Source organism: Cardiocondyla obscurior, linkage group LG04 (assembly GCF_019399895.1).
Source record: "Cardiocondyla obscurior isolate alpha-2009 linkage group LG04, Cobs3.1, whole genome shotgun sequence".
In the NCBI taxonomy this organism is placed as follows: Eukaryota; Metazoa; Arthropoda; class Insecta; order Hymenoptera; family Formicidae; genus Cardiocondyla; species Cardiocondyla obscurior.
Genome location: NC_091867.1, coordinates 1,851,735 through 2,994,423, shown reverse-complemented (window position 1 = coordinate 2,994,423; position 1,142,689 = coordinate 1,851,735). Strand labels below are relative to the sequence as shown.

Below are 1,142,689 nucleotides of genomic sequence, written 5' to 3'. Positions count from 1 at the left end.
GTTTCACAAATGGAGAACAAATTCCAGAAGTGAGAGGTCCAATATATACAACGTGTATGAAAAATCTATACATTTGTGCATCAGGTTTTAAGCAAGAGACTAAGGTATAATAATTTTTTAATATAAGCTTTAATTATTTACAAATGTAATCATACAGTAACTGTAATTATTATTATTCAGGATTGGATACAACAAAAAGTTGAATATATGGGAGGTTTCTTTACAAAGCAATTAAGAGGTTGTGTTACACATTTAGTAACTAATTCTGTGATGTCAGCAAAGTATGAGGTACAATTATATTTTTAATTTATAAATAATAATGATTAAACATTATATTCCTAAATATATATATATATATATATATATATATATATATATATATATATATATATATATATATATTGTTACTTCATGTTAATAATAAAATACAATAGAAAAAGAATTTATTTACAATTCTTTTTAGGCTGCCGCAGAAATAAAAATACCAGTTATGACAAAGGCATGGATAGAAGCTGTTTGGGAAGCAAATCAAGAGGAGTTTGTTCAGGCAGATGACAAGATTTTTAGAAAATATATATGTCCAGTTTTTATGAATCTGACAGTTACTTCAACAAATATTCATAAACAACAAAAAGAGGAAATTAAACGTTTAATACATGATCATGGAGGAGTAAGTTAAATCTTATGTAATGTTCGTAATAATTGTAAAAAGCTTAACAATCAACTATATCATTATTTTCATGTTTTATAGACATTTATGGGACCCCTTGATGGAACAAAGGTTCGATTAGTTTTAGCATCTGAAACTGGCCCTATAAGTGATAAGTTAAAGTACGCCTTAGCAAATAATATTCCTTGTTTAAAATTAAATTGGGTGTACGAAAGTATTAAAGTAGGATACGCTCTACCATTCAGTAATTTTGTTATTAAATCTGTAAATGCAAGTTCAACACCAGAAAGATCAAATGGTATTTATATATTTATAATATACATATATATATATATATATATATATATATATATATATATATATATATACAGCTAGAAAATTATTATTTTTAACCACTTATATATTATTAACATTAGTTTAATATTATTTTTGTATTTTTCAGTATCAGTATTGCCCAATTGTTCTGAAATTAGTTGTATAACACATGATAAACATCACAATAATTATGTAAATGAAAGCTTTAATTCAACAATAGCACATTTTTCTAATGTAAGTGTTGTAACAAATAAAATTTCTGGTAAGTATCAATTAATTATATTTTTTAATTGTGATTTAAATAGAAAGTATATTTATATTTTTTTTGTGAAGCCACTAAAGTAAGCATATTGGACCAACTTTCTTTCGGCGAAGCAAAATCAGCTGGACCATTTCTGGATGGATGTAATGTAAATTTTTTTTCAAGTTTTTGTACCGTGTTATCTTTTTTTCTTTTATTATAAATTTATAATTATTATTTCATCTTTGCAGATTTATCTTGCTGGATTTACGACAAGTGATAGAGATCAATTAAATAAAATATTAAACATTGGAGGTGCAACGCGTTTTGATGATATATCTGGAGCTGTTACGCACGTAATTATAGGAGATGAAAATAAAGCGTCCACTGAACTGAAAACACTAAAATCCAGAGGTTTATGGTATAGTATTAAATAAGACTAATAGATAAAGTACATTTATTTACATCTTAGTGCGTAATAAAACTTCAATTTATACGTATATATAATTGCTCACAATTAAACAAATTAATTGAAAAAATTTTCTTTATTCTTATATTTTGTTTTATTATTATACATATTTTATTTTGACCAGTCCTTACATATTGAACGTAGAATGGTTAAAGGAAAGTATAAAACTGAAGCGGCCTGCATCAGAAGAACTTTTCTTATTTGAATCAAAAGAAGGAACATCTGAGAAAGGTATTGAAATGCCAGCTTCACCACTCAGTAAAAAGGTGTGCTTGATATAATATATAACAATTATAAATTTGATATTCCTAAGTTAAATATTTTATTGAACTATTTTGTTATTTTATTAATTTTTTTGTAAAATTTTTAGCAAACTTTTTATTTTTATATATTTGCGTTCGCAAAGTAAAGCATTACAAAATATTACGAATGTATATTTATTATTTTAGAACTTACAAATGTTGCAACAACCAAAAAGACCTCCTGTACCAACTTTTAATTTAGAGAAAGTAACTACACCTGTAAACAAAGACGACCAACCTGATCTCGTGCAGCAATATTTGCAAGAAAATAATGGTAATAGCATTATTTGCTTTCTAATAATATATTTGCATTAGAAGTACATTTTATACTGATTATTAATGTTATATTTTGTTATATTAATGTTATCAACAATGTTATATTTTTATAAGCAATTAAAAAAAGATTATCAAGCGATACATCTTTGAATGTGTAATTCTAGGTAGTACGATTACAGACCATAATAATGTACAAGAATTTACGGGTCTCCACACGGATTTACAAGATGAAGATAAAAGAAATTTAAGTAATGTAAAAACTACACGTATCAACGAGATTTGTTTGTCAAATGGTCCTAAAAATATGGAGAGCGATAATACTGTATTACACAGTCAAAGTGTCACAGTGAATGAAAAGTTTTTTAAAGGTAAAATTTACTCTTTGGTTATTGATATAAAGAATTTTTTTATATTCCCATCTTTTGAGAAAGTATTATTAATCCATATATACATATTTATTTGTATACATTTTTCTGAATACAATAAAATTATATACATTTAGATTTAACGTTTGTTGTGACTGAGTTCGATGAAGACAATCAAATAATGGAGACAATTGTAATGCTGGGTGGACACATAGTCCCGAAAACTTATAGCGGTATTCCAGATTATGGTGTCGTGCCTGTACATGGAGCTTCCTTACAACATACTGTTAATGAAATCGTGAATGATTTATTTATTGTAGGTATTTTTTATGTTTTTTTAAATTTATAACTTATTTAAAAGTAAAAATAAATTATTAAAAAATATTTTTTAATTATGGAAACTTATACATTCTTTAAAATATTAGCAAATAAACCAAAATCTAACGATATAATCGCCAACGTATTAGATGCGAGCCAGGATCATTTACATTGAACAGCTATATTAATGGTTTATGATTTATATTTTAACGATACTATTTGCAGTTTAATTGTTTTTTATTTGTTAATAGGAAGATTGCATAAATCAAGAACAAGTTGTGGATATAATGTATTATCACAGACCATTATCCATTAGAAAGTCTTGTAATTTATTGTCGGGATGCGTCATAACAATGAGCATGTATACTGGAGCCGAACGAATATACCTTTCGAAATTGGCTACGACACTTGGCGCTATGTAATGTATACCTATTACTCATATTTAGATAAAATAAAAAAATTATGTTACATTCTATGTGTGAAAATTTTTATTAATTAATAATTAAAATTTACATAATTTAAAAACTAAAAAATATTAAAAAATATAAAATTTGATAATCATTATATTCCATTTTTAGATGTCAAGATATGTTTGCAAGAAAAGCTAACACAGAGAAAAAAACACATGGTAGTACGCATTTGGTTTGCCCGTTACCGGAAGGGCATAAATATAATGCAGCTGTAAAATGGAAATTGCCGGCTGTTACTGCCGATTGGCTTAAAAGCTGCGCGGATCAATTAACGTTTGTAGATGAAACCCCATTTCTTGTTGGGGAAACAATAGGTAAATTTACTTACATTTTTATGTAATTATTTTAACATTTGTGTAAAATTTTAATATACATATATGTTAAAAGCACCCAATAGATCAAATGTCAATGAAATAAATCTCTCGAACATTCATGAAAAAAAACCAAACCCAACAGAAGAAACCGTACAAAAAATTGCAACACCAAAACGTCGTTTATCTCAAGTCAAGGTATATATTTATAAAGATTTATATTAATATTATATATATATATTTTTATTTATATATTTATTTATTTCAAATTCTAATTTTATTAATGTTACAGGATGAGGTTTTTGTCGAAACTCCATTAATAAACAAGAGACTTAGTCTTGTGATAAATAAAACACCACAGTCACCATTTCACGTGTCCACTCCAGAGACTCCATATGGACAGGTTTTTAAACCTAATCCTTCACCAGATACGCGAAAGGGGTGGGTCAAATGGGTGAATAATTTTCCAGATTTGCAAGTAACAGAACCACCATTAAAACGACGGATGCCCAGTACTGTGAGTAATAGTCTTTTAATGTGAAAATAATTTCTAATTATGTGCTTAAATTAACATATAATAAAATATTTTTTGCAGCCACTTTCAGATTTAAAGATGCAGCTATGGGAGAAATTAAAGAACATAGATCAGTCTGAAAAAGTAAGATAAATAAAAATAATAAATATTAATGTTATTATTATAACATTAAAAATATTACAATACATAAATATATTTATTAAAAATTGTCTTGCGTTTTGAACTACCAGGAACCGAGAGAAATGAAATGGGTTGAGGATAATTTTGATACGGGAAAAGCTGAAGAAAAGGTCTATGACCACTCTATTAACAAAATTAATCTATCAACTTCCACGACTATTAACCGAGTGCTTGATTTTGATGAAAAAGATAGCCCGATGTCAAATGAGATAAATATGTACGTATCTTTCAAGTAGAATATAGTGTAAAAGTAATAAAATACGTACAATAAAATAATATTATATACAATATTTATGAACATAATGTTTGTGCGAAATATATTTTTAAGAAATTACATTATTTTCTACAAAATATTACTCTATACTACTTATATTAGTAAAATTAAATGAATTTTATGATGAATAGGCAAATAGCGCAATTGGATCAAGTGCTTCAACGAACGTCGAATACACCCGAAAATAGATACTCGCTGTCCGGGGAGAGTGTGAAGAACTACAACGAAGCCTCTGATCATATACAAAAATGTAAGTTTAGAAATGATAAATATCGCTGAGCTGACATTTTTACGAGCTATAATATTTTTTGATCAAGATCTAACTAATTTATTACTTAACATTAGGTATAGTAAAGGACTCGCAACTTATCGATGCTATCGTATGGGAAGATCCGGACCATCCAAAACGAGTACGATGATTTATTTACTTTCAAGCAGTTTATATATTCCTTATGCTCTTTCTGCATAAGTTGTTTTACCTATTAGTATTTTTATTTCTTATTTAATATTTTTATATGTTAACATAATACTAAATTTTATATAATATTTACCTTTACAGTCAGTTTTAGACAAACGGTCAAGTAAAAATGAACATAGCGATACAATTCACGAAGAACACATTGAGAAAGATGTAGAATGTAATTCTGAACCAGCGACAACACGAAAATTTATGCTGTCGGGTATAAAGGTATTACACTTATGGACATACCAATTTTTTATCTTATATTGCGATTGTTATTTCGGTAAATTTTAATAGGAGAGAAGTGTATTCGAACGTACGATAAAGGATTTGGGCGGAGACGTGTCAATGGATGTAAATTTCGATAACAGTGCCACACATCTCCTGTGCATCAGGCCTTCTAGAAATGAAAAAATGCTTGGCAGTATAGCTGCTGGAAAATGGGTTCTACATTATTCATATCTGCGTGATTCTGAACAAAATGGCAAATTTCTCGATGTTAGTACTGTGCTAAGCTAAAAGAACTTTAAAGAATTTAACATATATTAATAATATATTTTTTCAAATTTAATTGTAATTCAATTTTGACTAATGTAATTTTTATAGGAGGAAGAATACGAATGGGGCAATCCAAAGAGCAAAGATAAATTACCAGCAGTAAATAGTGAGATCGAAAAAGCCATTGCAGCCGCGGCTTATAAATGGCGATTAAAACTGCAGAAAGAACTGGATGGTCCGTTTTCTAATATAGTAGCTTTGTTGATGGTCTCCGAAGAAAAATACGACCAATTTAAAAGACTGATCGAAGCCGGCGGGGGTTCGGTTATGCAAGCCAGGTACGCTATTAAATCAATTTGCATAAAACAAAGAAGAATTTCATTTTTTATTACCATCGTTTCTTCGATTTGATTATAGACCACCTTACGATGCCAGCCCATCTGGACGTAAAATCACTCACTGCTTCGTTAACGTGAAACAAGTAAGTAATGTTTAATTATTTGTCCAAGTAAATATTTAAAAGTATAAAAAAAGTTTAATGTATTTTTTTTTACTTTTTAATATGAAATAATGAAAAGCTAAAAAGATAATTTCTTATTATATATTTGTATGCGTTGTTATTAATTTAAATTTATTTGAAAAATTAAATATTTTATTATTGTAAACAGGTCAACCAGCCTGTAGATTGGGCTATGCTGGCTAGCAAAGGTATCCTTTGTTTTTTGCCACAATATCTTAGTGATTATCTGACTGCAGAAACACCGCTCAATCCGCGTGATTGCGTACTCCAAGAATTCAAGAAATACCTCACGTTGCTCCCAAAGTAATGAAATTGGAATTGGATATTGAAATGTACAAATAAATATATATCAGCGATTTGATAAAATATATAACGCAATAGTGCACGTAATGAAGTTATGATAACGTCAAATAATAAAAAAAAAAAATCTTTAAATTGAAAATAGTTAATTGAGTTGAATCAATACAATTACAGAAAATAAGTGGCTGGCAATGGTTACTACTGTCGTTTATTAATGTTAAATACACCTTTACTGATAAGTTTTCTTTCGCTCAGAGCGAATCTACGATACACTTTCGTTCAACCTGGTGGACGAAATATAAAAATTACAGTAGCAATATAATTATCGTTAATGCATTATATTTTCTTGAAGTCCAGCAAAAATCCTGCTGGTGGTGAGGTAAATACATTTCGCGGATCAAGAGGAGATGGCCATGAAGCATTCACCGTAATCTCGTAATTTCGTAGAATTGCTATCAATCCTACGGTAGTTTGTAGAACTCCTAGCCGCAAACCTAATGGTTAAATAAAATTAAGTTAAAGAAAATCAAGAAAGAATTTATAAATCTTGAAAGAATTTTTAATTCTAGAAAAATGAATCAATCTGTGATTTACTTACCTATACAATTTCGTGGACCGTCTCCAAAAGGCATGAAGGTGCAGGGTATAATCTCGTTTTTTCTTTCCTCACTGAATCGTTCAGGATCGAACGTTTCAGGATTCTGATGATATTTTGGATCCGTCTGAATACCTCGTAATGCAACGAATACCGGTGTATCCTTTTCAATAGTTATATTTGTGCCGGGAAACTGCAATTTTTCACTTCTGTTATAACCATAATTTGTAATGTAACGTTATGTATTCATTTTTATCATTTTTAAATTAATTAAACAATTTTTTAACGAATAATGTATATAATAAAATGTACAGTATAATTGCTATTTGAAACTCTATCGACGATCGGCGCCGGTGGATGAAGTCTTAGCGTTTCATTTATCACTTGATGCAGATACTTCATATTCTGGACCGCTTCGTATGTTACACCATTTGCATCTTGGATTGTCGTAAGAATTTCTTCTCGCACGCGTTTTTGTATTTCTGGCCGTTTAGCTAACTCGAAAAGAGTGCAAGTCATAGTAGTGATGCTGGTCTCGCGACCAGCGACGAAGAAGATTGCTGCTTGTGCGAGAAGAGCATCCCCTTCAAATCCTGAAGAAAATAAATAACGAAAGTAAAATCATGATAAAATTAAAAGAACTTCAAGACACAATGTATTAAATTATTTAAATACTTACGAAATGCAGTATCATCTGCAGGCTTTTCATCTTTTAATTGTAAAAGAGAATCGATTAAATCTCCCCGTTTTGTTTTCGTGACACTTCTATTGTCCATAGATTCCCAAAAGACTTTGCGGAAATAACCCGTGTAGTTACCAAGAATTGAGCTGCCAAGATATTTCCCGACTGACGGCATGAAGAATAAGAAAAAGAATTGTAAGGCCCTTATAAACGTTGGGTTAAAAGCTTTACGTGCTGCATAAGTGTAAAACATACGTGTAAGATTATACATTAATTGTTGCAAATTTGATAAAAGTAGAAAATAACGATGTATGGATATATACACGGTGAATCATAGTGGATGGAAGTTAATCGTTACCGACCAAGCGCTCCATATAGTATGTATAATGTATAGCATTACACAGCGTTAACGAAAGTTTAGTCGGTAACTGCTTCCACCCATTATGATTCACTTTGTCTACACATATATAAGCTTTAATTCTCACTTAACATTAACATTTATTAATTTACTTACAGTTTTCATAAAATTCTGGCGGTGGTTTAGCAAAACAATTCGTCCGGATTCCAAACGCCAAAGAAGATATCACATCAGTGGTGTATTTATAAAACGTGTCTTTGACAGTTATCGGCACGGTTCCGGATTCGCCTTCAATCTCATCGCGTAAATAATCTCTCATCTTTTCTCCCGACTCTTGCATTAACAAAAAGAGACCTTTCAACTTGCCACTCGTGAACACCGGTGACATTTTTGTCCTGAACATAAAGCAGTTGCTTGATTTACAACTTTTGTTTTTACGCTAATTACTACAAAGCACGAGCTTTGCTAATTAATTTTCTTTCTTAAAGAAATTTTGTTTTACATTTAATAACTTTAAAATTAAAATTTCGTTTTAGTTCGACGTCAATCGCGCTGGTGTGCTGGAGGCATAAATAATTCGCGCAAAGCTCACGCTCTTGCATTTTCTGCGTTAAAGAAAACGGCTATATATAACATCATGACGTCACAATATTTGCAATATACGTATATTACCTCAAGTGCTTCCATTCAGGATACTCTATGGTAAACAAATTCCATTTGCTAAGTGGATCCTTATTACTTAATCCCCTAAAGTTATGATTCGGAAATATATGAAAATCCTTTATCATTATCTGCTTTATCAGTTCTGGATTTTTCAGAATCAAGAACGGTTTGTGCAAAATATAGATCCCGAATATATCCTCGTTCGCGTTTTGTTTGTACAAGTCTCTGAGGACCACTCCTGCTGGTTTGCGAAACATAACGGCGTCCTTAAAATGCCCGAAGAACCAGTGTGCAGGCAACGATGGTACACCGCGTCTCTTCCAATAGGTATGTTTCCATTTCATCCAGAGGTAAAACATTGCGAATAACGACGAGAATATTATGAGCGTATCCATGAGAGCACATTCGGTTAATATTGCCATTTCTGTTCAGCCCACAAAACACAATATTCTGCTCTCTATATAAAACTTTATATAAAACTAAAGTTAACGATTAAATTAAATTGTTCGCAGCAATTTCCGAAATTATATTAAGAAATGTTCTTCGTATAAAAACTGTCTATCTGAATTATATGAACAAGGCAGGGCAAACTACGTACAACTCACTCAAGCTCTCGAGTAGAACTGTTGGCATTGAATGTAGAGTGTGAAAGATTGTGCTATACTATAGTATCCAAGCAATTTGCTGTATCACTTATCATTAAGGAAGATAACTTGTTTTCGCCGAATATACTAGGTGTAATAAAAATTAATAAAATAATTACGATAAAAAAAAAGTTAACAACAATAAGACTAACAAAAATGTACTTGTTTAATTTCAAACATTTTTTTACAGTATAAAAGTTTAAAACTCGACCACGAATTTCAAGTTGTGATTAAAGAATTACATGTATAGCATTTGATATTTTGTTCTCAGCGATAATAAATAAATTGTAGAGAATACACAGTTATTATTAATATCACTATAAATTTAATATTTTGTTATTTCGCATTTGATCATTACTTCAATTTTTATCACAGATGTGACGTCGATGACATCAGACGAGTGAAGTATTAATTATATTCAATGTACTTATCACATATATAAATATATTATCGTATTTTTTTGAAGTGCAAATTAATCCCATTGCCAGCAGCAGTGAAAGTCGAACGTGGATCCAAAAAGCTCGTGTGTTCCTCGGTCTGCCAAATCTCGTAATTTCTTAACAATAAAGCTAGAACGACTTTAGCATGCAACTGGCCCACTTTCATTCCTGCAAATAATTTATATGTATTACATTAATCAATTACCGAAAAATAAGCAATTTTCTAATGTTTTATCAAATAAAAAATTAATCGAATCATAAATGCAAAAAATTTTAAAAATAATTTAATAAAAAGCCATAAATAGAAATTTTTTTTTTCAAGAATAATAATTAAGATAATTCCAATAAGATCAACAATTATACAGTTAATTGAAAATATATGAAGTCTTTTTTTTACATTACTTTGTTCTTTAGGATTTTTTTACTTGTTATATAACAATGTATTGGATAATGCAATTATATAACTGAAATCTACGTGTTAAAAATGATTTACCGTGAGTATACTTTATCAATTTGACGTAAATAACAATTAATCTTTTCATCGGAAAGTAAAATTTCGATATCAACACTTTATTTCGATATCTACTTTGATAAACCTGATATAATGCATTTTTTTTATTAGTATATCGCTACATTTTTGTACTCTGTACTTTCTTTTTAATACTTTTAATACTTTATTAATTGTGTTATTATTTTGCAATTTCTTTGGACTAAACATTTGTAAAACAGATTTTTTTTTCCTATTACTTACCTACGCACATCCTAGGACCAATTCCGAACGTCATGTAAGCATCGGGAATGTGGTTACCCTCGGCAAATCTATCAGGATTAAATATTTCCGGTTTATCCCAGAATCTCGGATCCGTGCCAAGTCCATACAAAGAAATATATATTGGTGTGCCTTTCTCAATAACGATATCGGTATCAGGAATCTGAAATTTTAAACACATTTTTAATAAAATACTGAAATTGATTTTAATTTTGCGTAAATTTCGTCAACAGAAAATATACTTTAATAACAGATTTACTATAATTAAACGTCTTAATATTTAATCGTGCAAATTCGAAAAGTTTCTAAAAATGTTAGGTTTTAGATTAACTTTGTAATTTTGACGAGTGTATCTATCGATGGTAGATACTGGTGGATGCAGTCTTAGACTTTCAAGTATAGTTTGTTCGAGATATTTCATTTCTTTAAACGCTTCATATGTCCAACCGTGCTTCTCAATTGCATTATTAATATCCTTTCTAGCTAAATCCTGATATACTTGATGCTTTGCTAGTTCCATCAAGGTGAAAGATGTGCACGTGGAACTCGATTCAAAGCCGGAGAAAAAAGTGCCAGATTGATACAGCAGATTGTCCCCTTCAAATTCTACAATAAGCATTTAATACGTAATTAATTTTCTTGGCAAATTAACTTATATATAGCAAGAGTAATATTTATAATGTCAAAATCACTTACTGTAAACAGGATTTTGCTCGCTATTTTTTATTTGAAGCAACGAATCAATGAAATCACCTCGTTTCTCGCCAGTCTTTTCGCGGCTTTCCATTGCATTCCAAAATATTTTTTTTACAAAGGAAGAATTGAAAAGCATTCTCGTACCGATTAATTCGACCAATTCGGGCATGAAGAACACTGTTACAAGGGCAACCATTCTCTTGAATCCATAGAAAAATTCCTGTACTGCAAAATTATTTTCAAGTTACATATAAATCGCCAACATAAACGATCTCCTTAAGTAAATTGACGATAGTCTATATAATAGATAGAAATAAAAATAGACCAAGTAAATTATATTTCAAAAATGTATGATATGTTATCTTCTTTTTCTAACAATTTTATTAAATTAATATCAGCTTTACTATTTATTCACAATTTGGCCTATTTCTGCTAGCAGCTTCTCAAACCTTTATTAATTAATAATTTATAATATTTTATATTATAAATTTTATTTATATAATATAAAAAATTTATTTATATAATGTAATAATTTATAATAATTAATAATATTTAATTAATAATAATAAAATTCAAATACCTGCGGCTGAGAACTCTTCGTGTGGATAATAAAAAGAATCAATCTTAGTGCCGAGTGCGACTGAAGCAATTAAATCAGTCGTATATTTATAATTGAGATCTTGAGCATCCAACAGCTTCACGTTGTCGCGGTTTGCCGGTTGATCGTCTATGTATCTCATCATGGGCTCTGCGGTCTCCATCATTAGTGGCAACATCTGCTTTAACTTGCCTCTGGTCAGGGTGGGTGTGATCTTTGTACGGAGATATTTCCAGGCTGGATTTTTTAAGCCGAACAGATTTTTCATGCCGATGCTATCTTTTTGGTTAGAACCCGCGAAGTGGCGGTCGGAGAAATTCTCAAAATCGCGGATCATGAAATGTTTGATGAGGTCTGGATCGCGTAGCAGCAGGCACGGCTTGTGAAAGATATAAAAGCCGACGAAGGGCGCGTCCGGACGGGCAAGCTTGTGCAGATCACCGATGTGCCATCCTGGTGCGGAACGAAAGAGCACGGCATCCTTGAAGTTGCCAAAGATCAGATTAGGAGTGAGGGATTCAACGCCGCGTCTCTTCCAATAGCTCACTTTGTAACTGCATAATACAGACAGCAATATTACTGATAAAGTAATTTTTCCTTTACGGAAATTACTTGGCTAAACTTGTACTAAAATCTTTTTAATAATTAAAATTATTAAATAATTTCTTACTAGCTTTCTTTTAGGAAAAATCTTTTTTAATTATCGGAACTTTGAATAACTTTAATTCAAAGATTATTAGTAATGTTAAAAGTATAATCGATATCTATAGGACAAAATTTGAATAACAATTATTCTATTGCATTTTCTAACGATTTTATCTCGAGTACATTTAATTTATCAAATATCTAATCACTTTTACTGACCTGGCATAAGTCCAAAAAAGTACTATCACCGTTGCGATAAATATAAGAGTGATTAGCATGATTATGTTGCTTTTTTCTTCACTTCACTTTAACAAACTGACTCAAGCGGACTCTCTACCGGCTTTATAAGTGATAATCAATTGCTCTCTTACTTCATAGACCTATCTAGATAAGGTAAACTGAAGAGAGAAATCAATCGTGAGGTGGAGTAGTCAAAAGCAGTTCATACAAGTCATATAGCGATAATGTACTTTTCTTTATCGTTGCCCTATCCTACCCAATGATCGATAATCATTGATATGGGAATATTAGTTTAATCGACTCGATGTAAAATTTTCGATTTACGTCCAGATATAATAGCACAAGTTATGTCATATTGATTGAGAACGATAAAGAAAAGAATAATATGATTTACGTGTGTAATATTGATTTTTTATTTATTATAGAGAAAAATTGCACAGCAATTCTTGATCTTGTTAAAGAAAAGTTCTTGTTTTTTGTTTTATCGCTTCATGAGATTTATTTTAGTACTTATAATACACAAATTATACATACATATATACATATATACCGTACATACGTACATACAGAGGGTGTCGGAGAAAACAAAAGTGTTAATTAAAAAATAATACTCTTCTCATATAACGAATTTGAAATTAATGTTAAAAAATTTTTTTTTTTTGACTTATAAAATGTTTTCTTAATCGACACCAAACGTACAAGATGATCGTTCGATCTGTTTTTTACATCGCTGTACTTAATTAATCAAACGGTGTAACGGAGATGTTAAGAAGTTCACGCTCCAACGACTCATTTTGTACGTAAACGGAATGAAAAACCCTGTATTGTATCGTATGATTTTATAACGAGTCTAGTGTAAACGCTGCAATAGTCTTATCACGACCTGCGATTAATCATAAATACAAAGCTGCATTCGAAGATGCAATCCCATAATTCTTCAAAAGATGTCTAAACCCAACACCTGACTATATTTTCAGGCCTTTTTTCAACATCGAAAAAGCGTTTTAATATTTCATTGATTTAGGAGATTTATTAAGATGATTTTTTTTCAAAATATACAATAAATTTGACCGTAGTTATTAAATAAAGATGATTAAAATTGAAATTATACATAATTTACTCAATGAAACCATGTATGTCTTTTTAATACGTTTCTTTTACGTATTACATATTTTCGTACGTGTCAATTCTAAAACCACCATATAAAAGATGTTCTAAACCTCTTCTAGATGTGTGAAAGATATCTCAATTCAATATTATTTTTCAGGCAGTCCTTTAAACATCTTCTGAACATTTTTATTATTTGAATCAATTATTTATAGTTTCGTCGATAAGTTAAGCGTATTTCTCGAGGCTAACACAGTTCGCTTCTTTTTTTCATTAATGAAAAAAAAAAGAAAACGAGAAAGAATATATCTGTACAGTGTACCAAGCATTGTATTGGGATATGTTCCCGCAAAAAATATAGACAATGGATTTTAACATATTACATCGTAGTTTATATTTAATGCAGTAAGAATCACCTAATTCAACAGTTTGGAACATTTACAAATTAAAAGCAAATATATATTAATAAATTGAATAATTTCACTACATAACATATAATCATAATAAATTTAATTTCTTACAGATGAACGATATTGAAACCTTGTTCAACCTTTTTTTTTTTTCTTTAAAGACTAACGTAAAGTTTGATTTCTCATAGAGAATTTTTTTCTATACAGTTATTTAAATGTCCAGTCGTGGATATAACATTCACTCAGGAAATCTTATAAAAAAAAATTATATATATCGCTTTTGATGATAAAAAAAAAAAATGTTATGATTCTCGTAATATAAATGTTTCGTATTTTTAAATTAATATTCTTGATAGTTTTATAAATTTAAGTAAAGATGCTATAAACACATTTATAATATAGACTTGAAATGAGAGATATTCTACATTTTATAGTACATTATAATAAAGTAAGAACTGAATTATTTTAAATAAACAATTTTTTTAAAGACTATTTTTTCTTTTAATTTTTTTACAACCTCCGCTTCTTAATAATTTCGTATTTGTTCTGTATTGTTTTAATGTAATGTAAGAGTTTATAATTATCAAAAGATAACTGTTAATTTTTTGTGCAGGCAAAAATAAAATAGCGGAATTAACACGCTGAATAAATTTGGTTTATTTATTATAAATAAACGCTATTTGTTGCGTTACGTTACACAAATTATGTCTTCAAACTTACAGCTATTTGCAAAGCTTGGAATGGTTTATGTGTGTTACGCTGATAAACGTAAGAACAATCTATAAAATTTTTCATTTCTTAAATTGAAAAATAAATCTGCTTTCCGAATTTTCCAATATAAAATTATTCGCCATTAAATTGTGACAAAAAACTATTTCGGTTGAATATCCTGCTGAGTCTGTTGTTGCGTTAAAGTTTGCAATCTTACTTGACTAAGAACAGATGGGGAGGATAAACTCGAGGTGGATGCAGAAGTGACACCCACATTAGGATTTATACCTGTAGCAGCGGTGGAACCAGAAACTGCAGAACCTGTCGAACTTGAATTGGGACTAGGACCTGATCCAGAACTTTGTCTCATTGTACCGGCAATTGGTTTCCCTTGAATAGGCGTAGTCTGTCGTAGCTGAGGATTGTTACTGGCAGTTACTACTTGAATAGTTTGTTTCAAAGCAGCGGGTGCAACTGGTATTACTCGAGTCTGAAGTGGTGACTTAGTTAACACAACTTGGCTAGCTTGAGACACCGACTGTCCCGTAGAGACCTACAAATATTAAAAATTAATAAGATAAAATTAAAAAACAATTAAAATTATTTAATTTTTTCAAATTTTAATATTAATTGCATTTGTACACGAATAATTTTATAAATAGATGTATGAAAAATCGAATAAAATAAAAATAGAACTTTTTTTATAACCAAAATTTTACAAACAAGGAAAAAAGTTTGTATTTCTTTACGTACGTGAGTAAATTGTTGCATCGCCGAGGGCTGTACATGTTTTATTACTTGCTGAATTTGTTGTACTGTCATTGTTGTAGGTAGCGATTTCGGTTGCACGATGAGTTGCGTTGGCACACCAGCCTTATTTGCAAATTGACCAACCTTCTGCGTCGGTAATTTCCTTTGTGTAATGATCTGCGGGTGAAGAGCCGCCAGTTGACGTATCTGTTGAGGTGTCGCAGTGCGAACACCCGCTACATTAGCTGTCTTCACGAGCGTCGCTACTGGAGTACCACCCGCAGAAGTGCCTGCTTGTTGTACTTGCAAACCGGCTTGAGCAAAAATCTGTGCCGACGCGAGTCCTGTTGGTGTAGGTACCTGTAGGAGAACCACAATCGATTATTCTTACAATAAAAAATTACCGTTTAGTTTCTTTTTTTCTTTTTATATAAGACAAATAATGCAAACTATTATTTTAAGTCATATTTAGATAAATTAGTAAGTCCACGTTTTATATTATATATAAAAAAAAATATTTTTGTCTTTTTTTTAAATTTGTCAAAATCCTCACCTGCACTTGCGCGACTGCTCCGGCTTTTGATTGTTGCTGTAACGTCCGCTTTTGCAACAATGCAGTCATTTCAGTCTCAGACATAGTCCTAGTCATTGTTGGCTTATTTACAGCGGTCTGACCTGTCACAGCACCTGGAGTAGCGATACCTTGCTTCGTTAAGGTAGCTGCTGCCGGTCGCTGTTGAGCCGCCGCCGCGGCTGCTGTGGCCGATACCGCAACTGACACTTTTTGACCGCTACCAGCTTGAGCAGCTTGAAATACTTTAAACTGCTGTTGTCGTAGTAATACTTGCTGTTGCTGTCTATAATACTGTATTTGTGCTGGCGTCGGGGTCTTGTTGCCCGCTGCTGTGGCCATTGTAACACCTACTAGGCTGCTGCTTTTTTGACCACTAGCCGTACCAGCGGAAGTTTGACCCAAGCTCGCCGCTGCGATTCGTTGAGCAGTTTGCTGCATATTTGCATTCGCTGACGTTGTTCTCACCTCCTGCATGGCCATTTGTCCACTTCCAGGTCGAGCCTTAACCGTCGTGGCTGTTGTGGTAGTTGCTGCATTGCTCAAACTGACGTTAGCTGCAGCGACTTTTGTATTAGTTACTGTTGGAATTGCTTGTAATTGATGAATTTGGGATGCAACAGAGTTTGTAATTGTTTGTTGTCCGGCTTGTTGAGTTTGTTGCTGTTGTAGTTTTATTTGCTGCTGCTGAGCGGCTTGCTGCTGCTGCTGCTGCTGTTGGTGTTGCAAAAGTCGTGCCGCTACCTGCTGTTGTTGTTCCGGAGTTAAAACCTGCGACTGTAAATTTTGGTTAACAAATATCTATTACAAATATATTAATGTAGCAAATAATAACAGTTATATTAAGTCTTTTATTAAATTTACTTTGATTTAATAATAATTAAGAATAAATGTTAATTTTATCTGTTATACTAACTGCCTTATTCAATTTCTCTTTAGCAATTCTATCAGCACGTCGGGTAGCAACTTCAATCGGAGTAATTGGATTTTCTATTTGTATTTTGTACTCTGCTAAAGCAGTGGTATTCGTGGGATTCCTCATCATTGGATTTATGATGGATGGTTTTACGGTAGGTGTTCTCTTATTAGACACGGACTTCATGATTTCGTATCTCTGACCGCCTGTCGATGTAAAGGAGTTATTCCTGTCTTGATTATGTAACTGTGATGTTCTCATCGACCTGTTGCTCTTACTTTGTTGCTGAAAAAAAATAAGATAAAAATATTTAAGACTTTAGCGATGCATATAAATATTAGAATTGGTTTTCGTTCTTTTTTAATTAATGCCATCGTACTGCTTATCGACGCCAATACATACCTCGGACACTGGCAGAGTTTTATAAACACTTCCTTTTTGTTTCTTCTGCTTCTTTGGCGTAGTGTCGTATAGAAGCTTACCCTCCTCCCTGGGAATTATTACAGACTCGTATCTGCCTCGGCAATGCTTAGGTGATCTGAATAAACGCGCACCATTGTTGATGCTATCGGCAACCATATCCCAATTAGGTGTATGACCGGGTGAAAGAATCATTGTGTTTAACGGTAAGTTTTGATAGTTCTGAATCGAATGCAATAGACCCCATTCTTCGTAAATTAACCAGTCCATAGCTTGATCCGGTTCAGGCGAAGTCTTCACGACGTGCGATGAAGTTTTCAAAACCGGCATCGGTGGACGCACGACTGCACGATACTTATACAGCTTCATGTCACGGCGCATCTTCATCAATGCTGGTGATGGTCGATCGAAGAGAGATCTTGGCGCATACACGGACTCCTCTTTATGTCGCATCATCTTAGCCGGTCGACAACCTGCGACAAAAGCAACGTTAAACTAGTCAAACAAAATAAGATAAAATAAAAGCAGGAAAATATTAATATTTGAGTATTACTGTAGTTGAAGAACTGACAATATACTGGAAGTTAATTTATAAAAAAAAAAACAAATATTTAATCAACTGTAGACTCACCATCGTCTGTGATACCAATTTCGATCCTGGTCCTTGTACGTTCCTTTTTCACGTAAATCGGCGGCAGTTGAGCTTCCGTCATTGGAATATTTTCGTATAAAAATCCGAGAGAGTAATCGATGTACACATCGTTATCTGTTGTAGGAGGAGTCGGTGGGCACCACATCTAGAAAATTAAATTTTAATTATATTTTTCAAACGACAAACTCAATGGTTGAATTCTTTAATTGCACTTTATTATCTGTTAAGAGTATTGCATTTTTACTCTTTTTTTTTTGTCTAAAGTTGTCAATGTACGATTTTTAATATACATTAACTATTATAATACAAATTAAAAAATTAAGATGAGTAATGAATAATACAGTGCATATTCTTAATTTTTTTGTGCAATAAAAAATAAAAATTATTTTGTACTTACTGGCATTTGTTCCATCGTGTGTTCCGATAACCATATCTGCAAAATGTTAAAATTACGTGAGATAATTATGATTTGCAAAAAATATTTCGTTCTCTTATAAAGTCCGTTTATACGGTTTCTGTATTCATTAAATTTGCGATATGCTCTTGTAATGTCTTTATACAATACATCTTGAATTTACTTGTAATCAACAAATCTGCTTTAAAAATTTTTATAAAAAATTAAATTTGTTAATTAAAAGTCTGATATTTGTGTATACATAACGAAAATATAATGAATATAAAAATAAATAATAATTTCTATTGCAAAAATACGGACCCAATAAATAAGATTCCGACAAATAATGAAAATAAAGAAAGAGAGAAAGGAGGCGATAACTTATCTTCTTTGTACTTCCGTCCATTATTAAAAAGTTTCAAAAATGTATTAATTCAAAGAATTTTTAGTTATAATATTGGGAGATATTTTTTTCACGTTGTCTGAAAGATATAACAAATTTAAAATAAAAAAATTCTATTTAAAGTAAATTTAAATATATTAACTTAAATCAATCTTGCTCATTGAGATTTAAATTTATCTCCAGAATATTTAGCGTCAAATTTGAAAAAGTTTGCAGCAATAAATTTCTTTAAATATCCTTTGAAGGAAACAAAATCTATTGAAAAATTGTAAAAATATAGGATTAGGGCATTCTGTAGACGTTCAAAGGTTCTCGTTCCTCTCGTTCTTAATATTTTGAGAAAGAGTTCTTTACGATATATTCCTTTATATCTATTACTGCGTTAATTTTATGTATGTTTTCTTCATACATACATGAGAGATAGACATGGAATACATTGATTCCACAAACAGACGCAGTAACATATAACGTTCTCACTCATGTGCCTGCTCATATCTTGTTGCGGACTCCAAGTTTGGAATGGCAAAGGCAGTGTTTTGGTGCCATTTTACTAATGGAATAATTTTATTGGAGCTCTTTTTTTCTATCTTTTTTTTTTATATTAAGATACATCTTCTCAAAAAATGTGCGGTCATGATAGCCTTGCCACACCAAACAGACATCGGAATAAAACAAGTTTCATTCTTCGCGTTAAATCGTGATTAAATATAAACAAGCACATTGAGCTGAGAATGATTTGACACCAAAACGGAACTGAACCTTTGATCGATACAGACTTGGAAACGCATCAAGAAATAAGGGTACACATTTCGATATAGTAAGGAATATTTCGTTTATTTTTTTTTTCTTCTTCGAACTCTCGCTCGATCATACAAAATACAGGCACGCAACTTAATTATTACTCTCTCTGTGTTTTTTTTTTGCTTGTTTCGTGTGTGTAAATGTGTGTTTATGTATGTAGCGAGAGGAGGCAAGTGAAAAAGGCGACGAGAGGGTCATCCTTGTATGCAATATATTCATATATATAATTATACATTGTATAATTATATATATTATATATTACATATACATAATTATAACATGTATATATAATAATCAAATTATTGTTCTGCGAATTAAGTAGCTCAATATGAAAATTCAAATCGATTTTTTTTTTGGCTACTTTTTCGGCGACGAATCAAATCGTCCATTTATCCATTAATTTAAATAAATTATCATAGAAAACTTTTTTCAAACTCAGTAAAATTTAAACTGAATCACTGAAATAGCAAAAATAAAATGGGATCGAATTATGCGCTTCATCATATACTCCTTATATTACTTTTATCACGTTTCTTGCTCATAACGCCCGTTGATATACGTGTATGAATAGTTTAGTGTAGCGTACTAGAGAATCGCTTACTCAAAATCAGCTCGGTTCTCAATTCTAATATAATACACTCGTTCATTTCGCTCGTCACGCCGTTTATATAAATCGCTAGGCATATGTGACTGAAGATCTATCTCCTGCCCTGTTTGCACCATTCTGCATTTTTAATTTTACGGAACATGCAGAGAAGAAGCTACATTGTGAAAAGTGCATTCAGGACAAGCGGATCCATTTGATATCTTTACAACGAATAAGATGAGATGAAAGGGCGGCGAGCCAGAATACAATTTACAACGCTACAAATATTACACGTGTATTATCCGATATAACCCGGAGGAAATACATTGCTTATCGTAATTATATCGTGATTATATACAAGAGGATACGTACTCGTCTTCCACATTAATACCCGAACATGTCTATTTGATTCTGTCATTTTTTTTTTCGTATAAAGTGTGACAGCTTTTTCTAACGTTTCCTTTATTTTTTAATTTTACTTTATTTTATTTTTTTAACTTTCGATCATTCTAACACAAATCTATTCCCAAAAGTTCTTCATTTTTCACATTTAAAATTTATATTGTAATTTTATTCATATAGAATTTGCACATACGTGCAATGCTAAAGTTTATCATAAAGATTTTTTTTTTCTATATTTCTTATAAAATTTTCAATTTTTTTTTCTCTTTCTTTGCATTTTGTAGGAATTGCACACGATTATTCTAAAAGAAGAATCAAACAGCCACTGAGTGATAAATATAGAATAAGTATGGGCAAATGCCGCGCTATCAACGCCCAATTAATTACAAACGTTTCTAAAGCCAGGTTTAGATTAGTTTTTATTTCATGAAACCTCTTATTTCTCTTATCAATTTAATTATTAAATAAATTTTTTAAGTATTTTAAACTTTGTGTTTTTCTGGAAAGAAACAAGTTAGCAAATAATTAAATAAAAAGCTAGACAAATAAACTTCTTTTTTTAATTTATCTGAATTTAAGTATGTAAGTTTTATAACTCTACATTTTCAGAACTTCAATAAGAAAAAAAAAATTTTATACGATACGTATGTTAGAAAACTGATGTCACCTCCGATCGAATATCTTTTATAATATGTTAAGATAGTGTGAGATCCGTCGGCGGTCACTTAGGGCCATTACTTTAATAATCAATATATTACAAAAAATACTTGATCGGAAGTGATCTTTTTTTATATAATTACTTTCACTTCTCAACAAAACTTATTTTATATTGTTATTCTACAATATTAAGCAGAATTTTTCTTTGCAAAAGATAAAAATTACTTGAACATTTATATGCAAAAAAATCAAGTTTCAATTATTGACTGTTCTCTTTTTAATATTATTACGAAATACTAAAAAAAAAACACCTTTATATTATGGTAAAAAAAAAAATAATAATAAAAGAAAGACGAGATAAGAATATCATGTAAGAAATGCTAAGCATAAACCAGGCATCATGCGTATAGGCGAATTGGATAGCAGACATAGTAGTGGAGTAATATTTGACTCATTGGTCAAATAATAATTATATTTTCGATGGAATAACTTGCGTCGTCGACGATTACCACAATGATACTTTAGTGTGGCTCAAGATATCGTGGTATCCTTCAATTTGTCGGATCGCGTTATTGCGACGGAGGAGGACGAGAGGGACATTTGTGAAGAGCGAGATTTTTTCAATGATGAATCTTCTTCAACAACGTCATTAAAAGTGTCTTCGTTTTCCAGCGAATTTGATGGCATTTTAGTGCGCTTAATTTCTTTACGCAGTCTTTTCGACTTAATATTGGACGAATAGCAGATCTCCTCATCAGTCTCTTGTTCTTTCAGCGAGTCTGACAATCGAGACGCAGTAAGTTCTTTGTCTTGGATCTTCGTTTCGCAATTGACAATGGATTTAGAGTGACTCGATGAGGTTTTACTGCTGTTATTTCTCGTGTCAAGAGAGAGAATAGCGACGACTTTGGCTGTTCTTTGAGGCTTCTCGTAAGATGACGTTAAGTTCGTAGTATTCTCGCCTTCGCTGTTAAACGATAGAGTTCGCGTGTGTTTAGTGGTTATTTTAAGTGCGGATGCAGAAGACAAAGGCGACGATGTTAACAGCGTTCCCGACCGCGTCACTCTGGATACTTGTTCGTTGTTGTGACTGGGCGGTATGTTAGGTCGGGGTGTATCCGGACGGCGTGTTGCCGGACCCTCCTTCGAATCCGGTTTAATCGGTGGTATCGAACTACTACGTCTAAACGGCATCGGAGGACTCAGCATGCCATTATCTTGGCAGTGCTTCGGATTCCGAATTGTATACTTATCGACTCGACTAGGCAATACCGTCTCCATTCTTGTAGAAAAGTTCGTGGACCTCGTGGTTGGTCGCGGAAGAGGAGTATCTGGTCGTCGTCTCGGTGTTAATTTTAATGAATTTGGCGCCGTCATCTCATCGCCACTATTTGGAGGTGGAAGTGGAGGCGTCCACGAGTGACTTGTTGATCGTGTGATTCTGATCTGTTCCGCAACTGGATGCTGTAAATTGTCAATTTTCCGCATTCCCTGGCCTACTTTCGTTTGCGTACTATATTTACTTTCCGATACCGTATCGATTTTGTCGTTCATTAAACGCGCATTATTTTCTTCTAGATGATTGACAGTTGATGGAATTTTGGAGCTACGAGTCACGACGCCTCGTTGGGCTATGCCTTCTACTTTTCGTATTTTATATTTAGATTCACTCGAATTAAATTCGCTTTTTGTTAAAGGCATCAAAAATTCGGACACATTCGACGCCGTGTCATTTGTTTCTTTTTCCGCTATTTGTGGTGAAGGATTTATATTTTCATTCTTTGAATCGAGTCTCTGATCAGATTTCTGCTTCGAAGATGTTGCTAATTCGGATTCATTATTATCTCTATCACAATTGTTCTTATCTGTATCCTCAACCGCGTTATCACAAATATCATCAGTATTTATACTAGTTTTGGAATTTCTCTGCACAGTGGAAACGCGAGATATGGAAACCGGTTTAGAGACTGTGTCAATCATATCAGGACTTCCGTTTCGCAACATTTTCGATCGCAAAAGGGGCACCGAACGATTCGAGGGTGACTCAACAGTCTTGTCAGATTCTTTTGACGTAGCAATAACCAATTTTTTTCGTGTGTTCGTACACAAAGGATTGAATTCAGACTTGACTGCCGTTTCCTTCGTACATTTAAAAGACGAATCATCTAGTTGCACAGTGCTTGAAGGAGACCGAGAATCTTTCGCGCTGACATTCACGTCGAGATTTTCCGCGTCCTCATTACGATTTACCTCCGGTTCGAGCTTCTTGTTAACCGCTGATAACATTTTATACGAACAACGTGTTACTTGAACGGAACAAACTGACATTAAATTAATATCGTTCATTAATTTCTCATCACTTTTTTCCTTCTCTTTTTTAACACTTTGATCGTCTACTACATTATCAGAAGTTGATTTTGAAGTTATTTCATTTGAATGCATTTTGGTAACCGATGTTGTTGAATCCACGTCATCATCGTCGACAGATTGCTCCGCGTTAGAATCAGTAAAATGTTGCTCTACTTCTCCATTGAAATCGATCGGAGATGATGACCTAAGCTCGCAATTGTCCTTCTTTTGATTTCTCTTGTATTTTGACGAACTTTGATCGGTATTTGTTATTTCTATTTCAGTGATTTCACTTTTTACATTTGAATTGACGGATACTTTGGCGTTCGTATTGACACGAATATTTCTCTTACGACACATGTCATCTAACGACGGTGAAGAGGTTTCCTCGGATTGTGCACGATGAAATTTCTTGCGTTGCCGGCGAAAATTCGGTTTTACACCAGGTAAGATTGGACTCACGTCCAGAGTCCAGAGATTAATTTGAACGTTTCCACGAGATCTAGTACGTGGACTGTTTAAATCGAAATGATTTCTGCTGCTTGAGCCAGAACCCGCTAAGCGGCCCTTTCGTCTCGAAAAACCTCCACGCTCGGAATCATTGCGATTATTCGCCTTCCTGTCATCGTTTCCTTCACCAGCCTCTTCCTCCTCCTCGTCGCTCTCTTCTTTTTCTTTATCTCCTTCACCATCCTCTCCTTCTTCCTCCTCATCTCCTTGACTTTGACTTTCTGTGTGACTGGATTCTTCGTCAAGACTATCCTCAATTACGTCCTCCTCCTGCGACTCCGAATCAGAGTCCGATTCTGTACTAGTAGTTTCGTTTTCGCTTTCTGATGACAAATTGCGTGTGCGTCTGTTTCGCCTACCGCCGCGTCTACGTAAACTTCTTCTACTCGGAACTATTAATCTCTTATTAACTAATCGCTTAGAACCGCTTTTAGCAGCGGTGCTATTAACCTGATTTTGCGCATCCTCACGTCCAAACGTCAGTGGCTTCTCGTCATCGTCAGCAAGTCTCATACGCCGCTCCTCCTCCTCACGCAGTGCTCGTAATCGGTCCAGTTCCCATTCCTTTTTCTGCTCCTCAAGCTCCCGTTCGGCTGCGGCCAATTGTGCTGCGGAGAACGCTCCTTCGGATTCTTCGACAAATCTCATAGCGTACCGTTCGATTGGAGTTAACTAATAAAATAGAAAATTATCGAATCAAAACGTGTATAAGCAAATCATACGCTGAAAACAATAGAAAAATTAAATACTACAATACACAGTAAAAAAAAATACTTTAAAACAGTCAAATCAATTTAAAGTAAAAAAAAAAAAAAATTATTTACCTGAGCAATCAGATTCTGAACTTCCTGTTCTGCTTTGCTGACCTGCGCGTCGTCCTTATCAACTTCTTCCAGCGGAATGTTCTCATCAAACTCTGCAAGATCGGCAACAGCTTCAGCTTTTGCCGTTTTTGCAGCTTGAACATCAAGATCTTCCTCAGCAGCAGCGAGAGCACATTCAAGAGCGCCGATCGCTGCTTTTTCTTCTGTATGCTGTCCTGAAAGATTACTCTGAAATGATCCTACTGCTAGGTCCTTACTCCAATTCTTCTCTCGATCCCGATTTTGCTCGAGCACTTCAGCCATACGCGTCGATGCATCATTCTCGGTTTGATCGATGTTAAATAGATCTTGAATAGTGGACTGTAAATAATTTTATTGTTACACCAAATGTTAACATTCTCTTACTCTCCATCGCTCTTTTTCTCAATGTCTCATTTATAAATAATTAAAATATTGAGCTATTACTTTTATGCTGATAGAAATAAATAAATAAATATATTTTCTCAATTTTTGAAAACTTACACTTTTGAAGTACGCTGTTGTGAAATTGCCGCCTTCAATAGCAAGGTCTCCTAGCAATCGTTTCTGATTTGCTTTTTTCAAAATGTTCTCTTCAACAGTTTTCTCACTAACTAATCTAAAATAATAATTAATATTTTTATTATTTTCGTCATTATTACATACGTTAATTTAAGATTATGTTTGCAACGTAGAATAAATTATTAATAAATAGATATATCAAATTAGGACTTTACCTGTAGATATGTACGTCTCGCGTTTGCCCTATTCTGTGACATCTATCTTGCGCCTGGGCATCCATTGTAGGATTCCAATCGCTGTCATAAAATATTACTGTGTCTGCTCCTGTCAAATTCACACCAACACCACCAGATCTCGTTGACAGAATAAAACAAAATATTCGCTTATCACCGTTAAATCTCTCCATCAAAACCTGCACATAAAATTACCATTTTTGTTCACAATTATTGACGTTTTTGTGCATTAAATTATATTTTAATTTTTTATTAATAAAAAATTTAAATTACCTGACGTTGATCCACTCTAGTAGTACCATCCAACCGCAGATATATGTGTCCATGAAAATTCAAAAAGGCTTCTAATACATCTAACATTCTGGTCATTTGTGTGAATATGAGAACCCGATGATTATCAGATTTCAACTTCCTCAATAGACGATCCAGTGATTGTAATTTACCGCAATCATATTGAATCAGTCTGGGATCGGGAAATTGCGTGAGCATGGAACTCGATATTGGATGAAGTAAGGACAATTTTGGCGATAATTGTTGCTGCAATTCGTTCCATAGACGCTGCTCACCCCAAAGCTTGTATGGTGGTGGATGGGACACATGAAACCGAGGTACAGGCGCACGTACAGCCGGCACGTAGACTACATACCTGCGTACACATTGAAAAAAAAGATAAACTTATTTTAATTCAGATTCCAGAAAGAACTTAAAGACATCTAAATCTTAAAGGTGACAAAGTTATTTTTTACTTAATTTCAAATAATCTTTATTTATAATCGAATTGCTTTAAGTTAAAGTACCAGAATATTTACTTTTAAAAAATTATAAAAGATAACTTTAAATTATTGAAACTATACTAAACAAAGAGTTTCACGTATATTAAATATTAATGTAACATTATTCTACATGTTAATTATATTTATAAGTTATATTAAATATTAACCTTTCAAAAACCTCTTTGAGTTCTTCAACAATTTGTTCCGTACTTTGAATGGCTTCCGCGAGCGCCTCCGTACGCGAAAAGAATTCCTTCCGAGTACAAATTTTTTCTTTAGTTGTTGTACAATGTACCCAGCCATTGTTCCAATGACAGGCTGTCGAAGGCTTGTCGATTCTCAAAGCCATAAACAGATCTTCCCCATAGAGCGGACACGCCACGCATCTTCGTTCATTGATGTTCGCCAGGAGATGCAATTTAGCTTGTCTCCTTTGTCTCTTTTCCTCTTCCAATTGCGGCTGCAAAATAATAAAAATACACTATTAATTAAATACTTTTAATAAAATAATTAATATTTAAATATAAAACTTATTAAAAAAAAAACTTAGATCTTTTATTTAAATATATTTTCTTTTAATCGTTGTAATCGAATAAATTTTAGTTAAAGCCTAATGTAAGTTTTTCGAAAATTATTTATCCTACTGAATTCTTTAATTATCATTAAAAAATATTAAATTATTACAATTTATACTTAATTACCAAATAAAACTCAGATTTGGGCTGTTCTTTATTCTGTGTTTTTGTAATTTCCTTTTGCGCCTGTCTTGTGATAATGCTACGTATTGACTGTGATTGTTGTTGATGAACTATTTGCTGGCTGTTATTTCCGCTTGACGACGATTGTGAGGCAGTTACATTTAAAGGTGGTACTCTCATGACAGGTCGACCACTCGGAGTTGTTACCACTCCACTGACGACTTTGTTCATCGTAGGAGCACCCGATGTCGACAGACCCATCAGTGATTTAGACAGTACCGTAAAACGCGGTCCAGTCGACGTCATGACTGGAAACGAAACTGTCAGTACAAAATATGTTACTTCTTTTTAATCCGTTTTTCGCTGTTAATAAGTTTATAAAGTTTACAAAATTATCAGTAAAAATAGTAATCGAATTGTGAAAACAAACCTGTGTTAGTATTTTGTTGACTAGGTGTCAAAATAAAGTGTCTGCCGGTAGAAGTTTGAACAAGTTGCGCGAAACCAGGCACCGCTATTCTCTGGACGGAATCGCCTTGTTTGACTGTGACAGTCTGCGTCGTTAGTCGTTGAATGCTATCTCTGATATTAGCGTTTCCCACTGTGATTCTTTGTGCATTTGTCGCTGCCGTAGTTGTTACCGTAGTACTTTGCGGATTATGCCCCAATGTTGCCATAGGAATAGCTATTTTTTTGAAAATTTGTTTTTTTTTAATTTATCAAAAGTTTTAACATATTTTATTGTTTATCTGCTAATAATATCGTTATATTGCTCATGCAAAAATAATTTTTATTTAATAGTAATAGAATATACATCCAAATGTATATTTCGCGCAATTCACTTAATGATTAATTTTTAAAAATGTATCCTTAGTTCTAGAATGCTTATAAACGGTAAGATTATAAACAAGCTGGCCCAAAGACATTTAATTTAGCATCACTGCAAAAGTAATTGTCTAGCGAGAAACTCACAGCGATAATCACCGATTTATGATGCATAATAAGTTTGTATTACTTTATATTTATGCTGTATAAAACGTAATATACATTTAAATATATTTATATATTCGGATGTATCACAAAAATAATAGAACAAACTTAAAAATCATATCACACATTCAAAAATAGACGATTTTTCACAAATTGACATATCTGTTTAAAAATATATTTTAAATAAAGCAAAAAATATTAAAGAAAAAATTTTAATACTTTTTATATAAGGTATAACGGCATAATAAAAAGCGATAAAGTACAAAAATCTATAAAATTGATAAAACATTTTAACATATAAATCAAAATAAATTATAGAAACAGCAAGTTGTTTTACCTTTTACGTTACCCTGATGCGGCACCAGTTGGAGAGAATAACCTTGTAATTGTTGACCTCCTGCGACTCTCAATGTAACACCTATGAAAAATACAATTATTATACTTTATATTCTCATCATATAGTATAAGTGCACATTGATTTTAAATATATCAATTTTTACAAAAATAAATTACGTAAAAAAAAATTATTAAATATAAGACTTAATATTCATAAAAATATCTATACATTCATAAATTTTTTGTTTGTTTCTACTATAAAATAAATAAAGGTAAATGTTAAGAATAGTTTTCACCGCTAATTTTAATGATTCTAATCTCATTCAACATAGTTCGATGAAAGTCCAACAAAAAACTCAAAGAGATAAATCAAATTTGATCAAAATTGCGTCGAATCAGATCAGAATCAAAATCGGAGATAAAGACGGTATTCTTAACATTTACTTTGTTCTCTTATAATTGTATCTAATAGTAGTAAATATTTCCTAAAATTAATTTTAGGTTAAAATTAATTCCTCGTAGCCCGGGATAAGGTTATCTCACAGTTCTTCGATGCATCCCATATATCCAAGTACGTTAATCTTTTCATGACCAATAAAAATTTTCAGTTTTATATATCATCATTAATTCATATTAATAATTATTTAAAATATTTTAAGTAAAAATATATAAAATCCAACATTTTCTTTTTACTTAAATTACTTTTTTTTTTAATTACACACGAACATTTTTGTGCAGTTTTATTTTTTGTGACATTATTATCTTGTTAATATTAAACACACCAAAATTTTGTAGCTAATAAATTGGCCATGAAATTGGTAACGATTAACGTGATAAGACATGTATAACCTGGACGTACCTTGTCCCGGATTACTCTGGCTGCTATTTAATGACTTTATCAAGGGGGACGTACCCACTCTTGGCGTGGGTAATACGCCAGCCAGATTCTTTAGTCTGGTTTGCGTTTGCTGTTGTTGCGGCGGCTTTGCCTGATTCGATAATCTAACGTTGATCTTGATTCGACCAGATGGACACCTAGGCGCCGGTTCCGGTTGATTATCTATTTCCTCGATTAACTTTTTGGGCGTCCGCAGACGGTTCACTCTATGCGCAATAAATGCACTAAGCCTCATCTCCAAATCTAATAGTAAAAGATTCAGGCTAGACAGTTGAATATGCTGCAAAATTAAATCATAATTTATAGATTAAATAAGTAGGTTACATCAGTTTTCGGTTTATAATAAATCAAAATAGAATACCATAAACAGCGGTATTCGTCATTTTACCTTAAAAGGATCATAATCGAGCGCACTCCAGATTAACGAGGCTGTTACAAATTCAATTGCTTCCATTTGAAATGGTGAAACTGTAGGTCGCACTTCAAATAGGTTAGGATGATTACACACTTTTCGTAGTTGCATTAATACGTTTATCACACTCAACAGATTTCCGCTGGCAAGAGTTTCCTTCGTCCTTTAATAATATGAGAATAAATTTGTGTTAAATAACAATTATACCATTATGTTAATAATAGTTAATAGCGGCAAGAAACAAAATTTGTATTTATATACAAAAAGCTTTTAAATTTCAAATATAACCTTAAAAAATTTACTTACTTAGCCCTCGACATAAAATCATCATATAGAAATCTTTGACGTTTTGACAAACGGCACATGACTACATGTTCATATTTTTTCGGTAACTGTTTTTCCACTTCGGTTTTTAATCGTCTCAAAAGAAATGGTCGTAACACCTATAAAGAATTTAATTTATTAAATCTGCTATATAAAACAAAAGTGTGTTTCTATCGTGTAATATATCTAAATCACTAGTAAATAATCTGAATTTTTTTAGTAATAAAAGTAATAATTATAAAATAATTAAAATAAAAAAAGTAAAAAAAAAAAATTTAAAAAAAAAAAAAAGAAACTACGTACAGACCTTATGCAGACGACGAATTATGTTCTCGTTGTATTCGCTATTCCCTTCGATCATGCCTGTGACAGGATTGCTAAACCATTCTTTAAATTCGCGATGAGACTGAAAAACATTAGGCATAAGAAAGTGCATAAGTGACCATAGTTCCATTAAATTGTTTTGAAGAGGCGTGCCAGTGAGAAGTAATCTCCTGCAAAAGACAAACAAGTTATGGAGATGTTTCAGTGCAAAATAATTTCCATTTACATCAAAATAATGAAATATCCGTATAATTTATTTTAAATTCAATATTTTCTAAACCATAAAAAAATTTTATTTTATTTTATGATTTAATATCGAAGAATTTCACGTAATTTTGAGTAATTATTTATATATGTTAAATATGTAGCTTAAGTCAATTACCTTTGTGTTTGGAAGTTTAAAAGTAACTGCCATCGTTGCGATTTAAAATTCTTAATATTCTGTGCCTCATCCAAAATGAGGTATTTCCATTTTTTTCGTCTAAAACTTTGGTGATCCTGTATTACTAATTTGTAAGATGTAATACATATATGGAAGGCATTTGGCTTTGTCCAACCTATAAATATAAAAAAAAAAAAATTATATAACAATCAAATAATTTTCATAATTTATGTAATTTATAAAATAATAAACATTGTTTCTCCAGACAGGATTCGCATGCCATATAAATGATCGATTTTTGACATGCGAGTTTTATTAGAGAAATTTTACTATCTCGCTGTTTAATGATACAGACATCACAATTTTGAATTAACGCCTGTTGTCGGCAGCGAGTACAATTACAAATTAACCGAAAGCAAAAATTTTATAATAATAAATAAATGTTATACAAAATATGTATTTAAGTATTGAAAATCGAATAAAACAGTTAAATAAAAATAGAAAAAAGAACAAGAGATAATTTAGAAAGTTGTATGCAAATTTACCAGTTCTTTTTTGTTTCCTTTCCTTTTGTGTGCCATAGTATGTCAGTATTTTAAATCCTGGACACCATTTTTTACATTCCATTTCCCAATTGAGCATCACAGAGGTTGGCACAATTATAAGATGCGGTCCCCAATTTCCCTTTTCACAGGCCAAATGTGCCAACAGTGCGATTGTTTGTATAGTTTTACCTAAACCCATCTCGTCAGCTAAAATGCCGTTTAACTTTCTATCGTACATAGTGACGAGCCAATCCAATCCTATATGCTGATACTCCCGAAGAGAATGTTTCAGAAGGAAAGGTATTTTAGTAACAACCTAAAAATATAATTAACGTTAATAAAGATACATAGAAATTAAATTAGAAATTGTCTTAAACATAAATTTACTTATTTTTTTGTGTATGTGTGCGGAAAGTTCTTATTTTAAAAAAGTAATTAGAGAATTATTAATTTTAATACTAAAACAAAAAAAAAAAAAATATTTAAAATATATAAATCGTACAATTAATAATTTTGTAGTGATTATTTTCAAGAATAAAATACATATTTATTCACAAAAAAATTATCACCGTTAATTTCCCTTTCGTAAATAATGGTGAGCAAAATGCTTTTTTCACCACCTTGGATCGAAAGGTTTAACACGTTGGGTGCCATGAAAGGGTATCTCCTCAGCTTAACGAATTTATAAGATGCAAGAAAACGCAAGAAACTCAGAAATCCATAGCCTCTCCTTCCCACTTGGGGTTGAGAAAATCGTGTACTGAATCGCGGCGCTCGCGTGAGAATCGCATAAAAGACTTCCGCGTATTCATAACCGCGATCGAGCGGGTACTCGAGCACCCCCGGCACTCCAAATCCGCGGAGACAGCGATATTTCGATGCATGTGCGTGCATGGAGCGCACGGAATATATATATATATATATATATATATTTTTTTTTTTTGTATCTTCCCTTGACAAGATATCACCGCCCGATCGCTCTCCTCCGGAGAACGGCGAAAGCGAAATAACGTGCAAAAAGTTGCACGCGGAAAATACCATTCGATATTATGACTTTCTTAAAGAGATTATAATGCATTATTTCTCCACACCATTGTAATAACGATCTCTATTTGAAAAATTGGGTGTGAATGGTGTGTAACCCCCATAACACTCAACGTATGACTTTAAATTTTTTAATATTTAAACAAAATAAGAAAAAAAAATTATTTAAATAATTAAAGAAAAAGTAAATACAAATACATTTTTTATACACACATACACGTCACATACAATTTTTTTATGTATATAAGATTTAATGAAACAAAACGAAAAATGAAAGCAAGCAAACTCACACTTGTAGTAAGTAGTGTATTTCCTTTAGGCTGGATGCTCTCAGCCAATGCAGCAACATTATCCATTTCATTATGAGCATCTGAATGATCGTCTTCTGCAACCTATAATAAAAAAATAAGCACATACAATTTTAATAAAAAAAAAATATGTATACTGTATATAACAATAAAAGTAAATTAATCCACAAATAAAAAAATAACTTGATCAAATTAACTAAAAACTTATTAACTTGTAATAAAAATCGAATATTTATAAAAATAGAAAGATTTTCATTAAGTTACGTAAAAAAAACTTACTCTACTCCCAGGTTGTTTTTCTGCAGAGGGATCTTCGAGAAGAGATTGAAGTCCTACATCCGGTTCGGTTTCACTCTGAGTTCGAACCTCCTCTTCATCGCTATCGTGATCGCTCTCTTCGCTTTCACTGTCACTGGTAATTATTTGTTCTTCAATCTCTTGCAGCACGGCCTCTTTGTCACTATTTTCTTTATCTGTACCTAAATTAAAGCATATAATATAAAATGGGCTTGCTCTATTTCTTTAATAATACAAAATCTTTTAAATTTTCTCAGACAAATGCCTCATTTCACAGCACGATTAGTAATAGATAAATGAAAACCAATTATCTTATACAATCAGAAGACGGTAGTAGTATCATCATTGTAATATAAAATAACTTCCATATTAGTAAAACTGTTAACATATTGCCAGTAATAATGCATTGTGACTCGCGCGCATCGACTGCGCGAGATGTACGATTTCAGATATTCAGATCTTGGCGCGGACATAAATTAAAGTTATTGCTCTGAAGTCAATTTAAAAACTTACCTTCAGTTTCTTCATCCATGTCCATCAACACGTCTGACATATTTGCGTATTTAGCTGCGAGTTCATCGATAGACATTTCATTATCAGCCTAAATAAACATAATTCCATTTTTAACTATATAAATATGTATAAGCATGATTTATAATTATGAATGTAATTTTTAAAAATTATATACTTTAAGTTCGTCGAGTTCTCGTTTGTGATCAATTTCTCCTTCGAGCTTTTCTTCTTCCATGATAGTATCTTCTTCATCCGAGGATTCACCAGACGCTACGACAAAGTCTGCATCTGCATCAACGGCTTCCTCTGTTTCCTGTAACAAAAATCATAATTTTATATTTTTAATAAGGACTTCTAAAAGTAATAATTTTTTAGTTTATTAATTCAATTACAAAAAATTAATTTCTTCTTGTTGATACGTACATTTTCCGGTTTTTCATTCGTTGCATTTTGTGGCGATAAGCTTCTGTTGCGGTCTTCTAAATAATTTGGTGGTAAATCTTTTAAAAGATCTTCTAACGGTATTTCTGATTCTTTTTTCAGTAACTCTACTTCTTCTTTGTGATTGGTCGTTAATTTCATTTCCTCTTCAGCCTTAGCTATGGTTTCCTCATCGTCATCAGAACTCTGATTTGGTTGAAATTCCTCTGTAACAGAATGTTACATAATAAAATTAAATTATTTATATAAATTTGGGAGATTATACATTTTATATAATTTATATATTATCTAATACATATTTATTATCACAAATAAATATTAATATCTTATCATTCAAGTTAAACGTACCATCGGAATGACATTTTCCTAGTGGAACTGGTGAAGAAATACGCGAACTATTCATAGAAGCTGGAATACTCTGTGGACCTTCCGTCTTATTGAGACCCTCTGTCAACCACGTGGAATATTTTTCCGTTTGACCCACAATAAAATTTAAATGTTGATCCAACGCCTTCTTTCGTTTCTCTTCCAGCCTTGTTTGCTGCTTATACTCCACCAACTGTCAACAAATTAGTTATTACAAGAATTATAATAAATCACATCGGTGTTGTTCGGACATATAGAACTTCAAATTGCTTATTTTTTGCGGTAACATTCTATCCATATATCTTTTTGCATTATATTCATGAAGTTTCAAGTTTAACTCAAAATTGACATATAAAGATAATTAAATACAAATGTCCTGCACTAATACTTTGGCTGAATTTAGAAGAATATAAAACAACCATACACAATGCGCAGACTTTGCTGTTCCCACAACGAGCACACACTTCCGATAAAAATACATCAAGAAGGTCGGCTTAATTAGTGTGGGGTAGAATAAAAATTAATTAACGTAATTTTCATAAGAAATAATAATTTTTTTTTAATTAATCAAAATAGTTAGATTTATCTGAATTTTTAAATATGTATTTTAGCTTGTTTTACGTACTTTCTCAACATTTGTCCAAAAAGTTTTGATCTCTTTTGCAACCAAGCTGGCTATTTTCTTCAATCGAAGCTCCTGCGATTTCTCAGCTTTCTGTGCCTGAATTGCTTTTTCCTGAAAGTACTTCTGCACCATTCGTGCACATTTTTTCGCTGCCGCTTTTTTCCATTTACGTTCTTGGGCGAAATCAGCGGCCAACCAGACCATTTCTTCCAACAGATAATCCCAATGAGCTTTGGTTCGAGTTGGTTCTTGCACTTTGGGCAATCGTCGTTCCGACCACAATCCTTCGCGCTGCAACTCCGCAATCCTTTGCATTACGTACGCCTCCTGTATTTTAATAATTTATTTCCATAAATCCATTAACATAAAATTTAAATTCAATATATGTATAAAAGATATGCGTGTTTATTGTTATTAATTAAAAACTTTATGCGAATATCTAACGATAGTTCCTTAGCTTTTTATATATATATATACTAACGATATGTAAATTTAGTCTTTTATAAAAAAAAAAGTCAATTAAAATAATCACCTGCTTAGCTTTTTCCACAATTTGCTCCTGATTGTTCGTGATATCACAGGAAGTAGTTATAGTAGTGGGTGTAGACAACTTAACGAGCTTAACGATAGGTTGGGGATTATTGAGCGCAACTGTTGCAGATATTTTCGGGGTAGCGACGGTGGTGACCAACGGTGATGACTTTTCCACTACCGGAGTCGTGGCCGTAGTCGTCGATTTCACCGAGTCCGCAACTACTGACGTTCCCCCTGAAATAACAATATTACGTTGAGATTGCTGTAATAACAAATTATACAATCTTGACATAATATAAATCATGTTAAGATATAAATTACAATGTAAATTGAATTGTTAGCTGTGATAACAGCATATGCTATTGAAAGATACTCCTGTATTGAATTAACAATAGACAAATATTGTACATTTTATACAATAATAGTTTTAGATAAACATACGAATTATTGACAACATTCCACAAAACAGGTAAGAAACGAAATGACACACACCCACATGGTCGGCAACTAAATATATAAAATTTTCAATCAAAGAGTTGAGAACAAGAATAGAGCAAATATATATTTTTTTTATAATGAAAACAATACTAATTTAAATAACTTTAAGTTTGTTTTATTAAAAAAAAATTTTTTTTTTACTTTGGTTCTCATTTCTTTAATTACATCAATTAAAAATGAATTATTTTTATTTATATTTGGTATGCATATATATGATGTAACGAGACATATTGTTTGCACTAAGCTTCAAATAAAATCATGCGTTTCCACTTAATGATTAATTCAATCACAGTATTATTGTAGATTTATATAGAACATGCTATACTTGTTCGATTCATTTTATGACGTTGATATACAATAAATATATGTTACAGCACATGAAAATATTAAATAATTACGATATTTAAAACAGCACAAATTTCTACATAAACTTTAATAGTAGATTTAGCAACACAGGTTTTTGGCGTCTTCTGATCATCAAGTAGAAAGTATAACATATGTAATATAAACGTTTATAATGTGCGAAAATAATCTTTTATGATGACAATTTGCAGCGTCTAATTGCTCGAAAGCGAAATCAATATGGAGTAGCTTAAAGACATGAAGAAACGGCAGGCGATCTACGGTAATCACCTATAATGAGCGTGGGTGCTACGGTAGAAGCGGATGAAGGGTGAACGGTGACTGGCGAAGACTGCATTGCCGCTCGGAAGGCAAACACCATGCCATGGCGGCCCCCTTGAGGCCTACCTGGTACTTGTCCTAATGCGCATATGATTATTTATTCGGAACAAACCGAATGTCACTTATGACAATTAAAATAATACGAATTTTTTTTTAATTTCTTTTGTTTAATATATTAATTAAAAACGAAAGACAAAGAAAAAAAAAAGTACAATAGATATAATGCAGATATTGATAAAATAAAAGTAAAAATTTGAGACAATTATTATAAAAAAAAAAAATATTTAAATATAAATTGTATCTTTTATTTTATAATTATAAATATAATTTCAAAATTCTTTTATATATTGCAAACACAGTCGATCGTATAAAAATTATGATTTACAGGAAAAAAAGTAATCTGTTTGAATGTATAAGGTAAAGAAAAGATTATTTTTGCTTATAACGTCATAATCCAATAAAGCTGTAACTATATTCAGTTGATTTTCTCTATTATGAGAACTATTCTAGGCTTTCTTTTATCCTATGTAAGATTTCTTTTACATCGGAGTGAGAAAGTGAGTAAAGACAGAACATGCAACATCCTTATTTTGAGTAAATTAAGACAGAGATTAAAAGAAAATGTTAAGAAAGACTTTTCAATTTATTTAAAAGAGGAAAGTGATTCAAATTTGAATAAACTTTAAAATTAGAATAAACACTGAATAAATAATAAATACATAAATTTTTGCTATTAAAATTCAAGGAATATATCTGTATTATGAGTTGATGAAAACGATGAATCAAATGATCATTACTTAAAATAGCAGTAAAAAATTATATCGTTTTATTATTATAATTATTAATTTACAATTACCTTGATGGCTGCTGAGCTGAGCTAGAGCTGCAGCAGGTAGGGCGGTGGATACTGCTATCGGCGTGACACCTGTCCCAGTGATTTTAACTTCCGTTTTTTGATTCGGAACTTGAACCATTGTAGAACCAGATGTAACAGTTGTGACGGTGGTGGTAGCTGTAACGATAGCGGTAGCAGCAGTAACAGTCGTAGTGGTAGCGACAGTAGTAGTAAAAGCAGACAGATGCGAAAATTCCGGTATTGATGATAGTGGTGCAGTTAGATCTTCGTTATCGTCATCCGGATCAAGTCGATGCTGACGCAGAAAGTGTATGAACTGTGGTGTCGGGGATCGCTTTCGCCAAGTATGATAATCCATCATGTTGCCACCGGCGTGCAAAAAGAATAACTCTGATGCATTATCTGCATACTTTTCACGTACACTGCGCATTCGCCGCATTTTGTGCTCCAGTATCCGCTTACGATAACCACTGGCATCAAATGGAACCGATTTTTCTGTGGTTTCCGACAATTTCAACCGTTTTCTCGCTGGTGGTGAAGCTGATTGCACCTGTACTTGTGGTGACGAGACTTGCGACGATGACGACATTGGCGCCATAAACACATTACTTATGGAAGTGCGTACAAGTTTCGGCGACGTTGTCAGCATAAGCTTAGTTGAGTTTTGTGGTCGTGATACTGTTGGCGATGAATGAGATGACGTGCCGGCAATGCCAACACCAACAGCATTGCGCGGCGGTGTGCCCGTGATGTTAACAATTCTTGTGACACCAATTTGTTGAGTTCCACTCGCATTAGTTGTAGCATTATTTGGTACGACCTGCAAATATAAATCTGTAGTATATTTTTTTATAAAAAGAAAACATATTTATCACGTTATTTAAAAAAATGTAACATGTAGCGATTTTTTTAACATAAGATGCAAACTTTAATTATCTGTCGATATTTACCTGTGTGAGACCAGGAACCTGAGTTGTAATAACGAACTGTTGCCCACTAGAAAGCACATTGAGGCTTTGAGCGGTAGTAAGAACGTGCTGCAGATTGACAGTCTGTTGAGTTGAATTCCCATTATTTCCGCCATTATTAGCTGCACCCCGATTAAGGGGTGGTAAAATAGGTGCACCTTGTTTATCACTCATTGCACATTACGCTGAAAAAAACAAAATATACTTTTATTAATTAAATACATAAAAACTTTGTATTTTAAAGTACAATTTAAAATATTAAATTAAAAAATAAAAAAATTTTATAAAATAAATTTAAGTTAATAATTACCAATCTAATAAATTATGTAACATGTAATAAAATAAGAAAAATATCATAAGTATTCTTTGTCACTATTGAAATGTAAAAATTATAAAAAGTAATCATATAATAGTATTGGAATAAAATGTTTATTATCCCATGTAAAAAAAAATATGCAAAACGGGAAATTTATGCAATTTATCGAATTAAAATCACAGTTTAATACAATTTTGACAGTAAAATCAATTTGAATCATATGCAAAAATTAACGAAATAAATGTTTAGACAAAAATCATTGAAAAAATAGATATACACTTTAATATTGAGTGAAACTCTTTATAAAAAAAAATATATATATGAAAACCTGGAAAACAGTCAACAATTTAATTGCAAAAAACAAAAGAAAGCAACAAAAGATAGGTAAAGAAATGTTTTGAATACCTAAAAAGCTGATCGTAACAATAGATGTTAGATAAGTTTATTCAACCAAAGAAAACAATGTTAATTATTCACGAGCGGAAATCGTGGAAAAAAAAGGAAAGAAGTTGTAAATTCGAAAAGTACAAGATAGTTATATGAAAAAAAATTAAAATAAAAAAAGATGTGCTCGACGTATATACATAAGAAATAAAATTCGAAGTATACAATGCGAGACGGAATGTCGGGAAGGGATAAAAAAAAAGTGGCAAGCAGGCAGCCGTGTCATGACGACTGTCGCGAGATCCCGAGCCGGCAAACCAAGAGATAGCTCTCCCTCCTTCCTGAAAGATCCGGGGGCAATCCGAGAGCGTCGTACGTTCGTGCGTGCGTCGACGAACCGATGTGCCGTATCGAGGTAAGCGCCGGTGACGAAATACGTAGGAGAGCGAGACGCGGAGTTACGTGCAACGAGACGTTGGCGAGATCGGCGCGTCGTACGACGATGTTGGAGGTATCTAAGGACATCGCACGAGGAAACGGCGTCGCCGACGACGCTCGGCACCGACGGGTGGGGAAGACCGCGCGGCGTGATACAAAGGAAATCTCTCATCCGCCATGTTGGCGTTGGCCCCGAAACGGGTCAGGACTTACCATAATGTAATCACAAATTACCGCGACGTAGATGCGCCATCCACGGGAATGATCGTCACGCCCGTGTTCCGCGTGGGTCAACTCGTAATTGGGTACTTCACGTAACATACGGCGCATGAACTATATCTAACATTTTACGATACATCGTCGCACCGCACGCCCAAGGACGCGTACACACTTCTAAACATGGCGACGGCTGCGAGACGAATTTCAGCCGCGGCCGAAGCGGTTCCAGTCTCGGCCGTTTACGTTGATCGCCTGAAGATGGTGTTGCACGATGGTGCGATTGGTCGACCGCGGCCGTTGCGTGCAGCAACGTGGCACACGGCCGTTCATACGATTGGTCGGCTCACCCATACGTTCGAATGCGCGGCTCAATGCTCAATTCCGCTAACTCACATCCCCCGGGTCTGTTCGTTCTTTTTTTTTTTTTTTTAATAGCCGCTCTCTACACCCCGTAACACTACGCACTACGCACCGAGCTCAATGTAGCCATTCAATTTCTAAGTTTTTTCACGTTCGACAAGGAAAGTCGCGTGTATAGCGTAATCTCTGACAATGCTACGCGATAGTCGTCTACGTTTTAATTTTCTTTTAATTATTTATAATCATGCAACTATCCCAAGGTTTAAAAGAAATTTCGCAGTGTATGTATAATAAAAAGAAAATGAGTTTGCACACTTTTAGAGTGAAAAATAATTTCCGAGATTTTACAGTTTATTCGTTGGGTAAAATAATTATGTCTAGACCGAAAGATGACCCTTGAGGTTCATTCTACTACTTTTTATCATTTCTTAGATATGATAGAGATCTACTCTACTCAAACGTTTTCAAATTATTTTCGGCACATCTTCAATCTTTGACTGAATTAATTTATTTCGCGATGCTATTTTCATCAAATCTAATATTCGTTTGAATGATTTTCAATCTCCCAGCTTTAATAAGTTTTATCTTTCATTTAAGATAACATTTTGGAAAGGCACAATCAACGCAAGGCAAGATTATTTTTTCCTCATCGAAGTTTGAATCTGCTTGAAATTAAACGAGGAAGAGTACATGTGGAAAACCCAAAAAGAGCAGTTCACATTCTCTACGTTCGAAACAAAGCAACGCAGGGGAAACTATGAATGGTGAGAAATAGAAGGAGCAAAGAATTGAAGATGAAAAGTACAGAAAGAAAACTCAGAATGGGGGAGAGCATGCATCGATCTGAAGTTAGATGCCACGTGGCATAGCGATTCAGTTTCTTAGGTCGGCTAAACGGCGTTTCGACCGGCATATCTTTGTGCGGATATATACGTACCCGTGCATCGATCCTCTTCCGAGTTACTCCATCCTCGTTGGTGGCGCGTTCTGGCGTGTCGAGATTTCGCGTAGTCGAGAAGTACGGGTGGCGGTGCGCGACGAGAACGGTGCGGTCGATTCGTGCGCGCACGTGCGTCCCTCGCGGGCAGACGCGTGTCGTTGCCGCCACCACCGTCGCCGTCTCTGGCTGGCCTGGCTGCCAGTGAATGGCATTCTCGCACACAGGAAATTCTCGGTCGTGATCCCGGAGGATCTTCTCGCGGCGTGTCCACGCGACAGTAGATTCGCACTCAGAGGTTGGGTTCCACAGTCTGAACGGTGAGCACACTTCGCGGGACGTGCGAGGTGGATTAGAAACAGCAGCACTTCCATTGAGGTGGGACGATTGATACCACTGGCCGAACACGCTCACGCCTCGTTTCGATTGGCAGCTTGAAACTCGCTCGATATCTCGCTGAAAAAGCGCGTTGAGCACAACCGCGCGCAAGATAACGCTTTTCAAAAATTATACCCGACCATAATACAGCTTAAATTATAATAGAATGTTTCTCTAATTGATTTTTTTTGTTTGTAGGTTCTTCAAAAAAGTTAAAAGATGATCAGATTGAACACGGATGTTCATCCGAGTTTATCCGAGATGGTAACGGAAAACTTACGACGAAGAAATGTAATCACAATCATAGATTTTGTCTCGGCCGATCCAATTAAGCTTGCAAGTTTTACTAGTTTTACATACACGGTGCGTATCCTGCAAAAAATAATGGTCGATAAAACAAAAGAATTGATTAAAACCTGGTTCTACTAAAAAATAAAATTAATTAAAGTCTGAGAGAAAAAAATTGATTATTTAATTGTTTAATATTGGCAAATTAATCATCATATTATTAATATTTATAGGATATATTGCAAATAAAACAACACATACTGAAGAAGTTTGGTGGTGTAAAGAAGAATGTAATCGAGCTTCTTGTAAAAGAATGTAATGACATTATTCCAACTAAGATAAACAGGTACATTAAGATGAATCATCTTGAGTTCTAACAGAAATTATCAGAATATACTTGAAAAAATTTTAATATTATGCATAGAATTGCATTTATGAATTAAAAGTATATATTTAGGTTTTAAATACTTAATATCTCATTCTCGGTAGCTTAGACAAATTGTTGAAGGGTGGCTTGTATCAAGGACAATTATGTGAAGTATGCGGATCCTCATCCTCTGGAAAGACTCAGTTATGTTTGACAATAGCTGCTAATGTTGCTAGTCAATCAGACATCGTTGTATGGTATTTTGATACAAAGAATGATTTCTCCAAAATGCGTTACGAAGAAATCGTGAAGGCAAGGAATTCTACACAAGAGGTGATAATATTAATTATAAATTAAATATTCACAAAGATATGTAGTAGATAATGGTTTTACGTATCACAATTATACATATAAATATACAAAGAGATTTGAAATTACATATGTATATGTATATATTTATAAATTTTTTATGTGATTATTTTTTAAATGTTATTGATTTTTAAGAAATTAATTTTTTTTACAGATTATAGAAAATGTATTATGTAATACAAAGATTTGCCAAACACATTCTTCTCAAGAATTAATACAAGCCTTGCGACAATTGAGGATTTTTTACAAACAAAAGCAAAATGATGTATCTTATGCAGACAAAAAGACCTTTCTCGTGATTATCGATTCTCTACCAGCAGTTATTTTTAAGGTCTCTTTATAAACAGTAACAGATTTTTTTTACTAATTAATTTATCGATGGTTTATATAACTTTCCAAATTTTTTCGATTATATTTCATGTTACTTGTTTTATATTATATGCTGTGTTATAAATATTAAAACGTAACATTTCTTATCAAACAGCTAAATAATTTATAATATTAATTTTGTCAAAATAAATTCGCTTTCTTTTTCTTTATAAATAATTATTTGTTATATTTGTTGTAGGTAGCACGAAATGCTCAACAATCTGATTTAGAAACCACTCATGAACTTGATGATTTAGCTCATGTATGTCAACTTCTTACAAGTGAATGTAATGCTATTGTACTTACTGTAAATCTAGTCACTCAATGGATTTCTCCAGAGCAAAAGCACTCTACCAATATGACATCAGCTTTAGGAAAATATTGGGCACAGATACCGACCACCAGATTATTCATAGCAAGGCAATATGATGAAACTCGGAAAATTAACGTTTGGAAAGATTCGAGATTAACCAAGAACTCTTTTTGCACTGTAAATATAAATCATGTTGGAGTGACATCATAGTAAATTACAATATTATATTAAATTTTTTTTTAATAATTTTCTATAATAAATATGTTAATATAAAAGTATATAGAAATTAATTGTTGATAAAAGTAGAAATATTTTTGATAGAAATATAAAATAACATCCTACGATGTTTTACCTTTCTTTACTTATTTTTTTACTTATAAATTTTTCGTGCAATTCGTGTTTTTAATTGTTTATAATCGATAATGTCATTAAAATTCTTTATTACTTCAAAGTCGATTGAGTTTGCTTTTCCATTATTGGACGGTGGCGGCTCGTAATAAATTTTTTAGAACTAAAATAAAATTCTATTATTCGATTGGTTTATATGCGCCAATCACTAGCTTGCGACGTTCCCGCTAATTTTGTAGCAACCATTACAAAAAAGGCGTGGTCAAGGAATTGGCGAGAAACGGACTCTCGCTAGTCTCGCTCTCGCAGTGCCATTAACTTACTCTTGCTATACATTTGATATTTGCGGAACGTTTTCGGATACTCGGTCGCGAAGTTTCGATATTGACGGATTTGTCACCTGGTTTACTTTCAATTTCTCGGTCGCCTGTATAGAGTCATGATTAAATTGCTGCGTTCTTTTCATTGTAAGTAATGATTAAATATTCATTTATTTGATTGTCAGTGTCTTTTTCGATAACAAGAGAAAAATAATCGACAAATATCAGCGTCGAGAAAGACTGTTCCTTACAGTTCAGCTGATCATATGTACGCTTTCTCGTTTGGTTTACTTCACGCTGCAATTGATGTCCCAACGTATATCTAAATTATAATTTTTAAAAATGAGAGATACTATATAAAGTCCCGTGTAAGATACTTACATTCGTAGATTGTTATCGAAAAGTATTAAAATACCTTAGGAAAAAATAAATGGGAATAAATATCGCACGCACTCTTTAGTACAGTTTCACAAAGAAAATTAAAAACGAACCACGCCAGCTTATTTATAAGTTGTTGGCGAAATGGACTACACAAGATTCAACACTTCACATGTTAATGATTTATTAACTTAGTTTCACATACAATAGTATTATGCGTGAACGATCAAACATTGTATAAACAAAATTTACAAAATAAAGTATAAGTCTTTACAGCTAAAAGCTACTAGTAGTAGTGGATCACATAGCTTCATACTTTTCCTCAGGGTCTGGCAAATATTGCCCATCCCGAGACTATCCAATTTTTTTTTTTTTCTTTTTTACTTTACGTTCTCTATCTCTCATGTATGTATTTATATATATGTATTTATATTTATATATTTATATATATTCATATTTATATATTTATATTTATATATAAATATTATGCCAAGTGTTAAATAGGGTAGCTTTTAGCTAATTCGTCCTAGCAATGGAATTCGGGTGCAGGGCTTGGGGAGAGGAAAACTCGGGCATGAGGAGGAGTTCCATCGTATATTGTATATTACACTCAATTTAATTTAATGATTTCTCTCCCTCTCTCTCTCTCTCTCCCTCCCTCCCCCTCCCTCTTTCTCTCTTTTACTCTTTCGCGCATTCATTCACTCACGCTTCTTTTTCTCGTAAATATAAAATTATCATCTCTTATTGTATAATACCATTGATAATTGATATAATACGTATATATCTATGCTATCTGCAATAATATTTATATTATACATCGAAAGTGCATCCGGTCGTGTTCCTTGTAAAACTCATAACGCGATCACGGTAAGCCGTTTGTCCCTACTAACAAAAAACTGTCTAGTTTTCTCGGTATTTTTTTCTTTTTCTTTCTTTTTTTTTTTTCTTCTTCCGGTGCCGCTTGTAATCGCATTCGTTCACTACGAGAATTTCATTCCTCACTTGCCTCTTCCTTTCCGTCAACATTCTATCGCGCATGCATACTGTACATTCCGTTGCAAGGGACAAATGTGGCCCGCACGCACGCATTTCCACGTTATAATCTCTCTCAAAACACAACAAGCGAACGAAACCGCTCCGTAAATACTCTACTTTTGACAAATAATAATAGAGCAATAAATATCTGCCGAAAATCGCGTGAATCTCAATCACGCACCGATAACTCTCAGTATATATAATTCTCTAATAGATTCGCCGCGCGCTCAAATAGCTCACCGTCCGACCAAACCGTTGTGCTTCTTATGCCGCCGATTCCTTCAAGTTATTTCAACAGAATCTTATCCCGTCCGGTCGCAACGCACGCGGAGTTCCACGACGACGTAGGCCCTTCGTTAAATTACACCGGGTGCCGAGCCGATTGAGCCATCGAGGAACAAGTACGCCCGTGAAAGATCCCGGTACCTTTCCCACCCGAAGTAGAATTCCTCCTCGCAATACGAGGGAACGTAATGGTAAAAAATAAAACGGCGCGTTAAAAAACAGGACGCTCGCTTTCGCGTTTAAATGTGCCGTCGTTCAAACGACTCCTCTTCGATTTTACTTTCATCATTATATAAAAACGCGTGTGCGGCGCGTATTAAACGTATTCTACTTACATGATGTAACGACCCGTAAAGAATGTTCTTATAAAATAGCCCTATCTCTTCTCGCCGCCCGTTACGACGTGTCAAATAATTAAAAGCCACAATTTTCGCTGTTGATGACAAATGCGTTATTAACACACGCCCGACGTCGTTCGCTCGACGGCTCGCGTACCTAATTCGATGCCGTCCGCCGGACATTCACCGCATAGCATTAAACAATCATGCCCGTCGACCGCTTATCGCACAGCGTGATTATCAGAAAGGCGTGGTATATGTATGTATCTATTTACAATATCATGGAAAATATACAAAGGACATCGGCACTACAGTATATATCCTCGATTCTTTTTTTTTTTTCTCTTTTTTTTTTAAGACGTTTGATTCTTGCGTATGTGTCACTGAGGTAAAGTTTTCACTGGTTTTTTTTTTTTTTTTTTTTTTTTTTTTTTAAGCTATGGCCACTCTCGCATCGCACACACGAGAAAGCGAGAAGAAAATGCTCTCGGAAAAATGGTTACATCGATCCCGGAGGAGAAAGTATCAGCGGAGATCTAAGCGCCGAATTGCGAGGGCCGTTTTTATAAAAGTCAACGTTCATAACAAAGCTTCGGAACGTCGTATCGTCTGACTTTCGCAGGTAATAGTTACATGAACGATGTTATCTTGTATACACATTGCGGACACGCAATATGACACGTATGTCGCTATGAAGAATTTAAAATTGTAAGGTACAACTAAACTGGTAAACGTCGATCGCAGAACGAACAGAACATATAGCGATATAACGTCGAAATATTAGATACTCTTGTAATTGTTGAATTTTGTCAAAAGCAGCCCTCGACTACTCACACACGGGTTATTCGAGATGAAGAGAATCAGATGAAATTAGAAATGTCTTAAACTTTAAACGGTCCCGTAGTGTATGTGAATGTGCGTACGTGTATGTAAAGAATGTGTGCCAGCCATTCGCATATTCTTAAAATTCTTCCTATCTTTTTTTTTTCTTCTTCTCATCTGTAGTTTTGCACGGTATGTCTCACCGAAAACGTGCTGATTTCAAAGAATTGTCATTCGCGGCCGGTGATATGTCTTTCGCCATTCATCAAATGAAACGTTGCGTTGCAACGCGCTTGGTCATGATGAAGTGCTACGAATCGTGTCACGGGAAGCGATTCTTCTCTGTCGAAAATCTTTCTTTCCTTTTTTTTTATTTTTTTTTCTTTTTCTTTTTTTTTTGTGAAACTTAACGAGTAATATGTGATATCGCGAACTTTTGATTTACTTTGATATAATTGTTCTTAAATAGAGACGCACACTGGAGAGGGAAAACCGGTCGTATATAATCTCGACGAGCTTCCACACGATATTTGTGACGATGAAAGTGGCCTGAGTCATATAAAAAATATTCAACAAATTATGCTTTTTCACCGTCGCGTAAAACGTACATTAAATCACAGAAAAGACGCGTCAAAGGTAAATATTCTCCATTTAAGCTGCATAAATATATTGAAAAATATCTTCTCATAGTCTTCTCTTAAGGATTTTATTTACGTATCACAAAGTAAAAGATATGACTCAGGCAGCTTTCCGCTTCACGAAAAGACAGAGAACATACAGCTTAGACAAGATTCTGTTTGCAGAAAAACCCGTCTCTGTGAATGGTCTGTGATTTTCCGCAAATATACGGTGACATCAAGCAGTTATTATTATTTTATTATTTTTTTTTTTTTTTTGATATAAGAGTAGCTCCGTTTTAATCTCAGAAGCAAATATTCGGTTACAGACTCGTCGCGTTTCTGCGAACGATAATTTATTCGTACGTAAACTAGTTGCTTTATGTTGGCCTTTCTTACAACCGAGTTATATTCGTTATTATGACGGTATTATCGTCATACAGTTGACATATTTACAGCCATAATGTGTAACGCTAAAAAATCTGTTCGCGGACCCGTATAGTTAAGTATTACGCAGTCGGTGCATTTATAGCGAAATTTCTTAACACCGATTAGAATATACGTGATAATTAACGAGTTCCTCGAAGAGAACTCTAAACAATTAGTTGCGGAAAACGTGAATCAAGAATCGCGCAATCTTTTTTTTTTTGATACTTGCATTCTCTTTATTGTCTATAATATGTCTCCGAAGTTATCTCGACGACGTAACCGTAAACTCGAGATTCTTAATGCACCTTCGAATTCATTCTCCGTCGTAAATATGATTCCTATTTTTGAAATTACGATTAAATTTTCCAATATCAGATACCGAACTTTGCAGCAATTTCCAATTGCTTTGCTACTGTACATTAAATCGTGTATTATTCAGTCACGAGATGATTCAAGTTTACGTCAATCAAAAAAAAAAAAAAAAAGAAAAGAAAAAAAAAAAGGAAAAACCATTTAAGAAAATAATCGCGCGGATCAAAAACGTCCAGTGAATGCGTTTAAAATGGTTCAACGAGCCTGCAGCACGACACCGTCACAATAAAACAATGGTTCATACATTGTGTACAGCCTTCTAAAAAAATGTATTATTCTCTACGGATAGATTAATGAATGTTCGTTCGCAAAAATATTTTTTTTAAACTACACATGTTTGTTTACGATCACCCAAATATGTGGGCGAGTACATATTTTCAGGAAACATCCGTGCCTCTCAATAGCACGTGTAAATTGTAAAAACCGCTCGCAGTAACCGGATGATTGATTACATTAATATATATTATCGTAGAAAGTTTTTTTTGTTTCAAATGCTGTTCTTTGTATCGTCTTAAATAAAATCGATCGAATAAAATAACCGTATGACAATTTGTTCGCCTGCACGATAAGTATAATATCCTTCCTCTATGAATTCAGAAACGTCTGTGAGAAGCTATCGTCTGTCTACTTACTTTCTGTGGTTACATACACGTGTGTTAGAGTAAATAATCTAAGAATGCATGCCGTAGGCCTATTTTTGATGAATCCGACCGTGTTTCCTGTACATCGCTATTGATTATTTGCAATTTTACACGCTTGACAAATCCACCACTAAAAATGGATGTCATTTGTTACAAACGGAATACGCTGTTGCAGCAGATGCTACGGTTGCTTAGGCTTCGTATCGATAAATTTACAAAAGAGGAAAAACGTTTGCCGGTACTGCAATATATACCTTTACGTTTAAACGCCACGTTTCTCCGCGGCCGTCAGCTACCGCGTTCAATAAACCGTAAACTCTTTCTTCGATCGAACAAAAATCATAGACGAGCCTTTTGATTATTTCCAGAGACGTTCTATCACATCGGGAACGTCCCAAAGCGTATTAATTAAGCAACGAGAAAGAATTTTAACATGTAGGAATAAAATTGTACATTTTGCTCGAAGATCATATCCTCGTCGTGATTCAGGTCACAGCGATCACCGAGATTTAGTGTATCGTGCCTTCCTTTTGTCTCATTTGTATCGTATTACATAGCATTGTAGCATCACGTATTTCTGTATCAATAGATTCTACCTCATCTGTCGCGTTAGATTCGTCACACGTAATGGAATCCGCGTCACAGCTGCACTAAATTGTGCCCGCTATATATTGTCGAGATTGTGATTAAAATACCTGTTCGGTTGAAACGGAAATGTGTCGGTAAATTTCTGGAACGCGTTTAGATTCATGTAGGACTTTAATAATTTATTAAACTGAAAGAATTAATTACATTTATGCGCGAAGATCGTCAGTGCCTCGGTATTTACGACAGACGAGAATTGTCGATCACGGACATTCGCTAAGTAATCGCAACCAACACGGATCACCGATATTGCCTTCGCTCGGCTTTGGCATGGTCCACGGCCCTCTTCGACGATCTCTTGGTTTCCGATCTGCCGGCGCTAATGATGCTCTTCGAGCCGGCAGCCGACGACGACGACGTCACCTTCGACGACTTTTTCATATCTTTCTGCTCGCGGGATTCTTCTGTCATCTTGTCCAGTTCCGCCATCGCCTCTTGTATCGCATTTTCCAATTGCATATTCAATTTACGACTTCTAGAAAAATAGGGGAGGAACGAAAAAATCGTACGGTTAGTATTAAATGATTACCAGCGGCGGTGCGTGCGAGATTCGATCTCGATCAGAGCAAGAAAAATTCTAAAAGCTCAACAAGTCGCGACTAATAAATTGCGAATGATAAATTCTGTTAAGCATTAATAAATCAATTATCAGACGAATAAACAAATTAATTTCGGTGAAAAACAATCGCGTAAACGTCAATTACGTACAATAAAAAGAAAAAAAATAAAAAAAGACATAAATTCTATCGCTTAAATCTCTTTAACAGTCTACGCGTTGAGTGTTATAAAACTAGAACTACATTTAATATTAATATAGAAACTGGAGAATAAGAAGAAAGATGGCTGAGGTTGGAGTAAAACCACTTAACATAGTAATGTCCAGCAAGTAAAAGTATCAGTATTCTTTAGTAAGTTAAGAAAGAATATTGAACCGCAACTGTGCAATAAGCTATACGGAATAAATTTAATTGGCTGTTGGCTTGCTAATAAATGCTATACAATTACGATCAACAATAAGAATTCTTCTAAAGAAATTTACTGTCATTAGACATCCCTTTACAAGGTCCGTGAAATCTGTCTCTTCTTCCCATTGCATCGATAAAAGTGATCATGAATTAAATTCATAAAGACTTATTACAGCAAGAAGCTTCGTATAGCGTTTATCGCGTTTTGTTCCTCTTTTAAAAAAATATATAATTATATTCAATAAAATTAATTTATAACCAGACGTAATGAGATTCATATAACACAATCACGTGCATTATACACAGCTCTAGGAAAGCGACATTGTGCAACTCCAGTTTATAACATTTAATAACAATAGATAAAAGGATAAGTTAACGTGCCCGTGTTACAGTTAAAAAATCGAATGCCGGACTTAAATAAAAAAAAACAATGAATAATAATATATAGATTAAAAAAAAAAAACATACTCAAGCATCTCTTTGTTCTATTTTCCCCTCAATATATTTTTGCATTGACGCGATATCTATTAAAGCAACGAGAAGCTTCTAAGAGGCTTTCATCTTAGTTCATCGGGGTGGCTGACTCACTTCCTAAACTTTTTACGGGCGCGGTGATGCGCCTCGAGGCCTTCGGAGAGGGACTTGAGAGCCTTGACATCGACTTGGGTGCGACCACCCCCGCCCCCGTACCAACGAACCCAAACTGTCATAGTACCCGAAGGACCCAAAGACTCGACTTTTCCCGGCCAGGCCGGACTTCCTCTTGCTGCTCCCCACACTAGGTCACCGACCATCAGTTTCCATTGGTTCCCGTTGTCTACGTCCTTCGTCTCTGCTACTGAAGGTTCCAAACAAGGTATGGTGTTTTTCAGATTTTAATGATCTCTGCACGATTTCCGCGTGGTTGAAAAGAAAATAACATAAAGAAAGCCCATCTCCAAGAAAATTCACTTATACAGACATATCAGATAGAAAACAATCATAGGGTCGTGTAATTTGAAAGAATGTCAAAGTTACAAGATAGATTAATTAATAATACATCATTATCTCTTAACAAACTTTTAAACTCACAACGAAACACGTTAAGTTCATCTACTGTTGTCACAATCTCGTTAATTCTCAAAATAAAAAAAAATAATATCTCGACGGATCTGATATGTATATCGTTGAGCGAAAAATTCACTTTTTAACTTTATATCAATCGTTTTATAAAAATCGCTCGTATAAAAAATAACACAATGCGTTAAATTCACTACATTAAATATGATAAACACATTTGCACGATTACCTGCAAGTTTATCATGATCAAAAGGAACGATGAAGTCTTTATCACTTAGAAATGGCTCAATTTTACTAAACTGAAATGTACACATGACACCGTTTAATTTCCATCTCATATATCTGTATCAATCTTGATTGAAATGTGCAACGCATAACAGCAAAACGTTCCGGTATGCTTATGGTGCGTATCGAAGAGGGATGTTCGAAACTGATGGTTGAACTATTTGTCCAGTAATATCGCAACAATGTGCTTCTTGCTCGCATGTGTGTGCTCGTTAAAAATGATTAGTAGCTTCATTCAATGGTGGTAGGCGAGGTCAGAGGCAGAATGAAATATCAGATGGTTCGAGCACATGCAATGATTTTGTTGAATAAACGTTGCTCGTTCTGCAACTCCCCTTTTTAATTAATTTTTTTACGAGATTTTTTCGCGTCTCTGTACATAACTAAATATTAATAAAAATCAGATCAGTTCCCTTAGTTTAATAACTAATTTTTTATATTAGTTTTCTATAAACATCTATTATCTTTGACTTCGTTGGAAGCGATCCATTCAATTTTAAATATAATCCCCTTTAATAATAGAAAGATATTGGATTTTAATAATGCTGTAAATACACAATCCAACTTTACGTTTCGTTATTAATACCTGACTTATCTCGCATTTATACCATTGCTTTCATTACAAATAATCCCCCAATTCCTGCGGGATAATTCGAAAAAAAATCTGCATCTCCGGGAATATGCACATGCTGTACGTAAACATGAGGGTGTATATGTACAAAGTTCGCTGAAATAACACACGGTAGTGAGCCACACCCCTTCCGAAATGAACGTATGATTTAAGCCCCTTGGCCACTCGGATGAGAATGTAATTGCGAATGATATTAACAAACCTGACAGCCAATTAGTAGTCGCAAAACACAAAAAAAAAAAAAAAAAGATCGAAAACATTATATACAAATGTCAGTTATTTTTTCACCTCCGCAAGCTTTTCGCTGGAGACTCGTACACGATGAACGAAAAGTCTCTTCTTCATTTAGTACTGACGCCACTTACCTGCTTTCCTTGCCTTTACGTTAACATGGTTAATAATATAGTGTTACAATAAACGAATCGATAACATAGACTGATCCGAAGATCTCGACTTCGATTACTTAATTCATATAAAATTCCTCAAGCTTAAAATCACGATATGAAAAGAGAAGCAATTATTCTCAACTCCCTCTCGCGCTGAATTCGAACGCGAGATTTCGAATGTTATGGAAAATAAAAAGAAAAAAAAAAAAAAAAACGTTATTACGAAAGCAATTGCGATAAGGCAAGCACATACTTTACCATGCAGTAACATTACCAAGCATGCACACAAGTGATAGAAATTAATGCTCGACTTATTAGTAAGCTGCCAGAGCGGGCAAAATAAAGGCGCACATGACTTTCGACCACAAAAAGCAAGCCAAATTAGATAATGATTCGATAATTTATGAGCATGTTTTTTAAATTACAGATTCTGCTAAAAGTGAAATTGTCATTAAAGCACTCTTAATAGTAACATTCATATTATATAATGAGAAACGGGAATCATCGTTTTTCGTGTGAGTGAAGTCATATATCAGTAGATATAAATAAACTTGCAAAATAACGATCGATGCTTCACGTTTCTCATCGTCACAAATTGCAACTAATAAAAAATATTCTACCAAAGAAACTTACGAAATAAAATAATTAAAATAAATAATTTGCTTAACAGTTTAATACTTATAAAGTCCAAAATATTCTTTTTTTTTTAATATACAATATTAAAATTAATCCCAATATATTATTTCACTAAAAATTTTAAAAGATTGCATACTATTCGATTTTTTTTTTCTTTTCTGGCCGACTGTTATCGAAGTTTCTTTGTAGAATATTTTTGCTACTAAGCGGAACTACTTGTATATTACAATTAACGTCTAAGAGTACCATACAATACTGACCATCTTGGTCTTCATGCAGAGTAGAATGCATGGAATGGATGGAGTCCAGCTTTCGCTTGATTCCGCGGCCGAGGGCATGTTCCCTGCCCTCGCACCTCACCGTGCTCACCACACCTTCGGCTTGCTTCAACGTCTCTGACGTATAGATCTGTCAAATACAACTCGATCAACTCAGGCACAAGCCTACCAATCGCATGCTAATATCATTTCAATGTATCATTCAGTGCCAGTGTATTATATCTTTTTCTTTTATCATTAAAATACTTCTGTTTCACGATCCACAAGAACTAAACTTTTTTTCCCGACCGAGCATAGGAGACAAAGTTAGGTACGAAATTTGAATACTTTATTTATAAAAGTAAAGAACAAACGAAAGATATAAATAAAATTAAAAGAAAAAAAGGGAAATTCGAGAAATTAAAAAATTATCATATCCTTATCATTTGTCTCCGATGCTTTTAATGCAAAAATCACTCAAATTTTAATTTGTCGGTACATGCAAACGATAACGATACCAAAAGAGACAAACTCAAACTCTTTACGCATGCTTTACGTTGCAAGGTAATTTTTCATCAGGTATATAACTTTTATTAAAAGATATTGTTCAGTAAAAATTTATTTTTGTTATATAAAAAGGAGTAATTTTTTTTCTGATTAATCCGATCGACACACGATAATACAATTACATTATTGCAATAATGTACGATTTAAATAATAACGCTGCGAATAAATCAACGTATGCGCTCTCACGCCACAGCGCGAATGTAAAAATTATTAAATATAAACTAATTACAAACTTAATATTACCGAATATAAACCGATCGCAACCTAATAATGCCACTGGTATCGATTTTAATTCAATGTACAAAATTAATTAATTTTATAACCCGCGCGGAAAAAAGAAAATAGTGCAACTATTCATCCGACGACGAGTCACTCTCTTCATCGTCATCTTGCGCATCATATATGAATGGGTTGTAAACATATGGATTAATATAAGCTTGCTTATTAGGCGTGTAATTAACAACAGCAATACCGTTAGGGTCAGACCTATAATTATATAAATGTGGATATAAACCGGAAGGGCCTATATCAATGAATTTTTGTGGATAGCCAACATTCTGCGGACAATAAGAAACATCGGCATTCGGTCGTTCTAATAATTTTTCTTCGGAATTTTGCTCGATTTCGTCTTGCTCCATGACATGTTGCACGATTTCAGTACCAACGCGATTGTTATCGACACATGATTTATCGTTAAATTTGCCATTAATATGAGGCAGCATAGTATAATGAGCATGATCTGGCACTAAGGTTTGCTGTCGATAAACATTCGCATTAGGGACATAGTGCTGGCCGTGATAAAGAATTGGTTGATAATGACCATGACTTATGATTGACAATGGATTAATTTCGATTTCCGAATAAGGAACGTCCGTCATTTCTTTACTGACGCTTAGTTGATCTTCCACGGCAGAGTGGTCCATTGTGTCTGAATTAATGGAATGATTTGGTGATGATGTGTCCATATGCTCCTGTGAGTCAGCGTATGTGTTTTCTGGGTGTGTCGTATCAGCCGGCTGGTGCATATCTATTACAGTTAGATGATGGTTGACCTGCTCTACGTGGGTACCAACCTGGATCCCAGTTGTCACTGTCGACTCTACATAGGTTTTTCCGTGTAAACTCGGTTGATTCAACGTAATCTCCTTGGTAGCGATTCCCTGTATTCTCCAATCCTCCGACGCCACTTGTGTGTCACCCGAGTCCGGTTCGCTGCTCGACACGCAATGAACCATAGGCTGAAAATAAATCGCACGATATAGAAAAATTAATTGAATTTTTAATGAACGTGACTCTGTAATTAAAAAATAATTTTATGCTGAAATAAAAATATTAAAATTTTATTTTTAATTTTTCTTAATTATTTTTATTTTTTTTCTAATAAGAAATATGAAATATACGTATGTACGTTTCAAATCAAATAAACTTTAATTCAAAATTTTTTTTTACCGTGGACGACGAGTGATGCCTAGCAGTAATCGGAGGCGCTGGCGAAGCTGCTCCGTGTGTAGTAGTGTCGACAGCCGGGCTGTTGGATCTCTGACTGTTTCCTGGACTGTGAGTGGTCGTGTCGGGGGGAGATCCTTGCCGCATCATCGCTGATTGCGCAACGTTTGTTTGATTCCCTGCGGTTTGCGTCGATACAGAATGCCTTGCCATCAACGGGCTATGTTGTTCATTTTGCTGAGCTGTTTTTTCTACGACAGTTGTGCTGCTACTAGCGAGCACATATTGCTGTTGTTCGACATTTTGATCGGACGACGGTGAATTTATGCCGCTTTTCGGAGAGGATGACGCTGTTTTTCCCTGAATCATACCGGAACTCAGAATATACGACTGATTGTGATCGAGATTTAAAGAAGGATCGACAGTTTGTCCGCCGTTAGAAGCTGCGCTTTGAAAATTTGGTATTTGATTGTTTGAAACCATAGTCGTTTGTTGCTGTACGATTGTCGTATTCTGTTGAACAAAAGTTGTATTTTGTTGATTCGATGCTGAAGAAACGGCGATGTTCTGTGTGGTTGCGCAAGGTACCATAAGCGTTTGTCCATTCATTTGTATAAATTCTTGTTGACCTTGCATATTTGATGGTCTCACTTGCGAAGCGTTAAATGTTACTTGCTGATTCGGACTAACATTCGCTACTATCGGACTTAGTTGATTTCCGAAAGATGTTGTACCATTCACTAAAAATTGGCCGCTATTCGGTGAAAGAAACTGTGTTCCCGGACTATGTTGCTGAATTATCTTTCCGCTGGTCGCTTGTGGCGCTCTTATAACCATACCAGCTGGACCGGCGGCCAATATACTTTGACTCGGATTAAATATACCGCTGTGGCTTTGTACTGGCGTTAACACGTTCTGGCCATTGACATTCTGTATTTGAAGTTGCATACCAATGTTACCCGTATCTTGTAATAACGTAGCTGTTCCGTCTGCAGACATTACCATGCTACCTAAGCCAGGCACGATAAACTGCTGAATAGTAGGAAAATTCTGAACCATTCCAGTTGCGCCATTCAATAAATTCACCGGTTGAAGAAGATTTATTTGTTGAGCTGGTTGAGGATTTGTAATTATTTGCTGAGCATTAAATTGCGCAGACGTCGCGCCGGTCTGGCCGTTCATCACAAGTTGCGCTGGTGCTCCGGCTTTACCAGGCACGATAGTTAATGCCTGAAGCATGGGCCCACCTATGCTCTGAGTCTGAAAGTTTTGTTGCGCAAAGTTTGATTGCGATTGCATCAACATACCAGTATTTTGCTGAGACGAAGCAATATGCAGCATTGACGCTACGGTTTGTGAATTTCCTTTTCGTTTCTTGTATGATTTTTTCTTTGTAATTGTCGGTTCGGGCGATAATAACGCCGGTTGTCGATTCACCGTCATGCCTTGATTAGCTGCTACTGTTCTAGACACGTCCTGATTTGCGTCAATAATAGATTGAGTGTTTTGTATTACGTTACCGGTAGCAACTGTTAAATGCGGTATTTGCACATTCTGTCCTATGCTGTCCATCGTCATTACGCCAGGTTGAATCAACACTGGAGTTTGAATAGTATTCACAAGTACAGTAGGTTGTCCTATTACTTGTTGAGCTACGCCTACCGCGGGTATTACTTGACTAACGGCTCCGGTGACACTCGTAACCATCGGCGATACTGACAAAGGTGGCATAGAATTAGCGTTAGAAATAATTTTTGGTGGAGGAGGCGCCATTACGCCGTTAATGGTCGATCCAGTACTCGCCATTATAAGTTGACCTCCGCTAGATACCAATATATGACCAGGTGGTAGCGTTGATCCTGCAGGATGTTTTAATATACCTCCCGAAGTGAGAACGTTGTGAACTTGAACATTAGCTTGCGGATGTTGCTGCTGCTGTGGTTGAGGCTGCTGCTGCTGCTGCTGCTGTTGGTGGTTATGATGTTGTTGCTGCTGCTGTTGGTGCTGCTGCTGCTGCATTTGTGGTTGCAATGATGAATTTGTACTTGTCTGAGGTACTTGTATGCTGCTAACAACACTTTGAACCATTTCAAGCGGTGATTTAGATACGCTTATCATCGATGATTGACTAAGTGGTATAGAAGAATGAGTCGTAACTGGAGTATTCGGCATATTCGTCAACATCGTAGATTGTGTTTGATGCTGTGATTTATTTGGCAGAAGACAGGGTATAGCAAGATTTGGTATCGCAGATGGTGTATTTATAGAAACAGTAGCCGTGTTTGCTCTTCCGGCTAACACAGACGTAATTGTGTTGCTACTAACTGTATGGCCACTTGCCATCGTTGTTATCACGGACGATGTTCCATTAAAAGTGTTCACGGGTATTCTGGAGACAGTATTGACGGTGTGTGGATGAGGTTGATAGCCATCTAGAGAATTTTGCCTTGTTACTTGCCGTTTTACTTGTGACGTTAAATTATCTGACGCAGAGGAGGACGTTTGTGACGGCGAAGTGCTAGGTGGAATACCACTGGAACTCATTGTACCAGAACTAGGAGTTTCCGATCTTTGTTCTTGAATGTTGCCGCCGATCAAAGATTGTGATAATTGCTGTTGAGCTTGTGGAGTTAATGTCTGCGATGACATTTGTCCCGAGACATGCGAATGAGGTGTCGGCGGTTGTGAATAACTATGTGGCGTCGCCGGTTGTGACGAAATTAAACTCTGCGGAGTCGCTGGTTGCGAAATTCCGGGCGTTGAAGCTGCTGGCGTGTCTGAATTAGCTGGACTATTTGTGCCGATAGGAGATCCATGACTTGTGCTCACAGTGCCACCTTGTATTGGTCGAGAATCAGTTTGCGGTTGATTATTCGTTTGATATCGCTCGCCGAATGTTGACGATGTAACAGGATCTTCGCGCTGATCCGTGTGCATCAGGTACTGTCGCTGCATTTGTTGTTTATATTGATCTTGAATGTAAGACTGTGTATCAGCGTTGGTAACACAGCCTTGACATGGACTGTTCTCGGAATCCGTGCCACTGCTTGATGTCGGTGTCATACTACTATGTACAACAACCGGCGATGTCGCGTGATTTTTTACGGAAGCAAATGACGAGGTACTAGTGGGACTGGCGATAGAGGAAGGCTTTGATTGAGGAATATAAGTGTTAGACACGTGCATGCCGTGACTGGTTTGAGACGATGTTTTCGAATTATTGTTTAACATGCTCACTTGAGAACTACTGACACCGGTTTGCCTCGATATCGTACTGTTTAGCAGCGCCGTTTGTTGAGCGAGGTATCCACTGGGATCCTCTAGGAACGAAGGACCGCTGTTATTAAATGTTGAATTTATCTGACCATTATTTTGTTGATTATTTTCACTAAATTCATCTACTGGACTCGGTGTCGAATGATCCAGTCCATTGTTCGTTCTTGACAACTCTCCATGCTGTCTCTGTTTTTTCACTATTATTTTATTTGATTTCGCTTTTTTCCGTGCGGTCTCGTCCGTCCAATTGGAAGGCTGTGGAATGTGATGATGTAGCGGTGGTACACGATCAAACGAATTACAATTAATATTTTGAACTGTAGCGGACGACTGATGGGATGCAACCGCGGCGCGATTTTGTTGCTGCCACGGCGGTGTTCTGTTGTTAAAATGCATATTGCCGGACTGCCCGTTTGGTCCCATACCAGACTGCTGCACCTCAACAACGTGACTGGTGTTCGGGCTTCGTCCCGTATGATTTGTCAGAAACTGCTGTTGATGTCCCATTTTAGCATCTGTATTTGATCCCTTTGAAGGGTCGAAATTTCTTGTCAAATATTGTACTTGATTTTGAGTGTACATTCGTTGAACGTTTTCATGAGAATTATTCTGCAAACTACCATTTTGGACCACATGGTTTCGCTGCATCGAATGATTATGTAACAAAAGCTGCTGCTGTTGATGCTGCTGCTGCTGCTGTTGTAAATGCTTCGCATTTATATCTTCATCAATTGACGGTGTTCGATTATGCCTATTCTGAATGTCAATAGTATTGATATTAGTCATGACAGTAGACCCAGTTTGCTGCTGCATAATGTCTGCGGAGTGATGATTTAATTGTTGATTAGAATATTGTGGCTGGAAGCACACTTGTGACATTTGCTGTTGATGCTGTTGTTGTAACTGTTGTTGAATTTGCATCTGAAAATGATCTGTTGATTGAGATTGCATAGCGTGCTGATTTTGTTGAGGCTGCTGCGATTGCATTTGATGCTGAAGTTGATGTAATTGCGGATGGAGAGCTTGATTCGGCACTTGCGACGATTGCATGTGATGCACATAATTTTCAACAGAATGCTGAGTATTATTATAATTCGTCGATTGTTGTTGATCCACTTCTTGAACTAATTGTTGTTGCATATTGTGTTTTTGAATTTGCTGCAAATGCATCTGCTGCTGCTGCTGCTGCTGCGATTGTTGCATTACATGTAGCGACTGCTGATTTAACTGATTAATATAATGAGGAGCCTGTTGTTGAGCTAATTGATTTACTACAGTATTTTGATGCTGCTCCTGTTGTTGCTGTTGTTGCAAAATTTGCATATGCTGTAATTGTTGTTGATGCGATAATGCTGATAACTGTTGCGATTGTTGTTGTTGAGGCTGCTGAGATATATGGTGTTGAATAAGCTGCTGCTGCTGATGCTGCTGTTGTTGTATAATAAGTTGTTGATGCTGTTGTTGTAAAAGTTGCTGCTGTTGTTGAGACATATTATTAAAATTTGTACCCTGCTGATTCATAATCAACGGGTTGCCCATCAGCATGTTCGACATATTATGTTGATTCAGCCTCTGCTGAGGATTTCTTGTACAACTGCTTACGTCATGATTTTGAGACGGTGAACTTAAAGACTGATGACAAATTTGTTGTCCATTCTGCTGAACTTGCAAATTTGGAATCGCAATTGGCCATACCTAAAAATTAAGTAATTATAATATATCTAAATAATTAAACATATGTGAATAAAATGAATAAAAACTTAATAATTAATTTACTAAATATTAAATTTGTTTAAAGATAAATCAAATATAATTTCTTCTTATATAATATCAATAATATGTGATATTTAATATTGCAACATTCTGCAAAAAAAACACAACTACCAATTCGTAAAAGAGATCGGTAATTTGCGAATCAATTAAAGCTATGACTCAATTACCTGCGATCCATTAGGCACCGGTGAACCTTGAACTCCAGATGCCGCAACCGCGGCAATAGCTCTCTCCCGTTGTGCCAGAAGTTGCGAAACCGAGACGCCGGAATAAATGCCGCCTATGCTTCCTAGTTTCCTCTTCTTCTTCTTGCTGTGACCATCTGCGCACGCCAATAAAGTATCTGTTAATAAACCGGAATCCAATTACTTTCGATTCGCCGGCATCTATTTGAAATTGAATCGACAAAGGCTTTTTCCCATCCGGGGCGCAATTGTGAAAGACGATAAGTTCTCGGCGCTGTAGAAATTAAAATACGACTTATTCGCCCTAATCCGGCGCCGTTGGCTTTCTCGCTTATTATTCAGACGACGTTTCAAGCTTCTTAATGAAGCAAGTGTTCCATTTGAAATCCTGCCGCAAGGTTAAATCGTATTTAGCTCGACATTTCCGTGCTTTAACTCTCCGTGCTTCTTGAAACGACTTTTCCTTCAGTCTCATTATCATTCCGGAAAATATCTTTTAAAAAATAAAAATATTGTCCGAAAAAAAAAATAAAATGCCAAATTAATCAATGTAATTAACTTGTTAAATAATCAATATAATATTACAGCACATAAATTGTATTAAATACATTTTATACAATAAAAATTGTAAATTACACCGACTTATCCTTGCTGCAACAGGTACAATTAATGAAATAATTAAAATTACATCATAGATTTATCGTAATGTTATTTGTTATAAATTACTAATTATGATATTGAATTAATAATTTATGAATACGTAAAGCCAAACTTCCAAATTATGATAAATAAGAATTGTGTAATTACATAATACTTTTGATAACGTTATCATTTGCATATTTAAGAAGAACTGCCGCGGGGGCCATCGACACTACCGAATTACTCTGATTTACGAGGCGCGTTAGATAGCAAGGGGGATGAGGTATTCAGCGGGGCGGACAGGCCAAGGGGATCTTTTATCTGTAAACCTACAGGAGGATAATTATTCTCCGTGCGCGCCGATTGACGCGGGAAAGAGGGAGCCAAATAATTCTCGACGGAGGGAAAGGCACGAGAACGATGGGAGGCGAAAGCGAAGGAGTAGTAATGAATCTACGGCGGAGTAAGGCAACTTATCCGGCCTGACGATGGTAGTTTAACCCGATTTTCAAGAGAGGGAACGGTAGATTTGCGTAAAATCTTTGGATCCATTTTGTGGCTTCCGGGGTTTTCGCGCGAACGCGTAAAGTCCTCCCCGTCTACTTGGAATGCCTGCAGTCAATGGCTCGAGCAATAAACGTTCTCGTCGTTAAACCCCGGTGAAAGAGGGCGACGTAGTAATTGGAAGATGTAGTTGGTCGTTTGCGGCTGTTTCCAAACGCCACCTTACTCACTTAAACACGTTGAAGCATTCGCTGCTGACTTTGCCCGTAACAAATGATCCATTTTTACGGAACTCTAATTTATTTAAACTCAATTTACAGACTATCGTTCTCTTTATTGACTTAATTATTAAAAAAAAAAAAAAAAAAATTGTTATTAAATTCTCAAGGTACATTAAATTATAATGCATCTTATCATCACTCACAGCATGAGAGATTTAAACAGACAAATTTTAAAATACCACCACCATCTAAGTGGCATCGCGAGCAAACGCGAAATAAATTCTCACTTACAAGTAGTACCCGCTCAAGTTAGAATCTCGCGAACCTGTGTAGGTGACATTCGTAAGATCGCGGGATAGAATCACTCCTTATCGGTCCCACTGTCGCAACATCATTGCGCGTGAACGCTGATGGCATCGTCGGGGCTATGTCTATGTCTGCAACGGCAGACGAGTCTACGTCCTCCAGGTTCAATTCTAGCTTCGCGAGATGACTCTTCAACGGCGGGCATAAAAATCCGCCGGGGATCACGTTACGTTACGCCGAGGCGTTGATGCGGACTGAGCGGAACAGATCAAAATGCGCTTGCGCGGCTAACTGACGGAAGTGGGTGCAAGGGTGGCCCGGAAGAGAAACAGAGAGAAGAATAAGAACCCTCCACCGAGGCAACGAACGTCACTCCCGGGGCAGGCGCAAGAATCACAATCGGATGCAGCCGTTGGACCGCAAGGCCACCCTCCCCCTCCTCGTCTGCGCGCGACCATTGCTCGGTCTCCTCTCGTACGAAATTAACCCTTATCAACTTCGTGTCTACCACCACCGTCCTCCCCCAAGGCTATAACCATGCTTCTTTCACTCTTCTTCCTCCCGCATCTAGCTACCTCCACCCGGTCGCAGTAACATTCTCATTCTCGTCGTCATCGTCGTCATCGTCGTCGCGGGCAAAGTGAGAGCGGATTCTTTTCTTTTCCCCGAGACTTTATTGATCGCCGCTGCGATAAGAAGACACGATTGATCTAAGATGGCCGCGTAAGATTATCGCAACGAATATATACAGCCGAGGAAACACCCTGAAATTCGATTCTTCCTCAACGCGATCGGATCAATTTATATTAATTCTTTATCGCTTAATATATGGATAAGTCGTTTGTACAGGCTCTCTTTCTCTCCCCTTTTCAATTTTCCAGTCAATTTCCGCAGGCTTTTAAATTGTATATCTCATTATCCAAGATCTGCCTCTTTATTTTGCTCAAGATAAACTGCATTTTACACCTACACTTCCTCAACGGGAGATTATTTCTCGCAGAAACGTCCTATGCAAACAGAAGTCTTTAGAAAAGAATACGGGTCGAATAAACCCGTCAAGTCGGTAGTGCTAATCTGTTAACACAACACGATACCCCTTGGTGGGCAACGAAAGCTAACAGAGTCGCGTGTAGCAAAATTCGCCGAAGGAATTTCTTTTTTTAAGTTTACCACCTGCAACGAAAATCCGGTGGAGGGTGGCTGTCGCGGTAGAGGGTGAGCCCGAGTTCGTCGCCCGTAAAATCGTTTCTCGGTGCTCTCGGGATGTCTTCGTAACTGCCGGCGTGCTACGTCGACGTCGAGGACAAAAGTGATCGATCGAGCTCCAAGGGAAACTGTTTACGGGGGAAAATTGTAGAGCGATAAAAGATCGCGTAAACCGCGCCCTGGATTCGGACAGATTGGCATCGCGTTTGATTGAATAACAGCACGATGCGCGATGATTCTCATTAAACGCGCTTATTGACATTTCCAATCGGATATAATGAGGATGGACTTAAATTACTGTAATTAAACAATAAACCGGAATGCATTTTAACTGACAATACATATAATACAATAAATAACCTGTTTAACTTTTCCTTGTTTAAATATACAAAAAAGAGATTATGAAATAAAAAAAGAAATTATTTTTGTTTTTTTCTAAATTAAATTGAGACAATTAACTGCGAAATCTTTACATCAGTAAATTGCTTAGAACGATTATGACTTTCGTTTTGCTCTCGTGACCGATAAAACGGACGTTTAATCATTTCTGTTCCCAATGCGGCGTATATAATCCATCGTACGCAAGCGAAAACCCTCCCTCTTAAGCCAGTAAAGTCAAACTGAAAATCAGAAAAAGGGGGAATTAAATCGGCTCCCAGCGGGGAGTGAACGCGTTATGAAAACTTGGAGCTCGACGTTCGACGATAAAGATTCATTCGAGCCTCTCCACTTATTCCCTTTGCCGTTCTTCTCCCCTGTAGAATAGATGTGTGCCTGTGTTTGCGCAGAGCGCGAACTTGAATGCGAGCAGCCCCCGACGGCGCGCCAGAGAAAAGAGGAGAAAGTCGGGGAGGACAAAAAAAAAAAAAAGCCAACCCTGCCATCCAGAGCGTGTCGTTTTATATCACCGGAGAATTGGAATCGAAGCGGCGCGGGCGCGCGCGTCGATGTTAAAACGACCCTATAAAGTCCCATAAAAACAGCGCCACCGCGACGTATACGTATTATCCTACCTCGCACACTGGCCGTAAACTCGAGTTAAACTTCAGCCCCAGATTTCCAGATGCGAGCGCGAAAACTGCTGACTCCCCTGCGGCGCCGCGCACGAATGCGCCCATATGCAACGGAATGCAACGCGCTAATCTATTTGCGAGCGGATGCGATGAATCGATCCGTTTTTATTATCGAAAATGTTGGTTATCGTTGAACCGGACCCCATAAAAGCCGCGGAAAAGAGAACGCCCCGCTAATCGTAATCATAAATACAAATGTATGACATTAGTCTTTAATTTGAAATACGCCGATTAATAATTTTTTTTGTTACGCATTTGCGCTCGAGATATCTCATTTTCGCGGTGTATTCGAGTAATTCGACATCGAAGCGTTTTCAGCCCCGCTGTGAATAATATTAAAACGCGCAGGGTGAAAGTTTAATAACCGTTGGCCGCCGGACGCGGCCGGCGCTCGGCTTTCAATCTACAAGCGGATTATAATTTCTAGCCGACGCAATTTGGAGTACAGGTACGCCGGGAACGCGTCCGTCGCGTCCTGCAACAGCCGCTTAATTAACGGCGCGGAAAGTAAGGGAAAAAGGAAGGGAGAGGGGAAGGGTGGGAAAAGAAGCGACGGCGGGATGGGATACGTCGGTTATGGGATTTGGTAATGAAATTCGGTGGAGAGTTTGGCGGCTACGGTGATACATCATTCCTCCACCCAGCCTGCACCCCGTTCTCGCCCTCCTCTCGAGCTTTAATGCCAACGCGGCGGACGAAGGACGATTCTCAAGCGGAAGGAGGAGGAGGAGGAGGAAACGAAGAAAGAGTAGATGGAGGTGGAGGAGAGTGAGCGAACCGACTTCGCTAATGCCGCAATTTCGTCGTCCTTCTTCCACTATGGACTTTTTTCCCTAATGATCACGGCTCACTTGACTGGGTGGAAAAACTTTTGGTCTTCCTCCAATAAAAGTTGGCACGTGTTCCCGTGCGACGGTGAATAAACGTCTCGGCGATTATGGCGCCGGTTCGACGTCCGACTTGACAGAAAACTTTGTTAATACGCTGGATCGATAGAGAAAGTTCCCCGACATGTGTATATATATATATATATATATATATATATATATATATATATATAGAAAAAGAGAGAGAGAGAGAGAGAGAGAGCTTGTGTGTGCGAATAGAATTTGGCCTGTCATCAGGATTATGAAAACGGATGTTGAAGATTTGGATCTTGATTCTGATCGGTCGGATAATTACTCGACTCGAAAAGTAAAACAAAAAAAAAAAAAAAAAAAATACTTATTCGATGAAAAACATAATTATCAATAAAAAAAATTACTTTATCATTGAATTCAAACTATTGCCCGTTCTTAAATTTGGTTAACATTCCTATTTTGATTTAAACTTTCGGATTAAATTCATATCCTGTATATTTCATCGGTAGCGATTTCTTTCGCTCGATCCGGGCTATAATCCGATCGTTCTGGTAGCATTCGCACTTTACCTTTTCTGGTTTTATCCGACGACGTGGGCGAGTCGGCGTTCGCGTGAATCGAGGCCGTTGTCGGGCCAGAAGATAAAGTCGACGATGAGACCGCCGGCGTGCAGGACGCAACTGGACTGGCGGCCGCGGCCGGCAGCAGAAGTTTCCTCTTATGGTTGCAGAGCTTGGTCATCTCCCGCGTCTTGCCTTGATCCGGGCTCCAAGGTCGTGTCGCAACCTGAAACAAGAACGTGTACGACGCTCGTTATTCGCCTGATCGTATCGCAGCCGGTGTGATGAGACTAACGAGCTAACTTTGAATTATTTCGAGCACATGACGAAAGTCTCTTTCAATATTCTCTCGAGGATTAGAGAAATCGTGATACCTGGCCTCGTCTTAGAGTATCGTCGAAATTATTGTGAAAAATCATCAAGTATTCTTTCGTTCAATTATTCACCCGACTATTCCGTCAATGTCCGATCAACCGACACGTAGAACGCGACATTTACGATTCATAATTGGCGTTTTAATATTTGCGAGACGCATTTCGCATAAAACGGGGCCGATTTGTCTCTGACCGATTTCGTCGGATATCCGAGACGGACGAGCGAGAGGCGAGAGCGCGAAACGAGTGGAAAAAAAAAGAGCCTCTGAGAAAGTCGGTGGCCTCAGATTGACAATGCTCATGAATCTCATGATCGATGCGCGACGCTACGAGTAGAGTTAAAACGCATCCGAGCTGGAAGGCCGCAGGCCGATGCCTGTAATGGCTGTGCGCGAGCTTCGCCGTGTTACTTGTCAGCTCGGAAGAGACGTTCCGCAACAATTTACGGCCGCAAACACGATGCCATTACCAGCGTGTTGTAAATAGGATGATACCGCTTGATATACAACAAGTATCTCTAAAGCGCGCCGCACGAAATGTTAATCGCCGTGGCGTTTTTCCGACGACGCAATGGACGCCGATAGCCAGATGGATAATAACGACGAAAAAAGGCGCCACAGCTTAACATAGATTGTTTTAAACTTAAAAATAAATCGAGTAAAGGCTAATCGAATTACGGAATTAATTTAGAAAATTATGCGCAGAGGGCAAATACTGGATATTATATTTCGGAAATCTGGCAATATTTAACGTGTACACTCAGCAGTTACAAATGCAGATCAGGTTTTTGCCGAAAGGAGACGTGCAGAAATTCGTCGTGCGACGAGGCGGTATACCCGGCGGGTTAATTAAGAGCGACCCAAATACGGCGCCGAGATTATGGTATTCGCGATGGCGCGGCGGTTGGCCTTGCATCACCAGCAAACTCCGACGAGTCGCTGCGCCGATGTAATGACGTACGCACGCCGACGGTTAACTCAATCAGAACGTGTTTTCTCCAACTGGCCTATTATTCATTCCCCTTCTAGCAAGGAGCTCATCAGCGATGATCACTTCGCTGGCTAATCACGCCCACTCGCTTGCCACGATGCCGAACCAAAGTAACGGGGAAAACGTGTGTCGTGACGTGAACTCGTCTCAAGAATGCCGCGGATCAAAGATATCGTCGCGACAAGCACCCACGTAAAAGAATACAGAATTATAATTTACAAATCGATTGTGGCTACTATCGAATTAATAAGTTTTTTTTTTCTTCTTTTTAAGATAACGCTGATTGATGTCCACCAAAAAAAATAGCTCGAGGACGAATATGCGAGGAGAAAGAGGTACGAGTGCAAATAAAATACGGAAAATCAACGGATGTCGATACAACGCTATATGTAGAACAAAAAATCAAGTTTTTTTTTTCCCCCGGTCGAAATTCATCCGTTATGGGTGTATGTATCGCGTGCGAAAATTCAATCCCTCTCCCCCTTTCTCTCTTTTTTTTTTTTTTTTATATTTATACTCGCTCGTGATGCCGTCGCTTTCGAGCGTGCTGTTGCGGTTACATCGTACGATTGTATATACGTGCGCGAGGTATGTACGCAAGGTGTTTGCATCACTATCTAAATAATCCTCGTCACCGGGAGAGTGCCATGGGCTTGCATATACGCTTCGCCGGTGCTTTCCACAAGCATTATTTCCCGTCACACGCCGCCCGTTTGCACGCGAGGTAATCACGACCCGGCGACTGGCGGCGGAAACCGCGATTTAATCCTTTTTCTCGGACGCGAAATGAGACGCCGTACTGCGACAGAAACGACTTTAATGCGATAGCTTTTACCCGTTCCCTTGTGCCAGGATGAACCTTAGCGGGAGTCTCTTTCTCTCCCCCGATTAGACGATCTCGAAAGGGAAAATAAACCTCTGCCACGCCGGCTGTAATTACCACGCCTAACGAGCCGGTCGTGTACGCAATATATTTCGTCTGTTTTACATAAAATTATTTTATACGATAGGTGATTATACCGCGTATAGTCGGACGGATTATTAGGTCGGCAGGAAACACCATTAATACCGCAAAACCCTTTCAAATATCCGGAAACCGATACGTCCGCGATGAAGATACTTTTCCACGTGGACTAGCACGCGGAAAATAAAATGCAGCGAGTTATAATATTATAGAACGAGGCATTACTCTTGTTTCTCACACACACATCTGCAACAGTGATTCCAATTACGAGAATGTCTTCGATAAAATTTAATGGTAATGGGAAATAAAAAAACTAGCCGGAGACGTCGTAAACCAATTAGACGCAGCCTAGTCGAAAGCGTAATATTGAAATCTCCATATTTACCAATATCTGGCGTTCGCAAATAACGCGCGTTAATTGCCCGCGAGCTGCAGGAGCACAATATCCATGTGGAATATTCGTGCTCCAACATCGTAAATCGATGCACGCACGTCGTGACCGACGATCGAGCGCACAAAGCTCGGAAGCTTACCGGGTGATTCTTGATCGCGGGTACGCGACGTCCTCCACGGGTCTTACTTCGAGAAGAGTAAATCATCGGGGTGCCAGCGCACGTCCGCCAACTCCGGATCTCGGGGTTCCAATCAGTTCCAGCGCGCGGGGCCCTTATTTCTCTCCCAAGCGACGCGTCGCCGCTGACCTCGAGGTCGTTAAATTAAATTTATGTCAGTCCCCTCCCCTCCCCCCCCCGTTCTCCTTTTAGCCTCCTTACGCGAACGTTCTTGCATACCTATGCACCGTGCGCGTTTATCGTTACCGCGCGACATTATACTGAATTAACGTAACAAGGCTATTAGTCGGCGATTTTACGACTTTAATTGTGACAGCGGGACCAACCGAGCTCGTTTTCCCTGCCTCACAAATTGGTTCTCGAGACAATTGCGCGGGGGAGGGGACACGTCGTGGCCGTACGTACCTGTCAGCCGCGGATAATTAAGCCCGCATACGTGCGTGCATATACGTAAATATACGCGGCTCGCGAGCAAACGTTTTCCAGAGAACGTCGGATCTACGGCAACCGAGTGACTAGATACGCGTCCTTTTCGGGTAACAAGTGGCGGGCCATTCGTCACAGCGAGCACGTGCAACAACGTTCCACTAAACGCCAAACTGGATATTGTATAATTGAATGAAACGAACGGCGAACGCGTCGTTACGTAAAGTCGCGCCGTTTAAAGCGAGGCCGAGCCAATTATCGGAATCTCTCACAATTGTTGAGTTATTACGAATTTCCTGCGACGAGCGTGGCACAAAATAAAAGCTGCGGTAATTTGATTATACACGCAGCGCGCTGCACGGCGTACCCAGCTATCACTTGCGTTTATCGCAACGAATTTGCAATAAGTTGTAACAATATTAGTAAAGCTCGATTGTTGCGTTACGCGAGGCAATTGATTTAACAGCAATTTTGTGATAATTAATTTTAAACCCACTTTCGCGCTACGACACTGCGCAGCTTTTTCATTTTGCGTGCATTCCCGTGATGAGAATGTAAAACTTTATAGAGAAAGAGAGAGGTGGGGAAGGAGGGGGGATTCGCGTTATTAAACTCTGCCACTATTAAAAGTCTCGCGTCAAAGCCGGGAATATGGATCGACAATGAGCGCTCGTCGACGTCAATGCGAATATCTAATTTACGATCGACGACGCTGTGTTCCCGCATTAATATCGCCATTATTGAACTCGAGCAATTGTCGGGCATAATGAAAGGAGCTTCCACGTCTGCGATCGCCTACGGAAAACACTTGGTGCAGTGTCGCATTGTGAGACGACGGTGAAATTGCACATTTAACTAAATCCTCAAACTGTAGGCGCGAAAAAGAAAAGAAAAGCGATCGTTAATAAACTATCAGCGAGTTATCGTTATCATTAAGTAAAATAATAATTTCCGTACCGTACTGCAACGCGAACAGTCCGAGCTTTCCATTTCGGAAGAACGTGCGTGCCGATTCCGTGATAATGAGTCGATAAATTCGCGACTGAAAATAGAATCGGGTTGCGTACGAAGTCACGGAGATATTTAGGTTACTAGACGCCGGCAGCTAATTAATTCATTAATTAGTAACTCCTCAGCGGTAATTGCGTGCCCGCCTCCATTTCACACAAAAGGTGCTTACCTTGATTACGACACGCGCCAAGATGTGCGTGTGCGTACTCGGCTCCCGAATATTCAATTAGTACCTTAATGAACGACAATTACGTAGTTCTAGTCGCGGCATCACGGGCGTAATGCATCCCAGTCTTGGTACATTATCATAGATCGCAAAGGCGATAAAGGAGAGGCGATAAAACCGAAGGTGCCCGCGGGAAGCTCGGTGAACCGTAACACTTTCAAAAGTCAATCGTCAGCCAACGTGGGCGTCGTCGCGACGTAACGTCGAGCGTCACGCCGACGATCCGGGAATACCGCGAGGAAGGAAAAAGGAGCGCGACGTAACGCGCGGTCTGGTAATCCAATCGATAGACGATGATCATCTGCCCGGCTAAATTGATACCGATTCATCACGCGATAAGTCACCCGCGTAGGATAGAGTTTCCCCGTGGGAAAAGAACCGCTTTATGCGGCTAGTGCCGCGGGAGCGAAAGGGGGCGCCGCGCCGTTACGTGACGCTCGCTTAATTACCACTCGCTCGTGAACGAGTGACCCGAATGATCGCGCTTTGCCTTCCCCATCACGGCCTATCGCGTGAGATAAAACTAATGAGAATAAACGTCACGGCGTAACAGAGTAATCCACGATCGCCGGGCGGAATTATAATCTCGACGGAGATAAACGCCCGGCGATATAGACGCGCGCCACCGGGTCCGCGCGAATCGTAATTTCCGCGTGTAATAAAATTGAATAAGCCGCGTTTAACCGTGCGATTGTTCAATTGCCGAATAATCACGGATGATTCACTCACCCGTCTCGCCGCTTCTTCGATCGCCGTGTGCCCATAATGGCGTCGCCGGCCGGTCTTCCTCGAGATCTCTCGACACATTAATCAATTAGCCATTATCGCACGCAACAAGAGCATCCGTGGTTAATCGCCGCTCACTTCAGCCCGCTCTCTCCCGGGGCGCAACAAATACGAGCGCGTCGAATATGATTGAAGGCTTTAACACGGCACGAGTTCGACAAATAGGTTGTGCGATTGTTTCGCGTCGTGAATACATCGAAGACGAACTGGACGTACATACGTATGTCGCCGATGCTGGTTACGCCGGTTGCGCGCGCGCCCTGACGGCGCGTACGAAAACTGCGATCCTTAGGGCGCGTGTACCGCGGGTGTAACAAGTACACACACGTACATACAAGTGCATACAAGTGCCGGGATATAGTAGATAGAATGGAACGAAAGTAATTCTCATAAATCACACGACTAGATAGCGCCGTTCGATAATTAACATCCGCTCGACCTCGTTTTCCGCAGAAGCGAGAGGATGCTGCGCGCATCGAGCCGGAAGGGGGAACGCACGGAGGGACAAGAGGTCGAAGATACGTCATCAGCGCCGCCGTCGTGAAAAGCACAAACGAGGGACGATAATTCAGAAGTCGACGGTCGTTGTAATTTTATCTTCGGACGGCGCGGCGAGGGAGAAACCCCCAGGAACGCGGAGCGAAACGGGCGGTGGGACGGGCGCGCGAGAAACAGAAAGAAGAAGAAAAACAGAGGTAGATGTGCCGTAATGTTTTACGATTCTCATTTATAATGTCGGGTAATGTTCCGCTCAGTATGCAGTGCGTATTCGCGGACGACGCGGACTGCATCGCCGTCGCCGTCGTCGTTGCACCGTGCACACGCCGGAATATCGTTCCGCGCGGCATTAATTTTCGTATCTGGAATTTATCGCGTCCTTCTTCCCCTTTGTCACTTTCCGTTCCCTCGTCCCAACGTCAACCGCGAATATTTCGCGAGTTGGGAATTTAACTGGCGGTCTTGCGAACGCGCTTTCTCGCTGCGGTCTTTTTTCTTTTCTTTTCTTTTTTTCTCTCTTTTTTTCCTCTCTATTCTTTTCTCAAAGAGAGAAGAAAAGAAGAGAGAAAGAGAGAGAGAGACGGAGGGAGAGATGAGGTGGCGGCAGAGTACAGCAGAAACGCTGAATTATTTTCGCTCCCACTGGATTGTTCATCTCGCTCTGTTGTTGGAGTGATACGTATTTTAAAACGTAATTTGAGACTTGAAAACCCGCAAAAGCTGGGAAAACAAATGCCCAGATCTTATGTACTTAATTATTAGGGCTTGTAAATTTTTCGCAGGAAGAAATCGTACAAACAGCCGCGGCTGATACATTTCCGGTAGCGTTTAAAATAGTCGTCCTGGCGGAGAAAAATCGACGCGCCGATGAATTGATCACGAAAGCGAGTCTGCAAAGTTCCCTGACTTATCTCCGAATTATTCGTGAGATACGCGCGGAGCTCGCTCCGAGAATGTTTCATCTGGTATGATAAATATTTCCAGCTAAATAGCCGGAGGGGGTTGAAAGCGGACGTTTTTAGGTGCATCAGGAAAAATTACCGACGTGACTCTGCCCGGCTAGAAATACGAGGTCCCCGACCTCTCCGCGATATTGCTGTAATCTATCGCAAGTGCCAGGTGGACCGTTATAAAAGTTGCGCGTGTAAAAAGAAAAAGAAAAAAAAAAAATATATATATATAACCGAGGAAATAAATTATAATTGCATCCATCACACGATCACCGTAACTCGATTAAAAAAGGACGCGAGTCCGTATAATTCAGCGTAATACGCCCCAGATAAGCGTATAGCACTTAGGTGAAATTAACATTAATAAAATTTGCTCGTTTCAGCGAAATTCCCAGAAGACTACACCGGAACCTTCATAATGGCTGCGTTTTACGAACTTCGCGGCGCGGGGGCTCATTTATAAAGCTTGAACGAGGAAGACGAGCGGTGGTTCCGCGAATTCAATAAAAGATGCCTGAGTAGGCGGAGTGCTCTCACTTTTTCACGACGTTATCGAACGAGAAACTGCAGCAGCCGCATGCCACTCAACCTCGAAAGAGAAAGAACAATTGTGAGGATAGATATCATTTCATAGTGCGAACGCGCACAACTGGTAAAACGTACATCCTCTCTTGCATTTGCTTTATTTGAGAACGTGTACTCTTAGCAAATTATTTTTAACAGCGCATAATATCGTAAATATTCAATGGATTCCGTCTTTGAAAACACCCTCGTATTAATGATGTATTCGACATTACACAGCGCGAATTTACTTTCGCTTCTTCTAAGATAAAGAACTGTTTTGCATTGAACAATTTTCAGTAATGATACGGATTCGATAAATGAACGTAATATATTTTATACAATAATTTAAAATATTTAAATAGTTCTCGCTTTAATTACGTGAACTGGACGTTATTAATTTAACTGATGAACACCGCGAATTATTCATCAGTTAAAAATTTGTAACACATGAAAATTAATATTCACGATTATTTCTATTGCTCGGAAGCGAATAGTGGAGGAACGCGCGGCGTACGTGACTTTAAGGTCCCCAATCGCACACCGCGCGCCGTCTATCTGGTCACCTTCGTACTACTATCGGACAGATTCGAGCACGCAGCAAGCAAAACCAGCGTTCCCGCGCACACCGAAAATTAGTCGGATTTAACAAAGAAAGTGATCCCGCCGCGACGACTTCACCTCCACAATCGGTCATCTATATACGGAGAATACGTCTGAGCACTTTTTGCGTCTCTACGGGTAATTTTAATACGTTTATTCAACGATTATATTTTTTTTCTTAACCTGCTCCGCACGAGCGATAAATAATTGTGTAAAAGCTGCTTCTACAATGCGGATTAACTACAATCTCGGTTAAGCTTGCCCTTTATCTCTGTTCTAATTAGATTTAGAAAGAGATAAAGAGCGAGTTGAGCCGAGATTGAAGTTAATCTGCGTCGACAGAAATTTGGCTCAAGCCCGCTTCGATTTAATCGAACGAAGCAGCCTTTAACTTTTAACAACGGCGTTCTCGAATACATTTCCGGTGTATTTCCAGAAGTAATTATATGTATTTTTTTACAGCGCAGTCATATCGTGCGATCAATCAAGCATCCAGAGAACGGCGAGCGAGCGGCGTACGCGATTCTCGGACGTAAAAAGAGAAAAAAAAGCAAGAGGAGGAAAAGTGCCATCTTGCTTCAATAAAGCAACCTCAGGGTGAGCATAATTTGTCATTAAATTAACGTTGCTTTGTTACGCGGGTAGAAATTACTTTTCTTCTAAAGTGAACATTATTTCGAAAGCTCGGTTATTTAATTTTCTTGTATGTGATATTCGATATGATATATTATTCAGCATAGTATTCAACCTATACATTGATGACTCGGCTCGGCACCCGCACTGAGAGGAGGAGGAGGTCTTGGAAAGACATCTAGCATCGGCGGAGCAACTTTAAGGTAACTATCAATTTTTATTTCCATAAAATTAATATCTTCCTATTACTGCTTATCAAAATCTTTTTGTCGTTACAACACCAATAAAAAAAAGAGTTTAATAATTTTAAAGAAGTTTTCTTGTTTTAATTGATTATCTGAAATATTAGAAACGCGTAGAAATTATTTCTTTTAAACAATGAATATTATTTCGATCTCTACAATTTAATTTTTATTTCTGTTTGTTACAGAATCATCGTTGCTGTGTATAACTCCGCTGCTGCACATCGACCAGTGAGTCAGTAATATTTTTTTTATAACGTTAACGTTATGGGGAAGCGTACAAGCGAAACAATCCTTAATTAAATGTGTCTTGACTAAGAAAAAATTGTCAGACGTTATATGTCGATACTGTCAGGTTGTAGAGACGAGTCTTCAAATAACTCACTTTCAACGAACGTTTTTTTCCCCTTATCGTTACGTCGTCTGACGCAACAAACGAAACGAATAAAAAAAATAAAAAAAAATCGAAACAACCGTTTATTCGAGTGAAATTCCAATTGACGTAACATAATTGCATAACAGAACCCATATATTATGATTGCATTATAATTATATGTCAATTAATCAGTCAGGCAGTAATAAAACGTTAATTATCATGTAATCCTTTTACAATGATTATACTATACGAAACTGATAAATGCTATTTACATTAACATCCGTTTAAATCGTATCGTGTACAATATCTGCATAGCACGTAATATATTCGGGAAGAGTTTCGTTCTTGCTGAGGACTTGTTTCAAAAGAACAGGTTTTCTATTTATGTATAAACGATCAAGAGGTACGGTAGTGGCCTCGTATATAATATACGTTAATATATAATTATTCTTTTAACTATGGGTGGATATGTAAATAAGGAGGGTATAATCTGTAATCATTATATTAAATAACAACGTATTACTGACACAATTACAAAACGGTAATTAAACCACCAATCGTACCGGGCTACGTGTTCCGGTTTATACGTTATATCCACCGCACCGTATTAAGAGCTAGCCCTCGATAGCATTTTTAAAGCACCAACCGACACGTAGCATAAGTGCGACACTCGTAGCCAAACGAAGGGGAAGTTGCAATTTCTGCGATAGCAATTTATTCGGGTCGAATAGGCTTATTAATATCCGCGAATGACAGACAAAACACACATCTCGATCGGCTCATAATAGCACGTTGCCGGCAGAATAATCGCGCGTTGGACCCCCACGTCTCGGCTAACGACGACGCCTCACATCGCCCATATTATCTCGATCCTCTCCGTTTTATCACTCGCATTATGATGTCGGAATATATGTATAGCACGTTGTTCGCCGCCACCGCACCTTGGAACATCAACCGGCAATCGCGGTGTATCGATTTTCTGCCTGACGACTTTTGCGGAACGGCGTTAAAGCCCCTTTTTATCGCCGGCGTGGGGGACTATATTGCCCATTAGGATCCTTGCAGAAATCTTCATTTGTCCGCGAGATCGAAATCTGAAATGCGTCTCTGTTCTATCGCTTCGACGTCCTACAAAGAGTACAGAAATAATCGCGATCATTTTAACGAAGGCTTAACGAGCTGGAATCGCGATTCCGAAATTTTTCTGTTGATTTATTTAACCCAGATGCCCGCTTTTTTTTTTTTCGCGAGACGTATTCGCGAAAGTGATTCATTAATGTCCTCGAGACGCGAAAATAAAACTCGTGCCTCTCGGCGAACCAGTTGAGACGGGAATAAAACGGCAAATTTACGCTTGCGAGAAGTAAATGGGGAACAAGTTGCGCCTCGGATGTCCTCCGCGGAGACGTTAAGCCGCGTAAAACGCGTCGAGGACGCGCGTCTAAAGATTGCAATTTTATCGCAACACGCGTTTAGCATCGCGCGGGTAATAATGCACGTAGAACGTGGACATCGGGAGCCCGCGTGTTAAGCCGCAACGACAAGGGGAAGAGAATCCGCTGAAAGCCGGCGCCACGACGTCCATTTAATTAAATTAAATCCAAAATCAATTACCGGTGCGCGTACACAGTTTCCGCGGTAAGGCTCGCGCCTAGGACGGAGCCGTTCGCGAAGAGGGAGAGAATTCGCCTCGGCAAAAACATAAATCGTCGATGAATCGACCCGCGTGAGCTGGCCACGGGATGCAAGCAATTATGTAACTATCCCGCGCCGATGCTCGACGATTAAATCTTCCCGCAACTACGTACGTGTGCGCGTGTGTACGTATATTTGTGCGCGCGTAAGCGTCGTGACTGGTTATTTTTGCGTCTGGGAAAATATACTTAATACGTGGCGCAACCTCGCTGAAATAATATTAACAATCGCCAACTTAAAACTCTTACTCACAGTTTATTTCGTAAACAATAGACGGTAATTACCGAAACAGATAATTTATTACGCCAGAAATTCGCAATATTTATTCACGGTATCTCTATAAGTTTTTAAAAATTGTCACTTTATTTTGAACACAGCTTCTTAACAGCAGCTAATAAAAATATGAAAGAAAAAAAAAAGTATGACAAGCAAGACATTTTTCCGAATTTACGTCCCGAATAAATTAAATTTTTTTAAATTACTTTTATACGAATGTGAAAAATCACTTTTACAACGCCGAGAGTCTCTCCCGTACACCCTCACATTCGCGCGCTCGTAATGATATCAGTATGTGCGCACCAGAGTGTGTGCATATTCAACCAGGAGATAACCGCGAAGCGAACGCAACTTGGAATTGAATAACAACTGGAATCGAGAAGGGGGGAATTGTCTCGGTGCGGTTGAAACGTAATGTGAAGAATAAACCGGCGATGGTTTATTTATCTTTTAATCGATTCCGAATACGAGGCCCACCCTTGCCGGGACACACTGATTGGCAAGAAATCGCGTGCCACCCTGCTCGCCGTCCGAAAAACCGGTATGAGTTACGGCGTCGAGATAAAATCGTCTCTCACTCCGCCGAGGCTTTGCCGCCCGCGCCCGTTCCCTTCCTTTTCGTCGGGATCGGCGATATTGCGCCGATCCTACGAGACGACTGCTTTTTCTTGCGGGTTATGGCAAACGTGGGGCGAATGCGTGTGCGTCCGAGAGAAATCCTGCGTATCGATACGATCGAGTTGTCATGCCGCAAATCGCTTTTTCAGTCGTCGCGCTCCGCCGCCGGAGAGAGAAAGAGAACGCGCCCGCCCGTCTGGCATCTCGGTGATATTAATCTCGGACGAAAGTTAATTTAGAATTGATTTACAGGTACACGGGGCGCGTCGTTCAATACATCGCGAGCTCGTTGTAGATTATCTTATTAACCGAATAAATAACACCGGGTGTCCCATACACCACGGAGATGAGACGTTCAGCAGTAATTAATTTTAAATCTTGCCTCGACGAGCGTTTTCGTTCTGAGGTCGCGCCTTTCAAAAGATCATTCATTACTCAATTCTCCAATATTCCGTAAAGAAACCAGTAACATTATTCCCTCATAAAGAAAAGAAATTTTTAATAATTAAAAAAATCATGTTAGCTCGTCGCAACGCAGGAAACTTGTAGGAACGTGCGCTTATTCCCGCGATAATCAAACCGAAAGAGGAACTCGAAATGTCAAACGTATAGCAGGAAACTATTGCGTCACGTATGTACGCTATCGGTTACAAATTCCGCAACTGGAGTAACTAATTGTAAGTACACGCGGCATTTAAATGTCGAAAGGATAAGTGCGAGTATATCGTGTCGCTTGAAAATATAATGAACCCGCGAGTTACGATCGCAGCTAAACTTTGCACCGTGAAACGCGAACAACGGCGCGCGTAAACAGAAGGATATTCTCTTTGTCCGGCATAAAACGCGAGTTATATAACCGACCGCGCTCGAATGTCAAAGACCAGCGTTAAATTGTTCTCGTGACCGCGGTTGAATGTCGCCCCCCATGTATATCATCGGCTGTGCTCGGCTGTAAAGCGCTAGATTGCGTGAGGCATTTGCTAATTGAATTTAATCTCGGGCCAGCTTTTTACGCCGATTTTTACGTCGGCGATCGATAATTGCCGATCCGAGACGGTTTTGCGAAACTGGTCGGCGCGACGGGCTTGGCATGCAGCATGCACGCGCGGTAATTGCATCCCAAGTGACGAGGTCGCGAATGAGATCACCGAGCGATCAACTCGCGTCGTATCTCTCGATTGCCCGCTATCTTAGCCCGCCAGTTACCGTTTTATAGAATATACTTGGAGGAACGTGACGCGGACGATCTATATAACGATTATAGAGCGCGCCGACGTTTATACGGGGCACTTTCAACGTTAACGTTACGGTGGCTAAAGCAGAAAACACATCGCCACGGCTCCTTCTCGTAAAAAGCGCTTTGAACGTAGCTTCGGTAATTGTTCGGTCGCTGCAAAGTGTGCAAAAAAAAAAAAAAGAAAAAAAATCTTTATAGTTTTATTTTCCGCTAACAGCGCGAGGGAGAGAGAAAGAGAGAGCAGAGGGACGAGGGGCGTCTCGTAAAAGCAAAGTCGAATCGTTATTTTCCGGAGGCCGCGACGATGATGACCCGTGGGTTTTTCAACACAACACTTGTTCATAACGAATCTGCGCGCGTCTGATAAACGAACCACTTGGAAGCTAAATTAATCAACTTTTTGCAAATTTCTTCACTTTGAGCCAAAGTACATGATTAGTTTATAATTTCATCAATTTTCTCTACTTCTTACTTAACGAAGTCGATCACAATTTCGTTTCTAAGGGATTCAAATATCATTTAAAAAGTTTGATGAACGGGAAGCGAGGGTAATGAGAATCTCGGCGTCACTCGTGCGCTCGGACAGAAACCGTCTCCGATATCTGGCGGATTCGCAATAATTATGTCGACCTTGAACGCAGGATTCCTCTTTGGAAACCCGTTGTCGGGTCGTACCGATGTTCTCTCAAGGTTTAATAAGTAGTAATAAGAAGACAGTGCGAATGTATAATGCAATAATTTTGACGACGGAAAAAAAGTCGCTCGCGTGTCTAAGTAATTACTGGAAGAAAGCCTTCCTCGCGTACGCCTCTCCAACGCAAGTAATGACCATCGGCGTGTAATTCCAGACCTCCGCGAGTCTCGTAAGCTCCCCCCCCCCTCATCCCTGCCGTTTTTTCGCCGATAAAAAAAGATGAGTAGGAAAAATAATCGGATACATTATATCTCCGTTTGACATCTATATGGATGTATTGGTAATAATCAGCCGGACCTTGAGGATCGATAGGGTCATTTATATAGAATGAAACTGAGAATGCTGGAAGGTGAAGGGCGGTAAATGGCACCTCAAGGCGAAATACTAATAGTGGGGCCTCGCGTACGGAAAATGAATCGATCTCAATTATCGCGGGAGATACGTCGGAGAACTCGAGATACGCTGCGGGTTAATATATTTATCACTTGCTAGACCTGCATTACACCCGTACTCGTTTTCATTTATTCATTTAGTTTTTTTTTTTTTCCCTCCCTCTCCTTTCTTTTGATTCCTTATCGCGGCGTTATTTCCACGCGAAAGAATTAATCTCAATTTCCTCGATCTCGTCCGAGTAATAACTGGGCCGATAATTTTTTTAATGCGATCTAAAGATACCTGCTCTGAATTTACCCCGCGCACGTATAAATATCCGTGATCTCGCGGCGATCGGGATCTCCCTCGCTCTAATAATTCATCTCGGTAGTCTCTCTTACGGCCTTCCTCCTGGCAATAAAATCCGCAACAATGGCCTCCGACGTTTTTATCGTTCCACTTAATAACGACGGGCACGGCCAAGTTCCAACTGACGCTAAACGTATAGCCGGCCGATGTTCATGAATCCGATAATTGTCCCGACCTTGGTGCGCGATCGTACTCCGCTGCTCCGATAAAATTCATCGCGTCGATCCGCGCGCGATTTCGACTCGTGTTACTTATTTAACAGCCGGCACGACGGGCTGCAAACCGCGATGTACCGTATATACGGATTGAAAATAAACGACCCGTTAAATATTCCGACTTGACACACGCACCAGCTCAATAATTGCGATGGCCTCGGAACACCTCGCGTAATTTCTTCGTGCTCGAATCGCGCCTCGTAACGAGCACACGCCTGATAAAACTACACCCGCATCAAATGAAACGATCACGATACAAAAGTTGTTATCGCGCTGCCATTTTGCGCGCGACTGCATTAGTCTCATTATTCGCGATGAGAAGCTGAGAAAAAAGGAGCAAGGCATGGGCTATCTTTCGTGGTAACGAGCTTCTCGGGTGAAGCAAGGTTGGAAAAATATTTGTTATCCTGAGGCATTAACAAACAAATTTTTTTTTTTTTACGAATACGGTAAAAAAAATATTGAACGCTTGAAAAGAAACAATAAAACGACAAGTTCCCAATCTGTGCGCTACGGGATGTGTTCTTCCGTTATATTTCACGGAACATTTGTTTCGGAATTGTGCAGCAATGCGAATAATCGTGCGATAATACCTGGTATTAAAAAAAAAAAAAAGCCCAATAGCTCATGACTCTTCGACGAGTTTTATTAATGTCCGTACGTAACAGACGAGGAATACTTTACGGGTGTCGTTACGGAGCCCGAGGATGGCGCGAGGATGCTCGAGTAAAGTACGACGGTATAAATATCGACGATGCATGTCTCAGAGTACGAATACAATTAAAGATACCGAGAGAAAAAAGAAAGGCGGTTGGAGGCGCGAGAGAAAGAGAAAGGCGGGAACCCGGGCGAGCGAACGATAGGAGGAAAAGGGGATAGGAGGAAAAGGGGAGAGGAGGAAAAATAAAAATAATAAAAAACCGAGGCGAAAAGGGTATCTCGAAGTCGTGACCCACGTTGCGATGGAGTTATCGGCTATGAACTGACGGGCGCGAAGGGCCTCGTCGCGTACCCCGTTGCGGCGTAGATCTCGAAGGCGTAAATTGGTCGGAAGGATGGGGCGGGAGAAGAAAATCGTTTTATTACGAAGAGAGAGGAGAGCGGAGACGGCGCGATTTCGCGCGCGGCATGAACAACTCCGTGGATACGCGGCCTCCTCTTTACCCCCTTTGCCCTTTTTTTGCGCGTGCACACACGCTTTATGTTACTCGCTCCTCTCCCGCGTCCGCCTGCCGTCCCGGCGGTCTTTTTGTTTCGCACAGCACGTGGACGATGAGGGAAGTCGAGACATTGCCGTACCTTCCTTCGCATCTCTGGCAAACCGTACCAGCTAGTCTCTGTTTCTCCTCCTCTTTCTTTCTCTTCTGCGGAGTGTCTTCTACAGAAAATCTCGCGTGTTTGCGATCAGTGGTTCTCCGTGCGTAAAGTCCACGGATAGCCGCGATACAACATCGACGATAACGTGCGCGCAATTGTACAGACTAAATATCGAAATCCCGTAGAAATGTCGAAATTAATTTTCCGCAAAGTGAATTGTAATAGAATCATAAAGTCTCGCGGTGCTCAAAACTGTACGCGGAAAAGTTGCATAAATTTAGTTAATTGCGGCAGTTTTTTTGTTTGCAACTCGAATCAATTCGCCGGTCGAGCGCCCGCCGGTGCCGACGTGTATATATTCGCGCGAGAAGATACCCGGCTACTTCGTGCGCCATAAATATTCGCGAGGGCGGGCTCGCTTCCGGGCACCCACTGGCTGCTGCCGCACGCATCGCTGAATCCGAGTTATGTTAGAACGTGCTAATAACAAGCCGATTCCACTCCACTGTGAATTCCGTCATTCTATTACACGGCGTACGCCTGCCTCCCCGGGGATTTATAGACCCAGCGAGCATTCCGATGCTGCCGTCACGCGTCGTAGGGTTCTCCTCCACCGCGGACCCATCCCTCCCCCCGCCCCCCGTGTCCCTCTCTTCATCGCGCCGGAAACGGATGAAGGAAGTTCACGAAATTGAAACCCGAGATTAATATCGCGGAACGCGAGTCACGAAATTGACGATGCAAAAAAATTATAGCACCGAATAATCGAGAGACCGAATTAAAAGAGAAACGAAGGAAATAAGATAAATGGTTGTTTTAGTCTTCGCTAAATAATTGCCGCTTTATGAACTTTGTACGAAATTGCAGTTGCGTTTTCGACTGTAGCCGATGTATGCGTCAGAGATTAAAGTCACAGACTTCGGTAAATAGGACGTGAGCACTTTCGCACCGAGGGATCCGCGGGGCGATAAACGTTTATCCTATGCAGATCTCGAGAGGACTTCAAGGTCCGGGGGTCCGCTACGTCAGACATTTCATTACCTCGTATTACACGGCAATAAGAGATAAACGGCGCGACGCGACGCGTCGCGGAAAATAAAGAAAGGCGAAACGCACCACAAATCAAACGGGGAACGAAAACGGAAACGTTTTGAGCGAGCAAATCGGCGTGGTGCATCGCGCGAAATTTACGATGCAAACGAGCGGCGTACAAATAATGTAGCTGTCAAGCTGGCAACACCAGTCGGCGGTGTTCGGCCGAGTAACACAAACGCCCGGGCATTTGCATAATCGGAAACGATATGCATCGATAAACCGCGATCGTCAGCGGCGCGGCAATCGGCGGGACGAGGAACTCTCTACGCTCACCTGCGATATCGTTGAAACGCGCCAACCGACGGCGATCCCTTCTAAAAACGTGAAATACCATTTTAAGAAAATTTATTTCCGGATTCACGACACGTTCCTACCCTGTGGCGTCGTTACATTTCTTCGAGATACAAATAATAACTGCAAAATTATTTTAAATTAAAAAAAAAAAAAAAAAAAAAAAAAATGCGTAACTCGTTCGTAACAGCTTAATCGCTTCGATTAGATTACACTGCGAGAAAGAACCGCAGGCGGGCTACACGGAAATGCAAGTGACAAGTGTTTGGGGAACTTGCCCGCTGCGTACGACAGTATTTTACAAGCGAAGAGCCATTATAATGACATTTAAACGCCACGCCGCGGATTGCATCGCCGCTGGCGCAAGCTTTTCTAACCGGATGATTTATTTGGCACGGCGTTGAGCCGACGGCATCACGAAGAATTACGGGGGCGTGATGAATCTAATAAAATGCGCATGCACTCTGCCCTCTAATTCGCGGAATGCTCTGCCAAGTATTCGCCGCGTCATGAAAAATTGCCGTCCACTGTCTCGGAAACGCGGCATCGCAAAATCTGCGCTCATATATTAAATTTAATCGTGCGTATTAATACAGCTGATCTCACGCGATACTCAAGAAAATAATCGTCGCAACTTATGTTTATTAAATTTATATTAAATTCATATATTTATATTCAAAGCAAAAATTATTAAAATTAATAAAAAAAAGTGTCTCGATAAATGCAAATAAATATACGTTAATTTGATCAACGTATCCCATTGTAATATTAAATTTTCGGTCTTGTCTAAGCGTACCAGAATTTGTTGAATCGATCAATAAGAAAAATCGTGTGGCTGAATATTTTCCGAACATAGATTTATCTTCGTTCGTGATCGAACGATGGGCTTCTTCCGCGACTTGCATGCTCTCCGCGGTGATCAGGTTGATTTTTCATTTAATTGCGACGAAAGAAGCCACGATGTAGCCGCGACCCACTGGTATCGCTCGCGCATACCATCGTGGCGTACCGCATAAGCCCTGCATAAACGTCGTGCGAGTCGGCGGCCTTGAGTCACGCACGACGAAGCGACCGGGTAGTAAATGAAGGAACGAAAGCGAGGAACGGGGAGAAAAGAGAACGCGGGAGCACGACGTGGAGGAAAGTAAAAGGTCGCGACCGGAAGATCGAGGAGGGCAACGCGAAGAACAGGACAGGGAGAAAATCGTGCGGACGGACAGCAGAAGGGGGATGAGGGAGTAAAGGGAGCTGCTCTCCCAAGAGAGCGGATCTCACCGGGCCGGGTCGCGACGCGCTGTTCCTCTCGCTCGGTGTTATACGAGCGTCGGGGTGAACGGGCGGATTGCACGCATATACGTCGTGATCTCGCGCCGGGCGAAACTTGCGACGCTTCGGTGCTCCGTGCGGATACACGGCGACAGCGTGCAGCATCCGCGCTCTCCTTATCGCGATTCGACATTTATTCGTTCCACGAAGGGTCGGGGCTTCGGTTACGCTCATCGCGATTGCCCGGGACGACAACGTACAAATACTGTCTTCGACAGAGTCGCGTCTTCGGCCTGACACCCTCGAAATGAGACTTTACGTATTTTAGATCGATGCGAGATGTGCCTCGCTCTGCTTTCGTTCTCGAATAACAAACACATGGCGACGACGCCGTCGAAAGACTGTTACTTTCAATATTCCTTGCCTGTGACATGAAGCTGTATTTACGTGCCTGCACGTGACATCGCGCTCTCGTAACGAGACAAGTGTCGGTTGACCAGCTGGTTCTTCTGGTTCCCCGTCCGGTCTCCCTTCGAAATCGAGAGTCCGCTGGTACGCGCGCAAAACCAGTCGCTCGGGGAAGAAAAAGATGAGACGGACTCGAGGGGAAGATAGGGGAACGGCAAACGAGAAGTCCCGGTCTCCCTTAGTTCTCGGTGGAATTTACAGCGCGAATCGTGTTTTCCTGCGGTAATTCCCGCCCACGATTGCTTAACGTGAACATTAAGCACACGATTCCTAATCCGGGATAATGCCCATTGTTACCCTAGTATTCGTCCACCGGGGCCGAGATCGATTTCACGAGTCGGCCAATTGAAACCGATTGAATTAAACAATAACGCTTCGTGCTTCGTTACCATTTCACCGATTCGCATCCATTCTATTCGATTAGTATCAATTAATTACACAAACGATTCTTGGCTCTTTTCGCCGAGCTTATCAATTTCAAACCAATAGCTGCGAAATATTATTTTAATTACCAAGTTTTCACTGTTATAAATTCTGAAAATTAAAGAGAAACTTAAATTTAAATTAGAATGCTCATTACTTCTCTCATTTATTCTTTAATAATTTTCTTATCTCATTATTTCTAAAAATGAGACAAGGTTTATTAACGTATTTCCATTTTTTTTTTTTTTTAATAAATAAATTCAGTTAACGTCGAGGGGCGCGTTATAAGAATGTAGTAGGAAGGCTGAATATCACTGGCAAAAGCTGTTTAATATAAAACTGGGACGAGTAATAAAGCGTATCTCAAAGATATGATTTAACAATGAGCATTATCCGCACGTTAATTTGAATAAAGGGTGGAAACTGAAAGGTATAATGCGGAGAAGTTAACGCGGTAGCTCGTATCCCCCGTCTACGCTTTTATACGTGTATTGAGCGCGGACTATGCTCTTTCCCGCGGCAATGTGCTTTCAAGAGCACTTAACAGCATCCACGTTGAGTGCTCGGGTTCTAATCTGAGATTGCTGAATACCTTCTGCTAATTGAATGCACAGCTCATCGCGATTAAACTTACCCAGGGTGGCATACGCTCGACGTTTCGAGCGGATTCATGGCTTTCGCTCGAAAATCAGAAACCCGCCCGATGAATAGTCTTAACGAACCGTTCTTCCGTGGCGATATAAATTTATGCCGGCGCAGGTACCGACTTTTAATCCTAATTATACGCGTATCGCGCCGAAAAGTTTCATGAGGAGGCAATAAATAATAAATATTCGATGTATATCGAGAATCAAGGGGGGAAAAATTACCACAGACCTCACGCGCGGGGAATAAATTATTCGGGACGCGATCCTCGCATGGTCCGGAGGCGTGAACGAATGTCGGGGACCTTTTTCGGGAGGGCCCACTACCGCGGAGGATCGTATCAAATCGTATTCGAAGCGGGTTGACGTCTCGGAAAAGGTCGACTGAAAAATTAAGCACCCGCTTCCACATAAATTTGCCATTTCGCGGGCACGATTTATCGAGACCGTACATAATAAATGTTGACCGAAGGCAAGCAACCGGGATTGAACGTAGATAGATCAGGAGAGGAGGAGGGGAGGGGTTTATCCTTTCCAATCTGAGTAACCTTCTTGCAATATTTGAATTGGATGCAAAAAGGTTTTCAATCTTCTCGCGGGTGGGACGCAAAATGAAGTGAAGTCAATTTCAATGTTAAGCCCGCGACGCTTATCAGCAACGACGCGCGAATCGCTCGGAGATATTTGCTGCGATTCAATAGCGTCGTGAATCATTCGAATACGAGCTAACTTCGATGCTCTTGGCTGCCCACGGAAATTCGCGACGAGCAAAGCCTATTCGATTGACCGCCGCGAGGTAATAGTTTTTCTTCTCGCAACGCTCGTCGATTCCCAAGCGCTTTACAAGCGAGCCGTGCGATTTCACAGCGATTCAATCGATTGATCACGCTGTCCGCGATCGGGGCCCTGTTTCTTCGTGTGCGGTAGAACTCCGTTTCACCAGCTCGCCGCTCGAAATACAGATTTCGCACTCGATATTTAGGAAAATATTAATATCTAATCGCGCCCATGTCAATCGACATTTTTTTTCCACATTTACGAGACACTTGAAATTAATTTACCGCGATCAGATATTACGCTTGACAAACAACCGGGTAATCACAGATACTTTTTTTTTTTTTCTGAAAATTTCCGCGTTTGTTTTTGCATCGAGCCTTGACGAGTTAATTAAGCGTGACCGTCTTTCGAACTGGAGTCTTATTTGTAACGTAAACAGCGGGAGAAAGTTTATTTGATCGGGGCTGAAAGTGACGGCGGGCACCGTAACCGGTCCGCAATCGGCTATCGGTTGCACGGCTGGCGAGCGCACGTGCGAATTAAAGAGACGAGTTGAGCGCCACTACGACGGCATTCCACGATGTGCTGTTAGCCCGTTGCATCCGCGGTGTGTTGCACCCGCGAACCTCATGGCGCATGTACGCTCCGTACATCGTATGCGCGCGTAATACACGTGCGTCGCATTCATCATATTATTACGTGTTAATAAAATCGATGCTTTTCAACGCTCGTTACATCTCGCGCCGTACGACGATGCCATCGCGACGAAGGGCCATCGATCAAATGACGCATATTGTTCGATTTTGCGAAAATAGACGACCCCCGTCGACGTCTTGCGACGGCATTACCGCGCAATTAAAAGAGCAAGGCCGATTACGCGCGTAAGAGGATCCGACTAATTTATAATTCTTTTCACGGCGGTCGCAGCAACGAGATTTTTCTCCCGGTGACTCTCCAGCGCGAGGGTCTCTCCCCGGTTTCTCGATTTAAGATGGATCTTGCGCGTAGAGTGTATGCACATAGTACCGTGTACATTTAAGTCTCGGAGTGACTTCGAATCCGATAGCCAGCGACAGCGAATTGCCGCCGAATAAGATTCCTCGCGTGGATATGGACGAGCGGAAACGATTTGCCTGCCGGGCAAAGAACCCTCTTTGCTCGGCAGGAAAATCGATTACCGCGCCTTTCTTCTCCCCGGAGCTGTTTCAGCGTTTCCCTACGGCAGATTGGCGTCGAGTTCTGTCGCACATAAATAGATAAGGAACCGGTACGTTATTCCCGAGCAATGCTTCGACCGCCGTAGCAACGACAACGGGGGAGAAAAGACGAAAGAGAACACGGATCCGCGATCCTTCCTGCATACTGAATGCCGCCGGGGTGAGCGCCTAGATACTCGAGTGCATTCAACGCGTTTCCTAAGCGCCGATACGTCGATCAAAGCTGCCGAAAATGTCTAACGTCGACATTTTTCCGCGCGACACCGAAATCAAAACCGTCTTATTTCGAGAGCCGCTCGAATAGCAATAAATATACAAGGAAAAAAAAAAAGAAAAAAATATAATAAAGTTGGATAAATGAATAAAATTAAATGTTATATTTTTGGTTTCGACTATATACCTAAAACTGGGTGGGCGGGTTTGATGTTTTGATTCATTGACCTATTTTCTTACAACGCGCTGCTTCTGTAAATACACGAGAGCTTCATAAAATCCACTGGAACAAAAGATTTTCACACACGCGCATACTGGATCAACAGCAGATTTTTTAATAAAAGCACCAATTTATAAGGACGCAGCGAGGAATGTACAAACAAGGTACTTCCATTGTTTTCCTGCTGCATACAAAAATTTGCCAATAAAATCGAAAGCCAATCTAGCGTCCAATTCCGCTGCGAACCAATAACTGGCGGAGAAATTTAATTTTCTCTATCTGTAGGATTGAAAATTAAACTTATCTTTTTTTTTTTTCCTCCACCGTTAATCTTCTTGACTTCAGTTATTTATAGTTTTGTAAAAGAAAAACTCTTATGAGGCGAATGTGAATTTATTACATCCGTCGGAAATGCAATAAAAGAAATGGCTTTGTCAGAAACTACTTCTCCTCAGATACAAAACTTAGTTCATATACATTGATCGTTCGTTTATAGTCCAGCTTAATTACTAGAAAATACGGGTACCTACATAAAAAGTTTTAGCAAAGAATACGGGTAAAAATCGATGAATTAAAAATATAATCCGGAAAGAGATACAAATCGGAATTTCGAGGTGGATCAATAACGCGGTTTCTCGCGTAGATATATACTTTTGGTACAACGGCACAGCCGTGAAATATGATGAAACAAGAGGATGTATTCGTCGAGCGCATCGACGCAGCGCTCGTTCGCGTTCGCGTACCGGTATAGACGAACAAATCTAATTTAACCAAATAGAATTTCATACGGGGGATGATCTCGAACCCCCGGCTAACCTGTGGCGCATCGTTATATGCGGTACGCGCGGAGATCGTTTCCCCACGGGCACGGAGAAACGCTGGTTCCTGTCGTCGCGCGAGAGATTAATTTCGCACGCCGGTGCAGCCTGACACCGTGCTAATATCACGTAAATGGGATCACAATGGCGGACCGCAGTTTCCAATCATGTCGCTCGCGCCAGCCACGTGTATATCCGAGTAATCGTTACCCCGGCGTAACACATATATGCTCTCGCCAGACCGCGTCGATATAATTAAGACGCGACTTGCACCGCGGACGAAATTAGTCTCCCGGAATCGGTTATAACGCTGTCGCGGCTCGGTATCTTCACGTGAAAGTCAATATCACCAGGACGGGAATATTGTTGCGATAAAATCGCCAATGAAGTAATACTATTAAAAATAAAACTGATACAATCTCGAAACGGTTAAAAAATGTCAATTAAAATAATTATGTCGATATAACATCCCTTAATAACAAAATTAATAACCGGAATACATCCCCATCGTCGAACTCGTTACCATCGTCGTAAAAAAAAAAAGAAAAAAAAAATAGGGTATAGTGTTTTCACTCTGGTGTGATAATCGTTCCCAGTTCGTTACGAGAGCTCGATTCGTCAGTGTTTCCGAGCAAGCGAAAAGCATCTTGGTAATGTGCGCGCTTACTCCGAGGGAAAAGAAAAACGATCGGGCATCATGAGAGATGCATTGGCGCGGCGGCCGTCGAATGATAATGCCTAAGTGGCAAATTGCACGGCGGCAAAAGGGCCAATTTCACTTCTCCGCGGGAATCTTGAAAGCACGAGAAGCAGGTTAATTACGGGGTCGTAGGAAGGAAGGGGAGAAGGGAACCGGGGCCCCTTTGTATCATCCGTACACCCGACGATTGCTAACACTTAGTTTCTACTTGCACCGCGGCGGTGCCGCTGCCAAACTGCGCGAACATAACTCCTCGCCTGTATCCCGCGACCCTCGATCGTTGCCGATCATCGGGGCCGATTTGTGCAAATTGCCACGGTAACCGCTTCCCATTTTCGACATCTTCCGTACATTTGCCTCTCCGCGTGCAACGTTCGCGAAAGCACAGGTTTTCGGCGAGTTGAAGAGATTTTGAAAGAGAATAGTAACAATGATCTCAACGTTTTGATAAAAGTCGTCCCGTAGCCGCCGATCCGAAATTATGTAGATGCGATCAGAGCACGTCGAATAGTGGGCGAGATGAGACTGCGCGCGTAAAATCCGCGTGCTTTTATTATTCATCGCCCGAAGTGATTCGAGGACAAAGCGAATATCCGCACGGCTTTTCTACGCCTCGGCTGTCAAGCTGCAAAATGGAAAAAGGAGATTCCGTTTGGCGCGAAACATGCTCTTATTGAACTTGAGATTCTTCCTCGAGAATGACGACGGGTCGAGAGAAAGTAAGACACCGCGCGAACGTTAAGTAGCTTCTTATTGTAGTTCTGACTGAGAGATAAATAAGCGTTTTTATCTCGCGCCGACTAAAAATATCCAAATACGAATTACGCGCGAGAAAAATATTTGATTTCGATTATAATACTTAAATAACGTCGCCAGATTCATTTCCTTCACGTGCGAGATAGTTTTTCACGTTCCAGAAAAATTGTGTTCTCGCGTCTTTATAATTGAACGATACTACAATTCGATCAGTACTTGCGTTTCACGTTAAAGTCGGGGGGGAGGCGTTTCTTAAATGACGAGCATGTTCTTTTTTTGTTTCTTTCCCAAGATGGAAAGGTATGATGACGTCAACGAGGCGGCATAACTAAAGCGACTGACAGGCAAGGGCAAGGTGAAAGACAAGTAATATATGCTCTCGTGTAAGACGTGAGAAAGCGTCAGGCTCTTTTTCATTGACATGAGAATCGGGCCTGACGTCAAAAGTAAAAACTCAGAGACGAAGAAGGGAGGAAGTTGCGTGACACGCTCAAGAAAAAAATACGAATGACATAGCGCTTACTCGATTCTGAACCATGGCACAATTTCTTATCAATTCGCGATCTAGGTTACGTAAAAGGTCAAACGTTCGTCGGATGTAATTTTTTTTATACTGTCGCAAGGAGATTTAAAATATCAGTTTTGATATAGAAAAAATAATTGAGATAAATCGGATACAGGCAATAATTAAAAAAATAAAAAAAATAATAATTAAAAAAAAATGAAAAGAACCGGCAAAAATAAAACCTTATTTAAAAAAAATTTCATAAAAAACAAGATCTACGGCTGTTTGATTTGCCGGACGTATTAAGCGTTTATCACTGGCACGACGATTGGCATTCAGCGAATTTGACGTGGATCATAATTAATAGTCGGGCGTGGAATATGATCGCGCAGGATGATTCGACGATTTTTTTATATTTTTTTTTTCCCCGAAAAAGAAGAACAAAACGGGAAGTGCGAGCGGTAGGAAATTACGGAGCAGCGTGCGATTGACAGAATCGAATTTTGAAACTGGTCCATAGTGGAGGAGTCGGACGAATTCTCATTAGCAAGATGCATCGTACGGTACGGGCGAGTGCTGCAATGGGGATCCGGTAAATCAATCGAATAGTAATTAACTGGCGCGGGTAACTCTCTGACTGGCACGAGTTTGAGTTTCGAAGCGGTGATACGATACAAACGAGATCCATACAGCCATACCGGACGATTTCAGCGAAATATTTGCGTAGCTACATTTCCGGATTACTATCAACCCGGCCGATATAATTGCCCGCCATTAACGAGACATTAATTACATTAGCAGACGCGACGGATCGATGTGTAAAAACACGATTTAACTCCGGAATATATCGGAATATATATATATATATCGAAAGTAAAATGTTGACTCGACGTATCGAAATGGATTAAATTAGAAAAATTTCAAATACGTTTATATACTCCGTAATATTTTACCTCGTACGTCTTTTGACGCAATATTTTAATATCGTTGAAATTAAATTAAAACCTCGCGAAAACGAATAATTCACTTTATATTATTAAACTACATTAATTAATATTTTTCATTAACGTAGCCGTATAATAAATAACATATAAACGCGTCGTTTAGTACTGTTTTTCCAAATAGATTTTAACTATAAAATCGTACAACGTTTTTGAGCAAAATATAATGATTAATTGTACATAATCAAGTATTTTTAATATATCATTAATTATAATTCATAAAAAAACCTACCGACAAAAACGGATAAAATATGTGATGATTGTATCACGAATTCCACAAAGTGCGCTTTATTTAAATTCAAAAATTTTTCAACCAGCAAGTGTAATGTTTTACCATTTGATGCGGGGAAATGCTTATTTGTGAAAAAATATGAGTCGAAAAATATTGTGATTTTTTCCGACAGGTTTGCGTCGGTTAAAAAACGATATTTGCATTAAAATAATATCAAAAAAAAAATATAACGATGAAAGGCGTGCGTGTGCGTGTGCGTCACAAATGAAAAAGGGGGACAAAAGTTTATTCTGTTCAAATAAAAGCGCGAGCAAAATATTCCCGATTATTCTTGAGCGTTAAAACGAGTACGCATTTAATCTCGCTGAGCCCGTAGCGACGAAGCGTTACTAACGGCCAATAATTGCCCCCATGACGACGTGAATTGACGCATATCCGCCTGCGACTCGTGCCCTCGCGATGAAAGCACGGAGAGGCAAGATTCGGTTCCACAGATAATATTCCGCGCGTAAGCAAGTAATTTCATTATCTAAATGCTGATTGCCGGCGAAAGTTTAATGCGGCATAACCACTAACATTACCACGTTTGCCAATGGAATTTCATCTTTTCCTCCGTGAAGGTACGTCGTTATCCCGTTACACGAGACCGCGTTTTCTACGACTGCGAGAGGCTCCTAAGTACTTGCGCGTCTCATTTATCTAATTATCTCACTCGAGTGGTACTTAAAAAAAAGTTTAAATAATAATTTCCTCAAGGTGGAAAGTAGCAAATAGTTGTGACCCTCCCATAATTATTTCAGCAATTATTTTTTTTTTATAGGAAAAGAACTTAAACGTTTTTTATTATTTATTTATTTTTTTTTTTAACAAAATTGGGTCAGGCAGCCTTTTAACAGATTATCTAAAATTTATTAACAATCGATTAAATATTAATCAACTTTGGTTTTGTAAGTATCTCGACGATATACGGAAATTGCATTCAAACATTGTATCGCGTTCGATCTCGTGCAAATTGGCAAGGCGGAATGTCAAGTTCAACATACTGGAATTCGAGACGCGTAAGACAGAACACAGATACCGCTTTGTAATGCAACGTCAAGGAGCGTGACCCAAGCTTAAGACGCGAGATCACGAACGGGGAGGCAAACCAGCTTCTGTAGTCTACTCTGAAGCGGCTTCACTCTAATACCGCATTCAGTCCTGTTCTCCGGCGTTCAGTAAATCGTCCTAATATGTATTCAGAGCGATTTTGAATGGAGAATCTATTTCAGCGCGATTATAACCAGCCCGTGCTTCCAATATACGTCGTACGGAACTGGCATTAAGGATTTCACCGCATCTATGAACTCCGAGAATTTCACTGCGCTTAATAAAGATCCTCCGTTAGCGACGAGATATCAGATCAAACGTTAATATCGTCACAGTGCCGTGCAATAATTTCGGGTATCGTGTCCCTTCGTGCATGAATCAACAAGGCGCTCTATATTCGAGCAGCTAATGCGAAGGCACCTCCCGTAATTCTCTAAGCGTTTTATATTATCCGCGTGATAACATTATTAAAAGCGGAATAACATTAATAAAGCCTGAAGTGAGAATATATAATAAGGCTAAAGAGATTAATGATAAATGTAGTTATAAGGTATGCCTCCCCTTTCCGAAGTAGCAAACAAAGAGATGAAAATTTCTAAGGTTAATCACGTAGTGCTATATACATAAAAAAAAAATTTTTTTAAAGAGAAGAGAGAGTATAAAAATAGAAAAGAGCAGGAATTTGAGACAAAGCCAAATGGCGGTACCGGTAATCCTCTGATCCTACTTGGGATTTCATTGTCTTACTCTACTACATTACCCGCAAAATTTTTCCCGTGCACGTATGTGCATTCGTGAACCACTCGTTGCGCTCCATTTTTTTCCGATGAAAAGGAAAAATCACTCTTACCTGTAACAAAAAAAAAATGTTTTCTTTAATTCACAAGTATGAATCAAATAGTACTTATACTATATAAGACGTAATAGTAGACAAATACAAGTATGCTTTCAACAATTTAACACTGAGTTTCTATTTGATATCAATCGCAATGAGTTCGAATTTCGCGAAGCATTCTCAAGATAAATAGCTTCCTTCATATTTCTCGGCGGTCGTAATGAGGGCAGGAAAGTATAATTATCGGAATAGCTGGGCGCTAAATTGACACGCGTTCAAATTATCATCAAACGAAGGTCGAGCATCCCGCAGAGCGATCTTATTGTTGGTGTACCCTCTTCATTTACAGGCCTCCGCCCACCCGCCTTCCTCTTTCTGGCAATTAATCTTCGCTCAATTGCTACAGTTAATTAATGACGTCGTGCACGAGCGCGAAACCCTCCACCACGCCACTTAGCTTATTGTCTTTCCGGCGAAATTATTCGGCAGCCATGAATCACTTCCTCCACACCCGTGTTACCCCCACTGCCGTTATTAAGGCGGCTTAATGACGGAATGATTAAACTGATTAAGTTGGGTAGTTTATCGGACTTTGAAATACGCTCGAACGTCAGGCGCTAAGGAAAATATCATTTCATCTATCAAAATAAATCGCGCTAACAATAGCAGTATTTTACGGAAACTAATAAATATCGATAAAAAAAAAAAGAAAAAAAAATACAGCGTTAAAGTTTAAATTAATAAAATAAAAAAAAAAAAAAGAGAAAAAGTTTTTATTATATACGAAGGGTCTTTAATTTTTATAAACTTCTGCGTAATATTTTGCAATCGTTAATGCAAAAGGTTAAAAAGTCCCGTCAAGAGAGAAAGAGAGATAAAGCTGAGGCACTGAGCACGATGCAACTCGTTACGCCGTAAATATGTAAATGATTAAGTCGCGAAACTCGCTACAGTTTACCTGGATTTTTTTCTAATTAAGCTCACTCCCTTTCAGCGAGAAAGCGGCGGTACAAGAGCCGGCCCCGCTTACATCGCGTCTCACGCGAAATTAACCGCGCTCCAGGGACTAAACTAATTTGTCCATAATCGAATATTCCGCGGTATATCGTGCAAGTTTAATTAAATGCGGACTGACCGGATGAGCCGACGCGCACCCCGCCTACCTATTTGCCCTCTTCTTGTGTGTACACGTATCGGCCGAGCGAAATGCAATACGCTCGACGCTCTGGAAGGGCGATAATTAATACGGGAAATTTTTGCGTCGTGCACGGCCAATTATGCGCCGTGATAATACGTAATAAACGTACGCGTGTTTGATATCGCATTATCTGTGCCGCGCGCCGCCTCTGTCGATGAAAATTATGACGCGCGGTGCGTTTCCAATAACAACCAGACGCTCTCGGACAATAAGAGAACGCGAATGCGTGCGGTGCACGAGATACAGAGATTCGTAGGAGAAGGGGGAAGAGAGAGAAGATCGCGTTATTACTCGAGTCAATTATCCGTAGGCAATTAGCGCGCCGTTAATCGGCATTCCAGCGTCTTAACGGTAATTTGCACGGCGCGGACGTATAAACGGCGAAGAGGGACGGCTGTTAACACGCCGACAGAAATTACGGAGACAGCCGCGTACACGGGGAATGCGCAGATACGTCTCGATAAAGTCAACTGCGGAGTAGTCGAATCGACGATAAGCACACCGATATACGGATCGCGGGTCTGTATTTAACTCATACGCGTGATTATCGCCGAGCGAATTGGTCGCCGGAAGAACGTTAGGTTTCTCCTCCATCTATCCATCCATCCATCCATCTATCTATCCCGCCATTCGGTACGTACGTCCATCCATCCATCCGTTCGGCCGTCTATCAATCTATCCAGCCTTCACTATAACGATTCTACCTCCACCAACCATAGACGCCACACTCCCAGCACAATTTCCAACAATAATTAGATCACTACCATCGTGTTTCACCGCGATATACGCACTGAAATTTATCGTCCAAGCGGGTAATGATCATCGACAAACAAAGCTTGGCCGGCTCGTCAGAAATTAAATTTACTTGAAACGGAAACACAACCCGCGCACGTGGCTCGCGTGATTTAAAGAGACTAAAAATACGAATTCAAATCGTTTCCATACGCATTCCGTTTATTAATTAAGTGCGACGGTTCATAGTTAAAAAAAAAAAAAAAAAAAAAATTTGATAAAAAATGTAGAGGTACATTCTAAAAATTCAATCAGCGGAGAATTAAAGACTAAATATTAATACAAATATTTTTTTTGCAAGAGAAATTGAATTATTTTGCGCTGAAACACTTGGCGATTTATTATCACTTAAATATGAAAACCGAATTGAAAAGCATTCTCGGGCAAATCAATCTTATATTGTCATTAGCGCAGGTGTAGAAAAATATTAATGATGCGGATGATTGTTAAAAAAAAGCCGTGCTACGAGGTAAGTGCTGGTAATTTGCAATGTACAGTACTTGTGAGCCAAATTGGCACTTAGCGGCGAAATACATACACGCGAGCGAACAGGACGAAAGGAGGAAACGGCGAATGTGTGCACGCCTGCGGAGTTGTTAAATCGATTTATCGGAAATAGGGTCTCGAATGTGGCAATTTCGCCCGCCTGACCATGAACCAGGAAATTAAATGATCGGTCGATAAATTCATTAATCCCCGCCGTTCGCACCCCCGTCGTCGCGAACCGGATGTTGTAGTTTCTTACGACTGGCCTCTCGCGCGGTTCGCGCCATCGCGCTCGTATTGCCGCGTCAGGAACAATCGCGAGAAACGCACAAGTATTTTTTTTTTTTTTTTTTAATGCCGATTCGCTGTAAATCTCTTCGGGAACGAGACAAGGAGCGAAAGCCCGAGTTGGCGCCCGCTGTAAAAAGCCGTTAAATATTTGCATTACAGCTGCACCATGCGCGGCCGTCAGTTTTACGCCTTTTGAATGCGAGAGAAACTGTGACGACGCGAAATACGCCGGAATACTGTCCGGTCTCTCACTGCGCCTCGTACCGCGAATTTCCCTTTCGGCATAAAGTTTGCGAGCAAACGTATTCAGAGCTGATTCGCGCGAGCCCTGGCACAAAATTTACGGGACAATGCCGCTGGGAATATCGCGAAAATAGGAGCGAAACAATTCGCGATGACTGAGAGTATCGTCGGGAACTTGCCGACAAGATATGCCGTTTGGCTCACCGTAATGCATAAACAATGAGTCACGCAAGTAAATGCGTTCGCTAATGAGTCCACTGTCACAATGTCTGTGCGTAATCATTGCGTTTAAATAACGGGAGAATAAATGATTCCCTCGAGTATTCCAATTCTCGGCAATCGTCCCTCGATTTACGACAATGCTTCTCGATGCGGATCGAACGGAGGCGCGTATGCATAAAAATGTGAAATCAATTTCTTCGGGTCGACATCCTCCCGAGGGCGCGATGTATTTGCTCGATCGCGGATGAAATCGCGCACGAGAGTTAAGCGCGCGTGAATCTCACCGTACTTTTCCCCCTCGAGCGCTCTCTTCTCACCTGCGACGGCAAAAAGGCGAGGCCGCATTGCATCGTTAAATTGGCGCATCGAAAACAATCGAGCCATTCCGAGAGGAGCGAGAGCCCCGGCGCGGCGCAGGGAGGCGAACAAAAACAAGAGGAGGAATGGGACGAGTAGGTGAGCGAGAGCAGGCGGGCACGGCGAATGCAAGTCTTACCGAGGCCGTCTCGTTGCGCTTTATAGCCGCGCTTGACCACGAGAGGAGAAAAACGTCTCAGGGCCGACCGGTCCTTCCTTCTCTACCCGACCGCCCGCGCTCCGACCCTCCGCCGAACGCGCTCGCTCACCCTCGAGCCTCCTCCTCTTGAATGAGCATTTATTATCGGGCAAGACCGTGTGGCAGCTTGCCAGGGCGCGCACTTGATCTTATACCGCGTCTTGTAAAACACCACTTTTATACCACTGAAAAGCTATTTAATTCCCTCTTTTCTCTATTCTTGCGAACCACCGCCCGCTCGTTCCTCCTCCCCCCCTCCCCTTGTCTCTCTTTCGTTCGCTTCCTAATCTACGCGTTCCGCGTGCGAACCCTCGCGCGCACTTCGGCCACCCTCCATATCCGACGGGTATTATTAATCTCGCTCGTACAATGTAACATTGTGCGCGGGTATATCGTTCAATTAATTCGAAATGTGTGTACGCGAACGGCAGATTGGAAACCAAGAGCCGGTGAGAATACACGAAGGGCGCAACGGTGTACTAAGAGGGTGACTGCGGGATCAACCCGCCCAAGAGAATTGGAATGCCGGTATAAACTGAATAAAATTAGTCGAATTAAAAACTCATTTAATCTAAAAAAAAAAAAAAGAAAGAAAAACTTTTTGCTTCTTGTAATCATAACGCGTCTATTGTTTTTGCATTTAAGCTTGACAATTATTTGCAAAGGATGCGATGAAAGGTACCGGAACCCTTTCGGTTCATCAAGATGAGTAATACACAATGTAGCTTCGAATGCGAAAAAAATAGACGGAAGGATCGTGCAGATCCGGCGAGTTCGCGGCTCGGAAGAGTTCCATTCTAATATTTGTATTGGGCGCATTGAATTGGAAATTTGTGTAAATTGTCGCTGCCAAGTGCTAGCAAACGGTGCATTTAGATACGACGGGGATTCTGTAGAGTGCGATCAATTTATATTCGCAATGACTTTGCATACGTTTACGATTGAATGCCAAGTATCAAAAGACTCGGCTATCGGAAACCGATCTATACGGTGATTAATAACAGGTTACGAAGACATATGAAATAATTTAATAGGATTATCGAGGAAAACGAAGAAACGTAGTGGCGGATTAATCTAACTGCTACGCGAGCTACGAGATAAATTGCTGTAAAAATTAGAGATCGAAATAAAAGGCTCCGACAATAAGATTATTTATGCACCACCCTCATTTGAGAAAGAAAGGATGAAAAATTGGCATCGTCCACAATCTGCATATCCAAATATCGAAATTCCATTATTAACCGTGATCCAATCGTACTCTCGTTCTCTCGATTTCGATGCGTCTTTATTCATCTTCAGACGTTCGTAAAAAAAAAATTATTAATAAAATTAATAAAATATAATTTAAAAAAAAAAAAAAAAACAACGAAAATCGCGAGAGCGGCTCTGATTTTCAAAGGCAAAACTACATGCTTCTCGAGGCTAGACCGATCGCGACTTTTTTATATTTTTATTACATTAGTCACAATCTCATGATACATCGAAGATAATATTTAATATGTATAATATTCCGTGTATAAATTAATTTATAACGCGTTAATTTGTGTCGAGGATCAGGTGATTAACTACATAAACAAAGATCGCGGGCGGTCTGCGTGCCTCGCCCGCCGAACGCATTTCTCAGCTGAACGATCCGGCAGCCGAGCCACGCGATAAACGGTTAACGGAACTCCGAGTGTTCGTGTACTCTTATACTATATCAATTTTTTAATTTTATATTATAAATTAATATACATATGTATCATGGATTCGATCACGTCTCGGGCGCGAACGGGTCGTCGGCGCGTGTTGAGGGCTCAACGTGTTCACAAAGCAACATCGGGCGCCGCCGAGGTGTTTAAAGTGCCATTAGCTGCACGCTGCCGAGGGATCACGCGGAAAAGGGAGGAAAGAGAGGAGAGCCCAGGGGGTGTGCAACCCCAGGCGCCGAATTCTAGATATGTCCCGTTTGCGCGACGGGGCGGAAATCTCTCAGGGGAGACGGTGAGAGAGCGGTGTGCAGTATTTCCGGTACAACGAACTAGTCAAATATACAAACATATTGAAATATTCTGCCGCGACTCGCGCAGTTCGCGAATAATGCTGGTCACACAGGCGGCTTCGTGCCGATACACGTACAGGATTGCAGGAAATTCAACGATACTTCGACGTTATATGGTGAAAGATTGCGAGCCGGAGCGGAGGAAACGAATATTTGCAATGCGTAGAAAGTTTGACAGGTATTTATTGATAGTAGATTTACTCTCGGAAGTAGAACCGCGCTCTGATAAATTGTACCCGCGAAAAATCGATTCAACCACCGTCTGACAAAAATATCATCTTTAAAACAAATAGCAATAAATTTGCATGATAAAAAAAGAAAAAAAAAAGGAAACAATAATAGTGAAAAAGCCGTTCTATTATTCAATTTAAAATATAGATAACCAATTTTCTCTTGAAACCCCATTTTTCGAAATATTTGACGTGGCAGTTCGACAGAAATATCGCCGTAAAGAAGACTCAAAAATATTTCGCTCGGAGCTTCTTCGGTGGAAGAAAAATCCTGAATACAAGACGCTATATGGTATACATGAACGCTCGCACCTAGCAAGACCATCTGAAAAATTCAGCTGTGAAAAATCAACAAGACGTCGGATAAGCAAAGAGCGAGAAAACTTGGGATTCAATTTTTACGGTTTTAAAAACGTTAGTTTGTAATAAACTGAACTGCCGTGTCAATATGCAGCGCGTTCAATTTAAAGGGAAACGTAGGAAAAAAAACAGAAACAAAAAAAAAAAAAAGAACGATGAGATACCGCGCGTGGTTCAGTTGAAATTTATCACGATGTAAAATTCATATACAGCGTGTGTCGCGACGCATTTTTAAGCCCCGCGATATCCGCGTCTATTACGACGGCGAGATGTATTTTCCCGGCGCGAGACATATTTTCAAGATCACTCGTCTGCGTCCGTGGCGGGCGACTGCGAGAGGCACGTACTACACGACGTCGTTTTTCCTTCTACCCGCAGCGATATTGCGACGCGTACCGAAGCGGAAAACGCATGCGAACGTCGCGACTGACGTTACGCGTCTAGAAACGCACGTATACGTCGCGTCTCTCACACGTGCCTGCCGAGAGGAGACACTCAAGAGCCGACGTGTGCACGCCACTTGACAATACGGAGTCGCGACGAACAAAAAGAATATACGAGCGAATGAACGGGCGAACGGGCGAATGAACGAACGGACGGAGGATATGCAATCCTCCCGTCCCTGTACGTTCCTTCTCTCGCTTTTTATCCGGCGCGATCTTCGTGCGGGCTTCGCTTCGGCTCACAATACACACGGCGTTCGCGGTGCTCCGCTCTTCTCCCTGAGGTACGACAGCTTGTTGCGAGCCAGTTCCGGATTACGGACTCTTACGATACTCGCTCGCGATGCGAAAAGCTCCAGCAACCCGTCTGGAAATTGCGAAAAAAAAGTCGACCAAAGTGCAAAATCTCTTGTCGAAACGTCAGCACATATTGCAACTAATCGCGACAATTTTAATTCCTAATAGTACGATTAAAAAATAATTATTACCGCTTACGTTCTCCCTACTGTCCTTACCCGAAATAGACGTAGTCTATTAAACTAGTCTTGACCAAAATATTTTAATGTCGATTCTTATTTCGTTGAGCGGGGGCATCAAGTAGAAAGTAGAAGCGCCTCCGATTGACAGGATCACGGTATCGAGTGCCGGCGAAGAAATAAATTTTTTAATCAAACTCCGCGAGAGTCTGCGGCAGAGATGTGTAGGTATATCGATCAGAACACGCGACGCGAAGCTGATCCGTTTGTCCGTTGTGCGCCATTTCGCCGTAGCAGTTCCAGGTTAGATGAAGGTATCTCTTTCCCTCTAAAAGGGGTGGATGCAATACACGTCGACCGAATCTCTGTGTTCGCGGCATCTACGAGCCAAGAGAGTACGCGAGAGGGAGTGAGAGAAAGAGCAGCCCCTGCGTGAAATCATTTGTCCGGGACGAGCTGGCGCGAAACGCCCGCAAATTGAATAGCTGGCGGAAATACCGACAGGACGAACCAACGAATAACCCCCGTCGCGTGCTACCCCCGCGCACCCCCGACGTCCGCGTGCACTCGCTCGTATCCACCCCGGTCGCTGCCTGATTTATTAGGAGCTAACCGTCAAAGAAAACAGCACCGCCTCTAGTTAGATTACCGTGCACATCGACGCCAGAAAATTCGTTCGCTGTCACCAACAAGAGACTTCCGTGGCAAAAATTCACGAGTCGCGTTTGGTAATTCGTACCAGGAAAAAAAAAAAAAAAAAAAAATGGGCATTGCAGGAAAAATAATAAGGTCGACAATTCTCGCGCTTAAAACAATCAGTTTTAAAACATCATATTTCCTTACAACGTAAAAGAAATTAGTTTAAGCTTGATTATAATTAAATGAGAATATAATTAAAAAGAAAAAAAAAAAAACAACATGTGCTAATCTAAAGTAATACGTTAGCGAAATAAATCATTTAAAATTCATTATTTCCCCTGTAAGTTAATAATCCCGTTGCCGTTTACTTACTTAATTTAATAGAGCGCGTTCTTTCACATCGCGGACGCTGAAATTAATGTAAGCATCGCGACACCCGAGTCAATACGGCGATATTAATGAAACGTCAGTCACGCCGTGCGTCCCATCGTGTCCGATATCACGAAGGACAGGTCGAGGGAGGAAAGGGGGAGGGAGAGGGACAGAGGTCGCGGTTGCCGGTCACGCGATAAAATAATTAAAACGACCCTCTTCTATTCTTCGACCTCGCGTCGGTGGTGAAAAGGTAATTATTATTCCCGCGGTGAGTGTGCTCCCCGGTGGAGGGAAATGCCGCGGGAAGCAGGCGGAGGGGAGGGGAAGAAAATTGAATACAATGAGTACAGACGGCGACGAAGGTAAAGAGCGGAAAAACGACGACGATCGGACAAAAGCGGCGGTGCGAAGAAGGAAAATTGAATACAACCGCGGTCGCATCTGTGATCGCCTTAACGAGATCGAGTTCGACCGAGGAATTAAAAGTAGCGCGGATAAACTGGTACACAAATGTCGCGAGTAGAAGGAAAAAGAAAGAAATAGCAAACGGAAGTGAAAATCTGAGCGATGTAGATAAAAATATGCGGACGTACGCCGCGGGGGAGGGGGAGTGGGGGGAAATTTTTAAAGAAAAACAGACCGAAGGAAGGATATCCGCACGGCGCGCTGCGGCGGCACCGGCGCTCGGAAATTATTTCGCGGTGGACGATAAAAACCCCGAAGAACGAGAAGAATCGTGGAAAAAATGGCGGGTAAAGGAGCAGAGAAAGGGAGAAGGAAAGAGAGAAGGGAAACGTCCGGGAAGAACGGCGAAATGGCGAGAAAGGAAATGAAAATGAAGCGGGCACGGTGGCCAGCGAGGTATAAAAAAGACGACGAAAGAAAGGGCTTAATACCGCGTAACGTAATTTAAAAGTGTAATTGCTCTTGTCAGACTCGACGCTGAAGAGGACAGCCGCGAGAGGGAGAGAGAGGGAGAAAGAAAGCGGGGCGCTGTGCGAAATGGAAAAACGGATACAAATGAAAGAAGGGAAAATTAGAATAGGGAAATGAAGGCGGACGGATGAATATAGTTTGAACGCAACAGTTTTAGCGGGCGGGGATCCGCATCAAGTGTTAAAAATAGAACGAAAATGAGACAACGGATACCGGATATACTCGAAGACAATAGTAAGAAACAAAGAGTCGAATCGGCGGGAATTGAAGAGGCGGCAATGATAAAAGTTAAAGCAAGAATTTAATATCGTATAATGCAATTAACTAGCTCGATTATTCCTGTTTTGACGCTAAATAGGAACGAATAACGGCGGGTGGGTAAACTTTTCGAGATGAAAGGGACCAAGTTGAAACAGTAACTGACAGATAATCATTATAACAATAAGCAGAATCTCGTTACACGAAACTGTATCTGTAATATTAAACGGAAAATATTAATTCGCATTTCGTTCGCAAACCGGCCAATGTTCTTCCGTTTTATGAAACAAAGTCCAGATATATGAAAACTGTGACGGAGAATCTGAATGAAGATAATAACAAAAAGAAGAAGGAAAAAAAAAAGAGGGACACGGTTGCGGGATCGAGTCGGGGTGAAGTATTCGGAAAATTCAGGAGGGCAGGCGCAAGGGGAGATGAATGGACGGACGGAAAAGAACGCGAGGGAAAAAAAAAAAAGAATACACGAACGTACGTACGTGCGTACGAATGGGGAGGGAAAAGTGAAGGGGCTTAATATCGTGTAACGTAATTTAAAAGTGTAATTGCTCTTGTCATGCTGAAGAGAAGAGTGGAGAGAAACGGAACGACCGAGCGACAATGAGTCTCGGGACCGGCCGGACACTCGCTCGCTCGCTCGTTCGCTCGCTCGCCCGTTCGCGCGAACAACGCGAGCGGAGGACGCTTACGTTACCGGGAGCGTAATAAGTTTTCATGCAAAGCGAACGTGGATTATCCAACCGTGAATGTGCGCGGGAATTATATTTCACAAGAGGAAGCAGACTGTTACTGCTCCTATCTGCGTTCTTCCACGACAGGGCTCTCGGTACCTCTCGGACTCCGCTCGTCATAAATTACACGGACAAGCCAGGGCCACGGCCAGGATTTAGCAGTCCTCCTCTATAGCCGGAGCTAGTACCTTTCCACCCTATCTCGTTCCATCTCGTTCCGCCCTCCCCCTCCGCTTCCCCCCTCGTCCCGTTCCCGTTCGGCCTGTCTGCCGGCTGCAGGTGAGCCAACGTACCTGTCGACCGTAAGGGACGGTTCTGTACGGACCAGAGATTACAGACAATCCGACCGAATCGTGATTCTCACGCGAGGCTGCCGGGCCGAAGAGGAAACCGCCGTCTGACCGAAATTGAATCGCGCCCTAACGAAGCTGCCTTTGCAGAGAAAGCGCGAAGCGACTTAAGTAACCCGCGCGTATCCAACCCCGCGACGTAATAATCTCGGACGCGTTACTTCTGCTCTCGTTACTTCTAATTAGCTAAGATCCATCTTTCTCTCTCTTTTTTTTTCTTTGCTTTTCTCAATGCCTCTACTTCGTAGAGGCTCGTGTAAAATTAACAGCTCAATAACACAATTACTAAGAATATTTATGTGGTCTCAGATTTACAAATTAGTCAACGAGATATAAAATAAAATCGTTTCACAAATTTTGACGTTTATATATAAAAGTTTAGGAAAAAAAAAAAAAAAAAAAAAAATTAAAATGCGACTTCAATGCGCGCGAATAAAATACACGTAGGAAAGTTAATTTTTCGCGGCACAATGATTCTCGTTGGGGTGAAATTTTGAATAAATACGTGACTCGTATGCCGATTTCATTGGGCTCTGTCGTCATAATGCCAGTCAAAGAAGGAGCAGGAAGTAATTTGTTCGCGTCTGGATGATGCGAGGGTGACGCGTTAAATTTTCACTAATCAACATGAGGAAAATAGCGGGGGAGCAGCCACTACTTCCGCGCCGTTGCTTTCAGTCGATCTTTACCCTAAAAGGTTGACCCTTTACATCTCGCACCCCCGGGGGTGTCGCGAGGATAGGCCGAGATATGTGTGCGAGCTACGTCCGACGCGTCGCGCTGCGACGCGCCACGGCGCTTTTTCCTATCCCGTCGGAAACTCTCGCTCGCTATGGAACTCTCGTATCGTTGAGCGGACGGGCGAGTGGATTGAACGCGAAGCCGTTGCGGGAACCCAGGGATGAGAGGCGTAGAAGCGGCGAATCGAGGCAGGTAGGGTGAACGATCTTCTACCCTACCCCGCGAGAGGAGACGAATTCGGTGGAGAAAGGTGGCGGACACGAGAGACGAAGACGAAGCGAAAGGAGGTGTGGGAGGAGAAGGGTGGCACGTTCACCAGCCGGGAAAGGGGTGAAGAGGACCGCGTCGAGTCCCGGGACTCCGCGAGAGAGAAAGAGAGAGAGACTTGCGGAATAGACGGAGCCAAACAAAACAGAGCACCAAGGATCGACTGGCGAAGATAGAGAGAGAGACGCGTAAGTGAGGGAGGAAGCGCGGGGAAAACCTCGGGTGACGAACGGGAGATGTGTGGGCGCCGACCGGGAGACGCGGAAGGAGAAGGCAAAGAGCGGGTCGCCCGAGGCTCCCGCGGGAGCGAGACGAGAAGCTGGAATCCGTGATGGAACGAGGTGAGACATATGAAACGGACGTGAACTTTGAGCGGCGCGCGAGAGAGGTGTATCCGCTGCTTGGTGGTGGAAACGAGCCGTCCTGGTGGCGATGGTGCCGGTGGTGGTGCCGACGGTGGTGGTGGTTGATGGTGGAGAAAGCGGTATAGAGGGGGTCGAAGGCGGCGGCTCCAGACGCGAGACCCAGGTCGATATCAGCCTCGAGCAAACCAGACATCTACCGACCATTCGCAAAACATTCACCTCAAGTGTCCCCGGCGGTGCCCTTCTCCGTTGTTCGCAGCAATGCGGGCCCTCCTACGACCAAGTGAGCACCGTAAACCCACCCTTCGGTCTTCTCTTTACGCTTCCGCCCTCGATCGGTGGCGGCGACGACGACGACGATACGAGTCGGAAATCATATTAACGACACTGTGGTTTTCGACCTATGATCGGCAGCGGCCGACCGGTGTTACCCGGACGAATCCCCCGGCTGGCATTTCAGCGCGGCGAGCCGTGAAAATGTTTCCACGTTGTCTATCTACCCTTAGTATTCCGCGATAAACGCACGAGCGCCGAGCGACAAATTGAATTTTGCTTCGCGCCAAATTTCGATCGTTCAATGACTCGGAAGCGCGCTACGCCGCGAACTCGAGTTACGTCAAGCACGTAAATCGAAGGACTAAACGTGACAATGCTCCAATTTATTTCTTCAAGTGGGTACCCCGATGGCACGCTCTGCGTTTAATTTTCCTCGCTTCAAGACTAAATTTCGCAATTACACAAGTACGAGTTCCCCGGAACACCGGCAGCATTGGTAAACGTTCGAAATTGGAATCATCGACGAGCGCAAGAAATAAAAATTAATAACAAGGCACTCTTCTCGCGCAACTTTATCTTCCACATTGTCTTAACGCGTGGACGTAAAGTGTGGAGGGTTCGTCACAAACAAAGCGCCATCAATCGTTCACCGTGCAACGACCCCATCGTAACTCAACGGTAATCTCGGCGGTAACGGATACACGACGGTCATCACGAGCGTTATCCTCTGAATTGTCGCGAGTCGCGCTGGATTTTCTTTCGAACGAGACCGGCCGCAGCGTTTTACATCGCGTGAGCAACGAGCCGCGCGCGGTCTTATTCACCGCGGTCGCATTAACGTTCATAAACTTTGAACGTACCCGATGCCATATTTCAACTTAATGAGCGCAATAAATTTATACGTCGCGGTAGACTGGCAGGGAGACAGGGAGATTGAACGAGCGGGAGGGAGGCTGCGGAGGGAGACGGGAAGTGCGAAGGGAGAGAGGGCGGGAAACGCGAAGGCGAAGAGAGCGAGAGAAAGAGAGAGAGAGAGAGAGAGAAATCCGGAGCTGCGACGAGCGAAACGGGAAGAAGGGAGAAAAGAGACAGAATGAAAGAGAAAGAGCTAAAGAGAGGAGAACGAGGTAGAAAATACACAAGCGACCGATACCCCGCCGTTTTTATTAATAGAAATTCAATTTGAGCGAAGCAAGCCCGGCAATTCTGAGGAAATCGAATTATCCCGGTATTATCAGAAGCGCACGATATCCACGCGCTCCTCGTGCTATATATACGAGCGTGAGTTTTGCACATCAAGCCACGCATCTGCAACGAATGCGCGAGAGATCGCGATGTCTCGCGAATAATCGGAAACGGTAGAAAATTACATCTCGCGTGCTTATACAACGGGGATATAAAAAAAATTAAAAAAAATAAAATAAAATAAAAATAAAAAACTCATCCGTTTCCGAAATCCAATGCACTCGTTTCCCCGTATATCATTGGAAAACGATCTCCGCAAAATTCGCAATTAATAAAACGCGATTGCAATTTGGTAATTCCCGTAACGCAAAACGCGGAACGTTATCAAGTTATTTACGGGCGTTCGTAGATCATACCTTTGGCCGAGGAAGCCGAGAATAAAAAAAGAACAAAAACAAAACAAAAAAAAAAAACTGGAATCGATCGCAGGCGCATAAAGCGAGAAGAAAAACGGCAAGTTCCGAACGGCTCTTTGGCGCATTACATTGCGTGTCGAAGTTTCTCCGGACGATCACAGTTCGGCGATCTCGCCCTGCCCCTTCTCGGTCTCGGGCCGTTTGGCAATTACAAAGGGGGACCAAAAATTCCATCCCCTCGCTACCCACGGATCTTGGATTCGCTTCTTTTTCCCTCCCCGACGAAACTTTTGAGGTTTGCCAGAATACGAGCCGAGACATCGCGCAAGATTACTTTCTTTGTAAGAGCGAAGTTTGTTTCCTTGCCGATGGTCCGAGCCGATTACAAAAGAGCATCTTTCGAGGGTACGCGCTCTTTGACGGCACTCTTTCACTTTATCCGCGAAATTCAGACTCCGTACATCGCTCGAGCAATCACTCTTTTGTACCGTGAAATCGGTATATTTGTGAGCGCGTCGGAGAAATCGCGGAATTAACTAATTAAAAAATAAAAAAAAGAAAAAAAAAAGGAACGATAAATTACCATTAAATTATAACTCGATACGCATCGTAGAACTTTACATGGATTACGAGGCGCGTTAAAACTCATCGTAAACAAATTTACACTGCGTGATATTATTTTTCCTATCGCAGTAAATTTTTTTTCTGCACGAGCTGATAAATATAATTAATTTAATATGTACGATATTTTATGCAAGAGAAAAAAGGAGGGGAAAAAAAAAAGAGAAAGAAGGAAGTAAAAGCGGTATAAAAGTTAGCGGAAGGCGGTATTGAAAATACGTATATTGTAATTAATGCAAAGGATTAAAAGCGTATTCTCGCGAAAGCTGCTGGCGAGAAGTTGAGTAGCGGTTCCGAGAAAAATGTTTTCATTGAGATTTTTCCTAGGCAGAGGTAACTGCCGTTTAATTGTGAATCAAAAATGCAGACCGAGAGCGAGCGGGACGGAAACGGTGAGCCGCGGGATGAAAAGAAAAGATGCAAATTCATTAAGGCAAATTACTTTACGCACGGGCTTAAGCGAGACGGGCTCGGTGTAATAAAAGGGTACTCGCTTACCCTTTGTTAACGTCACGGCGCAACTCGTATGCGCGCTTAAGCGCTCGTCTAATACATTCGTCGAGACACACCCGCGTCATCCTGCCGCATTTCTCTGAAAGCGATAATGGATAGAAACAACTCCATAAACTAACGCCCTGAAACGCAAGCGAGAGCTAAATGGACTCGCGACAAATGGAAACTTTATGCGCTCGCGTTAATTACGACATTCATAAAATCGTATCGTTGCGTGATCACTTCGTATTTATAGCCACCGTCCAATTAATCGACACCCCGATTAAATAAAACAGGGCGTCTCAGGGAAATATTGGCGGAAAGAGCGATGCCATTTCCGACGATATATCGCGACCGGAATCTGCTGTTCTAAAAAGTGCTTCCACGTGCTGAACCTGACGCGGAGTTCACGGACGCGCGTTCCGTTTGTGCGATAGCACTTCGTGGATACTGCCGCGGGAAACCGGGAGGAATCGTTCCCCGCATCGGCGATTCCTCACGCCGTTGTATGCGCAACAATAGGCGGAAACGTCGGCAGTTACAAAAGGAGCATCGAGAGAAAAGGCAGAAAGAAGGGAACCCAAGCTAGCCGCCGCCGGTAGCGGCGGGGGCGATAAAGAATCGAGCCAAATCAAAGGTCCGTAGAGAGACGTTAAGGCTGCTGTCTCCGGCAGATGGTATAGACCGTGAGAGATTGCCTTGATAGTTACGGTGCCTGATTAATGCAGGTGTAGATACTCACCGACACGCGCACGGTATACGCGTATGCGTCGCTCGTAAATGTACCAGAAGCGAGTCGCTTAAGAAAGACGTATCAAAGTTCGTATCGCCAAGTCGATCCATTATCGCGACGTGTCCCGATATTATCCGACCCGCGTCAGGTCCATGTTAAAACGTGTCAGGTCCACCGTAATATTTTGCCAGTGTTCGTACGCAACGTAGGACGTAAAAAAAAAAAAAAAAAAAAAAAATAAAAAGAAATCTATTTATCGCGTCGTGTCATTAGTTTAACAAAATAAAATCAATTCGCGAATTGCTTCGACAAGAACTTCCATCAATATGTATAATACTGATAAAATAACGATCTTGTATTTTTTGAATCAAATTTTTATTCGCGCTCCAGCTGCTTGTTACACGGCAGGCGTGGTATCACTCGGGTTATCCGATTAAATTGGCAAATTGAGACTTGTGCAAAAGAAAAAATAAAAAAAAGAAAAAAAAAGGAAAGAAAAAAAAAAAGCGTGGGCCATGACAGGATTACGAGCGATGTTGCTCGATCACCATAATAATCTCGCGTCGCCCGTGCTCGCCGTCTGTCGCGATTCGAGAGGCTGTTGCGAGCGAACGAGATGCAGCTTAGAGATGTGGCGCCAAGTGCCCGAGTACCATGCCGATTTCACTCGACAATCCGCGCACTTCTTCCTCAGATTCTTTTCCCCTCTTTATCCGAGACGGACGAGCACTCGAGTGCTATTGTCCAGGTAAGGCTGCAGCGTGGATGCCACGATACCATCTATATTCGCCGGTGAATGCCAGAAGATAGTCCGCTTTGCTCGCGCTCGCGAAAATACGACTGACAATGAGACGTCTCGATATAATCGCGCCGTGGTGATTGTTATTTTAAGTATCTCCATCATTGAGATGTTACGCGCCAAGAGTTGCAAATTTTTCTTAAAAATCACGAGAACGTTTGTATATTAATATTTTTATTTGTTGAACGTATTCACCATCTCTTATTATAATGATAAAATCTTTTAGTGCCCTTATTTTTATGTTAAAAACGATGACACGGAAAGACTTAATATATTTATAGACGTTAGCTTTATCGTGTTGTTTTCAAACCGGAGTATAAATAACTATCGGATAATTTATCAAGCTTTCTAAAGAATCTATTCGCGTAGCGATGAAAGCAACGAGAGATGTCAACGGTAATTATAAACCCGATAAAGCCGACACACGATCTGTATCGTATTCGTGTTACGGCGTTAGAGATATGCAAATGATTATTAATTATTAGCGTGTTGATCGTTATGTCATCGACACGGCGGACCGGATCAGCGTATCTATGTCCGAAGTCTCTCCTCAGATCGGCGAAACACGATAAACTTTAATTAGGGAACGTATTAACGCACTGATGGTGCACTGGGTATACGATGGTGGGCAACAGCGGCTGAGTGAGTGGTTAGCAAGCAGGTGCACGGATAATTATACGCTTTCCTCGTATATCGTCGCATGCTACTGGAATAATTAAGCAAAACTGATGAGCGTCCTCTCTCTCTCTCTCTCTCTCTCTCTCTTTCTCTCGTCTCCTGTTATTTACTGGCACAACGTGTTCAGTACTTTCTTAAATTTTTAATTTATGCGCAAAGTTCGATATGAGCTAAATTAGCCTTATTATACCCTTCCTCCCGAAAAACTGGCACACAAAAATTGATCACGCGGAATCGAAGGCGCGACTGCAATCAACCCAACGCCATGAAATGATCTCGATAAGCATCGAGCACCGACGCGTTAGAGGGTCGTAGAGATCGTCTCATAATCGCAAAATGCAGAGCGTTCTCGGTCGTTTTTTTTTCTTTTTTTTTTTTTTGGAACGGGTGGCGCACAATTCGCTTCGAGCGAACAACGGTTACGTGCCCGGAGCGCGATATTTCTTAATAAGCCGCGATCGTTGGCACGCACGATCGCGATATTTCTTCGAGATCGTTGGCGCGGGCCCGAGATACGTGCCGCCGCGCTCTTGCGAATGCACCATAAATATCTAAATAGCGGAAGTAAGAAAAATTACGTATTTACGGCAGCCGTGCCGGCAGAAATAGCGCCGAGACGCTCAATTGTGTTTTGTTCGCGGCGATGTTTCGTGAGAGGTACGATTTTCCGGGACTGCTCCGCAGACGTGATTCATTGTCGTTTCCATGAACCCGAAGCGAAAGAGAGAAAGAAAGCAAAAGAAGAAAAGACAGAGAGGGAGAGAAAGTCAAAATACACCACACGAAAATCTTTCACTAGCATTTTACGACACCTACACAGCTATTAAACAATAATAATAACGCCTGTTAAATTATTAAATTGTTATTAGCAATCGTTGAATGTAAACGGAAACGAGATTGTTTCTTAGATAATACTTAATAATAACCACTGTGCCATGCGCTTTGATCGCAGTGCCGCTTAATCAGAGTCGCTCGTTCAGTCACGAGAAATAATTTCTTTCTAGTCGTCACGAGAAAGAATTACGCTTCCTAATCGATTCGGCGAGAAGGTGAGATCGGCACGACGCGATACATTGACGGCGAGACGCCTCGCCGTCGTCTGCACGCATAATAGCGATATTTTATCCCTTGGTAAGTCACGAGTCTCACGCGGCTGCATACACACGAAGAAACGCGGACCAATTACGAGCGCACGATAAATAAATAAACGGTGCCTAACCGCCGCTGGCGATTAAGCGTGATTATGCTCACGCTCGTGACGCGCGGCTATAACAGGTTGTACTGTGAACTTTCGCCGTCGCGACGTGTTGGAATAATTCTCTTTCTTTCTCTCTCTCTCTCACTCTCTCTCTCGCTCGACAAACGTAAAAGGATAAAACGTAATGAACATCCCGAATAAACGCCACTGTCTGTGTGCACACTCAGTTTGCAACACGCCTACTGGTGCATCACGCTCGCTCGTATATCGAACAACGTCGTGCAACGGGCCGGCTATATTGACTAGCTACAATGCCAATTCCAGAGATCTCTCTTCGCGTTATGTGATTAAAGCGAGTACTTGACATATTGATCACGTTCATTGATGAACGAGAACATAACCGGAATGCGAAAACGAGGGGGATTTTAATCGATGCTATCACGATGCTATCTACGGAAGTGGAGGTTCGCGGTGCGTACTACAAAATTCTAACTTTCCGTAACTTCGAGCTAAGTTAAGCAAACGTGGGAAATATAATAAAGTCCGATAAATCTTAGCAGCCGGATCTCTTGATTTAAATACCCACTAGATTTTCTTTTTTTTTTTTTTTTTTTTTTTTTTAATTATCTGAGCATGGGTTAATTTGCCACGTAATTATTTCAGAAGAAAGTCAATTAAACTGATTATTTTTCTCGGCGTTAATTTTTCTCGGCGATTTAAAAATTGTAGTGAAAATTTTTCTTTTTTTTTTTTTTCTACTTTATATTTACCTTCGGGTCGAAGTTGAAGACCTGTTCGGGTCTGAGCGGGCATTCGAGACCGCACTTGCAGGTTCCCACTGTCGTCAGATATTCCTTCAGTTGGTCCAGCGAACCCAGCGCCGTACTGTTGGGACTGAAATAGAGAAATGAGCAAAATTATTCCTCTAACTCTCGCCACGGCTTAACAATGTGCGAACAAACTATGACGCGTATGCGACATGAATTACGCAATGTTTGCCAAGCTTAGCGAACGTACCTCGGCCGTACCTTTTTCTACGCGGCACTAACGATTGCATTTCCATTATTGTCGACAGTATAAACTGTCCGTGTAAATGACGGCTCGGTTTGCAACCGCGCGCGCGCCTCGTAATTTATGAAATACACGCGACTCCTCGGGCTTCTCTTTCACGATAACTTGACAATCTTAAATAAATGATGCGCCGTTACTTGGCATCGGTTATTATTATATTAACGGCAGCAATATAATTATTATTTTAGACAAATAATGCGCAATCAATTATTAATATTAACGTCGAACGATACCAGTTGAAAAACATTTCAAGCTGCAAAGGCAGGATATGCAGAGCGTGAAATTGAAGGGTTTGAAACAGCAGCGGCGTAAAGCTATAATCTAGATCTTACAAACTTCAGATTTTAAGCGGTTCTTACAAATTATAGATTTATTCCACTCGCGCTCTGAGCTCTTCAATCGGAAATCCAATGCACTACGATAATTTTACATTTCAATTTAAAGCGTAAATTGCGAGCGTCCCGACCGTTGCCGGTGGAATAAATTACAGGTTAAACACTACTTAATCGAGGCAGATGCTCGCCAGACATCTGCAAAAATTACCGGCAAGTCCGAAACACATCAGAGATGCTGCATTACGATATACGCACTTATTAAATTTCGCAGAAGAAAGAAGAATGCAATGCAAGAAAATCTGCGAGATCTTACTTCGTATTTTGTTTTTTTTTTTTTTTAATGTCTTAATTACTAATAATTATTTGTGTAATTACACATTCTCCATACGTTTGAATAAAGTGGTTTAATAAATCATTTAATCGTTCTTTCTTTCTCTTGTTGCGCCCCAGATAAATTATTAAAAAAAAAACAGAAAGTTAAACGCGGCCTAATATGATTAATCACTTCCAAATTCCACTTGGCTAATAACCACGGACTATCCAATTGAAAGTACATCAACCGAGGGGGTTTGCGGGAAAGGTATTTCGACGTACTGTAAAGGTAAAAGAGATACTCGAAGATGCTGGTCGCGCTAATCGGTTTCGTGATGAAAAGCGATCAAGTTTGAGAGGGTTTTGGGGAAAAACATGAAGTAGGCGTATTATAATTTAGTCGGTTGCCCCTCCGCGAGGGAGAAACCGGGGCGAAGGAGGATGCTTTATTAGCTAAAGATACTACTTGTCTGCCAGCAATTCCGAACGCCTGGAACGAACCGAACAAGTAAGCTGGGGATTCTCGCCGATGGTTCATGCTAAACCGACAAGGTGAAACGAGGCAGGGGTCGTCGCCTGTATATTGATTACCTGACGGAGGGACAGAGAGAGAGAGAAGAGACTTTGTTTCGAGGTACTTTGCAGCTTCCTAAACTAATAACCGCGGGCTGCTCGTCCCCGACATTATATAACCCCGCGGGAAAAGGCGGGAGAGCCTCCCTTTCGTCCCGCGAGAATGCTCGCAGCAATTATTTCTCATGACAACAAGACGGATTTGTAAACCTACCCTGGCGCTAATTTGTGTTGCGAATTCGATTTGTTCGCGGAGAAACGTCCTCCTCCTTACTTCTGTCATCTTACTTAACTTACAGTCCTTACTTTCATCTTGATACGTTTAAAAATTATTATCCCTGATTTATTCTTTTATTCCCTTTTGAATAAAATTTAATTTAATTAAATTATATTTTTATAAAAAATAAATTAATTTAATTTAATAAAATTAAATTAAATTAAACTTACGTAAAAAATTTTTTTAACGTAAATTACCTCACAAATAGTAAAGCTTAAACTTTTTTGAAATTATAGTTTATTAGACGAGTATAAAAATTCGATAACTGCGTTATTTCTGCTGCAAAAATGTGTTTTTATTTAAAGATATGCAGGAATAGGGTCAGCAGACACGCGAAGCACCTTGATAATAGCGCAGTTTCCGTTATGAAGCCGGCTCTCAGGTAGGCGTCGTATAATTACGTACAATTACCATTAATCGCGGTTCGAAATTAAATTGCCGACGGAACAAACTCGAACGAATCGGGGAGCGGATTTGGGGAAACGTGCCGGTTAGTCGGAGCGCTCAATCTCGTATATATAAATAATTCGGCAACGCCTTGGCAAAGACCATTTTCCATACACAGCGCGCCACCGCCGCGGAACGACGACTGAATCTGAATGTACAGTCGCGCAATACCATAAATAAGGGTGACTTCCTCCCGCTTCCACCGTCCGCGCGAAGTGCGTTGGAACGTGTTGCCGGGGAGGAGAGACGCCGAGTTACGCCGGATGAATTATGTTCGCCGGCATGGCTGGCTAAGCCGCTTGTCTGCCCGTAAAGTACGTGGCCACCACTGCCGTCCGCGAAACCGGTGTCAGCTTTTCCTACTCCACCACCTTTTCGCGCATCCCTTTTTCCGGCCCTCTTCGCCGGGCCGCCACCGCGAAATCGTGTAATTATTCTTGTTTTCGAGGACGGCCGGCACCTGGTGCTCCGCGGCCGGCGACTCTATACACGGAAGCGCAATAAATCCGTCGCCCGGGATGCGTTAAAGGACCGCGCCTTCTCCAATTGTCTCGCTCGTGGTGGTCACGCGAGCGCTCGGGTGCCGCGACGAAAATTATATAATAAAGCGAGCAAGCTCGGATTATTTGAATTTATAACACGCCGGAGAATAGCCACTCTCACCTCCGCCATGGAAATATGACGAGGATACGAGAGCGGGGAAGGAGAGAGGGGAGGAGGTCGTGGACAGAGCGAAAGTAATATCTGACAATTTAATTGAGTTAATTAACAAGCTGTTCCCGCACGTTTCGGGCCATAGCTCATGCTGCCAACGGGAGGCGGTGTTGCGGCGACGCGCGTTGCGAGGGAGGTAAATCAGCCCCCGGATAAGTAGACTCGTTTACGAGGACAGCGGCAATTGCCCCTGGCTAAATAGGCCGCGTTATACCTAAAATATCGGCGAGGGGGAGGGAACTAAGACCCACGTCTAGAGACAAATGCGCAATTACGGGGGGTGACTTTTCGGAAACTGTCATTTTTGCAAACGACCTTACGACACCGGGGCGCAAATATAATTGAAAGAAGGGCATTTGCCTCTTCCAACGTTGACGCGCGATTGATATGAAAAATCGTGTTTCGTCGCCAACCGAGAGTTTCCACCCGATCCAATTATAACGCTGGCAAGTATTAAAGTTACGTAAAAAAAAAAAAAGATTACCCTCCGGAATAAGTAAACACCATTTTAAACGAGCGTCAATCCGCTTTCCGCGAGTTGTAAGGCTCTAATTATTTTTTGCTTTACGTAAATCCCGATAGTTTGCCCAGTCGCAAAAATAATTGTCATTATATACAAACGATTTTCCTCGTTGCGTTTTTTTTTTTTTTGACGGGCAACGGCGTTACGTCTGCCGCATTATTGGCGGCATAACTACAACGGTCAGGTTCCCATAACCCTCGGCATCGCGGCCACACGAAGCTGAAAACGGCGTTGGCGCCTGGACTGTACTTATCTAACGATCTACGATCGCTCGCTTACCTCTCGTGCGAGCTTTCGAACCGGCCACGCACGCTCGATTGTGTCCACTCGTTAGATACGCGCGGCCGTATACTAATCCCGACGTCGATCGTGGGAATGGCAAACGTAATCTTCTATTTGTCATGTTTCGCGTCCTGTCCTCCCCGTTATTGTCCGCTTCGCGATGCGGCAAATTGGATTCTCGCGAGAACGCAATTGCGTAACTCGTGAACGGGAACACCCCGCGATCGCATATATAAAAATTCCGCCGCAACGAATGAAAACGTTATCGCCGCTGTTCGTGGCGTAAACGACGTATAACGCGCTTCGGGAGCATTTGTAAAATAAACTTACGGCTACACTATCCTCGCGTTAATCTCGCGTAATCGCGTCACGTACAAACATTCGGTATCGCAAACATTAATTATTATCGAGATTTTAACGCGCTTCATGGTCCAGGTTTGCGTCATTAAATGGCGCAAGAGAACATCGCGCCAACACGAGCCGCCGGGAAGGGAAATGGAGAGAGTACGAAAACGAAGAGACCCAGGCGGACGTAGGGGGGATAGAGAGAGAAAGGGCGAGCCGTGTTGAAAATGCTGCTGCGACTCGATGCAATTATAATTCACGTTAACAATGCAGCTATGTTCCGCGCAATTCAATCCGCGGCGCAGCTATTATCGGCGAGCTCGCAGTTACCGCAATTGCGTATCGCTCGCGCGCGGCACCGTAATAGGTAACTCGCGAAACGCCCGAAATTGTTAATCCACCGTTGCGCTTTAAACGCGAAGGTCGGCTGCAGTAAATCGCCGAAGTCGCATCCCGGTAACAATAACCGGCGCGTCGCCCCGCGATAGAGAGAGAGTGACTGAAACGCCAATTGGAATTGGCCCGTAATTCGCGTCCGTTCCGCCGGGATGGCTCGGCCCGATAATTACCGATCGGGGATAAATTTATGACAGCAATAATTTACGCGGAAACTGCGGCCGACTGGCTCGATAAAGAGCGATTAACTATAAAATGAAACTGCCGCCATCGGACGCGCCGCGGCATTTCGTCCGACGTTACCTCGTTGGCAGCCGGGGTTGAGAGCGCGAGAGCAACGTGCGTGCTTGCACGCATCATCGAGTATGCAATCAAAATTTAAACCGCCCCGATAAGCCTCGGCGCGACGCCCTGACTCGTCGCGATAATGACGTAACAACGCTCGTGGAAAATAAAAATGCGTCGTTTAGCTTGAACGTCTAAACGCCTTACCTGCGGCAAAAAAGAAAAAAAAAAGAACGATTTTATATTAAATTACATCGATCTCGATTCTGAGAATTGTTGCGCGACGTAAGAACTTAATACGCCTGGGTCTTGTACCGGAAAACATTTCCGCGGCGCGGCCAAACGGAGCGATCGTTCGCGATAATCACGTCGGGAGGAGCGACTGCAAATTTATCGCGTGAATAATGAAGCGCGCACGGGGCACGCGATGTATCGTAATGCGCGGTGAAAGCACAACGTTAATATTAAATTGCGAAAAGTCGAAGCGAGGGAAAGGGGGACGATTTAAATTAATTCCGCCGTCGGTTTTCATCGTCCGTACTTACAACACGTTAAAGTGAATAATTGCATTGCGAATCGCTTTATCGGCGGCTTTGTGAGGCAATTAATTGGCGTTTTCGACCGAATCATGCGACTACGCTATCAAAATCAATAACCGATCCCGTAACGCGATTCGTGCCGCGCTACCCGCCGGCATTTTACGCTTACACACCGACGCGAGATCAATATTCAAGATCGTCGTTCGTGCATCATCGAAATCAATCGATAATAGATCCGCAACAACGCTCGCGCAAGTTCCGCATTTTGCTCCCCATCCCGAAATCACAAATGCAGATCGTGACGGTGTTGGTACCCGATCGATCTCGACGTTCATTAAATTCTACCAAAACGCGATACGCCGCGACACATGTGGCACATTACAGCCTAAATAATTGTAGGATATTAACCGACAAATACCTTAATGAAACGTTAGTGTAATGTATTGATTCAAACGAGTTCAAAAGTAATAAATTTTTTAAAATAAAATCTTTATGAAAAAAAACTTTTACCTTTTTTTTTTTATTAATTTTATTAACTAATATACTGGCATGTCTATATTAATATTTTTTATTTTATGTTATAGTCATCGGCAGAACTCTACGACTCCGCTGATGTTCATGCAAAATGGTAAGTTGCATAATTTTTTTTATTTGTTCGTAATTTGTAATCGAGGACTTTTAAAAAACAACGCGCACGCATGGTTTCTTCTAATTTAATAAATATGCACTGATAACCCGTGTTTCTCGCGAATCAACGTCAAAGAGCTCATCTAGATTATATTACTTCAACGTCATCTCTCTTCCACTGTGTCATTAGATTAGACAGCTATATCATGGCTGTGTTGTCGTACCGTATCCTCGAATTGTTTATCAACGATCTATTTGCGCCGGTGTACTTTACGCCTCGTAAAACGATCTCTACATCTGCGGGAGAGGCGATATTATCGAAAGGAACGCACGGCGGGCTCTTCGGTACATAGCTGGGGGAGCGAATAATTTTCGACTACGAAAAGTGAAACGTTAACGGCGTGCGATCACGAATCGCTCGTTTCCTCCGGGTGTTTTGCACTTTTCTGCATGCGAAGCGAACCGGACGGGGCAGAGCCCGCGAAACGGAGGGAACGGAGGGATCGAGAGCCGTGGCCGAGGGAGGAAAGACGGGCGGGGAAGTGTTTCACCGAGTCGGATCGGGTGCAGATTGCAGTCATTTACCGGCATAAATTGTACGGCCGGATAATCGTCCCGTGTGCGCAGAAACGAAAGCGGTCGCGGGCGCGTCGGAATCGCCGCGAATTCGAGACCGAAATTCCGACGGTTTCGGGGCGATTCGAGCGAGCGGAGTCCCTTCGAGCGACGCGAATTATTGCTTTCACCGAGTTATACACACGAACGAGCGCTTTCCGCTACGGAGAGCAGCGTGTACTTCCAACGGCGGCGTTTCGCGGCCGGTGGACGCAAGATGATTGTCCGAAACCGCTGTTTGTTGAAACGAACGGCCGAACGTGCCGTGTGCGTTTGCCTCTCGCGGTAACGAGTTTATACGGGTTATCTATGCCGTGGACGCCTAGTCTACAACTCGAATATTTTATTCAAGCGACAAACGCGTATGGGAGACGGTACTTACGGTGCTTAACTGCTCGCGGGAGAATATTATACGAGGTAATCGATAACGATAACTTCCTCGGTGAGACGTAATCGATATTCGTCGACGATCGATCGACAAAGTTGCTAGCAGAAGAATAGAAAATTATTCACGTTCTTTTCCTCCACCCGGTAATAATGTCTATGCGGACGTTATTGTGCAGAAATCGTAAGTGCTGAGATATCGGTTGCGTGTAACGACTGAGGGAAAAAAAAAAAAAAAAAACCGGTACGGTACTCTTGATAGTGCACTCGGCACAGCGATATAATAACATTTGCCAAGTTTAGCCAGGGTATTCGTGGTAATAACGGAGCACACGGGAACATACACATCGGCAGATAAGAATATCGCGATAACGCGGCAAATTTCGAAGTCAAAACGACTTCTACGACCATTATCGTCGACATATTGCACACGCTGAATAAATTCGTCTAGTTTTGCTCGTCAGTGCGTTGAACCTATAAAAGAAATTACCGCGACATTTAATAGAGCTGTTCTTTCGCGTCGGATACGAAACGACGATTTACGGTAAAGGATCAAAATCAAAGCAAAAATTTTCGACACAAGATCCCGGAAGCGCGGCTACTTATCTGATTAATCGCACGGAACGTTCGATTTTAAAAGTAGAACAAGTCCGTTGAGGAGTAACGTGAATAAATATTTAAAGCTCATTTTGTTCGCCGCTCCTCAAATAAATCCATTCAATTAATCGGGAACGTTCAATCGCGCATCGAAAATGTAATTTTATAAGTGGTCACCACGGCGTCGCTGGTGCGCGAACGAGGACGCGGACGTACGGAACGATCGAATCGATCGTAAAACTCAATCGAATATATTCGTAAATTGCGAATTGCCGACATTTCAACCACCGACGGACTATACCCTGCGACAGTTCACGGCGTACGTAACGCTTTGTTCTTACCCTCTCGCGGGACGATTTGAGTGGTTTTGAAAATTTATGCGCGACGGCAAATTTTCACGATAAAACGTGGATTTTTTTTTTTAACTGTAGTCACACACCGTCGGGCAGTCTCTGTCGCGGAACCCAAGAGGTTCCACCTCGCGGCTCGCCGTTTCCGGTGTCCCACCGTCGTTCCATAGACGGTTGCAGGTTAGCGCCGTAAAATTGTCCCCTCATTGCGGCGAACTTATTTATCACGTACGACGGTAAGGTGCGTTTTGTCCCGCGCGCGCGGGCGCGTTACTCAAGACGCCCGGGTCCCGAGCACGCCGATAGGGATTCGCGCCGCACGCTCGCTCCGTTATTTATTCACGACTAAATGGAATTTCCCTACTTCCGCAAAGCTCATTCCTCAAATAAAAGAGATCTCTCCGGCCGCGCCCGCGGCCAATAAACAAGGCTTACCGGCAACTTTACGAGCGGCGGTCCCAGGTGGATCCCCTGCCGCAGCCGGTCTTTAAGATCCGAGGGGGCTTCGTTGTTCCGAAGGAGCTTATCAATCGGCCGGGAACCGACTACGCCGGCAAACGGCCGCGGCGTGAAGTCTAACTTTAACTGACACGCGGCAGAGATGCGAATATTCCGAGCGAAATATCGCGGTTGGGCTCGGAAAATTGTATCGCACCGCTCTCTACGCTCTCTCTACGCGCCGCGGAGTAACGACGAAATTATATCACCACCGTGGTGCCTCATTATTCGTGCTTCTGCCTTTGTGTATACACGCGCAAATTAACTGTTGACAAATCGACTCGCTCGTACACGTCGAATGTACGCCGCAGCGCGTCAAAATATGCTTATACGCATCAGAGTGCGTTTGCAACAAGATACCGAAGGGAGGAGCATTCAAACACACCGCTGTATTACGACGTAATTTGGCACATTCCGCTCTTTGCGTTGCGCAAATAACGCATTATTCACCGTAAAGTACACACGGATTACCTTTCCGCATTATCGTTATTATTATTATTATTTCCGAGATAAATTGTCTCGCTGGATAATTTGTTTTTCTCAAACTTCCCTCCGCGCAGCTTGTCGCTACTTTGTAGAGCCTGTCGATTGTTCTCGTGTTCGAAGACGGAAGGGCACGAACAAAGAAAGAGTAATTACAAAGACTCGAACGTAGCGCGCCGGTTAATTAGCTCCCGGCAACCGCTGATTTCGCGAAAGTGTGCAAATTAGGCCCTTCTTGTGTACGCTACACGACAGATAAAGATCTGTAATTAAAACGTGCGTGTAAAGGGATTGCGAAGGAACGTCGAGAGAAGTAATGTGTAATTATTTTTGGCTGTTGACCGCAAAGAACATCAGAGAACCCATAACGACAGCGGCGTTTGCAATTAAATTTAATTGCGAGGTATCTCTCATGGCGAATAAAAATGTAGCCGCGATGTAAACATCGGTCCTAAAGAGAAAAAGAAAGAAAAGAAAAAAAAAAAAAATAAGGATTAAATTATGCGAATGTATGTTCCACGGTGAGGAAAATACGGTCACGTTATCCGCGATTGCATATACGAACGCTTAGCCCTGCGCCTATGATAATCGACACATCAATCGTCAACGAACCTGAACGGAAGCAACGAGAGCAAAGTAGATAATCGCGAGGCATCACACTTCACTAATTTCACGTAACGACCGACGAGCTTTTGTCTGTAAAACGCCGCTCTCCGGGGGATGCTTTAGCGGTGCAGCATCATTAAACACGTGAGAAAATGAGCGTGCTGACGAACGCGAACGAGCGAATATAATTATAACTGAGATAAAGGAGTGCGTTCTCGCTCCGTAATCATACTCGTAAAAATAATTCCGCGCATCGAATCATTAGTTCTCGTTCCAGAAGCACGGCGTTATATATAACGCGCTTAAATTAAAAACAAACAAATCTGAAGAAACTTTATCGCGTGTAAATTCTCAATAACGAGAATACACGCTGTAATTGATCGAATCTAGCATTAAAATAATTATTACCAAATTAAAGAAAGAGAAAGAGAGAGAAAAAAAATTAGAGATATTCCCTTCTCGTTATTAATTTTACGAGTGCTGCAGGTCGAATAAGTTATCTCTCAAAGTTGTAATTCAGGGAATAAACGAAGGGGCATCGCGTCGGCTGCGGGCATTACGAGGACGCGCCGAAAATCATCTCGCAAATTACTTGCCAAAGCCGGCAACGAAGTCGGAGTGGCGCAAAATCGTGTACCGTCGCACTTCGCTAATTTCACGTAATGATCAGCGAGCTCATTCGCGAACCGGTTACCCTCTCGAGACGCTTCGCCAGCGCAAACGTGATTTACGTCTGCGGCCGAGAGGGATGGATAGCAGCTTACAGGGGTTACGACGAGAAAGCGGGGAGCATAATTATTATCGAAGGCAGGTAGCAGCGGCAATAGCCAGTGACTGTTGCAGCAGCATATGGCGAATGCAAGGAATCGACGGGCTTCTCCAATTTTCCCCTCCCCCCCCCCCCCTCCCTTTCGTCCCAGCTCCCGACCGGAGGATCACCATCTGTACCGACAAATCCCATGACTCCGCGTATTATTAGCTTACATTATTGATTTATTATTTAGCGCTAGGCAGCCGCGCAAGCGCCCGCTAAATCGGGGTTAACCGCTCATTTGCCGACCGTGCATATTATGGTTTCTGGTGTTACGGCGCCGTAATGAGGCGATACGGTGGAAAGAGATGAAGACCCCTTCGGAATTTTTATCGTCGTCCCACTTTCCTCGGACCTCGCCTCGACTCTGTCCCCCGGCCGACGCGACGTTCGAGGTCTATAAAACGGCAAAATTAGACGTCGCAAAACACGTGGGCGAACGTCCGCCGATCGTTAAAAGAATAAAAAGTGTCGTAAGAACACCCCGCGGCAGTCAATGCTCGTAAATCGCGGACAATTCGATCGATTAATCTTATTTTAATGTCGATATCGATGTACAGGCACAATTCAATTTCGCGTTAGAATTTGGCTGGCTGAACAACCGGCGGCTCTCTCGGCTGTGAATTTGATCTTTTAGCGCGACATGAATATGCGATGGAATCATGAATAGTATTAATCATTGATAATTCAGCTTTTTCGCAATGGAACGGTAACAGGATGTTATTGCAGCTGCCGTAATTACTCGTCCGGCGTCACATATCCGTTTCACTAGGTGCAAGCTCGAAAATCTCGCCGAGCCGACGCGTGCGTTTCAGCGATACGTCGCGATTCTACGCGCCGCATGCGGGGCGAGCACGCCCGCGTGAACAAAAATAATTCTAATTACCGCGCGAGAGTGGCGCGCTAATGAAACGTTCCGGTAATTTCCAGCGCGGAGCGATGCCGTCCTATTCCTCGCGAGACCGACTCGTCTCGATTGTCCGTTGTCCGCGATTGCATTTCGATTACCGGCAGAACGACGCACCGGCAAATTGTTGCTCACGGTGCTCGATAACGTACACGCCGCTAAATTAAACGCCGTGATAAACCGGTAGCGCCTTTATGCACACGCGCACGTACACGTACATCGGCATGCGCCCGGATTCCCGCGTGTGCCAACGTGCACTCGCACACGTTTGCACAGATACGACGCAGTCGTGCGCACGCAAACATCAAATGAAAACCCGTTCCGGCCCGCGAGTCCGCTTATCGGAATCGACCGTATCATAACTAGTACCGGCGTAACATAAAATGAATTTTCCATTAAACGCTAGGCTGTGATTCACGATCTGCATGCGTCACGCAGCCGGCCTGACCCATATAATAAACTCCACATCCGAATGTCTTTCGCGAAATGTAGCCGGCCGAAATCAAACGAAATATCGCTCGTAAAAGGAAATAAGTGTTGCGAGATGAAAATAACCAATTGTCGGACAGACTGAAATACTAGAGATAATCAACGTAAACGTCACGACTATCTATATTCTTCCTAAATTGCTCGTGGTCGTAATTTTGAATGATTTCACGATATATCACGACGTTATAGACGTCCGTTGCGCGAAATGCATATAATAATCGCGAGTCGCACTTAACTGCGCGATATCTACAAGACTAATCGGGACAGCGGAATCGACGTCGGAATGCGAGTCGGCGTGAATATGCAGTCGGGATGATCAGTAAGAAAGAGATAAATTGCACGGTAGCGGTTGTCGATGTATCTTCCATACCGCGGCACTCTAATTAATTCACGAGCGCGGAATTAGCAGGCGTAACGTCTCTGGAATACGACGCGCCGACTATCCGTTATATTCTGTTTGTGCTGCCGGCATAAAGCATTTCGCGTTTTGCATATTTTAGCGAGCGTATCTAGCCCGCTCTCTTTCTCTCTCTCTCTCACTTCGCGATTATAACTCAACGCCGGTATTACATCTCTCGCGGCCGTGCATCTCTCAAGACTAATTATCAATGTGGCGCTCAACCTCGCCGCGCTTTCACCAAGTTTTTTTTTTTTTTTATCGGCCCAGCATGTCCCTCGGCCGCTCAAAGGTGGCTCGGAGTTTTATGTTTATTCGCGATAAATGAAAACGCTATTATCACGACGCCGCATTATCCTTGGAAATTTAATTTCCCAGACGTGCGACCGAGCGTGTTCTGCTTCAATTATACATTCGTTCCGTGAAGAAAGGTGTAAGAACGTTGCGACACGCGGCGCAATTTTACCCCGAAATAAACGCGCTGCGAGGAACAATGACAATTTTGTCGAGCGGGAGGCATCTTAAAAATCGCACAGAGTGGCAGTCACAGTCCGGCCTTGAATACCCGACGATTACATGTCTACTCCGCAAATAAGCGGAGACGATGCATGACATCACGCCGCGCGTGTTATCGCGTTTGCGCGCGGGAGACTGCAGTCGCGGATTTATATTCTGGATTACAACGGGCATCGATCCGATGCACCCTGCACGAGCCCGTCCATCCAACGTAATGAAAAACTGTGTGAGCGATATCCGCGCGATTGAGAAGTTGCCACGATTTAATGTGTCGCGTATCGATAGGACATTTTTTTTTTTAATTAAATATATTGCATAACAGAATAATTCTGTAAAAAAAAATTTTTTTTTTGTTACTATAGATTGTCTCGTGTAATTACGAATTTTATATGAATTAAACAGTAGAGTTATGAGAATATACGAAGTCACGGTGGGAGAAAAAAAAAATGGTTCCTGAATTCGTGTTTCTTACCGAAGCTTCGAAGATAAAGACCTTAGACAACTCGCGAGCGATTACTTGGCACGGTATTACGCAACGGAAAGATACGGCGGAGCGGAATAATGGCGAGCTCTGTAATCGTTTTGTTTCTCCGCGCGGAGGACGGCGCGGGTAATCCGCGATTGCGTAAGAATATTGAAATTAAGTATTTAAAGGTAATCATTGCGAAATTACGAGAATATCATGGCAAGACTTACGATCGCGTCGGGCGGGGCTAATTGTTAGCGAGTTAACGATGATCGATGATAACGGGTCGTGCTCCCTTATCGAGCAGCCCGTGTTGCACGTAACAGGCGCTTGCATGCAACGCCGAGGCCGCTTCTGCATCGTTACGTGTTTGCAAATTTGAGAGAGCTCGCATGTGCGAACTATTATGCGTGAGAGATTGCTTTTTCAGTCTCACGAAGCACGGCCGGGCAATCTTGAAGGTAATCGCGCGCCGAATAGGGGAATATTTTGTTTAACAAGCGCGATACTATCTGCGAGGATAAAACTCACTTTAAACGATCTGTAGACGCGAGTAGACTCCCCCAGACGCGGACAAATGCCTATTTGTCCCGCGCGTACGCCCTACGTATTTTACCATGAAAGAAGAAAAAAAAAAAAGAAAAAGTGACAAGAAGCCGTAGAGTTTAAAGGCACGAGTAGCAATTTACGGAATCATTTGCGTTTTAAAAATAAAGCTGGATGAAAATAGCTCCGGACGATAATAATGCGACGAGGGACGCACCTCGTGGGTTGCCATAGATTCACCGGTTATGTAGCGTACCGACGTGCGTGGAAGGATAATACCTCGAGCGAGCACTCGACAACGTTTGCTCCGCAAGCATCCGTAGCGATAAAGCGCTTTAACGAGTGCGTCGAGTGCCTCGTAAGTTCTTTTTTCCCGGCGCGGATCATTAATTAACTCCGACGAATGAAAAACAGCCTCTCTCGCCCATCCAGCTGTACCCGGCAATAATAAAGCGGGGTAATTAGCCACTTTTAATAACATCGTTTCACCGGACGACTTGTTTGTACTTTCCACCCTCCCTCCGACTCTCTCTTTCTCTCTCTCTCCCTCTCTTTTTTTGTGTCGTTTTTTTTTTTTTTTTTCGACGTTCATGCATCGTAATGATTCGCGCGCACGTGTTACGCCACGGCAGATCCACGGGTAAGCGCATTTTAATTGACCTAAATTTCGCGAGAAACTCGCGCGGTAGCGAAACAAATGGAAGCGAGAGAAAGGCACCATCCCACGGGAATACCGTAGCGATTTTTATACCGGCGCGCTTAATTGCATATCCAAGTGCAATAACGAGAAATTTTATTTTCGAACTTTTCACGCGTCGCTGCTCCGCGATTCCTTGTATTAATGCAATTACCGAGCACCGCGCTGCATTTTTGCATTGTCCCCATTATTCCAGCGTCTATTTTTTCAACCTGACAACAATGACATTAATACGTTAACTTTATTTGCAATTATAAGAAAAAAAGAGAAAAAAAAAATATGAGACCAATTATTTTTATTTCTCATTTGTTTCTTTGTCGAGAAAATTTATAAGTCGAATACTTTTCTCTCTTATGTTCTTACGTCGCTAGACTCGTTTTAACTCCCCCTGCTGCAGGTCTAGAATGCCATTTGCGATTGCAAGCGGGAGTTTGAAAAATAAGTTTCGCGCAATTGGAGAGGCACGAGGCAAGAGTCCGCAAGAAAGGGTAAATCGAAACGTGCCTCGTGTCTCAATCCCGGCCGGCAATTACATGAGCACGTTATCGGAGGGGGACCGACGTCTTCCGTGGCTTCCTTTTTCGCACGGCGCGATAGCCGTCCGCCGAAAGCGTTGTAAAGTTGCGCCGTGAATCCCGCAGAACAGCCACTCGTAAATATGCACGTCGCTTCATGAATATGCATCGCCTCGCGGTGCATACGCGGGTTGTGCAGCACGCCTATCCGCGGCATATACCCCCTTAAGACTTGGGTTAAACGCCGGCGAACTACTTTCCAGACCGGTGCCGGCAGTTGCACGAAATATGACAGCCGCCGGTTATCGCCATAGCGACGGAAGAGCGAAAACAAAAAAAATTTCGTGGGGCTCCGAGGACCTTTGCTCTTTCACCGCGCACGGCGAACTCGAGCACCCTCGGAAATTAATTCGGAAATCCCATTCATTACGCTCGCCGACCGAACTTTCATCGCGCGTCCACTCCCGATTTTCACAAATCCAACGATATTAAACGGGATACGCGAGCGCGCGATCCGATATTTATTCCGCCGCCGGGCGAAACTTGAAATCACCTTCGAGCAAATCCATTGTAATACACCGATTGATTGACATGTTAATAGCGGGCACGTTTCGTAGAAGTTAATTGAAATTATGTATGTCGAGATATACGCGATGCATTAATTATCTACGGCGTATCTGCAAACAGTATGAATTAATCCTTTCCTGTCGTCCCATTAACATTCTGCAGCGTATTAAGCGTATTAATGTGCCGGTAATACGATACCGCGACCACTCGCCCAATAATGAGCACCGTTACACGAGGTATGGATTACCGATGCAACGGCGGTAAATGAATTTTGCAAGAGCTCGGCTGCCCGTCGCGGCATGTCGTCGCTTCCCCGTGTTCACGACACATGACGACGGTTTCTCTTCCCCCCCTCCCCTTCGGTCACTCCGCGTCTCCGCGCGAGGGGGAGGAAGCTTTTTCTCTCCTTTTCGTTCTGCGTAACGCAATTTTAAGTGGCGCGATGCATATTTATGCGCCAGCGCGCAGGCGTGAGGAACGAAAGACAAACGGAACAGATTGGTTTCCGGCGGTGGCACGGGCAACGTTGACGAGGTGGCAGCTGCGAGAGGAGGGCCCCGGGTTCTGCCACGGGAGGCAGGAAACACTCGCACACTCGTTAATAACCCAATTAAAACGGACAGGAAACGTACACCCCCGGCACCCGGTCGGCCACCGTCGACGCTATCGCCGTTATTATTCCACCGCCGCTACCTGCGCTACGATTATTACATCGCTGTCGCGCGATTGTGCGAGTGCATCAAAGTGATGTAACTCGCGGTCGATTCAGCGCGCGCCAACCGCCGGCCCTTTATCGAGATATCGCGCGGGCGGTATCGCCCCGGTGCTTAGCTGCTGGGAATTGATATTAATAGACGTGCTTTACTGCGCGCGACGTACAATAAATAAAATGAATTTTTCATAACGTAGGAAACAATCCCGATCTCTCGCTGGCAAATGTAGAATTTGTATCGAATGCCGCGGATCGATAATTCAAAATTAAATTAATTAAAATAAAAAAATAAAAATAAAAATAAAATAAACTATAATGGTAAACGCAAAGCAAACGATTTGTTTTGCAAGGCAGAAAGGCGTTTGAAAGTTTTCGTTCTTCTTGTTGAAATCCATGGATTTATCGAGGCCGCGTTTATAATGTGAGCCAGCTGGAATCGACCCATCAATTTCCTCTTTAGCGATCAACGCGCAATTACACACGATTACCTTTTTCCCGTGGTATAAACAACAATCGAGTCGCGGTCTGCCGATACACCCCGCGCCGTTCGCTGCTTCTTACCTGGAACAGAAAACGAGGAAACAATTTAATATGGCAATCAATCGTCCGAAACGGGGAGAAAATGGAAGAGAGGCACGCGGATACAATATTGCATACGTGCTGTGAAACACAACCCGAGACCGATCGATCGGCTAACGTCCGCCTAATTCCGGACAGCGTTCGTTTCACGGAAATATCAAAATAATTAAATAACGTTTTATTAATTTATTTCTTTTTAATTTATCTATTTAGTTACACTAAATTAAAAATTATAATGTACACAAAAATATTGCGAAGCATCGCGATATCCTTTTTCATTTAAAACCAGCTAGCACTCGTGCACGCATCGCAGCCAGCGGAAGTTCGTAGCACGTGGTTCTAAATTACTTGATGATATTTTAATGATTAGAGCTATCGGCTACCGCGAATTACCATCTGTGATTAATAATCTCGACGCGGAGAATATCAGTGAAGTGAAAACTTCGCCACGCAATACTTAATAATTCTCTTTCTCGACTACCTGTGGCGTGGTCAACATTCTCGATTAAATTTCGTTCTGTAAAAAAAAAGTACCCTTATCTAATTCATTCACGTATCGTAATAAATTTATTCACGTGATAAAAATTTAATTTAAATATAAAAAAATGATAACTTAAATTTACGAAATAATAAACTTAAGATATACTTTTGCGGCACAAGGTGTGCCAAGCGAGAAAACCAATTAGCAGGCTTTTTTTAGGATAGAATAAGTAATCAAGATATGATTCTAACGTATTCTTTTTATAAATGTAAATGCGCTAATTTCTTTTTTTTATATAAAATTTCATAGACATGATACCGCTTGTATAACATCAATAAAGATCACGCTCGAGATTCGACTTCTCTTTTACGCTGATATGAGTGCTTTTACCGGCACCAATAACTTTCGTTATCGACCAATCTACGACCATGAAATCGGCGCGACTCGAAAACAAGTCGAGGTGGAAAGTAGTTACGGGTATCGACGATTCACCTGGATCGCCGTCTGTCGGCGCGCGAGGGTGGTCGATAGCTTCAAGAAAAAAAAAGAAAAAAAAAACAAGGCATAAAACATTAATTATATGTAACTTCCGTTCGGCACACTTTGCACAAGGCAGGGGATCGGTATCTCTGGCAAGCGTGAGCAGACGCGAACACATATACGCGCGCACACCGGCCGTTGCCGGTGCGTAAAGAGCCTCGAGTGAAATAGTTTCCTCACCGTAAACAAAGTTACAAACGGTATCGGAAACTCCTACACAATTTATGCAACGCCCGGAATGCATTTAATAGAGTATGATTCACTTCATTCGCGGAATTTGTAATCTATCGGATGTACACGCATATCAAAATGGGGTGTTTCCGGCCGGCTTAAAACGGGCATCGATTCGGTACGGGGAAACAAGTTGAAAATTTCGATTTTCAACTTCCCGCGTGTTCGAAAACTCCCGACGTGAAAGACAGCGAGTAATGGAAAGCGGCTCAAAAGTCTCGGTGAACGGATAACGGAATTATGGGCGATTCATTTTCGCATAACGCAAACTGTCAGCGTTGAAGCCTGAAATTTTACGAGTTTACTCGTCCATCCTCGCTTTAACGGTTGAGGCGAAACGCGGTGGTCGGCCGCCCTTGCGCCGCTTTCGGAAAAAAAAAAGAAAAAAAGAGAATTTGATAACAGCCAAGATAGCAGGAAAACGCGCCGCAATGAAACAGAAGTGCATTCCGCGCCAGCGTTTCCCCGAGAGGTAGTCCGCACGCGAAACGCAGGGTGACACGTTCGGGAATAAATGAGCGCGCGGCTGTCGAGCCAGGAAGAGATCGGCGGCGACGATAGCCGGCAAATAAAAACACAATATTGGGAAAGAAAAATGTAAAGCAGCGTCATTTAAATGCGCGTAACGAAAGGGACCGTCCGGTGGGACGTCGCCGAAGGGGGAGGAGGGAAGGGGGGGGTCACGAAGAGAGGGACTAAGGCGACCGGGGGTCACCGGACACGACGCGATCGCGTGAGATTAGGCTCTTTCAAGTGTGACTCATGCCGGCAGGGAAAGTAAATGAATGCAACTGCGCCGGTTACTCCCTTTTCTGTTCTACCACTTCTTCACCTTCTTTTTCTTCGCTCTCCCTCGCGCGTTCCCCGTTGCATTCTCGATCTCTCTCCCCTTTCTTTTTCACTACCGGTGCCCGGCGCCCCTCGGCGTTCCCGTGTCCGGCGATCGCTGTTAACTTATCGGCACACGCGCGGATACGACACGTGGTCAGATCGAATCAGTAAAGTTTGCGTCAGTCACGAGCACTTCGGGTTTAAAGGGACACAACTCGCTATCGGAAAATTAACGTCAATGTCTCGTTTTAGCAGGATTATTCCCACACGCTTATATTTCTGGGTGTATTATTGTATAAATACCAAGTTAACGCACGCAAAGTTCTTTTTCGTGATGCAGGAAAAAGAAAAAAAAATTTATGCATGTTGGTATACCCATTACGATATTACTTGTAGAGATTCGTCCATTAATTAGAAGAATCAATTAAACCTCAATTTAATTTAAAAGTCTATAATTCGCTACGCTATTTATTTTTCACAAATAAATATAATTACCAAATTTTTGTTTCGAAGCCGGTGTTATTCACTCAAGAAATTGCTTGTTCATTTCCTGATGATAATTTCTCACCGGTCCACTCACTCGTGCTGCATCGATTGGGCTCATCGACAGGTATCGGAAACCGCGAATGTGCAATGAAAAGTTTGAGTCGAAACGTACCGGCGACTCATTAGAGACTCGTCCCCCTTCGTCCGTTCTCCCTTTCGAACCGTAATGAGAGAGTTTGCAACTTTCGCGGATCTATCGAGCGGGAAATCCGCGCTAGGTAAGAAACACACTGTTATCACCGTCCACCACCAACGTTTTTCTCTTTTTACCTCGCGTCCCTCCGCGTCTTCTCCCTTTACCTCCGAGACTCGACGAGAGACGCGGCCTTCTACGACGTTCGTACGAAAATAGCAGCGCCTTTGTTCGACGACCGTCCGCTGTCCGTCCGATCTCTTCCTCCTCCGCGCCGCCGCGCCGACAACGTCTTATTCTCCTTGTTCTGGCCTCAACCTTCGCCTCCCTCGTGCCCGATCTCTTTTCGCGGACGCCCGACCGGCGAGACGTGTATCACTGATTCCTCGAAATTGCCGCCGCCGATTGCTCTTCTCAGAGACAGTGGAATCCCGTGTTACCGTTTTTACGAGCCGACCGTCGCGGCGAGTTATTTCACCCGTTTTATTACGCGACGTCTATATATACGTATATATGCTCGCGATGTTGATTCAGAAGAAAAGCCATCGTGACTTCGGGGATTACTATTTTTCAGCTTTTGGTGTATAGAAAAAAAAAAAAAAAATTGTATGCCCGCTTTGCTAGAAAACGCGCAAAGGGACCGACAAAGGGGACGCGCGCTGATGATTATTACTTTGGATTATATTTTATAAAATTTCAATACTTTATTCGCTGTTTCGTTAATTTCTTTTTTTTTTTTTATTATATATTTTATATATAAAAGTCAAATATGCGTCAGCTCCGCTCGTGGATTATCTTCTTTTCTACGTTGTCGATATAACGATAATTAGTCCGAAATACGAGAGCGACGTGTTGGACTTTCCGTTTAACGCGCGGCGTGCTCGCGCGCGTGCAATGAAATCAACTGGCGTCGCGATGTGATTGAATTTCACGGCGCCGGCAGACGTCGACGAGCACAAGTTTATTAGCCGACATATACGTGTCACTGTCGCATTACCATTAGCGAGCCGGTTAAATCCGTTTCGAGCCCGAAGCGGCTTAACGTCCGCAGCATCGCGCGCTGTCGAGGGTTTATCCGGAGACCGCTCCAAAGTGGGACGGGGGCGTTTTTCTCCACGATAATCCCTTGCGCGTTCCGGATGGCCAGATACGCCGGGATACGCCGTTATAATTTCTTCATTCGCGCGCCGCCACCGGCGCAGAATCCGATCGTATCTGCCTGTTAAACGCATTGACGTTGATAGGCTACCGAATCGGCGTCCGCGATCCGCGGAGACGCGAGGTTTTTCATCGCTCGTTAAGACCGCCTGCGCTCGCTCTCGCCGTAAGCGTTTAAATATTAATTAAATGACTGTTTGTTTAAGGAAATTATTTCCGAGACGCTTGGGGTATTTTTTATAATTAACGCGCTATGTAAATGAATTAATTAAGGCGGCTAGGCGCGTAAATATCAGAATATTTCGCATGCTGAAACGTAATTAATTCGCGCGCAACATATTTGCAAAGAACCCCGAGTTTGGCTTAAAGCAGAAACAAAGAACGGGACGGTGTTGTTATTAAATAATTTCGTTGCCTCCGATGAAAAACGTAATTAATACCTAGCATTAAATGGACGGCGGCGTAATTAATCAAGTCGAATATATCTTATGCGCGATCGGCAATAATTTCATCGACGTTATATCCAATTAAATATTGTTTTTGCTTCGACATTGATTCGACGAAATATGTTTCTACTTGGGCGTAATTTTCCCCGGCGTTGTGCGTGGCGCACAAGCGCTCTAACGAGACGAGGCATGCTAATCGTCGGGAAGCGAGCCTCGCTTCTGTTCTCGCTAATTTATTAGCTCGTCTGCGGCAACGCCAAACGATTACCGAAGATACGGACCGTTGAAGTACAGCTGGTCGCGTTAGTCATTCGTCTCATAATTTGTTCATTCCTATATTTAGGCATGATACGACGATACGAGCCGCCGGACTTTCCTCGTCGGCATGCGCTTTCTCGCCGCGGCGCCGGTCCTCCTCTGTGACAGTGACAACGCGAAGCGGCGACGTACCGAAATAAATCCGTCGATGAGCCGCGAAGACGCCGCGGAATCCCAAAGCACGTGTACAAACAACCGGTTAAACCCTTATTGCACGTCGTTGGCTGTCGACGCCGTTATTTCTCGGCGCGTGTACGCGCGTCGTTTCTTTTTTTTAAGTCTTCGAGGCGCGTGCGACTTTATAAAAATAAAAAAAAAATAATAATAAAAAAATACTTGACGTAATGTGATAGCCTCAGTCGCTTCCTAAACCCTGATTCTCGAGATTCCTCTGGCGCTCGATATCGCCAGATAGAAAGGAGCTGAAATTAATTACCGCGTTGATACGAACGATATAACGAGATTGTGACGGGCAGAAACCAAGCGATTGGAAATTGCGAAACGGCCGAATTGCGATACGCAATAAGGGACGAGGCGAGAGACGGAGGCACTTCCGTGGGCAGCAAAAAGAAACGCTATCGTACTACGGCCGCAAAGAAAGAACGCGCTATCGAGGAAGGAATACCCTGGCCGGGTCTGTCACGCGGAGCAAAAAGAGGCGCAGTAGTTTCTTTGAAGATAGATCGTTCAGGGACAACTTGTCGAGCGGCGGCGACCGCCTTCTCCCGTGGGATTAAAGCTCGTGTCCCGTCCCTCCTTTCGTCGACGCTTCCTCCCGGGGAAAAACGGCCTCGGGCCTACGGAGAAGAGAAAACTCGATCCAACCGTGATAATGGGTCCGCCGCGTCTCGCCGATAAATCTCATTGCGTTAAGGTCTCCTTCGTAGTTTTTTTCCCGCAGCCCCTGTGGGACAAAATCGTCTCCATATCGTCGCTTTTGCGTTTCCTCACGTCCCTATCCGAGCAAGATCTAATTTAGCAACGTCCAAACAATGACAAAACGGAGATTCGCGTTCGCGCCGCGCGCCGCCGTCTTGATTATCTCGAAAATAACTCGCGTTTCTTCTCGACGATCTGTGCCAAGAATACAGAGATTGGCCTCTCACCCCGCCGTAGCTTGCCGTGAAGTCGTGAAGAAATTCAATAAAGGAATCGCCAGCGCCGACAACTGATTAATGAGCGACCGAAGGAATTGAATATCGAAGATAAATGCCGACGAAATGACCAGAGAACTATTTTCCGGCCAGTCCTTGCGCGATCGAAAATAAATCACGAGGCGATATTATTCCGCTTCGATATGTTGGATCAAATTGTCCCGGAGCCACCGTCACCTTTTTCCGACGAAGTCGCGACAAACTTTTCGACCGAAGTTCCCGAGCGTCTCCAGGGATCGGTAAACACGAAAACTTACCCCCGGCTTAAAACAATTGATACCCCCAGGTGATACCAAACGCCTGCCAAACTTTTTTTTTTATACACTCGGCTGGTCGCAGAATGATAAACGACTCGTAGGCAGATAGATATAAATATATCTTTATCCTTTAATTTTAATCAGAGACAAATTAATTAATGAATTGAACGAGAATCCGTAGATTTAGACAACAACGGAGCTACATCTTTTTAAGATCTTCTCCGTTATCACTATTTCGTCCTGAATAATTTCCGAGGCGCAACATTCTTCCTTTCAAGCCGCAGCATTTCATACTTTTATCTTCTAAAAGTACACCTCGTTACTCGAGATTTTAAACGCGTTTTCGCGTGAAACGTCGCGATGAATAAATGGAAAATCCTATCTTCCTATTTTATCTTAAAAAATTGGTGTGACGCGTAAATTAGCTGTTAATTGTTAACGCTTAAAACCGACACTGATTAGTTCTCTCTCGCTTGGCATGCTTCACGTTAAGTGAGTCAACGTCGGTTATCCAGTCGGCGATTTTAAGATTCAATTTAATTTTAATATTTAATTAATATTAATATTTTTTTTTTTCATAAAAAATCTTTATAAAAATAAAGCTCTACCTTTACATTAATTTAAATACTAACATGTCTACATTAATATATTTTATTTTATGTTACAGTCACCGGCAGAACTCTATAACTCCGCTGAAATTCATGCAGATTGGTAAGTCGCATAATTTTTTTTTTCGTAATTTGTAATTGGGGTTCTTTAAAAAATAGAGCGCGTAGCGCGTGCATGGTTTCTTCTAGTGGAAATAAAAAGGGCACTGCAGGCCTCTCGCTTCGTATCGCGTTTACGCCGCCGTTTTACGACCATTCACATTCGTCAAGCGCTTTATTATATCCGTATCCGCGGTGCGCTCTCGTTGCATTGGGCGGGCTATAGAATCTTTATTGCATACAAACGTGCATACGGCTGGCAAATTAATCTCCACAGATATATATATATATATATATATACACATATATATTAATAACGAGTGGCCCGATGGAATGGAAAAACATATTCGTAATTATCAAAATACGCATCTTTCATTCCGAATTAATTAAACGCTTCTATTAATTGCATATGTTCCTTAATAATTTATTGAAATAAATTTCAAATATTTTCCCTTTGCCCGCCGTTAATCTTTTCCGTCCAAATTTCACGAGAGAGAAATTTTCTCCCTGTATGCGAATCGAAATACTATTAACTCAATTTTCCCGCGTTCGCGATCCAGGGCCACTTTTCATAATCACCGGCGCGAATTATTTCCCGGCGCGTAGTGGTGCGAACGAGCCGCGCGAGCGGTGGCCAGCCACCCCCCGTAACGGACAAACACGCTAATGTCCTTTGAATTCCAATTAACGCGAATTGTTTAATTTGGAGCGACGGCGGTCGTGTCCTCCCCCGCCCCCTTTCTCGGCCGATATCGTACTCGAAATCACCACGAATGGGTTTACGCGTACGCCACGGACGATGTGCAGTGCGCGAGACAGAGGGGCGGCAGGGGAACGGGGTAGACGAGTCAAAGTTATCGCGACGCATTATCGTCGCCGGCGCATTCGTTGCGGCGCTGACGAAACACCCGGCTTATCGCGGACGTCGATCGCGCGTCGATCAGAGCGCGTTATAAATGATTCCCGTCGACGTTTTACGCGAGATACGCGCACCGCGGCAATTACGCGTTTCCGAGGAGTCCGTTTCACGTTGTCGGTAAAAAAAAAAATAAAAAAAAAATGATTACGCACGGTCCCTTTAATTTCCAATCGAAGGCGATTGAACCCCGTACTTTCTTCTTCCGTTAACGCGATACATCGAATTCTGTTAGTGTTAGAAAAAGAACCTACGCTCCCTACGCATTACGCTTTTCGCGTGGGAGAAACCTTTTGCGATTGGTTTTTTGGCGAAACGTGCACCTGTTCTCGCTGTGGGAATTCTGAGTCAATGGCCAGATGCGTGTCCGCGTATTAAACTACTACCTCTAATTGTATTATTTCTAATTTCACGAGCTTAATGTTAGCAGCGACTAGCGCGACTGTCGTGCAGCTTGTCATTGTCGCACGGATGCAGAGGAGCGGGTGCGCGCGGAAAGCAGCTGACGAAATGTGTCGCGTGCGGCCACCGAGCGAGCGACAACGTTTCGCATCGCTCGGGTAAGCACATTACTCCCGACTGCCATAATTAAATGTGTTACGTGACGGCGCGCTGCCGGGTACCGTATGCGGGCTTCGCGTCGTTCGACAATAACCATTCTTTCCGCCAACGTTGACTGAATCGCCGGACTTGGATTTATGGCGACGATGGTATCGAGAAAGCCGTCGGCTCTCATCGCCGGCATGAATGAAATAGCCAGTGTCCATATTTGCTAAACTCTTGACCGTTTTATCGTGTGTTCTCGTAATAATTCTTTCATATAAATTGTTTTTACAAACGTTCCCCTTCGTCTTATAAGTCGGACACTAATATTTGAACGAATAAACGTTCGTCACAAAAGTTAATACTTCAACTTTGACAACAAAAATATAATTAATTTAGTCTTATGTGCAAAAATTAATTAACTACAGGGTATTAAAAAAAAAAAATGAGTTTAAATCTTTTCTTAAAATATAAACGTAAATGGTACAAATCGTAAAAAAAAAAATAAATTCTGCGGTCGCACAGAACAAAGTAAAAGGAGCGATCGTCACGCACAAAGACGGTAGAAAATCGCTGAATAAATCCATCCGGCAGTCGTCGTTTTCTTTGTCGATGAAACCGTCGTGAAACCACGTAGAAAAGAAACACGTCCTCCGCGTATATCCGTTAAATCGCGCGCACGCCGCGACGGACCGATTCACGGTTCTCGAGCTTTGCAGGCGTCCACGAGTGTTAATGCCGCGTTACCGGCGTATTTCCCTCTTCTCCACCTTCTGCTCCCCCTCCCCCTCCCGAGTTAATGCACCAACAAATTCGCATTTAAATTACCCATTCACCGGTGCAGCCAGTTCATGCCCGACCGTTTTAACAACGTAATCCGGATACTTGAGGAGAAAAGTTTTCGCGTTAACTAACTGGCGATACCAGGCGAGCCACCATTATCGAGCGTTCTCGATAATTGAGCCGAGTTTTACAATATTGTAAAGGAAGAAAAAAAAAGAAGAAAAAAAAATTAAATACCTGTTACCAACGAGAATTAAAAATACAGAAAGAAAACGTTTAATGGTCGCGCGTTCATGCATGCACGCCTGTACGAGAAACGCATATGATACGCGGTGTCAAAATTCCGTACCGAGATTCCACCGGCGGGTTACGCGAGATGAGAGGGATAGACGTCGAAGTCGACTAATCGCGTTTGACTGGTTTAACGTCAAAGAGCACGTTGTCCGATCGGCTATCTCCGCGATGTAGCGCGTGTCACCCGGAACGTAACAACGGGCAGAACCGCAGGGATGATGGATCCGATGGGCTCGTTAACGGGTCCCGCGCCGCGGTCGGATCTTAACGATCCTCGTTGTGATCGTGATCCGAGGGGCGCCACGCGGCCATTATCAAAGTCTGTCGAAGACGTTTTCCCGCGCGGGCAAATAATAACGATCCGACGTGGCGATTAATGCCCTCGTCGTGGCGCACGGAGAGAGGATGATTATATGCGAGAGCGGAAAAGGGGAGAGCGAACGAGAGCGAAGGTTAAGTCGGTCCCGATGGTCCATACGTAACGAGATATATCGCGAACGAGCCGCGGCGAGCAATAATTTATCACGTAAAAGGCATCGCCTTTGGCGTACGGTAAATGCCCGCCGATAGGTCACGCCTGTCCCAATGAACGGCAAAATTGCATGGCAAGGCTGCGTTCACATGCGCCCGTAATAGGCTTAGCCGCTAAACGCCGCCAGAGATTGTCAAACGGCCGTCCCGTGAGAGCGGACGCGATATGTACCGCGCGGAAATATTTCCCGCTCATTTGCAGTCGCGACGTGCGCCGATATCATTTTTTTATTTTCTCTCCCCTTTCTTGCCTCCAAACGTTATCCATTCCCGCGTGACGAAATTCGACGGAAACGCCGACATAAAAATTATTCCTCGCAGGTAAAAATTCTTTTTTTTTCTTTTTCTCTCTCTCTCTCTCTCTCTCTCGTTTCCTTGTTCTAAAAATATAATAACAACGTGCGTTCAATAGTAATTTTTATATCTCGGTGTCTTAATACGAGAATAATAATAACTCGGGAATAAAAACGCCAGATTAGCATATGCCGTGAGGTAGTATTAAGTGAAACGTGGAAGGGGTATTAAGTTACTCACACGTCGTCATTAGTGAAAAAAGTAATTTGTCGCGAAGTAAGGGATTTGCTTCGGTATCGTTCCAGAATCTTGCTCGTGTGCGAAACACAGCATTTAGTATAATTGAGCTCCATCAATTATACGAATGCAAATCGAGTTTTAATAATCACCGTTCGCTAATTACACAGACCAGTGGCGGCAAGCTCTCGGACTAAGCAATGACGAAAAACGAATCGGGAGGTCGCGATAATATGAATGCGCGAAGGTAAAACTGGTCTACTCACGGGAGAAAGTATCGCGCATGGCCTATTTTCTTCGACAACGAACGTTAGGAATTTCGGGCGTGTCGCGCGCAACAATGTACATATATAGTTTCTTCAAATAAAACAATAGAACAGAAAAAAAAAAAAATTTTATGTGACCGGAGATTGATTAATCGAAGGTGTAAAATCTAAGGATAGTTTAAGCGAACGAAAAGTCACCCCCGAGATAAGCCAAGCGTTATCAAAGTCATCGAGCCGATTATCGTAAGCGCCAATGTATATCGTAGCGTGTCGCTCGGTCGCTCTGAAGAATGTTACCGCTGCAACATTCCCGGTGCGTTCACCTCAACGGGCGCGAAAGAGCGTGATACAAGGAGAGGGCGAAGGAACCGATTGCAAAAGTGATGAAAAAAGTGGCAGGAGTCGGGTACAAGGGCGAATCGCGGGCTCATCCCTCCCGCGTGTATAATGACGGTGCCGTCGTTCCCGGAGGAGAGGAATGCCGTGCAATTACAGCCGGTGGTCCCGCGCGGCGGTATCTTCGCCGCTGCCGCTTGTAACACCCGATGACTTAAGCGGCATTTAGTGGTTTTCGGTGTCACGGCAACCTTTACAATGTTGTTGGCCGGGCCGGCGCGGACACGCAGGGTCTCGGTAAAAGAGAAAGAAACACCGGGGCAGACAGCCCCGTCCTCGGGGCGATAAACAAATTGCACTCTCCTCGCCCGGTCGTAAGGGCGTAATCGGCCGATTCGCGCGAGTAACGCGTCCCCGAGTAAAACATTTGCGCGTGACAACGGACTGCACGCGAAAGAACATCAGGGCCCTCGTTCGTCTCGTTCGTAAAAACGCGCGCCGGCGAGTCACGCGAGGTGAAACTTTTCGGGCTTTTGGAACACGTTAAAAGTCGCGTTCGCCCCTGTGACGAGTAATTGCGAGGCGTCCGGCTGGAATTGGGGGCATTTCGAATCGACAAAAATTGCGAATCGAAGTGAAAAGAAATCGATTTATTTACCGGTAAAAAAAAAAAAAAAAAATAACCCACGGTACGGCCACGTGTCGGGGCAATCAAATTCACCGACACGCATCATTTTCCACGAATAGATATCGCAATCGCCGCGAACTTGTCAATCCGATCCGGCGATAGATATATTCTCGCAATTACCATAACGATACCGGTTTACGCCAGCACGCCACTCGCGATTTCCGCCGTTCCCAGAACGGCAGATCGCATCTGTCGCGGTAATTAAACGAATTCCATTCCACCGATCGTTCGATCTAGTTGGCGTCGATGATTAAAGCGGCAACGAGTTGGCGCGGCCCCCTCGCCGCGATCAATTAGCCTCTCCTCCGGTGATCTCGTCCGAAAATCATTCGCGCAGCTTTGCTCGTGTTAAATTTTGCGCATAAATTACTCGCGGTTTACACGTTTTACAGCCCCGCTCGGACATTTTACAGCGCCGATGGGACGCGACTCCGAAATAACCATTCGAACGGGCTTATACGTATGTAATTAATGCCGAGAGAGAAAGAGAGAAAAAAAAAAAAAGAGAGAGAGAGACCGGCTCATCGATAAGTTCCGCGCAAGTTGTTCGCCAGGGAGAAACGACGAGTGAGAGAGATAAAGAGAGAAGTCGAAAAGGAGGAGACAACGCGAAGAGTCAGTCAAAGTCAATGACCCACATGCCACGAAGTTGTCCGGCGTGGGCAGAGACTAATGGGAAGATATACCGACGACCGAACGTGGATGGATAGACGTAGGTATTACCGGCATCAGTATCATCTGGCACATCATGCGCAGGCTGGCTCGCCAGCTCGTTCCGCGTGTGGGAGTCGCGCGCTTGTTTTAGTTCCATAAAGCAACCTTCGAGTAGGTATCACCGAGAGCCGCGCGCACACGGTTCGGTGTGTGTAGGCACCGAGGAAAAAAAAAAAAACTATGTTACTGACAATGGGTGTCGCCTTAGCATTGGCAATGAAAAACAGGCACGCCGATCATGGTGTTGCCGAGGTAACGACCGCGTGCATCAAAAACCACGATACTCTGTTACGGAATGCAAGGGCGTAAAGTACGGCAGGCACGTAAAGCAGATAGTCGCGAGAAGCGAGGGAAGCCAGTCAACCGGGATACAGTCAGGAGGGACAAAAAGAAAAGAAAAAAAAGTTTATTTTGCAGGCCGTTATATGGGCGGTTTACAATGCCGCCGATGGCAAACGGAGAATAAACGGCGCATACCGGGGTGCGGTTTTTTTTAACAAAACGCGTTACCCGCGACCGTCGCTACTGCCGCGTTGCGCCGACGAAAGAATTTCAAATGGCGAACGACGAAGCCTCGTGTAAGGCCGTCGTAAAACCGACCGTAACGCGCGCTATCTGCGACCGCTACCGCATCGGAATAACAATTAGAACACGCTCGAAGTAACGCGAGAAAGATTTCTTTAAACGGCCGGGTACCCAACGGAACATGCGCTTTTATACGCGTGGCGGTGATGAAATTTTACGACGCGCGAGTGGTACCTTATTAAAACGTGAAATATAACTGCGGGAAACTGATAAGCCGCGAGCGAAATGAAAACGTTCCGGGCAGCTTTCGGGAAGAAAGCAATACGCTTCGCGAGTAATGGCTTTCATTTCGACCAAGCCAGCCGCGTGGGAGAGAAATTCGTAAAATAGTCGGTGATCGTTGGTGACTAAACGCATATTTCCGAAGGACGACAGTCGTGGTCGTCGATGAAATTAAATTACCTTTAACAATAGGCGACCGCCATCGGTGCTGTCAATAAAAAATGCACGCCGCAAAAAAGAGAGACGATTCGCAAAAGCGAGCGGAGAGAACATTACAGAGCCCCGATAATTTAAGATCTATCTAAAAAAAAAAAAAATTCGGAAAATTAAATTTTATTGAATCATTAAGGAAATATCCTCTTTTGGAGAGACACCTCCGGTATTTTACATCACAAAAGCCGTCGAGGCGTTAGTCGTAGCTTCGGGTCCGTTCGGTCGTCCTTGAATCGAGAAAAAAGATCTCTATCTGCGATATCGGGGGGAATCGAGAAGGCGCTAACTTGTAAGCGCGAGCCGGGCGGGCGATCGAGCATGAGTCGACCACTTAGTCGGCACGACTTTCCAAAAAGCGGCTTCTTCCAACTAGCCGAGCGCAGGTATCGGAACACGCTCCCGGATTCACGGCGATACGTCACCGCGTTAACGGCCGGGAGCGGACCCGACTTTACAATTTCCGGCGATGCATAACTAATTAGCGACTCAGCGCGGCTCCGAGTCTTCGTCTGTCGTCGTCCACGCGAAGGCGCTCGTTAACGGCACCGGTGCGAGTCGCGCCGGGCGGTAGCGAATGTTTTTTTTTTAATTGTCAACGCGACTGGATGCTGCCGCGGCACGTCGTAGGCGAGCAAAATCTCAACGACGAAACGTTGGAATTCCATCCGGCCGGCGCGAGCTAACGCATCGGGAGCAACTTCGCGGGCGGTCGTAAATCTTACAGCAAAGAATCAAATTTTACGAGGCCTTTTTTCAAATAGATGGTTGAATAAAAGGTACTTCGAAGCGTGTCCCCATTTAATTCTTTTCACCGGATAACTCCTTTCGCACGTGAAGAAAATGGCTAATAAATAATTCGTTCCCCGTTCACGTTGACGACAGGGTTTAAAGGGGGTACGAGGGCGATGACAATGTTAATTATCGTCGTCCACGCGAAACGAGGAATCGGCCGGTGCAGCCTTCGCTCCTCGGCTGAACCGAGCCGAAAATGGAGAGTTAGGAAATTATGAGCTGGTACGCGCGCGGCCAAGGTAATTGAAAATAATTGGCCGGCCAGTTATATGCGAGTCGGGACACGAAGCGGGCATAAATCTCCGGTAATTCGTTGTATAAAGGAGAGACCGCTCGCGTAATGACGCGAGCCGTTCTGCGCGAGACAAAGAGCGACCGAAGCAGAACGCGAAACCGGATACGAAGAAAGTTAACGGCAGGTAAATCGATTTTTCTTTTGAATTTGCTTGGCGATGTATCTTTAGCCTACGATTATGTTACAAGATAATAATGCTGGAGAAGAAGAAATATTCTACATAAAATAAAACGATCGTGACATCGTTATTATTTGTAAACCGATAGATAAATCCGATTGCGAATCGATCGTTCGATGAGGCATCGTTGATATCGAAATTAGAAATGAATACAATTATTTAACTCGGTGAGTCCTCGCGTTGAATAAATTAATAAATAAAAGCACTAATTGACGGTAAATCGCTTACCGTTTAAACGCGATAGCGATAAGGCGGAGAGGAAATGGTAGCGCGTGTGCGTTTTAATTCGAGGACACAAAAGCGGAAGCCGGCGAGATTGGCAAACTCGTTCGCGGCGATAGGCCAAGGAAGCGCACACAATATCTGTAGATACGGAGCCACGTTATAAGTCGTTAATTAATTGAAAGAGCGAGGATAAACGATACGCGGGGGTGAGGCGGAGAAAGATATTTGATGAATATCTCAAGATTAAAGTAAACACGCTTGCGAGCGCATCGCGTGTGTGCCCGTGGAAGATAGATCTGTTCATTTTAATAAAAGGATCTATTATGATCCCGTCCCGCGTAGCCGTCGCATAATACTTTCGTTGACTTAGCATGCCGCGCACGATGTTCGAGACGAAGGTGGATAGAAATAACGTATACACAAAGGATCGTTTCAAGTATGGCTTCGAGCGTGTTGTTTTAACACTTGAAGGATGGAAGACTCCGCCAGCCACCCATTCTCCACCCCCTCGGGTCGCCATACTTTGATTATTAAGCAGATACCGGAGTGACGGGCCACGTGACAAATATACATTCCCATTGTATTCAAATTACTTTCGTTTTTCTGGAATAATTACGTCTTCTCGTTTTCGCCGGCGAATAGTAAAGATATCCATCTGTCAGAGAGTTCCGCGGATAAATGGCATTAAGGTAAACGAAGCCGGCCGTATAAATCGCGTACGAATCGCGTGCGTGCGTGCGTGCGTGCGTGCATATCCGCTTTCGGCGCTGCCTTCTTGGACCGCGGCCCACACCGCCTGTTATTCATATTCCCTCTGATTGAGATGGAATGCTGTCGTGACTAGGGCAAGTCTCTCCCCCCGGCGTCCCGTGTGGCCTTTCTGCCCCTCGCCACAGAGCGCCCAGACCAATTCTCCAACACTTCCGAGCGCGAAATCGAATCAAAATCAATCTAAACCGACGTCTACGTACCGCGTCATTGATTACATCTTCCTATGCGGAACCGCTGCCTCTCGATTTTGCCGCCCTGAGATGCCGATTCCAAAAAATAAATTTTCAGATACGCAAAAGTATAACAATAACGACTGCGAGTGATTAAAATTTCATGTACGATAATAAAAAAACCATTTCTTGTTTTTATCTTTGTTTTTTTTTCCCCCATTTTTTATCCTCGCAAAGTTTCCCTTCTGACGCGCTTTTCATTGCGTGCGGTTGCGAGGGTCCCTGTTGCGAAACGAATAGCGCGCTTATCGGGATAGATCGGGAGCGATAACCGTCTCGATAAGAACTTAATTAACGCGCGATGTATCTCGCGAACTGGTATACAACGTACACGCGCGACGAGCAGCGGCTCGGAAAAAGGTATCGCCAGGTCTCCGCGCCGTCATGCATGTCCTGCGGCGCGTTCCACGCTTTTATGCAATCGCGCCCGCGGCTCTTTTATTTTCCCTCCCTCTCTCTTTCTCTCTTTTGCTCTGCATCCTTATCGCCGTAAAGATATCGCTTCGATTATTACCGTATTATCCGTATTAGTATGGGTTCACGCCTGGCGTCGAATAAATGCCGGTAGCAGGACCCGATACCGATCGCGCCGGCGTCTATAATCGTAAACGGCACCAAACCCGCGCTCGTTCTACCGGGATCGAATATTCATAATCTCCTCTTTCACGTGCGGGCCGCAAAATTCTTGAAAATCGAAGAAGACCGAGGGTGAAGTATCGCTCGAGGAAAACGGCGCCCCGTTCCCTCGATAGCGTGATGCTCATCTTATTACGGCGAAACGGAAATGCGATATCGAAACACGATATGGTGCTCCGTAAAATAAAAGAAAAAAAAAAAAAAAGGGTTCATAGATTAGCGCTATCCAGTGTGGCGATCGCAATCGTGGGAGAAGCTGACGGCGACGCCGGTGTAAACGTCGCGTTAAGTTAACTCTGCGCTCAACAATAAGAAGCTGCAGTCGCACGACAGCTGTTGCGGGCGGTAATAACGAGTCGTTCCAAACGGACGTAATCTCGGTGGCATCGGGCAACGCGTGACAAAAATAGCGTTACACAACTATACGCTATAAGTATATCGCGATATATCGCGTGTAGCCGCCGGTTTCCATAAAACAGAGATCACGCATGGGCTACCGTTTTCTCAACACGTGTGACCGCGCGTCACAGCATTCAATCGATATTAAAAATAATACCCGAAGAGTGCCCTTCGGCACGCTAGATTGAAAATGCCATTCATGTTAATACTTACGTAACGGTGTCTTCCGCGATTAAATCTTGGGATCGATTAATATTAGAAATAGCACTGGTTCGAAAGGAAGAAGCGACACGGGATTTTTCCCCGCGTGGCGGCATCAACGTCCGAAAAATTTGATTAACATTCCACGATGAAAAATGTCGCGCTGCACCACGGCTATCGTGACGCACCGCAACGCGGAACGACGAACGGCGGGGTTTATATTACACCGCCGGGACAGCTATAAGTATTTCAATCAACGGCGTGCACGCGATAATTAATCACGCCGCCGCGCAGGGATGTAATTTCGCGCGGTCGACGACGAAAATAACGTTCGCGAATAATCCGACGACGACGTGCGCTGGCCAAGAGCAGTCTTCGGATTGCGCGAACGATCGTATCCGATCGCGCGCAGCGGAGGCCGCTTCAATTAATTTCGCCCAAGGGAAAAGGACGTCGACGACGACGGCCACCGGGATCATTTCGCCGGACACATCTTGCCGAACTGGCCGTCAGTCTCTCGCATATCGCGACAATTCTCATTACCTACCAGGGTCGGTAGCTGATCGGTGTTTGACACTCAAGTGCATAACGCAGGGTCTCGCTCCGCTTTCTCGACCCGCGGGCCCGGTTTAACCGCCTTACCTCCACCTCATCGTCGAGCAGGAGATTCGCATCGCTTTATCGGTAAACGATCTTCGCGATTTCAGCTCGTCCCGCGGCGCGAGACACGACGAGATATGCCGGTCGGCAGCGTGGGAACTGTCCCGCTCGATCTTAATTATCTCGCGACGATACGATCGTTATTAAGGCGAGCATCCGCGCGAGTGTTCGCGCTGTTCTCGCGCTCGATTCCGTTCAATTTATATTTAGATCGAGGCGTCGCGTCATCAAAGCAAAACGGCTAATTTAATTTCGAAGCTACGAAAAAACGTCCGCGCAACCAAAGAGAGATAGAAAGAAAGAGAGAGAGAGAGAGAGAGAGACCGCGCGTTGCGATAAGTCATTAATAATTCATCTCGCGCGCTCGGGGCTACGCAGCTCGATGAAGAAGAACATCGAATTTTATGCGTTGTTGCGTCTTACGGATAAACGCACAAAGATATTAAAAAGTGAATAATTGAATGCTGAAGGGGGCGACTTTTTTCCTTTTTGCCTTGTGTTTATTCAAATAAATAAATCAAGTTTCGTCTTATTTAAATTACTCGCCAATTCTTAAAAAGTGATTAATACAAGAACTAAAACAAAAATTAAAAAAAAAAAAAAAAAAAACACGTTATTACACCGAAAAATATTTCAGATAACTCGGTGTCTTATAAATTTATTTTAATAGTTGAAACTTCAGACAAAGACATATTTAACATTCAAAAGATAATATTCAAATTACTGTATTTGCATAATTATTATTTGCATACCGATGATTTCTAATTTAACGAGATACTTTTAAGAATACACCTTTGAGACTTTCGACAAGCCGGGTATCCTTTGTTACTCAACAAGAACTTAGTCACCCAGCATTCCACAATCGCAAAAAGTTCGTATCTTCAGGCAACGCATTTAGTCATCGACGGGCACATATGTGCCCGGAAAACGTTATTTTTATATCGAGCTAAAAACGAGGCGGAGGAACTATTTAGCCTTGACTGTCAAGTTAGGGAACTTCCCCGATTATTAACGTGAGCATTATTGCGCCATTACGTAACGGCGTGATTATCTTCGACAAGTAACAAAGGAAACAGCGCCTATCTTAACGGGCCATTGTTATTCGAATAATGGTTTATGAAATGAATAGCATAATCCTAAAGGTGGATGTATATAATGTCGAAAAACTCATCGCGGCCGATGTAACTCGCTGGCTGATCCTTGCCAGGGTGCATTACGTACCGGAAATTTATGCGCGAACGCTCGCGACGAATTAATTTTATGATTGATGAATCAAATCTTCTGCAACAGACCGCGTAACGACAGTAAGCAAAATATTTTAATATATATTAAAAATCAAATAAAAAAAAAAAAAGAAAGAATATTATCTAGGCATTTTCCCAAATTGTTAAAAAAAAATTCTATTTCTCTTCATAATAAAATCTATTATACGAAAACGGATTACTTCAACAAACTTCTTTCCTATTTCCATACGAAAAAAAGATTTATCTCCCTCGCGTATTTACAGAGTAATTAAATTAAACTGAAACAACTTGAATCGCGCGGAGGAATCTACAGAAAGCGTCCTTCGCTCTACGCACAAGGAAATCATTCGTCAACCTCGCACCCGTACTTTCAACAAGGCATTCGTCCATTTTTCGGGTGGCCTTTTTTATTTAGCCTCGACGCATGTGTCACTGCCACGTGGCAGACCCTGCTGACCTTGAATGGTCAGCGAGACACGCCGGTCGATGGAGATGTCCGTAGGACGTGCGCGTGTATGTATAGCGGGCTCGAAATGCAAATGAGACACTTCCACGAATTCATCGATGCTAATGGTATGATAATGTATGACGGAGCTCGCGAGCTATTTTCGCCGAATAAAAGCCGATTTGTTGCAAATACCACGTTGCAAACATATAGCGTAATATGCGGTCGATTCGCAGGCTAAATCGGATCTTTTTCCCTTACGTAATCGCCTTCTCGAACCCGTCGGTGGCCCGTTACATCACCGATTGTCAACGCAATAAAGTTTTTAATTCGTTCGCGGGAAACGGCGGTGCGACGGACTCTCGCATATATGCATTTGTTGTTCCCGGCGATAGCATCACGCGCGGCATGTGTAACGCGCTCGGAATCGCGAGATAAAATGCAGACGAGAGGGACCGCCGTACGACGGGAATCAGACCGTGAAGGAACGAGGCACCGATGGTGTTCGCGTCTATCCGCAGACACCGCCGAGCCCAGCGGAGCAGCAACAAGGTAGCCGTCCGATATACATCGGGACACCGATGGGCCGCTGTCTGGAGGTTAAATCGCGCGTCGTCAGCCGGGGAACGATGTAGCCGGCGAACCCTGAGATGTTTAAGTCCCGCGTTAGGTCAAGGGTTCGCTGAATTTTCATGAGAGTCACGCCAGCACGGGAAATAAAAATGTTTTGCGTGTCGCGCCAAGTGCAAAATCTGCATCGCGCGAGGAATAACACCCGCGTAATGGGCGAACATCGATTTAGAGTCGCGCTTGTAAAAGTCGTAAATTACACTTTGTCACATAACGCGCAAACTTTTCTTTGCAATTAAACTATATGATGAGCTTCCGTGGATATTATAAAATTTACAGAATAAAAAAAAAATTATTACTTCTTCAATTTTGATATACGTAAAAATATTCTGGCAAATTGATGATAATATATAAATGTTAAGATGGGAAAGAGACGAAGAAATCGGAAGTGATTAAGGTCTTTTCGAAGCGAATAAGATTGAATTTTATTGGCCTTGTGGCAGCCGGTAAAACATGAGGAATATTCCGCGATGGCCCGAACGTCGAATACGTGACGCTGAGTCATCTGCGTTGACTCGAACATGTTCCACGGACAATAAACTTATGCCGGTTGCTACGGACGTAAAATGCGGGTCCATCGTGACAGCGCGAGCGTAAGGATAAACCAAAAATAAAAGTCGTAGAGAATACAAATATATTCTATTCCCAGCGGCGTCGTGGCGCCGCGCGGCACAAAGTTATGCGAATAAAGGGACCAGCCGGAAATTAAAAGCCGTCGAATTTTATCGAAAAATAGAAAAATCGAAACCGCGCGCTCAGAAATAAAAACAACCAAAAGCGGATACCGAAAAAAAAAAAAATATTTTTTTTTAATAACGTATAAAACAAATAGATGTCCGGTACACTTTAGCTGGTGAACTGGTATTAATTACAATTTACGAGAGAATTTCGTGGAATTGATTGAAAAACACGGCGGTCAAAGCGGCGACCTGTTCGGCCGTGCCGCCGTTAATTAGATTTCCACAAAGTGACGCTCCTCGCAAATTGCGAGCCACCTACGAAAGCCGCACGCAAACAACACGTATGTATATGTCCCAACGACGGTTTCACAACGTGGTATTATTTTGTCCTTTACACACAACGTGTCGGGTCGTCTAGAGGTTGGCTGAAGTTGGAGTACCGGGGCCGATAAACACTTCCACCGACTGTTCGCTATCTTTTACTCTTTTTTTTTTCTTTTTTTCTTTTTTTTTTCTCGCTGGTATAAAATGCGGGTCCGCGGTGCCAAGTCAAGGATACGAAAGTGATACACGACTTCCAGCATGATGTGTCTCACCTTGAACGACTGGCGGAATTATGGTTGCGAGCCACGCGTCGGCGGGACGATCGCGTGGGAGTAGATCTCTATCGACGTGGAATCTTTCGCAAACTCCATTCTGAGAAGTAATTTTTGAAAAACACATTCGCACCCCCGGGGAACGCCCCAATTGCTTGGAACTAGTCGCGATCGAAGTGATCTTTTTGTGTCGCGATGACAATTTTTAAATGCGGAATAAAAATATTAGCGTGACTTCACGAAATGAATCTAGTTTCTCAAAAATTTATAAAAATTTCAACGTCATTAAATAAAAAAAAAAAAAAAAAATTTACAGCTATATCGTCGCAATTATTTATAACAGCCTTGCCCGTTATGATTTTGATAATTATAAAAATCTGGGTTATCTCAAAATGTAATCGAGCATCGCAGCACATTCTTAGCAACGATATTACGTATACCTGCACGATAACTCGTATTAACCGCCCGACATCGTTTGCGGTGACGACGACCGCAAGATTTCGTCCGCGCCTCGCCGACTGAAACGGATCGCGTTCGTTTTTTCCGTGGCCATAACCGCACCGCGAAAATCATGAGTCAAAGATGAGCGCAAAAGGGTAAAGGAACCCGCGCGACCGCACGGTCCGCAACGAAGAGAGGGTGTACCGACGCCAGATCCCCGAGACTCGTGGGTTGAATTATGACCGTGGGAGCCTATAATCGTTAATTAAAGGCCCGTGTGTCCTTGGTTGACCCTCGAGTTAAACCGCGGCGCGGCTTTCCGTGCAGAAAACACAATCCGTTTCAAAAGCGGCGCGGTCGAAAAACGTTGTACGCGAGACGAAGATCAGGCGGCTCGACTCGCGCAAGGGAGGCACTCGTAATTTACCTGATTCGCGCCGCGACAAATTCGAATTCCGCGACAACCGAAAGGACCGCGTACGTGAAATCGTTGCGCGGAACGGTAAAGCGAGGATGACGAACGGACAGAACGAATGAGTAATCCGTTTTTCTTTTTGCCCGCTCTTAGAATCGCGGATCGTTTATCATCGCGAGTTAAAAGCGCAATTTGTATCCGACGATACGATACCGCGGATTGGATAAAACCGAACATCCTGTTTCCGAACGGGCAGCCGCGTTCTGGCCGTACGTTGCGGCCGTACAAGCTCGCCCTCCGATCGAGATACGATCGTCCTAAGTGCCAGGAGATATACGGCTTACGATTGGCATGCACGAAGCGTTGCCACTTACATGTACGCCGGTATCCTCTACATCGTTCTCCTCTCTTCGTTCTTTTTTTCTCTCCCCGTCCGCCATCTCTCTTTGTCGAAAGGATTCCCTTTTTTTTTCTTTTTCTCTCCCCCTCGTCGAATATTGCTTCGCGAGGTCACGCGAACGTAGGAACCGATCGAGAAAAGACGCGGATAGATAGGCTTCTTTCACGATTTCTAAATAAAAATCTGTAGACCACAACGTAAAAAAAGACATCTACTCGCGGATAGATATTTCTCAAATTTTGAGACAAAACACCTGTTGAAAAAGCACACTTGTGCAATTCTACGTTTCGAAAACTTCGGACTTTGACGAGAAGTCCAGAGATATTCGATCTGCGCCACTTGCACTGCCGTGTTCGAAGCGACCGAAGCGCGGTTACTGAACTCGCCGCGAAATTAACGTTGCACCTGGCCGAATTAAATTAACGCCGAGCGATAAAAAGATGCGAGAGGATGCGATCAAAGAAAGTGGCGCGAAAAGAGACTGATAAAAAAAAAGAAAGAAAAAAAAAAGAAAAGAAAAGGACAAAGTGGTTGGCAGAGCGGTCGACGCGCGGGCGAACTGTATATCTTTAAAATTATTGCACAACAAGGATGCGCTATTTTGATCTGACTTTACATAGTACACGAGCTTGTTTGATCTCGAGTGGCTGAGCTGGAATTCGTGTAACTTTAACTATTTACTCGGAACATTTGTCGCTCCGCTGCATTTAGCGAGGTTTATAATTAAATCAAGAATTCGTATTTGGCTGGCTTTCATCGACCTTTCAACAGAATCATTAACGACGGTACTAAATGGATTTCGACTGCCGCCAGTAATAAATTATTGAAGTAATTATATTTAAACGTTACCGCTGATTCAACGTGTTTCAACAAGCGGAGATTGAATTGTATGATAATATACAACCGTTTAGAAAGTTTTAAATATAAATGAAGCGAATCCCTGCGGGCTCTCATCATGCCCGCTCCAGATACTTGACATTTGAAATAACCTTTACAAATTATAAATTCAGTTCACTTACGTCTAATCGGTTTATGCGAAGCTGTATTTATTTGCGTGTTCTCGGGCACCCTTAGATACTCCTCGATCACGCGAAACTACGCACGAAGCGCACACGCGGCCGATAAACTCGCCGCGATATTAACGTCGCACCTGACCGAATTAAATTAGCGCCGCATGATAAAAGAAAGCGCGGAAGAAGCGAAGGAGAAAAAGGTGGGCGAAAGGGAACGCGAAGGGACCGAAGGGAAAACGGTGGCGCCGTACCGACGATATCGTGGTCGTTTCCGCCGGTCTCGCACAGCCCTTACAACCGATCGGGGTGACTGTATACGAACGTTAACGCCGGCATCGTTTACCAAGGGATCTCATGGCGGCAACTCACGAAACAAGGGAGAAACGTCGCATAATGTGCCTAACGTAATTAAGGTATAGCGACAAGGCCTATCCGCCCACGCCCTTCCGACTTCCTTCGTCGCACTACCGCTACTACTCGAGGGTTATAAGCGAGAACTTGAAAGTCACTCACCCGCTGAGCATTGATTTCGTCGGAACACCGCGCGAGATAAGCGCTCGTGACAGTCACGCTCCCTTCGTGCCGCTATAAGTATCTTTGGCGATAATGATTAAAGCTATCACGATCGCTTGCACGATTCACGAGTAAACTTCAGTCGTTTTTAAGATTCCACCGACGTATGTATTGTCCCAAATCAAAACTTCGTTTAAACAAACTTGACTCGGTGGTCTTTGTCAAAAAGATATTATTAGGTATATATAACTGTTGCTCCCGTTTTTTGCGATATTTATTCCTAGCTTTAAGCGCAACTTTGTGACCGTAACGCCGCTTTTTCAAAGACTGTTGCACGCGAGAGGGGATTCGGACCTTGAACTAAATTTCTTCCGATATGCGGCGGTGGATATTGGTTTAAAACTATCGTCACAGCCAAGTTTGAAAATCCGGTCGCCGGCGAAGGCTACCGGTTGGACCACATCGGCCGCATCGATTCACCATCCGATATCCCGCCGTCGAGAAAAAACCCTCGCGAAAGTGATTCCGGGCACGCGTCCGTTCACGTCGCCAATTAATTCCTACCGGAGCCGCCGGGGCCTACGGGCACGACTAGCGCGATTTTTATTTGGCCCCATGTTTCAGTCGGCTGATGCGTGTTCGCCGAGCAGGTGCGCGATTTCCGCGCGGGCTATAATGAATCGCAAGATGTACGAACCCGAAACAACTACATTTCAGCAGCGTACGGTCGAGAAAATTAAGACTTTCGCAATTCTTAGAAAAAAAAAAAAACGCTCGCTCGCAGATTTAAATACATTTCATAATTTTATAAAATTAATATTATTGAATTAACTTTCTCTTAAAATAATTAGTTTTAAAATGTTTAAAGAAATGAAATAATTTACGAGAGTTAAACGTTCAAGGAATTATTCAATAATACGGTTACTTAATAATTTAGAAAATCTCTGAAATTTCGTAAAAATTCGATTTTTGAAAAAAACAAAAAAAATAAAATAAAATAAAATAAAATAAAATAAAATAAAAAAATAAAAAGCGTGCAATCGATAATTAATTTAATTTGAGCTACTCCTGTTTCCTTCCGTAATCGCGTTAATTAACCTTTTATGTATTTCTCTTTACAGGAGGATGCTTTTCTACTGGAAAGGACTTCAATTTATGATCCACGCTTGGCTAAATGAGAACGACGTAACAGGTATTATCATTTTATCGCAGTATTTATGTTCTATTATTCTCGATGTTAGCTCGTATATCGTTGGTCCGTTAAATTCCGAGACCGGAGAGAGAAAGAGAGCGCAGGGCTGATACGTATATACCAGGGACATCGTGGTAGAGGTACCCTCACGACCAAGTAATGGGCCATTTATTTTCACTCGTTGACCCTCACCGAGACTAATGTGTCTCAGCAAGCTTTTTCGCATCCCTTGGCGGTGCGCCTTCACGTTCCGCCACTCAAGTGGTTTTTACAAGACGTTCCATACCGAACCGGCTGTCCTCCGGACTATAAAGCACCGAAGCAAAAGCGTTCGCAGTAGACCCAAAATAAAATAGGAGCTTTATCATCGCTGCGGCGAAAGCCAATTAAACCCGGGATAGACGGATAATGAGAGATAAAAAGGTGCCTGGTTATCGTCGCAATGGCCGTATTCGCGCGACTCGTTAGAACCTATTCCACGCACAGTTAATTCGTAGCGACAATGTTAACGACCCACGCGAGTGTTAACGATCCCTTTCGTTTTCCAACAGACTCCTTTCGCCACGCTAATTCCATTCGACAAGAACCGTGAAACAAACCCCGCGAGATGTTTACCGGCTCATCTCTCTTTTCCGATGTTCAAATGTATCCAATCGTTAAAAAAAAGTGTCGCTCGAGTTTGCGAACACTGTGCTTCGAATCACCGCGCCAAACATCGCGAGACATCGTCACGAATTCTATCAGGTTTCCCTTACGGCAAACGTTTATACGAAGGCTCCAACACGATTTGCAGAAACCTTTACCGTCGCGGACAGACGACGAGCGGAGCTTGAACCTTAGCTTAGGGGATGATGGTAGAAACCGGGGAGAGGGGGGAGGGAGAAACTTCGAGGGAATTGAACGCTAGAAAGACTTTCCTACGATGTCTCGGAGGGCAGTGGCTTTCAGCTTTCTTTTTCCGAGTTCAGATATCTCGAGCGTATCCGCCCATATCGAGCAAGTGTTATCACTGCCACCTAAGATAACAAGATTTCCGACGGAGTTCAACATCAAAGGGAATCGGTTTAAATCGTCTTAAATAAACTTGAAAATTGTAATTCGGGAAATTAAAAAAAAAAAAAAAAAAAAAATTAAATCTTCCAGATCTCTCACGCGATTACAGACACCCCGTTAAATCAATTTTCAAATTTTTATATATAAAAAGACGGCTTTATCAAAAATCACGTGTCACTTTCCGAAAATTTTGAAATGAGCACCGCTGACATCCCAAGGATGGACAAGAGGGTGGATCGGCAAGTCAAGAGGAGGAAGAAAGAGGGCAGGTGACGGGCGTACCGACGCGAGATGAGGCGAAACGAGGCGAGAGGGGTCGCCACGGTGATTTCCCGCTTAGAAAAGCCGCGCTCATGGTTCGTCGTTCGGCTGGAAGCTGGCCAAATGCACTTAGCCGTCTATCAGGAGCCCTTCTGTAAGTGCCCTCCCGCCCTCCAACCCCGATACTGCCGTCATCCGGAACAGGCTAGATAATCCTCGTATTTACTGCCGCAGATAACGGTCGGTGGTATCTCTATGGCATCCCTGCGACGAAGCCGGTCTTTTCCTGCGAGCGCGATCTCCTCTCCTTCGCGCGTAAACACAAAAACAGGAAAGCTTTTATAAAAGCTTTCGCGACCGTCGGCTGCCGCCCGGAAGAGACTCGCCTTTCGGTGCCGTCCGTCCTTTTCCTCGCTCTCTTTCGCCGCGGAATCGCCGACAAAAGACTCGCGCAAACAGAAGGGACGCTCCGCGGGTCGCGAAGGGAGTCAGGATGAAAGCGCTTCTTAAAAAGAAACCCGGAGAATGCGTATTAAGTATTTTTTTCCCTGCCTTGTGCTTAAAGTAAAAAAAAAAATAACTCAACGAGGGTGAGACTCGCGTACACGAAAGATTTCGAGCATCCAACAGCCGAGAAGTAATATCACGCGGGTCTCGATTACAATCGTGCCGAAAGCGCGCGATATTGTTATGCGACTCGTGATTGAATTAAGCCCGAAATAACGAGGCGGATTAAGAAAAATATTCGCGAGACTCGGTAACTATAAACTTGACAAATAAAACTCTTAGAAATACGTTTCTTCAGCTACTAAATAATTCCTCATTATTTTTTTTATCACGGTAAACGACGAAGTTTAATAATAAAAACGTGATATTTTCAGAATTCAGAATTAAAAATTTATTTGATTCGCGGAAAAAAGCTCCGGATCAATTCGAATATTTTTACGCCGGGGACATGTCGAGGCGGTGAACTTTTGCTAAATATAATTAGCTACAAAACCATATTTCGCGTCTATATTCGTCGTTAATATTTCTCGAGAGTATTTCAAAAATTGTCGAAAGAACGTTTTAAGGCAACGTCCGGTCGGATAAGAAAATCGTGATAAAAGCCGCCCATAAAAAGTAACCGAGGAAGACGGTCCCGCAATTGCGCACCGTATCTAGTATCGAGGGGCGTTATGTTTTCGCTGACGTTTATTTGGCCGATTTAGGTGTTTACCAAACGACCAGTGTCGCGTGCAGCGGAGGCGAATAAATATTTTCGGTGCTCCGACGATGATTTGTTTTCCAGCGCGAGAGGAACGGCGTGCCAACACTCTCCGGAAAAATAATGTCTCGCCGCGCGAGACGGCGTTGCGACGGTCGCCAACGATTCTCTCCGGGCGAGCAAACAGATAACATTATAACGGATAGTGATAACGACGGCATAGACTCCGTATCAATCGATAGAAAAGTGGTCCAGCGAGCTTGAACAGTTCTTTCATCCCCTTTGTTTCGCAGGAGTACAAAGTCACGTGTTTAGGCAATCGATAATATATATTTTTTAAGAGCACTTGTGATGGAAACGAATCCTCGACGTGAGCATTGATCAGGGAAACGAGGAAATAAATTCGTATTATTACGTTCGTGATCCTACGCGCGAGGATCTCTGTGAGATCGTCGCGAGTAACGACACTGGCGGACGGTACTTTTATTTCGCTATATACACGCTTTATTTTAATTCCCGTCGGCTTCAATTTCAGCGAAATCGCCCTTTTTTTTTTTTTTTTTTTTTATTTTACAGTCGATCTGTTTAACTACGAGCTCGGGCGACGGGGCGTGAGTCTGGGAAAGGCACCGTTACGGATATTACCGTAAGAGTCCGGGTCCGAGAGTAAAAAGCTCTCGCCCTCTCGCGCGAAAAGAAGAGGGGAAGAACGGCAAATGAAACGCGACGCTTATAATCTTCCTATCTTGCCTCTTAGCTCTCCACCCACTCGGGTCGTTCACCTCCCAACGACTTCCACTGTGTCCCACCTGCTTATTTTCCACCGAATGCAATTTGGTTCGACGCTCGCGCAAACGCTTACGAAGAGCGGCACCGTGAGGGAATTAAGCGGCGAATAAAATGATTCTCGTTCGAGACGACCCGGCGAATCCGCGATCGTAAATTTTATTTCTTCGATAGGTGATTCTTTAACGTCGCCCAATTTCCGCGAACGGCCTCGCGTGCGCACAGCTGAGAAGTCCGAGCGCGTCGGAATTTTCGATTGCCCTGTTCCAACGTTAATCTCGTTTCCCGAACGGGTGAAGTTCCAGCGGGCGGTAGACGAAGCTCCTTTTTCAGCCCCGAGCGTGAGAAAATACGACGATATCCGGAAACGTAGCGCGGCACAACGCCGCGATACAGGAATGCGTCAAGATACGCATGCTAATTCGAGCGGATGAGGTACGACGTAGAATTAATATAGCCGATAGGGAGGTGACGTGTGCAAAGATTTTTCAACGAACAAAGCGTATGCGCGACTACTTCATTCATTATTAATATCGATGTCACTGTGAAGATACATACGTGATCGAAGTAGGAATGGCGTGCGATCGCGAAACCAGCCGGCGCATATTGTAGGAGAAAAAAAAAAACATGCGGCGAGCTTACCTGCAACAAAAGAAAAAAAATCAAGGATTAAATGATTTGTTCTCGCACGGTGCATTTCTTCGCGCAATTCTTCTCGAGTCGGTAATTACAATAGCTGGAAACCGCGTCGCGACTATTTGCGTACAAATAAGAATCCGAGATAAAACAGTCGCGCGTTTCTTTCCAGAAACGTCATAATAACAGTAATAACTGCAGTGCGAATAATCAATAATTCTATAATAGACGTTGAGATTTTTTTTTATCTCCCTGTTTTTTCTCGTTTTCTCTTCCAGCGTTTTGTTTTTATTTTTTATTTTAATTCTCCTCTTTCTGCTTCAACATTTTTCTTAATCTTCGTACATCCGGATGATCCAGATAAAACTTTAATCGAGTATTACAAGAACGCAATGTGGAGTTTATAAGATCAAATGCAAATGCAGTTAATTTGCGATTCAGTCTCCGAGATACGATGTATAATAGCGTCAACCGGATTCGGAGCAGCTTCCAATTAATTCCTTGCACATCTTCAATCTGTCAAATCAACAATTTCGGTTGATCAATGAACATCGACGCCCGCCTGTGTCGACACGTGTCTCGTCTCGAAAGGGGAAAAGCGAGGTGAAACCTCCCTCGAATGGAGGGAAGAAGCTAACAGGCATCGCACGTTACCCGTTCGTTCCTTCATCCAAGCACCAGCGGGGTTTGCCCTACCACGGCAAAGTGGAAAATCTCTTTTGTAAGCCCGCCCGCGCGCGCGTTTCCGCTTCTCTCGCTCGCTTATTTTAATATTTGAGTAGGCGAGCGAGCTTCCGTGGAAAAAGCGTTGAAAGCACCGCTAAAAGGGACTTTGAACGCGCTTCCAAGCAACCGTCGGGGATCGGCGTGTACGTATAAGAGCGCGAGAGAATGTCTGCGTGCGTGAACGCCCTGTGACATCGCCACGTGTAATTTCGAATTCATGGAAATGAGGCCGCGGATCACGCCGGAAAGCCGGAGTCATCCCTTTTTTTTTCCCCCCCCTCCCTCTCCACCCCACCGAATCGAGTTCCGTTCACGTCGGTATTTCCAAACGAGCGTGTCGAAAGGACGTGCGTTTGTCGTGCATGGCGGAGAATCGATTCTAACACGGCAGGTAAAATGTCACGGCTTTTCGGCGATATTGGTTTTCCGATCGTGCGCGGCGTTTCCATCGGACTGTAAAAAGTGACTGAGCGTGTAATGAGCCCCGGCCCAACCGAGCGTATTGCCCCGATAAATGTATCCCTCTTTCTCTAAAATTCTGAATGCCACGTCGGGTCTATTACGTAGAAATAATGGTGTGCGTGAAAATGTCAAGTGTTTCGCTAAATTGCCAGAGAGAAAAAAAAAAACGATTTTCTTTTTCCATTATTTAAAAATACAATTGTTAAAGATACTTGTCCGTCGTTAACGACGGAGAAACAGAGAGAGTACACGCGAGAGAAGCGTGATAATGATAAATTTGGATCTAAATAAAAAAAAAAATATGAAAAAAAAAACACATCAGACCATAAAATACTTATTTGTTCTCGCTATTTACGTCTCGTCCATTATCGAAATATCCCGTTGTTTGCGCTGCTGCGGTATTGGATAATCCCGGAGGAGACAAGCGATAGCCGACGCGTAAAAAAAAAATAACCAAGGCGAGCGAGTTATCGAAAAACGCGTGATTCTCCCGGACGCGCTGACACAATTTGCAAACGCACGTCGCGTTATCATTCCATATTTTCTTCATTTTATTCCCCATTGCATTTGCATATACATATTTATGCCGTCGTGGCGATGGTGCGAGCACGAGCGGTCGCCTTCAACGCAAGCATAAAACAACGTGTAACTCCGGCGAATAATTCCATTAAATTACGGGGAAGAGAGAGAAAGAGAAAGAGAGATTGCGCGTGTGTACGTGCGCGATTTGATAGTTGGTCGGTTAAAGACTTGCGTGTAAATGCAATAACATTTATACGCTGTTTGCCGACAGAGTAGAACGCGAGGGGAATAAGGCTACAGGGCGACGTCGTGACTTATCCGTTTTCTTACCGCGGATCCCGGCAGCCACGGCGCGGAAATACCGGATCCGAAATACAAGATGCTAATTGCTAAACCAGGGGATGTATACCAGATTCAGCCCGGTTTATCCCTTTAGTCCCCAGTATGCTAAGGCGCATTTCCTCTCGAGAGGGCCACCCTTTTCCACCTTTCTCCTCCTCTTCTCTCTCTCTCTCTCTCTCTCTTTCTGACTCATTCGCAATTCCCCTTTCGCGAAACCGCTGAATATTCAAACTCTGTCGTCCTCGGAAAGAGCGATAAATGCGAACTCGACCGACCCCGGCCGCCGTCTCTTCTCCCATTTATGCGGAAAATAAGAGGAACGTTGATCCGTCACTCGTCGCTCCAAATGCCACGGGAGCTTCGCATCATTGGCCCGATTCGCATCTCAACCAGCCAATGTCAAGTGCTCGAGAAATCAATACGCGGCGCGGTTTAATCCATTTCGATAGCCTGCGCACGATTTAGCTTGCACACGTTGCGCCGGCTCGGTGCACGGCATGTGCCCACCGATTGAAAATTCGCTTTATCCGACCAGCGTAACAATAGACGGCATCACGATAATTGGCTGACATTTAATAGGAGCGTTCAATTGTATTTTCGGTTGCTAACAATAACCACTCGCGATGGTACAATACGATGCGGCGCGTCCATAATTAGGATTATTATAACAATACGCCGGCAACAACTGATAACAATGGTAATGATACCAATAATAAAAATAATGACGCGCATACCGCGGCAAGAAGGAACCGAACGCGCGGGCGAGCCGCGAAGCGGAACGCCAACGACCACCCGGCTGCACTCTGCAAAAATTATCTCGGCTCTTTTAACGGGCGACGGATTATGAAATAAAATTTCCCAAAAAAATGCGCACCGCGCGCGTAACGCGATCCTATCGTCCCGCGCTTATTTAAGCCCGCTTCGGCACTTTTTATTTTTATAACCCGTCATACCGTTTGCGAATTCGCGGCGCTGTTTATTCTGCGCTTCGATCCATCCCCGCAATATTTTGTCGCGTAACGAACGACGCGCACACAAAAATGGTCACGGCGTACGTACCTAATGGTCGGCGGGGACTTCGGGGCGTTGCGCGTTTTATTGTCAGGCAATTTTTTTCTTTTTTTTTTTTCGGCGCCGGGGACTTCGTCGGGGCCTTGCCAGGCGCAAAACAACGTCGAGCGATCGTAAGAAAACCACGGCCGACCGTATCCCCGGCGCGAGAACACGCATCTCGTTAAGTGAGAACAAGCGCCGCAAAAGGTACGCGCGTTTCCTCTTACGGCCTTCGGGAATGAAGCCCTAAGAGCTCTAAAAGACTCGCGGGCTTCGTGGAAGGCGTTGCAAGAAAATAATTTCTTACCGGCCGCTCGCGAGGAGATACCGCGGCGCAATTTCCGCCGTAACAGAGTCATTACTCGCCGCGCCAGGTGCAGAGTGCCCAGCCACCGCGGCGCGATGACAAAAGTGTCGCATGTGAGAACGTTAAACTTTTATCCCGCCGGTTTCATTCACAACGCGATCGAATCTCGAGCGTCCGGGCAGCGCGCCTCGCTTTCTACGCGCGGAAACCATATCCTTCCGCTCTACTAATTGATTAACAGAAATACGACTCTCGCCGCCTGTTTTGAGGCGCAATGTTTCAAGTGGAAAGCTAAAAGTGGTTGCCCGATCCCCAAGTATTATCATTTACGAGCCATTACATTAACGCGCCTCGCTATCGGCGGTGGTTAACGCTCGGTCCGTCCAGCGGGGTGAAATTTTCCGACGGGTTTAGCCGCGTGCGTGTGAAGCTATCGCGCGTTCGTGCGCGTAATCGTATTCGATCGTGTCCCGTCGTCGATCTAACAAATTATCGCTAATAGCTGGTATGAAGCGCACCGAGGGGTTCTCAACCCGCGGCCGATACGCGTGGGCGTCGTCGCGTAGGCGTCGCATTATGCAGGCAAATTACTCGATCGTAGAAACTACCGCTCCCGGTGATACAAGACGACGTAGACGTCGTTTAGGATCAGATAAACGACGCGGCGGACTTAATGCCCGCTCGTCCGAGGGGCCGCGTTTACGTCAGAAAAATTTATCGACCCCCGGCTGAATACGCGGGACGTTTCCCAGATAAAATTCGCGTCGTTACAGGCGGAATTACTGTCGTACGACGGTGCACGTACGTGTCGCGTTACGAAAAAGGCGAGAGCGCGTCGAGAACTCGAACCGTTCTCGTATCGGAAGAGAAAATGTCTTAAAAGATTATGACGTCTTCGTTGCGACGTTATTAGTCGTTCTTTCGCAATTTACCTCACGCCACCGATATAATCCAAGTCGATCGAAAACGAGATTCATCGACGTGAAATCCACTTATTCACGTCTTCGTCCTGAAATGTCACCGCGCGTACGATTCGTCGCACACGTTCCGCGGATGCGGCGGAAACGAATAGACTCGAAAGCCGAGACGATCTCCGTGGCGTTCGTTGATCGCGAGTCGCGATCGAAACCGCTAATCTGAATGAAAATTGCCCGCGGGACCGCAGACAGGGTAAAGGCGCGAGCGCAAAAGCGGAGCGGAGCGCGCGGGATTGTCAACGGCAAGAGAGGTCGGGCCTGGGTCTCACCGAGCGAGGAGAGATTAGTCGCAAACGCGTTTGTAATGCCGTGTAAATCCCCGCGATTCGTCGTAAGTCCATTAACAGCGCCGGGTGGAACACGACCGCCGGCGATGCACCGGCCGGAATACCATTATCAGCGCGGTAAACAAGTTTCTCAACGGCACACTCCTCAGTCTCTCTTGCCCGACGAAATCGAGTTGTCTACAGATTTCCAAGTATTGCTTCCTGGCCACGTTCCAAGTCTACGCCGCGTTATCCCTCTGGAGTGATCCTCGCGGGAGAGAAAGACGACGCCGTTGCCGGCGATCTTCGCTGATCGACCGCGAGAGAACGGGAACATAGGTGCTCGTGCGCGCGTATGTGTGGCAAGTGTGTAAACGTATTATATACGCGTATACGTGTGCGCTCCGCCGGTCGATTACAATTTTTCACCGCCGACTTCGAGCACCCGCGGATCAACGACTTTCCTGCCGCGTGCCTTTCCACTCGCCGGGATTCGATCAGGGATTCATTAACTTTTTGCCGAATCAGACCCCGGGACGGGGATCGGTTTCGTTTGCACTCCGCGCGCGAAAGAATAATAACGGCGAATAAAAGCGCCAGCTGGCGAGACGGAAAATAACGGCGAGAGGGATTTAAGGGATATTAAAAAAAAGTCGGAGGGCAAATATTTGCAACAATGCCCACCTCCGCTCCTTGGCCTCGCTTCAAATAAGCGGGGAATGAATGCTTTTCGAGATAGCAGTTTTCACTCACGGCCACACGTTGCACTCGAGAATTATTTTTCACTTTGAGCCCCGCGCGAGTCTTAAAGTTCTCGGCGGGCAGCGCGATCCGATCTCGTTTCTGAGGGTCCCGCAAATATTTTTCCTATCTCGCCAGCCGTCGTACGATCGCTTATCAAAAGCAATTTTCCATTCCCTAGTAACGAGATTGAAATTAAAAACATTTTATTCTCGCAGATTGGCACACCGTGTTCTATATCGGAAAAGTTATAAAACGAAACTCCTATCCTCCGCCGCGTGCACGAAATAAAAAATAAAGCGTGTAGCCGGAGGTAAAATAGCGAACCATTGAGCGCAAGAATCTCCAATATCGCGAAAATAAAACATTTGGACTTCTGTGAAATCGAGTTGTTCCGCGGATTTTCGGTTACAATTTTTTTTCCCGCTGCGCGAATTCCAAATTTTCTCATCACGGTATTCTGATATTCTTGCAATTATCGCCGTGAGGCTTTACCGCTTGTAATCTCATCTCGAGAGAGCCCTCCCTTGGCAATGCGCTCTTCCGTGCAACAATTACAACAACGAACTTACGTCGTCGCGTTAAAACTCTCGTTCTCGACCGCGAAGAGATAAAGGAAAAACCGTCAGCGGTCTGGCCAAAAGTCTACCAGCGTAGAAATTCCGGGAATGCTTTTGCGTGCGCGCGCGCACACAACTCGAGCGATTAGATTACTATTTTAATGAGTCGCGTTAAAAATTTACATTTTTTTTCCGCTGCGAATGAGCGAGCCTAAATTGCTCTTAGCGCGCGGTAGATAAAAATAGTTGCCGCTAATTGCATTTGGCAAGCGGAAGGCCACCAGCCGCGCGGAATACAACACACGTCCGACGCGGTGCCGGTCGCGATTTTCCCGCATTACGGCGAATACGAAAAGCAAATTGCGGCGTAATTGCGTGCGTTATTAAACGGTGACTTACGAGACGGCACGACGGAAGCGGGCTGGGGTCTCGTTTAAAGTTTCTCTTTCGTTTCGCGCGACGATGACGCCGTCGCCGCTCTTGACGGCATCGCGTTGTCTTTGCCCGGAGGTGTACACACGCTTCATCCAGAACGACGCAATTACGCGGCTAATGAAGGAACTTTCTCCGGGAAGGTTATCTTCCGACCCGACGGCCGCAGCGCGAAGACGGCGAACGACAAGCGTCGACCTAACTTCTTATCGTCTTATCGAAGCGAGGCATCGCCGCATGTGCAGGGCAGCCTTTAGTTCTACGATCTCGCCGCCGATCACCCTTTCCTTTCAACCTTGTCGTCAATCTCCAGAGGTCTAGAAAAGACTCGACTCTTTTATCAAGTATAACGATCAATTTCACGTCCTTAATTATGACCGCCTATTTGAAGGATCAATCTACGTGCGCGCGATTGATAAATAAAAACGCGTCTCGAACTGATTTCGCGTACTTTGCATGGGTTTATTGAATTAATCGAGAAATCGCGATGGTGCGTTATTCGAAAGCGCTCGCATAATTCATTGCAATCGCGATGGGAACCACTGCCTGAGACTGGCAGGTTTAAACGGATACGAGAGCGACAGTACAGAACGAGGCTGACCTTGCGAGAGCGAGGAGCCAATCTGAATTTAATCCTTTGAGGCCGCGCTGCCCCGGAGATTACGCCGGACAGACAAATAACAGTAATAAAAATACGATGCACTAGCCTTCGCATTTTCTGACGTGCGCGCACACGTATACGTGTCCACGTATGTTAATCCGCGGTACAGCAATTAAGCCTCTCGCGGCGGATTTTCCATTCAGCCGTCCTTACGAGATATTACCGTTCGTTTATGTTAATTCGCCAATTCTCTTTTTACCTCGCTGCAAAGCGACAGGGCGGTGTCGTAATACGCGACAGACGTCGCTCGTAATAAATGTAATAACTGAACGAGAATTACCGTTTCATTTTTGCGAAAAGAACGAAGGAAAGCACTCTCTCGCCCTCCTGTCCCTTCCGGGCCTCCTCGCGCCTATTTAATATTAATATTATTATTAGCGAGAATTACTGCTTAATATCCGGACGCCGGAGAGAAAACGAATTTAAGACGCGAACGGGTCGGCTGGGTGGATTCACGACTCTAGAAAGTCTTTATGTTGCTCTCGTCCTGTAACGAGACACGCTTAACGTAGTCCATTTAGCGGCAATCTCGGCCGAGTTAAGAAATCGAGTGAGCTCTTGGCTAATTAATACAAACGAGCGCCTTGGCTCATGAAGATAGGCATCGCGGGCCATTACATCCCATTTTTGTCCGAGACCGAGTCCGAGACGGTTGTCTCGTCTCCACCCCGTGGCTCATTCTCGTCTCCGCTCGTAAAATAAACGCCGCGGGAGTGACGTAACGGTTTCCATTTTCTCTAACACGTGTAGTTTTGATTTCGTTTAAGAGGCACGTACACACGCTTTAGAAAATACGATAGCACGGGCGATTAGAGTACATTAAAATAACGAGCTTTTGATGCTAATTTTCCCGTCGATATACGCGACACGATACCTGCGTTACGAAACTAGTTCCAATTACAATAATAAGTAATATCAAACAGAAGAAGTAAGAGGATTCGCTGCAAGAACGGTGAAAAAAAGTAGAAAGAAAGAGAGAAAAAAAAAAAAAAAATGCGCGAGAGATGAAAATCGTTCTCAGGGTCTAGCTCGCAATTCGAATGTAACATATACAGATTTATGCGCTTCGTGCAGGGCATAAAACAATCTTACCCGCTTTACGAGCACGTTGTAAACTGTTGCCGAGATTATCCTGTATTAATGGACAGCGATCTTGGTGGGCGATAGCAGAAACGCGAAACATTCGGCAATCTTATCGCTACAAATTTCAGCGTTCCGATTCTCGTAAAAAGCCAAATATAATGTTCGAGGTGATAAATAGTAAAAGTGTGACAGCTCGTGATACGCGAAACCCGCGCAGATCTAGCCGTGAATATTTTTAATTAATTAACGCGGAGTAAGTGAAAATTTGCATAAGGCTCCGCCAACGTCCCACGCGCGCGCGAGTGTTCTCGAGACACGTTACATATCGCTCTTTTGAATTTTTAATTATACTAATTCCACTCGCCGCCGGACAGTGCCGGCGGTAAACAACTTTCTGCGCTGCGCGAGAATTATTAATCTTCAATCGCCGTTACAGAAACGCCGCCGGAATAAAATCGCAGCTGAAAAAAATCCGGCGGGGTGCTCGATCGTAAATTATCACCCAAAGTAAGACTTGCCGTCGCACTTTATTGGCTCTCGGTCGGCACTACGAAATAACAAATAACCGTGCGAATGTAAAAAGGTCGGTTGAGAACTTAATTGCCGCCGGTCGTTTCATGTCGAATGTGTTGTAACGGATTTCAATTGCGAAAGGCAAGTCGCGTGTTCGGAATGGAACAATTTAAATTCTTTACATAGCGAATACAAAGATCCACGTATGCTCTGTAATTTATTCAGCTGCGTTAACCCCCTTCTTTATTTCTTTTTTTTTTATTTTTTTATTTTTTTTTTTTTTTTACTCCCGCGACCGGCAAATGTGTAGCTTTAATAACTAGGTATAACCGCGCGCAGTGTCTAAACGAAAGACCACTTTCGAAATATTCAAATCAGGCTTCGTGGAAGCGACACGCACGGTCGGCGTATAAATAATTATAGCAATGACGAATAATTTATACGTAAACGCGCAGGCTCGCAGCTAATCGTACGTTCGTTCGCCCCTCGACATTGGTATGATAATCTGACGTTATCCGGATCAATCGACAGCTTTCCCCGTCCTGCTGGAGAAAAAAAAGAAAAAAAAAAGAAAAAGAGAACCCGGGGAAGCTCCCTGTAATTATCGATTAGTCAATCATACGACGATACAGTTATAATATTAAAGTTAAGATGGAAATTATAATCACTTCATTCGGCTTTCAGTGTATTCGTGGCAAATTATCGACAACGTCGATAGACAGATTAAACCATCATTGTAAATAATTAAAAAGAATGTTTTGCGTCAATCAGGGTCCTTTTCAACTCATTAAATAAATTATTTTGAATTTAAACTCGCTTAAAATTAAAACCTCTCGTCAAAAAATAAATATTTAATAATAATAATTAAAAAAAAAAAAAAAGAGTACGTGAAAGATATGGACATTAATTTGAAATATTACTCTGAGAGAAGTCTATTATAAAAAGATAATTAATTAAAAATATATAAATGGAAAAAATGTGTAAATATCATAATATTGAAGGAGCCGAATGAAGGTATAAGAAAGCGGATTAAACTATCTTTGCGACGTGTGGAGTTAAATGCTCGCTTAGATTAAACATTCTTATTAGGATAATTCTTGGTCTATTACGGTGGACTCGGAACACCACGGGAGGTCTTTGAAGATGCACAAGGTATAGGAAGGTAACGAGCTGGCTTTAAAAGTGACGAAATTAAGGGATTTTCATATCAATGCAGGCGGTTATAAAGTGTACAAAATCTCTCGTTAATTTGCATAGATAATAATCTCCATTAAAATCAACGAACTATTAGAATTAATTTCATTAGGACACTATGCATAAATTAAACAGCCATCAGCCGTTAAACCTGAATAATGTAATTAGTATTTATATACCCTAAAGTCATTACATGCCTGTTAATTAATTAACTAATTAATTAAGAAAATAAAATTACGATATTATGATATTATAAACGTTAAAGTGTAATATAATATTTTGTACGCAATTTTTAACTTGACTAAGAGTAAAGCACATATATAAATATTAATATATGAATAAACAGAATACATAATAACGCACGAAATTATCGAAGCGGTATTGGAGTCCGCGTAATTGATCGCGGTGGAAACCAGTTTGAAATGTCGAAAACGTATAATGTCACACCAATCTTTTTAATGAAAACGAATCCCCCCCCTTCTTAAACGCGTTGTAAGGACTCGGGGCCAGCGGTATGCCAGAAGTATTTTAAAATATCGCGTCAATAGAAGCACTCGGTGCAGGAGTGCGCCCAAGGTGCTTTTCTTCAACGGGTAGAATTGATTTTTCAACAAGATGTCCACACGCGCGGCCTTTTACGCACGGACCGAAAGGTCGTATAACGAAGTTACGAGGGACGAGAGTAGGATTAGACAAAGGGCTAAGTAGTTCTGGCGAAAGACGAGTTGGCACCGGACTAGATTGTTCCGCACAGGGGTTACAAGGAGAAAGGAATGAAGTGGACAGGGGTGGACGGATCCAATTATACCCCCTACAATAGGATTAGCCCACCGCCGTGCTCTCGTCGTAACCTCAACGGGCAAAAAGGTGAGGCGGCAGCCTATATACCGCGTGCACGAAACCTAGCCGTAAGGTAGCGATGTCTTATCGAGCTGTCCGTTGGGTGCTATTATGTCCTTGATCTCCTCTATCACGACATTAGCCGGTGATCGATCGACGAAAGAGAAACAAATCTGATCCTGCAACTTATAAGGCCTATAACGCTACTTTCATCTACTTTTTCGATGCGTTACTTGATTAAACTGTCGAATGTTTAACTTCCTTGGAATTTGGAATAAAAAGTATTTTTAACACTTGAAGGAAAAATAAAAAAAAAAATTAATAAAAATTTAAAAAACCTCAGAATATTATATATTTTAATCTACAATATTAAATTTTTTATCTTTTAATAAATATAAGGAAAGGAATGCGATTAGATGTCACATCGGTAATTCGATTGTCTGCAACATTACAAAATCGATGGCGTAAGAAAAAAAAAAAAAAAGAAAAAAATTGAAAACAAGGTCAACTGATTTGCTGTAAAGATGTAAATCTCTAGCGACAGACACACCGTATAGAAAAGAAAAAAAAAAAGGAGGGCAAAATTTTAATCTTCTCTACACAGACTGCAATAAAGAAAGCGAGGAGCCTCTTCGTACCCCTTAATTCTCTACCTCGTCGCGCCACGTTATTCTTGGTGTTGTAAGGGCAAAGAAGCCACACCGACAGATGTTCGACTGCTCGAGAGACGCTCCAGAAGAGCTGGTGGTCCTTTGCAGCCGATACTCTCGCGTGTGATTCGAGGCTTTCGAGAAGGGTCATACAAAGATACTTCGGAGATGAGTGGAAAAATAATTATAGTTCTCTTTCTCTTTTAAATCGCTCGACGATTTTAGCAACAAAAGATAATAAAGTTAACGAGAAAAAGCTAATCCTGAAGAACTTTCGTTGTTAAAATAATTAATTATCGGAAATCGAGAATTCGTCGACGACAAATATAGAACAGCATTGAATTTTCATAAAGGAAAAAGATGTGATTTGCGAGAAGAGAAAATCTCCCACGTCGTAGCTATTTTTAATTGACGTTATATTCCGATTTCGCGCTGCGGATATGAACCGCGTTCTCCTTCCCTTCCTCTCGCTCACCGACTCGCAACTGAAATAGTCATGAAGTCTATAATTACCACCGGAATCTCAATGGAGGAAACACGATATTCTTCGAATTCAACCGGTGGCTATATTCGACCGAGTTTAATCTTCGTCCATAAATATGAATCACGGATCCGACGACAGTTCCAGAAATGAGTTCCGCCAACGAAATTTCTTTACGGGGGCGAGACAAACTTTACCGGAAATCGCGCGCGCGAGCAGTAGACGTTACAGTTTCGTTACTTTTTTTTTTTTTTTTACGACTTGAAGAAACGGCCAAAGCGAAAGACAGCAGTTCAGAGAGGAATAAAAAGAACAAAGAGGATGATGGAATCTTCTCTCTGTACAGAAACTTGCCGATTGGTTTAGTGGCCGGGCCAGCGGCGAACGAAGACCTGTTATTAAGGTCAATGTGCTTAAAATGTTTTAGCCGTCATGGTCTTTACGACGTGGCCACACCGCGTCGCGCAAATTCCATCCACCTTTCGGCCGATTGCCGTTCCCTTTCGCGCTCCGCAGCGGAGCTTCCACGTGCTAACTTCTTCGTTCTTCCGCCAAACGCGCGACGTTCATCGATCTCTGCAAAGGCAGTCGCTCGGTAATTGCACATAATCACACCCGTGGTCGTTATAAACGCGAGTCGGCAGATGTGCATTTTTTTTCCCCTCCCCCTTCCCCTTCCCGAGTGAAGAATCCGCTCTTCACCCGACTCCGCAGCATCTGCCCCTCGTCTTCTCTTATTCTCTTATTCTTTTCCTGCCCAGAAGCGGCTTCGAAATCCACTTCTCGAAAGGAGACATTGATATGCATTCGTTTGCGTCGATTTAAAAAGGGTAACAATTTCGCTGCATTGAACGAATGCAAAATTGTGCAAATTAAAACGGCCGACAATACCGTAAAGATAACGAAAGAAATTGAATTGCGCATACCAGTGGAAAAATGCGAGCAATTTGCTTGTAAAACGCGGAAGAAGCACCTTTTTATCACTCTCATTTGAAAAGAAAGAAAAAAAAAAAAAAAGAAAAAAGGACGTTATCAATTTTCAATCGATCAATTTCAATTTAATTGGTCGCCGTGTATGGGCTCTCTCTTTTCTCGGGCCACTGCTGCTTTCGTCGTGCCGATCTCCGGCAGGAGTATCAACAAAAACTGCAGGAATGCAGCTCGATCGGATAAGGGCAATGTAGCGATGTAGAGAGAAATATAATAAGCAAAGACGACGACACATCGTGCATGTGACGGCCGGTCCTTTTCCCTCGTCGTAAATAAAGAAATGGCTTCCTCCGCGTTGCGATCCTTTTAATTAAGAGAGATTGTCATTTGATCGTCACTGCGGCCGCGACGAAGCAAGATAATTAAAACTTAGCAGATGTCCGGCATTAAATGTTTACGACAATTGACGCTAATTAGTCACTCGCCAACTACGGCGGATCAACTTTGATAATTATCGGCTGGTGTAATTTTATGTATCCCATAATACATCGCTCTCGCCAAGCTTCGCGCAGATTTCTTCTTTTCTTTCTTTTTCTTTTTTTTTTTTCTTTCTTTCTTTTTAATCGCTTTTAAAACTTCGTCTGCAGCAGCGTAATGTACATCGTGTATTGAAACAATGAAACGCGTCAATTTGCACAACTTTCCATCGCGAAGTGCTTCCGTTATTATTATTCACGTGATTTCCGCTGACAACCGCCGACACTGCATGCGTTAGATACCAACGGCGATAGAAATTATATATCGTCGGAACGACATTTAATACCTAGCTGATTATTAGGTCCTAGATCAATCGCTGTCAACCTCGCACCGGTGCCCGCCACGTCGGCTGTCTCGCCGGTAGATTAATTATTATCGGCGCGGATTATTACAGTCCACCGACAGGTATTTGGCCTGTTCCGCAAACATTGTTCACACGTAGCTCGATGATGTACGCCACAGGGGTATCGAGCCGTTACGATAACATTGCCGAGCGTAAATCAAAAATAAACGCTCGCATTAATAAGCTAAACGGGGATCAATTAAGTGTCGTAACCGACAATATTCGGGTGTACGTCATTTATCAAAGGCGACATTTCGGCCTGGAAATGATTTATGCGCGTAAACTCATTCGTAGCAGCCGAACTCGCGGTTCTAGCTCGCCGGGTGCCAAGGTATTGTATAAAATTGCAAATTAAAGATCCACTGCGCGAGAGGGAGAGGATGATCGTGCCGCGGCGTGATGTTACAGATCTCACCCGTGGTAAAACGAGGTCCCAGTTTTAATTACCGGTGAATATTCATGCCCGCTAAGTCGCTTGAAGAAGCGCTCGCGTGTAACGTGACGCGTGTCACGCCGGGAACATTATGAGCCGCGCGACTCGCCGGTCATTTCTCGACGCGCGCAATTAATGTAACGCCATCCTCGCGTTACGCCGCGCCGGTTGCATTTGCATACGCGAGCGTCAAAGGGTCAAATCGAGTTACGAAGCCCGGCAGCGTTTTTACACGCGCGTGTTCTCGTCTCGTCGCGCAGCGAGACAACGAAACTCGACGTCGAGTTCACAGAGGCAGCGGAAAAGCGAGAGAAGAAGGAAGAGAAAGAGAGAGAGAGAGCCAAGGAATTCCAGCCGTCGTAATTCCTGGCTCTGGTGAGCCTCCCTCTGAAACTATGTCCCGACACATCCTCGTGCTCCACGGCACCGTCATTACCACCCCACGAAGTCCACTTTGCGCGTTTCTCCGCGCACCCTCGCCCCCTCCCTGCGTATAATTGCCCCATTTAGCGCCCGCTTTATCCTATTTTCCTTTCGGTTACATACGGAACGATCCGCAACGCGTCCAACAATTTTGTTCATTAGCAAGGATTCGTTAATTGTTTCGTTTCGGGAATGCGAGATATACGCCTAATGAATCCGTGAACAAAAATGGAAAAAAAAATTTTTTGAGATATCAAGTACGAGATAATATTCACATTTAAATTACATTTAAAAGAGCGATCTCTTCTTAATTAAACGACGATGGGCAAAATGAGTTAATCCGTTAAAAGATTTTTTTTACAATATTATCGGTGTATCACGGAGAAATCACGGAGAAGTCGGTAATATTAAATCTTGGTGATACAAATTTGAAATTTAATTCCTTCAAAACTACTATATCTACGTCATCTTTGATAAGAACGCGGCTGCTCGTTGATAAATTGTACGTATGCAAACGCCAGACGGTTTTAAATCACGGATTAAGTCCAAAGACGCGAAATCGGGCCTAGTGTCTCGTAATAGCTTCATTTATATCGCGCGATCATTGCGCGCACCATTTAATTATACTTTCGCTCGAAGATGCTGGGAGGCAGGAAGCCTCAAAATCCCGAGGGGCCGCCGTTGCCGCTGTCGCGGCTGTTATTTCTTACTCCGACTCGGTCGAATCGCATTATCGACGGTATAAAGCGGCGATCCGTGTGAGTTTCGTTTAAGCAGCGGCTTGTCGGGGCGCGCGTACGATCGTGGGGCATCGTGACAAGCCTTGGGCGTTGATCGTCGTCGAGCAAAACCAGTTCCTGGGCTCGCCTCGACCTCGTGTTTCGACGCCGGTGCGCCCGCGAACGTGTGCACGGCTCGCAAACGCGTGTGTGTGCGGCGCATGCATCGGGGTGGCTTCGCCGACCGATGAGCTGCCCCGCAGCTTTATTGAGCTACCAGTTATTATGATAATACCACGCGGACCCCCGAAAAGCAGAAAAGGGAGAGAACGGCATCCTATCTCGTGTTTTGCGCCGCGCCGTTTCGCCGGCCAATTTTCTGCTTGCGAGAAGACAAAAACGCTCCCGATCGAGAACGGCGGTTGGTGGTCTCTGCGATATACGGTACGGGGGGAAAAGAAGAAATTGGTTACTTCGCGAGATCGAAAGACACCGCTGGAATAGATATCAAGCCCGAGACAATGGCAATTAAATCTGTTTCGAAATCTATAATTATTTTTTTAATCAATACAGTACTTGTCACGAAAAATAATCAAGTATTATTTCACATCCTTATAAAGACCAATATGTATTAAGCGATGGCATAATTCGATAATAATATTGTGACAGTAGAATGTTGAATAATATGTATTTAAATATATTCGCTGATTGTCTGGGCTGCTTGAGACTCGGTGATGCGACAGGGTCATTCTTTGTCTCGTCTTTTGCATACGAAATAAGCTTTGCGATTAAGTGAATTGCAGTCTCAGGTCGAGGCGCATCAACGACTGCGGCGGCAATTCATCACGTCGCACCGACGAAAGCGTACGGATTAATGTACGTGCTGTTTCGAAATGTTGCCGTGTTGGTCGTCGAGCAAATAAAAAATCATTCGCCGACGTGTCAGTGCAACGACATACGAAGGACAGACGCCTCGGATCGCGGCAGCGGCGAAGGACCCGCGGAGACGAAGGAGACACCGGGCACGCCGCGTAAGGATGCTCGACGACTGATTTATGACCGAAATGACCGGACGGACGCGCGCAAATTACGAGTCGTAAGTCATAATTTAGGGATCCGATCTCCTTCGACATCGAGATCGGCAATCGTGCTGTCAGTCGCGGCGCGCTCCGATCCGAGTGACGATTATTTATAAACCAGGGCGCTCGTTCGCGCGCGCGTCGAACTCGAGACGCGAGGAAATTGCATCTTTAAACGAGCGCCCGAGCAATTTCGCTCGAGGATACACATCTCACCGCCTGTCGATATCTCAACAATGCGCGAGCACTTTGTGTCTTTTTCTCTCTTTCTCTCTCTCTCTTTATATTGTTATTATTATTGCAAGACTTGCGTAAATCTGTATCGGAGAAGCAGGAGAAATTGAATCCGAAGTTATTGGTTTTGATATATTTATATCATTGCACAATCGAGAAAACAAGCTCCGTAAATTACGAAATGACGTAAGTCTAGCTCCCCAAGCGCGATCGTTTGAAAATATGGTAATACTATTTCAGGAATAAAAACTGAACGAGCCTCTTCTCGTTATCTTACTTGTAACCGCGCTCGATCTTGATTAGACGTGTCCAAGTTTTTTCTTACGAGTAAACCTTCCGAGGAATATATTTGTGCTTGTCAGCCGAATAAATGTTACTTATTTCACTAGTGAACCAATAAAACTATTCAAGGGAGAGGCATCGTAAATTTTTACGAGATTAATTTTCAGTGCTGGAGCTAAGACATTTACGCGCTCTCGCGTAACAAGAAACATACACGTGGCTCGCGTGAGGAAGCTCGAGCCTGTGTAATCGAGTTTTCCCGCGACATTCCGGCCTCGTCGATAGTACTCGGTACCAATTATCCGATTTCAATTACTCGCGAAATTCAATTTGCCGATTAAACGGAGTACGTTTTCTAAATCGAGTTTATTCGGAAAAGTAGCCGGGTCTCCATTATAGTTAGAAATTCGAAACTTCGTAATTCAATTCGAACGGGAATAAACCTTATTTAAGTAAAACGCGATACCTCCGACGCTAACGTTTAATTGCTTTAATGGAGCTCGAGTACTGATCTCTCGATTGACGATGGACTCGCGTCCGGAATACCCGTGCGAAACGCGAATTATTATTATTATTCGTTATTATGCAGGAGTAAGAGCGGATAAGCTGATGAGGCAAGTAAATTTAAACTCTCAGGTGTCTGTTAAGTTAAACTGCGAGGTGCTTTTGTTATACTCCATAAAAAAAAAAAAATTAACTTACATGGGAACGAGAAAGCGCGGCCTTAATTTAATATCGAAGAAAATTGGAGAACGCGAGTATGCGGCTTCGAAGCTTCCCCGTATTGACGCGATCCTACGGTCCCTATTGCGAGCCCTGAATTCGTAACGCAGGTCATACGTGACAGTTGCGAAGGTGAAAGGGCGTCTCGTCATCTTTGTTGCGCGGCTCTATCAGAGCGCGCGATTACGAGAGCTCTCCTCGTCCGCGCGAGGGAGACGGTACGTAGAATTAGGCCGAGGAGAGAGACCGTTGGGTATGCTGTCGGACGGGTTATCTTACAAATGTTCGGCCGAAACCTGCCCGGGTAGGTTACAAACGTGTTTCTGTAACGCCGAGACCCGAATTCTCGCCTCACAAGGCGCCCATTTCTCTCCCCGTCCTCCTCCTTCGCCCTTCTTCCCGCGCTCTCCTTTTCTACCTCGCGTCGACGTGATGCTCAACGACGATCGCCCTTGCACGATCGAAACTTTCAGGTTTTATGGAACAGCTATTGTCGGCGTGATGCATGTAGAAATACGTTACGTGCATTATGTAGCGAGAAAGCAAGACGGAGAAGGAAAAAAAAAAAGAAGAGAAAGATAGAAAGGCTTTCAAAAATTAAAAGGCAACTCATGAACTCAACAATTTGTAAACCACGCATAGAAAAATACTCTTAAAAAACATATAAATTACTCGCTCCCTTTGACCGAAGACTTTCCAATCGATAATCAGTAGAAAAATCAACAAACTATTCCACCTGGTTTTCACAGAAGTACAAATAACGTTAACAGTCGGTGCAACGGCACACGAAAGTACGCTCTAAAATCCCCTTGTTCGAAAAACAACGCTCGTCGCTGGTTGCGTAAACATTTTCCGTTCGAAAAGATACAGCAGCTGAATTGGCGTTCGGTTTGAGAGCACGTCCCGCAGCAACTCGTTCTCACCTCTCGGGAACAAAGGCCGAGGCGAGCGAGACAATTAGTTGTCGCGACTCCGCGTTGAAGCCCGCGGCGCGTCCATTGACTTGTTTTCAGACGGCCGGCTGGTATCGCGAGGCACTCGACGTAGCGATGCGTTTTCGCGCACACGTGCGCCCGGATGCACCGCGGTCGTTATTGACACAAAGGCCCGGCGTCGCGAGGCGGATCGCAGCGAGCGGTGAACGGCTCGGCGAGGAAAGCGTGGAATCGGGAACAATGCGCGTCGCGCAACGCCATGACCCAAATTCGAAACGGCCGGCGCGTCGCGATGAGAGGAATGAACGGACCCAGCTATTTCTTTTTCCTTTTTTTTTTTTTTGTTTTATTTTCTCTCTCGAGACCATCGCACCGGCGTCGTCGCCGGGATTAACCGCGCCCGCGATTCTTTACTATTAATAAATCACCGCCCGTTCTCGCGTCCGATTGGATTACCGTCGAAATTCGACAATTTGATTTCTTCAATATCGCCGAGCGTTCTCACGTTCGTGCGTTCGCACGTTCGTTCGCGAACAAGCTTTCCCGAGCAAGCGCCAGAATTACTCGCCGATCGGTAAAGAGTCTGGAAAATGTTTCCAAAAGGATTGTATCATAATTTTGTGAGAACGGTTACGAAAGACAACGCCTACATGACGATGTTACGGAGAGATCTACGACCCGAGCCTGCTCGCCGGCTTCGTGGCGAAAGAGGCATGAGAGCATAATTTATTCCGCGCGCACGAAAGGCGAGTTTCTAAAGATCAGAAACGACTTCCTAGTCCCGACGAAACGGAATCCATTTAACGATCGGGTCGTTAATGATCCGTCCGCGAAACGTCCCGGCTCGCGCACTGCGAGAGAGAAGAAGCCAAACGAGGGGGGATTCAGGAACAATGTTAAACCGCGGTTTAATCTACGACCGCGGCCGACGTTAGCGGAGCCCCGGCGGCCGTAAATTTCTTTTCGAGTGCGCTGACCGGCAGCATGCCGATAAACACGGGAATGCGGAAGTGCACCGTTGCGCTTCGTCGAATACCGAAGTGAAATCAGCGTGAAAACCGCAAAGATTTTATTTAACGCCGCGAAAGAACATAATCCTTCAACGAAGATCGGCCGGAATCGAATCGATCGCATTCACGCGAATAAGTCGTATATAAATTTTTTTTTCTTTTTCTTTTCCATTACACCATCAGATAGTTATGTAAATTGCGCGTATAATCGAAAAAAAAATCTTACTGGAATAAATGCAACTGCAATTTTCTTAAAGATCAAAATAATTATTTTATTTTATAATTTCGTAACGATCTGCGCATATCATTGTTGGAGAATGCGATAGTAGATCCATACCGAGCGATCGCTTCGATCGATCCTACGTAATACAATCGTGAGCCTTTTTTCGCAGACGACTCACGTTCGTTAACGCGAACGGCGCGGAGGAATATCGGCGGGACAAAAGCGCGTGCTTACGCGGCACGCGCTTTCATCAAGTAAATTGGAGTCAGTGGATGGGACTTAGAGCGATAACAGATGAAAACAAAAGCCACCGGGACTACTGTGGAGCGAAGCCGGGTGCTCCATGGCGCGGCAGCTCGCGCATACATGCATATACGCGACGCCGGGAAAGTGGCACGAAAATGGGCCAACAGGCCGTTGGTAGTAAGCCCAGATTGCAAGCGTGCATTTATTACACTAGCGTACGAGCGACGCGAGGCGAAATGAAGAGATAGCACAATGAGAGGCGGGAAGACGAGCCATTGCCCCGATGCATTTTAGTAAGAAGACGACAATGTCGGCCCGCCGCATAATACCGCGCGCGTCTATATGAAAACAGGATTTATTCTCGACCCGTATAAATTACGAACGATCGCCGTATTTAACGCGTTAATGCGCCTCTCCGTGCGCGACATGACGAAAAATACGAAATTCACTCACCCTGATAATATACCTTGCGGCGGGAAAAAATATTTTTGTAGCGAATTAATCGATCGCTCGTTAATGTATGCAGCGCACAATTTTTCAGGAAAAAATTATAAAAAAAATTAATCTACGCTTAAATTATAATAATGGTAAATAATCGAGTAGTTAATGATAAGGTGAATACTTTTCGACAAGACAATAGCTGTAAGAGTAACGGTGCAAGGAAGGAGATAACGGTATGAGAGATAGAATAGTTTAGGGGACCATAGCTAACTTGTAAATGGATATATAATAGCTGTTAAGTCGGATAAGCCTACACCTTGGTGTTTATCTCGCAGCTTAAGGCGGCTACGTCTGTTTGCGCCGCAAATTAGTGTTTGCCTCCGCGCACCTTTGCTTTGTCGCATAATTGTGTTTGCTATCGGACCGGCGCTAATTTCCTAGCATTACCGACCGCGCATCGACGGTGATGCTGCGGTGCTTCTTGCGGTCGATCGAGGTGGCCGAGAATGCCGTAGTCTACCTACGGCATCCTCGAAACCACCGAGGCGGACGATTTTAGCAGTCGGCTGTCGATAGCGCTCGGCGCGTGCGAACGCGAGATATCTTCGGACGAGCGGCATGTCGGACAATTCCGGAAGCGATTTCTCGCATTCCACCGGCGCGACTATCCTGACGGATAAAACGCCGCGTTGAGGATTACCCCGCGATTCCCTCCTCCCATCTGAAACAAAGTTTCAATCGAACGCCCATACTTCGTGGAGCCTGCGGCGGCGAACGTGTTACGAACTTTCTCTTTGCCGATATCAATAATTTCTCTGTTGTAATAAAATATGATTTTTTTTTCCCCGACGTACGGGATTTAATAGTAATTTATCTAACAAGACCGAAACAAAATATCCGCGGCTTAACATTCATCCCTAAGCTCGCTCGGCGTATCTCAACGGTTTTAAAAAGTCTATCCATGTTTCGCGAGGATAAATCAATCCCGGGGCTCGAGCATCTCGCTCGCGGCACCGCCGCGCGAGAGTCTGATGATCTTTTACACGTCAGCGCGAGTTTGCATTCGGACATACGTATTTCCGTCGGGATCTCTATGCGCACTCGTGTTTTACCGTTACCACAGGCTGCGGCCTCGTTTCACCGTGTTTCTCGCGGCGATACCGCGCGTACATGCCATTTCGCAGAAATCGGAGAAAGAACCGTAATGCACACGTCGCGCGTCCCCGCCGAAGATCGCGAATTGACGCGCTGGTCTCCTCGTCGTCGTCGTTCGTCGTCGTCTCTGTCGACGGCGGCAATCGCGATGTCACAAACGCCGCATGCCGGCTGGCATGCCGTTAGGTTCACCGCAGGCCAATAACCTAGCCGGCTAAACTTATTTAGAATAGCTGCGCCCACACTTTGTATACGATCTAATGATTCTTGCGACAGTGAAACACGCGACTGACGTGCTCCCCTTACATCGGCGACCCTTCAAAGGAAACTTCTACTAATTGACACGACAAAATGACGTACAATCTATTATACCTTTTTTTTTTTTTTAAACATCGCTCATTATACTCTGTTTTTTTTCTTTTTTTTTTAAGCTCCACAAATAATGTTTATTGAAAATTTCAATAATTGAAATTGAATTAATATCAACAAGATTAAAAAAGGAAGTATTATTCAACAATTTATTTTGATTAGTAATAATTAGACGATGCTGTGTGAAATTAAATTAATTAACTCGCAAAGTGTAGAACAATGATGGTTTCGAATAAAATAAGTTTAAAAGGCAGAGAGAATTACGTCACAGACGTAATTCTACGTAAAATTACTCTTTTAAATTTGCGAATTAATTAACTCGGTTTTGCGCAATTTTTTCCACTCATTAAAAAAATTGTGATAATTTTAATGAAATTCCGTGTTGCAACGCATTCATTTCGCGCAAATTTCTATCTACATGTAGCATGATACATTACGTACAAATGTGTGCGAATAACTGAAATTATATGCTTTGACGTTTCCTATTGCAATTATAATAAACAAGAGATGACCGACTTCCGGAAAATATCATTCGCATAATACACTTTCTCATCTCCGCGTCAATCTCGCGTACGCTTGCAAAATTTTTTTTTTCCATCGGCTCTACGTCAATCATCTCTCGAATATCGCCACTTCCGGCTGGAGACTAACTCCAGGTTGATCGCGTACTTCCTGCACGGACGGCATTCCGATCTCGCTCCTTTCGCCGACCGAATGCGCTCGCGCAAAGTTATTAACGACAAAGGAAGGGGAATCGGCGAAGAAATAAAGAACAAAGATTGTACCTACTTCCTCGAGTTTTTAAATCTCAAAATTTTTGCAGTCTCGTGCTCTTATGACAACTATTAAAAAATATCGTTAAAAAATATTTCGCGAGAAAGCTCAACATAGTTTTTTTTTTTTCTTACGTTTTACTTCTTTATTTATTTATTTTTATTTTTTTTTGTTATCTATTACATGATTTTGTCAACGTTATTTTTATTGACCACAAAAGAAAAATTTGCCATTATATTTGTAGTGACATTTCGCATCGCCCGCGCGATAAAAAGACAGGACGTCCTAATGAGGGTTCTACATCGGCTCGATTAGCATGCTAATCGATGGATGTGGAACGAAAGATTTTTATCGCGACCTTCGCGATCCTTTCGCGTTGACGCGAAACCAGCTTCGCTCGTGCGTTATGTAAAAACTATCATCGGATACTGTAAATCGTCGAGATAAATACCTAATGCGCTTGTAACAAAAACACCGGTGATTAACGCTTTAAAGAAAATATAGTTTTGTTATAAACGATTTAAACAAAATGCTACCTTACGGTATGTAACTTTAAATTTGTTTTCAACAACTTGATACGCGGCTCAAAAATCGCGTATTAAATCAAAAAATTTACTTCAAGTTCACCAGGAATTAAAAAAAAAAAGAAAAAAAGCTTATCTTTATAAATAAAAAAATCGTAGCCAGTTTCTTATATTACAATTAAATCGAACGAGAGTGACGGACAGGTAGCCGAGGGGAGGGAAAGGGGGGTAAGGCGAGCGCGAGCCTACGTGCTGCGCGTTAGGTATGTGTCCCTACTACTCCCACTCTCGTTTTGTCCTTTTCCAGCGATCGCGCAAAGCACACGTACGCACTACAAACTACACGGTAACCGCGTGCTCGTGCCTAACGTAATACGTATTTGCGTACAACGAAAACCTCCCGGCGCGAGAACTATCTTCTCCCCATCCTCCGTGTGAGGAGAGCACGTGCGATTGCGTCTCCTTTCCTTAAAGTAAGTAATATCCTTACGCATTCATCTTTCCGAAGTAATCTTTTTATTTCAGAAGTGTTGCGTAGACTCGCGCAGTTTTAATTAATTATCCGGGCTTTTTGTTTGCAGGTCATCAGTGCGAGGACGAAGTTTAAACGGTCTTTAAACGGAGAGGAAGATAGTCATTCTAACGAGAGGCCTGATATTCTAAGAGGAGGAGGAGGCCTCGGAAAAGCATCGTGCATCCGGTTCGTCGGTCGTTCCGGAAGTTCCGCAAAGTATTCGGGCGTAATTTTTTGGCTTTATTTTAAACGCGAGTGCACGATTTTTTTTTCGTAGTTTGTAATTAGGATCTCTTAAAAAATAGCGAGCGTATAATTTCTTCTAGTTGAATTAAATTAATGATGCGTGAAATATGTACTTTGCTACAAGTAAAAAAATAAAAAAAAAGAAACTACTTTTATCGAGATTGATGATTAATAACGGGTTTCATAAACAGCGAGCGATTATATGACTCTCGTGCTTTCTCACAAGACCAATCCTGTTAATTAGCACGTTTGTTCGAGTTTCCTATGCAAGATTCGCCGTCAATTCGCGCGCTCGAGTCATGATCGGGGATTTTCATTCGCGGTTATACGCCACCATGAGCCGTTCGCGTGTCCGCAAAGTTGACGGACGGTCAAAAGAGGCGAGAGACGTTTCAGCGCGAGAAGAGGAACGACGGAAGGAGCTAGGTAGGAAAGCGAAACGGAGAGCGAGAGCGGTGTATAAGCTGGACAATATTATCGCGCGATACTATCTGAGATGCCTCAGCTAGGCCTCTTAGGCATGTCACATTGCAAACAGTGGACAATGAGGCTATTGTTGCTGCATAATGGCCGCTCGCTCGCGACCTTACGTGGCCTCTTCCTCCTCCTTACCTCCATCTTCGCCGATCTCACGAGCACCACCTCCGGCGCGGCTGTAAATTCACTCCGTTTCCTTCCTCGTCCCTCGAGATATCGAACCGTGCCGAGATCAACGGCGACGAACGCGAAATATATATCGCCGCGTACACGATCGAGTTCTTCCAGAACTCATCGACGATCGGAATTAATCTTCGGTTAATAACAGCAACCTTTGACGCTCCCGCAAGATAAATAATCAAAAAAAAGAGAGGGGGGATGGCTAATTAAAGGTTAACAGCACATTTAAACGGGTGAGAAAATGGAAAACCGATCGATCAAATTGAAGACACCTTGGTTTCGTACCAAATGCTTTCGACTCCTTTGTGCCGTCCTAAGAAACTTTGAGGTTTATTACGGTGCGCGTCGCGGTTTATCCAGATAATAGCACCATAATTACCATCATAATAATGGACAGTAAGTGAGCGAGGTACAGGTCGGTCTTGCACGCCGGGCACGATACAAAACAGCGGCTGTGAGAACCCCCTTAGAATTCCACGCTGATGTCTGTCAGTCACTCGTAATTTACGACGATAGCGGAACGCTCGAGCGCTGGAGGATACCTGGATACTCCAGGTGACCCTTCTCGTCAAGGTGCGGATATGTCGTACAGGCGCTTCCGAGAGAACAAAGAATTGAAAAGACAAAAGGAACGAGGTGGAATGCCGGCTGTGCCCGTATATACTTCGCGCAACGAAAAACAAATTTCAATAACGTATAAAATGTCCAGCAACTACGAATAAATATGTAAATGCGCTAAAGAGAAAAATAAAGAGGAAAAAAAAATGAGAGAGAGAGAGAGAGAGAGAAGTGCGTCAATTCCTGACAGAGACGGATAATCGCAATTCCACATACATATCCAAGCCAATATTTTATATTCTCCGCGGAATATTTCTTCCGCGCCATTAATCGATCTTAAACGTCAACGTGACATTTTGCATGTACTCCTTCTTCTTTCTCAACGTGCACAAACTAAAAATAAAAAAGTATCTCTTTTTCAAAGTAGTGTTTAAAAATGTTTTTGTCTCCTTTAAAAAGTATTTCTCTCCTGAACATGTATAAGAATTTCAAAGGTATTTATTAAAAGTCGAAGCCTGCGACAATTAGTTTATAGACTTGATAGCAAGGAAATTTTTTTTTCTTTTGTTTTTTCGGGAAATTCATACGGCACGCATCGACTTGCGCATCGCGGCGGACGCTTCGAAAGAGGTCGACTTGGACGAAAGTCACGCCTGGCTGCACGGCTCGTTAATAATTTGCAATCACTAATTTGCGATCATTGTCCGCACGCGATATCCGCTGCTGCCTGGCCTGCCTCCTGCACGTGGGGTAGATAGATCGGATACCCGGCTATCCGCTTTCAGTTGCAGTCCGCCCGGTAATTGCACGCGTACACACTTATGCACCGCGCCGGGACGCTTAGGCCGGAGTACAACGTCTAATTTTCCAGTTAACTAACCAATGCAAACTCGGTTGCGGCACTATATATCTCGGCACTCCACGCTCGAGCACATAACTACGTACGTAATATTTGCGTAGCGATCCAGTTATACTCGGTGAAAGTACCCGATTATCCGACCGATTCCCGGAACGTGGATCGCGCGCGTCGCGCGCGATTAGCGGAAACTCTCTCGAGCGATAATCTCCGCTGATTTCCGCGCGCTGCCGCGGAAGCTCCACCCCGCCCGAGAAATTATTGCCCCGTGTCAATTCGTACGTCTCACTCTTTTCGAAATGCGATTCGCTAAGTAACTCCTAAGTAATTTTCCGATCGGATTATTCGAGAGTCCGCAGCTCTTATTGTTACAACGCCGTCTTTCAAGGGGGAGGAAGGTGGAGGTTTAATCGAGGCACTCCCTCAACCGCGCTGATGTTATCCGTATTTACTCGACGCTAATCGAATTCTCGACAGGGCACGATAGAGCGGTAGGTATCGAGCGGCATCGCGAATCCGCGCTTCTTGTCCGGACTTAACGGTGTAGAGCGGAACCCCTCCAGACGAAGGGCTTCGTATGGCATTACTTAGGTAAGCCCGACTTGGCAAGCAGATCCCGCGGGTTACAGTTAATTGGCTTCGGCGCGTTCGAGCGCGGGCCGGCGTTACACGCCGGCATGCCCTGCATCTGCATCGCCGTCGCCGTCGCCGTCGCCGGCGACGCGCGTGCACTCAGAATGAAACGTGCCGCTTCCGCCGCGGTCCTTCCTCCCACGAGGAGAGAGCGTCCGCAAATTACGGGATCAAAAGCGCAGCGAGATCGTGCGCGCGCCGAGCAATGCAGCATCAAAGGCAATCATAACGTCGTTAATCCGCTCCGATCTTCTCTGTGCCGCTTTCATCCGTGAAATTAATCCGCGATTTCATGCACGGCGATGTACTGCGCGGGCTAGATCCAATTTCGTGGCCGCAGTGATGTTTATGATCCGTTAAACCATCGTTTTATTATCATTTGCTATTTTTGCGCGCGCGCCCGCGCGTGTCTCCCTCGAGATTGAGAAACTCGCCTGCTCGAGAGGATCTCAGGTCGATTTCCGATGAATTACGAACCCGCTAAAGTAGCTCGCGCGAATGTACCCGCGAATTTTAACGACGTACTGATTAATGCGAAACCAATATTTTCCGACGGGAAATCTCGCGGCGCAGGTAGTTTCCTCAAGTTATAAGCGATTCGGGCTCGAGAGATTATCGCGAGACAAGTTTTCGCAGCGAAAATCGATTGGTATTTCGAACTTTGCTTTTACTTCTCGCCTGCAGTTTTACGACCGGGTAAAAGAACGGATACAGTTATTGTTGGCTGGCAGCGTCGATAGCTTCACCAGCTCGGGGTGAATCCCTATACATATATGTGTGATGTAAACGATCGTTAAACGCCGTAGAAAGCGATACTCGAGATGCGCACGGAAAGGATCATGAGAAAATGATTGCTTCCTTTCATAAGTCACTAATATTGCGTCACGCGGGTGCATTAGACTCGCCACGTCGTGACCGATCGTCATCGCGCATTGGAAACGATCGTGACGAAAGAATCGCGTAAAGAAGTGCGTTCGACGTTAACGTCTGTATGTACGTAACGCCATTCGTTTCGGCACTTTTTTTTTTTTACTCGGTGACTTTTGTAAAAATGTAATATCGCATAACGAAGGAGCGACAAAAAAAAATTTCCGTGACAGGCACGCATTCGCTCCGAAGACTTTTCCACCTGAAAATTTTTTTTTACCGGCAAATAAATTCGGGAGATATTCAAATAGAAGACCAGTCTCGAAGGTAAAAAAAAAAAAGAAAAAAAAAATTGAAAAAAAAACCTCGGAATATACCACGAGCAGAACAGTATAATCGATATATCAATAAAACGTAAGATAAATATGAAATGGAATTATTCGCGGCGTTTTAAAGCAAACGTCGAATTACGTCGGGAGGACGAGGCCGAATTTTCGCGGTGCCGGAGCGGCAGATAAAATCGTCCGGATCCCGGAACGGCTCCGAATGAACAAATAAAGGACGATAACGGCGAGATGGGCGCCAGGTGTGCTCCTTGCCGATAAAATATTCGATGCAGAAAAGCGAGCGGCGTTACCGGGGGCGTGATTTTACCGCGGACGCGTAACGACGGTGTCGGTGATACATGCCGGTGATCCTCCACGAACGTGCATTTCTGAACGGCTACGGTGCTCGCACGGGGAAAACAATATTGCCGTTTTACTGTTATTGCAATGGCGCGTCGCCGCGCACCCGCTAAAACGCACAATGCCGCGGCCGCGTGTTTATTCTCGATATCGTGAGTGCTTTCGCGTCTTTCTCCTGCGTCTTTTTCCATGCGAATAACATCTCAATGCTTTCGTTTTATAACAAATTGCAACTTTCAAAAAGAAAAAAAGAAAAGAAAAAGAAATAAGGAAAAAAAAAATGTGATGAATATCTCGGTGCAATTATAAATCCCGGCGCTGATAAGAAATAAACGTGGACGTTTCACAAAGTTTGCGCAATTTGTTGCCGATCGGGGAAATAGGTTCCACCCTTCTCTTTATCGTTATTGCCAAATGTTCGATCGCCCTCGCCGTTCTCGCGATTTGATTTTCAATAGAATCTTCGAGCCGATACGATACCGTCCGGCCATTGTCTTCGGAGCGCCACGCTTCGAAGGCGCTTTTCGCCGACGAAGAACGGACGTGGATAATAGCGGCGCAAGGCTAGATAAGAATACGATCGATAGCATTGTCTCCGCGAGAACGCGAGCCAGCTAGCCTTCGGATAGACGGTCACATCGCGTGAAACGAACAGTGCCTGAGAAAATCGGCCCCCTCGTCTCTTTTTTTTTTCCGATTTTACCTCGGAAAGAGAAATGTTTCGTATAAGTATCTATTTGCGCGATTCATAATATGCGATTGTAACATTTCTATACCGCGCAAAACCTTTATCCCATAATTTTCCCTGACGGTCTCTAGTATAAATATAATACGGCGCGACGTTAACTGAACACTTTAATAAACGCCAATAAATGTTTATTTAATCGCGCGCAACGTGAAAATGAAAACGACACCATGCGTTTATCGATTACAGTTCGTGATGTAATAGTCTTTAACCGACTTTAACGTTGTTTGTGCAAAACGTGCCGCCGCGGTGTAATTTATTCGCGCGAAAGAAGCGAAGCGTAAATCGCTCTGGATGAATAAGTGGCTGCGGCGCACGAACATTGTTGTATTGATCACTTGGACAGAAACTAGGTTAACATGGCCCGTCCACCCTCCACTTCTACCCCTCTACCCATTCCATTTATCATCAATCCGTCCTCCTACAAATCCGAGTAACCAATTCGTCAACTTGATACCCGAAAGTTCTGCCGCTAATTTACGAGGCCTAACGTTTCGTCACGTTAAAAGTTCATCCCGCGATTAATTACCGCCGGCCCTGCCCCCCGTTGCACCCTTTTAACGGATCCGCGCGCCGTTTCCGAGCGGCGCGAAATATAGCGCCGCTGTTACCAGCAAATTTTTTTTTTTTTTAACATTTCGGACGTTATAAATAAAATTGTCACGTCGCAATACCCATTTTGCCCAGCGTCCACTTCGATAACGACCGTCCGCAATCGTTGAAATACCTCTGCGTAGACCGCGGCAAATAACAAATTACTGACGAGCGGCATTTTCTACTTTGGTACGCGTATGAAATTGCTCTGTAACTTGGGAAAGTGATTATTTCGTCCGCGCGTGTCTCGCGTGTAAATCCGACGGAATTAATCGCCCCCGCGAACGCCGTTTGTCTTCCGCGCGGGGAAAAACGGCCGGATGATAAATTCGGCTATCGTAATCGGATCGGTCACGGTCCATGTGAATGGTCCCGCGGTGTTTTATGGCACTGGCGGAAAATACTTATGAATTCACGAAAGATTCCCGGGGGTCGCTTGGCCCGCTCGCCTCCCCCTTAAAGTGTCATTACCGTACCGACAGAGTTTGCCAGGATCATAATAAAGAGAGGAAAGTGTGAAAGGGAACGGGAGGCAAAACGGCGCTATGGAGAGGCGCGCGCGGTCGCGTAAATTCGCATTACCGGGATCCCATTGCGCAAAATTGCACCCTCATAAAAGTGTAGCGAGCTGTGTCAACCGTCGAGATATAGAATCCTGAAACGAGCGGCGCCAATATCACCGGAGATCAGAATGATAAAGTCCACCGTGTCTTTTGGGGAAATAAAACGCACGGCGAAATTGAAAGACCTCGATCGGGAGCATATTTATGAGAATCGAATACCGATAATTCTACTGGCAGAATGTCTACAATTTTATTTATGGAATCTTTCAATAATCTGAAAAAATGTATAACGGGAGTTAGAGCACGGGTTTGCTTTTTTTTTTAATTTATGGTATAAAATATATCTTTAAATATATTAATACCAATAATATACGTGTATGTAATATTGACACTAAAAAAAAAAATTTTTTTTTTCCTAAATAAAGATTTCTTCATCAAATTTTCTATCTCGTTGAATTTTCTTTCGCTTGAATTTATTCTAAAATATACGAAAACTCTGAAGTAAATATCTCGGTGGTACGAGTCTGCAACATTCGCTGAATACGCTATTTAAATTCAGAGAAGCGTCTCTGACGACGAGACGCTTTATCCAATTTGCAATCTAGTCTAGCATAGCTCACGATGAACGTGGCATTAATGCCGTCAGCTGATCCGATTTAAAATTCATTATCCGTCGATAAAGCCTGAAACCATTATTTCATTTGCGCGAGATTAACGGGCGCACTCAGTTGGGCAAACACACCGATCGATGAGATTACGCGAGTGCGCATTCCGGAATCTAATAAATTAGCGACGGCCGCACTAGCTTGTCCATCGTAATTCCAATTTTTTTCTTTTTTTTTTTGTCCAACTCCGCGAATTATTCCGTAAGTATCGCGACGAATGTAATTTGTCCCAAATATACATTGAAACTCGCTGAATAACCGACTTATATTCTACATTTTTACAACCATCTCTGTAATTACAATAGAATCGCAAAACAAAAATCATTACATCGTTTCACACTACATAATATCACGACGATAATCCGATAAAGTTTTGTCAAATAATTTCCAAATACTTGTGATCGCGGAATAATTTATCAGCGTGTACAAACAATGCCCGGTCCGAAACATTAATTAAATGTTTTATTGATAAATGTTTGCAATACAAACACCGGCACGGCCCGTACACTTGTCGTGTTCACAAAGATACACGTTCAAACGTTCTCTCGTGTCTTGAGTGCTTGCAAAATGTCCCGATAATATTTATCTTCGGAATCGCCGTCAATTATCGCTTGAATTTCCCGTGAAATTCGTGAGCAAAAAGCCACGCGGTGAAGGCATTGCGAATCATCTCCGCGGACGTTTTATAGGGTTATAGGGGCTTCCCTTGGTTAGGGGCGGAAGAACGAGAGGGTGACTCCGTCGCGAGGAAGTTATTGATTCCCTTGGCTTGGGCCGAGCGCGAGAAGAAGAGATGAGAACAGAGGCGTGGGCGAGCTGGCATGAGTTCATTGCAGTTTCAGTCCAATTCTCTCCCTCTCCTCTTTCCTTATCTATCTATCTATCTGTCTTCTTCTCGAGCCCAATCCGTGATTCTCTCCGTCCGTCCGTTTTCACGCGCGGTGCTATGCACGGTGAAATCGCGGAGAGATAATACACCAAAAATGATAGAAATAATCCCGAAATGATCAGATAAACGGAATATCTCGATTGGAACGGTTGACTTTCGGAATTGTCAGATTTCGTCGATTCTCGGCGCGTGATTTTTCACCGGGCTCTCCACTATTTTTCAAAGTCGAATAAACGTGAATTAAATCAGCCGATGGGTGCGGAAAGAATTCTCGCGGGAGAATCTCACGTGCAAAAATCCTCGACTCGTCGTTGTCGAGGATAATAATAATAATAATAATAAAAAAAAAAGAAGAGAAAAAAGAGGGGAAAAAAAAAAACGCTCGAGCGAAATCCCGCGTCGTCGTTTTCCACCGTGAACGCGCGCGCGGAACTAGAAACACGGAAGCGCGGAGAACGAGGACGCGTCACAATTTCACCCCCTTTTGCCCAGGCCACCCCTTTATGAATTCCGGGAGCAGCCCGGTTGGGACGGCGCGACCGGTTTGCGGTTATGCGAAAGCTGAGTCAAGCGCGATCGGAATTACGCTCGGGCGGCGGACGGCGATAAAGCGGCGATACAGGAATTGCACTTTCCGAAACTGCAGCAGCTAGTGTCCTCTTTGCCCTGTCCTCTCTTTCTCTCTCTCTCTCTCTCTTTCCATTGGACTGCCATTCGGTCGTTCGCTCGGCGGCGCAGTCAATTCAACCGCCGCTAAAAGAGCCCGGATATATGCGCGACCGCGGCGCGGTAGCGGGTAAGAAGAGAACGGGGATGAGAGAATCAGGGGGATGAGCCTTCGCTGTTTTCGTATTCCGGCATCGATCCCGCGCGCCCACCTCCACCACTGGCTCTCTCTTTCTCTTTCCCTCTCGCCTACCCCAGCGGGATGTGACAAGAGCGCTCTTGTCGCATTTCCCGCTGAATACCCAGAGATAAAGGATTACGCGCAACGATCTTTCATTCGCGAACGCTTGCACACCGAGTTTTACAGGATTGGCGAAATTACGCGATATTGATCGCCGTATCAATCAGCATTAATCCCACGAGCTCGTAATAACGCTTTATCGCGCGGCGCGAATCGATCGCGTTTTTTTTTTTGTATTTTTTTTTCTTTTTAAGCCTATTATCTATTCTGATTTTACTCTTCCGCCGCGTCATTCCGTAGTTACTTCAATTTACAAAAGGGCCCCGGCCGTTTCTGCGCAACCGAAATACGCGATACCGTTTTTTTCCCGTCATACTGCCGGGCTCACATTTCGTTATAGGATTAGAACGATTGATGCAGATTTACGATTGAAGCTGACTTTACCTTTCCTAAAACGGTGGTATATATACGCGTACGTATATAGTACACAACTACGATAGATTCAGGCGTTTCCCTTCCTGCCCTCGTTTCACGTCGTCTGAGCGAGCACATCCACGTCCCCGGAACTTAAGGTTTATCGACGAGGTTGCTTGGTTTCGGTTGGAGGGTATACGCTTTCGAACCCAAAGGGAAAAGGAGATAAGCTCGGCCTGTTTACAACCACCCTTCACAAAGGAACGATCACGGACTGAGATTCCCGTAGCGATATTTCTATCGGCGGGGCCGATGTAATATTGTGAGCGACGACAAAGACGAAGACGACGGGAACGACGACGGCGACGACGCTCCAGATTGTCAGTAAAAGTTTTTCTTTTTATTTTTTTTTATTTTTTTCACCCCGTCTTTGCGAGCCGCGTCGCGTCAGAATGTTCTATTTTAAGAGCGTCACCGCTGCTTTATATCGCTTAGGCGAGGAACGCTGAATTATAAAGAGAAACGACGGTGAGTTTTTCGCGCGAACTTGTTTGCCGTGCAAACCATAAACGGCGGAGGATTCACGTGGAGCGAAGTGACACTTTATCGGGCCTCGAATAACGCGACTATCACCGCGACACCGTTAGAAATGAACACCGTCGACTTTCCCATCCCGAGACAAAAAAAAAGGAAAAAAAATAGCTAATCCAATTTACGATCATCGCCAAGAATTATCCTCATTGAAATATAAAATCCGGAGAGTTTAAAAAGAAATTAGATTACAGAAAGAAAACTGTAACGCTGCGAATTCGTAAGAAAATTCCATTTAATTGAAGCATTTAAGAGATCGCATTTGCGATATTTTTGTTGGATAAAAAAAAGGGAGAGAGAAGAGCAATTCGAATATTATTTCATAATTGAAAACGTAGATCGTTATCGTCTTATTTTCATCAGGGTCGCTGAAACGATGCGCGAAGCTCTCGCGAAGCCGCCGTCTTTTAAATTTAAACGAGATTTAAATCCCTTGCAAGCACCGGCATTGAATTTAAGATGGAGATTTACATCACCACCGCACACTTTACAACGGCTATTATAATCTAAGAACTGTAAACGGCGAAATTATAAAGTGAATTATCCCTACGTGCGTGAAAGACCAACGTACGACGTTGTAAACAACGGCAGCACAAATTTATTCTTGCTTAAAACATGCGATGGCGTTTTCGCTGATGGATTTCGTCGATCAATACCAGCCATTTCATTACTGCTTATTCGATTAAAAACCACTATTATCCTGGCAATAGTTTTCGAGGCTCGACCTGTCCCACGGTCGATACACAACGAAACGAGCCGTCTTTCTTTGCCGGAACAAGCTACTTACTCATGATGAAATTGAATTTACGGAGAAAAAGCCCGGCTTCGCCCACGACTTTCAGGGGGATGGGTTGGCAAGGTAATTGAGAGTATAAATATTACCATTTTTAATGAACCACCTTTCACGGCCTCTTCCTCGACGCGAAATTAATTCTCAATCAATTAAGCTCGGACGAGATTTTCATCGCGATATTTCCATCGTGCCCGACGTAATTACGCGACCCGACAATATCCACAGTCACCGGCAAGTTCCGCTCAATGAAGGGGAAAAAAAAAAATTTTTAAAAAAAAGGAGAATAAAAAAATAATATTGAAACATGATTTACGAGGAGGAAGTCGAGTCCGCAATTTGCGAACGAGGCTAATGAGATGCGCTAACGTCATTTTCCACGCCTAGACACCGTGCCAAATCGATCGATATTCAATAGCATTTGAAAAAGAGAAAGACGTTTAATCCAGGATCAACCTCGTATTTTTTTCTATTTCGAGAAAAAGCTTTCAACGATTATAACGTAAATTAACTTTACACTTAACGTCCATGTAGTACACATTAAAAAATAATATTCCCCGCGTAATGCATTATCTTAATATTTAAATAAGATTAACGATTAAAATGATTAATTAATTTATATAGATCGAGTAAAGCGTTTTATCTCCTATTTAAATAATATAATTATCAAACACTTTAAAATGTCACACGTAGCAAAATTAATTTGCATAGTATTATCGTTACTAATAATATTAATAACAATTATCATATATGTATAACTAATAATTACGGGAAAAGTAAATTTGTTATTGGGGTAGGAACCTAATCGACTTTAAAGGCAAATATTAACATTTTTAATCAAACTTTTTCTCCCAGTTGTACCACTTAAATCCGAATCCAAAATGAATCTTCAAGCAATTCGAGCCAATAAAGATGGTCTCGTTGAAGTGGATTCACGTCTCCTGAGGCCATCCAATTTCATTGTTGATTTTACCTTTTCACCTCTGCTCGGCGACTGTTTCTTCTTCTTCTTCGCATTCGCCCTCGCCATCTTCTTCTCGCCGTGGAGGCCAAACCACTCGAGATACGCTACTAACCCTAATACTATTACCACCGTCCCCCCCCCCGCCGAGAGAGAATCTGCGGCTGAGTGTCCTCGATTCCAGCAACAACCATTTGCAGGTTTCCCTTATCCCGGAGAATCGCGAGGGAATATCAACGCGCGGCGCAGTCTCTTCTCACCAGAAACTTTAAAACGCTCTCATTTCACCGAATAACGCAGAAATCTTACGGTCGAATCCGTTTCATTTTCACCGGAGGTCTACTTCACTTAACGGAATGTAATTACTCGCGTTTCCGACGATTCCATTCATATCAACGACGGACTTGCTCGAAGGATCCGCGCGTGTAATCGGTTATATAAATTAGACATATATGTTTCGGAAATATATTGTTAAATATATTTAAAACATTTGAAACAAAAGCGATTATAAGGCTTTTCAAATCCGTGAAATTTAGAAAGTGTCCTATGTGCTACACGCAGCGTTGTTCGTAATAAAGATTTGTTGACATTGCTCGACATCGGGTCATTGACCCGACGGCGAAGCAGTAGGTACGACCCGCCCATAGAAAGAGAGTATAGATAAGGCGTCGCGACAATTTCGTTCCTTTCAGACCGTAAGAAAACGCTCTTGCCAATAACGCGGCCTGAAATGTAGGAATGAGTCACCGTTACCTCCGCTAACATTTGACCGTCCAGCGCGACCGGTTATAAATTATATCGAGAAAAATCAATTCTCTCGGTATCAGTCGTGTCTAGCGCCGGACCGCTTTTCATCCTGAGCAGCCAGAAACCAGTCGAACCAGTATCCCGAAATCGATACGGCCGAGGTGAAACAATGGAAAGCCACAGAGAATCACAACGGAGAGGAAATGAAAAACTCTTCGAAGAGGAACAGAGGATAATTGCATTAAATAATCGGCCCACGGTGACGCGATAAAGAGGACCGAACGGGATAAACAGCGTTCGTCGTTAATAATTAAGAACATTAATCGAGAACGTTAATAATTAAGATAATCGGAAAATTAAAAGGGACGTGCAAACGCGAAACCTCATATATATACACTTGTTATATTGTACATATTATATACATCCCACCCCTATAGTCTACCTAAAACATATCTAACACGGAGACAATGAGGGTGCCAACGGGCTACGTTTCCTCCATTGTGCTCTGTTAATTAAAGGCTCCGGCAATTACCGCGACGCAACTGTTTCTTTCACTGCTCGTAAGATGCTTACCGCCTCCCGACCCTGGTTCTTCTCACCCCCCATTTCTCTTTTGTCCTTCTCGGGATTCTGCGAAAAGCCATTCCTCGCCGTCACAAAATACCGTGACGCGCGTTACATCTCGCACTGGCTCTTTATTCGCATGAAAACGTTATTTTAATGACGCAAATGCGAATTAAGTTTTCAAAACTTTAGGTTTTCGGTAATTTCTCGCAAAAACAAGTGGCAAAATTTATAAAGAAACTGCAATTGTAACTTTGTCAAAGTCGCCCTTCTCAATTTTCAAAAATAAAAAAAAGATTTGATCAAATAATATTTTCTATAATTTGTGCCTCGACTTAATTCCGGTGGAGCAAATATTTGGAAAATGGTGAAAGGTATGCAAAGTGAAAATATTAATACGCTTTTACGATAAAACGTAAAACGCATACGGGCGATATAATTTGTCCGGGAAATGTGTGAAATCACATTTCGCAAAAACAATAAATCATAATATCCCGAAAATCAATCGTAACTGAACACCAATCTGCGTTTGTATAACCATGTTCTTTAATTACATCGATGCAATATCGAATCTGTTGTAATTATCAAACCGGATAATTGTTAAATATGTGATGATATATTAATAGTATAATGCCAGGAACATTGCAGCTAGTATAACGCGATAATATTAATTATCAAGTAATGGTCATTCTACAGCGTTAATTTACCTTCGCAGCGCGAAACATTAAATTTCAACAAAACTCGATATATGAATGTCCATAGGTATTACTTAACTTCGTCCGCAAATACAGCTTTGATCCAATCGTGGTCGATCAAACAATTAGTAGTGACAAATAAACATGCGCGCGCGCTCGCGCCCTGTTGTTCACGTCCGGTTCTCGTTCGCCGCGCACCCCCAATTTCAATACGCGAAATTTAATTTGTTCTCTCAGTATTGAATAATCAATGTGTTATTCAATCTCTCGTAGAAAAAAAAGAGGAAGAAAAAAAAAAAAGGAAAAAAGAAAAGATTATTTCTCCCTTATACCGCGCAGACCGGAGAGACATGGCTCCGTCGTGCGTCATAATTTTTCTAGACGTTTATCTTAGCTCGCGGAAAAAACCCCCGTCATATTTCACCACCCTCTAAAGACCGGCCGGGGGTGGAACTATGGAACGTTATCGGCCGAGGGAGCGCGTCAAAAATACATCCGATGGACCGCGGCGGTGAGAATGAGGGAGAGTGAAAGAGAGCCTGGACGGACGACTCTTAGAGGGATTTGGTAAAGATGAAAGGGCGAAGCCGAAGGCGAAGCAGGCGAATCAGGAATGATGTTACACGCAATCTTATTCCCGTGGGGAATCTCTCGTGAGAATAGAGATGAGACACGTAGCGCCACGTAGGTAGGTAGGTAGGTAGGTGTCGAATGATTTGCATACAAAAGAACGAAACAAGGTAAAGATACTGGAAGAAGCTCGAGCCGCGCCGCGGTCGATATAAAGCGAGGATCTTCATTCCGGGTAAGGTCGTTGCGTCGTATCACTACGCGGTAATATAAAATGCAGGAAGAAACGAGTGCGGGCTAAGCGAGATTGCGTCAACACGTGGAAGGCGCACTACCGACTTCGAAATGCAACAGCCGTTCTCGACGCGAGGATGATCTCGTAATGTAGAACTACAGAAATTGAAACGAATGAAGATAAAGTAAAATTTTTTCACGATATCATACCCTGACGCTGCGTCAAAGATAAGTGCGAGGATGGTACTCTCGCTACGCGCCTCAGACTGAAGGACGCCGTGCATTTCTAACATATTTCAGAGATAAGTTCGAGGCGGAAAAGAGGAAACCGTTTGACGTCATGTTTTTGAGCCGATCGCGATATCGAAAGTCCGGGAGAATCGCGCGCGTGGTAGCCTCGACGATAAGCGAGCATCTATCTCGATAAGTGGACATTGACGAGATGGAGGTAACTCGAAAATTGCTCGCATGCGAAATGATTACATCGCGCAGCGCTGCAAGTGACCCGGTTTTGCTAATCACGCTGTGGACAATGAGATTGCGTAGAGCCAAGCGTGACTGCGGTCCTTACGTGTGAGCGTGTGCGTGTACCTGAACGCACAAGCGCGCAATACGTGTCAATTGAAACGGCTTTATTGTTATTAGACGCGCCGGCACGCTCTCGGCGAGGACTAACATCGCGAGATAACGAGACGAGAGCTCGATAAGAGGAACGATTGTTCATCGCGGCTCGGACGGGCATGGCTCATGAATATTAAAATAAATCTGTATTCACCGCGAAAACCGCAGCCAGATCCGCGATAAGAACTTACCACGAAGCTGCACCCGATTGCGCTGACAATCTGGGGTAACGATCAGCCATTTCCTCGCTAGATACTACGCTCTTACCTGTAACATAAGCGGAGAAGGAAAATTAGTTGATTTCCAGATTTGATTAAACTGTTAATTTTACTTTTACACGAGAGGGTGCAATCGTTGGATCACAAACTCCGCGTGCAATACGGTTAAAATCGACGGCGTCATTTTTAATTATGTATACAATTATTATGTCGGTAATGTACGTACATTAATAACGCATAAATAAGTGTTACCCTGTTAAATTATTCCGAGAGCAATGTCGCTCGTGTTTTTGGCTCGGAGGGGGCACACGGATCTAGCGCGGCATGGATTAAGTGAACGTTACGTTGCGCATCTTTAGACGGAGGAGACAGAAAAAGGGGAGAAAAAAAGCCGGAGAAACCAACGGTGTCTGGTTCGTGATATCTGTCTCCTTCCTGGACGGGTCGCTTTTTCCCACGGGTTCGTTTGTCTGGTAGACATGCGCCGGGGAGAGACATTTTGAAAAGCGCGTTCGACAGCACACAATGAACGAACGCACTCGGCGTTCTCTGCCAAAGCAGAAGCCGTGCTTTTGCCGGTTTGTTCACCTCTCGCCCTTCCATTTCCTGCCTACTTCCTCCCCTTCTGATTCGCCAGGTAAACAGCCGCACGAGGGTACGCACGATCGCTTGCACTCGACTCGCTTTTCACGCACACCCCCGCTGAGAGAAAACTTTTCACGTGCAAGGTTTACACGCGAGTAGGGCCAGTGATGTATTTCAAAGCCGCACGATCGCGAATCTCATTTGAAGATTTGTATGCAGTCTCCAAAGTGTTCCCTTTTCATCTATGTGTTTTTATTAATATACAAATCATATTAAAAAAAAAATAGACAGAGAGAGAATGAGAGAGAAAGACCAAGCAAATGCAATACGTAACTTAATATTCTATACGCGCGAACATTAAATAAAATCTTTCGAAAAATCTTGCGATTCACGTATCTTCATCCGGACCTCCTTTTCTCGGCGAAACGTAGAAATAGCAAACGCGCGGCCCTAGTCTCTGCGATGATGTAAAATACGACGCATCCCTCGGGTACGCAAAGGGGATACACCCCTGTACACGAAGGGAAGGTCGCCTCGCGTGCAGGTGTATATATATGAGCGCGCGTGTGCGTGCACAGGGGAGTAAAAAAAGCGTGTAACACACGGCACATACGCGCGTCAGTGCATGCTGGCATTGTTGCCCTTCTTGGCGCCACCCCCGCGTTGTCCGCGCCCTCTCTGCAACGTGATCTCCCGTGTACGTATGTATAATGGAAGCATGGCACGCGAAAGCCGACGAAGGGCGATATACCCTTTGCTCTTTGCCTTTGCTGCTCGTCAACGCACCGCGGGAAGAACGCCGACGACCGCGGCCTCCGTCTTACACGAGAGGACCAGCAACGAACGAGGGACGCGATCGGCGAAGCTGCTTTCAATTTACAACTACCATTACGATCGCGTGCGTTGCCCTCCGTTTACGCACGACCGACCGTTTGCTTTTCGCATCCGTAATGCACATCGCGATGGAGATCGTCGAAAGGTCTTACGGGCTCATTCTCGTGGGACGGTACCATTCCACCCTGACAGATGCTGTCAATCTCTTAATTTATTGTAAACGCTCCCTGCATAAATCATTCAAGCCATTCCCGGTATTCGAAGCAGCCCGACGTGTCTCGTAACATTTTTATGGTTGTAAAAGAGCTATAAGGTACGAATTAATTTTAGGACTCGGAATTTACCTACTGACATATTAAGTGAAAACTGAAGTTAGAGTATAGAATTAATCGTTGCTTAATGAAGTGTTTAAAAAAAAATAAAAATAAAAAAAAATAAAACCCCCATGAGAACAAATTTTTTATTTTTATAGAACAGTAAAGCACAGAATCAGTTCAGAGAATTGGTAGTAGTATTTCTCGATAAAAAATGTGAAAAAAAAAGAACACTCGTAAATCAAAGGCTTGTAAATCTTAGTGTCGGCTTGAAGAGACTACTTATTACCTCTTTTTTTTTTTTTTTTTTTTTTAAATTTTTTTTGCCACTTTCGCTTCTCGAGATCAACTGATTTTTTTAAGTGTTGTCTACAAACCGGAAGGGACCAGTCTCCCACAAACCTGCACGTGGCTCAACCGAACGCATGTTTAAACCAGAAACGGGAAAGGGAGAGATACCGAAGGAAGAGATAGACAGAGACCGATGAATTACGTGAAATTTTAAGGAGGTCGTCGATCGTTTCGTGAACGTGCCCTATGGTGGCGGGCAATAAGAGCGGTGGTCGTCGATGTTCACGATGCAATAACGTGACTGTAAAACCGTAATATATTTTATAGTACATATAACAATAAAGCAATGCGCCTCCACATCTGGCCGCGTCAGCCAGTGTCGTCGGCAGCACAAATAACTTGCCCGGCGAACAGCTCGATTCATCCTTTTTTCTTCATCTCGGAATCCCTCTACCTTCATTCATCTCTCCTTCTCGCGCTTTCCTCTTCCTAACCTTTTCCTAACCGAGCACCCGCGACAGGATCGCATCGCGACGCTTTTATTTCCCACGCTCGTGTTCGCTAGCAGAAGCACCATTTAGAAAAATAATCGAAGAAACTCGACAAAACGCATTTTGAGAAAGAAGATATTCTCGAGAAACGCCTGTATCTTTTATTAGATTACCCGAGCCTGTCGAAAGAACAATGTAGTTTTCATACCGCCAGTGCCAGAAATAATATTCGATAATACCGCAGTTGTAATTAAATGAATGAGAAAGGGAGGGGAAAAAAAAAGCGTTAACACAAATCGAATGAGATTGAAGATAAATTGTACGAGTACGCGTTTTAAGCTTTTAAACGCCATTTCGCCTCTTTCGTTCGGCAGTAAATGTACGTATAAAAGTACGCGCGTGAATTTCTACGAGTGTAAAACAAGATCCGCGGTGTACGCTCGCTTAACAGAGCCGTAAAGTCGGGTTTAATCTTATCCGCCATCAATACTTTTTATATTCCATCGCGAGATCCGCGTTTCACGAGGCATTGATTATCGGATCCGTCAGCCCATCCGACTTCGAATTCCACGCGGACGGAAAACACGGGAAGATGCGACGATAAAGTCGATCTCGGTTCCGCCAATGTACGCGCCGCGTCTTCGCTATTTGCAGGCGGTTTTACGAGGCTCGCTCGCGCAATTGTTAACCGACCCCGCGAGCGACAGCACGCGAGAAAATCAAAGGGGGGTCGATATTACAACGCCCGCCTGTCGCCCGCGCTTATCGCTGAATCGCGCACGGAAGATAAATGAAGCTGAGGTCGTAATTTAGCCGCCACGACGGTCCCGTTTCACTCGAGAAGCTCGAAATTGCCTGAATTTATTGTTCGCGATACATCACATGTTGCACGCGGATTTATATTTTTAGAATCCTACGTGAGTCAGTCGCGTTGATTCGTCATAAACTCACGTAAAAAAAAAAAAAAAAAAAAAAATAAGCGATATTGCCTCGATAACGACTTACTCATTTAGAACGAGAACGACATTTCCTGAACTCGATATATTCATTTTTCCGATATCCTCCGTGACATTTCAACGAAATTGCGTCTGTCCAATTCATCAGCGGTCCTGTACCACTGCTCGAGCGTATCGCGTGTTTTTCGACGATCGAATAAATTCGTCTTCGTCCGGAATTGCAAAATGCTAAAATAAGCCCAGCTCCCCCACTCGTGTTCAAATAAGAGTTCCTAGCATCGGGGCTTGCGAAACTTTCGCTGGCCGTGCCTGCGTGCCCTATATAAAAGTAAAACGCACGTGTACCCGCGCGTCCGTTAACGCATTCTCATCGAGGGCGCTTAAGTTACTGCTGAAATTAAAATTCCGGCTATCAACACAAAATTCCGCGCGATAATTCCGATAATAATTAACGAGCGCCATTTATATAATTCATTATATTATTAATTTATAGTAAATTAATTAATAAACGTTCACGAGCGATTAATACTGCTATGTCGTGCCGAAAAGAAATACTGTCCGCGATTTTATTAAAAGCGCGTTATTAATAATTGCGAAAATCATACTTGCAAGATTATTTTGGTCCCGCGTGCGTGACGCGTGTAAAATGATTTGCAAAAAAAAAAAAAGGTTTCGCTTACAACGTCTCGTGATCCCGTTAAGTGATTTATTATCTTTGCATATCATCGTGATGGTGCCCCTTTGAGGCGATCCGCACGTCGGAAACTGTTGTAAAAATAATATCCAAGGCCGCTCCGACCGAGCGCGTTCCCGCGGCTACCAGACGTTCCCGATAAAGCTCGTTCCAGCGACGTTGCATATAACCGAAGTTAATCGTTTCAACGATTCGAGGAACTTCAAAGTGCCAGAAACGCGAGTTCCCGAACTATGCACGGAGTGGCCTATAAACCATTGTCGGGCTCGTACACATTTTAGCTAAGTTGCTTCGTACGTGTATATCGAGCACACGTTGCGCGTGCACGTATCGAAAGTAGTAAACAGAAAAATTATACTCGATTGGCCTGATCAGGGCAATTGCGACACGGGCGACACGCTGGAGTATTTTAAGTGTTTTTCGATTATAACGCTGATCATTCAAGGTTACAAATCCGAATCGTACCTGTTTCCTTAATACTTGTGTCGAAGTCAATTTGAGAATGAGAATAATTAATCATGTTAACGAGAAGTTTAAGATTTTCGCCACACATCCTGTTTTTCGGATGTATCTAACGAAATAAGTATATTTCGTAAAAAGTATATAGAAGGCTGCCAGATTCGCTGCGCGATGATAACGAAAAACAAGACCGTTCGAATCGATAACTCGATAGGTTCGGAGCTAATGCTGGTAAAAGTGCATCCAACGCCTCCGTGCCATGCCATTTGGCATTTCGATCGCCATCGAATCGCGCAATCGCGATTTCCAACGTGCGCCGCATTCCGATAAATTGGATTCCGGTGAATTAAGACGCGCCCGACACCCCTCGGTCCGTTTGTTGTAAATTCACGTTCAGCACCGCAAACGCGGCAATGTGCAAGTATTTAAAAATAATAGTCCTTTTAAAAAAAATGACAAACAATGCTCAAACTGTTAAAAAAAAATTATTAACGGATTATTATAATTATTAATTATATTAACATAATAATATTCGTTGATACGTACAAGTGCGCGGAGAACAAAAAAAAAAAAAAAATCGTACGCGATACAACACCGGTGCGGCGATACCGCCAAAAGAAATTTATTGGCCGTCGCGAGCCTCTTCGTTACGTACTTCTGTCAACGACATGAAATATACGATCATCGTTTTTATCGTACGATCACGGTGAAATCACGGCGGCAGCGACGCGGAGAAAGCTACAGTCTGCTTGGCCGTCGTTTATAGCCGATCGTAGACATCTGGTTACGCCGCGTCGTCATCGCCGTCTTCGCCATCGTCTCCCAAACTTTTGCAACTCGCCACGCCGCTTCCCATTGTCCTTTTTACGGTCCCTAAATTTGTCAATCCGTCGCCAATTCGATTATCATGCGTGAAACCCGCCGGACGGCATTTGAAAGTTAAAAGCGGGACACGCGTCGTCATAAAAATAACTCGCCGCTCCGAGAAATTCTCCGTTCTACGAGAGCGACGCGACCCCTTGATTACGTAATAAAAATACTGTATGCTCGATAAGTCGAATCTCTATCATATGAGAAGACCGAAAGAATCAATAAGTCATATCTCGTGAACTTTTTAATACGGCCGGTAGACTTGACGTGAAAAATATAACTTTATATTTAACACATCCCTAAATATTGATGCAAATTAATTTGTATTTTTATCCACTTAACATCGAAAAATGTTTATTTCATTTTTATTCAATTGTTTTCTAAAAATAGCTATTTTAAAAGTCTTTTCTATCTATAATAGAAATCAAATTTGCATTTATCGCTTGACACATCCTATTAAAATGCCTAGAAAATTACTAAGAACATTTATACTTTATTGTGCCATCAACGCGGCATTAATAAACTTATAAAGCTTTTCATTCTCGTACAAAAAAAAAAAGAAAAAGAAAAAGAAAAAAAAATCATTGTGGTGCTGTTTCGATACCGTGTGCGTGGGACGTTACGTAAATGGTTTTTGTTCGAGCGGGCCTCTTAATTTCGGAGAAAGTAGGTTATGGGTGAAGGGACCAAAAGGTCACGCTTCGCGAGGAAAAAGCGAAGAGGGGAACCGAGCGACTGACAAAGCCCTTGATGAAGTTCCGTCCTGCAAGGACAGAATTATCGGAGGCCTCGAGAAACGAGGTCTGGGAAACGCTCCGATTCCGAAGCATTTAGTTGAAAGTGCAAATTATTTACACCCCCTTTCCCTACCTCACCTCATTAGGAGATCATTTCTGCCAGGAGGAACAAACCTCGTGATATTTACATGGCCGCGATATTTTAATAAGCGATCTCTTTCGAGCGATATCTCTCGTTATATGAGAAATTAGCACGCCGGCGAGCATTCGGTAATTACAGAAACGGGGCACCGGGCGAATCGCGTCGCGTTACGACACGTTAATTCGAGCCGCTGAATAAAACATGCCGAGGTAACGTGGATTGCGCTCCCCGTGTTCGCGAATACTACAGCTTCCGGTTCGCTAATACAGCAATCGGCAATCTGTCGGCAACGTCACGTTCACGGCGACGTCTGTTCACGAGCCATTGCGCTCGTGGCGTTTGCACGCGTACTCGATCAGATATTGCGTGCCGCTTCATTGTTACGTAGACAACGTGCATCTTACCGCCCCACGTATCGCAATTAACGGCGACGGAGTACGGCGATTTTTTTTTTCTTCTTCCCCCCCATTCCTTTTTCTTTTCGGTATCTCGTCGCGAGACTCGCTGCCGCCGCGCGTTTTGGCGCAGCCGACAACAGGCGGTGTGTCGCGATATCGCGACGCTAGCCGCGCGATATATATTTCGACGGGAGAAATATCGCGTGGCATCGTCAGCGGCGCGATATGTAATTAAGATAGCGCCTCGTCAGGGCCGAGATAAAGTGCACGCGGTGGTAGACGCGGTATTCCGCATTGTCTAAGGGAGAAATCGTCCAGGTGCGCCGCCGCTCGAGTCGGAATGCGATGCCGAATAACTTTCTTGAATCATCGTCGTCGTCGTCATCGTCGTTATCGTCGTCAGGGTCGACGTGGGCTCGTTCTCCCATACCTCTATGCCCTAATTACCGGCGGAATCGTTTTTACCGCTTTAATTACTATAATTACTTTGCGTGTTCTTGTCGGGACACACGTTTATTCGTTTCACGTTACTTTGCGGCGTATCTTCACCCGTGTCTGTATGTACTGTCTACCTCCATTATTGCTATTATTCTAATAATTATCGCTTACTTTGTCCCGCTAGACACGCTGAGAATTTATTCAGATTTATTGCGAGATAAATACTTTGTTCCACGTTTCTGAAGCGTTAATAAAAAATGGTAAGAGAAAAATAATTTTAAAATGTCATGAAATTAGAACCGATGGATGGAAAATACGCGCATTAAAAGAAATAACTATCTAACAATATCATCAGAATTTTTTTTTTTTTTTCTTTCAAAGAACAAAAAAAAAATGAGAAAATTACGACAATAACAGAGGTAATAATCGCGATGATAGAAATATGATTAAAAGTCTACAATTTTTCAATTTACGTATGTCAAACAAATTTTAAAATATTATCTCATTTAATTATCTTTCCGATTTATTTAGCTTTCGTTCCGCGCTTAAATATTTAAAACGCCGTCGATGTTTTTAACGGGGGATTTCGTTCGTTCTTGATTAAAACAATTCTAAGTACCATAAAATCTGTGCTCTCTGCACTAATGCCTTCACCAGGAGCCCTCAGATCCGATTAATTTCCGCTCGATTCCGAATAGAATATTTAAAAAGCTTTAGTCTGAGGGTGGTGCGCGACGACGAGGGGAGGTCTCGGTAAGGGGCTGGCTGTCGCTCGTCGTCAGAGCGGTGTAGGCGGCCGCCGGTCGGCAGCAGGCAGTCAGAGATATTCCCGCAAATCGAATGAACGTGAGCCAAATGAAGCGATATTGAAAGGCGATATCGTCGGTTCGCTCGCTCGACGCACAAATTCAATAACGAGCTCTGGAATAGAACGACGAAAGAGAGGAAGCGGCACCGTATACTCCGGACACCGGCACGAAGTGGACTCTACCACAGGAACGGATTCGCTACTAATATCCGCGCTTTTCCTTCCCACCGATTTCATTGGAGCACCCACCACTCGAGGACCTTCTCGCCGGAAAAATTTGGATCGCGTCGTGGAAAACTCAAACGCGGCGTAACATCGCAAAAGTTGTTTATCAGCCGGTTTGATTTTTTAAATTCTACCTTTCCCTCTTTGTCAAGGTAAAAATTAAAAAAAAAAAAAAAAACATTTTTAATAAATTTATTGCAACTGTTAATCAGACTGCGAGTGCGATAAGCGTTAATTGCGTGGCAATTAAGCTGAAGCGCAAAATTTACGGATACTTAAAATTTTCGGACTAGCCGCGTGGATTATTTATCGCTGAATTTCGAAAATGCAAAATGACTAAATTGACGATCATATGGCTCGTCAAAATGTGCAAGCTCGTGTGTTGTTAACACTTTAATTGCCACGTTATACGTATAGAGATGAAATATTTACATTTCCTCGGGAAATATACTGGCCGCGCATAAACGATGACTTTATTCCCGTGTAATTTGCACTCGTGTTCGCTTGCACGGCGCGAGCCGAGCGAAAAATGACGCCATTAATATTCGAGAGGGCCACGTCAAGTTTTCGAGAAGATGCGGGCGCGATCTCCGCGCGAATGTCAAATCGTCGAAACGGAAAACGGGGGAAAAGCGAAACGCGCGATCCGACCCTGCAACTCCGGATCAGTATGGTATCGAGCATTTGTTCGTCGTTTTGTTTGCCCGGAGAAGGTATTGGTGAATGCGAGTGAGTGCTGCGCTCTCGCATGCCGCTGCATCGTACTACCCACAATGCTTTGTGTCTATCGGCCGGGTTTATCCAACGATCGATCCGCGGGTACCCGGCGACTCGCTTAAAACCTTCCGGAGAAAATATAGTAAGCGATCTCGCGTCGCCACCGGCAACGACGTCTCCCGCTATTTAGCGATAGCATCGCGTTAGCCACCGAAGGAAAAAGTCGATTCGCGCCGAGCGACCGTGCAAATATGTGCGATCGCTATAGGTACACCTCCATATCGCTAAAGAGAAGTTACAAAAAAAAAAAAAAAAAAAAAAAAAATCATGCCGCGGAACCCGAAGCGCGAAACTCGTGCGGCATTAAAATAAAATTGCAGAGTACACAACTCCCCGGCTATGTATAGAAAGATCGCAATATCAATAATATTGAATTAAATTACGAAACAAATAAAGCGGAATTATCTTTATGCTAAAACGAGTGAAAAATAATATATTTTAAATTATCGGTAATAATAGGTACAAATATATTATGTATTGCGATAATAAATCACGCGACCGGAGTCGCCGTACGAACGGTCGTATTTAAGGTCGCAGAGGACAGAGCGCGAGGAATTATTACTAAAATAAATGCCGTGTGCATAAATTAAAACGGTCTCACGCTGGAAATGTTAACGATAATTTCGTGTTTGACATCGAAAAAAAGAATTAATCGAGAGCGGAGCGCGCGAATATTGGACTGGCTACGTGCCCGCTTCCATTAATCGAACTGAAAATCGCGGAAATTACGTTACGCTCGCAACCAAAAGCGCTGTCACGTTCATACGCCGAAATCACCGGATTTGATTACTAAGCGAAACATAATAACGCTGGGGCTCATTGAAAGCAAATAACGGCGCCCGTGCGAAGTTTGTAGCTGGGTTTTCCGACCAGGCATAAATAAATTTCACGAGCGGCGAATCATTTGTATAACGCGCGTCCAAAAATGATACACGTCGCGGCGCGCGGGGAACATTAAAATCAACACGCGCCACGAATGCCACGGGAAACCGCGAAATTAACATATAATCCGCCCTCGCCTATCCCGCGCGAATTGCACGCACAAATTCTCGAGTCCGACATTCGCCAATCGTTTTTTTTTTTCCTTTTTTTTCATTATTCGTTTCAACGTTATAATATGCAGCGTCGCTCAAATAATAATTGAAATTTCAAAGCAGCCTTCGGCATCGCGTCGATCCGCTTCCGCTCTCTCATCGACGGCCGTGATTCACGTGACACGATTTCTTTAAACCCGAATGAGTCGACGAGCTGACAGAACCCCGGCGCGAGTGTCACCGGCATGGTCGTTTGTTCATTCGAGAGTTCCGACTTTCTCCTTCGGAACGAATCATTAGCTTTCACTCGCGCGAGTTACCCGGGTTTCCAGCTCGCGGACGTGCTCGTTAGAGAGGCGAGCTTCGAGCCAGCTCGCTCACAGGCATCGCCAGGTGGTGTTGCGCCGAGCGATGAGCTCTAACAATCTGAATATTTATGGGGTATCACTACGCGGGATACCTCGAAGATACCGGGAATGCGTAGCGTGAAGAAAAGATTCTTAACGAAGGAGAAAAGGGAAGAGATAAAATTCTCATTAACGTCTAGTAAATAAAATAGAAACGTCCTGGATTAATATAAAGGTACATATTTTTAGACCGAGTTTTAATCAACCTAAGCATTAACGTTAAAACGTTAGAATTTAATAAATTACGGCGCGTAACAATTTCGCTACGCCCGCCCGCCAATCCCGTGGATATAGCAAATGCTTGCTATGGAATGAATAAAACATTGTTCTCTACTTTACGCTCAACGTACGATGTTCTTGCTACACGATACGGAATCAATGTTCACTGAACTTACTTCCCACCGCAGCCGAGTCGCGTAAATATCCCGCATGTTTCGCGATACGAGCGGCGCAACGAGTGGCTGTCCCGTATCGTAAACTAGTTATTCTCGCATTCGATACTCGCACTAGAGCCAATATTATCGATAATACAAAGCTATCCGTGATCCAATAAATATAAAAAAATGCGGACTGAATTCTTTAAATTGTCTCGTAAAAAAAAAAGAAAAAAAAACAAACAAACGAACAAATCGCATTCTTTAGAACCTTCTTACAAAGTTCTTTTACCAACTCCGAGCCTCTCTCTCTGTCGTTCCTTCAAAACTTGACGCCCCGCGAGAAATCTCGCGAGTTCTTTCGCAATATATAATTTCGCGATAACCGAGTGATAAAATAATATCGCTACTCGCGGGCTTGCGTGTGTGTGCTCGTGAGCCGACACCGGAGTAAAGTGAGAGCGTCATAACTGTCATGCGTGATACATCATCGTGCGTGCTCTCCGAGCGCGCCTCCGGGGAACGTAAAAGACGATCTCTCACCGCCCCTCGCGCTTGTTTGACTTCCATTTTCGATTGCGCCTTGTCCGCGCTCGTTCGCGCGCGCCCTGTCACCTCTGCTCGCTAAGTTTATCGCTGGTTTTATTGCCGATCGTAAGACGTCGACGATTCACGGTAAAAGCGTCAGTAAATAACATATCGCCGGTATATAAACGGTTACGTTAAAACCTGGTACGTATCCATCGCGAGAGCGTTTCGCGCCGCGCGCGCGGCCGCGCGAAAGCGGGAAATTGCACGCCGCGGCGAATCGATCACCGCGCGATAAAGAGCGCCACGATAAAACGGACAAAGGGCGATTATCGTAGCTCGTGAATTGCCTTCGGTGATTTAGCGCGAGGTGCTTTATTTCCGTCTGGCTATTCAGGTTTCATCGCACGGTCCACTCTATTTTTCGGGAAATTTCACCCTATCGCGAGCACGAACGTGCGCCACGTTGTAAAATGTTAATAAAGTGTTAATTTTTTTAAAACTGCCAGCGGAAATATATTAATACGCCCGATTTTTCTAACTGCGATGCATGTTTGTGCTAACTTATTGTACGGCTTTGAAGTAGATTTGTCAAGAATGTTCCTGGATATTTTATTTGAGAGATATATAATAGGAAAAGCGATTCTTAATAACTTAATTATAAAAATTAATTCAGAAGCATTTGCAGTCGATGACAGTTAAGTAAAAGACTTACGTACGTATACAGGGGATGTGTCTGGTCGTTAACGAATGGCGGAACGGTGCTTACCTGAAACGAGAAAAACGGGCGAACATAAATCAAGTCATTCTCAACGATACGAACGTGATAGGGAACGATGTAGCGAGAAACGGGAAATTCCGCTTGCCGAGATATCGCGCATTAAACGGAAGGAATGCGCCCGGTTTACAGGGAAAACGCATCTTGAGCATTATCGTAGCCCTCGCAAATTATTCGCGGCCGGAGCTACGCTTTCGGAATGATGGAATCGCGCGCGAGCGCGGGCAACGCGTTTCCCGTGGCTGTCCCGATTCATCAGTCCGCGAGCCGGCCGAGAACAGCGGGGCCTGTTTGCAGCTCGCCAAGATCGCTCCGCGCCAGTCGCGGCCGAGCACCAATAACGCCGAGTTAATGATGTTTGGTTGACGGATTTATGAGGGCACCGCATGCCCGCGCGCTCGCGATCGCACGCGGCGTGCATGCGCGAAGTAAAAGGAGTCATTGCACGGGCAGCAAAGATACGACGACCCCCGGCGGGCGAGAGAGCCTTCGATCGTATCGCGGAAACCATTAGCCGAACAGCAAAAACGCCCGGATGAAATCGCATGGCGTTTCCTCGACTAACGCGCGCTCACGTCGGGACACGAAGCGGAATAAGAAGATTGATGCGGCCCGCGCGATTGATAACGACAAAAATATTATGCGCCGCGAAGTATCATCCGTCTGTCCCCGACGATCCCCCGCGAGAGGAGATCCGCGAGCACGTTCGGCCATCGATCGCCGGCGATCACCTCTTCGTAATGACGCGCCAAGTATCGACGTAACGCGAGACGTTCGGAGAATCGTTCATCCACCGCCGATTTCCCTCGACCGGCGGATAAACATCGCGTCCGTTCGCGCCCCACGACGGTGACGCGCGATCGCGCATCTGGCGTATTAGATATGACGTTCAAACGCGCCCAGCATCCCCCATCTCCGAAGCGCATAAACCACCTCGGCGAAGCTTTCTTGAATTCAACATAAATATCAGCAGCGTAGTAATTTACGTGAAATATCACGTGGACTGCTGGTTCATGGAAGATTCAATTCCCCGCAAACGTTCTCTACCGACGTAGCGCGCAAAAAAAAAAAAAAAAAAAAACTCCGCGTATGTTATAAGAAAACACGCTGTAAAATCATGAAACTCGGGAAGGAACGTTATTAATACTCGCGAAAATACGAGTTATTGCCGGCCATTAACTTCGCGTAACGATAGCTCTGCGGGAACGTTCGCCGTCGCGCATTCTGTAGAAGATAACGGGGGCCGTTAATAAAAAAAAAAAAAAATAAAAATAAAAAAAAATTCCACTCTCGCGGTTTTCCGAAAACACGCCGGGAAAGCCGACCGCGCTGCTTTTCGACATGCCGGTGTTAAAAGCAAACGAGTGCGGACAACAACGGGCTTATCGTGCACTCGACAGTGAACGGCCTAATCTGGTTCTGCCAATCGCGGGAGAGCAGCGATAAAACTACAAGAGCACGACGATAAACAGATTGGATCGCCAAGCTCGTTAGCATAACTCTCGATCGTCCACAGCTTCGCGCGCGACTGCTTCCTGGCGAGCGTGTGCGCTATCGCGCGCACGAGCCCGTTATCACAATAACACCGGTAACACGAGTTTACCACGGCTCGTGCGAAAAACTCGATTTCGTTGATCTGTCCATCGATCGTGCTCATGCGTCGCGAGCCGCCAATTTACACGACGACCGATCGAGTAAAATTAATGAAATAAAAGCGCCGGGGTCGCCGTAATCATTCCCGAAATTTGCCGCAGCCGTTGCATTTTAAGAAAACTTGAAACATATAAAAAGGCAGACGCCTACCGCCGTGTAATCGGAAACGAAAAATTGATCGCGACACCGAAGAATTGATGATCGCGCGTGGGAATTACTGCCGGCAAGCGAAAACTGATCTTTTTAACGTAAACGCAGAAATACGAGTCCAACTGCAACAGGTTAACGGTAATATAAATCGGATAAAGCGGCGGTTACACGCGCGAATAAATTAATTATGATAGGTATATGCATTTATACGCGAGCGGAAACTGCATGAACGCGCCCATAATGTCACACATCGCGTAATATACTACGTAATAAAAGACCCGAGAAGCGGGGGCCGATTGTAATTGAATTCTGATAGTGCGATACCGGGAACGCGTAGCGTCGTATAACGTTTTTACCTTTTTTTTTTTTTTCTATTTCTATTTCCAGAGCAAGAATTTTATATCATTACCATCGGTTCACGAAGCATCCGTGCCGCGATTACTAACCCGTAAGTATCAGACGGCACGTTAAAAGACGCACAAACAACGACGCGGCTTCCCGCGAGTCCCGAGGGGCCTGTCGTTTTATCCTCGGCTATCAGGCCGTTAACGTCTCGCGCGCGAAGTCTGGCTGGTGGTAATGGTGGTCCATACGTGGAGGAGATCGCCGTCACGGGTAATTGACACTTTGTAGGATAATGGCAGCGCGAATACGCGTCCGCTGCGCGTTCTCATGCCCCGTCTACCGAAGATGACTATCGGTACCCGCGTCGATGTGTGCGAGTATACGCAGTCCTCGCGTCTTCAGCGTAACGTTCCATCTTCGCTTACTCACGACAGCGACCGGCCCGCTTTGTGCAAAATGCCCCTGTTGCCCGCTGACGATTCGATCATTACGTTGCGCAAAAGTTATTGCCCGGGACGAGCAATCTGCGCGCCGGGTAATGTCGTTCCTGCGTGCGCGCGAGCGGGACCAATTTACTTAATAATGATGCTTTTAGCAATAATAAAGGACCCCGGAATCTCTATGCCGGACGTCGTCTTTCGCCGCGAGCGACGCGGATAGCACAATCGCGAAAAGTCCCTCCGTCTTTATGCCGAGCCAAGGCCGGTGGCGTGCGTGTGTGTGGCACGCGCGACGCTCGCATGGGGTAATTGCGTATGTGAAATCGGCTTTACGCCGTTACGTATATCAGGCCGAGGGAGCAAATTATTGCATGCATGGGCGGAGACTCGCGTGATACCAAAGAGCGAGGCACCGTCTCGCGTGTGAATAGCCGTGCCGGACCTAATTCGTTATTTTGCCGACCGAAAATAGCACGAAATAAACAGCTCGTCCTCCATTCAACGAATTCGCTTTTTGCATTAATAAGAAAAAAATATAAAAAAATATGTAATATGCATACATTGGTTATAAATAATTTCTAAATAATTCAGATAACTGCAGTTCTAATAAGATTCGTTAAAAATAGATTATTTATCACCGCGTGCTTTCGCAGATTTTCACGCACTCTTTATTCTCTGAAAAACGTGCGCTAAAGCGAAGTGATTTAAGACGCTGTCACGGTGAATCTCCCGCAAGACACCGCGTCGAATAATGATTTATTCTTTCCCTTTTTTATCATTTCATAAAAAAGAAAAAAAAAAAAAAGAAAAAAAGGAGAGCTCGCAGACCTTGACAGTGAGCGCGATCTATTCTGGTCGCGTTAACTCGCACGGAAGTTTATTTGCGTCGCGTAAATAATCTATTCGTCTTTATCATTCGTTGCGAACCGGCGGAAAATTACGCAGCTCGCAGGATATACGCGACCAGCACGTAGATCCGAAGAACGGCGTGGCAGCCTCGCGGCAGCGTAGCGGTGCAGCGACACGAGCGGCATTCAATGCATAATGCAGCGTGGATAATAAGTAAACACTTTGTCTTTCGTGCCGATCGGCGACGTGCTCGGCGAGCTCTCGTTAATCATCTCCGCGTTCGCGATACTCGAGGGATAGATCTGTTTGTGGCGCGGATTTTTTTTTAATTTGCATCGATGATTAATAGTATCGTTTAAACCACGAAGATCTAAACCGCACGGCGGCAAAGAAATCACCGGCGGCGATGCAACGCGCGCGTTTTGCACGCCAGCGCTTAATACGACCTTCGTGCCAGGCGAATCATTACGAGCGTTGCTAGATTATCTGCGTGATCAACGAGCGCGTTGCGCCTCCTTTTTCCGAGAGTAGCGCACTAAACTCCCGGTGACTAATTAACTCCTTTCAGCCTGGTGAGATAATAAATTCCATCACAAGATTTTTAAATGTTATAAGAAAAAAAAAAAAAAAAATAAAATAAAATAAAAAAGGATGAGTGAATGAGATGCATACTTGCACGCGTTTATCAAGGATATATTTTTCATTATATGTGAGATAATTTCAAATAACGTAAAGAAATTACCGAAAAAAAAAATATTCAAATAAAAAATATTTTTTTTTTAATCGCATTCGCGATTTACGTCCTGCGACGACAACCGAGCTGGTTATGACGATCGTGACTGTGCATACGTAACGATTCTCACCTACGTGCGCTTAATGCGCCGCTCGGTCAGAAGCCGAACATGTTACGGGTTGACGCCTGAACCGGGCAACGTGCCGGGTAACGACGGATTGCGGAGTGCACGTGCTATGAATAGTTAGATTCGAGTTAACGTTGATTATCGCGGCGTTCGCGTGTCGCGGCGACGGCGACGGCGACGATGACGACGATCAGCGCCGCGACACGAAGCCGAAACTTTCTGATCTGACCGCCGCGGCTCCCATACGCTGGCTCGCTAATATTAGAATTGAGCGAGCACATACCGACGCTTCTGTCCGAGACGCTTTGTTAGCGCTATATCCCGCCGATTGGGAAGCGCTAGAGTTAAATATACATCAGAAACACGCGGGCATTGGTAATTTGGAACATCCCGCAGAGCTGTCTCAAAAAAGAAAAAAAAAAATCTCCGGTAAAAAATAAAATGTGAGCTATCGATTTGAAAGAGGACGGCAATATGCAATTAAAAAATTTTTTATCCTTTAAATGGAATATTTTAAAACAGCCGCGTGTATGATCAATAAATATATATATACATATAGGTACATATATAAATTTCGAACTAAAAGAGAGAATATTAAAATATTATTTTTGCCACCGTAAATCGTATTCGATCGTGCGATTTATATCTGTATTTGTATTCAGTATTTTCAAATCAACGAAATGTCATAAAATATTTCTTTTCTTTTTTTTTTTTTTTAATATTGAAATTGCCGTTTATTTAATGTATACAAACGCGAAAGATTTTGCATCCGATAGAACGACTTCTCAGACTGCGGCTGTTTATTCGGTTAAGTACCGTCTGTGTTGAACATCGATGTGATTAAATGCGGGTCGTATAAACACGACCGCCCGACGCGTACATAATGATTTATCAGCATGAAGGTGACTACTCGCGTTGCAGGCCGGTGCAAACCGATACGGTGAACGATATATCGGCGGGGATTGGATCTGGGTCAAGGAGAAATCGGATCGTGTTGCTCCGAGTCGCTTCGCACTGCCAAAGGTTTGGCATCGTTCGCATTGATCACGCGAGACGGCAAACGAGACAACGCAATCGATAAGAGGGCAATCATTCGTTCAAACCGGTTTAGCAGTTTCGTTAGCATTGGGAGAAAGCGAATAAATTGCCGAAATCGGCCCTCATTAAATTGAACTATACATTTAATGTCTATCTCTTATCGGCACCGATCGAAATCGTGAATAAATGATCCGGTACGCGATGCCAAATCACGTCGGTAACCGTAACCGCCGATTTAAAACATCAAAGTGATAAAATTATCGCGAACACCATCGTTCTGATCAACTCGAGATTTCATTTATAAAAGCTGGCATTATAATAAAAAAAAAAAAGCAAAGAAAAAAGAAAACAAAAAAAAATGCGCTGCAACTTATGCACGTCAACGAGTGTATCGCTATAAAATCTGGTCGCGGTGAAATCCGTTACCTCGCATTCGCGCCTCGATGCGCTCTCAATTTCCCTATAAACCCTGGAGGAGATTCCTAAATCCCGTATACGGATCGCGCGGCGAAACAGGGGAGGCCGGCTCAGAGAGAAGCCGGAGAAGCGCAAAGCGCATGTCGGGACAAAGCCGAGAGACAAAATCCAGAATGCGGACAGCTTGTCTATTCGCGTACATACCCGGAGGTGATTCTAATTACAAACGAGGGAGGGAAGGGGGAAATTCGGCGCTATAACGCAATCATTCATGCATTCTCATTAACAATTACTGCGAAAGGAGAGTTAATGCGCGGCTTGATCACGGCCATAATTAGCCCCATCCATCGAATACGATGGAAGCGAAAGCGAGAACTATAGACGAGGTCGACCAGCATTTTAGCGTAACGCACGACGGCCGTAATCAACATTTATATCATTCACAAGCGTAGGAAAATCGTGTACCTAACGTGCGGAAAATAACATGGCAATAGGAAATCATTAGGGTCCTTAAAAACCTCTAAAGCTAACAAGCGAAAAAGAGCATTCAGGTCAAAACTAAATATAAATGATATCCGTAGGTTTCGACGATCTTTTAAAATTCGGCACTTCAACGCTATTCACGTCGACTGTTCAGATATCGTTTATTCTCTGACTGCCGACGACTACCTACGATCTTGTCATTCATTAGTCTTTTGTACCCGGTGCAGTGATGATATTCGATAATTAGTCAAGTCCATCAAGTTGCTTTACAAGTTGCAACCGCTAATTCGCCGAGGACACCTGCGGCAGGTAGTCTCGTTGGACGCGTTTTATTGTCGATCCTCACGAACCGGCTCAATATCGGGGCAATGATCTTTGCGGCGCCATAGGAATTATCGATATTCTTTCGCCATCGCTCACTTTGCGGTGGCGCACGCAGTTGCAGTAAAACTTTATGGGCGCGGTGAAAAACGACCCGAAAAATCCGGCAATTCGTGCCGAACCCTGGGAAGTCGAAAGTCATATATCAAAAGATCGATTTTCGGCGCACGAAGTTGCAAAGCTCAAACAAACCTGAACGATCAAAGTTGAAAGAGAAAATTTATTACGCTCGTCGTAAATGTTCCAGCCACCGGAACAAAAAACTAAATAACAGCTACTAATTTCAAATTTTAAGGGCCATTTTTTGACGCGTTAAAATTGATTTTTTTTTGCCGCGGTTTTTTTTTCCATTTTTTTTTTTTTTGCGTTTTTACAAAGTACGACACGGAACCGTACCGAGATCCGGCCGTCGATTATCTCCGTGGAAAAACCTGCTGGCGAGAGGTAGCTTACCCGCGGACACGCTATTACGATTAATTTCAATTTAATCGAATCCGACGTATTCGTTACCACTTTAATTATCGGACGGCAGCCCACATCGCTACATCGGGATAATTAGAGCGATAGTGCGTAATGGCTTGTAATGGAGTCGATATACAATCATCAGTACACATCGCGCGCACGTTTGCGGCCAGATGTGAGCGATACATTCGCGCAGCGGACGTTTCCTCTGACTTCCGGAACGTCTCTCAGTCTGGATCTCGTTACCGCGACCCCTCCCCTCAACGGTCCCTTCTATCGTACTAGGTCGGAGGACATCGACGAGGAGAGAACGACGACACGTCGTCCCCGAATAGACACGGCGGAGTGCGGAAAGAGGGCGAGGGCGGAAGGAAGGGAGGGAGCGGGCGTTATTGTTCTTCAAAACAATTTAAACTTTAATTACTTCGCTGAACTGCAGAAACGGCGTTGCGACAGTCTCACTGTTTGCCATCGTAAAATTAATTGGCTTCTCCTTCTGCCTCGCTCTTCCCGCTTCGACCGCGTTTCAAGCGTATGAATCCTCTTTCTCACACACACGCGCGAACGTATCGTACATTTCTTTCTTTATATAGGGTGACTTCAAAAATATCTTGAAAATAAAATTGTCTCGCGTGTCTCGTTTTAAAATATTATCTCGACTAATATTTAGATTCATATTTTCATTGCTCCTCGTCATTTTCGAATAAATATAGGTATCTGTGATTAAAGTAAAATTTATTTTAATCCAGAAATAAATTAATAAAGACTTAGCCTTTCATTTACTTTCGTGAAACTCTTTTTCTTTTTTTTCTATCTATCTTTATTTCTTTTTTTTTTTTTTTTGCTGAAGAAAAATTGATTGCAAGATGCTCGCTTTCGGCGAGTTATTTTGACGTCACCCTGTACATTCACCTCCGCCACCTTGCTTCTCCGACTTCCTTTCCCTCCCGCGTTTCTCCGCGGCCGGCATTGTGGACCAATTGATACGCGGAGGTGCAGATCGAACCGCTTTCCACGCCGGCTCGTGCGTTATATCCCCGATGCAATTACCGGGAGTGCCATCTGTCACGCCGCTACACCCGCGGATATATCCGAATATCCGCCGGTTATAATGCGGCTCTTCGTGAAATTTACTCGCGAGGACCAATCGCTCGCAATCGAATCGCGTTATCCGGCAGCCGATAAAAAAAAAAAAAAAAAATGAAGGATATTTTCAGAGAAAGCGTGTCAAATGCTCAACCCCTCCTTCTCTCCGACACTTTTGATACGTTTTTCAAACAAACCCGCGCCTGCAAAAAATGTCAAAGATAAACGAGTAAAAGCTAGCAACTCGCAAAACTCTACGAAATAAAATTGTTTGTAGTTCCGTTATTTTTTATTATTTCTTTTTTTTGTCATAACTGCGTGAAAACCATATTTTTTTCTTTTGTTCAACAAGATAAATTGTGCTTCATTGCTCGCGAAAATATTAAACAATTGCTGAGATTTAATAAATTTTCCGTAAGATCGAAAGCTCGTTTTAACGATAAGGTAAATATATATTAGTTGGGGGCTATTAGATTTAATAAATTATAGTCGCTCCAAATGCAAAACGAAATGCAGTACCTACTGAACATGCTGCTCACGAGATCGCGGGTATTCACACATCGCGTTGTTTTCTCCTTCGGAGACTTTTTTTTTTATTCTCCCCTGATTTATTTATACGACCACCGAAGATAAAAGTTGGAAAGAACGGCCGAGAGTGGAATACCTACAGCGACTGGAGAAAGGCGAGAGAAAGAAAAGCAAAGCCGGGGACAAACGGAAGAAAGTAGACGAAGAAAAATCATTCGCGCCACGCCCGCGGAAATAAAATCCCGTTCTCGCCCTAGGTTCTGTGTTTGCTGATATTCATTCGCCTCTTCAGCCCACTTTATTTGCCACTCCAGCTTGCTGCCTCGGATTTGACACGTTAATAGAATTTTGTTTTTCACGCTACATTTTCCTAGCAACCAAACAACGATACACGGTTTTTTGCTTTTACATTTGACGATTTTGTTACAAGCGGAATTACATTCGCTTTACTTCCTCCGAAATAGAACTAAATCAAACAGCGCATAAACTATCTATTTTACGAATAATTATGTCGCGCTTTAAATGATAATTTCTCTATTAATTTACGACTCTTTTTAAAGCAACTAGTTTAATTCTCGTCACCCGTGCTAGTCCAACGTATTTTACGGTAATATACAGTTTAATCGTGTGCTCATCGGACGCGTATTAACATCCGGCAATGACATCCGGCTATCGCTTAATCGGACTCGTAAGAAAGGCGAATAGCGCACGCGGTGTCTCGCGTCTCGACGGGAAAACTCTCGACGACGGCATCTTCTCCCCGGGCCACTTCGATCGGCCATAGCCGGGGTTCGGAACAGCAGCTGGCGGTGCGGCGGGCAGGAAAAACGGAATCCGAGCAGTCGTTCGTGTCCGCGCGCGCGCCACGCCCGCGGAAATAAAATTCGTTTCCCCACGAATATACGAGGGAGAAAGAGAAAGAGAGAAAGAGAGAGAAAGAGAAAGAGAGAGAAAGAGAGGAAAATAGAGAGAAAGAGAGAGAGGGGTTGGAAGAAGAGGAGGAGGAGGAGGCTGCGCTTGTTGATATTCATTTGGTACGTCACTTCTACCCGATGCGCGTTGCAGCCCGCCGCTGGTGTACTCGCGGCGCGCGCGGGGGTTGCGTTCGCCGGAAACGATTCGATGTTCCTCCCTCTTCACCCTTGCCTCGTGCATCGCCCACCCACCCTCTCCGCCGCCCTTCTCTATTCCGCACAACGAGCGCAGCCGTAATGCCGGCGGCCAATGCTCGCGAAAAGCTGACTCAGGCATCGCCGTATGGCCGGGCACGGTGCATCGATCGCCTTCTCCGCTGCACCTCCTCCACCCTCGCGAGAGAACCTCACCCCCTTCCGCCCCCTCTCACATCGCGCCCCCGTCGCTTCCTCCTGCCGCTACTCCTCCTGCAAAACCCTCCCGCAGCCCTCTTTGCTTGCACCTTGTGCCAGCGCGGCCGGGCTTTAGCCCCCGTGGGCTGCGCGGGTATACCCGATTTAACGTTATTACGCCGACGATTTGCGCGACGCGACGCGACGCGACGCTATGCGACGCGGGGCGTCGCGGCGGTTACGCGACCCGCGCCGCTCCGGCGCTGATTGGAATGCGCGAACGCGACGATTCACGCTACTGCCGTGGATTATATTGCTCTTCCGCGCGCGCGCCGCGGATTTCATCGAAGATCGATCGCCGGTGCGTGGTCTAACGCCTAGTCGATAACGACGCGCAAAATAAATGTTAAATATCATATCTGCGGCGCAGGAAGTAGCGCTGGTAAAAAATTAATTTTATTTATTTTTTTTTCTTTCTCCTCTCATTTCATCGGGGCATTAATCATGAAAGCGAGATATATGATAATTCGCATGGGGAATAAAACGCACGAGCGAGGGAGATAACCAACGTAAAATATCGAAATTAATATTACACAACTTTATCGTTCCCTTTATTGTTTCTCTTCGATTCTCGCGCGCTCTTCCACCGGCGTTTCAAGGCTCCCTGGACGTGAAACAAGATTCTTATTAGCGCCGTAAAGTCAATTGTAACAATAGCTCATAATTAGGATCCGCACAAAGCACGGGAAAGATTATGTATAATCGTTCACATAACGATAAGCAATCTCATTCTCCATCCCTCTCTCAGCTACAAAATTGGCAAACGAGGCGACCGTAATTATAATACACTTAAGCGCTTAACTACGAAGTAACGTGGAGAAAGAAACGGGCCCGGGGGAGCGGAGGTTCAAGGAGCGTAAAGTAAGTAAATAAACGCAGTCGCCCAAGTTTGTCGTCGGCCGGATTACTGGGTTCCAGTTACCTCGAGCTTGCCAGTTATCGCGAGCTGAAAAGACGGTGCGCGGACCAGCGAGAAAGCCACCGTCGACGTCGCCGTCGCGACGTCGTCCGGAGGAGAGAAAAACGAGATAACGGCGATAGCGTCGGCGATCGTTGCAGACGACATCGAACCGCGATGTACTCCGGCCGGATGGTTATTTCACGCGAGTGGCGATAACATTTTCCTGGCATTTAGTTAATGGACGGACGTTCTCTCTTCGTTTCATCCCCCTGTCCCCCTCCCTCACGCGTGTGTCGTCGCGCACGTGCGCCAATCGCATTGTTGTAGCAATATTAAAACACTGACGCGGAAAAGCGCGATTATCGCACGAGCTCTCGACTGCGAGAACAGCTGACTGAAAAATTTATCGCCGTGTTTACTGTCAACCGCAACAATTGTACCGTCGGTACAGCGATCTTTGTTAATTAAAATACATTATATGTTAGAAAATAGACTTGAAAAAATTTTTTATTAATCTACGAATGTAACTATATCGAGAAATTTTAACCCGTAAATCAATTAATTAAAGACTAAATGAAACTTGAATAATTTGAAACAGCTCGCAGGTTAATTGCATTCGATGTAATAGACATGAACGGTGGGATCGTGAGTCGGCCTGTGCACAGGTGGCATTTTCTAACTAGGAAAGCACGTCGCGCATCGATCCGTGACGCGAGGCACGTCTATCGCTAAACTGTGCCATTCCTGCAGTAATAAAGCATTATTTATCGCGCGACCGCGAAGACGGTTCTCGGAACCGCGATATGTTATAAATTTCAACGAAACTTTCGCAATCCACGCGTATTCACGCACATTCGAACACGTTTTCCCTGCCGTCGTCTGCACGCTTTTGCATAGCGCACGCTAACGACCCGAGACGACTATATCCGCGGTGGCGTTCTATATAAAGAGCGGTAACGTGGTTGATAGTACAAAATTGCAAGCTAGGGGCTATCGTCGTAAACTAGAGCCATTTCACGAGATTTCGCGGTGCAAAGTGCGCTACACTGTAATCTAACAGTTGCGTCGGAGTCGCGGACATAAGTATCGCAAATCACGACAAATAAACGCTCGGATGCGAAACGCGGGTTCGTGATCGATTAGCACCGTGAGGCTCGGGCATATTTTATTGCCGTCCCGCGCAGAAAATTACTCAGCGAGAACCGTGGGATCTGGTGGCCGGGACAATCAGTTCGACGGCCGGCGCAAGACCTCATGTCCGCGTAAACCTCGACGCAATGTCACGATGCAGCTGCAGTCTTTTTCCGCGCGACCTCGGCTCGGATAGAGATGTTAACTTTTTCAATCAACCCGCTCGCGAGCTCACGCGAGCTTGAACGACGATCTCGAAGGACGTCGTAATCGTCCGTTTTGCCGTGGATGACACGAACGCGTGAGGGGGCCTCGTTGAAATCGATACGCGCCCATCGATAGTACGTCGCGCGGCTCGAAGCGGAAAGGGATGCATAAATAAAAACGCATATTACCTCAATGTCCGCGGGATATAGCGCCCCTTCTCCACCCCCGTGCTTTCGCTCGTGATCAGAAACAACTTCGTTCTCTCCCGCACAGCTGTTGCAGCTGAGTTTCCGCTCTCACGATTACGCGAGGAAGTATCGAACAGATTCTCGTATAGCATTAATCATTAATGCGATTAGCTGGCTCGAGCTCGATCGAGAATTGGAGATAAAAATAATATAAATTGTCAAAATAAATTTGTGCCCCCGCGTTTTATTCTCGTTAGCGACAAACTCTATTAATAATTTCGCGACAGCCTGGATTCGCGGGCAGTTATCGGGTGATTAATCGATCGACGCGAAGCTGCGTGTTTTTTTTTTTTTCCTTCTTCTTTACCCTCCCCGCATTTGTGTCATGTTAATGGGATTAAAACCAAACTAATTACAATTGACGTTTTACTTGGAGGTGACGCAAGAAATGAAATAAAAGCGTCGTCGTCGCCGGCAGTTCGATTTGCACGTCTAACCGAGCAAAGAGAACATAAGAATGTAAATGATTAATGGAAAGCTATAAATCACGGTGTACGAGCCACCGATTCCGAGTCATTGAAACTTTTATGGGTGGGCAGGCACAATTAAATCGATAACGTTAATGCTCATTACGTAGAAACTCAACCCAGAAACGCGATATAGAGCGTTATAAATATTTCAATCCGCTCCGAATGTGTAACGACGTGTCACCTTGCGTCCATCGATCGCCGGTGGTTACATATCGTTTTCTATTAAATAAACGGCATTATTGGCGAACAACTACACGCAGATGACAATGTGATTATTGCGATGAAACGTGGCGCGGCAACAAATTCGAGTGGAAGAAATTCGCTAAAACAGTGGTGGAAAAATTTTAATATCAGACCACTCGCGAGGCGTATATTACTCTATGCGTGCGTGGCGCGTATATAGGGTCAATATAAATAGAAACGTCTATTTTCCACATAAAATGCGGCAAGAATGCAATTCGCTGACGGCGAGTAAACAACGTCAAAATCGTTGGCTGTAATCGACACGAGAATGGTAGAATTAACACGCGAAAAAAAACAAAAAAACAAAAAAATTCGACAGGTCTTTTCGGAGGCCCGGCGAGCTTCCATTTGCGTTTTTCGAATATTCCATTTGACGAGCTCATCCATTTTTGCCTAGCCGACCGTGTGTCCTCGCGTCGACTAATGTACGCGTGTCGCCCGCGCCGCGTCACGTCGCGAACACCGCCCGGTTGCGATTTCGCGATGGGCACACGGATCACTGAGCCCGCAGGCATTCAGCGAAACGTACGAATAATGCGCGAATAAACGTGGATCCGTGGCGAGATAAGAGCGAAAGAGCGAGCGGCGAGCTGGTAAGTTCGACCCGTTCGAGGGAGAGCGAAACCGTCGGGACCCAAACCACCGTTAAATCGCTCTCTCGTTTGCATCGCCTCTACCTGCCCTCGAATGCAATCGCGTCTATTGTACGGCTGCCCCGCAAGAAAAACGGGACGGGAGAGAAGGGCGGGAGGGAGGGAAGGGTGCGAACCACCCTTCTTCTTTTTCGTGGCTGCGTTGCAGCCCCCTCGTGAGACGCGCGTCCCGGAATACCGGCGCCGAGACTCCGTGTCGCGCTTTTTCTTTTTTTTTTTTTTTTTTTTCGTTGCCCCGCCAATCGATATTTCCGGTTGGAATAATTGCGACGCGAAACTCAAGCTGCCAAACCGGATCAATACTCGTGGAACGTGTGCAGGATGAATCATGTTACTTCGCGCGAGCCGAATGAGCTTTTTATTATTTCCACCGCAAACAATGGGCTTTATTGAGTTTCGAGTAACGAATAGATATCGGTCTCGGCGGCGTGACTTTCCGCCGATCATTTAATGGATACTTTATTCCCGGTAAAAGTTGTAAAAATTGTTCCGCGACGTACGGGGCCGTTTGAATGTGCGGAGGGTACGCTAAGCCGCTTTATCATCGTTTCCAGCAGAATTCGCTCTCAGGATCCGCGGTCACGTTATTCCACAAGCGCGGTCCTCGTGGGTAAGATGCATAGCGCTGCGAGAATTAATGTCATAGAGAAATCTCGAGCGGCACTCGGCTCCGGAGAGTGGATGCCAGAGGCGAACACGAAAAACACTCGTATATCCTCGGTGCATTCTATGTTTACGGGCTGTTAACTGCGTGCGACTGTCTCGAGTTACATCAATAAACACGTACATAGATGCGCGCGCACGTACACGAGCGGAGAGGAGGAAATAGCGGAAGAGGTGCCGAGGGTGGAGGAGAGCCGGACGGGGCGAAATAGAGAGACCATTTATTATTATTCAGCCAGCTCGTCTTACATCAATAAATATTTATCGACGTGGAAGCGCATGCGCGCCCCGTGCGAGCGAGATGCGCAACCGGGCGCATTAGCATAATCATTGAAGCAAACGGGCAACCGAAGCCTGACCTCCTCCTCTTCCTTCAGAAATGAAATCTATATGAAGATTTATGAAAGGCAAGTTTCACGAAAGTAGCCGGCAAAACCTTGGAAATGAGATTTATTCTTTCAATTTTGTCACATCACTCATTAAAACTCATTTGTAAAAGTAACTCCGGATTATCGCTCGGTTTCTATGCCCTCTCGTTTTCCCCCCTCCCCTTTTTCTTCGATTTTATTCCGCGAGAGGAAAGAAAAAAAAAATAAAGGAAAAAAATCTTTCCGTATTTCGCGGTATCCGCACGAAACCTCGGCGCAAGAGACTAATTGGATTTCACTCCCTCGACACGCTAATGACCGTATTCCATTTCCGCGGCTCGAGGTAGTCGGCGCGATGCATCTCCTCGCACGATCTTCCGGCGGTCGGTCGCGCCGGCGGCATTCGAGCGAAAATCGCATTACCGCCGCGGTCGAAAGAGTTCCTGCGAGTGCTTAGCGGGAAACTGAAGTAGGAGAAGGAAAAACTCGCGTATATACCATCTTCCTCACCGAGTAAATTCGAAGAATTTTGTCTCGCTTTCGTAATCTCGCTATCGCGAGATACGATTGATCTATACCATCTACGTTGTAAGTCTGATGTGCGATAAGTCGCGGAGAATAAATAAGCTAGATAGTGTGTAAAGATAAGGTGCCCGTTCGTAATTACATCTTTACCAAATCGCCTCTGCATTCGGGACTTCGACTGCAAGTTATAGAAAAATTTACGAGCTCGTGATAAACCCTCCCGATAGAAAGATTATTTTCACGCGCTTCGAAATAAAGACTAAGCCGTCGTTGGACTTCGGAAATTACACGTATTTGGCACAATGTAAATACTCGAGATGCGTCGTTATGTCATCTAGTGGATTACTATTTAACGTTTCATTGATTGATTCCGCAAATTTATACATGTATTCTGGGAACGATAAACAACAGGTGCACGCATAATGTGTACGGTAACGCGGGCTCGGCTCTTCCGTCTATTCCCCGAACAGAGTGCTCTGCCTTGATCGCCGGCACATCAATCGTGCAGATGCACGTCAATCGCCCCGCACATGCACATCGCATGCAATATCGTTCTTCCGACAACATCGATTTCAGAGTACCGAGAATGTTACCGACGTCGCGATGCCCAACGCGGCCAGGGCACGAGCAACATTACCGTCCGCCAGTCCGCGGAGACGCAGCTGCAGACGCGGAGATGCAATTTGATTCGCAACTGCGCGGCGGTGTTTGCCCAATCCGGGAAAATTAATGTGTTCCACTCGCTTGCGTCAATATATTCTACGTCTATCTTCTCCGCGAAACGAATCCAGGGGCCCACCCCCTCGAAGGTCTCATACCCACGCTTCGAGCTCTTCAACGCGCGAAATACTAGACGAATTAATAAATTAATCCCTCACGGGGAAAAGGGCGTAATTACAACGGCGAAACAGATAATAAATTCGAGCGCGTGTGTCGCGCGCAATTACGCGAAAAGTATTTTCATCCTACTATCGTCGAATTAATCTCGCGCAATGTGGCGCAAAGCGGACTTTCGGAATTGCGTCTCGCATTTAATTAACGAGCACGCTCGATTGCGAATCTGAAGGCTCGCGGCGCGGCGCGGACTTAATGACGATATTATTCGGAGACCCGCTGGCTTTACTCGTCCCCGACGAGCGCATCGTGTTCGGACGTGGTGGAAGATAAAGGCACGGCAGACAGAGACGTTCGTTGCGTGCGACCTACATCGCCTCGAATCACCGCGAGACGCTTTATCTATTTTTAAGCGCGGATCTATATTGTATCTCGATGCGAACCGCGATGCGTGACGCGAGGAAACGAGGCGGGTTCCGCTCGGCGAAAAACGAGCTATTTAAACGGAGCGTTATTCGCGAAGATACTCGGAACTTATCACGTGTCGGAGGTGTGCAATCTGCCGATCTTATTAAAGGCTTAAAGCGCGATACAATCGCGCTGGTTTAAGCGCGGGAACGAAGCAGCGCGTAAAATTCCAAGGCAGCGTTGTGTGACGCGCGCGTGCATGAATCTCCGCTATCGCGTGTTAATATACCGCGCGATTAAATGAAACAGAAGTAACTGTCACCACGCGAGATAAGCCAGCCGAAAGATAATCGGCTTTAATACGCGAAAGGTGCAATACCGATTCGACAGCAACGAGACCTTCGTATTATGATGTTTGAAGTTAATCGATAAGTAACAATTTATTTAATTTACAATAGAGTAAATCTGTCTTTCGAATATGTTCTCTTTTTGATATTTCAAAGTAGAATAAAAAAAAAAAGAGAAAAAAAAAAAACCATTAAAGATTAAAGACAGATTGCGTTTCCATGGTCGATCGATAAGACCGATGTATTACACAGCCGCGAAAATGTAATCCCGTCGTGAACGCGCCTGGCCGACAAACGCAACATGCGTCGGAGCGACGCGCTCGTTTTGCGGAACGCGGCGATTGTGCTCCGCACCGGGAAACGGACGCGAGAGCGCGGACGAAAAACACCGCGGGGTTTAAAAGCGCGGAAAAAAAAAAGAAAAATCACAAACGCGATTGAACGTCACCGTTCGAACGGTCGGCAAAAAAAAATTCTTTTTTTTCCTCTTTAGTGCGCGATGTAGCGCGATCGATAAGCGCGACACGAGATTCAGCGCCCGGCAAACGCGGAGCGGAAATCGGATTATCTCGGCGAAACCATTTTCAGGTGCACGTGGCGTTTGTGGCTCGGTCCGAGGAAAGTCGTGAGAAAATCGCGCGATCTCCCGCTTTCGCGTTATATCGAAGACCTGACACAGATCGCGGCGGAGAAACCGTTCCCCGCGCGCTTACTTTTCCGCGTGATCTTTTATACGCCTGTAGTCCACGGTGATATTTAATCAGAGGAATGTGCGGGAGCGTCGACGCCAACACGCAGCCGGAACGATACACCTGAACAATAACGCGGCGTTGAAGCTCATCCCATCGTCAATCGACTCACCAAGTCTTTTCACCGCTTAAAACTGCCGAGGCTAACATTAAGACGACGAGCATCGACGTGTCAAAATTGAATTAAACCCTGCCACGTACGCTGAAAGGTAGATATGGCGACGACAGCTAGCGAACGTGACTTTGTTATAGCGTCGTATGCGTCGAGTTTCACATGTACCGCATGTATATACCGCGCCGGCCGTATTGCCGATGACTGATTTCTCCCCGTTCTCTCATCCTTTGCCTCTGCCGCTTAGGATTACGTACCCTAGCCGTTGTCGCCGCAGAAAATCTGCTCTTCGGTGTACAACCGGCTCGCCCGCGAAACGAGGTCGCGTTAAATAGTATCGCAAGCATTTTAATAAACTATCGAACCTTCCCCACGCGATTCGCGCACGGAAATGGATCCAATAAATAATCATACAGTTATTAAAACAATTGAGCTATTATCGGACGTGTTTACGTTTACTATCGAGTTAAATCGAACTGCCGGAGTTCCGGATGCGCATTGTATCTCCATCAGTTCTGTCGTCCCGACTTCATGCAGGGATAAATCAACGGTACGCGACACCGCGCGGTGCATCCGCCGCGCGCGGAATCCCGGTCCGGGGCGACCTTGCACTCACTCCCGCACAAAAGCGATCCGCCTATTGATTACGCGCGGCAGGCGCGCACTCTGCCAATTTATCCGTAGGCAGAAAACGCGCCAGCGCCGGTGTATCTCGCCGCGTGCGCGACAATGGAAAAGCGGGAAGCCTCTCTTTCCCTCTCGCGCGCGAATTCCGCGCAATCAATGAGCTCTGGCGGCAGCGGCGGCGCGATCAGCGCGCGGATTAATCCGGCTTTACGACGTATTTTTTTCGTTCCGGCTCCATTCCGCCCTCGCGACGCGCATCCCGGCGCGGCTCCCCTTCATTCCGGGCAAGCCGATATCCCGCCTCGTCGTCTCTTCCATTCTCTCCCTTTTCTCCTCCCTTTTTTTTTCTCTCTCTCTCTTTTTTCGCCCCCGCTTTCACGTGGAGCCTGCCCGGCATCAAAATACTGCAGAGAGCGCATTAAGAGGCGAAGTCAGCCCGCCGCGCCAATTACATACGAGGCGATCGCAGTTTTCCCTTCCCGACTTCGGTGGCGGCGAACGAATGAATTTCACGAGATTTAAGCGACTTGGAACTCGGTAATACCTTTCGGTGCTTCTTACATATGTCGCCGGGGGAGCAAAAAAAAATCGTTATTTATTCAACAAAAAAAAAAAAAGAAAAAAAATCAAATCGCCTCTTAAAATAATGATTAAAACAGTCGAGATAAAAGCCCTCGGCCTTTTTCATGAGGGGACCGGCATGAAAGAATTTGCTAAATGTTTCATGTTAATGCGATTGCGTCAATTACGCGATTGTTCGTGTCAGGAAATCTTGAATAATGAATAATGCTAATTATAATCACGACGACGTGTAAGTTGTTCCTAGAGATATGCGCGTTCGCGCGTCAATAAATATAAAACTTTATGGCCGAAGAATGTTCTTCAGGATACTATAAATTTGACGGCATTCAGCAACGTGGCGCAATTATTCAAAGTAATCGACCGCTTCGCTTCGAAAGCGGCTTTTCGGTTTGCTGTGCGTGGCGGCAGCAAACTTCTTATTCCTCGAAAATGTCGCGCGCGCGTCGAAAGTTTAAGAAAACTGCTGGGGAAGAGAGAAAAAAAAAAAAGTACAGCCATCGCTGTCGCGATGAGGGTGAGAAAGTTTTCAACGACGTACCAACAAGAGCGGCTGGCAAAGTTTTACATAGTTATTCCGGATTATTAAATAACGTTATCCCCTCCTCGTACGCCGTTAGTAAATAGCGCTCGCCAACAGCCGCAAATAGACCAGACAATAACAGTAAAAAAACAGTAGAAAAAAAGTAGGTACGGCTGACTCGCGATGTATTTCCCTTCTTTTATGAGCAGCTTCGCTCGGCACGTTTCATCGTTACGCCGTCAAATATCGGTGAAAGTATACACCAAATAAAAAAAAAAAAAAATAATAATAATAATAAATAAAAAATAAAAATAAGTAAAAAGAAAAAACAACTCTCCCGTCCTATATCAGAAATATTTATCGAGATTGACAACGGCAACGCGAGTTCGGAGTGCGAGCTCTAATTAACGCCGCGGGAAACTTTTATTGCACGTTAAATAACGATCGGGAATTTTTGTGTTAATTAGGCGACCGTATTTTACAACTTTGCGGAAACACGGTCGGGCGAGAGCAAGACCGAAGCCCCCTCCCCTCCCGGCCTGCCAGGAATGAAATTTACGCGATGCGATACAAGTGCAATCTTCCGCCGATGTTCGGTCGAAATACTGGAGGAGAAAGGCGGAGATATACTTCACGGCAATTGAGACTAAATTGAACTCTATCTGGAAGTAAAAGAAATCGAGGTGCAGTTGCCTCGTTCGACTTTCACGTTGGGCAATTCGATTACAAGTTATGAAAGCGATTTACACGGCGCGATTTACTATACATGCGCTCGTACCCACGTATGCGTGAATGCGTGTGTGTAAAATAAATTTGCGCCGTCGCGTGAGACTTTAATTTTCGGGTAAATAAATTCGCGCGTGTAGCACAATGTACGGAAAACGAGGCTCGCGGCATGTTTCCGTGTCATACAAATATTGAGGCTCGTTTATGCGCCTTGAACAGCCGTAAACTTTTTTGTTAAACGATCTTTGCCGCGGCTACTTAATTTCAAGAGTTTCCAAACCTAAACGATGAGACATTTCACCTGATGAAAATGCAACTCTAATCTCTGAACGTATACGACGCACGTTGAAGTGGTTATATAAATATTTTACGATAAAGTTATATTTCTATTTAAAGATAAATAATGTGGTCTATTACCGGCACGCAAAGATAACGTTGACAAAAAAAATATAACACTTAATATCAAACATTCCCATCGATAGAATAGCTTCGCCACGCCGTATTATCATATCGTGACTCAAACGTCAAATGAGATAACTTTCTAAAATTATAAGCTCGATACTTGACAATAGCGCGTAATGCATCATTTGCCTCTCGATAAAACGTGAAATATTAGTCTACTTCGTCACACAACGCTGCGTCATTAAAAGTTAATTTGCAAATTTTTTAACGAAATAATATTTAAATGTATTCAAACTGAAAAGGTAGCGATTTTTATTATATTAATTATAATTAATAGCCAGATAATATTACCCTCATTTTGATAATATTCATTATTTCGTTATAAAAAATTAACGCACAATTACTTTTTATACGGAACTGTTTTATTCGCTACATTTTGCGGCGTCGAACAAATATCTGATCTCATTTGTATCTTAATTAACATAGCAAACTGCGGAGAAGTTGCGAATGCAAAAAAAAAAAAAAGAAGGAAAATCAGTGAGCAGAGAAAAAGCGTAGGTTAAATAATGGTTAGCATTCAAGCACCGCGCTCGTAGATGTTTGATACGGATTCCGATTTGCGTCACCAGCTGATTTTCGACGACGCGATAATTACGTTTCTCATTCCGTGCCACTATTAGCTCTACTTTTCACGCTGCGCTGACGCAAAAGTGCTCCTTTTCCGAGAAAACAAATTAAAAAGATTGGCATCGGCACCGTTGCCCAAGTTAATCGTAGAAGTAGGAAGCGAGCAGAATACGTCGTGCCTTATCGCGCGATAAGCGCGCTCCAGACGCGCGCCCGGAGAGAGATGGGGAGAGGGGAGGAGGAAAGGGGGGGGCAAGCTTTTATATCCGTAAGGTTCATAAATTAAGCGGAGCCAGTTAACATCGAAGAAACAAGGACGAGGAGTGGCTGGCACTTTGGCATGGGGTCGACGAGGAATAAATTTAAACACGTCCGTCTGGCACCTAAATGTGTCTCGCGAATTATTGCTCGATTTGCGGGACAGTCGCGACGTTATTACGGCTAGTCACCGGCATATTTAAAGGTGGAGAAGAAAAGAAAATGGACCGCGGCTCCCTTTCTCCAGTTACAAACGTTCTCGGATCGCGCGGCGCGTAAACATACGGTATTAAGAGCGGATGGGCGATAAATTTTTATCAAGAAGAAAGGAGCGAGGCTCGCGCGAAAAGATTTAACGCGCGTTTCATCGCCGAGCGAGTGCCCTTAAAATTAAACGCGCCTTCGTACCGACTTCGCCTCTCGCTGTGCTCCCACGAGCGGGGCCGTGAAAGTTTTATGAATCCAGTGGAATGGCTCTGCAAATAGTTCGAATGTAAAGGATCACGCGCGCGCGCGCGCTCACGTTATATCAAGCACCGTTTAAAATTAATTCCGCGGAAACCCGGGCTTGGCGTGCACGTGCGCGCGAACGCGGCTAAGAGCGATGATAATCCGCGATACGTATTATTCGCGGTCGGAGAATATTAATTTCCGGGATCGGCGGGGTCGAAATAATCCCTGTTGCGCATCTGAAAGCGAAGGGGGAGGGGGGAGGAGGAAACGTGAAGGGGGGCGCGGGGGCTAGAGATAGAGATAGTTAGATCGATATGACATTACGGGTGCAATAATAGGTTTCTATCGTTGTTGCGCCGGAATTAATACGAACAAGGAACGATCGGCGGCAGTGGCGCGGTGCAAGCCAAGTTACTTGCTCGTTCATTCAGCGCGCTTACGTGGGTGGCTCGTTATCAGAGCAAATTACCTTTGCTCCTACGCGTTTAATTTAGTTCCGAGCGTGCAATAATAATGCTCGCATGACGCGCGAAATTGCTGTGGATCGATGATAGCGACGATTCGAGATCAGATCTTGGTTCCACCGGCAGCGCGAAGGATCGCGATATAACATTCAATAGCGATGGATTGTCTCTAGTACTTTGTATGCTGTGCAAACTCGCAATAATGTAACGAAGATCCATTGTAAAGCAGACGACGTTACCACTGTCTCTGATTGCCTTTAGAGATTAGTTATAATAACGCCTAATTGCACGGAGTTATCTGACTTCGCGATATAAAATAAACTTTTATAACTTTCGCCACTGATAAAAATTCTTAAGTGCCCGTCGCTCGAGTTCAGATAAAACGTACCGTTAATCATATTATTAGCATAATGTCATCAGTTACCATTTTATATATTTGTGCCAAATTGTAAAAAAAAATTATTTTTTTAAGACTGTTCACATAACTAACTTTATTCTTGTATGTTGATGTATCACTAACATTTGTACGAAAAAATATTAAAAGCAAAGTTTCATCACGTTCTGTTCTATAATGCTACAATGTGCAATTAGACGCGCAGTGGTATATAAAGAGTTCAACGGAATAATAATGCCGCATGGAAAATATTTTCACGGATAATCACGAGCAAACACAGATTTTTCAAATGTTTAACGAAGGCTTATCGCGACAGCGTGTACAGTGTGTCTTTGTTTAATCGTTGCGAGACTCTACGTAGTACATATATTTCGAACACGACCAGGTGCGTATTCCTGATGGTATCGACTCGGAAACACGCCACACGGCGCCGTACTGCGTACAATCAGCACGGCAATAAATTACGGCCCGCGTATGTTCTTCGCGTAGATTCTCAGCGACGGGAAACCAAAAAGAGATATAAGACGTGTCTGAAAAAGATGTCGAAGTACGTGGGAAAGACTATTCCTTTCGATGTAAAGCAATCCATCTACTTATTATACACTTTGCAAAAAGAATCTCCGCCGCGCTGGATCCGTCGGTTCGCAATTTCGACACCGGGCTCGTATTTAATAAACTCGTAAACCGCTATAAATATATGTAAATCGTGACGTAAATCGATTCGCAGAAATGTTCTCGACATTTCGAGACCACTTCTGCAATGTAAAGTTTCACGTCGAAAAGGTTAAATTAGCAACAATTCCAATAAGCGAAAAGAAATAATTCGAGACAGAATTTGAAATTCTCCGGTTTTGTGGTAAAACTGTCGATTTCCGCCGGAGTTTTGGAACAAGCGAAAACTATAATTAGCCCATTACTCAATACTTGAATGCGTTGAAAGTGATCCAAGACTTCGACGAAAATACCGTGCCGGTCGGCGACTGAGCGTTATTCGCGGCGGTTAAACCGCGATCGACGATCACGCAGGATTTATAAATTATGAGGAATTCCTGATGCGCGAGGTGTGTCCAAAACGTCTATTCTACTTAACTTTATTAATATCTCAATCGGAGGCAGTGACTCTAGACCAGCTGATACTCATTTCTCGCGTCAACTATACCAGCGAATTCTTTACTGACGCAATTCAAGTGGCCGAGTGCCATGCTTAGCTGGCAATTACCAATTTCTGTATTTATCATTGTACCATTTATCTCGCTCGAATAACGCACTAAAATCGTGTTAGACATTAATAGCACTTGGCCGTTTCTGCAAGTAATACGTCAACTTTTTATGCAAAGTCGACTTTCGCATATCGCATTTCTCGGCATAATTACAACGCAACTTGTAATTTTTATATTCATTTTTTTTATTGCCCGATGATGTATTATTCTCCTAATGACAACTATATTTATAACATTAATTTATTTTTTTTTACCATTTCATTTTTTTTAATAAAAAGATGAGAAAAGCTTTTACTTCTAGCGTATATGTATAATCGAATCTATTGTTTACCATCCTCGACGCAGTTCAAATCTGCCAATTTCGATACCATCATCTACGCAGCATAATGGAGCACCGAACAAAGCGAAACGGTTTCCGATGCCCGCAGCTATTTGCCAAAAAAAAGTTCTCGATATCGGATAACCGAATCGGAGTTAGAATAGTCCGAATTGAGTTTCGTCCCGTTAAAGTTACGCGCTGCAAGGCGGTTTGCAAATTGCGCCGAAATCGCGAATCGCGAAAATTTTCATCGATGTAATCGGATAACGTCTGTCTCCAACGCCGAGATATTCGAAAATCAAAATAAAATCGTAGAATCAAACACGGAAAAAAAAAAGAAAAAAAAAAAGCGAATCAACAAAAGAAAAGAAAAAGGAAAAGAAAGAAAACGAAATATCTAAGATAGAGAAACATAAAGAGATGAAATACAGGACTGGAACGCAATGGGAGACTGCCATTCACGATAAAGAAAAGCCTGGTTGCTGTTTCTGATTTCTTTGCGTTTCATTTTACAAGACTACTCTTTTAAAGCATCCTTCTTATTTTTCGAGGACTCGACTGCATCCTCAGTCCCTCCCGAAACAATTTCGACCACCAAGCATGTATTGTTAACTACGTGTGTGTCCCTAATATCAAATAATATATTTTTTAATTAAGCATTATAACGCTTAATTAAAATTGTCGAAAAAATTAATACAGCAATTATGTTTTTTTAAAAAAATTATTACAAATTTATCGCAAAATAAGATCCGTTACTAAGCATCTTTAACGTGAATATGTGCTATTTTTAACCACTAAAAGATTCTATCATGTGTTTAATTATTCCAACAAGGCCATACGCTGCAAGGTATCATTATTCTAAGAGACAAGTCTCAATCTCATCCTTTATCTTTTTTAACAACGATGATGTCGAATAAATCATACTACAAGACAACGCAGTTTAGTCCATATGTCAGTGCCCCCTCGTATACTAAAGATTTTTATCGCCAATAAATAACTAATCACAAGAATAAAAATAATAATAATAAAAACAATATTCTTTAATAATTTAGAAAACTTGAAACTTTTCCCAGGAAGACGACTGTTTTTTTTTTCTCCTTTTGTTAGCTACTAAGCTTCTCTTGACATTAAAATCAAGTTTTTTTTGCACCCATACTTTAATACTCGAAGACGGCCGAGAAAAACATCACGGCGGCGACAAGAAAAAGAACTTCGCGGTTACGCAAGTCGCCGCATCGGATTAACAGTCTCGACACGCAAGGATGCACCTGTATAGCGATTTTCGTGACGTCGCGGCAATTTGGCGTGTTTAGCGAACGACTTGACGAGTCATTAAACAGAGAACACTGGCAATTAATTATCACGTTTGCGTAATCGCCGCTCGGCGGCGGCAGCGGAGGTGTGGTTGCGCAACTATCGCTCATTCTAGCTGTTCTGTTCTACTCTCTCTTTTCCACTAATCCATCTCCCCGAAATCCGTGATCCCCTAGACCCCCGGCGGGTGTCCCATCCCATCACCGGTACCAATACAATCGGCTCCAGCCGAATAATCTTAATTTTTTATCGTTAATGTGCTTTAGACTCGAAAATACTATTAACGCTTCAATGACTACAAGATTACGAAAGAAATTGTTTTTAATTAATAAATCAAGATTTATCTTGATTAATTTTCTTATGCGGCGGCGATAATATATTATACCAAACAAGTATTTATGATAATATTCAAAGCAGTTAAGCCCAAAATAATAGTAATTACAAAAATCTTAAAATTATAATTCACGTTTAAATCTGGTCGCGCGTCCCGTATTTTTACGAATTCCCAAGCAAACGTAGCAGGCCAGAGAACTCAACGCGAATGCCAATCGCTGTTTGGTTCCGGATGAGCGGGCCTACATATTTAAGAGGTCAGTACAATGAGCGACAGATCAAGTCTGTGGTAACTAAAAAAAGGGGAAAAAGGATAAAAGTAAGACGAGGGGAAAAAAAAAAAAGAAAAAAAAAAATTCGTCGTGGTTCTCTCGACGGTGTCAAGGGGCGAATGGCATGATAGGAGAGCGGTCACGAGGAAGGATGGTCAGAATCCGAGCATTCTCTAGGAGGTATGTACGGAGGGAGAGACAAGGGACTCGATACCTATTATAAATCAAGCCAGAGGCCCGTCCGCAAAGAAAATGTCGGTGGCAAAGAACGAGCGAAAAAGACGCTCACGGCGGGAGGGAGGAGGCAGGGGGAGAAGAAAAAAGGATAGGACTCGTGGCGGTGTACAGACCGGGAGTGTGCGGTCACGATCGTACATCACCGCCGGTATTTACGAGGTACCACCGTAAATCAATGATCCCGCGATTCAACGAAATTCTTCTCTCTCCTCTTCCTGCCCGGCTGCCCCCCCCCCCTTCACGGCTTCCTGTGCGCCGCGAGAAACCCGCGCCCCGTTCCCCTTCGCGTTTCGCGGCATGTCGTATTCCACCGTCAAGATCGATGTCGCGGAGGAATCTCGCGAGAAAGCTGCCCCGTGACAAGAAAGATCTCGGTTGAACTCCCATTTGGCGGACACGCATGTGGCATGCATCGCGGCGCAGCGTTAGTTGTATGCGATCGAATCGAGCAGTCTGTTCTTAATACGCAACTCATTTCTTTTTATTGTTCTTTCTTCTGCATTAGTTTCGCTTTATTATCGCGCCTATGTACCTAACAATCGTATAGATAATAACAACGGCGAAATAATTACGCGGAGATTGTGAGTACTAAGCGACTGAGATAAAAAAAATAAAATAAAATAAAAAAAAGAATGATTGCGTGATTTGCCGATTCAACTCAAAGAGATAGGATCCAAACCGGAGAAGAAGGTCGGAGCTAGTCGGTTGGACCCGCTTAAGGCCGAGCATTGTTTGTTCGGGCCCTTTAAACGTCGTTTAAAGCGTGACTCCCGCTAGCCCGGAAAGGATCGTTTTAACGAGAAGGTTTTAGGACAGACAGACCAGGTCAGATCTCCTACACTTTATGGTTACGCCACGAGGCGTTGCCCTTTACGTCTATCGCGGAACTCCTAAGAATCAGCCGCCCTTCTCGCCGTACAAAGGAAAAGGTTGCCGCTTCTCGCAGCTGATCTCCTAAATCATATTACGCGATCGCCGAGGATAAACCTGTTTACCAATCACGCCTCTCCTTTTCTTCGAAAGAAAATCGCCTGCGATCTTCGCACGTAATGCGAACGCGACTTCCTCAAGCGCGATTTCAAATATCGGTGAGATTATTAATATAAACAAGTCGCTGAATCTCGGACGTTCAATCCTTGCCTCAATTATTTAGTAATGCTCGATTAAATGGATGCGATTTAATTTCATGCAAAATAAGTCTCGAAGAATATTACAAACATTATTTCGAATTAATATAAAAATTTTAATAAAAATATTTTTCCTCTTTATATCAAAGATTAACTAACATCCACGATATAATCTGCATATTAATAGCTGTTGTCTATGAATACCAATAATGCCACACGCATTTTAAGCGAGCGTGTCTTTGTATTCCAAATGTCACAAAAAAAAAAGCAGGAAAAAAAGAGTACTAAATATACGTAAACGCATTTCGATAAAAGCGGAAAATAAGACTCGAAGTAGCAACAGAAAGATAAAAGCAGTTTCCGACCGATATTTCAAAGAAATCGTAAAAGTACAATAAGGACCTAAGACCGAGGAAAACAGGCACCATCGTCCACGCTTTCCACGCGACGAGAAGACGATCGGGGGAAACGATGTAAAATTGAACCCCTGACTTCGAAAAAGTTATGTTTTTTTTTCCCTATAGTCGGATTACAAAGAATCGAAAGGGCTTCGAATGCCCCTCGCGGTCCTTCTCGGGATCCGAACAGCTGACTGAACTAAACTTAGATCATGAAGCGCGCGCCCTCGAAGAACAGTATGCTATTTTCAAGGCGCCGCGTGCACAAGCGTGAAATGAAACAAATAACACGTCATTTCCGTTCGAGGCGTTCCGCTTTTTGATCACCGCCGAGAACTTCCAATGACTGAAACTTCTGTATAAATCAACTAAATTGTATGTTTAAAAACTGTACGAGGATTCTAATTCCATTAGCGAAATGAAGGACACGCGTTTTAATTTCAGGCCGATGCCTCGAGTTGTCGGGTTGACCGCTGTTTAAGCCGACAAATTAAAAACGCCCGCTAATGCGATCCGCTCGAAAATTAACTTTGTGTATCCGAGCCGTTTTCGTGAGACGAAAGAAATAGGGTCGCGTCACAAAGTATAGTGGAATTTTTTCGTTCCGAGAATTTGACCTCACGTTTCGAACATGTGTATGTTGCGCAAGCATTAGGCCAGTGATTACCGATTTGCGTCACCGCGAAAGTTACAATGTTAATGGACAGCGAAACAAATATTAAAATTTTTATTACAGACTTTAAATTAAAAATAATCGTCCAGAAGTGATCTATGAAGCATTGAACAAAGTGCAAAGTTCTGTTTGTAAATTAACATTTCTGTGCAACAGATAATTAAACAAAAAAGAAAACATTTTTTTATTAACAACTGGTTAATTATTAAAATTGATGGACGTTACAATTTTTTTTTTTTTTTTGGCGAGACAAATCGAGAACCACTGATGATTGATAACAAAGTGCATTGAGAACTCACCTGATATAAATGATGGCCCCGTTGCTGCATATCCTTTTCCATCCACGTGGCACGGAGATCGCCGATAATTGCTGCTGCTGCTTATGCTGCTGCTGCGTAACCACCGCACTGCTGTGCATTGTCAACACCACCGCATTATGCTGTGCACCATTATTGTTACTGCCGTTGACACGCGACGGCGGCTGTTGGCGCGCAGCCTGCTGCGCGCACGCACTTGCACCGCCGGGATGATTACTATTCGGCATGCCACTGTCGTGCTGTCCCGGCTGCTGATGACCCTGGCTCTCATCGGGGCTGCTGAGGCTGCTGTAGGTCGTCACCGAAGACTCGTCGGACCTGACTGAGTCACAGCCGCCGGACGCGACGCTACCACCAACACCAACACTACCGTCACCAACACTGATCACTGCCGCGGCCAAAGTCGCGGACGCCGAGGTCGCCGCCTGCTGATCGAAACCGTCCTGCTGCCGGCTCTTGTCGTCCGCGTTCACCGTCACCGCCTGTTGCTCACCGGCGTTCTGCAACACGACGCCGGCGGACGACGGCGTACCGTACGCGACACAGTCGTCGTCACCGCCGAGAAGACCGATGTCACCCGGATTCGACCGCCCGACGATTCTGCTACTGTTCGTCGCGACGTTGTACTCGCTGGCCATCCGTGCGGAGTACGCGTCACTGGCGTGCCGTAGTCGCGCGGTTTGATACGTCTTCGCGCCGGACACCATGGGGTCACCGCCGTGGCCGTCCGCCGCGACGCGTTCTCCATTCTCCGAGACGCGTTTGTCGACGCGCGCCATTATCGTTGTCGTCGACGTCGCGCACACCGTTGTCGAGTGGTCCAAACTAGCTTGCTGGTACAGCATTGAGTAATCCTCTTCGTCCTCGTTGCTCGCCAAGGAAGGTGCGTGCCCCGACTCGCATCCATCCGCACCGGTACTCGCTGCCGCCGCCACAGCTACCGTCGTCGTCGTCTCGAGCGATGTTTTCAGACGACAGCAACCGATCGCCGGAGTGCTGGGGGCAATGGCGTTCCCTACGTTGACTCCACCGCTATCGTCCGCGCAATATACGGCGGTTTTGGCGGGAAAGGTAGTCGTAACCGCCTGCGCCGTCGCCACCTGCGACGCCTGCAAAATACCGGCGTACTGCGTCGTCGTCTGTTGTTGCTGCTGTTGCTGCTGCGACTGATAACCGACCGCGATAGCGGTAGCAGCGGTCGCGGCGACATTCTGACCCACCGCCGTGGCGTACGCCAAGTTCTCCCCCGACACGTACACCAAGACGCTGTTCTGCTGTATGGTTTGCTGCTGCTGCGAAAGATGCGACTGTTGCTGCTGCTGCTGCTGTTGTTGATGATGATGTTGATGTTGATGACCGTGACTCGGGGGAGCAGGGAGCGTGGACGGCTGCTCAGACTTGCCGGCCATGGTCCAGGTCCAGCGGCGCGGCGGATGACCCTGACGACACCCACGACATCACTGGCACGACGTTGCACGTAGCTCGCCTACGTGGGGACACCGGCGGCGGGTACTGCCGCATCCTCCGCTCGTGCCCGAAGATCAGGATGCCTCACGCGCGCGACGACAAGCCACCCGATCCACGGGCGATCGCGCTTTCACCGTCGACGTCGCTGTTCCACGTACCGTAGTGTTTCTGCGCCTGGCACACGTAACACGACATAATACACGTCAGCCGTGGGGGGAGAGGAAATTGCTCGCTCCTCTAAGTCGCGAATACTTGTATCCAGCGCGTGTTTGGCGCGCGTACTGCACGCCGTCGTCGTTCGTCGCCGGTCAATGGCTGTCTAACCTCTCTGACGCGGCGGGGATTGCCGGACATGGCGCGGAACGCGCCGATGGTCGCCTCCTCTCCCGCGAGATCCAACGGCGATCGACCGTCTTTTCTATCTCCCCTGAGGATGAAACAGAGCGCTCGTCAAAATGTCACAGCTGGCGATACCCGGTCGCACGCGAACGCGATTGAAATTCGAAACGCCGGCATCGGGTGCCGGCCGGCCGGCTTACGCTGTTCCACGGCACTTCCCGTCGTTACGCTTTCCTTTCTTCTTGCCGCACTTTTTCAGCAGCGTCCGTCTCGCGGCGCGGCGACGTGCTGCGTCGATTCTTCTAGTCGCGCGGAGAAGCGTTGCACACGTCGCGAGTTGTTACGTAGCATGATCGCGCGCGAGGCGGCGGTGGCGTCGGGCAAGGTCGCGACTGCCGCTAACTTTACTCCGAGCTCTCATAGCCGGCGAACCGACGCGGGCGGCGCGTAGGCGAGCCGCTTATTTATCGGCGGGGATTCGCGACTCTCTGAGCAATACGTACTCGCCGCAAGGTTTCGCTCGGACCTCGACTCAAGGTGACGGTCTCGCCGCCGCGATACGAAAACAACGGCAAACGCGCGCGAGAAATGCGCCGCGATCCACCTCAGGCCGGACGGTTCAAAATTCTTGCGCGCCGCCGCCGGTTCGATGTAACGGATGTCCCTCGCGTCCGCGCACCCAGCGAGACGTTCACTTGTCGGGATTCGCGCTCGACTTCACGGCCACAACATAACTCCGTTCTCGAGTGAACTGCGCCGCGCACTTAACCGGACGAAATCGCGCCGAAAGACGCGCACTCGATTATGTCATTACGCGAACGCGGCGGCACACCGTTCGATGGGTACGTCGTCGAAAGCGGCCCGGGGAAGGGGACGAACGGAGGTGGGCGGGGAGAAGGGGGAAAACTCGAGAGCGTCACGCAACGACGATCACGAGCCCGGCGAGTGCGAGGCCTCACGATAACGCGGCCGAACGGCGTGCCATCTCCTTCAACACTGACTGCGTAAGCGACGCGGTTAATCGCGTCGGACTCTCCGACTTGAGCCGGAATCGCCCGAAGTCGGTTCTCAATCGGTAACGTAGCATTAACGCGCGCGCCGCGCCGCGCAGAGGAGAGGACACCGAGAGAGAACGAGAGGAAAAAGGATAGAATAAAAGCCACTTTTACAGCCGCCGGCGTAACGATTCCGGTTAAATCGCGCACGGACGGACAAACGTCGTGTTATGACGCTGTGTCATCGTAACAGCGGCAGCACCCAGCGAGTATCACGACCGCCACCACCACGCCGCCTCCACCACCATCGCCATTTCCACTGGCGCTCGTACCACCACTACAATTTCTTACTACTACCACCACTACTGACAAGCGCGGTTACGAACTCGGGTTAAGTTAACTAACCCTCTCGCCGCGTCGAACACCTGCGCGCTCCGCGCTACTCGTTTCTCACGGGGGTCGCCCCTCGCGGCCCCTTCCCCCCCGCCTTTCGCTCGCCCGGTTATTATTACGTTGTATTTTCGTGGCGAGCTGCGGCGCGGACGTGACGGCGGTGGTGACGACGGCGACGCGCGCTCTCACCGTCCTTGCGCTTTGACGCGGTTCCGAACTCCACTCACCGCCGGCCGACACGAACGTCGCGCGCGGCGTTACGCCGATTCGGAGATGCCGTGCCCCGTGCCGCTACGCCGTTTTCGCGCAACTAATATCGTAAAAACGCAGCTGCCACCGCATACCCAGAAACCTCTGCGGCATCCCGACGGTTAGCTGGCTGGCTGGCTGGCTGCCTAGTTGGCTGACACACTCAGGCCACTCGCACGTCACTAAGCACGTCGCTAAAAACATCGACCCGCACGAAAGATGCGAAGCGCTCGCACGAGCGCGACAGTGTCGCTATCCATCGGTCGGGCCGCGCGTTTGTTTCGCGGCCGCTTTCACGGGTCTCGCGGACTCGATATCGCGCTCCCCTTCCCCCGCCGTAAAAAAAAAATAATTCTGCTTTTCTTTTTTTTCTTACATACAAGCCGAATGAATCTATCGTTCACACAGCGCAGATAAGATAACGAGCAATTCATGAATCGATGTTCCGCAAAATTTGTTTACCGTAAATTTGCAATTCTTACGCATTACGTTCGAATTTGCGAATAACTGAAGGATCTTTACTACTCGCACATTTCTTTTATTTTAATTTTACTCACGTAATTGGCTTATTTATTCTATTTATTTTAATTAATTCTAAACAATGCAAAGTGCTTCGTGCACGAAATTTCCTTTGAACCTTCAATCATCGCGGAAAATAATAAAATTTCTTGAAAATAACGGAAAAACAAAATACAATCTCGTTTGTCATTAAAAACTAATTTCGACGTCACCTCTTGCTTAAACGAGACAAACTTGACTTAAAAAAATAGTATATTAAATTAAATAATATTTTGATATTAATCATTAATCGACATAATTAATTTTTGTTTAATTGCGACGAATTAAAAAACGAAGAAAGAAAAATTACGGTAAAACACATGAGTTTCAATTAACTGAACTAAACGAGGAATTTCAGGTTGAACTTTACAAGGGTAATATAATCGATAATCTCATTGTACAGTTCCAAATTTATTAGAGACGCTCAAAAAAAAGTACCTAATCAATCACCAATTTTTCCTATAATAAATAAGATTACAAGACATATGTAGCTATTTATTAAAATTCGCTATAATAATTGTGGACGAGTACACGACCATGTATATAGCAAATTATGTGAATGTGTGTATTGAAAGTATACTAATTTAATATTGTACAGGATCTATGAATTATTTATTTTTTTTTAGAGCGTTTGTTCATGCGCATTGATGAAAATAAATGGTAAAATGACTCGGTAAATTCGTAAAAATGTCAATTATGAAATAATCATTTACATTTACGTAAAATTTCCAGTAGGAAAATTACTAAATTGACAACCATTGATTTTACTAAAATATGTAATAAAATCTCAGCGAATGTAAAGAAAGGAAATCATTAGATCCAACATGGTACAATTGCACAAAGCTACTTATGAATACGCGCAATCGTCCACACACACGCACACACACACACAGGAACCTGATTCCCCGTTTTATTTGCGCCATTCGCAAACAAAATTGTATGTTTTCGTCATTACCGTCTCACGTCAATATGCAAAAACGATTGAAAAAAAAAAATTAAACACTACAAACATGGAATAATGTTTCGGTTTGAAAAGTTCCTTTCAGATTTGGAATACGACTGATAACATTACATTAAGACTTTAACCAAGCGTATGGTATACCGTTTTCACATCGATAGACATATTTCCGATAGTATTTCAAATTCTAGAAAACTGTAAAAGATAACATTTGTTAGACTTGAAGGTCTGGAGTAATTAAATTTACTGCTTAATCTCTGGAGGAATAATTGTACATGAATCATTCACAAAATTGAACTAAATATACATATATGAAATTTTACTATCTTTAGCCACGTAATAATCACTGTTGAGCTGACAGCTGGTTATTGGAACGATAAGTTGGTCAAAATAGCAAAGACAATCGCGATGTTCGAAAGCACATAATGCTTTTCATTATGTTATAACGACTGACGTCGAAACTAGTGTTAGATCTAAATAAATTTAAATTCTCTTATCATTGTATAATGATAAGTACATATTTTTGATCCTTTATCAAAAGAAACAACATAATTACATAAACGTCAATGGACAAAAAATTAAGCAAAATTTTGGTGAAGTATCTTACTGATAATCACTTTAGTGAGAATCTTAATAAGGTATTTCTTACCAAAAAACTTTCAGCTATTTATTTCCATGATCACATGATATTCGTGTTAAAATTGATAAAATTAAAAAATCAATAACTGCAGTACTCACTCTTTTGCATGTATCCAAACAGTTGAATTATCTCAATTTCTTTTTCGTTCATTGAACCGTTTATTAATATATCCATGTTGTTTCTTTCTTAGACATGAAACCGAGCGAATGGGATAGACAGTTCGAAATGAAAGAAACGGCTATGTTTATTACAGGGTTAGCGTAATCAAATTAATGTGTGGCACATTGGACTCGTGAAGGACCTCCTTCGTCCTCTTCATATGCTTGTCTCGTATCTCTCCGCCTTTGTTCCTGCTCAGGATCCAAGTCCTGAAGTATGCACTCCTCGGCACCGTCTGGAACAATAACTTCTTCTCTCGGTGGCAGACACTGCTCCAATGACGGGATAAGCGATGGTTCTATACTCTTCGGGAAATTAACCATAAATTGTATAATAAGCCTGCCATGTGTAAACGGATCCTTGTAAATCGGCATGCCCTCGTTTAAGATACATTTCAAGTCGCCATGTTTCGTCACAGTGCCGGGAAGTGAAGTTATCACTAAATCTCTACCATCCAAAGTGCGAATAACTTTCTGGAATCCACATAATGCCTCTACGAGTTCTAACTGCATTCGCATAATCAAATCATTTCTTGAACGCCTGTAATTTTATCAATCGTAATATATTAATTAAAATTAAATAATAAGTTTTTAAAAATTAAATATAAAGCTAATATTTTTTAATTAAAATATTACATACTTAAATACATCGTGTTCTTTTTCTTCGAGCAGAATAACTATGTCGCCCGGCTCCAAATCTGGTTCTTGATCACCTTCGCCACTGAAAACTATCTTTTGACCATCAACCATGCCCGGATCAACGTGAACCTCAAGTATCTTTCTATCTCTAATAGTCTTTCTTCCGTTACAGTACTTGCAACGATCACGAGGATTAATACGTTCTCCTTGGCCCTTGCAATCTGAACACATTGTTTGTAAGTGTTGTAACATGCCTGGACCTAATTGCTGAATTTGTACTTGCAAGCCAGAACCATGACACGTCGAACACTGTTCTACAGACCCCTTTTTTCCACCGACACCTAACAAAAATAAAAAAAAAAAAAAAAAAAATTAAAAAAAATTAAAAAAATAAAATAAAAAATTGTTTTTACCACAAGTATAAAAGTACAAATAAGTTTTTAAAATTACAACTGTTTTTATTCAACTGTTTACCTTCACATTTCTCGCAGATGACATTCTTTTGTAGAGCGAGTTTGCGAACAGTTCCTTTGTAAAGTTCCTCGAGGGAAACTGACAATTGATGCATAACATCCTGACCTCGGCGTTCTCTTCTCCCCCTGCCTCGCCCACCAAATCCTCCGCCAAAGAACATATCAAAGATGTCCATAGGAGAAGAAAACCCGCTACCACCCATACCACCTTCTTTCAGAGCTTGTTCGCCACCTTGATCGTAGATACGTTTCTTTTCAGGGTTCGATAATACTTCATATGCTTGAGAAATTTGCTTGAACTAAAAAAAAAATTGATATTTTAAGTAATAAGTTATTAAAATGTGTAACGAGATTACAATTACAAATTGTAATCCATACCTTGTCACCTTCATTAGGATTTTTATCCGGGTGATATTTTAAAGCAAGCTTTCTATAGGCCTTCTTCAAGTCCTCTTGCGAGCATCCAGGCTTAACGCCCAATACATCGTAAAATGTTGTCTCCTTAACCATTTTTAAGGTATATTAAGTAGTTCGTACTATAATTAAAATGTTCCTGTTGCTAAAAGAAAAAAAATAAATTAGAATAAATTTTTTTAAACTTTTTATTAAAAACGCTACTAATACAAATAATTTTTCTCGCTGATAGAAACCCTTTAAAATCCAAATTTTCTATTTCTTATGAAGAAAAGCACACGTGCAGAATAAAATTTCGAAATGTCAAATACAAGTAATTTATCAACAAGATGATATTTTAAAAACTAAACATATTTTACTTATTATTGAGTAATGAAGCAAACAGCTTAAGATGATGCAACATACGCACATATAACCAAAACGGTAAGCTCACCTCATAATTAATTCATAAACTCTAAAACGATGCAACATTTTTGTAGCGTTACATAATTAGATCAAGATTCATAAGTTTCAAACATGGTCAGGTGTGATCAAAGCATTGATTTGCGTGAGCTCATTACGCGATTATGCAGCTCCAAGTTGCTTTTGCAAATATTTAAATTACCGATTTAGTTACATAAGATAATAAAAACATCTGGCAAGTGTTCCCAGTGAGAAAGTTTCCGGTCTGACGACCTTGGAGTTCAAATTGTATCTGTAGTTAATAAAATAAGAATAGCAATGTCGAATACAGGGCAGACAATTATTAAGGCACAAGTCGTGAGCTTTGGTCTTAATATTTTTCTCCCTTTCTTTGAACCATTGTCGCGATTGGTTTCAAATTGTGTTCCGTATTTGCCGAGCTACAAAGTTCGCTTGTGAATCGAGAAGAACGCAACACCCATGCGGCTGATGCGGCATTCGTGCGAGTTTTAAAATGGCGTTCGTAGCAGAGCCGAGAGTATACGATTGAATAGACCAGCGAGCGGAACATTTCAAAAGGTGCGGCGCGTATTGCGGACGCTCAGCGAACAAAGACCGTCGTCCCGGGCGCTTCTAGAGCCTTCCGTTGTCATGCGAGGGTACAAAGACTATCGAGCACGCGGTCTCCGAACCGGACGACCAAATATCGACGACGCGGCGTAGGAGAATTAATAAAATCCGCTTATCGCAAAAGAAAGAAGGAAAAAAAAAATTAACGTGTACCGATCGCTCCTAATGAAGCACAACTTTTGTTATCGCAAAGACGGCGCATTTCTTCACGATAAACGGGTTCGGTCCCTCTGTCTCGCTTCCTTCTCCCTCTCTCTTTTTCCTAGCTGACGCCTCGTTAATCGACGCGAGTCAGGCAAGCGTGCACCTTGGTTACTGGCTTCCACCATCTTTCTTTTCAGCCTCGTTGTCGCGAGCACTCTCGCCTGGCGATTACGCCTTCGATTCCCGCTTCATAATACTCGATCGACGTATAATTGAGAATATATTGTCGCGCAATCTTCGATCGTCCGCTAAGGCGCTGCCTTCCCTTGCGCTCCCTCGGTTGGTTTTAATAACCGAGATTTCGCGGAATCAGCAGAGTTCCCGTGGCTGTGAGAAATTCTAGACGCGTATACGCCTCGCGCGAACACGCCACGCCAGCCGTACGCTCCTCGACGAGCCAGAGAGGGAAGGGAGGAGGTAAAGATCACGGGTGGACCGACTGATCGATCGATCGCGCGAATTCGGCCGCCCGTCTGCTCGTCCCCGTCGAGTGTGGATCCGCAAATCTCGGCGATAAAAAGGACCGCGATCTCGCGAGGTACTTACCTGGGTATAAGACGAGGGCGAGTGTCACTGTGAGGGATGATCGCGCACGTTTCGTATCAAGCCCGTCTCTGTCCCCACATCCGGGCCGCAACGTTTCACGTACAGAACTGAGGCGAGAACTGAACCGCGAGAGCGCCCCAAGTCGCCTGCCGATATCGTCGTTGCACGTTCTCGAAACTTCCTGAAGAACACGGCTGTCAGTGGTCGACCGTCGTGCTGATTGTCGGAACACCAATCGGCTGCCAAGGCTGGCGGAAGTGCTGCGCGTCCGCATCGGTCATCTTCTAAAGCTCCGTCACAATACCACGCAGCTCGATTGATCGTGTAGTTTCACGATCAATTATTCGTTTTTTTTTATTAATAAAAAAAGTGAAAATATACCTTATATTTTTTTTCTAAAAAAAATTAAACAAAACCTTCTCTGGATGCATAAGCGCGGAAAGTTAAAAAAAAACTTTTTTAACATAACATGCACGCGGATGTGAGTTTTTTTACAGATGGCAGTACATGCTTCCGTGAGTGTCTCTTTCCAAGCGGTACGCTAACCGATCAGAATGGTATGTAATTTATATCGAGAAATTCTGCAATAATCGCCTAACGAAACGTGCGACGTTTAATTCAGTATTTAATAATGGCATCTAATAAAGTATGTGCCGTGTAAATCTTGTTCGGAAAGTACGAACCGCGTACATCGAAATTAATCGTTGAACGTGACGTGACTTAACCTCTCATAAGAATACATGTTTGTGATAATAATTATTGACGTTACTTTTTAGAAGATGAAATGTATTAACCGAACTTTTTAACATTTTATTCATTTATACCGATAAAATGACAGAATTATTCTGCATATTCGCGCTTAGATCTAGTATAATTTTTGTTAAAAAGTAATTAAAGAGATGTGTTTTAATTCTTTCTTGCAGACGGAAGGTACAGCCACCATCAGAACGAGAAAGTTCATGACCAATCGGCTTTTATGCCGAAAACAAATGGTATGTGTGTGAATCCAGTACTTCGTAGTTTTTGTAATAATTAATCTATTGTTACCAATAGTCACGAAAACGTTTGTTTCATAGGTCGTAGACGTGATCCACCCCGGCCAGCCGTCGGTTCGTAAGACCGAGATACGTGAGAAATTAGCTAAGATGTATAAAGTGACTCCGGATGTCGTCTTTGTGTTCGGCTTTCAAACCAATTTCGGTGGTGGAAAATCCACAGGTTTTGCACTTATCTATGACACCTTGGACTTTGCAAAAAAATTCGAACCTAAATACAGGTTAGCAAGGCACGGTCTTTTCGAAAAACAAAAACAAACCAGAAAACAGCGTAAAGAACGCAAGAATAGGATGAAGAAAGTTAGAGGTACTAAAAAGAGTAAAGTTGGAGCGGCATCTAAAAAGGTAGGCAAAATAATATCAAATGTACTTTTTATATGAACGTGGCATTATATCTTTTCTTACTATTTATTTCTTATTTATCTTTCTTGGATATTAATGTTATAACATTGTTAAAAAAATTTATATTTTTTTCTTATTATTAGAATGCTCTTTCATACAAAATATCTTGTGCATGTTGTAATAATGTTTCTTTATTATGAGCTTTGGCTTAAATCTTTTATATTAAAATTATATTTAAGAGAATATAAAATACAGAATAAAAAATATACAAGATTTTTTATCGATAATATAATCATGGTTATGGACGGTTTAAAAATAATTTTTTTTTTTTTGGTCTGGTACTATTATGCATGCTACGGTGGTATACGCTTCTTATTCACATTCTAGGGAAGGAAATAAAGAAATGATCGTCATTTGCACTACTTCTGGAGGGGCAATATCTTATTGCTTAATCAGGGTCAGCATGCAAATCTTTAAGTTTCATACTTTTGTTTCTTGTTAATTGTATGAGCATGCTATGCATATTTTGCACTTTTGTGTAACAGAATAATTTACTAAATATTGTAATTGTGATATACAGGGTGTTGCATAGTAAACCGATACTTTTTCGGGAATAGTTAAAACTTGTCAAGATAAAAAAAAGTCTTATGCCGTTTTATATTTTTCGCGATAAGTTCTACTTATTCCCGAAACAGTGTCCGTATAGGACACCGTGTACTTTTATGATTTTATAGTTTATTACATTCCTAATCACAGTTTTAATATTTTAATAATAGTGTAAACTTATTTTTATTAAAATATAATCTTGCAGGCTTGTTTTTTTATATTATGTAACAAATGTATTTGATGATAGAAACTTGTGTAGATTTAGAAATCGCATACTTACATGGAAGACTTAATTACTCACACATCCATTTTGTACTTTATATGTTTGGGGAAAATAATGCTTTATATATTAATTACATACATGTGTTTGCGTTTTTATTACAATTTGCATATTATCATTAAATATGCATGCATTTGAAGCAATTGATTTTAAATGAAGAATATTATTTTTTAACATATGCAAAAATTCTTTTTTGTTTTCTATTACAGTAAAAGAAGCAATCTCGAAGACTACGACCATCGTAAAAGTTATTATATTTTACTATGGAGCAGCGGTGTAACTATAATAAATTTTACGGAATAAACGTGTATTCTTCTTGATGAAAATTTGTTTATCTTAACATCTCGTGAGTATCTTATTAAAAAAAAAATACATTACATCATATTTAATTAATCCATTCTAATTCCTACAAATTGTTATTCCAAATTTTCCATTATTTATTTATAACTTAACACGTGTTTTTAATTATTTGTTTAATTATATTTTTTAGGTTATTTATTTACATGAATATGTTTAAATTTTTTAATGAAATTTTTACATTTGTTTCTGCCAATTAATTTTATTTTTATTTTCTGCTTAAATATTTTTGTATTTAATTGATATGTACAATTAATTAATTTTATTAAGTACGAAAGAATTAGATATACATTTTAATCAATTTTTTAATAATAATATAACTTGTTTTTACATTATAACTTCGGCAGATGCTGGACGAGGTTTTTTCGTGGTACGTGGTTTATCGATAGTCTCGTTCTCTTCTACTCGTTTATTGAAGATTGGTAAAATTAATTCAGTGGTCGTTATAGGTAATTCAGTAGTATTAATAGTGGTTAATTCTTCACGGGAAGTCATAATTGTTTCGGTAGTCATTAAAGTAGATTCAATAGATGTTTCGATTGATTTAACAGAAGTCGGTTGAGTAAATGGTATCGATTCATCAGGAAAAACGGTAGATCCAATGGATGGAACAGTAGTATCAGTAATCGAATTAGATGTTAACACAAATTCGGTAGCTCCTGCAACCGGCTCACTGTTCGTTACAACAGATTCACTAGAAGTTATAACTTCTTCACTTGACGTTGGCTCGACAATCGGTTCTATTGAAGTTGTAATTAATTGAGTGGTAAGTGGAGTCGATTCAGTAGATATTACGGCAGTAGCTTCAGAGGTAGTTATTCCTGGCTCAGTAGGAATTAAAGGTGATTCCGTTTGGACCGTCTGTTGTCTTGATGTAGTCGATTCAATCCTTGGTGTAGTCGTCGGAGATTTCGTACCTTCAGGAGTTCCGGATTTCTTGGGCGTCCAGTCAGGCTCGAATACGGGTGGTGAAGGTAAACTCGGTAACAAAGGCCTCATGTCCCACTCATTCGAATCACTGTCGTAGCCACTCCCTGTAACTTTCCGGATGATGTACCAGTTACCAATCCGGACTCCCCAATCTCGTTTTGGATCAAAAGATAGGCTGGCTATTACCATTAAAAAATTTTTTTTAATTTAAAAGTTAAGTCTACGAGTCATGTAAAAGAATACGATTGCAGATAGCTTTGAAATACTTGATACTATATGTTGTAGTGCTAATTGTATCTCTTGTACGACATTTGCGGGTGACGCATCACGTAAAATGTTGAAATTGCGTATGGCCAATTATATTTCGTAGCGAAGCATAAACACATGATTTAACGTCCAGCGCAATACGAGTTTCAGTTTCATGACGCAACGAAGAGTTAAAGAGAACCGCTACAAATACTGACTTCGAGTTTCATATTATTAAACTTTGCTTACACAAATCTAGGAACAAGCCTGGATAATTCGGTATTCGGCTCTCTATAGTCTTATCGATGTTGAAAATATCCTGCGGTGATAAACGCGGAGTTGGATTGTCATTGCCAAACCATTCTTGCCATTTTCCCACAATTCGATCCTTAAGTTCTCTAAACCAATCTCGTATTGTGTCTCCAACTCCACCTGCTCGACTTTGAAAACCTTCTCCAGCTATATGTTGAAGTTTAGTAAAGTATTAAAAATTTATTAAATTTATAGCAAAACTGATTAAAATAGGAAAAATGTATGTGACAAATTATATATTTAAAAGAAACAAAAAATTTATTTTATTATAATATGATTTTCTTTCACTAGGTTCTGAACACTTCACTTTCCTCTGTACCGCAAGATGTAATCGATTTCAGCACGTGTAAATAAATAAATGTACACCACCTTTGTTGAAGATTGGTGTCGGCGTAGCGAGCTGGCAGATGAAAAGCAGCAGCAGAACACCTGAGAACGGTTGCATTTTTGCGATCGGACAAACAACACCGGTCTGCGTGCGGGTGTTCAAGCGCGTGCGTTTTTATATGTCCTCCAGCGGAAATGCATGGCATGACGGTCTCGTTAGTATCACAATTTTATCAGGGAATCAAGCTACGCGCGTTAATGTAAATAACAGGCATTGTACTTGGCCTGATCTCGATCGGTTGACTGTCGTCATTTTCGCAATATATAACTTACAGCAAGGGAAACAGAAAGTATATAGTATATAGTAAGATGGACAGTGCCTGTTCCATGAATCTCGAGCTACGACATCACGCTATTGTGTCGCGTGTTACGTATGAACGCAAATTACATACGCTTATTCGCGATTACTCATGTGGGCTGAACCGACTGTTCGGGCTTAAAACGGGCTATCAATTAATTGCCTGTTTACGCATTGTTAATTTTATATAGTTCTACAGTTTTCTACTGCTATCCTTCTGTCTGCACTTCATGCAGGAAAGACTAGATTTTATTTCAACACGTCGCCGTTCAATATTTTTTAATACTGGAAATTAATACGAGCCAACGATGCTCTGATATGAACAATTTTAAGTCAACACTTCGCAAATAAGAATAGAAATGTTTTAATAACCATATTGTAGTTCATGTTACAAATAGAACTAGCTTTAGTTATGGGCACATATTATGAAACTTTTCGGAATAGATTCCGATCAGAGTTATTTAATCATTTCCTAGATTTATATTATCTTTTCAAATTATAGTGGTTTTCCAGATCAAACAATTAAAATTATAGTCTTTATCTGAAAGAACTAATTTTATTCTCACATATTAATAAAGTTTGATAATAATTTAATTTTCAGAAGTACATAGGAATTACATTACAAAGTACATCAGTTTTGTCATGAATTTTCTTCGTAAATTACACGAAGTGAATCACTCGTTCTAGAGAAGAAACATACTTAATTGGAAAATGGAAATATATTAGCGGAATATCGGCTTGTACAAAATTGAACGGAAGTAATCTACAGTTGCTAGAAGAAACGAGATATTATACTTTCGGTAATCGACTGAGTATTGATGGTGAAAATACTGTAAGTTCTGATTTTTAAACTTTTATTAATATACAAAACACGTTGTATCGAACAAAGTGGACATACATCATGGTTTTCTTAACTGTTCTCGCTATCAACCGAATTAATTCGACAGGTAGCAAGAGATTTGGTTTTTTCAAGATTGCCCATTTTGCCTAGCTCTTGGGTAACTGATCCTACAACGTATCGCGATAATGGACAGGTCATAGCAAATAGAGATAAGGCTTCGGACCACGGAAGTAGGAACAGTGGACTAGTCCAGACTTGGCTGTTCATTTCGCGTTTGCACCTTCGTCATCCCTTTCTTTTCCGTAGCTTTGAAGTATCGGTCATTAGAAAAAACAGCTACTGCTTGGCTACGCATCATCTTTGTCTCGGAATTCTTATTGTGCGCATGAGCTAGTATAAAAAAAGGCTAACGCCACGTGGCAATATGCTGGTGTAATGGGAACCTGATCGAGTCGAACCATATATATTTCGCAACGGATCGTAGCTGATTGAAACCTCAGGTAAACGAACGTTTCTAACGATAAGTATATCATCAGTAAAAACGAGCATCTCGTCAATCGAGGGTCAATATAATATTAAATAATGCAATTTATGCGAGTATTTAGGAATTCCAAGTGTCGTACGCGGATGACTGCATAAACCATATCATAGGTTTGGCTCATGTTATATAAAAGAGCTATTTCGATAAGCGAATCGTATAAAACGAGTCTCCTCGTAAACCTGTTTTAGTATTCAACATATAGGGTAATAATTTCAATAGTGAAAATTGAGATAGACTTCTATAATTCGAGAATAACCTTATCTCTTAGACTCGCCCAAAATTGTTGAGCCTATTCCTATCACATCAACCAATCATGTAGAAGCACACAGTAACGAAATATCAAGCGTATAAAACCCAATACTGAACTATGTATGATAAAAATGTTAACAAAATTTTATTTTTATTTTTTATGAAATAAAAACAGTTTGCTCATACACTTTTTACAAGGGCTGTAAAAAAAACCTATTCATGGACTAAATTTAAAATTAAATAAGATTGGATTAAAAGACACTCGTTTTTTTACTAAATTATTATACCAATTTAGTGGAGACAATTCTTAACTATTTTTAGAAATTAATAAATGTTAAGATGTACTAATTATACAAGCATAACATATGAAAAACTTTATCAGATGGGATTATACATTTATTAAATTTAACTGGTTTTCGTTATAATATTTTAATTTGGTTCTACATGAAATACTTTTTTTCAGAATAATATTTAATAAAAATATTAACATGTATAACATACATTAAATCTATACTACTTTAATCCAATGTGGTTTTTTCCCAATTTAATAGTTTTGTTAATTACAAAATGTAACTTTTAGAGAACATTAAATTATTTGTCTAATGAGTTTTTAATTACATTATTAAACGCGTCTTGATAGATCAACAAATCATTTTATTATAAACCATAAGAGAAGCTATCTTGAACATCAGTGCTAAAATGGTTTAATAATGAGTATATGTTAATTAAAAAAAAAAAAAACCCGATTAATTAATATATGAATACTTTTCATGTCGAGTCTTTGTTTTTTTTCTTCTAAAAATGCAATTAATATTTCAAAAGGTATTAAGTGCACGAAAGTGCAAACGACGCAAGAAGCAAGAAGTTGCAATAGACTTGGAACCCATTAGTTCAGTAGCACACATCCTGCCCTGCGATCATACTGCTGATCGAACTGAGTTGAGTTGAAGAGCTTACCGCAAACGCAGTTCTCTTGCGTGCCGAATAAGAATAGGGAGAAGACGTGAGTACGAGGAAAAGACGGTGAAGGATCCTGGCGTGGTGAACGATAAAGAATCATCACAGTTACGGTCGTACCGAATGCTACAGAGAAAAAAGACACGTACACGGTAGGGTTCAAGACATTGGAATTTGTCCAGCTAGCAACTCGACTAGCAAACGGTTTGTCAACAACAGCACTGCCAACGTACGTTTCAGAAATGGTTCAAACACGATTTGTCTTCCTGTAGATCATATCCAGGATGGCTGACGATATTGAAACCGACTACAAGGACTCGTACAATACGGCGACATTAGTATCATCTCTCTGTTTTGTCGAATGCAAAACTGAACCAGAATCTTACGTTGATTTGGATAACTCATCCGACAAGGATTTGGCTGAATTCGTAAGTTTGGAAATTCGATAAAATTTGTTTGAAATTCACTGCTTTCTTTCGTATAACTGGAGAGTGCTCGTTCAAATTTTGTGAGAAATGCAACTCTTATTTAGAAAAAAAAAAAAATATTGTTGCGTTTCGTTAAAATTGTTAATACTCTATTTTACCGCGCTTGTTATGCTCGTCTTGGTTAGGTTGTCATCTGATCAGGTCATAATTATGTGATTAAATCTTTTATTTGTTATAGATGTCAAATAATATCTTATTATTTAGCGATTCCCAATACATGAATTCATAATTATAAAGTAATAATTGTTATTTGAATTTTTTTTTAAAAAGTTAAATTGCTAATTTTTTGGTTATATTTTTAGATTTTACATAACGAATAGATCTTACATTAGCTTTTTCTACTTTATATGATGTAAAATGATGTATAAAATATATATGTTAAAATTATTGAAAACCTCTTAATTCCAGATACTTTAAAATATGTTAAGCCTGTAAAGGGATCAGTTTGTAAAAGAATTTTTAATAGTTCTAATACACTTGTAATATATTTATATATATACATCATGTTTAAATGTTATATGTTTTTTATTACAGGATAAATCTACAAAAATACAAATTAGTTATCCAGTATCTATTCCTATGCTAAAAAATCCAATTGTTTTGCTGGAAAGATGTGATAAAATTTGGGAAACATTAAAATTAATAAAGACTATACAGCCAGCTGCAGCTAATGTCATTGATGATATCAAAATTAAGAAGAAAAAAGAAGAAGAAGAAAAAGAAGAAGTAAAAGAAAAAAAGGAAAATGAAGAAAAGGAGCATTGTTTAGATAAGGTTAAACAATCTCTCTCTCATGTCAAGATTCAACCTAGAAGAGGTTATAATAAGTCATTGCCTTTTAAGTTTTCTATTCAAAGAACACAGAAATTATATCCTTGCGTCACCTGTGATAAGCAATATTTAGAAAGACGTTCTTTAAGAAAACATTCAGAAAGAGTACATGGAGTTATCCTTCCCTTACTTAAACGAAGAAAGTGGAGACGTACTGTTTTACATAAAAATAAAGATAATCCATTTGCTTCATTCAACAAAGAAAATAACGATATCGAAAAACTTAATAATGATAAAGATTCATTAAAAAAAATAGATACAAAGGCAAAACCTATCAGTACAATTACTTCACCTACTACAATGATACAGTTTGTCACATGTACATTATGTCAACAAAAAGTAATGTGTTTAAGAAAACATTTAATTAATTATCATAAAATTGGAGGCTCTCCCAGTGTTGTAGAACAACTAGAATCATCATTGTTAAATGAGACTTCATCAAAAAATGAAAAAACTGCATCAACAGATAAACCAGAAAAAGATGGATGTCTTATAATGGATAGTGAAGGTAACACTCGTGGAAAGTATCGAGTCAAGAGAAAGAAAAACTATACTTTATCACAGACAAATGCTAAGAAAAAACCCAAATTAAATAATGAACCTAATTCATTTCCTTCACATAGCACCATGCACAACCAACAAATTGTAACATACAATAAATACAAATGTGATATTTGTTTAGGAATGTACGCAACTCCACATAGTCTATACAAACATAAACGCTTTCATAAGTTACGCGGAGAAACTAAAAATAATTTTCACAAAAGAAAATGTAATTATTTTAATTCACCATTCAATAAGAACTATAAAATACTAATGGAATCAAAGTATTCTAGAATGTCAGTTAATACTGTTGCAAAGAATTCCAATGGTAACACGTTTAATTCCACTACCAAGACTGATCGAACAATTCGATACAATGAAAGAATGAAAAAAAATAATGAAACTACTTGTATATGTGGAAGATCATTTCGAAATCCTCATACGTTGTTCGTTCATAAAAAGCATTGTGAATTATGTCAAAGTGACAATACTATAACAAAAAGTACCAGAGGCAGCAGTGACAGAGACTCTGGTATTGGCATTAATATAACTATTAAGAAACGAAACGATTCCTATGAGATAGTTGACAAAGATGGTGATAATAAACTTCAAGTATTTGAAAGTTCAAGTTCTCCAGAAAATTCTTTGCCTCATACACCTAATTTTACTAAAGATTATAGTAAAATATTTACTACACAGCAAACGCTAGATGTGTGCAAATCGTCTAAATATAGTAAAGATCATAGCATTTTAAAATTACAAGATACAGACGAAGATGTAATTATTGATATCGAAGAGGACACACAAATTACTTCCAACGAAAATAATATAACGAAGGAGATAATTACGCGAACTAATAAAAAAGATATGAAAAAGCAATTAAACAACACTTTGATAGATGAAAAAACTGAAAAAGTTTTTAATAAAGTCATTACTCTAAAACAAATGTGTCGAGAAGTTCTTGAGGCTCTTGATATGGATAAATCCGAAAACATTAGTCAGAATAAAAATAAGGAACGTAGTCGGATTAAAGATCGAGAAATGTGCAAAGAAAATAGTCAAGTTGAAAACCAAAAGTTATTAATACATGAAGAAAACAAGCGAAATTTACGATCTAAACGATATTCAACCGTACGGTTAGATTACTTCTATAATGAAACAAATATCGATGTGATACAATTTGACCCAACGAAATGTGGTTATTGTGAAGAATCATTAAATATGATTAATTCAAATGATGTTCATCAATGTACTGTTAAAGAAGGAAAATCGTTTGATAACTTTTCATTGAATTTGCTATGTTTTTACTGTAAAGATGAACTAAATAGTTACAACGATTTTGATACACATATTAGAATTCAACATTTTAATCAACATTATCAATGTTATTATTGTCCTGATCGATTTACAATCGACAAAGCACGACTTGATCATTTTCGTAAGAAGCATAACGACCTAGTTTGTAGACTTTGTAATAAAAAAGTTTCTATTTCAGCCAAGCCCTATCATGAAGCTTATCATTTAGGCTATGGTTTTCCTTGTCATAAATGTAAAAAAACTTATGCACATAATAGAAATTTGGCTTATCATAAACACACAGTACACTCGAGTAGGGCTGACAATTTAACGACTTGTAGTATATGCCTAAAGTGTGTGAAGTTTAAAACTTTTCGCAAACATGTTGCCATGCATAAGCGTAATGTTTGTTACTTTTGTAGCAAAACATTTGTGGATAAAATAGGTTTAGAATATCACACCATGATACATCATGGTACAAATGTTAAGTTAAAATGTAATATTTGTGGCACGCGATTTCATACCAAAAAACAACTTGAGGTACACGAGAAAATAGATGGATGCAACAATGGCATGTACAAAATGAAAAAAAAAAACTACAATAAAACACGCCGAGGATAATTATGAATATATTTTTTCTGTGAGAAATAATTGATGTGTATGACTAGTATAAATTACATAATAAGAAAATGTCAAGCACAATTAACTGTATTGGATTGTTGTAAATTTGACTTCAACATGCAAAGGTATATTTTGATGATATTATTTATGATATATATAAACAATCAAATTTCACATTTTATTATTTAATTGACAAATTTGGAAAATAATAAGAAATTGTATTTTATTTTATGTTTTTCTATTAAGATATAGGTAATTCACGTTTTTTGAAAGCGCACGTATCTTTGTAGTTTCTTCCGTTATATTACATATAAATGATTGAATAATAAATATTTTATTGCATTCAGATTGATACGCTTGTTTTAAGCATTGAAAACATTATTTTATTTTACAAATTAAAATAACACTGCACATGAGCGCTTAAAGTTAACGTAAATAGTCTACATAATATTAAATAATTGAATCTGACACAAACCTTTGTTTTTAAGAATGAAACTTGCGCATAATGCGTTTAAATTTCGACAAAATTAATTAAATATGCAATTTTGTGAAGATAATCTATGCATTAAATTTTAGTTTGTTCGATAATATTAATATCTTGTATAAATATAAGGAGTTTAAGAGTTTTGTAAATGATGTATTATTAAAGAAAAACGTATAATATTTGTAACAATTGTAATATAATAATGTTAAAATATTACAACTGGCTGAAAATTTATTAAAATACGTTTAACGTTACATTCGATATAGAAAATTGTTTAGAAGGCACTTTATATAGTACATCATTTATTTTTAATTTTGTTTAAAATATGACAAGTCTAAAACGCCAAAGGTATGTGATTTTTGTGAATGTACAGTATTCTCCCAAAATTCATAACTGGATTGTATATTGTACTGTTTAGGATATAGAATGAATGTTATTATGAATCGTGATAGTGGTATAATTTCATATCATTATTTATTAATTAAACATCGCTTTGCTTCTGATTTCTATTGATGATAATAATCTATCAATGTATTGAAATAATATATACAATATTAAGTACAGTTAAATAGCTTTCTAACAATTATTGCTAATTTTACATTTAGTGATGATTTTGCATACATGTGCATTATAATATAAATATCAAACCAAAAAGTGTATTATCAGTTATAAACAATCGTTACGTTATAAATTTGTACTGCTGCAACACTTGTTCCTAAATATAAAAAGTATTATTAAAAAATTAAATTTTAGTAATTTCACATTTATGTTTATCTAAAGTGTATAGTTGAATAATCTATCATTCTCTAACAAAGCTTCACCATACTTATTGAAATGTTTAAAATTAATCTGTTTATTAAGTTTGTTACAAAATTGTATGTATGTACATACATAATGTATTCTGTTGAACTATTCACAAACGTATAGACTGTTTTTTACTCGTATATATTTTTTAAAAACCAAAGTTTTTATTTTAAAATTAACGTGAGGTTGGATTTAATTTTTCGTGATGTGTTTAATCGTTAAAAATAATTTAATGAAAAATAAAGTGATGTACAGTGTTACACGGGGTTGCCTTCAAATTTGGCGGCTTCGCCACAGGCGCGTCGCGCCGGTAGTGAGATTGCGCAATGGAGCCGGTGACGGGCGCGACGGCGCGATGATGCTGGCGGCGGTTCATAGTCGTGCGGAGTGTCGAGGGAAGCGGTCGTGCAACGCTCGGTGCTGCAATCCTCGTCGCGCGATTCCCTCGGGGTCGGTGTAATTTATACGGTGTGTGCGTGCGGTACGCAGCGGCCGGTCGACGTGAAAAGGGAGAAAGCGCGGCGCGGGAACGAAAGATGACGGCGCGGTATATGATTTGACAAGTGGAGCGGTGGAGCGTTCGATGGGAAGTGTCTGAATACCGCGGTGGTTGACGGGCCAGCGGACTTCGAGGCATTTGTCCGCAACCCTACGTGTGTGAACCCCTCCGGTTAGTGCTCTTTCTCTTTCTCTCTTTCTCTTTCTCTCTCTTTCTATCTGTCTCTTTCCTTTTCGCCTATCTCTCGCTCTTTCTCTTTGTTCGTCGCTCCCTTTTACGACCGTTCGTGCGTTAGGGTAGCGTTCGAACGTAATCGCTCGATAATCTTGCGGATTCGAGGCGCCGCGCGTCATCGAGCCGCGGTAAACTCCGTCGAAGTGCGGGAATAAGGGTTCGTGAAATCGATCGCAGGCGAAAAATGCACCGTGTATTGCCGAGGAAGCGAACGCGATTCCACGACGCTAATGTATCGTACGCATCCACCTATATTTCTCTCTTTCTCTCTCTTTCTCTGTCTCTGCATATGTAAACTCAGGGATATGTAATATATATATGTATATACTATATATAAAACATACACCTGTACATATGATTTATGTATGTGCGTATATACGTGCGTATGCGTGCTCGTAGAAATGCCAATGAAACTCTGATGCAGTAATTGCGGGATGCACCATTCTTTTACGCGTTCTCCAGGTTTTCCTGTTTCCCACAGAGAGCCAATCGCGCCTCGCGCAATCCGGTTCGATCCGATCGCCGAGGACCCGAAGATTCCATAAACGTTTGCTGTTAAAGAATCTATTTCGCGGCGTCAATCGCCGGGATATCGGGTTTATCGTGAGACGTTAATTTTCTGCCGGCGTGACACATTTCTCGATTCGCGAACCAAAGCGTTGTAGGCGTCTGGCATAAAACGGACGACGCGGAAAAAGAAAAAGAGAAAGAAAAAAAAAAAAAGAAAAATGACGCGCGCTATTTTGAATTTCGAATAGTCTGAGGAGTCGCTCGCCCTCGGGTGCTCAGGAACCGTGAACGCGAGGGCCGGAACGACGGCCGTTTTTATCACCGTCGCTCGGAGAGGCGCGCAGTGCTCGAACGGACACGCTCGAATCGATTTTCCCGGTGGTTCTGCCGTGCGGACCTGCCGCTCGCGTTTCATTTCCGCGCGGCGGTTCACGCGACCCTTTAGTTATCCCCGCGTCGTTCCGTAACTTCGCCCCGACGACGGGGCCGCAGTTCGCGTCTGTACGATGTCCAGGACCTCGTTTATCTCCCCGTCAGAGCCCGCACAGTCCCTCAGGTACCGCGAGTTCTCGCTCGAAAGCTCGGAAAGCACCGAGCCGCGCTTTCACGCCTGTCGGCCGATCGTTAGTTTTCATTTGCGAGAGAGATATCCCGCATCGCGGTCAGACGAAGTCTGAAAGATCCTCCGTACCTTTGAGACGTGATTTCGAATCCTCGTGGGTTGTTCGGCGGCGTTAGCGGGGCGAGATGTCTGACTTCGGGCGAGGCTCGGTCTTGCGCCTCTTCGGCGAACAGCGAACGGGAGAGAGAGAGGATGGTGCTCACAATGTGCTCGCTAACCGTTTCGTCATGTACGGTTATACCACCCGTATCGTTTCGTTGGTGACTAAAAATAACGTTCCTCGAGGAACAGCCGAAAAGTAGCTCGTTCCGCTAGAACTCCGTAGCGCACCCTACGCCCCGGTGATTTATCTTACTGTTCGCGGAAATTAATTTTTCACGGCGGTGGGCGCGATAGATCGTAATTTCCGATCTACTTTAAACACGACATCGTCCGAGGCCCCCGAGTTTACCGGCGCGCGTAAATTTACAATACGAAACTCCAAACCCCCGGTCAACCCGTGCGTTCCGTTGCCGCTAATAAAAGCTAAGTTTCTTCTATTAATAGTCTAATTTCGTGAGACGAGGAAACCCTCGCGAAGGGTTGGTATGAGTCACGCGTTATCGGTCAGGCGTCCGCTAATTGGTTTTGCGCTTCGATCATTCTCTGATGACGGTTTTCGTTCGGCCGCACAGATACCGGGATTCCGAGCCGTGGAACGAGGTTGAGAATTAACGAGCGGAAGTGCAAACCGGAACGGTGAGGACCACAACGGCGGTGGCGAGGACGAAGAGAGGGTGCGAAGCTGCGAGAGGGTGAATCGACGGTGCGGCCGAGGATGACGGGCGAGGACGGAAAGCGCGGCGGCGGTGGCGGTGGCGGCGCCGGCGATGGGACGAACATGAACACGAACGTCACCGATAACGCCAATAACGTTAACGCCAACATAAACGTCAATCAACAAAACGGCGGACCGGAAAAGGCGCCGGTGGTTGGCGGCACCAACGTCGAGACTCTGCCTCGCGCCGGAAAACAGGTAAGATTGATGACCTTTTTCACTGACGGAAACCACCCACCAAGAGCAATATAGATTTGGAACTCTTCGAAATTAATTTTTTTAAACATTTAATTGAGACTTGAATTGCGACGTGATCGCTTAATATTTTTTTTTCATAGAGTATTTTTTTTTATAATTAAAAATAATAATTTGTTTTGTTGTAATTTACTTGTTTTAAAGTTCTATCTGAGTTTGTATTATCTAAATGTAGATGACGGACGGGGAAATGTGAAGAATTTACTATTCTTTCTTTATAAAAATTAGTTCTCAAATTTATATTATTCTTAGTGCTTTGGTTTTATACGTATTAGATATTATCGCCGTATTTTTATGTAGAGGTTTTTCTAATTTAAAAAATTGCAAAAGAATTGATATTACTAGGAATGTAATGTCTTAATACATATGAATTAAAAGGATTGATAATTGAATTTAAACCACATAATTAGAGACAACGTTTTATTGTAATGAAACATATTTCTCGCTGTACGTAATATATATCGTGCGGTGTTTGTACTTACAAAAATTGCGTAATTCTATTATGAAAACACTCATGTAATCACGTTTTAAAATTTCGCTGTGTCACGTAATACCGCGAGTTATTAGAGTACTGCATGGTGTGCGTATTGGTTCGTCACGACATGTGTATTTTCGGGCTCGAGACGAGGGAAGTGGGTGGCATTGTCGCAAATAATAGGCTTCGTATATACATGGTATCTAATAGCATATACGGACTCGCATTCGCTGTTTCGCCGCATGTCAGCTCGCAGTTTCGATTGCGTGGGTAAAGTTGTGAGAAGAGAGTTCTGTACAGTTGTACACTTTCGTTTCACACTCTTTTTACGTGCCACGTTAATTTCATTTATCTTTGAAAAAACTCTGCATGAGCAAATTTTAATTTTTCTTCTTTTTCCGCTTTTGATATCATTTTATTAAAAAAAAAATGTAAACTCTAAGCGGTTACTCATCACGTTTTGATAATCGAGCTAATGCTAGGACGTGAAAATTTATTTTGTCGAGCGTTTCGAAACTTGAACTAGACAGGCCGATGTCTCGCCAAGGTCTCCATTAATAGAGCACGCAGTCTTATGTAGCTGCAGTCGTTAGTCGTCTAAGAAAGCGTCAGCAGTATGACTCCTTTTGTCGCAATTCGTTACGTCGTCCGAGTTAGCATGTAAAGCGATCATTAAGACGAGTGGCTGGCCGATTGTTGCGGCTCAAAGGTCACGGTTACTCCAGGACGTAGGCTGCTGCGAAAGGTAGGGGACGCACGTGCCCGTGTTCACGGTACCGCAGATCCTGAACATTCCTCGCCGGGATAGAGAAAAAAGAATCCCACGTCGAGTGAGCGCGAGCGATTTTGCAGGAAATAGAAAGGTCGCCGGATATATAGGATATGTCGGTCTGCCTTCGTTAATTGTCTCTTCCAAGCCATCCCGTGCTTGTTAAACACAAAACTAGTGAGGTACAAAAGCATTAGGTGTCTCGATAGTTTGAAACACAAAGGTAACAGGCTCAAGTACTTCATCTTACTCTGAAGAGAGCCAGGAGCAAGTTGTAAGAGATAGAGTTTGGACAAGGTAAGCTTCTTACCTGAAGACGACCTGAGAAACCGGTTGTGACACAGATCGAAATAAACCTCGAGTCGGAAAATGACTGCATTTTTAATTTATATATCTGCTAGTTTCTTGAATTAATGTCAAATAAGAGGCTCGTCTTGATTTATCTCCCATTTTTTCTTTTTCTCTGTCTCATCTCTGCATCTTCGAATATCCACATTTATTGCTTTAGTATCTTCTTCAATAAATAAGTGTTTTTAAACGTGCATCTTATTTGAATATTGAAAATGAATATCTTTCACATCGCCGTTGCCATCCTACATCTATCAGTACACTCTCATTCGTGCATATTTAAGATTTCATAAATTTTTAGTCGTGCTCAAGGTTGCGATGCTGAATCGCATGTGTCTGAATATAGCATGCATAAGTCAATATAAGAGATATAACGCGTGAAGAAATTTATCAGAACTGCTACGAAATGTATAGTAAATACGCACGAAAGCGATTTGTTTTATTTCAATGTGAGATAATAACGTGATAAACTAATTAACTAATCAGATTTACGAGCGATTTAATAATGCTTAAATAATTGCGTTCACGTTAAAAGGACGTCGGTCTGTTTTATCGAAATGCTATAAATTATAATTGAAAAATTGATAAAGATCCTAAAAAAGAATCTTAGATTTCTTGTACTTTTCCTGACGTTTCTTTAAAATTCTATTCCCGTTCTAAGATTTTATTAGAGCCGCGGTTCTCATAAATTGTAGGTTAATAGAAAACGCGTGATCAAGGATAATTAGACTCATCGGTCAATCTAACACGGCGTCGTTTCATTTTTCTCTGCTTTTTTTTTTTTCCTCGGTGAGTCAAAATTACTCCGTTCGTCGGTTTCACGCGTTATTATGCATAAGTCGACCTTATGTAATCGCCGTGTGTTACGGCCGGCAAATGACATCACGTCCAGCGTTACAAGCGTTGAGGTCATCAGGTACCGCGACACGGCCGATACCAGTGACTTTATTTTTTTACGGCCGTTTTGTCACGTATGTTCAAGATGACTGCGTGTATACGTAGGTACATTACGTTTCTCAGCAAAGCGAACGTACGTAGCCTCGATTTACGTTCGAGGCCGCGAGCAGAGCATGATGATTTCACAGTTTCCCTTTCGTCATGAATTTGTTTTTTTTCTTTCTTTTTCCCCAACTTCTTTAGAGATGAACTGACGTACGAGGATATCAAATATATGTGAAAGAGTGATGGTAAATTTCACCCATTTTTTGGACCTCGAATTTGAAACTTTTTTCATGTCAAGTAGTACTATTAGACGCATAAAAAAAAAGGTTTCAAATTCGAGGTTCAAAAAACAGGTCTTTTGCCATCACTCTTGAAACACATTTCGATGTAGGGCATATTTTCTGTTAATAAGTTCGTGTCGAATCGATTCGTTCGACATTTTGGAGTAACATCGAAATACGATGATTGAGTCATTATTGCAAGGTAGTAAAAAGTAAATGGTTAAACGCTTGACAAATTTTACGAAGCACCGAGACTTTCAGTAAAATATGCGACGGTGTAATTATTGAAATGGCATTTGGCTCCGGAAATCTCGAGTATCAAAATTCTGTTTACTCCCTTGAGCAGCTCTGGCCACGAGCCATATATCAATAGAATGCGTTAGCTGTTCGCGGCTGCAAGAAAAACATCGGATGATGCAGAGAAAAGTACGTACTCCGGCGTAGCAGCTATTAATCAAAACGAGCTGACATCCCGGTATCAAGTAGGAATCTATCTTTTATATAAAACAAGATATGATTGAAAAAGTAAGAGAACAGGTTACACTGATTGCCGAAGAGAAAATATCCGCTAATCTCAGAAATATACTGGAAAATATACTGCAAAAAAAAGAAAAAAAAAAGAACACGCGAATAGCTAAGTGAAATAAAAAAGTAATCTTTCATTACTATATTAATCCAATGACGATATGATTCCAGATTCTTTTTTAACTGTTCTTAACGAGATTTGATTGCCGAGACAAGAATGCAGTTAGTACTAGGGTCATTATTAACAGTTCTTCGAGCTGTTAACGAACGATACGTCTATGTACGTTAGTGTCAAACAGTTGAACCCTGAACCTCTGATTAAACCCTGCCTTATGTCAGGTTATATCAGATTCTAAAACAATTTCTAATTGTATCTCTCGAGACGTTAGATTCTAACACGCCATTCGCTACGGTAAATTAAACAAGGCGGAAATAGCTGCGAAGATGATAAAAACGCGCATGGTGACTTCAACGACGTAACGATCGTTGTTAATTAACGGAAGATTGCAATTCTTCACGTCATATTTATCGTCGTATATAGCGTGTAATAACAATGATGCGCAGTCATTTAAAGAGCGCCGCGTTTTGCTTTAAATGCCTCTTTCATCGTGCAGATTTTATATTGGTCGAATAAAAATTGATAATCGCAAACGTAAAAAATATATTACGTCCGATGGTTAGCTTGTACGTTTATGATGTTTCACGTTCCTTTAATTTCTCGATTATCGTAATTATTAATATTTTTATCGGCTTTATCCCACGTATTCTATCCAAAACTGATATTTCTCTCTTCGAATCTCCTTGGAACGGTATAAAAAAAATATCACGTTAACCCAACGTCAGCTCGTTTCTATTATATACATGTGTGTCATCCAGCGCGTTATCCAGTAATCTCTTCATCGCCGCCAACACGTCCTTTTCATTGGGGCTTAATTAAATGTAAGCTCGGTATGCCGACGGAGAAAACGAGGCCGGGAGGGCCCTGACTTCTCCAACTAAACTAGGGGGCAAATGCAGAACGCGGCCGAAAGGGTCGAGGTCGTCGGTTACAGCAGCCTGAATTGAATTTCAGGGCTTCGTCGTAAATGCACTCTGTCCGGAGTACGTCGTTGTTTCCTCTTCTGCACTTTTTTCCTGTTTTTAATCCTAAGATTTTATTGCGCAAATTTTATCTTTACTCTTGACGAGTCAGTATTTCGACTTTCGAATAGAAAACCAGCGCAAATCGTTTCAAACAGATCGTTTAAGTGAATATCGTGGATATAAATTATAATAAATAATATTTTACTAATAAATCGCCGCGTTACTGCAGAGCGCTATAGTTACGAGGAACTAAAGAAAAAAAAAAATAAAAGTTCTATGAATAGAAGTACAAAGTTTGAAACGACTCTAATAATGCACTATAGATTATCAAGTGCCTAGTAATGTAGTTGTTTTTGCGCAACGCAGCACCCGCGTCCTTACATTTTTATCACCTAAATGGCCACTCTGGCAGCCCGCGTGGATCTAGACTGCGCGAATGTCCCTGAACGATACAAGAAGGGGGAGATATCGAAATTGGAGACCACGTAGGGAATTGAAATAATTGTGCGCTTCCTGGCGTCCATGGTGTCTACGGAGGGGTGGGGTGGGAAAAGGGAGGAAAATAGGGAGCGGGGGAGGGGAATAAAAAAAAGCTATGCAGAAAAAGGTATCGCGATAGGGCTAGGCACGACGTAATACAGGTAGCTAGGTAGGTAATAGATACACGTAGATGTCTGTACATAGGTATATATATGGGGCAGGCAAGATGGAGTCTCAGAGGCACGGGTCGATATGAACGCGGCAGCGCTATTGCAGCAAACCACCCCCTGTTCGTCTCCTCGCGGTCCCTGCTCGCGCCTCTTGCCACCTTTACTCTCTTTTCACTATCACCCTCCCCCTCCCCCTCTTGTTCCGTATCACCTCGCCACTGCTATCAATGGTATCGCTATCAAGACCGTTTCAATATGATCGACGCACGCATGTCCGAGTTATTTTTTTTTTTCTCTCGAAAAATGCACTTTTGCACAGGCGAACGAGAGAAAGGGGATCGATTACCACTCGGAAACCGCGAAAAGAAAGCAAATTGTGCTCGCGATACGTCGGTGATAATATTTATTTTAAACTGCTCGACGGTAATGCGTGGTTCTTTTTAAACAAATCCTTTCTACAAATGCATTTCTGTAGATATTGATAGATTGGACGTAATTAAGAATATAAATAAGCCTTGTCACGAGAAATCCATTATCGAAATTATATGAAAGAGAAGTGATAGTCATTGCGTTAATTCGCCACGTTAAATGCTTCGTACGCGATTCAATTCGATACGACCGTCACGATAGGTTTCGATTCGCTTGCAGCATGCAACCGTAACAAGAAGCGGTTCTTGATAATCTTGCCTTAAGCAAGAAGAGTTAGGTAAATATTTTTAATAAATTCTCAGCGCGTGATTAGAGCCCGGCTTCATCGTCACGAGATGACTCGTTGCCTCGACTCGAATTGAAATACGAAACTTGTTTTATTTAGCTGACTTGCTGGTGCTGTAAAACGACTCGCACTTTCGATTCTGTCCGACAATAGGCTGAAATTTCTCTCGTATCGCGAAGGACCGATGCATAAATTAAAAATAATAACTTAGCAGCGATATCGTGATATTTTTTTTCTCGTTTCCTGACCTTTTAATTTCTCTGGCGGTGACGTCATCTCGCCACGTGCGGATGTGCGTGTGCGTCTAAACAAAAATAATCGTGATGTGATCCCGGATCGACATAAAAAAGAAAAAAAAAAAATGGAATTATCAGTAGTACGCGCGTTAACTCATCGACCGTAATTAATTAACCCTTAGGTTGTCGTGATAAATATCACAATAATTATCCACACGTTTTTGAAGATAACAATTTCGATTAATTAAGTCTCCTATTTATCGTTGCCTTCACACGGAAAATAAATGGAAAGTAAATCGTCTATTCCACGACTAATCTCAAAAAAAAAAAAAAAAAAAAAAATTAGCAATTTGTTTCTAACCCAATAGGTTATTTTTTAGCGCACAATGTAACTGTTGATGACTTACTTCTGCAACTACTTGTTTACTTAAAGCAAAAGTTTTTACTGGTATCGCAATTAAAATTGATTAATCGGATATACAAGTTGGCGTCGACGTATCATATTCCGCGAAGTATTTCTCTTTAATTGTAATTACGTTTTGATCTTGGCGACAATTGATCTCTCACTTGCACAAAACGCTATACTCAGCTCAGATAATGACTTAATTATATCGAATCACTTTGATTTTTGCAATTGTACTGTAAATCCGCCGGGTACGAGAAAAATTAAAGTTTCTATTTAATGGCAAAAAAGAAAGCATTTAAAAAAAATATATATATATTTAAAAATGATAACATTTTGGTTTTATACCTCATAGATACTTCTCGTAATATTTAGGTGAAATAACGGAATAATAGTGTTAATTAAAATCGCGCGAGAAATTCTATCTTTGATCATTCTATTTATTTGCGTTATGGTAGTGTAATTAGCGTATAACCTGATAATCTTGGACGATTATAAACGCATTAACAGTTGACGACCTATTCGATAATCAATGCAGGTTCTTACACTAGCTTGCCAATATTCTGATTAATATTATAGTTGTATTTTTAGATTTCTTTCGAAAAACGAATTAATTTGTGTTTAATAGCATATGCTGTGTGTACCTATACTAGGCACTTGAAACATATATTTAATATTAAATCTTGGAATAATAAATTTTAATTAATAAATAATAGAATCCTTCTCAATGAATAAATGAAGTATCACTTTTATGAGAGCATTTTCATCACGCATACATTTTCTGTCAAGTAACATTTTCGAAGTAGGTTAGTATCGATTATATAGGATGCCAGCGCAAAAGCGAGTGTTGTAAAATGTCACAAGAATTAGGGCAACAACAAAAAATGTTCTACAGTCGACTCTCTGTTGGATGCGCCACGTTCATCCGGATAATTCTTTTGTTCAAGCTGTAGCTAACATGTGCACTCTAATAATCGAGACTGAACGTCGATACACTCAATCAAAGCTGAAAATTGCGTATAATTTTCTAAAAGACATGAAATTGTTTCAAACTTTAATTTAAATAGATACAATATTAAATATCTAGTTTGCAAAAAGTTACAATCTAAGTATGGCAACGTATAATGAAAAATTAAATAAAAAAAAAAAGAACATGGTGATGTAATTTCCTAAAAATAATTGGTTCATAGAAGAATGAATTTACATTATAATTATCCGAAGCGACGAGTTCTATTAAATTATTGTTTGTCCACTCGTCCTCGAGTTTTCCGCGCGAGAATGACAAGGAAAAAGAAAAAGGCTAAGGATTCTAAAATTCTTGGGGTAAACGGTCCCTCTCAGTCGAATTAAATAACGTTCGACTGGCGCGAACCCTTTTCGACCACGAGAACGGTGTAAGACTCCCCCGATCCCCGGCTCGAAAGAATGGAGAGAGCAAAGCGGAAGAATGTGTCGGCAAGTAGAATTACAACCCCTCCGTTAAGTTTACACAGCTCGTTACTGATCGAGTATGTTTAAAGAAGTGTGCAGCAGCCGAAACGTGCTCTCGAGCTGTCGCGCTTCACCGGATAATACTTTGAAGTCTATTGGGATCTCTAATTCATTGAAGACGCGATTAGGCAAAGTGTGCAAATGCATCAGAAAAAATGTTCTTTTTAAGAGAAAAAAAAAAACATTTTTATTTTAATTTTTGCTGTATTCTTCTTCTTTTTCAAACCGTTGATAAGAGATCTAATTATGATTATACGTAGTCAATTACATCTCTTACATACTTTGTATCATTTAAAAATAATGGAATCTCCACATGTGTCGCGTGGGTTCTTCAAACCAAATTCCAACTCTTAAATTATTACGAGCATATATCTCTTTCTGAAACGAGATTACTAAATATATTCATCCTGACCGGTGGAAAGATTTATTCAATGTAATTTAAGGCTCGCATAGCTCATTCTCTTCTTTGAGACGACACTATATAATAATTACTTTGAATCTACGGTGAAAGATCTCTCTCTCTTTCTCTCTGCTGTTGTTAATCACAAATAATTCTGTCCACCTTCGCTGCTGTTAACGACAATAGCATTTTACGAGACGTTATTAAAGTGGGTCAATCACAACCGCTTCCGACATTGCATTTAGTGCTTAAGTACATGTCAAGGGCAGGATGCCAAATTTATACGGAAGCTCCCGTCAACTTGAAATGAATACTTGCCGCGGCATAAAGAGGTAATTAATTCAACGCGTTTTTTTACAGCCTTTGAATAATCGTTATTATTAAATCACAAGGTTAAAGGAGAAAAAAAATTATGTGTCTTAATATTCTCTTTATTAAAAATATTTTCTTACAATTTTTGTAATTTGTAGAATTCCGTTTTTTTTTTCTTTTTAATATTAATAGAACACACTAAAACCAATGTCCAAAACCAGTTTAGTGCTATTCTTTCGCAATAAATTGTTTACGGACTCGTGTATGCCAGCTGATGTAACTCGGTGACTCGATGATTTGCAGCGATTTCGAGTTAAAACGCGTCGTGGCAAAATTTCATGATGACCGTACACGCGGATCTTGTGGACCGTTCATTCGGCGTAAAGCGTGAAGTCGCTTCAAATGCAGCGTTACCGGCGCAAAAAGGTTTATTTTCAGTCTACCTTTTGCCGCACTTGCGGAAGGAACGCGACATGTGTCTAGGGTACGTACATGTGTACACCGTCTGCGGGGTTTTGCAACGCAGCCTCATCCGGCGAGAAACCGGCGAATGGAAAATAACGCGTTCCGCATATGCGTGCAGCGTACAGCTTTGGCCATAAAAATGGCACGGTGCGATGGACTCGTTGATCAATATACGCAAGACTATTAAAAGTCGTTACGGTTGCCGTATGCTTCGGTATCGCTTGAATTATTTATTCGATTACGCCGTGAGCAATACAAGTATCGCTTTTAATATCGCTGCTCATAAAGATCGTCGTATAAATCGCATAGAACATTGATTTTACACGTTTCTCCAAACTACATCGACGATCAATCGCGAAACCTTCTGACGCGCCCTTTAATTTTAACTCGCACCGTGCGTGCATCCTTTTAATTTGTTTTTTAGAAAAAAAGTCTAAAGTGTATTCTGAGTATCTTGTTTGCACTGTGCAATTTGTGCGGGTTCTTGCGGTAAATTCAGCTGTTTAATCGTAATAATTATCTTTAACGTGATCTTTAATAATTTAATCGAATACTTAGGGTACTTGTGCCCAGTGTTTCACGAAAGAGGGATGACACATCGCCGCAAGAACCGCGCCTCCGTTACAGCGTGAGGTTATTCCATGTACCTTATTACGAGCAATCAGATGTAACTCGCGCGTTAAGTTGATTGGCGACGTGGTCGTCCCCTAAAAGCGCATCATGGAAACGACAGCCCGGCTGCCCGTTAAATACAAAGAATTGCCGGACGTACGAAAGAGAAAACTCTTTTAAAATGCGTCGCGACTGACCTAAATTCGTGATCGCTGCGGCATCACCTTCGTCTCTTTGTCCGTGCACGCAGACATCCCGAAAGACAGACACGGCTTCAAATTCAACCGGCAGTGTCGTTTTCTAATCCGATTAACTCGATCCCCGGCAATAAGAGCCCCGACTTTTCTCTCGATTTCAATGACGGATTTCTTTGACGCCGAGACTCTTTGGCGCGAGCTAAATTTAAAGATAAGGCACGAAAAAGTGGAGAAACGCGTCCTGCGAATTTCGAGACCTCTCGTTATACAATCGCGATAAACCGTGGCGGCCTTGATTAGTATGGAGAATAGAACATCACGCAATCTCGCGACGGCCAATCTTTTAACTGTGTCCGTCATTATGCCGCGGTCAATTAATCAATCAGTTCGCAATCTAACGTGACTCAACCACGAGCGTAATTCAGTGGAAACGTATTTTTGTCCGCGACGAAGGAATATACACGCGCTCAGGATCTTTCTTCAGGATTGGTTAACCGTGGCCTCGAGACATTGTTCAAGGTTCGTTGGCGAAGGTCCACGGTGAAATTATGACGTAATATCAGAGTCCAGAGTGTGTACATAGAAAGCGGCTAAACGTTGGCGTACGCCGGACAGACAGATTATAACGCAAGTCAATGGAATTCTCGTACGTAGTAGGTACGACGAACCGCGACGAATACGGGATCTTGATAAGCGACCCTGCATGTGCAACCGGTTATGTTTATCGTTTTACAAGCTACATCTCGATGCCGCACCTCGGCCGAGAAGTTATGCATGAATTTTAATTTTTCTGGGAGGAAAAGAGAAAGATAGAGAGAGAGAATCTCTTCTTTTGTCTCATTATTATTTTTATTTTTACTTTTTTTTATCGTTACAAGATAGACTTTTGCTGTAAGAGTAATTAATTAAGAATTTATCATTTTTTCGAAAAAAGCGTCGTTTTCTTATCTCACGTATTACCTTTCTAATTATCTACAGTACTATATTCGACGTCCCACCCTAAACACAATAGCGTCAGACCTACTTTCTAACGATACTTCATTATAACGATCTAATCCGCGGATTGATCTCCGAGATTCAGCAAAGCGAAAAATGATGGTGCGCTTGTTAAACCGAAGAGTCAGCGACATTCATAGCGTATGACATCACGACATTAGGCAGAATGAAATAACTCGTCACCGAGTTACGCGCGGTGGATACAAGTCGCTCGTGATGAGCGACATTTTTAGAGAATAAAGCGACGAGTGTTTTCAGCAGAAGTACTCACTAATTAACGTAAGAGCCTTGACTTGATTTCAAACTCAGCACAGCGGATGGAAATATCACGAATCCCAATTTTTTTTTTTTACTGGCCAATTCTACTCACATACGAAATCCTACCGATAAAAAATGAATACGTTGATACGCTCATCGTTATTAAAGACCGACTACTATAATCTCTTTCGCCGTGAACTATTTATCGTGAGATTTTCTTTTTATATATATCATATTTTTAACACAAGGACGTTTCATGCACGAGTAGTGCTCCAAACAAGCAGCTGGTGCGTCGTGCTCATAAAGCGGTCATTAGCGTAACAAGTGTCGCGAAATTCTATCGGCGTCGCGAATCACGTCAAGATGTTAAGCTCGCTCGTGGGAAGTTCCGTTTTCCCTCAGGACTCGCGGGAACCGCGTTGCAGAAGGATTCCCAGCGTAAAATAGATTTAATTGCAGCTGTTGAGGATACGGATATGGCAGAGAGAAAGAGTTGTTGCGTCTTCATTTTTTAAGTGACCGGCCATGGCTGTGCGCCGTCACATGCAGTAACATCCAAGATTCATCTCGGACGATCTTTAACTTTCAATTAGCCTTTAACGACCCATTCGGACTTAGTGACATTTTTGAAAACTCGCTAATCCCGCGTCAAACGAGATATTTTTTTTTTCTCTACGTTTAGAAACATAGCGCCCTTGCCATATGATTCGCGCGCACTTCAGGACCCGTCACGGGCCTCCGAGAGTTTTGGTTCTGTCCATCCAGGCCAGAACCTCGACGTCGTGCGTTTCGCACCTTGACGTTATTTTTAACTGTTATGTCCAGCGTGCCGCGTGCGTGTTGCAAGTTGGTGTCTCGGCTAAACGTGGACCGACGGTTTTCCAACGGCACGGGCGGCCGCAGGCACGTTGCCGGTATTCCTGGCGACGGGGAACGATAGTTCGTAAGCAACATCGATCGCAACGAACACTTCCTGCTGGCCTCTCACTGAGGAATTAAAACTGTGAAACTTAAACGAGAACAAAAGCCGACGTTTTTCAATAGATTTCACCGTTTAAAAAAAAAAGAACAATGAGTGGCAATGAGCTGATTTTACTCGCGACTTCGACGCGATCGCGTTTGCCAAACAACATCGTTTTCTCAATGAACGTTGAACTTCTCTGACGCTGAAAACGCACGCTGATGGAAAGCGTTTTTATCAGCGACCGTGATCGCTCAGCGACATTGTTTTTCTCTTTCTCGCGAGATTTTCGTACGTGATAATAATTGTGAACAAGAATAATTATTCTCGGCACTCATTTCGTTACATTGTACTTGAATTCGTCGTTAGAATGTACAGATAAGAGATAAGACGTTCTTTTTAAATTGCTTAACAATGTACATCGAGGTGCTGATCCGAACTTCAAATTCTCCCTCGGTCAATGACCGATGCAAATTATCATTAATCATTGGTGTTGATAGCTCGAGACATCAATATTCAGAACGTGGCTTGGAAAGAACGTCTCTCGTCTGATTAAAAACCTTTTTTTTTTTTTTTTTTTCTTTAAACTTGCACGCTTATTTTTAATTTGCGATCGCAACCAATATTATTTCGTAATAACAGTTATCGTAATAATATTCGCGAGTTTATCTGCATAATAAAATATTTTCTCTTGCGTTTCGGGACTTACTTTATGAATATTCTTTCGGCGCGATGCGCGCGATAACGGCAAACCTATTCTTTTCCACACAAGCCGGCATTAATTGCTTCTTAATTGATGAACGGCTTAATCACTGCCTGCCGTATCTAATGCGCTCGAAACGATACCTAATACCATTGTCGATCAATTATCGATTTTGCCCGTCGATTTACGAGGTAGCAGCCGATTGATTTGGCGTAACCGCTTTTAATGCTGTACGCGGTTAGCTAAGTCTAGACTACTTACTCGAGATTGTTATATCGCTACTCCGTCATTATTACCGCAACCACTAATTGCCTGATCGTTCGCCTAGCGTCAATCACTACTTGCATCAGCTGCCTAACGTCTAGATCCTCGAGCGACAATATAACGAACCAAGATCGTTAATATCTCGCGATGTTTGTTTCCTGTTTGTTTATCACCGCGTGATTAATGGCATCCGTGAATAAAATCTCTTCCGGTACAGCGTGAGATGAATAAATTATAATTTATTATGCAGGTTGAATTGTTTCATACTCTAGGGCTGATTCTGAGATAACGAGTTTTTTTCTTTTTTTTTTTTTTTTCTTCCCTACATTATTAGCGATTATTTGTAAAATGGCTTACGTCGAGAACGCGGGCTCAAAGTTCTTGCGATTGTTATACCTCAATGTAAATTATTCCGACGAGACGAGCTAGGTATAAAACGGTAGATGCAAACGAAATTCTTATCTTTTGCGATTTTAACATGACACATAATTAAGCGCATTCACGTAAATGGGGCGTATTTTTATTGGAGCTGAAGATCTTTCGGAATCAAGTCAGATTTAGTTCATCTCCGCCTTCATCTCGCTTAATATAATGCACTGTCGTGCAGGAATTTCAATTACGAGCGGCAGCGCTATGGGAGGAGACGGCATACGTCAGGTATAAATTTATCCTAGATCACGCGATCGAAAAAAAAAAAAAAGAAAGAAAAAGAACAATGTTCTTGTGCGCTTGTGTATCTCGCCTTCGAGCATTTTCCATTACGGTGATATTAACCGAGGCCGGCATTCCACCAGCGTGATGTTTCATTGATCGGAAAACGTTGGTTCGGCTAGTTACGGTCTGACGCTTACGATACGCTTCGCGTTCTCGCTTTCCTCGCCTTCTTCCCTTCTCGATGGATAGCTTCTCTTCTTTTGCCGCTTATTATCCAACCTCTGTCAAGCCCGAGCCGGCAGCATCTTTAGATAGTCAATGAACTCTGCTCCGTTTTGTCATTGTCGCGGCTTTAATTGCTGTCCTTTGCGCGGAGCACAACGTCGTTACAGCCTAGGTACCTCTTCCCTTTGACTAATCGTGAGTCCGACGGGAACAGACTCGATGGCTTCCGTCAGCAAGGCTGCTTCCCAACGGCAAACTGAACGTTATTAAAATACATATATAAAATACATATAAAATACATATTGTAGATATTGCACGGCGACTTGGATTCATCGCTTTCGACGAAAGCTTTATAAGCTAATCATGCATTTAGACGTTTCATGATATTTCTCGTTCTTGCAATTTTGATAAGAACACTCTTTTTTTTTTTTTTTTCTTTTTCTTCTCAAATTGTATTTTGTCAGTTTTTCATACGAGTGAGAACCTTCTACGGTTCTCGCGATATTATTTTCATCCCACGAAGCTGCTACAGTTGAGACCGATTTTCTTCTTCTTCTCCTTCACCAGAAATCCTCTTGAAAAATTCATTTTCTCGAAATCCCGTACTCTGTTCCCTTTTCCGCGCATTCTTTATCGCGCGGCCGCGCTCCCAGGTTAATGATCTATTTATATGTCGGCGATAGCTTAAATGCAGTCACGGTTTTTCAGGCAAAGGCTTTTGTAGCGTTCGCTGGGACCGTTGCAAGGATGCTTTGTGAAAGGGAAAAAGTATGATACCTGTACGAGGTCCGTTGATCCCCGCGCGGCAGGTCGTTGCCCTCGCCGCTGCACTATCATGCCTACGGTAAAGGACGGACCGTGACGACGCGATTCCGAAATTATTATCGGAAGATCGAATCCGTGATTTCGCCTACGGGTTCCGATTCTATCCGCACGAACTCGCCGATGCTGATTTAATTTATCCGTGGCTACCCCGTTACCCCCTCGCGATCGTCCTCGCTGGTTTTCCTTAGTGGCGCACGGTATTCGCCGCGCTCGAGCGTAGGATCTCTTCGATCGTGGTCAGACAATCGCGCTTTTGTTGCTCGCGAGGAGCGAAACTATCGCGGCCACGTCCGAAGGCATTCTACGCCGGCCGTTAGTTTGGCACATGGCGCGGCTATAGTTAGCTTGATGCACCGCCAGAAATTGCAGGCGGCCGCATAGCCATTACGCTCATTGCGGCCAATGTGTTCCTTCTTGCCGCGTCATTCGCGAAAGGATTGGGACAAAAAGTAGCCGGGCTCGCTATCGCCGCCTCGGCGAGTTGATAAGCGAACGCCGATTTATCGCGGCTGTAACTGCCAGGCTAAAATATGCTGTGATATCAAAGGCATTCCCGTAAAGAAAAGAAACGGACGGCAGCGGTGAACGCAACGTTCGCCTCGACGTAAATTCTAAACTTTGTCACAGGCTGCGTGCACGGCCGCGCTGTTACTCGGTTAACGACCTAGGTCGAGTTATCCGTTGAATTATTCCCCGCCCTTCCTCGTTTCAGTCGGTTCGCGTGCGGGATCATTGTTCGTTTCATTTAAAGTTACGATACGTGGTCAATATGCCGATCCTTTTCTGCTCGTCCCTATCGGATACGCAACTCCGATTGCACAACGTGGAAAGGAAGCTCTCTTATATAAACCCGACTATAAATAATGCCGGGCCCAGGGTGCTTTTTTAAACGTTCGAAATGAGAAGACCAGTGTTATAAATCGCCGTAGGAATTGACTGAGCGCGCGCCGGCCTCTCTCATTTTCTTCCTCGATGGCTCTCGTTCTATGTTTAGCGATTCCTTTTGCGCTCCCCAAAGGGCCCCGGAAGCCCTTAAAGCGTTGCTGCCCAGACAGACAAGTAAAGCAAGTACATTTGCGTGTAGTACGTTGCCCGCAACGGGTTCTCCAGTTTAGATTGCCGCGAAAACCGCAACTGAGATCGTTCGCCTCTAGTTCCGAAAGCCGCAAACTGCATGTCACTTGTAACGGGAATATAATACGTGCATTAGTCGCTCTTTGCCATTTAATTAACCCTAATAAAGAAGAAAGATCTCGGGAGCTTTAACCCTAAGGTTTCTCTTCCGTTTCACGATCTTATATCCTTTCCAATAATCATAATTACGTTAACGAATCTACGGCTGGAATAATGTTTCTCAATATTTATATATAATCGTTATTGAATAATTAAATATAAATTATAATGAACTCAGACATTTATTTCAACGTTAAGAATAAAAGTAAGGAATATTTGCCAGAGTTACATCACGCGTTCTGCTTAATGTAATGAAGTTATCAGGCGTATTACGTAATTGACATGCAATTGACGTCTTCAGAGCACTTCAAACACTTTCGGCACGCACGCAACGACTTCTTAACTTCATTTGCGCGTCTCGAAGTTGAAGGGACAGCAGAGATATGTCTTAATTATTACGCCTGTGTGTGCGCGCATGAAAAAAAAAGTTTCCGAGCAATCAACTATATTAAATATTTATCCGTAAATGGTCGTCGGACAAACATTGAGCATTTATGAAAACGGCGGAGAATCTATTTGCGGAACGTTTTCTCGCGGTGGACCGCTTTCAATTTCTGAGAGTCAATAAATGCGCGAGTACAGGTTCTCTTTTGATTGATACCTTTTAAAGGAAAGTGTGTCGATTCGCTGTAAATGGAAGCTACCCTTTTCTTACAGTTAAGTGACCGTATGCACTTAGTAGAAAGTAAGAGTCGCCAAGAAACACTTTTCCAATTAATTCTTACCGTGCAATTAATTTTCTAAGCCTGCTATTTACGTGAAAATTACTAAAAAAAAAAAAGAAATAAAATAAATTTTAATTTTGTAAGAGATTATTTCTCTTTCGGTACATACATTTGTTCGAGATGCACCGCAGATATATATATTTTTTTTTTTCTATTTTCCCTCTCTGGCAGTAGCGTCCGATTGTCTTTAACTTAAATATGCAGAAGTAGCTCCTTTTGTGCGGCAATAGTATTCTTTCTTTCCGTGTAACCTTTCTTTGTTTTTCTACGTCGGTGGAGATTGACGTAAGGAGACTCTTCCCTGTTTTGAAAGAAAGTGAGAAAGCACAGAGGGAGCGAAGGGAAGCGGACGCGGAAGATCTTTTCACATGAGGAACTAACGGTCCGCTGAATTATTTAAAACACGCCGACGTGCAGTTCGCGTGAAGCAGATTCCCTTGCGTACGCAACACCCGTAAACACATTCGTCAGCTTCTGCGTACTAACGAGGATCAAATATAGCCGATGCTTTCTCTATGGTACACGCGGGTCGTCGCAAGCCCTCCGCTTCCTACACGCACCATTGAAACGTTCTATAAATATTGCATGCTCTTTTTCTTTAAATGGATGATAAAGAAATTAGTAATACTAATGAGTTGCATTTAACATAAGCAATAGTAACGTAACGCTTCGTTATGAAAGCTGTCTTGAATAAAAAAAAAGGCACTTTCGATATTCCACTCTCTTTTTCTTTCATTTTCTCAAGAATTACTTGTTAGGGAATTCAGCATAAGACTTAACATAACTTAAAGAGTCTGTCTTTCCACTTATTTTATTAGTTATGATTTTAATTCAGGAAAATTCTTTAATATGTCTACAATGTGGAGGACGAATCGTTCATTCGTCGTTAAATATTTCCTCCGCTATCGTTTGAATATGTCTAGCTTAAATATGTATACGAGTACAACAGAGGTTTATTCATACGAAGATATCCTAGGATGAGTTGACCATTTAGAAAAATGTCGCGTCAACAAGTTGAAACGACGTGTCAGATCAACTGACTTGCGCTTCGTATCTGGCTGGAATAAAAACGGAGTTTACGTTTTATTTACCGAAATATATTACCGCGAGCGAGTTTTAAGCAATGTGAATTCGACGATGACTCGCCGCGATACACGAACTGCGTCTGCATCTCCAATTTCTGCTTAGCGTACCGAAGTCTTGACGGACAAATCGCGCCTGCAGAGCAAGCGAAAACGTATACCCTGGAATTAAACGGGACGTAACTCGATACCACCTTCACACCTTCGTTCTTGTGAAAATCTCACGGATCAGCGTCGCGCGCGATAAGAAGATCGCTCGTGAATTTCTCGCAGCGCGAGTTTTAAATGAACGTAGCAATGCTGTCACGATTCTTCCGAAGTTTCGTTACGGTAAAGGGCACGCGTGTTTGAAACAACATTCTCTAATAGCCCCGAACAGACGAAGAAAGTGGTATTTTATTTCGTTTATTTTTACGGGAATTGCACTCGGCATTAGCAAAAAGCAATGGGGAAAAGTCGTGTACAAGCGCAAGAGCGGCAAAGAACTGGCTATCGATTTATTGTCAGGTGTGTGCTTCGAGCGCATGACGATAAAACGTTCGCGTCTCGGTAAAAACCACCTACGGTCTCGCGGTACCCTACCAGTGGATTCACCGTTACAACTCCCACCGCGTACGTACACACGCAAAGCTGTCCAGCTTGTGTCGTTTCTGCACGCAATATTTTATGTAACGGTCGCAAACAATCCGATTTCCAAGATATCGTACGTCTCTGCAGTTAATAACAGCAACGAAAATTCCACTCGTCGCGTAAATTCGCATATTTCATTTTTTAACTCTAGATATTATTTACGAAAAGTATTTGAGAAATTAAATACGGATAAGTATGGGAAGAGCGTATAAAACTGAATATAAAACTCTGTCCTGACTTTTGACGCAAATTGTAATCCGTCCAGATTCGAGTCTGTTTTATTTTATCTTATTTATTTATTAATTTATTTTTTTTTTATTTAATAAAGTTTTTACTCTCGCCGCACGAAAGAGACTTAAATTGTTCGTGCACAAGGATTGTCTTGGCAGCGTTAATAGGATGAGATTTATACAGAAAGCTGTATACCATTCAAAACTTCGAATTACTCCGATTCTCTACGTTTTACGGCTTCAATTGTGAGGCTTTTGCAGCTGCAAGCCACAAATATTTATGTTTGTTGCACTGACGCAATTTCTGTCTCGGCGTGCTACCCGAGGATATTTACGTGACAGACTAGTTTGTAACAGTTCCGATATTTATTGTCTTCCGCGAGCAGAGCGCGCGGTTACTTCAGGTCCATTGACTCGGACTTGACTTGGCATTCATCCCGCGCGTAGCTAGACCAGCATATTTCGTCTTGTACAGGATGTTTTCAAAACCGTCGGATGTTATTTTCATTAGAGACTTTTTGGTCGGCTTTGGAGCTCTTCCCTCAACGAAAACAGCCGGGCGCCAACAATCGTCAAGCGATAAAAAAAAAAAAATTTTCTTAATAAAAGAAATAATTGGGCTTCCGGCGTAGCGAGCTTTAAAAGCGGGATGATTAACGTCATATTTTCCTATCATTTCCTGTCAATTTTGATTTGTATTGATGCACAGAGTAGAAATTCAATCAATGATACGGCTGTGAGCGTGTACAATAGAAGTGGAAGGGTAACAAGTGATGACTATTAAAGTGGCCGAAAAGAAGCTACGGTTAAAAGGCACGTCCGGTGGCTCTGCGATATCCTGTAGAATCAGTTGTAGGTCGCGGCGACATATAGGAGGTATCTGCACTGAAATATATATCCACTCGGTGGTCTCGAATACACGAGGGTTCGAAACACAGGAAAAGAAGGGGTCGATTCAAGGGTGGGAGCCAGAAAACGAGGCAGCAAGAGCCGGATTTTCTGTCGGCTCTTGTCGCTACAGACTGCACGGCGCCCCATGCTCTAAATCTGTAGTTAATTACCAACCGGCGTTTTGTGATCCGAAATAAACTGGTTGGCATATCCTATTTACTCCCCGGAATCAGTACCAATTGTATTAAATGTAATTGACAAGAAAATCGGAGTGAAAATGGAACAAGGTTGCGTTAGGTGATGCACTCTTGAAGAGAAAAAAGAAAGGAAACTTTTAACTGGATGCATTTCTTTTCCTTTCTTTTTTTCTTCTGTTTTGCGTAACAAATTATAACTACGTTTTAGACGTGCGTTTGCATAGAGTACTCTATACTTTAATGTCCATCCTTGCATTTCTGTAAATTATTAATTATGCCACAGAAATACGGTAAGAGCGGCTGAAAGAGTGCGATAAACTTTAAGAAAAAGAAAACTACAAGTGTAAAGAAAAAAAAAAAAAAGAAATGCGAATGTGAAAAACAAGATTTTTTAATAATTTTTTTTTGCATAATTTACAAATGAAGTGACATGTATTAATTTCTTTTTCCAGAGCGATCCTAGTACTGCATTTTTACGAGCAGCTCGTGCTGGACAGCTTGAGAAAATCTTGGAATACTTAGAATCCGGAGTGGATATTAATACTTCTAATGCCGTAAGTTACAGACTTTTGCAAATTTTAACATAGCGCATAACTGATTATTGTTTAAAAAGTTCCCGATAATAATACGAATTTTATATATATTGCAGAATGGCTTAAACGCTTTGCATCTGGCAGCTAAAGATGGCCATTTGGAAATCGTGAGAGAACTCCTAAATCGCGGCGCGATTGTAGACGCCGCTACCAAAAAGGGAAACACTGCATTGCACATAGCTTCTCTTGGTAAGCGTGAATACATTTTTAACTCTCCGTCTCTGTCTCTCCCGCTCATCCCGTATCTTCTCGTACGAACCTCGTCGCTCGTTAAATGCATACGGGACAAGGCCGTCGAATGATTTTAAATAAACATTTACTTTTTCTCGGATCTTCCAATGTCTCTGATATCTTGCATCACAAAGCATCTCTCTGCGTGACGAATTATTTGCGACATTGATGTTATTAATTTTTTTTTTTTTTTTTTTAGCTGGTCAAGAGGAAGTTGTACAATTGCTGATACAACGAGGTGCTTCTGTGAATGCACAATCGCAAAATGGGTTCACACCGTTGTACATGGCTGCCCAGGAGAATCATGACTCTGTGGTCAAGATTCTCCTCAGCAAGGGTGCGAATCAAACACTAGCCACAGAGGTTTGTAAAAATACTGTTTTAAATACTATTTTTGAGACATTTTCTATTTTTTTTTTTTTATTAAATTATTTAATGATCTAGTTATATATGTATTAAGCATCGTGCAAATTTCTATTTTACATATAGGATGGTTTCACTCCATTGGTAGTAGCTATGCAACAGGGTCACGATAAGGTAGTGGCTGTTTTATTAGAAAGTGACACTCGCGGTAAAGTTCGACTGCCTGCCCTACACATCGCCGCTAAGAAAGACGACTGCAAAGCGGCCGCCCTACTTTTAGAAGTGAGTTATTGCAAACGCCTTACGTTACGATTTCTATATTTTATTAAACGATCTTATAACGATAGTAAAAGATAAAAGTTAATCCCTTTATAATCTCTATCATTTTTCTTCGTTACAGAATGACCATAATCCCAATGTAACATCGAAAAGCGCTTTTACTCCTCTTCATATAGCGGCACATTATGGCAACGACCGAATCGCTTCCTTGCTTTATGACAGAGGCGCGGATGTTAATTTTGCAGCGAAGGTACGTAAATTCTGTAGAGAAATAAAAATTAACACCATCGATACGTTTTAGGTACTTATTCATTTTGCAATTGCAGCACAATATCACACCAATGCACGTAGCGGCGAAATGGGGTAAAATAAAAATGGTGAATCTGCTCATGAGTAAGGGAGCAAACATCGAAGCGAAAACGAGAGATGGTCTAACTCCTCTTCATTGCGCGGCCAGATCTGGCCACCACGAAGTAGTTGATATTCTTATCGAAAAAGGAGCACCCATTGGTTCAAAAACAAAGGTATATTTCGACTCCATACGTATTGCCGAGAAAATAAAATTTTCTTTTTGCGTTAATTACAATTTTGTTTCTATTAACAGAATGGTCTTGCCCCGTTACACATGGCTTCTCAAGGGGATCACGTTGACGCCGCGAGGATCTTGTTGTATCATCGTGCACCCGTGGACGAAGTGACGGTGGACTATTTGACTGCGTTACATGTGGCTGCACACTGCGGCCACGTACGCGTCGCTAAACTACTTCTTGATAGAAAAGCTGATCCCAATGCGCGAGCACTCAATGGATTTACCCCTCTTCATATCGCGTGCAAGAAGAATCGTATAAAAATTGTTGAACTCCTCCTGAAGCACAAAGCGAGCATCGAAGCTACGACTGAAGTATGACACTTTCAAATTTATCTCTCTTTTCTTTTTATTATCTCTTAATTTTATATTACTTACTACATATTTGCCCCAAATTTTTACGAAGATATACGCATTAAAAATATATGAAAATCAACAATATACATTTTTATTTGCAGTCTGGATTAACTCCGTTGCATGTAGCGAGTTTTATGGGATGTATGAATATCGTGATTTACTTATTACAACACGAAGCCAGCCCCGATATACCGACAGTAAGAGGCGAAACGCCATTACATTTAGCTGCCAGGGCGAACCAAACTGATATTATTAGGATACTTCTCAGAAATGGTGCCCAAGTGGACGCTAGAGCAAGAGTAAGTGCCACATTTTAAATTAATTAATAATAGTTAATATGAGTGATTTTTATTTCACGCGTTAAAGAGAAATTTAATTATATTAATGTGTAACAAATATAAAAAAAGAATTTAAATTATTTCTAGGAGGAACAAACACCGCTTCACGTTGCTTCCCGCTTGGGTAACGTCGATATCGTAATGTTACTGCTGCAGCATGGTGCGGGTGTGGATGCTACAACGAAAGATTTGTATACTCCGCTTCATATCGCTGCTAAAGAAGGCCAAGAGGAAGTAAGATTATATAATATTACATATAAAGTAAGAGATAATTTCTTTTTATAACGCATTCTGTAATTGCACACAGGTGGCATCCGTTTTATTAGAAAATAATGCTTCTCTTACCGCAACGACCAAAAAAGGATTTACTCCATTGCATTTAGCGGCCAAATATGGCAATATGAACGTAGCACGGTTGTTATTACAAAAGAATGCGCCTGTTGACGCTCAAGGAAAGGTAAATATTTTTTAATAATTAAAATTAATGAGCATTGTTGATTTACTTGCATATGAATTACATTATTTTATACATTATAATATTTTGACGTATACTTTTTTATTTATTAACTGCAGAACGGTGTAACGCCACTCCATGTAGCCTCTCACTACGATCATCAAAACGTGGCTTTACTTTTACTTGATAAAGGAGCTTCACCACATGCGATGGCTAAGAATGGCCATACTCCATTGCATATTGCCGCACGCAAAAATCAGGTACGTTCATATAACTTTTTATTAATAATACTCGTGATAACAAAATTACTTTTTTTTCCATAGATGGATATTGCAACTACTTTGCTAGAATACGGAGCGAAAGCTAATGCAGAATCAAAGGCTGGTTTTACGCCGTTACATTTGAGCGCACAAGAAGGCCATACTGATATGTCAACCCTTCTTATCGAGCATAAAGCAGACACAAATCACAAAGCGAAGGTAGATAAAAAAAGAAATACGATGTAATTTTCAACAAACTTTTATTTATAAATTCTTACGTTATATTTATTTTTATATTTTTCAGAATGGCCTTACACCTCTACATTTATGCGCACAAGAAGATAAAGTTAATGTCGCTTCTATTCTTGTGAAGAATGGCGCTCAGATTGATGCTAAAACTAAGGTAACGTTATTGATAAGCCTTTCTCTAACTTTTGTGCATGTGTACACTTGACGAAGTGACTCACATAGCTAAAAATAAGTAATTGTTTTTATTATAATATCAACACGTCTACAATTGTATTTTTAGTTATACAGCGTGTTAGCACTTTATACATAATTAAATTATCATAGATGATGTAATCTTCGCAAGTGATTGTTCATTGCTCTATATCTTCATTGATAACTTTGAAATAATACCGATCTACATGACACGGTGCAGTAATGTGCTTACTGTTAGTCTCAAAGCATCGTTACAAATAACCGGCATTGGATTAAATAGTAAAATAGTTGCAAAATTATACAAAATTTAATTTAATTGTTTAATAAATATTACATTAAATAATATAAAAAGAGGTCTTAATTCTTATTGAATTTTTTTCTAGGCTGGATATACTCCATTGCACGTGGCATCTCATTTCGGTCAGGCAGCTATGGTACGATTCCTCCTGAGATCTGGTGCTGTTGTCGACAGCAGTACCAATGCTGGATATACTCCTCTTCATCAAGCCGCGCAACAAGGTCACACACTTGTTATTAACTTGCTATTGGAAAGCAAAGCTAAACCGAATGCTGTAACTAATGTAAGTTTTATTCCATTATTTTATATATTGACATTTTTAACATTAGAAACTAAATACCAACAGTTTTCTTTAGCGTAGAGAAAGCAAGATTAAATAACGCGCGCGAAGCTCACGCTTAGTACAGTTTAATAACGTTATTAAAAAGTACATTAATAATTGAACAAATAATATTTATTCCTCAATTTCAATTAAACAAAAACGGTAATAACATAGTTATAATTACGTAAATTATTTTTTACAGAATGGCCAGACTGCTCTAGATATTGCACAAAAACTCGGTTATATAAGTGTCATCGAAACGTTGAAAGTTGTCACTGAAACTGTTATCACAACTACTCATACCGTTACGATTGAAGAGAAATACAGAGTTCAGGCGCCCGAATCCATGCAGGAAACATTTATGAGCGACAGCGAAGATGAAGGCGGTAAATACTTGTACTTGACCACTATTAACTCTTTCTTGGCTACTATCTTTATATTGTATAATTTATTGACAAAAGTTTGCGATATTGGAACGCAACGGGTTATTATAAAAACTTAAAATTAAACTACTTAATATTCTTAATGTGTATATAAGATAACGTTGTAACTGTTTTAGAAATGATTTGCTTCTAATATCGCAATAAGTTTTCTAAACATATATATTCTGATAGCTTATCGCTTAGCATTATTATTTTGCCTTGCACACTAGGGGTTTTAGCATCGACATAAACTAGAAATTATATACGTGTGAGAAAAATGAAAGTTTGTAATACGACAATGCTTTGTTAATAACATGTATAGGTACAACAAAATTTAATCATTTCTGTTAACTATTATATAAAGCTATATCTTTCTAATGTTTCTACCGATGCAATGTAGATAAAATTAATTATGTGTTAAAATGATTATTTTCGGAAAAAAAAAAAATAATTGCACGCCAGGAAAATTAAATCTCCAATGAATTTTTGCATGAAGGAGATAATTAAACGTAACGTTGAAGAATTATGAAAAATAAACTAAAAGTAGAATCATAAGTACTTATTTACGTAAATCGACAGATAAATCGTCGAAAAACGTCGTAATGTGAAGATTAGATAGAACTACTAGAGGTAGAATTCTGAGAACAGAACGGTTTTCCGCATGTCTACGTACGATGCATGACGCGAACACCATTAGCATGTGAAACTTGGCCACCCAATAGAAACCTAATATCCTTTCCCGATCCTCCTGACCACAACGGTATAACTATACGGCATAGTAAGAGTAAATAGAAAGAAGAGATCGTGAGTTTCGGAAAAAAAAAAAAAAATTAACTTTATCTGTCAAAGGTCTAGGTTCTTCTAAATTTATTTATAAAAATTACGACGTGGATATCAAACTGCTACATGGAAATATTATTTGCTTGATTGTTGCGTTATTGATTGTTCTGTTATTTTGCAAAAGCATGCACTTAGCTAATATTCACTGGGTTGTTGTACATTAATTATATCTCTGTCGAAACAAAAGAGTAAACGATCGAAAAACTGATCGTGTATATGTGTGCATTTAAGATTAAAATGCGAAACGAATATCTTCAACAAGGACAGGGTGCGGTATTATTCTGTAACAATATCTTGATCTTACGAGATCTTAAATCATTAATCGAAACGATCATAAATTGATCTAACAATGTGCTTAGGTACGTTGCTATAAAAGACCCAATAGATATAGAGACTTCCTGTTAAAGACTTAATTTTAACGTGGCAGAGTTTATTTCCAACAGTAGGGCCATTTAAATATCCTCGTTTCTATGTGAGAATAATTTGTAGCCGCGTGCGTAGAAAGACCTTTTTGTGCGCTCGGCAAAAAGAGGATGTAGTTCACAGTTCGGTTCAACTTAGCAATACTCGGTATTCTTATTATCAACAACTTGCGCTACGCCCGCGTTTTGTTCCCGGGTTCCTGCATAGCTTTGGCGTTAATTTTTTTTTTTCCTTTTTTTTTAACAACCCAGTGATAGAGAGCGAAATTTAGAAAAAAAAAAGAAAAAAAAAACAAACAGTGTATGGTGCGAAATTAGCGTTCTGATGAAACCATGACCTTATCTCGACGGCGTATACGATGTATGTAGGTGGTGATGAAATCGGCACGGCAGCCATGAATGTGTACGGGCAGCCTCCGCACGCGCAACACGTGTACCTTCCTTCTTACTACAAGGGCCAAATGACCTATACCACCCGTAAGTTGTCTGTACTGTTTCTGTTACACTCTCTTTATCTTCACGTGTTCCAATCCGGAACGCAACCGCGGCAAATATACGTAGATTGTAAAGTTGTATGTACATACACGCTAGCACTGTCGCAGAATGACGCGTTCGCGAAACGATATGTCATTGTTAATTGTCGTTCTCTTGCGCTGCAATATTCCGCATAGAAGAATTAATTCTAAAAATTTGTAATTATATAGATTCAAACCAGAACGCATGCATCATCAATTAAAGAATTTATTTTACTCCGGATACAAATTTTTTATCGAAACCGTTTCACTTTTATGCATAAAATTGAAATTTCCACCGAATTCTTGAATTTCTGTGTATATATATTTTTCTTTTTAGATCGAAATTATTTTCTTTATAAATAACGCACTTAATTTGACAAACTAAATCCTGTTGCAATAATGTTACATTATTCAGACATTTATTAATGGCAGTGAAAATCGGAAAAAGTTTAAAAAAAAAAAAGAAAAAAAAACTTTGGGAGAAGCAGGTGGAATCTCCTTTTAGACTTTTTTAAATTTAATTTAAGAGTAAAACTTGCGTTTCTATTTTGAATCTTCGTAGATTTATTAGGCAAAGGGTCCGTGATTTTTGTGAGGAAATCGGATCGAGTCAATCGCATCCCAAGGTGTTTTCTATGCGGGAGCAGCTGCTTCGTTATTTTTGACGATTAGAGCATCGTGACGTAGCGGCATACGACGTAGTATCGGGAGTAGTATCGATCATCGTCATCGTTATTATTTCGCCGGCGGCGTTCATGCATCCGCCGCATCTCGGATCACGCTCCACTATTTCACGAGTACATCTCGACCTAATCGAACTTTCATACATCAGATTTGCATACAGAGACACGCACAGACACAACCGTATTTCCCGCCCGCTATTTCTGTTACACATTTATTATGTTTGCGTTCGTCTTCCTCTGTCCTCTTTTCCCTCCGTCCCCGCGGGTCTTTTATTTCTTACATCAGAAATTCGAGACGATACACTGAAATACCAAATCACACCGTGCAAGCGTACAAAATTATATCCAAACACCAAGTGTTTTTATTTTTAATTACATTTAAAAAAAAAAAAAAATTCTTACTGAAGATTTAATTAAAAACAATTTCAATCCCACCGTAATATGCCGGAGGTTTAGAACGTTTCGTTGAATATTTTTAAAGTTCTCTCTAGACAAAGCCGGATTTAAATAGATAATCTGAAATTCCTGATATCGTGATGCTGTAGCCCCGACTTCGTTACGTAATTTTTTTTCATGGAATATTTTATGATCGTGCGGACACCGATACGTGCGGTTTTACTTATATCGCGTTCCTGGCGTAATCAACGCGATCTTGCAACCATAAGAAGTAATAATGCGTATTATTGACGTGATCGTTATCCTATGAATAACAAATGGCTGAGCTTTTTTTAATACCGCGGCATCTTTGTTCAACAAGAAACGAAGGAATCGAAGCTCTACCGTAGAGAAATTATTAAAGACGCCATTAGAGATTACCTGGACGTAAAAAGCAATGTCGGTATTTTCCGATAATCAGTTGGGAGGGAGGTACAAAAATTAAAGTGCTCCTCCCGGCAAAATCAGTAAATTATTCATCTTCACACACGTACGGTGAATTGGAATCATTTCAGGATTCTCCAAAGAAATCGGACTTGCGGCTCTTAAATCTTAAAACGTTCCCGCGAGCCACGTGTAATACAAACGCGAGCGGTTTTATCTTCTTCCGCAATTACTCAGCCGAGAGTTTACGTTGGATCAAACGATTGTTCCTCCCTTTTCGCTTCGGAATCGGAGGCGCGCGAGTTTAACTTCGCCGGGCGATAGGACATGATCCTCTTGTTGACATGGCTTTACCTGCGTTATAAAACCGACGACGTGGAGCAGAGCGGACGGCTACCGTTAATGCAATTTACATAATAACGAGCCGCGCGATCGTTATATTAGCCGAGGGCCGAGGCGCGCTTGGACGTCGTCCTCATTGTCGTTGTCACCGTCATCGCCGTCGTCACAGACGCCGTACTTGCGCCTATCACACGTGGTACCGCCCTCCACTTCGGCTACCTGTTATGCAACCGCCGACGTGCGTATCGCAACCGCGCGTTATTAGCGCAGCCAGTCCAACCCCTGCCGCCTGGCGTGCCGCCAAACATACGGATCGTCAGACCGAAATAATCTCATATTTATGTAACGTTATACACGCGCCCGGTGGCCGCCGATCGGCAGGAGGGAACGGAGAGGAAATAAAGCGTGCGAATTGTAACGCGCTCTCACGCACGCGAGTGCGAGAACGCCCACGCGTGTGTACACGCCCGCGAGAACGGTATCACGTCCGCCGAGCGGATTCCGCGAAATCGGAGTCGATCGGCGATCGGCTGAAAATAATATCGGCGAGTTTGAGGAATCGAGCGACGAGGCCCGCCGGTCGTTTTACGGAGACACGGATCGTTTACCTCGATCACTTTCGTATTCCTCGCCAGTCGTCCGAATTTATTTCGCAAACCGGCTCGTTACCCGCTTATCCTCGCGTACGTTCGCTTGATTTAACCCGTTGTATCGCGAGCGTGAAAAATTAAGTATCTCGCTGTCGGGCACGATATGCAATTTTATTATCTCACGGAGACTTTATCTTTGCTCTTTCGCGCGGTGAACTTTCAACCTGATGTAGCGTCGTGGCAATACGCTACAAATTAGCGTTATCTGCTATTAGGCGCCACCGCGATTTCATCACGCGAGTCCCTGGTGATAAACAGCGTACAATTTGCACCCACCCCGATCTCTTGTCCTCGCCGGCCGCGAAGAAAGGGGTCGGAACACTTCTGCGAGCGCGGTACATCAAGTGGCGGGAAAATTGCTAAAAGGCAGCTACTATTATAAAATTGGTGATTCACGGAATGAGGTCACGTTCCTAGCGAGCGAGCCGAACCTGTATCAATCTTCTCGGAGCAGTCGCTGTTCCTGACCCCCGTCGACGCCACCGCCGCGCGCGAAAATAAAGGAAGTATTCAACGTGGCCGTGCTTAACGCAATTAAACGAATTGGATCTAATCGAGTGGATGCTCGCCCGCCGGCCGGTCCATCGGCCGTATCACGATATTCAAAGCGAGGCCACTGGCCCGCGAGCCGATAAGCGGTACGATAAGGAGTCGAAGGAGTCGTAAATCGCCCGATTTTTCCAAAGGAAAGGCAACCGGTGCACATTCGCAGGACGTCAGCGAATCTCTCTGTAATTTATTTAATTATTCGTTCGACGCGAAAAAAAAAAAAAGAAATCCCATCGGTAAAAATATATATACGTCGAGTCGTTCACGTTTCTATTCCACGTTTCGTGCCACCTGCATATCGAGAACGCGCGTTGCACGCCAAGTTCCGGACGGACTATCGCACGGCGCGTCGCGATAGTGCATCAGTGCGTTAACGACGCTCGAGAGGACACGGAACGCTTCCGCGAAGAGGGAGAGACTCGGCGGAGCGAATTTTTCACGGGAGAAAGAGAGAGAAAAAAAAAAGGGAAAACGCATCGGCGAGCATGGCCAAAGGAAGAGCGAAGAAAAAGGGATTCACGTGCGGCTGTTCGTGCGGGTGTGGCAGCAGGAACAGTGACGTATTATGTAAATATCGTACATCTGTTGCGTTATACAGGCCGCATCCGTCCGTCCGCAACGTTCGATCCGCGATTCCCGTTCGCGAGCGAGCGAGAATCGCGAAGAAAATAAACGCGAGGGTTTTTTTTTTTTTCTTTACTCCTTGATTGTGGAATTAAAATCGAAAAATAAGAAACATTAAATAGAACAAGTGATGTATGTTTTCTCTAGGATCGCACTAGGCTCTTCTGATATCTTTTAAATTTATTAATTACTACCAGTTTTATTATCAAATCAGATTAGCTCTCAATTAGATTAGTCTTACATGAAACAAGAAGATACACTTTGTGTACTTACTATAAAAGATAAAAATACTCTTTTAACTCTTTTTTTTCCCCCGATTTATATTTTGCAGAGTATAAATTTTAGAGCTATAAAGTTATGATGTTAACAAAATTTAATTTTACAAAAAATATAAATGAACCTATCGGTGCTTTTTTGTCGAAGGTTTATTCAGCTTCGAATAAATACCTTCGATGGTCATCGCGCGAATTAGAAATCGCACTATAAAAAAATATTTCACGCACCAAAACAAATTATGCAAAAGCTTTTTTTGCGAATTTGCTTTGCCAAGTTTCCTCCGATAATCAATGCTCGCGAAACGGTAACGCGTATCGCGCCACGCGACTTTATTTTCATAACGCTAAGTACGTTAATGAACGTTAAATAGTGACTTCCCACGGGTGTTTGTCATACCGCATTCTTGCAATTAAACATTATCTAGCTTGCCAAGTCTAGAATTTCACGTCATCAATTCTCAAGATACTAATTAAGTAGATTGAATTTTTCTAACGCCGCACTTTACGCGACATACTTTTCCCCCATTGGATTCACAACTTTAAATATATTTCACGAAGTAATTAATTACACGTCGAGCTTCGGCTTTAAAATTTGTCATTAAATTATTGCTTTAAATTATAATATTTTAATGTGATAAAAAAAAAAATGCAACGTGAATCGGACAGATAATTAAAAATTAATGTTACTGCATCTCGCGAATACCTCGAAACCTCCACTTCTCTCAGTAGTAGAGGCAACATATGTGTATGACCGACACGTTAACTGTTACGTGTTTCTCGGCATTGTGTATTTACCAAGGTAGGTTACTACTACGCGATAATCGGTGTCCACGGAGAGATAACATACCTTTCCATGTCGCGCCACGCGACCATGTTTTCGCAAACTCAGATGCGTTAATGAAAGCTAAAACTCCCGCGCTGTGAGATCCATTGTTCGCAATCGGAGGCCGAGTGATTGACAGACCGTCCTCGGGCGTGATACGTGCGCAAATACTGAAAAAAAAAATTTAGGTTGTATCTTATCGTAATAATTTTGTTCTCGCAATTTGCTTTGATTCTGATCAAGTAAAAAAAAAATAAAAAATTAAAAAATCGAGTTACGGCGATCTTAAAACGTACATAAAAGCTGAAAGATTTTTTTTGCGAGGAGAAAATGTAAAATTAAATATAAAAAAAAAAATTTTCGAACGAAAAGACTTTGAGAGCTTCGAAAAGGAAAGTTTCGATTAGTTTTTCCTGCTGACTTATGTTTCGAGCGATTTGGTTTTATCGCGAATGCTACGAGCGTACTTGAACACGGCCGATTGTTGCGTAGTATGTAATTTTCTAGAGCACCGCAAACCGCGGAATCGTCCCTGATTTTGAGGGACGCTCTGAGCGCACATTTAGCACTGAATGGCACTGTTGTTCGAATTCCCGTGTATTTCTGCGTGATAGCGAAGTATACAGAGGCACTTATGCGAAACAATTTTATGGTCGCGAGCGGAGAAACGGGATTCCAGCGCGAGAATAATTTGCGGTGCTAATTAATACTCAACGCTCCATCGCGTTAAGTACGCCACGTCGTTTGTAAATTACGTTTGCATTTTCCTTGAGATTTATAATGCTCGCGTGCAGATGACGATCTCGCGTTCCCCATTCGAAATTGCGCTCGTGCCCGCCGTTCCCGTGCGAATAATGCGAGTTGATCGGCAACGGATGAGACCGTCGTCGTCTCTCTCTCTCTCTCGGCGTCGGCTTCTTCCAAGGCGGGCCGGCGCGATTTACGTACGATTCGTGCGGTTGTCGCAAACGAGCGGATGAACGAACGAGCGAACGAACGTGCCAAGCGGCCGCGAAGACTCGCCTTCGTATCGCGAGGTATCGCCAGACTCGCGGTACTCAGATAAAAACATAATTCGCATGCAGCGCGCGTTTCGCTGCTTCGCGCCACGCGTTCAGTGCCACGCGTTGCGTCCGCGGAAAACGCATCGTTTGTGCGTCCGCTCGTGAAAGAAAAGCCGCGGAAAAGAGGAAACGTGAGAAAAAAAAAAAAAACAAAGCGGACGTGCATCGTTGTTCGGGCAACGGGATCAGGTACGATTGTTAACCGATCGGTCTTTCCGCGCTGCCGCCGGATGAGCCCAAATACGGACGCCGCGCGCGGACGCCGTGGATCGTGATTCCGGGCTGGGATGCCGAAGCGGCCGAGCGTCGTCGCGTTTAATAGAGCGAGCCGAAGAACGTGACCCGGTGATACACGCTCCCGCTGTTACTGTAACGTGCACGGACGCGACAATGAAGCGGATGAAGGACCTCACCCTCCGTCAATGACACGGAGGGATGTGACCGATGGCTATCGGCGACGAACGTCGTGGCCAATCAAGGGCGCCGGCTCTTTCGGCTCTTCCGGCGAATATTTTTAGCGCCTACGCGGCCGGGATATACGGCCGCGATAAAGCCGCGTATCGTAGCCGGGTTAATTGTCATTGGCCGCGACGAGTAACTGGGTCGGCTGGACTGGCGAACGAATAACAATCACCGCGCCGCGCCGAGAAAATATCGTTCCGTCAATGGGCTCACCGCGTTAAGAAACGACCCGTTAATTCCGACGAAACCTCAGAGAAAATATTCGCGCTTCGGAGCTGCCGAGGCGTGCGTTGCGTAAGGTCTAATTGTTTCCGCGATTTTCTCTCGCTTCTCGTGGAGTCGAGACGCTCTTTTTCCACGCCTCGGTTTTCCGCCCGAATCGAGATTAATCGAGTAAAAAACGCCGATCCGGCGGGTCTAAAATCATTTCTGATATGCCGACTTATTTTGCAAGATCTCCAAAGTTTATTCATTTTTTTTTTTGTATTTTTTTTTTTACGCAACGTCGCCGAGTGATACGCGCATACTAAGGCGAGCGATACGGCAGATCGATAAACAATTCCGGCGGAGAGGAAACGTCATGAGAAAAATAAGTTTCGCGTATCGCCGCGTCGCGGACGTCCGCGACGTTTTAGTGAGCGGGCTGACGCGATCGTTGAAACGTTACCTCGTCGCGTGCGAACGTGATTTCGCGACGGTGCGATTACGGCGCATGAATAAAAAGGTCGGCGTTACGCGATCGAAGGGGAAGGTTTATCCGGCGCGCCTTGACTCCCCTGTCCCTGAACGTGCCCGCCGCTGAATCTTTCATCGGCGATTTTTTACGAGCCGTGCGCGCCGCGTCGATCCGATTATTAGTCGCCGGCGCGCTCAAAGCGTACGCGGTGTCCCCCTCCCTCTCTCCCCCTTTTCCTTAATTGCGATTAAACTATTCTCGTGCATGACGTCGCACGTCAACGTTTCAACCGCACTCAACGAGATTCGACGCGATTATTGTACGGCTTGCCATTTCGCTGGCGTGGCTCGCAGGCGAGAGATATAGCTCCGCCGCCCATGCGAGGTCTCGCGCAGACAGAAGCGGTGGCTTTTTGACGTCGTAAGAGAGAGAAAGAGAGAGAGAGAGAGAAGGAGAGCGAGATCGAGAAAGGGAGGAGGCGAAAATGCCACGGCTCTTCAGCCACCGTGTCCTTGAACATCGTTAAAATTAGCGCTTCTACGCTACAATTTCCTACGGCACGCGGTATTACCGTCCGTCCTCCGTTTCAAGTGTTTATATTAATTTTAGATGTTAACGGGCAATACCGCGGGTCGCGGGGATAGCTCGTGACGTCACGTCGCGGGCGAACTATAAGGGAACGGGGTAATGGCGAGAGCTGGGACCGCATCTTCGTAGAACCGTGCCCGAAAATCGCCGCGGAATGTAGATCAAGAATGTCCTCGGAGAGCGCGAAACGTCGGCCTGCCAAAGATATTCCCGTCAGATTCGTAGCACTCCACCGAAATACGACGATATAGAGTGAAATTCTGGCCCCTCTAATTTTTAAAGTAACGTTAATTACATCCGGAGAACTGGTATAATAATTTCGAGAAAGTCAGCGCCTTTTTTTACAAACTTTTCGACTTCGGAACAACAGCTTCCAGTAAAAAAAGAAAAAAATGAGGAAGAATTAATTAATATTATCACTATTGTGATATAATTGAAATATTAACGACATATATAACACTAATCTCTTTTGCTCTAATAAGTAACTGCTTGCGAATAAGTTGTTTTCTTAGCGATGCACGCGAGAATTACATTGATATCGAGTTTTACAATATTTCTCTAATATTTTTTAATCTCTATTTTATATTTTCTTTTCTTATATAATAATTCTCAATATTATACGACACGTTAGTTATTTTTTCCTTTTTTTTTTTTTTTTTTTAAATACGTTATCACACACGTTATCGCTTCTGTAACTCTGCCGCACATTGGTTTTTTAATCGTTTTTGCTCTTAAGATTTTTGCATTAATCGGCGATTCGCATTATAAACGATTTCTATTTAAAGAGGTGATAATAATTCTTGCGAGTTATCCGAGATGAGCGATGTTCGTCGGAATAATTTCCAGGAGGAAAGAATTTGTTTATAGAATAGTTAACGTGCCGCGACGACCGTCTTTACGTTTTAACGGAAACAAATCGGCGCCGCGACGTGCCGCGTGAAGTTAATTCGTAAGGGTAACGGTACGGGCGGCGAGACGTGGGAGGTGAATTAGTAGGCTGACCGTTCATTAGATAATCACGGCCTAAATTCTTGAAATATCTGATAACGCGGAATCGTAAAGCGAGCGGCTTTCAGTTGCATGAAAAATGTGATACGGTTCGTACACGTCTTGGCCCACAGTGTTCCATCGGAATTACGCTCGTTTATGCTCGTTCCTCGGGGTGAGATTTATCCGACCGTGACCCGAATTGACAGAAGGTATGACGTGATTTCGCGACACCTTGCTGACGATAATATACGCGAGCACCGCGATATCTAAGAACCTCCACGATTTCTCGAATAAAATCGATTTGGCCACGGCTGCGCGGCGGCTCCGTTTCCTATTCGACTCGACGAGCGGCGTCCGAGATTTTTAAAACACTCGAGAACCATCGTAACAATTTTCAACGTACACCGACGTACATACGTTCAGTCCGACGTGATAATATCTACTCCGTGGAAGAATTACAAGAGCCAAATTTCCTTCCAACGGCGGTCGTAACACAGTTTTGATTTATTTAGCATTAACAATCATTAGACATGCCACGCGCCATCCATAAAACACCAAAAATACAACAAAATCTCGCTTCTTCGGCTTGACTGCAACGATGTACTTGGCGATGGTTTCTTCTTTATTTGCAGGCTCACATAACTCACGTTCTCACTTGCGTATCGCAAAATTTCGCAGAGAATATATCTACATGCATATACCTTTTCTCACACATGTACAGCTCATTCGTACTCGACGGATAGTCCAGAAAACAAGTCACCTCGTTCCTTTGACTTATTTCGTTCGCTCTCGCAAACATATCCGCGTCTTTTTCATCTATCTTATTTACCGCAGGTGAAGATCCGATGCTCAGCGACCAACAGCAATACCGATACATGACTGTTGATGACATGAAGTCCATGGGGGATGACTCGATGCGCGTGAACGTGACGGACGACGAGAGAGATAATCGACATTCCGGAGGTAAGTGAATATATCTTTGCGCGGCTTCGTCAGTTATTAGTCAGAATAATAGCGTCCAGTCGATACCTGCGTTTTCAAGCCTCTCACGTCGATTATCGGTGATTCTAAAGATCGCGCTCGCGGAATTACTCTGATTATTCGGTCGCGGATATTATTTGCCAGCGGTTCTGTGTGCATATCGAATTTATCTAATCTGTTGTTTATATATTTCTAATGATAATACGATAATTTTTCTCCTCCGAGTAGATTAAGCGAAACCCCGGGAGAGAGTAGCTGCGAATGTGTTCCGTAGCATTTAACATAACGCAGAGCGGAACGTTCGATCATTCCGCACGCCGTTAATCGGATTAGATCATCCTCGGGAAATAAGTTTAACGTGCATGTCGATCTGTTTTCTAGCGCCAACTATAACAGAGATGATTACGAAAGAACATTATCAACGTACAAACGCAGCCAATCTCAAGCCAGACAATGTAGACATCAATAAGCATCCCGTGCACGTCGGGTACGTAATATTTTCAATCTACTATTCTTTTACTTCACTTTATCAATTGAGAAAAATAATTAAAACGCAAACGTTCCATTATTGACAGTTAGACGATCGATATCGAATATTTATTTAAACGCCGCGGTGTAAACGCGCGAGGACATATTTTTGCATCGCATTAAAGAAATGTTACAACAAATTTTACTGCAAACGCATTAAATTTTGTATCTCCGATTAAATCATAATGATGAACGATTCGATAAAGGATTGAAAAATTTTATCTATGAGTCATAATTTCTTCTGGTTTAATCTTGAAACAGATATTATTTTCTTCCGTTGACAATCGAGACTCGAGAAAAGCTTTTAATTACCGAGAGAAAAATTATAATTGCATGGTGTGCCGTGATGAGAGTATATAATGTTGAAGTTATAACAATATCACGACGTGCTCAAAATTCTCACGCATGTTGACGATCTAATACTTTGCGCGTTTGAAATTTTATTTGACAGTGAGAACATAGCCTTGCATATATGTAAAATTGAAAGTTTGACTTGTATATAATAAATATACGTACATAAAGCTACCGAACGATTATAATTGCTTTACGGAAAAACTACCGTCATTAGTTTCGATTGTAAATAAAATTTGATAAAATAAGATTTGACGCGTCTCACCGTCTCGTTCGATTTTCGAAAGAATTTAGGTAATCGGACATTTAATATTTTTTGTCAGGCTTCGTAAAAAATTGTCTTTTTCAATTTTAAATTATGACAAATTATGTAATATATGAGAAAGTACTTTTTAATATTGATTTGATGTCAAAATTTTGCTCACGATCAGTTTTCCACGCAACAACTTTCTCTATTGTAACTCGCGGGATTTTAAGCAGAAAAAAAATTAAAAATTATCGTTATTCAATACTATTATGAGAAACGCAATCCGCGGTTTTACTGCGCGGCCTTGTATTCCGGTGTACATATCGTGATTGACGCTATTGGTACTACGAAACAATAATGATATGTATTATAGTATGACATTAGTTGTGTGTTGGTGAAAGTTTCCTGCTGTGATTAATCCTACAGATAGATTGGCCACCCAATAAATTACCTATTGTGCTAATTTCACATTTTTTATTTCTAATTGGCAACAAATACCATATAATCACGATACAGTAATCGATCCTTCTTGTTTTATTTCAATTAATTAAAATTGATTTTTTTTAAATTAAAATTATTACGAATTATTATATAATAATCGTACTTATAAAGTAATAATTTATGAAATACTAGATAACAAAAAAACTGTGCACTTTATGAATCGGTATTGTACATACGATCGTACTCGCCTTTGATATAAATAATCTCACATTTGTTGCCTATGTAGAGTTTAGAGAAGTTAGAAATTATATGTAATTGTTAGTAACATATATGCTCTTTGACAACCTATCTATATTTAATATCCGAATGCCACAATGAATGACGTTTCACTGAAATCGCGTGCAATATTCATATAACCGTTCGAGTCTGCATTAGGAACACGTGGTATAAATTAACTTAGAACTACTCTATTAAAAAAAAAAAAAAAAAATAATGACTTTCCTCTAAATATATCCGATTGTGGAAGGCAAACCGGTGTGGCACGTACATGAAATTCTAGCTAAGATATCTTGATGCTCACGAAATATATATTCGCTCTTGAAACGCACGAGCTAACTGGTTACCGTGAGATATTGAATAATGTAATTAACATGGTACCACGTAATAAGCATAGTGTACATAAGTTTTTTTTTTTCTTTTTTTTTTTTGCGCTAGTAATATTGCTCATAGCGAACTCTGCTACAATTTATTTGACTTAATGTTCACGACAGGATGTGCGATAATTCATAGCTATTCAGCCAGCTCGACAAGAACGCTTGATATTCTCGTTATAGCCTGCCTGTTCGTATTAGCGGATTTCGATTACTTAGTGTTTCAGCATGCTGTTTTTCACATTACACTTGGATGAACGATTCTTTAATCAATATATTTCCGTTTACCACTGGCGACTTTTACTAACCGCTCGGCTGATTTGAACAGAATGAAAAAAGGAAAAAAAAAAAAAAAATAGCTCCTCGACGACGGAATATCGTCTCGACAGAAAAATCTTGACTTCCTTGTTTCGTCAATCTGTTTAACAATGATAAAACGTTCTTGATCGAGTCATCCTTGCACGTGGCGCTGTGCATTTAAAAGCACAGAGCACTACTCTAATGATTTAAAACGAATGCAATGGCAATAGAAAAGGGTGCTATTTATATCGGACAGGATAGCATGAGCATGATAAACGAAATTATTAATTTGGATAATTAAAATCGGTTTTGTTCTGAGAATAGCGAGTCTCTAGAGTCTCTATGCACCTCGCTGGCAGCTCTCAGTACGGCATCGAAGGGACAAGGAATGTGGAGGGACAGGTACATCATATATCCTTTACGTTATCTTTGTTTTTCTGTCAGATTTGATGAGCAAATCTTTTTGCTGCATAAATTCTGCAGAATAATACGCAAAATATAATTATTATTAATAATGAACATATATTATATGTAATAATGTAAAGGAAAAATCTATTTAAAGTCTGAAAAGTTTAGCCCTACACATAGCAATAGCGATTTGTTCAAAGGGGGACGAGAAGATATTAAGCATGCTGATATTTATAAGAAAAAGAATCGTTCTTCCAATAAATTGTTAATTAGTAGATAGTAGGAGGTATTAACGTTGCAACAGCTGCCGCTGGATGTTCTTCTCATATAATTAATTTAAGTTGAATTACTTCGCGTGGATCACGCGCGACGAAATCTGTTTCGTGCTAATTAATTTAATAATAACGCATATAATATCGAATTAATGCATCTTTTAGTTGGAGAAGATTTTAAGTCGGATAGAATTTTCGCGCGCACGGTCGACCGATTCGCAATTAAACAGATTTCGGAGCGTTTTTATTTTAAGTTTCTTCCGCGAAATATTGTCTTTTTTTCGCAGAGTGTGAGTGTGTTACGTCTCTTTTTCTCTCTACTATAATACATAATTATTATTGTTACTTCTTGTTTCGTAGTCGTGTACAATAGAAAAGTGGCTTGCGTGTGATGAATGCACTTCACGAAGTGATCAGTGACAATCATCATAATCATCATCATCATCATTATTATTATTATCATCATTATTATCGTAACGAACAAGAGCACATTTTACGAAAGTAAAAAAAAAAAAAAAAAATCGGAAATATATAACACCAGATATGTTCCGTTAATTGCGAGTTTGACTTAACGAATTAGAATTTTTGTAAAAATGTGCTGACGTTAGTGACTTGTCATCTTTTTATTATGCCATCTCATCATCATGTTTATGAACGAATGGATACTAACGCGTTTTTTATTTTGTTCCCGATCCTCTGTTATTTTATTTGCGCTACTCGCAGAATTCCACAATGGAGAAAGTAAGTGATCTTCTCATCAATCTTAGCTTCTGCAATTTGCCGTGTACATACATCACGCCCCCACGTTATTCTCTCTCGATTATTTTTTTCTTTCGTCGTTACACCACCTATATCTGTTACCGCACAACTTTCTGTAGCCGCATCATACATCGCTCAGCGAACGGAGCTCTTTCGAAGATGATTCAGAAAATAAATGTGATCCTTCGGGAAAGCAATAAGGCTTACAATTAGTGTGAAAAAAAAAATTTGTTTAATGCGCGATGAATGAAACATGCACACGCAGTCGTTTCTCGTCGACAAACGAGGCATTCATTAGAGACGTATGCAAGCGCACTTTACAAGCGCGTCGACAAATCTAAATGGAATTTACAGTGAGAAAAGAGGAAAGAAGAAGCAAACTAATTCGCGGTTGTTCTTCAATAACTGCGCACGCGAGCGACGGCACGTTAACCAACGCCTAGTGTCAATATCGCGGAAAACGTCCTTGCTGAAAATTTACGTTCGCTGCGCGATGTGCATTGCACAATTCTCCTGTGAATACTTTACCGGTGAATCAGTATGTCTCTCAGTGTCGGCATCGGCTACGGTATGCCGGTAGTTGAGAGCGACTGAATGGAGCCAATTTGTTTCACTCGAATTAGATGGCACTTTCGCCTTCAGTGTCGGTAGTTTGGCGCTTACGGCTGAATCACATCCACATCCGACAGACGCCCCACGTAGAAAATATCTTTTAGATTAGACTTTGTATATCTAGCCGTTTTATTTATCTCTTATTTTGCGACACACGCCCACGTACACATACCTGGCGCATTCCGTTGCCATCTCGTAGAAATGTCCGCACAGATTTGACCTGTTTAGATAGCTGTTTTATTTAATCTCTTATTTTTGCCACACATCTCATTGTCGTATAATTTTATTCGTGTTATGTCAAAAGTAAATACTTTCACGCACAATATAATTCAGTGTCAATAGAGCGTAAGTGCGAATTATCTCACTGTCACTGTAGGAAAGACATAGTTAATAATCACAACGTTATAATGTGGTTGAAGCGCATCGTTTCTAAATTTTAACAATGATCCCATGAGATCGTCATCTCTAATTCACGGTTATCACGCTTATAGTACAATGAAATTTCTCGAAAATTATGCTTTCCAGCTTTTGCGCACTTTTCTTCATAATAATTAATTCGCGCGAGCGAATTGTACAGTGCATTGTGACTGACATTAAATGTTAGAATTATATCACGAGTATATTAATCACGATTTTCAGTTTCTTATCTTATCTTATTCTTATTGCGAGAATTTTCGTGAAACTTTGATTAAATTAATACAGCGATTAAAAATTATATTCTGTAATTCTTTTTTCTTTTCTTTTTTTTTTTATGTTTACTTTTTTCGGAAAGTTACGTAACGAATTTATCCCGTTGTCGTACGGGAATTAACGTAAGATCTTGTAAATTGATGATTCAACGAAGCGATATCACGCGCACAAAATTTTTTACATTAACCAAAGTGTAAAGTGATTTCGGGTACATAAGTACTTCGGGTGATATAAAATAGGCCTTGACTGTGCATCTCTTGTAAGCAGCCTTCACATATACGATGTACTTTATTTTTATCACAATTTTTTGTAACATCCCGAATGGTTCCACGTGACGTGATCGTAATTTCGTATAAATTCAAACGTAACACGCTCTCAAAATTCCTCAGCTTCCTGGTTTCCTTCTTGGTGGACGCGAGAGGCGGTGCGATGCGCGGATGCAGGCACAGCGGCGTCCGCGTAATTGTTCCACCGCGTAAGGCCGCGATGCCTATGCGCGTCACGTGCCGATATCTAAGGAGAGATAAATTGACCCACCCGCCACCCTTGATGGAGGGAGAAGCGTTAGCCAGCCGCATCCTCGAATTAGGTCCCGTGGGTGCGAAATTTCTGGGGTACGTTCTTCAAACAACTTTTTATCTTTCCATTTTCATTATTTGTAATATAATGTGTTTATTCATATTTTTGAATATTGTATCGTGGCAATACATAATTATATAGTTATTAAAAATAATAATTTTTTTTTTTCTGTATAGCCCGGTTATCATAGAAGTGCCACATTTTGCGTCGTTGCGAGGAAAAGAACGGGAGATTGTAATTCTACGATCGGACAACGGAGAGACCTGGCGCGAGCACACCTTGGAAGCCAGCGAGGAGGCTGTCCAGGATGTGTTGAACGAGAGCTTTGAGGGAGAAGGTATGATTTAAGTAACTTTTTTTTTTTTTTTAATAATATAACAAACCCTGAGCTAATATAAGTACGTTTTCAGAATTAAGCCAGCTAGAGGATCTCCAAACGTCTCGTATCGTAAGGATACTGACCGTAGATTTTCCACATTACTTCGCGGTAGTGTCTCGCATCCGGCAAGAGGTCCATGCAATTGGTCCCGAAGGCGGCACCGTGTCGTCATCCGCTGTACCACAAGTACAAGCTGTCTTCCCACAAGCGGCTCTTACTAAGAAGATCAGAGTCGGTCTGCAGGTATTTCTTCGTCCCTGCTCGTCGATTAAATATGTTCCGTTCATATTTAATTTGTATTTAATAATGTTGTTCTGTGCATACAGGCACATCCTATACCGGCAGATCTCGTGGCCAAGTTGCTCGGAAACAGAGTGGCTGTGTCGCCAATCGTTACCGTCGAGCCAAGACGAAGAAAGTTCCACAAGCCAATAACTTTAACTATTCCAGTACCACAAGCGGCCAACAAAGGCATGATCAATCAGTATTCCGGAGACGCGCCGACTCTGAGACTCCTGTGCAGCATTACTGGTAATATATGCTTGCACGTAACATTGTAGAGCAGCGTACCGTCTTACTGGCAAATCTCTTACCGATAAACGGCTGGAACTAATATTATATGCCGCATATATCTTTGACATACATATACTTGCCAAACGTTACGTTATTTTTTATTCGAGTATCGGTATACTGTAGCTTAGCAGGCATGAATACAATTGGTAGGCTATCTCGTTTGTTCTCAGGTCGCTCGGAACTGCGAACCAAGTATCGTACGTTGCACGAGAAGATTGCTTACATGGTAGCAGCACTTTTGCAACTCGTTTGTGTTTAGTATGATAAACAGTTTGTACATTTCGTGATGCACCAACGTGTAAAAGATGTTCCAGTGTGAAAATCACTCAAATAAAGAAAGTCAATTTATGTATGTGAATGTTCGAAGATATGTCATATGTTTTGTCGTAAACGTCTTTTTTTTTTTTTTGTCTATGTCGTATTATCGTAAAATGTTTCGAAGATCTTCGGATAGAGATTTAAAAGGGAGATGGGAGCTGCACGATTCATAGAAACATTTCGTTGAGTATCATTATTGTATACATATCTTGTTGTGATTCATTGTTAATGCTTGCATATTGTTAGGATTGAGTCATTTAGGTATGGATTATCAATTAAAGTAGATAACATTTTACTACCTAGCCCATTGTTAAAAGTTAACTTTCAAGTTTTTGTTTCAGCACATTCGTTTGTCTGGTAATCGCTTTAATATATTAGAAATTTGTGATTTATATGAAATTGTATTCATGATATACGTATATACACGTATATATATGTATATACCACCCGAGTGGAAATTGATTCCCACCGTTACCTAATAATTAGCTAGCCAATTCGTGGATCATCTCGTGACTGTTTAGCAAAATTGTCCAGCACTGAGCCAGAAACGTAACGTTTAAAGTGTCTGGATACTAAACAATTATTACTCTCTAATAACGAGCCAAAAAAAGCCAGATATCTAAACATGTTTCGCCGCGTACTAGTCTGCTATTGTGTGCTAATCTTACGCAACGATCGCTCGACTGCCGAATTCGCTGGGCTAACCGGTTCCTGCCGCCCGCCGCGGTAGTGTGAGTACGTGCGTGTGTTTACATCTGGCCGGCACCTTGCGCTCGAAACTCGCAAGGTGGAGAACGCGCGGGCGGCGGACGGCGAGAGCCGGTTTACCCCGTGAACTCAGAGTCGAGCGTGCGTTAGCTAGGTCAGGACGCGTAGTAGACAGCACGCGGCGAAAGACTTAAATAAATTTCCACTCGAGTATGGATCACATAATATCCAATTATATTGTTATATAGATTATATAGATTATTATCTAAAAGGATTTATGTCATTATAACAGTTACATACAATATTATACTGAATACTGTCACATTTAAATTTATTTTAACCGCACAAGTTATATTTTCAATACTTCTAAAATCGTTTCTCAAAAATTATAATTGTTTTTCCGTATATTTTTTTTAATTTAATATTATTACTTTAATGTTCTTCTTTTTTTTTACATAAAATGAGAACCATATATTGATTAATATTTTACGTTATTTTTTCTATTCATCACTTTATTATCTAAATGTATACACCAACGATTGCTTTATACACATTTCGTAATTTGGGCATTTTTTTTTCTTAATTTTGCAAGCATTATCATTCGATCGGTTATGTACCTTCTTTTATGTTACATTCACACATTGATAAAAAGCACTTGGACAACAACGCACTTCTAGCGACCGTTTTTAAATGCCAAATTTTCTTGTGCCAAAATGTGTCGATTATTATTCCGATTTATATTTCAAATTATTCTTACTTGTAGGCACAAATTCGTAAGCTGAATTGTTAATTATCCGTATTTAATCTCGGTCGTGCGAAAATATATTACACATATTTCACTTTTGTCACCTACGTATTTGCAACACGGACATATTTTAATAATATTATTGGACTTGACATGTATGTCGTTCAGGGGGGCCGAATCGGGCAGTCTGGGAGGACGTCACAGGTTCGACGCCGTTGACCTTTGTGAAAGATTGCGTTTCCTTCACTACTACAGTTTCCGCTCGCTTCTGGCTGATGGACTGCCGTAACATTTCCGAAGCCACGAAAATGGCTACGGAACTTTACACTCACGCGACACACGTGCCCTTCATGGCTAAGTACGTTTTGACTGACGTAACGTGGCAAATAAAATTTTAGCGATATAAATTACACAGGTGCAAATTATACGAGAAGAAACTATTTTAATGCTTACTTTACGACAGGTTTGTAGTGTTTGCGAAACGGGTAGATCCATTGGAAGCAAGATTACGCGTGTTCTGCATGACTGATGACAAAGAGGATAAAACTTTAGAGCATCAAGAACATTTTACGGAAGTCGCAAAAAGTAGAGACGTCGAGGTATATATGTCGACGATATAAATGTAGATTCGCTACCACGAAAGCAAGCATTATTAAATCTTTTTTAATGCTACAGGTACTTGAAGGAAAAACGCAATATATGGAATTTTCGGGAAATCTCGTACCCGTATTGAAAACCGGCGAACAATTGCAGCTACCGTTTATAGCTTTCAAGGAGAATAGGGTCCCGTTCACGGCGAGAATAAAAGATCCAGATGCCGCGGATATGATGGGTCGAATCATGTTCATGAGTGAGCGCAAAGTACCGAAAGGTGAACTGCCACAAACGCCGATCTGCACGCTAAATATTTTGCTGCCCGAAAAAATTTCTCCGGATACTGCGGTTTCTGAGCTCGATTTATTGGAATTGTCGAAGAACTACAGTTTTCTACGAGATGGTGGAATAAGTACGTGAACAATAATATACGATATAATGAAATAGAAATTAACAAAATTTAACTAATGATATTTATGAGCTTTTAATTTTACGGAAAAAAAAAACGAATATTATTTTCAGGCAGACCAGATGCTATACACAGAGCAACTATTCGTTTAACGGACATCGCTAATTTATTAGACAAAGATTGGGAATCATTAGCAGAAGAGTTGAATATTCCACCAAATGATGTGGCTCTAATAAAGGAAGAATATCCCGACAAACCTGCGCAACAGGCTGCTGCCATGTTCAAAATCTGGCAAAACAGTGGAAATAAAGCCACGGGTAAGTCCGATATTACGTAATAATTTATTTATCTTTACATCAGCGAGTTAACGTTACGTGTTGATTTCGATGAATGAAAATTGCGGTGGCTGCCTTCGTAGTCTTTAAAAAAAACCTGTTTCCTAGCAAGGTCAATTAATTAGACACGCGCGCTATAGTTGAATCAGGCGTGAGGAATCTCTCCTAGCAACGTAGATATGCGATGATCTCATTGTGCATTATTATGCCTGACATAAGTCTACGCGCTTCGTTCCTTCTCTTTCCTTCTCGCCAATGGCATTGACTTGTACATAACTCGCTGTGTTTCTGCAATCGGCAGAAATAACAGGCGGTTGTGATTCCGCAGTATGTGATCGGTAGTCACGCAGTGAAAGTGATTAAATCCGAGTGCCCTCCGTCGCTTTTTTTTATTTATTCCGGTTTTACAAATCGCCGAATTATTTATATCTCTGTATTTGTATTATTAAAATTATTTAATATTCTGCCATTTTTACATTAAAGTGACATAGTTTAAATAAAAAAAAAAAAAAAAAAGAAGAAGAAACAGTTGTTTTCGTAAATTTTAATTAATTTGATTTTAGTGAAAAAAATTTTAAAGAAAACGATGTTTATAAGTTTATATCAAGAATATGAAAATCAGAATTATTACACTAGCGAGTTACTGTTGATATTTCGGAGATATCCATGTTCACGTGCGCAATGTGCAATACATTCAGGTCTGTGCGTAATCGAAAGAACGCAAATGAAAATAATATTGGCTATAAATTCTGACGATGTGGTTAACGATAAATAAACGTTTACAAGATATCGTGTACTTTTTATATGTCAAAATTGCATTTAACTATTACGTAAATAGATTAAAATAATACATTTTTAATTTAAAGGAAACACATTGGAAAAGGCACTCAATAAAATTGGGCGAGAAGATATAGTGAACAAGTGTATCTTTAATGTCGAGTTAGTGACTGACGACGTTGAAAAAGCTGTGGCAAGAGTCAGATTGGATCAGCCAGGATTTGATTCGCTGAAAGAGGAATTGGGGCCGTCGAGAAACACGTCACTTCGTCGTGATGCAACTATGGATCCTAAGATGGACCCTGATTACGAAGAGCCTGATAGAATGAAGGTGCGCATCTCATGCAAATTTAGAAGAATCTACATGCATAATTGTAATGTAATGCAAATGAACATGTGACAAAACAAAAGATGTTATTCCGCTGCTAGACTTTATTCTGGTTATCTTGCGATCTAGTTATTGAGCACAATTGAAGAAGTTAAGATCAGTCCACTTTATATATCATAATAGCTCTTTTATGTATGCTATAACAGTCAAAAGGCTTAATACATAACAGTAATTTACTCAAATAACTACTCGCCGTGGGATTCTTATAATTGCCGAGATAAAACGTAATTATCTTTTTGTTCCAGGACTCTGAATCAATCGAGGATCTTAGTATCTCCGGTACACGGGATAAACGTACGTATAATAGTAATACTCGTGAACTAAATTTTATTATTACTCGCTCTTGCATTGCATTTCAATATAACATACAGTTTCTTTCGAAAATAATTTCATACATTTTCTTACATTATTCTACAATACAAAATGCAATAAAAAAAAAAAGTGACGTCACGGCTCACGATACTTGAATGAATGATGCACGCCATGCCACAACGCGTGTTATAAATTACACAGAAACAGACACTTTTACTCGTGCTTACTTAGAAAACGTGTTAGTCAACGCTTTACCGGGCAATCTTACTGCGGCCACGTATATCCGTTACATTCGTCATGCAACGTTTTCACATCAGCTCGTGTTACCTTTGTGTCTCTTCGTTTACGCATTTTCTGCACTTCACAGCCAAAGAGCACGTCACAATCACAAACGGCACTGTATTCAACGGAACCTCGACCCCCATCAAAGACAAATATGCGAGCGACGAGAAAGAGCTCGGTGACATGATGGCCGATTACCTTGAGCACAAATGCCACACGACCGACACAATGAGCAAAAAGTCGCGCGACGAACTGGATGATCCGGAGAAAAAACGCCAGAAAGCAATCGCCGACGCCAACAAAATAGTCTCTGGTAAGTGAGCTTGAAAGCGATTGGAATGAATGGTGGGTTGAGGGGCCGTGCTTACTACTACTGGCAAAAAAAAAAAAAAAACCGGCAGCCGTTAATCGAGTTTTATCCGTGGAGCTACGTCGCCAAAATGCGGGATTTCGCATTCTTACATACATAATCTTAAAATTCAGCAGCATGATTTTGATTAATGCTGCGGGCGCACGCTTTATCTAAAGAGAATTGACTTACTCATATTAACCATCCATCGAACTGCGTTTCGCCGGACGCTATAGATCTCGCTGGATCGGAGATACATTTTTCTTTAGTGATATCGTGTTCATAGTTATGAAATGTATTCGTTAAAAAAATTTTTGAAGTGATGCACGTAATATTATATTTCTTGAATAGCTTTGTACACTTATTTGCGCGCGTTTTTTCTTTTTCTTTCTTTTGCATTATTAATTATATTATCTTTTCTCTTGACGATACTATATATTTTCATATACGATTGTTACTTTATTTGTAAAATGATATTTATCACTATTATCCAGTTATAATTGCAACAAATGCACACGTAATTATATTGTTATATAACTATATTTCAAGAATGTAGTTTCTAAGTAGTTATATTTCAATGCTAATCTGATTTTGTACATTGAATTTTACTTGTTATTTATTATCGTCGTTTATGAAGCAAGCTTTAATTTTTACGTAAGTATCCAATCAACAATGTGCACGATCTTATTTCAGCGAAACGTTGCGGTCGAATAAACGCTAGTACATGAATAAGAAATGTCATTATCATTATTATAACATAATGATTCTGGACACGAATCACGTCAAAGCATAAAAATTGTCTCAGCTTAATAAAGAACACTGTACGTTTTGCGGAGCGCAAATAACGTACGTGAGCACTAAACATTTGTATTTACGCCGTCTACTCACAGGTTCTGGAAGCCAAAGCGGATCTCTTCGGAATTTTACCAGCTTGCTTGTACTTTAATATGTAACGGAATATTTTATCTCGGCCTATTTCAAGCAGCTATTAATTATATATATTTTATAATTTTTATACCTCATTTAATCACCCTCACTAATATCCTTAATACTCCGCGAACACTTTTAGATTAATTTTTTTCAGCAAGGTTTCGCTGCAATTATTTGGCGTTGCATGAATGGCCAATATGTGTGGCCTAATTGTGTGCGCGCACGGAGCAGCTGTCATTAGAAAAGATCACTAGACGTTGTCGCGTAGGCCATCAGAATATCGTTTGTCTATAGCTGATAAATTAAAAATTGCTAAAGTAACTAATATCAGCTAACTGTTGTTACCACTTAAAACAGTAATCAAGAGTTTTACTTTGTGAAGCTGAATTATTATATTACTGTTATTTATATTCTCTAACAGCTTCATTTTGATATCTTCAGCGTTTGTTTCACAGTTAATGTTGTACTAATCGAAATACTCTCACGCCCGAGTGGAAATTGATTCCTAAATGTTTTTTCGCCGCGTACTAGTTTACTGCACGTCCTGACCTATTCTCTAACACGTGTTCGACTGCCGAGTCCGCTGGTCGCCGGGTTCGCTGACCGTCGCGGTAGTGTGAGTACGTGCGTGTGTTGACATCTGGCCGGCACCTTGCGCTCGAAATTTCGCAAGGTAAAGGACGCGCGGGCGACGGACGGCGAGAACCGGTTTGCCCGGTGAATTCGGAGAATTCGGCAGTCGATCTATTTAGATACATGGTCTGCGCTGGACAGTAACTAGACGATCGATACTAAACAGATTTTTTTTTTGCTTTTTTTTTTAAATGACAAATTAATTTTTTGAAGATAATCACAAAATAATAAATACTTTCTTATAATTGTATGGCTATTACCAAGCTATTCACTAGTTAAGAAATTTTTCTACTTTTAACTAAAAAGAATATTTAATCTGCGCGATCTAACAACAAGCTGTAAAATCAAATAATAAATTTCTAAATAAATTTCCACTCGGGCAGATACATTCGAAAGTTGCAAGCTACTGAGAACGTTTTAATGCAATTTATTGTAAAAGTCGAAATATGTATCGTATGTATCGTTTGCACCACGTATCAATTATTGATAGCAATTGATGTTACTTCTCCTTCTTGAATCGCACTTGTCTTGCGTATATTATAACGACGTAGTGAGAAGATGGCTGCTCCACAGCACATACACTCCACGCACAAAACCACACTACTACAGTCTAACCGCAGTTCAATCAAAAGAGCAATCAAAGAGCGAGCCAGCTTACACTAATGATGACGAAATTGACAATAAAATTGTGTTCCTTTATTTTTTTATCACGTAAACAGATGCCTAAAATGTATTATACTTAATTAACAGGTGTAATAGCAGACGCAGAGAAAGAGAAGGGGAAGTTAGCGAAGGAAGGGTGGTCGGTGGTTTATGATGATGATGCGCGGGACATTAAAGAGGCGCGGGGTGCGATAGGTCAAACTGTAATTAACGTTCATTTAGATCAAACGACCGTCGAGCCAAAAGGTTTCATTCCTAAGTCAGAGCAAGTCCCTAGTATCGAGCCACCAATGATTAAACAACGTCGCGGTGGGACGCCGGATCCCAAAGTTAGCACTTCGAAAACAGTTATTTCTGTTAGTGACGATTTGAAAGTAGATAAGGCGGTAATTACTAAAACTACGGTAATAAAAGAGACTCCGACTAAAACTGTGACCACGAAAGAAACGGTTATTGTTTCCCCTGATAAAAAGGACGTCGTTAGCGAGAAAGAGAAACTGTCCGAGGAAGGTAAAGAAGTCGACGAAAAGTCAGCACAGGGCGCAGTTCCCACGGGCACGGATGTTACGCAAAAGACGACGGTAAAGGTCCGAACAGATCAAAAGAAACCAGAAGCAAAAGACAAAGATAAGGATAAAGAAAAGGATAGCGTTACGAAGGCTGCGAAAACATCGGCCTATGAAGACATTTATAATGTGCAGCGTTCAGCAGACAGCACGGAAGAAAAATCAGACGAAGAGACGAAGAAAGCTAAGGACAAGAGCGGTGGAATACTATCAGGAATTTTCAAAGGTTCTAAACTAAAGAGAGGAAAGAAAAGTTCAAAGGACACATCTTTCGATAGCGGCGACGAGGAGTCGAAAGTGATCCTAACAAAAGTTTCGGAGCAGCAACCAGAACTTCCTTCTAGCGATGTAACGGACTCGCATTTGGATAGCAAGTTAGCGGAGGTTACAGTTGCACCGAACGTGAGATTAGCGACCACAGAATTTTTAGAAGATTGCAGACAAATCGCTGCGGGCATGCACGTACCTTACGAAAGTCAGACAAAATCAGAAAAAGAAAAAACGAAAGACTCAGAGACTACTGAAGGCGACGATGATAGCAAAGATAAAACAGGCTTTTTCTCGAGTCTGTTTAAAAGCAAATCTAAAAAGGACGAAGATGGATCTGCTGTACCTGCTATACACGTCGATAAACCTAAAGAAAGTGCAGAACAAATAGCGAAAAAAGAGAAAAAAAAATTAGCAGCAATTGCGAAAGAAAACGAAGATTTGATGGAATTACAAATGAAAGAAAAGGAAAAAGAGGCTGAAGCATCTAAAATTATCGAAGAACCGAGTGAAAAAGAAGAAGAAAAACCTGTGAAAGCCGACGCTAAAATCGATGAAGACACCAAGGCAGCCGAAAAAATTATTACTTCAACAAATGAGCAGGCACCTAGTAAGGAAGAAGATCAGGTAAAAGAAAAAGGCAGCTTCTTCGGGATCTTTAAAAGTCCTAAATTTAAAGACAAAAAATCTGTTAAATCAAAAGAAACATCCTTCGATAGTGGCGACGAGGAAATAAAAAATGTAACAGAGAAACTCTTGGACGACACACGGAAAGTTGCTGACACTAGTGCATTACCGATTGCATACAAAAGCGATGGCACAAAGTTAACTTCTAAAGATGAGGTGCGCACTTTCGTGTCAAGCACACATTACGACGTTGATACTCCTACAGATAAAATTGGTAAATCTTACGATATTATTCAAACGACAACGATAATTGAAAAGATCGTGCATGAAGACGTAAATGGAAAAACAGATATCGACAAGGAGAAAATTCAGAAAAGTGAGAAAATGGATGTCGAAAAACCTACTGCCGATGTAAAATCCGACGGAACGGAACCAAAAATATCCGAGACAGAAAAACAGATAAGTGACGATATTAAGGAAAAGAGCGGTGGTTTCTTCGGTATGTTTAAAAGCCCAAAACTTAAAAGCAAGAAAAGAAGCAGATCGCGGGAACAAAGTTCGTCAAAAGAAACTTCGTTCGACAGCGGAGACGAAGAAGTTAGATTGGCAACGGCGAAACTTTTGGAAGACACGAGACAACTGGCGGAGAATCTGCAAGCAGGAGAAACCGTAACACAGAGTATCACAAAATCACCGCCTATAGATGAGGAAATAAAAAAATCTGTTATTCCCGAAGATGAAGTTGTTGAAAAAGATAAAGGAAGTGGTATTTTTGGTATATTTCGGAGTCCCAGACAAGCAAGAACTTCTAGATCTAGATCTAGAAGCCGATCCAAAGAGAAGACGCCATCGTTTGAAGGATCAGACAGTGGCCAGGACGATTTAAGAGAAGTAACTGCAAAATTCTTGGAAGATTCACGAAATATGGCGACTGTTTTAGGCGAATTGACGGATTCTAAAGATAAGCATATTACGACTGCAGCAAAAGACGATGATAAAACGGTCAAAGATACTAAAGAAACGATTGTGAAAAAAATTGAAGAGGAACCACGGGATATCGTCGATAGCGCTAATGTTGTAAAAGAAAAAACAACCAAGGAAATTAAGAAAACGAAAGAGAAAGGACCAGGATTTCTATCTGGGATATTTAAAGGAGCAAAGCATGCAGCGGAAGAAGTATCTGAGGATATAAAAGAATTTTTAGACGATACCAAAAAAGAAGCTGAATTAGAAGAAGAGCGCGTCAAAGAAAAAGTTGAGGAAAAACAAAAAGATATTAAAGATAAGAAAGATACTGCTGTTAGTGAAATTGAAAAGACTGCAGACGAAGCAAAAGATACAATTGATAAAACAATAGATGCAGTCACAGATAAAAAAAATAAAATTGCTGAGGACATCTCAAAAGATGCGCAGAAAGTTGTCGACACCACGAAAGAAGTCGGTGAAAAAATAAAAGATTCTGCAAAAGATATAACACAAACTGCAAAAGATGTTAAAGATTCAACCACTGCAGAAATAAAAAAAGACGCGAAAGTAGTAAAAGAAAAAGTAAAGGAAGGCGCTGATGCAGTCGTAGAAACTACAGACAGTGCAAAAGATAAAGTATCAAAAGAAGCAAAGAAAGCGAAAGACAAAACTGGTGGCTTTTTCTCCGGAATATTTAAAGGTGCGAAACACGCTGTGGAAGATGCGACAGACGACGTTAAAGAATTTTTGGACGAGACGAAAAAAGAAGCGGAAATGGAAGAAAAACGCATTAAAGAAAAAACTGAAGCCGAATTAAAAGATCTTAAGGATAAGAAAGATACTGTCGTCAGTGAGATTCATGATGCTGCAGATAAAGTAACTGAGAAAGCAAAAGATACGAAAGAGAAAACGGTTTCAGCAGTAAAAGACAAGAAACACGAAATTGTTAAAGAAATATCTGAAGATGTTCAAAAAGTTGCCGACACCACGAAAGAAACCGGTGAAAAAATAAAAAAATCAGCAGCAGATGTAACACAAACTGCCAAGGATACGACAGATTCAACCATTGCAGAAGTAAAGAAAGACGCGAAAATAGCGAAAGAAAAAGTGAAAGAAAGCGCTGACGCAGTCGCAGAATCTACGGATAGTGCAAAGGAAAAAGTAACGAAAGAAGCAAAGAAAGCTAAAGATAAAACTGGTGGCTTTTTCTCCGGAATATTTAAAGGTGCGAAACACGCCGTGGAAGATGCGACAGACGACGTTAAAGAATTTTTAGACGAAACGAAAAAAGAAGCGGAAATGGAAGAAGAACGCATTAAAGAAAAAACTGAAGCCGAATTAAAAGATCTTAAGGATAAGAAAGATACAGTCGTTAGTGAGATTCACGATGCTGCAGATAAAACGACTGAGAAAGCAAAAGATACAAAAGATAAAACAATTTCAGCAATCAAAGATAAGAAGGATGAAATTGTTGAGGAAATTTCGAAAGACGTGCAGAAAGTTACCGACACCACGAAAGAAACTGGTGAAAAAATAAAAAAATCAGCAGCAGATGTAACACAAACTGTTAAAGATACGAAAGATTCAACAATTACAGAAGTAAAGAAAGACGCAAAAATAGCGAAAGAAAAAATAAAGGAAGGAACTGATGCAATCGCCGAAACTACGGACAGTACGAAAGACAAGGTATCGAAGGAAGCAAAAAAAGCTAAAGATAAAACAGGTGGCTTTTTCTCCGGCATCTTTAAAGGTGCAAAACACGCTGTAGAAGATGCGACGGACGACGTTAAAGAATTTTTGGATGAAACGAAGAAGGAAGCTGAAAAGGAAGAGGAACGTATAAAAGAAAAAGCTGAAGCGGAACTAAAAGATCTTGAAAATAAAAAAGATACAGTCGTCAGTGAAATTCAAGAAGCTGCTGACACAGTCGCCGATAAAGCAAAAGATACAAAAGAGAAAACTGTCTCAGCAGTAAAAGATAAGAAAGACGAAATTGTTAAAGAAATATCTGAAGATGTTAAAAAAGTTGCCGACACTACGAAAGCAACCGGTGAAAAAATAAAAAAATCAGCAACAGAAGTAACACAGACTGTTAAAGATACGAAAGATTTAACTATTGCAGAGGTAAAAAAAGACGCGAAAATAGCGAAAGAAAAAGTGAAAGAAAGCGCTGACGCAATCGCAGAATCTACGGATAGTGCAAAGGATAAGGTAACGAAAGAAGCAAAAAAAGCTAAAGATAAAACAGGTGGCTTTTTCTCCGGCATCTTTAAAGGTGCAAAACACGCTGTAGAAGATGCGACGGACGACGTCAAAGAATTTTTGGACGAGACGAAGAAGGAAGCTGAAAAGGAAGAAGAACGCATTAAAGACAAAACTGAAGCCGAATTAAAAGATTTTGAAAAAAAGAAAGATACTGTCGTTAATGAAATTCAAGAAGTTGCAGACACAGCCGCCGATAAAGCAAAAGATGCAAAAGATAAAACGGTTTCTGCAGTCAAAGACAAGAAAGATGAAATTGCTGAGGAAATCTCAAAAGACGTGCAAAAAGTTGTCGACACCACGAAAGAAGCTGGTGAAAAATTAAAAGATTCTGCGACGGATAAAATACAAACTATTAAAGATACTAAAGATTCAATTGCAGCAGAGATAAAAAAAGACGCGAAATTAACGAAAGAAAAATTAAAAGAAGGCGCTGACGCAGTCGTTGAAACCACGGATATTGCTAAAGATAAAGCAACGAAAGAAGCGAAAAAAGCCAAAGATAAAACTGGTGGCTTTTTCTCCGGAATATTTAAAGGTGCGAAACACGCTGTGGAAGATGCGACAGACGACGTTAAAGAATTTTTGGACGAGACGAAAAAAGAAGCGGAAATGGAAGAAGAACGCATTAAAGAAAAGGCAGAAAAAGAATTAAAAGATCTTAAAGATAAGAAAGATGCTGTTGTTAATGAAGTTCAAGAGTCTGCAGAAAAAGAAATTAATAAAGCAAAAGATGCAAAAGATAAAACGGTCTCTGCAGTTAAAGAAAAAAAAGATGAAATTGCTGAAGAAATTTCGAAAGACGTACAGAAAGTTACTGACACTACCAAAGCAGTTGGCGAAAAAATAAAAGATTCCGCGGCAGATATAGCACAAACTGCCAAGGATACGACAGATTCAGCCGTTGCAATCGTACAGAAAGACGTAAAGTCAGCGAAAGAAAAAGTGAAAGAAGGAGCTGATGCAGTCGTAGAAACTACAGATAGTGCAAAAGATAAGGTATCAAAAGAAACAAAGAAAGCTAAAGATAAAACCGGGAAGTTCTTTTCCGGTATCTTTAAAGGGGCAAAACACGCCGCAGAAGATGCAACGGACGATGTAAAAGAATTTTTGGATGAGACTAAAAAAGAAGCTGAAACGGAAGAGAAACGTATCAAAGAAAAAACTGCAGAGGAATTGAAAGCTCTTAAGGATAAAAAAGATACCGTCGTTAGTGAAATTCAAGAAGTTGGAGACAAAACCGTCGATAAAGTAAAAGATACAAAAGAGAAAACGGTTACAGCAGTAAAAGATAAGAAAGATGAAATTGTTAAAGAAATATCTGAAGACGCTCAAAAAGTTGTCGATACCACGAAATCAACCGGTGAAAAAATAAAAGATTCTGCGACAAGTATTGTACAAGCTGCTAAGGATACGACAGATTCAACCATTGCAGAAGTAAAGAAAGACGCGAAAATAGCGAAAGAAAAAGTGAAAGAAAGCGCTGACGCAATCGCAGAATCTACGGATAGTGCAAAGGATAAAGTAACGAAAGAAGCAAAAAAAGCTAAAGATAAGACTGGGGGCTTTTTCTCCGGAATATTTAAAGGTGCAAAACACGCTGTAGCAGATGCGACGGACGACGTTAAAGAATTTTTAGATGAAACGAAGAAGGAAGCTGAAAAGGAAGAGGAACGTATAAAAGAAAAAGCTGAAGCGGAATTAAAAGATCTTGAGGACAAAAAAGATACTGTCGTTAGTAAAGTTCAAGAAATTGCAGACACGGCCGCCGATAAAGCAAAAGACGCAAAAGATAAAACGGTTTCTGCAGTCAAAGATAAAAAGGATGAAATTGTTGAGGAAGTCTCGAAAGACGTGCAAAAAGTTGTCGACACCACGATGGAAACTGGTGAAAAAATAAAAGATTCTGCGACGGATAAAATACAAACTATTAAAGATACTAAAGATTCAATTGCAGCAGAGATAAAAAAAGACGCGAAATTAACGAAAGAAAAATTAAAAGAAGGCGCTGAAGCAGTCGTTGAAACCACGGATATTGCTAAAGATAAAGCAACGAAAGAAGCGAAAAAAGCCAAAGATAAAACTGGTGGCTTTTTCTCGGGAATATTTAAAGGATCAAAACATTCTGTGGACAGCGCAGTGGATGACGTAAAGGAATTTTTGGACGAAACTAAAAAGGAAACAACTTTGGAACAAGCACGTATTAAAGAAGAATTGGAAGCCGATCTTAAAGATGTGCAACACAAGACAGATAGTACCGCTGAAAAAGTAGTCGATCAAATAGAGAAAACTGTTGACTCCGCTAAAACGACAGGCGATGAAATAATTGCAGATACAAAGAAAGCTGTCGATGATATCACGCACGATGTAGCCGATGGTAAAGATAGTGTGGCAAAGGAAGTGAAAGAAGATGTACACGCAGCGAAAGAAAAATTAAAAGCAGACGGTGATAGTATAGTAAAAAGTACTGCGGCTGCAAAAGACAAAATAATTAAAGAGTCAAAGAAAGTTAAAGAAAAAGGTGGCGGTTTTCTTTCTGGAATATTTAAAAGCGCAAAACATGCTGCAGAAGACGTGTCCGATGATGTAAAAGAATCTGTAAATGATACAAAAAAAGAAATTGCTATGGAGCAAGACAGTATTAAAAAACAAATTGCAGAAGACATTAAAGAACTCAAAGATACAAAGGAAGCTGTTGATATTCAAGACGCCACCGATAAAACCATTAATGAGGTGGTGGCTGCTAAAGATAAAATTGTTTCTGATACAACAGATAAGAAAGATGAAATTATTGAAAAAATTTCTAAAGATATCCAGACAGTTACTGATAGAACGAAAGAAGTAGGAGAAAAAGTAAAAGATTCTGCGACAGATATAACACAAACTGCCAAAGATACTAAGGATTCAACCGTTGCAGAAATAAAAAAAGACGCAAAATTAGTAAAAGAAAAAGTGAAAGAGAGCGCGGACACAATTGCAGAAACTACGGATAGTGCAAAGGATAAAATAACGAAAGAAGCAAAGAAAGCGAAAGATAAAACTGGTGGCTTTTTCTCCGGAATATTTAAAGGTGCGAAACACGCCGTGGAAGATGCGACAGACGACGTTAAAGAATTTTTAGACGAAACGAAAAAAGAAGCGGAAATGGAAGAAGAACGCATTAAAGAAAAAACTGAAGCCGAATTAAAAGATCTTAAGGATAAGAAAGATACCGTCGTCAGTGAGATTCACGATGCTGCAGATAAAGCGACTGAGAAAGCAAAAGATACAAAAGATAAAACGATTTCAGCAATCAAAGATAAGAAAGATGAGATTGTTGAGGAAATTTCGAAAGACGTGCAGAAAGTTACCGATACCACGAAAACAGTCGGTGAAAAAATGAAAGATTCTGCGGCAGATATAACACAAACTGTCAAAGATGCTAAAGATGCAACAATTAAAGAAGTAAAAAAAGACACAAAATTAGCGAAAGAGAAAGTAAAAGAAGGCGCTGAGGCAATCGCAGAAACTACAGACAGTGCAAAGGATAAATTAACGAAAGAATCAAAAAAAGCTAAAGACAAAACTGGTGGCTTTTTCTCCGGAATATTTAAAGGTGCGAAACACGCTGTGGAAGATGCGACAGACGACGTTAAAGAATTCTTGGACGAAACAAAAAAAGAAGCCGAAATGGAAGAAAAACGTGCGAAAGAGAAGGTTGCCGCAGAGTTAAAAGACCTGAAAGATAAGAAAGACGTCGTTACAACCGAAGTTAAAGAAATTGCTGACCAAGTAGTTACTGATATCGTAAATGTAAAAGATAAGACATCCTCTGCAGTTAAAGATAAAAAGGATGAAATTGTTGCGGAACTGTCGAAAGATACGCAGAAGGCTGTCGACAGCACAAAAGAAGTCGGTGAGAAAATGGCAACAGAAACGAAGAAAATTGGTGAAAAAGTAGAAGAAACCGCGACGGATATTTCGAAAGCAACAAAAGATATTAAAGAAACGGTTATTAAAGAAGTAGAAGAGGATACGAAGGCATTCAAGGAAAAACTTGCAGTAAGTGTTGATGCTGCCGCAGAAAATGCAGACACCGTAAAAAGTAAAATTTCAAAAGACGCAAAGAAAGCTAAGGATAGAACAAGTGGTTTCTTTTCTGGTATATTTAAAGGGGGAAAACACTCTGTAGAAGACACGACCGATGATGTCAAGAAATTTTTGGACGAGACAAAAAGAGAAGCTTCTTTAGAAAAGCAACGCGCTGCAGACGAAGTCGCCGCAAGCCTCAAAGATTTAAAAGATAAACAAGACGCTATTGTTTCTGAAGTTAAAGAGGCTGCGGATAAAGTTATTACTGATGCAAAAGATGCAAAAGATAAAATAGTAACTGTTACAAAAGATAAAAAAGAAAAAATTGTTGAAGACATTTCGAAAGATATTCAGAAACTAGATGAATCCTTGAAAGCGACTGGCGAAAAAACGGCAGAAGAAATGAAAAAGATCGGCGAGAAATTAGACGATACAGCAGCAGATGCTGTACAAACTGCACAAGATACTAAAGACACAGTTACTAAAGAAGTTAAAAAAGATACTAAAATAGTTAAAGAAAAATTAGCGACAGGTGTTGACACTGCTATAGAACGCGTTGGTAGTGCGAAAGATAAAGCTTCCAAAGAATCGAAAAAAACTAAAGAGAAAGCAGGTAGTTTTTTCTCCGGCATATTTAAAGGAACGAAGCATGCTGTGGAAGAAACGACGGACGACGTTAAAGAATTCTTGGACGAGACGAAGAAAGAAGCCAAAAAAGAAGAGAAACATATCAAGGAAAAAGCTGAAGAGGAACTGAAAGATCTTAAAAATAAAAAAGATACTGTCGTTAGTGAAATTAAAGAAGTTGCAGACAAAACCGCCGATAAAGCAAAAGATGCAAAAGATAAAACGGTTTCAGCAGTAAAAGACAAAAAAGACGAAATTGTTAAAGAAATATCTGAAGACGCTCAAAAAGTTGTCGATACCACGAAATCAACCGGTGAAAAAATAAAAGATTCTGCGACAAGTATTGTACAAGCTGCTAAGGATACGACAGATTCAACCATTGCAGAAGTAAAAAAAGACGCAAAATTAGCGAAAGAGAAAGTGAAGGAAGGCGCTGACACAATTGCAGAAACCACAGATAATGCAAAAGACAAAGTATCAAAGGAAGCAAAAAAAGCCAAGGATAAAACCGGAAAATTCTTTTCTGGAATTTTCAAAGGAGCAAAACACGCTGTTGAAGACACGACGGATGATGTCAAAGAATTTTTAGAGGAGACGAAAAAAGAAGCTGAAGTGGAAGAAAAACGAATTAAAGAAAAAGCAGAAGAGGAACTGAAAGATCTAAAAGATAAAAAAGATACTGTCGTCAGTGAGATTAATGATGCTGCAGATAAAGTAACTGAGAAAGCAAAAGATACGAAAGAGAAAACCGTTTCAGCGGTAAAAGACAAAAAAGACGAAATTATTAAAGAAATATCTGAAGATGTTCAAAAAGTTACCGACACCACGAAAGCAACCGGTGAAAAAATACAAAAGTCAGCAGCAGAAATAACACAGACTGTTAAAGATACTAAAGATTCAACCGTAACAGAGATAAAAAAAGACGCGAAATTAACGAAAGAAAAATTAAAAGAAAGCGCTGACGCAATCGTTGAAACCACGGTTACTGCAAAGGATAAGGTATCGAAAGAAACGAAAAAAGCGAAAGATAAAACTGGTGGCTTTTTCTCCGGAATATTTAAAGGTGCGAAACACGCCGTGGAAGATGCGACAGACGACGTTAAAGAATTTTTAGACGAGACGAAAAAAGAAGCGGAAATGGAAGAAGAACGCATTAAAGAAAAAACTGAAGCCGAATTAAAAGATCTTAAGGATAAGAAAGATACTGTCGTCAGTGAGATTCACGATGCTGCAGATAAAGCGACTGAGAAAGCAAAAGATACAAAAGATAAAACGGTTTCAGCAATCAAAGATAAGAAAGACGAGATTGTTGAGGAAATTTCGAAAGACGTGCAGAAAATTACCGACACCACGAAAGCCGGCGGTGAAAAAATAAAAGATTCTGCGGCAGATATAGCACAAACTGCCAAGGATACGACAGAATCAACCGTTAAAGAAGTAAAGAAAGATGCAAAATTAGCGAAAGAAAAAATAAAGGAAGGAACTGACGCAATCGCCGAAACTACGGACAGTGCAAAAGACAAGGTATCGAAGGAAGCAAAAAAAGCTAAAGATAAAACCGGCAAATTCTTTTCTGGTATTTTCAAAGGTGCAAAACACGCTGTAGAAGACGCAACCGACGATGTCAAAGAATTTTTGGATGAAACGAAGAAAGAAACTGAAATGGAAGAAAAACGAATTAAAGAAAAAGCAGAAGAGGAACTGAAAGATCTAAAAGATAAAAAAGATACTGTCGTCAGTGAGATTAATGATGCTGCGGATAAAGTAACTGAGAAAGCAAAAGATACGAAAGAGAAAACAGTTTCAGCAGTAAAAGACAAAAAAGACGAAATTGTTAAAGAAATATCTCAAGATGTTCAAAAAGTTGCCGACACCACGAAAGAAACCGGTGAAAAAATACAAAAATCAGCAGCAGAAGTAACACAGACTGTTAAAGATACGACAGAATCAACCGTTAAAGACGTAAAGAAAGATGCAAAATTAGCGAAAGAAAAAATTAAGGAAGGAACTGACGCAATCGCCGAAACTACGGACAGTGCGAAAGACAAGGTATCGAAGGAAGCAAAAAAAGCCAAGGATAAAACCGGAAAATTCTTTTCTGGAATTTTCAAAGGAGCAAAACACGCTGTTGAAGACACGACGGATGATGTCAAAGAATTTTTAGAGGAGACGAAAAAAGAAGCTGAAATGGAAGAAAAACAAATTAAAGAAAAAGCTGAAAAGGAACTAAAAGATTTTAAAGATAAAAAAGATACTGTCGTCAGTGACATTCATGATGCTGCAGATAAGGCGGCCGATAAAGCAAAAGATACAAAAGAAAAAGCAATTTCTGCAGTTAAAGACAAGAAAGATGAAATTGTTAAAGAAATATGTGAAGATGCTCAAAAAGCCAGTGAAAAAGTAAAAGATTCCGCGGCAGGTATAACACAAACTGTCAAAGATGCTAAAGATGCAACAATTAAAGAAGTAAAAAAAGATGCAAAATTAACAAAAGATAAATTAAAAGAAGGCGCTGATGCAGTCGCAGAAACTACGGATAGTGCAAAGGATAAAATAACGAAAGAAGCGAAAAAAGCTAAAGATAAAACAGGTGGCTTTTTCTCCGGTATTTTCAAAGGTACGAAACATGCTGTGGAAGTGACGACGGATGAAGTTAAAGAATTTTTAGATGAAACTAAACACGAAGCAGAATTGGAAGAAGCCCGTGCTAAAGAAACAATTTCTGCCGGAATAGAGAATTTAGAAAGTAAAAAAGATACTGTTGTCAGTAGCATAAAAGACTCTGCAGATAAAGTTGCCGATGACGTAAAAGATGCGAAAGACAAGACTATTACTACAGCGAAAGATGCAAAAGATAAGCTAACTGAGAAAATTTCGAAGGATATTCAAAAAACTGCTGATGCAAGTAAAGCCTCTAAAGACAAAATAGTATCAGAAGTTAAAAAAGTTGATGAAAAATTAGATTCAACAACGCAAGATATCGCGGAGAAAGTTTCACATACGAAAGATGCAGTCATTAAAGAAGTCAAGGATGACGTTGAAAGTGTTAAAGATAAAGCTGTTAAAGGAGCGAAAAAGACGAAGGAAAAAGGATCTGGTTTTCTTTCGGGTATATTTAAAGGCGCTAAACATTCCGTTGATAGCGCAACCGATGATGTTAAAGAATTTCTAGATGAAACAAAACGCGAGGCAGAATCGAAAGAAGCTCGTGCTAAGGAAACAACCGAGGATTTTATTACTGACGTAAAAGATACAGTTGATCGAGTTGTTACAGAAGTAAAAGATGTCAAAGATGAAACTGTCTCCGTAGTGAAAGATGCGAAAAAAGAAATCACAGAGAAAATCTCCGAAGATCTTGATAAAGCTGCTAAAAGCAAAGTAGCCTTAGAATTAAAAGAAACTAATGAAAAATTAAATTCAACAGCGCAAGAAATTACTCAAGAAATTGCAAGTACCAAGGATGCAATCGTTAAAGAAGTACAAGCCGATACGAAAAAGATGACGGAGAAGGTGACTGCAGGAGTCGAAACTGTAACAGACGGTGTTAAATCAACGAAGCAGAAAGCAACTAAAGAGACAAAAAAAGCTAAAGAAAAAGGATCTGGTTTTCTCTCAGGAATAGTTAAAGGTGCGAAACATGCAGTGGGAAGCGCAAAGGACGACGTCAAGGAATTTCTGGACGAAACAAAACACGAGGCAAAACTCGAAGAAGCTCGCGCTAAAGAAATTACTACTGCTGGTACGAAAAAATTGGAAGACAAGAAAGATAGTATCGTTAGTAGTGCAAAGGACGTTAAAAAAGAATTGACAGCAGATTCAAAAGCCGCTAAAGACAAAATTTCTGAGACAGTGGCTCAAGCAGCAGACACAACGAAAAGTACAATTGATAAGCTAGCTGCTGAAACGAAAAAAATTGATGAGAAAGTAGAATCCAAAGCAACGGACATCGCACACGATATAAAAGATGCTAAAAAAAGTATCGATAAAGAAATAAAAAAAGATGTAAAAGCGGTGAAAGAAAAATTACAGACGGCAGATACTGCATCTGACGGTGCTAAAACAGCCAAGGACAAAGTTACGAAAGATGTAGAAAAATCGAAGGACCAGAGTTCGGATTTCTTGTCTGACGTTATTCACGATGTTAAACAAACAGGGCAGAAAGTTTCCGACGACGTGAAAGATTTTCTGGAAGCAACTAAACAAGAAGCAGCTGCCGATGAAGCACTTGCTAAAGAAGCTGCAGCAGCAAAATTAAAACAAGTCGAACAAGCGAAAGCTAAAACTTCAAGTGAGATTAAAACCGTCGCAGATAAGACTGTGAAAAAAACAAAAGATACCAAAGAAAAAAGCCTTTCCGCCATAAGAGGTGTTAAAGATAAAACGATTTCTACTGTAAAAACAGCGGGAAGTAAAATCGGATCTAGCGTGTCGCAAGCCGGCGAGAAAATCAAATCCACCAGTCAAGATGTAACGCAGAAAACTAAACGTACCAAAGACGCCGTCGCAAGCGAAGCAAAAGAAGACGCACGAGTGATTAAAGGAAAAGTGACAGCTGGCGCGAGCGCAGTCGCTAGTACAACAGGCAGCGTTAAGGATAAAACCGCGAAAGACACTAAAGCAGTTAAACAAAAAGCAGGCAGCTTTTTATCCGGCGTAGTTAAAAGTGCCAAGCACGCAGTAGAAGACGCGACGGACGACGTGAAAGAATTTTTAGAAGAGACAAAGCAAGAAGCAACTGCGGAAGAAGCTCGTGCTAAGAGCGATCTCGCGCAAGCGAAAGATAAATCTGTCAAGTCGACAGCTGACGCAAAAAGCAAACCTGTTGGTGCCGTAAAAACTGCAAGAAAACCCATCGCTCCGAAAGTGACAAAATCAGCGGACGTGAAAACTACAGATAAAGCTTCGCCTGTTACCAAGAGAACGAGCAAAGTGACAGAAACGTCAACGACTGAAGCAAAATCAGCCGGTGATAAAAAAGTAGGATCGAAACGCCCAGGCGAAAGTACTAAAGAGGTAACTCATAAAGCCAGGGTAGCTGGTAGGTCAGAGACGTCCGGTGACGTCGAGCATTTAACCGAGTCAGTTAGCGTTAAGAAAGTATCTCGCATTCCACAAAAAAAAATTAGCCCGGGTAAGGAAGTCGCGGACGATTCGGACAAATCGCGTAAAATAGTTGAGACAGTAACTACAGTAGAGCACCCCGAGCCTCGCACACGTCACTCCGTCACCACAATCGTGACAAAGTCTGTGCGAACGACCCCACCGCCACCCAGTTCACTCGCCGAGTTCACTGACAATAGAACCGAAGGTATCTTGCAATAATCTTGCGTTATATATATATATCCATATCTATATTTATATATTATATATTACATATACCAGCTGTGTGTAACATGATTAATTATTAAGTTGACGCTTCTCTGTAACTTCAGTTTTACTAGTTATTCTCGTGACATCAGAGAGCAAAAAAAAAAAAAAAGAAAAGATATATATACATATATAAAATCATGCACCTTCGTCATTCATTAATGAAACTTAACACTCTAATCTCTCACTCATTTCCAATCATTCAATTCATCATTTTATCCGTAGAAACCAGTCAACAACATCCGAGACATTCATACTACCGCTTGTTCCTGTTATAATTTTCTGCGTACTGTTTTGGATTTTTTTTTTTATGTTTCCATGTGTATATCAAATGGGTATATTGTTAATTGCAATAAATTTTTTATTAATTAGATGCGCTTAATGATCATTTATTAAATTTAAGATGAAATCCAAATCAGAAGCATTCGTTATGATATGGTAATTCAAAGAGACATTTCAATTGATATCAAGAAAGATAAACGATATACCTATATATACGTTTAATTATTTGCTATAATTATTTTCAGTTTTTAGTCTTAACAATGATTTTGTTAACATCCGTTTAATGCATGATTCCAGGTTTTTTACGCTATTCTTTAATCGCCTTTTACCACGATGAATAATTTTCTTAGTATTACTTTTCGAACGTCAAAAATTTATTTTGTCGCCAACCATGTCTCTTTTATTTTCGTTTGTAGCGTATAACATATAGAGATCACGTGTTTACAATTATGCGGTAATTATGTCTCATTGAAATTAACAGGTATACCACACGACTAGCGAAGCATGAACCGAGGTATGCCATGCAGAGAAAAAAAAAACATCATCCATCATCTAATCTTTGTTAAATCATTGCTTTCAATGTCGTATTTGCCGATTCTCGATGTAAACTCAATTCTCTTTCTGTATAAATATTTCAGACGTGACCAAAGAGGCTGCGCGACGGGCACAGAACCTGGCGGACCAGGCATACACATCGACGAAAGCAGGTAACGTAAAATCGATTCGAGTGAAATGTAAATGAGTTCGCATACGCGCATCATCATCTCCGATCGAAGATCAATAACGGTAGCAGATTCTATTTTTTGGTGCCCTCATTTATATTTAGCTTTATCTTCCATAGTTAGCACCTGCCGACGCTTTCACACTAACTGATACTGTGCGCACGTCTCTTACTAAATAGTTACCAAATTCTTTTTATTATTTTGCTGAAAACTAGAGGTAGCTCTCGTTCGCGAGATTGCAATATTTTTTCGATCGCTCAGTTAAAATGCAAATTTGTACATTGCATATAATCGTCAAGTAGTTTAGCTAATTTTATAGCGCGTCCAGTAAACTGTAGTATTGTGATACCGAAGAGATAATCTCTCTCGAAAATAAAGTGGAAAACATAGTTTAGATTTTACTTCTTTTTTTTTTTTTTAATATTAATTGCGCGAACCGGAAAAAAATTAACAACATAGAATATTCTTAGAAAGAGCAAAAATTTTATTACTCACAGCGTACTCTCCTGCTTTCATGATGGTACATTTTAGTAAGACTCAGGCGCCACGACCAAACACCGTTTTTAATGAGTGTACTCTTTCCTTTTCGATAAACAGACTAACCCTGGTTGCAATATTGATACTAACTAAAAAACAAATATATAAAATTAAATACACGGGCAAAGCTGTGGTGTACGTGCACACGCATCATGTGCGAGATGCATCTCTCTTAGAGATTATCTCTCCCAGATTCCCAAGTGCGTGCATGCGTGCACCAGGCGCGAGTCTCTCATTTGTTAAGTTATAATTCACACGTACTCATGTGTATGCGAAGCAGACACTCTCCGAATCTTTTCGGTCGAACTTTGGCAGCTGGGCTAGAGTTAAAATTCTTAGTGTGTATCAATGTGCTTTATGTCCTCGTTCCTGTTCTTGTCCATGTCCTTTTGGATGGGTCAGGGCATGATTCGGCTGAAATTGATGGGACTGTAGAGAGGCATGCTACTTCTGTTCCATCAAAACAACCTGTTCCCGCCCCGCGTCACTCCATCACCAAGCCGTCTACTAAACCCGAGTTCCATCTGGAACTCAATGATGCCTCACCAATACGTAAAACCGTCGAGCAGCCGCCCAAGTCGACGCTGGAAACACAATCGTCAAGCAAGAGCAGCCCAAAGAGCAAGAAATCAATTAAAGCTCACCATTATGCGCCTAAACCGACCGGCGATTCCGAATCCGTCCCATTAGAATTGTCGGAAGATCACACTATTGGCCCGCAGACGTTTTCGCGAACCAGAGAATGTACCGATGAAGAGTTAACCAAAGAGAGAGCAGTTAACGAGAAGATGCAGACGGTTAAAACAATCGATCTAAATGAGACTGCCGCAATCAAAATGAAAATAAATCCTCTGATAGAAGAAATACAAACGACTACGATGGTAACTAGCGACTCGTCGATGGATCCCGCGAAACTAGAGGAACTTGTGAAAACGGACGGTATAATATCGACAATAAAAACTGTCACTAGTGTCACTCTGACGTCAGACGGCAGTGCTTCGCAACCAGTAACACGTAAAACAGTCGTCGAGAGAATAAATCAAGTTTCTTCTGGAATTCTACCAAGTGAGATGATCATCGATATCGGCGATAAGCTTCCGGACTCTTCCGCTATGATAAAAACTGACGATTCAGAAACCGAAGGTTTCGTGCAGACCGTGACGACTGTGCAACGTATAACGACCGAGACGCCGGAGATTGAGAGAACCGAGAGACTGATAAGAACAATGATCTCGAGTAACAGCGACGGCCACGGGGATGCAGAGTCCGCTCTGAGAAGCCTCCAGGAACAATTAACAAGATCTGAGATCGGAGATACCGCTTCTTGGACGGGGGCGAACGAGCAATGGGAGATGCAGTATTCCCAAGATACGTCGCCTGGTTCTGGAAACGGCGGCGGCGCCGACACGTTTGCCAGCAACAATAACAACAAGAACGATGGTAGCTCGAGGCAGGAAATGCACAGTGACACCGATAGTGACGGTTCGCCGCAACCTAGAAGAAGATCCCCGAGCAAGAGGCGTACGTTGGGCAGTTCCAGCGGGTCGGATGTAGCACTGCACGAAGGTGCGGAGCTGTCCCCGTTGGAGGACGACCAAGGTACCGCACTCTCACAGCTAACCTTCTGCATAAGCAATGTACATACCTCATTGAACCCCCTTCGCTAATCGATTACCTCCCAAATTATGTGAACGAACAAATCCAAAAAAAAAAAAAAGAAATTTTTTTTTACATAGATTATTCCACGATTAAGCTTTGGCGTAGAGCCCTTTGGCTACCTTTGCACGCAACTCCTATGCATTTTCCTATGCTTCCCGCTACTTGCATGGTGAAAGCACGTTTGATGTTAACGATTGACTTATAAAAGCTATTAATATTGGGTGACGGAACGTAATTAATCATCCCTGAATGAAACTGTGACACGAGTCAGAAATAATTGTTTCAGGAATGTGAATTTAGATTGAAAGAATCAAACGTCTTCTACTAGGTATTTGTTATTTAATTACGCTAAAAGAAACCGCGCGTTAAAAGAATTTTAATTCGCGCGCGTTGTTATAATCGGAGACGTTAATTATAATAATTTTTATATGATTACAATTAAGTAATTTACGGTATACGGCGTGTTGCCGGTTCACTTACGTTTGTAGCTTTCGGTTAGATTAGAGTAGGTTATTTTCTGTCCTTCCGTCCTTCCATCCTTCCTTCCTTCCTTCCTTCTTTCTTTCTTTCCGTCTTTCCGTCTTTCTGTGGCAGTTCCTGGATTATCCTGACGTGTTGTAACACTTCACATGACTTGACACTGTATTACACTGCTCTGCTTTTTTTTTTAATTTTTTTTTTTATTAAACACTCACTAACACTATCACTCGAGACGAACGACCGAAAGAATGACGGTAGATTATCGCGGCGATTTTCTACGATTTAAAATTAAGAAGCGCGACGAACGTTGTATAATCTTGCACTCCCGATATTCGTGGCGTTGATTACGTCCTCCGGGTCGTCCTCGATCTCAACATAAGAAACCGGCTACAGATGTAAAGCGAGGGTTTTTTTTATTTTTCAGTCAATTTTCGTCGGTAGATCGAATGTTCTCCGCGCACTTTATCTTCATCAAGTTCCTCAAAAGTTATTTGCTCGAAACGGATTGAGAATCTCTGTCGTGACGAAAACGCGCGAGGTGCAGTTCTCTATCTCTCGCAATAGCGATCGCCGAAATTCGCTGAGTGTCGTTGAAAGAGATGGCGAGTGAAACAGGTTGGTAACACCTGTCACGCAGCGTAATTCAGATCGGACGCTTCGTACGCTTCGCTCGTGACGTAACCTTGCCTTTCCGGAGCACTTTTTCGAGACAAAAAACGAATCGCAAACGGTGAGTAAAATAACACAGGAGTACATAAAATGATTGTTCGTTTCCGAGTCGACAACGTCGACACTTATTCGTACGCGAGACTATCCTATCCGCGGCCGAAAATTCACGAAATTGCAGAGCGATTAACGACACGTCCTCACACCCGAAGCTCCGCAATTAGACTGACCGTTAGATGTCGACCCTTAGATAGAACGAGACTACCGCGTAAAAAAGAGAGACAGCAATAGGTCCGGTCGCTCAATTGTACTATACTCAATTTTAATTAACAAGACTTGTAAGAAGACTTTTGATTCTTTGTTGCTACTTGAAACTTAGAAATTGCAAGTAGTAAAATAGAAATTAAACGCTTGGGATTTGCATGATCTGTGGTGGTTTGAATAAAAATTGTAATCGTCTTATTTTACATGATGACGTCGTGCGTACAAAAAAATGATGACTCGCAAGGAAAAATAAAGCTTGTCAAATGCAGTCGTATAAGTATTATACAATGCGCGATATACTTCTTCGTGGGCGCATTGCGAAAAATTGTGATATGTGCGATTAATGGTTGGTTAATCGATTAAATGTTGCTTCTCGTTTGGGAAAACATTTCACGACGATAATGTCGTTTTCTTTCTTGTTTTTTTTTTTTTTCCGTTGGTCTTGGCTACAGAATGAATGGAGTCTTGTGATCAAGGGCTTCCTGGGACTAGCATACTTTCATTCTAGGCTCATAGGCGATTTGCCACAATCGAATTCATATTCATTATATATCGACGGGCTAATTACGCGTAATTTTCTTGAAGTGACGCTTACGAAATAACAAAGAATTTGTAAAAATCGAAAAGAAAAACAAAGATTGCAGCAAATATAAAAAAAAATCTTTATTGGGAATAGACATAACACATCAGACCATTTAACGCAATCATTTAGGACGATATGAATCAATTTATAGAAACTTCCAAAAATAAAAATAAAAAAATTAAAAATGCATGGGATTCAGCGAAGAAAATTGGGATTACATTTTTAGTGCTTTCAAAAAACTTTATTTTGCTACGAATTAAAATATCAGTTAATAATTTCTGGATCGAGAGTTTAATTATTTGTTACAACATTGTTAGACAATGATAAAAATTAATCTATCGATTAATCAGATAGAATCATTTCTCGATTTTGATTTTTGAAACAGAATGTCGCTATTTTCTTACTCTCGGCTTCTTCATACTAATCACATGGCGGTGGAGCCATCATTCGATCAATCAATTTATCTAAATTTATGTCCAACGATAATTCACAGAAATAAATTTGATAATCTTTAAATAGCAGAAGCACACGGTATGGTACAGTCAAATTGCTCGAGCAATACAATAGAACCGAAGACTAGGACGAAGACATCCGGTAAAGGCAGCTGCGCGCGATGGATAAGCATAGCTGTCTCTGTGCTGATACTTCTAGTAGCCCTTATACTTGCCCTGGAGCCACAAACATTTTGGCGTGTCATCTATACTCTGTCTAACTATGTCCCGAGGCAAGCCGGGTACGATTACCCTTCACATTATTTAATTTTTTCTTAGTAAAAATTATTTTGGGGAATATAGACTTAATATCTTACAACGTAAAACTTCTTTTAAAAGCCAGATCAACGGTCTTTGCGATTATTAGGATAGAAATCCAATCGTGAGCTGCCAGTCAGCATCGTCACTCGATTATATCTTACATTCAAAAGTGACCGAACAACGTACGTTGATTTTAATTTTAATTTTAATTCATAAAGTTATATTCAAAAAATTATTAATCATAATTGGAATCTTGTGAGCGCGTCACTTTTGAAGAAGACACGTATAAGTAATTGACTGATAGATGTTTTTGATTATTGAGAATGATACGCTTAGGGTTTTATCAATATTATATTGACAAAGTATGCAATGTCCCAGCAATAACGCACAAAACTTTGTCGGTGAACATATATTCATTGAATAATTTACATGTAATATTAAAATCTATTCACACACGTTCAAAAAAAAAAAAAAAAACCATTTTTAATCGCAGTAGTTTCGTTCACGTAATAAGGAAAAATTTACTTCGTCAGCAGTGACATTAACAATCCTGAACAACAAGGACGACAAATGAAAGAAACGGATGATACTGATTTAAAAATCGAACCACTTTCTATCGTACGTATCATTTCCTTGTACCGATACATTTACGTGTGTGATAAATCGTCATTTACTTCAGGAGGGTCAGGTAAATCTTCGTAATCTTTGACTTGTTCCGCAAGCTTTCTTTTTCTGGAGTACGACCTGCATGAGTAGTGACACTCCCCTCGCATGATTGCATCTCTGCATCGTATGAACCTTAGTTTACACCCGTAGTTATTGTTTTAATTTGGTGCAGTACCCCGTCGTCGGGGCACGACGATTTTCCTGCTCCGATCAATAGAAAAATATGTTTTACGCCTAGTTGCACGTACCTTCGCCGTACCAGGAAGTGTTCCCACCTTTTTCTCCGTTTTTTCTTATTCCTTCCTCTTTCTTCCCCTTGTACTTCTTTTCGTTTTAGTTTCGAGCATCCTATAGATCACTATTACCCCTTTTAGCTCTCTTCTGACAATAAACAACTCAAGATAAAGCTAAAGTGTAGAGGGACCAATCGTGTTTTTTTTGTTTTTTTTTTTTTTTTTAATCACGTTAGAATTGTTAGGCGAATCGTCATGTAAGTAATCTCTAAGTGTATGTATATGTATCGTGTCTATACACGTGTGCAAGCACAAGGTGTGTTGCTTGCTTTGGATCTTGTCGATGTACGGATGAGTATACACGGCTACTTTCTAAACGGCACCAAACCAACTCTCTTATCGCGACGCGACGTGATAGCGAGTTGCGTTGCACCGATCGTTGTACTGCGGCTTCTTAACGATTCCATCACCGAAAGCCCCGACCCTCTTCCGATCCCGCAGAACTGCAAACGTACGTCGAAGGGCAATGCGAAAGGGACCTAAGAACCGATATAACTCCGGCGAGTTTGGAACTCAGCACCATTTCGACGCATCGAAAGGCGGACTCCCCGGAATTACATCCGGTTTCAACCCCCGTGAGGGGACGAAGAACCGAGATCGAAGACACTCGTGTTTCTTTCTCGCATCCCTCGAGCCTGTTCGTTCTTCTTGTCATCGATCTACTTAATCCAAACTGTAGCCGCAACAATCGTTTCGATAGCTAACGCTCACGCTGTTGATTGCCGTGTGCTTTGTTCATTCAGTATCCTTTAACACTTGAATATTTCAATCCACGTATCTTTCCCATTTCGGTATGTAAGACGTGAAGACCGACTCGAGTAAAACAATTCATCATCGATCCGAAGAACTCGAGATCTACGCGGGGATGCATTTAACGTCTTTTCCAACATCGGGAATTAATACGTATTTATATCACCGAATACTCGTGATAATATCTCCAGATAATACCTGACCGTTCGTCTAACAATACTAACTAATGTAGTTAGTACGGGCTCCTATGAAATGACTGCCAAGTCTCATGGAGCATTTTATACTAAACTACGGTCAAAACCAAAGGGCGGTATTACTATGATAGTCGCGATACCGCGAGCTTACCTTTTTCGAGATAAAATTCCGATAACATTTTTTGCGCAAGACGTAAATTTAATTGCATAAATCTTGTGATTTGTACCTTCGGAGTCGTTTATCTCGCCGTGAAGATCCCGAATCGATTCGCATTTGCGTTAATATTACGTATTAAAGTGTATATAATATTCGGGCATATTGGTAGAACCGTCGAGGAAACACCACTTTCAGTTTTTACCGTAGTATAATCTTCTATTGTACCGAGAACGTTGAATATCTACATCTCTTACGACTAACTGCTAAATGCTTTGTTCAGCGGCTTTTATCAGCGCTTCACACGAGCTCGCTGCGCGCAGCACAATCATACTGAGAAGTATTCCGTATATTGCTCAGTAATAATGTCGCCGTATTTAATTAAATACAGATTAACGAGCGTTTATCTCGTAAGCGCCGAGTCTTACAACGGTGCTGTCTTCCTATGAAACGTAGCCGGTTTTTTCAAGCGGCCCTAAATAGCAGAACGATTGAGCATGTTACGTTCTAAAAGCGATCGACGAATTCTAAGTTTATTTTAACGTTATTGAATCGAGATTGATTTGTTAATTCATTGACTATCATTTTTCCTCATGTATCCGAAAGAATTTTATAAGTCTCGTATAAAAAGAAAAGAAAGAAAAAAAAAGAAAAATCGAAAACTAGATTCGTCATATTGCTATTTAGGTTTCTCGTTTAGTAACATAATTATATCTTGTCATCTTGTACATGAACACAATTTACTCGACTCTTTTGTTCAGTGATCGAGATTGCTGTGCGACAAATTTAAATGACACAATCGAGACATAGGAATTCGGCCGAGTTTGAGATGACTTACAGCTTGTAGCACACGTGTAAAAGTAATTAGCATCACAGTATGAGAAAATGAGTAGTGGAACACAGTAAAATTTGTACAGGTATAAGTCACGCGGGGCATTATTATGTTCGCCGTGATCTACGTGCCGAGGAAGGCGATCACACGTGAGGAAAAACGGTTGCATATAGTTTTTGGCTAGTTGAGTGAAAATACGTATTATATACATATACAACATTATATATATATTATGTTTCGTCAAATGTTTAGCGGTGTTGTAACTTTTTTTATATGTGTCTAGTCTTATTACCCCCTTGTTTTGGGCATGATGTAAAATTGAGAGAGATATATATATTATATATATATAATATACGATTCGTACTTGTTTTTTTTTTTATTTTTTTTTATTTTTTTTAATGTAATACACGCAGCAGCGAAATAGTGAAATCCGCCGCGTTTGTTCACAAAGCGCACTGAGCAGGTGTTTGATTTCTTTTCATTTGTTGTCGCAGAATCTGACTTTTTGCAACATAGCGAGCCATCCTTTATGGAAACGACAACGATCGAGGTGGATCCTGTCACGCAGGAAAGGTATATAGAAATTACACAATGTTTTTTTTTTTTCTTTTTTTTTTTATTTTCAATATATCAATACAAGGTATGTTGCTTCTATTTTCTGCTCTCTATGCCGTTTACTTGAAATATCATTTCAAGATTTTTCATCGCGCTGTGTAACGGTCATGGCACGACGAAAAATCAACAAAGTTAAAGAAAAATTGCATTGTTAATGAGTGTAATCTTAAGAGAAATATTTTTTGCAGCGTAACGACGACTACACGAACAGAAACGAGGACAATATCGTCCGTAGGAGCCGGTGGTACAGACGACCTGCGGGAATCAATGCAGAAGATCATGGACACATTTATGACGGAGGAAAGAAAGGATCATTAGAGATAACGCGCGCATTTTCACCCTTCTTAATGAGAAAGAAAGAAGAAACCACCGTCGAAGCCTCGATGTCGATTTTTGGATCCTTCATCGAGAAATGCGTCTCGTGGAATCTCGGGCCCGACTCGGCGCATCCTCGAGCGTCGAGAAACGAGGATTCGTGATCCAGAGATACGTGATAACGCTCCTTCGGAATGTTGTCTCTCTTAAGTCACAAATGCACGATGATTTAATATCACATTCATGGCCTATATTTCAAGTTTGCTTGCCTTTCCGTTCCGCTCGGTTGCCTTACCTCTTTACGTTCGTCGGAATCTCGCGATCGATGATGATGATAATGATCATGACAATGTATCTGCGTATGTCGTTGCTAGTCTGACTAGCCAATTCGCGCTAGTCTTCACTATGCCAACCCGTCCAATGTATGTGCAACGCTTTTCTCGCGTTGTCTGAAGATGTAGTGCGAAATGGAAAGGGAGGAAAATAATAGGGAGAGACGATGGAGAATATCGATAAAAATAAGAGACGCGAAGAAGGCGAGAGCGTAAGAAAATACCGGTGGTCGCCTTTGATTAATAAGATTCTTGCGAGAATAGCCCGTTTAAGCTTTAAGATGAATATGCATCTCTATCCACGCAATATATCGCTTACTAGATCGGCAATATATATGAATACATTTATTCTTTATTAACAATTTCGGCGATGGACAATTTATAAAGTTTCTGAGGAGAAAAAAAAAAGAACGAAAATTTCTTGTTGTTATTCGACTCGAGTCGCAAGTTATACAATTGTAAAAGAAGATTACAAGCCACGAAAGGTGCTCGATCATTACGTGCACTGGTCGTGTTGATTTGATTAACACTGAGAAATGTTTTTATGCGTCGGAACACACGTAATATGTATAAATTTAACTTGTTTAAAGGATATTTCCTAACAGTTTTTAATTGTATATATGATAATTTCTTAGCGTAACTTATATATAATATACATACATATATATACATATATGTATGTACTATGAATACGATTGTAATAATTATAAAACGCTAACAGGAATATTTTATTTATATAGCGAGCCCTTGGATAAATGTTATATGCTCGTTAATTTATAAGCTCGATATATTATACTGTTGACGTTGTATCATCCACGTGAACCAGTGTAAACTAAAATAGCAGCTAATGACACGCGACAATGTAGAAATTATGTTGTCTGAAACCCGGACGATGCGAATTCGTTTTAATATCTAAGCCATTTTTAGCTTTCAGTGTACGACACAATTTTAATGAGCGTAGGAGAGGAATATGGAAAATCATTATAATATATAAATATATTTAAAAGAAAGGCAAAATTTAAATAAGCTATTCTATTAATGTATAATATATTAAAAGATATAATGATTATGCTATCTGAAGTTTATAAATTATTATCTATAATGACTGTTATACTACGTTTAATAGACTTTGCCTAGAGCCTATCTGACCTAAGGACCAAAGGCACAATCACACGCGCATCAAAATAAAATAATATGCTCCCATGTATTGTAATATTTAGTACATAACTCATTACGAATGCGGCTTTGGTACGATTCAACGCTATCAACAATATGGCATGACTTATTTCACAAAGAAAAGAAAAATTTCATACACATATTATACAGGACGTCATATTAAACCTACTTGCGCTACTCGCTAATTCATAATTTCTAAAACTGTACGTTAACATTGCATTAAGTTCTAAATGAAAAATATTAAAGATTGTTAATTAAATTGTTAAAAAGTCGCGCTTTTAGATCTACTGCATAATGAACATTCAATATCTAACAGCAATGTACTTTATATTGTTTCAAGCTACTGATATACACGTCATGTAACATTTATACATAAAAACATGTTTTAATCAGCGCTACTTATCATCGTTGAAGCATTGACATACCAAAGCCGAGCCAATGCTTTATATCTCACATACTTTTGTACAAGTTAATTTTCGTGGACATCGTAACACGTCAAGCATATTTTCCTCTATGCTACATGTCCCTTCTCAATACTATAATGGCATTAAACTATCATTACAATGGTATTGCATGGCGTCAGAGTATCAAAAAACGAAAGAGACTATAATTTACTATATACTATTGTGTGATATAACTATCAGCGGCATAATAAATAAAATGTTGCATCAAAATTACAACGTCCTTTGCAATAGAAAGATAAAAAGAAAAAAAAACACCTATTTCATTTTTTATATTTTTGCATCCTATAAATAACTAATTGTGAACTTCTTTTTTCTTCTTCTTTCGTTATACATTTACATATTTTCAAGTATCTATTTTATTATTTTATCTGTAAAAAATTGATGTGTATAATATCGCTTACAACCATCACATAGAAATTATTATAATTAAATAATGTCTCCAATTATAATGACGATAACGAATTGGGACCTTTGAAAAATAGCGCACGCAAAGCGCACAAAAAGTATAAGCTGATTAAAAAGAGTAAGCTCAGGTGCGACGAAGAAGACGGGCAAAGTGCAGATCTCATGTTTAATTTTCTTCGCTGTTACTAGGAAACGGTATAAAAAAGGAAATAGTTTTCTCCATTTACGTACACAATTTTATTCAACGTGAAAAAAAAAAGTCCTAATTGACAAATTAACATTTTATTCAATTGTATTATAATTAAATAATATTATTATATTATTTTCCCAGATTTTGTTAGAAATATGAATTCTGTCACAAAAATGATATAGATAATTTGCACACTTCCATTGTTACTTCATGATATCGTCGAAAAGTAGCACACACACACACACCGCAGTCTCCTTTTAATACAACGAATAATAACATACATTAAACAATTGCACAGATACGTACATACATAACAAAACGCATGTCCTGAGAATTATATCTGGCACGCGTTATTTGTCGCATTGAACAGTTATATTACTAACAACGTGTGTTAATTGAAATTATAATAAAAATGACGCTAAGACAAAAAAGTCAATGAGAGCTTGTCCCTCCTTCGCGCATTTTTCAATTTAATAGTTTAATAATTTGCACTAGTTGTAGGTTCTAAAATCTCATCAAAATTTGACAAATATAATTGTATGTTATCTCGCTCCTTGAAATATAATTTTTAGTGACATATTTCAACATAAAAAAAAAAAAGAAAAAGAGTACTCACTGTATGTTTTATATATAATGATATTTAATTTTCTGCTTAAATAATATATTTAATAATATATGTATTTTACGAGTTAGCAGATAATACATGTAAATAAAAAGGAAATGTACAGAGATAAACGATCGTATAAAGATGGTATGCATACATAACATAGACACAGATTTAGTTAATCTGGCATATACGCAAAATATAATTCAATATGCTAAATATTATCTGTAATTTCACTATTAAAAAAAATTCATGTTTCTATAAAAATTTATAAATATCAAAATTGACTACTCAAACCGGAACAAACGAATTACTCATAAACTGGCAATTTATTCATAGATACATACAGGGAGATGAGCTACTCGACTCAAAGAAAAACTTTGATGTTGTATAATTGCATTGTGTGAAATGAATAGATGTTCCGATGTATTTTTTTTGTGATGTACTTCTTTATTATTACACCACGCGACATCAGATCTGTAAGAACAATTACATATTATTATATATATTATATATAACACAAAAAAATAAAACACATAAGAAATTTTATAAATTATACATAAAAACTTACATTATCAACATCATCTTCATCATCATCACTAATTTCATCGCCAAATTCAATATCTTCATCAAACCCATCTTCCACAAAGGTTACTGTATCATTGATACGCACTAAAAAATTAAAATTTTATATAAAAAAATGTAATTAAATAATTCAATTCTTTTGCAAAAAATTTCATTAATTTACAAAATTTTTATTTAAAATTAATGTAAATTCTATTAAAAACTTGAACTATACCTCATAATTTTTTTCATAAATGTTTAACAAAATGACATAGTATATTACTTACCAGTTTCTGGGAATTCACCATAGGTCTTTAAGTTACGTGCTTCGTCAGAAGTATATTTCAGTATAACATCTGCCTTAGCATCTTGGTAATCTCGCAATCCAATCAGTATTATATCACCCTGATTAATCCACACCTTTTTTCGGAGCTTACCACGAATGTGACACAATCGTTTGACCCCATCGAAACACATGGCCTCTAACCTGCCATTGCCTAGCATTTTCGTCACTTGGGCATACTCTGTACAAAATAAGTACCACGTGAATTATCAACACGCTCGTGCCTGGGCGTGGGTCGCGTTGTACACATAACGTTTTGCTCTTACCTTGTCCATCCTCCTTAAACACCAACTCTCTCTTTTCGGTCTCGTTTTCGTTCTTTCCTCTTCTCCTGTTTTTACCTCCCTTTCCTATAGACAAAGCACGAACCTCGCATGAGTTGCGATAAACAACGTTCCCGATAAAGCGCGTAACAAAACGAATACACGCGACTTGGCTCGCCTCAAGGGCGATCACGATGTTAATGCAAATCAGGTTAATTTACTTAACCACATTGGGAGGGAAAATTACGATCCAGGGATTCAGAACGGACAAGTAAATTAAAGTCATAGTTGCACTTACCCTTATTCTTTGGCATGATGCTCTAGTACGGCGTTTCCAAGCAGCGAAATAATACAAATAACACGAGAAACGATGAAGCGCAGCAACGCAACAAAGATCGGAGATCCCTGTTAGAACGGAGTGGACGATTGCGAGGTGTCAACTTAGCTTGACTCAAAGGAAACGTTCTGGAATCTTTAATTTTAGATTATTAATTCTCGGGATAATTTTTGACTAACGAATCGATGAAAAAAAACGTATACGCGATCGAGAAAAGCTTACAAAAAACTTCCGTTTAACAGCGAAACTGACTCGTAAATCGCATATTTCCGGCCTCTCGAGCTACATCCGTGAAACTTTCTGATGAGATGCGTTCCACAGCTCATAAAATAATTCCATAGCTCGTGCTCATTTCGACAGAGGACTCGAGTTGGCGCAGAGAGCCCAACTCGGAATCGCGGCTTCCACGCGTACAAATACAGAGGCTCGTCCGTGTGAAGTCAGAAACGAGCCTCTGTATTTGTACGCGTGGAAGCCGCGATTTCGAGCTGGGCTCTCTGATCTGGCGTTCCGCAGATATTAGTAAGCATTCACACTATTCACAAAAGCATTTTCGGTTTTCCGTCATACACTGTCGGCATAATACATATATTTATTTCTGGTTTATTTCACTATTAATCGAGATAATTATAAAAATCATTAAGCACAGCTAAGAAATACATTCGCATTTTACGCTGTTATGTGTTTAGTCTGTCATTAAAAGGTTAACCGGATAGTCCGATTCGTTTGATTTTTAAATAGTAATCAAACTAATTATGTTCTTCAGAGTGACGATTAATATTGTCAGAAGATCAGTACGCAATTATGCGTGCACGCTTTGTCGTTTGCAATATCCTTTCCAGGATTTCTCGCTGCACAGTGGCGATACAAAGCCACATGGTGTCCAAAATCATGACATCTTATATGTAGCAAAACGATTCAAGTCTAAGAAGAAAACCGTTTATACTGTAATTAATAGAACTTAATTTTTTAATTGTGTTAAGGGTCTTTCTTTTATTTAATGTAATTTATGGAGTTTAAATATATGTTGCTTTTTTTTAAACACGTTATAGAAGAGAGAGATTGATGAGGATTCTGATGAAGAAAATGAGAATGATGAGGAGGAAGAAGCCTCACCAGGTTCAAAAGTAATAAAAGTAAAAGTACCTTCTCTGAGGTTAGATGCAATTTGCAAAGTTGGATTTGGAATGAGTCGCAAGTATGTCCAACTTAATTTTGATTGATATGTTTATGCATATCATGTATATTTTATATTCTTATTTTTAGTAAAATTGAGGAGGTTTTTTATGCCAGCAAACTTCGGCTAAATGGAATGAAAGTATTAAAGAAATCTAAAGAGGTAAATTCATTACTTTTTTATTTTAATAAGGCTAAGATAGTGTCTAATAAATTTTGATAATACTTATATAAAATGATATAATTTTGATAATACTTGTATAAAATGATGTAATTTTGCTAATAGGTGGATGTAGGAGATGAAATTGATATAATTTTACACCATAAAGAAGATAATCCTGCATTAATAGTTGTAAATAGAATTGTGATATTATCAATAAATGTTGCAAATAATGATGTACAAATAAAATTATCTAGAGATAAAAATTTATTAATCGAAAATTATGACAATTCTCATATGGAATAGTCTGTACAAATTTTTTTGAAATGATAATTGTACTGTATATAACGATATTAATATTAAATTGAAATAAGTATAATATTTAGTAATTTAATAAACTTTCTTCTAGCTTATTATTTGTACACACATCACACGTTTTAGCTTTAATGTTTGAAGTAAATAAATTTTAAATATATTTATATGTGGATCAAAAAAGATAAGTTTAAAATACTTTATTTAATAATAAAAAGTACATCTAAATTTTAAAGTTTAAACTAATATATATTTTAATTTATTCCGTAATTTCTTTTACTTTATCAGGAAATGGTTCCTGTATTGCTCCTATTTCTTGTAAGAGATCTTGTTTGGATTTAAAGTATTCTTTGTACCACATAATATGCTGAATTTTTTCTTGGACTGTTAAGTATGGATTTTTTGAAAGTCCAACACACACTAATTCCATAAAATGACGTATTGGTCCTAAATCAGGACACCATCCCTTCAAATGACGTTCCATAAAGACATGTTCTGAGAAATGGACATTCTGCTCTTCTTCCATTCCTGAAATATAGAAAAATAGATTCAAAGAAATTCAAAATTTTTCCAGAAGAAAATTATGTAGTATATTGTAAAAAAAAACCTTGTTCATTGTCAATAGGGAATTTCCATAATTTGCCTTGCTCTGTCCAAAGAATTAATTCTTGAAACACATTAGCAGGTGGATTAGTTATTAGTGCTTTTAATTCTCTTTGCTCTAATGCCGTCCATGTTTTCAACTCTGGTATGTTTGACGAAGCAGCATTCATGTTTTCAAAGATGGGACTAGGTTTTCCATTCCATAAATCGATATATTCAAGTCTATTACCCAATAATTAAAGATTATGTTCGATAAAAATCGTAAATATTATAAAAAATAAATAATTTTAATATGTTATAATATAATATTATGTTTAATTATATGAACATCTGAATTAATTATGGTTTTTATTATGTAATAATTTTTTTCGTGTGATTTTATTATGTAATAATAATTAATCATATTTTTACTTACCTGCCACGACCAGTTTTTTCATTAGTATTATAGATTTGAAATGATTTAGCCTTATTTAATAATTGTCTCGATATACTATTTTCAACTACTTTCTTCACTTCTTGCTTGTTATATTCGTTTAATGGCTGTTCTTTATCGGTATATTGTAACTGTTTTTCAGATATTTTAGCACTATTTAGTAATTGTCTTGATATACTATTTTCGACTATTTCTGCTGGTTGTTTGATATATTGGTCAATTGGTTTTTCTTTTGCAGTATATTGTAATTGTTTTTCATGTGCTTCAGGGCTATTTAATAATTGTTTCGATACACTGTCTTTAACTTTCACCGGTTGCTTATTATATTCGTTCAGCAGGCTTTGTATTATAGATTTCTTTTTTGAATACTTATTTTGATGATTTTGTATGTTCTGTTTTGGCAATTCTTCAGATTCAATGTTCTTCTGAATTTTACTATAAAATAATATTAAAAAACATTACATAATGTAAAAATATATTGTTAAGTAAAAAATGCAATTAGCACACTAATATATAACAATCCACATACACCTGTTCTGCCTTCAATGCTTTTACTCTGGATGTAAGAACTTTATCAAGCAAATCTGATGTAGTTTTTGTTTTATCTCCACCAAACTGTTCAGCTACATCTTTTGCTGCATTTATTATTTTATTCTCTAAAAAATATAAAATTTAACATATTAAAACAGACAAATATTTATACAAATCTAAGTTATCAGTATCTGTAGAAAATTACCAAAAGGTATATCCTTATCACTTTTCAATTTATGCTCAGATTTTTTCTTTTTAGGCTGCATAGCAACTTCAACAGTTTTCTGCAGCTTTCTTTTCTAAAATATAATTATTTAAATGTTTAATCAACAATTTACAAGTGTAGATTATTTTAAAGCATAAAAGGATATAATTTAAATTTTAAATCTAACATTAAAAATGAATAAAAAATGTGTTTACTTCCATCATGTTACTCAAGAAGCTTTCTAAATTGTGTTGATCCATCACCATATTTGTAGGACTTGTGCTATTAATAGGTGTCACCTTTGGTTTTGTTTTTTCTGTATCAGAATCCGAATCAGATGAATCTGATGAATCAGATGACGATGTAGAGGATAACCTCATAGAAATTTTAATCCATTGAAATAATATTTGATTTGGAAGTTTTATATTACACCTGCAAGATAGGTTTCTAAATGTAACAAAAACGTTACAAATTCTTGCACTGGATAGTAATAAAAAATTTATTTGAGTGTACTTACTTCGATAATCTATATAAAGGCAACATATTTGTATATAAATATTTTACAAGTTAATTATATCACACGAAGTATGAACATGCGATAACGCACCTCGTCTTAAAGCAGTAAAAATCCGTAAAATCTGAGAAAAAAAATTAAATCAAACGAATGACAATTGTGTACTCATAACAATAACGCACTGTGCGTCATATATGCACATTTAAGGATTATTGAAAAATTCACTTATAACATAAATATCAGAAAATTTTAAGTAAAAAATTTTAACCTGAAAGAACTTAACCTCCTCTATAAAGAGGAGGACTCTGATTTATCGGTAATGTGGGTGTCTTTTTTCCTTGAATACTGAAAGGAGTGCAAGGCTGATATTACGCTTTTCGTGTGAGACTCAACGCACACCACGTCAGGGTCACTGTACGCTAGCTGCCGTCGCCGTAGCAAACGCTATATCTGTTTTTCAGTGAACATGCGCACTGAAAACGAGAGAAAACACGTAAATAAGACGTAAATAATCAGAAAGAAGAACGCAGTAATTGCTATACTCGCAGTAAAAATAATAATAACCCAAGAAAGAAAGAAAAATCTTATTTATTTAATTGCAAGAGCTAATAAATAGAAGAGCTCTTTCAGGTTAAAAAAATAATTTGCGCGATATCGATACATATGTATGTTCAAAAACGGTGTAAGCGGTATCGATACTCGCGGAGCAACGCAGTGACCACCACGGCGACAAATGAAAGCGTGACGTGATCCACAGCGCGCGTCGTACTAGTCATACACATCGTAGGGAAGCGGATGATGCCGCCGCGTCGCAAGGAAACAGCCGTCGCGGGCATCTCCAGTTTGTAGAAGCAATCCTGAGATTATCCGTTGATCGCGGTGCCCGATCGCATCGCCGCCGATCGTCCTCGACGACGCCAGAAGGATGGAAGCGGACTATCAGCCGACGATGAGCCCATCGCGAACGTTGACAGGTGAGCTAAGGGGCGATGCTGCACCCGACCGTCGGAAACTGGCTTGTTTACGCGTCAAACGCGTCCGCGCCCTTCGCGAAGATCGGGAGCCGTTGTCGGGTTTGTTTCGAAACGTCGACAGCATGAATCGAGAGCAGATGCGCAACGTTAGGAGTTGGCTTGCGTTGTGTAAATAGAAAGCATCTCATTATCGTGTCACCGTACGCTTGTCATTACTTTCCCGAGTAGACGTTGTCGGACTGTAAATTTACGGACCAGAAAACTTGATCTTGGCCGACTGCATTGCTGCAGAATAATTATTAAATATGTGAGGGCAATGTTGATTAACTTTATCTCTGGAGATAAGGTGTTTTTTTTCTTGGTATAAATAGTACAGGTATCATCGTTTTGATCTGCTTGGTTCATGTTGACTTATTTGTGTTGACATTTGACAGGAATAAGCAATGACTGTGAAGATCCATATCCTAGCTTGTCGGATTATCATGATTATGAACCCAATCTGGAGTTTGATGATACAGAATTGCAAACTACATCAAATAATGGTAAGTTATAATGCCTTTAGATATGTTTAATTATTTGTAAACTTTTTTATTTTTGAGAGAAAAGAAAAGGAAGCTATCTTTTATTGTTATATAAAAAAAATTATAAGTTATGTTTTGGAAACAAATATGGTAATTATTTAAGAGTAAACTTTATTGTTAAAGCAACACGGCTTCTTGAAGGAAAATTGGATTTGGTGAGCAATAGCATGGGTACCGGAATGGATTATTTGGAAAGTCCAGTGAGTGATGGCACAATCGAGGAGAACTTTGAAGAAGCTTTGGTTGATGCTCCAGTTATCGAATCTGGTGTGTGACCTTTTACCTTCTGTTAGTAGCCAGTAAATGTCATGGCATTCTCGGGGCAGAGCAGGTGAATTATATGTAGAACATTGTATAGCTTGTTTTACATTGCATGATGTAAGGATGAAAAAGGAAAGGGAATGCGACAACTGTGTTGCTTTTTTAAATCAATTTTGCAAATAACATGTACAATTCTAGCGTTTGAAGTGAGTAAATCTTTCAACTTTCTGTTGAGAGTATACATTTTGTTTTCTGTTTTAATAAAGCAAGATTGCTCCGAGGATTTTAATTATTCTTGAATTAAATTTTTGTTTGATACGAGTTTGTTGCGAAAACATGTTAATAATGTGTATAATCTTGTATTACAATAAATGTATATTTCGATAAATAGCGGACGATCTGGCTGCTTTAGACAAAGAGCTCGCCGACGAAGAGGATTATCTTGACATATCTAGACACGGTATTGTAGAAGTGGTTGGAGACGATAGTGCCGGTCGTAAAATAATTGTTGTGTCAGCTTGTAAATTACCCCCCATTGGGAAGGAGACTTTTAATCACGCTAAACTTCTTAGGTGAGTTTGCAATATTTGTATTACAAAAATGACACGCGAAATATTTACTTTATCACAAACAATGACTTACAACGTTGACTGTGTTATTTAGAAATTGTAAATTATTTTACATTATTTTTAACAGAGTTATTTATTCTAATATTGCTTGTTTTTTAAATACTATTCTTTTCTTTCTTTTTTTCATAATTTTAATATTGCAGGTATCTTATGCATACTTTGGACATGTTTGTAGAACAAGATTATAGTCTTGTCTATTTTCATTATGGCCTTACGTCAAAAAATAAGCCATCTTTATCTTGGTTATGGCAAGCATATAGAGCATTTGATAGAAAATATAAGAAGAATCTTAAAGCCCTTTATCTAGTACATCCGACTAGTTTTATTAGGTTTATTTGGCAGTTATTTAAACCAGCTATCAGGTATACAATCGTTCTTTTTCTAAATAAAAGGGTTAATTTTCTTTCGAGTTATTACATATTATGTAAATTTGATATTTTTACAGTGCAAAGTTTGGACGGAAGATGATGTATTTTAATTACTTGGAGGAATTGGCACAATATATTAACTTGGATCAACTAATTATACCACCTCAAGTGATAGAGTATGCAATTTAATCATATTAATGTGTAAAATAATAATTAACGTAAATTTAATTAACATGATATATATTTTTTTTAGACATAATGAACAACTGCTGATGAAAAATAAAAAAAATTTGCCAGCAAGTCCACCACAAAGTGCAGTAGTTACTCCAGTTGGTACAACTCAATTCGGTGCTAGCCTGCAGTTTATAAAGGAAAATAACAACGGTGATCCAATACCACCGATTCTAAGGCAATGCGTTGAATTTCTCGATACACCCGACGGTATAGTATTTTAACATAAGCAAAACTATCTTTGTTTTATCTGTATTTTGCCTGACAATTATAATCTTTATCGTTATTTTAGCTTTAGAAACAGAAGGAATATTTAGAAGATCAGCTAATGTAACAGTAATCAAAGAACTTCAGAGTCGTTGCAATCAAGGTTTACCTATCGATTTCCAAGGAGATCCGCATATCGCTGCAGTTTTACTTAAAACCTTTCTTCGTGAACTAGACGAACCTCTCATGACCTACGAACTATACGATGAAATCACACAGTTTCAAAGTGAGCATTTGTTTTCTTCTTTTTTTTTTTTTTTTTTTTTTTTTAAGTATTAGAATAAGACATAAAACATTTCTTTAAATTTTTACTGTAGCGTTATCAAAAGATGAACGTCCGCGTAAAGTTAAGATATTAATATTGGAGAAACTTCCTGAAGACAATTATCAAGTTCTTAAATACGTCGTACAATTTTTATCGAGGGTACGTAATAAATATTTTTAGTTGCATTTTTCTATGACTAAGATAAAAATAAATTTTTACATACGCTTATCTTTATTGCTATTGGTAGGTAATGGATCGATGCGACCTGAATAAGATGACTTCTAGTAATCTCGCGGTTGTATTTGGACCGAATCTAGTTAGAGCACCGCCAGCACGTGGAATGTCTCTCTCCGCAATAGGACCCATCAATCAATTTATAGACTTTTTATTCACTTATCAAGATAAGATATTTATTATTTAAAAGCGAGAAAGGCCTAATTGTGACATTCAATTATCACACGTCCGCATTTTCATTTACTGAAATATTTTTATATTCTTCGTAATAGAAAAAGAAAAAAAAGGGTAGAAAAAAAACACTCAATTATTCGTTTACATACAATTTTGCACAAGATTTTTTAATACGGATAGGTATAATAATTTTCGGGCGATGTCTAAACCGTTCGAATACCAGTTACGCGATGTTGGAATAGCTGCAAGAGACATGTTTGTATATTTAGAGAAAAATTACGACCAAATACCAAAGATACATGAGAACGTCACACAGTGAGTATAATATGTAAGATTATCTTTAGAGATAAATATTATCTATTTAATATCGCTTAGAAAAATAATATATTCGATAATGAGAAAAGATTGAGTGGGATGCCTCTGTTGTCGCGAAATCACAAACCACAATTTTTCCCGATTTTACATAATATCTCTTACATTTAACGAAACTTTCAAACAACGAATTAATTTCTTTTGGTAAGTTATATAAATTTTATAGATAATTTATAAGATTTTAGTTACTTTTGTTACTTTTTTTTATTAGTTAAAATTTTTTAATTAAATCGATAATTGTTATTAAATAGATTATAATTTTTGTTTTGATAGATCTACATAGATTCATTTTAACAATTTTTGTTATTTATTTTTACCTGTAAAATTTAATTTCCAAAATTATTGAATTGCATTTTATTAAACGCATCAATTAAAGATCTTATAAAACGAAATTTTCATAGAATATTTTAATGTATACTCTAAATTCAAAATGTGAAAACTGCAAGTAACAAATCTCTTTAATATTTGGCATCCTTTGCATCTCTTGCAGGGTTTGTATATATCGGAAAAATTTATAACTCAACAATAATTGTGGTCTAACGAATGTAGTGTATGTGATACTGTATTTAAGTAAACTTGAAAAGAGAGAGACAAAATATATATATAACGAGAAAGATTTATATATATAATATAGAAAAATATTACGTTAACTTTAAATAACATAAACGAGCATTTATTCGTTTTATATAACAAAAAACACTTTGATTGGAACAGACATTAAATTGTATTTTTTACTACGAACGAATTTACCTTATAACTTTTATGTAACATTCTCTCTCTCTGTTCTATATAATATAATTACGAGCAAAATAATTTATGCTGTTTATAAAATTAATTTTAATATTTAAAAAATTATATTAGTACAGTAAGTGTTTTATGTGATATTAGTGTATTTCTTGCACTCCACATATAAATTCTAGTGACTACAATATTTGTTTTTAATTATAGGGTGCTTTCCAGTAATGTACACAGACGAGACACTATAAGTTAACATTATGTAACACACAAGCACTGTGTCGACACTGTAACTTAGCTGGAAAACACCCATAATCTCGAAAGAAAAATAACTCACCTGATTGCTAGTTTTGCTTGATGTTAGTAAGAATTAAAATAAACAAGAGAAAGAGAGAAAAAACAGAGAGAGAGAGAATGAAAAAAAGGGGAAAGATTTGGCACATATTAAGTGCTGAGTACTGTATAGTCTAACGACTTAGTGAATTTGTCCATCATTTAGATATAAAGATAAGAGACTTAGCAATTTTTCGCGGAACAAACCGCAGACTTGTATATCTCTTTAAATAGTCCTGCCATTATGGGTAACTGGGATAAAGTATGGGCTTGGCAGCCTAAACCTGCTCTCTATCATAAAAAAAAAAAAAAAAGACTAACCCAGACCTGTATAGAACTGATGTGACTCGATTACATTCCTCGTTGTCAATAGAAGCGTTGTAATAAAGCGTATTAATTTATAGGTTTTCAGTTTCACTTTTGTAATTCATAAACAACACCAACTTTCATGACACAGTGGGATCGTGGTATAAATGTTAAATAAAGCGTGTCTCTGTAACGTTATTACAAGTTACCATTTTATGTTCATAAAATAACTTACAATAATTTACACAACAACTTTCTTGTATCACTAATTTATATAATTTCAGATGAATAAACATATTGCGTGTTACTTAACAAATGGTCCAAAATTATTATATTGTACAATAAAATTATCGGCACTCAATATGTACAATAATTTAAACCTAAATAATTTAAGCTATTGTTTTAGATAAAAATTGAAAGTTTTTTCTGCTTTCTCTTGAAAATGCTCTCGTCTCGCAACAAGACCACGCTGTTATTACGATTAGTTAATTCTTAGTCAATCAGCTTGCTGCAATTTTTGGATTGCGAAGATATAAACATGTCCAAAATTTAAAGATAGTAACAAAATTAAACGAAAATTTACGATAAAGCTTCTATTCTCGTAATCTTTTATAAAATTTTTACAGTTGGAAAGGTTCCATTTACACGATCAAAAAATAAAAAAAAATTACTACCTAAAATTATAATCTAAATGCATGTCAAATATAATTAATTAATTGGAAAGAAAATATATTACGTATTGCTTCATAATTATTCTTCATTAAGTGAACAATTTAATTTAAAAAATCTACAAGACTGACCTTAAAATGATTAAAATATTTGAAAGCCAACTCTATCAGAAAAATCTGTTTCACACAATATTCACAAACGATAATGAAAGCTGCAACTATATGACGTGTATTCACATTTAGTCAGTATCGAAAATATTAACAATTTATCTCTCTTCAAGAAAGTTGTATATAAATGTACCTTGAAATACATATTTAACGAGCACAAATAGGATAGCTTCGATTGTGAACAAATATATGTATCTTTGCTATCCAAGAATTGTTGCAGCTAAAAAATATGTACATGTGCATATAATGGCATACACATGCATATATAATGCACAGTCATACATAATGCACCCAACTATAAACACAGAATCGAAGCATTTGTAATGCAACAAATTATTATTTGTCACATTTTAGATGCACCCGTATAGTTTATGAATCATCAAAATTAGACCTTGTATCTGGAATCAATTTAAATTGGTTTTAGAGGTCTATGAAAAGCCACCGTCGCCGCCACCGCCGCTACCACCACCACCGCCACTACCACCACCGCCGCAGCAAGAACTTCTACTTGGATGAATTTGTTCTGCTTCGTCTTCGACCATTACGACATTACGACGCGTACTATTGGTCCTCGTAAGGGTAGACTTTTGCTCAGCCTCATCCACACGCTGCATCATACGTTGCGTCAAATCCAAGAACATTTCTTCGATATTCTGATTTAATTTGGCCGATGTATGGAAATGCATAGCGCCCACTTGTTTGGCATACCTAGCAGAAGAAAATTCAGGTAAGATAATGCATTAATTTATTATTTCGTATAAATAAAAATTTACTAAACTTACTCTTCTGCTTCTTCTATGGCAACGTTTCTGTCTTTTTCCAGATCTACTTTATTACCTGCTATTGCTAAGCAAATTCCACTACCTAACATCTTTTTCAGTTCTTTCACCCAATTTTTCACCTGACAACAAAATTCGAAAAAATTTTTTTTAACATTATAAAAACAGAGATGCTTTAAAATACTATTTTATATAATAGATATAATTTTACTTTTTGAAAGGTATCCTCATCTGTAATGTCGTAAACGAGAATGGCACCATTAGACATTCTATAATAAATTGGTCCTAAGGCATGAAACTTCTCTTGCCCAGCAGTATCCCATATCGCCAAATTCACTCTTTTCCCATTGATATTCAATTTCTTTTTCAGAAACGACGCCTGTAACATAAAACGAATCGTCAAGATTTACTTCTAAATAATTTTTAATCGTTTTATTCATAAATAAAAATTCAGTATTGAAGAGGTTAAGGAAATTTTCTTAGTTGCAGTTACATATGGAGTAAAGAACACTTGAACCTTGACATATACAACTTTTAACGCAACTGCAGAGCTTATATCTCAAGAAATGCGTAGCCAAAAAACATGTCACGGAAATAATTTCTTTCGGAAGAACATATTTAAATCTAGATCTACAAAACTGTTCCCTCAAGGCAAGAAATTCAATGCGAAAAAAAAGACAGCTGTTTCCGAGCGGCGTTCAAAATAAAAACAGAGGTAAGATGGGGTCTCGAGCATACAGAAGGCGGAGAGAAGAATCACCTGTAGTGTCGTGATATGCTTATCGTTGAACTTGTCCTCGACGTATCGAAGGGCGACCGAGGTCTTGCCGACGCATCCTTCGCCAAGCAAAACCACCTTGAAATTGTATCCGGTGCCGACCACCGGACTGGCCATAATCCTGGACTATAGGCAACTGAGCTCCGACTCCAAGGACGTCAAGGCGGACGGCGCGGGGTGGCGGACAGGCGAGGAGAAGAGGGGACTAATTCGCACGAGCAAACGCGACACGAAGGTTTGGTGGTGCTCCTTTATCACAATCCGTCTCGTCGTCGTTGTCTTATGCGTCGAGTCACCGTCAGCGACGATCCTCGTGTTCGTTATCGGCAGCCGCTTTGACAACGGAACGTTCTGCCGCGGTCCCGGAGCCGCGCGAAGATCAGCTGTTCTGCTCCGTGCCATTACGCGCATACATCACGTCGGCGCGTTTCTATTGCCGGCCCTCGTAATCATTCACAGCTGTATTTTACATTGCAATGATTGGAAGGCGCGTATTTCCTGTGGCTGCATCTACGAAAAACAGACCTGTCATGAGGAATTCATACCACAATGTATGGGACTTTTCCTCGCTCGCAGAAACGTCTGAGACGCCAAAGATACGTATCGACGCCATCCTTCAAAAAGCCGCGTTCGCGCTCGAACAATATATCGCAGAGTTTAATATCGTGCTCGATCAACTGCGGCGCTCAAAGCGCGACTGCTTCAGGCGGGAAGTGCGGAAATGGTTGGTCGAAGCCATTGGAGGCATTACCAGTGCATTACGCCGATCCTAGCCGGGCCAGCAGCTCTATTTTTGTTCTTTCCTAATCTGCATCACGCTCATGCACACTTGCCAGGTCCAACTGAATTAGGTGAGCATCTTCGCGAGCCGGGAAGACAAGCTGCACGTGGGCGGCATATGGCACACGCCAAATATAACGAGAAGGTAATGAGGCGGTCGCTCGAGGTACGCGATCGTTGGCGGTTTATCGTCTACCGTAACAAACGACAACGTAAATCCGTATGTTTTTTTGTTTTTTCTCTTTGCAGCATTTTCTGGAGAAGTCCTCTGCGGTTGAGCCTGTAAATTTGTTCGCTTTATCTCACTTCCTCATTTTACTTACACATATACACAATATATTTAAAGAGAGAAGGAAATAGAGTGACGGAATAAAAAGATCATGAAATGTCGGAAATGAATACATGCGTTATTAACTTGAAATCCGACTCGAGTCTAAATAGTAAGTATTATTCGTCCAATGAAATATATGATTATTATATAATACATAACATATGATTTTATTACCATTGTTTAATCGTAAAATACAATAAGAAGAACAATCCGCCGGGCAGCAATATGAGCCGACGTCGATGTGGCCGATAATAATTGATCGTATTTCTCGTTGTTGTCAATAATCGTTTTCACAGGTGTCGCAAATGCCAAACTTATGTAATTATCAATGAGCAAGTACGTATATACCTACGTATATAATACATATGTACTGTATATATTATATAATATATATGTGTATATGTACGTATGTGTTGTAAATGATATTGAATCGAAGAAAACTCATTGCTCAGGTGGCTGAAAAGGCTATCAATAAATTAATTAACATTCATAACCACGTAATCTTGTTGTATAAACTACAAAGTACAGTACAGTTTTTGGTAAATGTGTAGCATAAAGGCACTTCATTAGCCGTCTTTTTTCGCTGTTCGTTTCTCACATTGAATCTCCTCTATCTTTGTCTTTTTTTTTGCTCTTTGTCTTTTTTTTTTTTTCTCTTCTCTTCCTCTTTCTTTCTCGCGTTTTTATATGTTATGATGAACATAATGTAATGAAGTATGATCGTGTGCATAGAAAAGAAAATAAAGAAAGAGAAAGAGAAGATTTGCGATGACAAAACGCAATTCTTCATAATATGTGTTTTTAGAAGCACTTGCGATGAACGATGCCAGGGCCAGATTCGTCGTACTCCTGTTTCGAGATCCACATTTGCTGGAAAGTGGACAAGGAAGCCAGGATAGAACCACCGATCCATACGGAATATTTCCTCTCGGGAGGAGCGATAATCTTGATCTTGATGGTTGACGGTGCCAGGGCGGTGATTTCTTTCTGCATACGATCGGCAATACCGGGATACATGGTGGTACCTCCGGAGAGGACGGTATTAGCATAGAGATCTTTACGAATATCGACGTCGCACTTCATGATGGAATTATAAACGGTCTCGTGAATACCACAGGATTCCATACCCAGGAAGGAAGGTTGGAAAAGAGCTTCGGGACAACGGAACCTCTCGTTACCAATGGTGATGACTTGACCATCGGGCAACTCGTAGCTCTTCTCGAGAGAAGTGCTGGCGGCAGCTGTGGCCATTTCCTGTTCGAAGTCCAGGGCGACGTAGCAGAGTTTTTCTTTGATGTCGCGAACGATTTCTCGCTCGGCCGTGGTGGTGAAGCTGTAGCCTCTCTCGGTAAGGATCTTCATGAGATAGTCGGTAAGATCGCGACCGGCCAAATCCAGACGAAGGATGGCATGAGGAAGGGCGTAACCTTCGTAGATGGGTACGGTGTGGGAGACACCGTCACCAGAGTCCAGGACGATACCGGTGGTACGACCGGAAGCGTACAAGGAAAGGACGGCTTGAATAGCGACGTACATGGCCGGGCTGTTGAAAGTTTCGAACATAATCTGCGTCATCTTCTCGCGATTAGCTTTTGGATTTAGGGGCGCCTCAGTGAGGAGAACCGGGTGCTCCTCCGGAGCGACACGCAATTCGTTGTAAAAGGTATGATGCCAGATCTTCTCCATGTCGTCCCAATTAGTAATAATACCATGCTCGATAGGATATTTTAGAGTTAATATACCTCTCTTACTTTGCGCTTCGTCGCCAACGTAGCTGTCTTTTTGGCCCATGCCGACCATCACGCCCTGTAGATGAACAGAAAATAATCTAAATGTGTTTCTTAATTTAAGTCGGAAAATATGTAAAAAATTCGTATATACTCTACATTATTAAATAAATTTTAATATAATATTATTAAAGATAAAATATACGTTATTATGCCAATAAAATTAAATTAAATTTAATAAGATTTATTGCTTTACAGGGGAAGCTTTTAACTAACCTGATGACGAGGGCGGCCAACGATGCTAGGAAATACAGCACGCGGTGCATCATCCCCCGCGAATCCGGCCTTACACATACCGGACCCATTGTCCACGACTAGTGCCGCAACATCATCGTCGCACATCTTGGTTTACTATTATTTTCTGCGAATATACATTGAGGTATGTAGAAAAATTTTTCAAGATAATTCGATAATATTAATTATGATTTATTTTCTTCGCTGTTGATACGATAATAAAATGTTATGTTAAAATTTTTTGTTACGTCATACGAGAGTTGTCTTATTGATTCAATAATTGCAATATGCATAAGTTAAAGTAAAAATACCAAATTAATTATTTTGTATTAGTTTAAAAGTATAAAAAATATTTTAGTTAAATTTATAAATTGGTAAATGTTTTAGATCGATAGTAGATTAATAATAAGTTTTATAATTAACGTGTAAATTTTCACTTATGCACATTCACTCAGGTATCACTTCACATCTATATTGCGCAAACCGCATCGAGTTCGCTATTCTTCTTGAAGATTCTCAACATGTAATATTTGATCGGTCTTGGTGAGGCTTTTCGTCAACCCTTTGAACACTCGAAAACTCTGTGAGCCTTAATTTAGCACAGTTTATTCGAATCACTACCGACTCTACGATTTAGTATCAAAGATTATTACAATCTTAACAAAGCTAAGCGATTTAAATTTAACGAAGAAGACCGATCGAAAGAGATCTCCGAAGTTATTGTGCATGGATCAAAGAAATCGATTTGCGATTGTTAAAAATGACGAAGCACGGCAATTTACCGTTTCGCTGATGTGAAAGTTGAGGGAAGAAATCGGCGACGATCACTTAGGGTCGCGTACAACGTCGTGCAAGAGGCTGGTGAGAACGGCAAGTGGCGCGGCACCGGCTCCGTGGGGTCCCTTTATCCATATCGGTCGGCGGCCGAAAATAGCGATCCGCCCCTTACATGGAAATCGGCTATCTGCGTTAACATCGGGCTGAGAGCCCGCGTCGCCCAGTAGAGTCAGGCTAGTCCTTAGTTTGCCCTAAAGAGAGGAAAGAGAGGGAGAGAGAAGAAGACGCCGGGCATCGCGGCGACTTTGGCGACAACGCGGTGGTGGTCGGCGGACCCTGGGATCCAAATAAGGACTCGTTACGCGACAGGGACGTCGATTGTTACCGCGAATATCGATAAAGAAATTAACTTTTAAAGAAATAATAGAGGATAAAATTTGAAAAAAAAGGTTTAATAAAAAAATTATTAAAAGATATAGCATATAAACAGTTCTAACTAAAAATCTAAATAAAATAAGAGGTGTCTTGATTCATAAAACGACCTTTAGAGGACCAACTTTTAATAAATTAAATCTTAAAAATTAAAAATCAAAAATATTTTATTTTGAAATGACAAGCTTCAGAATCAAAACTCTTTAAAAGAATCACACACAAAGTAATTCTATTTTTTAAATAATTAATCTTTAAAAAGTAAACTTCAAAGAATTAATTTTTACTATGACAGATTGAGAATCTTTAATCTTGATTTGTATTTTTTAATCAATAGTACGATTTTATGCTGTAGATGATTAAAGTGGTAAACTATTAATTATTTGAAAAATAAATATCACAGTTTCTGACAGTTCAAAGATATTTGAATATCGCGTAAGCATAGAAACAAAGCAAAATCATTAGGCTGTTCAGATAAAACTTAATGCAATTTGTTATAATTGGCAGGAGCACTGGGCGACTTATTTGCTAGAGCCATCGCAGAGATCCCCTCTTCAACCTTTTTACATCTCCGGCAAAGCTGATGCTAATGTCGATTCGCATTGTCGAGTTTCAACCCCCAAAGAACACATCTTTTATTACCGAACACCTTTTCTCGTCATCATTATGGCCGGCCGTGATAATCGTCAGATGAACTTCGGCACGAGTGCGAAAAGGCGACCAGATTCACCAACAAAAACAGTAAAGGTAAATGTTAATTGGTTTTTTTATCTTGAACGATTTAAAATAAAATTTTTAGGAAGTAATTAACTAAAAATTATAATTTTATCCATAAAAAAAATTATAATTCTTTTATGTGTATAAAAGAAATTTTTAACTCCACATACGTCATTAATTTGTTCAATATTAAAGACAAAAGAATTTATAATTGATATAATTATAAAATAACAATCAAAGCACTTAAGATTATTATAGAAGATTATTTAGCTAATGAGCAAATTATTTTATTAATTATTAAGAAAATATGTCATGAATATATGGGATTTATAGAATAACAATTATAAACTGAACAGTTGTAAGAGAGAATATAAGATCGATTTATTCCATAGACGTAAACTTATATACAAAAGATGACGTATATGTACGTATGACAGTTGGTAAAAGACTCGCCGCCACGGACCAATAGTAACGACAATAATATTCGACTAACGGAAATTAAAATAGACAAAGCGATGCGGCAGTGAACAGTACATCTTAGGGAAAGGTGTAGCAATAATAATAATAGTGAATATAATCGAGCGTAATTGCTTAGAAGCACTTGCGGTGAACGATGCCAGGGCCAGATTCGTCGTACTCTTGTTTCGAGATCCACATCTGTTGGAAGGTGGACAAGGAAGCCAGGATAGAACCACCGATCCATACGGAATATTTCCTCTCGGGGGGAGCGATAATCTTGATCTTGATAGTTGAGGGTGCGAGGGCGGTGATTTCTTTCTGCATACGATCGGCAATACCAGGGTACATGGTGGTACCGCCGGAGAGGACGTTGTTAGCGTAGAGATCTTTACGGATATCGACGTCGCACTTCATGATCGAGTTGTAGACGGTTTCGTGGATGCCGCAAGATTCCATACCCAAGAAGGACGGCTGGAAGAGAGCTTCAGGTGTACGGAACCTCTCGTTACCAATGGTGATGACTTGACCATCGGGCAACTCGTAGCTCTTCTCGAGAGAAGTGCTGGCGGCAGCGGTGGCCATTTCCTGTTCGAAGTCCAGAGCGACGTAGCAGAGTTTCTCTTTGATGTCACGAACGATTTCTCGCTCGGCCGTGGTGGTGAAGCTGTAGCCTCTCTCGGTAAGGATCTTCATGAGATAGTCGGTAAGATCGCGACCGGCCAAGTCCAGACGAAGGATGGCATGAGGAAGGGCGTAACCTTCGTAGATGGGTACGGTGTGGGAGACACCGTCACCAGAGTCCAGGACGATACCGGTGGTACGACCGGAAGCGTACAGGGAAAGAACTGCCTGAATGGCGACGTACATGGCCGGGCTGTTGAAGGTTTCAAACATAATCTGCGTCATCTTTTCTCGGTTAGCTTTCGGATTTAGGGGCGCCTCAGTGAGGAGAACAGGGTGTTCTTCCGGAGCCACACGCAATTCGTTGTAGAAAGTGTGGTGCCAGATTTTCTCCATGTCATCCCAGTTAGTGATGATACCGTGCTCGATCGGATATTTCAGAGTCAGAATACCTCTTTTGCTTTGGGCTTCATCACCCACGTAGCTGTCTTTCTGACCCATACCGACCATCACTCCCTGATGGCGAGGTCGACCGACGATCGAGGGAAAGACGGCACGGGGAGCGTCGTCTCCGGCGAAACCGGCTTTGCACATGCCGGAGCCATTGTCTACGACCAGGGCAGCTACTTCGTCGTCACACATTGTTGTTTTTCTTCGATTTTAACACTCTGTAACAAAAAATACAGTTTATAAAGTGTAGTAATTATTTATTTCTAAAAAATTATTTTTATTTAAATAATATATATTTTCTCGCAAAAAGAAAAAAATTAATATGTAATTAAAAAAATATTAAGTAGATAAATAATTCGGCTAGTAGTTATGTAATTCTGTACGAATAAAATTTTAGCAATATTAAATTTAGAATTAAGAATGTATGATAAACTATTTTATGTTTATATATAATTTAATTTTCAGATTTTTCAAGATTTTCTGGAGGAATAAAGTTTGCATAATTCTTCACAAATGGATCCAAATTATTACAAAGTTTGTAATTTCAATTTGAAAAGTAATGGACATAATTTAAAAAGAGAAGTTTTATTGCACATATAATAATCGAAAAAATTTTAGGTATTTTTCGATAACGTCGGTTCCCGGTGAGCGTTGCGTGAAGCCAGAATTGACCCAGTTGCCTATAAAGCGATAGGCAAAGCGGCCCCAGCATCGCGACGCTATTTTCACCCAGCGCGTCGCTAACTTTAGACGTACAGCCGACGGACGCTCCCTAATAAGTTCAAGCGACGATTATGGTGGCCGACGTTGCCGCTGCTGCTGCCGACGACGACGACAACGGATAAAACATAACGTCTTGTCGCGAGGCAACGGCGAACGTGCCAAAATTATGCCTGTTTGTGGAAAAAGACCAACACGATTGCACGGCCGAAGACCTCAACTATGAGACTAACTACGAAAACTGCAACGGAGAGGCCATTTGCCTCTCTTCGTCTCCTTTGTATATATACGCGGCTTTTATGATCCGGCACTAGTAACATCAATGTAACATTAACACTAATTCTAATTTGTATTTCATCGACTGTAATTCTAGAAAGAGCTTAAGAAAGATGATCGAGTTGGATTTAAAGTTAACCAATCCATTGAGGAAAGCAATCCTTAGAAGAATGAGTAATTTTAGGAACCAACGAAAAAAAGACGAAGGGTATGATCCACAGACGGATCCTTTTATGGTCATCGAAAGATCGGAATAAATTTAATGTACGTATTTCGTAATTTTACCTACTTTGTTACATAGTTTTAATAAGTAAAATATTGAAACCTTTTTTAACTATTTAATTTTTAAAAATAATTTTTCTATTTTTGGAACTTATAATAATCTAAATATAAATTCTTGTCTCTTCTTTATAAAAAAATTTGTGATATTTATAAATTACATTAAACTATGCTAGTTTAAATTTTGAAGCATTTATATATTTAGCTTTAGTAATAAATAATAGTTTTCTTTTTATATACACTTTATTAAATTTAATTTTATTATACTCGACTTTTCTTATTTATGCAAATCTGCGAAAATAATTTACCTAATAAAATAATTTATTATTAAATGTAAATTACTTAAAATACTATTATTGACATAAAAATATGAATCTTACAGTTATTATATAACTTCGCAATTTATGTTCAAATTTCATTCTAAACTATTTTTATTTTTTGAACACTACGTTAACAATGTTAAATGTAATGTGTGTGTGTTATAATTAAAATTAATTTATAGGAAATAGGATTTATCTTCTGCTTGCTATCGAAACAAAAAATAGATATAAATGGATATAATGTGAATGGCTTGACATTACGCCAAGAATCAATCTTAGTGGATATATTAAATGCTGCGAACTTGAACTTCTTCCGAAAATTCAGCAATGGGTCAAAGAACTTTTCTAAGGCAAGTAGTATATCAAATAAAAAATATTTAAACAAGATTTGTCGTACACCCAAAACTTTCGATACTTTTAAATATTTCTTTATATAAATATATAAATTTATCAGTTACATTGATTGAAAAATTAATTGATGTATCGATTTATTGATTGATAGAAATAAAAAATTAATTTGGTGAGACATTATAAGAGATAAAAAAATAATATTCTTAATTTACAAATTTAGTTTGAATAATACTATTAATGAAATAAATCCTTCATCTAAATATGAATTTATCTTGTTAATTAAAAATTAAATAATGTCTCTGACAAAAATTTCTATTATTTAATTTTTAATTAAAACCAATTAAAGAAACATGCAATTATTCTTATTTTTTTTATAAAGTAATAAATGAAAATTTTATACTTCGCATTGCTGGTTATCTCGAATAATCCTAATGGTAGAGCTGTTTATCACTTTTATTCGTTAATCACTATAACACGCGTATGTCTTAATAAAATTTCGCAGGAGCAGGCAGAAAACGATTGTGTTCTCAGGGAACAAAGATGTGTATCCGGCGATAAAGCGGAAATTCGTGATACTATGTCTACATACCGTGCACGGGACAGAGGTGGAGCGGCGTCTGTGCCCCGGCGGCGTCGCGACGTCGATTATATGCTCTCGTCTGGACGCCCCCGCATTTTCGTGGGATGGTGCTTGCTCGACAGGCACGAAAAAGGCATCGCCTCTCGAGGCGTCGCGACGCTCGCCGAACTAGGCGGCCGCAACCCCTAAGCGGACCAAGGAATATGCTTCATCGCTTTGAAAATATCACGCGATGTGTTCCCGCGTTGAGTCGTGAGATGCCGATCATTTTGACGCGAAGTAAGAATTGATCAATTTTAATTAACTGCTATTGACATTAATGCAAATTTCGGAATTAAGCGTATAACCCATCAAGTTTTATCGTACCCTTTTTCTCGGAATAAAATATTGCCTGTAAAAATATTTTTGAATATCTGTTTTAAAGATTATTTTATAAAATAACGTTACATTATCGTTAAAAATATATATTTTGCAATATTTATTATTTATCAATGATCACAATTTTTAATTGTGTATATAAAATTATATGCAAAAATAATTATTTTGTTGGAAAAAATATATCGATTATATAAAGAAAAAAAAAAAAAATTGAAAAGCGATTGATAATGCTTTGATAGAAACAAGATTCATGTTCCGGATATTACAAGTTAACAGAAGTATTTTGAGATTATGCGATGCAACAGAAATAAACTTCGTGAGAGCTTTTATCGCGAAGATTCTCGTCCCTAAATATCAATGGAACGTTCGAAAACGCTTACAAGAGGCTTCTAGAGATGATAGCTAATGAAATGAGATATAATAACTCGTGATAGATGGAAACAACTTTCGAAGTAATGCAGGAACAACTGTAACGTTTCTACATACTCTTCTAAGTAATCGCGATGATTAACGAGTATGTCGGTTGGAAATAATAAGTAAAAATTATCTCTATTACAATTTTATCAATAAAGAAGAATAAAAAAGGAGTTGTGATAACTTTGTATAGAGCAATCTTACATTAGACCAAGGTTACACATCACGATTATATGTATACACGTAACGATAATAAGGTTATTTTTAAATAACGCAGACTACTACTTCGCCGCAATCGAAGACAAATTTGGATGCGAGAACGATATGAAAAAATTAACGTAACTATGCTAGAACGTCTAGCTGAAAATTTATCTGCCATAGCGTTTATTAAATATTACTTTTAGGTATTCATAAAGTATTTAAACACATTTTTCTTCTCGTTTAATATTATAATTTACTAAAAGAATTAAAAATTAATTAAGAAGTTGATAATTTTGTGTATTCTTGATAAAATGGAAGTCTTATTTATTATATGAGACATATACGTCTATTTCTATTTCCATGTTTGCGATATAAATGTGTATAGATATGTTATTATGTAAAATGCTAATAATTTGTTATTATATAATGATGTATTTTACAGATAAAAAAGAAATTGTAAAATTGAAAGGAGTTTAAGGAAAGGACAGGAAGACAATACTGCACGAAAAAGTTACCGCACAGATAAACCAGTAATCATAAAATTTGCAAAAGGTAAAAAAAACTCATAAAAACGATAATAATATATGGTGTGATTTAATGTGTATTTGAATTGACTTTGACATTGTATAACAATATATAATTACATAATGTATAATATTTACAAAATAAATTAAAGTATAGAAGTACATCGATATAGATGCTTCGTTGCTTTGGTTAGCAGACTAGACATAATCAATATATAATACGTATTAAGAGAGGATTCATTTCTCAAACGGTGGTGAGAACGCTCGCGTTACAGTAATAAAGCGTAGCTTTCTCGACATAGTCTCGAAAGTCATTGTCAAGCGTAATTTGTTGAAGTTTCTGTATAATATTGTTATTGGCCAGAGTGTTCCTTTCGTGAGTCGAAAGATGCACTTGGCTGCATCTATCCATATATATGCAAAGATTCTTTCCAGCGCTCGACAACGTCCAGGCTAATACGAGAGAGGTTCTGTGACAAGAGACAATCCCGCCGACCGCTTCCTCGGCCGTAATGATGATGTTAAGTGAGCAATGATATTGTCGTGCGCAGTTTTATAAATGGCTGCGGCGACCAGGATGATGAGCCATGCTGTCGTTTACACAACGACAAACAAGACTACGATGATGATTCGATGAGATCCAATGAGAATTAAGAGTTGATGATAACACTCTGATGATGTTTTCTCATAGCAGCTTGATTGCTTGGGGCAGAATTGCATGCTATTTGTGTGTTCTCCCCGAAATATCATGATGTTCTTTCGAATATTATGCTGATGCATCGATCGTGCAATAACTCGCTTAGAAGCATTTACGGTGGACGATGCCGGGACCAGATTCATCATACTCCTGTTTGGAGATCCACATCTGTTGGAAGGTGGACAAGGAAGCCAAGATAGAACCACCGATCCATACGGAATATTTCCTCTCGGGAGGAGCGATAATCTTGATCTTGATGGTTGACGGTGCCAGGGCGGTGATTTCCTTCTGCATACGATCGGCAATACCGGGATACATGGTGGTACCGCCGGAGAGGACGTTGTTAGCGTAGAGATCTTTACGGATATCGACGTCGCACTTCATGATCGAGTTGTAGACGGTTTCGTGGATGCCGCAAGATTCCATACCCAAGAAGGACGGCTGGAAGAGAGCTTCAGGTGTACGGAACCTCTCGTTACCAATGGTGATGACTTGACCATCGGGCAACTCGTAGCTCTTCTCGAGAGAAGTGCTGGCGGCAGCGGTGGCCATTTCCTGTTCGAAGTCCAGAGCGACGTAGCAGAGTTTCTCTTTGATGTCACGAACGATTTCTCGCTCGGCCGTGGTGGTGAAGCTGTAGCCTCTCTCGGTAAGGATCTTCATGAGATAGTCGGTAAGATCACGACCGGCCAAGTCCAGACGAAGGATGGCATGAGGAAGGGCGTAACCTTCGTAGATGGGTACGGTGTGGGAGACACCGTCACCAGAGTCCAGGACGATACCGGTGGTACGACCGGAAGCGTACAGGGAAAGAACTGCCTGAATGGCGACGTACATGGCCGGGCTGTTGAAAGTTTCGAACATGATTTGTGTCATCTTCTCACGATTTGCTTTCGGATTAAGGGGAGCTTCGGTGAGAAGAACAGGATGTTCTTCCGGAGCGACACGCAATTCGTTGTAGAAGGTGTGATGCCAGATTTTCTCCATGTCATCCCAGTTAGTGATAATACCGTGCTCGATCGGATATTTCAAAGTCAGGATACCTCTTTTGCTCTGAGCTTCGTCACCCACGTAGCTGTCTTTCTGACCCATACCGACCATCACTCCTTGATGGCGAGGTCGACCAACGATCGAGGGAAAGACGGCACGGGGTGCGTCGTCTCCGGCGAAACCGGCTTTGCACATGCCGGAGCCATTGTCTACGACCAAGGCAGCTACTTCGTCGTCACACATTTTGCTGCTATTTTAATTTCTCTGTAAAAAGAAGTTGTTTAATTAGATTAGGAACTAAAAATATTTTTTTTTATTACGTTTTTGTAATTATCTTAGATGTATAAAGTGTTTATGCAACTCTATTTTTTTAGTTTAATTAATTCTATTCAATTTTACATAATCGCGTTTATTTTTATTCAAAGGCATCTACTATATGATGGCACAATATTGTTTTAATCAATAATTTATTTCACTTTCAGATTAATTTTATTTCTTTTTCTAAATATTAATTAAATTTAATTTTCCCTTAAATTAAATTTTTTGATTTACACACTAACACGTTTTTCTTTTTCAGATATCTTGCTGACACTTCTAATTCCTGAAATTGCGTGTAAACTTTCGAAGAATCGAGCAGACACAGATAAGAACGTCTCGCAGATCTAGTTACTAACCGTAAGGGTGAGTTGTGAATCGACGGGCGGCTGAGGAGCGGCTGAGGCTCGCGGGCGTCGCGACGCCAGATATAACGTCTACGCTGCGATACGCGACGCTACCGAAGATGGGCACGCGAGACGCCTCGAGGGTTCGCCAGCAATGCTGCCCACGCCTTATGCCGACGAGCACGCGGGTGGTGGTATGTATACGGACCAGGAAGCCCGGATAGAGACCTACAAGAGAGACGCCTTCGTTCACGCGCCACGACGCATCGCCCCTCATCATCGCCGTCATTGTCGTTTTCTTCTCCCTCCTTATTCCTCTTTCTTCTTTCGTCTTCATCTTCCTTTTTGCTTGCGTTCTCTTGGAAATCCCTGCGAAACGGGCAGCATCTCCTAATCTGGACATTAACGCAGGTTACCACCAATACCGTCACTACTATTATCTATTATTCGTATGTTCATCAAAAAGTAATTTACATTAAGCTTAACAATAAATTTATAATGTTAAATTAAATATTACATGTAGCAATTAAGCTACCTTACATAATTACGAATGTTTTATTTATTTTTATTTTAAGGCTTTAAAACATTAAAAGATATTTAAGCTATTGAGGTTGTGTATAAAAGCTTATTTTTAAAATGTTTTTTAGTTTTTAACATTTTAAATATTTTTTTGTTTTTTTTCTTAATCTCTTACGCTAAAAAAAATTATTTTGATATTTAATAATTAAAGTTTATTGTGTGTATAATTAGTACAGAGTGTATGTCTTCATCATTTCATACTATTTAGCTCTTTATTTTCTTCTTTTTTAGCTTTGGCTTCTTGTGGTCATTCTCGTTGCCGAAGATGCTTTTGGCATACGTTGGAAATCCCCGACGCCTCACGGTGCTCCTGAAAATACCCACCCATTGCCAAATCAGGATATTAACGCGGGACGATAGTAACACGCACTCCTTGCAAGATAAAATACTTATGAAATTTATTATGAAGGAAAGAGAAACTCGTGCTATGTAAGTAATTTTTCTCTTCTAGCCATATTCTTTTTTCGTGATTGACAAATGTTTAAACACATTACAATCATCTTTATTATCTTCTACACGTCTATGACTGTGCTCTCAGGTATTTAGACAAAATGCCAATTGGCAATTTAATTTATACTGCATATAATGAAATGTTACATATGAGTCTCTCATATTATAATTTATTGTTATGGCAAGAAAAAGTCAAATGGGAGAGAATGGAACTAAAAATAAATTACGATAATTTTGTTTCTCTCTCTCTCTCTCTCTTTTTTATTACTTAACGTTTAATTTAATTTGTTTAATAGAAAATTTAATAATACAGTATAATATTCGTATAGAAAATATCTATTTTCTGAAAATTCACTGATTAACTTTTTTTAATAACATATTTTATTAACAAATTTGTTTAAATAAAACTCAATTATTTTTGCGAATAAGTTTTTATTAATGTAAACTTTAATTTATCTCGATTTCTCTTTTGAATCTCGATTACTATATTATGCAATTCACTTTACTTATAGATCACTGAACCGGTATAGAAAATCTCGAGCTGTAACGCCCTATAAATCTTGTAACCTTCGCAAAGTCTCGTGTAAAGCCTAATTTTTTTTATCAATATTCTGTTTAAGCGCGTGTTCTTTCAGCATCTCATAAATGTGTTATATTTTTATAGACAGCAAAAAAAATTTTCCACGATTTTATTTACGCTCCAATTAAGAGATTATTTACGCCTGCAACCTGAACAAACATTCAAACTGAAATCTACAGTTAATTTATTTTATGTCGCTCTTGACATTGGAAATGTCCCCGGCATCACCAACATTGAATGGACTCTTTTGCTCTTGCAAAACCTGATGCCTCAATTTTTTTTTAATTGAGAATGTATGGGCGAGAACCAGTGATACGAATACACATTCTGGACCAGATGTTTCAAATTACTATTGAAGAAAAAGGTATGTTTTCGTTAATGCACGACAGTGTTTTTCCATTTAAATAAATTTGTAATAAATGACATTACTTTATGATTCCTATCTTCGAATTAAAAAGTAAAAATTTTTTACTATATCTTTTTCGTATTAAAAATAAGATAATTTTAGACAAAATTATCTTATGTTATTAAATTATGTAATTAAATTATGTTAACATTTTATGATATATTTCAATTTTATAAAAATACTACATCTGTATTCTAAATTTTTTCGAGACCCAATTTAACTTCGTATAACTGTTTCTGAAATATCATATAATGAGCAGTATTTTATTCCGTAGTCGTAATAAAATAAAAAACTCTTAGCCCTTGAATCGATATCGACTCCAGAACATAACCTCGGTTTCAAGAAATAAAGCGAAAAAAATTGGAGGACGACGACGAGGACGTTCTCACGAATTCAGAATGTGAAACTGGTTAGATAAAAATCTATTATATGTTTTTATATTAAGCATTATTAATACTGAGCCATAGTTATAGTTTATCTCATGGCAATAAACACTGTAAAATATGAGCATAACTAACTCGGTCACAATACATTATATTTTGCTAATTTTTCAGTGCTAATTATAACTAATCAGGAAATTAATTTACATATTTGTAAAAGACTATAGATCTAATAATTTAATATAAGACAATTTCTTGCAAGGTTTGAAGCATTATTCTGGCAAGCCGTGTTTTACTTTACGCTCTAATTGATTGTCAAGGAAATTCGTATTAATATATATCGATGCAAAAAACATTGAATATGACGAATTAAAATTAAAACAAATCTAAGGCCCGGTTTCACCAACTCGAGTTAATTTAGGCATCGATAGGTTAACTTTCAGAGTTACAACTGAGGTTTTAAAAATATGATGTATGTATGTATGACAGTTTTATGTACGATAGTTGCAACTCTGAAAGTTAATTTACCGATTAGATAAGCTCGCGTTGATAAAACCGGAACTGAAATATTTTTTCTTGTACTTAATATAATATGAAGTTGTATTAGATTTTGAATAATTATGAAGTAATCAGTTGTTTAATAATTAAACTGATGTTTTTAAGTGTGCCATTTTGATCTAAAACAATTTAAACTATAAACTTCTGGCAATACCACAGACCAACAAACAGGACGAGTTGACCAACAGGATTGTCTTAAAATTTATCAGTGAGCGTGGCAGCCTGATGGTATGCATGGCGGTGAAGTGGGGAAGTTGAATAAAAGATAACGTGCCTCGTGTTCACAGAGGTCAGTTGAAGATTGGAAGGCGGTTACGAATGGTAACTGCGAAGAATATTTGTAAACGTTTACAAAAATTGTGATATCCAAATTGTTCCGTAAAACCAGCTAGAGAATCGGCGATCGATATGCTGCGCCTGTAAGTAATCCCGTTAATTTATTAACATAACTTGTATTTTAGAAACGATTGAATTCTTTGATTAATGATTTTTTTTTTTTGTATAAATGCCACAAACCATAATGGAACAGTTGTACGATATTGCAGTAACAAATTAAAAAAATTGTAATTATAAGAAAAAGATAAATTATTAATATTATATTCTTTTTTAATTATTATACTTACGAATTTTAACTACATAACTTAGATAATTAAAAATTGTTTCTCTATAAAATAGAGTAGATATCACAGTTTTCTTTTTTTACAGAATATATATTTATTTTTAATACAGTTTATTATTTCGCGAGGTAAATGCGATTATTCACTTTCAAATCATTTGTATTATACTCGAGATACCGTGACTAGCATTTACGTTAAATATAGCTCGAAGAACGACGATGACATTCATGATCTAACAAGTTAATATGCCGAACAAGTGTACTTCACGCTTGGACGGGACTTTCAAATTGTTGTTCGACCTAACGCTGTTATTTAGCATTGCAGTACCGAACAATGTCACATCTAAACCTGAATTTATCGATATAAGTTTTTTAACATTTTAAATTCTTATATTAACATCTTAGTTCTGAATAAAAAATAAAATATATTTCTCAGTGAGAACCATGAGATTAATAATTTAATTTTTTCACACTTTGAGAAACAAAGCATTTTAATTAAATATAAAAATAAACTTTATACGTATAAATTATTTCTTTGATAAAATTATCTCAATTATTTTTAGTTATTGATTATTATATTTATTAATGTAATGTTTTTAATTTTATTTTGTTAAATAATAAAGATCGAAATATCTCGTTAATAATATATAGTATGTAACTGATAAGTTAAACATTTCTGACGAAACGGAATAGTTATCATTAAGAAAATATTTTTAGACATTTTATATCACAACTAAAATATTTCGTCTGTTTATAATTGGTATCTAATCATTCTCGATTTAGAATTTAACGACTAAATTCTTTGTTTTTTAATAACAATTACTAATAAAGTACACTTGTGTAATTAGAATCTTAGTAGCAGCAGTTGTAACTCTGGTGACGGCCAAACCAGCGACGGAAAATGTAGTGACAGATCTCAGTAAAAATTCGCAGACTGGTAATAATCTTTTGAAAAACGCTAAAAAACTCCTGAAGCGTATCGATGCGCAATCTGCAGAATGGAGTAACAAGCAGAGTATCTCCGAATGGAATTATGCGTCAAATCTGACGGATGAAAATCTGGCAGAAAAGTTGCAAGTATCCGCTGAAGCGGCACGCGCTTCCAAACAGATAGCTGCAGAAGTGAATGCTTTCCCTTGGCAAAATTTGGAAGATGAGTCTCTCAAGAGACAGTTCAAAAAACTTGGCGTACTTGGCACCGCAGCTCTTCCTGAAGAGGTGAGATAAATGAAAATCTTAATTTATTAGATGAAATTAACATTTCTAGGCAAGTATTTATTCATTAAAATCACAATTATATTAAGTGAGATTATTTATCGTGTGATTGTAGAGTTACAAAGAACTCGAAACAACTATCAGTCAGATGGAGAACATCTACAGTACTGCAAAGATTTGCGATTACAAAAATAAGAACAAATGCGACCTCGCACTTGAGCCAGAAATCACCGAGACGTTGATACGTAGTCGCGATCCTGAGGAGTTGAAGCATGTGTGGGTAGAGTGGAGAAGAGCGTCGGGCGAAAAAGTGAAGTCTTTATACCCCAAGTATGTCGAATTAGCTAACACCGCGGCAAGACTTAATAATTTCTCTGACTACGCAGCGTATTGGATGAAAGATTACGAAGCCGATGATTTCGCTGATCAAATTGGTAAGATTATCAATAACATTATTCATATACGATAAAACATTGACGCGATAAAATTTTTACAGAGACCCAATGGCAGAAATTGAAGCCATTGTATTTACAATTGCACGCTTATGTACGGCGCGAGCTTAGGAAGAAATACGGCGAAGATGTTGTTTCCAAAGACGGTCCGATCCCAGCGCATCTATTAGGTAATGCCTGGGCACAAACATGGTCTAATATTGCAGACTTTACCGTGCCGTTCCCAGGCAAGCAGTTGCCAGATGTTAGTGTCACTTTAGTTGAACAAGGCAAGTTTATATTTCAGTTTTTTCAAACTGTTGTAAAATTAATTAATTTTTTTTATTTTTTATTTTTTATTTTTTTTTTAATTAATTTATTTAATTGATTTTCTACATTTGCATCTAATATTATAATATCTCGTAATTTTTTATGCAGGATATAATGCAACAAGTATGTTCCGCCTCGCTGAGAACTTCTTTACGTCGATTAACTTGACTGCCATGCCGGACACATTCTGGGAGAGATCGATTCTGACGAAACAGGAAGGTGTAGATATGATTTGTCACGCAAGCGCTTGGGACTTCTACGATGGCAAAGATTTCAGAATTAAGCAATGCACGCGCGTTAACATGGAGGATCTTCTGACAGCACATCATGAAATGGGTCACATAGAGTATTATCTGCAGTATAAAGATCAACCTACAGTTTTCAAGGAAGGCGCGAATCCAGGTTTTCACGAAGCGGTCGGTGATGTTATCTCTCTCAGTGTATCTACTCCTAGTCATCTCAAAAAGATCGGTTTATTGAAAGATGACTCGACTGACCACGAAGCACTTCTTAATCATCTTTACGAAAAAGGTCTTGACAAAATCGTTTTCTTACCATTCGCTTATATGATGGATCGATGGCGTTGGAACGTATTTCAAGGAAAAGTGACGCCTGACAACTACAACTGTAACTGGTTAGCTTTAAACAAAAATTTATTTTTTGTATTTTTTTTCTGAGTATTATTATAGTATTTCTCGAATAAAAATTTAATTAGTTAAATTTTCAAACAGTTAAGATATTTTAGACAAGTTATATTTTTTATTTTATTTTAAGGTGGACGCTTGCTGAAGAGTATCAAGGTATCGAACCTCCCGTGGATAGATCGGAAGAAGATTTCGATCCCGGTGCGAAATATCACATAATTGCGGACGTTGAATATATAAGATACTACGTAAGCTTTGTGATACAATTCCAATTCCATAAAGCATTGTGCACTGAAGCAAAGGAATACGATCCGAAAAATCCCAATGCCAAATTATTAAGTCAGTGCGATATTTATAACAACAAAGACGCCGGAAATTTGTTAAAGTAAGTTTAATACGTGACAATATTATGACTCGAATCAGTGATCATAATTAGACGTTGATCGTATTTGTATTAGATCTATGCTGGAACTGGGTTCTTCAAAACCTTGGCCAGATGCGATGGAGAAAATCTCAGGTCAAAGGAAAATGGATGCTGCTGGACTTTTGGAATACTTTAAGCCTTTGACTGATTGGTTGACTGAAGAAAATAAAAAAACTAATGAATATATTGGATGGAAGCCCAGCAAAAAACGTACGTATCATAAATACGAATAAAATATTTCGTGAAATTTTTATTACATTCCAATTTTTTATATTATTACGTATAGAATAAAAGTGAGAGACGTTCTAACATCGCAATTAAGATACAATATTTTAATCTCTTTTTCATTTTAGATTGTGTACAGACAAGAGCAGAGATTGTAAATTAAACTACAAATGAGCTTTCGGAATAACAATCCTCATTAATAAAAATAAATAGAAACTATTTCGAGACAAACGTTAAACATTCAGTTTTGATGCAATAAATCTAATATAAAAAAATTATTTCACAGTTATATCAACGCCGCTAATTCGGGTAGTGAACAAATGTTCGTGACGGATTAATTTGGTTTCAAGTTTTTTTTTTTAATAAACAGTGCATTTTATCTTTTAATATTGTTTTCTATTTTGCTTTGCCACGTCCTCTTCCGCGTTTCTTAGCAGGTTCACCATTTTTTTTCGTCGACGAAGCAGCTTTACTTGTACCAGCAGTAACAGGTTTCTTTGCCTAAAATGCATTATAATTATATTGTTTTCGAATATCTGATGTAGTTTATATGAAATCACACAAATAATGTTTAATGCTACCTTGATCATCTTATCAAACTCGATATCATCTGTTTCTCCTTCATCATCTGCTTCTTCTATAATATCGTTATCTTGTACAGATTTTTTCTTCGCTGTAGCAGTGCTGTTAATTGCGTATGGCAGCATAGGAGATTTTTTTTGGTATGCTCGCGTAAATGCTGCTTTTACCTAATATAATACAATGATTTAAATTCGTAACACTACAATAATTATTTATTTATATTTACTAAATACTATAAAGTGCATACTTTGTGAACATTATTTATTATTTGATTAAATAATAAAAAATTATTAAATGTAAAGCAATTTTTTTAAACGTACGTAGAGGAAACAAGAGTAAAATAAGCGTGCAAAGCTTACGCTTTGTAATGCCTGTTATAAAAAAATTAAGTCAACCGAAGTAATGATAAGAGTTAATTAATTCTTCGAATATGAATAATGTGCTCATCAAATTCAATTCGACCTAGTACAGTTTTTTAAAAATAGAATTAATATTGTACGTACTTTACTATCAAGTTTAGTTGTAGGGTCATACATTCCTGGCCAAAGAGAAATTTCTATTGCTGAATCCAAGTCTTCCCTAAGAAAAGGTTAAATTTTAATATATATGTTTATACTTGTAATTATTTAATATAAATTAAATATAAACCTGGTTAAATAATATTGTCCCATGATACTTATCGCTGCATCTATACCATCCACACCATTATTTATCAAAGGGTTCACAATAGAGTTTCGAATATGAACTAGATAATCCATATTTAGAGCTTCTTTACTCGCACCCGTGGCTAATCGTGTGTGCGTGGTTAACTCTTGCATTAATCTAGAAATAATAGCAAATAAAATGCTGTTAGTAAAAATTGATATAATTACAAAGTATTATAATAAAATATATAAAAGTCAATATACAATAATTAATACCGATTAAATCTCATTGCTTTTGAATTTCGTCCAAACCAGCTTGGGAATCGTATCAATCCATCAGACCATCCCGGCATTTCATTAGCTGGTATAACAAACGAGAAACATGCATGCATTGAAAGTAGACTCCACATCATATTAGTTCTTATCATTTTCTCGATGAGGTCTCCTGTAGATATACTATCAGCCGCATTGGCGATTCTTTCTAGTCTTTCAAGACTGCAAATATAACACAATCTATTATTTTTTGATCTTAGTATAAAAATAATTATATACTTACGGTGACACTTGTGATAATCTGATATCTAGATAATTTTCTTGTATAAAAAGAGGTGTTATATTGTAATCGTTGAAATATAAATTAATTTTATCGTTCAAACTCATATTTTTTTGTTCTTTCGCATTGAATGCTACTTTTGTGACATCAAATGGGCCAATCTTGAAATTTTTATTTGAATGCTTTTTGTCAGTCGCCTGCACGTGAGATATTTGATTGCCAAGAAACTCCAAATGATTTATTACTTGTCGAATATCGTAATTTGTTGACTCGATTAAACGATCAAGATCCTCCGTCGAAAGATTGATGTTCTCTTTAAAGCACAAAGACTTCATAGAACTCTGTAAAGAAAAAAAAATAAGATAAAATTACATAAAATAAATTAGAAAAATTGATACTCGAATAAGATTCTATAAAGTATACCCTAATTTGTTCCACTCTGAGTTTTGGATATTTTAGATCGTAGCTGTGTGTAGAAATGGTTTTAACTTTCGTGTTAAATCGATCATTACATATACATATAATTGGTACTTCCGTGTTTTTTATTAAACTAACTAATTCCTGTAAACCACCGCGATCTTCATTACCAGCCATACCATCGACTTCATCCATTAACAGCACATGTTTGTTCGTAATTTTTTGTTTGGTACCTATAATATATTACATGAAATAATAGTAAAATTCTTTCAAAATTTTATATATCCACCTGTGACATAATCTTTCATTGTAGTATTAGACAATAATCCTGAGACTGCATCTTTTAAAAGTGATTTATTTCGTGTGTCAGAAGCGTTAAATTCCACAAGATCATATCCTAATTCTTTGCAAACAACTTGCACTGTTGTAGTTTTACCAACACCCGGTGGACCAGACAACAAAGCAGCTTTAAAACTTTGTCCATGCGTTTGCTTGCTAGCTTTAAAATAAAAATTAAATTTATTGGATTAATATTCTTATTTTATTTTTAATATTATTTGGTAAAATAGTAATCACAAAATAACTTACTGCCACTTTGAACTTTAGGATCCTGACGATTTTTATGCCAATCACGTAACCATACGTACAAGTTGTGTGCACAACTTTTATCTCCTTGTTGACCTATAATCTGTTTCATAGTCTTAGGTCTATACTTCTCTACTAACGGTTCAGATCCAATGCTTGTACTTATCTAAAAAATATATATATAATAATGAGTTTAATAATATTTTTTATCATTTTATTTTCATTCCACGAATGCAGATACGTCAAATCAATGTTGGATCGAAAAAAAAGCCACGTTAATAACACAGATTAGTTGATCGATTAGATTAAAATAAATAAAAGCGATCAGAATTAATAAGATACTACGATTAAGAGTTCGTCCAGCGAGTATCCACGATCTTACAATATTTAAATTTACCTTCTCTACACTGCTCGTTTTTAAATCTGGTTTTACTGGCGATAATTTTTTAATTTTTGCTGGTGAAGATGGTGACATTTTTATCTTTTCAGATGAATTTAATGATGCTTTAATTTTACTTGGTGATGACAATTCATCGCTCTCAGATTTGTTTGATATTTTTTTCGTATTTAACTTTGTTTTTGCAGGTTTAATAGCTATAGCTTTGCCTTCTGGTCTTATACGAATCATTTCGAGAAGATCATCCTCAGATATTTGTTTAATGCCTAATGTTTTTGCCTAAAAATTTATTCCAAGTAAATAAAACATAAAAAAATGTGCAACAATGTATACGTAATCGCGTAAAAAACATACTTTTGTCAACTTAACTGGGCCAGCCTCATCTCCCACTATAACATAATTTACTTTGTTTGATACTGTATTTACAGTTCGTCCGCCATATTTATGTATTAAATCTTCAGCTTCATTCCTCTCTAAAGAATCTAAAACACCGGTAATCAAGAAATTTACTCCAACTAAACAATTTTCCGCGCCCTAAAAATTAAGAATAAATTAAAAATTTTATCAAACAATCACCATATTAATTTTGTAATTAATTCTAAATAATTTTGTAAAAGTTCTCACTGTAGGAATTTTTTTTGAACCAGGATTTCTGGCGCCGCCTCTTTGAAGATATTTTTCGTACATTATAGCACGTTGTTTTTTCTTTTCGTTTCTTTCATCAAATAAATCTAATTTGGGTTTCTTTCTTGGTGATCTCCTTATATCTTTGTCTTCTTCCGATGCAGAGGTAGATGTTAAATTATTCAAGTTGCCAGATTCATTATGCTTATCGATTATATATAAATCTTCGTTAGAGTTATCTTTCTTGTTTTTATGTAATTTTTGTTTCGAAGGAGAATTTGCAACTTTTGAAAGTACATTATTTTTATTACAAGGTATATTTACCTCTTCAAATTTTATTTTAACGGTTTCATTATTGGACTTTTTCAAACGCATGTCATTTTTCTTGCTTTCATTAAAGTCTACATCTGTAAATATATTATTATCAAATTTATGTCACAAAAATTAATTTAAATATACATAATAAATTAAAAATAAATATACCTGTCTTAGCTACACGTGTTTTAGAAATATCTTTATTTTTAGGTTTCTTTTTATCTTGCACTACAGGATCTTGAATTGTGTCCAATTGTTTAAGAACAGCATCAAAATCTTCATCATAATGAAACTCAGATTCCTATAGATTTCAAAAAAAATTCTAGAAATCTAACAAATATTTCTTAATTGATAATTATTAAATATTTACCACTTTCTGCAACTTTTGATTGACTTTTGTCTCTTCTACTCTTGCTATTGGCTTCTTGCTAAAAAGTTCACTGGATGGTATCTCTATGCGTGGCTTCTCAATCACACTTTTCTTATTTGTCTCACATTGTTTAGAATCTGGTTTATTATTTTCCACAAATATTACTTCATCCTCAGAATCAGACAAAACTGACACTTTTTTTTTCTTTTGTACAACCTGTAAATGATTAATTATCCAAAGTAATATTTTTATAAATTACAAAGAGAACTATACAATACTTATAAAAGATTTATAAAAGAACAATGTACTGTGACAAATAAAATAAAAGTACAGTGATGATAAAAGATAATACTTTGGAGCGCTTTTTAGATGACTTCTGTTCTTCTTCATCCTCATCTGATGAAATAATATGCCGTTTTTGAGGCTTTGAGACAACAGGTTGACCATTCTTCTTTTTAGATGTTGCAGCTGGAGCAAAGTAAGATCTAATATCCTGCAAAAACATGTCCATAAAAATAAAAAAAAATTGTAAAAATATTTTTTCTGTTTGTAAAACTCGTTAGGAAACAAATCGATACACACGTAAGCATAGTTTGTCACAGTTAATCATTTAATAAATTCTCAAGATTATCTAGTAGCATTTTTCGATCTAGAACACTCAAACTCCTCGAGCGAGCGGAGTTGAAATGTCAATTAAATTTAAGTTAAATTTTAAGAAGAAAAGACGTGTGTCAATTTGTTACATATTAAAAATGCTGACAGTATGCTCTAAAAGAAAGGCAGCTATAGCAAAAATAAACACAACGCAGTTAACCTAACATATTTAACCGGAAGTTGGAATTTTTTTTCGTTACACACCTTCGGCATTTTCGCGATTTCTCTATTTCGTTGAATATTCAATCAACCAAGAACAATCGTACTCGTTGTTACATTCGTGTATTAAATGTGAATAAATGTTCGTACGTCGTACAATATAATACAAATCGGCGCGAATTACGTGAATGGTGCAGAATATTGCAAGATTCATTACCAAATCGTACCAAATACACTATATCATGGCTCTATATGGCCAGTGCGGCCACACTGCGTATAATATCTGAACTCTGGAGGGAAATTCGTTCTGTTAGATCCTATCAGATCCTATTACAAAATAAATTTATTCGTAAACTAATGTGCAATAATTTTTTTAGTCACGAAAGTAGCTCTTGAATTTATATGTTATTTCACTATTTATTCATTTAATTTCTTAAATTTTTTGTTTAAATCAAGAATAATCACTTACCGTATAAACACCGTATAAATGTGGAATACTTTTTATAATCACGTCTGTACATTTTTTTTAATTAAAAGTTTAAATAACAAAAGGAAGTGTAAAAGTATAAATTCAATATAAAATATTGAAAATAATAAAAGAAATAAATGTATTTTTAGGTGTATATTAGTATATATTTTGCCATTTATTTTGCCAACAAACTTTCGCACATAAATAATAGAACCTCTTGTTCTATAATATATGCAGGTTACAAGATGAGAAATAGAAACAGGTAACATTTATATATTCATATAACACAATGCCATCTAATATATAAATCAACATTTGATTATCGCGAACTTATTCGAGAAAACGTAAAGTAAAACATAAGAAAACAAATTTTTTTTTTATTTTAAAAAAGCAAGACTTAGATTTTACAGAAAATAATCTCATTATTATCATAGTTTTGCCGATAAAATGTCTTCTTGAGAATAAAATAAACGTTCATTAAACTTAATAAACTTAATAATCTTTAAACATAGTTAAACAAATTGTTTCAACGAGAACTAGTTCTCGAGACAAACACATATGAATTACAAAGAGAATAATAATCTAGTCTGAACTTATATACGCCCACCTAATATATAATAATATACATAGTAACGTAATATGTACATTTGTTGACTTAGGTTTCACCCTTTAAATAACGAAGCAACATATTATTTCATAAAAAAACGAAAACATAAAATGTATGAATATGATCGAAATATCTACGGTATATCACATGTCATGTTGCATCACCAAATAATACAAAGAGAAATTTAACATTTTCATAGTATATTATATGCAGGATGTATAAGATTTACCATGTTAATATTTTGATTTTTTTTTTGCTCATCTTTTCAATGATTTTATCACAATTCATTGGTCGTCCCATGTATATATATATACGCTACAATATGTAATATATCTTTCTAAAAAGGGATACAAGAAGTTAATGGCAATAATTAATTTTCTACAACTCTCATGGTAGCAATTCCTAGTACCCTGGTTGAGCTCATTTAAGATTTTGCTTTGCGCTTTCGTCAAGTACAGAACTTTCCTTAACGACAGTCTTATTACATTTTTTCTGCTTGGAAGACTCGCTCGGTTTCATACGTCCAATCCTGGCTTTATCGTGGGCTCCTTTAATATTCTGTTTATTGCATGTACGCGATACCTTCAGAGATACTTTCACGCTAGTCTCCTCTGTCGTGCAGGATGATTCTCCAACTTCAGGGAGAGGCTTGGAGGTTCTCATAGATGAGATAATTTTCAGTCTTTTTGCGCCGTGCCTTACCGCCGCAGTTTCTTCAGATGAAATACGCGTCTTCATCGAGCTAGTAGTTCCTGTTAACTTCTTGCTGACGCTTAAACGCGGCTCCTCACTGACTGCCGCACTTACATTAGATCTGTTCGATTGATAGCGATCAATTGCCTTCAAAAACGGCTTTGTCTCCACTTCAGACTTAATCGCACATATTATTGCGCTGTTCTCCACGTTGCTGGCACAATGGTTTTTCAACGTGCGACGCGTGAGCGTCTGCCGAGGTTTCTTACCGCTCTTGATTCTTTTCACCGCCGAGTAAAAGGAGGCACCGCGTCGCAGAATACACTTCTTTACTAGATTACCCTCAGTTCTTATGGCATTCCTCGCCCCCGTCATTGCGTCATTTAATCTTGTTTCTAACTCCTTCAAGATACCGCTACTCCGTGGAACATCGTCTTCGTTATCCTGCAAACGAAATGGGCACAATTATAAATTCGCATATTATAGAGATAGAGGTACGTACCGATAACATAAAAATAAACAGATGTGAGAGAGAGATTGATTTTATTTCGATTACCATTGTATTATGATTGCAATTGTACGCAACAGTTATTATATATAACAATTATTAATTATACAAGTAATGACTTACCCCTCGCGGCTAAGCACAACGAATAAAATTGAACACGTGTCATACACTTAAAAAAATCGAAGCGCATCTACATGTATAAAAATTTTAGAGAAAATTATAGTGAGTAAAAATTGCAGATTGCCTAATGCAACTAAAGCTATCTTGCTGATAATATAAATGCATATTATCAAAAAAAATTAATTATTTTTCTATAGAAATAATATTTAGCAAATGAGAAGTATTCGTTGATACATGCTAGAGTGCTGTAAAGTACGTGTGAAAAGCTCGTCATCCATGTGTTTCACTGGTGATTAAAACCTGTGGACGATAGTCTTCGACGTGGAGTTTTCTCTTTGCGTTCTACTACACTATATTGCCCTGTTTCGTTTGCAAACACGGTGCATGCTAAGTTTCGTCAGGATCGATTGGTCAGGATATCCGGGATATCAAATAAAAGTGAGATAAATAAATAATCGCTAAAAAACAGCTGTAAGATTTATTAATACAGGTGAATATGCAAAAGCTCATGTGCAATACATCATAAGATTCCTATACATGTATGCGTAATACGAGCAAAGTTTTGGGATGATTTGAAATTTGCTGCCAAGATCGAGATTTGTTAACTTCATAAATATCTATTTATCTCAATGTAAATAGATTGCACATAGATTACATCTTTTATATATGACAATCTCTAACATTAATAAATTTACAATATTCTTTTAAACAGGTATACTAATAATGGAATTATGCCACAAAATAACATCTTCAATAGTACTCTAATAATTTACATTTTATAAAGTAAACTTTTATATATGTTGTTGAAACGAGTAACATTTAAGTTTGAATTAATAAATTGCCATATCTCACTTCAACAATTCCACCGTTCAGAGATATAACAGTTTAACCATTTATATCTCCACGTCGTGCCCTTCGCTAAAGAAATAGATATAATTAATTATATATAGTCCTCTATGCAATATTAATTTTGTTTCACAACTATTTGCATCTTTTAAAAAGGCGCTACGTAAACTCGATTGTGTGATCGTAAGTGCACTTGCGTACATTATCGGTAAAAAATAGTGTAAAAAAAAAAAATTATTATTTACAAACAAATATTGTTAAGTATCAAACATTAATAAAAGCAATAAGTAACACTTCACTGAGTTAGCCACAATATAAAAAAAGTCAATAGCAAGATATTCGCAACATATCTTATTTAATCGTCTTATCTTTCGTTATCAATAAATATTAAAATTAAAAGATAAGCGTGCATATACTGCATACATAGTGTATAAACATTAAATAAGTCATTTGTAATAAAATATTATAATAAAATTAAAAAGTTACATCCTGTAAACAATTTGAATTATATTCATATATATATAATCAAAATTACATTATCTTGTTTCATGACTTATGTGCAATTAAAAACGTCTTGATATATAAATTTTTAATAAATCAATAATCTAAAAACGTATATATAAAATATTATTGTCTTGTTTATAATTATATCAAATTAATGTACGGAAGACATCGAAAAAAGTTATGTTAAAAAGAGTTTACAATATTTCTTATACGACAATAAAATAAATATTAATATGTAATTATTGTCATAAAATGTTTCAATTTCATATTAAAAAAAAAAAAAAAAACTAAATAATTTCCATATAAATTTAAAAATTTCAATATAATTGGAAATATTATCGGTAAAAAATTTGATTTGTAAATGTACAAAATCTCTCTCCCACTTTCTTAATTATGCACAAATAAATTTGTTGGATTAGGCACTAATTGGTTGCAGTGTTAATGCGAAACAGCATATAAAATTAGTTTGCTGAATAAATGATTATGACAATATACACTGCTTTATGTCAGCATTACAAATATCACTCCCACTATTCACATCAAAATTTACCTTGCGCACTGATTTGCCAGGTGCAGAGAGATTGCTCACGTGTGTTAGTTTCAAATGAGATTTTACTCCTCTTAAAGAGCGATACTGACTATTTGGCAATCGGCTATTGGGATTGTTCCCAGTGAGATCGAGAATGGAAGGACCTAATGCTGCTCCAACCTATATATGATCAGTATTATACATACATAAATTTTTTTTTCAATATTGTCGCATAACAGATTGAAAGAAAAAGTAAAAGTAAAATTATTACCGCTTCAAATACTGCCGGTGTATATTTCGGAGGAACGAACACATGATTCATATTTTTATTCACTCCATCACGAATTCTAGCGGGTATTATATTCACCAAACGGCCTGAGTTATAATTGCATTCCAGAGTATAGCTGCGTATCAAACCAGTCATTTTATACACCGCCACACGTCCCGATCCTTCTCTGGACATACCATCTCGTTTGTCTCTACAAAGATATACGTGTAATTATATAAAACTATACATATAATTTTTAATAACAGTAGGTCACACTTACATAATATACATATTACGTTCTGCAAAATTGCACGACGCAAAATGAAAATGTGGATTATTGATAGACATTAATTTAGGTAGCAGCATACATGTGATAGTATCCTCCGAATCAGTAAAGTGATTTCCATACATAAAAACACCTTTCTTTGAAGCATGACCGTGAAGATCGATATATAAATATAATCCAGAATTATCGGAGGCTTTTGATATTTCACCCATATCAACATTTAATTTATCACTTGTTCTAATTTCTGTGGAGTTATCATTTTTACTTTCTTTAGATAGATCACCGCTTTCATCTATACATGACAAAAGACAAATTATGGAACATTGCAAAATATGTTATTTAAATTTTATTATTCAAACTTAATGTCAATACCAGTAGTTGCACTGTCCAAATGCTCCAACGTCAATAAATGTTTCTTGCTAGTGTCCAAAGTACATCTACTTTTTTCGTCTAACGACATAAATGTTACCTATTAAAAAAATAACGTTATTAAAATACTATCGTAGTTTTATATAACATAAAATATATTATTTAAAGTTTTTCTTAATTTCACTCCAATAAATTTTATTCAGAAATAAATGTTATTAAAGTTAATCCTGTAGGTTTTTGTCATACTTGTTGCAACAGTCTTGTGGTTGTGTCACGTACAGCATTCGCTATTGAAGCAGTCGAATTTATAACGTTTACACTGCTGTCCATAATTTCTAAATTTATATTTAATAAATCGTCAGTTAGTTCACTCGGTAGTTGATAAGAATTGTGATAGTATCTATAAAAAAAGCATGTAAAATTTGCATAACATGCAGATTCTAGAAGTCAAAGTATTATATAATGATAGAAATATAGCTATGTACTTGATTAAATTTCTTGCGGCATATATCGTTGGATGATCTACTTCAGAAGGATTTAGATAAACTCTATTCAAATTTGTTCCTTTAGTATCCATTCGGTAATGTCCTTTGGCAACACCATCTGGATTGAGCATCGGTATCAATTTGAACACATACAGGCGACGTAAATTTATAGCAATCTGATCTTCCCGATTTAATAAAAAATTAAGGAAACCATTTAGAACAAAACTAGATGGTGTTTCACCTGGGTGGACTCTGGCGCTAATAAAAATTACCTAAATACATATAAAATAATATATTTCGTTTGTACTTTTAAGAATTTGATTTGTTATTATTTGTATGCCATTCTATACCTTCTTGTCTTGAAATTTGTAAGGCCTCTCCTCATTTTTTTCAGGAAACATATTATTCAGTCTATCTTCTCTCTCCATTGATATGTTATAATAAGAAGTTATTGTTAATACATCTAATCTACGATCTTCCAGTGATTTTATTGCACATTCTCTATGATAATAGATGTCATCTGCAGACATTACACTCCTTTTTCCCATTCTCATATCGATCCTTCTCAAATAATTTTGTAAATCTGTGTATGAGAATGGATAGGTAAAAGCAAAGTAAGTAATAGCTTTTAAATTTTCAGGAGTGTAATAGAGGAACGATAAAGTGAAATCGTTTCCTTTTTGATCAAGCTGCAATGTTAAATGGTATGCTATATATTCACCAATACAATTATTATTATTACATACGTTTATAATCTTGCTACATTCTTAGATATGCATTCCTATAATTATCTATGCTGCAATTACAGTATATGTAGGTTTTTCGCGAATCCGTTCCCAATGCAAATGTCCTGGCACAATTTTAAAGACTGGACACATCCCTTGACTGAACATCTTGACTTGCTTGTTCATATTGACTATGTTAAATTTTACCAAGACACTCGGCCGACTAGATTTTACACCAAAATAAAACCAAGTTCTATTGTTGTTTTGGAATTGTGTACCATGACAATCGTGTTTAGTCCACAAATTGAATTCATAATCCAAAGTATCTTTAGAGATTGTGCTGTTGGTTGATTTACCTTCAACCTCATAAATATCTAAAAATAGTAAAACCAGATATTGTATTGTTATATAAGAAGTATATCTGCAATCTTTATAGTTCATTGCAATACATTTAGATATATTAGAGATAAAAAAGATCGATTAATCTAATCCAGAAACATACAAAAAAAAAATATTCTGGCGAATAAACACTTAAATTAATGTGCATATATGAATGGTCAGAATCAATAAAAAGCTGCAAGATTGTCACAAAATTAAGAAATAATTACATACCTTTTTCGAAGGTCTCTGGGATCCTCACTGCTTCCACTTTGGCCAGATTGGCAGAATCAAAATTATTAAGGAACACGAAACCACCGCAGGCAATGTTCTCAGCTGTGCTCGCCATGACGCTTCAGAGAATCACGTCCACCACGAAATAAGAACGCACGAAACGTACGTCGACCACGATTATCCGTTCATGTGATATCTTTACGCACTGTCCTCGAAGCGCAAATCGCTCCTTCAGAAGCGATCGCTCTTGTTCGTCGGCATCATCTCGATCCGACGGCTTTCTCGAGCGATCATATGATCTCTATTTACACCTCACGCATCCACACACACTCACAAGAATATGTGTAAATGCTCAGCGGTAACACAGATGCAACACCAACGAGATCACTCATTCCTGGCTGACGTGGGACGCAGTTTCTTCGTCTTTCTTAATAAATCTTCGATCACCGAAAATAACCTGTCACAAAGAACGAGCAGTCCACAATACAATTTATAGTTTTACAGGTTCTATTGCGTTAGAAGTGCGCCTCCCCTCTTCGTCGATCGTTTTACTCTTGCATGAATTGGTTCGATCGCTGGGTAAATTCGACGATTCATCGAACGCGGGTTGCTGAGCGGGAGATGCATATGTACACTAAAAGGTAGATATGGGACATATCATATGGCGTTTCTGCGACTAGCGTATATACGTGACTACCTCTCCCTCGATCCCCTCCTTTGGCCATCGAGTAATTTTCAGTGCGCCGCCGCTATTATCGACGGCTTACTTTTGTTTCGCGCGTTTCTCATAATCCTCATAACGTTGTCTACGATATTGGTGCTATAATTTAATTAATTATGATTCTTATAATTTTAATGTAACTTTAATTAATTTTGCAATACTAAGAATGTCGAGAATTGCAAATATTTATAGTCCATGAAAATATTTTACCAATTATTGATAATTATCGACCTGTTCTATTGGAAAATACATTTCACAATTTTTTTATAACGCAACATTGACAAATTCAATAGATCACATAAGTTCTTACATAATTTTGGGATTCGTAAAACTGTCTTATAAAACGGACAGGGAACGCATCGTCGTATTTTCGATTCACACAACTGATTTAAGTACATATTTATTATTAAATAGATAAATATTTGTCAATTTCAAGCATTCGACACATTTTTCATTATGACAACTTTTTTCGTGGACGCGCATTGAAAGGATATGCATCAGTTAGAATGTATAAATAATTTATTTATACGGGCACAATTCGTCTATAGGAATATTGTGATAATGTGACGCAAATCAAAGACTCCGAATATGATATAATGGTAAAACGTATTACGACATATATATTAAAATTAAATAATTTAATAACGAGCGAGCATGCGAGCTTAATATTCTTCCTCTTCTTCGGTATTAACGGTATCTTCTTGCACCTCACGATAATCGAGCTCCAAAGCGGCCAGATCCTCTCGGGCTTCTGAAAATTCACCCTCTTCCATGCCTTCTCCGACAAACCTGCAAAATTAAATTTTATTTTAAATGATATAAAGAGCAAAAAGGAACAAAGTGCATCTCTCATTACCGTCATCCTGAAATTAGATATGTTTTCCGTCATCTTAATAGTCCAAGACTTTGTATAAATTTCACAATTTCTTACCAATGCACGAAAGCTCGCTTAGCGTACATAAGATCGAACTTATGATCAAGCCGGGCCCATGCATCCACAATCGCCGTCGTATTGCAGAGACAGCATACCGCTCTTTCCACCCGCGCGAGATCTCCACCCGGTACGACGGTAGGCGGCTGATAATTTATTCCCACCTGTTATTATAGCGATACTTAAATGCGATCGAATTAAGAATCTCGACAAGTCGAATAAAAAGAAATTCATAAACATTCATTCAACAGAACGATGAATTCTTAGAATATACTTTGCTCTCGTTAACATTTCTTTATAATTAGATCTTGACTCACTCTCGAGTCTTCTTTACCCTAAAATTTATTTCATAATCGCACCTTGAATCCCGTTGGGCACCATTCGACAAACTGCACGTGCTTCTGCCGTTTTATCATCGCAATCGCTGCGTTTACGTCCTTTGGTACTACGTCACCCCTGTATAATAAGCATACCGCCATATATTTTCCCATACGCGGGTCGCAGTTCACCATTTGATGATTTGGTTCAAAGCAGGAGTTTGTTATCTCCGCGACGGTCACTCTTTCATGCCCGGCCTTCTCAGCTGACATAACGGGAGCATACGTAGCCTGCATAATGATAAAAACGTAATTAGCACGTAATTAAAATGTCATTATTAATAAAAAATAATGTCTATTAAATTTTTACGTTATACTTATTATAATTATCTATTTTAACAAGTGGCGCTTACGAGCGGAAAGTGAATACGTGGATAAGGCACTAGATTCGTCTGAAATTCGGTGAGATCAACATTCAAAGCTCCATCAAATCGTAAGCTAGCGGTGATGGATGAAACTATCTGTCCAATCAACCGATTCAGATTTGTATAGGTAGGTCGATCGATATTCAGGTTCCTTCTGCACAGCTCATAAATGGCCTACGGATAACACGCGATTGTAGTAACAGACTTCGCTGTTACCGCTCCGTGTAAGAGCAGCCTATATAGAAGACACTGTCCTAATAAACTTCATTTTAGACATGTGAAATGTTGAGCAGAAAACACGCGAGCTTTCTGCTAGTACAACCCATTTCTAAGGAAGAATGCCGTTATTTCGCGATCGATTTACCAATAATTATAATAACAATGTTTTTACGAGGTTTGGACATATAAATTTTACTTGCGAGACTTTCATATTTTAATTTTGAATCAACATTTATAATAAAAATTACGGACCTGATTGTCTACAATAAAAGCCACCTCGCTATGCTCTAATGTCGGATGGGTGTACAGAATTGCGTTGTAGGGTTCCACCACTGCAGTCGATACCTATGAAAAATGTAAATGATGTAATGATCGGTCAATTAGATAATTAAATAAATCAATAATTTTATAGTTCTTCAGAAAACTAGGTCGTCCATTAAATAATTATATATATAAATATATATATAAATTACATTATTTAAATTTTTTTTCCAGAAACCAGAATTCTTAAAAAAAGACTTTAAAATATTCTGACGACGCACCAAAAATAATATTACCTGTGGTGCCGGATAAATGCTAAAGGTCAGTTTACTCCTCTTCGGATAATCAGCAGACAACTGTTCCATAAGTAAACTCGAGAATCCAGATCCCGTACCTCCACCAAACGAATGGAAGATTAAGAAACCTTGCAAACCTTTGCATTGCTCCGTAAGTCTGCGTATTCTATCCAAAGTCAGATCTATAATCTCTTTTCCTGAAAAATTGCAAAATATTAATAATAATATAAAGTTATCTCTCACTCGTGAATTTTATATAAAAGTTTAACGTAATTGAATTGTATCTTATTACAGATATATAATATTCTGGCAAAAAAGTAAAAAATACCTATTGTATAATGACCCCTGGCATAATTATTAGCCGCATCCTCCTTCCCGGTGATCATTTGTTCCGGATGGAATAGCTGCCTGTAAGTTCCCGTACGGACTTCATCTAAAAATGTAACTCATTAATCCATCTTAATTATGTTAAAATTGATTAATTAATTTTTTTTTTTTAATGTACAAAGCGGTCAAGAGCAGAGTCCTTTAAGAGTTAAGTTTTTAAAAATTAATTTAACAGTTTAAAATTATAACAATTTTAATGTCTCACAATATTCGATTAACTCTGTAATTAATATAGTTTACGTTCCAATTATAATGCAAAATATTAATAATTTTTAGAATACTTGCCTACCACCGTTGGTTCCAAATCAACCAAAACTGCTCGCGGAACATGCTTCCCTGAGCCCGTTTCGGAGAAGAACGCGTTAAAGGAATCGTCTCCGGAACTATTAGTATCACTGGGCATCTGTCCATCTGGGTGAATACCGTGCTCTAGACAGTAGAGCTCCCAACAAGCATTTCCCATCTGCACGCCCGCTTGTCCTATGTGAATGGATATGCATTCCCGCTACAGGTAAAGAAATATTTCTTATATCTTTAATCTTCTCTCATTTGACTAGAATAAAATTTTTTGCTTAAAAAAAAAAAGATAGCAATATATTAAAAAAAAAAAATTGTCTTTTAGTGGTAATCGAAAACTTGGCTTAACGTTTTAAAATATTGATCGTTATAACGATATTAGAACCATTCGATTACGTCACATAAGCGTTGTGCTTATATCATACTACGTTTAGGTACGATTATCACCTTAGACAGTTAAAAAATTCACGACGGTCTTTACCGTGTAAGGGTCTATAACAGCAATGTGAGCAAAAATCGTTAAAAATTGAATATTACTTAGGATATTTCGGAAGTATATCTAGCAAAATTTTACTAACATTTTTAATTTATAAATAAGAACTTATTTTAATTAGTATCAGTTATTAAAAAAATTTAGCAGATAATTTTAAAATAAAGAACGTTATTAAAATTTTATTAATTTTACAACGTTCTTTATGTATCTCCATACTTTCTTAAATATCAACGTTTTGTATTTTGTTAGTTACCTTTTTTGCCATCTTTTAAAAGAGTTTGTTTCCACGTTAATTAAATGAATGTAGAATAATTACCAAGGCATCTATTCACAACAAATGTATCACGTAAAATGTTTCAACAATATCAAGATACAAAGATGTCCTGCTCACACTGATCGTTTTCTTTAATAAATTTTAGACTTTTCTTGCACAAAACACTTACTCGCAGTGATTAAATTTCGTAATTGATCAGTTTAATACAAATTTCTCCATAATTTTATTGTTATTAATAAACTCCTGATTAAAAGCACACGATTAAGTAAGATTCATTGAAGGGAGTTAACAAGCCTAACGAGATTATCTGAGTAAAGAACGAGCTATGCTTAACAAGGGGTGATTACTGGAACCCAAAGCATCGTCGACTAAAGCAACGGCTTTATCTGTCAACAAGGTCTGGTAGAAAAATACCACCTTGACCTAATGTGTCCCCCATGGATAATTCAGTTGTACCCTAAAAGTGAGCATTTATATTGATATGTCTATAGCCGGCCTACTTCCTGACTTGCGGACGCACATGGGTTGAGTGTCGTCTCGCGCGTGATACGATATTATACGCTCTATATCTGCATAGTACGGTAAAAATCGATTTTTTACAGGTTGACACACTGTAACCATAGCAGCTTAATCGAATATCAAACTGCACACTTGCATATGACACAATTGCACGATTCACCGAAGAGATTTCATTGTAATCTCAAAAATGGGCGTGAGATCACAAATGTACATTAGTTCTTAAAACAGTTTAGGTAGGGTACGATTCACCTTATGTTTTGAAAGAATATCATTTTTTCTCTCGAAGAAAATATTCGACAGTTTTAATATAAAATTGTCTTAATATTGCAAATGCTTGGACGTCTTAAATGATGCAGTTAGAACAATTTTTAGAAAAAAACAAGCAAGAAATAAGCCATATTAATATTTGTTGTCTTTTCAGATAGTTACAGACTTCAAAAGGAATTATTTTAATAATTTACTCAATTGTGACATAAAGTCTAATTTCTAGTTCTGTTTAATTCTTTTTAAACGACTAAAATAAATGAGTAACAAAATTTGATTTAAGATTTAGAGAAGAAATTGTAAAATTTCAGAAACAATATTTTACTAATGTAAAGATATCGACATGTATTCGTAGCAGGGATCGATACTTCATAATTTGAGTTTCGCGTGTAGCGTTTTGAAATACACGAGAAAATATAAAAAAAATTAATGTTGAAAGAATTAATATTTAAATTTCTTTTAATATTATAAAAAATATATTAAATAATTAGTTTTTAAAAGCTTACGGATTATTCATTTTCTATTAAAATAACAAATTAATAAATTTATGCAAAAAACTTCATTAAACAAATATAGTTTTTAACATTCGCATGAAGTATTACATTTAATAAAATAAAAATGCACCATATAAAAAATTATTTTTACGCAGAAATTTTGTTCAATCAGTATTTGTATTTTCTTCGTGCTCATTTAATTCAGTCGAGAAAACTTTTAATTAGCCTCATAAACTATTGTGAACATTCAAAAGAGCCTAGTGGTATTTCTCAAGCTGTACACTTTGTACTGTATGACGTGTATAGCGTGCATGTGATACGCTTTACTAAGAACTGTAAGTACTATTGTATAAAGACGTACGATTCCCGTTATTAGAATGTTTACAAAGGTATACATTTGCGTAACAAATCAATAAAAAAATTATATTGTAACCTATGACTCATTTAATAATTTTTACACATGAACAAAAAGTAATATGGTATTTAAAAAACAATTGCAATTATAAGCATAAAAAACTCGAAAGGTATCTAAAATGTGCTTAAATGTTAAATGTGTTATTATATGACTTTTTTTCTATTTTAACACGGTTGTTTGAAAAAAATTGTACCTCAATTAACAGAAGCATAAAAATTACAGAGAAATAAAAAAATAGCATGAGTTTATGTTGTTACGATCGCATGTTGTGCCTTTTAAAAAAATTCTTATTTTGAAAGCAATTTCTTCTACAAACTGTCTCAATTCTGATTATTAAATTATATTAAAACAGATCTTTTTATCAAAAATACAAGATGTATATGTTTTTCATCATGAATATAAATGAAATCATTTGGTATTGATGGAAAGAGTAGTAAAGAAATAAAATACTCACCATTTTTTTCCGATTATTAGCCGATTATTACACTCGATAGCAAGCAGCGTGTCGGACCGTGCCACGACTCGATCACTGTCTGACTTCGTGGATAGCACGATCACTACGCTTCGCCATTTAATAGTAGCGCTATATACGGTATCTGTCTGTAAACCGAAGTTCGTAAGCGACAGATCAGCTTGTGCTACTATAGCACCCACGACAATTGCATATACGGGTGCGCATCCGCGTACAAGGTGCACTGTCCGTTATAGACAGTTTTCTTGGGAATGGTTCAAGGTAACGCGATCCTCTTCAAACTCCATCTGAGATTGAAGACTGTATAGAAATACACACATTCTTTCATTCAATATTTATGATTACAAATTTATATGTCATAAATATTGATTTTAGACAATATTTTTTATGTTCTAAGTAATGTTGTATATAGTAAAAATAATTACATAACTAGACTACATAGAAAATCTTAATATCTTACTTTTTTATGAGCTATTGTTTTTTTAATCCTTTTGGACTCGACAAAGTTATCAATTTTACTCGTCTGGGAGTTTTGTGACATATAATAGGAGCAACATTAGATTTTGATGGAGTATTCTTAATTTTAGTTGTCTCATTACTTTCTTCATAAACTAACTTGATATCTTCTGTCTCTTCTTCATTTGACTTCTTATCTATTTCAAAATCATTTTCAGATCTATTTTTACTATCTATGATTATATCCATTTTCTGTTCATTAATTTCTTCAGATCGAGTTTCTACTTTCGTGTCAACTGTATCGTTTTTTACAAGTTCGATGTCCATTGCACAATCATCCACATCGAATGTTGGAACGTTTTTGACATTGATTATACTGCTCGAAGATTTTTTGCCAAAACTTTTGGATGTTTTATTTATTACTGTACTCCCTCGTATAGAAATTTCTTTTTTATAAACTTTACCTAATTCATCTTTTTCAAAGTGTATTATAGAACAGTAACCATCGCTAGAAGACGCAATTAGAATTTGACCATCGCTAGACCTAAAAAAAAAAAAAAGAAAAAGAGTTATTAAAATCTGAAAATAAGTCAAATAGTAAACATATTAATAATTAATATACCATGACAAATCATTTAGTCGGCCGTAATGAATAAGCGATACTAAGCCGATCGGAGAAATTTGTTGCGTGTCATACAGTAATATAGAGCTCTGTGTTGCAACGGCGATTACCATTCTATAAGGCAACGATATCAAAGCATCTGGTCCATCTTCTCGCAACTCAAAATATACAGGGCAGCATCGTACTGCTATAGTACATTCATTTAAAGTAGGCAAAATTATTATTGGTCTAAAAAAAGCACTTTTATCATTTTTTTATTGTGGTTTTTTAAAATTTTAATGTTTTAAAGTTAGACACTTGAAGTCATTAAATTCTTAAATACTGACTCTCTTATATCCTCTCTAGAAAAAACAATTATCGCATTTGATATCGTCTCTGTAGTATCCTGCGATTCGATTATTCCGGACGGTACAAAGATTAAGGATCCATCTATAGAGAAAGTCAACCTACGGAAGAATGATTTAAAGGTGTCATCGTAAAATAAACGCACGAGTTTTCCCTCTAATGAGCTGCCGGGTGGTGTCGGAATTTTAGACTTGTAAACTCGCTGAACGACTTTCTTTGTAGCAATACTTATTAAACGGCAGTGTCTGAAAGTAATTTAAAAATAATGAAAATAATTCTGATTCACAATTCAGAAAATATTTTATTATATACATAATTTATAATTGTAGATTTGTATACCTGTCTGTACTAATAGTGCATACATATTGATTGCAAGGATCCCAAGATACTCCTTGAACAAAACCCTTGTGATCTTGTAATATTGCAGTTTTGTGACCCTTCTTAATATCCCACATTATTGCAGTATTGTCAACAGATCCAGAGATCAAGAAATTAGAATCTGGTGACCAACTAATATCATAAATATCTTCAATATGACCTCTTAATACTTTCCAAGAAGTCCATTGCTCACTGTTTTCAGTATCATTTGATGGTGGAGAGGAGTCTCGTTTTTCCTTCATTTTCCACAAAATAATAACTGATTCTATAAATTAAATTCAGATTTATTTTAGAATTTACTTAACAAAGCAGAAATAATAAATATAAAAATAATATGCCCAACCATCATCTCCTGACGCTAGAATTTCCCTTGATGGAGAAAATCTTACAACATTTACTGCTCTCTGATGACGTTCCAAATCTGCTGCAAAGTTTGCAGTAGCTCCACCATGTTCAGTAGTTGTCAAGTGCCAAATCTGCATTTAAACAAACATTTAAATTGCTATCTTCAAATGCATAATCGTAATTAAATGAATACATGAGAAAAAGTTTTTTAAATAAGCGTCTGAATGAATTATATATTATGCTAATATTTTTTAATAGAATATTATATAATATTTTTGCAATGTTATTTCGTGCATAGTGTTATAGTAACGTATATATCGTAAAACATCAAAATAAAAAAATTATTTTCTTTGGCCTTACTCAAGATAAATATAATAAATATAACAATTATATCACCAAAACGTGGCAATCCGCTCCTCCAGTCGCTACCCTCCAAAACGTTTCTCCTTTCGAGTTTTTATATGATCCGCTCTGGACATCGACGCTCAGCACTGGATCGCGATTGTGCCACGAAATTTCCGGAGTAATGCACTTCATTCTTCGAGATCAACAGGTACGATTCACGTGTTTCGATGCCGTAAACGAAACGCAGGTGCACAACGAACTTATCGCCGCCAATTTTGTTTAACCTTCAAGCTGTCACGCTGTACGCGCGAAAAGAGGTTTTCATGGAGGATTAGATTAAGTTAGGTCGTTGGTTGTCACGGCAACCGTTGACGTGACGCAAATAACTCAATAAATACGATAAGCATACGAAGGCACGTAGGCCAACGGAGGTACAGGCTGCAGGAGTACAAGTTTAGGCACTTTAGGCTTATATTTATATTCCGCGTACCTTTTTACAAATGGCAAATGAGTTCCTTAAATACAAGACAGTATACGGCCATCGTAATTTTGCAATATATTATCTTGCTCTTTGACGTTTGCGTTAATTCATTTGCGAGCTTCGCCAGGCAGCATCCAACAGATCTACTGGTACTCTATGTGTACGTAGCGAACGTTGACAATTTTTATTTTTATATATTGTCGTTTAATCGATATCATTTCAGGATTCAGGACTTCTGCCTTATCATTGCTCTCACATTGCTCTTGGTGAATTTCTTTTCCACTTATATCTTCCAGGTAAACATAAAATCAAATGATATCAAGCAAAATGGAATCGTAGTTCATACACATTTTTATCAAATTTGCTATAATATTCCGTTTGAATTTGCTGGCGTACTGTTAAGATTTTGCTTACTGCTAACAAGTTTTTATTCCAATATTCTATATATTTGACAAAGATATATAAAGTGTATTTAATTTTCAGGCCGGTTTAATACAGCTGCTGTACACAAGATTTCGTATGACGTTAGTATTGTGCATTATATACATGATATTATCAATTAGTTTGCATACATGGCACGTCACTATACATTGGTCGGCACCGTTAAAACATTATTGGACAAAAGGATTTCACATTCTCTATTCTGCACACAGAACAGGTATAACATTAAAAAAAATCAAAACCTTGTTTTACTGCAGTATACAATAACTTAAAAATTTCATATAGTTGCCGTGCTATATTACTATTTCTACAAAAGAGCCTCCCTGAGAATCGGTGATCCAAGATTTTACAAAGGTTCCGCTTGGGTACAGAAACAGTTAAGCATCCCGTGACTGTTTGTACATATGTAAAATGATACAAAGAATTCATATAATACCTTTGAATATGTAAAAATTTATCATTTTATTACATCAATGAAATAACGAGGTTGGCATATAATGTAATATTAATTACAATAATAATACGTTTGTTGTACACTGAAAAGCAGATATGGCATTTGCTGCGGCGAGCGGCGACGGCGGCTGGCGTACGTGACTTCCCCCTCTCTCGGCCGCCGAGTGCGGGGAGGTGTAGTAGACCGCGATCTCCCTCAGTCCTCGGTGATCGGTGCTATGCAACACATCTACGCGCGCGTTTCGTGTGAGATTCGATGCACACTACGCCAAGATCACGTACGCTAGCCGCCGTCGTAGCACCACGAATGCCATTCCTGACGGTGAGTGTACCTATATGATAATATACACTTATAAAATTTATGATTAGATTTTTTATCGAATCGATGTTAAAAAAAACATCAAATTCATGACTTAAAACATAAATCACTAAATGATATTTATATTAACTATAACTTTACAATTGTATTATATGTACATATTTTTTAATAAGTTTTATTAACGCCCACACGATTCTTAATACTTATTTTTCAACTTGTGAATTCGACATATTAAAATATACAAACTTTACTAAAATAGAGCAATTGTATTTTTTTATTGAAAAGTTTTAAAATATTTAAATACTTTTTATTATGTGTAAAGTGGAAAATTCTGTTTATTTTTTTTTTTTAAGAAATTTTAGAACTTTATATAAAAACAGTTTACACACTATTTAATGTTTAACATTTAAATATTATATGTTAGAAAGATATTTCACGTATCTTTCTAATCTTAATAATTTAATAAAAACTTATTAAACATTACATTATTCATTTAATAAAAACACTAAGATATCTTGCTCTTTATTTGTTTTAAAGCAATAATAATTTTTATATTGAATTTTAGGAATGTTGCATTCAATAAAAGTAAAAACAAAGTTAAAATTTTTTGCATTTTAGGTACCATATTATATAACACGTACAGTGTATACAAAATTAAAGAAAATCGTACATAATTTACTTGTTTATGTATTATTTCGATCTTACAAAAAGAGATTGCGAATTTATTTTACTGATTTTTTGCTTTGTTAAACTGTTACAAGTAATCTTAATACATTTTTAATAAAAGTATTCTATGTATAAGCGAGGCATTTTTCAGGCAACGTCTCATAGTTTTAAAAATTATTTTTATACCTGCATGGTATGATTGCCATGTAAAAAAATTAATTTGTCAATTAGGTGAGGTGGCAAGGTTGCTCGTTTTGTATCATATTGAATCTGTACGTCCGGCGGAATGCGCGAAGGTGGTGCACAGCAGGCGGGCACACAATGATATCTACTTACTAATTTCGCCAGATTCGGACATTTAGCAGATACTTTCGACCACCATCGCAAGGGGCAATAATCGAGAGGTGCCGTAGGTTCAGACTGATATTGCACAATCTCGAGATCAGCCTTTTCCTCTGCAGGCATACCAGCCTTTGTGGTGCACAAACTACCAAGTAAAAACTCCATACCTATTAATTAAAAATCGATTTCAAATATTTATTTTAGTGCTTATGTAAATAGATATATTATCTGCAATTTTCTTAAAAAAAAAAAAAAAACTACCTGAGAGTCTAGCTTTTTTACTTGGTGTCTCATCTTCTATTTTTACAGAAACTTCTCCAGATTCTTCCTGAATCAATTTCGTCAGCATTTCCTTTATGGGAGTGCTTACTATGCTTTTATCCTCTTCAGTAACATATGGCATTGCTTTAAATCTATATAATATAAAGTAAAAAGTAAATATATATGCATAACATAAAATATTAATTTTTTAAACATGTTAACTTTGTGTTACACGATGTATCATAAAAGCGAGACCGCGTTTCTTGACTTGTTCAGAAATAAATATATATATCCATAAATAATAAATTAAAAAATACTTTTGTGATAAAATACCTTGGATCTAAAGTAGTGGCAATTTGCAGAAGCAATGTGACATTATAATCTGCGTATCGGTCATATAACATCTTCGACAAAGATTCTTTGAACGTCTTCGCAGTATCACTATCCGATTCTTTTACTTTAAGATGCGAAGACACAAGTTGCCAAAGTAGTGGTTTCAACAAAGATATCAGAGGCATTTTCTCCTCACTTAACGTCATAATAGTAACTTTAAATGGTTCAAGAACATTTACAATGTCTTCCATAATCTTCCATTGCTCGTTAGTGATTTCAAACATTTCTTGATCTATCCCTTCCATACTTTCTAATATCGATATAATCATATCACGACGCGCGATCATTTGTTCCAGCATCGTATACGTTGATATCCATACAGCTGGATAATCCAATAATATAGTACTGTCATCCAACTAAAAAAAAAATAACTATTAGAAAACATATATAAAAATGGTTTGTCTTTGTAGTGCATATAAATACAACTTTATACTTATGTAAAAATGTTGTATTTATATGTGCTACAAAATATTTCATAATAAATATTAATTTATATGCATAAAGATACCTCTGAAGACAATTGTTCTTGCATAGTCAATGCTGCAAGTGCTGCTGGATGACTTATGATAGCACCTATGACTGATCTGCATTTAGATAATGTAATGGATACTTCAGAATGTTCAAAACAGGCTTGTGCACACACTTGCAAGGTATACAGCAAACATGGTATTACAGTCAAGCCACGATTAGTTAGAGCCTGGAATAACTCTGCTCTAGAAGTACTAACAACCACAGCTGTTATCCTCTCTATTTTAATATCCCATTCAAATAATAGAGACTCTATGACACTAGTCCATTGAAATTCTTCCCAATCTGCTGGTGCATGAAGTGTACTCAAAATCTTACATTCTAAGGTAGCCTCTTCAGTATTTTGATAATAAACCGACAGAGTAACAAAACTCTCATTATTATTTGACTGCCACTCCTCAATTGTCAATGCCAGCTCTAAAGCAGCACAAGACAAAGAGTTGGCTACTGACTCTCGAAAACTATCGTATATTCTCGGTATTATTTCCTCTTCTAGCTTGCTTTTGTTAGGGATTTCGCACGGCGAGCGCAAAGTTGCAACCAATCTTTGAAATCCACGTCCTTCTACAATCTCAGGTAATTGCAAGTCCATTATTATAAATTCCGCGATCGCGTCAGACATGGTTTTCACGTCCATTGACTGATTTGTTACATTCTCCTCAGACATGAGAAATGCTACATTTTGACCATTATTAGATCCTCCCTTGAACATTACTCTCAGTGGTTGGCCAATGGTAATATCATCTTCCATATTTGACAGACTAATGTTAGGATCTGTAACAAACTGTATATCACCATCTATTTGAACAGTACCATCCGTATTAGTGGTATAAATATATTTGGCAGGGCTCAGGCCTCCCTTTAGCAATTTTTTCTGTATTTTCCTCTCCTTGTTATCTTGTGGCAAGATCTGTTTCGTGGATGGCAGAGTCGACGATTCCAGATCCATCAAATCCTGAGCATGTTTGTTCTGTAAGTGCATGCGAAGATTACTGGTGTTGCGATTGTAAGCAATCTGTGTCTTGCAGAGTATGCAGACGATTTTCACTTTCGTGAGGATGTCGCCCTCCTCGGTGGCTGGAAAGCCAAAGAATTTCCAGTAAATACTTCGCATGGACGGCGGTACCACCAATTTCTTATACGTATACGTATGCTTCTCTTCCATCATTTTCGCCAGTACCATTTGTATGTCATTCTTATCGTCCGACGTGCTCGGCTTTGCGGTGCCGTTTGACAGTGCCTGTTTGTTATTTTCCATCGTGTTGACTCAAGTCTGATCGGCACGCGATTGCCACGATCTGCATGTATGTTAATGTGTTGCTCTCGAGGAAGAGCGGGTGTTCACAACATTCGTTGTGAGCCACGTGCAGTTGCTTTCCTTTCTTCTCTCTTTCAGTGTCTTTTTCTGTAAATTATTTAATTTCAGGATAATAAGGATGCATGGGATGCAGGACTAGCGAAGGGCGACTCGGCGGGCTTCCACGGGGCTACAGGGTCATGCATCGCCCTGTTACGCACGTCGCCGAGTGCGCGGCGACCTTATTCGCGGCACATACGCCGCCGACGAGTCCTCCTCTTCGCGTGTTTTTCGTCGGCGAACGCTATTTTCGAATACGGTAATCGAAATTCAATTCAATCCCTCGCGGAAGCCAAACGCGATGGCCCCGTTGATCAGGTATCGACTTACCTGCAACGATGCGATATCGACTTTCGTGCCGCGCTCGTCCGCGAGGAGTATCGTTATCTATAGACCTCGCCTGATCGATTCGAGTATCACTATTACCGTAATGGCGGACCGGCACGCCGTTCCGCAATGTAAGTACGACGGGCTCGTAAAGTGAAGCAGCGACTTCGACTTTCTTTGTCCGAGATGCGCGCAATTCGATGCGCGTCGTGCAGGAATTGCGTCGCGTCCAGCCAATCACTCTTTGGCATTCTTCCGACGAAAATCGAGCCGCATCGTAACACGAATTCATCGTTGATTAATTTTCAGCGGAGGAAAATTAATTCAAGTTTAATCGTAATTATTAATTTTGTCAGCACAGTTTATCAGTGCACGGGATCCAAGCTATCGATTGCTTGATTCGAGCTGTCGAGTTTGACTTGAAAAAATGGACGAAAGAAAGAGGGGACATAGATTTGGTGGGGAGCGCCGGTTAAATCAGATAAAAAAATCGCAACATGAATATACTTGGTGCATCGATGCAGGCGCTTCGACCAGCTCCAGCAGCTCCAGCTTCCCGGTACACGATGGAGGAGGTTATGATTGAACGTCGAATGACATAAAAAAAATATGCACGCTGTTTCATCGTGACAGACAGAAGCCAAATCCCAAGGTAACTAGGCAATATCTCAATTATATGAGCTACAAGCCATACTTTTTTTTTAAATAAAATAGCGTAGTTTTAAAAAAACAAAAAAAAATTAATATTATCTGAGACGCATTCAGTTCCTTTATTCTAATCGATATGATTTTTGCAGGTTGGCGTGAGATTGTAAATTTATGTTACAAACATTACGTGGACTCGAGATTAATCAATCCGGCATGTATTCATCGAGGTTTGGATTGCTCTCGATCCTGATATTATGGCGGTTAATCAACGTGATCCTGGTGCGGACTGTTCACGTACCAGACGAGTATTGGCAGTCGCTGGAGGTAGCACATCGTCTGATTTTTGGTTATGGATACCTCACGTGGGAATGGACAACAATGATTCGCAGTTACACGTATCCGTTTTTCATATCGATTCTTTATTGGATACTCGCGATCTTTTCTATGGATTCTGTACTATTATTGACAACGCTGCCCCGTATTTTACAAGCTATCCTCGTTGCTTACAGTGATTATAGATTTTATAAATGGACCAGGAGCAGATGGATGCTAATATCATTGTGTTTAAATTGGTACTGGTATTATTGTGCCACAAGAACACTGATAAACTCAGTAGAAACTGCCTGTACCATTATAGCGTTATCGATATTTCCGTGGAAAGAAAGCCATGTACAAAGCATAAAATTTCTATGGATCGTGGGCTTTCTTTGTATGATGAGACCCACTGCTGCGATTATGTGGCTTCCCATGTGCTTGCATCACATTTGTACAAGCATGGAAAAGACAAGATTGCTCGGTCGATACATCTTAATATGTTCTACTTGCGCCGTCGTTTCTGTATTAATAGACAGTTATTGTTACGGAACATATGTGATAACTCCATGGAAATTTTTCCAAGTAAACGTGTTAGGAAACATCGGAAGTACGTACGGCGTCAAGCCCGCATTATGGTATATTTACTCAGCTTTACCCGTACTGCTCGGGATGTACTTCATTCCCTTCCTGTTTTCCTGTTGTTTAATCATTAAACGTTCTGCTCTTTTTCCTAGGGAATCAATTATGCTGGTAACGATCGGATGGACTGTAATTGTTTATTCATTATTAGCCCACAAAGAATTCCGATTTATCCTACCTCTTTTACCATTGTTCATCTGCACAAGCTTTGTCTGTCTCAATCGTTTGAATATCAGAGTGACGGGTCACGTACGTAAAAGGGTCATCGCGATACTCGTATGCAGTAACGTCATACCTGGATTGTTTTTTTCCACGATCCATCAACGTGGTACGTTAGCAATAATGGAGCGTTTACGGAATGAAATCAATCGCACGAATACCTCGTTTACGGATACATTAATTCTGACTCCGTGTCACAGCACGCCATTGTATAGTCACTTGCATTTAAACACGTCAATAAGATTTCTAACTTGCGAACCTAATTTGAATAACATCGAAGACTACGTGGACGAAGCAGACCAATTCTTCACGAATCCAGCAGCCTGGCTCAGCAATAATTATATCAACAATAAGAAAGCTACGGCACCTACTTACGTGATAGCATTTGATAACACTGCGAACGAAATACCTGAATTTTTACGTACGTATAAATTAATTACCAAAGAATTCCATACATATTTTCCTGAACGGAACTATGGAAAAAATATATTATTGTATAAGCATATTTAATATTGATTATATATATATTCGTTACTACGTAAAAAAAAAAAAATGAATAGAAACTTAAGAAAAAAGTATTTTAAAATTCGAGACTGCTGGCATATTTTATTTGTTGTATTAAATTTTATAAGATAGTTTTTTGCAATTTTCTCTTTTCTTTTACACGAAATGAATAAGGCCATCATTTTCTACAATTTCTTAAATTAGCTTTCTTCAGATTTCGCGTGACACGGACAAAAGAATGCCACGGAAAACGTCAATGTTGGTATTCTCGTTATAGATGTACAAAAAGCAGCACCTCCTGCTTGTCCAGCCATCAATAATGCTTAGGCAATTATCACGCGAAGCAGTTGTAAACCGAAAGGATCCTCTGCGCTAAAAACGACCTGCGCTGCGGGAAGGAACAGGCAGGAGGGGAAGCAAGCCCTCCGCTTGGAATAAATGGGTACCGTTAGTAAGTAGGACTCGAATCCCAGACTCACCGATGCGGGAACGATAACGATTCTAACGGTACTCGCGTCGTACTACAGATCGCTCCGAAACGCAATTATCGTCGAAGCTACATTGCGCGTTTCTCGCAAATTTAAGCATAGATCTTAACAGCTGAAAATGTAAGGAAGACTAACGTGAATTAAGTCTATCGTAAAAACTCGAAAGTTACCGTTGCTACTTTAATGTTACGAGGAATAATTGAATAAAAACTGTATGAACTGCTAAGAAGCCAAATTAACTATTAAATAAAAAATATTGATAATAATAGGTTTGTAAATAGTTCTTTTAATTTTGAAAATGAAGTGAGTTACTTTGGCTTTTTTAACAGCTCGTATAGTTTTACTGTTAAGTTATGAATATTATACATATATATATATTTGTCACTGATATATGTTGTGATATGTACAGCGAAGAAAAAAGAAGATAAATATACAAAATGCCACAGAAATGTCAAGGACACTTAGTCGAAACCCGAAGCGCATTTATTGACGTCGAAGAAAATGATAATGGCAATTTTACATTTTCCGACGCAAAGCTGATGTTTTCTTTTCTTCGAAAGATGAGAGGCTGGAAAGGCCAAGGAAAAATGAATGGACGAACTGGGCACGATCGAGCTTCGAGTAACGGCGATCAGTGGAAAAGGTAAAACGGAAAGTAAGATATCTGTTGGAAAAGCCGTGAGGAAAAACGCGTAGGAAGCATCGCGGCTGAGAGGGGAAGGAGAAGAGGGCGAGAGATTCCTCGGGAACGCGGCGAGATACGCGATCGTCGGCCAAACGCGACGTGAGGTGAGATGAGGCGAGGCGAGGCGAGACGAAACATGACGAGCGGGAAGGTAAGGTAACTCCGCGTAATCGAAGGTACGGCTACACGGCAAGACCTGGGGAAAATGTAAAAGGGGTAGGAGGGGGGAGTGACTACATGGAGTCAACGTTCCGGCCGGGTCAGCGACCACAATGCTCTCGCTCGCTCTCTCTTGATCTGCTCCTCTCCCTTCCTCGTCTCGTTGGCGAGAGCCGCTTCCTCGCGATTCCCGCACCGCTGAGCTTCCCGGGAAGAAGCCTGGCTTCCTCGCGACGGGATCCTTGCAAGAATTTCGATCCTTTTTCCTTTCATGAGAAATACTTGCGAGCCCTTGCGAGAAGTCAGACTGATTTTCGGCGAAAATTGTTTAACGCTCGGAATCGATTTAATTCATGTGATTATTTTTATTTAATTACAATCGGAGGGTAATATAGAATTAAAAAATGTCTTACTGCGTTTAAAGGCAACGCTAAGCGTATTTTTTATTAAATAACGTTTCTACAGAAGGTATTCATAATTTTAAAGGAGTGCATATGCACTTGTACGGATTACTTATACCCAAGAGTCCTCGAAATCGTGGCGTAAGGATCAATCCGGTGTGTGCACCGTTGGAAGGAATGCAATCTGCGAGAGACCTGTCCTGGCGTTTCGAAAGTTACGTGGCCAGACACAAGACCACGTATACAAGTGTTGAACGCCCCGTTCGGGAGAAAGTTCCCCGCAATGGGGAATCCGCTCTCTGTCCTCTTACGTCGCACGTAAGAGGATCTTAAAGTGGATCGACTTTGCTGTCCCTTTAATGCTTAGTCCCTCTTTTACCTGTCTTCCCACGGATCCTGGTAAGATCAAGACGCATAATTAATTTATTGTTACAGTTAATTGGCACTAAATAAATAAGACAGAGAAAGATAGAGAGAAATAACTGTTAGATTTTTGTGAACTTTTACGCAAATTGATATTTTTTTTTTTTCAGCTTCATGAGGCAATGGAACCGTTAAGACCGAGAAAACTTAGATTACGGTTTCTCGTTTTACAAAAGTGAAAACTTTCGAAAACTACAAGAGATTGGAAAATCGGAATAATTTATAACTTGCTTGCTAGTTACATTTGTTTCCGCTTAGTTCTGACAATTAGTGGAATTTTATTTTGCCACATGAACTGAGTTACGTGAAGAAAATGATACCAGTAGCGAAACTAACAAACGATAAAAAAGAAGCAGTATCCACAGCAATGCTGAAATTTCACGGTAAATTTTAAGCGATATATCATAATATCAATGACGTAAATATATTCATATCAATAAATATATTCATATCGGTGACGAATATCGATGGAACAGAGTCCAAGAGCGTAAACCGGATCTCTATACTGGAATCCAGGCAGACTTTGCTCGCTGGGACTTCAACGCCGCTTTAATTATCTCTCAGGGACGTATTATCCAGGATTAAGGTACGGTTGTGTCAGCCGTTCCCTGAATTGAAGTTTGGCTTAGCTTCCCGGATTGCGGTATTGTTTAAGATGGTGCTAGATGAAGAGAATACCGAGATCAATTAGAAGTAGCGAGATGATTCTTAAAACAATCACCTGCGAAGAATTTAGACTTACACGACTAAAAGCTCTTTGCCCATCGATTAATGACAAGCATAATCTGTTATTTATTCTTTATTTCAAAGACGTAAGGTCTTTCGTAATAGAATCTGAAAACGACTCGGACAAGTTCTGTCGCGTAATTCGGTGTTTGCGTTCGCGTAATCGTTTCAAACCTGACCCGGCCGTGCATTCGCGCGGATCAACGATTGCTGCACAGGACAATATTTTATGCGAGCGCGCTTAAATATGCATGAACATATACAATCTTACTGGGTTATCGTCGGCTGTGTGTATAAAAAGTGCAAATTTATTGCAGCCATCATGACATTCTCGCTGTGCGCCTGAAGATTGAGAAACGCAGGAAACGTAAACGAGTGTCGCGGCAATATGACTCGGCGGAATCGGACGTTGCGGTATTTCCAGCGAAGTGCCTCGTCTCATCGTGCGGCGAAGATGGCGATCGTTATCACGCGAAGGGTCAATGATCAATTGTAAGGAAATCGATTCAGTGGATCGTCAAAAAAAAAAAATTAAAATAAGAAAAGAGATCTGCGATAAAACGAATAAGTTGATTTAACGTCGGTGCGCGATATCTTGCGTCGCTTTCTTTGGGCATTTTCCGCACTTTCTCTCATAATTGCGACGATGCTTAATAATAATCGCTTCCTCGCGATTTCTTTCGTGCGCGTAAGCCACGATCGAACCGTGAAGAAAAGCGGATGCGCGATCAAAGACTTTGTGATTTCCGGCGGCGGTTTCCGCTTTTACAACGCGATTGCAACATTACCGTGGTATTCGTTATTGAAATTAAGGTCGAGAACCTTTCTCTCTTTCTCTTTCTTTGAGATATCCTCTATTACACGGCAGGAAATCGCATAAATTCGATGTGGTCGCATAATCGCGTGGTTCGTTACGAAATTGCACCAAGCGCCGAAGAAATATGAAATAGTTGCGATGACGTTATTCAGCTATATATACCGAGTAAAAAAAAAGACGGAAAGAAATAGGAACTGGTTAATAATTGAAACAGTGGTAACAGCGAGTGTATTCTGTCTGAAAGTACATATTTTGAATTTCGCTTTTTCTTTCATGAAAATTTACGTGTTATGTTTACTTTAAGAAAAAATTCAGTGCATCGTTGAGCACGGATTGAAGTGGAGGTAAAGGACTTGCGCTGAAAACAAGTCCGCGTGCGGAGTGATATTTACACTCCTGTGATCCTCGGGGACGGGAGCGTACGCATGCGTACTCGCGCCATTTTGTCACTCGAAAGGTTGCGCGCGGCCGTCGCGTTTCGCGTAGAATTTCGGAGCATCGACGCTGCGGACAACGCGAATGGACCGAAACGTCGCGCGTGGAAACGGCGCGTCCCACGTGCGCGCTACATGGATCTGCCATAAGCGCGAGGCTCGGCGTGGTGAGGCGAGGTGAGGCAAGGTGAGGCGTCGCTCAGATGGACGTGGCTCGTGAGAGAGCGGGACGACACCGGCGTTTGCGCACCTGACGCTCGGTTGCCCTAAGCTTTTGCGCCTTTCGCTCGCGCCGCCGATTTTTCTCGGCCCCATCGCTGGTGACGAGAAATTCATCGCGCTTTCTCGTTCCGCGCGCCTCGAACTTGCGCATCTTCTTCGCGTGAAGTATCCTTAATTTCTTTTTTTTTTTTTTCTTTGCTATCTCTTTCTCTCTCTCTCTCTCTTTTTCTGGTTTGGTTCTTTTCCTTCTCTCAATCTTTCTCTTTCTCTGTTTGTCGCTTCTAACCTCCTTTCTTTTTCATTTTTCAGGCAGGTATTTGATGCTGCCCTCTCATAGAGATGAAAGGTGGGGGAGGTTCCCTCTGTGTACCTTTTAGGTAGCCCGATTCTAAATTCAGCCGTACTTTTTCGAGCGACACCTGCAGGCGCGGTACTTCGGAAGTCCGGAAAGGACGAATAATCCGAGCGGTACTCCGGACTTGTATGGCGAACGCTCATCCAGGCATGTATCTTTTTCTCATTTATCTGCGCTAAATCTGTTATCCGAAACGCGTTATCGACATCGTTCGCGAGTCGAATACTTCTGCGCGTTTCTCCAAATCCCATCAAACATTCGAAGCTTCATGTTTTTGCTGTTCGGATTATTCCTTGGTATACACATGTATTTCCTTTCTCCTTTCCTTTCCCCGTTTAATTGCCGTGCGTTCGACATCGAGACGTACACCTATCAAACCCATCATTAACCCGTGCAGATCGCAATTTCGCCGGATATTTATTTATTTCATTATTCTCCTCGCGAAAGAAAGCAGCCGCTTCATGGCGCGCAACAAGTGTTCTCTCTCTCTCTCTCTCTCTTTCTCCTCCTTCCTTCTTTCCGTTCTTTTTCTCTCTCTCGCTCTCTTGAACGGCCGATATCCTCATGCACACTGGCATAACTCGTCATTAGCGCCGATTGAAATTCCGCGTGATATTAATTCGTTTTTGCTGTTTGCTCGACAAGAACACCTTCCGCGCAATAAGCGTTTCCTTCTCTCTCTTTCTCTTTCTCATTTGCGCGTTCTCTTCCCCTCCGCAGCGTAAGACGCCGTGCAAGCCAAGCCAGGGGCCGCCAACCAACGAAAGAGAGGGGCCGCATTGACGCGCAGTCGCCAGGTGAGGCAACGACGACGTGTTCGCCTCGTTACGTTCGAACAGGGGGACTTACGGTCAGTGCTGCGGAGAACCTTGCGACTTTCGACGGTCCTCCGTCCGCGAGTGACCGACCGACTTGAGGGAGAGAACATAGTACGGGATCGATCCTGCTCGCGCGTGCAAAACCACCACCTTTCTCATCTTCTCTTTTCGGTTAATCCAGGTGCGCCGCCCGTCGGTCGGATCACCGTCAACGTCGGACCCATAACCTCAAATCGTCGCCGCGTCCCTCCGTCCCCGCGAGAAGCAAGGAGAGAGAGCATGTCGTGCGTGGCGGATAATCAGTGAGCGATTAGTGATAAGGGACGTCCTCGGGACGTCGCGCGAGTGCATTAACAGGCGGCGATAGCGGCGGAGAAAGGAGTGAAGAAGGGAGGAACCGGACGCGGGATCGGATCAGGGGGTTGCTTCGCCAGGTGTGCTCCCGCGGGTAAACGATGACGGGAACAAGGACTGGAGGAACTGGCGGAGGAGGGGGCAGTTCTCAAAATGTCCTGGTTACCCTGTACGTGGCGACCGCCGGTCTCCAGGGAAACGCGCTCGGCTCCGACGAGGAGGAGATCACGCTGCTTGTCTACGTGCTCATCGACGAGCTGCAGAACAAGGTAAGTGCAAAGAGGAGGCACACGACGGGTGAAAGGGAGAAATAGAGAGAGAGAGAGAAGGAGAGATCGCGCGAGGCGGAAGTGGTTCGCCACGGACGAGTTGGTTCTCGACTCCGAGATTCATCTTTTCATGGGAACATCCTTGCGATAACCGCCGTCTATTTTTATTCTACCGATTTAATTTTCATTTAGCTGATCTTGATCTTTTACCAGTTTCGAGAAGTAGAAAAGAAAAAAGAGGGAAGTAGTAAGGGTAAGCCAGGATTAGTATTAAATATAATTGCCGAAGGATAATCCTGATTAGCTTGATTGCCTACCAGTTTGTACGATTGAGCAGCACGTATATTTCGTTAATGCAGATGTCATTTGTTTGTCACCTGCCGACGTGGAGTTACAATCAAGGACGACGAGATTGTGTTAGAAGTCTCGCCGCGAGCGACGGTCGGTTGATCGACCGTACGAACGAATCGAAATCTTGTTAATCTAGCACCGGGATCACTGTGAAAATGTGCGCTGATTGTCGATAGAAATCACCTAGAGTTTGATGTAAAGTATAACTTTTATTCGCGTGAAAAATCTTGTTTTGTTTTTCTTCATTTTTCGGAGCTGAGACTGAGATTAATTTACAGAAATTAAATACATAATTATTAATGCGTTTTGAAAAATTTAATTGAATTTTGTCTCGAAATAAGTCGCTAAGAAATGAATGTCGAGAGTCAACAATAGTACTTGTGAATTTAATAATTTTTATTTAAAGAAACATTTGTAACATTTAAAATCATGCAGAATGACAAGCCTTTTACTCATCTAAAGTCTCTTAACTACAATTATTTATATATTTTTAATTAGATATACTGCAACAATATTTTACAATGGTTTTTTTATTATATAATTTTTGACACACTGATGAGTCACTTGATTATCTCTTTACTTAAAAAAATATATTATCTCTTAACTTTAAAAAATTTTTTAATTGTTTAAGAGCACGACGATAATGTTTTGTAATGTATTTTTTGCAATACATGTCTTATTACCGCACATGTGTTCCGTATTTTTTACAGAAAGAAGAACATTTTTCAGAAAATAAATATTTTCTTTCTTTTTTTTCTTCTTTTTTTAAATTAAACGAGTATAAACTTATATAGAAACCATCTTTCCGTAGCGATTCACACTTTTGTTGTGAATCAAGGTACATTTAAGTTTCGTGTTTCGTGTGTTTATACTGACGGCAGCTATAGTGATAACTCTATTGCTAATAAATATAGGACAGTATGGGCACCGTGTCATTTTCGAAGATTTAGATATGTAAATATCTCCTTCTCTTTTTCTCTCTCTCTTTTTCTTCGTACATAAGATAGTAATCTGAAAATAAAAAGCAGTCGTGCTTAGCGAGACCTGGTTATTTCTGGCTGTAAAAGCCAATTTCGTCGTAGTTTTCGTCGTAGCCGCAACTACAAATCCGTTCTCTTAATTAGAATAAACGTTAAAAATACGTTCGTGACTATACGAGGCTTTTTACAGTACGAGGTCGTGAATTACAATTTGCCTAATTCAAACCCGAGTTTTTCTGATAACATCTTTATCTCTCAAATCTTAATACCGTTACATAGATACTGAATCGATTTATTATTACCTTTATTTTGCGTGAAAAAAAAAGTCGATAGATTACGTTAGAAAACAATTTTCGAACACGAGACAAAACATAATCGCGTATCGGTGGATATATCGGTAGATTCGCTAGTTTTATATCGCGGAAAGATCGAGTTGTTTTCACGACGAACGCTGATCAATTAAGTATCGTGATTAGCAAGTTTTTCAAAACGTATTACGATCTAGTCTCGATACGCGAGATGTAAATAAAAACGCGATTGTAAATAAAAAATCTCGGTGAAGAAATCGCAATAATCGCGTATCGTCGTCTTTTAAGTTACGAGCTTCTAACAGGTGTTTTTTATCAGAAAATATAATTAAGAAGGACGAAGGAAAATATTACAATCGCCCAACGTACGAAGGGCATTAATTTAATACATTTTAATACACATAAAATCGTTCATTACATAAAAATGTATATGCAAAATAGATAACTTCTAATTGTTTATTTAAAATAATTTTACTTTCTATTGCCTCAAAAGTTTTATCTCTTTTTCATTTTTTTGTGTCACTTTATTGGCTCAATGAATTTTAAACGACTTTAGCGTTTTGTTGATTCGGGATTATTCATGAAAGTTGATTTATTAATTCTTTTAGAATTCAAAATCATCCGTCGCAGTAAAACTTAGCTTTTAATCAGTTTTAGTAAAATATTTTTCAATGTCATTTTTAAAGAATATTAATTGAGTAAAAATAGAAAAATGTACGTCACTTTTTATTATAATTTTATCATTGTTATCTATCGTTTTGACGGATTTAAATATTCGTATTTCGTCCTTCGAAAAGAGACGTATGAGAAATATTTAGAATATATGAATATTAATATATCGGTCATATCATTAAAGGAATATTTATACTGCAGAAAACGATTGCGAAAATTAGCGTATTTTTCTGTAGCTGCTGTTTTGTTCTAAATGCTATACGTCATGATAATTTAGCTGCAAAGATAATGTTACCAACATTTGGATTGTTTTTATCGAAGCAATTGCATTCGCAGATAACAATGACTTTATTGTTCTTTTCTTTTTTTTATAATTGTTCTTAGTCTTCTGCATAATTATTTTAATTTAGAAATTCATATCGATATTTCTCTTTTTATTCACATATTGTTTTTTTGTGCATTTTTTCATTATTTTATCATGAAAAATGCATATAGTTTTTTATGGAAAAAAAACCTCAATGTAATTCAACATGACCCTTTTTTCGTTCAATTCATTTTAATGATCGATTTGCCGTGAAAGATTTTTAAAAGTGATCAAATAACCTTTCCATCGTTCTTCTAAAAGATCACATAACTTACAGATTAAAATTCGAGCCAAAGAGTATCAAAAAAAAAAAAAAAAAAAAGTAAAATCAAAGTTGAATCGAAACGACGAGTAGAGAATGCTGGCGAGGATCTCTGTGGCGATTCGTAAAGATTATAACTCCTCGATTTCGAAAATTAGCAATTCGTATTCGTTTTGTAAAACAGATTCATATATTACTTCGAACATTTCTCTTTGCATAGATAAGCCCAAAGATACGGGCGCGATTCTGGATTGATGTACCGCGTTAAATTTATCGACGGTGCGATGCATAATGCGGACGTAAAATGTTTTTCGTGGCGTGCGACAAACTCACGTCGCTGCGTTATGCAGAACTGTAGCTTCACTCCTGCGGAAGCCGCGGTCTCTCTCTCTCTTTCTCTCTCTCTTTTTCTCTTTTAGTACGAGACGCTTACGCGATCATGCCGGTGCGTGTCGTCGGCTGCCATTGTTTCTCGAATTATCCGGTGGAGGCGGAGCATCGCGCCCTCGAAAGGTCGTCCATTACCTCCAGCCTTGTGCCGGCGCGATCACCCGGTTATGCGCCTGGCGCCGTTCGCACGCTCGTTCTCTTTTTTTCGTCCGTCATTTTCATCCCCTTTTCTCTGCTGATTTCGTACAGCGTTATTTTTTTTTTTTTTTTTTCTTTCTCTCTCTCTCTCTCTTTTCTCGCGTCTCGTTCTCTTTTTTTCGTCCGTCATTTTTATCCCCTTTTCTCTGCTGATTTCGTACAGCGTTATTTTTTTTTCTTTTTTTTTCTTTCTCTCTCTCTCTCTTTCTATTTTCTCGCGTCGACTTATCCTTTGATTTTAAGATCTCGTCGATTTCTCTTGAATTTTCTTGACGTTTGAATGAATCAATAGTACCTTTGATTTGATCCGCTCGTTCGCGCCTATACGAAATTTATTTTGAAAGTACGAGGACGCTTACGGCCACTTTCGGCTCGGTCTTACGCAAGGGCTGATTGCGAGACCCCTTCCCTTTCGCGATTGAGACATTTTTCCACGTTCCGCGCAATTTCGCCCCGGCATAATCCGACGATACTTAGGAAAGAAACGAGAAATCGTGAATCTAACGTGGCTGCCCGAAACGATGCTTTCTCGTACGCTCCGTCGATAGATTTTACTTCGTTAAACTCTATGTAATTCAAACCAACGAGGGTCTAATTCTACAGGAAGCTCCAAAGTATCGGAAGCTTGTACGGTCTTTATACGGATCTCTCGTACATTACTATACGTATCTTTGTACTTTTATTTTCTTTCCTAGCTAGTTAAGAACCGTAATGATTACTGAACCGGTAAAAGACCCGGTATCTGTGTGACGTTTTCGTTTATTTTTTTTAATTTTTTTATTTTTCCACCGTGGTATTTTCCACATTGTTCCCTCCGTTTCGGACCGCAGTGCGCAACGTAATACATCGTGCCTTTCGAGAAATTTTGTGCGCACGCGTGCAGCAACAGGTGCTCCCGGTTTTCCTTTATTCTTCGTTGCGAATCGTGTCTTGCACGAGTGCGCCCGGGTCCCATCTGGTCAGCCGTTTCCTTTTTTTTTTTTTTTTCTTTTTTTCTCCCCCGAGTCGCATACCTGCCTGCCTATAATCTCGAATGGTTCCCCGATCGGGGACAACGGCCGCGAGCGAGCGAGAGGCGTTCTCGGTCTCTCCTCTCGGTTACGGAGAGGAAATCGAACGATAAGAGGCATACGTCGCTGCCGTTAAAGATCATATCGCCGCAGATAGCGGTATTTGACGTAATCGTCTCGCCTCGAAAATCACCTCCTTCGGTTTTTCACGCCGGCGTCTGGCAGCACGCAGTAGGTCTATCGAATTTTTGCGATTTGAGAACGCGCCGGTACTGTTCTAGATTTCTACGATACCGCGTATCTTGTTGGCTCTCACCGGTTCCGTTTTGTCGCGTTCTTTGAAACAGTAAATTTTTGAGAGATCAGCGACGACGGGGATAAGTAACTGAATCGCCAAGTATGCTTTACAGTAAAAGATTTAGCTCTCAGAGTCAACAGTTCATTGCGTGTGTAAGATCTCAGATGGAGGTGATTGTGGAACCGCTCGTGTATATGGTCACGTATCGTTATTTATGAAATACAGTCGTCTGGTGACAGAGTTCAATTACTCTTCGAACGCCAGCAAACCGCGGTTCACTCCGAGACCAATTTCATAACTTGCGGTGAGCCTAGTTGATGCTTTAGCCTAGGTATATTGCGCCGGTATATCCCGTCGCAGATTTGCTGGAGCATTCTCTCGTGAGAAGCGAGAGGACGTTGACTTATGCTGACAGCAAGGCTGCGGCTGTGTCTTGAAACATGCGCCGCCGGCGTCAGGGACGCAAAAACGAGGGATACACGTTCCGCTTGCGGATTAAGATCCCGCGGATTTGAAAACGTCACCGGCCTCGAAATTCATCTCGAGTACATGTAGATCCGCTTTTTTTTTTTTTTTTTCTTTTCTTTTACTCGAGAAAGATTCGTTCGCGATTGCCTAATATTTGAACGGCCCGGAAAGCCGCTTGTGTTTGGCAAACTCGCGCTTTTCCGGACCGAGCTCTCGCCCGTCGGCACTCGGCGTAGCCGTTTCCTTGGAACTTATCGTCGTTTAATTATACATGCGTGCACCTTTGGATATGTACACGGTGGAATAGGTGGAAAGAGCCACGTGTTTTTCAAGGGACACTGGACCTCAGGCATCCGTCTATTAAACAGAGAGAAAGAGAGAGCGGCGTGCATCTTTCACGAGCGGTTCCCACGCGGGAGATCTCTTCATCGAATCCTCCTTCTCGTGGGTTCGTCTCCTTTGGCTTTCTGTAAATCCAGCATTCTGTTCGTGTACACGGACAGTACATTCGCGGCGCGCGACCGACCGCCCCATTCCGGTCCTCCATCTTAACTCTTTCCTCTCTTCCCACCTTCCTTCGCTCGCGATGGTCTCTCCCACCCTGGCAGTCCGGGTTCTAACCATGGTCGGCCACTGCGAATCAGGATTGCGTCTCGACTCGGCGAACGTCGAGAGACACGCAATCGCGTATCAGGAAACAAGACACGCGGATAGATTAGACCTGCTATTACGGGACCTCGCTAATCCCACGTTGAAAAGAAAAAGAAAAAAAAAAGAAAAAAGAGAGAGAAAAAAGCGGGAAATCCGGCGACTGTGGGAGAAACAGATCGGTCTTCTTGGTCGATCGACCTGGGGGGTGGACACATGACGGCAATGATAACTGACGCTATTCTCGCGGTACGCGAAAACGTCGAGCTTGACCCGGCCGACGAGAATTACATAACGCATCAGATTTGCATGGCCATTTGTCTTTTTTTGTTCCTCACCGCGCGTTCCCCTCGGCGGAAGACGATATTCCCTCGTCTCCGTCCCCTGAAGCCGGGAAACCTTTGACCTGCCGGTCTCCCCACCGGGGTCCCGTAACGTCGCAGTTTGACCGGCACATTTACAATTTATGAGAGCCTCGCGTGTAATGTTTGACTCGACCTTGTGTAGAATCGCGCGCGACGGTTTTATACGGTTGCAACATCTCGTCGGCAAAAAGGAGAGAACACGCGTCGTCGCCGCTCTCTTGCCCCGCCGATTTCTCTTCTGCTCTCCTTTTCCTCTTTTTTTTTTTTTTTTTTTTTTTTTTCTTCTGTTTTCTGCTTCGTTTTCTCCGCACGGCGCGTGCCAACGTTATTCTGAATAGCGATTACAGCGGCGTGGGTGATAGTATTGGTGGAATACTCTCTCGTTCGTTGAACCTTCGTCCTTCGGATACATTGCCTTTTTCGTGCATCGAATCCGGAAGACGCTCGAGCACGAAATTAAACTTGCTTGTTAATCGCAGACGGATTCAACTTTGATGTTACAGTCTAGAAAGGAACTTTTTGCTCGCATTCACAATTTATATATACATTCTACTCTTTCACACTTTTGTACTTGTTCAATTTGTGATTTTATTTAAAATGTTTTTACATAAAAGAAATTTTAAAGCGAATTATTTAGTAGGAGCAGTTTTATTTTAAAGTTAAAAAAAATTAATTTAACAGTGCAGTATCCCAATTAATATTTAATTTAGTAGAATGGTTTCTATACGAAGCCGGCGAAATTGATCGAAGCTATCGTTTATTGAGGAAACGTATCTGTCGCAATTGTTTTGAAAATGAGCCGATTAGGTTCGCGTATTCTTTTGAATTCATCGCGCCGTTTCGACGCGCTCGTTTCACCGTTTAAGAATTCCAAAAGATATTCACGGTGGCTTCTTTTATGCGCGGTTTGAAATAAACGCACGTTTCTTTCTCGTAAGCTTCCCGAGAAAGCGACTCTCCGGCTTCGATTTTTCGGTAAGTCATTCCTGTCGCGAGTCGTCATAAAAAGGATCTCTCGCGCGCGACGAAGGCCGGTCGAAGGTGCGCGACTTAGATTTACGTAATACTCGACAAGAGAGAGAGATCCCTCTCTTTTGCGTGTTGCGCCACGGTCTTTTTATCGACATACGGCATGATTCGAAGACGCTTGATCGCGGCACGATGATGAATCGTGCTTCTGGCAGAATCGCCTTGATCTGTTAACCCCGCGCGTCAAAGAACCTGCCTATTATATTTCTTGCACGGACACATGTCGCCGCGAACCTGATGTGCGAATTGTACTAGAAACATTCTACGCTCGTATCTTTTTAAATAAAAATTAGGATTAAAATAAAAACCGCTTGGCTCAAATCGTGGAAATAGTTTAATTATACGTTCAACTATTTTTTTTGCTCGCCCGTAGTTTGAAAAATTGCTTGTGTGATTAAAAGGATGATATAAAATAGAATGGATTAATTATTCGTAGCGTTTAATTTAGTTGCTACATTCGTTAATTTTTTTTTTCCCCGAAAAAAAAAAACATTTCTAAACTGCTCTTTTTAATATTTTATTTTATTTTTAATAACTTTTTTGTATTATTTATTGGACTTAATTTACAATAGTCTTGCATTGTTTAAGCGATTGAAATATTAGAATATATTAAAAACAATATCAATGAGAAATATCAAGTAAAAATACATTCCAGCATTCTGTGTGAAGAATCGAATATCCGAACAGAATAGCGTTTGAACGTATTGTCGACGTGAAATCGCTTCGCGGCGCAATATAATATTTGAAAATATAATTATGAGGTTGAAGCGTGATCACGCGACGTAAACCGAGACATAAATAAATACATAAAAGGCAAATATATGTAAAAGTTCGCGATAAGCTCGCTTCGTACATGCCCCTTCGCATCAGAAATTATTGCAGAAAATTATTTTCGAAAAATGATTCTATCGTAATTGCTTTCGAGACGTTATCGTCGTTATTACTTACGTTAGTATATTAATAGCAATAGTAATTTCAAGACGAGGCTGCACGTCGACGCACGCGGTAATCACGATAGTACGTATTTACTATCATTCGTACGTGTTCATGCTGATTTAGTACTTACGTGTGTTACCTGTATAAAAGATATGCGGGCTCAGCAAGGTCGAGGGGCTTTCGTACTTTGCCCATTCGTTCTTACGTCATTAGACTACGTTAGAACCAATGTTTTACAAAGTTTGTCATATTGCACACTGAAGTTCGAAGACTTGAGTGCCGCGAAGCTTTCTATCTCTTTCGAAATTAAAAAACAAAAGAAGAAAAACGTGACATAAAAAATTTAGGTGTATTACATGCTGTTTTGATTTCTGCGAAACAAAACCGACCTGAGAACTTCTTTCGTTGAATCCTCCGAAATGTTAAAACTGACTGTACATTTTTATTTTTCTGCGATAACAATGGGAAACAGGAACGTGAAATGTCGCGGTGTAATTAGCGAATTTTGAAAATTGTTGCCACAGTACCGCAATATTTTCTTCATTTGCGGTTTCTCTTATTCGGTTTCACGATTTCTTTTCTCATTGTTAGCTGGAAAAAAAAACAAGTTTGAATAGCTCATTTAGTGATTTATGAGTATCTATTGTTCTGCTTTTTTTACGTGCGAAATCTTGAATCAATAGCTGTAAAACTCTGATCGTCATTCTATTCTATTAAAAAAGAAAGTCTTGATTCGGGAAGTAAATGATTAAATGAGGGAGGAACGATTAAATTAATTCGTCGTATATTCGCGTAACTATTGATCAGATAATAGACATTGAAGCTGCAAAATTATTTAATATTTTAACTATCTAAATATATTTCTCCGGATTCTCCTGAAAACTTTTTATTTTTTCATAGAGTCAGTTCTCTTCCTTCGAAGGACAATATGTAATTAATAATTGATTTACTTGAACATTTTCTTAGAAAGACAATAGATAATTTTTTTTATTATAACGTTACAAGAAGTGTAATACTTCCAGTCAGTACATAATTATAATCACACATTCATATATTCTACTCATTTGCTCACATTTTCCTGCATAATCATTTTGTAATATACTGAGTGACCTCCAATTTACATTCAACTTAATTTAAACTTAATTAACTTATTTACTTAATGCTTTTCGTTATAGCCTCATTTCCGTCATTTGCTTATCACATTTTTTTTTTTTTGACCTTCTTTTTACTTTTTTGCTTTTCCTTTTCGCTTTTTCCTACATTTTTTAATCAAACTTTTGATTAAATTTTAATTCACGTCGTTTCACATTTTCTTTCGAAATATCCGTGATCAAGAGACAAATATTTTAAACAATCAGATCATCGCGGTGCATTTCTAGCTGCCCCTATCGATATGCAAACGTTGCGGCTAGCAGATATGCTTCGGTCTCTTTGCAGGCACTTTTCAGGCGTTAATCACTGCTAATCGCGATGCATTATCAATGCACGAGGAAACGCGCGGGTCAAGTTCAAGGTGCTTGTGACCTTGACCACGTGCTGTCGTAGACCTCGACCTTCATTCGGTTTTGCGTGTTTTAATCGAAAAGAATTGCCGCGTCCCTCCGAGTGTTTTCAACAGCGGCGCATATTTTAGCAATCATCAGGGAGGGGAAAAAAAAAAAAGCTAACGATGGAACGCTAAACAAACGTCCGAACATGCCTCTTTGTGTAATCGCTGCCGGATTTTTACTCGCGTTACATCACACGTCAATAACGTAACGTGCGATAACGAAATCGAAATCGCTAATCGCGCACGATCGCCAAGATTCTTAATCGTACAGAAGATGGAGGTAAAGCGAGCGCGTACCCGAGATAAAAGCACGAGGCAAATGGCCACGCGAGAGTTAGAAACGTAGAGCCCCCGTTTCGCAAGAAGCCGATCTTTTGATACTGCAAATCTTATCTCTGCTCGCGAATGTTAGAACAGATGGGACTAAGTGCAATCGCGCGAAGTAATTGTACAAACCGTGCGTCGTTATTCTTTCGCGATACGCATTTTTCATAGCGTTTACTTTCGCGCGGCGGAGTGTTTCGGCTTCGAAGCGCGGAAACGCGCTGGCTCGTGATTCTTATTCCTTTTTTTTTTTTTTTTTTTTCTCTCGACTCTTGCGTACGCGGCACTTCGGCGACCCGCTTCGATAAGCACGGTAGCGAAAGCGCTGGTTCGTTCGATATCAGATAAAATTGAAGTTGCGTCTCTCCCTTGCGCGAGTGGAGCATAATTGATACGTCATTTCGCGGCGCATAGCAACAGCTCGGCGGAGCTCAACGCGGCGCTCGCTCGACGGTTTTTGCTTGCCGTCGCATCTCACGAGTCGGGCGCACGTTCTTTTTGCAGGTGCTGGGCAGGCAGCAGTACATCGTGCGGCCGATGGTAATGGAGGAGAGTTGCACGCCCGGGACCGGCAGCGAGAACCCAGCGATTGCCGGAAGTAGCGGGATTATTAGCGAGGCCGCGCTGGCGCACGCACCAGCCTTGACCGAGCGAAGTCTCCGGGAGTACGGGGTTTCTCTGCAGCAGGCGATCGAAAAGGTGCCCTTTAAATTAGCGACAGTGGGAGGAAAGGACGGGCGTTTATTAAAAATCATATTCAAAAGTCTAACTGGCTGATAAACATTATCTGTCTTTTGAAGATACTTGCGTATGTATCGATAATGCGATCGCTGATATATCGCTCAGCGTATTCGTCAATTATATTTTCAAGGGATTCGTGTAGCGGCGATAAAATAATCTAATTACGAGTCTGAATATTAACATTTTCTTTTCGTTTTCAAGTTTGAGGCTTGGTGGAGCACCGTACCTGGCGTAACTTCCGGTGCCAAACCGCGATTCGTCGTCGACGGCCAGGCGCCAATGAGGCAATGCCTGCATCCGGAGGCTTGTAATAAGGACATTGAGCTACCAGAACATTACAACTACTTTTACGATCTTCGGAAGGATTTCGTGGAGTGCTACTCGTCTCACGGAGAATTATCGACGCTCGGAGTGCAAGAAATGCTGCAATGTATCCTTTTACGTTCATATAGAAGTTGTCATCAATCACCGAGCTGACTTCCGTTTTTCTTTTTCGTATCTTTTTAGAAAAACATGTTTAGTTTCTTTATTTCTCGTTCCGCCTACAATTTATATCATTATCATCGACATCAATGCCACTGCGTGCGACCAGTTGAACAATGGCAATTATTCATGTAACACGCCAAAGATTTTATCGTCACTTTTTGATATAAACTTGATAAATTCTTTTTAACTTCGAGTATGATACCAGAATGTCAAGGATAGAAATTATGAAACAACTTTTGGTTTTGAAGAATTTTAAGTAGCGTAAGAGCTTCAAAGTTTATCGCGCTATTGGTAATTTAACGACCTGAATTAATTTATTATCGATTTCCTTTCGGTCTCTGAAAAAATAGTCGATTCAAGTCTCATTTAGGATAGTTCGTGCTCCGAAGTGTGTTATGCCAATTTAAGAATTTCGTAGCGTATTGTATGCTAATGTCAACGCGTCCTCGTCCCCATGGTGTATCGGTAACGTTGCCTAGCCATGTAATGGTATGGCAGTCTCGTACTCTAACTTGAGCGGCGTAACGCTGACACCGGCACGTCTGACGAAGAAATTCACCCACGTGTTTGTGAGTGCCGCTTATGAATTCCACGTTGGGAATCTTCGCGTCGTGTGGCCGTCAGACGGCGCGACGAAAGTCGGTCCGAGATACTTGATCCTCAACGACGGCATCGGCCGTCTCAAGCGGAGCCAGTAGCGAGTAGTCTTTCCGTACAGATTATGAGCGCACGTGTCGTGTCCATCCTACCATCCGCGGACTCGAACGCAAACGTGACGATCTCCCTGCCCGATTTCGGAACGTGTCTGAATTGCCGCAGATTTGATTAGGAAAAGTCGAAAGGCGCAGGAGAAACTCTAGTGGAACAGCATCTCCTTCGCAACGTGGACACTTTCTGGACTCCGCGCTTGCGTTTAAATTGCTACGAACCAAAGTCACGGACAGGTACGTTTACGTTTCGCATCTGTCTTTAGGTTGGCGTGGAAAGATTGGTAGAACATCTGGTTAATTGCATCCGAGAAGTAGTTTGAAAAATAGGATTCCGTTATCCGTCCGCACTTCAGGCTCGATATAGGGAAATCTTTTAATTCCATACATTGAGCACATAATTAAATTAATTAATTTATTTATAAAAATTGCATTCTGTTTGCTAAAGACGTCACGACGTCGTTGTCCCATCTTTATTTTACTCACGGATTAAATTTATCTCGCTACTGGTTTCTAATGAAACGAATATTAATACGATCTCTCGCTCGATTTATCTCTTGTTGCAGCGCACTTTCGTTTAAGATTTGAATCGCGAAGTAGAGAAATTTCTGAGAAGTCAAAGGTAATAAGACGCTCTCGAACGAGTTGAGACGTTCGTTTTAAATCCGATCTTAATGCGGATTCATACCGTCTTTTATATTCAGCATACATTGCCACATCTACCTGGCACTAATAAAACAAGACCACCTGCGCTGTCTGAGACATATGTGTACGAATGTGCACATATGCATATCGATCGACTTACCGTTCACCTGTGCCAATGCGAGCCGCGTTTGAGATTAACCGACTTTTGGTTTTCTACATTCCTCTTCCGAACACACACATGCCATATCAGTTCGTGCAGATTTGCGATACTTGTAGAGGATTCGTCAAAGCGGAAAATTGTGGTGGATTTAGAATTCTTGGCATCTTTGTCAATGTTGTATAAATATTACTTAAACGTCGATTTATACTTCTAAAAATATCTTGATAATCATAAACTTGGGATATTGGATTCGTATTTTTTATTATCCTGTTTATTTAACCAATGCCATTTAAGAGATGCGACGAAATTGTTGTTGACTCTTTATTACTTCTATCGCGATTAGAGACTTTCGAAAATGTCACTCGGCGTGTCAGTTCCCGAGTGACGTTGATAAGGAACTTGAAATTATTATATACATATGTTATATTTCTGATATTATTTTCTTGTATTCAGATTTTGAAGGAAATCGTGAATGTAAAAAATTGTAATATCTTGAATTTTTCTCATATCGAATTAGATTAGTTCTTATCGTTGTTTCTAAGCAAAAGTGCGTGGTAGAATTAACATCTTCGACAATTCATTCAGAAACCGGCACGCTTGAAATATTTTTTTCTCCGTCTTTTTCAAGAATGTTAGAATATGAGTTTAATTCTCACATTTCTTTCTTTATTATTGTGCTCTTCGCCAGGGTATATTTTTGGATCCTTCGTTTGCGACCATATAAAATATCACGAAACGAGGAAAAAGGAACGTCGCATTTTACAATCAATAATAACCAGATGACTTGAGAAAACCTCCGCAAGACGATGTCGTCTTATCAGGATACGGTTTAAAGGTCAGCTCGTTGAAGATATCGGTAACAGTCCAGTGACGAGGAAACGTCACGTGTATATATACGCTTTTACGTATATTGTTGTGTTTCTTTCCTTATTTTTCGATGGCCCTAATTTTCTATTAAATCCCTGATATTAATTTCTACGTGATTCATACGTTTCCTAGCCATTGTAAATTGTCTATTCATTTGCAGGTCGTTAACTATAAACAGGGTATGCAACGTTCTTTGTATCGCTTGCTTATGCTTTATCATTGTAACATCGTTTACCAAACCATCGTTCTTCCACTTGTTACTCGGCACGTTTAAAATTTTGAACTCGCGTTATATTTCCTAGGGAACATATCTTGATTAATAATTTATTGAATATATATTATGTCTTTTTCTTCCATTATCATTATGTAAGGTCTGTATAATCGCTAGGGTCATATGCAGAGTGGCATTGATGTCATTTATAATCGAGCACGCACGAATAAGGAATCTGCATAAAAGATACGAAATATATTAATTATATGAATTGTTGTCTTATCCATATTCTCAGATTATTTCCAAGTCTTATTTTTCCAAATTGGGTTTTATACGTTCTCTATGTTTTTTTTTTTTTTTAAGCGAAGTCTCAGGTTTTTGCGATTATGTTTTTTAAAAATTAATATTTATATCTTTCAGTTTTTCGCTATAAATTTTATGTATTTGTATTGAAATATCGCTTATACAGTTTTACTGGAAAAAAGACGCGTGAGATATGTCTGAAACTGTAAGCTTGCGATTACTACTTACTGGTAAATTTGAGTCAGCATTCAGTGCAAAGATCGTCGAGAGTTCTAGCTTAAAATTGTATTTTAAACTTCGTCTTTTTAACGAATTTGAACGAGAGTCGTTCTGCGTTATCAGAGATTTTATCGTTTACGAACAGATTTCTCCTTGACAATTAAAAATCAGATTTTGGACTACCGCCAGATACAGATAATGACTTTCATGTCAAAGAGATACAGGACATGGTCAACGTGGTACAAAGGATGATCAAGGATGGTAAGTCAATAAGTCTCGTAGAAAAGCCAAGAAAAATTATATTTCGTCCTAAAGATTACAAATTTTACGAATATGGAACGAATGAGAAAGAGTTTCTTAGTCCTTAAAATAATCAGACTGAGCTTTTTTTGCTTCTATTTTTTTTTTTTACTTCTCTCATGTAGAAGATAAGAGCTCTGGAGTATATGCGCTTGCACAATGTAACATTTCTGTACGCATTTCTTCAAATAACGTGCAATATATTTACGCCCGATGGTGAGATGGCCTTGAAGGTTGCGATTGCGCTGCTAATTAAGTTGCTCTTGTCAAAGAGTCACTCTTTTTAAGTACTCTCCGAAGAAGTTCGCCTATCTCGAGAAATGTATAATGTTCTTTCGAAATTTCAGGCTGTCAATGTGTTGGACAGAGAATTCTTTCAAATGGTGAAGTTTGATGCTTTTTAATTGATCCATACTCTCTTATACATTGACACGTAGACATGTTCAACTATTTTGTCATAAGTAAGCGCAGGTCAAGCTACGCAATGTTCTAAAAAGCGTAACGGCTTCTTATCACAGTGATACTCAACCTGCAGAAAGCTATGTTGCTAATACACACGCGCTAGCGCTATCGCGATAATACATGCAAGAAAAAAGAAAAGAAAGATAAGTTGCTTTGGACATCACTTCATCTTTCAGTTCGTAATAACGATAGCTACGGCTAAACTAAATTCAAAAGCTTATATATAGCGTGACAATTCCAAAAATATATATTACTTTTGATATTGGTAAAATTATAGGACGTGATGAAGTATTTATTTTATTTAGGCATTTTTAAGTACATATTCAGATTAATATGTAGTAATTTATGTGAATTTTATTTTTAGCGAATAATATGTGGAGCTATTGTAATCTCTTTTTTATTTAATGCTCGTTATGAAAATTTTAGTTAAATACTTGGAGTAAACGGGGGAGAAAAAAAACTATTGATTAACTTCACATGCATTTCGCAGAAAAGTCGATTTTTACTTGTCGACGGCGCACATTTCGTCGAGGCCACGAATCGAATGATCGTATGAGAAATCGGAGACTTTCTGGCGGATATAGGATTACGCAAAGCAAACGCAAAATTTGGAGAACATTACGCACTGCCGATAGTTGGACTTGGGGATTTTCGTTGAACTAATCAATTAACATTAAGAATATATGACTTTTATCAAAACTTTCTTATATGAAAAGTAAAGATAAAGTTAATTTAAAAGGAGAATTTTTAAGTTTCTGAAAAAAATATAAGAATTGTGTAAGAATTCAGTAATCGAGAAAGGATTAGATATAAATAAGTTTTATCATAGTGTCGAACGGAAAGAGAAGTAAACTGCTTCTTATCTCAGAGATTACTACAAGAAGAACGTGAAAGATTTAATATTGTATAAAAAATCTGATACTACAAGACGTCATTTGTCAAAGAAACAGCTTCGAGAAATATTAATTAAAAAATCTTTTGGTAATTCCACGAATTTTAATAAGCAAAATGTTAGTTATCAGTAATTTATTATTTAATAATTATTTATAAATTGTTATTGAGGAGAATTAACTGCATTCTTTTTTTTTTTCTTTTTCTTTTTACACATTTTTGTATGTGTCATATGAAGCGGTTATTTTCCCGGATGGCAAGATGTGAAAAGAAAAGGAAAAAGGAGAGAGAAAGAGAACAGAAAGTGCAGCTAGTCAGGCACACGCGTGCCTGTTTGCCTTTCTGCCTATGATGGCTAACCGGTAGTTTACGATGCTGTTACGAGTGTGACGTGGTCTGTAGAATTTACGTGCACGCTTTGTTTACACACTATGCGTTCCACGATTCTTCGTGGTACCGACATGTCCTGTGGTATGTTTTGAAGTTCGTTCGTTTGATGTTTCCTGAGGAATATTTGTTCTAAAAGTTTACCTCTTGGCAAAAAGAAAGTTTGATTCCGAATCGATTAACAAGAAATGTATATCAATTGTTTTAGACGAAATCTTAGGATGGCATCTTCGTGCACACGTTATTCTTCTTGTTTTTTTATTTGAGTTTATTCCACTTTGACTACGTGGCTTAATGTAATTGAAAAAGACACTATTATTTAGATGATTGTAATCATCGCTCACTTAAAAAAATTAATTAACGATTTTATTATTTTAAGCTAAAATAATGTGTGTTAATTAATTTGACTACTGTGTAATTATATATTAATTTTCAGGACACATTTTTAAGAATCCAGAAGTCATAAATATAGTTTTGGAACCTGGCATATGGTGAGTTTGTGAATTTTGTATATAATGTATACATTAATTTTTATGGATTATTTAACTAACGTGACTTAAATCTATTTTCAGCTCTAAGGACGAAGAAGTGGATAATGATTGTGTAGTGAGAGCACGTGGTCTCCCTTGGCAATCCTCAGATCAAGATATTGCCAAGTTTTTTCGTGGGTTAAATGTTGCCAAGTAAGTCTCTTTTAGATACATGAAATACAGCCAATATAAATAATAACTAACGGGCATTTTTGAGCAATATAAATTAATTGTCTCTCTAACTATCTTTTTTTCGTATCTATGCACAAGCCACATGGATTTGTGTGAAGCAGGTAATTGAAATAGCCATATTTCCTACAATGCACTTAGACGCACATGTTTCTATTTTCCAGTTTCTTTTACATGACATAACATAAACACGATCTAAGAAAACTTTTCTGCTCGCTTATTAGCTGTTGTACAAGCAATTATATATCTGGAATCTAATGGCAATTCTGAAGATTAGATTTCTCGTAGAACAGTTCTATTAATTGTTTTTATCAATTTTCTACTGACCGTAAATGCGAATAAAGGAGTTGGTCGCTGCGCGACAATATATTCTAACAGTGGTGTAATAACTTTTTTAGGGGTGGTGTAGCTCTTTGTTTAAGTCCTATGGGAAGGCGTAACGGCGAAGCATTGGTACGGTTTATTAATAAAGAACACAGAGACATGGCGTTGAAGCGGCATAAGCATCACATGGGTATCCGATACATAGAGGTATACAAGGCGTCCGGAGAGGACTTTGTTGGCGTTGCTGGTGGTACGAGCGGGGAAGCGCACGCTTTTCTATCACGCGGGGCTCAAGTCATCGTCAGAATGAGAGGCTTGCCGTATGATTGTGTTGCCAAACAAGTGGTACATAATTATTTAATGATCTAAGATATTTGCATATACGATAACGCAAGCTTCTTGATTACATTATAGTCTTTATCATTTTTACGTTATACGTCATTAGCAATTTTTTTATAGTTGGAGTTTTTTCAATCTGGACAAAATCCATGCCAAGTATTGGATGGCGAAGATGGAGTGCTTTTTGTAAAAAAACCAGACGGTAGGGCAACAGGTGACGCCTTCGTTTTATTTGCGAAAGAAGAGGACGCAGTGAAAGCCTTGAGCAAACATAGAAACTGTATCGGCAGCCGCTATATAGAACTCTTTCGAAGTACGACGGCGGAGGTGCAACAGGTAAATTTAAGCGTAAATTTTACGACAATATAAAACTTTTATTTTTATTTAAATTGCAATTTTATAATAGGTGTTGAATAGAGCGACAGATCCGAAGCAAGTAATATTACCACCACCGCCTATCGCTCAATTACCACCTTTGCTTCCTCAGCATATCATTACGTCTGGTACGCGCAAAGATTGCGTTAGGCTTCGTGGTTTGCCGTACGAAGCGTTGGTCGAACACATCTTAGAATTTATGGGCGAACATTCGAAAAATATTGTCTATCAAGGTGTTCATATGGTTTATAACGCTCAGGTAGATATTGGTTAAATAAATTTGTGTTCTACTTATTTACACTTTTTTTTTTTTCTTTAATTTTGTAATGATTTTATCAGGGTCAACCGTCTGGTGAAGCATTTATTCAAATGGACAGCGAGGCATCGGCGTATGCGTGTGCGTCACAGCGACATCACCGATACATGGTCTACGGCAAGAAGCAGCGATACATTGAAGTGTTCCAGTGCAGCGGCGACGACATGAATCTGGTATTGACAGGTGCGGTAACATCGCCGTCTACCAAGGCACTACTATCACCCGGTACGTTGACCTCACAGTCCTCCGCGACTTTGACACATCCGTCTGCGCCAGCACCGGTGTCGGTGCCGGTACCGACGGCACAGGCGCCGCCGCCACCGCCACCCCTGTGGGACATTCACGCTTTGGTGCAGGCCCAAGCTCAGGCCGTTCAGGCGCAGGCTCAGGTGGCGCAAGCGCAAGCACATGCCGCCCAAGCGCAGGCTATCAGGAATCAGGATCTATGGCTAATGGCCCTGGCATCGAATCCGTCTCCTACCTCGACTACCCATACACATACTTCGGCAGTCGCCGCTGCCGCTGCTGCTGCTGCCACAAGTAAATCTTTAGCTCTACCGGGTTCGAATCCGGTTGCTCAAGCTCAAATCCCTACTGCATATGCGGTAGCACCCCCAGGGTCTGCGGCAGCTGCTATCGCAGCCGCTGCAGCTCTTCACACACCACCGACTACTCCGGCAGCAGCGGCCGCGGCAGCAGCTGCGGCAGCTACACCGTTTTTGTTCTTTAATGTTCCTCATCATCCCCGTTTTCCTATCTTGCGAGCACCGGCGCCACATGGGTTGTTAGCGCCTATTATTCCCACCGCACCAACTTTAAATCCGGCCGCGATAATGGGTTTAAAGAGAACGTGGGACGCTGCCTTCCCCACCGATGCGACGGGAGGTAACGTCACCACGAAACGTACAGCTTGGCATACACCGGCAGCGGCATTCCACGCGGCAGCTCCGACTGCAGCCCCGGGCTTACCCTATCCAGCTCAGTTTTATCCCCAGATCTGATACATGATTGTATCGATCTTTAGTTTTGTTTTATAACCTTTTCCTTAGATTCCAGACGAGGAGAACGGAAACGATTGCTTCGGTTTCTCCATTAGACGAACGAAAAATTGTTATTTGCGCGAAAATACGCATGCCACGCGGGAGTTATCGTGTTACGACAATATGACTTACTTTTGACGGATTTATGTACATTCTTAGCGAGTAAGCGTTGTAATTATTCGCGATATCTACGACATTCCGTTTCGTATTCCATGTAAGTCTGGCAGAACGTCATTTACAACGTTTGTCCGGCTGACAAAATGTACCTAACGTTTGGGAATGCTTAATACAAATTCGGGCGTTACTTACACGACGGTACTTAACTCGCAAGACGGATTATTTTTCTTATCCTAACGCATTTAGGCAGCAAAGCTAATTTCAATAAGCATGTTAATTGTACTGATAGGGGTATATAAAATTCCATTTTTGGCGTGCGCATATGCCCTTGTAATTCACGTGTTCACAAAGTACTTATTAAAAAAAACGCTCTAAAACTTAAAACAAAATGCTCTTCCACGTGAGCGTAACTAAGTGCCTTATTCAATGCAATGTGAACATGAAGTACTTTGCCTTGCTCTCAGAATTTTGTGGTCTATACGCGCTCCCTTTTATATACTATACATTAATACGTATAAAAAACGTCTCAGAAATATCGTAGAATACACAAATCATTTCTGGGTTTCACCGAAAATGAGGAGTTATTGAGACATTCTCTGGACATTTTTAATGTTAGACGTTTTTTTTATCAACATATTAAATGTTAAGGGTTTTTTTTCCATAAAAATAATCATTGTAAAATATTTTTGATGCAGTATATAATTATCGTTGGATATATTATTGGTTTAATAACATTGCTAAGAAACTTTGGATTCTTATGGCTTTAATGTCCGATATTTCTTTCGTATCTGTGGAAAAATGTCCACTGAGAATATCATTTATTGTCTCCGAAAAAAGCCTGCAAGTGGGTATTATCAGAAATACCTATTTATATATACATACACATATATTCATGTATAGATATACACATATATATGTATATATGTACATATGTATGGTTATACATATATATATATATACATGTATGTGAAAATGATTTATATATTTTGCTAGAAATACTTTATTAGCATTAAGTGTAAAGAAATAGACATTCCATCCAATGTTATATATTCTAAAGTCCTTATTTGGACGTATAGTAGATTCTTTTATACATGGCATCTATTATACGCATGTATGTTACAATCTGTGTAAATAAAATTTTATCTTTAATTATATTCGCGAACGAATTATAGTTCGCCCCGTTGGTTTCATCGCGGATCTCTTCATCTATTCTCTTTTTCATTTATTTTTCTTTTAAGGATTGTAACATGCAAGCTTTGATTTAAACTAGAAAGTTAATATATGTGAATCAGACCACGACTATAACAAAGCACATAAGATCCGTTTTGCTCTGTTATTTTATATTTGGGGAAAATTGCGTGCATATATATTTATATATATATTATATATTATATATATGCACACACATATACACATACTTTCGTACACATTGCGTTTTCACTGCATTTAGTACAATAATATCGTTAATAATCACCTCTATACACACATATACAGATGTGATTCAGCACTAATTCTATCGTGTGTGACGGATAATATCTTAGTATACCGAGTATGTGCATTAATAATCGGATTATGGTTTTGGAGTGTATCCGGGGAACAAAAAAAATTAATTAAAAAACACGCCGTCTTTGTATACGCTCTCGCGGCTTGTGATTTAACTGTGGTGTCGGCGGTATTTATTCTTTCAAAAGCTGGCTTACGGCCCTAATACCTTTTGTGATTAGTGTAGTTGGTGAGATCACATACATTGAGACGAATAGTTAGATTGGTGTACTAAGAAATCGAATATCGACTTTATCGAGAGGATGTGTAGCTCGCCAAACTTATTCTTGTAAGGGTGGCCTCAGAGAAATTACCTCACGCACTGCCACGCCAATAACGGGCTTCCATTATTCGCAATAAACGCGAGCAGTCCTCTCGCGAAGCCGATTTCGAGTTCGCGCGAATCGCCAAGTGTTGTTTAATGGTAATTTCACTTTTTCTTCTTGCCACGAGTTTTTTAATATACACATATGTGTTATTAGAATAGTGGGGGACACATATAGCTACAAAAAAAAAAAAAACATGAGACGGTCATAATTACTACTTTGCAGTCACTGTGTCCGCAAGAGAATGCGAAACGATTCTGGTTGCATGTCGTGTGGTTTCATGGAGGAATTTATATTTTTCCTCCCGTCGCGTTTCGCGAGCAATCACATAACGGGTTCGATCTTTTTCTTTCTTTTTTTTTTCTTCTTTTTTCTTTCCTTTTTGCCTTCGTACTCGCGGTTACACATATTATAACCAGTAATTGCCTTTGCGTTTTATTCGACGAGAAAGAAAAGTATGTCTCTCACGCTCCTTTCTCCTAAACCTTGTAACAAGTTTTCCACTTTAACTGTCTTTTTTTTCTTTTTTTTTTTAACTGTGATTCTATAATTATACTGCACCTTTTCGCGTGCATCGCGGTAGCATCACTGTACAAAGTCAATGATAGCAAGTATATTTTGATGTAATCTTGAGTTTTAGCTTGTTATAGTAGCTGCGGTGAATTACCTGGCATTGAGCACTCGATCCGGCTCTCGGCATCAATAACGTAACTGAGAAAATAATTTACTTGCAAATAATTGAGAACCGTTTAGAAAAAAAAAAAGACTGAAGTCGAATACAGTTGCACGAGGAAATTATCTTTCGCTTAATCTTCGGAACGTTTAGAGTGGAATCGGATGTTACCTTTGATCTTACCACGGATCAAGATAAAACGAAAGATGCCAGAAAATGGAAATCGCCAATCGTCGAAGACGTAGCGAGATTATCCGCCGTTTCGAATTCTGGGACCCTGGCTCGCATACATAGTCGGACATCCTTAAGATATCGGAATTGTGTCTCCCAGTTTTCGGTTGTATAGAATTAATTTATATTGTAGACTGCGAGACATGATGAAACGATGCGAAATAGAAATTTGAAAACCTGAATAGAGGGGAAAAAAAAGAAAAAAATTAATGATGAGTACACAGTGTGCCAACTGGTCGTCTTTCGTGTCGTTTCTTGAGGGTTGCATCTCGGAGTTATTCTAGCACAAGCGTATGTCAAAAGCGTGAAAATGTCCTAACGTTGACGTGAAATTAACGTGAGTTCTTAGGAAAATCTCCATTTTTTCCATTGTTCCTTTACTTCCATCTCGACATTTTTCATCTCAAGATATTTTCCCTTTTCTCTCGTCCCTCAAAGACGTAGGACACACGCACGCGGTATACACGAATTTATCCATGCACACACATACACACACACACAAACACACATCCACACGTACACGTATACACGCGGTATAATCTCTCTTTTTTTTTTTATCTTCTGTATACACTCTCTGTATATCGACGAATTTTATATTGACGGTAAAAACGATATCATGTTTAATAAATGTGCCTTGTGGATATATATATCTTTTTGCTTGCCGGGTTGGTGGACTCTTACCCTGATTACATTACGTCGCCCGGTGGTTGCACTCTTCGCAACGTTGATCCCGTTGCATCGTCTCGCTTGTCGCACCGCGAAGCGTACACTTTAAGCGATTGGGTTTTATGGAGAACATGCTTGAAATGCAGCGCTCGGAGATCCCCGATTCTTCCTGGAAGATGCCGAAGAGTGCAACCATACGGTACCTTGTTACGTTCTATACTGTTTTTTTGGGCTCACAGGTATCTTTGGTATCTACAGATCAAGTTGGAGATTTCTGTGTCGTAACTCTTAGCTCTCTTTCTCTCACTCGTTTTCTTTGTGTTTTTTTTTTTTTTTTTTTTTTTTCTGTCTTTCTCTCGTGCAAAATTCTCTTACTCTCTTTTCTCTCTCTCTCTCTCTCTCTACCCATTTATTTTATATTTTGTGATGTGAGTTCCCTCTTTTTGTCCTTAATCAAAAAATTGATCTCTAAGTGTTTTTCTTCTCCCTATCTCGTGATTATCAACCTTTCCAAGATGCTAAAATTTTTTATTTAGTCAAGCCAAACGCTATCAAAAGTTACTCTTAAATGTGGCCAATACTTACGAGCTTCTTGCCTATGTCGATCATCCCAGTGATCTGTTCAGAGACTAATCTAGCGAAATTACTTACCTCTCACCGTTGTCACATGTTTTTCTTTTCCTTCTGTATCCCTGCAAATAGCCCGATGCGATTACGAATCCACGTTGATTTGTACGAAATGTACGGTCTGTCATCCGTGTTACGTCTTTGCTCAAACCATAATTACTTGGCGGAATTATTTCCAGACAATCTATATAACAGTATTTATATTTCAGAACTTTTTGAAACAATGTTTTTTATAACACGCATGCGGGCTGTACTTTTGTTACAAAAAGGCGCAAGCAAAAATGCTTTTTCGCTGGGCGAGAGAGAGAGAGAGAGAAAGAGAGAAAAGAAATAAAAGAGAGAGAAAGAGAAAAGAGCGAAAGAGAGAAAGAAAGAAAGGGGGAGAGAAAAAGAGAGTGAGAGAGTGAGAATCTGCGTGTATCTGGTGATTTGGCAGAGGGGCGAAATCGCAAGTTGGTGCTGCATATTACATATTATATATAAATATAAAAAAAAAAAAGATACATTATATATCGTGTTACAATGGTGCAGTGTCGATTGCTGTTATGGTAGCGGGACCTACAAATACTAACTTCTGTGCTTCCAGGTAGGCCAAGTCCAAGTCATTATTCCTTTGGATGGCTGCATTCTTGCACGTTCTGAGCACGTTCTGAGCACAGTGAGCGCTCACAGGAAGATTACCTCTCTTCCATAAAATCTGTTTTTATAATCCCATTAAAGCAACGAATAAAATTGCTCTTGAATTTTTAGGTACGAGTCCAGAATCGCCGTTTGCTCAAAACGTGCAAGACCAGTCTAATTGAAAGTGAAATCGTGCAGCGTGCGACGTTAGACGATCTTAGTGGTTGTTTCATTAAAAATGAAGAATACAAACTATCTCACTAATTCACTTTCATAGTGCGGAACACGCTGTTGATTATGGTACCAATTGTATACTGGCGCATTACTAAATGAAAACGCTTTGTGTGCTTTTAGAAACATCTCTCTGCGGATCTGCACGATGTCACTCGTCGTAATTGTGGAGTGGTTACATAATGGGCACTCTTCTTTACGTTTGTACATACATAACGGACGATCGTGGGTACTGCGAGTCTCGGTTTTTTTTTTTTTTTTTTTTTTTTTACGGATACGCGAAGGTCGAGTTCGTGATTCGCGGAGGGTGGCTGATCTCGAGTCGAGTTGGTCGATTAGAGATCAGCAAAGAAGTCCGCAATTCGCAGTGGATTTTCTTAAACGCGACCTTTTTCTTTTCCCTTTTTTTTTATTTTTTTTTAATTTAATTTTGTTTTGTTTGCGTTGATCTAATTAAGATGACCGATTAAATTACTTTTGATTAAACGTTGAATCTTGATCTTTTTCTTTCTTCTTTAGGAGGCACGATGTTGCCACCACCACCGCCGCCCGTGGCGATATATTCGCCCGCGGCTGCGATGCTGCCTCGCGGTCCGCCGCAATTTGCGACTCCGTATCCGCCGCCCATCTTCTACTGGCCTTACCCTTCACCACCGGTTAGCCCAACTAATTATTATACTCCCGCAAGCGTCGGTGGTATCGCGCCAATTCCTCAGCAAGCTGCTCTGGTGAGTGAAGCCTTGTGTTTTCTCAAAAGCGATCAGTAAGACTTGATACTTTGTCTAACAGATTACTGATTTGCTTGAAAGACGGTAATTTGTCTTGTATAACATTAGCGACACTTTACTTTTCTGTTATAAATAATATAAGCTATTGAGAAATTTTAGCAAAACTGTACTAAATAAATTGTGTGATCGCAGTTGGCGCCAGCTGAATGTCTGCAATTAGCACCCGGGGCAACGACGCTGCCGACTTCCACGGCTACGGGACCTGATGCGCGTATCGAAGCGTATTTACCACGAATAGAGTTGGATAAACGCATGGCCGCGCTGCCTCCACCGCAGACCGAGTGTAATCCATTCGTTGAGGTCTTCATGGTTTGATCTCCTCAGCCGAATCTTCTTGCCTATCCCGGTTCCTTACGTCGTAGAAAATGCAATTTTCCGAATCAACGAAGTGAATAGTCGATCACTTGGGACCGACTAAAACAATTGTACGAAAAAATGATCATTCTTTCACAGAGCTCGCATCACCCACGTAAATTCTTGAAAGAATGATCTTCGTCAACTTAGCGATTTTTTTTCTTATGAGAATTTTTCACGCGTATCGCGTACGTAGGCTTAGAACACACGGCAAAGTGCAAATGCAATGTAATCCTTTCCTTACGCATTTACCCGAAAAAGATCCTTTCCCTTCCCTCCTTTCTTCGTAAATTTCCGACGCGTCAGCTGCGAGAGCGACGCGTTTCTTTCTAGTCTAGAGATAGATAGGAGCCGTTGTGGCGCGATGCACAGCGGCGTCATTTCTTTCTCATCGTTTATTCTGATTTCCCCTTTTCTGGGAAATGAGACAAACCGCGTATCGCATTCTCCCTTCCCTTTTATTTTATTTTTTTTTTTTGTTTTATTTCTGTACCACGTTCTTATCATTCCCGTCGCGACGACGGCAATTGGACTAGATCCTCGCGTACTTTTGCCCGCGTCGAGTTGGAAGAAACTTGTGGAAATAGATATATATATATTTGAGTAGCCGATTCGCACACGTCTCGGATTATATATTATACGTACATAAGTTACACATAAAATAGATTGTAAATAATAATTATATTTACCAATTGGACTACGTTCGCAGATAGTAACCTGCGCCGCGTACTAGCGTTTGTAATGATCGTCAGAAACGCGTCCAATTTATACTTGAATACCGCGGATGGTATTTTAAATCGAGCTTGGAGCTATGCTTCGTTAGTTTTCCTCTTTCAAATTTTACATACGAATTGTTTTATGAATATTACTTAATTTAATTTTTAAAGTTTTAAGATGAGAATTAATATATATATACATATATGTTTTATCAGTCGTTTATGTTGCCGTTTGATCATGAACTGTTAGATCCTCGCGCATTTTTCTCCTTTTCTTCACTTTAAACGCGTGTTCTCGAATATCTCTCAACACACGTGGCGTCGTCAAACGGTGACGGCGTTTAATTTTCATTTAGAACAACAAATATTACAAAAGTCTTCCGTTAGTTTTTTGCTTCCCGCTCCAAAGAGCAATTTTCATTGTCCTGTTTTGTTAATCCGCGTTTTCGCTATCGACTTTAAAGATATATCGCCACATATTAATCAACGAACAGCACATTAGTGTACAGTTGACACTTTTACGATACGACATACGTAGAAGTACGTAGACATAAGTAAAACGTGCGTTATATACTCGTTAAGTTAAAGATACGGCTGCGACAAGATTAGACGCGCGGCTGTATTAGCTCAACTACATTATTTCAGATTCGTCAACGACGAACCTAGTTAAATTGACTTTGCCGGGCTCAGTGGAACTCGATTACATTTTTCCCGGTGTTGTGAAAAGCAACATTTTACGATATTAATTGCCAAGATTTAATTATGACGCACATCGGCTTATCTGCCCATGATGCCTTTGATTTTAAATCATCAAATTCGGACCGTACAGATAAAAGTGAAAGAAACAGATATTAATATTAAAAAAAAAAAAAAAAGAAAGGGAAATGTTTATCTTGAAAAGAGGCGAAGCAAAAGTATTTCACAGTAAAACTGTCACACTGTGAAATATTCGTTGTATCGAAGCGTTTGCTTGCATGGAAATGTATCTAGATAAATTATAATATAAAATTTATTACAAAAAAAATTAAATAAGAAATTAAAGTCGAAGCGTGAGTCATGATGTGGCTTTCGTTTCAGTCTGTGCAAGTTTTTATCTGTGTGGTCCAGGTTGATTCGCTCAAATATAATGAAAGTGAACCAGATCACGCGCGTACGGATCGGTCCTTTCTCGCTTGTGCTCTTTAATCTCTTATAGTTTTTTCGTGACCTTGTGTGCGCTTCTGTGCCTCGATCTTGACGAGCACACGACTTGAGCACTTTCCCGGATGCGACTCCGCATCGTCAGGTGCTCGCTCGCCGTGCCGTCGTTACCGTGTACGTGTGATCACGCATGACTGGTGCAATAGTTAATAATCTCTTCGTGGTAATTCGTGCAATAGAGATCGAACAGGTGCGCCTCCGGTGCTGAGGAACGTTACAACGATCGAACGGTCTGATTTGACCGACTTTGCCGAGCAAATATTTAATTTTCCTCTCTACAATGTTGATATATTGTTATATTATATATATAAATATATATAGATAATATCGAGATATACTGTATGTTATATGTATAAGAAAAGAAGCTGTAGACAGTTTCTCTCGAATAACTTGTCTATCGCTAATGAAACCGAGTGCGATGCCCGACTCATTTGTGCACTGCACGTTGACGTTGAACGATTAACAATAAGTTATCTCTACGCACGCGTCTTTTCTAAGTAACGTGTTACTACTATCCAAATGCATCCGTAAGCAACGGAGGTACCTGACTGGGCGATCTCGAAATCAGCCTCCTCTTATATTATAGATAGTAGAAAGAATTGTATATATATATGTATATACACACACATATATATATACATATATATACACCCACAAGCGCCGCACACCTATAAATTACATATCTGTAACGTTATAAGATTATATTATGTTTATCAGTCGAAGAAATGAGTACCGCGCCCCGAAGGCGCGCGGAGAGTCGAAATGGAGCCGTTTCGCTGATACGTAATCGCGTCGATGCCACATCGATAGTAGCACCGCGGAATTTCTTCGTCGATTGGACGTAGAAAGAATCTCCCAAATGCCAATGTTCGTTTCAGCGGTCCGAGAAAAACGGCTGCGACGAATAGTAAATCTGATATTTAATTATGTTATCTTGACGATATTAATATTAATATATTCGATATTGTTTTGAAGCGTCGCGTTGTTCTTTTGCTGGAGACACTTGTCCCACGTATCCCTAAATGAAACGTGCGTTTCAAAATTATTTTATGCAATTATTTGAATCATTCAGTTTTTTCAGTTTATTTTTGCAGTATACATACATATAAGGCAGCCTTGTGACATCATCAAGTTCCATTCGAGCAGGTATACCTATCACTGCTGGGATAACTGAACAAATTTAAGATTTTATTTTCGAATAAATTATTAATTTTGTAGAAAATAGTTGTACAATCTAAATATTCGCGTCTTAACATACTTTGTCACAAATAACGCTGCCTGTCATCCTCCAATCAACCACCAACGTTCTCATCAACCGTCATCATCGTCTATCACATGCATCGCTGCCAGTGTGGAGGCAGGCGATTTGTCAGATCGCCAGCACAGGACACTTTGTGGTCCTTTGTAAGTTACAAAAATGTATTTCTGTACATAACATATTAATATTGATATCGTTTAATATACAAATATCGTTACAACCCTTCTGTTAGCATATTTATAACTTGTGGTATCAGATGGTTTTCAATAACTGCTTTAGCTGGAAATTAATGAAAATAAAATTAATAGTTTTTACGTATTATTAGGTAATTTTATAAGAAAATGCTTACCATTCATTGAATCGTTCATGATTGCTGCCTTATAAGCACTTATATTTGAAAAATTAATAAACGTTATGTCTGCACCTTTTGTTAACAATTCATAACATACGTGCGGATGATCACAATGTGCTCCATAAATTAATGGAGTATTATCGTCCTATATCAGAAAAACGAAATCGTTAGTATAATAAATTTTACAATATTTAAGAAAACAGTATGCATACTTCATCACATGCGTTTGGATCAGCACCGTGATTTAATAATAATTTGACAACGTCGTGATGTCCATAAGCAGCTGCAAAATGTAAACTAGTCTGCAACTTTGGTGTACAATAATTTACATCGGCTCCTTTATCTAGCAATTTTCTAGCACTACCTAATTGCCCATATGCACTGGCCCACATCAATCCTGTTAATCCTTTTTCATCTGTCATATCCACTGAATCTACATAATATAAAAATGAGCCATGTTATAATATTATAACAGTTTAAAAAATGATATACAGAATATAATTTACTTGAATGTATTTGATCAGATGTAAGATCTCCTTGACCTGCCAATGTATGAAAAGTGATATCATTTCCAACATAAAGCTGGTGTATCTGTGTCTGGGTATTGCCCCTTTGCAAATTTGTGAGCAAAGTAGGTGGCTGCAAACAGACAAGAGGTTAAGCTTACATTTATACATGTATAAGGTACAAATGCATCATAATCAACAGGTAATAGTACTGCACAAAATCTATAATAAATTACCACAGGTAATCTTGTAATTCTCAATATTAATATTAATTTTCTGCAAAGTTCATGAAGAAAAGCTAATGAAATAATACCTTGTATGGTTGAAAAGCACTTGTTCTAGTCGCATCTTGCCATGCTCCTGGTGCCCAGTGCCATTTCGTCTCTATCGGTTCAGATTTGCAGCTGACATTTTCTGGCTTGCAAATCAGGGGTTTCGGTCGTATTCCGATCGCCGACCCATCGGGGGTGACGCTTTTTTCACTCTCGGTAGAACATCGACCCTCCTTGATCTCGTCTTCATCTTGCTCCTCTTTCATAATTAACTCTGAATGAATTCGATCTTCCATAGCTGTGTGCTGTATCTGACTATTCTAATCAACGTCCAATTTTTGTAATAAATTGTCACCCTCCACCACCGCAGTATTTTTCAATTATTTATCTAATAGTTCCAAATTCAGTCTTCTATGCAATCCAATATTTTTCAAATTATCCACAATATAATGTCATTTTGTTGTTCAAACTGTTTATAACCTCAAGATTTGCCGGTGACGATGGTGACGACGATGACGTCGCTTTCGACAAACAGAATGTAACGATTCGCATTGGATCATTGAACATTGGTTCTCTTGCAACTGATTAGTCGATACTTTTAGATCTAAAAAAATTGTTTCAATCACTCAATGAGAGATTGCGCGCCTAGCTGCACCCACGCGTTCTTAAACTCATAAAAAATGGCCATATGTAAAATGAACGAACTGCACCCAACGGTGCAGTTCGGAGCCCGCCAGGCTCGTCGCAAACGTCACGTCCCTTCTATTCTGTTACTGTGTTCTCCAAGGAGAGACTTCGCGCGGCGGCCGGTCCGGTCATTCTTTTCGCATCTGCGGGTCTGTAAGGAGGGAGATAGGAGTAAAAATATTTTTGTGCAATAGCGTGCGCCGTCGCGTCGAAAGCCGACCCGACGTGCGCGTAAAAATATATCACGGTAATTCGAAATCGTTCGCGGAATCGTCGAAGATGCGCCGATGTGATCGAGGACCGTGCGTGCTTTTGGTTTGTTGATTTTATGCTACCGCAAAAAATATCATGGCGTCCAAGGGCCATGTGGACAACACGGTGAATGAACGTCGCTTGCGACCGATTTACGGTACGTATATTTCCGTATAACAAAAATCGCGGGTCACGTCCGTCCCGCGCAGCCCCGTCGGACTGTTCACTCGCGACTTCTGAACTGGCGACAAGGTTATATAACGGCGCCCGGTATAAAGCATTTCTTTGGGTTTCAGACTGGCTGGATAATGGGAACAACAAGAAGGCCCTTCAAGAGGCAGACAAGGTGCTTAAAAAGCATCCCACTAACCAGTGTGCCAGAGTGCTCAAAGCTCTGGCTTTGCTGCGAATGGGTAAGGAAAATGAATGTCAAGTCATCATGGATAAAGTGCGCTCTGAGGTTCCCTGTGAGGATTCCACTCTGCAGGCAATGAGCATATGCTATAGAGAGATACATCAACGTATGTCTTTTATTTATCTTTTAATTTAGAACATTATATTTAAGATTGATTATATTAACATTAATGTTTTATGTTATGTTTTATTTATACAGCAGACAAAGTAAGTGAACTTTATGAAGCTGCTGCAAAGGCTGATCCAAACAATGAAGAGCTCTTGACACATCTTTTTATGTCATATGTTCGTCTGGGTGATTATAAGAAACAACAGCAAACAGCTCTTAACTTGTATAAACTGACTCATAAAAATCCATATTATTTTTGGGCTGTTATGAGTATAGTAATGCAAGCTATTCATGCTGATCAGAACCTAGCAAAGGGAATTATTTTACCTTTGGCAGAAAGAATGGTTTGTACATTGAATATTTATTTCTGTTTTTCAATACATTTGAATATACTTGAATAATTTTAATTTATGTATAATAAATCTTACAATCATTTATAATATTTTTTAAAATAAATATATTAGGTCCTAAAACTAGTAAGAGAGGGAAAAATAGAAGCAGAACAAGAAGTGCAGCTTTATCTGATGATTTTAGAATTGCAAGACAAAAATGAAGAAATGTTAAATGTATTATCTAGTCCTTTAGCTTCATATGTTTCATATGTGCCTCAACGAAAGGCTACATGTTTATTAAAATTAGAGTGTTTTCCTGAAGCGGCTAATGCATATCGCGCACTTATTGAAGAAAAGTAAGACCATTATTCATATTTCTTTTTATTATCAAAACATTTTGTTATTAATTTTATATCTGCATTATTTTAAATTGTTTTACTTATTATACAGCATTGACAATTGGGGATTTTATCAAAATTATCTCTCGGCGGCCTTAAAATTTCAACCTTTAACAGAATGTTTGGATTTTTTTAATCATATTATTAATATGTCCGAGAAGAAAATTCGTGCGCCATATTTAGCCCGCCTAGAATTATTAAAACGATGTGAGACTGAAGATCTGCAATATAGCACAACTTCTATGAATTTTATGCATGAATATTTTTCCCAATTTGGAGAAAAAGGATGTGTTGTTGGAGATTTACGATTATATCTGAATTTACTGACACCTAAATCCAAGTTTGAATTATTTGAAAAGGTAAGGGTTTGAAAAATCTGTTTAATAAAATTAATATTTTAAAACTTTATTGTTTATATTAATTTAAATGTAAAATGTAATATAATAATAGTATAATTGCGGATAATTGTTAAAATGATCGTGACAACTGTTTAATACATTGGTATTTATAGATTGAAGAAGATATTGGCATTGCATCAGATAAATTTCCAACTACTGTACAACAAACGCAAAGGCATATTCATTTGGAACAATTGCGACGTATTTGTGGTTTTCACCATTCTCCTTTAGCGGACAGAGATAAACAAGAGCAATTAATAAAGCGATTGTGTGATTTGTACGAGAATGGCAATGAATTGTATCCAATGCAAGATAGATTGCCAACTGACTTTTGTCCAGCAGATCCATATATCCTATTAGCTACGCATTTGTTACATCAATTATGGGTTGATACTAATAATGCATCCTTTCTTTACAGGTAATAATATAATTTTATTAAATTAATTTTTTATAATACATAAAAAATAATGTTAATGACATTTTGAAAACATGCACATTTTTTTAAATAATGGGTTTACAGGGCAATGTCGTTATTGGAACACGGTCTTCTGTCGAGTCCCGTAAATTTTCACATAAAAATTTTACTTGTGCGTATTTACTTGGAAGCTGGTCTAGTGGTCGCGGCTGATCATGCATTCGCATTGCTTGATGTAAAACACCTTCAACTAGACTCACTGGGTTACCTCCATGCGCCACTTCTCGCGCCTCTCGGTAACTTACCTCTGGCCTCAACAACTCTTGATCATACAGCGAAATTTTTCATAGCTAACTATAAGGATGTATGTGTTTTCAAGTTTATTAGATTTAAGAAAAATAGATAAAAATTATTTAATTTGTAAACTTAATAATTCTTCTTGTAGAGTGCGGATCATTTAACACTTGCATATAAATATGGGAGTTTTATAAAAATTCAGGATTTTGTGGAATTAAGAGAGCGCCTAGAAAATTCAATTCATTTTGCTACGACAACTGTAGATAAAATGCTACTTGATTTATGTTGGTGTGACAGTACTACTTCTTTATTTTCTACTTTGAATAATATGCACATTCAACCTCATCTTGATTCAATTAGATGGGCATCTTTGCGAGATAATCGTGATTTAGAGGTAAATATTTTTGACAATCGCAATGTTAATTAAAAAATATAAAATAATTTAATATCAGTGATAAGTTTAATAAATTATGATGTCAAATAAATTAGGTTGTTCGCGGATGGGAGCCACTTAATCAAAATGAAGAGGATCCAAGAATGCAGGAAGAGACGCGCACGTGCATGTTAAAACTACTTGCGGCAAGAAACGCTATATTGCGAATTTTGGCAGCAAGTGCCGGATCGTCTTCGATTTATCTTTCTCAAATATCTGCCGAGCTTAAAGAATTAGCAGAAGAAAGTATACCTTCGTTATTACAAAAATTTGGCACGGATGGAAAATTGAATAAGCCATGTAAAATATTAGTCCCACTCGATGCTGTAGAAAGATTACGTGAAGCTTATCATTCTGAACAATTAAGGACTATAGCGTGCCTTGCAAAATCACTTTCTCATTCTCCTTGTCCGGATTACGATTGCATACAGATGCTGCGTACAACTCCTTGCTTACAGACATTACCTATTCCTGAGCGAGATACATCAGTATCTTTCAAACATTTCTTACTCAGAGCTTCAACTTGTAGTGAATCTTTAGCGATTATTAGCGCTATATGTAGTGTATGTGCAGTACAATCGAAACCACGTACACAATCGCAAAAGAAAAATAAGAAAAAATATAATAAAAAGATTGAATCAAATATAATAAACGAAACCAATGAAACCAAGGTAAGTTTTTTTATACATCGTATGTATCGTAACATTTTATATACATAAAAATGGCATAATTAGTTTTGTTATATTGCTCTATAACATAATAAATGATTATATTTATGCAAAATTTAGTATAGTATGATCAATTTTTATAATGATTATTTATTATGTTACAGGTTTGGAGCGAAGTAGCTGTTTTACTGTCCGAGAGAGTTGAAAATTTAGATGCGGTTTTAACAGAATTTGAAAAGTACGAGTTACATACAGGATTAGATGAAAAGGATGATGTATGTGTCATTATAACAAAACGCGGACAAGCAAGTCTCCGACAAAGTTGCAGATCCCTTAAATCTCGCACTCAGCCTATATTAAGGCTTTTAAGTAACTTAAAGAGCTGAAACTATTTGATGACAGTATTTGTACAAAGAATATCTATATCCGTCTACTTTTCATAATTTTCAAAAATGAATCGAAAGTTCTGTACATAACTCTTAGCCCCAATTCAATTATAAACAATGAGTGGATGGTTTAATGCTGATTAAAATACCTGAGCCTACCTTTTCATTTTTATGAAAAATACTATGCAGTCATTTCATTACACTGCCATGTAATCAGTGCATAACTGATAATATATTTTTTGACTTAAATAATAAATATTAAACGTAAAAAAATGGTAATACTTCTAAAAATTGTGAATTTTTAGAACTAAAAAAAAAACATTGATTTAAAATTGTGGTGTATTTGTTTCTATTTACGTGCCATTTTTTTTTTTGGTTACAATAATAATTTTATATATTGTATAATATATATTTCGTATTTTATGATTTATTTTTAGATATTTTAAGAAATAACGCTCATGGATTACATTTAATTATATTTTGTGACATATTGTTTTTTTCATTATTATATATAAATTAATAAATTTATTAAATAATTCAAATAAATTGGTTATTAATCATTAAACAATTTGGTGGATTAAAAATAGTAAGTTACTAGTACGAATGCACAGTTATATATTTATTTTAAGTTCAGTTAAAATAAAAGAACAGCATACTGTCGATTATATTAATATGCAATTAATAAACATACATAAGTTTTTGGGCACGATTAAATTGTGCAAGTTTATTAATACACGTTTACGAGATATAATAGACTTCGATTATATCAATTTTTTTTTGTACCGATAACCCAATAAGCACCATGATTTACAAATGAATGACTGCAGGTATGATCAAGAGGATTCGATATTGTAATAAAAATAATTTTATTTACAAAAGCCTTACACATATCACATCCAACAATATTTTATATATATTATTGTATACAATGTTTAATTATTCAAAAAATTATAATCGTTATACATATACTTATCAGTTTGTATTTAAAATCGGAGATTGTTATTTGATTTAAAAAGAATATAATGTAATTGTACATTATGATCATGTATTGTTTTTGCTGCAAGAAAAAAACTCAATAAAAAATTTGAAAGATCGTAAAATATACAAAATTGTTCATGGATATTGCAGTCACAGTGATAAATTGTTAAATTATATCTGCTATTGTTTGCCATTATATTATTTTATAACGATTTTAATTTAATCGGAAAGTAATCTACCAATCAATTATCCTAATTTAAGACGTTCTACAGAAGAAGAAAAAAGTTATGATTATAATTACAATCTTATAGATAATTACAATCCTAATCTTCCAGGTGTGTTACGATACGGAGCGGGAGTGCCCGGTTCTCGAATACCAGGCGTTAAAATTTCTTTCTTTCGAACTGATGCCTGTTCTCGCTCGAGTTGTTCTTGAGCGCGTGCTTTCATTTCCTCTTCAGCCTCTTTCATTTGATGTTCCATTTCGTGGAGATGTTGCATCGCTTGACGTCGTTTTGCACGACCGCTTCGACCAGTCTCTTTTACACTGAAAAACATTGGGCCCAGTTCAGCCAGCCAGTGACCGTCTACTGCGGTGACACACTGCATGTATTCTTTGGCGGTCATCACGAGTTCGTGATACACGACGTAATCAGGTGTGAATCCCATACCAAATAACGCAGAAGTCGGGTGAAGATGGCAAGGCATTCCAGTACGACAATTAACGTACTCGCCAATGCCTTTCAGGCGCGCTGCTTGGTGGAAGTAAGCAGAGCAGATGCATTTTCGTACAATATCCCAGTCGGTACCGCAACTAACAACGTCCATTTTTTGTTGTTTCAGAATTTCCTCGAGTTGCGATCGTACTTCTCGCACTTTGCGCATCGCTTTTGCATGTATAAAGTGGTCATTACACCAAGAACTCGAATAACCATTCGATTTCCATTGATTATATACATTTAAATATGTTAAATGATCCGATTCAGGAACTTGGAATTTTTCGCGTGCCGAATCTGAATCTTCTTCGCGTCCTTTTGGTCGATAGAAAATCGATGGTACTGACAACATAGAGACGATAATGAGAATATCCGCAGTACAACCAAGTTGAGAAGCGACTATAAGCATTTGACATTGTGGCGGATCCAACGGAAACTCTGCCATTTGTCGACCAAGTGGAGTCAAGCGTCCAGTATGGTCAAGCGCTCCCAAGATCCATAACTGATACAACGAGTTCAATATATTATCTTGCGGTGGTGGATCCATAAAATGAAACGCTAATAAATCTTGAACTCCCAGCGATTTTAGCAATAGTACTGTGTTAGCTAGATTTGTACGTTGTATCTCAGGAACTCCCGTTAATAATAATTCGTCTAAGTATTGTCTTCGCGTGTATAATCTATAACATTGACCAGGTCCAGTACGACCGGCTCGGCCTTGTCTTTGATCAGCATTAGCTCTCGACACGGGATATACTTGCAGAGCATCCATACCTATTCGAGGATTGTATACTTTCAATTTACAGTATCCAGAGTCAACGACGAAGACGATTCCGTCGACTGTCAGCGATGTTTCTGCTATATTAGTTGCCACGACACATTTGCGAAGACCACCTTCAGATCGTTGGAAAATTTTTGCTTGCAAGTCCGATGGCAGCTGAGAATAAATAGGTAATATAGAAAGAGGCGGAGCCGAATCAATTTCAGCTAAACGTTCCTTCAAGACTTCGCAAGTGACTTCAATATCTTCTTGACCAGGCATAAAAACTAATACATCGCCGCTTTTAGGCTGCAAGTGAATTTGTAAAACTTGCTTTACGGCTGCATCCACATAATCTTCAACTGGATTTTTCGCGTGCAATACTTCGACAGGAAACGTGCGTCCAGGTATTTGGAATGTTGCTGCATTACCGAAAAAGGCAGAAAACTTACTGCAATCCATTGTTGCGGAAGTAACAATTAACTTTAAATCGTGTCGTCTAGCAACAACCTATAAATATTTGTTAATTAAAAATACTGTTTAATATATAAATATTTTAAATAATATAATAATAAAAACGTGAGCAATACCTCTCTAAGAAGACCAAATAATACGTCAGTAGAAAGTGATCGTTCATGAGCTTCGTCCATTATAATCACACTATATCGTTCCAAATCTCCTTCCCTCAAACTTTCTCTTAGCAAAATACCATCGGTCATATATTTAATAACAGTCTGTTAAAAAAAAATTTATCTGTTATATGCATGTACGCTGGAAAACAGATATAACGTTTGCTGCGCCGACGACAGCTAGCGAACGTGACTTTAGAGTCGTGTGCGTCGAGTTTTACATGTGCCGCATGTATGTACCGCGCCGGCCGGATTGCCGAAGACTGATTTTCCCCCCGTTTTCTCATTCCCTGCTTCTGCCGCCTAGAATTACGTACGTTAGCCGCTGTCGTCGCAAAAAACGTTATATCTGCTATTCGGAGTACAAAAAAATTAAAGAAATTTTATATGTTTGCATATAATTAACATCTTAATTAACATAATGTTCAAATTATATTTATTATTACTTACATCTTTCGAAGTACAATCTTCGAAACGTATCGCATATCCGACTTTATCGCCTAGAGCAGTGGCCATTTCATCAGATACTCTTTTCGCGACGGACATTGCAGCAACTCGTCTGGGCTAAAATTTTTTTAATAATTAAAGAGTTAAAATACAAAAAAAAAAAATACAAAGAGTTATATGCGCAAGACATTATTATAAAATGTAATACCTGAGTACAACCAATAATACCGTTGCGACTATAGCCATCCTCGTGGAGATACTGTGTTAACTGTGTAGTTTTGCCGCTACCAGTTTCTCCTACTATTACAACGACACTATTCTCTCTGATAACATTCAGCAGTTCTTGACGTACCGCGAATACAGGAAGACTTCTCCTTTGATGCTGTATATTTCTGTGCTTAGCTTCTCCCGTTATTTCTCCCGATCCTATGTGCCGAGCATATTTTTGCCCGGCCTTAAAGTCAGTTTCTTGGCCTGCCTGTTCTTTATCGTCTTTACGTCGATCGTGTACACCCATGATATTGCCGATATGTGTTCCGGCTAGTTCCCAATGCTTTTTTTGTGCCCTACGTCTTTCCTTTTGCTCGCGGTATGCCTTAACTAACGCCGAACCTTTCCTGGCTACTAAAGCCATGTCGGAAGTAGGATCACGTACAGGTACAACGGGTTCCGGTTGTTTTGTGAATACAATACGTCCATCTAAGAACGGCGGAACAACATTATGAACTAACAAATGAACTCTTGCCTCTCCTTCGTCATCAGGATCGTCGTCGTGGTCCAATGAGCTCACTACTCCGGATGTTAACATACGATTGCGTTCCCATAGTTCATTATCTTTATTTATCTGCCGTTGCTGTGCAGACAGACGCTTCTGCCTTCTGGCCTCCAATTCCATTTCTTTTTTTCGTGTATACTCTTCAGAGACATTCGCGAAAGCATTATTTTCTCCATCGTCTAACGCATACCATTCTCTATCTAGCCTTTGTTGTTCCTCTTCCCATAGTTCTTTTTCCTCTCCTTCTACCAGTGGAGTAGCGCCGGAACGCTTAAACTCTTTATTCCACGAATTATATTTATAAGAAGGAGTAAATTCGCTTCGAATACTATCACGACCATCTCTATTGTTATACAAATTTGGTGTCGGGTGATCCCAACTTGATCGTCTTGGCTCTTCATCCTCATCGTCGTCCCAATTGCTTTTAGAAGTTGGATCTTTCATTCGAAATTTCGGTGTCTGAGGCTCATCCTTGAATCTAAGAGGCGTATGCCTTACGCTACTATCTCTCCCGCGACTTTCTCTGTCTCGATCCCTTCGACGGTCTCTATCCCTATCGTGTCCTCTATATGAATTTCTAGAATTCCTGTCATTGGCATTTAATCGTTGGCGCTTAAGTCTGGACTCCAATCTTTGTTGTGCTTCAGAATTAACACCTCCAGTATGAGTAGGAGTTTCTTCTTCATAAGATCGATATCTCCTATCTCTTCCATCAGATTTATTTGATTTTGAGCTGGTAGGTTCCTGTGATTGCTCTCTTCTTTTCCTCTCAGCAAGTTTGTCAAGCCCTAATACAGAAGGCTTCTTAAAAGTGTGGTCAGAAGGTTTTTTACGTATGACCAAACCACCTGTTTCATTTCCAGTCCCTTCTAATCTGTAGAAGCTCGGATCGTCTGACATTTTATATGTATATATAACTATCAATTATTAGTAAAATATTGTCTCCTAAAAAAAAATAGAAATTATAATTTAAGAATTACCATTAAACAACCAAATTTATATTACATTTCATTGAAATGTTCGTAAAATTTAGTGCAACGAATAAGTCATTATAAAAAAAACATTTAAAACTTTAAAAAGGTTTAATCATTAAAAATAAATAAATCTTAAAAAGTTACACTAACCTGAATTGTATTGTATCATGAGATTGTAACATTCATGACGCAATTAGATGAAATATACTGTATAAATATTTCTAAAATTCACGATATAAGTACGTATATAATGTACTCCGAAGAAATATGTAATATGCAGTAATTTTCAATGAATTAACCTAGAAATCCACCAAGAAACAACACCAAAGCAGCGCAGAAACGCACGAAACACGAAAAGAGAGATAGCATCAGCATTTACTGCACCATCTGGGGAGCCAAGTAAGAACCTCGAATTAATTAATAATTACAGCTCTTAGTTTTCGTATAAAAATTAAAATTACTTACGTGGCTTTTCAAAATGCAATTTGACTATCTTTGGAATTAAATATAATAAATAATTAATATTAATTCTAAATATAATTTAATATATTACACGAAAGAATTAATATAAGAAAAATATATTTTATGTATATTTGCAATTATAGTTCTAGATTATTTTCATCGTCTAGAATTTTATTCTATTTTTAATCATCACAGCCCTAAGTTCTATTCAAATAGAGCGACACCTGCGAGACGACAGTGAGGTGACGCGTAATTCATACGCTTGCGCGAGCGCGCCATTTCTTTCGTGCTGCGTCCAATGAGTTCGAATAAAAGCGTTTACTTATTTCGTATTTATTTTCACGTTGAAAATAATTCTCGTCTACTGCAAATGAGTATTATATTCTTAAAATATAGCCGCAAAATGGCTTTTGAGCGTGCGAATCGCGAAAACGCACGGATCGTAGTCGTAAAATAATTTTTGCCAAATATAGTAAAGAGCGCGGGGGTGGCGGTGCGGTAAGTGCAAGAACAACCGTTCTGCCGCAACGGCTCGGGACTCGGAATGCACGGAGCGGATGGAGCGCGATCATCCCGCATCTTCCATGTACGTAAGTATACGAAATAATAAGAAAAACCGGGTAGCGTGGGTGCCGACGAACGGTGGAAGTCGAGGGCACGCGTTACAACGTCGAGTTAATTAATATTTTTGCCCGGAACAGCGACTGACCGGCGACGACTGTTGGCCGCTGCAACGCCAACGACGCGTTGCATCCGCGACATGATGAATCATTGGAAAATCACCTCTCCGCAATTGCCAAAGATGATACTCGAGATAACTTCGCATCAGCGAATTGTTCTACTACTACTACGGTCTTGTGTAAGTAAGAAACGCAATAATGTATTAATATAAATGACCAAAGATTTTTCTTAATTATGAAATTTATTTTCTGTATTTTTACATTCAAAAGGAAACAATACAATACTAAAGATACAAGAAACAAATAAAAAATTATAATTAATCACGAACTTGCAATAATTTAGAGTCTATTTAATCTTAAAATTTGATACAATAGTAGGCAGTTATGCTTAAAAGTTGGCAGTTTAAAGAAATAAATTATTTATAAAATTTTGAGTAATTGGTTTAGCCAGATATTTTCATAAGTGAGCCTTTACTTTGAAGGCTTTTAATTGATGTGTTATCTCTCATATTTTTTGCAGCATATTCAATAATATCATGATTGTTACATCCAATGGTTTTATTCAAATAAAATGTAGAATCTTGTCGATCAGTAGTCTCTTTTTGTGAAATTATATTTTCGACAAGATTGTCTTTAACCACGTTGCACAATTCTTTATTTTCTATCTTCATAGACTTTGCTTTCTCCTTCAATTTCTTGTTTTTATTATATTTCGTCCAGCAACGTTCAAAATTCACAAAGACATCCTTCCAGATACATAGTTCCTCCACTGAAAAGCAAAATTTGTAATCGTAAATCAAGAGAGTCAATCAACAGTAAATTTGAATAATTATTAATCAAGTTTGACAATTTAAACTTCATAGAAAAAATCTTCTAATTTCACACAACCATATATGTTGTTGAAAATATTTTATGCTGTATTTGTAATTAAATTAAATTATACTCTAACGAGTTTTTAAGCATCTTACCATATAAAAGTAATGTTATAAACATGAATAGTCCCATGAGTAAATTTGCGTTGGGTAACAGGGTATATACCAGTTGAAGAAGGGCTGGCCCTTCGTGAAGAACCATTCCTTCAATAGTATTAACAAGCCATGGCAAATAAAGATACGGAATTCCATATGTATCACCAATTGTTAGCATTGTTGTTGATACCAGTGCTGCAAGCACATCTCCAACCATTATTTTAATCTTCAAGTCTGTAAAATAAAATTAAATAATTTTATTATTTTATTCTACTATTAAATTATTTTATTATTTTACTGTTCATATTTATTAATAATATGATTGCTGCAATTAAGTTACTATAATTGCGAAGAAATAAGTTATTGAACATCACTGGTCTTGTGTGTGGTGAAATAGAACGAAATAAACTGTTCGAACCAGCTTCCAAGGCAATAGAACTTAGAAAATTAGTAGCAAAGCACATTATGCCTAAGTATAGCATTTTGATCTGAAATAAATATTAAGAAAATATAAATTAATAATGTTACAAAAAAATAATAATTGATACTAGAAGCAAAAAAACTGATCACTTATTTAAATAAATTATTAGAATAAGTAAAAGAATTATGTATATGTACATATTTACCTTAGAATTTTTCATCTTGTAATTGTCATCTTTAATTTTTGTGTCCGAGCTTGATATTCCTGAATCGAGAATCATGATCAATTTAAATTTTCTGTTAAGTTTTTTTTATTTTAAAAAGATATCTTTACTATTTCATGGATTGTTGAATGTTAGCTGTTTGATCGGTTATAGATCATTACACATGTGTCATCCATAATTTGTCTAAAAGTTTAATGACACAAATAAAAGACAGTTAATAATAACCATGTAACTTCAGACGTGCAATCTTTTTTTTTTACAAGTAAAGTCAAGCAAGCGGTTTACAATTTAGTTTTACGCATAGCTTTCGTCGCGTGAGATCTCTGTGCAACACCAACGTCGTGTGAGGCCCAAAGATCCACTCATTGTTAGTCTAATGCATATTGACTATTAACAGCAAATCCGTTTACCTTATAGGTCAAGCAGAGGCTACGTCACGTCCTTATTCGCTAAGCAGTCTCATCGCTCCCGGTCATCTTCGGCTGCCATCCATATTCGGCGGTCTCACCCACAGGCAATGCCAGTCGCATTCATAAAATCGTCTACCTGTTTGGTGAGTAGAACGCATTAAATACCCATGCATTAAACGAAAGGCCATTGTCATACTTGTGGCGTGTGACACCTCATTGCTCATTCTCACTCACAGATTTTATTAAAAACATAGCGTACGAAGAACCTTGTGCTAATAAGTAGAATAAGATAAGTAAAAGAGTAAAAAAATTATTAAGATAAATATTCGTTGGACACTGGAGATTCTCCTCTCTTAGACTGATGTAATTCAATTCAATTTGTTAATATAAAGGTGTATAAAAAGTGTATAGGGTGAAGGAGCAAGTCTATTTCACCCATGAGGATTTTAGACTACTATATTTTACACTTGGAAAGTTTCTCAAGTAAATGAGGACATAAGCAAGATCAAAATTATACTATAACAAGAATTCGATATTACTGCAATATAATCAAACATGTTTAACATTCACTTTTCTTATTCTATTTATTGGAACATTGATGTTTCTTCCACAAAAACTTAGAAAAAGAATTTCTATTTTTTTTTTTTTTGAAAAATGTCACAATCGGGTGGGAAAAAAAAATCTTCCATAACATATTTTTTTATTGACCGAAGTAATGTATTGACCGTTCAATCCGAGCGATATAAGAACACGTCTGAAAGCGACTCGGAAAGCGGGTGAGCACGAGAAGACCTAGGGCGTGCCGGAGATTACGATCGATCTGCTCTTTAAATTCCTCGCGACAGCCTGCCCTCGATATCGCCGGCGCAGATTCCCGTCCGACATCCCGGTCGGCCGTTTCGGCATCACGCACCGCGCGCGTTCGTGGCGAGAGGAGAGGACGCGTACACGCACCGGCGCGGCGATACATACCGTGCGCGTCGTACACGTGAGGACGTGTACGGGGACACGACGAGTACGTGTCCTGCGAGCGAGAGGTGATCGAGGGATAGATGCAGAGAGCCGCGGGCTCTGCTTCCGCGTGGACGGACAATCGCCTTTTGACGTGCGTAGCGACGTAATTATCCATTTTGACGCCCCGAACCCGAGATCGTTCCTCGTCACTCTTTCTCTCTCTCTCTCTTTCTCTCCGAGTGAAAAAAGTCTCGTAAAATTCACAAAATTATCGCAGGCTTCTCCGTAGGCAATTTAAAGTCGATCCCATCAATAGGACGATCATTAAGATCGTACTTAAGATGATTTTAGTGGCCGGGCTCTGAATATCGTTCATTAATTTGCATAAAATTCCGTGACGAGTGGCTTTCGTAGTCATAAATCGCTTGACAAATTTTTTAATGAGGTACGGCGATGCCGTGAAAAAAAAAATTACGTTCTTTTAAGGGTTGCTTTTGATCTTTATCGTTATAATTATCGATTTACACGCGTAGTAACTTCGAGGATATTTAATATCGTCCGAGATGTCTTTTCCGTTCCGTCTGCTCGTCGCGACTACGGCACTGTTGACGCGTGCGTGTACGTACGTGTACGTCCGTCGAAGAAAGCTTCTTCGCGCTTGAGTAACGCTACGGGACTCTCGTGAGTCTCTTCTCTCGGCTCTGGATGACCGCGGCCGATCGTCACTCGCATAAGCATTCGGATCACGCTGCCGGAGCGAGCACGTAACAATTTCTGTTCTTGGGACTGGAGCCACCGGATCGTCGATCTCTTCGTTCTTCGCTTCAACTTTGCGACGTGCATTCGGCGCGCCGAAATATAATTCGACCCTCGCGACTCCCAAGCCTTGACTCTTAATTTAGGCAAGGACCACGGCTGCGCGAACGTTTCGCGCAGTAAATAACTAGAAACAAACGAACTCAGACAAATTGACGTCGATCAACAATTAAAATAACGCCACTCTGCGTTGATCTGTTTAAAGTTGGCGGGCGGAGAGATTTTATTTATCTTACGTTACAAAAAAACGATGTAAATCATCATAGGCTCTCGTTGCTCTTTAATGAAGTCGCGGATAAATAACTTTCTGCACAACGTCGCGGTCGTGCTCGCACCATCTTTACGTCGTTGATATTCAATTCCGGCAAAATCTTGTTCGGTTAATGCGACCATTACGAGTCTCGGCCGTGATAAGATCAATCCTCGCGTGTCGCAATGCCGTTGTACTTTCCGAGGTGTCGGCCATTTGAGGCCAAAGTTGTCGGTTTTACGGGCCAACGTGTTTCAGATTTCGATCGATGATGACGACGTTTCGACATTCTGACTGCCGGTTGATCATGGTGCAAGATTTAAGTCTTGATTCATCAGAGAGGGCAGGGGGGAGGACTACGGGGGGGGGAGGAGGAGGAGGACAACGAAGGGGGATCCGATTGATAGGCGCATCAGGCACACGCTGAATTCTTATGCTAATGCGAGAAAGGAGCCGAGAAGACAATACATCCACACGCGAACTCTCGGGGCATCTGTATACACCCTGCGTCCCGTATTCTGTATTCCGTCAAGTGAATTAATACAATCACGAGGACCGCCGAGTGATTTTAGATGCGGTGAGATCGTGCCCGCCACCCGGGTGCTTTTTGTTGAGCTTTCTCGTCGAGTAAAGGGGATTGTCGCGATGACGGCGCGAGGAAATGTCGAGGGTCCAGAATTATTTTTTACTCGAGAGAATACATGCGGTTGGGTTAAGCTGGCCACTCTGACCCAACCGTGTCGCGAAAGATACTTTTTTTTTTTTAGGGTGGAAATAAGAAGGTCCTTCGAGAAAGAGTTGACTCATCTTTCATTTCCTTTCGCTATGCTGTTTAATTAATTGACCAACGTTACAGTTGAAAACAGTTGGGTGTGTAATACGGAAAATAGCCTCGCGCGATTTTAGTACTGATTTTTATCGAGTTAAATTAAAACAAGTTTTATTCGTACGGAGCTTTGAAACTTTGCTAAATGAGGTTTTATTTGTTACGCTGTGAAAAAGCACCTCTGCTTTTTTTTTTTTTCGATTTTCCAGAAATTTTATAACGCGGTGGTAACGCAGAAAATAGGTCGTACCAGAGACTGCCAATGAATTCGTTTAAACTAATGTCCGAGCATGAATATGCAAAAAAACCGTTGCGCATACGTTTCTTTTACGTGATCGATTTATTGAATCGCTTGTTAGGAAAGTATAAAGTTGTCCCTTCTCTCCTTTCTCCTTCTCTCTGACAGCTCCGCGATGCATGATACACGTGATTCTTACTTCCGGTTAATACCTGAACATTACGGCATTGATAACTTCCGTCAATCACGTACAGTGCTGAATTACGATCTATCTCGAATAGCCTCCTAAATTTCGAACGATCTCAGAAGATATCTGAGCGATAATTTTCGGATTATTCGATTCTTTTCTACACAACAAAAAAGAAAAGTAACAATCAGTTAATTATATATTACTTTTTTTAATCACTCGAGGTACGTATTGCAGTCTCGTTTCACGCTATCGGTGCTTTTAATCTTAATAAGTGCGTGAAAAAAAAAAAAATTGAGCTAAAGAAACGTTTAATTAAGCGCCTAAAGATATATTACAAAACCACAACTGTGGCGATGATTAAACTTGAAAATCCACATAGATATTAATTAGCTTTATTCGCTGATTAGTTACTCCTTAATCTTTCCGCCCGATTGTGTGCGTGTAACGTGCACCGGGGAAAATTAACCACGATTAACGTTAATTGACGACTGGTGCAATCCGTTCTAAATGAGTACATTTCACTCGAGCGTTCGGGAAGTGCTTTTATCGAGAAATACGCAACAACTTTCCGAACGATCGCGAACGAGGGGCATATTAGAGACGCTCATGCGTGGTTTTCTTTCTTTGGTCGTTGATGCAGAAGAGAAGTTGGCCGGCAGAGCTCGAGGCCGCCGCGCACAAATTGACATAACAGTAACAGGCGTAGGGTACGAGTCCCTCGTCGGATCAAAGGCTCGGTACGGGTCTCCATATTGTTGCGCAGAATTTATTTCGAGTGTTTCATTAGTCAGGACTTTAATACGCTTATACGCTGTGCTTATGCACTTATGTAAATTTCTGTGCGCCGGACTTTACGATGTAACGGTCGTTCTGCTTCGCCAGGGTGGATGAATGTAGCATTTCTCGCATTGCGATCGTAACTGTCCGCTAAGCGACAAACCGTTGGGGAAAAGATAAAAATTTATGCATATCGCATCAGTCTCTTGAGAGAGATTGTAATTTATTTATTATTAAACGTACATAGGATTTTCCTTATAATCTTTACGCGAAATATACAAGAAACTCGAAGACAGGACGTGGGTTTTTTTTTTTTTTTTTTTTCTTTTTTACAGACAGGAATATGTATGATTAATTGAGTTAATGTTATCGTCGCTTTCTAAATAAATAATAAGAGTAGACGAGATTATGATAAAAATTAACCAGCCGCGTCCAGTTGACGGATTAGTCGACGTCGAGCCAAACGAAGTCATCCCCGACGAGCAAGTGGCCCTCACGTAGACTGGAGGAGGGAAACCGTAGAAGGTGAGAAACCTCTCGGAGGCTCCCGACTGACGGAGGCTCCGAGCCAGGAATTAGCATCGCCTCTGCGGAATCTCTTCTCGTCTCTCCTCCACTGAACTCGCTGCCCCCTCGGTTCTTCTCGCGTCTCTCTTCTCGCTCTCTTTCCTCTTCGGTGCTCTCTAAACCTCGGTTTCCCGTAATTATTTTAGTCCCCTCGTCTCTCGCGCGATCCGCCCCTTGTTTCTCGGTCGTGGTAACGCTGGAGATGTAATCGTGGCTTACCGAGAAGGAATGCAACAATTTAGCAACTTGTTTTATTTTAATCTCATGCGCGGAGACGCATTATGCGCCCCGTGAAGAAGTACAATTCGTGCGCCGACCGATTATTATGTCATTTTCCTTTTAGAAGCTCTCTAGTTATCTGATGTATTGTAATATCATAAAATTGCATCGAATTGAGTATTCTAGCATAACTCGGAGGATTTCTAGCGATTATTTGAGATAATATAATACGGGTAAATTTGATTATTTCCAGTACATTATGAAAAACTTAGAGAAATAGCAACTGACGCGAATATATTAATTATTAATATTCCCAATCGATTATTTTGAAAGATACAAAATTTGTGACGCGTAGTGAATAATTGTACAGAATTTTAAAAATTAATTAAAAATCACCCCGATTTTTATTAACTTAAGTATGGCGCACAGCTTCCTTCGCGCGCGCGCGAGTGTTGCGATTATTAGAATATCTTAACAATTAAATTAAGCGCTTTTGTATTGCGCGTTATGTGACTAGCAGCTAGTCATATAGAGACGAGAAGCTTTTCCAGCATGTTGATCCCTTCATCCGATTAGCGCCTGCCGGGGAAGCGACTATTCCGCCGTACCACTCATTTAGCTCTCGTGATACATTTTTTTTCCTTTCTGCTCCCTCTTTCATCACGCATCGCCAAAGAGGTCTATAAACAAAATTGATACAATCTGTTTTCTTTTTTTTTTTTTTTTTTTTTTTTTTACTGTACCATTTACACATAAAATGAAACGAGCGGAAACTTCTTAAAATTACACAGACGCTATCATAACGTTCTCTCTCGTTGGATCACGATTATACTATTTCTTTTTGTCTGTATTATCTTTTCCACGTATCTCCACAATTTTTCTTCTCTTGTTGGAATTTATTATTTGAAACTAGACGTAAATATGCCTCGTTTATATTAATACTTTTATTATATTATAATACATTTGCATTTTTAAAAAATTTTGTTGCGTCTTTTGCTTCTCTAAATTTGATATAAATGATATTTCTAAGAACGACGCAAGTACTTGGTGTATAGAATGATGGAAATCGAAAATTTTTCTAACAAATTAGTTTCAATACTTTTTATATTTTCCTTTTCCTTATTTCCGAATATTGCAAGAACCATTTGCGACTAGATATGTCCGTATCACGCGTGTATTATCTCGTATTGGAATATACGCACCACCTGCTACAGTACACCCGCTGTTAACCGTCGCGTCGATTATCCGAGTACGCCTGGATATTTCGTTGAGTCGATGTCCAGGGTATGAAATGAAAGGTGGTCGATTATCTGATACCGCGGAGAGACAAATAGTTCTTGATAAGTGTTTTTTTTTTTTTTTTTTTTTTTTTTCTGAATATTCCAGAACAGGGATAAAGAAAAGTTGCAGAATATATGGAGGAAATACAAAACTTTGTAGAAGTCTATATTTTACCGCATTTTACATTTACCAAAGATCGTAACAATCAGCTATATTAAAGTCTTGAATACTATCTACGAAATGCGAGTAAAAAAAAAAACAAAAAAAAGAAGAAAAAGAAAAAATTTAATTTAACGAACAAAGGGCAATTATCGAGTACGGTTACGGAGCAATTTATTAAGAAAGTTGACAAAGGGCACGCGAGAATAAGGCGCGAGAACGGTTCAGCGATTTTGTGACTTACGTTACGTTACTACGTGCGTTACGGCGCGTTGGCGACGAGCCCATGTGCGTAGTGCGTGCACGTGTTAGTGTGCGCGTACGCGCGCGCGCCGGAGCACGCACGGGCAAAGGGGACAGACCGACAGAGATAAAGAGCACTTCCGGACGCGCGCGGGGAGAGACCAAGGTCCGCGTATCTGTTGCTGCTGGCAAGGAGAGGCGCAGGAGAACCCGCGGGAGAGTCACACCTGAGTGCCCACGCTTCCTCTTATCCGTTCCCTCCCTTTTGTCTCTCGCTCGCTCGGTCCCGCTCGCCCTCACGCGAGTCCCACAGAGCTCTCCCTCTCACCCTGAGCCCCCTCACTCTGTGTCTCTTTCACCTTCTCGCTCTCGGCGGGCTACTCCCCATCTCTGGGGTACGCCGTCTCTCTTTTTTTCTCTACTTCCTCTGTCCTCCCCTCGTGCAAATGGCGCGCACCATCCTCTCGTCATGTCGTGCCCCATGGTATCCTGCGCGAGCGACGAGTGTTCCTTTCGATAGGGACAATAGAGTACCTTTCAAAAATTCTTCACGTCTGTGACGGAGAGAACTTGATATGTAAGTAAAATCTGATGAACAGCGGAGACGAGGTGGTTACATGTCGCCCTCAGCTCGCGCGTATCGGTTTTACGCGAATTACACGATCATGTGCGCGATACTTGGGTGATATCGTTAACCCGTGCTTGTCTCGTTGATATCGTTCCTTTACTATATTTCCTGAAAACGGGGTATTGCGTGCTCGCATGCGGCCGTAGGTGTACGCCACGCAATTTTAGCGAATATACTCGATACCGGCGCGTTTTCACGATGAAAGAGCTTAATCCGAGTAATTTTTCATGCCGACCGGTATTACTAATTGCGACTTATTACATGGCAATAAAACTTCACTTAACAAGGGTGTTATTACGATAAGACGTTTTGATTACAAGTAACAGGATAAATTGAGATTGCCGTAGAAAATTATTGATTTCCTCGATAAAGTATTGTTATTAATTTACTGGGAAGGAGCGAACTAGGGTTCAGAAAGCTAGTTATCGTAATTAATTTAAAATAAATGGTTTGGTGGCAAAAGTTTTAAATGGTAATAACGAATACTGCCGTGTAGTAAAAATGAAGTTATTTCAGTGTACAGGTCGCCAACTAATAGCGACTCATTCAATTGTGCGTGATATAAATTTTGTATTCTAATAAGTTTATGTTTGCGTGGATATCAATCCTTTCGGCAAATTTCAGATTCAGCGTATATCTTGTCTCTGATTAATCAGACGATAGCGACCGCACAAGTGCCAACCCGATTCGAAGCGTCGTTCATGTTACAAACACTCGCTCGGATTTCCAGTGTCAGGGAAAATATAGATGCAAGATGATTCTTTCATTAATCAGCAACTGAATTATCGCGCGTTCTTGGTCACTCGAGAACTGGCAATTGATTTTTATCTTAAGGAAATAAATCGGACTTCTGGCTGCGAAACTTAATTAAAAACGCGTAAACGTTGAAATTTTTTTTATTTTTTTTTTAGCGACGTCGGAATGCAAAACAAAAATATATCAAAAATAATAAAGCGCTATAGTTTGACGGTAATCGATGCTACTAAGAGTAAGGCTAGATTTAAGACGTAAGGTTCGACGCAGATAAATTCGTACTTAATTGTGCGACTCATAGTTCCATTAAATAAATCTTGGACGTGCTTACAAATCGTAACGACGAGAGAACAGAAATAAAAATTGGAAAGAGCGCCGGGTAAAGTGGGCCGTAAAAGGGGCCATCTTCCCACGATACGTCCATTCGGCGCGTACTTAGGGATACTTAAGAGGCTCTAGCCGGGCATATATCGACGAAATATAATTTAATGGCGCGCACACAAATCTCCCCCTCCTCCGTTCTGCCTTCTTCGGTCTCTCCGGACGTAGTTCTCCTTAATCGAAGGAGGATGTGGAGTCGGTTAAGCCGAAGTCAGTCAGTCAGTTTCATTTGAACGTCAGCTGCCCGGATGTCTCCCCCATCTGTGGGACTCGTGTTGCAGGGAACAGAGGCACCCATGTGAGACACCTTCTCCTCCGTGCTCACTCACTCGTCTGCTCACTCAGGTGGACCCATACACGGCGTGCGCGTGTATGCAGCACGTAATGCGCGCGTATCACGTCGTACACGGATACATCTGGACGTAAAGTACATCTGCGTATTGCGACGGTCACTATCTCCTCGGTAAAACTCGCCGCCAAACTGCCGGCACTCTCGATACGTTGTTGCTACCTTACACGAGATCAAAAGTCACATGTCCTGCGCGAGTCCCGCGTGAAATAAAACCGTTACATTACGCCCCGAGATCTTTAGAATAAAGGCGGAAGATAGAGTCGATATCACGAATAAATTCACTGATTAATTTCGGGAAGCCTGATGAATAATTTACGCCCGAATAGGTGGAAGATCAGTAATCAAAGGTTACTCCCCGCATTATGCATTCGCTCGTTTATTCGATCCTCTATCGGGCTTTCACATAATCGAATATATGCATGTTAATTTCGGCCGATGTCGCTCGTCGATTTATTCCCGAGATAACGCTCTGATCGAATTTATCTTGTATATTCATCTAGTTTTTATCCACGAAAATGCAGTAACATCATGCTTAATATTTTTCTTTTTTTTTTTTTTGTACACGATTTAACAAAATTATTTTAGTAACGTGTTTAAAAGAGTAAGGAGAAATAAAATCAGTGTCGGTAAAGATAATTTTATCATATGATATAATAAACTTTCTCATTTATTTACTGAGCTAGTTGAATCCATATACACAACATGCAGTGGCGAATATCTTTTTATCAACACTTAACAGTGTATGTATTATAAATCGATCATTGTTATTCTAACAATTCTGGGTCGGGTTTCATGTAGGAAAATACGTATTATTTTTTTTTTGTACGTCTTGCGTAAGTACTCCATCAGCAAGATCCGTATCTCGCGAGTCGCGAAACAAGTGGCATTCTTGCGAATTCGAGGAACCCTTCTCGGATTAAAAAATCATCAGTTGGGACGACATTGCCATACGGCAACTCCAGCAGATCATATTGCGCAAAGTCTAGTTGATAAATCAGAACCATGTTTCTTCGTCGAATCTTCATTACATTCCATAAGCGAACGTGACATTCAGCGAATCAGATGAATGACGCGAAACGTTCGCAAGGTTAACAAACACCGCGTGCCCAAGTATTTCGCAAAATGCAAATGTGAATCTTAATTTCGTGTAATCGTATCTATAACTCAGCAGTAGATTTTCTTTGGAATAGAAAATTTTCGAGCTAAGTATCTTTTTTATCTCGCTATCTTTTTCGTCAACGGTTTTTGAATGTGCAGGATATTAGAATTATCGAAATTGTATAAAATGAAAGTGTTACGATCAATTTTTTTTTTTTTTTTTTTTTTTTTGTACTGTCGTACTGCCAACTACAAACGGATGGTTCAAGGCGATAAGCGCGAACACGATATCGTCGGCACGAGCGAACGTATAAGAGTATGGATACATACGTGCGTGTGACGCCGACACGCCCGGTACACTGCACGTTGGATTTAATAAAAATGCGAAGCGGGGAAGATTTACAAGAAAAGCTCCCGGATGTGGGAAACTTCATCTTGATGAATTTCCCTCATTAGCGGCGGAGCGTAGGTGTATCGCGGAAAACTTGAGGATACAAAAACTGTTGACTGTTCCACACTATTCATAGCACAAAGATGTGCGAATCGAAGCGCGATGTGGTAGGCTTATAAAAATATTTCCAAAGACATTAGTTGAACTTTGCGCCACGAAATGTCAATTTTTTTTTTTTTTTTTTTTTTTTCCTCTTTCCCATTCGAACACTCTTCTGCAAAGTAAGAGAGGGACACTCTGTCCTGTCAGCGCTTCTTCGAGTTCAATGATCTCTGCGACGGAGTCACATGTGAATTCGTTAACCCGATATATAACATTTAGTTTGGACAGTGATTAGATAGATATTTCTGATACACCGCGGCATACGAAAATATCTGAAACCTGAAGCGTCGGATTCTTTACACACAGCATAATAATTCTGTCCCTCATTGATACCTATACGGAAATCTGAGATCCTTGTTTTAACTGAAAAAGCAATTTTGCGACGTACTTTAATCCATCGCGTACGTACGTGTTTTTATTTCACGAAGCCACCAGTCATCTTTAAAACAAAGACGCGCCTCTAAAATAATCGATACCGGGTCATTAAAATTGTCAGACATTCGGCGAGAGAAAATGTAACGTACGTTAAGAAAGTGATAGGCAAGATGAACCTTTTCTCTTTTAACCGGACCGTATTACAAGCCGTGTTTGGCCAGCGACGTGAAAACTCGTATATATAGAATGGCGCGAGTCACATCGTTTAAATGCAACAAAAGTAGAGCGCTGTCCACGTAGGGCGAGGAAAGTGAGCGGAAGACAGGTGAGTGCAGGTGAGGAACGAACTCGAGGTGCGGATGTACACAGAGCAGAAAGAGAAGAATCGACTCGCCCGCGGGTAGATAACCTACCGCCGTTGTAAAGTGAGCGAGGGGACCGTGTAAGGTAACTGAAGTTTCTGACCAAAGTAAAGGAAACACATCCGCGATACGTATTGTTATTATTTGTTATTTCACTCAAGGCGCAGCGCCGAGAGAAAACGCTCCTCGACGTACGCTACGATGCTCGGTACATTTTTTTTTATGTGCTCGGACATATTAAACAAGTAGATAAACTGATAAACGAATTATCTGATTTTCACAAGTAATGCTATTCGTAAAATATTTTTGACGATAAAGCTCGCTCGTTTCTGTCGCAACCATGAGGAAGTGTCGCTTTTAAAAATTGCTCCCCGATTATGTCACGGAGAAAATTGTCATTATTTCTACTCCGATGAATGCGTTTTCCACATCTTAACGATCACCTTGCCTCCGCGTAACAACCGCCGGCTGCGATCTCTTACCATCAAAAAGCAGCCAACGAGATTAGAAAGGTGTGCTCAACGTCTGAGCCGCGCGTAATTGCCTAATGAGTCACTAGTCTTTTATGACGTATAGACACATTAATTGTTTCGTTCACCAAATAGGCGACGCGTCCCTGTCACATGAAATCGTATTACGTAATGCACCGCATCGTGATTTATTGCCATAAAGTCTGTAATCATATCTATCTCGGCGAAGAAAATTGGCAAAATGTAATAGAGAAACTCGAATCGCAAAGAGAATTTTTCATCAAAGGCTCTCAAACCTATTCTTTGTCCAATTTAGAAATCGATTGGTAGTTCGTGCGAGATACGAAATCACTACATTATTACTATTCCGACGGAAACGTTAACATTTTTCATAACTCTCTATGAAAAAGGTTTATCTTTCAATTTTATTTTTGATTTATTCTCGTTACATTTTACGAATTGTAACAACGGTAGCTAATGTTGAACGCGAGGAGAGCAAAAACAAGCTTCTCTCGGTGTCCCAAGGGTTTCCTCGCGCAGGGTGTCTCGTGGCCGTGCTTCCGAGAAACGAACGGCAAGAGGGTTAGTTCCAAGTGATTGGCAGGAGTACACACGCGATGAGCTTGTGTGCAGAAAGTTTAGTTTTCCCGAAAAGGGCGAATAAAAATATGAGCTATAGCGAGATTAAATGTGAAAATTAAAACGCAACGTGGCTACTTATTTCGTACATCAGTGTTTCAGCTCGACACATTTAAATACGATCTTGACATAATTATTTCTGCACGTTACGTCAATACGCAAATGTAATTTAGAACGTTCTACGGGGAATAATAAAAAATGTAAATTTTCTTTCTTTTTTTTTTCTTTTTTTTTTTTTTGTCGAAAGAGCAGTACAGTGATTTTTGCATCTCATGAATTGCCGGCTGAATTCCGGATTAAACGAAGAACGCTATTTCGAGAAGCTTTGGAAAAACACGATAGAATTTGCAATCGCTTGACGAGGTAAAACGAAGGCTTGGCAACCGTAAAATTTGGAAGTAGGCCATCGTGTAAGTTTATGACCGAAGTTACGACAAGAATTTACGTATGCATGCGGTACAGGTATAGTGCATATATAAGCGGGACGCGGCCGTTTTATAGACATATATAGCAAACGCGTGTCCACGAAAATAGCTTCGATATCTATTTTCATTGAATAATTACCGTTCGATTTAAATCGTAAGTTAAAAAAAAAAAGAAAAAAAGCTATTACGCGTCGCGGAGCGCCAGCTTCGATCTTCTGCCCGCCATCGCAGCGATACTTCGCGAAAGCGTAATTTCCACCGCTCTTTTCGAAGTTGGTCTGTAATCGCGTAAAAAAAAAAAAGAAAGAAGAGTGGGACGGATACACTCGAATGTATCATTTAGAAACTGAGAATGTTGAGTGGTCGCTATTCCGGGAAACGAGGGAGAAAGGTTGGCGACTAACGGCGGCCTGACGACGCCAGGTACATAGGTACGCATACACGCACGGCGCCAATTCGCATTAGGATTCACGAAAGCTCGACTGGTACTCGTGAAAATTGGAAACAACGAAGTTACAGCGTCCCGTGCGATCATTTTTAATGCTTTTCGCGTTCATATCCGTCTCTCGTGAGCGGAAAATGAATTTCAATCTTCTTTCTTGAAAAAAAAAAAGTAACTGTTAATTCTTCTATAAATAATGTTTTGTGCTAAATTACACCGGTTATGAATATCCATTAACTTAATATAGAATTGCCCGCGCATGTGTTCGTGAGTTTGTCTATCGTTCGCCGCATACATTATTCACGAATCCTTAGTCGAATGTTCACCACGTGGCTGAATCCGCTCGTTCACCCACGTCTACATGTTATGAAAAATCTATGCTGCGGCCTTGATATTATTCTCATTATCTACATCGAGTTTCGACAAGTAGGTAATTCGAGTCGAGATTTTTGTACACGTTTCCATTTTTATTTATTCTGCAAATCGAAAGGTTTGTCGAAAAAAATTAATTTTTTATTTATTTTCTATGCGCTAAAATATTATTTAACAAATACATTCAGTGCTTCTTTTAAGTACCTAACGCATGCAAATGTAATTTTTTTTTTTTTTTGTAACACAAATTCTCCGACTTAATTCAATCTCTGGCACGTATAACATAATCGTCGGATAAAGTCAACGTTCCAATCCATTCTGTAGACTATGAACCCCATCATCGTACAGATAATTATTTCAAGATTGTCTCAATGAGAGATGATAATACGTTCCGACGTTCAAAGAACCGGGCAACTTGTTACATCTGTCTCAAAATAAGCGTTATCAGTCGATATTCGAAGAGCGGCTTCTTTCGCATTAAATAGTTAAGACTCGGCTAGTTATCGAGAAATGTAGAAACGACGAGACAACCATCGTTATCGAGTATCACCGACGGAGGTTGCGCTGGTAGACGGGTCGGTGGCGGCGGTGTGGTGGTCAGCAGTGGGGAGGACGGCGGTGGTGTTGTTGCTGCTGCTGTGGTGCCCTCGTCTAGGTCGTTGCGGCCCGTGGTGGTTCGAACCGCGTGCAGGAAGCAGGGTGGGACAGGTGGAGAGAGCAACTCTCCGCCGCCGGTGACGTTGTAGCTCATGCGGAGGTGAGCCAGCAGCGAGAGCCGTGGTATTGACCGGTTGCCTCCCTAGCCGGTAACCTAGCAACTGTTTGTGGCCAACACACCTATGAAACCTTGGAGATCTGACTTTAGCCTACAGACCACCCATCCGACCATCACCCACCCATCCAGGCAAGAGGTAAGCCCTGCTTCCTCCCTGGCCCCCCGCACTCCTCCTCCCCCCCCCCGGGCCGCTCTCCTCGCCACCCTATCTCGTCCGCTCTTTTTCCCTCTCGCTCGATCGAATCAGATTCCTGGGGTTTGGGGAAGAAGCGCTCGATCATTAGGGCTTCCCCGTAAGTTCTCGCGTTCGTACTTTGGCGCCGTCCCCATCCCGGTGACGGTGGCAGACCGGGAATAGAGCTGGATGATCGCTCGTTGTTACGGTCACGAAAATGCACGCTGTAAGGGGAGGAAAAGAAAGGTTTCGTGTCGAATTCGATTGCCGGCCGCGGAGAAGTCATCGCGATAATCTCTCTCGTCATTGCTAGTCGAGGGCTAACCTTTCGGCCAGAGACGCGGCGGAGTCGTAATGTCATCGCGTTTACGATGTCTCGAGTGTCATGGATGTATCGATCGCTTCGGCTCGTTTTTTTTTTTTTTCTTCTTATTCCGTTCTCGGTCATGTTTCCGGGAGACGGATGAGATATTATTTCCTGCAGCATAAATTTGCAGTTGCATTATCTTTTACAATACAAATTGAAAAAATTATTTTTTATTACGATACAGCGCATCCTGCGCCACGTTAGAAGAGTCTTAAGAAAATCTTTCTAAAATACAGGAAACGTTCTGTTTCTGAAAAGATAAAAAATTCTCCGCGTCTCTTCTCGCAAATACTTAATTTTTTTTCTTTTTTTCTTTTTTAATCGTAAAAACGCTGCTGTATATTTTAATAATTTCTTTATTCTGCCGCGACGTATCTTATAGTTTCACTATCGGCTTTCGAGAAGAAAGAAATTGACACGGGAGAAATGAGAAGGATAGCTCGGGCGCGCGCGCGCGCTAGCGCGAATATGGTGAGTGGTCATTAGATGAATAATAAATTGGTGGATCGAGGGTGTGGTTACATGGCTGGAACGAGTCCGGGTTGCTTGGCTACGAAAGCACCTACATCGGATCCTCCGGCGTACACGGCCGAAGTTGGATCCCTCCGCCGCGGTCGGCCTCGCACGTGCACCGAACGGATACGTGTGCGCCGAACGCGACGGCGCGGTCGTGTTGGTATACATGCACGTGCACATATACGTCTGCCCATGTGAGCGTACTGGCAGCTATAGGCTAACATTATCCACACTACCATCCAGCATGGTCCTCCTCCGGCCGGAGTAAAATCAACCGGCTAGCAAGCTAAGCGCCGATCAATAACCGGGGACCTCGGCGGCTCTGCTCTGCGGAGTGTCTTCCGCGGAATACAAACGGTCCTCGTTATATAGTTCGCTAACGCATTCTGGCGAGCTGTGTCCCGTCTAACGTTACGTTTCCGAGAGGCCCGGTGAAATATGAAAGCGAAATGCATCTATACATGTAGGTATATACAGAAATCCCCCGGCGTAATAAATGAATGCAGCGAGAATCCTTGGCGGGAAGCCTCGTCGCTTAGAATTATTAAGCTGTAATTTTTATAGCCGCCGCTGAATATCTGACAACGAGAGCCGTGTTGAATTGCTCGTGGTATTGAACGTTATAGTTTTACGATTAATCGGCAGCGTGGCGTCTCAAATGGCGCACGTCGAGAAGACGGGCGCAGCATGAAGCCATTGTACATGCAGCTTTCGTGAAAATCGCGGTAACGCCGGCTGGCGTGCTGAGAAACCCGTGAGGACGATGACGAGGCCCGCAGCCGTAATGGCGCCATTGTTTCCCGCTACCGAGAGAGGAGAGATGTGCACGAGAATCGAGGTTACGAGAGGGAGGGAACGAATTGGCATTTGCGTAATAGGAATACGAGAAATACTGCGACGTTGTATCGCGCAATGATGAATCTCGAGATGTCGCGGCCGCGAGAGGAAGATTCGGTTGCATAACTTGGCACGACTTGTCCGTCCTTTGGATGTAGCGTAAAATTGAGCCGTAATTCGCTACGGTCATGGCAATTATTCAATCCGCGGAATATTCTGCGAAAGAGCGCAAAAACGAAATAGATTACGACATATAAATTTTAGGTTTGCATAAAGATGGGTTTATCATAAAAACTTTGTAACGCTACTATAAATAAGTGTCTTCACAGTATGTGTTACGTATCGATTAATTTCTCGCGATACGACGGACAATTATTCTATGTACTTCTCGCTCGTGAATTAACAAAAATGCCTTTTAATATTGATCACCCGATTACAATTGTCACTGAATTAATTATCTCGAAAATTTTTCGATTTCAAAAATTAATGCAATAAACATGTATATTAATGCGGCGAGTACGTGACTCGATCCGAGACGCGCTCTTCGCGATAAGCTTTTATTTTCGCAATGCCGATCATTATCTGCGCGACAGTGTCTAATAGAATTTATAATCGGAGCTAATCAACGAACATCCGCTGCGGCGTGGCAATAATTATATCGTCGTCGAAGCCGCGGGATAGTTCGAAGGTGACCACGTCAGTCTTCCATCGGTTGTAACAGTAGCAACGGCTGCTGATGATCTTGCAGTCAGCAATGCGGAACGGACGCCGACAGTCCTGTGCATTGTTCTGCCTTCTGAGTAAACACTAATACTGCTAACCCACGCTCTTGAAAGATACTACACCAGTTCCCACGCGTTACGAACACGCGAATTCAAGGTACCGCTGTATTATGATTACGGATATCTTACACAACGTTTATCCGAGCTTCGGGGGACCGCGAAGGAGATCTTGGGACTGGCGTGCTGTCGCGCGAAAAAAAAAAAAAAAAAAGAGAAAAAAAATTCCAAGTTCCTTATCTTACGATTATCGTACGATCCGCAATTTTAATTGGGACGGCTCTCATAGTAATATACACAAATGCGCATGTAAATTCTGCTCCGTTCAAATAAATATTCTCTTTCTTAAGGCGTAACGTGTCAAGATAAGTGGAATGTAAATCTTTTCGCAAATAATTATGTCTTACTGTTGAGGAATACTTTAATTGTAGGTATAACGCTCACGCGCTTTCAGCTTTTAATTTTTCGTAATAGTTCTTTTAAAATTTATAACACTAGATGTTACTAACAATAAGCACTGCGCTTCGCGTGCGATACTTATTTTTGCTTCTCTTAGGTTTAAAGAAATATTTTTGGTTACTTTTATTCTATATTGTGAGGTATTTATTTGCATAACTACGATCTTGCCGCGATGAGTGAGCTCTTGAGAACATCATCTGACCTCAATTCTTTCTTTTTATGTTTAGATTGAAAATCCGGCGGAGAGCCAACGCACCCTCGTCGTAGATATTAGCGGAAAAAAAACCGTGGGTTGGTTCGTCAAGTTTGTTTCGGGTGTAACGAACAAGTAAATGGGTATGTAAAGCTTATTGCGTTAATTTTATAAACGGGAGTGCCGTGGAATGCCGCGCGACAAATTTAATATTTAATTAGCCCACGCGCGATTATAGATTATTATTTATGATATTTGCGAGTGTCTCTCTACGCGGAAGGAGGATCCGGTGCGACATCCCGACATTCTGAGAGGAGGAGGAGGCCTCGGAAAGGCTTCATGCATCGATGGAGCAACCCTGAGGTAAGAATCGCTTTTTTTTTTTTTTTTTTCTTACACAAGACTAATAACGTTTCAATTCAATTTTTTTAAGATAATAAATATTTCTAGCATCTCTATAATTTAAATTGTATATTAATTTGTTACAGATTACCGCAGCTGTAGGAGAGAATCTTAATTATCGTCGTCGCCGATTAAATATACGAACTACGGTCGGGGTTCGTCGCGAACACCGTATCAAAAAAGTACTCGGGCGATCGAAAATTTTTAAATTAATTTTTTTAACGGGAGTCTCGCTAGTAATATCGCGCGAATAATTTTAATTAATCCGCGCGCGTATTCGCGAGTGTCGCGAGTGATACTGATTAGTGAATAGTGACTAGTAAAGATGGAACTGAGTTCTGAGAGGAGGAGCTGGTCCCGGATGGACATCAAGCATCGGTGGAGCAACGTTTGGGTAAATATCTTATCCTATTTACGTAAAAGTGAAAATTTTTACTGTTCGACTTATTTTATATCTCGATAGTAATTAAAGAAATTAATGTGAAGAAAAAGAAATTTTTTTCTTTGCAAATATCTTTTTAAAAATAATTTTATTATTAAATGTCTTAAAAAAAAAAAAAAAAAAAGAATTAAAGTCGCATATAGAATATAAATTATAATTTGAATTTATAATATTTATTTTACGCTTATTTTTCATTTTAATGTTTTATTTGTTTGTTACAGAATATCATCGTACAATCTGACTTCGTAGCTGAACTCCGCCTGCGTCGCATCAATTGTGAGTGATAAATTTTATTTACCAAGTAACGAATCTACGATAATATATAATAATCTTTATTGTGTGCTTTGATATATATATTTTGAATTTCAATAATTAATAATAGTATAATTTAAAATTGTTACAACTCGTAGATTCGCTGCTTACTTAGTAGTGTAGTTTGAATGTAGTTTTGTAGTTTGAACGTAGTTTTGTAGTTTGAACGTAGTTAGAAAATAGAAAGACGTTTCGTCTTTTTTAAGTTCTCGCGTCGTAATCGACAATCTCGACAATCATCTAATCCGTAAAAAATATCACTGTTTAATTCGTTTTTACGTTATCGGAATAAAATTATCTTCGCTAAAAAAATTTAATTCTAAATGGAAGGAAATAAGTAAAATTCACAAAATAATAAAAATTAAACCGGCATTTATTCTCGTGGTACAAAAATTGTAATTAAAAAAAAATTTTTTATTAACATTATAGTATAAATTTTATATAGTTTACCGAGAAGAAATAAAAAGAAAACTAGTTCAGAAAATAATATTCAGCAGTAATAGCACAGGTTTTGCGTTTCCTCTTATAAGCGACTCATTAGCGACATTCCACATCGTTGTCTGACTCAACAGTAATACCTCGGTCTGTAGTTTTGCATACCGGCGAACACAAAGTCACGCTGTGATACCAATTCCGTTTACGATCGAAATCCGTCAGAATGTGCGAGATAAGAGACGTAATTAAAGAGATGTATATCGCTAAAATATATTTAACAATTCGCGTATGTTATCTCATGCCGTCTAATAATTTGTTTACAAAATAATTCTCATTTTACTCTCGGTAAAGGATCTCATTACGTTGGAACGTCGTGAGAGTGTTCCTGGCGAGGCTGGCAATTTTTTTTTTTTACATACGCCGTAAGATTACATGCAATTATTTAAAGCCCTCTTGGCGACTTGTGAAAATAATAATTTACGCGTCGCGTACATGAGAAAATCATACACAACGATATCCACCCAGCATTCGCCCGCGATCGTTTTCGCGACACGAGTAGTTAACGATACGTCTGTATCTCGTGTCTTAAACAATTCGCGTATATGAGTGCGAGATTACATTCTTCGAACGAAACAGGAAACCCCGATTGATAAAAGAATTAGTTTGCAGAAGATAAGATCGCTTATCTATATATATCGAACTGGAGACTGAAGAAGATCTCTGCATCCGTCGAAGGCATCGCCTTTTGCGCGTAACGCGATGCGTGAAACGAGATGTTGCCGCGCGTCGGCGTGCACTGGAATATCACAATGCGCGCGTTGTTATGGTTTTCGCGATGCACTGCTATTCCTCTCTCCTCTTCTCTCCGGCAGCGGGCCGGATAACAGGATATACGGTGTCCGATGAACATCCCGGTGTAATACGCGGGCTTCTCGCTCGCTCTCACACACTCCGAGTCTTCGCCCGTTATCGACCACAGCGGGGCACGTTCGCCACGCTGATAGATATACGCGTTTCTTTCGATACACCGATAGCTGCGCGTACGACGACACGTCCGGGGCTGATCTTTACGATCGCGGCGATATTAACGGGAAGTATCACTCGGCGCGCGTGGCACATCCTTTGCAGGCCGTGGGGACGTGTCGTGAAAATCATAGGACGATTCGGTAGTGATGAGGCTGAGAAATAATATTTTCCCGTGAGAATATGAGGTTGCGAGAGAATTTTCAACGAACACACCTATTTCCATGATCTAACCCTCCCGTCATCCCCACGGGGGGATAAAAGTGACTTCGGACCGTGACAAAGTAACGTGACGCGGTGCACGTTCAGTAGCCCGCAACGTGGGTTAGCGCCCTTGTTAAGTGGTACCGGTCTATCAGAGGGATGCTGCCTTGACATTTAGAAGCGTGGCATTTAGCTCCGGTCTTCCCCCTCGTTAAACATCCCTATGCAATTTCCTATCTGATCACGAGACACCGATATTAGCGGGAGAAACAACATCTCCCGCCTTTCCGGCTGACATAATGCCGCCGTCAGAGGCGGATCTATTAAAAGGACTAAAAAGAAAAAAAAGAAATGCTTACGAAATTATTTCGCTGGATTATACATCTTGTTAAAAAATTCTTATTACCATTATTATATATAATTAAAAATAAAAAAAAATTGCTAGAATATTCAAGCGTACAACGCCCGCTGAACTTTGATCGCATATAGATATTGCATTTTGGATCTTTAAATGACTTTACCTCGGGTTCTGTTGGCTCTAGAGCCATTTCTGAAGTTTATCTTTTAGCTCCCTTTGTATGCTCTTCTCATAGTCGGTTTTAATAGCTTGTGGGACTAGTTGGTCTACTGTGTCGAAACATATTTTAGATAGAATTAGACGTGTTAGAAAGACAGAACTTTTAATAATAGAGATAGCAGTAGTATCAACATTAATTAACGTATCATCTCAGATATACCCTGTTATTTAATTGTCGTAAATTTTTGCAATTTTTAATTACATAAAATATAATAATACGACACACGCGTAAAATGAAGTACGAATTAAATTGCAGTAAGTGCGATTTATGACAATTTCTTTATTGCGTCATTTACAACTGATCTTTTCGATCTCTTTCGGAGTCAGCTGCCCTTTGAGTAGCCACCTTCGATGACGATAATAAATATCCATTAATGCGGCCTGCGCGGGTAGGGGGATAGTTATCGCATCGCGAGCTACAGAGGCAGATGACTCGAAGAAGGTCCAGCTGCCTTCGATCACTAGCTTATTGTCGGAACCATCCGTTGGGACGAAGATGTGAACGAACGGGGAGAAAAAGCCTCTTAAAACACAGAGCCGATTCCTCTCTCGCAGCGCGTTAGAATTTTGATGATCGGACGAAATACGTGATCGCGTTCTATTTTTAACGGTCAAAGCGCTTAATTTTGTAGTACGAATTTAAATTCTAAATTATAATAGAATTCAAAATTATTCGTGTATTTCAATGCTATATATTACGGAATTATTAAAGTTACGACTGACACAGGCGTTATATCGTTTATTCACTGTCGACATTATTCGTTTAAGTCAAGAAATATAAAAATTAAATTGCTTCACAAGGAAAAACGTGTCCCTTCGTTATAGAGAGGAGAATAATAACGATCTCGTCTAGACGCTTTGTCTCACGATAGTTTACCTCATATATTATCGACCGCAGCAGGTGATATCTGTGAATACTGACTCACGTACACGTACACCGGAGTGCGCGACTGAAAACACGTATTTCGGAGAAGAAAACGGATGAAGGACGCGCCGGCGTTGATACTTATCTCCTCTTTCATTAACTCTTTTGCTACAGAAGACGGCTGTAATCAGCTTACTGCACATTGCATCCTCCGCGTATTAAAAGAGTCAACAGGTGATTAAAAACTGTTTTTAAAAATAACCGCGTAGAAACCTGTTAGCTGAGGGGAAAAAAAAAAGAAAGAAAGAAAGAAAGAGGGAGAGAGAACTTTTTTCGTAGTCGAATCGGTTAGGTTTTGCGAGAAGAGAATTGTAAAATAAATCTTCAGATGTAAAAATCCACAATCTCATGCACCGGTTTGAATTTACACGCGACATCGTTTGCGCGATACAACCGCGAGGTGTTTCCATTTCCCGCATACTCCGCGTTCCTTTGTCGAGGCATTCTAATGGCAAAAAGTGGCATAAACAATTTCGCGATCGTTATTTGAAATGACAAAAACGGAATATGTTACGTAGTCCGGCTGCGTATTGTTATCTCAGGTAGCAGGTGCCGCCTTGCTCCGGGATGAGCATCGCGCGTTCCAACAAGAACGCTCTTAACTCTTTACACGCGCGCAAAATGTATTCCGCATCTGCAAGATGGTACGGCGGTCGCAGATGCACGGCGATCTCGCGGCGCCCGACGCGCAGGCGAGTCTTGTCGATCCATCAATTACTCGTTTGAAAATTACGCAAGTTGGTCGCATAATTTCAGTTTCTTTTTTTTTTTATTCGCGTTCACGTTGCAATTCTACAATTTTTAAAATATGCGTAACTTTGAACGAGAGATTCGTTTTTCAGACAGATTTTCTTAAATTCGGACGCGCGTAGGCTCCAAAATGTTACGCCTTTTTTTTTTTTTTATAAAAAAAAATTTACACGTTTGTTTACGAAACGATGCTACATCGTCGCATGGCTGGTACGTGATGGATCGATTGACGCAGCAATTAACCACGCGGCGATCGATGCTGCGTCGCGCGTATGTCGAATGTCCGGCGCGCCGCGGCGGCGTTTTGCCGGCTCCGATTCCCGGAGATAAAAGGGTGAGAGAGCAACGGCCCAGACAGACGGAGGTATCTCGCGGTATTCACATCTTGAAAGCTGCCGGCACGCGCCTGCAGCAAGGTGTGCCTCTCACTTTATTCATCCACCTCCGGTCTTCGGGCGCAGGAGCAGCTGTTGCCGAGCCGGAGCGCATGGCGCGTGCCACCAGGTACCTATATAATAAACCGGGAGATAATGTCAGGGTGCGTGGCACTACGGCCACCGAAGACCCTTCGCGGAGCGATCGAGGCTGGCGAGAGAGAAAGCGCGATAGAGAGAAGAGAGGACCGGGTGAAACCGCGCGGGAACTTTTTAGAACTCTAATACGATCGAGGGGAGATCGCCGACTGTGACGTGGCACATAGGTGGGCGCGAGAACTTGATCGCCTTGGATCGGACAACGTAAATTCGCTTGTCCGTCTCTAGATCCAGGTGCAGCGGTGAACTTTTACGCCGTTTCGCGGCCGCTCATTCGAGATTAAGCGCGGTACAGTTTTAATTACGTTATTAACTAATCGCTAATCGGCCGATAATTACGCCGGCAAGAATCGAAGATGCCTTAACGTTTGTTCGTAACCAGCTTCACGTTGAGTAATGCCGATGAATTTTAAGTATTATGCGTGTGTTGATTTTCTTTCTTTGTTAACGATCCGCGATAATTAACAAAAGCCACATCCATTATTCGTTGCGCATCTAAAATTAATTACCTAATACGACTGTGACATCTGTCATCATTTCATTAATGCGGACTCTTATACTCTATCTTCTTTCATCATCACCATTGTGCTGTATTTCGCCACCGTTACGTTCGGCATCTAATTTTAAAATCAATCTTTTTAAAATATAATCGGGGACGATGTTGAAAAGCACAATTACATGCGTAATATCGTAAGATAAATAAGTTAATGCAATAATTTGGGAAATGGGACAATGCTGCAACATATATTTTCCATTTTTATCTTTTACTTTTACAATTTTTACATACGTAATTAAAAAAAAAAAAAAAAAAATTATATTCGTATTTTAATCATAATTATTTTTTTTGCATGTTAATCGCTGGAATATAAATTTAAAGTCACATTCGTTGTGCGTGACCCATAAAATTCGATTTAAGTGAGATCCCATCTAACCTGAGATTTCGTGCTTCCTATACACTATATTACTGCCTTTATGAGCGGTATAGGAAGTAAAAATGCGGCATTATCCTGTATTATATACGTACATCTCATATTATACGCGCGAGTACCAACGACAATACTGTTGTTTGGGAATAACTGTAATAATTCACTTCGTTCATCGAAGACCGATATTCGCTAGCAATAATCGTCTCCGGAATTCTGCTTTTCTTTGTCAATCAATTGATCGAAATTTTTGGGTCGACGATTTTTCAAATCATACCAACGGTAAACAAAGCAACGAAAATAATTTTTTTATATATATAAATTTAGATTAATATTTTCTTTCTTTCAATTCGTATTTTCGTGCCTGACGACGCAACGTTCGTGGTTCGGATTAATAGTTTCGCGATCGGGCGTTGATGTTTTAATTTCGAAAGCCGGCAATTTTGTTTTAATTGTCAAATCATAACCTTTCGATTTTCCCTTTAATCTGACCCCTTGACCAAGAATCGAGAGACCGATTGGTCAAGAGACTTCCGTTAGTACCGCGAAGTAGGCCTGGCGTGACAATAGTCTCCTTCTAAGTCGCGACTGCTAGTCGACCTGCCATACAAACCAAGATATCGGTCTATGGCTGTCGCGGTATTAAATCTGGCGAATTTGCAAAATGATCACGCGTATCCTGTGCCCCGCATTGGCCGCTGACTCTCTCTCCCGAGTTTAAGATGGAATTGAATAATTCGCTCTTTGCATGCTGCACGATGTGCCGAGAAATACCGAAGCGTTGCGCTGATACGAGCCTCTTCATGGCACAATGTCCATTTCGAATTAAGAATTGCGAGAAAAGTCGGTTGCATAATTTCGCACAAGCTTGGTAGAAAATTTATGACTCTTAAAATATGTAATTTTTGTTTGTTAGTTACAATTTTTTTTATTTTTTTATTATTATTGATAAATGATGTGACATTAAAATATATTGCTTTAAATTAACGAATGAATGAATAATTGATACGACGTCGTTCGCGGTAACAGGGGAGGAATCGGCTTTTAAATCCCGTTAGATTTAACTTCGATGTTTCGTTCGCCAGCATGGAGGCTCCCGAACGCGTGCGACAACCGTTCCATGCGGGTGTCGACGTTCCCTGTCACATTATACACCTTGAAGCTCAGTGTTAATAAATACGTGTGCGTTGCTCTAGTAGTACCTACTCTCTGACTGCGGGATAACGTAACGTAAAAAGATACCATCTTTATGTCATACGTAGAATAGTGTATTTTTTCTCGAAAGAAAAAAAAAGGAACAAATTTGCAACTAGGAATAATCACGAAGCATAATCGCGAGAAAAATTCCAGCAGCTTCTCTTTAATAAAAAAAAATTTTTTTTTAATAAAAAAATAACAAAAACGGTGCATCAACCGTCGAAAATATTTAATAAATCTTTTCTCATTACTCCTCGTTTCTTATAAACACCTAACGTTAGCCTGAGATTTTTTTACACATATAATATTGCATACGTATTTTCTACGTAACCATCTCTATTGATAGTACATTATTTAAGAGTACGCCCACGTGTACACGTTCAAAACAAATCGTCGCGGCGTGTCGTCAAAACAAAGCCCGGCCGGGCCGTGTCGTTAACCCCGGGGCCCAACCGTCTGCGGGAAGACCGCGATCATTAATGCCGAATCCTCATCCTCCCGGTCCTCGGCTGCGGATTTAAGGAGCCGAAGGACTCGCGTGCGCGTAGACGCCGGCACGAGTCGCGTGGGCACACATAGGTGGAGATAGGTGGGTAGGTGGGTAGGTGGGTTAGCGGGCAGGCGAGCAAGCAGGCGAGCGAGCTGGCGAGCAGGCAGGCAGGCAGGCAGGCAGGCAAGTAGGCAGGTGCAACGCTGATGTTGCCTGAGGACTGAAACAGCTGTCGTCTTGCCGTGCCCTACTGCAGGCGCACGCGCCGACCGCATCCGCATTTACATTACGTTGCGTTACCATTCTCTCCCCGTTCTCTCTTTCTCTCTCTCTCTCTCTTTTTTTTTCTCCCCTGTCCCCTGTTTCTCTTTCTCTCCCGGTTTTAATCGGCATCTTCGCGTAACGGTCGTCGATCCCGCGGCGGATGAGCGTTTCCTAGAAAAACCGACTCGGATCCCGCCCGATGCGTCGCGATGCGACGTGCAGAACTCCCGCCTGGTCACGGCACATATCGATCGACTGTCCGTATTTTCTCTCCTCTCTCTTCCCTTTTCTTCTTTCTTTCTCTCCCTGTTTCTCTCTCTTTCTCTTTCTCTCGTTGGCTGCTGTTCGCTCACGCGAGAGATACCTACCCATGTATGCGGATATTTTTAATTATGCACCGCGTCGTGCGGCTTTCAAATGAGATACTGCGAAGATATTGCACGCACGATTTTAGATAGTCCGGCCGTTCTCAACGGAAATGAGAAAAGATGTACACCTTGTACTTTGTCCTGCCGCGTAAGGTATTACGAGTGTTACACCTTACACTGGTTATTGTTATTTTATCCGTTTTATTTTGCGCTTTCACTTTCTTTCTTTTTTTTTTTTTTTCTTTTAATTTGAGAGGTATTTCAGAACTCGGCATCATGTATATCTTGGTTGTTTTCTCGAGAATATTTTTATTAATCGGTTTCCAGTAAAAAAAAATTTTCTAACATCGGGATGCTTCTCCAGCTGTCACCATTGCACCTGTAGTTCTCCCTCGTTAGGAAATCCAGTTGAAACGGTTCATTGGCCGAGTAGCATTCCATCCCTCCAATGAGTTCCACGGGAGATGAGGGTGAATGAAAAAAGGCAGTCCTTTTGGCCTTTGAAAGAAATTTCGAAATCGCTTCTTTTTTTTTTTTCACGCAATGGCACGAAAAGAGGGCGTAGATGAAAAGCGAAAGTAATCGCTGAAAAATATCATTCAAGTAAAATATTTTGTCTTTACAAAAATTTATTTAAGAAATAAAATTCTATTAAAAAAATAAAAGAACATGTGACGTGTCGCTAGTTCTTGCTAAAGTGAATTGAATTTGCATTATGCTAAAAGAAAAGAGCATCGGTACAATAAGATGCTTCGAAAAAATTATTAAAAAATTTTGAATCACTTTGAAAATTTAATGTATTGCTCTTTAAGTCTTTTAAAACCTAATTTTTTAAGAGAAATCTGCACGTGGAGAAAGAACGCGCGCATTGAAACGTAAAGAACGCACGCAGTTTGGTAATCGTAAAAATATTCTGCCTCTCTATATCAGCTCCGCTCTTTCCGCGTGTATATGCTTATCTGCCGCGCTGATCACCCTGTTACGGTTTACGTATAGCGAAGCATGTGAAATTAACGAAACAAGGCGGCTTATTTTGTAGCGTGGAGTTTACGAACGCGGCGTTATGTTATTTTTAGTACTATTGCAGTATTCCCTCCAAGTAAAATTGCTAAATCACCCGAATATAGAAATTTCTAAAGTAGCACCCTTTTTGCGACATCAATTTCCTGCACTTGATAAATTATTTTGCTCTAGAAAACGAATTCTAATTTCGTAGGTCCTTCAAACCGAGACAAAGATATAAAGAAAAAAAAAAAAAAAAGAAAAAGAAAAGATTACGTACGTGAATTCGATGCTCATCTGCCGACACTCGAGAACGTTACTCCCGATTCTGATTAGCTGACAATGCTCGAGTGCAGCCGGTGAAAGGATTAGGCGGCTGCGTTTCCTAGAAAACTTTCCACGGGAGAATCAAAACGGAGTATCGGCGGCTACGTGGAAGGCCATTAGTGCATTATGCAACGTAACGACAACGGAGAGGCCGCTCGCGAGACCGGGGACGAAAGGAAAAAGGGGACGAATCGCCGATACGCCGTTTATCGTTATCGGGAGCGTGCGTCTTTACTCCCGCCGCGCAAAAGTCGCCAAACGAGGATACGACATAAGCGTCGTTCCTATCGGCGCAGCCCGCCCGTTGTTTCCCTTCGCGACGATTACGCGAACGACTAGCAGGGCAGCACTTCTCGCGGATATGATATCTCTATTCCGCAAAAGCGGCTCTCGCTCCCCCGGTAGCACGCGGTCTATCGCGTTCTAGATTTTTTTTTTTTTCCCGATCTCGGAAGTCGTCGCCGCGCGTATTATCCTTAACAATGTCGAGACGCGCGCTTACAGTCCCTACGTTCGCTTTTATATCGGCACAATTTTCCGTAAATCCAGATATTTTTATACGAGAGGCCACCGCGAGATAAATTAAATTTTAATCAACGACGGTTTAGCAGTCTCATTTTTCTTAAACGCGTGTTTAGCCGCCCATTGTTCTGGGAGCGCCCGCTTGCTCCCACGTTACCTTTCCGAATCGGCGTACGTTCTTCTCGCGTAAAAGTTCTCTCCGCGCGTCCTTTCGACGCCGGTCATTAAACGGAGGATTCCCGAATCGTTTGCGGCGCGCGAGCGGCAATTTCGCCGTAAGCGGCGAGAGCAGGTGGCCGCGCGGCGATGTAAACGTGGCGAAATACCTCCTGGAGGCGAACACAATAGCGGGTGTAGCGTCGCTGGCGAGCATCGGCGAGCAGCGATTCCACGGCGCGTCGAATCGGCGACGCGCCGGTTTCCTTCTCGGCGTAAAAGGAAAACCGAGATATCGCGTGGCGTGGCGGAGTGAAAGTGCGAGGAACGGAGAACTGGATGCGCGCCTTGTTTAACGATCGGCGTGGCCAATAAGATGTAGGGTCCCCGCTCATCGGTCATAATTTATCGCGGGCTGCGAAAATCTCGCGGGCTCGAATTTCACGTGCGATAATTCCGCGATTGCCGTCAGTCGCGATCGGAAAGCAAAGCCGACGCGTTGCGCCGAAGAGTCCGACTCGCTGCAGATGGAAGAGATGCCGCGAAGACACGCACCACGCTCGATAATCACACGTGCCGTAATGACAATTCGCTTATAAGCTGTACGTTCCCAGATGCGTAGTGACCCTTACGGTAATTACGTTAATTGATTGCCGCGGAGAGAGAGCGTGAATCTGCGACGGGCCATAGCCGCTTACCGTACCGAGAAAAAAAAATTTGTACTTTTTTCGCAGTTTTGGCAATTATTAATATTTATTCATTATTTAATTTATTACTTTTATAATTATACTTGCGCGCACGTTCACTGTTAGCGGAAACTATTACGTATGCAAATATTTTAAATAATTTTAAAGGACTTAATACACTTATATTTTACAATTTTGATTGTACGCCCTCGATACACATCTTATCTCTCTAGTTTTAAATAAAATAAAAAAAAAAGAAAAAGAAACAGAAAATTTGAAGCGCGTCTCCGCGCGCAACGATATTTACATAACAATCGCGGATCACGTAACCGTCTTTTGCCTTCTCCCGTTGACGTGTGCGTCTGCCGGTCTATCTGTAGGTGTCGCGTACCAATACTCCGAACATACGCGACTTGGAAAGTCAAGTAAACGCCTCTTCTTGCGCGAATCGTAATTTCAGCGCGATATAATCGAAAGCACCAGTCCCGAACGGGAAAAAAGAAGCGCGATTAAATCGTCCGCATTAACTTTACACCGAATCTATCAATTTTATTTTATATAATTTATTTCTAGGCGATCGTAAATTCTTACGAAAGTTATTGTGCCCGCAATCGGCAGCTATCTGAAATTTTTATCTAACGCGCGACACAAATTTCCGATATTTTAGGGAGAAAAAAGAAGAAAAAAAAACAAAAAAAGAGTAAGGACAGTCACATGTTCTTTCGTTATTATTCCATTTGTTCGGTTCCCCGACTTCCGAAATTAAAATAAAATTAATGTACGCATTTTCGTAAGACTAATTGATATTTCGCAAAGTGCCAAATTAATAACGTTACCACACATCGTGGCGTACGACACAGCGCCTGTACATACATACAATAGCTGTTTAGGCTTAACGATCTGATTAATAATTTGGCTCAGCTCCGCAATGCGCGATTATATAGATAAGAACGTGATTATCGGTTTTAATTGCGTTATAGCGTGATGAAGTGGCAAAACACTTTGGATGAGCTATGCGAGCAAAGTCGACTATTCGTGGCGTGTGAGCTTGAACTTGAGATCATTCCACTTAACGCAAACATACGTGAGGCCAAGTACGTAATGCATAAGTACGGCACGGTAGATAAGGACTTATCGCGTGAACAAAAATCGCCCGAGTCCAAATTTGCAAATGCGGTATCGTTATTCTGACGTAGCTCGCCAAATTTAGCTGCCAGAAAAGATACGTTACACATTTCTACGTAACGTCGTTGGTGAATTCGAATGTTTAATCTAAACGCCTTTTAATTATTCTTAATTATTCCTAAGCATTGCGAGACTCATTTGACACGGCATTAGTAATTTTTCTTCTTCTTCTTTTTTTTTTCTACGAGTTTGAAGCACAATAGTTTGCTTTTATTTTTAGAAATTATTTAACCAGTTGTTTATTTTTCTAAGTCCTTTTTTTATAATTAACGACATAATATCTATCGCGAAAAGAAAGCAGTTGGTCAAGGACTGTCGAGAATGATAGGCATAATGTGTGCGCGCAATATAGTAGCAGAAATCAATAATCTATGATAGGATAATGATAGTTTCATATTTTTTTTTTATTTTTTTTTTTATTACGGTTTAATATAAGAATGTCTCGTTATCATCTTTAAAGTCGATAAAAATAAAGAGTCTAATTTAGAAAAAAAAAAAAAAAAATTATTTATAATTAATTATTTGAGAGCTCTATTCTAATTGCATCAAAACTCTACTCGGTCATGCGAAACGAATAATGTATATGCTCTTAATATATTGGACTGGAGACAAGAACGTCATTAAGTTCTTTTCCTGTGTTCGATCCATCACGAGCGACGCTAAAAGAAATTAGAATATCGCGGCGCCGCGAAGCCATTTCTAGCCGCCGATCGAGGATACATTCGGGGAAAGGGATGGCGAGAGGGCGCGAGGGCTTTCCGGGGATATTAGGTGTCCGAGCAACCCCGGGGACGATTCATCGCCGTCCGGCGGAAAGGGTGGTCGGCTCGAAAGAAAGAGATGGCGGTGGGCGGCTGAACAACAACCGGGCGGTTGTGTGTCCGGGGATAAAATTGATTCTCGCATGTGTGGCGCATCAATGGCCCCAAACAAATCGTCAAAGTGATTTTATGTTGTGGCCGGTATCGCGATGGCAACCGACTCGGCCGTCATGGTAACGGCGCTGGTTCATTCGGGGCCTCTAATTCACAAACCTACGGACGCGTCCGTACAAAAGCGCCCCATTCGAGATATTCCGCGGAGCGGCGCGTAAACCCATGCCTCTTTCGACTTGCGGCGGAAGGAGGTCGTAGGGCGCGAGGGAAACCGGCGAAAAAGGGGCGGTTTGAGATCAAAGAGCGAAAGAGAAGACGCGTGAGGGAGCGAGAAGGGCGAGAGATACGCGAGGGAGGGAAAGGGCGAGAACCCGCTCGTGGTGGAAAGAGTGGCGAAGGTGAGGGGCGGAGGAGAGGAAAAAAAAAAAAAAAAAAAAAAGAGAGCGAGCTGCTACACCCCACGTGTATGTTTCTCCACGAGTCTCCATGGCGACCCTTTGGCGTTCGTTACAGTAATGGGTTGGGAGAACAGCGGCCGGGAGGCGCTCGAGTCTCCCACGCTTGTCGGGGACACCTGCCTTAACGATTATCCTGTTGAAAGAAGGAAAGATATCTCTATCAGGCGAGATTTTGCCGATTCTCTTGCATCGACAATAACCGATTTTTACTGCTCGCAAGTCCCGCGTCTTTACAGTGTGTATAGTCTTTAATGAATACTTTGGTCTTTTAAACGAGCGTTTCCACCGATACGAAAGACGATTTTGCGCCTGACACTTTAGCCCTGACATTAATAAAAAAAAGAAAAAATTATTAAGTCCGCAAGTATATATCTTTCAAATACGTAAGATATCTTGGATACTTCTTGTCTCGTCCGTATATTCGGCACCGGCTCCTCAACGATGAATAAAGCCTGATTACAATCGCTGTAATAGGTTCACGTAGCATTGTTGAAACACGTGTACTTTTGTGCAACTGACTTGCGTGAGGAAAGTTTTCTCTTGCTTTTAATGAAATTCCGCGGTTACGAGAGTTTATCTTATATCAAAAATTCCTAATCGCGCATTATAATTATTACCGCAGATAAGTCAGATTAAAAGGAAATTTGAAAGAATTGTCGATTGAAAGCAAAATTATTTTCCAGCGGCAAACACGTGCCGTGTCGATTATTGTCGGCGATTGATTTTTCTCGGTCAATTTTGCAATAATATATCTGTAATCGGTAATTAATGTACCAATAAATTAGTTTTTAAGGCCACAACGATCTGCCGCGTAACAGAGAAATATTTCCTATTTTTATAGACGCTGCTCTGTAAAGTGGCACACGCGGAAATCTATGATCGAAACGGTAACGTGAAAATCTCGCGTGACAATATTTATCTGAAATCGCAACTGCCTGGCATTATATCCGAAACGTGAGCTCGTGCAAGAAATTGTCGAAAGATAACTTCTCACACATCGCACCGTCAAACTGTAAAAATCGTTTCTTGTCTCCTCGTGCTGATAATAAATATCGACGGAACCATTTACGCGTTTCAATGCGGCTTCAATGCAGTTTCAAATGCACGTTGTGATCACAGAGTGTTCGAGCTTTGAATAATTTATCCATTTGCATAATCGAATCCAGCTATCGGCGCGCTAGTTATCGCTCTTTCACGTGTCCAACAAAAAAGAAAAGTAAAGAAAAATAACCCGTTTGATTTATCTGCGCTAAATAAAGAACACATTTACCAGATATTTTATTAATAAATAATACGGGCGGAAAAAAGGGAAAAAAGAAAAGGGAAGGACTTTATATTATAATTAACTCCGGTTTTTAGTTTACATTTTGAGGCTTTCAATTTCCTTCTCCCGGGTAATCTTTTTCTTATATTTGGAGATATTGTTCGCCGTCAATATCCACCATAATTATTTAAAAAATTCGTGCTATCTGATGACAATGCGACGCAAATGAAGTTAGCATATCATCAACCACCGTTACGTGTTGCTTTTTGACATCGGGCTGCTCGCGATTACGCTTAAGCAAAAGCGGCGGGACGAGGTGGATCCGCGGTTGACCAAAGTAGGACGACGGTTTCGGCGAGCACGCGAAATACCATCTTCCGCTTCTCCGCGTTTCTGCACGTCAAAGGTACGGGCGAGCGTTCACCACCTCTCGATCCCTCGTTATATCTGTATTTTTTTTCTTTTTTTTTTTCCATTTTTATTTTTCTTTCGTGCGACAATGTGACGCTGCCATTTCTTGTTGTGAGTTCGACTCGGCCTTTCCCACACGTGGGATTGTTTGCGGTGACCTCTGACTCTGTTTGGTGCGCACGTCGCAACATCATCGTTACATTCACGCAAATAGCCGCCCGATGCTCGAGGCTAATCAAGACGGGACTTCGTCGCTTTTCCTTTGTCCGCGCCTCATGAATCCGTATGAATATTGATCAGCGAGCCCGATCATTCATTGATCTTCGGGGTCAAATCTCACATTGCTCTGATTGTGGCCACGTGCATGTCGAACGTTCTCGGTTCCCTATAACTCTATAATAACCCTATAATATATCAGACAGTCGAACAAAAAAATATTCAATTCTTTAAGATTTGCGATTCTAACAAAATGAGTATCAATATCAATTTAAATCAATTAAGATTAGCTGGATTGTACCTACAACATTTTTTTTTTTGTTAATTTTTACATCGAGAAAAATTCTTACTTGTTCAGTCTTTTAAATTCAAATTCCTTCTTTATTGAATACGTTTAAACGTAACACGTGAAGGGACAAAGATCGCGCATCTATGCGAGCAGGCAGTATTTAAGGATCAAGCGTATGTAAAGTAGTCTGTTACCACGCAGATAGCCTGTCGCGTCACAGGGCAGCACACCGGACGTTCGGTCTGCAAATTTATGTTAATCGGACGACGTATCAGTAGTTCTGGAAGCTTAAACAGACCAACGGCGACGCTCGCTTTTGCTTTGTTTCGATGACTAACAACAATTAACTAGATAGACGCGCAAGCATTCCGATGCTGTGAATTTTACGTTTACCATAATGCAAAATTTTTTTTACTTAATAAGTAATATATCACTCGAGCAGAATATTTGCATCTCTAAGCAATAATAAAAACATCAAAAGAAATCATTAAAACGTGCAAAAGTTGAAAATACGAAATTATTCATGGTTGTCAAGCAAGTAGATATTTTATAGAATTATCTCGTTTGATTTACGTGGCTTTTGAAAAGTTTTCTTTTTCTTTATTTTATAAACTTTCCTCTTCGAAACATACGTTGCTAATACGTTCTTTGTTAGGCATATCTTACGAACAATGTAGCTCTTACATTTCACAAACATCTGCAAATACAGTTGTGGACGTATTATGCATGGTCCATGGCCGCACTTTCACACGCCTCGAGATGATGCTGTCGTTATTTCAAACGTGAGATTTGATTCAGGCAAGCAAAATCCAACGCTCATGGGAGAGAAATCTTCTGAATCTCGAGAAGGGGGTTGCAAAATTTTAAGGGTTTAATTCCGAGATCGCCGAGTGACCCGACCGAGTGGTCAATTTTCATGATATTCCCATGGACGTTGGCTACCTGAAGAAAATCATCCTCGTCCGCAAGCTGGCCGGCAATGAAAATTTACCTGGACAGTGTCCGCCGCGACGGAGAAAAGGGAAGATATACGGAGGAGAGGGTCTATTTAAATCAGGTCGAAAAAAAATCCGTTGAGCATAAATGACCTTCTTCATGTCCAGTCCGACGTATCTAACGAACGGTCGAACCCCGCGCGCGTTAGCGGTATGGGAAAAAACTATGCTCTAATAGATTCTTGGACGTGGTCGTCCGTGTCGACCGTTAAGGGATGCGTTAAGGTGTCCTTACACCTGGACGACACTGCCGCTCGATATTGATATTCCTAGCTGTCCGGTACACTTTCGTAAACTAGAGCAACGGACAATCGTTCCCCCCCATTATACAGTATACAGTAGACTGTCCGCGTCTTTTAGACGACGATACATCGCCCGAGATCGAGCTGATCAGCCGCCTTATAGATAAAAAATTTTCTTCAAACTATTAATCGAAGTTTTGATAACGAAAAGTATTTCTGAAATAGTTGACGAAAAAATAATTTAATTCGAGAGGTACGCTGAAAAAAATGTCAAGCGACGAGCACCTGAATTATACGAGCTGTTCGCCGCTCGCATGGAGGGTTTGCGACCGTTGAAATATCTCGTCCGACAAATTTCCGTTGGTCAAGCTTGACATTAACTAGAGCAAGGCGCAATGCATAGCCCCACCACTTTCTTTAGAAACTAGTAAGGATTGGCCCAGCAAAACTACGGACTATTTTTTTTTTTTCTTTTTTTTTTATCTGAACTGGTATAGCGCAGGGCAACGTCTAGGACACATATTCACCGCACTCGCATCTCTAATCTTATCGAACACACTTGCGGACGTTTCTATCGCGCGGTTAAAACCGTTGAAAAATATACTTGAAGAAAATTTTTTGTTTTAAGGTAAATTTAATTACAGATTAAAGAATATTATTTCTAAAATAATTGAACCGTAAGTTCAGAACCGAGAAAACCGAATTGACTTTATTATAGATATGTCTGCGCGAATTATTTTATCGAATTAAACAAGTAGAAGTTAATTAAGCCAGATTTGCACGGTACGATCGCTGTGTCAGCGAAGAAGTGGTGTGACACAATTTTCAGTATCTCACCCGCTTTTATCGCATTTCGACGCAGCAACGGAATGCAAACCTTGAAGAGTTTTAACAGGCACGTCGTAGGTAAAAGTTTATCGCAACTTATTAAGAGCTGCACGTCATATTTTCTGCATTATTTAACAGAACGTGGTTCGAAATGGTTATGCCCGTTATGAAACAAAAACTAAAACGAAACACCGCGCGGGAAAAGTTCAGATGTATAAAGGGAGATGCCTGACCGCTTAAAAATTTAAATAGATATTCAACTCAATAAAAACGATGTTGACGAAAAAAAAACCCCTTTTACAAGGCTTCAAATTTCAGTTAATTTGTTATACATATAATAATTACAAAAAAGTTATAAAATTTGAAAGCGTAATTATCTTTTTAAATATTGATTGCAAATATTTCGATACGTTTTAAGAGCTTGCTCTAATAATTAAATACATAACGCGATGATATGAAAAAGTGACATTTATCAGTAATATTAAATAGAATATGCTAAACTGGAAAAAAATGTCGTAGAGTAAACATCATGTATTATATTGCTGCAAGTTTCGCTAGATAATAGAGGAGACACGAATTATGTATATTTCTATTATTATTGCGCGAGGTCGTTAAAAACGACTCTTATAAGAATCATAAAACTGCTGCCACTATTTTTACTTTTCTCGTAAAATGGTTCGCTCGATAAAAGAGACTCGCGCTACCGTTATATAACGACATACGTGGTCACGAAGGTTTTTTTTTTATCATTCGAAGAATATTTACGAGGCTCTCATCGATGACGGGTACGTCTTAATTAGAATGTCTCCTATTTCATTTAAGGAAGGTGGAAAAAGCGCGCGAGAGAAGCTTATGCAGAAGTTACAATCGGATCTGCGATTGTTAATTACGTCTGTTGATGAACTCGAGGTTAATACGTTAGATCGAAGGTTCCATTTCATTTTTAATTCAATTCGCTTTTTAGGAAGTTAAACTTTAACGCAAGTTCGAGCCATATGTATATTCACCTGGTAAATTTAACTTAGAAATTGATTGCTACATTATGTATTTGTATATCGTAGATATCTAAGAAAAGCAGTCTTCTAAATATATTTGCTTCGGTTTACAAAAGTATATTTTGCACGTTCTGTATAACTTATGACATCTACGTGTGCGGGCACATACGTAACTGGTCTCGGTAACTAGTATGTTGATGCATCGGTTTTGCGTTCATATGACGCGGAAAATTGGTAGCAGCGGGACGGTAACGGTTAACTGTCTTCGTCTTGAAAACTCTCCAATTGGTGCGAAAGGTTCAAACACGCCAATCGCCAGGCAGATTTTAACGGGAATGGTGCTGCCGAAAGACACGTGCGTCATATTTTATTTTCCAACATTTTCTCGAGCCGCGCCCAGTCCGTTTCGGGCCCGCCTAGAGTAAGGGCATTTTAGGTAGACCCGTGAAAGGGTTATGTACCTGCGCGACCCTGACGGTTGTTGCCGTGATTCCGGCCGGACCCTCGTTCTGACCTGCGAACCTGAAGACCGCGCTTCTCCACAATCCCTTTAATTCGCGAGGATCAAACTGATCCCAGGGGAATCAGGTTTTCCCTCGTAACGAACAGGTAGACGAGATCCCGTAGGAGCGTGCAGGTATATGACCTTTGACTCGCTGGACCTTCCCCTGCCCGTAACCTCGATTCACCTGGCCACGAGGGTAAACCGGTTCGAGATTGGACCACGACCGGTAGCCTAACCACCCTAAATGCGTGTCCGATATGTCTTTAATTTTACAGAAATTTACGTCGATTGTTAGAGAATTTTATGTCAATGTAGTTATCTATGAAAAAAAAAAAAAGTTAAAACTAGTGATTAAATATTGTAATAAACACAAATATTTATCAGTTATTTTTTGGAAAAAAAAAGAAGTGTTAAATTCAAACTGACGTGATTTTTCGTGAGAATATAATAAAATTCCGAAAGAAATAAACTTCTTACGAGATTTTTATCGCGCAGTTGAAACCATCTATCTTTACGAGCGAATTGTGGTCGAATGTCTCTCATCAACCGGACGTGTGCTCGGTTGAAACGTTAGGAGCAAGGAGGAGAAAATAAAGACAATTTCCGCTTGTCCGATGGAAGGACGCGCTTTGATTTGTTTTTGTAGTTTCCGCCGGAACTAAGATGCAGGTATGGGGTCTTGATATAATAATGAAAGGGTTGCGCGCAAGAAAAGGTGCGAAGTGCCCGCTTTGTCGAGATTCACGAACGTGATTTTAATGCAACAAAAAAATATATCCTTACATATTTTTATCGTCATAAATTTTATTAAAAAAAAAAAAATTAAATAACTTTATAAAATAAAAAATAAAGAAAAGATGCATAACGTTGATATCAGATCGAGCGTATCGGCACTAGTGTATTAAATAATTCAAGAAGCGGAATTCATTATTTTGGCCCTTCGACCGCTCGTTATCTCTCTATCTAAAATTATAGAACTATCGTTGCGTAACTCTTACCAGAGTCATCTCCGCTCAATAAGACGAGAGATCGTAGTGGAGGCTGCGCAAGCGTGACGTCCTTGCTCTCCATTGGCTTCGTTTAGTCGACCAATGGAAGCGGAGAGGTCCCTACTGTGCCGAGATCTCCGTCAGTGGTCCAGCCTTCGTCTGGTTTCAATTGCATCATATCAATGTAATATAACGCGCGGTTTGTTTCATGTTTCAGCTCTTTATAAAATTAACATAGATCTTTTTCTGCATTCGCGACACACTTTTTTTTTCTTTTTTTTCTTTCTATGATAAATAATTTTTAATTATACAGCGTTATATTTGAATTAAATATTTTCCATTATATTAAAGTAACATATTATATTATTACCTAGCTCTGTCATACATAGAGATTACGTTAAAAAAAAATAGAATTAAATTAATCTTCTGTGTGTCGTTAAATCACTCTATTATTCTATTTACGAACGATACCAATTTTCAGCGAGTTGTCGGTATAAATAATGCATTCGCGGAAGATTTGAGACGACTTTACGTAGAAGATTGACACACGGTCACCTTTGCATATTGCGCTTCTTTGATGACCTTACTTGCTAATGAAGTTGCGCTCATCGGTGCCGAGGTAGCACGAAGTCTCTTTATCACACCGGGCGATAAGGCTAAAAAGTATCAATGGTCAGATGTCATTTATGGTAATTTGCAGACTGCCGTCGGCACAGCGCTCTTGAATAACGAGCAAAAAAAAAAAGAAGAATAAAATATTTTACAATAGTTTTAATAAAAATATTACGAGAAAACTTGAATAAAATCGGCACGAGAAATATTTTTGTAATAAAGACGAATAAATAATATTAATTTTGAAACCCGAAACTAACGTTTTCTATTATACACGAATTATGATTAGTATTGAGATTCGTATAATTTTCACGTAGCTGTATCAGCATTGATAATCTCGAGATTATGCTGAGAAATACTTGAGACAGTGGCATTCGTTAAACCGAGACGTCTTATTGCCCGTGATGTTATCGCAAAAAGTGTTGCACGATCGTCAAAATGTCTTTATCATCGCGAGAATTTTCGAATTGGACGATTGCGCACGTGAGGATTTAAAGTATTCCCGCTGAGCCAACTCGGGATACATAAGTCATGATCTAGAATTCAGCACGCACTATTTTACATGCGGAGAGACACAATGACTTTCAGTCGTATAATTGCCGCGTAAATAATGGTTGACTGCGCTTATCGTGGCGATGATAATAATGCGAAGGATGACGATGCTACTCGATACGATCTACTCATGCAAAACTCTCCTGTTTTAAGACAGATGGCAAAAGGAATACGGAAAAGTTTATAGCGGCAAGACTCAAAAACGTATTTCTGCGATAAAATATTAAGACTCGCACGAAGCGCATTAATATACGAGATCGCACGTGTGTAATATTTTTGCATCTATATCACGTCTTTATGCTCACGTACGCGCGCTTTTAGAAATATGTGAGTGCGATCAACAATGCAAAGTTATAATACGTCGAAAATTATAGAACGATATAGATAATCAAAAGACATGTAGAGTTAAAGGTATTTTAAAATGCTAATTTTTGAAATATTTTTTCGACATTAAGAAAATATCTCGTGGATATAAAGTTGCACTTTTTTTTTTTTATAAATAGAAATTTTATCTGACAAGCGTGCTTAACGATTAAAAATGGTGTTGACTACTTGAATACTAACTTCTTTTTTTTTTTTTTTTTTTTTTTTTTTTTTTCAAGGAACTTCTCAAGGCGGTATTATCGCCGAACTTTGCAATGTTTCCTCGTCTCGAGAAGTGCATACTGTTGTTAACGAAACATACATATATTGGCCGAACGCTAAATGCAGGAAGCGTAAGTGGACGAGTTTGCTGGATAATCAAGGTTTCTATTGGTAGTCTCATTAGTGGCTTATTTTACGTATTGTCTTACGACCTAATAATTATATGACACTTACGTCGCTTTGAAAACTTCCTTTATGATATGATAAAATTAAAATTGATATAAAATAGAATTGCAAAATATGACATTATTATTCGACAATTAAACAATTTTTTTATTATTATTTAAAAATAGATCGTCCACTATCATTGATTTGAAAAGTTCTGATGGTTAAAAAAATCTATTGTAATTTTGTATTAGATATTAATTTGGCTCAACGATAATGTTAGAATTTTTTTTTTTTTTGTCTAAAGTATAAATAAAACTGACAGTAATACGGATATTCAGCTGAATATTGAGATAAATATGTAATTGGATCGTAATTTATGAGAAATAGACAGTGTTATCAGTTAATATGTAAATGATTACATGTGCTGCGTATTGAAACCTCGTGGTTTGTTCTGTCATAGTTATGAATTTTACTACTTTCAAACTATATTATGATGCACGTATAAAATACACGGACAATAATATGTATAATATTATCTTTTCATTGATAAAAATTATGATTACATTTAATATAAAAATTAATATTAATTACATTTTTTTTAAATATTAGATGTCACAGAAAAAGCGCGTTATTCACTGTTGTTTTTTTTTTTTTTTTAATTTATTTTAAAGAAAACTATTTTACATGTAACGCGTTAATTTGTGTAGAGGTAGCGAGCGAGATACATAAACAAAGGTCGGCGGGTGGCTTTAACGTCACGTTTTTCGTATTGCTTTGCCGGTGGTCAAGTAAATAATACGCAGGTTGCAAAAATACTCATATTAAATTTTCAGGAAAAATATATTACGACAATACACGACGAATAATAGCAATTGAATATGTTTTTAAAAGCCATAGTTACAATGTCATCGAAACGGATTTATTAAAATATATCGTCAAGCCTGTTTTCGTTCACTACGCGCCGCATTTATTTTCCGCAAATAAACGATCCGTTTTCAAAAGGGCACGGTCCTCGGTACTTATTTTTCAACGTCCCTCCGGGATTGCCAGTCGACATGTACGTTAAAAGATTGTCGAAGAAAGGGGTTGGTCTCGGTGTTAAAAAAAGAGTTGGCCCAGATTCAAGGGACGTATCCCGGGCTTGCCATTGGCCGCTAACTGGAGCGGTACCTTAAGGGTGGATCTGATTCTCGATCTCACGTAACTTTCGAGGCTCCGCCGATCGCGAGCCGGGTTCTATAATTCAATTCGGAATTCTAAACCAACGGTCGCCGGACACCTTTGAATCTCCGATTATGGTTGCCGGTATTTGGGATTCAGATCGTTTCTGGACACGGTCCAGGAATGTCCAAGGCGCTCACGTACGACGTAACGGTGAAACGATCGCGCGCCCGAGAAGAGGAACCCTCGCGATCGTTTTGGATTTCCGTCATCGGTCCGCGTCGTTTGGTACACGCGTACTCCTTACCCTCGCCGATATTTCTGACGATACTCGTCCTATCGATTGCTGGGTCAGTCGCGGCGACGATGGCTCGACTGGACCAGCGACCGAGTGACGCTGGGTGGGCAGCTCAATTGGGAAAAATCAGTGAGTACTCCGCATGATATTTTATGCGACGTGCATGTGTGTTTATACATATAGCGTTAAATATTATTAAAAATTTTTTTTCTCTTTATCTATACGTTGATTAGTAAGCCGATATAGGTACCAATAGGTACGCACTAGTGTTTAGGGCGCGTTATTTCGGCAGAGTCGGAATATAAATGTTGAATCTTCAGGTACTTTTAAACCCTTGGCCATACGTGTCTCGATATGCGCGCGGACACGCACTCCGGAAAGTGCATGATTCATCGATCGGGCAATCTGCATTAACGATGCGCCGCCCGATTCCGAGTCCTCCGATTTCCCCCTTGCCACCCCCTCATTCTCCGGTTTCTTCATATCGTACTCGTCTCCTCTATTCGTTTCGTTCCTCGTTACCATCTACCGTTTCTGCACGATTGCCCCGTTAGACGCTGACATGGTCCGTGACCACGTACGCTGATTTCCGATATCACTCGCGAATAAATCTGAAAATTATCTGTTCTTCTGACTCTCTCGTTAGTGATTTACGTCGCGTTTTTAAAAAATAAATTTCCAGACGCGAGAGATACACATCAGGATAAAGATATCAAATTAGTTTTTAAAATTAAATTAATGAAAATAAAAGCGACATTGCCGGTATTTTCTACTCTATAAATCAAATTACGTAAATTGATTACTTAATCAAATTCAAATTGAAAAAAGAAACGGGGAAAAATTTTATTGAAAATATCGGTCTTGTCGGAGACCGTCATCGATCGAGATATTGAACGCGCGTACGGAATTATTCGAGCAGAAATGGCTGGTGAACGTACGAGGAAATTTTCCGGAAAACAAGTGCGCTCTTAGCCACTGCACCATAGCGAACCGATTCAGGAAGAGAGAGGCTGGGCTCTACTCGATGTTCGCGGATACAATCAACGCACGCGTTCTCAATATCACTCGCTGAGCACAGCGTGCAAAAAAAAAAAAAAAAAAAAAAAAAAGAATAATTTTATATAAAACATATGTAAAAAAAAATTAATTTAATTTAAAACTGAATTATTTTTATCGATGAAAAATTGTTAAACTTTGAAAATCTAATATGCCTTGATACTTAATAAATCGAATATTATTGCGAAGGGAAAGTTGGAAATTGAGAAAATAGAGCGCTGGATGCTTAATGCGAATTGTAAAATGCCACCGTTTCAATTTAACTGATTTGTATATCAAATTGTGTCTTATAAAAGCTTTGTGTCGGAAAGATCCGTTTGCGGATGAGGAAAGCTGAAGAAAGTCTGGCGAGATTGTTTCAGTGATTTCGATGGTAGGACAGATTGGACGGTGCCATTAATGAACGGCATTGTGCACATCGTATCCGCGCCGAGTGTCCAGTTAAGTTACGTAAATCTAGACGCGTTTATTGCACGGCAAACTTTTGCTAATTAGCACGGGAGAAACCGGCGACCAGCCAGCCGAGATATGTACTTGTACGCTCGCGCATATACATGTGCGGCCCGCGCTCGCTCGAGCAAGCGTATTCGCAAAGCGGACGTAAAGAGGAGGAGAGCGCGATTTCGTACGATTTCTACCGAATATCATTAATGATACGGAAAAATTTCTCAGGATGATCTCGAAGTGATTTTAATTACGAATTAAGGTCCCAAATTGATTGCAAATTAAATTCAGAATTAACAATATTTTTTTTTTTTTTTTGGTCATCTTGCATTGTAAAATCAACTTACGTAAAAAAAAAAAGGTGCCTTTACTTTAAATTGTTTACGTCACCCTTTATCTTGCACCTAAAATGATAATTAGAAGCGGAAAACTAGTTATTTTAACACTTTTTCTGCGTATCTTCGTTTCAATTTATTTATTAGCACACGTCAGATTTTATATCAGTGGATAATGACTTTCGCTCTTTCTTCGGTACCGATTTAATCCGCGCCTGATTATACGCGGGCAGGTGTGTGTGCCTGTGGGCAGCAAAAGCGTGTCGGTGCACGTGAATTGGTACACACGTAGATACGGGTATACGTAAGAGCATCACGCAGGGTGGCTCATCGGAGAGGAACTAGGAAAGTCTCGAGTGATGAGGAAGCGCTTTTATTTACGACTTGAATTCGCCGGGTAACGAAGGCATGCTTCGCGATTGACCGATAAGGCGATGATGTAGTCCGAAAGGATCAGGTGAAAGATGGCACAAGTCAGTACTATATATAATTTTTTTTTTCCTTTATTCGTTATATGCGTATCATCAGAGATAATAGCGTTTCGACATCCAATTGTTACAAAAAAAAAAAAAACGTAACTTGGAACAAGAACAGCTTCCGATTTAATTCTACGAATATTAAGAAAATTATAAGTCGCGAATAAATTTGTAGATTGAATTTCTTTCTGCATCGACGAAGGAAACTATTTATTTTCACGTGGACGTGCACATTTACAAGTGAATTGAAATGCGCACGGTGATCGCGAGCGCGTACTGCGTCATCTGCATATCGGTGTCGTGAGATTGCCATCGATCGTCGACATCAAATTTCCTATATGTACATCCATATCTATCGTGTAATACGTGTCACATGTCACATGTATAAGGCAACGGTGCCGAGGGCTTGACGTATCGATACTTTGTTATGCGCGGGGCGTCATTTCCTTCTTCGGCTACAAACCTCTTCGTAGGAAGAGACGAGCGAGAACGGAGACGGGCCACTGCCTCGTCATCTCGTCCGTTTGCACGGAATAATATAAAGAAAGGATAGTCCATGGTCTACCGATAAAATTCGCAAAGGTTTTTATAGCGACGATAATGAAACGTGAGTCAGATAGAGGTTTTTATATATATTCGTAAATTATCAGATTTAATAATAAACAATAAATCTAAATTTAATGCGCCCGAGATATAAAAGAGCTTTATAGATTTTTTATTTATTTATTTTTTTTCCTTTTTCTATTTCTATTGAACGGCTTTTTTCCGATAAGATAAGTCGCATCGCGGCGTAGATTACCTACTTTTTGAAAGAGCGGACTTTTAATTTACGCAAGCGATGAAAGAGACGTCGATAACATTGCGCGACCGGTCATTGCGTAATACTTGCAGAACACTAAAGAGAGAAAAAGTTACAATGCCCCGAGCGAGGTTGCATCGACAGATTGTTATGCGCCGGGCGTTATTTCCTTCTTCTGATTGTGAGCCCCGTCGAGAAGAGGAACGCCGAGGAAAGGAGTCGCACGGAAGCAAGAACAACAGCCGCGAACAACGGATAAGAGTGGAAGTGTTTAGTATACGGTGAATAGAAGTATTCGCGAAAAGTATTTCGACTATGAATAGCTTTGCGAATTTTTAGTACTTTATCTACGCCTTTTTATCAATCTGGGAAGTCCGATAAATTGTTGCCGTGGTGAACGTTTCGTTAATTTAAGCCAAAATAATATTAAAAAAATTATCTCTATAAATCTCACGGTAAAAGAAAATTAAAAAAAAAAAAAATAATTCGTACATTCGCTAAAAAGTTGCGAAAGTGTTCGCATGACACGTTCTGTCGACGCCGCAAAGCCAACGGACTGAATCACGTCCTCAGATTGGCGGATTTTCTCCTACAGACGTGTTCGCTTGTTATGCGCGATACGTCATTTCCTTTTTCTCGGCTTCTTTTACGGGAATCGAAAAGTGCCGCGGAAGAGGTAACGAAGACGGGACGAGGCAAGAGAGATGAGGAGCCGGTCGTGCAGCAGGAAGTGGTACAAAAATTATGAAGCGGTCAAACGGCACGTGTTGGACGTCGCGCGATGCCGTTGGCCGACCCCGACAGCGATGCCGGGCGATCTCTCGAACTCGGGCAAACGGGCACGAAGGAGAACGATCCGTCAAAAGATGAGAGGAGAGAGGTCAAGCGCGGCAGTAAAAAGGACCGGCGGCACTTATTACGCACGTGCGTGCTCCACGCGGCTCGCGCGCGCCTTCTCTAACAACCCTTCAGACTCCATTTCCTGTTTCTGCCTCTCCTCCGACCGGTCCCGCGTCACAATGGAATCCTACGGTTTTCTCCCGGAAATGGTTTACCTACGACGGAGACACGGCTAGCCACGAGTGGCAGACGGTATCTCTGGTTTCGAGATGAAATTCCAACATCGCGGAGAATAAATGTTGTTCCAAAGAATGCGCTCGAAAGCAAGGACCGTGTTCGAGTCTCCCTCCGAATCCCGAGGCTTTTTCAACTTTCTTTTTCATTATGCGAGCTCGCTATTTTTTCTTCCGGTGTACATTATGCTTCCTCAGCTTTTATTTAAAATGCCCCAGCATATAATATACACGAATTATCAAACGGGACGTTAACAGCTCGTTCGCGTTACCTTTCCAATAAAAAGTAAATAGATTAACGGGGGGGAGACATCGCACCGGCGAACGGAAGGCAAGTCGGCGGTAATAGAATTTACGGCGTTTAATTACGGAATCACGTAATGTCTCGTCCGTATTTCTCGCGAGCCTCCGCGTTTGGTGAGTTCGTTAGTTTCTTAAAACTCGCTCGTACGCGGTAAGAGATATAAGACCTTAAAGAGATATAACGAGACCGGCTAATTTGCTCACGGCGAGTCGCGTCGTGCTCGCGATAGCGCCGTGCAACACGTTCTTTTTCCCCCCTCCCCCCATCTTCCCCCTTTTTTTCTTCTTACATGCGTGTTTGCGCAAGTATACTATCGCGCGTATCGGCGTGTGTATGTGCGTGTCGCAATTGTACGCATTATCGTGCGAGACATACCCGTTTCCCGAGCCCGATGTCAAATCTCTGGGCGTGGGATAATTGTTCGGACGCTAATTGCCAAACAAATAAATACACGAAAGATAGAGATTGATTTCGGCACTTTCGGTCTGTGAATCGATACGAGGGGCCAATAATATTAAGCCGAGACAAAATTTTAGTATAATTAAATTATCCTCACGAGCTACAGCATACTCTACTTTTTTTTTTTTTGACGCAAAATTTTTCAATTTTTGTTTTCTTTTTAACTTTCTAATGCCTGAGTTCTTTGAAAAACAGCTTAATTTAAACGTCTTTGAAATTTGCCGCATCCTTTTGTTACGACAGATAATTATAAAAGTAATCAGTTACGTATTATATTGATTGCTACAAACAACTTGACGCGCAGGCAGGTGAAAAAATAATTTTCGCTGCTTTGTAATAGCAGCCGCGGGCAATTAATCGGAAAGCCGGCGATATGAAGCACGATGCCGGACATTACGCGGGTACGGGAATCAAAGAATGAGGCGTTGCCTTTCAATGCGCGTAATTACGAGCCCAGCGAGCAGTGAGAATCTATGTAAAGCGCGTTACAGAGGCGAGAGTGAAACGAGCGGTCAGAGATAAATCAGGAGCGCGTTTTCTTTTCTCTGCCGGAAGAGAAGTCATATTCTAAAAAGCACCAGGTACTTTGTAATTATATGGAATGTAATTAGAATCTGATTTAGACTCGTAATACATTTTTGGTCGGTTGGGTTTTTTTTTTTCTTTTTTTTTTTCTTTTTTACCGCATGCGTCATATTCCACGAGATTATAACGGTAAGTGCCGTTGTAATTTTACTTATCGTTCAGTTCCAATTGTACATATACTTCCTGAAAGACTTTTTGACGCTCGAAGATCACGGCGGGCTTCCTGTTGCTAGCACAGCGACACCGCATCCGTGATGTACAGGGATATGATCGCTAGCAAGTGTATTATTTCGCTATACGCAAACATCTCATGATGTTCAGATCAAATGACGTGGACTTTGCGCAATCTGCGGCTTCGCCGCCTCGTCTTTCGGTTTCGGGATGCTCCGGAGGTCCGGAAGTCGCGGTCTTCGGTGGAATTCGCTTATGCGATGCCGTGTGCCAGCCAGTGTAAAAAAAAAAAGAAAAAAAAAAGAAAAAATTCGATGAGAGCGCGATCCCGTGCATCGACACACGTACACACGTCTTATTCACGCGCGTGCCTGCTTTCTGATGCATCGGTTTCTGGTTTCTGAGCTCGAGCTGGCTCGCGCGCCCACAATCTTCCTGAATAATAAATCTCGAAGCTTGCGCTCATTCTATAAGTAGAAACACGCTGATTAAATTATTGAAATAATTAATTTATAATTACATTTAGATTGTCTATAAGATTTTTTTTTTTACTGTTTCGATTTTGTGATGCATTTCGTGAAATGTACTGTTATTTCTGTGGCTTTTGTCGTACTTTTTCGGGTTTTCTTACTCTAAGCCTTATTTCATTTTTCTTACGGTTTTACGATAGTTATATATAATTTTATGAAATCTTTTCTTCTTTCTTTTTATCTTTTTGACAGTCGCGTTGCAATGTGCCTCGATTTCGATTACGATTTCTACAGTTGCTGAATTACCCGACGGCAAACGAGACGTTTCTCTCCCTCTCTCCGAGATTGCAAAATCATCCGTCGCGCTTCCCGTGCATCGGTTTCGGATTTCCGAGCGAGTCAACGCGAACGGGCACTTTCTTTATTCGCGCACATAAGCCGATTCGCGGACGTGTGCGTGCAGGCTGCGATACATCATCGCGGGTGTGTACGCAACGTGCGCGCTTATATCGTCCCGTTGCTAAGGAAAGTATTTCAAAATTGCGCAAATCCGTGTCTCATGTGACAACGCGGAAAAAGAACGTCGTCACCGAGAATCGGATCACCGATGAGCGTGTGCGTGCACTGAAACCGATGGCGAAATTTTGAATTTTGCATTCGGACAAATTCCTCGCGTCGGCAATCGTCGCAGGTGCGAGAGAATTCCGCGAAATGCTTTTTAACACTCGGAAACTTTTCGCGAAAATTAATTTTAAAGAGGGTACCGGCTTCAAATGAAATCCCGAGCCACTTGATTTTCTCCAACGAGCTCCGAATGGAGATGCGATAAAAATACACGGAGCAGCTCCGAACGAGCGAGGCTCTTTACGAGAATTCCGTCGATTCTAGAGCAAGCCGCCTTCAATCTAACTTCGACGATTAACAGAATGGCCAAGTAATCGCGGACAATGTCAACGATTACCCGCTTTCTACTCCAGAACATTATATCTCTTATTATCTAATCCCATACGAAAGATTCCGTTCGGATGCGGCCGAGCCCCTTTGTCCCGGAGATAAATCTGTTTAAACAGAAAAAAGAAAAAAAAGACAAAAAAAAAATCTGTCGCCCGGTGCGAACAATAGACAGGAACTTCTTTCTTTCCCTTCGGTTCCGGATGGTACTTAGGACGCGAAGCTAGGCAGGGAAGGGGGAATCTCCAGAGAAATCGCGGGATAAAGAAGCATCCCGCAAAATCGGCGGCGCGCATCCGTCCGCCACCCCCGCGTAATGCGTGTGCGTGCACGCAGCTGCTATTACTGTAACAACATGTTTCGCGAATTTATGCGGCGGGACACATTTGCGGCAATAAGTAACAGAAATGAGTGGTAACGTTACGGTAATGACGAAAGAGGGATAGAAGGGGGGGTGGGAGGGAGGGGGCGAATAACGCAGAATTCGCGGACACGAGGATGACAGGAACCTCGCGTGCGAGCCGTGTTTTCCGAAGGTAACTATGTTGGCGTTGCGTTATCGGGTTACGCGATCGCACGTAGGCTAACGACACACGAAGTGGGATAAAATAGATTCGCACGATTAAAACGATAATCAACGTCACAATCGACGCGACAAAGCGTCTCGCTTTATTATTTCACCGCTCCCACGCGCCTCGTTAATTTATCGCGGTAATTCAACAAATCTCCATCGCTCGGTCTCTAAACGGCGAGTTTGAAAAATTTAATACGTCTATAAAAAAAAAAAAAAAAAAAAAATTAACGGCATCGCATTACCACCGTCGTTGTTCTAATTCTTTTTCTTTATCGGTCACCCCGCCCGGGTTCAAGGCGGCGGGTTAAACCGACGGCGAACCGCGCGATTTTTTTTATTAACTTTTCCAGATAAATTCGTATTACTGATTTGAAGTTAATTTTTTAAATCTTTTATTCATGATATTAGAGTCGCGAAATGGAGCATCGAATAGACGCTCTAATTCGTAGTGTTTGCGTTAAAAGAAAAGAAGGAAAAAAAAGAGAGCCTCGTATAATATCTTCTTCCGTGCTTCCTACCGTTTTTTTATTTTTAATGCTGATTGTAGAATGTACAGGTGGTACCGTAATATTACTAAAACAAAAAAGAAACGAAGAATCGAGCTAATGAGAAGAAGGAGCAGGAGTAAAATCTCTGACCGTGAGAGAAGACCGGCGTAATCGTGATTAAACGAGTTTTAGCATTTTCGTATATCTTATGAAATCTCATTTATCTGCTCGGCGCAGTGTTTCCAAGGTTACACCTTCGCGAGGTTGAAGCACACGCGTGCTGTAACGCGCGTAAAATTACGAGATCGGCGTAAACCTTTTTATCGCAGTCACTAATTTTTTTTTTTTTTTTTTTTTTTTTTACGATCTTACCCGTCACTCGTCGAACTAAAAATTCCTCATCGCGATCGTAAACGTTAAAAGGGAAACTTAAGGGCTGACAGCAAAGAGATACGTGCACATACGATAACGATATCGCGTCTTCAATGGCGTTTCATTGTTTTCTCCATTTCACGTGATTATTTATTCATTGCATGTCTATGTATCACGTCATTACTCCCGGAGATGTATAATAACTCATTAAAGCGAGCTATTCTCTCGGATTAAGATTGTATCTTCGATACAATCGCAGCCGAACATCTCCTTCGTCGAGCTTCCGGTATTCGTAAGAACCCGCTAGACGAAACGTAGCCCTAGTGTCGAATCGCGAGACGTATACTCGACGCGAGTGAGAGGAAGAGCTGTAGGAGCAACCTGAGCCGAGCGGGAATTGATTCGCGGTACGGTTGCGCGAGCTAACGACAGGAGGAAGCGGAGAATCGCGGCTCCGCGGAGCAGAATCTCCGGGCGTGAGCGGAAAATCGGCGTACCGTGACACGCGCATCTCGCAAGAGTGCCTCCTCCCGCGGCGGCCCCCGCTCGACCCCGAAGCGCGGCATCATGCGAGAAGCAGCTCGCATGCGGGCACAAAGAATTATTACATCTTCGCGGTCTGGTGCGCGAGCGACGAGGCAGCACTGCTCTTAGTCATGCTATATCCAAAAGTGGATTCTGAACACTTGACGGCAGGAAGCCGGCTCGGCCGTCGTCAGATTACTAAGATGCGTCTCTTTGGGAATCCTAAATGAGATGATCCCAATGTTTCCTTTCTTTCACTAACTGTACATTTCATTTATGCAAAAAAAAAAAAAAATTAAAGAAAGTGTTGTTTCTTTTAACGTTCAATTTTTTTTTTTTCTCTAATTTTATGCTTATTATATTTAAATTTTGGTCCAATAAAAAAGCTAGCGAAAATTCTCTTCGGTAAATAGATGAGTCCTCGAGACCTTTTATCGCGTGATTTTCAAAACGGAAACTCCTCGACACGGAGATTAAGAATCCGGCCGGAAGAAACCATCTCCGACTGTTTCTCTTCGGACGACGCGACCGCTTGACCCTGGCTCTGAAAGTCACCGGAGCCGATGGCGGTGATGTGTGTTTGTAGAAAAGCGATTATCTGACGTCGGGCCCAGCGGAGCCCGTCGACAAAGAATAACCGAGGCATGAAACTAGTTCTTCTTCAATTTTTCATTGGCTAACCAGAGCCCGGCTAGCTTGGCGCGATAACGCGCACTTCGGACCGCAGCGCACGTTGGGCCTCTCTCACGATTAGACGCAGCATCTGCGTGGCCTCCTCTCGGCACCTGTGTACACGAACGCGTATTATCTTCTCGGCGCGAAAGAACACGCCTTTGTCATCCGTTCGACAAACTCGTGCACGCGCATCGGCTACATGTGCGCACATATCTTCGGCCACGCGGCGTATCTTTCCCTCCGCTATCCCCCTTTTTTTCTCTCTTCTCTCGCTCGCTTTCTCTCTCTCTCTTTTGTTGAATATTTGTAACGACGAGAACGTGTCAAAATATACCAGCGAATGAGGTTAAGATAAGGAAATAATCGCGATCGCAAGATGAATTTAATGACGAGACCGACCGACTCTTCCCGTCGCGCCGCAATCTTTTCGTCCGCATTCGCTCGCGCTGATCTCGCAAATAAAGCGTGCACCAGAGACAAGTGGATTACAGATGTGCAAACAGTCGGTGGTGCGGAGAAAAGTAACGCGCGGGAGACGCGCGTGAAAATTTCGACAGTCTTTTTACGTCGGATAAATGCCGATCGAGCTTCGAGGACTCTTTCACCTCCGCGCGGAACGTCCCAAGAAATTTTATCATCGACGCTTTTCTGCCTTACAAGCATTTCTTCCATAGCTTCCGTCGCGAGACACCTAGCCGGAAGTACGCCGGCTGCCGTGGATATATTTAAAGGTCCGCGAGGCTCGCGCGCGCGAACGGTTTACATATTTGCAAGAGGCGAAGAATCGAGAACGTTGTCGTTACGAGGATGACCGTGTATGCGCACGGATACAATGGGAGGACTTTGTTTCTGTCTCATTCCGTACCGTTCCGTGCCATTCTGTCCCATATACGATCTCGCAGTGTGGCACGGAGGGGCCCGCCGCGCACACAAACGAGTCCCCGTGGGTACAATGGTCTCCGCCGGCCGGAAGCGAGCTACCTGTCTCCCACGTGTGATGCAGCTTCCCGGCGGTGAGTCCGCGCGGCCAGACTCTCGAAAGTCGATACGATCCCGCGTACACAGCGCTGGCATACTTTCGGCACTCACCGCCAGCCTTTACATTAATCCTTAATATTCGAAACACCACGCCGCGACTTTGAATAAAACGAGTGTACTTGGCATTGTCCGTGAAAATTTTATCAACGTTATATAGGTATTACGTATAATACGACGGGCTTCTGAACAGTCGCAAAGGATAGAATTTTTTTTTTTTTTTTTTTTTTTCGCAATTTGCGCGGGATAGTTTGGCTACGCTCGAACCGTCGGAAGATTCTCGCGCGGATACAGATAAGTATTAAATAAGAATTATGTAACTAATATGCGCTACATGTCACGGCAATCGTTGTTGATATTGCACTTGCGATATTAAATCGCGGCGCTTGATACGCGAGCACGATACGCGGAGAGCGCGAAGTAAAAATGTTCCGCGTATGTATTTTACGTCGCCGAGGATCTCGGCGTTTCACGCATCCCGCATAATGGTCTGCGACGGCCGGAAGCGAGCTACCTGTCTCCCACGTGTGATGCAGCCTCCCGACGTAATGCGATGCAACGTGACTCGAGAGTCGACGCACGGCGGGCCCGTGCACACAACTGCACCCCGAGTGCGTGCGAACGTGTAACGCAATCGTACACACGGACGCACCGAGGATGGTCCATCGAATCCGTATAAAACCGCATCCCGCCTCTTGTTCCCGCGTTCGACAATATTGCCTCATATTCATTGTCACCGCGCCGTTTCAGCGAACGTTATCGCGCGTTTATGATATCATCATTCATATCTTACACGTTTTTACGTTTCCAACGAGAAAACGATACATTTTTTATCTATTCAGGTAAATACTTGAATGTAATTCTCGATAAAAGATCACTAAAATATTTCTGCGTTACGAAATGTTTAACGGATCTCACTATTAAGTTGAAAAAAATTATTTAAAAAGGGGGGAATGTTATTAATAATTATTAATTATTGTGAGCAATTGTCTTTAGACTGGCTGCTGCGACACGCCCGTGTCGCAGCAGCCAACGAACCGCTTCTCGCCGGTGAACGTTTCATTACACGGACGCACATCTACATCGCGCGCTTAGATGAGGAACAGATATAGATCACCTCTGCGGGAAAGGTTTTCTTTTTCTTTTTTTTTTTTTTTTTTTATGCTCGCCGCGTTGCCGAAGTCTCATTCATCTACGAACGGAACGTGTTGCGACTACGAATAAACTCGACAGTCAACTCTCTCGAGATCTCTTCTCACAAATTCATCGCTGCCGGATTCGGTGGTTTTTCTATTAAACTCAACGAGAACGTATTGTATTAATATTTTTGTAGCTCCTAATAAGAATTCAATAATGAATGGTAATTTTTAATGGCATTTGCTTGAATGCCATTATTTCAAACCATTATAGTGCATATAAATTTTAATTGTTCCTTTATAGTGGTTTGAAATAATGAATCTGTTTGTCAAAAGGTAGAACATAATTAATTTTTTACCCTTGTCAATTATTATACATTTTTGTATTAAAAAAAATATATATCTATTTGTCTATAAGTGTATGTAAAGTCTTTTGAAAAAATTAATCTTTTTTTTACTTTAACAAAAATTTCTTAAAGACCGTGTTTTAAATATTTTCTCATGGTAATTAGATCTCAATGGTGCAAAATTACTTTTCTACGTCTTCTATATATGCGAGAACAAACAGGTTCATTATTCCAAACGACTGAATATCTTTATTTAGAGCGATTAAAATTATTTAGAGAGATTAAAAAATTTCTTTTTAAAATTGAAAAATATTTGTTCTAAGGATCATTATCTGAGTACGAAACAAAGTTACATGATGTCGTTTGGATATTCCTAGAAATACGCGTCATTGCACTGCTTTCGCTTCCTGCACCAACGGGAAACTATTATCGCGATCCGGTGACGATCTCATTTGTGATTTCATTGATCTTTTCTTTATCGGCGACACCGCAAGTTCGTGACGGAAGTATCTCGGACAGGTGGCCCGTGCACTGCCCGACGTCGTCTCTAAGGTTTCATGCATCCCGCGCCGCTGTTCGTCACGTAAAGGTTTCCACCGAGGATCATTCATGCCACGAAGTCGCCGCACCCCGTCATCGCGAGCTCACCGGAAATAAAGTCTCTTATACTTTTCGGCGAGTCATTTGAGAAAACGCTCCGTTTCGAGAATCGCACGATTTTCAATCGCGCCGATATTTTAGATTATAGGAGACGAACTCCGGCGTTTCGTCCCGCCGAGAAAAATAACGGCAGATTAAGACGGAAAGTGGGAGAGGAACTTTTCGAGAATCAAACGCAAAGTTGTGCAATAATTTATAAAATAAAATATTACGTTCGAAATTTTTATTAATTCAAAAGGATGATACAGATGAAATAAAGGGGATCGTGTGCATAAATTTTGTGGCGAATGTGTCGCATCGTGGAGTTTGCGAGAAATTCCTCGCATGAAACGCCGGGCAACAAGTCGGCAAAATTTCCGCGGCTGTAATTGCCGCGGTGTCATTAGACATGCGACACATGGCGTATAATTGCACACGATATTGTCCGCATGACGTACACGCGAATGTCCGCGTATCCGCGCGAAACGTAAACAGATGCACGTATACGCCGCGGTTCGGTGACCCTTAATGGATGTAGAAGCGAAATCCATTCGCGTTCGCCATACCGCGCGGTATTAGTCATTGCTTGCGCCTGCATAGAATTCCAAAACGCCGTCTCCACGTTCGCGGTGAATATCGAACGACATTTACAACAGCTTTTACGCGCGCGAGCGGCACGTCACAATTGGCGCTCGTGCTGATTTAACGATGTCATCAACCAGCGCGATATGCACGTATCGCGGATTCGATCGCCACCGCAACTCAGCCGCATTGTCTAACTCTCGCTTCATTATTAACTCTGTAGATTTGCGGATTCGCTACGAGAAAAAAATCATTCACGAGCGACACGCTGGTTGTGTAATTAAAAAAAAAATAAAATAAAATAATAAATATACAAATTATTAATGTACAAACCGGTCAACGCCAAAAGAACGACTCTTCTCTTTTTGAAGAATATTCAATAAATTTTTCAATTTTTTTTTCTTTTTTTTTTTTTAATTTAAATTTGATAAACAAATTTTATTATCGATAACATAATTAATAGCGACGTGCACATTAGCGTTTATTGCCGGTGAATTGGTTTAAGTCGTCGGAAAATCGATAACTACTACGCGGGATAATCGGGCGACACGATAGAGCGTGGTACTTAACGATTTAATGATCGTCATTACGACGGATAAAGACGAGAACGAGATGGAGCTGTACGTGTGCTCCTTGCGTGCATGATGTACATTAATGATACATGCTGACCAATACCCCATGGAAGGTCGTTGATGAGCGTATAATGGCGCTGAGAACCGAAGGCTAGCTGTCGGAGTTAAGCTAGACAGGTACCTATATATTTACACAGGCCGGGCAGACATGTGTTACGTATTTGTCGTAACGCGTGCATATATACGGGGACACACAAAGCGAGAGCCCGTCATCGGTTAGCCGCTTATAAACTCGAGTTAACTCGATAATGAACCGGCGAGCGAGAGATCGTCTAATAAAAACGGCCGATTTAATTGGCACGCGGCTGATGCAGGAGCGCACGTGACTCAAAAGACCAATCGGCAGAGAAAAAAAAAAGTAAAAAAAAAATTAAAGTAGCACGGGGAATTAAAGTTTTCCTCGCTCACCGGGGCGCGTTCGTTTCCCTCGAGGTAAATAGAAAATCATATAATTGATATCGGCCGTCGTCGGTCCTCCGCGCCGTTCAAACAAAAAGTTTTTATCACCTGACGAGGCGGCGCGGTATCCTGAATGACGTCAGGCTTATCCTGCCGCGGGTTTTTTTTTTTTCAAACAGTACTTCCAATTGTCGGTCATATTCTAACGGATAACCCACATTCGGGACGGACTGATACGCGGTCGTCCACGTGGATTAGCTGGGCTCCCTTTCGTATGCAACTTTCGTAGCTTCCTTTCCTCGTACACCTTTATCCGCGCGTATCTACGTGAGCGCGCACCGCCGGCACGTGTACACACGTCTTCGTACATGTACGCGTGCGTATGTGAGCACTCAGATATGCGGTGACTCTAAGTGGGTCTCTCGTACCAGTGTGTCGCGCGTTAAAAGTTAAGCAAGAAAACAAAGGATGAATAAAAGTTCGTCCGTACGTCTCTCCCTTCCTCCACCTTCTTTCTCTTTCTTCCGCTGTCTGCCGCTCCTCTCGATCGGTGGCATCTGCTTGATCGCATTTCGAGGAGGATCGAAGGAGGGCGCGTACAAATTGTTGTATTTTATTACATGTCGAACCGTCACGTTTACCGTCGTTTTCACGCCATCTGCGTCGCTTTTCCGGTCCGGCGGTAAAGGCGAAGTTGAACGCGACGAGATCAGCTAGATTACGTTACGTGCGACGCTGACAATGAGTCAACGGGAATTCGTTTAGATATTAAAAGTAATAAATGATACGGAACGTACAAATATCGGCCCGTTTTTATTTGTCAATTTATTTTTTCAGGACGGTTGTAAATTATTAGTAATAATTAATCGGATACACGTAATGCGGGGAGATCGCAATCGAGAGAGCTCGCTGGAAGTACCGTGATTTAATCTAATTCATCGAATCTGATAGGAGGAATGTGACTATCCCTTTTAAGCGATCGCGAGATAGCGAGATACAGCATTATCTGCGAGCGAGATATGAGAATATTTCCCGTTTCTCGCGTAAGACGTAATTGTGTACAAATTGATTACCCAGCCCCATTTCTCGATTTTTAATTATTTTTCACACTCTACCCATGTTGCCTCACGTTTTTCCGAGCAGACTCGCGGCGATCGATACGGGTAATAATATTCTATTCCCCGCTAAAGAACTTTATGAATTATTTCTTCAGATAATCTAATTACCTAATGCACGCGGAGACGATTCCATTACCGGAAAGTCGCGCCAAGTTATCGAATGTTTAGCTGGAGATTCGCGCTTTTATTTCTCCGGTGCATGCGAGGACGAGGATTCCTCGTTGCGAACAATAACGTCCGGGCGATTATTGGTCGATAACGTGCCCGACGACGCCAGTTAATCGGCGACGTAAAAGAAAAAAAAAGAAAAAAAAAAAATAGATCGCTAATACCGGACGGCGAACGTGTTGTCGTACGTGTATGCTTGCATGTGTGATCGAGCGTCGGTCAAAATTGCTAGATGCCTCGATTGGCGGGCGTAATCTAATCTGGACCGCATGGACCACCGTGAGTATCTATCTGCGTGCGCGAGCGCGTTATCGCCGCCGTTTCTGCGTATCCGAGATATACGTATATCGGGGGCGGCCGAACGAAAACGATCGCGCCCGCCGTAGACGTGATCTTTATCAGGAGCGCGAGACTTTGACCTAATCCGCACCGGATGGACCAGGATGACGTCACCGCGCAAACATGGGCGAGGAGCTTTAAGAAGCAAACAAGAGCGATCTAATCACGCGCTTGTCACTTATCGGCATTGAGGTTTACGGAGCGGAGCTGTCGGCGTTGCAGCATCACCGCTCTGCGCCCCTTGTACTCCACTCTCTTTTTCTCTCTCTCTCTTTCTTTCTCTCAAGGACTCTCACCGTAGTGGGAAACACGTCCTCGTATACGTGGTTGATAAGATTGTTACGTATGCGCGGCCGCTCGACAGATTCTCTCTCTGAGAAGTGGGAATATTCCGAATGCGTCGTCGTGGAGGTGGTAAAAAAAAAATTTTTTATCAATAGAAATAAACTTAATTAATAAAAGAGGTATAGTTTTATCGATACGTTTTTTTTTTTTTTTTTTTTATTCTTAAAGTTTGATTAATAAAAAATTTTTTTTACGCGACTCAGATACATCGGTTACATTGTGACTTCGAAGAGATCGCGTGGCGAAAAGGAGACCAGTGAAAATGCTAGTAAAATAAAACGTGAGCCCCGGGTAATTCCGGCAGCAACGTATCGTTTGGTTTTTACAATTTAAAAAAAAAAACAAAAAGAAAGAAGATAACTTTAACTTAATTTTTTTTTTCCTAGTTTATTGGCTTATCGCCGTATAATTACCTCGCGATTATTATTGCTTATGGAATAATTTGGTATTAAAAAATTGTCTCCTTATCTTGCCCGCTGCGATCTCACGCAAAATCAGTCGATAGGATAACATTTCATAAACCCCAAATGGAGCGTGTTCTCTTCCGCGGCTTTATCAAAACTTCGTAAATGGCCAGCCGTCGTCGTCCACTACGTTTTGGCGAAACCGCCGCGGGTTCTAGCATACATTATCTGCGAAACGCAAATAACGTCATCCGTCCGATGACGCCGACCTTGTGTCTTATCGGTGAAATTGCCGCGAGCGGTCTTAACGATTTGAATAACGTACGACGTGCTCCTACAGATTTATTTTATTTTATTTTATCATTTTTAACGCGCTTTTCGCTTCGAAGCTTTACCTGTCCACCTGCTACAACTAATACAAATCCCCGACATTTTCATCCGGCGATACCGATCCGGAGTAATTTCATTAGCCTACCGACGGCGAAGAGGGTGAGCCGGGCTCCGAGATAGACAGACTTAGATCAGGTGAGAGATCGATGAATCGGAGCCGCGGGCTCGCCCATCGCCTTCGGGAGGGAAACGGCGCGGCGTCATCAAACGCGGAGCACATGGACGGGCAAAGAGAGATCCCACTGAGGGGGGTGGTCGTGCTGGTGTGGGTGGCAGATGCGTCGGGCGCCAACTCGGCTCGAGTTGCCTCGGTGGTACATACTCTACACCGGCGCGGTGCGGCGTCGTCCGGACAAAGAGGGGGGCACACCGCGAAGAGGACGAGTGGGGAAAGAAGAGTCTGAAGAGAGACACGAGAGAGCGAGCGAGGAGAAGGGCGAAGGTTTCCTCCGATGGAAAAACGTACTTTACATTGGCGTCCGTAAGAAGGGACGCCCAGCCGTGCTCCCTTTGTCCGAAAAACAATACCCTTAGTGAGAGAGAAGAAAAGAAATGTCCTACTTTGTTAAAAATCTTGTATGATTTTTTTTTTCCTTTTTTACCTGAACATGAATAGAATCGCCTTTTAAAAATATTTTAATGGTTTTTCTAAAAACGTACTAAGTTATTGAGAGTCTTCCGAGAGAGGATCTGGTTTCTTTTTTTCTTTTTTTCGAAAGAAAGAAAAAACTAGCTTGTGATATATTAACTGCTCAGTGGACTCGCATTATTAAGATAAATAATAAAAAGATTGTTAGAAAGAGTGTTCAATAAGATTTATAGTAGCCAATTGTGTCATCTATGTTATGACATTTCTTCTTTCAAGCAGACCTTTGGTTTGTACGTTATTCTTTAATCGAATGCCACTGGTGAATTCCTCGTTAGTGTTCTTCAGCATCTTTTCCAAAGATTTTATACTTCTCTAAAAAAAAAAAAAAAAATTCAGCATACCGGAGTCGCTCCGGATATTCACGACTTTTAGTCGTACTTGCGCGTGTTGTTCAACTACCGGAGATAAAAAAAAAGAAAAGAAAAAGGAAAAAAAAGCCTGTATTTAAAAAACGGTCAATGACGCAAGACCGGCGCTAATATCACGAGAAGAGAAGCAAAAACCGTAAGAATCCACCGTTTTCCCGTCGAAGAATATTTCCATTTGAGCGCCCATGTACCTAGGTAGATGTCGAACGGAACGCCGCCGGCGGGGCGGAGCGGGGCGTGAGCGGGGTCGCGGGTAGAAGGGATGGACAGGGAAGCCGGCGAGTGTGTGGGGATGACCGCAAGAGCGTCGGAGAGGAGCGGAGTGAAGCTCTCTCGTGCGGGAGAGCGAGATCGCGCGAGAGGGCACCGGTGCGGCATACGAGGGGCCCGGAACGGACCAATAGGAGGTACGGATGATGGTGTTTCGGCGCGAGCCAAGAGAAATTGTCAGAGGAACTGCTGCGCGGTGAGTCGGCCCGTCGTGACCCATTCTCATGGATCTCGCGGTCCTCTCGTCTCTCGTTCCCCTTCATCCCCTCCCACCACCACGCGCGGCGAAGAGGATCGCATCCCCCGCCCACCCTCTGCGCTCGTACCCCGCCGCCGCCCCCGCTTACTGCCTCTCTCTCTCGAGGATCGTGAGGTGAGGCCTCCTCTCATTTCGGGATCACCGTGTGCCGCGGCACCCAGCCCAGACGTCGACTCGGCCACGAGCGGTACACGCAGTCAGTGCGCTGCTGGACGCCGAGCGGTGACGAACGGAAGATCGAAAAGGTGAAGCACGCCAACATCCGCCGCGGCCGTCGCGTCGTCTCGGATCTTTTTCTTGCACGAGGGTACGACGGTGTTAGCCGCATCTCGCAGGATGCGCGAGCGAGCGAGTGTCCCGGGATCTCATCTCCAGAGCGGATAGGCTCGAATACCTCACGGGGCACAGTGCGCGCGACGAGGATCGGGGAGGGTGGACGCGGACTAATGTTAAAGTGCTAATCGAGTTACGCGCGGATGCTGGAGTTTGGATCTTCCACGACGGTGTGACCTTACGTCTGAAACGTGTCTCTCCGACGACGGCGTCATGGATTACACGAAGAAAGGTACGTTAGCTTTCCGAACGACGTTTGGAATCGGTACTCCAACGGATACTGCGATGTTCTTTTCATTCGCAATCGTGTTTATCACGCTCGTTCACTCGTCGCGTTTATACATTTACCGTGATTTTTCTCGTCCCTCGCGCAGAGACTTCCGCGATACGAAAATCGATCGTGGGATTTTTTTCCTCTTTCAGTCGTCGCTGAGTTTTTCTTTTTTTCCTTCTTTTTTTTCTTTTTTCAAAATCGTTTATCCGCGGAATGACGTGTCGCTCTTACACACACGTGTGCGCGCCCGCATGTCTTCGTCACGTGAAATTTCGCGATATTCGCAAATCGCGCTCACCTCGGCGCCGATCTTCGGCGAGAACCGCGTCGAGAGGTTCCGTGAACGAAGCTCGTCCGAGATAACAAGATTATATCAATTGTATTGATGACGCAAGGCGAGGTGTCGCGTAAGCGGTGTCTCAGTCGTCGGATTCGCAACCTCGCGAACTCGCACCTTTATTTAGTCACTTTCATCCCGGCCGTTCCCACCGGCGACGATGTAACGTCTCGTTCCAGATCGGGGAACGAACAAAATAATCTCCGGTTATCTCGGGTGGATTAGACCTCAGGTTTATCTTGAGCTCTCGAGAAGTATCGAGAGCGTCGGATCGGTAAGATTATCCATTGTACCGAGAAATCGTTCCGAAAGGGGAGGAAAGATGAAATGCAGGAATATCCGTTTCCCCCAAGTTGAGCGGAGTCATCTCTTTTTTTTTTTTTTCTTCTATTTTGAGAGAATGATTTGTCAATCGATCGCCGGTATGTCTCATCGCTGTCGACGACAATCACCGGGGGAAAGGGGGTGGCTCGCGAATGTCAGAGGTTGCAAAGGTTGTACACGTTGCGACGGGTGACGTGTCGAAATTCTAATTGCCGTGCAGATAAACCGGACGATACGGTCCGAGAAAGACAAAAGAAATCGTCTCCTTATCTTCGCGAGCGATATTGAGATGACTAAAAGCCCCGAGCGATCTTTAACTTCGTCTTCCCAAATATCAAACAGATAAAATTTCAACAATAAGTTACACTTTGTGAGAACGTATCTCGAGATATAAGGATTTCAAAACACGTGGTTTGTCGGCGGAAAGAGAAGCCGCAATGTTTTTTAAATTATTATCTTAAGACGGCGTCTTTTTTTTGTGATTCACGATTTTTTTTTATTTTATTTTCTTTTTCTTTTTTCTTTCTTTTTTTTTTTCTTTTCAACAATGAATCATCAGTTTCTCTCAAATTAGTTTCTCGAATTGCAAATTAAAAAGCGAAAAGAAATCGGTGTTGTTAATCGCGTTACTTATCCGGCATTAATTATTTGCGCTGTTAAAACAGTTTGAATAAATTTATAAAGATCTTTTTGCATTTATTTTTAATTAATATATCTTCTATGAATGTCTTTGGCAAAATGTGCGCGACGTTACGGCCGAGATAAACTTGTTTTTGTACCGCGTTGCACGCGGGAATAAATTTTATTCGGAAAAAAAAAGATTTATTCTTCCTGTCAGAGCGCAAGGATTGTACAAGCATAAAGTCTGGATTAGGGTGTGGTGCGGAAAGTCAACCGCTCCCTTTTTCACCCCAGCAAAGGGGCGCCCTTCAGACGAGATAGATTAATTAGCGATGTTTATTTTCGACAAGGAAAGTGCACGCATTTATTAACTCCCGAAAAGCTTTCTCTTTTTTTTTTCCTTTTTGCAACAACTTAAAAATTGAAGCGCTGATCGAATATTTCAAACGCGCATGTGTAAATTATTATTTCGTAAACCAAATCTTCCCTGCGTCTCTCTCATTTTTAAATTAATTAATAAAAGATACGACTGTTACTGCAATCACGTTATTTTATGCTTAATTTTTTCTAATTGATTTAAATATTATACATTTCAAATAATGCGATGCTGCGTTTTGTGTCGCAATATTCTAAATTAACAAAATGTTTTAAATTACAAATTTTAAATTTAAAAAAATATTGTTTTTTATGTTTATATAATTTTTTATCAGCTTGAACGAAAATTCGATTACCGCATCGCATGACTTTCTCATCATAAATCAATTCGCATTATCTCAGCTAAAGTTTAAATTCAGAGTCTACCGATCATTCGGTGCATCTTATTGTCAGCGATAATAACTTATATTAAAATAATCGAAAATCTGTCGCGGTGGCTTATATCGTTTGTGAGCAATCGAATAACAATTCCAGTGCTAAGACCACTTTCATAACGCGAGCTGAGTTAAGCGAGAGGTATTGTGGAAAAGCGGCAACAATACATCTCGACTTCAAACGCACTTCCCGCGGTTATTTTCACTATCACTTTTTTTTTATTTTATTATGAACGGGTTTGCGCGATGATGAGCACACGATGAAGGTTGAACGGGTTTAATTAATTAAAATATTAAGCGTTTACACGTATAGTTAATAAACATATTACACAAAGAGAAAATATTTATAATATAAAAATAATTTTTTTCCTTCGCAATAAATTTTTTTCCTGTTCAGTTGACTAATATCGATCATAGAGCAGAATTTTTACGGTAAGATTATTCTAATATTATGAAAATGAATAAGATAATATTAGATACCGCGATTGTAGACAGATCTTGTTCCGTGTAAAAAAAAAAAAAAAAAAAAAAAAAATCAGCGAAAGCTTTACTTTATGTAAGAAAATATAGAGCAGTTAAAGGATCTTTCTTGGAACCGAGCCATAAACTAGAACTATGCAATTTAACAGATTCGATAGAAATAAAGGTGCCTTTGTTATACGATATCGGAGGGGAAAAAAAAATTTGCGGGACTTCGCGTTCGTTCTTTAAAAGTCGATTGAAATATATTACCAATTAGATGTAAAGAAAAATTAAAGGTTCCCACTCGGGATGAATTTTTCGCAGATAATACGCAATATTTCGCATCGAGTAATTTATCGGAGTGTCTTTCACAACGTTGGATGAGGATAGTGAATTACGTTTTAGCGAAAAACCTAACGCGGATGATGATCGATCTTCGCTACTCGCGGCTAAAGATTAGACGTCCGCCAACCACACCTATCATCGCTTTTCCCCTTGCCCCCCGAGGCGTCATAAGGTCTAGGATTTGCATAGGTCTTATTACGACGGTAATCTATAGATGTGTGGCGTGGCGGTAGGTATGACAACCGCGTCGAGGTACATGCGGAAACACTCGGTTGGGCCACGTATACGAGGGTACTTTGCGTGACATCCTTCACAGCACCTCAAACCGTTCACCCTCGGTCGATCGTGAAATTAATGACCCACGGCAGCGAATTTTTCGGTGGAGGAAATTTCGCTCTCGTTATTGCATGTCTATTGTTTATTGTGCCGTTTCTCCGGGACACTCAGGAGGCCAGGAACGAAGATAAAGCGGTTTCAATTTTCGTTTGATTTTGTTATTCGTTAAAATAAAATACTTTATTAAATTTTTTTCTTTTTTTTTTTTTACTTTAGAATCTTTCGACTTACGTTCTTGGTATTCTAAGACGAAATTATTCATAAATTGTTTGCAATATTAGCGTTATTTAGTTGCAAGTATCTCAAATTTTTAACGCAATGAATTAAATTCAAAATATTTGAGAATTAAGAAAGATTAGTTTTCAAGGGAGGAATAATCGCTTGTTCAATCGACATTTTATTTGTCTCGGGAAAGATGCAAATTTTTTACTTAATGTACGTTCGAGAATTGGTTCGCGCAGTTCTTTAAAAACACGTGTATAGATCGATGACGGGTACCGTCAATGAAACATGTAGTACGGCGTAAACAGAAAAAAAAAGAGAGGCAAGGGGCGGAGAGAGAGAGTGAGAAAGAGAGATATTCATGCGTCAGCCGGAGCAGTCGGCCGCAGGTACAAACGAAGGGTTGCTCCGGCGCGTCACGGATGGGTGAACCCAAGGTTGTCAGAGAGACGACTTCTCGAAACACACCGGTCGACCGCCATCTTTGTTTCTCCTGCGTGGTGCGTGGGTGTATCCGAGCGTGGAAGAAGCGGGGATGATGAGGGAGAACTGGACAGAGGGAGGGGAGGGATGACGAAGAGGGAAAAAGGTGCCGCCGTTGGAAGAGGGAGTGAGGAGAAGAGAAAGAGAGCGCGATGACAGGGGGGTGAAAAGGGGGACAGATGCGGGACAGCAGGGTTACGTGGGCAGGGTGAGGAGGAGACGCGGAGGGAGAGAGGGCTGAAAGGTAAAAAGAACGAGGCTCGATAGTGAGTCTGCAGCAGGAAAGAAGGCGAAGAAAGCGGAAAAAAAAAAAAAAAAGAAGAAGAAGCGTAGGCGTCGGCGGATGTCGGCGGCGAGAAAGAAAATGCGAAGCGAAGTGAAAGAGATCGAGAAGGGGAAGAAGGAGAAGTAGAAAAAAGTGCGGAAGGACCGGAGGAAGGATGGGGAAAGGACGAGGGAGCCTTAGAATAGAGGGAAAGAGCGGAGAGAGCGAGTCCAAGCGAGATAAGAACCAAAGAAGGAGCGGAGGGTATGTCCAAGTTGGCGTGATAAGAAGGCGATGATACGCGCAGCAATGCGCGCGAGCGAGATATTAGCGGCCAGTTGGAGGGAGACTCGTTGGAGGGAACTGAGTGCGGCGGCGGCGGAGGTGATGGAGGTGACGGAGGGGAAAGGAAGGAGATAAAAAGAGGCTCCGGGAAAAGATGAGAGGCAGCCAATCGTGGCGCGGCACGGTACCGAGCAGTTGGTCTCTCTCTTTTTCCCTCCACTTCCCCTTCTTCGACTAAGTAGCGTGGCTGCTTCAGCGCAGCATCCTACGATTCGTAGGTGGAGGTTCCCAGACCGGCAAACGGAAATGCGCATGTACGCCCCCGAACGGGCATGACACTGCTCCCTTTTTCCCTCAAGGTTCCCCCGGCGAGGTCCCGCGAGGGTGCAATGCAGATATAGGCGTGGCGTTCTGGTCCTCCGCTTCTCCGCGAATCCCTTGAAACCGTAACAGGGCTCGCCCTTCGTGGCAACGATCCCTTTGATGATTCGCTCGTCATCTCGCCGAACCTTTTCATATTTCCACGTTTTCTCGCGTGAATCGCGAATATTGATTCTCCCTCGAACTTCCTCTTAAATTCTTAGTTTTAATTTAATTTTTAAGCACGCTGATTCCAAAGACAGATTGACACCACCGTTGATTGCCTGTTGTCTATTTGTTGTTATATAATATTTCGTGTGTTTCCTAGTTTCTCTTCTAATTTTCGATATCGAGCCGAGAAAGAGGACACGTAGCACGCGATGTCCCATTAATGGAGTGCATGAAATAAACTTTTATACATATATTCCAGTTATGTTAATGTACGAAGAAAAAAAAAGAGAAGAAAAAAAGAAAGAAACAGATTCAACCAAATTTTACGATGGAGAAAGAATCAAGTTTTACACACGTTTACGATGAATCGCGGCTTTTTTAATGAACAGAAGTGTTTGTTCCTTCTCGCGTTACTTACGAACAAAAATCTATAAAACATGCCGTGATGTTATTCTCGTCTTCAATTTAAAACTCATTTAATTCCGTCGTATGCTGATCCCCTGCCTCACAAAGCTTTTTCTATTACAATTAGTTACGAAGATGTTTACGTTATTATATCATTAGCTACCAAGATATCGAATAGATCGACGGAGTGAGGTTTCACGAGGCGCGGAAGAATAATCGTTATTAAAAGATGATACGAATATGCGCGGCGAGCGAAAGACGGACGATTTTTCCGGCCGATTTAACGTGTCAATAAATTTCAGATAGCTCTTTGATCTTTCACCCGCGCTGTTTAATTACAGCAATGAATTTATTTTCCGAATAATTCTCGAGCACGTCGAAGGAATCGTCTCGGTGAAATTTCGTACGGAGTTTCGCAACTGGAAATCTCTCCCCCTCGTGCTTTCCATTTCTAATGATCGCGATGTGACGGGAGACTAATCGTTACGTCGTTCCGTGAACCAAGGAAACCGATTTCTATTCCTGCGATGCGTTTCTCGTCATCGATTCGAGCGACATTCTCTTAGCCGCGCGTTCTCACGACGTCTCCGGTAACAAACGAATCGGATTTAACGCGGCAAACAATATATTATTCTTTTAACGATTATTGCGCTTCTTAACTGTCAGCACCGCGAATACTAAATTTCGCTCTTGCGAGGTGTTTTTTTTTTTTATAAAAAAAAGGAAAGAGTAATTGTCAGCAATTATACGGTTTATTTCCGTAATTATCGTTGCGGATTCACAGGTCGCGGCTTGCAAATCGAAAAGCCGTCTTTCTCGCGAGCGCGGCGTGTAGTAAGAAATAATTGACACGTGCGTGTACTCGAGTATTATAGCTGCTCAATTAAAAGCAGTTAGGACCGGCGGCGCGAGGTGAAGAGGCATTAATAATCGAGCACGCGTCAAACCGCAAGACAAAGTTAATCGAACTCGTTTCTCCACACTTGACCGGAATGTGCACGCGCGCGCGTGATTTACGCGCATGAATAAAGTTCACCTGCCGACAGGTACGCCGGACGGCCGTCGAACAGGTTTGGGACCACACGACGATCGGTTGTGCGGTCACACGATCGGGCGAACACCCTGGGTAACGCGCGATACCGAGGAGACTCAGGTGCAGCGTCGCGAGAGATTAATATGTCCGATTAAACGGCGATACATATGTTGTATTTAAAAAAAAAAAAAAAGAAAAAATTATGTATGTTTAAAAAAAAATTAGAATTATAACAATTGCGGTAATGACGTTAAATTAATATTACTAAAATATTCATATTACCGTTTTGAAATACTAGCGTGTGAGTAAAGCCCAGGCCCGATCTTTATTGCAAACAATTAAACGCTCTGTTGCGGGATACATGCATAGATGTCGAGATTCAGCGAGATAATTCCGGAAAGCGTATGAATGCGAAGTCACAAATTGCGTCCTTCGAGTATTACAGCGAGAGAGATGTTAGTATTAATCTAACGTGATATTCAGTATTGCATAAAATGCACGTATATGTACGTTCCGTATCTTTTGCAACTCATTTGATACCAAGCGCTCTATTAAAAGTTATTACTCGAGAGAATAAACAAACGCATTTACGTAGATGCTGGGAAATTAACGACTTAATGAAGAACTCTTTGGCATTATAAGTTTCTGTTGAAACGTTTTGCGCAAAGCTGAATCGCTCTTTACAAATATGGAGCTCGTACTGAAATGTATTGTCCAAGATTTTTAAATGTAATTAAATAGAATCCTAAACAGATACGTGAAGTAAATGAAGATTCCCTTATTTATTTTATTGCTTTGACGAAAAAAATGTTAAAACGTTCAAAAAAAAAAAAAAAAAAATTATAATAATAAGGATGTTAATTATTTTTCCGGTATGTTAGCCCGCAAGCTGATTTTACTTCACCGCATTCTAAACGGCGACCTGGTCGCCGGTTTCTCGAGACGCTCGCCGCGTTCGACAAACGCGAGTAAATAGAATGAAGACCGTCGAATGCGGTTAGAACGTCGGGCGAGAACGCTGATAAGTGTTATTGTCCCGACTCCATCTGCGGTTCGGTCTGGGTATCAGCTTCCGGAATACTTAGTCAGATTTGTGTCCTGTTCTGCCGCTGACACAGTTCTTTACCCAGTGCGGCTAAATCCGAGACGCAGTACCGGCGGATCCGGCGGTGGCTTCTGTTTATCCGCGGTTTTAAGGCCAGCGCGCATCAGTTAGCGTGATATACATTCCGACATGCATTTTATATCACTGTACCGCGGAGATTTCGATTGTGTCATCCTTGAAGCCGGCAGGATCCTGCGATACAAAATGTAATTCTCTTCGCCGTTGCCGAAGACGGTAATTTTGAAAGACTGCGATATGAAAACTGTATTCTTGCGATAAATTCGAATATGCCACAGATAGTTCTCTCTCTCTCTTTTTTTCAGCTTGAATTTATGATACCACTGCTCTTTCGTTATACAACTCGGTTTCCTGTGTAATCAGCAGATCTGTGGTCCAGAAAAATCGCGCTCGCTCCGCGATGTTTTCCGGCCTTTCTGAAATCATTTATCTGAGGAATTATGAGCGGAGCTTCGAGATCTAGAGCAGATTTTAAATTTTAATGCTATATTTTGTGTGCTACAGTGACTGAGCCTGAGAATGGACCCGATCAGGAACAGGAAAATGAAACGCAAACTGATGCTGCGTCACCATCATCAAGTGTAAGTATAATTACATATATTTTAATTCGTAAAAAACTTATCACAGACCGAATTTGATAATTTGTCGATGAATTAAAAAATTAATAATAAATTAGATATAATTTCAATAAAGCTCAATAAAATTAACTTAAATTAAATTTAATAATAAATGTCTATAAATTAAAAAAAAAAAATAGTAATAATAAATTAGATATAATTTCAATAAAGCTCTATAAAATTAACTTATATTTAATTAAATAATAAATAGGTCGAGCTGTCGGAGAACGGCGCACATCCATGCCCGACGTGTCCGTCGGTATTTTCCAGTTCTCACGAATTGACAAATCATCTGCGCGGTCACAATTCACCACGCAGCACGGATTGCAGCGGCGAGGAGGACTACAGTTGCGGCGTATGTAACAAAGTCCTTAGCTCGGCGAGTTCGCTGGACCGGCACGTGCTCGTGCACTCCGGCGAACGGCCGTTCAAGTGCAAGTATTGCGACATGTCGTTCACGACGAACGGCAACATGAATCGGCACGTGAGGTGCACCCATCGGATGGTGTCGCCGAACAGCTGCACGGATTCTGAAGGTAGCAGCAGCTCGGAGAGGCCGGCAACGACGAGCCAGGACGAATACAACAATAACGAAATCGCCAGGCACAACTCGCCGGAGCTGATCGACGACAGGCAGCAGCCGTCGCCTAGCAACAACCGCGCGAACAAGCGGAAGTGCCCGGAGGAGGACGTTAGCGACGTGGAAGATCAAAGGAGGCATAAGATCCTTCTGAATAATACCAAGATGACAATCAAGTGTCGCCCGGAGGATGAGCTGAAGACATTCGGTTGCCCGGTTTGCGGCCAGGATTTTGCGAGCAGCGCGATTCTGGAGTCTCACATCGAGCGCGTTCATCCGGGCTCACCGGCCACGTGCGAGACTTGCAATCAGTTGTTCAAGAATCATCGGGCGCTGAATCTCCACCGTTCGATGCGCCACTACAAGAAGAGCTCGGAGGGCAACAACAGCCGCGCCTTGCGCAACACCGTGGACGGCTTCAGGGACTTGACGTTCATCGATTTCTCGTCTATCAAGTTTCCGACGATCGCGCGGGCGATGTGCGAGCGCGAGCTGCACCGGCCGGCCTCCGGCGAAGCCAACAGGTTCCAGTGCATGAAATGCTTGCACGCATTTCCCTGCCGGCAAGCTCAGCTGGCCCACGAGAAAGAGTGCAAGGGTCCCTACAAGAATAAAAGAAACAGCAACGATAACAATAATAACAACGACATTAGTACCAACAATAATCTCGAAACGGAGTTAGACGAAACAAGCTCACAGCCGGACGATCCCAAGACGAAGCGCGAGATTTTCTTCGCTGTGTTGGATCTGCAAAATAAATCTCTTGCGCACGAGATGAAAGAGCCCCGGGAATCGAGCGAAATTAAAGAGCCAAAGGAAACGAAGGATCTCGCTGACATTCCGAGTATTTTATCCGTCAGTTTGAACGGTCTACAGACATTTCCTCGGTCGGATGCGAGCACGCCCGAGAGTAACATCAAGTTCAATCCGAACGTTGGCTCTTCAGGGTCGTCGGGCACCTGCTCGTCTGAGTACAACGAAGAGGAGGCGCAAGACGCTTTTACTGCGGAGTTTCGAAAAATGAAGCTGAAGGGCGAGTTCCCGTGTAGACTATGCACGTCTGTGTTTCCTAATTTGCGGGCGTTGAAAGGGCACAATCGCGCGCATATGAACGTAGAGCCGGGTATGTCGTATCCATGCAATATGTGTCCGTACACGAGCACCGACAAGGGAGCCCTGATGAAGCACTTGAGATCGCACAACGGCGACCGTCCATTCGAGTGCTCCCTCTGCAATTACGCGTTCACTACCAAAGCTAATTGCGAGAGGCACGTGAAGAATCGTCACGGGATGATCAGCAAGGAGGACGTCAAGAATGCACTTATTTATCATCCAAGCGAAGACTCGACCAATGACAATATTGAGAGGAGCTCGCCGAGAGTTGTCAGGGAAGACGTGCGAAAGACGCTTATTTATCCGAACGAACGTGATGAGACTCTCCCACAGCAGCAGATACATTATCCGTCGATCACAATGGACTGTAATCCTGGACCGTCGAACGTCCGCGCCGATTTACTGATGAATCGCTACGAGAAGTCGTCGGACACGTTAGTCAGAATGAAAATGCAGGCTCTCAATCTTGTAAAAAGAAGCGCCGACGAAACAAGTCTGCCTCATGATCTTCTTGCGAAATCTAATTATGCGAAAATCGACGATGAAGTCGAGTCAGGATCGTCGGACGGCAGCGTGTCTCTAGTCAGTGATACCAAAACAGATACACACCAAAGAATTCAAGCTAGTCCGATGAACCTGACGAAGCCCTTGGCGAGCTCTGGACTGACCTCGGGAGAAGACGGTCCGTTGGATCTATCCATGGACGTGCTGGATCTGAGCAGGAAACGAAAGAGAGAAAGCGAGGATCCTAGCTTGCAGGATGAGAAACGATTTAAGAACAATCAGCAGGAGCTGTATGTTACAAACCCGACGCTCTTATTAACTCAGGCTCTGTTAAATAGAGCACGCGAAAATTCGCCAACGTCGCTGGAAACTCTCTACGCGAACAGTATCTATCACAACTTCGGTAGGATAACCGGTAGTATGATGTCGCCATACTTTCTCAGTTCTCACATGTTCGGTCAAGAATTAGCCGCGAAGGGCAGGTTGCAAAAGGAGCTAGTTAGAGGTTTGCAGTTAACTGGCGGTGGCACACTTTCAGTTGACCCGTCATTACCCAGCACCAGTTACACGCCGTATTCGCAGTCGAGAGATACTCCACAAGTTTCAAGCGATCAAAATACCTACGCGAACATGATGAACGCACAAATCACCAGCCAGACGCCGTCGAACCGCGAGAAAACAGATGGTATCCCGTCGAACGATTCTGTGAAAATGGTGCTGAAGAACGGAGTATTAATTCCCAAGCAGAAGCAGCGCCGATACCGAACCGAGAGGCCTTTCACCTGCGAACACTGCACAGCAAGATTTACCCTGAGGAGCAACATGGAACGACACATCAAGCAGCAACATCCACAATATTGGAGTCAGAGACCACGCGGCGGGCATTCGACTCGAGGAAGACCGCCCGCAAATCATCATTCGACTATGGTACAGAATGTTGGTCCATCGACCTCGCAAGTTGCTCAGTCGTATTCGAGCATTCTTCCGAACGTCGATACGCCGGCCGTCACGGCGGATTACCCCACGCATCCCATCTCGGATCAAGTAAAATTCGCAATTTTAGCGCAACAGTTAAAAGTCAATAAAATAGAAGATAATGATTCAGACGACGAGATGGTAATAGACGAAGAGTCGGCTGATCGAGAAGCCGATCACGAATCGCAAGGTCATCGAGAACCGACTACGAGTTTATTGAGAGATCAATTGGAAAACAGCGACGTCAAAGATATCATCGTAAAAACAGAGCCGATCGAGTCGGCGAAAGAAACCTCGGAGGACATATCTGGCGAACAGAACACACGGAGTAGCCTCGACAATATCAATTCAAAAGAGACTACGATTACTGAAGAAAATTCAATACGCGCCGAAGATACCGTGACCGAATCCGTCGAGAAAGAGCAAGGTAAGCTCGAAGACGGAACGCCCGATCTCGCGAGCGTTTCAAAGCTTTTAGACAACGCGTCTCAACAATATCAGCAGTTTCAGCCGCAGTATCTGAGCGACGAAGAGGGCCCCGTTGCATCGACTAGTGGCAACAACTCCGGCAGCGAGAAATCCGACTCTAACTCGCTAAACTCTGGAAACGATTCCACGCCGAATAAGAAAAAGAAGAAGAAGAAGAAGTCCGCGTATTCGATGGCGCCGAACCGCGTCATATGCCCGTACTGCGAGCGCCAGTTTCCATGGACGTCGTCTCTAAGGCGACATATCCTCACGCATACCGGTCAGAAACCGTATCAGTGTATCCACTGCTCGCACCACTTCACCACCAAGTCTAACTGCGACCGCCACCTGCTTAGAAAACATAAGGCGAAAGCGAATAAGCTGCGCCGTGCCAGAAATTCATCTTCGCCCGACGTCCAAGTAGTTGCCAGTAGCAGTAGCAGCAGCAACGGCAGCAACACTTTTTCCATGAGGAACGTACCCGAAAGGCCGTTTAAATGCCATCAGTGCCCGAGCTCTACATTCGCTACGTTGGGAAACCTGAAGAAGCACCGGTCGAGCAAGCATCGCAAGATCACGTCGAGATCAGAATCCAGCGATCAACAGAACAGTCCGCCGCAATGCACCACGCAAAATGACCAGAGCGATTACGAGAGTCGTTCTTCAAGTATGTCCGACAACATGGAGAACACACCGTCAGTTATCGCAGCCGTGAAGCCGACTACTAACACGTCTCCTTCGATAAACGACGCTATCAGGTCGCGCAAATCGCCAAGATTGTCGCCGAGTCCCGGTGACGTGCCTTTCAAATGTTATCTATGCGACAGCGGCTTTTCGGAACGCCAGGACTGTTTAGATCATATTAAAATAAATCACAAGCGCTCGTACGAGATGCTGAAAGCCAAGGGGGCTCTTGACATGACGTCCATGAACATAGACACGACCGAAGATCATATATTAGCGTCACAGCAGCATCCCAGCGACGGAGAAGAAAAGAAAGGCCGATTTCCTGACTACAGTAACAGAAAGGTAATAAGGTATAAGAAAATTGATTCAAGAGATTTTTTTTTTCGAGAATCATGCATATAAATATATATATATATTTATTTATATTAATTTTTATTTATTTGTATTAATTATATTAATTAATATATATATTAACTTAAATATGATACGTATAAAAAATAATTAGTTCTCTTGTAACATAGTTAGAATTTTTAATTCTCTTCCTTAGGTTGTGTGCGCTTTCTGCATGAGACGATTCTGGTCCGCCGAAGATCTCCGGCGTCACATGAGGACTCACACGGGCGAAAGGCCCTTCGAGTGTGACATCTGCACCAGAAAATTCACGCTTAAGCACAGTATGCTGCGCCATCGCAAGAAGCATGAATCCGTGGACTCCACCATGTATATAGGCAACAGCGGTGACGAAGAGAACTCGCCGGCCCAGCCGCCAACGATCACCCCCAGGAGCCAGCAGCACTCGCCGATTTCTACTAACACCAGCAGGCCCCGTACCCAGGACAGAATCTCTCTGCCGACCGTTGCGGCGGTGGCGACGGCGGACGCGGCACCCTGCGCCCTAATGCGATACAATCACTACGATAACATGGCCACTCTTACCGGTAGAATGGCGAACGACGGTCCTCAGGGTGCCGCCTCCGCCCTCTTGCCTTCCCCTCCGCCCCCCGCGGAGGTACCTAGTGAGAGCGGCGACAATGACTTGATTTCCAATTTGCTAGGGATACGCGAGAAAGGCTTACTCGATAAAGTTCTATTGAGCTCGGCTGACGATGCAGCGAAATTGCTAGGAGTTAATCATAGCGAGTGATCGACCGTTAGATCATGTAGAATAGAAACAGAGCACTGCGAAGCGCGATCAGACGTACAAATTAAAGATATAATTATAGTCGTGAGTAATTAAATGTTAAGTATGAAACCGTACGTAAAACATTTAATTGCGAATAGACAAATAAGCAAAACTGCAATATCCGCTTTTGCGTCATAACGTAATCTTACGAAAGATCACCAGAAAATCGTCATCGTCTGATCGCACGCTACTTTCTCCTATTCATTCGCGAGAAAGAACAGGAGAGCACAGAGAAAATACCTTTAGATTATTTTATTAAATTTTCCATTTAAGAATTACGATCTGCGTTATACTCCTTATCAATTTATGTGCACATATTCGTATAAACATTATTTATTTTGAAATTTATTTGATGAAATTAAACGCAAGCGGTAACCGCGGTGGCCGCGTATGATATAAAATTTAATAGTTTTCAACGAGAGTGCACACACAGGGATTGTCAACGCGTTTGCTTGTATCGCAACGCAAACGCATCAATAGAAAGCTAATTTTATTATTTTATATTGCTTTGAATTGACGTTCTCGGTTAAATCTTATTTTTTCTACAATTTTAATTCTACATGATACATAGTAACTTTAACGTGGAATGGCATAAAACGCACTTGTTCTCAAAATCGATTCTGATTTTAAAAGAAACGCAGCTAAGACGAATTTATCTTGATTAATCTCGCGATTTTGCTTACGTTTTTATATAAATATTCGCTGTGACAATTGTAAAAATTATTTTGCTATCATGACGTAAATTTTCTTCATCATTGAAAAGTACCTGCGCTGCACGTTCCGTTTAGTCGCCGACGAAACACGTTAAAAAAAAAAAAAAAAAAAAAGAAGTGACATGCATCTTCCTCTTTTATCAATGCATCCGAATTATTTATGCTTTTAACACAAATTCCTTCGTAACGCCTTGACTTTCATTAGAAGCGCGTTCTTCGCGACTTCCGCGTGTTTTGTGTGTGTATATATACATATATATTATCCTGTAGGAATTGTAACAATCTCCAGTATATGCATTCAAGATTTGATGTGATTGATACTGTATTGCTCGCAGATGCATCATGATTTCTTCGCGTTGAAAGTAGTTGACAAATGCATCACATCGACGTCGTGAAATGTGTCTTAAAGAATCGAAAGGTGCACGTCGCAATCGCGAGTCCACAATAATCTCATTATTACAGTGAGGCGGTTGTATGAAGAGTCGAGAAAAAAATTAAAAAAAAAAATATAATAAAATAAAAGAAAAAAAAAAAAAAAAGAGAGAGAGAGAAAGAAATTGGGCTTGAAGGGAAGCTAGACTTGCGAGCGTCCCTTGCGGATAAGGCGGATGCTGCATTTAAATCCAAAGATGAATTCATTTTACGCAATGAATTATTCTAAGTTAGCCATACGCACTAGGATCTTATTTATTGTTAGTCATGTACTTTTACGAGAGTGAGAAAAAAATCTAATTTAGGATGTGAATATGACTAGCACGTAGACGTGATCGCTAGATCACTTTGACGTATTCTTGGCGAACGCGTTTTGATCCTTCGAGATGTTCCGCGGACGGCAGATTCCGCCCGCGCAAAAATTTCGAGGCCAGAGTCTTGCGCGCGAGCGGTAAGAGAACTCGTTCAAATATCGCACGCCGCAAGTAGTTACTTATGCCAGCGCATGGGACTCGCGTTACTGTTCTTTCCTGGCGAGACGAGCGAGACGAGATGTGCAAAGCTTCACGTAGAGCGATATACGAAAGCGCGCGGAGCAATATACATATAGTGAAGTTTATATCATTGCCAATCAGCAAAATTGGTAACGTCTCGTCGTGTGTGTTATGGATTAATGTACATAGATAGCTCGGTTATCTTTCGCGGATGCAATTAAACCAAATGATTAACTTGACTGTTGACGTAGGTAGGCATTTAGATTAGAGCGAGAGATGAGAGTTAAACAACAGATTTAACTAGGCCAAAGGGAAACGATTTGTATTTCCTATTCCTTCACACTCCTTGTCCACCCCCATCTTGTTCGTTTGTGCTTTTACGCAGTCTCTTTACCATTTCTATTCACATTATACTCTCTCTTCGATCTCCTCCTCCTCCTCCTCCTCCTCCTGCCCCTTTTCTCTCTACACATACATATATATGCGTAGATATATTTATTGTTTTATAACGGAGACGATTGTATGTGGCTGTAATACATTTTAGCCAAGTCCAAAATCGAGGTGCGAATTAACGTCTAACAATATCGTTCTTGATCTCGTCTCGGCGCATCACTTTGCAACGTTTCTATCGTAAGAGATTTGTCAATTCAGCTTTTGTTCATTAAAAAAAAATAATAATAATAAAAAGTTATAAAAGATTCCAGCTTCTTTATAAAGTGTCGCTCAGTCTGCAGCTTCGTATAGAAAAATTAAAAAATTCTCAAGTTTTCTCTTACAGAAGCGAAATTGACAAATATCCTGCGGCAGATACCACTACGTGGTAACACGTTAATTAAGGCTTCTTTACGCATACGTATGCTATAGGCGAATGAAGGGAAATTATGCATATATATCTATCGATGCGAACGAGTCCGTTTTGAAACCCCTTGAGTGACAATTTTCCTTTCCTCCGACTGTCGTGAAAATTAAAATGTCAAGTAATCATTGTAGCGCACGTGTACATGAATAAATTATATTCTCTAATTTAAATCAGGAATAATAAATGATATGCAATGAAAGTAGTGCATTCATCCTTTATTATTTCTTACCTTTTTTCGTTGTTAAATAATAATTTAAATTTATAAAAAATATAAAAAGGAAATCGAAATCTTTACATTATTTTTCGAAAACATTAGCTTTAAATTTCATAAATAGGTAAGCAATATAAGAATCTTGCAAGATACTACACTTTATACTATTTCAAAAATACGAAAAAAAGAAAATTATTCTTTATAGAGTTAACGACGCTAATTTATTCGACAGGTTCAAAATCGAATCAGTTTTCATCTCTTTTATTTGGCGATATATATCCTCTGTTTCCTCCAGGCACTTTTTTACGTCTTTCTCGGTGAAATACGGCGCCTTGCCGTCTTCATAAACGAGAAACCAGTTGATTATACTCTGATACAATTTATCGTAAAAAATCTGCGGTATGATGAAGGTTTCTCCCATCTCCTTGATAATTTGATTTTCCAATTCCATTTCAGAAGGCTGGCACACTAAGAACATTAATTTCTTCAAGAAGCCGTTTATGATAGCCTGATTAGAGTTGATGTTATATAAACATATTAGTATTCCAGGCTCCTTCATTAAGGCTTTGATGTCGATGCGAAATTTTTTACCAACTTTTTCGAATCCAAAAATGACGTCGTCCGTCACAGGCACCAGGAACTTAAATGGAGCGATACTCATATTCGTGAAGATTATTAAGTCCACAATTTGCTCGGGCGTGATATTCTCGAACTGGCCAAGCATGTTCACGTAAGATTTAAACAAATAAATTAAACTACATTGACGATGGAGCTTATTTTTCGAAGTCAGATGGTAATTCGTAATATTCGTGTTCTTCTTCGACGATTTGTGCTTGATTTGAACAAAACGATACAGGCTTTTTCCACTAGAATTATCTTCGCCTTTGTTCGGCTTATCGTATTTTAAAACTAAGTCATGAAATCCACGCGCATAGCGTACTTCCGTGCCTATTGACCAGTTTTTAATTTTATGATTTTTGTTAAATCCTAATCTCCAGGCAGTACAAACTAAGATTTTCAATTGATATACGGCTCCTTGTAAACAACCGGTTTTTAAATACGACGCTGCAAACAGACCGTCTGGAAAAAAAGCAGGAGTTGCATTACTATAAAATTAGAATGATAATAATAATTTATAGATTTTACGCCCTTTCTTAGTCGAGATAAAATATTTGAGCTTTGACGTGAATGGGCAGTCTCTCTAATAAGTCTACGTCGAATTACAATAGAGTACTTACCCTTGGAAGCTTGTATTTTTTTATTTTTATCTGCCATCTCGCTGGTAATATCCTCAAATTCAATGACACTTTTGCACATGCAACAATTATCTTACTGACAATGAGATGACGTGGACCGTGTCCAGCCGATTCACTGCTGACTATCCTGAATGTCCGACTATCTTCGAATGCACGTTGCACAATGGACTTACTTGGAATCCCCGATTCTTTGAAGAGCAGACAAGTTAAAGAGGGGATAGGTATAGCTTTGTGCGCGATTGGTTGCTGTGTGCTCCTGAAAAAAAAAAAAGTAAAGTAGAAACGAAGCAATAAAGATAACGATTGAATGAGCAATACGTTCGGACGTGCTTTTGAATAACGTAACGCTTAGAAGAGAAAATATTTCTCATTCTTTTAATAAAGATGTAAAAGCTCGCGCTCTGGATAATTAATTTTCAATCTTCTCGAGTTCCTTAATTTTATTGGCTTCTCATATTTTTTTATTTATTATAATTAATTCTTTTTTTAATCCGTAAAACGCACCAACGCTGGGTGGTCGTTAAATTTAAAACACACTGTATATCGACCGTACACAGCAATATAACTAATAAAACTATATATATAAATTAATATTTAATTTTTAAACTACTTATTACAATGGTAATAATTGTCATTTAAGAGTCAGGTGTATTTTACAAATGCATGAAAGCTATATAAAGTGTGCTTTTACTTATAACTTTATTTTATTTAATTTCTCGCTTATAACGTCGCGATATAATAGTATTTGCAATGAGTACCGAAGAACCCTGAGAACGAAAATTAATATTGAGACGTCGTTATTTTATCTAACAGAAAATAAATTTATTTCACGTAAAAATAAGCAGGTAATATGACGCTGGAAATAATCAATATCATAATTTTTTCCATTTGTTATCGACATTAACGAGATATCCCTATAAGAATATGTCATATCTGTCGTGTTACCACAACAAATTTTATAATTATAAAATTCATTCGTATCTAGAGACATTTTCAACTGAATGCTCTCTAGGGAAGTGTTAATTTTTATATAATGGTACACTAGTTACGTACTGCTGTAATATAAATGTTATAAATATGAGGAGCATCCATAATATAAGCATTATAAATGGGGGGACTTCCCATTTCTATGCTGCACAAACATGTATTTCTCAATACACGTGTGTACACGAATTTCTAAAGTACGACTCGGCCTTCCCTTACATTAAATTAAATGCTGTAACGTAATTTAATAATTTTCATGAGGATCGGTAAGAATGAGGGAAGGGGGTGGTAATTAATTATACACACCCCGATATTTTTCATAGATGTATTTTTTTTATTTCCGAATATTATATCTGGCGAATAATAATGATTACTTAAATAAAGTCGTGTATTACGGCGAATGAAGCAAACATCACTATGTACATATAAATATTACATGATTCGCTATGTCGCATTCTATTGGAATGCACTCTACGAGTGGCAGCTTGTATAATCTACGCGCGAAAATCGTTTAGCGTTCAACTAACTGCGAGATATCTGTTAAAATTTTTACTTTCAACATTCCCTTTCAACACTATATGGAAAACGGTGCGCTCTCTGTTAAAAATTCAACATTTGAATTTATCGGACAATCTAACATCGGCTTGTAGCAAACAGTGCTATTAGCTCACTTATACGAACATGTGCTTTGTATTATATGACGCGCAAGTCGGTCCCGGGTGCGCCGTCAATTTTCTTTAAGGCGAACATACCTGAATATATTGAGAGATGTTTAATGGAACCCGGAATAATCTATTCGCGAAAGAGCAATTATTTAGGGAAGCCACGCAGGAAATGTCGCCAGTAGAAACGATCCTGGATTCATAATTTCTTTACGATCCAGTCGCCGTATTAAAATTCTTTTCTTCCACTTTATCTTTTTCTTATACTTATACTTTATTTCAACGATATTTAAGACGTTTAAAATAATTTTGATATATTTCTTTTGTATTTCTTTTTGCATGCTGAAAATTGCAAAATAAGTATCCATGAAAGGAATGGAAGATAGAGGAAAATTATATATAAAAATTTCTAATTCTTTAATAGATAATATAAAAATCTGTCGCAGATATCATTTTCAACCATTTACGGGCTTAAACGCTTAACGTATTTATGTGTCCTAGGTAGCTCTCATATCTGTATTATTCTTATTATTACGATCAAGCAACTACTTGAAATCCAGCTAATTTTCAATTAAAAAAAGCTTAGGGAAGTTCTTACTAGCGAAATATCTTCTAGGAAGATCTCTTTTATCGAAAAATCTTAATAGTAATCTATAGTGGAAAAAGTATCGTAGTATGCACGAGAAGTCTGGAACACGTCGTTTGCCGAGAGATTTAATCTCTCTATGTCGAAATTCTCGTCGCAATATCTAATATGCATATGCGTAAATATATAGGCTACCTGTAAAAAGCAGATGCAGCATATAAACGGAAATTTGTAGATACTAAGAATATATACAACTATCGGAATAGTAGTTTCACTGTCTTTGTCATGAATGACATATCCTGAAAACAAAAGTATCCGTACTTTTATTGCACATTTAATGTTAAATGATTTATGTTCGTAATCATTACGAGCTTAAAAAATTAGCTGAATGTTATTTTCGCGAACAAAATCATGTTATTGCTTTCAGAGTACAAGTTTCAATAAAAGTAGATAAATATGTAGAAGCAACTATCTTAGCAAAGCTGCAATAATGTTTTAAAATTGTATTTATTTTATGTATTCCTTTAACAATAAAAAGGAATAGAGAAATCGAGAGGAAAAAAGAGAGAAAAGAGTCAAGTCACATTTAATACTAAATGTGCAGCAAGTGTGCTTCAAATACCTATTGAACATTAGCAAATCTATCGCGTATTTTATACGAACAATGAACATCATTCAATATGCACTCATAAGTAACTGTTGCATACACTGAGAATAATCGAAATATTAGAATGGGAAATTATTACTTCATCAAAACTTGCTACACCGTTTGATTCAGTTTCAGATCATCAGCATTATGCACTGTTGCATCTTCCATCGAATATCTACACATTTCGTCATTCTTTGCGTTCTCCTCTATCTTAAGCGAGTTATCAGCCACACAATCGTTTCCGGTCTGACACATTTCACCCGATACTACGCTTTTATTATCTTCCGTTTTGATTTCTTGCTTAACTGTAAATGCCTGTTTTCTGGCTTTAGTTTCCTTTTTGGCGGCGTCTGCTCTCTCTCTCTCATACATAAACGTTTTTCGTTTCCTTCGCATTGGCTTGCACACCTTTTTATACAGCACATTCATTTCCTTTACTCTACTGGTCGGGATCGTCCAGTCCATCTCTTTAGCCGTGGTGTCGGAATTTCGTGTTGGATCCATGCTGCTCTCATACTCCGGAATTTCCAATCCCAATTTTTTCATTACCGCGACTACTATTTCGTCGACGTTGCCGTTAATAATTAAGTCTGCTTTCTTATCCTATAAGCACACGTTTTGGTGACAAGATTGTGAAAGATTGCAAAATATTCTATAAATTTATATGGTATACAAATAATCTTACATGCTTTGTCGGCTGCAAATTACATATAACCAAACGACCTCCGTACTTTTTTGTGTACAAAGGAAGGTTGCCACTTGGAATAATTTGCAACGTTGTTCCCAAGCATATACTTAAATCGGCGACACTAAAAAAACATTGGCATAAAAATTTAATATTTAATATCTAAATTATAACAACGCGCTATTTTAGATATTCTCAAGAATTTTTGTTACAGAACCTGAGACATTCCATAAGCCATACTATAATGTGTGTGCTATTATACTTATAATTTTAATATAAAAAATGTACGAATGGTAAAATTAGCACGCTTTGAGTATTTCATAATCTAAGTTACTTTAAATTTTGCTACGTAATGTTACAATCACCTGGAATGAAGATCAGACAGTGTCAAGTCACTGTCTGGCAAATTATGCTCCCAATCGAGAATTGTATCATGCATTCGGCCGCGACAGGGACGACCGCCTATTTGTTCCGATCTGCATACAGTATCCAATGATTTTTTTCCCACGCTTTTGGTTGCAAAATTACGAATAAATTGCCTGAAAGATATTTTTAATTTGTAATACTGTCAATGCTCCTTGCAACAAACGTTGACATGACACTATAGTAATTAATGCATTTAATTATATTTATTATTCAATAAAATATTTTTCAGTGTAATTAAGTGTAAATAGATATAAATTTGAAAAATTTACATATATTTTAAATTGTGTCTTATTGTGGGTACAAACCTGCCGCATTTATCACACTGCTCGGTAAACATGTTTCCATGTAACTCGGCAAGATGCTGCCTCTGAATTCCTGATCGTAGATGCAATCCATCTATATTCTGACTTATGATAAATTTCACTTTTTCTAAAAAATAAAAAAAAAAAAGGTTGCATTGAAAAAGAAAAAATATGAAAGTGAAAAAAATGTTTATGAAGGACATTTTTTACACATTTTTTTTATGAATAATCTGCTAACACTTACTGGCCTCTATCAATTTTTTCAATGCCATGTGTGTCTTTGTAGGAATTGCTTCGTCAAAAGAGATATTCATGGAGGGTTTTAAACCCTTCTGCTCCAGTGTCCACACACCATTTGTACCCCTAATGCACAAAAACATCACTCAAATTGCCTAACTTGCATTCTTCGAATTACCGAATTTTTAACTTACAAAAAATTATAAATTTATATATATATATATAAATTTGTTCTTTTTAAATATTCTTTTTTTTTAATTAAAATATCATGTAATTGTCAGACTCAACTCAAAAAAAAAAAAAAAAAAGTATATATTCACGTTTCTAGATGCATATGCAAAAACATGTTAGAACGCATAATAAAGAGCTCTCTCTTACGAAATGTGTAACAACTTCAATTTGTTATCCAGGATATATTTATCTCAAAAATTCTCTTTACGTCGCATCTTCGGGAACATCTCCAACATCAGGTATTCAATGAAAGCCAAAGGATAGAAAGTGGACAGAGGAACGGCCTGAGTTCAGGTATATGGACGGATGCAAAGTTCGTTGTTGCAAGAGAACAACAGTGCAATAGTCACCGAAAATCGGGGATGCCAGCCGCGGTGCTGATACCGGCGCCAGTGTGGACGACGACGTGACGCGCGCCTTGAATCCAGTCTGCTAGGAGGCCGCATTTCAGGCGGAGAGTCTCGACGGTGTCGTATCTCTGCAAGCAGACAAAAAAATTAGTCCCCCCTCCAGAAAAAGAGGTAGAAAAAGCGCGAGGCAGAAAAAAAAAAAAAAAAAAAAAAGAAAAAAAAAAGAAGCAGAACGTCGCCCGACGACGTCGGATCGGCGACGGGAGATGAAACGCCATCGTGTTTACTTCGCGTCGTCAACGACGAGGAGCGCGGGGGAAGGGAAGGGAGATCCCGAGTATTTTTTTCTTTCCTTCCTTTTTTTTTTGTCCCATTACCTCTTCCAGGCCCAGCACTCCTTTGTTTTCGTACGGCGATAACCCGTCCGCGTAGCTCGATGACATTTTTTGCGCGTCCGTCGTGGGTCGAGGTGAATCCAGCTTCTCCGATATCTTCGATAACACCGACGCCTCGAGGTAACGCCACGAACGGCGATATACGCGCACGTCGCAGGTCTCGAAGCGGGTCCGACGCGTTTTCAGCCGCGCTCCGGCCGCCCTCCCATGTGCCAGACGAATACGTAAACAATATGAATCGAGAGCTAATGACCGCGTGCTGTTATGTTTATACGCTACGAATGACGATAAGTGATAGGAAACTCGAGACCCGCGGAGAACGCATTCTGTTTTATAGACTGCACTGCATGCAACGAAATGGCACTTGAACAGAAAGAAGATAATAAACCCCCCGGGGCATGCGCCCTAAGCCGCGCGCCGGTAGGAGCGGCGGCCGGCCGTCCCGGATGTTTCCTCTTGCGAGTATTCAATTCATGCACGAGCCATCGGTCAATCGCGGGTGGCGCCAAACTTAAATCGTTTCACGGACGGCTTCGTTAAAACATCTTCCCAGAACGCCGCTGCACTTGTGAATCAACTTCAATTCCGGCCCAATCCACTTTTTATTTCTTCGTGATACTTAAAATTAAAAAAAAGGGTGAAAGGTAAGTAAAGCAGAAGGATTCGAAGTTAATATGTGCAAGCAAAAATATGTTATTCAACGTTAATTCAGGGTGCGCTTGATTTAAAATAAAATAAAATTTTTAAGGCGACGTGAAATATAAGAACGGGCGAGGAATATCGTTCACTGTCCACTCTCGCATTCGTACTTCCCGCTGGACTCTAGCGTACAAGTTCCCGTCGTACGTGCTGCCGTCCCGCGATCGGCGGGTACATTAACGCGCTCGAGTGCCGCTCGGTCAAGTGGAGAGAACGCGCGTCGCGGCGAAGGATGCGGGTCGCCACGGGAAAAAACGGAGGACCCGCCGCCAAGTAGTCGCGTATCGAGCATGCGGTCAGTCGGAAGAGACGTCGCGTCGGTTTTCGCGGACAATCGGCACGTACACAAGCCTACTACACATCCACGCGTATCGCGGAAAAAAGAGAGAGAGAAAGAGAGCGAGAGAGAGAGCGAGCGAACCGGGCGCGCTACCTCGTCGATGCGTGCGACCAGGTGATTCAAGAAACACTCCCCCTTCTTCTTCGTCGCTCTCCCTTCTCTCTCTCTCTCTCTTTCTCTCTCGCTCGCCCGCTTTCTTCCTCTCTCTACCCCCTCTCCCCCGCGGGCTCGCGTCCTCCACTTCGACTCACACCCTCCCCGGTGTATAACCTCAAACCGTCGGCGGGCTCCTATCGCGTCACTTGACGGATACGCGCCGTGCGGGCTTCTCGGCCGCGGCTGGAGCCGGGTTCCGGATGTGCGTGACCCGCTGTCGCACCGGCCGCTTAGCGAGTTCCGGCAGCTTCTCACCACATGCGACTCGTAAGTACTCATCGGCTTTTTTTTTCTCTCTCTCTCTCTTTCGCTCTACCCTCTCGCTCCCTTTCTCGATCTCGTGCCCTACGTGCGGTCTCTTTCTTTTTTTCTCCCCGCGTCCCCATCGATAAATCGCCCCCGGTGGTTTACGCGCGAATTCCACCGGCGAGGGGCCTGCGAGAAATTTCCCTTCGTCTCCCTCGCGTGTGATTTCGGACGCCGAAGACACCCTGTTGTCTCCGGCATTTTCTACGGCGGTTGTGCGGCGGCCTCCGCCGGTTCTTTTTTTTTTTTTTCTTCTTTGTCTCTGCCTCTCTTCTCTTTCTCTCACTCTCTTTCTATCTCTTACGGAGCATAGGAATTTCATTTCACGGGGAGCGACATCTCCTCACGCGTTCCCGTTTCGAACGGTTTACCTTTGAGACGCAGGTCGTGGAATGCCACTTTTAGACGCGGCGCGTGCGAAACCGTCGGAGTTTAAAGTAAGACAAAACCGAAAAGCGCGGAATCTATTTTAAACGAAGACGATTCGAGCGGGCGTCTTCAAAGTGGAAACATATGGGCGTCCCTTGGTACTTTACGAGCTAAACCATACCTTCGCGGATCATCTTCCGGTGCTTCGATCCTTCCGCTCATCTCGGGAACGAGAAATAACGATGTTTCCATTTGCGATCGTGTGCTTATTACTTTGGGTGACTTTATCCGAGCTCCGATTATCTCGTTATCAAAATCAGTTTACTCATCCGCGAAAGTAAGGCCTAGATAGAACAAATTGAATTTGAATCCGTTTAAATGTGATTAAATCACGGAGAATGCGTTTTTAACCCGTGCAGATATTACAATAAATGATATAATTTATAATATATGTTCATAAATTATATTGATATTTTTTTATCTCTTGACAATAAATGATAAACCCTTTTTCTGCGTCAATAGATATCGCGTCTGCGTAACTTACTATCAGATTTAATTAAATTCTGTTCAAGAACGATGCAAAAGCCCGAAAATATTTACTTGCAAAATATAGCCTTTCATATTTGCATCGATTAAATATATTGTTGCAACCGATCTGGTTGCATAAAAATATAAAATTCAGATTAATCTTATTAAAACAAAATTATATATATATATATTTTTTTTTTTCTCGGTTACACAGACGGACTTTTTAACATTTTATTCGTTATTCCCAATTTTACGATATACAGAAGAATATGTCGAGTGATGAATCTGGTGGCCAAAAATCTCGCTCCATTAATTTTATCGGGCGTATTAATCGCGACATATGTTAAAAGAGCGCGTAGTTTTAACGGCACGTGCGAAAAATATTCTCTCGCGCTCGTTAACGCGAATGTCTTTCGAGCTAGACTTTTTGAAAGTTCTCGCCCGTACGGATCGGCGATCTCGCCGCTGAATAAATGAAAATAATTAGGAACGATCGGCCGCGCGACGTTAAACAACGCGCTAAGTAAACGAGAATACGAGGCATTGTGCGACGTAATAATACACGCGATTTTTCTTTCTGTATCGTGCAACGATCCCGGTACGCGCGAACTTGGTCCTCGGCTGTGGACAAGGCCGCACTACTTCGCGCGAATTGCACAAGAATTGTTGCGAAAGTAAACAATTATGTAGGATGAGTCTTGGAAATCGATAATATCGTATACGCAGGGTGTCTCAGGTTGTTCTTTGACCAGCCCGAGTGCACAGTTGCCGTTCTACGGCACTATCCCTGTCCTTTTGCGCCTGGTGCCACATTACTCAGTATACAGAAATTTTTTTTATGCGTATAAAAAGTCTTACGACACGTGAATGCTGTCTCTGACCTCGCAAGATTAACAAAAACAAAAAAATTGTCTTAAACATATTAAAAACGAATTTTAATTAATAATTTTTTAATTTTTTTATCGCGGTTCGATTAGAACACCTGTCGCTGCGTGTTAGCCTTTTTTTTTTTTTTTAAGTAGTCCAATGTGACAATACGTCACATACATTCACCGACACACACACATAAAATATGCTAAATAGTCGAGTTGAGTATTCCGTACAAAAAGTGTCACGTATGTGTGACACTTGTCTATAGATAACATATTTGCGCTATAGGCCACGCGTCACTTATACGCGACACACAATGAGCTGAAAGGAAATGAATCGGAAATCTGAGCAAATAAAATTTTTAATGGAATCAGAAGGAGATGTGAGAGAGAGGTTGAACCGAGATTAAAGTTAATCTGCGTTAATAGAAACGGTTTGCGGAGCTGCGCGAAGAGCGAGATCTTGAAATTCATCCTGGAAAAAGTTCGAACGAGGTGTGAGGAATTTCGATATTTCGCGTTTCTAGATCGCGCTCGGGGAAAGCCGACACGTGTACTCGTTTTCCTTCTTTGTGTATATGCATATCAGAGGTAGCGTGTACCGCGATATTAGAACTTTGGACTGCCGTGAATAAATCATAGCCGGGAAAGAAGAAAAAAAATAATTCCGGGCTCTTTGCACAAATATTCAGACTCTCGAGCGGTATTGCTCGCGTGAATTTCCAATTTGATTTCGCGCGCCCTTGATTCGGAAGGATCAACAATTCGAAGGACCACGCCTTGCAGCGGATCAAAGCCAATTTGCTGCATTGCACGGTGTGAAATATCGTTCAGTAGGCGTTGCGTGACGTCAAGGCCTCCGCGTGGATCCAGATATACGAATACGGCAAGGTATTTAGATGCATAAATAACAAAACCGCTTAATGATCTTTTTAATTAATCTTAATCGGGTTTAAATGATCGTAATGATATCCTAATAAGATCGTTATCTGCTTCACCGCAGAGGGAAGGTCGTTCGAAAAATCTTTACTCTACGGCATGCTTTCTAAATTGCAAGCTTTATATTGTGTCAACAGTTCACGTGTCTCGTTTCTATATGTCTAGTTCTCCTTTATTAATGGCACGGCCAAGGACGAGATCGCCTAGAAACTAAACCTGAAATCTAACGTGCCTGTAGGCCGCAAGGAAATCCGTAACGTTAATATTTTAGAAATATTTTCAAAGTTCCACCGTAAAGTTAAGGACGACTTCGGTTTCTTACGTTTGAGACGTAGTAACATATATCCCAAACTTTCTTTCGCGTATTTCCAGAGAAATAACGTAAAGCTACTTTCTTTTTTATTTTATTTTATTTTTTTTCAAACCGATATTATTTCTCATAAAAATAAAATAAAATATATGTTCCAAAAAATATCCGAAATCCGCTTTTTCCATCGCGCTTTATTTGAGAAGTTACTTTAAAATAAACTGCGGGGGAAAAAAAAATGATACGAAGAGGGATTTTCTAGGAATTGTATTTGCTAACGGCAAGTTAAATCTGTTTTTTTTTCTATTTTTTGCCGGTGACGTTTATTGACTAGCAGCTTATTAATCAGCTTTTTACCATCCAGGAGTGCGTAACAGCGTACAAGAGTAGCCGGTAGTGTTAAGCGCTACTGACGGCTATCGTTCTGGTACCGGGTTGTTTAACGACGATTGTTGAATCTAACAGATGAAGGGTGTGTGTCATCACCCAGTTTCAGACATGGGAGAACGGCGAGTTCGTCGTCGTCGTTGTGGGTGGTGTGCAATTTTTTTTTCTTTTTTTTTTGCGCGTGCGTGGATCTACGGCACATTTTTTTCTCGTCTAATCTAGGGTTTCTCTGAGGGTCGGCAACCTAAGGGCACGTGTTGAAAGGTGCGCCACGAATAATCGACCGTGAAATCTCCGTTCTTACGCGCGATTTGCACGAGCAAATATGCTTCTTTATCTCTACCTTTCGTGGGTTTTATACATAGAATGCGAGTACGCAGTGAGAAATAAAAGCACATAAATTTTGCAGCGCAGAACTATAAAATAATGCAGAGAAAGGGAGAGAGAGAGAAAAAAATGTTAATTTTTCCTCTTCTCTTTTCTTTTAATTCTTTTTTTTTACACGCAGTGTAAAAAAAAAATTAATTGAATATAACAATATACATAAAAATATGTTATTCATAAAACAGAGAAATTTGAAGGGAGCCCTTTTCATCTTCTTGAATCATTTTCTTAAAATATCGTGCTCGACGTCGTAAGCGCGCCTCACGCTGAATTTAAACGACAAGATTGTAGAAAAGTTCATCGGTTCAATTTGGAGGCGTTAACACTTACCCAATATGTGTTGGTGCATGATGAACACGGCGGATCGATAGCCCCGAAACCGATGAGTCAAGGATTAGAGCAATCAGCCCCAGTGTGTACAGTATCTAGCCATGTGGACAGATATATAACTATAAAATCCATCTTGAACCGAGACGTAACTGCGCGCTCAATCGGCTACTGATTAAGCTTTCCTGACCCCTGAAAACTAACTCGGCTCCAATTACGACGCGGCTGCATAATTGTAACTCAACGATAACGAAATCGCGCTCACATGTTCACTTTTTCCCGGCGGCGATAAACGATCGGGCTGCGCGAAAGTTGAATTCCTATCCTGCTCTAGGAATATTAGAACGCGAAATGACCGCGTATGCCAGTCGCCTCCACTTATGGCTTTAATCGGTTGGAAGTCGCCTAATCATTTACTGATATTATGCAAACGAGGTCAAGAGAGGAACATAAACTCGACCCGAAACCGCGCCACCGCAACCGCAATTAGTTATAATCGCAATAACCCTATTAATTTCGGCTGCAGGTTAGCGAATATTGCTCGGTGCTCTTAAAAAGAAAAAAAAAGAATGGAAAAAAAAGGTCAGATTATTTATGTTATTTGTCGAACGGTGATAAGATAACTTGCAATAACCAGTAATTATCTTATCTCATTATCCCAGTTGCGATATTACTAGTTTTGATATAGACGTTAAAAAGGAAATGGAAGCAGTCCGAATCGATCATATCGCGTCCTCCGTTACACATTTTTTTATCCGCGTAAGAAGCGAATCGTAATTTTTATCTGCCTAGTATTGCGGAGATTATCATCGTATGTTACATTTTATATGTTCTTCATAACAGGAAACTAATTATGTAAATAAAAAAAAATATTAAAAAAAAAATCTTAAGCCGAGATGCTCTATCTTTGGCATTACGCGACATGCATGCCGCGTTCGCGGCAGCGCGAGCCGCGCGAGGTGGATTATCTCGACTAAACAGGAGGCTTCTTGCTCGTAATTTATGCAGATTGCCGAGTACCCGCTCTAGGGGAGACAGGGCGCGTATGAGCGATATTGACCGACCATTATCCCAGCCGTCATCTTTCGCGCATCAAGCATTCCGCGTACGCTCGCTCTTGATACACGATCTCGCACACGCAAGAAGACGCCGCGAGTTAGAAATAGATACTCTAAAGTGTTTTCGGTCTATTGGCCAGGGCTTAATTCTCCTTCGATATAGAACTGTATCCACGTAAGAGAAAGAGAGAGAGAGAGAGAAAGAGAGATGGTGCGCGGTATACAGAGGCAGTAGAGCCTCGTTTCGTCACTGGACGTTAAAGAATTGATCGAAAAACTACGTTTGCCTACGTGCAGAAGTCAAAACAGCCGATCGGTCGGGCAGCTCTTCCAATCTCGACGACACGTTGTTTTATTTTAATAAGCACCACGTCTGCTACTTACGTTATGAAATACTGAAATTATGCTCTAATCGACCGTCGCTATTCGTTCGTGAACTTCTCGCGGCCTTGGCGTACGGCTGAAAAATATATAGGACGAGTTGCATCGAAATTACAGCCGCGGTACAGAGGCGTATCACATTTCGTCACAGCTCGCGTTCGCCAGCGCGTCAATAATAATAATAAAAAAAACCCAAGCGTCTTGTTGCAATAATGCCATCTCATTCGAATAGTTTTCCCTTCATTTTAAGTGGGAAACGGGACTGTAATATTTTGCTGGAAGCGTACGAGATCCAGCGGAATTATTTCAGAAGCAAGACAGTCAGGAAATGATAAACGAGACGATACAAAGAGACAGATAACGCGTAATACGTCCCCGCGTCACTTTGATGTGAAAAATTGCAGAGCGGCGTGAATTTTACATGCGGACGATCGGCAAATTAAATGCAGCGATATGTTGAATCTATCTGGTTAATCTCCGCGACGATCGCGACGCAATCGGGTAATATTAAGTGCACCGCGGCATTTAATTCTATATGAAACACGTTTCGGATTACGAATGGTATTGTTATCTGGTGATACGTCATATCTGTCAGAGCCCGAAGCTGCTCTTTACATCTATTAGGTAGATTATAAGAGCTAACAGAAATGCTGAGGCGCGGTAGTTGTCGCTGGACTACGTTCGGAATCAGTTTTGCCGTGGCCAAGTCGACCGGGGGACCTCCATTGTGCTGCTGCGGCTTGTTAAAAGAAAACTTTTTTTTTTTATTTGATCGAAACGGAGTTACTTTTAGAATTTATACGAATATTGTTGCGAGAGCACGCTCGCGGTTTGTAAGTGAAATTGGTTTTGCAAATTAATTCGATTTTAACTCGCGCAACCTTTCCACGCATATAATTTAAAAGTACATCTTTGTTACGCAAACTCGGTCGAATTGGAATTCATCCTCAATTATACACTGGTTATTAAGAAAAAAAAATAAGAATAAAAAAAAATAATAATGTTCCAATTTTTTCACAATATCTGCAAACATAATTACGATCCCTATTATTTTATTACAAATTTTGTAAAATATTTTAATTTTAAAACTCTCTACGTGACCGTTATCACGCAATATTATCGTTGAAGCGTTCCTGTATACAGACGGTTATATGTAGGCTCTATAGCTTTCGTAAATGTTTAAGCTTTCCATTTATAGTCGTTGAGCAAAACGTATCCACGTTTTAATACTTTCTCTTTTTTGCGAGCAAGTTCTCGCATTGATACGTTGGATTTAGATTAATTTTTACCTGTATTTATCATCGAAAGATCAGCTCATTTAAAGTGCGGTTGATATTAAGTACATCGTAAATACCAAGTATCTCGTTATCTCTTACAAACAGTAATTAACCGTAATGTGGATGTTATGACTTTGCAACGTTCCACATGTCAGCTTCCACACTGTATACGTGCTAATAAAAATTATATTGGTAGAAGTAAGCGTCTAAATGATCTCCGGATGAATCATAAAATCAGTCGGGGCCAGAATCGTCTTTTAGTCCAAGGGCTTATCAACGTCGATAGCCAGTCGTACGTTATGCCTCATGCGCGACTCGTGATACCCATTGATTCGTGTGGGAAACTTCTTGCTAGCGCGGTAATACTTTTCAACTTCGCCGGCTTACGAGCTCGGAGTAAGTTGAATTATTATTGTTAATGAAACTTTTAAAACTCTTTCCTTCTTGGACGTGCTCGCGAAGCTAACGTGCAATATATGGAATGAGATTCCTTCATGTAACGCGCTGGAAAATTATTCCCGACTGTCGACGCTCTCCTAATTAAGGCTGACACTCTTCTCGGTGCGCTCGACAATTTTTTTAACGTCTCAGAAGTGGAGTTGAAAGACGAGCGAGTAATGCAAATATATATAAATAATAAATTTAGCTGTATATATACATCTCGTGTAGCGCTGACAAGTTTTTCCTCGCAAAAAGCTCACGCAGAGTTTTCTCAGTTAATTGTAACGGTAACGTGAATTTTAAACATTTTTTCGTTGCTTATATAAAAAGTATTTTGCAAAGTGGCCCCAAGAGCGCGAACGAAAGTGCTCGCGAGGCACCCAAGCGAGACGTAACGAGATTTTAACAGCTTGCAATTTTGCGATAACAAGCGCGATTAATTGAAGACATTATTTTTTTGGGATTTCAGACAGAATCGGACGTATATGATGAAAGGGGCTTATTAGTATGCTGGATATTCGGCGGCTACATGCCTCCGGTACTTCGCCATGCACCCTCATCCTCGTGGTCGTTTTGGCACTAACTGGATGCTTCTCGTTTTGGATACATATCGACAACTCAGGGTGGCCGATCCCCTACATCAACGGTGGTGTGGCCGCGCCAGGATATATCCTTATATTTCCCGGAAACGTCACGCCCTCCACGCAGCCATACTCGATAAACGAACTTCCGTCCGATGATAAATCCACGTTGATCAATATCACGGACTTTAGATTCATCATGAACCACAATCCTTGCAATCGCACGCAACCGTTGCTGCTAATGTTGGTTCACTCGGCGCCGGGAAATTTCCCGAAGAGGCATGTCGTGCGTCAAACCTGGGGTCAACAAGCGCCGGACGTGACTTTATTGTTTCTCGTGGGATACTCGGAGGAATATCAATCTAGACTCGAGCAGGAGAACAAGAAATACCAAGACTTAATACAGGGAAATTTTCTTGATGCCTACAGAAACATGACCTACAAGCACGTTATGGGATTAAAGTGGGCTACTTATTACTGTCCAAGTAAGAAGTTAACGACGTTCAATGCTCGCCATTCTATTTATTTAATTTTAAATTAATTTTATTATCGCTATCGCGTTGGATTTTGCTTTTCGTATCAGAAATTGCGACACATTCTGTGTACAAAGTGATAAGAATTAATTTAGATAAACCGGATAGACTTATAGAAATCAATTTAATTAATTTCACTGTTATATTATTTTTCAAGCTTTAAATTTTTATTAATATTAAATGGATATGCTTCTTGGTATATCTGGTTCTTACGCCCTTTTTATGTTTCAGGTGCCAAATATATTCTTAAACTAGACGACGACATTTTTGTTCATTTACCGGCCATGGTAGAGTTTCTTACGCATGGCCTTTCGCCGTGGGGTGCAAGACGTCTGATTCTCTGTGATCTTCTGTCAGCTTCCACAGTGAAGAGATCTTGGCGCTCAAAGTGGCGCGTCTCTCCTCGGGAGTATCCCGGTAGACTTTATCCCGCGTACTGTCCCGGTTGGGCGATACTATATTCCCCCGATAGTGTATTTATATTGTACCGCGAGGCCCAGAAGGAACCGTACTTCTGGATCGACGATGTGCACATAACCGGGACACTGGCTAGGAAAGTCAATTTAACGCAAACCTCTTTACACTCTTTGGTGCTTACTACCAGGATCATGCGGGACCTGCTGTCGAACCCGAGCGCCCGGCGGGATTTTCTGTTCGGGCCTCCGGATTTAACGGAGAGCGAAATACGAGCCTTACATAGTCTGGTTACTAAACCACGGCCTAGCAGTGAAAGCCTATTAAACGTCTAATAGAACAATTTCGTTATACTTAGTCGCCGTAACGCGTGAACGAGAGGAAAAGATATACGTATATAGAAAGTTCTTATACACTTTTTGCGTATCTTAATTCTACATCTCGGTACGCCCTGTACAACACTTCAACGTAAGTGTTTGAATACTTGCATAATGTACAAACGCCATGTTATGTATGATACGTACGTAATAGTGCGTTGCATACTTGTGCATATGTGTGTGTGTGTGTGTATGTATAGAAAGATATAGATATCTAAATGAGTACTTGGTGAGTACGCGGCCAGCACATACGTATGTGTAACAAAATATTACAAAAATTACGATTATCTTAAATGAGGAATGAAACGGGTATAATTTCGGTGAATTCAATTTCCCGTACTATAGATATCGAGAGACACGGCCGTGTCTCGCTCCAAGTTACGGTCAGCAAACAATGAGACGGAAGCGCGTATTGGTATGAGATCCGTCTAGTTTAGCGTACTTTAAATTACCATAGCTTAGAGTAATGCCTGAACCAACCGAGTTCCTAATATTTGAATGAAAAAAAGAAACCCTCACGTCGACCGTTGCATTTACATTGTCGCGAATAACACTGGGATCAATATCACGTACGTAGCGTCCGAATCTCTGCGGAATAATACCGGTTTCAATTTCTGTATTCAATTATGATTTATCTTCGAAAAATACTCAAGCATATAGTATAAGTTTCTTTACTTTTTTTTTTTTTTACTTACGAAAATTGAAAAGGCTCATTTTTTTTATTCTAGAATATCTGTCTATAATCAGGGCTTGTGATCAAACGCGCTTGTTTCAAGTAAAAACTAATTCCGAGAACAATTTCATATTCTTTAAATTTTTAGATTACTAAATTGTATGTACATATATAATTACGAGGCAGAATAAACCATTGTTCATAGTACCATTTATTACTGTATGGTACAGTACTATTTACTGTACCGCAGTATCTGGAACTTTATATTGCAATAATTAATTCTTAAATAAATAGGTAGTATTATTTTATGAATCGTTTAATTACTAGGTACCAAGCGCGAGCGCACACATACACACACGCACGTACGCACGCACATGTACTTCTAAATTTTGTGTTAAATGTGGAAATATTGACTGAGAATATTTTATTATTATACAAATTTGTAGATATCTAATTATAAAATATTTTACGACATATATACGCCAACTTTTCGACTACTTTCAATGAATAGTTAACATTCAGTTTTATAAATTGTATATGAGCCCTGGTTACCAAATTAATTGAAATACGTTAAATTTAATACTTTGTGCAATTTTTACATTACTGTTTCGTTATTCTAAAGAAACAAAAACAACTATTTTTTTATTTACACTTATAAAAAAAATGCCAATATATATGTATAAGAAGTATCAGTATTGTAAAGCGGCGAAAGTTCAGCGCGAAACGCGGTGTCTCGCGATAAACATGCCACTCTTGCAGTGATAGAAATTTGCAAGAGATGCAGCGTGTTACTTTATTGTAAATTTATTAATTGGCCACAATGGAATTTTATCGTGGAGTCATACTTGTACTTAAAATGTAACGTAATAACAAGCAAATTTTAAGATATTACATTGTTACGCAAAAACATAAACGATCGGATTAATATTGTTACATAGCAACAAGTACAACCCCAGAACAAAGGGTCCACTCGCAATTAGATACAGAGATCGCAGATATTTGTCCGTTTTTGAACGTCTATAAATTTTTGTATGTGAAGATCCATTGGTCACCACGATTGTAACCGGTACTATAAAAGTACGTGCCTGTACATTGTAACATGTTAAGCATGGAAATGCTAGCTTTTAGTTATCGTGATTTTTTTAGAGCCTACAGTTTACGTGAAATTACTTCGCATTGTATTATCTTTTTTTTGTTTCTTTTTTTTTTAAATCTAAAATACAACGAATGTATATGCAATAAAACATGCAATAATCCACTCGCCAGCATTGTATTAAGAAAGCCGAATTTTCTGTTTTAATATTACAGAAATAGAAAAAAATTCGGGCAATATCATTACTTTGAACGTTAATTCGCGAATTCTGGAACTGTGCAGGATATTTATATTGTATAGCATAAAAGAACTGGGTAATAATTAGTTACTAAAGGATCTCACGCATAATTCCTCTGTATATGCTCGGACATTTTCACTCATACTGAGTTTCTCTTTCTACGTACCATGTTATCATGTATCATTTTCAGAAAAAGGGAAGCATCCCTATTGCGATATAACGTCAAGTATAATATAATTTTTGTGATGGAATAAATATACTTATAATTTAAATAAATAATGAAATTATTTAAATTACACGGTGTACTTTTCATGTTTATTTGCATTGAGTTTGCATAATTTTCATTCGTGTAGCTAACAGAAGTATCATTAGCAATCGTAAGCTACGTGTTCGGTTAACGTGCAGAAAAACCTACGCAGATAGCTCAATGTCAAAAGTAGTGACTGAACTATATCACTGATAGCCTAAACGATGGATTAGAAATTAAATATATTATTAGCTGTATGTTAAAAGAGCTGCGTTTTAATTGTTAATTAACGATCACTACTTCTTATCTGTGATAACTGTGGACTTGGATGAGACAATCAAATATTATGATTGAATAGGTGACAAGAAGATATACATGTATGTATAGAAGTAACGTACAATCGGATATATACTTTATTGGTCCAGCTGTTCAACTACGTAGAACTATTTATAAAACTTTACAAAATGCTCAACGTGTTGCAATAAGGGAACCTTGCTTAGGTATATTTACAAGGCAACGGAGTTACACGATTTCTAAGAATCGATTTGACGAACAAAGCTGTTACGCGATTAACGTGATTGCACCGCAGGTTCCTCGAGAACATCCATTACAACTTCGTGATATTTCGGATTAAGATATTTTCATCGTGAACCCAACGTGATTGTGCAAAATACCTCCAACGTGCTCGGGTCCTGACCTGGTCTAGAAAAACTCGTTATAAATCTCTCCCTTTCAAAAACAATGGCGGATGTAAAGTCTTACAAAAACCTTAATTATCATACAAAATCATTGTGAGGAACATTTGATCCTTCGTGCACTTATACCGTAGACATAATCAACTAATTTCGAGAGGTCGTCGAAAATATGATCTCTAATATAAACTGGTAACTTACGAATAAACTAGCAATACAAATTATTATTAGATGTTAACGATAATTTAATAATCATCAATAGGTTTACCGATGTAACAGACATTTTGTATAATATATTACACAAGCAAAATGTACTATACAAAGTATAACGTAATATTGCGACATTAGACATAAAAGTAACTATTAGTATCGTCAAACTTGTGAATTTATTACTACCAGCATTATTGCCGTAATGGTTTTATTAATTTTGACAGTAATAAATTCATGGAAATACATAACTATTAAATTTACCCTTTTGTTTCCCTTTAACTCTACGCAGTGGATAACAAGAGCCTGTTAAAGTATTGCCGGGCAATCAAATTGGTGCAAGGGATGAAAGAAATTCGCAAACCATCGAGTCTTACCAAAACCGCTAACGACATAACGAGACAAGCGAATCCCCCATGGTCTATCAAAGTCGTTTACGATCCAAAGTGAACTATTCGTCTACCGTGTAAATTCGTTAATTAGCTTAGGAGAAAATGTCCTGTCGTTTACAAATGTCCCGACAGAACACGAAAACGTACGATATTTCGCCGATGAGTCGTGAAACTGTCGCATGCCGATTTTTTTATTGCGTGTGTGATTGACCACCGAAAATCGAGATTTGATTATATCCTATAAAAATTGACAGTATACAAACAATTCATCACATCAAAAGTTAATGTGTATATATATATATATATATCTTTTTTAATATATTAAAAAAGACTTCGTAACGAACGTTAAAGATTGGTAACGTTGATCCTTAAATATATAGATTCAAAGAAACCAGATGCCTTACTCAACGCTGCTAAGAAATACTCTGTAACATTATAGACTACAACTTTTACAATCTAACAAATTCGTCGGCCGACGTGCGATAATTACACGTTAGTAAAAACAGTTTCGTTCTAAACGCAGGGGCACACATTTCGAATTCTACCTGCGGTGCGCCCGGCGTCGTGTAAAGGTTGCCGGTCGTCGAAACATCTTCCGCATTATTTTCGCGACTAACGACATGTTAAAATGCAATTCGAATTTTATATCTTAGATGCGTAGACAACTACTTAGACGTGGAGAAACGACAACGGATTTAACTCTTTTTTTTATTTTTATTTTTTTTATTAACTATTTACTTGGTAAAACGATATAAATTACGTATGGGAACCCGACTTTGGCCCCAAATTACGTGCGCTTCTGCTCTAACGGTTAATTTATATCTATCGGTCGATTCGGAGGGGAAAAAGAAAAAGAAAAAAAAATCGTGAGCCACATACGAATCAAGAATGGAAGCGCGTAAAAAAGAGTTTCGTGAGATGAAGTACATACGGTACGATTGACTCTGATGTTTCCTAAACGAGACGTGAATTGAAAATCGTTTCGTGAATCAGAGATGGTTCGACTCATCAGAGATCAAGTCATTAATTTAATTAGATTTCACGGAAATTCTATATTCTTCCCAGACTTTTCTTACGTAATGTAACAACACTGCCCAAGCTACGACAACTCCAACTACGTTCTATGTGCGTGATCTACGTTGCTACTTTCTTACAGTCGCCAACACCCACCCCTCGCGATACTTTCTACGGTTCTCGATCGATCGTAAATTAAATTGCGACGACTCGCATCGCGCGCGATGATGAATTTCGGGCATGCACGTCATCCGAGATAAAAGGAATAAAGTCACCGTTCGGCTTCGTCGCTCGCGTCATTAGATACCTAGCACTCGATATTCAGGTACTAATTACGTTACTGTAAGGTAATTTTGGATTATAATTAGTCTTACACGTTGATAGGAATAGAGCCGACGTTCCGTGAGAGTGCACAGCTAACGTGATTATTGCGATAATAAATTTACGTGTGTAATTTCTTTTACTGCAATCGCACAACGTTGCGGATCGCGCCGCAAAAGGTAAAAAGGATGTTTGTAATTCTGAGCGAGGACACGTGCATGCAAATTTTTAAACGGTGAGTTATCGGAATGCGTATATGGGAAATTTTGCCGTTTTAAGTCTCGAAGTATCTAATTAAATGGAACTGAGCAATTTGGGATTCTGCAATGTCGATTCGTTCTAATTTGTCCGGCCACGCGCAGGAATCCTCTCCCGCGCGTTTGACCTCGTGGAGCTGTTTTCGCTCGTTCGGAATATTTTATAATTATTAATATTAACGATACCCGCGGGAAAGGGGAAGGGTTCGTTTCCGGAGACCAGCTCCGTCGCGCTTTTAATCACTTACAATTCGCACGTACGCGCGAATATATTCATATGTAAATGTCACATCGAAATTCTACATCAATTCTACACGACAGAGAAGATATCAGTTCGAAATATTTGCGCAGTCAATTGATCGGGCAGTCAAAGTGAGAACGAACGCGAACCTGCGGCGGGCGCAGATTCGTCGATTCACTTTGTTCGAAGTGCAAACAACGAGGCTCGACAGCCAAGGAGGCGAATTCCCATTTAAGGAAAATGCATTCAAAACCGTTCGCCATCGCGGGATATTAGATAACGATTGCGGCACGATAAGAGTCTAATGGAAAGACGCGAAATAAAGCCACTCAACTATAACTCCATCGGCGGCGTAATTCTTTTTTTTTTTGTTTAATTTCGTAAAAAAAAAAATAAAATAATATCCCCTTTTTTTTTGATAAGATAAATGTCTGTCGATTTGTGTAATTAAAAAAAAAAAAAAGTAACCGCGGAATTAACTAGTTAAATCAATTCGTTCGTCGATTGCTTAGCAACTATTGGGCGAAGAACGAAGGTGGTTCCACAAGAGCTTTAGCTGTCATTCTTCCTTGATTCACAATCGTGTGAGTGGCCAGCTTGCCGCGCGGCGATTCTTTCCCTTTCCGCTATTTCACCTCCGGCTTATGCTTGCAACTGCGCCGGCTTTTACGCTAATGGTCCCCAACCTGCCTTCAGAAGCCACCCTAAATTTCCCGGGAAATTATACTTAGGCGATGTACGCGTGCGAGAATGAAAAAAAAAGGCGAGCTCAAGGTAGCGCGCGCGGAAACAAAACGTAGGTAAATGATAAAAAGAAACGCGATACCCTCCCTCCGCCCCCTGTTCCGCGACTTCCGTTAAGAAAGACAGGAGGGTGAAAGCTTTCACGGCGGCCTCCCCCAAAGAGCTTTTGTACAAGTCCGAAATCAATATAGCCGCTCACGCAGATCGCGTCTCGATGAGACGCGGTACAGGGCGTTTCACGAGGGGTGGCCCAGGTGGACCGCCGGACCGGTCGGCTCAAACGCTGGTGGTGATCTGCTCAATGACGGTGATGTCACGGTGACGTCGCGGCCGCGTGCGGTACGGGTCCTGGTGGCCGAGGCCCTCCGGCACGCTCTTGCTAGGCCTCAGCGGCGCGTGGAACGGCGGGTGGCAGTAGTGGTCGGCGATCGAATGCTCGTGCGGCACCCGCTCGACGAAGTCGCGGTCGCGCATGCCGTCCTCGAGGTCCAGCGGCACGTGCAGGGACTGCGACTTGGGTAGCCGAGGCCGCGGCGGCGGCGGGTAAACGCACGGCGGTGGCGGCGGGACGATACCGAGACTCGAAAGCCGCGGCCCTGGCAAGACCGGCGACGTTGGCTGCCGTCCCCAGCCGACCAGGAAGAGGAGCGCCGCGCCGCACAAGGAACTCAGCGTGCACGCGTAGTAACCCACTCGCGGGCTGCTCGCGTTCATGTAACCTGGGGGGAGGTACGGCGGAGTTGCGATTAAAGTGCATTGTACCATTTGTCGCGCGCAAACTGAGGAGGCGAGGGAGGGCTGGAAAGGACTGGACGATATTTACAGTTGTCCATTTTAAACGCGAAAGAGTTTCTAAAATCAATTTCACGAAAAAGCAAGAAAAACAAGTAAAAAAAAAAAAAAAAAAATTACTCTCCTGGCTGGGAATATGAATTATTAAACTGATACACCCGTACATCATTTTCATAACTGCTAATAACGATGTATAAATAAATAAAAAAATTATTATATTCAACTCGTAATGAACTTTAATCTTTTCTCGCGTCGGTATGCCGTTTAATTGTTTCATGTAATTGTATAATAAATTGTTTCACAACTTTGGATAATGCGAGCGACGGCGAAATTTCGGAACTGCAAATTGATGAAATTCCAGCGAGCGAATAAGCTCCTCAAAGTGACCGAAGCTCGCTAGTTCGCACAATACGCTTCGAATCTTACGAATATGCGTGACAGTTGTCATCTCTTGCTTGAATATTCTCCCTTAGCTAGGACGGAGGCTGGAGGAGCGTATTTCCCAAGCCGTGTGTTATTATTATTAAGGACGCCAGGCATTAAATTCATACACAGGGACTGTAGGTAGGTATAAGACCATTAGTAGGACGGATTTAGCGTGCGGGAGAGCGGATTTCGCCCACCTCGGTGGGTTTCAAGTTCTAATACCGTTGTACGGACGTTTGGAAGCACGAAGAATTTTCGTCTCGGGGTAAGTAACTGCGGCGCATTATAATAGATATCACGCAAAGCTGAAGCCTTTATCGAGATATTATGTAAAACGCACGTGTAACAATAGCTCCGGTTACTATGTAATACTTGTCGTCGAACGCGAAAGTTCGTCCCGTACTTCGCCCCGGAGGAATAAAGAAAAATTAAGAGACCGTGTAAAAACGTAACTTTTCTCTTCGAAATTAAAAGAAAAAAAAAAATGTCTTTTCTTTCCAAATGCCGTTTAAAGAGAAAAAAATATTCATTTTATGCGAATACGCCTCGTTCCGTGAGTACGCATTCGCATTTTGATGAGAGACGAAGGGGCTTTTTACGTGACCAGCAAAACGTAAACGGTCCCCGAAATAAATCAAGGGCCACCTCCGTGAGGACCTTGGCGAACTGGCGGACCTGAAATTTCGTATTTCCTGCGCGTACCTGTGAGAGGAACTCCGAGAAGGATGGGCAAAGCTTCCGCGGCTTGCACCAAAGCCCACGATCTGGCAAAGTGTCTCGCTCGCAGCCTCTCCAGGGCCAGCATCTTCAAGGAGTAGAGCGTGCCGCCAAGCGAGGCGCCGTAAAGCGCGGAGGCCAGCACGAGTCCGTGGTAGCCTTGCACGCTACCAAGGGCCACTTCTGCTACGGCTTTAAGCAAAAGAGAAAATCCAATTCGAATCGACGATCCTCGAATCCCACCATTTCCGACACGTTCGTACGAAAAAATTCATGCAGGACCGCTATTTTACCGTGTAACTTCGCTCGCTAAAGATTCAATTACAATTTCGTCAAGTTGACCGGGCTTTTATCGCACGGCAAATCGCGTGTATCTCTCTCTCTCTCTCTCTCGTCGACTCAATTTCCGGTTGAAAACGATCTAATTGAACGGCGAGTGTTTGCCGTTTGCATCCATGATAAAATCAAGATCAAAGTAAAGAGGCTAGTTTATAGTTAACTCCATGCACGCGTATCTGGAAACGATAGCGAGGGATGATACTGACCAACTCCAATGAGCGCCGCTTGACAGAGATACTGCCTGGATACCAGGCACTGAGCGGTAGGTCTGACGATAACCACCCCCAGAGCTGCGCATCCGAGCGCCGCCGCCAGGCCAAGGAAGGTCTGCAGCAGCACCAGGGCGCTGATCTCCAATCCGTCCTGGTAGCCCTGCAGCGCCTGTAAGTGATGTTTCTCATTAAGGCTGCGGGAAAGAACGCACCGTACGGGATCGCCGCGATAACGCGGACAATGGCGCCCGGGTAAGGACGCCTGTCTAATATCGATTATCGAAATTGGTCCCGTCTATTCACCCCACCCCGAGATTACTCCGGAAATAGCGAGATTAAAGAAACTCCGCGTACCAGCACGATTTTTGCATCGTTAAACCTTTAGCGGACGCGCCGCGTCCTATTAAGTTGCCTCGCGAGCGTTTCTCGGTGCGTCTCGACAACCGGTCCTTTTGTCGGATGAAACGAAACTACCGGGGACGACCTCTCTTTTCCCGGCTTGGGTCGAAGTAAAGTATCGGTGATTCTTTCGCTTTAAATCACGTTTGTTACGAACGAAGAAATTTTGAGAACACCTCGAGAGACGGCTTACGTGGAATAAAATAAACATTGTGTAGCGTTCGATTTCTAAGAATGGCGAGCATTGGCTCGCTGTAAAAGTAGGAAATCCTCTCAATCACTGAGTGCACTTACGATGTAGAAGGCGGGGGTGTAAAGACCGAAACCGGCGGCGCCGGCGGCCAGCATGAGCATTCTCACAGGACGCGATCCCAGGGGACTCAGGTCGACCAGCGGCGGCTTCGGCGTCTTGCTCGTGGACTTCTTCTCTTTCACTTTGTTGCGCTGGTGCTTTAGATACAGGATGGCCTGCCGATGAGGGTGGTACTGCGAGGCACTCCGGTAAATCAGTCCCAGAAAGAAAGTCAACGAGAGCGCCCCGGTTACCGATTGAAGTCCCAGCTGCCAGCCCAGCTTCCTGAAGGCACGAGCGGCGGTTACGGTCGCCCAGGAATTGTCAAATCAGCTGACGACGGCGGAATTTTTCAACCCCGCAACGTTCCTTAGCTTTATATTGCGAGTGGAAACTACTGCACTCCCGGTTCTCAGAAGAAAATCTTTCTGGCGATACGAGTATTATTCTTACGAATCGGGCGGATGGATATATATAATATATATACTCGTATATATGCCACGACACATTCACGCTTTCGCCGTCTCCCGCTCCGTGGACGCGCATTAAATATTTATCGTGTATCCCAGGATCGGGGATGATGACGGTTCGGTATCGCGCGGCATGTGTAATCAACTGACCGGTCGATGCGCTCGCAAGAGAGAGAATTATTTGGCAAAAAGCCGGGACACGTTCTCGCAATCCGGAACGCGTTTCAACGCCCACGGGTTTGTCGTTATCACGGAATTATATGCGAAATTCTTTTTTCGCATCGCCGACAGCCTCGTGCACCGCGGCCCTATTCGCCGTTCTACGTATGCGAGTAAAGTTCACCATCCGGGGATAGCCGCGGCGTAATAGCCGAAGAATGAAAAATTAATTACGCTTTGTGTACTTGGCGAACATACGCCTGTAATTTACATTATTATAGAGCGCGTGTCATTTTTTTTTTCTTTTACATGAAAGAAAACGGTTTTGCATTTAATAACTTTCGGTAATAAACATTCGTAATGTATCGCATACACGGGCGTGCCTCCCGCGACTTCGTCGTCATCAAAACATTTCATTGTCGGCAATCAAGCACGCGGTAAAAACGTTCCGAAATGAATCAAGCGAGGGAAGGAATAAGCAGAAATAAGTTCTATCGAGTTGAATTTAATTATTATTCTTCACAGCGATTATTCTCCGCTCAATAAACGTTATCGTAATCGACTGATGGATTAAATCATGCGAAGCACGACGCGCAACAGTTTGAAGCCCAGCACGTAGAAACCACCGCGGTTTATTACGTGCAATTTAATTTCGCTAGGTCCGTTAAACGATTCGGCGAAAATAACACGGCTGCATCGTTTAAAATAATACTAATGTCTGGTGTACTTGTCGCTATAAATTAACTCGGGTTTTTTCTCGGCGGAACTTTTGGCCTTTCGGCTTCGAAAAGAAGTGCCATTTGCGAACTCCGGACTCGCGGAGGAAAGGGAAAAAGAAGTACGAAAGTGCAGAAAAGACTGACCAGTTGTACGAAGGAATCTAATATCGCAGCCATAATCGTAGAAGAAACTCGGCTGGTGGACCGCATCCGCAATGCAGTGATTCCCGCGCGAAATGAAACGGACCTGCGGCTAGTTTTTACGTCAATATTAATTCATTCGGCAAACGCGGCCTGGCAAGTATCGAAGAAAAAAAAAAAGAAAAAAAAAAGCGGCGCGGTCGAAATAAAATTATTAAACGCGAATTACAAGCTACGCGCGCTGTATCAGTTTCCTATACACAATACAAATTATTTTTCGAATTCGATGCGACTTTATGACGATCGAAGTCCCGATAATTCCCCTATGAATTTAAAACGGCGGAGATAAAAAAGAAGCGGATTGCTTCGAGAATATTTGCTCGTTTTAACGATGTGTGTGATGTAACGCTCGAATCACTTCCGTGCTAATTTCGTTTTTCTTTTTTTTTTTCCTCCACAGTTATTTCGGCCGAAGATATTTCCGTATTTTATATTACAAATTAGCTCGATACATCGCCGACCTGGGCAAACTTGTCCGAGTTATCGAGTAACCCATATATCGACTTAGCGAGTTGCTCTAACGGCCTCGCAATATTATGTTCGACGGTTCAGAAGAGCCCGATCTCTAATTGGACATGCTTTTATACCTAACAGAAACTGTCATATGGCCGTGGCAATTAAGTGCACGTTTAATAACCCGCATGCACGACGAGCGGAACATTTTGTCCGCATACAAGTCGACACACACGAGAGATTAATCACGGCAAACGTCTCATCATCATCAACTAAAATTTCACTCGATTTTCGTTAATTAAACCTCTCGCGGATAGTTTTAGCGGGATAAAAATCGCGGGGTGTTTACTTTTATTTCGGAAAGCAGCGTCGTGGCACGTGTCTCGTTATTAAAATACCCGATATTAAAAATTAAAAGCTTTAAGTAGCGATAAAGCCGTCGTAAAGCGGAGCCCCGCGTCACAATTTACTTTAATACGGCTTCAATAAGACCCGCGGTGTAATTTTAAGCGCGCGTTAAAGAACGACGAGAGATTAAACGAAAATAACGGCTTTCCGCGCGACTTGAGGCTGAGCCGAATTAATCTCTCGCGGAAAGTCACGATCGCGGAGAAGCGCTATCGGATGGGAAGCGAGTGAAAATAATTTGCTGAACATTCGAGGACAATAGATCAGTGATACTGACAAACGCCCGTGGCGAACTCCCAAACGAACTATTTCGACGGGCGAAAAGTGTGGACAGAAAGGGATAAAAGGGGGGTGAGAGAGAGAAAGAGAGCGGCGCGGGAGAAAATGAAGGGCCGAACCGAATAGAACGTTCAATTATTCCACGTCGAATCTGTTCCCCGTTTTTGTGCGCGGAAACTGTCGTTGCGCCGCAGCATCCGTACGCCCGGGGAACACGCAGTCGCGCGAAAATCTACGATAAAAGGGCGGCGCGCATTGAAAGCAGTTTTGTCCGTGTGCTACACGCCGAGTTTTCTCGTACGCAATTTATTTCTGGAGCCATTGTCGTCAAATATCGTTGGTGCCGCTAGTAAAATTCATCGTTTTCGAATATCGCATCCAGAGAAACTAACTGCGCGGCACGTGTACGTACGCGGCATCTATTTTTACGAGGGGCGGAGGGAATTTATCTGAAATTCATCCGAAAGCATCGCCGCATCTCGCGCGAGGTTCTCGATACGAAAATCTTTCGGTGATTAGATCTCTTTTAATTTCTGTTAAAGCGAAATTATTAAGTAGCATCGTATTGTCGGAGAGAGAGGAGGGGAAATTTTCTCCTCCTCCGCGATTCAATTTTTCGACCGAAATTAAATAAAACAACGCATGAAACTCTCTCAAATTCCAGTGATTTATTGAAAAGTCAACTTTTCAATAAATAAATGAATTTCTGTAAATCGAGAGATAAAAGCAGCTTTTGTGGGTCTCGATAAAAATTTTTTTTTCCCATTAATAATTACGTCGTGTGCTTTTAATTTACTTCTGTAGAATAAATAACTTTACCTATTTTCCCCCAAGTTGCATTTCTACCGGATACGAAAATTAATCCACGCGGATCGCGAACCCTCGTAATCGCAGACTAGAATGAATACCAAGCGCGAGCGATATAAAATTTGCATCGCACAGTCGAAAGTTAGTTGTATCGCTAAACCGTCACGAGTTCTTATGGGGATTCGGGGTCCCATCGGCTGATACGCGCATCACCGCGCGTTGCATTTCCGTAATAAAAAAAAAATATATATATATAAAAAATAAATAAATAAAAAATACGATAACTCACCCGACCGCTTCCTTGTAGACGACGCTGAAGAGCACTATTCCCACGCCGGTGCCGGCCTGTACCACCATCTCGACAAACTCCCGCCGTTTTCTGAAGTAATTGCCCAATATCAGGCCGGCGGTTTCCCTCACGAGGCCAGCCCCCGTGCCCATCACCAGACCGTAGCTGTTGCATTTTGTAAAGGTAAATCGTATGACTTTGCACGCCTGGCCGGGTAAGCCGAGGCGATATTTTAAGCGAAGAGCGGAGCTACGCGAAACGACGTCGTCAACGTCTCAAAGAAACTTGAACAGCTGGAATATATTGAGCGAACGTTCGTTTCTTAACGTCCTTTTTTATCTCTTTTTATTGTACTTTATTTTATTTTATTTTCTTTTTTTATTAATCTAATGCCTCTAAATTGGATGAAAAAGCGCAGACCGCCATTACGCGCCTCAGCTTTGAAAGCGTTCAGAAGCGAAATTAAAACGACCATTACCATAAAAATTTGCAGCTATAATACGTGTACTATATACAGAATGCACGTTTCAGAATTCATATTAATATCGACAAAATTTTTGCATGACAGCATAAACACATTTATTTCTATTTTTTAAATATTTCGTCTTTAATTTGCCGATATCATTCGCGACTAAAGACAGATTCAAAGCGCAGGATAAATAATTATCATTTTCCACCGTAAAAACGGCCTCAACAATTCACTTAACGCGCTATAAATATCACGTCCCTCGCATCAAAGTTAACGAAAAAAAAAAAAAAAAAGAACCCTTCTCGTCCGCCCTTCGATTATTTTTAATACACCATCCATCGCGATAATTCCTCGCGGTCGAACGTCGGCAAAAAAATCGGCCCTCGCCTATCGATTATTCGTAATCGCCGGCGCTCGCACGCCGTCGGCCGGCACTCGGTCCTTCGTGGCTGTAACAATTACCGTTACGCACCTAAGGAGCACTTGATGCATCTGGACGGCGAACGAGGTGCAGAGGGACGCCAGGGCCAGCACGAGGCCGCCGATCACCGCCGTGACCCTCGTGTTGCCGCGACGACACGCGCCGACGACCAGCGGCGCGGATCCATGGGAGATCGCGGCGCTCAACGCCCCAGCCCAAACTGAAACAATTCACCGGATGGTCACTTTGATGGGCTATTAGAACCGGTACCAGCGTGATGCTTCCTTGCGCGGCTCCCAATTATATTCCTCCCGCGCGGTGGAGTTTTTATTTCGGCCGGACCACCCCACCGTCCGCGCGCCGGGTGGAAAGCTCGTTTGCTGATTGATCTCGCGTTTGCGAGCGCTAACGAGGACGCGCTCGCAAACCGAAAACGTTCAACCTCCACCCTTCCCCTCATCGCCCGCGGGCGAAAATAATTTTTCACGAGTTTTCCCATCCCTCTTTGCCACAACACGCCCCAAAGCGGAAGATCGCATCGCGCGAGGACGCGAATTCTCGCGAACAGCGTCGTTTTTATAATTATTCTCTTCGGAAAAAACAGTATGGTTATCCTCGATGCGTTTCTGACGACGATCGAGTTTAGGCGGCATTGTTCCTTTTAAGAATACTTTTACTTTCCCGGATAGTTTTTTTGAGGAAAATTTTTTAAACAGTTATTGCGAGACTTATTTTACCGAGATTCCTTTCGTTTTATTTTGTTATTTAAATCAAGACACTTGTCAACCCGTTGTCCTTCCGCTGCACGGCGATGCGCAAGAAGAAAACATTTAATTATCTTCTTTCCCTTCTTCTTGGGGTGTTTTCGACAAAGTCATCGGATTTATCGCGCACGGCTCTTCGTAATTAGTTCTCCTAGTGTGGCGTCGGATTTCGCAATTACGACGAAATTCTCGTAACGTGAACTGTGCTAGTTTTCGGTGACGAGCAGTTAAATCGTTAATTACTGTTTACAACGGCGTGATAATGCCCGATTCTCGAACTCGTACGTTGCGGAGATGGATGAACCGGGGTCCTTCACCGATAGCATTAGGAGCTAAACCTTTGTGTCTAATAACAACGATCAATTATGTGCAGCGGCGCGTTTGCAGTAGGAAGAGACGACGTGGAAAAAGCAATTCGTGGGACTTCCGGTTGCGATCCGCGTCGAGATTTATGCAAAACTTCACGCCCCGTCGCGGCCGGTGCGGATAAAAATTCTGACATCCGAGGACAGTGCGTCGCAATGGCGCAAATACGAAAGACGCGACGGAATACGAAAACCATTGACGTGGCTCGATTTAATGCGCCCGAGGTGAGGCCGTAGCTGCGCCTTCCTGTAATGCTAAAATTGGACGGGGCTACGTCAATCGTATCGACGTACGTCTCCTGTAATCTCGTAAAAGCACGTCGCTTTTTACCCCCTTTACTCGCCGAGAACACCTCTCCCTCTCCATTTTATATAAACATGTCGCGCCAACTTGTCGCATAATCGCGACTCAATCCCGAATTCGACGTGTACGATCGAACTTGCAGCGCATTTTACGATGCAGAAGTTAAGCTATTGCTTTATTGGCTCGCTCAGTTCTGTCAAATTGTCTATACGCTTGTCTAGTTGTCCATTTGGTTACCAATCTAAAACTTAGAGTGTTCGGCAAATGTTTGAAAACGGACGTGACCAATTCCAACAGAAACAAAGTTAAAAAAAGAAAAAAGAAATGTAACAAAATATAAAGTAAACGGAAGTTTTTATTAAAAGACTACAAATGGAGCTTTTTAAAAGTTTAAGAGAATTTTAAGCATGATAAGATTGTAGATTAGATTTGTAGACGAAAATATTGCGGTTTAAAGAGAAAAAGACATTTCATATTGTTGGATTTTGTTTCAGACTTGAATTCAGTTGTTTAAATTACAACGTAAAGTGTAACTAATTAATTAAACATAAAATTGAACTCTGAGAAAAAGCTCGACGTAATTAATTGATAAATGAGATCCTGTCAGTTACACTTTTCGATACCAGATGGAAATTTCCGATGTTTTTCATCTAATCGGGCGTTATATTAAATTCCCGCGAAGTAATAATTAATTTACATATTTTAATACATAAAATGTCATTAAATTAGTCTCAAACGTTAAAATTCACGTTTATCCTACATTTTTTTTTCTTGTTCTTCTAAGATTCTAAAAACAAGACGCATAATTTATGCATTTCCGCTGTTTAATCTATGAGCCGAGCAACTTTAATCTCGGCATTAAGGATAAAATCGTCGGGATCGATGAAGAAGCGTAGCGATTCCGAGATGAATATGCATTGTCCGGCTTCGTACGACTTAAAGAGGGCTCTCGAAGAGTCTCTGGATATCGGTACGCCAGGGCTTCAACAGGTAGCGACTTCGGCTCGACGTTCTTATGCGAATAATTTATGAGCCTGGACGCTTTTAGCGCTATTTGCACAAGTACCACCAAGTGGACCAAGTGGGATGAGCCCTCCCCTCCCCCTTCCCGCCTTTCCGCTTATATATAGAATTTCGCGGATTGGATTTTGCAAAGCTCTTTTGTACCCAGATTGGATTTGTCCGCAAAATGCCCCTTTTATATCCCGCGTGCCATTATTTTCGAGACAAAGAGAACGCGAATAAAACGGGGCAGGAGTTCACCGGCGCAGATAACTCCGCGGCACCAAATTGTATCGAAAGGTCACTACGACGCAGAAAACGATCCGGAAATAAACCAGAAATAACCCGCGCGTTTAGCGCGAATCTCCAGAAACGTATATCGAATCATCGCGGTAATGCCGGCGTTTGTCTTCTTTACAGAAGGCGACCCGCTCGCGTTTCTATTCTACTTATCGCGGCATTTGAAAGACGATACACACCGGGGGAGTTTATGTCTTTTATTGCGTCACGGTGATGTATGAAAACACGTCGGGCCGGGCAAGGATAATTTTTCAGAGCGGTGCGCGAGACTCGCCGATGGCACCGCGCTTTAAATACATTCCCCGGCGGATAAAGGAGTCCCTTTCACGACGGTCTTAACAGCGGAGCAACAAGGAAGTCGGATGGACGGGAACCTTTGTTCATGCTTGTCCCGGCGCTCATCCGTCATTACGTATTTCCCTTGTAACGCCCGATGACGCCTCTCGCCCTGCGGAATCATGCATCCTCGTCCCGCTTTTATTCCTCGGGAGTATCTCGGCGACTACGGTCGCCGGGCGTAAACTACGCGATGTATTTTCACGTCGATAAAGGGCTGGGTCTAACGTTACATCATTTCTCCACGCCGACCGTTTCAAAAGGCACCGCGAATTACCATTTTCTACAACCGCTTTCGCATCGCCGTTAGCTGCGATTGTTACTTCCTCCGTGAGCAATTGCCGTTATCTCCGTGACTAATTATTTACAGTTTGTAGTGAGAAAAATATATATTTTTTAAATTCACCCTGCAAGAGCTCGCTTTTTCACGAGAGATGGAAGATAAATCGCCTTCCAACCATTAAAAAATCCAACAGTCCGCTTGTAATTTGTTAAACATTAAAAAGAGAGCTATCGCCTTATTCTTCGCTTGGTTTTCAACAGGTTTCAATTTTGAAACGATTCCACTCCGACGGTTCGTTCATGTGTCGGTTAATATTGGCGATACCAACCAATTGCGAAAGACGACGAATAATTAATATAATGTAATAATTAATAAACGTCTAAAAAAGATCTTCGATCGCCAAAATAAAATGTCATCAGTGAACGCGGTCCTTATTGCAAAAGATTAGGAAACTGATTAATTTTTAATTGCTCTCGGAAATTATTTTCAGTATTTTTCACTATTTGGGAGAGAAATTACTGAAAAGGTAAAATCTCAAACAAAACTGCAATTTGTATTGGAGCATCTACGTAATGTGTATGTAGTCAATCTATGTTTCTCTGATGAAAATTGAAATTAGTTTTTCCTTAATGAAAATTTGATCCGACGTTTTTTTCTTTCTCTTTCTCCCTTTTTTTGTCTTTTTTTTTTTTTGGCTTTGACTTGTAATCTCCATTACCTCAATTAATTTTCAAAGTAAAATCTTCCCAAAGAAAACAAAATAAAATTTTAATAATTATTAAAATATATATTTAACTTACACAAAGATATTAATAATCTTTTCTGACTACGCTTTTAATCACCTGTGTAATATTAGATTTTCGTTTCATTCCTCCCCTATTTTCTACTTATAAAACTTACGTTCTATCACAAGATAATGCAACGTAATTATATATATAAATTTTAATTAAACTGTTCCGCTCGGTGAGCACTAAGATCTCGCAATTATGAAGGGAGTATTAATAATTAATTCATACATAATTGACTGCGTAATTCCGCGACAATGTAAAGAGAGAATAGATAAAAATAGCCGGTCTCTCTCTTATGAATTATGAATGGGTGAGCGTGTTACAATCTGATTTATGGTGAATGAAAGATACGGATATTTTTATCGGAGATAGCGACGTGATAAATTTCACGCCCGCGGTTCTGCAAAATAAAAAGTATAACGCCTCGCATCGATCATGCCCACCCCACGTACACGTAATGCTACTTAATGCTACACCCCCGGTTAATCAAATCGGAAGCGGAAACTTGGAGCGTAAATACAGTTGCGGAACATTACGTGACGTACGTACATCCCTGCGTGGATTTAAAATCCCTGTTCGATTTGCCGGCGCATAGTTAAGAATCATTTCAAAGTCTACTTTCCCGCGCGCTGAAAACTTGGCCGTATATATTCACCGGGAATTCTAAGTGGTAATAAAAGCCTGGTTAAACGAATGGCTGAAGTAAATTAATGGTAACGAGATTCATTCGGGGTTAGGACCCCGCCTTTGAGACTGCAATAAAAAGTTAAGCGAATTAAAACTTGGATTGATAAAACGAAGCGGTGCGCGATCTAGGACTATGTATGCGTGAATGATCGATGCAAAAGTTACCACAGCGCGAACAATAATTGTGAGGGCCTCTTCCCTCCCTTCGGCTTGGGGAAAGAAAAGCTTCCGAAAACTTTTCTGGGTAAATTAAAAATCAATGGTGTTTCCGCGATACTCGAGGAGAGTGGAAATTTAATTTGCCGGGGGAAATGCATACCCGTAGAATAAAAGTTTTGAAGTTGTAAAACCGAATTTTTGAGAAAACATCGAGTTCGGCGAGGGATGCAGCGAGGGGGGAGAAGGGAAAGCGAAAGAGCCAGGGGCTTATGCAGTTTCCCTTAAACGATCGATATTTATTTTCAATGTGCCAGTAATAACAAGTTTGCAGCGCTTGAAGGCATATATCTTACGGCACTTTGCAAATAATAGTTATAAAGTGGCGTAATAAATATAAAATAGACTATTTATATAGATTATAAATTATAAATCCTGTAATTAATACATTCGACAGAATAGCATAAAACTGACACATTAAAAAAAAAAAAAAAAAAAAATTATTCTATCAAAGTTTCAAACACGTTCTAGCATACATGATCAGTCTATTAATCCCGATGCAAGTTCAATAAATCATCTGCTTGCGAGTCCTCCGACGTTAATAATGAAAAGGCCTGCCCCGTGGCTCTTTTTTCTTTCATCGTTATTCGGACGAAGTCTTATCACGGCGAAAGCGGTGTGAAATGAAGATATCGACAGCGCACGTCCGTCATTTGCGGGTGCCGGTCCGGCGCTAATTACCGCGAGATATTGCCGATACTTAAATCGACAGTAAATATTGATGGTCAGAGAGACGCTTTACGACAGGCCGGGCTCTAACTCTGACGAAGGGCTGGATAAGTTTTCCGAAACTAGGTCTATCTGGTTTCGGGCACATGTCCCAGCAGAGCGGAGAGCCTCTAGGTGTGCATCAGTGCACGGCGGTGCATCCTCGCCGCGCCGCAGTATATCACGGAAAGAAATCCCAGAAGCTTCGGCCGCCTTACGTCTTTTCCCGGCTTATACGGCGACCCCGCCACATCCCCAATCGGCCGCCGAGCCGGAGACACCGGTCGGGAGAAGGATCACCGGTACCGACACGTCGTGAGAGCTCTCCGTCGTTTAGCCGGATGAATACGTTTCCCCGACGATATCGCATCTGTCACTCCCTCGGGATCGCCCGTATCGATCTCGGCGACTAAGAGAACGAGGACCGCTCTAACGAAAACAAGGGTGGAGTGAAAACAAGTCGCCGCCCGTCACGATGTAACATATTCGGGGAATAATTGAAGCCGCGAGAATACGTCAACATTTATCCTTCCCCGGGAAACATTTACTTTTCTCTGTCTCGCCTTCTTTTTATCTGTCTGCCATCCCTGTTTAGAGATTATTTATACTCCTGCGGTATATTTGAGAATTACATTTTTATTCGAGTGATTAAATTGTGAGACATTAAAAGGCGCGCGTGTAAAGCAATTATACAGAGCAAATTGATCGTTGAATAAGAAATAATAGACGAGCGACTTTTCTATCGAAAAAAATGAAGAGAAATCTCGGTGCTTCGGGAACTAAAACTGAGATAGCATTCTTCCCGACTGGTTCTCCTTCGTTATGCGTGGCGATAATGAAATATCTTCCGCCGAAAAGCTCCGTCTTCATTCTCGCGCCCCATTTTCGTGCTCTCCAACTTCGTCTCTACCTTTCTCACTCCGTCTCTCTCTAATCCTCCCCTTTCTGGCTCAATGCTCTCCCTTATACTTGAAAGTGGCGTTGTTGGCGCAACTCGCTTCCAAACAGGAGATGAGCAATTTTCCACCGCTAAACATGACGCTGTGTATATCGGTAGTTCCGAGCAAGCTCGACGTTGTCGTTCAAAAGAGCAAGTAAATCGACACAAAGTCCGATATCGTTCCGCGAAATTCAGCATTAATTTCAAACTGATTCGACAGGAGTGCCGCGCCAAACTTTAAACGATTCCGTGCACACCGAACTAATTCCGCCGACTCGCCGACGTATTGTACAACATCGAGTCCTCGCTATACCATTATCGTTTTATTGTTCAAATAATAAAACAAATGTTTAAACTGCACATCCGTAATCCTGGAAACGCTTTGCTTTACTTTACATCACGAAATTCATATACCGCCGGAATAAAATTTATTCATCACCGAATATACCGACCTCTCGCTGGCTTCTCGCGCGCTAATTAAGCATTTAATTGTAAATACGATATTTCGCGAAAAAAAAAAGAAGCTGCGACGAGCTGTAATCCAGGCTTTTTGCTGCGAGGTACATCGCAAAAATTGAAGAACGTCCATTTGCCGACGGCGTGATGGGGGTCCATTCTTTTATGCTCACCTTATTACGGTAGCCACTCTTAAAATAAAACAAGCAACGATGGAGAAAAGGGAAGAATGAAAGAAACGTGTTAAGAAGCTCCGAGAGCGCGGATGAAAAGAACGAAAGTGTTATTTCCGTAATAACGCCGGTCGGAAGAAAAAAAAAAAAAAAAAAAGAAAATGGGTATTTGTAGAGGTGCTTTGTAAATAGATCTCTACACGGCAGGAATCATCACTCCCCGCGTACCTTTCCTATTGCCTCGGCGTTAAATTTCCCAATAATCTCAAAATGGAAGGAAGCGGTATTGTTATTAAAATAACGCTTAATTGCGAGACAAGACGAGAATCGTGAAAAGAAAAAAAAAAAAAAGTGACTAATGGGGAAAACTCCAATTTTCTCAGCATCCGCATCTGATTGACGATTTAACGATCGTTAATGAACGCCGACGCAATCCGAACTGAATTCGAGAGGGCATTTAACGGACGTTATCTGTCCGGAAGAAGATTGGTGAAAGCTATATAGACTTTGCTCCCCTGCAGCTTCGCTTTTCTACGTCGGCTTCGCGTAGATACAGCGAATTCCGTGATCCGAACTAGTTGTTGAAACGACGTGTTTCATTGCGAGATATCTCCGGATCTCGAGTAAGATCGATCGCGTAAAAGATTGAGAGTGACCGTTATGAAAATCGATAATAACTTTATAACGGCGAAAAGGGATAACATTTGTGGCAGCAAGGCCTCGATAATTGTTTCGCGCCGCCGCGCCGTGCGAGAGATTCTTCAAGTGCGCTTCGCGCGACTGTCGAGCGGGTGCAATAAATCTAGCCTCACCACCCGCACGTGCCTTCGATTTTCCTTTTGTTTATTTCGTTCGAGCGGAAACACTTTTGACGCGGCTCGCCTACTCCGAGCTGTCGTCTCCGGAATCCCCGCCGCTTTACGCCGGATCCGAAATAAAACGGCAGGAGCGAGATCGGGCGACGTAGAGGCGGGCACGTGCCAGGACACGTTAATCGCACTTTAGAGAGAGACCCGCGGGGACGCGCGGCTCGCGAACAGCGGTTTGTCCGTGCCGTCCGGGTGAAATATACCACCGGAGGTGTATCCGAAGGGAAATGGTCCCGGGATTCTCGAGCGGTCGGAGTCGCGGGACGAGGTCGATTAACAAATAACACGTTGATATCCTACGAACATGCAGAGACGAATACGACGCGGGTTCGGGCAGGAAGTCGAACGTACGTGCTCGAGAGCGTAGCTTAGAGGTGCTCCAGGACGATCGATACATTCTATTGTCACTGTACTCCGGGCAGAACGTTGCCGAACGCGAGCAAATATTGAGGCAATGCCGTCGAGACGGCGAATATTAGCGAGACGACGTGTGACGGGAGTTAAAGTATTTTTCATGTCGACGAGATAAGTGGCGATAGCTGGCGGATGATGTATCGGTTTATTGAGCCGGCTTAACGGATTTCTCCAGGACGGTCTGTCGTTTCGAGCGCGGAGACGCGCGAGCACCCGGAAATTCCCAATGAATTTCATCCCCGACTATTTTACTGCGCGAGAGGGTCCTCCGGTTTCTCGGGAACGGGCTAACGGGGCCGAGATATAACCTCCGGATCTCGGGAAACGAGCGACCTCGCGAAACCGGAAGCTTTCTCTCTCTCTCTCTCTCTCTTTCTCTCTCGGTGTCAAGATCGCTAAGTTTGACAAGTTTTGTTTCGCGATTTCTATCCGCCGAGATCGCGCAGTTCGTCCCGCGGACCGCGGACGCCGATAACGTAAGCGCGCCCGACGACTTTAGACGCTAAAGTTTAAATCTCTTCGCCGACGGCATTTTCTCTTTCAATATTTTCTCTTCCTCGAGATACTCTTCGAGCGGGACGTTACACCCTAGTGAAAAATGATTGGCTGAAGGGACATATGGAATCGACGTTTAATCGACGCCAATCAGAGAACGAATGACATCGAATGACGTTGATTCGGCGATTTTTATTTTTCCAATCGTCATCTCCAGCTAGACCGCTGGCATCAGCGCGCAATCGAATTGTTTATCGTCCCGAAAATATTAATCTATCCGGCGGTTCTCAAAATTCAGCATCCCGCGATTCGATTTCGTTTTAAAATTGCTTTATTACTAGCGCGAAGCAAGCGGATCTAATAAATATATGGCGCGTCTATTTCCGTCTGACAGGCCACAGACAGCTCGGTATATAGGAAGAGTTAATTTAAGTAGGATCTAACATTACGTCAATTGTTCCGATTGATTATTCTATACTTTGCGCAATGACCTTTATTTGTTATCTTTGTAACCGACACAGGCGTGTATATTTTATCTGTGTGTGTGCGTGAGGGGTTTTTTTTTATCGCATCTCTATAATTTTGCGCGTACAAGCAGATAGGCTATAAAAAGTTCCGCTGTAACCTGAAGCTAATAAATAAGCGTGCATTCTCCTTTTTTTAGTGCTTTCGCGTAACGGCTTGACGCTCGCTAGATACAGAATTAGCCTTAACATCTTCGGACTTGAATACATCTGATGATAATTATAATTTTCAAGTAAAAATTTCACCACTTGCAATCTACAGCGTCGGTTTTCCATGCTTACACACTTGCATGCGCACGCGTAATCCCCGTTGAAAGATGAAACAGGAAGCTCATCTTTTTGGGTGCGCGATCGATCCGTAAAACTCCTCGCTTTAATCACTTTAAAGTCAGGAAAATGTCACGTCAAGAGGAAAGACCTTTCACTTTTATCTTACACCCGTGGTACATGTGCACACCACGCTCGTGTACCGGCTCGCGATATAGTTTGCCGTTTAACCTTTAATTGAATAATATGGAAATTAAGCGGTACTTAACACTCCACTGGTTAGGAAAATAAGCCGCAATAACAAGGTTAACTTCTCGTTTCGCTCGCGAGACCGATCACGGGAGCTCGATAAAACAGGATCCACTTCTTCCGTTTTTAATTCCGACGCGGCCCGCTAATGTAGCTTGAGCCGAAAATAATCAATCAATTTTAAGCGAAGAAATAACTGGTGCAATAGAAAAAAAAAAACGTTTAAAAAAAAAAATAAAGAACTTGCGCACCGATCCTACAAAAATGTATGAATAATACGCGAGAGAAATTTTGCTTCGATTATTCCGAACGATGCAAATCACGTACATGACTTAATTATTCGCTCGGTATTATAATAATAAAGGGAATGTTTCCGTTGGGGGTTTTATTCAACCGATGTTAGGCGATAGAACAAGTCTTCTCATTGTTCTCCCGCGCCTTAAAACGCCCGTCGTCCAGCAAAACTGTCAAGTATACGCGGGGCTCAGGTAAGCGAGATAACGCGAGTTTGCGAGAGGTAAAACGTTGCGGCTGGGAATTATAGCGCTACGTAACAACTAAGATATGCTTCGTGTAACCTCCGAAGTGAATTTATGCACGCGCATAAATATTAATGCAATATTTAGCGGTAGCGCGCGACCGTAAGCGATGTCATTGTTGCGGCGCCCTTTGTGGGGTTAAAGGAGCCCCGCTCGGAACAAAGGGTCAAGTCCAGACCGAAGTCTGGAAAGTCTAGAATGCCAGACGATTCAAAAATAATTCTGCCGCCGCGAAAATAAACGTTTCTTTCCCCCGCGATAAAACAATCGGCAAGAAGCGGCGAGTCCGAGTTACCGAGTTTCGTCGAGCTGGTAAAATAAATCTTTACGGAACAGCGAATTTTATCCGCCTGGCTTTTAAATTTTGTATCGGCAATCAGGCCGCATTATCTCGAGATAATCTCTCGCGATTGAAAGCCCCGTATCAACGTCGACGGCAACAATGATTGGCGCGAATTGCGGGGGTTATTTTTTTTTATTCTTTTTAAAGACCGATTTATCCGCGACAGATATAAATTCACGGCGGCTACGGCGTCGACGTGGTGGTAGACGTCGATATGACAAAAAGCGATAATGCGATTTTCTTCTGGCGTAAATCGAAAAATGTACTTTCGAGTAACGCGAAAATATATTATGAATAAATAGAATTAAAATTCACGAGGCGCTGTCGTGATCAATATAAAGGCGAGATATAAATTAAAATGTATATTGTTTCGGAGACGCAAATCGTATCGGGTACCAATTAGGTAAATATCCATTGTTGGAGGATAAATTGCTCTCCCGACGAAATGTTCCTGCGTTTCATTCGGTTGCGTAGCAGTTCCCGTAATTGGCAGCTACGCAAATAGGGCGTTGAAAAGATGCGCCAAGTATAATTAACTGGCCGCTTAGCACCGAATGATTCAGCCGTGGAATAAAATAGGTATCAAAAGTGCGAGGAGCTAATAGAATTATTTATTTTCTAATTAATCACTCGTAGCTTTCGTCTCGGCGTAAGTTCTGCCTTGAAATCCAATTTGCGATGTTGAAGGCGGAAGACAAATGCCTCGAATTAACTTTTAGCTCGGGGAAACACGTCGACTTGGAATTGTTCGACAAATGAAACGTTGCAACCAATTAGCTATTATTTATTTGCCTGGGACGTTACCTGTAGAAAAACGCGAGTCGCACGGATAAAACTTTGGAAAAAAAAAAAAAAAAAAAAAACAGGCAGTCACGTCGTAATTGGCCGCTTCAACCTGCCGCTGTCGCTAATCCTAAGATACAGAACTTTAATATATACGGTTCGGAAACTGTACGAAGCAATATGCATCCAGCGGAAAACCCGGCGTGCACCTAGCGATACACCGACATACGCGTATGTAAAGCAACCTCCGGTGAGGTGGAATATTAATGAATGCGAGAGTAGAATCGTTCCGAGCACCGAAACGCGTTTCGTTCCGTGGGAGCACGCTGAAGTGGAACTGAATCTGCAAATCCGAACCTAATCCGACGTATAACGGTTTTTTACGATTATTCGAAAAAAAAAAGGAAATAAAGTATTTGCAGAAAAATTTGCCATGTCAGAAATCCTCAATGACTGCGCCTCGGGAAATGTAAATTGTTTAAGAGAAAAATATCATCTTGACATTAGCTAATACTGTCAATTATATAACCCCCGAGTGACGAGATGGTATCGAAAATCGATGCATTGAAGGCGAGAGCTTGATATTTTCCGGAACGATACTTGCCGCGGGAATATTTTGATATCCCGCGATTAAAATAGCTGACATTTTTCTTGACGAGTCGTTTGGCGCTCGTAGGTGGAATACTCGGCGATTCTAGGCCGCCGCAGTATTCGAATAATTTTTGCGCATCGCCGAAGGTACGGCCGAGGGATCGATTGGAAATGCTTTACGTACCTATGTCCATCAAGTGGACCTCGCCGAGGTGTCGCGTGGTGTAAAGGTGCAGCAATCCGAAGGCGAGCTGCATCCCGGTGGTAAGCAACAGGGCGAGAAAACCGGCGGCGCAGACGAGCCAGCCCCAGCCGCCCTCCGGATAGAAATGCGCTCGCATACTGTTGTCAGTCCCTGATAGAAAAGATTATCCTCTTTATTATTCAGAAATAAACCGCGGAATCGCGCCTGGATATTATCGGCATAATAATGGAACACCTCGAACGCCGAGAACGGATTTAGCATCTCTCGCACTTCCGACGGGATATTTTAGAAATATAAATCGAGAATTTGTATTATAGATTCTTGAATTTAACTTGAAACAAAAATCGCATATTTCTTTTTTTTTTTTTTAATCTACTATTATTATTAATATATTTAAATTGTATTTTTTTTTATTTAATTTAAATAACGTAGGCGAGGAAAAGGACGGAGAGATAGTGCTGTTAGCGACGATGTAATTAATATTCATTTCATTATTACGTGCATTAAGTATGGTATCAAACGCATTGCAAAAAAGCGGGATGAAAAAAATATACCTATACGACGAAATGCGGGAACGCAACGGTGGAGGCTGCGAAGATCGCCTAGGGCCCAGTTCGTGTGGCCGCTTACACCTTCATCGCCGTCCACGTAACGCAGACGAGGGTCTGAAAAAAATTAATCGATCGCTTATAACATCTATTCAGATATCTCCGCGCTTTCGTTTTAATTCAATATCGAATCGAAACGTATAATTCCTAAAATACACTATATGCAAAAACGTCGAGCGTCTCTTTCGCGAAGTAAAAAAAAAAAAAAAAAAGGGATGACCGCGACGGCTCTTGTAGCTGGCGGCATTTGCACGAGACAGGGTGCGAGATAAGCAAGAAACCGGCTGAAAGAAACGACGCGGGAAAGGAGGCGAGCAAGAAAAGAGCGGGGAAGGGAAGAAATGGACCAGGCAAATGCACTTTTCAAAGGGGTGACGAGGGCGGTAGGTTGGTACCGACGCGCGCCGAGTCGAAGGGAGAGTCTGAGAGAAAGCAGGACGAGGGTCTATGATCGCGAGGCGGGAGAACGAGCTTATTGCACGTCGTAAAAAATCACGAGTCTAAATTCAGTCTTCGGTCGCTCCTGGCCGCGCGGAGAAATGATATCCGCGGTGAATTATGCGTCACGCATACAGTTGCGTTGCGCGCGATTTCCATCTCAAATAATAATAATTTCCATTAGCGGTGTTAAATGTTAAACGCTTTCGGGTATTGCGTATCCTGGTGGCAATCGAATCCGAGCTGCTGTTATTTAAACTTGCAGGCCTAGCGAGACCGCTTTCATCGGGTATTTCCGATTAATTGATTTTCCAGTATATTTCGGGGTAGATATGAAAGATTAACGACGCCTCCTTCGGCCTTCCACTCGTTTCCTTTCCCAGAAACTCGCGAGTGCGAAAGCCAATTCTCGTTTCCTTCTCGTTAAAAATCTGCCTTCTTGACTAGGAAAGCGTGTCATTTCGGCAATTATTCGCACGTGCGCTCGACCCGGACTTTACCTTTTGGTTCACACACGCGCGATCAAAACTGAGCTCGCAAATGTCTCGGTTTCGTAATTTCTAATTTATTCGCGCGCGGTCCCCGTGTCGCGTAACAGTTTCGCGCTAGTTGTAAATTATCGCGCTACCATGTCAGTACAAGTAAAACTGCGTTCACCGACGCAATTCAATTCCGGAAACTAACGTTCCCGTAAGTGGATAAGTTTGGCGCGCGAGCTCTACCGCGCTTATTAACGTTTAGCGCGTAAAACCATTTGGAGGAGATTATTTATACGGTGACGCGGTTATTGTCGTCGTCGTTACCAATAACGAGAAGTACAGCACACTCGCGACAGTTGTCTCTCGTTAAGCTGCGTAAATTAACAGCGAGAATGAAACGTTCTTCATTACCCGTTAATGAAAGTAAAGTATGAGAAAAGCGCGGGGAAGGAGCGCGCGTTTTAACGCGGTGAAAAGGAGAGAGAAAAAGGAACGGCGGCAGGTATTTTACCGAAAATGACGCGAGACATAGAAATTGTTGGGAATGGTACCGAGAGCAAAATTGTCGCTGAACGAGGGTGGCTCTCTTCATGCCGGGAAGGGAGAGGCACGTTCGCAAGAAATGTGAATCTCTTGCGAACGTGCCGCGTCCTTAGTGAAATCACGATCGCATTTTCACTGAACGATCTAAACTGAAATATCTAAAACGCCGCCTCAAAGAGCATGGAGAATGTGGGGCAAAACGAAGCGGAATAAACATGCAAGCGATTTTGATTTGAAATAAAAAAGAAAAAAAATATAAATAAATAAATAAAGAGAACATTTGATACCTGCTTCGAATGTAAGTAACTTTGACTCGTGAATATCTCTATTTCCGATCGAATTTCGTAGAGTTGTTTGCTTTGCCGTCGAAGACACGTAAGAAAAATGATTAATGAAATCGTTATTCCACTTATAATATTTGTTACAAAGTTTGTTTTAAAGAAACTCGAGCGTCGTGCGCCAATAATTTTTGTATTTTTAATAATTCGAGCCAATCAAGTGGCTGTACCGAATTCTTCTTTTGTGTGTTTATCACGGTAGGTACGGACTTGTCAGCACTTTCGCGTAAAAGAAGCAAAAGTAAGGCAAAGGTTTCCGATTGCCATTCGGATTCACCTTTGTCAGTCGAGATTGAAAACTAACGGCTGACCTACATTTTTGATAGACACTGTTTTCAACGATCAAGCACAAAATTTCGAGATACCCTCTTCGGCAAAGTTAAGTGGAATTGATTCTTATTTTACCGTGCTCCGCCGTAAGCTCTTCATTTTGTCCCACTTCTTTTGTTTTCTACCTTCCATATAAAGACAAAAGGGAACAATATTCGTGGAAACGGTCGAAATTAAAAAGCAAAGCTTTACAATTGTCAATATAATCTCTCACGAGAGCGACATATTTCACCATCAATGCACACACATAAGAACTCAGGACGGGGATAGTGTTTTCAAAAATTCTCTGGGCGAAGAAAAAGGGTGTACTAAAAAAAAAAGAAAAAAATATATCGCATCAATTGACTCAGCTTGCCGCACAAATTTCCACAAGAAATGTAATACACTGCGCGTACAATTGCGACGTTATTATAAGCCCTCGAACGTGCGGTGTAACTTTAAATTAACTCGAATTAATTCGGTTCATTTAATTAGAGTGAATTTAATTACATTCGAATGTTAGTACAAGCTTAATATTGTTCCGTGCAAACAGAGAGTATCGAATTAAAATTTAATAACGGCAATATTTAACGTTAAGATTGCGGCGGGCAGTAATAATTCTCAGGTTATTTCGCGCAATATAATATCAGAGGCAAATCGACGTTACTTGGAGCATATTTGTACTGTAACTGAAAAGTAAACTCACCGCCGTGATATGAATTTCGGTGAGGCGTGTACGTGCCATTTTGACCCTCTACACAATGAGTTGGCGTATAGTACTGCATGGGATGATGCATGTAATTATTGGGTGTACTAGGGACATGTACCGGATGGCAATGTATGCATCTTCGCGGTGTCTCGGGCGGAGCCTGGAAGCAAGATGAATTTTCAACGCGGGGAACGGGATGCACAATGTAGAGAAGTTCGCGCAGACAATCGCCCGCGTTTATTATTATTATTATCATCACCGCGAAACATTGCTCGGCGCTGACAAGCTGCATAATATTGCTCGGGATTATTATAATTATTATTATTTACCAAAGTACTAATAATAATCCACCGTGTTGCACGCGACAATTTCATTGGACAAGTACCGTGAGCTTAATTCCACAGCGTCGCGTCAGAAAGAGTATTCATAATAGTTTAAGAATTATTCATTATCTTCCCGCACGAACAATGAGCCTGTGCAGATGAAAACCATCGAGGTATCTAGACGCATTTGGAATTTAAATATTGAAAATTTCGAAACGCCGTTCACATAAATTAAAAAAAAAAAAAAAAAAAAAAAGAAAAGAATTAAAAAATTCATTTAAACACGGCTTGATTAATTTTACTGAAAAACGATAAACGAGAGACTCATTGTCAGATACGGTGATCTATCAAGAATCGATCGCGATTCAATCGGTCGCGCAATAAACGGACGGCTTCATTTCGCTCACCTGCATGGAGTGTTGCGAGCGCAACGACCTTATCGAACCGGTTGGGTGCAAGGACGGCACGCTGCCGCCGAAGCTCATGGCCGAGTTCCTGCATCCTCCGGGGGTGGACCAACCGCCGCGCACGCTAGCCGTAGTCCACCCCATCCCGTTTTCGTAGTCGTCCAGTGGCATCCTCGAGGCCGCGGCTCTACGCTCCCGACATCGCCGGCACGTCAACGTCAACTCGCTGCCCCCGTACTCGTTTCCCGTTAGCCCCCTCGTAATAAGCCGGGAGTGAAAAAAAAAAAAAACCCTAAGTTACATCGTTCTTGCTCGCCGCCAAGTTCCCCTGGGCCACGGACTTTCGGAGGGAGGCTGTGGACGACGTTAGGCGGCACCCGCTGAAGACGAGAGACGGCGGTCGCTCGACATGCGGGGGATATTTTCCATTTCGGTCTGCAAGCAACGTGGAACGTGCTCTGATTTGTTATTCTAGTTATCGATAATTGCGCTACGCGCGACCCATACGTCCCCGGTAGATTGTCCCGAATTTATCTGCCGGCTCTAATCGAACGCGCGTCATTTACAGCGCGCGAAATATAATTAATCATTTGAACGGCGCGCCCGATAGCGTATCGATATGTAATATACAGCGGGAGAGTGATAACGCCCGGCGTTTCTTAGCGAGCGAAATATTCTCCGCGTCTCCGACGCGCCACGCTGAAAATCCTTAATTAACTTTGCGCTCGGTTAATTAATTATACAATCATTTCCCGAGTGGAGCTGCGAAAATGTGCATTTCGATGCAGCTATTCAGACGCTCTTTAATCATTTTGGTATTATATAGCTGATGGGGATCGTAAAACTGTCATTATAAATTTAATGATCACGGTATTGCGCGTTTCAAGAGTCGAAAAGCAGCTGGCTGCCGATGCGGAGTATTAAATATCAAACACACGCGTCGCAGGTTGGATTCGTTCGATTTGTACACGAGGATTTATAGCGTGAATGTTTTATGCATCGACTCGTCCGACGGAAGAGTCGATGAAGATAAAATTGTTATTGGAATGCATATCGGACGTGCAAGTTATTCTGCTTCGAGTTATTGGCATATACACCCCAAAAACACATTAATTTCTAACTGCCTCGTGATTTTAATTAACACCGAAATTTTAAGCCTCCCAAAAATGAGAAATAAAAAAAGATACACTTTTAATTTGCAAAAATTGTGCGACTCGAATTCAATGTCGTTTTCGCGATGCGAAAGTCTGTCGAGTCGACAACCGGAAGTGCGGTTGTTGTATTAAAATTGTAAAAAAAATATTAAAAAATTCCACAGCCGGCCAACGGAAACGGACGGTTCTCCGGAATTTATATACGGTCTATAAGATCTTGTTGTCGGGCCGCGAAAGCGAAACTCGCGAAAATAAAACTGTTTCCGGTCGGTTGAGAGAATTAAAATCACCCGTATATGCATGTGTGCCTTCCTCCTCCTCCCCCCCCCCTCTCGCTTTTGTCCCCCTCGAATCTCGTAGCACCGCAGTAACCGTAGCCGCATTTCCACCAAGCTAACTACATTGATATTCATGCGTTGCACCGCAAGTTTGTGTTGCCTTTGTTTTTGAAATGTCCGTGGCACACACAGCCTGATAACAGTGGCACATGGTGTCCTTGCTAATTGCAACGTTACCTACAATCTGGCACACGATCGTCGCCAGAAATAACAAATTCACGTCTGCAGCTCGCGGCAGAAGTTTGTCGAGAAAAAGAAAAATTATTTTATTCCTGATTATTTTTATTAATTTTGCTTGCTGGAGAAAAAAAATAAATAAAAAACATATGCGGCAATATTATTCCTAAAAGAACACTTCTCAAATAGAGATTGACGAAGCTCTCAAGTTATTTTGACACCCTTTCATGTATTTACCGCGAAATGTTCGCGTGGCATTTACAGTACATATTTATAATAGATTTTTCTAGCGCGTCTGAGTACGTATCGATGCGAATGATAGATGGATAACGATTCGCATCGATGTATTCCGCGGCGAACTACCTATTCGTACCTACATATCGGGACATCTGACGTTGCAATTTTTATCTCGCAAGATTTATGTCCTTCGTCGCGCGCTACTGATCCCCCGACTTGCCCCATCGTGGACTTGATGTCGCGGTCCGCAGTGAAGTCTCGGTACGAGAATAACGGCGTTGAAAACAGACCGCAGATTTGTATTCGCCACCGGCGTCCGGCGTATATTTTCGCTCTCACGTCGCCGACAAGCGTCCGGAGAAAAGGGGAGGAACTCCACGGCGGCCTTAAGAATGCCGCGGTCGTAAATCCTCTCGCAAAGCACTTTTTAATCGGCTGAACGAATGAAACTCGGAGAAAAATCTGAAGGTGGATGTGTGTTAAAAAAAAAAAAAATTTGCACACCTACCCAACACTGTCCAATAAATCGCAAAACTGCTGTGCTTTTTGACGAGAGCCTCGTTGTTAAATTTTTTGTCATCCGATTATATTTTATAATTTTGATTAATTTAAAACTTTCTTTTTTAACATGTCCTGCGAAATGTCTGAATTAAACGAGAAACGAATTTCGACAACTACCTTGATTGCCCGAAAATATTTGATTTTTTTCCCAGAAAATGTAATCGCCGCGAGACTTAAAAACATAAATAGAACTTCGTTGACGAAACGCGATTCGCGTATTGATCCCGATTAAATAAATAAAGTGACGTCAAATAAAAAAAAAAACCTCCGGAGCAGAATTGTCAAATATGTACATGCGAAATACGGTAAAGGCCGTATTTTAAACACGTGATTTATTTTCAATAAAATCAATCACCGCTGTATTTATTGTTATTATCCTTGCAACAGAAATACGCACGTGGTCCGACATATTTCACTATCTCTCGCAAAAATTAAATTTATATTATGGCAAAAAAATAAATAAATAAAAATTAAAAAAAAAAATTACGCGTGTAATCCGAAGATTAAATGCCGTTCATTTACTTGTTTAATTTCAGGACACAATTACTTTAGATTGAAATAACGTCCGACTTCGCAGAACGGGAGAATGTTAATATCGGTCTTACGCGGAGAACAATATATTTCGAAGTATAAATAAATATATATTCGTGCCATTCACCGTTGGCGTAACGAGCTGAAATGCAGAACAAATGAAAAGTGCGTTTCATTATGCCGGCGCAAAATTGTCGACTTGGCGCGGAGGCGCAATAACCGAGTTCTAATTACAACAAAATACATTTAAGAGAATGCGAGGGTTCGCCTTTGCAAATATGTTTCGGATCCTCCCACACGGCGGCGGGCTAATATCGAATAACATTATTAATTAGCGGCAAATGAGCACGCGCAAAAGCAAAAGCGGGTTTGCTTCCGGACAAATATTGCGTCGCCGTGTAATTATCATTTATGCATGCAGTTACGATATTAACCAGATACACAATCGCTTTATTACGTGATCTATGTTTATACCGCTTACTGCTTTTGTCGGGTTTCTTCATACGTGTAACAAATACAATCATATATATATATATATATATATATAATAAATAAGTACTCGTTGTATAAATTTTGCAATCTTGCACCCGTCCCATTTTAACAATAACTAGACATTCACAATTGTTAACCACCAAACTCCTTTCATCTTTCGATCAAAATCAAATAATGATAGTAATAACGATAATTCATGCATGTAATATCGTTAACAAAAAAGAAAAAAAATTACTCTTTTCTTCTCCGATACACCCGAGCTTTAGACTTGTATTATACGTGAATCTTTCAGAGGTGTCAACACTTTTCGTTCACCGGCGCGACGGAAATAAAATGTGTTAAGCAGTTAAAACACCTTGGAAATGGAGTATTTCATATCGCGCCGTTTCCTCGGAGATTATTTCCCGGTGCGCGCAGGGATTAAGACAGTCTGCGGCCGGACGCGACGACGGGATGCGTGTTGACACACGGGATACGGAATTCCGGCCTAGGAAGTACCAGACCGCGCCGGCGACAACGGGGTCGGGGGCCAAGTCACCGAGTAATCCCGCTAGATTGAATCCATCCCCGGGCGCGAGCAATCTAGAGGTGGATGGATACCGTGCAACCGTGGCCGACGTCCGGACTATCATCTCGCGCCCCCGTCCTTCAGTCTCTAATTTTCTGTGAAAACATCCCCCGCGAACAAAGGGTATCGCCCGCCATCGTCGGAACCCCTCGAGCAGCCACGAGTACGAAATATCGCCCGAATTCTATCCGAGGGAAGTTGAAGCGATGCCAAAAACGCGCCAGTTTCGCCCCGCGAACCGTACAGCGATACATAAGGACGTCTTTTCGCGATTACGGAAAGATCCCTCACACTTGGCACTCGGTCCATAAATATTGAAAAGAATTCAACGTGAACGGACCACCGAATATTTCCGAAGAGATGTTAAGGTAACGAGAATCGCAGTTGACTTCGAACACCGACTAATTTATTCGATGGTTCGATATGTGTTAATCGTATTTAAAAAATGGTCTTTTAAAAAATTGAAATATTTGAGAATAAGAAAATGCAATCAGATCCCCAATTAGTACACTTGTTTGGCAATTAAACCACGATTATGCATTTCGTGTATTAAATATTTCATTTACAAAGCGTTATATATTCAGCTATTAATTTCGTTATATTAATTTGACGATTAGTTATTCCTAATTATTATTAATTACTTGTCATTCTGAATTTAAGGCTTAATTAATGATAATCGCAATAGTAATTATTGCAGCAAGTATTTAGATTAAAAAAAAAAAAAAAATTTCTCCCCAAAATTAATAAAATTATTCGTCGCGCGAAAATAATAGTATACTTTTTATACAACCAAGAGATAAGTTAATCGTCGAAAGAACGATAGTTTATACGTATTTTATTTCACGCTCCAGATCGCGAGAGGATAACTCGAAAAAGACGTCCCAACGAACGTGCGCTACAAAACCGCGAATTATAATTAAATGAGATTCGAAATAAAAAAAAAATATAAAAAATTAAAAAAAAAACAGAAAAAAAGAGCCCACCAACCAAAAAACCGAGTCGGTTCGAGACGAGATTCGCTGCGATATTAAATGGGACACTTCCGTAATTGGGACAAAATGATAACGGAGCGCATCAGGCCTGGCCGACGTGGCCGCAACGTGAAACTGACATCTTGTCAGCCGGAACAGTTAAAACGACGAATGCTGTTAGCCGCGAATTGCATGCAAAAGCTCTTTAATTTAACTTGCTTCCCATTAACTAAAGGACATACCCGCAATCCGGGTTACGACGACTGCGAGACACCTCGCAGCGATAAATCATAGCGCCGAGTTCCAAAATGCATTAGACTGATCAACCGTCGTCGTTCCCCAGCGCCGATTCTTGGTCCCTCTCGAACAGTTTATTTTTCCCGGTCATCCCGGAAGATTGAAGGCATTTCGACACGAGATAAAAACGGCAAAGTTGCTTTTAAGAAACTTGAAAAGCACGTTCGACCTAATTGCCGGATTTACGGTCGATTTATGGCGCCGTGAAGTCACGCGCTTCCGGCGGCGCCTTTCCAGCTTTTTTGGTATCGCGAGAAGGAAAAGCGCGACACGGATTCTTCGTTCGTTCGTTAAATATCTACACGAGCCGTTATTTGTCCGCGGTGATCGAGTCAAGCTTGCAGACGCAGAGAGGTATTGCTGGCCGGCCGAAATAAAAGTAGCCTATTAAATCGCGAAACTATATACTTATCACAGATAACCCGCCCGATTCGACACGTTTCCGCATCTGATCGGTGCGTTATGAATATCCGTTCTCGCGGCCGCGATTAAATACACGTCATCTGCGGTTAAACATTCACGAGCAATCGCGAATTTTCCGATTGACTGCCTTGTATCAACCGGATTAATTACCTATACGTTGACAGTATTCTATCGCTCGTTCTTAATACGTTTTTAAATCGATTTCCTTCTTAAATATTAATTCGCTGCGCAAATTGGAACGAAGAATCTGATGAGAGTTCGACGTCGCGTCACATTAATCATGCGCGAGTCTTTCGATCAAATGTAATTTATATTCATTGAACAAATTGAGCATTTATATTTTTCTAACATTCTAAAACTTTTTTTTTTCTTTTTTTTTTTAGAACAAAATGTGAAATATTATAAAATCCATGCCACGCAGATTGATAATTTTAATTATCAGCTTCAAAAATTATTTCAAAAAATGATGGTCACGGTGGATTCCTTTTCAGTGTGTGGTTCAGATTTTTAAGATTTTTTAATATTTTTTTTTATTACGTTAAAAAAATGTAATAATAGTGAATTGCGGCGGTGAGCAACGTGCTGATCGATAGCCGTTCCGATTTCGCGCAGGGTCGACATTTATTGTTTTAGCACGTCGACGTTTTTACGCAACGGCGTGCAAATAAATCGTTTTTTCCCAAGCCGGTTATTAATTCGTGGTAAGCGTGGCCCTCAGCACCGGCCGCAACGATCTGTTTGAACGGTGTTTTTACAACCCTGTATAAAAGAGCATTTAAACGCGTCTCCCGGTAAATCGATATTAGAATTATTCGAACGGGAGCACGCGTCCTGATACTCATCTTTTTCAGCCGATTAATCGATAAAACTCATGACCCATATCCGGCATCCTCGGTGCAGTTAAGACGCAGATTCTAATTACCGATACGGGCATTTTATTCATTTCCCATCGGCCCGGTGCATCATGAGCCCGAGAGCGGAGGGATAAGCCGCAAAGTACCTGAATTACGATCGATATCGACTCGCGTTTCGAATCAACTCGCGGTTGCTCGCGCAAAGGAAATCAGAGCTATTAAAATTGCATCAAGTTGCGCGGAAATAGGAAGAAGCGCGTGGACGTTGATTTACATGAGTAAATCCGCCTCCAAAGCGATTTCGTTCTCCCGTAATGTGACACGCATGACGCACCGCGGTTAATGGAGAAATAAAAATGCGTCACAATCTAATAAAAAACGCGTAACAAATATATATATATATATATTTAATGGTTAACATTATTTTGGATGCTCCTACAATTAAATTTTTATATAACGCGTTTTGGAAAAAAATATATTGTTAAAAAAAAAAATAATAGTAGGTAATTATTAAAATTATTAAAATAATAAAAGTTAAGCTGACACTCTCGCAGCTCGAAGTGAGGCAAGCGTGAGAAGCAATCTGCATCGGACGTAAAAGCGCGACGACGATGAATTCAATTCGATCTAACGCGGCGTTTTTAAGGCAGAAGTTACGTCCGATTTTAATTGTTATCATCGGGACCCGTAATCGATAAGGGAATAAACAACCGCGGATTCACGCTCGATATTTCGCAGCGCGGGAAGTGAGGTATTTTCGGTCGGTTTTATGATGCTGCCGACAAACCGCGATACCGCCCTCAAAGAAAATTGATACCTCGTTGGAACGCGTGCAACAGACAGGAATGGCCCGCGGAAGATTGATGCTCCCGTTGCCACGAGTATGCGGTAGCGCCCTCGAAGGGTATCAGTGCTATCACTAATCACAGGCGCATCTTCGAGATTGGAGTGGTCCTAAAGGCGAGCAATTAGGTCGTTAAACCAGACGCGACGGCCCGACGCATCCCGCAAGAACCGTAAGGACATCGGTAGCGGCGGCGGCTTTGAATGGAGGCGTATTATTGATTTCACCCCGCGAAACCCTCCCGCGCCCCTCTTCGTACAGGATGTCCCAAAAGTCGTGAAAAAAACACCACCAGAGTGCTGTTGACGTCGCTCCGAGGCTCGTGCCGTTCAAGGTGGACGCGAGCTGCTAGCTCGATGCGCGAGGGAATCTTCCCGGAGTTAATGGCGCAAACGCGAGTTCGAAATTATATTCTGCCCTGCGGTTCCCGTGGAATTCACACGAAATAACACGCGTGAAAAATTTAATTAAATCAAGACCACCCTGTTTCCTCTCCGCGGTCGCATTAACGCGATCGGTCCAGCGTGTTTCATCTTTCGCCGGCTCGCTTACAAATATCCGTTACGTTTCACCGTACGGTAAAAAAAAAAAAGAGAAAAAAAAAAAACTCCGCGAGATATACTGACGAGAGTGTAACCACGGGCTTATCGATACATGGATATACATCTCGGAAAAGATGATAAAGTACCCCAACGATCGGCCCGCTTATTATCGGACGGGTCTCGAGTGAAAATTTATCTAGTTGTTCTAATTTTTCGGCAGTAGCTAGATCGCGCATATTAAATATATTCCTTAGTTAGTGACTAGCTTGATACTAGCCATAATTTGTAAGTATTTGTTATTTAGTGACTATCTCACTAGTGCCTAACCGATATAGGATTCAGAAAATAAGGCTGCATCGTTAAAAAAAGCGCGCGTATGGATAGGTCAAGACGGCGTAGTAGACTAGTACGCGGCGAAAAACGTTTAGATATCTAGCTCTGTTAGCTCATTATTAGCCAGAAATAATTATCTAGTACCTAGACGTTTCGAGCGTTACGAAAAAAATTAAGTTTTCTTTGAACCCGCTATAATTTAATGGTATTTTTAACGATTGATATGATTGACTCGGTCATATTTATTGTTAGAAATATTATAAAATTGTAGTTAGTTCAAAAAAAGTATCAATAGTTTAAAATATATATATTATATATAATTTTTATAATTCAATAAAATGCATTAAACATAACTTTTGACATTCCGATAATAAAAATGCAATTGAAATCTGCTCGACAAAGCCGAAAATTTTAATTTAAACGTACACAGAAATACCGCCTGCTTGTTTTCTGTAATTTTCAAATTAATGAATTTTATAAGTACGGGTATGTGCGGCGACAACGTGTAATTAATTGTCACTCTAATTGAACTAAATAACTCAAATAATGTTTTTATCTCCTGCAGCATTTGACGGTGCCATAGCAGTGTCAAATAATTTAAAGTACATGCTGCATTTCGAAATAACACGTCATGTGATGTAAAATATCTCTATCTCTGCACAAAATTTAAATAAAAATGTAAAAATTCTTTTTGCAAATAATGCAACGCAATACTGATTAATATTCTATTACTTTTTTTTTTTTCTTTTTTAATTAAAATCTATTTGTACAAAAAGCTACAAAGAACGAAAATTCTATTATTTCTAAAAATATAAAAAATCTGTTTAACATACATTCTCTTGTTAATTTGCATAATAAAATTTTTTTTCAACTTTTTCGCAACGAGTGTATACAGAAATCAATAATAAAATGTATTTTAAAAATATTTCTTGTTTGATGAATATATATTTTGCAAATAGTTTTTAATTAAAGCTACGTGCAATCTGATTGCGCGGAAAGATCGGGCGGAAGTAAAAGTCATCGGGCCGCGGATTATTCGCGTGCGGGATGGTAGTGCAACTTCGGTTAGACCACCGAGTGAAGATTCCGGCATTGTGAACAAACAAGTCGCTATTTGTCTTCCGTCGTCGTTCGCACCGTTCGTTATCCTGTCCGTTCGTGGCCACAGGGAGCAAAAGAAAACGAGGAGGCACGCGGGCAACCCGGCGATTCGGAATTAATCCGATTGCCCTTCGATCTTCGCGCGCAACTGAACGCGGCCGAAATAATTGCAATTGCAAGGTAGAAAGGGAGGGGAAAAAAAAAAAAATCACCGATGCCGTTTGTTAATATGCACACCAAGTTCGCTACTGTGGGAACAATTGTATTCTAGTTTCGTGTCATTTCAGTGAGATACGCAGCTACTACGAAGTTTGAGAACGGCGCCTCGTTAAAATTCGCTTGCGGATAACAAATCACATTATACGGCGAGTCACATTTTTTTTTTTTTTAATTTCAAATAAGGTAAATTTAATGCCACGGTAAACAATTTGGGACGCAAAATTTTCATTTTTATCGAGGAAAGAAAAAATGTAATTGCGTTTTCAATCAACGGACAGTTTTATTAAATTTGGAATCAATTATATTATACGTTATTAAGCTTGCAAATAAAATTGGCCACTTTTATGCGGATTTTAAAATAAACCGATCGGATCGCTAAATATTGTTCTTAATTTAGAAGCGAAAGATCAAGTCAAGAGAGAGATAGAGAGAGATTGGGTTAAATTGAATCAGGTCAGATAGACCAACCGGTGGTATTAATTCTCAACGGCACAATCGAATTAGTTTGCTAGACCTTAACTATATCCTTTGTGTCTTATTAATATACCCACACCTAGAAATCCGTAAACCAAACGTAAATGGGAATCAGACTTCAAAGGCGATAAGCTTCAGCCGCGCGAGCGCTGTCCAATCGAACATTCGGAGAGTTTCCTCACAAATTTCCACCTATCGTCTATTTTAATTCGATTCCTATCTCGCTGCCGAAACTTCCGTCTTATCCGACGATAAATCGGGAAAGTAGGAAAACTCTAGGCACCAAAGAGACCAGCAGGCCGAATTAATCCGATAACTCCCAGGTCGTCGCGCGTTACAGCTCGATTTTGCGATCTCTCGGCACGTCAAAGCTCCCTTAGACTTATTAAGCGCCGATGCGAGAAAGCAACTTTCGGCCAAAGTTCCCCGTACTTTTCAAACAGCCAGCGGGACATTCCGCCCACATTTCAAGACGGCCGCTTCTCGCGGCCTAACGTTACTCTTTAGCGGAATAAACGCAATCTCGCGGCACGAGCTCGCAAAAAGTAACATTGTTATATTGTTACTTTTCGCGAGCTTGTCCTCCCGCATAATAATTTAATTCGAAACGCGAAAGCACTGTACAACCTCGGTGGAACGTACGGCGACCTCGTTGCGGGCGCGGGGGACGTAACTATTGCTCGTAAACTGGATGATGTTAAGCAGAAACGCGAATTCATCTAAAATTAAAACAAAGTATGAGTTGCGCGCTGTAAATGAGTCGGCGGCACACGCGATTCCGTCTCTCAGGCTTCATTTATTCAAAACTGCTACTTGGCGGGTTAACTCGCTCTCGCATAATTTTGCATATCGTGCGGTGAGAAAAAAAAGGAAAAAAAAAAAAGAAGAAAAGAGAGAGTTTCAACCGCCGAGTTATCTCATTATCGCACATTATATGCGCGTTCGTTTTAATGGCGCGTCAAAGTTTAATGTTTGGCGGAAATCCCGCGATGAACGATTGAGACCCGAATCGATTGACGACCGACGAAGAGAGAAAATTCGCCGTGCACGAGCGTTCCGAAGAATAAAACGAATTAATTGCAGCTCGCTGTAAATGCGCCTCGAGATAGAGACGCGCACGTCACGATTTCGCGATGCTCGCGTTAAGCGCATTAATTAGACGTCGATCGGCCCCGGCAAAGGGAATTTTTGAGAAACGCCGCAAAATTTTCAAACGCAAATCTCGCGCGCTCGCCGTATCTCTCTCTCTTTTTGCGCGACCGTCGAAAAGAGAATTCGGTTGTACTTTCATTTGCGCGAGAGCTGTTTAATTCGATTATTGTCGTATTATGAAGTACGGGCAGTAATTGAGCAATTTAAGAGTTCCCCGCAAGTATGCGACATAATCAGATTTCGGTAATTTTATGCCGGGGGCGACGCGAATAAAAAATCTACGTAAAAGGGGAACTAAAAAAAAAAAAAATTTATCTAAGCAGAAATAGCTTTGCGCGTCTTCTTTTTGTCCCAATTTACATTTTTTTCGTAACTGTATTACGTCGAGAATTTCCCCGCTTCGACGTTCGAAATGTAGTTAACGAAACTCATTTCGCGTTGCGTTCGCTCCGAAAGTTAATACAGAATTTAAGCAGATGGTGTATTAATCAAATGACGATAATAATAACTCGGCAAAGAAGATACGTCCGAGAAACTAAGCTATTTTTTTTCCAACAAAAATTCGTAACTGAAGCACAGCGGCACGGATCTGTACCGCGGTGTTTTGTGCATAAATCCGGAGATAAGCCACGGATTTTCCCCAGCAAGCATAATAAAGGACTTTTTTTATGTGGCGAAATGCGTTTCGGTGGAGAGATAATCATTTCGCGTCATAAATCACGATTGTTCGCGGACAGAAGATAGATACGCGTGAATGATGCGATACTTTCCGTAGATTATGGCCCATTGATGCACGCGCACGTTCAAGTGAATCGCGAATTTCAGCCTGTGTACCGAACGTTCGATCGCCGTCCGCAAACAAGACGTCGATCCTGCCTATGTCAACGTACGGAATGGTGCTTCTTGTTAACTATATCGTTACGGAGGTAGGATATGCAAATTTAAAATATACAATGAACCTCCAGCAACGGAGTCTTCAAAATTTGAAAAAAAAAGGGAAAAAAAAATTAATAAAACTAGAATTCTATCAAATTTCAACAATACTTATAATTACCAGATAAAATAAAATTATAAGTCGCCTAACACGCGGTTTATTAATTAATAAACTTTTACTGGAATAGGATATATTATTAATATTATTAAAAGTAATAAGATATATTATTAAAAGTAATAAGTGATTAAATTTCTCTATAACTTTCCGCGTCGATAAAATCAATGTGATTCTATTATATTTTCGTGTCATCTCGATTAAGTTTCGGAAAATTCATACGCGGAATACTGCCAAAATGGAAATTATGCAACTTTTCGGGTCGATGTATTTTAATTATATCAATGGAACTGTGCCATGTCGGTGCCGATGGTCGATTGTCTTTCATCTAAGTTCGAAAAAGCAGTGACTTCTTCCAACGGCATGTGAACGACGCCATTCGTCCACCGGTATTGTCACTGGCTTCAGGAACTAAGACAAAAGTAGCGGACCATTAGCACAAGCAGCAGTTACAAGCGGAAACCCGGCAGAAAGAAAAAGGAGAGAGAAAGAGAGCAGGGGACAAAACTAGACCATCGAACTGAGGTCTGCCATATGATACGGTACTTCCACTGCAGCCGGTGTAGAAAGAGAATGGAAAAGCAACGGGGCACTCCGGGAACAAAAATGTGTAATAATTATTTTAAAGCGATCGCCCCGTTATATTTCTTCCATTACAATCAATCGCTCGATCCCATTAACGTGAAAAATTTTTCATCATCTTGAACAGTCGCGTTTTATTGGAAATACGTTTTCAAATGTTTAACGATACCGAAAAATCCGCGCTCTCCTCTAACAAGGCTCGTCCGGAGTGCCCGCTTGATTTTGATAGAAAATTCGCCCGCGCAACATTTCCGCACACTTCGCCGAGTTGAGAGTACAACGTGCAAACCAACACCGGTCCCCATTCCGCGGCTTTTCAACGCGGTGCACTAAAACGCAGTTATGCCGGTCGCCGCGGCATTGATCTAGCGTAAAAAATAGCTGTCGATACTTGTTGATGGAGGTTAAAGGGGAGATGGTATCGCGATTTCGCGATTTCGCCGGATAGATTCTAACGCGAGCACGTACTTTCCGTTAATTCTCGCTCGCTGGCGCACGTTATAAAACCCGTTTTCCAGTTCCGCCGCAGCTTAAATCCTGCGCGTTACCCCCGCTGAGACAATAAAATGCTGAATGAATCATAAATAACGCCGGTGAGCAAAATGAGATGACTTCGAACGATCGCTCGGTCTCGCGCATGTAACTTTATTTCAGCTTAAATATCAGATGTTAACGATCGCCAGTAAATAAAGACGAACGGCACGGCGAAAAGAGAATTGAAACTGTCGGTTCGTTAAGTAGAGAACAATATGAATCCGAGCGCTCGTTTCTATCGTTACGACATGTTTGAAGAAAGCGCATTGTCCATTGATAAGTTGAAAAAAAAAGAAAAGAAAAGAAAAGAAACGAACAAAGAAAAAACCAAGCGAATCACAAGTAGAAAAATAATACACCTTGATTTTTGTCGAGAATAAATGCTATTATCAGGGGCATTGCGTAACAATTACAACCACGGAGTGACACAGTGAATATTAAGTGACACACATTTCACTCGAATAATATTTGGATATTTAAATTAAACGAATATTTGTGTCGTAATTGCGTGTGGCGCCGCATAAAACAAAATAATTTTTGTTTATTAATATAATATCCGTTTCAAAGTGGACAATGCAATATAAACGCGGGGCATTAAAAAAAGAAATTGAATTACTAATCAAATTATAAATTTAAATAACACCAGAAGAAACCATGCGCGTATTGTTTTTTCAAAAGATTCCAATTCGCGCGCGTCATTAGATTCGGGCGAATAGAATTTTTCTCCTCTCATATTTATCTACGTTTTCAAAAAGTTATCTTACTGCAGTTTCATTAGAAATTTAATCAATATCACTACCTCTCAGTTTCAACATTATTATATACTTCCACGCTGCTTTCCTTTTCTTATTTCCGTAAGGATTTCTTGAATATTTCCACAAGTTCGAGAAACATCTTTACTCCCGTCCTACTTTAAGAACGGCATAGCATAATATTATATCTATCCTCGCAACTATTCCACACATGCAATATTACTCGAGCTGCATAGTTTCGAAAGCGTGTTTCAGCCCCGGAATGCACGTGAAACTTGTATAGATTCATCTAGCAACAGTCCGTCCATTCCGATGATTTGTCGTCTTTTAGAGAAAACGTAAAGAGCTGCGCGATCAAAGAGTTAGTCCGCGAATTTCTAGATTAAACATAAATGTAGATAAACGTATAAAAAAATATAAAAAGATATTAAAGTATCGGAAACAAATATTACACTTTTCTCGATAAGATTAAAAAAAATTTTTACATTATTATAATTTTTTTTTTTTTCTTAAATTTTTTGACAGATAATTACTGCTTATTTTTATATAAATTGCTTAACGAGCGTATTTATTTTTAAGACTCTCAAGAGTACATTAAAATCCTTGCAACAAAGAATTTTATTCAGCCTCAGGTTTCCCTAATTGAATTTTCCTTTTAAGATATAACGAAAGACAAACATTTCATTAAGAAAGATCATAGAAGTTCGTTCATTTCTCGATATTTATACGGACCTTATAACACAAACAATCCTATAATTAATTAAAACTTCTTTAATAATGCTCGTCTTGCTATTTGTAACGGGTCAGATAAATGAGAGCAACGCGGGTCGGGCTCTCAACGGAGGCAGAAATTAAAATGCTTTCACATCGAATCTCAATACTCGCCGATCGCGAGGAAAATATAATCACCGTTCAGCGGTACGTTATTGAATCAGTCAGAAACTATTGCCATGTTTAACGTACCTCATGATTTTATTAAGGTCGCGAACGCGCACAGGTTTAAACATCGTTGATAATTTTTAACAAGCGCTTCGCTCTTTAACTGGTCGAATGAACGAGAGGAAAAAAGAGAAAGAGAGAAAGAAAATACCGAAGCAATCCTCTTTTCGAACTGAACTGCAGCAAGGAGAATCGATTTCCCATCTCCATTGCGGCCGCGTATCAAATTAAAAGACGCGTGATAAGGGGCGCGCCGGCTAAAACACCGGAAATACACACAGTTCCGATCTAATCCCGAGGAGAGGCAACAAATGGAATTACTCAAAGTGCATTATGCGCGGACCGGTGCTAAATGCATCGACCGTGCAGGAGCACCCACGTTCAGAGAGCTATCGCTATTGCGCGAGCCACGGTTCCCCGGCCCCACGGAGTCTTCGAACGTCGAAAGGGTTAATAGCGAATCGCGCCCATTGTCCGGCTACTCTGCTTAATGGCGAAAGACGACACTCGTCGGGGCCGGGACGTCGCGCGGGGACAATACGGGGGATTGAATTATGAACGTCGCACCGGAGGAGCTTTTGTCCGGCGAGGATCCGGAGACCGGAACGCGATGTTGGGGCCTAAATCTTTTGTTCGGCCGGTTAATTATTACTTCCGTCGCGATAATAGCGAATGGAAAAGTAACTGCCTTGCCCATGCAACTTGCACCATTTTTTTATTTTTTTTTGTTTTCCTCAAGTCATCCGAATTCATCCCACCCCCGTCTTGAGAGCAGTCTCGTAGATTCGTGTGATTTATCCGGCCTTTACACATTATTACGCGATCAAATAAAGTGAGTATTTATGTCTATTTCCCACCCTCGAGGCGCTCCATATTTCTCTTCGAAATTGCCTCTACCCACGAGATCCTCAGCGTGCCTCGAGTCAATCTTTCCACGCTCCTTATCCAGACTAAACGTAACTTCGCAGCTCCTAAATTAAAACTCAGTCCAGAAAGCAACATTCTTATTTGTTTAAACTCCGGGAGTTTTAAACCTCTATTAAACAAAAAAAAAAACAAAAAAAAAAGATAAAATTGAGCTCCCGTACGGTGAAATATTTTCTCGTTAGTGTCGCGTCGGAAATAAACGCGTATCACACTCGGCATACTTTTCCAGGTCGCGGCACGTCAGCGACTCGATGTTGAAGAGCTCATCGCCGCGGGTATCAGGCAAAACGGCGAAGAGACGTTATTCTCCCGACGGATTAATTTCCAGCTGCAGCTCCGCGATTCTCGCCTAATTGTCGCGATCCCCCAGTCGACGCGAGTGTCAGTCCCCGATGAGAACGAAGCGGAAATGGGAACGTTCCCGCGTACATCGTTCTACGCGTCGACGTCGTTGACATTCGCGCAAATTTCTCTCTCCTGTTCGGACCACGTTATCATTTTTTCCCGTCGACGCGAAAAGGCCCACGTGGCCTTTAATTCGCGTTGAGCCGCGATCGGACCGGTGCGCGCGTATTAATTTCAATTCCGCTCGAAGACAACGCCGGTTTACCGTTTCCGCTAACTTGTTGCGTGCGACGCGAACATCCGGGGAACGTCGTCGGGATTGATTTCACGGGGTTTCATCGCCGCTAATTACTGTCACGTTAATCGTCAAAACGCTCCTTGAAAACATCCGCGTACAATTGCATTTAAACGCGCGACATCCGAACATTAATTATCGCCGCGCAATTTGTTTATCCGCGTATTTATTTGCAAATGAGCAGCGTGCACCGGGCGTGTTTGCGGAGCAAACCATTCCTACGCGGCGGTAGCGAATCTCAAATATTATTCCGCGCACGAGGGGAGGCTCGTGCAGAAAAATATATTCAGCTCTTTAAAATTCCCTCCCGCATTGTGCGCAATCCTTTCGTTAGAATGTATTCAAGAGACGTCCTCGCGGTTATGAAGGAAAACTCAAACAACAAGCTCGACAACGGACGAGCGTCTAGCGAGACCGCCCTGGAAGATCGAGATATCTTTTAAACATCTTTACAGCCCACCTTTTGCATCCCCGGGACGCCCGCCCTGCTTTGCGGCCCGTGTAATTTTCAATTTAAAGTCGATAAGCAACTAATGAGAGTACCGGGGGTGAGTTATGCGAAACGGGGCGGCCACTTTATATCGCCACATATATTTTTATATCCAGCAACGGCTACTTAAAATAATAGACTCTCGTGCAGCAACGTTCGTTACCATCGATTCGCGTAATAAGAGATCGAGACGATCCAGTTAGCGTGCACCGTGGTAGCATCGTTAAGCGGACTACATTGCCCTCGTTCGTCGTTTCTTTCGTAATTGCCGCGATTCACAGACTAGCGATCAGCGTGGTCCAAAGGGATCCCGAGGAAAGTCGAGGAAACCCCGGGCGAGTTTAAGGTATTTAGAGAAACGCTCGCATTGATAGTTCGCGAGCTCAGATAAGTACGTTTGCCCGAACTTCTCAAAAGGTTTATAAGGCTTTCGTGCTACTAAACAATGCTTTTGCGACGTCAAGTCTCTATTTTAAATATATATACTTTTTTTTTTTTTTAACTTAAGTCTTTCACAGTTTGACCTGATAAGTTACTCGATTAAGACAATGTCTAATAGTGCATGATTTATTTATTGTTCAAAGAAAAAGCTTTAAAAAAAAAAATAATAATAAAAAAATAAAAAAATGATAAGCGAGGGAAATTGAATTAAATTCAGTTCGATCGTGCCATTCAAATAAATAATCCTGCATTTTATTTAGGCCGCGTTAACGTTCGATCATTACATATATCGCGCACTCTCAATCAATTCCGAGTTGGCGCGTGCGATTCGATTTACACGTTGAATAATTGTATAAACGTATTGTCCGGCATTGTCAATGAGCACTCGATCGCCGGCACTTCTCTCGTTTACCGCGGGGAAAGTGGGAAAGGGAGAAAATACCTTTCCGCTCGATAGAGCAAAGATTTAGGTGAAGCGAAGCTGAAACCGCCGGTGTTGGAGATCTTTAAAAGCTTGCACTCACTCAAGAGCGCCGCGAAGGTGAAAAAAAAAAAAAGAGTGGAGAAGCTGGCAAAGAGAGAGACTGGAGAGAAAGAAAGAGAGAGTCAGAGAGAGAGAAAGCCCGCTGATTTTATTCGCCTGGGGAAGTTAGCCTGAATTTATCTACCATCCATTAAGCTCGGGTTTGAAGAGCCATCCTCTCGCGACTTCCGAGAAGCGGAAAAGAATGCGGCATCGCGCGAGATTATCCATTTACCGTGCAATCCTCGGCTGTTTGAAGCTCGCGCAGCGTACATGGAGTACCATAATTTATATTTGTTATTTCGAGTTCACGTAATGCACGTTAAATGCGCGAGGGATGTACGCGCTAATGAGCTACGTATTTAATCATTTTGAAAAGATCGCGGGGAGCACAAAGGTACGGGCGTGTATAGATTATTAATTACCGCGCTCTCTAGAGGTAATTGGCTTTGAAAGGACGAGTGTCTCTCCTTTTCTCATCCCGACTCCCGGCGAGCAAATTCCGGGTCCGTCCCCGTCGCGAAGTAAGTCGCATTGTTACATTAAAGAAAAATTTTTTAAGAACTAAAAAAATCAACAAACGTGTGGAATATTCTATATTATAACGTGAGATATACGAAGATGTCTTAGACTACTGCACGTTTTCAGTAATAGAAAGGCTACACGCATATACATATAAAGTCAAATATTATTTTTAGTATTAATTGTATGCAACGCGAGCTTTACTTTTGCACATCGCGTATCGCGCCAAAACGTAATTGCGAAAATAATGTGCATAAGGTATAAAGTTTCGTAATTAGAATATTATTATAACGAGCAAAATTTCAAACGCTGACTTTTAACGAATCACAAATGACACAAGTACTCAATTCGCGCTGCATAATTGACAAACGTTAAAATATGGAAATGTAATTACGATAGTAACTTATTAATTAAAAGCATTGCGACAACGCGCTCGGCTCGTAATCAATGATTTCATACATGTGATGTTCCGTTTATGATTGAAAGGTTCCAGGAAGACATTCTGATATCGCGTTGGAGCATAATTAATAAATGTCGAGTTAATGAGTGATAAAAATATAGCTAGCTCGTAATCGTACCCGCGCGCCTATCGCCGTCAAAGAAAAGTATTTTCGGACCCAGCTATAATTTTTAGACGTATAATATTTTTTAATGACAAATACGATCGACTCGATTGTATTTATAATTGACAATTGTATTAATCAGCAAAAGTGTCATAAGATTATGACCGACTCCGTAAGTGACTATATATATTCTTTTTTTTTCTTCAATCCATATGCGAAGTACGATTAATTTAAACGAGCAAATTTAATCAAGTGCGAAATTGTTAGTAAACGATCGAGCCCAAGTATTGTTTTTTAAAATTTATCACTACGCGCGCGCGTATAAATATTGTAATAGAATAACTTATAATTTTCATCCACCTATTCTGTTACACGGCACGAATAAATCGCGCGAAATATTCGCCTCGATAAACAGCCGACGCATTTACAGTCATTAACTATGAAAATTAATTGAACGCACGGGCTAATAGCTTGCAGAAAATAATCGCGTTTGCCGTCTCGCGATATTTGACACGATAATGATGCAATAACGTACTCGCAGAGTTTGTCTCGCCGAGTAAACGGCAACGAGCGCGGCGGTCTTGCCTTCCGTCGAATAAACGCGACACCAAAGCAGTACGCTAATCTCACTTTTACGAAGTACTTCGCACCACGTGCAGGCAATTATGCGAATGCGACAAAGTAGCTACACAAATGTTCTTTTCCTCGCGGTTTGTTTCTCGAAGTCATTAGCGTTGATAAAACAGCAACTTTTATTCAGCCGTAAGGTTTAATGGCAATAAAATATCTTTTTTTTTTTCTTTTTTTTTCTTTTTTTTCAACAATTATTTCTCGCAACCGTTAAATATATTTTTAATTAATTTGTAATCAAAATGATAATGACATATCTGCATAAACTCAAATAGTTTATTATATGCCAAACATTGCAATTTATTTTTTTTTATGTATGTTTTATATATTATATGTGTTTTATGTATTTATGTTTTATATATATATATATTTCTTGTAACGATTATAAATAAAAATTAATAATATCAGAACGCGTGCGTGTATTCATTTCGCAAAAAACAAATGTTACCTTTCGAAATATAGAATTAAATGCCGTAACGTCTGTCCCTAAAATAAAGTGATGTTTTTCCGCACAATATAAAACAATTTTCTCCGTGCAAATGTATATCACAAAACGCCGCCGGGTTTAGACGCAAAACAACGTTTTATATTTATTCATTTACCGTGACGTTTGCTGTCAGAGACTCGAAAAGGCTGAAATATGAATCTCCTAAAACGAAGAATTATTTTAATCTCGCTATAAGGAAACATATCGCGTGATTTATTCGGATATCAAAAAGGAACATCGTAGTTAAAATTTTTTTTTCCCCACGAAAGCTAGTAAAATTTGTTATTTCGATAATAAATCTTTTTACCGAAAATAATCGTTTTTAACATATTTATATGTACTCCTTTTGCGTGCAAATATCATAAATACCTATTACATCGTAATTTAGGTACTTTTGCATAAAACAGGCGCGAACGATCGAAGATAAATTCATCAATGCACGGTAGCGTTTGTGGCATTTGCCAATTGGTGAGCTTTACTCTTGCAAATAATCCCGCTCGTTTAAACGGGTTGCGTATTAAACAACAGATTTGTCCGGCAACGTGCAAAATTGCATATGCACTGCAACGGATGCTTGTTTTTTTTTCTCTCTTTCTCTCTTTTTTTTTTTCTTTTTTTTCGTTACTCGCAGTATGACGTTTCCCGCGTCGGTGCTTTGCAAAAGCCCGCCGTGTGATTTACGGAACAAATATACCGGAATATTTATCGTAGCGCGGGCCAATTTGAATTTCGGAAGCTTGCAACGAAAAAGCATTTGAAGCGCTGTAACTTAGCCGTACGCCAGCGATTTAATTTGGGCATAAAATCTATAGAGTGCCAAGACAAACAAGCCGCGTTTATGTTCGGCATGAATGCGACTTCTGTTATTCATGCGCGGCCCAGATTCCGTATTCTGAGTCTCGTTATCGTACGGCGAAGGGTTAATAAGCGGTCGCTCGTGAACACGAGTGATCGGGCCGTTTGGACGACGGCAATTATAACACGCGTACTCCGTCGGATGATTTAATAAAACCTACACGAATCTAACGCACCCTCCATTCCCAGATTTCGTAAATGAACGAACAGGTGCTCAGCTGCTAATTACAATGGTCCAATAAAGCTTGGGTGTTAATCCTAAGGTATTAACCCGCCGCCAGTTCAAAGCCGCTCGACTAACATCATCGAATAAACGCGAGCTCCATTTTAAACAAAGCGATATTAAATAGTCTTAAAGTTATCGGCCCTTCGGAATGATTTCGGGATATACCCCGGGGGTCCAAAAAGACACCGGTGAACGCCGGCGAGCTCCAACCGTTGAATATTCCTCCGTATAATTTTATTACCCTCGGCGAGGCACGGACGTCTTCGGCAGTTTGCGAGGACAACTTGATAACTCTTTTATCATGCCGTTGCTTTAACGAAATTTCGACTCAACCGCGCCACACGACGAGCGATTAAAATTCAAAGCTTACGGTAAGCTTTTGTCGAAACAGAACTTGCACGGAATACCTTCGGGAGAAGGACCTTACACGCCTGCATTTCCCGAAACTGTGAACGCGTGCGAACGTCGCTTCGACTGCCAATATCCCGAAAATTCGATAATTCGCTTCCATTTTCGGCGATTCCTGTGCCAATGGTTTACATGCACGCGCTTACGCGTGTGCGCTCGCGTCCGTACGTGGCTGACGTTCGCGTGTCGACCGGTACCCACCGAGGCTTAACCACAGGTTACAAACCTTAATCGTACTCCCCGCACGGCACTCGTCCCGTCTCATTAATGAAATGTACGGCCCAAATTCGGCGACCGCGAACGCGGGCAACTCGACGATGCGGCGATTTGCTCTCAGCTCGCGTAATTAAACGTTCCTTCGCCTCGTTACATACATGAACATTGAATTTTCCTTAATTCATCTTCAACCGGTCGATGAGCTAATAACGTAGAACATACGCGCGACGTACGTGCACCTAATTGCTGCCGCCCTGGAAAATGTATCTCGCGATCTGTTAGAATTCCACGCGATCTATTGTACCCACAAATATTTATTAAATTAAATTAGATTTCCTATTCTACCGGAAATAGAAAATTGAACGTAGATATTAAAATAAACGATAAGGAACAGCCGATTTTTCTTTCGCGGATGGAAACGCAAATTTCAAATATCCGCAATCGCGTCGTTATTTTTAATCTTATTTTCAATTTAGCGAGCGATAGGTTCTGACGCGACGTTTGAAAGAATTTTCAGAATACTTATTGAAGATTTATGCGCGCGAATAATTCGCGAGTGAGCTTAGATTTATTTGGGTCTAAAGGACAATGGCGCGTTTCCACCCCCGATATTGTCACCGGAAAAACAGTATCTCGGTAATATACCCTCGCGCCGGTCAACCCCGACATATCTCCGTTTCCTCTGGCCGGCTCATTAGCGAGTTCTTCCGGTGATAACGTCCCAAAACATTAAATTCACATGCCGATACATTGACCGCGTGCTAGAGCGGCGCAGTAGTAAACGATAACCGTTAACGATTTACCGATTTGCGAGCATCCAAACCAACAATATTTCAAACGGAATTATCCTCCACGTAAACCCCTATCAAATGCTGTATTCAAATTAATTTTTTTCAAACGACATTAATATTTATTTGCAGATTTCGTCCGATACATAAATGAATATTAATATGAAGTATTGCCCGAATTATGTTTCACGTCATTAAATATTTACGGGAACGATCGGAGCGGCGTTACGATAAGCCGCGATTAGATTATCGATTGCGCCGATGACTTGTAACCTAATTTCATTAACGCGTACCGATGTCGGCCGGGCAATTATTTCAGACACCCTGAAAATACCGTTCCCGTCATAATTCACTTCCCGCGCCTTTGTGCCCTGCCCTTTTTCGCCCCGGGCTATCCTTCTTCCGCGACGCATATTATAAGACGATCCACGCGCGGATGTGACACCCGCCTGCACCTAACTAAAATCGATCGCAGTTCGCCGTGCTCGCGCATCGTTTCATTAACCCGGTATCAGGAGTCAGGACGGTGAATAAAAAGGACCGGCTGCTGGGAGCCCCGGCGCCGCGTAATGGTAATTTATGACAGTAACTAATTGTCTGCCCGCCCCCGGTGCGAACATCCCCGAAAACGACGTTTTAATGACTAAGCTTCCCGGGGCCGAGTCGTGAATTTTTAAAACGTCATCGGGCATTTTTCGCGAGACGTGGTTTACCTCGACCGACTCCTTCTCTCCACCAGTTGGGAACGAATTGCAACGGAAGTCTATTCGGTACCACCGATGGTCTGCCGGCGTCGCGAAATACGCAGGCAACAAGGGGGTTGAGTTCTGCGGTGGTTTCGCCGGCACCCCGTGATGGCAAAGTCGGGTTAACACGTTCACGGCGAAATGTGGGCCGTTAAAGGGTGAAGCGGTGTTAAAAAATGTAGGCGACAAATTCTGAAGTGGGTCATAACACATTGAACCTGAGCGCATTGGATTTATTTCCCGTAGAACGCGTCCCGTGTATTTATATGCAAAGTTAATTTATTTTTAATATTTTGATAGATTTTAAATATGAATTCTGTGCACGTTTCGCGTAACTGGACCCCTTTTGCCAATTCGCGCGAATCGGTCTCTGCTTGAATATTCGATTTATCAAAATATGCAGGTCGTTAAAATACGTAAAAAAATTTTATGGACGCGTTTCTAAGTAAAAGAAACTTTTAGTTTCTCTAACTGATGTGAGAATATACTCGTCAGAAAAAAAAGAAGAAAGTTTAATCGTGAAATGGAGATGACAGATAAAACTTACAATAAGAAGAAATCGTTATTTCGTACGTAAAGCACGGAGATAAATCTCTGATTACCCTGATATATGACGGTGTACGGTGCACAAACCAGCTCGTATATATCATTCAAATATGACGTCGGCAGTAAACGTGCTGATCTCGCCTCTGACCGCGCTTGTAAAGTTCAACGATTACATTTGATTGTCTGTTGAAGATGATACCTTAAGAATAATTCATCCGATAAGTAAGCTGTAATGATAGACGTAGCGCGAATTATGTCACTCACTAAGCTCGAAAGGGTTAAGTCCGCTAAGATTACCCCCCCGCGATATGCATATTACAACGAAACCATTTATTATCATAATCTGACAGACAAGGCGGTTCACGCAAGATGGCTTAACTTCGCGATCTGTATTTATAAACGAAGTACGCGAATTTAACACTTACTTGTACAAAATTGTTTGGTTAACGACGTTTAAATATACAACTTTACTCTTTTTATTTTTTATTTATTTATTTTTTTTTTTTTCTTTTCTTTGTAAAAAAAAATCTAATAGCCTTTTTTAGTCGCCGTTAACGAACAGTGTAACAAATCGATAGACGTGCTGCAACAGCCGATCGTTAAATACATTGAACACGCCGGAGTAATTTCATTGAGTCTTACGCTTCGAGATTCGCGCGGAAAAAAGGGGTAATTCCGACCAATAATTTGCCGTGTTCATTGTACTCTATTGGCCAGCGTGGTTCCCGTAAATGAATAAAGGTGAAAATACGCCGCCCACGCGAAAGAATAAAAATTCAATTGCCTGCTTTTTCTCGTACGGGATGAATTCCGCGTTTGACTCCGGCGCTCGCGCTTTGTACACAGGACTAACAATTTGTTCGGCGAAATACGTTTTTGCTTTTCCATATAATAACGGCAGTTTTCCGGATCGTATTTATCCGGTAGCTTAACTCTTACATATACAAGTGACATGCATAATTTGCATCTTAATCATAAGAGGAGATAAGCGCATAAAATACTTGAGACAAAAAAGTAACGCGGATAAACGTAGTAATCCAGAATAATAATTCTTTCTACGTGAACGTTAATTCACGATGAATATAATTGCTTCGTGAAATTAATATTTTTTTATTTTAATATATATATTAATATTTATTCTTAAAAAAGTAAAAATAAAGGAAACTAATTTTTTTTTTTTTTTTTTTTAGACAAAACAAAGTCCTATGTTAATATAATTTCAGGATGTGGGTTATATGTATGTATCTATATTTGAAAATTCGACAACGCAATTAGAATATAGGCCAATGTGAAATAATTCATCGTGTCTTTGAAAAGGGCTAATTTTCCGCTGTCGGACCACATGCGCGAATACCGTTGCAATTAATAAGAGAAACCTCCAACTAAAAGCTTTCAACAGAGTTGAGGAATTACGGAACCCAATAAGGCGGAAAGTCGTAAAAAATTCAGGCGTGCCATTCTCGGACAAAAGCCCGCATTCAATGCGAGCTGCTGTCTTTTTCGTCTTTTAAGTAATATAGGAAACGCGGGTTTTTTTTTTCCTTCACAGTTTCTATAAAGCCTCGCGCGCTTATTGTGCCGCACAGTGTCTAATAACGCGCGCATTAGCGTACGCAATCCCGTTTTAATAAATCACGTTTCGTTCGATAACGCCGCAGTGATTCTTTGTAAATTAAAAACAAAATTAAAAAAAAAAAAGAAATCTTGAAACAAAATAGTAATTTATACTTTGGATTCCATCGACTAAAGCCCGGAAAATATTTGACATTTTTCGAACATTTCTCGTATTGATTCGCATCCCCTCCGTGACTTTGGTACATAGTGGACGTTATTCCGCTACATTACAGGAGATGCTGCGTTATAGGAGATAGCGCGCTGTGTACACACGAGTACATGAGGTCTTCAGCTCATATTCCCATCTCGGATTTAACGCTAGACGTGGTTGCGCAACCCCCTCCGGTTCGATGTGAACGAATGTTTAGAATCGGCCGGCCATATTTGACGCTAAGTGCACAACGAGAGCACGGGGATATCGCGTATATTTCCTCGGCCTAAATATGCCGTTACGGCGCACGGTGAATTTGGTCGAAAATTTCGGTCGGCGAACGCCTGTTTATTTTTAGCGCGATGTAACCGTGTGCGGGGGAGGTGCATTGCTTAAGCACAGCCGATTAAGCAGAGGCTGCCATCGGGAATTGGCCCCGTAATGAATCGATTCGCTAGAGGATCTTCGCGCGCAGGTTGTCGTGTGTGTTTGCAGTATGCACCGATAGGTTTACAATGTCGGACGAAATCTAATAACTCGCACGCTGATGTAACACCGAAATCGCGCGGCGTTAGGCGCTACGGAGAATTAAGAGCACGACGCTCCCCCGTGTTAATTATCCCGAAAATTAATGGCCACGCCGGCTTATTTGTGAAACTCGTAATTAGCGCGTCGTATCTCAGGTGCACGATGAAGCGAGTCCCGGGTTCGCAAACGGGGATGTAATTACTACCATTGAGTCGTAAGTCGTCACGTGCACGCGAATGAAAGAAGCCGAGTAAAGGGAGAGCAGGGAAAAAAAAAATTGGAAACATTTTTTTGCGACAATAACGGCGACGGCAGACGGCTGGTTTTCAGTCTAGTTAATTCGGCCTTGTGTTTTCGTTATTTTGATTACCTTCATGAAGCTCGGCTGTTCGTAGAACGCAAAACTCGGTCAACCGCTTAACGTAGAACGGAAGGAACAAAAAAAAAAATATATTACAAGTGATAAAAAATATACGAGCCGTAAAACGTCGTCCTGAAATTTTCGTGGACGACGGCTAGCGACGCGAAACGTGCAACATAATGAAACCAGTAATTAATATCGGCAGTTTGCAGCGCGCGCGTTTTCGGAAAGAAAAAGAGAAGGCAAGCACCGCTTTCATTTATTTCTGCGAAGAGTTAAGTGAAAGAAAGAACCGGAGATCGAAGTATCTCGGATAATCACGAATTATACTTCCGTTATCATTTTATTCGATTGACATGTTAATTACGTTGCGTCGTACGAATACGTAAATCGTGAAAACTTTAGAAAGCTCCTTCAATTTCGTATCTCTCGTCATTTTTAGGAATTTAATAATGATGCCATTATCGTTTTTATCGTTTGCCCCGTGCGGCAAAATGACATTATAATTTTAATGTTAATATCTCGTGAAACACGTTAGAGAAGCGTTTTCCGCTACCGTAGAGAATTTATATATACTTATAATGTCCAATATAAATTCATTACGCCGATATTTTCGTTTAATATTTCAGTTACAGATAAGGTTGTTTCTAGATACGTGCCTGTATTTAAATTGAGCTAATCTTTTGAAGAGACATATATATTTTCTGTTAAAAAAAAAAAAAGAAAAAAAAAACAATTATAAAATAAAATGAGAATAAAGCACTTCGTTAGCTTTAATTATTTTATAATTTTTTGTTATCGTTATCCTGTCGCGTATAATAAAATATAAATGGCAGAAGACGAAGAAGTAAAGTTTGCCGCGTTGTAAGTAATGAAAAGTATTCTGCGCGAAAAGTGTTAACTTTACAAATAAACTTTCCGCATAAAATTTATCAATTGCAGAAACGTAAGTCGCGCGGCCGATAGTTTTGCTCATTAAAAATACGGCTTATTTTTCATATGGACGAAGCTTCGCATACTTAGTTACCCGGGCGCGAGACAATAAAACGACCGCCTGCCGGCCTTTGTTTATGTATCAGAGCTCGTTATCTCTACGAATATTTACTCTCGTGTACCTGTGCCGAAGAATACACCTCGCTTAAATCTTTGCAGTATTATATTACGAAGCACAAGACTTTGTTTTCCGCGTCATTTAATTCGCGAAAGCTGATTGCATTTAGCGCGATTCATAAAAATTTATTCTATCCCTTTGGCACGAGAGAAAAAAAAAAAAAAAAGGAAGCTAATTCTATTTAGTCTAATTATGTTAGAAATAAACCCTTAAAAACTGCCACGTTGTACGTTGCGAGCTTTACAAAAATTAACCGCTTTTATCTCGCCGGCAAGTAAATTCGAGGGTTTTCGTGCACGCGGGACATAAGACAAATGAACACGGGTTAATCGTGACTTCACGTACGCGGCGATAAATTTATTTCATCGTCCAGAAGACGTACTTTATTATTTGTAATCGAACACGCGTTGAAAAAACCGCTACAAATCACATCCGCGAGACATTCATGAGAAAATGATGTTCCACCGTCTGACAAATAAATACAACGGTCGCGAATACGCTTTTGGGGAAAACTCCACAATAACGCGATATTTTTCCCTCGCGGTAGCAAAATTTACTTTGAACGACAAAAAAAAAATATATTCTTTGTAAATAAATTTATCTTGTATAAGATTAGCCTACAAAATAAAATGGGAAAGTCTACGTTAGGTACAGAACTATATACGAAACGTAATGTACATGCAATTTCTTCCAGCCTGCTTCTTAATCTTTATCTTGCGATATCAAACGTTCAAAAATCAAGCTCGATTGGACTACTCTGGCAAGCTAACGTGCCTTTAAACGTCGCTTGAATATTACGTCGTCGCTGCGCGAAGGGTCGATTGAAAGGGTTAAGATTACGTTTAACCGTGAACTGTGAATTATGGTTGTCAGCCGAGGCGAGGCAGGAATTCACCATCAACTCGCCGAGATACGCGGGGTTGGGAACCTGTGTTCACTAATTCACGGAGGCAGTAACCGTCGCCCCATATTTTACATACCATGAAAATGTATTCGTCTGTTCGGGAACTACCCCGGTACGGCGGGCGGCGTTGAAGTTATTTCCCGTATACCGGTACATACTGGGTACAATACAAACATACGCGGGCCTCGTAAGCCCACGGTTAGCCCGAGATTTCGCCTGCGCAGCATCCGTCGACGGCTTTTCCGGCCGATCCCACGCGATCAAACGCCGTCGCGCTTTATCGAGCCCCCTTCCCGCCAATCCGCGGGATATGCGAGCAAATTGATTATGCACCCAAATCGCCGTGATACGTTAGGTCTCTTTATCCTTTCCGAGACGAGAAGAAACGCCCGCATTCCCCCGTCCGATACCCGGCTACGTACTCCGCTTGCACCTTCGTATTCTCTGTTTTTCCGCGAGATAAGAGCCCCATTGATCAATGTTCTCGGGTGGCAAAAAAACGGGTCCGGCACGAGAAAGTAATTACCGCGCAGCTACGTACATCCGAGCGATGTCCTCGGGAAATTTAACGAACGCGCCCCTTCGAAAAGCTACGTAAAAAGCGCCAGCTCAAAAACACTTGTCCACGATTACCGTAAATTTGCCGGGACGATATTTCAACGATTTCCCTCGCTCCGAATTGAAACAAAAGCGTCGTGATATTAATTGTCACGGGATGTTAAACAAGGGGATCGATCCGCGAGACGCTAGGACATCGTATAATAGATTTTAAAAAGCTTTCTTCTAGAATTTAAAATTACGCGAATTAGATAGAAAATGTTTAACGTAGCTAATACAATTTCCACAATTTTTTTTTTTTTTCTTTTTTCTTTTTCTCGATCGGAATGGCTAGTTAGAAGTTCAGAGAGCAATATCATAATTTAGGAAATTATCAATTCTTTTCTACGGAAAATTTTATTAGAAAATGAACCCCGAGGGGACTTTTAATATGCGTTAGTCATTATAAAAACTCTTTCAATACCACGGCTAGATTCGTAAAGCGTGCATTGAAGGTAGACAAAAAAAAGGCAGTCGGTAAAATCATTATTTCGGGTAATTATGGAATAGTAAAAATAATTGAGGTGTTATTATGTCCCCCTTCCCCCTCACGCGACTGCTCTCAGGTTAAATTAAAAATAAGCTTTCTCGAAAAGGGCTTTTCAGGTATCATTCGTTACGTTACATTCGTTTTTTCAACTTGGAAGTTTTACCTTGGCGATTTAAAAAAAACGGAATTATAGAGTTATTAAAATAAACTTTTATACATATTAATTGTACGTAGCGCGTAATGTTATACGATGTTTTAATTATTGCGATGAGTTTAGCTCGACGTTATTTTGTTTTGCAAATTGCATAATGGGAAATGCCAACGATTAACATTTTGCGATACAAATATGTTTGTATAACCTGAAATTTCGCGTAAAAGTAGACGTGCTTGCCCTAATTTTATGTAATATAATCAAATTTCACAATTGCACAATATTAATTTTCCAACGCATTTTAATTCCCCGGTCACAAGGTTTGCTTTAACAAATCATGAAAAATATTTATCTCGCTTTCGCTACGAATAATCGACGGAAGAGCCGCGGAAATATTTTCTTGTAAAATAAATTAAATAATTGTGAACCTCGGGGCGACTTAAAATCAGAATGCGAACAACCGATCAATCGTTACTTTGCCAAATGGGAAAAGCAATTAACTTAAATCTGGCGGAGTAATTAAAACCGCTCTGACAAAATTATTCGTGGTAATTCATATTGGGAGAGGTCGAAACGATGCAGGGGCAACAAAAATAGCGGGATCCTCATTCCGCGCATAAACGCATAAAGTGATCGCGTAGTTTCTAAATGCTGTTGCATTTTCGTTGCAATTCAAATTTCGTGTTTCGACAGGCCCGGGAAGAATCTCGCCCGCCGAAGTGTTCGTATGCGATGCGCGAAAAACACGCCGAGATAAAATTATAATCCCGAGAAATCGATTGACAATAACCTTGCTAAAATCCAACGAACGCGAATGCAGGCAAAATGAGTAATAATTACCGGGAAATTTCGTTGTTCTTCTTTTTTTCTTTTTTTTTTTTCTTTTTTTTTCCGCGCGCGCACTTCGGCGATTATCGTCTCGCGAAGTCGGCCATTTATGTCGCCGTTAATGAGAACTCGCATTAGCGGTCAACGCGCGTCCAACGGCTTTTTCCCAACTCATAACTCCGGACGGAGCTCGGCGCGGCGCAAAAAGCGGCATTCGTTAGGCAAATCGACGCGCGGAACATCATCCTCCTCCCCCCTCCTCCTATTGCCGCCCCGCGTCTCGCACAGGCGAGATCAAACTCTCCTCGCGAAACTCAACCGCGAGAGACTCCGGGCGTAACATTAGCATAACGCAAGGCGTTGCTTACCTTCGTCAAAGGAAAATCCCGCACCGCCGGCGATCCCGGGTAGGTGATGGACTTCCTTCGAGACTCGGCCGGAGATAGGCTGGCGGCGTAGAGCACTGCGTTCTTCTCGGACGACCCTGACCCTCGGAACTGGCGACGGATGGTTTTTAACACGGACTTCCGCCGCCGACTGGCCGCGGGACTTACTCGGCGATAACGGCGCTGTCGCGAGAGGGCGCGATCGCGACGACGGACACAGGTGGTTGCTCGCGGCAGCCTAGGCTTGGCGTTTTGTCCTCCCGCGTTTACACGCGCGCTCCTTTCGTTCAGGCACGGCGGGAAAAACTGCGCGGGCACGGACGAGCGCGCGTCTCGCCGCGTCGCGACGCTGATCTCACGACCCTCGGACGTTACGGGGAACTTGATCGACTGGCCAGGACGAGAGCCGTCGCACGACTGAAACACCTCTCTCGCAGCATCCCTATTGCGCCCGTCCACCACCGCGCGCCCCCACACCAAGGTACATCCGCGCCTCCCCGCGGCGCCCCGCGAGACTCCCTTTCAGCCTCTTCCCACCCCCGTGTCCGCGACCACCCTCGCCTGGTTCACCTCCTTCCTCCGTGCACCGTTCTCACGATCCTTTCTTCGCCTCCGTGCCACGTAGCTTCGCTTTCTTTATCTTTTTTTTTGTCCTTTTACTCTCTCTCAGTCACCATGTCCTGCTCATTTTAATAGTCACTGTCACTAATCACTAACATTGTCACTCGCGAGACGCACGATCGAAAGTATGACGGTCGATTATCGCGGCGATTTTTTTTCGATTAAAGCTCGGCGAGCGCGTAGAAAAAACGTAAACAAATCAAGACGGAGTTCAGCTCAGCCAGCTCAGCGCTTCTGAGAATTCCGAGCGAGAAAGACAACGTCCCATCAGCGTCGCGCCTATTGACTGTCTCACTTTCTTATTACGCGGTTCTCTCTTTCTTTCTAAGTACCGAAATCTCTCACGGTCAGTCTTGTTGCGGAGGCTCGAGCGTGCGGACGTGTTGGTAATCGCTCCGCAACTACGCGTATTTTCGGTCGCGGATAGGAAAGTATCGCGTACGAATAAGTGTCGGCGTCGTCGACTGGGGAACAAACGATCGTTATCAGTACTCCTGTGTCATTCCACTCATCGTTCTGTGCTTCGTTTCGTGCCTCGAAAAAGTGCTCCGGAACGACAAAATTACGTAGTGGGCGCAGCGCACAGAGCGTCCGACCTGAATTTCGTCGCGTGGTCAACGTTACCAGCCTGCTACACTCGTGACCTTCTTCAGCGACATTCAGCGAGTCCCGGCGATCGCCCTTGCCAGAGCGTGAGATCCGTACCTCGCCCGTCTTCTTCGTCGCGGCTAAGGTTCACATCCCGTTTCGAGGGAGCGATTTTTGAGGAGCTTGAGGAAGATAAAGTGCGCGGTGAACATCTTATATTGCGACCCGTCTCATTCGCGACTATCTGGACGCATTGACGCATTAGACTATCCCGCGAGTGACCAGTGCGCGGAAGGATGACTCGACACGTCCCATCTGAGAGGAGGAGCAGGCTCAGGAAGGGCATCACGCATCGGCGGAGCAACTTTTAAGTAAGTATAAATTAAAAAAAAAAAAATTTTTTTTTTATTATACTCATTAATTAACTGACATTAAATCTACATTAATATTTTCTTTTTTATGTTACAGTCACCGGCAGAACTCTACTACTCCGCTGAAGCTCATGCAGATTGGTAAGTCGCATGATTTTTTTTCTTTTGTATATTATAATCGGATCTCTTAAAACACAGCACGCGCATGGTTTCTTCTACTTAAAAAAAAAAAAAAAATTTATCGTAAACGGCGATGAGCGGAGCAATATTTTTTCTTCTCTTCAAATATTCGTATCGTTGACGAAAGATAATTCTTCAGACAACAATGTACGGCACTTACTGACGAAACGCCGTCTTTGTGTTAATTACACAAAGCGAAAACGAAGTTATGCAAGCGCGAAGAAAATTGCATTTTAAGGCGAATCGGGGCAAGTTTGAAAACTCACATTCTCAAAGGAAGTACGGCGATTAGATGTAACGCTAACTATCCCCCGGCGAGACTTAGACTGGATTCCGCCAACAGTAGGAATTAGTTCGCGACCCGGCTTAACAATTCGCTGTCCCTCCCTAGTCGATGATCCTTCCTCGTGATACGAACGGAGATGGGAAATCGGATTAGATTATCGACGCCGGCTCAAACCGGCCTGCAGCCGGAAGTGGGAGCAGAACGCGAGCTAGGGAAAGTCCCGATGTATACGTATAATACTACCGACTTTAATATAGAACTCTCTCGTTCTCGCTCATTCCTCGTTTCTAATTGCGACTGTGATGATTAGGAATGGACTAACTACTCTTTAACGAGCGCGGGAGTCAGAATTATGTCGGCGGTACAAATTAAGTTGAAAATGGTACGTGTCCGGTCTGCAGTCTCTCGTCGGTTCAAGATCCCACTTTTAAGGGAAAGGTTGCAGTTGCGCTCGAACTAAGTCACCGATATTCGTTCCGGTAGACGTTTTATCGTTGGGAAAAATAAATCGAAACGCGGGGTGGAAGTTCGAAGTGAAATTAACGGGCTGCTCTCTTATTCCGCCGCGATTCTGCACCATCGTTCGCCGTTTCCAAGGCGGCACGATGATTAAATGCAACGCTAACCGCACCCTAGTGGGCATAAGACTCGGACCGAATTCGCGCTAATAAATTAGTTCGCGACTGGACTTGATAACTCGGCTGTATCTCCTCGGTGCATGATCCTACCTGTGATATAAGCGGAGATGGAAACTCGGATTAGATTATCGATGTTGGTCGGAGCAGTTCCGCAGGGAACAGGTCGAAACGCGAGGTCGGAAAATGTGAAAAGTTAAGGGGGGCCAGACTTCGTAATTTAAAACATAAAATCTCTCCTACCGCGCCATTTCATTTAGTTCGCCGTTTCAGGATCTCGTACGACGAAACTCTCGTCATTTATCTCGTCGCTTACCTCGTCACTTATCTCGTCATTTACCTCGTCGCTTAACGTAAACTTTTGTCGTTGAATCGAGGATGCACTTACCTGCAAATTTTATTATTATTCCTCAACATCAGCCCGTTGCGAAATTCACAATATAATAAAAATTCGATTCGGCTTAATTCGTCTAGCCCTCGACATGTGACACGCGAGTTATGAAACACCCCGTATATAGACATGTGGGATTCCACGCGGAAATGGAGTTTGTTCAAGTTTCATATTCTCCACCGGCGATATCTTTTTCCTTCTCTCACCCCCTCTCCCTCCTCTCTATCAAATAATAGCAAAAACTGAAGTTCTTTAATCCAACTGTCCGATTCAACGCGCCACGAAATTTACTCTCTTAATATCGACGACGCGTTATTTTTCATTAAAACCGGGCGAACAGTTCGTGAAAAGCGAAATTTTTTTTTTTTTTTCCCCTCTTTTTCCCTCGACTCTTTTCGACCCCTTTTCTTTTCTCCCGGCAAAAACCTCGCGAAACGCAAGTGCACTTTCTTGCACTCGCCTCGACGATGTCAATCCATCTGCCGATTTCCATTTCGCTCCGCGATAAATTCATGCCTCTCACGGATCTGTCTGCAAATAGCAATTCCGATACCGACACCGATACCGCGACGTAGTCCAAAAGGACCGGCACTTTACGTGTCAAAGGTGTTTGCGGCGTAATTTTTCCATAAATTCCTCCCGCTCACAGTTCGGGGGTGAGGAAAGTCGAGTTACCACGGCGACGACGACCGCGAATCTCTATTTATCCAGCTTCTCTCGGCGAGAACAACGTCCTTTCTCCTCCACTTCTTTCTAACAGCCGTTTTTATTGATACTTACTGGATGTACTGATAACAAACTGTTGCACTCGCCGTCTACTCGGCCATCACCGGCGAACTTCTCTCTCTCGAGCTACGTGACTAAGCCCCTTAAAAAGTACTCCCGCGGCCCTCCCGTAAAAACTTTTTCTTGTGTACTTAGCCGCGTCTATCTCGATCGGGTGTCAAAAAAGCCGCCTCTCCCCCCTTTCCCCCCCTCGATCCGATCGATCCCGCGAACGACGAGTGCACGCCCTCGGCTCTTCTTCTCACGTCGCGACGCATTGTTTGACCATATCGCGCGTGCAGCATCCGATAACCCGCCGAGGTATTTCGTATCGAAACACCGCAATAGACACCGATCGATTCGGTTTTGCAAACACCGGACGCCCGATATTACGTTTTATTACTGCCCGCGGATATAATCGATAACTAATGAATGCGGGCATGAGTAATCTGATTAGCGGCGATAGATCCTGCGAGCAAAGAAATAACACGGGAATTGAAAATCGATGAAGAGAAAGAGCTCGATCTTGTCGTCGTTGGTCCTTCAATTTTTTTTTTTTTTTTTACGGAAGAAGACGTTGAAAGAAAAAGTTTAAAGAGCGGCGTTTAAAATAATAAAAGGGATTTCTTTTGATACGAGTGACGCGCGATCGAATTCGAGTCACGGCGCTTTAACAAGAGCGCGAATTATCCGTGTTGCAGATTTTCCCCGAAACCCCGGCGGAGCCGGGATATTTCACGTGCACTTGTCGCACGTGCTTCGCACGCTACATCGCGGCATTGTGTCGGCGAACTATTTCGATGGTCGGAAAGGGGCGCGAGGTACGAGGTGTAATCGCGTTCCCGGCGAGTGTGTAAAATTTTAATTTTCAATATCGACCGACCGCGGCGTATCAATTTACACCGCTTCGTTCCTTGTAAAAGGCCGCGGGAAGGACGTTTACATCCCGTTAACAGTCTCGCATGAAGCGAGACAAGCGATCGCGAACACGCTCAATTAATCCGCTCGCGATACCTGTAAATTCGGTTGCACGGCCGTTGTTGCTGCGAAAAACGAAAGCCTGTTCTCTTGTGAAAAAGCCCTCCCGAACTTTTCGCTCGATTTTGCGCTCCGAGCCGCTCGAGGAAGCGCGAAGAGATATCGGAACGATCGCACGATCCGTTTCCCAACGGTGGAGGCTGTGACATAATTTTCTTCACGCCGGGCGACGGAAGCCCAAAGACATTTATTCCGTCGCCTGTCTGCGCGATGCGTTACGTCATATCGAAGGGAGGAACTTAGGGGCGATCAATAGACACTTCTGTACATGGTGCCGGAAAATTAAGCCGGCCGCAAAGTTTTGCATTATGGAAAGTTCTCTTATCGGTCGAACGGTCGGCGGGGGCCCTTTTGTAAAAGCTCGACGGGGGGACGCGGGGAGGCTGGACGTTATTACGCTCTCTCGCCCTCTTCTTCCTCCGGGTTGCCTAGATAAATATACCGGTGTACATTATTGGAGGTGGCGGAGCGTCTCGGGGAGATTGAAGGTGAGAATTTACATCCCCCCCGCTATCTGCGATGCACTCGAGAGATTTACCTAGTAGTTTTTCAGCCTAAGAAATTTAGTGGATGAAGATGCGCGGTATATTTCTGCAATTTTCCCTTCCCGGCTGCGAGAAGGTAGGAATAAGAAATGAGAAATTTGGCCGCGTCACGAAATCTCTCAACTGTGCAAAAATAAAAGTATCTCTGAAATGAAGACGTGTACATACGTGTATTTTGCACTGAGAAACGAAAATAGATAGTCAGCTGATGTCAAAGCGCAAATTAAATTTCAGAGTTTCAATATAAAAATGCATTAATGAAGTTGTCAGTCATTTTATGGGTATTTATTTTCAATTATTGGCATACATATTTAAATGTATAAATGCATAGCATTTATGCCATTTTTCTCTCAAAGAACAATTATCTAATTTATTTACATAAAAATAAAACACATATTAACAAATATCTTTTCAGATAGCACAAGAGTGATCGTTATAAATTTAATAATTCATTTCTTCCATTTCTTTATAAAATATTTTTGTTTATATTCAACAAATAAATCAAAAATAAATTCTTTAAAAAATGTATTTAAAAAACATCTATATAAATGGAAAAATAAATAACTTATTTTCTAATTGTAAAAGATTCTCTTTAAATTCTCTGTGCTATTTGGGTTGATGAACAATCTAACAAACAAGTTCAATATATTGAGAAAACAATATTAGTCCTACAAAAAAAATGTGCACTTTACAGTAATGGCTAAAGAATCGTCCGCACTAGACGATTACTCATTTTAATGAACTGTTTTTTCGCTCATTTAACTGCATCATTTACTATGCACGCTTAAAATTTTTACATAAAAGATATGTATATCATCCAATACGATTATACAGATCAATAACCAATAAACTATATAAAATTGAAATTATATATATATATGTATATATAAGTTACATCTGCATGAAAAGACAGATTTTCTTTGAAACAGGTATGAACATTTTCAATAAAATTGTATAGAATAGATCTTACGTACACTATGAGGCATAGTTTATTTTTTATCTAAATCGCACAATAAGGTTATCTTTATTTTCTGGTTGCTTGATTGCAAAATTACATGTAAATTTCTACTTTACGTACATAATTTATCGCAGCTAAGAATGTATCATTATGGGCGGAAATGGGAGTAAAAGTGCTTATAAATTTCCATAATTCCAGAAATATATCGTCTTGACGGTAGACACATTGATGATAGTTCATATATACAGGTATCGCAGAACATCTGTTCTAATATTTAACTAAATATGATTTTAATGACAGGTACGAGTTTCCCTATCTTATTAGGCTCTCTAGAAAGACTCGGAAAAGAAAGGAATTAGGTATATTTATATATATGGCACGTTTACTTTCAGCAGACAGTTAGTCGTCGAAATCGTATATTTGATCAGATTTCCAACCAAGTATCTGAATACACCTGAAATAGCATAACGTATAGTCGAGAAATATCAAAGTGCTGAAAATAACAATTAAATTTCTTTTACGATACTACGTACTTTCTCGCAGATTGCATAAATCCTTTTGGTCCACACGTAAATATGCATCCTTCTGGTGAACACTCGCCAATCAATTCTTTTAATAATTTCTCGGATACAGTACCGCGTCTACCCTCCCACTTATCATCTGCTTGTGAAAGGATATGTGTAACTTTGAACCTAACAAAAAAAAAAAAGTTCTTAGTATTTTTTTTCTATTAATTGTTAAATAACAAATATATTTTTACAAACGGGTGCTTACTTTTTCTCTGTAGCCACTTTATCCAACTGCGACACATAAAACATATTGTCTTCGTCCTTATTAAAATTTAGAAGATTGATTAATTTTCTGAAAAAAATTTAAAATTAATTAAATATAAATAATGTAACGTAATATGCGAGAAAATATCCTATATTATTGCTAATATTAAACGTTTTTCTTTATTAATTAATATATTGCTTTACTTTTCTAAAATAATAAGAGATATCACGGTTTATGAATAAAAAAAGGAGGTTCTTAAACACAATACTGCATTAATACTTACACACTGCGTCTTGCTAAAGCTCGCTGAATTATTCCTAACATTGCGGTTAACCCCGTTCCACCTGCCAGCATGTGAATGACAGGATACCGATCGAAAGATTCGGTTATAAAGGCACCTAAACCATTGCTCATTGTAAGAGTCTGGCCAGGTTGTAATTTAGTGATGGACGGACTAAGTGCGCCATTTGGATATCGCTTTATCATCAAGCAAATGCAATCAGGCTTGTAATTTGGCGCCATATCTTCGGGATGAAGGCACGGTGGGACAGGCGTATATGACCTCGATATTTCCATTCCTGCGTGACAAAAATTATGTTAGCATACTTTTGGCAATACATTTTTACAAATGCAAAATATTTATTAGTAAAAAAAAAAAAAAAATTTACGTAGCTGCACTTACCCATGATGTTCATTTTAACTTCTATGTGTCTACCGACGGGGATTAATTCTAGAAAATCTTTTGCACGTAAAACTAACAAATTAACTAACTTGCAAAGGGGCGTGTTACTAAGTACTTCGTACTCTTTGTATGTGCGTTCAGTTGTGATTGATTCCCGTGATGATGCATAAGTACCCTGAGATTTCCAAATATCTTTAAGCCTTTTTGTAAACGTGAAATCTACCTGCATTTAAGATACGCATTTTGAGTTTATGAAACGGTCACTGATAAGCACGTATTCGATTACAAATTAATTTAATAAGTTACCTGCATCGTATCGAAATCTCTTTTATATATTGGCGGCCATTCGACTTCTGCGATTAATTCGAGCTCGTGGATAATAATGTATTTTTCAAATGTAAGTCTGAAGATTATCTTCGTGTCACTCGACCTTTGCAATTGATAACTTATACCTGGGTAGTCACGCACTCCTTGATGAAAGAGTGTAACAGAATTAGATGTTTGCCGCCAATCTATATTCACATTAGGTAAATCCGATGAGTTTTCATCCATTGTCTTTTGCGCTGAAACAATAAGTTTGATTGAAGTTTGCCCTACATCTTATTTAAAAGACATTGAATAAAATTCGATATTTCTGTCATTATTCATAACCATCCAACATTTTATAATCGCGATTGATAGTAAAAACAATAATAAATTTAATAAGCGTTAAATGAAGGCAATATAAATATTCAAACCAAAGAAATAATTTAAAAAATTTCGCAAATGTCTCAAGAAATGGTAAAAGTTTGACGTCCATCGTTTTTGCAGAAAAGCATTGTCCATCCTTTATAAACAATACAAACTTTCGTAACGAGTCAATGCTATCGGTAGTTCATTATTTCTGCGACGCCTTTCTAAATATAGATGACCTAAAAAACAATACGGTGCAATTACTACAATAAGTACTTACCAACGGAACATTTGCTTCGACTCAACGTGACGGGGAGACAATTGTTCGTATCCGTAACCGATTTTTCCGTTATGGAAGAAGTGCTCGACGCGGAGGAAGTCCCACGGCTTAATCTCCCTACGACGCATTTTTGCAAAATGCTCTGATAGTTCACCCAAGCGTGCACCTGGAATTAACGATCTACGGGTACATAAAAATAATTACCACACTGCGAGACGGTATAATGACGTAGAACGTGAGATGGAGAAGTGGAGGACTCTTACGTTTTCAAATAACTTTGTGGCGTCTTTTCCAACCCCTCTCATCAACTCGTCGACGCCACCCGGGTGGAAGTCCATGTAACGCGTAACATTAAATACCACCCCTGTAACAGAAATTAAATGTAAAAATTAAAATTTAAACTACGTAATGTTAAACTCGCTGATATAATTACCGCAGCACCTTCTTATAACGAGTATAAAGTGCAGAATTAAACGAACCTCGGATTGCGATCCAAGCGTCGGTTTGCTTGTTATGGTTAGCGAGTTCAGATAACGTTACAACTTGTGGCACACCACCGACACCGGTTAAATCGACACCCGAATTGCCCAGACGGATCCAGTCCATCAAACTATGTCCCGGTGCTAGGGCCGTCTTATTTCGCGGGTTTCCTGTAAAAAAAAAAAAAGAAAGTAACAGTAGAACTTACTTATTATTAAATAGCCTATCATACTCTTCCTTCTATTTTGCATAGATATTTGAAGTTACGTAGATGAAACGATACCGCATTTATATCTCAAAATTACCATGAAAATCATTATTAATTTTACTTTCATATATTATTCATATATCATTAATTAATTTATAATTAATTATTTGCAAACAATTATACGCTCTTATTACTTCAATTTCATAAGTCATCAATTAAAAGTTTTTTTTTTCTTAACGAGCATTGTCAATAAAATTATTTTAACATGCTTTTAACACTTGTAAACCTGCTCTTTCTATTGGCGTTGTCGTTCGATTTACGCATTACTGAACAAATTACTGGCTGAGAACTAAGAACGCCATTTATCTACAATAAACATACACATACACGTGCGGGTATACATAAGCGCGATCGAGAAAATAGACTAATTGGCTATTACACTAATTACTAACCATCCTGGATCTGTAGACCGAGGCTCTGCGGAGAGCCATTGCCATCCGCGGCGGAAACCAAAGAAGCGCCGCAGCATCGTGGCATTTTTTCATCGGAATAACAAAAATCGTGGAGACACAATCATTTTTGCAATTGTCTCAAGCGCGAAATAAAAGTTCGCACAATACGTCAATTTGCGGAGTTTGCCTTGATAACACGAGAAAATTGAGTTTTTTTAACGTATTTAATGACGGAGGGAGATAAACTGGACGAAGAAGTAAATAAAGTGGGCGAAGTGAACGAATGAAACATATTATTAGTATCAAACGTTAGAGACGTAATAATGTCACAGGTGATATCGACAACGTGATACGCAGATAACACGATATGCGAAGCGAAAATACACACATTAGACGAGTTTATACATATATTTATACCGGTGAATATTATCCCCTTAAAATTAATTAAAACGAATTAAAGTGCACCCAATCAAAGACAACTGGCTAATTTGCGAGACGGGAATATCTTGAAAATTCAACTTTAAACAGATTTCACAATTATGCAGATATCATTTAACATCAAATTTTTAATCCAATATCCGATATGCCGATAATCCAACACCTGTTTGATATTGAATATCTTATATATTCTGTTTTGTTTTAATGTACTTAATTTATTATTAACATAATATTGTATTTAATTTTTTTTTTAATTTTTATTATATTCCCCGGTTCTACTATTTCTCTTCTTTTTTTCATTCAATTAAAAATACATTTTTATCACCTAAATATTCTACGTTCATCGATCTTTTCGGCCACACATTTTTTAATATATATAGTTTTCCATTAGCCAAGCTATAATTAAAATGTAACATCATGTAAAAAAGAGAGTATGTATCTTCTCAAAATAAATTTCAAGTAAAATTTATAAATAAAGTATTAATTGTAAATTTAACGTAAACTTTATATTGTTACAAATTTTGTTTTTTTTTTTTTTTTTTTAATTAAAACTGAAGAGACATTTATCAAAACTCTTACAATGACTCAAAAATTGATCCGAGCCTTCGTGAAACATTTATCAATGAAAGAAATAATCTTTAGAGTGTTTTATGCGGAACAGAAAGTTACGTTAAAGTAGATTGACTCTAGATTGAGCTAAACTTTAATGAAGAAGTATAAGTACAAAGTAATCCTTCTTCGTCTAGTTAAGTAGTTCCGAGTAGGCCGCTTGGTTCGGGTCACCATCGATTCGTACTAATAATAAAGATACAAGAGAAACTCTTAATTATTCAGGGGTCGTAAGTGACGCGCGATAGACGATATCCGAATCGCCCGTGCGAGACATATTTCAAAGAAAACGACAGAAACGTTTACATAATCGAAAAGCAACGGGTCACTTCTTGATGATAATGATGGCTTTTCAAAACTGGGACGGAAGCACGATGTGGATCACGGGTCTCGTTGGCGACGAGAAACGAGATACTAGGTTCCGGTGATCTCGTGGTGAAGGACCGGGGGGTACTGCGCTGAAACACGCGGCCGAATATAACCCTGAGACAGGTAGATCAATATAGTAGCGATGGACGACGCTCAGCTCAACACGCAGGATCTCTCGCCAGTCGGAGCGCGCTTCTCCGCGTATCAAGATCAACTCGCAGAGACGTTAGTAACACGAAGGGTTATCGATTATTCAATCGATTAAATAAAGTGTGTTACTTGAATGGAAAATAATAAAAAATTATCTTCGAACGAGGCTGCGAATAAAAATGAACAAAAACTGAACTCTTGTGTTACACGCCAGCTTTCATATCGAATTACTTCGATGCGGCTTGAAATTTTATATCTCGCGAATTTTACACGCGTATTTGGATATTGAAAAGTATTTTATATTCTATCAAAAATTATGAGAAATTATCACGAGTTAAAAAGCTATATTATTTACACGCTTTTTCCCATAATGATTATCTCGCAAAATAGAAGGTACAATCATTTTGTTATTGCTTCTACTTGGGTGGTTTGAAGAAACGTATAGAAAATCATATGTTCTTACCAGTAGCAGACCCGGACGATGACATTGTCTGGGCTTTTGCTTTCACTTGTTCGGTTTGATTAGGCTTCATGACTCCCGTAGGTAACATTAAAATATTCTTGGCCAATAAGCTTGTAGGTGAAGACGTTTTCGCGTCCACTTTCTTCATTTTGTCCTCGATGTTATTGGCGTCATAACGTTTATCTCCTCCATTTTCATCTTTCGATTCACTCCTCGAGAAATCGTTCTTCCTCGCTGATTCCATTAGTTTCGTTTCGAATGTAGAAAGTCCAGGAAAAATGTTATGCTTTGTCACATACGTCCCGAGAGAGGTTCCATGATTTACCTCACGTTGAACTCTGTCACACAAAATTACAGAAAATAATTATTTTGACATAATTAGTGAAAAAAAATGTTTAACGGCTTTAAAAAGTTATTGAAATAATTTACTTTCGCGCGTAATAATTACAACCGTATAATTATCAAATAAATTATATTAAAATTAACAGTATTAATGTCACGGTTTAGAAGTATCAAAATTTAATGTTACTTATTATATTACATGGTATAATTTTATATCAAAAATTTATGCCGGAAATAAAGATAAATGTAGATCAAAATATAAAAAAATTAATTCTATCTTCTAATGTGGTAAAACATATATTTTTTTTTAACTAAAACAAACTCTACCTCTATTAGAATTTTTTAATTCTTATTTATGAAGTTGATTTTACATAAATGTTATTTCAGTAAATATAGTTTACAGCCGTTACATTTAACAGATGTAAATATAACATGTACCAAAACTATTACGTCTGTTATGTAATTATGACATTTAGAATATCTTCTAAGATCGAAAACTTGTCGAGATCTACGTTGTAAAAATCAAAGCATTATCGCGTTACACGCGGAAAATCATCATCGTCCAATTGCATTACGTGGTTCGCAAATCTAGAAAGCGAAACACATCGGAACACGAGCAGTACATTCATTTTCAATTGCTTTCTCTATGCACTTTCTCTTTTTTGATCGTCGGCAAATACGTCGAGCACAATTAAACTCAATGATTATGCATGAAGACGAGCGCGCTACTGGATTTATTAATAGCTGAAAAATAGGAAAAACTTTATACGAGCTTCGTATTTATAGCATAAAATTATAAAAGCAACGCCAACTTTATATTTACCTCTGTTAAAATCTCAAAAAATAAACACACAGCAGTCTGTGTTAATTAAAAGACTGTCAACCGTAACTCTAACATATCTCGACATTTTTTGCGTCATAAAAGTCACCGTGTTGAAAATAAAACGTGTTCTTTATAGAAATTATTGATTCTAATTTAATTATCTAGATTTTAAGATATATTTTAGCACAATCAGATTTATTTCAAATAATATAATTATCAATTATTAAATTAAAGAGAATTACTTCAATATTTTTTTACGTCGGACTTATGTACGTACATTTAAGTATTTTAATATTATGTACATACATATATTAAGAATTAAGAAACGACACAAAACTGATAAAAATGATACTGTGACCTACTAAAGATTATCATTCCTGCTAATATAATAATAATAACGAAATGTTTGAAGATTAAGAAAATGAAATGTGCTCGGAGTTTGCCGTACAAAAGTAATAAGACTTTGATGCTGTTCGCAAAAGGTCTAGATTGTTGCATCTGAGTGATGCAGGAGTAATAATAAAATTGCGCGAGCGTTGAATGAGCTTTGTTGAGTGATCAGGAGGCAAGTGGCTGCGGTATTCGGTGCGCGACCCTTCGTCTAGACCCTTTCTGCCTTCGGATTACTGCCTTAATCTCGAATTAATCGCGATATCCCGCATCTTACTTGATTCGTTTACATTACATAGATTTAAAGACATAATTATAATTAAAAATTCAGAGAACACTGTTAGATTCGTTTTGCAGATAATATTGATTCTGCTCATCCGCCGTTATTTATAGACTCATCAATGTTGTAAGTCCTGCATCTTGCAGTCGCAGTCTTGTTTTTTTCCTTCTTTTTTTTTTTTTTATGAGTAAGCGACTAAACAGGTGCAGCTTATACCGAAGCAGGTCGTTTAATTAAATTTAATCATGCGCTCAACGTAAATATTTATGAAATAAAATGACTCTTATTCGAAACTTTTTTGTGTGCCAGAAAAAAAAAACCTGAAATGCAACAACAAATTAATTTAACGTCATAAAAAGAACGGCTAGTATTTTACGTATTGGTAGAAAATTAGTTTCGTAAGACTTCCAACTTTTCAACGAAATCAGTCTTTCCGGGAGTGCCTTTCCTTACGATCTTTCTTTTTCGAAATTGTGGCGAGGAAATGCGTGATTTTTACGCAACATCGAGACTCACCAGAATTACGTTTACTTTGTCACCCCCTTGCTCGCGACGTACGTCAAGCATGCGAGCTAACTATTCCGGATTAGGTTAATTGCCCAGCGGTCCGGCAATCTATATGCGCGTCAGCTGTTAAGACAGGGCGATTAACGCCGGAAGTGCGGAAGCACGCGCTGAATGCCACGACGGTTTGTCACTCGTATCCGTACACACGCGTGCGCCTCGCCGGAACGGTCAAATAGCCTCGAAAATGTCGCGAAATCGTGCCTACAACCGCGGCCACGTTTCGGAGGTTAGGTTTCAGATGTTCCATCCAGCTGCTCCGTCCCGCCAACTTCATGGCCGTGCCGCGGTGTTTCTTTCGCGGCGAGGCAAGGGCGTACATTCGAGCCCGTTAATGTATTAAATTAATCCATTAAGGGCCACCTTCCCGTTTTCTGAACGCAACCTTTCTACACGGATAATTCAATTGCGATATGAAACTATGGTTTTTATGATAGTCAATTTTATTTGCGCGTAAACGATGTCCTAAAAACAGAAGGTCGACCATCAATATATATACGCTGACGTATGTGTTGATTTGACCGATTTTCGTTTACTACGTTTTTCGTGAGCTTTTTACCCTTGAATTTATATTTACTCGACACGAAGGTGGAAAACATTTCTGGTAAACGTAGAGTAAAAGGGCGTACTTATATTAAGGAAAAGATAAGAATAATTTAATAAACGTAATACGTACGTGTTCTTATTATGGATAATTATAATTTACCTAGCGAAATAAAATTAAAACTTTAAAAACGATAATAGCTTTGTGGTGCAATAAATATTTTAACTTATATATACTTGCGATTAATTAGATGAACCAAATAAAAAATGTGAAAGGGAACAAATGTTAGTTTAAAAAATAAATAAGCAATACAAAACTCTCAGTACAAGACCGGAGTCAGTCATAAAAATTTATTTAAAATCGAGAGACACTAAGGGTCGCCGTTCGCTTTAGATCCACCCCTGCACTTGACCGAGCCTGAAGTCGCGCGAGATCGGAACGCTTCGGATGGCCGAACGACCGAGCGAAGTAAAGCGAGTCGCGCGCGCGGAGGCGCGACGGCGTAGCGAACGAACAACAACGGCGGGGTTGGGTTGGGGCTTGGTGGGTGGATTGTGCTGGTGTCACCGTCGTTCGGCGTGTTGTTCCCATGCGGGAAGCCGGAATAGCGAACGCCAGTCGACGCTCGGCGGTCGGGAAGGAATATTGACGGCTGCGACTCAACCCGGGTCGAAACGCCGACAGGAGAGAGAGAGAGAGAGTGAGAGAGGAACGGCGCGGGCGAGAAAAGGACAGAATCCCACGGCGTCGTTGATGATATCCTCTCGGTTTGAATCTCGTCCACTCGTCCCGGTGAGTACTCCCACTTTGTTGATCCGGGGGATTTATGGAAGGGTCAGGGGAAGGTAGAGACGGGTGTATGAGATGGAGGGGCGACAGTCCGTCTGTCTCTTCTCTCCGCCAGCGTGCTGGCTGACGCGGCACGCCGGCAATCTCCATTTGTGTTGCGAGAACGTTCCGCAGGCGACTCGTGGAATAAAGACCGGCCGAATTTCATCGCGAGAATCGTCCCAGAGATCGAAAGGTGAGTCCGGCCACCGTGTCCGCGACGCGAGACCGTTTCGATTTTATAAATAACAAGATCCGCGGGACAAAGGGGCCGGTACTTCCGGTCCGCTAGGATTTCTCGAGCGTCCTGGACGCGCAAGGTATTTCGCGACGGGCGTGTACGGGTAGACGGATGTTTCGAAGACGTAAGCTTGTCACGGAATCGTTAAACAAAGAGCATTCGAATTTAGGCGAATGTCAAAGCCAGACGAACCTTCCGGTCGAGTTTTTGTAGGTTGAAGGAGATGATAAACAAAACGTTAAATATTTCGATAAAAATATATATATTTTTTTTTAATACATTATTTCTTACAAATTAAATGTATAAAATATAATTTTGAATAATTGGACGAAGGATGATTATCAAATGCGTTTGAAAGATTAAAAAAAAAGAAAGAAAAAAAAGTTGGACACTTTCTCAATTAGTCTAAATAATAAATAGTAAATCAGAAAGTTTATCTCAAGTATGTGTTATTCGATTTTTCGCTTCTCGCTTGAGATACGAAAATACAGAACGAAAAGAGAGGATGAATCACGCAACAAGCAGGGAACAAGGTTGTCGCGTATAAAGTAGCGTTAAAATTTTCAACGCGCTCTTATGATATCATTTCTTTTTTTTTCTTTTTGTCGAATTTTATATCGGCAGGAAATCCGATTGCCTTCAGAAATCAGGAGACGAAGGTGGAGCTCTCGTTAGCCTTGACAAAATCGCATATTTACATGTTAACGATTACATCCGACGCTCATTATCATATACTCTTTTTTTTTTCTTTTTTTTTTCTTCAACTTCGCTTTCCGTGTAGCAACCTTGATTATTTAATATAATCGTCAGTCCGTCCCACGATAAGTATAATTGACGAGTTATTATTAAAATCGTTGATTAATCGTCAGACTGGGTAAACCGGCTGACGGCCGCAATTATCGTTTAACAGAATTAACGCAGCTCCAATTAAGTAATCCTCGATTTTAATCCTACGTCGTAAATTAGAAGTAACACTCTGAGCGGAAGAAAGCCGCTGATAAACGACGGCAAGCCCGACGGCATTTATAATTATATTATTTCCTTTAATGCATTCAGACAGAAGTATCTAACACGGTATTTGTATTGTACTAATTCAACTATCATCTTCCCGCGACAATTTTCTTTAACTCGAAGTGCTGAGATCACACGAAATAAAAAACCACAAAAGAAAAAAAGAAGAAAAAAGAAATAGAAAAAATACGTTAAATACTAGATGCAATGAATATAGCCTCCTTAATTGTAACTAATTATTTATTATCGTTTATCTATTTAGAAGATATCGACTGACCCTTTCGATAAAGTAAATAAAGTCTATTCAATCACTCCGTCTGGTAGAATACTTTAGGCATGTAATATCTGTCGCGTTATTTTTTAATTTGCATGTCTTTTTGTGCCTGTATTTTTGGATATTTCAATATTTTTTTTATGTTTATTCAAAAACTGGTAAATAGTTTGTCAATTTTTTACAATATTCGATGTATTCCACTTCATACATTGTTAATTCCAACAATGCGAGAATTTACACATATTTTAGCATTGTGACATTGCATGTATAAATAATTTATTGCACCAGGAGACCAAAACAAACCGTTCAAACACTTGGTTTTTACCTAAACAACATTTGCGATCTCGTAATGTGTCAAATTATTTCTTGTTTTTCATGGTGTCGGGTCAACATTTTGCATTTTCCACGTCGTCGTTGTTATCGCAAAAATTTGTGATCATAATAACGCGCTCGTTGTTACGCAACGATTAATAACAGGAGATTGACACGTGTCTGGCTTATATTCTCACGTGCACCTGAAACAGTATGGATTAACATATATATATACACCCAGATCAAGATTAAAGCGAGCTCGTCGATAAATGAAACACTTACTTGGAACGTATCGAGCAAGGTATTCAGAAAGACATTAGAATACTTGTGCTACGATATGAGTCGTATTGTGTTCCTGTAACAACTTTGTAATCTTGTTTATTTTTAGTGATTGTACAGAGTAACCTTGTTTAAATCAAGAGAGAGATTTGCGAGCACTCAGGCAGGTGCAAAATGTGACAATCAAAGACACGCGACATAATTATGATTTGTATACAATCGTCAGAAGTCTGTTGATTTATTATTATTATTTTTTTTAATTTTATTTTTTATTATTATTATTTTTTTTCGAGAATCTCCGTGTGATAAAGTAAAAATAATTTAATTTAAAATCATTGAAATTAATTTAAATATTTGTATCTAATTAATTATAATATAATTATCAAGCTTTTTTTTTTTAAATTAATTTTTATGCTTAATATATTTTAATTTTAACTATTTATTTACTGAACGAAATTTTATTTAAAATTACCTTTTTATAAATACATGTAAATTATATTTCTCTGCAAATTTTACTTTTTTTATTTTTATTTTATTTGTATTTCATTTTTATCTTTATTTTATTTTTATTTAATTTTTATCTTTACAACTTAAATTATTGCCCATAAAAACGATGTTAAACGCGAGTAGTTTAGCAATTTTCCAGGAAGGAACAATTTAAAAGTTATGCAAATTTTCGCATTTGTATTTTCCGGCGAGTGAAATAACACTAGAGCATCGACCGTTTACATTAAATTTCGAACTTTTAGTTGAAGCTGCTAATTAAATTGCCGTTAAACTAGCCGAGTTTGCTTTCCTGGGACGACTCGGTAACTTTTACTTTTTGACAAATAACGTTGTAATTAAGCGCCGCTGAATGCGGACGAAGTTTGTCAAAGCGCGCACGGTTCGAATATTTTAATAATTTCGTTTATTTGCAAAGCCGCTTAAATTCGAGCGCATTGTTCCGCTCAGCCTTGGCACGTAATTTTGCGATTACATCATTAATAGCTGCCAACCGGATTAAGTGCGTGAGCGCGCGTAACGTTCCATAGAATTCACGCCCTCGTAATCGGAATATTGATGCAATTTTGCGACGGTAATCGCGCGTTTCGTCACTTACCTATTATTTATTACCGAGTCACCACCACCAGCTAGCTAAGTGCTTGAAGTACGCAGTTGTACGTAAGAGAGCCGAGCGATTTTCAAGTGTTCTTCACTATATCGTGTATTTATATCTCTCAAGATAGACGTTCTTCGAAAGTGAACTTTGTTACGTTACGAATGTCAGTTTTTCCGCAAACTCATGTCTATCTATTTACATAGTACGAATATCGATATCGTCTCTGCATGAAAATATTAAGTATTTACTTATGTAAGTATTATACTAAGCATGTAGAAAAAGAAAAATGGAACACTATCTTGCGATATATTTCTCGCATGATGTTACGGACGGAGTTACGTGATAATCTTTACAGCAATATCCAAGGAGTCATGAATCGTATTTGTATACAACCGACGTGCCGGAATAAATTTCTAAAATATAATTTTTATACGTGACTGCAAGATTATCATTTTCTACTTAAATCTCTTGATAGGTAAATGTCAATTGGAGAGCACGCACGAGGCAAAATGCGAACACAACAGTTTCTAGGCGTTTTCCATCGCCTGCTCGAGGTAATTGCGAGAGGAATATTACTGTTGGTTGCCTTTATCAGAGGCCCGGCTCAATCTCAACCACCAATCAAGGATTTAACTCTCCTGCACAGTGCAACTACTTTAGCGTTAAAAATTCGCAACAGAGAAGTAAGTAACCTCAGCTCCGTAACTTCCTTGCTCGAATGTTTGATAAAAATTTTCACAGTTTGCTTTTGATAAACTACTTTAAAGCATCTAGTCAGTTGTGTTGACCTATCCGATAATAAAATAAAATTCTAATTGTAAATGTATCAAATGATTAATGGCATTGCAATAATCATCTTAAAACATAACAAAAACTTATAACAGTTTGCACAGAAAAAATATGTTTTATTTCTTGCATCATGTTTTTGTATCATTAAGATGTTTCTTTGAAATGTAAAAGAACTACATCTATGTCCGTTACGTTAAAACTGCTATTAGAACAACAGGATCAGCTTTATCAACTGTCTATGACACACTTTCGACTAGTTAATCACGTAACTGCTTATTTACAGTTAACTTCGGAAGATGTTGTATCTTCATACATAGAAAGAATAAAAGAGATCCAACCGATACTGAATTGCGTAGTTGCGCAGCGTTTCGAGGAAGCTCTCAAAGAAGCGAGAAAATGCGACGAACTGTTAAAATCTCAAGACGCTCCTTCGGTGGAATTTCTAGCGAAAGAAAAGCCCTTGTTCGGTATACCTTTTACCACCAAGGTAATTTTCGATTTTTGTTTTATTCATTTCTTAATTCCATTAGAAACTATAGATCAGACAACAATTAGGTTTTAATCTATTGTCGACCACTAATATAATTATGTGAGTATAATCCAAGAATATCATTTGTGTAATTGCATTACAGGACTGTATCGCGGTCAAAAACATGCGACAAACCGCTGGTCTTGTTGTACGTAAGAATACTGTCGCTGATAAAGATGCTGAGGTGATAAAATTAATGAGGTCAGCTGGAGCCATACCCTTGGCACTGACAAACGTTTCGGAGTTGGCAATGTGGTGGGAAAGCAGCAATTACTTATTCGGCACCAGTAAAAATCCATACAATACAAGGTATAATACTTTGCGTTTTTAAATATTGTCACTAAAAGGTTTTAAACATTTTAGATCGGAAATATGAGATAAAACCGAAAAAAAAAACAGTTATAATTAAGATAATTATTATTATAATTTCTGTAGTAACGTAATTCAATTGACTAAAATTATGGATTTAATTTTATAAAAACTTTTTATTTCATTATTATTCACTTTCAGACATATAGTGGGCGGTTCTTCAGGTGGTGAAGGCTGCATACAAGCAGCAGCTGCATCTCCACTCGGAATTGGTTCGGATATTGGTGGGTCTATTCGTATGCCGGCATTTTTTAATGGAATATTTGGTCATAAACCATCTAAAGGTGAGGAAAATTGAAAATACAAATATATTTATTCTTGTTTTTATTGTCTAAAAAAAATATTAATATTTTATTATAGGAATTGTCTCAAACGATGGCCAATATCCTAGTGCACACAGCTATGACCAAGATCAATTACTCGCCATTGGTCCAATGTGCAGATTTGCGCAAGATTTAACGTTAATTCTTAAAATTATCTCAGATAAAAATGCCGATTTATTGAAGTTGAATCAAAAAGTAGATATTTCAAAAATTAAGGCAAGTTTACCTATTGAAATAAAACTATTAAATTATAATTATTTAATTTTTATTTTAACATTATTATATATATTTAAATTTAATCTTGCTTTGTATATAAATATTTTTGCAGTAAAATATCAAACTTAATAATTTCTCATATGATAACCAGGAAACAATATTTCTATATGACTTCAGCTCTATTATATGGAAGATGATGGTGGTCAGTATCTAATTTCGCCAGTGGATCCGGAAATAAAAGCCGCTATGAAACGAGTAGTAAAATATTTTGAGCAAGCGCATAAAGTTAAAGCCACGAAATTAAACATAAAGTTATTAAAAAAAAGCTTAGCGCTTTGGTTGGCGAACATGGCGTGCAAAGATGAGAAAGACTTTTCATACGAACTAACCAACAGGAATGGCCAACTCAATATCCCGTTGGAATTATTTAAATGGATGTTATGCATGAGCAATCACACTTTTGTCGCTCTTTTCACTGCCATATTCGAAAAATTTGGCTTAAAACATGGAAGTGAGGAACATGTACGACTTATGCAACAGAGTAAAGATCTTTATCAGGAATTTAAGGTATTTTGTTGTTTTTATTTTGATTTAAATATAAACGGCGACTATTATTATTATACTTTTCTATTTTTTAAGGATATTTTGGGAGAAGATGGTGTGTTTTTGTATCCAACACATCCGACTGCAGCTCCAATGCACAATGAGCCACTGTTTAAGGCGTTTAATTTTTCTTATACTGCAATCGTGAATGTACTAGGCCTACCGGCTACAGCTTGTCCATTAGGTTTAAATAAACAAGGACTTCCCATTGGAATACAAGTATGAATTAATTTATGATATTTATATACAAAATTAAACAAGCGTCTCATTCAGATTTTAAATGATACATTAAAATTATGTAGGTCGTAGCAGGACTTTATCAAGATCATTTAACTTTGGCTGTTGCGGAAGAGTTAGAGCGAGGTTTTGGAGGATGGGTGCCACTGGCGATACAAGCTTGATGTCAATACTATCATAGACAATAATTCTATGAATGAATGACACACACATAAAGCCTCTTCTTACCGAACCCTGCCATCTTTTTCTTGCAAAATATTATATCTTTATTAAAGATTTTCATATATGTGAACTACTGAGGTAAAGTACAAATTATACATGAATATATAACTATCTATGGGCTGTTTAAAGATTAAAGTAATCAATTCTACTTTTTGAATTAAAAAAAGTTTTTAGTATTAAAATACTTGATTGATACTTATCACCAATGTTTAGCGCTTTTTCTCTATTTTCTGCTTTGTGAAATTAATTTGATAAATGAGTAGCTCATATACGTAATAACATAGATATACATAATATGTTTATGCATATATATGTATACATATATATATATATATATATATATATATATATATATATATATATATATATTTAATTTATTTTTTTAATAATAAAATAAAATAGAATAAAAAGAATTATAAACTTCTATTTTTAAAAATTATTTTACTTAAGAAAGTCTATTAAATGACTTAACAGTTAAAAAGAATTTGTTATAAAATAGCTTGCTATACTTATTATAAAATATATTAAAAGAAATACGCCAAAACCGACATACTTGTGAAAAATTATGAAATATTGTTTTGAATTTTAAAGAAAATAATGTTTTTAATGCATATTTAATAAAATCAAACACTATGTATATAATAAATGATGTGTGCGTGTGCATGTGCATGTGTGTGTGTGTGTGTGTGTGTGTGTGTGTGTGTGTATGTATATGTATATTCATACATATACATATGCTTGACGTGCATTTAATACGAAATTTTCTTATACAATATTTTATATATTTCGTAAGTTTCATAATACACAATAAGTTTATATAATTATATTACGACTCTTGCATTTATAAAATTCCGAAAAACAAACAAAACATTTGTATTATAATATTTAAAGAAGAAAATGTATCTTGCGATTAATTGCTTATTAGGACTCATTAAAATAATATAATAATATTGCGATATTAAAATCGCTAATATTAAGCGTATATTACCTAATTCAACGCAACATAAGAGCATAGCCGTATACATATTTTTATGTACTCTACGTATATATACGCTATTACATGAGAGAAAATACGGAAAATTTAATTTTTGAAACAAAAAACTAAATATCCGCATGACAAGGAAAAAGTATGTATACAAATGTGCAATTCTTCGTTGAAGTATTCATATACCTCAGACTTTTAAGTAGAATTTTCTATTTTCATACATGATGTACGCGATCAGATGGTAGCAGGGTATTTCTGGTAATATGTGATAAGACATTCGATGTTATATAAAACATGTATTGATGTTGAGAATTTATACATATATATTTTATCTACTGAAAGAAATAAATTTTTATTACATTATTTCATTACAATCGCTTTGCGCACATCATTTACTCTTGCTTTTTTCTTAAAAGAAAACTGTTTTACATTTAATAATTCTCGGCAACGAACTAAGTACGTTATATGTATATAGTATTTTAAGTATCTCACATTCCTTTAAATGCCTAAGTTGAGTGGTTGAGATATATTATTAATAAATAAAATATGTGTCTTACCGACAATTCGATCTATCGTCCATCTGTACTATTATGTCTACAATTTAGGGATAAAGTAAATTTCGTTAAAATAAAAATGTATTGTTCGATTAAATTTTAGTTGAAATGTATTTACTATTAAAAAAATGTCGATTCCTATTAGTACTTCAAATTTTAATGTTGCGCTGAAAATTTAAATTTTGTTTTAGTTCTCAAGAAATTCCAAAGCGCAACGTACTATCGTTCACGGAAATTTGAGGTACTGATGGGAATCTACCGTCACCGATAAATTAAACCAATCGAGGTAGCGACAGCCAATTGATGCGATCACATATATTATGAAAATCCAAGAGTTACAGATTCATGATAGTAATTAAAATTTACAAAGAATAAAAATTAAGCAGATATATATTTACTCTCGTGGCACGAAACGAGCCAAATTATATAAATCTGCATCGCTGAAAAGCGACAATTAATTCGATTTGATGTAACACAGCTTTTTTCAGATAAAAACTGCGGGGCGTTCGTTAAAAAAAATAAATAATTTTTTTTATAGTTATGCGAATATTTTCGGATTGATCGATAAATATTTCCAGCGTGTTTGCGATCCGCGGAAGCGACACACGGCAATATGGCGCCTGCTACAGAGGATCTCGTGGATTTTCAGAAAGAGATTTTTGAGAAGATCAGCAAGAATGAGGTGTGCGAGCTCAAGACGTTGTTGGCGCAGAGCAAGGTCAAAATGGACTTCGTCGATGAGAACGGTATGAGCCCGCTCCAGCACGCCTGCTACAAAGGGAACAAGGAAATCGTGCAGCTGCTTCTCGACCAAGTAGGTTATGTTGATCATAGAGATACTCTGTGTCAACATTGCGTCTCGCTGTTAGTTTATTATAACTTTTAGTGCGTTTCGGCAATCGCAACTTACATAATTTCTACATGATGAACTTGCGTGTCATATTTATGAATTTATTAACGTATTTATTGCTGTTTATCTCTATCAACACAGATTAACTTTAGTACATAATAGATTATGATGTATAAGGAGTGTCTGTAAATTCTAGGGTGCCGATGTAAACGCTTGTCAACATGAGCATGCTTATACAGCTCTTCACTTTGCCGCTTTAAGCGGCAATGCTGAGCTATGCCATCTTCTGATGTCCCATGGAGCGAGTTTGACGGCGACGAACAGTGTGGGCAGGACTGCCGCGCAAATGGCAGCGTTTGTTGGAAACCACAACTGCGTGGCGACTATCAATAACTTCATTCCAAAGGCTGATATAGATTATTATATTAAGCCGCAAGGTTTACAGACCGAGCCCATGCTGCCACCACACTTAGCTGATTATTTTCACAAATTTATAATGCACGTTAATGTGAATCCAGTTCGTGTGTGCATGAACTTGCAGAGACTCCCGGCACTTTTGGAAAATGCAGCAAAGGTAAGATACAGGGTATAAAAGGATAAATTAATTATTTGATACACTTGTCTTTTTTATAGAATAAAAAATAATTTTAACATTTATTATTTTTTTTTTTTTTTAGATACAAAAAGTATTAGAATCTATGCGTTACAAAGAAATGACACGAGGCATTGAGATGAACGAAATAATGGCTCTTAAATATCATTATCTTAGTTGCGTTGTGGCCGAAGTATTAAAATGTCAGAAGCGTCAGGAAGCTCTGAAAGCAGAAAAGGGAGAAAAAGGAAGTGAGGAGAGCGAAGAAAAGAAATCGGACACTGTAGAACTTTTGATACGAAGGTTCCTGAAATGTAGCAAGAACGATGGTTTACCGGAATATCAGGAAGCATTTTTGAGGGAATCTGTGAGAGAGTTTCCATATAGAGAGAGTACGATTTTCCGTCAGATGGTGGCTACGTTGGCGAGCACAGATCCACCGTCCGCCGTTTCTGTAATTTCCGCTGCGATTAACGGTCAGCGAGGCTTCTGCGATAACGCTCAAACTTGTGTGACCTGCGGCGAGGATAAAGCTACTAAAAAATGTAGCAAATGTAAAGCTGTGCAATATTGCGACAGGGAGTGCCAGAGATTACACTGGTTCATGCACAAAAAGGCGTGTGCCAGATTGGGCCAATCGCCGGTGAACAACGGAAAGCTTACGGATGTAGATAAGGAGCAGATCAGTAATGCCGTCGGCTCCAGACTACAAAACTTAACTGTTAAATAAATATGTAATGTGTACAGATTTAATGTTGGCAATCCATTTGGAATGCATTACATCCGCGGATATTTATTTTTTCCTGTATATAGCCGTTCTACGTAGAATTGGTGGATCTCCGTATGATTGTGCCTCTCATATCTGTGGAAGCTAACATTACGCCCTTATCATCATTATTATTATGTAAGTAAATATGGAAAATGTGTAAATTTTTCTCATTTAGTCAATTACGCGTTTGTACAAATATTTCATTTTTTTTTCGATCCTTGACTATCAGTTAAAAAATTTAATAATTAGCAAAACTGAATATAAGTTTTTAATTGTAAAAAAAATATATATATATAATATATATATTGTATATTATATATATATTTTTTTTTACTTATATATGATTCTATGTTGCCAGACTTTTGTGAACTGACTGACTTTTATATAGTTTCGTATTAGTACTCTCACACTTCTTGAATGAAAATTGCCAAATATATTTATATGTTATTCTTGATGTATACGTGCATTCAGTTAAACGTTTATGAATTTTAGCTGTTTTTCTTTTTTTTTTCTTTTTTAAGTAATCTTCAAATGTGACCTGTCAAAATAAAGCACATTTACTTGTAACCGATATAATGTGATAATTGCATTATCCAATCAGCTAATTTATCGACAAGTACTTGAGAAATCAATTATTTGTTATTACACTTGTTAATAAGATTCTATTTTAAACAGATGCAATGGAAAATAACACGTTTACGTCACGACTTTCATTATCGCGTTAAGCGTCTTGTCGGTCGTGAACGAGTCCGCGTGAACGTTTTTTTAAAAGCAACTTTTCAACGCTAACGACCACGTCTTTCACGCCCAATTTTGACGATGCCTCGTCAATTTATCCCGGGATTCAAACTCAATCGGCGGGACTTTCTCCCGGTTAAATTCGTATGAACATCTATGAGGCTTCAAAACTTTCACCTTAAACGGGGAATCTGATCATTGCGTTTTACGTTGCGCAAATATTGCAGCGACCGTTTTCGGCGGCACACACGTATGTCATCGTATCAGTAATAACATGACTGCTTGCCTCGTAATTCCCGTCTTCTGCGCATGAAAAAGATAAATAATGACACTGATATTTTTTTTTCTTTTTTTTTTAATACGTCGAGATGCATCGTTCCCGCCTGCATCTTTTTCAATCAATTTTACAATAATAGCAATTTAGTTACCCATAGCACGTACGAAATAAGCGAAGTGTTTATAATTATTATCTATATAATTAACAGTATAAAAGACGTCGTTAAAAAAATTAAAATAAGAAAAAAAAACAATTAATTGGATTCGATAGGCTTTCACTTTTCATGAAGTCGCGGGACAACGTGTAAATCCTGCAGTACAGTTATTAAATAAAACGAGAAAGCCGCTTCTGTCTTTTACTACTTGTAGGGATTCTGTACACGATACGCTAATTTTGAAAGTGGTTTCAGTGCCGCGCGTATATAAGCCCAATGTTTGCCGAAGTCGGAAATACCTCGTCCGTGAATATTACAAGGTTAAAGTTAAAGTAAATAAATTTCAATTTAAATTAATTTAATTTAAAATAATATAGGTGTCTGCGATTCGCCAATTTATTTCCAGCAAATTTTCTTTTAAAGTCATTAAAAAATATTAAAGACCTCTCGAAAATTAGGGATCGCGCGATACGCGGCTAAGGTCGCTCGTCCGCGAGATTTTGCTAGATCTTTAATTATTTTCCGTACGAATATTTTTATATTCCGCCGCTATGTATGCAAAGCAGCCATTCCCGAAGCCTCGAGCGGACGTGAAATGATACCGTTGTCACTTACCGTTGTGCACCTGATATCGAAAGAGGGAGAGACGTGACATGTGTTGAAATATATTTCTCCGATATCGGTGGCTCTTCGGCACTTCCGTCGCGCCGACGGTTGCTCAATCAATCCGCCTAAGCTGCTGCGTAATTTATAATTTTATTCGCCTTTACATAATGTTTTATACCCATCTCCGTTTTGTTCTCATTGCGTCACCGCAAATGATCAAGTCGCTTATTCGCTTTATTACGTTACACGCTCACTTTGCGCGTTTTACCGTGCGGCGATTCGTGCGAAATCGCCCCGACGATATCGCCTGGGTTCTCGCAACATTACACTTACAGAAAATGAAATTTTTATTCCCCGTGAAAATTCGCGGGCGATACCCTTAGAGCATATATGCGTTAAGGTGATACCTCAGGCGGCTCTTCCGAGCGAATCTCTCGCGGACGTCGCGCGCTTAAAATCAGGGAATAGAGACGCGTAAATACGTCGTTCTGCTTTCGAATGGAAAAAAACATGCCTCGAAAACAGGACATTCGAGTTGCATTCGAATTTAACTTTTCGGGAGACTTTCACTCAACGTGTTTAATGCTTTACGCACCTACATAGTTGTTACAATACGTGCCGGCGGTGGAATTTCCGATAGAGAAACACGTCTTGTGTGCCTTTGAATTATTTTTACCTTGGCGCGAACTTGATTGATTTTATCGCCACGAATACGTTATGCATTAGATATAAGTTTTCAGTCTTGGATATAATTAAGGGCCACGAATTTTAAACGGTAATTACTGGGCAATGTATGAATATATAGTTTGAATATTAAGCCAAGTTAGTTGTGCAAAGAGGAACTATCGCAATATTTCCTTTTTTTTATTTTTTTTTTGTACAATGAAATTAATTAATCTCAGGGTCAAGCGTCCGATTACAGACACATCTGGTTGTCTGACCTACTTTCCACTAAATGTAAACAAGAAAAGTTCTCACCTTCCGAACAGAGAAAGAAAAAAAAAAGTGTGCGATGATATCCGAAAACCGCCGTGCAACATTGCACATGTCGGCAGCTCTGATAATAAAAGAACTGTTTTTTTTTTTTTTTTACACATGTCGAGTGTCTGTTAAAGATTCCATCGCATAGCGTTTTTCGACCAGGAAACATTGAAATTGTATTCGATCCGAAAGATCTTTCTCGCGCGGATACGCGCTCGCCGGCGAGAAGACGTCCAGGTAATAACGTTCATTCACGAAGAGACGATCCCCCTTGGCCACAATGCTCGCGAACTACAAAGGTGGGAAAGATAAGGCTTTCGGGAGAGGGAGGAACGGGGGACCAAAGTGGTCCCCCGGGTGGCGAACGATTCGGCGACAAAATCGCTCGCGGGAAGACCGCGTCGCTCAGTTACCTCCACACGCCGGCAATCGAGACGACGATCCCGGGCGGCCGAGTAATGCGCGTGTCGTCGACAGTTCTCGCGGCGTTGGTCCTGGTGACCTGGGCTCACGGCCACATAATCGCGTGGCGAGAAACGAAGCGGGAAGGACCGATACGGGACGCGATCGAGAGCGGCGCCGCGGCTGAGTACAATAAGGACGACTGCGTGTGGAGGCGCGGAAACGACCGTGACGTGTGCCCGGATCCGGATGTGCACGTGTATCTTTACACGCCGGGCCGGCCCCGACGGCTGCTGGACCCTCTGGAGCAGTCCGACTGGCTGCGACAGGACTACGAGCCCACCAAGGACAACGCGATCCTGATTCACGGATACGCGGGTGAGAAATCTCTCGAGTCTCTGAAATTTCAGGACACTCATTCGATTAAACCGTTCAAGGCGCGGAGTTTAATTGTTTTTTTATTATCAAGCGTTGCGCAGATTAAATTTGTATGCAGAGATGAATTAAAAGTAAAATATCCTCATGTATCCCAGGTGGCGACGACAAGTTGCCGATTGCAATTCTGCGCGACGCTTACCTGAGGAACGGCAGCTACAATGTATTCTTGGTCGATTGGGGTGCGTTATGCGAGCGACCGTGTTACCCGGCCGCGGTGGCGAACATCCGACCGGTAGCGAGATGTCTCGCCGGCACTTTAACAACTTTGAGAAATCTCGGCCTGCCAATAGCCAGGACCACCTGCGTCGGGCATTCCTTGGGCGCTCACGTTTGCGGGATTATGGCTAATTATCTCCTCTTCAGAATGCACAAGTAAATAGATACATAATTTCACATTAAATCGTCAGTCTCAACGTTCGGTTAAATAACATTTAAAAAAAAAAAAAAAAAAAAAAAAAATTCTACTTATCGTGATTGTTAGAAAAATCAATTAATTTCTTATGTTGCGGTGGGATGTATTAAAAAATTCGGCACGGGCAGATGTGACGCGTTTAATTTCCCGGGGCGTGTTTCCGCAGGATAATCGGTCTCGACCCCGCGCGTCCGCTTGTACGACCTGGTCTGGTGAACCGTCTGGACGCCGGTGATGCCGACTTCGTCGAGGTGATGCACACCAATGCCGGGTACTACGGCGAGGTCGGTCGGGTCGGCCACGTCGACTTTTGCGTGAACGGCGGCAAAGTGCAGCCCTTTTGCGCGGATCGGGAGATGTACCAGTTGTGCAGCCACGTATGGGTGGTTTGCTTCATGGCGCAGAGCGTGGACGACGGTGGAGCAAGCCTGATCGCGGAGTCTTGCTCCAGGAGATGCCCATCCGGACCCAGAATCGCCGCCAGAGCGGGCGAGTATATGATATTGGGCCAACACACTCCGACCAGTGCCAGAGGTTCCTTCTGTTTCAACAACCCCGACCCTCCGTACTGTCCTAGGTACTGGAACGGCCACGGCGACGAGAGGTGCTGCATCCCAGAGGTACCGAGTAACGAGGAGATAGAAGAGAACGACGTAAAGTACAACTCTACGAAAGACCTTAAATCGGCGAGGCGCTCTCTCTTCGAGCTCGATCTAACGCGACTCCGGTACACGTAAAAGAATTTATCGAATTTTTTTTTTTTGTTTTAAGTTTCAGCAGGAAGAAAAGAATTCATCTTAATTCTGTGGTTTGAGAAATGCCGGTTTTACATAATTCGCGTATGCTTGAAAGACTTCGCGCATTAGGAAAGAGACGCAGGCTGATCTGGGAATGCGGGGCTGATTATGTATTCGCAGCGCGGTGCGTTCGGAAAAATCCCAGTGTATTTGTAATACACCCGGCGATCTGTACCGTTACGCGTTCCACTAAGTGAGCCGGCGAACATATTCTCGATGCAATAATAAGCGATCGATCGGAAAGCAATATTAAATAGCGTAATAAAAAGATCGAGGAAAGAAAAAAAAAATACTTCAGAATAAAATTAATAAATTAATAAATAAGTTGCTCGGTGATGAATTTAACAAAATTACTTAATTAAAAATAAGAAGAGTTTAATTACTGAGAACCGGATGTTAATAATGAATATTTTTAAATATCTATTATTATTAAATCGACACTTATTAATATCTTAATTATTTCTTTGGCAATTTTTCCAACAATTAGAGCCCTTTTTTTTTTTATCAACACTCGGAGCTACGTCTTCCCGTTTCATCTAGCAGTTTTTCTGTAAAAAGCCCTAATTCCCGGCACTTCGTTCAAGTATCACTCGAAGTGATTTTGGGCCTTCGGTCAATCGAGACGATAGCCTTGTCTCGATACGTCAAGTAGCCTTGTCTCGGCGCCCCGCTGGTCCATAAAAGAAACGTCTCGAGGATCCGTGGTCGGTGGAATAGGCGACAAACAGGCGCGACACACTACCCGACATCTTGCACTCTTGTCGTGCCGCAGATAGCGTGCTTCAAGAACGGCGCGACAGGCGCGGGAGGTCGTCTCCCGGCACGAGAGGGAAGGAGGAGCTTATTGTATCTTAAAAGACAGAAGCTAATAACGTGACAAAAAATGTAAAGAGATCGCCTGAATAAAAGTAAAACAAAGCGGGCGTTAAAAGGGCCATGGTATTTCATAAAACGCACGACGGACAGTAAGATGATAATTGAGTAAAATTGCGGAAAAAAAAAAAATTCGCAAAACCCAATCGGCGCGCGTAAAAGTAACAATAAATTATGTCTATGTTATTCTATAATTTAACACGTTGTCGTTATTATTTAATTAATTTAATGTTATCATATAAATGAACATTTCATAAGTACGATTGTCAAGATAAACGTGACGAGAAATGTGAAAAATATTACGAATGTCTATCATTGTTTTTATCACATAATATATTAACATGTGTAACTAAACGAAAAATGGTTTATCGTTACAAACTCGTATTACATTTTATCACGGAGCCACTAGATAATCTTACAAAATTAAAAAATGAGTTTCAACATATATTATTACAATCATTAGTAAAGTATAAAATTTATTTGTGCTAAAATCTTTGGTATAATCATACAAAAATATTTTTAAATCTTTAAAATAGCTACGTCTTAATTCAGTTCAAATTTCATAAAATCCATTTTTATTTTATACATACATCATGAATTTTATATCACATACATATGATATAATTGTTAACCTGTTTTATTGATTTTTTCATTAAACTATTTTAAAGATCTAAAAATATTTCTTCTTTTAAATTAATACACTTGAACAATATATATACATATATGTAACATAAAAATGTACAAAACTTTCAGTCTTAATCGCGCGTCCCCGTCATAAAACGTTGTAATAAAACCGCGAAAAACAAGACAGCGTGTGCCCGCATGTGTCACAGCCACCATAAAGGCCGGTAATAATTCTGGAACGGATAGTCGCGAAGTCTCATGTAGTTTTGCGACGCCACGTACTGCGAATACATATAGTTATAATACGGGGGTAGTAAAGGTTGCGACAAAGAATGCGAATGACGTGAAATATCGGACGGTGTCACTTGCTCGGGCGGCAAGTTTAACCAAGGTCTGTGAAGAGGCACCCTGTGTTCGTCTCCGGTCTCTGCCGGTGATTTCGGATCGTCTGGTACAGCGTCGTCTTGAATGTCCTCTGAATTACTCTCCTCCACTACGAGCCTCTTCTGTTGCCTTGTGCTCTCCGAGTTGCTCGCGATACTGCCCCCTGAGCTCGTAACACTGTCCCCCGAGCTCGTAACGCTGTCCCTTTCGTTGGACGAGTTACCCCTTTCACTCACGACCTGATTCGATTCTGAATCAGAGAACGAGACGTTGCTCCTTTCGTCGCGGCTGGAATCCGGCGAAATCTGATGATACTTGCGCTTGAACCGCGACTGACCCGTCTCGCGAAAACCCTTCGCGAATGGATTGTTGTCGATCTTTAACTTCGTGATATTCTCGTTCTGAAAAAATAACGCAGACGTTTTTGTTAATAAATGTTTTATATTCATAAACAGGTTTCTGTTTGAGAAAGGATCCATGCGACAGGCTGTTGCAGTATTTTAGTTTGCATACGTGCGATATAAGACCGTAAAAAGTTACAATAATTAAAATATAAATAATATTGAAATAATGAAAAATATTGATCTGACTTTATACTTTAAAATTTTTTCTATACGTACTTGGTACGCCGTTACTGCGATGAACTCGGTTTCCGGAAAAGCGAACGACGCAGCCGGATAAGAAAAGAGTTCGCTGTAGTTCTTCGCACTGGAGCATTGAATGATCCAGATTTTAGGAACGTACTTGTGCATCGACGTTAATACCACCTGTAATATAAATTTTCGTAATTAATTTAATTTAGCAAATAACATTTAAAAGATTTTTAATTGAGCTATATTTTAAAAATACGCATTAATATTTTATTTTTATCGAATGTTAAATGTGGAAAAAAAAGTATCGTCGCTATCTGTATCGCGAAAAATGATCCCGAAAGGGTAAAGGAGTAATATGAAAGAAGAGGCCCTTTCTGTTAGTCGCGAATGGGGGCGGAAGAGAGCCACAGAGCGCCGGGAATTTTATTAAATTCGTAATTAGTTTGAGGAACCGGGTAAAAGGGGCGCCGCTTTTTCGAGATAAGTTGGCGCCTCACTAAAGAGGCCGACGGTAGACACAGACGCGATTCCCGAAAACCAGACTAAGCCCTGCAACCTTCTCGGAATCACATGTCTCCGCGGAGAATCTCTCGTATGAATCTAGAGCAAGATGCACTTCAATACGCAATCTGGTAGTCGTTACTGCTGTTTAACTTTTTTTTTTTTTTTACACAGCTAAAACATGATTTTTAATACATACGTCGTTTCGTAACAAATCATTTTCCAACAAATGTTATTAAATCTGTAATTATTAAGCACGTTAAATGTTAAAAAAATTCTCAGTGCAAACTAGATCCTTTATTTAATATAATACTATTTTAATTAAGAAGTTTACATTGAAAGAAATAATAAGATAATGATTTTTTGAATAAAATAGAAAGTTTAGATATTTTTATTTTTTTTTTTTTAGATTAGATCAGATCCCGTTTCGTGATTAAAGGGAAAGGTGACGAAATTAAGATAAACGTGCGACAAAGCGAATTTTTTGTTTGACGCCGCCGTCCAGCCGCTAATCCTTTAGATTAACGTAAAGTTTTTCATGCACGAATCGGCTGAAATGGGCAATAACGAGGGGCAAAAGTGCCGCCGAGCTCTTCTGCGTCCCTCTTGCCGTCAACAAAGGCAGAGGAGAACCGTAAAACGGCATTTTTAACACCAACGGCGACGGTGGCAGCTAGGAGCCCTGTCGGCCGTAAACAAATCCGCTCTCGTTCGGGCCCAACAGGAAAGCGAGGGTATATCGATTACAGGGTATCGTGGAGCGTGCTAATCTCCCATAGACGCCGGTCGACGTGCCGCACCGTCTTGAGTAGCTTAAGTCTCCGCCGGAAAATGCACCGTCGACCAGTGCCAGGATCTTTTCTCTCCTCAGAAGTTCTCTAATCTTCGACCGCAAGACGCTTCTGCCTTTGGGCGAATTTTGTGGGAGAACAGTTGAACTATCATAAATGCAGATTAGAAAAAAAAGAAAAAAAAAAGAAAAAAAAAAAAGAAAGAAATAAGCGTATCTCCTGATAATTTCTTTATAATCTAATGTACTTCGCTTCGTCACAACCTTTTCTATGTATTATCTGCTATCGTTGTCGGTTAAAGATAAAGAATGAAAGAGAAAAGAAACAATAAAAACAAAAAAAAAAAGAAACAAAGCATATTGCAAGAGAAGAAAAGTATCTTATTCGACGATTTGAAATGATTCATTTTTGTATGAGTTGGTAATTCATAATACTGAAAAAAAAAAAAGAAAAAGAGTTGGATGCGGTGTAGCGGTACAAATGAAAGACAATACGTAATGCGAGACCGGGGGAGGTAGGCCAGAGAGATAGGAATAGAAAAGGGAATAACGATCTTTGAAAATGTTTTTTAAGGATGTCAAAACATCGTCGAGCCAGATAAATGGGCTGCGCCCACTAAATTGAACAATTCCATTCATTTAAGTTTTCTCTAACAATCAGAAATTGCCTTATTCTTTGCTCGAAGTACGCGTTTCTTTTCTCCAACCTTTATCGTACGTAGAATATAACTTAAATTAATAGTTCTTTTTGTTATTTCGCATTCACTTACGTTATTATTTTTGTCGTTCATGTTGTTCGTGATCTTCAACTTGTGGAAGTTGATCGAATTGTCCATCCAGTGGTGTCCCATCGCCGGGCTTTCGGGATGCATGTAAATCCTACGGTTGAAGGGATGCTGCGGCTCCGCTGGTCCCGCGATGCTCCAACCCATCTTGCTTCCGTTTTCGTAGCCGCAGTATTTATGTCGACGATCGGAAGCCGGTGCTATCTCCAAGAGAACGTAATAAGATTCGCGCTTTCGCAAACCGCTCACGTTTACATGGACGGACGGGAACATGCGCCTGTAAAAGATGAAACAGAAGCTTTTGATATCAATAATTTCCTTTATCATTTCCTTTTCTTTTTTAATATTATTCGCCGTGCGTTGTTAAGATATCTGATGATGCTCTTATTTAAAATAATAATAAATTATCCCCCCAATGATGACGTGGCACAAAGATAGGCCTGTTTTATAGATAACTTTCACTCCGTGGCCTCTTCTAACGTTAAGAAGGTTCTCGCTTCGTGCAGGTAGTAATTCGCACGCCATTCTGGAAAGAACAAAGGTCCTCGAGGGCTTCGTTAGTCATTAACGTGCCGGCGACGGGCAGGCGTCTCGTTATGAAGACGACGCCGCGTTAAGTTCCGCTCCTGTTACCAGGACTCGGAGCATTTCACCCTCGTCAACTAGTTTTTCCTGGCTGCGCAAATATTTCTACGAAAAGTCAAATCGAGCCGCCGCCGTTTGCCTGCCTAATTGCGGTTTTTCTCCCGGACGTCTTGCGTTTGACTTCGCATTGAAATGGCGGCGAATTGACAAAGGATCTCCTTCACACGCCCGGTCTACGCTGGCTTCAGTGTGCCTCATTGTCAATGTTAGTAGGTAAAAAGAAAGCTGAGGCTTTCGACGAAACTTCTCGGTACGAGAAAAATTCATGGCCATTTTAAATTATTAAAATCGACAAAGCGTATTATTTTTCATCATTCTCTCAGAGCAATATGCATATATACATATAAAAAGAAAAAAATTGACCGCTTTCCACTCGCTTTGTACGCCATCCCGTTATCACGAATTAAATAACAATCGTGACTTTCAAGGTTTTAGCAGAATGACCGAGTTACAGTCCGAGAACCACCATTAATTTGTTTAAGTCTTTGCTGCTCAGTGATATTATGCGTGACTAAAATGACGATTTAAAATGGCCAAATTTCCCGAAGAACGATTTGTAACGGTAGGGTAGCACTTGCGGTGTCCCAGATAGTGCTCGTGCCGCTGCGACAGACGCATTTGGCTTAAGGAGCCCCTTATAATTACGAGATAACGTCCGCCGTGGTGTGATATAACACCGCGTCTCGGTGGCACGAGCTCTGGACCTAATCTTATCCCGTTGATTGCAGGGCAATGTAGAACCACTCGAAAGTCGCGTGGGCCATCTCCACGCAAGAAGACGCGCGTCTGTTCGACATGTCCCTCGATCATGTAATAAAAACAAGCTGTGTACGCACACATTTTCGAGATAATAACGAAAATCGTATTTAATTAAAATTGTTATTAAACCTTTTTTTTTTTTCTTGATTTCTCGCATTTTTCTTGAATTTATTATTTAAATATGTAAATATTAATTTGCAGCAAAGTTTTATACGATATTCATTATTCATACATAATTTATAATTTTTTAATTGCCTAACAATTTAAAATAATCGCTTCGAAGAAAGACCCCTCAAGGAAAATCGAAAAATAAAGCGCGAGGCTTCTCTCAGCGCGAGCGCTGTTATTTAAAAGAAAAAGCTCGGCTATAGAATTTTGTGAAAACCGAAACCAACTGAAAAAGATCGTGTCACTTATTCTGGGAAAAAGATTTTCTTTGATAATTTTTATACATATATATTTTTTTTTTTTTCTATTTCCAACGGACCTTTTCGCACGCTAGTTATTAACGAAGGACTACCTGTCGATCGTCACTTCTGTTACACACATTTTTCGTTTCGCTCTATTATCGTATTCATTGTCTGGTAGTCCAAGGGCGAAAAAGAATATAGCGTCGCACGGAAGTCAAAAAAGGGACCTTAAAGCGATAGAAAACACATTCGAACAATGAGACGTGATGGTGAAGATAATAAAACACACTACGGATTATACAAATTATGCGAGAGCGAATTAGAAAAAGTACGAAACGAAATAAGAAAGAGGGTGGAGGAGAGAAAAGAAAGGAGAGGAGGGAGAAAGAGCACGTGGTGAGCACGTGGTTTAGAATCCGCACGAAAGAGCTGGATGCCGGAAGAGGCTGGGACGAAGAGATAGACAGACAGACAGACACCTTCGCTATTGTCGCGGCTAGACCGTCTTGGCAAAGATAAACATGTGCCCCGGCTTTTTCCTTTTTTTTTTTTTTTTTTCTCGTCCCAGAACGCTGATCGTCCGCTTACGATCCGTCAGCTCGTTAAAAGCACGATCGATGGTCAGCCTACGGCCAGGAGAGACACTGGACCACCTAAAGTGTCACGTAATAAGATATTCAACGTGTAGTTTAACCGAAGTGTAGACTGTCCCGAATGCGAGTCCAAGAGATGCAATTCTTCGTAAATGCAAATAACGAGAAGTAACAAACCGAGGCAGTTTATAAAACTGAATAATTTTTTATCAAAAATTCGAATCTTGAAGCATCACGCAGATGTACGTGTACAATTCAGAACAATCAAACGGAGGCAGCTTACGATGAATCACAAAACGCTTAAAAGCGACCATGCATTTCTCTCTTCCTTTCCCTTTTTCCGCTTTTCCGGTTTTTAACGACCACGCAACGACGACACAATAGACCGATGTGTGATATCACGCATATTATCTCTGCTTAAAGCAACGAAAGATTTTTTTATCGTAGCTGTTACCGTTCTGAAATCGGAAAAGAAATAATTCGGTAACAGGACAGCGAAAAGTAAAACGAAGTTATTCCGACATTCTTCCATACGTTTGATTATTATGACGCATAACGCGTCAAAATCATCGCAAGTTGCCTTCTAAGAAATCCAAAAAAAAAAAAAAAAAAAAAAATGCACGTTTAATTTATTAGAACGCCTACGGATCCTCGATCGAGCCGAAAAATGAATCCTGAATGTCGCTGCGGTACATTATATTTTTGCGACACCTCCTGCGAAACTAATCACGTTGTCGTCACTCCGGGACGTCCAAGTCTGTCTGTCTACCTAGCTGGAGAACAATCTTATCGCTGAAAGAATACGGTTCAGAATTTTCGGAAGTAGATTGTTCAGGATACGTAAATGATATCAGTCTCTGTCGCTACCATCGACTAAAATTTATCTTCACGTTACGTTTAGGAAGGAATTCTCAAACAAATGTAAGTCCACGATATCTTTCTGGCACTATGCAACGGTTTGTTTAATCCGGTGATATTAATAAGGGAACTTTGATTCGAAAATATAAAGAATTATCAAACCAACAAAAAGGATATTCTGATAAACAATAAGCTCTTTTTTTTTTAATCGAATTTACTTTGAAGATGTGAAATCGATCCTAAGGAAAATTGGCTCGGAAATTTAATACAAAAAATTAAAAAAAAAAGTCTATTAAAAAAAAAAAAAATACAAGACTTATCACACGTTGAGAATTAAATAGCACGTTTTCATCTTCGCTCGTAATTTCATCAAATATTCCAATAACTTTTCTAAATATACCTGTACAAAATGCTCACGAGACCGAAAGAATATTTAGGTAACCAGTGGGCAGGTAAGTAGATAATAAGATAAAAAAAAAAGTGACCTCCGCAAGCAGGCTGTACGAAAAAACGTGAATCATCTCCCATAAAAATATTTTTTAAAGCGATAAATAATTCTCCGTTTAAAAGAACGACAAAGCGCCTTTCTCATCTTAAAAATCTATCGTTTTGTTAAAAGCTTTTTAAGAATTTTTAACTCTATCTTCGCGTTATCGGCACCTTCGCAAATTCGCGATAAAGAGTGACGCTCCTCGATATTTTTTTTTCTTTTTTTTTTGCAGAATCCCTGCGACGTGAACCTATTGTCCTAAAGATATCGCGACGCGATGTCCTCAAGAGTGCCGGCGTGGCGCCGAATTCGGCCTGCGGTTGCAGACTGGGGGTGTGTGGTCGTAAAGGCGGCCCTTCGATGCACCTCTTACGGGCGCCAAGACGAAGAAGAGGTCTCGAGGGATGCATCTCGTTTTGCTTGTTCAATTAAAAGCGCGGGCGCCACCGCCGTAAACATGAGAAGCGTTGTTACGATATGAATTATAATTATTAATTAATTAAATATACCGAACTACGATTGTCAACGAATGGAGAATTTAAATTTTAATTAAATTTCGAGATTCTTTTGTTACGCGGGTCGTAATTATTAAAGGAGAGAGTAAGAATTTTTACAATTTCGCGTCGCAGAAATTATTGTATTACTTTTACATTTTTTTTTTAGACGGACACTGTTCATTCCGGAAGTGATTTGCAAATATAAGACACTCACCGTCCAGTTTTCGTGATTATCATTTCTGTATTCTGCTCGTGAAACCGTTCCCAGAGACTTCGGTTTAATAACTCCACGTTGACTCCGGGCAACACTGGAGGTCGGAACAGCCATTCGTTTGAGTTCATTCTATCATCTGCAAATTGACAGTATAATGTTAATAATTAATTATTAGATCTAAAAAAGAATCTACGCGATGTTTTACGAAGATAGATAATTATGCGTAAAAACAAAGAGAAAAGATGAGAATAGGATGCGACGATGATGTACAAGTAAAAGATCGAGAGTTTCGGAGTCTGTCCTAATATAACGATGACTATTCGTCACCGTAATCTCTTACGCGACGCGAGTCATCAATAGAGCGCAGCGGGCGCTTCTTTTAAAGAAGCGACGCCGACCAAGGGCGAGTACAAAGAAATTGGCGTGGGTGAGGTAACACAAAAAATGCGGCGGCAGAGCTATCCTTTACGACGTCGGCCACCGCACTTGTCACGTGGCATTATGAATACAATTGTGGTCCCCGGTAAACCTCGCAGGCGAAAGCCATGGTAGGCAGATAATAGATCCGTCTGCCCGGAGATCGGCAGCCTTTCATCTTTCGCGGAATAATCAAAGGCGCACCCAATATGACCCGTATTACACGGAGTATTTCACGATCGACAAGATGACCGGGAAGAACACGGCCTGCTCATTACAGCGCAAATCGATTCGTTAAGAACGTCCTTTTTCCACCGAGAGCACCGCAAACGGAGGTGCAAGCTACGAGATGCTCGCCTATATTCTTCTCCGCAAAACAGTCACTTCTCACGTTAATTACGATTTCATTTATAGTTTCATCGTCGGATTAGGGACCCGTGAAGATGACAAAACTGCTCTGAAAGTGCAAAGACTGCGTCTATTAACATTTAAAGACAAAAAAAAAAAAAAATCTGAGAAAGTCACACCCGGTTTGCCATCGCGAATCCGTGTCTTTGATTCATATCGTATTGCGCGCTATCTAATTGTTAATGAAAATTCAAAATCACGCACCGTGAACACAAATGCCTTTCACTGTGATTACCTTCGTTACTTTAGCCGATCCGCAAGTCGTCGGATATTAACTGAGTAATTTGTACATACCTAATCCGCAGTGGAGAGCGATTGATGATCGCGCGAGATGCAGCGGCGGTACCAGTTGCTGTAGCCGCGGCACGTTCAGCTCTACCAGAGTGCTCCTCGGATCTTGAAGAAACATTTTTGATCGATTTTTTTTTTGTTCGTCCGTTGATCGCCGATGTAATAGAAACGCTGAGGATGAACGTTGAAGTCACAACATGCCGTTGCAAGGTAGAGTTTAGTTGACTACTGATCGCATGTCTGACTCTTACCACGGAATCGATGGCAATTCTCACTGGCGCTGGTTCTGCGTTGCATGCAGCCGTAGGGTTACTGAAGTGACTAACTGCTAGTACTGCTACCAAAGGCACAGGATCGGAAGCAATCCACCAGCGTGGATACAAGGCTATTTCGTTGAGTCTCGCACGCTCGTTGGCTTGGTGGAAACCGCCCTCGACTCTTCGCACCGCCTACGCGAACTCGATTGGCTGCAGTTTTAAAATGCCGAGGGCTAGTGGGAGAGAGACCTTAAGACGAGAACGCGATAAAGATGCGTGTAACACCATAGGTCGCCCTTCAAGTGACAAACGTAACGCTGTAAAAAAAAAAAAAAAAAAAGAAAAAAGAAATTAGAAAAGTGTGATGCGTCAGGCAAATTGCATTTCCTATATTTCATTCCGAGTGGTCGCTAAAGATTCAACTACTTACAGATCATCCCCTCTCATCCCTCCTCTTATTTTTAACGTCCAGCTTGAATTTTCAGATTTTATAATAATTTACTGAAAGAGAAAAACGCTCAAGTTCAGAAATATTTATACATTTTATATTTATATTTTATATTTATATTTATATATATTTTATATTTCTTATATATGTTTTTGTAAACATATTGTATGCGTATAAAAACATATTATTTAATTTTCTGTCTAATATAAAGTAATATGGTACAGAATAGAACCTGACTCCATCAGCAGGCGTTAATTCCGCGCAGGCCGTCGCGAAAAATTGACAAGTGTATCAAATGATGACTGTGTCGAGATCGCAATCATCGTTTCCACTAAGACACCGACCCAGCACGGATTTATATCGCGTGTTCCCGAGAGCCTTGTTATGACCATTGTACATGAGACAGAACACGGAATTGTCACCACAAATTACAGAATCCGGCAGACGGACAGACGAACGTAAACGGTTTGCTCTCAAGACAACGAGGGGGGAAGGTTAAAATAATTTAATGAATATACTTCATAAATGTTCTCATATCTGCATATGTATATATATTCTATACAAATGCAGACACTTAAAAAACAAGTAGTTCATTACTCTATTCAAATTATATAAAAAACTTTGAAACTAAAAGAAGGCTTGCTGATACATTCTATAAAATCTGCTCTATTCTCTGAATACTTCTAAATTGAGTTCAAGTCATTAAATAGTAAATGAATAGAAAAAGACAAAAAAGAAACTGAACATAAAAGAAAAAATGTCGAAAATGACAAAAAGGTAATAAATTTAGATAAAAAGAATTTTGAAAAATTGAAAGCGTCTCTAAATGGTCATTATAATTAAAGGTCTTTGTTCGAGGTTCCATCTAGACTTACCCTACATTTATTTTACTAAAATATCTGGACGCTCAGGATGTTTCTCTTACGTATATGAGACCAGTGGCAATTCCACTGGCACTTGTAGAAACGCTCTCTCGCACCAACTGTGCAAGCCGGTTGGGATTTGAAGTGTAAACAGGCAAGAAGAAGCGCATACTCGCCCCCGTGGCGACTGAAGCCTCGTTTAAGGGTGTGCCATTTCATATTTGTACACAGAGACCGGAAGTTCTGTCTAATCACTCGGCACGTCGATTTTTCCTACAAAAGAAAAAGAAGAGGGTCAATTAAATATTATTCGCCTATGTAATTTCTTAACATAAAACTTACCATTTCTGTTCTCGGTCAGAACATACTTTCAACGTAAGGGGAACAGCTGCACGTACCGCTACAAGATTAGAATAAAGATAGATCCTCAAGTAAAACGATAAAACGACGGTTCTGTCGACAAACTCAATCGCAAGTTCCGCTGTAATTCGGTCCCCGCGTGTCAATCCTATCGCGTCTCTTACGCCGGGACAAAACATATACTGAACAAATAAAGCGTATCGCCGAGTTGTCATATGTTCACGAGGGTTACTTTATTTTTTCAGGACAAATCAGATGTTAAACGTGTCATTGTGCTCCCGTGCAAGAGCTGCAGCGAGATAAGCGCGTATACACGTGGAAGCCATTGTTTCTCAGTTACAGTTTAATACAAAGTTCCACAACAATGGCCAAAGATAAAAATAATTTACGCTACCTAAAATTCTACCGATAGGAATACAAATGCAAATGTATGTACGTAAGTTCAGGTAACTCGATATATCTTTACCAATCGGGTTCAACGTGAAAGAAACAAAAGTGAATATCTCCAGCTAAGAGACGAAAAGAAAAGAACAAACAAAAAAAAAATGAAAAAAAAAAATAAATAAGAATCCAATTATTAACCGGGAGGGAAGGTAGGGAGGCGAAGGGCCGAAAAATGTGCCCTTCGATGGTTAATCTAATCTTAACCTCGAAGTAATGCACCTTCGAAATCGTAAATCTCGTCACGAGCGCGGCTCGCGGGGACCGAACGTGCGCGTGTTGCGGCGGAAATCTCCAAGGCGAGAAAGGGCTTCGTTAATACCTTTTGCGAGAGATCACGCAGGGGACATAAAGCGTCGCTTCCGGGCGCAGCAAAGCGAGAGTTTTCGCGCGTGGGCGACGGCGATGCTTTGAAGTACGACGGCGGAACTGCACGACGTGCAGCTGCGCTGCGGGCCTCATTCCTGTATCCTCAGATGCTCGTTCTTTCTTTCTTCTCTTTCTTCTTTCTTCCTTTCGAGCGGCCGCGGCGCGGGCCGCCGCGAGATTTCGCCGGATTCGCCGTACGACATCTCGACGCCGGGGGCTGTACTTCCGCTCGCGGCGCGCGATACCGTCGATCTGCGATTTCAAGGAAATTTCTCTTACAATCGTGCAAATGTTGCATAGTATATCGCGTATCCGTTTTCGAAGGATAAGTGAGCATTCGTTGTTGATATATAGCACATAAATTCTTTATATTTGAAATAAGGAAGCTCTCCGCAACAACGTATTAGAACAAAATAATAAAATATAAGCAATGTAAAAGAAATATGTTTGAAATTCTAGGCGTTTATGCAACTTCGTTTTATCTATCTACACTCACAGAAATATTCTTTTAAATCCTTATAATTAATCGCAATTGTTTCTTTTCTTTTTTTTTTTTAATCTAAAGACAGAGATAAAAACTGGGCATTTTGAGCGCATTCTATTTATATCACATATATTCGCAACATACATAATTAATGCATATAAAATTATTTTTACGTTAAAAAGATAAAAAGTAATATAACAAGACCATTTGTGTTAACAAAAAAATTCCTTTGAGCTCAACGCGTAATCGATAGATCACTAGTACCGCAATTTCTTTATTTGTTACAATCTCTCTCTTCCTTCGTTTTTCTTCTCTTAAATTTTCTTCTTAAATACTTGTTTCAACAAATATATTAAAAAGAAAGAGAGAGGAGTCTATATAAGAATCTATATTATTAAATGATACGTTAAGCATATGTATGTGATTTGGATTAATAATTAGACACGCAGATACAGTTCAGAAATTTTCTTTAAGAAACATCGAAAGTCGGCCTTTGAAGAACTAAATCGAAAGTTACCACTTTTCAGAAATTTTTGTTTGGGAAAATGTCATATGAAAAATTTATGCAAGAAATCTATTAAGATCGATCTTTCTAAAAGAATCTGGTAAATAGAAGATCTACAATTAACGTCTACTAGTACTGACATAACTTGTCCATGTATTCCACTTTGCTGGATTCAAATCGAGCTAATGAGCCGAGTACGTTTACAGATAGAAATCCCGGGGCAACGTGAAAAGCTGTAGCACGACCGAATCGTGCCTGGATTATGCCTCATACCTTGAAAATACGAAAAGTGTAGCATTATCTCCAATTGTCGGATTACATTATCTAATCTGGTTTTACTCGCGTCGAATGGATCGCTACCGAAATGTAACGTGATCTTGAATTTTCAGTCAGTCGGGGAGTCATTAGTAATTGCATCATATAAGTAAACGTCATTTGCAATTGTTAAAAATCATATAAAAGTACAAAATCTTAAGATTTGTTTTTCTTTAGATATGGCGATACATAGATGAAAAGTAGATTGCACGTCACGAGAATTGATAAATGCAGAATGATCTATTGGAGTTTACTCTGAGAATACTTTGGTCTGTCGAGCTGGAGATTAGAGATTTTTTAATTCAGCCGCATTACATCGAGCACCCAGGCTGATTAGATCTACACGCAACAAGACTAATCCAAATTTATTCCCAAGACGGTCAATAATGTCGACATTCTTATTGATCTTCTTATCTGGAATATAAGTGATTTTCTTATTGTATATAATATACACACATGTATATATGCAACGCAATATTGCAACGAAAAGCCATGTTATGTTTTTTTTTTTTCTTTTTTTTTCAGTACCTTGGCATTACTTGCTCTGTTACAATTACATTTGAAGAAGTTCTGTTAAAAGTTATTTTTCATAAAAACATAACCATTTACAATTAATCGCAGTGAATGGTTTAAACATCACATACAGAAAAGTGTAAATTATTAAAATAGTGTTCAAGTTAAACATTTCCATCAAACTACTTCTTGTTGTAGAAGTTTTTCATATTTATATTATAAATAACAAATTTATTAGCGTAGAGATGATATAATTTAACTTCAACTGCTATTAATTAATGTTTATTATATATTAGTCTTGTAATTATATTTTTTATTTATACTTTTTAAGAGACTACATTTCTTCGTTATTACTGCTTTACGCGTTGCAATTTCTATATTAAAAAAAAAAAAAAACTTTCTAGAATTACTGTATAAAAGAAATGTGTGTGAGAATTATTAAAAATAATTTATACCATAAAGATCAATTTCCAAGGCAACATTAACAATTAAAAAGATTACACATTTATCCCGCAGTTTCGATTATCTTGTGCTTATCTCGCGTTTCTTTTGTCTTTCCACAATATCAGCTCCTAAAGAAATTATCAAATATGCAACGAGTCCTAAAATAACTGATTCTGATAACACGAACGAGTTAGTATATGTCTCGTGCAAATATCTAGAAAATGAAAGCAGAATAAATTAATCTAACAGAAATAAACAGTTACTGTACAGCTTCACAGCTTAGTACTTAATTACATGAACGAATCATTGGGCTGACTATTTCCCTGAATCAATTGCATAAACTTGTATAAATCACTTTTTTTATGGCAAATAAATTAACTTTTGATATATCTTATGTGGTACAACCATTTTGGGTCCCCATAAGGAGTCCGTAATATGAGTTTATATATAACTGTAAATAAAATAATAGGTAGTTTAAGTAATAAATTCTACATCGACATAAAGAAAGCTTTGATAATACGATTCCTACTGTCATCTCTGATCTCTTAAGTGGGAAAACACTCGTCCAATTATCGACATTATAATAATTATATGTCAAGCGGTCGTTATATGAAGCACTAAAAACATTTTTCGTAAAAGTATGTACAACTTTGGTTCGAATTGTTTGATATTTTCGGGATATCTTAATTTAAGTAACTTGAATGCCATCGAGCGACAATTCCGTTTCACGCTTTTTAATTGTTTATCGAGATACAATGCTGAACGTCCTAGTATGTTCATAATGCAGTCGATACATGAACGATAGCTCTTTTTTTTATAAGGGTCGGGCGAGTAATGACAAGTAATACGATTACTAAAACGGGTATAGTGCGTAATAAGCCCCGGGAAGTACAATATCTCTCACGTGAGTAACGTATCATCTAATTCCTCTATTTTGCCCTCAGGTTGAGAGAGCACTTTACGCAACACTTTGCTGACCACGTCGGACAGAGACTCCTTTGCACCAACATCCAGAAAAGCCATACAGCGCTGAAAGATAACAAAACTGTTACTATTACTTTATAACGGGATTAATTACGTAAAAAAATCAATCGTTTCACAAAAATTGGACGAAAGTTTTAGAAAACCAGCCTGTTAAAATACAGTAACTGACCTGATGTTCTTCCTCGCCTTGTCTCAGTCGGAGAACTGCGATAAGTGCGAGTTCACTGTTCGCCTTGACGTATCCATTTTTCTCTTTCGTACCGTTCACCAACATCGGCAAAAGTGCTTTGAGCAATTCAGGCGACATATTTGTAGGTGGTATATTACGCGCGAGATGAATGCAAACTCGCGCAAGTAACTGTTTCACGTCGTTACTGTTGTTATTCATCGACTAAAAATTACAATAATTATTACTAATATAGTAAAACATTATTATTACTAACAAATGTTTTTTTTTATTTTAATTAAAATTATTAATAATTAATATTATTGTGCTTACCCTCACAAAAGGCGACAAAATTTGCTGCGGTACTGGTTGCGATTCGTTCATGAGATATTGAAATAAATATCCGCACGCTCGTACGCCGTTCATGACAATCTGCACTCTGTCCGCAGCTAAATATGAAAGTATCACCGCGCAAGCACGATCTTTCTCTTTAGGATTGTACACCGTGGCAGGTGATTCCTTCAATGCTACGAAAAGTGCAGCCGATCGCCCATGCCTTAGCATCCAATCGGCATTAACGTCGTTACCTAATCGAATTTCAATATTATTTGTAAATGCTGTATATTAATAATTTAAACTACATATTATATTTTTCTCTTACAAAATAGATGATCATTAAAGGCGATTGCTAATTGTTCTGGATTTAACCATCGCAAAAGGGCGCCGAAACAGCCAGCAACTGCATTTCTTGTTATATCTTCTGAATGACCGAGCATACTGCTGAGCGTTGCAAATACTTGTTTTTTCATCGGGTCAGTCATTTTATCACCAGCCGGAGTTAATACACCTCTGAGAGCTTGCAGCATCGTTTCCCTGTTTCAAATAATGTAAAATTTTTATAAAACGTTTTAAAACTCAAAAAATATACAGAATGTATGAAATTCTGTATATGTAGAATTAAATTACCTTATTGCTGGATCATCTCCTGTTTTGATTCCAGTATGAAGTTCAGTAAACAAGGGATCGACACGTGTATGAATGACAATCAGATTGCTAAGAGCATAAGCTGCTTTTAATCTGACTTGTCTATTGCTGTCGTTCAAGGCTCTTAAAAATGTTGTTTGCAATTGCGGTAAAAATTGTTTTAACATAACGCCAACCTTTCCAAGTAATATAGCAAGTGTTTCAAGAACGGCTGCTTTAACGCTCCAATTAAAACGGTCGCCGAGAATTCGGATAAGTGGACCGGTAATGTGAACAACACTCGGTTGCAACGCAGCCGCGCTAGATAATTTTATAACTTCTCCCAGTCCTTGAGCTGCGTGCTCTTTTGCTTCCGGTAAGCCGTTCAGTATGGCCTCTCTAAAGATCGGTAGAATTGGTGTGATTCCCTTGGGAAGACAAAATCCAGGTAACAACTCTTGACCTTTTAAGTCAGACACCGCGAATCGAACGGCTTGCCTAATATCCTGTACATGCGCTATTTGTTGATCAGATGATAGAGTTTTAGTAACGGCTGTAAGCGCTTCCCAACTCATTTGCAACACATCTCTGTCTTCATCAGTGAACAAATGAATTAAACCTCTAAGCAATTGTGGAACATATTGGCTATAATCAGCGCGAGTGTCGCGACAGAATGCGCAAAGCAATGTCGCGGCGCTTCGCCGTTTTGACAAATCTTCAGCTCTTGTAGCTTCCATCAATTGATCCATCACAGTTCTAACGCCCACTTCATCAGTAACTGAAAGAACTACAGCTTGACAGTATTCTAACTCTTGTAACTCATTTGCCGTCCCTTGCGCGCTAGAAAGAGCTGTGAGTAACGCTGGTAGAATCCGATGGAGAAACCTTGTCAACGCTTCGCCTGCCACACTAGCAAGTATTGACAGTGCTTTTGTGTTAACCGGTGGTGAAGCTAATTGCGGGACTAGATATGGCAAAACAACGCGTGATTTAATCGCCATCACTTGACGTAGACCATCTAAAGTGTTTTCTGCTTCTGCTGGATCAGGCGAGTTCAATTGCGTTAACATCGCCGGCAATATATCGTCGAGGGCGCGGACACCTACTGTGGAATGCAAGCCGTCGAAAGTTTTGGCCGCCGCTTGTCGGACCTCAGGTAATGGATCACATAATGCTTTTCTGAAATATAATATTTTTTTTTAATAAGTAATATATTATTTTTTATAAATAATAATAAAATATATATAATATATATAATAAATATATATAAAAATATATATAAATATATAATAATAAAAATAAAAATATATATAATAAATATAAATAATAAAAAAATAAATAATTTTTATTTAAATGTTTTATCGTCTTTTAATCATTATCGTTTTCATAGAATAATTATACTCACCTCACTGTGGGAACGAGACTTATGACAAAAGTCAGAACCATATCTTTGTTAGTGCTTGCCATAATTTCAGATAGGCCGATGCATACACCTTGACGCTGATCGGCCTGATCACTCTGTAAGCCTTTCTCCAAAATCGGTATAATTTCTGGTAACACTCGCTCTCCCAATTTTCGAACAAGATCGCCTAACGTCCGAGCAGCCACTTGTCTCTTGTCGTAACTTGTACTCGCCAGACATCCCAGTAGAAGTGTGAACAAAGTCGGTAATATTTCTCGCAGCGTTCTCGGCGTATTTGTCACCACTACTTTCCAAACGTGCAAAGCGGCTTGACGAACCATAAGAGCCACGTCTGATCGACCCATGTACAAGCCGGCTAAAACACGATTTCGCCTCTCCGCACCCAAGGCGTTAATAATGGCATAATGCGATTGTTCCGTACCAAAGTTATCATCTTCGCTCGCAGTTTCGGTTGACATCTTTCCGGATACACCAGAAATCCTGTAAAGCAAATCACCTAATAACTGGACAGATGAATAACGAATACGCCAATTGTCGTCGAAAAGGCCTTTTTCCAACTCTGGCAACAACAGCATTATTGCTGAGTCGGCGTAGAGAGTGACGATACGTTGTCCCGCTCTCAGTGCGGTTTCTCGCACGTATTCGTTCTCGTCAGCTAAAGCTTTCAGAATCGGATTGATAATCTGACCTATGTACGGAGTAAATTCTGTGGTAAATGCGCTCGGCATATATATAAACATCATAATATAGCCGTCTTTCACGTGAGGAGCTATGTCAGTTCTCTCCGCAGTGCTAATAATCTCCGGCATAAGTTTGTGAAGTTTCTCTACTCCCAGTCCGCGCACCACCTCGGAAAGGCCTTGGGCAGCACCGGATCTGTCGACGCTGCTGGTTTCTGAAGTCAACGTTTGCATCAACCAAGGTAGTAAATCTTCAAAGCTGGACTCTCCCATTCCACGTACCATCGCTCCCAGTGCTCTCGCCGATACGCTGCGTACTTCGGGCACAGGATCGAGCAGACTTGTCTTTAAACCCGGAATAATAGTTGGCAAATACGGAGTCAAGTCTTTCTGATCCGTTAAAGAATACATATTACCGATAATCTGAGCAGCCATTTTTCTAGTTTCCGTGGAACGGTCCAGAAACGCACGCTGTACGACGGGCATAATCAGAGCTAACGAAGGAGCGTCGATGAAGTGTACAAATTGTGTATCAAGTAACGTTTGCAAGCAAGTAGCAGTTTTGTGCGAAGGATCTTGCAGCGCTTTTAATAGTACTGGTACAATGGCTTGAATCTCTGGGTTACGAATGACACTTCCGATGACTTTGAGTGCTTCTGCGCCCGCTTCCTGCACTTTCGTATGAGAGTCACTAAGTACTTCTATCAACTTTGGTACAATACTCGGCAAACAACTGCTTAATTGTTTCGGCGCGCAGTACGCCATAGCGCCGAGTAATTCGACAGATCCTGTTTTCGTCCTCCACGAGTCTTCTTCCAGAGCCGCTAGCAGACTTGGGAGAACGAGCTTAACACCATGAGCAGAGAGTTTGCTCATAACTACTCTGGCAGTGTCGTCTGTAGCAGTTCTCACATACTGGCTCGAGTCGCCGAAGCACAGTAACAAGTGCGGCAGTACGTGAACAATGTACGGTTCGAATAATCTGCCGAGCATCGTGCACAGCATTTCAAACGCAAACAGCGCACCTTCGCGATGCCTGTAATTCTTCTTGTCTTGAATAGCGTTGGTCAGTTTGCTCATGATATCCAGCTGCTTCAGTGCCAGAATTCCCATGCCTTTTATGAGTCCCGCCAGTCCATACGCAGCACCTTTCCGTTCTCCGTATTTGTCTGATTTAAGCAACTGGTCCATAAGATTGTCTACTATTTTTGGTGCGTCCTCCTTGATCGAGTCCGTTAGATATGGCAGGCAATTCGCCACGGCTTCTTGCACCTGCTGCGACGGTGTGGAGAGTGCTGCAATAAGACGCATTACAATAGGCTTAATTCGTGGATCATTCTTATCTAAATGTCTCGCCAGAGATCCCATTAAAATCACAACCGATTGCTTGATTGAATCAAAACTGCCGATTTTCGGCGCTTTGTCCATAAAATCTTCGAAGACTGGCAATAACGACGTAATGTTAGCGCTACCGTGAAGATCTACCGCTGCAACGGCGGCTGTGAGCATCTCGGTACGTACAGATTGATTTCGATCGCCAAGTCCGGTCAGAACGAAGAATTGAATAAGCCGGTGTACAGTGTCGGCGTTGAGAAGCGGCGCAATTTGAGCAAGGGCGAGCGCCACTCCGCGCCGCGGACCCCACGTGTCGATTGGCTGCTCGATAACGCGACCGAAGTCATTTAACTTTGGCGGAATCATGGTTAATTTTTCTTGATACAGTTGTAGTAAATTATCTAACACAATCGGCGTCAATTGCGGTACGTTAGCCAAACTCTGTGCCAATGCGTGCGCGGCTGCCTGTTGCACTGGCTCGACCGGATGAGCAATATCTTGAATTAGTTCCTCGCAAAGAATTTCCGCTTGTGCGATAAAATCAGCCGCGTTCCATAACTCGTTAGCGAGGATCTTATTTTCATCGTTTACGTCAAATCGAGCGATCCATACTCTTCTCGTGAGCCTACTGAGCTGATCTTGATCTTCCTTCTGAGACGGGAAGGCTTGTCGTATCACTAACAGTCCTCTGAGAGCCGCGTCTCTCACCGTTGACAGAGAATTCTGCAGCGCGCCAATAAGCGAGTCTATATCTTCGCTAGTTGCTATTGCCGCATCCGGCTGGCCGCTGCCGGATTGCGCAACATCTAACAGAGTTGCCACCGCATGAGACTGCACTCGACTCGTGGTAGTCTCCATAAGCTCTATAAGCAAATCGAACATTTGCTTACGCGGTAAAAGTCTGGGATGCCTGAGATCTTTCAAGTCGGTTGTACTACCTCTCTGCTTAGCATGTTCTTGAATCAGTTGCAATCCTTGTACAATCATGCTTTCGTCTTTATACAATAGCAAAGTTTTCCTTATAAAAGGAAAAACATAACAGAACGCAGGAGCTGTGAATAATTCTTTCTTTTTAATCGTCACCGCATGTATAAGATTCAACGTTCGTTTAACTGCCACGTCTAAATTTTCTTCTTCCCAGGCTTGGTCCAGATCGCATTGTGGTTGTAACTGCCGCAATGTAACATGAGCAATAAGATCGCCTAAAGTCGCGTTGTTATCTATCGTCACTGTCTGGCGAAGAGATACGTAAAGCTCGGACATTGCAGGCGCTGCCAATGGAGAACCTAAATTTTTTAAAATAGGTGGTAAAAGATCTTTTAAGTACAAAGATAATTCTTGGCGATTGCCGCGTATCGAGCATGATACTAAGGATACAGTATTATCTATTTTGGCTTTCAATTCGGTTAATCTCTTACGAATAGCATTCTCCTTTGCAATTTGCGCTTTTATAGTTTCTTCTTGTTTAGGCGTCAATTTTGGTTCTTTTATTTTGCCTTCTCTTTTTCGTTTTTCATATAATTCACGCCGCAGTTGAAGCTCCTCTTGCTGCTCTTTGAACGAATATACTTTGCTTTCTCTCTTCATGTTCATAGAACTGAGAATGTCATTTTCGTCATTAACGGGAAGTACGCTCTTATCGTAGAGCTCTCCTTCGGGAATAAGATACGTGAAATACTCGTCCTTGGTAACTCGTAAAATTTCTGGATCGTCAAGCTTACTCGTAACATTTGACACTAACGCGGGTAGAAAAGCGTCTGGTGCGAGAGATACAATTTTTATGAGTGCATTTTCGTAATTCAGCATCGGTTTATAATTCTGAATCAACATTTTTCTCACTTCGTTGCTGTAGCAACGTAAGAAATCCTTTGGTACGAGCTTGTAATTTTTAACAATCTTGAACCATAAATTTGGCATGGCCTTGAGTAATGCCGGGTGATGAGATGGAAGCAGTACATCTCTGGTCATTTGATAGGTATGCGCTTCGAGTAAAAAGGAACCTGAACATATTGCGAGTAATCCGTCAACGAGACATCTTCCTGTAATCTCTCCCATAGAAGTTTCTTCCTTATTCTCTTTTTCTGATTCTGACTTGATTTTAACGTTTTCCAAAAATTTATTAAATTCTGTTAGCAACGCCTGCGCCGGTGCGTATGCGGTCAAATTGCTCATAATTTTTTTAACCAGCGGAAAACATCGTTGTCTCGTCACAGAATTTGGGGCAGTGGCACAAGATACGATTGCTCGATGAATTCCAGTTAGAGCTTTCTCGTTCAGCTTGTCTGAAAATTCAGTAATGAGATATTCGCAAAGTAACATAAGATGGTATAAAATATCATCGCTGCAAGTCGACAAAAACTTTTCGGAAAAGAATATCTGCTCATCTATCGCGTTCCACAACACGCTCTGCTTGTCATTCTCCACTTGATCAGCTGATACAAATTTGAGGAGCAAATATGAAGCGACCAGGCCTTCAGTTACTGCTGCCGGTTGCGCGCATTGTTGTGTAGCTCTGATTATTGCCTGAGCGAGGATTGGTGCTATTATTCCCGAATACAATACGGCAGAAGTCGAGAAGAACAACTTAATATAGGCAGTACGCACTGCAGCGGTCGACGTTTTCGCTGCCATGCCTTTTTTAAAAGCATCGACGACGATTTTTGGTACGTTGGATGAAAATTTCTTGGACCATAGTGCCATCATTTCGAGAGCATGTATTAACGTCTTTTCATGAACCTCAGTTTCGAGCACTTTAATAAAGTGCTCGCAAGCTGTTTCGGCTAATTTTTGCACGCTACTTCCCGACGCTATGTTGTAACTAAGATTTCCAGCACCTTGCAGTACAGAAATCTTATGAGTTGCAACCGTGAGCTTGCCTTCCGATCCATGAAATACTGCAAAAATAGATGATAGTAATGTTTCCAAAGCCGTCGTATCAGAACACTGTAAAGCAAGTTTGCGGCATGCTTCAACCGCTTCATCCCTAACTAAATCTTCCTTTGAATGTAAATTAGCAAATAATCCTTTACTTATCTCTTGACTATATTGACTCAAATCAAGGCTCAATCCGCTTAAAATGCGACCAACTGATTCAATTATGATCTCTGGATTTCGTAACATAGCTTTTTGTAAAGCAGGAAGTAACTGAGTTTTAAATTCCTCGTGAGTTAGTCTTCGAAGAAGGGGCACAGCTGCATCAACTACATATAGATCCGGTTTTTTCTTGCAACTAATCGTTACTTTTATAAAAACATCTATCATATTCGTCTGAAATTTAAATAAAAAAAAAAGAATAAAATATATGTAATTTTATATATAAAAATTATGTAAGTATTCTATCATCTTGCTCACCTTTAATTGTTCTACCAAATCATTTCGTTTTGTAGCAACTAAATATTTTGTAAGTAGACTGGCTAAAATAATTACGCCGTTTCCAAGCTCCAATTTTGTTAAATGTCCAACGTAAATTTCTATGTTTGTAATAGCAACCCATTCATGTGTGAGTAAAGTAAACACTTTGTTAATAAGTTTTTCATCTGCAGATGCTAAGGTTGCAGCAGATAAATTTGCCTGTGCCTCAATAAGTTTTGCTAAAGATTCATCCATTTGAGTTGCATGATGTTCATTATATCCATGATAAATAAGTAAAGTTGACCACTTCAATGCAATATATGCAGTTTGAGCAGTGTTTGGACTATTAAAAAGATATGTAAAAAATTATTTTTAAGTTAAAATAAATAACCATTAATCTCTAGTTTAACTTACGTTGCAACCACATTTTTATGCCAGGTAGCTTGCTCTGAAATTACAGTTGTCATATGTTTAATAGTAGCCTCTGGTTGTTGCTTAATTAATTCCACAATAAGGTTTCTCACATAAGACTGAGAAGCACTATCTTTGTATCTATGTAAGGTAAGTGATACCACTTTACAGATCCCATTAACAATTTTGTCATTAATGCCTGCAATGAACAATCAAAAGATTTCATTATTATAAAATAACTGATATCGTAATCTAAAAAATAAATTTAAGGACACAAATAAAAAAAATCTCTGGATAAAACTAGTCATAATTTTTTACAAAATTAATTAATTATTTAATAGATTCGTACAAAAATATTGCTGATAAATATTTTAACAAAATTTAATTTAATTCTCACTTCAGACATAGATTCAATATATTATAGTAAATTATAAAAACAATATTATAAATAATATCGAAATGTTAGACCGTCTCAAAGGTGCGAGTGCCGTCAATATTACTCGCGAATCGCAGACACACTAATCGCGTCAGCGATCCGAAAACGCGACGGTCCGTCGTCAATTTCGTGAGAACGCCGCGGGTGAGTGTCTCTTATCTAGAGATCTAATCAAAAAAATAATACGTGTTCACGATCACCCTTACCGGGATTTGACAATACGCTGGCGACATTTTGCAAAATCTCGCGCCGCTCCTTCTTGCTGGCGGTCTGAACTCGATTTGGCAGGTCCTTCAAGGCTTTTGCTAGCTGAAACGAAACGTTACCGAGTGTAATAACGCAAAGGGAAACAAACTAACGCAATAATTTTCCCGTATTCCACGTGACTCGCTTACCTCGACATCCGCCATATTTCCTCAAAAGCCGGACTGACTGCACACAGTGTCACTTTTCACATGCACGTAAGTAGAAAATTTGCGTAGATGTGAACGGAAACCGGGCTGTTTCCTCCATCGCGGTGATCGCGGCGCTCGCGACATTTCGCTGAGTGTGTATAATAGGAACTAGTACATCTCCGAGCTTCGCGTCTCGCGAGCGTCGCATCTTCTTTCTACTTCGGAATCTATGTCTGACGTATATTGTCAACACCCTGACATGTCCGACTGATATTCAGCCTTATGTTTAAACTTTAGGGCGATAGTTATCGGGAAAAGCAGTGCAATAGATTTATTTTTGCGCGTCTTCCTTTTTTTTTTTCTTTCAATTTAGGTTACGCATATTCATTTCACTCGTCATTACTAAGTTACGGACTTAATAAATTTATCAAAATTGCTATGTGCAATAAAGAAAATGCGTTCGTCAAATAAAAACGTTTAGCGATATTGTTTGTTAAAAAGAAACAAAATGTATTTTTTTTTAATAGACTTTTATTCATCTTGATGGATAGAAATGATAAGGTCCTGATTTCGAAAGTTTTGCAAAATATAATTGATTTTTGTGACATATAATCATTGCTCACTACAAAATGCAATGTAAAATCAATGATCTGCCTGATGAATTGCTGGAGTACATTTTGAGCTTAATTCCGCCTTACAAAGATCTGCAGGAATGCAGATTAGTTTGCAAAAGGTGGTACCGTGCTACCAAAAGTATGTATTTCTTTTATATTAATTTTTGTATATTTTTTTAATGTTTATTATATATGCTAACATATATACTTTGTTAATTAGATGTAATAGAACACAACAAAGCTCACTTTCAAAAGTCTGTTGCCTTTGGATCCTTACTATGGAATTCATTACCATCCATGCATTGGATATCTACTATTGGAAAGAGACACTCCCATTCAGCCTGTATATATGACAACTCCATGTATGTTTTTGGTGGCTGCACAGCAGCATGGACAACATTTAATGATTTATGGCAGCTGGATTTAAGTACAAGAACATGGGTTAGGCCAATTACAATGGGCAATTATCCATCACCAAAAGCTTGTGCCACTATGCTTTATTATAAGACAAACTTAATTTTGTTTGGAGGATGGTCTCATCCATCACCATATCCACTGCATCAGGTACCTATTCCTAAAAATTGATTAGCTTTAATATAATAAAATATTTTAATAAAATTAAAAATTAATAAAAATTAATAAAAAAAAAATTAAAAAAAATTTAATATAATAATATATAATTTAACATAATACAATATAACTGAGATTGTACTTACAGCATAATATTATATTTACAGCAATGGAAATTATTTAATGAGCTACATGTATACTGCATAAAATCGAATAAATGGACAGCTATAAACACACTAGAAACCCCGCCACCAACATCTGCACATTCTGCAACAATACATAAGAATCTAATGGTCGTTTTTGGTGGAGTGTGCAATGAATATATGTATATCTTTGTAAATTATTTATATATACGTACAGAAACAAAATAGGCTCATGCATTCATACTCAGCATTGTTTGTTTTGTACAGCTCTAATGATGTATGGTGCTTAAATTTGGACACATATACTTGGCATAAACAAAGCACATCAAATTTAAAGCCACAACCACGTTATGGCCAGTCGCAAATTGAACTTGGAGAAAAGCATTTACTTGTGCTTGGTATGTGTATTTAATTCTGCTGACATTTGATGCAAAACACTACTCTGTCTTTTGATTATTTGATAAATATATGCATGAAAATGTACAGGAGGTTGCACAGGGCCAAATGCTGCTATGAATGATGCTTGGTTGTTAACAATGGAAGGTACATCTTGGACATGGAGAAAAGTTAATATGCACAATACAGAATGGGCCCCAACACGTATTTGGTGTCATCAAGCTTGTAAGGTAGTATCTAATTTAATTTTTATTGTAATGCAATTTTGTTAAATATAATTAAGTAATGTGCACAAAATATTTGTACAAAATAATAAATTTTTTTAAGTAATCTTTAATATAATTAGAACTGTTATTTTTATTAAAAATAATAAACATTAATCGTAAAAAACTATTATTTGTATAGGTGGGAAATTACATTATTGTACTTAGCAAAAATAGACATCAAACCAAGTCGAGTGATATGAGTATCTCGTTAAAAAAAGTTGCGTGTCAAAGGAGTGCCTCACCGCGTTTATGCGAATCAAATCTTTTACCCGAAAGGTCTGGTGTAATTATAATGATATTATCCTAATTTTTATGTTGTAAAAATATTAATAACATTGTTATAAAGAGTTTGCATTTTTTTTTTCAGGCAAGGAAATGTATCTACTGTGGACAAAGATGAAAATGTAAATGGAAAGCATGGAGTATTCTCTAGGGCATGTCCACAAAATGCGCACACGTCATCGCAAACTCCAAATATTCCAAAAACAATACCATTTTACAGTGACAATACTCTAAGCATGGCAGCATTTCGCGATCAATCTTTGCGTAGTAATTCTAACACGAATAGGCAACGTCAATTGGAATCGCTCAGGAGGATGGAGGAGAAAATACGAAACAAAAAAGCAGCGGTAACGAAAGTATCAAAAAAAGCTGAGAATACGTTGTCGATATTTGTGTTAGATATTACCAATGTTCTTTCGGACGACTGCAACGCTTCATGGGTCCCTCTAAAGCAAAACGGTCATTCGGGTCCCGATGAGAGAATTCTGTACTCTCTTGTGTTAGGAAGGGGAGAATTAATAGTTTTTGGAGGTATTCGTAAAGAGCATTCATCAGGCCATACCGACATAGACGATTCAGTTGTATATAACGATCTTCATTTTATAAATCCTCCCCGATATATAATTTAATATTGAAAAACAATGAAAGATAGTTTATATTTATCTGTATTGAAGCACAACTTCTACTGAAATAGTAAATTCACATGAGTGTCTTACCAATTTAATTCGGTTACTGGATGTTATTAACATCGAATGATTAAATCAATTTCGATATATATGTGTGAATTGTTCTAAAAGGAGCTATGTTTCAAGACTGACGAATATCCTGGCGTGCAGTTTAATAAAGTTGGAAATAAAAATGTATATATAAAAACATGATTTATATATATTGTACACAAGCATGCACCCTATATTTTTGTATAAATTTACATATATATATATATATATATATATATATATATATATATTTGTAAAAACATTTGGCGAAATTTGCCTTTTGCTCGAAAGTCAGATAACGTGATTATTTTTCTCATTCAATGGAATTGATTAATTCTTCATTATAATTTTTGTAAACCCGGCGTAAATTGTAATATATACCGCAATACGTTCATAACCTCTTATTAGATATTGTTAGAGACCATCTTTCTGCATCGGCAAACGTTATTTTCTGCGTACCAGTGTATACATGTCTACACGAAAAAGATATTTAACACTTTGAAAAAAGACGATTCGAAACGAGAATGGATAAAATCTTCAGATCGATTTATACGAACCGGCCAGCATTGTATAAGACGTTAACGAACGAGCAATATGTGCAGTAATTCACTTTTTATTAATTAAATACACTTTTTCGTTGCATATTTATATCTATTAATAGACGTAAATTTGCCTATGTGTTTTAGGATATCCAGCAAATTATCTGCGAAGCGAAATGTACCTGTAATTAGTACAACGTTATCGGCACAAGAATATTCAACGTAAGACGTTCAATTTTATGCGTTTCTTTTTTTATTTTTATTTATTTAAAAAACTGACATATACTGTAAATTACGCATTTTCAGAGCTTTTTCCATCGGTGCCAAGCACGATAAAACTCAAATTTCTAGGCCATCCTCTAAACGGTATCCTTTGATAGATAATCAACAAAGACGATGCATGTTCGTTCAAACACAGGACACACCAAATCCAAACAGCCTAAAATTTATTCCGGGAGTGCCGGTGTTAGGCACGGGATGTACGAAAGATTTTCCTAGTGTTAAGGATGCATACTGTTCGCCGCTTGCAAAAATGTTATTTCGCATTGAAGGAGTAAAGGCAGTATTCTTCGGGCCCGACTTTATCACAGTTACAAAATTTGACGAGGACGTAGAATGGAAGCTGCTAAAACCAGAAATATTTGCCACTATTATGGATTTTTTCGCAAGCGGATTACCAGTCATGGATGAAACTTCTCAGTCTCAAACAGATACGCGTATAGTTCACAATTTGTTACTTTTACAGTATTTGAGAAAATAAGATACTAATCAGTTTGTTTTTTGTAGAAGTTGATGCGGATGATGACGAGATCGTTCAAATGATAAAGGAATTATTGGATACAAGAATTCGGCCTACAGTGCAAGAGGATGGTGGTGACGTTGTATTTATGGTAAGTGTTTTGTGTTCTGCTTAAATTTTTGCGAGATTTTGGATTTATTATTCCGAATATATTATTTTTACAATCGTAACAGGGTTTCGAGGAAGGTGTTGTGAAATTAAAAATGCAAGGCTCGTGCACTAATTGTCCGAGCTCGATAGTAACATTGAGGAATGGTATACAAAATATGATGCAATTCTATATCCCCGAAGTACTCGGAGTTATACAAGTACAAGATGAAACGGATAAGATCACTGAAAAGGAATTTCAAAAATTCGAGCAAAAGATCAGTAAAGTAGAGGAGAATAAAGATAAATAAATTTGATAATTTATAATTTGTCGACGATAGAAAATCTTCGTACTTCGTAATTGTGCACATTGTAAATAATAAACCAGAATGATTATGATCCCAGATTAATCAATTTTAAATTTTTATTACAAAGTGTTTATCTGCTAGATACAGAAACTTGCCAAACGCGAATAGTATTATCGGAGTATCCAGCAAACAATGTTTGACCGTCAGTGGACCATGCGAGGGACAAGCAGAGAGGGGGCTCAGCTTTACTAGTAGCGGATACAACTTCGGGTTTTAATTCCTCGACCATTTCTTTAGTCTCGAGATCCCAGATTTTGATCCATGGTCCAAACGCAGCGCACAGCCAGTAACGATTAGGGCTGAAGCATAACGCAGTAATGATGTCGTTGTGGTCTAAAGTGTGGAGATGTTTTCCATCATTCAAATCCCACAGCATAGCTTTGCAATCCTGTGAATAAAATATATGATTCGTATAATCGTTATATTTTAAATAATAAATAATTTATATATTATACACACTTTTCCACCAGATGCACAAAGAGATCCGTCAGGTGATACCGTAACAGTATTTAAATATCCTGTATGACCGCTATGGTTGATCTTCAATTTGCAGTTTGTCAAATTCCAGACCTGCAAAAGATACAAATTGTTATTAGATCTATATTGTAACTATAGATAAAAAAAATTAGATAAATGGTATTCAATGTCAGTCCCATATCCGCAAACACTCATAGATGTATCATGTGTGTGTAACATAAAATATCCATCATTCTTATTTTTTTTAATATTTTATATTTATATTTATAAATTATATGAATATTTTTACCTTGACAACACGATCCCAGCCTGCAGAAACAATAATAGGATTGGCATGATTTGGAGAAAAACGCACACAGCTGACCCAGTCTGTATGTCCATCATCTTGAATGGTATATTTGCACTCAGCCAATGTATTCCACAGTTTAATCGTTTTGTCTCGTGAGCCCGAGACAATCTGACGATTATCCACAGAGAAAGCAACGCTCAGAACATCCTACATTTAACAGAAACGAAACTCGCGATCAATTAATAAAGTAGCATATATATATTATCCCATAACTGGTAAATATCGAATCGATACTTACGATATCACTGATTTAATCAGTGCCTACCTCTTCTATTTCTTAGTAAAAAAAAACATATAAAAAAAAGCTTCAGTACATATTTTCGATGAAACTATCACTTTATTGCAATAAAGACAAATAAAAATCTCATTTTACGCTCGGATATACCGTCGTAACATGAAAAAATTTTTCTTTTGCCTTTGCAATAAAAAAAAAATCGAATATGCAGTTGCATCGCGGAAGAGCGAAGTCACACCTTAGTATGGTCTTCAAATCGCCTGGTTGTACGACCAGCTGCTAAGTCCCAGAGACGCAGCGTTTTATCCCATGAACCAGACAGAGCGTAATTGCCGTCGGATGAAAGAACTACGTCGCTTATAAAGTGCGAGTGACCATACAGACGTTTTTGTGGAATACCGTAGTTAGCTTCGTCGCGTGTCAACTTCCATACGATCAGTGTCTTGTCTAAAATTAAAAAAAAAAAAAAATAGTAACATATGTAACAATTATTCTAAAAATTTAGGACAACTTTAACCAAACTAGAATCGACTTGAAAATATTAAAATAAAATACATTAAAAAATTTTACAACAAACAATTTTTCTATTTAATTAAGTTAGCTTGAACTAAATTAATTAAGCTAATTGGAATAGGAATTTTCGTAATAAAGTAAGAAATACGCCCTCAAAGCATGGAATACTTGCCACGTGACGAAGACAATATCATGTCCGGATATTTCGGGTTTGTCGCGATTTGCGTGACCCACCCATTGTGGCCGCGAAGCGTGCCTCTTAGCTGTAGAGTTTCAGTCATCTTAGGTTGCTATCGGCCGCGTAATATCGCTGATTAAAACGGATTAAATCCAAACGCACTTCGTCTATCAAACGACGAACGTAAAGGAACGAGAAGCGCCAAGCAGCGCGCCGGACTCGGTCTCTGTAAATAAAATCCATTGATGCGCCGCTCTGTATCGCGTTGCGTTCCGATATTTAAACCTCGTTTATATGCGCCTCGGCGTACCAACCAATTGCAGCACGAAATTTGTTCTTTCACGTCGTACCGGCCGTATTGGTTCAAGGCAGATAGCCCAACTGAAAATCGCGGCTTTTACGCGTACGGATGCAGAGGCTCGTCCGTGTGAAGCCTTTTCCTCTATCCGACGGCAGCCGAAGCGCCTAGCTTCACACGGACGAGCTTCTACATCTGTCGCGTAAAAGCCGCGATTCCCAGTTGGGCTTTCTGGTTCAAGGTTATTTTCCTTCCTGCACGGCCTGTACTAAAAGAAAGGAGACGAGCTGGTGCGGCCAATTCAGTCGAGAAAAACGAGTCAGTTGATTACGATTTTTAAACCGCCCCGAATACGTGCGCTCGTCGGGCGGCACTTCATTCACGCCTATGGTGTGCGTGTGTGCGGCGCGTGTCGACGATTCATTCTTTCACGCGCTCGACGAACGTCGGGATCATCGGTGGAATCATAGGTGACGAATCAGGACCGAGCGCACCTCGTGCAATGATCGACGTGTCATCGACCAATTAATAAACAGGCCGGATCGGTGGGTCAATTCGGCGGATTGTTTGTCAGGTAACGTGAATCCGCGGGCGTTCCCGGCATCGAACGATTCGCGGCTCGTTAATTGTTTTGTAAAAGTCACTTGGGCGTGATTCGACATTCCGCGAGAAAAACGCTACGGAACGTTCGTGAAACTATAACGCTGTACCAAGCCACTTTGAAAGTTAATGCCAAGCTACAACAAGACTGATTATTGTCTTGCATATTGTTAATCCGTCCGCATAATCGCAACCTCGCGTTCTCAAGAATGTCATTTTTATTTTCTTACGTTAATTTGATAATGTACTTGAACGATCTGGAATAATAATTCTGAAAAAGTTGCTCGGGTAATTTATGATCTCACAGTCATACGTTTACTTGAAAAATAATGTAGTAATACTTGTACTTTTTTTTAGCAATGGCTGCAGGTGGTAGCAGTTTTATTAGCAAGCCAGCCAGAGGATGGCTGCATCCAGATCATCTAGTAAGTAAGGAAGGGATTAGTTACACAGTGAAGGTATGTTATTTATTATTATATTGATTAGATATAATACTAGATTAATTTTTTAAGTGTTGTAAAAAATTAGATTTAGATATTACAATGATACAAAATGTCCTTAAAGATAAACTATAATTTAAATAAATAAAAAAAAATTAATAAAATTAAATAAACTTAAAGATAAGCCCAAGTTAATTCATTTATTTCTTTATGACTGATTTTACTATACAAATTTATCTATATAAAAAAATTTCAGTATATTGGATGTCTAGAGGTTTATACTTCAATGAAAAGTTTAGATTTTGAAACACGCTCATGTGTTGCTAAGTAAGTTATCAAATGCTACTTTTAATTACAATTTTCTTTGTTACCAAAATTTTTAACTATAGAAAAAACTTATTTTTAATAATTTTTTTATCTTATTTTAGAGAATGTATAAACAGAGTTTGTGAAGCTGCTGGGTTAAAGTCTGCAGATAAAAAAAGAAGGGTACTAAATTTTAGTAAAAAATTTAATTAATTATTATATTAACAGATAATGGTATTTATATTAATAATCTTCTGTTGAACAGGTTAATAGAAAAGTATTGAGGGCCATTGCAGATAAGCCTTATATGGAGCATAGTGCTGCCAATGTTACTTTGACCATTAGCAGTTGTAGTTTATCCTTGACAAATATTGAAAATGGACATATTATTGCGAAACATGATATGCCGCGTATATCCTTTGCTTCGGGAGGCGATACGGTATCAAATAAATATTTAGCATAATTTTTTTTATGCATATTTTATCATAATTTTGAAAATTATAGTTGTATTTTATATAACAGGAAATACTAGATTTTGTTGCATACGTTGCTAAAAATATGCAAGAGTGGCGTGCTTGTTATGTACTTGAATGTACAGGTGGTTTAGCCCAAGACGTTATATCTACTATTGGACAAGCTTTCGAGCTCAGGTTTAAAGAATTTCTTACAAAACCAAGTTCTCTGCAGTAAGTTGTAAAAATTAATGGCATTTATCGATATAGTGCTATTACAATTTTTATAGTATTGTGTATTTTTTAGTCCTGTATTAAACGGTGTCAGAGAAATAGATAGGGATTATTACAATGATTTACCAGGGAAAGTACCGCCAGATATTGGACCACCGCCAGTGCCGCCTTTACCTACTACAGCATCTACATTGCCTAATCTGAAACATCATCAAAATCATGTGTCGCGCAGTCATGCGCAAAATATTACGGTTGATTCATTTGCATCTACTGACAGACATCAGCAACTGGCAGGTAATATATTTACTGAAATTATTATCGCTACTTGAATATGTATTCATTGTCGAACGTGCACGCGTTTTTTTCGCGTTTAGACTTTGACATGGAATAGATTTAATAAAAAAACATTTTGTTTCTTATATTATACTTTATTTTTTTTTTTTTACAGAAACTGGAAACCTAATTGATTTAAATTCAGATAGCGCTATACCTCCATCAACAAATTTAAATGTTATGACTGAGCACAATTATGTGAACGACAGTGTCATAGCTGCAAATAGGGACAATTATCGTGATCCAGCATCACTTTTTGATGTTTTTGATATGCGTAAGAATATTATTACAAATTTAACTTTTTAAGAATCTTGATTTTTATTCATTATATTTATATTAAGTTTTATTTACAAATTATAGAGCCGTTTAGTTCTGCAATATCAGATATGAACAGACTAAGTCCCCGAGAACAAAAAGAGCAGTTGAAACAAGAAATTTGGTTTCACGGGAGTGTTAGTCGATCTGAAGCGGAGTCTATGCTCACTAGAGTATATATATTTATTATAAAATTTAAAGTTCTTGTTATGTCATATAAATATTTATTTTTTGTTTTATTTTATAAGGATGGTGATTTTTTGGTTCGAGAGTCGCAAGGTCCCGGTCAGTATGTTCTGTCGGGGATGCATAATAACACTCCAAAACATTTGTTGTTAATTGATCCCGAAGGTGTTGTAAGTGTAAAACAATATAATTATTGCTAAAACTGAAGTATATAATTAAATTATTGGTATATATCGATTATAAATTTATATGCTTATTTAAATTAAAACTTTTATAATTTTAATTTACAGGTTCGCACAAAAGATCGTGTATTTGATAGCGTAAGTCATTTAGTGAATCATCACTGTGACAACGTATTGCCTATTATATCGGCTGACAGTTCTTTAGTGCTACGTTACCCCATACCCAGGCATACGAATTATTGATTTTAAACAATGACTAAATGGTATAGGGTCCTATGCAATGAGAAAAACGCGATTGTATAACAACTGCTGATTGGTTCCGTCACTTTTTCTACATATATTGTGGGACCTGTTCTTACTTCGAATTGAAGAAAAATATAATTCAAAATATTAACGAACAGCAGCACGTTAACAGTTCAGATTTCCTTTACAAATAATATTTATAGTATAATCTGTCGCGCTTCTCTCATTATATAGGATTTTAAATAAACTTGTCAAAGATTTTGCGAATAGTTATTTTACGTATCTTTGCACGTGAGAATCTTTGACAAGTTTTGGCTTTTCGTGATATTTCTAAAATCAAGTTGCTTCATACAAAATATATATGGTTTGTAGTGTCTTTTTATTGTATTATGAATAGATATTTATGTGAATATACTTTTGTGAATCTCTTTACGAAATGTGCCAATCTAGCCAAAGTAATATAACTTTTATAATTTCTATAATTTATCAGAGTTAAGCACATTCCGATTTTCTGTATAAAATATTCCAATCTAATTTGTGACTTTGGATTTATGTAAGATTTATATACGTAGAGAAATTTTATATACAACTATATTTTAGATATAGAATACGCTTTTTATATCCGACATATTGTTGCAACTCCATCTTTCATGCAAAAATAATAAATATAATTTCATGCAATTAAAATACTCTAGCGCTTTCATATAATATTACTATAATGACTTTTGTCATTGTAATAATCACTTAAGCTGTTATAAGTGTCTTATACTTTTAATTTATTTATAGTATCAATTTTATAATATACAAAAATTGAATCGTACTGATTTTATTTACAATAACGGTCAGCTTTCATTTTGCTTCTCCTATCTAACAAAGTTTCATGTAAATTTCCTTCCACTTTCGCCTTTTCCAACTCTGTACGATCGGATTTATTTACTCTTAATTTTTTATCTTGAAATTTTTGAAACTTTCTCCTGTAAAGTTAAATTATCAGTAAATAAATTCTAATAAAAGGTATAAATAGTTTTTTGGTAAAATTTATATTATACTCACACATAATTAACTTCAACTTCTGCAAGTGAACCTTGTTCTTCTTTCGGAATATCTTTACTAGGGCTCTGAGAACGTTGTATTATACTTCTTATGACAATATATTCAGATAAACCAGCTGTTTTGTTCTGGCAAATTATGTCGTCATCGTTTGAAACCGACATAAAGCATCCAGTGTTATTTAATATTGCAAGCTTACCATCCTACAAATAACGATTTATAAATATTATATTTAAAAAGCAGTGCAACGAAAAAAATTAAAGGCAAACTTTTTTTAACTAAGCTATAAATATTTATTAATATCTGTGTAGAAATTACTTGAAAAATTGGTTCCCATTGTTCGATCGGACCCACTGCATCACTCCGTCCGATAACAATACCATTTTTATCAACTCCAAGATATTTGCCGTATCCTGATTTTAGGGCAACCTTAGTTTCGCTTATAGGAAACGCTGTTAATATTTCTTCAGGCAACGGACTTTCTCCTTCGCTATGTGGTGCCCCAAGAGTAAATAATCCGTTGTCTAGCGCTTTCATATAAGTTTGGTTTCCAAATTCAATAGCTACCGTGCCAGTAATTTCAGCTACATTTTTAACCTTCCACCATCCTCCTAAAAAGCAAAATATTTTTTCATTCACATACAGTATGTAAAATATCAAATTTAACTTATAAATGTAATTGACGCTTGTTATGCACATGTAAATCGAAGATTTGAGAGGCCTTAACCAAAAAATGAAAGTAGAAATAAATACCATGTGTAATAGTGTCTTTATCTTCCACAGTGGTATCTTGTTCTTTTTCTTGTTTTTTAGACTTTCGTTTTTTCGGTCTAAAAGAAAAAAAATATATAAAAATAATAAAAAATAGATAAAAGTAAATAGGTAAAAGTAATGAAATATTAAATTTTAAATACGATAACGAATGCAATATACCTCGATTTTTCACCTTTCAATATTAATTTCCCCGATCGTACTTTATCATATTCTGACATTTTAATGCTTTTTAAACTTTTGCTATAATGTTAATAAAAAAGAAAATGCGGTATAGAGATCTCGTACAGCACAGAACGTCTATAGTTTGCACACAAATACACCAGCGTCCATCTCGACACACAGGAGGAATTATTGCGCGTCGGTACACACATACATACATACAATAAAGCGAGAAAGTTTATTAGTGAAACCTCAACTGTAAAAAAATGTTACCATATATTTATTACGTATATTATATAAAATGTACAAAAATATTTTAATAAGATAAAATAATTGTATTATTTATTATTTTTGATGATAAACGTTTGACGTTACCTTGTTTCTTTATATAAGGTTTCACGTTTTTTAATTTTTTTAATTTAATAAATACACATAACATAAATGGCAAGTATTTTAATCATTTTATTGAAATTGTACAATTTTTTTTCTTATAATTTATTGGTCCAATATATTATATTTTTTCAGCAGGGAAAGAAAGGTATTAAAGTAAAAAATGTGAATGAGAATAAGAATACGAATGTAAGTATAAGATAAATTACTTATCTATTTATATTATTTTTTTTAATTAGAAAAACTTAATAATTAAAGTTCAGTAAAAAAGTCTTATCTTCTAAGTTATTTACACATTGTTTTTATCATTTTCAATTTACATCAGTTTTACCTAGTAAGACTTCAGTAAGGGTTTTCATTTCATCTAACATTTCCTTATAGATTTGATTCGTCTCTTTTAACTTTGTAATATGCTCTACAAGTTTTTTATTGTCTTCCAAGGTATCCACAAGTGCCATTTGTCTTTTTTCAGCCAAAATTTGCCAATAGTTCTCACTAGGATTATCTATAAATCATGGAAAATAAGACTTCAATAAATATATATATATTTACATAAAATCTGGATTAATACTATAAATTTAGTATCAAAAAGACATAGCAAAGAAAAAAACTATTATTTTAAATGTACCTGACATTAAATCATCTGCTTTAATTTTGATATTTTTCTTTTGTTCAGTCTGGGCAGCTTTATTCTTTTTGACCACTTTTTTATGTTTAGCCACATCTTTTTTAACTGTTCCCATTGAGTTTCTAAAATACATTTTGCATATATAACCTATGTCATTTTTTATAATGTAACACACTATCATAATAGCACTCGTTTAAGATTTGACTTACTGCTTGGATTTTATTTCTTTTGATTTGTTAGATTTGAAGATTCTGTCAGCACCGACTAAAGTGTTTTTATCAGTACCTGCTGGCTGCAATACCTGCAAAGGTTTCCTCTCCTTGGCCTGTTAAAAAAGCATTTACATTCCATTATTTTAGATACATTCAATTATTTTATCACTAAAATAAATACTTTATTTTAAGATACTAACTTTAGGACCGACCGTTTTCTCCATCGTATTGTTTTTGAGGGAAAATTAAGGACGTAGAATAACGTTTAACAGATCGATGAAATTGCGACGAGGCGTTAATTTTCTTCGAACCAACTGTTGGATTTCACCGACCTCACAAACAGCTGTATATGATAGACAACTGAGAATCGTCCAAGAAAATTTATTACTTAGAATGCTTGGACGCGGAGATCTCTTGTGTGTGTGCAGCAGAGCTCCTACACCGGGCAACGGACCTACAAAAACAAAATATTATTTTAGGTTAGGATTCACCGAAGATAACATAAAAAAAAAAAAAGAAATTGATCATATTAATAATAATAATGATATAAAAATTATATACGTAAGTAACTAGAAAATAGAGATATTAATATAGAATTAAATATTATATAAATTATAAAAATATCAATAGTTTGTACCTTTATAATATATATCTATTTTTCTCGCTTTCTCCCTCCTTCCGATTTAGGCAGACGCTAACCACCCTTACGTGGTGGTGGAGAGAGTCGCGCCCTGAAGTGACAGCGCGAGCGTCATGTTGGCGAGTTGGGTTGGGATATCGATCGTGGACCAGTGGGATGCTGGCCGCCCAACGTTTCGTTAATCGCACGTCACCATTTGACACTCCAAGTGTTTTGTTATCCTGCCTTTCTCGGGGTTTTTACATGTCTTATCTATAACTACTGCCAAAGTACATGTGCCAAAGGGTGATAGTTTTCAGGGAGTGCTCGCGAGTGTTTTATCTTTTCACCCGTTTGTAAAAAGCCGCTGAAAATGGAGATAAAGGTGCTCACAATTTTGCTCAATGTCTTCGGTCTCGCTTACGGTAAGCTCGCTCAACTGTTATCGAAATTAAAAAAAAAAAAATAGAAAAAAGAAAGGTGTGAAAATGATTTATGTAAAGGATATTTATAGCCATTTCTATTAACTTTATTGTAAAAATATGTATTTTTCTTCTGATATTTTATTTCGTTCATTAAAACGTATCGATAAATATTCTTTTTTTCACAGGTAACAGAATGCTTTTCGAAGCAAATCCCGATACTAAGAGACTCTACGATGATTTATTGTCCAATTATAATAGATTGATACGTCCTGTTCTTAATAATACAGAGACTTTAACAGTTCGGCTGGGATTAAAGTTATCACAATTAATAGAAATGGTAAAAATATTAATATAACTGCTGTGCTAGTATTTCGAAACTCAGCATTGTATCTTGCAATATTTTACTTCACTTATCTTACATTTACGTTATATTTAAAGAGTGTGGAAATTATTAATTAACACTTAACTTTACAGAATTTAAAAAACCAAGTGATGACAACCAGTGTTTGGGTGGAGCAGGTCAGTCATATATTAGCTTGTTTCACTTTTGCAGTAGTGATCGAGTTTTATAGTCGGACAGTCCTTACGCTGATATCTATCTGTTTCTTGCAGAAGTGGTTTGATTATAAATTACAGTGGGATCCACAAGAGTATGGTGGTATTGATATGTTATATGTGCCTTCCGAGAACATATGGCTTCCGGATATTGTTCTATATAACAAGTAAATTATTAAAAACAAAATTAATCTTCTTCCAAAATCGAGCAAAAGCAAATAAAAAATTTTTTTTTACAAGATTTCTAAATAAAAGTAAAATTAATTTACTGTCGTTGAAGTTTTATAAAAATTCAAGGGAAAAAAAACCCCTTATATATTTTAAAAAGTGTTTTTCAAATAAATCTTTCTTGTTCTGTTGTACAGTGCCGACGGAAATTACGAGGTAACGTTAATGACAAAGGCCACTTTAAAATACACTGGCGAAGTATCGTGGAAACCACCGGCCATTTATAAGTCATCTTGTGAGATTAATGTAGAATATTTCCCATTCGATGAGCAATCGTGTCTTATGAAATTCGGCTCATGGACTTACAACGGCGCTCAGGTTATTAACAATATTATATTCATATACATATACAATATTATATGCAATGCAGAATACTTATACGAAAACTATTAAACCTTATAAAGATTATTTTATTTAATATTAAAAGTTTATTAAAAAAAATTAAAAGATATATAATTTTTTTATAATTTTAAATTATATTTTAATTTAACTTTTTTTTTTTAACATATCTTTTGTAAAGTCTTTTTCTCGCAGGTAGATCTGAAGCACGTGAAACAGGAGTCTGGTAACAATCTTGTTGCAATCGGTATAGATCTCACCGATTTTTATCTATCTGTAGAATGGGATATCTTGGAAGTACCAGCGTCACGTAACGAAGAATTTTATCCATGCTGTAAAGAACCTTATTCGGGTAAGAGTAAAGAAAATTTTGAAAATGAGCGAAGTAAAAAAAGAATTTTAATTAATTTGCTTTAAAAATAATTTTATTTATATAACTACAATTGTTTAATTTTAGACATTACATTCAACATCACGATGAGAAGAAAAACTCTATTTTATACCGTTAATCTTATTATACCTTGCGTTGGCATTACATTTTTAACGGTGCTGGTTTTTTATCTACCCAGTGATTCCGGTGAAAAGGTATGTATATTATTTGAGCGTTCTAATTTATGTGTATGTGTGTACCGCAATGGGAAACATCTTTATTATATCTTAATCGCAATATTTGTTAATGCGTTTCGATCAATTACAAATCATCTCAATAAGGTAGTCATTCTGCAGTATAGAAAAGTCTTAATTGTATTTCTTTCTTTCTTTTTTTTTTTTTCTTTCCGCAGGTATCATTATGTTCTTCCATCCTTCTTTCGTTGACGGTGTTCTTCTTGCTCTTAGCCGAGATCATTCCGCCGACGTCACTAGCTATACCTTTGCTCGGAAAATATTTGCTGTTCACAATGATTTTAGTTACTCTGTCCATTTGGATCACCGTCTGCGTCTTAAACGTACACTTTCGGTAGGTCATGATATATTTTACACATTTTATAAAAGTTAAATAGTTTGCATTTCCATCAAGTAAACAATTTAATGATTTTAAAATAATAAATTCCGTGAAGTAATTAAAATTTATTATGTTAGTTTGTAACGAATAAAGTTGAATAATGACAATGTTGAATTATAATTTTGTAGATCTCCTTCTACGCATAATATGTCGCCATGGGTAAGACAAGCATTTTTAAATTGGATGCCAAGGTTTTTAATGATGCGCCGCACGCCATATTCTACACCGGAGTACGATGACACTTATATGGATAGTGCCTACACTAATGAAATAGATTACAGGTAATGCCAGTTTTTTTTCTCTTTGCTAAAAAATATATTTAATCTATTAATACTTGAAACTTTTTATGACAGTGTAAGTGATTATCCTTTGGAATTGAAAGGGAGTCCAGATGCGTTTGAAAGTGTCACTTCGACATATAAAAGTATTAGAGATGATGATGCGCGACACATACCACATGCATCCGGTAATGCTTTTTTTTTATTGAGCATGCTATTTAATAATAATAGTAATAAAAAATATATATAAATAAAAAGATTTACACGCGTATTAAAAATAATATTATATCGACCATTATTCCAGTTACTGACAGCGAAAATACGATGCCGAAACATTTATCCCCAGATGTCATAGCTGCTCTCAAAGGTGTACGTTTTATTGCTCAACATATAAAAGACGCAGATAAAGATAATGAGGTAAATATAGTTCACTTTTATCAACTTTAAATTTTTTGTAAAATAATAATTATCTGTTCAATATATTAACAATATTTAATTATTGCTAATATATAAGATTAAAAACTACAATATTCATTCGTTCTCATAGGTCATAGAAGATTGGAAATTCGTAGCTATGGTTTTGGACAGATTTTTTCTTTGGATATTTATAGTCGCATGTATTGGTGGTACATTAGGGATAATATGTCAAGCACCTAGTCTGTATGACACGCGAGTACCTGTGGACCAATTACTTTCTAATATATCACATCGCACTTATATGTATCCACCACAAAATACAACGATATTTAACGAAGTATAACTACTGCGGCACGTATAAAGTGATTCGCGTGTAAAGAGCAATGACATATTATGTCGTACGTATTACATTAATTAAACATGTTCGATACCTTCCCTTAACATTTCTTCTTTCAAAGAATTTATCCACTTTTCCAAGTAAATCAAATAAGAATAATTTTTCAATTTCTGAAAATATTTAATCTTGAGGAAAATTAATTGTTATTTAACACATTATCAAAATATCAGGGTATTTACTCAAAAAAATTAATGCTAATTAAAATATGTAGAATCTTTCCGCGGTGCAATTAAAAAAATGTCATTAAAAGAAAAAAATTTAGGATATATTATAATATAGCTTACGCAATTAGGTTTGTTTTTTGCATCGGCATTATATTTTGTATTGAGAGAAAAATATTGAACAAAAAACTTAAAAAAATAATTTTTTTAAGTGCAAGTAAAAATAAAATTTTACATAATTTTTTTTCGCTTTTCCTATAATTTAATATGACTACAATATATGACCAAGTAATTTTAATACTTATTAAAATAAGCATTGTTAAACGTATCTTCCATAGGTTGAACTTCTGTAACAAACGTAGCAAAAACGAAATGAAAAATAAAGTACGAATTTGGTAGTTTGTATACGCGAAATATATTACGCTGAAGTTAATGAGAAACTTATGCTGTAAGAAAAGGTAATTTAATTTTTATTTATATAATTATTTCATGGTAATTATATTACATCGTTTGAAATAAAAAATTTATTAAAATATTCGTTTATCGTAGTCATACATCAGACTCAACTTTGGCACTTCATTATTTACCAGATGATTGAAAGGTAAAATTCATTTTGATGACAAAATATATGCTATACAAATGTATGTAGGATTACAACGTTATTAAAGTTATAATAAATTAATCTTGATTTATTTTTAATTTTTGTAAATAGGTAATTAATTGATGTTAATGTAAAATGCATTTTTATTAAACTAAAAAATGATTGAGATTATCAGACACTTTTTGTAAAGGAAATAATAATGTGTTTTGGGATATATTAATGTCAAATAATCCTTTATTCTAAATCGATTATCATTAATTCGGGCGATTCACTTGTACTACTAATAGAGCTAGCCTGTGATTTCTTTGGCGATGGAATGCCACTAGCCGATTTCTTTGTACTTTGAGTTGGCGTATTATCGTCATCATCGTCCTCGCTGTCTGATATTAAATCGATAACAACTGCACGTTTTTTCTCTTTTGGCGCTGGAGTAGGATTGGTTTCATCTAAACAAATAAATAAAATTAATTATAGTAAAGAATCTAGTTTTAAAAATTATTCTGTTAAGTATTTTCTTCTTACCTAAATCTACTGTATCCACATCAATCTTATTTTCTCGTGAATCAGTCGTAGGTTTTGTTGTTTCGCTTTTTTCTTTATCTTTGTCTTTTTCTTTTTTTAATACTAAATTTTCCCACGAACCGTCTTGTAGTAACTGAATTTCGTTCACATCTGGCAGTAACTTGTTTGAGTTAAGAACCTCTTGAAAATATCCATCGATTACAAGATTATCGTAAAGTGCCGCTTTGTCACAAACTGGACAATTCCAAGTAGGTTTTCGTTCATTCATTTGAAGGAACAAAGAAGCGTCAAAACATTGCAGATGAGAGCATGTTGATGAGCGACATGGCGTGCACATTCTCATCTTTCCTAAAGGACATGCTAACGATACTCTTAATGACGTAGTGGCTATTTCGCTATCTGCATCTTCATTTAATTTCTCCTTAACTGTAAATTAATTCACATTTTTAATAAAAATTCTTTTGCTATTAGTTTAACATTCTACTGCTTATAAAACATTAAAAAAAATATATATATATATAAAAAGGGTTACTTACTTAAACCTCTAGTGTAATCGGAGTGTCTTACGCCTCTATTTTTTAGTCTATTGAGTAATTCCGCACTAGATAACTTTCTGACGAGGTAAACTGCGATTGCGTATCGCCTACCATAATCGGCAGACCATGTAACGCGAATCTCATTTCCAACTGTAGGTGACAATTTCACCAAGGGACTAATATTGATAGGCCGTGGCGGTCTCTTCGGCTCTACACTAGGTTTATTAGTAGGTATAGGATTCTGAAAAAGTATTACACAATTTCTAACATTCATTAGCTTTTGCAAACATTTACAAAATTATATATAAACAAAAATCTTTTATAGAATTTAAACATTTAAACTCAATTAATTTAATAATTAAGTTAAATAAAATTTATGTTTGTAAAAAATAAAAGAGAAAATTTAAAAACTGATTTAACTTACAGGTAAAGGACACAATTTCCCATTAACTTTTACTGCAATATTTGGAGGAAAATAATCTTCTTGTTCGCATGACGTTTCTTGCAAACAGAATCGCATTTGTACCTAATTATAACAATTTATATAAATTATGAGATTTATAAATACATTAATTTTCACACGAGATTTCAACATACCTGTACAACATAGTCCATTTTACTGCCAGCTCGACAGTCACGAGAGCTAGCAATATCTGTCGCTTGTTGTGGTGTTAAATGAAATAAAAACGTATTTTCTTGCAATCTTATCGATCCTTGTGGCATTAAACTAGAAGGTTTCAATAATTCACCCAACATATCAAAAAATGGAAGTTTTTTCAACCTAACATCAGGATGAACTGGATATTGACTTGTAGATTGTATTTGTAACGGATTTGGTAAAACTTTACTAGGATATACAGGCTGTTGATATGGATTATAAGCTGTATTTGTAGTACGCTGAAAAAGATTTAAAATTTCTATTTCTATTTTCTATTTCTATTATAATTTTTGAATAGCAAAAAACAATTATTAAATTTTGTATACAGTCATACAATATAAATGTATTTATTAATATTAATTTTTCCTGTATTAAAAAAATAATATACTTTACCTGTGGTGCTACACTAGTATAACCAGTTGATGGATATACTGGATTGGTCCTAGGTGCCTGAGGTAAAGATGCTTGATGTGCTGGAGGTAATTCTTTCCCTGCAGTAACTGATGCCTGTTGCTGTTGTTGTTGGCTCATTGCTTGTCTTGTTAAACATAAATATATATCTTCAGATACATTCATTTTTTAGATAAATATATAGTATAACGCCTCTACCTTAGAACAGATTTTTCAAGTTTAAAAAAAAATCTAAGGGGTGTTATACTACATATATTTACCATAAAAATAATAATATAAATACCTTGTTGAATAATAATTTCTATTGTGCATATTTTGGTCAATTTGTGGCTCAGATGAACTACCAGTTTGGCCATACATTTGATGTGTTGCCATTTGATCTGCCCTGAAAAAGATTTCCTTTCATATTTGGATTATAAATTATGTTAATAAAGCTTGCTTTTTCACTTTTGTATCTGACTGCATGCTGAAAATTTTGGAAACTCTGGAACAACCACAATCATGCATGCAACTTATAAAAAAAAATCCTAAAAAATTATTCCTTATAAATATCTTACTGTAATAAAGCTCTTTTTTTTTTTAATTTTTTTTTTTTTTACTTACTGTATTGTTTTGTACAATTCACGTATTTTTAGCCGAATAGCTGGGTGTGATCTTAACCGTAATAATTCTAATGCACGTGCTTGTAACTCGTTCTTTCTGCCGGATTTATTTCTACCGGCAAAACCAAGAAGCATCTGAAGCTCAGACACTCGAAAACTTAATACCATATTCTGTAATCAGAAAATTTTATATCCTCTTAGCATTTTTTTAGTATAATATTTTATAAATTACACTGGAATGTAAAATTATATTGTGAATTAACATTTTTTCTTTTTTTTTTACGTTTTAAAAAACAATTACTTTAAAAAATCGCTAAAGCACCACATTGTAATGCACGTTTAACAGCTACTATTTAAGATAACCAGCGCGCTAACGTCGCAAGATTAATACAGGCATGTCGATGCTATGGTTAAAGTAAACACACGGAGGCACGCTATCGTAGGAAAAACGTCATGATGAAACAGAGACGAAGAGATGACACGAGAGGTTACCCATGGTATATCGATGCATGAACTTGCTGCGAAGCGCGGTTCGCAGCTGATTTCAAGCGTATCTCGAATCGTGGCTGTCGTCGCGAAGCGAATCTGCAGACGGGCCTGCACCGCACAACCGTCAACAGGCACCAGATGTGCGACAACGCCGACCGCACGGGGGGACCACGCGGCAGTGAGATCGAAGTCCGTACCACGAACCGGCACGGAGGCGTGCGTGGCACGGGCGCTGCGATGCAACGCCGAGGAACAACCGAGGGCCGTTGCGGGCTGGAAAACGAAACGGACGCCGCGTGGAACGGGACGACGGCTCCTTTTGCCAGGACTCGGAGGATCGTCCGACGATCGCCCACCGTAAGTCAGTCAGAGTTTCCTCCCCGTCAGTTTTTCCGGAAATCGACGGCGCGCGACATCGGCCGATATCCACGACGCGACAACGTACCGCTTTACGTCGCGCGCCGTGCACCTGCTCCCTTTACAACGCGCACCCACTCACCTCGAGCTCCTCGGTATCCGCCATCTTCTTGGCCGACTTTTTACCCGCAGCCGTTTTGCCGACAATTATTTCGAAATTCGCGACACGGGAAAAACGCGCGACACCGCCGCCGCCGCCGCCGCCGCCGTGCTTCGCTGTTCACGCCCGCCAATCCCTCCTCGCTGCACTCACTCAATCGTGCACTCTACTCTCTTGTGCTTCTTGCAAACACATGCACACAACACAAACGCTCTCTCTCTTTCTCTTCTTTCTCCTGCGGTGGAGTGCTTCTCTTTTGAATCACGCGATATTTTCTGTCTGCAAGGATACTGGTTGCGTTGCCGATTACCCAAAGGTCAGTAAACAAATTAATTAAGCGAAAGAGGAAAGAAACGACGAGACGTTCTAAACGAGCAACGCGAAGTGTATAACTATTGGTATTTTGACTTGTTCGAAAAGCGAACCTTCCAAAATGGCATCCAACATTAACCCCACAAACGTGTTCTGTAAGGAGGGAAAGGGTAGTTTCCAGCTAGCGACAAGGGTAATATTATGTGCATCGCGCGGTAAAGATATTAAGCCCGTCGATTAGCTGAGAAATAGTAATACAAAAATTTTTTACCATTTTTTAGCCAATTAACGATTTAAACCGAGCTTAAAAATTAATTTTGTTGAGCGGCAAGCACAAAGGCAATTACACAATGCAGCGGGCAGTAGAAATAGGTTTATTTTCTAAAGATTCCGATAAAATCCCTAGCACACGTGCTCTTCTATTGGATACTCTTGGATTGTTTTTGAACCCCACGTTAAATCTGGGACAACTCGATGCCAGCCAATGTAGAATTAGTTTTTACATACGGCGATTAGTTGTGAACGTTATAACTTATGTAATACGCTTACGATTATGCGTGTATGTGCACGGACGCATGTGCGAGTGCAATCCGCGTTTATTTCCATCTCTTTCTACTACATGGAAAATAATCACAGGTAACGTTTCAATTTAGCATTCAATTAAAACATAAAATTTTGCGACTTCCAACCGGCACGATAATAAGTAGAGAATGTGAGTAGCACTTTTAAATTTTTGTAATATTTCTTAAGATATATAATTTGTCACTTTTAAATTATATATTGAATGAAAATCGCTGGTTGAATTCAAAGTCCATCGTACTTCGTTTCAATTCAGCGCAGGTTTATACGATGTAGTGTAAAAACTGTGCGAAATTGTCGCATTTAGGGCTCCAAGATAAATAAAGACGGCACTATTTTTAACAGATATGATAATCAGACCCTTGTGTTTTACGATAACGTGACTATAAAAGGGGGCGCGATTTAATTTGATCGTGTAATTGACCAAGCAGTGAGGTGTTAATAGATTTATATATACATTCTTTTCTTTGCGAACAAATAAAATAGGACATAAGCGATGAAAGGTAAGTAACTTTTTTCAAATAACATGTATAATAATTAATACGTGTTAAATTTATATAATTTACAACACTTTATATATTGGCCACTGCTAATACTGCACAATGCGTATAATTAATTAAATTTAAATATGTGTTACTAATTGTGCATTTATATTAATTTTATATTTATATTAAAGTAATAAATTTCGAAACAAAATCTAATTTAAAAATAATTACAATCTTAGGTAAAGAAAAAAAGAAAAAAAAAAAAATTATTTATCGTGTAGTAATAGCGGTAATTCAATTTAATTTGAATTTAATTCAAATTATAAATTTAAAAAGAACGTAGAAGAAAGATACGCTAGAACAAAATTATTTCGTATCCAAGGCAAAGAATATATAATTATAATGTTAAATAAAGTTCATAATTATAGTTTTTGAGGACACTTGGACGTCATTATGATTTCTCGATTTATTTAGTAAATTTTACATTCAAGTAATCGACATATTGTTAAATATAATAATAGTTTGTACTAAAATAAATGACTATGAATCAATAGTTCAAATTTGATTAAGCTATTTTTTGGTCGATGTAGGAAAATACTTGATCGCCATCGCCTTTTTGGCATCGTGGACCGTAATCAGAGCTGACGAAGCAGAGAAAACCTTTGAAGCCGAAGACGAGTGTCCGAGCCCACCGGACCCTTGTCCGCCGAAATTAATAAAACATAAGGATTGTGCCAAGTATTACGAATGCAGAAACGGGCAAAAGTTAGTACGTGAATGCGCGTCCAATCTATTCTTTAGTAAAAGATGGAACGGCTGCGTTAATAAACTGATTTCGGATTGTGCGCCTCCAACTCCTCCGCCAACTTCTCCACCTACGACTCCAATTCCGACTTCGGAACCTAATGTATGTCCGGCACCACCGGATCCTTCTCCGCCAGTATTATTAAACCACGAGACAGATTGTGACAAGTATTACGAATGCAAAAACGGTGGAAAGGCATTGCGTTTATGTGCGGAGGGGCTGTTCTTTAGTAAAAAATGGCGCGGTTGCGTCAAATATGAATATTCGGATTGTGCTCCGCCAACTCCGTCTCCAACTCCAGGTCCAGGCGAATGTCTAGATGGTGATTTCCTGGCGCACGAATGCGAGTGTAATCAATTCTACCAATGTATAAACGGTCGGAAAGCTCTGCGTTACTGTCCAGTTAACTATCATTTTAATCCTTACGACAAAAATTGCCAGGAAGGTACAGATTGTGATTTCTGCAAAGAAGGCGAATTTACGTATCACGAGTGCGATTGCAACATGTATTACGAATGTAAATTCGGTAAGCGGGCTTTGCGTCAATGTTATTTAGGAACGATCTTTAACGGAAAGACATGCGTTCCTGGAACCTGCAATTAATTCTTTCATTGTTTGACTTAATAAAATGATTTCACATGTTAGTTGCTACGAGTTACGCAACATAATTGAACGAAAAGTTCTCAACGAGATTATTCTATTCTATATCATAAACCGGAAATTTGCAGACGACATATATTCTGCATATTGTCATTAGATTTTTAGTGTTCACCACACCCTATTATAGATATACATTAAGTACGATGTTTGAAAAAAAAAAGAGACGTCGAGAGAGAGAGAGCGAGAGAGAAAAAAAAGGAGAGTGAAAGAAATAAATAATGTTACAACGTAACAACAATTTATTCGTTATTGCTTACCACCATCAGTTCTATTCATTAATCCTTATTAATATTAGTACAATAATACTTATTTAACATAAATACAAAGTTCTCGAAAATGTAGGACATATTCAGATTAAATCAGAGAAGATATTCAAGTAATAATCTTACGATTCGAATCAGATTTTTCAGATTTGATAAGCAATAATTAATGATGAAATAGAGTATAAAATTAATTGCATTTAATATATTACAAGTTACTTTTTATTTTACTTTTTTTTTAATTACTTTTGTTTCAATCTTACTTTTACATTTTGAATATCGATAAATAAATTTCGGTCGTAGCTTATCTATTTTCTATAAGATGTATGCAATCGTTAATTGCTTTATATTGTATCTGACCCGTATCTCTCCGATTGTACCTTGCTTTCCGCGTTATCTCCGCTATCTCATTTTACCAATGCGTCATTTTATCTGATCGATTTATCTGAAATATTTTGCGCTTTGATATTGGGAATTTAGCAGGCGTTATTGGGTAATCGTATATTTTTCGTATCATTTTGAACATTCCAGCGCACAATTTTACTAAACTGTTGCAGCATCGCTGCAATATTGTTCGGATTACTGTATAAATCGCTCCCCGCAGCTCCTGTACTTACTTGTGCATAAATACTTTTTCACTACGACATGCATTCTAAGACAGAATTCTCAAAAATCGTTTCTTTGCCTTTTTCGTAACCGGCACAGTCTTGCAATACAACGTCTTAATGTATTACATTCAATTTAATATTTGAAAAAGTATTATCAATTTTATCATCGAGAGCGTAATAAAATTTGAAATTAGCTTGTACTGAAATAACTTACATGCTTTATTAGATTTTGCTTTCTGGGTTAATTAAGTCGTACGCTATTTTGCATTAAAAAAAAAAAAGTTATTTAATTAACTTTCGACATAATTTTGCAAGTAAATTATTAATTTTCAAATAATGTACGACACATCTGATTTACTTACATTGTTTTAAATTATATGTATATATATGAAAGAAAAAGAAGGAAAAGAAGTAAAGAAAGGGTTTATCATTTTTATATGTAATTTATTTCTGTTACAAGTAACAAATTATGATGTCGTTTGGCGTATATTATCACAGGTTTGACATAATAAGACAATTTCAATAACCTTGTAACTTTTTTTCATTTAAAAATAATAGTCATCTATTTTCCATGGGTCCCAATCGTTTTTACAGGTTGCGTCGTCTGTCAGAATTTCGCACGTTAGAGTAACGTTATTAAAGTACTCTCCCCAAGCGCAATCATGTATTGTCTTTGTATTATTTTTGCATTCGTAATATAATCTGCAGTCGCACTCGTGATGCCACTTCTTGGAGTTATCCTTGCAATAGCCAGGAGTTTCGCACCCAGCAGTTATCGGACTCGTGCATGTTTGCGTAGCTTCGTTATAATGTGTATTATTCGAGCAATTTCTCAAGTACCAATCGTTATTCTCGCATTCATAATACTTTTCGCAATTACAACCATGCTTCGTCCTATTTCCTTCCGAGCATATCGGCCATGAACAATTGAAGCCTTTTTCACATTGCAATGTCCCGTTGTGGAAGTTTTCTCCTTCGGGGCATTCACGCAAGGCTTTTTGACCGTTTTTACACTCGTAATAATGTATGCAATCACACTCGTGAGGTATCAGTTCGCCTTCTTCGCAAATTGGATCAGGATCATCCAGTTTGCAAGTTTTAGGATCACCTTTCTCGCAGGTCCTCGATAAAGGATTGAAAATATGACCAGGCTGGCATTGTTGTAGAGCCTTGCCACCATTTTTGCATAAATAAAATTCTGCACAATTACATTCGTGCGGCAATAAATCTCCGTCTTTTTCGCAACGATCAGGTCTCGGATTCGACGTTGGAGTCGGCGTCGGAGTCGGAGGCGGACAATCCGAAATCGCTTGATCGACGCATCCACGCCACTTTAAGCTAAAGAATAAATTAGGCGCGCAAAAACGCAATATCGCTCGACCGTTTTGGCATTCATAAAACAGGGTGCAATTTGATTCGTGGCTTAATAATACTGGCGGGCAAGGATCTGGTGGTGCCGGACATACGTTAGGTGTCGGTGTCGTGGGTGAAGTTGGAGTTGGAGTGGTTGGCGGTGTTGTTGGAAGCGGACAATCCGAATATCTTTGATCGACGCAACCACGCCATCTCTTACTAAAGAATAGGCCAGTACTGCAAACACGCAATGCCTTTTGACCGTTTCTGCATTCGTAATATTTGTCACAATCCGACTCGTGGCTTATTAATTTTGGCGGAGAAGGATCCGGCGGTGCCGGACATTCGTTTTCGTCTTCAAAGAAAAATGGTAATTGACTCGCGGTAATTACGGTCCAAGATGCCAGGAAGGCGACGGCGATTAGGTATTTCCCTGCATCAAACAGAAAATATTCCGATTAAAAAAAAAAAACAAAAAACTTAATCGATTATTACTCCATTTAATTACCATTTAATAAAATGCGGTTTACTTTGTACGTGAATTTTAATTTTTAATTAAACGAGAAATTGTAATGATGTTAAAGTAACAGAGAAGCTCGAAAATTATTGTTAAACTTCGTTTTAACACCACTTTGATATTATTCAACATTATCACTATCGTTCCTTGCTCTGTTCAGGTACAAAGTAATTATTATGATATATAATATAATATTAATGTGTAAATATATTCTTCAATAACTTTACCACCTTATATCATCTTATAAAAAAATGTATCACTCACCCTTCATTGCCTATTCGATCTGTAGTCGAAGAAAAGAAAAATTTCGATTTACATATAAAAAAATTAACACCTCACTAATTAGTCAGTTGAATTCATGACTGATTAAATTAAGGTGCTTCGGCTTTTATAATCACGTTATCGTTAAACACAAGGACAGATTATCGTATCTGTTAAAAACAGAGCTGTCTACATTTTTTTAAGAACCCTAAATGCAATGTGCATATTTTTGCAGATTCTCATAATGTGTGAGATTATATTTCTCATGTCACAATCAGAAGAAACTAACATTTTAATTTACATATAATTTATTACCAAATTATTATATGTAACGTAATAATAATGTAACACAATTGTATCGCTCTCTCTTTAATTTTGCAAAATTACTAAATCTTAATAATTAAATTAATAAAAAAATATTACGAAAGTATTTACTAACATGATTCAAAGTAAACGTATAATTTACTACGGCTTTTGATAAGTGCTCTTGAGTTTACGATACTTTGAATTAAGGATCATAATGTTCACTACAATCCTGAAAAAAAAATGTTATTCTTCGAAACCGGAAATGAGTATTATTAATTATCAGATTAAAAGGAATTGTCAGATACGAGATGTTCTATATCAAATTTAAAATACGAGCAATGTTAAATTTGTGTGTGAATATAATTAACTACGACAAGTTTTGCTAATTGTGATGTAAAAAAAAAAAAAGAAAAAAGACAGAAATTTAATTCTTATAGCAAGGAAAAGTAAATTTTATTTTATCAAAAATATAACTTAATTATATTACTGATTAGAAAATAATTTGAGTGTGGAAATAAAATGGATTAATGAAGTTATCAACGTAATTCCTGATTAGATAGCGAAGAAATATTTTCATGTTAATCTTTAATAGTACGAAAAGACCGGGGCATAAAATCCGTTTGATGTACCGCAATTTTGCTAAAACGAAAAAATAATAGTAGAACATACGCGAATACAGTTTTATAGGAAACATTATTTCTACCGAAAAGATTAAGGGTTTTTAAAGTTTTATATACGTCTAAGTAACTTTTAGTTTCCGGCCTTAATATACTTATTCTTGTTATTTAGTGATAAAAAGAAAAAAAAAAATCGCTGCACAATTTTTGCTTAATTAACAATTAAAATAAAACTATTAGCAACTATAAATGCATAAAAGTGTAACTTTTTATTGAAATTATGATCATCTATCGTATCATGTTTAATGAATTCATAATCTTTTATCATCGAGACCTTTGAAATTTCGTCTTGATATCTCAATTGATCAATATTATCAAAGTAGGTACGTTTAAATCGTGATATCGAAATTTGTAATTCACATTGATACAATTTGCAAAATTAAAAAAAATTAAAAATTATTAGTTATATAATTATTTAGTTGAGAAAAATAAGATATTGTAGTTTATTTTAAAATTTTTCTACTACGAAGTTTGACACTAACATTTACTATTACCCTCTATTCTAGAGCAACAAATTTTACTACAATTGTATTTTGTTATTGCTCAGATATATGCTTAGATAATATTCCAATTATTATTACACATTAATTGTATACATTTTTCTTTTTAATTGATTCTAAATTAAAATAGCACTTGCGCGCGTGCACACACAACACACATCTTAACGCCGTGTGAAATTTTTGGATACAAACGAGAACAGATAGATATTAAAATTTGTCATTGTTATTTACTTTACATTATACACTCGTTAATTTTTATTTACTTATTAAAATAATTAAGTAAGTGTCAAAAACTTCATGTTGATAGATCACTAAAATCTTTGTCACTTATGAATACAAGAATTGCTTATACATAAATATATGTATACAGAGAATATGCACTTATCACGAGCCCACCTCTTTCTTTTACAAGAAGAAATTTCCAACTCTTGTTTCACAAATTGCATCTTTTATATTTGATTAGGGGCAACAATTATCACAATTTTTTTTTAAGTTGTTCAAGTATTATATCTTTTATATCTCTTATATAAGCTCATAAGCAGAAAACTGTAAGAGATCTATTTTTTGTTTCTTATCCACAAATCACTGCTGATGTGCGCATTTTCTGTATCTTGATATCAATATTTCATTAGTCTTGTTATTGGCACGAAGTCCGATTTCTATCGAATATTTAATACTAATCAAGGACTCCGTTTTCTGATCAAATATAATGAGTTAATTTACTTTCTAAATTTCGTACAATTCGAGTGAAAACCAATTAAAAAGGAAAAAAATACGTGACTGGTTGTGTCACTCGTTTAGTGTGATTTTCGTGTTGCAGGATGTTCTGTATTTGACGATGTGGGCATAAAGCATAAACTGTACTACAGTTCTATATATTTTCTAATACTAATTATATCTCGACTTTATTTCATGACTTCATATTTCAATATTTTTATTTTTTCATAATTGGGAGTTATCAATTTATTAAAAAAAAATGTACTAAATAACTATATAATTTAATATATACTATAGTAAGACGTTAAATTTCAAAAGCAATATTATTTGAAATAATATTATAATAAAATTTTTTTATTCCTATATGTATAATATTTTAAATAATTTTTTCAAATGTGTTATAAATCCACTTAAAACGGATCATGACTATGAGTCACGTAATTTATTATATCTCGATGACTAATCTACCGACTAAGATACCGAAAAACCTCTCGATAACGATAAGAAAAATTATCTGTAATATAAAAAACTTTAACATAGTTTTCTAGATGTCAAAGTTTATCTCAAGGTTTTATTAAATAGCATATATTTTTTCTACACAAAATTATATCTAAAGTAAATCGAGATGTTCGCAAACGCATCTTATCAAGTAATTTTAATAACGATATTTTTTATTGTCCAATATATAATACTCGATATCAAAAATTATAGTTTGAGAATAAATTGTGAATTTTTATGTGTCATATCAGCAAAATATAAAAGAATATTCATATTAATTATAATAAAATATTAAAATAATTAATTAATTAATTTAAATTTTGAAAAATGGTAACAACTGAGAAAATGACGATTCCAGATGACGTAGAATAATGCTCATTATAAATCGTAATTGTAATAATTTGCACTACTAACTAATTTACATATTTTAAAATTAAAAAAAAAATTATCTAGCGTGTTGCGCCAGGTATCTTTTTTACAGCTGAATTTGGTCTAGTGTAAATTTAAAAAAAGGAAAACATACTTGTATGAAATTTCGTGTTTTTTCACGAGATGTCTCTATAGTATCAGTTTCTTATCAGTTTCGGTGAGCAGACGTTGCGACACACCTTGTCCCAAATAATTTTAGATATTAATTTGATCAAAATGCCGCAAGAGTCCGTGACCATATTTCCATTCGGCTCAGTTATAAGAATATATTCTATTATATTTATATAATAAAAAAAAAAGTATAAAGGATGCTGGAATACTCGAAATTATCCAAGTTTCAAGTGCGACGAACAATCGTCGTTCGGAATATACGGAACGGTTTCAGATGAAAAGCTGTCCAGAATTCGTGGACCGCGTAACACTCTCTCTTGTTAAAATAAAATTACTTCCGGTATTTTTTTATTCATATTGTCGACAAACTTCCACCTCTTACACTTTTAAATTTTAATCTCCTCGATAAAATATATTATGGTTCAAGACGAAGGTTGTATCGTAGTGTTTTACGTGAGGATTACACGCCGGAATTTGTTATCACGCATTGTTGGAATTATAATAGTGAATCCGTTCGCTGCGCGAGAGATACGCATACCAGTAGAAGAGATTGATAGTCAGAAAGAACAAAGGGAACATCACGCGACTGATACGGTCGATCTTCGAGACCGAGTTGAATCTAGGTGCTCGTCGACGTCGTCTTTGAGACGCGGACGACGTTGCTCTTCTGGACGGTGGTGGCGGCGGCGGCATTTGCCTCGGCGGCGGGCTGCAGGTAACACAAGATATTTGCCAGTGTTCCGATATCGCTGGATCTCTGTCGGGCAATGAAATCGCCGACAATGGTATTACTTCGATCACGCTGTCGCCGTTTATTGCGAAGTTCCCGCGTCCCCGTGCGGAACTCGCTGAGCTCTTTCGACGAGTCTAAAATCAATATTTTTCGCGAATTAGCCGAGGCGTTAATTAATTTCTTTTCGAAGGGACTATTTACCGTTTGATTTTTTATTATCCTTCTGGTTACGTCTTCTTCATCGTTTGAGCTCTCGGTGTCGCTTAGGTCGGAGCTGAAGTAACATTCGCCCGATCCGTATTTGGTGAAATAATGCACCACTGCAAATTGTATTATAGTAGCGAAGATAAACGCGAATGACAGAAAAACGAAGAAATCCAGAGCGGTTGGATAGGAAACTTTAGGCAAATCGGTTCTCGCCTCGAGTCCTAAGAATGTCATTGTTAACACAGTAGTTATACCTGGAAAAAAATATATATATATATATATATTACTTGACAATCAAATTATGCAATTGTAAATTTTATAAATTGTAAATCTCACCTAACGATACTCGATCGGCAGTAGCTTCTCTGTTTAACCAAAATGAAACCCATGATAAGACGACTAGCAGAACGCAAGGGCCGTAAACTTGTATTAAGAAGTTACCCATATGCCTTTGCAAGTGGAAGTACACCAAGAGCATCGAGTATTCCGCTGAAATATTCATATTTAATATAAAGCACAATATAAAAGGTGTATTAAAATCATTAGGAGGATCTTTCCTGGCTGATAGCTTCATTTCGTACTTGTACAGTAAACGCACAATCAACTTAAACGGCAACTATTTGTTGTTTACTAATTGATAAAAATTTAATTAAAATTTCCAGAGAAATTTATGTAACATTTAATTTCCCGGCTGCTCGTCTGTACAGGCGGGCAATGAAAACTTAAGGGAGAAAGAGAGGTAATAATCGTCTTTTAGAGAAGAAGGCTGCAATTAGTCGTCACTTTCTATGCGCCGACTTCCGACGCTACTCGTTCTTTACTTCGTCTCTCCGTGCTCTCGATATTAATGATAATGATGAGGTCTACGGATTATTTTTCCCTTGACCGAATTTTCTGTCGAGCTCCCAATTTTCGATCTTTTCTCATTAAGGTACTTTCGTTTATTTGTCTATCTTACGAGATAATATGTGATTATTAATGGTTTGAGTTTTATTGAAATTTCTTGATTGCAGATTTTCTTTTTTTTTTTTACATTAAAATTTGTTAAAATAGAATTTTTTTTTATAACGAGCTAAGAGAAATATAATTGACAAGTTAAATAATTTTGTTTGCAGAGTTTCACCTACCCTGTGAGAAACCTGGCGCAGTTGAATGATTTGCGGTGGGACTAGCGACCAGATCAAACTGTGACAGCTTCATGTCTTCTGCTATTGCGACCTGTCTTGCACTGTTCCACTTGTAGATTACATCGCGTGTCGTGTAGCCAACTGTAAGTAAATTAATTACACGTTACTAAAAAATTCAATAGTGTGTCTCAAATACGAGGTAACGAAAAATTAAGTAAAGAGCAGAAGGGAAAAGGGGAAAGAACTTTACGGAAAGTTGCGAGGTAAATGAATCTAAACTTACAACTGCCGAATTGCAATGGACATCTCTGGGTGTCCATTGGAAAATCTTCGAGATTCATCGGACATCCCGCTTTAATCGTAAGTCTGCAATAACAGAAGTTTTTTACGAATTATAAATAATCAAATATAATACAAATTTTATGTAAGACGTGACATTATGGAGCGCGCGCCATTTACTTTTGCTTTCGCTCTTCTTTTCTCTTCTTTTCATTTTTTTTTTTTTTTTTTTTTTTTTACTGATTTTTTCGACAACGTAGATAAAGAGAACCGAAACTTTTATTCCATTGTAATGACAAGTTTTTCCTTGCCTTATGAATAATAATTATAACCGAGGAGGCGTGATGAAATAGAATCAAACAGAATGAAACTAAAGAATAGACAGAAATTAACTTCGCGAAAACGCTTCGTTTTTTTTTTTTTTTTTGTAAGAAGACTTTGGAGGAAAAATGAAACGATTATATTTATATTTTTAATATAGCACAATAAATATATGACTGAAATATATAGATAATAATAGATCAGCTAAAGTTTTTGTGCAAATTTTTATTTAAGCATAAACTGGTCATAAAGAATTAATAGTGTTGCGAGAAATTTCATTGTGCGCTTATCGCATGAATGCTCTGAAAAATATGAGTGCTAACAATTTTTCGGATAAACATTCGGACGACAAAAGCTAATCCGAAAACTTGATTCCGAAAAGACGTTGTCCAAGTCAAAGGAAAAATAAAAGTAAAAGTCACTCTTGAAAAGTTTCTCGCTATTCAAACAAGAATTATAAAAGTTGTTTTATACGATTATATTGTATTTGGTGAAACTTAGGAAAAATTTGCAAAAGGATGAACAACTGTGTACATATTTTAATAATATCGATAATTTTACGTGAAGAAATCACAGTTTATTACTATTTTATTTTATTTTTTTTTTGTACATTATATTATTGAATTGTAAAAATGTCAAAATCAGCAAGTTTGATTTATTTTTGTTGGTTTAGGTAGACTTTGGCAATCAGAAATAAAAGGCAGTAGTTAATAAAGTATCGAGTAAATAACACACCGCGAACGTGATCACGATATTTTCGAGTTTAATTAGGTATTGGATCTAGTTGGTTAGAGAAAAATATATATGAGACTTCGTCTTTTAAGGCTGCAGTTATATCAAATTTCTTCTTCTCCTTTTTTTTTTTTCTTTTACTTGAAAAGTTTTATTAAGTTTTATGTAATTACGGTAACTGATACTCTTACGATTGATGTAATTATTAAAATATTTGTGACTGTTGTTCAGAAAATTTAATTAATTATTTTTTGGTTATTATAAAATATTTATTTTGATGAAATAAAAATATCGGTTTTTAAATAACGCAAAGAGAGAAAGGGATACTTAAAAATTTTTCACTTTCTCGATTTAAGTTAGACATTATTAAAGCCACTTCGTTTTTTGTTGTCAGTATAAATCGAACACAAAAGAAGTACTGAAGTGATACGACCATCTCTTTATTATTAATTTGTTCCCTTTCTCTTGACCTAGTCTTTTAGATAGGTTCTATTGTGTACAGCAGAATTAACCCTTGAGTTCGAGATACCTCAGACCTTGTGTATGTCACGTCTCCGAGAAAAGATTTGCAGAGATTTGGTGTCGAGCGAGCATCGACATTATACTTGCTTCTATCTTATATCCCCAATCATTATTTATTGCCGTTAAAATATTAGATTGTGCGTTACAGATAGATTTAAACAAATAGAAATAAATGAAAATATTGAATTAACTTAATTCAAAAAAAAAAAAAATATGATTTGCAATCTTTCAATTACTACTCCTCTTTTAAAGTTATATAATTTAATTCTCATATAAAAACTTTGTGTCTACAACCGACATAATTCAGTCGTAATTTTTTTTACGAGCGATTGACGATTAGAGGAGAGAGGAAGCCAATTTTCTATAAAGTTATAATTATTATAAATATCACGATGCTCGATTAAAGTTTACCTGGAGCTGTAAAGCACGCTGCCATTTTGATAAAGTCTGACGAATTTATTCGGGCTAGTGATCGTATGCAAGTAACTATGCTTGCCATTGTAGAAGTAAGTATCGGGCTTCCAGATCCGTGCCAACATAGAAATGCTCAGAGCGAGTGTCTTCATATTACTTCCTTGAAACGCTAAACGTCTATCGACCCACGACTGTCGAAAGTAACAATCCATGGAGTACGTCTGTGAAAGAATTATAAGAAAAAAAGTTTTTTTTTTAATTAATAGTACGTCGTAAATTAAATATTATAGAAAATATGACTGACCATATCCACTTCAGAGATAGGACCCATGCTGCGGACCATAATATCGACCTCGACGGTGGCTGGGGGCCCGCCAAAGTCTGGTCTAACGCTATTGTCGTAACCCCGAAGTAGATTATCTAATAGATCGCTAATATTGCTGTGATTGTTGCTCTGGGTCTTAATGGAAACCCTTGCATCCGCGTTGACCTCTCTAAACAAACGTCGTAATTTCATCAGTCGAGTAAATTGCTGCCTATTAAGATGAGTTTTACTTTCGCTGATTGTATATAAGACGAAAGACGTTCTTTTCCAAATTAATTACATTTGGAAGATAATAAATGAATATTTACGTGGATTTATTTCGGCTCATGAGATAAAAGTAACGCGGAGGTTCTTGTAGATTGAACTTACAAAAAGGTCGACGTAATGAGCTTGGCAAAGACGACCAGAACTGCTGTCCTCGTGATGGTAGCTTCATAAGTCGTATTCTTGCTTCCTTCGTATAAGAATTTGTTCATCAATTTAATTTAACAATAGAACGATTCAATGTTTCATCTTTACAGCTAAAGTTATCGTAACGTATATTAATAAGAATAAAGAACGTAATTCTGCGTCATTGTTACAAATAAAAAAAAAATTTTGCAAGCTTCCGAATAAAATTTAGAGTTTATCATTTGCATTTATGCTTATAATTAAATTAATCAAAGTGATTTAAATTTTATTTAAAAAGACGTTTGTTTTTATATCTATATTAATCGTTGGCACCGTCAATTTCCTCTTTAATCGCGCGACGCTTCGAAAGAACACGAATGTTTGAAGATTGCAAAGGATTCTTAAGTTTATCGATGTCTGTCGAATGCCCTCTTTTTTTTTTTTATTATTTTTACGGTGCTCGATTACGGCGATGCGTGGATAATGCACGGCAAACAATCGGATATCGAATTCAGTAAACCGATAAATTCGGACGATTACGTGTATATTCGCTGCCCGTGTAACACATATATGTATATTTATTCCGTCGAAAATAGTTCGGAGTGAAAGACGTTTGAAAACGAACGAACCGCACCGTGTACAAACAGCTATTTGCACACACGTAAATGCGAGGTGCGCTTTGAAAAGTAGGCAACGCCACGATTGGCACGGCCTGATTATCAGTAATGTTTGTACGCGTAATTCGGAGGCACGGATTTTAATTACTTAACGCGTCTTGCGAAAATAGTCGCTCGTGAAAATGATTTTTCCACGTTATGGTGACAGTTGTTTTCCGAACGCGTTTGGATAAAAGCGCGTGACGTTGGAAAGCTGAAAATGCTAGACAACTTTCGGCAATGCTTTTAATGCCCGAACACTACTTTCTAAAGTCTTTAAAATTACTTAAAAAATTTTTTTCGCAAATTTTTTAAATAACGTTATTTTGGAAATAATATAAAAACTGACACCGCCGTGTTATCGCATATTATTTTCATTATGTTACAAGTATTAAATGTCTTGCGAAAGTCATGTGTGCGCAACATATCCTTGTCAACAACGCAGAATAGATAATTAACGGTATTTAATACATGTATGTGAAGGCGCGCGAGGAGACGTGTATAACAGGCGTTGCTGAAAGTTTAACTTGTAATTCGAGCCCATGGTACCGCGAAAATTCCTTGACACAGACGTATGCTCGACAGTACTTCACATTACAAAGTTGTGAGTTAGGATGACACAACGTCAATTTTTCATGCGGCAAATGTACCTATTGATTGTCACGCTCGCGTTTCCCAGTATCAAAAATATATAAGTTTAGAAATAATTTTTCGCGGATTTGTTTAACGTTGTATCGCACACACGTACAACGCATATAAGACTAAAAAAAAAAATTTTTTTATTTCCAATTATATCGACACGCGTGTATTAATCATTAATTATATTAATTATGAATTACATTTAATTAATTTAGTACGCAGGCTACGAAAATTGAAAATACATTTTGCGTACTGTTTGAAAATAAAAATAAAATAAAATAAAATAAAAGCATCGCCAAACAGACGAATAGAATTTAGAGACAATAGATATCTTAAAGATAACTTCGGTTTAATGGCAACATGCTTCAATGAAATTTATCGTGCTTTCAAGAACTACCACATTTATAAACGGATCACATTGGGGAAAAAGCGATTAGATATCTTTTGGCTTCGTTTGTCAGGTAATATGCATATAAATTTGACATCGATCTTGGAATTCAGCGAAGCATCGATAGCTTCTGTTCGCCGATTCGTAAAACGTGGCAATTTACTCTTTAGGAAAATATCGTAAAGGATAGTCGTAGCTTTGATCGAGCAGCTGAGTTAATTGCAAATTTATAAAAATGGTTAAACCATCGAGGCCGAAACTTATGGCACGCGTGCTGAACGCGATTGGAAATCTTGGTAACGTCAAAGGTTCATCGGTACACGACGTTCTCGATTTCATTCGACAATGCAACAAATCGTCAAGAAATTTGACAATGCAGGTGACATAAGTATTATAAAGCTGTTGCATATTGTAAAACATTTTTTTTTTTGATAATTTGAGCGTTTGTACGACACGCTCGAATGCATTACGTAGGTACAGCGAGCTTTAAAGCACGCAGTGAACGCTGGACTTCTACGGCATAAAAGTGGCCGCTACAAATTACTAGCCACTTTGAATTTTAATCACGACTCTAATCCATCTACCAGTAAAGAACCCGCCGCTGATAATCAGAAAAATATTGAAATAAAAGCAAAATCCGACGTCCAAGCAATTAGCGACGTGAAACCTTCTCGAACGCAAAAGCGCAAGTAATTTTCCTAAACATGCCTATGTCTCTTCCTCTTTTTTTTTCTGATCGTTTTAAAGTTTTACATCTTAACAATTTTTCTTTTTCCACCACATATTACATGTAGATAAAAAATTTATAGTGTTCTATTAAAATGTAAAACTTGAAGTAACGTTTAAATTCTTTTACGGATTGATAATAAATAGACTGCCGCAAGAAATTTAATATAACCGTAAAATGCTTCGTCAAGAAGAAATAAGATAATTGAAACAAAATTATTGATCTTGCTTTATGTTTACAAAATGTAGAAAAAGAATTACGTCACGACAACGAAATGCTAGACGTCGTACTAGTAAAACAAAAAGGAATTCTCGAAGTTCGCCATACACTGAGCGATCCAGTGCCACTAAAAATCAAAAGGTGCGTCGATTACAGTTATCGCTACTTAAATAACTTCGATTATTTCGAAATAATTTTATTTAATTATATATATATTTTTTTTTCTACTTTTACGTTTTCTATATCTTTTGTACTTGTACTTCTCGGAATCACCGAGATATTTGCAAACAGATTCCAGTGGTACAAATCCTACGATATCATATTATCTTCATATCTTGAGACGAAGGGATCTCGAGTGATTGCAATAAGAAACTGTTGCGCGATACCGTAATGCAAAAGTTTCGTTTGCTAGTGCGATGAGATGACGGAACATAAAGCGTTCGTTTAATCTATTAATATTTCGCGCAAAATATTCATGAAAGATTAAACGGACGTTGTAATAAACGAATAACATATTTATTTTATAAATTTATTAATACGGAATTGCGAATGATCGTTACGATATATATGTATTTACGGAATACCGTTTTAATATTCGTTGTGGCGATAGCGTCGACAGCAAAAGCGCACACACGAGGCCGAGGAGTTTGAGAATCAGTCATCCGGACAGTATATCTTGCATGGAAGAAACGATTCGCCCGTACCATTCGATCGCAGAACGAAACGTTCAGGAGTATCCAAGCGAAAGCTCAAGTCCGACTTCTCTGACGAGAACGATCGCGATAGCTACGTGGGTCAGAAGCGCGCTTTTCGTGGCAGCTTTAATCGTACTCAAAAAAAAAAAATTAAAATTTTTATAATTTAAGATATTTAAGACTCGTGCACTGTTATTTATTTATTTATTTATTCATTCATTTGCATTTAATACTTGAGAATAATAGTAAGTAAACGTAGCGAGATGTCTTTTTATTTTTTATGAAGTCTATTTTTAAATAATATTTTTAGCAAGAAAGTCATTGCGTCGAGAATCGAGATGCAGAGAGTCACCCGCGAAATCGAAGGGCAGATCAGCGTCTCGAGCTCGAACTCCGCAACAGCAGTTGCAGCAAACGATGCACGCGCGACAGCATCCAGTTGAGGAGATCGAAAATAATAAAGAGCATTGTAACGAGAATCGCGGATCCATGGAACGCAACCTGGCGCATCAAGAAGCATACGACGACGAGGAAAGGATTTGCGAACCGAACGAGAGTAACAGCGGTAGCACCCTAGAGAGCTCGAGAGATTGATATCACTTTCTTCTGATTTTACTATCCCACATTTACGAGCACGTAATTATATTGTCCGCTTCGCGATGATATTTCGGTCTATTTTGTATTCTACACTTTTCTGCGATGGAAACGTCTTGTTTTAGAACATAAATTTGTAAATGTTTTAATTATGTAAGGGCGACTTAAAATAAATATGCATATGTGATGAGAATTTTGTCTGTACAGATTGTCCTATTTCGATAGTGTTATTTTTGTAACAACTCTAATCAATTTCATATTGTTTTTCACGAGAATAGTTGGCGTTTTGAGCCATGACTTACTTTCAATGTTGCAGCTTTGTTTAATTAAAAAAAAAAAAATATTAATTTTGTTCTTTTTTTTTTCTTTTCTTAAATAAAATACATTACAGCAAAATTCTCTCGCGCTTTTTCTTCGGGATCGTTTTGGCGCTCAGAGACGCTTTGATATCGGTGTATGATTTACGGAGTTCTCCAAGCAAAATTTGCCGATAACTATCACGTATTCCCGAGCAAACTCACTTGCGATCGTGATCTTCGACGCATCATCGGTGCTTTTCGTTCTCGTTGTTGGGAGCCGATAAATGTATGACGGTCAAATACCGGGAAATACTCGAGCAAAGTGCGGAAGCTTTTGCCGAAGCGGGGATACTATCGAAAGCGTCACTTTTTATGGGATTTTTCTCACTACACTTGAGCGAAGCCTCGAAGCGGCGCATTTTTCAACGTGACTAAAGCTTTCTGATGTTTATCGGTTTAGCCAATGGCGTTTTATCCTTGCTGGCAAAGTTTTCCGCGAGAAACAACGGCAGGCCCAGCCACCCATATTCGTTTGATTCTCTGTATGGAATGTCACATAAGTTTACTCGGATTTCTATTTGTCTGTATTGGTTTTTTTTTTTTTTGTTAGAAAGCATTACTCTACTGACACATTTAGTCTTCGATTGCACATAAAGCATTGCTACGAGTCGTTTAATCGACGCGCTTGTACACGACGTGCAATTGTGCATTTAATAATTATATGTGTATTTTATACAGAAAGCAAAGGATTTTGATCTTTCGACATTTAACACTTCAAGTTCGCACATTTTATCCCGTTTATCAAATAAATTTCGTTAAAATATGCTCCAACGCGCCGCGCTCACAAACGCGCACGCTTCCGTTATTTGCTTGAGTGACGGCTAAAAGTGAAATAAGTGAATTATAACATAATGAATAATTAATAGGACAGGATAATATGCGACGAAGATACGCGTCTATATTAAAATGTTGCGTTCTACCGATCGTTAAAGTAAAAAATAAAAAGTTTAACTGTATTTTTCGAATATTGACGATCTCTAAAACTTTTTTTCTGCGGCCAAGTTAACGAACGCGCGAAATATCGCGGTGCGATAAAATCTTCTGCAATCGCAGTTATTACACGGATAAAATTTTTTATTTTAAAATAATCGTATTTTACGATTGCGTGTGCACGTTAGTAGAAAGCTAGAGTACGTGCGTTTTTACATTATTTGATAGCAAACTTTGTTTCGAATATTCGAAACGATTAATGAACTTTGTAAGTCGCTGGGAATATTTTATATTATACGGATGATTACTCTTAATATTTTTATTCGATCAAAGGAAGTCGGAATTGTCGCGATTATTGAAAATTTAGATAAGCTTCAGTCTCAAGTTTTTTTTTTTTTCAAAAACTTACCAAGCGCGGGTGTTCGATTGGTTGGCATTTTGAAATTTATACAATACGAAATCATGATGACAGCGGAAGTATTCTTCACATTATCGGAACTCTTCGAATGTGTTGGGTAAAATTATTTGCGGACATGTTTTTATCTTTTTAGAAATAATTTTATACTGCACAATGGGTATATGGTAAAAAAAATTTTGTTGCTCATTACGATCGCGTGGAAAGTATTTAAAGATCGCGAGAAGCACGTGGCAAAGCCACAACGCGCACTGACTGCTGCAATCGGGATCGCTGACGAAGGGTAGAAACGTCGCGCTTTGCGCCCTCCGCTGTCAATCCCCACCAGTTCATCCCCCTTCTTTCTCTATCTCCTTTCTTCATATTTTCGATCGATTATATTTCATAATTTATGTAATATTTAACAAGACTTTACACACACACAAAAAAAAGAACAAGATTATTAAAAAATAATAACGATAATATATTGTTACTATTATAAAAATATGACATTTCTCAACGTAAGCGTAATTTAATTTAGAATTTAATAAAAAAAAAATGGGTATTTCGATTAAGTATGTATATCGGAATAAAGCATTAAACATTTTTAATAAGCGTATAATAGTTTTGTCTGGCGCGGATTTTTACCGTAATCCATAACAAGAAGAACGAACGAAAAAGGTTTATCTAAGATTAATGACCTTTTTCTTAAGAACGAGAGGAGTATTCTGTCTGTGAGGTATTTTTCAAGTAAACTTACATAGATAGTATGTAAGTTTGTATGCGAATAAATTCGTACGGAAAATAAACTACGTTTTCAGCGTGTCGGAAGCACGGTCGAGCATTACGGTCGCTCGTTGTCTGTCGGAAATATCAGTGATATCGTTTTCTACCATTGGTTAGATTGACACGTATCAATGATTGGAATTACAAATCCATTTTTTGTCACTACACATATCCCAGCAACGCGAAAATCAAATTGGATACATCACAAACGCGCACGCTTTTCTTTACATATCACATTAGTGATCACATAAAGATAAGTTTATTTTCCTTTAATTGGAGATTATAACAAACTTATTAATAAGATGCACGCAAACCATAAATATTTAAAAACCATTAAAAAAAAATTAAAAAAAAAATTAAATAACGCTTTTAATGTTGAATATTAGAAATTTACGTAGTAAATTACGTGAGCGTATTGATGTGCTTTAATTTTTACATTTTACAGCCGACAAAAATAAGATTTAATTTGACGGAGTTAACACAAAGATTTCTGATACGATAATCGTGAATACGATAATCATGACAAGGTAACAAGGGTCGAGGCTATTTTATATTAGGATTTCAACGTAAGTACATGCCATTCGTTCTCGTAAAATGACCATACGAGACCCTTTCACGGTAAAGCTGCGCACGTCGCGTCGTCCCCGTAGGATTAGAATTTTCACAACGGATATCCTTGCGTAAGGACAGCCTCGTAGGGAGCGCATATTACATATTTATTTTTCTGTTATTCCCGTACCACGAGCAATTTCTCGGGGCAAACGAAAATCTCCCACTGAATTGTCCCAGTATAATTATGTTATTATTCGCATTTATTGTGCTTTACATTTGCTGAAACAACTTGGATTTTATATCGAACCATTTATGAACCGATCGTGATCCTATATTCGATTATTGCGGCTGACGACAGACTTTATAACGGCAAATTTGAAATGTTGAAGATCATATACTGGGGATGATTTAATTGCGTGTCAATCTTTCGTGAGCGAGGGTCCTCGAACTCGTGGACTTCTCTATTGCAAAACGACGTATTATGTACGATAATATTCCAATTCATCGTGTTACAAGTGGATTACCAAGCGATTAAATCTATTTGTAATTGCGGAAGAAATAGAAAAAAAAATTTTTTACTTGAAAGAAATAATTACATAAATCGATTATTTTATTTGAAAGAAATCTTGCACTTAAAAGTTTAATATACAATACGCTACCCGAGTGGAAATTTATCCAGCTAATCTGTTTTTGCAGCTAGTGGTTAGATCGCGCAGATTAAATATATTTCTTAACTGGTGACTAGCTTGGTACTAGCCATAAATTATAAGAAAGTATTATTTAATGACTATCTTCAAGAAATTAAGTTGTCATTTAAAAAATGAAAAACAAAATCTGTCTAGTGTCGGTCGTCTAGTCACTGTCCAGCGCGGACCATGTATCTAAATAGATAATTAAACGTTTTTCGACCAGTTTACTGCGCGTGTTGACCTGTGTCAACGCGCGCTCGACTGCCGAATTCGCCGGACAAACCAGTTCTCGCCGTCCGCCGTCCGCGCGTCCTCCACCTTGCGAACTTGAAGCGCGAGGCCTGCCGGCCAGATGTCAACACACGCACGCACTCACACTACCGCGGCGGTCGGCGGGCCCGGCGACAAGCTGTCTGGGCAGTCGAGCGTGCGTAGGGATAGGTCAAGTCGCGTAGTAGTAGACTCGTACGCGGCGAAAAACGTTTAGATATCTAGCTTTTCTAGCTCGTTATTAATTATTAATAATTATATATTACCTAGAACGTTTTGAGTGTTACATTTCTGGCTCAATGCTGGACAGTTTTGCTAGACAGCCACGAGATAAACCACCAATTGCCTAGCTAATTATGAGGTAACGGTGGGAATCAATTTTTACTCGGGTAGTAAGCATTAATGATCAAAGTTGTCGAAATGTAAAAGTACAAGATCCGGAGAATAATTGAAATGATCTATCGGCAGCATTACCATTTGTAATTTGTCTCGAGCACCGAGAGTTCCGAGGTTCTTCAAATGAGAACGTCGCGAAGATGTATCTTGATATCCGGTCACGACGTTTTCACGATCGTAGCGAATCCCGCACGTTTATTAAAAATCGGAAGTTCATAAAAAAATCAATGTAAGTTGGCTGAAAAACAATCGCCAGTTTCCGTCGTCAAAGGTGTCTATGATCTGGGCGAGATCTGCCAGCGGAACTCGCAATTTCCGGTAACTTCGAACAGGATGTGCGACACGTCTTGACGCCTTCCCGATACGTGAAATTCATTTAATCTCGCTGTACGTACAAAGTATTTCAAAAATTCAACTTCAATTTTAATGGGAGATTCCTTGAATAATTTGTAAAATTATATATTCCTCTTAAATAGAAATTTTCTTAATTATTTGATTTGACGTAAAGTATATAAATAATGCTGTTTAAATTTTATAAACAATTTAAAATAATATCCGTGCCCGTGTTAATTTAATTATATTTTACGTTTCAATACAAGACTCGATATCGTTACTTGATATTTATTGTTAATTAATGATTTTATTACTTTACCTCTACACGTCCGTATTTGTTGAAGATCTAAATATCAAGTTAGAACAGTACACGCTTTCCTATCTAATAACAAGTATTTGCTTTTGTTTTAAAACTTGCAAATTTGCACGTAAAGCGAAAAGTAGGTGATATCATATGTCGAACTTGGGAAAACAGGCGGGAACTTCCCGCACCCAGATGGCATATCGCGTCTCTCAGATTTTCTCTTTGGAACTTGAAGGTATTTTCCATTTCGCAAATTATACAACAGTCCTTATCTCGAACAATACAAATCTGCGGCGCGGTACGATAATATAATAAAAATGACTTTGGATAAAGATGCCACGTAGTTCGCACGCGTAAAAAGACATCGTCGACCGCAATTACGTTATCCAATTTATCATTATCTCGTTTACTGAATAATTTATTTATCGCGTATATCTGCAGCATCTTATTTTGCTCTGTACGTTCGTATGTCACTTCGGATATTTTTGCCGTAAAAAAAAAAATGTCTGTACAATTTGCTACTTATTTAGTATGTAAACGGCCGAACAATAGAATTGCAACGAAAGTTCTTTCCAACTAACGTGAGACTGTATACCGCGCGGTAACTCAGCTCGCAGGCTCTTCGTGATTCGCGTGTTCGACCGTATAATCCAACTTTAATTCCAAGCGGACAACTCGTAGATCTTTAATCCCTCATCCGTGAACAGAAATCTCTCCGCGCTATCGTTTCCCTATCCGAATCTAATCTCCACGAGTCGTCCGTTTCTTACCCTCATTACAGGACTATGGCTCGCCGCAGTCGGACGACTCTCGCGCTATTTTGCCGCGATTAATTACTTTTTCCATTTCCTTCGGCTATCCCGCTGGCTTTAAAAAATTATAAAAATTAAAAAGAAGCGCGCGAAATAAAATACACGCGTCAAATAAAGGCATTCTAATTCTGCCTTCGCTTCTCGTAAACGAACATTATCGCGTATCACGTGCGATTAAACAGACATGCGAACTCGTGCAGGTTTTTTGCGAAAAATCTCGATTACCTTTTTTGTCTTCTCTTCTCGTCACAAACGTCGCTTGTATGCGAGATCTCACCGGCGGAAGGCTTTCTTGCGCTTAGTGAGAGAAGTAAAACTTGCTAAACAGGCAATTTTTATAAAATAAAAACTAAGAAGGTTAATAATTAGTAGAGCTGTAAATTAATATAAAAAAAAATTTCGTTTTTTTTTTGTTATGACTTACTTGAACATTCAGCTGGTTTGCTTCGTCTACGAAGCAATTAGTTGATAATTTATAAAATAGGAGTTAAAAATTATTTTGCATTCTCGTATATATGTTTCATTCAAATTAAAAACGATAGTCTTCAAGTAACGGAGTACTCCTTTTTTTTTTTCTTTTCTTTTTTATTTCTTTGTAGAGTTACCCAGAGTACAATGCTAATCATATACGTGACGCATTTTTGTGTAATATATTAATATATCTCTCGTTACACGTTTACATTTCATTACATCACATCGAATGGACATGGTGCTGAAGTTGCCGGTTATGTACACACTGTTGTATTAAATTGTGCTGCAAAATAAACCGAGAATGTACAATTGTAATCCGCGGTGACACATTTAAAAACGATTAGTATTAATGTAATGGCGCGAACGCATCGTCTACTGAGATTTTACAATAATCGTGACTGACAAGATTACGAATAGTATACGGACGTACTAATTCGAGAAAAGTAAAGAGAGACTTAAGAAAAGTATAAGATATTTACGTGTGCACTTTTATTTTAAAAGTTAGTAGTATTGGTCGAGTATTATCGAAAACGCCTTTGTCGCTCCGTGCGACGTCGCGAAATTGCCGCCCGTCCTTTCTAGCTATGCAATTAATTAATCATTTGTTCACGCGAAAGAATATCTGGAAGGTGCTTTATCTCGTAAAGCATAAACGTGCTCGCGACACTGTCGAATACTCAGCGCCGCTTTATTTATTCTTTCTCTCTCTCCTTTCTTGATTTAATTATCTCGTATTACCGCGCGTATATATCCGCGTACGTAAGGAAAGGCCAGTATTAATTTAAGAATTCCAGATGAAGTGACCAAGCCACGTGAATAAATAAACGCGTGTGCGTCTAGCGGAGTTCTGTGCGATGATACGGATTTAGCCGATGATCCCTCGAAGTTTTAAAATACAGCGATGCATTTCGTTCGTCCGCTTATCGAGAGCGACAAAACGCCACGCGAGTCCAAATAACATTTGATTTTTATTTACGTGACTAGTCAATAATTCTCTTAATGCATCTGCGGTTTTAATGTACTTTAATTCTATCACGCATTTTGGCCCCTCGTCCGCTGCAAAAAGAAAAAGGAAAAAACATTTACAATACGTGTTTTGGCGCCCAACCATTTTAACTACGAAGCTAATTCTTACGAAACAATTAAAATTAACTTCATAACGTTTACCATCAATCATACACGATGTTCGTAGCTTTGAAATAGTAAAACAAAGAGAATGTTTTAAGTGAAAAATTGTGTGTCGATTAAATATTTCACATAAAAATATTCGGAGGATTCCTGTATTGAAGAAGTTTAATATAAAACAAAATTTAATTGAGCATACCTAAGAGTTAAAGTTTTGGAATCTGCTCGGGGGGGTTCTTTTTTTTTTCCTTTTTTTTTCCCCAAGTCTTCTATACTAAGTTTTTGATTTAGTTGGTTTAGTCAGGCTATGTCACAAGTTGACGATAAGGAGAAGATAAGCTTTATCTATTATATCGTATTAATAGCACAAAACAACTGTTCCATAGTAGTAACGCGAAGTCATACGCGTACACGCGCGCATGATTAAATGACGGAAATTAAATAAGTAGAGGACGGATATGTTCAATCTCGAAATAGTGAGATTAGCCTATACATCTATATATATATACATCTATATATTTATATATAGATATTTATATATATATATACATATATATATATATATATCAATATATGTATATAATATCTTTGTGACGATAAAACGTTCCACTCGAAAAATCTGCTAGCTCTATGCTCTATTTTACGCAATACACACGCACGCGTGTATGTAACGCTTTTTTTTTTCATAGACCCTTATCTTAAATTATTGCCACGTATACAGAATCGGATTTAATTTCGGCAGATACTTTCATTCATTATTACAAATTTAATAAATAATTGAAAGCAAACTAGGCATTCTTTTATCGCATGCAATTAATATAAAAACATAACGTTTCTGCAGAAATCAAATTACTATACTATTGCATATTTTTGTAATTTAATATATGATAAAAGTACACGTTTATAAGTAACTGTAAATCGTGAAATATAGTATGCAGTATTTTTCACAATAATTTCCTTGCGCAATAAAAGGAAGAAAAAGAAAATTATAAAATCTTTTATTACCGAGGTGTCCGATTCTTTTACACGTATGACAGAAGATGATAATGACGCGTCGATATAACGACTACTGTTCGTCATTATATCAACAACTGTATGCATTTTGTAGTACGCATTCATTCATGGATATGTTAAATTACAAACTTAAATACGAATATGTGCGTCGCTAACATGTACATACATTTTATAGCCGCGATATCGCGAGGAGTTCAACAAAATAATGTCTTTTTTTTTATCTCTTTCTTTCGTATATATACATATACATATGTACATATATATGTACGTATACATGAACGTAGTATGCGTATGTTGATTAAACATTAATCGTATCTTGTTAATTGTTCTCTTTATACATTACATACATATACATTAAAGCTGAACCAGTACGTGTATATACGAATACACATTTAACAAACGGTACATAGTGGTATATACAAGGATACTTCGTTCCTATAGATCTTTTTGCTGCGACTTTCAATAAACAAGAGTGATAGAGATCGACGTTCTTGAATTTCCAAGCGGTCCGTCGCAAGCAACGTTTTGCACTCTTAAATTTGCAAAGATCGCATCGAAAACCTCAGGCCCCGATTATTCGCGTTTCATTAAAAATAAATTTATTTAAAAAATTTCAAGAAAAGTGCAATGTCTTGTGCAATATTCATATTTTTGTGCGGTACGTGTCAATAAATAATTAAGAAAAACTGCTGCGTCAAGTTTCCGAGATTCTTATCCAATAAATATAAATCTTGCATAACGGCCGTCGATATAATTAGTCATAACTACGAATAGTGGACAGAAACAAATTTATGTTAAAATAAACAAGCATCTTCATCAATTCTTTTTATCGTTTTATCATATCTATTATATTTATTCGTTTATAAATAAATTAGAAAGGTTTTAAAATGTCAAACCATCGACACTATGCATTTCATTTTTTTTTCTTTTAATTAGACACAAAAATATATTTTTAGAAGTTTATGGAACTGATTGAAAATAACGTTTAATCATTGTATCGACGGTGACCATCTCGAGAAGTGTTATAACTAACGTAATGAGATCAAATCGTATTATACGTAATACGGAATAGTAAAAAACAATCGGTTAAAATATAGATTATAAATATTCTATGGAAATAACGGGGCAATTACACGATTTGGGTCTTTGGTGTCAATCTAAACAAATTACTCCTTAACATATTTTATGTATATGCATTTTTGTGTATAGATCGTCATTCTCACTCATCTAACGTCCGTATATCTATTTGTACTACCGAATGAAGCTTGGCTATCATTCGTAAGCGTAATAAGAAGTCCGTAAACTTATAATAGATGCCATCCAATACGATCACGAATTTCCCCGTAATCTAAAATTACAGAGATTCTTGAAAAATACAACCGCTCGATATATCTTTCATTCTTCGGTCGAAGCTTTCGCTCCGCTACCGTCCTCGCGATTGCTGCTGGTTTTTTGTTCTTGTTCCTTTTGTGCCTTAATTTCAGCATCTACAGATAAGGTATTGGATTCATTAATTCAATTTGCTAATTTTATAAAAATAATTTTGTTGAATAAACTGCGGGCAACGGCAAAGTATCTAAATATAATTATTACAATAATATACCTCGGACTGCTTGCTCTTTCCAGATCTTCTTGTTTTCCGCAAGACACGGAATCCAAGGTTTGTTAATCTTAAACCTCCTATTTTCTCCTCCCGAACCTGAAAGATCATTATTAGATAACTGTTAATAAATTTGTAAAATAAATTACTAATTAAACCAGTACCTATTTAATAAATAAAATTTTTTGAAAGATGCAGATATAAAATTTAATTAAGTGACAAGTAATGTGAGCCGAGTAAAATGTCTCACCATTGCTGGGTTCATCTACGGTATCCTTGACATTGAGCGGTGCAAGAACGGTTTCCAGCATGTCACTGCATACTTGCATGCTAGGCTCGACAATGAATTCTATGAATCCTATTTGAGATTCAGCTACCAACGTATTATTGCGGTCGCATAGAGGAGAAAACGGCAATCCAAGCTCTCTTTCCTTATCGCCTTGTCTAAAGAATTCCTCAAGAAGTTGCATCGTCCATCTGTGGATCGACAATTATAAATATCATGTATTTATTAATATAACGTATAATTTTGTATCTATTTTTAAGAAAATATGCATACCAATGAAAAATCAATTTTTATTACAACTTTTTCATAAAAAAAAAAATCTTTTACTTTATTTTTAAGAATATATAAATTTTACCTATGATGAAGATCCCATCTTTTGGCAGGATGCGAGATATCGCAACAGTGAAGAACCAAACTAACAGCTTTGCTCTTATCCACGCTAGGCTCTGCCAGACTTAGTAAATTTTTCATATTTTTTAGCTGTTGAAAGTGAAAACTCATGTCAGTGGCAAGAACCATATCAATCACGAGCGATCGAAATTCTCGAAATTCCTCTCTCGACAAGTTCTGCAGTATATTACAATCGTCTTCTTTGAGTATTCTAAAACATTGTTGAAATATATTATTAGATTATATGTTTTATCTAAAAATTACGTATAATGATTAAAAAAAAAAAAACAAATTTTTTTAAACAGTTTATTAATTAATTCTCTTTTGAAACTAGAATTAAACCCTATATAAATTACAAACTACCAGAAGCAGCGTTAGCAAAATGGAGCTTGCACGTACCGAAAGCTGGCTGAGATGTGATGATTTTCTAGCACAGCTCGGTCGTTATACAGAAGCGCTGTATCACTACCAGACATTACGTGGAAATTGTTTGTGGTCCCAGTGTGCTCGTAATCATGAATAATCGCTGCCACGAGAGTGGCAAAAATCTCGAGATCGGTTAGCCAATTCTGCAACAGAAATATCAACCTCAGGCTATCTCGCGTACAATGCGCATCGAACAAAGGATTGCCAAAGGGACGGCAAAGAATGAAACCGAGTAGAAAGAATCCGTTTCTGGCCAAAAGTTCGACTCTTAACAAACCAATAAGCAATTTCGTTTCTATTACTTTTGCTTCGTGTCACGCAATCTTTTATTTCATTTTATCTTTATTGTCACGAAGCAAATTTACGTCGGCGGCGTAACGAAAATCGATATTGATTCTATTCGAGAGGTATGTAGCGATAATGTAAAACAGGACATCACAGATACGTACGTACGTATCCATAATATCGCTCTTTCGAAAAGAAATACTTACCATCAAACCCGTTTGACACAGAATGTAATGCATCGTTTGTGCAACATCGGCAGCGTGGAGATTATTGTGGTATGGGTTTCGATGCCTGCAATAACCTTCCTCGACCCTCCCGAGGAAGCACTCCAAAACTGCAGGAGGTACTTTAAACTTGTGAATCATACCATATCGATTGAGGAGGTCATAACCCAGGTATTTCACTGGCGTGCCCAGAGCGGCCTCGCTCAAGGAAAATACATCGAACGACCAATCGTCTAAAGTCTTGAACGTAAAAGGAGCATTTTAATATTTAAAATTCAAGAACCCTCGACCTTATTAATAATCGTCAAACCGATCACCGGCTGATTTAAAATTCCTTTTTACCTCGGCGAATAATCGAGATCAATCGGTAATCTCTAATTGAAGATAAAAATGTAAATGTAATTAAAATCTCCCGTCCGAGATGTGAAGCTAAGCTTGTACGTAAATAATTAGGCGCGGTGGACCAAATTATCTCGTACGTAATTTTAATCACGGTTTGACATCCGCGGTTTTTATGCCGTGGCGTTGTCGTAAAAGAATTAAATTTTCGCGCAAAAATACGAACAGTTCCCAGCCGGGTTTCGCCGGGCAACGTTATTACCTTAAGTACTTTCACAACTTCCGATGGAAATTGCATAAGAGCGGTATTCGTGACCCTTCTATAGATGCGATCGACGAATATGCCCGCCCTGATAGCATGGGCGACCGAGCGAAATTTTGGCTTCTCATCGGCTTTCCGCCTAGTTGTTGCGAGCTGCCTGGTGAAAGTCGATGCCAGCCATTCGCGGACTTCCGGTGGTACCGCATCTGGCTGCACCTCCGACAACTCGTCATCTTCATCCGCCAGTCGTCTAATGGAGAAAATCGTACGAGACAGCGTTATAGATCTGTGACAAATTAATCTCATTAACATTCGACACAAACAAACCTACCTAACGCTACGCATGATCAAATATCATTCGACGTATTAAAGAAACTAATTTTTTCATCAACTAACTTTGATTGAAATCTGTATCTAGGCCCGCTTTAGATTATTATGGACGAATAAGGAGGAGCTAGCGTATATTATTTAATATTAGTTCGTTATATCGATTGACCGAATATGATTTGCATTATCTGCTTATGTTTTTTTTTTTTTCTCCCGTATCAAGCATACATTATATAAGTAGTGAACTTTTAGATTATCAGAAATAGATCGCCAGAAACGTTATTTATTAAAATGATCGTCATATAACGACTAATGAATCAATTCCATATGCGATAAAAATAGGTTCTCACCGCTCGCAAACCACAAAAATAAATTACAATAAATAGCGATTATATTTAGAACATAATTAATAGTCCACTGTATTTTATTATATCGTACTATTCTAAAAACAAGTTAAAATATAAATATATATAGTATATATACACATACAAACACAGAATATCTAGATCTACGAAAGATATTTTAAGAGCAAATTTTTTTTTAAACACACATGTTATTAAATTATTCTTTGACTGTAACATATAAGCCGTCTTATACCGAACATATTTTCTTTTTGTTTTTAAACGTATCAAGATTTCTATTCTATTCTATATAGTTCTAAACGACTCACTAAAGCTCACGGTATCTAATTAAATTAGATATTAAAGTACTAGCGAATAATTAAACTACTAATATCTCATACTAATTATATCAGTTTAGTGAGAAAGTTAAATGTGCGAGTTATGTAAATATACGATTGGAAAGGAATATTTCACTGAAAAAAAATTCAAAAAAAAAAAAAATGAATAAGTAAAATGGAAATGAGGAATCGTGTAGAAACGTATAAGTTTAAATAAATCGCTGTGATCTTTCGTGCGTGTTTCGTGTCTCCTCAATCTCAAAATTTAATTTAATTCACAGATCGCAGTAGTAATTTAGTAGATTAAATAGACTAAAGCAAAACTCTACGGCAGTCAGGTCAAAATCGGCTTATCAAATAATATTTATTATAATGCTACAACACGTAAAATATATCGCGGTTTCGCGTTTAAAAATGCTTTGTTCACATATACATCAATTTTAGGTGCAAGTTAGACAGCACACAAAACACTTGGAAATCCACCGGTGAACGGGTGCAAGAAAAAAAATATTTTTGGATTAATTCATGTGTTGCGACAATAGGTAAGTGCTATCCACTCAGTTGTTAAAAAACCAAAACACAATTGTGCAAAACGTTTCGTATGTGTAGACAATCAATTAAAAATAAAAATAATATTAGTAAGAATTTTTAAGTAGACACTGATAGATTTATCTTGAATTATACGCAAAAAGCTAACATATGTTCGCATGCGCGTCATACGCTGCCAAAAATTGCATAAAGTGTATTAGAATCACGGCACACACGAACACGCGCGCCCGTGCGCGTGCACACACATACACACGTACAAGCACACGCAGTTCCTTTATCTAAAAATTACCCAACGTTTGGCGGAAGAGATTTTTTGTCCGTATTATTAAAATTCATATACATGACTTTGCTAAAAATTTACAATAGTCATTTTAAATACATTAATTTATACACGTATCCGTAATATAATAATTATATATTTAAATGTGACCACCAGGTCTTAAATCAATTTTGTAACCGAATAAATCTGCATTGAAATTAAATTGCGACGTAGAGCCTCTCTTATTTATTAGATTTTGCTTAATTCATCAAAGCTTTTAAAATTTCAATATTATCCCAACTACGTAAACTCATTAGTCATCAAAATAACTAACTTGATTTATTCTGTAATATTAATAACGTGACAGAACACAGATCTTGAAACACTCTCTGCAATATCTTTTTTTTTTTGTTTTTTAATTTTATCTTTATTCTTTTTTTCTTTTTTTTTATTTTTATAGTATACGAAGAAAGCGACGTCATAAATAGCGAGAGTGAGCCAGTGAGCGATTTTTCATGCAAGTAAACCTCATTAGCGTCAAGCTTAAAGTCCAAGGTGCAAATAGAATACGAGTTTAGTATGCATTTTCGCGGCTCGCGCTCAATAATGGAAATTTTTGGTGGAACGAACCTACGACGTTCACCCGGGCGACATATGGTGGTTGACTCCACACGCTCAGCATCTCTATAATGTGAAATACGAAGGAGAACATATATCACGTTAAAGGTTTTACATTGATCTAAGCGTTTTTGCTACATCCAAGCAACAACCCTGCATGCCCCGCAGTGTAGGGTGATTTTGTAAACGCCTCTTCGTTCTTTCGTTTCGCTCTCCGATACCTAGCCGAAGATCGTATCAAATTAGCCGTCTTTTATCGTCGTAGCTTTCTATCACTGGCCAAACGCATAGTCACGTACACACTCATACACATCTATGGCGAGGCGCGATAAATTTTTAGGGGATGCTCGAGGACCGCTCCCCGGTGATAAACGTCCTACGGAATTGTACATGCACTTTTCCCGAGCAAGAATAGTGCCAGTAGGATAACGGCCGATTGTCATGAGAACGATGCATGTTGCACGGCAGGCAGATACGTCCGACAAATTGAGCAGGTTACACCTAAAAGGAGTCTAGAAGAAATGTGAACTATAGACAGGGAGCGAGAGAAACAGAGACAGGCAAGAGTAACGTTTTCCATGCTATGCTCGAAAGTGTCGTTTAATCCTCCAGTGGATCATTCTTCTGGTCGATTAATCCTCTCGACAAGATCCAATTGCCGTACAAAAGAGATCGAGATAATAAAAAAAAAAATAAAAAAAAACGAATAAATTGATAAGTATGACTTTCGTGCGAGTGTACGATTATGACTAGAGGATTAAAATTTTCCCTGTCATACGTATCGATTATTTAATCAAAGTTCGCGTATCGCGGTACGTATCTCATTGCATATTTTTATGATAAAAGTGCGAGACGTATTAAAGATAAATAAAAGATATTAAAGATAAGTTAGTTCTGGGTTTTGCACATACGTAACATACGCGAAAGTTTGATCGCGCTCTTGTATTATTTATGTTAACGCGCGTCGTATTCTGAAAGAGTGATAAACGTCTGTAATTTTTCATATTTTCTAAGAGAATTCTACTCGCAACAGTTTGTAGAAACATGCTAGTTGTATCGTGAAACTATCAAATACAGTATAATTATTTCAAGTTTCCGATCTACTGACAAAGAAGCTATTTAAAAAAGTACGCAGCTATTTTACGTGTTTTTATGCACATCAAAGTCTAATCTAGAAACATTGTAAAAAAAAAACTACGGATTAAAAAAAAAAGAATCAAGAAACGTTAACACGTTCTATTTATCGGTTTGTAATTAACATTGTTACAGTGGAGAGCGACAATTCACAGTTTCTCGTAAAAAGGAAAAAAGAAAAATATTTTAACATCGACGAAGAAATAAAAAATATGAAAGTAAGATCAATCATACTTGCATTTAATTTAAAACAATTTGTTCAACGTAAAGGAGATCTTTATCCTTTGTAACTATTTTAATTATTATTTGTTCATTCAATTTGCAAAATAAAAATTAAAAAAAAAAAAAAAAAAAACAGCCCAAAATGTAATATCTGGAAAATATCGCTGTCGCTTTTCTGCGACACTGATTAGTTGTCAATCGCGTGCACAAAATTCAAGCCGATGATGAATATTGGCAGATTGACATTTAACGGTTGACTCGATACTGAAAAACGGTCAATAAAGAGCAAATAATAAAATGTTATATAGAATATTAAATGTCATGTGAAATAAAATATTGGAGATAACAAATAAATTTTATTACAGAATAACGAAATTTTTAAAGGGAAATAAATTTTATTCGTTAAAAATTTTCCCCTAGTATATCCTCAAAGTTTTTCAATTTGCGAATCGGTGTATATAAAAGCTGTTAATAAAATGCGTAACAAATCCTATATTAATTGATTTCATTAAAGCTTCTAACAAATACTGCGGTTGAATAATATTATAAAAATGGAATATCAATTATTAAGTACAAATTACATTTCGAGTTACAAGAAATATTTAGAGATCTCCCGTTTATGTCGTTTACCGAGTTAAGATTTCAAGGGTCATAGAATAATTTCCAGATATATTAATATTGCATAGACGGAATTCACGATTGTCGCTCACCACTGTGACTACGATCGTCTTCAGAGAAGGAGAGATAAAAACGATTCATTTTTTTAAAAAACGGACGCAAATATAAATATATTGTTTGGAAAAAGAAAAAAAAAAAAGAGGGGACGACAAAGAACGTCGACGGCATGATAGTGTGGAAAAATTTTTCAGATAGGGTAAATAGAAAATGGAAGAGGGTTGGACCGGGCAGGATCGTGTTACGTTGAATCGTAAAGGGGATGGAAATGTGAATGTTTCGCAACCTTGCCCATACGGGGGTGCGAAGCTTCCGTTTCTGGGTTACCACCGCGTGGCCCTGTGGTCCATCTGAGTCCAAGCCGCCCCCTAGGGATGAAGACGTCAGGCCCGCCCCCCTACGTGATGACCGAGTGCACTCATTCCCGCCTGAACTCACCCTGCGGTAGTGCTTGTTAGTTCATGTGTAAAAAAGATTAGAATAATACAAGATTACAGATTTTGTATATATTCTCGTTATTTTCTTCTTCTTTCTCTCTCTCTTTCTTTTTTTTATTTTTTTTTCCCCTAATATTACGTCATTTTAATATCACGGCCACGGCATCGCGTTGCTGCGCTCTCGCCGGCGATTCTTCTCGTGTTGCGGTAAGTCTAATACATGTTGCAAATAAATCTAGAATAAGATAGAACACACACAGGATATGTCCGATGCGTCGTGCTTTACGGTTGCTACAGCGTCATTGCTGAAAACAAAGGTTGCGGAATGTACAAGCGGGCTAATCGCATTTCCGTTGTCGATCGCAATTGCGTGAGCGAAAGATTAGATAAGATATCAAGCGTGTAGCTTTAGGCGTCGAAATCTTCGATTCGAAGACTCGCTGCTGATAATCTTCGGGACGGTGAGATTGTATAAAGTGCAAGTAGCCAGTTGCGTGCAGTTATCACGCACTTGATGCATGTGTGTCGCACAGGTAATATATCTCGTTGTACGCGCGACGCTCAAAACAGGTAGCATACCACAGATAAAAAAATTTCGATAAGCGAGAGAAATAAAATTAAACGAAAGGGGGGGTGGGGAAAAAAAAGAAAAATTGTTGTATTTAAATTGCACGAATTTCGGACGGTAAAATCGTAAAGTTTCGTGATAAAAGACGCGCGATCTCGAAATTATTGAGTGTAAAAAATTTGTTCAACTTGTCCGTTGTCTAGTTTCACATTGCAAATGCCTATAAAGAACATGATAAATAAAAGTACCAAATTATCAAAGGTATATAAGTTTGATGCGTGTCCAGCCTTCGTAACGCTTAAAACACGAGCTGTAATAACATGGGAAATCGTGCTAAAAAGATAAAATTATTCGCCTCCCTTGAGAATTAAACTCACGACCCCCGGGGTTTACGAGGTCAATGCTCTATCGCCGACAATAAACGAAAGAGGCATCGACGTCGGTTCGCGACGCAACCGCAGGAATAATTTTGACGAATAAGACTTGCCGACGTACCGTTATGACGCCGTTGAATGCGATTTATGGAAATTAAGGAACATTGGCCTTGCTTATTATCGCCTGCGCGTATACAGGAAAAAGCCTTTTGACCTTCCGCGGTTAGTTGAATCTTTGATCGTTCAGTAATTGAACAGGGGGTTGCGAGTTCCATCCGGCACGACGCATCGCGAAAATGAAAAGCTCTCATTACGAAATCGGAGGTTCATGAATGTAGATTGCACCTACCAAGTGAAAAGGATTAATGTCGTGTTAAAGGTCACAATGTGACTCGATATTAATGAAACAGGCCGGCAATTAATGGCTAATCGCAGCCATTTCGCTGCGAGCGTGATATTTCGTGAAACAATCGAGTTGATCGAACATTACTGATCGTGTAAAACGTAAAACGGCTATGCGCACTTGTGCTCGTCCGCTCGACACACAAATGCTTCTGCATTATAAAATGTCTTTTGAACTGAACTTGTTTTTACATTGGACATTCAATGATTACGATATCGACAATATATCTGCATAAAAGGCAGTTGTTATTAAAGCCGCGTGATTTAGGATGTCGAGAGCATTTGAATGCTGGAAGTTCAAGTGCCTGAAAATTTTTACCGAAAAAAAAAAAAAAAATTGGCGATAGCTGTTTTAAGTAGTTGTTGATAACGATTAGTATGTATAGTGACGCTTGCTTTTCATGCTTTCGCGAGACTTGAAATTTGTATTAAAAAAAAAGAATTATAATAAAAATAAAAAAAGAAAAACTTACTTGGTCTCGTCGATAAAAACAGCCTCGAGTACGCGAGCTGCGTAGTGCAAATTTCGTTGAAGCAATTCGGCAGATATCTCCCCGTGTTGTAACTGCCTCAATAAACACCTCAATCTGCAAAAGAGAAATATCTCGAAGTCGTTCCCTGTACGCCAATATAACGTGGCTTCTAAACTAGACGTTCGCTTCCTATCGTTTTCCAATAATTACGCGACAACTCGAGATTGCCAACACAATTTTATTTAAGCCTTGAGGGATCAAAGAAATAAATATTTCCGTTGACGTGAGAAATTCTAATTTTAATGATCCCCGCGCAGCGTTACGTTCTTAAAATATCGTGAAAAGTATTTATAAATTAGTTAATTACACGCAACATGCTATCGTATAGCAACAGCTTGAAGTGAATTATTTATATCATTTTTGAAAACTTGTGATAAATCGAGATTTAAAATGTCAAGGTTTTTTTTTTCATTTTTTTTTTTTTTCCAAAGTTATTTACATCTGCATTACGGTATAATACCTGAGAGCAGCCTTGTCGCATGCGTCGGGGGTGTCAACGGCAGGCAGCGAATCCGTCGAGAGATCAACATTGTCGAGAATCTCTTCGAGATCGACGGATTGGCTCGATAAATACGAAGTATCGGGGCTGTGCGACGATGGAGAACTTTCGAAATTCCCACCGGCGAGGCTTTTGCTTTTGCCGGAACTTCGCCGTACTATCGTCAAAGTGCCTTGCTCTGAAACACAATGACCGTAATCGGCTCCAACAATAACTCGCATACGTAAATGCGACGTTGTAACAACGTGAATATCGAGGCATTTTATACCCGAGATAAAAAAAAAAGATTTATTTCTTTCATTATTATTTAATTATATATATACCTATATTTTTTTTTTAACGAATGCACACGTGTAAATGTTCGTGAGATTACGCGATAAAGGTGGACAAGTGCGAGCGTTGCAAGTAGATAAAGCACTGGTACGGAATCTCGGGGGGCTAATACCTCGAAAACTTACTGGAGAGTTGGCCGTTCCGGCCGGGGGAAGAGGAGGAAGGATTGCGCGACCTCGAGGATGCTGCTCCACTTGTGCTGCTGCAGCCGGTAGCAGCCGCGTTATTCACCGCTGCACCGGCTGAGGCCACCCCGATGTCATCTCTCGTGACTCGTCTGTCCGGCGGGGATGCAACTGCAATTAAAAAAGAAAAAAAAATAAAATAAAATAAATAGCAAGTTAAATCTCTTCTTAACTCTCTTCCCGTACCCCATCCAATCGCGCGATACACGTCAGAAATGAGAGACTACGCAGCATAAAAATTTAAATACCACGAAATGCTCGAACAATTGTGTTTTATTAAGATCAACCTACGTAAATTGTAAACTTTAATTGAAAGCGATAACAATCTTTAAGATTTGGTTTGCGTTAGTTGTAATGACTACCGCGAACTATTAAAATCGTAAAAGCTCGTTATCGTAATTGTGTACAAAGTCACCGAGAGATTTAAATTATTACCAAGTATTGAAATAAACGAGAAAATTCTGTAGTCTCGATAAATCAAACGTTTTATGTTACAAATGTCTTATGCGCGGTTCAATTTTACGGCTCGGGGAAAAAGCTTTCAGGATTCGATATGTATGATATATTTTTCCCTGTTTATCATCATGTCATGTGCAACGTGACAAATATTACGTTACTAATCGAGTGCATAATTAATCGGACGAATGTAATGCAATGCTGTACACAAAGTGTAAGGTCGTATCACTGCAGTTAAACCACCGACGGCGGAGCGGCTATCGATCGGTAGTACCAGTCTATAGCTCGCGAATTAGTCTCATAGCCAATCGATCCGCATACGAGTTACCAATGGTTCCATTATGCTAATCACAAGTTGAAGTGTTTCTAAGCGCCGATAATCACGTTTACTACAGGGGGAGGGGGAGGGGCCTCTAATAAAAGGAGAAAATAAACACGAGCATTCATATTGAAAAGATCAAAAATAAATCCCATTAAACATTCACGGGATTTTAATTATTCGTGGCCGCCGCTCGAATATTGATATGATAAGAACGACGGGTGTACAAATAACATATCTATTTTTAAGTATGACTCAAATATTGAGAGGAAGGATGTGTAAAATAAAAAAAAAAAGTGGAAGTGACACGTACAATCCCAACGTGATTCAGAGGAGGGAAAAAATTTCACGTAACTAAGTCGCCCCCGCGTTTACAGTAAAATAAAATTAAACCTAAAACAGTAAAGTTTATAGCGGTTTAATGGAGTTATATTACACACGATACAATGATCGATTTCTGTCACGCAATTTGCCGAAACTGGATTCGAACGTAATTATGTGCACAATTACGACTGCAATTAATTAAACAATATTATTCGCAGCATTGTCAACCATATGTGTTACATTGTCGTTTAAAGTAGTTTATCGACAAATCTCTACATTTGTCACATCACAGACGTATTTGAAACGTAGGCACTCTGTACGTTCACGCACATATGAGCAGCTGTAAAAATTATTTTATTCCAACAAGATTATGTTGCGCAAAACGTGAGCGTATATAATAAAGCGAACAGAATTTCGTTGAAATTCAGTCGTAAAATTTTGGAATTACCATTTCACTCTTTCAACGCAACAGGCTGTACGATGCATATTTTAAAATTATTATTTTAGAAACATGCTATTATTCACTTTTTTTCCCCCCTCTTTTCTTCTTTCTCTCTTTCCATTTTTTCTTTTTTTTTTTTTTTTCTCTCTCTCCATTTCAAAAACACCTACAAAAGCCAATGCGAATGTAGTGATGTAACGGTGCAACAGTGGGTTATAAAATTTATTCATTGTAAGCGGATAAGCAAACAGACGCGAATATATGTGAATTATTGCGTTTTACTTGAATAATACATGGAACTGTAAAGCAATGACAAAATGTATGCATTTAATACACAAAATACAATTCATATATCTGCTTTTGTTTAAACAAAATTTTTATATTCACTAAAAATTCGTTCTTCCGTTTTTACTCCCATCCATCGATCGGCACATCCAATGCGTGTAAAATCGTACTATTATTATGGCCGAATCACGTTACTAGGGTCTAAGTAAGTTACTTACAATGTTCGGAAAGTGCTACAGTCGATCGATACTATATACAAATACTATATTCGTAAGCTTATCCCGAGTCACACTCAAAAACAGGCAGCAAAAATTAATTTAGATATTCGTAAAATACATGTATGTATATGGAAAATTACCAATTAAGCGACTTAAAAATGTTTCACAGCAACGCGATCCATAACAGACCGTCAAATATATAAATCTTCCGTTATTCGCATTGTTATCGTATTTGATGTCGTATCAGATACAGATTAATCAAATGAATACTATCACATTTAGTCATTATAACGTCGGAATTTTACTGACAACCGGTCATCTATGTAAGTATCCAGTCTAAGTTTGGGATAAAAAAAATTTATTAACCGACTAACTATGAAATATTTCAACAATTTAAGATGTAGAGAATAATACGGCTTAGTTTCTCGAATAACAAACCGGAGTGTTGCGAATTAAACGGCCAAGAATTCCTCTCCCTTTTCTTCTGTCTTTCTCTCTTTTTTTCTCTCTCTCTCTCTCTCTCTCTCTCTGCATCTTTCTCTCTCTTTGTTTTCTTATTATTAATCAATGTGCTTATGGGATAAGATCTAATTAAGAAATAAACATCGATGATCGATCAAGGCTGATAAGATGAGTTCTGATTAAATTCCTATTAACTTCTTATATTATGTAAACGGACATATTAAAAAGTAGAATAATATGTACACACGTATGTTTCTTCACCAATAAGAAAAAAAGATTTCTATAGAAGCAATCTAAGGCAACTTAAATTAATTTTTGCAATTTGCCTTGCACCGGCCATACATAGAACAGAAATAATTAGCGGCTCATAGAGTATTTGCGTCGTAACAGCGATATAGAAATAATAGCTTGAAAATTGACTTCGACAAGTTCCTCGTTATCTTCTCATTGGCCCGAAGTAGCTAGTATGTCTTTCTGGCGTCAACGAGGCGTCTCGCTAATGGCGAGAAAGACTCCAAGTACGTATTAGGATCGATAAAATTACTCATAGATTATATTATAACTTATAGAATGCTTCTAAGTTACTTCAGAAACAAGATATCGTCGTTAAATTATTCTAAACTCGCTTTAAAATTATCGTACATCAATCCTGTAAACTTGAACGTGAAACGTTATTCGGCATTACCTACTTTTTCACGAGATTGAATTTTTCTGCATGTAGATTTACTGACGAGAATAAATCGTTCCTAAAGATTTACGTTACTTTTTTACGTTATCGAGAAAAGGAAATAACGTAAAAAAAAGAAAATACTTAAATTGGGAATTCACGTGACAATATATATTCCAGATCGAGTTTCAACTGCAAGTAATAAGTATTAAAAAAAAAACAAAAAAAAACGGGAAGTTTATTAATTTCGACACGTACCACAAAAATTATCTCATTAACTTAATGAATGGATAATTATCGCATTATTGTATACTCTGCATAATTTGTTTTATAAAATATATTATATGTATACGTAAGCAATTTAAAAATAAATTTACAAAATACAACTTATTAGCATTTTTCCTTTAATATTAAATTGTAAAATAAATTACATTAAAGTTAGATGTTTTTAGACAAGTAAAAATTTTATTTAAAAAAAAAAAAAAATTTTAGATCGAAGACGAAACTTTCTTACTCTGGAAAAGCTTATTTCATTCCAATATAACTTGCTTGCGTGATAGAGAAAATAAAAAGATCTCTCTTTCCGAGCAATTTGATTTTCATGTATTAAAAGGAACATCAAGAACACGTTATTGATTTAAAGTCATTCTTCTCGTCCATATGTAAGACAGACATTTACCGAAAACAATTTTAAATTTATAAATTTGCCGTATTAAGATTTCTATAGGACAGTAATAATCGGATTGTAAAGGTAAAAGCTATTTCGATACTGTGAAACTGTGAACATTGAACTATACGCCTAATTTCATTGAAAAATTGATAAAAGCGAATGTATTATACAATAATGCGCTTATCGGTCGGTGCAGAAGCTTAATTCAATTAATAAAACAAATGTGATAAGACAGGAAATCCCTCTTCAATACAAATCTATTGTCTGTAAGAAATATCAAGACTGAAATTTTATTAAAAGACAAACCGAACGTAATCAATTTTTATCAAGTTAACTTTCAAGTTTGCATATTAATAACGAATAAAAATTTGCACGTCGTGCAAAATATCAGGCTGCTACTTAAAATGTACTTAACACGTATAATGCAAATCTAAAACGCTCACATATTAAATTAAATTAATTTAGATCGTAATTAATGTTACCAAAAAAAAAAAATAATAATAATGAAATAATAAAAACACAATTTACAATTATTTTTACTAATGCCGAGAACTTGTAAGCTTCTGATAGATAAAAACTTTAATATTGTTAAATTTGTGTGTTCATTGATTTCATTGAGCCTTTTGAAAATTTGTTGATTTTATCTTCAAGTTTTTAACCAAGTTCGATCGAAACGTGATCGGAATCGAGTGGAGTTGTACGTAAGAAAAATTTTCCCTCACAAAAAAATAAAAAAACATGAGATCCACTTTTCTCTTTGTCAAAGAACAGAAACAAAAGATTAAAAGAAATGTAAAATCACGTGAGTTAATAATTTTAACAAGCAGAAGGCAATCTCAGCGCGTATTGGAACGTGCAGCCTGAAAAGATACGCATATCTGGATTATTGATTATCGAAAACTTGCTGACGAAATATACCCTTAGATTTAATCTAAATTAAATCTGACAAAAACTTTAACGCGAATGCAATTCGTTCGCCAAACTCCGCTGCGTGTTTTGTTGTCTCATTTCTCATTCCTATCGCACTGCGAGCGATGTAATATTCCTGAAAATTACCACCGCACTAAATATAGCGACATTCGGGAAATCTGATTTCCAATCGCAGCCGCTGGATACAAACCAGACGTATGCTGGCGATTATGCGTTTTCTGCTTGTCTATAACGTATGCACTGACTACGGTCATGTATGAAATTCAGTTTTGCTTCTGTTTGCTTCTGGGAACGAGCTACGTTCGCCGTGTGCAATTGCATTTCTGAAAAATACAAGCTCTTAATGCCATTTTCTATTTTCCATCTATTCGTTAGTATTTAATTAAACTTCAGAGGGATTTTTCAGAAGCAATATACAACATTGCTCAATAGCGCTAATATTTTTATATCACAAAATTCAACTTCCGTCGAAAATTCTCTACTAGCTGTGTCCACATAAACGAAAAAAATGTTTCTCTTTTGTGTAAACAGCGTATCAAATCTAGGCGAAAGAATAGAATTATGTTTAACTATGCGGATATTATATGTATATATTTCAATATTAATTTTTAATATAAATATACCTTTTTAAATCTCCTTTTCGCGATGTTTTTTAATATTACAGCTGGCATTATGTTTTCGTGACGTTTATTTAATTTTAACAGCTGGCGTAATGAATATTATCAAAAATAATCAATTATATAACGCGTTATCTTCTTTTAAATATTATCGTTAATTAAATTTTTGTTGAATAGGATCGATATTGATAAAAATAATTTTTATTAAATTTCTTTTTTTACATTATTAAATTGTGTATTTATACAAATCGATAATAAAGACTATTTGTTATTTTCATCAAAAAATTTAATCTCCCATCTAATCGCAACCACTTTTGATATCATCTCTTGCAACATTTTAGAATATTATTTTACATTAGTGTTGATAAATCTCTTCAATTTTACCGGAAATGTAAAATACATTTTCACGGCGATATTTTTGACAATTGTTTTTCTCAGAAGTTTCTCCGAAAAGAAAAGGGATAATATTTTTACGTACCATTTATACAGAATTTTATAAAATAAAGTTATGAATTTATATATATATAAAAAAATTAAATTTACACAAACAAAAAAATTGTTTTAATTTTTAATTTTAAAATTATTATTTATATATTTGAAAGAACCGGTTTCATTAAAAAAAAAAAAAAACAGTCAATTTAAATCGACTGAAAAGTTTGATTTTTCATAAAAAAGTTAATGCGTTTAAAGTAGGAAATTCTATGAATGTATATATACACAATTTCAAACTGTTTTAATTAAATAGTTACTTGATTTATGTTCCGTCATTTAAAGACACCGTTTTGATTGTCAGAGCAGTGACATTCTTTTATCTTAAATAAGTTTGATAAAACAATCCCACATGGAGAGGGAGATGTATATCTCGCGATTAGACATATATTAATGTACTCCGCGCGGAATTCATTATCGTTATATGCATGAAAGACTACTCGACTATAATTACATACTGCAGCTATAAAAGAGGAAAGATTCGTTTATTTTGTCAGTTGATCACACAGCAAGTGTTCGAGAAGTCTCAATTATTTCAAATATAATCATTCGTGCTGAGAGACTGTAAGTACAGCAATTTATAGAAGATTGAATTACTACCTATCCTCATTAAAAATCGTACATTTCTTTTAACAATCGGAGCAATCAATTCAAATTTAAACGAATAAAGCTTCAGTCGTTACATTAAACCATTAGTTGTTTTCAAAATCAATAGTTAACTTTAATTATCTTATACTCTGCCTTCCGCGTGTTTAACATAAAACTTCAATTTTTCATCTTTTATTCGTTTTCTAAATAATTAGTTACTAAAATATTATTTATGTAATAACTCTCTATAATTTATTTTCAAGATCTAATAAAGATGAAGGGTGTAATAACGCTTTGTGCAATACTGCTATCGGCTAATCTCGGATCCGGTTTGGAATGGTGGCAGTCAATGTCCCTTTATCAAGTTTATCCCAGAAGCTTCAAGGATAGCGACGGCGACGGCGTTGGTGATCTTAAAGGTGTGCTTCTTATTTATTTTTTACGAAAAAAAAAAAAAAAAGTTAAATATATTTAAAATCGATTCAACGTCTATTTATTTAATTATGAAAAAGTTGTTGAAGAAATACTCTAACTCGACTTTGAAATAAAAATTTACACGCACAGGTGTCATGAGCAAATTGGAACATCTCAAAGAGTCGAATGTCGATGCCTTTTGGCTATCTCCGATCTATCCCAGCCCGATGATCGATTTTGGCTACGATATTTCCGACTTCTTGGGCATCTACGAACAGTTTGGTACTATGGAGGACTTCGAAGCCCTCGTAAAGGCCACGCACGATGCGTCGATGAAAATAATCATGGATTTCGTTCCCAATCACTCCTCGGATAAACACGAATGGTTTGTAAAAAGCTTGAAAAGCGAAGAACCTTACACCGACTATTACGTGTGGCATAAAGGCAAGGTGCTGCCGAATGGAACCGTTACAGTGCCGAATAATTGGGTAAGTAATTGGAGTAACCTAAAGTTCCGCCCGTAACATGACTGAGGACAACAGAGACCGACGACGCGAGAGTTGTGCCTCGTGAATAAACGACGTTGTTAAAGTCGCTAAATTAATTCAAGTCTGAATACGTGAGTTATCTCAATGTTCAAGCTTCAAGTATCCTCTTTCGTGCACTCCGAATGGAATTAAGGGAGCTTTTATCATTAATTCTCTATCTCGCAGTGTGATATAAACAATGCTTAACATTAGAGGATGTTTGGGCTAAACCGATATTAGTCGAATATCGCGCGGTGTTTATTAGCGATTCGCATTATCATTGAGGCGCACGAGTAATCTTGCGGCTATCCTGATTTCACATTCGAACGGATTAATTCGCATTTCGTTATAATATATCACGCAATTATATAAACGTTAATAAATATTTTAAAAATATATGTATATTGAATTGAGAGAAACATTTGTATCCGCCTGGCACACTTGACATTTTATATCTGTTATTTTATTACATATAATCGAATATATTGTAACAGGGGAAATTATGTCATTATGTGTATGCATAGGTGAGCGTATTTGGCGGACCAGCATGGACCTGGCGCGAGGAACGACAAGCATATTATTTACATCAATTCGCACCGGAGCAACCCGATCTCAACTACGAAAATGAGAACGTAGTGAGCGCAATGAAGGTACATACGAAACAACTTATAATTGAGTTTGAATCAATATTTCGCACAAAATTATTTTGGCTTTTTACGTAAAGTTTGATTAGCTTTTATATGAAATTATGATTTTATATCAGCGCAATGTATTTCGCAAATATTTTATTCAAGTAATGTTAATCATATACAGTACAACTTGTCAATCAAGTTGGTTCGATATTTAATAACGTTGTGGTAAAATTCGATAAACGGCCCCAAGTGCAGTTTGATAGAAAAAAAAAAAGAGAAAAAAAAGAGGGGGGAGGGGGGAAAAAAGAATTGTCGGTAATGAAATATCGAATTCCTTCGACCGGTACATGAACCAAAACTGATATCGTATTATCTCGTTATCTCGCTGCCTCGGGTAACTACCATAGGAAAGCTGCGTAGGGACGACGGATTACATCCTGTCGTTGTCACTAGGGGTGAAAATAAATCCGGCCTGTATACATCGTGTAAAGACATTGTTTTTTCTGTCATCATCTCCGTGCGCGCGACAAATTTTTCTTTCCGCTCTTCGTCACGTTGCGAAACGAAAAGCAAACACCGTTCTATTTTTCCCCCCGGCCTCCCCCCCTTCGCCCCGTTCTCGTGGCAATGTGTTCGAAATTATTGGCGTTTCAGAAAAATCACGCGCAACCGCGATAAAAAATGATCGACGGTACAATACACGCTGTGCATCTGCCGTGCAACACCACATATTTCTTTTTTTTTTTTTTTTTTTTTTTTTTTTTTTTTTTACGCCAAGGGTAATTATCTCGCACGATAAATCAAGGCCGGTTGAAATATACGTAACATGAACACGGACAAGTGTTTTCTCCAATCGCGTTGTCGTGCATTGCAGAAGCGGATGCAATTAGTTGCTCGTTTCACGAATGCGAGGAGCGTAAAATTATTCCTGCGGAATGAATCAAGAAGCGGATGTACAATTTGTCAATTTGTCAATTTGTCAAACATGTGCGAACGCTTAGAAAAATATCACGCGCTTAATGCAGACCGATGCGATTTAACGCGAAAAAATAACGGCCGATGGTGATTTGCCCGATTGTACGGCGACAAGTGTCCGACGAGTGTAAAGCGAGATAATTACGATCGATTTAACAAACAAAGGTTCACCGAGCCCGAAGTTAACGACTTTCAAACAAATTATTTGGACATCATAGTTAATTAAAGGCTAAAGGCTAAAGGTTGAGTTACGCAGCGCGATTCTTCTTTTTACGTTACAGAATTGGTGGAATTACAGTACGTGAAACTTTTGTAAGCATTCATATTTTACGATCAAATCCTGGACGCGTAATTTGAGAAACAGTGAAATGGTGAAATATCCAGCCATACTGTAATACTAAAAGTTGTAAAGTACACTGGTACACGCAATAAAATCCGGATTGAACAAACTATCGTGTAGTGAATAGCGCGGTAAGCTCGCGTGACGTAATCTGCAATCATTTTTGAATTGGCCTTAGAAAGTTGGCGAAATTCCAAGTCGCGTAAAATCGGTTTTTGGTTACTGTTTCATTATTTGATTACAGGGGAAGACAAAAAAAATCTTTTTTTCTCCGGTTGTGTATTTATTTCGTTAAAACAGCACGTAACAGAGATTCTTTATCAAGGCCTGTCTGGCTCGTGCGCGACATTTGTCGTCATTTTATTCAATTTCTTTCGTTTCGCGAAATTGCTATGCAGGAACGAGACGCTCCCTCTTATCGCAGCCTCAATCCTTTCAAATCGGTTATTTTACAAAATTTTCTCTATCCTACATTCATAATATAAAACCAAACAAAACTGAGAAGCTCATTAGAGCGGCATATTGCTTTTTATAAACCCGTATTAACTTTGCAAACTGAAATAATAATTAAATAAATAGTTAAGTTTCATATACTCGTTCTTGGTATATCACATAAAATTGTACGCATAGAATTTAATGATTTAATATTGTGTGAAACAAAGCAAAGTAATTAATCGAATAATTTCGTGCTTTTCATATGCAACCTATTATTTGGATCGAATTATGTCTTCGGGAACGCTACGCGCACCTAGTGGATTTAATCCATTCCAATATACGTATACATAGGTCGAGAAGATATACGTATAGATGCTTCCATTCAAACATATATCGTGTTCTCTACTCTTGTTCTCAGGACGTCCTGAGATTTTGGCTTGACAAGGGGGTGGACGGCTTTCGAGTGGATGCGATTCCTCATTTAGCCGAGGACCTTAGATATCTGGATGAGCCACTCACGGGTAATCCGGATCCTAATAAATCCGATTACACGTATAAAATTTACACGCAGCATCAGCAGCGTACCTACGATATGGTCCAAGAATGGCGAGAAGTCATGAACGAATATTCGGACAGAGTTATGATGATGGAGGCCTACGCGAACATAACGATGACGATGAAATATTACTCATACGGGGCGCATTTCCCCTTTAACTTCGGCTTTATCACCGATACGAATAAAGATTCCAAGGCGAGTGACTTCAAGAACGTGATCGATAGATGGATGATAAACATGCCCGTTCTGAAAGGGACATCTAATTGGGTGGTAAGTCGAGAGAAATATCTTACGAATTTGGAAAGAATTAAGCTCCGAATGTCGCTTGCCATTAAAAGGCTCAATTTGCATAAGTATATCGCGCATACATGTATGCATAATGTACCTCTTTTTAAGTACATTACAATTCAAGGATAAGCATTTATTCACGTCTTGATATCTGCTTTTAAGTTTAGTAGCGATTTAAATCGATAACGTAATTACAAAGAAATTGTGTTACTTCTGCAGGCTGGAAATCATGATAATAAGCGATTGGTCACGCGGTATGGACGGTTACGAGCGGAAGCTGTGACTATAATAACTATGTTGCTTCCGGGAGTAGGTGTGACTTATAATGGCGAAGAAATCGGTATGGAGGACACATGGATCTCGTGGGAAGATACCAAGGATCCGCAGGGTTGCAACGCCGGCAAAGACGGTTTCGCGAATGTATCTCGAGATCCCGCAAGGACTCCGTTCCAATGGGACAATACTACTTCTGCTGGTACGCGTTTACTCAAGCATCCTCTAAAATTGATCTATCAATCTATATCGGTTAGATCCACCCAAACGTAATTTATAATAAATAGAAGTTAATTATAGGTACGAGAAAGAAATTAGACGTGCAGTTTAAGTAAAAGTAAACCGTACGCGAAACCAGTTTATCTATCGCTGATTTAATTAATAGAATATTTAGTATCGATATTGCAATGTGTTGCTTATAATTTTGGAAGTTTATTAATAATTCAATATAAAGTAGTGATTAATATCGTTGAATAACTAAAAACTCCATTTCTCTTTAATTCGCGTCTTTCGTCATGGTATAAAAACTGTCCCGTGTCGAACGAGGCACGTTTCAATGTCAGTCTTGTATCATGGCCCACATATTAAGAACCAACATGACGTGCCTGTCAGGTCACGCGTCACATTTTGAGATTACGAAAAGAAAGTGGGTGAAAAACTCGAGATGAAACAGGTCGCTCATTACAACATATCGTTGTCCATTTGGACGTGTTATTTCTAACAATAAAACGATCACTACGTTTTATTGAAATTATTATATTTATATAAGATTAATCTGGTAAGAAACTTGATTTGTGATTTTAGGATTCTCTACAAACCCGAAAACGTGGCTACCAGTCAACGAAAATTATTTGACACTTAATTTGGCGGCGCAAAAGTCACAAAAAAATTCGTATTACGCTTTGTATAAAACGGTTTCCGCAATGCGAGAATTGCCAGCGATTAAAAGTGGGACCCTAACCACAAGATTATTCGGCGAAAATATTCTCGCTTTTCGCAGGTAAAGTAAAAAAAAACACACACGCATACATATGCATGCGCGTGTATATTATAAAATATATTAAATTGACATACAGCGATAATATTTAACAACTATTTTGTAATTGATTGAATATTTAAAAATACGTTTAATCTATTTGTCAATACCGATATTTAAGCATATTTCTAACGTTTATTAATTTTTCACGTGAGATAAATTAAATTTTTAGCAATTATTTAAATTAAACGTCAATAATAAAAATTAAAGTATAATCTCGTTGTTCTTACAGAGAATTTGAGGGAGAATCGGTTTACGTAGTTGTAAGCTTTTCGAATGCCGAGGAAACTGTTGATTTATCACCGCTTGTTCGCGCATCAAATAAATTAAATGTTTATTACGCGACTACAAATGCACATCATCTTATTGGGTAAGCATATTTTTCTTCAGCATGTTAATTACACATGATAAATGATGCGCCACAATTTATTTATTTCAAAGATACTTGTACTTATGTTTCAACTTCTTTTTTTTAATAGGAATGTCATCACAGATGTTCACGCTTTAAAAATTCCCGCATCAGGAGCTGTAATCTACACTAATACCGCATAAAATTAAGTAAAATATTAATTACGGAAATAAATATTCGAAAAAGGTATCATTTTTAATAACATGTAATTTCTATGATACTTCCGACAGATGTTAGCTGGTCAATTTTACCATCCATGTAGCATTGCTTTATTTTTATTTTATTAATCTGATTAATGAAATCTTTTTAAAATGTTTTTATTTTATAAATCAAATTTTCCCCGTAAGGAATTAAAAACTTGCTCACAGATAACAGCATAAAAAAGGATACAGATAACAATAAAGTGCTAAATAAGATAATAAATTATTATTTAGAAAAAAAAAAAAAATAAAATAAAGCATGCTAACATTAAATTTGTATGTTGCAACTAAAATAAATTTCCAATTGCTATATTTCGGTATATCTAGTAATGTTATATGTAGTATACGTTGTAAGCTTTTCGATTATAAAGATTTTTAACTAAAATAAAATTATAAATTTAAAAAGTAATCGTCATACTTTTCTTTCACCGCTACTTATACCGCCCACACCACTTATATTTTATTCTTACACGTACTTATCGTTTGTATATAAACGTTCATATTAAGCGAGGCTCATTTCCAACTAATATGGTACTTTAGGGGTTAATTCTATCTACGATAATGCCCTAAAGGGTATAAATTGAAAATTTAATCCCTCTGCTTCGCGCAACATTTGCCGATATCTATCAGCCAAATCACGTTAGCTATACTCATCACTAGGATCGTTAGGATACGTGATGTATCTTAGGTAGTTCCTCAATCGACTATTATCTCGTAAATTTCGATTGACGAATTGTAGTTTCCGCATGTTTAGAAACATTTCCGTGATAATGATAAGCTGATAAGTCTTAGGACATAATATAAACCTCGATGATATTACTTATGATTATCTGCTGATATTTACTGCAAACAATAGATAAACTTGTAAAATCGTAAAAAGACCGCGTAAAACGTGGGATTTTCAAGATTTCATCATATGTATAATGCACTTTGTCAGATGTAATTAAAGTATTTTCCCCTATTCTTTAACGTAATTAAACTTCAAAAACGTATATACATAATAATTAAGCTCGAATCTTTTCTTAAGAAAAAAACTTTTCGCAATTTAATTAAAGATTGAATCTTTCAATTTCCAATAAATGAATCGGCCATTGAAACTATAATTAAATTTTCTCGTAAAAGAAATCTAATAAACAATTCATATTAAATAAAAGTGATCAAGTAAAACAAAACTAACTAGTTACGTATAATAATACGTAAAATAAAATTCCTACGACAGATATTTCCTTGAAACGTTAAAGACAATTTCAGAGAAAAAAAATTTGTTTTATAAATAATACTGTTAAAAATTTATAAGCCAAGTAAGAGTTAGATTTTGTACAGTATAGATTGGCTTTTCTTTTTTTTCTTTCTCCTCTCTCTTTTTCTTTCCACGAATCTTATCAGAATTATCAGGTCTAACAAAAAACGTAGCCAAACGATTATATCTTTTCCTAACTTGCACTTACCCCTAGATCCCGAAAAAAAAAAATCACACTTTACGGAATTTCATCCGCGTAAAATGGCAGATTGTTATTCACGATTCGCATTACCGGAGAATCCCAGATAATACCGCCTCTCGAATAACCTGACGATTATCACAACCTCGGAAAATTTTTCTAGCTCGCTCGATAAGGCATTTCATTCCTTTTCCTACGTCATCTACTTCACATATAAATTGCGATGTCGGGAAACACGCCACGCAATTGTAAAGATGCTCGAATCGCAACACCGCGTTCTCTTCCTAAGTCTGTTGTTAACGGTTGTCTTGATCTCGGGCGAGATCACGAACCAAGGATGGTGGAAGCATACGGTTTTCTATCAAATTTACCCTCGCAGCTTTATGGATTCCGACAACGATGGCGTGGGGGATCTTCAAGGTAAGAAGGAATGGAAAAAACTCGGCAATTTATCAAACATCGAGACACACCGTGCTATATCCGTTATCTACGCTACATCTTCACGTAATGATTTTTCGCGATAAATATCAACGCAAATAAAGCTGCCGTAACGTCCATTCCGACGTAATTGCACGCCGTTTCAGTGAATAGTTTGGTAACTCGGGTAGTTATTACTCTCAGGATTTTACTGCGTCGGAATATATTCATTCGTTAAACATAATGTAATGTCTCATGAAAAATTTCATAAAAATAATTACATGCAAATATTAACGCGGACTTCTAACTGGGATACCAGATAAGTGTGATAAGGAAAGAGAGAGATAACGAATACATATCTTTCATTACTGTTAAACAAAAAAGAACATATTAAAAGTGAAATTTTATTGTTCTGTTATCGATGGACTACAATCGTGTGCGATATGTACGTGTGCGCGAGTGATAAATATAACTATTATCAGGATAATCGTTGTTTATGACAGGTATAACGAGCAAACTAGATTACTTCGTGGAATCAGGGGTAGGGGCAATATGGCTTTCACCTATTAATCGAAGTCCTATGGTGGACTTTGGATATGACGTTGCTGACTTTAAAGATATCGATGAAATATTTGGTAAATTGATAGACTTCGAAAACCTTATAGAAAAGGCTAAAAAAATCGGATTAAAGGTAAGCGAGAAAAATAAAACATATTTCCTAAAAAAGAAAAAATTAATAATTTTTGATCCCTCCGTCGAACAGTAAATATCGTTTTTAATTTTGTTAGTATTCAATGACAATGAATTTCTAGGTGATTCTCGATCTCGTACCTAATCATACCTCTGACGAACATTATTGGTTTCAAATGAGCTTAAATCGTACCGGGAAATATAAGGATTATTATATATGGGCGGATGGAAAAAAAAATAATCAGCCACCTAATAATTGGATAAGTGTTTTCGGCGGTCCGGCTTGGTCGTTCAGCAAAATGCGTAATCAATGGTACTTCCATCAATTTCACGAGAGACAACCAGATTTAAATTATTCCAATCCCTATGTGCAGGAGGAAATGAGGGTAAGCGTTGTAATTTATAAAGTAAAATTATGTAAAAATCTTATGCAACGTTCGCAATCGTTGAATCGCGCATATTTATTTTTGTGTCGCACAGGAAATTATCACGTACTGGTTAAGAAAAGGCATCTCTGGATTTCGCGTAGACGCGGTGCCGCATATTTTCGAAACGAACTACACTTCGGACGAACCTCGAAGTAACGAGGAGGGTGTAACCGATACGGAATATAATTATTTGATTCATACATTAACGAAGGATCAGCCGGAAACGTACGATTTAGTAAAAAGCTGGAGAAAAGTCTTGGACGAGTACGCTTCTCAGTATAACACGGAAGAAAAGGTGGACTCACTTTCAATATTTTACTTTGCATAATAATAATTTCAGTTCGATAACTGTAATATCGAATTTTACAAAAAAATAGAAGTTACGTTTATATTATATTATTTTAATATCTCTCAATTTACACATATTTGTCTTTCTATTCTCTTGCCTTAGATAATGATGACTGAAGCATATTCTTCGTTAGAAAATACGATCAAATATTACAAGTATGGTGCACAAGTGCCTTTTAATTTTAATTTTATCATGAATGTGACTGCTAACTCAACCCCTACTGATTTTAAAAATATAATCGAAGATTGGATGAATAAAATGCCCGAAGACGGTACTCCTAACTGGGTGGTAAGAAAAAAAATTTTTTTTTCTTGTATATTCTCATTCTCGTACTTTTAATTTATACTACGAAAAAAATAACATAAGATAAAAATAATTAATAGAATAATTTTCAAGTTTACTAAGTGTCTATCTAATGATTCAAGTAAAGACGCCTAAAAACAACGAAACGTTTACAGATGGGAAATCATGATCGTAATCGTACTGCTTCGCGTTTCCCCGGGAGACCCGATCAAATGACGATGTTAGCTATGGTACTACCGGGCGTGGCAGTGACATACTACGGAGAAGAAATTGGGATGGTTAATATGATGAACATATCTTGGTTAGATACGCAGGATCCCCAAGCTTGTAACGCGGGCGAAGAGAAGTACCTAAGCCGATCTCGAGATCCCGCTCGCACGCCATTTCAATGGAATTGTAACAAAAATGCAGGTACAAATCGAACAAAATTACACAAAGAAAAAAAAAGAGAGAGAAAAAAAAAAAAAATTTTATCTATTGAAAAATTGATTAATAATAAAATTCCGTTTGTTAATTTAATATCATCGACAGGTTTCAGCGAGGCTAATAAAACTTGGTTACCGGTTCACAAGAATTACGAATACTTAAATTTATTGTTACAACAAAAAAATAACGACACCCACTATAATGTTTATCGCAATCTAACACGTTTACGTAAAGAGTCCGAAGCACTTAAAGGATCTTTGAAAGTTGACGTTTTAAACAAAACCGTTTTGTGCGTTACACGTAAATCGTCGAAAGAAGCTGTGACGTTATTAATAAACTTCTCAAACGAAGACGAACAAGTAATTGATTTAGCAGGCTTACAACATTCTCTAAATAGCCTAACGGAATACAAGGAAACTAAAGTTAAACTAGCGAGCGTCCGTTCTAATATAGAACCAGGGTAAGTACCGATGATGTTAAATATATTTATAAATTAAAATAATTAAAATTGTCTGCTATCACAGTACACAAAAATTAATCTCTCATTTCTAATTTTTTTTTCCCCTCTTTTTTCAGGCAAACAGTTAACATAAACAAGTTTCGTCTCCCACCGACCGTCTCGGTAATTTTATTCTCTAATTCGTCAAAGTACATTGTTGCTTCTCTTCAAACAATTATAATATTACTATTTTCTTTAGCAATATTCAAATAAAAAAATAAGATAATTAAAAAAATTAACATTAATAAAATTTACATTTACTTATTTATAGTTATAAGTGTATATGAAATTATTTTAAAAAAGTGGTATTGAATATTATTAATTGTAATTATTTACTAATGGTTAATAATAAGTCAATATAAAAAATCTACCCTTTACGTCAAATATATTGCAAGGAACGTCAAAAATCGAAAAGTTTCTCCGATTCCTTTTTTTATTTAACATATACATATATCAATCATAGACTTTTTGTAACTATACCGTGAATAGAACATTTTTTTCTAGACAAAAAATATCTCGCGTTTTTTTCCTTTCTTTTTTTTTTTTTCCAAATCGATAATTCATTATACGGATGGTAAAATTGAACAACCAATTTTTACATTCTAATCCCGATTGATGGAGAAGTGCCTGCGTACATGAAAATCTTTACGAGAGATTGAGAACAGGATAAAAGTGTGCGTGTGTTGTGTGAGAGCAAACTTCGACAAAATAATCTGTCCAGATACATGTACGTTTTTTTTTTTCCTACCAGGATCACATTTTATCGGTTTTACGTTTTCCATCTTGCATTCATGGGGATATTCAATTGAATCTGATTAGACGGTGACATTTTAATCCTCAAAGAATTATGTACCACTATTTTCTAAAGATAAAAATTGATACCATTCAAATTCTGCAGTCAAATCGATTAGTCAATCCCGTATCATAATTCACGTTTCAATATGTTATGTTTCAAAGTTTAATGCACGTTACGTAAACGTAAAGCGTTACATAAAAATGAGAACAATCGTCACTTTAGTACCTGAAACGAGTATTATCTCTTAATATACGCGTAAATAAATTCGAAATTTGAAAACAGTCTGGCATATAATCGCAATTGACGTGGACAATAAACGCGGTCTGCTTATCGGATGGAGTCGTCGCTCCACGGCTTCCGTTCTCGACGCCGCGCTTTCAAAGCATGAATTATGCATTTCGCCGTAGGGAACATCGATATTACTCTCGAACACAAGACGTTCGAACCACACTATTATGGCGGGAAAATGATTTATTGTCTCTAATCTTTCTAAACTTGCAAATTTTTGTCGTAAGTGAGGTGATCGCTATTAAAGAACGCATTATCATCAGGAATAATTAATAAATTTTCGGAATAATATCTCTTTTATATTTACGTTATTTAAAAAGGAAATACTCGCGGAAAATTGTTATAAGCGAAGTTCGATATCGTGTTTCTCAGTTCCTTGAGCCCTGTATTCTTAGGCAAAAATGAAATTTTCATCCTTTACAAAGTATAACGCAAGCGAGCGTTAAGCAAAATGTTTCGTGAGCATTACACGGAGGAAAGGCAAACTGTTTAAAGCTTTCTAGCTTTTAAAACAAATCTCAAATGATGTGACCGGTGCAGACGGAATTGTTTTCCAAGTTTAGTCACATTTCGCGTAGTCGTTTTGCGGTCCGACGGGAATTTGAAGCTTGCCCCGTAGCCTCTTTTCCGCTTTTGCAAGAATTCGTAGTGATATTTTGTCCGTTGCTTTAGCAGAGGTATTAAACACGCCTTGTGAACAAGCTATTTTGAAATTCAACAGCAATATTCTTATTTGCATTTTACTTCATAAACTTGCTCTTAATAATTAGATTTTTTTTTTTTTATATAAATTTATTAAACTTGTCGAACATTTAATATTTAAAATACATTTATTTAAATTTACAAAAATTGCCAAACATATATAATATTTAATATTTAAAATATATTTATACCATTTATAAAATATTATTTGGCAATGTGGAGTTAGATAAATAACAAAATATTACTATAGTTTGTATAATATCAAAAACCACATATCGTTTCGAAATATCACTCTTACTCTGTGTTCCCTTCCCTTTGTTTTTTTTTAAATAACAACTAAATAATTTGTAAATTTCCTATTATTAAATGTCATTTTGACTTTTCGTGGATTATTCCTAATAAATACGTATCGTTCAATATCATCCAATTAATACCTCGAGTACAAGTATAGGCAGGGCAAGCGTCAATACTATCTCATACAATAGATATCACTAAATTGAAGGGAGTTGTATTCCTGAAATAATAAAAGAATTCATCGAACCGTAATAACACGTGTGCAGATCTCCAGTTGTGGTATTTCTCGAAACAGATGAAAATTAAATCATTTAAAACGAAGTCGAGCAATTAGGAACTTTTTTTTTTTTTTTCCTCTTACCAAAGATTATTTTTGTGTTACTATTAGCAATGTAAAATAAAATCTAAATCAAATCAATCGCGCAAAACATGTCAAATAATTCGCTTCCAATCGCATGAAAATTGTTACGCGTCTACGTTTAATCGACAACAGTTTAATAATTAATTTGTAAGGACAATTCGTTGAAGAGAAAAAAGTACACCAAATCAATACTTTTTAAGTAATAATGAATAACTATGTGTTCGTTATGTGCTGTAGACAAACGATCCCAACGTAATGTGAGAGGAGCAATTAACTGACGGACTAAAATGCGAAGTTTATGTGCAATCGATTGCATAAGTGGACGTTAACGGATATATGTAAATATTGAAAGACTGCTACAATGATATTTAGCTCATAAGCAATTAATGTCAGTCTCTACGACTGGATAGATATAAAATATATAGCTAAATGTACATGCGCTCAGTGACGAAGATAGGGTCAGAAATAAATGGATAAAGATAAACGGTGTGATAAATAGATACGTCCGCAAATAGGAACAAATGCAGAAACAAACAATAAAAAAAGAAAAAAAAATTCCCTTTTAATTATTAAATTAATTTTAAAATATTTACGGGACACAGCACACATTTTTCTCGAATTAACTTAATGCCAGGATATTTGTTCATATCCCAAGTTATTTATTCATATGTGACAACACATTATAGTAATATTAAACTAAAGAAAAAAAAAAAAAAAAGATGAACAAGTAGTGACGTTCATGTAAAAACAAAAGTAGAGAATAGAAATAGAATATCGACCTATTCGTTCTTTTATCAAATGTCACGGGATTAATTAAAACCACAAATTAGAGACACTGCGACAATTCTATCATAGCTCTCGGCTCATACTAGAGAAAACGAAGAGGCGCACAAAGGAATTTAATCGCACAAATAATTTCATCACGAATAACGGGTGACATTTAATTCCCTTGAATTTTCTTAACGTGACAGCAAGTCGATTCAAGACGACTATAAGCAGAACCGTGTGAAAATCGATGCCGATAAAAGAACGCCGTTAATCTGTAATTAAGTAATTTTCGTTTTTAATCTCGGTCTGGGTAACTTTGAGACTCAACGGATTAAGACGGATTTTCCAGCGAGCCGCTCGCATTTAAACGTAGCTTGAGAAAAGTCTGCGGAATTACAGAGAAATAAAAATGCTTTTTATGTTTATGCATACGAGGGGTGCTCGCATTATGATGGGAATAAATTTGTATAAATAATAAGTCTATTCTGCTGTATTAAAAGTACTCTGTAACCGCTGTACCACCGTAAGCTATGTAGCTTACATCGGCAACTGCAAGTGTAAAAGATACGGAGAGCCAGAGACAACGAAAGATGTAGCGCAAGTACTTTAAAATGACGATCAATCATCTTATATTTGTCAAAATTAAATAAACTTCGCGGAATCAAAAAAAAAATTCTCACAAAACGGATGCATAAATCTGTTCAAATGGCATATCGAAATAATCTAACGAACAAAAACGCGCAAGAAAAAAGGGAGAGAGAAAGAGAGAGATGATAAAATAAGTGGATCACAAAAATGAAAAGCCTCTTTAAAACATGGCGCGCGTCTTTCATTAACTGCGAGCGGTCCGTTTTTTTTTTTTTTTTTTACGAGCGACCTCTTTTAAATTCGCTTTAATGATGATAGTTTTCGAGTTATGCCGAGCTGCGGTAGCGATGGCTATATACGCGCTCCGTATTAATATACATTCTTTTTTCCCCCCTTTCGTTTCCTCAGAGAAAAATAAAATTTACCGGGAAGAGACGCAAACACGTTTCGCTCTTGTTCTCTGTCACATTAATGCATGCAAGATAAGCGCGAAACGTTCTGCACGGCATGGAACGGTGCAGCAGTTTGGCGCGGGGCGGCCGACAGATTTACATAATTCTTAATAACTGCTCTCGCACATTCGCGTGCGGTTTTTTGGTTGGGCATCCGATTACGCTCTTGGACATTATACACGCGACATGCGATACGCGATACGCGATATGCGATATGTACAGCACGACGACACACGATTGGCATTATATATGTATGCAGCAAGTGGGAAACTTGTTAATTATTAATAGTCGGATTATATAATTACAATCAATTCTCATACTCCGGCCACCGAATAAATTGCGGAGAAATGTCGAATTAATTCTAAATCACGACGTTGCCCGTGCACTGATTACGCCCATCGAGCGCATTCTCTAACAACATCGAGATTGGATGATAATTACGCGGAAACAATCATATTACGCTATATCGACAAATGAAGAATATAGAGAGAATTTATGAATAATGTATACAGCCGCGTATCACTTTTTGTAAAATCATCGTCTATTCTCCGCGTCGGAAATGTGATAAAAATTTTTTCGGAAAATGTCATGCCAAATTCACTTTAGCGAGTAAAATCAAAGCGTCGCGGAAATATTGATTTTATGAGAAATTTCGTAACACAAACTTTTCGATACCTCGATTTTTAGAACATTGGAAACCTATAATTGAACCTGAGAGACCGATTTCTTTTATCGCAAAAGTATAAACCTTCCGCGAGAGCATCCACAAAGACTGACGTTACGTTCAAATAAACTTTAACTATTTTAACTCTTTTAAACCTAAACTTTTTAGATCCAATTTTTTATTAAAGTCGAGAAAAGCTAAGTACACATACAAAAAGAATAAGGTTTCTATTAAGTTTATTAATTGCTCTGTATTTTACGCGGTATTTTTTTTTTTTCTTTGTAATTCAAATTTTTTTTTTTTTTTATGCATTTAATATAAAATTATTAGATATGTATAATTTATAATTATTTAATAATTTATTAAAAAAGAGAGAAAGAGAAATTTAAATATTTATAGACATTAAACCTTGTTCTTAAGTGCGCAAAATCTTAATAATTAAACACGCGACATTAATATGCGCGAACGGTGTCTCAAACTCGCATAACGATAATATAACTATGTTACATTTCACGGCAATCTCTAAAATGCTAATTATCCTTTGAAATAACAGAACGACACGAATCTCAAATCTGCATAAATGCATTTAATTTATTACAAAAATTAAATATTCGCACTACTTTTCCATTAATAAATTTTTATTATACGTCAAGTTTTTGCACGTCAAAATAATCTTTATTTTACTGACGATTACAAATTGACTACTTTTTTTTATGTAATATTCTGTACAAACGTGTACACTTGTCTTTTTTTTTATCTTTTTTATAAAGGTAATTTTATTTAATTATTATACTTACCTCTGGGTCGCTCCGACATCGCTCGATGCCTCCCAAGGCGCCTCTATCTCTCAGCCTCCGTTGTTACACATGTACAACAAACGCTCGCATATACACGATTAACTACGATCCATCGTACACTGTTCGTCACGAAAATCGCGCGACATTTTTACCAGCAATTTCGAAATTTACCGTACGCGAGTCGCAATACCGTAAAAAAAAAAAATTAATAAATAAATAAAATAACCGCGAGAAAGATTATTTGCACCTCCGAACAATTTGCATCATCAGTTTTTAGAATATTTCCAGCAAGTGAAAAAAATTTAACCCCAACGCGAAGTGTGTCCCATATGTGTGTCGCGTCGAAGCATCGTTTGTCTGAAATAATCACTTTGCAATATACATCACGATATAGCGCGAGTTATAACCCTCGTCACTTGTCGCCATGAATCCGCGTACTTGTTAATGCTAAAGTTATTATTGCAAGTGTTTCAGAACGAAGATTATCTCTCGAAAGTTATAACTTTACACGGCTTATTCCCCCGAAGACATCGCGGCAATGAACGACGGAAATAGAGCACACCGATCCGCCGTAGTGATATTAACAGGAGGGTGATCGTTTTTCGCGTTGATCGTCAATAATGGTTGAATATAAACGCCGAGCTTTGCATTTGATTTAAATATCGAAGTCCCAGCGCTTATAAACGAGAGCATAATGTGATTGAGTTAACGATATTCAAATAATTTTTCTAACAAGCCACGATGTGTCGAACATTACTGAAAAATATTTCGCGTAATTAATTTGCCGTTAAAAATATCGCGCGATTTTTGTGCCAAATAGCATGTGCGCGATTACAAACGGCCACGTATTCGCGAGGGTGTTATTGCGCGGGAAGAACGGAAGCTAAAAGGAGCAATAATGGAAGCTGAGAAAACCAGATGGTCTGGTAGAGGCATCGGGCGACGGTGGAGAAACTGTAAGGTAACGTATTATACTTATTAAGTTTCTATATATATATATTTTCTTTTTATGTGCAGAAAAGATATCTGAAAAAATTTTTTAATAAAATAAAAAAATAATTTCTTTATTTAATTTGTTTTATTTGTAGTAATTTTTTCGTATCATTATTGTAAGAGGATAGTTTAAGTAATGTAAGCATCTTTAATTAAAAAATATTTTTTTTTTTTATATTAATTAATCTCAGGGGCTCACGTAAAGACGCGTTATCGATCTTTTGATAATAATAAGCATTCTATAAACGCTTCTTTTGCGTCAAGTTGCTGTTTATAATATTTCAGTATCTATCTAAACGCGTTATCAACGAGACGTTATCGCGTATCTACTCACCGATCACATAACTGTATCCGTCCAACGTTAGAACGCACTTGCGCGTATTTGGCGAGGACGGAATGCACGGTACTTGTCTTCGTGTAACGCGCTTGCTGGGGCTACACGAAGAGCCAGCTGCACCCGGATCCGAATGGCACTTTTGCACAGGATCTTTGCCCGGCCTGGACATTGTCGTCAATCTTGATTATTCGGTCTTATTACCTCGACATCTTTGCCAATCTTTTCACTCGAGTAAAAGTACACACGAGACTTAATTCGTGTAATCACGGCACTTTATCAAGACATTTATACCCCCCTGGAGCCATAATCGCCGCCGTCGTTGCATCCCCTAACAAGTGATCCTTATAATTTCCACCACAATAAAAATCGACGCGCAATTTTATTCCTCTATCTGCAATAGTTTTATAACTCGTTTCAGCGAAGTTTACTTTTTAGTAGTTTAATATATATTTATACACACTCGCGAACACATACACACATATGTATATGAAATTGTGTCCGATTTATCTGTCATATCGTTATATATCGCGCGCACGTGCAGTACGTCGAACACGCTGCGGTTTGACAAAAGATTTCAGATTCTCCGTACCACGATAAACTATCGGAAAATAAAGGTGTTTATGGCACCGAGTTCTCCCTGTTAGCTTCTTTATTATTTCCTCATGTACGATGTGAAAATAATATCAGTTACATTTTCACCCTTGTAGCCAAGTGCACGCTCGGGGTGTGAAAAACCGTTTATATATTTCCAAAGGCAGACGATGGCACAATAATTTAATTTTCAAACACGCAAGCGAAACGTAAAGATGTATCAAGATTCTATGTTGTAGAAAGAATATATCTTTATCTGACTTTACGATTCATGAATTTATTTCTCATATTTTACATATCTGAGGACGGTTTTCGTGTACTATCCCTTACAGTCTCTCATTTTTTTTTTTCTTTCTTATTTACTCCCTCACTTTTTTTGTATAATAGAGCATAATTTTTCGCTTGCTCTATTTACGATAAAATTTGTCGTATTCCGTGATCTGAATTTCAATTGCGATTGACGAGCCGGAAGCGACCGATCGTATCTACCAGCACTAGCGATTATTTATCATATTCTTGTTTGGGTCTCGGTTCACGAGCGATTGCAGAACGTGTCCTTTAATCACGGTGTTTCTCGGTCGTAATCGACAGCACATAATTGCCAGGGGCGCAAATTCCGTAGAACAATAATCAACGCTGTCTTCGTGACGCAGCACAATTAACACCCCCGTCGTTCCACGTGCGCGCCTTTCACAGGGCCGAAAATAGGTTTTGTAATTGAAAATAGGCGTCTCGGGACCAATAGTTTTCGGACAGGAGGGAAAAATGAGAAACGAGTGTTAGGTTTGAACGTAGAAAAAGTTTGTACATTGTAGAAAATTCGCGAGTGCGAGGGAGGAATCTTTTGTTTTCGTCAGCTCGTTAAGTCATCGCAGCCCTCAGGTCGCCGTCGTACCGGGCACGCTTGCGAGCGGCGAAATCACCGGCGCGGCGTATACTCGTGACGTGCACGCACGTCTGGCCGCGAGTTCTCGCCCTGACAGATGGTATGGAGGGAGAACGAAAATCAGGCGATCGATTCACGTTACCATAACGTTAACGTCGCAGGTTGGTTACCCGTACCGGTGCACCGGCGCGCCCATGCCTTCTCGCTTCCGACATGCCACCGCTGCCGCGGCACGCACGACTTTTCACGGGATATCGTTCGAAAATGCACGACAGCTACCATCGTGCACAAGTTCTGTATATTTTTACTTTTGTTTCCCCCGCCCGCGATCGCGTTTCACGCGATGGAATCCAAGGGAAACTTGTTCGTATCCATAGTCGGAGCGGAGCTGCCTTCGCGCTGTGACTTGCAAAGTTCCCGCGCCCTTAACTTCCCGTCCGTTGAACTCGATTTACATTGCCGCCAGGATTATTATCTTTCCCTTATCATTGATTATACAAGATTCGAAAACGAGTACCCGCAATGGTCAATCGTCACGCATAGATAAGCGTGAATTAGTCGATCGGTTTCATTTTTTGAAAAATTACGTATATATTTACACGTATTAATTCAGCCGAGATGGAGGGCGAAAAGAAAGCAAAAAGTAATGTCGGCAAGTTAAATTTTTTAGTTTTTTTTTTTTAATAATCGATGTCTCTTGGCGAGATAAGCCGTAGCGGTAGCAGGTATACGAAAACTGCGTACAGACTCGCAAATTTCACGAAGCTTGCAGTGAAAATGGAAAAAACGGTGACGGACTAGCATTAACCGCGCGACCAGTGGAAGAGCCGAACGTTTGGTCGGACACCAACGGTGGCGGCAAAATCCGCAGAGCGAGGGGGTGCGAATGACGACGAGCGGACGAGGCAGGGACGGGGGCAAAATGAAACGAAGCGAAACAAACGAAACGAAGGTGTAACGCGCGCGTGATAACGACCCGCGAGTCACTAGGTAAACGTGGATCAGACACGAACGTCCGATCTCAGTCACGGTGCCGCTACAACTGAACCACTCGAAACCTCCACCTCTCGTCGTCGTCCTCCCTTCTCTTTACCGCGTCCCGCTCCCAACACCCCGACACCCATTTGACCTCTCTCTATCCAACCACCATCCATTTTCATCTCTCGTTCTCGCTCCCCCGTATCCCGCCATCGTGGCTTCTCTCCCTCTGACATCTTCCCCATCTGTCTCTTTCTCGCGATCGAGGTTTGCTCCATTTCCTCTTTCTCCTCCACCTGCGCTGCCTTTGCCCTCAGGTGTACACGCATTTATGTTCGCGCATACATATCCATACGCATATTCAGCGCCTGACACTGAACCTCACCTCGTCAGATACTTTCTCTACCGCTCGCCTCGCCACCGGGCCCACGAAATGATACTCGAAAACGATACGTGATAAACGGATTTTTATGCCGCTGTACAGCGCTTTTTTTTTTCCGCGTTTTTTTACTTCACTTATCCAATTAAAGTTGCGGCGGATTCCGCGAATGTAACCGACATTGTACGTACAATTTTCTAACTTTTTAATAACGTCCCGGAAATTGTAGATGACATTTATTAACGCGCATTCTTTCGTGCTTCGAAAGTTCAAGTCTATGGATCTACGGATCTACTTTGCACGAATAAAAATATTTTATGGAATAATCTGGAGAGACTAAACAAATAAAATTTGCATTCGCTGTTTTTCAACACGTTCAAATTTAACTGAGGCTCATCAGATACTTTATAACCGCGATCGATATCACGGTGGAAAATCTTCAAAGACTAAAATGGTGCAGCAGCTGCCGCGCCATTAAACCTTCGACTCGAAACTCAACGCGGACTGTCTTTTTACTGACTATTGCGCTTGCTCTTCTTTTGTAACATTCACTTGTATATCCGCACCCCAATCTCTCTTTCAACGACAGCTCTTTGTCTTCCTCGCGCGGTGACCGAAATATCCAGGGAGTTTCACACGATTAACTCTTCTGCGTGATACTATCGCATCTACGAACCACCCCTACCGTGACCCAACTAACCGCTTAATCAGCGACCATCTAAATATCAAGGGAAAAAAACGTGCGAGCAAGCAAAAAAAAAAAAAATCCGACTGAAAGAATCTTCATTCCACAACGAAAACGCTCTTTCCAAATAATGAATATCCGATAATCAATTATTTTTTTACATTAAGTCCGAATGTGGAAACCATAAAAAAAAAAATATATATATATATATTAAGCAAATCAAGCAAGAAATTAAATAAATCAATAATTAAATAAAATTCTGAAACAGTATTATGTCATAAAAGAAAAAAAGATTTTAACATCGTATTAAGAAAACAAAATAACATTAATAAAAGTCTATATAATTTATTTTTATTTTTTACCGAGATAAAAAGAATCTCTTAAAATAAACGCGCAAGTAGATTTATTTTTCTTTGCGAAATTTCATAATATAAGGAACATTAAATCTCCTCGTCTTTTCTTACTGTCGAGAGCTACAACCTTAGAAGGGGAATAGCAGATTATAACGGAACGGTATAACAGTTGGCCAGACAAGCGGTGCAATAGCCAACGTTTATTATAAATGCAAATGCATTCTGCTCGCGATATTTCTACTTTGATAAAGGAGAACGGAATAGAGAGAGGGGTGACGGCAATTTGGATTACGGCTGGTCGCGCGTATCTGCGAGAAGGATGTCAATTTAACAGGATGATAATCTTACTGCAGAGACGTTCTAGCCTTCCTCAAACGAAACCCTATCTCAAGAAACCCTCTTCTGTCACCCCCATAAATGAGATCGCTACGAATCTTCTTCACCGTCTCTCTATCTCTTTCTCTCCCCTCGTTCTCCCTTCCTTCTCTTCTTTTTTTTTTGTCTTTATCTCTTGTTAAATATCTTTTTGTGATATTTCAAAGATTTAACGTTTTTTTTTTTTTTCTCGTTTTTGTTTTACGCCGAGATTACTCCCGCAAACGTACCTCTGCGCGAGCTCGTTTTGCTAAAGGTACAAACCGAGTGAATACAACAGAGCGCTTCGTTAAATGCGTCTGCACCTGATAAATTAATGCACTCGTCTGTAGTTGTTGGAAACACGCTTAGTTTGCTCCAAGATACAATAGTCAACGCAAATGACTTAAACACAATGTAGACTAAGTTTGCCGTGCGTACCGATCTGATAAAGAAATGAAAAGCGGTGGATAAAAGCGCTACCTTTCGCTGCATATTCGACGTTTGATTGATTTCAACTAAGACATACCGTGCAAACACGGAGCAAAGCAATTTATTCCACGGAATTTTCTTTGACGCTTTGTACTTGGCATGTAGCGATGTAGTATGTACTTTCTAGTTCCCTTCCGTTTGCTCAGAAACTCTTTCGCTCAGCTCCTCCTCTTTTTCTTTAGCTCTATATCACACAATTATTTTGATAGAACGATAAAAAAAATTCGATTATTATTATTATTTAATTCTGTGCTACTTTCATTCCAATTACTGACCACTTGTTCACTTCTTGGCTTATTAAATAAAATAAAAATTGTATTAAGTTTCAAATACGTAACTTTACGCTTTATTTTATCTCACATTGTTATTTCTGAATGCAAAAGGATTTGAATTCTTAGAAACGATGAAATCTTGCGATACTGCTCGGGAATATCGTCGGCCAATAGACGCCACAGCGATCGTAAAAATTATGTACGGACGATTAAATCAATTGAAGAGGAAAAGAGACAAAAAGAAAAAAAAGACAAAGGAAAGAAAGAAAAAGACAAAGGAAAGAAAGAAAAAGAAAAGGTGAGGAGATTTAAATTCAATGGCGATATAAAAGCGTCTAGTGTTGCCAGGGAGTATAACTCACCTGATGTCGCCATAACGTGGATATTTTCGCGATAAAAAAAAAGGCCGTAGCTCGCGATAATGCTAGGTTCACCTCTATTTATCACGTGGCGCATTTAATAGCGACTGCTGTGTGCCCATCAATTAATACCTATGTGTGTTCATCAAACGGACAGAGAGAAGCACATTGGTGGGCCACTGAGTTAAACCGATGTCAGAGTTAGCTAATTATACGTAGGGCTGTATATCCTCATTCGCAGCGCGGATACTACATCCTTTGCCGACTTAATGCCGTACCAATTATCGACTATTATGATCACCACGAAAATAGTCCCTATATCGCAGATCGAATTTGCCGAGGGTATCAATGATGATCCGGTTAACAAAGACATTCGTTCCATGATAAAAAATTACAAAGACGGCACAAAAAAAAAAAAAAAAAAAAAAAAAATACTCGGATGTATAAATTAATAATGCATTAAATGAGGAAGCAAGTAAGCGAGAAAAATAGAAAACTGCATTAAATTCATTAAATTATTTAATTTAATAAAAGCTCTGTCCAGTAACGCACGCGAATGTGTTATACTATAATATCGCGAAATGCGAAGCACCTAAAACGCAGCGTAAAAATATAAATTAATTTTCTCAGTTGCAATTAATATGTTAATTAACTCCGATATTATATTAAGTTTTCAAGTGTGTGTAGCGTATACCGTTTTCTTTCAATGTGAGATTATACGAATTATATGAAATTGGATCAATGAAACGTTAGGAACAATGGCTTGAATAAATTGTTCCGTCCGCAATTATACTATTCATTAATTTAATTAAATTTTACACGCGCCGAGAACAGTTAATAACAGCGTAATAATCCGATTCGATCTAATATCAAAAAGTGTCTAACAATATTATAACTTCTTCCATACGTCTCTACGTTAATTAAATATTCTAATTAAAGTAACAGACAGTTCTTTTGCTCATGAAAAACCCATTGTCATGTAGAATTAAAATCAGCCGCGTGATTTCAATAGTGACCGCACGTAATCCGGGCTTAAGTTGAATTATACCACAGACGCGTAAACTCTGGCCTAATTTCGCGCAACCTAAATTCAATCAACGTTTAGTAAGCTCCATGCCGCTAACCGTCACAATTTAAAGCCAGCAAAATCACGAATGTCTCAACAAAATTCATCGCAAACAGATTCTATCTAGTCCAATTACACGGCGGCAAATATTCGTTCCTCGCAGAAATATATAAATCTGTTTGAACTAAAATATAAGGAATCCCGGATCCTGCGGCTTTACCGGGCCGTTAAAAAAAAGGTAAATCCGAAAAATCGGTTTCTAATCTCGATTTAAAAAGAAAAGAAAAAAAGAAAAAAAAGTGTATTAAAGATCCATCTCTTTCTAGAACGTCGCATTACACTTCGTGTAAGCGTCGCGGATGTCGACGAGTGCGTCTCGCACGCATTTCTATATTCTGTACAATTCAATTGTCATAGGAAATATCTAGGAGCGCAATATTATCGGCATATTTATTTTATACGAGGTAAAACGGCGCATGCACACACACTCGGATGTTGACGATGGTACATCTGGGGATGACAGCCTCGCAGAATATTTCAAAGAGATGTTCCGGATGTTAGCCGGTGTACGTCGACCGTGGAGTCGATTGACGGTGACTGCCGTGCACTCATCGCCGACTAAGCGACTTAATATGATTTTTAATTACGTTTACCCGCGCGTAAGGGAATTACGGTATTATAAACGGCGTATCTGAAATTGTCGCACAGCCTTACGCGACGTGCCCACTGCCGCGTCTCTATCGTCGCGAAATATCGGATAATACGTTAGCGAGGGTTGATTCTCGCTCGTCATTGCCGTTATCTCGCACCGTAGTGAGCAGTCGGTCGATAGATAAAAGATAATGAGTACACCACGTCGTAATCGAGGGTCATCCCCGAAATGTTAGTTGAAAATAAAATTCATAAATAATTTATTAGACGCGACATGAAAACGCTCTAAGCAAAATTTAGGTCAATATTGTCAACGTAAAATAATTACAGTTTACGGAAAATTTAGAATAGTTCTTGTAGTGGCAATCTTTTATCTTTTCCTTTCTATTTTTGTTCTCTCTTTTTTTTTTCTTTCTTTTTTTTTTTATTATTTAAAATTATTGCAAAACGCATAAACTCCAATTCGTAATTTCACCAATGCAGCTCCCTGCAGTATCCCAATGTGCGCATCACTCAGAGGTTCTACTAACGTACACCACGTTTGAAACCAGACAATGCAATCGATTTTTCCTTCTAGGTTTTCCTGCAACTCTACTTTACCGACTTTCACCGGAAATGATGGCAGACTACGACATTTCCGCTTAATTCCGTGGGCATTAACAAAAAGGATATTAATGTTTGACAGAATTAAAGCCACGCGTTTCCTTCAGTTACCTGTTTTTCATTACGAGTATACTGTCATACCGTTCCATCACGCTCTGACATAAACAATATTCTTATCAGAACCAAGATTATTTTATCGGATTTTTTTTAATAAAAAGTATTTAATAATATCACCCGTTAATCTAAAAAAATTAAATACCGTACAGCCAATAAAACGTGTGTGATATTTTCTAACACTTTAATGACAAGTGAAAATTTTAACTTTACCACTAGATCAAATCTCGATTTTGCATTTGGCCATTTCTCACTGAAAGATTACAATTAATATAATTGAACGACCGATCATATCACTGCAGCAATTGTTAAACGTGTCTAATTAAGAGCAAAATCGCTGACACGTGATGGACGTTTAAAGGATTCTTGCTTCCACAATAGGTTTTATCGCACATCTGTACGAGCGAAACGCTATGACAATACACTTTATCGAAGCACGATGATAGGATGCAAGTTTGCGACCTTCACCTTTAAACGCACAACGGAGATACATCAACGTCTTCGAACAAATGCACCGTTCGCGACAACGCGCGTCAGTAAATATGCCCGCACGAATAATTCATCATATGCGATATTTACTGTTGTACTCACGTTCGAAAGGTAGGCGTATTTGCAATCGAGGACTCTCAACGCGCGCGTGAATATGTTTCTTTCTTTCTTTCTTTCATTTTTTTTTTCCTTTTTTTTATTATATATCACCAATAGCGAATGCTTTAATGACACGCGTGCTTATCATCGTTATGCATTGCTCTTTCATAAGAGAATATTTCACATGCCGGCTCAAATATTCATCCCAACTATGAATATTTTATTGCCGCATTATGCTATATGCTATATACTATATATTATATACGATTTACAAAGAGAATGGTTGACGAATAGAGACGAGTCGAGCGCACGCAGGGATCATCGAAAATATTTCGAAGCGAACCTCTAAAATTTACAAAAGTGTTGACGCCCCGATATTTCCAATCATGCTTGCGTTAATATTGGAAAGCGGCATAGCCGACCTGATAACGCACTCGCTAATCAAATGCTTTTGTTATAGAATATTCAGAAATCAAATTATTCAACGATGAAATGACAATGGAAAATTTTTTTCCTTTTTCATACAGTATATCCGCTAGACCGAACGATGATCGAAATCATTAATTAATTAGCGAACGAGAATCTGCACAAGTGCCGTGGCGAAGAGTCGCGCTATCATTGCGAACTGAGCGTCGTTCGGTATCGATCGAGAAGAATGGAGTTGGAGAAAGCTCTGCTATCGGCATTTTAGTTGGCGAACGGCCAATCCTTGCATTTCGTGGCAAGGAATACGTACATGTCCGCAAGGATGTAAGTCCGGGAATTTAAATTTGTCAATTTCGTACCTATCGCCGATCCGAAGAAGTTTCGATTAAAAAAAAAAAACATGTACTTTCTTGTAACTGCGCGTCGGTTCTTTTTTAATAAATGAATTAAAAATTTGTTTTTTAATAACCTAAATTATATCGAACGCGCCGTTTCCATTAAAAATACGATAAACACACGGTGCGGCTCGTTCACCGTAATACATTGGTACCTTGGAAAGAGAAAGCGGAATGAAGAATTAATGATCGGTTATGAGAGTCAGCGGATTACGTTGCCTCGCATCTGTATAGAAATTCCGATAATGTTTTCGATATACAACTTTCAACAACAATGATCATGTTTCCGCGAAAAGCTCGCTAAAGCTTTGTGCTCCAATTACCGAGTAGGCGGTTTGCTGCGGCTTACGACGCGGTCGATGATAGCATAATAACCAGCGTATCTGAAGTAAGGAATAAGAACAACCCATGCGTTTTTCTGTTAAACGTACGGGTATTGTATCGACACATGGCTAATACGAACGGCGAACGGAAAAATGTCGATTGAATAATATCCAAGAACGGTATCGCACAAATACGCATCGCGTGCGGACGATGGCTTCCATTGGAATGACGTCGTCACTGGCACGTAATCCCATTCATCTTGTCACCGACTCTCTAAATTTCCGTCGATATCTGGCCGCCCAACTATCGCATCCTAGATATATTGGTGGTACATTTCCGCTCCAATCGTATTTTACTGTGCTAAATTATTCTCAAGTCACTAAAATAAATGACAACATTTTGATACGGATTGAAGGCAACGTGTCACTTAAATTGCGCCCGTCAAAAATCCTCATATTAACTTCTGGATTAATTACCGAAGTAAAAAGCTATTAATTTGCATTTACCGAATGGATTTCCAAATTGAAATCCGATGAAATGAGATAAATCCGAAAAAGTAATTCGTGCCAATCGAAATTATCATTCTTAAAATATAACTTGTTTAAAAGCCCTACAGCTAAGAAAATGTTTTGACATTCGCATATACGGCAATTTAATTTTATGGAGCATCCCTCCTTGTTGAAATTCACCAAATATTTCCGCAATCCGGTCTAAGCTAACGAGGAAGAAATATCGCGCTTTCGCGAAAACAAGGTCGGGGAAAAATATATTCATTTACGAAGAGAAATGATTCTATTATCATTTTCTAAAGAAGCGCGACCGTACAAAACGATACCAACCGGAAAAGCACGAGACACCAGTATATTCGTCCAAATGATAAGAATAGCGCGCTACCCGTAACAGAAATTGGAAATCAATATTTAAGCCCATTCTTGAGGTGTCGTGACCAAGCTGGATTTGCGTGCGTTTACTGAATAGATAAGAAGAGTACCAGAATAATGTTACGAAGCAGCGTATTCTTATCGAGAGGAAACATGTCGTGGATTACTCATTATCGTTATTTTCTATCTACTAAATAGCTGGCGGCTTAATCGCCTGCTTAAATATGTGATTAGTTTTGTACATATATTTGATATGCAATGATAAAAAGCTCGTAGAACTTTCCTGCCTGTCCACAACTTTTTCTTTTTTTCTTTTCAATACGTTGAATTTATCAATTAATTTTTATAAACGTTACATTTAGTTTGTTCAATTTTCAGTAAAAATAATATTTGAGGGGAAAGAGCGTATATACGAGAGTTATTATTAATCATATAATATTTAGATAATAAAATGAGATATACCTATCAGAAAAAAGAAGAAAAGCCGACAAACATCGAATAAAGATTTTAACGAAGGATTAATTAATTCGGTACTCTGTTTGATATTTCACATATTGCGCTTATTATCATTTGCACGTAAATGCATTTGCACGTAAAATACTGCAAAGATAATTCGATTTGGAGCTCGTCAATAAATTTTATAAGGAAATATTTGCGTTCCGCGAGAAAATATCAATCTCGTTTAAAGATACTTTTGATGCACGAATGTTTTAAACAAATTCGCCATCTTGTCCCGTCACAGAAGCGAATAACGAAAAGCAGGTAGTAACGATCTATCTCGATTATCTTATTTTACGGTAGAATAAATGTTGGCAAAGCTGAGACTCTCGGCACCAGTCTTTAAATTCTGTTTTTGCATTCGGGCAAATTTATCTTTACGCTTGGCAACTTGCGAGAACTCCTCGTGAAAAGACGTGACCCGTGATACGTCGACTTTGTTTCGATTTACTTGTTTTGCTTTATTTCTTTTCGGATGACCTTTTCTTCGTAATTCTTTCTAACGGCGGTTAGAAAGAAACAGTCCGAATTCCTTTCTCTGTACGCATATCATATATATGTGTGTGTGTGTGTGTATGTAATTTTAAAATAGCACTTAAATTTCGAGTACCTTTTATAATTAAATCTGAAATTAAAAAATTGTTTTTTCCCTCCCAAATAATTATGCATTATATAAAATTTATATTAATATAAATTAATATATCGATAAATAATACACGAGATATATGCCGTAAATTAAAGTTGAACAGCCTAGCGATTAGCGAGACTACAGTTCATGGATCAATGATTTCAGCGAATCCTATCGCGTGGGTATCGGTACCGGACAAGAGCGATTTCTCATAAAGGATTCTGCGAATAGCTAAAGCAGATCTCTCATTGTCGCATATATATATATCTATCTATATTTCCGCATAAGTGTACACCTAGCAATGCTCTCTTAACACTACATTTTCATAAAATATGCAACGTCCATAACATTAATACAATATATGTAATTAATATAAAAACAAATATTAATTACTGCGCATATTTAGATATAAATAAGATACCATAACAACAACATAATTAATTTTTAACGAATATAATAAGACATTAATGCGAATACAAGCAAATGCCCACGCATTCGATTTTATTCCCCCGTGCCTTCCTGCTTTCATTATTAATTCAATTTCATGTTAACTCGATTTCGTATTATTTTGATACGATACTTTTACTACTTATTTACCTAGCACGTGTTATTTAATCGATATTGGATATCAATTCTGCAATATATCTATAACAAATATTCGATTACTAATTAATTTAAAGAATTTTAAAGTTTGTATCAACGCGCGCAAAAGAAATTTGCATCACTTGACAGTTTACCTATCGTATATGTCGCACCATCAAGCTGGAACGTAGCGCTCTTGCATTTCTTGAAGAGTTTTTGGTGAGAGTAAGCTGGAAGCTTCGGCAAAGGAGGCGGTGGTGGTGGCGGCGGCGGCGGCGGTGACGTTGGAAAAGGCGGAGGTGAGCCCTTAGGACCGTGCTTCACGACGCTCTTTTCACTCTGGCTCATTTCTTAGGCGGAAGGAAAACGTAATCACAATCTCCTCGTAGCGTTTCCGACGGCAAAGCAAGCAATTCGTGCGACTTTAATCGTTGGATGCGTGCATAATTCAGAATACCCTGGCACTTACTAAGTGTCCTCAATCGTCGAATCCGATCCAATTGCGATAAATTATTTTCCTTCAATTCTCCCAGTCATTATTTTCATTTGTTCTTCTGGCCACTTAAGCCGCTTCAATCCTCGTTTGTTAAAGAATTATCACACTTTTAATTTTCGACTCCATTAACCTGATTTTATTCCGAAAAAGTCCCTTCCCCCTCCCGAGTTCAATACACAGGGGTAAAGTAATAATTTCCTCCAAATCAAGACTTTATGTAAATCAACTTTAATTGAAAAGTCCACGTAATTAAAAAAAATTTAGAAAATAAAAAATTAATTTTTCACTGTACCACCAGCGGACTAAAAGTCCTCAATTAAATTAAAAATGTCCAAATTTTTACGTTATAATTAAAAAAAGAGATCGAGCTTATGCATTTATCATAAAGTAAAATACTTTTGTGCCACTTAAATAAATGTGCTTATCGATATTTTTAAAGTAAATTTCACTGAAGCATGTTCTTTTTACGCGAGGCATATACTGCACAGAATGCGAGTATTCGTGTACTTTGAAACGCTTAGAACAATCCAATTTGCGTAGAACCATTTGCACGATTTCAATGTTGCCGTTGTTGTTATATAACAGCCATTATATTAACGAGATAACATTATTCGCGTGCGTTCATACAATCTAAACAAAGGTTGTTTAAAAAAAAATTTCAAAAATATTCTCTCTCATTAAGAAATGCAAAGTGGTTGTTGTAAATTTAGTTTAATTTGTAACTTTGTAAATTGCAATTTTAGTTGCCGAGTCATCGTTTGTAAATTAATATCTCGATACGTGGAGATAAAAATAATATCTCAAAATAATTCGTTAGAATTAAGATACACTGATTTAAGACTGTCGATTCATCGATCAATTTACTCGATACATCCTGCAATGTCAAATTCATCACGAGCTCTGTACCTTATACACCGGTAAGCCCTTCCTTTTCATTATGTCGCATCTCGTTTTACCTCGCCATCGATTTCTATCGCGAATGAAAAAGAAAAATGAATGAAACTTAAGGAGGGAGGGCAAGCCGTCATTTGTAAACGGTATAGATGTGATAGGTAAAGCCGATTACGTATCATGTTGTGTCTAATTTATTTTATTACAAAGTTCACGACGGGAAATTGTTTGCGTATATGAAATGCAAAAATAAGCCTGATAATAACATATTTGCATTTTTACGTTTTATCTTTTTACCGTACCAATTTGAATTTTCACTACATTCTACAAAAAGGCCTGAGAATCTTTCGATATTTCCATCGTGCTTCTATTCGAGAAATTTATGACGCGTTATATCACTTACGGTACATTTTGGAGAACCGAAAAACGGGAAGAGGAAAAAAAAAAAAATGTTTTGCGCGGACATATTCACAATGTAAGTAAGTGCTTCTACGAATGAAAGATACATTTGCATATCTACTTGAACTCATTCTTTCACATTGACAACTGCTATTTCATTTATATTTCATGTATTCCTATCTCGCTCGTCACTTTTTCCATCTTTTTTTCACCGATCTTCAATTTACATTTTATAGAATTTATTATTCTCATTATAATCAAATTTTTAGTTTAATTGAAAGTAGATTAAAACCGGATTGCATAAAGTAAACAGCATAAAAATACAATGATTAATTAAAACGTGTTATCGAATAAAAAAATCAAATTCTTCTGGCATCAAAACTGTCATTTTGAAAAAAATTTAATTCGTGATAACAAAGGTCCATTCCCAGCGGTGTCGATTTAGGTCGAACGTAATGACAGGCAGAACAATCAAATTAAAAGGAAGAGATGTGATGCTTTGTCATTGTCGCGGGACAACAATTTTCGAGCTTAGTAGTTGCTGCTTTTACATCAAGATCGTTCATGCGACTGCATAAAATAAATCCCGCAGCTGAGCTATTACTTTAATTATTAGATATGTATCTTTTAAAGACAATCCGGCATTCATTTATTATTAAAATAGTATTTAGTTAATTGGAATTCAAAACAGCTTCGTCTGCCTGGTTATTATCTCAGACAAAGATTAATTTTCTTTTTTCCATATTATACAAATACATAAAAATACACGAATACTCGCTTATTGTATTAAATGTAAACGTAAGAGAAGACATATCTGCGAATAATGCACAAAAGCATTTAAAAATTGAAAAAAAAAAACAAAAAAAAAGGAAAAATTATTCTTTTAATTCAGTCTCGATGTTTGCATTATTAGTATTAAGATTAAACTCATTAAAAAATAAAATTAGAAAAGAAATCATTAGAGATAAATTAGTAATTATACGAAGATTGAAATAATATTCAAAAAGTGTCAAGAAGTAGATACATACGAAACGTAATAAATACGTATTATTTAAAATACACTGATTCTTCATATTAAACACTTCACAGACTCGTGTCATTAACTGGTAACCATATCAATGACTCCGATATAATACACTCACACGTGATGCACGGGGAAAAAAAAATCCGAGTCGGTCTAACGATTCGTCAATTAATCTGGCTTCTCGTGTAAGTAAATATTCAAATTTCTACAATCGGACGATTGTATTCACGAAAGAAGCCAGTGAAAAATACAGTGCATATTCCGATCCAAATTCGCGGACGCAACTCCACGTGCCACGGTCCGCGATGCGACTCGAACGCAGCTCGAAAGCTCACCTCGAAAAGCTTGCGCAAGCGTGTGGCGGTGCAGCTCGTCGAAAGCCAATCCGCGTAAGCGTGTTTCTGCTCATAAGGGTTACAAAAAGAGAAGGAGTATGCAAGAGAACGCGAGAGAACGAGAAAATGAGAGCGAGCCGAGTACACGCAAGCACTCTCGAAGCACTGCTTCGTAAGAAATTTGAGTGTGCATGCACTATTCGTAGAGGAGGGACGAATGCGAGCGCGGGCCTATGCTGACCTTTCTAAGCGATGCACTAAATCTCCCGACTGCTAGCATCGGTAAACGAATTACTTCTCCACGTCCAACTTGCTGATTTTAGATTCTCGTCCAACAGACGCTCTTCTAAACCCTTTTAAACGTACGTATATATACGTATACGGGTTTTCTCGTTTGAGAAAAGAACAGAAAAAAAGAAAAAGAAAAAAATCTCGTTTAATATTATTACGTGTATATTAATAGGCAATTAAAAAAACATTTATAAATTAGATTGCATAAAATTTGAATTCTTAAAAAGGCAATGCAAATCATATTCAGAAAGTCGCAGAATTTCAAGGAACTTTATTTGCCTATGAAGATAGAACTAAACCTCGAAATTAAAATAGCTCTTGGCTTTATTAGCGCATCTTTCTGCGAACCTCGATATTGAAATTTAAGCGGCATAAATCTAAATCAAACATCGGACACGTTTGTCTGGCTTAGAAAATAGCACACGGCACGATTGCCAGGAATTATTCCGTAATTTATCTCGACCAGCCGCAGTTTACCTCAATTATATGCCAAAAAAAAAAAAAAAAAAACTTCTACGTATAAGGACATTACAAATTATATAAGACTGAGAAATGCAAAAATATTGCTGCGGACCTACAAAGCTATAGTTGATTTAATGGCCGAATATTCCTTTTAGCTATAACTACATCCTGTTTGTAAACTATATTTGCCAGTATCGATTTAACGTTTATAAAATAATACGTAATTACTTTCGGCGTGGGGCAGAGAAATTGAAGAAAAATAAAAATTGAAGTGAACAGTGACGATGCAGTAAACTCTGCTTCGGTGGCTGATATAAAATTGCACAGCCAGCTACATAGAATGAATGGCGGTATCATTGCGGTCGAAGAGGCTGACAGGACGAACACGCACTGCGGCCGGCCTACGGCGAGCTGGGTAAAGTCGTTCGACCTCCGGGGTGTAATTTAATTCAAGGGTCGGATGAGCAAAGATAGATATAGATGCACGAAAATGGGGATATACGAAGCGAGGGTAGACGAGATAGAAGCGTGGTAAAGAGGCCAAGTCGAGTCGACGAGGGGGCGGATAGAAGAAAGGGACCGTTAAGTGACCGTGTCGAGAAGGAAGAAAGCAGAAAATACCATAGAGCCGAGACAGAGAAGAAGCGGCGAGAATTGCCAGGAAGAAACGGCCCGCAGGCAATGGGTAAACGGAGGCACGACCGAGAACGATATCGAACGAGGCTTGAAACGTCAATGGAGACACGTCGAGGGTAAAGGATAATGTTTAGACTCGCGCTATCATCGAGGAAACGCCTGGCAATGTCGAAGGTCGCGCGAAGATATTTCAGCCTCGGAGCCTACCCTTTATCTTTCCAGAAGGGAAACCGAGATCACAGCTGAGAAATCAGTCATACGCGAGTAATAGCAATCAAATTTTAAAAATACCCGAGAAAGAACTAATACTTTGAACTAATAAATATAAAAATGTTAACCTGCGACGAGCACCTTTTACAGCTTGGAAATTATCATCAGCGACTACAAGCTACACGATTTATTAGCCCATTGAAAATAAACGCGTCCACATATATCTTTAGGGCATTCGGTCTGAATTTTTTTTTTTTTTTTTTTTTTTCTTTTTACCTTTCGTTCTCCCGCCTTCGGCTATCTGCCAACTGGGCGGCGAAAAGAACAGTCCTATCATCTTTATTCCGCCGATGGGAAGTTGACCGCAATAACTTTGGCATAGAAGACACTTACACGTTTGCATGACACTAATATCGCGGTTACAGATAAAATACGTACAAAATAAGAGAAATGCTTAATCAATTCGTTACGTCCTTTCTTTTGACTTATTAACGTTTATTTTTTGCAGCTTGAATAATTATATCGCGTATCCGTATAAAAAATTTACGATTTATGTCACCGTTTTACAATTTGTAACATTAAAATACAATATACTTTTATATCACCTTCTTATACAGTCTTACGCATTTAACGGTACGTTATACTACACAAATGTGCAGTATCGTGCACATTTGTGATTACACTATAAAGACTACGATATGTATTACGCCGCCAGTCTCAGTCGCCGAGAGCGAACTGGCGTCGGCGTGATCGTAAATTTACAAAATAGAAATGCATCGTTACCACATCGACCTCGAAAGATGCATAAATGCAAGAGAAAACTACGAGCAACTTTGAATTGAAAGAATCGTGGGCATGTTGCGAATCATATTTTTGCAAAATTCAAGGTGGCATGAAATCGCGATTTACGATCTCTGACTGCAGCAAGAAATGTGAGCAATTTAAAGTTGGCTGAGTCCACACTTTAGTAAGCCCTTTTTCTTTCTCTACGTCTCTCATTTCATTATTTATATTTTATTACAAACATGCATCCTATGTAAGTACGCTAGATTTGTGCAATCTGCGTGTTCCATATATGCTTGAATTTAAATAAAATAGCCGCAGGATATGTTAAAGGTAGAATTGCTTGCTTTCAATTTTCAGATTTTGTTGATAATAAAAAAAAAAAATTGTAAAAAATATAAATAATGTATAAACATGAGAACGACGTTGTAAACTTGCAAATATTTCAGTCGAAAAACGAAATTTAAATCAATGTCTATTACATTTCCTCCGAGAAACTTTCAATTGTCGTCGAGCGTTCGTGCATTCATCGATCAAAATTGCATACTGCCTCGCGCCCTCCCCATCAATAAATCGTCAAGATCTCGCGATAACATTAATCGTACTCCGATTTTCACACCGGTGCGGTAAATGCAATCCATTAAGCCGTGCATTGTTTGCGTAATGATTTTCTTGCTGCCGAAGTCAGCGTGTTGAATTACAATAACTTGTCAGAGATCATATCGTCAACATTTGGAAGAAGCTCAGTGTTATATTCAATTACCAAACATTCCGTGTTACTATACATATTCAGGTTCTTTAATACACAAATTTTTTTTTTTAATTTTTTTTTAACGTCAAGAATCTGATATTTTTATTAATAGCAAAATGCTTTAATTATTTAAAGACGCATATTGCACAGAATCAAATTTCTTATTTAACAGCTAATTTTTCATTATTTTAAATTTGCTGAATGAATTCGAATAAATTTGAGCCAAATTGGCAAGTGTACGATAAACAACATATACATACATATACAAAAAGAGAAAGAGAGAGATATAAGAAATTGCATCTTCAAAGAGTTTCTAAAAGGTCAAGGATGCAAATTAATATCACTTATGACATAAAATAATAAAGTATTTGCTTTTTAACGACGTAAGTAATAGTAATTACATACAAAAAGTTTTTAGTAATATTTTTAAATGCACCAGCATACGTGGTCCAGTAATTTACAAAATAACTACGCGTTTAATATACATACACGAGTAAAACAAGGCAACTAATATTCATGATTTTGTGAGAGTGTACTAAAGAACAAACAATGTAAAGCCCTTCCCTTAATATTATATGCACTTAAGAGACTGTACACATATCAGTTTGAATATGTATTAGTTGACACGGAATAAACAAATGTTACTCCACAAACGAGAGTATTTCTTACGGAAATTTTTTTTCAGATCTAATGCAAATTCAAGTTTAATAAAAGGAAGTCTAATAGCAACTTCTTTTATGTATTGTATTATACTTTAACTTGATCTGTTACAGCGTTACTCATAAATGACGTCAACGACTAATTGCAAGTAATATTAAAAGTCGCAGTTTTATCTTTTTTATTATTTCGCGAATATGATAAAATACGACGAGACTCGACGACAAAATATTTGCAATTAATCCCAACGGTGGATAAATTACCGACATAAGCTGTGGTGAGATATATCAGATTTTGTCGTAAAGAAAATTTCAAAGGAATGCTGGCGCCCACTAGGTGACCACTACAGACAACCACAACAATGTTATTGATTTTCATTATATCGTACATCACAAAATGTAATTTAAAATATTACGAACGATTTAAACGAGAAAAATTATTATATGCTTACTTAAAAAAATTTTTTTTTTTCTTTTTTATTCTTTAGATTTCTTTTAAATAATAAACTGCACGAAATACTGTTAATAAGAAAAGAAAAAACTGACGTAATTTGTGTCAATTCGTAAATACTATATACATAACGAAAAAAATTATAAGATCTAATAATAAGTATAATTAAATTCAATAATAAAAATTTACATTTTGCAAGTTTCTAAAAAAAAAAAAAAAACATTTCGCAAAATGTTTTCGTAGATTAATGTGAAATAATTAAATTTCATATTTTTTATACGAGAGTATATTCATAAATTTTATACTGAAAACCTCCACGCATATTAATGGCCGATAAGTAACTAAATGTCATATTAAAATATTCATTAACGTATTAATTACTAGGAAAATATATACGAATATTATGCATTTGTGATACACACTGATTGCCATTTATATGATGATTAGATTAGTGATTTACAAGCATTGGAATAATTCATAATTGCATTTGATAACATGCCAGCTATCTCGCGTTATGTAGAATAAATCAATTTACAAGATAAAGTCACCAATAATAATTGAAATTTGAACGTTTTAAAAAAAATATATATATATATGTATATAAAACGAAAACCCTTCTTAAACATAATGTTGCTACTTGATATAATTTGATATTTCGAAATATTTCGTTTTTACCGAAAGTAAATCTTAACTTTATGTAACCCTGACATTTTATAATATTTTGTATCGATTCGCGTCAGAAATATAGTTGTAAGATATCTCGTTATGAAATGTTATAGAAATTCGATACGTATATCAAAAGCTTAATGTATTTATGTATAATCGAATATGCATTCAACTGTTTATTTAGCCGCATATTTTTAGTCAAAAGAGCCAGTGAAATTATAAGTTAAAATCATGTTAATTTAATTCGACTGTAACTTAATGATACAAACAGGTTTCAAGGAAAGTTAATGCGTGGTACGTCAAGTTGACTACGGTTAATTGGAGCAATCTCGGCGATAACTCGGCGTAACGCGCTTTCCTGCAATTATCAAAGTCCAATTGTAGTTCACTTTGTTCCTATGGAACAAACTGTGGCAAAATCACGAATACCATTAGCGCGTATAATGCTCACTTGTGTTGCGATGATTCGTAAACTGAGAACGTATAGCTACCAGATTTTTTTTTCGATTAGCAACTTTTTTATACGCGAAAAATTATCCTTGAACTTATACAACAGTTGGAAATTAACCTCGTTGCGAGAAGTATTCTTAAATAATATATGAATAATTTAAATCGAAGAAGAATACACAGAGAAATTGTATCGATTTTTCTTCTTACCTAACAATAAATATATGTAAAATGTGTCGAAATATTAGATTTTCAATACGTATAAAATAATGACCGTCGCACAAGCGAAATGTGACGTGTGACAAAGATAACCTGTCGAAGCGGAATATTCCCTTTGGGAAACGTTTATCTTAGATTTGAATCTCAAGGAGTGGAAAGGGGCGGAGGGAGAGAGTGAGTGAGAGAGAATGTGTGTGTACGTGTAAGAGAAGAACAAGAAAAACCTGCCATTATTAGCCGAGAATACGTGAGAGAAGTGTGAGAAAAGTCATCGATAATATTCGGAAATAAGAAGAGCATCCAAAAATAGCTCTCTTACCTTGTACATGTCTGTCCTTGTCCATTTCCTTCGTGAGATGAGAGGTAAGCGCACTACTGTCCCTCCGAATCACTGCATCATGAAACTTTCCAACTTTGACCAATCTTGAGGGTGTATATCGATTTTAACAACTTTTCAGAGAGTGTGCACATCTGTCGCAAACCAACTAATCATCGATGCCAGATTTGCTCGTGGTAATTCGAAGTGATATAGCCAAGGATTCAAGTTTTGAAACCGTAGCGAAAAAAAAAATGAAACTCCGGATTGACGCGTGCACGCGCTGTTAGTTTGCACGTGGGGTCTCCTGTTAAATACAGCGGAATTCAAATCACAAGGAGCTTCGAGGTCGTAATAAGCTAAGAAAAGCCGAATAATTCATCGCGTCGCATGGCGAGTTTAATGTAACGTATAAAGTGATGACATTAAAATTTCACAAATTAATTTTATCAACGTGCAATTACGTGTGCTTGGCTACATAAATTAATGTCATTCTTTATGCATAACTATCACTTTTTGATTTTTATATTACAAATTTTGATCACGTATCAGAAAGAAATGAATAATATGCACATTGATATAAAAAATGTCAACGTCGTTCAGATGACACTTTTCAACACCTATTGTACCATGCAATTAAAAAGTAATCGCGAAAAGATGGAAAACACCATGGGAAAAATTAAATTAAAATCTACACGAATGGATACCGTCTTTATGCGACAAAAGAGAAAAGAGATATTTAGGATTGGAACACATACTTTTTAGGTTTGTAGGACAATCACGCAACATTCCCTCTCTTTCTTACTTTATCGAAAGATCGTTACAACTTTAACATCAATAAAATTTTATTCAGTTTTGAATTATCTACTCTTAAATTTTTATAAAAAAAATATAGTGATTTAATTAAATTGTTAATAACATTTTTTTTTCTTTTTATAAAGTTAAAATGATTAAGGGAAAGTACTCTCTGAAAATCTTAAACGGTTCTTAAAGTTAGAAAAATCCGACAAGAGAGAAAGATAATAACGAGCATCGATCAAATATAATTAAGTATAAAAGATTCGTCAAAAATAAATTCAATTTAAGATTCAGTAGTGTAGATTTATTATCATTAAGATTCAGTACGGTAGTACTGTTTCACTAAGTTACGATCTGTTCGAACAAAAGCTACTTATTTTTAATACAGTCGTTTCTCGTTTGAGAGATTCTGTATCGTTTATTTTTTATTTCATCATTCTAATGTTACGACACGAGGGAAAAAAAAAATTCCGTGATCAATATTGTAGCAAAATGTGACTAAATTAGACCGAGGATTTATTAAGAATTGAATCGGTGATTCACACGTCTGACACGAAGCTCATTGTCGAATGAAAAGACCAGTCGTAACTAATATTACAATTTTTTTTTCTTTTCAGTTTTTATCAAAACAGTTTCAAATCGCAGAGGCAATAAAGAAAAGAACAGAAAAGAGAGAACAAAGGGATTATTATAAAAATAGTAACAAGAGCCACCGGTTCTTTTCTTTTTTTCGGTTTTTTTTTTTTTTTCTCTTTCACTGACAGAACGAAGAGCTTACGAGTACATACACCAGGACTACGAAGAAAGGCGGGTAAAGGGGGCGGTGAGGTACAGAGAAGGGTAGGGAAAAAAAAAAAGCGCGTTCGAAGCGCGAATACACTCCGCACGCGGCTACACGTAATAAAAAGCAATAGAGGCGGCGAGAGCGACGCGAGAGTAACGAGGGGTGGCTAAGGATTGAGGCATTGAACGCCTGTGAACGAGATAATTTACGTTCGCTCTAAACCCGGGGAGTTGTAGGAAATACGCGTGATAATATGCTGAGGATGGCAAAACTACCACCCGACTACAACGAGGCGTCGTAGGGGTAGATAAGGTAGATGCACTCCGGTGGAATGTCGTTGGACTACTGAAGATCCCGAGAGAACCGCCGGCTGAGCGTGCGGAACACTGTAAACGCACCGCGCCGCGCCGCCGACGTCGACGTCGACGCCGACGCCGACGCCGACGTCGATGCCGATGCCAACGGCGACGACAACGACAACGACGGCGAATCCCGCGAAAATCTGATATGCGTGCGCACGCGGTGGCAAATCTCTCCGTTACTTTAAAGATCCATCGGTCCCTATGACTGGTCCATTCAGCCACACAGTGATCTCTAAAGAAAAAGGGAAGAAGGACAGGTATTTTCACAGTAGAAAAAGTCAACTATACGAGCAGTGATGGATTTCCCTTTTTGCAGTAACTACGTCAAGAGAGCAGGAAGAAAGTATAAAAGTCAAAGAAAAACGTACGAAACGTGCGATATGGAACATATGAATACGATCGAATGATAACATAAGAAATGGCATTCGTAGGTTAAAATATTGTAAAGGTAGAAAAATGACGATCCGCGACATAAATATAATAATTTACGATATAACGAGATGTGAAATCTTTCAGGTCAAGAAGAAAGCACAAAGAAAACCCTTTCAGGTCAAAATAATATTGAGAAAGAACTACGTTAACTTTTAGAGCAAGTGATTAGCATAACAAGTTCAAAATTTCCAATATTTCTCGTACTCTTATTCCTTTCCACGACGTTTCTATTCTCTTGAATTCATACATAAAGTTTTCTTAAAAGGCGATTTAATCACAACCCGGCAACTTTGTGCGCGAAATTGTTTGCAGCTTTTAATTCCTTATAAACTCAAAAATAATTTACTAAGTATTTCGTAAAAAAAAAAAAAAAAAGAAAAGAAACAAAGAAAAAATTTTACTTCAACTGCTACTTTAAACTGGGACTTTAAAGCGTGGCTTTAACTGCGACGAAAATTTATCGCCAATATTGAGATCGTGTATCGTGACGAGATATCGTGTGAAATCAACTATCGTATTATAGCTATCGCGCGTCGCGAAAGACGCAATTTATACGACGATATAACGAAAACGCTTTTATGAAGTGTATCAAACATTATCGATACAATCGCATTCCGGCATAATGTATTTAATTTTCCGCGAACGTTTATTCGTCGTTCGGCGCATGGATTTCAGAACCATGATTCCCTCACTCTCTCTTTCTCCTTCACTTTCTTTCTCTGGCAACGAGCGAACCGAAGACTTGGAGCGTTAAAAGCAGCACGATAGGAAGAAATACAGAGAGGGTGATAGCCACGGACCCTAGATATTAATACGTGTACGGTGTCGGTTCACTTTGTCGAGCAACGACGTGTAAGATCGACTCTGCCGGAGAGATACGCTCTCCGCGTCGTACCGGTGATACTTTGTCCTCGTTGCAAGGTGAAATGCTAACTAAAGGGGATGTTTTAATGGCAAAGATAATAATATGCCTGGTCGGGATGGCTATTCCTAGACTGACAGAGATATTCGCATGACAGCAATACACGCTATTTGCTCGCTACCTGCGATACTTGATTCATAGGAAGCACTGGCGCCGTGTATGTAATTTTGACGCGATTAATTTTAGGAAACTGCAGGTTAATTCAGCAAAAATTATTTACGGCGCGAGAGTACGTAGAGTAAGATATATGTATCCGGTTAGAAACATGACTCGACGCTGCATCGGATATTTTCAACCTCTCCAAATTTCGGTGGATTACTGAAATCTTTAAATTAGCACGGAAAGATATTATAAAAGAAATTCTGTACTTAAAAAAGTTTCTCTCCTACAGTGTCTTGCGATATTTTAAGAATGTACGTATTATATTACAAAATAAAAATAAAAAGTAAGATTTGATTCAACATCTGACGTCATATAAAAATAAAATTTGTTAAATTTTCGCGATTTTTAAATTCTCACGAGAGAAATGACGTGGTGCGCTGTAACAACTGGGCGACGAGACCTTTCAATCATGATGGATGAATCCATTGAATGAGAGAAGAAGCCGAAAGATTATTTTTATCGCGTTTGTTTCATATAATGAAATAAAATTTCATCCATCTCGGAGCTCGTGATATCGATGCTGACATCATCTACATTATATGCTCGAGATCGATATTCGAGCCATTCCTCAGCGGTACTTAAATATAAACGAACGTTCGTTGCTTTTGTTGTCACAAAATTCAGCAAACTGCCGTGCGCCCCATAAATATGGCTTTGAAAAACGCTCCGAGATCGATTGCGTCCCTAAATATAAAAACTGCATGTATATACGCGTATATAAAAAATCTGCGCGAACAAAGTAACTTGGAGCTATCTATTGCACACAACGTATAGTTCATATACTTTTTCACACAATGTGGTATATACTTTTTTTTTTTTTTTTTTTTTTTTTTACGATGAAACCTTTCTCTCTCCCTTATTGTGTGGGTTTATAACTGTAAAAACTACTAATCTTCAATATTTAAATTAAAAATTGTAGATATTCACAATCGAATAAGAAACGCGTAAAATTACGCGTTGAAAAAATTAATGAATTTGGATTTTACGCCCAAAACACACTATTTCTATTCTATATATATTACCACGATGACGTAGAAACACTATCAGTTCACGTATCACGTTGCATACCCTAATTATTTGATCCACGATGTATTTTCAGTTCATTGAATTTCAAAGAATTCCTTTTCGTCGTTCTTTAGGCTCTCGCACGGTTGATCAAAAATTGATCAATAAAATAATGAATATGTCTAAACGTTTATTTTTTCGTAAGAGTTTTTCAAGTGAAAACACCTTACGATCAAAATCAACGTTTGTACAATAGAAAAATAAACTAAATTTGACTTGCAGTTATGCAAATGTGAAGACAAGATAAATTGTGTATTTTTCGGTATAACAGAATGCAAGAAAAACGTGCACAAGTGAATCATTTTCCTTCTGACACAAGTCAAGCGTGTACTATTTTCCCGGCTAGCTACTCGACGTTGTACAATTAATAACCCGCACAAGGGTCAAACGTAGCGCGTTTTTAACGAGTTTTCTACGATGATATGTACATATACATATATATATATATATATATATATATATATATATATATTTATGTGTGTGTGTGTGTACGATGCTCTTTCGCTCACCAAAATACTGAAAATTTTCAAAACTCGGAGCAGCAGGTTCTGAAGCAGAAACCACTTAGTACCGGAATAATAAACTCGTATGTCACGTTGCGGGAAATTACCATTTTTCAACGAGCAGTTATATAAAGATCATGATGTGTAAAATAATATATAAAATAGAAAGATGACTAATACGTGATTAATTTGAGATTGTGCGGTATTTATTATAGCAAAGAAAGAGAGAGAAAGAAAGAGAGAGAATCTTAAAAGAGCAAGAAAGAGAACGTCATGAGAACCGTTCATTATTCTGCCTTATATTGAGAATTCCTGCAAACCGATTAACAAATACCTCTCAGCCTCTAGCTCTCTTTCACAATTCATCGCTTTCTCATCCTTTCAAGCACCCTCACATGAAGCACCTTCTCTTTCCTTTCTCTCACTCTCTTTTATTTCGGATTCTCCGCCTCCGTTCGGCATTTTGTGCCGAGATATTAGAGTCTAAGCGAGGGCCTCGAGAGATCCGATCGAAGAACGCCTCCATTGGTATTCCTAATGGCGAGAAAGGATGTCGGGTTAACATCGTTTAAAAGCACAGGCCGTCGCCCATTAATGCGCCCGATAGTTCTCCAGAAAATCTCATCAACGGTTCTATTTTCGATCTCATAAACGATATCGAACAGCGTACTGTAACGAATCGTTCTGAATCGCTTGGCACGAAACAAATTTCATGTTATTTAGTAAATAATAAAACGCGGCGTGTAACCACAAATCCCCGTGATTAATTGCATTAAAGCAACATATAAAAGTTTATGTGTGTATAAAAGTTAAACGAGATTTCCTCGCTTTCGTCTCTTATCGTACAAGTACAAAACTGTAACATGAATATTTCATATAGAAATATTGCAATGTTTCAAACAACTAAAACAGCTTGCCCGCTGGCGAATTACGTTTCTGCTAACGGTGTTTTAATGTTAATCGAATCGTGAGCTAATATCTCTGGGGAGTTAAACCGATGAGCAAAATCGACGACGAAGGTAACCAATAAACGGTCAACGGAAGTTAGTTACAAGGTAAACCTTGCTCCAACATTTAATTGGCGTCATAACTCGGGACAACTTAACTATCGCCGCGAGGATGTGATTACTAACCCAGAAAGAGACTCACCTAGAAAACGGATTTCACTTTTGGTCAACAGATCAAGTACGCTCTTCTAAGAACAATTTATGATCCTACATATTTTCTTTGCGTAAATAGATTAAATAAACAGATAAATTTTTTATCAGGTAATCTAAATTATTTGCGTTTTTCTTTTATCTCCCAGAAAATCTTTGAAATATGTAAACTATCCGGCCTAAGTATCATAAAAGCAAAAGAGCGTTGCACCACGCTCGAGATTTCAAATTACATTGCAATCGAGATAGCGTCGATTATAAAGAAAGTAAAAATAAATCGCAAGATAAACAAACTGCACGAAAAAGGAAATAAAAAAAAAAATATATTTTCTCACTCACCGCCAGCCGCCGCACCGGTACTACCGCCTGGCCAGATCCGCCAACTGTTCCACCGACGCCAGCTTCTAGGCGACTTCTGGCACCGATTTAGCTCTTCCATAACACAGCTTCAGATAACACTCGTACTCGACTCCGATACAAATACCTAAAAAAAATACGAAAGAATGAACACACGGCGTTACGATCATTTCGCACGGCGCTTTCGTTTCGACATAACTTGTACAATCTTACGCAAGTTCGAGACGACGCCGAGAAAAAGGCATTTCGCGCTAGGTACTTCTAAAGTTTTCAGACGATCGCTTTACTACCAGCTCATTAAACGATTATTATTATTGTTACTATCAGACCGCGATACTGTTTTGCGGCAAGTAAAGTTCGCTCGCATTGTACAACGAAAATATGTATCGCAGAGCGCGCGAAGCGACGTTTATATGGCGACTCGCGCAATCATGCGAGTGGAAAAATCGCAACTTACGCTTGACCGTGTCGTCCGTGCCGGCTGTATCGGTCGGCGCGACGACTCCGTGCGACGGATCGGCCGTCGCTCAGCTCGCCACTTCAATCGATTCGATAACACGCACTATCAATGATCACTGCCGGCGGATAAAAGCCGTACGGAGCGCGGGGTGCGCGACATTGCCGCGCGACGACAAACCGACACGACGCTACGCAAAGCAACGCACAGCGCCGCGAGAGATGAAGATGGCGGAGGTTTCGCGCAACAGCATGCGCGTTGAAGTTGCCCGTTCGAGATACATTCTCGAGCCTCGTAAATATCGAAAAAAGCTAAGCGCGTGCTATTTAAGATGGCCTCGACGGGCACGTTCTCCGATTAGATTTTTATAGGGGGATAGACGTCCACATCCAACGAGAGTGGCGCGCGCGGTTAATGCAATAAATACGACGAAACTCGTCCCCAAGAGAAATGCGAGAACATTCCAAGAGAGACCCTTTGACACCTCAAAAAGAGATTAATCGGCACGCCTAAGCTCCCTGAAAGCACCCGGAATCCGCGCGTCTTTTTTATCTATTCCGTAGAGCGACTAGAGTTCTTTCGTTCCCTGTGACAATCATTAGTCCATTTGTCGAAATTACGTTTATTTGAAGGAGCTCGAGGGAGATGAAAGTAGGCGCTACCGAGACATCGAAAACGACTCGTGAAACTTGATCCAAAATTTCTATTTCACGCGGATTGATTGCGAAAGAACTGTAAACGCAATTAAGCTAAACGGACTAATCGCATCTTAGTTTTAACTTTCTAATACGGACATTTTTTACGACTAGAAATTAATTTTACTCCTTATTGATTAGTTCTGTTGTTCGCTTAATAATTATCGTACACTCACCGTCAGGAATGGCGTTTGTGATGTTGCGACGGCGGCTAGCGTACGCGATCTTGGCGTGATGTATGTACGTCGAATCTCACACGAAGTGCGCGCGTATATGTATCGCGTAGCACCCGGTCACGTACGCTAGCCGCCGTCGCCGAAATGTACATAGTTATACCTTGTCGACTAACAAAAAGCGTACACATTTCATTCGCAATTCTTTTCTCTTATCACAAAAACCTATAATCTAAAACTACAGCTCTACGCAAGTCCTTTTTAAACTGCTATTCGTTCTTACGATCGAGTAATTCGCTAATGGGTCGTTTCTGGAATTGCCGTTGGTTTATGCGGGAAGAACTTGATGAAGAAGGAACGTACGGATAGAACTTATTTTCTAAGCTTTTTTTTTCCATTTAGAAAACATTCATTCGACTCATTTCTATCTTAAATAGTTTCGCATAAATAATGTATGTACAAACTTTTAAAGAATTGGCTAACAGAAAAATATCATTTTTCTGTTTCGAATTACTACGTTTAGTGATAAAAACGGAAACGGAAACGGAACGGAACTAACGAGACTTTTATTAAAGTAATTATTTTAATTATCAGGAACGTTTTTATTTGTAGATTTTACTTGCTATTTATTTATACGCAATATTTAAATTTTTTTAATTAAACTGCCATTATTTATCATCGTTGCATTTATAAGTAACACCTATTCGGGCTTTAAGAGTACATCCCACAACTTTAAGAGTATATAATTAACACACTGCCTAAAGTAACTCGATTCCGAGGATTCTAACAATCCGATCCCTAATTAACGATGGAACGTAATAACTGACTCATTCACCCATGTAATTATTAAGTAAAAAAATGACAATAAATCCAACAGCTACCGATAAAAATTGTAAAATGCCTGCACACCTGCGCGAACTTTTGTGCCATCTCGTTCTTTCCCTCGGGAGAACCTCACTCACGGTAACGTACAGCAAAGTTCCACCTGCCAGACCTTGCAAAATCGGTAATATGATATTTGACCACTCTGTATCTACCTACGGTCATAAAATAAATAGAATTAAAATTCTTTAGCATTATTAAGATTAAATATTATCTCTTAATCGCTATAAGTTTATTACAGTTAAACGATATTCATTGTAATAATTAAAAAAAAGAGACGAGTCTTTTCTTACCTGGAACGTTAGCATGCCGATGCCGATTCCGACAACGGATCCAATGGCGAATATAAATATCACTAATATCAATTTAGGAATTGATTTACTAACTCCTGCTAACTCCAGCCCCAAGCAAAACCCGACGACAAATTTGTGCGACGCCACCGCTCCAGTTAATAACAACACCTAAAAATAAAAAATATATATCAACGTAATTATTGTACGCATATGAAATCGAAATTAATCAAGAAATCGAATGATAAAATTAAAATTATATAAGAGGCGTCTCGTAACGTGTCTCACACGAATATTACGAGGTATACATTCTGTGAAATAATACGCCCTTACTCATTTCGACTTGCATATTCATAAATATGCAACGTAATACACAGAATATGTGCACAATAAAGAATATAATACATATAATATTCCATTCTCTCTTTCTTTCTCCATAATAAAATCTACACACATTTAAAAATTATGCAAACTTAATGCAAATTTAACATGGAAACGATCTCATCGCAGCTGCACTCGTTACGTTATATACCGTACCTCCAATTTATCCCTTTTCTCATTACTACATTTATTATCCTGAATAATAATTAACGTGTCTACGTACCTCGGCGATTTTCGTCTGCAACCCTATCGCAAGTCCTTCAAGGATGGCATGAACGGTGAGGGCGAGAGCAAGACCAGCAAGACCAGTATTAGCATCATTACATTGTTCGCCGTGGTTTCCGTGGCATAAAAAGGTATTATCTTCACCCATTGGCCTCGAACGGCAGTCACTTGCGATGCATCGGATCCCACCATAGCTATTAAATGTCCATGCATTATTAGCGCTACTACCAAGGGAATTTTGTCGGTAATTTAGCGGTAATCTCACATCACCCTCGGACGCCACGTAAACAGGCTTGCTGTCTTGCGTGGCGATATTGTAACCGACACCACGGGAGTGATTCCGACAGTTCGTATAACTGAAATTCAATATTAACGTAATTTGATCAAAGAGAACCAAATTGGGAATATCGTCGGCGTTAAGTTTCAGGATGTAACGTTACATCCATCACAAAAAGAGAGATCTATCGACAAGAGATAATGAACTGTATTTCAAGTAGTTTAGTGTATTTCGCGTTGCACGTAAGAAAGTTGCACGTACCATGGTGTTCACGTATCGCGTGCACGCGAGTAATTTTCAAAGACAAAAAATATATAATATTATGATAAGAAACATGTAAAAAAGCAAACTTTTATGTACATTATTTGAGCATAAATAAATGATCAAATAAATAATATTGCGTCAATCACGGAAAATCTGCTGATTCAAGTGTATTTCGACCTCGACGCTTATTACGGATAGAAAGATATTTAAGTGTCGATGGCAATCTTGAGAGTAGACAGTATCGCAAGTTGATATCGATATCCAACAACGGCTAGAATGATCATTCTTCATTGACGTTATTACGGTATAAGTTGGCCTGGTTCATCTTGTTCATTTATCATCTTGATAAAAGGTATTTTCAAGGGCCAAGGCTCTTTTACTCTCTCTCTCACTCTCTCCCTTTTTCTTTCTCTCTCTCTGACTCTACTACATGACCATTTTGCACGAGATATTGCTGTCGTTTATAACGTCAGAATTTATTTCGACAAACTCTATTTGGCCGAACAAAGACGAGCAGTTAAAAATAATACATTGTTCATCATTATATCATCATTATGTGATCCTTTATGTCTACAACAATTTATCAATTTATCTCGAGGGCAATTGCGCGATTTTCTTACAACAATGAGCAAGCTATCAAAGAGAAATTTTTTATCCCGACTCAAATTATTAAAGCTATTTAAATAAAAATTCATTTGAAGTAATCAAAAATTTAATAAAGAATGAATTTAAAAAACTTGATGTGGTCAAAGAAACTATAGAACAAATGGAACAAAAAGCTCTCTCAGCACGTACCTACCCTCGCTCGTGCGCAATCCTAGAATCCGTTAACCTGGAAGGGCGCGTATCCGTTGTGGATTCATGCTCGCCGTCTCCGCAAAAGTAGTGAACGCACTCCTCGACGAAATACAGCACGAGGAAACCGCAAGAGAATACCAACTCGGCGTATGCCGGCAAACCATGGCGTACTTCCGGTAGCACGTGAAGCATCGCTGTGGCTAAAAGAACACCGGCGCCAAAGCATAGAGTACAGGAGAGCATCAGCTTCTGTTGGAGATAACGAGCGCGCGAGACGAAGCAGGCGGGTGCAACACCGACGATGAAGCTGCCGGCGCCGATCACTACCATCGACGCCACCTTCGCTTGCACCGTGTCGCTGAACATTTCGCTGGCCTGTTACTTCACCAGGTTACGATTTTCGTTACGTTTCAGACGAACGCACGCCCATACGCGGGCGATATCTTGATCCTTATCCGTTTAATAATGCACCAGGTGATGATATTAGCAGTGTCTCCTCGATGATAATTGGCAACAATTGACGATTTACAAGCTTCTTGTTCTCCGTTATGTACTTCATCTGACACCATCAGTCAGGGATAATAGGTTTGCAGAGACTTGCAGAAATTCCACTGATCTTGTGTCTCGACTAAAACTTTGAGAAACAGTCGTTGAAGAAGTCACGCGTGCATTGCAAGTCGAGTGACTTGTCTTGATGTCTCAAGGCGCGACCCTAATCTGACGGCGATGATAACACTGATAGAGCCCGACACTTGGCATCCGTTATCCATCCATGATGTGAGCATTGGTGAGAGTCCGCTATGATTTTATCTGTAGTCTCTTGACTAGCGATACATGTTATTCCTGCAAGTTTTAGATAGAGTTAAAAAAATCGTAGAAAATAATACGTGATGTATCTTGACAAATACAAATAACAATGAACAAATTATAAATTAAAACTTAGCTCTGTGTATATTTGACTAACTTTAAACTTCTTGAATCTCTGCTATTATTAAATTAAATTGAATTAAATTAAATTAAATACTAAAAGAGATAAATTTCGCTCTTCATAGTTGGACAATGATGACGCGAGCTCAAAGGCATTGAAGCTAAATACAGACCGATACTTACATTGATGATAATTCTCGCGCGTGCAAGCGATAAGCGATATATGTATACTACCGAAAAAATTTTATAAGGAAGCTGACAAAGCTACACTATGCCTGCTGAGATGCGATTTCGTTGAATTCGCGTATGATCGCGATAAGCTACGGCTACTTATAGTAAAGCAACAAAAGTTGTTCCTTATCACGCACGCGACAAGAGAATTTTTTATTAAATCTTTCGCACGTTCTAAAAAATAAAGAACACACGGCAGCACATGTATTTCATTGCAAAGTTAAAAACTTGAAATGAGTTAGTACGAAATATATACATATATATACATATGTATTTGTATGATATAATTATAATGTAGAAACAATCAATACATGCCGTACATAATAAAAGCCTTAAGAATAATTCATTTCTTGATAAAATAGCTTGAAATTGTTTTACCTTATATTTAATATTTGTCTCTGCTCCTTTTTTCACATTTTCTCTACTGTGTACGTATTGGTGTGACAAGCACTTCCGCATCCTGTAAATCCTTCGTCATGTCTTACATTGTCACAACTTCTTCCTTGTGTTACGCAACCGGCTGTTCGCCTGATTGACTCCGAGCTCTTTTGATTCAGCAAACTCCTTCCATTGCTTAAAGTTCAAGTACGTAAGTATCACATATCTAAACTGGAATAATTACGATTCGGTTAACAATCTCTGCGTAGTTGCCAATTGTTTTTTCAAAACGACGCACGCGCCAAGATTGAAGTACGGCAAATTGATGAAACTACACAACGTTTTCGTCGGTAATCGACGTCTCTGTGTTCAGTTCGTCCGCGACATTGCGAATGTTGACGTGACGATGACGAAAAGTGAGGTTAAAGCGCAATATATGAATTATAAATAACGTTAGAGAATGTCAAGGTACGAAAAAAAGCAACGTTCGCGTTCTCCCGGTCACGACAGTAAACGCAGGGAGGATGACAGGTATTACGGAAGGAAGTATCGCGATACTCGCGAAAGTCATAAAGGCAGCTCTTCGAGATCCGTACAAGGTAACCGAGAAACGCACGAGTTGTCCGCGGAAAATCGTCCCGGAGGCAGCAACGAAGATTCGTGTTTCAGTAAATATAAGCACGAATTGAATAGAGTTTTCACAGCGAATCCAAATCTTGTCCACGACGTCGCGGACTTCTGGAAATTTGTCGAAAAATTCGAGTCCGTTAAGAAACGATTAGGCGACAACGTAGACGAGTCTGCGACAGATTCCGCTCTGAATTCTATCGGAGTTCCGGAAAGATATCACAAGTCGCATTGTTTAAACTTGAAACTCGACTTGTCCTACGGAGAATTGTTTGCTAGAGTCCCGGATACGAAATCGTTGACCAAATCACAATTGCTAAAGTTTAGAGATGTAATACTCTTGTACTTGGACTTCAAGCAAAAGGAGAAGTTTGCTAAATTAAAAAGACTACGAGACACACAGACTAACTTGCCGGTTGCGCGATACAGAGAAGAAATTATTGAGATGATAAAAATGGAGAAAGTAGTCATTATCGCAGGAGATACTGGTTGTGGAAAATCTACACAAATCCCGAGATACTTGTACGAAGCTGGCTTTCAGAAAATTGGTAAAGTAAATGTTTTATATTGGTGTTAATTATACAAGCACCTATTTATTTTTTTTTTTACATTTTATAATTTTGTTTGTAATAATTTTTATTTATAATTTTAAAGCGTGTACACAACCCCGAAGAATAGCGTGCATTTCGTTAGCGAAACGAGTAACTTTTGAAACGTTGAGTGAGAATGTTAGTAGAGTTGGATACCAAATACGTTTTGAAAAACAAAAAAATCAAGAAACAAACATTACATTTATAACAGAGGGTTTACTGTTACGTCAGGTAGCATTTTTTCTATAATTAAGAGATTCGGTAGCGTATACAAGTATACGCGTAAATAGCGAGACACGAGATCGACCGCGTATCTTAACGCGAGTCGCCGAGTTGTCAACGACTGAAATTATTAGATCAATATACAAATATGTATAAATCATGAGATAATGTTGTTTAATTTTACAAATTACAAATTATTTCACAGTTATCAGGTGAATCAACTATATCTACATATGACGTAATAGTCTTAGACGAAGTACATGAACGTCATCTGCATGGAGATTTTTTATTAGGCATTATGAAGTGTATTATTAATCAGAAACCTGATTTAAAATTAGTACTGATGTCTGCCACTATCAATATAGAACTTTTTAGTAATTATTTTGCAAAGGAAAATGTGAAAGTAATAGAGGTAAGTTTTCAATACAAGATAAATATCAAACACTTCTGAAATTTTCTATCTATTTTTTTTATACAGGTTCCTGGAAGATTATATCCCATTCAGTTGTTGTATCGCCCTATAACCGTACAAGATCTTGCATATAAAAATGATCGATTTAATCCTAGTCCATATGTGCAAATAATGCAAATAATTGATCAAAAATATCCAAGTATGGAAGTTTATCGTACAATAATAATACAAAATTATAAACTTTAAATAAATAATAATTATACATAAAATATTTTCTTTTTTTTTTTCTTTTTTTTATACTACTTATTTATTTAAAATAAATTTATAAAATCATAAATCATACAAGTACAAGTGTAAAATAATTATAATGCTAAAAATATTTCAGTTAATGAGAAGGGTGACTTATTAATATTCTTAAGTGGAATCAGTGAAATTACTGCAGTTGTAGATGCTGCTAAGGAATATAGTATGAAGAAAAATAATTGGATAGTTTTGCCACTTCACAGTACTCTCTCTATTGTTGAACAAGACAAGGTATATTTTTCGTAATATTGTTCTCTATATGCATTTTATTTTTACATGTATATAGGAAAGAATATTTGAAAATTCGCTTTTTTTTTCATTGTTTCTAGGTTTTTGACTATGCACCTGAGGGTGTTAGGAAGTGTATTGTGGCAACTAATATTGCAGAAACCTCTATTACTATCGATGGAATCAGATTTGTTGCTGATAGTGGAAAAGTGAAAGAAATGAGTTATGATCCATTGTGTAAAATGCAAAGATTGAAAGAATTTTGGATAAGCAAAGCCAGTGCAGAACAAAGGAAAGGAAGAGCAGGCAGAACTGGACCTGGGGTTTGTTATAGGTGATTCATATTTTATGTTCTATTTTAATTGTTTTATTAATTATAAACATATACTTAAAAATAATAATGTTGTTCTTTTTTAAAAAAATATATTAATTTTTTATAGAATTTACTCGGAAGAAGAGTACAAAATATTGGAAAAATACTCAACACCTGAATTACAGCGCGTACCTTTAGATTCTTCACTATTGCAAATGATAGCGATGGGACTTCCTGATGCGCGCAAATTTCCATTTATAGAGTCACCACCTGCCAGTAGCATAGAAAACGCTATATCATCCTTAAAAGATCACGTTGGTATTTAAACAATTTTTTATTCTCGCGAAGTATTAAATACAAAGTTCAATTTTTTTTCTTATTAGGGTGCGCTTACGGATAACGAAAAAATCACGTGTATCGGTAAAACTTTGGCACGACTACCCGTTGATATTGTAATAGGAAAAATGTTAATAATGGGATCCATTTTTCATCAAGTGGAACCTGTGTTATCATTGGCAGCTGCTCTAAGTATACAAACACCATTTACTAACAGAGCTTATAGAGACACTGAATGTGAGGTAATGTTAATATTAATATTCAAGATTTCTACGCTGCTATTATATTAATTATTCAGTGGATTAATATTGATATTATAGACATCGAGAAAAAAGTTGGAATCTGATCATGGCGATCCAATAACGTTACTAAATGCATTTAAAGAATGGTTGGAAGTGAAACAAGAAAATTCTCAGGAATATAGAAGTAGTAGTAATAGTAGTAGAAAATGGTGCAGAAGAAGAGGTTTGGAAGAACAACGATTCTATGAAATGACAAAATTAAGATCTCAGTTTAAAGATTTGCTCCAGGTTAGTTTGTATGGTGGGTATATTCTTTTTTACAAAATTTTTTGTTACACCTTATCTAACACTGCTCTTTGTTTGCTTCTATGTTCCTGTATTCAACGCATATAAATGTATGCAGGATTGCAATTTACTTAAAAGTCTTCCAGAACCAAATTCTTCCATGACAAGCGCAGAACGCGCAATACGGCATGGAGAATTAAAACTTTTAAAATCTCTTAAAAGAACTTACAAACAAAGTGAACCTAGAAAACGCAAACAATTAAAAGTTGAAACATTTGACATACAATTTGAGAATAATGATGAAGATAATGAAGAGCTCGACATAAAAGACATAGAATTTCGAATGAGAAACGATTCGAGTCAAGTGCAAAATCTTTTAACGGCATCTACTGCGTGTAGTTATAAAGATCTAACCATGTTGAAATTGATATTATGTAGTGGTTTATATCCACAATTCGCTTGTGCCGACGAGTTTAATTATTGCAAGGTAAAAATTATTCTATACTCATTATTTTAAATAATATATTTTTATAATATATATATATCTTTAAATTATTGCTTAGTCACCAAGTGAACAATTATTTCACACTAAAGCGAAACCGTATGTTGCTTTGCATCCAATGAGCTTTTTTGGAAACCATCCACAAGTTTTACAAATCGAAGAAGAGGATGTAATGGCAATAGCAGGATTTAAGAGTAAAACTCCAGTAAGCTCTAAAAATCAGATATTGGCATATTTGTAAGTCTTTGTTCTATAACGTATAATTATCGAATAATTTGTTAAAAATAATTAAATTTTTTAATATTTTGTATAATATGTCAATATTAAAAATAGATCTCTCTTGGAAACTACAAAACCATATTTGGTAAATACTTTAAGAATGCCTGCTGCACAAACATTACTATTATTTGCACATGAAATAGACACAAATAGTACAATCTCCATGTAAGTACGTTATTTTGTAAAATTTATAAATTTCCTAATAGGACAGATAGATTGGTTTAATATTAAAATTTTTACAACTTACAGAATAGCATGTGATTCGTGGTTAATGTTAGAATTTCCTGTTCCTGATACTGGTCAAGTTTTACTGATGAAAGCTGTGAAATTAAGAAATAAATGGGATTTTTTATTAAATCAACAATTACAAGGTAGAAAATATATTTTAAATAAATTTTGTATGCACGTGCGCGTAAACATACGCAAATGCTTTTTTTAATTTTTTTAATTAATTGTAGTAAAATTAATATATTATTTTAGGATCCGACAATACTAACGATGAAAGAAAAGATTTTAGTAAAATTGAGCAAAGTCTCATGCAAGAACTAATTGAATATATGCATACTACGGTACCATACACTATAAAACGGTTGTTACCAGCTGATCTGAAAATGATATATGTTGGTAATGGCAATAATAACGCAAATATAGAGCCTAATCCTTTTCAGTCTGACTTTAAAAGTATACCAAATGTAATTAAAGGTGGAACTTATCTGACAGACAATATTACATACAATTGGTAAGAAAATATTAATATATTTTAAAGCAGTATTAATAATTATTCAAATTTATCCTTATATATTAAATGTAAAATTAAGTATTAACATTTTGAACATCAGATAGTAGTACGAGTAATTTATCAGTGTGTCAATCATTAAAATATTAATGTTATAAAATTAAAAGAATAATTTATTTTTTATTTTTATTAATTAAATCTTTATTTTTACGTTACAGCATAAAAGAAACTAATTGGAGCGAACAGTTAATTATAGAAATGCAAGAAACTGAATGGCATTGTAAAAATTGCGATTTACGAGGTATTCTATCGAGTATCGAAAAACTTCAACATCAAAACTCTTGTACGATCGCAGATACGACTAGTGACGATAAAGAGAGTGGAAGTATTACGCGTAAAGCTAATAGTCAAGCATATGAGTGCCCCAATTGTTTGTTAACATTATACCTTACACCTATCGAAATATTAAAACATAAAAAATCACACATTAAAGCAAGCTGAAAATCTAGTTTGCATATAATTTATTAAAAGGTAATATTTTTATTTATAATTTTTTATTTACAATTATACAAGTATTTTATTGAGGAATAATACTTATTTACAGAATTTTATTCGTGTGTAATTACTTACATGTAAATTCAGAAAACAAAACTAATTATCTCTAGACAGGATGTCTATCGCACATGTATCGCGCATATACATACGTGCATATATCTAAAAAAATATGACGAATCAGGTCCATGGTAAGAAATTTGAAAACATAAAACATCCTACAATTGCATATCCTATGAAGTAAGATAATACTAATTTATCTTGCAATGTATATTGTTTTTGAGATAAGAAAAACACTTTCCACTTAGAGCACGCATTTACATTACTTTCGTATTGTAAGTTAATATTATCAATATATTTGTGAGACATGATTAATGCACAATACCAATATGGTAAAGGAGTTGCAGAAAATAATAAACGTGTACTGACTTGAATATGTACAAAGCATAAGCAAAATATAGTTAAAAATAATCCATGTATCACAAAAACAAACATATTTAATGGATATTTCTTACGTTCAACAGTACTTTTGTTTTTCGTTTCACAATCAAAAAATCCTAACAAGTATAGTTTATCTTTATATTGATAAGTAAATTCTTTTATGCATTGCAACATAATATAAAGTATTGGTAGAGCTAAAATAAAGTTTGGTATTTGTTTAAGCTGATAATATCTTAAAAATCCTACATTCCAATACGTCCTTTGCACATACGAATATGCTAAAGGCAAACTAGCGTTACACCACATTGAATTCATTTTACCCGGTAAAATCATATTGTTTTCCGTCGCATATTGTAAAATGTGAACTGGCAATAATGACTTTTTAAATATAGAAGTACAGAATTTCATATAATTGTATATTTGTAAAAGAACAAATGGAGATAATGATATAATTATTGTGCTTAATATGGTAAAATAGTTTTTTAATTTAATTAATTTTAAAATATGCCATAAGACTGATAACACGTCGTACTTTCGTTGATTATTTTCTATTTTCACAGAACCGCATAAATTCTTAAGTGCAAAATATGCAGGGAAGCCAATGTTGATAACACCATTCGATCTTACTAAAGTTGACAAAGCCAATGGAAAATAAATGGTAGACATACTCTTGATACTTCCAAGCATAATATAAAATGTTAAATATGCAAACATGGATTCTGAATATAAAGCTGAAAAAAATATGCTAGCCGGATTTATGCAATAAAGTATCGCTGCTTTGTACGCCGTTATAGTATTTTGAAACACACACTCTGTGAGATCATAAAAAATAATAACTGACTTTACAAAACACACAAAATTGATGAAAATTCCAGAAAGGATCATTGCACTTTGAATGTTAAATACAGGTAATAGTTTTATCAAAATTACGGAAATAATGCGAATCATAGCTGGATATAACGGATAGAAAGCAAGAGTATTCTCATACGTGTATCCATATTTTGCAATATGTAAAAAATATTCTCCATCCCAACGTGTAAGACCGTTGAATAGAAAATGAATTATTTGATCATAAAAGGAAACTTTCTCCGTAGAATCTAAAGGTCTTTTAAATGCATCTGCATTATGATCGGGGATTAATATATTAAAAATTATTTGTAACATTAATATCACAATTCTAATGATGATTGCGAACCAAAGGACTTTCTTTCTTGGCCCATACATTTTGCATTGCTTTTACGTAAAATGTGCCTAATTTTTATAACCATGTAGCTACATAATTAGTGAAATATATCCATCTAAGATGGATTTATTACAATTGTAATAAATTAAAAAAATAGTTGGCAATTATTTTCTCAAAATCATTACATCTATTAACAATTCAGATTTTCAGTTTCCTGTAAGTGTACTTTTATCGTACGGTGAGGAAGTAGTCAAATCGACCGGTCGAAATGTATTTAAAATAAACACTTGACGATAGAAAATGTTACAGTTCTGAATAAGTGAGTGCTAGATATCACAGGATGTTGCTAAAAAGAAAAAAATAATTTTTACATGACTTACGAATCAAATAATCTACAGCGTTGAAAAATTGTGAAAAACTATTATTTTATTCCACATATATTTACTCCCATTCATACATACCTTTTTTTTATTAAAAAAACTAAAGGTTCTGATAAATTCATCCTTCTTTTCTAATCAGAACAAATGCACTTGGCGAAACTTGGAGTCGTGAGGCGCTTACTACACGTATATCGAGACATGTTCGAAATAAACTTTTTTTTCTTTCTAATTATTATTAAAATTAATTTTTCCAATTACTATTAAAATTATGCCGAACCTCAACGTATACCAGCGCACAAGCCATAACGTGTGCTACACATTTATATGTATGTATGTATAGGCTACGTTGCGCACCGCGTGGCATCGCGCACTGCGCATCGACCCATTCCGTTCCTACCGCATACTTCGTTACAGTGAAACGTGTTCGTCAAAATGCAGGTGCCACCAATTTTTATGGAATTGCCGTTAGATGACCAGGTAATCTTTTAAAATTAAATAACGAGTAATTAATGTCTTTAGTAATACGTAATTTTAACATACGCACATCCTGTGAAGGAAGTTTTTGAAACGTATTCTTCCTAACGGTTTTAGGTTATATCGAAATGTACATTAAGAGTATTCTTTTCCGAATATTATATCAATATAAAATAAAATTTCATTAGTTAAATAGTTGAATAATAATGTGAAAAGATTAGCAGAGGTATTACACTTATTACTTTAAGTACACGTGTAACAAATATATACTTTGTATGTATCCATTCTAGGCACAGGAACTGAGAGTCTATTTTAAGGGCCTTGGTGCAGAAATTAGCGAAGAGAAATCGCCGAAAGGTATAGAAGATGATTTGCACAAGATTATCGGAGTGTGCGAGGCGTGTTTTAAAGAAGGAAATGAAAGTGAGATAGAAACTGTGTTGAATGATATTGTTTCCATCATGATTCTGGCAAGTTAAATATAGATTTTTTTATGGATATTATTATACATATATTAAATTTTAATTTTACTTGCAATATTTTAATATTTTATTTTAGATACCTACCGAACGCGCGGAAAATTTAATTTTGGCATTCTGTGAAAAACTTGTAAAGGCACCTGGATATAAACTTGGATTGGTTTGCTTGAAAGCGTAATATTTTTATTTTTTATTTTTATGAAGTTAGTTCTTAGTGTATTATTTTTTAACCTAACAATTACTTGCAGTTTATGGCTTCTATTTCAATCTCTTGCTGATGATTCTCCAATGAGATACCATGTTTATTATCATTTGGTACAAATAGCCCGTAATGTTGATCAAGTGAAAGCTGTGTATAGTGGAATAGATCAACTGAAACAACAGTTTGCTTCTTTTCCTCCATCAAATGAACAGATGCAAAAGTTGCTGCGTTTGTTGCACGAAGTTCTTTTAAGCTGCAAACAAGGGTAATGCTTTATTTCCTTCCTTCTATTCTCTCTCACTCTTATTTGCACTTGTACATACAAGGTGTTTAAAATAAAATGTCAAATTGTATCAAATTTTAGAGAGCAAGCGGCAGCTGTAATGGTTGAATTATTGGGAACATATACAGCAGAAAATGCCTCTGCAGCTAGAGAAGATGCACAGCGTTGTATATTAGCGGCGTTAGCGGATCCAAACACATTTTTGTTGGATCCACTTTTGGCTTTGAAACCTGTGAGATTTTTAGAAGGCGAATTGATTCACGATTTACTTCTTGTATTTGTACAAGATAAATTACCAGCATATTTACATTTCTATCAACATCACAGAGAATTTGTCGAACATCAACTTGGTATACATCTAGTTTTCTATTTTTTTTTTATAATGTAAAATATAAAGTTTACTTAAATAAAATAAGATTTTTATAATATATTCTTTTTTGTGCAGGATTAAATCATGATCAAAATATGAAGAAAATGAGATTACTGACTTTTATGCAACTTGCAGAGACAAATCCAGAAATGTCTTTTGACACAATACAAGAAGAATTGCAAATTGGTGAATCTGAAGTTGAAAGTTTCATAATTGATGGTAAGCTATTTTTGTTCTTTAAAATCTTATTTGTAATGACTTACAAATTGTAACGTACGAGCGAAACGTCGGCAAAACCGAAAGGCCTCCGCGCCGCTATATTAAAAAAGAGCCGCGACTGATAGAAGCAGACCGTCAAAAGCGATGCCGAACGCGATATCGATCGCCGCCGCAGATACGCGAATCCTATGTAGTCGCCCGACCGTTTTTGATTTTCCCGACGTTTAAAAGTTAAATACATCCTGTGGAACAAAGAATAAGTTGCCACTTGTTTGTTTAAATGGCGATTGATTAAACAGGATACATTAAATGAATCTGTACTGACTTAGTAAAATTATATTTTCACTAAGTTATCGAAGTATTCAACAGTTTGTTACTACTCGAGATATAGATCTAAGAGATATAATATAAAAATATTAATTAAAAAATTGATTATTACACAAACGTGTATAACATTCTCATAACATGTAAATAATATTGTTCTGTCTACTTATTTCAGTTTTAAAAACGAAACTTGTAAGAGCGCGTATGGATCAAGCCGGCCGGAAAGTATTGATTTCAAGTACTATGCATAGAACATTTGGTCGACCACAATGGATGCAATTACGAGATTTACTCGTATCATGGAAATCTAATCTTGCAGCCGTGCAAGATGGCATGAAAACTGTAGCCGCTGCACAGATGGAACTTGTAGCAAAGAATAAAGCTACTCTTGCTCACTGACAGTACCGAAAAATGCCATAAATGGTTGATACACGATTATTTATGAAAATACTGTAAGTAATCCAAAATTAAAAATTTTTTGAATATAAAATCCATCAAATTCAACTATTTAAAAAAATAAAATAAAAATTACTCGTAATAATTTGTATTACAGTATCATGCTTTTATAACAGTAAAGTAATACACCGAAAAGCAGATATGACGTTTTCTGCGGCGACAACGGCTAGCGTACGTAATCTTAAAGACGGTAAAGGCAGGGGATGAGAGAACTGAGAGAAATCAGTCATCGGCAATCCAGCCGGCGCGGTATATAATACATGCGGCACATGTAAAACTCGACGTACACGACGCTAAAGTCGCGTTCGCCGTCACCGCAGCAAACGCCGTATCTGCTTTTCAGTGTACATTTAAATGTAGCACATAGTGTTTTTTCAAATTATTTATATTACTTAATAAATCCAGATATTAGTGAAAGTTGGAGTTAAGGTACGTTTTAGAATTTTTATAAAACAGGATAGTTTTGTACTTTTTTTCACAAAATCGGTCATATTTATTATCAAGTATACATAAATCTCTTGTAACTTTTGTATGAAAGACAAATGACGGATAAAGATTATTATATATGATAGTGTATCAAAAAATTAAGAAATGATGAGTGAATTTGTCTCATCAAACTTGATGAATCAGATCTGCGTAGAAAATCTTGGACGTGGTAAATCTCCAAATACTGTATCACCATGAACGCTTTTAGCTAATGCTTTAATTGAAGCTCGAATATTGTGCGGATCTAGCGGATCGGTTGGCAACTGTAATCATATAAAGCATATGCACACGTATATATATATACATATATGTACTAATTCTTTCAAAACTTAGGTAAATTTTAATCAAGATAAAAAAAGACCCAAAAACGTAGAAAGGTTTTAATTGTAGTACTAAAAAAAATATATATATATTGTATATATACATATATATATATATATATATATATATATATATATATATATATATATAAATTAGAAAAAAAAAAGTATTATTACCTGGTCGTCGTCTTGATCCTGTACCGTACGATGAACAATAGACGGGAAAACGGGTACAGTGACGGGTAGTGATTTAGCTAGCGTAGAATGACCATCCCGTTGACCTCTTGGCATACGAATCCCTTCATTTTGGGTTGAATCTAAAAATTATTATATATCGGCTTAAATTTAAATGAAGTATAACTGTGTTGTATTAAGAATAAATGTCGTACCATCGGTATCAGATCCTTCTGAAGACCACAGTTGTTGGTTGACTGCATCCGTACTATCCTCTATTCCTTCAAAAGGAAACAATGCTTCTGTATCGAAGCTGGCCGATTCTTTAGTACAAATATACACTGGATCCTTTTTTTTCAAATTTTTATTCTGTAAAATATATTATCCAAGTTTATAATAATAATAATAATAAAAACTTCGGGTTAATAAATTAAGTAATATGTGGAAAATTGAGATATAGCAAAAGTAACTTACATTAATGGTACTTTTAGAAGGATGTTTAGTAGCTGTCTCGTGCTTAACGTTTGGGCCACTAGGCACTTTTGTGTCATTGAATATGACATTTGAATTTGGTTTTACTATATTAGCTGCAGAGGTAGTTAAAGAACCTTTAAAGCCATCAGGAGTCATTGGCGGAGTTTCTATGTTATCGGTTACTTTACTCGTTTCTTCTCCTCTACATACTATTCTGATTATGCAGAAAATACACATAAAATTTCAATTATTATTACACAACAATATAATAATTGAAAAATCATACTTTGATAACAGTCTATGTTCGTTGTGTGCTCTTTCACGAAATTGTTCCAATAATTGATATTGCTCCGCAGTAAATGCACGTATCTTATCTTCTATCGCCATTGTTTGACATTGTATAGCCTCTTCGAGTTGTCTTTGTAAACCATCTAGGGCCACTTGAACTGTGTTAGGTAATTGAGAAACTAGAAAAACAAATGCAATGTAACAGATGTTATATGCATATTATTTTGAAATTTAAAGTTATAATACACGTAATAGTTTCTACATTTGTGTCAACTTACTAGAAAACTTGTTAGGCTGTTGCAAGTAGTCGTCGAGATCTTCCAAGCTATGATTAATTACTATCCTAAACACCGGACTATAATCTGGATTGGATTTTAATTTATTTATTTCCTCTGAAGATAACTAAAACAATATTGTACCCTTTCTTATTGTTTTATTTTTTAATCTTTGAGCAACGAGATTACTCAAAAGTTAACAAATCTATTAAAATGACCGTTATATTTCATGTTTTATCGTAATTTGTGCCAGCAGTAAATTTATATCTATAATTAATATCATACACAGAGCCCGAAATCGTCTTTGATAAAATCAGCCGCTCATTTCCGATAATTAGATTGCGAATAAAATAAAAATTGCTACACAAACTACTTTGACTAGATTATATTAATTAAATAATACTTGACCGACATGATCGAAAATTATCAGTAATAGATATTTAGGAAGAACAAGTTTTCAAGTGCACAAGAAAATTAATTTATATTGCAAATGCAAAAAGGAGTAAAGTACGATTAAGATCGATGTAGTGTTACGTAATTGTCTTTAAAATTGGTAATAGATTTTTTTTTATGTGAAAATTTTCATTGAGACTTACCAGAATATTGTTATTAATAAGGACTAAAGCAGCACCGTATTCCCTGTGCACAGCATGAGTATACATTGAACAATTGTAGCAACGGTGTATTATCCATGATCCAACGTTCCTTATTTCCATTAAACCAGGCTGTTCCTTAGTAATAGTTTCCAATTCCGGTACACTCACTAGATTCTCTATCTGCCAAAATACAGAAAATTATTTAACATTAATTATATGAACTAGCAACAAATATATACTAGTCTACTCGAATTTGTTTCAAGTTTTATTTACGATTATAATTGAACGATTATTCTGTGTGACAGTATAACATTTGTGCCGATTGTGTGGCACTTCTAAAAAAAAAATAAAATAGGAATTGACTTCTCCAGACAATTTAAATTTAAATAGAAACATGTGCTGACAAAATGAGAGGCGCGCTGGCAGATGAGCCGGCACGATAAAATTACGTTCACTCGCGCTTGCAACGCGAAATCTAAATTCGAAATTGGTACGATCTTTACTTTGCAGTGGAAACAGATGAAACAAGAAACGTGCGAGATTGTGTGTTGTGTGTAAAACGTGAGACGCGAGAGGGGAACGAATACGAGGACGACGCGAGCCGTAGCACCGCGCACGCGGATGTCTCAGCTGTTCGTGTTTCCACTCTTTCTCTTTTTTTCTTTATCTCGCCGTTTTTTTTTTTTTTTTTTTTTTTTCTCTCAAAAATGCCGTCCGATCGTAGGCTCGCATCGCGAGCACTGGAAAAGCGAAAGAAAGGCAGAGAGCAGAGGAAAAATCCTTTCATCTTCACCTCACGAAAAAAGGCATCGGCGCGTTCCGAGTCGGTCAGTTCGATGTTGACCCGCTGCAATTCAGCGCTTCTCGACCTGATGGACACATTCAGGCACTTGCAGGTGACGTGCATCTTTTTGACGCTCGCGATAAACACGGCAGACGCTCGGCCGAGTGTCGATTCTGTTGTCGCCGAGCCGGAAAAAAAATGCAACGTTCCCCTCTTCTCTCTGCAGAGGGATCGGTGATCCGGACGTGTCGGGAGGTGCAAAGATGCGCGATTCAGACCGCGAGATCACCAACTACGCACTTGATGATTGCAGGTGCAGCTTCGATTCGATTCGACTCTACTTGGCTGATCTCTCCCTCCCTTTCTTTCTCTCTCTCTTTCCCCCGCTGTTTCTCTTCGTCCTCTTTGTCTCTCCACGAAATTTATCCAAAGGTTGTCTTCATCAAGAGAATTATCGTCACCGTAAGAGACGTTTATCTACGAAAAAGTAACATCGAGAATATATTTCTTTTGCGACGAAATAATTAAAGCACAGACGGCCGAAGTAGTTAGCTCTTTTGTTCCTCGACGAACCGGCTGTCCCTGTTGCGGCGTTCCTTACGAAAGAGACGTGCGCGACAAAGAGCAAGAAGACGAGCAATGAACAGTGCAACCATGAATCGCTACTGAATCGTCACGGCATCGTCCGTTTCGGGAAACGGTCGTTTTGTGGGCGATCGATATGAGAGTCGCGCGAGAGAGAAAGAGAAAGGGAGAGAAAAGTTTATTACGATAAAGACATATATATATTCTTACCTCGATTAATCGACTTTTCGAGTATTATCGTAATAGTGCACAAGAAAAACGATTATTTACCGGTTGTTAATACACGATAACACCGACGGATTAGATTTCATATTTCACATATCTTATCTAGAATAATACGCACTTTATTCTCAGTAGATATATGGCCGATTAATTATTAAGACATGCCACTGAATTTCTACAGTGATATACGTATGAAATAATAATTGCCGAGTTATACCACTGAATCCATTCATAAAATAGTCACAAACAAATCTGCTACGAGACGCTACTCTACCTTTGAATCGAGTTCTACATTGCCGGTAAGAAATTTAATAATATATCTCTATAATTATAGAATTTTTATTTGAATTAATTAAATGACACTACATTAAGTTCTAAAAATATATATATCTATATATATATTTTTTAACTACCAAAGACAACATAAGAATTTTACATTTTACATCTTAATTTTAAAGGTATTCTATTTCAAATAATTCATATATCTCTGTTTCATTATACACATTAATGTACAATTTCAAAATGCACTCACACGTATGGTGTGTGCACTATCAGCATCAATAAAATAATTTACATTTGGTCCTAATTATCATTATTTTGTGCATAAATAAATTTATACAATTGTAACAATAATGTACATATGATGCATATCGTTAGAAAAATATATATACACATAAAATATTTCAACAAAAACAAATATTAAATAAATGCTACATTATCGAGATAAACTTTTTTCAATATATACCGTTGTTTTATTCGTCATAATTTGATTTTAGCTTAGAGATTTCTTCCTTCCATTTAAAATATTCATTAAAACGTATCGAAGCATATCTGAAAAGTTACACGAAAATTCCTTGTAGTAATTATTAAAACAATTTTTTTTTTCTAATTATTTTGTCGTACAAAAAATGAAAATTTATTATCTCTTTCAAATGTGTCAATATGCGCATGTACGCAAAATTATTATCTCAGTTATTACTATACACTACCATCAAATTTGATACAATTTTAAACATTTTTCTCATTATGAAATACTTACGTCAAAAAATCAAAATCAATATGAGAATGTTCGCTCTGAATGAGAGCCCAAATCGCCCAAAGGAAATGCGGCAAGGGAGTAAACTTAGTTACTTGCCAGTATAATTTATCAATATCATTTTCAGGTACCGTAGTCGTCATATTGTACACTTGCAAATATTCTTTTAACCACATCTTTTGAAAACTTTCACTCGGATACAAAGAATAATCCGGCTCGTCAAAACCTTAAACGGGGCACATTAAAAATTTTATTTACGTTTATTTAAAATAAGTTTTCTAAAATACTTTCGAGACGATTAATGAATTAGACATAATTACCAGCAAATTCTGTAAAATGATTAGCTATATCAAACGCCTGATAGTTGAACGCAGTATATTCGTAGTCAATAAAAACGACACTTTCTTGTTTTGAATTGTACAATACATTTCCTAGTAAGAGATCATTGTGAGCAAACACCACGGGACTGTTCACTTTAGAAAGTGTACTTTTCAGCATCTGGTATTCTTTTTCTAATATTGCATACGAAGGTATCAACATTTCAAACCTTAAAATAAAAGCTATTACAAAAACTAAATCATTCGATTAGATCGTAGTATTCAGGAGAAAATATAATAAATGCTTACTTTGCTTGCTTTAAAGAATCAGAAAATCTTTTAGGCATAATTTGCATAAATTTTTTAAGTTTTTCCCAAATAAAGGCCTCTTTTAAAACAGATTTGTTTTCAAATTTAAGATCGTGCATTTCAGCCATACGTTTCGCAATTAATGGGTATATTTTCGGATCTCTAACTGTTTCCGTCGTCAAAGTTTCACCTTCCAGGAATTCATAGGCAAATCCATTGTTAAATGTAGCATAAATGCAATGAGTATAGCCAGCCTTGTTTAATATCTACACAGAAAATTTACACTACAGATTATGTGTTACCGTTTATGTGTTATAAAACGTATAAGATTTTTACCCGGATGTTATTTATTTCGCTTTTTCTATCGATTAATAAATCTGAATTATTGCCGTAAATTCTGATCAAAACCATATCTGTATAATGTCCTGAGCACCATACTCCTATCAACTTATTCGTTCTTCCATCAGTAAATACCTAAAATTAAAAAAAAATATATTCTTATTGTGCTAATTAATTATTAAATCAAAATAATATTAATTTCTATCTAGAAATTTTTATTATCTTATCAATATTATATATAAAAAAGTAACAAAAAGTTAAATAAATTATATATATTGATGATATAATATTTTTTTGGAGAAATATTTAAAAAGAACTTAAAATTGTACTGCTATTAATAGAAACAGACGTAAATAAAGCTTATCTAGTTAGTAGATAATTCTTATGAATTGATAAAAGTCCTATAAATAGTCAACTGACCTACTTCTTAAGAATTAAAAATTTGATTTTGAATTACATTACCTTAAAATGCAGTTGCTGTAAAGCCCAGGAAGGTTTAATTCTTTTGATAATATCTTTAACGCCGACAATAACTTCATTTTCATCTATTGTAATATTAAGATGTTCCTCACATGTACTCATAGCTCAATGCCACTATTTTATGGAATAATAAGTTTTCTATTTTAGATCACTTGAATATTTGAGGTAAAGTATAGGAAAAGAATTTAAATATTTTTTTAGAGAAAATACTATTTGCAAAAAAAAAAAAAAAAGAACTAATTACACAGCATGACAGTTTTATCAATTTTGTGTAGAATATAATTATCTATTATACCCTATTTAATTTCTATACAAAAATAAGTATAGTTTAAAAATATTGTATGCAAATTTCACAGCTGTTACAGAGTAACTGACGGTACGTCGATGAATGACCGCAAGTTGAAGAGGATATTCGATATATACATACACACACATACATGTATATTTATAAGCGATAACTTAAATAGGTACATACTGATAAGCTAGGGTAACGTATAATTAATTGGCGAGAATTGAGAGATCCGAGCAATGTATATATCGAATGATAAGGTAAATTCAAGTGCTTTGAGAGTTGACGGTCTATAATAATTGCAATTTACTTACAATTTTACAATACATACTTGTTGTGCGCATTGATTTGCAAACGTGCGGAATGTACATACGTGATTCCGTGTTGTCGAATGGGCTTTGAAAAGATCGTTCTCGCACAAAATGCATCAATCTATTTTATATCGTGTGTACTTGTACTGTATTCTTTCTCTCCCTCATAAAATTACAATTAAAACTCTTCGCACTGGGCCACAATTATGAGGTTATCCCACGTAAATGCTTGAAATTATTTACAATTATCGATACGTTACGGATATGCGCACATTCCGTAAACGCCGTAAAGTAACGTCATCGTTCGTCGAAATTCGCGTACTCTTTCAATTATGACGCGTTACATGTTTCTAATTTAATAATCAAGCACAACGATCAAATTCATATATTTCGACGTTATTCGATTATTATTTTTTTTTTTTTTCTCTGTTAACTTGATTGTAGAGCCATCTCTAAATTTTTGGCCAAATAGCCGAGTGAAATCTCGTGTGTGATCTCGTGTCGGTTAGGCCGTCTAGGACTGATGACGACGAATTTTATTGCGAGGTTCTATGCTCGACGAGTTATTCAATCAAATCAAAGCTGAACGATGAATGTTGCGTGTAATCGTGTCACGTCCCGCGTAAGTTTGATACGTTCGATTTCAAGCGCGTTGATAAGGCACGCAATTGAATATGTAATGACGCAAAAATAATGCTTTAGGTTGGATCGCTCGTACTTACAAGAGCTGTATCAATGAGTTGCTGCAGGCTGAAAGATGATTTTCAAGATTTAATTCATCCGAAAGGCCGGGAGCCCGGCATTCCGCTTTACGTCGAACGCGAAGGAGAAAATGCAAATCTCAAAAGAGCACGGTATTATTTTGAAACAATTTCAGCGGCAGTTTAAAGGGGCATAGCTCTTTCGCAGTTTACATTGGATCCATGTATCTTTTACATTCGTCATTTTTGACGATATTAATTTAATTTAATTGCTGCTTAATTAAAGCCATACTTTAATGCCACAAACAATACGATTTTTTTAATGCTCCTATGTTAAAATTTATTTTATTGATTGCCATTTTAGATTGACGTACCAGTCTCGTAAACGAGGGATGTTAGAAAACGGTCTACTTCTCAGCACCTTTGCAAAAAAGTACTTGAATACATTTGACGACAATCAATTACGATTGTACGATAAGCTTATAAATTTGCCGTCCAACGATTGGGACATATTCTATTGGGCAACTGGCGTTAAACCAACACCACCTGAATTTGATAACGAAGTGATGAATTTATTAAAAAAGCATGTTCAAAATGATGATCGGCAAGCTAGGATAATGCAACCAGATTTGTAAATATTATATTACGTAGTAAATAGTATTAAAGGAATTTTTAATATAATGTTTAGGCTCTGATATAACCTTGTTAATAATTATACATCGTTATATATAAAATAGTAAAAACTACAAAGTAATAAAAAATTCTTTAAAAAAAAAAAAAAGCATAATATAACAATGTTCAACATTTGTTCAAAAATATGGTAAAAACTTTATTTAATATACATGTCTGGTGATTACTTCGAATCCAAACGACATAACTAATAAAATGACTAAAACGTCATATTGAAAATTTTAGTGATGTGTACAAGTATTGTGTAATATATTGTCGTAAATGCTATAAATAATTTATAATAAACAAAAAAAATCAATTAAGCAATATTCATATATCTACTCGGGTTTGTAAGATATTGTTTTGTTTGACTGAAGTTTACAAGTCCTACTTCTTTTGTCGCGTTACGTTTGGTTGGAGCTTTTGATGAACTCTTTGACGAACCTCTTCCTCTCCATGCACTGTAAACGAACAAAAAAAAAAATGAAATATTAATTTACGTGCGTATACGCGCGCACATTTTAACAAGTAATGTATATGTGTAATTAATACAAGTATGTGTGTAATTAAGTATATGTAAATTCGACATTTTTTTTACCTCGAACCACCACGTTTATATCTTTTAGTAGTGGTAGTATTAGATTTATTACGATATCTTCGTTTTGTGCCACGGTTGCTAGAACTACTGGTACAAGAGTAGTTGGAAACACTGTCATCCCAAATATCATCAGTGTCGCTTTTCTGCTGTTCGTCATTTTCATTTAACAATACTAAAATAGTGGAATAATTAATATTTAAAAAAAATTTGTAATGCTACATTACATACACGCGTATCATACCGATTTTTTCCGCTGCATATTTTTGTGTAACAGTTAAAAGAAGTGTGCCATATTTAACAAAATTAGCTTTAGTGACATGTGGTATTTGTAACATTTCTTCTTCACTTTCTGGTAAACGTTGGCTCATAGCTCTTACAGCTACCATATTCATAATGGAAGAAGCCGAAACGTCTAAAGTAGTAGCGATTTCTCTTATTATATTCATCAACTCGGCGTAGCAACGGTCTTGCAATTCTTTTACAATGCCATCAACTTTTTTCGTAACCGTTGAAACTGTAGCTTCACCACTTGTAGGTTTATTTGATTGTCTCATTGGGAGTTGAACCTATTCAGGATAAAATAAATCAGTAAATTAAAATATCTATACAGGCTTCTATTCACGAACACATGACGCAATATGAATATTTTACATTTTGGATAGCCCCTTAAGGAACATATAAAAAATTAATAAATAATACTGATAAAAATAAAATAAAATAATTTTTTTTTTAATAATAAATACGAAAAGTATTTACCTTTACATCTTTTTTTGTCATAATTTCGCTTGCTTTTGGTCCAATTTTTACGTAGGCGCAAGCAATTTCATTGTTAATATACATATCTTCTTGTAAATATTCTTGCAATACCATATAGTGCAAAAGACGTTCTATATCACTTTTAGCCCACGATTTACCGCGACCATATAAAAAATGAGTTGTAAGACCTATCAATTATTAAATTGTATTAATATATCTACTAATTCAGTTCTTTCTTACTATTATATACATAACAAGAATAAACCTGCGTCTCTAATCTTTTTCAGATCACTGCCCTTGAAAATCTCTGTTAAGAATACTAGCGTAAGATTGCAATTCTTTCTTCTATTGTTAATATCTCGAACAGCTTTTATAACATCTTTTACATCTTGAGTAACGTCCAACATTTGGATCTCACCCTAAAAATGTTATATTGATAATTAGTAATAATTTCATTTAAATAATCATATTTTTGGCGTAACAGTTTTTTATCAAATTTATATAACATACCTTGGATCTGCAGTTATCACATGCAGTGATTTTATTCGAGATACATTGCTGCCTATCAAATATTTCTCCAAAATAATTCAATTGCAGTGATCTACGACAATCTGTAGTATTTTCACAGAATGCTACCATTTTAAACAAATTATCCATATGGGTACCGATAACTTGGGCATTTGAATTATCTAATTGAATCATTTTTCTAATTCTATGCATGTCTCCATAGTGATAAAATAAAATACAATCTGCTACTTCGCCATCTCTTCCAGCGCGACCACTTTCTTGATAATAGCCTTCTATAGATTTTGGTAAGGCTGCGTGTATCACAAACCGCACGTTTGGCTTGTCAATGCCCATTCCGAAAGCTATAGTTGCGCATATAACATGTACCTGAAAAATAAATATGTGTGAGTATGATATAATTTTAAATTACAATACGGTGGACGTTATAACAAATATACCTCATCGGCAATCCATTTTCCTTGACAATTGCTTCTTTGAACGTCCGTAAGTCCTGCATGATAACTCGATGCTTTAATACAATTTTTCTTCATATGAGCAGCGAAATCGTCACAGTCTTTGCGAGATAGACAATATACAATACCGCAAGCATTTTTAAATTTGGTCTTTATCATAGCTACAACTTCATCAGAACAGCTTTTTCTCTTTTTTGATATGATACTGTATCTCAAATTAGGTCTATTGAAACTTGACATAAACCTGAAAAAGGTAATTATTAATATTTCAAATTTAGAATATTAAAACTTGAACATATAAAATTTATATAATTTGTATGTGTTAAACGTACCACTTCGGTTTCGTCATAACCAATTGATGTAAGATATCTGTTCTAACGCGTGGTGTTGCCGTTGCAGTTAAAGCCATTATTGGCACTTTCGGGAAATTGTCTCTGAGATATCTCAATTTTTTATAATCTGGTCTAAAATCGTGACCCCATTGGCTAACGCAGTGTGCTTCGTCGATAACAAATCTTGTTAATAATTCTCTCTCATACAAAGCAGTCAATATGCTACAGAATTTTTGCGAGGCGGAGATTTTTTCCGGTGTTACGTATAATATTTTGAGAGCAGGTTCTTTTTTCGACAGTTCTCTATATATTGCTGTTGCTTGATTGTCTGTTATAGAGCCGGATAAATGAGCTGCGGGAATCTGCAAATTAAAAATCAAAATACGTGTGCATACTTTATATTATTTCTCATTATATGTGTTTAATATATAACATTTTTTCTTACATCAAGAGAAGTAAGTTTTTGAACTTGGTCCAGAATAAGACTCTTCAATGGTGAAATAACAATTGTTAATCCAATACTTAAAAGAGCAGGTAATTGATAACAAAGAGACTTTCCACCTCCAGTCGGCATTAAAATGAAGCAATCAAATCCCAAAAGTGTTGCGTTAATCGCTTGTAGTTGATTTGGCCTGAAAGTATATAAACCAAATTTCTGCCGAAATATCTAAAACAAAAAAAATATAATTAGTGTTAAATAATTTATTTTTGCTATTGATTTCACATACAATTCCAAAGTTTATTAATTTTTGTCTAATAAATAAAAATTAACAATATTTTATATACCTTTAACATTTCTTGCGAATGTGTATATGTTAATCCATCAAATTCTCCACTAACACCATCATTCTTGTAATTACCAGTAAATTTTCCATCTTCTATATTGTTTTTCTCTGTTTTGGATTTTGCAATATTATTATCATGTTTTTTACTTTGTTCCATGTCACTTTCTGACCAATCTACAACAATTAAAATGAGCATTATTTATTACATCATCAGGATAAATATACAAATAACATAAAACATTTAACATGTACAATTCTTACCTATAAAATCGTCATTCATATCTACATTACAATCTTCTAAAGCTGGAAAATGTTCCAACTCTTGTGTTAAAGTTTCAACACTTGTAAATTCTTGACATATATCTATAAAATATTTTCTCATTAAAAACAATAAATACAAACAGTTTAAGATTAATAATTATTACTTGTCATACTTTTATTTGTATTAATTTTGCTCTTTGGACTGTCCAAGATGACATTTTTATGCATAAACATTTTTTTTTCATTACTTGGTGGTGTTTTAATACTATCGTCAAAAGTATTTTTTATAAGCATACAATCGGATTCCACTGAAGAATTTATTGTCTTGGACAATTGTTGGTCTTTTTTCCACATTTCTGCTATTGTTTTAGAAACTTCACTGCCTAATACCGTTTTAACAGGTCTTTTTAATTGGAAAGTGCTTTTTTTATTTGGAGTTGTGCTTTCAAGTGATTTAATAGGTGTTGATGTAGACTCCATAATATTACAGTGTTCTTTAACATCGCTAAACGACTTTGCTAAATTTGTTAAATCATTAGAAAAATTTGTCGTTTTGGATACAAGGATACACGATGCATCAAAGTTATCACAGTCATTTATTGAGTGAGATTCAGACACGCATAAATTTGGTGTTTTAATTGAATTTGACAACACAGATTTAAGTGTCTCTGGAGATTCTAATTCATTCTGTTCATCTTCTTTTTGTAACTTTGTTAACCTTGTTTGTACTAAACGCAATTTAGCTTTTATATGTCGGTGCAGATTTTGCAATTTTCTAAAAGAGTCTGGATCAAATTTTGGAAAATGTTCCAGTATTGGCAATGGAATTGATTCAAGTGCAATACAAAATTTATCAAGAGTTTCGATTTGAAGTTCCTTTAAATCTTCGCGTCTTTCAACCAACTTGTTTTTAGTAATCTAAAAAAAAAAAAAAACAAGTAGATAAAGATTGCAAAAATTAAAAAAATGGTAAACAGTTTAAATTTAAACATTTTATATATGCACAATATATGAATGTATAAAATAAAACTTACCGGTACCGTAGACATTACTGGTTTCTGTTGAACAAGTTCAATCCATGAACCTAATTCTTTATTTAGACCTAAATCTTTTAGATTCAGTTTAAAATCAGGACCAACCCAATTTTTTCTCAATAATTCTTTGTTGTTAAGTTTTGGACTAGAGATATCAATATCAGAATCTGAAGATATATTTGTAGCTTGTTTATTGGACATTACATTGTGTTTTTTAGGAGTCCTTAAATTTTCTATGTTTTTAGATGTCGTATCATTGTCATCATTAAACATTTCTTTATTTTCCTCTTTAACTTTAATTTCCTCTAGTAACATTGTACTACTAGAAGGGAGTTCATTGTTGTATTTAGCATAATTAGTTTTTGACACAGTAAATTGCTTTTTTTCATTTTCTTCTATTTCCATTCTGCTTGAATACTGATTTAACTTTAAATTCAAGCATTTTTTAACATTTTTCTTATCTTCCTCACTGTCAGAAGACTCTGAAATAACACAAGTTTTCGTGGAATCACTTTTCTTTTGTGATAAATTTAAATATTTAGATTCTTTCTGAATTTTCACTTTTATTTTAGATGGACTTTTAACACAATATGATTCCTTTGAGTGGACTAAATTTAAGCCTGTTTTATCTGGACTTCTGAACGAATCTGAACTGTCTGAATTATCCTGTAATTAAAAATATTGAAATCATACAAATTTTGTAAATAAAAAGTTATGTTTTATAAATTACAATTCTTGTATGTGTATTAATTGAAAATAATATTACATTATTTTATCAAGGAAAATTAATCTTACTAGTTCTATTATTGTATCTATTGTTATAGAGTCTGCCATCTTCCTTTGTTTATTAAAACATGATTTATTCATTACTTCATTATTTAAATCAGTTTTCTCTTCTATCTCCAATGACTTTGATGTGCTAAAAAAATTATTATGCATTTACTCCTTAATTTAGTTTAAAAAAATAACATGAAATACAAATATATGACATATTATTATATATAAAGTTGATGCCAATCAATTCTTAAATATTTTTAGAAAATAATTAGATATTTTCTTACCTAGCTTGCTGAATGTTATTTTTATTTGTCTTTGCCAAAAATCCTATTAGTGTAGATTGACTACTACTTTTTTGACCAAGTATCTTTTTTGACATCATTAGCCATGAGTTTTACTGATAAATGCAAGGTGATTATTAAACAAATCTGACTCATATAAATAATTTGTTAAATTATAACTATTATTAGAAATTACATTTTTAGCTAATTAATTATTATAATAAATTATAAGCTAAAATAATATGTCTCTCAGTGTAATCAATATTTGAAAGACATAATCACACATTTGTAGTAAAAATAAATTATATGGCTATAAAAAAACTATGCAATATAAATATACCACTATGCACAGGATTGAAGTATGCGATACATTCTTGTCTTTCTATATTTTCTTTTTTTTTGCGGATATTAATTCTTCAGATGAGAGCAGGCTAAAACAGGCCAGCCTTTCTTACAGTATTCAATTTTTTTAACTTTTAAACAACTTGTACCTGAAATTTAAATATGACTTTTAAGTTGAACTAATCTTTCTTGGATTAGTGCTTCGAATTAATATTTCTATCCATATCACAATCAAATAAACTTATTTTTTAAATTTGGAACACGAAAATTCAGTTCAGTTAGGTTAGAACTTACGTTTACATTCGACAGCTACTACGATAGTATGTTCTACATTACACAAAATTAAATATATAACAAATGACGTCGAATTACACGATAAAGTTTGATGCACTTATTATTAATTAAAATTGATAATTGTGATAGTGTCAATGTACGTTTTGTATGATTGCATAATGAAAACAGACCACAATGACTTTACCGCCAAACTGCTCGTTATACTGTGCAACACAGAGAGCCCAACTCGGAATAGCGGCTTCCACGCGTACAAATACAGAGGCGTACAAATACACGGACGAGCCTCTGTATTTGTACGCGTGGAAGCCGCGATTCCAAGTTGGGTTCTCTGGCGCAACAGCCTTTGCAGTCGCTATCGGTATTTCGGTTATTTCGCTTTTTATAACCACATTTTTTTTTTAAACTAAGTAGACGATTTATAATTGTCAAACGTTGTTCAAACAGGAATTAAATTGTAAAATATAGCTAAATTTTAACACAAATGGCTTTACAGTATAAGTGAGTATCTTATTTTTTAAATAAATTACAGAGCACATAGTAAACATAATCTTTTCTCTGTATATTTTGTTTTAAACAGTGCTTTATTATTTTAATATACTTGCAGAACTATTCATCCTGTGAAGTATTTACATGATCATCTTGTAAGTATCTTGCATATTTACTGAAAAAAATATATTGTACAATTTTATATGAAAACTGACATTTGTAGGAGCAAGGTATTCGGACTGATGGCAGAAAATTTTTGTCATTTCGGCCAGTAAGCATAAATGTGTCATCAATTGTACAAGCAGATAGTTCAGCAGTATTCAAATTAGGTGACACAACTGCAGTTTGTGGAATTAAAGCTGTAAATATATTTAATTTGTTTGCATACAGTTTAATTTTTTTTTTAATTGATTACTTTGCAATTATCTTATTTTATTACTGAAGTAATATTTAATATATATTATATTATCTCAGGAATTAGCAACACCAAAGGCAGATACTCCAGATCATGGCTATATAGTACCAAATGTGGAACTATCTCCTCTGTGTTCCTCAAAATTTCGGCCAGGCCCACCAAGTGAACAAGCACAAGTTCTCTCTAAATCAATAGATATTATTTTGAATAATTCAGTGGCACTTGACTTAAAAGATCTTTGCATTTGTAGAAATAAATTAGTATGGGTATTGTATTGTGATATCTTGTGTCTGAATTACAATGGATCAGTTATAGATGCTTGTGTTGGAGCATTAATTGCATCTCTCAAAACATGTATGTCACACATACATACATTGTTTAAGAATACATGACAACACTTAATTTTTTTGTATTTAAAAAAGATATTATTTTGCAGTGGCTTTACCTGAAGTAAATTACAACAAGGAGACAGGAGTAATTGTTGTAAATCCAAAAAATAAAAAAATATTGACTGTGAAAACGTTACCGGTTTCTGTATCATTTGCAGTATTTGAAAAGTCAGTTTTAATTTATTGTAATAAGTATACTTGGTCTCATTTTTATAACTAATTTTTTTACATTTTTAGACAATTACTAATAGTTGATCCTACAGATGATGAAGAGGATTTATCATCTGGAAAATTTTCTATTGTGATGGATGATGAAGAAAAAATTTGCTATATACATAAACCTGGTGTGTATTCTATATTTATAAAAAACGATATAACGCAGAGAATTAATTATTTATAATTTTTAATTTAATATAGGTGGAATTTCAATATCTCAAAGTCTATTTTCTAAAGGGTTAGAAATGGCGAAAGCGAGAGCAAAGTTAGTCAGATCAGTAATTGATGCTGCTATTTCGACACTAAATGTAAATATGCATATGGAAATAAATACTTAAATATTTTTATAAAACTAAAATAATATGCTACATTTTTTACATATTTCGATAGGAAGGGAAGAAATACATTTAAAAAAAAAAATTAATTGAGCATCAGTAATAAAATCTAGTTTATGCTGTTTATTTTTGTACATTATTAAATATTCACACATTCATACTTATGAAAAATCTTATTATCAAGTATATCAAAAGTCGTGTTAAAATATCAGTCTTTCATTTAGATATTGAGAATATACAAATACAGTATATACATTATAAATTAAAAAATGTACGCTGCATTAAAATTTGAGACATGTGGTTTTAACTTAATACAAAGTTTAAGTAAGAATTTAATCTAAATATTATATATTATGGACATGACATGGTTTTAAAAAGTTTTGTAAACTCTTCAAGCGATATTTGACCATCACCATCTTCATCTACCTGATTGATCATATCTAATAATTCTTCGTCGCTTAAATCTTCTCCTAATTCAATTGCAACTCTTTTTAAATTTTTGAAAGATATCTTTCCTGTTTTATCATCGTCAAAAAGACGAAACGCCATTATTATTTCACTTCGGTTATCTTGATCTTTTATTTTAATTGACATTATTTTAACAAACTCTTCATAAGCTAGCTCACTAGGGCATTCTAAACCAACTTCTTCAACAAGGGTTTGTATCTCTTTCTTGGTGAGTTCAAACCCTAAAGCTCTGAGGACAACCTTGAGATCTTTGATAGGAATTTTTCCAGTACCATCTGGGTCGAATAAATCAAAGGCTTCCTTTATATCAGACTTTTGTTGTTCAGTTAATTCTTTTTTAGTGTTCTTTTTATGCCCACCAATTTGTTTCTTGGATGTAGAGGCCTACAAAAAAATAAAATTGTCATAAAAACAAAAATATGTGAATACACATGAGTGTATATGTTCTTTAATTCAGTTTTTAAAAGTATCAAAGTAAAATAAAGTTTAAAAGTAGACAAATTTTTTCTACTAATGTACCTCATTTTAAACATAGAATCAAAAAGCAACTTAAGATAAATTTGAATCATGATTAAACTAATTACCATTTTATATCTGTAACTTGTCTAATTTTAGAAATAATGCTGTTTTGTCCTCACTTCAAAGTTACTCTTATCAATGTTGCCCCAATACTATCGCCTTGCCAATCGTATACCTGTAAATATTACTTTCATTAGTCATTCGAAGGACTTGGTTTGATCAATATAAGACATACTTAGCTATTATTATATTTTGAAACTGACGTTGACTCACGCTAACGATGAAAAAAATTTTTTAATAACAGAGCATTTGGCGTTCTCGTATTTGATGTATAAACGTAACGATACTGAATGATACAAGAAGAGATACAGGAATAAATACATTTGACATGATAAAATGTCAAACTGCTCCTTTGTAACATCTGAAACTAACTCGTAAACTACGGAAACAGACAGGCATATAATTGTATAATTAAGTCTGTTATTTTCAGATATTTTACCTGCACTAGTGGAAATAATTTTGAACCAATGCAGCTAGTTAAGCTAAAAAGAACAGATCTATTTTAGCTGCAAATGCGGAGCAGAGAGCCCAACTCGGAATCGCGGCTTCCACGCGTTCAGATATAGAGACTCGTCCGTGTGAAGCCAGCGTTTCGGCTGCCGTCGGATAGAAGAACAGGCCAGACCTATACACTGTCTGTCCTGTTCTTTCGTGGCGTCGCCGGCACATATCGTAGATCCGCTTCTCGGTAACATCGCGGAGTCTTAAATAATTTTAAATAGTACGAAATCCGAGTCACCGAATTGTGTATTGTACGACATTTTCAAGATATAATGTAATATAAATTTTTAATGTACAATGCAGCAAAAATTTTCCGTCCCACTTAAACAGACTGCGGACTGTCGGTTGTATATACTTTTCATATTTTCTGCAAGTACAACCGGTGTGGTTAAAAATTTTGATGCATTCTACACATCACTCATACCTAGTTTAAATTATTATAAAACAAGGAAAAATTGTTCGAATAGGACTTTAAAACTACTAAAATACGCGTCGCACAATCCGGCGTAACGCGAATCTCAAGCAGCAGATGCCAATTTCCCGAATTGCGTGCAGTAGCGCACGCACTATCAGTCACGGCTAACGAAACAGAAAACGACACTCCGCGAGGGACCGACGAATACTCCGGGCTGTACAACGATCAATTAAAAAATAAATTGAAAACGCGAATTATAACCCGAGAGCGCGAAACAATATTCCGATCACGAGAAAAGCGACCTTGTTTTATAATAACTTAAACACAACACCCCGTATAATATACAAAAACGCAAAACTGTACGCTCACACTCACACTCGCTCACATAATATTCACCGCGCACTTCATAACACTATGACTCATATTCACCGCGCATTTTATTACAATATCACTCATACTTAGTTTAAATTATTATAAAACAAGGAAAAATTGTTCGAATAGGACTTATAAAACTACTAAAATACGCGTCGCACAATCCGGCGTAACGCGAATCTCAAGCAGCAGATGCCAATTTCCCGAATTGCGTGCAGTAGCGCACGCACTATCAGTCACGGCTAACGAAACAGAAAACGACACTCCGCGAGGGACCGACGAATACTCCGGGCTGTACAACGATCAATTAAAAAATAAATTGAAAACGCGAATTATAACCCGAGAGCGCGAAACAATATTCCGATCACGAGAAAAGCGACCTTGTTTTATAATAACTTAAACACAACACCCCGTATAATATACAAAAACGCAAAACTGTACGCTCACACTCACACTCATACTCATACTCATACTCATACTCATACTCATACTCATACTCACACTCACTCACATAATATTCACCGCGCATTTTATTACAATATCACTCATACTTAGTTTAAATTATTATAAAACAAGGAAAAATTGTTCGAATAGGACTTATAAAACTACTGAAATACGCGTCGCACAATCCGGCGTAACGCGAATCTCAAGCAGCAGATGCCAATTTCCCGAATTGCGTGCAGTAGCGCACGCACTATCAGTCACGGCTAACGAAACAGAAAACGACACTCCGCGAGGGACCGACGAATACTCCGGGCTGTACAACGATCAATTAAAAAATAAATTAAAAACGCGAATTATAACCCGAGAGCGCGAAACAATATTCCGATCACGAGAAAAGCGACCTTGTTTTATAATAACTTAAACACAACACCCCGTATAATATACAAAAACGCAAAACTGTACGCTCACACTCACACTCACACTCACTCACATAATACTTCATCGCGCATTAGATCGCTCGCAGGATAGTCCACGACGCTTCCGTTAAATCCTCGATCTTGACAAAAGAAATATGATGTATCTTGATGTATCTTGATGTATCTTGATGTATCGTCGATGAAACTTTTATTTAATTATGACTCCTCAAGGCGCTGACTCATCGAAGTGACCGTGAACTTAAACTTGAACTCCGGTAGAGAACAGTTATCCCCCCTTTACACATCCGTTCCCGACTACATTTAGGCGCGAAATGAGGGTAGCGCGGTCGTGATAACGGTACTTATGTTGAGGGGGTAATTAATTGGCGCACTAGGGAAAAAACGTTCCCACCTATCAGGTGATAAGAGAAGGGTTGTAATTGGTCGGCATGGGGATGATACCGCGAGTGTCCAATGAGTGTGAAAAATTTTGTATTGCGACCCGTTTATTTTTACCGTTATGCGCACCTTTTTGGCGCCGTTTATTCCGCTGACAACAAACTTTTTGAAAAATAGCGGATGCAAAGCGTGCGCATGGTTTGTTTTAATATTCAAAAAAGAAAATAATTTAACCGGCTATGGACAATTTTTTCCCGCGAAGCATACTCGTAAAGGCAATTATTTAGACATTTGTCGGTATAAGAAAAAGAGAGTTCGCAGTTTTACAATAAGTTAATCCGTAGAAAGCGAGAGTGATAACGTGCAAAAAAGCCACTCAATTATTTCGACGATTATTGTGAATAAAAATTAGACATGCCGCTTCTCATCCGCGATATCGTAAAGTCAAATAGAGCTTTAGTGACCAGCACGCGCGAGTGATTTTCAGATACGCGGTGTAAAACGAACCCCGCTAATTAAATTATATGTAGAAATTTAATCCGCTCATTAACAATAAACGATTCGATCGATGGCGTTCGTTTTAATCAAGAAACGTGAGATTGAGTTATCGCATAATAGCTACGCGCATTAAAGCGCGTTTCACCGATACACATATCGGCAAAAATTCTAAATAAATTTATACTCGTTCGCGATCGAAATCTTTCTCTCTACGCGCCGAAATCTCTGACGGTCGGTCTAGTTGCGGAGCCTCGTGGGTGCGGACGCGTCGTTAATCGCTCCGCAATTACGCGTATTTAATTATAAAATCATTACAAAATCTTTTTATTTTACTGTTAAGTTTATATTTCTGCTCTCATCTTATAACTCGGCGATGTTAGTGTGAAGCGAATCTGTGATAACTGCAGGCGACGCCGCGAAAGAGTAGGACAGTGTATAGTTCTGGCCTTTTCCTCTATCCGACGGCAGCCGAAGCGCTGGCTTCACACGGACGAGCCTCTGCACCTGTACGCGTGGAAGCCGCGATTCCGAGTTGGTCTCTCTAATGCGGAGTATCGTACTACACATAACAGTACAATTTTATCCAGTTTTATCAGCGAGAAGGATAAAACAAGTTGTTTTTATGATTCATATTTTTACAATATTTTAACGTCGACTGATCAGCGTATTTTTTACCTGAACTTGTACATTTTTATTGAATGTAAGTTTATCAAGAGAGAAGATATTATTGTTTTTAATATCACTTTGATTTTGTTAATGTAGGAATCGCGTTTAGGTTAGCTTAAACTATTTCGATTTAACTAATAACTCTACGTTGAGTTATTATTTTTATCTTATTAAACATAATTTAATAATCTAAAGAAAAATTGAATTATAAGGTTAAACCTTTAAGTTTTTATTTTTTTTTCTAGCTAAATAATACAGAGCTGAATATTATAAGTTTTTAGAAGAAGAAATTTAATTAAACGTGTGTATATGTAAAAGAGGTAATTAAAGTAATAGCAAAAATTGTGTTTTAGAACAATGGTGACAGGACCAACAGAACATGGAATACAAGCTGATGTTATATTTGTCATTGAGGGAACTGCTGTCAATGGTGCATACCTCAATGATCTTAAAACCAATTATGTTATTCCAACATTAGAGTAAGTAAAAAACATTATATCTTTAAATTCTGTGAAAAAGAAAATTATTTGAGCACATAAAAAGAATAATTTCTAATAAAGCAAAGTTAGTTGAATAAAAATATCCAATATTGTAGCATAAGTATTAAATTAAAAAAAATGTTTTTGGTTTTCTTAGATATTTTAGTCAAGGTGGCATAGAAGATAGAGAATATGTATCAGAGGTATGTCTTTATTAAATATCTTTTTCTTATTTTATTATACAAAAATTAATTTCAATTTATTTTACTGCAATTGGAACTTGTACAGCAGAATAGCACAACATTATATGGAATAGTTGTTTATCATGCTGCTGATTGCTTACCATCTCCATGCACAGAAACTCTTGGACCTTATTCAAATCCCCATAAGCTCCTAATGGTCTTAGATAAGCTTGAGTAAGTACAACAAATATTTTTTGAAAATGCCTTTATCATAGATAAATTGACCTTTTTTTTATTTTAATATTAAATATTGTTGTTATTTATTGATTTATTTAATTAATATATACTTTTTTTTTTTATTAGAATGGTTGGTGGAAAAGGAGAATCTTTTGCAAATATTGGTGAAGGTCTTGCCACGGGATTACAGTGTTTTGAAGATTTACAATTAAGACGAGAGCAAAATACAGCTTCACAAAAACATTGTATTTTGATATGTAATTCACCCCCATATCAAACTATGATTCAAGAAACTTACAAGTTTGCTGGTCATACTATCGAACAATTAGCTGCCATTTATCAAGAGGTGAATGGCCTAGAAGTTATAAATTCTTAATAAGGAATGAACTATACACGTATATATATATCTATATGTGTGTGTAATTTTTCAGAGAAATATTAACATCTCTATATTATCGCCAAGAAAAATTCCAGCTTTATATAAGCTATTTGAGAAAGCTGGCGGTGATTTACAATCCTCGCAAACAAAGAATTATGCTAAAGATCCGCGTCATTTGGTACTTTTGCGAAACTACAACTTAAAGGAGCGACCTGTTAGTCCTCAAATGGGTGGAAACGTTCACAATACCGCAGCTACTGCAGCGCAAATACCTCTGAGCCCATTGCAAAGCAATGATAGTCCTAACACTAATCAAGTGCAACAGAATATCGCCCCGCCGAATCAACAACAGGGTCCTCCTTTCAGAAATCAAGCTCCTCAAAATATCACCAACGTACATCAAACCGTAACGCCGTCCATGGCAGCACCGATGAATGCCGCGCGGCAACCTTACAATCCTCAGATAGCTGCACCACCAAATTATCATCCACCAGGAGTAAACCTAGGTACTAGGCCGAGATGGATGCGACCACCGTTCATAGCACCGGGTGCGACCGCGTCTGCAAATACACAAGGTAGTGCGCTAATAGCACAATTAACACAACCGCCTTCATCATTGGGGCTCAACGTAGCTGCGTTTAGTCAACGATTAGATGGTAAAATAAATTTGCATCTTATTTTTTGTACTCATATATGTGTTTTAACATGCATAAACTGTGTAATATTCACTTCACAGTAGCTGGTAATAACGTTATGGCAACTAATCAACAACAACAGCAACAGCAACTTACACAGCAACAGCAGCAACTACGTTTAACAATGTTACAACAACAAAATGTCCAGCAGGCTACCATGTCTATGGCCGCTCAACCAACTCACAGTCAACCGGGCTCGCAACTTACTTCGTCTTGTATTACCCAGTCTGTACCTACTCAAGTGCCACAAACCGTTACAGCTTCGCAGCAAGCACCGGTTTCCGTATCTTCTATTACGCAACAAATCACGCATTCTCAAGCACAAGTAATCAAATTATATAAAAATTATATAAAAATACACAATTTATATTTTGTAAACTTCCTATTTAAATTATAAGGTAATAATTCTATAAAATATATATTGAAATAAATAGATATGTTAGCTTAATTTGTATTTTTTTAGGGCAATGTATCCACTGGTACTGTACAAAATCAACAACTCGTACCACGCGAACGTCAAAATATTTGGCAGGGTATTGTAGAATGGATTGAAAAAGCCAAAAATCCAACAGATGCGCAAAAACAGACGAGACACGTACCGTGTCAGGTTTCAGCTAATGCAAAAGATGGAGATCCAGAATTGTAAATTGCCATTTCTCATTTTATCGATAATCTTCCTGTTTTATTTATTTATTATTTTTAATTTAACATTTATTTTTCAGGAAAGCAGATACATGGCCACCAAAATTGATTATGCAATTAATGCCAAAACAATTAATAGGAAGTATTGGTGGCAGCTATCTGAAAAATTCTAAATCCGTGGTGTTTCACCCTACGCCGTGTGAAGCATTGGAATCTTTAACAAAAATGATGACTGCTGGATTTGTAAGTATATTTATTATATGTACTGTGAATAAATTTATGTATTTTTTATTTTGTTCATAAAAAATGCATATAATATTGTTACACTCTCGCCTGGAGGATGATATATTTACGATAATATTTCTAAAATATTTAAAATGTAAGATATATAATAGATATACAATTTCAGGCAGGTTGTGTTCACTTCACTTCTGCATCATCATCAAGTCCAGCTTGTGAAATAAAAGTTCTTATACTTTTGTATACTGCAGACAAGAAAACATACCTAGGCTTTATTCCAAATGATCAAACAGCTTTTGTAGATCGTCTCCGTAAGGTTATACAGCAGCAGAAAACATCTCAAAATGCTTCTGTAAGACAGGTAAAGAATATATTATTACTCTTATATGAATCAACTTCTACATGAATTCACAAATAAATTAAAAAGTAAAAAAAGATATAATATAATAAATTTTTTTTAAGGCCAATCCTGGACCAGGCAATACAATTTCTGCACCTATGCCTACTACAGGTACACAAGGGGGTATTCTTATGTCCCAAACGAATACCATGGCAATGGGAGGTGGCCAAATAACACAGAATGTTGTGTCTAGTGCACCTCAACAAACTTTAACTTCGACTAGCGGTCCACAAACGCAAATGAATATGCAGGTATGCACAAATTTGTAGATATTTTTATGAAATAGAATATATATTGTTACATTCCGACGCTCGGTCACAATAAAATAAGCTAAATATTTGGCATATTTTACATTACAGAATAGCGGAATCAGTGGTCCACAAGCAAATGCTGGTGGTGGAGGTATGATTGGTCAACAACGACCTCAATTTGATGATTTAGAAATGGCTAGACATCAAAATTTGTTAAAAATTCAACAACTGAGACAAACGTTAGAAGCTGCACAACAACAAGAAGCGCAATATAAATCTCAGTTGGAAGTAAATGTAAGTATATATTTTTAATCGAAATAATTTTCGAATATTCAGAAATTCTTATAAAATTTTTATATATTTTTGTTTAGATTCAACAAAATTTAGAAGTAGCACAACAGCAAGAAATGCAGTACAAACAACAACTTGAGGTGAACTAACCCTTAAATAAATATACTCTTTATATAAGAGGGATTTTTAATTATTTTCGGATGCACAGGCACAACAAGCACAGAGAGGTATTAATCCAGCAGCTATAGCTAATCAACAGGCGAATTCTCAAAGGTTGATGCGTCCAGTTTCTACAAATAATCTTGGTCTTCGACATTTATTGCAACAGGTGAGAACTTAAGAAAACTTTAAAAAATAGAGCTTTTTTGACAATTATTTTTTTACAATTTTTTTACAATTATATTTAGAACAAGTATCTTGTGCAATACGGACTGTTATATACGTTTTTATAGCCACAACCCCAATATAGCGTTCGACAAGTGTCGTTTGGAGTGCAACAGCAAATGATAGGTCCAAGGGGACAGATAACAACGAGACCTATGGCACCTGGCAATACACAAAATCAGCAGTTTGAGGATGTATCGAATTATGATTTCCTCGGTTAAATGTCATAATTAAACGTCTTTTTATATTTATTTTATTCACATATGTACGAGTGTGTTTGCACGCATACACTAGCGTGTAAAAGGATGCACGAGAGTATAACGATTTTAACTTTATATATTTGTGAGGGTATTTGTACTTGTACATACGGAACAACACATGTGTCAAATACATACGATTCGTAATAATATAAAATATTAAATTAAAAAGATATACATCTGGTTTATTCAGTTTGTTAAATTCTTAATAATTTTTAGATTATTAGTATGAGCTGATGCACTTATTTAAACTTTAATTACATAATTAGAAATTTTTTAACTCATTAATTTTTATTTGAAGACAAACTTCGAGTTAATAGCCGATTAATTTTCTTTTAATTCATTATATATTCTTAGAATGTTTTAATTACAATACTATTTAAGATTATCAGCTTGTTATTAGTAAGATTTCGAATAAATGTAAGGCATATGACAAATAAAAACGCGCGCTCTGTAATTTCTGGTTTTTATAAATAAAAAATGATAGGTAACATATCCTGAAAAATCTTGATCATACATAAATGATTATCATTTAGATATACTACTGATGTCTATCGTGTGATCGTCTGAACATTTGATTATAGGCGCGTTGACTCGTACTACTTGCTCGAATTATCGGTGGTGGCTCGATAAATTTCTCACTCCGATCGTGCCACCAATTTACTTCGAATACTCGGCACCGCGAACCCCTGGGATTAACGAATTTATTATCTCGTTTATTTTTAATTTCTCGGTCACTTATATAAGTGCATAATTAAATTACCGTTTTTATTTAATCGCAATTAAAAATTAAATATTATTTATTCGATTGTTAATGTATTTTTTAATAACAGTTTATTATATGAAAAGTGTTTAGTAATTCGAAATCGAAAATTTTCTTCTCAAATATGTATTTTGTTACTAAGAATTCACAGCATCCTTATCATAAAAATACAATTAGATTAAAGCATACTTCACAATTCTGTCTAGTTTAATCACAATAATTTCGAGACTATTACTTTTTGTATTATATAATTATATTATTTTCAGGTTAGTCTCGATCAAATCAATAAGATGGACAAATCATCAGCTTATATTAAAAATATAATTGTTTATATCGCCAAAGAAACAAAGTCTGTAAAATATAAAGATACATGTATCACATATTTGTACAATTTTTAACACAGCACACCTGGCGATATAATAAACGTAATAAAGAAAGTGAAAGAAAGTATTTACAAATATGCAAGACGTACGTTTTTTTAAACGTCTAAGTGTATCGAGACAATGTGTCGACCAGGCACCATCACCAAGCCTAAAACTCTTGCTTCTGTATGCTCTGTGGACAGATATTCGGTGCAGGAGCCCAAAATAACATTGGCGTCACGATCCGTGCAGAGGAACGCTCCTCTCAAAACCCTTCCGTCAGTCATTTCAATACGCAAATGTCGATTCAACCAGCTCCTGAGTTTCTGCTTGGCTGGCGATTCCTCAGATGTGACTGCTTGCTGGAAAATTATACAAAAATACGGCCCTTTAGTGTATAGCATTACTGTAATTTTGTTCTAGTAATCGAAGCTATCAACAAAACATTGCATTGTAGAACATAACCCTTGCGAGCGATAAAGATTAAAGATTTAAAATTGTATTACAGAAAAAAAAAAAAAAAACCACCCGGCTACCGCAAAATGACAGATCGTGGTGAAGAATTAGAGAAACGTTGGATAACTGAGAAATAATGTTTCTACATTTCCTTGCTCCTTACATCCTCATTTCCGTGCTCGTTGTTCACGACGTTGCTTAAGTTGTGCACAGTCTCCTTCACACTCGCGCTCATCCCGGTTACTGCCGTTCACGAACGGCAGGATAAGCCTGAGACGAAAATGTGAGCAATCTGGCACTATCAATGTTACGATTCGGCTGACGCGCGGTGTCAGGTGTAACTCGAGTTTGTTTGCATTTTCTCCTTTCATCGATGGTACTTGTCGTTCCTTGCGCCACCTAGTGCACTGCCAGCACGCTTTGAGTAAGCTGGAGTAAACCCAACGCAACGAGCTACCGGTTCGGAGTATTTTCTCGTCCGTAAAATTATTACTGATAACCAACGTAACGTTAATAATAAACCGAATTGATGATTATAAAACCTATTACTGCCGTTCATTGAAATGGAGGCTGATCAATTTGAAACTATTGATGAAAGGTACAAGCATTTTTTTTTTTTTAAATACGATCTGTTATTTATCATTTAGGGCCAATTGTTCCAACTTGTAAGTAACTTTACCGAATTGGCGTATAATATTATGTATTTTTATTAATTTAAAATGAGAGATGAAGAAAAATACATGTTTACCTGATATATAAAGTTATCAGGAAGTTAAAGCAATTGGCTCTTAGGCCAGGCTGTTCACACTTTCTGATAAATTTATTTATTAGGTAAACATGTGTCTTTAACTATTTAAACAGAAAGGTAAAGACAGACGTATGTTTACCTGATAGACAAATTCACCAGCAAGCTGGAGCAACTTGTCTTACTACATCTAGTTGGACTTTCTCTTCTCAACGACAAGATCACCTTTATATTATAGCACAGATGAGCATATAGGGAGCGATGAAACTGTCGGGGTGGTTCTAGAAGAAGCAGAGATAGTGGATTGCGACGCTGATGTAGAAGTAGAAGATGATAATGTACAGTATCACCTGTATGCACTAAACAGGGATGATAACACTGTTAACACTGTGGCATACAAAGTTATGCATGTTCGTAACAATGACAGAGAAGAAAATGAACTTTCGGTAGCCACCCCTGTAAATACCTCTGTCCAAGTTTTAACTTCGTCATTAAATGGACAATTGTATGTACTCAGTAATAGCAATGACGCTGTAACTTCAGAATCTGCTAGAGTAGTACCTAGTGTAGCCAAACTGCAAATAGAAGCAGCACAGAGTATAGTTAACACTGTAAAAAAGGTAGGATATTATCGATATTATCGATATATTTATATATTGTTTTTTTTTTATTAAGAGTAAATTTTATATTTAGAGAGATGAAAGGCGAAGAGTGACACACAATGAAGTTGAAAGACGTAGACGGGACAAAATTAGCAACTGGATTTCCAAACTAGCAAAACTTTTATCGGAGTGTGAGCAGGATGTGAATAAAGAGAAAGATGTAAAACCGAATTTAGAACCGCAAGTATGACATTTGCAAAATCTTGAATTGACTTTTGTTTTGTAGTAATTTTTATTTTATATTATAAAGAAATAATTTATATTGTTTAATGGTGATGATTTATTTACAGAGCAAAGGTGGTATACTAGCGCGGGCATACGAATACATTATAGAATTAAAAGATACTTCAGACAAATTAACTCAAACCTTGCAAGAGAAGTCACAATTGCGCGACGAAGTGAAAAATCTCCGAGAAGCTGTAAATCAATTGAGAGACGAAAATTCACAATTGAAAGCTCAACTCTCAAAGCAGGAAAATATTTGTATAATTGGTATTTAATCCTTATAAGAATCTGTATAAGAATTAGTATGCTTCAATGTTTGTATGTTACATTAGTGATGTAATGGTTTTATAAAAAATGAAATAAGAATATGAAGAATTCATATGGACAAAGCATAATAGTTATAAAATGTTTATTTACATATATGTAACTTGGCATATATATATTCTTATTTGGAAAACAATGACAATCATATTGTATAATATGTTTTATTGTACATATCATAAACAATAATTGTAAGATAAAGTTAAATTTCGCAATGACGAATTATCATCAAAATGATTAAATTAAAGAGATATACAAATATACAAAATAATATCACCGTTTAATCAATAATTAACTATACCAACATCAGATATATTGCTTAACAATAGATTTCACTTAGTCGCTACAAAATCCGTTGAAGTTATCTCTAATGAGAGATTAGATCTACGATATTTACACTTACAAAATACGTCTATACGTATAGAAAACAACGATATCATGTAAGATAATTTCGCTACAGAAAAAAAAAAATACTCTACTTCGTCAGCGCATAAGAGTACCGATATCAAATTTCAAGAAAAATATAATTGCGCTTTTAAATGTATCATGTATGTAGCAGCCTAAATTATAACAACAGTGCTTAGTTTAATACTTGTTATTTCGAAGCACATTTCTTCGAATATTATGCAGATCTTGTCTGTATGATGGTTTTCGGAAAAAAAAAAAAAAAAGAGGAAAGAGAAAGTAGTGTTCTCCGAGGTATAAATTAATCTGCATGTTGAGATTACGTTGGATATGTAATGTAATTCGCCTGGCAATACGTGAGAGCTAGTAAATTCGAGATGCAAATTTTCGCGGATCTCGATTCATCTCTTCATTGTAAGAGTGCATGTGCCGTTTCGTGAATTGCGTGAAAAGTTGTGCTTACCTATGTATTACATAATACCGTGTCCTGCAGACAACGTGAATATCGTTAAGAGATGCCTGTTAAAGTTATTTAGAAGACATTCCCTCGAGGGATGCTTTTTAGACTTCCATGTTCGGGATCTTCCCGTTTCTTACCCTTAGTAACAATTTTTTCTTCCTTACACTTTACGTTGGCCATTAAAGCAGTTTGTGTATAACAGCGATACTTACTAAAAGAATCACATTCCAACTAATGAGTCATTTCTCCTATAAAAATAACTCTGAAATGAGTTGGGTCCAGCAACAAATTGCGCCTCTCTTAAGTCTAAACATCAACAGGTTAATGATCTCTCTCTGTACAGTAGGAATCTTGATCCATTCTTTTATCATTATATTGTCCTTGTCATAGATAGTAAATTACGTCAGGAAATAAGTAAAAATATATCTTTCTATGTTATACAAAAAGGGATGACGCGTAGCTCCGTGTTAACGCGGATGATTAATATAATCCTAAGGTCCTGGGTTCTACCTTGACCCTCATCCCGCGTATTTTCCGTGTCGAAAGGAGGCACAATGGACTCTGAGTGCCGCTGGGTAGATCTTCGATTGAGGACCACCCCCTTCAAACTTATTGTTAATTAGTTATTATAATTATTATTATGTTATATGAGCGTAAATATCGCTTCGCTTAAACTTGTATATTACATCCTTTTAAACGTAAATGTTAATAAAATAAAATAGTTGCGTTTGTCCCTCGTGTGTGCATGTATGTAAATAAAGATAGAATCGAAATTACACCAGTCTTTTTTCTATTAAAAATTAAACAGTTTTAACGAACAAAGAAATATTTCTTCAAACTTATTGGCAGTGTTAGAAACTTTCAAGATTCATAATTAATGCTACACAGGCCGAGTAGTTGTGCGAGTAACTTTCACCAGTAACCGGCCTTTTCTACAATAATTGACGAGAAATAAGTTATTCGGTGTTACTTAATGAAACTCATAAAATATTTTAAAAATAAAAAATAAAAAAGATAATTAACATTCGACACACAAATGACGCCAATGTGGCGTCACCGGTCATTAAAGTGTTCAATGTTCATTATCATCAATGTGAATTCACTTTAATTCCGATTCAGCTTACTTTCTATCTTTTTCCAATTTTAAGGAAAAGATACTGATGGAAATAGCCATATATAAATTGCTAAAACTGTAAGATCGAACATTTTGTGAAGGGACCGCATAGGTAATGCACATATTATTAACATAGAGATTCGTCTGCTGGCTGACAAATATTTTTCTCGTTGTTAAATCGTCATATGTCTTTCAGTACAAGAGTAAAAAAAACTTGGGAGAGATCTTCTCCTTTTTCCTCTTTCATTCTTTCATTTTTTCACTTTTTAATCTTCTTTCTTCTTTAAAGCTTTGCACTTCCTATCGCAGTAAGATAAGAAGGCATGATATGCGAATATTTACATGTCTTTTTTAATCATTCTTTTTTTCGCCTGTAATAAGTAATATTGCTACTGCATTGTGTATGTTTCGCATAAACATTCGCGTTCATCCATCCATCGTTACGTTTCACCCTCTCGTCTTTCTGCTTTTCTGTCGTTCGAAACTCTTGTACACACTACTACAAATATTACGATGCGAAATAACGAACATTAGTTTAAGCAGTGAGAGTTACCTTACTTGTATAGCTCGCTAGAGATTTTTTTTTCTACGAAATACGTTTAATCTACGTTTTCGTTGAGAGAAAAGTGATGTGCGGAATCGGCCGTTTAAAATTTCCTCACAAATCTAATCGATACAAAATTTCATGATTAAATTTGCTAAATAGTTACACAGATAGAACTGTGCACGTTAGTTATCGTTGCACATAAAATTCATCGACAAAATAATTTTCGAAACAACGATAATAAAAATTAATGGATTAAAATGAAATATTCGACCAACAAATTTTAATTCAATTCAGATCATTTTTAATCGATCCCGTCGCATTTCTCTCTCAAGATTACAACCTTAAGGTTCCCTCTCCAGGAAGTATCTTGGTTGTCAGTCTTTCAATTATCGTAAAAATACAGCCGTGTAACGTACCATGTCACCTTTTCACCTAAAAAGCGATTGCGCGTATAACAATATGTCATATATACATATATATATGTATCATGTTTCGTCGGCATTCATCAAGAATTCACGACGAAAGAATGACTAGTACTTTCTCTTTAGTACTTCAGAAGCCCGCTATTGACTTTATACATTTATCATCATCTACTTCTCTAAATGTTTCTATTTCCCTAATCTACTCTCGTATTCATTACGATTAACAATAATTTTTAACGTCAAATATCTACAAGATTGGTTATATAACTCTTTCAGCTTGTAACAAATAGTTTTCTTCTTCGAAACGTTTTCTTTTTGGACAGTGCTTTTCAGACTGAGCACGTAACGTTGTAACGTCACGTTGCGGATGATCGAACATTGTTTTAAGATCTAAAGGTTAGGCGAGCAACGAGCAAAAACTCACTAAATTCTGATTAAGCATAACAAGTGACCATCGTTTGCAAATATCGAAATCGGTCAATAGAAACGTCGGCCTTCGTGAGGCCGTGAATAAGAGATCCTTGGACGCTTCTTTCGTTTATGGATCTCGTTTTTCATAAACGATGATCGAAATCGGTCGTTAAAATTGATAGCGTTTACCTTCCTTGGTTTATAAGCGGAGGTATACTTGAAGAGAAAATCTACTTATAAACTATCTAAACACCTTCGTGCCGTACATATGACGAGACGCTGTTCATCCTTCACGCTATGAAATCCTCTTAGCGATAATGACGGTTTATTCATCGGTGTGTAGAGTGTAACTTCCACCAGTGGCAAAATGATAAGCATATCGATTAACAATGATATTTCTAAATGTCTTCTCATAAAGATTTTCAAGTTTTGACGCGACCATTATCGAGGTGTTACACATAAGGATTTCAATAGGATGACGCAGCACCTTTAGTCACAGAATTACAGATCAATATACGGTACGAAGGTAGGCCTGTCTCAGGACGGTTGTAGCCGCACATTTTTTTTGTTGCTACCGAACGTGAACCAGGTTCCGACCTTTCGTCCCAACGAATTTGTTGTGCCGACCATCGTCGTGGGCATCTCATAGGTCGATTCCCTTTTATAAGTTTTATCTGCAACATCGTAAAGTTAATGGAAAATAAAAACAGCTGTCAAAAAACCTAAATGAATTAAAACTAAACCAGTTATTGTATAATAAAAACTAGCGGAAAATACATTTTATTGTATGACACGACTATAAATATCAAAGTGGTAAATACTTACTGCGAGGTTTGATCGGTGGCCTGTTCTGCTGCCTGCTAGCGGCAAGCCTGGCGAGCTGCCTAGCCGCCGCTGGAAACTCCAATCCTTCACTTCTGTCTTGATTTACCATTCTTCGTTCCTCGGCCATTGCCGTTAACCACCGTCGTTTCTCCTCCGCTGTGCGGCAACAGAAAAGCAACCACTTGTCTCGGACGCAGCTGTATATCTTTAGGCAATGCCTCACTGTTACTCCCGATTGAAGATCTGTGGAGAAAATTGATCATTAATTTAATTTATCTTTTAACAATTTATTTAATTATTTATTAATGTTCACGATACTATATATAAAATGGAATTTTGCATAAAAATTTATATAAAATTATCAAATTAATAAGTCATTACTGTTTTATAAAGAAAAAAGCACATTCTGAATTAACAATTTTTTTTTTTTTAATATCACGGTATTAAATATTACCTTTTCCGTCAGGCACATCGATGACCTCGCTAGTATCAAGATAAATACGACCTTTGTAAACGTAAGTGTGACGCTTGAGAATGTCTTTTTTGCAATAGACAAGCTGATGATCGAAGAGAAACAATGTGATGTTGTTCGTCCACATGCCGCTTTTCACTCTCATTGCATCACCTTGATAAATAAGTTGCGACGAAACTTCTATGAGATCCTCACCCTGCGACCGATTGTCGTCGATATTAAATGCATTTCAGGATAATTGTTTTGAATAAAGCTCGTACTATGAGGGTAATCGGCATTCGTGAGATCATTTAAAATGCGCATTTTAAAAATATCTCGTTTTTATCTTATTTTATTCACAACTGCGAAAAGTGACGTACCTCCCAACCTTCTACGCGCATTTGCCAGGCGGCTAATTTTTCTAGACTCTCCATCCGCCTTTTTCTCTCATTGATCAGCACTGCAACGTCCCTCATCGCTTCCAAGGCCTCTTGAATCTTGTGGTAATCTGGATGATCGGACTTGGTGTATTTCAGTAACTCTGCCAATTGAAGGGGGTATTTACATATTCGTTGGATGGGTGTTAATAAATATCCGTCCAAGGGGATCTCCATGAGACCTCTCATCAGTCGACAGGCCTCGAAAAATTTGCTATAACGATTGTGCTGGTAGAGCTCCTGCAGCGTCGCTGTGGCCATTGGATGACTGTTACAATATTCGGAGTACATACGAAAGCCCGCTTTCTGAAAAAATCAATACGTTTTTTTTTTTCTTAAACTTTATTTAAATGCATTAATAAAAGTTTTCAAATTTTTTTTTAATGTTTAACATATAGCTGAAGAAAGTTGAGATAAGTAGAAATATAGAAACGTAACTATTCGTGACGTTAATCATTTGTATGCATAGAATTATCAACGAGGAAGAAAGAACGTCAACTCGATAATATCACTAACATGATTGAGGAAGCACTCGCCGACGCAGCTTTTGTACGGCGCGTTCCAGTCAATACGGTCTTCGAGATCCTTTAGAAACTCAGACTGAAAGTTCAACAGGTCCTCAAGATTGATAAAAATTGTTTCAATTTGCTCCTCGGTGAACATGTCCGTGCGTCTACGGCATTCCGCGATGTAACCCTCAGCCACGTCGCGTAAAATCTTAACAAAATCGCGTTCGGTGTGGACAAGCTCGCGAACCACGCTGGCTCTCACTTGTTCATTTGATAGCAGAGAGACGCTTGTCCGCCTTCTGAGCTGATTACTCGCGGATCTTCCCGAGGCCATTGCTGCAAGACAATCTTCCACTGTATCTTCTTGACTCACGCGCAGCTAAAAACATATTTATTATATCAATCTGTGACTAATTTACTAAAAATTCGATAAATAACATAGTCACAAATAATTTTTTTTCTTTTTATAATTACCACTTTCTGCCAAATTTTATATAATAATTTGTTGAAAGGTATAAAAATTCTTTGAGAATATTTACCCTGACAAAAGCGGCTGGAAACCACCCGTGCTCTCCTCTACAACTGCCCCACCACCAATCTCTGTCGAGAGTATCAAGGACATCGATCACGTCCCCGGCACGGAAGGCCAGCTCTTCCGGCTCCATTGCTACATGGTCCCAAACAGCTTCGGCCAGCATAACAATTTCCTCATCCATCGTCTGTTCAAATGATTTTTTTTTATCCGTCAAAGAAGCGATCGAAGATTCGGAGTCAGACATCATTTCGTCGTCCTCCGATGTTCCGGCTCTCACATCCTGCTCGTCCTCCGACAGCACATTGCCACCAGGTAATCTCGCGCCTATTTTTTTCACAAAAAAAATTTCTTTATATTAATAAAAAAAAGGATATTTTTGCACAAATTGCCCATTAAATATTGATTCAAATATTAAACCAAGTGTAAAAAGATAAACAAAAATCAATCAGCAAGGCGTATATAATTCCTGCGCGAAATTACGCAGAAAATGCTGATAATCTAACAAAAGGATATAAATTAGATCGCTTGAGAAATATGTGTCAGCTTAATTCTTCCATACAATAGTTTCGGTAAAATAATTGATTGCTACAAAGCGTCCCACAACGTAAACGACTCTTGCTTCACGTTTGTCGGAGAAATCCCTCTGGAAGTTATTGGGGTAACAAGTACATCAGACCTCAGGCCAAAAACCGTCCACCGTGTACAGCTCCCGACGTGGCCGAAAAAAGAATGAAATAGTACTTTTCATGATATTCCTCGAGAGAAGCTGGCCAAGCTCGCCGGAGTTATCTGCCTTCCAAGTATTCAGTTAACTATCTATGTGCAAATTTCATTTTTCAATTGATCGCACTCTCGGGAAGGAGAGACGGCGAAAGCGCGAAGTGCTCCGGCGAACCAGGCTCTTTGCTATTATCGCAAAACAAAAGCGTTTCCACACGAAGCAACGTTTTTACAGGGATCAGACGGAACACGATTATTACACTTCCCCATTATCCTTCCTTTCTTTTTCGTGAGGGTGCATTCGATATAGCAATACGATGTAAACGTTTCAACAGTGTTTTTACAAGGTGTGCATGCAGAATACTCTTCACGATGATGTCTAGAGACAGAGAGTGAGAGAAAGATAGAGAGAGGAAGGGAGAAAGAGAGAGAAAGAGAAAGAGAATTGGCGGTCTCTGCGGTATACGGTGCACTAGATATCATCGAGGGTTTTCTACTAGCGTATGAATTCTATCTACCTAGCAAACGTGTGCCGACATGAATCTCTCCGGCAATTCCAGTTACCGCACAAGAATATCTGTCTTTGTCAGTAAAAGTACTGCTAAAAATTTTGCTTTCTATATCGTTTCTTTGCGTATCTCTTTTTTTTTTTTAATTTTGCTAATATTATTTTATATTACCAGGAATCCCGAGATCAAGTCCGAAGAGTATGAAAATCTTAGGATTACAAATCTTCCGTGTGATTAAAAATGATCCGACTGTAACTCTTATCCGCAACGATTAAAAGAGAGACGTGCGGCCTTGTCTTTTACAGTTATAAAAGAGTGACCCAGTCCACACGCGTGCTTGGTAGATAAGATGACAAGAACGTGATCTACGTCAGAGAGCTCCAAGTCTATCTGAAATTAAGAGACGTTTCAGAAACAAATACGATAACCTTGCTTACCTCCGGTTTTGGCGCGCATTAGTGGTGAGAGCTGATTGATTCCCAGTGGCTGGCTAAGCGATCGCCTCAAATTTGTCCGATAACTCCTCCCTTTCGCGTTACTAAAGAGCGCGAGAAAAAGAAAAAAATTCGTTAGTCCGGCATCAATTCGTCCCCGTACCGCGTTAACGTGCGGCGTATCGAGCGAGGGGGGATCGACAAAAGCGTGTACTCAGGTATTAAGCATATCGGTACAACATTCAGCAACAGATTACGGTATAGGTGGGTATAATATGTATATGCATATGTATATAATATATATATATATATATATATACATATATATATATAGAGTACAACACACGATAAGAGGTATGTATACATACACATGTATGTATGTATACGTATGTTACGCGTGGCGGATCAACTTTTTACTGGAGGAAAGATTAAAAAAGGTGATTTGTTATAATACCCGTCTACCTACCACTGGTCTCCCTCGATTTACTGGAAAGGTCCGAGAACAAAGAATTTTCAGAATTTTCCCAAGTTGTCACTTGTGTGTTTTTTTTTGGGGGGTTTGTCGATTCGAGATGTGGGATTGCAATTAATAAGTGTCGCGTTTGTAAAAGGAAGTCGGGCATGTAATTGATTTAAAAAGAAATAAGCAGCGAGCGAACGCATCAGGCTGTAGTAGGTACGGCCGTGCGGCTAAAAAGAGTGGAGTTAACAAGCGTTCGATATGTCTTTTTTCGTTTCGCAAAATGGTTTTCATTTCCTCTAACGCCTCGTCGATACTGCTAGCTTTTCATATTCGCAGAGAGTAAAAGATTATGCTCGCCTCGATTTGGAAAACCCAAGGGAACGTTGCCCAAAGAATATATCTCGCGAATGAATCACGCGTCTATTGCAATGTTACATGTACAAAAAAAATACAAAGATATTCCTTAATAGTTCTTAAAACTTTGGCTTGCAAAATTTATATTAATATTATAAATAAATAAACACTGATACTATTAAAAAAAAAAAAAAAATAGATCGCTGAATTAAAATTTTGTTTTCCCGTTGAATGTTTTTTTTTTATTCGAAGCTCTTTCAATCACCACGGGAGAAATTCAAGAATTTAAAGGCAACAGTCGCCTGGGTTTCTTCGGTCTTCGCAAAGAATCGACGTGATTCGTAAATGACGACGGTTTAATGAGGCGTACGCGACAAGGGTTGCTCAAACACGAGGCACGATTACAATAATTAAACGCACCTTCGAAGCGTAACGATATCATGGGAGGAGTGCCTCGGGCTGAGCCTGGGCGGTCTCGTCTTGATCGGCGACGGAGTCGACAGCATTCTGCGATAATTGTGGACGTATCCAGACCTCGTGTCCCACTGGAGCAGTCTCTGTCCTCCTAGGTCACTATTCGTGCGACGCACGTGATTGTGTCGCGACGTGCGATTCTGCAAATCCGCCTGGAACAGTCGAGCAGATTTTAATGAGGAACTGCAATTTATTTCTGCCACGTTAAACGCACGTATTGATTAACTCGTCGTTCTAACGATAAAAAGCACGATACTCATCAAGTTATTTTAGGATGCAGATGCAAATATTAAAGAATCAAAAATAATATTGTCTATGTGTTAATTATTGGTACATTACTATTCGTTTTTTATCAGCTATTATTCCTTGAATCAAAGGCACTTTTACGCAACAGTTGTATTTTGTACAATAACATTTTAGGCAACTGTAATATCAAACGTAACGTATTTTTACATCGTTGAGTTAAATTGTGGACGATCGCGTAAATAACTTCATATCGACTAATGACGAATGCATATCCTCGTCTGGCATCCTGGCGCTTGCGATATAAAAATAGCTATCACAGAACGGCATAAGCGAATATCTTTGCAAACGTGGTCGGACGTACGTAGAAGTGACTAATCCTGATTATCAAGGAAACAGTTACGACCATAAGGCAGATAAGCACCGTAATTATCATGTAAATTTGTATAAAAATAAAACATTTATTTGCGCGTATCCTCATTTCACAGGAAATCAATTAAAAACTTTTCAATTTAATCGGCATTACGTTTCTATAAAAGAGATCGCTCTCTAATTCACTGCTGTTTCAATACTAATCTCGAAATAAATAATAAAACTTGAAAATGACCATTTCAAGTGTCATTAGTTAATAATGGATGGCTTTAATGTCCATCGCGAGTTGCATAAATTATTTTTACGTCGCAATAAAAAAATTTTTGGTGTCACGAAAAGCGTTTAACGCAACCTGAAACGTTTTTCGTGACAAAGATCCGAGCGGCGTGAGTCACACAACGGCGATAAGAGAAGGGAATGTGTAAACGATTTACCTTGAACTTGTCAATCAGTATCTGGTTAATGAGCTCGGACTGAGGCCGCAATTTATCGGCAACCCGTCGGCGAAGGGCCGGAGGGCTGTCGGTGTCGTCGGGAATATCGTCCGTGTCGTGAGACTCGGAGCTGTCGCAACCTCCCATCACTCCGCTGCCGCTGCCTCCAGTTACCGATCCACCAGATACCATCTACGATATATTCATAGGTAAACGTTGATTTTCATTTCCACCATCGACTTATCTCGTCAAGTAACACGAACGCTTCGAGGACGTCGTCGAAATCATTCGAAAGACGTCCGAGAGGTGCTCGAAAGACTAGGACGCCTTTTAGCCGCGTAAATTCACCTAAGTTCTCTAGAAACCGATGTAATCTTTCCAACACCCTCAGACGTCATTCGAACATCCTCTTGAAACGGAACTTGTCCTTTACAAAGAACAGAGCGATCTCTTTTTGTATCTCTTTCTCTTTTTTCACCTCGATCTGTATACCGCTGTCTCCGCTGTTGCACTTGGCGTTCCGAGCAGCTTTGTTACCCTTTTTCCTCTCTTTGCTGCTTCTCCAAACGAGAGGGCCAAACCTAAAGACATTCGATTAAAATGATTAGATCATTCTTTTCGCCTGCTGGACATTCGCATACGGCCGCAACAACGATATTTGGAGATGTACGAATTTATAAATCTATCGTGTGCGGTCAAAGAAAAGACAAGAGAATTATTATACAAACCGAAATTTTTGGTCGCTGCTGGAGTCGTCTTTGTGCTGGCTGCTTTGATCGGAGGTAGTTACAGAAGGTGTCTCCGTGCCTTCCTCCTCGTCCAACGACCCGTCGTTGTCTTCTACGGGGCATTCCTCGTTGCTCTCCTTACTGCCCTTCTTGTGAAACCTCAGCGAGAAGCTCTTACGGAATTTCTGCAACACGCTCTCCTGCTGGCTCTGTGTACGATGCGTAGCATTCTGATTTCCGCCGGTGGGCACGCTGCTGACATTTAGGACGGAGGGTGGCTCCTGCAGCCTCGAATGATTCACCAAGGGTATCGTGGCTTCAGCCAAGGGATGCTCGGTTGTAACGTGACCCGTCCTCGACCCGTCGTCCTCTTCGTCACCGGACCATTGCCGACTGCAAATGAGATTTTTTTTGTTATTCACCTAGCATATTAATGACACCCGCATTAAATGAGAAGGCAGCAGCAAGAAGTCATAATTGTCGGAGCAAGAAGTTCCTGACTTTCCCTACCAGATATCGCTTCTGAAATTATTAAATTCTCCCCCGTTCCCGTTTACCGCACCCTTTCGATCCTTACGAGAGCAATCGGTTCTTTAAAAATTAGTTTCTCGTGTCACATATATATGTTTTCTTTTTCTTTTTTTATAGCGTTACGACTGACCAACGGTTTCGGATGAAAATCGACGAGAGACAACTACGTGATTTACTTCGAACGCCTCGCATTACGATGCAGCGTCTTTACACTCTGAGGAAGACACGAGACTAATAACTCACAGCTTGCGCGACCGTTCAAAATGAAATAGCGGAAGTGCGTCTGTGTTCGCGAAAGGGGAAACCGGCTGAAATATTTCGCAAACGTGTCACGAATAAAGTTGCGTTAGCAATTCGTGAAATTATTGACGTGGCGATCTTATTTCCATGCGTCGTTAGTCAAGCCGCTTATGGTATTTATGCCAACAAGCGCGGCACAAATTTTATTTCATTTTCCCCACTAAATGCGTATAAATATATATTTTTTTTTAATAACACAGTTATCATCTAAGGGCCGATAGTTTGAGCTTTCCGAGAATTTACTTATCAGATAAATGTGAGCCTATCTTTATTTATTAAAAAAAAAATTAAATTAAATTAATAAATAGAGATAGGCACATAATTGTCCAACAGACAAATTTACCAGAAAGTTAAAACAGTCTGCTCTAAGTACGACGTTTCGCTGCAATTATTATAACCGCGCGAACATTTACGCGATGTAAAATATTCAGATACAATGTGCGCTTCAGAATAGTTAGTTGCGAGGGAAATATTTTCATAATTGTTGTTACATCATAGTGTTCTGATAATTGATGCTTGAGGCGCGCAATCCGTTTGCCGTTAATATTGCGACGTTAATGAGGTACCGGGTTAATGAGATATTTTATTTGACGGATAAGAAAAAAGAAAAAAAAACATTCGTCAGTTTAGAAACACGTAATAAATAGAAAATAAAATAATTAATTAATTAATTAAACATGTTTTAAAATTATCCTGTATAGCTTCAGGAAAATATTTCGATATATATAACTAAATTGTTAAAAGGGAATTTCTTAGTGCATCACAACGGATGTAATTGTCCGAATCAGTTTAATCGGAATCACGCACCACATCATACAGAATATTTGTCACGAATGAGTGCTCTCCTTTCGTATGCCGATCCCTTATCCTTCCTTGTCTTCTAGTGTGATTCCTCGTGTGTAGGCCGCATCCTGTGCTCTCCGATGACACCTTATATACCACATTGCTGTCACGGAATCGTGTCGCATTACCGCAAAAGCGGTATCTCGACGTACAATAATAACACTCGAAACATTCCCAAGTCTGTATTTAAATGCCGTCGCGATAATACGAGAGAACTTGAAATTTAATTATATACGAGAATAAAAAAATATCCTGCCGTCAGAATTAAATTAAAAATTTCCTCGCGACAGTTTCTCTTTCGAAGTAAAATGGCACTTTTGCGAAAGTGATGGAGAAGTAAAGTATTCACGATTCGTCTGTAGCCAGTGGCAGAATATGCAGCGGTCGACGTTTCATCGGCAACTGAGAGCTTCAGCATGAACGAGAAGACTTCGAACGTGTGGACGGATACTCCACGCACGGTTTGGGTGTCCCGTGAACTCTTCCAGGAATAGATTTTTGAGGGTCGATCGCATCAGGTACAAGACGAGGGAAGTGCAGCATCTTACACTCCGCCTCTCATTTTCTGTCTCACTTTCTCTTGGTCGGCAGCCGACCACAAAAGGCGCCATTTATTCGTGTAGAGAATCCACCCTACCTTTCATCTTTTTCCCAATCGGCGGGACGCCGACCCGTATTCAGAGAAATGCAGCGTTTCATGTCTATGCAGATACATGGATTGTTAATCCTGTGAGGTCCAGCGAAAATCGGAAAACCGATACGATACTAGATGTAGCCAACACTTTGACAATTTATTTTATTCCTGATCTTATCAATGTAGCACAAAAAAAAAAAAAAAAAAAAGTTAGTTGCATCACGAAATTGCTTAATTATTCGAAAATCCTTCTCTAAAATATCGCGAGCTACACAAAGTTAATTAATATCGGCACGAATGCCAAAGATTACGAAGAGCAAGGAAGCTATCTTCTAGCTCTGTTTTCACTTTATCAAAACGAAGGATAGCCCTTTTCGGCGAATAGAATCAACCTACACGAAGAGAAACAGAGAGAGAGAAAGAGAAAGAAAAAAGATGTAGACTAGATAAAAAGCTGCGGTAGGGCGTTTTCTATGCTCAGTAATTAGAACATCCGTTGATCACGTATGTGTTCGTGGGCTCGGACGCACAGCGTCAATGCACCCCAGGTAGGTCATCCGAAATAACGTTCTTACTCGCTCTTCGATAGACGGCCCTTTTCTAACGACACGTACGTATCCACGGCCACACACACGTGAACGCGACGCGGAGATCGGCGGTCTAGTAGATTGCGAAAAGGCTCAGAAAACGCGGCACTCTGTGGGACCAGCAGCGACCTTTGACGCGGTTCGCCTTTGTCCTCTGCGGGACGTTTTTTTAAAATGATTTCTCGTTTCGAGGAAGTCTTCTCCCGTGATACGGAGATATTTTCCGGGAGGTCTCGCCGTCGTCACCTTACGAGAAATGCGATCACAACGAGTAAACGATTCAACACGGCACTTTTGATGTTATTCTAACGTTCAATAAATCATTCGGCACCGTTGTATCGACAATCGCGGGGCCATTAATTTTTTTTAAACGATAGAAACAAAGTTGCCCGGTTTATTCGTCAATGTTTGATACTATTTAAACATACGTGTGCACACACCTGTCGTGATTTCTATCCAAGAGCGCCGGAGTGCTGGACGCTTTGATTCGTCGTTGAGCTTTGCTGAAGCCGGGAATTCGTCGTCTTTCTCTTCCGGCGTGGCCACTTGCTCTATAATCGTGCAGAGGCTGAAAGAAAATGTTAAAAGTTTGAATACGGCTGGAAATTTTATAAATGTTAATAATTATCTAGAGTTCTAAAGCAGTGAATAATTCATCTCGATATAGCCCTCAATAAAAAACGAGCTCCTCTTACCTCCCGTCTCTTAATATGTAATAAATAATAATTATAATAAGCGACATTTATTTCCAGTGCACCGGCATATTTAGCAACATAATATTAATGGCAATCGATAACCCCTGCCGAGAAAGGTGCGTAAGTATATCTTTCCCACGCTTGGACTAGGCACGCACGAATGCGCTTCATCATTCATATCTTTGTATCAGTACCGAGCGTGCTTTGGCCAGGTTACCGGGTCTAATATTATATTACCAAGCCTCGCTAAGTGGGTTACCCGGCAACTGGTTTTATTTAAAATCGTCAATTCGCCATATCCTTTCTCTCATCAGTTTCCATCGCCGCTTCTTCGTCGCGGTAGATTAATTGCAAACTGCAATTGAATTGGGTTTTATTTATTTACGACTCAACGGCGAATGGTATATTCCAAGAGCTCGCGAGGAACGATTATCCGCGAAAATACGCGCGATAGTAAATCACGGAGAGCGCTGATAATAACGTCGTCCGGTAAATTTTTGTCGAAAATCCCAAATTAATCTCTTTGTCATGTTTTTTTATCGAAGCGCACGCGTGAATTGTAATCCTGTTGTTTTTATAATAAAGCCCAGCTAGAAATGATCGATGCACTCGCGCATCCGTCGGTCGCAGCCTCGAGCGGCAAAAATCGCTTCATCTTGTCCCGTGATAATCAACGAAAGATTTAATTTCGCGGTTTCTGACCATCCTTTTATGCGCGCCTCAGCATGCGTTAGACGGAAAAGAGAAAAGGTGCAAACGGTGCCGAGTTACAAAGGTTGATTATATCTCCGCGGCTTCTTCGACACCAAGGCGCGACGTTCTACTAATTAAGATTCCCACACGCGTGACATGGCTTAAAAATACTTTTTTATGATTTTGCAGAACGAACCTTATCTAGGACTGATTGACAGCGTTATTAATTAGAAGCTACATTTTGAGATATTAATTTGAATGTAATTTTGGCTTGAATTAATTTACGTATTTTCTTTTCTACTTAAATATCAGCAATCGCAAATAAATTTACTTCATTATTGACAAATGAATATGAACAATTCCGGAATACTTAAAGAGCGTTGATACGACCGACGATAACATTTATTAAACATATTTTACTTCTAATTTTATATTACGATAATTATATTGACAATGTAAATTATTAGATAAAAATAAAATTAAATAAGTAATAAATTAAAATTTCTTTATCAATGATAATCTTATGTAGAAGCGATAATAATACTTCGGTCGTCGCTATGATTGTATTATAATCAGAATTTACTTACAGCTGATAATTCCACGATAAAAGAGTAAAACGTTTCAGGTAGCGCGACTAGAGGGACAACGGTGTGGTCATCATGAACAGTTCAGTCTCACTTTGTCGTTGATAGTAAACAGTATAATACACGCTACAGAGAGGTTAGAAGATATTACTATCACGTTCTTGTTACGAATATTTTAATGAAAAACGAAGAGGAATAAAGAAAAAATCTTGATATTAATATACGCACAAAGTTAATAATTTAACAGGTCTGTAACAGCAGTGTTGTAAATTTTCTTATATTTTGTGTGCAATAAGATTAATTAATAATTTATTGAATTTTTATGTGATTGAGAGAAATTATTAGTCGTAAATTTATTCTGTAAAAGAATAACGTAAGTGCTCTTTAACTCTTACATGCTTATTAAATTATTTTATTAACATGTAAATTCAATTTTCAGATGCAGCATAAATGACGCTGTTTTATAAACTATATCAACCATTATGGATTTATTCCTATAAATTTCACAAAGATGTGTATTTTTTATCGAGGCACGTTCACAGACTTAAAAAAGTTGTTCCCTTACATGCCCTTGTAGCAGAAAATGCAGATATATATAAGAAGATAATAAAAAATGTACAAAACATAGAATGGGGAAAAATACGAGAGGAAGTCCTTAAAAAAAATATAGAAATTACTTCAGCTACTGTAGATTCCACAATCATAGACATGTGTATCAGACATTTCCACGTGGATAATGCCATTGCATATTTCAAGTTCTTAAAAAAAAATAATTATCCCATAAACATGGCAATGATTGGCAAATATCTCGGCGCTTACGCTTTAAAACAAGATGATACTTTGACTGACGCAGATAAGGCAGAAATTGTAAAAACTTATAACTCTCTTAGACAGAAACATCCTTATGTAGATTCTATTACAGCTGAAGCGTGTATAAAGAGTTTATGTTTGACAAATGAATGGGAGAAGGCGTATGAATTAATAGAAATGATAAAAATTGTTTCTACTCCTGGTACTGCAATATATTCTACGTTAGCAGGTGCAGCATTTAGAAATGGAAAAGCTGATGCTGCATGGAAAGTATTGTCAAAAATAATTGAACGCAAGCAGATTCCACAAAGTATTTTATATAAATCGCATCTACAATATTGCCAGTTAGAAGACGCAAAAGGTTTCAACAGGAGAATGGAAGAGATGTTTGATTTTTGGGCTAAAAATAATGTAATACCGTATGATAAAGTTGTGAATACATACGTTGATACAGCTAGCAAGTACGGCTGGTCCACGAGGCTCGTTAAAATTCCAAGAATAACGTACGTTACTTTTTAAATAATTAAAAAAAATCATTGTTTAATTTATTTATCTAATTATAATTTAGTTACAGGATTATAAATTAAGATGGAAGTTTCGAATTACCAATTACGTGTAAAATTATCGTTTTAAATGAATAGTTGAAAATTAATAACATTTTATTTATGTTATTTAGGGGAAATTGTCAACATTGCGGTCATTCTCTGTCCAGAATAACTTTCAGCGAGGAAGAATTTCAGAAACTGGCAAAATCTATAATGGACAAAGTGATTATAGGATCAGATATTTATTGTAAAACAAATCCTAAAGAATTGTCCAGATTTAAAACTTTCATTGAAAGTATTAAACCTTACGACGTAGTCGTTGATGGTCTTAATCTAACTTATATTCAAAAGAAAACCGGGCCTCAATTGCTATGGGTAATACATACTATCTATCAAACTGAAGTACATTACATTTGTATATTTACAATGTTAAATAAGTATTTTATATGCTATTTTATTAGCTGTGTATTTTATCTATGCTTCAATCGTTTACTAATCTGTTAAATAATAAATGTTTCACATTACAGTTAATCAATATAATCGAGCATTTCAGTAAACTCGGAAAAAAGATCCTTGTATTTACGAGAAAGCATCAAAAGAAGTTATCGGTTTTCAAGCAAGTGGAGCGGAAGGCGTCTGTTTTCTTAGTAGATGATTTGTAAGTATTGAGTTCAAGCAACTGTTATATTAAAAATAAAGCTCTACGTACATGATAGTAAAAATTTTCAGGTCAGCCGACGATCCTTACATGCTTTACGCGACTATGGCGAGCGGAATAAATACGATGTATATTTCGTCTGACTTTATGCGCGAACATTATTACTCTCTGCGAGACCAGCGTTTGCAGCAAACGTTTGAAAAGTGGCAGTCCTCGCATCAGTACTTCATCAAGACGAGTAAGACTGGCATTCGCATCCAAGAGCCCTTTAATTTCACGCTTGGTGTGCAAAAAAATAACGATTGCTGGCACGTACCACTCGTCAACGAGGAATTCCGCGATACAAAATCGTACGACTTCTCTAACATGTGGTACTGTTTTAAAAGAAACAACTAAATAAGTCGTAATAAAATTAATTTTATATTTGATACTATTTTATCTATACGCTGGATGCTGTTCATCCACGTGCAAGCGTCAATGAGCATCGAGCCCGAAGTACCCGAGGTTCACTCTCATTGTAATTGTGTATAATAATTGCAGTTGAATAACTAATTAGTTTATCTATATCATTACTTTTTTTTTATTGCAACAGTCTTTGGGCGAGTTCTCTTCTCATGAAAATCTGCCCGTCCGTGCGCGAGCTTCGCACGAGGCGCAGTAGAGGCGCCACGTCACGGTGGAGTCGCTGCAGTCACGGTTTTACGATCAGCCGTGAACAGTCGAGTGAGCGTAGTGAGGTTGTTTGTCGCGTCCACGACGCGATTTGGTCGTGCTTTCTTAACGGCGATCTTCCGCACGGTCGATCGCGCCCTCGGTTATCTCGGCAATCGGCTGACCGTGGGCTCGCGTCCCAGACTCGACCTCGCGGGACATGTGACGCTGCCTCCGTCAGCTCCGTGCAGCCTGTGGTGCCTCGCCATCTTTGTCTGTCACCGCCGTCTTCGCCGTCGCCGTCGGCGAACCTGGGCGTCGATGCTCGTCGATCGCCGTAGAATTTCCGTTGCCTGAAAACTGCCCCGCGAGCCCCGTCGAAGCGACGACGCGCCGACCGGTATCGCTTTACCGCGGAGAAGCTCAAGGTGGTCTTGCTATCGCACGCAGCTCCGGCGTGTCGACACGACTCGCGAGAGAAACGAAGGGGACTAATCTTTTCGACGTGGAGCCCGAGCCTTTCGCAGGATTTCTCGAGGATTGCGGGATCTCTTCGGAGCATCCCGATACTCATCCCGGCAGCACTCCAAGCCGCGCGCGCGCGCCGGTGGGATGCTACATTGAAACGAACGGTGCCGACCTTGTATGGACCACTCGCAAGAGTAAGTATGACTTGTTGCAGTTTGGATTGTGTCACTCGCATTTAATCAGCCGGCACGAAACACTGTGGCCGGTGACGGAAGGCAGGGACTTGATTATGTCGAAACGTTTGAGGTAACGATTAAAAAGATCAACGTTGCTATATGCCATTCGTGTAACGTGTGATAGTGTCTCTCGTCTAATTGTTAAGTAATTTAATTATATATATCAAGAAATTATTGTGTATACTTTTGAATTTATGATGGAGGAAAGTCCGTCGCAGTTTGAGAAAGAAATAACGCATCAGTTACTACAGAGGAGAATTATTTCCCGATGAAAGTGTCGGCAGATCTGTTTTTTTTTTTTATTTTTAAATATATCTCCTTTAGTCTATGTTAAAATGAGATAGACCAAACTATAGGAACAAACTGTCGGAAAGCTTGAAGGGTAAAGTAAGATACAAGAGTTTATTTTTTTCTATTCTAGTTTGGAGATTTCTCACTTTCAGAAATTTATACTTGTTTTTGTACATATATTTTTACAAGCTAATTATTTCTGACCGGCGTTAGACGAAGTATAAGTCCCTGCATCTGTCTCGGCAATCCACAGGTACCACAGAAACAACCGGAAAACTAATCGACTTAATTTATTTCCGCCACCGGCAACAGTGATCGTGGAAGCATAACAAGGTTAGCGACCATGACGTTAACGAATATTATTTCGAGAACTTTTTAAGCAACTCGTAAATTACAGAACTAAATTTTAAAATTTAATAAATTACTTAATTAAATATTTTTCTTTTCTTTTTTTTTTTTAACTAACATTAAAATTATTCGAAAAATAAATATTCAACTAAATAGGTATTTCCAAATGCTTAATGAAAAACACATGTAGAAAAGTAATCAAATAATTGCGACACGAAGGTAAAATAAACCCCAACGGATTTATGAATATACTGTTTACGTAGTTGCGTAGAAATATTTTTATGTAACGATCAGAATGATTTTTAAGAAAGCAGTTTTACATCGCGAAATTATTCCGCTACAATTATTAAATCCTTTCTCGTCGGTCTCGAGTGAAACTCGGGTAATAAGACTTTTCCTTTCTCCTCATCATCGTAGTTGTTTCACTACTATTTATTCTGTACTTCAATTTCCATCGCCGTCAGGAAAGAATAATTTTTTTGTTTTTTTATTTTTTTTTTACTACCGCAACACTTCGTGCCAATCAATCTCTCGATTTGAAATAGTAATACAAGAAAAGCATTTAATTATTTAAGATTATACGTGAGCAACAATTAAATGTTTTCCCCACGACGAATGACTTGGAAACTGCAGAGAATGATACGAGATATGCGAAAGAGAGAAAGAACAAGATTTCTGTAGTAACATTGCGGGACAGGAACGTGGATAATAGCGTGTTACTGGCTCAGTGCTGACTCTGCTCGCAGTCACTAGTAGTCTGTCGTCATGCAGTGAGTCATCGACTACCAACAGCTGTACTCTCATGTCAGACTACCGTCTGGCTCTTTGCGATCGCAGAAACAGACTGCGCGACTCGTCGCTGAGATCCTCGAAGTCCGTCCGCTTTGCGTTTTCAGATAATTCGCATAGTACCCTTGCGATTAATTAAAATTTCGTTATCTCACACCGCGTATATATTGAAATCTATATCATTGTCTTCGATATTATATTAATATTAATTCTAAAAATATATATTCATATATTAATCACAAGTAATTTAAATGGATATTAAATTTTTTAATTGATATAATAATAATAATCAAAATAATTAATTTCCGAGGAAAATAGTTAATCGTGTAAAGGCGAGGGCGTTACACGTGGCGAAAAGTATTTCATTTGATTTCGAGGTATCTTGGTAACGTAACCCTCACCCCGACCTTATAGGGATGCGATCCGTGCACCCTCTTCATGCAACCCGGCGCTAGCACCCTCTAAAGAAACGTCGCGGCGCAGGCGTCATACAATTTCCATCCCCCGACGCGCTCTGCGCCCTTTTCAGGGTAGGGATGGGCTTGCAGTGCTTGCACAGAGGCAAAAAGTCTTTAGTAAAATACTAGACGCGATCTTTTACGGTACGGTCACCGTAACGATCGAAACTACTCACCACACAGTGTACATATACCCTTCCCCCCGTCCCCTAATTCGCATACCCATGTACATACGCGCGCATTTTTATATATATTAACTATATTTTTGTACCGACGACAACTAGATGACTCGTTTGTATCGCGAAAATACGTCCAGCGGCAAGAAGAATCGTTATCTATGTAGACACACGTATGGTGCAAAGTGGTAGAACCGGCAGAGTCCACCGTTACTGATGGGTAGGACGGATATGTCAAAAACGCTCAATGCTTATAGAATGTGAGTAGACCTAGGAAAATAATCCCTTTAACGCACTTACCTTCGTTTCTCTCTTATCTTATCTTTTTCTCTTCATCTCTCTTCTGCTCTCATTCTCTCTACTTTACTCTACAATTTTCGTCGCGAACAATTTCTAATTTCTTAAACAGGATTCGGAAAAAACGAAACTTAACACATCGACATTTTTATTATTAAGCTCTTAAGTTTTGTAGATCAATTTTATCTTCGAGTCTATTTTGAATAAATAATTTGTAATCTAGATTTTTTAAAGATTCGCAAAATTGCAGTGCGTTTGTATAAAATACGTCGGAGTTTACTATAGAGTGCACACGTATAACAAAATATACACACAGCGTATAAAATTATAAATAGAATTCTATTTTGAAAAATCAGATAAATTATAGATCGTCTCAAGTTGATTTTATATAGTTTATACTTATTTTTATATTCGCATACATTTCTGTGTACCCTGAATTCAATCTAAAGCTTAAAATTAGACAGACTTGGAATTCAATCTCACATTTCTCATTTTATCACGCTCTATATTTTTCGCATTTATTCCTTTCAATATTCTCCGCCTTAAGTCATTCATCTGATTTCTCCCTTTTTTTTCTCGTAAAAGAAATTTCTTACTTTTATTCTATTTTATATTTTGAATCTCTAAGACATTCTGCATATTTCTATACATTTTTAAGTATTGAAATAAAATAAGCATTGGAAGAATATGCATTTTTGCATCTTTCCATTTATCTTTATTATATAATTTATTGCTTATTGGCAGACAAATTGCAAGAAATGAGAAATTATCGTACATTGGCTCAAATTTCTTCGTATATTACGCAGTTCATTTATAAAATAGGGTTAACGTGACACGAATATATTACGAAGCATATATAGATATAAAAGATGATTGATAACGGAAAACAGTTCAGAACGTATAATAGACATAAAGTAAACGATCGAGCGGACAGATAAATAATTTCACTCGCTCTTCGTGACTTCAAGCTTTTAATTCTCAATACGTTGTAAAATTCATCGTAGAATATTTTTTTTCAGAATCGTCCTAAGGTTTCGAATCACGATAGCATCTCTTTTAAACGTATTATATTAATTTAAATAACAGTTTAAATAATAATTATATGTACCGCGGGCCCGATATTTAATCCCGAGATTTAAACACAAGCCCGGATCATTGAAATCGCTCCGTTTTCTCGTAATATAAGCCGTTTCGGGTAGTTAAAACCTTCCTTCGCCGGTCGAAATTGTTTGAATAAAAGGCGGAAATGCTGAAACTGGACAAACGTCCTCGTCACGAGATCCTCAAGTCTGTTCGATACTGACCCTCGAATTATCATCGTGGAGGTCAAGGTTTACAGGTTTCTGAAAATTTAACCTCGAGCGAGCATCCAGGACACCGGTTTAAGGATATATAGGGCTTTTATGCAGCCCTTCGTGTAAACGTGCTTTGTTGGATCGGGGAAAATCTCCAGCCTTACCTTCCGTAATAGGGGCACATTCAGGCGCTACTCGAAATGAACAAATAGCCCAATAAGTCAGAATAGTCGACGAGATACTGTAAAGATATTGTTAGATATTATTCGAAGTAAATGCGGACAAATTTATTTTTCCAGTAACGGGTCGATATCGAATTAGAAGTCAGTATATTTAAATGATACACATTAGGTGCATGTAACATCATCGATTGTAAGGGAACGTTTCGCAATTGATCTCCGGAAGAAAATAGCCCTTCTCGGCTGATATCGATTACGTGATGGCGACGCGATCGTTCTCTCCTCACCATCGAATTTCTACAGCATTACGGCTGTACAGGTTCGTCCACAGGCGAACGTCTTTTAAAACAGACGTTTAACTTTGCTGGTTAAAAAAGGGACTTTTAATATACAAATTCCACACCAAGCAATTATTTCCAGCAATTAAGATAATTAATTAATTAATTATTTTAATTTTATAATTAATTTAATAATTTAACTTCATTGTAGATTTCCCCCGGGGTCTGATTATCGTTCTATCTTATTATGAAATTCTACAAGAAAATGTATATTAAAAAATTAAGTTTGCAAAGGCTGCGAATATAATTTAGATATAGGAATATATCGGGATAGATTTCTATGAATCGCTCAGTATATATTACATATATACTTGATTCAGTCAGAATCGCAAGAGAGCGCGAAAGAGGAGCGCGATGCGCCGCGTCGGCGCGAAAATATTGAGCCAACGATAGCGCGCAGCGCGAGGTAGGCCAGCACGTAGACAGCTTCAACGCGGCTTCGAAGACATGGGGTAAGTCTTCTCTCTTCGTCCTCTTCCTCCGTTTCGTCCGCGACCCTCCCCAATCGAGTACCGATCGCGTGCTCGACTTATTATTACAATTGCTCTCTTTTAACTTTGGGATATCTAATCATCTCTTGCGGGCCTTCGACTTCCGTCCTACGCCTGAAGCGACCTGGCGCTCGTTGACCATGTTGCAAAATGTATAACAATGATATTTTAAAAACTAGAATGACATATTAATTTTTTATGTGTTATTATAATGCGTCTAAACGCGCACGAGATACACTTCAAACGTTACATCGATATTTTTCTTTGGAGAGTAACCGCCTGTTTGCTCTACTTTCGTAATGAAAGAACAATCCACTGTGTTTTTTTCTTTTTTTTTTAATTAATTATCTTGCGAGCATATTAATTAAATTGCATCCCTTCGTTTGTATCGTTTTGCAGTAAAAAAATTGAGAACATAGGCAGAATGACGGCGATGACGCAGGAGGAGATCGTGGCTGGAGCACGAACGGTTGCTCAGGGTTTAGAGGCTCTCCGAGTCGAGCATGGTAGTCTACTGCAGGGTCTACAGTCTCAGGATGCCCCAGCCGCTCGGGACAAGGCTAGCTTACTCTCGAAAATTATTGAGATGATCGACCTGGGCCTGGGTGAAGCACAAGTAATGCAGGCACTAGCGAGCCACCTGCAAATGGTGGAAGCGGAAAAGCAGAAACTGAGGACGCAAGTGAAGAGACTGTGCCAAGAAAATGCTTGGCTAAGGGATGAGCTAGCGGGAACACAGCAGAAACTACAAGCGAGTGAGCAAGCTGTAAGTATTGTTTGCAAGTGACTGTTTTATGCTAATGGAGGAGGTTCAATTTCTACGCTAAGTTTCATTAAACTAATTGAGTATTACATTGAATTTACTCATTGACAAATCGTATATTCTGTGACTTTTATTCTCTGTGGTACTGTTGTGAAATATATACATCGCGTTTTTAAATTATATAAACGATCGAACCGTTCGGGAATGTCGAGAACGTTATTAATTGTTTTGATGTCATGTTTAGAAGCATCAGACGTTTAAAATATTTTTTTTTTTAAGCAACGCAACCCTTTTTTTTATTGCTTTAATCCCGTATAAAAAGAGGGTAAAATTTGCGCGACGACACTCATTTTAAAAGAACCGCACGCGTTAAAGTAATTTTTTAACGGTGACTTTATTACGGTTTAATTATTAATTTATTATTAATTGTACATATTATTTTATAGGTTGCTCAATTGGAAGAAGAAAAAAGACATTTAGATTTTATGGCTAGTATGCGACAGTACGATCCAGATCCATCGACGGAAGATGAAAATGCCAAGGATCGACCGAAAGACGATCCCGTGGTAGATCTCTTTCCCGATGACGATGCGGATGATCGTAATAGCAAATGTAAGCAAATTTATCTTTCATTACAATTTTCTATAATTACGACAATGGATTAAATGCAGTATGTTTAATCTATTTTTAACTATAAAAGTGTTATTTGACTTTTATTATATTTTTTCAGCTATATCGCCAACTCCGCCATCGCAGTTTGCTCAGCAAGTGAATGCCGGTTACGAAATACCAGCACGTTTGCGCACTCTGCACAACTTAGTGATCCAGTATGCGAGTCAAGGCCGCTACGAGGTAGCTGTTCCTCTATGTAAGCAGGCTTTGGAAGATCTGGAAAAGACCTCCGGGCACGATCATCCTGATGTAGCAACCATGCTTAACATTCTCGCTCTCGTATACCGAGACCAAAACAAATATAAAGAAGCTGCAAATCTTCTAAATGACGCTCTAGCGATTCGAGAGAAAACGCTAGGTGAAAATCATCCCGCGGTAGCGGCGACACTGAATAACCTAGCGGTGCTGTACGGTAAACGAGGGAAGTATAAGGAGGCTGAACCCCTGTGCAAACGAGCGCTTGAGATTCGCGAGAAGGTACTAGGTCGCGATCATCCGGATGTGGCGAAACAGTTAAATAATCTGGCACTTCTGTGCCAGAACCAGGGCAAATACGAGGAAGTGGAGCGCTACTATCAGCGTGCACTTGAAATCTACGAAGCTAAACTGGGCCCGGATGATCCAAATGTCGCTAAAACGAAAAACAATTTGGCGTCTTGTTACTTGAAGCAAGGAAAATACAAAGATGCCGAGGTGCTGTATAAGCAGGTGCTCACGAGAGCGCATGAGAGGGAATTTGGTGCCATTGATGGTGATAATAAGCCTATTTGGCAGGTATGAAAGTATTAAGTCACTTTAAATATTAAATCGGTACGCAACTGTAACATTTTTAAAGAAAATTTGAAACATCTTACCGTTATTAAATTTATTTAATATTTTATATTAAGATTTCTTGTATATTCAAACATTGTTTAAAGGCTAAAGTGTATTAATTTTACTTTTTTGAATTTTTTTATTAAATAAAAAAAAATTTTACTCATTTTCTGATCAATTTTGTGACTTTTGTTTTAGGTGGCTGAAGAAAGAGAAGAAAATAAGCATAGAAACAAGGAGAATACACCATACGGCGAGTACGGCGGCTGGCACAAAGCCGCGAAAGTGGACTCACCTACCGTTACTACTACCTTAAAGAATCTTGGTGCCCTTTATAGAAGACAGGGTAAATACGAAGCTGCAGAGACGCTCGAAGATTGCGCCATGAGGTCTCGAAGAGAGGTAAGTGTGTGTATTAATTCTTTCATTAAAATAATACACGTGTATAATTGCAAAAACTACTAACTAACAAGGTTTCTTACATTTTGCACACGCAGCATGTGCAACAAGTGAGTAAAAGCTTTTTAGCACTGTTCTGGAATCTTGCATGATCTTTACGCATATTGCAAAGTTAATCTTAAATTTTTTTTTAAATTTTACGTTGATATGATAATTACCATATTTAATAATGGCATTTAATTAATTTAAATTATGTTGATCAAATTTATTTTTTAAATTATATATACTAATATATTACAAAACTGATATAGTCATGATAAAGTTTATAAATTAAAATTAATGATGTAAAATCAGTTACATACACATGGAAAAATTAAACAAAAATTAATTAGAATTAATTAAATTTGTTTCAATAACGTGGATTCATGATATAGCTAAATTTGTTTTTTATTTCTCTCCGTAGGCATTGGAACTAGTGAACAAAGCACGAGTAGCACAACTACTGGGTGACGAAAAGAGCTCTACCAGACGCGGTTCACGGTCCAGTCTGGCTAATAGTGAACATGAACAAAGTCACGAAGAGGTGAGTTTTTTTCTTTCTCCTGTTTGTTATTTCGACGTATAAATTAGCCGTATGCACTTTCGCATGTCATGCAGTAGTTGACACAAACACACTTATAGCCGTCTACTATCCTTTTCTTCTTTCTTTTTGTTCTTTTTTTCGTTTCGTCCCATCGTCCGTCACGTCCGGCACAACCTGATCTGACCGAATTCTGGCCGAATCTCGTCGGCGACCGCACACGCACGCATACGAACGCATTCGAACGCAGGCGAACAGCTCGTTGCCCCTGGTGCAAAGGGCGCTACACGAAGGACAGTCAACGGCAAGCAGTGGCCAGCACCACCATGACGCTAGTCCTAACAAACCCGGGTTTAAAAACAAGATTTTCCAAGCTTTTGGCATTCACTCGTCATCTACATAGGCCGGACGGAATCCGTTTTACGATCCCGTTTCCGTTTCCGTTCGTTAGCTTTTATTCTTTACCGCATCGACAAATTCCGTTCTCCTTAGCTGCGTATTCTATATTTTTTAAAACATATTTTATCTATTTTCTTCCACTCTCAAACGCTTTTTTACATGTGACTTATTTTAAATGGAAAATTATATATAACGTGCTGCAGCTAAAGAGAACATATAGTATATTTTAACGTGCTTTTATTCGTCATTCGTTAACAGCTTTTTTTTAATAAAGAATCTTTACAAATTGCCGATTTTTTTAACGTCGACACGTCTTACTTAATTTAAGAATTTTATTTATCTATAATATATTATATTGAAAGTTACATTCAACACATTTTTTTCTTCTACATTTTGTGGCTACTTGCCATCGTTTTTCTTGACATAATCAGAAAAATTTAGTAACTTTTGGTAAAAAGACAATATAATTATGCTTAATATACTAGGAGTTTTTTTTTCTTTTTTTTTTCCTTTTCCTTTTTTTTCTTTTTTTTAATGTCAGATGCAAATCTTTTTTTATGTTAAATGATTATACACAGTCACATACAAGGTGTAATGGCTGTTTTATTTGGAACATCTTGTATAAATTGCATTTACATAAAACTAACTTTCCAAATAAATGCTTATTTATGTTTATTGCTTTTAATTAATTAAAATAAAAAAATAAGTGCAATTAAAAAATGATAAAACTTTTTAAATAATAAAAAGACTTATGTGTAGGCTTTAATAAAATAAAATCTATTTTTACTTATTACGCGATACGAAATTTGATCTAAAATTTTCTCTTTTAAACGCATCTTTTTTTTTTTTTTTTTTTTTTTTTATTGCGAGAATAAAATTACGCACATGTTATTAAAAATAGTATTATGTAAATAGCAACTTTGCTTAACTATATAGCACAGTATAGATTCGCAAAGCATTGCGAAAAAATAGAAAAGATACGAAATATATTAATAATTAAATGGCCTCGATTAAAATAAGCAAGAATACCTATTATTTGTATAAGAAAAGTTATAAATTTATTAATGGTACATTTACAAATATTCCGATCTTTATTTCATTTGTTACTTTATGTATAATATATATATATATATATATATATATATATATATATATATATATATATATATATATATATATTCATTACGATATAATAAATTGAAATAAAAGTCGGAATAAAGTTTATTGAATTATTAAATTTTATTGAAAAATATATTCCAATGTTTTAAATTAAATTAAAATTAGAGAACATCAAAATAATATTTGTGATGTACTCTAATTTTAATTTAATTTACTTTCTCAAGAATTCTCCAAGATTTTGCAATGCAACATATATTCTATGTAATGATAAATATTAACGATGGTACGGAACCTATTTTATCATATAATTTGTGATTTCTATAAATAAATTGGTTTTTAAAATTTTACGTGCGTGCGCGGTTTTTAGCATTTTACGTTTTTTTTTTTTTTTTTTAACAATTTATAGAAAGATTTGAAACAAATGTGCTCGAATTTTGATTTTTAAATATACAGTGTCTTAAGGATATGAGATAAGATATCTCGAGGGTATATTTTATTTACAGCGATAAATATATTTACACAATTGTATAGAAAAAAATAGATTTCAAATATAATTCAAACATAGATATGTATGGAATGCTTTTGAAAACTTCAGTAAAAAAAATATCGTCAAGTTGCAACTCAACATAAATTTAGAAATAATATTTGAATTATGTTTGAAATGTATTTAACAATGATAAAAATTGACGCAGGCGATATTTCTAAGATCTCAACGGTGCATGTAAAAAAAAAAAGAAAAGGGAAATAATGTTTCTCCTGTTGATTTCTGTAATGTGGAAGCAAGTAGGAACATGTGATTTCGATTAAAAAATAGATATGTTTTTTATATATAATCTACGAAGCGATATATGAAGCACTTTAACACACACACATACACATTCTTTCTTTAGATAGGATAATTTGTTATATAAATTAAAGGATATTTTATTCTCAATTAAATATTAATAAGTTAAAAATGACGAAGGTAGTGCCTTGAGACTTTAATAAATAATAAATTATTTTCAAACGGAAACTTCCATTTATTCTCCAGTGTAAAATATTTCGAAATTGTTGTTACGAGCATTTTTATATAATAAAATAAACATATATTCACGTATAAGTTTGCGAATATCTTAATTAAATTACGTATAAGAATGTGACTGTGGCTCAAAGACAGGTTTTAAAATCGGGAAGTAGAACCCAATTTATCAATTTTAGAATAAAAGGGTTTTGTTGTACGTTTGATTTTGCTAAAATAGCAGACAGACTTGTAGAATAAACTGTAAGCCATAGAACGTACATGTGACATATTTTGGCAATGTATGGAATATTGTGCATCAATTTTCTCTGCACGCAAAACTTGCGCTTAACTGTACCGTACATTCTTTGGACCAATTTGCGATGTCGTTTTTTGTTTCGCTTTTGATTTTTGAGTATATATTGAGCGGGATCCGAGATACAAGATGAAGATGAGGATGACATAGCGGAGATAAATCACTCCCGACGACGAATGGATAAACGATAAGGTGTGTATTTTTTCGTAGAAAAATATATAGAGTTTTCCCGTTTTTTACATTAGTGTACACACGGTATAAATTGATTGCAATTATCCTTGATTGTTTCCATTAATTAATTACTATTAAATACTATTATATTTTAGATATTTTAATTTATTCTTTTTAAATAAAAAAAAAAGTATATCCTCCGATGAAGTATTCATTTTGTTTGCTTCTTCAATTTTGTTTCGTGACATTTAACGACAGCACTTTATGTGAATGTTGCAAATAATAGTGATATACAAACGTAATATTATCTAATGTAAAATAACTGTTAAATATGTATAATAAAATATGGAAAGTAATGGCGATACACTATTAACAATGTAACGACGTAATGAAGCAAGTTACAGGAGTAAAGTATAAGTTTCTCGTTGTGTGTAATTGCATGTCGAAGTAATGTGTATCATAAATGTTTCCTCAATTCTTATATGCTTGATGTCGTGATAATATATAAATATTTAATTAATATAATATTGTGCGCTTTTTTCAGCATCGCTATTATTAAAATGCATAAAACTTTTTATGCTTTCACATAGTAAAATATTAAATTTAAATTAAAGATATATTAGTGATTGTAACACAATTTATTATTGTTCTTTACATAAATTTATCTTATTATTTTCTTACCGATTTCTCCAATTTTTACATTTTAAATTTTATTAAAAAAAAAAAATGTATCTTAAATTTTATTTTATTGTATTTTAAATTATCACATTGCTATATTTCTTAATTTGTTTTATCACTGTGTCTACTAACTATTAACGAAAGTAATTTGAGACATGAAATTCCTTATTTTTTTTTCTTTTTTTTTTAGTTAATCCTACTCAACGTGTGTTTCCGTTTTGTTGCAGGACTGGAAGTACGCCTTTCGCGCGAAGTAAAGGGATCGAAGAGAACTCCTATTAGACTGCAAACAATATACGAATGACAAGACGAAAGAAGACTCTGTATTGATCGACGATGAACGCTCATTATCTCTAAATTTCGTTTAAATGCGTGGTACACGTTCCAATTGCTTTTCTCTAACGAAAGGTACACAGTGCATTCAGTGGAAGAGTCGTTCAGAGAGCTTTCAACGAGCTCTGATATCTGATAGATATATTTTTATATCTAAAAAGAGTATGTTTATCAGATTGGAAAAGCTCGCTGTACGCTCACTGAGCGGTTACGTTACCAGATGCACTTACTTTGTGCGAGCTAGCTCAGCGTTGCTGCTAGTTTCTCACCCATAGCTTCACGCGGATAATTTTTTTTCCTTTACGGCGCGAGTCGCTCTTCGTTACCTTTCGAATCAATTTTATTTAAGAAAGTAATATCGAATAAAAATCTAAAAGGGGTTAGTCGTTTGCCAGAGACACGTCTGTAAAATCGCGCGTGCACGTTTCGGTATTTTATTTATTTGATATTCGCAAACACGTTGTCTTTTCTAGCCTGGGGGGAGGAGGCTTCTCCTTTCGGAAAATCTTTTTGGAAAATTTAAATACACGTCTTACAATTTAAATCGCCTCACTATTTATCGTTTTTATTTTTTATATATTTTTTTATTTTTTAATGTCGTAAATATGTTGTCTAAATGTTGAAATTTCGAAACGCACGGAGGAATTTGAGCAGCAAGCAAATTAACAAGTTCTAATTGACCATTTTCCTGAACTTTCTTATTCCGTCTTCTATTTCCAGAAATGTTCGACTATATAATTACACAATGTGAAATAATAGAAACTATGCATGTGATCGAGACTATGTAATAATTCATAGTTTCAATATCGGATTTATACATTTAAATTTACAAGCCTTGTAATTTGTAACGCGGGAAGAACAGAAGAATATTGAATTCTTGCCTATTCGACAGATATAATTTATTTAAAAGTTTCTATTAATTCTTTAACACATAATATTTTACATCATTATTTTTATTTCACGATTTTTTTATTCGTGTCTTTAATAATTCCAATTTATGTGCCTGAGAGCTTAAAAAGGCCTACATTTGTTTTAATTTAATGAAATTTAATGAACGTTGTCATCAGCATTAATAAAAATTATTTGCTTAGCAAAGAACTTCTTAAATCTTAATAATAATTAATATTTTAAAGATTTTTTTTTCTTGTTACTTAAACTTTATATTACTTTTTTTATTAAATTAATTTTTATTAATATTTTAGACTTAAAATAATGTTCGGGGAGGGTTGAATTCTTCTTTTGCGAGTAGAATCTAATATGGTTTTAAGATTTTATTATTTTTTAAATATTATTTTCAGATTTTATTATTTTTTATTATTATTTTAAGATTTATAATTGTTTAATACAATGGTAAGAGCAGTTAAATGGCAGGAAGAAAAAGTGATACTCTTATTTGCATATAATACACCAATACATGTGCGATATACAACTTCTCTTTGCCGCTATATTTATTTTTACGTTAATGGATTCTTTTTAACATTCCACATTAAAAAATTAAATTTAAAAATTATACATTGCTTCGATGCGATTAAGAAGCAAATATCTTATGAGATATTTCATCTTATATCGGAACGTATCAGGGATGATGGAATATGAAATATCTTAATAAGCACTCACTTTATAGAATAACTTTTGTTTTTTCTATTTTCTTTCCTTTTCGAAAAAGACTATATATTATTATTTCACCGCGAAAAGCACGTAATATAGAACTAATATCATTACATTTACGAAGAATTTTTCTAAGATAATGATGCTTTTTGTATTCGGTGTGAATGAAGTCAAAAGATAGTCCAAATAATATTCGAAAAGTATATTATCGACTTACGAATGAGTACATATATATGGATAGGTACTGTTTTATTATACACGCGGTTGCATAACATTAGCGGAGCTTTTGAAGCGTACTGTAGCTCTCAGGTGCAAATATATTGTTATCTAATGACGTGCATATATGTATAAGCTTTGATTTATAATAAATATTTCCACTTACATGGCCTACTTTCTTTAACGTCGAAACAAATTTACGGAAAAAAAACTGCGACAGATATTTATAAATATAATAATAAAGAAATCTTTTTTAGAGATCTACAGTCAAATCGCCATTCAAGTTTAACCCAGAAAATAAGTAAATTAAGTCCTTGTATATCATGCAAAGTATCAGCGATATCTGTTCGATGCATTACTAGCAAATATTTTTAACAGTTGACGAATAAACGTTTCATTTATATATATGTACGGTATTTTACAACAATTTTCTAGAAAATGTCAAGACGACGTTGAAATAATGCATTTAATATTGGTAATTTTCTGAAGATACGACAAATGTAGAAACACCTATTAAATACAAAATTTTATTTTTACACAATGTATATTTTGCAGTTAAGAGTCGTACTTGCATTTGTTCGGTTCTACTAATGGAATCGATAGCTATAAATAGTATCGAAGCGTGGATACCGATATTTTTATTTGTGAAGTTTTTATTAGTGTTTCTAATTTAATTGCCGCAAGTGACGTAAAGTGGAAATAAAGTCTGCAGCGTGTTTCTCTTTGTTATATCATATCAAATAGAAATTATGAAAATTAATTACAAATATCTACCTTTAAAAGCACATTACTTTTTTTTCATGGCGAGTAAGTACATCGTGAAAAAAGATATTAGTTTTAATTAACAAAAAAAAAAAGATATTAAAAGTATTTTATCCTTAATTGAAAAAGAAAAATTATGTCGCTGCATGATATAGGTAAGCATACTAATTACAATCAATTTTTCGTTCAAGCTATGGGTGCTATGATACCATTTCTACCCGTTTACGGTAAACAACTCGGTGTTTCTGCAATAATAATGAGTAGCATTACTGTTGCTACCTATCTTTTATTTGTGATCTTTAAGCCAGTGTTCGGCTTACTTACAGATTATTTTCACACCCAAAAAAAATTCATCTTTATGAGTGTACTTGTTATTACAAGTGGCTTTTTTATTCTATTATACTTTTTGCCTTTATCGCCAGAAAGAACGATACCAAATAACGAGTTTAAAAATATCTCTTGCTCGTTTCTATCGTCTTGTGATTACATAGATGACGTAAGTCGACTGTGGTTTTTTTTAATTTACGTATTTTATTTTAACAATAACATTTTCATGATCAGTAGGTTCTACGAACTAATGTGGTAGATTGCTTTTCTTATAAAGTAATCGCGTTTGATAATTTGTACTTTAAAGTTAAACTGCAATCGATTATTAATTATTGAACTATTAATTATTTTTATTTCTTGTGTTCTTTTCTTTTAGAATTTTTTATTGTCGTATGAAACGTCAGAATATATTACATGTGACTGGATATGCGAAGACACTAATTTTACAGCGTTATTACGTTTCCACATAGCTGAAGAGACAGCAATTTTGCTAAATACTACCTGCTTATTAAATGTTGAGGAAGTACTTATATGCGCAGAAGGAACAAAAAAAAATTATAACTGCATTGTTACCTGTAGTAATTTCAAGGATGATCATAATCTGTATACATCTATCAGTTTTTGGGGATATGCCTTTGTATATTTTTTTGCCCATATGGGCTTTAGTACTTCTTTAAGTACAACCGAATCACTTTGTCTTACGATTTTAGGTAAAATTATTTAATATAATAATTGGTATGTTATATTGAACAGTTTATTTATTAAAATATAAAAAAAAATTTTGTTTAATGTAAAAAAAAAATTTATTTAATTATTTAAAATTATATTACTGCAATAGAAGTGTGTCGAGCGTGTTCTTCGCGTAAGTTGTATAACAAATAAATCTGCTTATTTTAGGTGAAAATGCAGAAAAGGAATATGGCAAGCAACGACTGTGGAGTGAAATTGGTTCGGGTCTTGCAGCATTATTATCAGGTTACACGGTGGATGTATGGTCTAATGGAAAGGCTTATAAAACTTACACACCTGCATTTCTTCTTGTGATTATATTTTTGTGCTTAGATTTGTTTTTTTGCAGAAAATTAGAGGTAAAATCTACAAAACACTAAAAAAAAAATTTTTTTAACTAAATTTAATAATATTTTATATTTTAATTATAGATTTCTGTTACAGCTACCACGTATACCAAAGTCGCCAAACATATTTGCAGAGCTACGGATACTTTTGAATTCTAAATCGACTGTTATATTTTTGATTTACGGTATAATTGCTGGTGGTATAGATGGCTACAATCTGTCTTTCTTGTTGTGGTAGATTTTAGAATTATTTCAATTATTAATAATGAATTTTTATTCATTTTCTGTACTCGAGGTTAATAAAAAAAAAAAAATCGCAATTTATAATTTCAAAAAGTTTAATATTTTCATGATATTCAATTAATTTATATCATCAGGTATGTGGAAGATCTTGGCGTGAAAGTCAATTGTATGGATCACATCAAATTAATAGAAGGATTAATAGTAGCTGCACAATGTTTCGGTAGCGGCGTTATATGCATGTTATTATATGGTAATAATAAAAAATATATTTTCCTATAATAGTGAAAGGGAAGATGCGAATTGATTAAATAAAATAATCAAAATTTTCATTTAATTGTCGTGTTCTATAAATTATTTAATAATATTAATTTTTTTTTCTTTTTCAGATAAAATATTACAAAAGTTAGGATACGGCTATACTCTTTTTTTGTCTATGGTATCTTATGCAATACGACTGGGACTAATATCTGTAGCACCAACGCCGTGGTGGATAATTCCAATAGAATTTTTATTATTGGGACCATCGGTTTTACTTTCTTACGCAACCATAATAGCGTTTGTAAATGCGATATCATCATCTAATGTATCTATTTCCGTTCAAGGGATTGTAGGAGGATTGAAAGAGGGTGTCGGTAAAGCATTTCTATTTTACATTGTATTATAAATCTGTGTTCACTGAGAAGTTATGATAGATATGACATTAATATGAAATTATTAAAATATTATCAGGTATGTCCATCGGTAATATCGTGGGAGGCATCTTGTTGAAGATGCTTGGTGGTGCCTTGACTTTTCAAATATTTTCAATATTCTTAGCTTTCAGTGCATTGGTGTACATTCTACTTTACGTTACATATTTAAAACATTATTTGCCAGGCAAGAAATTTAGCAATTTAATCGAATTACTAAATACATGTTTAATTTTTTTTAATACGATTAAAAAATAATAGAATTTTATCTCTGACAGAAATAAATGATATCGAATGGAGAACACCCGATGACGCGCGTAAGCACTGCGATGTGCCCGAATAGTGGCGAAACGTCTAAGGTGATCATTAAATGTGTACGATAACTCGATATTAAAATTTGCAAAATCTGGTTAAAGTTCACTATCTCACAACCTTGCAACACACATTTAGAAAGCCGTTATAAACATCGTAATTATTTTCCAATTGCATCATGCCCCATGTGCTAAGTTGCAAGGCATGCGATTAATGACATAATTGTTCCGCAAATTGAAACTTGAGCGAAAAACGAAATGCAAAATAAACGGCGCGCAGGTGTGCAGGTATTGCGTCGTTATGATGACATGCTACACGCTCGCCGGGAGGCTTCCGTATCCTAACAATGTACTATTATCATGCGATACTGACCGGACTTTGTATACCAAGCCGTGCAGATAATTCTCCGCAAATAACACTGGTCCAGCGATTTTTTGATCGCTCGCGAGCTAATGCATCGGCTCGGAAAGGGCTGGCCGTTACGTATAAAACGGAAACCATGCATTCCACCACCCGCGAGATAGGCCATAGCCAATTTTCCCCGTACAACCAATGACGCAATAACGTAATTTATTTGTCACCTACAGCTATTACCTGGCGGGGTAAAATAAAGGTAAACGCAAAAGTGAAAGCTTATAACTCGCTTATAGCACGGAAATTAAGAAAAAAAAAGAGAAAAAAAAAAAAGTAAATTAGTTCCTCTTAGAAATTCACCATTACCGATTAACATATATTATAGCATTATAGTTATAACGCTGCCGTTGCAATTTTCATCAGTGATTTTCATTTCGATAAGCAAGATTATACTCCTCCCAGAAAAGAAAACGATTCGGCTTTATCTGAAATCGGCCGGGCGCAGCGTCCGGGTGCCGCGTTTCATCGCCATTCATTAATTAGCGATTCGCGATAACATCGGTCGCGCAAATATTTTTTGAACACTCGCGGTAAAAGTTGGCTGCGCGCGACAGGCGAGCCTGATTAAAAATGCCCGAGTTAGAGAGTATTAGCGTCGTTCCGGCGCGAGCTAGGTCGCAATGTGAGATCGCGATTAAAAGGCATTTACCATACACGGTGCATTAGGAGTGACGCATTGCACGGTGCCGACCGTTACCTCGTTTTAAAGTGCGGAATTACACGGTGGAATTATGCGTAAATTTGTTCGCGATAGTCGCGTTAAATATCGGCGCCGCTGGCGCCCGACTGTATAATTCGCCGGCCGAGTCGTAAGCTTTCAGACCTGAGGCCTTGGGAAGTAGTTGGGAATTAATTACTGATAGATAATTAATAGACGCGCACAAAGAAAGGCGGTGGCGAAGGGCCCGGATGGAGTTTCAGTTAAGTATTATTTTAATATTAATTATATTCAATACGTCTAGAAAATGATTCTATATTAAATTAATAATATATGCGAGTGAATAAAAGCGTAGGTTTTAAGGTAAAAATCTGCATTTAGTTCAAGTCGGATGAGAAACGTTAATTAACTTGATTTTATTGTTACTTTATTGCCTCCGGTAATGTTTATATCGCAACACTGCCTAATGTGTGCGAGCCCTAACTGTGAATATCATAAATATAGGCGCAGCTAGAAGCGAAGATTACGAACGTGCTAATGGCAAGCAAAAATTTTTTCAGAAAAATTCGATTAAGACTTTACGCCATTGATTTATGATATCATTATACTACGCCCGGACTTTCCCAGAGAAGTGATCCAAGCGATATCGGAACCGCGAAGTGCACATTATTGCCGTCCTATAGTATTTAAAAAGCCATTTAACGCGGCGCGGGCTACTCGCGAATCAAACGCAATTGCGAAATTCTCCCGTTCCCCGCCGTTAAGACGTCGTAATATAATTTGCGCAAAAATTTCGTCTTTCCCGTCAATTACGCAACAGATAGGTACGCACGGATGTGCGGATCAGCGCCTAATATTAAACCGTTGCTCGCTGCGCAAAGGGGGATTTTGCCGATAAATTATACGAACGCGCCGGATTAGTTATTACCGTGGATGAATTGCGCGTTTATTTCCGCGCGTTAATAAATAACAGTCTTCCCGAGCGTCTTGAAGAATTGGTTTCAACCGCGTGGACAGAAACCCGTAAGTAAACGTCTTCCGTAAAGTCGCATAATACGATTCCGAGGGAGAGAAATAAAGCTGTTGCTCTAAGGCGATAAACGAGACAACGATCGCGGAGTTTCACGATTATAACGATACAGTTACGCTAAAAAAGGAAAAAAAAAATAGCGAGATTTCCAGCACGAGACATCCGCCTGAGTCGCAAGCCGCCGTGTCGCGTCGAATTGACGAAAAGCTCGCGCTCGCATTACCAGAGTGCTTACGCGTTTGCAGGCACGCTTGCTGCATTGTTCGGCTGCTGGAAGCGCACACGCTGATCGTTATCGCCTGAATCGGCCAATTATGACGCAACGTTAATGATCCCGATGAATGGTGTCATCGAGTCAATGACACTGCAAGCGCGGCGCGGGCAAAAAAGCAGGTAGCCATACGAGCCGTGCAATTAGCTCCACTTGCCTTACTGTAATCACCGTATTACATGGGAATCATTGCCTGACATTTGAATGTGTCGAGAGGGGAATCTGATAAAAATATTTAAATCTTGTTAATTAGCGTCATTACGCCGGGGATAACTATAATCAAGTAGTTTAAACAGATACTTTATCATAATCGCCGGTGCCTATAATAAAACTCTACTCACCCTGTTCCTTTCTCTGATCGCTTGTCTTTATTCGAATATGTTTAAAGATATTTTTTTCCTTTTTTTTTTTCTAAGCGCGTTATATACGTGCCTTTCTTCTCAGTATATTATTTCTCGTTGTTAACTTTGCTTAATGTTAGATATTTTCTAAACGCGTCTTTAATGTCAGTATATAATGACGTAAAACGCACGTGCGTTTATTTATCGATGATAGGTTATCATTAATTTATTCAAAAACATGCACGTGAATTATGCATTGTTAGCGGTATTAGTCGCGCTTTTAGATTATTCGGATAAAGATAAAAGTTCAATTCTATTGTAATTTAAAACTTCTTTCTCTCAATATATACATATATGAAATACATAATAAATTTATATTAATAAAATTTATACGCGTTACCTACAAGCTCTCGCAGAATAGCGGTCTCTGGCTCGCGGAAGAATGTTTAGTTATCGTACAAAAGTTGCTCCTTATACTTTGACGCGTGCGATCGAGAGGATGACCCGGTATATTTATTTATACCTCCTAAGCGAACGGAGCGGAGGCTGATGAACGACGATGATACAGGGAGCAAGATGCAGCCCGGGCGCACTCTTTGCTCTAGGAACGCAGCAATTTAGCGATATCAGCCGACAGAGCAACGTGGCTAATTCTATCTAAGTAGCGCCACTCGATAATTTACTTGTGGATACGTATTAGATTGCCATCGGGGCCGATCGCTAATTACAGGCTGTCTTATACGCGAGCGCATCGAGGTCCGCGTACGAGATGTTAAGCTGTATCCACGGCGAAAGTCACCCATCGGTTATCAGTGTCAGCTGCAGTCATCGCCTCCTTTTAACGTCGTGTAAACCACGTATGTTCCCGTAATTAATTCGCGATTTTTCCCAGCGTTTAAATATATTAATATTAATTTAATAAAGCCTCGTTATCGAAAAGTTAAAATCGATTTAACTAGTGAACCTTTACGCGGCGTATATGTGCCGCGAACGGAAAATTTGCACGTTCTAAAAAGAATATATAGATATAAAATATTTATTTTATTTTATTTTATTTTATTTTTTAAAATTTATTTTATGATTAGATTAATATACATATTAGATTAATTAGTAATTGTTCGATTTAGTTATTGTCATTACTAAATTTAATTTAAATTAATTTAATTATAGTTTCTGTCAAATGTTCTTGTTTATGTTACTGCTGAGAAATATGCGTTTATTAAAATAACGTCTTCGTGCTTGGCTGCCAGGTGACGCGTGGCACGACGTGGCGGAGGCGCCGAAAGCTCGATCCCGCGACTCTACGCGGGCGTATAAAATCGGTCCTCCACCGACAGGAGCCGTCAGTACGGAACAACACCTCTGACGGAGGCTCTCGACTCACGGGATCACGAATCTCCTCACTAGTCAGCGATATGCGCCTTTTGCATTTTGCATTTATCTAAACGCACCCGCGAGATAACGGCGAAAGACGTTTCTACCGGAAGACGCGCTAAATACGAACTGATTATAAACTCTTCTGCAGCCGTTTTATCAAAAGACTTCGGCGGCTGCAACGACGATGGGATAACGTTTCACGTTTGTTAAATTCAGTCGACTGTTGAATTAATTGGCGATAAGGCTATTAGTTTTAAGTTAAGCGCACGCGACGCGGCCCGGAATAATTGTGCAATCACAGTGCGGTTAATCGAGATGAACCTCTTCGGTGTGATAATAATTTACTTAACAAATTTGCTAACGAGATACGTATTCTGTGATCAATATGTGAGTTGATAATGACTGGCGTGTCTGGTTAATGGTGTTTATTTTCCGTTAACAATTTCGTGTACAGTCTGGACTTGGTGCAACAGGTCAGTCCCAGTAGTTATTCGGAATAACGTCTGTCACGATTTTAACATGATTTACTTTTTCTTTTTTTTTTTCTAAATGAACGTAATTATCTCTTCTAGCGTATTTAAATTAATAATAAACTTTGTAAAATTTAAAATACATATTAAAGTATGTGATTTCTATTAAATTACAATTAAAAAAATAATAATTTAATTACTGTTGATAATCATTAATTTACTAATAATAATTAATATGAACCTAACTAAGTGACAAAATACAATTTGGCTATTACAATATAAATAAGACGTCCAGCTTTATTCTAACAATTATCAGATTAAGCGTGATAAGCGGCCGGGATAACGAAAGCTGGAATCGAAAATGCGCCACGTGCAAAACTGGGATTAGTTACGTTCCGTTCGGCTGAAAAAAAACTTCTTGTTCGCAGGCTTGTTCGCGAATTCGTTTTCCTTTACAGACGGTGTATTTATAGTGTTGTAGTGCCGACGGGATTCGATAATCGTAAAAATAAACGGTATATCGCGACTTGCGTAATTCCCTCAAATGCTCCATCGCGCCGCGCGATGCGACGTGTTTTCTCTGCAGTAAAGTAAGACTCCCAATAAACAGTTGGTCCGATAGAAAACATACACACGGAAGCGCGCTTAAATAATTCTCTTTCTCGTAACAAGGGCTCTTACCGTGTACATTGACCGCGCGGTATTTCCAACGATGAAACTTGGCGCGAAATTTTACATTTTACAAGAACACATACATGTATCCCGATGAGGCAGATAAATTTATATACGCAGTAAAAAAAAAAAAAAAAAAAAAGAATTAAGAAACAATCCAAACGAATACAATATTTATTACGTAAATTATAATGCAAAGTTAATATTAACCGAATATCACAAATTAATGAGTCGCGCATTATATTTCATTTAACAATTTAATTTCGGCAATAACCATCAGAGAAAGTTTCAATTTGATAGACGCGAAAATTTACGTCGCCTCCACCGTCGAGTTTGATAACGTATGACATTATCCCAGATGCGCAGTTTACTTGCCGTCCGGATGCCGGCGTAGACGAGTGCAATTGTGGTGAATTCGAGCCAATGATAATTGCAAGTTTAATAACCAATTCGTATGCGATTTAACGACCGTATGTCACGCGGAGCTATTTCGCATCGATATATCACGCGCGTAAACCAGGAGATAAACGCACAGCCGCGCAGTCCGGTTTCGCACGCGAATAACGCGAGTATCAATCTCTTTCTCGATATCGCGAAACGTATCCTCGTCACCGAACAAAGTAGGTATTACACGTCGGGTTAGAGAACGATTGACCGGCGCAGTGACATTATCGCGGGAAGTATCACCGTTCGAGAATACGCGGCTGAGCCGCTCCTCGCCGTCCCGCTTCGCGGTGGTTTCGCTCCCGCAGAAATCCCGGAACGGTGCCTCCGGGACCGGCGCGGCCGACTGCGACAAAATTTATCGCGTTCGATTATGCAAGCGCGCTCGTGGTAATTGGCGACGCGACTTTGCCGCGGCCTTTGTCGGCAATTTATCCCGCAACGCGCGCGCAGATTTTGCGCGGCTTTCTCGCGCGCTGCCGGACGAAATTTACGATCCGCATCGCGATCCGCGGCCCGCGCGCGTATCAGAAAAAAAAAACAAAATCCCTCCCGTTTCTCGGCTGAATGCGAAGGAAAATTGAAGAAACGTTAATTTATATACCGCTTTAACGTACCGAAATGTGCAATGAAACGCGGTAAATCTCTCCCGGTATGTATAATCCGCGGATAATTCTAGCTCCGGGCCCGCTCCACCTTCGACAGGTCGACGCACGGGTAATATAGGTTCTTGTCTAACGCTCACTAGCAACTGGAGCATGAAATACATTATACGTACATACGCGCTCACATGCGTGCCCAGCCGGTGACTTCTTTAATATCCAATTTCCTCCGCCGCGGCTAGGCTTCTCCGCCAGACTTCGTGCCATAGAGCTATACCATTTCGTTTGAATGTCAAACGTCATTTAAGCGCAAACAAGTCGTAATGATAATTATTTCGCAGGCTATCAATTTAATAAACAGCGACGCGTGTTAGTTTATTAAATATAATCGTTAATTATATACGATCGGTCGCACCTTATCGATTTTTTTTACGACTTTGTTAAAATGTTTATGTTGCATTGCATTTCTATCATCGAGATAAATTGGTACTTGCGGCCGTTTAAATGTAAATCATGTAATACCTCAGCTCGAAATTATTAAGAAATGTATTAATAATTACGCGCTTATTTTTTGCACGTTTGCATACTTTTTTAATTTAATAATATAATAACTGAATAATTTTATATTTTAATATTTTGATAGTTTAATTAAATAATTAATTAATTCACATTTGACGCTTTTTTAAAACCACAGTTTCGTCGTCTGAGGACTTTAAGGTATTTTTGAGGTTTATTTTTATTAAAAAAAAATAAAGTACGATAAAAAGACGAAGCATACCAGCGAAACAAATTTCAAATATGTATAACAAATCCATTACCTAATTGCTGATTTTATCGAGCAATATCATTTAACGCAACCGTGGAATTTGCTGCCGGGGCTCAATCAAGCTCTCGTAAAACTGCGAATCGTCGGAACTTAAATTTATAGATACGATGATGTAATTGCATTCCACGCGAATTCGCGCCGGTGCTCGTATAAGCTATTATCTGTGGAATGCTACAATGATAATACTGTTATCGTCACCAGATTCGCGTAAAGTCGCAAGAAAATAACGTAAAAGTTCGACGGTATCGCAAACTCCGCGATACGCATTACGAGCAGTGATTAGCCATATTGATTTATTTATTAAAATACGTTCGAGTCGTCAACGCATATTTCGTTATTATATTTTAATACTCATGAGCCTCTCGGTGTTGCTGCAAAAAATCGCTGATCGCCAGAAACGATCGAAACCGAGGATGATGTCAACTCTACTGGACGTTATTGAATGCTTGCAGCCGGCGAAGAAGTTCACCGAAATAAAGGCGGCATCCACCGGCATATAAAACGGCGGAAAATGATGTAAGGTCCAACGCGAGGCGCGGAAAGAAAAGTGTGTGCCGTCCCACCGGAAGCCGCAACGAGATGAGTCGGCAGTGAGACCGCGTGAGCGAAAATCTGTCAGGATGCGGCCACTCGTTCTTCCCCTTTTGCTGCTATCTTTAACGGTAAGCGCAGCGCGACTAACATACAATATTGACGTGTGATTTACCGCGCCATTAAGGCGGCCGTCGGGCTGCAGCCTCAATGTCAAACTCGTATATCAAACGTGGGCGAAATTGTTCGCAAATACGTTCCGGCACATGTCACGAGGCGTCCTGCCTCCAATCCCCGAGGTGCATTCAAGCGTGACAACAGCAATTTCGCGAAAAATAGAAGAATACTTGGCTGGGTACGAGTGTACAATGGTGTAACATACAAAAATGTTCTGAGCTTTAAGGCGTAAGAAATTAATTAATCGTATTAGATAATTCTCTGAAAATTTTGATACAACTAGTAATTTTTAAAATTTTTTTTTAGGCTTAAGGCTTATTACATTTCTTGTAGCCTCGGTCTTTCTTTTGTAAAAACAAGACGGATGTCTCGCAGAATGTTAATTGGAACAAACGATCAACCTTGTACATACGTACACCAACGTCATCGTAATATCGTCTTAACCGGACTGACCGGCCGGCTTGTAAAACCCACGTTCTATCAGCATAATTTAAACGCTACCGGCACCTAATTATAGACAATTTAAGGACGCGTGAGGATCGTTCCTCCCGCGTAAACTAGCTGCGACGCCGAATTAATGAAAGTCCCAGGTGAGAGAGCTGATACTCGCACGGTCGGGCTTCGGTAAATTATGCTTGAGCAACTAGTACGCCGAATGTTGAGTAGGAAGTCTCGCTCAACGCATTCCTGCGGCTAAGTGTTGCCTGCGGTGCGTATTTTTAGAATGGCGGAATAATATAATCAGAGAATGTGCAACTTCCTGCCACACGATCCGAAATCGAATCTCAGCCTACAAGTTCTTCTTTTCGGCGGTCATAAATTTTCATAATTTCTATAAATAAATTTCCCTCCCGACGAGCGCGAAGTAAGATTTTTATCTCCCCGTCCGCGGAAATTCTCACTTCTTGTATGTAATTAACAGCGAGCTTTTAAATTTTTTTTTAATATTAAAAGTTATCTGTTAAAATTAATAGATCGTTATAATTTTTAATTTTTAATTTTATCGCAATTTTAGAAATTTAAGTTATTGGTTGGTATCGTTTTTTTTTTTCTCCTCAAAGAATTCAAATAAAAATTAAAAGAATATTAACATAAAAAATATTAAAGTATGACAAGCGAGATTTTTAAAATGTCAAAATTTTACAAACCTATTGCTTTATTTTTTTTATATATATTTTTTTATTTACGTCTACTCGTAAGACTGCGAGTTTCATGTTTGACACGTTTATGTCGCAGCTATTCGTCTTCGTTACTGGAAGCACGGCATCAGAAATTCATGTCCGCCCCCGCACACCCCTAACGTAGGCTTATTTTATTTTTAAATTATTCTTTAATAAAAATTCTGGAAATTCCAGAAAAATATGCGGTAGAATATTTATGCAACAGCGACATTATTCACATCGCTACGCGCGCGCTGTTTTTCGAAAGATCCCAATTCGCGCGCGGCGTTACATTCGGAATTAATATTATATACGTACATAATTTTATTTCGGCGAAATTAAATAATATTAATTCCGAATTAAATTTTTATACTAGAACAAATCTCGTGCGCGCTGTTTTATTATTATTTTCTTTTTCTCAAAAAAATCCCAATTGCTAATTAAATTTTATATTAGGATTGGACGGTCAAATGTTTGTAATTTATAATCTCTATTAATTACACGGGAGGAGAATAAGTGGCGCAAAGTTCCATTATTCAAAGCGCCTTGTTGAAATCTCCGTGTGACACTCGTAAAAGACTACCAAAATTAATTATATCGCGTAAATAACCGGGTGCTATTTATTTGGACTTTAATGGGTGGTAGCGACGTAAAATAATGTTAAAAAAGATTTACGTTCCGTAAGAGGATCAAAATTCGAAGAAAGCGTTGAAATTGGACCCGTGTTACCTAAATTTCTTAAAGCACATAAAGCTTTAAAGTGCATTCGTTGCGTCGTTCCTTAAATACATACGTAGGTATTACACTTTCCTTAATCTATTGTCGCGACAGCATGGCTTTAATACGTTGAATAACGATTAGAGAGAATATTTTGAAAGAATTTTGATGTCTGATCGAACGAGGCGGCCCTATAAAAAGATCGTCGGCGGTGCATCGTAGCAGATTTGTCATTATGCGCCACATTTAGGACGATGGAGATTTAACGGCTTGAGTGGCCACACAAAAATAACGCACCGAAAATAAGCGGTAAGCAGAGATTCGATGCTAAGGTATCATCGCGAGACGTTCGACTCGACATTACCGATCTTGCTTATCGTAAAAAAAAGAAAGAGAGGCGCACCCGGCGGTGCAATTTCAGGTTCATTAGACTTCGCCGGTGATATTGAACTCGGGTCTACAATAAGCGTGGTACGCTTTAAGATGCAAGAAGTTGATCATTTACATGAAAATTTAATTACAAAAATTCTTAAATTGTAAATATAAAATATAAAAATCAAATATTATAACAACAAAAATCGACATTTCAGCATCGAGAACTATGTCCAGAAGAACTACTCTTCCATTGACTAGTCTTGAATTTTACGAAATAGAAAGGTTTACATTAATTTAGTGTCACCGATAAACAATAAATTAATTAATACGGACTTTACGTTACTTACGCCTTTTTAATTTTATCGCGCTTTCTTGACGCCGTCCAAATTAACGAGGCGTTAAGTACGCAAGCTGATAGATTAAATATAGAAATCGCATGACGCGAGGCAGTTAATTATGTAACTTGGCCGCGACGTAATCTCGTGGAACCGGGGAAATTATTTAGCCGTTCACAAAGAAAATGGTTCTCTCTTAATCGCATGTTCATACGTTATACTCGGTGATACGCGGAGTGTACACACGCCCATATTTTATCGCTGTGTAAACACCTAATGTGGCCGAGATGCTACGCGAGAAGCTGCACAAGCGTACGCGTACGTAAACCTGTAAACCCGACAGAATTATGGCCCGTACGTTATTTATGACGTATGATGCGATTCTATAAATTGTTATATTAGCTTGCTAGTTTTGAAACCGTTTCATCAGACAAGCAATTTGATTTTGTGCAATCGCTAAAAGCGGACACGTTTCCTCAACGGACGGTCAGTCTGATTTTAATTTCCTGAAAATTACAATTCAATAAAAAAAAAAAAATTTGATGTTTATTTTACGTTTCCGTACTTTTACGCGTGGCTACATCGTTTTGAATCAAATGGATCATTAAACAGGTACACCGTTTGTCGATGTCGTTTCCTCAGCGAAGAATACAATCTTTCTATCCCACACCACGACTTTAATATCGCACCCATCTACGCCGTTGCCGCGCTCATTGTTCGCCGCCGATTTATAAATTCACTCATGCGATATTCATACAATTAACATTGTGCGATCTCGCGTACACAAGCGGCGAGCAAGTTGACATTCATCCCGAGTTAATCCAATTGGAGAGAGGAGTGTCGGTTTGGGCGCGGCTTCGTGCGCGGCTCGGCCGATTAAACCCGATTTGAAAATGAACGGTCAGCTTCAATCGAGCACCGTCACCCTTTCAGAGTGATCCCCGACGTAAAGTGTCCAATTGTCATTTTACGTGCACACGTCACGCGGAGACGTACCCCGCTGATGGGGCCTCGGGCGAGGGATTTTAATTGCTTTTAATTTACGTAGTCGTACAGGAAACTAACAAGGCCACTTTTAGCGATGGAAAAGAGGAGCGAGAGTAATTCGTGGGGGCAAGGGAGATGATTTATTACCGAAGAGATACTGGCTGATGGAAGAAGCTTACGATACAGATTAAATTATTTCTACTCTTTTTCTCTTTCTCTCTCTCTTTTTTTTTTTTTTTTTCTTATACGCCGGCATGTATGTACATGACACAACCGGGCCACGTGGCGCGTACTAACGTGATAATACTTTGATCGTGATTCAGGTTAAATCGCGCATCTTACGTCTCTTACCGTTTGATCACTTAATTAACCTTGATCATCTTGCGTGGTGATCTGGCGAGGAAGCAAAAATGTTCTCCCGCCTCGATGTGGTAGACTTCATTTATACACGAGCCGTTTTAGTGTCTCTTCATATGCGTTATTTCAAAGGAACACGCATGTATCGAATATAGCCCTCGCGTAATTGACGAAAAGTGAATGAGACGATCGCGCAGAAAATACATTTAGTTATAATTTTTTTTTTAATATTTAATTTTTCTTTATTGGCCTGTTTTTTTTCTAAGGGTTGCTTCAACGTTTTAATAAATTTATCTGTCAGGTGAACATGTTCGTTTTTATCTATTTAGAAAGAAGGGTAAAGGTGGACGTACGATCGCCTGATACACGAAATCTGAAAGCTGGAACAACCTGTCCTTAATCTTTTTATTGTTGCGCCGCCATTTATTTCTAATTTTCTCGCGCGCCATGTGTCTCTCGTAAAAAATAAACATAAAAACATATCCGTACGAGGACGGGTGGGTCTGAAAAGTGGTCTTGCGTACGCGTGCTAATTTCTAAGACCGACGATTCGCGACCAGTGTTTATTTCTGTGCATTAGCGAAACACTGGACGCGGTAACCGTGCAAATATGAAAATGCTCGTCCGTGCGCCGCAGAAAGGGTGACGCGAAATTATGGCTGTCAGAACGTAAATTTAGACGACGATTTGCCACCGTTTCGGTTTCGGTCCGTTTGCACTCCGTCACCTCTCGCTTGGCTTGAGCCTCGCGACAACAAGTTCATCGGAAGTAAAGAGTCCCCGACGTTTCATCGCGGTATTATAAATCGAAATTCAGAAGACACGGGTTTAGGGCTTGCTTCCTGGCAAACTCACTTATCATTTAAGCGCGCGTCTGCGTTGATTTATTTTGAAAGAAGAATAAAGCTAGACGGTATGATTATCCGATAGAAACATCTACCTCGAAGCTCGAACGATAATCTACCCTTAGTATTTAAAAGGTATCCGATTGTATTGAATCGATGGTTTGCAAAGACCTCGCATTGCCTCGTAATTACATACAGCACGTCGCGTCGCAATTGATGCGCGGAAATCAAGAATTTTTATTAACCGTGCAAGCGTAAATTGCTCGGCGTCGGCCAATGATGGGCGCGCCACTTCCTATTAATTTATTTCGCAGATTGGCATCTCCGTGGCGATACATATATCCTGCCGATTCCATTTCGATACTCGGAAAAAATAAAATAAAAAAATAAAATAAAAAAATAAAATAAAATAAAAAAGAAATAAGAATGCACGCCGGACTGTCATTTATCACGTGCCCACTCGTTGAACATACCGCCTGTGAGATCTTTGATCTTGAACGCCAAGAGTGCGAAATTTAGTCTACGATTTATTATCTCGCGAGCGCGAAATTCTCAGTTGGCGCGGCGCGCGTTATACCCTAACTGACTGTTTCAGGGTGGCGTGCGATTTGGCAGCGGTCATCTGATAGATGGAATTTTCACGGAACCGACTTTGGAACCCGGTTACAATTTGGTGGCAGTGGTCCCACGTGGCGCCTTGGCACTGAACGTGACCGAACTCCGCCGCACGCAGAACTATCTTGGTGAGAGAAATAGGACTTCAGTTGACTATTGATGATGATAAATTAGGGTGGGCCAACTATTTTCATTCAGCCACGCGAGTAAACCTTGCGTCACGGCACCACTTCAACGTGCGCCCATTTATTTGAATAAAGCTTACGATGTCTTTTCCTTTTTGTTTCGCGCCGTGTACTAATTATAAATTGTTCAAATTGAATTAATTTAACGTTCTTGACGCATAAAATTACGATTTTACAAAGCGAACGAATCTTTTTCCGGTGGAGAACGATATACCAAAGTAGCTGAATATTTTTTCTTTTCTTTTTTTTTTTTTTTTTTTTTTTGTTGCAGAATATATTTATGTACGCATTAATGCTGGCGCGTATGCAACTTTGTGCATTTTGCAATGTAAATTGTATCTATCTGACCAGGACGTGACTGGTGATTCTTTTTACCAACGCACAGATACAGATCGGTGTGAACGTTAATTGTGCTGCTGGCGCCAGGTAGAATAATTCAGTATCGCTTTGGATTTCGTGGAAATCGCGGGCAACCGGTTTTACGAGGAATGCATTTCCACCTACCGTGACTTCTTACTGTTTATGCACTGTTTACGGTAACCCGTTATATGGCGTGGTCATTAAATGGCGACCGCACCCGGCGATTAAGATCATCATCGCCCCGCGTACGAATACGTTGTTTGCGAAAAGTAATTAATTTAATTTGCCTAATTTTTTTTTTCTTTTAATATAGAAATAAAAAATTAATTTATAATGCGATTTAAAACAGCATTTAGAGCGTAGCACGACTTTTTAATAATTTTAACGATAGTATATTGTGAGATTAATTTTAAACCAGTGGTTAATAATTATTTATGAATATAAAAGACAACGGGGAAAACTTAAACATATCTTTAATCTTTTGTTATAATTATTAATCCCATAATTGTTTTTAGAATTTGTTTAGAAATTAAGTATGTATTATTACGTATGAAGATAATTAATACGCTTCCCGCGACACCTTTCTAATCGATTCATGGCTCTATCGAAGCGATGTAATAACCATTTTTTCACGAGATTAGAACAACATATTGTAATCCAACACACTCCTATGGAATGATTGCGTCGTCGATAAAGAAACGAGTCGTCGGCAGCGTGATTAGTTGCGATTGTTAACAATACCGTCGACACGTTCATTAACGCCGACGTGATCGCGCCTCCCATTATCCTCACTTAATTTATAAGGACGATTCCACCCAAGAGAAAGCGATAAGGAATCGCGTGGGGTTAATTCTGTTAAATTAAATTTATTCGGTCTTAAAAGAATATAAAAACGTAAACTAGCAAAATGTTGTAAAGTATTTTTTTGGGAAATTAAACAATTTAATTAACAAAGTGCGAAACGCGTATTATAAAATTAATTGGAAATATAATAATTAAATTGCGAAACGCATTTTTATCAAATTAATTTAGAATCTATTAATCAAATTGTAAAACGCATTTTTATCAATTTTAGTTTACCTAATTTTTTTTATTTATTTATTTACATTTTTTATTTCTTTGTGTTTTATTTTGGACTGCAGCGCAATGCAACGTAATCGAACGTTTCGTGGCGTCGTAAATGGAACGGGATACATACGTTGTCCCGCTAAATTAGATGCACCGGCCCCGTGCCACGTGGGTTACATAAATCGCTCGCGACCGTAAACTTGCTCATAAATGACTGTCATTGTGCACGCCTAAGTCTCGTTTGAACGATCGTGATTGCCAGCTTTAACGCGATCTACGCCAGTCGACGCGCCGAAGACAGTCGTTCTATAACCAGAACCAAGTAATTAATTCTCAAGTAATACCCATTATTGTGATCCTTCTCGTTTCTAATATTTATACGCAATATCGTGATTCATTTATTTATACTTTGAAAATGTACACACACTGAACGCGTATTCGAATAAGAAAATCTACAGATGAGAATAATTTAATATTATAATGAAGAAATTATGTTATTAATATTTTTACAAGCTCCACCTTAAATGTTAAAAAATGAAATATCAATATGCTTGCCACAATTTAAAAGACGCACTATAAAATGCAATATAAAAATTTACAGCAATTAGATTGCAAGATGGTAGTTATTTGTTAAATGGGAATAATTTTATCAACTGGTCCGGAGAATACGAAGGAGCCGGCACGACGTTTTTGTATCATCGTCAAAGTTCTCAAAATTTAGAAAGCTTCTCCGCAGCCGGTCCGTTACAAGAACCCATAGACGTCATGGTAAGTAACGTTATAGATATTAACAAAGTCTAATAATTCAATTAATATTTATATATGCACAAACTGCGAAAAGAATATCTTTAATAAATATTTTCCACGCAAAGGCATTAAAAATAGAAATATTTATCAGTGCTACATTTATATAAAAGTTTATTTTACGGTATGTTTTGCATTCTTCAGTTAAATTGTGCACATTGCTATTACGCGATTGTAATAATGGCGGTTCAGAATAGCAATTGTTGCGCGCTGGCAATAGTGGGCGTTAATGAGTTCAACCGAGTTCCATTTAACCCTTTCACCGTTGATTTTCCGCTATACATTGTCATAAATCGCATAGGTTCTGTGTTCAATGATGTTAAATTGCACCCTGTTCCACTTGACTGTCCCACTTTCTTTGCCGTCGTGAATTTAATACTTAAAAGTTTTCCCAGTAATAATTTAATAACTGAAAGCTTGGCGATCTATATTGTTTTTCATTTAAATATTTTTTAAAGCAATTTAATTTTATTATTTCCGTAGGTCTTATATCAGGAACCAAATCCCGGTATTGTCTATCGATATCGAATTCCCGGGAGCACAAATTTACCGAGAGTCAATCATTTTCCGCACAATGGAGGTATCATTTTATTTCGACTGCACGTATTTAAAAATAAAAATTACTTTTAATAGTTAACTTTTACTGATTTACAAATATTTTCTCGCATTAAAAATAAAAATTGTTCGTTACTAAATTGATTAAAATCATTACTATTAAATTAATTTTATTTAAAAAAAAATTGACAAACGGTACTTTTCTTTTTTACTTATTCCTCTTCTTGTAGTAAAAAAATATTAAATACTTATACAAAAAATTACTTTATTATAGTTTCCAATAAAGACGTTGAGCATAGTTTGCAAAGTAGAAGGTAAGAAGTTTAAAATAAATTAAAATAAAATTAATTAATATAATAAATAGAAGTGTTCCTTTATATAAATTGCTTTTTTTTTTCTTTTTTGACAATAAGCTTCCCAACGTCATCGTGCCTTAAGTCTCCTATTTAATAATTAAATGACTACAAAGAATTTATTTATTGTAGATTCGATAATGGTTTAGTAACAAGTAATGTAACGTCCCCGTCGTATTCATCACGACGTTATAGAAAACGAAAATTTATTTGGAAAGCGATCGGTCATGGTGAATGCAGCAAATCATGTGGCGGAGGTATACTAAAAATTAATTAATATATTCTTTACGGCAAGTTATGTAGAGAGTGAGAGAGAGAGAGAGAGAGAGAGAGAGAGAGAGAGATTTGCGGGTTTACAAATAACTTCTATATATTACATAAGGTGTACAGATACTGAGGCACATATGTATCAAGGAGCACACCCAGCAGCCGGTACCAGAGAAGAGATGCCACGGATTAGAGAAGCTACACGAAATTCGCCTTAGATGTAACACAATGCCGTGTCCACCTAGGTAATTTAACTTTAATCTGTACGTTACACATTGAAATATAAAGTGCAAACGCATAAGTCGTAAATAAATATAATTGTGAAAAGAAAAAGACTATTTTAACGATAGAAAAATGTAATTAATTATATTAATTACATAATACTTTCTCTATGCCTGTTCGGAAACTTGCAAAAAAATTTGTATTATTTTCTGTATAAAGGTGGCGCGGCGGACCATGGAGCGAGTGTTCTACTTCTTGTGGTACCGGGACTCGCACGCGGGAACTTGAATGCGTACAGGAAGTAAGAGCTTCCTTAACAATGAGAATCGCCGACGGCGCTTGCATGGAACCGAGGAATTTGCCGACGAGCGAAGTGTGCGAAATGCCGCCGTGCGAGGAGATTAGGCAAACGTCGACGCAGACACCATCTCAGACGTCGACCGCAAGATGGACCGTGAGCGTTTGGTCACAGGTATTTTCGTTTTCTAATCGCGTATATGCAAATGTAATCAATTAATTTTTATGAATTTTTTTTAAATAATAATACACGTTAAATTTTAAGTTTAACAATTTTAACGATAAGTTTTTCTATGTGACCGGTTTCAAAGTGTTCCACGTCCTGTGGCGTAGGAAAGAAAACAAGGACCGTAACTTGTGCTACCGAAAATATTTCATGCAATCTCTCGGAAAAACCTGATGCCCACGAAATATGTGACCTAGGACCTTGCTTAGAAAAATCAACGCCGTTGAACGTCGTTTCCGCGAAGTTACAGACCTCGCAGTGGCTATTCACCGAATGGTCTGACTTGGTGAGCTGTTACCATTTGCAAATTGAAAGTATCGATCTAATAAGAACGGCTGTAACGCGAGTTTAAAATTGAATATCAATTAATAATAACTTTTTGACTGAGAAAGTAATAAAAAAAATGACACATACAAAAAGCTGTATTTTATTTCTAAAACAGCTTTGAAATTATATATGCAGATTAAAGAATTGTTATATTAATTTTATTAGCAATCTGTAATTGACGATTTTAGTGCTCGGCAGAATGTGGAACTGGGGTTCAAACTCGAAGAGTTTTCTGTGAGACGAGTTCTAATGAAGAACGTTGTGACGAATCGAATCGACCTGAGACTTCCAGAGACTGTTCGAGCAACAAAACTTGCAGTGGTCAATGGTTCACTGGACCGTGGACGGAAGTCAGACCTTAAATTTTAATTGTAGTATAGCAACTCTAATTATTTATTAGTGTAGCAATAATGACTTATTTTAATGATATTCCCTAGTGTTCTTCAAACTGCGACGTAGGTGAGCAAATTAGAGACGTCGTATGTGTTACGACTCTCCGAGGCTCCCTACGTGTCGTCTTGGACATGAATTGTCCTGCAAATAAACCAGAGAGCAAGAGACCGTGTAGAGAGCGACCCTGCACCTCCACTTGGTTTATATCAGATTGGACGCCGGTAGATATTTATTTTATCACGTTGAAGTAACACGATTAATATTTCAAGGGCTCGGGGCAAATGTGTTTTCTCTCACAAACTCGATTCGTAGTGCTCTCGATCTTGCGGTAAAGGCGTGCAAAAACGCGAGGTCCGATGCTTGAACGCGGACGGCCAATTACCTGAACCACATCAACTTCATTGCCGAGAAGAAGATCGACCAGTATCTCGAAGGACATGCAACGATTTTCTCTGTCGCGAAGATCGCGTGCCGGAAAATTCTCATAAAGCCGCTCAAGTCCAGGACGATCCCGAGATAACAAATGGTTAAATAAAGTTTTAATTAATTTAAATAATTTTTTTTTTGAAATTATTAATATTTAGTAACTATGTAGTTTTTATATTAATTTTGTAATTTCTGTAAAGTTTATGAAGCGATTCTCGACATGAAGTTATTATGTATAAAATAATATTTTTATATTTTTATATTATATATATATTTTTTTTTTAATTATTTATTATGTTGCTCATTTTAGGTGTCGAAAATAATTCACCTTGCAAAGACAAAATGGCCAACTGCAACTTAGTTACACAAGCACGACTCTGCTCTTATCAATTTTATCAAGAATCGTGTTGCCTATCGTGTTCTCGAGGCAAGCTGGATTTTGAATAAGAGAGTTCTTTCGACAATTGTGCTCATTGTAACCGTTTAACACAAAGAAACTGTCTTCAGTAGTATTTTATATTACATATTGCTAATTAAAGCTCTATTTTTTGCCGCCTTTTGGTACAAATAACATTTAATAATTAATAGACTATAAAACTTTTATATGTTACGTTTTATATGTATGGATGTATAAATATGCATGCTGCAAAGCAATTAAATACAAAACCCACGACAGGATATTTGATTAAATAGAAGAGATTGATTGCGCGTAATTACTAATTTGTTGTAATGATCTGGCGCGGCGTTTCATCCGCGCTATTCTCGAATATCCGTAAATATATATTATATATACATTGAGCATTAATATGTGTTACGCTTTTTATTTTCTCATTATTTTATTTTATTTTTTTACTTTTTATTTTATTTCTCTGCTCCCTTTTTATTTGAACGTTTCCATTTTAGTGCAAGATGTTTCACACAAAAACATATTACATCACTATTCAACAATTAACGAAGAACATTTATTATTTACATCACCTAAAGTGTAAGCTTACACTTATTATATTCTTTATCAATAAAATAAATTATACGTATATACAGAAAAAAAAAAGAATTGTTTAAACTAAACGAGTAGTTGTATCGTGGAAGCAAAACGGCTTCCAGATATTGAATATTTGAGCTTATGAATCTTTGATTAATTCTACAGAGCTTTGATTAATCTGCCGTTTGACTCAGGAATTATTTTCGCTCTCCTCCGCGCTAGTTGTGCTATTTTCGTGATTCTTATACGCTGAGAAAAAGGCCAGAGCCTTCATCAACTGATAGCTCTTGCTAATTGGTATATTACTATCGTACAAGTTCTTAGAGGATTTACAATCTACGTAAAACCACCAGTTGCATTTAAGAATCGTTTGATCGAACAACGTCGATTCCGGGCACAGGAAGCTTTTCATGATCAAGCCGTCGTCCGTCAGTGCGCATACATGAAACACCTAATCGCATGAGAATTAGTTAGAAGCCAATTTCGTAAAATTATATACTTATAAATATCTTTGTTTTTTTCTTTTTTTTTTTTGCAGAATTAATATAGTTTTTCTCAATCTTACCATACATCCCAAGTCTTCATCGGCGTAGAGACCTGGGAAGTGCTTCTGATCGCCGCAATAGAAACTTGTATCCGGCAAGTCGACGCGACTTGCAAAATTATCATCGAAGTTCTTGTCGTATCCGACAGGATAGTATTCTCGCGGTGCATTCATCACTTTTGTAGTTCCAGAACTGTATTTACTGTGAATAAAAATATTAGATCTCTTTTTTTTTCTCAATAATTTATAACAGATGATGTTTTAAAATATATTTAATTTATGTAAAGACCTGTTCACGATTAAAAATAATTTACTTTTTAAGAGGCGCCATTGTAGATGTTGTAGTAGTACTAGTGCTTGTGGTGGGCCCCTGTTGTTTTTTAAGAAGCTGCTGCTGCCTTAAAAGAATCGCCGCTTCCAGGGCCTCTAAAGTAATATTGCTTGCTTCCGCGAGTGCCTTCAACGAAGTTTCCATCCCCTGAATAGGGGCCAAGGAAGGTAAGTTGTTGGGCAGTGGTAAAGATTGCCGTTTTTCATTTTGCTGAAGAGGCAACGACTGACTCGCGTCATTTGCAGAAATGGGCTGCAACGAGAGCAGTGTCATTTCGTTCACTGAAGCAGTTATGTCATCGTTCGGCAAAGGTAGCTGTAAAAGTAACGACAGTGTTTCAAGTTTACGATCGCTTCGAATACATTTTGACGGGCACAGGGATATAAAATAGGTTGAAATATTTTTCAAATATATCAGCGATAAAAAAAGTACAATAATTATAATAATAATTGATAAGCAACGAGAGAAGGATTAAGTAATATGGTATAGTGAGGTTTAAATAAGATTATTGTTATAAAAATACTTGTGTGAAATCATCTTTTGATACTTCGTTGTCGGAGTCTTGTAGCAAGGTGCCACTACCACTGATTCTGTCTGTGATCTTTGCTGACGACTGCGGCATCGCGATGAAAGGCGGTAAGCCGGCGCTCGTCGCGATTAAATTAGCCGTTGCTTTTGACGCTGGCGATGCAGGAAGGATTTCGGGATTGACCATACCAACTGGTGGAATTGCGGCGATGACAGGTAGCTTCGGCAACGATCCTGCCATCGCTATTATTTGTGGTTGCTGTGGAGAACCGAAAAAAAATCAAATATAATAAATTTCCTTATAAAGCATAATTAAAAAAACAAAAAGGGAGAATTTATAGAAATAAAAATAAGCTATTACAACTAATTGGTCCTTTTTATTCTCCACGGCCATAATCTGCTGTCGCTGCGCGAGCATTTGCTGCTGCTGTTTCTGCTGCTGTATCTTTTGTTGCTGCATTTGTTGCTGCCTCATAGCTTCCTGCTGCTGCAAACGTTGTTGCTTCAATATTTGTAACGCCAGCGCTTCCTGCTGTATTCTCTGCTGCTGCTTCAATTTATTTTCTTGATGAATTCGCTCGTGATGCTGACGCAGCGCTTCTTGCTGCATCGCCGGCATCACCTGTGCCATTTTCAAAGCCGTGGCATTCACTATCAGTTTCTGACGTTCGGGCTGTTGTGACATCGGCCGAACGGTTCCAATAGGCAACGGCTTGAAGGGTGGAACTACTTGCCGAGTATTGACTGAGCTTCCACGAACATCGTCGCGATTATTCGTCTAAAATTAAAATAATTATATTAGTGCAAAACAAGAAAAAAAAAGTTATTATATTACATATTAATTATTGGGTATTTTATAAACATTTTATAAATAAATCACCTTTGAAAAGCATAGTAAAATTGCACCGCAACTTTTCCGACAGCTCAATATTTTAATATTGTTTCTGTAGTTTAATTTTAGAGCCTATCAATAAAAACGCGGCACAGCCGCGACCTGTGCTCTATGGAAAGTCGCACGCGGCTGTATTCGTACACAACATACATCGCCCGAAGAAATGTCAGTGGAATCGCGACGTATCACGCATAAAACGCACACGTGAATGCCGCTCCGGCGGCATTCACGCACCAGTTATGACAAGGCCGAGATCGGCACTTGGTATAATCTAATATTTCTTGCAACGGTGTAGAAAAACCAATCCATTTTATTCGATACGACCTAGATACTCCCCTTTCGACGTAAACGAAGCATTATTATAACATTGAACGGTCGCTTCAAAAGTCCCGCTTGCATTTAAAAAACGTAAAAGTGAACGCAACCGGCGGAGATCATATTCCCGCGTGTATTTGTAAAATTAAATTAAACCGCGACGCGACGCACGACGCGAAGACTAAATTCTAATTCCCAATTAAATTTACAATTCTCAATTATTATATTCGTCACGAACTTTCGAATTAATAAAATTTTTACGAAATTAAACTCGAAACAAAGTAATAAACGTACGCGAATTACTTCTTCAAAGCGGCCGTGAAATGAAAAGCTTTATAGTAACAGTATAATCTTATGATTGCTATTATGGACGGTTGCGTATCTCGAGGCGAGATCAAGAAGCCGCATCGAAAGCAGATTCAATTAGATTGCGTACTCCGTAGAATGGTCAAAGCGGATTTTCATAGGGGAATATCGCCGCTATGAATAACGAGCGAACGCTTTCGCGCTGATCTCCCGTCCACACTGGCACTTTCCACGAGTCGATTTGAGTGCGGCGTTTACGCGATACCTATCGGGCGCACACAGGATGTTTCAGTCCGAAAGTAACTCGTAAGCGAACGCGTTAAGGTTTTTCCACGCTGGTTGCGATGTGCGATGAACGATAAGCGATATTCAACGAGCGGTCTGCTTTATTTTCTTTTTAACTCGCATCGGTCGCGAGGCGAATGAAAAACCAGCCGGCGTGGAAGAAGCTTTAAGATCGGTATTGGTACAGCGCTTCAGGATAGGAAGGAAAGTAGAAGACACAAGAAATAAATGCAACCGATGAGCGAAAGTAATATTATCATCCTATATATTCAATTCACTCGACTGGTCTTTTACGCATCTTGTCGCGTGGATATTATTTATATAAGTAGCACGTAAAATGTAAAATTCTTTTTTCCTTTTTCTTTTTTACAAACGTTTTGCTTGCCTGTGCAATTAAACGAGCAAAAGGATATTTTTTGAAAATTTTACTCACCGTACTTAAAGGATTTAACGCAATCCCATTAACTCTATTCGATTGCACACTCCTTCTTTTTGCACTTTCCAAATTGGAGAGCGATTGGGTAAAGCCCAGCTCGTCTCCAATGGAAAATCCTGTAAGTGAGATAATTAACATAATTAAATATAAATTTTAAATGTAAAAGCCCAGGCCGATTTTTAAATCTTTAAATTCTTTGACAGAACCCAACTCAATTGAAATATTCTGAAACAAATTTTGTAAGAAAGCGCGGTGGGCGGTGATTTGATTTATTTACAAAGGAGAAGCGGCACTATTGTAGAAAGCTTCCTGTAAGTATGTTAAGAGAATAGAGATGCAGAGGTAAATACAAGAAGGAGTCTCGTTCATAAGAGCGGTGGCTTTTTTTTTAATAGCTATTTTCGATGCAACACTTTCTATTTCTCCTATTGTTCCACTTTCACAGCTGCATTTACGACCACGCATTATATGACAAAATGTTGCACATTCTTTTTATTAACAATGCCTTTCTTCATATCGAAACAATAAAAAAACACTTTTTTTTTTTAATTTCTGTTATTGTACATTCATGTATAATTTTATACAGTTTACGTTTGCTAACACCGGCGAGTGCATAATTACTCGAATGTAACTCCAGTATAAACGTAATGATAGTAGCGGCTGTTGAAGTCGGTACACGTTGTGCAAAAGGATTGATTGCGCCATTTTAACGCCTAGTAGCTCATTTTTACGCTTTTGACATTTGATCCGAGGATGCATATATTAAATATGAATAGTATCCTCGTAAAAAAGCCATTTTTTGCATAGACGTATGATGGCTATTTAGTTCGCATCTGGGACGGGTCAAGGCGATGGATAAATCATCATCGGTTTGTCACATCATTGACGAAATCGCGACATCGGTCGGAAAGTAACATTTGATGTAAGTTGCATCCATAGGTTATACTATTACGCCTATACAGGTCTGTACCGGCCAATCGCTTATTTCGCAATATTCTTGTTAATAATACTGTCGCAATTTCCGATTAAAACCGATAACTTACACCAAACTTATTTATAAGTTTATTAAAATTAAAATTTATTGCAGGAAGAAATTCAACTGTGAGGTATTATTGAAATTTAATAATACAAAATTAACGGGATAAAAAAATATTACACACGTGTAACAATTAGAAAAAAAAACTACAAAAAAATTAATATCAAGTAAGAGAATAAAATTTAATAAAAGTATAAAAGTTTAATTTGCCGATTTGCATTTTCGTTTTGATATCTCAATTGCTGTATCATGTAAAATCTAAATGCATCTTTTTGATTGAGAAATTTCGTGTAACGATTGTACGAGATTAGATGCATTTTTTTTTCTCAATGAGCGACAAATACACGACAAACTCATTTATCAGCTTGCTCAAGTGACACGTGGATGGACGAAAATTTTGACACAATATTAAATTCGCCATGTTTCTAAATTGCCGGGAGAAAACGTGGGTGCAATGAATATTTATAGGCATAAACCGGTAAGAACTTAATTTGTAAACTACTGCCTAAACGAAATGCAGGTCACGTATAATGTAGAAATCACTATGGACTTGTGGTCATTTATTACGCCGATGTTTCACAATTTGTGGAAGACGGATTTGTCCGAGCGAACTTCACGTCGCAGTTAAACGTTTATTTAACTCGTTACGAAGCGATAAGAATCTTAACTCGACATTGAGAAGCTGACACTACAAACAATTCCTGCAAATAGGATAATCAGCCTATCGCGTAAAAGAAATATTAATAATAAATGGACGAAGCAATTATGCGACATGTAAAGAGGGACAAATGTAATTTATCTTGTGCTTAAAGAAAAAAGAAAAAAAAACGAGCGTTGAAAAAAAAAAAATTATTATATAACTTATCTCTTAAAAAAAAATTTTAATAAAACTTAATTTCTTTTTAACAAGTTAAATGTTTTTAGAAAGGGCGCACGATTCAATTCTTTGTTAGCATAGTTAATATAAATTTCAGACACGGATACAGACGAGATTTGGTCGATTGATTTGGCACATACGATAATTACACGTTCTGAAGGTCCTACGTTTTCCTCGCAATCTCCAATACGAAATTAGTCGACCGGATCAAGACCGGGAAAACCGCCTAGCATTTAAACGCAATTATTAATTTGACGATCGTGGTCTCGCTCCCGTTGTTCAACTCACCCAGGCCGACGTAACCCTTTACGCCTCCGAGATTTCGGACACGGAAGAGACCGGACTTTTTGAAAGCGCAGTTTAGAACAAAACCAAAGTCCGATTGAAACACACACGTGCCTAGCGCCTCTCGCCACGTACAGCCTGCAAGCAGAACCGGAAGAGACAAGAAAAAAAAAAAAAAGACAAAGCCATGAACAGTTTTGTCTGATCCATTGAATCCGAAATGATGATCTACGTGATTCATTAATGCTCCGGAATGAATACAGTTTCATGAATCTTGCGTAAGTTATCTAAAGCTGCATGTTAATGACGCCTTTCAAGCTCTCACATGCGTTTACATACATGTTCCATTTTGAGAAGTTTAATTTTAATTAATTTAATTTCGTGTGAAACTATTTTTAGATAGTTATACAAACATATATTGACGTCAATGAATTTTAGACAAGTATCGAATAAATGTTTTTTTTTTTAGGAGAAATAATTATTATTCTGCATTCAAATGTTGATATTGTTAAATGTTATTAATTACTACGAGCAAGTAGTATGATGATTCTGTGCTATTGATTCTTCGTCGTCTGTCAACGTCACGTTTCCAAAAAATCGGAATAAAAAAAACTTAAAAAAAAAATCGGATAATTAAATTAATTAATTAATTGTAAATTGGTTTACAGAAACGTATTTAGTTATAAACTAATAATTTATAATATGTAAAGTCAAAAATATTGATCGTATTGTATAAATGAAAGTAACTTTATGAATCTTTACTTTCCAATCTCTTTTTCCCGAAGGTTATTTTAAAGATAAATAGCCTTGTCGCCGTAACTACTACAGTAAAAAATGATAGTGATTTATGCCTACATGTTTTCTCTTTGTTTAGACATCAGAGGGGCAGAGTTGTAGGCCAGATGACATTAAATTGTCCATCAAAGCAGTCTTCACTTCGTAACAGTTTTCTATTTCCAATGATATTAATATATTCCTTTCTACAATAGAAAGACGAACGTTAGAGATATGTCGGGCGGTATTTTTGAGAATCATTACTTTCTCATTTGGAGCTATTTCCGATCTATCCACGTTTATCGTGCCGGCAAATATTACAAAATAATTGTATAATAAAAAGATAAATAACGCAGCGATTGTGCCGATGATTAAGTCACCGTTAAAACAACTTGTGCATCTAGCGCGTGCAAATATATTTTTTTTTTGCGGGATTTAAAGAGGAATTTATTTCTCTTCTGATCAGACTCGTGTTCGAAATAAGTGTGTTCCGGACTTTGTTTAAGAAATATTTGCCGGATCACGGAGGTATGCCGTTGGGCCATAGCCTAGTGACCCACTTGAAACCTGACTAAACGTCCAGGCGTTGACCGAGCCACCATGTGACTCCATGGTTTCCATGTCAAACTGCTTTCTTGCCGATGCCAAAACTATACGAGGATATACTTTTTGAATTTCCAACTTTCAAACGATGCGTTCATCGTCAGTCTTAGATATATCATCGTCGATATTAATCGCGATTATCAAAAAATCTTTTTCAATAAAGCTTCAAACATCAAAGCCGATATGTAACACATTTGTTCGCTATAAAGCGTGAAAATTAATTCCTTACGAAATATCGTCTTGCAGATTAGAAAAAAAAAGAGACCTCAATAGTTGAAACTGTTTCCTTAATTAACAGCAGCCGGATGTGAACCGGGATGTAAAAAGAAGTATGAGAAAACAACAAAACGTACGTTTAGGCGGCGTGTGACGCCCAGAAATTGTCACTTTGCACGAGTGGGATTAATAATTAACAGAGCATATTTTTAATACGCTCTGTTTCATCATCGGTTGCTGAACCTCCTAATTACCGTAAACACAACCGGAGGCAAGACGGAATTGTCAGCGGCCGTTCGTGCCACAGATTTTATTATACAATCACTTATTGCACTATGACGCACGAAAGTCGACGAAACGAATGGCGTTTCGTAATACAAGAAATTATCTTTGAATAGAAATTTTACCGTTCCAGTTCGATAAATGGATGGCAAAGCCTTCTTTTTCAGTACGCCGGTAATGACACGTCGCGTGCGTGTCATTCGTGATAGTGAAAAGCAAAAGAAACCAAAGCCGCGAAATTTCACCGTGATTCGCGATCAGAAGCTAACCCGATCATTCTAGTTATTTTCAAATTAACATTCGCGACTGGATGCACATGTAGGTTGATTAGTTTGTATTTGCATATTATAAGAATTAAAATTATAATGTTAATTAATATTTATTACATAATCGAATGCTTAACGTGACAATTATCTAGAATGAATACGCATTATCGGTCTTGCGGTGCAAATAAATTGCAATACTTTTACGAGATTATATTTATTATTCCACGAAAAAAAAATTAAATATAATGATATTAATCATTATATATATAGTATTAATTATAACGATACAAAGATAAATTAAAATGTAAAATTTAAACGTTTCTGATCTCACAAGGTCTTTTTCAGCAAAATCAATCAATCAATATTACAAAGCGTAGTTTTAAATTCTGTTTAAAATAAAAAAGAAATAAAAATAAAATGTTATTTAATACGCCGACTTGGATGATTTGTAGAAAAAGTACGACATAGTATACGTCGGCACAGATCTAGCGCACACTTTCACTATCTCGCTTTTGAGGGATGCTCGATGTAACAGTCACGATACGATTCTCAAGAGTTATACCGGACTCGGCGAACGATGGCGAAATTCACTTTTCTTAACCGGGATTCTCGTCGTCGAACGACATAACAATGATCGTATACGAGCGAACTGTGTAATACTTTCCTAAGGCTGGCCTTCACCTTGCGGACTGCTCCGATAATGTTACTACATTATCTCGGCGCTATCATCAAATCCCGCGCGATTACCGAGAGAAAGAAAGAAACGCCGATACAATGAAAACGTTTAGAAACTAACGTCAGTTTCTCCTCCCGCGGACAATTCCCGGCGACGACAAAATAAACATCCAACGATCCGTTAAATTATACATAATGATTTGATAAATGCGACCATTAATCAAAGCAGCATCGTTCGACAAAGGAAAGTGGATTGCATTCTCCTCCGTAGTCTATATTTTATTCCGGCGTTCGTCATTGAGAAAAAAAATTAAGTCACAATTAAGTTTAAAATAAAATATAGTACAGCAATTAAAAAATATATAACGCAAAATAACTTGAACGGTTCTTACGTTTTTATAAAATATCAAATTTGAGATAACAATAAGTAGAAATAAAAAAAAAACATTTTAATAAATAAAAAAACAATAAATTTTATGTATATTTATACGGATTTAATAAATGACTGCCTACTAACGCAAATTTGACGGACAAGAACGGTATTGTTGGATGTAACAAGGTAGAAAGTATGCACATAAATGACATTTACCCAGAGAGAGATTGGCCTAATTCCCCAAATACACATCCCACGAATCTCGGTAAAAGAATCATCGGCAGAGGCAACCGGCCACTCTTTAGCCTAATTTTTGACTGGACACGTCGATTCAGTCGTTCGAAACGGTACAGTCTCTTTTCCTTTCGCGTCACGTATCGCTTCGCTGTGCTCGAAGAAATAGATCGCACACACGTGAAAAACAAATATGTAGTCGCCGTTCGCGAATAAGTGACCGGCAATGTATAACGATATTAATATTTCAAGATATACGTAAGATTTCGCGTTTGAAGTCAAACTGCGTAATGTAAAAAGGAATCATTTAAAAAAGTATTTGATAAATTTAAATTATCTAAATGCGTAAAATTTATTCTAAACGAATTTAATAAATCTAATCAGACTTTCTCAGCACATTCATAGTTTAGTGAAAATAGCGATCGATTAATTTAGAATTTAGTCGATGCAGGAATAATTAACCTCGATTCGACTCAGCCGTCGAAAGAAAGGATGTACATTTCACTTTAATGCCAAATTCTGAACCTAAGGATAACTTAAACAGCTACTTTTCATAATACTGCAAACGCAAGCTGCTATTCCGATAATCACAGAGAAAACTCTCGCGCATCTTTAATTATACGTCACATCTATTGACAAGTTAACAGCGGGCGCGAAGTAAAATAAGGCCTGCATGTCGCAATATATCGCGGAAATGTCAAACAAATATATGTATTTTTCTCCGTCTTTTTATTTTTATAACATAAATAATACGCAATTATATAGCCGGAGATGCCGGTTTCGATCCCTTTCTCCCAGATCACTTTCAATGACAATTATCTAGCGATCGAAACTGCATACTTTCATCGATGTCCCGCTCTATTTTTCTTTCGTTTTTTTTTTCCCTATTCCACATTTTGCGGCTCGTGCACTTAATCATTTCGCACTTTCTATCCTGCATCACTGACCAAGTCAATGGCAATACTTTTCTCAATGCGGTAATTTTTGAACGCCTATGTGTTATGCACAATGTTGCGCACAGCGTATCGCATCGGAAATGCTTTGTTATATGTACCTGTTTCGAAACACTTTTAATTTTACAAGCTAAGCTGTCAGGAAATCCGTCGCGAAAAAAATGTATATGGTATAAAATTATTTTAATTATCATAAAATTAATTTAATTAGCATTACTTGCATAATGTACCAATAACAATTTGTCAATTATTTGTATTAAATATTATCTGTTTTTTTTATTTCTATGCAAAAAAAGAAAATAAAAAAATTAAAAAATTCTATTCTAATAAATTTTATTACCGGTTTATCGAATTTCTTGGAAAAAAAATTTAAGTAGGTTATATCGTATTTATCTCAGCAAATGAAATAAAAAGCTGCAAAGTAGACTTTGTATTTTCAATGTTATTAAGTCTGTTTGAGGCAATGTACGTATTAGAAAATAAATTGGTTAACGTAGCGAGAGCCACGGCTAATTTATACAGTTTCGTCATTTTTTTTTTATTTACACACTATGTACACATATTAGATATACGATATATACACCGACTCGTTTCAATGACTTCCTTTCTGCTGTAGCGAAGACGGCGAAATACCTCACAATGTTACGTGTCGGCTCGAAAGATTTTGTGTCTCTGACAAGTATAAAGATGCTTTTTTTTACACGCTTGCTTTACAGTTTTATTATACAAAAGTATTATGAAACAGTTAAAGAAATGACATCCGATAAATTAACGTAAAATATTTTGAAACGCTAACGTTACTTATATTTAAGGAAACACAAAGATAGAGAACGTTACATATGAAAAAAAAAAGATGCGCGTATGAAAAATATTTGAGGCAATCTCAGATGCGCGGAGTGTAAAACAAACTCTCATCGATCAGATTACGCGAATTTATTCTAATCCTAAATTTATATAATCTGACTAGCGTCGTCCGTCTCGCGCGGCACGCATCTGGCGCGCTCCCAAAATTTTAGATCTTCCGTTAGAAGCACGAGGTTCAATCACTGCGCTCTTTATATGTATAACGTTATCATTGTTTTCGGCCTCCGTGAATGTAAAAAGTAGGTCGAAATATTTTATAAAATGAGATTTCCACGGCACCCGCCGCATCCTGATGCATCATGACGCATAGTAATGCGCCGAGTGCAACGCACTTACAGTGTCGGCCAGTAAGGAGCCCGGCTACTTTTTCACAATGCGTAACCATCGTAGTCACGCGCGGATCATTGCAAAGCGTGAAATTACGGAGAATTATATTTTTGCGCAACTCACGTATCTAAGTGCAATGAGAATTTTCCGGGAGAAAAAAAAAAGAAAAAAAAAATATGGAATACCCGCCTCGTCCGCAAACAAAGGCCCGTATGTGCGGATGCGCTTTGTCAAGGAGCGAAAGAACTTTTCTTCGCCAGAGAGAAACGAGATTATTAGTACAGTAAAGAGAGAGATACTCTGATTAATTGTTCGATTTACAGCGTGAGACGTGCAGTCGAGTTAAGAGTAATGTACAGACGTCGAAGTCGATAGCACAGAATAAAATAATGCAGTTCATACAAGGCAGTAACGATAAAAATGAGAGAAAGGCCCAACAAATAAAATCGCCGTTGGTGAAAAAAAAAAAACGGCGACAGCCCTTGCGATCGGCTTTCAAATTAGTGTGCTTGCAGATCGTCGATTTGAAATCTCATATAACGTAAATTGGAATATTAAACCCAACACTCTAATTAATCGTATTATTTAACGGTAAATGATCAATGTGTCGTTTTAAGAGTATTAAAATTTTGCAACTTTGTTTTTATAGCTTCTTGTATCGTGTATTAATGTAGCGCGTTAAGTTGTATTTAGTTTAATTTAAATATTTCTTGTCTTTTGTTTTTTATTGATAAAAATGTAGAAAATTAAGAAAAATTTGAAAACCGACATTGATTTATGTTAAGAGAAATATTTGATTTAGAGTTACATTTTTTTTCTTTTTTTTTTTAGTGTGTATTGAATGATTAATGTATATACATTTACAAAAATTATTTAACTCTATTAAGATACATACAAGAATTAGTTTTTATATTTTAATATGATATGAAATTAATGAGCACTTTGAACTCAACGTTTACATGATACGCAAAATATAATTTTTTTTTTAAGAAAAAAAAAAAAGAAACAGAAAGAGATAGAGTAAGAGAAATTAATTTTACCAATGCGCAATCGCATAAATATAAATACTTCACGAAATTAATCGAAATATCGCATTAATATGTAAATATCAATGCGGCGAGACTAAATAACCGGATGCACATGCACATTGGTAGGCACTGTTTGTACTGCATCTTACGCGATGGAAGTAGCACATCTAGATGGTTTTCTATCAGTGACGCTTACGTTAATAAAATTTTAAATAATCAACTTGCAATTAATTCAGAACTCAATTATTAACTAAAACAAGAATTAAAACATTACAAAAGCAAAGAAAAAAAAAAAAGAAAAGAGAAACTTAAATTTCTAAAATTTAATTCCAAACCGATTTAGATTTTCTTGAAAAGGTTAGACTTCTAATTTAAAAAAAAGTTTAAATCCTTATACTTTTAAATATATAAAGTATATAAATAAATTTAATAATCGGTTAAAAAAAAAGCTAAAGAATCAGCCACGCTATTTTTTTTTCTTAAGAAAAAAAAAGAAGAAAGAAAAAAAAAAACAGATCACTTACCAACTACAACGAAGAGGAATAATGTAGTGGCAATCTTCATTTTCGATCCAGTTTTGAATATCACTGCCTTAAGGAATCTCAAAGAATCGCCGATCCTCGCAAGACGATCCTGAGAATCGTTAAGGAGGATACGAGCAGTAGACGCGACAAAATGCAACGAGGGTTATCGCGGATTAAATTTGTTTGCGGATTAACTGAATACTTGCTACGAATAATCAGTGATCGACGATCGCCGATGAAGTACGTGTGGCAGGCTACTCGATCTCGCGAGTACTAATAGTAAACGAACATGCTCGGCAAAGGCGAACACGCGGAGTACTTTCAGACTTCATCTGACTTTCAGGGCCGGCTAAGAAAGTCCCGTAGACTTTACATTCACTAGTGCCTCCTTTATTTATTAATAAATTAATGTAAAATTCTATTAAACTCTGCATTATCAACGCATTATACAATCTGAACGTTACATATTTTCGAAACAATCTAGAGTTAATATTCAAAACCAATTACTCGACGCGTTACTTCCAAATTTCAATGTTCATTTTGCATATATTACTTTGTACTTTGCAAACTGCTTTTTTTAATTTAATTTAATTAAAATTAAAAGCTGTATACTACATTTGAAAATTTGATACTGAAGTATGTAATACGTTTAGGTATTTCCTCTTTTTAAAGTCCTATTTTATTATTTATCTATATTACGTGTCATGTAAACGTTGAAATGATATAAAAGGTTTAAAAATTAAGAGAGATATAGTGAAAAATTAAGTATAAAAATGTTTAAAGTAACCGAGGGGATTTATTGCAAAAAGAAGTCGGCCCTGCGTGCCCCACCAGATTTTCACTGAGAACGGCCCGCTCACGGAACAAGTCCGATGCACGGTTGCGAGTTAATCTTGGCAAGGTGCCGGTGACCCACTCGGACGAAACGATAACGGGACTGACATACGTCCATTAAAAGACAAGAAAATCGACCGTGTTATAGCTGGACGGTGCGCTTGAAAAATCGATAGCTATTTCGAAAGTTCACTGTTTTTGAAAATACATTGCGTCTAGCGCAAAAGTATTCTTTGAGAAAGAGACGAGAGAAAAAGAGTGAGAGAGACTTACGTGATAATAAAAAAAATTTCTCATATCTATATTGCAAAAAAATTATATTTACATCTCAGTTACGCATTTCGAAAGTAAATTAATTTTATTACTCGTTCAGATAATTTAAACCATCAAACTCTTTAATTTTTCACGACATTATTTAAATGGCTTGAGATAAAAATTACGTGAATCTTCGCGTTAAAATAAATTGAGAACCAAATATTTTAATATATTAATTAAAAAGATCAGAACTCGGCGAAATAAATATAAAAATATTAACATTAAAAAATAAATGAATAAATAAAGATACTGATTAAAGCACGTTTGAAATTTTACTGCTACCTGTGTAGTTCATTATCTCAAGTCTTTCAAAATCATAAACCCTGCGTATACGATGATGTAACGTACTTCGTTGCGTTAATTTTCCTGCAAAATTGCACCGTATATTCAGTGCAAAAATAGAAAAGGAGCTCGATGAAAATATTGATCACATCGCACAAAGTCAGTGCGAATTACACACCGGCGATTGCGTTCCGGACAAGAGAGTGGTATGTTTCATTGGATGTAGTGTGCACTTTCATCCGACCGTTTTAATTCTAGAAGCTGCTATGGTACAACGCACTTGACCGTCCGTGCAAGGCCAAGTGTGAGCTAATGTTTATTAACTGAATTTTATTCCATTACTTTCCGGAGCAATAAATTATATTCGTATATACTTCAATTATTTCAATAACGTCGCTCTCTATTAAGCTACGCTGTAATACGAATATTCTACAAAAAAGTGCGATAGAAATGTGCAGTTATTTTGCAACTCTTTTTATAAAATTGACTTCGTAATATTAGTAATAAATATATTAGCTACCTCGTTATATAAATTTTATGTATCAAATAGATCCCGGAAAATGTTGATTAATGTACCAAATAAAATACCAAAAGAAAAAAAAAAAAGAAAAAATTACTTTAACCACCCAAATTTATTTTCGTCTCCAAAATAGGCCCTTTTCCTTTCTTTTCTTTTTATGATAGCGCCACAGGCATATATTATAGTCACCCTTGCTCTACTCAACCACTACGTAATTGAGCATTCGCAGCACGATTGCTTTTTACTATGAATGAGTAGTCAATTCATCGTACAGACCCAAAGAGAATTCGAAAGATTACAGCTCTCTCACGCGGCGTACGACAATCTCATCGGATTGCGACGTCGACCGCGAGATGGCAATTGGATAAAAATTGCCGATTGTTGCCGATATATTTTACGCATATCCGACAAAAATAGAAAAAAAATTATTTTGCCACGTTGTAAAACTCTGCGTATCGCATTTCGATTGTTATGCAAGAACGGCATTGATCGTAGCTGCGACTTATTTAAATCAATCTCGTTAGCTTTAGTATCGACTATTGTATGTTTATGGCACACCATGTAAAGATAAACCTTCGCTTTAAGCAACGCATTCTTGCCCGCGAAAATGCAAATGTCTTCGTACGCGTCGCTGACTACCGCGCGCCACGGCAAACTGCACGTTAAAAATATATTTGCTTTGATTTTAATATTTCTCTCCCACGGAGTTTCGTTAAGATAACACGGACTGAAACATTTTCATCAATTACGAAGTACTAATCGCTACGGATAAAAGCGCATTGAGACACGTCGTAAGTCACTTGATTGAAAAATTCGCGGGAATCTTTGGAGCAACACTGATAAACCGGTCATCGCTTCGCAACATAAACGATACCGTTTACATTGGCGCCCAGCCGCATTGATATTTTTATGAACTGCGAAATTCCATGTAAATTGCGCGCTTGATTTATAATCCTTTCGCGAATAGCATAGAGATAACATTATGACATTGTTTTAACGATACGTCAAAGATTCTGCGCCGCCGAAGTACGTATTTCTGGTAATCCCAAAACTTTATCAACGTTTATGTAACTGTTGCAGCGAGAACCGAGCTTCGTATTTGCGCACTACGCGTAGGGTAAATATATGCAATTTTTATTCATTTGATAATATTGTTTGGAGTGTATTTCGCCGAAGAATTTTTTTTTTTTTTTCAAACGATACTTGACTAATTGAATTAATTCCTGACTGATAATCGAAACTAGATAAAACTCTATCGTTGCCGCAATCATTGGATCGCATCCAGATCTTAGCAAACCCGCGAGGTTTATTGCCATTCCTTGCTAGAAACCGCCTGCTTCCATTGTATTCTGCATCCTTAAAGGAGCAACGTTTGTTTTATCGATCCCGTGCTTGAAATTATTTATTGATCAGCGCGCCGTCTTGTATACAAAAAAGTAGGTGTAACATACATTATTCATAATTATTCGCATACCAACGAATTGGAGTTTGCAAAGCGTGGAGAAGCGAGCTATTCGCGCTAACGTAAGTAAATCTAATGTGCAAACTTTCTTCTCAGCTTTTACGAACGTGAATATAACAAAATTAAAATTCTGACTTGCATTTTACGTACTCGCAATAATATAATTGTGCGTTGTATTATAAAATTCGCGAAATTAAAAACAAAATACAAGTACACCAGTTTTTTTACTATTTTGTAAAAATAAATACGTGACAATTTAATTGACTTCTAATTATCGTATATCGTTTGCGTTAGGGATGTTTCTAATAGATTTTAAGCAAATCGTGAATGACTTCACGATGATTGCTCCTGTTCAATTCCGCGCAAGCGCCAGTACGGTCAAGCCGGTCTTCGGGAGTAAACAAAACTCCATCCTACCCCGTGGGTCCGATCAGTCAAACGGTGGCTTCACTCATCGAAGGAATCACTTGATACCGTATTAACTTTTCGCGTCCGTCTATTTTCAATCGGCAGACTCGCAGGTTCGCGCCGTCGATCGTTGACTCTCCGGGAATTTCCCGCGACGAGGAGAGCGCGACGGGTGATCGGCGTTGCTTATCGACGTGAAAATCGGATTAAATCGAATCATGGTTTTGAATAACGGACAACGAACGATCTTGTAAAATTACCATATTGAAGAATCTCAGATAAGACGATAAACCTTTCGAGGAGCTTTCAGGATTGAATTTACAGAGAGACGATTGTGACTGCTATAACTTCACGAGAAATTTTTTTCTTTTTTCCCTCTTGTTAAAATCCGTATTTGAAAAAAAATTTCAAGAAATTGTACAATCTAAAAAAAAATTTTTGTCAATTTTTCTCACTTTTTGATAGTTAAAATATTGAAATATTTGTTCAAACTGACCGTCTGCGCATCAATTTTGAAATATTCGCGCAATGTGTGACCTGTTCGCCGTAAAAACTACTTCAATTGACCTGTTTTAAAGAGAAGTGACGGACGGTTTATCAACAAGAATCAATTGGCAAATTGTATGATCGAGCCACTGAATGCTTTCAGTATATTCCGTTTCATCGAATTAATACTTCGGGTCACATTAAGATAAGCTCTTCGACGAAATTGAGGAAACAGATAGGTGGCACTTTTCTCGCGACCATGCTGGGGAATAACTCGCGGAATGATACTTTGTCAATTTTTCACGAGACGACGATCATGACTAACGTAACGAGTAACGTGCACAAGACCCATGTTAGTTTGGAGGCGCAAGTGATATTGACTCTCGTCTACGTAACTGGCGTCATTGGTAATGTGTCCGCGTTGGCAATACTTTTTCATCGAGACAAGGTAAATTCGCGGAAATAAGACCGTTTATAATTTAATATAACGGCATTGTAGCAACATTATATATATCATCGATGTGTTTGCGAGGATAAAGTAAATTTAATGTCGTGGCAAACGCTTGGTTGCCCTATTCAGAGAACGGTATAACGCTAAGTATATCGAATTCGTGTGATTTCAGAGAAGAAACCGCAAGCATTTATTGATGCTGCGTTGTCTGGCAACCAACGATCTCGTGGCGTTATTGGGGATGTTGGTGCAGATGTACGTTACAATTTATGTGAACGAGGTAGCATCTTCGAAAGTATTTTGCTCCCTACGGGTGGTCTGGCGCCTTTTTGGCCTTTTCAGCGGCTGCGTCGCCATCGTAATGGCGGCAGAGAGATGGCTAGCTTTGACTAGACCTTTTCTTTACCAAAAGGTGAGCCTAAGTTTAAAATAATATAATAATTGATCAAAAAAAAAAAAAAAAAAAAAAGGAACCAAACTACATATAATTGTTTGCACGAAAAATTTAATTAATTAAATAAAAAAATTGTGTAATTTTACATAATCTGTTAAAGAAATAGTAAATTCTCTTTTATTGTTATCTTAATAAGCCAAAAGTCAAGGTATTGAGTTCCCGAAGTGAGTCGTAACGTAAAAGTAAGACGAACTAACGCGTGCAAGAAAATTTGCAGCCAGGATGTTTGTAAAACGGCCGTATTTCACGGTAATGATGAAGTAGAAGAGGAGGAAGTACTTGAACGACGAGTGTCTATTTCCGCGTGAATTACAACTCCGTGTTGATTTAAGGGTGCTAAAATTCTTGAAATACTGTCCCGGCAGATTAATAAATTCGAATAATTTCACGATCACTAATGAAATATTGATCGTAAAGCGGTAGAGGTTGACGTCAATTTAGCGTCATCATTTTCAGACGTAGTACCCAAAATTATAAGTAATTGGAGATAATTGAATTGTTACAGCCGCACTTCCTCGAATAGTGCTTTTCTCCAAGAAAGCTCCTAATCTCGAAATATCACTCGAAATATTATACGCTTTTTTTCCTCCAAAGCACGATAAAACTCAAATAACTTTTAAATTTACAAATACATTATTTAAAAAGCGATCTTAAATAACTCCTAAAAATAAAGAATTAAATATAGATTATATTTACCGCGATGAAATGCTTTCGAGCTACGCTACCTCGTTTTACGTGTTATGCTAATCGCGCGCATAAAACTGATACGAAACCACAAAAAAAAACCAATTATTAAAATTTACCAAATCTTGCCCGATCTTTCGACATTTTTAAATGCAATCTAATCTGGCGTGAATACTATTTTTATCGAGTTTATGAGCAGATTGTCCTTGTGAGTTCCGCAAAGATTTTACTTGGGATAACGTTCTTAAAACGCTTTGAGCGGTGCAGTTCGTCAAAACAAGGCGTCAGCGCAAACGTATGTTATCTTTCGCATGTCAAAGTCGGCCTACTTAACAAAACTCCAGACATCAGTCGCATTCTCACCTTATCCTGATTATCAGGTTTTAGAAAAAGTTTCATTTTTACGGCTTTTTTTTTTTTCTTTTTATTTACAGTTATCGTAAATCGAAAAGCTTAGCAAAGAGTCGATAGCCGCATTGTCGTGACTTGATATCTTAATGGATGACACGCATGTATCTTCCAGCAGGTGACGTATCCGGTAATTGTGCGTTGCATGCTAGCACTTTGGTTGGTCGCATTGGCAATGACTAGTCTGCCGGTTATGGGCTTCGGATTATATTATAAAGACAACAAGTGTAAGCGTTATCGAGAAGCTACCGAATTGAGCGATATCGCTTACGCTTATGTGTGGTGCGTGCTCGGTGAGTAGATGAGCGAGTAATAAAAAAAGAAGTAATTGATAGTTTGGAAATGTAGCATTATTTTTAAGGTATTTCTTTGTATGTTCTTTTTCGCTAATTATATTTTTTTTTAATTGACGTTTCCGTAAATAATATTTTTTTAATTTATAGGTACACTTTTGTGTTTGTCCATTGTCTGGTGCAACCTAGCGGTTTCTAGGGCCTTAAGTAAGTTAAGCCGTCGCACGATTGCTCTTAGGAGAATTTCTAAAGCTTCATCAAGAGCAAAACCTTTGCTAACTGTAGCCAGACCTGTAAACCAACCGGAAATGGTGGCTACTAACGAAGAAAGAGCATTCGCAAGGCTTATGGCTATATTGTCAATATCATTCGTTATCTGCTGGATGCCACACATGGTGAGAGTACAGATTTAATTTTTAATTACAAAATAAAACTTAAATTCATACCAAACTGAATAAAAAAAATTAGATAACGTTGTAAGAAATGCAATAAAATCATAAAGGATAGAAAATAAATTTAATTAAAAAAATTAATAAATAAATAAGCCATAACAACTCGCGAAATAAAAGTCGAGTATTACGTTGGAAAAATAGTTTACGATTTTCATCTCTCGTATGTAAAAGAGAAATTTTTTTAATTAAAATTCGAATTTTGCATATGTACTTTTTTTTATCGTTTATCGCTATAATTATAGCATAACCTTGCAAGACATTCGAGAGATTCTGCTTTTGATAATTCCACGAGGGGATCAGTAATGTCCACGTGTTTCGCCTGCAAAATGTTCTTTTAGCAGATGTTTCCTGTCACATTTACGGCATTTATATGATCATTTTAAATTTTAATAGTATTATATATAGTAAGTTTCGATCACAGCAGAAAATATTAACAATAACTTTCAATAATAAACCAACGCTACTAAAAGTACATTGCAGTTTAATAAATATTCTCAGTAAAGTACAATAACTTATTTGTATTTTAAAATAAATTGATTGACTAACGACGAGCAGATGTTACTTGCCGGAAACAATAATCATTATTATTTATTGCATTTAATCAGTACAGAAATATCGCGAGCTTCCGTTAAAACCGAAGGTCGATAAGTGATGAATATTTGAGAATAGTTTCACGTACAAGCCATTGAGACATCCGCGAGCCAATATTCCGACCGTCTCTGAATTGATTTCATCCTGTTGACGACGGGGCTTTGTTAAGCGACGGAATCTTTTACGCGCGGAAAACTTTTATTCGCGTAAAATATTTCTTGTCCGTAATAAATATTTATATCAAAAAATATTTTTATTATTAATTATTTTTCATTAATCACACCGATACTTTAAATAATTTAATTAAACTTAAACTTAAACTTTTAAGTTAAATTCGAAATAAATGTATTTTTATTTTCCTCGCTAGATTTCTATTCCACTGGCTCAATATACGATGCGATTGCCTGAGACAGCGGTCGTCGCGAAGAAATGCATTAGATTTTTTCAAGTGATAGCAGATATACTTTTATGCGTTCATTTTACTTTGGATCCATACATCTATGTACTCGTGCGAATGCCACGGCCGAGATTCCGATTTTTAAAGCCTTTCTGCAGGATCTGCTGGCCGGATCGAAGTCGCTCGAATTCATTTACAGGTAAAACAATTAAAAAATTTCGTACATTTAATCGTACCGCAGTTGATAAATGCGTTAACAAGAGAAATTATTACTCCATGTCATGAATTAATTTTGGCAAAATATTTTTTACAACAGGTACAACAGATAATCGATGTAGCAGCGGTGATCCACCTACACCAAACACTGCTCCATCGACCCCTGTCAGCGAAGAAAACGATTCGCATTTAATCACGGCATCTCTGTAAGATCGACTTATACAAACGACCTTTCTAAAAAATCGTGACGTAATCCACCTGTAAATCTACGAATTTGAATCGTTTCGAAGCTGGGCGATACCCACTCGATCAACTTTTCATTGACTCCGTTTACTTGTATAAGACAAGTGAAAGTGACGTTAATTTTCCGTATATTAATTCCCGTCAAAAAAAAAATGATGACTAATTCTTTTTTATCTGTACATAAAAAATATAATATACTTAAATATATATTTGTATGGGTAAGTTTCTAGTCAGCAACGAGAACGCGAGAATGAATGACGGAATGCACTTGATTCGCACAAAAAAAACAAAAAAACAAAAAAAAAAAAGAAAAAACCAAAGTATAATGTGTAACCATGACTGCGTGAAAAAAAATACTCCCTTTTAACAATAAAAATAATCCAACGTTGAAAAGTAAAATTAATTTAGATACATAATATACGAATGCAAAGATATTTTTTAATAAATAAATTAATAATATACCTGAGAATTAGGTAAAAGTGTAGTTTACGAGATATAAAGTGCGTAAATATTTTTACATCATAAATATAAGTCGTAAAATACATTTATTTAGAATGTAAAATAAAATTTAAGATTAACAATTTACGTCACACGTGATTTTAAAATAATCTCCAATCTTAAGTGCAATATACCACAAAAAAAAAAAAAAAAAAAAATTTACTTCATAAATAATAATTATTTTTAAATATTATATTTTGTACGTGCGACTGCAACCTGAAGTGTCGTCAGTACAGTTTTAAACGACTTTACTCTTAAACGAATATCGTTATTTATACATAATACCGTACGAATATACATATATTGTATTAAAATGTAATTTATGTACGCCGCGCAATATCGTATTACACATTGCGCATTTAACAGCTTCGAAATAAACGTTAATACAAAATTATCTTGATCGCGATTCACTTTGCGTTCTCCAGAACAGATATACACCCACGACTGTTCTCAATTACGAAAAGGAACAGCGTGCAAACATATACGCTCTTTGTGTGGAATATAAAATATCGTCGCGTCGCGCAAACTAATGGACTGTAATCGAAATAGCGAAGCGCAGCGCGAGATCAATCAGGGATCGAATAGAATTATAATACGCGTAATACAAGTACAGTTATGTCAGCGGACACATCGCATTTCTTTTTACCGTTATTATTCAAGTTATACAAGTTCGCGATCCACTTCGTAAGGATTACCTTAAAAATCGAAAATACACTCGATTATATAATATAATTAAATCTTTTATCACAAAAGGTTAGGTACCGACTGCTAGCTGTTGAAAGTCCGCAGTTTACACCACGTGTACTGTAACTTTGTAATGGAATCGTCCTCAGTTGCAGTCGGTACTTCACCTTCTGCGACGAAAGACTGGTTTATCCGCTCTCCACTTCCCTGAAGTAAATGATGAACATGCAGAGCGCCGATATGGCAGAAGAAACTCTTGAATTGCGTGTAAGAATAAATTGCCGTGTTTTCGAGTAGATGGCATCGTTAATTAGAAAAGAATAATTACCTCGCGAGTGACAAAAACAGAATTAATGCTTTATAGCATATCGTTAAACCAACAATTAAAAATTTTTTTTTGTTTCTTAGAGAAAAAGCAATTGTGATTTGCACAAATTCGCGATGCGCGTAATGCAGATATACTTTCGTATTGCTACTTGTCGATTCTATATCGAAAATCCGTACAGCGCGTGCATGTTACATGCGTATCGTGTTTGATAGGTAATTAGTGAATAATTAGATCATATTAAATTAAAGTGCACCTTTGATTCAATGGATATACGATTTAAAATTGCGCGTCGTGTTGCAAATACAGTGCTTGGACAAAGAAAAGAAAAAAAAAAAAAAAAAACTAAATTGCAGTTGATACACTTGAAGTAAGTATAAAACGTGTTTATTAGTTTAATGCACAATTAATTATTAATTGTAGCATTATTAATACAATTAATTCTCGTTTAAATGACGTTCGAAAAGTCAATTTGACTAAGTTATTTTTTTAAGAGACATTTTACTTTTTAAATACGTTCTACGATGTAACTGAGTGACCATAAAATGGGCCGTAACTTGGAAAACCTGGTGTTTAAAACAAAATTGTATTTTACGAGAGCCTCTTAAGTCTTCTAGCGAATACCACGCTCTAATATTTTATGCATTCTGTAGTTCGTTAACCGAAACGATAGTTCCTATCGGACAAATATTGACCTCATAGATACGTGCCTACGTTTAAACGCTTTCGTAATTCCATTATGACGCGTACGGCGATCGATATAACAATGACCAATGTAAATTACACGCCTTTTTTGTTCGCGCCGTGCTTAATAAGCTGGAATCGCGAGAGGCGGAATATACCAGCGGCATGAATGCGCGACAACCGTGAAACGACGTTAACGTGATCAATATTACGTTTCGGGACAGGGCGTTGTATTGACGAACCGGCGTTTCAGACCCCCTTCATTCCCCCCCTTTCCACCCCCCTTCCACCCGTCCGTTCCCGTACGTGTACAAGTTCCGAGGTATTCACGTGTGTTAACTGCGTGAACGTATTACGTGGACCCCCTTCGGAGCTGTCCGGCATGGTCTGTCCATTTCCAGCGCAGTTTGCCAGCTCCCGAAGGGACCACTGATCTGATAAAGTCACACGGAAGTGGCCTGACGCCAATTTACAGACCGGTGTCTGTTTAATTGTCCACAATGAAAGAAGCCCCGCGTACCTTTTTCCTCACGGGCGACCACGGGGCTCTCCGTGATTCGATTTCAATGCCGTCGCGCGTGCGAGCGACCGCGGTAAAAGGAACCGATCTGTTTGCTTCGAAAACGGATGTCTCTGCTTCACGAAATACACGCCCGACGTTGTTATACCTGGCTGTCGTAATTCGCCGGTAACGTTCGCTAACTTGTAATTAATGAACACGTACGAATGATTTGTATTTCGCGGCCGTAACCGCGCACCCGCGTAGGTTCTGCTTAACATTGTCAAGCCGCGTCGTAAAATTTCCGAGGAAAAATTTAAATGCACCTCCTCGTAAAAGAAGGGAAAGAGTTAGAGAGTTGCTGAAATTAAACAGCTGCTATTTTGTAATGAAAGAGTGGACAGAACGAAACGGATTAACCACTACTCTGCAGAAGAAGAAATCCGTCATTCTCATTAGCAAAGAGTGCGAAGCGAATACACATTTTATAATCTTGTAAAAGTAAATAATATGCAATATTATATTAGTAGAAATATGAGAAAAATAATTTAAAGATTTCGAAGACAACGTTGATAGACAGTTAGAGAGAAATTAATAATTTCTCAAGACCGTTTTTTATTATTAATGTATAAACTCAGTCGTGATTTTTAAAAACTACACAGTGTAGCCAAGTAATTAAACAAATTATTGTTAATACGTATACGTACGTACACCTACTTTGTACCACGTGCTAATTAACGTGACGAGACCTACGGCAAAGTGTTCCGTTCGTTTTATAGCGTTCATTAAGACAATATATCCATACAGTTTTAACTGCTCTTGCAGATTGTTAGCCCGTAGATTATTAGCCAGCGTTTGGCATCCAGACGCCGCTTCTCGACTTTCATTAACTTTGACGTAACCTACCTCCAAGTTAGTTACGATTCATATTGCCGAAATCTTAATACAGCGATCCCTCATGTTTGCTCAAGCCTCGGCGGTTTTCCGCGACTCTCTTCGCGTGGGTGCACCGTCGAAGGGAAGTATAAGGGCGCCGATTCGTTGTCGATTTTCGTTGCGCGGCAACGACGCGACTGTAAGCTTATTACTACCTGCAGAACTTTGCTCTTTCAGGGAAGCAAATTACTTCATAAACGAGAAGGCTTGGGCGTATCTCGGCAGGGCGTACACTGCGGCCGCGGCGCTGGTACAAGGTATCTAATGAATGTCGGAGAAGAGAGGCGTCGGCGCTGCATCGCTATAGCGAGGGGGAGAGGGTGGGTTTCTTTTGCTCGCACCTTTCCCAATTTATGCGTCTAGAGTGGTAACGAGGCCAGCCAGCTCAACGGGGAGGTAGCCCCGACTACGAGTCAACGTAGACGAGAAAGAGAGAAAAACGGTAAGAAAAAAAAAAAAAAAAAAAAAAAAAACAGAAAAAGGGAGAAAGAGAGTGAGAGTGAGCGGGTGGAAAAGATGGCACTGAAAAGAAGGTTGGAAGGGACGAGAGACGAGACGCTTTCAAAATGGCCGATAGGGAAGCAGCATCCTCAAGATGCTTTCGGACGATTCCGTACCTGAAGTGCTGATTCAACGCGGAGAAGCTGTCGCGCTCGGAATATTTCTCGGCGCGGAATCGAGAAAGTGACTTTCGTTAGAAGGAACCTGTATAAAGCGATACGCTTAAATCTTCAATTTTACTTCATTAACGCGGAAACGGCGGAAGTTGTTCTTTTCTTTTTTATTTTTTTTTTTTCGGCTACTTTTTACTTTTATTTCCGCCGCTCAGCATTTCTTACTTTCAATTTCGATTTTTAATTTTTTATTCACTTCTCGAGCCTTCTCCCCGTAGCGCTTGAAGGTGACGAGGTAGTTTTAACGAAACGCTTTCCTTCTAATATAAAATACTGATATAAAAGACTAACTTGACTGTTTAACTGGCATAAGCGACCTCGACGCGTCAATATAAATCAGCAACGTAAAAATAGAATCCGTACGCGATCAAATAATTCTCTCTGCTGTCCGCGCGGTGGCCGCGAGTTCTAATCGCTTAACCGCACATTAAATGTTATTCTATTTGGAAATCATTTAGCCTTTGCTTACCTGTACGGGTAATAAGGTGGTTGCCACCTAGGCTCAATAAATTTGGATTACGTTAAATCTGAGTGCAATCGGATCGGAATGGGATTGTGGAGCTTGGTAATCGAATTAAGTCGGAAGTATTTTCCCGGCGAGCGCAGGAAGGACCCGGAAATTTCGCGCGGTGGGCTCTAAAATTGCTTAATCCGGCGTTGCGCACGATTGCCGTTTCGTCGATGCTAAATGCGAACGCAGCATTCGGAAGTTTGGCCCTCGAATTGTGCGAGTCAATTCCCCTTTACCTTTCTTCTCTTCGTACGACCCGCACCGAGTTTCAATGGTAAACGGAAGTTGAATCGCCTGGTACGCTTAATACGGAAATTTCCGCCTGCGAGCGTACAAATCGAGAACATGCCGGCAATATATTCAAAGTGTCTGCCTTCTGAGAGTCCTTGACTCTCGTAAGAGTACAATCCTTTCTGAATTTAGAATCCGTTAGCCCGTTCGACTGTTTAATATGCAGATCAAGCCCCCGAATGAGTGGGGAACTCTCTTATGGAACGCGTAAGAGAGAACACTTTATCGTTCACAATATATTTCAACATAAGAGGAAAAAAAAATTGACTAATTAAAAAAAATAATAATGAAGAATTTAATTCTTTACTCGCTAAATTTAGAGTATGTACACGAGCGCGTTTATGAATTTAATAACAGGATTATTGCAATTTAGGTGATTATTATACGCGACTCGATTGATATAAAAACAAAGAAACGTCCTGTGCAATTTGCAGAGAATTATTTGTTTCAATTTAGCAAATGCTCCATCGTCATGAATAGATTCCAATACCGCGCGACGTGGGTGGTTGCCGGGAATAATCCGGAAAATTCCGCATGGAAATCACGATCGCGGTGATGCTTTCAAAGAACAGGGGTTTTACAAAACCCTTTGACTTACACGCAATAATATTCCCGGTGCGCGTGCATCGCGTATGACATAAAACTTGAATGCGCGTTCGATTCTATAATATAGTAAATTATGAAAATTAATAATTTTAAAAACGACAGTAAGAGCGGGTGAATTTCAGATATTAATCTTCCGTAATGTTTCAATGAAGCAGGGAATATAATATAAAATTGCAACAATTTTCTAAATTTACAATAATAAAAAGTTGCCTGACGGCCACTATCGCTTTTTTTTTTTTTACAGAAAAATATTTTGAGACATTAACAAATAAAAAATTTAGAGGAAAAAAAAAAGTGTAAAATACGAGAAACTGTCACATTGTAAAATAAAACGCGAGGTAAGTAATTATTATAATGTAAAGTAAACGTAATATATTACATTCGTAATTAAGTAGTAAAGAGACGGTTTGTTTAAAAAGCGTTTCGCAAGTAAAATTTCTTTGCAAAGTGGTTTTCTTATTCGGCGATATATCAAGTTAGTAACGCTAGCAATTTTCTCAAAAGTTCGGACGTGCGAGTGGGAGCTCGCAGAGGCGAAGCACTTTGATTTCAGTCGATTTGAAGGCACGGAGGAGGTTCCAGTCACGAAGATGTGTATGCGGACGCTATATACGCGAATGCTCCTTGATGTTAAGTGCAAACGCAGCGTTCGAAACTTTAGCCCTCGAACTACAGGAATCCTACCATCTACCGTTATCTCTTGTAGTTTGAATACGCCGGGAGGAACAAGGGATCGAATCGCGCCCTTGCGCTCTTCTAATTTAGAAAATTTGAGCCTGCGAAGCCAAAATCACACCCGGAGAGTCTACAAAGCAGTCGGCATTGCTCGAGAGGATCAACGTTGTCTACCTGAATTGCTGTGGCGTGAATGAATTTACGAGTGGCGGCCGTATAGAACATAGTTTCGACACAATGACACGATGACATAAAAATCACCGGGCCCGCTGTTGAATTTTATTGAAAATCAATTGCACTTCATTTTCTATATCAATTTATTTCACATTTGTGATTTAATGCTGTTTGTGTATTTCGCAGTATGGTCGTAGGATGAATTTTATGGTTATATACACTGCTATTGCAATATGCAACCGACGAGCAGAATTGCAAATTAAAATTGGAAGAGCCATTCAATCTAACTGGCTGTCCATTAACTGCTGATTTACTGACAAGTCGACCGTTGCCGCGTGTTATTATGCATTGATTGATTTATTTTTTAATTCGATTCACTGTTCCGATGCCTTGCGTTAATCACAAAATTTTGTCGATTAAATTATTTACATTTTTACTTGCCTAACTGTAAAAAAGAATTTTCTTCATCGCTAATGAGACCACCGTTCGTGAATCGATCAGTTTAATCGGAGCTGACTAACCACCTTTCGTAAAAAGAAAAAAAGAAAAATAAATTATTCCTTTCTTTTTTTTCTCTTAAAACATTTTGACATCCCGATAAATCAAAACCCCCGTTCCCTTTTGCGTCAAAGTCGCAAATGAATTAATTTAAATCGTCTGTTCCATTTGGCGGCGTCTCTATGAAAAGAAATAATCTCGGTAGGATTAATAAATTACGTAGCCTCCGTATGCAACCGCATTCTTTCCCGTGGCGGTTCACCAAACGTGTATGACCCAATATTTAACGGCTATTATTGTCAAAGAGAATTTATCTTATCGCGCCATGGGGGCTGCCGGTCCCCTCAGGGGCGACAGGGTGTAGCACACCGTACATGCACCACCACTCGCACAAATTACGCGACAGCGGGTATCTGCTATTGATTTACTGGTAGCAGGTGCATGCAGACGGAATGAATTCACGTCCGCCATATTATCAGGACGAGAATTTGCCTGTCCACGTGGCCGCGTCGTTCAAACATTAAACTACCTGGCGAGCGCGTCTATCGGCCACCGTCTCGTTTCTACGTTTCCGGTTATCTCAAGTTGACTTTGTTTGCTAACGGATACTATACTAAAAAGGAATGTAAAGTGCGTACGCTTAAAGGGAATACTTCTTTGTTTGGCTATTGTATTTTTTATTTTTTTTTTAATTTTGTTATTTTTGGCCATTTATAAATACGCGCGTAAGTTTTGTGCATCTCATTATTTATCCAGAAATCTCGATCGTTTTGAATCAAAGATGTGCAAGTGACCGCGACGCATTTCCATCGATCTCTATGGATTTGATTATTATGTACCTACGTGATGCCTTCGATTACTAGTACATGACAGTGACAATGCCACGAAATGCAGAAGCATGACGTAACCGTCACAGTAATTGCGGCTATTGTTCCGAAGTCCAAACATCATTTGTCATCTCTGTGTGAATGCTATCGTAGAGGCAATTACTAGCTCCGTAACATTATCGCGAGACGACAACGTGACGACGTGTGACCGATATATTGTTTCAAATTAAAAAAAAAAGAAATGATTTTTCCGCGCACAAAGATCGACTGTGATTCCGTTGCACGACATAAAAAAAAGAAAAAAAAAAAAGAGAGAACGCAAATAATTTACAAAGTTAGCGAGGAAGAATTTTTTCCCCCGCCGACGAATTCGCCGCGTGTCCAATAGTTTTCTACGTGCATTCTTCTTTCCGAAACTCACATTATCGAGTAATGAGAAAAAGGAATCCGACGTAAAGGTACCGTATGCACGCGTACGCGTGTGCGTATGTGTGCATAGAAAATTGTCGGCTGACATAGTGCATCCGTTTGATGGAGAATGCACGTAATGTAGATATGCATGTACATACATGGCGAGGAAGAGAGCAGAAGGAAGGGTATATACACGGTGAAACGACATTTGTATTTATATACGTCTCCGAATCCTCGGTTCTCCGTGTCCTGAGAGAAAACTAGTCGACGCTCGCGCGCTGCTGTTCAATGCCCGCCATACGGCAGACACACGCGAAGCAGATTCCACTTTATTGAGATTGCCGCATGACCGTTCTGCCCTCGCACCCTACCGTACGCCGGATCTACGTATCCATTTATATGACGTGAGTCCGATCCCGCCTTTTATCTAGATCCAGTGCAACAAAGCGCAGGATTGTGCGCTATTCATCCAGCCTCCTATTCCGCGCGCGAGATTTCCTTAATCGCCTTACACTAATTAGCGCACCGGCCGTTTGTAACGTTTCGTTTATGAGCAAATAAGGCGAATCGACCTCGCTACGAGAAAGAGTACGAATGCCACTCGGAAAAAAAATCGATCGCGATCGATTTATCGTTAAATTCTCTCGCTTGCTCCGAAAAATTCTCGTGGACGAAAATCGGATTTAAATAACGCGGATCTATGTGCAATAATTTTCGGATGAAGCAATTAAACCTATTTCGCGAGAGCTATTCGACAGTAGGATATTGCACGGAAATACAGTTTAGCTTCGAGTCAAACCATAAATAGTTAATGTAATAAGAAGCGAGAAACCTTCAAGGCTCTTATGGGTTCATGAGTTCTTTTTGCCAGCCTTCTCGCTTTTCCCTGTTTCCCCGGGATTCTCCCTCCTTCTCCCCCCTTCCCTTCTCCCCCGAGTATACTAGCTGATGATAACGCATTGGTGGAAGAAGCATCAGAGCCGCCGTCATGCACGTCGTCTGGGATGGAAAAACTGATTTATTGCTTCGTAACGTCAGAGTGCCGACTGGTACAAGAAATATACGAGTAGCCGTGAAGCCCGGTGTATCTATGAGAACGCGGGGGAGGGGCGGGGAGGGAAAGATGCAAGCGAGATGCCGAACGTTTGAGAAATTCGTGCGAGCCGCGTAAACTTTAACAAGGGCGTCGCGATAACTCACGATTTCCGTAAAAGCGCGGGAGATATTCTTTCGAGCCAATGAAAATCGGCAACCCTATCGCGACGGCATCGCAGGAGCCTCGGGCGAGACAAATCCACGTCCGGCGCCGCGCAAAAGATAAGGGACGACGACGGGCCCGAACGTTTTATTTTCGGAATTACGGCTGGTCACTCGTGAATCTCGTACTCTATTGATTTACGTCGAACTATTCTCGTCCATCATTCACGTCCGTGGCTGATATCTTTGAGATGAAGCTGTCCTCGGGCAAGATAGGTCGTCAAAGGTATACTACCCTAAAGCACGAACTTCGACCTCTGTTATCTCACTCACGTCACCGGAACATCCGTCTTGTCATGCAAACAAAGGTACTCGATTTCATTCTTGTCGTATATGTAACTCAAGCTATCGAGCAAGGTCGAGAGATAAACGATGAGGTTTCTTGATCAGCGGAGAAAAAGCAGCCCGTATGTTATTAAGAAATGTGATGGGAAAGTAATGTTTTATATCAAAGCAAACGTAGGTATACGCATATAGAAGTTTCTCTTATAATGTCTTCGAGTTTTTCATTCATGATTTTCTTTTTCTTTTTTTTTTCTTTTTATTTTTTTTTTTGCACGGGATTTATAAATTACGAGAATGGGGAAAAGCGGGATAAAAAGCATTTAACCTTGAATTATACGTGCTGGGATGTTTTCTACCCCGGGGACCTTTTTACCGTTTCCGAGTGTATTAGCAAGTAAATGAATTAGTATTCTCGTTACGAGATCGCGTTAACAAGAGGCAATTTTCGTTCTCGTAAAAACGACCGATGAAGGAAAATCAACAAAGATTTAATACGTATCCGAGCTCGAGCGATCGACGAAAGGCAATAATTGCTGCAACGAAGGGATAAAGATCAATTACTTAACGATGTAAAAGGATTCGTAAAAACGGGAGATAAAGTGAAATAAACTAAGTTAGAGAGCGGAGCCAACTCATTACCAGTCATAAACTTCGCAGTAGTAAAATGTGTTAACGGTCAGACAGAGCTTCAGATCTAAATGTGTTAAGGGACATATTTTTAAAAAGAGAATTTAAAGTTTAAAATTAAATATATAATGTGACTGCGTGGCATTAATTAGGTAGTTACAAATACATATAAACGGCGTAAACTAAACTTCGCCAAAGCAAAAGTTGTTAAATTGAAAAAAAAAAAAAAAAATAAAAAAAATAAAATAAAAGTTCTGTTTTAACGGAGAAATAAAAATAGTAAGTAGCTTATACTTTTTTTTTAATTTTTTTTATTTTTTTATCGCGAACCTAATAATTGCCACAAACTTGTTAACACGATTAATTTAATAAAGACTAAGATTATTTACCGAGCAATAGCCATCAATTTTATCATTGGGAAATATCAATCAAGTCGGTCAATCAATCAATAGCCAATTAAAGCGCGCAATAGTTTATGAAAATTGATGGCTGTCAATGAGAAAGAGAGAAATTTGAAGCCCGCACGGTTTGATTTATAACTTCAAAGCGATACGGCGCAATATCATCAACTCGTACAAAAAAAAGAAAAGAATAAAATTGGAACGACTCGTTACGTTACACACATCGCAGCCTGAAAACACATTATCGCAATGTCACATGTATCTACGTCAGCGCGTCATTTTATGCAACATAAAGAAACTGTGGCATGATTTGTATAACCATTTCTGCGTCACTCTGACTGACATTTGCATACATACACACCGCGTTGTATCGTAAAAATTATAATAATATTGCCACGGGAATTGTCACGATCTAACTACCTCGAATATCTCTTTATTTAATTTACATAAGACGATTTAATAGTACGGGCACAAACACGACGACAGTACTTGAGGAAAGATACAGCAGCTGGCCTACTTTGCGAGTTATTTTGCTTTTAATTAGTCGATACGTATATATATTTCAGTACACATCGGAATTTACATTCTCATCTCAAATATACAACAGAATCTGATTTCGCCATTTACTTCATTTCATCCTCCGAACTTAAAATACTATTTGCAGCGAGCGCTAATTGAGTCCTGTTTTTGCAAAATGTTCCGCAAGGGGAATTATCACTGTGTGCGGCGAATGCGTCTATTACCGAACACAACGTAATTAGGTACTATCCGAGGTATTCACGGAGTGATTACAGGAGAGACTAACAGTGTACCGTAACGCACAGCTCATTCATAACCCACTTTTAAACGTAATGGGGTATTTAAGACCACTTAAAAGTCATTTGCAGTAAAAAAGAGAAGCCATTAAAGGAGGTTAAGCCCCACGGTGTACCCGAAGGGAGGAAGGGGATCCTAAAGCTTGCGCGGCGGTAGGTAGCTAGTGGAGCAAGCGGAGGGTGTCAAGAAACAGTGGCCGAGTGTGATTGCACGGAGGGTAGAACGGACGCAACTAGGCACATAATGGCACTGCAAAGGCAAAGAAAGCGCGTGCCCGAGCGTGAAGAGTGCTCTTTTTATTCTACGCCGCTGGCGAGATTAAAGGTAGGATTTACTTGTAAAAATGGAGAACGTTCCTTCGAAGGTTCGTTTCCTATTCTGGGGGTTCAAAGCCGATAGGTGCATGTAAATTGTTCGTTAAATCGCGGAAATCGGAAGTGAGTATCCGGTTACCTTTTGGAGGCCTTTGTTTGACGAAGAAGAAGCGAAAAAGGATATAAAAAAAAGAAAGGGAATAAGTCGCAAAGAGAATAAGAATATTCTATACTCCCCGTTCGATATTCGATCGTAGTTGAACGTGAAAACGAGAACATGACGACAGACTAATTGGTCATTCGAGAAACCGAGATCAGAGGAAAACTTTTAGATGAAAGCAAGTACATTGAGATGCCGGGCTTGATGTACGTGTCGAGTACTTTACGATTCTATTTTAATTAAATAATCAAATTCCCATTTAATCAACTTAAACAATAATAATGGACAATAGTTGAGTATCTCAGAAACAGTAATTATGACTGTGAACTAAATAATGAGAGAATAAAGCGAATTTGTCAAACAAATTAAAACTACTTTCTAATTCTGCTGTAAAATGTACTTATCGATACGGCAGATTTATTTTAGATATTAAATCCGACGATAATGTTACTTTAATCCATCTACCGGCTTTTTTCAACGAGATACACGTATATAGCCCCGCATTTCCGGTACTTTGAAGTATCCGAGAATCCAATTCCTTTTTATTTGCGTCTTATTCGCTCGGTCCGACCAAGCGTGGAAAACCTTGCCAGAACTCCCTTGACGAGCACCCGGGATTAGATTGCGAAAATTATGGAGCATTTTAGATGGTGTTTGGTGCTCAATCGATTGTTAGACAATTTTATTGCGGCACGGCCGGGCGCGCTTGCTCGCGCGATAAAGTCGACAGTGACTGATCCAAATACGGCCGTCGTCCAACGAAATCCCGAGGAGCAGCCCTTCGACCCGAGAGCCGGCGCGAGGTGATTAGGAGTTCCCCGTAACACTCGACCCGGCGTGCGATCTTTCCGAACGAGCGCCCCCGCGATCCCACGGCGCCGGGAGGAGTCGAGAAGGTAAATCGTCCATTAAAGTGCGGAGCCCCGAGTGTCACGTCTCGAAACCGGCGCGGTGGCGAAGAGGTCGCAAGGCAGGGCGCAAGTTGGGCTAATCAAGGGAAACGGGTGGGTGATTACTAAATGGACGTGGAACTAATTTTGCAGGCAGGGGGATTTACGACCGGGTATCCCTCTGTCGCGCGTACCAGGGATCCGATAACGAGTCGATACCTTGCAGCGCGACCGGTAGCGCCCTTGTTTAACTTTCTCTTTTGATCGACAAACTACCCCGGCGGAGCCGGGCAATTAATGAAAAACATCGCAATCCAGCGCGAGGTTTTCGTCTCCGGCACGCTCTCTTCCTTGTGCGCGTGTACGCGGAGTGCCGCGGAGCCGGCCAATCGCGTGATTGATCGCGCGGAGTTATGCCGTTTCTTAAAGGGTCTGTTAATTAAAGGACGGGCTCTTTTTTACGATAAGACGGAAGATAACGACGAGCATGCAGACAGACAGATCTTTATTGGAATACGGGGCAATCGATATTGCCAATAAGACGGAACGGCACGTGGCGAGAAAAGAAAGAAAGTGATGCGAGCGATAGTAAATGCTAAAATACCTCGGCGAGTGCTTTGCAACGAAACGAAAAAGTAAGTTAATTGATTATCCACTCCTTTTGGAAAAATACTTAAAATATCTTTTACTACCCTCCCCCCCTTTACCTCCCAGACGGTTTTGCGCAAGGGAGTAAAGTAGCTACTGAAAACTATAAGTACCTGCGAGCGTATAGCGTTTCGTTTTACGGTGAGTGATATCGTGATAAAACCGCTAGCATTTTTTAGCAAAAATATTTCTTTTTATAGGCGACACCGCTACGCAGGGCAATGAGAACGCGCATAGAAAATGCCGCCGCATAAAGTTTTGATGAGCTTAATTATGATCGTGTCATATAAATTTGAATAACAGTTGGATTACATAACTCTTAATGATGCCGGCGCATTTAAAGTATGCTACATATCTCCTTCCGCATGCTGATTTATGGGACCGTTTGTGCCTCGAGAAGCTTTATGATGTTTCACGCATGAAGAGAATTTTAATTTGAGATCGTTTGAATTTAACTCGATCCTTATTTCCGAGGGTGGAGTTTAATAACCAGATATAATTTCTCGTTATCGCGTTTAGTAGCACGTACGATTCCGAATTAGTTTGCTCATGTTCGAAATTAGTTGCCTTTATGGCTAATTATCTCGTCTAAATGTACAAATAGATACACGCGACGTTTGCAATGATCGTACAAAGTCCGAAAGAGAAAATTGTGATAATTTATTCACAGCGATTTTTGTTTTTTTTTTTAATTTCTTTTTTTATTATTATAAAATTATTTTAATAAGAAAAAAGAAAAACGTAATTTTTTTTAAATCTTGGAAACAGATTGGTGTGGCGTTATGTAATATAGGATACATTATTTAGTGAATAAGGGGCGATATATATCGCAATAATTGTAATCGTTAACTCAAGTCACGTCCTAAGGGTCAGAGCCGTTTATATTCAGCTGACGTGCCATTGATGAAATTGATCGAGCTGACCACAAATGTCGGCAGTTATAACTAAACTTCTGGCAATTACAATTTCTTAAACTCGTCAGCGGTGTACAATTATTAAAATCAATGTAAAAAGAAAGAAAGAAAAAAAAAAAACTTAGTACAAAACAGATTGCCGCAATTGTTCCCCGGATTTTATTAATTTTATTTAAGTTTCCATTGAAACTCGCGTATCTTCCGCTATGCGTGTTCGTATACTTTACAATTATAGATGATCGCAAATTCTCGACAATACCGTATTTTAGTACTCCTACATAAACCAGGTAAATTAATATTTATAGAGAAACTTGAACGCCCTAGTGCGCTCGCGAAACAGTGGTAACGCGGAAGGAATGTAATGTAGGTGAGAGTCTATGTATATAAGTAGCTTAATAAAACTTCCAAATACGGTGAAGTTTAGATACATATTGATAGTGTGCATTGCGCTTTAACCGTAATTATTTCCAACGTTAAATATTATGCTACAAGCTTGCATTAAACGTTAAAGCTTACAATTTTAAACATATGTAATATTTATAAATTTCTAAGAACGGCAATAATCGACACGAATATTTTTAACTGATTTTCACTAGTTTCGTTTACGCGACTAAACGATATTGTACTAATTTTCCTCTGCTTGCGGTCTACATTGTGTAGCGCATTTCCCGCGTTACCTATAATAAAAATTAATCTAGCGTAAGTTTATTGACACAACCACTCACCGCGATACTTAAGTTTCGCGGTTATTTTATTACGAAGCTGTTTATGCTTCGTTGGCCGATTAGTATTATAAAGTAAAGTTAATCCACGCTGAATCAATATAATTACACCTCGAGTCTTGTCAAGAATATCTTTTATATTTCACCGCGGCATTAATTATGACACCTCTTTATGCAGCTACATTTACCATGAATAATTTAATTTATAACGATATCTCTTATGCAACGATTTGCATCGAGCTTCTTCTCGACTACCAATGAATAAAAGAATCTCATTTATAATAAATATAAAATAATTCTGATTATATTATTTGTCTTTTTATTTTTTTACGTACTTAATTTTCTTTTTTTCTTCTTTTTTTCTTGTTATCTTATATCATACATTCGATTCTCTCAACTGTTGCACGTTGTTACGTATGAAAATTTGCGTCTTAAAATACTTTTATTTGGCGTATTTTACATGCTCAAGTATTTAGAGCTTTAATTATTCTATATGGTATATTTAATGCATTTAATTAAGATAGTAATGCGGTTAATAACATGTGTAACACCCGCGACAGCATATGGAATATCCGCAAATGTTATCATCGTCACCATTGGGAGTAATTTGCGGAGTGGAGAACTATCCTATATGGAACGTGTTAGAAACTTGAACCAGATCCTATCGAATGATAGTACAAACGCCGACGAAAGCTAAATTCGGAATAGCGTTGCTGTACTACACACACACACATATATATATATATATATATATATATATATATATATATATATATATATATATGTATATGTATAATGTTCAACGGTTAAATTACCATAGAATATCATTTTAATGCATTTTATTATGTCTCATTTTATATTCAGACAATAATTTACGGTAACGTTTATTGTTAGTAAACTACGCTATATTTAATAACGAAATTAACCACAATTAATTTGCAACCAGCTGTTTATTTTTCAACGTAACGGTGGAGATAATATATGGTATATATTATTTATGTCGATCTAGATTTTATTTTCACCTTCAGTGCAGTTTACGACTGACATGTTTCAGACTATCATCCCCTTAAGTTTTACCCCTTCGGTGAAAATTTATCGTCGATTCATACGTGGATTAAACTTCCATCGTATTCAATATCAATATTGAATTTTGTCTAACGGTAATAAATTTTGTAGATTAAATATATCTACGTCTCAATTAGATTTGGTTAATTCCTATCTTTTTTTTTTTTAACCTTTTTCCTCTGCCTGGATTCCGGTAAAGAAGAAATTCAAATAGAAGATTTTATCCCGTTAGTAACAAATGAATCACCCGTGGTTGCACCAACTGACGTTTTACGATATATGTATGACGTAAGCCATGTATTCGTCTAACTCCAGCGATTCCTAGCAGACTGTTCATGCAAATCCACTAGCTGACGAGGCAGCTACGGTTGCCACAAACTGGTAGACGCATATGTGCCTCGAACAATAAAGTAAAAAAGCAGGTAACGACTCAAAGATTTCGCGTGGAAATTCGTAGAACGAAAGCTGACCTACGTGTATACGACAAAATACATTTTTCATAATATCAAGTTAACACGTTTTATAATATTTCGCGGGATCTCGTGACGCGGCATTTTCTTTTGAATAAGAGAATTTTCTTGCGAGAACGGCACAAAAATTTCTTTAAAAAAAAAATATTGAAGAATGCCCTCACAATATTGTCATAGTTTTTTAATTTGTTTTCGGTTGCATAAATTTGCCTGTTTCTTTCTTTCTTTTTTTTATTTTACAGCGTACGTGCTTTTCGACGGTGACATCTCTTTTTAGCCCGGTATTACCGAAGCGCTTTCCGTAACGTGTCCATAGTAACGAAAGTTCCAAAAGTTACGAGAACGTCGTTACGCAGCCGCGACGTTCTCCACGCCACCGTATCCATTTAATTGCATTACGTCCCCGACATCCCGCGGCGTGCATACAATCCACGGCCGTCTGTTAGGCTTACTACGGCGACTCGTCACAGATTATTCATGCAAATCCCACAACGGATGCGACTGCATATGGCGCTCGTGCGACCGCGGATGGAAATAATCGACCCCTCTCCTAACTTCGCATCCTTTAATTAAATCCACCGATCGATGAGAGCGCGATGCGCTAATTCGCGCGCGCTCCTGTCATTATCCCTCCTGATCACAAGACACACGCCTACGACCGCTAATGTCATTCTAATAATGGCACACGCGCCGACCGTAATTGCGAGAACTCCTGAAACCGAATCGAGATACGTACGCTCCCGCGAATCCGTCTGCCGTACGTTGGTTTGTGCGCTCAGCACGTGCCCGATATATCTACTTTTGCCGAATACGGTCCGGATCTCTGGCACCGGTTTGTTGCACGCGTATCCGCGTGCATATGTGTGTAACGGGTACAATCGATTTTAGATAATTCAAGTTTTCACAGATAGCCAACTAAAATTCCTTCGGGGAAGTAATGGCAATAGGTAATAGTTATTAAAACGTTATTCTATTTCGAAATTATATAAAAATATACTCGGGCTTGTGTACAAAAAGAGATACGATTCGGAACATAATCGAATATCGGAAGTTTTCTATCTCCCGTGAGGGAGAGAGAGAGAGAAAGAGCGGGGTGGAGGGAGCCAACAAATAGTACAATTCGCGAAATATAATATTCGAGACTTGACGATTTGAGGATACGAATACGCCGCTATAAAAAAAAAAGAAAAAAAAATTTGCACACTCTGCTCTTTATTTTGTTTAACTTATTTCCTCATATTTTATTTAAGTAACGCGATCATATAATTATTCGCAATTTAGCGAAAAAGAAAACCGGGTAACTTAATTTATGTTTACTCATTAAATTTTAGTTAAAAAAAAGTGGTGAAAAAATAAAGGGGGCGGAAAAAAAAAATAAAAAAAATAAAGAAAGAGGCGAGAGAGCGTTTTTCTCGTGGCTGTTCCGACGTATCGTTACCGATGGCGAAGCTGCGGTTAAACTGCACTCGTGTAACGTAAACACGATCTGCACTCGCCGTGTTGATCTTGCTTGAGCTCAAACTCCCACGTGTAAAATTTAGATTGCTAGCAAGTCCCAGCCTAATTATTGCTTCAGCGATCGGCACAAGAATTTATAATGGCGTTGTGTTGTACTTTCATTAGTCCGATAATGAAAATTTAACGAGACTCCGAATATCACGCGTAAAATTGCGTGCCTCGCGTTAAAATTTGCGAATGTGTCCTTTTTATAATGCGAGAATTAAAATTACCCTCTCCCCCTCTCTCCTCCTCCTACGAAGCCGCAGCGATCAGGAATAATTATACGCGGGGAGAATATTCAGCAGCGGATAAGAGTTACCTAATCTCATCAGGTGAGAATATCTAAGGAGCACGGGGTTGATGTGAATCGCGCTCATAATTTACGAGATCCACTTTGAACATGATTTCTCGCTCTAAAGCAGATTTTCAACTCAATTTTCCCATATTCCCTATGATTTAAGCTGCTTTCATAGTCACTCGAGCACTTGTATGGCGCGGAACGAGGTCGAGCATACAAGGTACGGCGCGGCGCGGGTATCTTTTCCGCCCGGGCGAAAACAGAACGGGCGTTTGTTAAAGCATCGGCACGGAAATACCGCAGCGACGGATTGGAATCATAATGCGCTTTTCGACGGATGCAAATGATGTATCCGACCGGTCTCCAGCGATCGGTCTCCAGCGATCGCGTTTCCACCGTTCAATCTGTTCCACGGTTTGGTTGCGCTATTGTGCCGGCAACCGGAAGTCGCTTAGTATGGTAATTTCGTAATTTGTTTCCCATTGTGCAGCGGCGTATGATGTCGCAGCGGCCGATCGATTTCTCGTTGGATGCAAGCGCGTGAAATTGCCGTGTTGATGGATACTGTTCGCCTAGTCGAATATACGCGAATTTGCATAACGCGATTTTTTTTTCAGTTTTTTTTATGGCTTCCTGTCATCGTTTTTGTTACAACGAACAAGATTTCGCATGTCTGCGAACGATTAATCGTTTTTATTTTCGAGACGCACGGGCCAATCTGCGTATGTGAAAACGAAATATCGCAGGACACTGCCAATATTTAACAAACAATAAAAAGAGAGAGAAAGAGAGAAAGAAAAAAATTAAAATTAAAATTAAAATAAAATAAAAATAAATTAAAATAAAAAGTATACGAGTCATATGTGTAATAATTTGTTCTAAATTTTCAGTGCGCACACTTGATTTATAATTTATTCCCCCATAGAATTTTTCTCAGAAGATCGATTTATACCTCAAGATGAAGAACAACGTTTGATTGAGAAATACAGATCGAAAGAAACCTAGCTATACGAATTATCGATTTAAACAGGGGATACAATAGTGACACCCCCGCAGTCATGAGGAAACGAGAGTGTGTGTAGTAAATCCTAACTAATTAGTCTGAGCGACGATAACATCCCCCTTCAGTCGCGCGGCCTGTCTCCCTAAACTTCTGTCTTCTCCACTCTCTTCTCGACGTGCAATGTCTCCGCTTGCGTTTCGCAATCTCTTCTGCGGAGGGGAAGAGAAACACAGCTTTCCTCGTGACAATTCCTAAACTGTCTGCACGTCTCATTGATTAAACCAAATGTCGGCTAGCTTTCCCTCCCCCTCCCCCTTAACTATTCGCCCGCCGCTTCACGTGTCTAAACGTTTTCTTCGCCGATCCTAACGAGGTCGCAAGTGGAAACTTCACTCGCAAAGATCGCGCGCGGATTGCCGGGAAAGTTTTCGGCGTCTACAGGTTCATTAATAAAAAGCGCGGGCGCGAGGGATCGTTGACGAAACGGCGATGAGCGGCCGCCCGTGATTTTCGTCCGACAAATTTCACTGCGAAATTGAAGTGCCCCCGTAATCACCAGAAGGCATCGGCAAATTAATTATTATTAGAGCCGATTCGAATAAGAGAAATCACATTTCTACTTTTTACTTTTCATTTTGCGAATTTGCTTTTGATCAGATTTATTCGTATAATAAATTAATTGACGTGTCCACACATATGCTAATTAAAATATTTAATTAAGTAACTATCTGTATGAAACGTTATACGTTTTTGATTTTGATTTATACTACAATAATTTTAATATATTCGAAGAAATATTATTAATATAATAATAATTATAATTGTTATGTTATGTGCAATCATGTGTTTAATACCGTATGCCGTATTAGAGGAGCAACTATTTATTTACGTAAGTCGTGCTTGATTAAATTTGTACTTAATAAAAAAAAAATATATATATAAATTTTTCAATACAAAAATTAGATTTTAATTATTAACATAACGAATAAAAGAAAAAGTTCCCCCTTCTCCTTATAAAATTTTATTTTTGTCACGATCAAATAATTTACGTAGACGGTGTGTATTCTTCGTGATTTACGGAATCGTTTTACGCGGCCAATAACATTCAAATAATTTAATGAGGTCGAAACTGAGCGTTCTCTTACGCGGAAACTTGCAGACCTTCATAATCTTCATAAAAATCAAGGGAAAAGTTCTGTTTTATGAGTCATGGAAATGTCTTTGCGTAAGTAGGGCAAAAAGAAGAAGTAAAGTTTTAAACTTATTGGAAGGAAAAATCAGAACCTTGGGTTTTAGCGAATTTATGAACAAAGTAAAAATACCTTGTAAAAAGCTCGAATGCAAACAAGAAAATATCAAAGCTCTTTTTCCTATCGATCTCTCTTATTAATACGTAATCAATGCATACAATATCCGTAAAGCGCGCGATAACGCGTTAAAACAGTTTTATGTTTCTTCCTTTTTTTTTTTTGCATCATACGATTGGTGCAAATACGATGTTCCTTCGTTCTTTTTTCTTTATTTTTCTCTCGCATTCGTGTCAAACGTCATAGACGATATCGAGTGTGGCAATAGCGACAATTTACTGGTAGAAACTAAATTGCACAGCTACCCCGATGAGATAAATCTCTCGTACCAACATGTCAAATGGCTGATAAAAGCAGTTAGGTACAGGAAACGCGTGGTATCGCGCATTGTCCTGCGATCGGCCGTTTAGCTCGATTGTTTTATCGGAATGAGCGCAACGTTCTGCGTGATCTCTATACTGAATGTCATAAATACCTCGCGCTACAAACATTTTCCAGAAGAACGCGCAATTTCTAAGCAGTCTAAATAATTGGCAGTATGCACTAAACAAACAGCCAGCAATCTAAACCTAACTTTTTTACTAACGGAAATTAATTTACTTTGCAGCATTTAGCTCGAATAGTTATATTTTTAATATTATTAATTTTATGCAAATTTTTATGTACACATATTATTTTAGATTTTTTATAAAATTTCCTCATAATGTTAAACTGTTAGAAAAGAAAAACATGCGACTCACCGATCTGCATGAGCATCAGCGGAGTTGTAGAATTCAGGCGGTGGCTGTAACATAAAGAAAAATATTAATGTAGACATGAAATTCAGTTTATTAAATTAATAAAAAAAAAGGTAAAGTTTTTTTTTTTTATAAAGATTTTATTTTAAAATATTCATGCTTACCTATAAGTTGCTCCGCCGATGCATGATGCCTCCTGGTGGGCCTGCTCATCCTCTCAGATGGGACGTGACGAGCCATCCTTCCGCGCACTGGAAACTCGCGAACGCGCCCGATTAATTAATTGTCGCGAGAATTAATTTTTTTATTTAACACTTTCGCGCGATAGTCCATGGCACTCCCGTTTTAAAATTTTTATATGAAAGAATAACGCCCCGATATACTTTGCCGAATTCCTGAAGCGACCGACGAACTCCGGTTCGTATTTGTATAATTTCGGCGTACGATACTTCTCTCCTTCGGATTTTTATCTAAGCAGAATTCTTGTTTCGCTCAGATAAAAATCCAAAGAAGTGCTGAGCTGTAATACTATCAACGTAAACTCTATACGAATGTATGGAATTTACATCGACATGTGAAATTCAAATTAGGACAAAATATAAAAATTAACCAAATTCTTTTTTTATTTTATTTATATTATTTTATAAGTTTTTTTTTACTTTAAATCACCGGCGCGATGTATTAATATTTTATTTTATTAAATATTTATTTTATATTATGTACTAATATAATTGTGCCGCGGGTATAAGTATACAAATTTTGGCCCACCCGAAATGCTTATAATTAAAATAGATACTATAAAAAAAAACATGCGACCTACGTATGCTGGCGGCGGAGTGCTGGTAAAGATGATCTGTAACAAATAAATGAAAAAAATTAAATTGTAGATAATTATTCTCAATATATAATCTGAATAATTATTTAAAAACAAAAAAAGAGATTTTACGCGCCTTTAATTTTTTAATTAAATATCACAAAATTAAGTTTTAAGAACGGCAGCATAAAAAATAATTGATTCTTACCTATGGGTTGCTCCGCCGATGTATGATGTCCCTCCTGGACCTCCTCCTCCTCTCAGAATGTTTGAAACGAGCGATTAATTCTCCTTCGACCTCCTCGATCCTTCGCTGAATCTCCATCTAAAACATAAAAAGATTTATTTGGTTAGCAAAATTACGATACTCGGGTATCTATCGGTAGATCGTACACAACAAATTATTTTCAACACGTATTATTTTCAGTTTATCGTGCGTTCGCCCGCTCGGTCGTTGGTGCCGACCACGTATTCCAACGCGAAAAATAAACACCGCGCCGCTCGCGTGACCGATCTCTACTTGACTAGCCCGCTGTGCACCAATAACGCGTTACAGAAAGAATATTTTATACCCAATATTATATTCACCACTCTCTGTGTATCACGAACGTACCCTTAAGTAATATATCGCGGTGCTCGTCAATCGAATCTCATATCCATCGAGCTCCGACTGAGCCGATTGACGATTAACTTTTAACATTGCCGGCGAAATTTCTACCGGCTGCGTTGAAGAATATCGGCCGGCAGCATCGAAAGCCAATCGTCGATCGCCTCGAAGCTTGATTGAGGCAAGTGTGATACGATTATACGGCGGCAATACGTACATATGACCGCTCCGGAGATGCGAATTAATGTACGGATAAATGAGGATATATCTTACAGTATAGGAAAGAAAGATGATCGCGGCTGCTATCCGCGTATAGAGGGATGACGGGAGAAGGGCGATTCACGCTGGATCCCACCGATCCTCTCGGTACAACGCAGTGCAACGTGCATGCGTGCGAGATGCTCGGTAGACGGAAACGGAATGGAAGGGGAACGGGCCGCTGCGCGCCGCTAGCGAATACCGTCCCCGCTCCCCGCGCTCCCCTCCCCAACGGTTACCGAGTCTCGGACCTACTTTATGCAACTAACGCGTCTCCTACGTGCGGGTGAGCTTTCCGAATGCCGAAAACGGAACGAAGGGACCCTCTGACAACCTGCCCCGCGGTATTCCTCTCGAATACTTTTTTTAACGCGCGTTTTGTAGTCAGAAAGCACTACCATGTCAATGTCATTTTGTAATTTATGCAATAAAATTGTTACTTAAAATTATATTTCAGCCTCCTCAATCTAAATAATCGACTCCACGACGAGATCGGTAGCTTCATGATAAGAGACTTGCTCGTGATATCGAGAGAATGTTACCGAAACCCCGCGGGTACGAATGTAAGACAACTCTCGGCGGGCGAAAGAAGAAGAATTGAATTATCCGAACTTTATGCACATGCCACTACGTTTAAACGATATATGAAAGTTGCGCTATCATTATTCTACAAAGATCAATAAAATATTTTTTTAATATATATGTATAAAACTAGCATTTCAAACAAGTTCTCGGTTTCGGTCAGATTAAGTTAAAAAGTTATTTTAAATATTTTTATAGTAGCCGCGTTTGTTCGTTGCCTATCTTCTAAATTAAAAAAAAAAGTAAACAAATAAAAATAATATTAAAAAAAAATAAATATTTAAAAACCGCGAATGTAAATCTACAATTAAAATTGTTGATTTAAAAATTATTCAACAGACAACGCACGCAGCTGTCTACCCGGCTGGCGGGAAATTAATTGATGTAATTAAAAGAAAATTAAAAGTGCTTTTCCATTTCGTCGGAGTCTTCGCAACGTCGTAAGAAGGGTCGTAAAGGTGAAGTCGATTTAAATCCTGTTGTCAGCCAGGCGGACTTCTCGCGAAGCAATCTACCATCGTGCGTCACGCCAATGCGAACTAATTTTAAGGACGGCATCAGGTTTGTCGGGGTGGCCGGGGAGGGGAAAGGGGCCGGAAGGGACGGACAGAAACAAAAAGGGCAAGGTAAACTTCGAGAGGAAAGAAACTTTTCGCAGAGAGGTACCCTCTTTCTTCGAAACAATACTAATTGAATTCAATTGTGGAGCGGCTGAAGGGGATGTGAAACGTATTTCTAAATGACGAACATCGCGGAGGCAACCGTTCCCTCTTGAGGAAAAGTGACTTGTGGAAACTCAACTGTGATTATAATAGGCGAAAAGCTGTCGGCTGACGTTGCCGTGACTTGAAATTTCTCTTAATACTGACGCACGTACACCTGCCACAGTTGCATGGATCAAAGCACGCGAGATCGCTAATTATAGCACAGGCCGCATTTAAACTTGTTTCAAAGTCAACCCGGATCATAATATAATTCCCATTGATACGTGCGTCAATTAATTAACTAGATTACTCATTATTCCATTTCGGCCAGAGTGTAAGATCGTAATAAGCACAAATTCCGGATTTTCTCACGTTCGTGTATTATAGAATACTGTAATCCGCGCCGTTCGTTAGTCGTTAGTTATTAAAAAATAAAAAAAAGAAAAAAAAAATGGTAAATAAAATTCAAATTTGTAGAGATTATTAAGCGAAATTTATCTATATTATTCTAGCATCAAGTATGCTGAGTCGCATATTAAATATAAATTTTGAATAGCACATGTTTCAACGTTACGTTCTTAAGCTAAGAGCATAACATTTAAACCTTCTTATATATTCGTATTAATGTATGAATTTCGCCCTTATCTCGTGTAATACGATTTAAACAATTACTTTGGTTGCAGATCCCGCCGTTTCTACAGAATATTAAAGCCACAAGCGTCGCGTTTCTCGCTGACGTGGTTCAAAAATTTCATTCTACCATCGCAATAAATTCGCGAATTTTCATTTCGACGGCAATGAAAACAATGAGACCGGCACGCGATTCGACGTGCGAGTGTAACCGCGGTAGAAAAATTTATATTTCACCATGACGAGACGCGCGTATACAACACGCAGATACGTATTAATGTCATTACGCGTTACGTTAAAATTCGTCAAGTTATCGCAGCGACTGAGTTGTTTACTGATACGTAAATGTAATTTTTTTTCTTTTTTTTTTCGCATTTTGCATTCCGCGGCACTATCGATCGATTCGACTACAAATTTCTTCGCGCAGAATCCTTTCGTCGGGATAATCCTGTAAAAGCTACAAAGTCTTTGATAGGTCTCCCTTTGCGCGGGAGAAGCAGCTTTCTTCGGTCGTATTTCAAACTTGAAAGTGAATGACTCCTCTTTTCGGAAGGCACGCCTTTTTTTTTTCTCGCTCCTTTCGAGAGCTACCGTAACAAGATTCACGTCGGTCCCAAAGGGATGCGAAATCGGCTATTATTTCTCGTTTAACCGAGTGAAATATTCTTGTCGGTTAGGGAGTCGTTGGCAGATGCGCGGATATCGATATTTCGCCGTTGGCTTCGAGCCGACGATAGTTATCGCTGTCGTTAAAAGTTATCTTAAGTCCACAGGCGTGATCGGAATATGAATATTCGATTCGTAATTCCGCACGTGTGGAGGATTCTTATTCTTAAGTTTGAAAAAATAAAAAAATAAAAAAATAAAAAAATAAAAAAACAAAAAAACAAAAAAAAAACAAAAAAAAACTGAGTAATTTTAGGTTTCTACTTTTCTTTTTAATCTTGTATATTTTAATTTTAGTTTTAATTTGAAATTAATTTACATCGAAATAACGACAATTACGAATAAAAAATCGTCTGTAATATTGCGGCGAATGCTCGTGGAAGAAATTAAAGTAAGAACGTGTACGATTTACAAGACGTTATTACGCTCTAATTGCGTATACTGGGAATTGATTTTTAAATTCAGTTTTATGTTACGTGCATTTAAGTTTAACTTGCACATGTATGGCGTACGTTAACAATAAATGAAAATTTCTGAAGAAGTATCTCTGGTACGCATCCAGCGCGGGATTATGAAGAGACGTAAAAATCTTTCTATGTAAAAATATTCGTTTCGTTCATTTCTATGTACATTAATATTATACAAAAGATTTCCCGAGAAAAGCAGGAAGCGGATTATGTAATGCGAATATTCCATATAGCTACAATACATGTATACGGCATATACAAGGCAAACCCTCTTTCCTGCAAGTTATTAAAGAGAGATTGCTTTTACCGTCGCCTGCAAGTAGGAGAACGGGTGGTGTTCTGGAAGGAACCCGAATTCAGCAATTAATTCCCGCTTAGTTCAGCGAAATATCTTCATCAGCCAGGAAGTTTTTAGTCGGCATTTCGACGCTGGAGTGTGATTAACCTTTATATAATAATAGCATTTTGCAAATTATTAACAGCAAAATTTTAAGTGTTTCTCTAATTATCTGAAAGATGAATTTTTAATAAAAAAAAAAAATAAGTTAAATAAAATAAAATAAAATAAATAAATAAATAAATAAATATATATGGATTTTTATGAAGGGTTCTTATGAAAGAAAATGCTTTATAAAGAGTACTTCCTGGCACGATAAAAGATCGTATTACCACAAGTCCGTGCGACAATTCGTTTAAACAACCGGACTTACTGAACTCAATGTGTTCCGTGTGTAATCATCGATATTCCGATAGAATCGCACGGTCGGGACTGCATCATTAAGGTTTTAACAAGGGTTGCTTAACCAGGGGTTATCTGGAATGAGCACACGTGGAATTACGGGGAAACGGCGCCGACCGAAAATTTGCTCTCGCCCCGGCTAGCTAGCTTCTCTCTTTTCCGATTCCTCGCTAACCACTCACCCCGTTCTTCTTTTCAGCGATACGGACTTCACCCTCGTTCGGCGAGTTATCTCGGGGTACTCTTTATCCCCCGGCCTTTACCTCGTCTGGCAAATCAAAGGGACGTCCCTACCCAACACCGGGTCGCCGGTCCGGCCAATTTCATTATGTACGTCCTGCCGACGACATCTATGCCCAAAAAAAAAAAAAAAATTGTTGGATCCGCGGGGCATTCGAGTGACCGAAGAAACGAATGAAAGTGATCGCCGCTGATAATTACGCTACGTTCCCCCTGCTCTCGGGTAGTTATATGTCTATTTCGTAAGTCTGAAGGCTTTTTTTGCACGTATATATGGCTGTCGAGACTACGCGAGACGTTGGGCGATTCAACGTTGATCGTTTCAATGAGCTTTATCTTTATTTCTCATTAATTTCATAAAAAATGAGTGTAAAGAGCTTTTCCTAAACCGTCGAGAGAAATGTTATTAATTATTAACGTTTAATTATAATTATTATTTAATTAAAAAAACAAAAAAAAGAAGAAGAAGAAGAAACTAAATTTTTGTTTAAAACCGCAAATGAAGTCAAAATATAATTTCGCGTTATAGATTTTAGTTTGGTAAAAATAAAAAAAAAAAGGAATCTTTAGCTGTTCCGTTTGATTTGTTTCTACGTCGCGCTACGTACATACATGTTTCTTATTGACATGTAAAACACGTGGCCGTTCTTTTGTACATATAACAGTACGTATAATCTATTTTTCGAAAGTCCAGTTCGAAATTTATACGCCAACGCTACGTGCTAGCCGTAATTAAGGGAACATCCATCTCTACCCTTGCCGCGCGCGCAGATTCACCCTCGTTTACCACGCTACCGAGCCCTTCGCTCAGCAATTCGCTCGTTGCCTCCTCTCAAATCAAAGGAACGTCCCTCGTTGCCCGGTATATCATGGTCAATTTCATTACGCGTGCAATGTCCGTCGCAAGGCACACACCTTTAAATTTACCATTAGTGCTCAACAAATTGCAAGCCGTGATTTGCCAAGTATTTCTTTTTTTTTTTTTTTTTTTTTAAATTCTTTATGCAATAAGTATTGTACTCTTAAACAATTCGCGGATAACTTCTACTTCAGGACAGCCATATAAAAACTTACAAACTATTTGTATCAAGAAGAACTTTATGTGTTTAAAGACAAAAGTAGAAGATTTTTGGTAAGTTGAATTTCGAACAATAAAATACAAATGAAAAAATTAATCGTAACAGTAATAAACGTAAATAGTTATCGATAGCCTGTCTTTAATTTTATGTGGATTCGATACTAGTTTACGTAGTCCGGCGCAATCGACGAGATAACTTTATAAAACTCTTTCAGTAACCATAATTTCACTTTCTAAGAAGCAGATGCTTTGTTTAATTGCGCCTTGCATTCCCTGTTCATTCTCTGTCTTACGAAACTGTCTGTAAACTTGGATGAGTCGCAAAACAAATTTGCGATAATTAATTAGGATTAATTACAGCCTGGTAATTCTCACGGATGTTACGTTTCATAAAGATTAATTGCAAGGAGCATAGAATTAATTTTTCTAAAAGATAATACTTGCGCTGACAAATATTTAAAATTAATACACATATTTTTTACAACGTAAGGGAGCCAGAAGGTAATAACGCGCGATCTGTAATGTCTAACAGAAATAAATAAAAAAGTGTTCTAGTATTTTAATTAAAAAATATAATTTGGTAGATGTCCGTACACCAAGAAATAACGATAAAGAAATAAATATATTTATATACCTAATAACTTTATTAATTTTGTAAATTACTTAATTTTTCGGCCTGAGTGCGACGGCGCGAAATGCAAAGCCACTAATAAAAATAACGAGTGGCAAAGTTATTAATTTAAAATAAATGACGCGGAATAAATGGGGTAGCCGTCCACATCGGCACAATGAGGGGATATGATTTTTGAAACTTTTTTAATTATTTCTTGGCTCGTTAACTTTAATCACCCGGCCTCAGTGAGCGTAACTTTAGACCTTGCGGATGCGTCGCGGCTCCGCAATAACGTTGGCACGCAAAAGAGCAGAACCGCGACGTGTAAGGAGAAAAGTCGAGAATAAATCCGACGGGGCTGTAGCTTCTGGCGAGACACGGCCTGCTCGGAGTCTATTCCAATTAAACAACCGTGCTAGTTGGAAAGTAACGAGTCACTTTTCACACGGCGCTCTCCTTAGGAAAAATTAAACAGCAAACTAACGACCATTATTCAAGTCACTTAGTAAAACACATACTGCTAGTATCGCAACGAGATCTCGGATACACGACGAATTAAAACCGCTATGAAATAGGTAATTATGCTTATTCTACGTAAAGAGTACGCTTCGTAAATGCCTTACGTGTTAATATCAATGTGCGAAGAAGCTAACTGGCGTTAAAACCGATAGCTTTAAGCGTTGATACAATTACTTTTCGGGCACGTACGGCAAGAGATCCGCTTTTTACGCACCGCGTGATTCGAACAAAAATCGACTGCCGAATAATGAATGCCAACATTTTGTTTGCGTCGCTACCCCCTACACGCGAGAAAAGGAATTTACGCACCGAATAATTTGTCAAACGTTATTTCGAATATTATTTCGAATATTCACGCGGAAGGTTGCGCGCTTTGTAACGTAACTCCGCCGCGTCTCTTGATTAAATACATTTGTACAAACGAAATTCTATCATTATGATAATTAAGTCCCTTCGATATTTGATAAAAATAATAAGACACTTAGCGAACTAACAAGATTATTACGTTGCTTGGTTATACCGCGTTTGTAATTCAAATGAGCGGAAATTAACAATTTTTGTTTCAAGTGTTTCAACGCGATGCTTCATTACTGAACATTATTAAACGAAAGCCAGCAATGCAGGCGGGTGGGTAGTTAAATTCTGTATATCGCTAGCATTCTGTTAATTATAATGTCGCACAGCGACTAATTACAGCATTAATTATAGAAGCAATGTATTCGCGAAGATATTGCGGATTGCAAAATAGGCCACTGGCCATAATGTTAATCGCCATTTTCAATATTTCCGGTTCATCTTTTTCTTCTTTTTTTTTATTTTTTTTTATTTATTATAAAGTAAAACCGCTCGAAGGATATTGCATTCTGCTTGCAACAATTCGAAGCGTTTCATTATTATTTTCGAGTTTTATTTTAATCGGCATTTATTATTACAGCGTTATAACACTACTGAAGAAAAATGAAAAGAGATTACCAGCGTTTATATGTACAGTCATGTTTTTCCAGGCGCATTCCAAAATCAATTTTGATGTCTAGCGTTTACCTTTACCGAATGGCTCGGAAACTACGGTCCAGTTCTTTTCTATCGGCGCACGTACGTGCACCACGCCGAGCTTGCACAAAGGCGACGAGGTAGTAAAGTACTCGTATTTTTAGACGTCCCTTACGAGAGAGAATCTCGTCGTGGATAGAAGTGAGGTCGCCTTTTGTTCGTCGCTGGTAATGAGCGACGCGCGACTCACGGAACAGGACGAGACCAACCTAGGACACGGTTGGTCGCGGAAATGGACAGATCGGACACTTCTGGACGTCCAACGTCACCATATACCGAGAACGCCGGAGAGAAAAACGAGGACCGTCTTTCTCCCCCCTTCGAGCTCTCCTCGGGACCGACGCTGTCCAATGGCGGCAACGTATAACGAGCAACGTGAACGAAACTCTAACGAGGCTCGCGCATGGCCACCGTTTCATCGCGAATATAATCGTCAGGGAATCCCTCGCTCGGCCGATCCCCGTTTTGCGGGCTAATTTGCCACGGCAGGTCAACCGCGCTTTCCTTCCCGCGTATTCAGCAAACGAGAGTCGTGAACAGAGATTCCTTTTTTTTTTTTTCAGAAATTTTCAACGCATTACACCGCTGATTTTTAATGAATAATTATCCCGGCCGTAGATTTTTATTTCTTTCTAGGTAACAGTCCATTAAATCCGCGGAATAAATTACACATAAAAAAAAATTAATCTCCCTTAATTATCTGAGTACTTTCAAGAGAGCAACGACTCTGTACGTTATCTGATACCTGGGCACGCCCTAGTTGTACATCGCGCAAAATATTTGTGAAAAGTTGAGCCCCGGGGCGTAAATAATTTATTGACTTTAAACGAGTGTGTCGGATTATTTGTCGGGCAGTGTTTCATCAGTGTTTAGTGGAAAGTCGACGACGCACTCAGTGAAGTCGGAACCAAGTTCGACCGATGGAGGAGTCACGCGATGCTTGTTCTTGTAAGCGAAGACAAAGCCATGGAAGAAGAAGAAGAAGAAGTAGAAGAAGTGGTCGGGGGAGCGAAGAAAAGACGAGAACGAAGGCTTTCTTATCTGAATTTCAAGTACCATACCGCGAGAGGAACATTCGCGTCTTCTTAGAGATTTGTGGTACAGCCTGTAAAACTTTTGTGACGCCATCGAGATTAATTAATGCACCGACTTAAACGCGTTGTTATCTTCGAGAGATATATGCTGCGTGCAAAGCAGACAGGCGTGTACGATGGCCCAGTGACGAGACAATAATTTCTTACACAAAAGAAATAGTAGCTTCTTCAAAAAATTTGTTCTCCGATAACGTTATATCCTCAAACCGAAATGCGCACATGATATATTATATTTTATACAACGTCAAAAGTGACTGCTATTCATTTGAATACCGATCGATGTATTCGACTCCGCCGAATTGCTGTTAAATAATGAAATCGCATCACGGACTCATTGCTGTTTACGGCTCCGTAGCTGGATTTTATTTTCGCCAATAATTCACGATCGTTTAGCTGGCGGCGCACGTTTCCTTAAGGCGATCAACTATTCCGCATCGTGCGGGCGCAACGATATAGTCTCTTATCTCAATTTCTAGCGGACTACAGAATGTAAGAAGTATGTTTCCTAGTGGTGGTGGCGGTGGTAAGCCAGTTGTAGGAAACTTTCACGATATCGTCGAGAGCTAATTAATGCGCGATGTAAGAGGGAGCAATTACCGAGTTGGCCCCATTTAATTTCGGAGGCAGAATAATTTCGAGGCTCGCTTAATGTGGAAGTGGGTCGCGGAATGGGGCATTAGCATACGATCGTGTATGCGACATAGCGTTGCTTTCTTTCTTTTTCTTCTTTTTTTTGTCCCCCTCGCAAGAAGAAGTCACGTCTCGTTCCACCCGGCGTTTTCTGTCGGTATTTCCGCACGATTGCGCCGCACAAACGCTTACCTACGTTATAAATGTTGCTGCTGCATAATGTAATTTACCATTGACATCGCTTAAGACGAGTTTATGAAAGAGCGTTCCTTTGATGATGATACTGCTAATGGTGATTTGCGTTTTACTCGCTACCGCATCGCCGATTTACGTGCAGCTGCATATATTGCTAAAGCGCAATCGACCTTTAGTAGAAGGGTAAATTAATTAACATGAAATCCGAGTATAACGCTGCAATGCGTTCACAGGATTTAAAGCTAACTTTCCTTTATAACACAGAGAATCGAATTCGATAAAGGGGATACTGTATTAGTAATAACATAAATTATAATTATAATAAGAGACACTAATTTTAATTCTGTTGTTGACGATAACAAAATATTTCGTTGTATAACAATAAAGAAAAAAAAAAGAAAAAGAGCTAAGACGGTTAAACAAAAAATATGAATCTATCTTTCATTGGAAAAGCTCCTTAAAATAATCTTGGTGAAAAACCATTGTACTCTGTTGAAATCTTACTTCCATCCGTGCTGCTTGAGTTCGAATTTTCGGAAAATCCCAAGCGAGCAGCTTAGCGATTTTCCGCATAGGAACTTGAATGAACACGGATTTTCGAACACGGATCGTAATCTGCGGGTAGTAGGTTTCAGTAGTATGGTATATCCGTAGTTAGTATACAGATAGAGGGAAAGAAAAAGAAGAAAAGAAACGAGGAAAAGAGGAGAAGGGGTGAGAGGAGAAACGGAGAGAGAATACGCAAATACGTCGAAAGCAAATAAAGACGAGCATCGAGACTAAATACACGTATACCGGTGTTACGAGGAGCTAAGTTATATCATTTTGCAAAGTTGAACGCGCTAGCGTGGCTTTACTTAAGCCCGCCACTGGTTGCAATAACGAGTTTAACGCGCGGCTGTTATACCAGCATAATTATCTGTCTTACGATCGGATCGAATAATCAACTTCACGTAGCCATTTAACGCGAATTCTTAAGTGCAATGGAAGAGAAAAATATTACACCTTAACAAAATTTGCCTCTCGAGCCCTCGACCGATTAAAATTATGTTTTAAATTTCGAAATTAACGCAAGCAATCACGTTGCTTAAATAGAAAAAAAAAAATCGGATATCTTTAATTCTGCGAAATATTTATTTCAACTAGAACGCACTGCGTTCGATTTCATGCGATATAAATTAAAAAGTGTGCACGTTTATTTGATCATCGTTTCTCGACGTTTCAAAAATTTGTTTTAAATAATTCGATAAATAGAAAAAATACCGTCTCTAATGAATTGATATTAACGATAATACGTGCTATTTTAAATCGACAGATTTTCCGACCGGATTAAGAGCGAGAGTACTCTTGGGACCTTTCGGATGGACGAACGGTATAAATGCTGAAATCTTTTCTTTCCCAATTCGCCTTTTTATTTCCCCTGCTCCGACCTTCTACATCCCTTCTCGTTCTCTCTACAATGCATTTCTTAATAAATGAACCACTTTAATCTCGGGCACCAAACCGGTAACTCACTTTCCCAATTTTATTGGTGGAGCAAAACAATAATCAATTACTATAGATGTATAATTCAAAAGTTTTAAGTCATTTAAGATTTAGTATTAATATTATCATTATTTTAAAACTTTTTTACATTACTTCCAAATTTCAAAAATATGTTATCGATACTTCAATTATGCAAAGCCAATTGTTACTCCCATTAAAAATCACTATGTAAAATATGTTATTTAAACTTTTTCTTTTTAATTATCTTTAGAATAAAAAAAACAAGTCATATGTGCTCAATAAAATAACTATATGTACATTGGCGAAAATTACCACAAATCATATTACTTAAAATACATTGTATCATATTTTAATATTAATATTTTTATTGATAAAAGCATTATGTAGATATTTCTATTAATAAAAAAAAATATATGGAAAAAAACTAGCGTTTTGCAATTATACATAGCCTTCGTTTTCATTATCGTGTCTGTATTGTAATTAAAAGTTTGATAAGCGAATAGACGTCATTATTTAACATGTTACAGTTGTCGCTTTAGTATTATACTGACTTTTGTCAAGACTATATATAGTTGCGTACATCGAAACGAAACAGGAAAACTAATCTTAAAATCGTTACACATTAAAGCAGGAAAAGACAAACTTGTTAAAGTTCGATTTTTGATTAATGGTGAGAAACAAATCTTTGCATAATTGCATAATTAATAATCATTCGAATATAATACTGTTAAAAAAAAAATATCGTTAATATTATCAATTACATTGCAGCAAGACAGTTTCGGGTACTTTCCAAAAATATTAATCGATTCAGTCGGACGATAAGAGAAATATCTTTGATTGCTATAATTCGTGCGCGAGGAAATTAATTATTCAAAGTTGAACAAATGTTGCCGCGCACGATGAGAACGTCAATGATCGTAATGATCTGTTTGTTCGGTACGATCGATGGAGCAAGAATACTAGCGATTTTTCCTTATCCTATAAAGAGTCACTATGTCGTATACGAGCCGTTATTAAAAGCACTCTCTGCGAAAGGTCACGAGATTACCGCAGTAACGCATTTTCCTCAAAAAGTTCACCTGGCTAACTTTACCGACGTGGACGTTTCGTCCTCTTCAATGAACTGGACAAATAATAGAGCAGTTGATCATTTCTCGATTTGGACATCATTTAAGTTCATGCTCAATTCGAAAGAACACTGCGAGCACGTGTTAGACCGCTCGGAAGTGAAACAGATTGTTAATGCCAAAGAACATTTCGACCTACTCCTAAGTGAAATTTTTATTACCGATTGCATGTTAGGATTCGCTCACGTTTTAAACATATCTAAGATTGTCGGTGTTACCAGCACGACTGGACTCCCGTGGTTAAATAGTATCGTAAGGAATCCCGAGAATCCGAGTTACATCCCTAACTTCCACAGTTCGTACAGTGACCAAATGAGTTTAATTGAAAGATTGTATAATACGGCAGTCCTGCTGATCAGCAAGTTTGTCTACAGGTAAGGAAATAAGTATATAAAATATTCCTCGAAATTGGTGTTAATTAATTGAGCTACGTACGGCGAGAAATCCGCTTCACGCACTGCGTGGCTCGAGTCAATTGCTAAATATATTTATAAAGAAAGGCTATAAAAAATGGCTTACAACGAGCAAGACCACGTATTTTATGTAGCTAGCATTTACATTTAAGTGGGAAAGGAATTTTCACGCCGAATATTTTGTCAGATATTATTTCGAATATTATTTCAAATATTATTTTGAATATTCACGCGGAAGGCGTACGCGTGCTTTGTAATATCTCGACTAAAGTTTTTATTCAAAATAGAAGAATAAATTTTGTTATCTACATTGTAACTATATTAATAACGATGGTATTTAAAATGTAAATATAATATATACGCCGTTGGAATTACGCACATTTAGTGTCACTGGTATGATAAGATTGATAACTTATACTTTGTAGACAATTATTGTAACTTTAAAATATCTCCGCGATATTTATGTTAATTATAAATAATTTGACCGTTATATTTTTAAAGCGTATGTTACGAAAGTACGTAGAAATTAATTAACGCGTGACACATTTATATTAAATAATAATAACCATTTTAAAAGCGCTAATTTGTGAATGTCTTGAAATTTGCAGAATAGGCTCCGATTGGATAAGTTATAATACCGCGAAAAACTACTTCGGGTACGATTTGCCCAACTTTGATACTCTTCGGTCGAAAATATCGTTGATCCTGATAAACGGCCATCCAGCCGTGAGCACGGTGCGTCCTTTGGCGCCAAGAGTTAAGGAAATCGCGGGTATTCATATTCCGATATCAGGCCCGAAGCCACTGCCCGTGGATCTCCAGGATTATCTCGACTCTCAGAGCAGCAACGGCGTTATTTACTTTAGTCTGGGATCGCAAATAGACATGTCCACTATACCGGACCAGGTGTTTGCCGCCCTTTACCGGGCATTCGAGCAAGTACCACAGCAAATACTGTGGACGTGCGCCAAAGGGAGAATGCCTTCGTTGCCGCGAAACGTTAAGTGCATCGGGTGGGCGCCGCAACTCTCCGTATTGTGTACGTATAGCTTTTTTGTTTCCGTGCGAGATTAAACGTCGAAAGAAGCTTATCCGCGAAGGTCACGCGAAAAGAGCACTCTCTTTCCTTCTTCCCGCAGCGTATACCGAGAAAGTTCTTTCAGTAAGTAGTACTGTGTAAATGTCGATCGAATGATAGAACGACCACTAGGCAAAGTATTCACGCGGTTCGATTTCGTTCTCCCTTTTTTGTCGCGTAAATTTTTTCACATCGTTGTAAGATATAAGAAAAAAAAAATTATACGATTAATAATTATCGAGGGACAAAGTAGAGACAATTTGCACAGACAAGACTTCCTTTGTTTCGCGATACATTCCAAATTTTACAGTGTGCTTGATTGCTTTCCGACCCCCTGCCGTTGTTCGCGCTATTGTCGGTAGTATTTTAATAGCGAATTTCTCTTCACCTTCGCATGCAACCAAAGAGAATAATGCGCATTGTCGGTTAAACGAATCATTTATTTATTACGATGTCATTATCCGCGACGATAGCATAAAACCCATTCGAACTTTGCATTACTGTTAAATAATCCGCGGGTCAATTTGCACGAATATTGAACGGCTTTTAATGGCCATTATAAATTTACCGTTTGTTTCTTATTAAAGTACCGTCTATCAGGATATGAGATTAATTCCTGGTAAAGATATACAAGATATCAAAAAAAAAAAAATATCGACTTTTGAACTGATAAAAAAAAACCAAAAAAAATATATACGCCTTCGAGGCGTTTTAAAATAATTCTGTACTTATAAATATTTATAGACACATATATTCTCTCTTCAAAATTCAGAAAACGTCTAATAACTGCGTCACTTTGGATGGCAATTTTATTTCTCATACGATCTTTTATGTAGCAACGTTTTATGCTTCGGTAGATAATCAATTACGTTAGGAATACAACGGGTAAAAATAATAATTGTATCTATACTCGTAACGTATCGTCTGCACAATTCATACAATCTATATTTATGTGCAGAAACACTGATTCAATTTTCTCCCGGTTTTTTTTTGTATTAAGTTTTTCTTTTTTATTGCTTTTTTATGAGAATACGATTCGCATACACACCTGAAGGGAACAAATTATTTTCAAGTATTTACCCTATTTTTTTCTCTAAAAACCACCACTGCGTGACCAACGCTTTTTCATGGAATACCATTTTCGCTATATTATGCAATCAACCTCGTTATCCTTATTACGTCGTTTTATCCGTTATTACGGCTTCATTTTTGCGCTTAAATTTTACATGCGCTATCCAAGAGTCATTGCCACTTGTTTTCCGCTTTGAGATAAAGGATTGAAGAAAACCATTAAAATTTTAATTAATTATAATACTAGTACGAAACGTGAAGTTTCACTTAAAAGAGAGTACAAACGATATTTAGATAAAAAAAATACAAAGATTTAAATAAAATTATTTAAGTGTTGTATACTATTAAAAGTTACGTTCAACTTTCGAGTTTGCAACTTTTTCCGTAATATAGAAAGCAAATATTCCTTGCGATAGAATAATAAATAGCCTTTTATCGGAAATATGTATGCATAGGTCATCCGAATACGCGGCTACTAATCAATCACGGCGGACTGCTCGGAATACAAGAAGCAATTTATTGTGGAGTGCCAATTATAGGAATCCCTATTTTCGGAGACCATTTCTTAAATATGGCCCACGTTGTGAAGAAAGGACTGGCATTGGAAATAAAAATGGAAGAGTTCTCGTACAAACAATTTTCATCGAGTTTAAAAGAAATATTATCAAATAAAAGGTAAAAATTTGATTTAAAAAAAATTAAAAAATAAAATCGAAACTTCTTGTTAGTCAAATAAAAGTCAAATTAAAGCTCAAATTATCAAAATTTAAATAGATATCAATTTAACATTCAAAATTAAATGCGCATATCTCTAATTATTCTATACAATGTGATTCTATTAAAATAGATTTAACTTTAAAAAAAAAAAACATGTTGTTCGTTTCATTTTATAATGATTGCAGTTACACGGAAACGGCACGAAAGATTTCCTTACAATTTAAAGATCGCCCGATGCCACCGATAGAAGAAGCTGTATATTGGGTAGAACACACTATTCGTCACGACCTGGATTTTTTAAAGACAGGTGCTATAGAGTTAACATGGTATCAGTATTTGCTATTAGATGTAGCTCTCATATTTATATCTATTCTACTATTCGTAATTTGGTTCAGCTACAAATTAATAGTGTGCCTATTATCCACTAAGAAAAAAGCACACATCGTTAGAATGAAAAAAATGAAATAACCTTACGTATACGAATAAAATTTTGTGCCTCTATAAAAATAAGTTTGTTAAAGAAACGAGTAAAACAACTGTTCGTTATTACAGTTATTAAATAATATTGTTAAACATTATTTCAACGTATTACGTATATAAAACATTGTTCTTATTATTTATTTCCTGACGGGACATTTTATTAAATGTTGAAAATCTTAAAAGTTTCAAGTGTCGTTTAAAATTCTTTTAATTTCGTTTGGCGTAAAGTTTTTCACGCGCTTTCAGGCGTATCGATTTATTTGATATAAGTGTTAAAACCTTAATAATCCATAAAAGTAAAAAAAAAAAAAGGAAAGAAAAAAAGAAATGATCGATACCGCAGACACCTATCGGAACCATCTGCTTCAATGAGTAGGCAGAACCTATCAAGCATCTGTTGCAACAAGTTATTGGAAGTCTGTCGGTAATTGTCAGGTGAACGACCGTAATCTCAGATTAATTGAACCTCTTCCTCGTCACTGGAAATCCTGATATAGCTTAACATAGCTCGACAAAGACTAAAGGCAGCTGAGGCGCGGCTTTTTACACGTAGAAAGGCGACGGCGATAAAATTAAATTTCTACAAATTTAAAGCACAAAGGATTCCAATCTATTTCATCTGAGCTAAGTGCAATTACATGTAATAAAAATCTATATTTATCTGTAATCACTGCGAATAAATTATATATCGCTCGAAAATCCTGATTCGTTTAAACTTATTACATCTGCCTGAAGTATGAAATATTTGTTTGTTAAACGGCATTGTGTTTCTTTCGAATTATCAGCCGAATTTTTTTTCTGAGCCGATCTATCCGTTCGTGGAGTATCCATCATTTTCAGCTCTCTTTTTTTTTTTTATTCTGTATATGTATAGGACCCGAGTAAAGCGAAATAGTGCAACTGACAAAAATATCAGAACGCGATTTATTTATTCTCTTGCAGGCGGATATTATTAAACAAGCCGTCCTGCTATTGTATTTGCTACAGTAACTACGCAACCGTATGACGTGAAATTTTAGACAGATCGCGTTTAGAGAATGATAATGAAATTTTCACAATAACATTTATTTCGTTTGAAAAATAATTCGTCAGAAGCGAGATATGTAAAATTCGTAAGAGAGAGAGGAAAAAAAAAAATAACGAAGTATTTTTCCTTTTTAAAGGCGGCCGATTCAATTGAAATAAATTGCATCGTTATTTTAACATTTACAACGAGCCTTTGTTTTATCTCTGGTATGAATTATTCCCAAAAACACACGGCAGCCGGCTAGGGCATAACCGAGTGTGTACACTCGCACATACTCGGTTACAGTAACACAATAGCGGCACGCCGTTACATTAATTGTAAGAGTCATCTTATACTACGGAAAGAAGCTTTTGCATATTCCAGCCTTATATCACTCATGCGCTTTATTATAAATGTGCAGGCGGCACAGAGAGCCAAAACAGGAAACCGGAAAAGCCAAGCGAGCGCGCTTGGCTCTCGTAGGGAGAATAAAAGCGCAGTATAAATTGGGGGAAAGCCGTTGGCTCCTTTGTACCCTCTGTGAATGCAATTCAATAAAGTGTTTAGAGCGAAGGCGGTACAAAAGAAGTCTGGCGATAAATGACAATTTGCTGAAGTTGGCAATTACGGTGAAGTACGCCGCTGCTGCTGAAAGATGGGCTTAATGGAAAGTTGTTAGGAAGTAGGCAACAATAGAAGATAGACTGATAGATAGACGTCAGCGTGAGCCTCTCCAATTTCTTTTTTTTTTTTTTTTTTCACGATAATATGCGGGGTCGCAAGTGCCCGCTGTAATAATTTCTGTAATAATGTGATGACGCGACGCGTCATTTGAGATTTAAATCTCGTCCTATCTTTTTAAATAAAATATATATATTTTTTTTTTTACTAATTTTCGTAATTATTTTATGCATTTTAAATACTGTTAAAGTACACCATCGTACAGTACCTATCAGTCTCCAGCGCGATATTTTTAACGAACGATTCGAGAGAAATAGTTTTCGCATTGTTTTCCACGCTTAAGTATTTTCGCGCAAACTGATAACAACTGTGAAAGTTCTTGATTACTCACAACAAATCTAATGAACTAACGTCGCCGGTTTGCGACACGTTATTGAATTTTCATTATCCGTAAACTGACAATAATATCGAATAAGTGTCGATAAAATATCACACGCTGAATGACAGAGTATCCGTTTGCGGAGAGGTTTCCTTCCGTGCTCGTTACATAGCGTTTTTTTTTTCTTTTTCTTTTTTTTTTTATCGTCTCGTCGCGGGTAGAAATGGGACAAAATGGCAGAACGGATGCTCTACATCTAATGAGCCTCTCGTTGTTAGATAAGTGTGGATGAGTATACCTGTTCAGTCTTTTCACATCGTCGAGTAGCACATTCTCGAGCGCGTGCTCGTGCCGTCAAGAGAAACCGGCGACCGTATACAATTTTTTTTGCCCCCTTCACGGAGAAAGAGCTACGTCGTCGATATTTCTATCGCAACTAAAGATTGGTTTGCAAGTGTTTTTTGAAACTTTAAGTACTTCGTTTTTCGTCAATTTATTTAACTAGAACGAACCACGCGCTTAACGTGCGCTATTTTTCGAAAAGTCCCAATTATTTATATTTTAATATATTACATTGTATTATATCGAGATTCAGGCGTCCCACAAATTTTTTACAGATGGAAATTGCTCTTTTATGTTGGCTTAGAATAGCGGCGAACAACATCGAGATTTTTCAGATCGTTACATTCATTACGATTCCTTCCTCAACCACGCTGTTGCACCTCGCGCAACGTATGGGCGCGTCATTGTTACGAATTTCCTTTATATATGTGGTTGATATTGAATTTACGTTTCGAACTGCGTTCAGAGTATGCGCAGAGTATGCGACAGCTTTCTGTCTATATCGCTTGAAGTTTCGCTCGCTTCTGCTTGAATAGGCAACGATCGAGCGGATCCGTGAAAGGCAAATATACAAAATATAGGTTACATATCGCTACGTTGCGCTTTTATGCTCTTCGAACATGGGGTCGCAAATATTGAGCCCTTTTTTAAGACACGGGCATCTGCCCATACGAGAGGTGAATTGTTATCGACGTCTCTTTCAGTTTGCGTTTTCGTCGAGTTCCTCGTCGAAATCTTTTTCTTTCTTTCTTTTTTTTTTTCAGGATGATTGCTCGCACGTTTGGCAAGTTTCCGCCGCGGAACGTTGCGAATGGGTACAGAATACCGAAGACTGCTATTCGGATTCGATGATTCAGTATACAATACTGTTATTCTGCTACTTGAGCTCTGAAGACACCGTGCTGTTTGTTGGCAGTTTGACCCTTTTGTTCCTTTGGCTACTTTATTTATTCATGATTTTGGGGACCACGGCGGATAATTTGTAAGTTGATTTATACCAATATTCATCGTCGTGTTTATAAATTATTAATCAAAATTGTCGGTGGAATTTAAATATATTATAATATTTTTTTTGTAAGAAATAATGAACTCATCAGAGCGACGAAAAATATATAAAATATATTTAAATATATTTGCAAAATTGTGACAAAAAGGCAACGAGCTTGTACGTGGCAAATGTTTAATTGCGAGAACGCGATGTAAGCGCAAGTAACAAGAAATATGCATTTTTCCCTGATACCGAGAATAAGAACTTTGGCCAAGTTCAATTCCGATGTTTTCACGTGTTACCATCTACAGAATACAGATGATTACATAACTACAACGAATTTTTACTTCTGGCAACTAACCAAGCCAATAACCGAAAGATTCATGTTTCCCCGTATATCAACCGCCTACGTACCATGGAGCGGTTTCTTTCAAAGTGATAAACGAAGGTTTCTGTATTCTTTCGAGTTATACAAATATCATGGGAAAATGGCAGACTGCCATGTTTGTAGAAGCGCATCCAATAACAAAGTTTTGGAAAACTGCGAGTTTTCTGGTTGCATTTAAATATTAATATTATCGGTATTGCCGACACGTCATTAAATTAAATCTAATTCACTTAAAAAAATTCAGTGCAACATGCCAAATCAATATGCATTACGTAATAAAAAAAAAAAATACAAACTGCAAATTTGTAACGTTCACGATATTTCGCTCGGTCTTGTATCGACATTAATTTCATTATCAAGTCTTTGAAGTCCTTAAAGACAAAATTTGCCAATTAATAAATTTGCAATAACCGAATAAATACCGAAATATTTTAGACGCGAATGGATGCTTCAAGTAATTCATTGCAACGATTTTATTCTAGTTTTTGCCCGGCATTGGCGGTAATAGCTAACGTAATGCGTCTATCGGATACCATAGCAGGAGTGACGATATTGGCATTCGGAAACGGCGCGCCTGACATCTTTACGTCCCTCGCGTCAAGGAACGACAAAGAGATAATAATGTTCACCGAATTAATCGGTGCAGGTGTCTTCGTAACCTCAATCATCGCTGGCTCCGTCGCGATAACTAAGCCTTTTAAAGTCTCGCTAAAGTCTCTCACAAGAGACGCCTGTTTTTATATATTTTCCATATCCTGGATAACCTACGTGGTGTGGGACGAGATGGTTCACCTCTGGGAGGCCATAAGTACGTCTACTATCTTTATTTGAATCCGATAAGCTAATATTGGCCGACTCTTTTCTGTTCGCCGCCGTGTGCTACGATTCTGCATTCGCCATTCAGACGCTAATCGATATCATACGCGCACAATCATAAATAGAATAAAAATAAATGGAAATTATTTCTTTTATCTTTGTCATTTTCGCCGACTTTTACAACTATCGGCTCACAATTAATGGAAGATCGTAACAAGCACAATCTCGCTGGAAAAATCGCACGCGCAAAAAAAAAAGGAAAAAAAAAAGCGATATCGCGAGACGAAGATTGCAATAGCGTTTTTTCGACTTACGTTACTCGTTGTTAAATTCGCTATCAACTATTTTCTACCAAAGAGCCAATAACAAACGCGATTAATAATTATCTGAATAACTCTAATGCTAATGCCGCAATGATTTATGCATGAATATCCCTGTAGAACAAATATATCATCTCGATCGTTTCCATCCTATGTCAATTGAATACTTGATTAACTTATGCTAATCATAACTTCTATAAACACTACTTAAGTTAATGTGCGTAAATTATTGACCGGCAATTTAAAAAATTATGCCTGCATTATAATATTATGCATGAATTATTAAACATTAAAGTGCATAATTAAATGACGGGGGTAGTGATTAAACAAGCGATATTGATTTTACTACGGTAGGCTTCGAATTAATTATAGAATATTTGGCGAAATTTATTAATATTTCGCGCACCGGTTACGGTTACGTCACGGGCGAAAAAGTTTATCTGCGGGAAGCCATAAGTGGTTTCATTCCGGAATAACGATAATTCTTCGACGAATTTAATTAAGCTACGCCGCAGCTACCACTCTCTCCACCATCTGCCCGACTGTACTCGCAATCTGACTGTCGATGAATTTTTGCGGGATTCCGCGGCAAGGAATTCGTTTCACCGGGAAAACAGGGATTATTGTTGCAATGGATAAAGTCCATGGAAATAATCTTGCGCTTGAACAAAGCGGCACAGACAGAAGCTATTATTAAGCAACGCGTAAAGCCGTTGAATATCAGAATTCATCTCTCTCTCATATTGCGATGCAATAGTAAATAGACGGAAATTTAATTTTTATTCATTTAAACAAGAGTTACGAAATTTCCTTTTAGCCTACACAATTCCTTTGTAACTCTAAATTCGGTATAAACTACATTTTAATTTTATTTCCTTTCATTTGACAACAAAAGTATTAAAATATAAACCCCGTTTGTTTCATTAAGATGTCCGAAAGAAGGAAAATAATTAAGATAATTATTTTTTCACCGATAAAAAAAAAACCTATTTTCTACATAATGTTATGTATATAAATCCGTTAATTAATCCGGCGGTATATATTAGAGAAATAAACGCGGCGGCTAAGCGACATTAATGCTTCTTAATGCTGATACATTTTAATTGCAGGTTTTATTCTGGTCTACATACTGTTCATTGTGGCGGTTGTGATAATGCAGATGTACGACGTTAGAGAGGAGACTTTGAAAAGTACGTTGTAGATTCTTCGATTCGCGAATCGTGAATCAGCGAGAGGACTTTCGATATTTATCTTCAACAATGACAGTAGAACTTTGAAAACTCATAACTTTCGAAAAGCACATAAGTTTGAATTAACAATGTTTTTCGTCTGTAAATAAAAATTATACCCATCTCTGGGAAAAGTCTAATTCGCGAGAAAAGATCCCCGAGATATCTCTATGCGCTCAAAATTTTATGATCGCCGCGCATTCGCCGGCTATTTTCATTCTAAAACGAGAGGTATCACTCTTCATGAGTCATGAATTCGCTGAGATGAGAAAACGATGACTAGCTCTTTCCTTGTCGCTTACAGAAAAATTTTCACCGCACTAAGTATCGATCCTCTTCCCTAAGAAGGTTCTCATGTACTTTCAGCGAGGATCCCAAGTGTGCCCGATCCAGACGTCCTGCATACTTACTTGGCGAACAGAGACACAGGCGCCATTCCCAAGATTCCCCGTAGAAGCCAACCTTTTGGCTTACATGCCAAGCTAGGTACTAAGCGCCGTTTTTACGACTCATCGCACATATACTTGTCTTTAGCTCTTATAAATTTTTTAATAGAACAAAATTTTTTTCTTTTTTTTTCCCAAAACAAGCTTTTGCCGTGAGAGATTTATTATTTTTACTGCGCATATTTGTAAAATATAATTTTTTGTCGTTTAAAAAAAAAAAAAAGAAAAAAACTTTATCATAAATGTTCACACGTATATTGTTCATAATTTACAATCAAGAACGTCGAATAGGTTTTGAATATTTAATTATTTTGTTTTTTATATTTAAAGTTAAAGATTTAAAATTTTGTTAGTATAAAAATATTGTAAATATATATATATTTCATTTCTAATATTTCTACACGTTTATATACGTTTGTACGAGGCAGATATCGCGATTGCCGCTGATCTACAGAGAGCTATGATTCGAGGTGAATCCATCCCGTTAAGCCCGGAAATTAGTGAATACGTTTCCGATCGTCCGAAAAATCTCTTCAGAGAATTTTTGTACGACGTCAATCCGATCAACCAAGATGATTGGAAGGAATCAAATTTCTTACTTAAAATTATTTTAATTGTACGTTCACCTGCCATGTTACTTTTACAATTGTTTATACCGGTTGTGAATCCTACCATCGAGAAACAAGGCTGGTCAAAATTGTTAAACTGCTTCCAATTATGCGTGACGCCTACGATAGCATTATTTTTATTAAACGGTTAGTGTCATTCGTATAAATTACTTATACGATGCATTATATAATTGTAATATCCATAACGATAACAGGCTTTACCCCTCTTTAACATTTCTCCCGCACATTCTTTTCTCGCAAATAATTCTCACCGTGTTACCAAATATTCCGCGTAATATCTTTTATTGTAGAACGATAATAGATGCAAAACTCAGATAACCAGCAAATAATGCACAATCGTTGCATCGATACCGAAAATTCGGTACTTCTCAACTTTAATTTTATTTTAATTGTTTTATTGCAGTTTGGCAAACGATTTTTGGCAATTTGCCGCTGGTGGTGATATTCCTCGTTGCCGGTACCGTAATAGGTGTAATTGTATTTCTAACGACGCACGTGGATCGTGTACCAAAGTTTCATAATGTAAGTACTTTTCTTTTCACTCTTCTCGCGCGGATTGTTAATGTTTTTTTTTTAATGCTTGTTGCGACATTCAAGACTACGAAAAAAAATTTTTAAAAGTAACGTTCTATATTAATAATATTCCAGGTCTTTGCATTTTTGGGATTCGTCGGTGCTATGTTAACGGTGTATCTAGTAGCCGGAGAGGTCATGGCGGTGCTCCAATGCATTGGATATGCATGCAATATATCTGACGCTATGTTGGGCATTACATTTCTCGCGTGGGGAAACAGCATCGGTGGTGAGTTGTATTGAAAATCAAAATCTTACTTTTTAAAATTGATTTTTCGGCGCAATAAAGAAAATAAAAATATAATTAAAAAAAACCCGAATAACCGCAATAATTGTAATTGCCTAAGACTGAATGTTTTATTATGTTTGTTAACAACCCCGCGGTGAAAATATTAACGCAATCTAATTTGTCTAGATCTCATGTCAAACGTCGCTATCGCTAGACGGGGGTTTCCACGCATGGGATATGCAGCTTGCTTTGGCGGGCCAATGTTTAACACTCTACTGGGACTTGGGCTGACTTATGGTATCGCCGCCGCCACTGATCCTGAACAACAGACCAAGATCAGGATCAGCGATATGGCGCCCGGCTGCCTAGCTTTTCTGCTGTGCTCGCTGGTGGCTACTATAATTTATTTCAACATCACTGGAGCTACCGCACGTCGCTCTTACGGTGGCCTGTTATATTCGATCTACTTTACTTTTATTATTATACAATTTTTAAGCGAATTCCACGTTATACACCCGCTCGGCACTGATCATCGACCCGATATATAAGACCAATATTATCTATCGCTATTTAACATATTGTTTTCTTCCCAATTATTCTTCTTGTACCGTTATGCACATAAATGCATATAAATGCGAATAATAAATAAAAAGAAAAAAAATCAATATTGATTATCAAAAAGTTATCTCTTATTTTTTCCTATTTTCGCCACGTTAGTTGCTGCAATGTAAGATGAGAGAGTAAGAGTAAAAAAAAATATGGAAGAGCGTTTCTCTCTCATGAATTATGTTAAATGAGTCAAGATTATACGGATACAGGCAGAGATGCATTTTTAACATGGGGCGGAAGGCGAAGCTACGTAGGAAAACGTTTGGGTACCGGATATATACGCGGAGGAAAAGGCGAGCAAGCAAGCGACGTCAGGTCGTTTTTAGACATTTCCCCCGAGAGAACGAGGTGTCCCGTTTCCGACCGAAACCTGTTAGTATGGCCACCATAACGCCGAAACGGAAACCACAAGTCATGAGGCGGTTAGGAGTCTTGGTACGCGTCAGTTTTAAATTTTACATTGCGCCGTACATCATGGTAACCTCTAGTGCTACACAGACCTTCGTAATTGAATCCGTTATTAGGTGAGGGACATAGTTCCTACGTGCAAACATTTCTTACACAACATTTCTCATTTTCGTTCAAGTGCAATAAAAGAAAAAAAAAAAAAAAAAAAAAAAAAAGTTTATATTCTCTTTATATCTGCTTTCCCTTATGTACGCCTTCAATCGATCACAGAGATCGTCCCACTTCTGCATCCCGACGTTTCTATCCTCATAAATTTATAATCGTTCGTTCTTTAATTAAAACATCGATTTAATTATAATTTAGTTTCAAAATGACAATTTTAATTTAATTTTATCCGTTTTAAAATCCCTAAAGCAATTGAAAGCTCTTTAACCGCACCTCATATTTAATAAAAAAAAAAAAAAAAAAAAAAAGTTATTTGCGATAAAGAATGATTTTCACATTGTGAAATGTGTCTGTCGCCAAATATCCTTTGTAGGAAATGGAAGGAAGTCAAGAGTAACAGATGTAACATTGACGTTATTCGACCCTTTTCTACACCTTTTCCACTTTCCGTCTCCTTTGCTACAGATATTGCAAGGGAATTGCTCCTGCTAGTCTCTTTCAACGTGTGTACCAAGATAGGTCTCTATTGTCTTGGCGCGAAAGTTTAATTCCGAACCGCCTCTACCTTCCGTTCTCCTTTCGCCCCATCAAAGTGCCGATAGAACGATGAACAAGGCCAGAGATAGACCAAAGTTTTGCCATTGCAAAATTTGGATTTCCTTTAAGTTAATGTGTGCGTATATACAACACAATAGAAAGGAAACGAGAGAGAGAGAGAGAGAGAGAGAGAGTAGCTATTTCGAAAGGAAGCTTCACAGATTATTCACGAGGCGATTTTATGCACATTACATGTATATTAAAAGAATAAAAAATGCATTGAAATAAGTCTTCCAGATTTGATGCGTTAAAACAACATGTTATTTGTTTTTTAACTTTAAATTTTGATATTACAGCATGCTCGACATGTGACAAAACGTGCGCATCCGACAAGGTAATTCATTATTCTCAATTAATTTGTCGCGCAGAATGTACAGGCGCGACACCTGTTGTTCTCGATATACATAAATGTCATTTAATTGTGTGCAATTAATGTTCATCAATATAAAATATACAGCCCATTTAACATTTGTCGGAAGTGCGTGTGTACCGAGCGTTATGAGAACCAGCAAAAATCACACATAAAAGATACGTTTTAATATTTTACGCGATGCCGCGGTAATCATTCGTCACATTCTCATCGCGTTCACACCTTCGTGAATAACAATAGACTCTTCCCCTGCACCCTGACGTTCGTCTAAAATCCCGCGGTACGAATAATAGCGCGGCGTCCTTACCGTAGAAAAATACTTTCTCGAGCTTTTTAATTGCGAAAGAACGTACAATTGTTAGTCTATTGTACGAAAAATCGATTTCCTCGGCTGACTTTTGTCGTAATTGAAGCGTAACATAACGGACACGCGAAGCGATTGTCTCGTCGGAAGTATAGAACTCGTTACATACACGCGTTTACCACCGCCAATACTTTTTATCGCCTTTCATCTAATTATTCAAGTTTTAAACGCGCCTGTCGGACGGATAACATCGGATATAATATCGATTATAAATCTTTGTAGTAAGTACTTTAGCTTTTAATGAGACGAAAATTTGCTGACGAATATTGAATAAGTTCGCGGAAGTAAAAGAAAACTTTAACGGACCATATATTAGGGACGACCCCCTCGTCTAGACCAAAGACTGGATCGGTGCCCAGCATCCGCAGATAAGATTCCTGTCTAGCCTTTCCCGTGCCAACGCGAGCTAACGACCCTCTCATCCGGATCGCTCGTTCAAGGGTAGCAAACGTAGAAAATATTCAACATTACCAAATCGGCCGTGGCAAGAAAAGAACATTATCGTCTTCTATTTTTGTGGCGTTATAGACGCGGCGCTATTTACAGTTCAAAAACATTAATAAAATCTGCTTCGATCAAAAAGGAAATAAGAGAAGAAAAAAAAAAAAAAAAAAAAAGGAAAGATTTGCATTAATAGATGTTTACGTACGTATTGATGTGAATTGCAACAAATTATCTGGCGAAACAAAATTTATATTAAAAATATAAAATCAGCAGAATAATTTCTTTTTCGTATTATCAATTTTCACAGCGAGGTTAACAATTCGTACATGCACCGAAAACATAGCATTGTAATAGGGTATGTGTTAATAAACTCCAACGCAGTTTAATGTTAAACGTGTGCTCCAAAGTACACTTCACCGACGTATCAATTATCTACTTTCGTATATTTACTGTATTATATTACTCTCCGGTTGATATCGTTTATAATTATGATTGTATATAGAATTAACGATTAACGGGCGATTAATCAATTAAAATGAAATGTACGTATATGTAATTTAATAAAAGAAACTTATATGGGATTAAATCGTGTATCGATAAGTACCACGGCGTTCCTTTAACGCGTTAAAAATTATCAACTTATTCCAAATGTTTTCTGCCCCGGGAACTCAATAAAACTCTGATGTCTGATTATAATGTATAGCATTACTCTTATTTTGATGGTATCGAGGGTCCATGGAACCTCGAATCGATGCTCGATATCAAGACTAAATAAAGTATCCGTAGTACTGTTATTACTTCTGGCAAACTTCTGTCATTAATTCGACTGGAGGACTTTAAAGGGAAACGCCGGGCGTAATATCTGTCTCGTGTTTGCCGTCGTTCAAGTTTTTATTCTCACCACAAAATAACTTTGGAGAGATATGTTACGATTGCAGTTCCACTTACAGCACTTTTATACGGCATCAGTCTTGTACAAAAAGTCCCATTTTTTAAAAGGGACGCTTTATAGCGTGTCGCTTTAATCTAAATTACACATATTTCACTGGATCTCTCGAGTGATTTGAAATAAGAAACTGAAAAAACAATTCCAATCTATTATCTCGCTTAACGGGATTAGTAAATATATTTTTCCCCGCTTTAACGTTGATCGGTATTTAATTAATTAAGGAAATGAGACGGAGCAATATAAGTGCAAATAAATTATTGAAAACTATTTTGTAAAATTATTTTTAAAAATGTGGAAAATTGACTTGCTAAAATTGAAATCATTGATGAAAATGCAAATCCTTTTTGTTTTTTAGGCGAGGTAATTTAATTCTATAGTATTGTACGGTACAAGTCGAGTTTTATTGAGTTTGCAAAAATTATTACGCTATTCAGCACTCTCATGCGTTATACGTTTGTGCGAAGGTAAAAATAACGACAATAACGGCGATGTCGCATATGCTTCGCTCGATTTAACTCTCGTGTTAATGCGTCCCACGAACGATAACGTTTTATAGCATTGCGGACATTTGTTACACGCGCGCACACATACGTGCGTTTCAATGATTTGCACAAATGTGCACTTCGGTTTAAAAATTAAATAAAATAAAATGCGCAAATTGTATGCACACCGTCGGGATATATTTATTCGCGTGTTAATATAACACCGTAAAGTAACGCGCGACATTTAAAAAGTTAGCTGGCGCGTGAAGGCAACGAGATTTAACTGACGTATCGATGCGATACGTGCGTAGCTCGCGACGGTCTCGTCTCTCATTTGCCTCCGATATCGAGTGGTCTCAGCCCTCTGCCACGGGCAAAACTTTTGATATTCCCTCCCGGAAATATATATTGTGCTCAGATAGAATATATTACACTTGTGAGATATTATGCCCATATTACTTGCGCCGGGAAAATAGGAAATGGCCGATGATAAACTGCGCGCTTACACGTAATTCGAATGAGATAGACCGATACGGCTAGGTTTTTTTACGGCTTTACATATCGGCATCGCGCCCGATGATTTATGACGATGGTGTATTACCGCTCATACGCCACAAACTTCTACACACGTTGACGGAATTCATAATTCAGGGATTGCAAGAAATTTAGCTTCGATGTACGAAGGTCATGTGTGCGGTATGTGTGAGAGGGCGGCGGTACGGATTTTGCTGAATCACGATTCCATGAATTATTGACGACAGCTGAACTGGAAATTGATTTTCTGATGTTAGCAGCGGTATCGCATTCGGGGCAAACATTTTTTATTTCCGAGCGTTACCTATGTATCGAATGTTTTGTGTTGATGACACAGCTCGACCGTCCGATATCCGGAAAAATTAATCTCTTTGCCGAAAGATCAATGCACTGCACAATATCGCCGTCAATGAATAAGTATTGATATAAAAGATGTACAACAAAAATTGGCGGATATAAATAGATACGCCACATTCAATGAAAAAATTGAAAAAACATTTGTGAAAATAAAGGGCGAACTTTTTTTTTTCTTTTTTTCCCTTTTTATTTTATTTTATTTTTTTTTTAAACACATTGTTAAACTTTGCAGACGTATTTTAACCAATTTCGGATTAACTTTTCTGTATTCGTTACTATTAAATATTTCGTTACATTAAACAAATGTATAAAACGGATTAATTAATGGAGCAAATAAAAGATAATAATTTTATATGTAGAAATTAACATGAAAATTTTTATATATTTATTGACGTATAAAAGTGTGCAGTGCGAAAAATGCGAAGAATTAAAAAAAAAAGTCAACGATACGAGCCCGAGAGAACAGGCATTTAAGGCCACGGTAACAAATACTGCTTTAAAGAAAAATGGAGAAATCGAGAAACACTTAGATGGTCGTTACGTCTGATCGCGAGAATCGGCAAAATTACGTTTCTTGTCGCAGAAACGAATCGACGAGATGTTCAGTAGATACATGCTCGAAACGAGAAGGTAAGTAAGAAAATTAATTTTTCCCGATTAATTGAATAAAGATAACCTTTTCTCATTTTGTGCACGCGTTCATTAATGTGAATACAAAATTAAAAACTTGTTGAATATAAAAAAAATAAAAAATAAAAAATACAAGAAGTACTTCTGTATTGTTAAAGTTCTTGAAAGGCTCATTAAAATTTAATTTGAAATTCGCTTCGTGCGTGCAATATGGATTACATTTGCTCACGAAGCCAGAGAATTTATGCAATCCTAGCTAATTTTGAATAGAAATGCAATCTCAGCAACAATAACAAATATCAGAATAGCGTGAAACAATTGGGTACTGGATGCAATGACGCATGCAGAAATCGATAATCGTTCATATTGCTGTTAAACAAAACCAAATCGAGCAAATAGCACTTGAAATAGTAGAAATAAATTCTTGTGACTTGCACGAGTAGAATTTAATGGAGAAACGAGATGGCTTATCGCTCTGATGGCTCGATACCGCTAACTCCAAAAAACATTGCTATTTCCTGATTTTATTATCCTGTCGTTTCTGTATTCGCGAAATATCCCGTATGTAACAAGTGAATGCATTTTAATTTTTGCATACATACGCTTCGTGAAAAATAACACAATAATGGCCGCTGTTAACGCAGCACGAAATGTGCATCGATAATCAATAACAATATTTTACGATTTAAAATTTTCCGTTGTCCAATAATGTACATTTATGGATTACAATTTCCGTTTCCTGAGCTCCGTTTATTTTTCGTAAATAATAAAAAACGTAAAAAATGCGCAAATTATTTAACTCTCACGAAGGCCACCGGCATAGCTGCGTAATATGACGTAAATGCTGTATTCGATATTAATTAATACGAAACTGCACCGCGCAAGAATATTCCTTTAATTTTCTATCTGCGACGGACTGTTCGCGTGCAACGGAATAACGGTAAATTCAACAGTTTTATAGCATACAAGAAAATAAAATAAAATAAAATAATTTAATCGTCAAAGTATATGTACATAATTAGCAGGAAGTAGCAATGTCGTATAAAAAATAACCCTTTCCCCTTTTTTTTTAAGTAAATTAATTAGACACCGATAAAACTAATGTCATTCTTTGATGACAAAAATGCATCTTAAATTTCACAAGAAGTAATGTCGCGCGTTCACTTTACAGCGATTCTCCTCAGACGGTTTATATCAAGCAGGTAAATTGGGAAATGTATTTACGAGCTAGTAGAGAAGTAATAACTTTAACACTCGACGCGCGTGCATCGATTTAATGCACGTAAGTATACTTCCGATTACGTTTACACTTGAACTTTTCCCAATTCGCCGGGGTGACATTTTTACCGAGCAGCTTTGTAAAAAAGAAATAATTTTCATTGGAGTGCCGCGTGCGGATATCAGTTTTAATCCCGAAAAGGGACGCGAAGGGGACGCTCGTTCGTCAATGAGTGCATCACGGCACTACAGCGTCAGCTAAGGATGCTCATCTTTTTCCACCGGGAAATAGAATTTTCACTACTGCCGCGGGGACCATAGTTTATAGTTTCATGACGGAGATAAACGAGGAAAGTCGATACGACGCCGGTGAAAGTCGACAGTTGAGACGAAACGAGGGAGACGTATTAATTGCCTCGAATAAAGGGGAAGGCTACGAGCAAGAGATAGGAGATTCCACGTTCTCATACTGAAAGAGTAAGAGCAACCATAAGGTCTTAAGAAGTTTCCAATTTAATGAAAAACACTTGACGAGTAACCAGATTAGCCGGACAGCTATAAGTTTATTCTCAATAATTTTATCATCATTATTATTATTATTTATTCCGCGAGAGTAAGCAATACAATTAGAATTACGCGTGGTTTATTAACGACAATTAAATTTTTACTGTTAAACGCGAAATATTTCATAAAATATTTTATTCTGCGCGCATTATTGGAAATTATTGAAAATTGAATTTAGCACGAAACCCTAATAAAAGACATGGTAATTCTATCAGCATTTGACGACAGATATATTTTTCAATATTAAATCCAAGTATACAATGAGATTTTTCGATAATTTTCCCTCGCCCCTATCTCGAAAGTCATCGTCGAGAGAATTCGAAATTGGAACGGTGTTGGAGGTCGTCCGCTCGTAAAAGCTACGGGAATCGAATCGGGAGACGCTTTACGAAGCTGACTGCTATCAGATTCGCTAACTTTTACGACTAGTCGACGCCACTAGTAAACGGAGATGTCGATGTTCGCCAATCCAAAGTCGAAAAGCGACTTTGCAAATTTTACGGAACGCTGCGATACGTCAAATGTTTAACAACCGCAAGACAGTGGTCACAAGCTAATTAATGTTGCAAACTAGTTATAGGAAGAGACGATGGGTTTTCCTGTCTGTATCTCTACATATATATATATACGTAAACCACATATACAAATACACGCGTACAAGAGATTCGCACAGAGAGCCATCTTGTCACATTTACAAATCGTATTAACTTCATTTCTTCCCAATCTTGTTTTAAAATATAAAAATAACCTTATTACTAGCAAGAAACATTATGTTTTCCGTAATTTCTAAGATAACCTGAGATCGTCAAGAATTTAATGACACGTTAACAGCTAAAGTGGCAATTGGTGGTGGTGAAAAAAAAAACAAAAAACAAACAAAAAAAAACGGAAATGCGATATTCTTGTGGAAAGTGATAAGAATGCCCGTGGGAACGACGTGAATTTTTCGTTTGCGCGAGATTATTACGCGTACGTATAGGTTCGAGACGCGGAGGAAGGACGAAACCGAGCCGAGGGATTTTATGTGCCATGCTCGGGCTATAAGATTTATCTCCGCGAAACTGTGGCGGCTTTCGCCCGCGTGCTGATTCGAGGGGAATATCGTTTCCGCGCCGAGCGCTGCGCGGCTTTTAATTAAATTGTATATTCGTACGAACGTCGACGAATAAATTTCCTGCAAGTGACGCGTGATCGTTACTACCAAGAATCCGAGCAAAAATCGCTCCGCGGATCAGCGTCTCGATGCAATCCGCGCGTATCGCAGCCAGGTCTCTGAGGAGCCGTGGCCTCGTCGAATTCTTTTGTGCTGACAGCTGCGCAACGCTCAATAGGGGGTTTAAGAGGCTTCAGGGGAAGAGGGCCGGTAATGAATTTTTAATTGGCCGCCCCGTTTTCTCTTCGATCCGCGTAGAAATTTGAATTGTCCGAGCCGCGTTAATTGCTAATTTATACAGCACTTGAGATGCTAGTTGAATTCCGACGTGATTCCGCGCGCACTCGGCCTCTTTTTCATATATATCTTGAACGAAGGGCGCTCCCCTCCCCCCCCCCTCCGGTTCACTTGACGATATTTTACTAGCAACGTAATTTTCGCCGGCGTAATATCGATTTTCCGTAAAATTATGAGTACTCGGTAAGTATACCGGGGTTTAATAACGTCCCGCTTACGCCGATCCTAGCACGTTGTGATACAGCGTACATTACAGGAATTTAAACATTTCGATTGGTAAAGGGCCAGGGGTATGTACGCGCGGTGGTTTCACCGTAACCGGCGGTCTTAAAGCGATAGGCTGAGACTGAGAATACGGATAATATCTTCGTTAAAATGTGCAATTTTATTTAAATTGGAATATATTATAATGTTAATTAATTCGCGTTACGTTCAGCTGTTCTCAACTGTAATCTCAAAACTTGGCTACGTATTAATGTCACTTACGGCTAACGCTGCCTCCTCCCATCTAATTATGTCACATTCAGCGCTATGCAAAGTCTGTTCTTAATTAGCATTAATTAAGGGCAATCACGTTGACGTGACACAAATTATTCGCTTCTTACGTAGCCGCTGCGAAATTAGATTAAGATATTTAATAATATATCGCGACACTTCCTTCGTCAGGCTATTTTTTAGCGTCAGTAAAAGTTTAATTAATGTTCTTTCCGAAAGTCAAGAGTGATGAAGCAAAGAAATACTTTTGCGATATATGTAAAAAAAAAGAAAGGAAATTTTCTGTAAAAATTACGAGCTTTTATTTTTTTTTTAATTAAATGAAATTTTACCACCAGAACTTTCATATTCTCATACTATCATCGTTGAGTGAATTAAATAAAAATAAGATGCGCAAGTTGGTCAAGTTACGGTATTAAAATATATTACATCAATTAAAATTTAATATTAATTACAATTAGAATTTAACTAGAAACGTGGCTTTCGAGTATCTTTCTCAAAAATAGAAATCATGTAAACGCGAATATCTATTCTCGACAAGAATGTTTCGCGGCAGCTCGTTATCCTTTATTCATTGCTAGAAATTGAGAGATTTTGCAAATGGCTAAATAATTATTTGATAGCACAGTCCATGAAAATTACACTCGGTGTATCAGAATATCAAAACTGCGGTGTAAATCTCTCAAGTGCCGTAAACTCATCCAACTGCCATCGTATCCATTATTGGCTTTATTAACTAAATGATACCGCAGGTTAAATACTCGCCTTTTGACGTATGCCAGCATCGTTAATACGTTACATAAATGTAACACGGTTAATTAATACCTTCGCAATTATATAAGAGCTCGTGAAAGTTAAATTTTTAATACCATACACTCGGACCGCGATAAATCGTACGAAAAAAAGTAAACTTTGCTATAATTTTCCAGGATATTAATTATAAAGACTTAAATTAATCCGAGTCACGAATTTCGAGGAGGAAAAGAAAAATTACCGTTAATATGTTACGCGGATGGGTACTCGCGAATATAAGCACGGCGTACCTATACTTTATTACACTGAATCGTCGATTAAAATACAACAAACGTACGCGAAATATGCAATCAACGAGAGATAATGATCCTTCGAACGTCAACTATAATGCGACGATTTTTCTCTCCGATTATGCCCACCGTAGGGGGCGAAAGCACCGAGGGGGGAAGGGGTTGCTATCGAGAGGGCTATTTTGCGAGTGGATACCTAGCATTCCCTCGGGCTACCATAGAGCGTCCGCATGCACGCAATCTGCAGCGCGTTAATACGCGCGATTGTCTCCACATGCGTGCATAAGATCGAGGTATATACGTACATATGTGGGATAGAGACGGTGAAGCAGGATCTCTCAACTTAAATATTCTGTTTGCAGCAAACGGATTCGACAACGTTAGGCAACAGTGCGGTTAAGCGCTGACCTTGCCACACTTCGTTAAGACGGTCTTTTAAAGCTCTGACGCTCTCTCGGGCTTAATTTTTTTTTTCCCTCCCTTTCCCCCCCTTCCCCGTGTAATTAATATTCCCTAATGCTGTTAATTACGTAACATCCATTTCGTGCAATTCGCTTCGGGACGAGTGACTTGACTTTCATGGCGTAGAGTTACAAACGCATTTATCAAGCATTTTCCGCTCTTCACTTTGCGTTTAACTTTCGAGCTCTAATTCAGAATCCGCTTCAATTGAAACGCGGTCCGCTGAAAATCGTGCTTAAGCGCACTCCAAGTTATCCGGATCATATAAATCGAAACGAATATGTTATTGATCGCGTTAGCCTCAAACGTTGACTACATGTGTATTCCGCGGAGATCTTTAAATAGACACGTGAGAGAGATAAATATATACTTCCTCGTGACAAATATTGTTATTTTAAAATACAAGATTTGCTTGTTGATAATTTACAAAATGTAGAACGTAAATGTTTGAGAAAGAGAATTCATTAAAACACGTTTTTAAAATAAAAAAATTTTTTTTTTTTATAAATATATTCAGACGCACATTCGTTATTTAGTGTAAATTGAATTCATTTGTACACTACGATACAGTGCAATTAATTTTAAACATGCGTGTACTAACGTTAGGTATATCGATAAAAACGTTAACAAAATGTAACATTATTTTTTTTTTCAAATAAAAGTTAAAAATGCTATGTGTGTGTGTTTTTTTTTCCCCTCAAACCCGATTTAATTACGCTGCGTATTATCGAACAATCAGAGAACGTTGAGGATTCCTGCGATAAAGGGAAGACCAGCGTTTGTTGCGGTACATACGGATTCGTGTCCTGAATGCGCGTATTCTCGATCATATCTCACCCGTACAATGGCCGCGCCAGGCAGTCCCTACTAATTAACAGTCGCTATTAGCCGACCTGGTCAATTATACCTGAATTATTCTGGCGATGATACCACGCCGATGATGGCTGCGCCCGACCACTGATCACGGTATGTACGGACGTACAGCATGACAAATCGCTGCGTCCCAACGTTTGTCGTATGATGTCTCCGAACCGTAGAGGTAGCTAGCGCGGTTGACGAAGGGTATTCTCGATTTTGCATCGCGTGGCGTGTTGATTTTGGCACGAAGCGGACCGAAACGGCGAGTTAATAATGATGGCGCGGTTTAGTAGCGAAGTAGATTTGCCTCGTGTATTATCATAATCATCAGTGAACGGGACGCGATTTACAAATGAGAAATCCGGATTGAACGTGGCGGATCGGAGAAACGTTAGGTTCCATTACTCATGATTTTCGTTTAACTAAACGTGTCTCATTAAACCCAGCGGTATTATTAATAGATTATTGTTACATGGATATACGAAAATACGTAATAAATGATTCAAGAAGCATTTAATTAATTTGTTGCGCAATTTCGATATCAAAATTATAATAACGTAAAATTTACATAAAATTTATTTCTAACAACATTATCATTACTAGTCTGATGAGCAGTAAATAAAAAATATCTCAAAACCCTGTAAAGTATATTTATTACGTTATCGTATATGTATGTTATTTATATAAAAATAAAAAGAAAAAAAAAAACTTTCTTTGAAAAAATGTGTTACGTAATGGCAAAAGTAATCGGATAAATATGATTAAAGATGATTAATCCGAGCGATGAGCTACTCGAAAGGGAAGAAGAGAGCGATATTTATCTTAGCTAGCGGTCTCCCCTCATCGTAACTTTGACCTCCCGAGATATCAACTCGTTGGCGCACGTTATCAGCGACACGATACAAGCAGTCTCTCGTGGAGACTGGGAGATAAGAGTGAAAGTACCTTCGGGATTCTGTTCTCGAGTTTCAAAGAACTTGCCCCCGGACTGATATATCTCGTCTTTGACTCGATGACTCTTTGCAAAGTATTTTTATAAGTTTCCCTCGAGATTAAAAAGAATTTTTAGGCGGCAATTATTTATTATTAATTTCATCAAATAATAATTTAAGTGCACGCTTTTGGGCAAAATATCACTAAAACTTTAACAAGTATCGCGCGGAAGTTAAATGATAAAGACATAAAAGTTTAGATTTTTATATCGTATCGTTTAATCAATTTCCTTTTTTTCTCTCTCTTTTCCTCTCGGCTTATATTTGAAAAGATAAACTGTCCACGTTGTATATTTAGTAATTACGTAATTCTCTTTCTTCTTTTTAACATATATATTCAATAACTGTCGACGTGACGTCTAAAATGGCCAGTGCCATTGCGGCAATAAAACGCGGTATTTCAAAGGAAAGCGTAGTGCACTATTACGCGACGCCAATGATGCGTAAGCGCGAGATGTAGTAGCAAGAAGGCGAATGCCAGAAAGATGGATAAAAGAAAATAGACGAGAAAAGATATGGATATATAGCAAAAGAGACTACAGGTATGTATCACCAATACTGCGGAGGCTATACGACATGCGTCAGATAGGCTTTTCCGCATGCCTGTATTATCCTTTATGCTCAAAAGGAATCCTATGACTGAAAGCCCTAAATATCAGGTCACACAAATTGCATTCAGTGTTCAATGGGATTTAGCGCGACGCGCATCGAGTATTCAACAGTGTCGAGAGAGAAAGAGAAAGAGAAAGAAAAAGAAAAAGAGAAAAAGGTGAGTAAGTGAGTGTGACTCCTTACGAGTAATACGAGAAATATATCTATGCATGCCGCGTTCTCCTCGCTGCAGTTTGTTGGATACCGGTAGAATTTCGTTTCGCGTCTGGGGTCGTATCAAGAATCCTTGATTCCACTGAGGTATCCTGCGGTTTTCAGAGGATACATAACACGTATAGAAAATTTAGTGACTCGAGATAGGAAGTACTATATAAAATTTACGTGTACTTTAAAAATCAAATTTCAAAGAATTTTCATTGTATATTATATTATGTTGTATATAGAAACGAGCTAACGCCGGACGTAATTTTTTTTTTCTTTTTTTTTTTCTTTTATACTCTCGCGAGGAAATTCGAAATATCAGTTTTGAATGGGAAAATACCTAGTTGAGATAAAACGGAAACAGGCGGTAATAACGTTATTAAAATAATCGAAAAAAAATAAAATAAATAAAGGGAAAACGAGAAACCTCACATTGTACGTAACTCAAAAGAAAGTAATGTGGTAGTTTACATATGCGCGTTTATGCTGGAGCTGGATTTTAATTCAATTTACGGTGGTAAATTCGAATGCAGGGAACGTCATCACGTGGAATTTCGAAGCTTCGCTTTACTATCATTGAATCATTCGGTTCCCGTCAATCGCATATTAAATCAGTGTCCATCACTTTGGTGCATTTAGCGCGCGCAGCCGTTAATAGTCAGGCAATCTCTTGGTACGTGAACGGAACAATAAGTACGTCATGTCAACACGTACCACAATTTCACGCTATTTATCAATATTAAATTTAACATTGGTCAACGCAACAATAAAAAGTTCCCGGCAAATTCTATTAGTAAGAGTGAAATTAATAACTAGTATAAAAGAAAGTGAAAAATTGTAAGACCTCTCGATAACAGATTTGTTATTAAAAAGAAAAAAGAAAAAAGAAAAAAAAACAAGAAAGAGAATAACTCAACTGTATATAATTACTATCTTCTTTGCGAGATTATTTCGTGCGGATAACTGATGCGTGAGACGTCTTCCTTCCGAAACGATTATACGTATGTATCTACAGTGTGCTGCGTTGAGACACGGGAGTTATGAAATATTTCGACCGGTAACGATTAATCGTGGCTTCACGTCGTTCGTGCAGAAATAAACCGTCTTATAACCGCAAAATAATTTATCGCGCTTATTCAACACTTGTTAATTTATTTCGCGTTCATGGAAGAGAGGAGATGCATCTTCTCAACTTCTATTGCATTATATTCGTATCAGCGAGTTATAATTTTCTCAACGAGTAGGGACTAGCCATCTTACTGCTTGCTAACTCGGCTGATTTATTTTCGCGCTATAAATTCCTTAATCAATGTTTACAACATGCATACGTGACATTATTATATTTAGCTGCAAATGCAGTACAGCGAATTATGCGGTAACGTAATTTCCAAGTTTATCCCCGTACCTTTAATGCGATCAATCATCGATCAGAATAACGATACATTAAGTAAACAAATAGCCGATAGCACAATTACCGATATATAGGACGAGCGATACATCGTACGTTATACAATATGTGTTTTGCAATTAATCAGCCTTTTTTGATAAAATATTGTTTTAATTTTCCGCCAAAAACAATTATCCATTAAAAGACAATTACGTGAAAATTAATTTTATGAAAAAGATACAGTATTATACAAGTTTTTGTTTGCTTTTTTTTCTTTTTTTTGTGTTTTTTTTTTTTTATTTTATGCTGCTTTAATAATACTACTCATATTACGAACACAATTCTATGCGCATAAAGTTAAAAACTTTGTCCGAAGAAAAGACAATTTAGCACCGCAACAACAATTAATTACTTTCCATTATTCTTGACATAGAAACTGCAAATGACTTCCACTCAGGCACCCTCGACCTCTCTTTCTCTCGTAAAAATAAAGAAGAATTATGGCACGTATTTTTTGCGACTTACAATCATTTTTACCGATAGTAACGATGTTTGAAAATTCCTAACAGAAGTTTCTGTACGTACAAGTATAACTTCGCAGATACTTTTTTTAAATTTTATTTTACATATAGTACACGTTACATATAGTACAGTTCACGGATAAACTCTCAGGTTAAAAAGAATTGATCGCGTATGTATACACGATAAAAAAAAAAAGAAATAAAAATAAGAAAGTTAGTAAGTCGTGACTATTTTATGAAAATTTATATATATAAAAAAAAGGTATTCGTTTCCTTAAACGAATCGCAATTTACGTAAATAAAGCTACCTCAGAATGACAATAGCATGCAAACAAGTGCTTAACGAGAGCTCTCATTATACGCAGATGCAACTACATAAAAGTTTCTTGCGGAATGTCACGTTCATGTACCGCCTCCAAAGCGATATCAGCAATGACAAAACACATTGCATAAAATATAATATAATTTATATTTCTTATCTGAATATTATACGAGCGCGGTACAGTTAAACGTCTCGAGTAAAAAAAGGGCTTCGAGAAAAAAAGAAAAAGAAAAGAAATTCCAACTCCGATATTTAATTCTGATTCCCGGTTCCATTATGTGACCGTGGCTTTTCGATTAAACGTTTACAAAAAATCCGCGGAAACTTCCTTCACCATAATCTCGAGGAAAAAAAAAATTGAAAACTTTTTATTACGTCATTTGTAAATCTGTCCCGATTATGTGTAACGAGAGGAATAAAAAGCCCCTGCGCCAAGCTGGATATTCCACCTGGAAATTACTGAACTTTGACTCGGGTTTCCCTACGTTATTATGGTTTTGTATCATAATGAAATTGCTCCTAAAACATGGATTTCCGTTTCACTGTGACGTTTACCATGATCGATACTATTGTAATACGGGTCTACTATGCTGAGCTCAACAGCCACTGTTATTGTAATACCTTGTATGCTACCGTCCCTCCCTAGTTCCCCTCCGCCTGCCTCTCTCCAGAGTATTAGACATCGCCCGGGTGGTCTTACACGTTCAAGTCTGATACCAGCGACATGCCGTGCGAAAGTAGATTATACTTACACACCCGAAGGAAGCGTGCAAGTTTCGCAAACTTTAACCGACCGCGATTATAAATCGTCGTCCCTCTCTTCCGGTTGGCCAGCTTTCACGGAAAAAGAGCGGCTTTATCGAGTTTCGGATTTTAATTATTTACGCGCCCTACGTAGACAATAAATCATCTTACGAAACATTGATTTCTCCTGCTTACCCTTTTGTTAGGCGTGAAAATGTTTTATGCAGCCGGCGTCCTTGCAGCTTGACGACAAAAAGTGTGCGATAGATAATTTACTAAGTACAATAGATCGCGACGCGTCATTTTAAAAAAGTTCAATAAGCCACGCCTGTGAATTAATCGTCCTTTCGGAATTGTGGCGCGTGATTGAAGAAAGAATTAAATGCATCTTGCGAATTAAGTCTGGCTCAACGAAACTTTCAAAGGAATAGAATTTATAATCACGGCGCGACATCGGGTACCTAATAGTCGCGCTTCATTTAATGATTATAAAGCGGTTCTAAAGAATCCTTCTCCTATCGACACACAAATCGCCTATCGATACCCAAACGCTGTCAGGAATTTTTCCTTTAAACGCGATTTTCTCAACTAATCCGACTGATAAGATCAGCATATAAAGCGGATATATGCATGTACACAGACCATCGCTAACAAATTCCGTAAATTTATTCGCGACAGATTGAGATAAGAATTGGAAATTATTTGTGAATTAAATTATGATGGATTGTTAACTTTGCGGAACAAGAGATAAGTCATAGTATAATAATCTACATGTCGTATTAAAGCTGATATTATTTTCTTGGTTCTTATTCGCGGTATCGTTATTCGCGTTGTCGGCCGTCTTTTTCTGTCTCCGTTGAAAGAAATCAGACGGAAAAAAAATTCACGAAGAGGAAGGGGGGAGAAGAGAAGGAGGATGGGGAGGGAAAAAAGAAATATCTGTGTAAAAGCACGATTGGTGGCGGTACCGGTGGAAATTCCGCGGTTGCTGTTTAACGAAAGGAACGTTCGCGTTCCGAGCAACGAGTTCACGCATCGTTGGACCGGATCAAAAGATACCGTAATGCAATTACACCTAGCGTTTGCGCACTATCATATAATATTTGCGAACGATCCTTTTCGCCGTTCCGTTTGGTTTCGATTTCGGGTTTCGGTACGAGAACAGCCCGTCGTTGTCATCGCGAGGAAATATCAGAGAGGCGGGATCCGCGACGTAAGAAACGACGGCAAAGTCATTTGACGCAGCTCGACATGCTGAAATCGACAGGAAACCGAATGGTCTCGCAAAGACAAAATTCGCTGGAATCCGAGCGTGGCTGTGTCGTCAATAGAGGAAACCACCCGTTGCTCTCTCGTACTTTAGCGCTCTTGTGCCAAATTAGCTTTCAGCCGGAGCAATTAACATCACGCCAGGCACGATGCTTGACAGACGGGGGAGCCCGAGATTTATTGAGCGACAATCTATTTCGCGGATCTCTTTCTGACATGCGCGACGCAATGGGGGATTATTTTACGGCGCGGATGAAATTATTTCTTCGCGTAAATCGAGATATTCCGTGCCCCGGTGCAAAGCTATAATATGACTGATGTTGCCGCCAACGACAAATTCGCTCGTTATAATTGTACCTCACGTTTGCGAAAAAAAAAGGAAAAAAATTAATTTCAATTTTATTAATTAGTTTTCGTTTAAAATCTGTAAGTGAGATATAACGACGGAAATTTCTATAGCTCTGTAGACGTTAATATAATTTCAGCAATGACACAAGCCTGTTAACATCAACGTAAATATATAATTGAAAATCATGGAACTGAGCGTGATACGCGAGCGGCTAATTCAAGGGTAAGAACCCCTTTGTCGTCATCCATGCGCGGTATTTGTTTATCGTGTTTTGCTTCCGTCTGGGTTGGATCTGTTTTCACCCTGATATGAGCAGGCAACTGTCGAGGGTTGCAAATTCGCATAGGGCATATCGCAACCCTCAAAGTACCCTTCATGACATATCGTTCAGAATGTTAAAAGAAGTTTTTATTTAACATGTTACCGGTTTATTTTTATTTTTTTTTCCTTTTTGCTAATTACGCGTTTCAACATTTTCAAAAATAATTTATAAATATATGTACGTACATACGTGAATATTTGAAAGGTATTTGCATATTACATCATTCGCAGAAATCCGCTTACGCCACACTATTATAAATAACGAAGACTTGTATATTTACATCATTTCGATAATGCGGATAGAAAATATTTATTACAATAATAAATTAAGGTATGATAATGCGATATATGATTTTATTTTAAATATTACAACTTATCACTTTTAATCAAGTGAATATTTATCAATGAATTTAATGAATCATGCTGCCATAGGATAGCCGTGTTTAAAATGTAAGTATTTGAATGCGTGACCGAATATTATTACAATTGCATACAATATCAAATATTCACGTAACCGAGAGACGAGAGATAATAATATTGTATCACGTTGTCGGATGTACAAACTATAGTATGTTAAAATCGCTTTATACGTACGCGTATATGAAATCGGTAGTTCGCGTTGTAAAAATGCTCGTTGTGCCTTAATGATTTAATAAACCAGAAAGCGCGGGATGTACGCGTAATGTGCTCCGTCTTTCTTTGAGACTGTTCAAGAGGAGAACTCGAGTTTCGAGCGCAGTCGCACGTTTGACAACGTTTGAATTCAAGTTTAATGTAGAATTCGCTAAGAGAGCGAGCGCCGGTCATTCAGGCGGCTGCGAGCCATTGAAAATCAGTCACCTCATTCAGTCGGGAACATCGTGACGAAACTCGTGGAAAATCAATAGAGCCGGGCACCGAGAAAATACAACGCCGACCGCGCGATGCGGTCCGTGGTAGTGTCGCGCGCGCGATATAGATGAGAACATAAATAAAAATGGCTTTCGATGCACGTACCTTCGTGCCGGTAGTTTAGGGAGATTGTGTTTTTTAATAAGCGTAAGCACCGCGTGAGAGTGCTCGCGGAGATTTGTCGCCTGCGTGATTCCGCATGAAAATTAAAACGCATGACTTTGCGACCGATTACATCTAGCGTCAACAACTCGTTGAACAATACACCGAACTAAATTCGCGAAGCCTATGCGAAATTATCGAAGAAGTCGTGTCTCTCGGCGACTTTTTTTTTCTACAGTCAACTAACGACGTCGAGAGAAGAAAAAACGAATAAATCCCTGTTCAACAAGAAGATGCAAAGATTCCATTGTTGCCCACCCAATTTTTGTAAACGAGTTTTTTTACGGATATTTTTAACGAATCGGAAAGTGACGGATTAACATCGACTACGTTGCAAGTAGCCGGAAATGCCGACTACGCTGTAGGTAGTCGAGAAAGACGAGGAACGTCTTTCTATTTGCAAGCTATACTACTCACTACTTTTTAAACTACTCTACTGTAGGCAACAAAGTTACGATTTGTAATATATTTAAAAGCTAACTCGTTATTAATTAATGTAGCTCAACATACAATATCGAAATACATACCATTATATTTTATTGTAAATTTGTTGCCTTGGTAATAAAATTTGTGACTTACATTCGATGCGACGCTGGCGGAGTTCAGCTACGAACAGATGATGGGATGATATTCTGTAACAGAAAATAAAAAACCAAAATGAAAAATATGCAAGAGTAATAATTATTAATTTTTAATGTAATTTCTAAATGCAATTTTTATTTATTTTTTCAAAAAAAAAAAAATATATATTTAATAGTATAATTATCTATGTTTCAAAATTATTTCAATTCGGAAAAAAATTTTTCTAGAATATTAAATTTATTTTTCTTTCCAATTATTTTTTAAAAATTATTATTGGATAAAACAATGAACCGAATAAGAAAACCGAACAAGAAAATTTTTTATTTTTATGTAAATATAAAAAGATATTTACCCAAACGGTGCTCCGCCGATGTATGATGTCCCTCCTGGACCTCCTCCTCCTCTCAGACCATCACGTCGTCCTTCCTTCTGGACACAAGTCACTCGCGATACTCCCGGATACGCGCGCGAATAGTTGATTAAAATTATACGACCGACCCTGGCGGCACTCCCGTTTAAAAGATTAATATAATAAATTTCGGACGCCCGATTACTTTTGCGGTATTCGCGACGAACCCCGATCGTGGTTCGTTTGTTCGATTATCGACGACGACGCTTTAAATTCTCCTTCGGATTTTTATCTAAGCAAAACGATAAAGTTTCACTTAGATAAAATCCTAGGAGATATGTAGCTCATATAATAGCAAAGACTGTAACAAAAAACTATTATCTTGCACATTGATATATTTCGATTTATACATATATAAAAATTACTACTGCTACTGTTACTACTTCTACTGCTAAAGCATACGCGAATATATTTACGCGAGATGCCCGATTTTTTACGCGATTTACCTAAAGTCCCGGTTTACGCAAATTCTTCTTTTTAATTATTAATAATAAAAGAGTTTACTAACCGATACGTAGCAGCGGAGTTATGATGATCCTGCAACAGAAAAGTTTAAAATTTTATTGTAGATATGTTTAAAAAAAGATTTACTTTAAAAAAAATATATATACGCGTCTAAGTTAATTTATCAATTAAATAATTAAAAATATAGTTATTTATTATTAAAACGATAAAAGTATTACTTTCGTGTAAAGAGCAAGTGATACTTACTTTAGAGTTGCTCCGCCGAGGCAAGATGCCCTTCCTGGGCCTCCGCCTCCTCTCAGGATGTCCAAAGCCGACCTTGATCTACGAGATCCTCCTTCAAGCATAGAACACTGGCGAAAGCTTCTGGTAATACGCTATAACATAGTCGCGCGTGGACAAATTAATGACTGAAATCTTTCGCGCGCAATACGCGGTGTTCTCATTCACAAAATTTATGCAATAAACTTTTTGGTGACCACTTACTTCAACGACACTCCCGAGGCGAAACTAACGAAGTGGCAGCAGGTCGTATTTTCACTAATTGCAGCGACGAGGGTGCCTTGGCTCAGTTCGGAATTTTCAACCTAAACAAATAGAGTTTCGATTAGACAATATTTTTGAGAGTCCAGCCATCGCGACGAAATCGTATTTGCGCGGAGAACATACTTATTAATACGCGACGCAAGTAACCGGCGTACAGGAAAAGTCTAGAGGGTCTAGAGATCAAATACGCGACGATCAAAGACCACTGTGTAATAGATTAGGTTATCGTACGAGTTCTATGGAAAATACCCACATCGTAAATGCGCGTCGTAAAACCGAATGAAGAACAGAAATCGAGAAACGCATCACGTTCGAATTAATAGCTTTAATTATTAAATTAAGTTACTTGTCGGCCGTGAACGGTGAAAGCTCCGCAAGCTGTGTAACACGTGGCTGACGAAACTCGACCGGAAGCAGCAATGCGAGGCACGTAGCCGGTGCCTTCGGTCGCGAGACCGAGCGCGGTCGAACTTATCCGATTTTTATTTATATAATAATCTCATCGTTCCTCACCCTTACACAGTTTTAACTCGTTACAAAAAACATTTATTCACCGAATATTACGTCGAACGTTATGCCAGATATTGTCTGCGTACCTCGCGTATAGAAGTCTGCGAAAATCGTACCTGAGTCACATAGAATTCCAAGAGCTAATTACTAAGCACAGTCATTTCGCACAATAATGAATGGCATTCTAGAAAACGAGACCGACGAACTGTCCGCGGGTTCGTAAATCACTTGTACCGGCGACGGAAGCGCGTTAATTTTCCCTTTGGATTTTTATCTAACAACAAGTGGAACGAAAGTTCTGCTTAGATAATATTCCCCGGATGCTAAAGCCCACCCACCAAAGTCGTGCACGTGGAGAAAAGTACTTTATAATGTAAAATCGAATAACGAACTGCTATAGAGATTTAGAGATGCGAGAGAAAGGGATTAAAACTGCCGCGTAATGAGAATTATTAAGTATTACGCGCAAAGTTTTTACTTCACTAATACCGCGTTGAGATTACTAATGCTAAAAGGTAATTCACGGTTAGCGATAACTCTAATCATCGAATATATATTAATAAGTAGGCTTAGGACCACGTGCGTACGGACTCTCGTGTTCTATGTGTGCGTGACGACTGCCGGCTCGCGAGTGAGGAATAGCACTCAAGGCCACAAGGCTATGGCTTATTTATTTACCCACCGCTACTCAGGGTTAACGCGTTACAAAAGATTTTACATGTTGAATATCACGACGAATATTCTATCGGATATTATGCCGAATATTACTTTCGATGTATTACAAATTTTTTAACGATGGATACTTATTGATTACGCTAATTACTCATACTTAATCTAGTCAATCTAAAGAAACGAATATAATTAATGTGCGAATGTACTTACATATGTACATATAAATTACATTTCAAAGAAAAGAAGCGTTTAAAATACCTTGTAAAGTATGTAAGTACATTCTTAGTTTGTTACTAAAAATTATTAAATAAAAAAATCGATATCTTTAACGTTGAAAGTAACAATCGGAAGTAGATAACATGCGCGAGACGTTATATAATTTTAGCATCATACATTTAAACAAGCGAGGATAATTATTGATAGATAATTCTTTTCTGCTTCATGTAGAGAATAAAACAATCAAATAATTAAGAGTTTAATTTTTATCGCTTAATCCGTTTATCCACGACGATTTGATTCACACACCTGGCTGCTTTTAAGCCGATTTCTGGAATAAATCCCTTTAATTAAAAGTCTCATTAATAATTGGAAACGATAATTGAAAGTCCTGTTAGCATGATATAAGTCTCGAGTAGTAAATTGATTGGTGAGTAAATAAGATTTTCTGCTGTACAGTTTTTAAATTATTCGCCGAGTGTAATAGACCCGTCCACCTATCTGTCATCGCAAATATGTAACAATTTTGTATAATTTATTTACGTATTTTAAATTGTTACGTTTAAAGTTCGTAGTTGATAATATTTTAGTAAATTATGTAAAATCTTTTTTCCTCCACGGAAAGTAATAAGAGCAAGGCAAAAGTAAGGCAATATCTCTGTTGAAATTTAACGTGAAATAATTCATACCCAGCGCAAGAAAATCGGCAATATGAATGCGCTGGAATTTTCGCGGCGCGACCTATTGAATCAAGACCTGTTTTAAGGACCAGCGGTGTAACAAACTCCCGAGTTTGCCTTCTACGATAATCGCAAAGAGTATTCGAGATAATAATTTATAGCGCGGAACGCAATCGCTTTATTTCGGCTCGACTAAATTTGCCGCTTCCAACTCGCCTCGTCCGCCAGTTATGTTTACGCGCGGCGGAACTTACAAAACTTAACTGAATTAACTAGTTAACAAGTAGATTATGCACACGACATTTAGCTGCCAACTTCGTCCGACAGACTTACAGTTTTCCGTATCAAAGTATGAAGTAACCCGTGGAATTTGCCATAAATTAGAAGCAAAGCTACGTCCCATAGTGCCGGTCTAAAGAGCGCAGAAATGTTTGATTAATTTTGCATTAACCTCTGTCGTTAGTACGTTCTAATTGAATCCAGGGCGAAACAAGCTATGTTCCATGTATGCCGTTAACCCTGGAGCATACGCGCTGATGTATTCTTCCATCCCAGAAGAAGATTGCGCGTATATTTCATTCCACATCTCGTTCTGCTTTAGAAAGATTGAAAAATTTTACTGCTCTCTTTCTCTTCCTTTCTCTGTTTCTCCACCTGTCATACAGAAAAGATTGGTCTAGAAAAACAATATGTCTGAATTAAAATATTATTTATTAAATAAAAAAATATCATGGAAACATATGAAATTCCTAACTATTGAACGAGAGATATTTTCGTTTCGCGGCAACCAGTTATATTTGTGTACGTATGTGTACTCTGTACACGTACGCGGTTGCAGAAAATATAATTTATTTTGCAATTTTATTTAATTATTACCAACGGCTGTACCATGTTTTATAATACAGGCAGTAGTATAAATCATCAACAATTTTACAATTGCCAACACGCGACGAATTATTATCGGTACGCGCCACGGTGCCCGTGAAAAAGCTATCCCTTTATAATATTTTCGCGTTACATGTTTTTCATGAAAAATCGAGAATAATTTTCTAAAAATGTTCCGCAAAAGGGAAATTTTTGATTCTCGTGTGCTAAAAGTAAATAATTATTTCAAAGCGAGGAGGGGCTTTAATTGAATTTAGTTCAAAATTAATTAATTCTTTATTGTTAATATAAGACACCACCGTCGAAATATTAAAACTCTTTGCACGAGAAAAAAAACAATTGTATTAAATTTTCTTAGAAATAACAATATAAATTGCTTTGAAATTATTTTTGATGGCTCTAACGTTATTTTGATTTGCAATAAATTTAAATTGTACTATTAAAATCTATAATCCGACATCTGTTGTTTCCATTAATGAGAAATTATTCACTAACATAGGTTTTCATCTATGTGCAATTGTGTTTATCGTTGAAACAATGCTTTTGATAAACAATAAATGGCTCAATTTTGTATTTCATTCACAAACCACCACGTTATCGTCGTTATTGCTTATTAGCCGAAAGCATAAAAGCGGTTTGTTCGTTCGTTGTTGGGGCGCACGTAATTTTCGCAATAAATATATCTGACTTGAAATTTTTGAATTTACCGTGCATTAATATAACTCCATCAAAAATCGAAAGAGCTTCCAACCGAACATTTCTATTTACACGGCAAACCGCAAAACGTGTTGGTTATTCCGAATTGTATTCTCCGACTTCAAAGGGAACTGATTACTTTCCCGTAAAACCGCATTATATTCGTTCTCGCGTTATTTCAATGTATTCTGCTAATTTTTAGATTCTTCCAGCTAAAAAGCGAAAAAAAGAGAGAAAGAAAGAGAAGGAGAGAGAGACTGAAAACAAAAGAACAAAGATACAAACAAGTAATTAATAACGAATTTCAATATTATTATTGATAATTTTCAGTTTAATTAATTTAATAATCTAACGACCACGGAGTTTTACGAATATGTTATTAATTCCACATCCTCATAATTACGAGAATACGTAATGTTCGAATAAAACAATAGCGCATCAGCTTCCCCGTTTAAATATCGGTCTGGTACACGAACCAAAGAGCATATTTCACGTCGTGGGAGGTTTTGTATCATATAACTCGTACGATCCTCGGTTCTTTCGTGATACACGTAAATTAGATAACGCTCGCATTGCGAAGTAGCGTTTGTTGCAGCGCGCGGAGAAATAGCGACGGGGGAAAGCGGAAAAATATCAAAATCGCGCGGCGTGACGACGTGTACGCGTCGGAATCGATTCGAAAAGAGCAGCGGACTGCTCTCGGGCAATTTTCCGGGCGTCCCGGGCACAAAAACCGCCGCGTGCGCGTCACAAAGCGCAAAATGTATAGGGCGTGCTGTCATAGAACACTGACGCGACGCTGACGAAATAAGCGGACAGGTGCGGACGACTGGCCAATAACCCGATGACCCGGATACCTTCGATGATATCGATTAACCGTTCAATGTCCGTGCAGTCGCGACCATCAAAACGCATCGGCACCTCATGCCTTCTCCCTCCCCCCCCCTCTCCCCCTTCCGTCCTTTCACGGGTCATCATTTCTCGACCGTCTCTCGACTTCTATTACTCTATTAATATTTTGTATCTCTTGTAGTACCTTCTACGCTGCGTCGCCTTCTCGCTCGACTGCTCCGTCCGTCTATCTCGCGGCATCTCTTCTCGTCATCCTTGCCGTCCGGTGAAATTGGATTTATGGCTTTATTTTCCTCCTTTGCGGACGACGTCTATCAGTAGATTGCTCGCCGAAAGCGCTGCTTCGTATTACGACATAATGGATGTCTAGAGCTTGCGAGCATGCGGATGATCGAAAAACTCGCAGCCTCAACACGATAACGGATACTTCATTAGTCCTTCCTTTTTATACAAGATGAGGTATGCTGAAAGTCGGAATAACTGTTATAAAGTTTGTTTCATTTTTTTTTTATTTTACCGCTTTGCGAAAAATAGCTCGAGTATACTAAAAAGGCAGATCAGGCGTTTACTGCGGCGACGGTGGCTTTTCTTTTCGATCTCCCTCGGCCGTCGAGGAGCGAAGAAGAAGTAAAGCTGTTCTCTCGCTGAAATTTCGGCAGCTGATGCTTCGCCGCACATATACATACTGTGTGCTTGGTATGTGGCTCAACGCACATCACGTTAGTATCATGTACATACGCCAGCCGCCGTCGCCACAGCAAATGCCATATCTGTCTTTTCAGTATGCAACCAACGCGTACGATTATTGCGGTTTATACCGTGCAGTTTTATTTTATTTACAAATTAGATCATACGCTATAAATATCGATTACTATATAGAAAAAGTGCGAGCATATTAATTAAGACATGAATTCATACTTTCCGTTTCTATTGATGATCGCAACTCGTCAATGATAAAAGCGTTTTCACCGTGATCCGCTAATATCTCGACGTCGTCGATGACGGGAAATAACTTGCGCGTTACTAGCCACCCTGGACGAGGTGGTCGTTAGTCCTGGCCCGCCGTTCTGAAATGTTCGAGAAAGAGAGTGAGCACGGAACGCCATTTGCAACGGTTAAACAAAATAATTATCGCGTACCGCGAGCGACGTGTCGCGCAGGCAATTCAGCGTTTTTTACGTTTCTACCCTATCGTCGTACCAATCGCTCTGCGTTACCTCCGCCTCGACTCGACTGAAATCTTACAAAAAGCAACAAAGTAGCCCATCAAGCAGCGAGATGAATGACGATGATTTAACTCTCGAGCTCCAGCATTTGATTCGCAAGTCGTTACTGCCGTTGTGAGCTGCGACGCCGCGACCGGTCGACGCCAGTCCGCGACGGAAAGAGTCGAACACGGACGACTGACCGATCACCCGACCGAACGAGTACGAGGGCGACCGATTACGTCGAGAGGGTGAGAGAGACGCTCGGTTCCCGCGCTTTTCTCACCTGTTGCGTTTGACGATATACACCCGTACGATTCTTCCGGTTTTCGCGAAGAGCTGCAGTCAGTGACTTAATTATCGTTTTTGGTAACGCGTCTCGTTGCTAGCCATGTCGAGTGTATTGTGAGAAGTCCAAGATTCTTAATTCACATGTGCAATTCACACTTTGTCCCGCGCGTGACATAACCTAGATGACAGCGCGGTACCGGTACTGGATATTTTGCTAAGTAAAACGGATTTATCGTCGTCAAGTCGACGTTTCGGTAAATGTTTGAGGTGGAGATAAACTCTTTGATTTTGAAATTAAATAACTTTGCTGTTGTCAGTGTGTTTTTCTGCCGAATAATATTCTCAAAGTAGCTATGCAACAACCAAGTCAATTATGATTTTTTTTTTATTTAATAAGATGTATTTTTAAGAACAGAATATTAAATAATTTTTTAATATTTTTCTTTTTATTATGTTAGATTGCACAAGGATGATGGACCATCTTTCTGCTGAATTAACTGCTACTTGTTCTGTAATTGGATATTTTGATGGGACTACCTATCACTTAGAGAAGAATTCTTTGGGTAAAGATTTATCTTTGTTCTACTTTTTTTACTTGAGTGGGATGGTTAGATAATGCTTGACTGGTACAATCAATTTCCTGACAGATGTTATAAAGGATCTCATTAGGTATCTTAAAAGAGATGATGATACACATACTATAAGGCGCTTTCTTGGACAAAGTAGATTGCTTCAAACAGATCTTGTGAAGATTCTTGTACATCATGTTGAGAATATAGAACTTTGGGATGTCTTATTGAGGTATGTGTTAGTGCACAAGTACAGTTTAATACATATTTAAAATGAATGGCGTTACATTCTCGTGCTTGAATATGATTTAAAGATGCAACTACTTATCACTTATTATTTATCTATTTTTCTTAATTAGATTACTGATTAATTTGACGAGTTCTGCATTTTTAATCTACAATGAACAAATACCAACTGAGAAAACAACATACAGTTTGTATCAACAAATTGTTTTGTATTTACAAGAGTATAAAGCAGCCTTAACTGATGAGAATGTGTGGTCAGCGGTAGCTGGTCGTTTGGCGAATCTACTTAACATTGTAAGTGGAAAAGTTCTTTATACCTGTGCAATAGGTAGAGATTGTAAGATAACTTTTACTTTATAGGAAGGTACAGAAAGAGGGGAGGAAAATGAGTTGATAATTGAAAGGATACTTGTTTTCATCAGAAATGTACTGCAGGTACCACCTAATGATAATAATAAAAGAGTTGATAACGACGCTACTATTCATGATGAGGTGAATTATTGTGTTAATATTAAAATAATTTTTTTTTTTTCTTGAAAATTATGTAAAGTGACATGTAAAATTTCTTTTTGCAGCTGTTATTTGCATTTCACGCTTCAGGAATAGTGGATATTTTGTTGTTTATTGTCAGTAATAATAAAGAACAACAATATCACATGCAAATTTTAGAGGTTAGACTATTTTATTTATAATTAATTATTATATTGTTTTATAATTTTATATTAAAAATATATTTAAATCTGAAAATAATACAGTCACAAAGAACTCATTGTTTGTTACTTGATAATGTGCTACTCGTAAATAAAAGTTTTTTTTTTTTCACTTGTCTAGATCATATCTTTAATGTTACGTGAGCAAAATGCAAGTCTGTTGGCTGTATCTGGGTTGCAACGTAATACCACCGAAAGGGAAAATGACGAGGCTTGCCTTATAGCTTTACGGCAAAAAGAATTACGAGATAAAACGGACAAAGTTAAAAAATATGCTGGATCTAGGTAAATATGTAATGTTATTTATTAACAAGAAGTTTATTAATCTATTTGTAAAGTAATGAGAATATATGAGCTCTGAAAATTCGCGCACATGGTATATACATTTTTGTGCCAAAAACAACACTTTTTTTTTCCACCAGCAAAATTACGTCGAGCAGTAGTTTTTAAATGAGGGTAATTTAAAGCTAACTGTGCTTAAAGTTTCATACAAATCAAGGGCGGCGCGTCCATGTGGACTAATTTTCTAAAAATTTTAAAATTACTGTGCGTGATATCTGACGCAGCAAATTATATTGTGCACTCTGAGTGCGTAAATTCTGGGATACTCAGTACACTTTTTATAAAATAAAGACAAATTACATTAATTTAATTTAGGTTACAATTATATGAATCTAAGAAGAACTGAGAAAGAGAGAAAGAGAAAGAAAAGAAAGTGGTGTTTTTTATAAGGCACGTATTTACTTGAAAATTTGGTATTTAAAAAAGATTTACTCGCGAAATTAAGAATCTTTTATTAAAAGTTCTTTTGTATTTAATTTGTTGATTTATCACACGATGATATTGCGTCGTAACATTTGTGATTTTAATTCGGTTTTATTCGCTCATTAGTGTTATCCGCACGTTTTTACCTTGATACTGGGGAGAATGCATTTAATGCGACCAGCTATCGCGTAATTACCGCTTTAATGAGCGGCCACTGCTAAAAGCTCGTCATCATAAAAGTGGGATGACTAAAAGGTGCCGATTCCTACTTGACAGATACCTTTGGGAGTTATCGCGGTGTGTTCGCGATGCGATATGCGTATAATGAATATGACCCAGTTTTTAAGGCAGGACCACCCGTAGTATGAATAGAAGCTTTTATCCACTTGTTGGAGAGAAGCGAGCCGTATTCTTGTAACGAGCGCGTTCCAGAAGCTCATGGATGCGCGCATCCACGTCTTTGCGAAAGGCTTTTTACGAGTTGAAAGGGACTGGATGTGCGGTGAAAAGATCCCACCTCCGCCTTCCGCGTGTTCTCTATCGATCGATGAAAAGATAATTTGATCGGAAAACGATAAAGCAGCGCCTAGCTGTGTCACGAACACAGATCTCTTTTTGATAGCAATAGTAAACATAGGAACAAAATTGGATAGCTGCGCCGTATACGTGCTCGCCGCATCATTTTTATTATTTTATTTCCATTTATTATTTTCACGTTACTTTCGTACAGGAATTATAAGAATTTCTACTTCTATTTGAAATATTATACGCACAGTGAAGGAAAAGTTTCAGCGTTCCTACATAGCTAAACGCAAATTAAATACTATTTGATTTTTATTCGTATGCTTTTCGTGTATTTTGATAAATTAACTTTTCGCGGAGTTAGCTTATTTTATGCCTTAAAAATAGTTGGAAGGGGCTAATAGAAGTGTGAGTTTCTCTCGCAAAAAAGAAGTAGGAGAAAGTTAGTAGGATGCGCGCCTTCATCATTTAGGAAACTCTGTTGTTGACAGCTGTCTTCTATTCCATTGATTGAATCTTCGGGACTCATGGGTGAAATTGAATTTGAATAATCAATTCTCTTTTTAGTAGCGAATGATAACGTTATTTTCCCTTTTCAATTCACGTATTGAGACGAATAGGAAAGGAAATACGAAAACTAAATAAGAAATCTAATATGTGCTTGAAACGTACATACATTTATCGTTCTCCCAAATGCTTGTATATCACGTTTTAAAATACGCTACGTTTGCATCCTTGAAAAATTTAAAAATACATTTGATTTTACAAATTGGTTTGATTTCTCTAATGTCGTACTTTTTATTTGGTCAATTAGGCATTCACGATTCGGCGGTACTTATGTTGTGCAGAATATGAAAGCTATCGGAGAAAACCAAATGATATGCCACCAACCGTATAAAAAAATTGAAGCAATGGAATTTGGCGTCAATAAGGTAAATTTTATCAGTCGATTATTAAGTTGGAATTTTTTTTTTATTAATTTCATTAGTATCTTCTCGAAATTGGTTTAAATATGTTCGATCAAGTAACCCCACGTGTTACGTTTTGTAAATTATACCAACAAAATTAACGAATGTATGAGTATATATAATACGTGTCTTTCCAACAGAAAAGAGTGAAACAACGCAAAAACAAAATAGGCCTGCAAGATATCAAAGAGGAGCGCATGTCTGCCCTTAGCGTGCGACTTTTTCTAAAGGAATTTTGTATAGAATTTTTAAGCGGTGCTTACAACCCTGTAATGAGATTCACCAAGTCTTGCTTCATTAACGATATTCATGACCAAGGGGCGGAAGCGGCTGTTTATTTGTGGGCTTTGCGTTTCTTCATGGAGTTCAATCGACATTACAAGTTTGAAGTGAAATATGTGAGGTAAATCTATGCGTCTCAACTTTCTCACAGCATCTACATTGTCGCATACCTCGGTTAAGGAGGCAGAAAGCGAGACAGTTTACGAACTCGTTTTACGCATCGTCGCTTTCTTTCAAGCCTTGCCTGGAGAGAAAATTCTCCAGCGTTCACGCATATAAGCTGAATCATCTAACTTTATGTCACAAAATAATTTTTATGACTATTAATAATAAATAGTGCTATGCTATTATTTACTTTACTTTAGATTATAAAGTTAGATAATTGATTTTGTACATTTACACATTTCTCGTTCAAACAATCTATATATCTAGTTTGAATTTTAATTGTTTACACTTTGTTATCTGCGCTATGCGCTATGTAGATGCTTCTCTATTCCTGTTAGATCAAATTTTACTGACGAGTTGTTTGACTTTGATTGATTGATTCTAATTTTTTTTTTTTTACACATGTAAATATAAAAGTTCTATTAAAAAAAAAAAAAAAACTTTAGACAAATACAAAATTTAAATATAAATAAATAGAAGTTAAAATTTATTGTTTTATTTTATTTTCTAGTGAAACTATATCTACGGAAGTATTTTATTTAGTTCAAAGACAAATGGACCAATACTATGAGATGATACTAATTGATAAAAAAAAAATACCACTTTGGTCTCGGAGATTGCATTTGGCATTAAAAGCATATCAGGTAGGCAATAGGAAACAGTAATCAACACCGGGTGCGAGTGTTGGAAATAGCTAATAAAAGTCTATCTCACGTTTTAGGAGCTTCTTAACACTATAATGGTTATGGATAAGAGTACAGATGATGGTGTTAGAAAATCCAGCAAGATAATTAAAAGCAATATCTTTTATGTTGTGGAATATCGGGAAACGATACTCTCTCAACTTTTATGCTTCGACGAGGTTAAAATGTCACGGTAAGTGAATAGAATTTCATCGTAACTACCACTGTACGAAAAACGTGTAGCTTTATCACAATTACTTATCAAAATTACGCATCAAAAATTTGATCTTAAAATTTTTTAAAGAAAATATATATAAATAGAAATTATGAAAGAAAAACCATTCGATTTTACAGTTGCGCTTTTTACTCTTTCTATAAATTAATTTTATTTATAATTTAACAGAACAAGCTCTTAATCTTTTACGAGTTTCTGGGGAATCTCACGGATTTTTAGCAGGCGTAACGTAAGAATAACCGAAAAGTTATGCGACGCGTCATTCTACGTCGAGTAATTCACATTTACACCTATTGAGTAGATCAACGCAGAGAGAAAAGAGAGAGAGAGAGGAAAAAGGAGAGAGAGAGAGAGAACTCCTTACCGAAAGTTTTATCTACCGCAGACAGATTGATTCACTTTCGGATCAATCGGTTCGACCAGCCAGGAAGCCACTCGGGCTCCCTCCGATGCCGTTCCTCTTCGACTATTTCTCTTCTTCGGCGCCTGGTCTCGGTAGCTCGCACCCTCATCCGGTTTCTTCCTCTCTCCTGCGATTCCTCGGCGGAATAAACAACTTTTATCGACCTTCCGGCCGGCGAAATGGGAAAAGGCAGTGGGCGTTCAACTTGCTACGAGTTTGACGGGTTTTGCGCGGATTTCCACGACGGAAATGTAAGGGCGGCACGACGTACCGCAATGCCACGTTGCTACTACTTTGACGTTACGGGGACGCTGACGAAAACAGGACGACGGTTCCGTCAAACTTTGGCTTTGATGGCGGTAGCACACGTTGCCTGAACTAAATTGACAAATTAATGCGCGAGTAGTGGGATTGAATTAATTTCTTGTCACAAGGCAGGAGGGCGGTTTAAGTTTACTCGGCTTAAAACAATATAATTATATCAATACGCTCTTCTTTCAGGCAGTACCTAGTGGATCTGATAACGACTGTTCACATATTTCTAAAAATGCTTCAACACTTCTGTCAGAAAGGTCAACGGCGTCTTGTGGTTCAAGAAGTAAAGCCAAAGAGGAAAAAATTTAAAAAGAGAAAAAGTAAGAAAGGTGTTTATATAGTGATCGTATAAAGGAATTTAATGTAAAATTAAATTTCAACATTGTTCGATTTTCCTTAAACAGAACCTACTCAGGAAAACGTAACTACAGCTCCTACTTTGGAGGAACGTTGGGATATTATCGGTCCCGAATTGTCAGCTGTTATGCGCGACGCAGTTATACCTGTGGTGGTGCCGTTTGATGCTACCTTAGACACGCCTATCGATGATCAAAAGTATGTGTTAACATTGCGATATTTAAATAGAACAATATTTGCGGTATCACTGGCATTTGTTGAAATAATTGAATGTACGTTTCTACGTTCGACGATTTTTACTTTAGTTTTGATTTGTAGAGCGGACGCCATGAAAAAAATACAAAAATTAATGCGACAGAGGAATCTGGAACAGGCAGTTGGTCTTTTACGTGCTGCAAGGTAAGAAGTTCGTTTATTTTGAGAATCGATTTCTGGAGAATAACTCGTTTCCATGGAACTTGTGTTAGAATGGCAATGTTGTTTATTGGTATTTATTTAAAGTATCACTTTTGCATTTACACCTACAATTGCCAAGCAACAAGTAAACGGTTTTAATTTCTCCGTTGAAATCGAAATAAGCGAGAAATTATTAGGAGCAATAAAAATGTTTATATAATTTTTCGCTTATAATGTAAGTTGCTGATTAATTAATGTCTAAATGGTAATTTTGTGAAATCGATTCGGTTGTGATGAAATATCTTTACTCTATTCTGATCGTTTAAACTTTAGCAGTGTTTAGTTTTCAATTAATATAATTTTATAATAACTTAAATCGACAAAGAATTGCCTCTTTATCCACGTATACATTTGCAACGTTTATGTTTTTACCATGGGATTTAATATTCTTCAATAACAAAAGAAAATCTTGAGGTAAGTTAGTTAATTACGGGACGTCTATGGGCTTTGTTTTGTCAAACAAAGGCGGCGCTTATTGTGTTACGTGTAGAGAGTTGGAGGGTCAAAGAACGTAGGATTTTGATGAATTTTTGATCCTTTGTGCCGTAACGTATATGGTATACGAGGTAATTTAAATAAAAGTAACGCAGCTAATAATATATATGATAATAATATATAAATGCACCGTGTGCACAAGAGCGCTTATTATTTTTTTTTTCTTTTTTTTTGTACGAAGGTAATTTTATATTATATAATTATTAAACTTACCTCCAGGTTGATCCACGTTTCTCCAGGTCACCTCTTCCTCACAGCCTCCGTTATTTCACACACCACTCGCGCACAGCTCTCAAATAAACAGTTCATTACGATCAAACCATTGTTATTCGTCTCGAAAATTACGCGAAGTACTTCTCGGCGCTCTTGAAATATAAATCGTCAGCGATGACGTCATAAATTTTCATTGGACGACTTAAGCCGCGTTTGAAAACGTCGCTTAGGCGTCTCAGGATGCATAGTTTTCGAACGCAGTTTTATTCAGTGACAGTTGATGGTAGCGAAGGCTCTCTCGTTTCGAAATATCTCAGCGGTGAGGTCTACGTGGGTCTACGTCGTATCGAGGCGTCGTGGATGATCGTCGTCGTGGATAATCGTCGTCGTGGATAATCGTCGTCGTGGATAATCGTCGTCGGAACTAATATCTCCGTAATGTGTCGCGCAAGCCAGCCACGTTCAAAAACTTTACGAAGGCGTCTCAGAATGCATAGTTTTCGAACGCAGTTTTATTCGGTGACGGTTGATGACTGCAGAAGCTCTCTCGTTTCGAAATATCTCAAAGCGGTAAGGTCTACGTGGGTCTACGTCGTATCGAGGCGTCGTGGATGATCGTCGTCGTGGATGATCGTCGTGGATGATCGTCGTCGGAGTTAACATCCCCGTAATGTGTCGCGTAAGCCCCGGTAAGTTACAACTTTAATTATTCGTCGCCCTGTTTTCCGCGAGCGAACATGGCTCGCGGGGTAACCGATCGCGAGTACGATTACGAGCCAAACGAATTCGCGATCCCGGTGCTGTCTGGACACTTTCAACTCTTCCAACATTAGCTACACATTTCTTCGGGGCGTTTCTGAAGACGTGACTTTACCTTTGTTTCCCGGTCACGTCCGCACATGACCATCTGTTCTCTTTTTTCCAGATTCTCATAAAATATATAAGATGTCTCAGACTCAACTAAGCCAGCGTGCATTTATCTTGAATATAGTTCTTGTTTTTTTTTAACATAAGCATATTAAAAATCCAATAACTTGTGACTTATGAGATTTAGAAAAAAGCGTGGAAACAAATTAACCAAGTAAAGTTAAGCAATCTTTATACGAGAAGTAAAATTTTATATAAATTAATTTCGAAATCTATATGTATGTATGAGATAATATGTAATTATATTTTACAAATGTCACGACTGTTAAATCCAGTCTTTGAAAAACAATTTCAAAATGCACTAACGTACGTGGGGATAAATTTATTGAAATTTGAATACGTAGATCGAAGCTTGCGCCTTTGTTATTTTCATCTTTGAAAAAACTTTCTTTTCCTTTACGGTGCCTCTTTCTTATTTCTTTGTTCAACGGTAGCACGGTGGCACTTTCTGCTTTGTGGCCCTAAGATACACAGATACTTTGTAAAGGAGATGCATGTGTGTCAGTAACGGTAGCGTAGAGTAGGTGGGTCGGCGAAGAATGAGGGTTGGGTGTGAGCACTTGACGCAAGGAGTCCAATGTTGGTGTAGATCGTGGTGAAGCTCTCATGCTCAAAGGAACCTTCTACGAGACTCATTGAGTTTGCCACTCGGACTTCTCATCGCGTTGCTACGCTGCACTCTATCGAATCTTCCTTTATAGTATAATGAGATAATGAACTTGCTTTATTTCATCACATTCAACTTATTAACAATGGATGATCCATTGTTCCAGGAGTTATTAACATGATCCGAAATATTATACGTGGCTTGATTGGAACTGCCAGTAATATCGAAATTTAGAAAGATCATTACAACTTGAAATAATATTTTACAGAGCTCTGCTCGATTTCACGCAGTTAAAAATTGCGGTTTAATTTTTTTTTTTCTTTTTTCTTTTTCTCTTTTTTTTTTTTTTTTCTTTAATTTGTACTTTTATCTTAAATAATATAATGTTTATTATTTGATACATTAAACTTTTGCCTTACGAAATATGGAGTTTGCACAGTTTGTAATAAGTTATGCATATGAGAATGTTACGTTGCTGTACTACATCAAAGCTGCTTACTTATGGCGTAATATTATCACGCTATTAAGTTGTTATTGTTAGACTCCTCTCATGTTATAATTAATAATGTTATATATATATATGTAATATTACTATTATATTATACTTTATGGATCGATAATAAAAGTTTGAATAAATTATATTACAGAGAGATCTGGCCTGAGAACGATTGCTTTGGTAAAGTGGATATACCTCCCGAGGAAGAATTTTTCGCTCTTCATGAAATTTTCTTCGCAGATCTGGGCGGTGAGTCGATTATACTTTTAATTATGTCCTTGATATTGAACATTGAACGCTCCTTCTGTTTTTTAAGACATTATTTAAATCTGTATCGGGTGGGACTTTATTTAGCGAGAATATTTCTCTATATATTTATATTGAAACCTGTTCTACCGTTCTCGATGTGGAGGAAACTTATTGTAAGTTTTTGTCTCCAATAGCTTTATTTATAATAGACTCATGGCTCATCGCACGGATCGCTTCCCGGCCTTTTCGCCGAATTCGTTACTATTATATTTTTCTGATTCCATGTTTTCGGCAAATCGGTCGCAGTTTTCCTATTCCTATCGACCCCTTTTTCTGACTTTTTCCGTTTATTTCGCAACATTTATTTTGCAATATAATCGTAACACTCGGTTGTAAAAATAACGACGATAAAAATCTTTCCTCTTCTTTGTCTTCGCTGTCACGGCACCGTGCGATTGATAATGAAAATTGTTCCTACTTTACTCCGTCCTAATAGCTCCGGAGTCGCATTAAAATCCAGAGAATTGGATTTGGTCACTTGACATGAAATCGCACTTAGTTGCAATTGTACTATATAAAAGCGAAGCGTATGGACGGTACTAACGCGGACACGTATGCACATAGAACATGTTTCGTTTTATGCGTATACACGCGGCACACATCCGTACGTTCCATACAATATACGACTCGGGCTGAAATCAAGTCCGGACACGATCCATCCACGTTTACACACAAACCGACATGTAATCCTTACAGTACACGTTAGACGAATTGCAGCCAGCGTACATATTTATAGTAATTTACAGCAATTATTATAAAACGTTTATCGCACAGACGATCTCTTTTGCTGGTTTCATTAATTACATTATAAAATCTAATTAAACCCGTACGGCAAATATAGCTTTGTGCCTAATCTAGTTAAAATTCGAAAAGTTGTTTTGCTTTTAATTTGCATCGTCAAAGTTTAATTTATAGAAAGAGGTTCACGCTTAGTTTCGGTGTTGTTATATTCGCTATTCGGATGAGAAATCCATTTTTTTCTCTCCTTTTTTTTTTTTATCGTTTCATGTACGCTAGTTGCGATTCGCGTTGTAGTGTGTTCAGTGCATTTCACGTTCGTGGGTCAAGAGTCTGGTCCACTTTCGAAAGCTTTCCGAAATTCTCTTCGCTAGAGATGAATCCAATAAGCCGAGGCAAGCGAGAGAACGCAAAAGAAGAGGAAGGGTACCGTCCCCGAAGCGGAAGAAGTGGCTCGTACGAGCTGCTGCTGGCTGCTGGCTGCCTGAATAGAAATTCAGCAGCATACAATCCCCATTATCCCTCGATTTGAAGTTCCGCGACAATGGAATCTCTCAGACGCGCCGTGCCCGCCGTCGCCGTCGCCGTCGTCGTCGCCGTCGTCGCCCCTCGACTCAGCGTTCCGACATACAAGCCGATACCGCTTTGCCAGACATGAAATAGATAATTTCGACACGTCCATTTTCATGCTTGGCAAAGACTCAAAATGATGAATCAGGCTTCGAACTTAGATATTAAATTGTCACAATAAGATTCTCAAATAGATTTACGCCGTCGTATCCGTAGATTATCTTCGCAAAATTTTCGACAGACATTCAAGCGGCACTTTCAGCGATAAATATGCATAGTTGTTTCTAAAATTTTACATTATGACTTATGCATATGCATGCGGAGCATAAAAATTGCTAAAAATAAGTCTTCAACGTTCGTGAATAAACTAGATTTTGCTGTTACATATATCGTTATAAAGTATTCTCAAAAATATAAAAAAAAAAAAAAAAGAGAGATGAAATAAATATCACTCTGATCCTCCGCGATGAACGAAATCGTTACCGTGCTGCGAGAATATTCAGATGATAAGAAAGAAAAATAATAAATCAACGTAGACTTATTTTTTTGCCGTCATCTTATGCAATTCTTAAGCTAAAATCACTATATACCTCGGGGATGGTCGCAGACGGTACGAATGGAAAATTAGAGGACTAAAACCGGTGGGCAGACGGCGGAGTATTTGCTAGGCAAACGAAACGCGATTACCAGAAGCACTACCCGTAACCAAGAAACGAAGACGTGTACGCCAAGAGAATAGGGGGTATTACTCTGTTTGTTTTAAGTATCTATGCATTATCGTAAATGCCTTATTAACAATATTGTCTGCGCCTAGGCCGTAGTCTATATATGACGTAGTCAACAGTCTGCTACTTTTATCCCCCTTGTGTGCACAAGGTCGGCATGGTCCTGCAGACTTCCATTGTGTACCGGCCATAGCAAACATTACCTCCCCATAAAATGGACGATGGAATATTACGTACAATCTCCCCAAGTAGTTCGCGGCGATGATACCGCATAAAGAAAAATCGCAGAAGGGACTATAATTTCATAGCTTTATGATAGAGAAAAGCGGCGACGGTAAAACCGACTTTTATCCCCGTGGTTATATCACGGCACTCCAATCTGATAGAACTAATAAAGTTAAAGATTAATGGTGCAGCATACCGTTGCCGGTTTTCCAGGTCAAAACTAGCGTCTTATAATACACCGTTGTTATTATTTTATTATTATTTTTTTTTTTTTCTTTCTTTCAACGTCATCGAGCTCGACGAGATAGTTTTGTAATTTTTTAGATTGCAAAACCGACGATAAAAGCTGCTTTTTGACTGCATTTATCAAGTCGTTTTACATAAGGAGGAACTTAGAAGGTTTGCGTCATCTTTGTACGCGTTTGCGGTTAGAGGTGAGAAAGTGCTTTGAAACCAGCCACGTAAAGAATCTATTTACACGTCGGCGGAGTTTATCAACCAGAGGGTATATCGAATCTCGCGGAAAGCATTGAGGCAACGATTAAGCCTTCGAGCAAGAAGGGTTGGCGAGGTGGAACGTAGAAACAAGTTGTCGGAGGGACATGACTCATAGGCACATTTAGAGCTGGAACACTTCAAAGAGTTGCTTGGGGTACCAGTTCACCCCGGTGAACCGGTGTATACCAACGCGTTACAAGAGAGCGGCAGATCCCTTTCAGATTTAATGTAATGTAAATATCTGCGGCAGTGCAAACGCCTGGCTTTTCGCCAGTTAATTGGCCGTGTGACTGCTCGGTGCACTAGACAAAAAAAAAGATAAAAAAAAAAGAAAAACTTGAAATAGTTTAATAAGCGTAATTAATACATTACAATGTTAATTAGACCTAACGAAAAACATAAGAATATCGATTGATGTTTCGCTATTATATATTATCTCAGTATTATAATAACTTCAAGTAAAAATAAACGAGCGATGAATCTGTTAGAGAAATACGTGAATACGATGCTCATTTTACACTTGCTCGAGGGTCGACCGATGCCTTTCCTGGCTCCCTTCCTCCTCTCAGCCACCGTCGTTGGTCTCTTGCAGCACAATACTCGCGGGTACACTCCCGTTTAAACGAGCTTAGGCACATACGTATTATTCGAGTATTATATTCTTCCGATTCCGACGATTCCCTGTCTCGCCGCACCGGCTTGCGCTCGAGCTCCGATTTTTATCTTTTCCCCGTGTCGGCGCTTGTTTTCGGCGAATCGGTCGCGGTTTTCTCATTCCTATTAACCTCTCCCCCTTTTTCTTTTATTATTTAATTTTATTTAAATAATTTTAAGATTACTTCAATTAAATTTACGGTAATATTCGGATTAATTAGATAAGAACTAAAACGTCATGTATTGACAATTACTAGCGGTTCTCGTTCGAAATGGATTTAAAACTTAATACTTTGAAAGCATGGATCGTTAGCACTTTTTACTCCCTTGAGAATTGCAACTTCAGTCTATCGTGAAACTTATATCCTGCCTGCATACATAACCCTGGGAGAAAAGAGTAGTTGCTGCTTTGCGTCCGCCTAATTATAAAGAGCAAAGTCTGTTATTAAGTTAAAGCATGGAAGTAATGAGCTGTTTTCCTTCCTTTACGAAGGAGAGTTCGTTACGACTGCTGATTTATTGAATTATAAAGTTTATTCAACATTTTGGAGGAAAAACGCGAATATACACGAAAGTGTTGATAATAACCAGGAAATTTACGTATATATATTTTTCTGTTAGGAATGCATTGGGAGGGAAGAAAGATATATTAAATACATGAATTCATTTGAGGCGCGTTACCCTTGCAGAGACGATTTGTAATAACTGGCGCATATATCACGACACAAATTTAATTAAACGCACCGTTGGTATTCATTTCACGCGCCTAATTTATGTGTGAATAACTACGCTATTCAGTGCCGAGATTTCACGACCATCCAAGCTCGCCACGTATTTATCTCTGTTTATTACCGCCACAATAATAGCTGCCACTGATATTTCAAATTTTTTAAATTTAATATTACGTTTCTTCAAACAAGGGCTTACTTTATTTCAATTATCTGGCGATATTCGGTTTGTTTTGGATTCGGCGAGCTTGGAATGACCAATCTGTTTTCTTAACTCGAGATTTATTTACAAGATATGTACAAGTTGATTTTTGATGTCGCATAAATTGCGCCCACTGACGCTTTTACAAAACATTTGTAATGTGGTAGTTAAAACAAAATTATGAGGCTGCTTTTTTAAACGCTTGAAATATCTGTTCGACTTTATTGGACGGTCGATGATTAAACGATGATCTGTTTCAAACATACTCGTGTCGTCTCGTTATAAACTACGGCGTTTGACTTCCTTCCGTCATACGTTTATCTCTCACCACGAATGTCGGGGCAATAAAGAACGTTTACGGTCACATGAATTACGATTCGCTGCATTGAAATCCACAACTTAAAGCATGACAATACTGTCATGTGCACCTCATTCTGTAGCTGACAAAAGTCGTTAAATGTTAATCTTCCTCTTTATATCTTACCGCCGTACCATAGTCGTACGTAGTATTCACCCAGAGGGTGTTTTATATAAAACATCAGCGCCGACATCCAGACTGTTTTATTTTACGACGTGAGTATGTCTGAAGCACTCCTCCATTATTTTCACCGCACGTCAGAATCTTGCGCGCAATCTTTACACGTTAACCAGTTATCTTTGCTTTTTTTTATCTTTTTATAAAGAAATTATTTTGAAGAAAGGCAACATTTTTTTTTTTATTTTAAGTACACTTTAGCGCACTGAAGTAGAGTTTTTAGAATCGCACAAGTAGTTAATATTAAAAATTGAAAATTTATGAGGTGCATATTTCGTGGAAAAATACAAATTTAATAGTTATCACTGTTATCACGATTTCCTTACATCGATTCTTATCTTATCAATATCGTAGCTTAACACGACCGTTCCCGTAGTTTCAGCAGTGAAATATTTGTAAATGTACTTTAAAGTTCGCGCGACGGACGAAAATATTTGATAAAATGTTCTGAAAATTATAGAATTATTGCGCGTTCGGTCACCAAGTTGAACGTCAAGGTGCACTTGGAGCGCAAACTGTTCTTTAAACTTATTAATGATTCGAGAAGAAAATAGCTTAGGATAACTTTGTAGAAAGGAGGTCAGAGAGATCAGATCGAAGGGGGAACAAACGATTATTTGTCATCCGTGACAGGGATACTTCATCAACAGCATTTATAAATAATCGCGATCAATATCGAAGGGGTTTCGTAGCATACCGGAAGGCTTTACTTATTCATGTCTGTCTGCGAGTAGAACGGCACGCTGCTGCCATGTATAAAGTATACGTTTCATCGACTTGTTCAGTACGAAGTATGAGAATAGAGAGTGGAGGAAGATGTGGCTGTACTTGGGCACGATTTTTCTCTTCTCTTCGCTCGATTCCAACTTGTTAGACCGAATGGGTGATGGATGCTCGCGTGTAGCGTCAGCCCATGTGTTCTTTTCTCCTCGAAGTCGAGGGTTTGATGAATGAAGGGCGAATTGAAAGATCTTGGCGGAACGTTTGAAGCACAGCGACGAAATTTGCATCCTACCGGTGTGCAAACGATCCTTTCTTTGAGTCTATTCCATTTATACACGTTTGGTTAACTGAATCGTTTCATCAGGGATTTCGAATTTTCTTGCGGCGGTATTTATTCGTCGTCTCGTTGTCGCGGTAGCAAAATCAATTTTTTTAATATTTCCAGTTGGAAAAAAAAAATGTGAGCTCAACGGTATATATTATTATCTCATTGATATTTTTATCGCGATAAAATGTTATTGTGAAATTTGTTGATTTATAAAAATGCGAGTGACGATATGGATTTTTACGTGATTTTTCGTATTTTGCGAGACGCGAACATTGGCTAGCTGCATCAGGTTTTTCACTGTCCCCCACTCATCGAGTTTGTACTGCCATAATAACTTTCCTTATTTACCGTAATGCGGCAGAAAGTCATCTCTGACATTTCCCGGGGAAAAGTATCATGTACCTAAAATACGTAGATTGCAGGCGCCGGATCTCGGCTGTATGTCGAGGAAGAGAAGTGGCTTCGAGAGGTATGAAAGAACTTTTATCGGGGTGGAAACTTGGTCTTCCGAGTGGCGTGAAGCCATAGGAACGAACGAGAATTATTTAGTACAAGACGCAGGATAAACAACAGATGTACTACCAACGTTTGTTCCGAGTTTTATTCTTTTTCGTGCAACTTCGGAAGCGATCCTCCGGCGATTCCTCTCTTCCACGTTTGGCAAAACGTGAAGATGTTATCGAAAAATATCCGTTATTTGTAATCCTCTCGCATTTCGAGTGGAGTTGCGTAACCGCGATTGTAGGGATTGAAGATAACGAGCTAAGCGGCGTTTAGAGCGTAAAGCTTCCTGCGGCTCCGAATTCCTCGCAGCACACTCGATTAGATTGATTATTTTGCCTCTTTTTCGCGTCGCGATATTCATTTTAATTAAATCGAAATGACACTCTTTAGGGGATTGAAAGCAAAGCGGAGGATTGAAATTTACATCCCGCGCTCGCTCGAGCGATTGCTATCATATTTTTGCATTCTCCTAGTCCTTTCTCCTCTCCGCACATCGGTACTTGAGGTAATTCTAGTAAAACTGCTCGCTCGTCTGCTTTTCTCTATTGAATTGCGATGCCCTGCGATACCTTCGGCGACTCTCGAACAACCCATTATAATACTCCGTTAATTTCACCCGAGGCTTTCTAATATATAATTTTTTTTTAATTAATATTATAGAATCAATATATTAAATCTTTTACAAGAGATTCAAATGAATAAATTAATTCTGTAAACCTTTCGTGCGTGTGTCGTGCAACATCGAACGTGTCGAGATACATCTTCGAGAAATCTACTACGTGGACGTAATCGTATATTGATCGTGTCATTAAATATTCGTCGCATTTACATTTTCATCGAGCAGCCCCTCATTTAGCAATCCTTTATCTTTTATCGCTTTATGCGATATAAATGTCCAAATGAATATTATATACGCTGCTCGTGTAAGAACCCTCCGAATGACTTTCTTATGAAGGAGTACAAACGTTTGTACTCGAGCGTCGCCCAGGTATCGAGATGAGTGTTCAGAGGGTGCTTCAACCCGACATTTAGCGGCGTTTCAGTATTGAGGAGGACTCAACCACTGCGCGTTAATGTTTCTTTTTTGCCGCGCTCTACTCTTCCGGTGTCAGCGATACGATAGCCTCTTCCCTAACGACGTATAACCATTAATATGCAAAAGCGATGTTCAACGAGTTCATTCATTTCATCATGCTTTCCCCCTGTCGCTCGTTCTTCCTTTCCCTTTCTTCATTGGCGGTGGATATTTTATCTTTACCATTCTTGTTCAAGCATACCTTGGGAGATATTCATGTGAAATATATCCGCTGGCTTTTCTCTTTCTTCCGGTCTCCGAACCCCGTCGCGGGGCGAATCAGCAGTTAAAAAGAGAGAAAGATAACCAAGAGGGTGAATGTTACTCTCGACGCTATCTGAAGTCGTTATAGCTTACACAAATGATATGCAGGGTATACACGGAGGGTACTTTAGCCTCGCGTAAGCTTTCCACGGTAGCTCACCCTCGGTTATAGTTAATCAAGTTATGATTGAAGGTTAAATTCCATGAAATTGTCCTCAGTTAACGCTTACGCCTCTCGTCGTGCATGCTAATCGATGCCCAAAATTTACGAGAGGGCCACGATACGTACTCGTGATTTTTTTTTTTTTTTGCGAAAGGTTTTATATTTTGTTTACAACGGAAATAAGAAATGTACATATTCGGAGATTATATTTTCGGTATTGCTTGAATATTTATATTGATACTAGCGATGGAATGTAAACTGTGTTGCGTGCAAATATAACGGCGTGTGTTACAAAATAGATATAAAAATGCAAAAGATTTAATAAGCACGGAAACGTCGAGCGACAAAAGTAATAAAAACTCGTGGTCATTCGATAGCGTAATTTAATTTTCACATAAAAACGAAAGCGGCGAAGATCTTGTTTTGCCTAAAAAAAATTTTTTAGACAAGACTCCTCCACGGCGTAACTTTAATCTTTGAGTACAAACGTTTGACAACCCTTTGAAATTGAAACGCGGTGGGGACGGTGAGTCGCATTAATAATTGATATCACCGCAGACGACGAATTACCGGAGATTGCGCGGATCCCTGACTGACATTTTGTTTCCACGTTCTCGTCGTTACGTCTCTCACGCGCCCCTTTGTACCGCCGAACGAGCCTTATCCGGCGGCGTGCGACTCGATTAAATAATAACGCATTTACGAGTTGCGTAGAAATTGAATAACAGTCGCGCTTGAATAATACAGATATGTAAATGGACCGGGGATGGAGGCTGGCCCGGGATTCAGCTCTCGATGGGTGGCGCGGGTGCAGACGGGATCATTTATATTGTAACTCCGGTGCGCTCTGAATCTCTTTTTCCCTTTTGCTCCGCGGTGCGCCAGGTGCCCCTCTCACTTTCTCCCCCGTTTCTTTCGCATTCCATTTATCGGCTTTCACCTGCACCTATTCTTACGACCAGTTCTTCTCATCTTTGCTTTACTTCCCCTAACACTCTCCCTTCTCTCTTTCTCTTTCTCTCTCCCCCCCCTTCTCCCACCCCTGTCCTGCTTGCGCTGTTTGCCTTTCATGTTCGTCTACGACGGAGTTCCCGTTTTATGCGCTCGTTAAGTATTTTCCATGATTCTATGTTTTATTGTTTGTACGAATCCTTTTATCCGGCTTTTCTTCTTGCCAGAGACATTTCCTTGCGCTCCGTTACATTTTACGCATAGCATCTTTTATCACCAGGATTTCAGATTTTTCTCCTGCACTCCCTATCACTCGGTTCTCTCCTCTGTTTGTGAATGTCTTAACACTCGGGGAAGGGAAAAAAAATAACGAAAAAAGAAAGAAAAAAAGAGAACAAAAAAATCAGATACTCGAGTGCGATGCGCATAGCGCTGTGTAAATTCGTGATAAGAATATCTCGAACAGAAGAAGCTGAGAAATGCTCTTCGAGCTAGGAATCTTATATCCATTGTTTATTACCGACGTACCCGAATACCACAATTGGAGGTATCCGCGACTCTATTCCGAATCTCATAAATTACGCATATTCGGCAATTCTCGTGTTTGTATTTCCTCGATTGGCATAACGTAACTATATAAGCTGAATACGTTCCTTCGGGCTAACGCGTGCGTAATGTTCCGCGAAACAGAATTACCGCGGTCGTGCCGCGAATAGGATCGCCGATGTTCCGTCGTGTACGCGCTTTTAACTTTCGCATCCGGAACACGGCTATTCTAGGCGTTTCTAGCCTCGGATATTTAAATCGGATTTGTGTCCTACTAGAAATAACTGAAATTTCTGCAGGGCGCGGAAGCCACCGCGAGACGAGCAAATTCTCCGGGGCTTTAATAACTGCTTAACGGATTTCGCGGTGGGTTATTCGATTGCCACGGAAATTCAAGAGACCGTGCCAGGCCATGACGGTTCCATTGCCGGTTTTCATGGCCTTCGCATGTGCCTCGCTCGCAATGGAAGCATACTAAAGCCCATTGCGTTGAGTCTTCGTGGTTCACGAAATATTGTGAAATTGGAAAATTGGGAAATGTCGACACTCCGTTCCGAAACCACGCGGCACAGAACAATGTTTACCGCGATACGGTATTTCGATTAACGTGCATATCTGCTGCGTCTGGCTTCTATTTTTTTTTCTTATTTATCACGTATATATTTTTATTAATGTTATTTGTATCTGAAAAATCTCGTACTTTAACCGAATATTAGTGCGTTAAAAAATTATTTACTTTAAAAAATGATATAAAATTTAGGGATACAAAATTTTCTTTTCTTTCTTTTTTTTTTTCTCTTTTTTTGTTCTATATAAATTTTCTGCGGTTGTATATGCTCGCTCGGGACTGTTGGATAGAACTATGCTGCCACCATTCCTCTTAACATTTCGCAGCACCCCTACGGGTACTCCTTCCCTCGCGAGATCCCGCTAGAAAATTGAATTCGGATTGACGCTATGTGCTGAATGCGCGTCGGATTTATTTATTTCATGATGAGGTGTACGCACTGGGGATGAAAAAAAAACGAGACAGGGAGGGACGCGTAGATAGGCGATTCCGCGTTCTCGAAAATCAATGAACTCGATAACCAATTATCGTTCTTTTTTTTTTTTACGGTTCGCAACCGAAACGTTTTATCGCGACGTTCTAAGTGATCGACTATATGTATGCAAATTGGCGCAAAGCTTAATCCTTCTTCGAATTGGCAAACCGTAAACTACGCCTGGAACGATTTAGTGACGATTTTTCGTTATCGGCACTGTCCAATTGATGCACTTCGACAGGCTATCGAGATTATTTCAGTTATTTCCGGAACGTAGAGAAATTTTGTACAAAAAGATGAATTGGACAATGTTGTGCGAAAAAAGAAAAAAAATGAGTGAAAACAAAGTAAAATATTTTAAACAAATCAAGTTTTAAAACTCAACAAATCGTCAGAAATCAATAACATGTAGGTGAGGTATTTTTTTTTTTTTTTTTAATTTTTGTCTTTTTGAAAAATATTCACTCGACACCTAATATATCTCTCTTTTGAACACAGATCATTTCGTGTTTCATTTTCCGTTGCGTATAAAATCTCGCATTTATTCTACTATACGACGTATACATTTGTAAAAGTATCCTTTATTTCTAAATTAAAAGGGCATAGCCGGATAAGCATGCCGAATCGGCCTCCACTGAATTTACAATCGGTACTCTCGGGATTAATTTGGTACTAAATAAAAATAATTCAGTTAAAATTTGGTATCAAATTGATCTCGACAGTGCCGATCGAAAACTCGGTGAAGGCCGATCCGGGCATGCTTATCCAGCTATGCTCTTTATTATAAAATAATAATACGACTTGCCGAAATAAGATTAAGATTGCCAAATTTTGCATCCTTCGCGTAATTAGATCCGTTAATCAGATACGTTACACTTTTAATTAAACGTGTTAGAATACCGTGTGATATTATCGAAGCATACCTACGTTTATCATAAAATTGCCGCGTCTCAAAAAGGGACGGTCGCAGCAAGCACATTTTAATGATTTCTCGACGATACAATTATGTTCTCGTTCTCACGAAATGACGTGAGATAAATTTAAATACGTATCTGTTCGGTACGGTGTTGCTCCGGTAAATGCGAGAAACTTGCCAGCAAGAGGATGAAGTTTTGATACGAAAGTGAAACAGCTCGGTGCTTTTTTTTTTTTTTTTTTTTTTATCACGATCCGCCGTCTCGTAATAAAAGTAAAGAGTACGATAGGTAAACGGCAGTGGGCATCGTCCTTGATGATCTATACTGAAACGGAATTGCACCGCGAGAAAAAGATAACGCACTTTCTTTTCGAGCGTGCTTGCTTGATATCTCTCGGAGAAATATCGTTGAATTTAATACGAGGCGAGAGTTCGGTTTCCTTTAAGACAAACTTGATTAATCACGCGTTATCGCATTTACATTATTTTACTAATACGTAATATGCGGAGAGTTACGATGCTGTCGATTTGTATGTCGGTGTTCGGATATTTAAACGCGACGTAGGGAAGCTGACGTAGCACAAGAAAGCTTTATCGTTAACTATTTGATAATGCGATCGTATATTTTCATAAGCAGGGCAGTATCATTGCCTTATCCGAGCGGAGAATTCCTTGGAGGTGCACGATGCATCTCGTGTAAGTGACCGCCGATGTTAATTTATGAGCTGAATAACGACTTTCCGATCTTGGATACTTGCCATCGCGCGGGACTTTGGCGAGGGCGGTTTTACTGCGTGGAATAAATTTCCGGCAAGTATGCGACCCGTGATCCATAAAGTAAGAAATCTCCGATAGACGCATCCCTGGCACAGAGTAATTTCACTTTCTTTGCGCGCGCGCGCGCGGGCTTGCCTCCTTCTTTCTCATTTCTCACGGGAATAATTTCATTATACGGGAAGGATTTTAAGCCGATTCGCGCGTACGGCCAGTTCCTATTCCAATTCGAGGATAATTAAAATCGTACAACGATTAATACGGCGCGGGAGGTAATATTAGGAAAATTGATAAGGCTCGCAAGTGTAATTCTCCGTCGATTATTTTACCCAAATTGTCGTCCGTTATCAGCTTAGTAAAGGGTCAAAATACTGGCGATTCTCGTAAACGGCACTAAAAGAAGGAAAATGACGCTTTTGTGAACCGTGAAGAGATGTCAGCGAAAGTCACCGGGGCAGCTCGTTAAGCCGACGAACGGTGATTCGTCCGATTTGGCAGAAAATCAATGACGACCTGTCAATAAGCAGACGTCTGCTTTCCGGTTCTATCCTCCATAATCTTCGTGCGGCGGGTCGAATAAAGCGTGGCTCCCTTTTTGTAGAATATAGAGAGAAAGAGAGAATCTGATGAAATCTGGCACAGACGCGCACGGTTGTCTCTCCTAAAATTTCATCCCGCGCTCCGTTTGCGACGGGATCATGGAGTATTCTGTGATATTGCGTTCGGTGCATCGAAAATATTATTATTTGCATAGTGAACGTATCGGTATATTATTCGAAGGGTTCTATCTTTTTCTTTTTTTTTTTTTATTCCCCCTCCCCCCTTGAGATTTCTTTATATTTAAAATTCTAGCAATAACTATATCCTTTTCCATTAAATGTTTACAAGACTCGAGAATACTCGAAAACCTTTTCCGCGGCAGAATTTTAACCGTTCTGCATCTGACAAGCTGTTAAATGTTAATATTTCTTTTGTATAATGGATAAATCCGTTTGTTTCTAAGGAAAATATTTCTTATTACAATTTGACGGGTTATTTATTCAAGGAAACGTTTAAGATGGAACAACGATGGATATAATACGAAAAAAGTATTATTAAATTTAACTGAGAACATATGGCTACTGTCCTATTACGTCAGTCCCTTCCTGTTTTGGTTTTATGAGGAAATCATTCTAGCAAGGATTAAAGCGGAAGTAACTCCTTTACGGTGTTGCTTATCGGGATCCTTAATTACGTTCGAGGTCTGAAAGAAGTTGTACAAGGCGCGACAAGTCGACTGCGAAATTGTATGTAAATTAAAAGGAGGACGAATAGGTGGAGGGAGGAAAACGTAAAAAAATCTTATTGCGGTTTTCGGAGGACACGCGAGTCAGATTGGCCCTGGGGTTTCGAGATTGAACGAGCGACTTAGGGAGTTCTGTTAGAAGTCAAGTCTAGCGGGACGGTAACGCAGTGACGAGAGGGAACGAAAAGGGAGAAAAAGGAACTCGTTTCGCGTAGATTTGGTTAGATAATCCTCTATCGGGCGCGAGAGAAAACGGCTTTCGCGATAGAAACGGTGAGGTACGAAGAATATTAATTTTACGCTTGTAATTGCATTTTAAATGGATTTCCCGGATCGCGTCACAAAAAAATCTTTATCTGAATTAGATTGAAAATTGAGTTTTTTTTCTTTTCTTTTTTTCTCTTCTTTTTTTTTAAATCTTTTTATCTTAGTTAATTGTTGAATATTTTGAAAAGACGCTAATTACGATTTGGACTTTTAATATAGCTTAGCAATTTATTTATTGAATATCCGCATTTCACGTAGGGTCCGTATACCTCGCGCGGAGCTTCAATAGCTAAGGTAAAAAAGTTTAATTGATGACGTGGCTTCGAAAAAGAACTTACGAAGGAAACTTCCGTAATCGACTTTCTCGATTTATTCGCTGAAAAGACGCGGTAATTAATATGATAATGCTCGAGTAATCAAAGAAATTGATTTTTGTCGTCGATTATCTTTTGTAAGCCGCTCCCCGGCGCTACTCGGAGAATCCGGTCGGATCAGATACTCGGGCGTCAGTTAAGAGCAACATCCTATAAATAAACACATACACGATACCGTCAGTTTCCGGAGCGAAATTTCTCCTTCGTGATTGCGTTTGTGGGCTGCACCTACGTAATCCCGCAATCTTCACCTGTCGCACCGTACCGCTTTGGCAGAGCTCGAACCAATTATCTGTGTTGCCTTTGATGTCGCCCACCTTTCGCGGATGTTTGCACCAAACAGTGCCGGGTCTCCTTGACAAAGGATCTTTCTGAAAATTTTGCGAGTATATGCCATTCATCCGCCATTTTCTTCAATAGCTGTTTGTGCAGTCCGCGTACCCTGGCTTCGTTCTCTAAAGGTTTTCCGTAATCGAATGCAGAATCAAAGAGCCGCTTTCAAATTGAAATTTGTCACTTTACAGCGCGCCAAATATTAATTAAATTTTTACAGCCGCGCGTCGTGCGCGTGTCGAAAAATCGAATCGTCACGGGTTAAGTGCCAGCGACCGGCGGGATCCGCTAAAATTGATGGGAACGTCGGTAACGATGTGGTCTTATGATTTACATAATCCTTTATACGGCCGGATCGAATAAGTGCTCGGAGGCAAGATCGTACGACAGACGAAGAAATGGTTAAGGATGAAGAAGAAGCTGCAAAACTGTTGCAGAGCTTTACTTTCATCTGATCCGCGGGTTCGAGAAATCGTAAAGACCGCCGTCCGCCGGAGATGGCTTAAAATGAAGACGTGAGAGAGTTACGAAGTCTCGGATGAAGGTTTCGCGGCTTTCCGTTAGTGCGACCGTTACGGAAAATTTTTCTTGACAAGATTCTATCCCGTATTTCTTCATTGCCGTAGCTATTCTTCGTTGGCTTAGAAACTATAAACTTCCGTGGCGTGTCTGGGAGCCAATCCGGATAATTGTGACACGAAAATAAATGTAGAATATCTTTTCGTACGGAGTTAATGAAATTAAATTAACGAACCACGGAAGTAAAATAATTCTGGATTTACGAATATCTCCCGTCACTTACGTACGAAGGAGCGAAATAAAATCGACGCATTTTGTTTTATCAATTATCACGGAACGGATATCGCGTCGTTTAAAAATTATTTCTCCGTCTTTTTTTTTTCTCAGAGCTGAGTCACGTTTATTGAGTCACATAGAAAAACTTCCCATCATTTGATGCTCGCGCGCTTTATTTTTCCAACGATGATTTATAGGAAATACGTTTGTATCTCTCAGAGCTTATATCTAATGTACCGTAGATGTCGTATTTATAACGTATATACGAATATTTTACTTACTTCGTGGCCCGTTTTCGCGGCGTCTGCATCGAATTTATACTCGTCCTCGGCAGACCCGTTTTTGTCGCGAGGGACGCGCGAGCGGGTAATATCTTCACGCAATATAGATTTTAATAACAAATAATATTTCCTACTTCTTTAGTCTAGAAACGGGCACGTAAATCCTTCCTCGTCAAAGAATGATCAGATAACAAGATTTAATATTGCGTTTCTCTCATCTTCATAATACCTACCAAACCCTTCGTCAAAGAAGAGCAGCGAATCGTTTTTATCCCCAACCACGCTAAATCTTTTCTTTTTTTTTAATCATTTCACACACCAGAAATTCTCCGCGAACTATAGTTACCTTCTTTTTAAAGTAGCTTTAATATAACGATAAAAATATTTTAAGAATGAAGAGTTTATTGAATTCTATAATAGAAAACATTTCTGTTGCATATTTTGTACATCAATTCGACAGACGCGTTATATTTGGTATAGGCTGACGATTCTTTTATTTAGATATATATTTTCTGAATTAATTTTAAGAGAGCAGATTTATTTATTTATTTATTTTTTTTTTTAATTCTCTTTAAGTAGTTACGTGAAAAATTGTTTGCTGACAAAAACGAACATTTTTTATCAGAGATCTGCCTTTCCCCTTTATTCTCTAATCAGTTTTACTTTGTTTTACCTCTTTGCAAATGGCACAGCAGAGTAATTAATATTCGGCTTCAATCGTATGCCAGTGACAACGTGTCAGTTAAACTTGCGCCAAAATAACGGCCGACAAATTCTGAGCTCTTCAATTCTTTAACATTCACTTTGCGGAATACTTGCCATTTTCATTTAGCAACGTTTATAGAAAATAAATTCAATTTTATTCAATAGAAATCATGAAGTAGATAAAGGTATAAAAATATTATCGCGATTGAGTTTAAAATTGTTCACGAGGAATAATTATACACTAAATGAATAAACTTGATCTGATATCTCCTTCATTGAATTTAACTATTATGTATAATCAGTTGAGAGTTAATGTCTCGATTATCTCTGCCAACATCTTTTGGCGGTAATTGCATTTTCCGCGATTCCAAATTTTCTTTCTTCTTCGTGTTCCAGTCTGAAATATAGGGTTATAGCCGCAGTAAAACCATTCGCATAATCCTGGGTACTTAAATCGGGAAAGTACTTCGGATGTACGAGAATAGTCATTTTGAGAATTTCGCGATTAAGGTAATAATCACAAGTTCCCTGGAAATATTATAAGCCTGAAACGGAGATACGATGATTATCGTGTTATATTTATACTCCTTATTATTTTTCGCGAAATAGTACTTATTTATAATTTTTTTCTTTTTTTTTTAATTTTACATGTTTCAAACCGGTCTTTTTTTTTAATGTTAAAAATTAATGAGAAAGATTAGTCAGAATATATTTTAATATAAAACTTTACAGTTTCATATTTTATTATAGAGTAAAAGAAATTGGCAAAGGATATTTTGTGAATTTTACTGTCGGGGTTTGTTTCATACATACGAGTACGTATGTCACGTGCATCATTTCGGGATTTGGCACAATCTTTATTTGTGTTACTCTTCGCTGCTCGATATTAAAAAAAAAAAAAGTCGATTCGCTTGGTTTTATCACTTGATGTATCGTTGGGCAGGTCAGGTCGTAAATATTCCTGGAGATTCCGACCTCGGACTTTCGTAATCCTGAAATATATGAGGGAATAAATCGATTGACCGTGCGTATTTTTCGTGGCTCGCCGCAATTTAACAGACGGCAGCAGTTGCATTTGCTGCAGAGAGAGAGAAAAAAAAACGACGGATCAAATCTCAGCTTGAAGGCGTGAAATTATCCTGATAGTGCTGCCTCAACGTTTTATTTATATCGCGGAAATTTTTCTTGCTTCTTCGCGTTTAAACCGGAATACTGTAACGAAAATAATATCGGGGAATCGATATTTAGGTACTTCGGCATGATATGCCGCGTGCGGTTCTCTTAATAATAATTATCTCGACGTTGATATCTATTTAAATCAAACAATAATTATAATTTTCTTTGTGAATTTCAAGTATTGCATGAGTTAACAGCGTACACGGGCGCAGCTGCGTTGACATTCTAAAACGGCAGTGTCTAATCCGTAGTAATAATAATTTACGCCGCGTTTTAAAAATCCGATAAAAATCCGGGTATGTATTACAACAAAGGTCAAAAGCATAAAGTCTATCGACCACTCTATTCGATAAAACCATGTACGTGACAGTAAATCTGCGGTTAGCGGGATCACCGTTGTAAACGTGGTTGCCATTTGAATTACTGGCATATGTGGAATTGTTGAAACCAGTCGTTACGACGTATTCTCTTTTACAGTAACGGTAATCATTAATAGAGCGCGGCGAAATCGTGCTACTTGTTACAGACATAATGAACGTTCTTGTGCTGAAAATTGCGAATTATTTTATTTTACTCGAGTGTTTAACGTTTAATTGAATACGCACGACGCGTGTACCTACATATATCGTTTCGCTAAATAATATTAAAAAAAAAGAAGTTTAAATACTCCTATCAAATGTCGCACAGATATTGTATCGGTGTATTATTGTAACGTTGTAGTAGATGAAAGGTGACGGAGAAATTTATCCGAGATAAATATTTTAACAGGCACTATTAGTGCGAGACCGGGGCGCATTAATCACTGAACTTTTAAACCTTTTAAAAATTAGCAGACGCGCTATTTGTATACCTATAGTTCTCGGGGGGGAGAGAGGGCGTTAGTTAAAAGGACGACTGCGGAGAATGGGCGAAACGGAAGGATATAGAAGAGGCATTTCCACAACGATCAATTTCAATTATTCCAGCAGTCGAGCAACCTTAGCAACCACTACTGCGTGCAAATGTGTGCGGACGTCTACGCGTGCTTATGCGCGGATATTCCCCGCTTTTCGAGGCCGTCATTGTAATTCGAATTTTTACGTCGGGAAGGGCCGACTAGGTTATTTTCCGCGTAAATAATGGAGTCAATTAGGAGGAGCTAATTATTTTTCAGAGTCCCGCCGCTTAAACTCGTCAATCATTCCCGAAAAGTATGGTGGAAAATAACGGTTGTTGGCGCGAGGCGAGCTTTCGAAGCATTGCATATTCAGGAAGGAAGAATTTATTATACATTTATCTGCCACACGCAACCTCGATATATACTATTTAAATGTGGTGCCGCAAAAAGTACATATTCATTAGCACGCGTACATTTGATCATTTAATTAATAGAAAGAGGGGCCCTTTAATGGAAAAGTTCGGTACGATGGTATATCAGAAAACTGATTTCTTTCCGAATAATTATGCGCCGATAAGGCAACGGCGATTATTTCGAATTTATTCGTTAGAGTTTCCACAATTTTACTTCACATTAATAAAAGTATATCGCCTACCGTTGGCGTATATTTTCATCTTTAAATTTATTAGCGCGACTTTAATCGCGTATTTCTTTTCGCGGACGAGCTCTCTGGGGAGGGGACAAAAGTTATTTCAATAATCCCCCAAGGTATACCATTGGCTCACTAGCAGGCTTGCAAATTTTTGTAATATTTTATAAAGTACTACCGGAAGCATAAAAAAGAAAAACTTTACGTCTGTGAAACTGGTAAAAACTGGCGTGAAGTTGCAGTATATCGCGGCAGAAATTTCTTATACGGCCGGCAGAAAAATCCGCGTTGCTCTTTTCTTCTCCAATTGTCTCACTTGTACTTTATTTGAAATACACGTATCCATAAGTTCTTGGAAACACTTCAAGTATCGTTCCATAAAGTATACCGCGTTTGTTAGAAAGATTTTTCTAATTTACTTCAAGAAACTTTCCTCCCGTATTATCGTTCTTTTCTAATTTCATTTATTTTGTACAGAAATTCTGCAAATATTTACGAATCGCTGTGCTTCGATTTTTCACGAGTGTAAACAATCGGAAATCATTTCTACAAATTAGATGCGTGCGAGTTTGTTCGAAACGCTAGATTTTTTTTCTTTTTTTTTTTTTAATTATGTTTGCGTACTTAATTTTGACTAGCTAGCTGACGTCAATCGGGTCGTATTAAATTGCCGTTAAAATACCTCGGTGGATAACATGATGGGAGAAGCAGAGATTCGGAAAAACCATGCGGAGCTTTCGCAGGCCGTGCGATCAGAAAAGGCGCAACGAACAGGTCGGGGGCGGTTTGCGGCGATCGCCGACGCGATGAAGAGGATCTCTGCTTCTCCTACCATGAAGACCTAGTTTACCTTGGCGTCGCCGGTGCTCTCTCCTTTGTGCGGGAAGTGTCATAGTAGCCCTCGATCAATGCTACTGTGTTCGGAGAGTTACGTTTCTCTTACTATCTAGCTGAAACAGCAAACATCCGTGCTTCTGTCCCGGCTGTGGAGATTAGTTCAGCTAACTCTGTCTCTAATAACGGGTAATTGGCTCGAGTCAAGTACTTTTTATTGTATTTATCTACAGGACGTTTCAAAACTATCGTATTATCAATTTGAAGGTAACTTCGACGAGACGAGATCTTTCGCGCGAATGCAACAAAAAATATGTATATTAAACGCGCGGAAGTACATTTTATTAGTACAATGAGAAAATTAAATAGTTACCAATTTATCTTTGGCGTTAAAAATCTTGTGTCTTTATAAATCTTTGGTATTTAATTTCGTTTTATTAAGATAATCGGAATTACGAGGCGTGGAATTTTAATTTCTGCGGGTTTCGCTTCGTCAAGTTCAGTATTATAGGAATTAGTGAATAAAAAGTTACTTCGCAACTTATTAAGGTAATTTTGGTTTGGATTATATTCATATGTCAACGAAATACCAATTTACTTGTTAGAAATAGTTACACGGATATTTGAGAGATGTTGCAGACATTGCGAACATAGCGGCATCGCGCGCATAAATTCAGAAAATACGAATTTAGGTAGTTTTGTTGACTTTATGAATAATAAATTCGGTGTGACGTTAGAACGGTAAGTAGGTTGATTGAATTCGCCGTTTGCCAAACAATTCTACAAGTGAATTCGTAGGCCAATTTGCGTAACAAAATCTCTTATTTGTGTGACGCGCTGTGCGTCGCCACAGCGACTATAACTACGTATATTTAATCAAGAATATTTGTGTGCAAAGTGCATTGCGCCATATTCACGTATGAATTATTATATACGTATATGTATATACGTATAATACACATGTGACGAATAGGTATTTTACATCGCAGTTAATAATCGGGGAAAAACAACTTGCTAAATTATTTAAGCAATCTCCATTTGTTTTAATAACTTATGAGATCGTAAGTGAAATGATTCAACGAGACTTTTTTTTTTTTTACAAAATTAATTGTAGCAAGGCACGATCAAAAACTATGCTTCATTAATATGCTTCGTTAAATTAAGATTTTTTTTTTATTTGCTGGCGAAATAATTTTGCACTCGTTTATTTCATATCTACGTGATTGCCCTTAAAATATGAATAGCATCCTTTTCAGGGACGCTCTATAATGATTGGCATGTATCGTACTGTAACAATTCAGCTTGCAATCTCCCATTGGGAAAAGAGTAATTGTGTTGGGATCGATGTGCAATTGAGTTCGAAATTGCAATATGCTTTTTATTGCATGTATCAATACAAATTGGTACGATATAATTGCAATTCTAATCAAGTTAAAAATTTTTAATTTAGAACAACGAACAACGTTAACACACTCGGTCCAAGAATTTCTTACGTTCATTAAAATATTTTTTTTTTTTTGTTTCTTATTAATTTTTGTATATAGATTCTTTTTTTTATATAAAAATTATTAATTTACTTAAACGATTACTTTATTTCGACATTTGTTTTACGCATTTAACTGTCTAATTTTTCTTTCACACGAAAGAGGCTTTTATTATGAGCTTTTTCTACTTATAGACGACATATTGAAAATTCCTCGTCGCTTTTTATTCCCGATGATTTTTTCTGATCGGCTATTCGTCATGCCGTTTGAGTGCAATAACACGTACTGCACAATATCCACGCGCGAAGAGAGTAATTGCGCTGGGATCGGTATGCAGATGAGTTCCGAACCGGATTCTGTTTTTCATCGATGAAGTCAATATTACGAAATAGTATGGGCGTCTCGGTAAACCGACGGTGGTGCAAGGCAGACTAAGGATAACGAACTTGTACAAGATGTTACTGAATTCGCTAGTTCCGTAGCCCTGGGGTGAGCCGCTATACGATGATTAAATTTCCTAGTCGCACTCCTTACAAGTTATTTTACAGGAAATTTAAACTTTAGCTCAAGGTTGCCCGTCCTCCAGAATCGCTGTATTTAATACGCTTCTTAGGTATCGTTTTTCATTATTACCGCCCTGACTCATTATTATCGTTGTTCAGAAACTCTCTGGCAGGTATATGTATATATATATATTTAGAATGAAGCAGCAACGCTTTGGATTATCTATAAAATTACATTTGCGTCATTTCGAGATCTTGCGATTTAGCAATAAAGCCGTCGCCGTCTTTTGATAATCTTGCAGTCTTATAGAATCCATTAATATTTCAAAGGGATTATTACTTATACACGTTTATTCCGTATTCTATATAAGAATATTAATTATTGAAACAAATTTTATTTTATTCAATTGATTAATCATTCTATTTAATGCATTTTAATTACGATCTTGTGAAATATACACCAAGGCTATTTTTGTGGTTATTACTGGAATTAATCAGATTATAATTAACACGATAAATATTTGTCTTGCTTTACATTGCCTTAATTAATATGTGCGAACTATAATACAAAAGCGCTGATACAATTGTGATTATAAGTGAAATCTTGTAAGAACAAAGATGATACACGAATGGATTTGTTTGCTTCTGCAAGAAAACATTCTTAATACGAAATATTTGCTTTCATCTAATTGTCAATTAATATATTAATTAGGAATTTATAGTATTATTTCCAACAATTGTTTTAGCCATAATGAGGTTATTTAATTTAAATATGTCAGGCACAATAATAATATCTCTGACATGGAGATTTGGGAAAGCATTTAAACGGCACTAAGTTAACATAAAATGCGGTAGATCTTAAACGTACTATTATAGTATTACATATTTATACGAAACATTTAATATTCATTTACTTACCTGCTTAGTATAGTTTTTTTCTTTTTTTTAAATTATCTTAATATTATTTAAAATAGAAAGAAAATTTTTGTGAATTAATATTATAAATTTAGGATGTTTACACGAGAAATAAAGAAGGCGATAAATTGGCGGAGGCAAAGTGAAAAATCGATCAACGATCATGCATCTTTGTACATCGGTTTATTATTATAGCGGTACTTTGACACTGGTTATTTTAAGAAAGATAATATTTAGCCTCTTTACTATTTTTGTCTATTTGCTCTCGCACTCGTTTTCGCTCTCTCCCTCTCTTTCTTCCTAGCTTTCTCTTTCGCTCGCACGCATTCTTTCACGCAATTTTTGTATTTGTTGAGAAGTCTTGACAGCTCATCAAGCTTAATGGAATTAAGTACGGAAGCAATATCTCTGTACATCCCGCATTCGAGAAGAACTTCTCGAATTAATCTCCCCCTTTTCTTTTCATTCTTTTTTTTTTTATATATATATTTTTTTTTTCTTTTTTATTTTATTTCCCTTACGCTCGATTCTCTCGATCTCTCTCACACGCACACACCGTTCGATAAAATTTCTTCCGTCTAGCACTCTCTCTGACTTCCCGTCTGGCTTTATCATTCAAGCATACTATTTGCCACCGCGAATTTTTCATCTCCTACGTTCTGCATTTTGGCGTTACCCTATCTGCTTTCTCTACCTTGTCCCTGTTTTTCTACCTTTTGCTAGCCTTATGCTCTCTTCCTATTTTTATTACTCTCGCACTTCATTTCAGTCACGATATAGTCTCCTCAGGAATTGAGCGTACCGCGAAGAGTCGAACTCTTGAGGCGCGGCGTGTAACCATTATTATTGTCACTGTGTCCAATTTATCGGTCTTACTCCAAACCAATCAGCTAAATTGTTAAACCCCCCTTATTGTGGTTATTGCCACTTAATTACGACACGTTTGCAATGGCTGCGTACACGCGATACCGAAAATCAGAAGACATTTAAACACTAACGGAAGTGCCGATAGGTTTTTGAGCTCTCGCGCGAATAGCTCTGTATATAATTTTTTTTTTACAATTGGCATTTATTACGAAAGAGATTGAGGTTTTACGCGATACCGATTTACCACGATGCAAGCCGAAATAGTACCGAATTTTTTTCGCTCGCAGGTTTTTTGCCGCGAATATTTATATATATATATATATATATATATATATTTTTTTCTTTTTTTTTTTTTTTTGTTCCTTTCTTTTTTGTCGTACATATTCAGTATTTTCCGACGGACGACATGTGCAGCGCCGGATGTGTTTGTGTACGTCAGAATTTATATGAAATAACGCGCTGATTCTCGCTCGTGCTTTTAACGTCTTGGTTACAGTACTTGACGTCTGCATCTCCAACGTTGATGGAGTTTGAACAGTGTCGACGTTAAGGGTATTCTTTTCATCGAGTAGTTACTACAACGATATCGACATCTGAATGACTTTACATACTGAGCCACACGCGATTTTCCACAAAACTCGATAAGCCAGATACGCGATTACAGAGACTGATTTTATAAGTAACACTTGTTTATATTCGTTTAAAACTTCGGATCTGTTAGAATTTTATGCGAACGTTTGTCTCCAATTGTTGCACTAGAAATTTTTTGACAGTCACGACTGTTTCACGACAACCGTTTCTTTTCTTCTTGGCCTCTAATTGTGCAAGTCACGTCCGAATAATTTCTTATTTCCTCCGATATCGCCTCTTGCGTAATCCGCGACGTATTGGCGGTTTTCGAAGCGATACGGATTAGCTCGGAGTATCTCGTTTCCAACTTCGACGTTTAGTCGTTCGTCCTTCCTCGGTGGTTTCCTCAGTCAGGAGAATCCTTCCAACTTTCTGATTAACACTTGAGTTATCGCACCTCTTCCTGACAAATCCACTTGAATCCCGTCGTAATAATAGAATGCACGCTTCCGATCGCCGATACTGTGGCTTACTTAAGAATCTTTTTTAAACACACGTCGATCAGCCGCGGGCTCGTCGATCGTTGAGGAAGCATCGACGCTTCTCGATCACGATTCTCGATGTCCAGCCGCCTGTCTCTCTCGAACAGACAGACGTGTTCCGACTCTGGTCACCAAAGCTCTGCAGTGGGCGTGAGAGTATGCACCTCGATGTTCTCGTGACGATGATACCTGTCCGTTCGATGCACCGTTGCTCTTCGCGATAGTACAACGGTCAGCGCCGCGACAGCGCCTAGGGCCGCGCCGACTAACACTAACATTCCAGGATGAGCGCCGGCGGACAAAGCCTCGGATACCCTCGCGCCGGAATCGGTCGCCCTACTGTTCAATTCTTCCGCAATCGTCTTCGAGTTGCGTTCGTCTAACACCGCGTTCGCTTTGGTCACATTGCTTATGCCACCCGGGTGCTTTTCGATCGTTTTCCTTCCCACGTTTGACGGCCCCGGCGAGAGAATCTCGCCGACGCCTGACGCGGCAACTTTGCTCATCCTGCCGTTTTTTTGCGCCCCACTATCGGCACGGTTATCGAAAGTTTGCGAACGCGACTCCGCGTCTTCCATTCTCATAATGGATAGCTTGGGGTCGCTCGATGCTCGAGAGGTCGGAACGACGATGTGCTTGATTAAATTCTGATCCATCGAGATACGATTTGTTTTATCGCTCTTACGATCTCCGCTCGTCCGCCTCGTGATTGACGACGTTACGTTACGGAAAGACGTCGGCGCCTTGTAGATTTGCAGCGTTTTTTTCGGCGTTGCTGTCGTGCCGGCGGCGATCGCGGCAGCGAGAAAATTCGAATCAGCCACCATTTTCGATTCGGCTTTCGCGGTTACGGAAGATAACGTGAAAAGATCCGTGATGTTGCCGTCGGAATTCGCATCTTCGATATTGGAAGACACCGTGACGTTTGGCTGATCAGTATTCGACGTATGTTCAAGCGTAAAGACGACAGATAGGGTAACCGAAGTGCTTGTCGTGACGATTCCCGCGGTCGTGGAAACGAAATTTGCCGGCAGCGGTAGTTGATGCAAAAATATTCCCGCTAGTTTCCGTGGACTGGAACACCGTGCCGTTTGGTGCTGTTGATTTAACTCGCGGTGCTGTCTAATCCATTCGCCTAACCAATAAAGATCTTCCGTGCAATTCCAATTATTTTTTCCGAGCCTAAGAACGCGCAGCTGCGGCAGCACGTACGCGATGTCGGATCGAATGGTGGTGACGTTGGTCGCCGAGAGATTTAATTCTATCAGGCTTTTGCAGGCGGATAATGCGGCATCGTCCGCTAGTAACTGTCCCGCGAGAACCGGACTACGCGACACGTCTAGCGTCACTAAATGCTCCGGAGTCGGTACCGGGAAAGCCATGTCGCTTTGTTCTTCCTGATGTCGTTGAAGCGACGTTAGACCTGACATTCGGAGCTTCGTCAGATTACTCGGTCCACTTAGAGTATTAGTTGATAACGCTTTGATAGGATTATCGGATAGATCCAGCTCGGCGAGCAAAGGCAGTTGACCGAGCGCGCCGACGTCGATCTCGCTGATGGCATTATCGTTCAATATTAACGATCGTAGATTGTACAGGCCATTGAGATCATCGAGTTTCAACGCGGTTATCGCATTTCGCTGCAATTTAAGCATCACGAGACTGCTCGGTAAACTACCCGGTACTTTCGAAAGTGCATTTCCGGATAGATCGAGTTCTTCCAAAACCTCTAACCGTCCCAAAGCGTCGTTTTCGATATCCATTAAACGATTATCAGCGATGTCCAACATACGCAGCAAGGGATAGCTATCCAAGTCGCCGCTACGGATGGTGGTTAATCTGTTGCCAGCGAGTCTGAGTGCCCTCACCGATCTCGTCAAAGCGGCTGGAACTCGCGCTAATCCAGTACGAGACGCGTCCACGGTCTCTAATCTCCTCCCGGTGCCTAATAATAGAGATACGTCTCTCTCTTTTAACGGATTTTCCGCTAGCCTTAGAATAGATAGCCCCGATAACGGTTGCAAAGTCCCCGAGGCCGCTCTAGCCAATCCATTTCGCGAAACATCGAGTTCTCTCAATCTGTCGAGACTTTCGAACCACCTGGCGCCTAAGACTTGCAGCTGGTTGCCGCTGAGATCGAGTTTCTGCAAGGAGTACAGCGGAGTGAGCGCGCTGTCCGGCAGATCCGTCAACCTGTTGTCCGATAGATCGAGAAATTCCAATCGATCGAGGCCGCGAAACGCGTCTTCCTCCACCGTGCCGATCACGTTCTTACGTAAACTTAATCGCACGAGTTTGTCGAGCGTCCTGAAAGAATCTGCACTGATCTCTGATAACGAGTTGTTTGATAAATCTAGATACGCCAAATCGCTGAGATTCATCGCATGAATCACCAGCACGTCCCTTACTCGCGGCAAGTTGTTGCACGACAGATTTAACGACTTTAAGCGCTCGAGACCGTGCCACGACGCGTTCAACGACACCAACGAACAATTTGTCACCGTAAGCTCGACGAAAAACGGTAGAATCTCCGTCGACTCCTCCAAAAATGACGCGTTGGTTGTTTCCGCTGTATCGTTCGTCTTGAGATTATTCGGAGCACCGTTCATTCCGAGATCGATCACTAAATCGGCGGCTTCCAGCTCGTCCAGAAAAACATCGACGTTCGGCCCCTTCGCGCTGCTTACCGACAAACTTCTCATTACCGCGGGTAACTCTGACAGACTCGGGACACGTCCGCGACACGTCACGTCCACCAAAGTTAACGAATTATTTTTCTCTGCATTATTTTGATGACACTCGCAGAGATCCGGACAGGCGGAACCGCTCGCCATCAAGGCGAGCAGCACTAACGGAAGCCACATCGCTTCCAAGACGACGTCTTCACATCTCGTCCACCGTCCGTAAGAATCTCGCGACGCAGTTGGCTTGCTCGTGAACAAAATGACAAGACGCGCGGGATGACAGTATCGGAGATCGCGGAGGCGCGTGCCGCGACCGCGAGTTCATCTACGGGAATAAAAGTGACGCGCGATCGACGTTGGTGACTATTAACGATGATGGATGCCGCCAAAAACGTTATATAGCTTATATGCGGGCTGCCAATACCGGCGGGTACTATCAGTCTCGTCGAACGTGATGTCCATACGAAGGACTGACAAACACTGCGGCGCCTAACTCGTAGCTGCACCCGCCACCCTCCGCCTCGCTTCTACTTCTCTACCCCGCGTTTCGTCTTCCTACCCTTCCGCCGGCTTCTCTCCCTGTCGCGCTTTCACCCTCGGACGCCGATCCTCTTCTGTCTCCGGACGCGGCTGTGTGCCGCCACCTACAACCATTCCACCCTTTACCCCGTATCTTCTCTCTATATACTCGGTCCGTATACGGCACCAACACTATTACTACAACCACCGCCATCGCCACCACTACCGGCAGCCGTCGCTTTTGCTCTCGAACTCGATAAGGGGTGCGAGCGCGCTTGCGTCCTCTGACAGCGTAGTGACGCGAGGAGCCGGTATCCTACGATTTCGCCAACTACCCCTTGCTACCGGCCGACTAGCTACCGCTTCGCCAACTTTCCTCATCTTCCTCCGCACTACTCCATTTTATTCGAGTCTATTTTCGCCAATTATCGCTTTTTAAATTATAACAATCTTTACAAGTATCATTTTTAACGATGTTAACAAAACAAGTAACAAAGCACGCCACTTTTATTAAAAATAATTTCTTAATTGTTTTCGTAATTATTATTATTATTTTTTTTTTTTACGGCAACGAGCTATTTATTTGTTCTACACGTTGATATTTTATGATTATTCATGAAGCGCGTAATGCAAGATAATATGCGAAATCGCTGCGAATTAGAACCGTCATGTTGCATCTTTTTATCAAGTGGCTAGCACATGTGGTTTACCCTCATCCTTGAAACAACCGCGAAGATCACGTTTCCGGAAATATTATAGATACTCGTTAAGACAATAAGCACGCACTAAGTTACTAATCCAACTAAAAGTTCGCCGGCAGTTTCACGAGTTTCAGACGCTAGTGGGCTTTCTTAGATTCGATTCGCGTGCCGAGGTTACGGAGGCGCAAAGATGCACTTCTCACGGAATAAGGTGAAAGGTCAGATAATATCTCTGATAAGAGTATCACGTATCCCGTACACGCTTTAGTAGCATTACATTATTATCATATTATCTCATATATCTATCCGTTATATTTTTTTTTTTTTTTTTTTCTTTGCTAAATTTTTATCCGTCAAATTATTTTATCATTGTGCTAAAAGATAAAAGTAAAAACTTTTTTCGCTGGCATTGTTACAGAGTACATGGCCGTTACATCGTAACGTGCATAACGTGTTCATCGAGAAAGGTAGAGAAGGGGGTTCTTTTTTTTTTATGTTAACAAAATCAACTTTAATACTAGCATTTTTTTGCGAACATTTCTGACATTTTTCGTGGAATATTGATACGGTCGTTGTGGCTTGATTATATACTCGATATTTATATTTTATTACTTTAAAATATAATTGTCGGTCTATAGTTTGATTATACAAATCCGCTTTTAATAATTTAAGGTTCCGTATTTTTTTTCTTTTTTTTATTTTTCATTATTCATGTTAATAACATGGAGCCCCGCTGATACCCTTTTAATAGCCCGATAAGGATTCGTGATACCGGAACTTTATGTGTGTTGCACGAAACAACGATCGTCGTTGCACCAATACCGTTACACGTCGTTTACGACTTTGCGAAGCCAGCTCGGCATTTAGCTTGCACTCGCAAAACTACGACTCCGCTATTCGTCGTTTAGCGCTTCGCGTTCTTTGCTGCTTAGCTCTCGTGCATCGAGATAGTCGAGGTGGCTTCTTGCCCTGCAGAACGGACGCATTAAAACCCCATCTTAGTTACAACAGAAGCGCGCGCGGCGTATTTCATTTGTAGAAAATCGGTACCGTCCTTAAAGAAGGATACGCGAATGTATCTTTACCTTTACGGTTAGCAGCGGTCATTCGCGTTCGGTTCTTAACAATGGCCCGAGCAATTCGTTTCGAACGAGGACGTCAGAAATTGTACGGGCAAATAACTGCGGAGGGTATAAAGAATACGTTTGCGAAACCAACGTTTACGAGTCCCACCCGTTATCGTCCTTCGTCGTGACTTCCTGCCACCACGTAAACCATCTCCCGCCAAAAAAAAAAAAGAAAAGCGACTTCGACGTGTTCGCCACCACGTCCTCGTTCCTTTCGTTCCCGTCCAACCGCGTCCTACTTTGAGACCAGGAATTTTCTATTTCCTAGGGTATCGCGCAAGATCAACGCGAATTCTTGGAATTGATGCCGAGTAAGGGTGTCTCTCCCCCTTTCCGGCTTTTAAATTGTCTTTATCAATCTTTCGGTAGGTGAGGCGTGTGAGAAATTGATACCGGATGCATGTAATTATTTCATTACATTGTTATTATTTTAAAATTATTTACCATTAAAAAAAATCTCACTGTTAAACGAGAAATATTAAACGAAAATGTTAATATCGAGTCTCGCAGTATTATTAAAAAAACGAAAAAAAAAAAAGGATAATAATAATAAGCTGCTTAATTTCGGAGGATTTGTATCGTTTTCTATGAGAAAGAAATGTCAACAGGAAACCAACGAGCACACGAAATTGGTGACGGAGAAAACGATGCGACTCCACGTGTCCCCGGCACCTTTGGTGTCTCTTCGAATACTCTTTCCCGCGCGTCTCTCGTTTCTCCCTCACCCACCCTTTCTCTTTCTCTTTTCTCGCAAGAAGAGACATTTGGTGCAGACCATTACCCCAGTCCCGGGTGCCATCGGCCATCAGCAGCGCGTTAAAGCCGCTGCAATTACAAACTCCGACAGTCTCATCCCCTTTATTCCATCCCGTGCGCCTTCGTTCTCCTTTCACCGCTCGTTTCCACATCGCCCCCGCGTTCCTTCCACTCTTTCTCTCATTTTCCCCTTTCGGTACCTCGCTCACTCACTCGCGCCGCGTCGCTCCTCACCGGCCCCATTTACATTTGCCCGCTACTCTCGTAAAAGTAACTTTGTAACCCGTGCGGGCAGTAGTATCCGAGCCAGGATTCCGTCCTCTATTCCGGGGAAATTACATGTCGGTCGGCACCGCAGGCTCGAAAGAAGATTTCCCTTATCAAGCGCACCGCTTCCTTCTACCACCCCCCCTACCCCCGACCGTCCTCTACCGCATACTGGATGTCCACTTACACCCAGCAATCAGCTCCTTTCCACGTAAAATGACACGCACGCGAGAGAAACATATATTTTAAAGACGCATTGTTAATTCTGTGTCTCACGTCTAATTAATACTCTTTATCAAAGTGTTGCGAAAAAAAGGGAAAAAAGCAACTTTTTATTTTACTTACATTTCTTTTGAATATTATTATTATTAAAAAAAAATTCAGTAAATCCTGTTATATATTAAAAAAAAATTAATAATTAATACACACGCGTTATAGATATGGTTTTAGCAGTCAGTTATAATTAATACCTTTATATTCAAGTAATATTCAATTTAGTGTAGTGTCACGTAATAATATAAATTAATACGATTAATAATTAATACGAAATATGCAATAATTTGTTTGAAAGTCAACTTCCATTATGCGACGTGTTATTTCGAGTCTTAACTGAAGATCTTCAACTATAACGATCAAATCGATTTTCGATGCGCTTGAAAGGCCGTACGGTGAATATTTTGAAATATCGGGAGCTTGTAATAAAAAAAGAAAAAAAAAAAAGAAATTTGCAGAGATACGGCAATACGTAAATGAGCGAAGAAGTTTGAGCGTCCCAGCGCGCATCAGATAGAGTGCTTCGTGAAATCGTTCAAAAAGTATTGGAATGGCTGCATGATCGCAATGTTTACTCGTACCTCTTGAACGCGACGTATCAACCACTCTGGAAAGTCGGAAATTTCTGGTATTCGGTGAAATTGTCGCATCGCAAATGTCGGCCCATCGATATTCTATGGGCGCTTAGAGCGATTAAATCATCGCGTGCAACTACCGAAGTGACGTGGATTTTTCAGGTCAATTTACAGAGCACTTAATCGGAGATGAGTATGTGTAGAGTCAATGTTGACGCGCGTAATGAATCGTACACGAACAATGAGAACTCACGCGTTTCCGCACACGTAAGCTTTTTCATTAGACGGTTTTCACACTCAAGGAAATTTACCAGATATATCACGTAAAATAAATGCATAAAAATATCTCGCGCACCGAGAATGCTAAAAGTTTGACGATTAATCAACGACACGTATTTACGTATTTGTACTTATTTCGCGCATGACTCTATTATTATTATCGTTGTTAAAACAGCCCTCAAACGATTTCTTATTCGTACGCGTTTCGACGATGCGGAGCGATTCCGCAGATTCGGCATAATAATTCCTACTTCCCGCGATGTACAACATTTATATCTCTGATACAAAATGCCGCGAGGTGAAATCCGTGTCGTACTTACGTACGCCGAACACGTTTATTCCAAATCCATCCATAAAGCGAGCCACGAGATTTTTCCAGGGACAGGCGACGATTGTTATTCCGTCCCAGAAGATCTCCTTTAATCGATGATTTATCTGCGGGTTTCTCGCGAGGTCAAGCAGATAACTGCTTTTAGCTTTTGTGCGCTTCTTTCGCGCCGATATCCCCACGATAGTCAGGGCTGTCGCTTCATCGGACATCGTGGAAAATCTCTCTTTAAGTCCGGCGGCTCAGGCATTTAACCTCACTGTAATGGTAGCGGTGTCAGTGATCGGGGGGTGAGGGGGAGGAAGGAGAGGAAGGGAATCGATATAGCATATCGAAAACGCCGATGCTGCACCGAGATCATTGCGGTTCGATTGCTCGACTAGGTCCGGCAAGTAATACGGCGGTGCCGTAGGGATTACGGACAGAGAGATACGAATTTATGGTACCCGAAAACGTTCGTGTTCTCGGGCGAAACTAAACGCTGAATACTTGCACGCATGTTGCACATCGAATATACGTGTACATAGCCATATACGTAAACGCGTACACGTTCACGTACGCTCGCTCTCTTTCATTAAAATTATTAATTTACGTATACAAGTACGTGTAATTATATTTTATTACCTCAAAGTATAATTGTCTGATCTGAAGCTCGATTATGCACCTTTTAAAGAAGCGTAAAATAGCAGAGGCTTGATTAAAACGTACATTAATTGAGTCTGAAGTATCGGTAACTCCGTAGGATGGTGCTTTAGGGGCTTATAAGATCTTGAATCTCTAATCAGTGTTGCGACGCTCTTCTATTTCAACGAGCCCGGTAGGTAGATCGCAACGTTAATAAATGTAACGCTATTACGCGAGCGAGCGGAGATTTTAGCACGTGTAATACGGACGATCCGGAGCAGCCGAAACGCGGGACAGATATAAATGTGCTCGGAGATGAGTAAGAGAGAACAAAGGTGTCTGGGGGGTCATTTGATATCTCTAGATAAAATAGGAGCGGCGGAATGGCTCGGAGATAAAGGCAAAGGTAGAAGGAAAACTGCGGGTCGCGCAGAGATGTGTGTCAGGGAGGTGTTGGGCTGTTCTTGCCGCTAAACGTGTACGCGCGCACGAGTTGAATCTTCTTCTATGTTGAGCAGGGGGATGCGCTAACCGTGACTTGCAAGGGGCTTTATACGGTTCTCGCGGAAAACTCGAAAGAGAGCGGGATATAAAAAAAATTGAGTTACATATCTAAAATGACACGAATACGATTGCAGAGAGAGCTCGAAATAAAGAGGGAGGAATAAAATTACGTTATTTAAAACGGAATGTGAAACGATGAATATTTTAAACTGGGTCGTATACCCGTTGCTTAGACAACGTAGGATGTAAAAGTCGCTCGGTGTTACCGTCGTCCAGCAAAGTTAACGTGTAATATCGTGATCTTTGCGCGCGTTAAAATTATCTTTTATTTGCACCGTGCAGCTTCTTTTTTTTCCTCGCTCTATTTTTTTTTTTTTTTTTTTTTTTTTTTTTGAGCTAAGATTACGTTGTTTACGCGTTACTTGTTATTTACACGCGCTTGATATTTTTGTTAGCTTACTCTCGTTAAAGGTGTGTTTCAAATTTTTTTTTATTTTATTTTACTTACGTTTGCTATATGTATAACTACTTTCACCGCGTTTCCACTGCGCTTACACCGAGCCTCATGACCTCTTTCTCTTTTTCATACATTCGCAAGCGCATTCGTCGTTTCCGGTATTTTACATTTTTGCGGCTCCGCTGCGACCGCGCTGGCAAAATCTGTAGAATCGTGAGCGCCGGGTGAATCATGCTATTGAATGCAGCGCTGCCGCTGGCATCGAATTCTCACGACGAGGTATTATTCGCGTTTCGTATTGCCGTGCCCATTTACCGCGCCGACGCATTTTCTTTTATCTCTTTGCATCGACGAAATATTATGTCTACTAAATTCTCCCGAGTGGAAATTGATTCCCACCGTTGCCTAATAATTAGCTAGCCGATTCGTGGTTCATCTCGCGACTGTCTAGCAAACCTGTCCAGCACTGAGCCAGAAATGAAACACTCAAAACGTATATAATTATTTCTAACTTATAACGAGCTAGAAAAGCTAGATACATATCTAAAAGTTTTTCGCCGCGTGATAAGTCTGCTGCGCGTCCTGACCTATCCCGGGTTCGCCGACAGTCGCGGTAGTGTGAGTACGTTCGTGTGTTAACATCTGACCGGCAGATCTTCGCATTCCAAGTTCGCATGGTCGAGGACGCGCGGGCAGCGGACAGCAAGAACCGGTTTGCCCGACGGATTCGGCAGTCGACCGCCGCGATAATATTAGTACGTGCGTGTGTTTTCATCTGCCGACAGTCTTCGCTTTCCAAGTTCGCAAAGTGGTGGACGCGCGGGCGGCGGACGGCAAGAACCGGTTGCCCCGACGAATTCGGCAGTCGAGCGAGCTTTGCGTAAAATCAAAACATAACAGTAAACAAGTACGCGGCAAAAAAAAACGTTTAGACATCTATTTAGAAACACGGTCCGCGCTGAACAGGGACTAGACGACCGATACTAGACAGATTTTGTTTTTTATTTAAATGACAACTTCACTTTATGAAGATAGAATAATACTTTCTTATAACTTATAGCTAGTACTAAGCCGGTCACTAGTTAAGAAATATATTTAATCTGCCCTGGATTGTTTAATTTCTTGATCGTCGACGGGTAGAACACAAGTCCGAACTCTCCATCATTTCATATATTTTATTATATTTTATATTAATCGTATATAATATATTATATGTATTAATATATGTACATGTAAAATGTTGAAAACGTGATACTTTTCAGGTTAGTTTTAAATTAATTAAACGATGCCGTTAAAGAAATCTAAATGCAATCAATTAATAAAACATTATTTTTATAATAAGCGTATAAAAACTTTAATTAATTAATTAATACAGTTATATTAATACATTCAATATTTAAATATAAAAATTTACGGCCTGTTCCGAATGCACAACGTGCATTTTGTGAAATTATTTAGCTTTTTACTTTCTTTTTTTAATATTACATTTTACAGAATTCCAGTTTTCTCCAAGTTATGCTTGAATTTTTATTATTTTCACATTGTAGTAATTTTTTGGAGGTTTTATTTCGAGTTATCTAATATTCGTACAATTAATCGCGTTGGAGTTTTCAGGGCATGGCGTGAAAAATATCGGTATCGCGTTTAACGCGCTTTAATTTAAACTCACCAATGTTCTTTCAATGATCGGTCAGATAATTAAAAAAGCTTAACGTTTCTTTCCTCCCTTTTGCGTACACCGCGATCTCTACGATCTCGTTATATACGAACAGTACGTTATATTAAAAAAATTTTAATTAAAAATTTGACCCGCTTGGACGGATTATAGATGAACAAAACATCTTCGTCAATTAATTACAGGCACCGACAAGCTAGCGAAAAAGGAAAAAGTTGTGCATCGGGATAGTTCGTCAGCATGTCGTTTATTTAAAAAAATATAAAAGGAAAAAGAAAAAAATAAACGAAGAGGCGGATAATGTATCGCGAAGATGCCTGCAGTCTAACAAGCAGGATGCAGAGCTAAGTATGTTAAAATTAATGGTCGGCGAAACTTCATACTCTGACTTGTCGGAAAATATGCGTAACAAAACCGTGAGCGCGGCTGCATCCTGCTCATCGTCGCGTAAAGTCAGCTTATACGTTAAAACTGTGCAATTTATTAAATTGTAATTCTGAGGATATATTTTACTCTCGCACGGCGCTGCATCGCCCAAGTGATACGGCCCAAGAAATCTCCGGTGCCGTTGCGCGAGCCGTAGGCGGCGAACGTTTCTCGTTGCCGCGAAACGAAGTATAAAACGAATGATCTAAAATTTAAAGCATCGAAACTCGCGTCCCAATTGAATTTTGTTATCACTCTCTGCATCTGTTGGCGTGAATTTAAAAACATCACCGGGCGATTCCTCCGGAAATTCGGATTCTTGCATAGGAAACACCGCACGACGTCATACGCGATCAAAAAATTTCTCGAACAAAATATTGCGATAAAACGCTTCCTCCCCTTCTCTTTCGTATCAGAAAAAAAAAAATATGCGGCTGTATAATATTATTTAATTTCGTGTTTAGAAATCCATAAACATGTCAGAGAAACAGTAACTGATGCGTCGATTGTATAAACTCAGATTCCCAGTATCGCAAACAAAAATATTGTTGTGGCAAGTAAAAATTTTAACTGAAAGTAAAAAAAGAAAAAAAAAAAAAAGAAAAAAGTTTGATTGACCGGCGGCGACGAACTCGAGGGCAAATTGATTCGCCCCGTCGTTTTCCACGTGTTTTCGAATATTAGTTTCGCTGTATCTCACCCCGAAGCATTTGAGTCACTTAGAGCTAAGATTTATCTGACGCTCGAACAATTCTCCCTCACGGTGCTCGTGTTCACCCATTCGGGGGACTAACAATGCAGAAATGTTGCCGAGCGAATTGCATGTTCCAACGACATCTAGTTACAACATTCCCGGCGTGAGTCGGTTTCGCTATCTGCGTATTTCCCAACGACTACCGATAATGTTTCCTCGGGATGTATTAGACGTTGTGCGCACTGTATTTGGCAAATGTACACTTCCTACATTACACGGCGTGTTCCATTTCTACCGCATTATATCTCAACAACGGTCCTAAATTGAGAACCCGCCTCCAACGCGCACGCAATCGGTTATTCTTTGGCGGAAGGACGGCGAAGAATGTACGTATTACATGTAAATCACATTTCTGTAAAACTCTTGAGAAAACACATCCCTCCCCTTTTCTCTCGATCTCTATCTCTCGCGCGGCGCGCTCGCGTTCCTACAGTTTGAGAAGACTAATATTTGATGGAGAGCGGTGTAACTTTTGGTTACAAAAATTAACGTAATTTCGTGTACAAAGAGCGAGATTTCTATGCAAAAGTGAGTGATCAACGGACTCTCTCACGGACAATTCATTTTTTCCTCGTGAAAATTAAAATGCCTGATGATGAAATACAAGGCAATGTAAATAGCGCAATCTATGTAAATGCGTGAGAACAATGTTACGCGTATTTCCACGTGCTGCCGTATTTGCGCACTGCCAGGTAACCACCAATGACGCTTTCTCCAAATTGTTCCCGACGTAGCAATTACGTAACGCCAAACATCATGTTTACATTGTAATTTCTCTCATACGTATGCAACGTTGTGGGTTACGTTTAGATTAAGTGAAACCTCTATTTTTTTTTCCATTTTTTTTAATTAAATTTTTACGGCCATGAAAAACGCTTAATTCCGTTTGATTATCAGGGTAACGCAAATTGGGCAACAATTTTCACATTTCGTTCCGTGAAGCGTGCTTTTTTTATTTTTTGAAATCATATAAATAAATCAATAGGTATCGAGGTAACGTTTAAAAATTATACCATTACGGTATGATATCGCGAAGCTTGGAAACCAAGCGAAATTGCTGCTTTACGTGTAAGCTCAAACCGCCAGAAACTTGTCCCAAAAGATCCATCAAGTAACCGACGACCGCGAAATGGCTCTCAACCAATCTACCACCGAGATCAGGAAATGCTTGAACGAGGAAACAACAAGTGAAAGGCAATTTGTAAAAATCTATCTCTCCCCTCTCAGAATGTTGATTGTACCACGGAAATAAAAACACACGATAATATACGCGATAACGGGCTGTTTAATGAAAATGCTTTTTTTTTCTTTTTTTTTCTTTTTTTTTTCAAAATAATAAAATACGATTATTTTTGAATAAAATACTTGAAGCACGTTCACAATTTCCTGGGTGACCAGGAACAAAGAAATTCACTTTTTTATATTTTTTTTTTTTTCACAGTACATCGCGCGCGTTACATAACTGTTCTTTTAGTAATGCTATACGCAAAGGCATTTTTTTTTCCAAATGTTATACAAACTATTTTTACAAAAATGCGAAATTTAAAAATAACACCGAAATGCGATATCTTTCTAGCGCAACAATTGAGGATTTACAGTAAAAACAAAAATCGAACGGTTTTTTTTTCAGGATATACCGAGCTATGCTTTCACATTATTAAAAAAAAATTACATGTTCGATTTTTGCGTCACGAAAGGTTCCATCTCCCTGAAAGCGCGTATAGTGTACGGCGCAGCAATTATTTTTCAACTGCAAATTTTTTCTCACTCAAATAAGAATTTTTTCTGTTCTCGTTGATTGGTTATTTTAACTCAGAAACTATAATACTCGTTAAAATTATATGACTCCCCGTATTATGAGTTATCGAATTTTTTAAGTATTAATCGTGAAATAAAAAAAAGTGTAAAATTCACGTTAGATAGAGAGACAGACAGCAGGAGTATTTAAAATGATACGAGCACAGTTAAGTGCATTTTGTACCGTATGTGCAGAAGTAAAAAGAAAAAAAGAGAAAAAAAAAAAAGAAAAAAAAAAGTGTTATCAAAATTTAATGAATGTGGCGAAGTTTTTATCCACTGTAAAACGATGGTCGAATTACACCAAAATGTTACATGATTCAATATATGTATATTACATAATAAAATCGTACGTCGTATATTAATAAAATGTGCAAGTGTGGATACTTGTTTCATTACAAGCTCGTATTATATCAGGCGTAGTATTCTCTTAATATACATGCCATTGGCTTTCGTCCATTGTTACCGCATTGTCTAAGTTATAACAAGCATTTTCCCCCGACAATAATAACAATTTCATATGGTCAGATAGTGGGTGCAGTTTACACAGGTAGAACGGCCGTTTATTACCTGGCCCGAAATGCCAACCTAGTTTCCCGTGCTTTCAGTAAGTATATTCAAACTTACTCGATCAACATACGTATCCGATATGCCGGCAGGTATTGGAAATCCTACGCGTAATGGAATTGGATACTTGTCTGTTCGTTAGTAGAACGTCAGTCGATACGCCGTGACATACAAATACTCGTAGAATATTAAATATGTATATGCATACTTGCATGCCCTCGCACGCCGCACACACAGGTGCGCAAGATTATGTTACGCAATGTTGAAGGTAATTTACATGCATAACAACGTAAATTACATGATTTTGATATAAGGTTTAATTGCTCAGCAGTATCGCGGCAATTTCGTCGAATTAAATTAGTCTGCGCGCGTCCTACGTATACGCAACACATATATACCCGTTCGTGTAAAGTAGCGAGAGTTAAAGTTAAAGATCGCAACGGAATCCATTAATTTCACGCAGCTTTGCACTCTATCGGGGCTCGGGTGGGCCACTTCTTATTCTAACATTTGTGGAGCAAATCATTGATCTCGCGAGCGTGAAAAGTATGACGCGCCGCTCAAACAAACCTGGAGAAAATTAAGTATTTGAGGAAATTAAAAAACCCACCCACTCTTCCCCCTCCTCCCATCTCTGTCTTTTCTGACGGAATCAAGTATGTTTAACGCTCACTTCTGTATGAATATTTATACAGAATACCTGCTAGTGAATCCAGGCCTGTAGCTGATCATAATTTCACACGGAGGAAGTTTCCAGGCGAAGTTATAGAATACGTAAACACCCACGATGAAACGAAAATTGTACGGCGCTACATCCACCCTCGCCCTTATGCAAATCCCACCGCCAAACCTCGGGACTCGGCTTAAAGCAAAGACGCGCACCCTCGCAATAGGATTTCGTTGCAACGTTATAGCAATTTCCTGTTTCTCAACGTAACCATTTATAATATAACCCTATCTGCGGGTACGAATGCAGAAACGAAAATTTGCGTAAGGCACCTAAACGTCACACGTTTGCCGGGCTGCACGTTTCAAAACGTCTCATTTGTTATTTAGTATTTTCCTTTGAGGCCCCAGCGGCTCCAGTATTTCTCTTCAGTTTTAAAACTCGGATTACGTCGGGTTAAATTAAAGCCTTACGCGCAACATAATGAGGGATAATTATTTGACGAGCAGTCGTTGCGATTTTAGCAATAGCCCGCGTCTATTAAGAGACAGGTCGCGAGAAAATTTTCGCGTCAATCTCCATCATTTGTCGAGCTTAAGATAAAGATGCTATCATTCATGTAAATGACTGTAGTAAGGAGTATCCGGTGCTCGGCGCGATAACACGCATAAATAATAAATGCGCTTAGATGCGTAAATTTCCCACGGCAACCGTGTAGCGGTGACATCGACTTCCTCCGAGCTTTTCTGGACGCGACGCGTAAAGTTGAAATTAATTCATTCTACGCCCTAGTTGCGGCTTTATGATACAGATGATGGTTCTCATTTTCATCGCGCTATCCGCACATTCCTTCCCGTTACGTTATCGTTTCACGACACCGCGCAACTTTAGATTAAGTACATTGCCTTATTTATATCGATCGCGTTTATGTAATATGTATCGTTATTATTTGAAAGATTTTAATTTTTTAAAAGTTAAAAAATTAATTTTATTATTTATTTTTTTTTTATTTTTTTTTATGACGTTTACGGCAATGTTTCGTCAAGATTTTCAGACATTGCTGATTTATTTCTCGGTCAGCTTTGAACGCGTTGAAACCGACATATTTATTTATTCGCATATTTATTCGATTGTAGTCGACACACGTACATGCCCTAGGCTTGATTGCGGCTGCGTCCAAGTTTGTCGGAGTGTGCCACAGAACCGCCAATTGGTTCTTTAGGGAGATGCGTCAATTGTTAACGAGGTGCCAGGCGGCTGCAAGATACTATTACGAAGTCATGCTCGCTTGATTTGCACCTCAAAGTATTTCGTTCGCGTCCCGTATGCGACACGGTGTTTTTGCGCTGATATAACGCGATGCATTTATTATTGCGTTACCGGAGTGTGATCCTTGAATCAAAGCGAGGTCTGCCAAATTGCGTTATAAATATCTCGAGTTCTCTTCCTTTCGCAAGCAAATCTATTGTCATTCACACATGAGCTTTATAAAGGTTTAAAAAACTCGCGCGTTTTTATGAAATATATTTCCTAACAAAATTATTATATGTATATTAATAATAATATAATTTTCGCGTCGGCTTAATTTTCACGAAATTTCGTTCAACGTTGCAAGTTTATTGAAACGTTGACAATTTTGTAAAATGTTTTTTTTTTTGTCCCCTATTTTTTACCGACTCGCATAATCAGTTGCGTATTAGCTTAGAAGCAAGAAACTTCTTCATCGTTTCTTCTGTCTTTACGCTTCTCTCGAGCTTCTATTTCCGTGAAAAGGTACGAGCATTTAGTTCTCCCGGTCTTCTTTGTAAAATTTAATTTATACTTCTCGACGAGGCGGCTTTTGACGCACGGAAGAACACTTGCGACTACGAGTTCAATTCTCTTTTCTAAAGGGGTATTTAACAGACGGTATTTTTACGTAATATCACAAATATCGTTCTTCAGTTTTCATCGTTGTTTCGGTAACAACGTGCAGCGCGCCGAGGAGGAGGCTACAAATTAAAAATTCGGAAAAGTTCATATAAACGCGACAATAATTTTTCTTTCCCCGACATATGTTTGCGGAGAAACTTCCTTCGTCTATTCGCACGGCGTCGGTACTACCGTAGGTATTTTGACCGTGTGTTTTATGAACAGTTTTCTGCGCAGTTTCGAGCTGCCAAACCGCATTTCGGTTCGGCACGTCGATGCGGATTGTTACCCGCGTAACAAGATCGCGCAGGGAATGTAAAACAGGCCGAGTGTCCACTACCACGCGTATGGGATGCGCTTGTGTATTTTTTTTTCTCCCTCTTTTTTTTTTTTTTTTTTTTTATTTTCGGTAACAACAGCGGACAAACGGCGCGCGATACCGAGTTTACACCAGTTTACACGCAGTCGTTCGCTATGTCATGCTGATCGACCTGATCTGCATACGAGAACTGCCCCTGGCACGCTACAATTAAATCTTGTGACAAATGAAAACCACCGACGTCCGCCCTTCAGGCTCGCACTTCGCCGCGTATCACGTTACCGTTTCGCGGCGCGCTTTAATTAACGAATTGGGAATTTCATTATGACCATCTCCGGTAGGGAGATTACGCGCGTGGTCGCAGGTGGACAAAACGCGTCTCGCTGTCTCGCGGAGTAAATCTGTTGACTGGCTCGTCTACGACCGATACCGTAGCTCAGGGTCGCGTATGTCCGTGAATTCATCGTGGACCACGCTCGAACATATCCACGTGGATTTAACGACGCCAGTTGGACCCCAACTGCGTTGGCTTTTAAGCTCCTTTCTACCGTGCCGGACTTTATTCGAGGATACTGGTATTTTCCGGCAAAGGACGAAATTATTGGGGACAGTTTAATCTGCATATTCCGGTCGTATTAATTACCGGTGATCGAATCGACTACTTTTTTTTTTGGAAGGACATACTTTCAGTTTTCTTTTTTTTTTCCCTCCCTTTTGTTTTATTAGCTATATGTAACAAATTTATCGCACTTAGGATTTCTTTTCTAAGCCTGGCCTGGGAATTCCCGGGCAGTAAGTGTGTAAACTTTAGTTTGTCGCGCGACAAGGGCTGAAGTTAAGTACTCGGAGTCGACAATGAGGTTTCGAGTGTTTTACGCGACATCGTGACATTTCCCGAGAGTGGGTTTCTTTCCTTGAGAATTTTTTTGCCGGCCCTTCGGAGTCGCCGTTTTAAAATGCCGTAACTTCAGAAAGAGTCACGCGCGCTTTTTGTTGGTATAGTAGATTTTCGTGTACCGTGTCTCCCCGACATCTTCCATTTTCCCCTTTTACACCGACCCCCTCCATCCCTATCCCCGACCGCCTCCTCTCGTCTAGACTTTTCCTGGCACAATGAAGCTGTAGGTAGAGCTTAACTTAAAAGGTCCACTGTATCCGAAACGAGCCCATTCGGCCAGGTGTATCCACTTAGTCGGGCGAAAAGGAGATCAGGAGCTTAACAGCTTCCTCGAGGTTTTCGCCGGCGGTCTACCAATACATTCTATCTACGTATGCACATATGTATGTGCGGTTGTTCATACAGGGTGATTCTAAAGTGGGTCGCCAAACTTCGAAAGTGAACTCGCTGGCCGCTTTGAATTGATTTCACTCGGGCAAGAATGCCAAGACGTCAGTTTGAATTATAATCGGAAATGGAAGTAATTTCGCGAATTAAACTTCAGTGGGAGAGAAATACTTGGCCTTTCCGCATAAATTCTGTATAGGTGGGTCTTACCGAAGTAGAGTCGCGTATATACGCTATCGAAACACCTGATGCTGGAAATTGAGGAGGAATCGAGTTGGGTACCTAGTTGAATTTTTGCCAGTACGGTGATATCGGTTTGAGATCGAGCCGAGAGCTCAATCTGGGAAAACTCTTGTAGCACCGTGTATATGCGCGAGGCCGTTTATCCGTCGGTCCGTAACTACGTCCACAAGCAAGCGTCGTTATTTGTTCGGCCACGTATCCTCGAAATACCTCCACCTTCGATAACGCTATTTCATTCCTGTGAAAGTCTCTTCTTCTCCCACGCCGGGAAAACGGGCGCCCCCGTCTAAAATCTAATTCTGACGGTGCCGCTTTTCCACCTTCCGCCTGCCGATTTCCACGTCCCCAGACCCTCTTTAAGCGAAACTTTTTAAGTGAAAAGCTCACGCTCCCTTTTTGTACTCTCGTAGCACTATTTCTTTCAAATACGGCGAAATAGTCTGGCCGTTTTTACGCCCGGTCCGAGGAGACGGTCTTTTTGTCGGTAAAGAAATGTCTGGCGCGAGAAACTTGAAAATGCAAACTTATCTGAATAGAATCATTTCGCCCGCCTTTCTCAATTTTTGTTATTTTTTTATTTTTTTTTTCCTTACCCCGTTTTTTTCGGATATTTTAAATGGAGGTATTGGTGCCGAGGGAGCGCTTGAAAAATGTCTAGAATCATATTTGCAGGATTATACGGTAGTCAAAAGGAATTCCCTTAAATATCTTTTCTTTCGCGATTTATACCTTGTACCGAACGTACATACTCAACAATGCTAAATAATGCGTTTGCGTTTAAATCAAGTGCCGTGAATATTTGTGCGGCATTTTAATAATTTATGACGAATTATGTTCGCTGCCGCGCACGCAGGCACCATGCTCGACACCCCGGACGAACGCCACACTCAAGTGGCATCCATGCGGAATAATTGAATGACAGGGCTGAGAGAGCGAGGAATATCGCGCGAAACGCCTATCGCTTTTCTTCCGACGCGGTATCGTTATCTATCCACCAATGTGCAGAGTTATTTACTTAAATATTTGAGATAAATCTGCTCCTCCAAGCTAAGGACTATTAAAAAACGATCGGCACGTATACGCGAGCGCGACTTTTAAAAGATTTTTAAATTCCCAATTACTTGCATTATCAACTTGTCACACTCGATAACTCTCACATTAAACCAAGAGGAAAGCAGATTGCATGTCAGCAGCGCTTTGGCGGGGTGGCTGTTTCGAATATTTAAGTGAATATTACCGAGCGCGCTACGGAAAATCCGCGCCGTCGGGTTAGTCTCTTCTCCGTCGAATTGCGAGCACTGGGAAGGATTACAGGGATGCATTTATATCCGGTCGCCAAACGCAAATACGCCATCTTGTTCGCCAACATTGGCCGAGGGTACGTTGGCAAGTTCGAAATTTACGAGGGAAACACGTACCCACGATAAAATACCGCTAACTCTCATAAACGAAAGATAACTCGAGAACGGCAACGACGGTGGTACACAGTAGTGAGATGACGCGCAAGAAAACGAAGCAAGGAAAGTACGAACAAGTACGATCTCGCAACTACTTGAAACTTGACAGACACGCCGCGTTCCACAGTGCGGGGGCCGACCCGGATATGCGCTTGCAACCGATGAGAAGGCGCCGCGACGTTATTACGAGGATCATGAAGCTCGCCCAGGTATTGAAACGCGTCTACGTAACAATGGCCGATCCATTCCTGAAAAACGGCCTGCCGCACTTTTATTGCGGAGGGAAAAAGCTTTTCGATTTATGATCCCCGCGGTACTTTCTTTTTAAAGTTGCTCGCCTTCCTATTCCATCACCGAGACCAGTCGATTTGCCATCGCGCTTGAAAATCCGCGCGTGTACATTGTGACGTAAGAGCTATTTTATTTTTAGTATCGAAGATACAGACGAAAGTAGTTGGTTCAAATCTATTCACATATGTTCCGTTAAAAATGTCTTGACCTCGGGATAAGTGATTAAAGTAGAGGAAAAAGAAAGAGAAGAAAAAGAAGAAAAGAAAATGTGTTTAAAGCTAAAAATCCGAATGCGAATTTATCGTCAACAGTCACTGGTAAAAGCTTGTTGCTTTTTCTCTTTTGGAGATTATCGTAATGCATAAAAATCGCGAAATCTTTTCTTTCCATCTTGGAAGCGCGCCGCTTTTTGCACGCTTCTTATCTTCTACCGACGAAAAAGTGCCACGAGTATGACGAGGGGGAAGGGGAGGAAATGAGTTGCTCTAAGTAAAAGGGACGTAACCATTTTTCACAATTAGGTCTGCTTTTTTTCAATTAAAGCTTAAAAGGGGGTGTCTTAAATGGATTCGAGCATATAAATATGTATGCATTAAAAGCGCCGTATTTATTCCGGACTTTGCGAGACAGTAATTATTTTTATCTTTAGTTTAATTACAAACCGCTGCGTTTTCACACGAGATGTCGGAAAATTCTACCCGCGTGTTTAATTGCGGCGTCTTAATAATTACGGGCAGTAATTTATTTAATTGACAATTGTGCTCGTCCCATCTTGTATTCTCAGATTGATTCGGGTACGCGATATAGAACGTGATCTATTACGGGCGGCTTGTCGGATCGTGAGACGCGCTCCGCCGATAATACGATCCGTCGCGAATTTTCGATTATTGACACTCGTAAATAAGCAAAACTCTACGAAACTCGCGGCTTCGTAAAGTGAGATCTCGCGAAACGGATATGCGTTACAGCATACACGGTCTCTGGGTGTGACAGGTTTTGATGACATCCAACAGTGCGTCGTATTGTCCGTATTAATAAAAGTCCAATCGTTAAACGTACATCGAAAATTTGATAAGGTTCTCTTTTAACAAAATTATTTAAAAGTATAATCACACTTTATTATCTGAGAAAGACTTTACGACGAGACAATTTGTTTGTTTTGATTCATAGGCGTTTTTACTTTAAGCGTTAAAAAAAAAGAAAGAAAAAAAAAAGAAAAGTCCTCGTTTAAGAAAGTTACGATCCTTCGGCAGTCCCGCAAGAGGGTATAAATTGCCGAGAATGTGGCACGCCAGAAATGGCGACCGTGGGCCATTCAGTACGAGCAGACAATCGCGGTTTCACCCTACGGTACGTGTGGGTGCCAGTGCTTAAGGGTCAATCCAGAAGGAAATAAGATCGTACCCGGCTCCGTAACTGTTCCTATCGATGTCATTCCACGATGACACGTAATCCCCCCGCATTCCCGACATCCCGATTGAATTATAACCCGCCGGATTCTCCGGAACGCCACGTCGCGTCGTGTCCCCGTGTCCCTCGTCAATTTTTTTGATCAAAAAGTGTCAAAACGTAAAAGAATAAGTGCTCCGCCGCGGCAAAATAGAGGCAGCTCCGTTCATATAAATCAAACAAGATATCCTTCCTGTTTCCCGTACCTGTCCGCCAGCTTTGGCCACGCGAGAAAGAGAAAGAGAGAGATGTTTCGATGAATTAACAACTTAAATAGAAAGCCAATCGTAGCCGTCATCTTTAATACGCATTAATTTGTTTCCGCGTGATAAATTTCAAACAACAAATATTAATATTTGCCACGAAAATTCTATGTTATCCTAGTTGGCCGGGTTAAGAGGGATTTACGTTGATTTACGAAGACAAACTAACCGGAGCTCGGGCGTTTACGAAGTATCGAATATCGGGTATCCACCAATGAGGAAATAGACGATTCTATCCCGCTGATAAATAACACAGCGGGGAATGAGAGAATATCGCGGGAGATGTGAACATTGCGCCGGTGAGGCCATCAGACTTGATGGGAAAGTAAAGCCTTCTGCTCAGAGGTGAAATCCCCGCCCGAGATTTTTGTCTTTTACATTCTGCACTTACGGCTAAGTGTCTTTTAAACTAAACCGATCTGTGCGACAGAAGGAAACGAAACGTCGTCGCTTAAAAAAAGAAAAGAAATTTGATAACTTAACGCCATGTATTGTACACGTAAAAAAAGTATTCGAAACGTTAATGATCGCCGTTTAGATCGATTTCACTGAATAAAAAAAATTTCTTAGACCTTTATACGTATATATGTATGTAAATTTGATAAGTGTTATTAATTTTCGTGATAACGCGATGTCTCAATTAATCCGCGAGGCTCGTTTTCATTCTCCCAGCCTCTACTAGACGCTCGTTGTTCCCCTTTAGTCACGCGAGGCATTGAAACGAAGATAAATTACTTCTTGACTCTTGGACCTGCCTATAAAGCAGTGCCTGCCTAATCTTGAAAAACACTTAAAGCCCGGAGAAACGGATTATTCAAATCCGGCCCGATGCCCCAGCTGGAAACACGCCGGATGGCAAACTCATTCGAGAGACGTCGGTACGGATGGACGGCGGCAATGGAGTAACGAGAACAGAAGGAAAGGAAAGAGATAGGTTCAAATGAAATCACACCGACTAGAGTGCGGTAGCTCGATACCGGTGCTCATTCCGTGCCGATTTAAATTCATCTTAAGCGACGAGCGATCGCGTCTCGGATACGTGACGCGAAACGTTTTTTTTTTCTTTCTTTTTTTTTTTTTTTATAAACAGCTTTGTGTGCTAATTTACCGCGCCGGTTTCTCTACAAGTATAAATCTCTCAATATAAATCCATATTTAAAAGTATAAATATTTCCTATCTACCCGCGGAATTATTCATAGAGCTCGTCAGCCCGACATTTTTGTATCCTCGCAGGTATTCCGCTCACCTTTACACCATCGCAAAACGATTTTTTTTTCTTGTTTTTTTAAAATGCGTCTCGCGAGTAATTTGTCTTTTACAAATTAAAGATTTTTTCGCGAATACTTTTGGCTTAAATATATTATAAATTTTATAACACACGTGCGCCTGGCGTATCTTTTTTTATTACGAACATATAGCTAGACAACCGCCGCAATTGTGTACTTGATGGGGATAGCGAGAACCATTTCCGCGCGTATTTAATCATGACGATGGCCGCGGTCTCATCTCAACGACGCTATATAAGCGACAGCGCGAATGAAATGCGGGTGACTAAATGCGGTGAAAACTGCCAGACGTTGAATTCATTGTGACAGGCGGAGAGCTGACTGGAGCGGCGCCTCGGCCTAGCTCAGCCCCAGCAATTTCGCACGTACGAAACGAAATTGATGCGCTTTGAATCCTTCCGCGACTTCGTCGGGCAGGACCGAAAGGACTCTCTCTCTCTTTCTCTCTCCCTCTTCTCTGCCTACACGCGCGGTAAACGAGCGACAAATAAATTTGCGACAACAGATAAATTATCACCGCACTCTCGGCGCGGAACGGTCGCGTCGACATTGACGAATGTGCCAAATTGAAAACCGTTTCGGTCGTATCGACATTATCAGTTGATTTTTTGACATGGCTTCCATTCAACCGAAAAATAGATAACTTGGTAGATTTTTTTTTCTTTTTCTTTTATTTTTCTTTTAATTATTTTTTCGCCATTTTTGTCAAGTGTCACTTACTCTCATTTCTGTAATCGATCGCGTTACCGTTTAAGTTTCGAAAGCCGTTACTTTGATATGTTATATTTATTTCTTTTATTTGATATTTTTCATTTCCTTTTCTCCCGTTCCTTCATAATGTCTTGTTTATTTTACGACATTACCGACACGCCCGCGATATTGTGACATCGCAATTGCATGAGGATGGTGTGCGCATAAAGATACCATGATACGAAGAAGTACTGGAATAACTTTCCTGACGTACATATTATGTCTGGCGTATTGAAACGAATAAAAGATTCTATTCAGACACGAGAAGATGCATATAAAAATACACAAACTACATGGAACATGATATTTATTCTCTGATAGAAACGTAATTTTGACTTGGAGCTATTCTGTCGTTTACATATTATATTAATAAATGTTAAATATGAATGATAGAAAGACATACCGTGCTACCTAGGAAATCTACCAGAATGTTTAAAAAAAAAAAGTTTTACGAGGTGAAAAAAAATCAATAACGGAGTTTCGTCTAGTTAGTCTCAGCTTTGTATTCAAGCTTTGTATAATTATTTAAATTTATCGAGGCATTCATGGTGGCGTAATTAAATTAAGTCTCTTTAGCCAACGGGAGAACTCACTTTCGCTCGTTCAACTTTCATAGAACTCGCAATAGCACACGTTTCTCGTGTTTTTGAAGAGGAAAGGACTTATTTTCATTTATTTATTAATTTATTTATCTCTTTTTTTTTAATTGATTGTTTCTAGCTAATATATAATTTATGAAACTGATACGCTTTACTGCATTAAAATTTCCATTCAAAATTTACGAAATTTTAGTTGCGAATCACCCTGTATGTGCCGCGGGTACGAGATGGCACCTCGATGAATTTGCATTTGAAAGCAACGACACCCTTTCGAACCATCGACCTTCGGGGGATAAAAGAACGAACGTAGGGGTGCCTCCTTTAGTATTTACCCGCCGTAAATACCTGGTTAGTGCGGGGGGTTCCTGACTTTTATATTGATTCCTCTCCCTCTTGACCGTATCTTGTCGTGCCACGTCTCTCATCGTCTCGATAGAGATCTTCCGACGGATGCTCGCTCAGAAAGAGTCGATCCCGACGGTTTTTCGGGGGACATAGGGAGCCCAGAACTTTCAGATTTATCGTCCGATTTACGGAGCGGTTCTCGAGCAGCTCTCATTGCCTCGGAAAAGTTCGGACCGCGCGATGTCGCTTCTCGTTTTCTCCTCTCGATTCTCAAACCCACGCCTGCTGCTGCTGCTTGCCGGGGAGTCATAGACTTAAAGTACGGATTGTAGTTCGACTTGACTTCGCGAGTAAAATATCCCTTCCTTCCCCCTCATTTTTTTTTTTTTTTTTTTTTTTTTTTTTCTTTCTTCTCGCTTTCTCCCGCCTCTCTCGCGTCGCGCGCGCGGGATAATGGAAAAGTTGGATAGTAAACTGGCGGGAAAACGGTCGAAGGAAATTTGATAACGGTTAATGGCGCTTGTTTTCGTTCGGCTCCATTAAAAGTGGTATGATGAAATTCCCCGCTTTATTTCTAGGCGGTGCTCCTTAACGCGAATATACCAAACTATCTGGATCAATTTCAGAAGCCGTTGCTCGGGGCGCAAGATCGGGACGGAGAGACCACTTCGGAATCTCTCAAAGCGTGCTTTAAATTTATTCCACGAGATATAAACGCCGACGTAGAACCAATCGTACCATATTTTACCGCCACTATTATATAAAGATAATTTCAGACTTGACAAACCCATCGTTTATCTCGACGTTATTTCTTGCTAATTTAAATCTTGTAATATAATGGAACGGGCTTTGATTATCTATCTGTAACTAACGCGAAACGGCGAAGCGGACGTAGAAAATTACAAACTGTCGGTGTTAAATAGCACCGTGTTTGAATTTTATTTTAGAAGGGAAACATATTCGATGCAAGTTATCAAATGACTGAACGTAAGAGCCTCTACCGCTCGGTACACGTCGTTCGTCCTTTTCGCTCTATTTTGAGACACGTATATGAGACTCACTGAGTGATCAATAACGCGATACGATATTAAAATAAATTTCCAAAAGTATTTCTGAATATCTGAACGAGTCCGGGCGCCCGTAGCGGACTCGTATAGAAATTAACAAATGGGGGGACAAAATTGCGTTAGAATTGAATCGCACGATTAACGTTCTCTTTATCGCGCATCCTTCAGTTTCAAGTTGACTCTTTCTGATTAACTCGGGATGTTTTTTTCCCCTCCGTAATCTCCTTCATTTTGCACGACGGTCGTGTAACGTCTCCAACAATTTCGTCAAGTATTTATTACACGTCGTAAAGACGCTGCGCGCGACTGTTATGCTCGCGTTCGGAAGAGAGACAAATGTCCGTCACATATCACGAGGATTAGCTGTTAAGCTCAAGGAATGTACAGATAACGTTCTAAGGATCGATAGCCACACAAGGGAACCCGCCAGCACCGTTGATCATTGCTTGTTATAACTCAAAATGTGGCAATTGCGCTTTAGTCTACCGCGGTTATATCGAGAAATTGATAAAGCTTTTTCAGAGAATAAATATACTTCACGTATTAAATACTATAACGATTAAACGTCTGTGCTTTACAAGCACTGGTAGTTTCATTACATTAAAGCTTAGCTCTTTAACAGATATTTTATTTTATATTTTAAGTCTCCAACCTTCGAGAGTAATTAAACGTTACGTCTATCAACCGACTCATTCTTATTTTACACGAGCTGTTCTAAAAGTTTTATTGACAATCAAATATTTGGCCTAAATTGTTACATTTACTTTAACCGGAATTTCGTTATTTCGCATTGTACAGAAATTGCTGCAACGCAAAATTGTGTTCACAGAGATTCAAGAATTTGAATTTCAAATCTGCCGATTTTCTAGTTAGTTGCTACTCACTATCGGCAGAATACGCAGTCATAAGCCGTATACATATGTGTCTGCAGCAATTTTGAAATAAATGGCTCCCATAAATTAAAAAAAAAAAAAAAATTAATTTATTGGCAGGACTACGTAACAATCTGATGCACGATATAAAAAAATCGCGCTTGTTGATCAGCCTAAAAATATGGCAGGTGTATTTTTTTTTTTTCTTTATTTTTCTAAGTAACTTTTTGATTATCAACTATTGCATAATATTTTTAAGACTCATTAAAAATAAAATCTATCTAGTATCCGTCTAGTCACTGTCTAGCGCGGACCACGTAGCGAGACAATTATTACTAGTTAATTACGATAATAACGAGCTAGAAAAAATTTTATACATTTTTCGTCGCGTACCAGTCTATTTCGCGTACTGACTCAGCTAACGCGCGCTCGACCGCTGAATTAGCTGGGTCCCGCCGTCCGCGCGTCCTCCACCAGTTGGACCGTGTACACCGCGATAGCCGCCGGCCGATGTAAACACACGCACGTGCTCGCGGCGGCCGGCGGGCCCTGAGGTCAACGGCCCCGGCAGCTGAGCGCGCGTTGGCATAGGTCGCGTAGTACACTAGTACACGGCGAAAAACGTTTATATATTTAACTTTTCTAACTCGTTTTTTTATTACATTATATTTCTGACTTAGTGCTGAACAGTTTTGCTTAATTATTAAATAACGATTAGGCTCAATTTCCACTCGGGTTATCGCGAATCTTTTAATGTTACTTTTATTAATTAATTAATTAATTTTTTATTTATTTTTTAAATTTTTTTTTAAGAAACAAATAATTCGTTGATGGAAATATTAAGGACGTAAATTTAATTTTATCTCGAAAGAAGAAATAGATTTCAACCGGGTAATTATTATCGTCGTATTTTTTGAGCGATCGGGAGTTTCATTGCAAATGCGTTAAGCGATAGTATCGAGGCGGCAACGTCAGTGCCTTTGTGTCACAGCACTGATAGCAACTTAACGAACATGCATCATCGACCGTCCTTATAATTAAAACGTCACTCTCTCTTCCTCCTGTCTATTTATTTTATCAGGCGGATCCTGATTAATGTCCCTGTTTTGCTGGAATCGAGGAGCGGACAGAATCTGATACACTGCAACGCGTTCATCCCTCTTTCATTTCTATTCGTCCTTTCGCTTCCCCCTGTCCGGGATCGTCTTGTCCTCGGGGATGAAAGAAAATCTAATAACGTTAGCGGTGGGGTTTTTGTTTTTCTCTTCGGATCGCTATAATCCGGTTTTATAAAGTACCGTGCGAATATATTATATATGTACAAGAGCTGCAACCCGGGTATATATACGCGGGGGTGCGTATTTTTGCGTATCGTTGATGCTCGCGAGAAGAAGACAGTGGGAAAACGTACCTTCGGTTTTATTCTTAAGAAAGTGCGCCCGGGGTACGTTATATCGAGAATGCACCCCGGATTCTTTCCTAACGGAATTATGAAATTTAATTCTTTCGACGAGATGCGAATAAACCGGCAATATCATCGCACGCAGTGTATTTTAACATAGGTCGATTGTCGCGACTTGATAGAATTCAATTTTTGTTTTTTTTTGTTTTTCTTCTTTTTTTCGGAAAGAAAAATAATTACGCGCGCTTCGAATTCTCGAATAATTAAACTCTGGAAAGTAACGCGAAAAACCAGGACCGGACATCGCGAAAATTTTCCCAGATCTCTATCGACTCTGTATCAAAGTAATTACAGCTATTATCTCCCTATAATGTAGTCCGCCCCGGCGCCCCCCGGTGTTCACAGTATCCTGTTAAAATTCTTCGGCCGCGTGCATACGCCCCGCTCGTAGTATTTTGCGGTAACGGTCGGCTGTCGTATAACGTGGCCGCGCTATCGTGGTATTACGGCGCTCTATTTCCTTCATTCCGGAATCCCGAAATGCAAAGGATGGTCAAAGGGCTTCTGTGCGACGCGAAGGGCGCGCTTGCCGGTGTTACCGTGCTTGCACCGCACTGAAATCCGCCTATCCTGGTGAACAATGAAAACCATCAATCCGCTCCCGAAACGGAGAGGAGAATTTCGCCCCAGCTCTCGGGTAAAGGTACAATCTCTGCGTCACTATACGACGAGGTCGCCCTAGCGCGAACATTCTGCAACTAATAGTTCGCTCGTGCATGTACAGTGCTTTCCATTGATAACAGCGGAGTGGAGTGTAATAATGGCGCGGGCCAAAAAACGATACTTTGCTCGAGAAGCAAGTTCAGAGAGAGAGAGAGAGAGAGAGAGTAAGAGGGAGAGAGTTAAAGCTATATTACGGCTTTTTTTTACATTATGTAACTTCGGTGTAAAAATTATAATTTTTTGCCTCCATCTAGAGAATTATTTTTCGCACTTTATGCATGTATCTTAATATGAAAGTCGCAGAATGCAATCCCGCAACGTTTTGTAAAACGATTTTTTGTTTTTTATTTTATCTGATATTGAGTTACTTCAATGCTAAAATTGTCGTGTAGCACGCTGGCGCTTTCAGTCCCTATGAATTCTTGATTTTCAACCGTTAACAATGTAAACTTCAATCTAGGAAACTGTCATTCTCCACAGCTCGATATTGCATCGAAATGAGATGTATTTTATCAAAAAATCTTGCGCAGCAAAGTACGCTTTGCATATTCGTTTGCGTCTTGTCAGGAGAAAGATTTATACTTGAAATTTGATCGACTACATTCCCTTTTCTCAAGCCGTTACGAGATTCGCATTCGAAATAATGTCTTTCCGTGCGCGTATTATAGTCTCCATGCCGAGCTTTCGCGACGACGATATCCGATAAAAAGTGAAGTAACTCGGGGAATATATACTTTTTGGGAAGCTTTTAGCAAAAATGCCTATAGAACCGTCGAGTTTCTTTCGGTAAAACGTTTCCCGATTCCTTCTACGCTTGACGCCCGTAGATTTCTTCGCTGATATCATATTTATTTTCTTTGTATAATTAATTGCGCATCGTCCGTACGGCCCGGGTCGCTCGGGCCAGCGTGTATGCGAATGCAGTGACCTATTTTCCGCGAGTATTCAGTGAATCTTGCCGAGGTAAAGGAGTGCTCCTGTCAGAAGAGTATGTAGCGCGCTACGAATTCTCGCTATATTCCACTGCAAGATGACTACCGCCATTTCAACTGTCCCTCTTTAATTATTTAATGCCTCGCCGAGATCTTGCTTTAAGTTCTCGATATTTTCCTCCTCTACTCTACGTTTGACATTCTCCGAAACTTTAGGCGATATAAAGTCACAACTGGGACCCGAATACGCCGGGGAAACGCCGAATGCACGAAGTCGCGACTGAAATAAGATGAGAGCATTTAGCAACGATTTTGCTGCTACACATGTCGATATTCGTTGCGCCCAGGGTCGCCGTTTTCTTGCGTTTTGATTAAACTTTTCAAGTAAAATACGATATTTTAAGCTTTTCCGGGAGGGGGGCAAAAAAAACGAACGATTGCACATTTTACGGCAAGGCGGCGTTATTAAAGTTTTCTAACAAAAGTTGCGGAGCAACGCATGTTATTTTATGGTGGACGTGGCTCTTTTACTTTTCCGAAAATCGAGTTATTTTGTTTTCAAACGTCGCTACGCCGAAATTGTTACGTGTAATAGAGTTAAACGATTGTAACATTAAATTTTCTTAACGCTTACATTTAATTACGTTTATATTGTTTAATAAAACAGCGTCTTTTACGCATACGAGAAATACCCATTTTCCCATCGGATAAAAATTAATTTACTTATTTTCAATTCTTCCACTACCTTATAAAACAAATTGCAAAGTTTCTTTTTTTTTTTTTTGCCGTACAAATCGCGCTGGGAATGGGCAAAAATGCACTAGCAATCTTCGGATATGAAACTCGAACAACGACGCGCAATGTTCCAATATACGTACGTACCGACGCACTGTGCATGTATTCCCGATAGATAAGCAAGGGCAATTTTCCATTGCTACTTTACTATTCACGTAAGAGCCGCCATTTTTCGTTAGTATATTGCCACGGGGTGGAGGCGTATATTTTCACGTCAGCTAAACTGTACACAAAAAAATGATCACGCTATATCCTGCGCGAATCGTGCACTTATCTCTGTCGAGATTGGGGATTCGTACCAGTCATCGTATATAAAATCTAGGTGTATCGAATATACCGTGCCGACTGTGCACGTGAAAAAGAAAATCGTTACAGTTAAAATACGACGTTTCTCTTTTAGAGAAAAATCTTCAAATTAATGTCGCGCACGTGACGAGCCGTTTCGTTTTATTAAATGCAATCTGGCGGCGCAATAGCCGTACGATGAAACTAAACAAGAGTGTATTGTTATTATTATTATTATTACCGTTATTGCTATAATTTCCGATACGTCTAGTTTTACTTTCTACTTGCCCGAACCGTATCGCTTCCTCCGTCTGCAATATCACGCGAAGCTGCCGAGACCCCCGCGGTCTTGAAACGCGAAAATATCTCAAGGATACCATAGATTCTCTGAGTATTCCCGATAGACTGCATGGATCTTCCGGAAGAGGCCCATTGTCGATACCTCGTAAGAGGGTAGGATTCGGTAAATCGGGCAGATACCCTTCGAGGTAGAGCTTGCCGGTGTTTCTCTTAACCGGGCGATTATATTCCACGCGGGCGATAAAGCGATTAAGATGCTTCAGTATACGCGCAGCTTAGGAGCAACCAAAGTAAAGGGTGGAGGGCCAGAGGAAGTAGATTACCCAAGAGGGATGAAAAGAAAGAAAATGTAACGAGGCAGTGAGACTAGTTTTTTTTTTTGTACGAAATGTGCCGATTATTCTAGATGCATTGTTAATATTGTTCATATTTTGCTTTTATTTTTTTCCTACCTAATTTTTTTTTTATTTTATAATATTTTTTTTTGTGTATTTACTTAATTTTTTTATTTAATTTTTTTATTAATGCGTTATCTTCGGCTGTATTGCATGGTTACCAGAAGATCGTCGCGACTTGAAAAGTAAAATTTATCCACGAAAAGTCTTAAAGATCTGAGGCAATAAGGAAAATAGATAGAAGTAGAACTCGCATTCTTCTCGCTTACTAAGATTTATGACAGAGTCGGAAAAATCTATAGGTTCAATGATTTGATCGTAAGAACACATTGATTCTTGTCGAAATAATTTCTCGAATTTATTACAAGTCTGATTTATTTTCTACGTTTTTTTTATTTTTTTATTTAATTATGTTATAGTTTATTAATAAAACGGTTGTCTTGTTTACTACACGTCTGGATATTAAATCAATTTTAAGGTGAAACTAATTGCACGCTATTAATTTTTCTCATAAAAACGTATGGCAATTGTCTTAAGGTTTTTCACGATCGACCATCGTTAAAAATAAAAGAAAAAAAAGAAACTTCCAATCAGTTTCACATCGAAACGAGCCATTGAACTTTAAGGAAATTCACAAATAATTGAGGAGTGAAATTATGGAAGAACAATTCATGGAAAACGTTTGCCGACAACAAAGCTTTTTAAGATCTACCCTTTGAGACGCGATGCCTTTGGAATTTGTTATAAGCGTGTAATTGGTTGCACTTTGTTTTAATGCCTCCGATAAGGAAAGACGCCTCTTAAGACGTTATGTAATTTATAAGAGTCGACGCTTTGTCTGGCAACAATCAGCGCTGTATTTCTGTGCGAGACGGAGAAAGAGTAGACTAAATATCGTAATTCGACCGCTGCTTATTCCTAATTGTACAAACAATTAAGGGATTAAAAGTACGATAAGAGCAAATACGGATAATTAATCTAAAATTTTTATTTATTTTTTATTAATTTTTTGAATAATGCAGTATACTCTTTCGCACACTTTTATAATACTGGATAAATTTCCAATAAATTTTCCATATTTCCTACGATAAACTTTACATCTATCAAGAGCCGTATTTGCAAACTCATAAACTACCTCGCGCTATCCTGCGGTGGCCAGCCTTCATCAATATTTCTCTCACCTCGCTTCTTGCTACGTAAGGCCGCATCTCTCCAAGTCTATCGAATTTTCACGATATTGCTTTTCATTAAACTCTATTCAAGCACACGCACCAGTAATTACAGCAACTTTTCGCCGTGATCATAATCGATTGCGTTCTCATTAAAAGCTCATTATCGCGGCCGAGTGCGTGAACTATTTCGAACGCTCGATGGCGATGAAGGAATGTTCTCTTTCACCTTGAGCTTTTATTAAACCCCTCCCCCCGAGGTCTCGATCATGTCGAACTGCGAAGGTGAAAATTCTATAAATTCTTTTTGCCGCCGCGTATTCGTTTTAATAGCAATCGTCAATAGCTTGAATTTTTATCTACTTTCCTCGCCGATGTAAATTTCTCTAGCGTATCAACAGTTCACGAGGATGGTATGGATTATAGAACACACGCAGCGTGATGACTTTTAAAGCGAAAACAGATAAAGGAAAAACTGAAATTTAATATCACGAAGATTTTTTAATTTTCCCGACAGCCGTTCTCCGTTCGCGAGATATTTCTACGTATCGCTGAAAAGAACCATTGTTGTTTTCTTGACACGTTTACCTCGTAGCCTATTTTTGATGCATGCGCACACGCGCCCGGAAACTCGAATTACATTGCCTTGTGCTTCAAATTGTGATCGCTCGAGCGTGCACCTTCACGGTTCTCGTATCTTTTTCAAACCCTTTCCGCGCGCCGTTGACGGACCGTAAGAATTCATGCGGAGGTCGTGCCAGTTGTATCTTGAAATATTCAAGAACGCGGTGCTCGGCGCCGTCACACCGAGAACATCCAGGACCTATCCACACCTGGTGGAAACTGACGGTGTTGCAATTATTTATTTATACCGAGGGGGGGAAACTGTTCGCTACACGCGACGTGAAAGGGCCGCGGCTGTAAGATCGTTCGCGAACACGCGTGAGGAAAGCGTCGCGAGCTTTTTATTATACATGCCACTCCTTTATTCTCTGTATTGCAGTGCGTATCTTTATTTCGAATATAAATTTACTACGCACACGGTGGTAGAATGAACGAGACAGCTGTTTATCAAGTAAAACGTGACGTAGCTATTTTCACTTTTGCTACTCATCCGCTAGTGTTCGCATAAAAAAAAAAGTAAGCCCAACCGTCATCTCATTCTAGCATTTCGAGTGCTCTCATTTTATTTATTTTATTTTATTTTTCAATTATTATAAATTTAACTATTTGAATATTAATAATTTTTTAATATTAATTTTTGTAACAATCTCATCCGACTAAATCGATAGGGAACGGTTTCCCGAGCGTACTGAATCACGTAATGCGCGCTCCTCCTTTAAACGATCACGAAGTCTTCCGGTCGAAGGAACACTAGAAGGTGCATTCTCGTGTCCCTCCAATCTTACACCCTTTCGCTTTTTCTTGGATGGCAATGAACAGCTCACGTTTCTGAGCAGCAGGTTTCTTAATCGCGAATCAAATCCCGTTCACTTTGTCGCCGTAATCTTTCTAACTCACGGTGAAAATCGATGCCAGAAAACTGTCTTGGATAAAAGTGACTTTAATTTTAACGTGAAATAAATTCTTGAGATTTTGTACGATTATTTATCTTCGTAACACGCCCCTCTTACCTCTCGTCGAAATCTTCGTCTTTTGCGAAACAATTGTTAAATTCATTAAAAATAATTTTCTTATAACGAGAATATTTTCGGAATAAGTATGACGTTATTTTACTTTTTCGCGAGTACGATATCGGTCCGCGCAACAAGGATATCATTGCGAATGCAACATGCGGACAAATTATATCAGGATTTGTAAATTTGTGGCGAAATCACTTTCCCGTTAACACGTTAATGCATTAACTACATCGATAATATTCAACAATATTAATAAACGAGGCACATTAGCTATCAACATTCAATTGATGTTTCAAAATAAACGATTATCGCGTTGAATTTATTAATTACGATAATGCTATCGGTCCCTCTGTGCGCCCGTGCTCGGTCGCGTTTAAATTTTCAGTTGTTCCTCACACACGTGTCCTCCCTGCAAATTGTCATTGCAGCATCAGGAAACGGCTCACATGCACGAGAACTGGTGCAAGTTTGTATGGTAGTTGGTTGGGAACAACTAAAAAGAGCGAGAGAGAAAGACAGAGAGCACGAAACGAGGAAAGAGAAATACAGATAGCGAGAGAGAGAAGTACAGGACAGAATGGTTCATCGTGGTCTGTGGAATAAATGGTCCGATTCACCAGCCGCCATTCTGTTTCGCTTGCACGATAAAGCATTTAAATGAATTAAACCGAGGCGATCTCGCGGAGTCGATGTTGTTTGGTTGGCAACTTGATTTTATAAAATTCGACGTTGCTCGTTCTGCTTTCCCGCTCGTAAATTAATATTAACTCGTAATATTAACTTATTAACCTCTTGGTTGCAATTGCGTATTATCGTTATTATTGTTTGCTGGCATATTGAGAGTTTTACTAAGATTATTCAGAGTAAATTAAATTTAAATTTTTGACATATATCTTCGAACGTAGGTACCTAATATATCGGAATGAAATTTGCTTTTGTTACCACAGTCGACGCTTTTTAATTTAATCACATTTTGTATAAAATTAAACGGAATTATGTCAATAAGAGTCGCGTAATGTTTCAGTAATTATATTAGGTAATTAAAATTGATTGCGGAATCAAAAATACATCAAAAATTCCTTTACTTTGCGCTACTGTTTTCCTACCTACTTGCTTCACATCTAGTTTATATGTATATATATATATATATATATATATATATATATATATATATATATATATATATATATATATATATATATATATAAAGAGTATTTTATTTTTCCGACCCACCACGTTTCGCGGTCCGTGCAGTTCCATCAGCGCGACTGCGGTACAGCGAGATCTGACAATTGAGTTATAAAATAGAATTCTCGAGGTCCTGGCAGTGTCAAAAAGCAGTTTAGAGGCATTGAATACTGATAAGGGCTGAAGAGCGCGGTTCTCGTGGGATTAGCTGGATGGGTTTGACTGCCGTTCTCGTTTGGGTGGAAAGAGGGGGTGGTGGTGACGGAGATGAACGGGGGAAGCGGCAAAGTTGGAGGAATGAAGAGTGAGAAGCGAAATGTGATGGCTCGCGAGTGTGAACAGGACAATGAGAGAAGGAGATGAGATTTGAGAGCGCGAGAGAGGCAGGGTCGAAAAGGGGTGGAAGGAGGAGAGAAATGGAACACGGGAATGTTAGATTGAGCCACGAGTGGCCCGACAATCATACTATCATAGAGGCGATGATGTCCCGCATACTGAGCAGAATCCCTGTACTACTCCACGCATATTAATCGCGCACACTTGCACGCATACGCGTGAACATTGACAAGGACAGCTACGACGGAACATCTACATACCAGAGAATCTCCCTCGACTTCGCACTGGACACTTTGCATCACAATATCTCGCGCAAAGGTTCCTACGTAATTCTCAACGCAAATAGCCTCACGTTGATGGCCGTTGTTGTTAGATCACCGATTACCTGATTTCTGACCCGGCCACCGATTTCAATCCTATTTCGCAACGTTATCGGCGTACGAAAGATACAAAATGCTATTGTGTCTCTCTTTTTCCGAGCGATCCCTTTTTCTCTCCTCTCGAAAACCTAACAGGCTGTTTTTAAATAGGTATTTCGTAATTAACAATCGCTTAGGATACGAGTTTTAAAAAAGTTCCCCACGGCGAATACGTTGATTCGATAATAACATCCAGCAGAACTGTTTAGTTATTCATAGTTTTCATTGCAAAGCAATTACTTCTCTACATACTTTATTGGCGAGTTTAATTTTGCTAAATAGTGAACAAATTTATTGCGAGGTAATGATGAATCGTATTAGTTATTTACATCGACTCTCTGCGTAAGCATGATAATAATTACCTAAATTATTTATTCGAATTACACATAAAATTATATATTGATATATATTATTTCACGATTTAAAAAAAAACTTTTAGGATATCGTATATGGCAAATTAACTTCAAAAGTTTTGACGCAAACCAAAAAACGTATAAATGATTGAAAGCATCTTTTTTAATTATTCAATTTAATCGAATTAAACTGCAACGTTTTTATCGAATCGAAAATAACCTTAATATAACTCTTCGAGTTAATGTAACGTGCATTTGTAAAAGGAAAATAGGAACGTCGTGCCACGCCGCTTCGTGAAAACCATAAATCGATTAAAAATATCAACGATGATAAATAAAGCAAAGTTAGCATATATGATTGAACGTACTCTATGCGGAGTTTTCGTTTACATTGACGAGCGGTCGATTCACTCATGTTGCTTAAATGTGAATGTATTCACTAGGAAAAAGGAAAAAAAAAAAAAAAGGGAAACTGATTAAGCGCAGCTGTATAAACCTGCGGCGGATTAAATTCAACGTCCGGCAATGATAGCGGTAATCCGATTTAACGAGAATCAGTATTAATAAATAAAAAAAAAAAAAAACCGTGCTTCGGGCGGTACAAAAAAAAAAGAAACGTAATATGCCGGTATTTTGCCAATAAATAAAATTCTGTACAATTAAAAAAAAAAAAGAAAAAAAAATAGATTCGTCAGTTCTGATAATCAAAGTCGCGAGACTGAACGGCACCATAAATAAAGTATTTCAAAACAACCAACCGCCTACACATACGCTTTACCGCCCCATGATTACGATCGTTCGAAGCACCCGGCTCAAAATGGCGATATCGCGCGCCGGGGAGTTAAATTGCTGCATATGGGATATGGTTTTGAAATAAAATTCGTCCCGGGCGAGACGGATTTAACTTCATCACGAAACGCGGCCCCTCTCTCCCGACGCTCTAGCGTTGTTGTAAACTTTCAGCGGTAATCGGGCTGGAAATGATCCGTAATCAAGATGCCGTCGAACACGCGCGAGCACACGCCCGTTCGTTTTAATTTTAATTTCGATCGCAAAATAATAGGGGCGGGCGGTAATAAATTATTTAACAGCGTAGAATAAATAAAAGTGTGTGCCCGGTAAATTCAATATCAAGGATTAAAATGTACACGGCCGTGCGCTTCATGATTTAAAATTCATTAAAACTTAAAACCTCTCTGTGAAAGAAACTTTCCTCGTCGTTCTTTAATGATCTTGTTTCCTACCATTCCCTAGTCTTTGCAGATTGAGCATGAGTTATTGTTCTTCCTGCAAAGACTGAGAACTTTGAAACTACATGGAAGTCTTATTTTATTCCACGTTAAAGTCCGCTTGCGTGAATGTTAATGAGTTTGTTCTAATGACACAGTTTCAACGAGACGAAACATTTTCAGGTGATAAAAGAAAAATAAAAAGAGAAAGAGAGGGGGGAAGGAGAAAAGTGAAAACGACGATTCAATAATGTTCTAATTGCAGTGGATGTTTCGCTTATCACGAAATAAGTTTATCCACGATGGAATTGCATTTGTAAGAAGAACTTATAATTTATTGGCATCTCATAAAGCGCCGGTTTTGTTTGGACAACTTTAAGTGGTTTAAATATAATATATGGATTATTAGGTCAAAATTGACGACGATGTCATTTTAGACAAAAATCCATCAGCGTGATATTGGCAAATTAGATCGGGGCAACGGCACGCTACTGTCTGGTTATCGCAAAATTTGATTTATGATACCATTATACTAAAACGGATCGGTTCGCCAAGATTCGCGTGATGTTATCATAAAATGGCAATAAAAATTTATTGGCACGTTTTCACACCGCAATGAATTGAGCCGGAATACAAAGTGGAAAAAAGGCAAAATTATTTCGGGCGTATATGCGGCGTCAATTATAAATTGATTCGCTGTCAAATGCGCGTGTTTACTGAACCGGAAAGGGCAACGTTATCGTTATAAGGGCAAACCAAAATCATTAAACTAAGCGAAATATTTTTGCTTGTTGATTTTTTTTTTTATTTTTTATTTTTTATTTTTATCACTTTTTGTTTAGTTTAATAAATGACTGTAATAATTCTACGATTCGATTTATAGACGGCCGCAAACCGCAGAAAACAATGTAACCTAAAATTCCAGTGTTCATTAGCGAAAATCGATATTTCGTTACGCAGGCATAACGTGCGGTATTCCGCCGATCACAGTCGCTAAAATTAATCACGATTCGTTTGCAACGTAACCCGTGAAGGGCGAAACTCGAACTGACACGGCTGGAAGTCATAGCCGACTGAATTCCGGGCGTACTTATCGTTTCATTAGTCATGCCGCGTGTTCGCTAAAAGCGTCAATAATTAAATGTGTACACCGGGCGCGAAGCATCGCGTGCGAAACGGTGCAACTGCGGGAACGGACGTGGCATACGAAAGCGGCGGTATTGTGCGGCGTCAACGGCTCGTTAACTCGGCAAAATGATGAATCATTTCATCGATCCGTCACCAAATCGTGCCGTAATCATTTCGCGAAGCGGACATAATCGGGGGAAACCTGCTCTCTCTCCCCCCTAGTCACACGGCGTAACCGTGAGCCCGCTGCCCAAGTTTCGAAGAAGGTTATTACGTAACTTCGAATCGATATTATCCCAGTGGCAATATTGCGCTCGTATAAAAAACTATCGTGATACTAGGACGCTAGGATGCAATCGCGAGCTCTACAAGCATTCTAAGCGGAGCCGGATGTTCATAAAAGATGCATGAATGTAAGTCGCGGAGGTTTAGAAGCGACGAGAAGTCGTCGAAATCGCTTTTTCGTCGGTATACCCCGCCTCGCGTTTTCTTTCACCGGTCGCGTTTTCTTTTACGGGATAACCGTGTCCTTAACGGCCTGTTAGGAACCTTTTATCCAAATCTTTCTCCACTCCGAAACGTCCCCCTTGATCTACGACAGAGGCCTGAGCAAGCCTTATCCATCAGCCATTTACTGGCATGGTAAACCCCCGTCCGACTTGGATTCGCCGCGATAAGATCGACGTTATTTGTTCTTGTCTGGGGAAACCCGGCGAAAATCTAACGTCGCTTACCGATTTAGACTTTCCCTCGCGTCCCCTCACTCCGCCGCGGCGCATTACAATTTCGTTTACCGCTGATAATTGTCGGTAATCGACGATCTTTATCATCTGCTTCGCATATTGCTAATAATATAATTGATAATCGTAACTTTTTAACATGCTGGAATCGTTCATTGTTATCTCCCCGTGTAAAGCAAATAATTTAAACGACACCGGCAGATAACGACTGTTATTAAAGCGACGTAATTAACAATATCACGCGGTCCAACGTTACGAATGCGCCGGTAACCATAGAAACACCGCTATCGCTTAAAGTAACGAGCGAAATAAAACGGACAGCGATATCGCGTAAGTAATAATTATGCTTACGATTGTTCCGAGCGTGTCGATCGGCTCGCGCGGACCGTCAATCATTTCCCGTAATAATATTTCAATTTAAATGTCATTATCAAGATTTATCGGGGCGAGCGATAACGAAATTTTGACAATAATTTATTCATAATTTATTCAATTCAACGAGTTTCATCTGCGTGACAATGCTTCAGGCAGCGCTTCTATAATTTATCCAACGTTCAAGTGTATTACATTCGCGATTTAGCCCCGAGCTTGCCGTGCGTTGCATGCTGTTAGGGTGAATTTGGCCGGTGTAAGTATATGGGATACTTGGAGATCTATGTCGTGTTGGTTAGTAGCTGCTGGAAGCTAGGTACGGATAAGCAGGTAATCTCATCGTAGGACGTCTTGTATGCGAGTGTGTTCTTTGTCTACCCACGGTCTGTATATCGCGCGGGACGCGATTCCCCTATAAAAGCTGGCCTTTCCACCCTCCGTACGATATTACGTTGTTTTATACAAAAAAGAAAGGGAGGATGATATTTACGATATCATAAAGTCTTATTATTAAAGTCATTATGTTCAACATTATTATACACGTCCCTTGAATCAAGATTTTTTCAAGTATTAGGGGAAACGGTAGGGTGGAATTTTTTAATTTTTTTTATTTCTTTCTTTTTTTTTTCGGGTTCCGCCATGCAGCGTTAATTTCATAATAATTTTTAAAGATCGTGAAGTTAACGTTTTTGTTTTTACTTTGGTTGAAAATTCTTCTGCTAGAAAACGTACGACAATGTTCCCTTGGAAAATTTCTCGCTTGGTACCTTTGTGTATTATCTACAGTGAAGCAATTTGTAGATTGAATCGCTCGTCGCGCGTCGTCTCGTCGTGAAATAGTTGAAACGATAAAAGCACGCAATTTTTGGACGATGACGCAACCGGATGCTGCCGGATGGTCGGTCCGCCCGCCGGCTGGTATTCTGGCTAACAATCTGAGAGGGCGGAGATTCGCGCGCGCGCCCTCGCAGCGCAATGAAAATTTTCCATTTATGCGGGCGCAGATAAAGCAGGTCCGAAGATAATAAGCAGACGAACGAGCACGAGCGTGGTGTCGCTGAGCGCATTGTTAGTTAAGCCAAGAGATAGCCGTGATTTAGAACGTTGAACGTAGGGCACGTTTGGGGGCTAGGGAGAAAGGGAAGGAGGAAGATCGCAGCGGCTGAGAGAGGAAGACGGCGAGAGCGAGCATCGGGCCGTGAGGGTGGGTACTGCAGGAACAATGCTGAGGTATGTATATCCATGAGCAGACAACCGGGCAACCAACCAGCGACGCCAACCTACAGCCAGCAATAGCAATGGGCCGTAGGGATAGCTCGTAATTGCTGGACGGTCCTCAAGTGGCAACGACGCCGGTCAATTTCACCCCTTGCCGGTACCTCGGAACCGCGACACCGCAGAGACCCCTTTTACGTTCGGCATACAGTATCAGGATTTGGCGAGGATTATGCCGGACACGAGGAGCGCCGCCGTAACTCGATAGTCTCTCGAAGCGATCGAGGTTACGCGGCAACTACTTGTTCATTCTACGTTCCGGTGGTTTCACGAAGAAAACTGCTTCTACCCCACCCCTTCCTACCTTTTGCTCAACCGGCCTAATTGTTCTTTTATCTCGTCACGTCTACGTCAAACTGTCGCTATGTCGAGAAAAGTTTGAAGGATTATACTGAGAAATGATTATTTTTAAAATTGTTACGCTCTAGAAATAAATATAGCATCTCGCCGTCACGTTATGTTTCGCGCTTGAAAATTCCATTTAAATCTCTCGAGTTGATTCAAAACTTTTAATAGAACGTAAGAGTTGCAATCGATAGCTCGCAAAAAAAGAGATAGTTCACTGAAAAAAAAAAAAAAAAAAAAAATCTTTGCCAAGCCCTCCCACTCTTTATCGTAGCATTTGGATTTGGCCCGGAGTTCATTTCCGCGTGCTCACTATAATGGGTGGCTATTTCATGTTACTAAAATGATATTATCGTTGATACTCTCGTTCTCTGGATCGATTCCAAAACTAGCTGGGACGAGTGTCGCCCAACGAAATTACCTCCGTCAACATGAAATGCCGTCGCGAAAGGGTAATCAATTCTTACTTCCATTCTTTCCCCTCCCGTGTGCAAGCGAATGCGCCCAACTCGATATCGATTTATGGCAGACTTTGCATATCCATTTCTTGCTTGCGATAAAAATGCGTATGCTGCAAGAAGTTGAACGGCAATACTTTTATATAGCGTACACAGCTCTAAGTATAAAAAAAAAAGCAATTGGCACTGAAGACCGAATAAGAGTCAACTCAGGCGCATGGATAAAGTGATAAAATTTAATTGATTTTCAGAAGACATTACGCTCGTACGTTTCGACAAAAGTTTTAACCGTCTCCAGCAATGCGTAGCTTCACACGCTTCGTTGGCTGACTAATGGCAGTGATTACTACTAGGTTTCATAATTGCAGTCAAAAAGCTGTAAAAGCACGCGAGTATTTCTATGTATATGCACGAGAGAAAATTCAATGACGCTAAACGTCATATTTTAAACTTAAAGATAAAATTATACGTAATACTTTTGCTAATTATTCTTGTAATTCGAAATTATTGTATATCATTTTTCATACGTTAAAAGCAAATATTATCTTTCTATGCGTTCCGTGACGTAATGTGTTGAAAAAACTGAGAGGGTATTGTTGCCGTGCAACGATTTTGGTGTATACGTATGTGAATATGAGAAACGAACAACGTAAAGGAGAAATTAAATAACTGGCGGCGTTTTCGACAAAAGAATAGCGCGTTTTTGTGATTCCTAACCGTATAGCGCACTGGTGATGAATACTCGGACTTCTCGCCAAGTTTTTAATTAACACGAAATTGCGCGTTTCATTAGCGATCTCTGTGTTTTTCAGCTCGTAATAGGCTATGAAAGAAATATACTCGAATTGACAGAGAAATAAGTCATATTTTTTCGTGCGGAATTTTCGCCGTATTTCCCAGAGCGGTATGCAAAACAATATGTTCTATTAATTACTTCCGATCGACAATCAAAAGCGATAAAACAAGTCGGCAAATATGAAATTCCGCGACGGTAAACATTTCAGGACTATCCTGCATTTGCGTCGCTATATATTTTTTTTTTTTTTTTGTACTCGAAATATATATGTCAAGTTTTATAACTAACTGAATAAACAGCCGTGCGAGCAATCTCGGTTTCTTTGCCTCTATCACTTTTGAAGCGAGGAATGCAATATGCACGACGTCATCGCGAGATGTGCTTGTAATGTAACGTAATATGGAGGGACAGGTGTGGAATATACGTGTGCGACGTTGTATACGTAAAGGAACTTGATTGACGGCGCAAGAACTCTCGCGAATCTCTTTTTAATAGAGAAAAATGACGAATTACGGAAAAGTTAATCTATTATTGCGCAACGACCGCAAACTGCTGTTAATATAGCAGTAAACACGCGGAAAGTCGTAAAGAGGCTTTCAGGAAATTCCTACGGCGAAACGGCACGACACGGCCACGGTCATTATCGAGATGCGAGGCGCGGTACTACTCGGCATCGACTATTTCCCCGAGTACTTCCCTCTCGCGAGCGTATTTTCCGTTTAGTTTAGTTCACGTTTGCGTCAGCCCGCTTAACTATCTCAATTAATAGCTGAAAATTGTCGTGCAAATTGTGAATACGTGTCGTAATATAGGTCATTCTAATTTTGACGTTCCATATGTGGAGCACGGCAAAGTGCCCATAATTTCTTCGAATTTGCCAGCTTCCGACTCGCCAGCAAGAAAACAAATTAACAAGACTTGCAAAAAAAAAAAAAAAAAAAAGAAAAAAATTATGACGCTGCGTTAACCGTTGAGGAAAGGGGGAGAGGGAGAGATATGACTTGAACGATGAGAAAATATAATACAAGCGAGACAACATTGACGTATCAGTTTGGCGTGTCGTCCGAAGTGAAGTTTTAATTCGAGATAAAAGCGAAAAAGGGGAGGCTTCGCAACGGCGCGTGATTACTTAGCGGCTATGTATAGTAGCAGAAACGTCCTCGTTAAAATCACTTGCCGTAATCCTGGCTGCTCTTACTAACGCTTTTCATGTAAAAACATTTGACGATAAAACGCACCTGAAACAACAGTGGTGGAAGTCACGATTCGAAATGCGGGGGAGAGAATGCCGCGACGGAAAATCGACTCCAGATTGGTCAAAGAATACAATTGCGGAAGTTCAGCCATCTATTTTCGAATTACCATTCGCACAGCTACTCGGCGCGCTCGAGTTCCATTTTACCTAACGTAATGAACGCATTCAGCGCTAACGAAAAACGAAAATTGGAATAGTCAGATTACAGATAGCGCCGAACTCGCGCAACTTCGAACCGTAAAAGCTTTATTATCAACTACGGTAAATATTCCGCGGGGAATATTGATACTTGAAAACCGATTTGGAGTTTCCCGTTCTCACCTGAAAAATAAATACGCGAATCTGTTAAACGGTTTCAACGGCCGATTATAATTGGCCCGGTACGGAGAGAAGCCCGGCCGTTTCACTTACGTTTGCGCAAGGTTTTCTAAAATTCATGACTTCAACATCCCCCTGTATATTAGCCCGGCTTTTGAGACCGTTATGCTAAATGATCGATAAACTATGTGTTTGCCTAAACAGTTAAGTCGAATTAATAATAGATACCCAACGCACCGGCGAAGTACTAATATTACTGGTATATACATTTCGGAGATGCTGGCGGAATAGTACATATGGAGCTTTAGCAGCGGTCAATCCGGTGGAAGGTAGCCAGACGGATCAATATCACATTACTATAAATAATTAATAGGCAGCTCTGCTCCTATGCGTGCCGCGTGCCTTCTGGCTATCCCAATTTTCTGCCGAGTTTACCATCGAATGAAAGCTTAACCGAGTCAATGCAATGCAACGTATCACGAGGAACATTTTATTCCCCCGCGAGCCCCATCGTTTCTTTTTTTTTTTTTTTTTTTCCCTCGATTAAAAATTAATACGAATGAAATATGTTACTGCGTTATAATAATAAATGACGAGGTATCCAACAATTATACGGATTTCGAAATCGACGAAGCTTTTGTCCACGTCCGCGGGTTTTTCCTCTTTCTATCTATTTTTGCTCTTTTACCGCTCGTTACGGGACAAACGAGTCTCGAAATGCGATAGACATACGTCGTTCAGAGGCCTTGTATATTTGCGATCTCCGCTATTTCGCCGGTCGAAGAAACGCTCGTCGGCGTACGGCATGCCGCTTCCGGGAGTGCGGCAACGAACCCTCGGGGCACAATAAAACTGCATCTAAACAACGTCAGCGGGTGGGACGCGGGCGGAAGTAAGGTAAAGGGCGAAAAGCGTGGGCTGGCAGAAGAGAGAGAAAGAGAGATCCGAGCGGCATCGTTACGGAAAAAGGCTGGGTCAGAATGGGTAGGCGGCGAGGAGATTGAGGCGAGGGACTTCGCTGGGTAGGACGTGATCGCGTTAACAACAACCGCCGGAGAAAGGTGGGCGTTTCGAACGATCCGGTTTGAATAAGTAGTTACCGGCCTAATAGTAGCGCCGGACTTGTGACGATCGTTGAATACCGAAATTTCGACCGGGCGCGTCTGAGAGCCACGGGAGAAGAGCAGATTGACCAAAGAAGGGACAAATTCTGGAGGGTTGCCGCACTGGTTGCGGACTTGGTTTAGACCTACAGCGTCAAACCGCCATAAACACCTCGACCGACCCAATCCGAGTTCTCGTTACTATCTCATATGCTACCGACATAAAGCCATGTTTTTTCCCCCTTTGACCGGCCATCGCCTTCTTCAATTGTCAGTTTTTTTTTTATTTTTTTTTATTTCTTTTTTTTTTCCCTCGATCACGGCACGTATGGAGAAATAACTTTCGAAATGTACACCGCAAGTGACCTCAATTCGTATAAAAACCACCGGATATATCTATCTCTCTAGCAACTGAATTTTATTCACGAGAAACGCATTTATTTGAGAATTTGTATTGCATGTAATTATCACGATTTTCTCTTTAATTAACTCAATCAAGATCATTATCGATTTATCGATAATGTATTTTATTCTGTAACGAAATGTTCCATCTGCGATACCTTCGCGAGAAGACGCGTACGTAGAAAAAATTGTATTTCGAAATGAATGTGTTTCAAGTTTTTATCTTACAGAATACTAGATAAGAGGAAATTATCATTCCGCTCATGTTTATTGAATCAAGTATTAGTAATGCAACTTCAAATGCGTTTCTTTTCTCGAAACGTGGCTTTTTCCTCTTACATGCTTCTTTCTCAACCATTGTCTTGAACTTTTTCCGTTTCATCGATCTAAGCAAAACGAGCAGGAAACAAGAGAACGCAATAGTAGAATAAGACGGCGGAAATGTCAGCGTTTCTTTTTTTTTTCTCTCATCTCGAAATTACAGAAAGATGAACGTCGATCCGTGGACGTTCCCTCATTTCAAAAATACCAGTGGATTTCCGTGCAACGGAGAAACGAGACGCGAGTTATCAAGGTTACAATTTCCTCAATTTTCACAGCGCCGTAAATCCCGGGGACGTAAAATCTCGCAATAATGAATTCGTCGTGAAAAGTAGTAAAACATCGGAATAGCTCTTCTTCGATTTTGAGAAGTAAGTTACTTCTCCGTGGTTAATTCAAACAGTGGGTTACGAGTCTTATCAAACTGCAAGTAAGCAGTGGTTTACGAGACTGCTTTGCGCTCTCCTTTTAAATTTGAAACTTCGTGCTACCGAGAAAGTCGGTTTATATGCTCATCGTTTATACGTTGGGAACTTTATCTTTTAATTTTCGGTGTCGGTTTAGTACGACTGTTACAAACGGCAAGGTTAACGTGACGCATCGATAATATTTGCAGCGTGCCGCGCTAATTGATACGTAGTTATTATATAGCCCGAATAGTTATATTTTTAATATTATTAATTTTATGTGAATTTTTATACACATATATATATATATTTTTTTTTTTATAAAATTTCCTCATAATGTTAAACTGTTGGAAAAGAAAAACATGCGACTCACCGATCTGCATGAGCATCAGCGGAGTTGTAGAATTCAGGCGGTGGCTGTAACATAAAGAAAAATATTAATGTAGACATGAAATTCAGTTTATTAAATTAATAAAAAAAAAAGGTAAAGTTTTTTTTTTATGAAGATTTTATTTTAAAATATTCATGCTTACCTATAAGTTGCTCCGCCGATGCATGATGCCTCCTGGTGGGCCTGCTCATCCTCTCAGATGGGACGTGACGAGCCATCCTTCCGCGCACTGGAAACTCGCGAACGCGCCCGATTAATTAATTGTCGCGAGAATTAATTTTTTTATTTAACACTTTCGCGCGATAGTCCATGGCACTCCCGTTTTAAAATTTTTATATGAAAGAATAACGCCCCGATATACTTTGCCGAATTCCTGAAGCGACCGACGAACTCCGGTTCGTATTTGTATAATTTCGGCGTACGATACTTCTCTCCTTCGGATTTTTATCTAAGCAGAATTCTTGTTTCGCTCAGATAAAAATCCAAAGAAGTGCTGAGCTGTAATACTATCAACGTAAATTCTATACGAATGTATGGAATTTACATCGACATGTGAAATTCAAATTAGGACAAAATATAAAAATTAACCAAATTCTTTTTTTATTTTATTTATATTATTTTATAAGTTTTTTTTTACTTTAAATCACCGGCGCGATGTATTAATATTTTATTTTATTAAATATTTATTTTATATTATGTACTAATATAATTGTGCCGCGGGTATAAGTATACAAATTTTGGCCCACCCGAAATGCTTATAATTAAAATAGATACTATAAAAAAAAACATGCGACCTACGTATGCTGGCGGCGGAGTGCTGGTAAAGATGATCTGTAACAAATAAATGAAAAAAATTAAATTGTAGATAATTATTCTCAATATATAATCTGAATAATTATTTAAAAACAAAAAAAGAGATTTTACGCGCCTTTAATTTTTTAATTAAATATCACAAAATTAAGTTTTAAAAACGGCAGCATAAAAAATAATTGATTCTTACCTATGGGTTGCTCCGCCGGTGCCCGATGCCCTTCCTAGGCTCTCCTCCTCCTCTCAGAACTGGTCACTTCACCCAGGATGTCAGGTTGGTGCTCCTTGGACGAAGGTCTTTCATCTGAAACCAAGTTATATTTGGTTAGCAAAATTGAAAATTAATCTTGTTGCCTTACAAGTAACTACAACTATTCTATGTGAAGTATTCACTTCACAGATATCCGATACGTACACGTTATCGAACGCGAAGATCAGCTCGCATCAGCTAGTATTTTTACTTACGTACGGCAGCCGACCGGCCGGCACATACTTATGTTGCACGTGATTACTGCGCGAGATGTGTACGCCGCGCGCGTGACCGACCTCTACTCTCAGTCACAACGTAACTATAAAAATACGCTAATAGAATTTTCCACACTTTGCATTCCTACACCACGAATGAATCTATCTATCCACCGAATCTATAACGGACTCGTCGATCTAAACCCTCTATCCCTCAAGCCCGACTGTACTCGCCAATGCTCCGTTCACGGCAAAGACACACGAGTTTAATATACGCATGCACGTGGTTTTCACTTACTTTGTATCGAAAATATGTAGTCGCCGGTACGCACAGTTAATGAGGGAAGGTAGTCCATGCCTGATAATGTGCCCCTGGCCCGTCGATTGTACGTGGATCTTTAATACGTACGGAGCACGTGCTGCGTACATACGTTTCGTTCGGCCGTTCGAGAAGGACAGAGCGAGAGTGGGGATAGTGGGGGAACGTAGCTCGCGCGCGGCACGTACGCCGCTCACCACCCCTTCCCCCTCTTCCCCCGGCTACCTGTTCGTCTTTCTCTCTCTTTCTCTCGCCTCTACACAATTCAACGTGTTATAATCTACTTTTTTAAATAAGATATTTATTTCTCACAATTTTTTCTTTTTTACGAAAAACTTGAGACGTGGATTTTTTTTTCTTTTTTCTTTTCTTAGTGGCAATAAAATTGTCTCGCAGTAATTTCAATGCTCTGCGCTACAAGAGTTTTTAAGAAGAACGCGCAATTTCTAAGCAGTCTAAAGAGTCGGCTGTATGCGCTAAATAAACAGCCAGCAATCAAAACCTAATTTCTTTACTTTCGGAAATTAATTTACTTTGCAGCACTTAGCCCGAATAGTTATTTTTTTAATATTATTAATTTTATGCGAATTTTTATATACATATATATATATTTTTTTTTTAATAAAATTTTTCCATAATGTTAAAAAAGATTTAATGTAAAAAAATAATGTATACGTGCCTAAGTTAATTAATCAAATTAAATAATTAAAAATATAGGTATTTATTATTAAAACGAGATAGCTGTTACTTTCATTTGTACTATAAGATAAATATAAAATTATATTCTTATGTATCTTATAATTTAATTAATTTAATATACAATATAAATTACATTTAAAGGAATGAGAAACGTTTAAAGTCCCACGTAAGATATCTACATTCGTAATTAGTTGATGAAAATGATTAAATGTAAAACACGTTTACTTAAACGTATAAGAAGCAAGAGTAAATGACGCGCGAGAGACTCGCGCTCTATAATGTCTAGATTATTAATTCGAGAAAGATCTCGTCTCTCTATCTCTCTCTCTGGTATTCAATTTTCGACCATTTTACGCTCGTAGACATCGAATGTGCGGGCTCGGCGAAAATCGCTGAGTAGAGACCTTAATTCCATCGGAAACTGCCTTTTTTAAATGCAATACGTAATACAAATAAAAAAATTGTTCAACACCGCGACGGTACTCCCGTGGACGACGGTTATTATCTCTTCACAAATTACATCGAGGTAGCGTACCGGGGCTTTTGGTCTCAGCCGTGATAAACCCATCCACTCCTATCCTCCGCCGTTCTTCCCTCCTGCCCGCCACCTTCCCCTGCCTCTGCGTCTATTATTTTCAACCGCCCAACTTCTGATATACCACCTGCAACCTCATTTACCTAGCTACTCTCTATGTACGTTAGACAACACTTATTACCCAGGTAATACAATCGCATAATGCGCCCCTCGTCTTCGCGCCCACGATAATGCCTAATTTAATGGCAAGGAGGAGCGTCGCAATCTCAAGACTAACGAGGGATTACTGTCCGGATGTTACGCGCCGTCGAACAAATTAATTTACAATTACGATCATAGCGATACACCTCGATATGGCCTGCCTGAACTTGCCTTTTGCTTTCAAACCCGAATAACGCCTGGCAATATATCTTTCAAGAAATCAGACGGACTCCCGTCCAAATTTCAAGTACACAACTTTACTACCGCTTCACACTTACTGCAACATCTATATTTTAGATTTTCATCAAGTTGAAATGTGAAAAGTAAAGCGCTATTTCGAACGGCGTGAATTCGTTACGTACATATATTCGCATTACACGTAACTTGGAAACACTCGACTTTGACTAAGATATTTTTCCTGAATTTGTTTTTTTTTTTTTTTTTTTCTGAAATTCTGTTTAAATTAAAGTTTTCATTCGCGCTCGCACATTTTATCGTGCTTGTTATTTCAGTAATACGATATCAGCCCAGTAGTGTATGGTACTTATTTACTTTAACATGATGAAAATGTTCGACGTAAAAAGTTGATGACAGAGTGACTAACGAGGAAAGTTCGGCAACCTGCAAATTCGAAAATAAGAGAACCACGGACAAATGTAGAACAATTTGACAGTACCGCGCAACTATTTTTAGTTGCAGATAAAAAACGGATTTAGAGCGTGAAAAAAAAATCGACTTCAAATTGGTACAACCGCAAAAATGCAACAATGTTATAAAATCGTTTCGTCAGAAATGTTTTACACCGTTCAGATGGTTTTATTTGGAAACAAAAAACCGCGCAGAACGCAATATTTTTCTTCTTTTCTTTTTTTTTTTTTCTTTTTGGCTTCCGCGTGAATCGCGAATGATAAGTGGCTAATTAATTTATGAAATATGCAAGTTACATACTTGAAGAGTGTGAATATTAACCACTTAACGAGCTCGTGCGACCGTACCACGTGTTGCCGATCTTCCTTATACATATATTTATATACATATATATACGTGTAAAAGTGAACACGTATATACACATAGATACGCCAAACCAAACGTATACACGTGCATTTTCACATACATTGTGCGTGGGAATGTATCGCGGAGAAATTGCGGAGGACGATCGATAGTTGAACTCAACGAGCTGCTGCTGCAAGCTCTTCTCCGCGTTAGGTCGCACTTGAATCTGTAACTCTTGCGCGCTTCAACATACAGTCCTTTATATTTGATGATTCTCCCAATCTAATACAATCACGGGAAGAAGCCATATCTCTCTTCTCGGCAGATTACGTTTAAGATAGATAAACATTGAGATTACTTTCTTCTTTACAAAAGCGATACTACGAGCGGCACATTTTTTGTCGACGCATCATTATATTTTATCTGTAATTCATACAAGTTTTTTAAGACTTGCAAAAGAAGGGAGGGGGGAATGTTTTTTAATAAACGGAAATAAAATAAATCTTGTCTCGACCGTTTTGTGCTATTTTCAATTATTCAGGAAGGATAAAAAATTGTCTAGGTGTCTAGAAATGAAAGAAAAGTTCCTTAAGGAATCTCTCTCTGTCAAAGAACTGGATCGTGTATTAGATACTATCCTGGGAGAGCAAAAGTTTCCTTTAACACTTTTAATACATCAACGGGGATGAAACATTTAAAAATCCGAGATAAAAACACGGGCAGGTCGGACGAGCGCTTTATTTTATCTCGAATTACTGTTTCGAGTTGAGCAGACCGCGAAGAAGAGACAATTAAAACTTTAAGCTGAAATAGCACCACCGTCACCGTCACTTGGACAAACTGAATTCTTTGGACGGTAAAAAGCTTTCTTTAGGGCAACAACTCCCTGTAGAGAAACTTTTCGCGATGACTTAAAATGTTTCGCGGACGTATTTTTAAAGGATATCTATGTATTTTAATTTACATATCGAAATTACTATCTACAGAATTTTGTAATACTAGACATCGTAAGAGTGCGCTTTGCGCGCGTTATTTACTTTTACTTCTCCGTTAAAGAAAATTGTTTAACACGGGTTTTTTTTTTATAAGATAATAAAGATAGAGATCACCGGAAAAAATAATAAGTTATAAATTAAATTGGTAAGTGAGTTTGATATTTTTTTTTATGAAAATATATTATTTTTCAGTGATCGAAGATCAGGCTACTCAGAACACGATAAACGCGGATGGAGATGCAGAGAACTCGGCAAATAAAGACGAAAGTAAATAATTAAGTATTAAATTTCTTAATAAGATCTTGAATTTTAGTTAACGTATATATTTATGTGTAAATAATTTTTTAATGTAGATAACGAAGAAGAGGATGAAGACGAAGATGAGGAGGAAGAGGAAGAAAGGAAAACTGTTTTGAAAGAAACTGATTTTAAATTGGATGAATTTCTTCAAAGGTGAGATAGTGCGGCAATCAAGTGTTCCTAGATCTATTGATTTTTGAGTTTCAAGATAAAATTTTGTTAAAACTTAGTTCTTCGAGTTATAACTTTACTTTAAAATTTAACAAAAATAAGATTTTTATTATTTGTTCGAATTTTTCAAGCTCTCTCGTCACGATTTATAATTCCGAATCAGCGAAAGATATGCGACTAGACATGAAATAATATCTTTGTAAAAAGTGATATATCATTCGTAGGTTCGCCAACGTAAAAGTCGTCAAGGCTTTAGCGCTGCTATTGCACCAGTTTGAAAGCAACACGGTCGAAGTAAATCACTATGTAATAAAAATGTTACATCGGATTGCTTGGGATTGCAAAATGCCGGCTATGATATTTCAAGCGTCCGTATTTCGGATTTTTCAACGTATCCTCGAATCAAAGGATCCTACACATAAGGTAGTAATACATATGGAGTAATTTACATAGCTAACTTGCACTGGCTATCTAAAATGTTTTGCGGACTCGCGCAGTCGCTAACGTTATACTTCTGGTATTGTCCAGGCGATGCGTCCCAGATTTCCTTTCCTTCGCGGCGTCGCGTTTTATCGCTCTCCGCACATAATAAGAACATAGATAAGATTTTGCTATTTCTTAGCTAGCGATAAAAATTCTTTTTCCTTTCTTGTATCGCGCGATAAATTTCACCGCCGAGCTTTTATTGCATCCTTGTATTGAGCGTAATGGTCCACAAAAGTGGACTCGTCGAGAGCGCCAGAAAAATCGATTTTTGCTTTAGGAGCTCCAAAAGTTCGCGGTCTTCATAATCCGCCGTTTCGTCGAAGTCGCCGAAAAGAACCGGAAGTCGTACATGGAGCTGCTCTTCTGGAAGACTACTCGCGACGCGACAGAAATCGTAAATGGTTACAATGCGGAAACGTCTAACGAGAAAGTTTCACGGAAGGTATGGACGGAGGTGGAAGAGGACGAGCTGCGCACCCTCTTCATGGAGCATCAGACTAACAAATATCCTCAAGGTAAACTCTTTATATCGCCCATTTCTCACGGAGGAGTCTCGTGCACACGTCGTTGAACTCGATAAATTAGTGCCTTTTACGAGAACGTGTCCAAAATACAGAGCTTTTTATTACGTAATTGATCAAGGGATATGAGTGGCTCAGTATTAAGTTTAATCTACAGTTCCTTTCAGATTTAACTCTTATCTAAATTAGTAACATGTGTATTTTACTTTAAGTATTTAAAAATAAGAAAAATATTAATGAACTAAATTACTTATGTGATAACTATACATTTTTAGACGTAATCGATTGGCTGCTGGAGCACTTAATCAATGAAACTCGAACGCGACGCACCATCATCAAGAAACTAAAGGAGATGTGTTTGATTGTCAACTCTAAGGTAAACATTGTTTTCATTTTTTCTCGCACAATAATCTTTTAAGCGGTAAAAGGAAAGCGTTTTAAAATCTCTTTCGATAGTAACTTATTCATTTTGATATTTATTTCACGAAGGAACGGCCTGAAAAGCTGTTTTAGCAAACAAATTTTTATACTTCTACTCGCTAAAAAAGTAACGGTCCTCGCGGCAGTCCCCGTTGCGCTCCGTCTGACAAGATCAATGATTTACGAGAATCTTGAAACGGCGGGGAGAGGCCGCTTGCTTGCGTGCGGCCTCGAAAATAAGTTTCTAGACTGCCTCCGCTGACGGGGTGAACATATGCAAAAAAATGGAGCCGGGAATTGCTGCAGGAACTGTAAATTCTCTGGAGACAATACCTCTCGACGGGGTGAGACTTTTCCACCCTCGTTTCTACGTTTCTTTTCCTTTTACCGCCGCGTAAGACTCCCGACGCGAGCTGCGTATTCCTTCTTTCTATTCTACCGTCTCTTCTCTCTGCATGTGGTGGATAATTCTATGTATGCTCGCGTGTATGCGCGTACGTGCGTGCGACCCCTTCGTCAACTCTGGCGCGGCTCTAAAACCGGCGGTTCCTTCAGAAAAGCTATCGTTTTGTTTGCCTTCTGCTTTACGACATACGTATAAACATTTGCATCAACCCTTCGGGCCACGAAAACGCAGAGGGAACGTCACCCGAACGCTTTGTGTTTGTCGAACTGTAAATACGCGTGTTACGCCCGGGTGTGTTTTATAACGTTTTGTTTCGACAATGAAAGCGAATTGAAATACTTAATTTGCTTTCACGAAATTAGCACCCAGTTTATCGCAATCTCGATAATATTTAATATTGACTTTACAACTAGTGTAACATTTTTTTTTTCTTTTTTTTTTTAAGTTGCTAACTTTTCGCAAAGAAACGTCCCAAGGAATATATATTAATCTTCTTGTACTTGGAAGCGTTCCTTTTCTCTTCGTTATAACTCTTTTCTTCTGGAAATACACGGTGCAATACGGTGATAAAGCATGGGAATGCGTTAATCAAGGTTCTTATTGCGGCAGAGGAGTTGCTAACTAGTTACTGGCTTATTTAAAACTTGAAATTAATTGAGTTTGTAGGGAAGCTTCTAACAAGGAAAAAAGCACGGCGGCGGATAAGCAATGCGATACACAATGCCGAATCTTATTCTACTGCGCTTTTTGCGGGTGAAACGGTGACGTAAGAAAATTCAGCAAAACTCTGTGCGTTTGACAGACGTCAGCGTTTTTTTTTAGCGCAGTGATAATTATTTTAAAGCAAAATACTAATCGACCGTTCGCGGAACCTTTGTTCGAAATACGCGACTTTCAGTCGTTTCAAATGAAAGCTTTTGTTCAAGCAAACCATATTTAACGCGAGTAATTGTTTTGTCGTGGGGAAAAAAAAAAGAAATTAAAAATACGAAGTATGATTAATTTTTCGATAACGTTTCACGGGTATTAATCAGCGATTGGGGAAGAGAGGAAGAAAAAAAATATTTGTTTCACCCTCCGATCTTAATTCGCTATTAATCAAAAGCGTGCAGTCATCGGCGAAAAGAGGGTGGCTACGTCGGCGGAAACATTTCCTCCGACGTATTATCGATTCCTCAGTGCGAGGCCTTCCGGCGGAAAGGCTTAGTCGCGGAAGCGTTTCATTTAAATAATTTCATGCGTGAGTACGTTTCGTCTCGTCGGGCGAAGAGCGGCGCAGTCGAAGACCCCGAGAGTACGGCCGAGTATTCCATTTGACATTCATTTAGTCCGCGGTAGTCGCGCAATATTGCTCTGATGGCCATTTAAGGGCCCTCGTTTCGCCGAGGGTGGAACGTAATCGCTGGAAAACGAGCGACCCAGCTTCTTCTTCTTTTTAAATACGCCTACTGACTTAGAAGCTTCTCCTGAGATTATACGCGGTACGCTTTGTATCATCAAGCCTGGAGATTATGCGCATGCAAAGTGCCCTCCCGCGAAGATTATAGGGGTCGAATGACTGGGTGATAATTTATATATACATGCATATTTATAAAAATATTGATATTCATTTTACCGCGGTACTGTTCTGATTATTTGACTATTCATTTATCGTCGAATTATTCTTAAATGCGAAATACAATTTGTCGAATTTTGCACAGCGACTAGCTCGTATAATTGATTGTCTGATATCGATTGCTTTAGAAAGTTAATCTCAGGAAAGTTAATTATAATTACGTCTAATATTGCGACAATTTAAAAATAAGTTCTAAATATGCTAATTATTTTTTATCACGAGCGACGTACGTGGTCTGACCTATTTTCTTAAATCTTGTAATTAATTAGGGTGTGCGAGCGGAGGTACAAAAGAGATTACCTAAGGAGTGGTCTGAGGAAGAAATCGCCCAGCTTACGGAACTTTGGACACAGTTAAAAGATGATGATGGTAAGTTATTTAAAAAATTAATTTTCTCCGAACTAATTTTAAATCATAAATTTCTTTTTTCAAATACTTTATGTGATCTAAAGATATAAATAATTGGATTATTGACTTAAAACTCAGTTCATTTATATTTCTGGCCAATAATTTATGAGGCCATTAAATTATCAAAATTAATTACAATTATTAATCATTAGTAAATAGTACAAAGAAATATAGTTTGCAACTCGAGTGACGGCAATATAAATTTCTCGCTAACCCGGCAGCGTATTGTAGTAATTGCCGTTTATCGTAATTTGTAATTTATCTGTGAATCATATGCGCCAAAAATGGCCTTAACCCAATTCCCGATATAAATTTTCGCGATAGAAGTTCGCCATAAATTTCGCCGTTAATTCTAGCCGGTTACTCGCGTTCCGAAACTGTTGAAATATTTCGCGAATGCGAAATTCGTGCGAGAATTCGTTAACACCGGAACGATTCCTAGGATTTAATTAAGCTCCGAACATCGGACACGCTTGGCTGCTTGTAGTAATAATTTCGAATCCACCGGGACGAACGAAGAATAATATCCTTCCTGACAGAGACATTTTCAGAAAAGTCTTGTAAAACTTGTTTCATTTTCATACGAATTCGCCGCTCTCCATAACTTTTAATCTCCGAAGTCGCTTCCACGCCAAGCGTAATTCTCAAATGTCCACGAAATGTCAAGGGCATTTTTCTTGGCCCTCCCCTCCCTTCTCCTTCAAAAATTTCCGCAAAGTGTTTTATTCCGTCTTGTTCTTCCTCCGCGATTGTTAACCTTAGAACTCCCAGCGGGCGCACAAAAGTATCCGCAAAAATGTTACGCCGTAAGAAAGATAATTTCTTTTTAAATTAAGTTTGTTCCATAACGAATCTTCCAAATACAGATGGCACGAGTAATATGAGCTTTACGCTTAATATCGGAATCGCGTTTATACGTAAGGTACCTCGTAATCTTCCGAGAAGTTAAATTATAAGTTCGTAAAGACCGACGAGCAATTGACTTATAAATACATTTCGTCGACGCGAAATAAAGTCCCGTCCCTTTAGATAAAGTCCGTCCGTGTCCCTCCCTTCGTAAGCTCTAATTGATTTAACTTTGAATCCCTTCAAAATCCCCTGACAGTCGTCGCGACTTTCCCTCGCGCGCGATTCTTCCGCGGAAAACAAAGGAAAAAAAAAAAAAAGAAGAAGAAAAAAAACCCACCCTATCGTTCGCGTTGTGCTGCTTCCTGATGACGCTATAAAAATCGAAACTACCGCTGTGCCTTCTTTCGACAGATCCCGTGGATTTGATTTTCACCGGACTTAGAATAAAGCGGCCGAAGCCGAAGATCAAGGAGAAGCTCCTAGAATTAGGATTGGCGCGGGATCGCAAGGAGCTACACAAAAAGCGGTCCAGAAAAAGCAACCAGGGTGAGTATACCTATTCGTTCTTCCTCCCTCATCACGATCCGGTCTGAAGCATCCCTTGTTCCGGCCAATCCCATCCCATTCCATTCGCATCTGTCTTTCTTACTATCCTCCGATCCCGCGACTATTCCCATTCGATCAGTCTTCTAGTAACGCGATTGCCGGCGACTGCATAGAGCGACTCGCTTTCAACGGGGAAAGCGAAACGACGAGGATATTGAGGGAGAAATACGAGGAAAGAAGCGAGAAGGAGTAAAGATCAATTTGTACAGGATTCTTCTCGCTCTCCTATCCCGATTTCTTACGGGTCGGGGAAAGGAATAAGAAAAAAAAAAGGGAAAAAAAAAACAAAAAAATAAACCTTTTGTCGATATTACCCGTAGAGACAAGTTCGTTCGTATGTTTGCAAGATCGTTTCTGTTTTCTTTCCTTATTTTGCGCGAAGTCCGCGAGAATTTTTAGCCATGTGCACAAGCGGTTCTACTCTTCGATTCTAATATTACGAAGATAAGCGATACTATACGGGTTCAATATTTTATTTTATTTTATTTTATTTTTATTTTTTTTTATTAAAGTATTCAATATTTTATCGCAAAAAACGACGTTTTAGTTGTGAATAAGGAATGTTAATTTATAAATTTCAATATCCAATTACGCCACAGATAGCATGTGCAATCTGTACAATCGTGATAAATATTATTATGTGTTTTTATTAAATTATTAAAATATTAAAGTTCTTATTTGCTCAATCGGTTGCGCAGGATTTCGCACGATAAAAAGTTATTATAGAATCGGAATGCGCTGCAAGGCCTATATTATTTCCATGATTTAAACTTATTGGACTGCTAAACATTCGCATGATATAATATTACTCATGCTATATAGCGAATAGTATAATTAATTTTCAAAACGTTCGCATAGATGCATTCGCGCGTTGTGGAAACAACGATAAATACCTTTTGCGTTTTCAGTATTTTAGAATAATTGAATGGAGTTACATACCTTTTTGACGAGAAGGGCAGCAAAAGGTTCGCTCGTCGCGTGGTACGTTGTGTGTACGATTTCCGCTTCAGAAATGTGGCGAAGACCACGCTCGACTTCGGACCGTTGTTTACATTCCTCGGGCGGCCTCGCAGCAACTAAAACCCACTGCAAAACAATTTCACATTGATTATTCCGGCAAATATTATTTTGAATATTATTTTAATGCTTCGTGATCACTATCGGTTTCGTGATACTACAAAATACTTACTCTAGAGATTGCTCCATCGATGCGTAATGTTTCTCCGCGGTCTTGTTCTTCTTCTCCTCACGTTGCCGAATGCTGACCGGATTATCGACGATGGCACGTTCGCTTCTCTTCTGAACATTCGGCGCGTATTAAAACCCGCGTCAGCCATCTTGTGCAGCAGGGCATCGGCCTGACCGCGCGCGCGAGTCGCGCGCGTCACCAAGAAATTAGTTGTAGGTCGCGCGATTGTCGTAGGTTCGCACGATTATTGAAACTCGCGTCAGTCATCTTGTGCAGCAGCAGGGCATCGGCCTGACCGCGCGCGCAAGTCACGCGCGTCACCAAAAAGTTAGTCGTAGATTCGCGCGATTGTCGTAGGTTCGCGCGCTTAGCTGTGTGCAGTCGGACACTGTCCTCGATCGGTGAAGGCGCGAGAGAGATGGAAAATAGGTCACTGGCACATCAGCTGAGGCATTGAGTAACCTGCTTGAGGAATATCTCTATCCTTGTCTGCGCATGGCCAGCCGTCGTTTGGCGAGTATTTAACCTATACCTGTTTCGCTCGCGACGTACCGTGTTGTACCCTGAAAGACAGATATGGCATTTGCTTCGACGACGGCGGCTAGCATAAGTGATTTCGTGGTGTGCGTCGAGTTACACACGGAGCGCCGGAGCACGTATGCAGCGAAGCACCGGTCACGGAGGACTGAGGGGGAATGCGCTCCCCTACTACCTCCCTCGTTCTCAGCGGCCGAGGGAGGGGATCGAGCGAGAGAAGCAACGTGATCGAAGGCCTTTACCGTTGCGAACGCCATATTCGTCTCTCCGCGTATGTACGTATCAACTTGTGCCGATTATTACACTCATAATTACACTCGATACATTAATCACGAGTCTGTAACCGTAAGATGAGCCGCCGTCGACCAAGCCTTCGACTAAACTACCCGATAGGTTAGGTAACTTTCGGCACTGCTAATGATATTTCTGCCAGCCGTGCGCGGAAATTCCACGGCCGGCAGTAAACGCTGGCAACGAAAAAGATTAATTTCCGATCGGGCTTGCTTGGAGCTTGTTCGAATAGGGCATAAATCAATTGTTCGTACATGTCCTGGCAATCTTTCCACAGACGCGAATACAATTAACGCGTAAATGGCGATAGAACTTTACTTCAAAGACATCAACACTTTTTCGCAAGTGATTTCCACCAAATATCTTTCCCACTGAATTTAATATCAATTTTCTCCGTTGCAAACCAAAATATTTGCTGTAAATTAAAAAATTACAGGCACCAAATCACAGCAAACATTCAATACAGTCGTATACATAACGCATTACTCAATTTTTATAGAAAAATACAGATATATAAAGATAAAACATTTGTACATCTCTCTTATTTAACGCGATAGGTTATCAACTATTTAAAGCTGCGCTCTGATTTTCCTTTTTTCTCTTTTTTTTAAATATTCAAAATAATATTTACCTTCTACCTCAACTTTTGTTGTTTATGCCTGATGCTTATAACGACATCGTCGCGGAATATCAATCTTGTTATTTAATATTGGCTGCGAATTCCAGCCGCACTTTCGCCGCTCTTGGACCAATATCACTCACCTTAGCTTCCTATCATGGCACCGGAAGGAATTTCATATTTATCATGGATATTGTTTTTCTCCTGTACTCCTTATTTGTATTCAATGCATTGAGATAGCTCATATCATAGATATACAGCTGCGAGATGAAGCATTGCCGAGAAGTTTCGGTTCACCTTATGTCTCTTTGAAATAACATTTTCCCTCAGCGTCTCGTTTTGATGCAATCTCACTATCCCATATGGGACTACTCGGTTGAAAAAATGCGATTGCTTTTTATAATAGACAGGATATATACATGCGATGTGTGCATATACGTACGTGCAACTAAAATTCCAAAATATATTTATGTCAAATGTAATAACAAATTTTTCACCGCGAGGAGAAACACGAAACGGGACTGGATAAGCTGAAATTTATAAATCGCGCGGGATTGGAGTTTAGAAAATGCACTTTCGTATCTTTCTATTAAAACTTGGTGCTTTTCGCGCTAAAGTTAGAAAGAGGGTTTAAATTCGACGTTGCAGATTTTATATATCCTTTAATATATATTATGCATGAGATTTATTTAATGTTACACGAAATATCTCGCGTAGACGCGCGACATTGCACGGCGGGGTGCGCTTTGCACACGTTGATGAACGTTCGCTTGAGAAGGGTTCACATCGTTTCCATGCATTGTGCGCAAAGGTAAATCGTCGTGGGAAACGCAGGCTGCCAGTAATTCTGACGGGAACGAAAGTTCAGCCACCGACGACGGAGACGGCGAAGAAACTCGAAAATCCTCGGTGCGCGGCGGAGCGTCCCGGCGAGGCGAGGAGCCGACGAAAAAGAAGCAACGGAACAGACGAAAGCAACCGACGATGGTTTACACGAATGCACAATTATCCGGCCTCCTGAAGGACGTCATCGACAGAAGTAAGTATCGCTGACCACGCACGGCTTTTCCATTCGGGACGTGCGCCCCGCGTTTTTGTGATTAATGAAAGCGCACTTGTCGCGAGAGAGTGGCGCGTGCAACGCATGTTCCTCGCTCCCTTCGCGGAGGATAAATCTTCCCTTTTGCCGGCGAAAAGGGAGGACAGCGATGATTTGCCGAAGCCATTATGCGGAAAAAAAAGGGAACGATGACTTGCCAGGAAAAAAAAGCAGCTTCTCAAGTCGCTGTTTGGGGTCTGTCAGCACGTGGCGAGTTTCGGGAATCTTACAAAAAAGAAGCTGTTTTTTTTTCAGAGGTGATTTATCAATCCAATCCAGTTATGCGGACCCATCTCTATTCTGTGAATAATACGTAAATAATGTAGACATTTACGTTGTTTATAAAGTTTAAAAACTTCGCCTGGTATTCTGTTCTTTCTCGAGATATCCTTCGGCTATTATGAAAGGGAACGAGCGTATAATTAACTTTAATAAGTAAATGTGAGCCACTAACGGGAGAAAATTAATTGGGGAGAATCTTTTGAAAAAAATTTTTTTATGGTAAATCAGATATGAGAGAGGCGGTGGAGTGGATCAACGAGTCCCTACAAGACTCTTTGGAAGATCGTGACGAGGAGAGCTCCGAGGGCATACCCTTGGTACCGCTGACAGATTACTCATCGGCTGCGATGGATTCACCGAGTTTTCAAAAGCTCCTTCGCGCCCTGGGATTCGTGCCACCGGCTGATGCCCAGGAATCTTATTGGCGTATCCCGGCGAATATGCTTACAAGCACGCTTCAGAAACGCTACAAACTTATTGCAAACGCTTTAGCCGGTGAATTTATTATTGCGGGTAAGTGAATTAACAAATTTGAATATAAAATTTAACTGATTACTTATATAAAAACGTATTATAGAAACGCATAACGATCAATCCGACGTGGATGAAAAAACGGACGACAGTGAAGATGATACCAATGTGTTTGAGAATGTTAAAAAATTCTTTGCACCTAAAGGTTAGTAAAATTATATTGTTTTATTTGGTGATTTTATTTGAAAAGATATACCGCTATACGGATCATTTATTGTGTTATTATTAATTAGTTTGTCATTGATTTATTGAAATTAAATATTATGGTTTAACAGCATTCTTTTGAAATATCATCTAGAGCCAGCAACTCTGCTAAATTGAGATAAATTATGCAGCCTATGTTGAAACATACCATGCCTTGCTCTTGCACGTAAAACCTATAAAAGAAATGCAAACGTGTAACGTTGAATTATTTTTAGAACCAGAACCGTCGACTTCGAAACAATCAGCATCATATACTGACACTCAATTATTACATAATTCCAAAACGATATTGACTGTAAGTGAAGAAAGCGATGAAACAGAGGCTATTGAAGAAAATGATGTAACGAAAAACGCAGTAAAAGCGAATAAAGGTACGTTGCTTTCAATTAATTTAGTTAGTCTAATGAACAAAGCGCACAAAGTAACATATTCTCGCCCTCTGTTACTCGAGCCAGCAAACAGTTTCTTTACCGCAATTTACCGACCAATAAACTTGTCGAGTCAAACTCTTAGATATTGAAAATAACGTTTGTAATAATATATGTATAATTGTTAGGAAACGCTGGCAACACACGACACCGAGTAAGAGTGATGGTCGATGACTCTTCCGAATCTGAAATGGAAATTGAAAAGGACATCGATGATAAGAACGGTAACATATTGTATGCCGATAAAAATTTTTTTTTCTGGCCACGCATTAACCGCATATTTCCATATTTTTTACAGATGACACAAAAAGAGATAGAGCCGATTCTTTGTCTGATACGGATAAACCGTCTGCTAAAAAACGTCGATTGCTCGATAGTGATGAGGAGGCAGAGCCCGTGGAAAACGATTATAACGAGATAAATGGCGCTCCCGTAATATTTAGTGATGATGAAGAATCAGTGTCCCATCGACGATCGGAACGTTCTACATTATCTCGCATAATAATCAGCGACGAAGAAGATTAAAGTGAATGTGTTGTTCTCTGAGGTATTTAAAATATTCTAAAACGTTTAAAGTGTTAAAATATATTTAAACATATTTTTTAATACGTATTGAATTGAAGAATAGTAACTATAGCAACAATTAAATTAGAACATTTTGTTTAGTATCTTTTTACGATAAATAGATTTGCTAAGCTTGAAACTTATAATAAAATTGAAAGGATATTGAAAGTGTTGACAATAGGAATGTTAATGATAATTAATAGGTTTAGGTACTATTTTAACAAACATGAATTTGTTTTATAACTTAATTTTAAGAATCTTAGTTTTAATGTCGTTAGCTTCCGTTGGAAAGGCATTGTTCGCGAATCGTACAGGCATCGGCTTTATCCACAGACGCTGGTACTAGAACTTACATACTAAGCGTCATAAGGTTGATCAAGGTTTCACATGTTCCTCCCCGTGATACGCCCTTATGGACAATTGGTAGCACCCTGGCGTACACTTCAGGGTGCCAAGAAAAACAGTTCCCGCAAAGCGTTCACATTTCGCCAAGTAACGACTAGGAGAATATGCGTGCGCGATGGTGCCAGGCGGTGAACGGTGTCTTCGTCGGTATCGCTAGCAGCGGGTCATTGACTTCTCACCGGCCACACAACCGCCCGGGCACTTCTGCACCGGGCCTACAGTCGTCACGTTCAGTAACTTTAACCTTCTCGATCGCATGTTTCCCGCTTCGGCGGTTGGTCAATGCGGCTGACTTTACGTCTTTTGATGGGCAGGTGAGGAGTCTTGGCGAGTGTTAACGATACGTACGTGTGCATCGAGACGTAATCGCGCGACGAAAGACCAGACCTCGCCGCCTTTTCCGATGCCCATCTTCGACGGCCACGCGAAACGACGCGTAATGTCAACGCGCAAGAATATTCACGACTGGCCATGTACGATCAGGGAATCATGCTGGGCCAAGAATCGCGAAAAACGCCTAGCCGCGAATCTAGCCGCGAATATATTGTTGCGTATGATAAGATGAGAAATCTCGGAGCATAAACTTACATGCATATAATTAGTCAATAGGCATTTAGTACTTACATCTTTATTTCTTTATTTTTCTTTATTTTTAATTCTTATACTACTTTATTATTTTATCATCACTTTAATGTATTTATACATCTTAATTATTTTATCGTTTATCTTCTTTATTGCTTTATTTAATTTAGATAACGCATCGAATAACAAGAAGACCAAATTATTTTTTATTTCTTATTTCTTTTTATACGTCTAATTTTTCTATTTTCTTATAAATATATTCCACGGATATATCATCTTATCATACTATATTTTTTACATTATATTTTTATTGCTCTTTTATTATTTATCATCTTACTCTTTTCTCGTCTTTATTTTATACGTTACAGATTGTATATATTTATTTCTTTTTATTTATTTTATTGATTTAGTCGTCGCTTTTATTACTATAAATCGGATTTCAATACGAGTACGGACGCCACGCAGTCCCGTAATAGTAGCGAGCAGTAAATAGAATCTAGTGGCATCTGAGTAGAAACAGCTGTATCCACTTATGCCCGCGTCTAAAGCGGTAACTAGAGGCCACCGATCATCATCTTCGTCACTATAGAACGGCGAGATTCCAGAAGGGTGACCACGTGCATTCTAATCTCAACTTTTGGATGCTAGGCATACATAATGCAGCAGAAAGTGAGCTGCCGCGGCGAGTCCACTCGCGGAAACCAGGCTGCCTCGTCAGGACGTGTAGCCGCCGTGATAAGATAACATGCAGAAGAGTTGGTAGACCTTAGCCAACGCGCTCTCATAATTTCCTGGTAGAAGCGCGGGCTTCTTATACGGTTGTAGGTGGATGGCATCTCCTCTCTCTTTGTGCACGGTATCCCCTCTCTCGGGTTTCCCTTTCCGTTCAGTCCCTCCACGTTCCTCTCCGTACACTTGGCATTCTTAGCTAGGCACGACGTGATGAAACGGCACGAAATGACTTAAAAGCGAACCGGATTATTATGAGAAATTTATTAATTTGAAGCAAACATTAATAATTATTTCTTTTACATATCTAAATTACTGAAGATTGTTTAATTTGGTTTTTACATTCAATTTTGTTATAGTAAAATGGTACAAAAGTGGAATATTTTTTAACGCGCAGTTATTTGTAGGATATAGACATCGATTAAAACATAAAACTACAAAGTGATATTGATCAAACCTTTATATGAAAAATAGAGATATAGAGATAGATTAATTTTAATTTATTTATTTGAACCAGAGACAGTGCGCAACATCACACAAGTTGACATTGACATACTCATTATCTGCAAAATAAATTCACAATATGCATTATATTGCGTTATAATCTTGAAGCCAAGAAAACAAAAATTGAAAGTATACAAGTATAGTCGTTTTTATATCAATTAATATTGTCTTAATTAAAATTAAAATTGTACGATATGTTTGAAAGGTATCATAATTTTGCTTACAACTCTGAAAGTTTCTAATGAGAGAACGTAAAATGGACCACCAGTTAAAACAATTGGTTTCTGTGCTCGCATCATAATAATTTGCACTAATTGATAAATATTACGACGTCTTGATTGTTTTCCTAAGTATGCTCCTTTTTCAAAATCCATAAAGTTCTCCCATTCGCAAAAATATACTGAATGAGCAATTTGCAAGCCCTCAAATAATATAAAAATTAAAATCAATGTAATGGTATATGTATATGTACGATATTTGTGGACTTATCATATTTTCTTATGTAAAGGAAACTAACCAGAAATTGAAGTTGAGTGGCAAATAAGCAAAAGACATACAATTCAAAAGCGGAACATAAAAAGTATTCAAACAGAGACCATAACTTCAAAATAGACTCCATATCGATCTATCGAAATGTAAATTTTGTAGTAGGGCTTTTTGAGTGTTCGCAGAATTAAGTACAATTGACACTCGCATCAATGCAATTGAAATTCATTAATTTTTTTAATGAGGTGAAACTCTAAGCATATTTACAGAAAAGGTAAATTTTTTTTTATTCCATACATGACGTTTTATTGTTTGAGTGTCACGTATATTTCGAGAATTTTTCAAATGACTTATAATTTAATCATTTCAATTTCAGCATTGCATGTACGGAATATTGAACTCGTCAAATCAGCGTATTTTCGAAGACTTTGTAGAATAATTCGTACCGCAATTTCAATCGTTGACGCCTCAAATGAAACTAAACAGAGAACAGCTAACGTTTCGATGCATTGCACAAACATTGTTGGACTGCTAAAGGCTTGTAACATTTTTAAAAATCTAAAAATACACAAGTTTTGTAAGTATAATTAACGATAAATTATTTTAAATTTATGATATGCAATATATCGTGTATAAAAAATTTGTCTATATATAATTTTGCTATATAATGTTTTAATGAAAGTATTACTTTATAATTGCTGTATGACAGTTAACGCAGTTCTTTAATTCAGTCTCAAGAGTGAGCATTGCCTCAGTCTCTGGCATTCTATAATTTACAAGTACTTTATTTTTACTATTAAAGAGAGTTTATTTTAGTATACTTGATATAAATCATACTTATCAATATTGTTTTTCATTAATATAGCGTTGATAAATTGAAATTGTGCACAGATGACCATCAGCATGGTGATGTAAAAACCGTCGTAACAAATGATTCCAAATGCAGGAGCTATTCCACCCATTACTTGCATGATATAAAGGTAACCGTAATTATGAATATCATTAGTGTTCAGCGGATACCACCCAATAAACGGTAAATTTCTTTGTTTGAATGTAGTATTAATCGAATATATTTGATTGGAAACCCATTCTAAAAGTAATGGATTGGCACACCAATGTAAGACGCCGTAAATGCAAGTGAATATCCAGCACCACATGAAAATATTGGAATATTTACGCGCGGATTCCATTTCACTTCTATGTATTTGATATGCTGATAAAAGGATCTTCATTAACAATTGTAATACACAAAAGTAATAATTTTAATATTAGTTAATGAAAAATTGTGCGGATTACGTTTCTGCTGAGTTAATGTGCAAAGTGCTTTGCAAATATTTATTATGTTTTAGTAAATAAATTATGTACCCTCTTCACTTCTATTGATCTTTTGACAAAGAACGTGACACATTTTTAACTGCTTTACTAGATCGACGATTTCCCTGTTTTTCCATATGAAATAACACCATTTTATTAAACCTACCGCATGCATACCGATCACCCCAATAATATTAGCAAATACTTTCAGGTCATTACTCATCGTGAGTGCCGCTATTTCTGGTAAGAGGAGAAAAAGATTCATCAATAAGAAAAAAATCGTCACTCCTGTTGAAAGCAAATTTTGGAGTGGCGATAATGACCTGACGGGCCAAATGCAAGCGTATTCGAGTATCCGGAGCAGGTACTCGATGTAGTACTCTAAAGAAATCGGATCCTTTCTCTCGTGCGCTTTATCGTCCTCGTCTTTATGATCCATGCTCCCAAGAAAGAGAAGAGAAGGAGAAGAAGACATATCTGAAAAATTTAAAACGAAGAACCGTCTTTTTGCGCAAGAGTGCAACGTCCGGCTTGCGTTTGTTCCGCGCGATAAGATACGGCGATTTCGCGCAAGTACGCCAGCAACTTAATACGACTCTTGTCCCGCATATTCTCCGGGTACATGCACACTGGACAATTACGTACGTTACGTCAGACAACCTGAGACTCGCATATATGAATATACAGTCCGGTCTCGCGAGGCGGTGTAGTTTTATCAGTGAATTGTATAGACGGCTAACACGCTCATGCGATCGGCAAACTGGAGATACTTCTTTATGTGTTGCGAAGTTTGTACATGTTAATTTGATGAGATTACTACATTGTATTTTAGAATAAGAGATTCTGAAGCGAACTTTGAATCAACTGTGAACCAACTCGCGCGGCAATCCTATACTTAAGCGAAACCATCGACAGTAATTTACGTTCTACACAATATTGTATTTATGAGCGACTTACCTCCAAGTTCCCGTAATCGTGGGGACGTTCCCGGCAACTGCAACGCGTCTCGCTCGCCCGGGCCACGGTCATAATTTATGCAAGCAAATAAATGTTGCCGTCGTGTCATTAGACCGGTTCGTTTGAAATGCAAATAGCATTTGCAGCCGCGCATCGGATACCACCCTCCAATTAAATGTCCGCGCAAACTTTTCCCGTGGCCCGGGCGGCCGTGCGGCAAGTTCGCAGGTGCTTTGAAGTCGAATATAGATCCACCGTAGAATCCGAGCATGAAACTCGATATCTAATTACACGGTTCTCCCGAGGTTGTCACCGGAAGCAAGATCACCGGTTTCACTTTATACACGCGTGTCGATGTGCTGGATGGCTGGACGAGCGACTTCCCGGTTAATCTTCGCCAACCTCGACTCTCGCCTGCGCTTCCGCTTGCCGGTAGTATCACGTCATCTGCGCCGGCCGTTACATCTACCGAAAGGCGGCGAAATCGTATTTCGCTTTCAATCTAATTGAAATCTGCCGACACGTTTGCGTGGACTTTTTGCAGTTATTGACGCGCTCTCGATTTGTATCTCGGCGAGCGAACTCTGGGAACGACATCGGACGCTGTTATTTGATCCCCCAAGCGCACGGATGGAAGAGAGATACGTAGCGGAGATCATAGAAACGTAATTAGTGCTCTCGAATTACAGAAATGTAATTTTAAGAAGCGTAAGATAGCTTGTATGTAGCACGAAGAATCACCGCGTGGAAGAATGTTCTTCCGATCGAAATTTTTTGATCGACGAAAGTTTTCAATGATTATAAGTGTTAAGGATATAATTTTTACCATGAAGGGACAGACTTATTTGTCATAATTTAAAAGTGCGTATTGTTCAGGATTGCCATAAATTAACAAGTCGGCTATCGATTTAATTCACGTTCCATTTTTCTCGGTTGTTTTGTGCGCGTTGATGTTTGAACGTTGGTTTATGCTGGTAACACGTGGATTTATGTGAATGCAAGCGAAGCGTGGAGCGGTCGGGCCGAGTTTTCGGAAGTATCGAACGGGTTCCGTGTCTCACTCCGGTCCCTTCCCTTGTCCCCGTGTTCCCCTCGCGTCCCGATGGTCCCGGCGAACTCTACTTTGGTGATAGTATCCTGTCGCCCGTGTTGTCCGACACGTTGCCGAATTTTGGCAATGATTGATGGCTATTAAGGACCGGGCCAAACCCGATCCGCTTGTTCGGCACGCCGGGACCCTTCGCGACGCGTACTCACATTGTTATATTAGTGATTACAATTAAAAACAAAAATAGCGCACTTACTGTTGCTGAACATCAGGGCTGGACCAACGTTTCACTAGAACCCGCAGAAAACTCGTTTCAGACACAATGTAACCATTTTTTTAGGCGCTACAGGATTATTTGAAAAATATTGCAAGTTACGGATGCGACCGTAATGCACATGAAAGTTATATTGAGATTACAGCGAGTCTTAAAAAGCGGACGGTGTGACGTTGGACATTTCTGTAACGTATGTATGGTATATTGTATGTTACAAATCATGGTACAAAGTTACATTGTAGCAATTTCGAATAACTCATGTTTTAAATTCTTGTTTCAGTATTCCGAGGGGACTCGACGCTTCCTTTTTTCCGCTATCGCTCGAAACTTAAAAATTGCAGAGCTGTGAAATACGAACGGCGTATATTCGTCCATGGTGTAATTAAATCAGGCGCGCCGATCGCAATCTCGCTTTTAGAGAGACGTCGCATCCGGTGCCGCACAACAACGTCTGATGGGATTGCAGTTTGACAAAGGGCTCGAAGGGGCGGACGAGAGGAAGAGATCGATGGTCGCCGGCAGGAGAGGCGAGCGTCGATGAAAAGGTCAAAGGTTTCAGGTGTGTTTGCGCTTCGCGCACGGCTGATACAGGTGCAGCCTCTTCCGCGGCTCTACTCGCCGTTGCAACAGCAACATACATGACTCTTTATTAACAACAATTAACATTTGGCCTATTGTTCATACTAGAATATTTCTCATTGACAGCGTGCAACATCGCCTGGCCACCTCAGCTGAAATTACTTTCGTCTCTAATAAGATGTGATTACGAAATGTCATCGAAAGAATTAGGCTCATCGTGATGTCCATATAAATTTACAACATTATTGCAAATGGTAAAGTATTGTTGTAAAATAAGCAACGGCGCTAGCCGGTTACGTCGAACTTTACGTGCGAATACTGCTATAACTTTAGTCACTTTTATTACGTTATTTATTATAAAGTAAGCGAAGGGTCGCGTTAATAAATTTCAAGAATGGAATGGAAAAAAAGAAATGTCGCAACGTAATTAATTTCGGGTTTTCTGATATTGAAGCATTACTCTTCACTGCGTATTTTAGTCTGCATTTTGTAAAACTCGTTAAAACATTACTATTTAATTGGGCAATTTAAAATATAAATAAAATGATTAACGAAAGCGGCTTTGTTAACACTTAATAATACTTTTAATCATTATAATGAGCAGTGAGCACGTATGGACCGATGTAATAATATATTCGTACTTGTTATATTTTAAATTGGCAGTCATTATAGATGGTCTCTATCGTATTTTATTTTATTATTTATATATTTTTATATTTTTTTTCCATTGAACTTATTCTCTCTTTCATTGCAGTTATGAGGAAACCCTGGATCCTGAGCCTGCTTAGTACGTTTGACCACGCACACTTGCTAAATGACCAATTACCAGTCCATAACAAGTGACCTTGCTCTCGAGCTCAAATAATCGATACACAACGGCCAGCTGATAAGGTTCGTGGATAGTAGGCAAGTATACGTACGAGCAAGATATCAGCACTAGTATCTTAGTCAGCACGGCGCACGATCTCGCAGTTGCTGGTAGCGAACCAGCTTGCCCGTTATGCTTTTCCATTCTAAAGATTTACCAGTCTCCGGTTATGTTTGATGCACCATTATGTTTTCGAATACGGTAGGTTAGTTGCATCAGTAACGTCATCCCTGTCGTCAGCAACACGTCGTCGATACGTCAAAACTAGCGAGACACGTAATTGTTCACTTTACGTACCTTACATACCTCACCGACGCACTCCATGGGAAACGATCAACGAACTTATCGTCACATCATAAAGAGATGATACCGCTTGAGTTATACGTTTGCGGCACGAATAATTAATAATCTTCGAACATCACTCGTTAAACGTTAGATTAGCGTTTGTAGAGCTTTGAAAAGCTTTGAAATTGTTCCTCTTTACATCCTTAAATTTCCGCTTCCAATCGTTTTATGTACAACGTAATATTAATAGATATTTAATATGGCGTTAGGTAAGGTAGTTTTCCAACTCTTGAAACTTAAAGCTTGCAACTCTCGTTATTCTTTTCCTCGAATATATTGAATTTTAGCATAGACAAGAATATTCTCTTGAATAGATTTTCTTATTCCGAGTGTCGATACTAGTATTGGATGATGATATAATGGTATTTAATACGATAGCGTTATACGATTAATAATGATAGATAATGAAGAATGTTTTTACGCCGACTGTATAATGATCAGCCGAATACATAATACACATTCAAAAGATACATCGAGTGCAGATAAATTGTAGCTGGCAAAAGATAGGAAGCTGGTAAAGTCGACGTAGAGGATATTTTTGTAACAGCGAAACAGAAATGGCAGGAACTAGTCTCGTCAGGCTTCTATGCATATGATTATTGTAATGTCTGATGCGTACACAGGCACACATGAATAAAACTGATTAAACAACGTGCCGCTTAATGAATTACATATACGTGCGAGGCGGTTCTTAAATTAAATTTAAAAGTCAAATTAAACATGCAGGAAGCGCACATTGCTGTTATTAAAAAAAAAAGAAAGCTATATTTTGCTAGGATTTCTGGACGAAAGTTTTTACATTTTGTTTACAAAAGAATTTTAGTATACTTTTAATTTAAAATTCTTTTCAATTACATTTTACAAACAGAGTAAAGCATATTCGAGAGATTAACTAACGTCAAAAGTTATAGAGTAGTGAAACGTCTTTTATTTGTAAAATAGAAATTAAAACTGTAGAAAGCAAACTTTGTTTTAATGCTATTCAAAACGTAATATTTCGCGATACTTTAAACGCGATTTGATATTTCCAAATAGTCAATTCGCCATCATTTTAGTTGCGATTTATATTTGTGTAAGTTCCGATAAGCTTTGGGATATTCACTTCGTGCTAAAATACTGTGTACTAAAATAAAATAACATACGATATTAAGTTCAAAGCAAAACATTCCAATGCTCGCGGCCGTGTTTGCATATACCGCGCAAGATATCTATATGAGGTTGGTAGCAAGCGCGAGTTACACAACCAGCGCGTGCGTGAATGTTACTAGTGGCACCATTGCTACGACACTACCATTCCCTCAACGACGTTCGACGCAGCACGTAGTACATACACATACGCCGGCCTTTCCTTCATGTTATTTCGCATTTTTCTTCAAACACGATTGCAACAAGTGTATGAGGTATCCCAACGTATTCATTCTATACGATTAAGTAGTAATTTCGAACGCGCGCAGTTAATTATGCTGTAATTAATCATTCGTTATCGAACGATCGACACACGGTCGCGAGTACGTTGCCCGTTTGAAAATGTGAATCGGAATCTGCGGGAGGAGTCGCTAATTAGCATTTCTTTGCAACATTAACGAGCGGTAGTTGCTTCTCCTACGAGATTTAGTTAAAAACGAGTACTCAACGAAACGCAAAAGTTTGAGAAATGGAAAAACAGCAAGCTAGCGGTGGCGTTATTGCAAAGTGGTGTCATCTTGCTTTTGTCAAATGAACGACGATGTTTCATTATAACACGCGAGTATAGTTCGAATTTCGAATACGAAATTTTAGATTTATCTCGGAGTATACTACGCAATCGGGACACTGACGAAATTGTTCGCTTACTTAATTGAGAGGCTGGGTAGATATCCTCGATTATTTGTTTCCCCTTTGCACATTTGTCTGTAATTCTTTCATTCGGCAGATCTTCGACAACGGAAATGTTTCGGAGTTCAACGGAGTTCTTCCTTCGTCGCAAATCGCAAGCAGTTATCATTGAACATGCCATGCAGAGTATCGCTGGACTGCAGCTAACCACGTTTTTGTGAGAATACGTGTGCGAGCAAAACCTGTGAAATAGGAGAAGAGAATGATGCCTGGAGGATATCGAACGACAACGGAACAAGAGGAAACAACAACAAGATTTATTTTTCATTATGTAATTTCAAATTTTTTTGTAGTCTTCTATTAAAGATTTTATTATTATAAATAAAAAAAATCAATTAATGTACATGATAAAGTAATATAATTTTTTTTTTATGCAAGAGCAATAATCATTTGTTATAATTTGAATACGTTTGGGTTTTACAGATCAACGTTTATTCATGTGCCTTCGCTGCTATTGAATCCATTGAATCTGACCTGACGAGAGGAGGCTTAGAAAGCATCGGGCGACGGCGGAGCTACAAGCTGATTTATCTTTCCAAATGCAATGGACTTCCGCTGGTGCACGAGGTATTGGTGAGTGTAAAATTGATTAGCTTAAACGTTTAATTTTGGAGATTTTTTTTTTTGACATTTTATACCATATATAAGAAATAGAAAATTGGAAAGATAAAGAAAAAATCAAATACGTTAGTATATATATCTTTATAGTTTTATACGCTGTATATTTACAAGTAATAATACATACATATATATATATATATATAAACATTGTATATTGACTGGAACAATAATTTAATATAAAATTTTGACGATTAATTTTTTAATTACATTTGCTTAAAAATAAATCCGTATAACATTTCCTCGGCAGTAAAGGAAATAAGAATATGATTTACAAAATTAATTCTATGCTATAATTAACTAGTAATAAGAATAGACGGTGTAAAATATGTAGAAAATGTTTAATTTCTTTCCATTTTTCTATTTAAATTGCGTTTAATAGATATACATATATAAATATATAAAATTGTTATATCAGAATAATTACACAATTTAAAAAATTGAAATAATTTAATATAACGTTTGTAAAACAAGTAATTAGTTCTGCTGTACTGCATAGAAACTTGATATAAAAACATATGTATATAATACGGAGAGTCTTAACGACTATAAGTTAGGACGGCGGGGTTGTGCTATCGGATCGTAGTTGCGATGGCGCAGCTTCGCTGTACGCGATATCAAAGACGCTTTTTTTCTCGAGAAGCTGCTGATGACGCAGCCGACCGCCACTTTGTAACGGCAGTGCGGTTTCCGCGTGCAGATCGTCTTCAGATTGTTCGTATTGCGAGGTACACGATTGTACCTGGAGAGACCGTTCCGGCGACAACTGTGGCGAGGGATGAGGCGCAGGGGGTGGATGTAGGTAAAACGGCGGTGGTACTTTCTCGTATTTGTATTCCGAATGCTGTTGGAGACGGTGCTGCGTGTCCGAAGTAGAGACTGGTGGTGTTCTAGCGAATATCTCGATCGACGGGTCTTCCTTGAGAATACCCTCGGCTCTTCTCAATTGTCTTCCTTGGCGCACGATTGCTCTCAGCTGCTCGGATTCAACGTTCGCCAGAGGTTTGATCTTGCGCTTAGTACGCGGTGTTACATTCGGAGTTTTGTTCCCCATAACTAACTTTTCTCTTTGTCGCGTTGTTTGTCTCAAGCCTCTGCTCACCCAACGTGGTAGCTGCTCTTCGTCGTCCGCCGCTTTCTTCTCTAATCTCTTTTTCTCCGTTTCTTCGCGCTTTTTATTGTACCAAGCCATGTATTTCGATTGCGTTTTGCTCACATCAATCTCGCCGGTTTTCGGAAATATCGCAGATCTCTTGCTCGGTTTGAATTTCGATTTCGGCATTAATTGTTCCGGCTCGTGTTCTTCCTTTCTTCGCGGCGATCGTTTCTGCAACTCTGTGTCTCTTGCTCTTTTTTCAGAGTCAACGTTAGTAAACTTGCGAGATCGACGCTGAGAATAACTTGGCGCAGCTTTTCTTTCCGGTTTATCAAGAACGCGGTTTCTTCCCTCGGGAGAAGGCGATTTTACTCTTTCAGGTTTCTTTTTTTTCTTCATGCTTCGTTCGGAAGGTACGGGTTTAGCAACATACTTCTCAGGAGTTAAAGATATACTACTCTTTTTACTTCCTGTTTTATTTTTATCACTACTATCGGTTTTTGTTCTCTCCACTTTCAGATTCGTTTGGTCAGATTTATTTAAGAATAATTTAGTTTCACTGCTATCATTTTGTTTTCTAGATTCAGAAATTTGTTCAATCTTTTTACGAGGTGTAACGATATTCGTTTTAGATTCTACATCTTCCTTTACTTTATCATTTATATCTTTAATACTTACAGTCAACGGTACTATATCTTGAATAGTAATTAATAAATTTGTTATTTCCTTCATATCAATTCCTTCGTTTTCAGCTTTTGATTCAAAATCTCGATCTGTCATCCCTTCACCGTGCTTTTCTTTTGAATCAGATGTGGATGAAACTCTTTCACTGTCGGAAGAAATCTTTCCAGATATAGCAGCGTCGTTTTTTAATTCACTCGTAGCTTCGGTTGTAATCGAATCTTCTGTCTTGTCAGTCTCATCAAGCGAAAAATTGCTATCTGTATCGTCCTCCAGCTCTGTTTCTGCTCTCGGGTCTCCGTCATCCTTGAAAGTTTCCACGCTAGACATGCCTGCTATTTCAATGCTTTCTTGCTGCTGCCACTTTTGCCGATGGCGTGGAGTATCATAGGGTCTCATGGTCAGCATTGTTTTCCTGGAAACATCACTGGATGAGTCGGTCTCCTCCGAAATATCGACAGTATCATCAATAAAGCTGCTAAAAATTGGAACGCTTACGTCTGCTTGCTGCTCTCCTTTGTCTCGTGGCTCTACGACTGCTGCGCTAGAGACTATCACGAAACTCTCCACCATGTTTGATCCACAGGTTGTTGGTTTCTGTTGATTCGAATCTTCCGACATATGATCGATAGAAAATTCCTTATTAAATATTTCTGCATCAGATCTTTCTTTAAACACAGGTGTTTCTTCCATTCTTTTTTCATGCTCTTCAGAAAGTGATTCTTCCTTCTTGGTATGCTCAATTTCCAAATGTTCTTTAATATCCTCTTCTTTCGGTGTAATATTTATTAAAGATGTGAGGGATTTGTCTCGATCAATATTTTCTTGCTCGCCTCCATGAAGATCAGATATTTTTTTAGGAGATACGTGCGATTCTAATTTACTATCTTGGCTTTCGATTTCTGTGTTTATGCTGAGATCATCATTTATATGCTTCGATTCATCTCTATCAATTTTCTTTACTGTATCTGTACTGCATTCGATTACATCAGACGGAATCGCATCGTGATCTGATTTTGACGCTTCGTCACTAGTTTCATCAATATACAGCAATGTATCGTCGTCGATTGAAAACGGTTTTTGAGCGTCGCCTAAATTTTTAGTGTTATCGGGAAATTCTTTCGTCATTTCAGTTGCCGCTTCTTTCTCTTTCTGTGCGTCGCTTTTAATTTCACGTAGCGAGTCCTCTTCTTTCTGTATTAATTCTTCTGCTATCTTTTGCTCAATATCTATTTCCTTTTTAATAGGTTTTTTCGATTCAGGACTTTTTTCTGCCTGATCGTTTTCCATTTTATGTAACTTTACAATGTTATCTTTTTCGCTCGGCTGTGTGACGTTTTTAATATCGTTTTCTATTTCTGCTGGTAATAAAACAGCGTCGCTATGTAATTCATTTTTCTTGTCATTTTTTTCTTTTTCAATGCATTCCGTTGTAATTGATTTTTTTAAATTTTCTACGTGTAGTTCCTTTTCCTGTATAATTTTTGATATTTTTTTTTCAATTTCATATGAAGATTCTTCTGCTGCTTCTTTGTGTTTACCAGACGTATAAGCTGTTCTTCTTTCGGCAGCGGTTTTATTACCGACGGATTGAATTGTTTCCTCGTCTTTTAAAGAAAAAGAATCCGGAGGAATCGTTCCTTTGCTGCTATCATTTAATTCTTTATAAGAAATTTCGAACGATTCAGTTTGTTCTTTACTTGCGATATCTGATACAATTTCATTTTTGAGTCGCGTGTCTTCTAAATTGCGAAGAATTGTAAGATCTTGAGCAGTTTCTTTAAGCGTCAAATGTTCTTCGCCATAGTTGTGTGATATATTTTCCTCGCTTTTAGTTATAACAGCAGTTTCCTTCAAACTTGTATGTTCTTTATCAATATCTTGCACATAATCCTTTAATTCTTTTGTCGGTGATTCTATTATAAAATCGTCAGAAAATTGTTGTACTATTTCGATATCTTTTTTGTCGTTTATAATGTCTTCCGATTCCACATTTCTACACATCGTCGAGTGATGCGTACTTTGCTGATCGATGTCTCGTGTCTGAGGCTCTGTTACAAAATCGTCAGAGAATTTTTCACTTATGTGTTCTAATCTTTGTTCTAATTTTCGTTGATTCGCCGAAACCTCTGCAAACTCGATATCTTTTTTGTCGAAATCTGGACTGGCGAATGAGTCTTTATCACCGTTTATACGATCGGAACTCGTGCTTGTGCTCGGTTCTTCGGAGATGTGCTCTCTACGACCAATCGCTGCCAACTTTTGTGTACGAGACATTAATTTAGCAGTTTTCTCTGTCTTCGACTTGTCATTTTTTTTGCTCGTGACATTTTTGCGCTTCTCGATCTCTCGCTCTTGCTGGACGATTTGTTTCTTGCGTTCTTTACGTTCAATTTGCGCCTGTCTTTTTACTTTTGCATAGCTAGCTATCTGTTTGTGCTTAGCGGCTTCTTGGCGAGAAGTCAATTTTGATTTGTTGAGTTTTTCAAACGCGGTGTCTTCGTACTCGGAGCTACCGGCGCTCATAATCTGTGGCTGCTGGTATTTAAATTTCTCTCTCTTCGTTTCTTGAGATATAGCTGGAGAAGTCTCAAACCGTTTGTGTTTCTTTGAGTCTTCTCCTTTCTTTATCGTACTCTGATCCGAATCTTTTTTAGAATCCCTCGACGTTCTCGATTTTTCTTGACTCGTACTTTCAGACTCGGTGGTTTGATGTACTTTTTTGTCAGCAAGTTTACTTAGTTTTTTCGTCAGCATTGTGATCTCTCTCTCTAAAACTCGAAAACTAGGTTTTATCACGGATTCTACTTTCTTTTGCTTTTTTATTCTGCTCTCTTTCCTCGAACTTTTCTTTTCCGTCGTTTCGCGAATATATTGTCCATTATCGATATCAATTTCCGAAGACGAAAAGTTCTCCATTATTTTCTCGTCGGAAAATTTTTCATGTTTGCCTGGCTCTGTCGACGAAGAGGAACCATTTTTTTCACCTAATACTTTATATCCGATGCTGCTTTCTTCGGTATATTGCTGACAAGTTTTTGCTGATTTTCTTTGCTTTTCATAATAAGTAGTTGCACTCTCCTCGAGAGAGTCTGAGATTTCTTGCAGCACTCTAGGTTCCAAAGGTACTTTTCGTCCTTCCTTTACCTCCTGCACTTTCTTCTTCAAGATGTTCAATCGTTTGTCAAAGCACGGAGCCTCTTCTTCCTCGATAGGCGTTTTCATCCATAAAGTTCGCGTTTTCATTTCGCTTTCGTAATGGCGTTTTTTCATTCTTTTTCGATTCCGGGTGTCGTCGTCAGACTCGTCGTTGTCACTTCTACTTCGGACATGTCGGTCGGTTTGCGTCGCAGCGACTCTATCAGTCTGCGTCGCGATTGCTACTTGTCCCGGAAGACTTTGAGTCTCTAAGTAACTTGCGGCGTCCATCATTATGCCACCACGTTTAGATTCTCTCTCTAACAGTAGTCTCGTCAATAAGACGTTCTGTCTGGCTAACTCGAGATCGTGATAAGCGTACGATTGAACCGTCGTCGATTGTGCTTGGTCTTTGACGATTGACGGCCGATCCTTGGACGTTTTCTCGGGCGCATTTCTCGAGATCTCTTGCCGACGAACTTCCCGTATCTGCGACTCCATGTCTGTGTTTTGCGTCACATATTCGTCGTCCATTGCCAGTCTTTGCGTGCCAGATTCCATTTCTTCCGTGCGTCGACGTCGAACGTCCAGTTCCTCGGGCAGGAGAAGAATTTCTTGCTTATGCTGATATAAATTTCTCGAGCGTTGATGAGAATCAATGGTGCGGGCCACCTCGGTTTCCTGCATCGGTAAATCGTGTCGCGCCTTTTGATCCTGCATGAATCGTTGCAAGAGTACATCTTTACCATCTACTATGAAAGCCGGATAATGACGATGCTGACTTCTGTCCTCCACTTGTCCACGTGTTACTAATTGCAGCACTTCCGCATTACCATCACGGTAAAAATGTTGTTCTCTTATCGCTGTCTCATTATTTAATTCAGGCTCGACATATCTGTAATATAATTATTTAAATATTTTCTTTTTCTTTTCTAATTAGATAAATTTAATTACAATATTATTAAATACTTTATTTATCTTAAGCTTATAGTTTATAAATTATTAACAGTTTGAATCGCAAAATCTTTATCAAGAACGTTTTATTTCATTATTTCGTATACTATTTTACCTTTGTCTATAAGTTTGACGTTGAATATCTGAACCGCGTTCGATTTCATGTCGTGTTAAGGAATCTGCGTCCATACCATCATAATCTCTCATCTTTCTCTCATCGATATCCTCTATGTACATTCTCTCTTGCTCCTCGAGTCTTCTTCTCCTTGCATCATAAGTCGCACCATCACGTAGTCTCAGTGATTCCATATTTGCTTGATCGATTGGAGGACGCTCTGAAATATACACAACGTCACCAGGAAGTGACGCTAAACCACCGTTCTTTGTGTTTCGACGATTAAATTGCCAATTTCTTCGGGTTGGATCCGCACTCCAAGCTTGTTTTTTTCCATTTGATGTAACTGTTAGATAACATTTTTTTTCTTAAATATAAATCAGAAACTTTATTTATATGTTTAATGATATAAGTATCTAAATTATATAAAATATTGAATCTTATAATTATAATAATTGGAAAAGCATTTTATTAAATTGTTTGAAAGCGAAATATTTGATAAAAAAAATAATTACTATCAACTGCAACGGGTTTCCGATGAAGATGACGTTTCGGTCGTCCGTCTGATCGAGCGATTAATGTTTCGGACGAGTAAACTCTACGCTTTCTAGGTGCCATGTAAAATGGGCAGCCTGGGCAGATACAACAGATGATGATTGCTGCAATAGCCAGCAGCATTAACAGCCCCAGAATAATTAGTAGCCATAACAGTAGTTTATTCTCCGCTTTATACACTGTCTGAAAAAAAACTCTGATTTCTTATTTCTTTAAAATAGATATCTGCCAATTAAAATAAGAAATAAAAATATAGGTTAAGAAAATTCTATTTAATAATATATGTATGAGACACGAAATAATCCAGGTTGAAATAAATAAAATATTACAATAGTAATTCCGACCTGCAGACTCGTGTTACGTTAGTATTAATATTATATTCGATAAAATATTTGAGGCATAAAATTCCTTCGGAATATCGTAGCCGGCGATGGACGAAAACATAGGTGCTATAGGAGAGAACATATGTGAACGAGGATCGGGCGCTCGTTCGGGTGAGCTTGGAAGCCCTCGGTCGAGCGTGTTCGTAGAATCTTCGGGCGGACTCGGTCGTACCACCTCGATGCCGTATTCACGTACGCCGCAGTCGACCGACCGAGCCCTTGGGATTCAGAAGTCGTACGCAGCGAAGCTCTCGCCTGCGGGCGGCATACAGGCAAGTTTAATCATTCTAACTATCCATTTTATCGCGACATAGCTTCCCGATCCCTGTCTTTAACGCATTGAGTACGTACGATGCGAATATTTCGTACAAAACCCGTAGAATAACCCCTTGCGTAGTAGCATTTAGTCGTTGCGTATTTCACTCTCGTCCGACTCCCATCTTTTTCTACGGTATTTTTTCGCGTAAGAACGGTCTTGTCGCGATGACTCGGCTCTCGGGGAGGTCGTCTACACGCAGTTCTGTTTTCTGTTTCAGATTGAAAGTCCGGAGAAGAGTCAAAGATCCCAAAGAGAAGCTGTGCGAGGAAGGAAGATCTGGCCCGGCAACTGACATTCTGAGAGGAGAAAAAGGAGGCTTAGGAAAGGCACTCTGATTTAGCGGAGCATCTCAGAGGTTAGAATCGCTTTTTGAATTAAAGAAAAGTAATTACAAGCGCTTAGATTCTTTTTTTTTTTACAATGGATGTTAACTTGATCTCTCTACAATTTAATTTTTATCTTTATATGTTACAAAATCGACGTAGCTCCGCTGTTTCGCATTAATTGACAAGTTCTATGCTTTTTTTAAATATTAATATTTAGGGGGATCTACACTGCTTTGAGAAATAACCAATTAAAATAATAAATAAAAATGTAGTTTAAGAAAATGCTATTTAATGATATACATATATACAAGACACGAAATAATCCTAGTTGAAATAAATAAAATACTACCCATTATTCCCAACCTACAAACTCATGTAACGTGAATATTTATATTTTACTCGGCAGATTATTCGAGGCATATATTCCTTTTAATGTTGCAGGCGGTGAAGGACGAAAACATAGGAGAGAACGTCAACAGAGGTCGGGCGCAGTCGTTCAGACGCTTGGTGGCTTTCAGTCGTACGATCGGTCGGGCGTGTTCGTAGAATTTTCGGGCGGACTCGGTCGTACCACCTCGATGCCGTAGTCACGTACGCCGCAGTCGACCGACCGAGCCCTTGGAATTCAGAAGTCGTACGCAGCGGAGCTCTCGCCTGCGGGCGGCATACAGGCAAGCTTAATCATTCTAACTATCAATTTTATCGCGATATAGCTTCTCCGATTCCTGTCTTTAACGCATTGAGCTCGTACGACGTGAATATTTCGCACAAAAACCCGTAGAATAACCCCTTGCGTAGTAGCATTTAGTCGTTGCGTATTTCACTCTCGTCTGACTCCCATCTTTTTCTACGGCATTTCCTCGCGTATGAGCGGTCTCCTCGCGATGACTCGACTCTCGGGGACATCGTCTAATCGCAATTCTATTTTCTGCTTGAGATTTAAAGTCTAGAGAGGAGCCGGAGCGTCCACGTGTTCGAAATCAGAGAAAGTGCGAATCGCAGCTGGTGTGCCGGACTTCCTTCGAGAGTGGCGTTGAAGTAAATGGCACAAAAAGTTTATTGCGTAAGCTTTGTGAACTGCAGCTCAATGGCGAGCGACAGATTTCGCTGTGTAATTAACTCATGCGCGATTATATTTTATTACCAGTTGGTTTCGCGGATGACGCGTGCCCGGAAGAAGATCCACTTGATATTCTGGACGACTCAAAAGGAACATCCCGCCTCACAGGAGTAATCCCGAAGTAAGCATTATTTTTTTACTTGAAAAACTAACGTTCTACGTACGAAGCAGATTTTTATATATGTTGATTTACTCTATTAATCAAGCCAAACTTTTTTTGTTGCAGATAAAGATTCGAAAGAGAAACTGCGAGAAAGATCTGGCTTGCAACTGATGTTCTGAGAGGAGGACTGAGAGGAGGAGGAGGCCCAGGAAGGGCATCCTGCTTCAGCGGAGCAACTCAAGGGTAAGAATCGCTTTTTGAAATAAAAAAAAGTTATTACAGACGCGTAATTCTTTTTTTTTTACAATGGATGTTAACTTGATTTCTCTACAATTTAATTTTTATCTTTATATGTTACAGAATCAACGCAGCTATACCTCCGCTGCTGCGCATCAATTGGCAAGTCGCATGCTTTTTCTAAATACTAACATTTGGGGGGATCTACCCAGCTTTAAAAAATAAAATCAAAGTCCCACTCCGCGTACGTAAAGCAAACATAAAATATTAATAAAAAAATAGATTCGGGTCTCGCGTGTAAAACATCTAACAAGTAGTTGTATAATATCGCGTGTAATACATCTAATAAGTAGTTATGATAAATTTGTAAACCATTTTAAATTGTATAATTACATATTCTATGCATACAGCGAAATATTTCAAGGATGTAATCTAAGTAGGACTCTTGTTCTGCTTGGATAAAATCTTAAGGAGACTAAGTGTTCTCGTCGCCGATATTATCAACTAAACGAACTGCAGCCAGTTCGTCGGGCGTTCCGAAAGTTTCGACTAAGTAAACGGGCGAGGAAATTCAATTGATACTCGACTTTTGCAATCGGGAGTGTCGTTCAGTGGCGCGCGAGAAAAATTTGTGCATAAATTACTTTCGCGACTTTAAATTCACGGTCGGGCTTTCGCGAGTGTCCGCAGTGCGAAGGATGACTCGTCACATCCCAAACTGAGTGGAGGAGGAGGCCCAGGGGGCATCCTGCATTAGCGGAGCCAACCCATGGTAAGAATTATTATTTATTTGCAAAGAAATTAACAGTTTTGCGTTAGTAAGATTTAATATCCAAATAATAGAGATCAATAATTTATAAAGAAATTAATTTTAAATTTGAAATAAATTTAATTTTTCAAAAATCTTGTTTTTATTTAATTACTTTGGATAGCTTTGGTTTTAATTTTAATTTTTTTAAATACCAGGCACTTTCAATCTCTCTACAATTTAATTTTTATTTGTTACAGGATTAACGTAGCAGTAGAACTCCGCTCTACACATCGGTGAGTCGCATGATTTTTTATCACTTCATGTTGGTGAATTTTGGTAAAGTATTACACGCGATAAAACGAAACGATTATAATTAACCAAATAATAAAAAAAATTAAAACTTACGAAAGTATAACATTTAGGCCGATCCGTAATTTTGTGGCCCCAAACGAGAGACAATCAGCATTGCAAAAAAATAGCAGGAATAAAATATAAATTCGAGTAAAAACTAATATCACGCGATTAAATTAACGAATCTAGGAAATTAAAGTCTACTCACTACTTCTTCGTGAGCACTGCTGATCGTTTTGTTCACATAGGTCCGTGTGCTATCTTCATCGTGAATTACCTCATTGATTGTAAGTTTCGTGGTAGTCTCGTAGTACGTCATAGACCCATTGGCAGTGCCTGCACCGCCGATAATGCCCACCCCATTCGCGGCTAATGTGGTACGGATTTTTTCCAAGTCCACTAGAGGGGTTCCGATTTCAGTTTGTTCGACGCGAGCCACCACGATCGTTCTGTCACCAGAATGAATTAGAAATATAAAACATTTGCAACCGGTCAAGACACTAAATATTTTTTTTTTTAACAATTAAATTTAGGATTTTCTAAAATAGAAAATTGAAACACTCGATAGAAAAGGTATCTACCTTTTTTCTTCAGTTGGAACGGCGCCGTTTGTTACGCCGGTTTTATTATCAGACACGTAAGGACGTGTATCTAGTACGGTGACTCGTCCACCAGTGATTGTAGCTAAAGTCTCTGTAGTTTTCGTTAAGTTCGGACGTTCACCCGGTACCACGAACATTACTATGCGAGCTTCCATAGCAGTTCCTCTGACGACGAAAATCTCTGTTTCACTCGCGAGATGAGGTACACCTAGAATATTGTGTTATATATAAATAAAAAAAAAGAATAGAATAATGAAGAGTCCTTTTAGTTTTTTAAGTAAAAAATTTCCGAGTGGAAAGTAGAAACTTTCAATCTTTCTTCGTGAGATTAATCGCTCCTTAAAAATTACGTTTATTTTAATATTCACCAAGATCATACGCCCTGGCAGTTAAAGTGTATAGGATATCAGGTTCCGCTCGTTTTCTTCGATGCTTCTTTATTTCGCCGACTTGGCTCTTTAATTCGCTTTTATTTCCAACGCTTTCCGTCGAGTTAAGAATATCTGGAGATGCTGTTGTTCGTACGATTTCACGCGTCACTTGTTTAGGTTGAAAATTATATGGTTCCTTGTGTAGTCTCTTCGAATAATTGTCGTCGCTTTGTTTCTTCCGTCTAAATTTCGTGATGGGCGATCGCAAAATCAGTTCCCCGGTAATCTCATTTAAATAAAACTTGTTTTCATAATTTCCGTGAATCAATTCGTAACGAATCTCATTATTTGGCGGTTCAGCGTCGGCGTCAGTAGCCTGCGCGAATTAAAATTAATTTCTCTTATAAAATAATATAAAATATATTTCTTGCTATAAAAAAGATATATATGTGTAAACAAAAATGTACCTTTATAAAAGCAGCTGTCGAAAAGTTTGTCAAATCAGAATTTAACGTAAATTCATAGACTTCTCTCTCAAATATCGGTGCATTGTCGTTTACATCCAGCAAATTGACTATTAACGGTACCGTGCCCGTGTTACCTTTGCCGTTTTCATCGCGGGCGTTTATTGTTAATTGTAATTGCGCTGCCATTTCACGATCCAAAGACGATCCCATAGCAACCGTGATTAATCCCGTATCGCTATCTATCGCGAAAGCGTCACTACCGCGTCCGGTTATTTCTGTATATCGAATACTGCCGAAAAGTCCGGTATCTTTGTCAGTTGCGTGTACCTGTAAAATCGTGATTATTTATTTATCATTAAGTTTGGTAATTAACGTGGCAGCGTCAAGTTTCAAAAATTGAAGTTCACGTTTGTCGTATTTATAAAAAATTTTTTTATTTTATTAAAAATGTATTAATTTTTTTCATTTATTTAAATTTATTAAAAAAAAATTTTTTTTTAATGAGTATATTACTTGAATCACTCGTGTTCCGGCGGTGACATTTTCAGCTAATGTAACTTCGTAAGACTCCTCGTCGAAAACTGGCGGATTATCGTTAACGTCTCGTATAAATATTACAACCGCTGCTGTTGCCGATAAATTTGTTGCTGGACCAACCTCTTGAGCAATAATCTATATCGTACATAAATATATATTTATATTTCGGACTAATTAAATTATTTTATTTTACAATCACTTTTATTATGAAACGATAAAATATAACGGAATTAAAATATTCGACGTACTGTCGTTCCATCAAGCGTACATACCTTAAACGACAAGCTTTCGTGCATCTCGTAATCGATGAGTGCGTTATCCCGTACCATAAGAATGAAGTCCGCCGTTCTCTCAGCCACCGTCGGATTTATTTCAAAAGTGCCATTGTTATTCTGTAATTTCAACGCGAAGACACCGGCCTTACCTATGTCTTCGTCGCGGACTCTGGTCGAATATTGTTCAGGGAACATTATCACAGAGCCTGGTTCTAGATTCTCCGGTATCGATGTAACGTAGCTGCAAATAATACATATTAAATATAAATAATTGCGAACGAGTAACGACAGGGTATCGTTATTAGAAAATCGCTCTATTTAACGCGAACGACACAACGAGAGTATAATTTTTTTTTTTTAAATAACGCCGATGTTATTATGAGGTATATGTATAAAGGCAATGTAGGAAAAAAAAATTCCTGACTTTATTTGTCAGAGCGGTTTTACATAATCACAGAAAGGTATTGCCCTGACTCTTACATGCATGTTACTAAAATACTAAAATCATCGGGTACCAACTTATCATTCTCGAAATACGGCGGGCTGTTGCCTGCTTCTCCAAGAAGGAAACCGACGTCGACGATTGTCGCTTGCGCCGGCGGCTCGTCCCTAGACTTCCGTATTTCTTCAGCTACGACGGTGAGCACGACCGGTGCACCGACATGAGTAATTTGCGTAAGCTCCTCTAAAGGTTTAGCCAGGACGATCTCACCTAGATGTTACAAATAGCATTATAAACGTTTCCTAATTATTGGCTAGTTTTTTTTTGCATTAAAAAAAATATGGTTTGCTTCCTTAATTTACTGTAATTATTAGACGATTACAGAGCGCACGTTTTTCACGCATCGTTATTTACTCTTGCAATTATTTCACGAAAAATTGCGAAATAAATTAGTAACATTTTTTTCTCGCGTTTAATCTCTCATTTCCGCGCTCGACTTATAAGATTTATTGTTTCTTGGAGAGGCACTGTAGCGACGCTACGGAGACCATATTTAATATGAATAAAACATCGCGGGGATAACGAACGGTATATTCTCTTATCCTTGTTACTTCTTCGTCTCGGTTTGAACCGTACACGCACGCTGACCGGCAATAATTTTACATAATGTACCCGCGGAATCGACTTAAGAAATCGTTTCGCAGTGAAGGATGAATGTGTACACCGTTGAATATAGGTGGTACCCGTACACGCAAGGAGTCGCACATGCTCCTTGCCACGGAATGATAAGCATCGCAGGTTGAAAAGCAGAGAGTGACCCCTGAGAACGATCGATACTTGCCCGTAGACTGTCCAGACTTATTCCGACCACCTTTAACTCCTTTTGTTTACTCCTCGCCAATTTTTCGCGCTCTTGCATGACTTATTTAGGCTTCCACGAAAAATCTGATATTCTTAGAATACGATGATAGATAACGGAGGGATGAAGGGAGGGGGAAGGGGGAGAGAGGTTCGCTGGCATAATTTTTCATTCGCCTGCGAGTAGTCTTACTTAAAATTGAGAAATCTCTCTCGTTAATCAAACTTCGTACATTTTACCAAAACATTTTGTTAATCCGTTGATCCTTAAAAAAAAAAATATTCTTTTCGGTATCGTTATTCATTAATTTAGAATCTCGCGTACAGCACGGAATTATAATCACCGTTATTTATGAAGTTTGAAAGAACTTTTTTTTTATGTTGATAATTTTATTCGACGGGAGACGTTCGTTCGAAAAGAAAAATGCACGCGCGAATTATTGAATATAAGAATACGCGTGATTTCTTTCGCGGGCGTTATGCGGAGGGTGGAGCAAATTACTTCGCTATCACGAAATGAAAGATCGGCATCGGCGGAACGGTAGCGAACAAATTTCCCCGCTTAATCATTGTCCGGCTTTTTCGTGGAATAAGGTCAGGCTTGTATATCATAGGGAATATGAATCAACGCCGTCTTTACTTTTTCGTCATCATCAAGATTGTCAGGTGGAAACGACGGGTGACGTGCGATCGGGGAATTAGCGATGACTCAACTTGTCGGGTAAATTAATTACACCACGATTCTAGTTTGCATCTGCGCGATAGGAGTAGTCCTTTAACCCTCGAGCACGTTCAACTCGTCCAACGTAATTGGCGAGCACGCAACTAAAGATTCGGAGCAATATGTGGCGCAATCGGCGACGAAACTACTTTCTCTTTGCTCTCTTAACCTTCTGCTTCACTATGCCGTCGACTCGCGTATATACGAGAATGAAAAGAAAAGAAATAATTTAATTTTTTTTACCGGTTGACTCCGAAATGTTGAAAAAGGGTATGAAGGGATTGCCCTCGGACACCAGACCGTACGTGATTTCACGCGGCACCCCCTTATCTCCGTCTTCCGCGTGAACTCGTAATATTACGTCTCCCTAGAGATGACATGAAAGATACGAACAAGTTCACATAATTAAATAACGATTTCTGTGATTTTTTTTTTTTGACCTTTTATATGAGATATAAAATTTAAACTTTTAAAATTTACGGTTTTTTTTTTATTTTTTAAAAAATTATATTAGAATAAAGTTGATCGTGATGTATTTAACTTACAATTTGCACGGAATTGTTGAGCCTGGTTAAAGGGGGTGCTAGGGTAAAAATTGGCGGCACGTCCTGTACATCTTGCACCACGACGACGATATTTAGTCCTGCGATATTCCTGGTGTCTTTTCCAGGTTCCGTGTAAGGATCCTACTTCGAAGGATCGTATTAAAAATAACGCGGGCGTTCTCGTGTGTATTTTATGTTTATTCGAGAATATATTATCCGTACCGTTGCGTAAATTGTAAGTGTGTACATTGATTGCGTCTCGAAGTCCAATTCGCCGATCAACGTTATCACTCCGCGCGTCTGCGTCGGCGTTTGTCGTTGCCGGATGGTGAATAGTTCTTTCGGTTGCTAAAAGAACGTTGCATTTTTTACGTTACACTTTCGTTCGTTACGCGGATCGTTAACGCATATCTCGTTAAACACGTACCCATAATTCGATGTAAACTGGCTTGCCGCTCCAGGAGTTTGCCCGCACGAGAATGTAATCTAATTCCCTGCCCGGTTTGGCATCCTATTAATATGTTTCGCATATTAATTTTTAACGTTAGACTTTGCCGAATAAGGCCGTTCGTACTTGTGCCAAATATGGCACATCGCGATAATTAGCGGCCACGTGCGAAAGAAGTTAGCGGAACATTACACCTAAAGGTCGGAATAATTATGACGCGGTCTAATTAACGTCATTAGAAGAACCGTGAATAATTACGTACCTCGGGTATCATTATCAGGGAAGGAATGTGGGGGAATATTTTATCACGCGAGGTCGTGGCGTTCGTTGCAGAAATAGTAGCCTGCATTGAATTCGAGTCTCCCTTGGTATCCCGTACCCTGACGGCGAAATCGTGAAGGCGTCCTGGCATAAGGCGCTTCGTTAAAATTACATTGGCCTGACAGACTTTGTTGTACAACGTGCACGGCAAGTTGTCGATTCTTACGACGGGCGTAATTGTCGCTGCAAACAAGACGCAATTTTTTTTTTAATTTTATTTTAATTACTAATTATAGGCCGCGCTGTAATAACAATCGCGATACTTGTATCCGTCTTTTAATATTTTGAAATTACCGGCCACTTCGAACACGAGAGGAAAATCCGCGTCCTGATCAGTGGCGCGTAGTCGAAAGATCACGGAATCGACTTCGGCATCAGCTGGGACTAATACCAGTCCCATATCCGTGGATGTGTCGAAACGTGGTCGTGCACCTTTGCCCCAACCGCAAACGAGCCCCAAATAAACCCACGCTTTTAACCATGCGCGTACGGGGGGCATTCTGAAAGGAGAAATGATTAAACACGTCGTTTCTTATGCTATGTTGAGTATACAAGACATTATAGAATTGGAGGGAAACAAACTTACAATTTAAATTAAATATAACCAAGTTACAGTAAACGATCGATACCGTATCGTTGTAATTCTCATACAATCGACACACGGAAAAAAGAAAAAAAAATAGCGAGTTTTGATACAAGTTGATATCGATTTTATGATCATAAAACGAGGTTATCTGTATATTAAGTGTTCCACATTGTGTTTTCAATCCATATTATAAAGTATAATATTGTCGTAATCTTTATTATTTTTGAAACAATCTACATTTTCGTTATTATCCGTTACAAGATTATTTTATCAGAGGTTGTTTTTTGTTTTTTTTTCTTTATACATGTCGATATAACATGCGATTGTTAAAGCAAATGCAAAAATGTGGGTCATCGAGCATTTCATATATAACAAAACGAATATATTGTCGTGTCCATTCGCGTTTCTCTAAGCACAGACACTTTATGGTGACATATTTTACCGCCTATCAGATCTACTCTCTTTTTTTTTACGCAGTCAAAAGAGAACGAAATGTGTTACTATAACATATTACTTTTTATAAACAGACTGTACTTAAAATAAATTTTTAAAAACGTTAAAAAATTAAAAACAAATTTTTTTTTTATTTTACATAAATATTAAAGCACTATTTAGTAATAAATCCGTATGCATACATTGAATTTACCATTAATTGTAATTACGAACACTAGGATGCATATGCATAATTTTATTGGAATTGTTTTTCCATTTTTCTGTCAATGTCTTGTGTCTTGACATTGCATAAATATTCTACGGTACGGCGAACATAAGACATTCAATGGAATATTTAGTATCGACTTCCTATGTAGATCTATAATGAGTCTTGTTTGTATAACGATGAAGTGGGTTTTAACCCACGCGTCTTGTTATATACTTTTACCGGTCAGTGTCCACGCCAGAACGATCGATAGGTTCTTTTTCTTTTTTTTCCTTCTTTTTTTTCGCAACTTGTGTCGGCAATGCTAGATACTTGCGAAATCGATATCTGTGAACGTGATTGAAAATCCACGCGAACTTTTATCGGAAAGTTTATAAATATATAACAAATAAATGCATGCTCGATGTACACGATGCTTTTCCGCTTCGACTTTGCCGTTTCATGTACGTGTGCAAGATATCGCTATGTCGATTGCATCGATATTTTGTTACATGTATATATTTATATGTATATACAAGTTAATAGAGAAGTCACTTTAAAACTTTTTTTTTTTATTTTATAATTAGAACTCGACATTACGATGACTGTAAAACTCACGTTATTACGGTGCATTATGACGCTATTAAAAGTTTGCCATTGTTACGAAAACAATTTCACTGAAGAAACTTGTAGCATTACGATTTGTAAGTAGTTATTGTGCAAATTAGAAGTGCAATTTTATTATAAAACTTTAATTAAAAAAAAAAAATAAAACAAAACATAATTTACCTGAAAGCACAGATAGTCACGAGATTCTTGAACAGTTCATGTTTGTATAAATATCATTGATCACAGATCCAGCAACTTTTTCGGCAGTGATGCACTCGTATTTAAAACAAAAGACTTAATAATTCTCGCTTCTTTCGCAAACAATTTTCGAGAGCGAGCGAGCTCTCGTTTCGCGGTCTTTAGCAGCATGTTTCCCATCGCTTTCTTCGCTGTCATGTAATTATTTTCGCGCGTAGGATTCAAAGCTGCGTTACGATACATTCGTATATTTTCTTTCGTTAATCGCACTTAAAGAATTAATGAAACGCACGGCGAACAACCGTGAACCAGAGGCAACATTCTTAAATGTCGCGTGGAAGGCACACTTGACGCGGCCGCGTACTCCGCGCGTGTGAAAGGGGTTGTACTATTCAACCCCCAGGTTGATGCGGTTACCAGTCACGTGTACATCACGTTCGACGACCATCCCCTCCATCATAATATCAAGATGTACTTAATTATCCATAGCTAGAAATAGGTACTCGAATGCTTGCAATCGTTGAAATCAATTAAGATAATCGTACGAATGATAACTTGCTTTTTTTTTATTTTAAAGAGATGAGAACATTACATTAAGCACGCCGGTTCTAATTATTGAAAAATTCGGAATAAAACAAACTTTCGTTTATTTTATAAATTTGCCGGAAATTAATTTTTCGTAAATGTTTTTTTTTTTTTTTTTTAATTTAGTATGTTGAGAAATCAGATAGTAGAAGTTAATTGCTATTTCTCCAAATGCGAAGAACTTCTTAATGCTCGCTTGCGTGTTTATTGGAAAAGGAACGCTGATAAACATCGGAGAGTTAATCTCTGAGGGCCACAATAATTTAATCAATAAATTAGAGCGCAGTTTTTCACTAATTTGACCAATAATGATGAAGCATTATGACCCGTACTTTGCTTTTAGATTAAAATAATTTGACTACAAAATACAATTTGAAATAACTTTACTTATAAAATTTTAATACTTAATCATTGTTGTTCTCGTCGTTAATTATGATTATTATTTTGTGGACGTTTATAAACGAACGGCATGGATTTATTAGACACACTTTTAAATTTACGCTCGCGCAAAGATCTTAAAACGTTTTTGCATTTTAATAGTATTATTGTCGGACGAATAATTTCTCTGGCGGAATGTACGCCATTAAAATTGCGGGTATACGTATATGGAAAGGGCAAAAGACGCCATAACACCTTAAAGAGGCTTGTAGTCGGGTAAAGTCGACCACTGGCCGGTCGGTTATATAGCTGCTTTAGATTAGCATGAGGTTGCACGCAACCCTGACGTTCAGGAAGACGATAAGGGAACGGGTAACCGTTTCCTCGGCTACCTAACTTTTCCACCCGTGACCTGCTGTTTTGTGCGTATAATGTAACCTCAATAATTGTTCCGAATTTTTCATTTTTTTACTGTATATATAAATTAGGCGTTTGACAAATGCCAGAAGCTGTTAGTTAGTTAATTAATACGATTGTATATTTTTATCCATCGAGGTTTTACTTTTGTTTTTTTTTTTGTTTTTTTTTCGAAAAACGTCAAAAAAATAGAAACATAAATCTTACTAAAAAAAAATTTATTCGTCTATAAAAAATACAAAGGTGTACAAAAATTTGTTGTACAGTAAGTCGTTGTGCATATATTCGACGTTGACTAATATTAAGATATAAATTAAATTGTTCGAAAAGTTCAGCATTAATTACAATAACGAGATGTCTCTCACGCATCAGTTCGCTCATAAAACTAGATAGCGATTATGAATTAAATATTTGTCACATTTAAATTTGCTACAATAAATATTTGGTAGGAATCTTGCGTTGGAAATTGTAGTTGATGAGACGTCGTATTATTTCCTAGTTGCTTACACAACGTAATAGTTTATAAAATAATCCCGGGGGTATTTTTTTTGTTTTCCGCAACTAAAGAATATTCAGCGGCATATCTAGGCGGTGTGAATCACGCGAGTGACCCCGATATTTATTGATTTGCTATAATTCCGTTGTTTCGATCTTTTTTCCTAGAGGATTAACGATCGCGTTCTGTCCCGAGTAAATTGGTGAATCTCTGTTAAAATTATTTTGAATATCGACACTCTCCACGCTGCAATAACAAAAAAGAAAAACGTATATATAAGTAATGAATTACATCACATCGTAGGTCGGTGCATTCAGAAATAATTTGATTAATGGTTAGCTTTGTACCTAGAAATGGTTGAAATTCTTGGCTCTATGTAATACGGTTTATCTTCAGCTCTTTGGTTTGTGTTAGCTTCGTTCATCATGTCTTCGTTATTAAGGGCGTTTTCGTCGAGAGAATCTCTCTCGGACGTATGACTGAACGACTCGTCGCTTTTAAACCACTCGTTTTCGTAAGCGTGCATCCATATGGGGTTTGAACCTTCGACGCTGTGCTTGTTTGTGTTCGGTACCCGACCTGGGCTTCTGATGAATTCCGAGTCCGACGCACCTTTGGGCAATGTAACGTAACATTATGTTAAAGTATCATCTTACGGATATTCTTTTAATTGCGTTATATCATAGTATACAAAATTGATTCTAAAATTGTTTGCGCGAAATTACGTTCGAGCTACATTGGCATTCTAAATATGAGATATCAGCTTGACAGAAATCTTAATAAGCAGTGGAGCAATTGCGTTCGTTTTCCCGGAAGAGAACGAGCGGAGTTGGGTTGAAATTTGCATTTTAAATTACCAAATGGTGACGCGTTCGCCGCTTTCAGTTGCCTTCGGAAAGAAGCCCTTTGGGACAAGCACAAAGCGACACATAGAATCAGTAGAGCTCCTAGAAATAGGGTCAATGTGAGAAGCCAGAAAGTAGTTCCGGCTTGTTCGTACTGTATAATTGGTTCAGGTTTCGCTGGCTGCGTATCGAGGACGTTGAACTCCTTGAATAGATTATCGAGTTTCTCAATGTTCCTGTCAACCAGCTCGAGGACCTCGGATACCTCGAGAATCGAATTGTCCCGACGATTCACGAGATGCAAATATAAATCCGTTTTCGTTCTGTCGACGGAGCCGTCTTGATTTTCGTGCACCTTATATTCGTCAACGTTAATTATAGCGCTGGTGACGTTACCCAGAATTCTAGGAACGAAACATTCAGACGTTAGCTTAAACACTTAAAAGTATTTAATTAAATTTTCGCGGCAGTTTAATTCGAAGGATAGTTACGTAATGTCGTACTTACTCTCGAAAGGTTTCGATTCGACTTCGAACTTCCGGCGGGTGTTGGCGGAGAACAAAACGAACCCTTTGATCCTCTCGTAATAAATAGATAAAAACCCTCGCAGTGTCTTGCAAGCCATGTGTATCGTTAACGAGTACCTATCAACATATATACATATATATATTTTTTTTTACCAATAATATTTTACCGCACTTGTGCGGTTTACAAAAAAAAAAAAAAAATTGATTGTATCGATTATGTATATTATCAAAGTAAAATTATACCATGAAATCGAAGTACCCTTTCATCCCTCGTTGAGGATCGAAATTCAAACTCACTGCCCCATCATCTTTATTTACTAAAAATGGTTGCAGCTGCATATTTTCAAAGCCTTCGGTTAACGTCATGTGAACTTTGCCTACTTGATAATAACTGAGCACCGCGTTCTCGTCAGCATCCGCGTCAATTGCCTATAATATCATTTGTCGTAGTAATGAGAAAAGTTAGTATTAGAGAGATTAACAATACTCTTTTAGAGCGCAATACAAAGTTACCTTTATATGCATAAATTGCGTGCCGAAGTCGGCTTCGGTAGTAACGCCACCCGTAAAGATATCTTTCACGAATTGCGGAGCATTATCGTTAATATCGTCGACTTTTATAACGACTTGTAATAAAGTGGCATCAGTCTTGTCGAACGTCGTTTTGTTTTCCGGAACAGTTTTGCAATCTTCCGTTGCTTTAATAATCAATGTATGTTCCTCTTGTTGTTCTCTGTCCAACAACTTGGCAGTCTAAATGATAAATAATATTAATTTTCTCCAAGTCACGAAATAAGAAATTGGATTTTATATTTATATACTCGCGGATAGTGTAATTGAAATAATTTATTATTTAATAAGCTACTTACGCTAAGCTCGTGCTTATAAATATCTAAAACGAATAGTCCATTATTATTTCCGCCGATTATAAAATAACAGACTTGAGTGGGCGGGTCTTCCAAATCGTCAACGTCGTCGTTATCAAATGTCTCTGGAAGCAACACCATCTCCGACCCTGGTGGCTGCTCTTCCGTGAAGTTAATACTAAAAACGTTTACTAAAAATTGTGGCTCGAAATCGTTGATATTCCGCACATAAATAATTAGATCGAGATCTGAGCTCAAAGGTGTCGGAATCCCCAAATCGTATGCTTCGACGCGTATCTGTATTAGAAATAATTTTTAATTTTATTCGCAAAGAAATTCATAAAGTAATTTTAAAAAATATTAATAATAAAAGCCGATTTAATTCTCATGATTAAATAAATTTGCATACCTCGTATAATTTTTGAGTTTCTCTATCGAGCGGCAATTTCAAAGATATCACGCCGGTTTTCTCGTCGATACGAAAAGTCTTCCAGTGGCCCGCGAGATCCTGCTTTAAACGATAATGCACGTCGCCATTTAATCCCGTATCTGCGTCTCTCGCCTCGATTTGAATAATCGAACTCCCTACTGTTACGTTCTGAAACCGTGTCGTTACATCATTAATGCTGTTTTGCGTGTATTAGAATTACGGCATTATGCAAATTGGCCAGAATTTCGAACCTCTGGTACACGGATGGTGGTGTTGTGCTGGGGGCTAATGAATAAAGGTGGATTATCATTGTAATCCGTGACACAAATTTTCAAAATTCCATTATCCTTATTGGACGGCGTTCCCAGATCGCGTGCTTCGACATTTAGCGTATAATTTCCAAATTTCCCTCTCAGTGGCTGCGCAGCTTTGATCTTCGCGGTCCAATAATCCGTTTGCTCTAACAGAAATAAACCTGCGGATAAAAAATTTGTATTATTAATTTCGAAATTATATATTTTGTCAGGCAGTATTAAAAAAAAATTAATCACGTACCTAATTCATTACCCGAAGTGACCCTAATTATGACGCGTCCGTTTGGCGTCGTCGGGTCGTCAGCGTCCTTTACTTTTATAATATAAATTAATTCTCGTACGTCGTGAAACTCTGATATTGAAATGCAGTCTTGAGGTATGTCCATCTTCGGGGCATTGTCGTTCACATCAATGACCGTAACTCTAAAAAACGATATCGTGCACTTTTATGACGACATTACGTAAGCAAGTTGAATCACGTTGCAATTTAAAGTAAATTAAAACAATTAAATTTCTCATTGATAAATTAAGAAATTTCGTACTGTATTTGCTTGAACGCGTTTCGAGATTCCCCCGCCGTATAACCGAATTGATAATTGTCCCACGCTTCTATAACCAATACGTAACTATGTTTAGCTTCCCAGTCCAAAAGATCAGCCACCGTCAATGATCCAGTTTCGGAATGAATAGCGAAGGTTCCCTGTTGAAAGTAGTAGCTCGAATAAACAACGAGGTTAAGTCATTAAAAAAAATGTCATGCTCGTATATCATTACGAAAAGGCAACTCTCGTCATATTAGTTTTCTACCTGAGATGACATTCTGTCCAAAAGATAAGTGATCTTTCCGTAGTCCCCACTGTCAGAATCTGCCGCCTGTATTACTGCGATCTCGGTGCCAATTTTTGAATTTTCCATAACAGTTACATTACTGACATTTGAGACGAAATACGGATTGTTATCATTTTCGTCCAATACTTGAACATATACTTCCGATAAACTTGATCTATAAAATTTGATAAGACATGCGTCATTTTTTTTTATATATATATTTAATACGTAGATTTTAATTATAATTATTTTAATTATAAATTTTATACATACATACATCGAAGAGAAACAATGCCAGAATGTTAATAAAATAAATCGAAATATTATTAAAGTTTGTATCTCTTACCGGGGTGGAATTCCAGAATCGGTAGCTTTGACGGTTAAATTAAGCCAGGCGTACAATTCTCTGTCGATTTTATTAGCGACGACCATTTCTCCGGTTTCGGGATCTAAATGCACGAGATCGGTAATCTCTTTCGGACCTTGTAAAGAATACGTAATGCTGCGATTTTTATCAGCGTCATCGGCAACGATATTAGCGATGTTAACGCCATTTTTACTGTTCTCGGTAACGGAACGTCTGTAGAATGGTCTCCGGAATTTCGGATTATTATCGTTCTCGTCCTCGATGATTATACTCAATGTGGCTGCAAATGTAATTTCACCATCACTGCGCTTTAAATAAAATACTTTCGGGCGGGAAAAGTTTTAAGAACGCTTCGAGAACTTTTGTGGAAAAAAATAATTTTTTTTTTAACGAAATCTCTCTGGAAATACAAAAAACACTTTTCGAAACTAACCAGATGCAGTTTGCAAGCCTCTCACTGCGGCCAAGTCTTCAACTACGAGTCCCAGTCTGATAGTTTCCACGCGCTCTCTATCCAACAGCCTCACTATGCGTAGCAAGCCGTCCAATGCGTTTAACTCTAACGCTGCTAAATAATCGTATTCTTGTACTTTGATTAAAGTGCCCTCCTCGTTTCGCGCCTCCGACGAGTTGGGATCCACGCGATAACGTAGAATCGGAGCTACGTCCGGATCTTGCGCCACTATGCGATGAACGTAGGACCCGACCTGAAGTTATTCGCAATCTGATAATATTAAAAACTTTAATAAAAGAGCATCCGGTAACGTACCTGGGTGTTTTCTCTTATAGTGACCGTGCCGGGATCGACGAAAACCGGCGGTTTATTATTAACGTCCAAGATAGTGATGTTCACGAGAACCTCGGCCGTCCGTTGAATTTCCGTGCCGCTGTCGATGGCGATAACGTTTAAATTATATCTCGTGGTTTTCGGTGACGTGAGATCCGGATCTAAATTTGAGCCCGGCGCAACTTGGATCACCCCTGTTTCGGGGCTGATTACGAACTTGTCGCCGGCTCCGCTCTGAATTCGATAGACTAACTTGTTGTTCGGCGACGATAAATCCTTGTCCCAAGCCTTCACCTGTGCAGATAATTCACATTTTATAATCGCGATGACATTTTATTATATCACACGTAAGTTTTCTTTTAATTTTTTTTTTTTTTAATTTTCTACGTAATTCACAAATTTGTGTCTTCGACTCGGCGGTGATTATCACATGAGATATATTATTATACGTACTTGTACAATGCTCGTGCCACCTGGCAAATCTTCAGGAATATTTCTCTTGTACAGAGCTCTTTCGAAAACTGGAGCGTTATCGTTAACATCTCTTAAGTATATAATCAGAGGAACGTTGGAAGTTAAGCTCGGTACACCCATGTCTCTAGCTCTCACTGTCAATTTTAAATGACGTATGATCATTTCTTTGTGCCCTTGATTGATAGGCAGAGCCTCGTAATCCAGGGGACGAGCGGGCGTGACCACCCCGCGTTTCGAATCGATGGTAAAGTTTCGGGAAAATTCGCTGGATACCAGAGCGTAAACTATTTCGCTGTTTCGCGTGTTGTTCAAATCGTTGTCGGACGCCTCGACGATTAAAGGCGACTCGAAGTGATCCTCGTTCTCCAGCAGCACTGCCTCGTATTTATTTTGCAAAAAGATTGGAGCGTTGTCGTTTACGTCGTCGATATTAATTACCAATTGCGCAGCGTTGCGATTCCCTTTTCCGAGATTATCTCGCGCCTCGACGGTGAGATAATGCCGAGCGACTAATTCTCGATCGAAACTCGGTCCGGGACGTTTGACGGTGATCACGCCGGTAAACGGGTCCATCGTTAATCTATAATGAAAATAATTTCACTCAGGTTTAATTTAATTAATATGTTATTCAACATTTTTATTATACGAAAAGTCATTTAGCGAAGTCGCGAAGTATAATTTAATTTTAATATTTTATTATTTTTTTTTATTATTATTATCTTACGCATGTGCAATGCTACCGCCCAAAGTTGTATATCGTATTCCGTGTGTTCCGAAGTTACCGCTGTCTCCGTCCAAAGCCTGCACCCAAGCCACGGTCGTCCCCTCGGCGCAATTTTCTGGTATCGATACCTCGTAAATACCTTTCGTGAACTCGGGATAGTTGTCATTTTGATCCTTGATAAAGACCGTAACCGGTACCGCGCTATATTTCGGCAAAACCGACGTGATCTCTTTCGCAACGAGGGTGAAATTTACTACTGTAAGAATCAAATACGTAAATTTTACACACTACATACTACGAAAACGTATAAGTAACATTATAATGATAACATTTTAATAATAGCCTTACCAGATATTTTTTCAAAATCCAATTTGCTCGAGTCTTTGACGCGTATTAAAAATGGGGCCTCGTTAATTCCGCGGAACGGTGTTACGTCAAATATTCCACCATCATCTTTGATAAATATTTGAAACGTACCATTGGAACCCTGGGAAAAAAAATTAATTTATAAAAAGTACTTTCGAAATTCCGTAAAGAAAAAAGAAAAAAAATTATTATATCCATTGTTTTATTTTCCAGAAATGTTAATTTCTTTTTCGTACGAACGTAAGAATTCTATTATAAAGATTAATAGTTTCTTCTCTATTTTCAACTTGCCAAGTCGTGATCAAAAACTTCGGGCACGGCGTCGCCAATGAAATTGACCGGCGTGTTCTCCGGCGCATTCTCGTTTATTTCGGCGTGGTACAGCATACTTCGAAATGTCGGCGTTTCGTCGTTTACGTCGGTAAGAATAATGGTGACTTCGGTACTGACAGACGGCGGCGGATTAATCTTTGACACTTCTTTAACCGTAATTTCGAGAATGAAAGTGCCATCGCTATTCTCCTCGGCCTCTCTGTCCAATTGCGCTCTCGTGAACACAAGGCCGGAATTCGCATCAATATTGAACAAATATTTCGGCCCCTTCGTAATGCTATAAGTCACTTTGTTGTTTATCCCCTTGTCGCCATCCACAGCACGAACTGCAAAGAGATTTATCATCGGATCGTTAGAGCTAAAGAATTTCTCTTAATCTAGTTCTAGTTTCAAAGAGCAAAAATTTAAGAAACGGATTTTATACCGATCGTGTTTTTCTCGCGTTAATTTCCCGTCGCAGCAAAGCAAAACACGCATCACGGTTACGCGATTATTAGACCGCGATCGTTTAGATTTGCAATCGTGCGGTAGAAGTTCTTGCAATATATGTATACGTGCGTGTTCGAACGCATTACGCCGTGCGTCTGCGAGTATCGGAGTGTATCAAATAAAATTCTAAATTAATTAGCTGCGAATTGTCCATTACAGCATCTTAGTTAATTTCTTATCTTAATTAACCGGCATTAGTTATAATAAATAATTTCATTATTTATACATTTATTCCATTATCGTGTTACCACATACTTAATATTACATTGAAAATTAGATTTTGCGAATTAAAAATTACTCGGACGTTGTTCCGTTTGCGAAATATAAAATGCTGACCTTGCAAAACAGATGTGCCTATCCTGGCATTCTCGCTGATCCTTGCGACAGGAGTCATGGCTATGAATTCCGGAGGTTGATCCTCCACATCCTGTACTTTGATTAAAATCGCCGTTGTTCCCGTATTCACCTGGTAGAATAATTAAGCATAAGTAAACTACCTTGCAGGAAGTTGCCTCAAAGAAAATGGCTATAATAAATAACTGTAACGACGCTTATGTAGATAATTATCTTATGGCATTGTTCGCTCTTCACTGCGCTTGACTCTACAAAGGGGAAAAGTCATTGAACTATTCAGTAATCCATAGGTCATGCGGGTTTTATCTACGCGATATCAACTCCTCGTGTGTCGTGTTTTGTCAAAAATATTCTTATAATTAAAAGAAAAAAAAAAGAAAAGAAAAAAATTTGATACTAGATATTACAATTTTTACTTTTTTTTTAAATAGAAAATCGCTTACTTAAAAATTATTGTGACATTTTTCTTATCATATTTTATGATATTTGAACAAAATTAAGGTATCCGAGACATAAAACGTATTTCGTCAGATGCGATTAATTAAATAAGAATACGCGATTTAAACGTAAAAGTACCTTTTCATTTATTGCACGATCTACGGCCAATATCCGCAGTTGATACAGATACTTTCTTTCGTAATCCAACGTGCCCACTAAGCGTATAACGCCCTTGCCATTGACGGTCGATATACTGAAAACGTTATTATCGCCGTCCAATTCCTGAAGGTAATACACCACTTGACCATGAGCACCCAAATCGGTGTCGGTGGCTTCCACCGTCGTTAAAACACCCGGGCGTGAATCCTCGCGGAGGGTCAACGAAGTTGGATGTGGTCGGAAAATCGGGATGTTGTCATTAATGTCTTCAACCAGAAGCAGTAGACTTTGCGTGATGAAATTTCCTTCTCCTAATCTTCCATCCGTTAACGTTAATACGAGTGCATATTCGTCTTTCGTCTGATAAATCACAAGTAATATACATTTATATCGGATAATAGATATTTTAGACGATCTGTATACTTAAAAATTCAGGTTAGAATTTTTTTTGTCTTTTCTTTTTTTAAATAATTTTCTGTCATTAATTTTTATGACTCGTAACGTGAAAAACGTTTTGATCGAAGTAGGCTCTCTGAAAATTTGCATCGCGCGAGATGATTATTATAATTCGAACGCAAGCATCATCGCTAACGATAGAAAGTTAATCTTCCGATGCGTTACTTTATGCGTGCACCGATGACGACTGCTAAAAAATGACAGCTTCGAATCGTTAAAAAGATGATCGGTAAATTACGTTTGTCTCCACTGCCAATACTTAAATTTCTCTTTAATGGTTTGCCGGACTGTAATATTGAAATTGCGATCCGAAGAAAAGGTAAATTACTCGCGCAAAATAGAAATAACAGCGTCGGGATAAGAATTATTGCGGTATCTCTTCCTGTGTTATTTTTACTTCTCTCATTGTGTTGCTTAATAGCTCTCACTTGACAGCGTTTATAATTGTCGTTGAAATGAACAATTGTTAAAATTCCGTCTTTACTTCGTGATTATCGATGCGGAAACTTTAAAAATATATATTTTTTTTTTTTTTTTTTACCGGAAATATCCTACACATATTCCTCACGTCTTAAAAGTTACGTAGATTAAAGGTTTCAGATACCTCTCTGTCCAGCAATTTATTTAAGTAAATATTGGCTTGATTAAAACCGAAATTTTCGACTCGTATCACATCGCTGCCAGGCTGATCTCGAACACCGAAAGTCAGTATATCGTTATCTGGATCGATGCCTTTCAGTTTGTAAATCAGGCTCCCTGTAAATTTAATAAGAATTTAATTTTGACATAATTATGATTATAGAAAGAAATAATGCTGAGGTAACGAAAAAGTGTCACAGATATAAAACATTAATATTCGCAAATTTTTAAGTGGCAACGGTTTATACAACGGTGCTTGAAAATCGGCGTATTAAACTAGTTATAAGTTTTGTGATCCGTGACCAACCGGTGCAAGTATGCATGAAGACGCGCCCGTGTTCTTTTACTATGAATTAATCGATCATAAAATTTTATTCGACTGTTTGCTTAATAAAACCCGCAGTCGTGCACTAATGCTTGTTTATTATACGAAAATTTATATTTAATTGACATTCGTTTTTTAAGAATAGCGTATTTCTTTCTGTAAAACAAAAAAATTCGTTTATTACCAATCGGTGTTTCAGGCCCCTCTTTCAGTCTGAGAACAATTTCTGTTTGTCCGTCTATGAGAAATCTGGGGGGATTGTTTCTAGCCGAGCAATAAGTCAAAAAATATCCAAATATGAAGTATAACAATTCTATTTTAAATCGGCTCCTCTTGCACGATCGCAGCAGCCATGAGGACGATCTCGTTTGCTTATCCGACGTCATCTTGGCCGAGCGATATTTGTAATCGACATGTTCCCTCTCGTAGAATCTTTCACTTTTTTACGCTCTGAAATTAATATATACTCATTAGAATGCGAGGTATTGTCGCGAAAAGAGATTAGCTCACATATATAGACTGCTATTGATTTCTAATATTTTTGTATGTCGCAACTTTTGTTAGGATCACGCAAAATTTGACACATATTTTATTTATATGCACGTATGCAGTCTATTTACTTGCTGCATTTAGTTTGATAACTGTTAAACCGGTATTCACGCTGAGTGGTTGCTTTCTCCTCGGTAAAACGTCGTCTTAATGCAATGTCAAGAGTATCTCGCCGCGAACGATCACGGAGATTAAACCCGGAGTGAAAGCTTACCGGAAGAAACGACGTTTTCTCACGGCTTTTAAATTGGTGCCGTACGCAATAATTAAAACGAAGTATCTTTCAACAAAATCCTCTGTACCCACATTACGCAAGATTTATTGAATAACTTGATCTTTTTTAAGATATTACTCGACCGACGAAGCCGATGATATAATATCGCATATTTACGAGAGAAAGTGTTACGAGGTGAAATAAGTAAACTTTAATTGTGATACTTTCGTGGAAAGCCTATAATATATTTAAATAATGTCTGATTAATTTTAGATGAATTATGATTAACTTAAATTTAATTTTAATAAATATTTATTGTCAAGTTATTTAAAAAAAGAAAAAAATATGTAATCTTAGAAATTAGAGAGTTGCAAAGATTAATGCTTTTACTCTTTTGATGAATAAAAAGATTAATTTTAATTTAAAAAAAAAATCAACAAAGTATCAAATTAATAGTTCGAAGATAGGAGTTACAAAGCTTGGGTGGGATACGCGGAAGAATCGTTTGCACTGACCCGTGTTCGTGTAAGAACTCTTCTTTAAGATAGTTTGACACTTAAAGAACACTGAGTGAGCACGCCGAACGGTGCTCTTCTTGCCAACAAAGTGTATCGGCCACGCTCTTGACTTTTAAGACTGCTAAATAACAGGCTGGTGCGAAGCTCCTCGATGTGTGGATGCTCGTATATTCAAATGTGTACGACGTACATACGTGCGCTATCTGATTTTCAGCAAATAAAGAACGTAACAGGAAACGAATCTTTTCTTATTCCGATGAGTATTGATAAGAGTTATACCGGGGGGGGCAATTTTTATTCGATGACATAAAATCTCTTTTCAAATCCGACTTCAAACAACTTTTCGCATTTGCTTCAAGGCAGTTACGATCGTTGAATAAATAACAATCCAAATTAAATAAACGGCATACGGAAATTTCTCTAAATCCTCGTGATTATTATCCTACGTATGTTTTCTCATCGATTATTCGCTGTTGAAAGTAATCGATGCAATTATATATAATGATTCGTCTAATCTTTTATCTACTTAATAATAATATTCGAAATGCATACCATGAAGAAGATAGCGTGACTAAAATTTTCTCCAGCTCCTTTACAACCGCGTGCACCTTCGCGCGTCGCAAAATTCTTCGGGAAGATTGATCGGTAGTAGACAGTTTAGATTCAGGAGAATTTTATTATTCCGACAATCGTCGATTTTTACTTTCGACACAGGCTGCTCGTACGACAGAAGTCCTCCTTCTCCTCCCTCCCCTCGTGAGCATTGACCGAAAAAGAGTGGCTTGTGTCTGAGTAGAGGAAGTTTTCTCTATGCACGCTGGCTCGAATAAAGGGGCAATAAGGTCGTATTTCCAATGGGGGGGCTGTCCCGAGGTGCGTGACGTCATTTCCTACACCTGCCATGCATGCTTCCGAATGATAACACTGTCCCGGGATATTGACGTACACCCATGCAGCATGTCTGTTGCCCGGCCAACCCCATACAGAATTTCCTTGCGTGACGAGCTCCCCCACACCATGAACACATGTAAAGAATCTCCTTGGCGAGTGCAGACACGCCATCAGTTGTTCGCAATATCGATACGTACAGTCGTTTTTGTAGTATTAGAAAATTCAGATACAAACTGAGAGTAGGCTTTGGAGAGGAAGCGGACGAGTAATATAATAGTCTTCCCCGATAAATTCGCGTCAACTTTTCTAATTTAAATGGTTTAATTAAGAGAAAGCATATTATTTTTTTTAAGAGTACTCAACTGAACTTTCTATTGTTTCATTTGATTCTTTTCGTGTTTGGAAAATTAATTTGTAGGAATCGAATATATGAAATTGTGTTAACAATTCAATAATTTTGTCGAAAAAGAAAAAAGGAATTGCAGAGTTCTCTGTGTTAGTCTGCGGTTGCATATGGTGTTACGACAATAAACAGATGCTGCTGTGTGAACGAAACGTACGAGTGAAATGAATTTCCTTTTCACATTGTAGTACGACGAAATATTACCCGTGGGAGTAGAATTAACGGCGTCTTATCTCATCGTACAAATAATTATAACGAAATACAATGGCGATTATTTAATAATTTCATAAGAGGTTGAAGCGTGATTGCATTTTTGCGTCATAAGCATTCTCATTTCATAATTAATATGTTGCAAGGAAATTTGGGTCAGTGCTAACAATTACCGATCGCTGTCCAGTAGTTAGCTTCAACGTTTAATTTCGATTGTAATAAACGGATGTCACGGCATGTAAAGCTGAGTCACTCGTAGGAGAAGCACAAATTCATACAAATGTGCAATAACTAATATTACGATTTATTTTAATTTATTTCGAATATTATGTTTAAAAAATAAAATTTTTCTCAATTTAAGAAAATTTAAATTAGAAACATATGTCTATATATCTCGTTTTTCGCTCTTTCGTGTTTCTAATGGAATAAATCGAAGTAATGAAACTTCAACTGCTACTTCGATCGCGGAGAGAAATAGAGAGAAGCCTTCACTTCTCGCTGAAGTTTGTTGAAAATTGATTGTATAATAATAAGTATACGAAACGTTGCTTTTCGGATTGCAAGGCCAGTTATCAAACAGTAGCGAGCGATATCGTTGATTCGGCGAATTAAACTTTCAGTGGTGGTGTCAGATAAGCATTAATTGCACGTCAGATACGTGAGATTCCACACCGGCATAATTCGTACCAGGATGTCGACTGTGATGGACGTGCTGTCTGTCACGTTTTAAAATCAATGTCACGTTTTAAAAGTTCCGCGGAACTTTCTAAAAAATTGCGAGCTTCTGCCTTTCCACGGCCAATCAAATTCAATAACAGCGACAATTTATTAAAATGTGTAAATGACATGAAAATGTAAAGATAACATTGGACTTTATATCAAATCGTTTAATTCTTCGAATCGATTGCAATTACTTTTTTTTTTTTTTTTTTTTACGTATAAAATTTTCGTATTAAAATCGTAAGACACTTTGCTTTTTGATACGCAGAAATATACAAATGTAGGAACATGAAGGTTTCGGATGAAAAAAGTCAGATCATTTTGATAATTGCGAGTAGAAGATCCACTTGTGTTTGTTAGACAGTATTTTGTACTCACCAGAATTTTTAATATGACGTGTAGCACAATGGCGGGAACAGATTTGTCTAGTACGTCTCGGCGATGAAAATGAATCTCTTTATTCCCACAATTGTCTCGCTTTAACTTAAGCTTTTAACACGCTGTCGTGCTAGCGTTAGGATAACGCAAAGCGCGCAATATATGTTTATACGTGTCCCAATATGCCAATAACTGCATTGAAATCGAATTAGTTATTACTTCTGTTCTTTAAATACACACACACACGCGCACATTTTTTTTCATACTAAATCATTAATAAAACATAAATGTAACGCGATCGTTAATATGTCTTTTCAACGCATTAGCCATTCAAGAGACTGAATAGATTATCGCATATCACGCACATGGCGCAAATTAGCTCAAATATATTATAATTTAATTATTAAATCACTGCAATCACTATAATTAAAAAAACTTTTTTTTTTAATGTTCCCCATGTTAAAAAATTTTTTTTTTATTTAATTAAAAGAAATATTCTTTCTTTTTCGCTGTCAATTGAAAACGAAAACCTGCACGCACCGATTTAAAACGAAACTTATATTACACTGTGGCCAATATACATCTTACATTAATTCACGTTTTTCACTGCTTCATCGCGAGTGTGGGAATGAAATAAAACCGAATGGTTATCGCGTTCGCGAGGTTAAAGGCGCTGACAAACAAATTTCTCGTAGACCCGTGTCATCGCCCGATAGACTGTGAGCTGCGGCGGGCTCACCTGTCCGAGCGAGCTTTCGATAGTAAACTGAAGGTACGGGCGAAGCCACCGTGGATCCCGTCGAGAGAGCGCAGATCGTTGCCTGGCATTCGTTCTGTGGCGTGAGCACTGACCGTGCACAGAACACCACAAAACGTACGGTTGTTCCAAGTTAAATTCAGCCCGTCGTGCTCCCCGAGGCGTGCACGAAGGGGGCCTCTCCCCCTTCGTCACAACCTCCGGTCACCTGTGCCACCTCACCGCCCGCAGGGGAAGATATATTTTACAGGGAATAGTAGGGCACCGCCTGCGGTCCGTCGATCGTCGAAAGAAACGGTAGCGCGATTATTAGCCTCGGTGCTGTAATCTTCCGTCGGGTATAAACGCGCCGGCTGTGTTTGCGTCCGTAGGATGCGCATTATTAAGGCGCGAACCCTTTGAGACGCGCTTGGGCTTTGTAATGAAGTTTAGCAAAAAAGATACGAAGCTGGCAAAAGCCCCGCGAAATTTAAGTAAACTAATTTATATATGAGTTTCAGTAGATTATATACTCGAAAGGCGCGAAAGGCAATTACTTTTTTTTTCTTTTTTTTTTTCAAGTATATGAGTTTAAAAATCATTAAAGATAGAAACTTTGTAAAGAATACAGGCCGCGTGTTACGTATAAACTTTCTTTGGGAAATTAATTATGCATGTAGAAGAGGAAAGGAAAAAGGAAATAAAAAAATTGTGAGGGCGAAACGAATCGATTTCTATATATCAATAATACGTAATATATGTATAAATAATATTTTCTAACGTTACGTGAAATGAATTATTATATTACACGTGCATTACATAAATTCTGTTCTACGAAGGAACTGGTTCGCAAACTAGTTTGTAATTTAGCTCGGCAATATTACGAAGCTCTGCTTTACCCGCTAGAGATGTTATTGATATAAATCGGCATTAGGATCTCGTAGAAAATATGTAACTTACAGCGTGGAAAAATGAAATGATCCGTCGGGTGTAAATATAATCCGGGTGCACACTGTACCTACTGTGAGTCAAGTTCGTTGAACCTGACTAACCGGCCAGGACAATCACTTTCAGCATTGAACCTCAGATGTCGCGTGCTGTTTCCCTGGAACTTTAAACACCGAGTTTGGGTCTTTCACTTTTTTTTTATTTTCACAAATTCCATATTAATAAAAAAAAAAAGACCAAAAAAAATTATCTACACGTTACAAAGTCATTTACGTCCGTTTCTTTCGCACACAATCGCATCTTCTCGTCCGAAGGTCTCTCGTTTCAGCCGTGACAATTCGTCGCCAGTTACGCGATCTTTATGAACGTGAAATCGAACTAGTAGACCTTGAAGGCGGCCTACGTATGGGGAGCCGCGCGTGAAAAGATCCGCAGACAAAATTGGGACGATGTATCAATGACGTTTCTGAGAAAGGATGTCATCGCGTGGGATGACACGGCAATAAATTGTCTATGAATGTAGAAGCTCGCCGGTCATTAAAGTTTCCACACGCCCGCATATCACAACATCGCTGTACTCAGATTTGTCTTTAAGATAAAAAAAAAAGGAGAAAAGAGGGAGGGGAGAAGGGGAGTAAATTTATTATTATCTGTTCGCTTCAACTCTTTTTCTCTGTTCGTATCTCGTTCGTTCGTCTTCAACGTCTTCGACTTTGTAACGGTGCTAGATTGCCGAAAGTTCCCATCGTTGCTTAAAGTTTCTAGCGAACGTTTGAAAGCGACGTATATCATTTAGTTTAAAATCTCAGTCCCATTGTCGCGATCCGGCTTGACGCGCGATTCGCGAACGGGCGGTTTAGCGGACCCAGCGCGCAGCTTAACGAAAAGGAGACGTAACTGTGCTTTAGTACACGCCGCGCAACTTTTCTCATTCCTTTCTTCTCCCTCTTCGCTCTTATCCAGCGCTGCTTACCGTTACAGCTATCAGATGCTCTTTCAAGCGACAGTCGGAGAAGATAAGCGGAAAAGATAAACTATTAACGCGTTAGCGTGGCTCAAAGTTCCGCTTCCCTATCATTTCTCGTTCGTCCGGGAAGCGAACATCATTAATTCAACGATCGCCGCTATATAATTCGCGAGAGTCGCCTTTAAAATCTGATCGATATTGTATCGCCGTACGCATTTTGATTTAATATTAAATTTTACGGGACAGCGAGGGCGAGACATTCGAGACTTTCCTTCTCTTTTCGAGAGTCGCGCGTAGATTCAATGCCGCTTTACGGTCCGCAAGGCCCAATTACGTGCCTACGGTCAATTAGCCCGCGAGTATGCGTCAGGCGTATTACTGGCCGAGCAGGATGCGCGTTTCATCACGGTGACCGTCGTACGATCTCATCAAGTACTGCCGCCGGATCGCCCCGCGGCACCGAGCGCGGCGCGCGGTTTTTCGAAACGGCCGTGCGCACGACTAAGTATGCGACTCGCGCCAGAGAGAGTGTTGCCGATGCGTACCAGAAGAAGTGGTAGGGTTAAAATAAAAATTAAAAAAAAAAACAAAACAAAAAATTGAAAAAAAGAATAAAATAAAAAGGGAGAAAAAAGGAAAGGAGGGGAGAAAAAAAAATGAAAGAGTGAGGGAGACGTCCTTTATTCCGATGCATAAGCGTGCCTTGCGTACAAGCATTAACCCTCCCCACTATTTTCTTTCCTTTCTCTTTTCCTCGCGCGCCTCCGCGACTATAGTCATCGGATTCTCTTTTAGGGACCGTGCTAAGACTGCCAGATGAAAGTATATAACCGGTTCGCAGCTGCGGCCAAGACCTGGGTATCGTCCGGTGTGCAACTGGCGAGCGCACACCGTGGCGCCAGGAACGGATTCGTCGCCCGTGGTCCCAAGAAAGGACCACGGGTGTACGTCTTCTCGTGGACGTTCTCGTTTCGAAAACCGTTGGTCCTTACTCGCGGCAGCCCTTGTCCTAAAAAAGTAGATGAAACCGTGCGAAATCCCCGGCGTTTTTAGAATAAGCAGCAATCTAGATTAAAATCTGAATCTAGATTCGCTAAACGTGGCAGGTGGCCGAGAAAGTTTCCTCACGAGCTCCGGAGGGGTCGCGATGATTATCATTTCTTGACGTCACCGTGTTAGCGAAATAATTACACATATTTAACCCCTTGATCTCTCTCCGCTAGGGGCGTTTTTTTTTTAATTATTCGCGTCACGGTTAGATTATTCCGCGGTATTTGGTCGGCAAGTTATCGAAATGAAACGGAAATATATCAAGGTATAAGATGGAATTAAATGCGCGGTGTCTTTTCAGAAAATCTTCCACGCGTTATGCATTCTCATGCAAGGATAATGTAATGTCTATATCTGTCGGGATATTATAATGAACGTTTCGTATGTGATACTAGTCCGCACTGAGCTTTCTAATGCGGATGTTCGAAGCGGACGTTCTTTCTGAAAGGATGAACTGACCGGCCGAAGGGATATCCGCAAATCATGCGTGAGGCTGTGATGAGACTGCAAGAAGTTAAGAAAATGAAGCGCAAAACGTGCATTGCACCGTATGTTCAGGGATTAACAAAAAATTACCAACGCTGCGTTAATTGTAAGAACCAATTTCTTCGCAGTGAAAACGGAAATTATTATCCGCTTTTATATTTTATGCCTCGGTATTCCGTCCAAGTAATTAAAGATTGTCGAATTGAAGTTTTTATTCCGTACAGTTAAAACGCGAGTCCCTCGAGATTTTCAAAACGAGACGTTGACTGAATATTAGGGATTTTTATTCGTTTTTCACGTAGTCTGCAAATGAGCGACGGTCGTATAAGTAAACACGGCAAAGTGACGGAAGATACGAGGAGCTGTGGGATAATCATGAATAGCGCCGCTCAGCTTATTACGTTCAATGATCTCCATAGAGATGAAGCGCGCTTGATCTTCCGTGACGGAATAAGGCGCGTCCTCCGGCAGGATATTATATCAAAATTGAAATAGCACATAAATATAATGCACGCTTTATTAATCGCAATTATCAGGCATCTGAAAAATGCGCGGAAGCTATTTAAAACGTAAATTCCTGAACTGATTAGTTTAAAAGATTAAAAAAGAAAAAAAGTACTAGCCATTAGCAGACATTTTAACATACATTTAATAATCATATCTTTAAAATGAATTCAGCGAATATTTTTACATTATCAAATATACTGCTGCACGCGAGACAGATCTCGAAAGGGGAGACGCAAGTCGAGGTACGAAAGTATATGCCAGCTAAGAGCTGTCGAAAGGCTCGAAGAGGTAATGTCGCCCAGGTGCTCGACCGGCCTTTGCTGAACTCACTTCCACCCTCTCTCAGATTTTTTTTTTTTCTTTCTTTTATTTCTTTTTATTTTATTTTATTTTTTGTCTCCCCCGGTCTTTCTTTTCCATTACTCTCTTTCGGCCTCTTCGACTCGTCACGACCAGTCGGTCAGTTCCTCCTTTTCCACAACGCGGGATCCTTCCTAGGACTCCACGTCCTTTCCTCTTATCCGTGCGCCATTGGCCATTAGCGACCGCGCCGTCCGTCCGTCGTATCATCGGGGCCCCGGCGCGGTAAAGGGCCCCTCTTACCGGGTCCCGCGGGCCAGTCTTTCGTCGCGCGTTCACCGGTACTCCGGCTTCCTCGCGTTCCGGCGATGATCCGCCACCTCGGCGATATCAGACTCGTGTAATTTTCACGGATACGCGGCCTATTTTCCGCGACTACTTACCTAAGTGCGTGCGCACGTGGCCGATCCGCCGATAAGACGCAATTGGAAATTTGATCTCGTCCCGCCGATTAGTTTGATCGATAACAGTCGTTCTTGCTCTATCGTTTCACTGACGGGGACAGTGTCGCCGATCGCGCGAAATTAAAATTTACGTGTGTCTTCCAAATTCGCTGTCAGCATTGTCAAACAAACGACCCGGCAATCCAATCGCGATGAAAGAGATCTCACGTTTCAGTTGCAGTACGCCACGGTGATTTATCGGTGGTTGGCCCAGATACGCGACGATTGTTATAGATTGAATCGCGATTTTAAAAGGATTGATCTCTCGACCTTGAATATTGCATCGTTCAATGAATGATAGTGTCTGCTGCACATATTTTTTTTTTTTTTCTCTCTCTCTCTTCGAAAATTGTGTTGCGCGCAATTCCGTATATGGAGTGACTTTTTGAATATGACTCGTTTTGACAATTGAGGTGAAAAAGATGTGCGTGACGTGCGTGATGGTATACGAGGACGTAGTATTCAAATAAAGTGGCAGTCTCTCTGATTGCAGTCATTCTCACGAGAAACTTGATGTAAAATCCAAAGCAGCTTCTATAAAGTAATACGCGAAAGCTCTAATTAACGTTGATAACATAGCTGATGCATATTTTCAGTAATTAGTTTTCGTAAATTAAGTGAATTATGAATGTAAAGATTTCGATAAATTTTTCAATAAATAGTTTTATGAAATTTTTAACGTCGAAAATATTGAAAAACAGTTTGAATAATTAACGATAAAATTCAATTAATTTTTTTTCCTTTTTTACGTTTTATTTTTCCGAGTTAAACCTCGGCTCTAAATAAACAACAAATTAATAACGAATTGGCTGTTGGCTATTTCATTTGAATACATTATCGCGCTATAAATATTAATTAAACCGATATTTTGATGCATAATGTAATTCGAATTAATTTTTTCGCTTCTTTGTGCGTATTAGTATTCGCGATCAGAGCTGCCTGAAGATATAAACTAATCGAGTTGGAATTCCAATTGCAAAATGTCATATCAACTATCACATAAACATCCAAAGGTCGACTAGTCTTTTTTTTTTCTTTTTTTTTTCTTGGTGAGAAATATCTCATTTAAATGCATGTCTAAAACTTTTAACCTCGTAAATTTTACTTATTTAAATCGACTGTTGGATTCATTAATTTTATTTTTTCTTTAATCACATGATATTATAATCGACAAAAGAATGTTCCGTTTCGACGTTTAAAGGTCTCTCAATAGCGCTGTTACTCAAACTCGAAAAGGATTATATCGGGAATGCAGCCAGGTGCATCGTGATTTTTTTTTCTTTTTTTTTCCGAAAAGTGTTCGGTAAAAGTAGCGCGATGGTGGAACTTCTCGTGGAAATCGCGCGGTGTAAAACGAGAGTGCAGTGAAAATGCGTTGCAGTGTTCTTCCCTCCGATTTTTTTTACATGTGAACTAAAAAAAAAAAAGAAAAAAAAATAGAAGTTTGTACACAGCTCATTTTAAGTTCTTTACGTATTTAAATGTATCCCTGAGAAAACGCAGCCAGCGCCGACCAGATGGGAAGTGATGTATACTTATTATGGCAGAAACGTTCTCAAAGAGATCCGTCGCAGCTAAGGTGAATTTTATTCGCGATATACTAGTTGTTAGTTTAGCACGATGTAATTAAAATTGGCTATCACGGGAAAGTAATTATCGCACATTGATACTGTTAATGACGAGCGGATGAAGGCGCCGGTTAATTTCACGATTATCTCGGGGGGGACGAGAACGATCAATCTGTATCACGTCGACACGTCTGTCCTAATTTGCTAGCCGTGTTATCTTCAGAGACAGCCACGCGACAGCGAAACGCGCGCGTCCCGGGATCGCGGAAAGGTAGGATGCCCTCCTCGGCGTAGGCCACGAAATCTCGCAAATGTGGCATTGACGTATGAGAGGCTTTTAGCTGACTACAGTTATTCGTACGAAAGGCCTTTTAAGCACAAGTCAGACGGGGTATGTAATTTTCATGTACGACTTCTCTCTTTCTCCCTTTCATTTTCTTCCTTTTTCTCGTTGGGCGGGCCTGGGCGCAACGCCCGTGACACGCACGCGGAGCCGCGCGTTTCGCGCGAAATCCTCGCACGTGTGCATCGCGCGCGCATCGTCTCGTCTCATCGCGACTCGCCCCGTTCCTTTCTACGCGAGATAGGGGCGCGCTGAAGAAGTCTCTCCCTCGTGTCCCCCTCGCCGCGATATCTCCCCCGTCGAAGGAAGCGAACGGATATAAATCTCCCCCTCGTATTTCGCGTCGTTTCTCTGTTTACGAACTCGCTGCGTTACGCGCGGAACGATCTCGTACGCCCCGAACTCGAACAATCCCCTAAGAAGTTCGGGAACAACTGTCGGGAACGTTGCGTTCGTGCAGAAGAAAGATCGCGCGGCAACCGTAAGGCAAACCGGGATACGCGAATGGATGCGAACGGCGGTACTGCGCGTCGGTGACGGCTGCATCCCGAAGCAGACGAAATATTTATTAATTAAACGAAGACACGCCGGCAGTTTCACGTCGGGCAGACTGGAAATCGCTACTCGCGACACAATCGGGGATTTATTAATTGGATATTAATTTTTTCCTTCAATCTCGCAGGTTTGAAATTTTACTTGATTGGCACGTCCGCAGGTGAATAAATAATGGAGGTGTCGGCAACAATCCGCGCGGCTGTTCGCTTCAAATTTTTCGGCATCGCGATTGATATACCCCATTACGTTTCCCCATTTCGCTTTGAAGTGTTCTTATTTCGCCTCACTTTTTTTAACATTTTGTTTATAATCCAACGCGCGTCAATCCCATTAAAACGCGCAACACGGAAAAGCAATTTCAATCGCGATAAAGTAAAAAACGCTTTCGTTTGCGAAACAATCTTGCGCCATAAAGGCACTTTATCAGTGTACTCCATCAGCATCCCAAGTATCCGCCGTTTCCGTTCGATAAACTCAGCTAAGATTAATTTGCATTCAGCGAATTCGCTAATCTCGCAGCGAGGCCGGGCGCAGTTATCGCAGATTGCAACGCGATTTTAAATCGGCCGCGGGGTACGCGCGAATTGTTTCTGTCATACGCTCGATACACTGACAGCGCATTGTGCTTCGCACAATGCTGGCGTAATTTAAAACTTCTCGACGCGCACGGCCGATGGTAAAAGCAGGTTAGCGGCGTATTTGCCCACTCGAATAACAAATATTCAGTTCCTTCCGTTCTGTGCTTTAACCGTTTTAACCGTTGTTAAAATCCCCGGGTTGTTTTACCGCGCGATCTCTTCAATTCCCATTCCTTCACGTTGGTTCGATGTTAATCGGTGTAATCACTTTATAAGTAAATTTCATGATTATAAAAAAAAAAAAATTATTAGCAAAACGATAATTCTTAGCCCGCGCGCGCTCTTTCGTTCTAATAAAGTAAGTTACGTGTCTCTAGAAAAGTACTCGTTAAACTTGCGTATATCGAAACTTCGAATAATCGTATAATTCGGAGTGATTTTGGCAGATGCGTGAGATCGATCTGGTTGGAGATTTGCCGCGGCCTCTCAGAAATAGCCGATTTAATTATTGGGTCGGGCCTTTAATCGGGGGTGGAAAAGAATCATCGATTTCCGATACCGTGGACCCTTGGGCGCGATGATTCGATTCCCGTTCCGCGATGGCACTCCGAATCATTTAAATGCTGCGCACGTTTTACGCAACGTCCTTTCTATCCTGCGTCGGTATTCTCCGTCACGACTCCCGTGACGGAGCGCACGAAAATGTCAACAGTTACAACGTGACTACGCTTGGTAAGCGCGGCGAACTATGCAGGCTTGCGCGCGGATGCAATTTCGTTCGCGATAACGTAACGAATACCCTATTATCGCTAGAAACCGACACCTTCCTGCGGGCCTGGATAAGCTTGAATTTAATCGGGACCGCGCCGCGAAGCTTTCGGAGACACAAAGCTGTTTAATCGTCGAATTTATCTACGTCGGACGGGAAGCACATTGCGTGGAACTAGCGCGTGTCCGAATAGTCGATAGGGAACCAAAAGTAGGAGAACAATCAGCCGGAAATTAAAAGATCACTTCTACAACGGCGATCTGATTTCTTATATTGCGCTCGGATTCACTTGTTTGCCGGATTGTACATTGATAGACTTCTTGAAACCACTTGCGAATTGGCGCCTCCAAGGCGTGAAAGTATTCGAGTCGGATCCAGTGAAAGTGATATTCGCCACATGCGAGATATCTCCCGTGACGTACGCAGATGTTAAACACTGATGATTCGTTCGTAATAAACGCGCGTAGAAAAAGATGCAGAGGCCAATATCCGTCAAAATAACCGGATGGAGGCCGCGACACGTTACTCGACGCGAGTAACAAGTCGATTAAACGTTCAAGTGATGCTTTAGACTTGATAAAGTTTATTTAAAGTTAATTAAATAATAATCTCGGCAATAACGAATGAGATGTTTCTTTAATTGAAAAAAAAGTCAATTTACTTATTAAAATATATTAATAATATTTATTTAACGCGTTGAGATAGAGATGTAAATGACTGTCGGGCTGGATGATATCGGCCGTAAGATGTGCGCATTTAAATGTGAAAAATATGAAAAAAATTATAACGCATCACTTTTTGCTTAGCGAAAGAATGAATTATGCTTCCACCCGCGGTTCTCCGATGAAAGTAGAACAACCGCGATTCATCTGACGAGGGCATTCTCAGTATCCAGACAAAATTGGCTGCTGTATGACACTGTAGTGACGAAAATTCTTTCAACGAGCTCGTTAGTCCGCACGTATGACACAAGTTTGTAGGCGTATAATAAGAGACAAGAAGAGTTGCGATTATTTTCGTCCGACCTTCTGCCAGCGGTGCATAAGACATCGCGTAATTCGTAAGACGTGTAGATTACTTCGAAGAGTAAGACAGATTCGTACCGAACAGTAATTAATAATCGAAAAAGTCAGAAAAAAAGGAATTTTATCGGGAATTTTTATTTCAAATGAATTAAAGAGCTTAAATTCTGAGGAAACATATTGTAGAAAAGTAGCTGCGATTTATCAAAAATACGTGTCGCGAGGTAAACGATTGCGTCACCGCGTCATTTGGCTGATACTTACGAGCGACGCGAGCCGCAAGGGAATCGCATAGCTCAAGCGGGATATAAGCGATCGAATAAAGTAACCAATGCGTTTCGCCACCGCGAAATATATCGTGAATTTATAGTGCTGTAATAATCGTAACGATTCCTCGCTGGCGGCAGCCAGCGCCATGTGCGACGGCCGAGCGTCGTGGAGGAAACGGGCTTTTACATTCTTCGATTGTCGTGATCGTTCAATCGGTTCGTTTTAACGCTCGTTTTAATGCCCGCGCGATATTAACACGGCCGATTGCTCGCGCTGGGCTGGTGGAAATGCGGTAATTGCGGAACAGCACGCTGTTTGTGCGACGCGATACGGCGGAATCGGTTTTTTATCATAAAGCTGGGCGATGTGATAAAAGAAATTATAGACATGCATAAGGTAACTCTCGCCGATATACATGTGCGCGTAAAAATACATTAATCTTATTTCGTGTAATAATCTTATTAGGCAAAATAATTTTAATACATTTATCAGAGAGAAATAGATATTTTTTAATTAATTAATTAATTTATTTTTTTAATACGTTGAAATTATTTCGTATCCCAATTTATTAATATCGATTTATGAATAATTAATGAGAAGGCTAATTTTACATTTTGTAATAATAATGGCTACTTTACTCGAATATTTTTATAAAACATCTATTCTCCATGGAATTCTCTCTCGGTGAGTATTCCAGTCGCCCTTCTGCGCAGTGGCATAATAATTCAGGAAAATCCCAGTGATTCCGGGAGAAGATCCTCCCAGAGACAAGTTCGATGAAACACAACAATGAGAATCATCCGGGAGGATTAAAACTCGGATTATATTGCGGTACGAGTCTACCGATCAAAATACTGCCAGATAGGAAAAATTCTCCAGCGCGGAAATCGCGACGGAATCATAAATCAAACGCATTATCTCGCTATATTCTAACTCGTAATTTTTACATTCAAAACCGCCCCACGGTTAAGTCACTCGCGAAGCTTTATTAAATTAATTTATCTTTCGTTACTCGCAATAATTAATTCTAAAGCTTTGGTATTCTCGCCGCGGTTTATGAAAAAAAAAGAAGCACGAGGCTCGCAAAATATGTGAGCACGTAATTGCGTTAGGTATCGTTATTTATCGCGTCCCTAGAATCCAACCCCTGATACTTTTATTTATCGCCGTGTTTGGAGGGTCGTTTTTATCGGCCATATAATCAGCGCGCGACACGTTTGACCAGGCTGGAGATATTCTCATTTCGGTAATTCTTTTTTGAACTTATTTATGTATATACGAAGGGTAGTTTTTTTTTTCTTTTTGTGGTTTCACATATTTTCGTACTAGCGCAGAAACGTCGTTGCAAAAATATACACGATATTACGTCAAGTAAATTTATTTGCCTCAGCCCAGCTGTCGTGATTGATTAAATAGTCTAAATCGTGTTTATAGTATTGCCGTTCGCTGCTTATGGCATCAATAATATAAAAGGGAAACGTGAGGGTCGATAAAAATTTTTAGAGGAACCTCCGGGTAGCGTCCCTTTGACCCGAGAGGAAAGCAGTTGCCTCTCGATCGAGGGTGGAAACGAAATTTTCCAAATTTCGTCTCGGCGCGTGAGGGCAGGGATGATCGCCAGCCAAATTGACTATTGAAAGGAAATGGCGGGCCTGCCGGAAAGCACGGGACGGGGAGTCGCGTTCCGGTGTACGGATGTCCTCGAAACGGAAAAAGGAAATTAAATTCTTGTCGTAGGCCAGGTCTGCCTTTATTGTTTTCCAACGACGTGCGCGTGGCGGTATAGTTTTCCCGCTATGCGACGTCGTTGTCTGGCGACCACCCGCCGGGCTTGTTGAGGGTTTGTGACCTTTCGTGGCACGGTCGCATCGACGAGCCGATAATTATTTCTCAGGTATTAATAAATACGTCGAAAATATGAGACAAGTCGCGTATAACACCGACCGCAAAAACAGCAGCCCGTTTGCGAGAATATTTCATTAACAGTGACAATCGCACAGTGAGGTTTTTGTAAAGAATTTTGAGACTGTACTTGTAGGAAAAAAAAGAGAAAGAAAGAAAAGGAAAATTTTTTGTCAGTTAGCAGAGCCGCCCTTATTTAACATCTCGAAAGTTTTTCGAAAGCGGAAAACTGCACCCGGCAAAACTTTTCTCACGTCGCTTTCTAACACAGAGAACTTCTTTCTGTCGCAGTACATGGGTTCGTTTTCTGTGGTGGTTCCTGACATTGCCAGACGCGCGGAATTTGTGCGCTCCCAATTGGAGATCCTTAGGGTAAGTGCTCACTCCCCCGATTCTGCGCGCTGAAAACTATTTCCAATTTAGCATCCTTCCGCAACGAGAATATGATTATTATATGAGAAATGACAAATTATGCCCGCGAGGTAATATTGTTTTCCCGTCGTGGGATGGCAAAACCCGCTCCTTCCGGTAATGCGCGACAAGACGAATTATTCTAGCGCGCCTCTTCGCATAATAAGAAGCAATAAGATCCTAGGATAATGGCGCGACATATACCAACGGTCCTATTTTCGCCCTGTTTGTTTTCCCGTTTTGCATGCATGATGAATTCGCCAGTTTTATATTCAAATCGTCGCGCGATCTCGACGTTACGAGAGATATGGTGTACGAGATGAGCGCGCGCGCTGAAAGTCCCCGCTCGATCTCTTGAAATATTTAGATATCGCTTTTAAAATACCGCTATTTCAATCCCGAAGTATTTTACGATTACCTCTGGCGTGTAGAACGTAACGTCATAAATAAGGATTTATAACTTGATGACGCCCATTGACGGCCGCTTATTCTGCTCGCTGTAATGATCGACGTTAGTTGCAATCAGCGGCAAATACATTTCGTAATTAGCCCCGGCGGACGAGTGCCATATGGCCAAGGAATCAAGACGGTTCTCATGTTAGACAGAATTATTATTCTAAGCCGCGCTATTACTGTAAATCTAGTAACGACTCTCGTACCTGAACGGGATCAGCAGAATTTCGGCTTTGAGTTTCGTCGGAGTTGAATATGTTTGCGTACGAGCGAGAATAACTCGTGCCAGGAAGTTTCTACTTAATCTCCGTACGTACGTGTGCCAGGGTGTGCGTGTCGAATAGCTCGCGTGTATAAGAACGCGCGTTACTACTTTTCCCGTGATACTACTTCATTAGAGTACGTACATCGCGCGCCCGTTTTAGACAATTTTACTTGAATAGTTGCCAGCAATTAAAATTAAATGTGTTACCGTTTTCATTCCCCGGTTTTTACATCCTCTATTATGAAAAACGACGCGAGGTATTGTTTATTAATTAGCCGTATCGACATTTATTTCAAATTTTAATCACGAATTTATTGGGGGAAAAAAAAGAAAAAAAATAAGAAAATAAATAAAAAATTAATTCGGTATTTTTACGACACACTTTTATTTCTGCGATATTTGAATATTACATTGTGATATCAATGCGGTGTTTTTCGCTAACAAATAAAATTGCAAATTTGCGGTAACGAGATCAGAGGATACGCGTAATCTCCAATGTAATGAGTCGTAAATTCGACGAGTCACTAGCCTCCCCGTATTCAACGATCGTTCCCACTCAATGCACTCTTTCGCAAATCGTCCCTATTGTTATACTCCATCGTGGAAGATCAGACTTTCAAAGAAGCGTTCAGTGTAACACGCCGTAAATGCGCGTATATCTCGTCTCACCCCTGCAACATTTATATTTATACGGCCGCTGTAAATGAGGCGAAAATCACGCTCGGGTGGTTAAGGGACGCTTCGCCGGGTCGCCTACTGATGCCAGCTCGGGTGTCGGTGTTTCCATGTTTTGTTCTACAATCGTTAGCAACGCGTAAAGTATGAAATTTTATTAACGCGATTCATTATTATAGATTGCTTCTTTAATAGATTTTTAATAAAATTGATTTTGCCAAAGGGGTTGGGGATAACTTATACAATAACTAAAAAATGTTTTTTTTTTAATTTATTCTTTTCGTAATAATTCTTTGAAAAGTCGAGCGTGTCGGAAATTAAGCGAACAAAAAAAAAAAACAATTATCACCAAAATTAAGTTTTATCTTATTTCGTTTTTACGCTCAAAGGAAATTTTTATCTGCACCTAAACGAGACCTAAAATTCAGCGAAAACCGCTCAAAGGGGTTACCGAAGCCTTTAACTTCGAATTTAAATTGAAACAAAATCATTCAATGGCTGCGTGGGAGTTTGGCAAAAAAAAATGGCAGTGCGAATGAACAGAAATTTATTTGACAAAGTTAGAACACTCGCGCGGATAATTTCGTCGTTCTCTTTAACACGTACGAATTTCAAGTGTCGCAGAGTGGATAGGTTGTCAAAGCCATCTGCTTTAATTGCCAATTACACGAGATGCTTTCACGAGGTGTCAAACAGTGGTTCGAATTTTTCGCGAGATATCCAGTTGGGGCACATTGTACAGATGCGATCGGTTGACGGAAATACACCGTGCTGAAAAATCATTTCACATGAAATAGAACTCTTTCAAAGTTAACTCACGAATTTTCAAATGTCCATTATTTTTTTTTTTTTCCATTCAATGTATTACCGTTGTAAAATTGAAATGCTGCACGATATTTTTGCCAAAATACGTTCTCATTTTACATATATTGTTCTTTATATATATATTTTTTTTCTCTGTATATTTTTGCATTTGTTTGCAAATGTAATTTTTTAATTTTATTTTTTATATTAAATGAGCTTAATTTTCTGCGGTATATAAAATGAGAATCAAAGAAATCGCGGCCGCGCTATTAAAATTCAAAATCAAATCGATGGGCCATCGTAGAATGTAATTTAATCGGGGGAAAAAAAATCCAATAAACGCATTCTACAACGGCATGATGTATTGGCATACCATCGGTTTCTTTTTCTCAGGTTTCTGTCTTGCTAAGTTATTAAAGCTATGACAAAGGCAGTCGTGTCAAAGAAATACGATCTCGAGGTATGCAACCGTAAGTGCCTGTGACAACAAACAGTCGAAAGTCGCATCTATTAAATTGAATAACGCCGGATAATTTAATATAAACTGACATGCAAAAGTTTGTTGAAAACGATTCAAATTAATTAACCTAATTATGATTTATCGGATAATACATTTTCTTTTTTAAATTCCGTAACGATTCGGATATTAATAATTTATGTCGACTCATTAATGCGCTTGCCCAAGATTTGTTAGGATTTATATGTAATGTTTGCGAGTAAGGGACGTACATAAGTACAAATTTGTCACGGTGGTCAATGACGTAGAAGCGTAGCGCGTCGCTTTTGTTACGTGGATCACGACGAATAGGGCAGTTTGTCACGGATAAGGGCGTCTTTCCACCCCTGACACGTTGACCACCCTATAGACGCGGCGAAAGGTCCTGAAACGCGCGGGAGCACGTGCGGGGTATATCGCAGACGTGTAGGTATCCATATTGATTTCGGGGATGCGTAGCCGCCGACCTCTTTCACTGGCTCCTCGCTTCGGTATTCCAACCGGCTCTTTTATCGCGAGGGGTTGGAAATAAAGAAAAACGACAATGGCCTAATCTTACCGCGGGCTCGCCTTGCGCGCTAATTACCTGTGGATCTCTTTAACGCAATCGGCCACTACCAACGATCGCATCGCGGAGGTGCGGCCTTCCGTCGAAACGATGTAGGACGAAGCCTCCGTGCGGAGAGACGCTCCGAATATTCGAAATTTCGCGCGACGAGGTCGGGTCGCGGGGGGCAGCTAGAGAACAAAGGAGCGAAAATCACGTTCGACCGGTTCATCCTCGAATTACGATTCACCGCGAAACCACGCGGGAAATCGTGTAAAATCGATCTGTCCGCGCTCACACTTTCTGCCGCTCCCCACATTTACGACGGTGCGGTTTCAGCATCGGTTCGCCTGAGCGATCGTCGACGACGGCGAGAAATGCTGCACGTATCGTATATAGGTCATGTACAATCCGCAGTGAACGGACCGTACCGGTTAAACGCTCTACGTCGTTCTGGCAGGCGTGAATTTCGGATGCTGCCCAGCAGCCCGCGCGAGCGTGATCTTTGTGCCGGTCCATGACAGCGCCGGTGATAGTGACAAAGTACATTTTTCCGCCTCCCGTGGCATCGAGCTCGTCGAAATTATACGTCCGTCGGTCTCAATGCCTTGTTTTTTGTCCGCGCGCCTCCCCCGTTCCTTCAATCCGCTCGCAGAATTCGCCACCGGTCCTCCCGTAATCCCCTTTCCGTGGGGTCGCCGTTATCAAAAGTACGCGCCTCCACATACAGCAGCAGCGGGTCTTACGAGATTGCCGAACACGGTTTAAAACGATAGCCTGCCCGGTGCCCTGGCATTCCCACAGGTCGTTGAACTCCTTCGGTGGACGTGTGTGCGAACCGCCCTTCTCTCTCCCCCCCTTTTTCGTTTCTTGGTCCCGAGATACGAGTGCGTGAACGCGGACGCGCGGGCGTGTATGTAGCGTAGATGCAGATGCGACGAGAGAGAAAGAGAGAGCAAGGCTTTTGACGCAAAAAGTTCAGCAACGTCGGTTGGAAGATGCTTTAAATGGACGGTGTTTATGCAAAAATGAGTTAATCCGCGGAGTGGAAGTTTTAAGTAAATACGGTTTGAAGAGCCGGACTCTTCCAGCATCTACAATTATTTGCAGGAAAACTAAAATGGGAGGAGAGGGGGAGAGAGAGAGGCAGGGGAAAAGAGAGGAAAAAGAATCGAAGTTAACTCGCAATGCCGCGGCGAAACACCCCCCGCGTAGCTCGGATATTCTCAGCCGTAGATTACAGAAACGTATTGGCAAGGAATTCGAGGATTATCACCGAGAAGTGTTCGGCGCGAGCTCGGCTCGGCACGTACGTCAATGCAACACGCCATCGATCGAAAGGCAATACGAAGCGGCTTATCTGTCGCTCTTTTTATTACTCTCCCGGGTTCACTTTTACGAGAGAATCCACCAGCCAGACTACCGATGGAGTCTCTACAACGCTTACGGTATTTTGTACCCTCTCTCTCTTTCTCTCGCCCTCGCGCCTCATCTCTATTCTCCCTACGGTCTTCTCGTATCCCATTCATCCTGTTCCTTTCCTCCTTCGCGGGTACGCGAGGTTTCTTTCCGTGAGCCAGAAAATCGTGAGACGTTCAATTCAGGTCAAAGTCAAAGAGCCTTTCTACAGTTCCAAATATTTTCACACTCGACGTGGTTTCGACTATTCCCCGCATCGGTTACGCGTTCTGCTCGATCACGTAAAAGTCCTGCTCGATGTAGCTATCAAACAGAATATGCTCATCTAAAGGTAGCTTTTTCTTTCCATTTGTTTATTTTTTATTTTTTTTATTTTTGAAGTCTTTAGACGCGGTATCTTTTTTAACAAATTTTTTTAATTTCCCAAGAGAAAGAAAGAGTTAACAGGTTAAAAAACAAAATTTTCTTTACGAGAAACATTTTTTTTTATTTTTCTTACCGCGACGTTTTTAATATAAACGTATCTGGGATTAACATAGATTCCTTTTTTTAATTAACCGTGCTATTTCTGTCGTTTACATTTTAATTGAAAATTTGAACGAAAATAGTCAATTTAATTAATTATGTCGAAATTGGAGTTTGTAATTTAAATTCAGCGGTTCAGTCGAGAAGATTTAGTTATTTATGAGCTTCCGGTATCGGATCTCGACGATCGGAATCGTCGCGTTCGAGGAAGAAAAATGATTTAATCCCGAGGAAAAGGTGACTCCTACGTAAGCGCTGGTCGTCCTAAGTCCTTCTTTATTAGCTACAATAAAGAATAGCCACGCGATATTGCTCCTCGTCATTGAGATTCATAAATTCTCCCGCAGTCTCTCTCTATATTAGAGCTCTAAATTTTCGAGAAGCTACTTCGCGGTTACACCGACAAGAAATGTGAGATTTCCGTAAAACTTTTAATTAACGTATAACAATTAAAAAAAAATCATGCAATTTTTTAAATATATTTTATTTGTCGACAAATACTCTTAATTTTTACCTAAAAAAAAAAAGAAAAAAAAATTAACATAATTGTACTCGTCTTTGTATTTGCGCGAAGATAATCCCAATGCATTAGATTTTTCTCGGTCGAAGATTTGTCAATAGGCTCCAGGTAAAAAAAATTCAAAAATAATGATCGACGCGGAGGGATTAAAATAATTATTCCATCGGTTGCCGGTGCAACGGTACTTCTTATCGCGAGATGTTTTCGATCAATCAAACGGTCGCCCGAGTGACTCGCGCGATGCGCGTTACTCTAACGCGGGGGGAGAAAAACCGCCACGCGCCGTCTTCGTCACTTACACGCGGCATCGCGTAATTTATATCTTCCTCATCAACGCTATTATCTCGACCGGCGTTTCATAGCCAGCGTGCAATAAACTCTGCGGTGCATTTCCATACGGACAGCGAGAGATTCCCGGCCGCCCATGTCCGGCTCGTCGGGAATCCTTTAGCCGGCGCGCAGGTTTATCCGCCTGTTCACTGTGAACGTCAGGCGAGCCCGGGCACCACCGGATATTTACAGTCCGCAGTCTACGCGTTGTTCCTACTTTAATATCCTGTCATTGCCCCTGACAAACGCGAAAAGAGAAACAGCGGGGCTGGGCGAAGAGGCAACGGCGGTTCAGAAGGGTGAAGCTTAAAGGATAAGGCTAGGATAAAGCAAACGCAAACAAAGTAAAACCGCAGCTTTTAAATTTTCCCTTTCTCTTTAATCAAGGAATGTTAATTGCCTATTGCTGCTACGGTTGTTTGATTCTGTAATTTTTTTAAATTTTTTTAAATTTTTTTATTTCTTTTCTCTTTGGGGGATGTAATCGCAATAAATTGTTGCGGATGCAATTCGAGATTATTCCGCGGTATTATTATTTTTTTGAAGAGGGCGATAATGAGTAAAAAATATCTAGGGGATATTTTTGCGAACGGTTGCTCGGTATCGATTTGCAAACCCGCGAGCATTCTGCGCTCGTACGAAAGATGGAATATGTAGACGCGGAGAAAGAACCACGTGGATTCGTCGCGCCGTGCCGAGGGTCCCTCCACGGAATGGAGATCGGGACGCGATGTCTGTAGTATTTTTCCCTCCCTTTCTCTCTTACGCTTGCTGGACACGAGCCCATCCTTTGAAAGTATCTCAAATGATCTCGAATATTACGGTGAAACTCTCCCGTCGTTGCGGCAGTTCCATTCGCGTCTGTTTCTTTCCCTCCGCGCGCTTTTCTTCTTGTAACTCATGCCGAGTAGTCTCGGAAAGAAGAAAACTTCTTGCACGGTGTTAGCTCTGCTGTAGTTTCGCAGGTACCGCGGGGAAAATGCCCGGATTCTTCCGGTATATTGAGATCGCGGGTGCCGTGAAACGCCACCGAGACATCTCGATTCGATTTTATATCGTCGATAATGAATTTCTGGCTTTTTTGAAAAAGGATGATGATTTATCAGTAATTGAATTTCGGACAAATAATGGATTAGTAAAATTGGATTGCAGCAGATATTGATACATATACACGCTCGCAGCGATGCGTGTTATTAATTTGTTCTGCTTGTACATTCAATTTCAAATGGACTACCCATATAATGTGATGTATAATCAAATATATCCGCCGGGGCGTTTTGTATTTCATAACATACGTAAATGTATATCTGGAAGTAGAAAATGAAAGAGATTATAAAATTTAATCCTATCTTAAAAAGTTGGTGCAAGGATAGATGAACTTGTAAGAAAAGAAAGAGAGAGAAAAAAAAACTTGCTACCACTTTTTTAATGATTACTAGAACAAACTAGATTTTATTCTTTTTTTTTTTTTAATTTAGTAAAACATCTTTTGGATTAATTTTCTTTTAGAAAATAAAAATAAAATTATATCGAAAAACAGCGCGGGCGCATAGTTTATTCTAGTAATGTTAAAATAAATACCGCTCTCGCGTATCTTGAGAACTAAACGAATCATACTTCTCATCAAATCGAATTGGGAGGGATAATATTTTAACTTTACAATTATTCTCATCGAGCGGCCGTTCTCCGATTTTTAAGTTTTTAGAATACGCTGTCTCGAAAATATTTCGCGGCCGCGTTTTTAGCGTTAGAATACCGAAGACAAACCGATCGAAGGGCGTATCTCGCGTCCCGCTGCGCGGAAGGGGGTGACGTACATACGTTCAGTATGCAAGAGGGCTGGATACGGCAGCAGGTCGGTGCCAGAAGCGATACTTTTTAGAGAGAAAGATGTACGGGGTGGTAAAAGAGGGAGGGGACATTTCTGGAGAAAAGCCGGAAGCGAGAACCGTCACGGATTTTCTTTATGGCAAGCCACGGGGTTTCCGCGCATAGCGCATCGCGGGCGGAACTCCTTGTACGCACGCAAAAGGGGGGTCCAAACGTGACGGGGCTTCGTTCGGGCAAAAGGGGTTGTAATATTTAGAGCACCGACTTTTTCGTGAATTTCTTTCGGCCAGATATGATTCGCTTTTGAACTTTTCCCAGAAATGTTTCCGGCTTTTAAGCTGGCACGTATTCAAGAAGCAAATGTACACCCTTGCATACGTTTTATAAACGAAATGACGCGTTATATATATACGATTCTCGAAAATGTTAATACGTGTAAGCATAAGAGAGCGAGAGAGGGGGGAGGCAACTGCAATTTTTCAAGACGTACCCGCAATCGTCTTCGTCTTGAGACGATTGTATTTAGAAACTTATTTACTGCTAGCGGTAAGGGTAAAAAGAATCGACGAAATTTTGTTCCTCGCTTGTGGTCGATGCAATGAAAGAAAGGAAAGGTGAGGATAAAAAGAGGAGGAAAGGGGTCGACAGGTCGTAGTTGTGCTTTCTACCGTTTCCGCGGTTAAAAGGTACTATATCGTGGTTGAACACGCCCACCTAAAGCACCTGCTAAGAGCCTTTCCATTCCAGTTGGCGGTACGACAGCGTGTTGCCGACTTAAAAGGTTTAAAGAGCGCCGGTGCAATATATATCTCACAATGAATGGTGATAACGCGGTCTAGTCCATTGTCCTTGAACGATATTTCACACATTTTAACCATGCTGATCTATGATAAAGAAAACTT

The 1,142,689-nt window shown here is 39.0% G+C and overlaps 86 protein-coding genes, 6 long non-coding RNA genes, 1 other non-coding gene and 2 pseudogenes across 186 annotated transcripts in view; 45 read left to right on the top strand and 50 right to left on the bottom strand.

Annotated features, from left to right (window-relative positions):
• Mus101 (mutagen-sensitive 101) overlaps positions 1 to 6,700 on the top strand; it is a 7,492-nt gene extending 792 nt beyond the window's left edge. Inside the window, exons 3-26 of the mRNA XM_070655151.1 lie at positions 1 to 104; positions 181 to 288; positions 464 to 670; positions 752 to 968; positions 1,113 to 1,247; positions 1,319 to 1,395; positions 1,478 to 1,647; positions 1,820 to 1,961; positions 2,145 to 2,271; positions 2,438 to 2,641; positions 2,776 to 2,954; positions 3,208 to 3,374; positions 3,535 to 3,740; positions 3,814 to 3,935; positions 4,030 to 4,254; positions 4,333 to 4,395; positions 4,503 to 4,669; positions 4,858 to 4,976; positions 5,072 to 5,136; positions 5,286 to 5,414; positions 5,484 to 5,684; positions 5,793 to 6,022; positions 6,102 to 6,165; positions 6,353 to 6,700. The exon at positions 1 to 104 is cut by the window's left edge and continues 29 nt beyond it. Coding sequence (XP_070511252.1) covers positions 1 to 104; positions 181 to 288; positions 464 to 670; positions 752 to 968; positions 1,113 to 1,247; positions 1,319 to 1,395; positions 1,478 to 1,647; positions 1,820 to 1,961; positions 2,145 to 2,271; positions 2,438 to 2,641; positions 2,776 to 2,954; positions 3,208 to 3,374; positions 3,535 to 3,740; positions 3,814 to 3,935; positions 4,030 to 4,254; positions 4,333 to 4,395; positions 4,503 to 4,669; positions 4,858 to 4,976; positions 5,072 to 5,136; positions 5,286 to 5,414; positions 5,484 to 5,684; positions 5,793 to 6,022; positions 6,102 to 6,165; positions 6,353 to 6,511 — 3,587 coding nt within the window. The 3' untranslated portion in view covers positions 6,512 to 6,700. The remainder of the gene's footprint in view (positions 105 to 180; positions 289 to 463; positions 671 to 751; positions 969 to 1,112; positions 1,248 to 1,318; positions 1,396 to 1,477; positions 1,648 to 1,819; positions 1,962 to 2,144; positions 2,272 to 2,437; positions 2,642 to 2,775; positions 2,955 to 3,207; positions 3,375 to 3,534; positions 3,741 to 3,813; positions 3,936 to 4,029; positions 4,255 to 4,332; positions 4,396 to 4,502; positions 4,670 to 4,857; positions 4,977 to 5,071; positions 5,137 to 5,285; positions 5,415 to 5,483; positions 5,685 to 5,792; positions 6,023 to 6,101; positions 6,166 to 6,352) is intronic.
• On the bottom strand, positions 6,687 to 13,001 carry LOC139102178 (cytochrome P450 6k1-like). The gene is made up of 12 exons (XM_070655905.1): positions 12,814 to 13,001; positions 11,932 to 12,503; positions 11,352 to 11,576; positions 10,987 to 11,261; positions 10,638 to 10,818; positions 9,902 to 10,054; positions 8,812 to 9,232; positions 8,296 to 8,534; positions 7,779 to 8,015; positions 7,412 to 7,692; positions 7,103 to 7,292; positions 6,687 to 6,998 (listed from the first exon to the last, which is right to left on the bottom strand). The coding sequence occupies exons 1-12, from the start codon at positions 12,870 to 12,872 to the stop codon at positions 6,841 to 6,843; spliced, it is 2,991 nt and encodes a 996-aa protein (XP_070512006.1). The 5' UTR covers positions 12,873 to 13,001; the 3' UTR covers positions 6,687 to 6,840.
• A 299-nt stretch (positions 13,002 to 13,300) lies between these two features.
• Positions 13,301 to 41,683, bottom strand: Dom (domino helicase). 5 transcript variants are annotated; one of them, XM_070655144.1, is made up of 33 exons: positions 40,238 to 40,395; positions 38,869 to 39,071; positions 37,919 to 38,738; positions 35,879 to 36,114; positions 35,347 to 35,673; positions 34,704 to 34,914; positions 34,338 to 34,561; positions 34,090 to 34,227; positions 33,915 to 34,002; positions 33,384 to 33,583; positions 33,087 to 33,188; positions 31,753 to 32,068; positions 31,208 to 31,382; positions 30,809 to 30,995; positions 30,484 to 30,620; positions 30,154 to 30,340; positions 29,727 to 30,045; positions 28,869 to 28,949; positions 27,972 to 28,226; positions 27,545 to 27,861; positions 27,011 to 27,303; positions 26,344 to 26,716; positions 26,053 to 26,249; positions 25,820 to 25,934; positions 25,298 to 25,657; positions 24,924 to 25,145; positions 18,769 to 18,804; positions 18,351 to 18,516; positions 17,702 to 18,192; positions 17,300 to 17,584; positions 16,366 to 17,160; positions 15,816 to 16,172; positions 13,301 to 15,615 (listed from the first exon to the last, which is right to left on the bottom strand). In XM_070655144.1, exons 2-33 carry the CDS (start codon positions 39,058 to 39,060, stop codon positions 15,223 to 15,225), a joined length of 8,595 nt encoding a protein of 2,864 aa, XP_070511245.1. In that variant the 5' UTR covers positions 39,061 to 39,071; positions 40,238 to 40,395; the 3' UTR covers positions 13,301 to 15,222. The 5 variants fall into 5 exon arrangements, with proteins under 5 accessions (XP_070511245.1, XP_070511241.1, XP_070511240.1 ...); XM_070655140.1 differs by lacking the exons at positions 13,301 to 15,615; positions 15,816 to 16,172; positions 16,366 to 17,160; ... (3 more) ...; positions 18,769 to 18,804; positions 40,238 to 40,395 and adding an exon at positions 41,541 to 41,683 and having other exon boundaries at positions 19,984 to 25,145; XM_070655139.1 differs by lacking the exons at positions 13,301 to 15,615; positions 15,816 to 16,172; positions 16,366 to 17,160; ... (2 more) ...; positions 18,351 to 18,516; positions 18,769 to 18,804 and having other exon boundaries at positions 19,984 to 25,145; positions 40,238 to 40,396.
• Positions 35,094 to 35,231, bottom strand: LOC139102379 (small nucleolar RNA snoR639/H1). Its single transcript, XR_011545691.1, has one exon. It is a non-coding gene; the product is annotated as a small nucleolar RNA snoR639/H1 (small nucleolar RNA).
• Rad51d (Rad51 recombinase D) lies at positions 40,443 to 43,834 on the top strand. 3 transcript variants are annotated; one of them, XM_070655161.1, is made up of 6 exons: positions 40,443 to 41,367; positions 42,117 to 42,281; positions 42,440 to 42,552; positions 42,696 to 42,906; positions 43,097 to 43,273; positions 43,511 to 43,834. In XM_070655161.1, exons 2-6 carry the CDS (start codon positions 42,138 to 42,140, stop codon positions 43,832 to 43,834), a joined length of 969 nt encoding a protein of 322 aa, XP_070511262.1. In that variant the 5' UTR covers positions 40,443 to 41,367; positions 42,117 to 42,137. The 3 variants fall into 3 exon arrangements, with proteins under 3 accessions (XP_070511262.1, XP_070511261.1, XP_070511260.1); XM_070655160.1 differs by lacking the exon at positions 40,443 to 41,367 and adding an exon at positions 41,726 to 41,860; XM_070655159.1 differs by lacking the exon at positions 40,443 to 41,367 and adding an exon at positions 41,829 to 41,918.
• Positions 43,835 to 44,837: 1,003 nt separating this feature from the next.
• Positions 44,838 to 243,300, bottom strand: LOC139101751 (serine/threonine-protein kinase Wnk). 6 transcript variants are annotated; one of them, XM_070655147.1, is made up of 9 exons: positions 240,726 to 243,297; positions 114,434 to 114,557; positions 66,702 to 66,918; positions 61,306 to 61,481; positions 56,093 to 61,060; positions 55,717 to 55,881; positions 54,080 to 54,227; positions 51,411 to 51,660; positions 44,838 to 50,332 (listed from the first exon to the last, which is right to left on the bottom strand). In XM_070655147.1, exons 1-9 carry the CDS (start codon positions 242,150 to 242,152, stop codon positions 50,098 to 50,100), a joined length of 7,710 nt encoding a protein of 2,569 aa, XP_070511248.1. In that variant the 5' UTR covers positions 242,153 to 243,297; the 3' UTR covers positions 44,838 to 50,097. The 6 variants fall into 6 exon arrangements, with proteins under 6 accessions (XP_070511248.1, XP_070511249.1, XP_070511250.1 ...); XM_070655148.1 differs by having other exon boundaries at positions 61,306 to 61,460; positions 240,726 to 243,295; XM_070655149.1 differs by lacking the exon at positions 51,411 to 51,660 and having other exon boundaries at positions 50,177 to 50,332; positions 240,726 to 243,290.
• A 1,834-nt stretch (positions 243,301 to 245,134) lies between these two features.
• Droj2 (DnaJ heat shock protein family (Hsp40) member A4-like) lies at positions 245,135 to 249,923 on the bottom strand. Its single transcript, XM_070655154.1, has 5 exons — positions 249,809 to 249,923; positions 247,991 to 248,171; positions 247,614 to 247,911; positions 247,141 to 247,480; positions 245,135 to 247,041 (listed from the first exon to the last, which is right to left on the bottom strand). Exons 2-5 carry the CDS (start codon positions 248,120 to 248,122, stop codon positions 246,612 to 246,614), a joined length of 1,200 nt encoding a protein of 399 aa, XP_070511255.1. The 5' UTR covers positions 248,123 to 248,171; positions 249,809 to 249,923; the 3' UTR covers positions 245,135 to 246,611.
• A 286-nt stretch (positions 249,924 to 250,209) lies between these two features.
• Rps24 (ribosomal protein S24) lies at positions 250,210 to 252,417 on the top strand. 3 transcript variants are annotated; one of them, XR_011545625.1, is made up of 5 exons: positions 250,210 to 250,365; positions 250,732 to 250,800; positions 250,885 to 251,208; positions 251,593 to 251,662; positions 252,301 to 252,417. XR_011545625.1 is itself a non-coding variant. In XM_070655163.1 (4 exons), the coding sequence occupies exons 1-4, from the start codon at positions 250,440 to 250,442 to the stop codon at positions 252,301 to 252,303; spliced, it is 411 nt and encodes a 136-aa protein (XP_070511264.1). In that variant the 5' UTR covers positions 250,425 to 250,439; the 3' UTR covers positions 252,304 to 252,417. The 3 variants fall into 3 exon arrangements, 1 of the variants encoding a protein (XP_070511264.1); XR_011545624.1 differs by lacking the exon at positions 250,210 to 250,365 and adding an exon at positions 250,425 to 250,454; XM_070655163.1 differs by lacking the exons at positions 250,210 to 250,365; positions 251,593 to 251,662 and adding an exon at positions 250,425 to 250,454.
• Positions 252,418 to 252,695: 278 nt separating this feature from the next.
• Positions 252,696 to 254,435, bottom strand: LOC139101756 (uncharacterized). 3 transcript variants are annotated; one of them, XM_070655155.1, is made up of 3 exons: positions 254,306 to 254,435; positions 253,874 to 254,083; positions 252,696 to 253,557 (listed from the first exon to the last, which is right to left on the bottom strand). In XM_070655155.1, exons 1-3 carry the CDS (start codon positions 254,379 to 254,381, stop codon positions 252,776 to 252,778), a joined length of 1,068 nt encoding a protein of 355 aa, XP_070511256.1. In that variant the 5' UTR covers positions 254,382 to 254,435; the 3' UTR covers positions 252,696 to 252,775. The 3 variants fall into 3 exon arrangements, with proteins under 3 accessions (XP_070511256.1, XP_070511258.1, XP_070511259.1); XM_070655157.1 differs by having other exon boundaries at positions 252,696 to 253,488; XM_070655158.1 differs by having other exon boundaries at positions 252,696 to 253,482.
• LOC139101754 (zinc finger protein 845) lies at positions 254,352 to 262,219 on the top strand. 2 transcript variants are annotated; one of them, XM_070655152.1, is made up of 6 exons: positions 254,352 to 254,478; positions 255,223 to 255,453; positions 255,569 to 255,962; positions 257,075 to 257,361; positions 257,482 to 257,637; positions 258,232 to 262,219. In XM_070655152.1, the coding sequence occupies exons 5-6, from the start codon at positions 257,494 to 257,496 to the stop codon at positions 260,986 to 260,988; spliced, it is 2,901 nt and encodes a 966-aa protein (XP_070511253.1). In that variant the 5' UTR covers positions 254,352 to 254,478; positions 255,223 to 255,453; positions 255,569 to 255,962; positions 257,075 to 257,361; positions 257,482 to 257,493; the 3' UTR covers positions 260,989 to 262,219. The 2 variants fall into 2 exon arrangements, with proteins under 2 accessions (XP_070511253.1, XP_070511254.1); XM_070655153.1 differs by having other exon boundaries at positions 257,075 to 257,413.
• Positions 262,220 to 262,650: 431 nt separating this feature from the next.
• On the top strand, positions 262,651 to 341,393 carry LOC139101749 (ankyrin-2). 15 transcript variants are annotated; one of them, XR_011545614.1, is made up of 38 exons: positions 262,651 to 262,946; positions 264,816 to 265,156; positions 285,444 to 285,545; positions 285,641 to 285,773; positions 286,015 to 286,178; positions 286,305 to 286,460; positions 286,579 to 286,707; positions 286,784 to 286,981; positions 287,062 to 287,358; positions 287,502 to 287,699; positions 287,826 to 287,972; positions 288,046 to 288,195; positions 288,312 to 288,452; positions 288,516 to 288,671; positions 288,757 to 288,855; positions 289,277 to 289,474; positions 289,716 to 289,899; positions 291,567 to 291,674; positions 301,092 to 301,220; positions 301,620 to 301,725; positions 305,159 to 305,176; positions 306,886 to 307,110; positions 307,252 to 307,412; positions 307,486 to 307,697; positions 307,781 to 307,985; positions 309,967 to 310,156; positions 310,262 to 310,397; positions 310,474 to 310,804; positions 310,915 to 311,118; positions 312,003 to 312,244; positions 312,547 to 312,595; positions 312,981 to 313,208; positions 315,558 to 330,164; positions 331,144 to 331,212; positions 332,167 to 333,363; positions 335,936 to 336,149; positions 339,552 to 339,630; positions 339,861 to 339,931. XR_011545614.1 is itself a non-coding variant. In XM_070655136.1 (37 exons), exons 2-37 carry the CDS (start codon positions 264,959 to 264,961, stop codon positions 339,988 to 339,990), a joined length of 21,336 nt encoding a protein of 7,111 aa, XP_070511237.1. In that variant the 5' UTR covers positions 262,651 to 262,946; positions 264,816 to 264,958; the 3' UTR covers positions 339,991 to 341,393. The 15 variants fall into 15 exon arrangements, 2 of the variants coding, with proteins under 2 accessions (XP_070511237.1, XP_070511239.1); XR_011545613.1 differs by lacking the exon at positions 305,159 to 305,176 and adding an exon at positions 304,080 to 304,157 and having other exon boundaries at positions 332,200 to 333,363; XR_011545612.1 differs by lacking the exon at positions 305,159 to 305,176 and adding an exon at positions 304,080 to 304,157 and having other exon boundaries at positions 335,939 to 336,149.
• LOC139101761 (uncharacterized) lies at positions 331,753 to 332,534 on the bottom strand. Its single transcript, XR_011545626.1, has 2 exons — positions 332,409 to 332,534; positions 331,753 to 332,348 (listed from the first exon to the last, which is right to left on the bottom strand). It is a non-coding gene; the product is annotated as an uncharacterized lncRNA (long non-coding RNA).
• Positions 341,394 to 343,468: 2,075 nt separating the features above from the next.
• On the bottom strand, positions 343,469 to 344,785 carry Eif1a (eukaryotic translation initiation factor 1A). Its single transcript, XM_070655162.1, has 5 exons — positions 344,627 to 344,785; positions 344,332 to 344,415; positions 344,010 to 344,246; positions 343,730 to 343,830; positions 343,469 to 343,635 (listed from the first exon to the last, which is right to left on the bottom strand). Exons 1-5 carry the CDS (start codon positions 344,640 to 344,642, stop codon positions 343,630 to 343,632), a joined length of 444 nt encoding a protein of 147 aa, XP_070511263.1. The 5' UTR covers positions 344,643 to 344,785; the 3' UTR covers positions 343,469 to 343,629.
• A 384-nt stretch (positions 344,786 to 345,169) lies between these two features.
• LOC139101781 (mitochondrial transcription rescue factor 1) lies at positions 345,170 to 346,380 on the top strand. Its single transcript, XM_070655189.1, has 4 exons — positions 345,170 to 345,612; positions 345,718 to 345,863; positions 345,932 to 346,004; positions 346,128 to 346,380. The coding sequence occupies exons 1-4, from the start codon at positions 345,421 to 345,423 to the stop codon at positions 346,305 to 346,307; spliced, it is 591 nt and encodes a 196-aa protein (XP_070511290.1). The 5' UTR covers positions 345,170 to 345,420; the 3' UTR covers positions 346,308 to 346,380.
• Positions 346,381 to 346,498: 118 nt separating this feature from the next.
• Mrps31 (mitochondrial ribosomal protein S31) lies at positions 346,499 to 349,263 on the bottom strand. The gene is made up of 9 exons (XM_070655179.1): positions 349,164 to 349,263; positions 348,868 to 349,072; positions 348,603 to 348,723; positions 348,301 to 348,517; positions 348,086 to 348,179; positions 347,879 to 348,005; positions 347,332 to 347,784; positions 346,921 to 347,138; positions 346,499 to 346,841 (listed from the first exon to the last, which is right to left on the bottom strand). Exons 3-9 carry the CDS (start codon positions 348,626 to 348,628, stop codon positions 346,573 to 346,575), a joined length of 1,404 nt encoding a protein of 467 aa, XP_070511280.1. The 5' UTR covers positions 348,629 to 348,723; positions 348,868 to 349,072; positions 349,164 to 349,263; the 3' UTR covers positions 346,499 to 346,572.
• A 174-nt stretch (positions 349,264 to 349,437) lies between these two features.
• On the top strand, positions 349,438 to 354,645 carry Rhogap68f (Rho GTPase activating protein at 68F). 2 transcript variants are annotated; one of them, XM_070655177.1, is made up of 10 exons: positions 349,438 to 349,573; positions 350,008 to 350,115; positions 350,278 to 350,421; positions 350,807 to 350,987; positions 351,188 to 351,406; positions 351,490 to 351,588; positions 351,666 to 351,853; positions 351,936 to 352,136; positions 352,228 to 352,334; positions 352,423 to 354,645. In XM_070655177.1, the coding sequence occupies exons 1-10, from the start codon at positions 349,525 to 349,527 to the stop codon at positions 352,594 to 352,596; spliced, it is 1,470 nt and encodes a 489-aa protein (XP_070511278.1). In that variant the 5' UTR covers positions 349,438 to 349,524; the 3' UTR covers positions 352,597 to 354,645. The 2 variants fall into 2 exon arrangements, with proteins under 2 accessions (XP_070511278.1, XP_070511279.1); XM_070655178.1 differs by lacking the exons at positions 349,438 to 349,573; positions 350,008 to 350,115 and having other exon boundaries at positions 350,362 to 350,485.
• A 562-nt stretch (positions 354,646 to 355,207) lies between these two features.
• On the bottom strand, positions 355,208 to 357,218 carry Rab21 (RAS oncogene family member Rab21). The gene is made up of 4 exons (XM_070655188.1): positions 356,705 to 357,218; positions 356,156 to 356,323; positions 355,948 to 356,066; positions 355,208 to 355,873 (listed from the first exon to the last, which is right to left on the bottom strand). The coding sequence occupies exons 1-4, from the start codon at positions 356,837 to 356,839 to the stop codon at positions 355,594 to 355,596; spliced, it is 702 nt and encodes a 233-aa protein (XP_070511289.1). The 5' UTR covers positions 356,840 to 357,218; the 3' UTR covers positions 355,208 to 355,593.
• A 126-nt stretch (positions 357,219 to 357,344) lies between these two features.
• LOC139101784 (uncharacterized) lies at positions 357,345 to 359,075 on the top strand. The gene is made up of 4 exons (XR_011545629.1): positions 357,345 to 357,647; positions 357,752 to 357,942; positions 358,639 to 358,872; positions 358,951 to 359,075. It is a non-coding gene; the product is annotated as an uncharacterized lncRNA (long non-coding RNA).
• On the bottom strand, positions 357,974 to 360,724 carry LOC139101777 (actin, muscle). Of its 2 annotated transcripts, XM_070655184.1 has the most exons (3): positions 360,637 to 360,724; positions 359,837 to 359,981; positions 357,974 to 359,639 (listed from the first exon to the last, which is right to left on the bottom strand). In XM_070655184.1, exons 2-3 carry the CDS (start codon positions 359,960 to 359,962, stop codon positions 358,635 to 358,637), a joined length of 1,131 nt encoding a protein of 376 aa, XP_070511285.1. In that variant the 5' UTR covers positions 359,963 to 359,981; positions 360,637 to 360,724; the 3' UTR covers positions 357,974 to 358,634. The 2 variants fall into 2 exon arrangements, with proteins under 2 accessions (XP_070511285.1, XP_070511286.1); XM_070655185.1 differs by lacking the exon at positions 360,637 to 360,724 and having other exon boundaries at positions 359,837 to 359,999.
• Positions 360,725 to 360,882: 158 nt separating this feature from the next.
• Positions 360,883 to 362,313, bottom strand: LOC139102173 (uncharacterized; annotated as a pseudogene).
• On the bottom strand, positions 362,134 to 365,932 carry LOC139101775 (actin-5, muscle-specific). Its single transcript, XM_070655183.1, has 2 exons — positions 365,843 to 365,932; positions 362,134 to 363,525 (listed from the first exon to the last, which is right to left on the bottom strand). Exon 2 carries the CDS (start codon positions 363,497 to 363,499, stop codon positions 362,369 to 362,371), a length of 1,131 nt encoding a protein of 376 aa, XP_070511284.1. The 5' UTR covers positions 363,500 to 363,525; positions 365,843 to 365,932; the 3' UTR covers positions 362,134 to 362,368.
• LOC139102172 (uncharacterized) lies at positions 365,144 to 369,751 on the top strand (annotated as a pseudogene).
• LOC139101774 (actin-5, muscle-specific) lies at positions 367,410 to 369,820 on the bottom strand. Its single transcript, XM_070655182.1, has 2 exons — positions 369,712 to 369,820; positions 367,410 to 369,301 (listed from the first exon to the last, which is right to left on the bottom strand). Exon 2 carries the CDS (start codon positions 369,278 to 369,280, stop codon positions 368,150 to 368,152), a length of 1,131 nt encoding a protein of 376 aa, XP_070511283.1. The 5' UTR covers positions 369,281 to 369,301; positions 369,712 to 369,820; the 3' UTR covers positions 367,410 to 368,149.
• A 3,093-nt stretch (positions 369,821 to 372,913) lies between these two features.
• On the top strand, positions 372,914 to 376,924 carry LOC139101768 (angiotensin-converting enzyme-like). Its single transcript, XM_070655171.1, has 8 exons — positions 372,914 to 373,071; positions 374,117 to 374,486; positions 374,599 to 374,917; positions 374,980 to 375,204; positions 375,353 to 375,878; positions 376,019 to 376,273; positions 376,347 to 376,522; positions 376,666 to 376,924. The coding sequence occupies exons 1-8, from the start codon at positions 373,061 to 373,063 to the stop codon at positions 376,698 to 376,700; spliced, it is 1,917 nt and encodes a 638-aa protein (XP_070511272.1). The 5' UTR covers positions 372,914 to 373,060; the 3' UTR covers positions 376,701 to 376,924.
• On the bottom strand, positions 376,537 to 382,064 carry Gnf1 (germ line transcription factor 1). The gene is made up of 16 exons (XM_070655165.1): positions 381,883 to 382,064; positions 381,377 to 381,517; positions 381,025 to 381,240; positions 380,823 to 380,955; positions 380,340 to 380,746; positions 380,070 to 380,249; positions 379,716 to 379,994; positions 379,322 to 379,484; positions 379,023 to 379,232; positions 378,740 to 378,966; positions 378,320 to 378,657; positions 378,040 to 378,258; positions 377,768 to 377,941; positions 377,623 to 377,698; positions 377,119 to 377,286; positions 376,537 to 377,038 (listed from the first exon to the last, which is right to left on the bottom strand). Exons 1-16 carry the CDS (start codon positions 381,889 to 381,891, stop codon positions 376,934 to 376,936), a joined length of 3,045 nt encoding a protein of 1,014 aa, XP_070511266.1. The 5' UTR covers positions 381,892 to 382,064; the 3' UTR covers positions 376,537 to 376,933.
• A 398-nt stretch (positions 382,065 to 382,462) lies between these two features.
• Positions 382,463 to 389,664, bottom strand: LOC139101765 (cytosolic carboxypeptidase-like protein 5). The gene is made up of 10 exons (XM_070655168.1): positions 388,859 to 389,664; positions 388,328 to 388,620; positions 387,872 to 388,210; positions 387,522 to 387,793; positions 387,283 to 387,436; positions 387,040 to 387,136; positions 386,662 to 386,959; positions 386,385 to 386,592; positions 386,135 to 386,293; positions 382,463 to 384,050 (listed from the first exon to the last, which is right to left on the bottom strand). Exons 1-10 carry the CDS (start codon positions 388,971 to 388,973, stop codon positions 383,334 to 383,336), a joined length of 2,652 nt encoding a protein of 883 aa, XP_070511269.1. The 5' UTR covers positions 388,974 to 389,664; the 3' UTR covers positions 382,463 to 383,333.
• A 128-nt stretch (positions 389,665 to 389,792) lies between these two features.
• LOC139101773 (tubulin alpha-2/alpha-4 chain) lies at positions 389,793 to 395,768 on the bottom strand. 2 transcript variants are annotated; one of them, XM_070655181.1, is made up of 9 exons: positions 395,626 to 395,768; positions 392,701 to 392,920; positions 392,357 to 392,461; positions 392,029 to 392,225; positions 391,724 to 391,816; positions 391,241 to 391,426; positions 390,870 to 391,118; positions 390,511 to 390,674; positions 389,793 to 390,368 (listed from the first exon to the last, which is right to left on the bottom strand). In XM_070655181.1, the coding sequence occupies exons 1-9, from the start codon at positions 395,626 to 395,628 to the stop codon at positions 390,242 to 390,244; spliced, it is 1,344 nt and encodes a 447-aa protein (XP_070511282.1). In that variant the 5' UTR covers positions 395,629 to 395,768; the 3' UTR covers positions 389,793 to 390,241. The 2 variants fall into 2 exon arrangements, with proteins under 2 accessions (XP_070511282.1, XP_070511281.1); XM_070655180.1 differs by lacking the exon at positions 395,626 to 395,768 and adding an exon at positions 393,459 to 394,120.
• Positions 392,836 to 400,427, top strand: LOC139101782 (transmembrane protein 138). 3 transcript variants are annotated; one of them, XM_070655192.1, is made up of 4 exons: positions 392,836 to 392,926; positions 398,839 to 398,911; positions 399,099 to 399,273; positions 399,342 to 400,426. In XM_070655192.1, exons 1-4 carry the CDS (start codon positions 392,904 to 392,906, stop codon positions 399,446 to 399,448), a joined length of 378 nt encoding a protein of 125 aa, XP_070511293.1. In that variant the 5' UTR covers positions 392,836 to 392,903; the 3' UTR covers positions 399,449 to 400,426. The 3 variants fall into 3 exon arrangements, with proteins under 3 accessions (XP_070511293.1, XP_070511292.1, XP_070511291.1); XM_070655191.1 differs by lacking the exon at positions 392,836 to 392,926 and adding an exon at positions 398,493 to 398,775 and having other exon boundaries at positions 399,342 to 400,421; XM_070655190.1 differs by lacking the exon at positions 392,836 to 392,926 and having other exon boundaries at positions 398,563 to 398,911; positions 399,342 to 400,427.
• Caf1-105 (chromatin assembly factor 1, p105 subunit) lies at positions 395,963 to 398,368 on the bottom strand. Its single transcript, XM_070655172.1, has 6 exons — positions 398,186 to 398,368; positions 397,788 to 397,920; positions 397,406 to 397,709; positions 397,048 to 397,311; positions 396,722 to 396,949; positions 395,963 to 396,643 (listed from the first exon to the last, which is right to left on the bottom strand). Exons 1-6 carry the CDS (start codon positions 398,324 to 398,326, stop codon positions 396,115 to 396,117), a joined length of 1,599 nt encoding a protein of 532 aa, XP_070511273.1. The 5' UTR covers positions 398,327 to 398,368; the 3' UTR covers positions 395,963 to 396,114.
• A 7-nt stretch (positions 400,428 to 400,434) lies between the features above and the next one.
• On the bottom strand, positions 400,435 to 403,838 carry LOC139101767 (E3 SUMO-protein ligase ZBED1). Its single transcript, XM_070655170.1, has 5 exons — positions 403,706 to 403,838; positions 401,999 to 403,423; positions 401,431 to 401,846; positions 401,098 to 401,249; positions 400,435 to 401,003 (listed from the first exon to the last, which is right to left on the bottom strand). The coding sequence occupies exons 2-5, from the start codon at positions 403,274 to 403,276 to the stop codon at positions 400,675 to 400,677; spliced, it is 2,175 nt and encodes a 724-aa protein (XP_070511271.1). The 5' UTR covers positions 403,277 to 403,423; positions 403,706 to 403,838; the 3' UTR covers positions 400,435 to 400,674.
• Positions 403,839 to 403,944: 106 nt separating this feature from the next.
• Pig-b (phosphatidylinositol glycan anchor biosynthesis class B) lies at positions 403,945 to 406,964 on the top strand. Of its 3 annotated transcripts, XM_070655176.1 has the most exons (4): positions 403,945 to 404,354; positions 404,500 to 405,300; positions 405,400 to 405,944; positions 406,232 to 406,964. In XM_070655176.1, the coding sequence occupies exons 2-4, from the start codon at positions 404,522 to 404,524 to the stop codon at positions 406,345 to 406,347; spliced, it is 1,440 nt and encodes a 479-aa protein (XP_070511277.1). In that variant the 5' UTR covers positions 403,945 to 404,354; positions 404,500 to 404,521; the 3' UTR covers positions 406,348 to 406,964. The 3 variants fall into 3 exon arrangements, with proteins under 3 accessions (XP_070511277.1, XP_070511275.1, XP_070511274.1); XM_070655174.1 differs by having other exon boundaries at positions 404,500 to 405,944; positions 406,305 to 406,964; XM_070655173.1 differs by having other exon boundaries at positions 404,500 to 405,944.
• Positions 406,965 to 411,533: 4,569 nt separating this feature from the next.
• Positions 411,534 to 435,354, top strand: LOC139101766 (RNA-binding protein fusilli). The gene is made up of 11 exons (XM_070655169.1): positions 411,534 to 411,666; positions 411,737 to 412,178; positions 422,835 to 423,029; positions 423,273 to 423,501; positions 426,841 to 426,930; positions 429,146 to 429,200; positions 429,282 to 429,392; positions 429,827 to 430,097; positions 430,212 to 430,427; positions 430,498 to 430,725; positions 430,806 to 435,354. Exons 2-11 carry the CDS (start codon positions 412,011 to 412,013, stop codon positions 431,781 to 431,783), a joined length of 2,541 nt encoding a protein of 846 aa, XP_070511270.1. The 5' UTR covers positions 411,534 to 411,666; positions 411,737 to 412,010; the 3' UTR covers positions 431,784 to 435,354.
• A 1,363-nt stretch (positions 435,355 to 436,717) lies between these two features.
• LOC139101783 (uncharacterized) lies at positions 436,718 to 439,593 on the top strand. Its single transcript, XM_070655193.1, has 2 exons — positions 436,718 to 437,584; positions 437,777 to 439,593. Exons 1-2 carry the CDS (start codon positions 437,384 to 437,386, stop codon positions 437,957 to 437,959), a joined length of 384 nt encoding a protein of 127 aa, XP_070511294.1. The 5' UTR covers positions 436,718 to 437,383; the 3' UTR covers positions 437,960 to 439,593.
• A 1,090-nt stretch (positions 439,594 to 440,683) lies between these two features.
• Positions 440,684 to 442,887, bottom strand: LOC139101778 (DNA-binding protein RFXANK-like). 3 transcript variants are annotated; one of them, XR_011545628.1, is made up of 7 exons: positions 442,344 to 442,887; positions 442,031 to 442,163; positions 441,737 to 441,957; positions 441,522 to 441,669; positions 441,173 to 441,451; positions 441,018 to 441,084; positions 440,684 to 440,932 (listed from the first exon to the last, which is right to left on the bottom strand). XR_011545628.1 is itself a non-coding variant. In XM_070655186.1 (5 exons), the coding sequence occupies exons 1-5, from the start codon at positions 442,596 to 442,598 to the stop codon at positions 441,387 to 441,389; spliced, it is 822 nt and encodes a 273-aa protein (XP_070511287.1). In that variant the 5' UTR covers positions 442,599 to 442,887; the 3' UTR covers positions 440,982 to 441,386. The 3 variants fall into 3 exon arrangements, 1 of the variants encoding a protein (XP_070511287.1); XR_011545627.1 differs by lacking the exon at positions 440,684 to 440,932 and having other exon boundaries at positions 440,982 to 441,084; XM_070655186.1 differs by lacking the exon at positions 440,684 to 440,932 and having other exon boundaries at positions 440,982 to 441,451.
• A 196-nt stretch (positions 442,888 to 443,083) lies between these two features.
• Psidin (phagocyte signaling impaired) lies at positions 443,084 to 447,637 on the top strand. Its single transcript, XM_070655166.1, has 10 exons — positions 443,084 to 443,398; positions 443,538 to 443,762; positions 443,855 to 444,108; positions 444,229 to 444,452; positions 444,547 to 444,853; positions 445,006 to 445,310; positions 445,413 to 445,671; positions 445,753 to 445,998; positions 446,094 to 446,708; positions 446,870 to 447,637. Exons 1-10 carry the CDS (start codon positions 443,338 to 443,340, stop codon positions 447,089 to 447,091), a joined length of 2,718 nt encoding a protein of 905 aa, XP_070511267.1. The 5' UTR covers positions 443,084 to 443,337; the 3' UTR covers positions 447,092 to 447,637.
• Positions 447,638 to 447,783: 146 nt separating this feature from the next.
• Positions 447,784 to 452,990, bottom strand: L(1)g0007 (ATP-dependent RNA helicase l(1)G0007). The gene is made up of 6 exons (XM_070655164.1): positions 452,836 to 452,990; positions 452,521 to 452,757; positions 450,830 to 452,341; positions 450,625 to 450,738; positions 450,136 to 450,279; positions 447,784 to 450,055 (listed from the first exon to the last, which is right to left on the bottom strand). The coding sequence occupies exons 3-6, from the start codon at positions 452,294 to 452,296 to the stop codon at positions 448,385 to 448,387; spliced, it is 3,396 nt and encodes a 1,131-aa protein (XP_070511265.1). The 5' UTR covers positions 452,297 to 452,341; positions 452,521 to 452,757; positions 452,836 to 452,990; the 3' UTR covers positions 447,784 to 448,384.
• Positions 452,991 to 473,048: 20,058 nt separating this feature from the next.
• On the top strand, positions 473,049 to 531,153 carry LOC139102098 (ras-responsive element-binding protein 1). Of its 2 annotated transcripts, XM_070655763.1 has the most exons (6): positions 473,049 to 473,368; positions 473,494 to 473,801; positions 474,071 to 474,125; positions 524,701 to 524,777; positions 525,025 to 529,482; positions 529,688 to 531,153. In XM_070655763.1, the coding sequence occupies exons 2-6, from the start codon at positions 473,733 to 473,735 to the stop codon at positions 530,282 to 530,284; spliced, it is 5,256 nt and encodes a 1,751-aa protein (XP_070511864.1). In that variant the 5' UTR covers positions 473,049 to 473,368; positions 473,494 to 473,732; the 3' UTR covers positions 530,285 to 531,153. The 2 variants fall into 2 exon arrangements, with proteins under 2 accessions (XP_070511864.1, XP_070511865.1); XM_070655764.1 differs by lacking the exons at positions 473,049 to 473,368; positions 473,494 to 473,801; positions 474,071 to 474,125 and adding an exon at positions 516,189 to 516,573.
• A 1,866-nt stretch (positions 531,154 to 533,019) lies between these two features.
• Positions 533,020 to 534,534, bottom strand: LOC139102103 (uncharacterized). The gene is made up of 2 exons (XM_070655773.1): positions 534,271 to 534,534; positions 533,020 to 534,112 (listed from the first exon to the last, which is right to left on the bottom strand). Exons 1-2 carry the CDS (start codon positions 534,347 to 534,349, stop codon positions 533,232 to 533,234), a joined length of 960 nt encoding a protein of 319 aa, XP_070511874.1. The 5' UTR covers positions 534,350 to 534,534; the 3' UTR covers positions 533,020 to 533,231.
• Positions 534,535 to 536,327: 1,793 nt separating this feature from the next.
• On the bottom strand, positions 536,328 to 545,521 carry Sirt6 (sirtuin 6). 2 transcript variants are annotated; one of them, XM_070655767.1, is made up of 7 exons: positions 545,410 to 545,521; positions 539,401 to 539,528; positions 538,827 to 538,945; positions 538,586 to 538,709; positions 538,220 to 538,393; positions 537,855 to 537,978; positions 536,328 to 537,772 (listed from the first exon to the last, which is right to left on the bottom strand). In XM_070655767.1, exons 3-7 carry the CDS (start codon positions 538,894 to 538,896, stop codon positions 537,281 to 537,283), a joined length of 984 nt encoding a protein of 327 aa, XP_070511868.1. In that variant the 5' UTR covers positions 538,897 to 538,945; positions 539,401 to 539,528; positions 545,410 to 545,521; the 3' UTR covers positions 536,328 to 537,280. The 2 variants fall into 2 exon arrangements, with proteins under 2 accessions (XP_070511868.1, XP_070511867.1); XM_070655766.1 differs by lacking the exon at positions 545,410 to 545,521 and adding an exon at positions 539,778 to 540,757.
• Positions 540,966 to 552,768, top strand: LOC139102102 (beta-1,3-galactosyltransferase 5). Of its 4 annotated transcripts, none has more exons than XM_070655768.1 (3): positions 540,966 to 541,257; positions 549,033 to 549,629; positions 549,909 to 552,768. In XM_070655768.1, the coding sequence occupies exons 2-3, from the start codon at positions 549,071 to 549,073 to the stop codon at positions 550,424 to 550,426; spliced, it is 1,077 nt and encodes a 358-aa protein (XP_070511869.1). In that variant the 5' UTR covers positions 540,966 to 541,257; positions 549,033 to 549,070; the 3' UTR covers positions 550,427 to 552,768. The 4 variants fall into 4 exon arrangements, with proteins under 4 accessions (XP_070511869.1, XP_070511871.1, XP_070511870.1 ...); XM_070655770.1 differs by lacking the exon at positions 540,966 to 541,257 and adding an exon at positions 542,674 to 543,953; XM_070655769.1 differs by lacking the exon at positions 540,966 to 541,257 and adding an exon at positions 546,484 to 547,678.
• A 335-nt stretch (positions 552,769 to 553,103) lies between these two features.
• LOC139102099 (uncharacterized) lies at positions 553,104 to 612,817 on the bottom strand. Its single transcript, XM_070655765.1, has 11 exons — positions 612,429 to 612,817; positions 581,195 to 581,629; positions 580,462 to 580,624; positions 577,595 to 577,705; positions 577,020 to 577,190; positions 564,491 to 564,659; positions 563,550 to 563,714; positions 559,767 to 560,049; positions 559,068 to 559,242; positions 558,508 to 558,714; positions 553,104 to 557,306 (listed from the first exon to the last, which is right to left on the bottom strand). Exons 2-11 carry the CDS (start codon positions 581,363 to 581,365, stop codon positions 556,864 to 556,866), a joined length of 2,058 nt encoding a protein of 685 aa, XP_070511866.1. The 5' UTR covers positions 581,366 to 581,629; positions 612,429 to 612,817; the 3' UTR covers positions 553,104 to 556,863.
• A 5,307-nt stretch (positions 612,818 to 618,124) lies between these two features.
• LOC139101962 (cytochrome b5 reductase 4) lies at positions 618,125 to 627,175 on the bottom strand. Of its 3 annotated transcripts, none has more exons than XM_070655508.1 (11): positions 626,753 to 627,175; positions 624,402 to 624,739; positions 621,712 to 621,882; positions 621,496 to 621,596; positions 621,233 to 621,398; positions 620,587 to 620,843; positions 620,281 to 620,503; positions 619,882 to 620,176; positions 619,599 to 619,685; positions 619,358 to 619,516; positions 618,125 to 619,278 (listed from the first exon to the last, which is right to left on the bottom strand). In XM_070655508.1, exons 2-11 carry the CDS (start codon positions 624,643 to 624,645, stop codon positions 619,224 to 619,226), a joined length of 1,758 nt encoding a protein of 585 aa, XP_070511609.1. In that variant the 5' UTR covers positions 624,646 to 624,739; positions 626,753 to 627,175; the 3' UTR covers positions 618,125 to 619,223. The 3 variants fall into 3 exon arrangements, with proteins under 3 accessions (XP_070511609.1, XP_070511610.1, XP_070511611.1); XM_070655509.1 differs by lacking the exons at positions 624,402 to 624,739; positions 626,753 to 627,175 and adding exons at positions 622,373 to 622,559; positions 623,535 to 624,361; XM_070655510.1 differs by lacking the exons at positions 624,402 to 624,739; positions 626,753 to 627,175 and adding exons at positions 622,373 to 622,559; positions 623,726 to 624,361.
• Positions 627,176 to 627,943: 768 nt separating this feature from the next.
• Positions 627,944 to 635,399, top strand: LOC139101964 (fatty-acid amide hydrolase 2). 2 transcript variants are annotated; one of them, XM_070655511.1, is made up of 9 exons: positions 627,944 to 628,136; positions 631,867 to 632,074; positions 632,464 to 632,667; positions 632,813 to 633,018; positions 633,220 to 633,362; positions 633,439 to 633,617; positions 633,795 to 634,184; positions 634,257 to 634,439; positions 634,523 to 635,399. In XM_070655511.1, exons 2-9 carry the CDS (start codon positions 631,871 to 631,873, stop codon positions 634,619 to 634,621), a joined length of 1,608 nt encoding a protein of 535 aa, XP_070511612.1. In that variant the 5' UTR covers positions 627,944 to 628,136; positions 631,867 to 631,870; the 3' UTR covers positions 634,622 to 635,399. The 2 variants fall into 2 exon arrangements, with proteins under 2 accessions (XP_070511612.1, XP_070511613.1); XM_070655512.1 differs by lacking the exon at positions 627,944 to 628,136 and adding an exon at positions 628,218 to 628,368.
• Positions 635,400 to 636,806: 1,407 nt separating this feature from the next.
• LOC139101967 (ankyrin repeat and MYND domain-containing protein 2) lies at positions 636,807 to 640,533 on the top strand. Its single transcript, XM_070655516.1, has 3 exons — positions 636,807 to 637,032; positions 637,265 to 637,642; positions 637,746 to 640,533. The coding sequence occupies exons 1-3, from the start codon at positions 636,832 to 636,834 to the stop codon at positions 638,388 to 638,390; spliced, it is 1,224 nt and encodes a 407-aa protein (XP_070511617.1). The 5' UTR covers positions 636,807 to 636,831; the 3' UTR covers positions 638,391 to 640,533.
• Positions 640,534 to 640,672: 139 nt separating this feature from the next.
• LOC139101969 (phospholipase A1) lies at positions 640,673 to 647,210 on the top strand. The gene is made up of 3 exons (XM_070655517.1): positions 640,673 to 641,965; positions 642,121 to 642,397; positions 642,604 to 647,210. Exons 1-3 carry the CDS (start codon positions 641,644 to 641,646, stop codon positions 643,172 to 643,174), a joined length of 1,170 nt encoding a protein of 389 aa, XP_070511618.1. The 5' UTR covers positions 640,673 to 641,643; the 3' UTR covers positions 643,175 to 647,210.
• Positions 644,935 to 656,559, bottom strand: LOC139101966 (T-box-containing protein TBX6L). Of its 2 annotated transcripts, none has more exons than XM_070655514.1 (9): positions 656,058 to 656,559; positions 655,277 to 655,334; positions 654,997 to 655,207; positions 653,618 to 654,124; positions 653,370 to 653,537; positions 652,251 to 652,386; positions 647,770 to 648,061; positions 645,736 to 645,882; positions 644,935 to 645,516 (listed from the first exon to the last, which is right to left on the bottom strand). In XM_070655514.1, exons 4-9 carry the CDS (start codon positions 653,661 to 653,663, stop codon positions 644,935 to 644,937), a joined length of 1,371 nt encoding a protein of 456 aa, XP_070511615.1. In that variant the 5' UTR covers positions 653,664 to 654,124; positions 654,997 to 655,207; positions 655,277 to 655,334; positions 656,058 to 656,559. The 2 variants fall into 2 exon arrangements, with proteins under 2 accessions (XP_070511615.1, XP_070511616.1); XM_070655515.1 differs by having other exon boundaries at positions 653,370 to 653,471.
• Positions 656,560 to 659,083: 2,524 nt separating this feature from the next.
• On the bottom strand, positions 659,084 to 668,601 carry L(3)80fj (lethal (3) 80Fj). Its single transcript, XM_070655507.1, has 10 exons — positions 668,510 to 668,601; positions 668,321 to 668,423; positions 667,682 to 667,877; positions 667,268 to 667,610; positions 661,884 to 667,183; positions 660,482 to 661,657; positions 660,177 to 660,388; positions 659,849 to 660,102; positions 659,519 to 659,740; positions 659,084 to 659,394 (listed from the first exon to the last, which is right to left on the bottom strand). The coding sequence occupies exons 1-10, from the start codon at positions 668,522 to 668,524 to the stop codon at positions 659,266 to 659,268; spliced, it is 7,950 nt and encodes a 2,649-aa protein (XP_070511608.1). The 5' UTR covers positions 668,525 to 668,601; the 3' UTR covers positions 659,084 to 659,265.
• A 90-nt stretch (positions 668,602 to 668,691) lies between these two features.
• Fbxo42 (F-box protein 42) lies at positions 668,692 to 671,653 on the top strand. The gene is made up of 7 exons (XM_070655513.1): positions 668,692 to 669,262; positions 669,344 to 669,687; positions 669,861 to 670,018; positions 670,104 to 670,234; positions 670,323 to 670,462; positions 670,638 to 670,774; positions 670,866 to 671,653. The coding sequence occupies exons 1-7, from the start codon at positions 669,139 to 669,141 to the stop codon at positions 671,407 to 671,409; spliced, it is 1,578 nt and encodes a 525-aa protein (XP_070511614.1). The 5' UTR covers positions 668,692 to 669,138; the 3' UTR covers positions 671,410 to 671,653.
• An 86-nt stretch (positions 671,654 to 671,739) lies between these two features.
• Positions 671,740 to 673,331, top strand: LOC139101971 (NFU1 iron-sulfur cluster scaffold homolog, mitochondrial). Of its 2 annotated transcripts, none has more exons than XM_070655520.1 (5): positions 671,740 to 672,092; positions 672,183 to 672,257; positions 672,342 to 672,751; positions 672,822 to 672,925; positions 673,008 to 673,331. In XM_070655520.1, coding segments are annotated over exons 1-5 (816 nt in total). In that variant the 5' UTR covers positions 671,740 to 672,090; the 3' UTR covers positions 673,233 to 673,331. The 2 variants fall into 2 exon arrangements, with proteins under 2 accessions (XP_070511621.1, XP_070511620.1); XM_070655519.1 differs by having other exon boundaries at positions 671,740 to 672,097.
• On the bottom strand, positions 673,315 to 675,247 carry Rack1 (Receptor of activated protein kinase C 1). The gene is made up of 5 exons (XM_070655518.1): positions 675,036 to 675,247; positions 674,589 to 674,797; positions 674,056 to 674,262; positions 673,749 to 673,859; positions 673,315 to 673,677 (listed from the first exon to the last, which is right to left on the bottom strand). The coding sequence occupies exons 1-5, from the start codon at positions 675,142 to 675,144 to the stop codon at positions 673,360 to 673,362; spliced, it is 954 nt and encodes a 317-aa protein (XP_070511619.1). The 5' UTR covers positions 675,145 to 675,247; the 3' UTR covers positions 673,315 to 673,359.
• A 354-nt stretch (positions 675,248 to 675,601) lies between these two features.
• Shc (SHC-adaptor protein) lies at positions 675,602 to 679,317 on the top strand. Of its 2 annotated transcripts, none has more exons than XM_070656167.1 (11): positions 675,602 to 675,913; positions 676,297 to 676,397; positions 676,636 to 676,706; positions 676,808 to 676,868; positions 676,951 to 677,124; positions 677,208 to 677,371; positions 677,445 to 677,665; positions 677,820 to 677,978; positions 678,065 to 678,192; positions 678,268 to 678,375; positions 678,496 to 679,317. In XM_070656167.1, the coding sequence occupies exons 2-11, from the start codon at positions 676,299 to 676,301 to the stop codon at positions 678,628 to 678,630; spliced, it is 1,320 nt and encodes a 439-aa protein (XP_070512268.1). In that variant the 5' UTR covers positions 675,602 to 675,913; positions 676,297 to 676,298; the 3' UTR covers positions 678,631 to 679,317. The 2 variants fall into 2 exon arrangements, with proteins under 2 accessions (XP_070512268.1, XP_070512269.1); XM_070656168.1 differs by lacking the exon at positions 675,602 to 675,913 and adding an exon at positions 675,945 to 676,227.
• Positions 679,318 to 679,325: 8 nt separating this feature from the next.
• Frg1 (FSHD region gene 1) lies at positions 679,326 to 680,796 on the bottom strand. Its single transcript, XM_070656170.1, has 5 exons — positions 680,614 to 680,796; positions 680,434 to 680,510; positions 679,999 to 680,291; positions 679,684 to 679,883; positions 679,326 to 679,604 (listed from the first exon to the last, which is right to left on the bottom strand). The coding sequence occupies exons 1-5, from the start codon at positions 680,670 to 680,672 to the stop codon at positions 679,457 to 679,459; spliced, it is 777 nt and encodes a 258-aa protein (XP_070512271.1). The 5' UTR covers positions 680,673 to 680,796; the 3' UTR covers positions 679,326 to 679,456.
• Positions 680,797 to 681,193: 397 nt separating this feature from the next.
• On the bottom strand, positions 681,194 to 682,624 carry LOC139102333 (geminin-like). Its single transcript, XM_070656171.1, has 5 exons — positions 682,481 to 682,624; positions 682,044 to 682,297; positions 681,841 to 681,956; positions 681,632 to 681,753; positions 681,194 to 681,508 (listed from the first exon to the last, which is right to left on the bottom strand). The coding sequence occupies exons 2-5, from the start codon at positions 682,065 to 682,067 to the stop codon at positions 681,315 to 681,317; spliced, it is 456 nt and encodes a 151-aa protein (XP_070512272.1). The 5' UTR covers positions 682,068 to 682,297; positions 682,481 to 682,624; the 3' UTR covers positions 681,194 to 681,314.
• A 23-nt stretch (positions 682,625 to 682,647) lies between these two features.
• Positions 682,648 to 686,952, top strand: Nachrbeta2 (nicotinic acetylcholine receptor beta2). Of its 3 annotated transcripts, none has more exons than XM_070656164.1 (13): positions 682,648 to 682,887; positions 683,073 to 683,224; positions 683,362 to 683,609; positions 683,808 to 683,988; positions 684,205 to 684,361; positions 684,467 to 684,594; positions 684,792 to 684,967; positions 685,141 to 685,293; positions 685,366 to 685,478; positions 685,595 to 685,707; positions 685,838 to 686,105; positions 686,604 to 686,723; positions 686,815 to 686,952. In XM_070656164.1, exons 1-11 carry the CDS (start codon positions 682,836 to 682,838, stop codon positions 686,048 to 686,050), a joined length of 1,686 nt encoding a protein of 561 aa, XP_070512265.1. In that variant the 5' UTR covers positions 682,648 to 682,835; the 3' UTR covers positions 686,051 to 686,105; positions 686,604 to 686,723; positions 686,815 to 686,952. The 3 variants fall into 3 exon arrangements, with proteins under 3 accessions (XP_070512265.1, XP_070512264.1, XP_070512266.1); XM_070656165.1 differs by having other exon boundaries at positions 682,652 to 682,887; positions 683,362 to 683,406; positions 683,500 to 683,609; positions 685,838 to 686,723; XM_070656163.1 differs by having other exon boundaries at positions 685,838 to 686,723.
• Positions 686,953 to 687,080: 128 nt separating this feature from the next.
• Positions 687,081 to 691,015, bottom strand: Su(var)2-10 (E3 SUMO-protein ligase Su(var)2-10). Of its 3 annotated transcripts, none has more exons than XM_070656160.1 (9): positions 690,584 to 691,015; positions 689,597 to 689,766; positions 689,277 to 689,378; positions 688,976 to 689,120; positions 688,522 to 688,821; positions 688,349 to 688,450; positions 687,925 to 688,165; positions 687,389 to 687,814; positions 687,081 to 687,312 (listed from the first exon to the last, which is right to left on the bottom strand). In XM_070656160.1, exons 1-9 carry the CDS (start codon positions 690,605 to 690,607, stop codon positions 687,101 to 687,103), a joined length of 1,722 nt encoding a protein of 573 aa, XP_070512261.1. In that variant the 5' UTR covers positions 690,608 to 691,015; the 3' UTR covers positions 687,081 to 687,100. The 3 variants fall into 3 exon arrangements, with proteins under 3 accessions (XP_070512261.1, XP_070512262.1, XP_070512263.1); XM_070656161.1 differs by lacking the exon at positions 690,584 to 691,015 and adding an exon at positions 689,897 to 690,072; XM_070656162.1 differs by lacking the exon at positions 690,584 to 691,015 and having other exon boundaries at positions 689,277 to 689,477; positions 689,597 to 689,707.
• Positions 690,826 to 701,889, top strand: LOC139102336 (uncharacterized). Its single transcript, XR_011545684.1, has 2 exons — positions 690,826 to 690,917; positions 701,735 to 701,889. It is a non-coding gene; the product is annotated as an uncharacterized lncRNA (long non-coding RNA).
• Positions 691,889 to 693,680, top strand: LOC139102331 (protein obstructor-E-like). The gene is made up of 2 exons (XM_070656169.1): positions 691,889 to 691,995; positions 692,568 to 693,680. Exons 1-2 carry the CDS (start codon positions 691,989 to 691,991, stop codon positions 693,383 to 693,385), a joined length of 825 nt encoding a protein of 274 aa, XP_070512270.1. The 5' UTR covers positions 691,889 to 691,988; the 3' UTR covers positions 693,386 to 693,680.
• Positions 694,734 to 696,576, bottom strand: LOC139101835 (peritrophin-48-like). Its single transcript, XM_070655282.1, has 2 exons — positions 696,445 to 696,576; positions 694,734 to 696,096 (listed from the first exon to the last, which is right to left on the bottom strand). The coding sequence occupies exons 1-2, from the start codon at positions 696,449 to 696,451 to the stop codon at positions 694,856 to 694,858; spliced, it is 1,248 nt and encodes a 415-aa protein (XP_070511383.1). The 5' UTR covers positions 696,452 to 696,576; the 3' UTR covers positions 694,734 to 694,855.
• On the bottom strand, positions 697,171 to 704,915 carry Grd (GABA-gated ion channel). Its single transcript, XM_070656166.1, has 8 exons — positions 704,709 to 704,915; positions 704,319 to 704,508; positions 704,012 to 704,235; positions 702,030 to 702,112; positions 701,747 to 701,887; positions 700,956 to 701,108; positions 700,614 to 700,873; positions 697,171 to 700,546 (listed from the first exon to the last, which is right to left on the bottom strand). The coding sequence occupies exons 1-8, from the start codon at positions 704,813 to 704,815 to the stop codon at positions 700,160 to 700,162; spliced, it is 1,545 nt and encodes a 514-aa protein (XP_070512267.1). The 5' UTR covers positions 704,816 to 704,915; the 3' UTR covers positions 697,171 to 700,159.
• A 124-nt stretch (positions 704,916 to 705,039) lies between these two features.
• Positions 705,040 to 708,840, top strand: LOC139102334 (pre-mRNA-splicing factor 38B). The gene is given in 5 exon segments (XM_070656172.1): positions 705,040 to 706,800; positions 706,887 to 707,101; positions 707,388 to 707,499; positions 707,969 to 708,173; positions 708,364 to 708,840. Coding segments are annotated over 5 exon segments (969 nt in total). The 5' UTR covers positions 705,040 to 706,647; the 3' UTR covers positions 708,648 to 708,840.
• An 8,448-nt stretch (positions 708,841 to 717,288) lies between these two features.
• LOC139101855 (dual specificity calcium/calmodulin-dependent 3',5'-cyclic nucleotide phosphodiesterase 1) lies at positions 717,289 to 782,826 on the bottom strand. Of its 8 annotated transcripts, none has more exons than XM_070655323.1 (13): positions 782,746 to 782,826; positions 780,494 to 780,638; positions 728,629 to 728,799; positions 728,132 to 728,348; positions 727,612 to 727,725; positions 725,644 to 725,796; positions 720,895 to 721,144; positions 720,276 to 720,533; positions 719,758 to 719,927; positions 719,324 to 719,569; positions 718,933 to 719,159; positions 718,686 to 718,781; positions 717,289 to 718,569 (listed from the first exon to the last, which is right to left on the bottom strand). In XM_070655323.1, the coding sequence occupies exons 2-13, from the start codon at positions 780,591 to 780,593 to the stop codon at positions 718,478 to 718,480; spliced, it is 2,094 nt and encodes a 697-aa protein (XP_070511424.1). In that variant the 5' UTR covers positions 780,594 to 780,638; positions 782,746 to 782,826; the 3' UTR covers positions 717,289 to 718,477. The 8 variants fall into 8 exon arrangements, with proteins under 8 accessions (XP_070511424.1, XP_070511423.1, XP_070511420.1 ...); XM_070655322.1 differs by lacking the exon at positions 782,746 to 782,826 and adding an exon at positions 780,969 to 781,118; XM_070655319.1 differs by lacking the exons at positions 780,494 to 780,638; positions 782,746 to 782,826 and adding exons at positions 765,092 to 765,286; positions 765,406 to 768,847.
• On the top strand, positions 734,777 to 741,649 carry Hbg3 (alpha-glucosidase). The gene is made up of 9 exons (XM_070655328.1): positions 734,777 to 735,131; positions 735,419 to 735,574; positions 735,720 to 736,057; positions 736,621 to 736,746; positions 738,897 to 739,304; positions 739,542 to 739,797; positions 740,400 to 740,595; positions 740,864 to 741,001; positions 741,111 to 741,649. The coding sequence occupies exons 2-9, from the start codon at positions 735,430 to 735,432 to the stop codon at positions 741,181 to 741,183; spliced, it is 1,680 nt and encodes a 559-aa protein (XP_070511429.1). The 5' UTR covers positions 734,777 to 735,131; positions 735,419 to 735,429; the 3' UTR covers positions 741,184 to 741,649.
• Positions 742,907 to 746,208, top strand: LOC139101858 (alpha glucosidase 2). Its single transcript, XM_070655330.1, has 8 exons — positions 742,907 to 743,099; positions 743,600 to 743,787; positions 743,909 to 744,172; positions 744,267 to 744,509; positions 744,666 to 744,851; positions 745,022 to 745,277; positions 745,398 to 745,752; positions 745,869 to 746,208. Exons 1-8 carry the CDS (start codon positions 742,934 to 742,936, stop codon positions 746,002 to 746,004), a joined length of 1,794 nt encoding a protein of 597 aa, XP_070511431.1. The 5' UTR covers positions 742,907 to 742,933; the 3' UTR covers positions 746,005 to 746,208.
• On the bottom strand, positions 781,652 to 786,795 carry Zip88e (Zinc/iron regulated transporter-related protein 88E). Of its 3 annotated transcripts, none has more exons than XM_070655335.1 (5): positions 786,490 to 786,795; positions 784,955 to 785,796; positions 783,613 to 783,970; positions 783,012 to 783,179; positions 781,652 to 782,873 (listed from the first exon to the last, which is right to left on the bottom strand). In XM_070655335.1, the coding sequence occupies exons 2-5, from the start codon at positions 785,317 to 785,319 to the stop codon at positions 782,664 to 782,666; spliced, it is 1,101 nt and encodes a 366-aa protein (XP_070511436.1). In that variant the 5' UTR covers positions 785,320 to 785,796; positions 786,490 to 786,795; the 3' UTR covers positions 781,652 to 782,663. The 3 variants fall into 3 exon arrangements, with proteins under 3 accessions (XP_070511436.1, XP_070511439.1, XP_070511437.1); XM_070655338.1 differs by having other exon boundaries at positions 783,613 to 783,808; XM_070655336.1 differs by lacking the exon at positions 786,490 to 786,795 and adding an exon at positions 786,064 to 786,380.
• A 78-nt stretch (positions 786,796 to 786,873) lies between these two features.
• LOC139101854 (probable ATP-dependent RNA helicase DHX34) lies at positions 786,874 to 792,095 on the top strand. 2 transcript variants are annotated; one of them, XM_070655317.1, is made up of 15 exons: positions 786,874 to 787,664; positions 787,771 to 787,937; positions 788,134 to 788,340; positions 788,407 to 788,539; positions 788,726 to 788,874; positions 788,973 to 789,205; positions 789,312 to 789,498; positions 789,568 to 789,762; positions 789,841 to 790,050; positions 790,166 to 790,534; positions 790,611 to 790,786; positions 790,883 to 790,993; positions 791,078 to 791,199; positions 791,309 to 791,567; positions 791,783 to 792,095. In XM_070655317.1, the coding sequence occupies exons 1-15, from the start codon at positions 786,950 to 786,952 to the stop codon at positions 792,063 to 792,065; spliced, it is 3,516 nt and encodes a 1,171-aa protein (XP_070511418.1). In that variant the 5' UTR covers positions 786,874 to 786,949; the 3' UTR covers positions 792,066 to 792,095. The 2 variants fall into 2 exon arrangements, with proteins under 2 accessions (XP_070511418.1, XP_070511419.1); XM_070655318.1 differs by lacking the exons at positions 791,309 to 791,567; positions 791,783 to 792,095 and having other exon boundaries at positions 790,883 to 790,997; positions 791,078 to 791,157.
• Pig-v (phosphatidylinositol glycan anchor biosynthesis class V) lies at positions 792,071 to 794,482 on the bottom strand. Its single transcript, XM_070655329.1, has 2 exons — positions 794,202 to 794,482; positions 792,071 to 794,086 (listed from the first exon to the last, which is right to left on the bottom strand). The coding sequence occupies exon 2, from the start codon at positions 793,779 to 793,781 to the stop codon at positions 792,297 to 792,299; it is 1,485 nt and encodes a 494-aa protein (XP_070511430.1). The 5' UTR covers positions 793,782 to 794,086; positions 794,202 to 794,482; the 3' UTR covers positions 792,071 to 792,296.
• Positions 794,460 to 798,145, top strand: Eif3m (eukaryotic translation initiation factor 3 subunit M). Its single transcript, XM_070655334.1, has 7 exons — positions 794,460 to 794,597; positions 794,885 to 795,064; positions 795,153 to 795,247; positions 795,322 to 795,540; positions 795,640 to 795,908; positions 796,004 to 796,147; positions 796,647 to 798,145. Exons 1-7 carry the CDS (start codon positions 794,553 to 794,555, stop codon positions 796,868 to 796,870), a joined length of 1,176 nt encoding a protein of 391 aa, XP_070511435.1. The 5' UTR covers positions 794,460 to 794,552; the 3' UTR covers positions 796,871 to 798,145.
• On the bottom strand, positions 797,389 to 800,986 carry Pras40 (Proline-rich Akt substrate 40 kDa). 3 transcript variants are annotated; one of them, XM_070655331.1, is made up of 8 exons: positions 800,334 to 800,986; positions 799,541 to 799,720; positions 798,948 to 799,071; positions 798,668 to 798,848; positions 798,382 to 798,595; positions 798,123 to 798,276; positions 797,911 to 798,050; positions 797,389 to 797,676 (listed from the first exon to the last, which is right to left on the bottom strand). In XM_070655331.1, the coding sequence occupies exons 1-8, from the start codon at positions 800,445 to 800,447 to the stop codon at positions 797,554 to 797,556; spliced, it is 1,230 nt and encodes a 409-aa protein (XP_070511432.1). In that variant the 5' UTR covers positions 800,448 to 800,986; the 3' UTR covers positions 797,389 to 797,553. The 3 variants fall into 3 exon arrangements, with proteins under 3 accessions (XP_070511432.1, XP_070511433.1, XP_070511434.1); XM_070655332.1 differs by having other exon boundaries at positions 800,625 to 800,985; XM_070655333.1 differs by lacking the exon at positions 800,334 to 800,986 and adding an exon at positions 800,044 to 800,187.
• A 464-nt stretch (positions 800,987 to 801,450) lies between these two features.
• On the bottom strand, positions 801,451 to 804,661 carry Eas (ethanolamine kinase 1). 4 transcript variants are annotated; one of them, XM_070655341.1, is made up of 7 exons: positions 804,216 to 804,661; positions 803,595 to 803,726; positions 803,130 to 803,267; positions 802,794 to 803,059; positions 802,488 to 802,714; positions 802,171 to 802,393; positions 801,451 to 801,962 (listed from the first exon to the last, which is right to left on the bottom strand). In XM_070655341.1, exons 2-7 carry the CDS (start codon positions 803,712 to 803,714, stop codon positions 801,884 to 801,886), a joined length of 1,053 nt encoding a protein of 350 aa, XP_070511442.1. In that variant the 5' UTR covers positions 803,715 to 803,726; positions 804,216 to 804,661; the 3' UTR covers positions 801,451 to 801,883. The 4 variants fall into 4 exon arrangements, with proteins under 4 accessions (XP_070511442.1, XP_070511443.1, XP_070511441.1 ...); XM_070655342.1 differs by having other exon boundaries at positions 804,275 to 804,661; XM_070655340.1 differs by lacking the exon at positions 804,216 to 804,661 and adding an exon at positions 804,088 to 804,188.
• A 32-nt stretch (positions 804,662 to 804,693) lies between these two features.
• Positions 804,694 to 805,694, top strand: LOC139101864 (succinate dehydrogenase assembly factor 2, mitochondrial). Its single transcript, XM_070655343.1, has 3 exons — positions 804,694 to 804,834; positions 804,915 to 805,066; positions 805,278 to 805,694. The coding sequence occupies exons 1-3, from the start codon at positions 804,802 to 804,804 to the stop codon at positions 805,546 to 805,548; spliced, it is 456 nt and encodes a 151-aa protein (XP_070511444.1). The 5' UTR covers positions 804,694 to 804,801; the 3' UTR covers positions 805,549 to 805,694.
• A 33-nt stretch (positions 805,695 to 805,727) lies between these two features.
• On the bottom strand, positions 805,728 to 812,210 carry Blm (Bloom syndrome helicase). Its single transcript, XM_070655316.1, has 17 exons — positions 812,023 to 812,210; positions 811,727 to 811,877; positions 811,390 to 811,502; positions 811,124 to 811,247; positions 810,329 to 810,994; positions 809,468 to 810,212; positions 809,295 to 809,396; positions 809,035 to 809,207; positions 808,694 to 808,915; positions 808,249 to 808,610; positions 807,902 to 808,160; positions 807,447 to 807,830; positions 807,202 to 807,355; positions 806,937 to 807,124; positions 806,422 to 806,746; positions 806,181 to 806,352; positions 805,728 to 806,043 (listed from the first exon to the last, which is right to left on the bottom strand). Exons 3-17 carry the CDS (start codon positions 811,485 to 811,487, stop codon positions 805,902 to 805,904), a joined length of 4,116 nt encoding a protein of 1,371 aa, XP_070511417.1. The 5' UTR covers positions 811,488 to 811,502; positions 811,727 to 811,877; positions 812,023 to 812,210; the 3' UTR covers positions 805,728 to 805,901.
• Positions 812,211 to 812,351: 141 nt separating this feature from the next.
• LOC139101579 (exosome complex component RRP43) lies at positions 812,352 to 813,889 on the top strand. The gene is made up of 7 exons (XM_070654829.1): positions 812,352 to 812,520; positions 812,627 to 812,663; positions 812,732 to 812,869; positions 812,983 to 813,277; positions 813,360 to 813,480; positions 813,550 to 813,656; positions 813,730 to 813,889. The coding sequence occupies exons 1-7, from the start codon at positions 812,504 to 812,506 to the stop codon at positions 813,864 to 813,866; spliced, it is 852 nt and encodes a 283-aa protein (XP_070510930.1). The 5' UTR covers positions 812,352 to 812,503; the 3' UTR covers positions 813,867 to 813,889.
• An 82-nt stretch (positions 813,890 to 813,971) lies between these two features.
• LOC139101580 (uncharacterized) lies at positions 813,972 to 815,414 on the bottom strand. Of its 3 annotated transcripts, none has more exons than XM_070654830.1 (3): positions 815,086 to 815,414; positions 814,916 to 815,025; positions 813,972 to 814,715 (listed from the first exon to the last, which is right to left on the bottom strand). In XM_070654830.1, exons 2-3 carry the CDS (start codon positions 814,916 to 814,918, stop codon positions 814,215 to 814,217), a joined length of 504 nt encoding a protein of 167 aa, XP_070510931.1. In that variant the 5' UTR covers positions 814,919 to 815,025; positions 815,086 to 815,414; the 3' UTR covers positions 813,972 to 814,214. The 3 variants fall into 3 exon arrangements, with proteins under 3 accessions (XP_070510931.1, XP_070510932.1, XP_070510933.1); XM_070654831.1 differs by having other exon boundaries at positions 815,114 to 815,414; XM_070654832.1 differs by having other exon boundaries at positions 815,124 to 815,414.
• Positions 815,415 to 818,500: 3,086 nt separating this feature from the next.
• LOC139102309 (mediator of RNA polymerase II transcription subunit 25-like) lies at positions 818,501 to 823,553 on the top strand. 4 transcript variants are annotated; one of them, XM_070656118.1, is made up of 15 exons: positions 818,501 to 818,655; positions 818,975 to 819,100; positions 819,258 to 819,303; positions 819,392 to 819,516; positions 819,646 to 819,865; positions 819,951 to 820,554; positions 820,638 to 820,918; positions 821,057 to 821,235; positions 821,316 to 821,478; positions 821,645 to 821,836; positions 821,938 to 822,126; positions 822,235 to 822,420; positions 822,498 to 822,557; positions 822,626 to 822,745; positions 822,870 to 823,553. In XM_070656118.1, exons 2-15 carry the CDS (start codon positions 818,979 to 818,981, stop codon positions 823,020 to 823,022), a joined length of 2,640 nt encoding a protein of 879 aa, XP_070512219.1. In that variant the 5' UTR covers positions 818,501 to 818,655; positions 818,975 to 818,978; the 3' UTR covers positions 823,023 to 823,553. The 4 variants fall into 4 exon arrangements, with proteins under 4 accessions (XP_070512219.1, XP_070512217.1, XP_070512218.1 ...); XM_070656116.1 differs by having other exon boundaries at positions 820,635 to 820,918; XM_070656117.1 differs by having other exon boundaries at positions 819,389 to 819,516.
• LOC139102311 (N-alpha-acetyltransferase 38, NatC auxiliary subunit-like) lies at positions 821,695 to 825,027 on the bottom strand. Of its 4 annotated transcripts, none has more exons than XM_070656122.1 (3): positions 824,803 to 825,027; positions 824,294 to 824,545; positions 821,695 to 821,825 (listed from the first exon to the last, which is right to left on the bottom strand). In XM_070656122.1, exons 1-2 carry the CDS (start codon positions 824,872 to 824,874, stop codon positions 824,300 to 824,302), a joined length of 318 nt encoding a protein of 105 aa, XP_070512223.1. In that variant the 5' UTR covers positions 824,875 to 825,027; the 3' UTR covers positions 821,695 to 821,825; positions 824,294 to 824,299. The 4 variants fall into 4 exon arrangements, with proteins under 4 accessions (XP_070512223.1, XP_070512224.1, XP_070512222.1 ...); XM_070656123.1 differs by lacking the exon at positions 821,695 to 821,825 and adding an exon at positions 823,597 to 823,747; XM_070656121.1 differs by lacking the exon at positions 821,695 to 821,825 and adding an exon at positions 823,932 to 824,172.
• A 40-nt stretch (positions 825,028 to 825,067) lies between these two features.
• Positions 825,068 to 826,660, top strand: LOC139102310 (upstream stimulatory factor 2-like). The gene is made up of 4 exons (XM_070656119.1): positions 825,068 to 825,237; positions 825,623 to 826,004; positions 826,078 to 826,230; positions 826,337 to 826,660. The coding sequence occupies exons 1-4, from the start codon at positions 825,203 to 825,205 to the stop codon at positions 826,544 to 826,546; spliced, it is 780 nt and encodes a 259-aa protein (XP_070512220.1). The 5' UTR covers positions 825,068 to 825,202; the 3' UTR covers positions 826,547 to 826,660.
• A 392-nt stretch (positions 826,661 to 827,052) lies between these two features.
• Positions 827,053 to 841,097, bottom strand: LOC139102171 (spermatogenesis-associated protein 13-like). The gene is made up of 13 exons (XM_070655894.1): positions 841,092 to 841,097; positions 840,775 to 840,962; positions 837,440 to 837,832; positions 837,190 to 837,292; positions 836,712 to 836,903; positions 835,609 to 835,814; positions 834,375 to 834,475; positions 832,713 to 833,032; positions 832,181 to 832,552; positions 831,608 to 831,970; positions 831,231 to 831,444; positions 830,777 to 831,019; positions 827,053 to 830,625 (listed from the first exon to the last, which is right to left on the bottom strand). The coding sequence occupies exons 1-13, from the start codon at positions 841,095 to 841,097 to the stop codon at positions 830,489 to 830,491; spliced, it is 2,838 nt and encodes a 945-aa protein (XP_070511995.1). The 3' UTR covers positions 827,053 to 830,488.
• Positions 841,098 to 842,232: 1,135 nt separating this feature from the next.
• Mldr (mitochondrial ribonuclease P catalytic subunit) lies at positions 842,233 to 845,632 on the top strand. The gene is made up of 5 exons (XM_070654920.1): positions 842,233 to 842,553; positions 842,746 to 843,619; positions 843,793 to 844,036; positions 844,189 to 844,319; positions 844,391 to 845,632. The coding sequence occupies exons 2-5, from the start codon at positions 842,757 to 842,759 to the stop codon at positions 844,713 to 844,715; spliced, it is 1,563 nt and encodes a 520-aa protein (XP_070511021.1). The 5' UTR covers positions 842,233 to 842,553; positions 842,746 to 842,756; the 3' UTR covers positions 844,716 to 845,632.
• Positions 845,493 to 854,441, top strand: Klc (kinesin light chain). Of its 4 annotated transcripts, none has more exons than XM_070654917.1 (8): positions 845,493 to 845,632; positions 850,736 to 851,102; positions 851,546 to 851,711; positions 851,830 to 852,545; positions 852,783 to 852,986; positions 853,082 to 853,093; positions 853,447 to 853,566; positions 853,814 to 854,441. In XM_070654917.1, exons 1-8 carry the CDS (start codon positions 845,616 to 845,618, stop codon positions 853,964 to 853,966), a joined length of 1,755 nt encoding a protein of 584 aa, XP_070511018.1. In that variant the 5' UTR covers positions 845,493 to 845,615; the 3' UTR covers positions 853,967 to 854,441. The 4 variants fall into 4 exon arrangements, with proteins under 4 accessions (XP_070511018.1, XP_070511016.1, XP_070511017.1 ...); XM_070654915.1 differs by lacking the exon at positions 845,493 to 845,632 and adding an exon at positions 845,670 to 847,996; XM_070654918.1 differs by lacking the exon at positions 845,493 to 845,632 and adding an exon at positions 849,117 to 850,297.
• A 688-nt stretch (positions 854,442 to 855,129) lies between these two features.
• On the top strand, positions 855,130 to 862,905 carry LOC139101624 (major facilitator superfamily domain-containing protein 6-like). Its single transcript, XM_070654919.1, has 10 exons — positions 855,130 to 856,586; positions 857,471 to 860,207; positions 860,354 to 860,658; positions 860,866 to 861,199; positions 861,387 to 861,577; positions 861,663 to 861,799; positions 861,943 to 862,058; positions 862,195 to 862,440; positions 862,538 to 862,684; positions 862,776 to 862,905. Exons 2-10 carry the CDS (start codon positions 860,150 to 860,152, stop codon positions 862,838 to 862,840), a joined length of 1,599 nt encoding a protein of 532 aa, XP_070511020.1. The 5' UTR covers positions 855,130 to 856,586; positions 857,471 to 860,149; the 3' UTR covers positions 862,841 to 862,905.
• Positions 862,906 to 866,699: 3,794 nt separating this feature from the next.
• LOC139101620 (thrombospondin type-1 domain-containing protein 4) lies at positions 866,700 to 882,174 on the top strand. 3 transcript variants are annotated; one of them, XM_070654904.1, is made up of 14 exons: positions 866,700 to 867,373; positions 870,367 to 870,576; positions 875,994 to 876,141; positions 878,228 to 878,394; positions 878,914 to 879,010; positions 879,260 to 879,299; positions 879,471 to 879,595; positions 879,721 to 879,850; positions 880,047 to 880,299; positions 880,436 to 880,636; positions 880,866 to 881,027; positions 881,115 to 881,291; positions 881,383 to 881,596; positions 881,807 to 882,174. In XM_070654904.1, the coding sequence occupies exons 2-14, from the start codon at positions 870,535 to 870,537 to the stop codon at positions 881,941 to 881,943; spliced, it is 1,893 nt and encodes a 630-aa protein (XP_070511005.1). In that variant the 5' UTR covers positions 866,700 to 867,373; positions 870,367 to 870,534; the 3' UTR covers positions 881,944 to 882,174. The 3 variants fall into 3 exon arrangements, with proteins under 3 accessions (XP_070511005.1, XP_070511006.1, XP_070511007.1); XM_070654905.1 differs by lacking the exon at positions 866,700 to 867,373 and having other exon boundaries at positions 869,032 to 870,576; XM_070654906.1 differs by lacking the exons at positions 866,700 to 867,373; positions 870,367 to 870,576; positions 875,994 to 876,141 and adding an exon at positions 876,169 to 877,948.
• Positions 882,175 to 882,402: 228 nt separating this feature from the next.
• Mtg (mind the gap) lies at positions 882,403 to 898,311 on the bottom strand. 4 transcript variants are annotated; one of them, XM_070654909.1, is made up of 8 exons: positions 895,433 to 898,311; positions 888,317 to 888,451; positions 886,113 to 886,231; positions 884,243 to 884,659; positions 883,877 to 884,140; positions 883,337 to 883,668; positions 883,044 to 883,224; positions 882,403 to 882,929 (listed from the first exon to the last, which is right to left on the bottom strand). In XM_070654909.1, the coding sequence occupies exons 1-8, from the start codon at positions 895,470 to 895,472 to the stop codon at positions 882,669 to 882,671; spliced, it is 1,749 nt and encodes a 582-aa protein (XP_070511010.1). In that variant the 5' UTR covers positions 895,473 to 898,311; the 3' UTR covers positions 882,403 to 882,668. The 4 variants fall into 4 exon arrangements, with proteins under 4 accessions (XP_070511010.1, XP_070511008.1, XP_070511011.1 ...); XM_070654907.1 differs by lacking the exon at positions 895,433 to 898,311 and having other exon boundaries at positions 888,317 to 894,726; XM_070654910.1 differs by lacking the exon at positions 895,433 to 898,311 and having other exon boundaries at positions 883,337 to 883,605; positions 888,317 to 894,726.
• A 215-nt stretch (positions 898,312 to 898,526) lies between these two features.
• On the top strand, positions 898,527 to 904,820 carry LOC139101628 (prostaglandin E2 receptor EP3 subtype). Of its 2 annotated transcripts, none has more exons than XM_070654925.1 (6): positions 898,527 to 900,187; positions 900,363 to 900,602; positions 901,855 to 902,029; positions 902,180 to 902,424; positions 903,440 to 903,668; positions 903,786 to 904,820. In XM_070654925.1, exons 1-6 carry the CDS (start codon positions 899,999 to 900,001, stop codon positions 903,893 to 903,895), a joined length of 1,188 nt encoding a protein of 395 aa, XP_070511026.1. In that variant the 5' UTR covers positions 898,527 to 899,998; the 3' UTR covers positions 903,896 to 904,820. The 2 variants fall into 2 exon arrangements, with proteins under 2 accessions (XP_070511026.1, XP_070511025.1); XM_070654924.1 differs by having other exon boundaries at positions 901,852 to 902,029.
• A 10,558-nt stretch (positions 904,821 to 915,378) lies between these two features.
• Positions 915,379 to 945,118, top strand: LOC139101626 (UDP-glucosyltransferase 2). Of its 2 annotated transcripts, XM_070654921.1 has the most exons (6): positions 915,379 to 915,931; positions 937,837 to 938,697; positions 938,796 to 939,528; positions 940,176 to 940,606; positions 942,172 to 942,391; positions 942,619 to 945,118. In XM_070654921.1, the coding sequence occupies exons 3-6, from the start codon at positions 938,912 to 938,914 to the stop codon at positions 942,899 to 942,901; spliced, it is 1,551 nt and encodes a 516-aa protein (XP_070511022.1). In that variant the 5' UTR covers positions 915,379 to 915,931; positions 937,837 to 938,697; positions 938,796 to 938,911; the 3' UTR covers positions 942,902 to 945,118. The 2 variants fall into 2 exon arrangements, with proteins under 2 accessions (XP_070511022.1, XP_070511023.1); XM_070654922.1 differs by having other exon boundaries at positions 937,837 to 939,528.
• On the bottom strand, positions 924,032 to 978,555 carry LOC139101636 (uncharacterized). Of its 3 annotated transcripts, none has more exons than XR_011545596.1 (9): positions 978,362 to 978,555; positions 978,141 to 978,289; positions 977,407 to 977,686; positions 972,652 to 975,443; positions 972,412 to 972,542; positions 972,209 to 972,237; positions 926,658 to 926,774; positions 925,800 to 926,488; positions 924,032 to 925,682 (listed from the first exon to the last, which is right to left on the bottom strand). It is a non-coding gene; the product is annotated as an uncharacterized lncRNA (long non-coding RNA). The 3 variants fall into 3 exon arrangements; XR_011545595.1 differs by lacking the exon at positions 924,032 to 925,682 and having other exon boundaries at positions 925,704 to 926,488; positions 972,652 to 972,752; positions 975,241 to 975,443; XR_011545594.1 differs by lacking the exon at positions 924,032 to 925,682 and having other exon boundaries at positions 925,704 to 926,488.
• On the top strand, positions 945,122 to 952,294 carry LOC139101634 (mitochondrial sodium/calcium exchanger protein). The gene is made up of 7 exons (XM_070654931.1): positions 945,122 to 947,505; positions 948,943 to 949,023; positions 949,429 to 949,548; positions 949,937 to 950,263; positions 950,541 to 950,659; positions 950,786 to 950,939; positions 951,126 to 952,294. Exons 1-7 carry the CDS (start codon positions 947,139 to 947,141, stop codon positions 951,485 to 951,487), a joined length of 1,530 nt encoding a protein of 509 aa, XP_070511032.1. The 5' UTR covers positions 945,122 to 947,138; the 3' UTR covers positions 951,488 to 952,294.
• Positions 977,593 to 1,080,886, top strand: Timeout (circadian regulator timeout). 5 transcript variants are annotated; one of them, XM_070654901.1, is made up of 29 exons: positions 978,651 to 978,972; positions 979,177 to 979,281; positions 979,366 to 979,519; positions 979,647 to 979,827; positions 979,894 to 980,025; positions 980,109 to 980,204; positions 980,365 to 980,528; positions 982,345 to 982,462; positions 982,639 to 982,901; positions 983,457 to 983,589; positions 983,667 to 983,821; positions 984,768 to 984,901; positions 984,986 to 985,136; positions 985,257 to 985,337; positions 988,284 to 988,381; positions 1,065,865 to 1,065,939; positions 1,066,026 to 1,066,125; positions 1,066,368 to 1,066,566; positions 1,066,907 to 1,067,144; positions 1,067,426 to 1,067,526; positions 1,069,861 to 1,069,960; positions 1,071,260 to 1,071,394; positions 1,074,902 to 1,075,129; positions 1,075,700 to 1,075,984; positions 1,076,049 to 1,076,147; positions 1,076,422 to 1,076,577; positions 1,076,763 to 1,076,858; positions 1,076,933 to 1,077,181; positions 1,080,796 to 1,080,886. In XM_070654901.1, the coding sequence occupies exons 2-28, from the start codon at positions 979,188 to 979,190 to the stop codon at positions 1,077,157 to 1,077,159; spliced, it is 3,993 nt and encodes a 1,330-aa protein (XP_070511002.1). In that variant the 5' UTR covers positions 978,651 to 978,972; positions 979,177 to 979,187; the 3' UTR covers positions 1,077,160 to 1,077,181; positions 1,080,796 to 1,080,886. The 5 variants fall into 5 exon arrangements, with proteins under 5 accessions (XP_070511001.1, XP_070511002.1, XP_070511003.1 ...); XM_070654900.1 differs by lacking the exons at positions 978,651 to 978,972; positions 1,080,796 to 1,080,886 and adding an exon at positions 977,593 to 977,681 and having other exon boundaries at positions 1,076,933 to 1,079,324; XM_070654902.1 differs by lacking the exon at positions 1,080,796 to 1,080,886 and having other exon boundaries at positions 978,651 to 978,917; positions 1,076,933 to 1,079,324.
• Positions 1,011,248 to 1,016,350, bottom strand: LOC139101619 (leucine-rich repeat-containing protein 15-like). Its single transcript, XM_070654903.1, has one exon. It carries the CDS (start codon positions 1,015,922 to 1,015,924, stop codon positions 1,013,189 to 1,013,191), a length of 2,736 nt encoding a protein of 911 aa, XP_070511004.1. The 5' UTR covers positions 1,015,925 to 1,016,350; the 3' UTR covers positions 1,011,248 to 1,013,188.
• Positions 1,079,345 to 1,081,693, bottom strand: LOC139101633 (odorant receptor 83a-like). Its single transcript, XM_070654930.1, has 7 exons — positions 1,081,270 to 1,081,693; positions 1,080,742 to 1,081,117; positions 1,080,593 to 1,080,670; positions 1,080,351 to 1,080,462; positions 1,079,936 to 1,080,043; positions 1,079,643 to 1,079,840; positions 1,079,345 to 1,079,477 (listed from the first exon to the last, which is right to left on the bottom strand). The coding sequence occupies exons 1-7, from the start codon at positions 1,081,691 to 1,081,693 to the stop codon at positions 1,079,415 to 1,079,417; spliced, it is 1,359 nt and encodes a 452-aa protein (XP_070511031.1). The 3' UTR covers positions 1,079,345 to 1,079,414.
• A 153-nt stretch (positions 1,081,694 to 1,081,846) lies between these two features.
• LOC139101637 (uncharacterized) lies at positions 1,081,847 to 1,094,992 on the top strand. Its single transcript, XR_011545597.1, has 7 exons — positions 1,081,847 to 1,083,687; positions 1,083,778 to 1,084,056; positions 1,084,203 to 1,084,330; positions 1,084,831 to 1,084,967; positions 1,087,202 to 1,087,435; positions 1,087,588 to 1,087,737; positions 1,094,746 to 1,094,992. It is a non-coding gene; the product is annotated as an uncharacterized lncRNA (long non-coding RNA).
• On the bottom strand, positions 1,087,730 to 1,100,777 carry LOC139101617 (uncharacterized). The gene is made up of 10 exons (XM_070654897.1): positions 1,100,683 to 1,100,777; positions 1,100,161 to 1,100,404; positions 1,099,865 to 1,100,023; positions 1,099,352 to 1,099,678; positions 1,098,882 to 1,099,260; positions 1,098,493 to 1,098,721; positions 1,098,120 to 1,098,360; positions 1,094,282 to 1,094,504; positions 1,093,767 to 1,094,112; positions 1,087,730 to 1,093,592 (listed from the first exon to the last, which is right to left on the bottom strand). Exons 2-10 carry the CDS (start codon positions 1,100,356 to 1,100,358, stop codon positions 1,088,336 to 1,088,338), a joined length of 7,359 nt encoding a protein of 2,452 aa, XP_070510998.1. The 5' UTR covers positions 1,100,359 to 1,100,404; positions 1,100,683 to 1,100,777; the 3' UTR covers positions 1,087,730 to 1,088,335.
• Positions 1,095,238 to 1,098,106, top strand: LOC139101635 (uncharacterized). The gene is made up of 6 exons (XR_011545593.1): positions 1,095,238 to 1,095,378; positions 1,095,791 to 1,096,412; positions 1,096,497 to 1,096,590; positions 1,096,696 to 1,096,815; positions 1,096,933 to 1,097,581; positions 1,097,818 to 1,098,106. It is a non-coding gene; the product is annotated as an uncharacterized lncRNA (long non-coding RNA).
• Positions 1,100,369 to 1,103,323, bottom strand: LOC139102170 (cadherin-86C-like). Its single transcript, XM_070655893.1, has 6 exons — positions 1,103,285 to 1,103,323; positions 1,103,157 to 1,103,240; positions 1,102,952 to 1,103,077; positions 1,102,730 to 1,102,870; positions 1,102,428 to 1,102,551; positions 1,100,369 to 1,100,875 (listed from the first exon to the last, which is right to left on the bottom strand). The coding sequence occupies exons 1-6, from the start codon at positions 1,103,321 to 1,103,323 to the stop codon at positions 1,100,640 to 1,100,642; spliced, it is 750 nt and encodes a 249-aa protein (XP_070511994.1). The 3' UTR covers positions 1,100,369 to 1,100,639.
• Positions 1,103,236 to 1,104,642, bottom strand: LOC139101630 (cadherin-86C-like). The gene is made up of 2 exons (XM_070654926.1): positions 1,103,793 to 1,104,642; positions 1,103,236 to 1,103,681 (listed from the first exon to the last, which is right to left on the bottom strand). Exons 1-2 carry the CDS (start codon positions 1,103,995 to 1,103,997, stop codon positions 1,103,413 to 1,103,415), a joined length of 474 nt encoding a protein of 157 aa, XP_070511027.1. The 5' UTR covers positions 1,103,998 to 1,104,642; the 3' UTR covers positions 1,103,236 to 1,103,412.
• Positions 1,104,643 to 1,107,097: 2,455 nt separating this feature from the next.
• Cad88c (cadherin 88C) lies at positions 1,107,098 to 1,120,978 on the bottom strand. Its single transcript, XM_070654928.1, has 23 exons — positions 1,117,310 to 1,120,978; positions 1,116,766 to 1,116,917; positions 1,115,685 to 1,116,065; positions 1,115,091 to 1,115,220; positions 1,114,224 to 1,114,591; positions 1,113,915 to 1,114,053; positions 1,113,567 to 1,113,822; positions 1,112,822 to 1,113,422; positions 1,112,351 to 1,112,662; positions 1,112,015 to 1,112,288; positions 1,111,561 to 1,111,861; positions 1,111,194 to 1,111,389; positions 1,110,929 to 1,111,086; positions 1,110,628 to 1,110,809; positions 1,110,324 to 1,110,547; positions 1,110,052 to 1,110,240; positions 1,109,646 to 1,109,939; positions 1,109,290 to 1,109,529; positions 1,109,020 to 1,109,205; positions 1,108,757 to 1,108,893; positions 1,108,226 to 1,108,653; positions 1,107,752 to 1,107,983; positions 1,107,098 to 1,107,650 (listed from the first exon to the last, which is right to left on the bottom strand). The coding sequence occupies exons 1-23, from the start codon at positions 1,117,509 to 1,117,511 to the stop codon at positions 1,107,539 to 1,107,541; spliced, it is 5,694 nt and encodes a 1,897-aa protein (XP_070511029.1). The 5' UTR covers positions 1,117,512 to 1,120,978; the 3' UTR covers positions 1,107,098 to 1,107,538.
• Positions 1,120,979 to 1,142,689: the final 21,711 nt, after the last annotated feature.

What these genes read in the sequence shown, in the direction of transcription:
- LOC139102178 (XM_070655905.1), bottom strand. Translation starts at nt 12,872, where the DNA reads ATGCTAATCACTCTTATATTTATCGCAACGGTGATAGTACTTTTTTGG. An exon ending in GCCAGAATTTTATGAAAACT is followed by an intron (nt 8,016 to 8,295) that starts GTAAGTAAATTA and finishes ACACTTATGCAG; the next exon opens with CACGTAAAGCTTTTAACCCA. An exon ending in TGCAGATGATACTGCATTTC is followed by an intron (nt 7,693 to 7,778) that starts GTAAGTATTTAA and finishes TATTTTCTTCAG; the next exon opens with GATTTGAAGGGGATGCTCTT.
- Dom (XM_070655140.1), bottom strand. Translation starts at nt 39,060, where the DNA reads ATGAGTGATAAACAAGGTGCACCTATTTTACCACCCCTTAATCGGGGT. An exon ending in CGAATGAAAAACCGGAAAAT is followed by an intron (nt 34,228 to 34,337) that starts GTACGTATCAAC and finishes TTTTTGTTACAG; the next exon opens with GAAACAGAGGAAGCCGTTGA. An exon ending in CCAGAGTAATCCGGGACAAG is followed by an intron (nt 28,950 to 29,726) that starts GTACGTCCAGGT and finishes TATTTTTCATAG; the next exon opens with GTGTTACATTGAGAGTCGCA.
- Rad51d (XM_070655161.1), top strand. Translation starts at nt 42,138, where the DNA reads ATGATCAGATTGAACACGGATGTTCATCCGAGTTTATCCGAGATGGTA. An exon ending in CAAGGAATTCTACACAAGAG is followed by an intron (nt 42,907 to 43,096) that starts GTGATAATATTA and finishes TTTTTTTTACAG; the next exon opens with ATTATAGAAAATGTATTATG. An exon ending in TACCAGCAGTTATTTTTAAG is followed by an intron (nt 43,274 to 43,510) that starts GTCTCTTTATAA and finishes TATTTGTTGTAG; the next exon opens with GTAGCACGAAATGCTCAACA.
- LOC139101751 (XM_070655145.1), bottom strand. Translation starts at nt 242,152, where the DNA reads ATGGCCGGCAAGTCTGAGCAGCCGTCCACGCTCCCTGCTCCCCCGAGT. An exon ending in GTCGGATAAAACCAGAAAAG is followed by an intron (nt 61,482 to 66,701) that starts GTAAAGTGCGAA and finishes GTTTATTAACAG; the next exon opens with ATACTTTATTGGCGTGCGCA. An exon ending in GGCATCACTCGTCGTCCACG is followed by an intron (nt 55,882 to 56,092) that starts GTAAAAAAAAAT and finishes ATTTATTTTCAG; the next exon opens with CCTATGGTTCATTGCGTGTC.
- Droj2 (XM_070655154.1), bottom strand. Translation starts at nt 248,122, where the DNA reads ATGGTTAAGGAGACAACATTTTACGATGTATTGGGCGTTAAGCCTGGA. An exon ending in ATCCTAATGAAGGTGACAAG is followed by an intron (nt 247,912 to 247,990) that starts GTATGGATTACA and finishes TTTTTTTTTTAG; the next exon opens with TTCAAGCAAATTTCTCAAGC. An exon ending in AAAGAACACGATGTATTTAA is followed by an intron (nt 247,042 to 247,140) that starts GTATGTAATATT and finishes ATAAAATTACAG; the next exon opens with GCGTTCAAGAAATGATTTGA.
- Rps24 (XM_070655163.1), top strand. An exon ending in TTTTATGCCGAAAACAAATG is followed by an intron (nt 250,801 to 250,884) that starts GTATGTGTGTGA and finishes TTTGTTTCATAG; the next exon opens with GTCGTAGACGTGATCCACCC.
- LOC139101756 (XM_070655155.1), bottom strand. Translation starts at nt 254,381, where the DNA reads ATGCAACCGTTCTCAGGTGTTCTGCTGCTGCTTTTCATCTGCCAGCTC. An exon ending in GACACCAATCTTCAACAAAG is followed by an intron (nt 254,084 to 254,305) that starts GTGGTGTACATT and finishes TTCAACATATAG; the next exon opens with CTGGAGAAGGTTTTCAAAGT. An exon ending in AGGCTTGTTCCTAGATTTGT is followed by an intron (nt 253,558 to 253,873) that starts GTAAGCAAAGTT and finishes TAATGGTAATAG; the next exon opens with CCAGCCTATCTTTTGATCCA.
- LOC139101754 (XM_070655152.1), top strand. Translation starts at nt 257,494, where the DNA reads ATGGCTGACGATATTGAAACCGACTACAAGGACTCGTACAATACGGCG. An exon ending in ACAAGGATTTGGCTGAATTC is followed by an intron (nt 257,638 to 258,231) that starts GTAAGTTTGGAA and finishes TTTTTATTACAG; the next exon opens with GATAAATCTACAAAAATACA.
- LOC139101749 (XM_070655136.1), top strand. Translation starts at nt 264,959, where the DNA reads ATGACGGGCGAGGACGGAAAGCGCGGCGGCGGTGGCGGTGGCGGCGCC. An exon ending in GCATCGAAGCTACGACTGAA is followed by an intron (nt 287,359 to 287,501) that starts GTATGACACTTT and finishes TTTTATTTGCAG; the next exon opens with TCTGGATTAACTCCGTTGCA. An exon ending in GATCCTGTCACGCAGGAAAG is followed by an intron (nt 339,631 to 339,860) that starts GTATATAGAAAT and finishes TATTTTTTGCAG; the next exon opens with CGTAACGACGACTACACGAA.
- Eif1a (XM_070655162.1), bottom strand. An exon ending in GTTTAAGGAGGATGGACAAG is followed by an intron (nt 344,247 to 344,331) that starts GTAAGAGCAAAA and finishes TATTTTGTACAG; the next exon opens with AGTATGCCCAAGTGACGAAA. An exon ending in TGGTGAATTCCCAGAAACTG is followed by an intron (nt 343,831 to 344,009) that starts GTAAGTAATATA and finishes TTAATTTTTTAG; the next exon opens with TGCGTATCAATGATACAGTA.
- LOC139101781 (XM_070655189.1), top strand. Translation starts at nt 345,421, where the DNA reads ATGTTCTTCAGAGTGACGATTAATATTGTCAGAAGATCAGTACGCAAT. An exon ending in AGAAGAAAACCGTTTATACT is followed by an intron (nt 345,613 to 345,717) that starts GTAATTAATAGA and finishes AACACGTTATAG; the next exon opens with AAGAGAGAGATTGATGAGGA. An exon ending in GGATTTGGAATGAGTCGCAA is followed by an intron (nt 345,864 to 345,931) that starts GTATGTCCAACT and finishes TCTTATTTTTAG; the next exon opens with TAAAATTGAGGAGGTTTTTT.
- Mrps31 (XM_070655179.1), bottom strand. Translation starts at nt 348,628, where the DNA reads ATGTTGCCTTTATATAGATTATCGAA. An exon ending in TCTTGAGTAACATGATGGAA is followed by an intron (nt 348,180 to 348,300) that starts GTAAACACATTT and finishes ATTATATTTTAG; the next exon opens with AAAAGAAAGCTGCAGAAAAC. An exon ending in GCATTGAAGGCAGAACAGGT is followed by an intron (nt 347,785 to 347,878) that starts GTATGTGGATTG and finishes ATTATTTTATAG; the next exon opens with TAAAATTCAGAAGAACATTG.
- Rhogap68f (XM_070655177.1), top strand. Translation starts at nt 349,525, where the DNA reads ATGGAAGCGGACTATCAGCCGACGATGAGCCCATCGCGAACGTTGACA. An exon ending in GCAAACTACATCAAATAATG is followed by an intron (nt 350,116 to 350,277) that starts GTAAGTTATAAT and finishes TTATTGTTAAAG; the next exon opens with CAACACGGCTTCTTGAAGGA. An exon ending in AATCACGCTAAACTTCTTAG is followed by an intron (nt 350,988 to 351,187) that starts GTGAGTTTGCAA and finishes TTAATATTGCAG; the next exon opens with GTATCTTATGCATACTTTGG.
- Rab21 (XM_070655188.1), bottom strand. Translation starts at nt 356,839, where the DNA reads ATGGCCAGTCCGGTGGTCGGCACCGGATACAATTTCAAGGTGGTTTTG. An exon ending in ATGAGGATACCTTTCAAAAA is followed by an intron (nt 356,067 to 356,155) that starts GTAAAATTATAT and finishes TTTTGTTGTCAG; the next exon opens with GTGAAAAATTGGGTGAAAGA. An exon ending in GCCATAGAAGAAGCAGAAGA is followed by an intron (nt 355,874 to 355,947) that starts GTAAGTTTAGTA and finishes TTCTTCTGCTAG; the next exon opens with GTATGCCAAACAAGTGGGCG.
- LOC139101777 (XM_070655184.1), bottom strand. Translation starts at nt 359,962, where the DNA reads ATGTGCGACGATGATGTTGCGGCACTAGTCGTGGACAATGGGTCCGGT. An exon ending in TTGGCCGCCCTCGTCATCAG is followed by an intron (nt 359,640 to 359,836) that starts GTTAGTTAAAAG and finishes GTTCATCTACAG; the next exon opens with GGCGTGATGGTCGGCATGGG.
- LOC139101775 (XM_070655183.1), bottom strand. Translation starts at nt 363,499, where the DNA reads ATGTGTGACGACGAAGTAGCTGCCCTGGTCGTAGACAATGGCTCCGGC.
- LOC139101774 (XM_070655182.1), bottom strand. Translation starts at nt 369,280, where the DNA reads ATGTGTGACGACGAAGTAGCTGCCTTGGTCGTAGACAATGGCTCCGGC.
- LOC139101768 (XM_070655171.1), top strand. An exon ending in GACGCCGGAAATTTGTTAAA is followed by an intron (nt 376,274 to 376,346) that starts GTAAGTTTAATA and finishes TATTTGTATTAG; the next exon opens with ATCTATGCTGGAACTGGGTT. An exon ending in ATGGAAGCCCAGCAAAAAAC is followed by an intron (nt 376,523 to 376,665) that starts GTACGTATCATA and finishes TTTTCATTTTAG; the next exon opens with ATTGTGTACAGACAAGAGCA.
- Gnf1 (XM_070655165.1), bottom strand. An exon ending in AAAGCAATGAGATTTAATCG is followed by an intron (nt 377,942 to 378,039) that starts GTATTAATTATT and finishes TATTATTTCTAG; the next exon opens with ATTAATGCAAGAGTTAACCA. An exon ending in AGTTTGATAAGATGATCAAG is followed by an intron (nt 377,039 to 377,118) that starts GTAGCATTAAAC and finishes AATGCATTTTAG; the next exon opens with GCAAAGAAACCTGTTACTGC.
- LOC139101765 (XM_070655168.1), bottom strand. Translation starts at nt 388,973, where the DNA reads ATGGCGAGCACAGCTGAGAACATTGCCTGCGGTGGTTTCGTGTTCCTT. An exon ending in ACAAATTTCAAGACAAGAAG is followed by an intron (nt 387,794 to 387,871) that starts GTATAGAATGGC and finishes ATATGTATTTAG; the next exon opens with GTAATTTTTATTAGCGCCAG. An exon ending in GCCGCAAGAAATTTAATCAA is followed by an intron (nt 387,437 to 387,521) that starts GTACATAGCTAT and finishes CTTTTTTTATAG; the next exon opens with ATACTATCACAATTCTTATC.
- LOC139101773 (XM_070655180.1), bottom strand. An exon ending in CAGGGGTCATTATACAATAG is followed by an intron (nt 392,226 to 392,356) that starts GTATTTTTTACT and finishes GCAATTTTTCAG; the next exon opens with GAAAAGAGATTATAGATCTG. An exon ending in GCATTTATCCGGCACCACAG is followed by an intron (nt 391,817 to 392,028) that starts GTAATATTATTT and finishes CATTTTTCATAG; the next exon opens with GTATCGACTGCAGTGGTGGA.
- Caf1-105 (XM_070655172.1), bottom strand. Translation starts at nt 398,326, where the DNA reads ATGAAGTGCATTACTCCGGAAATTTCGTGGCACAATCGCGATCCAGTG. An exon ending in GAGCGGATTGCCACGTTTTG is followed by an intron (nt 397,921 to 398,185) that starts GTGATATAATTG and finishes GTTTAAATGCAG; the next exon opens with ATTTGGCACTTGACAACTAC. An exon ending in CGACTAAATGATTTGTCATG is followed by an intron (nt 396,644 to 396,721) that starts GTATATTAATTA and finishes TTTTTTTTTTAG; the next exon opens with GTCTAGCGATGGTCAAATTC.
- LOC139101782 (XM_070655190.1), top strand. Translation starts at nt 398,642, where the DNA reads ATGAGTTCCTTAAATACAAGACAGTATACGGCCATCGTAATTTTGCAA. An exon ending in TTTCCACTTATATCTTCCAG is followed by an intron (nt 398,912 to 399,098) that starts GTAAACATAAAA and finishes TTTAATTTTCAG; the next exon opens with GCCGGTTTAATACAGCTGCT. An exon ending in CTATTCTGCACACAGAACAG is followed by an intron (nt 399,274 to 399,341) that starts GTATAACATTAA and finishes AATTTCATATAG; the next exon opens with TTGCCGTGCTATATTACTAT.
- LOC139101767 (XM_070655170.1), bottom strand. Translation starts at nt 403,276, where the DNA reads ATGGAAAATAACAAACAGGCACTGTCAAACGGCACCGCAAAGCCGAGC. An exon ending in GCCACTACTTTAGATCCAAG is followed by an intron (nt 401,250 to 401,430) that starts GTATTTTATCAC and finishes TATATTATATAG; the next exon opens with ATTTAAAGCAATGCCATATG. An exon ending in TAAAAAAGCTAGACTCTCAG is followed by an intron (nt 401,004 to 401,097) that starts GTAGTTTTTTTT and finishes TTTAATTAATAG; the next exon opens with GTATGGAGTTTTTACTTGGT.
- Pig-b (XM_070655173.1), top strand. Translation starts at nt 404,522, where the DNA reads ATGTTACAAACATTACGTGGACTCGAGATTAATCAATCCGGCATGTAT. An exon ending in CGAAATACCTGAATTTTTAC is followed by an intron (nt 405,945 to 406,231) that starts GTACGTATAAAT and finishes TTCTTAAATTAG; the next exon opens with CTTTCTTCAGATTTCGCGTG.
- LOC139101766 (XM_070655169.1), top strand. Translation starts at nt 412,011, where the DNA reads ATGACGGGAACAAGGACTGGAGGAACTGGCGGAGGAGGGGGCAGTTCT. An exon ending in GTTTTGGAACCTGGCATATG is followed by an intron (nt 429,201 to 429,281) that starts GTGAGTTTGTGA and finishes ATCTATTTTCAG; the next exon opens with CTCTAAGGACGAAGAAGTGG. An exon ending in ATTGTGTTGCCAAACAAGTG is followed by an intron (nt 430,098 to 430,211) that starts GTACATAATTAT and finishes ATTTTTTTATAG; the next exon opens with TTGGAGTTTTTTCAATCTGG.
- LOC139101783 (XM_070655193.1), top strand. Translation starts at nt 437,384, where the DNA reads ATGTTGCCACCACCACCGCCGCCCGTGGCGATATATTCGCCCGCGGCT. An exon ending in TTCCTCAGCAAGCTGCTCTG is followed by an intron (nt 437,585 to 437,776) that starts GTGAGTGAAGCC and finishes GTGTGATCGCAG; the next exon opens with TTGGCGCCAGCTGAATGTCT.
- LOC139101778 (XM_070655186.1), bottom strand. Translation starts at nt 442,598, where the DNA reads ATGGAAGATCGAATTCATTCAGAGTTAATTATGAAAGAGGAGCAAGAT. An exon ending in GTGCTTTTCAACCATACAAG is followed by an intron (nt 442,164 to 442,343) that starts GTATTATTTCAT and finishes GTCTGTTTGCAG; the next exon opens with CCACCTACTTTGCTCACAAA. An exon ending in ATCCAAACGCATGTGATGAA is followed by an intron (nt 441,670 to 441,736) that starts GTATGCATACTG and finishes TTTCTGATATAG; the next exon opens with GACGATAATACTCCATTAAT.
- Psidin (XM_070655166.1), top strand. Translation starts at nt 443,338, where the DNA reads ATGGCGTCCAAGGGCCATGTGGACAACACGGTGAATGAACGTCGCTTG. An exon ending in AATGCATCCTTTCTTTACAG is followed by an intron (nt 445,311 to 445,412) that starts GTAATAATATAA and finishes ATGGGTTTACAG; the next exon opens with GGCAATGTCGTTATTGGAAC. An exon ending in GAGATAATCGTGATTTAGAG is followed by an intron (nt 445,999 to 446,093) that starts GTAAATATTTTT and finishes CAAATAAATTAG; the next exon opens with GTTGTTCGCGGATGGGAGCC.
- LOC139102098 (XM_070655763.1), top strand. Translation starts at nt 473,733, where the DNA reads ATGGAACTGAGTTCTGAGAGGAGGAGCTGGTCCCGGATGGACATCAAG. An exon ending in CCGCCTGCGTCGCATCAATT is followed by an intron (nt 474,126 to 524,700) that starts GTGAGTGATAAA and finishes TGTGTGCTACAG; the next exon opens with TGACTGAGCCTGAGAATGGA. An exon ending in CTGCGTCACCATCATCAAGT is followed by an intron (nt 524,778 to 525,024) that starts GTAAGTATAATT and finishes AATAATAAATAG; the next exon opens with GTCGAGCTGTCGGAGAACGG.
- LOC139102103 (XM_070655773.1), bottom strand. Translation starts at nt 534,349, where the DNA reads ATGTGCAAAAGTGTCATTGAATTTGAGGATATTACCAGCGAGATGGCA. An exon ending in AAAAATACAAGCTTCCAAGG is followed by an intron (nt 534,113 to 534,270) that starts GTAAGTACTCTA and finishes CTTTTTTTCCAG; the next exon opens with ACGGTCTGTTTGCAGCGTCG.
- Sirt6 (XM_070655766.1), bottom strand. Translation starts at nt 539,843, where the DNA reads ATGTCATCGAGCTACGCGGACGGGTTATCGCCGTACGAAAACAAAGGA. An exon ending in CTGTCTGATCTTCATTCCAG is followed by an intron (nt 537,979 to 538,219) that starts GTGATTGTAACA and finishes ATGTTTTTTTAG; the next exon opens with TGTCGCCGATTTAAGTATAT. An exon ending in ATTTGCAGCCGACAAAGCAT is followed by an intron (nt 537,773 to 537,854) that starts GTAAGATTATTT and finishes GTGTGCTTATAG; the next exon opens with GATAAGAAAGCAGACTTAAT.
- LOC139102102 (XM_070655768.1), top strand. Translation starts at nt 549,071, where the DNA reads ATGCTGGATATTCGGCGGCTACATGCCTCCGGTACTTCGCCATGCACC. An exon ending in GGCTACTTATTACTGTCCAA is followed by an intron (nt 549,630 to 549,908) that starts GTAAGAAGTTAA and finishes TTTATGTTTCAG; the next exon opens with GTGCCAAATATATTCTTAAA.
- LOC139102099 (XM_070655765.1), bottom strand. Translation starts at nt 581,365, where the DNA reads ATGCCACTGGACGACTACGAAAACGGGATGGGGTGGACTACGGCTAGC. An exon ending in GGTCCACTTGATGGACATAG is followed by an intron (nt 564,660 to 577,019) that starts GTACGTAAAGCA and finishes GAATTGTTTCAG; the next exon opens with TTTGGGCTGGGGCGTTGAGC. An exon ending in ACACCCCCGCCTTCTACATC is followed by an intron (nt 559,243 to 559,766) that starts GTAAGTGCACTC and finishes CATCACTTACAG; the next exon opens with GCGCTGCAGGGCTACCAGGA.
- LOC139101962 (XM_070655508.1), bottom strand. Translation starts at nt 624,645, where the DNA reads ATGGAATCAGCGAGGAAGAACGATTTCTCGAGGAGTGAATCGAAAGAT. An exon ending in ATCGTCCGGGTCTGCTACTG is followed by an intron (nt 621,883 to 624,401) that starts GTAAGAACATAT and finishes TTTTTTTTACAG; the next exon opens with GAAACCCGCGAAATAAGACG. An exon ending in AGTTAAAATGAACATCATGG is followed by an intron (nt 620,177 to 620,280) that starts GTAAGTGCAGCT and finishes TTTGTCACGCAG; the next exon opens with GAATGGAAATATCGAGGTCA.
- LOC139101964 (XM_070655511.1), top strand. Translation starts at nt 631,871, where the DNA reads ATGTCAATTGGAGAGCACGCACGAGGCAAAATGCGAACACAACAGTTT. An exon ending in TAAAAATTCGCAACAGAGAA is followed by an intron (nt 632,075 to 632,463) that starts GTAAGTAACCTC and finishes GCTTATTTACAG; the next exon opens with TTAACTTCGGAAGATGTTGT. An exon ending in ATCTTTATCAGGAATTTAAG is followed by an intron (nt 634,185 to 634,256) that starts GTATTTTGTTGT and finishes CTATTTTTTAAG; the next exon opens with GATATTTTGGGAGAAGATGG.
- LOC139101967 (XM_070655516.1), top strand. Translation starts at nt 636,832, where the DNA reads ATGGCGCCTGCTACAGAGGATCTCGTGGATTTTCAGAAAGAGATTTTT. An exon ending in TGCAGCTGCTTCTCGACCAA is followed by an intron (nt 637,033 to 637,264) that starts GTAGGTTATGTT and finishes TGTAAATTCTAG; the next exon opens with GGTGCCGATGTAAACGCTTG. An exon ending in TTTTGGAAAATGCAGCAAAG is followed by an intron (nt 637,643 to 637,745) that starts GTAAGATACAGG and finishes TTTTTTTTTTAG; the next exon opens with ATACAAAAAGTATTAGAATC.
- LOC139101969 (XM_070655517.1), top strand. Translation starts at nt 641,644, where the DNA reads ATGCGCGTGTCGTCGACAGTTCTCGCGGCGTTGGTCCTGGTGACCTGG. An exon ending in CCTGATTCACGGATACGCGG is followed by an intron (nt 641,966 to 642,120) that starts GTGAGAAATCTC and finishes CATGTATCCCAG; the next exon opens with GTGGCGACGACAAGTTGCCG. An exon ending in CTCCTCTTCAGAATGCACAA is followed by an intron (nt 642,398 to 642,603) that starts GTAAATAGATAC and finishes GTGTTTCCGCAG; the next exon opens with GATAATCGGTCTCGACCCCG.
- LOC139101966 (XM_070655514.1), bottom strand. Translation starts at nt 653,663, where the DNA reads ATGCAACGCAGAACCAGCGCCAGTGAGAATTGCCATCGATTCCGTG. An exon ending in GAATTGCCATCGATTCCGTG is followed by an intron (nt 653,538 to 653,617) that starts GTAAGAGTCAGA and finishes GTTCATCCTCAG; the next exon opens with CGTTTCTATTACATCGGCGA. An exon ending in CGCTCTCCACTGCGGATTAG is followed by an intron (nt 652,387 to 653,369) that starts GTATGTACAAAT and finishes GTCAATTTGCAG; the next exon opens with ATGATAGAATGAACTCAAAC.
- Fbxo42 (XM_070655513.1), top strand. Translation starts at nt 669,139, where the DNA reads ATGCAATGTAAAATCAATGATCTGCCTGATGAATTGCTGGAGTACATT. An exon ending in GTGGTACCGTGCTACCAAAA is followed by an intron (nt 669,263 to 669,343) that starts GTATGTATTTCT and finishes TTTGTTAATTAG; the next exon opens with ATGTAATAGAACACAACAAA. An exon ending in AAAGCATTTACTTGTGCTTG is followed by an intron (nt 670,235 to 670,322) that starts GTATGTGTATTT and finishes GAAAATGTACAG; the next exon opens with GAGGTTGCACAGGGCCAAAT.
- LOC139101971 (XM_070655519.1), top strand. Translation starts at nt 672,021, where the DNA reads ATGGATAAAATCTTCAGATCGATTTATACGAACCGGCCAGCATTGTAT. An exon ending in TCAGTCTCAAACAGATACGC is followed by an intron (nt 672,752 to 672,821) that starts GTATAGTTCACA and finishes TGTTTTTTGTAG; the next exon opens with AAGTTGATGCGGATGATGAC. An exon ending in GTGGTGACGTTGTATTTATG is followed by an intron (nt 672,926 to 673,007) that starts GTAAGTGTTTTG and finishes CAATCGTAACAG; the next exon opens with GGTTTCGAGGAAGGTGTTGT.
- Rack1 (XM_070655518.1), bottom strand. Translation starts at nt 675,144, where the DNA reads ATGACTGAAACTCTACAGCTAAGAGGCACGCTTCGCGGCCACAATGGG. An exon ending in GATTTGAAGACCATACTAAG is followed by an intron (nt 674,263 to 674,588) that starts GTGTGACTTCGC and finishes TGTTAAATGTAG; the next exon opens with GATGTTCTGAGCGTTGCTTT. An exon ending in GCTGGGATCGTGTTGTCAAG is followed by an intron (nt 673,860 to 674,055) that starts GTAAAAATATTC and finishes TATCTTTTGCAG; the next exon opens with GTCTGGAATTTGACAAACTG.
- Shc (XM_070656167.1), top strand. Translation starts at nt 676,299, where the DNA reads ATGGCTGCAGGTGGTAGCAGTTTTATTAGCAAGCCAGCCAGAGGATGG. An exon ending in CAGACATCAGCAACTGGCAG is followed by an intron (nt 677,666 to 677,819) that starts GTAATATATTTA and finishes TTTTTTTTACAG; the next exon opens with AAACTGGAAACCTAATTGAT. An exon ending in CGGAGTCTATGCTCACTAGA is followed by an intron (nt 678,193 to 678,267) that starts GTATATATATTT and finishes TTATTTTATAAG; the next exon opens with GATGGTGATTTTTTGGTTCG.
- Frg1 (XM_070656170.1), bottom strand. Translation starts at nt 680,672, where the DNA reads ATGTCAGAATATGATAAAGTACGATCGGGGAAATTAATATTGAAAGGT. An exon ending in TTGAAAGGTGAAAAATCGAG is followed by an intron (nt 680,511 to 680,613) that starts GTATATTGCATT and finishes TTTTTCTTTTAG; the next exon opens with ACCGAAAAAACGAAAGTCTA. An exon ending in AATGGGAACCAATTTTTCAA is followed by an intron (nt 679,884 to 679,998) that starts GTAATTTCTACA and finishes CGTTATTTGTAG; the next exon opens with GATGGTAAGCTTGCAATATT.
- LOC139102333 (XM_070656171.1), bottom strand. Translation starts at nt 682,067, where the DNA reads ATGGAGAAAACGGTCGGTCCTAAA. An exon ending in AGAAAACGGTCGGTCCTAAA is followed by an intron (nt 681,957 to 682,043) that starts GTTAGTATCTTA and finishes CTTTTTTAACAG; the next exon opens with GCCAAGGAGAGGAAACCTTT. An exon ending in AAAGAAATAAAATCCAAGCA is followed by an intron (nt 681,754 to 681,840) that starts GTAAGTCAAATC and finishes AATGTATTTTAG; the next exon opens with AAACTCAATGGGAACAGTTA.
- Nachrbeta2 (XM_070656164.1), top strand. Translation starts at nt 682,836, where the DNA reads ATGGAGATAAAGGTGCTCACAATTTTGCTCAATGTCTTCGGTCTCGCT. An exon ending in GATATTGTTCTATATAACAA is followed by an intron (nt 683,610 to 683,807) that starts GTAAATTATTAA and finishes TCTGTTGTACAG; the next exon opens with TGCCGACGGAAATTACGAGG. An exon ending in CCAGTGATTCCGGTGAAAAG is followed by an intron (nt 684,595 to 684,791) that starts GTATGTATATTA and finishes TTCTTTCCGCAG; the next exon opens with GTATCATTATGTTCTTCCAT.
- Grd (XM_070656166.1), bottom strand. Translation starts at nt 704,815, where the DNA reads ATGAACAAATTCTTATACGAAGGAAGCAAGAATACGACTTATGAAGCT. An exon ending in CTATCTCTGAAGTGGATATG is followed by an intron (nt 704,236 to 704,318) that starts GTCAGTCATATT and finishes ATTCTTTCACAG; the next exon opens with ACGTACTCCATGGATTGTTA. An exon ending in TCCATTGCAATTCGGCAGTT is followed by an intron (nt 701,888 to 702,029) that starts GTAAGTTTAGAT and finishes ATTTACTTACAG; the next exon opens with TTGGCTACACGACACGCGAT.
- Hbg3 (XM_070655328.1), top strand. Translation starts at nt 735,430, where the DNA reads ATGAAGGGTGTAATAACGCTTTGTGCAATACTGCTATCGGCTAATCTC. An exon ending in TTACAGTGCCGAATAATTGG is followed by an intron (nt 736,058 to 736,620) that starts GTAAGTAATTGG and finishes GTGTATGCATAG; the next exon opens with GTGAGCGTATTTGGCGGACC. An exon ending in AATATTCTCGCTTTTCGCAG is followed by an intron (nt 740,596 to 740,863) that starts GTAAAGTAAAAA and finishes TTGTTCTTACAG; the next exon opens with AGAATTTGAGGGAGAATCGG.
- LOC139101858 (XM_070655330.1), top strand. Translation starts at nt 742,934, where the DNA reads ATGCTCGAATCGCAACACCGCGTTCTCTTCCTAAGTCTGTTGTTAACG. An exon ending in CTAAAAAAATCGGATTAAAG is followed by an intron (nt 743,788 to 743,908) that starts GTAAGCGAGAAA and finishes ATGAATTTCTAG; the next exon opens with GTGATTCTCGATCTCGTACC. An exon ending in AGTATAACACGGAAGAAAAG is followed by an intron (nt 744,510 to 744,665) that starts GTGGACTCACTT and finishes CTCTTGCCTTAG; the next exon opens with ATAATGATGACTGAAGCATA.
- LOC139101855 (XM_070655319.1), bottom strand. Translation starts at nt 765,284, where the DNA reads ATGAGCCAGAGTGAAAAGAGCGTCGTGAAGCACGGTCCTAAGGGCTCA. An exon ending in TGCGACAAGGCTGCTCTCAG is followed by an intron (nt 727,726 to 728,131) that starts GTATTATACCGT and finishes TCTCTTTTGCAG; the next exon opens with ATTGAGGTGTTTATTGAGGC. An exon ending in AAGTTGTGAAAGTACTTAAG is followed by an intron (nt 720,534 to 720,894) that starts GTAATAACGTTG and finishes TTTACGTTCAAG; the next exon opens with ACTTTAGACGATTGGTCGTT.
- Zip88e (XM_070655335.1), bottom strand. Translation starts at nt 785,319, where the DNA reads ATGTTCAGCGACACGGTGCAAGCGAAGGTGGCGTCGATGGTAGTGATC. An exon ending in AGGATTGCGCACGAGCGAGG is followed by an intron (nt 783,971 to 784,954) that starts GTAGGTACGTGC and finishes ATTGAATTTCAG; the next exon opens with TTATACGAACTGTCGGAATC. An exon ending in TGCAGACGAAAATCGCCGAG is followed by an intron (nt 783,180 to 783,612) that starts GTACGTAGACAC and finishes TTTTATTTTTAG; the next exon opens with GTGTTGTTATTAACTGGAGC.
- LOC139101854 (XM_070655317.1), top strand. Translation starts at nt 786,950, where the DNA reads ATGTCAAGGTACGAAAAAAAGCAACGTTCGCGTTCTCCCGGTCACGAC. An exon ending in AATTGATCAAAAATATCCAA is followed by an intron (nt 788,540 to 788,725) that starts GTATGGAAGTTT and finishes AAAATATTTCAG; the next exon opens with TTAATGAGAAGGGTGACTTA. An exon ending in TATCATCCTTAAAAGATCAC is followed by an intron (nt 789,499 to 789,567) that starts GTTGGTATTTAA and finishes TTTTCTTATTAG; the next exon opens with GGTGCGCTTACGGATAACGA.
- Pig-v (XM_070655329.1), bottom strand. Translation starts at nt 793,781, where the DNA reads ATGTATGGGCCAAGAAAGAAAGTCCTTTGGTTCGCAATCATCATTAGA.
- Eif3m (XM_070655334.1), top strand. Translation starts at nt 794,553, where the DNA reads ATGCAGGTGCCACCAATTTTTATGGAATTGCCGTTAGATGACCAG. An exon ending in CTTTTAAGCTGCAAACAAGG is followed by an intron (nt 795,541 to 795,639) that starts GTAATGCTTTAT and finishes ATCAAATTTTAG; the next exon opens with AGAGCAAGCGGCAGCTGTAA. An exon ending in ATTTGTCGAACATCAACTTG is followed by an intron (nt 795,909 to 796,003) that starts GTATACATCTAG and finishes TTTTTTGTGCAG; the next exon opens with GATTAAATCATGATCAAAAT.
- Pras40 (XM_070655331.1), bottom strand. Translation starts at nt 800,447, where the DNA reads ATGCACGTCACCTGCAAGTGCCTGAATGTGTCCATCAGGTCGAGAAGC. An exon ending in CTTCTAAAAGTACCATTAAT is followed by an intron (nt 798,277 to 798,381) that starts GTAAGTTACTTT and finishes TATATTTTACAG; the next exon opens with AATAAAAATTTGAAAAAAAA. An exon ending in AGAAGGATCTGATACCGATG is followed by an intron (nt 798,051 to 798,122) that starts GTACGACATTTA and finishes AATAATTTTTAG; the next exon opens with ATTCAACCCAAAATGAAGGG.
- Eas (XM_070655341.1), bottom strand. Translation starts at nt 803,714, where the DNA reads ATGAGTACATGTGAGGAACATCTTAATATTACAATAGATGAAAATGAA. An exon ending in TACAGCAACTGCATTTTAAG is followed by an intron (nt 803,268 to 803,594) that starts GTAATGTAATTC and finishes TTTTAATTTTAG; the next exon opens with GTATTTACTGATGGAAGAAC. An exon ending in TCATTTTACAGAATTTGCTG is followed by an intron (nt 802,394 to 802,487) that starts GTAATTATGTCT and finishes GCCCCGTTTAAG; the next exon opens with GTTTTGACGAGCCGGATTAT.
- LOC139101864 (XM_070655343.1), top strand. Translation starts at nt 804,802, where the DNA reads ATGAATGTTGCGTGTAATCGTGTCACGTCCCGC. An exon ending in GTAATCGTGTCACGTCCCGC is followed by an intron (nt 804,835 to 804,914) that starts GTAAGTTTGATA and finishes ATAATGCTTTAG; the next exon opens with GTTGGATCGCTCGTACTTAC. An exon ending in GCAAATCTCAAAAGAGCACG is followed by an intron (nt 805,067 to 805,277) that starts GTATTATTTTGA and finishes TTGCCATTTTAG; the next exon opens with ATTGACGTACCAGTCTCGTA.
- Blm (XM_070655316.1), bottom strand. Translation starts at nt 811,487, where the DNA reads ATGATGTCAAAAAAGATACTTGGTCAAAAAAGTAGTAGTCAATCTACA. An exon ending in AATAACATTCAGCAAGCTAG is followed by an intron (nt 811,248 to 811,389) that starts GTAAGAAAATAT and finishes TAATTTTTTTAG; the next exon opens with CACATCAAAGTCATTGGAGA. An exon ending in ATATGCAGCGGAAAAAATCG is followed by an intron (nt 806,353 to 806,421) that starts GTATGATACGCG and finishes CCACTATTTTAG; the next exon opens with TATTGTTAAATGAAAATGAC.
- LOC139101579 (XM_070654829.1), top strand. An exon ending in CAGTTTGTGGAATTAAAGCT is followed by an intron (nt 812,870 to 812,982) that starts GTAAATATATTT and finishes ATATTATCTCAG; the next exon opens with GAATTAGCAACACCAAAGGC. An exon ending in TTGCTATATACATAAACCTG is followed by an intron (nt 813,657 to 813,729) that starts GTGTGTATTCTA and finishes AATTTAATATAG; the next exon opens with GTGGAATTTCAATATCTCAA.
- LOC139102309 (XM_070656115.1), top strand. Translation starts at nt 818,979, where the DNA reads ATGGTGACAGGACCAACAGAACATGGAATACAAGCTGATGTTATATTT. An exon ending in TATGTTATTCCAACATTAGA is followed by an intron (nt 819,101 to 819,257) that starts GTAAGTAAAAAA and finishes TGGTTTTCTTAG; the next exon opens with ATATTTTAGTCAAGGTGGCA. An exon ending in ATAGAGAATATGTATCAGAG is followed by an intron (nt 819,304 to 819,388) that starts GTATGTCTTTAT and finishes GAACTTGTACAG; the next exon opens with CAGAATAGCACAACATTATA.
- LOC139102311 (XM_070656122.1), bottom strand. Translation starts at nt 824,874, where the DNA reads ATGAGCGCGAGTGTGAAGGAGACTGTGCACAACTTAAGCAACGTCGTG. An exon ending in ACGAGCACGGAAATGAGGAT is followed by an intron (nt 824,546 to 824,802) that starts GTAAGGAGCAAG and finishes ATAATTTTCCAG; the next exon opens with CAAGCAGTCACATCTGAGGA.
- LOC139102310 (XM_070656119.1), top strand. Translation starts at nt 825,203, where the DNA reads ATGGAGGCTGATCAATTTGAAACTATTGATGAAAG. An exon ending in TAGTTAACACTGTAAAAAAG is followed by an intron (nt 826,005 to 826,077) that starts GTAGGATATTAT and finishes TTTTATATTTAG; the next exon opens with AGAGATGAAAGGCGAAGAGT. An exon ending in AACCGAATTTAGAACCGCAA is followed by an intron (nt 826,231 to 826,336) that starts GTATGACATTTG and finishes ATTTATTTACAG; the next exon opens with AGCAAAGGTGGTATACTAGC.
- LOC139102171 (XM_070655894.1), bottom strand. An exon ending in GATATCGTTACGCTTCGAAG is followed by an intron (nt 834,476 to 835,608) that starts GTGCGTTTAATT and finishes CGCGCTCTTTAG; the next exon opens with TAACGCGAAAGGGAGGAGTT. An exon ending in CGATGTGCCTGACGGAAAAG is followed by an intron (nt 831,020 to 831,230) that starts GTAATATTTAAT and finishes TTTTCTCCACAG; the next exon opens with ATCTTCAATCGGGAGTAACA.
- Mldr (XM_070654920.1), top strand. Translation starts at nt 842,757, where the DNA reads ATGACGCTGTTTTATAAACTATATCAACCATTATGGATTTATTCCTAT. An exon ending in GTTAAAATTCCAAGAATAAC is followed by an intron (nt 843,620 to 843,792) that starts GTACGTTACTTT and finishes TATGTTATTTAG; the next exon opens with GGGAAATTGTCAACATTGCG. An exon ending in CCGGGCCTCAATTGCTATGG is followed by an intron (nt 844,037 to 844,188) that starts GTAATACATACT and finishes TTCACATTACAG; the next exon opens with TTAATCAATATAATCGAGCA.
- Klc (XM_070654915.1), top strand. Translation starts at nt 847,953, where the DNA reads ATGGGTAGGACGGATATGTCAAAAACGCTCAATGCTTATAGAAT. An exon ending in GGATGATCGTAATAGCAAAT is followed by an intron (nt 851,712 to 851,829) that starts GTAAGCAAATTT and finishes ATATTTTTTCAG; the next exon opens with CTATATCGCCAACTCCGCCA. An exon ending in ATGAACAAAGTCACGAAGAG is followed by an intron (nt 853,567 to 853,813) that starts GTGAGTTTTTTT and finishes ATTCGAACGCAG; the next exon opens with GCGAACAGCTCGTTGCCCCT.
- LOC139101624 (XM_070654919.1), top strand. Translation starts at nt 860,150, where the DNA reads ATGAAAATTAATTACAAATATCTACCTTTAAAAGCACATTACTTTTTT. An exon ending in ACTTTGTCTTACGATTTTAG is followed by an intron (nt 861,200 to 861,386) that starts GTAAAATTATTT and finishes TGCTTATTTTAG; the next exon opens with GTGAAAATGCAGAAAAGGAA. An exon ending in AGGATTGAAAGAGGGTGTCG is followed by an intron (nt 862,441 to 862,537) that starts GTAAAGCATTTC and finishes AAATATTATCAG; the next exon opens with GTATGTCCATCGGTAATATC.
- LOC139101620 (XM_070654904.1), top strand. Translation starts at nt 870,535, where the DNA reads ATGCGGCCACTCGTTCTTCCCCTTTTGCTGCTATCTTTAACG. An exon ending in ACAATGCCGTGTCCACCTAG is followed by an intron (nt 879,851 to 880,046) that starts GTAATTTAACTT and finishes TTCTGTATAAAG; the next exon opens with GTGGCGCGGCGGACCATGGA. An exon ending in CCGTGAGCGTTTGGTCACAG is followed by an intron (nt 880,300 to 880,435) that starts GTATTTTCGTTT and finishes CCGGTTTCAAAG; the next exon opens with TGTTCCACGTCCTGTGGCGT.
- Mtg (XM_070654907.1), bottom strand. Translation starts at nt 888,554, where the DNA reads ATGAATCACGTAGATCATCATTTCGGATTCAATGGATCAGACAAAACT. An exon ending in ACAATGGCGCCTCTTAAAAA is followed by an intron (nt 883,225 to 883,336) that starts GTAAATTATTTT and finishes TTTTATTCACAG; the next exon opens with TAAATACAGTTCTGGAACTA. An exon ending in ATGAAGACTTGGGATGTATG is followed by an intron (nt 882,930 to 883,043) that starts GTAAGATTGAGA and finishes TCATGCGATTAG; the next exon opens with GTGTTTCATGTATGCGCACT.
- LOC139101628 (XM_070654924.1), top strand. Translation starts at nt 899,999, where the DNA reads ATGCTGGGGAATAACTCGCGGAATGATACTTTGTCAATTTTTCACGAG. An exon ending in TCTGCTGGATGCCACACATG is followed by an intron (nt 902,425 to 903,439) that starts GTGAGAGTACAG and finishes TTTCCTCGCTAG; the next exon opens with ATTTCTATTCCACTGGCTCA. An exon ending in TCGCTCGAATTCATTTACAG is followed by an intron (nt 903,669 to 903,785) that starts GTAAAACAATTA and finishes TTTTTACAACAG; the next exon opens with GTACAACAGATAATCGATGT.
- LOC139101626 (XM_070654921.1), top strand. Translation starts at nt 938,912, where the DNA reads ATGTTGCCGCGCACGATGAGAACGTCAATGATCGTAATGATCTGTTTG. An exon ending in ATCAGCAAGTTTGTCTACAG is followed by an intron (nt 939,529 to 940,175) that starts GTAAGGAAATAA and finishes TGAAATTTGCAG; the next exon opens with AATAGGCTCCGATTGGATAA. An exon ending in GCCGCAACTCTCCGTATTGT is followed by an intron (nt 940,607 to 942,171) that starts GTACGTATAGCT and finishes ATGTATGCATAG; the next exon opens with GTCATCCGAATACGCGGCTA.
- LOC139101634 (XM_070654931.1), top strand. Translation starts at nt 947,139, where the DNA reads ATGGATGCTTCAAGTAATTCATTGCAACGATTTTATTCTAGTTTTTGC. An exon ending in TCACCTCTGGGAGGCCATAA is followed by an intron (nt 947,506 to 948,942) that starts GTACGTCTACTA and finishes TTTTAATTGCAG; the next exon opens with GTTTTATTCTGGTCTACATA. An exon ending in GTGGGGAAACAGCATCGGTG is followed by an intron (nt 950,940 to 951,125) that starts GTGAGTTGTATT and finishes TAATTTGTCTAG; the next exon opens with ATCTCATGTCAAACGTCGCT.
- Timeout (XM_070654901.1), top strand. Translation starts at nt 979,188, where the DNA reads ATGATGGACCATCTTTCTGCTGAATTAACTGCTACTTGTTCTGTAATT. An exon ending in TTTGAAGTGAAATATGTGAG is followed by an intron (nt 982,902 to 983,456) that starts GTAAATCTATGC and finishes TTTATTTTCTAG; the next exon opens with TGAAACTATATCTACGGAAG. An exon ending in GACTAACAAATATCCTCAAG is followed by an intron (nt 1,067,145 to 1,067,425) that starts GTAAACTCTTTA and finishes ATACATTTTTAG; the next exon opens with ACGTAATCGATTGGCTGCTG.
- LOC139101619 (XM_070654903.1), bottom strand. Translation starts at nt 1,015,924, where the DNA reads ATGTGGCTTCCGTTAGTGCTGCTCGCCTTGATGGCGAGCGGTTCCGCC.
- LOC139101633 (XM_070654930.1), bottom strand. Translation starts at nt 1,081,693, where the DNA reads ATGTCTTCTTCTCCTTCTCTTCTCTTTCTTGGGAGCATGGATCATAAA. An exon ending in TGTCATACAGCAATTATAAA is followed by an intron (nt 1,080,463 to 1,080,592) that starts GTAATACTTTCA and finishes GTGTATTTTTAG; the next exon opens with ATTTTTAAAAATGTTACAAG. An exon ending in CCACTCAACTTCAATTTCTG is followed by an intron (nt 1,079,841 to 1,079,935) that starts GTTAGTTTCCTT and finishes ATATTATTTGAG; the next exon opens with GGCTTGCAAATTGCTCATTC.
- LOC139101617 (XM_070654897.1), bottom strand. Translation starts at nt 1,100,358, where the DNA reads ATGTTCCCTGAACAATATTCGACCAGAGTCCGCGACGAAGACATAGGT. An exon ending in ACGAAAGCTTGTCGTTTAAG is followed by an intron (nt 1,100,024 to 1,100,160) that starts GTATGTACGCTT and finishes TGTACGATATAG; the next exon opens with ATTATTGCTCAAGAGGTTGG. An exon ending in CGTCAAACTTATAGACAAAG is followed by an intron (nt 1,093,593 to 1,093,766) that starts GTAAAATAGTAT and finishes ATTATATTACAG; the next exon opens with ATATGTCGAGCCTGAATTAA.
- LOC139102170 (XM_070655893.1), bottom strand. Translation starts at nt 1,103,323, where the DNA reads ATGTGCCATATTTGGCACAAGTACGAACGGCCTTATTCG. An exon ending in AGTACGAACGGCCTTATTCG is followed by an intron (nt 1,103,241 to 1,103,284) that starts GCAAAGTCTAAC and finishes ACATATTAATAG; the next exon opens with GATGCCAAACCGGGCAGGGA. An exon ending in CAACATTTCGGAGTCAACCG is followed by an intron (nt 1,100,876 to 1,102,427) that starts GTAAAAAAAATT and finishes TGTAACATCTAG; the next exon opens with GTGAGATCGTCCTGGCTAAA.
- LOC139101630 (XM_070654926.1), bottom strand. Translation starts at nt 1,103,997, where the DNA reads ATGCCCCCCGTACGCGCATGGTTAAAAGCGTGGGTTTATTTGGGGCTC. An exon ending in TCTCGTGTTCGAAGTGGCCG is followed by an intron (nt 1,103,682 to 1,103,792) that starts GTAATTTCAAAA and finishes TCTTGTTTGCAG; the next exon opens with CGACAATTACGCCCGTCGTA.
- Cad88c (XM_070654928.1), bottom strand. Translation starts at nt 1,117,511, where the DNA reads ATGACGTCGGATAAGCAAACGAGATCGTCCTCATGGCTGCTGCGATCG. An exon ending in ATAAATTGCTGGACAGAGAG is followed by an intron (nt 1,116,066 to 1,116,765) that starts GTATCTGAAACC and finishes GTGATTTATCAG; the next exon opens with ACGAAAGACGAATATGCACT. An exon ending in ATTTCAACCCAACTCCGCTC is followed by an intron (nt 1,107,984 to 1,108,225) that starts GTTCTCTTCCGG and finishes TCAGAAGCCCAG; the next exon opens with GTCGGGTACCGAACACAAAC.